Here is a 973484-nt window from a genome sequence, read left to right as displayed (position 1 = left end):
TATATTTTAGAGCAGCTTTAGGTTCACAGCAAAATTGAGCAGAAAGTATAAAGAGTTGTCACATGTCCCCAGTCCCCCAGTGCACAGCCTCCCCCATTATTAACACCCCCCACCAGCCTGGGACATTTGTTACAACTGATGAAGCTGCATGGACACATTATTATCACCCAGAGTCCAGAGTTTGCATTAGGGTTCACTCTTGGTGTTGTTCATTGTGTGAGGTTTAGAAAAATGTATTCACCATTGTAGTATCACAGAGAGGAGTTTCACTGACCTAAAAATAATTTTTACTCCAACTATTCATCCCTCCCTCCCTGCAGCCCCTGGCAACCACTCATCTTTTGACTGTCTCCATAGTTTTGCCTTTTGCAGAATGTCATATAGTTGGAATTATACAGTATGTGGCCTTTTCAGATTAGCTTCTTTCACTCGGTAATATGCACTTAAGCTTTTTACAGGTCTTTTCATGGCTTGATAACTCATTTCTTTTCAGTGCTGAGTAATATTCCATTGTCTGCATATACCACAGTTTATTTATCCATTCACCTACTAGAAGACATCCTGATGTTTCCTGGTTTTGTTTTAAATGAAGAAAAAAGTCCAAATCATTTAGACAGGTACATTGAAATATGTGCTAATGAAATCATACTATTGTATGTTTCCATGATGTTTTTAGGACTTGCTTCAAAATAATAATCACGTGAAACAAGACAGGGAATGGGTTGATGTCACCTGAAAGTGGGTAATGAGTAAGTAGGGATTCTTCACATTATTCCTCCACTTGTATATATGTTTGAAATTCTCTATAATAAAAACATTTTAAATACATTCCTGGCACCAAGATTTTGCTTAGAACATTCTCACAGCCTGTTACACGTTTCCCTTCTTCTCTGAAAACTCGGTCCCATTGCTCTGATTCTTCAATCAATGCTGCTGCTGAGGGGCTTCTAGAAGTCCTATGAGCGGGAAGAAGCTAAGATCCACTGTGCAGGCCTGAGGTCATTATTCCACTAGCAAAGTATTAAGAAAAAGAGTTAGGTAAACCTAGTGAACAAGCAAGATCTGGAAAGAATCTATGATGTGCTGATCATATGATGCTTGATTAAGAGAAACTGGCTAAGAACCCAGAAACAAGAGCAATTAACATTACTTGAATTAAGAATAGCTAGAGATGACCAGCTGGGCATGGTAGCTCATGCCTGTAATTCCAGCACTTTGGGAGGCGGAGGCGGGTAGATCATTTGAGGTCAGGAGTTCGAGACCAGCTTGGCCAACATGGTGAGATCTCGTCTCTATTAAAAATACAAAAATTAGCTGGGCGTGGTGGCACATGCCTGTAATCCCAGCTACCCAGGAGGCTGAGGTAGGAGAATCACTTGAACCCAGGAGGCAGAGGTTGCAGTGAGCCGAGACCATCCTACAGCACTCCAGCATGGGTGACAGAGCGAGACTCTATCTCCAAAAAAAAAAAAAAGCTAGAGAAGAACACTTTTTTTTTCAGTTAGACTGGCTTCAAGGATATCTTCCTCCCACATTCCTTCAATCAATCTGTAAATTCTGATTGAATTTTTACTATGGAACAGGCTCTGCACTAGCCTTGAAGGGTACAATGACAAAACACTTATAATCTCTACCCTACAAGAGCCTAAAGTGCAGAATATACACAAGTAAATAATTATAACAAAAAAGGAAAGAGGGCTGGGTGCAGTGGCTCATGCCTGTAATCCCAGAACTTTGGGAGGCCGAGGCAGTGGATCACCTGAGGTCAGAAGTTCAAGACCAGCCTGGTCAACATGGCAAAACCCCATGTCTACTAAAAATACAAAAATTAGCCAGGCGTGGTGACAAGTGCCTGTAATCCCAGCTACTCTGGAGGCTGAGGCTGGAGAATCACTTGAACCCAGGAGACGGAGGTTGCAGTGAGCTGATATCACACCATTGCACTCCAGCCTGGGCAATAAGAATGAAACTCTGTCTCAAAAAAAAAAAAAAAGGAATATCATTTTTATACAGCTAGAATTCAATGAGCACTTACTCTGTGACCATCACTGTCCCAAGCATATTACATGTGTATTAATTTATTTGATTCTTACAACAATTTCTGGGAGGTGGGTACTATTATTATTGCCATTTCACAGGTAAGAAAATTTGAGTCGTGAAGAAATGAATTTGCCCAAAGTGCCATGGTTGAGAAATAGCAGAGCCATGATTCTAACCTAGGCACTCTTTATACTCAGTCTAACCACAGACTTTACCTGCAGGCTACCCTGTCCCTCACTACACAATCACACACACACACACACACACTCACTCAGTCACCAACACAGTTTTAGAGCAGCAGGAAAGTCTATTTGAAAGAAATGCTACCTCATCTGAGAAAAAAGACGAATTAGTCAGAGGAGAAAAGAGAATGTTCCAAGTAGAGATACATCCTAAAACTGAAAACGACTCAGCAAAACCAGAGTGAGAATTTTGAGGAAGGGAGTGGAGAAATATGAGGCTGTAGGCAGAGAAGCCAGCTTGTGATGAGACTTGTAAACCATGCCAAAGAGAAATGGCCAAAGAGAAATGGGAAGCCACCGGAGAATGCTGGGGCTGTGGGGAGTGACGTAATCAGATTTGTATTTCAGAAATACAAATACTCTTGCTACAGTGAACAGAATCAACTGGAGGGAGAGTAGGCTGGAGGGAGGAGACTAGTTAGGAGGTCATTATAATGTTGTGGATAAGAAACAAAGGGATTTGGAGGGTGGATGTGGGGGAGGAGGGATGGGAACTCAGAGATAACCCCCAGACTTCTGACCTGAGCATCTGGAAGGATAGTGGTATCATCACTGAGATGAATTACATGGAAGAAGGAACAGCTTAGTGTGACAAAAGAGAGGGGAATGATAATGAGATAAATGAGATACAATCTTGCTAATAATCCAGAATATGCATATTAGATGTTATTTCTCCCCAAGCTTAACAAATCTGCTCATATGAAAATTAGAAGTGAGAAAACAGAAATATTTATATATTTCTACTGGGAAATTAGTATGACCATTTTAAAATGTTTTTAATTGACAGATAAAATTAGATTAGATGTATTTACTGTGTGCAACATATTGCTTTGAAATATACATACATTATGGCCAGGCGTGGTGGCTCACCCATGTAATCTCAGCATTTTGGGAGGCTGAGGCGGGTCAATCACCTGAGGCCAGGAGTTCGAGACCATCCTGGGCAACATGGGGAAACCCCGTCTCTACTAAAAATACAAAAATTAGCCAAGTGTGGTGGTGGGCACCTGTAATCCCAGCTACTCAGAAGGCTGAGGTACTAAAATCGCTTGAATCCAGGAGTCGGAGGTTGCAGTGAGCCAAGATCACACCACTGCACTCCAGCCTGGGTGACAGAGCAAGACCGTCTCAAAAAAAAAAAAAAAATTGAAATATACATACACTATGGAACGACTAAATCTGGCTAATTAACATATGCATTACCTAACATAGTTATCATTTTTATGATGAGAACATTTTACATGCACTCTCTTAGCATTTTTTAAGAATACAATATATTGTTTGCTTTTTTTTTCTTTTATTATTATACTTTAAGTTTTAGGGTACATGTGCACATTGTGCAGGTTAGTTACATATGTATACATGTGCCACGCTGGTGCGCTGCACCTACTAACTCGTCAACTAGCATTAGGTATATCTCCCAATGCTATCCCTCCCCACTCCACCCACCCCACAACAGTCCCCAGAGTGTGATGTTCCCCTTCCTGTGTCCATGTGATCTCATTGTTCAATTCCCACCTATGAGAGAGAATATGCAGTGTTTGGTTTTTTGTTCTTGCGATAGTTTACTGAGAATGATGATTTCCAATTTCATCCATGTCCCTGCAAAGGACATGAACTCATCATTTTTTATGGCTGCATAGTATTCCATGGTGTGTATGTGCCACATTTTCTTAATCCAGTCTATCATTGTTGGACATTTGGGTTGGTTCCAAGTCTTTGCTATTGTGAATAGTGCCGCTATAAACATACGTGTGCATGTGTCTTTATAGCAGCATGATTTATAGTCATTTGGGTATATACCCAGTAATGGGATGGCTGGGTCAAATGGTATTTCTAGTTCTAGATCCCTGAGGAATCGCCACACTGACTTCCACAATGGCTGAACTAGTTTACAGTCCCAGCAACAGTGTAAAAGTGTTCCTATTTCTCCACATCCTCTCCAGCACCTGTTGTTTCCTGACTTTTTAATGATGGCCATTCTAACTGGTGTGAGATGGTATCTCATTGTGGTTTTGATTTGCATTTCTCTGATGGCCAGTGATGATGAGCATTTTTTCATGTGTTTTTTGGCTGCATAAATGTCTTCTTTTGAGAAGTGTCTGTTCATGTCCTTTGCCCACTTTTTGATGGGGTTGTTTGTTTTTTTCTTGCAAATTTGTTTGAGTTCATTGTAGATTCTGGATATTAGCCCTTTGTCAGATGAGTAGGTTGCAAAAATTTTCTCCCATTTTGTAGGTTGCCTGTTCACTCTGATGGTAGTTTCTTTTGCTGTACAGAAGCTCTTTAGTTTAATTAGATCCCATTTGTCAATTTTGTCTTTTGTTGCCATTGCTTTTGGTGTTTTAGACATGAAGTCCTTGCCCATGCCTATGTCCTGAATGGTAATGCCTAGGTTTTCTTCTAGGGTTTTTATGGTTTTAGGTCTAACGTTTAAGTCTTTAATCCATCTTGAATTAATTTTTGTATAAGGTGTAAGGAAGGGATCCAGTTTCAGCTTTCTACATATGGCTAGCCAGTTTTCCCAGCACCATTTATTAAATTGGGAATCCTTTCCCCATTGCTTGTTTTTCTCAGGTTTGTCGAAGATCAGATAGTTGTAGATATGTGGCGTTATTTCTGAGGGCTCTGTTCTGTTCCATTGATCTATATCTCTGTTTTGGTACCAGTACCATGCTGTTTTGGTTACTGTAGCCTTGTAGTATAGTTTGAAGTCAGGTAGTGTGATGGCTCCAGCTTTGTGCTTTTGGCTTAGGATTGACTTGGCGATGCGGGCTCTTTTTTTGGTTCCATATGAACTTTAAAGTAGTTTTTTCCAATTCTGTGAAGAAAGTCATTGGTAGCTTGATGGGGATGGTATTGAATCTGTAAATTACCTTGGGCAGTATGGCCATTTTCATGATATTGATTCTTCCTACCCATGAGCATGGAATGTTCTTCCATTTGTTTGTATCCTCTTTTATTTCATTGAGCAGTGGTTTGTAGTTCTCCTTGAAGAGGTCCTTCACATCCCTTGTAACTTGGATTCCTAGGTATTTTATTCTCTTTGAAGCAATTGTGAATGGGAGTTCACTCATGATTTGGCTCTCTGTCTGTTCTTGGTGTATAAGAATGCTTGTGATTTTTGTACATTGATTTTGTATACTGAGTCTTTGCTGAAGTTGCTTATGAGCTTAAGGAGATTTTGGGCTGAGACAATGGGGTTTTCTAGATATACAATCATGTCATCTGCAAAGAGGGACAATTTGACTTCCTCTTTTTCTAATTGAATACCCTTTATTTCCTTCTCCTGCCTAATTGCCCTGGCCAGAACTTCCAACACTATGTTGAATAGGAGTGGTGAGAGAGGGCATCCCTGTCTTGTGCCAGTTTTCAAAGGGAATGCTTCCAGTTTTTGCCCATTCAGTATGATATTGGCTGTGGGTTTGTCATAGACAGCTCTTATTATTTTGAAATACGTCCCATCAATACCTAATTTATTGAGAGTTTCTGGCATGAAGGGTTGTTGAATTTTGTCAAAGGCCTTTTCTGCATCTATTGAGATAATCATGTGGTTTTTGTCTTTGGCTCTGTTTATATGCTGGATTACATTTATTGATTTGCGTATATTGAACCAGCCTTGCATCCCAGGGATGAAGCCCACTTGATCATGGTGGATAAGCTTTTTGATGTGCTGCTGGATTCGGTTTGCCAGTATTTTATTGAGGATTTTTGCATCAATGTTCATCAAGGATATCGGTCTAAAATTCTCTTTTTTGGTTGTATCTCTGCCTGGCTTTGGTATCAGAATGATGCTGGCCTCATAAAATGAGTTAGGGAGGATTCCCTCTTTTTCTATTGATTGGAATAGTTTCAGAAGGAATGGTACCAGTTCCTCCTTGTACCTCTGGTAGAATTCGGCTGTGAATCCATTTGGTCCTGGACTCTTTTTGGTTGGTAAGCTATTGATTACTGCCACAATTTCAGATCCTGTTATTGGTCTATTCAGAGATTCAACTTCTTCCTGGTTTAGTCTTGGAATGTATCCATTTCTTCTAGATTTTCTAGTTTATTTGCGTAGAGGTGTTTGTAGTATTCTCTGATGGTAGTTTGTATTTCTGTGGGATCAGTGGTGATATCCCCTTTATCATTTTTTATTGCATCTATTTGATTCTTCTCTCTTTTTTTCTTTATTAGTCTTGCTAGCGGTCTATCTATTTTGTTGATCCTTTCAAAAAACCAGCTCCTGGATTCATTAATTTTTTGAAGGGTTTTTTGTGTCTCTATTTCCTTCAGTTCTGCTCTGATTTTAGTTATTTCTTGCCTTCTGCTAGCTTTTGAATGTGTTTGCTCTTGCTTTTCTAGTTCTTTTAATTATGAAGTTAGGTTGTCAATTTTGGATCTTTCCTGCTTTCTCTTGTGGGCATTTAGTGCTATAAATTTCCCTCTACACACTGCTTTGAATGCGTCCCAGAGATTCTGGTATGTTGTGTCTTTGTTCTCGTTGGTTTCAAAGACATCTTTATTTCTGCCTTCATTTCGTTATGTACCCAGTAGTCATTCAGGAGCAGGTTGTTCAGTTTCCATGTAGTTGAGTGGTTTTGAGTGAGATTCTTAATCCTGAGTTCTAGTTTGATTGCACTGTGGTCTGAGAGATAGTTTGTTATAATTTCTGTTCTTTTACATTTGCTGAGGAGAGCTTTACTTCCAAGTATGTGGTCAATTTTGGAATAGGTGTGGTGTGGTGCTGAAAAAAATGTATATTCTGTTGATTTGGGGTGGAGAGTTCTGTAGATAACTATTAGGTACACTTGGTGCAAAGCTGAGTTCAATTCCTGGGTATCCTTGTTGACTTTCTGTCTCGTTGATCTGTCTAATGTTGACAGTGGGGTGTTAAAGTCTCCCATTATTAATGTGTGGGAGTCTCAGTCTCTTTGCAGGTCACTCAGGACTTGCTTTATGAATCTGGGTGCTCCTTTATTGGGTGCATATATATTTAGGATAGTTAGCTCTTCTTGTTGAATTGATCCCTTTACCATTATGTAATGGCCTTCTTTGTCTCTTTTGATCTTTGTTGGTTGAAAGTCTATTTTATCAGAGACTAGGATTGCAATCCCTGCCTTTTTTTGTTTTCCATTTGCTTGGTAGATCTTCCTCCCTCCTTTTATTTTGAGCCTATGTGTGTCTCTGCACGTGAGATGGGTTTCCTGAATACAGCACAGTGATGGGTCTTGACTCTTTATCCAATTTGCCAGTCTGTGTCTTTTAATTGGAGCATTTAGTCCATTTACATTTAAAGTTAATATTGTTATGTGTGAATTTGATCCTGTCATGATGATGTTAGCTGGTTATTTTGCTCGTTAGTTGATGCATTTTCTTCCTATTCTCGATTGTCTTTACATTTTGGCATGATTTTGCAGCGGCTGGTACCGGTTGTTCCTTTCCATGTTTAGCACTTCCTTCAGGAGCTCTTTTAGGGCAGGCCTCGTGGTGACAAAATCTCTCAGCATTTGCTTGTCTGTAAAGTATTTTATTTCTCCTTCACTTATGAATCTTAGTTTGGCGGGATATGAAATTCTAGGTTGAAAATTCTTTTCTTTAAGAATGTTGAATATTGGCCCCCACTCTCTTCTGGCTTGTAGAGTTTCTGCCGAGAGATCTGCTGTTAGTCTGATGGGCTTCCCTTTGAGGGTAACCCGACCTTTCTCTCTGGCTGCCCTTAACATTTTTTCCTTCATTTCAACTTTGGTGAATCTGACAATTATGTGTCTTGGAGTTGCTCTTCTCGAGGAGTATCGCTGTGGTGTTCTCTGTATTTCCTGAATCTGAACGTTGGCCTGCCTTGCTAGATTGGGGAAGTTCTCCTGGATAATATCCTGCAGAGTGTTTTCCAACTTGGTTCCATTCTCCCCGTCACTTTCAGGTACACCAATCAGACGTAGATTTGGTCTTTTCACATAGTCCCATATTTCTTGGAGGCTTTGCTCATTTCTTTTTATTCTTTTTTCTCTAAACTTCCCTTCTCTCTTCATTTCATTCATTTCATCTTCCATTGCTGATACCCTGTCTTCCAGTTGATCGCATCGGCTCCTGAGGCTTCTGCATTCTTCACATAGTTCTCGAGCCTTGGTTTTCAGCTCCATCAGCTCCTTTAAGCACTTCTCTGTATTGGTTATTCTAGTTATACATTCTTCTAAATTTTTTTCAAAGTTTTCAACTTCTTTGCCTTTGGTTTGAATGTCCTCCCGTAGCTCAGAGTAATTTGATCGTCTGAAGCCTTCTTCTCTCAGCTCGTCAAAGTCGTTCTCCATCCAGCTTTGTTCCGCTGCTGGTGAGGAACTGCGTTCCTTTGGAGGAGGAGAGGCGCTCTGCTTTTTAGAGTTTCCAGTTTTTCTGTTCTGTTTTTTCCCCATCTTTGTGGTTTTATCTACTTTTGGTCTTTGATGATGGTGATGTACAGACGGGTTTTTGGTGTGGATGTCCTTTCTGTTTGTTAGTTTTCCTTCTAACAGACAGGACCCTCAGCTGCAGGTCTGTTGGAGTACCCTGCCGTGTGAGCTGTCAGTGTGCCCCTGCTGGGGGGTGCCGCCCAGTTAGGCTGCCGGGGGCCAGGGGTCAGGGACCCACTTGAGGAGGCAGTCTGCCCATTCTCAGATCTCCAGCTGCGTACTGGGAGAACCACTGCTCTCTTCAAAGCTGTCAGACAGGGACATTTAAGTCTGCAGAGGTTACTGCTGTCTTTTTATTTGTCTGTGCCCTGCCCCCAGAGGTGGAGCCTATAGAGGCAGGCAGGCAGGCCTCCCTGAGCTGTGGTGGGCTCCACCCAGTTCGAGCTTCCCGGCTGCTTTGTTTACCTAAGCAAGCCTGGGCAATGGCGGGCGCCCCTCCCCCAGCCTCGCTGCTGCCTTGCAGTTTGATCTCAGACTGCTGTGCTAGCAATCAGCGAGACTCCGTGGGCGTAGGACCCTCCGAGCCAGGTGCGGGATATAATCTCGACGTTTTTTAAGCCCGTCGGAAAAGCGCCGTATTCGGGTGGGAGTGACCCGATTTTCCAGGTGCCGTCCGTCACCCCTTTCTTTGACTAGGAAAGGGAACTCCCTGACCCCTTGTGCTTCCTGAGTGAGGCAATGCCTGGCCCTGCTTCGGCTCGCACGTGGTGCGCGCACCCACTGACCTGCGCCCACTGTCTGGCACTCCCTAGTGAGATGAACCCGGTACCTCAGATGGAAATGCAGCAATCACCTGTCTTGTGCGTCGCTCATGCTGGGAGCTGTAGACCGGAGCTCTTCCTATTCGGCCATCTTGGCTCCTCCACAATATATTGTTAATGATAGTCACTTGTTGTACAATACATCTCTTGAACTTTCTCCTATCTGAAATTCTGTATCCTTTAACCATCTCCCCAACCCCATGCAACTGCCCCAGCCCCTGATAAGTACCATTCTACTCTATACTTCTATGAGATCAACATTTTTAGATTCCACACGAGAATGAGAAGATATTTGCATTTTTGTGCCTGACTTATTTCACTTAGCATAATGTCCTCCAGGTTCATCCATATTGTCACAAATGACAGCATTTCCTTTTCTTATGGCTAAATTATATCCCATTGTGTATATGTTCCACATTTTCTTTTTCCATTCATCCACTGATGGACACTTAGGTTTGATTCCATATCTTGGCTATTGTGATTGATGCTTTAATAAACATAGCAGTGCAAATATCCTTTTGACATACTAATTTCATTTCCTTTGGATATATACCCAGTAGTGGGATTGCTGGATCATATGGTAGTTCTATTTTTAAGTTTTTGAAGAACCTCCACGCTACTTTCCATAATGGTTCACACAACCATTTTTTAGATCAATTCAGTGATGCCTAATAAAGTTGAAAGTTATATCCTTTAAACCAGTGATAACATTTCTAGGTGCCTTACCTAAAGAGATTCTTATGCATATGCTAAAGGTGACTTATAGAAAATGTTCATTGGATCATTGTTTCTGATAACAAAAGATAAAAAATGGAAACAACTGTCCCCTTATTGTAAAAAGAATAGCTAAATAACTGTAATTTATTCATACAGTGGAATACTCTACATAAATTAAAATGGATGAATTAGATCTGTATATATTAACATGGATTAATCTCAAAAACACAATTTTAAGTGATTAAAGCAAGCTGCAAAAGATTCATACAGAATAATAGCATCTATATAATTTTTAAATAAAAAATAGTTGTATGTATATTATTTACAGATACATACATATGTCCTAAGAGTTAAAATGGACACCTGAGAATAATACACACCAATTTCAGAACAATGCTTATCTCTGGGAAGAAAGAAAGTGAGAGAAAAGGTAGGAGGGATAGAACTTCAGCTATATCTGTACCACCTTTTACAGAGCAAAATCTAAATTTTAAAAAGGAAAAAGTAAAGGAGGCATTCATTCAAAAAGCTATAAAAAGAATATCTCTTTTTTAACAATTCAGGTTTCTTGTGATGTAATTCCATGCCATAAAATTCAGCCTTTTTAGGTATACAGTTTGATAAGTTTGGGGAAACATATTCTGTTGTGTAACCACTAACATAATTTAAAAACATTTCCATTACCCAAAATGTTCCTTCATGCCACCTTTGTGTTCAATCCCCTCCCTTCGTGTCCAGCCATTGACAACCACTGATCTGTCCCTATAGTTTCCAGTCCTTATGGTATTACCTTCTCCAGAATGTCATATAAACGGACTCACACAGCATGTAGTCCTTTGTGTCTGGCTTTTTTCACTAAGCATAATCATTCTGGGATTTATTCACACTGTGGTTATGTATCAGTAGTTTATTCCTTTTTATTACTTAGTAGTATTCCATTGTATATAGGTACTACATTTGTTTATCTCTTCACCAGTTGATGGACATTTAGGATGTTTCTCAGTTTGGACTATTATGAATAAAGTTGCCATAAAAATTGGGGTACAGGTTTTTCTGTAAACATATTTTTTCATTTCTCTTGGGTGGAATGGAATTGTTGGGCCTCTTGGTAAGTATTTTTTACCTTTATCATAATCTGCAAATTGTTTTCCAAAGTGGCTGTACCATTTTTCAATCCCATTAGCTCCACATCCACATCAGCACTTTTTATTGTTTGTTTTTAATTTTAGCCATTCTACTCAGTATGTTGGCTTTAATTTGCATTTCCCTAATAACCTATGGTGTTAGGCATCATTTCATGTGCCTATTTCTCATCTGTACTTCTTTGGTGAAGTGTCCACAGCATTTGCCCATTTTTTTGGTTGTTGTTTTGTTTGTTTGTTTGTTTGTTTTGAGAGGGAATTTCATTCCTGTCACCCAGGCTGGAGTGCTATGGTGCGATCTCAGCTCACTGCAACCTCTGCCTCCCAGGTTCAAGCAATTCTCCTGCCTCAATCTCCCAAGTAGCTAGGATTACGGGTGTGTGTCACCACACCTGGCTAATTTTTTGTATTTTTAGTAGAGATGGGGTTTCACTATGTTGACCAGGCTGGTCTCAAACTCCTGAACTCAGGTAATCCACCCACCTAGGCCTCCCAAAGTGCTGGGATTACAGACGTGAGCCATCACACTTGGTTTGCCCAAGTTTTAATTGGGCTAATAATTGGATTGATTGTCTTAATTTTTAGTTGTAAGAGTTACTTAATATTCTGGGTACAAATCCTTTTCAGATATATTTTTGCAACTATTTTCTCCCAGTTGTGGCTAGTCTCTTCATTTTTTAACAGTTTATTTCAAAGATCAGAAGTTTTTAAATGCTGATAAAGTACAATTTAACAATTTTTTATGGTTTATGTTTTTCCTGTCCTATCAAATCCAAGAACATTTTGCCTAACCAAATTTCACAATAATGTTCTTATATGCTTTCTTCAGAATTTTATAGTTTTAGCTCTTACATTTAGATCTGTGTGTGATACAGAACTGTCTGAATCAAATCAAGTTGCTAGCCTGCTAAAACAAACAAACAAAAATCAACATTCTCTAGAGAAATTAAACAGGCCTGAGAGACCTCACAATATAATATTCAGATTTTCCAGGATACAGTCCATGATTACTCAACATAGAACCAACAAACTGTGAAAAATCTCAAGGAAAAAGGAAATCAAGAGATCACTACCTCAAGATTACCCAGATGTTAGAAATATCAGACAAAGACATTAAAGCCTATCACATCTATGTTTCATGAGGTAAAGGTAAACACTCCTTAAGTGAATAGAAATACAAAAGTCATCAGATGCTGGGTGCAGTGTTTCATGCATGTAATCCCAGCATTTTGGGAGGCCAAGTGGGGAGGATCACTTAAGCCCAGAAGTTTGAGGCTGCAGTGAGCTATGATTGTGCCACTGTACTCAGCCTGGGCAACAGAGTGAGACCCTGTCTCTAAAAAGAAGAAAAACATTAAAAAATTTAATTTTAGAATGCGAACAGAAAAAAATAGAATAACAAATAATCAAATGCAAATTTTAGGACTAAAAAATATAATACATGAAAAAGTCATTGATTGGGCTCAATAGCTGAATGGAGATAATGACAAAGGAAAGAGTCAATGAATGTGAAGATGGGTTAATAGACATTAATCTGAAGAACAAAGAGGTAGGGGGAAGAAATGAACAGAACATCATCAAATTATCTAACATTCATTTCACTGGAATCCAAGAAGGATAGGAAAAGTAAATTGGTTCAGAAAGAATATTTGAAAAAATAAAGGCCAGAACTTCCCTAATTTGATGAAGGACTTAAATTATAGATTAAAGCAGCTTAGAATCCCAAACAGGACACCTCCAAAGAAAATCAACTGTGGCCAGACACATCAAAATCAAACTTCTGAACACCAAGTTTTATTATTCTTGTTGTTGATCTTGAAAACAGCCAGAAAGAAACGTGGCACATTATATAAAGGGGAAGAACTATTCAAATGACTGCTGATTTTACATCCGAAATCATGGAGACCAGAAAACAGTGGAACAACATCTTTAAAGAACTGAAAGAAAAGAATTGTCAAACCAGAATTCAACATTTGCTGAAATTATCCTTCAGGAATGACCGTGAGATAAAAACATTTTTACATGAAGAAAAAAAAGAGAGTATGTAACCAGCAGACCTGCTCTAAAAGAAATGTTGAAAGTTCTTCAGGGCAACAAGAAATTATATTCAAGAGGGACACTTGAAATTTTAAGAATAAAGGAAGAACAACAGAAATGGTAAATATCTGGATAAATATTTTTGTCCTTTAATTTATTTTATTTTGTTTTAATTTATTTTAGACAGAGTCTTACTCTGTTGCCCAGGTTGGAGTACAGTGGCGTGATCTCAGCTCACTGCAACCTCTGCCTCCTGTGTTCAAGCAATTCTCCTGCCTCAGCCTCCAGAGTAGCTGGGATTACAGGCGTGAGCCACCATGCCTGGCAAATTTTTGTATTTTTAGAAGAGACAGGGTTTCACTATGTTGGCCAGGCTGGTCTCAAACTCCTGACTTCAGGTGATCCACCTGCCTCAGCCTCCTAAAGTGCTGGGATTGCAGGCATGACCCACCATGGCTGGCCCTTTTAATTTATTTAAAATAGATGAGACTATTAAAATAGACTGTTGAAAGCAAAAATTATCACATCCCCTGGTAAGAGTTCTAATATATGCAGATGTAATACTTAAGACAACACTAGCATATAAAGGGTGGAGGGTAAATGGAGTTCTATGGTTGTAAGTCTTGAAACAAGAAACTGAGGGAACATAGGAAATAAAGGACCTGGGGGGATGCAAAAACTCTTTGATAATATGTCTTTATATATCTATGCACTGTTAAATCCTTTCACAAAAAATTGACATTTTTAACTGTGCTGATGTAAGAGAAAATGTATTTAAATTCATTTGATAAGATAATTTTTCCTACATTGCTAAGTTTTATTTCTCTTTTACTAATCAACTTCTTTGTATAAAATAGTATGCAACAAATATATGAGAAGGGAGTAACAGAAACAAAAAGGAAGAAAAGGTTATTTGTAGTAGTATGTACCACCAGAAGAAAACTTTGCTTTCCTGTATCCATAACTTTGATTAAAACTACATAATGGTTGGGCATGGTGGCTCCCGTCTGTAATCCCAGCACTTTGGGAGGCTGAGGCAGGTGGACCACCTGAGGTCAGGAGTTCAAGTCCAGACTGGCCAACACAGTAAAACTGCGTCTCTACTAAAAATACAAAAGTTAACTGGGTGTGGTGGTGCGTGCCTGTAGTCCCAGCTACTTGGGAAGCTGAGGCAGGAGAATCACTTGAACCCAGGAGGCAGAGGTTGCAGTGAGCTGAGATCGTGCGGGCAGGTGGGGAGGAGCAAGTCCTGAGGGCCCTGCTTGCTTTCTCACTGGGGAGGCTAGTAGCCTGGAGCAAGATCTCAGCCCTGCTTGCCAGCTGTCTGGATATAAATTTAGTGCTGTTGGTGGGGCACAAAGGGAGTGAGAATAGCTTTGCTGGCTATGGGAGCTGGGTGAGGCCTGTCACTGCTGGCTTTCCCCACTTCCCTGGTGACCTGTAATGATGCAGCAGAGACAAATACAATCCCCCTGGGAACATAATTCTATTGGCCTGAGAAGCATCCCCCTATCCCCCACAGTGGCACAGCAAGTTCTGCCCAAGGAGAGTCTGAGCTCAGACACGCCTAACACTGCCCCCTCCTGATGGTTTTTCTCTACCCACCCTGGCAGCCAAAGACAAAAGACATAAACTCGTGGGAGCTCTATGGCCCCACCCATGACCTGAGAAAGCCGATTACTTATCTGGCAAATGTAGGGCAAGCTTATATCCCCCTTCTACTACTGCAGGTGGGGCTCTCTTGAAAGCACCACCTCCTGGCTGGAGGCCAACCAACTCAAGCCATTACAGCAACTCATAAGAGAACAATCCTGCTCCAAAGAAGGAGAAAACAATAGCTAATTCCACCACCTGCAACATCCTGGCCAACCAGAGGTCCCGAGTCTATCTGTGTGACAACTTCACTGCTAGCATAACCAGCATTCGAGAAAACCAGCACACTAAACAAAACTACAACCAAGGACTTTAACTGAGTCTAAGTCTACTTCACTCCCCTGCCACCTCCACCAGAGCAGGTGCTGGTATCCACAGCTGGGAGACTTGAAGATGGATCATATCACAGGACTCTTTGCAGACATTGCCTAGCACCAGCCCAGGGCTCAGAAGGGCAATAACAATCACTGCAGTCTAGCTCTCAGGAAGCCCCATTCCTAGGGGAAGGGGGAGAGCACCACATCAAGGAATTACCCTGTGGGACAAAAGAACCTGAACAGCAGCCCTTGAGTTCCAGATCTTTCCACTGAAACAGTCTGCCCAAATGAAAAAGAAACAGAAAAGTAAGTCTGGTAATATTACAAAACAAGGTTCTATCACACACTCAAAAGATCACACTAGCTCTCCAGCAATGGATCCAAACCAAGAAGAATCTCTAAATTGCCAGATAAAGAATGCAGACAGTTGATTATCCAGCTACTCAAGGAGGTAACAGAGAAAGGTAAAAACCAATTTGAAGAAATTTTTTTTAAAAAAAACAGGCCGGGGGAGGCATGGTGGCTCATGCCTGTAATCCCAGCACTTTGGGAGGCCAAGGTGGGAAGATTATCTGAAGTCAGGAGTTCGAGACCAGCCTGGCCAACATGGTGAAACCCTGCTCTACTAAAACTACAAAAATTAGCCAGGTGTGGTCATGGGCAACTGTAATCCCAGCTACTCAGGAGGCTGAGGCAGGAGAATCGCTTGAGCCCAGGACGCAGAGGGTGCAGTGAGCCGAGATCATGCCACTGTACTTCAGCCTGGGTGACAGAGCAAGACTTTGTCTTAAAAAATAAAAAAAGCCAGGCCTGGTGGCTCACGCCTGTAATCCCAGTACTTTGGGAAGCCAAGGTGGGTGGATCACGAAGTCAGGAGATCGAGACCATCCTGACTAACATGGTGAAACCCAGTCTCTACTAAAAAACACAAAAAACTAGCCAGGCAAGGTGGCAGGTGCCTGTAGTCCCAGCTACTCAGGAGGCTGAGGCAGGAGAATGGCGTGAACCTGGGAGGCGGAGCTTACAGCGAGCCGAGATCGCGCCACTGCACTCCAGCCTGGGCGACAGAGTGAGACTCCATCTCAAAAAAAAAAAAAAAAAAACAGGTCAGGCAGTGACTCACACCTTCACACCTGTAATCCCAGCACTTTGGGAGGCCGAGGTGGGTGGATCACCTGAGGTCAGGAGTTCAAAACTAGCCTGGCCAATGTGGGGAAACTCTGTCTTTACTAAAAATACAAAAACTATCCAGGCATAGTGGCATGTGTCTGTAATCCCAGCTACTCGGGAAGCTAAGGCAGGAGAATTGCTTGAACCTGGGAGGCAGAGGTTGCAGTGAGCCAAGATCATGACACTGCACTCCAGCCTGGGTGACAAAGCGAGACTCCTTCAAACACACACACACACACACACACACACACACACACACACACACACACACACATACACTACAGGATATGGATGAAAAACTCTCCTGAGAAACAGACATCATAAAGAAAAGGCAATCACAACATCTGGAAATGAAAGACACACTTAGAGAAATGCAAAATACACTGGAAAATTTCAACAATACAATCGAACAAGTAGAAGTAAGAACTTCAGAGCTCAGAGACAAGGCTTTCTAACTGACCCAATTCAACAAAGACAAAGAAAAAAGAATTTTAAAAAATGAACAAAGCCTCCAGAAATTTGGGATTATGTTAAGCAACCAAACATAAGAATAATTGGCCCTCCTGAGGAAGAAGAGAAATCCAAAAGTTTGCAAAACATATTTGAAGGAATAATCAAGGAAAATGTCCTTGGTCTTGTTAGAGATCTAGACATCTAAATACAAGAAACTCAAAGAACACCTGGGAAATTCATTGCAAAAAGATCATAACACAGGCACACAGTCATCATGTTATCTAACGTCAAGATGAGGGAAAGAATCTTAAGAGCTGTGAGGCTAAAGCATCAGGTAACATATAAAGGAAAACCTATAAGATTAACAGCAGACATCTCAGCAGAAACCCTGCAAGCCAGAAGGAATTGGGATGCTATCTTTATCCTCCTTTAACAAAACAATTATCAGCCAAGAATTTTGTAGCTGGCAAAACTAAGTTTCATAAATGAAGAAGAGATAAAGTTTTTTTCAGACAACAAATGCTGAGAGTATTCACCACTACCAAGCCAGCACTACAAGAAATGCTAAAAGGAGTTGTAAATATTGAAACAAAACCTTGAAGTACACCAAAATAGAACCCCTTTAAAGCATAAATCTCACAGGGCCTATAAAACAATAACTCAATGAAAAAAATGGTAGTCAAGCAACAACTAGCATGATGAAGAGAACAGTACCTTACACCTCAATACTAATGTTGAATATAAATGGCCTAAATGCTCCACTTAAAAGATACAGAATGGCAGAATGGATAAAAATCCACCAACCAAATATCTGCTGTCTTCAAGAGACTCACCCAACACATAAGGACTCACATAAACTTAAGGTTAAAGCATAGAAAAAAATACTCCTTGCAAATGGAAACCAAAAGGGAGCAGGATTAGCTTTTCTTATATCAGACAAAACAGATTATAAAGCAACAACTGTTTAAAAAGACAAAGAGGGATTATTATATAAAAATAAAAGGATTAGTCCAACAGGAAAATATCACAATCCTTAATATATATGCACCTAAAACTGGAGCTTCTAAATTTATAAAACAATCACTACTAGACCTAAGAAATGAGATAGCTGGCAATACAATAGCAGTGGAAGACTTCAGTACTCCACTGGCAGCACTAAACAAGTCAAGACAGAAAGTTAACAAAGAAACAATGGACTTAAACTATACCCTAGAACAAATGCACTTAACAGATATTTACAGAACATTCTACCCAACTGCAGAATATACATTACTTTCATCAGCACAAGGAACAATCTCCAAGATAGACCATAAGATAGGCCACAAAACAAGTCTCAATAATTTAAGAAAACTGAAATCATATCAAGTACTCTCTCAGATCACAGTGCAATAAAATTGGAAATTAACTCTAAAAGGAACCCTCAAAACAAAACAAATACATGGAAATTAAATAATCTGCTTTTGAATGATCTTTGGGTCAACAATGAAATCAAGATGGAAATTAAAAAATTCTTTGAACTGAATGATAATAGTGATACAACCTATCAAAATGTCTGGGATACAGCAAAACGGTGCTAAGAGGAAAGTTCAGAGTATTAAATGCCTACATCAAAAAGTCTGAAAGAGCACAAACTGACAATCTAAGCTCACATCTCAAAGAATTAGAGAAACAAGAACAAACCAAGCCCAAACCCAGTAGAAGAAAATGAATAACAAAGATCAGAGCAGAACTAAATGAAACTGAAACAAAAAAACACACATACACAAAAGATAAAAGAAACAAAAAGCTGGTTCTTTGAAAAGACAAAATCAATACAACCTTTGTAGATTAAATCAGGAAGAAATAGAAACTCTAAACAGACCAAAACCAAGTAATGAGGTTGAAACAGTAATTTTAAAATTGCCAACAAAAAAAGGGTCCAGGACCAGATGGGTTCATAACTAAATTCTATCAGACATTCAAAGAAAAATTGGTACCAATCCTACTGAAACCATTCCAAAAGATAGAGAAAGAGAGGATCCTCCCTAAATCATTCTATGAAGCCAGTGTTACCCTAATGCCAAAACCAGGAAAGGACTTACCAAAAAATAAAAGAAAGAAAGAAAAAGAAAACTACAGATCAATATCCCTGATGAATATAGATGCAAAAATCTTCAACAAAATACTCGCTACTGAATCCAACAGCATATCAAAAAGATAATACACAATGATCAAGTGGGTTTCATATCAGGGATGCAGGGTTGGTTTAACATATGCAAGTCAATAAATTTGATATACCACATAAACAGAATTAAAAATAAAAATCATGTGATCATCTCAATAGATGCAGAAAAAGCATTTGACAAAATCCAGCATCCCCTTATGATTAAAACCCTCAGCAAAACTGGCACAGAAGGAACATATATTAAGGTAATAAAAGCCATCTATGACAAACCCACAGCTAACATTATACAGAATGGGGAAAAGTTGAAAGTATTCCCCCTAAGAACTGGCACAGGACAAGGATGTCCACTCTCACCACTTTTATTCAACATAGTACTGGGTCCTAGCCAGAGCAATCCGACAAGAGAAAGAAATAAAGGCCATCCAAATCAGTAAAGAGGAAGTCAAAGTGTTGCTGTTCACTGATGATATGATCATATATCTAGAAAACCCTAAAGACTCATCCAAAAAGCTCCTAGATCTGATTAATGAATTCAGTAAAGTTTCAGGATACAAAATCAATGTACACAAATAAGTAGCACTGCTATACACCAACAGCAACCAAGTTGAGAATCAAATCAAGAACTCAAGAGCTGTTTTACAACAGCTGCAAAAAATAAAATAAATTAAAATAAAATAAAATATTTAGGAATACAACTAACCAAGGAGGTGAAAGATCTCTACAAGGAAAACTACAAAACACTGCTGAAAGAAATCACAGACAACACAAACAAATGGAAATACATCCCATGCTCATGGATGGATAGAATCAATATTGTGAAAATGATCATACTGCCAAAAGCAATCTACAGATTGAATGCACTTCTCATCAAAATACCACAATCATTGTTCACAGAACTAGAAAAAAAATCCTAAAATTCATATGGAACAAAAAACAGCCCACATAGCTGAAGCAGGACTAAGCAAAAAGAACAAATCTGGAGGCATCACATTACCCAGCTTCAAACTATACTATTAATACAAGGCTATAATTCCCAAAACAGCATGGTACTGGTATAAAAAGAGGCACATGGACCAATGAAACAGAATAGAGAACCCAGAAATAAAGCCAAACACTTAACAGCCAACTGATCTTCAACAAAGCAAACAAAATTTCCACTGGGTATTTACCCAGAGGAAAATAATTCATTACATGAAAAAGATACTTGCATACGCATGTGTATAGCAGCACAATTTGCAATTGCAAAAATATGGAACCTGCCTAAATGCCCATCGATCAACGAGCAGGTAAAGAAAATGTGATATATATATCATAGAATACTACACAGCCATAAAAAGGAACAAAACAATGGCATTCACAGCAACCTGGATGGAGTTGGAGACTATTATCCTAAGTGAAGTAACTCAGGAAGAAAAGCCAAACATTATATGTTCTCACTTATAAGTGGAAGCTAAACTATGAGGACACAAAGGCATAAGAATGATATTATGACTCTGGAAACTCAGGGGGAAGGGCAGGAGTGGGGGTGAGGGATAAAAGACTACACACTGAGTACAGTGTACACCGCTCGAGTGATAGTTGCACCAAAATCTCAGAAATCACCACTAAAAAATTGATCCACGTAGGGCCGGGCGCAATGGCTCATGCCTGTAATCCCAGCACTTTGGGAGGCCAAGGCGGGTGGATCACAAGGCCAGGAGATCGAGACCATCCTGGCTAACACGGTGAAACCCCATCTCTAAAAATACAAAAAATTAGCCGGGTGTGGTGGCACGCACCTGTAGTCCCACCTACTCGGGAGGCTGAGGCAGGAGAATCACTTGGACTGGGGAGGCGGAGGTTGCAGTGAGCTAAGATTGCACCACTGCACTCCAGCCTGGGTGACAGAGTGAGACTGTGTCTCAAAAAAAAAAAAACATTCATGTAACCAAACACCACCTGTTCCCCACAAAACTACTGAACTGCAAAAAAAGGTCTCCCTGTGTTGCCTAGACTCTCGAACTTCTGAGCTCAAGAGATCCTTCCGCCTCAGCCTTTCAAAGTGCTAGGATTACAGGCATGAGCCACTGCACTTGGCCAGTTTACATCATTGCTTTTTCTCCTTGAAGTTATATTCTACTCCTCTCACAAAATGTTACTTTATCTTAATATGTTTTTATGCTTGAAAGCTTTTACTGACCATGTGTCATATTTTCCTGCAACAAAATATTTGTCAATTGAATTTTAACTTTTTTAACTTCTATGACTAAAAGTATGTGTTGAAAATATTTTTCCCTTTGGGTTATCATTACAACTTTTTGTACACAAATGATCAAAATGACTTAAATATATCATGAATTTTGATGAACACTTATAAACAAAAAACTTCTTAACATATCCCTTGATAGATGAAGTTTTCCCCATGTAGTTAATATAGTCAAATATGAATTTTTAATTGCTTGGAGGGGACAGCATCAATCCTATTACTATCTTCACTTAAATGGATGTAAGCATTGAGAAAATGTGTTCACATAAGTGGATGGAAATGGGAAAACCTGTGTTATAGCAGTATCACACAATTTTTTTAAACCATGGTAAAAAAAACACAGAACATAAAATTTACCATCTTAACCATCTTTAAGTGTATAGTACAGTAGTGTTGACTATATGCACATTGTTGAACAATAGGTCTCTAGAAAATTTTAATCTTGCAAAACTGCAACTGTGTATCCATGGAACAACTCCCCTTCCTCCCTCCCTCCACCCCCTGGCAACCACCATTCTACTTTCCATTTCTAAGAATTTGACCACTTTACATGCCTCATATAAGTGGAACCATGCAATATTTGTCTTTTAGTGACTGGCTTATTTCACTTAGCATAATGTCCTCAAGGTTCATCCATGTTTTAGCGTATGACAATATCACCCAATTATTTGAACTCTCTCTGAGTTATATGACAAAGGTACATAGAAATCTATCACAAAAATTATTTAATTATCTGTCAGCTAAAAACTTACCTAGTCCCTTCTTCTTTTTCTGAAAACAAAGAATTACTTTCAACCTGACTTTTAAGAGCATGTATTATACAGTCATTCGCTTTCACAATGTTTGGGAAACATACCAAAAAGGCAACACCAAGATTTGCAAAATCTATATTTGTTCTGTTTTCATTTAGAATCACCTTGTTTTATCCAGGAACAGTGGCTTACACCTGTAATCCCAACACTTTGGGAGGCCAAGCGGAGAAGGATCACCTGAGTCCAGGAGTTCGAGTCAAGTCTAGGCAACATAGCAAGACCCAGTCTCTACAAAAACTTTAAACAGTAGTCAGGCATGGTGGCTCATACCTGTAGTCTCACCTATTCCAGAGGCTGAGGTGGGAGGATCTTTGAGCCCATCAAGGGGTTAGTAAAATGGATATATTGTTAATTTTGATACAAAATATCTTTTATAAAATGATTTATATCATCATGCACTTTATACATTTTTGCCAAACCTTGGAGCTGTAGATATGGCTTATTCAATTTATAGAAAACACCCATCAGCCACATAATCTAATTAGTAAAGTTAATCCTCATTGTCAAACCAATCATCTAGGTCAGATTTACTTTCCAACCTCATTTTTAACTAAATGTATTAGAATATGTATTCTTAGTTTTTTTAAACTAGGAAATTATCAAATACATCTCATAATCTCAATTATTAAAAGCAGCCAAGATTAAAATGATATCAAAACTATTAGAATTGGTTTATCCATTTTTATAATAAGCCATAAAACCAAGAATAAATCTATATGGTTTTTCTCATTACTTATTTCCTAATAATAAAACATAATGTGTGAGATGAATGTTATTTATGAATTAGAGTATAACAGACAATATTCCTTCAGTATGTCTGTGTGTATATTGAACTTTGGTTTTCAGCTTTTAGGAATAACTGAAGAAGAATAATATATAAATATTCTAGAATAGCTCTAAACAATTTTTTGGAAATCATAATCAAAATGTTTCCTATATATTTAATGAAGAATAAAAGAATATGCTATTTAAAAAGTAATCAGCCTAGAAGCTAAAGCATAATTTTATTTTTGTTAATAAGAGGCAGAAAGAAAGTCAGGATTGAAGTATTTCTCTATTTCATAATAGAATTTGATAAAAATAAGTGTATCAGACAAGATAGGCTAGGTCATGCTCCAATAACAAACAACAAATTTGTATGACTTAAAACAGAGGCATGTGAATTAAAACAACAACGGCTCATTTCTAACAAAAGCTATATTTCCAATATGGCTGGTGGAATAGGATCAGCCCTTCATAACAACTCAGGAGCACAGGCTGACAGTGCAACAACTCTCTGTCTCAGAAGGGAAGGAGAGCTCTGGAGTTTCATCAGGGTAAATAACCACCTTAATCGGAAGGTGACGCTTCACATCTGCTCATAACTCATTGGCCAGAAAAAGTCCTAACCATGATCCTAACCAATCTCAGAATTCCCATGAAATACAATCTAGCCAAAGTGGAAGGAAATGGAAAAGATTTGGTGAACTGTATCAGTGATTATCACAATACATTTTCACATTCATTGAACAACACACACCAAATCTAAAATAAAATTATGTATGACTTTTGCACAGTTTATTCCAGTGCAATGTGAAAAATATGAAGGTACCTGAAAATGATCTGTATGATATTTATAATGATCAGTGTCACGGCCAGGGGCGATGGCTCCCATCTGTAATCCCAGCACTTTGGAAGATGGAGGCAGGTGGATCACCTAAGGTCAGGAGTTTAAGACCAGCCTGGCCAACATGGCAAAATTCTGTCTCTACTAAAAATACAAAAATTAGCTGGGCGTGGTGGCAGGTGTCTGTAATCCCAGCTATTCAGGAGGCTGAGGCACAAGAATTGCTTGGACCCAGGAGACGAAGGTTGCAGTGAGCCGAGATCATGCCACTGCACTCCAGCCTGGGCAACAGAGTGAGACTCTCTCCAAAAAAAAAAAAAAAAAAAAAATCTGTCACAAAGCTCTACTACTTCAGCTGTTCAGAGTTGCTTTTCTTTCCAGATAATGCTATATCCTATGGAGAAGTACTGAGAATAGCTGAAAAGAATTGCTTAGGTTTAAATATACGGGAAAAAAAATTGGCTTCGATACTTTCTTCAGTGCTGCTTTGCTCTGCTCTTACCAGATTCTCCTTCAAAAACACTGCACTTTTCAACAGAGGATGGAAGACATCTGATGGTTAAAGGAAAATTACTGTCACTCTTACCACTAACATTCACACAGTATATCTGATTTCAGAAAATCACAACAAACCAATTACCATATTTCTGACAGCCGTACTTCACCCTTAAGTGGAATATATGTAAGATAGGAAAAGACATGAAGCCTAAGAAGGGTTGATGGTGCCTTGATTGATCATTAGAGGAAGCTTCCTCCAAAACATTTTGAATCTTCCTTTCATCTGTCATCCTGGAAGGTATATCCCTCACACCTTCAGTGATGGATATACCTTTCTTTTGTAAGGTCCAAGAACTACTGTAAATGCAGATGTAAAAAAGAACCTACATGATGCTAAGAAAGAATACTTATGAAAATACGGTATCTGTAAATTGATTTACTTAAAGCAATAAATATTCCCCTGCCCCTTGGACTATGCCACACCATAAGAACTTTAAGTTGATGTAGCTTTAATTCTTGCCCTGCCTAATGACAAAGAACATTTGCCAAAGAGTATGATGAATAATGAAATCACTTAAAGTGGAGGCTTTCCATTTTACCACAACCTACAGCAAGAAATATATTTATATTATGATCCAATGCACATATACATATTGTTTCATGAAACAATAATTACCCCTACTACATGTGATGCATTTAGATATTTTTTATCCTAATGTCTTTCTTTTAATGCTGGTCTCTATTCACTAAATTGATTTCACAGCCAACTAATGATTCACAGCACACAATTGGAAAACACAGGACTACAGAAAATAGAAATATATAAGGAAATATCTGATTTATAGAGCAATCTCTGATTATAAAAAGTGCTCTTAAAACTGCATTATCTTGGCGGTGTAAATGGGTAAGCCAAGGTCTGGTGAAGTCAATATCCATAGGAGGTTCAATTTTATTCTATTCATTTCATTTTTCCATCCCTAATATTCCAACTTTCCTATTGATAAGTAACAGTCTCTGATTGGCCAATTTCAATGGCTTACTCCTTCTAATCCTGTGGTAGGCTAAAACTGTTCCCCAAAGATAACAGAGTCTAATCCCTGGGACCTGCAAATGTTACCAGATACGGGGAAAAGGCCTTTGAAGATGTGACTAAATTAAGGATCTTCAGATTGAGAGAGTATTTTGGATTAGCTCCATGGGCCTTAAATGCAATTACACATTCCTAAAAGGGAGGCAATGGGAAGTCTGACACACATAGTGAAGGCAATGTGAAAAGGGAGCAGAGATGTGAAGATGTTGGCCTTGAAGTCTAAAGTGATGTGGCCACAAGCCAATGAATGCCAGCAGCCACCAGAAGCTGGAAGAGTCAAAGAACTGATTCTCCCCTAGAGTCTCTGGAGGGAACACAGCCCTGTCAACATCTTGATTTTGGCCCAGTGATGCTGATTTTGAATTTATGGCCTCTAGAACTGTAAGATAATAAATTTCAGTTGCTCTACAACACCAAGTTTGTGGTATTTTATTATAGCAGCCTCAGGAAACTAATATGAACCCCCATGAAATTGACTTAATAAAAGTGATAGTGCAAAGTACCTAAACAGTCACCTGAAACTCTATATACCTAGCTATGTTTCAAGAAAGATTTATGGTAGCTTATAGTAATTCACAAAACATTGATAACACCAATAATTCATACGTGAAAAGGAAAAAACAGGAAGGATATACAAAACGAAGCCAACAAGGTTTATGCAAAAAATATATATATGTGTGTGTATATATATATATACACACACATATATATAGCTCTTGCCTCGAGCCAATTAAAATTTGGCTTTAAACCAGCAGCTTACACGTAAAGGAAGTCTTCTTGTTTATATGATTCAGTGGCCATTACATAAAAACAAGCCAACTCCACAGAAACAAGTACAAAAGACAAGACGAAATTTCTCCCAGGAGTTTCGCTCCTTAGGACTTCTTTTCTGGACTGTAGCCATGTATAGGATACTCATTACCCCTTTGTAAACTTAAATGTAGTCACTAGACCCAACTTTATAAGGCTGTTTACTATATCATATAAGGCTGATAACATGTCAAAACTTAACTTGATAAAAGCAAATCCTATAGCATAGATTGATTAGACGTCAAATTCTAACTTAAAAGTAAATTCTGTAGGAGGAAAGAGGGTGTAAATACAATACCCACTAGGTAGGCAACTCACTACCGATATTAATTCCAGGGTACATTTTGAAATATTTATAAAATGCCTTGAACGATACTCAGAAAACGAGTACAGTTTCCTCACCCAAACTATCAAACATTGAGTAAGTGCTGCATACAATGCCTATGGGATGTGGCTTGCTTGAAAACAGATTTAGTATGGGGTGAAATACTCACAATGCTTTCTACTATCTGCCCAGCGAGGTCTAAGATAACTACTGAGGAGACAAACGTTCCATCCCCTACTCCCTGAAGAAGCTCCTGGGTCAATGGGGGAAAGCGCTCCTAACCCAGTAGCAAGGAAGGCTTGCAGCTAGGGATCCTAATTAACTATTAGAAGATGAGCAGATAGATGGAAGGGGAGGGGGATGGCGCCGCAAGTCGGTCAGAAAGACCACACGGCACACGCATCGCCATTGCTTCAGAGCTTTTGGAGGCAGGTCTGTAGCCATTCCCACCAAAACATACTACCGAACCGTGCATGCCCTTCCAGGAGAGCCAGACCTTTCTAACTCTCCCCAGCCCACCACCTCCCCGGGTCCTCCGCACAGGCGGCGGCGCTAGCCTTACTGCGCAGGCGCCAGGTACACCTCGGAGGCCTCAGGAGGGGGAGCCAGTAACTCCGGGTCGTTCACTAGGGCTCCGCTCTAGCTGCCAAGCTTCCGTTTCTCTACTGCTCCCCGTAATAGTTGCCTGCGCGAGCTTGGAGCCGGGTAGAGGGCGGGCCTTCCGGGACGAGGGCGCGTGGGTGAGGAAGGTCAGGTCTAGGTAAGGCTGTCGGTGACTTTGGGGGTCTGCAGCAAGGGGCGATGGCTGCGAAGTCTACGGGGGTCTCCAACCTTGTAGAGTCGCCAGGAATAGGGCGAATCCACTTCATTAGTGACCAGCTCGGGCGGTTCACGTGCATCACACAAATAACTTGGCCTTTTTCTGCCTCAGTTGGGGGATTTCTTAAACGTAGAATACCCGCGTTTCCGCTGCCGTAATTTCCTCTCAGGCGCAATTACTCTCTTCCATATTGGTTAACAGTAGAAGGCTCAGTTTCTCTGCTCATCACACGGCCTTCGGCACTGTAGCTTTGGGTGGTGGGCTGCAGATTAATTTTGTAACCACCTTAAGAAAAATACGGTAAGGTGATATTTAAGAAAAATATTTGCGAAATGCGCTCCCGAGTCAAACATCGGTTGACTTGACAATACTACAGTTTCCATCACAGTCAGGCATGATCGAGTCAGGTGGAGGGAGTTGAAGATTGTTCTTGATGAACTGAATGCAGCTAATACATTTTCAGTGCCGTTGATGCCTCTATGACTCCGTAAAATAATCGGTACCGGGTTTTTTTGTTTTTAAGCATTCTGTTGAGATTGTTTTTATGTTTAGATTGTTTCTATGACAACGTGTGTACACTGTATGTGAATTCCTTGGATCCTGATGGTTATTAGGGTGGGCACTGTGCCGTGAATTTTGCATATTAGCTTCACATCGCAGATAGTATGACTGTCCTCGTGTAGTCGATGAGAGAACCTGGCAGAGAATAAGCACCATTACAAAAACGACGTGGCCATTAAAAGGCAGAGGCGAGATTCCAACCAGCTTTTTTATTCTGCAGCTGGTGCGTTCTGCTAACCAATGGTTTTTGGGAAACTGGAGAAAGCTCTCTCCCAGAACAATTTACACACACACATACATACACATATCGGCATACAGATGTACACTTCCACTGTTTTCAAAACGCTGAAGCACATCCCGGTTAAGAACTCTTGCACTTCATCTTTACCTTTCAAAGAGAAAAGGCAAACCTAATACAAAGCCACTTATTGAAATAATCTTTTAAATGCATCAGACCTATCAAAAAGATCAAAGAAGTTTGCCCTGTTATGCCAAAGTAAAAATATGGGAATTTTCTTCTCATGTGGGCTTAATTTGTTTTGCTCAGCACATTTGAGTAATTTGTTTTTGCTTAGCATTTTCAGCTCCAGTTAACTTTTTTCATGAGAGTACAGTTTTCTTTAGTTCACATTTAAAGAAAGGTAACACTTAAAGTGACTTGTACTCCCCGAGAATGGTTTCATGTGAATCAAAATGTAATTGACATGCACGTTGTAAGAAAAGCTCCCGTGTTATTCTTCGTGAGAGACATGTGTCTGTGCACTGTGGAAGGAAACAACAAAGCAGTGTCATTGGTAATTGTTAAAACCACTTTCAGTTTCCTCCTGTTTAGCAAGTGGGCCTTTGTTTCTAGTAAGGGATTCAGGTTTGAAAAGGCTTATTCCCTTTCTCTGTCATAAAACTTTAGGACTTGGATTTTATGATATAACCATGTTCCAGCCTATTCTAGTGTGACCTTTTTACTTACAAGTTATGTATCCCAGTAATTTGCCACATTCCAAAATGGGCATGGACATAACAGCAGCATCCTGTGATGGCTTCAGTGACTACTGTCCTACTGAGTCCCTTCCTCCTCCTGGCTATCTTGTCAAGTTATCAAGGTGCTGGTCCTCTCCCTATGTTTCTCTGGCTGTCAGTCTTTGTAAATGAGGTCATCATTCCAGGGAGGCACAAAGTTTTTACTATATGGAGTATCTATCTGTCTGTCTCTCTCTCTTTTTTTTTTTTTCTTAAACATGATTAAGAACAAGGAATAAACAAATGTGTCTATGTAGAATATATGAAAACCAAACTTACAGATCTGGGCTCGTTCTTTTTTGTAAGTTACCATTTACTACTCAGTGCCACTGTTACTCATTTTCGCACTAGTCATGCAAGCTTTGTTTTCAGAAAAGGAGACTCAGAGAAGATGAGTAACTGTTCACAATAACCCAAGGATTAAGTGACAGAGCCAGTAGTCAAACCTAGGCCTCAGGAATCCCTGTTGCCTCTTCATTGACAAATAAAGGGACTTGGAATTCAGAACAGATTTTCCTGAAAACACTGTAACAAACTGATAGTTCCCATACCAGCTTACAGATAACTAACTGTGGAAATACTGTGCAATTACAGCAGAAATATATTCTGATGCCACAATGGTAATTAAGCAAACAAAGCAAAGTTGATGAAGCAACTATTGTTTTTTAATCTAATGTTTGGAAAAAGGTAACTTTAAAGGGCAAAGGAAGAGAAAAAGCATGCAAAGAAACTAGGTGACTCTGGACATTTGCAAGGCTTTTTAGAGGTTTATGGCACTGATTTGTTTATACATTAAACTGCTAAATGAATTTTTTTCACCTTGAGACTATAACCCTAGTCCTAACAACCCCACCCCCAACCAGAGTTGGCAAAGAAGTGAATCAGGAAACTGAGAATGCTGAATGGAAAAGGAAGAACAGGCTTGTAGGTGATCTGCAGATGGTGGGGAGGGAGGGGTGGACGTTGGATCTGACAGTTCTACCGTTGCCAGCCTTCAGGTGGCACTATTGACCCAAAATTGCTTGGTTGGTGTTCTGAATGGTTTTGAGGTTGACAGTGGTTTGAGATCAGCCTCTGCTTTTTTTTTTTTTTTTTTTTTGACACACAATCTTGCTCTGTCACTCAGGCTATAGAGTACAGTAGTGCAGTCATAACTTAGTGTAACCTCAAACTCCTGTGCTCAAGTGATGTCCCCCTCCTCAGCCTCCACGAGTAGCTGGAACTACAGGTGTGCACTACCATAGCAGACTAATTTTCTTATTTTCTTTTGTTTTTTGTTTTTTTTTCTGTAAAAACAAGATTTCTCCATGTTGCCTGGGCTGGTCTTGAAGTCCTGACCTCAAGCGATCCTCCCACCTCAGCCTCTCAAAGTACTGGGATTATAGGCATGAGCTACCATGCCCAGCCTCCTCTGTTAATGGATCTTGAAACAGGCATTAAAACTTCCTTAATTTAAACACGGTTTGTTTTCTTACAAGAACTATTTTGAAATTCACTTGGCACCATTTTTATGTAGGAGGGTTTTTGGTACATTTCTCCCATTGGTTTTTCAAAGTTTATGCCTTTTTCCTGCTTGAATATCAGCACCTTTTCATCTCAGCTGAACTGTTTCCCAGGATAGTCTCTGAGTCAGCAAAGATTCTCATCTCACTACTAAAATTTCTCATAAATTGGCATATTCTGCCAACAATAACCCCTACGTCTGGTCTAAACTGAGTTGAGATAGTTATTCCACCAGCAGCTTTCTTGATTTTTATGTATCCCCTGTATAGTTTTTTATGTCTGTTAGCTGTAATTCGTGCATATCACGGATATCATTCTTATACCCATTTCAGTGTTGTATGTCTCTGAAGAAAAAGCTACTGTTTCCAGCTGATAAGAACTTAGGTAGTTTGCATTAAAGCAGAATATATAAGATGGAGGATACAGCAAGTAACCTTACAATTCATACGTGCCTTCTATTTAGTAAGAAAATGGATCTTTTGAGCTATTGGATTTATTTTTATAGGGCTACTGTCTGTTTTTCCCAAATGGCTCTCAGTCTCTAGGCAAAATTCAGTTCAGTAACCTAGAAGCCAAATGACCTCATAACTCATTAGCAGCTCTCAGAGCCTTCTGGAGCCCTTGAGGAGAACAGTGTTCAAAGGACTGATAGTAAAGACAACATAATTATGTCTCTGCCATGATTACACCTTTTGATGGCAAGCAGTCAGCATATTAATGCTGCAGATTGCTTAGGTGGGTGTTTTCTGAAGGTATAATGATGCTGGATTAGGATAACTTGTTTCCCTGTCTTCTTCATCCCCAGCCTACAAATAGGTAAACTGACTGTCAGTAAATAACCTGGTGAATCACAAAATAGTTGGTTGCAAAGGAGGCAATACAGCAAGGAAGTAATAGCATGTAAACACGAAGTGCAAAAATCGCAGCTGTAAAGCATGGAAAGGAAATAGCCATTTGGACTGTGGATACTTCTCCACTCCAAGGCATATCCTGCCAACACTGCACTGATCCATGAGTGGCTTGCTGTGTTTGCATTTTCTAACTTATTCATTAGCTAATCTTGGAATTTCTTACCCTAACCTGTTTAACTTTCTTCTCATTTTCAATAGGAACTCTAACTCCTTGCCACTCAAGAAATGTCCTCCCTTTCAGAATATGCCTTCCGCATGTCTCGTCTCAGTGCCCGGCTATTTGGTGAAGTCACCAGGCCTACTAATTCCAAGTCTATGAAAGTGGTGAAACTGTTTAGTGAACTGCCCTTGGCCAAGAAGAAGGAGACTTATGATTGGTATCCAAATCACCACACTTACGCTGAACTCATGCAGACGCTCCGATTTCTTGGACTCTACAGGTGATGACAAACACAAAGAGGGACCTATGAGAGACTTTTTTTCAGTAGATCAGAAAAGGAAAAAAATTAGCCTTTCTATCCTTGTAGTTTTGTTCTTATAATAGAGCCCAGGTAGTTCAAAAGGTACAGTTGGCAGGAGAAAGTCTTCTTTCAAAATACCCATAATGGAGAGACCAAAAAAAAAAAGGAAATTCATGCTTGTTGGAAGATATATTTTAATTATGTCTACAACATGACTAATGTTGAATAGATACTGAGCTGTAGAGAGGTGTTTAATCATTTGTTAATCTAAGAGCACTCTAAAAAGGATGCCAAGAGGCCAGGCGCAGTGGCTCACGCTTGTAATCCCAGCACTTTGGGAGGCCGAGGCAGGCAGATCACGAGGTCAAGAAATCAAGACCATCCTGGCCAACTTGGTGAAACTCTGTCTCTACTAAAAATACAAAAATTAGCTGGGCATGGTGGTGCACGCCTGTAGTCCCAGCTACTCGGGAGGCTAAGGCAGGAGAATTGCTTGAATCTGGGAGGCGGAGGTTGCAGTGAGCCGAGATCGCGCCACTGCACTCCAGCCTGGCAACAGAGTGAGACTCCATCTCGAGAAAAAAAAAAAAAAAACAATGCAGAGAAAAACTGGTCCAAGTACTGAGGAAGAAAGCCTCAGAAACACCAAGGTTGCCAGGGCAGTGGGCTCTTGTTATCAGATGAACAGAGTCCCTGACCGACACCTGATCTGCTGCTTAACTGGTATGTGGGAGCCTTCTTTCTCTTCTGGTGGCATTTTTGTTGACATTTCTTCCTACTGTCTTCTGGCATTTTTATTTTGTACCCTTTTTGACATATTAATTTGGTCTAGATAAGCTGTAGTTTGCCTTTAAGGATAATACGTAAATCACACAGGTTCTTAACACCATGTGTTTGTATGTGTGTGTATGTCTAGGGAGTAGGTGCTTAGAACTGTGTGCATCTCTGAAAAAAAAAAAAAGATCAGGCCAGGCACAATGGCTCAGGCCTATAATCCCAGTGCTTTGGGAGGCCGAGGCAGACAGATCATCTGAGGTCAGGAGTTTGAGACCAGCCTGGCCAACATGGTGAAACCCCGTCTCTACTAAAAATACAAAAATTAGCTGGGCGTGGTGGCACACGCCTGTAATTCCAGCTACTTGGGAGGCTGAGGCAAGAGAATTGCTTGAACCCAGGAGATGGAGGTTGCAGTGAGTCAAGATCATGCCACTGTACTCCAGCCTGGGTGACAAAGCAAGACTCTATCTCAAAAAAAAAAAAAAATCAAATACCTGTGTGATCTTTCTCATTAAATTATTTTTTTGGCCAGGTATGATAGCTCACAGCTGTAATCCCAGCGCTTTGAGAGGCCAAGGCGGGCAGACCACTTGAGGTCAGGAATTCAAGACCAGCCTGGCCAACATGGTGAAACCCCGTCTCTACTAAAAATACAAAAATTAGCTGGGTGTGGTAGCACATGCCTGTAATCCCAGCTACTTGGGAGGCTGAGGCAGGAGAATCGCTTGAACTCAGGAGGAAGAGGTTACAGTGAGCCGAGATCGTGCCACTGCACTCCAGCAACAGAGCGAGATTCGGTCTCAAAAAAAAAAAAAAAAATTATTTTTTTAATTACCAAACTAATACATGCCCATTACAAAAGAATTCAAATAGTACATAATTGTATAAAGTTAAAATACCTACCATCTTTTTAAAAATTTAACAAGTTGTAATTGGAGTTGTCTTTGGGCAACAATACTAAAATTATTGGGAACCATTTATTCTAATACAATAGAATTAATAGTACAGCACAACATTCATTGCAGATCACTAAAGATTGGTACATTCACTATCCAGTGGATATTTCTTACGTACCTTCCACGTGCAGGCACTTAAGATGGCACTAGGGGAACAGCAGTGAACATAATAGATGTGCTTGGTTAACATTAGAGGTTACAATCTATGACATGTTTTGAATGTTTGGAATTGCTTTGGGACTACCTCTCTTGCCATTAGTCTGGGCTCAGAAAATAAAAACTAATTTTATTATAACCCAAAATAAAATATTGGGAGGCAGATATCCTGAGGAGAAGATTATAACCCATGAAAAAATCACATTCAGTTATTTTAATTGATCTTTTTGCTGCTGCTGTCTGTTTGTTTGAAAAATAAAGACTTAACTATCTTTGGGGACAGGGAAAAATAGTTATCCATAGAAAAACAAGATTATTTTCACGTAGTCACTAGGTATGGTAAATGATACCTCTAATGCTAGGCCTCCTGTGGCATCAGGCAGGATGAAACTAGACAGTCTCCAATAAAGAAAATATTATTCAGAGATCTGCAAAAGAGGGAGGGAAGCACCAGTTCTCAGAAACAATTGATTCATTCAGTTAACCAGGTACCTAGCTTGTATCATCAACAGAGACAGAGTCGCCAGAAAGCTTTCTTTCTGTCCAACGGTTGATGAGAATGAAGGAGGGACAGAAGAGGGGGAAAAAAAATAAGTAAATTATAGGATCTGTTACAAAGTTGAACATGCTGTGGAAAAAAATAGTAGAGCCGGCTGAGCAGGATCCAGAGTGCTGACGGGGCCTGCAGTAGGTGGGGAGAGGCTAGATTACAGGATGAAACAGGACAGTCAGGGTCAGCCTCGTTGAGGAGTTGAGGTTTAAGCAGAGGCTTGAAGGTGGTGAGTGAGCCAAGTAGGACTTGGGGAAGAGTTTGCAAGGCAGAGGGGCAAGAGCACAGCAAAGGCCTTGAGGTGGGAGTGTTCCTTTCCAGGAGGCGTGCAGGTACCGGGAGGGTGTGGGACTGGAGACGGATTGCAAGGGGCTGTGAAGCCATAGTAAGGACAATGGCATTTGCTCTGGTTGAAATGGGGAACTATTTGCAGGGCTATGAACAGGAGTAGCATGATCTGACATATATTTTAGAAGAATTATACCAGCTGCACTGTTGAGAATTATTTGGGGACACTCACCACTAATCCCAAAGAGTTGTATACTGTCCATGATGTTCATGGATAGCCTAGAGAGTTAAAACTTAAGCTCAGCACACCCCTCTCTTACATTTGATTCATACACTGTTATTATCCATACTTTACAGGTTAGGAAACTAAGGTGCAGGGAGGTAAGGCCACTTATCCAAGGTGACAGATCTAGTAAATGGTGGAGCCGTGATTTGAACCCAGGTTCACATGGAATCCAGAGCTTACATGTTTAAACACCATACCAATCTTTAGGTATCTGGGCTTAAGATGTGGACTTTTTTTTATAATATAAGCAATCATCAACTTCTGTGCCATCCACATACTTACGTAGTCCTGGCTGCTTTGATTCCTTTAGTATCTGTCTTTTGATTTGGCTTCCTTCTGCCTGAGCCTTTCCCCAGCAGCCTTTTTGTGTGAGTTACCTGCTGCCACTAAGGTTTCACCATGTTGGCCAGGCTGAGCTTCCTCCAGACCTCACCCCATTCTGAGTAGATGCTAGTTCCTAGGGCAGTCAGGGTCTCTGTGTAGCTATTGAAGCAGATTCCCACTTTGTCTCCTCTCTGTTTAGTCTTAGTGTTGCAGGGAAATTTGGGGTAATCATTAGTATTGTGTCATTGTTATGTAGGTTTATGTAGGCTGGCCTGGGAATTTCCCTGCAGCTTGTGGCAGTGTTTCTGTGAGGGGAAACGGACTTACAAGTGAACTTTTGGAATACACCGCATCTCTGTGTTAGGGACTCCCTATACTTTTTGTTCACCAAGCTGAGCATGTGGCTAACTTGTAAAAGTCAAAGATCGATAACCAGAATGACCTAAGAGAGCAGTGCGTGCTAGATTAGTGTACTTTTCTACTCGTAAAAATAACTGGTTAATTATTTTTTCCTTCTTCATTCAGAGATGAGCATCAGGATTTTATGGATGAGCAAAAACGACTAAAGAAGCTTCGTGGAAAGGAGAAACCAAAGAAAGGAGAAGGGAAAAGAGCAGCAAAAAGGAAATAGTGTTGGTCCCTCAAGAGGGAGACTTTCTTCCTCAGTGGCGGAGAGAAGAAAGTGCATTTATTGTCTTTCCACCTATTGGAGGAATGTCATCTTCCTAAATGAAGTTTATTTGGAGGAACACAGTCATCTCCTTGGTGAAATCTAATCCGGTTACATTGTGGCTGGTTTCTTGAACACATTCTAACTGTGCAAAATTATCTTGGCCTTGGCCGTGTAATGTGAGGTTTACCTGATTCTCTAATGAAATAAATACCTAAGTTATTGTTTGATGATTTGTTTGGGGTGGGATGGGATGCTGGGGGAATGGAGGGGAAACCTCATTAAGTGAGCATCCTATAGTGTCCTCATTTCTCCCTTCTTGCTTACTGACTCACCCAGCCCTAAACTTCTTTCATCTTGGGCCTTTCAGCCACTGTCTCCACCACCAAGCTCACAAACTTTGTGTGTGTCTTCACCTACTCCTTTGAGAAATCTATTAAGATGAATTTGTAGAGTAAGTATCTTTTAAAAGGAAGTATTGAATACCTGCTCTGTACAAGATATTGGGGCCCTGGTAATACACGTGGTTAGCAAGAGAAATACTCCCTACCTCATGTAAGTTTCAGTCTTGTGGGAGGGACTAATATTACATAATTACATACAATTGTATTACATGCTACAAAGGAAAAAGCCAGACTTCTATAAGAGCATGGATGGATGGATGAATGCAGAGAGAGATAGCCAGAAGCCCAAATCACATTAGGGAGTTTAAAGAAAGCTTCCCTAAAGAAATGATATTTAAGCCAGGCGCTGTTGCTCACACCTGTAATCCCACCACTTTGGGAGGCCGAGGTGGGTGGATCACAAGGTCAAGAGATCGAGACCATTTTGGCCAACATGGTGAAACCCCACCTACTAAAAATGCAAAAATTAGCTGGGCGTCGTGGCATGCACCTGTAGTCTCAGCTACTCGGGATGCTGAGGCAGGAGAATCGCTTGAACCCGGGAGGCAAAGGTTGCAGTGAGTTGAGATCACGCCACTGCACTCCAGCCTGGCAACAGAGCAAGACTACATCTCAAAAAAAAAATGATATTTAAGCTGAACCTTGAAGAATAAATAAGAGGTTGCCAAAAGGAAAATGGTGAGAAAGGGGTTTGAGGCAGAGAGTACTATTTGCAAAGCCCTAAGGTATGAAGAAATTGTCTGTTCAAGAAACACTGAGTTTGTTCATGGTTGGCTGTAAGAAAACAGAGGCCAGATCATGAAGGGCTTTGGAAATTCTGTGGAAAAGCTTGAACATAACTAGAAGTTCTATGAGGGATGACTGTTGTATAGATTTGAGTAGCTCGCTGCTGGTTTTATTGTATTCCAGCAATGAGTTTCCAAAGAAATTGTGAAGGCTTGGCCGGGCACAGTGGCTCACGCCTGTAATCCCAGCACTTTGGGAGGTCGAGGCGGGTGGATCACGAGGTCAGGGGATCGAGACCATCCTGGCTAACATGGTGAAACCCCGTCTCTACTAAAAAATGCAAAAAAGTTAGCCGGGCGTGGTGGTGGGTGCCTGTAGTCCCAGCTACTTGGGAGGCTGAGGCAGGAGAATGGCAGGGAGGCGGAGCTTGCAGTAAGCTGAGATGGTGCCACTGCACTCCAGCCTGGGCAACAAAGCGAGACTCTGTCTCAAAAAAAAAATTGTGAAGGCTTCTCTGATTTTTTTTTCCAACAGTTGTTCTGAATCTTTAGCATGTCCAGTAATTTTTTAATAACTTTTTATTATTGTAGTAAAAACATAAAATTAATGATCTTAACCATATTTAAGTGTACAATAGTGTCAATATTCAAACATATTATTCAAAAAATAATCAAAATATAAAAGCATTTTAGTGCGATAGTATTTATTGGAGTATGTATAGCAGCTACTCCAGCCACAGTTTTCTTTCTCTGTAACACTCAATGATTCCTGAAGTAGAAAGATTCCCAGTACATATGTTTAAATGAATGCTATTTTTAAAGATACCTAATCCAGATGGTATGGCTAGGGCCTATTTTATAGCCTGTTTAAAAAAATAAAATAAAATAAAATTGGGTGGTTTGTATGTGGTAGAAGTGAATTCCAGCAAAAGGAGAATTCATTCATTTAGACCTTTTTTTTTGTTTGAGACGGAGTCTCACTCTCACCAGCTGGAGTGCAGTGGCGCAATCTCAGCTCACTGCAAGCTCCACCTCCCGGGTTCACGCCATTCTCCTGCCTCAGCCTCCCAAGTAGCTGGGACTACAGGCGCCCACCACCACGCCCGGCTAATATTTTGTATTTTTAGTAGAGAAGGTGTCTCACTGTGTTAGCCAGGATGGTCTCAACCTCTTGACCTCCTGATCCACCCACCTCAGACTCCCAAAGTGCTGGAATTACAGGCATGAGCCACCACACCCAGCCCATTTAGAACTTTTTACTGAGCACCTGCCATGTGCTCGACACGTGATAGTTGTAGAGGATACAGAGACAAATAGACTTAGTCCCTAAGACTGTGTGAATGAGCATGTGTGTATTACAAAGTATTGGCAAGATCTCAGAAACGTGCTTAGAAAAGTGCAGATGCACTGTTATTCTTGGCCAATGCAGCTGAGCCAGGTGTAGGTGGATGACTACCCCAGGATGTTGAGCTGAGAAACAGGATCTCAGCCTGAACCCAATGTAGCTCAGCAGATGTTTGAATTATGTGATCTCCAGCTTTTGGGAAAGATCTGAATGTAAGAGGAACTTAAGAGAATTAGCATGATATTTTAAAGAGAATAACTGCATTACATTCTAACAGCAGACCTGAGTCGGAAAACAAGTAAAGAATCGATGTATTGGTTTGCCGATGGAAGAGCTTCAGTGAGATCTCAGACCCTGACCCTGCAGTGAGCCTTGGCAATGATTGACAGGGAAGTTTGTAGATAACGCAGAAGTAGATTAGTGTGCCACTGCTCCAGGCTGAAAATCAGAAATGAAAGCTAAAATACATTTGTACATAAGCTATACCTTCAATTGATAGAGCAAGCTGTGTGACTCAAAACAGCCTGTACAGAAGTACGATGGACCAGCTGGAAGGTATCAATAGAAGATAAGGAAAAGTTAACTCTTGACACCAGGGAAGTCAACAAATTTCAGGACAACAGTGACCAATGGTTAAGATGGTGACTAAGTGTAATCAGAAAAAAATCTTTAACTCCAAGTTTAGACTAGCCAGTTTGTTTAATTGGATTTCTCTGGTCAAAACCTAAACTATTGGTGCTTTCTAACCTGTGGGGATCAGTGTGCATAGACCATTTTGCCCTCGATTTCAGCATAACATAGTAAAAAGACTGGGTTTTAGATTCAAAAGTCATGGGTTTGTGATACAGTGTACTTACTGATTATGTGACGTCAGTTACTTCTCTGAACCTCTTTCCTTCTCTATAAAATCATAATGCTTCACTGGATTAATGAAATAAGATATTTGTGAAAAGAACTCTGTAAATTATAAAAAGTTAAAAACTTTTACATATAGCACATTATGTGACTAGTAAGTACTGCTGTGTCTTACTAGCGCAATTTTCTGTGGCAGCATTGACACGTATCTCCTAAAAATATAAAGTTCCCCACGTTTACAAGCAGCATGATAGGTTCAGGAAGAGGAGGTAGATGAGAGGTAACATCTTATTATTTATGTAATTATGGGCTCCATAAGTTTATTTTTTAAGCACCATATATGTGTGTGTTTCAAAATAAACATAAGGCATCATATATTTAAACATATATAACCATAATGCTTGTATTTATAAATCATTTTCCAAGAAAGAATAAATCAAAATTTGAAATTCTGCCTGCTTCACCCCGTCTCTCTTTATTCACACATTTCTCCCAAAGATCCTATGTGCCTAATTTTAGAGATTTAGAGCAGGGAACAAACTTCAGGAGCAATAAATAGGGGGAAACATCTGTTATCCTGCCAACCCTGTCTTCATGGCTTTCGTTAAGTACTCAAGAAAGGTTCAGAAGAAAGCATTTCTTAAAAAAAAAAAAAAAAAAAAGAGAGAAAGAAGCAGCAAAACAAACAGTATTACATTCAAGGATACTTAGATAAAACAGAGAGACTGTCCAGCCCTGGATACTAAGATAACTGGATAAACAGTAAAACTTTTATGCTGAACTTAAAACAGTGAAATGTTTTTTAAATGCCATAAAGGCAACAAAATGGAGAGAAGGGTTATAAAACTAGCCAGATGCAATTTTGTAACTTAATTGGAGATGTGGCAATATTACAGATTCACATTAAAGTAGAAAGTAGAGTTAAACCAAGGTAGATTCTAAGACCTTTTCCATTCTACTTAAGGAAATATGTGTTTTCTGAAAGGATGGATTCATTTATGGAGAATGTTCTGTGTCCCTGTTGCAGAAGACCGAGCTCCACCTAGCCTTGTCTCAGTAAGACAATCTAAATTGGGCTCAGTGCAGAATCATTTTCCCGATAGAGCCACAAACAATTGGCCTGTTGAGTTTAGAATAAAAACTATTCTAAACAGAAATTGAAAGACTAAGGATACAGATTAATCTAAAAAGAGCTCCAGTCTGAGAATATCTGTGAGAAATGGCCAGTGGGTTAAGCACCAAACTAGTAACAAGTTAATATTTAAAAAGAGGGTTAGAGATAAAAGAGGTCAATGTTTGCATCATCAGGAATGACTTCCCAAGCAGGACAGCAATAAATACAGATAAGGCCAGCATTTCTGGAGTGTTTAATACATTGTGCTTTGCAGGCTATATCTTATTTGACGCCCCCCCATATGATAAACATCCCCATTTTGCAGATAAGGAGACCAATGCTCAAGATCACACAGCTATAAATGTCTAGACTGAAGTTTTAAATTCAAACTGCTGACTCTAAAACATGTACCTTCTTTTTTTTCTATTCTCCATCCCTGGTAGGTGACAAACCCTGTACCTTTCATCACACTCTTAATGTAGGATTTTCACAAGCAGAGAGAAAGGGTTGAAGCAAATGGTATGAACAAAGACCCACAAGCAACCATAAAAACTTTGCTTAGTGAGAGCTATGGTGCATGACCTGGCAACCTCAGAGTCATAACCTGAATAAACCAACACTGAGCCCTCAAAGTCCCACTGTCTTTTCCTGACCTGGTGATGTAGCTCTAACCTCTCTGAGTATTATTATACCAGTAACTATCATTTGTCAAGTGCTTCACCATTTGCTAGACACTCTGCTTCACTCTTTTTTTTTGAGACAGGGTCGCGCTCTGTTGCCCAGGCTGGAGTGCAGTGGCACCATCTTGGCTCACAGCAACATCCGCCTCCCAGGTTCAAGCGATTTTCCTGTCTCAGCCTCCCAAGTAGCTGGAACTACAGGCGTGCGCTACCACACCCAGCTAGTTTTTTTGGTTTTTGTTTGTTTGAGACAGAGTCTCGCTCTGTCGCCCAGGCTGGAGTGCAGTGGTGCGATCTCGGCTCACTGCAAGCTCTGCCCCCCGGGTTCACGCCGTTCTCCTGCCTCAGCCTCCGGAGTAGCTGGGATTATAGGCGCCCACCACCACGCCCGGCTAATTTTTTTGTGTGTTTTTAGTAGAGACGGGGTTTCGCCATGTTGGCCAGGCTGGTCTCTAACTCCTGACCTCAAGTGATCCACCTGCCTCGGCCTCCCAAAGGGCTGGGATTACAGGCGTGAGCCACCCGGGCCTGCTTCACTCTTACTGTAAGTTGTATCACTTAATCACTACAACGGCTCTAAGAGGTAAGTATTATTTTCCCCCATTTTATACACAAACAAGTTCAGAGCTGTGGTTCTCAACTCTGGTTATGCATTAGAATCAAGATTCCTGTCACCGGTCCCCCTCCAGACTAATCAGAATAGGGGTAGATAGAGAAAAGCTCCTTAGGTGGCTCTACTGTGCAGCCAAGGTTAAGAAATATGGTTGGCCGGGCGCGGTGGCTCACGCCTGTAATCCCAGCACTTTGGGAGGCCGAGGCGGGCGGATCACGAGGTCAGGAGATCGAGACCATCCTGGCTAACACGGTGAAACCCTGTCTCTACTAAAAATACAAAAAATTAGCCAGGCGAGGTGGCGGGCGCCTGTAGTCCCAGCTACTCCGGAGGCTGAGGCAGGAGAATGGCGTGAACCCCAGGGGGCGGAGCCTGCAGTGAGCCGAGATTGCGCCACTGCACTCCAGCCTGGGCGACAGCGAGACTCCGTCTCAAAAAAAAAAAAAAAAAAAGAAAAAGAAATATGGTTTAACACAGTATTTCTCAAACTTAAGTATTCATCAGCAGCATCTTGAGGGTTTGTTCAACATAAATGGCTAAGCCCCACTCCCAGTTTCTTGTTCAATAGATCTCCAACAAGGCCCAAGAATTTGTATTTGTAATAGGTTCCCAGGTGTGGCTGATGATGCTGGTCTGGAGATCACACTTTGAGAACTATGGTTTAAAGTAACTTGGCCAAAGTCCCCCAGCTGGTAGATTCCTGTGGCCCTCTAGCTCCCTAGTGGAATTCCATAGCCATCCTGGAGCCTTTCCCTAACCCTAAAGGAGCACATCTTTAGAACCTGACAGCAAAACAAACAAAAAACAAAACAAGATGTAACACATAAGGAGAAAGTTTTAGTTAACATGCCCAAGTAAAGATGTTGTTTGGACCATGGAGCAGGGCACCCACCAGGGCTGCCAGCTGCTGTGTGAAAGGTGCCTGTCAGGGATATGACAAGCAGGCTGAGATCTGGTTCAGCAACATCACAGCCAAAGCTGTTGCTGATGCTATTAAAACAAGCCTTGGACCAAAAGGAATGGGAAAAAAGATTTAAGGTGGAAAAGGCAATGTGATCACTACAAATGATGGTGCCACCATTCTGAAACAAATGCAAGTGTCACATCCAGCAGCAGAATGCTGGGGGGGCTAAGATATAGAAGCAGGAGATAGCACTGCATCAGTTGGCACTATTGCTGGCTCTCTCATAGGTTCCTGGGCCAAGCTTCTTCAGAAAGGGATTCATCCAACCATCACTTCCAAGTCATCCCAGAAGTCTTTGGAAAAGGGTATTGAGATCTTAAGTAACATATCTCAACCTGTGGAACTGAATGACAGAGAAACTTTGTTAAACAGTGCCACCAGTTCTTTGAACTCACAGGTTGTCTTTCAGTATTCAAGTTCTGCTTCCTCCGACGAGTGTAAATGCAGTGATGAAAGTGACCCAGCTACAGGTACTACTGTAAATCTTAGAGATATTAACATACAGTCATGTGTCATGTAACAGTATTTCAGTCAACAACAGACTGCATATGACAGTGGTTATAATGCCATGTATTTGCTGTACATTTTCAATGTTTAGATATGTAGTATTCAGTATAGTAACATGCTGTACATGTTTATAGCCTACAAGCAATAGGCTATACTATGTAACTATGTGTGTAGTAGGCTATACCACCTAGGTTTGTGTAAGTACACTCTATGATGTTTGCATGACAAAATGACCTAACAATGCCGTTCTCAGATTGTACCCCATTGTTAAGCAATATATGACTGCGGTTAAGAAACTTGGTGGAAAAATTGATGACTGTGAGTTGGTGGAAGGTCTTATTCTCACCCAGAAAGTGGTAAATTCTGGCATAACCCAATTTGAAAAGGCTAAGATTGGGCACATTCAGTTTTGCTTATCTGCTCCCAACAGATTTGGAAATCAAGTAGCAGTTTCTGACAATGTTCAGATGGACTAAATGCTATGAGAGAGAGAGCCTATATTTTAAGTTTAGTATAGCAAACTTTTACAAATGGGATATAATGTCCTTCTCATACAGGACACTTTAGAGACGCTCCTAGTGATCTTGCATGACATTTCCTGAACAAAATTATTATGTTGGTTAAGAATATTGAAAAAGAAGATGTTGAATTCATTTGTAAGACAATTGGAACCAAGCCAGTTGCTCGTACTGACCAAGTCACACTGACATGCTGGGTTTTGCTGAGTTAGCTGAGAAGGTCAGTTTAAATGGTTCTGGAAAACTGCTCAAGACTACAGGCTGTACAAGTGCTGGAAAAACAGTTAAAATTGTCATAGGACTGAAGAATTGAGCCTTCCATTCACGATGTGCTATGTATTATTTGCTGTTTGGTGAAGAGAGCTCTTACTGCAGGAGGTGGTGCTCCAGTAGAATTGGCCCTATGGTTAACTGAATGTTTGTGAACATTGAGTGGTATGGAATTTTACAGTGTTCATGTTTTGCAGATGCTATGGAGGTCATTCCAACTACACTAGCTGAAAATGCTGGCTTTGAATCCCATTTCTACAGTAACAGAACTAAGAAATCAACATGCCTAACAAGAAAAAAATTGCAGGCATTAGTATCAAAAGGGCAGTATTTCCATTTTGGAAAACTGGTTGCCCAACTTTTGTGATTTCATTTATTGCTCTGACCCTAGCAAATGAAACTGTCCAGAGAATTCTGAAAATTGATGCTGTGGTAAATGCTCAGAAATCTGGATAATACTGACTGACTTACACTCTTATAGCTACTAGTATTGTGGCTGAAGGGGAAGATCACCTTAGTGCTCCTTATTATTTGGAAGATTGTTTCCTCTATGAATTCCTGGGCTTGGTCTTCCAATTGGCATTTGCTTGAAATTGCATTGATACAATTTAGTGAACACATTAAATATTTGGTTTCCCAAAAAGATAATTATTTACATTTAATTTATATAATTTATCTTATAATTTTTATCAAAATTTTAATAGACATTTTTGGAGTGCAGTTGGAAAAACAATCCATTTGGAAAACCAAATAGGAGAGAACACAAGAGAAATTGTAAAATGCAAGAATAATGTGGGGACCCATATGAGATGTTGAAAATTATGTAATTAAAATTGATTTTTAAAAATCAGACCACTGACATTGGTGGTCTCAAAGAGGTATTTGTACACTCATGTCTACAGTGACATTATTCAGACAAATGGTCTGCTTCTGAACACAGAAGTGCATACAAAGAGGTAGCCATTGTTGTTGCACCTCCTCCTATTCTTGCAAGCCCCTCTGCCTTTAGCTGAAGTGACTTCAGGGGATTTAAAGGGTAAGAACCCTCTTTTCTCCTCTATTTTTCTCATTTTACCCTTTTGGGAGCCAGGCATTTTGTCACTACAAAAAAATACAAAAGTTAGCTGGACGTGGTGGCATGTGCCTGTGCCTCTAGTCCCAACTAATCAGGAGGCTGAAGCAGGAGGATCAATTGAGCCCAGGAGGTTAAGTCTGCAGTGAGCCATGTTCAAGCCACTGCACTCCAACCTGAGCAACAGGAAAAAAAATACACACACACACACACACACACACACACACACACAGAAATGATAAAGGAATTTAAACATTTCTCTAAAAAAAATAAAGGAAAGTTATATAAAAATTAAAAGAAAATGAGGAACTAAAAAGCCATAAGGCATGTAGAAAACATAGCAAAATAACAGAAGTCCCTGCTTATCAGTAATTACTTTAAATACAAATGGATTAAAGTCTCTAATCAAAAGACAGAGATTAAAAGAATGGATAAAAACACATGATCCAACTATATGCTGTCCATAAGAGACTCACTTTAGATCCAAAGATACACGTAGAATGAAAGTGAGAAAATGGAAAAAGATATTCCATGAAAATATTAACCAAAAGAGGATGTCTCTATTGCCTAGAATCTGACTCAGTTGGCATCACTAAATTTTTGTTGAATGAATGAAAGAAATATCCAAACTCACCTGGATTGAAGAATAAATGAGGTACATTTTTCTCATTATATTAAAAGAGAAAGTAAGAATAAAAGGAAAGAGAGTAGGAGAGACAGAAGGATGGAGGGAAGAATAAAGAGAAAGATAGATGAATGATAATCCATTTGAATTGACAATATGATTTAGTAGAACTGGAAAAATTGGTGGCAGTGTGTTTAGTTTAAACTTACTGAAAAAAAATCTGGCAGCATGTATACTTAGCTGTTAGTAATATCCATGTTTTTTGACTCCAAAATGCAAGTCGTAGACCTTGTTTTCTTTTTTTTTTTTTTTTTCTGGGGATTGAGTCTTGCTCTGTCACTCAGGCTGGAGTGCAGTGGCACGATCTCGGCTCACTGCAAGCTCCGCCTCCTGGGCCCACACCGTTCTCCTGCCTCAGCCTCCCAAGTAGCTGGGACTACAGGTGCCTGCCACCACGCCCAGCTAATTTTTTTTTTTTTTTTTTTTTGTATTTTTAGTAGAGACGGGGGTTTCACCATGTTAGCCAGGATGGTCTCGATCTTCTGACCTCGTGATCTGCCCTCCTCGGCCTCCCAAAGTGTTGGGATTACAGGCGTGAGCCACCACGCCTGGCTGACCTTGTTTTCTAAATACTATTCTCCAACAAAAGAAATTGTGGTTCCTTGGAAAAATAGTGGATTCCAGAGTTGGGAGAGGTTAAGACACAAATTATGCTAAAAAGTGATGAAGTGCCCCCCCATAAAAAAAAGGATGGGGATCTTGTCGAAAGGGCACGAGAGCCAAACTGAAAGAGCCCCCTATGGCCAAGGCTGAAACAATTTGAGCAACAAAATAAATAAGAATACTACTGGATTAAGCATAGTACTATATTATGATAGTACTAGATTAAAACCCAATGGTTAAATAAAAATCTTTGAGTCCATACAGTATAAATAAATTGAGGAGAAGGTACTTTACTTTACAGAAGAATTCCAATTGTAAAATGTAAGGAATAAGGAAATAGAAAATCTCGGTTAGAATATCGCAGTAATAATAACTGCAAGCAGTATCCACTGATGGATGCTAAAACTGATGGGCAAAAGTTTAAGGAGAAGCAGGATATTTGTATGCTCTCAAAGTATCCCCCCCACAAAAAATATTATTTACAAAGAGAAAAGTAGTAACTTTACGGTGGAAAAAAATTTCTTAGTTTTGATAATTATACTCTGGTTATAAGATGTTAACATTAAGGGAAGTTGGGTGAAGAATATACAGGAATTCTCTGTATATTTTTGCAACTTTTTGGTAAGTCTAAAATTTTATTTAAAATTTTTTGAATTGTACTTTCAAAAAGCTTTTTTGGCTGGGCACAGTGGTTCATGCCTGTAATCCCAGCACTTTGGGAGGCCGAGGCAGGTGGATCACCTGAGGCCAGGAGTTCGAGACCAGCCTGGCCAACATGGTGAGACCCTGTCTCTACTAAAAATACAAAAATTAGCTGAACGTGGTGCACACCTGTAGTCCCAGCTACTTGGGAGGCTGAGGCAAGAGAATCGCTTGAACCCAGGAGGCAGAGGTTTCAGTGAGCTGAGAACACACCATTGCACTCCAGCCTGGGCAATAAAGCGAGACTCCATCTCAAAAAAAAAAAAAAAGTTTGTTTTTTTTAAATATGTTTCAGGAAAAAAAAATTGACACAGGGTCTTGTTCTATCACCCAGTCCGGAGGTCAGTGGTGCAATCATGGCTCAATGGCAGCCTCAACCTCCTGGGCTCAAGCAATCCTCCCACCTCAGCCTCTCAAATACCTGGCACTACAGGTGCATGCCACCACACCCAGCTAATTCTTTTACTTTTTGTGGAGCCAGGGTCTCATTATATTGCCCATGTTGGTATTTAAGACTATTTTAAGACAACATAGGCCAAACACAGTGACTCACGCCTGTTATCCCAGCACTTTGGGAGCACTGTGGGAGGATCACTTGAGCCCATGAATTGGAGACCAGCCTGGGAAACAAAGTGAGACCCCGTCTCCACAAGAAAATTAAAAATTAGCTGGGCATGTTAGTGTGTGCCTGTGATTCCAGCTACTCAGGAGACTGACGTGGGAGGATCGCTTGAGCCTGGGAGGTTGAGGCTGCAGTGAACTGTGTTTGGGCCACCGTACTCTAGGCTGGGCAACAGAGATCCTGTCTCAAAAAATTTTTTAAAAATGAATATACGAGTTCATGTATAGAATGCTGTCAGTTATCAAAAGAAAAATGCAAATGAACAAAAAGACTGGAGGAACTATGCCCAAATATTAACATTTGTTGCTTATGAGAGATGAGACTATGGTTGGTTTTCTTTTCTACACTTTCTGAATTTTCCGTCACGAATGCTTACCATTTCATAATAATATGCAAAAAAAAAAACCAAAAAACGTTAAAAGAGCTAAAGGAGGGCGGGGCATGGTGGATTATGCCTGTAATCCTAGCACTTTGGGAGGCCAAGGCAGGTGGATTGCTTGAGCTCAGGAGTTTGAGACCAGCCTGGGCAATATGGTGAAACCCCGTCTCTAGAAAAAAAATACAAACATTACCTGGGTGTGGTGGTGCATGCCTGTAGTTTCAACTACTTGTTGGGGCTGAGGCAGGAGGATTGCTTAAACCTGGGAGGTCGAAGCTGCAATGGGCCAATATCACACCACTGCACTCCAGCCTGGGGGACAAGGTGAGATTCTTATTCAAGAAAAAAGACAAGGCCATGCATGGTGGCTCACACCTGTAATCCCAGCACTTTGTGAGGCCAAGGCAAGAGAATCTCTTGAGTCCAGGAGTTTGAGACCAGCCTGGGCAACATAGGGAGACCCTATCATTACAAAATAAACAAATTAGCCAGGCATAGTGGTACGTACCTGTGATTTCAGCTATTCAAGAGGCTGAGGTGGGAGATCACTTGAGCCTGGGAGGTCGAGGCTGCACTCCAGCCTGGGTGATCGAGCAAGACCTTGACTCAAAAAAAAAAAAAAAGTTGAAGAAAAAGCAAGAGGGACAAAAATGGGAAGAGAGAACATTCCAGGGTGAGGACATAACATGAGGACACAAATGTGGCATTGGAAGATGGCATAGACTTAAAAAGAGTAAGGCTGGGCACAGTGGCTCATGCCTGTAATCCCAGCACTTTGGGAGGCCAAGGCGGGCAGATCACGAGGTCAGGAGATCGAAACCATCCTGGCTAACACGATGAAACCCCGTCTTTACTAAAAATACAAAAAAATTAGCCAGGCGTGGTGGCAGGCCCCTGTAGTCCCAGCTACTCAGGAGGCTGAGGCAGGAGAATGGCGTGAACCAGGGAGGCGGAGCTTGCAGTGAGCTGAGACCGTGCCACTGCACTCCAGCCTGGGCGACAGAGTGAGACTCAGTCTCAAAAAAAAAGAAAGAAAGAATAAGATGTTCGCTATAGCTAGAGCATAAGTGGCATTTTGGGGAAGATTTGAGAGAGAGAGAGAGAAAGAGAGAGAGATCAGGCTGGTGAGATAGGGCCTTGTGGGCCATTGTGAATTTTGGCTTTACCCTCAGATAATGGGGAACTATTAAAGGGACATGGCAGGGTAATGATGTCAGATCCATAGTTTAGAGAGTTTCCTCGGGCAGCCAAACGGACGGTGGACTAAAATAGACTAAAAAAGGTGGAAGGAGGTAAGTCAGGAGAGCACCAGGGTGGTCCATATGACAAATAAGGAGAGATTGATTTGATCAGGGACAGTGGGAATGGTGAAAAAGATCCTTTTAGGTTGGACCCAGGACCAGGAGGACCAGCAAGAGCTATAAGTGCTCCCACGCCAGTCAGTTTCATTTATATTTCCAGGGAAAATGGCCCATATCAGACTCCTAGAAGGCTGGTGCCCTCAGGATTTTAGAGTTAATCCCAGAGCCAGATAAATGGCCAGCCAGACCAGGGCAACAAGTCTGATGGGCGATGTAGGGGCTGGGTCACTCTGGGTCTCCAACCACAACTTGACAGGTCAGCTGGGCAACAGTGGAGCAGAACCCAGGAAGAGCCAGGCCCTCGGGCAGTGTGTAAATCCCACACAGGGATACAGGAACCCAGAGGCAGAGTGATCCCTGAGAGATAAGAGGTCCACCTTTGCCAACAAGGGGCTGGAGCTCTCGGTAAACAAGCAGCTCTGCTGCTGTGAGGCAAATGGCCCTGGGTGCTCTCTGTAGCTGGTTCACAGGCAGTTCAATTCTGGATGGAGAGGCTGGCATAAGTATGCCATAAGTATGGCATAAGTAGAAGAGAAAAAAAAGATGACAAAGTCATTACCACATTAAAAATCAAAAGTGGATACATTGAGTTAGACTTAAGGGAAAGTAAAGATTAACTGACACAAATTTGATTATACACAGCCTTTTAAAAATACCCCTATGATGTAAAAATTGAGGTTTGTCTATTTTGTGTTTTCTCTGCTTTGGATCTCTTCCCTTCTTTGCCCGTAGCTTGTGGTGGGAGACCAGCAGGGGTAAAAACATGACTTTCTTTCCTAGTGTCACGAGACCTACATTTTTTGTTGTTGTTGTTTTTTTGTTTTTGTTTTCCTCAAGTGCCTTGTCAATTAGTGTGAATTCACTAAGGCAATTATGCTCGCAGGATGGGCTCAATCCACCTACTGAGAATCATCAGGGGCTTCTCTGAGTCAGCAGGCTGGGCTGCAGCCCAGGAATCTGCATTCCCAACAAGCTCTTCCAGGTGTTAAATATGCCTCTAAAACATGAGAATCCCTTTTAGGAATTCTGGTGGAAGCAAAATTGAAAGAGATAAACTCTGGTTCCAAGCTGCTTATTTACTAAGCCCCAAGATGCAGGCATCCAGATGACCTGGGCTCTTACTTTGTGCTTGGGAATATATCAAAGATGCATTGACTTTGCATTGTGGTGTCCTCATCACCTAGTCTCCTTCAGCCTCTGGTTTTATCATTCTCTCCAACAAGCTCAGACATCTGTCTTAATTTATCCTTCGTGAGTCCTTGGTGTTGATAATTGTTTATCCCTCTAATATGATCTAGCATGATCTCTTGTTTCTGCAACAGTCTTTATGTGGGGATGTTTTGGGATAGAGGTAGTAAGCCCATTCCAATCCCTGGGTGCTAAATTGTAGCCATGTGGTCTGCTTCAAGCTATCTGTATAGGTTGTAAATTTTATTAGGGAAAAGAAGGCATGTCCACAATGATCTTTCTTGTGAAAAATAATCACCTAATCTCTCCCCCTCCTTCATTAATCTTAAGAAGTCTCCTATTCCATTTCACAATCAGCATAAATATCAGGGAAGATGAAAGTGAAGAAAAGCTCAGTGACCTCATTTTGAGATCACAATTTGTCTCTAGCACAACAAGCGGGCCCCCCCAGCTCTTCTCCAACTGCAGATAACAGTTTGCCATATTACCAAACCCTCACTGGCGCCAACACCCCAAGGAGGGTAGGCAACTGGGTGATGTATGGACAATAGAAAGAAGAGGAAATGAGTCCAAATCATCTACTGAACTATGACCACCCCAAAATGTTGTGGGTTTTTTGTTTTGTTTTGTTTTTTGTTTTTTGTCAAGTGTTCTGCAAAGGACAAGTGCCTATTTCTATGATTTTTTAAATGGTTTTTTTAAGGAAAAAAAAGTTTTGAATTTAAAACAAACCATTCCAAGTGATGTAGCTATTTTCTCACTAAAAATTAAATACCTGAGAAAGCATCATCAAAAAAAACTCAAAGGGGTGATTGGTGTTATGTTTTTCTAATTATTATTATTATTCTGAAGGAGCCCCAACCAATTTAAATCTTGTGAAAATACTACGTGTCTGGCTTTCTTCCCACCTCCTGCCACAGTCCCCTCACACTAAGGATTTCACCATTGCCCTGGATGCACAGGAACTAGCCTGGCCTGCCAGGACCTTTCCCTCACCTTTCCTGTAGTGCTTGCTCCCATGTCATCTGGACAAGTGGCCTCCAGGATGAGTCACTCTATTTATACCTGGGCTGGTGCAGGTACAATGCAGAATCTGTTTCTGAAATATCACAGTCTCAAAAAGAGGGCCTTTAGATACTTGCTATAAATTTTCTCGTGGCAAAAGACAAATGTGTGATCTCCATCTTGTTTCTAGGCTACACCAAGTAGCAGGCCTGGCTGAAACACACAACAGTTTACAGTGCTTAGAGCCTTTCTGCTCAAAGTGTGGTCCCCAGGCCCCTGGGATCTTGTTAGAAATGCAGAATGACAGGCTCGCTCCAGGCCTTCTGAATCAGAACCTGAATATTACTGTGCTCCAGATGGTTTGTATACACAGAAAGTGTGAGAAGCACTGGCCTAGGATTTGCATTAACTTTCAGAGTTCTTAGAGGTCACAGGTGTATAAGGAATCCAAAAGCCTTTCTGCCTTCACTCGTGCAATTCATTATTCTCTTTGCCTGAAATGTCTTCCATTATGTCTTACCAACCTAGAGCTCCTACTCATCCTTCAAGGGCCACCCCAAAGATCATATATCCATTGAAATTTTTCTGATACCCTCAGTCAAAACTAATTATTTCTTCTTCTCTGCTCCCTTGATATTTTACACCTACATCCAGTATATGTCAATATTACACAGCCTTCATATCATAACTACGTGCTCATTTGTCTGTGTCCCACAAAAGTGTGTTATTCAAGGACAAAGAACATTGATGTCCTTGTTCATCTGTGTTCTTTAGCACCCGGCCCAAGACTTGGAAGAGAAACTCAATACATATTACTTGAAAACTATCTTTTCATCTTTCCTTCCATTGTTTTAAAGTCACATAATAATAAACCTTATGCTGCCTAAAGATTTTAACCTGCTATATTTTAAAAACTATTCTATTTTTAATATGCTAATTTACAGCAATAATTCAAAAGCACTTCTGTTGGCCTGGAAACAATCTCTGAGTATACATTGGATTGGGATAACTATTTCTGCCCCCTTTCCCTCACACATACACCCCTTTCACAAAACATGACATATTCATTGCAGATGAAAAGCCAGACTACTGGATAAAACAGATATTTTTAGGAGGGATTGTGGGTGGAATAATAAAATAAACTATTATATTTATTCATTTATAGTAAGCCTTTCTCAGTACCTCTGATATTTTCTTACAGATATATAACTGATATTACTACATCAATTGTGACTAAAAGATGAGAAAATAGTAAGGAGAAGAAAGTAAAGTAGAAGTTAAATAGTGATCCAACTGTCGCAATAATTAATAGCTGTCTGCATTCTTAAAATAAACACAACAGAAAACATGTAGGTAATAATGGGCACTTAACAGAGTTAGCATAACCCCTCCAGTTAACAATTAACTCTTGGGAGACTGTAATCATGTACCAGCCTGCATGAGATAACACATAGTTTGCAAGTAATATACAAGGGCAACTCTCCCTTCTCTGTGCTGATAGCAATGCACACATGGCTGATTGTCACTGCTCTGTGGTGACCAGCAAGCAATGCACAGCTGTAAGCAGCTCATGGACCATAAGACTCATCCAAATGACCCACAAATTTGACTTAGCATTATTCACACTTGTTGCTAACATATGCTTCTCCCAGTGGTCATTAAGAGAAGCTATTTAGCTGCACTTTGTGCTTTCTACAGTGCAATAGTCCTTGCAATATTTATCAATAGGTTAAATATGAATACCCTTTGACTGAGGAATTCCACATCTATACCACAGAAAATAGAGGCAAATGCACAAAAATGTCAGTTGCAGTTTTTTGTTTTTTGTTTTTTTGAGACAGAGTCTCACTCTGTCACCAGGCTGGAGTGAAGTGGCGTGATCTCAGTTCACTGCAACCTCCGTCTTGTTGGTTCAAGTGATTCTCCTGCCTCAGCCTCCCAAGTGGCTGGGACTACAGGCCCACACCACCAGGTCCAGCTAATTTTTGTATTTTTAGTAGAGACAGGGTTTCACCATGTTGACCAGGATGCTCTCAATCTCTTGACCTCATGATCTGCCCGCCTTGGCCTCCCAAAGTGCTGGGATTACAGGTGTGAGCCACAGTGTCTGGCCATTAGTTGCAGTTTTTTATAGAAAAAGAAAGCAATCTACATGTTCATCAATGGGAAAATTAGTATATGAGTCATACTACATCCATACCCTAGATATTATAGAACTACATTAGTTATATATAAAAAAACAGAGGTATATGTATATGTACTGACATGGGAAAATGTCAGTAATATAGCATTTTACAAATCAAGCAGCGGGCCAGGCATGGTGGCTCACGCCTGTAATCCCAGCACTTTGGGAGGCCAAGGCGGGCAGAACACCTGAGGTCAGGAGTTTGAGACCAGCCTGGCCAACATGATGAAACCCCATGTCTATTAAAAATGCAAAAATCAGCCAGGCATGGTGGTGGGCACCTGTAATCCCAGCTACTTGGAAGGCTGAGGGAGGAGAATCGCTTGAACTCTGGGAGGCAGAGGTTGCAGTGAGCCAAGATTGCGCCACTGCGCTCCAGCCTGGGCGGCAGAGTGAGACTCCATCAAAAAAAGAAAAGCAGCAAAATATTCTATTGTATAGTGGAGTATGAACCTACTAGAAATTGTACAGGAACAAACATGGAGACACATACGTATACATGTCTTTGTATATGCATAGCAAAAATTTAGAAAGCTACTCACCAAATTATTCATTGTGATAAGATCTGAGGAAAGAATGAAAGAAGAATAAGAAATCACTTTGAAATCCCTTTCCCTTTTTTAAACAGATACTTTTATATTGTTTAAATTTTGTTAAATTTTTATTTTGACAAAATTTCAGACTTATACTACGTTACGAAAATACTGTGAGGAGGCCAGCTGCAGTGGCTCATGCCTGTAGTCCCAGCACTTTGGAAGGCTGACACAGGCGGATCACGAAGTCAGGACTTTGAGACCAGCCTGGCCAACATGGTGAAAATCTGTCTCTACTAAAAATACAAAAATTAGCTGGGCATGGTGGCACGCGCCTGTAATCCCAGCTACTCAGGAGGCTGAGGCAGGAGAACTGCTTGAACCCGGGAGGCAGAGGTTGCAGTGAGCCCAGATCGCATCGCTGCACTCCAGCCCGGATGACAGAGCAAGACTCTGTCTTGGGAGGAAAAAAAAAAATAGTACAAGGAATTACTTTGTAACCTCTACCTAGATTCCCCAAAAGTTAACATCTGTCACATTTGTAATGGATGTTTTATCTTTCCCTCTTTCTGTTTTTTTCCCCTCTGCAATCTCTGCATGTGTGCGTGTGTGTGTGTATGTGTGTGTGTGTAAATTTTAAAAACTGTTTGAGGGTAAGTTGCAGATATGATCCCCCTTATCTCTAAATACTTCACCATGTATTCTCTAAACACATTCTGTTACATAACCATAGGATAATACTAAAATCAGGATAATTAAGACATTAACACTGATAAGACACTATTAGCTAATCTATAGAACATATTTAAATTTCACTAACTGCCCCAATAATGACTTTTATAGAAAAAGAAAATCCCAAGTAGTGAATCGAATGTAGTTGTCAGGTTTCTTTAGTCTCCTCTAATTAGAAACAGTTTCTTACTTAGTCTTTCCTTGTTTTTCATGACCTTGATATTTCTGATTAATACAGTCCAGATATTTGTGTCCTTCAATTTGGGTTTGTCTGATATTTCTTCATGATTCAAGTCAGGTTACCATTTTTGGCAATAAATTCACAGAACTGTTGTTGTATTCTCAATGTTTCACGTCAGGAGGCACATGATATCCCATTACAACTGATGTTAAACTTTCAACACTACTGGCTGGCAAGGTGGCATGCACCTGTAATCCCAGCTACTCAAAGGCTGACGCAGGAGGATTCCTTGAGCCCAAGAGTTACAGACCAGCTTAGGCAACATAGCAAGACCCCTGCCTCATAAAAAAAAAAAAAAAGAACAAAAAATACTTTGAACACTGGTTAAAGGGATGTCTGCCAAGTTTTTCTGCTGTTAATTTGCTACTTTTCCCTTTGAAGTGGTGATTTTCTGATTCCATCATTCCTTCTACATTAATTAGTTGGAATTTTACTATCAAAGAAAGCTTTCCCTTTTCCCCATTCATTCATTCTTTCATTCATTCATGTCAGTATGGATTCTTTATCCTCATTATTTACTTTGATGCAGAATTATTTATTGTGATGTAGAATCCATATTGCTATGGATTCTTTATCCTCATCATGTATTTTGATACACAAAATTGCCCCAGATTTGGCCAGTGGGGGACCCGGTGGAGCTGGCTCCCACATCCTTTAGACATGTCCCCTCTGTCTTTGAGCACTTCCTTACTTTCTGACACAAAGATGCTCTACACCAGCGGTCCTCAACCCTTTTGGCACCAGGGACTGGTTTCGTGGAAGACAGTTTTTCCGTGGACCCAGGGGTGAAGGATGGTTTTGGAATGATTCAAGTGCATTACATTTATTGTGCACTCCAACTTTTTTGGCACCAGGGACTGGTTTTTGGTCCTCAACCTTTTTGGCACTGGGGACTTGTTTTGTGGGAGACAATTTTTCCATGGACCCGGGGGGTGGAGGATGGTTTCAGAATGATTCAAGTGCATTACACTTATTGTGTACTTTATTTTTATTTTTATCACATTGTAATAATCAGGCATCAGATTCTCACAAAGAGCAGGCAACCTAGATTCCTTGCACAGTACCAGTCTGTGGCCTGGAGGTTGGAACCCCTGCTCTACACTCATTTTGTACTTTCACAGCCCCAACCTTGCAGTCTGCCATTTCTCCAAGGATATTTGGTTCTTTTTAATGAAGAATGGCACTTGGAAGTTAATTGCTACTGGCTTTCATTCTTTTAGGCCTTTTTTTTTTTCTCTTTTTGACAGAGTCTTGCTCTGTCCCAGTCTGGAGTGCACTGGCATGACCTTGTCTCACTGCAACCTCTACCTCGTGGGTTCAAGCTGTTCTCCAGCCTCAGCTTCCTGAATAAACACGATTTCCCCATGTTGGCCAGGCTGGTCTTGAACTCCTGACCTCAAGTGATCCGCCCACCTTGGCCTCCTGAAGTGCTGGGATTACAGGTGTGAGCCACCATGCCGGACCTTTTTTTTTTTTTTTTTTGAGACAGAATCTAGCTCTGTCACCAGGCTGGTGTCCAGTGGCAGGATCTCGGCTCACTGCAACCTCCGCCTCTTGGGTTCAAGCGATTCTCGTGCCTCAGCCTTCCGAGTAGCTGGGATTACAGGTGCACGCCACCATGCCCACCTAATTTTTGTATTTTTAGTAGAGACGGTGTTTCCCCATGTAGGCCAGGCTGGTCTTGAACTCCTGACCTCAAGAGATCTGCCACCTCGGCCTCCCAAAGTGCTGGGATTACAGGCATGAGCCATCACGCCCAGTCTGCTTTTAGGCCTTCTTAACAGGGTTAGGAAATATATACACAAATGCATACATACGTTCCCCCACCACACACACACACACACACACACACACACACACACACTTAAATTTATTTCTATACCATATTTATGTAAATATGTTTAAAAAAACCCATAAATTCATACCCATACCTTCGATTCTAATCCAATACCACTGGTTCACTTTAGCCTTCCACTTTCCCTATTTATAACTAATATATTTAACACTGGGACACATGACTCCCATTAATCACAATGTATTTACTTTGTTGCTGAATCTTAGGATACACAAAAAGTAGATTTAGAGTTGTTTGAATGTTTTATAAGAATGTATGACATTTGCAATTTGAAAGTCGATTTAAAAACAAAGAATAACATAGATCTGCTTCTGGAAGTATTGATTGGTACACGTCCTTTCTTTGAGCATTTCCTTACTTTCTGACACAAGGCAATTAGATAACGAACTTTAAATATGTGAAGTTCACTTGATGCTCAATTTTACTTCTCAGAATTTAGTCTAAGAGTAGAATGATATCTGTTTACAAAAATTTAGCCACAAGAACGATCATCACATTATTATTTAAAATAATAACTTAGAAACTACCTAAGTACTCAGAAATGAGTACTTTGTTAAATAAATTTTATTCAAGTGATGGACAACAAAGAAGTGGTAGAGTATAGTGGTTAAGAGCAGATTTTAAATCCAAGCAGACTAGATTTGAATCCTAGCTCTACCAATTATGACATTGGGTAATTTACTCATCTTCTGTGTTCTTCAGTTACCTTGTGTGTAACATGAAGCTGATAATAGTACCTTCCTTATAGGGTAGCCATGAGGATTAAATGAGGCCAAGGGACCTCGCCCAGCCAGATGCCTTCTTAAACATAAATTTTGGAGGACCATTTAAGACTAAAAATTTGGCCGAGTGCAGTGGCTCACACCTGTAATCCCAGCACTTTGGGAGGAAGAGGTGGGCGGATCTCTTGCGGCTAGGAGTTTGATACTAGCCTGGCCAACATAGGAAACACTGTCTGTACTAAAAATACAAAAATTACCTGGGTGTGGTAGCGGTTCCCTGTAATCCCAGCTACTTGGGAGGCTGAGGCAGGAGAAATGGCTTGAACCCGGGAGGTGGAGCCTGCAGTGAGCCTAGATCGCACTACTGCACTCCAGACTGGGAGACAGTGAGACTCTGTCTTAAAAAAAAAAAAAAAAGGCTAAAAATTTATCATCACTTTTTAATTTCACTCATTCAAAAAGCTGACTTTTCATGATACTTTTCCTGTAATTAGTCTATGTGCCATCAGGTGGCAGTAGTGCCTTAATCATGGCCAGTTTCTTTGCCTAGTAACAATTTACCGTAGGAAGATATTCTAGTATGTATGTTTTTATTCTTTGCAATGTTTTAATTCTTTATTAAAATATTTGAATTTAATTGAATATGATAGATATTTCTTATATAAAGTCATATTGGCTGGGCGTGGTAACTCACACCTGTAATCCTAGCACTTTGGGAGGCCAAGGCGGGCAGACTGCCTGGGCTCAGGTGTTCAAGACCAGCCTAGGCAACACGGTGAAACCCCGTCTCTACTAAAATACAACAAATTAGCTGGTCATGGCAGCGTGCACCTGTAGTCCTAGCTACTGAGGGGGCTGAGGCACGAGAATTGCTTGAACCCAGAAGGCTGAGGTTGCAGTGAGCTGAGATCACGCCACTGCACTCCAGCCTGGGCAACACATCAAGACTCATCTCCAAAAGATAAAAATAAAAAACAAACAAACAAAAACAGTCATGCATTGCTTAACAATGGGTATATGTTCTGAGAACTGTGTCGTTAGGCAATTTTGTAGTTGTACAAACATCACAGAGTGTACTTACACAAATCTAGATAGTATAGCTTACTGCACACCTAGGCTGTATGGTGTACCCTATCGCTCCTAGGCTACAAATGTGTATAACATGTTACTGTGATGAAAACTGTAAACAACTGTAACACAGTGATAAATATTTATGTAGCTAAACATAGAAAAAGTAATATATTGTGCTACCATGTTAGGACAGCTGGGATGTCACTGGGTGTTAGAAGCTGTCATTATATGTGGTCCATCACTGACAGAAACATTGTTATGAGGTACATATTGTATCAAGATTTGTTATAAACAAAGAAAACAGAAAAATCCATCTAAAAAAGAGAACCAACATAGTAAAGTTAGAGACAGCCTACTCGATTAAGAGTTACTTAAAGGAATAACATAAATTTGTCTTTCTAGTATTCCTGATTAGCTAAAAAGTTCTGGGCTGCTTCCTATGACTCTCCTAAAATGTCATTTTTATATAGGTAAAAAAGAAGAACAAGAAAAGTTATGTTTGTTAGATTTTTCCTAATTGCAGGATTTTTTAAAATTCAAGTTTTAGAGCTAGGTGGGACCTTAGTGATTTAGCCAAAGCCCCAATATTACAGTTAAAGAAATTGGTATTCCAAGAGCTGGTGTTTTGCCCACAGTCCCTTGAAGATGCAGAACCAAACCCCAAGTTTTATAACAACCCTTGACAAGTGAGCTCAAACAGGACACACATGTTGACTTGTGAAATTTGTGGTCACTTTATAAAGCTGAGTTTACAAAGCCAGTTCTTCACAAACTAAGCAGTTCCTCTTAGTCACTATACCTGCTGTTCAGATAGGTTAAAGAATGAAACCTAGGCAGTAGCTAAGAGACCCGTCAGTTAGGCATTTTCCAAGTAAGAATGATTATGAGGACATACGTTACAATTTCAGTTTTTAAGAAATGTCCTTGCTAAACTGGTCACCAAAACAAATGTTTAAATAATCCACAGGGGTAAAATAAAAATAAACAGGTCCACAGTATAGATAAAATTTTATTAAGTATAAATATTTACCTTTCTCATGTTGAATTTCAAATTGTATGATGTGTAATCTAATTATGATATCCTTTATTTCATGTCAAAAGGGAAACTTCCAACTTCCTCTCCCTCTGGCTTCACAACTACAGAGACCACCTTCCATACCCTTAGACTCAAGTTTTCTGTTTAACAACCTGCTTCTGTTATCACAGGAAAAGATGGTAAGAGACTCCCGGGCATTCCCAGACCATTTCTTTCAGTTCTCTAAGCTTTTAGTTGCTCTCAGTTTTTTTGAAAATGAGGAACTTCGTATTCTACAACCCACAGCTCCTTTAAGTCATCATTCCTTGGATCCAAGGTTGCTACACATACATTTCTTCTAGAAACTCAGAAAAAAAGAGAAGAGAGTGGAGAACATGAGGAGGCCTCAGAAAAAAGAAGAGTGGAGAACATGAGGAGGCCTCAAGTTCAATGTGAAAATGCAGTCAGGAAAAGGATTCTCTAGCAGCCTCCTCTTTGTCATCCCCAACTCTTCATAATAAGCCACCCATCCATGGTAACAAGTTTTTCTTTCAAATGCTCTTATTGAAATTTGCGGTCCAACTGGTTCTTAATAAAGGACAGCTTTAACTTCTTGGTGAATCACTACCTTTGCTTTCTTTAAGTTGATTGGTATACCCTCTGACTTTCAGGTGTATGTGTAGGTGTGAGGTGTATGTGTAGGGGTGTGTGTGTGTTACATTTTAAATAATGTATGTATATACAGCAAAAGATGGAGAAAAACTTTATTAAATCTCAGGACTGGAGATAACCTTTCAAGGTTAAAAATAATAAAAGAGGCTGGGCGTGGTGGCTCACGCCTGTAATCCCAGCACTTTGGGAGGCCGAGGCAGGCAGATCATGAGGTCAGGAGATCAAGACCATCATAGCTAACACGGTGAAACTCTCTACTAAAAATACAAAAATTTACATTTTTTTGTATTTTGTATTTTTTTGTATTTTTTTTTTGTATTTTGTATTTTTTGTATTTATTTTGTATTTGTAACAAAAAATTAGCTGGGCTTGGTGGCACATGCCTGTAATCCCAGCTACTTGGGAGGCTGAGGCAGGAGAATCACTTGAACCCATGAGGCGGAGGTTGCAGTGAGCCGAGATCGCACCACTGCACTCCAGCCTGGGTGACAGGGCAAGACTCCGTCTCAAAAAATATTAATAATAATAAAAGAAAACAAAAGATTGAAAAGATGGACTGCAGCAAATATTTAAACTTCTGTGTATCAAAAAGATATGTGTAGGTTTGAAATATAAGCAATCATTTGAGGGAAATAGGAAAACAAACATTAGGGACTAAGTACTAAATAAGCTCATACAAATGAGTAAAATTAAAAACAATTCTAAATTCTCAATAGTAATGGACAAAGAATATGAATACACAATGCATATGTGATTAAATGATCAACTTCACTAATGATCAAATAACATAATTAAAACTACAAATATATAATACTTTGCCTACCTGCCAATGTAACAAAGATGTATTAAAATGTGAATGCCCCAAACTGAAGGTGTACTGAAACAGTTTCTTTCATGTACTGCTGGTGGTAGGAATAAAAACTAATATGTCCTTTCTTAATAGCAATTTCGTAATGTGTTTAAAGAGGCTTTGCAATTGCATCAAAACAAAAACTGACAAAAAAAACTGACCAAAAAAACTGACAAATGGGAACTAATTAAACTGAAGAGCTTCTGCACAGCAAAACTATCAACAGGGTAAACAAGCAACCTACAGAATGTGAGAAAATATCCTCAAACTATGCATCTGACAAAGGACTAATGTCTAGAATCTATAAGGAACTTGCACAATTCAACAAGCAAAAAACGAGCAACCCCATTAAAAAATGGGCAAAAGACATGGACAGTTCTCAAAAGAAGACATACAAGCAGTCAACAAACGTGAAAAAATGCTCAGCATCACTAATGATCAGAGAAATGTGAATCAAGACCACAGTGAGATACCATCTCACACAAGTCAAAATGGCAATTACTAAAAGGTCCAAAAAGTAACAGATACTGGTGAGGCTGCAGAAAAAAAGAGAAACCCTTATACACTGCTGGTGGGAATGTAATTAGATCAGCCACTGTGGAAAGCAGTTTGGAGATTTCTCAAAGATCCTAAAACAGAACTACCATTGTATCCAGCAATCCCATTACTGGGTATATATACAAAGGAAAATAAATAATTCTACCCAAAAGACATATGTACTCATAGGTTTATTGCAACACTACTTGCAATAGCAAAGACATGGAATCAACCTAGGTGCCCATCAATGATGGTTTGCATAAAGAAAATATGGTACATGTATACCATGGAATGCTAGGCAGCCATAAAAAAGAACAAAATTATGTCCTTTGTAGCAACATGCATGAAGCTAGAAGCCATCATCCTATGTGATTTAACGCAAGAACAGAAAACCAAATACTGCATGTTCTCACTTATAAGTGAGAGCATTGGGCACACATGGACATAAAGATGGAAATAATAGACGGTGGGGACTTCTAGAAGTTGGGGAGAGGGGAAGAGGGGAACACCTGAAAAACTACCTATTCAGTATTATGCTCCCTTCCTCGGTGACAGGATCATTCACATCCCCAAACCTCAGTGTCATGCAATATACCCATGTAACAAACCTGTACATGTACCCCCTAATTCTAAAATAAAACTTTGATTTTTTTTAGATTCATAGGGGGTATGGGCACAGGTTTGTTACATGGGTATATTGTTTGACACTTGAAATTATTTAAAAAGACACTTGAAATTATTTAAAATGTTCTACTTTCTGATCCTGTAATTTCGGGGCGGGGGTTGTTTATTTGTTTGTTTGGGTTTATTTATTTATTTATTTGAGACACAGTCTCACTCTGTTGCCCAGGCTGGAGTGCAGTGGCACTATCTCGGCTCACTGCAACCTCTGCCTCCCAGGTTCAAGTGGTTCTCCTGCCTCAGCCTCCTGAGTAGCTGGGACTACAGGTGCATGCCATCACACCCAGCCAATTTTTGTATTTTTAGTAGAGACAGGGTTTCATCATTTGGCCAGGCTGGTCTTGAACTCCTGACCTCAAGTGATCCACCCGCCTCGGCCTCCCAAAGTGCTGGGATTACAGGCATGAGCTACCACGCCTGGCCTAATTTCAGTTTTAATAATCTGTACTAAAGAAATGACTCGAAGGAGGCACAAATATTTTAATATTAAGATAATCAATGCAGCATTCTTTTTTTTTTTGAGACAGAGTCACTCTGTCGCCCAGACTGGAGTGCAGTGGCATGATCTCGGCTCACTGCAACCTCCACCTCCCGGGTCCAAGTGATTCTCCTGTCTCAGCCTCCTGAGTAGCTGGGATTACAGGTGCGTGCCACCACGCCCCGCTAATTTTTGTATTTTTTAGTAGAGATGGGGTTTCACCATGTTGGTCAGGCAGGTCTCGAACTCCTGACCTCATGATCCGCCCACCTCGGCCTCCCAAATTGCTGGGATTACAGGCATGAGCCACTGTACCCAGCCAATGCAGCATTTTTATGCAAGTGAAAAGTTTGACGTTAACTTAACATCTAACACTTGGGGTCTGTTTAGACAAATTTCATAAGTAAAACACTAGTTAGCCATTTGAAATGATAGGCATAATAATTTTTTAAATAAGAAAAATGTATATTGTATAATATTACGTGTAAAAAGCAGGGCATAACTTTTTTATAATGCAGGGGGAAACAGACTGGAAGAAAGTGTTTCCAAAGGTTAGCAGTGTTTCTAACTGGGAGATGGGATATCAACTTATTTAATTTCTGCTTCTTTATACTTTTCTGCACTTTTAAAACTTTCTGGCCAGATGCGGTGGCTCACATCTGTAATCCCAACACTTTGGGAGGCCGAGGTGGGTGGATCACTTGAGTTCAGGAGTTTGAGACCAGCTGGCCAACATGGTGAAACCCTGTCTCTACTAAAAATACAAAAATTAGCCGGGTGTGGTGACACGCACGAGAATCACTTGAACCCAGGAGGCAGAGGTTGCAGTGAGTTGAGATGGTACCACTGCACTCCAGCCTGGGTGACAGAGTGGGACTCCATCTCAAAAAACAAACAAACAAACAAACAAACAAAAACAAAAAAACAAAAACAAAAAAAACTTTCTATAGTCATCATGTATTACTTTTCTAATTAGAATAAAAGAGAAATTAAAATAAGGAATAAAAGGAGAAAAGCCAAAGAACAAAATATGTATTAATGAAACTACTGTGATTTCTCCATCTTCCTGAAAAAAAAAAAATTCTTTAGAAGACCCTACAAAGCCAGCCTCTAGGTAGTCCTCCTTACCCTGATGTTTACAGAGAGGTGTTGGTTTATTGCAATATTAATGTGGTAAATTGAGACATGCCCTAGTTCCTGCCACATGACTTTATAGGGTGCTGAGTTCTCTGCAATAACATGCATAATAATCTTTTTAGCAATCCCTGCAATTAGGGGGTTGCCAAACTGGAATTGTTACTTTATTTGAGACAGGTACACACACATATGCACGCACACACAATACTGGAGATGCAGAACCAACTAGCCCCTTGAAGAAAAACAATGTAATTAGATCTCCTTTAGATGAAAAGATATTCTTCAACAACCTAAATATAAAAAGATTTTGTACTTATTTTTCCTTTGAAAAATACAGATCACCAATTTCTACCACATATTAGTGAGAGGTCAGGTAGGTGACACCACATCTCAGTGGTATCATAGGTGCTTTGGACCTTAGAATGAAAAATTAAATTGGCCACTTGTAGAACACAGAGACCCACTCAAGCTTTGGAGTTGAAGAAGCCACGAAGGAAGTTCTCAGGTTGCACCGTGAGAACCAATTTTCTCAAGCAGAACTTAATTACAACTGTACAACTATGAAAACATTTATGGAGAATGCTAACCTTACACCCACTGCTGGGCTTCTATTAAGCTGATTTCTTCGAACTGAATTGTTTCCATCCAGTGTGCACATGTGTATATGTGAGAGAGACAGACAGAGAGAGACAGAGAGAAAGTGACTTGGAATATCTACTGTTTCTGCTCAGTATCAACAATTTCCCTCCCCTCATCTTGTTTATAAAGCAGAATATTTTCTCTTTGCCTGTCAAGAATTCAGACAGAATAATATCTTAGGACCTAGTACTATTTGCCTCCCCCCATCCTGTTTATAAAGCAGAATATTTTCTCTTTGCCTGTCAAGAATTCAAACCGAGTAATATCTTAGCACCTAGTACAAGTCCAACTCTTGCTTTAAATATAAGAAAACCACTTTTGGCCAGGCGTAGTGTCTCACACCTGTAATTCTAGCACTCTGGGAGGCCAAGGTGGGCGGATCATAAGGTCAGGAGTTTGAGACCAGCCTGATTAACATGGTGAAACCCTGTCTGTACTAAAAATACAACAAAATTAGCTGGGTGTGGTGGCGCACACCTCTAATCCCAGCTACTCAGGAGGCTGAGGCAGGAGAATCGCTTGAACTGGGGAGGTGGAGGTTGCAGTGAGCAGAGATCATGCCACTGCACTTCAGTCTGGGTGACAGAGCGAGACTTCATCTCAAAAAAAATTTTTTTTTCCAAAGTTATACACCTTACTAGTGATAGTGGATTTACTGGAACCCAGTTGTATTCCACTGTTCCATTGCCTTAGCTGTGTGGTACACTTCCTGGCTTTTCCCAAAGATAAAACTAAGATATGAATATTTAGATTGTGCCTTTGAATGCAAAGAAAAATAGAAAAGTAAGTTAATGAACTAAATGATTCTGTAGGGGGAAAAAAATAGCCATTTGTGATGTGAAGGACTCTCGCCCTTCTGGGGTGACCTTGGAGCTGATTCAGAGATGGTCCCTGCACCAAGGATTGTGATCCATGCAAATGAGAAGGTCACACCCACATAGGGAGAGGAAAGAAAAGGAGTCATGACCAGGTAGATACCAGCATCAAGGACAATCAGATGATTTAGGAGAATGGGTGGGAATGGAGGAGACAGGGGTTAAACATTCTGTTTCAGCCCATTATTTGAAAATAGGGTGGCGGGTCTTTGGAAGAACCATGGGAGGGAAGTGAATAAGCACCAGTTAACCTTTCCAGCCTAACACACACACACACACACACACACACACACACACACACACACACACACACACACAAAGTACACACCCCCAGGGCACCTCTTAGACTCACCGCCTTAGAACAGTACTGATACACAAACATGCCCTTTGGCCTCTTTCCTTTTGACCATGCAATTGCTTCTACTTTACTCCTCTGACCAGGATAATTTTTACTTGTCCTTAAACACTTAATTCAAGCAACACTTCTCCTGGACACTGTCTCTGAGCTCCCTCATTCCCCCTGCTTTCACCCAGGCTAGATTACATACTTCTCTTCTGTGTTCCTGAAACAACTTAGACGTACCTTACTAAAGTGCTTTTCACACTGCATGGCAGTTGTCAGTTCATTGGTCCGTCAGCCACGAAGGGACCAGCAGCTGTTGGAGAGGCAGGGACCTTGTCTTTCTTCTTTATATCCCAGTACAGAACACTGGGCTTGTCACATATTATTGAGTAAATGAATCCATTCATTCAACCTGTGACCACTGAGCATCTACTCGGCTAGGCCCTGGGGATATAGCAGCGGCGACATACAAATGGTCCCTGCCCTCAAGAATCTCCTGTTCTGTTAAGGGACACTGGCCTACTCCAAAAGCTTCTCTGAAGAAATTGTTTAGCTTAATGGATGAATGTCAGATCAGTCTGACATATAAATAAATAAATGTTTATTCTGCAGCACTGTCCTACTTCAAATGTGAAAATAAACCTGAGGAGAAGCATTTACCGTGACTTGGGTTTTCTTAGATAAGCTAAATCTTTTTTTTTTTTTTTTTTTTTTGAGATGGAGTCTCACACTGTCACCCAGGCTGGAGTGCAGTGGCGCCATCTCGGCTCACTGCAAACTCCGCCTCCTGGGTTCACGCCATTCTCCTGCCTCAGCCTCCCGAATAGCTGGGACTACAGGCGCCCGCCACCACGCCCGGCTATTTTTTTGTATTTTTAGTAGAGACAGGGTTTCACCGTGTTAGCCAGGATGGTCTCGATCTCCTCACCTTGTGATCTGCCCGCCTCGGCCTCCCAAAGTGCTGGGATTACAAGTGTGAGCCAGCGCGCCCAGCCTGATAAGCTAAATCTTAAAAGGAGTGCTCACAGAGAGATGGCACAGATAAACTGGCCTGAGGCTGAATATTAATCTTTCACAGCAACGCCTAACAAGATTAGCATTCGATATATATAGTAGAATAAAGACACTCACTGCCAAACCTTACTTTATTGAACTCTGCTAATTTTGGATTTTTAAATTACTCACTTAGAAACTTGGCTGACCTGTACTTTGACATTGCATATAGAGAATTTGGTTTTCAGCGAAAATTAATAATAAAAATGAATCCTTAAATAGCTCTTGCAAGTTTGTCTTTCATATATTTTATTTTATTTGATAATGAGACTGTAACTACTGCCACCTTGGGAATCTTTACCTGTGAGTTTTAGCTCTTCTCAATAGGAGATACTGAAGAAAATGAAGTTTGATGAACCATTGTCCTCTCTGAACTGAGTTGGCCATCACTTGGGAAGGGCACTCAGTTCAGGTGATGATCCCACTATTGACTTCATCCTCACACCATTCCCAAGGATCCCAGGGGTTTCAGTTTGAAATATTATGGGTTTTTTAATTTATTTACTTACTTATTTTTATTTATTTATTTATTTATTTATTTATTTAGAGACTGAGCCTCACTCTGATGCCCAGGCTGGAGTGCAGTGGCACCATCTCAGCTCACTGCAACCTCTGCTTCCCTGGTTTAAGCAATTCTCCTGCCTCAGCCTCCTGAGTAGCTGGGATTACAGGCATGCACCACCATGCCCAGCTAATTTTTGTGTTTTTAGTAGAGATCGGTTTTCACCATGTTGCCCAGGCTGGTCTCGAACGCCCGGCTCAAGCGATCCACCCACCTCAGCCTCCCAAAGTGCTGGAATTACAGGTGTGAGCCACAGCGCCCAGCCTGTCTTTTTTTTTTAAAAAAAAAATGTAGGCTTATGCCTCTAAGAATAGAGCTAAAGAATCTTAATTGACTACTTCTTTTATTTCACCATGTTCAAATCTTTAGAGAAAAGTGAAACTTAGCAAAATATTTAAATGGAATTTTCAGCTGAGACCCCAAGGCTCTAGATATTAGATACCAAAATGAGTTTTGAGACAAACCATCCTAAAGGAGTCTTAAAGTAGATACCTGAAAACTGGTAACATGGCTCATAACAACCCTTGACCTATATTGAGAGCATAAAGGAAGCAAATTGTTTTTAAAAGGAGAAGAATTTGTGGTACATGTACCTGCAGAATATGATTCTGTGATTGTCTCTCTGCCCACCTCAGGGGAGTAGTGGAGGGCCCTTCTCCCTTTACATCAAGTGAGTGGATTGGTGCCTGACTCCCATTTGGAAAGTCCTGAAGCCAGAGACTTCAGGCTGGCATTACATGCAGAAGCAGGATAAAGACAAGGGAGTGAAGGGCAGGTGGCCTGTGCTCCTACAGCGTCAGAGCAAAGGATGTGTAAGTGTTTTTAAGGCTCACTGAGCCCTCTCAGTGGAGAGCCAGATTGCCATTTTAAATCCTGCCCCAGGGAACCACAAGAAAGAATGAGGGGACATCAGAAGACAAGAGTCTATGGCGCAAACTTCTGAAAAACCAGAGAGAGAATTGACCAACCTGTCGAATCACTACTTTCACCCACATCACAGGAAATGCAGCCAAATGTTCCAGGGACAGCCTCTAGAGAACCACCCAAGAAGAGTCCCAGGAGAGAAAAAGTCAGCTTTAAACCCCTGCCAGACCCTGAGTTGTGAAGCCATTTTCCAAGCATACCAGTAAAATAAGAACTTTCCTGCAGTACCATGCCAAGCCCTATTGGAGCCCGAGGCAACAGGGAAATCTATGCCCCTATATACACACTTACCAAAATACCCTCCCATATTGTGAACCAAGTGGAAAAGTTAATAAAGGCTCTCCAATAAAAAACCGTGATTACACATAATGTCCCAGCTTGCCCAATCTGTTCACATGCCGTCGTAAATCTTCATAAACCCACCCATCAAGGGACACCATGGCCCTATAGCCCGTGAACCTCAGGCTGATCAGAAACACTGATCCCATTGAGCAATAACTCAAGGTCATAGAACAAACAAAAACAGACAGCCTTTCTTTGTTTACATTTTTGGTATTCAGTTCATCCTGGATGTTTTGCATTTAGACTTAAAGAAAAATATTGCAGGGCCAGGAGCAGTGGCTCATTCCTGTAATCCCAGCACTTTGGGAGACCGAGGGGGGTGATCACTTGAGCCCAGGAATTAGAGACCAGCCTGGGCAACATAGTGAAACCCTATCTCCACAAAAAAAAATACAAAAAAAAATTTAGCTGGGCATGATGGTGCATGCCTGTAGTCCCAGCTGCTCAGGAGGCTTACCTGGGAGGATTGCTTGAGCCTGAGAGGTCGAGACTACAGTGAGCAGTGATTGTGCCACTGCCCTCCAGCCTGGGTGACAGAGCAAGACCCTGTCTCAAAAAAAAATTGCATTAATCTTTATCTTGATTCTGAGCCCCCTTAAATTTTGCATGAGGTGAATGCTTTACTGCTGGCCCTACTTTCCTGCTGTTTTCCTTCTTTATTCATCATCTTCAAGCTCACAGAACCCAGGAACTGTGCTTAACAAGGAGGAAAGTGGAATCTAAAATAGACAAACTCACAGAAGCAGAAAGTAGAATGGTGGTTGCCTGCAGCTGGGGGAGGGGAAATGGGGAGATATTGATCAAGGGGTACAAAGTTTCACTTATGCAGGATGAATACGCTCTGTAGACCTAATACACAGCAATGTGACTATAGTTAACATACTATCTTGTATACTCGAAATTTGCTAAGAAGGGAGATTTTAAGTGTTCTCACCACACACTCACACAAATAAAATAGTAACTATGTGAGATGATAGGTATTAATTAGCTTGATTGTGATGATTATTTCACAACGTATACATATATCAAAACAGCAACCTGTACATCTTAAATACATACAATTTTTGTTTGTCAATTATACATCGATAAAGATGGGGGGAAGACTGGGTGTGGTGGCTCACACCTGTAATACCAGCACTTTGGGAGGCCAATGTGAGCAGATCACTTGAGGTCAGGAGTTTGCGACCAGCCTAGCCAACATGGAGAAACCCCGTCTCTACTAAAAATACAAAAACTAGCTGGGCATGGTCGTGCTCACTTGTAATCCCAGCCACTTGGGAGGCTAAGGCAGGAGAATCACTTGAACCCAGGAGGTAGAGGTTGCAGTGAGCTGAGATCACACCACTGCACTCCAGCCTGGGTGACAGAGTAAGACTCTGTTCTCAAAAAAAAAAAAAAGATGGGGGGAGCTTGGAGGAGAGCCATAGTAACTTCATTGGTTAGATGGGCAATAAGACACTCTAGTTAAGTACTGTATAAACAGAAAAGTGCTATAGAATGTTGACAATGATCATCCTCGTTGTGCTGTCCTTGCTGTTGTTCTGTTTCTGCAGGCCAAGCATCAGGGCTACCAAGGGCATTCATGTTGGTTATTCTCTGCATACCATGGTGTGCCTTTAATATTGTAGTTTTTGTGAATGGTGGCCCCTGGAATTGGGCAGCCAAAGGTAGTTGCCCTGTCAAAATTTTATTTCAAGGACAATCAATAAACCTTAAAAGTTTCTGGTGTGTTGTGGTTTTTTTTTGTTTTTTTTTTTCTTGAGACAGAGTCTTGCTGTGTCACCCAGGCTGGAGTGTAGTGGCGTGATCTCGGCTCACTGCAACCTCTACCTCCCGGGTTCAAGCAATTCTCCTGCCTCAGCCTCCTGAGTAGCTGGGATTACAGGCGCGCACCACCACGCCAAGCTAATTTTTGTATTTTTAGTAGAGATGGGGTTTCACCATGTTGGTCAGGCTGGTCTCGAACTCCTGACCTTGTGATCCGCCCACCTCAGCCTCCCAAAGTGTTGGGATTACAGGGGTGAGCTACCATGCCCAGCCAAGTTTCTGGTTTTTTTTTTTTTTTTTTTTTTTGGAGACAGAGTCTCGCTCTGTCACCCAGGCTGGAGTGCAGTGGTGCGATCTTGGCTCACTGCAAGCTCTGCCTCCTGGGTTCATGCCATTCTCCTGCCTCAGCCTCCCAAGTAGCTGGGACTACAGGCGCCCACCAGCACGCCCGGCTAATTTTTTGTATTTTTAGTGGAGACAAGGTTTCGCCGTGTTAGCCAGGATGGTCTCAATCTCCTGACCTCATGTTCCGCCCGTGTCGGCCTCCCAAGTGCTGGGATTACAGGTGTGAGCCACCGCGCCCGGACTTTTCTTTTTTTTTTTTTTTTTTAAGAAAAGGTCTCGCTTTGTTCACTCTGTTGCCCAGGCTGGAGTGCAGTAATGATCATAGCTCACTGCAGCCTCCAATTCCTGGATACAAATGATCTTCCTGCTTCAGCCTCCTGAATGGCTAGGACTACAGGTGCCTGCCAACTCACCTGGCTGATTTTTAACTGTTTTGTAGAGACAGGATCTCACTTTGTTGCCCTTGCTAGTCTCAAATTCTGGGCTTCAACTGATCCTCCCACCTTAGCCTCCTGAGTAGCTAGGACTACAGACGCATGCCACTGTACTCAACTAATATTTTAATTGTTTCTAGAGATAGGGCCTCATCTGTTGCCCAGACTGGTCTAGAACTCCTGGCTTCAAGCCATCTACTACTACTGCCTTGGCCTCTCAAAGGCTGGGATTACAAGCATGAGCCACCGCATAGTATTGTCAAAATTAATTTGTAAAATACCTTTTTTTTTTTTGAGATGGAGTTTCTGGAGTGCAATGGCGCGATCTTGACTCACAGCAACCTCCACCTCCTGGGTTCAACCAATTCTTCTGCCTCATCCTCCCGAGTAGCTGGGATTACAGGCATGCACCACAACACCCGGCTAATTTTGTATTTTTGGTAGAGAAGGGGTTTCTCCATGTTGGTCAGGCTGGTCTCGAACTCCCAACCTCAGGTGATCTGCCCGCCTTGGCCTCCCAAAGTAGTAGGATTACAGGTGTGAGCCACCGCGCCTGGCCAATTGCTCTATTTAATTGGCTTTAATAATAATAATAAGCTATTGGCCGGGCATGGTGGCTCACGCCTGTAATCCCAGCACTTTGGGAGGCTGAGGCAGGTGGATCGTGAGGTCAGGAGATCGAAACCATCCTGGCTAATATGGTGAAACCTCGTCTCCACTAAAAATACAAAAAATTAGCCGGGCGTGGTGGTGGGCGCCTATAGTCCCAGTTACTTGGGAGGCTGAGGCAGGAGAATGGCATGAACCCAGGAGGCGGAGCTTGTGGTGTGCCGAGATGGGGCCACTGCACTCCAGCCTGGGTGACAGAGCGAGACTCCGTTTCAAAAAATAATAATAATAATAATAATAATAATAATAATAATAATAATAAGCTCTTATATAAATTAAGTATCCCTAAAACTCCCAGGAAAATAGAAAATGACCCATATACTTTTTAAGTTCATGTGACTTGGGAAAACTTTGGTAAACAAAAATATTGTTGGTTTAGAAAAAAACTTAAAAAACACCAGACATGTTTTCAGAGTAATCAGCATTAAGTGTAATACAGGCACACAACTTCTTCTACCCAGTTTTACTAGTTAAAAATAAAATTTAAAAAAGGTTATCTTTATGCTACAAAACTTATCAGCAAGAAAAATAACTTAAAATGATGCTAGTTATTTAGTATCGCATAAAATTTTCATAAGCAATCCAAACATAATTGTTAAAAATAAGTGAATTAAATAGTCATATATAAAATTAAAGCTTATAAATAAACTTTAAAAAATAGTTTCAGAAATCTCTTTGGTAACTTATACCCTGCAGTTATACTAAGTTAAATTAAATGATGGATAGTCATTGAATATTTAGATCATTTCCAAATAAAATAAAATCCTGAAATATTAATTGCTGAGCATGTTTATTTACTGTTAGCATTGAAAGAATTTGGAACACACCACCCTAAATATTCCACTCTCTCATGTTGACTATTTTGAGTTAAAAGCACTTGAAAAATGGGAGATGCAAAAAAACAAAAACAAATCAACAACGAACTCTAAATTTCCATCTTTTTCTTAAAAGCTAACATGAAAATTTATATTTAAAAATATATTTCTGAAAAAAATATGTATATTACAAAAATTGACTCAAGAAGATATAGGAAATTATTCTCCATCAACAGACACCATGCACAGAAGTTTTACAAGAGAATGTTACCTAATTGCCAGGGAATCTCTATCTTATACAAACTGTTTCAGAGAATTAAAAAAGCCTGGACCTGGAGAATGCATTGTATCAGATCTGGACTGCCTATCTATCCTCAAACATCTTGTGGCTTGAGACAAATAATGCTCTGTTTAATAGTCACACTGAAGTTTTTTATTACTTGTGGCTCAAAATATTTCTGATTATGAATTTTTTCAGAAATGACAAGCTGCAAGAAAAAAAAAACTAAATTGGGGGATTAGCTAAGAAAAAGTAGGCCAGAGGCTACCAAGAAGCCAATCATTTAAGGCTGAAGAGCTGGCGACATTTGGTGTATGGTGATTAAACATTTGAGCAGATTGTCACCAGCCATAGCTTGGAATATATACCATATGCTTACTAGGGCTTCTGACTGTTAGTGAATAGTAAGAAAATTTCAGAATGTTGACACAATGCAGTATTTTTTCTTTTTAAGTTAATATTTGAGTTTCTACTATGTGCTGCTACTACCACATACCAGGCATTGTTCTAGAAACTCCAGATACAGTGGTGAATAAAACTGACCAAGACCCCTGCTCTCATGGAGTGCAGTGGCATGATCTTGGCTCACTGCAACCTCCATCTCCCAGGTTCAAGTGATTCTACTGCCTCAGCCTCCCGAGTAGCTGGGATTACAGGCACCCATCACCACACCCTGGTAATTATTTTATTTTATTTTTTTAGCAGAGACGGGATTTCACCATGTTGGCCATGCTGGTCTCGAACTCCTGACCCCAAGTGATCTGCCTGCCTTGGCCTCCCAAAGTGCTGGGATTACAGTTGTGAGCCACCGTGACTGGCCTCATGAGGTTTCTATTCTAGTGGGGGAAACAGGTAATAAACAAATACATATATAATGTATAATCTAAGAAGTGCTATGGGAAAACAAATTCACAGATTAAAAGAGATAGGTAGTTCCCAAGATAGGATTGCTATTTTATATGAGGAGTCAGAACTCCGATAATTTGCCAGGTAAACAGATGCTTGAAGTATGTGAGAGAGGGAGCCAGGAGGAGACCTGGGTGCCCTGGCTAAGCAGGGAAAATAGCAGGAGTGTCCTTGTAGTGTTCATGAAAGAACATGGAGACAAACAGAAGGATAGCAAAAACTGATGCAGAGGCGTGTGTCCTGGGGGAGGGGAATGAGATCTGGAAAGGCCTTTTGGACTGAAAAGACTTTGGCTTTTCCTCCAAGTGTGCTGGGAAGCTGTATTTCTTGCCACCTTCAACGAAGACCTCCAAAAGAGGAGCAAACTGAGACTCAAGCCAGCCAGAATTTGAGCAGAGAGGAAAGAGAAGATGGAGAACTGCATGGTCAACAGGGGCTCACTCTGCAGAGAGCCTCCAGTTCTGAGGTAGAGAGACTTGTGAAACTGAAAAGGCCTAATGCTTAAGCACCTCACCCTGAGGTCCCACCAGTGGAGCTTTGCAGCAGCAGACCTGGCAGGATGGATGCCCAGGAGCCCAGAACTTTATCCAATGCCTTCATTTTAAGAATGGCTTTGCCAGGCAAAGAGGCAACACCAGCTGAAGAAGATGAGATTAAGGATGTTGTCCTCTTGACGTTCGTAAGAATGCCTCAAGGCAGTGGCCATTAAATTCTGAGGGTAGGGGATTGGCAGAGCATTAAGGCCAGCCTAACAGCCAAACATTCTCAGGACTGAAGTCTGTCTAGAAAATATCTGGGCTCTGGTTACTTGCATGTAAAATTAATTGAAAATAGATTATCCAAAAGTCTACTGAGTTTGAGAGAGAACTGTATTGATTAAAAAACAAAAAACACTGAAGCTTGTAATCTGGTCTTAAAAGAAAAAAAAAATCCAAATCTGATAATAGCCCGTGGCTATTGAACCCTAAGGAAATCTATGGGCCCTCAATAGTACCAGCAGGTGGAGAAGGGCATTATCTACAATGCAATGAGGGGATAATGGGGACAGGAAGAAGACTGGGGCTGCCAGATTGGCTAAGCAAGGAACTTATTTCACAACCAGGGCAGAGAGTCCTCACAGATCTTGTCCAGCAGGACTTAGTAATTGCCCAGCAGGATTTGATAATTTGTCAAGATTGGTAATTGCTGTAGTTTCCCGTTCTCCCCTTTTCTCTGAGCAGGAGTTTTTGTTGCAGTTGTCTTCGTTTTCTTCACCATTGTATATTAGGTGTCCTGGACATTGGCAATTTGTCTTTAAGCCTATGGGTTGCAGGACTGTGGGAAGCCAAGTTCACACCTGATGGAAAGGATGGCCCTCCATCCAGAGATCCCAAATGTCGAGCTGGACATGGTCCATGGATAATATTTTTTTGCTCCATAAGAGAAGAAGAATCTGTACAGGAAAATATGAGGTAGCAATTGGAGGTGGTCTGACCCAAGCACCCAAGCTCTAGCCTCTTTATCTCTTGACTGCTGAACCATACAGGCCGTAAAGCTATTTCTAGTGTTAAAAATTAAACTTTAGACAAATTTAACAGTTTGAACAAAGAAAAACTCATGAATCAGGTAGCACTCAAAACTGGAAAATAGAGACAAGCATGTTTATTGCAGGATTGTTTGTAATACAAGAAAAAAGGGAAATGGAAGACTTAAATACCTATCAAGAAAAAGATTAATAGATAAATGTTGCTATTACTCATTAAATAGTAAATGTTATTATATTCAATTAAAGTAGTAAGTATATTATTATATCATTTATATAAATTTTTAAAACTTGCATAGTCATTCTATATCCTGTTTATGGATATTTGTATACATGAAGTGCAAGTATAAAAAATGCCTGCGAAGAATAAACATGAAATTTAGTACAGTGCTTGCCTCTGGAGAAGGAAGGGGGTAATGTCATAAGGGTTTCAACTATGTCTCTTATTTTTTTTTAGCATAAATTTGAAGCAAATAGGTAAAATAGTAATCACTGATATAGGTTGGTTACGGGTGACCTGGTGATTTATTATTTTCTCTATTTTTCTCTGTGATGTTAATATTTCATAATTTAAAAAGGAAAAGAAAAGAAAAAGGATTCAAGGCAAATACTAGAGCAGAAGCAAGGTAACCTCAAAAAGAAAAATAAACACAGAAATATTATCGGACAGAGAAAAACATACTGATTAGAAAAATGACAGTCATAGGTTTCAGATGCTCCTGCTTCAAATGTGTAAGTGCTGCAAGCCACTGTCTGCCTTCCAATTAATTCACCAAGTCTCTGTGATTTGCTAGATCAGAAGGAAGAATAAAAGTCTTTTGATGCTAAATTGATTTGAGCCCCAGAATACTTGAGGCATGAACACACCAGGGGAAGTTTTCAGATGGACTTCTTTGTTCAACAAACTTGGTAATTACTAACATTTATTTTGTACTTACTATTTTCCAGAAACTGTGCTAAGAACTTTGTATGTATTATCTCATTCCATCTTCACAACAACCCCATGTGGTAGGTATGATTATTATCCTTATTTGACAAATAAGGAAATCAAGGCTAGTCACTGGCTAGTAGGTGGTGAAGCTCTGATACAAACTGAGCAGTTTCCCTCCAGGGGGCTTCACTCTTAACCACCTTAAAATGTGCCATGCAGTCAGGTGCCGAGGGGCCAGGACTTCATAGAGTTGCATGCACAAAACAATTTTATTAATTTGTTCAATTCTATGTCAGAGAGTCCTGCTTGTTCAATGGAATAATTACACAAAGATTTTTTATGTCCCCCCTTCCCCTTTTTCAGTCTTATTACAGACTCAGGGATCTAAGATACCTTTTAAAAACATGATGTTTGAAGACAGTGTGAAATTGGAACAGAACAATGGAACAGAATCAACAGCCTAGGCTGTAATATAAACAGCATTAGTAAGATTTGAAAAGATCAATAAATGTGACTATATATATCTATATATATATTTTTTATTTTTGAGACGGAGTCTCACTCTGTCACCCAGGCTGGAGTGCAGTGGTGTGATCTCAGCTCACTGCAACCTCCACCCCCTGGGTTCAAGCAATTCTCCTGCCTCAGACTCCTGAGTAGCTGGGATTACAGGCGCCCATCACCACACCTGGCTAATTTTTGTATTTTTAGTAGAGATGGGGTTTCATCATGTTGGCCAACCTGGTCTTGAACTCCTGACCTCAGGTAATCCACCACCTTGGCCTCCCAAAGTGCTGGGATTACAGGTGTAAGCCACCTTACCCGACCAATTAAATAAATTTATTTAAAAATAAATATATTTTTTAAAAATAAAATAAACAAGCAAAACTCTGTTCTTTGGAAGACGGCTTTAAGAAAATAAAAAGGCAGCCAGGTGCGGTGGCTCACACCTGCAATCCCAGCACTCTAGGAGACTGAGGCGGGTGGATCACGAGGTCAGGAGATCGAGACCATCCTGGCTAACACGGTGAAACCCCGTCTCTACTAAAAAATACAACAAATTAGCCAGGCGTGGTGGTGGGTGCCTGTAGTCCCAGCTACTCGGGAGGCTGAGGCAGGAGAATGGCGTGAACCCGGGGAGCAGAGGTTGCAGTGAGACAAGATCGCACCACTGCGCTCCAGCCTGGGCGACAGAGCAAGATTCCATCTCAAAAATAAATTAATTAATTAATTTAAAAAAAAAAAAAGAAAAGAAAAAGGCCAGAGTGGGAGAGGATATTTTCAACACATATAATTAACAATGAGCTTGTATCCAAAATAAAAATACTCCTACAAACCAGTAAGAGCCAGACAACACAAAATAACGTGGGCAAGAGAGTTGAACAAGCACTTCACCAAAAAAGGCTATTCCAATGGCTGATGAACATAGGAAAAGGTATTCTCAACCTCATTAGTAATCAGGAAAATTTAAACTATTGTGATAATGATCTAAAATTTAAAAAATAGATTTAGGGGGTACATGGCCCAGCGCGGTGGCTCACACCTGTAATCTCAGCACTTTGGGAGGCCGAGGCAGGCAGATCACGAGGTCAAGAGATTGAGATTATCCTGGCTAGCCCGGTGAAACCCCGTCTCTACTAAAAACACAAAAATTAGCCGAGCGTGATGGTGCACACCTGTAGTCCCAGCTACTCGGGAGGCTGAGGCAGGAGAATGGTGTGAACCCGGGAGGCGGAGGTTGCAGTGAGCTGAGATCAAGCCACTGCACTCCAGCCTGGCGACAGAGCAAGATTCCGTCTCAAAAAAAAAAAAAAATTCAGGGGGTACAAAGTGCATTAGCACTTGGTACTTATATGATAAAAAATTTTTAGCCAGGTGCAGTGGCTCACACCTGTAATCCCAGCACTTTGGGAGGCCGAGGCGGGCGGATCACCTGGGTCATGAGTTTGCAGCCAGCCTGGCCAACATGGTGAAACCTCGTCTCTACTAAAAATACAAAAAGTTAGCCGGGCATGGTAGCACACCCCTATAGTCCCAGCTACTCTGGAGGCTGAAGCAGGAGAATGGCTTAAGACCGAGAGGCAGAGGTGGCCGTGAGCTGAGATTGTGCCACTGTACTCTAGCCTGGGCGATGAAGCAAGACTCCGTCTCAACAACAATAACAACAACAACAACAACAACAAAATATATATATATACACACACACACACATATATACACACATATATATACACACACATATATATACATATATATATATAAAATCTTAAGAAGTTTTTGGAACATCGACTGAAAACTCTCCTACACTGATAATGGCATTGTAAGTCAGTAAAGAAGTTTAGAAAATAACTTGTGTTATTTAACAAGTTTGAACATACCCAATCTTCTGACCCCAAAGTTAACATTCCTACATCTATACCCAAGAGAAAAGATAAATGTTTTCTTTTCTTTTCTTTTTTTTTTTTTTTCTTTGAGACGGAGTTTTGCGCTTGTTGCCCAGGCTGGAGTGCAATGGCGTGATCTCAGCTCACCACAACCTCCGCCTCCTGGGTTCAAGGGATTCTTCTGCCTCAGCCTCCCAAGTAGCCATGATTACAGGCACGCACCACCACGCCTGGCTAATTTTGTATTTTTAGTAGAGACAGGGTTTCTCCATGTTGGTCAGTCTGGTCTCAAATTCCTGACCTCAGGTGATCTGCCCACGTTGGCCTCCCAAAGTGCTGGGATTACAGGCGTGAGCCACTGCACCCAGCCGAGAAATGTTTTCATAGTCACAAGAATGTTAATTGTAGCACCTAATAGCCAAAAACTGGAAATAATACCAAAGTCTATTATCAACAGAATAGATTTTTTGTTCAGAGTATATCACTTGTGGTATATCCATGCAATGGACTATTGTGCAGTGATGAAAATGAACTGTGGGTATATAAAAAAATAGGGATAAACTTGACAAACAGTATTAAGCAAAAGCAATATTCAAAAGAATATATACTCCAGTTTATTTACATAATGTGAAAGACAGATTGGGCCAGGCACTGTGACTCATGCCTGTAATCCCAGCATTATGGGAGGCTAAGGAGGATTATTTGAGTCCAGGAGTTCAAGACCAGCCTAAACAAAATAGTGAGACTCCATCTCTACAAAATAATAAGAATAATATGATAGACAGATAGATAAATAGACAGGTAGAGGATAGATAGAGGACAGGCCAGTCCACAGTGTTAGAACAGTGTGAAATTTGAAGGGATGAAGGTGCACACAGGAGGCTTTGGGGGAGCTTCTATTGTTCTGTCAAGGTTTTATTTTTGTCTGAGGAGTTTTAGGCAGCAGAAAAACCTGTGCAAGAAGGAACAAGAGCCACATGAGGAGAAGGAGGAAGAACCATGACCCGCAGCAGGGGTGCAGGTGTGAGTCTAAAATTTTATATATTTTTTTTGTTTATTTTTATTTTATTTATTTTTTTGAGACACAGTCTCACTCTGTCGCCCAGGCTGGAGTGAGCGTCACCATCTCGGCTCACTGCCTCAGCCTCCCGAGTAGCTGGGATTACAGGTGCCTGCCACCATGCTTGGCTAATTTTTGTATTTTTAGTAGACTGGGTTTCGCCATGTTGGCCAGGGTGGTCTGAACTCCTGACCTCAAGTGATCCACCCACCTCTGCCTCCCAAAGTCCTGGGATTACAGGCATGAGCCACGGCACCCGGCCGAGTCTAAAATTTTAAGTACCATAAAATATCATAATATTTAACAATGTATATGTAGTAATAGAACAAATAAATGCAATAAGTGAACTTTATTTAAGATAAACTTTTTTCTCTCCCTCAGGTGATAGTTGGTAGTGGGAAAAGATAACCCTGGTTGACTTCTGTTTCTCCACTTTCTCATTCTTTTTGCTCCCTAATCAACTAGACATGGTTTCTGCCCCCTCCAAATTTAGGGTAAAAGAAAGGAAGGGAAAACCGGGTGTGGTGGCTGTCGCCCGTAATCCCAGCACTTTGGGAGGCCAAGGCAGGTGGATCACGGGGTCAGGAGTTCGAGACCAGCCTGGCTAAGATGGTGAAACCCCGTCTCTACTAAAAATACAAAAATTAGCTAGGTGCTGTGGTGGGCACCTGTAATCCAGCTACTCGGGAGGCTGAGGCAGGAGAACTACTTGAACCCGGGAGGTGGAGGTTGCAGTGAGCGCCACTGTACTCTAGCCTGGGCGACAGAGCAAGACTCCTTCGAAAGAAAGAAAGAAATAAAGAGAGAGAGAGAGAGAGAGGGAGGGAGGGAGGGAGGGAGAGAGAGAGAGAGAAAGAGAAAGGAGGGAAGGAGGGAAGGAAGGAAGGAAGGAAGGAAGGAAGGAAGGAAGGAAGGAAGGAAGGAAGGGAAAAGTGGTAAGAGACAGGAAAGATTCTATCTAGTTTGTAATTAGCATCTTAATTTATAATACTCTAGTTTGGGTTAGTAGCAACTTAATTTTAATAGCCTACAAAAACCTTATTTCTATAAACTGCATTCTCCCCCTACTCCTTTGTGCTGTTACTGTCATACAGTATATAGTGCACATGCATCAGTGCAGATTTATAATTATTGCTTTATGCAGCTGTGTTTAAATCAAATAGGATAAATAAAGAGTTATAAACAAAACATGCATTTACATTGTTCTTTATATTTACCTATCCATAGCCGGGCCCAGTGGCTCACGCCTGTAATCCCAACACTTTGGGAGGCCAAGGCAGGTGGATCACTTGAGGTCAGGAGTTCGAGACCAGCCTGGCCAACATGGCAAAACCCTGTCTCTACTAAAAATACAAAAATTAGCCAAGCCTGGTGGCACATGCCTGTAATCCCAGCTACTCGGGAGGCTGAGGCAGGAGCATTGCTTGAACCCGGGAGGCAGAGGCTGCAGTGAGCCAAGATTGCGCCCTGCACTCCAGCCTGGGCAAGAGAGTGAGACTCTGTCTAAAATAAATAAATAAATAAATAAATAACCTATGCAGTTACCTTTACCAGTACTCCTTATTTTTTCATGTGGATTCAAGTTCCTGTATAATGTTCTTTTAGTTCAGCCTGAAAGACTCCTTTTAGTGTTTCTTATAGGGCAGTTCTGCTACCAACAAATTTTCTCAGTTGTTGTTTATATAGAAATGCCTTATATCTTCTTTACCTCTAAAATATGTTTTTTTGACATATAGAACTCTTGGGTGGCAGTATCTTCTTTTAGTATTTTGAATATGTGATCGCAGGGTCTCTAGGTTTTCTGGTAAGAAATCAGATGATATTTTATTGAGGCTCCCTTGAATGTGACGAGTCACTTCTCTCTTGCTGCTTTCAAGATTCTCTCTTTGCCTTTGCCTTTTGAGTTTGATTGTGATGTGTCTAGGTCTGACAATCTTTTAGTTTATCCTACATGAATTTCATTTAGCTTCCTAAATGTGTAGATTGATGTTTCTCATCACATTTTGGGAAGTTTTTAGCCATTATGTCTTCAAATATTCCTTCTGCCCTTTCTCTGTCTCTTCTCTTTCTTGGCTTCCCTTTATGCATATGTTAGTGTATTATACTTCATGGGGTCCTAGAGGTCTTTGGGGGCTCTGTTCATTTTTCTTCATTCTTTTTCCTTTTTCTTTCTCTTCTTCACACTGGGTAATTGTAATTGAGCTATGTTTGTTTGTTTGTTTAGTCTCGCTCTGTCTCCCAGGCTGGAGTGCAGTAGTGCAATCATAGCTCACTGTAACCTCGAACTCCTGGGTTCAAGCAATCCTCCCGCCTTAGCCTCCTCAGTGGCTCAGTCTACAGATACACACCACCACCATGTTGACCAATTAAAAAAAAAATTTTTTTTGAGACAGGTACATACCACCAGCATACTAAGCAATTAAAAACAATTTTTTTTTTTTTGAGACAGGGTCTCACTGTCACCAAGGCTGGAATGCAGTAGTGTGATCATGGCTCACCGCAGCCTCGATCTCCCAGGCTCAGCAATCCTTTCACCTCATCCTCCCTAGTAGCTGGGACCACAGGCATGTGTCACCACACACTGCTAATTTTTGTATTTTTTGTAGAGATGGGGTTTTGCCAAGTTTCCCAGATTGGTCTCAAACGCCTGGACTCAAGTGATCCGCCCCCCTCAGCCTCCCAAAGTGCTGGGTTTACAGGGGTAAGCCATCATGCCTGGCCAATTTTTTTGTAGAGATGGTGTCTCATTATGTTGTCCAGGCTGGTCTTGGACTCCTGGCTCCAAGCAATCCTCCAGCCTCCCAAAGTGCTGGAATTACAGGCATTAGCCACCTCGCCGAGGCTTAACTGAGCTATCTTTAAAGATCACTGATTCTTCCTTCTGTCTGCACAACTGTACTGTTGAGCTCTTCAAGTGAAATTTTCATTTCAGTTAGTTTACTTTGCAACTCCAGCATTTCTAGTTGTTTCTCTTTTATTATTTCTATCACTTTATTGATATTCTATATTTGGTGAGACATTATTCTCATACTTTCTCTAAGGTCTTTAGTCAGGATTTTCTTTAGTTCTTTGAACATGTTTCATTTTATTTATTTATTTATTTAGATGGAGTCTCGCTCTGTGTCTCAGGCTGGAAGGTAGTGACATGATCTCGGCTCACTGTAGCCTCCGCCTCCCAGGTTCAAGTGATTCTCTGCCTCAGCCTCCCTAGTAGCTGGGATTACAGGCATGCACCACGATGCCCAGCTAATTTTTGTACTTTTAGTAAAGACGGACTTTCGTCATGTTGGCCAGGCTGGTCTCAAACTCCTGGCCTCAAGTGATCCAACTGCCTCAGCCTCCCAAAGTGCTGGGATTAAAGGCGTGAGCCACCACGCCTGGCTGAACATATTTTAAATTAGCTGCAAAGTGTTTGTCTAGTAAGTCCAACATATGGGCTTCCCCAGGAAGAGTTTCTATTAAATGTTCTTCTTCCTCTGTATGGGCTACACTTTCTTGTTTCTCTGAATGTCTCATAATTTTTTGGTTGTAAAACTGGACATTGAGATAATTGAATGTGTCAACTCTGGAAATGAAATATACCACCCCCTTCCCTGGGCTTGTTTTTATTGTTGTTAATATTGTTTATCTAGTGACTTTTCTGAACTACTTCTATAAAATCTGTATGCTTTGTCATGCGTGGCACTGAATTCACTTCTCAGTTAATTTAGTTTTTAGTGACTGAATGTAGATTTTTTTTTAATGCTTGGAACCATTAAGTCTCCCAGTATTTGCTGAGGGGCTCTGTTTAAGGGTTGGGGCATGCCTTCAACACTCAGTGAGGCCATTCACAACTCTTCCTTTGCCTTCAATTCATGTTTGCACAGAGCCCAAGGTTAGCCCAAGATGAAAGCCTACAGATTCTCAAGTAATTCCTGAACATGCACACATCCTAGGGCATGTGCATAGCCCTACACATATTCTGACCTCCTCCCATGAATCTTGAATGTTCTTAATGGTATCTAGAATGGTGAATCCTTCACAAAATGTTTTCAATTTACTTTGCCCAGATCCATCAGAGTAATCATTATCTATGGCAGCAATAGCCTTACAAAATGTATTTCTTAAATAATAAGACTTGGAAGTTAAATCACTCCTTGATCTGTGAGCTTCAGAATGGATATTGCATTAGCAGGCATAAAAACAACATTCATCTCCTTGTAAATCTCCATCAGAGCTCTTGTGTGACCAGGAGCAGTAATATTTTGAAAGAAATCTGTTTTTGAGCAGTAGGTCTCAACAGTGGGCTTAAAATATTTAGCCAACTATGCTGTAAAAGGATGTGCTGTCATCCAGGCTTTGTTAGAGTAGTCAGAGTAGAGTAGATTTTGGGTCATTCTTAAGGGCCCTAGGATTTCCGGAATGATAAATGATCATTGGCTTCCATTTAAAGTCACCAGCTGCATTGGCTTCTATCAAAAGAGTGAGCCTGTCCTTTGAAGCTTTGAAGCCAGGCATTGCCTTCTCCTCTCTAGCTATGAAAGTCCTGCATGGCATCTTCTTCCAATGGAAGGCTTTTAAAATCTACATTGAAAATCTGTTGACTGTAGCCACCTTCATCAATGATCTTAACCAGATCTTCTGGATTACCTGCTGCAGCTTCTCCCTCAGCACTTGCTGCTTCATCTTGAACTTCTATGTTATGGACATGGCTTTTTCCCTTAAATCTTATTGAGAGGTAACAGTGTGCTGTCAGTCCTCACAGCCCTCGCTCGCTCTCAGCGCCTCCTCTGCCTTGGGCTCCCATTCGGCGGCACTTGAGGAGCCCTTCAGTCCACCGCTGCGCTGTGGGAGCCCCTTTCTGGGCTGGCCAAGGCCCGAGCCGGCTCCCTCAGCTTGCAGGGAGGTGTGGAGGGAGAGGCGCGAGCAGGAACCAGGGCTGCACGCCGAGCTTGCAGGCCAGCTGGAGTTCCGGGTGGGTGTGGGCTTGGCGGGCCCTCACTCGGAGCAACTCGCCGGCCCTGGCAATGAGGGGCTTAGCACCCAGGCCAGCAGCTGCGGAGGGTGTACTGGGTCCCGCAGCAGTGCCAGCCCACCCGCATTGTGCTTGATTTCTCGCCGAGCCTTAGCTGCCTTCCGGCGGGGCAGGGCTCGGGATCTGCAGCCCGCCATGCCTGAGCCTCCCACCCCCTCTGTGGGCTCCTGTGCAGCGGGAGCCTCCCCGATGAGCGCCGCCCCCTGCTCCACGGCGCCCAGTCCCATCAATCACCCAAGGGCTGAGGAGTGCGGGCGCACTGCACAGGACTGGCAGGCAGCTCCACCTGCAGCCCCAGTGCAGGATCCACTAGGTAAAGCCAGCTGGGCTCCTGAGTCTGGTGGGGACGTGGAGAACCTTTATGTCTAGCTCAGGGATTGTAAATACACCAATCAGCACTCTGCATCTAGCTCAGGGTTTGTGAATGCACCAATCCACACTCTGTATCTAGCTACTCGGGTGGGGCCTTGGAGAACCTTTCTGTCTAGCTCAGGGATTGTAAATACACCAATCGGCACTCTGTATCTAGCTCAAGGTTTGTAAACACACCAATCAGCACCCTGTGTCTAGCTCAGGGTTTGTGAATGCACCAATCAACACTCTGTATCTAGCTACTCTGGTGGCGCCTTGGAGAACCTTTGTGTGGACACTCTGTATCTAGCTAATCTGACGGGGACTTGGAGAACCTTTGTGTCTAGCTCAGGGATTGTAAACGCACCAATCAGCGCCCCGTCAAAACAGACCACTCGGCTCTAGCAATCAGCAGGATGTGGGTGGGGCCAGATAAGAGAATAAAAGCAGGCTGCCCTAGCCAGCAGTGGCAACCTGCTCGGGTCCCCTTCCACGCTGTGGAAGCTTTGTTCTTTTGCTCTTTGCAATAAATCTTGCTACTGCTCACTCTTTGGGTCCACACTGCCTTTATGAGCTGTAACACTCACTGCGAAGGTCTGCAGCTTCACTCCTGAAGCCAGCGAGACCACGAGCCCACCGGGAGGAACAAACAACCCCAGACGCCCCGCCTTAAGAGCTGTAACACTCACCGCGAAGGTCTGCAGCTTCACTCCTGAGCCAGCGAGACCACGAACCCACCAGAAGGAAGAAACTCCAAACACATCTGAACATCAGAAGGAACAAACTCCGGACACGCCGCCTTTAAGAACTGTAACACTCACCGCGAGGGTCCGCGGCTTCATTCTTGAAGTCAGTGAGACCAAGAACCCACCAATTCCAGACACATAATGAACCTCTGCCAGCCTGCAACTTTTCTTCTTCAGCATTCACACCTCTCTCAGCCTTCATAGAACTAAAGGGAGTTAGGGCCTTGCCCCGGATTAGGCTTTGGCTTAAGAGAATGTTGTACCTGATTTGATCTTCTATCTAGACCACTAAATCTTTCTCTCTGTCAGCAATAAGGCTGTTTTGCTTTCTAATCATTCGTGTGTTCACTGCAGTAGCATTTTTAATTTCTTTCAAGAACTTTTCCTTCATATTCACATTTTGGCTAAGTGTTTGGCACAAGAGGCCTAGCTTTCTGCCTGTCTCAACTTTTAACATGCCTTCCTCACTAAGCTTAATCATTTCTAGCTTTTGATTTAAAGTGACATATGCATGACTCTTCCTTTTACTTGAACACTAAGAGGCCATTGTAGGGTTATTTTATGGTTGGGTTATTAATTGGCCTAATTTCAAAATGTTTATGTCTCAGGGAATAGGAAAGCCCAAGAAGAAGGAGAGAGATGGAGGAACAGCCAGCTGGTGGAGCAGTCAGAACACACACATTTATCAATTAAGTTCATCATCTTATATGGGCGCAGTTCATGGCATTCCAAAACAATTATAATAATGATGTCAAAGATCACTGATCACAGATCACCATAACATACATAATAATAACATAAACGTTTGAAATAGTGTGAGAATTGACAAAATGTGACACGGAGACACAAAGTGAGAACACGCTATTGGAAAACGGCGCCAACAGAGTTGCCTGATGCAGACTTGCCACAAACCTTCGATGTGAAAACAGCACTATCTGTGGAGCACACTAAAAAGAAGTGCAGTAAAATGAGGCATGCCTGATACAAAACAGATGAAGATAAAATGACAGAAAATAAATATTCTAGCCAAATATTAACCGGAAGTAACCTAAGTGTCATAGCAAACAAAATGGATATTAAAGCAAAAAACAAAAAAACATTGTTAAGGATGGAAGTTTCACTATGCTTTCTTGTCTTGGCACCCCTGACATTACATTCATTTAGTTTTCTACTGATTTATTCTTTCCTGTTTCCCAGTGCTTTTTATGAATACTCTTTGTTTCTGTGACTTCTAAATGTTAGCATGTTTTAGTCCTTAGAACTTGACTCCCTTTTCTTAACCATCTTTAGTCTCTCTCTCACTAGTTTCATCCAGATCCAAGACTTTATAAGAAGCTGGCAGACCCTTTTCCATAAGCATTATTTCATTTTACACGTCAACCAACAATATATGAGAATTCAAGTTACGGTTGTTCACATCCTTGCCAACATTTGGTGGTGCTGTTCTTTTCAAAACTAGCTATTTTGGTGGAAGTATAGTAGTATTTCATTGTGACTTTATATTACATTTTCTTCATGACTAGTGATGATGAAGATTTTTGTGTACTTATTAACTTTCTTGTAAATTCTCTGTTCAAATTCTTTGCCTGTTTAAAAAATTGAATCATTTGTCTTTCTATCATCAAGTTGTAGAAGCTCTTTATTTCCTGGGTACCAGTCCTATGTTAGAAAATGATTTTATAACTCTCTCTCTCTCTCTCTCTACACACACACACACACACACACACACACACATATTATTTTTTGTTTTCAAGACAGGGTCTCACTGTTGCTCAGGCTGTAGTGCAGTGGTACAATCTCTGCTCACTGCAACCTCCACTTCCCGGGTTCAAGCAAGTCTCCTGCCTCAGCCTCCTGAGTAGCTGGGATTACAGGCAAGCACCACCATGCCCAGCTAATTTTTTGCATTTTTAGCAGAGATGGAGTTTCGCTATGTTGGCTAGGCTGGTCTTGAACTCCTGGTCTCAAGTAATACGCCTGCCTTGGCCTCCCAAAGTGCTGGGATTACAGGCGTGAGCCACTGTGCCCAGCCCTATGACTATATTCTTCCAGTCTATGACCTGCTTATTTATTTTCTTAAAGGATTCTTTTGATGAGAAGTTTTAAACTTTTATTAAGTCTAATTCACCAATCTATTCTTTTATGGCAAGATAGTTCTGTGTTCTGCAAACCTTGCCTACAAGTCATGAAGATATTCTCCTATATTTTCTTTTATATGCTTTGTAGTTTTCACCTTTATATTGAGGTCTTTAATCAGTTTAGAATTAATTTTTGTGTATAGTGTGAGATAGGTCTTAAGGTTCGTTTTTTTCCATAGTGATATTCAGTCATTCTAGCATTTTATTGATTATTTATTTATTTATTCATTTTATTTATTCATTTATTTATTTTTTGAGATGGAGTTTTGCTTTTGTTGCCCAGGCTGGAGTGCAATGGTGTGATCTCAGCTCACTGCAACCTCCGCCTCCAGGGTTCAAGCGATTCTCCTGCCTCAGCCTCTCGAGTAGCTGGGATTACAGGCATGCGCCACCACGTCTGGCTAATTTTGTATTTTTAGTAGAGACGGGGTTTCTCCATGTTGGTCAGGCTGGTCTTGAACTCCTGACCTCAGATGATCTTCCCGCCTCGGCCTCCCAAGGTGTTGGGATTACCAGGCATGAGCCATCACGCCCGGCCTGATTTTTTATTTTTTATAAAGACAGGGTCTTGTGTTGTCCAGGCTGGTTTCAAATTCCCGGGCTAAAACGATCCTCCTACCTCAGACTCCCAAAGTGTTGAGATTACAGATATGAGCCACCTCACCCAGCCCATATTTGTTGCAAGATTTTCCTTTCTTCATTGTATTGCTTTGGCGTCTTTGTTGAAAATCAAATGATGATATGTGTGATTCTGTTTCTCAGATTTCTCCTCAGTTCTATTCACCTTTTTGTTGATCCTTATAGCAGTACCACATTGCCTTACTTTAAACTTATAGTAAATATTGAAGTCAAGTAATGTTAGTCCTCCAACTTTGTTTTTCTTTTACAAAATTCCTTTGGATATTCTAGGCCCTTTTATGCTTCCACACAAATTTCAGAATGAGCCTTTTAATTAAAGAAAAAAAAGCCTAGTGGGATATGATTGAGATTGCATTAAATCTGTAGATGTATTTGGAGGAAAATTGACATCTTAACAATATTGACTCAGCCAAACCACAAATATGGTATTATTTCTTTATTTAGGTTTTCTTTAATTTATCTCAGCAATGTATTGTAATTTTCAGTGTAGAGATTTTACATATATTTTGCTTAATTCATTTCTAAGTATGTTATATGCTTTCCAATATTATTATAAATGGAGTGCTTTTAAAAATTTTACTTTCCAATTGTTTGATGCAGTATATAAATATACAACTGATTTTTATATGACCTTATTATATCCAGGGACCTTGCTAAATTCACTTACTTGTTCTAGCAGTTGTTTTATGGAGGCCATAGAATTTTCTTCACATTCAATCATATTATCCACAAATACAGGGCAGACTCAGCATTTTATATACCATCAATATTTCAATCTCCCCTAAATCTCTATCTCTATTGTGGCCTCTTCCCTGGGCTGCTGACTTGTATACATACCAAATTCTTGACATTTTCCCTAGGCATTTTTTTATTTTGAATTTTTAAGATAAAACTTACATAACATTTATCATTTTAACCCATTTCAAAGTATACAATTGAATGAATGGTTTTTAGCATATTCCCAAAGTTAAGTAACCATCACCACTATCTAACTCCAGAACATTTTCATCACCCCTAAAAGATACCCTGTCCTCATTAGCGATCATGTTCTATTCCCTCTTCCCCTCAACCTCTGGCAACCACTAATCTACTTTGTCTCTATGTATTTGCCAATTCTGCACATTTTATACAAATGGAATCACAAAATATGTAGACTTTTGTGTCTGACTTCTTTCATTTAGCATAATTTTTTCTAGGTTCATCCATGTTATAGTATGGGTCAGCACTTCCTTCCTTTTTATGACTGAATAATATTCCACTATATGGATGTATGACATTCATCAGCTGATGGACATTCGGGTTGGTTTTTCTTTTTTGCTCTTATGAATAATACCGCTATGAACATTCATGTACAGGTTTTTGTGTGAGCACATATTTTCAGTTCTCTTGGGTATATACTTAGGCTTGGAATTGCTGGGTCACATGCAAACTTTACACTTTGCTTTTTTAGGAATGGCCAAATTGTTTTCCACAGTGGCTGTACCATTTTACATCACCACCAGCAAGGTATGAGGGCCCCATTTTCTTCACATCCTTGCCAAAGCTTGTTATTTTCTGGATTTTATTTTTGTTTTAACTGTAGTCATCCTAGTTGGTATGAGTTCATACGTCATTGCTGTTTTAACTTGCATTTTTCCAAATGGCTTGTGATGTTGAGCATCTTTTCACATGTTCATTGGTCATTTGTTTATCTTCTCTAGAGAAATATCTGTTCAAATCCTTTGCTTATTTTAAGATTGTGTTGTTTGGGTTTTCTTTTTTTTTTTTTCTTTTTGAGACAGAGTCTCACTCTATCACCCAGGCTAGAGTACAGCAGCGGTGTGAACATAACTGTAACCTTGAATTCCTGGGCTCATGTCATCCTCCTGACACAGCCTCCAGAGTAGCTAGGACCAAAGGTGTGTGCCACCATGCCTAGCTATTTTAAAAATACATATTTTTTGTAGTGATGAGATCTTGCTATGTTGCCTAGGTTGGTCTTGAACTGCTGGCCTCAAGTGATGCTCCTGTCTCAGCCTCCTGAGTCACTGAGATTACAGGTATGAGCCACCATACCTGGCCCCGATTACCCATTTTTTCTTTGGTTGCTTGTATTTTTGGTGTCATATTTAAGAAACCATTGCCTAATCTAAGGTCATAAAGATTTACACCTTTGTTTCCCTCTAAGAGATTTGTAGTTTCAGCATTTATCATTAGATCTTTGATACATTTTGAGTTACTTTTGAATATGGTGTGAAGTAGGGGGTCCAAATTCATTCTTTTGCATATGAATATACAGTTGTCCTAGGACCATTTGTTGAAAATACTATCATTTTCCTATTGAATAATCTTGACATCTTTGTCCAAAGTTAATTGATCAGAGATGCATGGGTTTTCCCTAGGCTTTTAATAGGTCAAGTGTCCAAAGAAGAACTTCTGTTTTGCCCCTCTGTAATAAATATATACAGGTCATCTTCATTAGATGGTACACAAATCGTAAAGCTCACACACCTATTAGCGTAAGCAAGAAAGTAATACGGGGGCCAGGCGCAGTGGCTCACACCTGTAATCCCAGCACTTTGGGAAGCCGAGGCAGGTGGATCACGAGGTCAAGAGTTTGAGACCATGCTGGCCAACATGGTAAAACCCCGTCTCTACTAAGAATACAAAAATTAGCGGGGCATGGTGGTGCGTGCCTGTAATCCCAGCTACTTAGGAGGCTGAGGCAGGAGAATTGCTTGAACCCGGGAGGCAGAGGTTGCAGTGGGCCAAGATCATGCCACTGCACTCCAGCCTGGGTGACAGAGCAAGACTCTGTCAAAAAAAAAAAAAAAAAAAAAAAGTAAGACGGAAGAAAAACAAACTGTGAAGAAAATACACCAGGGATTGGGATGGAAGATGAGACCGGCAAGAAAAGGAGGTCTGGTTCATATAGGGTCTTTTAGTCCAGGGTATGCAATATGGGTTTTATTCTAAACGCATTAGGAAGCCATTGGATAGGGTTTTTGTTGTTGTTTTTTAAAAACATTATTTATTTATTTATTTTGTAGAGATGGAGTCTTGTTCTGTTGCTCAGGCTGGTCTCAAACTCCTGGCCTCAAGTGATCCTCCTGTCTCAGCCTCCCACAAAGTGCTGGGATTACAGGTGTGAGCCACCACACCCAGTCCATTGGATAATTTTGAGCAGGAAAGTAAGATAAAAGGATTGATATTTTTAGAAAACCATCTGGCTGCCAGGTGAATTCTGGAGCATAAAGTGACAAAGGTGAAAGCAAGGAGACCATTAGGATGTTATCATAGTATCTAGGTAAGAGATGATGATCTTTTAGACAATGTGGCAGTAGTGACAGGGGGGAGAAGTAGAAAGATTCAGGATATGTTTTAGGGGTAAAGATTTGGAGGGGCCAGGCGTGGTGGTGGCTCATGCCTGTAATCCCAGCACTTTGGGAGACCAAGGTAGGGGGATTGCTTGAGGTCAGGTGTTCCAGACCAGCCTGGCCAAAATGGTGAAACCCCATCTCTACTAAAAATACAAAAATTACCTGGGTGTGGTGGCGCATGCCTGTAATCCCAACTACTCAGGAGGCTGAGGCATGAAAATCTCTTGAACCCGGGAGGCGGAGGTTGCAGTGAGCCAAGAGATTGCGCCACTGCACTCCAGCCTGGGCAACAGAGTGAGATTGTATCAAAAAAAAAAAAAAAGAAAAAAGATTTGGAGGTAGACGTAATGGATGGCGGTGCTGTGGAGAGCGAAAAAGAGGACTCAAGAGTGATTTTTAAGTTTATGGCTTGAATACCTGGGTGGGTGACTGTTCAGTTGCTTCACTCCACTTGCCTGAATGTGTAAAACTAGAGGAGAGGAACCAGTTTAGGGGGTTGGGCAAGCTGGGAATTCATGTAGAGGACAGGCCTGGACCCTGAATTCTACAAGAGCAGTCAACACAGGGAAATTAAGTTGCATGTGTGCAGATGGGTCTTGTATGTTGATAAACATCATATGTGACTCTCACACTGAGAAGATAAATAAAAGGTGACTTCAAGGATGTGATAACAAATTGTGAGAATGATAGGAGAAGAGGAGGTGGGGGAGGAGGTGAGAGGAAGGGACTGAGGGGGAAGGAAGATGTGTTGAAGGTAGAGGGGGTGGTATGGGTATGTGGATATATGTAGAAAGGATTATGTACTTTTCTCAATTCTGCATTAGGGTTACTAGAAAAGCCTGCTGCTGCATTGTATAATCAAGCTAGTCTTCAGGAACAAATTATATTACATTTTTTGTTTCTTTATGGGGTTTTTTTTGAGACAGAGTCTTGCTCTGTTGCCCAGGCTGCAGTGCAATGGCTCACTACAACCTCCGCCTCCAGGGTTCAAGCCATTCTCCTGCCTCAGCCTCCCAAGTAGCTGGGACTACAGGCATGCGCCACCACACCTGGCTAATTTTTGTATTTTTAGTAGAGTCAGGGTTTCACGATGTTGGCCAGGCTGGTTTTTGAACTCCTGACCTCAAGTGATCCAACCACCTCAGCCTCCTGAAGTGCTGGGATTATAGACATGAGCCACCACGCCTGGCCTTGTTTTGTTTTTTGAGACAGGGTCTCACTCTGTCACGCAGGCTGGAGTGCAGTGGCACAATCTAGGCTCACTGCAGCCTTGACTTCCCTGGCTCAGGTAATCCTCCCACCTGAGCCTCCCATGCAGCTGGGACTACAGAAGCATGCCACCATGCCCGGCTAATTTTTTGTATTTTTGTAGAGATGGGGTTTCACCATGTTTCCCAGGCTGGTCTTGAACTCCTGAGCTCAAGTGATCCGCCTGCTTTTCCCTCCCAAAGTGCTGGGATTACATGTGCCATCGTGTCCAGCGAAATTATATATTTGGAATGTGAATGGACACTAAGCTAGAACCACTAATTCACTGAAACTCATACTTGAGAAACACTATAGGTATTATTATTATTATTATTATTACTATTATTATTGAGACAGGTTTTTGCTGCTGTGTTCCCCAGGTTAGGGTGCAGTGGTGTGATCATAGCTCACTGCAACCTCAATCTCCTGAGTAGCTGGGACTGGTGCACATCACCACCCTCAGCTGATTTTTTATTATTATTATTATTATTATTATTATTATTATTATTATTATTCGTAGTAGAGGGGAGGTCTCGCTTTGTTACCTAGGCTGGTCTTGAACTCCTGGGCTCGAGGCATTCTCCCATCTTGGCCTTGCAAACTGCTGGGATTACAGGCGTGAGACACCATGCCCAGACGTGTAGGTATTCTGATCAATAATATAAATAAATTTTGGGCAAGATATGTAATAATACTTGTTTACAGTGTCATTCAGAAGATTAAATGAGTTTGATGTATTTTACTGCCTGGCATATAGTAACCTCCTAATAAGTGATAACTATTATTGTTAAATGTAAAAAATGAAAGATCAGAATCAGCAGAAATTGATGGTAATGATAGCAGTATGTTAAATGGTGTATTTAATTAATGTGGGGTTCTTTTATTGTAGTTACTCTCGATAAAATTCGTGGTTTCTGTATTTTTAAAAACAGCTTTGTTTTTAATGTATGTATATGTGATTTTTTTCTTGAGATTTTACCTCTCTTTTGTAAGGCTGTAACAATGAAGAATGCCAGATTTCTTAAATTATAGCAGCTTGTAGTGTTGTTTGTAATAAAACTATAAACAGTTAATGAGGCTGGGCATGGTGGCTCACTCCTGTAATCCCAGCACTTTGGGAGGCTGAGTCAGGTGGATTACCTTAAGTCAGGAGTTTGAGACTAGCCTGGCCAACATGGTGAAACCCCGTCTCTACTAAAAATACAAAAATTAGCCAGGCATGGTGGTGTGCTGTAATCCCAGCTACTCGGGAGGCTGAGGCATAAGAATCACTTAAACCCGGGAGGCGGAGGTTGCAGTGAGCTGAGATTGCACCACTGCACTCCAGCCTAGGCAACAGAGGGAGACTCCATCTCAAAAAAACAAGCAAAAAAAAAGTTAATGAAATGGAATTATTGTAATGATACTTAAATTTCAGTATATCAGACTTTATTATTTTATAAATGATCATACATAATACTTTTTAATACTTTTAAATTAACAAAGAGACTACATAGAAACACAGAGAGAGAGAGAGGCTACGCACGCACACACACACACACCCTGAGCATTGCCTATGTGTGAATATGTGTGAATTACTCCTGGTTTCCATTTTCCCCATATTCTTGCTCCTTTCTGGTCAACAATGTTTTCAAACTTATTAGAAACTTTATGGTTTTATTATTTAGTTTAGAACAAAGGTATTAATAAATACAATCTACTTATCTGCTGATGATAAAGATTAATTTTAGAACATCCTTTGACTACAAAATAAGAATTGAACACTGTTCCACACAATACTCTTAGACAAGATAGCTTGATAACTGAGGAAACATTTTCTTTCTCAGTATAGGTTTGACTCCATTTTTCCCCCAAAGTAGTGTGCTTTTGGTGCATCACCTATGCTTATGTGAACACATCCATTTGCTAAAGGCATGGCATTTATTTGAAAGTTCTTATTTTGAGTTCCTAGTTGACAATGAAGACTGAATTAAACATAACTTATATTTATTTCTTGTCTTTCACCCCATTATTTTCTGTCTGGCATATAATTGCTTTCTTTGCATATTCTGTGGCTTTTTACAGAAGTGTCTTTGATATTTCTTATGATGTCCTCCATCATCAGAGACAATTCAGACATATATGATGCCTTGTAGCTTCAATTGTCCACTCTTAATAACATAAAACACATGTTCTTTGAAAATACAAATAATATTTTTAAACTCTTACCAGTCTAACTAAGGAGAAATAAAGAGAATAAACATATATAAAACTAAGAATGAGAAAGGAGACATACCAGAGATAAAGTGATTAAAAGAATTATAAGAGATACCACATATACACATATACTTTGGTGTCAATAAATTTGAAAACAGGAGGATAAAGAGATGATTTCCTATATAAACAAAACTCACCCAAGAAAGAGACTAAACATAAATAGAAGAATAACCGTTGATGAAATTGAAAAAGTGTTAAACTCTAACATTGCAAAAATCACCAGAGACAGATGGGTTCCCAGCTGAGTTTTATCTATTCTTTAAACAGCATAAAATCTCAAAGTGATTTATACTATTCCAGGCTATTCAAAAAAAGATAAAAAGCCCATCAATTTATTTTAAGAAGTCAGCAAACTGTAAATCTAAACCCAATAAAGACAATGCAAACAAAACAAAGCCAAACAAAACAGGAAACTGTAGCTCAGTCACATTTATGTGTATAGATGCACATTTCTAAGTTTATGAATATATATGCACGATTCCACACAATTACACTGAATTCAGAAATGTAATCAAGATTTTTTAAAGGTGGTTGACTAACAGAAAACCTGTCAATATAATCCAATATATCAACAGATTTAAGAGGAAAACTATATGATCACGTCAAGATACATGATATGTATGATCATGAAAATATAATTGATATAATTCAATAGCCATTCCTAACAAAAAATTCTACACAAATTAGCTATAGAAGAAAATTATTAACATAATAGACTATTTACCAAAACCCAACAGGAAATGTCCTAAATAACAAAATGCCAAAAATTGTTTTATTAAAATGAATAACTAGTTGATTTTAATAACTACAACACCATGCTATATCAGCAGTGTTATTACTTAACACTGTCTTGAACAGTGTAGTACCTTCAGTGAGAGGAAAAATGGTATAAATATAAGTGGCGTGAGCCGAGATCGCACCACTTCACTCCAGCCTGGGCAACAGAGCAAGACTCTGTATCAAAGAAAGAAAGAAAGAAAGAGAAAGCATTCATGTGCTTGGATGAGAAGACTACTATTAAAACGTGGGAGAGGAACTGAGGAGATGTAGATCAGAAGATACAAAGCGGTGGATATGCAGGATGAACAAGTTTCAAGATTTAATGTAGATGAAGACCCAAGTTAATAAAATTGGTCAGGCGCAGTGGCTCATGCCTGTAGTCCCAGCACGTTGGGAGGCCGAGGTGGGTGGATCATTTGAGGTCGGGAGTTCAAGACAAGCCTGGCCAACATGGTAAAACCCCGTCTCTACTAAAAATACAAAAAAAAAAAAAAAATTAGCCGGGTGTGGTGGCAGGCACCTGTAATCCCAATTACTCAGGAGGCTGAGGTAGGAGAATTGCTTGAACCTGGGAGGCTGAGGTTACAGTGAGCCGAGATTGTGCCACTGCACAACAGCCTGGGCGACAGAGTAAGACATCATCTCAAAAACACAAAAACAAATAACAAATAAAGTTAATAAAATTGCATTAGGGATGTTTGTTGAAAACAACAGAGTAGACTTTAGCTGCTCTTGTCACCAAAAAAGAAACTATGTGACATTATAGATGTTAATCTGCTTCACTTTAGTAACCATTTTACTGTCTATTTGTACCCTATAACATCATGTTTAAACCTGAAATATACACAATAACATCTATTTGTAAAAACTAGGTAAGACAATTTTCCCAAAATGATGTGTAAATTTAGTTACATTGCAATTAGTACTCGAATAGGCAGTGGGTGATCTGGATTAAATATCTTTAAGAGTTACATGGACAGGCCAGGCACAGTGGCTCATGCCTGTAATCCTAGCACTTTGGGAGGCCGAGATGGGTGGATCACTTGAGATCAGGATTCAAAAGCAGCTTGGCCAACATGGTGAAAACCCGTCTCTACTAAAAATACAAAAAAATTAGCTGAGTGTGGTAGCAGACACCCGTAATCCCAGCTACTCAGGAGGCTGAGGCAGGAGAGTCACTTGAACCTGGGAGGTGGAGGTTGCAGTGAGCTGAGATCACTCCACTGCACTCCAGCCTGGGTGACAGAGCGAGACTCTATCTCCAAAAAAAAAAAAAAAAAAAAAAAAAGCAAGAAAGAGTTACATGGACAAATAAATGACTGAGAATAGCAAGAAAAAAAGTGAGGGGAGGCTGGGCGCAGTGGCTCACGCCTATAATCCCAGCATTTTGGGAGGCCGAGGTGGGCGGATCACAAGGTCAGGAGTCGAGACCATCCTGGCTAACACGGTGAAACCCCATCTCTACTAAAAATACAAAAAGTTAGCCGGGCGTGGTGGCGGGTGGCTGTAGTCCCAGCTACTCGGCAGGCTGAGGCAGGAGAATGGCGTGAACCCAGGAGGCAGAGCTTGCAGTGAGCCGAGATCGCGCCACTGCACTCCAGCCTGGGCAACAGAGTGAGACTCCATCTCAAAAAAAAAAAGAAAAAAAAGTGAGGGGAGATTTGGCAGATAGTAGAACAAACTGAAAAATCACTGTTACCAAATCATTAAAGAACTGTAGAAGATTAGACAAACATCTTGATGGAATGGAATAAGGACCCAGAAAGAGAACTCAGTATATATACAAAAAGTAATATGTGATAAAGGTGGTAGTGCAAATCCTTGTGAAAAGATGAATTATTTAATAAATGGTGCTGGCACAACTATCTAAAAGAAAATAAACTGGGCCAGGCGCGGTGGCTCACGCCTGTAATCCCAGCACTTTGGGAGGCCAAGGTGGGCGGATCACGAGGTCAGGAGATCGAGACCATCCTGGCTAACACGGTGAAACCCCGTCTCTACTAAAAATACAAAAAATTAGCTGGGCTTAGTGGCGGGCGCCTGTATTCCCAGCTGCTCGGGAGGCTGAGGCAGGAGAATGGTGTGAACCTGGGAGGCGGAGCTTGCAGTGAGCCGAGATCGCGCCACTGCACTCCAGCCTGAGTGACAGAGCGAAATGCCGTCTCAAGCAAAACAAAACAAAACAAACAAAAAAACAAAAAACTCAGATATCTAGCTTATGCCAGACACAGAAATAAATTACAGATGGATAAAAAATTAAAAATCAATCAAACAAAATCTTTGAGAGGGAAAAATCTAGGAAAATATATACTTAGGTAGGAGAGACACAAACCCAGACATGACAAAAGAAAAAAATAAACGTATTAGACTATAAAAGTTTAAAACTTTTTTTTTTGATATTAAGTTTGTCTCTGTTGCCCAGGCTGGAGTGCAATGGCATGATCTCAGCTCACTGCAACCACCGCCTCCTGGGTTCAAGCAATTCTCCTGCCTCAGCCTCCCAAGTAGCTGGCATTACAGGCACCTGCTACCACGCCTGACTAATTTTTGTATTTTTAGTAGAGATGGGGTTTCACCATGTTGACCAGGCTGGTCTTGAACTTCTGACCTCAGGTGATCCACCTGCCTCCGCCTCCCAAAGTGCTGGGATTACAGGCGTGAGTCACCACGCAGGACCAAAACTTTAAAACTTTTATATGAATAAATGTGGAAGAGATACAGTAATCAAAATCAATAGATAATAAAGGCAGAGAAAATATTTATAATACATAGGAGAGGTAACTATTCCATAATGATACTGTACAAGGAGTTTTTACAAACTGATGCAAAAGAGAATAAAAGACTAGTAAGAAAGTCTTGAAATATATGAACAGACAATTCACAGAAGAGAAAATCTAATGGCTAATAAACATTTGAAAATACAGTAAATGGGTCAGGAGTGGTGGCTTACACCTGTAATCCCAGAACTTTGGGAGGCCAAGGTGGGTGGATCACCTGAGGTCGGGAGTTCAAGACCAGCCTGACCAACATGGAGAAACCCCATCTCTACTAAAAATACAAAATTAGCTAGGTGTGGTGCTACATGCCTGTAATCCCAGCTACTCAGGAGGCTGCGGCAGGAGAATCGCTAGAACCTGGGAGGCAAAGGTTGTGGTGATCCAAGATTGTGCCATTGCACTCCAGCCTGGGCAATAAGAGCGAGACTCCATCTCAAAAAAAAAAAATAAATAAAATAAATAAATAAATAAATAAATAAATATATATATATATATGTCAAAAATTTAAAAGAGTGATAACGCCTATTATTGCAAGACTATGGCGAGAAGGAGATTCTCATAAATTGTTGGTGGAAACAAGAAATATTTTAGCCTTTTTGTAAAACAATCTGGCAATATATATTCAAATTACATTTACTTGTATCTTTTCCCAAGCAATGACAAACCTGCTTTATATCCCTTAGGAGTAAAAGCACGGAGAAGATCACACATAGAAGGATGTTCTCTTTGGCTTTGTTCATAGTAGAAATTGATAAATAAATAAAATAGAGTTCTGCAAGTTGACTTTAAGAGTTATAAGATATTTTTGGTATTATTGAATGAGAAAAGCAAGATGTCCAATGTGATCAACTTGCCATCAAGTTGCCAATGAGTCTCCTCAGTAAATGGTGCCCTATCAGGGGCTCAACATTGGTCTTCCTAGCTGGCAGGTTAGACATTCAGTGACAGCAGCAGTTAGAACAGACTTGGTAAGTGGGAGGTCAGGTCACTGGGCCCATGCATAACCTCAGAATATTGTTTAGCCAAATATCTACGAACCCTGTAGACCAGTCAGGTTGACACATTAAAATTAACCATCACAAGTCCACCCCTTGTCAGGCTGGCAAATATACACATCTCCTTAAATCATATTTAATCTCCAAATAAAGACAGAACCAATGTCATAACTCCACCTAACATGACACAACTATCCTGCATACAACTGGAAACACATTAATCCCTTCCCCAGCAGAGGAGGTAAAATCCTTGAGTGACATTTACTCTTGTCCTTTGTATCCCACAACTTAAATACTATGATGTAAAATTAACACTACTTCAATACTATGATATAAAGCCAATACATCTTATGTTACATGATAAAGGAATAAAAGAGGGAAGAAACAAAGTTACTTATCATACACACATATTTATAACAAAATAAAGGAGATAAATGTATGACAATTACAGTCCTCGTTTTTGTAACTGGTCACACGATCATAGTTGGTATTGATAATCACCTCCTTCCATGACCCCTTTTGTTTTCCTTTTGCCTTCAGCAGGCACCTTGGCTGGCTGGGGTTCATTACCAGTGGGGTGACCCAAACCTTCATTCCTGAAGGGTCTGGGCTATTAATCCTGTCTGGATTGCGTTGTTGTAGTTTTCATTGACCTTAGTCACAGGGCATGATAATAATAAGATTGCCTGTATTTCTGATATACTCTCCCTTATGCCCAGTGTGGAGTAGTAGTCCAATTTCCCCCTTGGCAATCAGAATTAATTATTCCAGTCAACAGAGATACTCCCTTCTTAGTCTGTTGGTTCAGAGGCATGAGGAGCCCAGAATGTCTGGGCCACAGTCTTAAATTCCAGTGCAATGGAATCACTGTTGTGTCTCCTGATGGAAACATTTCTCCCTGTGGAACTAAAACCTCTAGGCAAGCAGAGCATAAGGTCATGGGAAGAGGTAGCAAAATTTTGCTAGTGGATTACTAGAGATAACAGTGAGTGGTGCCACTCCCATTTCCACCCACTACTTCCTAGATCCGTGAGTCCTGGCTAAGGTAGAAACGGTACCACGTATTGGATGCTGATTCAGAGCATATAAAACTTCCTGGAGAACCTTGCTTCAGCTCTGCCACCTAACTGGAGCTGTAACTGTGTCTTCAAAAGGCCACTCCACCATGCAGTCAAGCCAGCTGTTTCAGGGTGGTGGGGAACATGGTGAATTCCATGAACATGGGCCCATTTCTTTACCTCTGTTTTTCTGAAACGTTATTTCCTTGATCAAAAGCAACGCTGTATGGAATACCATGATGGTAGATGGGCATTCTATAAATTCACAGATGGTAGTGTTGGCAGAAGCACTGCATTCAGGGAGGGCAAATCTATATCTAGAATAAATGTCTGTTCCTGTAAGAACCAAATGCTGCCTCTTCCATATGTCCAATGGTAACCTGCTATCAGGTAGCTGGCTGATTACCCCAGTGAATAGGACCATATATGGCGTGTTCAGTGTTGGTCTCTGCTGCTGGCAGAATGTACACTCGGCAGTGGCTACAGCCAGGTTGGCCTTGGTAAATGGAAGTCCATGTTGCTGAGCCCATGCACAACCTCCATCCCTGTCACCATGGCCAGTTTGTTTATGAGCCCATTGGACAATAATGGGGTTGTTGGGGAAAGAGTTTCACTGGTGATATGGTTTGGCTGTATCCCCACCCAAATCTCATTTTGAACTATAATCCCCATAATCCCCACATGGCATGGGAGGGACCCAGTAGGAGGTAATTGAAACATGGGGACTGTTTCCTCCATGCTGTTCTCGTGATATTGAGTAAGTTCTCATGAGATCCGATGGTTTTATAAAGGGCTTCCCCCTTTGCTTAGCCCTCATTCTCCTGCTGCCCTGTGAAGAGGTGCCTTCTGCCACGACTGCAAGTCTCCTGAGGCCTCCCCAGCCATGTGGAACTGTGAGTCAATTAAACCTCTTTTCTTTATAAATTACCTAGTCTTGCATATTTCTTCACAGTAGTGAGAGAATGGACTAATACCGCTGGTATCCACACATGGGTTATTCTATCCACTTGATTATTAAAATCCTCCTCTGCTGACATCACCTTTTGGTTTGGTGAGCATTCACATGGGACACAAATAACTTCAGAAGTTTTTTGCTCAGGGATGTCCACCCACATATCTCTTCCCCAAATTTCCTTGTCACCAATTTTTAAATCATGTTCTTTCCAAGTCCCTGACCACCCAGCCAAATCACTGGCCACAGCTCAAGAATTGATACATAATTGCACATCTGGCCATCTCTCCTTACAAGCAAAGTGAACAACCAAGTGCACTGCTCAAAGTTCTGCCACCTGGGAAGATTTCCCTTCCTACAGTATTTCAGGGATGTCTCAGAAAGGGACTGTAATGTGGCAGAAGTACACTTTTGAGTCGTACCTGCGTAGAATGCAAAATCATCTGTAAACCAGGCCTGAGTCTTCTCTTCCTCTGTCAACTGATTGTAGAGAATGCGCCATGAGGCCACAGGTGCAGGCTGTAAGAGAGAAGGTAATTAGAAGTAGTGGGGACCATGGGCATTTGGGCCACTTCTTAAATAACTTAATTGTACCTTCAGGGCCTATGTACATATATCTCTATAAGATTGATCTATCTAGCTAGCTATCTACCTACCTACCTAGAGATAGAGGGAAACAAATGCAATTATAGAGGCTGACAAGTCCCAAGATCTGCAGTTGGCAAGGTGGAGACCCAAGAGAGCCAATGGTGTTTTTCCAGTCCAAGTCTGAAAGCCTGAGAACCAGGAGAGCCAATAGTGTAGGTATAGTTCAAAGCCTAGCAGGCTAAAGACCAGGAAAACCAATGTTTCACTTCAAGTGCAGAGGCAGGACAAAACTGATGCCCCAGCTCCAAGTAGTCAGGCAGGAGGAAACTCCCCCTTACTTGTAGGAGACTCAACCTTTTTGTTCTATTCAAGCCTTCAACTGATTGGACAAGACATACCCACATTATGCGGGCAATCTGCTTTACTGAGTCTACCAATTGAAATGATAATCTTGCCCAGAAACATCCTCACAGACACACCCAGAATAATGTTTGACTAAATTTCTGAGCACCCCGTGGCCCAGTCAAGTTGATACACAAAATTAACCATCACATGCCTTATCCATGTTGGATGCTCTCTGGTGGATAACTGTTTATTTTTTTGAGATGGAGTCTCACTCTGTTGCCCAGGCTGGAGTGCAGTGGCGCAATCTCGGCTCACTGCAACCTCCACCTCCTGGGTTCAAGCAATTCTCCTGCCTCAGACTACCGAGTAGCTGGGACTACAGGTGTGTACCACCATGCTCGGCTAATTTTTGTATTTTTAGTAGAGATGGGGTTTCCCCATGTTGGCCAGGCTGGTCTCCAACTCCTGACCTCAAGTGATCTGCCCACCTTGGCCTCCCAAAGTGCTGGGATTACAGGCATGAGCTACCACACCCGGCCTGATGTTAACATTTTGACATAGGACCTGCATATTTTTTGCTAACTCTCAAGTGTCTATTCACACACTTCTTCCCTAGACTTTATTTGCCTCCAATCTGTCAGTCTTTGACTTCTAGGCCCCTGATCACCGGCCACTGCCGTGGAATCTGCATATATTCTTATCTTGGGCAACTCTTCCTTCCACACAAGGTACCACTCACAGCTTGCCAATTGGGAAGAGTTTCCCTGCCCAGTATTGTTTAAGGGCATCTCTAAAGGTGAATATAATGCAGCCACATACATATTCAGTTTGCACCCATGTAACTCAACAGACACATCTGCAAACAAGGTTTGGGCTTTTCCCTCTTACATTGTTTGGCTGTGTCCCCACCTAAATCTCATCTTCAACTATAGCTCCCACAATTCCCACAAGTTGTGGGAGGGATGCAGTGGGAGATCATTGAATCATGGAGGTGGTTTCCCCCATACTGTTCTCATGGTAGTGAATAAGTCTCATGAGATCTGATGGTTTTATAAGGGGTTTCCCCTTTCACTGGGCTCTCCTTCTCTCTTGTCTGCCCCATGTAAGATGTGCCTTTTGCCTTCTGCCATGATGTGAGGTCTCCCCAGCCATGTGGAGCTGTAAGTCCATCAGACCTCTTTTTCTTTATAAATTACCCAGTCTCGGGGACGTCTTCACCAGCAGCATGAAAACGGACTAATACATCTTCCTTTAGCTGGCTGTATGGGAACTCTCCCCACAACACAGTCATAAGTGTGAGTTAGGGTAGGGGTACCTGTGCATCTGTGGCAGGGGACATCAGTCTAGGCTACCTTTCCCTGAAGCTTACTTGTGCCTTCTGCTCTGCTCACATTTGACCCCAAATGTACCATTTCAATTTTTTGATGGACTGCTCCTGGGCCCACCTGTCTTTATGACTTGGCAAGTCTGGCAAAATGCCTAATGGGCATTTCTGGACCCATCACCCCCTGGTTCCCTATGGTCAAATTTTCTCCCAGTAATGTGCCAGAAAATTTTTCTATAATTCTCTTCTTCAGATGGCATGTCTTCTCTCCAGAGCGGTCTACACTGATTCTCCCACTAGAGCTTGCCATAAGCTCTGCCCTGAACAGATTTAAATTAAATATGACCTTTTTGCAGATTTACCTCAAAACCCAGGTGTAAGTAGGAATGGAGAACAATCTGAATGATGGATATTACGCTATTCTGAAAATCACTCAATTTAACACAGGTTCATAGTCTTTGACCCACCTACAAGCCATCCCAGACCCCCATGCAAATGCATGCTGCCAGGCCTGTCTCATCAGTCCACCAAATGCACTTGAATTTGGAACACTGCTTATACTCCCACTGGCTCCTACTATAAGACAACCCAACAATCTCTGATAAGAGTGGTAAAAGCTAAGTAACGAGGACCCCCAGATGTTATCAGACCATATGAATAAAATGAGGATGTATTAACTCAAAACTCAAAATCATAATGGCTTGGTCCCTACAAGTTTGATAGCTTGAACCTCAGTGGCCCATGAAAAGCAGCCTGTAATTATTTCTGGGAGTCTCCAAAAGGCATGCTTCCCAAGACCAGGCAGACACATTGCCCAATTCCGGAATGCATGACCGACATGGTATTCTGGGTGAATATCACTCCCAGGGCCCAGCTGAGAGTCACAGGGAGTAAAATGTGGATGGAATGGTATAACATGGGCCCTGCACCATTCAGCTGTTCTCACGCCATTTCCCACTCAGGACCACCATGTTCTTTCTCTTCTACTTTGGTTGGCCCTGGCTATTGCCCACTGCCCTTGACACTGCTTGAGGGAGGATCACTGACACTAATGCTGACAGCACCCTTTGTGGGCTCCGCACTATCAGGCCAAGGTTGTAGCCCCCTGATACTTGCAGAGCCATTTGTTTGCACATTGCCAGAACAGGGCTGGGTCCTGTGTGGATATGGGGAGAAAGGCCTGCTCCCTCCATTCATGACACTTTGCTTCCCAGGTGCTCAAGCCCAAACCTCATGAGGTCTCTCACAGAGTGCCCTGTTGACTTCTCCTCTCCATTCATTTTTCATCTCTGGCAAGCTTCTCTCAGCACTAGCTCCCTACCAACCAGAGAGTCTGCCTTAGCCATAGAAGTAAGCAACTGTTTTCGTATATTCTGTCACAACACTTAGCACACAAACATCCCCACATGCCTTCTCCAACCTCCATCCAAAAAGACAAAGTAGCATGCATCTAAGTCAGAACACTTCATTTATGTGGTTATTTTGATTATGACTTTATTTTTTAAATTTTATTTTATTTTATTTTTTTTTGAGATGGAGTCTTGCTCTGTCACCCAGGCTGGAGTGCAGTGGTGTGATCTTGCTTCACTGCAACCTCCGCCTCCCGGGTTCAAGTGATTCTCCTGCCTCAGCCTCCCGAGTAGCTGAGACTACAGGTGCGCACCACCACACCCGGCTAATTTTTGTATTGTTAGTAGAGACAGGGTTTCACCATATTGGTCAGGCTGGTCTTAAACTCCTGACCTCGTGATCCACCCGCTTCGGCCCCTCAAAGTGCTGGGATTACAGGCGTCAGCCACCGTGCCCGGCCTATTTTTATTTTTTTGAGATGAGGTCTGTCATCCAGGCTAGAGTGCCGTGGTGCCATCACAGCTCACTGCAGCCTTAAACTCCTTGGCTCAAGCGATCCTCCTGCCTCAGCCTCCTGAGTAGCTGGGACTATAGGCACGTGCCACCAAGCCTAGCTAATTTTTAAATTTTTTCATACAATCAGGGATGATCTTGCTATATTGCTGAGGCTGGTCTCAAACTCCTGGGCTCAAGTGATTCTCCTGTGTCAGCCTCCTGAGTAGCCGGGACTGCAGGCACACACCACAGCACCCAGCCACAATGACTTTATTTTTTGAGGAAAAACAGGGTTCAGTGTTTGCTTATATCTAGACCCATTCTCAAAATAAAGAGTTGTAACTTTTAATTTTTAAAACTCTTTAGTTTACCAAGCATAGTTCATATTTCCAAAATGATTTTCCTAGGACCGATTTTCCCATGGAGAGTAATTAAATAAATCACACCCAAAGATGTGAAGTTGCCTGTACCTGAAAACATGACAATAATATAAACTTTCAGGGACAGAGAAAACAAAACTGGTTTCACATCTCCCATAACTTGAAGTTTCCAGCACCCAGCAAGGTCAAATTACAAGGACATATGCCTTGAGGAAAATTATAATGGTTTTGAAGTAATTGTTCCAGTTCCACATTAGCAAGAAAACTTTAATATTCAGTGTTCACAAATACTTTGTAACGGGCATGTCGGTTCAGCAAGGGCAATAAATGGGTACCTTCAGGCTTGGTAAAAATCAGCTAGTTAAGAAGATGGATGATTCCCACCTTGGTGGCTCAATTCTTAGCCATGTCCATTCTTGAAGCATAAGGCTTTTAAATTTCTTTATTGTGTCCATTTTGCCTTTAACTTGTTTATTTTTAGCTAGAGACTTCTATAAGTACTCTTCAGTATAGGGTTGGGAGTTTCAACCTTGATCTATATACTCAAAAACTTTTAATAGCATGAAGCTGCTGCCTGAATTTCTCAATATCCTATAAGCCAGCAGCAGTAAAATTCAGGTTCAGGTTGAGTCTCGCCTGGCTGGCTGCTGCCACCACAGCCCTGCTCCCACTGAGAAGTCTCCTGCTTATAAATTTTAAAGGCAGTTTTAGCCACATCTTCTCTTCAACATTTCAAAAATCTTTGGGCCTGGTCTCATCCAAAACAATCCACTGCACTTATGTCCAAAATGTATTATATAACATGAAATGTAAAACGATAAAATAGTCAATCTTCTCCTTAAAGTAACAGGGCTCCTCCTGGCTTCTGAATTTCCTAACCTCCAACTTCTTCTATTATTTTAGTCACTAATAACTTTTCCTAGAGAGTGAATGATTGTCCTGTACAAAATCAGGCATGACATGTTTATATTCATGAAAACAAATTCTTTTTTTTTTTTTTGAGATAGAGTCTTGCTCTGTCGCCCAGGCTACAGTGCAGTGGCCCGATCTCAGCTCACTGCAAACTCTGCCTCCCAGGTTCAAGCCATTCTCCTGCCTCAGTCTCCCGAGTAGCTGGGACTACAGGTGCCAACCACACCCAGCTAATTTTTTGTATTTTTAGTAGAGATGGGGTTTCACCATGTTGGCCAGGATGGTCTCAAACTCTTAACCTACACTGATCCTCCCATCTCGGCCTCCCAAAGTGCTGGGATTACAGACTTGAGCCACCACACCCAGCCTATATTTATGAAGAGAAATTCTTATATGAAAAGTGCCATCTACAAAACCACACTAATTCTGAATAATGTAAGAGAGATACATATATATATATATATATATATATATATATATATATATATATATGCATCTCTGAGTAATTAGAATATTTGCCTCCCAAGCCATTAGGTTACTTTAATGTATAAAATATATAAACTGTGATTGACATATATACTAGCAATCTAAATCAGATATAGCTATAAAATGTTAAATTAATATTTGGCCTATATTATCTAATAATGAGCTATTAAAAGCATAAGGAAATGATTAAGGCAGATGCTGAAACCAGAACTTCAAACCCAGGAGCAACTGAGATGGCCAGAGAAGTATCAAAGTAATAAATAAAAGAGTTTTAAAAGGGAAATATTCATATTTTCCTTCAGTAGAGGACACCTAATGTGGAAAGATGTGAAAGTGAAGACATATACATTTACCAAAGTGCTGTTGAAAAACTTCTGAAGTAGCTGAACTCAATTACTGAAAATGATTACAGGGATTCAATGAAAGAGATTTATGTTATATCTGCAACAGAGAATAAAGGATAGAATTAGTATTTGTCTTTAAATAATAAAGTTAAAAGGTGGTAACTAACTGAGATTTTTAAAAATTACAGGTTGAATAGCTGATGAAGCAGAAAGTGGGAATTGTAGAGCTCAGCTTGGGACTTGCCAGTTTGGCAGTGTTTGTGATATATTCAGGTGCAGACATCTAGTAAGTAGTTGGATACAACAGGTTGAGGCCAGGGAAAACATTATTGTAAATAAAACCAATGGAATGGGTAAGAGGGTAGAAGGAGTTCTGCAACAGACCAGATGTTTGTGTTCCCCCCCAACAAGTTCATACGTTAACGTCATAACCTCCAATATCAGGAGGTAAGGGCTTTGGGAGGGTCATGAGGATGAAGCCCTCATGAATGGGATTAGTGACCTTATAAAAAGGGGCCCCAGAGAGCTCTCATGTCCTCTTTCTGCCACATGAGAACACAACGAGAAGACAGCAGAGTGTAACACAGAAGAGGGCCCTCACCAGAACCTGGCTATGCAGGCACCAGGATCTCAGACTTTAGCCTCAAGAACTCTGAGAGATCATTTCTGTTGTTTTAAAGCCACCCAGCCTGTAGTACTTTGCCATAGCAGCCTGAACTGACTGAGACAAGTTCTGTAAGAAAAGAAATAGGCAAAGAATGGAGCCCCGTGTTATACCAACAGTTAAACTGCAGATGGTCAAAACTGACCCCATTAAGGAAACCGAGAAAGAACTGGCCTTCAAGAAAAGAAGCAGGAGTATGTAGCATCATGACATCTAAAGCAACAGATATTTTCAAGAAAAAGGAAACAGCCAAAAGTATCAAATGCAAAAAGAGGAGCAACACTTCATATTGTGAGGCAGAAAAGGAGGTAAGAATGAACAAAAATGCATAGAAGTTTATAGTTGTAATTTGAAGCTACAGAGTTCATATCTTACAGCCTATATTTTCTCTGTGGAGTGGGAAGCAAGATCTCATAAAAACATATCTATACCTAAGGATCAAACACAAGAGCAAAGCACAGATTTGAAAATCGGCATCAGAGATATTAAACACACAAAAACAGGCCAGGCACAGTGGCTCACGCCTGTAATCCCAGCATTTTGGGAGGCTGAAGCAGGCTGATCACACGGTCAGGAGTTCAAGACCAGCCTGACCAACATGGTGAAACCCCATCTCTACTCAAAACATGAAAATCAGCCAGACATGGTGGCGTGCGCCTGTAATCCCAGCTACTCAGGAGGCTGAGGCAGGAGAATTGCTTGAACCCGGGAGGCAGAGGTTGCAGTAAGCTGAGATCGTGCCACTGCACTCCAGCCTTGGCGACAGAGGGAGACTCCGTCTCAAAACAAAAACAAAAACAAAAAACACACACAGAAAGAGAAGTTCTGGTATCTGTAAAAGTGGGGGTACTATTAGATATGTACTCTTTAACAGTGTACTGTATTTAAAGCTCTCCTACAGTAATGATAAATGTTAAAACAAACAAAAAAAATCTAAGACTGTCATTGTTCAGATTATATAAACAGCCTAGCACAGTAGCTGGCACACAGCACACAGTAGCTATGCGATAAATATTTGTTGAATAATTGAGGAAATAAAAAAATGGAACTAGGGGACACCATAAAAATATTTTAAGAAGAAACCAGGAAAGGTTTTGCTGTAAATGTTTATAATTAAAAAAGCGTATTCCATATAAACACTTAGAATAATATACCTATATTTAATATATGGGAAAATTCCTACTTGATAGGTAGAGATACATTACAAGGTCTTATTAAAACTTGATCAAAACCCATAAAAAATGTTGTCTTGGCTGGGCATGGTGGCTCACACCTGTAATCCCAGCACTTTGGGAGGCTGAGGCAGGCGGATCACCTGAGGTCGGGAGTTCAAGACCAGCCTGACCAACATGGAGAAACCCCATCGCTACTAAAAATACAAAATTAGCCTGGTGTGGTGGTGCATGCCTGTAATCCCAGCTACTTGGGAGGCTGAGGCAGGAGAATCGCTTGAACCTGGGAGGCAGAGGTTGCAGTTAGCTGAGATAGCACCATTGCACTCCAGCCTGGGCAACAAGAGTGAAACTCCGTCTCAAAAAAAAAAAAAATATTGTCTTGCAGACTCTTATTGTCTATGAATCATGATGCAACACGGTTTAATTCCAAAGTATCAGAAAACAAAAAGCATTTACAAAGTAGATTTATCAGGAATAGAGTTTAGGCAGATAATGCAAGAAAAAGGTAACAATACAATAGTAACAGTAATAGATACCTAACACGTTGTTAATTGTCTGTAAGAAACATTCCTTTAGAAACTCAATACAACATTTTAATACCATAAATGTATATTATTTTTATATTACAAAAGAAAAATTTCTTTCAGATTTTTTTGAGAAAATTTCAAATATACAGAAAACTTAAAACATAGTATTACAGGGCCAGATGTAGTGGCTCGTGCCTATAATCCTAGCACATTAGGAGGCTGAGGCAGGGGGATTGCTTGAGGCCAGGAGTTTAAGACAAGCTAGGGCAACACAGTGAAAGCCTGTCTCTACAAAACATTTTACAAAATTTAAAAAAGAATAGCATTACAAACAATTACTATATCCTTCATCTAGATTCTCCAGTCGTTTTTCTTCCCCAATTGTTAATATTTATCACATTTTCTTTATTTCTCTGTCTCTTTTTCTGAACTACTTAAAAATTGAAGACATGATATTTCATCCCTAAACACTACTTCCTCATAAAATAAAGAACATTAATTAAATTAATTACCATTAACTCAAAATGATAACTTGGTATACAGCCCATATTTAAATTTCCCCAATTGTCCCAAAAATATCCTTGTAGTTTATTTTCTTATTCAGGATTCAGTTGTTTCATGCATTGTATCTGGTTCTTACATCTCCTTAATCTCTTTTAATCTAGAATAATCCCCTCTGCTTGACTTTTTTGTTCCTCATAATACTGAATTTTTAAAGAGTTAGAGTGATTTGTCTTGTCCCACATTCTGGATTTGACTATTTCCTTATTATATTCAGGTTAAGCATCTTTTTGGCCCAAATACCTGCACTACATAGGTGATGCTTTGCACAAGCACTTACGTAATGTTCAACTGTATCCCTGTTTGTGATGCTAAATTTGTTAGCTTGAGGTGACTGCCACATCTCTCCATTTTAAAGGTAGCATCTCCCTTTGTAATTGATAAGGTCTGTGTGATGGTACTATGAAGCCATGGGACTGTCCTATACCTCAAAAATCTTTCACCCAATAATACTTTTAGCAACTCTTGATGGTTCTGATCTGGAGTAGTTTTTATATTGGCGGTCGCAAAATAGTCATTTTTCTAAATCCGTCATTCATTTTTTCTATAGTAACTAGAATTCATCCTTAAAAGAAACTTCACTTCTTACCTTTCTTTCAACACTTTTCTTTCACACGATCTCTTTCTCTCTCTCATTACTATGGACTTACGGATTTAAAATAATTAAATATATTGCAACCCATTCCTGTCATTATTATTTCTTATCTTTCTATTGTCCCATTTTGGACCAATGGGGGTCTTGTAGTTGGCTCCTTTTGACATGACCTAGTAGTCTTTAATAAAGTCCTTGCTCTCAAGTATACCAAGGCTCATCATATGCAAGCTCAATTTATAAATTTCCTGCCCCAGATCTGGCATCAGCCATTTCTCAAAGGAGCCCTGGTTACTTTTAGTGGAGAATGGCATTTCAAAATCAAGATGCAGGTACCAGGTATACTTATTGTTACTCCTAAGCACCCCTTTCAATGGGCAGAGCTAAGAATACATGAATACACACACACACACACACTCCTATGTTCATATTGCTACCTCAAATTCAAATACAACACCAAAGCATTCTTCTTCAATTTCCCTTGTTCTATATTTGTTTCTCACTTTTTCCACAGTAAAAACCCTGATTCCCAACTTTAACATATGTACTCATTCAGTTCTATTCCACAATAAACACAAAATTGTTTCAGAATTACAAAACCAATATTGCTATCAATAACAAACCTTCTAAATAAAGTTAAAGATTTACTTGTAGTTTGTTTTGTCCAAATTTGGTTGCAAGAAACCAAATTTGCAAGGACCAAATTTGGAACGGTATTCAATTTATAGGTCTATGTTTTAAGAGGAACACTGAAAAGAGTATACAGCAAGAAGAGAAAATGCTCGGGAGAGAAAATGCTAAAGCAAACAGTTTCCTTCAAACACTTAAAAGCAGTTACACAGAATAAGAAATAGGCTTATCCTGTGTTCCTCTAGAAGGCAAAACTCAGACCAGAATATAGATGTCATAAAGAGGAGGATTTCAATTCAACTTCAGAAACTGTTAGAGTTGGATGTACTATATTAGTAAGGTCCCCATCATTAAAGTATTTAGACAGAGTCTGGAATTCCACAAAGGGGTTTCTGAGCATTTCTCAGTGGGAGAGTTGTGCTGAATCAGCTCTATAATTCTATTTTCTGTTCGCACCCAAATAGCTTCTGGAAGCAGCCCTCCATTAAACAATACAGGAGGTGTTGTTATTCATAATAATGACCTTGATTCATATAGAAAATATTGAACTATGATCAGTTATACATCATTGAATCTGGTTGGCACTGCAGAAGCTTCCTAGAGGCTGCTTGCTTGTTTTCCAGTAGTTGATCATATCAGTGTGGGATCAGACCTGGCTGGGCAGGCCTGGCTGGCTGGTGGGACTCTCCAGCATCCATTAAAATAGAATGCAAGATTCGAGATAGAAATGCTGGTAGGAAATAAACTTGTGTCCGGGGAAGAAAGGGTCAGACCTGGCAGTAAAGCTCTGAATAGTGTCTCAGTCATCAACTGAAGCAATGCTTGAGCAGTACCTCTCACCTAGATTTGTTTTCCAACTTCCTGTGAATACATGAATGCCTTAGGGCGAAAGGGGATTTTGAAGAAAACCTAAAAGAGCTGTGTTGATTAAAATGTCTCTAAGACTTTAGAATGCAAGATAATGCTGCTTTGATGCCCATATGGCACATTACAACACAAAAGGGAGGTGTTCAGTTTTGGCTCAGACTACACACCAGCTTAGCTCATTATGGGCTATGGGCTGCAGGGACACTGTTTTGTGTAGAGGGTTTCAGCACATCAACACTGCCTATGGCAGCACTGGGGGTTTGGGGGAGGTGCTCAGAAGACAGGCTGTGTCCAATGGCAAAGGACTTGTATCTATTTATGCATGCAGTGGAGGCCTCAGAAGCTGAAAAAAGAAGGTAAGGGCTTGTTCATTAGCATACTGTATTAGTCCATTTTCACACTGCTGATAAAGACATACCCGAGACTGGGCAATTTATAAAAGAGGTTTAATTAGACTTACAGTTCCACATGGCTGTGGCTGGGGAAGCCTCACAATCATGGCAGAAGGCAAGGAGGAGCAAGTCAACGTATTACACGGATGGTAGCAGGCAAAGGGAGAGTTTGTGCAGGGAAACTCCCGTTTTTAAAACCATCAGATCTTGTGAGACTCATTCACTATCATGAGAACAGTGCAGGGAAGATCTACTCCCATAATTCAATCAGCTCCCATGGGGTCCCTCCCACAACACATGGGAATTCAAGATGAGATTTGAGTGGGGACACAGCCAAATACTGAGATGTGTCTTGGTGATTACTAGTAATAAAGAGGAGAGAAAGTTGACTGGTGTAGAACGCTTTGGAAGAAGGTTTGTGTGCGGCTGCAGATAGCCAGTTTATTATTTTAAACATGACGTGGTGGTTTTAAAACATGGCTGTAAATTCTTTGACACTTCATTGAGAAGTGGGCTCAATATCCCCTCTCCTTGAATTTGAGCCCGACTTACTGACTTGCTCATAATATAAAATGATGCAGCAGAAGTCATGCTGTGTGGCTTTGGAGGCTAGATCATAAAATGCAATTCAGCTTTAACCTTGTTTACTGAAACACTAGCATTTGAAGCCCTGAGCTGCTTCGTAAGAAGTCTGACTACTCTGAGGCAGCCATGCTAGGAGGAAGCTCAGGCCACATGAAGAGTAGATTTAGGTATTCTGGCTGACTGCCCTATCTGAGGTCCCAGCTTCAACCACCAGCCATGTCAGAAAATATGCCTCCAAAGGATTTCAGTCTTCAACCATTGAGACACCCCCAGGCACTGAGTCTTCCCAGCTGAAGCCCCAGACATCATGGAGCAGAGATAAGCCATCTTTGCTATGCCTTGTCTGAATTCTGACTGAGAGGGTAATTTTATATTTTTCAAAGGGTGAAAGTATAATGTTTGATCCTCACAATGATAGTTTGGCAGGTTGGGCTAGCATTATTATAACCTTCATTTTATAGATTAAAAAACAAAACAACAAACAGGGATTTAAGCTTACCTGCTTTGAGATTGTATAGCTAAGGTGTGGAGTGCTGACGCTAAAATCCTGATCTTTGGACTCCAAAGCTTATGCTTTCTCTCGTTTCTCATCTGGATACTGTAGGACTTTAGAATGGCCTAAGGAAGTAAAACAGGATATATCCAGAATTTTAAGGCAAGGTCAGAAAATGTCAAATGAGTAGAACGCTAAGAAGAATCAATATTAAATGGATGAGACCAGTCATCCTGTGGAGAAATAATCATGGAAGATCTGAACTACAGACTGATACTGACAAATAAGGCTAGAATTCAAAATGGAACCAATGTGAGGATAAAAGCCTTTAAAACTTTTAATGTTATAAGGAAGTGTTATAATGATATAACATTTTTAGCAGCTAATTTTTTAAAAATGAAATAGGACAGTTAGAGAATTAACAAAAATCTTGCCAGTTGTGTTTCTGATGAAAGGGTGATGAAAGGGTGATGAAAGGGGAAAAGGTGCCATGACTGGCTAATGGTGCTATTTCAGTCTGCTTCTAAGTATGTCCTTATAGTAAAGGGTGCTTCAGATTAGTTTAGCTTGATGACATCATCCCTTGTGATCATTTACTCTACATTTGCCAAGCCACTTTTTGATTTAAATTTATTTCCTCATAGAAACTTTCCTACTTGGAGGAGAATGTACAATGAAGTTAACAAAGCATACCATGTTCATGTTTTTTTTTTTTTGGAGACAGAGTCTGGCTCTGTTGCCCAGGCTGGAGTTCAGTGGTGCAATCTCGGCTCACTGCAACCTCTGCCTCCCAGGTTCAAATGATTCTCCTGCCTCAGGCTCCTGAGTAGCTGGGATTACAAGTGTGCACCACCACACCAGGCTAATTTTTTGTACTTTTAATAGAGATGAGGTTTCACTACGTTGGCCAGGCTGGTCTCAAACTCCTGGCCTCAGGTGATCCATCCGCCTCAGACTCCCAAAGTGTTGGGATTACAGGCGTGAGCCACTGCGCCCGGCCTACAATGTTCATCTTATAGGTTATATTTTTTCAATGCAGAAGAATGTTAGTATTCTCATTCATCAAGCAGCCTCACACAGCATCCTTTACCTGAGAGTAAGCATCAGCTCCCAGGCTTACGGTGACCCTAATCAATATGAAGACACCCTGTTTCAGAAGTCAGTAGGACACCTTTCTATTTCTTGAATCATCCAAAATACAGTAAGGAGGTCGCTGGTGACTTCCCCCATGATGGGAAGTACTAAAAGGCAGAATCCACTTAGTTTTTCATGACTTCATGTTTAGGTTACTTTGGTGATTCACTCCAGGCCATTGGGAGCCCACAGTAATTGTTTCTCATTCCCGTTTCTCTCTTCCTTAAACTTTTCTTTTCCAATTATTTATTCTTTATTAGATCCATGTATTTTTAATAATGAATTGAATTTCATTCTGTAATTGGGCTTCTCAAAGATAATTGACCTCTTCTCTCCCAATTGTTTTCATGCGTATTTTGCAGAGAATGCTTGGAATATTCTGTTCATGAAAGGCACAAAGTACATAAAATATTTTGAGTGATTTTCTTCAAAATAAAAATGATTAGTTTTGATGCTTCAGATGTCTAGAATGCTATGTGCCTTGTACAGGCCCTACGGCATGGAAAGTGCTCAACTGATATTTGTTAAATGAATGAATCTGGAAAACGAAAAATACACGAAATATTTTATTCCTCAACAATGAAGAAAAAGCTTTCAGACTTCCATTTAGACTCGTTTTAACTGGCTGAATTCTTCAATGAAAAGAAAACACGCGTCGCACTGCTAATTTAGCTGTTCCTAAATATATTTCCATCAAATTCTGCTTGGCTGTTTCAACCTTGGGGTTGAAGTTCTTATTTTGATGACACAGAGACGTTCATTGCAGTGGAAATAGCAAGTAGTATTGGCTTCCCCGCCTTCCTCCCTCTAGGATTTCAACTTCTCCTCCTCGAACACCAGCCCTGCTCTTCTAGTAAATCCCACATTACAGAACAGGCTGAGGACGGAGGAGACAAGAGGAAAGTAGGAAACCGGAGCCATGGAAACGGCGGAGCGGAGGCAAAGTGTGAGAGCGCGGGTGGTTAGAAGGGAAAAAACCCTCCCCGGACGACGGCGCGAAGGCGCGCCTCAGATTACGTCACGCACCGGGGTGACGTCACGACCGTGACACGCGGGTGACGCCGTTGCCGCGGCGACTTCTCGTCGTCTCCGCCCCCTTCCCCCGCTCCCCCCCGCACCCCCGCCTAGCGTCCTTCCCCCAATCCCCTCAGGCTCGGCTGCGCCCGGGGCCGCGGGCCGGTACCTGAGGTGGCCCAGGCGCCCTCCGCCCGCGGCGCCGCCCGGGCCGCTCCTCCCCGCGCCCCCCGCGCCCCCCGCTCCTCCGCCTCCGCCTCCGCCTCCGCCTCCCCCAGCTCTCCGCCTCCCTTCCCCCTCCCCGCCCGACAGCGGCCGCTCGGGCCCCGGCTCTCGGTTATAAGATGGCGGCGCTGAGCGGTGGCGGTGGTGGCGGCGCGGAGCCGGGCCAGGCTCTGTTCAACGGGGACATGGAGCCCGAGGCCGGCGCCGGCGCCGGCGCCGCGGCCTCTTCGGCTGCGGACCCTGCCATTCCGGAGGAGGTGAGTGCTGGCGCCACCCTGCCGCCCTCCCGACTCCGGGCTCGGCGGCTGGCTGGTGTTTATTTTGGAAAGAGGCGGCGGTGGGGGCTTGATGCCCTCAGCCACCTTCTCGGGCCAGCTCCGCGGGCTGGGAGGTGGGCATCGCCCCCGTGTCCCTCTCCGTCATGCAGCGCCTTCCTACGTAAACACACACAATGGCCCGGGGGGTTTCCCTGGCCCCCACCCCAGATGTGGGGATTGGGGCAGCGGTGGTTGAGCGGGAGGCTATCAATAGGGGGCGAAACTCAGGGTTGGTCCGAGAAGGTCACGATTGGCTGAAGTATCCAGCTCTGCATCTCTGTGGGGTGGGGGCGGCGGCGGCCTCGACGTGGAGGATATAGGTTAGTTGCTGGGGCTGAGACAACAGCCCGAGTTACTGTCGCGTGTAATTCTTACATGGTCGTGGGGATGATGGGGCTCATCATTTCCTCTCTCCTCTCCCGGACTGCCCCCCTTCTCAGTCCGCTGCCCTTTTTCACTTTTCTATTTGGGGATTTCTCTTCACCTGTTTTACCCAGCAAATTATTTTGATTTAGTCTTTACTTTTTCAATCCTAAATCGCAGTTTCCGATGCCTTTTCTGGTCTCTGGTCCTCTGTTCCTAATGTTTGTCAGCGCTCTGTCGCTGATTGGTAACCCCCATTCTATTCCCATCTACCGCCCGCTCATTTTCCAGTTGTCGGACCTGCCTGCCTTCTAACCCCAGCTCCCACTTAAGAGCATTTTTGCACTTCTCTTACCCTGGTCCTCTTGAGGCTCTGTACTTGATCTCACCACTCCCTAACATTGTTGTCTGTTGTTATCTTCACAAATCCTCCTGGACACTTTGGAGCTACTTGTTTTCTGAGCCCAGAAGCTGTCAAGATTCCATCAGGTTTCACTTGGCTCTTTTCGCGCTTGCACTACTGGCACTTTTTGGCTAGTCGTCCATTGTGCATTCACACCTCTTTATTCCTACCCATTTTTATAGGTCTGATTGATTTCTTAGTGTTGTCCTCCTTTTTGTCCTATTTTTTTCCTTTTCCTTTTTCCTCTCCAGTCCTTGCTTCTCTCAGCCTGTTTTTGCATTAGTCAGCCTCTTAGCACTGTGTCAAATTATTTACGTTTTTTTATTACATAAAATTTATTACAAATATTTGGTATTTTATTACAGAAAATAATACTTTATTATGCTTTACAAATAAGATATGGTATAATAATTGTGGTTTACAGTTATTGATTAGGTAATGTGACTTACTCTGTTGACTTTGCTCGAAGTTCTCTTTGCTACTTACTATTAACATCTAATTTCTCAATTCTCATAACATCTCATTCTCTCTGCAATTTTTTTTTTGCATCATCATCTTTGGAAATTCATCCAATATGCTTGCTTTATTCAGCATCAGCTTGTTTATGATAATGTTTGTTTTCTACTCTTTATATCATCTTTGTTACATGCCCAAAATGTGTTCTGTACCATCATTTGATCTGTTCTAAAATTTCTCATTTTTAAGTTTCTTAAAATCATTCCACTTTTCAGTATGCATTTTTGCTTAGATCAGTTTCCTCTCATATCTGTTCCTTTCCCCCAGCTTCTTGATTTCTAAGGAGAAAGCTCTTCTCTACTTCAATTTCCTAGTTTATTCTGTTTCCCTTGTTTCCAGTTACCATTCATTTTGCCTTGTTTCCTGGCTTTTGGTACTTAACTTTCTGAAGCTTCCTCTTTTCTTCTCCACACCTCCACGTTCCTTCTTATTTATAAACATCTTTGTTTCCTTTGACATGGAAATTTATTTTTAGGATACATTGTTTTTAATGGATAAATACTAGGGGTCACATCTGCTGTCTGTTTTCTCCAGGAATCGGATATGCCTTTGTCTTAACCAGGCACAGGTGCCTCTGGATTTTATTTTACTCTGTAATAGATGTGTAGTTTTGTTGAATTGTATCTTGTTTGAAGACTACTACAGAGTGGAACAATGAGTGAAGTAATAAGTAGGGGTTATGAAATTGTAATTCTCTGATTATAAAATTGTTTATCTTGGGAACTTTGCTGCAGAGTTATTAGAACCGTTTGCAATTCTGTAAAGAAGGCTTTTGTGAAGTAAAATCTCTACCCTTCTATTTTATTTGAAAGGGCCAGATTGTTTGGAACTGTACCCCCTGAAGAGTCTGATTTAGTAAGTGAGAGCGAGGGCCATGGATTTCTGTATTTGGCACATGTCTTGAGCAGTTCCCATGTACCAATCCTTGAGAACCTCTAGGCTAGCTGAATTTAAGTATAAATTGCCAGTAATTGGAAAGCATATTCATATCTTCTGAAACTATAAGGATACTCTCATTTTACTTGGTTAAAAAACAAGTGTTTCCTACTGTCCTCTTTACCCAGGTTTTAATGTTTAGTGGTGAACAGTAGTTTTCCCTCTACATTTTTTTCTGAACTGATAATAAATGTATTTGGCTGGGAGGGTGACATTGATTAAAAAATGTATCTCTTGAATGTAAATATCAGTATTACAGATGATAAAATAAATTCCTCCAAGAAATAATTTTAAATTTGAAGTTGATATTCAGTGGAAACTGAAATGTGCTGTGGTCTTTTATTTGAAGTCTTCCTTACATTCACTTAAAGGGATCTTTTACTGCAAATTACATGGAAAGAATGAAAAGGTTTGCTTGTGTGTAATGACACATTTTATTCTGAAGATTTATTTTACCTAACAGTAAAATGTAGGTTTTTTTTTTTTAAATAAAAGTTTCCCAGAGGGAAATTTCATCTAAAAAAAAAGTCTGATTTCAAAGGGAAAGCAAGTCATTATCAAAAATTAGAAAACTATAAGTACAAAAAGTAAAAAATCATCAGTAATTTTGCCACTAAGATATTATTACTATAGACATTTTGGTGTATTCCATCTGTTCTTTTTTAATGCTTTTATAACACTATGTAGTTTTGTATTTTAAAAAACTTAAAGCAAAAATTTCTACGTATTATTAGACATACTGTGATTTATTTAACTAATCATTTTTTTGGGGTGTTAGGTTGTTTTTAATTTTTTACTGCCATCAAACATCTTGAACATAGGATGTAGATTTTAGTCTTTAAAATATGTTGGGGAATGAACAAATTTCACATCCTGTATTTGTAGTATTAATACTTTGTAGGTGCTCAAAATAGAATATTCTGGTAAATGATTAGTGCTTATTAAATATTTATCAAATGAATGTACTTGTACTTTTGGCATTAAACATTAACATCTGACCATTTATATTTACCTGATTTTTTTTCTATGGCCATATGGTATGAAATAGTGTATGGTATAAATTAACCATATGGTATAATAAATACATTTTTTTAAGTGTGATACCAGAGTGATATTTATTAACTGTTCTTCCTGTGCTGTTTCTGTAGAAGGGAGCTTCTCACAATTGCATTAGAATTACAATTTTATTATGTTCTGTTTTCAAGATCTCTGATCGTCAGTCTTAAACTGTTTAATTATAATAATGTATTGACTAGGGAATATTCTGGGATATAATCTCCTTTATAATGAGGTCCACTGTATTAAAATACATCTTTGCAAGCCACACCAGGTTGGATTGCATCATAACCCTGAAAAGTGGTATTCTCATTAATGCAGGTGCTTGTGCAGTTTTGGCTATTGCTGTTAATACTTATACAGATATATTCACAGGTGCCCTTGTGGCAAAAATCATAAAATAGTTGTTTGTCTTTGGTATTTCTAGTGTTCACTTTCTATATTCTTTTCTCTCTCCTTATTTACTGAACTCCCTTCTTTAGGCATCCACTCACTCCTTTTTCTGTTTAGAATATTATCTGTCAGTCATTTTATATGTTGGCCATTAAAGGAATAAACTGTCAGTAAACAGCTAAGAAAGGAATGTTGGACTGGGTGCTTGAATCCTTGAATGTAGTAAATGTGAGTGCAAACTTGATTTAATTGTACATGTATTTGGATAATAGGCCAGAAAAATTACATTAGGGTAACAGGCTAGAACAGTCTGACTTTTCTTGTTTTTCTATCCCTTGCTTTCTTGATTAGAATGAATAGGAGGTGGGTCTGGATATAGCAGCTGGAAACCTGTGTTCCATGAGTGATGGGGAAGAGAGGGAGGGAATAGGTTCCTCTGATTTTTGGCATTTTCTAAGACCTGATGCCCACCTTGTCAGAGAATGCGATGACTACTTTTGTGTTCTTCCTTTTCCCTTTTTCTCCCAATTATAAAATTGTTTTCTCTTTCAGAACTGCAGAAGTGCATTTTGTTTCTTTGACACTTTGATGTTGTTAATTTAGCTGAATACCTAGTGAACATTTTGTGTCATAATCCCCTTGTTTTATGAAATCCAGTATGGTCTAGTCACCTTACATTTCTGCCTCATATTGTCCTTAAGCCTTTTTTTGTCAGTAGCTCTTACTAGATTTTGTCTTCATCAGAAGTTAAAGTGTTTTAAGTCCTTTACTCATTCTGTTTCTCTATTTTAACTTACATTGGTTATTCTGTAAAGTCAGATGTGGCAGTAGGGCTGGTCGTGGTGGCTCACACCTGTAGTCCCAGCTACTTGGGAAGCTGAGATGGGAGCATCACTTGAGCCCTGAAGTTCGAGGCTGCAGTGAGCCATGATCGCACCACTGCACTCTAGCCTGGCAACAGAGTGAGACCCTGCCTCAAAACAAACAAACAAACAAACAAAAAAAAAACAAAAAAACTTGCTTGTAGAACTTCTGAATTCAAAATAGGTGGGCCTATTTGGGAGCTTTTCTGTTTTTAAGGTGTCAAGTACTGCTTTTTAAAATCATAAGGTTATGGATAACTTCATGTTAGTGTAAGAAGAAAAATATAGCCTCATTTGTTCCATTTCTTTCTTAAATTTTTTGTTTTCATTGCCATGTTTTTATTTTTCGATTTCAATTTTTCCAGCCTAAATCACTAACATACTTAATTAGCATGGTAATCAGAAGATACTCTTTAATACAGTCTCCACCCTAACATTAAGCAATTATTTTTCCCCCCTACCCTCTGAGATTATTTTTGTGTCCATGTTTTCTCTTGGGCTTAAAAAAAAAAACTATTATTCTAATTCCTTCCTGTATCAAGACTATGCATATAGAGGGAACTCAATGCCCAGTAACTTCTTTTTCTGGGCCCTGGTGATGTAGAATATAAAAATTGCTTTGAACTCAATTAACTTTATATCTTCTGGAAGCTCTGTAACATCGGATAAAGCGTCGTTTTCATTCTTGTAATGTAGCTGCAGTTCCTGACAGCACGTTTGGGACAAATGTACTGTGGGACGGTGGTTTTCAAAGTACGCCAGAGCTCTAGGAGAATTTTTCGAAAACATTCTATCATTGTAAATAATAATTTTTTTTTTTTTTTTTTTTGAGACGGAGTCTCGCTCTGTCTCGCAGACTGGAGTGCAGTGGCGCGATCTCAGCTCACTGCAAGCTCTGCCTCCCGGGTTCACGCCTTTCTGCCTTTCTCCTGCCTCAGCCTCCCCAGTAGCTGGGACTACAGGCGCCTGCCACCACGCCCAGCTAATTTTTTGTATTTTTAGTAGAGACGGGGTTTCACCGTGTTGGCCAGGATGGTCTCAATCTCCTGACCTCGTGATCTGCCCGCCTCAGCCTCCCAAAGTGCTGGGATTACAGGCGTGAGCCACCACACCTGGCCAGAATAAAAATTCCAAATTGCACTAATGCATATGTGAAACTGTTTTTGTCTGTTTTGTAGTTTTAAAATCTTCATCTATAATAGTACCTGGCACATAGGTACTAAAATATTTGGTGAAAGAATTAGTGAATAAAACCTTACTGGATATGAGGTGATCTGATTTTCTGTAACATTCTATTCTTTTTTTCTGCCGGTCACAAAATCACCTTATGAAATTGACAGCCAAATTGGCTGCAACAGGCAGTTTGAAAAACACTGTTTTGGGGTTTCAAGGACCTTCTTCAGAGGTTACCCCAGGGCTCTGTTTAGTGCCTCTATACCAGGGGCCCCCAACCCCTGGGCCACAGCCTCGTATCTACCAGTCCGTGACCTGTTAGGAACCTGACTACACCGCAGGAGGTGAGTGGCAGGCAAGTGAGCATTACCGCCAAAGCTCCACCTCCTGTCAGATCAGCGGCAGGAGCGTGAACCCTATCAGAAACTGTGCATGTGAGGGATCTAGATTGTGTGCTTCTTGTGAGAATCTAATGCCTGATGATCTGAGGTGGAACAATTTCATCCTGAAACCCCCTCTACCCCTGTCCATGGAAAAATTGTCTTCCATGAAATTGGTCACTGGTCCCAAAAAGGTTGGGGAGTGCTGCCCTATACCATAACTATTGAAGTTCTTCATTTATCTGCTTTACATGTTAGTTTCCTTGAAAAAAGGGTTTTATGGCTGTAAAAATTTTAGAGCTACTATGTATGGAAGAGAGGTTTGTGCTGGCATAAATCTTCTCAGGTATCATCTGTGTAGAAAATTTCAACAACTTGTGTCTTAAGGCAGAGGTCAGCAATCTTAAGGGTCAGATGGCAAATATTTTAGGCATTGTGGGACATACAGTTCCTCTCACAATTCCTCAACAATACTGTAGTAGCTCAGAAGTAGCTAATAGACAATATTTAAACAAATGAGTTTGACTCTGTTCCAGTAGTCATTTTCAGGACACTGAAATTTGAATTTCATATCATTTTCATGTGTCATGAAAATCTTCTTTTGATTTTTTTTCTACCACTTAAACATGTAAAAAGTATTCTTAGCTTGTGAGCTATACAAAAGCAGATAGTGGGCCAGTTCATGGGCTGAACTGTTCTGACTCCTGGTCTAAGGGAGACTATATATGTTATATTTGAGGTTCTCAAAGTAAGATGTAGGTTAGAGGTCTATAGAAAGTTCATAATTGCTTTTGTAAAAACTAGATTGATTTATTTGAGAGGGAGAGAGAGGTGGAGTTTCACTGTATTGCCCAGGCTGGACTTGAACTCTGGGCTCAAGCAATCTTCCAGCCTCAGCCTCCCAAGTAGCTAGGACTACAGGCATGCACCAAGCCCAGCTCCTAGTTCCTCTTTGCACTCAGTTTCATCTTCTACCCTCAGCCCCTGGCAAACACTGGTCTGATCTCTGTGCCCTTTCCAGAAAGTCATATAAATGGAGTCATATAAAAGTCATATCAGTGGGGCCGGGCATGGTGGCTCACACCTGTAATTTCAGCACTTTGGGAGGCTGAGGAGGGCAGATCACCTGAGGTCAGGAGTTTGAGACTGGCCTGGCCAACATGGTGAAACCCCCTCTCTACTAAAAATACAAAAATTAGCCGAGCATGGTGGTGGGCACCTGCAATCCCAGCTACCTGGGAGGCTGAGGCAGGAGAAACACTTGAACCCGGGAGAGGGAGGTTGTAGTGAGCCGAGATCGCGTCATTGCACTCCAGCAATTGTGAAGCAGTGGTTAAGGTTCATTCATTATTTTACATATGGATGTCCAGTTGTTTCACATTTATCAAATTTCTTTTGAATCACCTTGGCACTTTTATTGAAATCAATTGCTTATGTTTGTGAGTTTTGGATTCTACTGTTTTATTGATCTGTGTGTGTTTTCTTAGGCTAATACCCCACTACCTTAGTTATGATAGCTTTATAGTTAAATTTAAAATCAGGTAGGTCCAGTTGAGAAGATTTTTAGAACTTTGACTTTTTAATTTCTTGTTACCATACTTTTGGAAGGAGAAGACTCATAATTTTATTCAGGTTTTCAAAGGTGTCTTCTACCCCCAAATACTTAAGACTTCAGTATATAGTTAATATATCTCTGTCTTGAATTATGTGGTGGTGAGGTTCATGAAAAGTGACAGGTAAAAGTTGCAACCAAAATTAATTTCCTTATAAGAAAGGACATATTTTAGTAGGTTGCACAGAAAAGTCAATCACGTCCTTTTTACCGTGTTGCATTATGAGGTGTAATCAAAATGTGTATAGGGGAAAATGAATATGTTAAGATGTTTATTCACCAAAAAAAGTCACCGAAAGTGTCAATTAGGTTGTGAAAGATACTAGTTTACAATGTGTTATTCTCCATCTTCATTAGAAGAGTTCTTCCATTTGAAACCTATGTCATGTTCTGTGATATTTCAGAGTTAGTATCTTTATGAATCTTAGGGGCATCATTAAATCATTATGTTTCTTCTAAGGAAAGGCATATGGTAGTAGTTGGTCATATTTCTACCTTTTTCAGTGGGGCCTATAGGGCCCCTTTACTTTGTTTTAAACTGCACTGATAGCTTTTTACTGGTTAGCCCAGGGAATTATCCCTACAGTGTAAAATGATGTTTCTCATCATGATTTTCATTTAATAATTTAAAAACAAAATAACAGGAAACACATGTTTCTAGAGAGGAAGTGTGGAATACCTGACTAGTAGAGGGTCAGGTGACAATTGCGAAGGTAGAAACTGACTAAGTTTTGACCATGTTGCAAGGAGTATCGTTCCAGTTTTGTTGGGTCACCTTGCAGAGTTTTTAAAAAAAATCCTTGGGTTTTTTTTGTTTGTTTGTTTGTTTGTTTTGGTAGAGATGCTGTGTTGCTCAGGCTAGTCTCGAAATCCTGGGCTCAAGCAGTCCTTCCCAGAGTGCTGGGATTACAGGCATGAGCCACCGCACCCAGCATCACCTTGCCGATTTTGAAACTACACTTCCAGGGAGAGAGTAATACAATATCTTGGCAGACTATTTTTAACTATTGTTCCAAAATTAATCTGTTTTTAAAAAGTAAAGAAGTGTGGATATCTTTAAAAGATACTTTAATTAGGCTGGTCACGGTGGCTCATGCCTGTAATCCCAGCACTTTGGGAGGCCAGGATGGGTGGATCACCTGAGGTCAGGAGTTCGAGACCAACCTGACCAACATGGAGACACTCCGTCTCTACTAAAAATGCAAAAAATTAGCCGGGCATGGTGGCGCATGTCTGTAATCCCAGCTACTTGGGAGGCTGAGGCAGGAGAATTGCTTGAACCTGGGAGGCGGAGGTTGCAGTGAGCCGATATTGCGCCATTGCACTCCAGCCTGGGCAACAAGAGTGAGGGAAACTCCGTGTCAAAAAAAAAAAAAAAGATACTTTAATTATATTTAAGTTGGGGAATACTTTTGTTTTATATTTTTTCTTGCACTAAATATGTAACCTTTAAGTTAATAACACCAGAAAATTTTTACTTTATAGTTTTAGAACTGCTTAATTGAAATAAAATGTTAGGATACTTTGAATTAGTCACTTATTTTGGCATATTTTAAACAGTTTAATGTACTGCTTGGGGTTGTTTCTCAATTGACTTGATATTTTTAAACTGTATTTTTTACCTTGTACCATTTATTTTGCAAAATAAATTTCTATTTTGGCTTATAGATGTATTTTTAATATTAAAGGGGATTATTGGTGTCAGCCATAAAATTGTAATTAAGTCTTAAGTAGGTATGGTTTTTTTTTTTTTTTTTTTTTGGAGACGGAGTCTCGCTCTATCATCCATGCTGGAGTGCAGTGGTGTGATCTCGGCTCATTGCAACCTCCGCCCCCCCCCCCCCCCGGGTTCAAGTGATTCTCCTGCCTCAGCCTCCAGAGTAGCTGGCACTACAGGCGCATGCCACCATGCCCGGCTAATTTTTTTGTATTTTTGGTAGAGATGGGATTTCACCATGTTAGCTAGGATGGTCTCGATCTCCTGACCTCATGATCCGTCCGCCTCAGCCTCCCAAAGTGCTGGGATTACAGGCATGAGCCACCGTGCCTGGCTGATTATTTTTATAGAGCTCTTGTTAGCGTAATTTCTGGTAATGTTTTATGGAGGTGACTTAATTCCCATCATAAAAATATCCCATCTTTTCTGTGACTAGCAAGCAGTTATTGCCTTTATAACTTTTTTTTACCATAAAAAGATAAAGTACTATTGATAATTACTCCTAATTAACTCAGAACTTTTTTGTTTTACACACATTAATATATACTTCCATGGGAATAGTGTCAGAGAACATCAAATAGGGAAGAGATTATGATTCAGAGTGGTCTTTATATTCCTATTCTAGAGCCACAGAAAATGTTCATCTCCCTTTAGTTTTTGCAGGATTGCCTCTAACACTGATGATATTCCACTCATATTCTTCCTGCACATGCCTTCTCATACTAACAGTAAGTCACACAATCTCAAATAAGTTTCATTATACATGAGAACTCAGTTGAATGCTTGCCTTTCACTGGCATCTCTTGATCCTCCTCCCCCTCCTTATGGTATGCACTGAACTTCTAGTAGGCCATATGTGTTAAGTAGATCATAGGAGTGCTATGAAAATAAAGTGAAATGATGAATATGTAAAAGCCTTCACAAAATTATAGTAGTGTTTTCTGTTGATTTTTAAGACAAAAGATAAATACTATGTATGTAAAAATTTCCTTTCAGAAATCTTTGTTCTTTTTTTTGTTTTGAATGTTCAATATGCTTAGCACAGGGCTCTAGTTAACACTTTTGGCAGTTCTTAATGTGGGACTGACTGATGATTGTCCTAGAACTGTTTCAGTGTTAACTACATTCTATTAATGTTACTTTAAAACATTATTTAATTAAAGAAACATGAAGTGGCAACATACTGATTCATGTGTTCAGTAAGCAATTCATGGGAAAGAGGTAAGCTTTCTTAATAACAGTAGAAAGACTGTTCCATTTATAGGAAAACTGGTAATTATGACTTGTGTTTTGGTATTTAAAAGCTGTGGTTGGCCGGGCGCAGTGGCTCACGCCTGTAATCCCAGCACTTTGAAAGGCCCTGGCGGGTGGATCATGAGGTCAGGAGATTGAGACCATCCTGGCCAACATGGTGAAACCCCGTCTCTACTAAATATACAAAAAATTAGCTGGGCCTGGTGGCATGTGCCTGTAATCCCAGCTACTCTGGAGGCTGAGGCAAGAGAATCGCTTCAATCAGGGAGTCGGAGGTTGCAGTGAGCCAAGATCGCGCCACTGCACTCCAGCCTGGCTACAGAGCGAGACTCTGTCTCACAAAAAAAAAAAAAAAAAAAAAAAAAAAAAAGCTGTGATTAACATTTGCTTTGTCATTCATCCAAAACTACATTGGTGACTTTTGTATTGAGTCATTTCTTAGGGCAACAGGTATTCATGTATTCAGTAAATATTTGAGTGCCTACTATATGCCAGGTAGTGATCTAGGTGCTTAGTAGTACACTTGAAAACAAAACAAAGGTCTCTACCCTTATGTAGCTGCTGTCCAGTGGAGGGGTGTGTGTGTATTGGGGGATGGGGCTGAGAAACCTTAGACATACAGAAAGGAAATTATGTAGTATGTTCAAAGGTAATAAGTGCTGTGGAGCAATGAAAGTTAAACAGTTTAGGGCTGGGATGGGGGTAGGTAGCAATTTAAATAGGGAGGTCAGGGTAGGCCTCACTTGAGAAGGGGGTATTTGAACAAAAATTTGAGAAAGGAGGAGGAGGCATTTCAGATAAACCAATTAGTTCAAAGATTCTGTGTCGGGAATGTGCCTTGCCTATTTAAGAAACAGCAGGAGGCCAAAGTTGCTGGGGCAAGGTAGAGACTAGGGGATTAGGGAAGGATCTCTTTCAGTTATCTAGGCCATATTGGTGATAGCAGAAATACTGAGAAGTAGTCAGATTTTGGATGTTTTGAAAGTAGATTCATCGGGGCTTGGTGGCTCACGCCTGTAATCCCAGCACTTTGGGAGGCCGAGGCGGGCAGATCACCCGAGGTGAGGAGTTCGAGACCAGCCTGACCAACATGGTGAAACCCTGTCTCTACTAAAAATACAAAAATTAGGTGAAATATTGAAGGAGATGTTTTGATTGAAGTGATTTTAAGAGAGAAGAGGAGGGGAAGTAAAGATGGTGAGGAATTATCCTGTAAAGGGGAACAGAGAAATGGGGCCAGAGCTAGTGAGGAAAGTGGGGTCAATAAATTTTTAATGATAAGAAAAAGAAGAGCGTATGATGATAGGAATGAGCCATTAGAGAGTAAAACGTTTCAGGAGGGAGAGAGAAGAATTGCTGAAGCACTGTCTTAGAAGAGGTAAGAGGGAAAGGGATTTAGTGTATAAATAGGAAGGATTGGCTTTCTATAGGAGCATCTATACTTTATGATAATAGGCCATTAAGCAGAGTATGTGGTTAGAAATGCTGCTAGGAAGGTCGACGTGATTGGTGGAGTCTGTACACGTTCTGTTGCAGTTGCTTTGGTTTTTTTCAGTGAAGTAAGACTTGAGGTTATCAGCCGAGAATGAGGATTGGGGATATGTGAAAGTAGCTCCGCAGCAGTATGGGAGCATAAATGAACTGGAGACAAATAGTAAAATTAATGGGCAATTTTTTTTCCTTTAAGAGATGGGGGTCTCACTCTGCTACCCAGGCTGGGGTGCAGTGGCACAGTCATAGCTCACTGCAGCCTCCAACTCCTGGGCTCAAGTGATTTTCTCACCTCAGCTTCCCGAGTAGCCAGGACTATAGGCTAATGGCAATATTAAGTTATTTTATGAGTTGTCTAGACAGCATTATGAGTCTCCTAACTTTTTGGTACTGATCTTCAGATCAGAGTTAAATGTAACTTGCCCAGGCAATTTAAACACTCAATATGAGTCATTTTCATTTGGACTCAAACATGGAATCATTGGGAAATAGAACATGAATTTATTACTCCTTAATGAAGTACCTGCCACTATCCTGCCATGAATGTAGGCTAAATTTGGAGTGGTCTGGTAACTGCTTTTCTTTTAAAAAAATTTTCTTCATCTTTTCTGTATCAAATACTTACTGGTTTTTCTATGTAGAATAACATAATCTCATCATTACTTTCTTTCAAACACTCTCCAAATTTGACTTGTCTTTGCTCATGTTTTTCCTACCACCTGAAATACAGATTTCCTCCCCCATCCCACCCTCCAAACCTTCCAGACTTACCTCACCTACCGTTTATTGTAGGAAGCTTTTCTTAACCTCTTTCCAAGTCCTAGTTTGATGCCTCTGCTTTGTGCTTTTGTAGAATCCCAGAGTTTACCTTGTTTTACTCACTATATCGTATTGTGGGGTTTTTTTGTTAATAGGTATTTCTTTTTCCTCTAGACCTGCACTGTTCAGTCATACTTTCTGTGATGATGGAAATGTTCAGTGTCGTCTTAATATGGTAGACAGTAGCCGTATCTATGTGGCTACTGTGCACTTCAAATTTGCATAGCAGGACTGAGGAACTAAATTTTATTTCATTTTAATTAATTTAAAAATAACTAGCCTGATGGCTAGTGGCTGCTTTAATCAGTGCAGTTCTAGACCCCTTCAAAGTCAAGAGTGTGTGGGATTCATACTTATTCTCTCGTTGCTTAACAATAATACTGTCTAATACTTAAATGACTGAATTCTTTTTCGGTACTCTTAGTCTGCATAGTTATAACTCACCTAGAATATGGCAGTTTTGTTCTCTAGATTTCTGTCTTTAACCATGGCTTTTCAGTTTGTTTTCAAGATTATGTTGATTTACACAGCACTGAGTTCTTCAGTCCTGCGAAGTTAGCGTTTTGGTTGGATGTGGTGGCTGGCATCTGTAATCCCAGCAATATGGGAGGCTGAGGCGGGACGACTGCTTGAAGCCAGGACTTTGAGATCAGCCTGGGCAACATAGCGAGCCCCTGTCTCTACAAAAAATTAGCTGAGTGTGGTGGCATCCACATGTAGTCCCAGCTACTTGGGAGGCTGAGGGCGGGAGGATTGCTTGAACCCAGTTCACGGCTGCAGTGAGCTATGATCACACCACTGCACTCCTGCCTGGGTGACAGAGCAGGAGTCACCCTCTCAAAAAAAAAGTGTATTTTTTCCCCTTTAGGACTGAAAAAATTGGGTGTTACAAGATTACCTCAAGGACTGGTCTGAGAACTGGGGATGGTAAGGAAGAAACTCAAGTGGCCAGCCTCTGGTTTGTGGGGGTAGGTGGGCAATTTCTGTTTCAACCAAAGCAGTTCTACTTCATAAATTAATATATTGGAATTGTGCTTGGGATTTCATTTGGAGGGGAAAAAAGTCTTCTAAACAATAACACTGTTAATTGAAGAGACAAAGCATGCATATGGCAGCACGTGATTAACCACCAAAGTGGATAACAGATCAAGAAGACATGGGAAGTTGTTATGGGCTAGTGAGGTCTTGATGGAAGTTAAGGTTTAATTTAGGTAGGTAGAAGGAAGACAAAAGGATGTAATAGGCAGTGGGAATAGAATTTGCAAAGAATTGGAGTTGGAAATACATATGTTAGTTTTGGTTAAGAAACAATGAGCTGATTATAGTTGAGCAAATTGTATGAAATAAAATTTGACAAAATTAGATGGGACTGGATTGTAGGAAAAAGTGATAGGCTGACAAAAAGTGCACTTTATATTGCATGCAATGAGATGAAATACTCGGAGGTATTTTGGTTGTTACAAAGATGGAGGAAGAGGACACTATTAGCATTTAATGAGAAAGGATCAGGGAAGTCAGCCATCCCACAATGTTCAGGACAGTTTGCACATTTAAGAATTGTTCCAAATCACCACATGACCTAGAATGACTTGCTGGACTTTGATGATGTAGGTTAAAAAAAAAAAGTGATCATAATGATGTGAGCATAGACAGTAACTCCATTTTGTGTATGAGGCACTTTTTTGTTGTTGTTGTTGTTGTTGTTGTTGTTGTTGTTGTTTTGAGACGGAGTTTCGCTCTTGTTGCCCAGGCTGAAATGCAGTGGCACCATCTAGGCTCACTGTAACTGAGGCACCTTTAATATACACTAAGATTTTCAGGAATTCAGTTACCACAATATTGGAGGAATGTTAAAGTTTTTGTTCAGAACTTTATCAGGAGTACTCCACCCCTTTAGAAAATCACGTAATTGATGGCAGTGTCACTTGTGCTGTATTGGTGACGCAAATACTCTTCAGTCTGCAGTTGTAACTGCCACAGTCACAGTGCTTGTTGTATATATGTACAAAGTACCATCAGTGTGTTATTTATTATAGTAATAGCCTAAATATTATAAAATTGCACTAAGGTAGATTATCTCTGAATTACATTTATTTTTTATTTTTATTTTTGTGACGGAGTTTTGCTCTTATTGCCCAGGGTGGAGTACAATGGCGTGCTCACCAAAACCTTCGCCTCCCGGGTTCAAGCGATTCTCCTGCCTCAGCCTCCCAAGTAGCTGGGATTACAGGCATGTGCCACCATGCCCGGCTAATTTTGTATTTTTATTAGAGACGGGGGTTTTCCATGTTGGTCAGGCTTGTCTTGAACTCCCGACCTCAGGTGATCTGCCCGCCTCGGCCTCCCAAAGTGCTGGGATTACAGGCATGAACCACTGTGCCCAGCCTCTGAATTACATTTAAGGGTAGTATAGAGAATGTACAAAATAGTTGTTGTAAAAAGGAGAAATTGATTTCTGTTTTCAGTATTGGAAGACTGGGTTATTCAGATGAAAACAATTAAAATTCTTGGAAACAGTATTAAAAAAAAAAAAAAAAAAAGAAAACGTAGAGCAGTTGCAGAGCTGAAAAGATAGTGGGGAGCTGCCAGGCCAAATTCTAGGAATAAACAAGAATCCAAATAAATAAGTGGATGAAGTAGCTTTTGCCCTAAAGGCAGTTGCCAATCTGTACAAGTTGGGCTTTGGTTTTGGTGGACCATTGGGGTGAAGAGGACAGAAATCAAGTCCTAGAGTTCATCTAAAGTGACAGTCAAAAAGAATAACCTCAGTTTTAGATGGGACCCCAGTGACTCTATCGTTAGGTTAAGGGTGAAACAACTGAACTGTCTACACACTCCCATATCCATGTGATTGCAGGGAAGGTTGAATGGAGCAGGAGGAGGAAAAGGAAATTAAGAAAAATAAACCTTTCAAGTTGTGACCACAGTTTTAGCCTTCACAGTGATTTGCCTTGAGGGTTTGCTCTGTCTGGGTGGTCCAGGGACCCTCCATGATAAATGACCCTCCAGCCATTTATCATGGTTACTGGTTTCAGACTAGTATTACTTCCATGGCCTGGCAGATGGAAAGGCAAATCACGTGTGGAGAAAGGCCTTTCATTCTAGGGAATTGCTTCCAGTAATTTTTCAAGGACAATGAACAGTACATTGTCACAAGTAATCAAACATAGTAAAAATAAAAAAATTAGCAAGCAAAATTACCTGAGAGATATATAATATGTAATATATATGTAGAATTCTTTCAGCAATGTAATTAAAATTTGTGTGGGTTTCTTTATGTATATATACCTAAAATTACGTTTTTACAGAGGAAAAATAATAACCAAGCATGCATCCAATTGGCACTGTGAATAAGAAGAGAGCAGAAACAGATCTATAAAATCTTCAAATGTTGCAAATATCAGATGGATTTAAAACAATCACTGTTAAATTTAAAGAATTGGAGACAAACTTGAAGAACAAAAGACTCTTATAAAGTGACTTAGGGCCAGGCACGGTGGCTCACGCCTGTAATCCCAGCACTTTGGGAGGCCAAGGCAGGCGGATCACCTGAGGTCAGGAGTTCAAGACCAGCCTGGCCAACATGGTGAAACTTTGTCTCTACTAAAAATACAAAGATTAGCCACGTGTGGTGAGGTGCACCTGTAATCCCAGCTGCTCAGGAGGCTGAGGTGGGAGAATCACTTGAACCTGGGAGGTGGAGATTGTAGTGAGCCGAGATGGCACCACTGCACTCCAGCCTGGCCTATAAGAGTGAAACTGTGTCTCAAAAAAAAAAAAAAGTTACTTTGGTTCATGCCTGTAATCCCAATACTTTGGGAGACTGAGGTGGGAGGGTCACTTGAGGCCAGGAATTTGGGACCCGCTTGAGCCCAGGAGTTTGAGGCTGCAGTGATGTATGATTGTGCCACACTGCACTCCAGCCTAGGCAACAGAATGAGAAACTGTCTCAAATAAAGGAAAAAAAATGGCTGGGCACGGTGGCTTATGCCTGTAATCCCAGCACTTTGGGAGGCTGAGGCCGACAGATCACGAGGTCAGGAGATTGAGACCATCCTGGCTAACACAGTGAAACCCCACCTCTACTAAAAGTACAAAAAATTAGCTGGGCATGGTGGCAGGCACCTGTAGTCCCAGCTATTCGGGAGGCTGAGGCAGGAGAATGGCGTGAAACTGGGAGGTGGAGCTTGCAGTGAGCTGAGATCGCACCACTGCACTCCAGCCTGGGTGGCAGTGCAAGACTCTGTCTCAAAAAAGAAAAGGGGGGGAAAAACCCAACTTAATAGATTTGCAAAAAACCAAATAGAAATTCCAGAAGTGAACACTTTACCAAATATACCTAAGAGATTATGCCTAGCTGAAGAAAGAGTTCATTGCCTGGGAGACAAGGCAGAAGAAACTGTTTAGAGTGTAGCACAGAATAAAAAAGAAAATATTGAAGAGAGGTAAAGAGACATGGAAGACAGAATAAGATCTAATTTCTTTAATCAGAGCTCTGGAAAGAGAGGAGAAAGAATGGTACAGAAGTAATATTTCAAAAGATATTTCTGGCTGAAAATTTTATAGATCCAATGAGAAACCAGTTGATTGATTTAAGAAGGTTAATGAATTTCTAGCAATATAAATAGAAATCTACACCCAGACAAATCATAGGAAAACTGCATAAACCCAGATACAAGGAGAAAAGTCTTGAAAGTAGCCAGAGAGAAAAAAAGATGTTTTTCAAAGAAGCAACTATGGACTGATGGTTGACTTTTCAATAGAAAATTACATATATTCTCAAAATAACTGCCAATCTAGAATTCTGTAATTAGCAAAGAATTATCCCTCTACAATGAGGGTAAAATACTTAGTTGAACAAACTCCATCAGCTCTTTCTAAAGGAAATTATGAAGTATACATTAATACTTAAGGCAGAAAGATTCTAGATAAAAGTCTGAGGTGCAAAATGGAATAAAGAGCAAAGAGAGTGGCAAATATGTGGATGTATTAAAAGAAACGTTGACTGTATAAAGTACTAGTAAGACCTTAATTAAAATATGTGACAAGAAGCTGGGCATGGTACTTTGAGAGGCTGAGGCGGGCAGATTGCCTGAGCCCAGGAATTTGAGACCAGCCTGGGCAACATAGTGAAATCCCGTCTCTACAAATAATATAAAAATTAGCTGGGTGTGGTGGTGCATGCCCATAGCCCCAGCTACTCAGGTGGCTGAGGTGAGAGGATCGCTTGAGCCCAGGAGGTTGAGGCTGCAGTGATCCTTGGTCGTGCCACTGCACACCAGCCTGGGCAACAGACTGAGACCCTGTCTCAAAAAAAATATATGACAGGCGAAGGCCGGGTTCTAAGACCTTTGTATTGTCAGAGAGAAAGGTAGAAAGTATTAATTGACTTGACCTTGATAAATTATATGTTTTAATTTCTTTTTTTTTTTTTTTTTTTTTGAGACGGAGTCTCGCTCTGTTGCCCAGGCTGGAGTGCAGTGGCGGGATCTCGGCTCACTGCAAGCTCCGCCTCCCGGGTTCACGCCATTCTCCTGCCTCAGCCTCCCAAGTAGCTGGGACTACAGGCGCCCGCCACTACGCCCGGCTAATTTTTTGTATTTTTAGTAGAGACGGGGTTTCACCGTTTTAGCCGGGATGGTCTCGATCTCCTGACCTCGTGATCCGCCCGCCTCGGCCTCCCAAAGTGCTGGGATTACAGGCGTGAGCCACCGCGCCCGGCCTATGTTTTAATTTCTAAGTTATCTTCTAAAAATGTAGAAACCAGACTTTTAACTTCTCAACCAACAGAAGATAACAAATGATTAATAAAAATTAATCCTGAAGAAGTGAAGAAAAGAAAGAACCAGTAGGACAAGTAGCACAAAGATGGGTAGATTTAAATCTAAACATATCACCAGCTACATTAAATACAAAATGGATTAAATTATTCAGTTAAAAGCCAAAGATTGTTACACTGAATTTCCAAAAAAATTCAGTTATATGGGGTTTATAAGGAACATATCTGAAACCTAAGAATAAAGAAGATCAAAAGTAATCATCACAATAAGACATACCATGCATATTCTAGCAGACAGTATGGTACAGTTAATATCAAAGGTGGACAGTAAGGCAGAAAGCATTATTGGCAGAAGAGTCACCTCAAATGATAAAATGACCAATTCACTGTGAAGATTTAATAGCCTTAGTAATATAGTATAACCTGAAATATAGCTTTAGAATATTTATAGCAAAAGTTAAACAAAACTACAAGAAATAGACAGATTTCTCAGTCTTAATGGGGTATTTTTAAACAGCTCTTTAAGTAACTGGTATAAGAAGCAGACAGGTTAGTTAGGATATAAAATATTTGTATAACACAATGAACAAGTTTAACCCAGTGGGTGTATAGAACCCATTCTACCCAACAGTGGCAGGCTACACATTCTTTTCAAGCATGTAGGATTTTGGGGGGAAAATTGACTGAGTAATAATGTTGTAAAACAAGTTTCAACAAATTTCAAAGGATTGAAACCAAAAAAGCATTTTTTTCTGTCCATTTTCATTAAAGATCTCTATCAATAGGGTAATTTTTAAAGCTTCATGTTAGAAATTGAGCAACTATTAATACTTGGAAATAATCTGGTCAGGCGCAGTGGCTCACACCTGTAATCCCAGCACTTTGGGAGGCCGAGGCAGGCGGATCACGAGGGCTGGAGTTCGAGACCAGCCTGGCCAACATGGTGAAACCCCGTCTCTACTAAAAATATAAAAATTAGCTGGGCGTGGTGGTGCATGCCTGTAGTCCCAGCTACTTGGGAGGCTGAGACAGAAGAATTGCTTGAACCCAGGAGGCAGAGGTTGCAGTGAGCCGAGATCGTGCCATTGCACTCCAGTCTGAGAGAGCGAGACTCCCTCTAAAAAAAATAATAATCCATGCATCAAAGAAGAAATCACAATGGAAGTTAGAAAATACCTTGAACTAGATGATTAAAAATTTTTGATTGATCAAATTCCACAACTTGATATATCTTAGACCATTGAAAGTGAGAGAATCAAATGTTATGTCTTTAGATACGAAGTTTCTTGACACCCCTCCCTGCCTCCCCCAAAAAAGAAATACCTACCACCTATGAAAGATTCTTGATTGGAAAAAAAAAAAATAACTGAGCTGGAGTTTCATTAAACTTCTAGATCTACTGGGAAATTCACAGTCATTTGATCTTTCAATGAGTCATAATTGTTTTGCTGTGGATGGTCTTGCCTCGATGTTGATGGCTGCTGGTTCATCCCTGGTGGTTACTGAAGGATAGGATGGCTATGCCAGTTTCTTAAGACAACAGTGAGGTTTGCGACATCAGTTGACTTCTTTTCACAAAAGATTTCTCTGTACCAGGCGATGCTTTCTGGTAGCATTTGAACCACAGTAGAACTGCTTTTAAAATTAGAGTCAGTCCTCTCAGATCTGCCAGTGCTTCATCAACTAATTCTATGTAATATTCTAAATCCTTTGCTGTCATTTTAACAGTGTTTGCTCACAGCATCTTCAGCAAGAGTAGAGTTCATGTCAAGAAACCACTTTTTTTACTCATCCATAAGAAGTAACTTCCCATTTGTTCAAATTTCATCATGATATTGTAGCAATTCAGTCACATCTTTAGGTTCCACTCCTAAATGTAGTTCTTCTGCTGCTTCTACTACACCTACAGTTCCTTCCTCCATTGAAGTTTTGAACTCAAAGTCATCCATGAGGGTTAGAATCAACTTCTTCCAAACTCCTGTTAATGTTGCCAGTTTTACCTCCTCCCATGAATTACAAATGTTCTTTATGGCATCGAGAAAGGTGAATTCTTTGCAGAAGGCTTTCAATTAATGTTGCCCAGATCCATCAGAGTAATAACGATATCTATGGCGGCTATAGCCCAATGAAAGGTACTTCTTAAATAAGGAATGTTGAAAGTCACAATTACTTCTTGATCCATGGGTTGCAAGATTTATGTGTTAGCAGGTGAGAAAACGTTCATCTTCTTGTAGCTCTCCATCAGAGCTCTTGGGTGACCAGGCACATTGTCAATGAGTAGTAATGTGTTAGAAGGAATCTTTTTTTCTGAGCGGTGGGTCTCAACAGTGGGCTTAAAATATTCAGCAAACTATGTTGTAAAAGAATATGCTGTCATCCAGGCTTCATTGTTCCATTTACAGAGCACAGACAGTAAATTTTGCAGAATTCCAAAGGCCCTAGGATTTTTGGAATGATAAATGAGCATTGGCTTCAACTTAAAGTCACCAGCTGCATTAGCCTCTAATAAGAGTCATCGTGTCCTAGGCCAGGCGTGGTGGCTCATGCCTGTAATCCCAGCACTTTGGGAGGCCGAGGTGGGCGGATCACCTGAGGCCGGGAGTTCAAGACCAGCCTGGCCAACATGGAGAAACCCTGTCTCTACTAAAAAAATACAAAATTAGCCAGGCATGGTGGCACATGCCTGTAATCCCAGGTACTCAGGAGGCTGAGGCAGGAGAATCGCTTGAACCCGGGAGGCAGAGGTTGCGGTGAGCCGAGATCATGCCATTGTACTCCAGCCTAGGCAAAAAGAGCGAAACTCCATCTCAAAAAAAAAAAAAAAAAAAAAGTCATCCTGTCCTTTGAAGCTTTGAAGCCAACCATTGACTTAGGGAAATGTTGTGGCTGGTTTGATCTTCTATCCAGATCACTAAAACTTTCTTTATATCAGCAACTAGGTTGTTTTGCTTGCTTGCTTTTCTTAAACTATTTTTCTTTTAATTCTTAGAGGGTCTCACTGTGTTGGCTAGGCTGGTCTCAAACTCCTGGCCTCAAGCAATCCTCCCACCTTGGCCTCTGAAAATGCTGGGATTATAGGCATGAGCCGTAGTGCCCGGCCTGTTTTGCTTTCTTATCATTCATGTATTCACTGGAGTAGTGCTTGTAGTTTCCTTCAAAAACTCTGCCTTTGCATTTACAATCTGGCTGTTTGGTACAAGAGGCCTGCCTTTCAACATGCCTTCTTCACTAAGCTTAATCATTTCTAGCTTTTGATTTCAAGAGAGAGACATGTGACTCTTGGTTTCACTTGAACACTTAGAAGTCATTGTAGGGTTTTTAATTGGCCTAATTTCAATATTGAAATCTCAGGGAATAGGAGGCCCAAGAAGGGGTTAGGGCAGTAGCTGGTCAGTGGAGCAGTGAGAACACACACAACATTTACTGAAGAAGTTCACTGCCTTATATGGGTGTGGTTCGTGGCACCCCAAAAGAATTACAATAGTAACATCGAAGATCATAGAACACTAAAATAGACAGCATAATAATGCAGAAGTTTGAAATACTATGAGAATTACTGAAATGTGACAGAGACATGAAGTGAGCATATGCTGTTGGAAAAATGGTGCCAACAGATTTGCTCGATGCTGGGTTGCCACCAACCTTCAGTTTGTAAAAAACAAACAAAAACCATTATCCGCTAAGAGCAGTAAAGCAAAGCACAATATGATGAAGCATGCCTGTACAGTTTATACTTCACAGTCATTGGTTAAATTTACTCATTCCTTTAAGCATAAAAAATAAATATTTAGCACCTTTGTGCTGAGTTGTATGCTAGGCACTGGGATATAGAAATGAATGATAGTTTGTCTTCAAGGAGCTTACAGTTAAGTGGTAGAAGTAGATAAATAAAGAATTAAGGACAGTGTACTGTGATGAAAGTGTGCCCCAGATGCAGAAGAATCACAGAAAAGGAGCACAATTCAATATGCTTTTAGGGGATGGAAGACAGATTTCCTAGGAAAGGAGATACTTAAACTGAATTTTAAATACTTCAGATATACAAAATCTTTATAAAGAAGAGTAATTAAACCTTATTTAGAGACAGACCACCTAAATAAATGGTACATACCCTGTACTGAGTGTGGATTGGAAGACTGAGTATGTTAAAAATGTTAGTATTTCTCAAATTGATAGTGGATTTATTGAAATCCAAATGCAAATTCCTGTAGGTTTTTCTATGGAACCTAACAACCTGATTCAACAATTTCTGTGGAAGCTTTAAAGAGGCAAGAATAGCCAAAATATACTTTAAAAACAATAAGGTAGGAAGACTTCTTTAATTCCTTTTTCCACTCGGCAAATTTTTAATGCTCTATGGTAGGCACTGCTCATCCTGGTTATTACCTTTGTGAATGTGAGATCTGGCTCCCACCCAAAGCTCACATTCAGATCCACTTGTAGTGGTATCTAGGGTTTTGAATAGAACACTTCCTGAAATACAGGTTAAGTACTGGGACTACCAACAAACAAACTTACAACACTAATTTTATTATCTCATATTTGTATTTACAATTTTTCTTGATCATATTTTTTCATACAAACTTTAATTAGTTTCTATTAATTTCTTTTAACATAGGAAGCTTAGAAATAGACACACTTTGCTTATAATAGATCTTTAATATTATGTCAGTTGGACTATGGCTTTGTTAGAAAAGGAGAGGAGAATCTACTGCTGAGTGCTGTCCAAAGAGCAGTTACCCAACTGAGCAGAGAGGGAGGATGACCTTGAGGGTCTCACAGGCATGGGTTTTTAGGCCCAGCCTGTGGAGCGTCTGAGGGACTTATAAAAGGAAAAGGGACCCAGGTGCAGTGGCTCATGGCTGTAATCTCAGCACTTTGGGAGGCCAAGGCGGTTGGATCACTTGAGGCCAGGAGTTCGAGACCAGCCTGGCCAACATGGTGAAACCCCGTCTCTACTAAAAATACCAAAATTAGCTGGCTGTGATGGTGCACGCCTGTAATCCCAGGTACTCGGGAGGTTGAGGCCCAAGAATCACTTGAATCCGGGAGGTGAAGGTTGTGGTGAGCTGAGATTGTGCCATTGCATTCTAGCCTGGGCAACAGAGCAAGACTCAGTCTTAAAAACAAACAAACAAGCAAACAGAAAACAACAGAAAGAGGAGATGAATAACAAAATGGCAGGTAATACTAAATAATATGGATGAATTTTATATTCTTACATATGGGTAGGTGGAGGGACACCTGCTCTTGTGGCAGATTAGTTGGGAAAGGATACACTTGCTGGAACAATGCCTACCATATTAAATAAATGAAGCTAGACTTCCCCATCTGTTATGCATAAAAATCAATTTCTTGTAGGTTAAAGATTCAATACAAAAGGGGAAACCCTGAAAGCTTTTAGAAAAATAAAGGGACATTATTTAAGGCAGAGAAGAATTTCTTAAGACTCAAAAAACTAGCCATAAAAAATGGACAAATTTGACTACATTGAAAATAGAAACTTTTTTCATTAAGCCCCATTAAGACACTCAAAAGGCAAGGCAAGGAATAGAAGATACTTATAACACACACTATTAGTTATCTATTGTTGTGTAATTACCGAAGACTTAGCAGTTTGAAATAACATTTCTCTCACAGTTCTGTGGGTCAGGAAACTGAGAGTGGCTTAATTGGATGTTTCTGGCTTAGGGCCTTGAGGCTGTAATCAGTCAATGGCTGCAGTCATTTGAAGGCTTGACTGCTTTGTGCTCCCTCATGTGGATGTAGCAGGCCTCAGAGCTGGCTTTCTAGAAGGGAGTAAGAGAAAACACCCAAGATGGAAACCACAGTATTTTAGTCTTGGAAGTGGCACCCCATCACTTCTGCCATATTCTTTTTGTTAGAAGCAAGGCAATAACTCCAGCTTACATTCAAGGGGAGTTTGTACAAGGCACCACCAGGAGGGTGAGGATCATTGGGAGCCAGTTTAGAGGCTACCTACTACAACATGTAAAGAATGAACTGGTATGAAAAATATACATAAAAAATTCCTATAGATTTCTAAGACAAAGACAGAACACCAAATTGGAAAAAGGGCAAAAAATCCTGAGCAGGCATTTGAATTAAAAAAAAATTTAAATGATTAATAAACATATGAAATGACCCTTAATCTAGTTAACAATTAGGGAAATAGAAATTAAAACCACAATGAGAGACCATTTCATATAGATTGGCAGAAATGAAAAAATCTGACAATATTAAATGTTGGTGAGGCTATGAAGCAGTCTGAACTGTCTTCCACTGATGGATGGGAATGTAAATTGGGGGGAAAAATCCTTTGGAAAATAATAGGATATCCTATAACCAGCAATACCACTCACTCTTAGGCGTTTGCCCTAGACTAATGGTTCTTGAGTATGCATCAAAGTCATCTGGAGGGCTTGTTAAACCCAGCTGTTGGGGCTACCCTTAGAGTTTCTGATTAAGTAGGAATTGGGTGGAGCCTGATAGTTTGCTTTGCATTTTTAACAAGTTCCTGCCGGGAGTGGGCTGAGGGGTGGGGGGGTGGGATGTTGGTGCTGCTTGTCCAGGAATCATACTTTGAGAGTCAGCCATTGCTTTAGACATAGAGAAATGTGTGAATATATGAAGTAGGAAGCATATATATAAGATTGCTCATAACAGTATTATTCATATTAACCCCAAGATAGAAAAAAAGTTCAAGTATCCTCAGTAGTGCAGTAGATATCATTGTGTGTTTACTTATGGAACAAAAAACTAGTTCAAATAGCTAAGGAAAAAAACCACACTACAAACAGCTCCTGCCTGCATCAATATGTATGAATCTCACAAATACATTAGTCATACCTTAGAACCAAGTCACAAAAGATTAAGTGCAACATGATTCTATTCGTAAACAGTTTAAAAACAAATGCAGTTAACTGTATTGTTTAGGAATACAAATATAGGTACTAGAATTATAAGTAGAGATACTAGAATTATAAGAAAAATCAAGGGAATAATGATGATAAAAGTGAGTGATAGTGACTACCTCAGGGAGGAGAGAAAGTGGATGTGATTAAGGACAAATGGGAGACTTTTAAGATAATTGGCAATGCTATTTCTTACCTTGGGTTGTGGGGTTTGCTTTACAGTTATGCTTTAATGGAACGATGTTTTGCAAACTTCTCTACATAGCTTTATAATAAAGGGAAAATTTATCTCATTTAATTTTCATCTCTGATTACTAGTGAGGTTGAGTATGTTTTCATATGTTAGCCTTTGGGTTTTTTCTTAAATTGTTTATAGACATGCCATTTGTAGATTATGCTATTTGTTTTTAGAACTTATTTTTAGGTATTCTGTTATGGATAGTCTTCTTTATCCATCATATGTCAAATATTTCCTTCTAGTCCTTTTTTATTTGTATTTTTATTTATTTTTATTTCTTTTTTAAGAGGCAGGCCTCCCACTCTATTGAGGCCTAGGCTATGGATAGTCTTCTTTATCCATCATGTCAAATATTTCCTTCTAGTCCTTTTTTATTTGTATTTTTATTTATTTATTTTTTTAAGAGGCAAGCCTCCCACTCTTTTGAGACCCAGGCTGGAGTGCAGTAGTGTGATCATAGCTCACTGCAGCCTCCTGGGCTCAAGCAGTCTTCTAGCCTCAGCCTAAGTAACTGGGACAAATGCACACCACTGTGCCCAACTAATTTGAAAAAGAAAAAATTTGTAGAGATGGAGTCTTGCTGTGTTGCCCAGGCTGGTCTCGACTCCTGGCTTCAAGTGATTCTCCCACCTTGGCCTCCCAAAGTGCTGGGATTACAGACGTGAGACACTGTTCCTGCCCTAGCCTTTCCTTATAAAGACATATGTTGTTGTTACTGTTTATGTGGTCAGATTTAGCAGTCTTTTCATTTATTTATTTATTTTGATTTTGATTTTGATTTTTTTAAGAAATCTTTCCTGGCTGGGCGCGGTGGCTCACACCTGTCATCCCAGCACTTTGGGAGGCCAAGGTGAGCAGATCATGAGGTCAAGAGATTGAGACCATCCTGGCATGGATGAAACATGGTGAAACCCCATCTCTACTAAAAATACAAAAATTAGCTGGACGTGGTGGTGTGTGCCTGTAGTCCCAGATACTCGATAGCCTGAGGCAGGAGAATTGCTTGAACCCGGGAGGCAGAGGTTGCATGAGCTGAGATTGTGCCACTGCACTCCAGCCTGGCGACAGAGCAAGACTCTGTCTCAAAAAAAAAAAAAAAAAAAAAGAAAAAAGAAATCTTTCCTATCCAGAGTTAAAAGCATATTCTCTATATTGTCTTCTGATAAATTGAAAATTTTAAAAATTTTGTTTAGGTATTTAAGCAGTCTAGTATTTGTTATATGAAGATGTCTTGGGGGATGTTATTTTCCCAACACCATTTGTACATATGTGCACAGTCTTTTTCTCACTTATTTGTAAAGCAACCTCTCATTTCTACCAGATTCCCATGGACCGATTTCTGGGCTACTTCTTAACCTGTTTGTCTATAACCTGTTTGTCCACATTACTACTTTATATCTTTGGTTTTGGTAATGCCAGTCTCTTCTCTTTGTTTATTTGCGGCAAACATATGCTCATTCACTCTTCCACGTGACCATTAGAAGAATTAGATTGTCAATGTCCTCTAAGTCTAGGTATTTGGTTAAAAAAAAAAAAAAAGAATTAGGTTGTCAAATTCTGTAAAAAGTACTATTGGGATTTTCATTGTGATTGCATTAAGTTTATATGTTAATGTAGGGACATATATATTAGAGATTTATTATGATACTGAGTTTTCCAATTCATGAACATGGTTTTTATCTTCATTTGTTTATAGGTCTCTTCCCCCCCCACCCCTTTTTTTTTTTTTTTTTTTGAGATGGAGTCTCGCTCTGTCACCCAGGCTGGAGCACAGTGGCACAATCTTGGCTTATTGCAGTCTCTGCCTCCCATGTTCAAGCAGTTCTCCTCTCAGCCTTCCGAGTAGCTGGGACTATAGGTGCACACCACCATGCCCGGCTTATTTTTGTATTTTCAGTAGAGACGGAGTTTCACCATATTGGTCAGGCTGGTCTCGAACTCCTGACCTCAGGTGATCCACCTGCCTCGGCCTCCCAAAGTGCTGGGATTACAGACGTGAGCCACCGCGCCTGGGCCATGTGTTTCTATTTTTAGTAGAGACAGGATTTCACCATGTTGGCCAGGCTGGTCTCAAACTCTTGACCTCAGGTGATCCACCCGCCTCAGCCTCCCAACGTGTTGGGATTACAGGTGTGAGCCACTACTCCCAGCTCTGTTTTTTTTTCCTTAAAAGGTTTATAGTTTTCTACATAATGTTTTCATCCTTTTGGATGTGGAGGATTGGTATTATTTGCGAGAATCTTTTTGTGCTGTTGTGAATGAGATGTTTAGAAAAAAATATATTTTTTTACTGGATATTCATATACAGAAGAATGAAACTAGACCCCCACCTCTCACCCTATACAAAAATCAACTCAAAATGGATCAAAGACCTACCTGTAAGACCCAAAACTACAAGGTGAAACCACAGTGTGGTATCATCTGGCCCCAGGTAGGATGGCTGCTATAAAACTGTAGAAGACTTGGGAAATGCAAATCAAAACCACAGTGAGGTATTGTCTCATCCCAGTTAGGGTGGCTGTTATAAAAAAGACAAAAAATTAAAAATGCTGGTGAAGATACAGAGGAAAGAGAACTCTTGGACGCTCTTGGTGGGAATGTAAACTAGTACAGACACTGTATCAGTATGGAGGTTCCTGTGATCTAGCAATCCCACTACTGGCCGTTTACCCAAAGGAAGGGAAGTCAGTACGTCGAAGAGACATTTGCATCCCCATGTTTACTGCAGCACACTATTCACAGTAGCCAAGATATGGAATCAGTTCAACAACAGAAGATTGGGTAAAGACAATGTGGTTGTATAGCATCCGATGGAATGCTATTCAGCCGTAAAAAGGAAAAATCCTGTCATTTGCAGCAACATGATTGGAACTGGAGGACATCACGTTAAGTGAAATAAGCCAGCAAAAGAAAGTTAAACCCTGCATGTTCTCACTCTTATGTGGAAGCTAAAAAGAGTTGATTTCATAGAAGTAAAAAGTATAACAGAGGATACTCGGGCTGGGAATAGTAGGGGTAGAGTGGAAGCTCTGGGGAGATTTATTCATGGATACAAAATTACAGCTAGATAGGAGGAATAAGTTCTAGTGTTCTGTAGTAGTATAGGGTGACTATAGTTAATAATATATAGTTTCATATAGCTAGGAGGAGGATATTGAATATTCCCAACACAAAGAAATGACGAATGTTTCTCCTGTCTTTAGTGAGAATGCTTCTGTTATGCTTGGTGACTTACAGACTTTTTATAGATACCCTATATGAAGTTTAAGAATGTTTCTTCCATTTCTAGTTTGCTGACAGTTGGGCATTTTTAAAAATCCTAAATGGTTGTTGAATTTTGTTAGATTTTTTTCGTACATTTATTGAGGTGATCATGTTTTTTTCCTACATTGATCTATTTAGGTAAGTAATTGTATTGGTAGACTTCCTAGTTTTGAGTAAGCAACTCTTGTGTCACTGGATACATTTTATTGTATATTCTTTTAATTGATTGTTGAATTAGGTTTGCCTAATTCAGGTTTTTATTTAGGGATTTTACGACTGTGTTTACAAGTGAGCTCAGTCTATACCTCTCTGAGCTGTTCCATGGTTTTGGTATCAAGAGCTGATTCGTTTTCTAGAGTTTTCTGTGATTTTGGCCAGTTTTTATATCAGACCAAAGAAAATGTTTCTCGAAAGTAAGTTCATTAGGCTTTAAGTAACCACTGGGCCCATTCTTTGACTTTCAACTTTTCTGAGTGAGTTTTAGATGTGGATGTTATATACAGCATTTGTTCAGGGCTTTGGTTTGTGAGCTGAGTTTCTTTTTTTATTTTTTTAATAGATGAGCTTATCTCATTTATATTTTGTTGATAAGGCAGTTCTTCCACATTATTAATTATATTTTTCTTTGGGGGCTTTGTCTCTTATGGGTATGTGTGTGTTTCCCATCTAATAGTTTTTGATGATTTTTTATAAATCTTATTCTCTTACTACCTTCATAGATTTAATATCTGTAAGCCTCCATTTCTTGATTTGTGAAAATAATCAGGACTATTTTAACTCCTTGCTAATAAAGGTAAGAAAATCAGTACACTTATACCTCCCTTTCCCCAGCTACCATTAAAAAAATTTTTTTCCATCTCTTCATATGAGATATAAACCTTGTCATTGAAAAAAATGCATTTATTTTTTACTTTATCCTTAAGTCTCAGAGTTACATGTTTGAATGGGATTAATATTCACCTTTAATTCTTTAAAACCATGACTTCTTGATTTCTAATTCTGTTTTATTTATCTTTTCATCAGCTTGATTTTCCTATCAAGTAGTTCTGTTTTTTCTGCCAAGAATGGCTTCCTTTTTTCTTCTTCAGCCATTTCTTTCTGTTTCCACCGTGGCCTTCATTTCTGAAGTGGTCTTTTTATTACCTTCCATTTCTTTCTTGAACCCTGCTAACTCACTTTTCATTTCCTATTTCTTTTTTTTGAGACAGGGTCTGGGTCTCTCACTCAGGCTGGAGTGCAGTGTTGTGATCTTGGCTCACTGCAACCTCTGCCTCCTGGGCTCAAGCCATCCTCCCATCTCGGCCTCTCAATTAGCTGGGACTACAGACATGTGCTACCACACCTGGCTAATTTTTTGCATTTTTTTGTAGAGGCAGGGTTTCATCATGTTGACCAGGCTGGTCTCAAATTCGCCTTGGCCTCCCAAAGTGCTGGGATTACAGGAGTGAGCCACTGCCTCCTGCCTCATCTCCCATTTCATCTGTTCTTCAATTTTGTTTTTTCAGTCATTTTTTTCCCCTAAAATGCATTTGATAGTGATAGATGGGGATATATCAGAGACTTCTTTTGTTTCCTTGACTAACTTCTGGTGTTTATCTGTCTTTGCCTATTATGTTTCTTCTCTCATCCCCCACTCCCTGTTTTATTGGTGGTGTGGCGGGTGGGGTTGTTAACGTTTCTCCTCATAGACCCTTTGCTGGATTGTTTCTTTTTATTACTCATCCTTGTTGTCTTTGAGTAGAGTACTTCTATTTGAGCCTGCTCTTTGCTTAAGAATGTTATGGGGGGCTGGGCACAGTGGCTCACACCTGTAATCACAGCACTTTGGGAGGCCGAGGTGGGCAGATCACGAGGTCAAGAGATCGAGACCATCCTGGCTAACATGGTGAAACCCCGTCTCCACTGAAAATACAAAAAATTAGCCAGGCATGGTGGCGGGCGCCTGTAGCCCTAGCTACTCAGGAGGCTGAGGCAGGAGAATGGTGTGAACCCTGGGGGCAGAGCTTGCAGTGAGCTGAGATCGCGCCACTGCACTCCAGCCTGGGTGACAGAGCAAGACTCTGTCTCAAAAAAAAAAAAAAAGAATGTTATGGGGAACAGCAGGGAGAATAAGCCTAAGCAGGCATAACTTTTTTCTCAGACATCTTGTCTCAGAAAGCTCGTTCACCAAATCTGTTGTGTTCTCTACCCTGGGAATACATCACTCCTCCATTTTTAATGTCTTTTTTCCCCTTCCTGCCATTTTGGGCCAAGCCAATCATTCAGTCAGGATGAAGACTCCATCCAGGCAGGAGATGGGTGAGGCTGATAGTGAAGTTGGACATCAAATAGATTCCTGTTCGATGATTTGATTTTTAATTTGTTCTGCTCAGCTGCCTTTAGCTTTTAACCTTTTATATCTTATGTTCAATAGTTATTCTCACAAAGGAACTGGTTCCCAACATAAATTTAAAATTAAAAGTGATCAGTTCTCTCCTCTAGCAAACTGTAACTGCTTTTATTTTATGTGACTTGATCTGATGTATTGTTTTGTTCCCTGGATCATTTAGGGGTGGGGAAGTAAAGACAGGGAGGTCTGTGTTTCACTTTAAAAACAAAATCTAAACCAGATAAAAACTCGTAAAATGTCATATTTCAGGTCCTCTGTGATCTTGCCCTTTCCTACCTCTCTACCCCTGCCCACGTCTATCAGCCATCCTTGCTGTGTACTAAATGCTCTAGCACAGTATTTCCTAAAGTTTATATTGTGGATACTGAATATTCAAAGTGTTCTCCCAAAGATAGGTTCCATAGTTTACAATTTTGGGAAACTTTAAATGTTCCTCCTTGTCTAACCTGTTGAGTTTCTAAGCTCAAATGAGGGGGGATACTGTGTTATCTAAATCTTATTTGATTTCTGTATTTTACATATTAAGGGATTCATCTAAAAAGTATCTGAATTGATTTGGCAAGCAGGTGATACCCTGTACTATATTATATAGCTCCCCTTTTGGGATTTCATAATTGGATATTAGCATAGTAATGGTTGAGAAGAACTGTAGTAAAGAAGCTTACCTTTGTTGATTTATTTTTTTTTTTTGACACAGATTCTCGCTCTCTCACCCAGGCTGGAGTGCAGTGGCACAATCTCGGCTCACTGCAACCTCCACCTCCTGGGCTCAAGCAATTCTGTTACCCTTCCAAGTAGTTGGGACTACAGGTGTGTGCCACCACACCTGGCTAATTGTTTTTAAATATTTTTAGTAGAGATGGGGTTTCACCATGTTGGCCAGGCTGGTCTTGAACTCCTGACCTCAAATGATCCACCTGCCTCGGCCTCCGAAAGTGCTGGGATTACAGCATTAGCCACTGCACCTGGCCTTACCTTTGTCTAAATTAGAATTGTATAAACTTCCTTGACTATGGAACATTGCTTGTGTGTAGTATATGCTAATATTCTTTGAAACATTTTAGGGAAATGCTGTTTAATACCAATCAAATCCTTGCATTTTTTCAGGGTTGTTTCCTGTTGTTTCTGGCCCTTTGTCCTAGAATGCTCTCTTCCTTCATTTTCTCCATACCACCCAATTTTTTTTTTCAATGGTTTCTGAGGTGATACTTACCCTGCTGGGAGGCATTTGGAAATATTTTGATTGTCATGCCTGGAGGATGCTATTTGGGATTTAATGCCCTCAAATCGAGGAACACAATGCACTAAAAGTCCTACACAGCAAAGAATTGCCCCACCCAAAATGCCACTTCTACAGTGGCCCTCCATATCTGCAAGTTCTGCATCCTAGGATTCACCCAACTGCAGATCAAAAGTATTAGGAAAACAGTAAAAAGTAATACAATAATACAAATACAAGATAATACAGTATAACAACTATTTATATAACATTTACATTATATTAGTCATTATAAGTAATCTAAAGATGATTTAAAGTATATGGAAAGTAAGTTATATGCAAATACCCTCCCTTTTTATATAAGAGACTTCCGCATCCAAGGATCATGGTGTTGTAGGGTAGAGTCCTGGAACCAATCCCTTGTGGATATGGAGGAATGACTGTATACTCCTTTGGAGAACACTGAACTCAGCAACTTTTACTCATCCTTTAGAATTTAGTTCTGGTTATCTTTTCCAAAAGCTTTCTCTAAGTACTTTTGTTTTCCCCTCTACCCCACACCCTCTCATTTTCTCTGCGTGGTACTCTCAGAGTATTTTAGGCACATCTTGATTATTTGAAGTAACCACTTTGTAGTATAGGAGCCTATAACTGTATACCTCTACTGTACTGTGAGTTCAAATCTTTGAGGGCAAAGACATTTTGTATCCTTGGTATATGATATATAATTAGTCTTTTAAAAAGTGCATGTTACATGAATACATTAATAAATAAGTTGTACTTTTACTTTAAATCAGAATTGTGGTATGACTCTTAAACTGTTGCTTAGACTGCATTAATAATCTTGTGCAATTGTGGAAAATAATCTCATTTTACTCTCATAATAGAAAATTAAAATATGCTTCCTTTTGCTCAGATATGGGTGACAGCTGTTAGAGTAGTGTTTTATTTGGGTTTTGACCTTGCCTGTACATCAGAAGCACCTGGAGAACTTCAGAAGGTACAGATGCCTGGGGCCCTGCACCAGAGGTTCTGGTTTTTGAGGGTGAGGCCTTGGTATCTGGATTTTTAAAAGCTTCCAAGGTGATTTTTAATCTGAAGTTAAGATTGAAAAGTCATTTAGTGAGACACTGATATGTAGCATTTTGGGAAGTCAGTAAACTTAAGAGTGAGAAGTTACTAAATCATTGAAGAACAGTGAAAGGAGTAGGGAGTTTTAGCTTAGAAAAAAAAAATCTAGATGGAGTATGTGAGTTCTCTGAGGGCTATAGGAATTTGTCCGTCTTGCTCACCACTGTATCCTCAACTCCTAGCATGAGCCTGAGCACATACAGGGATTTGGTAGATATTTATTGGCTGACAGAAGAATATGTATCATTAGGTGTTTAAAAGATAGTCATTGTAGAACCACAGAGATTATCCCCAAAAAAGTTTTATAGTAATAATGTGCCACTTAATTTTATGATTAAAAATAATGAACTGGATATTTAATTCATTTATCATTTCAGTTTATTATTTACTTTGTGCCAGTCACTGAGGATTCCATTTGATTCTCTGGTCAAATCTATGAAGTTTGTATCATTCAAATAATAGGGCTGTGTCAAGAAACTGACACTTGGGGGTTAAGTAATTTGCCTAAGGTTACAAAGCTAAGTGACAAGAGCTGGAATTCTTAAAGTCTGTACTCTTAACTGCTATGCCTTACCATAAGTCTTCACCACAACCCTAAGAGTTAGATATGGTTTAGAAAGGTTATGCAGCTTGCCTAAGGGCACATTGCTTGAGTGGAAGATTTGGGACTTGGACCCAGACATTGTGACACTAGAGTCCATGCTGTTAACTGCCATGCTATTGGAACCCCCAACCCCCTCGCTTCCTATTGTATAATGTACAACCATCTGTTTTCATGAGATTATTAACCACAGTGGACAGCTTGTGTTGCTCTCCTTATACCTTTTGGCATCCTCACTGACTTTTGACTGATGGGTTGAATTTGGATTATTGTCTTGAATCTCCTTAGTACCCTGGGCTGTGGTAGTCCTAGAAAATAAAACATTTCTTTACTAGGTTCTTTTTCTTCATTTCTTTTTCCTTTTAGTTAGGATTTTAAATTAGAATTTTAATAAACTTGCTTGCATTAATACACTGATATCTGTTAGCTTCTGTTATTTTAAGTCGGTAGTCTCCAGACTTAAAAATTTTGTTCTCTATCATAAAAAAAATTTGAGCACATTACCCCTAGTAGATATCTGTTTTATTTATGCTATATGTGTACTACTGAAGAAAATGGTAATATTTTAAAAAATATGAACTTGTTAGCATGAATTTTTTTAAAGCTAAGCTAAAAATGAAGTGAGTTTAAAATTATGAAGGGTTTTTGCTGATGTTTCAAGTTTAGCTAATGTTTCAAGTTACAACATACCATTAGGCCAAGGTTCGTTATTATAATAGTGTGTACAAATTCATATTTTAAGTAGCCTGGATAATTTTTTTAAAATAGCTAGTTTCTTGTCAGAAATTAAGTAACCTGGATAATTTTTTAAAAGCCAGTTTCTTGTCAGAGATTATTAGATTAGGGTTTCTCAACATTGGCGCTGTTGATGTTTTGAAATGGATGTAATTCTTGCTTGTAGGGTTATGATCTGCAGTTGAGTGAATCCTACGATGTAGAACTTGCAGATATGGAGGGCCACTGTAAAAGTGGCATTTTGGGTGGGGCAATAATACTATGTATTGTAGGATGTTTAGCAGCTTCCGTGGCCTCTGCTCACAAGATGCCAGTAGTACCCCCAAGTAGAAACATCAAAAATGCCGGGAGACATTTCCAAATGTCTTGAGGGGCAAAATTGCTTCTGGTTAAGGACCACTAGATTAGAATTTTTTTTTTTTTTAAGACGGAGTTTTGCTTTTGTTGCCCAGGCTATAGTGCAATGGCGCAATCTCGGCCCACTGCAACCTCCACCTCCCAGATTCAAGCGATTCTCTTGCCACAGCCTCCTGAGTAGCTAGGATTACAGGTGCCCGCCACCGCACCCTTCTAATTTTGTACTTTTAGTAGAGACAGGGTTTCTCCACGTTGGTCAGGCTGGTCTCGAACTCCCAACCTCAGGTGATCTGCCCGCCTCAGCTTCCAGAGTGCTGGTATTACAGGTGTGAGCCACTGCACCCGCGCTAGATCATTGTTTTTATCCTGTATTATGGATGACAAGCAGCTTGTAGTAGAGTAGGGAAAGTGTTAACTTTGATTTTTTCCCCTCTAGCAGCAATAATGTTTTCTTCAGTATGAAGTTTGAGATCTGTTTGTAGGAATTAATTTTAAGTCACTTGTCCATTCTATAAGGTTTAGTTAAAACTTGGTAACATAATCCATACGTTTACTTAAATCAATATATGTGAGTCATAGTATGTCACAATGAGATAAATGCAAGAGGAGAGCCACTGTCAAGTGTTCTGCAGTATGGAATGCCCAGCCTTCAGCAGACCTCTTGACTATATGTGTCACATCTCTGATACTAACCCTAAGTTAGGGTGCCTGTGTAAATATTAAATGCTGAGGCCAGGCACAGTGGCTTACGCCTGTGATCCCAGCACTTTGGAAGGCCGAGGTAGACGGATCACAAGGTCAGGAGATCAAGACCATCCTGACTAAACACAGTGAAACCCCGTCTCTATTAAAAACGCAAAAAATTAGCCAGGCATGGTGGCATGTGCCTGTAGTCCCAGCTACTTGGGAGGCTGAGGCAGGAGAATCACTTGAACCCAGGAGGTTGCAGTGAGCTGAAATCATGCCACTGCACTCTAGCCTGGATGACAAAGCGAGACTCTGTCTCAAAAAAAAAAAAAAAATTAAACGAGCATGGTGGCATGCATCTGTAGTCCCAGCTACTTGGGTGGCCAAGGTGGGAGGATTGCTTGAACCCAAAAGTTTGAGCCTGCGGTGAGCTGTGATCACACTACTGCACTCCAGCCTGGGCACAGAGTGAAACCCTACATCTCAAAAAATAAATATTAAATGCTGACTTTTTCTAAGTTTCTAGATGAACACATTAACTAAATAATGTAGCCTACCTATATCCCCAAAAAAGAGTCTTCCTATGGGCCCTCAGGTGTATGTGCATACCTATTTTGTAAACCACTTGTTTGACCATCACATTGTAACTTATTGTTCAATTTGTGTCACTGCAGCCATATTACCCAAAAGGGAAAAGTAATTTTAGCTCTCTGAACTGACCTCCACCTAACCAACTCATCAGGTTAACTGATGTTCTCCATTTCAAAAAATATTTGCGGTCAGATTAGGTGTGAATCATATTTAAAGGAAGATTGTTGGTCCTATATCAAAGATTAGAGAATGAATGTTCATTTTACAGTTTTAAGTTAAAATGTTTAAGGACAGTGTTTACCATTGCACATGATTCCCTGATTTAACTGACCTTTTCAGTTAACTAGCCACTAGACATAATTACATTGACTATAGGGGCTTCTTTTGTGCCACACCAGTGTTGGAATTGTGTTGATTTACTTGTGGAGTTGGAACTACAGTTTCTCTCAGCAGCCTGCTTATCTGGTTGTTTAAACTTGTAGCTGAATTATTATACAAAGTTTTCAAACTTTCTGTTTTGGAATGGTCAGTTACTCAAAACTGTGGCTTCCTCCTTGCTACCTTACAGGGTAGTTGTGAGAGTATTCCTCAACAATAGTTCAGACTCTCATTACTTCTTGTCTATAATTGTAGCATGCTTTTAATGGGATTCCCTGCCTCCAGTACCTCTCTGGCTTGTTGGTTAACATAAACATTATTGCCAGATTAAACATCCTAAAGTATAATGTGTAATCAGATCAAAAGCCATTTATAACAATAAAAACTACATTAAAAAATTACTTATGTCCTGGGCTTAGATGTGGTCTCTGCAATCAGATGTTCATTAAACAAATTATTTAAAAAATACATACATACACACACACGCAAATTCTGAATTGTGATATGTGCCAAAAGAAAAAATGGGGGGTGATGTGAGAGCTCAGTGAGGATCAAATATAGATTGGGAAGAAGGGTGATGAGGAAAGACTTCTTTGAGAAAGTGAGATTTAAACTATCTGAAGAAGCTGTGCTTAGTTTAGAAAAGTGCTAGGCAAAGAGTGTTCCAGGAAGAAGGAATAGCATGTGTGAAGGCTCTGCTCTGCTGCTGAAATTGTGGTTCAGTTTATTGAGTATGGCATAGAATGAATAGTGCCTGATGAGGCAGGAGGTAGGCTGGGATGAGATCTTTTCAGATCTTGCACTCTGTACTAGGAAGTTTAGGTTGTATTCTGAGTTACTGGGGAGCCATTAAAGGGTTTAAGGAAGGGGAGTGTTGTGAATCAGTTATGTGTTTTGCAGATTCTACTCTGACTACAGAATGGATGAGAGCAGAATGGGAGTTAGAGCAAAAGAAATGAGGAAACCAGTTAGAATGCCTTTGTAAGTAGTAGGTCAGAGAGAAAGGATGATAATTTTGACTAGAGTCATGACAGTAAACAAGGTAACACATGAAGTGATTATGTCATAAACTATTACCATTACCCTGTGAAGGAAGTATGAGCAGAATAAGATTTAGAATAAACTTATTCCAAGCCCATCTAATAAAGGGTGGTGTGAGGAACTGAAACAATGGGTGTTTCAGGACATTCGGTCCTTGTCTCTAAAATAAAATCCAAACTCTGTTGAAGATTTTTCAGCCTACTCTTATTATCTTTGTCTTCTCCTAAACTCTTACTCACCTATGCTATAATCATACCAAACTATTACAGTGAGTATCATGAACATTTCCTGTACCTTGATGCCACTGATGATTGTTTACTATGGCTGGAATACTCTTACTCCCACATACACTTAACAAAACCCTACTCATTGTTTAGGATCCAGATCAAATATGAATGAAGCCTTCCAAATTTGCCTCCAGATTGATATTGCCCATTTATCTTCTTTTAACCATAGTAGTTCATATTACTATCACATTATAGTATATTATTCAACAGATGTCTATGTAATTGATTATGTGCCAGGTACTATGTGTAGACATTATGGATATATCCACATACAAAAATAGACACAGTTGCCGCATTTGTGGAAACTACATTGTAACACAGACCTTGAACAAAATCTGGGCACAAATATGTAACTAAATGTTAATAAGAGGTATGAAGGAATACCTGCAGGTTTCTGAAACCCTAATAAGGCCCTTGAGGTCAAAATTATTTTCATAATCCTACTAAGATACTATTTGCCTTTTCATTCTCGTTCTTGTGAGTATGTAGTAGTTATAGGATGTATGATATTCCAACAAATTGAATACAGAAGGTGGGAGAATCCAGATATCTTTTGTTAAGGCAGACATTAAAGAAATTGGCAAAAAAAAAATTTTTTTTTTTAAAGCCACTTTGGGGCCAGGTGCGGTGGCTCACACCTGTAATCCCAGCACTCTGGGAGTCTGAGGTGGGCAGATCACTTGAGGTCAGGAGTTCAAGACCAGCCTGGCCAACATGATGAAACCTCGTCTTTACCAAAAATATGGTAGCTGGGTGTGGTAGCACATGCCTGTAATCCGTCCCTGTAATCGGAAGGCTGAGAGGCGGGAGAATCGCTTGAACCTGGGAGGCCAAGGTTGAAGTGAGCTGAGATCGTGCCATTGCACTCCAGCCTGGGCGACAAGAGCAAGACTGTGTCTCAAAATAAATGAATAAATAAACAAACAAATAAATAAATAAATAAAAATGAATAAGACACTTTGCCCTCTCATTGTTTTTTGTTGTTTTGGAAAATGTGGTTATTTTTTTCATTAAAAAATAGATCACTTTTGTTAATTAGTTTTTTTGTCATTTTAAAATGAATTTTAAACATTTCTTGGTTATAATTTTTAATGTGGTAAATACTGATAGCGATAAACTACATAGATAAAAGCTTTCTAGGGTCCTCCATAATTTTTAAGAGTATAAAGGGGCCAAGTGTGGTGGCTAACACCTGTAATCCCAACACTTTGGGAGGCCAATGCAGGAAGATCCAACATAGCAAGACCCTATCTCTACAAAAAAATTTAAAAATTAGCCAGACGTGATGGTGTGTGCCTGTAGTCCTAGTTACTTGGGAGGCTGAGGTGAGAGGATCACTTGAGCCCAGAGTTTGAGATTGTGGGGAGCTGTGGTCATGCACTACATTCCTGCCTGGGCTACAGAGTGAGACCCTATCTCAAAAAAAAAAATTATATTTTTATACACACACACACACACACACACACACACACACACACACACACACACATATCTTATATATATATAAGAGATCCTGAAACCAAAATCAGAGTCCCTGTAATGGGGAGCTGATTTAAATTGGGGGCTTCTGGAGAAGTAAAAGATATCTTATGTCTCTGTTAAACACTTATGTTCTTCTAGAAATTAGGAGTGTGGTTTTCTCCGTATTTCCAAAAACTGCAAGTCTTTTTATATAACGAGTGTGTTGGTTGAATCTAATTTTAAAAAAAATTTTTTTAATTTAAAAATTTTTTAATTTTTAAAAATATGGAGTGCTTCATGAATTTGCATGCCATTCTTAGGCAAGGGCCATGCCTATCTTCTCTGTATTATTCCAATTTTAGTATATGTGCTGCTGAAGCAAGCACCAAATTTTGTTATCAAAGTCTACTGTAGATGGCCGTTCTTTCTTTGATTTGTGGTTTGGTTGAAACCTTTGTTGGAAATACCATCTTATTTCTTATTACTGTAGGAAATAGATCTGGATTCAAATTCCTCTTGGTATGAAGCTGGGAAGATTACTTAACCTGCTAAACCTTACCATTATTTATCTGTAACATGGAATACATATTATCTTACTGTGGTGTAATGATTTAATGAACTAATGTATGTGACCTGATTCATAAGTGACCAGAACAGAGACAATCCATAAAATGGTAATTCTTTTTATTTTATATACACAGCACATACATACTGGGGTTAGTTTCAGTTAGTGAGCAGAGAGGTCTGTGGATAAATCAGGATATAACAATCATCATTCAAGGATATATTCACCATTCAAACAGTTTATCAGAAGGCAGAAAGCCAGAATGATCTATTGTGTATGGTTATTCATCTTTAGAAAAAGGAACAGAAAGTGTGGGCTTAGAATATTTTAAATAAGTAGCTCTATGTTACAATGTAGATGATTTAGGGATGGGGTAGAGTTTTATGTGTCTGGCACTACAGCAGTGCCTCACATTTACTAAATGTTTGAATAATATTAATTAACTAGAGATTCTTGAAAACACATTTTTAGAAGCCTTGAAAAAGTTATATACGACAGATTAAAGGCCAAGCCTGAGAAAGCTTACATGGCTAACTGGAAAAATAAATAAAGGTACCATAGAGGAAAAACAAAATTGCCCTGTGGGGAGAACATGTGGTGTCATATGGTGTGACTAAATAGGATCCAGTAAGATAAGACAAGGTAGAGCATCTTGGGAGTGATTCCATGTTTCAAGGTTAAAATGTTAACTACATTAAAGGTAGTAAACCAGTGAAAGAATCCTCAAGATCCCAGTGCAGAATGTTTGCCAAGAGATAAGAAGATCAACTGTTTTGGTATTCATAGCAGAAAGCCATAGGAAAATTATCTTTTTGATATTCTTTTTTGAAGAAGATAGGTCCTTTATTTATTTATTTATTTATTTATTTATTTATTTACTTTATTTTATTTTATTTTTTGAGATGGAGTTTCGCTCTTGTTCCCCAGCTGGAGTGCAGTGGTGCAATCTTGGCTCACTGCAGCCTCCGCCTCCCAGGTTCAAGCAATTCTTCTGCCTCAGCCTCCTGAGTAGCTGGGATTGCAGGCATGCACCACCATGCCCAGTTAATTTTTATTTTTAGTAGAGACGGGGTTTCTTCTCCATGTTGGTCAGGTTGGTCTCCAACTCCTGACCTCAGGTGATCCACCCGCCTCGGCCTCCCAAAGTGCTGGCATTACAAGCGTGAGTCACCGCGCCCAGCCAAAGATAGGTCCTTTTTTAAGACAGATACTTAGGGCTGGGTGCTGTGGCTCATGCCTGTAATCCCAGCACTTTGGGAGGCCGAGGCAGGTAGATCACCTAAGGTCTGGTGTTCAAGACCAGCCTGACCAATATGGTGAAACCCAATCTCTACTAAAAATACAAAAATTAGCTGGGTGTGGTGGCGTGCGCCTGTAGTCCCAGCTACTTGGGTGGCAATTCAAGGAGAATTGCTTGAACCCCCGGGAGGCAGAGGTTGCAGTGAGCCGAGATCGTGCCTCTGCCCTCCAACCTGGGTGACAGAGCAAGACTCCATCTCACAAAAAAAAAAAAAAAAAAAAGATACTTTGATAAAGAAATAATAGTTATTTCTCATTTTATTTCTCATTTGAGATGAACTCAAAGTTGGCTAAAGTGACACACAGTTTTGGACCTATAACTTGCTTACATTTTAAATATTAGGTTGGTGCAAAAGTAATTGTGGTTTTTGCCACCCAATAGAAAGGATTGTAGACATTTTTTTATTTGACAACTGTAAAGCATTGCAGGAATTATATGTGGAATTATAGGCTTACTTTGTTTTATTGTGTTTCATTTTATTGTACTACACAGATAATGTGGTTTTTTTTACAAATTGAAGGTTGGTGGCAGCCTTACATCAAGCAAGTCTGTTAGCGCCATTTTTCCAACAGCACATGCTCACTTTGTGTCTCTGTGTCACATTTTAGTAATTCTTGCAATATTTCAAACTTTGTCTGTTTTGGTGTTCTGTGATCTTGCATGTTACTATTGTAATTGTTTTGGGGTGCCACAAACCACACCCATAATAAGGCAGTGAACTTAATCAGTAAATATTGTGTGTGATCTAACTGCTCCACTGACTGGCTGTTCCCCCAACTCTTCTCCAGCCTCCGCATGCCCTGAGACACAACAATATTGAAGTTAGGCCAATTAATAACTCTACAATGGCCTCTAAGTATTCAAGTGAAACCAAGAGTCACATGTCTCTTGAAATCAAAAGCTAGAAATGATTAAGCTTAGTGAAGAAGGCATGTCAAAAAGCTATGCCTTTTGTGCCAGACAGCTAGGTTGTGAATGTAAAGGCAAAATTTTGGAAGGAAACTACAAGTGCTACTCCAGTGAATACACGAATGATAAGAAAGCAAAACAGGCTCATGCCTGTAATCCCAGCACTTTTAAGAGGCCAAGGTGGGAGGATCACTTGAGGCTAGGAGTTCGAGACCAGCCTGGCCATCATAGTGAGACGTCGTCTCCATTCATTTTTAAAAAGCAGGCAAGCAAAACAGCCTAATTGCTGAGATGGAGAAAGTTTTAGTGATCTGGATAGAATATCAAACCAGCCACAACATTTCCTTAAGTCAATGACAGGCTTTAAAGCTTCAAAGGACAGGCTGACTCTTACTAGAGGCTAATGCAGCTGGTGACTTTAAGTTGAAGTCAGTGCTCATTTATCATTCCAAAAATCCTAGGGCCCTTTGGAATTCTGCAAAATTTACTCTGTCTGTGCTCTGTAAATGGAACAATGAAGCCTGGATGACAGCACATTCTTTTACAGCATGGTTTACTGAATATTTTAAGCCCACTGTTGAGACCCCCTGCTCAGAAGAAAAAAAGATCCCTTCCAACATATTACTAATCGTTGATAATATACCTGATCACCCAAGAGCTCTGATGATGTACAAGGAAGATTAATGTTCTCTTCTGTTTTCTATGTGTGTGTGCTTTTTTTGTTTTGAGACAGGGTCTCATTCTTGCCCAGGCTGGTGTGATCATAGCTCTCTGCAGCCTTGAACCCCTGAGCTCAAGCAATCCTCCTGCCTCAGCTGCCTGAGTAGGTGGGACTACAGGCATGCACCACCATGCCCAGCTAATTTTTTTTTTTTTTTTAATAGAGACAGGGTCTATGTTTCCCAGGCTAGTCTCACAAACTCCTGGTCTCAAGTGATCCTCTTGCCTCAGTAATGTTTTTCTTAACCACTAACGCAGCATTCATTCTGCAGCCCATGGATCAAGGAGTAATTTTGACTTTCAATTCTTCTTATTTAAGAAGTATCTTTTATTAGGCTATAGCTGCCATAGATATTCCTATGATGGATCTGGGCAACATTAATTGAAAACCTTCTGCAAATTATTCACCTTTCTAGATGCCATTAAGAATGTTTGTGATTCATGAGAGGAGGTCAAAATAGCACCATTAACAGGAGTTTGGAAGAAGTTCATTCTAATGCTTGTGGATGACTTTGAGGGGTCAAAACTTCAATGGAGGAAGGAATTGCGGGTGTGGTAGAAATAGCAAAATAACTAGAATTAGAAGTGGATCCTGAAGATGTGACCGAATTGCTACAATGTCATGGTAAAACTTGAAGAAATGAGAAGTTGCTTCTTATAGATGAGCAAAGAAAGTGATTTTTTGAGATGGGGTTTACTCCTGCTGAAGATGCTGTGAACACTGATAAAATGACAGCAAAAGATTTAGAATTTTACATAAAATTAGTTGATGAAGCACTGGCAGATTTGAGAGGACTGACTCCAAGTTTGAAAGTAGTTCTACTGTGGTTCAGATGCTATCAGACCATATTGCCTGGTTCAGAGAAATCTTTTGTGAAAAAAAGTCAGTCGGCACAGCAGACTTCATTGTTGTCTTGTTTTAAGAAATTGCCGGCCGGGCACGGTAGCTTACACCTGTAATCTCAGCACTTTGGGAGACCAAGGCAGGCAGATCACCTGAGGTCAGGAGATCAAGACCAGCCTGGACAACATGGTGAAACCCCATCTCTACTAAAAATACAAAACTTAGCAAGTCGTGGTGGCACGCACCTGTAATCCCAGCTACTTGGGAGGCTGAGGCAGGAGAATTGCTTGAACCCAGGAGGCAGAGGTTGCAGTGAGCCAAAATCACGCCACTGTACTCCCACCCTGGGCGACAGAGCAAGACTCCATCTTAAAAAAAAAAAAAAGAAAGAAATTGCCACAGTCACCCTAACCTTTAGCAACCACTGACTTGATCCGGCAGCAGCCATCAACACTGAGGCAAGACCCACCAACACAAAAATGATGACTCCTTGAAGGCCCAGGTAATTGTTAGTGGTTTTTAACACTATTTTAAAATTAAGATATGTGCTTTTTTTTTTTTTTTTTTTTAGAATAATGCTATTGGACATTACTAGACTACATTATAGCTACACTTTTTTGTTGTTAATTTAAAAATTGTGGGCCGGGCTCAGTGGCTCACGTCTGTAATCCCAGCACTTTGGGAGGCTGAGGCAGGCAGATCACAAGGTCAAGAGATCGAAACCATCCTGGCCAACATGGTGAAACCCCATCTCTACTAAGAATACAAAAATTAGCTGGGCGTGGTGGTGCACGCCTGTAGTCTCAGCTACTCGGGAGGCTGAGGCAGGAGACTCTTTTGAACCCGGGAGGCAGAGGTTGCAGTGAGCAGAGATCCCGCCATTGTACTCCAGCCTGGCAACAGAGCAAAACCCTATCTCAAAAATAAAATAAAATAAATTATGGCCAGGCGTGGTGGCTCATGCTTGTAATCCTGGCTCTTTGGGAGGCCAAGGCAGGTGGATCACTTGAAGTCAGGAGTTCGAGACTAGCCTGACCAACATGGTGAAACCACGTCTCTACTAAAAATACAAAAAAAATTAGCTGGGCATGGTGGTGCATGCCTGTAATCCCAACTGCTTGGGAGGCTAAGGCAGGAGAATCGCTTAAACCTGGGAGGTGGAGGTTGCAGTGAGCTGAGATTTGCGCCACTGCACTCCAGCCTGGGTGACAGAGCAAGACTCCGTCTCAAAGGAAAAAAAAATGGATACATAATGATTATATATATTTCTGGGGTACGTGTGATATTTTGATATAGGTATACAGTGCGCAATGCTGAAGTCAAGGTGATTGGGATACCCATCACCTTAAACATTTATCTTTGTGCTGGAAACATTACAGTTCTCTTCTAGCTATTTTGAAATATATGATAAATTGTTAACTGTAATTTCCCTACTATACTGTGAAATACTAGAACTTACTGTTTCTGTCCAGTTGTATGTTTGTATCCATTAACCAACTTCCCTTTATCCCTTTCTCCCTCCTTTTCTTCCCAGACTCTGATAACCACTACTCTACTGTCTACCTCCATGAGATCCTTTATGTATTCTGGATATAGATCCTAATTAAATTCATGACTTGCAGCTATTTTCTTGCATTCTGTAGGTTTTTTTCACTTTCTTGAGAATATTCATTGCACAAAAGGTTTTAATTTTGTTGAAGAATGATTTGTCAGTTTTTTTTTGTTGCTCGTACTTTTGGTGTCATATCTAAGAATCCATTGCTAAATCCAAGGTCATTAAGATTTACCCCTATGTTTTCTTCTGAGAGTTTTATTATTTTAGCTCCTATATCATTTATTCATTTTGAGGGTTTTTAAAATATGGTGTGAGGTAGGGGTGGACATTTATTGCTATAAATTGTCCTTTGAGCATTGCTTTTGCTGTATGCCATCAGTTTTGGTATGTGTGTTTTTTTTGTTTTCATTTGTCTAAAAGTATTTTCTAATTTTTCTTGTGATTTCTTTTTTTGACCTTGTATCTATATTCAAGAGGGATATTGGTGTATAATTTTCTTTTTTGTACAGTCTTTTGTATTAGTGTAAAGGTGATGCTGGAATCATAAAGTGAGTTGGAAATTACTTACTCCTTTTCTGTTTCATGGAAGGTATTTTGTAGAGGTGGTCTTATGTCTTCTTTAAATACCTGATAGAATTTGCTACTAGAGATTTATTTTTAGAAAGGTTTTTAACTATGAGTTTAATTTCCTTAATAGTTACAAGAGTGTTCAGATTATCTGTTTTATCTTGTGAATATAAAAGATATCTTCAGATATCTTTTATCCTGTGAGAGTTTTGTTTTTCTTTGGTTTTTGAGGAATTGGTTCATTTTTTTCTAACATTTTGAATTTATGTAGAGTTTTTCATAGTATTCTTATTAACCTTTAAATGTCTGTGTGTAGGGGAGTCTGTAGTTCATTGTTTTTTTATTACTGATATTGTTAATTTGTGTCTTCCCTTTTTGTCAGTCTTGCTAGAGATTTGTAAATTGTATTGGTCTTTTCAACAAACAAGCTTTTGTTTTCAACATTTTTTTCTGTTTTCAATCTCATGGATTTCTGCTTTTTATTATTTTTGTGTTGCTTTCTTTAGGTTTATTTAGTTCTTCAAGTTTCTTAAGATAGATTTGCAACTGTTTTTCTTTGCTGATATAATAGTATCAGTTTAAGAGCAGGGCTTGGTGGCACATGCCTGTAATTCCAGCTATTTGGGAGGCTGAGGTGGTAGCATCACTTGAGCCTAGGAGTTTGAAACTAGATTGCGCAACATGCAAGACCCACCCCCCCCCCCATCTCTTAAAAAAACTAAAAAAAAAATAATGGCACAAGCTTAATGATATTAATTCACTGTAGCACTACTGTATTTGCATCCCACAGATTTAGTATGCTGTATTTTCATTCAGTTGAATATTGAACTAGCCTTGTGGTCCTGGGATTAACCTTATTGTCATGTTTATTATGCCTTTTACAATTGCTGGATTCTGTATGCTAATATTTTACTAATGATTATGAGGAATATTAGTATGTAATTTGGGGCTTCCATTTGACTCAAAGATTATTTAGAAATGTGCTGTTTAATTTCCAGGTGTTTGGAGATTTTCCTATTAACTTTCTATTTCTAGTTTAATTCTATTATGGTCAGAGAACAAACGTTTGTGGTTTTTTTTTAAGCTTGTGAAAGTTTGTCTTATGACTCAGAATATGGTCTGTTTTGGTGAGTGTTCCATGTGCATTTGACAAGAACATGTATTCAGCTGTTAAGTAGAATGTTATATAAATATCAATCAGATCAGGTGGATTGATGATGTTCATTTCTTCCATATTCTTACTGATTTTCTGTCTACTAGTTCTATTACTGAAAGGAGTGCTGAAGTCATCAAATATAATTAAGAATTTGTTTTCCTATTTGTAATGTTCTGTAAGTTTTTACTTCATGTTCTTTGAAGCTCCATTATTAGGTGCATATATATTAGTTATGCTTTCTATTATGAAAATTATATTTGAAGTGAATTACTCGTAGACTACATATAGTTGGGTCATTTTAAAAATTCATTCTAACAATCTTGTCTTTTAATTTGTATCTATAGACTATTCACATTTAATGTAATTTTGGCATGTTTAGATTTAGGTTTACCAGTTTAGTAATTTGTTTTCTGTTAGCTGCTTCTGTTTTCCATTACTCTGTCTTTCCTGCATTCTTTTAGATTGTTTGAACAACTTTTAGCCATTCTGTTTTAATTTACCTGTTGTGGCTTAAAAATTCTTAACTCTCCATATAGTTTTAGTGATCACTCCAGAGATTACATTATAAAAACTTAACATTTTCACCACCTGCTTTAAAATAAATTCATTTCTTTAAATGGATTATGGTCCACTTAAAGAAATGTTAAAACTACGTAGGTCTCTTTATCTTCTCTCCACCTTTTCTCTTATTGTTGGCTGTATGTTACGTTTCTATTAATTGAAAGCTTCATTGGGCAATGCTATTGTTTTTACTTTCAACCATTAAACATATTTAAGGAAACTAAGAGGAGAGGGTTAATGTATTTTTGTCTGCATGTTTACCATTTTGCTTACTCCTCAACCTACTCTTCCAGGTTTCCTTCCGGTATTATTTCCCTTCTGTGTGAGGAATTTCTTTTAGCAATTCTTTTAGAACAGGTCTGCTGGTAGCAAATTCTCTTAGTTCCCATTTATCTGAAAATATCTTTGTTTTATGATTGCTCTGAAAGATACTTTAACTGGATATAGAATTCTACCTTTGATAGTTTTTTTCTCTTTCAGCACTTTAAAATGTGTAACTTCCTTCTGGCCTTCATGGTTTCTGCTGAGAAACCTGTTGTCATTTGAAGTGGTGTTCCCCTATATTTTATGGATTGTTTTTCTCTGTTTTCAAGATAATTTTTAGGCTGGGCGCAGTGGCTCCCACCTGTAATCCCAGCACTTTGGAAGGCCGAGGCGGGTGGATCACCGGAGGTCGGGAGTTCGAGACCAGCCTGGCCAACATAGTGAAACCCTGTCTGTACTAAAAGTACAAAAAACTTAGCCAGGCGTGTTCGCGGGCACCTATAATCCCAGCTTCTAGGAAGGCTGAGGCAGGAAAATCGCTTGAGCCCGGGAGGCGGAGGTTGCATTGAGCTGAGATCACGCCATTGTACTCCAGCCTGGGCGACAGAGCAAGATGCTATCTCAAAAAATAATAGTAATTTTTTGTGTTTCATTTTCAACACTTTATGATGTGTGAGAGTGTGGAATTCTACGTATTTATCCATTTTTGGATTCACCGACCTTTTTGAATCTGTAGTTTTATGTCATTTGTCAGATTTGGGAAGGCTTTTGACATTATTTCTTCAGATATTTTTAATCATCCTATTCTTTGCTTTTAGAAGTTCACTGACACAGATGTTAGATCTTTTTGTTACTGTCCCATAGATCCCTGATGTATTACTCTATTCTTGAATTGCTATAAAGAAATGCCTGAGACTAGGTAATTTATAAAGAACAGAGATTCAGTTGGCTCATGGTTCTGCGGACTGTACGGGAAACATAGCAGATTCTGCTTCTGGGGAGGCCTCAGGAAACTTAAAATCATGGTGAAAGGTGTAAAGGGGAAGCAGGCATATCTCTCATGGCTGGAGCAGAAGCAAGAGATGGGGAGGGTGCCACATACTTTTAAATGACCAGATCTCATAAAAACTCACTATCACAATGACAGCACTAAGGGGGATGGTGTTAAGCCATGGGAAACCGCTTCCATGATCCAATTTTCTCCCATCAGGCCCCACCTCCAACATTGGGGATTACATTTGAACATGAGATTTGGGTGGGGACATAGATTCAAACCATATCACCTGGATTCTGTTCATTTTATTTTAATCCCCACAGCTACATCAATTGGAGACCTGGTTCTCTCCCTGCTCTCAGAATGTTGGCTCTTTTGAAGATCCTATTGTTGCCGCTGCCACCATGGGGTTACGTGAGAAAAGTGAGGGGAAAAAACTGAGACACTATCTTTGAATGTTATTTCTTTGCCTTTTTTTTTTTTTTTTTTTACTTTTTTTCTTTTAAAAAGTAAACTTTTTTTAGGCCAGTCGCGGTGGCTCACGCCTGTAATCCCAGCACTTTGGGAGGCCAAGGCGGGCAGATCACAAGGTCAGGAGATCGAGGCCATCCTGGCCAACGTGATGAAACCCCGTCTCTACTGAAAATACAAAAATTAGCTGGACATGGTGGCGCGTGCCTGTAATCCCAGCTACCCGGGAGGCTGAGGCAGGAGAATTGCTTGAATCAGGGAGTTGGAGGTTGCAGTGAGTTGAGGTCGCGCCACTGCACTCCAGTCTGGCGACAGTGAGACTCCATTTCAAAAAAAAAAAAAAAAAAGTATGTAAAATGTAAACTCACTGATGGTTTCATGATGATTCAGATCCTTGTCCTCTATCCCAATCGTCTACTGCTATTTACTTCCAGTGTTGTCGATTAGCTGCTCTATGTGTTCTGTCCAAGTTTTATAGTTGGACTAAATCTTTGAAGTGTGTTCCCACCACCCCCGTAATGTGTGACTACTAATATTTCTGCTCAATTTGTTCTTTTTCCCCTCCTTGTTTTTATTTTTATTCTTGGCTTCCTAGGGGTTGCTCCTGTCTTTCCATAGCTTAATGTCAAGCTAAAGATTTGTCAGAGGTTTTGTTCAAATATTTCAAGGCCAGTAAGGTTTCTATTCTTTCTTTGTGTGTCTATCTGTGTATCAGGGAGTATATTCAAACTTCAGGCCACCATGTTGCCTGACCTGGCTTTTGCTTTCCTCCGGGCTCCTCTGTGTCTCCTGTGTGCATGAACATGCAGAGGCTCAGTCAGTCAAGGATGTGTGGAGGTGTGGGCCCTGTCCAGACCCTGTAGCACGTGCTTGCAGTGTCCGTTCAACTAGTGGAGTGTGGAAAGTGTATTAAGCCCCCAACTTGCAGTGGAGGTTATCACTTAAATTCACAGCACTCCAAATCAATTGTCAACACCCTCACACACACACAGTCTCTAGCTGAACACATGCCAACAGAGGGAGAGATTGGTCAGTCATCTGAAGAAGGGATGGCAGCAGCCTCAAGCAAAAATGCCACAGATGGCTGGGCATGGTGGCTCACGCCTCTTATTTCAGCACTTTGGGAGGCCGAGGCAGATGGATCACCTGAGGTCTGGAGTTCAAGACCAGCCTGGCCAACATGGTGAAACCCTGTCTGTACTAAAGATACAAAAATAGCTAGGCATGGTGGTGCATGCCTGTAATTCCAGCTACCTGGAAGGCTAGGACAGGAGAATCGCTTGAATCTGGGAGGCAGAGGTTGCAGTGAGCCGAGATCGTGCCATTGCACTCCAGCCTGGGCGACGAGCAGAACTCTGTCTCAAAAAAAAAAAAAAAAAAAAAAAGCCACAGACTGTGATGTTCTTACTCAGGTTCAGCCTTTAGCTGAAGTCCAGAGCACTGAAATGGTTGTTTTGACGGTTTTGTCCAGCTTTATAGTTGCTTTTGGGGGAGAGGATTTATCAATGTACTCATTTCATCATGCCAGAAGTAGTAGTATTGATATGATTTTTTATATATATCTTAGAATTTTGAAGATACTGTTTTCTTATTTTCTAGCATACAACAATCTGATTCTTGTTTTTTATTCCTTAGAATTTTATTGGTACTTTCTTATTTCCTTTTGAGTTTAACTTAGCAGGATTTGTTTAATTTTGTATCCCTCCAAGCACCCAGGCTGGAGTGCAGTGGTACAATCATGGCTCACCACAGCCTCCACCTCATGGGCTCAAGTGATTCTTCCTCTTTGGCCTCCTGAATAGCTGGAACTACAGACACATGCCACCATACCTGGCTAATTTTTATTTTTTTTTATTTTTGGTAGAGATGAGGTCTCGCTATGTTGCCCAGGTTGGTCTCAAGCTCCTGAGCTCAAGCAGTCCTCCCACCTCAACCTCCCAAAGTGCTGGGCTTACAGGCATAAGCCACCATGCCCAGCTCTTATTCTTTCTTTGTTAAAAAAGGAACTTTGGTTCTGAAGACTCTTATTTGCCTTTTGGCTCAAGGAGAAATTCTTAAATTTTCTTTGTTATTTCTTCTTCTTATTTTAATTCTCATAAAATTTCTCTTAGATGTATGTAGGATAATTTAATCTGTATTCTGGGATATTAACTTTACTCTCATAATTTAAGCTTTCATTTTACTTCATATTTTTTTTTTAACTTTTTGTTAAAGTACCATGGACTTTAGCTTTGTCCATTTTGCTAGTTAACTCCTTTTTTAGGTTTATTTCAACAGACATTTTAAATTTCAAGCTTGTTCTGTGCAATTTATTTATTTATTTATTTATTTATTTTGAGATGGAGTTTCACTCTTGTTGCCCAGGCTGGAGTGCAATGGTGCGATCTCGGCTCACTGCAGCCTCCACCTTCCAGATTCAAATGATTCTCCTGCTTCAGCCTCCCAAGTAGCTGGGACTGCAGGCATGTGACACCACAACCGGCTAATTTTGTACTTTTAGTGGAAACGGGGTTCACCATGTTGGTCAGGCTAGTCTCGAACTCCTGACTTCAAGTGATCCACCTGCCGCGGCCTCCCAAAGTGCTAGGATTACAGGCATGAGCCACCGTGTCTGGCCTCTGTGCAATTTAGTATTTTTGTTTTCTTTAGTGAGTGCAGCTCCTCCATAATAGCACTATATACAATATAATTTTCTGTGCTATGCAGTATATTAGCCAGTAGCTGCAGTGGCTGGGAATGTGGCCTGTGAGAGTGAGAAACTAAATTTTATATTTTATTTAATGTTAGTTTATATAAAATTAAATAGCCATACATGTCTAATGATTACTAGATTGGACAGCACAGCTCTACAATTTAAGAATCCTTATACTTTTTGGCTTCAAAATAATTCTGATGCCTTAGTTCATCTCCTCATTCAATTGCATGTCTGTTTTTTATGCTCTTGGTTTTTTTTAGGTGTCTAAAGGTTAATAAAGGTTAAAAATATTGGAAGTTAGAGTAGGTTTCCTCAACACTTAAGTGAGTTTCTTCTGGAGAAAGTGAATATTGAATATAAAAATCCATTAATTTCTAGTTCTACTAAGTGAGCTAGGCAGTCCTTGCTTTAGAGAATATGGGTACTTCTTCTCAATATGTGTATGTGTGTAGCCTCTGTCCCTGTGGTGGCCAGAATTTACTATAATTCTGTCTCTGGCCATAGTGTCCAGACAGAAATCCCTGTAAGCTGATTACCCTTTTCCACCAGGTTTAGATCAGATACAAATATATGGGGGCAAAGACTGAGTTACTCTTTTTTTTTTTTTTTTTTTTTTTGAGACGGAGTCTTGCTCTGTCCCCCAGGCTGGAGTAGTGGCGCGATCTCGGCTCACTGCAAGCTCCGCCTCCCGGATTCACGCCATTCTCCCGCGTCACCCTCCCGAGTACCTGGTACTACAGGCACGTGTCACCATGCCCAGCCAATTTTTTTTTGTATTTTTTTTTGTATTTTTAGTAGAGACAGGGCTTCACCGTGTTAGCCAGGATGGTCTCGATCTCCTGACCTTGTGGTCTGCCCGCCTCAGCCTCCCAAAGTGCTGGGATTACGGGCGTGAGCCACCGCGCCCAGCCAGACTGAGTTACTCTTGAACATGTGATTTGCATCTAAACCAAATTTGTTAAAAGTCTTTTTTTTTTTTTTTTTTAAGTAAGAAAAGGCAGTGATTTTGATTTGTAATGTCTTTTGTTAGGAGAAGTAAAAGAAAAAAAATTCTTGAAGAAAAGTGAGCCAGAATTACTGCCTAGGGAGTGATAGTCATGTAGGTTCACAATGAAGTTTAGAAGTGCTCTTCGTGGTTCCGTTTCCTCTTTTGCTTTAGTGTTCAGGAAACTAAAAACTGACAGTAGACTAGTTGGAAGATAGACTAGGTTTTTTTTTTTTTTTTCTAGTTAACCTAAGTCAGAAGGGTGATATCACTAGAGACTTGGAAGTAAAAAGAGCTACCTGCAAAGACTTGAAGTACTAAGATTACCTAGAATCTGAATGCCCTGTGTTACTCTGCAGATAGGGCATTTTACTGTTATGAAGAGATAAGATCTATTGTAAATAGTCTAAACTAATAATAACGAGTAAGTATGGAATTGGCGTTTTTCCTTTAAAGTTTTAGCATATAATTTTGAAATGTTTTAAGAATATTTTTGAAATGTTTCTATTTTTTAATTTCTCTTTTAGAAGTCTTATCTAAAATAAGCATGTATATCTTACATGTAAGGAATTATTAACTTCATTTTTTCATAAAAATAATCAGAGTAAGACTTTCAACAGATGTCAGGATAGCTGAAGTTCTCCATCACTGTCATACGTTTCACTTATGACAGGTTTGTAATTTCTGTTAGGGAATGTCATCTAAGTGCTCTGCATCTGGTATTTTCTCCTGCACCCTCATGACAAGAAAAAAGCCTTTGATTATTTCTCTTTTCTCTCTATTTACATGTTCACCACTGCCTTCCATGTTCAGATGTGATCTACATGCAATGATGATTACTCTTTCCTTCCTTTCCCCCTTGCCCTCTTTTATCGTCTTTCTTTCTTCCTTTTTTTGGTTGACCCTGTTTAAATGGGATCTATCAAATATACCAAGTTTCAGTGAAAGTTACTTCCTTGTGTTAAAAGTCATGACTTTCTCTTTTATTTATACACTTAATAACTTGATTATATATACTTGAATTTTGTTTTAGTGCAGAATAATTTTATAATCTTTCTGAAGGTATTTTAAAGTGGCAGTTAATTCCAACATTTGTAATACCAACAATGCAGATAACTGAGTTGAATGACAACAGCATGAATAGCCTTGATTAAGTTGTACATGTGCAGATAGCTACTGTGTATATCATGCCTGCCATCTGGACAACAGTGATTTTTTTTTCTTTTTTTTTTTTTGTTTGAGACAGAGTCTCAGTCTGCTGCCCAGACTGGAGTGCAGTGGCGTGATTTCGGCTCACCGCAACCTCTGTCTCCCAGGTTCAAGTGATTCTCATGCCTCAGCCTCCTGAGTAGCTGGAATTACGGGTGTCCGCCACCATGCCTGGCTATTTTTTGTATTTTTAGTAGAGACGGGGTTTCGCCATGTTGGCCAGGTAGGTCTCGAATTCCTGACCTCAAGTGATCTGCCTACCTTGGCCTCCCAAAGTGCTGGGATTGCAGACATGAGTCACTGTGCCTGGTCAGAAAACAGTGATTTTTAAGATGTCATCAATTGTATGGTAGAATCTGAATTCAAAGATGTTAAGAAGGGGATGGGGGAAAGGTGTCTCTTAGAACATGTAAAAGAACATGTTATTTCTGTCAACTTCCAAACTTTTATCTCCAGCCACATCTCTTACTTGATTTCAGATTTGTATACCCAGCTCCTGTTTTACATCTCCACTCTGGTTAATGTGCCTCCCGGGATATTTTAAATATAATTTTTAATTCTGCATCCTATGCCTTGTCCTCCCAACCTCAGTGTTCCTTCTTCATTCTTTTTGATTTTTGGCTCTTACATCCTTTGACTTAGGTTATAAACTGTAGAGTCGAGGATGACTCCCTTTTATCATACCTCACATCCAATTTACCAGCAAATCCTATTGACTGTACCTTTATAATATATTTAGCATCTGACACATCTTATCATCTCTTCCACTATCAGTCTGATAAAAGCCACCATCATCTTTCACTTGGCCATCATTTCCCATCTGGTTTCTTGGCATTTACACTATAGTTCATTTCCAGTATAGCAGCCAGAGTAATACTTTAAAAATATAATTGATCATATTGTTTCCTTTTTTTCAAAAGTAACTTCATTGAGTTCACCTACCATACAAATCACTCATTTAAAGTGTACAGTGCGGAGGTTTTAGTGTATTCAGTGTGCACAACAACCATCACCAAATTTAATTTTAGAATGTTTTCATTAGCCCTAAAAGAAACCCCACACCCTTAGCCATTCTCCCCCAATCCTTATATTCCCCCCATTTCTAGGCAATCTAATTTCTGTCTCTGTGGATTTTTCTATTCTGGACCATTTTATATACGTGGAATCATACACTGTGTGGTTTTTTGTGACTGCTTCTTTTACTTAGTGTAATGTTTCCAAGGTTTGGTCATGTTATAGAATGTATCAGCATTTTGTTTCTTTTTATTACCAAGTAAAATTCCACTGAATGGATATGCGACATTTTATTTATTCATCAGCTGATGAATGTTTGGACTGTTTTAACTTTTTGGCTATTGTGAATAATGCTGTTATGAATATTCACAAGTTTTTGTGTCTCCTCCTGCTGTGGACTACTGTTTCCCTAACAGAACGTATTAATTTTCTTTTGTACAAAAGCCACTCCAAAGCATAGTGCTTAAAACAACCACTGCTTGGGTCAATGAGCACACTATATTCTGCACTGCACTAACTTTGGCTGTGCTCATTCATGTCTGTGACCAGTGGTGGTTTTAGGTAGATGGCTAGTCTAGGATGGTCTTGAGTGGACAACTTGGTTCTAGTAAACTAGTCCAGGCATGTTCTCATAGAAAGGCACAGGTGAGAGAGTGAGCAAGTTCAATTGTACAAGAGGACAAGACTTGCATATTTGCATTTTAAGCTTCTCTTTGGGTCATGTTTGCTAATACTACATTACAAGGTATCACAAGAGCAAGGAGAAGCCCAGGGTCAGAATGGAAAGGGGATTGCAGAGTTACGGGTAAAAGATGTGCCTACAGAGAAGCCATTAATTGGGGGTCATTAATGCTATGTCTGTTGCACATACCAATTTTGCTTCTACCTTAATGCTTTTTGCATTTGTTTCCCTTCTGTTTGAACTAGTTTTCTCTTACATACCTGCATGCTGAACTTGTTTCACTTCCTTCCTATCTCTGTTCATGTATCATCTTACCAATGAGACCTTCAAGTTTTACCATACTACAAAATGAATAGCCACCCACCCCGATCCTGCTCACAGTCTCTGTTTTTCTCTATAACTTTTTATGACCATCTGACATTGTCTGTTTTTTTTTTTAGCGTTTATCTTCCCTTAACTAGAATGTATGCTCTATGAGGTCAGGGACTTTAGTTTAATTACACTGTCTTCATTGCCTAGAACCCTGGCACTCATTAAATATTTGTTGAATGAAAAATTAATCTACATTGATCCATTTTTACCTAAATTGGAATTATCTTAAAGTTCTAACCTGCCTTCATGCTATGGCATGTATAAAGTGTCAGTCTTTTGATTAGAATACCTAATGATGGAATATTTCTTCTACTTCTTATAGAGACATAGACCATGCAATATATGAGTAATTCTACCATTTACTTAGCTGTCTGACTTGGGCCAAGTTTTTTTTAACCTCCCTGTTTCCTCATCTGTAAAATAGGGGTAATAATAGTCCCAGCCTCATGGAGCCTGGCACAAGGTAGGCACTGTATAAGGTTGGTGCAATGTGTATTGCATAATATTTTTTATCACCTACTTGTTATTGGAGTATATGGCACAGGGAAAATGGAATTGAAAGCTGGAGCAATCTTATATTATGGAGAAGTTGCAAAATCTTTGAAAACTATTTTTTCAAAGGGACAAAGCACATAAAGCAAATGAAATAGGTGATTTTTTTTTCATTGAATGCATCATAACATTATATCCTTAAAACACTGTCTTACAAAGTGCTCTCTGAAAAATACTGTTCTTTATTTCAGGGTTTACGAAAAAGTACATAAAACTAGTGAGCATACATCTTAACTCTCTGAGAGTCTTATAAGTACCATCCTAGATGCATGGAGAGAAGATAATTCATTACTTACACTAGGTCATGCCTTAGGTCGTTAAGACTTAAGTATCTCATGGAACCCCAGTTGAGAAAGAACAAAAATATAACATCTTGACTAAGGTGGCTAGTGCTTCTCTGATCTTAACTATTATTTCTCTAGCCTCAGGTGAGCCTTCTTGAATGTGATTTCATCAGTCTCCTCTAAGCTTACCCAGAATATAGAATTTTTAATATTTTATATAGCCAGCACTTATAAACTACCTGCTTCATGCTAGGTAGTATACTTAGGTGCTAGGAGTAAAACTGATCAAGTGGGGTAAGTTCCAAATTCACAGAGCGCACAGTCCTAACAGGCTGTCATGCCTCAGTTGTTTATTTGTGACAGTGTTTCCCACAGACTTTTAATTTTGGAATGATAGGATGTGGTGCTCTGGAATGGTGTCCCAGGGTTTTGGAGAACTGAGAGTAACCTGGGAAAGCAGGTTACAGTGAGAGAAAGTTATGACCAGGAGTTGTACCAAAACGCAGGAAACATGATATGTATATTGTTATGGTGCATAAAAATACTTACAATTAAAAGTCCTGAACCTACACTACATCTATTGTTTCACATATTTTCCTTCAATTTAAATCCTGCTCCAAATACAGCTCCTTTCCGAAAATTCAGTTTTATGTGACAGAAATTTGATCTGTTTCACTGAAAACCCATTTGAATAGTAATTGTGAGCAATTGTTGAATTTGTAAATGTTACGTAAATTTAGTGGATGACTTTGTGGACAGTTTGACGTTATGGACAGTTATTCTTGATACTGTTTCCCCTCCTTTCCCCTGCCATCCCTGAAACTTTAGGGCTTAATCTGCTTTTAATTAGCCAGAAAAAAATGTTTGATCCTCTTATTCAGTTTTAGATTATTTTAGATGATTTCTAAGTTAAACTCTAAGTTAGAATAGTTTCTGCTTATTGATTTCATGAATATCACTTCTCTATTTCTACTTCTCACCTTCTGCCAGGCCAAAGGAATTGTGGAACTATGATCATCAAACTCCTAAATCATCAGCCTTTTCCTTAAAAGACTTAAAAGGGTTCTATCTATGTAGACACTTGTCTGGCTCCTGATTACAGTTTTACCATTCTCAAGTGATACTATTTGTTTCATCACAGTCCACATAATTCAGGGTCAAGATACTATTATGAAATGACTGTAAAAATTACTAATACCTTTGGCTCTCTAATTTTTCTCTCTTTTCATCATATGGGCCTGACAAAATGCCCGCTACCTGCCTGCACTTAGGCAATTGAATGTAGTGCTTTAAATGTATACCAAAACCCTCAACAGGGCATCAACAATGTCTGGCAGTGCAGCTGCTTCTTCACTTTCCCAATTAAAAATGCGTTTGCTGGCTGGGCGCAGTGGCTCATGTGTGTAATCCCAGCACTTTGGGAGGCCGAGGCAGGTGGATCACTTGAGGCCAGGAGTTCAAGACCAGGCTGGCCAACATGGTGAAACCCCGTTTCTACTAAAAATACAAAAATTAGCTGGGTGTGGTGGCGTGTGCCTGTAATCTCAGCTACTTGGGAGGCTGAGGCAGGAGAATCGTTTGAGCCCAGGACGCGGAGTCTGCGGTGAACCAACATCGCACTACTGCTCTCTGGCCTGGGCAACAGAATGAGACTCTGTCTCAGAAAAAAAAAAAAAAATTCATTTCCTCCACTCATTGCAAACCTCTCACAGCTCCCACTCCTATCTGTGGAATTCACTTCAAACTTTACTGAGAAATTAAATGCAGCTCTTGTCATCTTTTCACCACCAATTCTACAAACTTGTCTGCATTGGTCCTCTTGTTCTGTCTTCCTTTCATTTGTTATCGAAGACCATTCCCGACAGTCTGATTTCTCTACTTGTGACTCAGATTTCATCTTTCCTGCATCTCTGTCTTCCATATCATTCTTCTCCCCTCGATTAAATTCCCTTTAGCCACAAACATGCTCTATTATCTCCCAGCCCCAATACATCTGCAAATGTATGTAAATAGGAATGACCAAATATGTACAGATATACAATTCCTACCTTTCCTAATGTCTTCTAGCCACTATTATGTGTTCCTATTCTTATCTAATAAATTTTCTTAACTGAATATTTTTTCCTTCTACCTCAGTGTCTGTTTCTTTCTTTTCAGCCATTTTTGGTTTCTCTTGTAAATGTTTATGATCCCCAGGGCTGAGCCTTCTTGGCCTATACTCTCTTGTAGGTCTGCCTCCCAGTATGCTAGTGACACCCAAATATGTCTTCAGCCTCATCTCTCCTCCAGGGTTCTAAACTTGCATAACCAGCTGCCTTCTTGATCATTTAGTAAGCCTCTCCTGTTGGTGACATAATGCTTGATTTCTCTCCCTCATGGCATCACTGTCCACCCGTTGCACACATCAGAATTTCAGAATCAGCCTTAATTCTTAGTTTTTTCTCACTCTTCCTCCATGTCTAATCCAGTAGCCCTATCTCCACTGTTTTCACCTTGGTCCAAGCAATCATCTCTTGCTTAACACAACCATAGTTTCAACTAGTCTTCCTCCCTGCATTCACTCTTGGCCCAAGCAATCATCTCTTGCTTAACTATGGTTGCTTAACACAATCATAGTTTCAACTAGTCTTCCTCCCTGCATTCATTCTTGGCGCACCGTAATCCATTCTTCACTAGAGTGATAATTAGAGGTACTATAATATATACTGCTCTAGAGTTATATTGTCTAGAATTTACTAGCTGAGTGGCCTTGAGCAATATACTTAACACTTATGCCACAATGTGCTCGTCTATAAAATGGGATGGTATATTTATCTGTTCTCTGATTGCTATAAAGGAATACCTGAGACTGGGTAGTTTATAAAGAAAAGAGGTTTAATTGGCTCACGGTTCTGCAGGCTCTACAGAAAGCATGATACTGGCATCTGCTCACCTTCTGGGGAGGCCTCAGGAAACTTACAGTCATGGCAGAAGGCAAAGCAGGAGCAGGTGCGTCTTACATGGCAGGAGCAAGGGGTAGGGGGAGGTGCTACACACTTGTAAACAATCAGATCTTTTGAGAACTCACTCATCAAAAGGACAGCATCAAGAGGATGGTGCTAAACCATTCATGAAAGATCCACCCCCATGATCTAGTCACCTCCAACCAGGCCCCACCTCCAACATTGGGGATTACAATTTGACATGAGATTGGGTGGGGACACAGATTCAAACCATATCAGAAGTAAATTGTTAGTAAAATATAAATCAGATTATGTCACACATACCTGTTTTTGAAACTTTAGATTCTCATTGCTCTTAGAATAAAATTAAAACTCTACTTACCGTGGCTTTCAGGATCCTTCATAACCTGGCATATTGCCTAATTTTTCTGATACCCATCTTGTTTCTACTCTCCCCTTGCTTACCATATAGCCACAGTCACTATCTTTAACTTTCTAGTTGGAAACATGGCTTTTTGTGGGGTGTATTTCCTTTTACTTTCTATTGTTTTGGGACCAACTTATTTACGTCAGTTTTGTGTTTGTTTTGTTATATGTAAAAATAGTGCCTTAAAAAATCAGTTTTTTTTTTTAACCTGGTGAATCATTTGTTTTATCTTTATAAATGCTGGGACGAGAGGCCTACTCCTTTTTTCCAATTTTGTGAGAGATTGGTAAAATTCTTAGAAGTGGAATTGCTAGGTCAAAAGATAGAAATGTTTTCAGATGGATGATTCCTATTGAAGTAAATTTTTTGAGAACTTAACATGTCCAAAAAGGTTTTCATTTGCCCTCATGCTTGACTGGTAGTTTGCCTGGATGTAAAATTCCAGATTCACAGTCATTTTTGCCCAGACAGTGAAAACATTATTCTACTATCTTTTAAAAAATAACAGTTTTATTGAGGCATAATTCATATACCATACTATGTGCAATTTAGTGGTTTTTAATATATTCATAGAGTTGTATAGCCATCACCGCAGTACATTGTAGAATATTTTTATCACTCAAAAATGAAACCCCTGGATTTATTAGCAGTCATTCTCTGTTCCCACCAATTTGCCCACCCCCCAGCCTTAAGTCAACAAGTAATCTACTTTCCGTCTTCATTGTCTTTTAATGTTGCTGATGAAAAGTCTGATGCCAAATTAATTCTAGTTATAGGAAGCTTTTAGAGTTTTCCGTTTTGAATTTCTGGAATTTAATTATGTAAACTAGGATTTATGTAGATATGAGTCTTTTAATTCATCCGCCTTAGCCTCACTGAGCCCTTTTACTCAGACCATTGGTGTTTTTAACTCCAAATATTTTTAGCATAATCTTTATTTATTCTATTTTCTTCATTTAGAACTCTTACTAAATGTATTTTGAACTTCCCAAACATATTCTTTATATCTCTTCAACTTTTTACTTGTATCACCCATTTCTTTCTTTCTTGCTCTCTCTTTTTTAACCTCTCTACCTTCTGGGACATTTCTTTGTGTTACATATCACTACTATGATCTTTATCAATACTACTTCTGTTATTTACCCCTTCTCCTCAAGTGTTTTCTTAGTAATAATATTTCAGTTTTCTCCTTGCCCATTTATTCTGTTTGTTCATTGTGATCTTTTTCTTTCCTCCCATTGGATATTCATAGTGTCTTGTGATTCTTGTTTATTGAATAAGGACTAAATTGACAAAAACTTTGCAGTTACATAGGTCTAGGATTCTTTTCTAAATGGGAAATGACTACAAGTGTCATGTATTCATTGACTGGCTTTCCTCCAGGGTGCAGGGATTTTAAGAGGCAGGCTTAAGGCCACCCCAGTTACCAAAGTAAGGACAGCTTTACTATGTTTATTCCTGGAAGGAGCTAGCTTACTTACTTAGTATCCTCCTCCTTCAGTATCTTCCCTCTTTCCCTCTCGCCCTCCCACTTTTCCTTTCTACTTCAAGTATATAGTAAAGTGTAGGGAATAATATAATAACTATGTACCTATTACTCAGTTTTGTTGAATTGTCTTATATATGCTTCAGATTTTTATAAACAAAAAAATTATAGACACAGATATAGCACCTTACAGTCTTACTTTGATACTTTTCTCTGCCCTTTCTGCCTTTTCAGAAGTAACCATTATCCTGAATTTACTGTTTATCATGCCCATGCACATTTCAGATACTTTTGCTGTGGGTGTAGATCCACAAACAATCTAGAACGTTGATTGCATGTTTTTGTGAACCCTGAAAGAACCAACCCTTTAAGGCAGATTCTGAGTGGCTAACAGTCCAAATTCAAAATAGACCCACGCGATCCTTTGCAGACATGTAGAGATCATATGTGTACTCCGCATTCCTGGAAAACCTATACACCCAGTAACTTTAGGACTTTCATAGCTGTCTGTTCCTATTTATGCCACCTGAATTAACAGCTACCAGAAAATACCATTTGGCCTTTTGTACCTAACAAACACTCTGTGACCTGCCTCAGCCAATCAGAACTGAACAAGTTTGCACCCCTCATTTGTATAGTGGACCAGAGTGGGAACCTGACTGTGAACTTTCTCTGTAAATGACAACCCCTTTTCTTTGTTCTCTCAGAAGGCGCCTTTATTTTCTACCAAGGTACATCTCCACGGTTTGCAAACTGTTTGCTGGAATAAAGCCTGTTTCTTTTTTAAGAAAGAAAATCTTTTTCTGTAGATTGTTGACATTTTAAAAGTTGTATATATCCTGAAACTTGCTTTTTCATCAATATTATGTTTTTGAGATGTATTCATGTTGATAAATATAGCGCTAGCTTTTTGTTTTGACTTAATATGTGGTATTTTGTTATACAGATGTACCAGTTTGCCATTTTTTCTCTCTTAGGGAACATTTGAGTTGGTTCTAGTTTTTTGCTATTATAAACATTGCTGCAGTGAAAATGTCTTGTACATATGTGAATATAAGTAGCTACATGATAGGATATGCTCATCCTTAGCTTTACTCTAGATATTGCCAGTTTACTTTCAAATATTTATATTATACCACATGTAGAATATGATAGTGTTTGTTGCTACATGTACATGATTACCAACTCTTGTATTATTAGGCCCAATTTTTTTGCAGTCTCACTGATTTTTCATATGTATGTATGTATTTTTTGAGACAAGGTCTTGCTCTGTTGCCCAGGTGGGAGTGCAATAATGCATTCCTGTCTTATTGTAGCCTCAAACTTCTGGGCTCAGGCAATCCTCCCACCTCAGCCTCTCAGCCTCTGTTAGCTGGGAGTACAAGTATGTGGTACCGCATCCAACTAATTTTCTTTTTTTTCTTTTTTTTTTTTTTTTCTAGAGATGGGGTCTTGCTATGTTGCACAGGTGCTGGGATTACAGGGATGAGCCATTGTACCAGGCCTGGTTTTTCATTGCATTTCTTTGATTACTAATGAGGTCATTTATTTTATGTGTTTATTAGATATTCGAATTCCCTATAGTGAACTACCTATTCATAAGTCTTTTGCCCATTTTCTTTTGGATTAGTTGACCTTTTCCAAAAGGATGGCCACTTACCCTGGAAATATTTATTATATAGTCCGTTCTGTTCCCCACTAAATTATAATGCCAATGTGAACCATATGCTGTGTAAATAAATACCTGTGCCTCTGTTTCTGAGCCCTCTATTCTGTCTCTTTGGGCTTTCTGTCTCTATGCTAGTATCATTTCTCTGTAAGTCTTGTTTTCCTGGTAACACCAGTCTTACCCTCCTTATTATTCAAAATAGCCAAAGGCTACTATTATACAGTGCTTCCATAAAAATTTTAGAATCAGGCTGGGCGCAGTGGCTTACGCCTGTAATCCCAGCACTTTGGGAGGCTGAAGCGGACGGATCACGAGGTCAAGAGATCAAGACCATCCTGGCCAATATGGTGAAATCCTGTCTCTACTAAAAATACAGAAAATTAGCTGGGCATGGTGGTGTGCACCTGTAGTCCCAGCTACTTGGGAGGCTGAGGCAGGAGAATCACTTGAACCCAGGAGGCGGAGGTTGCAGTGAGCCGAGATCATGCTACTGCACTCGAGCCTGGTGACAAAGTGAGACTCCATCTCAAAAAAAAAAAAAAAAAAAAATTTACAATCAGTTTTTCAAGTTCCATGGGGGAAAAATTATTTTTGGAATTTTGTTTATTGCACTACACTGAATTTATTTGTGGAAAATTGACATCATTATAATATTGAATCTTCCCATAAAAGGATATTTATGTAGGTCTTTGTCAAGTGAAGGGGAACACATCTGCATGCACACATACATGTCATTTGGTGTAATGTGAAATAAGGTTTAGTGGAGAAAAATAAAGAAGTATTAAGGCACACACAATTCCCTAAGGTCTGTTATCCCCATATAGATGTGTGCACTGGCCAGACACATCTAGAACTATGTACTGTGGAAAGGGCTCCTGTGTAATAATTGGAGCTTTGAGGTTGGTGAAATGGTCTTACTAGGGAAAGCCATCAGTACTCTGTGGCTGATCAGCCTTTTCTTGCATGAAACAAACTCAGACCTCCTGAGCCAACTTTTTGATAAGCTACCAAAACAGGGGTGGAAACCTCTAGAGTCATCTGACTCTGTCTCTCTTCTTAGTAGCCTTTTGTGCACCTGCACATTATTTTGTTGTTTCCGTCACAAAAGTTTTGGGAATCTTTTGTTAGACTTTTCTTCTAGATTCTTTATAATGTTACTATCATGAGAAGCATCTTTTTTTAATTGGCTCTGGCTAATGTGTTAGAACACCATGTAATTTTATGTCCTTGATTTTATATCCAACAAACCTTGCTAAACTCTTCTGTTAGTTTTTATAGTTAATAGGTATTAGCCCTGATGGTTTGTAGATTCTCTTGGGTTTTTCTGTAGATAGCATGTTTCCTACAAATAAGTTTTTTGTCTCTATAATTCTAATTCTTATGCCTCTTTATATAAATATATATTTATATAAACACTTATATAAACACTACCTATACTACCAAGATTCAATGATTGTTAACATTTTACTGTGTGTATATCTCCTAAGAAAAAGGAAATTATTTCATTTAACCAAAATATCATATGTAGGAAGGTTAAAATTCTATCATCTTACATCTGATATGTGTTCAGATTTCCATGGTTGTCCCAAGAATGTCTCTTGCAGCTATCTTCCATCCCTAAACTAAGATCCACTCTGCATGCACTGAATTATTTGTTGACTTTTAGTAGTAGTTATCTTTTAGTCTTAAACTGACCACCTACTGTTTTGTTCTCCCATGAAATGATTTATTAAAGAATCCAGGACAGTTGTCTTAGAATGTCCCACATTTTGGATTAGTCCAATTGCCAAGGCTTTGACTTTCAAAGAGAAGAAAAATGTCTTAGAGAATGTTCCACAATCTATATTTGATTATTTCAGTGTAGCAGTCTTAGCGTATTTCTCTATTCCCTGTGTTTCTTCTAAACCAGAAGTTAAGTATGAAGGCTTGATTAGATTCAGTTTAAATGTTTTGCATGTATACTTCATGGGTGATGTCTCATGTTGTATCACATCAAGAGGCATATGTTGGGTTGTTCCACTATTAATGATTCTAAGCCACTTGAAGGTATGTTTTCCCCTTCATCTTTAATCTGTGGCGAAATACTTTGGCACTATGTAAGTATCCTGTTCTCCATCAGCTTTTCTCCTAATGATTTTTAGCATCATTTGATCCTTTCCTGAACCAATTATTTTATATTAGCTGGCATTCTTTTGTAAAGAAGCATTTCCCCATATCAAGTGGGAATAACTAATTTTTCCTAAAAAGGCGGGATACATGCATAATTTTTTTCATTTAAAGTTCAGTTTTCTAAGGGTGTAATAATCCCCTACAGTGTGAGCAACTGCTCTCCCACCCTTTTAATTTTTATGGAATTTTGAAGGTTTTTTGTTTATTTGTTTGTTTTTGCATACCATCTGTTATAGTCAATTACAGTACTTATTCTTTTTGCTGAAAATCTCCAAATTTGGTCAGTAGGAGTCCCTTCAAGCTGGCCTCTGATGTTGTTCTGATATCTGGCACAAGATGTTCCTAGATCTCTCTTCTTGAATAATAATAGATAGGTTTGAAATGCTGTAATGCTGGCCCTTTCCCCCATTAATGTAGTCATTGTGTTGTTGTTACTTTGTGTAATCTAATAATGCTTATTTTGTTAAGACCTAATATGCTTATTAATAAACTCATTAGTAAAACCTAAATGCTTATTTAGGTTTACTTTCATGTATATTAGTCTCTAGATTCTCCATCTGTGTTCATTTTCTATGGCTGCAATAATAAATAACAACAAACTTGGTCACTTACAACACCACAAATGTGGTGTACTCTCTTACATTTCTGGAGGTCGGAAATCCAGAATGAGTTTGTTTTACTGGGCAAAAATCAAGGTATCAGCAAGACTTTGCTCTCTCTAGAGACAATAAGGAAAAATCTGATTTCTTGCCTTTTCCAGCTCCTAGAGCTGCACTGCTTGTATTTCTTGGCTCATGGCCACCTCCTCCATCTTCAAGGTCAGCAGTGTAGCATCTTCAGATCTTTCTCTGCTGAGTTTTTATATCACCTAATCATCTATAGTAAAATTCCCTTTTATTTCCCTCTTATAAGTATGCTTGTCGATTACATTTAGGGCTTACCCAGATATCCAGAATAATCTCCCTGTTTCACAATACTTAATCACATCTGCAAAGTTCCTTTTGCCACATAGGATAACATTTACAGGTTCTTCTGGGTCTTGGTATATGTTTAGTTATCTTGGTGGGGGGCCACTATTCAGCCCTCTCATGCCACTCTTTCTTTGATATTACTTCTTGATTCAGTTTCCTTTTTCTAGGTTGTCAGTTATTTTCTTCTTGCACCTTAACGTCAGTTCATTATCTTCTTGCTTCTTTTACTGATGTTGAGAAGTATGCCATCAGTCTGACTTGTCTTTACTTTCTGGTTGACTTTAAGAACTGAACTTTTTTATTTTCACCTGTTTTGGAAAATTTATGGCCAGCTTCTGTTCAAATATCTCCCCATTCCCTGTTTACCTCCCAGATTAACTCATTTTGTGCTTCGTGTCTTTCATATTTTCCATTCATTTATCTCTGCCTTTTGGCTAATTTTCTCAGAATCACCTTCTAGTCCTTTAATTCTCTCTTCAGCAGTAATCTGTTTTACGTTACCTGAGGTTTTAATTTGATGACTGTATGATTCAAAACTCATGTCTTTATAGTTTCCTCATGCTTCTTCTTTATATGTGTTGTCTTTAGGCTTGCTGTTCTTCCAGAGTTATCTCAGTAGAAATTTACTTTTGTGTTTTGGTCTGCAATTTATTAGCTTTGATTTCTTTGTCAAACTGATTATATTCGTTTTCTGTTTTTCAGGAATGTTCTGAATTTTTCCAACTAAGTGGTTGATGGTCCTGGCCTCCTTGCTTTCAGTACTGTGATTCTTTCAACCATTTTCTTGAAATTTTAAGACCACTTCTGTCTCTCCCTTCCCTCCCTCTGTTCCTCCCCCAACCCCACCTTTCGTAACAATTATTTGTTTCTTGGAATCTCTTAGGCTAGTCCTGTAGTTTTCCCCTTTGACCTATTAAGTATTATGTTACTGGATTCCTAATTAATGATTATTCTTGCTTTTAATATATATATTTATATATACTATTATATATGTTTATATATCATATATATTAATTTAAGAGTTTGATGCCTTTCTTCACAGTTTGGATTATTTTATGTTTTGTTTGTTTGTTTGTTTAGAGATAGTCTTGCTCTGTTGCCCAAGCTGGAGTATAGTGGCGTGATCTCAGCTCACTGCACCCTCCATCTCCCAAGTTCAAGAGATTCTCCTGCCTCAGCCTCCCAAGTAGCTGGGACTACAGGCACGCACCCACACCTAGCTAATTTTTGTACTTTTAGTAGAGAAAGGGTTTTGCCTTGTTGGCCAGGCTGGTCTCAAACTCCTGGCCTCAGGTTATCCACCTGCCTCAGCCTCCCAAAGTGCTGGGATTACAGGAATGAGCCATTGTACGTGGCCTATTTTTTTTTATGTTATCTTTGTTGAGTTTTGACATCTAGGTTTTGCTAGCTTCTTAAAGTAATTTAGAAGATATATAAGTATATATATGAATATATATATAAAATCACCTGTTACTAATTGATATTTTAATTACATTTTCTTTAAGGGATGAGGGGAGCCAATGGCTGTAGTTTTTTTTTTGTGCCATAGCTCCCCTTCATGTCCTTCCATAGCAGTTTGTCTGCATTTATATTTTAACATGGGCATCTTCTAGGATTTTTTAAAAAAAATTCTCAGTCTTTTTTTTGGAGAAGGAGTTTTGCCATTTGTAAAGTCACTAAAAATGATCAGTTATTTACTAAGCTTGCTTGGCTGTAATAGCTGTGGTCTACTGAAGAGATTAAAACAGGAGAGGAGATCTTTTAGTAACTTTCTTGAAGTTTTTAGTTTTGTTTTTAATTTTTTCATCTCCCTTTTAGGATTGTGGTAACAGGTTTTTCTTTTTTTTCCAAGAAGATGTTTTAACTATGTACCTACCGTTAGCTTTTCAGTATCTTATTCTACTTTTTAATATATCTCTATTTTATAAGAGTCATCAAAGTTCTTTCTCTGACTCTTCTGGAGATTCTGAAAGACTTTCTCTCCCAAACACATTCTTTAAAATTCCAACAAGGGTCATTGTGACTTTTTTTTATTCTTCGGATATAAAATTACTCTTCTTTGGGGAGATAAAAAACCTGACTTCCAGACACTTATGGTCTGGCCCCACTATACCTAGCCAATATTATCATTTTCTTTTACTTTTTTTTTGAGACGAAGTCTTGCTCTTGTCACCCAGGCTGGAGTGCAGTGGCGCAGTCTCGGCTCACTGCAACCTCCGCCTCCTGGGTTCCAGTGATTCTCCTGCCTCAGCCTCCTGGGTAGCTGGGATTACAGGCACACGCCACCACGCCCGGCTAATTTTTGTATTTTTAGTAGAGACGGGGTTTCACCGTGTTGGCCAGCTGGTCTCGAACTCCTGACCTCAAGTGATCCACCCGCCTCATCCTCCCAAAGTGCTGGGATTACAGGTGTGAGCCACCACTCCCAGCCCAATCTTAACCGTTTTTTATACCCCAGCAAGAAAATTTTATTCTAATCAGCTCATTCTCTTCATTTCTCATCTCTGATTATTTTCCCCCACTTTCTCTCTCCCATCCTTTGAGAGAAATAGTTCTTTATGCTAACTGCATATGAGTTTTTATGGAACATTGAAAAAAAAAAGGGAGTGTGGGTAATATTGTCCTGAATTTACTGGACCTAAGAAAGAATCACTGAACTAGGATGACCTGTTTTCTTTCCTACCCTATTCTGAAACCAGCTTAAATCTTCAGCTTTAATTGCATACCTATTATGACTAAGACACCAAAATAAATCATGAGGGGACAAAAAAAGAAAATGTTTCTGATCTTAAAGTAGCTAATAGACATGGAAAACATAATCAACTTTATGTTATCAAATTATGACTTAGAAAACAGTTTTGCCGAGTTGATCAGTGAACACATCATAGAGGGATGCTCTAAGGAAAGATCCATCCTGGACAATGTGGCAAAACCCCATCTCTACTAAAAATACAAAAATTAGCCAGGTGTGCTGCTGCGTGCCTGTAGTCCCAACTACTTGGGAGTCTGGGGTGGGAGGATTGATGCCAGGGAGGCTGAAGCTGCAGTAAACCAAGATTGTGCCACTGCACTCCAGCCTGGGAGACGGAGACCCTGTTTTAAAAATAAATAAAGTATTCATTTTTTTTTAAACAAATATATGTTTGCTTATTGTATGCTAGGCACTGTTCTAGGCTCTGGGGATAAATCAGAAAAAATAAGACAAAAACCTATGCCCTCCTGGACTTCATTCTGTTGGGGAGTGGGAAGACACACACCAATAACAAAATGAACACGTAAAATATATATAGTAAGGTGGTCACATATGCTACGGAACAAATAAAATTAACAAAGGGCATAGAAGCTGATTCTGTGCCTTTAAGGAATGGGAGGGATAGAGCCTTTCTAAATGAGAAGGTAAGAGAATGCTTCATTGATAAGGTGACATTGGGATAAAGAGATGAATGAACTTGGTAAGACAGCAAACTTTATAGAAATCTTAGGGGAAGAGCATTCCAGGCAGAAGGAATAGTAAATTCACAAGTCCTGCACTGGGAGTATACTTGGCACGTTCAGTTAGGCCAAATGTGATTGGAATGGGATGAGTGACGGGAGAACAATAAGAAATGAAGCTAGACAAATAGCAGAGGGCCAGGTCATGGCTTTGGTGATTTTTAGTGGGGAAGCCAGTGGAGGGTTTTGAGCAAGAGAATGACATGTGATCTGCAGTTATAGTTTTGTTTTTGAGATGGGGTTCACTCTGTTGCCTAGGTTGGGGTGGCGCGATCACAGCTCATTGCAGCCTCAACTTCCCAGGCTCAAGCAATCCTCCCACCTCAGCCTCTGGGACCACAGGCACACACCACCACGTCTGGCTATTTTTTTTTTTTCTTTTTTTTTTGTAGATACAGGGTCCTACTATGTTGCGATCCTCCCGTCTCAGCCTCCCAAAGTGCTGAGATTACAGGCGTGAGCCACCATGCATGGCCTGCAGTTACAGTTTTTGAAGAATAGCTACTGTGCCATTCTAGGCATGAAATAGGAGAGGCCATTTCAGAAACTCTTGTTAATAAACTAACAGAGAAATGAAGGTGGCTTAGACCAGGGTGGTAAAGTTAGAGAAGGTGACTAATATCTACATATATTTTGATTTGGAGATGGATTGAAATGGATTGTCAGATGTGAGAAAAGAGTCAAGGATGATGCTGAAGTTTTTGGTTTACTCAAAGAAGGGAGCTTATTTCCTGAGGTAAAGAGACTAGGAAAAACAAGTTTTGTGGGGGTGATGGGGGAGATCAGAAGTTAGTCTTTGAACATGTTAAGTTTGAAATGCCTATTAGGTATACTAGTAGACATATTCAGCAGGCAGTTAGGAATCTGGTGTTGAGAGGAAAAGGTAGAGTTGGATTTTAAATTTTGGGCTTCATCAGTTCATAGTTGGCATATAAAGATACAAGATTGGATGAGATCACCTAGGGAGTAAGTGTAGCTTGACAAAAGAAGCCATCTGACACTTTTTGGAGATATGAAAAATTAGCAAAGGCATCATGAAAGAAAACATTGAAATACCTGACTGGAAAAACAATTTGGAACCTCTATCACTGCTTCTCAGACTTTAATATGCATATGAATCATTTTGTTAAAGTTCAGTAGATCTGAGATGGAGCTTGAGCTTCTGCTGTGTGTTTTGTTTGTTTGTTTGGTTTTTGGTTTTTTTTTTTTTTTGGCAGGTTGTGGGGTGGCGGTAGAAACTGAGTCTCACTATGTTGCCCAGGCCGGAGTGTAGTGGTGCACTCATGGCTCACCGCAGCCTCAACCTCCTGGGCTCAGGTAATCCTCCCACATCAGCCTTCTGAGTACCTGGGACTACAGGCATGCACCACCATGCCCGGCTAATTTTTGTATTTTTTATGGAGATGGGGTTTTGCTATGTTGCCCAGGCTGGTTGTGAACTCCTGGGCTCAAGCAATCCACCTGCCTCGGCCTCCCAGAGTGTTGGGATTACAGATGTGAGCCACTATGCTAGGCCAGCTTCTGCTGTTCTCACAGTCTTTCAGAAGATGCTGCTGCTTCTGGTCTGTGGACCCACACTTTGAGTAGCAAGACTTTATATGACAAGAGTCATGAAAAACAATTGAAAGACCTTAACATTTGTAGAAGAATAAAGATTAATATCCAGAATAAAGACTATCTATAAATGAATATGGAAAAAACAAACAACTCAATAGAATAAAAGGGAGTGCAGTATAGGGAATTTTCCAAAATCTCAAATGGCCAGTAAGCATAAAAAGTGCTCAACTTTGTAAGAAATACAAATTAAAACATGATTGCCTTTTCCCTTTCAGACTGGCAAAAGTTTAGAAGTGTGATTGTGCTGGGTGTTGGTGAGATTGTGGGGAAGAGTGGACTTATACCCTGCAGATAGGGACTTGACTTGATACATTTCTTCTTTTGGAAGACCATTTGGCATATTTATTAAATTTTAAAATAGGTATATCCTTCAATCCTGGAATCCTATACCTAGATACCAAAAAATAAAACTTGCACTTTTACTCTGAAAAGCAGTTCAGAACTATTTGTTGGAGTATTGTTTGATGTTGAGGAAATGGAATAATCTAAATGTCCTTTAGTAAGGAAATTATTAAATCAAGAGATTTGGAACTCTTTTTTTTCATTTATTTCCCAGTACATTTAAAAATTGATATCTGACATTTTTTCATTATAACTTTGAATAGTTTAAAAGGCCATAATTTCTACTGTGTGTTATATTTATGTTAAATACATTTTTTGGACAAGCCTTAAAGCTGCAGATTTAGATCATTCAACTTAGAAACAGAATCTTCCGTATAACCTAATAGCCAGTTCTCACTATCAAACCAGACAAATTGGACTGTTTTTCTTTTTTATTAAGAAAAAAAACCTGATTACTTATTTATCTTAAAACAGATATACTAATATATGCCTTTTAATAACCACTAAACTTCTGGATTCTAGTCTGGCTGGCTGGTGATGGGTAAGGCTTGGAGCCTTGCCACAAATTTGTTTCATTGATAAAATATGGTCCTGCTCTTAATTTTTCCCCCTTTTCTCTCAAGGAATTTCCCTATTTAATTGTCTATTTGTTAGGTACTTTGGAATTTATACGTCTCAGAATGGTGCATCTTAGTAGTATTTGAGGTGGAAAAGAACTTTGCCTTTCTTTTATAAAGTGGAAAATAATTATTTTAAAAGAGGAAGTAGACAAGGAGAACCAGTTCTTAAGCAGATCAATCAGGGAGCATACAGATAAAACTTGAGGATCTGGAAATTCTCTTAAAATTGTCTATGCCCACCTAACCCCTGGATACCACTGAAGTTTAGAGACTGTTGAAATAAGCAGTGCAATGCTATGAAATGAATGCTATATAACCATTAGGGAGTAAAATATATGCATATTGACGTGGAGAGACTTCTGAGACATTACTCCATGAAAAAAGCAAGTGTTAAAAGTATTTTATATATAGTATTTAATTATATGTGTACATTTCATATATGTATGTCTTAATGTTTTTTCCATGAGTAAAAGGGAGACATGGAAGGCTGCTCACCAAACCATAAACAGAACTTAACCTTTTTGAAAGGGGGCCTGGGAATGTGAGGAAGATGAAGAGAGATTTCATGGTTTATTCTGAATATTCATGTATTCTTTGAATCTTTTATAGTTGAGAATACGTTGTATTACTAGTGTAGAAAAAAATTTAAAGATGTTTCATAATAAAAGAGAAAAACCACTGTACTAAATGATCTCTAAGCTCAAAATTTGAGGAACACTGGCAGTTACTGTGATGTAGTTGTCTATGTTAAAATATTTCTAATTCATATACTAAGTGATTTTTATTTAAATTCTTTTGAAATATTTTTTAGGTGTGGAATATCAAACAAATGATTAAGTTGACACAGGAACATATAGAGGCCCTATTGGACAAATTTGGTGGGGAGCATAATCCACCATCAATATATCTGGAGGTAAGCTTTTGAGTATCATATCTAGTAATTTTGAAAAGAAAAAAAATGAACTTATAAAAACATTTGTACTGATAATCTTGATTATTTTAGGAGGTGGGATTAGGAATAGATTTGGGAAGAGAGAATTAGCTTTGCCTGTATTATACTTCTTAATCTTGTTTTGTGTCACTTGTTAAAATAAACATGTATTTTATAATTTAGAAAACATCAGAACTAAGGGGGAAGTGATATAAATTTCAAGGTATTACTCTGAATTAAATTTTTATTTTTATTTTTATTTTATTTATTTATTTTTTTTTGAGACGGAGTCTCGCTCTGTCGCCCAGGCTGGAGTGCAGTGACACAATCTCAGCTCACTACAACCTCCGCCTCCCAGCTTCAGACGATTGTCCTGCCTCAGCCTCCTGAGCAGCTGGGACTACAGGCGCACATTACCACGTCCACCTAATTTTTTCTATTTTTAGTAGAGATGGGGTTTCACCATATTGGCCAGGCTGGTCTCGAACTGACTTTGTGATCCACCCACTTGGCCTCCCAAAGTGCTAGGATTACAGGTGTGAGCCACTGTGCCTAGCCAATTTTTTTTTTTTTTTTTTAAAGAGAAAGCACACAGTTTTGGAGCTCAGCAAACCAGTTACCATATTGGAAAATGGGGTAATTTTTTAAAATATTTTTTCCAGAATGAGTTTCCCCAAAATTGGTTTCTGCTTCCTTATAGGTAAAATTTGTAATTTTTAAATAGCTCAACATTGTTTAGCTTTACTGTTTAATAATGCCTTGAGGTTTGTGTCAAGCCTTGAGCATAATTGTAAATTTATATTCATTAATCCTATGAGTTAGTAGGTGCTGTTATAATCACAGATGAGCTTTCTTAGCATTAGTTTTCTTAAGTAGTCAGTCAGACTCCACAGCCAACAAGGTGTTACAGAATCTAGGTGGTAAGGCTCTACAGCCCACACTGCTCACTACTACCCTACACACCCTTTCTTTATAAAAGCTGGCTCAGCTGTCATCACTAGTGAGGCAAGGAGATGGAGAACTCTAAATTAGAAATGATCAGGTTGCCATTTGGCTCCAAATACCAGAGATTTTTAAGCACAGATTGAAAGACTTCTGAACTAAATTTGTAACTTAGTAATTTAATTACTTTTTGAAGGGCCAGTTAAGTCTTAAGGATTTTATGAGAAAGTTAAGTTTATATTTCTGAAGTAAACTTGGAAGTTTGGAAATAACAGCTAATATGCTGTTTTCTTTCTCCTCTTCTTCATGTGGCTCATCCCAGATCACACTCCTAGTTAATATCAAAGCTAGGACTAGAATTCTTATTTCTCATTACTAGTTAGTGTACTTCCTAATAGCCTGTGCTATCTTCTATACATATATTATTAGGAGGCTGATCAAAGGTGTCATAAGGAAGCAAGTACTGCTAATGAGAATGGCAATTTTTTATTAATCAGAATTAGACAATATAACCAGCAGTTTTTCTTCCAACCATTTCTATGTCTTGGAGACTTTGAACCCATGCTGAGATGTAATTCATTTGCATCAATAGCTATGTCCCCACTATAGCAGTGATTCACTGCCCCCTCCTCACATAACTCTTCAGGCTTTTTACTATTTGAAGACTGATCACTAACAACAAACCTTAGAGCTTCTTATTCTGTGCCCAGTACTGTGTTAAATGTATTTTATTGCTTAACTCATTTCTTATAGTTACTTTGAGCAAGATACTAGGTACTGGATATTTTTGTTATTCCCATTTTACAAGTGAAAAAACAGAGAGGTTAAGTAACTTAACTAAGGTGACACTGCTAGTTAGGAAAGAAGGCAGATATCTAAGTCAGAAATCTGTGTTCTTGATCTCTATCTTATTCTACCTTTATCATGACATTGTCTCGCTCTTTCCCCACCCTCACCCCCCAGACAGCTTTTCTTATTTGGGCTAAATATTTCTATTCCCTTCAGCCATTCTTAGTAACATAATTTATGGACCTTTTATTAGATACAGTCTTTTTGGTTGGTTCTTTTAGAATTAGACACACAAAATTGAACTACTTATTAAAATTAAATCTGAGTAGGACAGCATACATCAGACCATAACTCACAGGTTATATTATTAGCTTGTGGTAAAACAGATTCTTATCTTGGGGACTTGTGGTATACAATGTGTGTGTATTATGTGTATGTAGTATGCAAAGGTATGCATATACACATGTACATACACACACACTGAAGGCAGCAGTATAATATAATAATTACGATGAGCCATGGAGTCATACAGACTCCATGTTTGAATCCCAACTCTGGCTTAGTTTCTGTACTCAAGATATCCAGCCTTCTTATACCCCACCTCATTAGTAAAGTGGAAATAATATCACATCTTGGGTAAGTTAAGGATTAATTGAGTTTATAATTATGAAATAACATAGTTCCTGATTCAAATATTAAGAATTCTATAAATAGTTGATTTATCTTGTACTGCTCTAGGCCTTGGGGAATAGCAATTGTCTGTCTTTTTTTTTTTCCTCCTGAGATGGAATCTTGCTGTCTCCCGGGCTGGAGTGCAGTGGCACGATCTTGGCTCACTGCAACCTCCACCTCCCAGGTTCAAGCAATTTTCCTACCTCAGCCTCCCAAGTAGCTGGGATTACAGGCATGCACCACCATACCCAGCTAATTTTTGTGTTTTTAGTAGAGACAGGGTTTCAGCATGTTGGCCAGTCTGGTCTCAAACTCCTGACCTCAGGTGATCTGCCCCCCTTGGCCTCTCACAGTGCTGGGATTACAGGCGTGAGCCACCGTGCCTGGCCGGGAATAGCAATTTTTTAAAAAATGGCCAACAATCTCCGCCTTTTTAAGCTTATATTTTAATGAGGGGATGGATATATAGACAATGAACATATAAATGAGTTTTAGAACATTGCACTTATCACCATTTTATTTTTTTATTTTTTGTTGAGATGGAGTCTCGCTCTGTTGCCCAGTCTGGCATGCAGTAGCACGATCTCAGCTCACTGCAGCCTCCTCTCCTGGGTTCAAGTGATTCTCCTGCGTCAGCCTCTCAAGTAGCTGGGATTACAGGTGTGCGTTATGACTCCCGACTAATTTTTGTATTTTTAGTGGAGACAGGTTTCACCATGTTGGCCAGGCTTGTCTCAAACTCCTGACCTGAAGTCATCCACCTGCCTCGGCCTCCCTAAGTGCTAGGATTATAGGCGTGAGCCACCGTGCCTGGCCATCACCATTTTATATACTATGAATGGACTCTAACCAGCCCAAGAGAAAAGACCTGTACATACTGATATTTAAAGGCCCATCAGTGAAGAGCTAGATCTACTGATTACTCACTGAGACCCACCGTTCTGCAGGTTTCTCATCTGCCATTTAAGATTCCTTTACACTTTTTTTTTTTATTGGGGTAAAATATGCCTAACAAAATTTACCATTTTAACCATTTTTAAGTATATGGTTCTGTGGCATTAAGTCCATTCATGTTTTTGTGTATCCTTCACCACCATCCATTTCTAGAAATTTTATCATCCAAAACTGAAACTCTCTAGCCTTTAAACACTAAATCTCTATTTCCTTCTTTCTCTAGTTCGTAGCAACCACCATTCTACTTTCTATCTCTATGATCTATGAATTGGACTACTCTAGGAACTTCATGTTAATGGAATCATATAATATTTGTCCTTTTGTGACTGGCTTATTTCATTTAGCTTAATGTCTTTGAGGTTTATCCATGTTGCAACAAGGATAATGCATATATCAAAATTTTTTTCCTTTTTAAGGCTGAATAATAATCCATTCATTGTATGTATTTACCATATTTTGATTATCCATTCATCCATCAGTGGACACTTGGGTTGCTTCTACGTTTTGGCTATTATCAATAATGCTGTGAACATGGGTGTACGAGTATCTGAGTTCCTTTTACTTCTTTGGGGTATATACCAGGAGTAGAATTGCAGGATCACATGGTGATTTTATGATTATTTTTTCTGGAGTTGCCACACCTTTTTCTGTAGCACCTGCCCTGTTTTATATTCCTACTGGCATCGCATGGGGTTCTAATTTTTTACATCCTTACCAACACTTATTATTTTCGGTTGATTAAAAAAACCATAGCCTAGGCTGAGCGCGGTGGCTCACACCTGTAATGCCAGCACTTTGGGAGGCTAAGGTGGGCGGATCACGAGGTCAGGAGTTTGAGACCAGCCTGACTAACATGATGAAATCCTGTCTCTACTAAAAAATACAAAAATTTCAGGTGTGTGTAGTGGTGCGCACCTGTAATCCCAGCAATTCAGGAGGCTGAGGCAGGAGAATCGCTTGAATCCAGGAGAAGAGGTTGCAGTGAGCCGAGATCATGCCACTGCACTCCAACCTGGGGGACAGAATAAGACTCCGTCTCAAACAAAACAAAACAAGGCAAAACAAAAAAAACATAGCCTCATGTGCGTGAAGTGATACCTTATTATGGTGCTGATTTGCATTTTCCTGATGACTAACAATGTTGAGCCTTTTATTATGTGCTTATTGGCCATTTGTATATCTTTTTTGAGAAATGTCTGATTTAAGTTCTTGGTCCATTTTTTAATTGGATTGTTTGTTTTGTTCTTGTTATTGAGCGTAGTTCTTTATATAGTCTAGATATCAGTTCTTATTGGATATTTAATTTGCAAATATTTTTCCCATTGTGTGGGTTCCCTTTTTACTCTGCTTATAGTTTTTTAGTCCAAATTATCTATTTTTCTTTTTGTTGCTCTTGCCTTTGATATCATATCCAAGAAATCATCACCAAATCCAATGCCATGACATTCTTCTCCCAAATGCTCTTGCATTTGGGTCTTTGATCCATTTTGAGTTAATTTTTATATGATGTAAGGTAAGGGTCCAACTTCGTTCTTTTGCATATGGATACCCAGTTTTCTCAGCATCATTTGTGGAAAAGACTGAATGGCCTTGGCACCCTTGTCGAAAACCATTTGACTATATATGCAAGAGTTTATTTCTGGGCTTTCTATTCCATTGGTCTATATGTCTGTCTTTATGCTGTCATCATACTGTTTTGATTACACTAGCTTTGTGTAGTAAGTTTTGAAATCAGGAAATGTGAGTTCTCCAACTTTGTTCTTTTTCAAAATTGTTTTGGCTATTCAGGATCCCTTGAGATTCCTTTTTTTTTTTTGAGATGGAGTCTCACTTTGTCACCCAGGCTGGAGTGCAGTGGTGTGATCTTGGCTCACTGCAGCCCACCTCCCAGGTTCAAGTGATTCTCGTGCCTCAGCCTCCTGAGTAGCTGGGATTACAGGCACCTGCCACCATGCCTACCTTTTGTATTTTTAGTGGAGACGGAGTTTCACCATGTTGACCAGGCCAATCTCGAACTCCTGACCTCAAGTGATCCACCTGCCTTGGCTTCCCAAAGTGGTGGGATTACAGGTGCAAGCCACTGTGCTCAGCCTCCATGTGAATTTTATAAAGGATGTTTCTCTTTCTACAAGTAGGTCATCAGGATTTTGATAGGGATTGGATTGAATCTGTAGATTGCTTTGGTTAATACTGATATCTTAAGAATTCTTAACTCTGAAATATGAGTGGACAGTTAAGAATAACCAGATATTTAAAGAAAGCTGTCAACAGGAAAGACAGCAGCAGAAATGGTCAACAGAAACTCAGAAACAGTGCAGAAAACAGAATAAAACTTAAAAATAACTATAATTAGCATCAGAGATAAGATCTATTAGTCCTGTCTTGCTTTGTAGCAATACTAAAGAAGCAAAAGTAACAGAGAACAAGAAAGACCTCTTGGAAATTAAAAATACAATAGCCAGAAATTTATTTTTATTTTTATTTTTTTTTAATTTTCTTTTTAATTCTCAGCAAGGCAAGTTACGTCTATAGAAGGGTGCGCCCTTACAGATGGAGCAATGGTGAGCGCACACTTGGACAAGGGAGGGGAAGGGGTTCTTATCCCATATGCATGTGGCTCTTGCTGCTGTGTCATTCCCCTGTTGGCTAGGGTTAGACTGCACAGGCTAAACTAATTCCGATTAATAACTAGAATTTTTTAATTTTTATTATTATTTTTCTTTTTTTGAGATGGAGTCTTGCTCTGTCACCCAGGCGGGAGTGCAGTGGTGCGATCTCGGCTCACTTCAAGCTCCACCTCCCGGGTTCACGCCATTCTCCTGCCTCAGCCTCCCGAGTAGCTGGGACTACAGGCGCCCGCCACCACGCCCATCTAATTTTGTTTTTGTATTTTTAGTAGAGACTGGGTTTCACCGTGTTAGCCAAGATGGTCTCGATCTCCTGACCTCGTGATCCGCCCGCCTCAGCCTCCCAAAGTGCTGGGATTATAGGCATGAGCCACTGTGCCCAGCCCAGAAATTTTTAAAAATATATGTATATACAGACATATAGGTATGTACATGTGTATATATGTATGTGTTGTATATATATAAATAAATGTTGAAAAATAAATATTGGAAGATAAATGTTCTAGAAAGCAGAGTAAAAGCAGAGAGATGGGAAATTTTAGAGGAAACATGAGAAAAATTAAGGAATAAATCCCAATCCATAAAAATTATAAATGCGTTTAACTGCAAGAAACAGAACCCTTCAAGAATAAGTTTCTGGAACAAATAGGGATTTTCATTTCCTTTCACATAGCAAGAAGCGTAGAGGTAAATTATTGTAAGACTAGTTCTACACAGGTCAGTTGTCAGATACTTGGTTGAATCGCTATAGTCCCTTTAGCTTTTCTGTCAAGACCACAGCAGATTTTTAAGATCTTTCCCTCATACAACTCCTCAAAGCAGAAAGCAGAGAACAGAGAAGTTCTCTTGTATACTAAGCTCTTGCTAGGAAGAAAATCTTTCTCAAAAATCCTCTATAACTCTTCCTTTTATATCTCATTGACTAGAATGAGGTCACATATCACCCCTATACTAGTGACTATGCTTACATTTCCTGAAGTAAGAGTCTAATAAGTCAAAAATTTCCAGTGTTCAGTTTTTCTTCAGATTAGTTTGTATGCTGTCAAGTAGAAGTTGTGCTATGATTATTTTATTCTATAACATTTCAACAGAAACCCCTTTTAAGTTTCTATAGGAAGATAAATCTTCAACTACTTATTCTTGCTTCTTCTCTTCATTGTAGCAAAACAGAGAAATTGGTTACACCACCATCAGAAATCCTCTTGATTTTCTTTTTCCCACGTACTAATTTATTTAAAAGCCATCTTTTCAGTTCTAGATGTTCTCCTACTGGCAGATAACAGTTAACATTCTATTGATTCCCTTGATGATAACTACAGTGAAATATGAGATACAGTACTCTAAAGAATTTCAAATTTGTCTTCTCAGTTGATCTTTGGTTCCCTTTTTTCTACCATCATCCAAAGGAAGAAAAGATAAATTTACTCTGAAAAGTTGTTCCCCAGAGTTTCTTCATTTCCTCTCAGTGTTTCCATATTCATTTATCCAACAAATTATTGGAATGCCTTCTATGTGTAAGATATAATGCTAGATGCTTTTCTAGTAGTAGATTCTTCTTTCTGTACTTGATTTATTGGAGCCCAGAGATGAAGGGATACTGTCTCTGTAATCACCCTACAGCTGAGTCCTAACTACTTCAGAATTTATGGTTGAATCCTACAGTCCCCTGTAGACTGATGAAGACAGTAACAGCTCCTGACATTTACTGAGTATTTACTATGTATCAGGTACTAATCATATATTAGTTCATTTAATCTTCAGCCTACCCTTTGAGTTACACTTAACTATTCTCATTTTCATTTTATAAATGAAGCAATTCAGGCACAGAGGGATTTAATAATATGGCCAAGGTTACACAACTTGTAATTGGTAGCCAAGGTTTGAATCCCAGACATTCTGAATTTACAGCCCATGCGTTTAATCACCGTATCATTCTTACACTTGGCAGCCTTTCTGATTTTTAGTCTATATAGAACCTAGAATAATACAGAGGCATTGTGTCAAACCCTTCAATGAAATTAATACTGGAAGCTGGATGCTTCCTGTGGAATGCAGAACAGTCCATTATATATCATTTATGGGCAGTTTGTAAGATTTCATTGTATCTTGTGAGAGTAAGAATAATTAGACTAAATTTAATTAACTAAATGATAAAAAATAAAATTTTTATTTCGCTGCTTTTTCTCATTACATTGAAATTAAATAGATCCTTAGATTTTTTTCCCTTCTGTTTTAATTGAGAAATAATTCACATACTATACGATTAACTTTTTAAAACTGTGTAATTCAGTGGTTTTTACTATATTCACCACTATCTTATTCCAAAACATTTTTATCACTCCCCAAAAGAAACCCTTTATGCATTAGTAGTCATTCCCTGCAGCCCCTGACAACCACTGATCTACTTTTTGCCTTTATGGATTTGCTGGTTGAAATATTTCATATAAATAGAATTATATTATGTGGCCTTTTGTGACTGGCTGCTTTTACTTAATGTAATGTTTCCAAAGTTTGTTTATGTAGTAGTATGTATCAGTACTTCATTTCTTGTTATGGCTGAATATTTCATCATACACATATATCATGTTTTGTTTATCCATTCATCAACTGATGAACATTTGGGCTACTTATATGTTTTTGCCATTATGAATAATGCCACCATGAACATTCACGTGCAAGTTTTTGTGTAGATATATTTTCATTTTTCCTGGCTGTATGCCTAGGAATAGAATTGCTGGGTCTTGTGGTAACTCTGTTTTACACTTTGAGGAACTAACTGCCAGACAGTTTTTCAAAGTTGCTGCACTATTTTGTATTCCTAACAGCAATGTATGAGGGTTACAGTTTCTCTCCATCCTCATCAACCCTTGTTATTATCTATTTGTTTTTTTAATTAAAGCCATCTTAGTAGGTGTGAATTGGTATTTCATTTGGTTTTGATTTGCAGTTTCCTAATGACTAATAATATAGAACATCTTTTCATGTTCTTGTTAGCCATTTGTATATCTTCTTTGGAGAAATGTCTATTCAAATCCTTTGCCCACTTAAAAAAACTGGGTTTGTCCTTTTATTACTGAGTTGTAAGAGTTCTTTAGGCCAGGCATGGTGGCTCACACCTGTAATCCCAGCACTTTGGGAGGCTGAGGTGGATGGATCACTTGAGTCCAGGAGTTCGAGATCAGCCTAGGCAACATGGCGAAACCCCGTCTCTACAAAAAATACAAAAATTATCCAGGCGTGGTGGTGCATGCCTGTAGTCCCACCTGCCCGGGAGGCTGAGATGGGAGGATCGCTTGAGCCTGGGAGGCGGAAGTTGCAGTGAGCCAAGATGGCAGAGTCACCCAGGCTGGAATGCAGGGGCACCATCTCGACTGACTGCAACCTCTACCTCCTAGGCTCAAGCCATCCTCCCACCTCAGCCTCCCGGGCAGCTGGGACTACAGGCATGCGTCACTGTGCCTGGATAATTTTTGTATTTTTTGTAGAGATGGGGATTTGCCATGTTGCCCAGGCTGGTCTCGAACACCTGGACTCAAGCAATCCTCCCGCCTTGGCCTCCCAAAGTGCTGGGATTACAGGTATGAGCCACCGCACCTGGCCAGGAGTTCTTTATATATTCTAGATAGTAGATCCATGACTTGCAAATATTTTCTCCCATTCTGTGGTATTTTTTCCCACTCTTTCAATTTTGTCTTTTGAAGTACAAAAGTTTAAATGTGGATGGAATTCCAATTTATCTATTTTAAAGTTTAAATGTGGATGGAATTCCAATTTATCTATTTTCTGTGGTTGCTGTGCTTTTGGTGTATCATACATGAGAGACCATTGCCTAATCAAAGGTCAGGATGATTTACTCCTGTGTTTTTTTCCTAAGAGTTTTATAGTATTAGTTATATAGCCAAAACAGGTTTAGTTGCTTGCTGCCTGCAGAGTCCAATTAGTAAGAGCAAAGTCTAGTATAAAGTGACTTTTTTATTCCAAAGTTAGCTTAAAGGAAGAAGACGTACAGGCTTCCTGCCTTAAGGGTACTGCTTCCCTGTTGGAGCAGAAAGTGGGTGCTTTTAAAGAAGGTGCCTACACGGGGGCAGAAATGAGCGGGTGGAAGATCTGCATATTCCCTTCGGTGCCTTCTTTCTCAGGCAGTCAAGTTGGTGGCTTCATGGGCAAAAATACCTCAGAGGTGGCTGAAAACTCTAGCAGTCTTACTTTTGGTTGTAGATCAACTATTACCTCTTGAGGCAACTTCCTGACGGGTGAGAGTTCCACTCAGGATTGTCTAAGCACATAATTAGATCAACTTGCCTTGTAGGGAATGTCTGGTGAAAAGGAGATAAAAGGCCATAATTGCATTTCTTTTATTCTTTTATCTTTTTCTTTTTGAAACAGAATCTCATTCTGTCACTCAGGTTGGAGTGTAGTGGCATGATCTCGGCTCATTGCAGCCTCTACCTCCTGGGCTCAGGCGATCCTCCCGCTTCAGCCTCCTGGGTTGCTGGGACTATATGTGCATGCCACCATGCCCAGCCAAGTTTCATATTTTTTTTAGAGATGGGGTTTCACCATGTTTCCCAGGCTAGCCTCAAACTCCTGGGCTCAAGTGATCTGCCTGCCTTGGCCTCCCAAAGTACTGGGATTACTGGTGTGAGCCACCACCCCTGGCATATAATTGCATTTCTAAAGAGCTAAGTAGGAAGTGGGGAGGAGGAGGAAAGAAAAAAATAATTAAACTTTTTCTTAGAAAAATGAGGGTGCTCAATTATATAATAGATATGTGACCCATTTTGTTTTGTTTTTAATTTTTGTAAAGATGGAGTCTATGTTGCCCAGTCAGGTCTTGAACTCCTGGCCTCGAGTGATCCTCCAGCGTTGACCTCCCAAAGAGCTGGGATTGCAGGCGTGAGCCAACATGCCTGGCCTATTTCGAGTTAGTTTTTGGATATGTTGTGAGGTAGTAGCCCAACTTCATTCTTCTGTGTGTGGATATTCAGTTGTACCAGCGCCAGTTGTTGAAGAGACCATTCTTTCTGCATTGAATTGTCTTGCTGGCTTTGTAAAAAAAAAAAATCAATTGACTGTAAATGTAAGGTTTTATTTCTTGTTCTATTGAGAAATAATTCACATACTATATTATTCACTTTTTTAAAGTGTGTAATTCAGTGGTTCTTAGTGTATTTACACAATGGACAACTGTCACCACTATCTGATTCTAAAATATTTTTATCATTCCCACAAAGAAACCCTTCATGCATTGGAAGTCATTCCCTCCAGCCCCTGACAACCACTGATCTACTTTTTGCCTTTATGGATTTACTAGTTGTACCTTGTTCTATTCTGTTCTATATGTGTGTTCTTATTCCAAAATTATTGCGCTGTCTTGATTACTATAGTTTTATAGTTAAGTTTTGGAATCAGGAAGTATAAGTCCTCCAACTTCTTTTTTCTTTTATAAGATTGTTTTGATAATTTCAAGTCCGTTGTATTTCCATATGAATTTTAAGATCAGCTTGTCAGTTTCTACAAAAAAAAATTGAGATTTTGAGAAGGATTGCATTGAATCTGTAGATCAACTTGGGAAGCGTTGTCATTTTAATGATATTAAGTCTTCTTAGATTCTTTTTTCTTTTTTGAGATGGAGTCTTGCTCTCGTTGCCAGGCTGGAGTGCAGTGGCGTGATCTCAACTCACTGCAACCTCCGCCTCCCAGGTTATCAATTATTACTAATACAAATATTTATTGGATTTTTGCTATGTGGTAGTCTCTACAATAATTTGTTTTACTTGTGTTATCTCATTTAATCCTCACAAAATTATTTTGAAGTTGAGAAAAATTTGCCATATAAAGAAGAGTATGATAAAATATTCTAAAGGAGATAAAGAGAAAGGATACCTCTTCTGGATTTTGACAAAGAGAGCTTAGAATTAGACTTTTTGAAAAATATTTAGAGTTTTGATGAGAAGGAATAGGGTTTTTGAACAACTGTCTCCTGAAGAAGTGGTATCTGGTATCTGCAGCATCTTGAATAACCAAAAGAAATGGTGGTGGTGGTTGTGGTTGAGGTTTGCACATATGTTGGAGTGGCTTGCTCATATTAGTAGAGTGAGAAAACAGAGGAAAAGGGAAAAGTAGATGATATGAGAGAAAACTGAGGGAATGGTAGACTAAGGCCCTAAACACCCAATATTAGCACTGAAGTGAGAGTAGAAGAAGAATGGGGAAAGATGTGGAGAATTTTGTAGATAAAGAAGTAGAGTAAACTTTTCATTTGATGACTTTGATCTTCAGAGTGGATTTGAAGGTAATGTTATTTTCAGAGTGAATTAAAAGTTGAAGGATGAAGTTAAGATCCAGAGAAGAATTAGGAAGATTGGAATAACTGTTTTGACTGTAATATGATGTTAAAAACAAGCATGATTTTCAGGCAGTAGTGTGAAGGACCAGGCAAATCTAAGTTCCATAAATTGATCATAGAACTAATTAGACCAGTTTTATTATTTTCTCCAACAGTGTGTGGTAACCTGACAGGAAAAAATAGAACAATTGAATGGTCAGACTTACCCAAAATTTGTATCTGGCAAGCTAGTTGATAAAATAACAAGAATTAGCCTGAAAATCTTAAGATATCACCAATGGCATTGTTGTAGTTGTGAGCCGCAAAGTATGTGAAGGAAGACAACAATGGCCAAATCTTAGCAACTGTTTGAGAGATTAATGTTGACCTTGAACAGATTAATGTAATGAGATAGACATTTAAGAAGTTGGGATAAGTATGTGTGCCCCAGGGGTGCGTGAGGTTCTAAATCGAGATCATTTCATCATTTTTATTGCTTTTGTAAAGACTGTGATGCTTCTCCGGGTCTTAAAGGTAGAATGGAAATAAATGCTTTTAGAGGTGAGAGGTTTAGAGAAATCTATGGCAGTGTTAAAAGAGTAATTGAAGTTCATATTGAATGCAGCAAGGGCAGTAGGTAAAATGAGCCAGGGGCCTTGGTAGATTGCAGCTTTGAGGATAGGGACAGATGGAATAAGTAGATGTTTTGTACTTAACAAAAGGAAAAGCTATTGATAGATGTGGTGAAGTGATAGTTTATAATCTGTCATGGAGGGATCAGTATACTTTCAAAAATTAAAGCTAACATTTTGGTAAGGAAATATGTTTGGAAAATTGTTCTTTTCATTACTTTTCCTAAGGTTTATTTTGTCTAGTAACTGTACTTGCTCAGGTGACAGTAAATAAGAATATTTTATCCATGCAGGAGGAACCTTTGTGTTCCAGACTGCATTTATGTGATCTTCAAAGAGTAGGAATTGTGTTTGTCTTATGTGTGGTTGTAGTCTGAGCCCTAACAGTGCCAAGCACATGTATCAGTATATATTTACTGAGTGATTGAAGGCTCAATAAATAAATTTTATTGAGAGAAGTATGCTTAAGTAATTAGGCCTTGGTACTGAAAGCTAAACCAAATTGTAGCTCAGAAAATTTGGAATCTATCTGTTTATAATGCCCTCATCTACTATGAAACAGGGTCTGGGTAGGGCAACTAGCAGGCTGTAAACAAAGAAGACCTTTTGATGAAGTTTAAATCTCTTCCTCAGTAGCTCTTGTTACTATTCCCCGCCCCCCTTATTTGTTCGAAAGTATGTGGTAAGATGCAGCATAGCAGGGTCCTGTGGCCCTTATTGAAATGAAATTTCTCTTTCATTCTCCTCTACATTTTATAATTCTCCCTTCCTCCCTTACATTCAGACTTGATAGCATGGCGTATATACTCTCTACAATCTATTCCCTTTCACCTTTTCAGCCTTATTGTTTCTTTACCTATTTTTCATTTAAATTTCTTTCTTTCCTTTTTAAGAAAACAGGGATGCTGCTAAAGCTTCATTTAAATTTCACAAACATATATTGATCTTTTGCTATGTCCCAGGTATTGTATGACATTGAGCTATACCTATCTATAGTTTTTCATGTGTCTTAAACTTTCTCGCCTTTGTTACAGAAAAAACAAACTCTTTGTTACAGAATTTTTCCCATATAGAGGATTCCTTCCTCCCTACTTTCTTCATCCATCTAAATGCCAACCTTTCAAGGCTGTCCTCCTTCCTCATTATTACTTTGTGTCAAGAATATTGTTTATTTCTCATGTACATCAGTTACACAAATAAAAATACACCCATCCTACTCCACTGCCCAACAGTAAACTCCTTGAGAGACGGGAAAGGCCATTTTAAAATATTTGCTTCTCTCTTTCATAAATGTTTGTAGTATTGCATCTATTTGAGATGGTAGGTAGAAATAGTAGAGCATGGTGTGAGTGAGGGGATTACCAATGCCAAAAAGAACTATGGACTTGTATATTCCAATTCGTTCAATGTCATTCTGTTCTTTTAAAATTTGATATCTTGTATGGTTGCTTGACTTTATAGCCTTCATCAAATGAAACTTCTAGGAAGATACTCTGATGGATAGTAGCCCCATAATTTCTTGGCTGTAGGGTATAAGCCACATTTTCAAATACAATTCTGTTTTTTTTTTTTCTTTTTTCACAAGGCTTACAGCTTTGCATACTAGTTCCAATCTCTAAGCAGCATTAGGTGGGGAAAGAAGTCATCAAACAGCCATACTGAGAAGAGTAAAGTATTTTAACTGATAACTATTCCAGAAAGAATGTGGCAGTTACACATCTTCTAAACCCTATTAAGGAGGTTTTGGTACTAACAGTGAGATCTGGTACTGTGTCCTAAATTTTGGGGTTTTTTTGGACAAATCCTTAATACCTCATGTCCTTTTCAACTTCTTTTTCTGTTGAGAGAGAGAGAGAACGAATGGAATTCATATGCCTACAACTTTTCCGGGACAAAATAATTCTTTTAATGGGAGGAACACTTTTCCTTGATACAGTGTTTTATCTTACGTTAGACATGATTTGGAAGGTAAATATAAGTGGACCAGAAAATTGGAAATACTGTGCTTTTTTATTATTCATGGACCATCTAGATATCACATATGTATAGGTCAAATTTATCAGGTGTAATATAGTGTAGTGTCTAATAACAAAGAATTTATCAATTTAAAGGTGAAAGTATTCATTTATAGTATTTCTGGCACTTATTTTGTAATTTGAAACTTAAAACCCTATCAACTGGTGAAAAGATTATAATCAAAGGCTAAAATTTTATATTCTCTTTTGTTAATGTCAGGACAAAGTCCGGATTGAATATAAGTCTGCTTTATTTTATAGGCCTATGAAGAATACACCAGCAAGCTAGATGCACTCCAACAAAGAGAACAACAGTTATTGGAATCTCTGGGGAACGGAACTGATTTTTCTGTTTCTAGCTCTGCATCAATGGATACCGTTACATCTTCTTCCTCTTCTAGCCTTTCAGTGCTACCTTCATCTCTTTCAGTTTTTCAAAATCCCACAGATGTGGCACGGAGCAACCCCAAGTCACCACAAAAACCTATCGTTAGAGTCTTCCTGCCCAACAAACAGAGGACAGTGGTGAGTCAGTTTTAATATCACCATTTTGCTGTTTCTTTGTATTTTTCAGACAGATCAGTTGTTGAAAATTAATATATTATTACTTCATACTCAGAGGTCATGCAAATAGAGGCATCCATGTCATACAGGAATGAAAAATATGTAATTATTTGGTGGCAAAGTCTATATTCCTTAACTGAAATAAATGGTATTGTCTCTAGTGTTGGATTTGACATTTAAACCTGTCTGCCAAACTTGAACCACAGTCATGTCTAAGCACTAGTTTAAAATAAATCAGGATTTTAAGACTTGAGCTTGTTCATTATCTAATGTGTGTCAGGTAAGACTCATTCTTCACCCTTGAGAAATCTCCTTTCTGAGTTATATTATCAGATGTTGAACGTTCAGTGTGATTGATATGTTTCCCCTCATCTACTTCATTTTTGGTTGTTGAATATTAGTATTAACCATTGGAACAGCGTACCCTGTAAGTAACATTTGAAGCATTTAAAGAGAAATCTGTGGAATTATTGTGGGTGGTCTATAATCCTTAAGTGCAACGAATATTGTTAGTAGACTTAATAAGTAACCCATCTGTATACATCACTACTTTTTAAATGTCTGTGGTTACTTTTGACAATAAAAATTCCAAATACAACTGAAGTCAAAATTTTTCATTTTTTTTCTCTGACAACAGAAATCAAAAGTGCAATTGGTCATTGTTTAATGTTCCAAAAATTCCTTTCTGACTTGAAAAAAAAATGTTATTATAGAGGCATTTTACTTTCAGAAGTTAAGAATTCCTGCATATGAGTTTAGAAAACTAATGGAGTTACGAGTTACCAGCCTGTAAGTTTTTATCTTAGGAAATATGGCTTTCTAAAGGCATCATTTATTGTCAGGGAATAAAAAGTAATAAAATAAAAAGTCATACTTTTTCTGCCCTTTTTCCATGTACAGACAAAAGTTGGTTGTAAAAAATAGACTCTAATTTTTCATTGTACAGAATTACAAATCAATTTGTAAAACAAATCCAGTTCTACCCTTTCTCTTTATTCTGTTGGGTAGAATAAAATTAAAATTATTTTTCCCACATTAAGATGGGGAATTACTAAGCATATCTTTCCAGGGATGCCCCACTTAAAAGGGGAATATCAACATATGAATTATCTGTAAATAGATAATCTTCGAAGCAGCCTAACAAAACTGGCAAACATCCCATCCCCAGTAGATCTTAAATTAATTCTTTATTGTCTGTATTCATGAGCAGAAAGTAGGAAATGTGTTCTTCAGTCCCAGGCGTTTCCCTTCTCTTCATCACGGTATTGTTCCTTCCAGGTTCCACTCAACTTAGTAATTTTGTGAGTTTCTGTATACAAATGTAAAATTGGGGTTGTTGGAGCCTTTCAAATTTCTCAACCTAATGATTAAGTTTAACTAGCCTCCGGCCGGGCACAGTGGCTCGTGCCTGTAATCCCAGCACTTTGGAAGGCTGAGGCGGGCAGATCACGAGGTCAGGAGGTCAGGAGATCGAGACAGTCCTGGCTAACACACGGTGAAACCTTGGCTCTACTAAAAATACAAAAAGATTAGCGGGGCGTGGTGGTGGGTGCCTGTAGTCCCAGCTAATTTGGAGGCTGAGGCAGGATAGTGCTGTGAACCCGGGAGGCGGAGCTTGCAGTGAGCCGAGATCGCGCCACTGCACTCCAGCCTGGGCAACAGAGCGAGACTCCATCTCAAAAAAAAAAAAAAAAGGTTTAACTAGCCTCCTCATATTTATGAGAGAGGCCAAGAGAAATTTACAGGTATCACTAAAGCTTATAATTTCCCTTTTAAAAAGAAATAAAAACAACTGAGACTCTTCAAAGATGTAAAATGATAAATGAATAACTATTAGGCAATTGACTAGGCTTACCTTAATTATCCTGGCTAGGCTTAGATTAAATAAGTAACTTGTTCTTGTCCGTCATACTCCCAGTTTAACAATTCGTATTCAATACTCAGAAAAACTGTATATCGTGAACTTAAAAGGCCTTATGAATCATCAGTAAATGGGTTTGTGGTATTAAACTCTTTCAAGAACGTTATTTTGCCATTCTCTCTTTTATCTGAATCTGTTAACCCTTTTCTTAACTACCTCTTTTCCTCTCCTTTTCTTCTCTCAATTCTTATTAACATTAACAGTTACTATTTGAGCATTTGCCATGCTGTGTTCCAAGTTCTGTGCTAAGGACTTTACATACATCTTCTCAGCCAGGATAATTCACATTCTAAGTAAAATTGTTTGTGGTAGTGAATGACAGTTCCTCTATCAAAATACATGTTTCTGTTTGTCCTGAACACTCAGGAACAAAGGGCAGTAGAACCTACTAGCAGCAAATGAAATCAAGTACCAAGAATGAGATTATGTTTTTTAAAGTGGACTTAGATTTGTAGTCCAAGATAGCACGCTAAACACTTGCCTTTATATCTTTGTTCCTTTCCAGAAATTTCATTGAAATGATAGTAAAGATATGTAAAAAGAATAATAAAACAGGATAGGATTCTGTCAGAGAACTAGAAATTTTTAAGAATTCCTGGAAGATGGAAAATATATGAATGGTTACGTAAATAAGCCAAAATAGAAAACCAAACAAAATACTAGGAGCTAGATTCTTACATGAAGGGAGCCATTCTTAGCAAAATCCTGATGAAGCAGATAGCATAGTCAGCAGATTACAAAGAAGTGGATTTGCCTCTTGGGTAGTCGTCAGAGTAATTAGTCGAAGGTCTTGCTCTGGCAGGAAGACAAAGTCATGTGTCTTCATAAATCGAGCTGGTGATATAAATATGAATATTTTGAAGGTGTGTGTTAGTTGTGAGTCCTGTGGAGAACCAAAACAAACCTCAACTAAAAACATTGAAATTCTGAATTCAAAAAAAATTTTTTAAAGGTCATGGCCTGATATTTTTAGACATCTGATAATGGGTTGCTGAGTCCTGAGTCCCCAGTATAGCCTTACATTGCACATGTCCATAGAGATGTGAATGTTGCCTCCTGGAGTTGTACAACAAGGGGATCCTGTTAGTTCCTCTTCTGTATATATGGAACAAATAATTTGTAGCATTTATTCCATGAAAAAGCTCTAAAAGTCGTTTTCTAAACAAAATTTCTGCCTGGAGAGTTCTATGTGACTGCTGTGTGTGTTTAAATGGTGGAACTGAACATCAGATGTCCCTGAACCTCAGAGAAATCCAGTGGGGTAAAAAGTAAACGTTAATCTACCGAGGAGTAAAATAATACTCTGCTTCCATCTGGAATATACCAGACTTCTTCTCACGTCTGTACCCATTAGTAATCTGTTTGGAAAACAAACTGCTTTCCCCTACTATACTGTCAACACAACAAATTTTTGTGACTAGATGTGTGGGGGTGTTTTTCCCCACCAAGCAATCTCCAGTTCTCTGTAGATAATCAACTGGGTTCTCCACCCAATTGTCTGCAATTGTTGTTAAGTTGCCTTCAATTTAACTCAATTCTGACACTATCTACCCAGGTATAGCATAGACCCCACAGGTTAAGAGCTCAGTCCCACAAGACTGTCCCCCTCTTGAGATGCTAGTCCCAAGTTCCAGGTTGTGACTTACACTTCTGACCAGCTGGCTATAAATCAAGGATTCCCACATCTTCTAATCTTTGATCATTTGCTAGAATAGCTCACAGAACTTCAAGAAACACTTAACATTTACTGGTTTGCTATAAAGGATGTTACAAGAGGTAAAAGACGAACAGCCAGATGGAAGAAATGCATAGGGAAAGGTATGTGGGAAGGGATGCAGAGCTTCTGTGCTCTCTTTAGGAGCATCACCTTCCACTACCTCCAAATGTTCAGCACCCTGGAAGCTCTAGGAACATTGCATTTCAGTGATTTTTATGGAAGCTTCATCATATAGGTGTGATATTTACTAGGTCAATCTCCACGACCTCCCCACTTCTCAGAGGTTGGTGGATGGGGCTGAAAGTTCACATTATGGCTTGGTCTTTCTTTTGACCACCTTCCATTCAGGAACCCACCAAAACTCACCTTGTTGGAACAAAAGATGCTCCTACCACCTAGGAAATTCCAAGGGAATCAGAGCTCTGTGTCAGGAACCAAGGTCAAAGACAAATATGAGAACAAAAGATGCACCTGGCACCCTGATCACTCAGGAAATTACAAGAGTTTTAGGAGCTCTGTGCCTAGAACTGGGGTTGGAGGCCAAAGGGTTGAAGACCAAAATATATATTATTATAAACCACAATATCAGAGTTTGTCAACATAATAAACCACTTGCCATTTGTTGGACCTATACAACTGTACAGGAGTAAGTCCACACCAAATCAACCTAATTTTTATTTATAAATATGACTAGAACACCAACAGCAACAGAGAAAACTCAAGAAAAGAAAGCAACTAGAAGATGTAAAAATATTATAGCTCAGGATGTACTTCATTCTTGAAGCCAAATCAGTTTGATATAAAAATTGAGTCATTCAGAGGACCACAGAGTTTGTGCAAATTGAAAGTATGATTGTTGACTTTTGTTAAACAGAAAGGCCAAACATTAGGATAGCTAGAGTTAATAAGTATTTTGGAAAGTAAAGCTAAAGACATACCTTTTAAGATATGAGATAAAGTGGGCAAATATGAGAAAAAAGATAAGAGACATGGAGAGAGCAAAAGTTCCAACTTCTGTTTAATAAAGAAGCAAACAAAAATAGAGGGAAGATGTATTCACAGACATAATACAGGAAAATTTTCCTGTGTTAAACAAAAACCAGCCTTCAGATAGATAGGGGCAACTGACTGTCAACAGGAAAACAAAAACAGAGATTGACCTGGATACTTGCTGTATAATTCGAAAGTTGAAAGAGAACCTTTTCAGAAAGATAAACTGGTAATCTGCGGGAGAATGAAAACTGGATCGTTTTCTCATTGGCAAACTGAGGGCTAGAAGGCAGTGGATCAGGGCCATTAAAGATCTGATGGAAGTTAATAGCCAAGCTAATATTAAAAGTAAGACACTTTGGGTATCTAGGGACTGAAAATTATTTCAGTGGAATATAATAGGTATCTAGAAATAGATCCCAGAATTTCAGAAAATGTAATATGAAAAAAATGGTTCAATCAGTAAGAAGAAGGTGAATTATTTAATTTTTGGTGCTGGCATATGTAGAAGAAAATAAAATTGGGCCCACATCTTAGACTGCTTACAAAAGTAAATTCTATCAGAATCAAGAGATTAAATACCAAAAAAAAAAAAAAATGTAAATCTTTCAAGAAAAATCTAGTAGGCTGCATGTAAAATCTAGGAGTTGAGGTCACTATCTTAATCAAAACTTAATTAGCTCAAAAGCTGTAGGAGACAGATGGATTAAATACAATTTTGAAATTATGTATGCCCCCCCCCACAAAAAAAAAACCTTAACAGAGTCAATAGTCTGTATAAATTTGGAAACAGCATTGGTGCCCAGATACCAAGAAGTAAATAGTCTTCTGAATATACAAAGAACACTTCAAAATTGGCAAGAAAAAGACAAAACCCAGCAGAAAAATAGGGAAAAGATATAAATAGGCAGTTCGTATAAGATGAAATCCAAATGAACAGTAAAGCATGTGAACACTGTTCAGATGCAGTCAGTCAGTTGTGAGTGTACAAATTAAAACTATGAGATCATTTCATCTGTCTGGCAAAATATAAATTATTATTGGCAGGGGTGTAGTGAGAAAACTGCTCCCTTAGTTAAGGATAGAAATGTGAAGTATCACAGCTTATTGGAAAGCACTTTGATAATATCTGTCAAAATTTACAAGAACTGTATCTTCCAAGCCAGTACTCCATCTATTGGGAATTTAGCACATAAAAGCACCAATATTTATACAAGGATATTTGTTAAATCATCGTAATAAGAAAAAAATATAGAATGTCATCAGTAGAGAAATGGTTGTATAAATCATGGTACAGCCACACCATGTAGTACAATGCAGCCTGTGAAAAGACTTGTACTTGAAGGTTTTTCTGAGAGGTATTATAATTGAGAAAAGGAAAGCTGTTGGAAACTCTGATATTACTTACTTATTCTTTATGTATATCACATTGCAATATTCTAGTAGGTCTAGAAATATCTCTCTCAACTAGAAATGCTGAATAAAATATGTTTATTTAAATGTATAGCTGAGCTCAATAGAAAAACCTATAGAGGGTGAAAACAAAGACGGAGTTGAAAAAACCAGAAAAGCATAGGAGCTGATATGTTAAGGTATCGCTGAACTATAACCCTCAACAAATCTAACCCACCATCTATTTTTGTATGGCCTGCGAACTAAGAATGGATTTTACATTTTTAAATGCTTGAAAAAAGTTAAAGGAATAATAGTATTTCATAATCTATGAAAATCACACGAAATACAAATTTTGGCCAGGTACGGTAGCTCATGCCTGTAATCTCAGCATGGGAGGCTGAGGGGAGTGGATCACCTGAGGTCAGGAGTTCTAGACCAGCCTGGCCAACATGGTGAAACCCACATCTCTACTATAAATACAAAATTGGCCGGGTGTGGTGCCGCATGCCTGTAACCCAGCTATTTGGGAGGCTGAGGCAGGAGAATCGCTTGAACCTGGGAGGTGGAGGTTGCGGTGAGCCGAGATTGCGCCGTTGCACTCCAGCCGGGGCAACAAGAGCAAAACTCCATCTCAAAAAAAAATAAATAAATAAAATTTCAGTGTCCATCAGTAAAATGTTATTGGAACACAACAATGCTAATCTGTTTATATGTTGTCTGTGGCTGGTTTCATGCTTTAGCAGTGGTGTTGAGCAGTTGTACATCACAGTGTAATCTACAGAACCTCTGGTTCTTTATGGAAGAAGTTTGCTGACCTCTGCGGTCGTGGCCTCAGGTGGGCCAGTTTGTCACTCTGGAACAAAGGATGTGAATATCAATGTGTGGGAATACAACACTGGGCCTTCAGCCTGTGTCACAAAGGTAGTTGGAACCCAGATTCTCACATAAAGCTGACCCTTTGAAGGACATTACCTTCAGTGAAAGGCTGAAATCTATTACCAGAATACATAAAGATAACAATAAACTTGACTGTCTTTGACAGTACTCTAAATAAAGTTTCCCCTGTGATTTTTTAACTATGGACCTATTCTCATCATTGTGTGGGATTCAAATTTATACTGCCTGCATTGTCCAGGAACCCTCAAGCCATGAAGTGGACATAACGACTGGTCTTGGAGTGGTAATAGCACTCAGGCACTGCACAGAAGCAATGGAAACCCTCCCTCAGCCCGTCTAGGTCTCATAGAATTCACAGAAATAATGCTTTACTGACTATCTCAAGATCTCAAGTTGTAAGACATGCAAGGAAACAGTCTACAATCAGTGAGTTAGCAGACTTAAAACAGCAGGGTTAGACTCCTAAGAAAGAACCAAGTAGAACTTTTAGGTAGTCTTGATTTAAACCTCATCATCTATGAAGTATTCTTGCTTGGATTGGGACCTTCTATTTTATAAGAAACACAGGGGATAGAGGAAAAAGGTAAGCACCATGAGGAAACAATTAGACAATTCAGAATGTTGACTTCCTGTAAGACAATAGCCCTAGACTCCTTGATAAGTTAATGTCTTGGACAATAAAAAGGTTGGGGATTATTCCACACTGTACAAGACCAAGTGCACATAACAACCAAATGCAGTGTGTAATCCTGAGGGGGGAAGAATCATTCTTGGGACTTGGGAAATTTTTAACATTGATTGAATACTACATATTGTTATGGAATTAACGTTCTTAAATGTGAGGATGGTAACGTAATTATATAGGAGAATGTCCTTGTTCTTAGGAATTACATGTATAAGTATTTAGGAGTAAAGTGTTAGGATGACTGCAACTTCCCCCGCAAACCCACGCTTTTTTGAGATGGAACTTATACACAGTAGAGGGTACAAATCTGAAGTATATCGCTCAGAGTTTTTACATGTGTAACTACCATGTAGATTAAGATGTAGGACATTTCCTGATGCTTTAGAGGGTTCTCCTGTGCCCCTCCCAATTCACTAAAAATAACCACTATTTCATTTCTATCTCTGTCAGTTACTTGGAAACTTAACTTCAAATGGTGTGATGGAAATCAACATGCAGAGAAAGAGAAAAGCAAATACGAAAAGATAATCTTAGAATCTAAGAAAATTTCGATGTTAATTGTACCATTTGTTCAGATTTTCTGTCTGAAATTTTTTGTAATAGAGTTGGAAAAATTGAAAACATAGAAAAAAAGAAATGTAGAAAGTTCAAAAGAAACAGTTATCTCTAGGAAAAAAGAGTGAACATACTGATACTCATTTGAGGATGTAGCAAGATAACACTTTAAGTAAAATTTCAGTATGTCAAGTTAGTTACAGCAAATTACATAGGAAATGTTTAAATGTCACATAGAAATTCAAATATTTATTTAAAAAACTCAGTGAATAAGGTAAAGCTAGATTAAACCCAGCCAAAGAATGAATTAGTGAACTCTGGAAAGTGAAGAAAGAGAGTTATAGAAAATATAAAAGAGAGGTTAAGCAGTATGAAAAATGGAATGAGCATTATATGCCTCAAAGAGTTCCAAAAGGTAAGAATAGAAATAAATGAGTAGAGAAAAATTCAAATAAATTAGGGCTAACATTTACAAATGACATAAATCTAACGATTTGGGAAGCACAATCTCTGAGTTGGACAAACAATTTGAATCCAGGATAGACATAATAAAACCAAAGAATATTGTTTTAAAAGCACTCAGGGAAAAAATTATATAGAAAATAATTAAAATTAGACTAGGAAAATTTGTTATGGCAGTTGTAGAAATCAGAAAACAATAGAATAATATACTCAGAGTACTGAGAGGTACCTGTAAATCTCTCAGCTAAGTTAAGCTATAAATTTGATTAGGTTGACTTGGGCAAATGCACCATAAAGTCCTTTCCAGAGAAGGAGTTCACTTTTCATAGGTTCTACTTGAAGGAATTGTCCAAGAAGGTTTACTGTATAAAGGAAATTGAACACAGAAGGAATGAAAAGTAAAAATTAAACCTAAAATTTGCAGAAGAAAACACTACAGAAAATTTTTGTGACCTGGGGTTTGGCAAAGATTTCTTAAATATGACACCAGAAGCACAGTCTATAATGAACGTATTAGTTTATTGGGTTAATCAAAATGTAAAACTTCTGCTCTTCAAAAGACAGTATTAAGAGAATAAAAAGAGAAACCACAGATTGATAATCTTTGTAAGCCATGTATCTGATCAAGGACATGTAGAATATATAAAGAACTCTGAAAGCTCAATAGTAAGAAAACAAATGGCTGGGTGCGGAGGCTCATGCCTGTAATCCCAGCACTTTGGGAGGCTGAGGCAGGTGGATCATGAGGTCGGGAGTTCAAGACCAGCCTGGCCAAGATGGTGAAACCCCATCTTTACTAAAAATGCAAAAATTAGCTGGGCGTGGTGGCAGGCGCCTGTAACCCCAGCTGCTCGGGAGGCTGAGGCAGAAAATTGCTTGAGCTCGGGAGGCAGAGGTTGCAGTGAGCCGAGATTGCGCCACTGCACTCCAGCCTGGGCAACAGAGTGAGACTCCATCTCAAAAAAAAAAAAAAAGAAAAAACAACCCAATTAAAAACGGACAAAGGATTTGAACAGTTTCATCAAAGATATATGGATGGTAATAAACGCATGAGAAGACGCTCAACATTAGTCATTAGGAAAATGCAAATTAAATAGGCACGCGATACCCTTACATGCCTCCTAGAATGGCTGAAATTAGAGTGACCATACCAAGTATTAGTGGGGATGTGAAAGAACTAGAATTTCCGTACACTGCTGATAGGAGTGTTTAATTGGTACAACCACTTTGGAATAAAATTTGGCAGTTTATTTAATGAAACCTTTTCAAAATCCCAACGGGCTTTTTTTTTTTTTCCTCAGAAATAGAAAGTCCGTCCTAAAATTCATACCGTATCTCAAGGAATCCCGTATAGCCAAAGCAGTCAAAAAAAGTACAGAGTTGGGGGCATCATGCTTCCTGATCTCAAAACTTACTACAAAGTTAGAGTAATCAAAACTAAGTGGTACTGGCATGCAGACAGATGAGAGTCCTGAACTAAATCTTCACATTTATGGTCAAATGATCTTTGACAAGGGTACCAGGACCACTCCATGAAGTAAAGAGAATCTGTTCAGCAAATGATGCTGGCAACTGAATATCCACATGCAAAAGAATGAAGTGGTACCCTTCCCTTATACCATGTACAAAGAATAACCCAAAATGGATCAAAGACTTGAACATAACAGTTAAAGCCATAAAACTTTTACTACAAGAAAACATAGGAGAAAAGCATCATAACTTTGGATTTGTCAATGATTTCTTGGCCGTGATGCCAAAAGCCCAGGGAACACAAGAAAAAATGGAAAAATTGTACTATTATCAGAATTTAAAACTTCTGATCATCAAAGGATATAATCAACAGAGTGAAAAGCCAACCTGGAATGGGAAAAATATTTGCAAATCTTGTATCTGATAAGGGGTTAATATCCAGAATATAAAGAACTCCTGTAATAGCATACAACCTTGTTAAAAAATGGGCAGAGGACTTGAACAGACATTTCTTTAATGAAGATATCCAGATGGCCACGAGCATATGAAAAGATGCCCAACATTGCTAATTATTAGGAACATGCAAATCAAAACCACAAGGAGATACCACCTCACACCCATTAGGATGTCGGCTATCAGACAAAAAAGAAGATAACAAGAGTTGGCAAGGGTGTGGAGAAATTGGACCCCTGTTGCACTGTTGGTGGAAATGTAAAATGGAGCAACTGCTATGGAAAACAGTATAGAGGTTCCTCAAAAAACTAAAAATAGAATTACCATATAATCCATCAATTCTCCTTCTGTGTATATACCCAAAATAATTGAAAGCAGGATCTCAAAGAGATATTTGTACACTCATGTTCATAGCAGCATTATTCACTATAGTAGCCAAAGGCAGAAGCAACCCAGATTTCTGTTGATAGAGGAGTGGATGAACAAAATATGGTATGTATATACATTGGAATATTATTCAGCCTTAGGACATTCTAACACATACTACAACATGAGTAAATCTCAAGGACATTATGTTAAGTGAAATGAGCCAGTCATAAAACGACAAATACTGTATGATTCCACTTATTGAAGTACCTAGAGTGTTCAGACTCACAGAGACACAGAGTAGAATGGTGCTTGCCAGGGGCTGGGGGAAGGGGTGCTGGGGAGTTGTTTAATGGTTATAGAGTTTTAGTTTTGCAGGATGAAAAGAGTTCAGGAGATTGGTTGCACAACATTGTGAATGTACTTAACACTACTGAATTGTACACTTAAAAATGGTTGAAATGTTAAGCTTTATGTTAGATATATTTTACCATAATTTTGTGAAATAATAGTATGGTAGTTATGTAAAACGTTAGGCTGGACACGGTGGCTCACACCTGTAATCTCAGTGCTTTGGGAAGTCAAGGCGAGAGAATCACTTGAGACCAGGAGTTCCATACCAGCCAGGGCAACATAGTGAGACCCCATGTCTACAAAAAAAATTTTTAATTAGCCAGGAGTGGTGGTGTACATCTGTAGTCCTAGCTACCTGAGAGGCTGAAGCAGGAGGATCACTTGTGCCCAGGAGTTAAAAGCTACATTGTGCTATGTGCACCATTGCACTCCAGCCTGGGTGAAAGAGCAAGACCCTGTCCACCCCCACAAAAAGTCAGATGTACACTTAGCATATCACACAGCCCTTCTACTCCTCGGTATTTACCCAAGAGAAAAGGGAGCATATGTTCGTAGAAAGATTTGTATACGAATGTTCTTAGTTGCTTTGTCATAGCCCCAAACTGGAAATAACCCAAATGTCCATAAACAGGTGAATGGTTGGATTGTGGTGTATCTATAAAAGGGAATACTACTCAGTAGAAAGGAATGAACTGCTAATGCACACAACATAGATGAATCTCAAAGTAATTATGCTGAGTGAAAGAAGTCAGACAAAAAATGATTACACGTTTTAAAATTCAGTTTACATAAAATTCTAGAAAATGCAAACTCTTCTATAGTGACAACAGATTTGTATTTGCCTGGGCACAGGACTATGGCAGGATGGAAGATTTACATAGGAGCACAAGGAACCTTTCAGAAAGTGATGGGTATGTTCATTATCTTGAATGTGATGATGGTTGCATGGGTATATACGTAATCTCAAAATGTATCAAATTGTGTACTCTAAATCATTGCAGTTTATTGTATGTCAGTTGTACCTAGATAAATCTGTTTGTTTGTTTTTTAATAGCCTTTAAGAAAGCTGATAGTACTGTGGAAATATTATATGAAATAGACTTTGGGAGAAAGAATTATTATTAAAATTTTTTTTTCAACTTTTATTTTAGATTCAGGAGGTACATGCACAGCTTTGTTATCTGGGTATATTGCATGATGCTGAGGTTTGATGTACAAATGATCCCATCATCCAAGTACTGAGCATAGTAGCCAATAGTTTTTCAACCTTTGCCCTCCCCGCTCTAGTAGCCTCCGGTTTCTGTTATTGCTGTCTTTATGTCCATGAGTACCCAAAGTTTAGCTCCTACTTAGAAATGAGAACATTTGATATTTGGTTTTCTCTTCCTGTGTTAATTTGCTTAGGATAATGGCTTCCAGCTGCATCCAGGTTGCTGCAAAGGACATGATTTCATTCATTTTTGTGGCTGCATAGTATTCCATGGTGCATATGCCTTTGCTATTGTGAATAGTGCTGTGTTAAATATGTGGTTTTTTCGTAGAATGATTCATTTTCTTTTGGATGTATATATACCGAGCAATGAGACTGCTGGGTCGAATGGTAGTTCTATTTTAAGTTCTTTGAGAAATTTCCAAACTGCTTTCCACAGTGCCTAACCAATTTACATTCCCACCAACAGTGTACAAGCCTTCCCTTTTCTCTGCAGCTTTGCCAGCATCTGTTGTTTTTTGCCAGCACTTTGGGAGGTTGAGGCGGGAGGATCACTTGAGGTCAGGAGTTCGAGACCAGCCTGGCCAACATGGTGAAACCTCATCTCTACTAAAAATACAAAAAAAAAAATTAGCCAGCCATGGTGGTGCACACCTGTAATCCCAGTTACTTGGAGCTGAGGCAGGAGAATTGCTTGACCCTGGGAGGCACAGGTTGCAATGAGCTGAGATCCCACCACTGCACTCCAGCCTGGGTGACAGAGCGAGACTCTGTCTCAAAAAAAAAAAAAAAAAAAAAAATGTAATTCAGACGCTGGGTGTAGTGGCTTGCGCCTGTAATCCCAACACTTTGGGAGGCCAAGGCAGAAGGATTGCTTGAGCCCAGGAGTTCAAGACCAGCCTGGGCAATGTAACCAGACCCTGTCTCTACAAAAAATTAGCCAGGTGTGCTAGCATGAGTTTGTAGCCCCAGCTACTTGGGAGACTGAGGCGGGATAATCCAGGATTTTGAGGCTTCAGTAAGGTATGATTGTGCTGCTGCACTCCAGCCTGAGCAACTGAGTGAGTCCCTGTCTTAAAAAAAGACTTTCTAGATCCTGGAGTATGTGCAATAACTAAAAAGAATAAGCATATATGTTCCTTGAGATTTTTATTTTTAATTTTATTTTTTGAGAGTGAGTCTTGCCCAGAATGGAGTGCAGTGGTATAATCACAGCTAACTGCAGCCTTGACTTCTCAGGCTCAGGTGATCCTCCCATCTCACCCTCCAAGTAGCTGAGACCACAGGCGTGTGCCATGCCTAATTTTTAAATTTTTTTGTAGAGGTAGGGCCTTGCTATGTTGCCCAGGCTGGTCTCAAACTCTTGGGCTCAAGCAATCCTCCCTCTGTGGCCTCCCATAGTGCTGGGATTATAGGCATGAACCACTGCACCTGGCCCTGAGATATATTTGAATAATTGTAAAAATCTGTTAATTGGGGTTATTGGAGGGATGGGGATATTCCCTGGGACAAGAAAAAGGGACTGACCTTTTACTTTTATACTTGATACCCTTATTTCACATAATGCCAAGGTGTCTGTTTTTTATGATTGTTCAGGGTGATTATATATTTATTCATGTATTGTTTAGAGTAGTTGTATCTCATTTAGCTATTTCTTTCTTGATGGATAATTAGGTAATGTTGCAGTATATATTTAAGTACATATATCCTGAAACACTGTGGGAATACTTTTATTGGGGAAGATAAATACCTTGAAATAATTATTGGGTCATAGAATATACACACTGAAAACTTTGCGATAACTTAATATCAGAAAAGATTTTGATTCTCAACAAGTGTATGAAACTTCCTTTTCCCACAAGATCCTGGCCAACATGGAATGTTAACAGATTTTTAAAAGTATTACCAATCTAATAAAATTTAAAGTATATTTGACTTGAATCCTGTGTGTATTGTTTGTCTGTATGACAGTTGTTTGTATTATATGACAAAAAATTAACCAAAAAATATTAGACTCACCTGATTACCCCAAAAGATGGCTTGTGTTCTAAGCCTGTTTAGGCTTATAAGTCAAAAGAAAATTTCTTTAAAAAAATTTTATTTGATGGTTTATTGAGATATAATTCAAAAGCCATACAATTTACCCATTTAAAGTATAAAATGATTTTTGTATATTCACAAAGTTCTGTGGCCGTGATAATTCATTTAAAAATATTTTTTCATCCCAAAAATAAACACTGTACCCGTTAGCAGTCACTTCCCATTCCTCCCATCCCTATGTAACCACCCATTTGCTCCCTATCTCTATAGATTTGCCTATTCTCTGGCATTTCATATAAATGAAATCATACAATATGTGTTTGTGACTGACTTCTTTTACTTAGCATAATGTTTTCAAAGTCCATCCACATTGTACCCTGTGTCAGTCCTTCATGCCTTCTTATGGCTCAGTAATATTCCATTGGCTGTATATACCACATTTTGTTTACACATTTATCAGCTGATGGACATCTGTGTCGTTTCTACTTTTTAGCTGTTATGAGCAATGCTGCTGTGAACATTCGTATTCAAGGTTTTGTGTGGACATATGATTTCATTTGTGCCTCTAGTAACCTTTTAAGAGACTGGCAGAATGTTTTTCAAAATGGCTACACCATTTTACTTTCCCTTGAGCATGAGGGTTCTGTTTTTTTCACATCACTGCCAAACTTGTTTATTATTTGTCTTTTTTATTATAGCCATCCTAATGGGTATGAAATGGTATCTCATTTTGGGTTTTATTTGCATTTCCCTTATGACTAGTAATGTGAAGCATCTTTTTGTGTGATTGTTGGCTTTTATATATCTTTGTGGAGAAAGGATTTGCTTTTATATAGATAGTTTTACATGCAATTCATAGATAAATACCAATGACCTGAGACGAGAAGAATTACAAAGGTTTTTGAACAATGCTCTAATAATAGAAATCGGACAGAAAAGAGAAAGTAGCCAAGATTATTTCCTCTAGAGATGGGAAAATGTACAAGTTCTCCAAGGATCTATGACACAACAAGAGAAAGAAGTGGAGATAACAAGAATAAAACTGAATGCTCTAGAGACACAAAAGGGAAATACTGAAGATAGGTAAGCTCTCTTCAGTATCTTCTTTGTTTTTAAGTTTATTCCTAGGTAAGCTATCTTCAGTGTAAGGTAGACTACGTAAGATAGGTAAGCTGTCTTCAGTATAAGGTAGACTAGATAAGCTATCTTCAAAATAAGGTAGACTAAGTCAAAGGATTGTAATATCAAGAAATGTGATAGACCCTGGATGTGGTCTTTTACATCACTAAATGAAAACCATACTTAATAAGTTGTATATAGTATTGTAAAGATAATTGCCTGTTTTAGGTATTTCAAAATTGGTGACTTTGGTTTAGCATTTAGAAAATATTGTTCATAAGGTTTTTTAACTTTTTATTTAGAAAATTTAAAACACTTGGCCGGTGCTGGCGTGTTGGCTCATGCCTGTAATCCTAGCACTTTGGGAGGCCAAGGCGGGCGGATCACCTGAGGTCAGGAGTTCGAGACCAGCCTGGCCAACATGATGAAATCCTGTTTCTATTAAAAGTATAAAAATTAGCCAGGCATTGTGGCGCACACCTGTAATCCCAGCTACTCGGGAGGCTGAGGCGGGAGAATTGCTTGAACCTGGGAGGCAGAGGTTGCAGTGAGCCAATATCGTGCCACTGCACTCCAGGCTGGGCAACAGAGCAAGACTCCATCTCAAAAAAAAAAAAAAAATTAAAATACTTGTATGGAAAAATATAAAGGACAATATATTAAACAGCTGTTTAGTCACCTACAATGAACAAATACTAATTTTTTGTTATATTTGCTTCATATTATACATAGAAGTACAAATTTAGGTTCCACTACCAGTCCCATTCCTCTGCTGGACACCCATCGTCCCATCTTGTCCCCAAAAAGACAGTCACTATGATAAATGTGAGGTACCTTCAATCATATTTTTGTATTTTATTATATATATGTGTAGCCATAAGCCAATGTTTTTGTTTTTTTTTTAATTTGTAAGGTGATACGATACTATATGTATGTAATGGTCAGCATCTTGTCCTTTTTATTCAAAATTATGATTTCAAGGTGTATGTATTTATATGTTAACACATACAGATCTATTTCATTCAATGCTATTATCAAGTATTCTAGCTTCTTAATATACCACAGTTTATCTTTTTCTCCATTGATGAGCATTTAGGTTATATTTGGATTTTTTTGTTATGACAAACAGTGCTGTAATAAGAACATTCTTGTGCTTGTCTCCTTGTACACATATAACAAGGTGTCACAAACCTGAAAGTGGAATTCCTGGGACAGGGAGTATCATTTGAAGAGACTGTCCTTTCCCCAGTGTATGTTCTTGGCACCTTTGTCAAAAATGAGTTCACTGTAGATGTATGGAATTATTTCATTGTTCTCTATTCTGTTCCATTGGTCTATATGTCTGTTTTTATGCCAGTACCATGCTGTTTTGGTTACTATAGCTTTGTAGTATAATTTGAAGTGAGGTAATGTGATTCTTCCAGTTTTGTTCTTTTTGCTTTGGCTATTCTGGGCCTTTGGTAGTTCCATATAAATTTTAGGATTATTTTTCTATTTCTGTGAAGAATGTCTTTGGTGTTTTCATAGGGATTACATTGAATCTGTAGATTACTTTGGGTAGTATGGACACTTTAGCAATATTGATTCTTCCAGTCCATGAACATGGCCGGTCTTTCCATTTTTTCATGTGTTCTCTCCAGTTTCTTGCATCAGTGTTTTATAGTTTTCATTGTAGAAATCTTTCACTTCTTTGTTTTTAAGTTTATTCCTAGGTATTTTATTTGTAGCTATTGTAAATGGAGTTACTTTCTTGATTTTTGTTTCGGATTGTTTGCTGTTGGCATGTAGAAATGCTGCTGACTTTTGTATGTTAATTTTGTATCCTGCAACTTTACTGAATTTGTCAGTTATAATTGTTTTTTTGGTGGAGTCTTTAGGTTTTTCCAAATATAAGATCATATTATCCACAAACAAGGATAATTTGACTTATTCTTTCCAATTTGGATACCCTTTTTTTTTTCTCTTATCCAATTGCTCTAGCTAGGACTTCCAATAGTGTGTCGAATAACAGTGGTGAAAGTGGGCATCCTTGTCTTGTTCCAGGTCTTAGAAGAATACTTTCAGGTTTTTTTCATTAATTATGATTCTAGCTGTGGGTCTGTTGTCTGATGAAAAGTCTGAAACGGTACCTAAAACTACTAAATTAATTTTAACATCTTTGAGTTGTTTTTAGTTCTGTGAGAAGAGCATATCTATTTTGGTTTACTCAGTGAGTAGAGTAGTGTCTAATACTGAGTAAATGTACTGTAAGTATTTTTGAAAGAATGAGTCTTTGGGTTTACATACCCTGGGGTTTGTAAACAAATATCTGTTGATTGGCATTAATCCTGATGGTATCCAAGGTACAGGAATGGCAAAGGGAAAAGATAGGGCAATACTGACTGATGCTTCAAAATCATGCCCTAGTTATGCTATAATCAAGCAGGAAATGTTTATGGAATGGAAAGATTAAGGAAAAGGTATGTTCTTATTTTAGCAATAAAACGAATACCAGAAGCTTTAACATTCACCAGTACAAATAAATAGTTTCAATGGAATAGGTCGAAAGTAAAGGGACATCACTAGAGTAAATGCTAGACCTTCCCTCTCCTTTTATTTTTAGCAACAGCAAAGCAGAAACTAAGATCTACAAGTGATCAAAGAGGGTGATCCATTCAGTTTCTGTGTAGACAGGAATAATAATAATACCTTTTACATATTGGTACAGTTTGTAAAAACACTTTCACTTACTCATTTAATCTTCATAGCAACTTGATGAGGTAGAATACTATAGGAAGCAGTATTAGCTCAGGTTGGTACGTAAATTACTGTGTTTAAATTTCAATAAAACAGCTATGGAATCCAAGACATTCTTGGCGCCTAATAAACTGTATTCTTTGCCAACAGTGAAAGTGCTTCTCTGTTGCTTGGTAAGTTTTTTCCCCTTAGAATACTAATAAAGTAATTGATTAACTTTCATTTTTATTTTGATTTGATTGGGACAGCAATTTAGCAGTAAAAAATGTCACCTTTATAAATCCTGTGGTTTCTGGTTCTTGGCCAGTTAAATTCAACCTGACCAGGAGGCACGCTTAATTCTAAAATTGCTTTTACCTTCTGAAGTTTTTGTGGTATAGACATCCTCCTTTTTCTACTTTAATGAAAGCATGTTATAAGCAGATCATAACAATTTTTTTTTCTTTAAAACAATATTGTAATTAGGCCAGTTGCAGTGGCTCACACCTGTAATCCCAGCACTTTGGGAGGCTGAGGCAGGCGGGTCACTTGAGGTAAGGAGTTCGAGACCAGCCTGAGGAACATACTAAAACCCCGTCTTTACTAACAATACAAAAAAATTAGCCGGGCTTGCTGGCACATGCCTGTAATCCCAGCTGCTCTGGAAGCTGAGGCATGAGAATCCCTTGAACCTGTGAAGTGGAGTTTGCAGTGATTCTAGGTCGCACCATTGCACAAGCCTGGGTGGCAGAGCAAGACCCTGTCTCAAAAAAAAAAAAAAAAAAAAATGGCTCACACCTGTAATCCTAGCACTTTGGGAGGCTGAGGCGGGCGAATCATGAGGTCAGGAGATCGAGACCATCTTGGCTAACAAGGAGAAACCCCGTCTCTACTAAAAATACAAAAAAAAACAAAATTAGCCAGGCGTGGTGGCAGACACCTGTAGTCCCAGCTACTCAGGAGGCTGAGGCAGGAGAATGGCGTGAGCCCGGGAGGTGGAGCTTGCAGTGAGCTGAGATCACGCCACTGCACTGCAGCCTGGGCGACAGAGCGAGACTCTGTCTCAAAAAAAAAAAAAAAATGTAATTGATGTAATAGTCCCAAAAAAGAACTTGGCATTAAGTTAAATTATAAAATCAGAAAGCTATGTAATTTAAATTTGTATTCAAAATCTGTATATTGGCATGTATATTCTGTGCCAGTTTATTTAAGATGTTACTGTATCATGAAGCTTACTTAAGGCATATAATCGTCTGCACTGTAAAACAAACTACCAAATTAATGTACTATCTCAAAGAATTAAACATATAACAATTTTGATGACCACCTAAATTTTAGAACAACTGTTTTTTTAAAAAACTTTTTACTATGGAAACTTTTATATATATAATATATATAAATTATATATGTTATATATAATATATATATGTTATATATAATATATATGTTATATATAATATATATGTTATATATTGTATATAAATTATGTTATATATAAATTATATACATTATATATAAAGTATAAATTATATGAATTTTATATATATATATTTTTTGAGATGGAGTCTCACTCTGTCACCCAGGCTGGAGTGCAGTGGCACAGTCTTGGCTCACTACAACCTCCGCCTCCTAAGTTCAAGTGATTCTCCTGCCTCAGCCTCCCTAGTAGCCAGGATGACAGGAGCCTGCCACCATGCCTGGCTAATTTTTGTGTTTTTAATAGAGATGGGGTTTCACCATGTTGGCCAGGCTGGTCTTGAACTCCAGACCTCAGGTGATCTGCCTGCCTTGGCCTCCCAAAATGCTGGGATTACAGGCATGAGCCACCATGTCTGGCCAACTATGGAAAATTTTAAACATACATAAAAGTAGAGTAGTATATGAATCATTGTGAGCTCATTAACAAAAGATAATTTCAGTTCACTTTAAAAATTGACGTGTGAAAGTTTGGACTCATACATTTTGTTTTGGTCTAAAGTTTCCTTGGCAAATATTCACATGGTTCCATTGACTCTGGCTCCTTTTTAAGATAGGATGCTTTTTTATTTTTTTAAGAGAAAAATTATTGCTCTGACAAGCTAATCAAAGATATTTAATTTTGGAATTTGGAGGAAAGGCATAAACCTAGTTTATTACAAAAATACCTCTTTTTAGTTTTCCTAGCCTTAAAGTAGGAGACAACCTCCCTCCCTTTACACAGGTTATACTTTCATATGGTATTTGCATAAAGAAATCTTGTTTTCACCCTGGCCTAAATATACATCCAATTTTCTCTGCACCTTTTAGGTAACTCTTTTTTAAGGAGGGTGTGTGTGTGTGTGTGTGTGTGTGTATGTATGCGTCCGCATGCATGTGCATGTGTGTACACGCATGTATGGATTTTCATGGTTTTTAAAATATAGACATAAGTACAAATACATTTATTTCCCCACTCTTCATACATAAGATACATAATACTGTATATATCATTCTGTATTTTGTTTTTAACGTTTATGTAGGCCATTCTGGAAATTTTGTTTCATACATAATTTTTTATATATATACAACTACAGTTCCATTGTATAGATGTACTATAGTGTATTTAACCAGTGATGTGTGTATGGTCATTCAGGTTCTTTCTAGACTTTTGATATACAGTCAGTACTGTAGTGAATAATGTTGCACATACATTATTCTTATGTATTGCAGGCATATCTGTGAGATAGATTCCCAGAAGTATGCTTGACTAGGTCAAAGAGAAATTTGCATTTGTGACTTTGATAGATACAAATTTCGCTTCATGGATCTTGCTTAATTATGAGATGTCTGTTTATAGCTTCATACCAGTAGAATATGTTATCAATTTTTTTTTGGATTTTTGCCAATCTGATAAATGAAAAATAACTTCACTAGTTTGGGTTTGCTTTCCTCTGAGTGAGACTGAACATGTTTTCATATGTGTGAAGGCCATTTCTACTTCTGTTTCTGGGACCTGTCTCTCATATATTTTTCCCTTTTTCTCTTGGGTTATTGGTCTTCATCTCAATTTTTCAGGAGCTCTTTGTGTATCAGGAAGCTAACACATCTGCTAAATGAGTTGCAAATATATTTTTCACCATTTGTACTGTCTTTTTACTTCACTTTTAATGTGTTTGTTTTGCCATCCAAAAGTTTTTTTTTAGCTTTATGTAGGTGAATATAATATTTTTTTCCTTTATGACTTGTAGATTTTGCATCAGAGTTATAAAAGCCTTTTTCATTTGAAGATTTGAAGGTGCCATGCTTTCTTCTAGTTCTTTTATGGTTTGTTTCACTCTCCTTCCCTTTCTTCCTTCCAGCATTTAAATATTTGATCCATTTGTAGTTTATTCTGGTATACAATATGAAGTATGGATGAACCTTTTTTTCTAGATTAGTTCCAGTTGTCCCAGCATCAGTTATTTAAAAGTTCATCTTTACCCCATTTCAGATGTTGCCTTTATCTTATTCGCACTTTCTTTATGTGTTAGGGTCTATTTTGGTCTTTCTGTTTTGTTCCATTGATTTCTTCATCTGTTGTACAGGTACTATCATGAAAGAACAAATAGTATAAAAATTCAGCCTACAAAAGTGGAATTAAGAAGGACTGATAGATGGCTTGCCTTGGTAATAGAGCAGAAAACCAAATTTTTGCCTGTTGATGAAATATATATGCAACTTAGGATCAGCATATGTAGAGAAGCATGAGGGAGCATAGCCATATTTGAAGTGCATTACTGGAGTGCCTAAGGGAAATTACCAAAGAGGCTGAAGGATAGATAGCTCCAAGTCATTGGTGGCCTTTTATGACACATTATGGAATTGGAATTTTATCTTACAAATAATGGGAAAATTTTAAGCAAACTAGTGAAATTTAAGATTATATATTAGAATGGGTTAAATGCTGAGTTCAGTGAACTCAGCGTGGGCTTCAGATTCCACAAACCCTATGAAATTTTGTTTCAGAGAGCACATTTGAGGCTTTCATTAGATTCTCAGAAGTCTTTCTCTCTCTCCCCCTCCCACCCTCACACACACACACACACACACACACACACACACAGGTGTGCATGCACATGCATGCCCAAAAGTTAAGAATACCTTCTTAAAAGTAAAAAATTAAAAACAAAGATAAAAAAGAAAAAAAGAATGCCTTCTTTAGAAAGATTTCTATGGTAACATAGGATAGGATACATTGGATGTGGTTTAAAACTAAAGATCGGTCACCAGTCAGGAAATTTTGGCATTAGTATAGGCGGAAGACGAATGGCACAGGGAAAAGTGAGCTTTCACTTAAGTTTATTATTTCTGAAAGGTTACAACCAGTTCTCATTGTTCGTAGTAGTTATGGTCTATAAATTCACTACAAACAATTAGTGAACACTGAACCTTGCTCCTAGGGGAAGTACAAGGATTATTATTATTTAAATGAGCCAAAAAACCCCTCTGTATATTGGCCTCTAGGTTGTTTCTTCCATTACAACAGGTTGAGACCTATTGGCTTAAAAGTGTGCTTGCACCAAACTAAATTTTTTGTACATCTAATTGTTTTAAATATAATCCTGATAAGCAGATTTTTAGCCACTGAGAGCCTGCCTACTTTGCAGTCCCCACAAAACTGCTTTGTACTCAACATCTATTAGGTATAAATAAGATCAAATCCCAAGGCTATAAAGATTCCAAGCTGCTGTTGCCCTTTGGAGCTCTTTGATACATAGACTCCCTGCTGGGTTGTCTAACATTGTCAGCTAGACATATAAGCTCCCTCTCCTACTCCCCTCTCCCCTGAGAGTCCCCTAGCCCTCCTCTTCTGGGTGATAGCCACTCCACCTCAGCTTCTGGCCAGTCCTGTTTGGGTAGTGGCCACTCTGCCTTAGCCTCTGGACAGTATGCTTTAAGGACATCCTCTGCCTGCAGATCTGTCAATGTCACCCAATAAAGCTATGCATGCTACTGCCACCTCGTGGTCATATCTTTTTCCTTGATCAGACCCCAGATCCTTCACATTTAAAATACAGTTAGGTTCCTACCAGCCTCTAGTCACATTTTCATCAGTCAGTCGATACGTAACCTTGTTTTGTGTGTGTTTCTGTTTAAAGACATATTGTTGATTCATTAACATTGAACTCACGGCTGACATTACTATAACTCATGCCTGAAGGAAGCTGGCCTAACACATGTACTTACTCTGCCAGGGACATTATAGCCTTCTTATGCTTACCAGCCCTAAACAGCACGTGAGCACTATGCTTAGGGATTATTTTAAACAGAAGAATCATCAACAAGAAGCACAAAAGTGAGAAAAAAGTGGCACCAAATAGGCTCTGCCCAGGATACTTGTTTATAGTATGAAAATTGAAACAAGAAGGCAAGAGAAAGCTTCACTGTTCAACCTCAGTTGGAGAGGTGCATGCATTAGGCGACTCAAATATCTCATTGCTCTGCGCATGTCTATGAAAGCACTAAGAGTATTGACTTTAGAGTTACAAATAAATTTTAGCAAGTAGAGAGATTTCAAGTATGGACTCCACAAGTAATGAGGATCAACTGTACCATCCAGTCTCTTTAATACTTCCAGTGATGAGCCCAGTCTCTCATGACAAACTTTTACCTTGCTGGGTAGGTAAAAGTTCAGGGTTTTTCTTTGTTTGTTTGTGACAGTATCTCGCTCTGTCACCCAGGCTGGAATGCAGTGGTACGATTTTGGCTTGCCGCAACCTCTGCCTTCTGGGTTCAAGTGATTATCGTGCCTCAGCCACCTGAGTAGCTGGGATTATAGGCGCCCGCCGCTCTGCCCGGCTACTTTTTGTGTTTTTTAGTAGAGATGGGGTTTCACCATGTTGGCTAAGCTGGTCTCGAACTCCTGACCTCAAATGATCCACCCACCTTGGCCTCCCAAAGTGTTGGGATTACAGGTGTTAGCCACTGCACCCAACCTGGATAGTTTTAATGGTTATATTGCACTACCCTCTGCGTCCTGTTATTTCTGGTCATAGATCCTAATTAGGCTTTCTGGACTCTTTCCCCCTTCAATATATTATTTGAATTCAGCTGTCTTATATTTACCTTTACCCCCTTTTTTTCCCCTCTAGCATAAATATTCCCAATTTCTTTGGAAACTTTTGGTTTGCTAAGCACCTCAATTTAAATGAATGGAACTTATTGTTACAAACTAACATTTCCCCTTCTTCTTACACCTCCCAATAAAAACTGTGTCCTCTGTATTCACACTGCCTCACTGTAGTCTACACCTTCAGTTCCAAGTAACTCAGATTTGCCTGTGGGGGATGAGGCAAGGAAAAGGCTAAAGATAGATAACTTTAAATATACAGAGAGATTACTTTTTTTTTCCCTTTCCCTTTCCCTCCTTCTCTGTCTCTCTCTTCCCATGTCATCTTTGCTGCTTCGTATGTTAGCTTCATTCTATAACAGATTTTCTCAGTGTGGTGGAGAATATGGCCATTGAGGGCTCCAGATTTGTATCTTCTGCAAATCTACAGAACTACAGTAGAAACAAGGACTTTTCTCTGTCAGTGTCCATGTGTCAATTTAGGGAAGAACTCAGGTACTGTTTGGGTCATATATATAGCCCTGGACCAGTTGCTCTTGCCGGGGGTATGGGAAACTGATTAGCCAGCTTCTGTCATCTGTAGTGACATAAAAGTAGTGACCCTTGATAGCTTTTCTAGTACCATGTGGATTTCTAGAGAAGGGAATATTCCCAGAGGAAACAGGGGCACCAAACAACAAATATCAAGTATACATGTTAAGACAGGTTTTTTTCTTCCCGCTATGTTTAGGGCCAGTAAGAGGTCTCTTAAGGACAGTCAGTGTGATTGAAGGGTTATACAGTTTTCAGCTTTGAACAGTATTGGATCAAAATTGATTTTGCTTTTAATATTGACATCTATTATTGCTCAGTGATGGATATACTGCGTTGGTGGGTATATTGTAGCAGATACTGTTACTTCTTCTTTTTATATGTTTAAAGTATTTCATAATTTTAATAAAATAGAAAATTAACTTTGCTTTGATTTAAGTTGGTGAATAATAACAAATATTTGGGTTATAATTTCCCTTTAGTATTAAGTTAGCTGTAGAAATGGTGTTGTATCTGACCTAGTAACCCATTTGACTTTTTAAAGATGAATTACTAAATTTTTTTAATGATATGAAAAAATGTAATTTGCTCCCTTTACCTCTTATCAATATATTTATGATACCATAGGTACCTGCAAGGTGTGGAGTTACAGTCCGAGACAGTCTAAAGAAAGCACTGATGATGAGAGGTCTAATCCCAGAGTGCTGTGCTGTTTACAGAATTCAGGATGGGTATGGTTTGTATGTGACGTGAAATTTTGTTTAAAAAGAAAATCACACATTAAACTTTGAAGTTTTCTTAGGATCTTTACCAAAACCTAGGGAATTGAAAGTGTACTTTAGGAAAAAGTATTAAAATAATACTAAGTTAGCCTGAAGAAATACTGTAGGCCATATGAGGAGTTAAATAATTGTATATGACTGTAGGGTTTGTTACTTTGATCAAATGATTTTATTTGGAATTTGAGATTCTTACAATTTTTGAACCATTCAGAGTGTGATTTATTTGGATAATAGACTCTTACCCCCCTCCCATTTTTAATACAAACTCATAGTTTCACAAAAGGTATATCAAAATTAACATTTTATATTGACCTACTTTTCTTTCAGAAAGTGTCTAACATTGTTCCAAGACCCTCACATTTTGAATCCTCTTTAAAAAAAAAAAAATTATTTTGGGGGCATGTTGTCCCTGTCCCTTGAGTACTCTTTTTCCTTGAATGGATAGATAAGTCCGTACCTGTGATTTTTTTTTTTTTTTTTTTTTTTTTTGGACCCCAGGAACAATCCATTTTCTGCTGTTGTAGGTCTTTTCTGGAGCTGACTTGAAGAAAAGAGTACATCTCTTTACCCTGCTGTTTGTCCAAGAGTGATACATTTATTTGGGGTAAACTTAAAATTAATTTATTGCCATTTAAATTTCTAACGATGGAATATTAGGGAGCCAAACCTCCCTCACTGTTACTAGCCCCTCGATAACCAATTTTCATATCTTCAGCATGAGGTATATGAATATTTTTAGGTGTAATAACCAAGAAAGGCTTGTGTCTACATTTTTCAGAGAGAAGAAACCAATTGGTTGGGACACTGATATTTCCTGGCTTACTGGAGAAGAATTGCATGTGGAAGTGTTGGAGAATGTTCCACTTACAACACACAACTTTGTATGTATCTTTACATTTTTTTTTGAAATGTCAAAAATGTTTAGATTTTAATGAATGAATTTTTATTTAGGGAATGTGAAATATGGATGAGTAATTTTGGAACTGACATTTTACCTGAGTTGAAATCAGTTGTTTTCTTTAAAAACTTGTATTTAAACAAGAGTTTAATTTTAATCTTTATACTTTCTTTTTAATTTAAAAAAGTAAAATGTATGCATTGTTAAAAGATAATTTTGAATAGTGCAGAAGTATGTCAAGTAAAAAAAGTGAAAATACCCTCCTAGAGGCCAACATTTGTTTAGATTAACAGATTATTGTTCTGTCTTCCAAACTTTTTTCTGTGTACACAAACGTGTGCTTGTACCTGTAAGCCTAAAGTTTTTTCCTTTCTTTTTTTCTCTCTTTCCTTCATTACTTTCTTTTCTTTTCCCTTTCTTAAATCAAAGTAGAGCCATGCTATGTGATATTCTTTGCCTTATTTTTTTTTAATTCAACAGGATGTCACGGACATCTTTTCATGTCAGTATACCTGGCTTTATTTTAGTATGACTATGTAATAATTCGTAAGAATAGGAATTCATTATATTTAACCATTTCTCTATTGATAGACATTTAAGTTTTTGTATTATAAAAAATCTGTTACATACAGGGCTAAACAAGGTCTTTCTGCATATATCTTGACACACTTGTACACACCCTTGTGTTTCTGAAGGATAGGTTAATGGAAATAGAATGGCTGGATATTAAACTCTCCATGAGGCTTTTTTCTTTGTCTGGTTTTTGCATTTGCTAGAACCTAGCATAAGCCTAAGGGTCACCAGCATAAGGCCCGGAATGTGGGACCTTTCCACCTTAGAGATGAGGATCTACATAGAACTTGAGAACTTATCCCCTAAAATGGCAGGCAGAAGCCAAAAGTTGTCTCTGAATCAGGAATACATTTCTTACTTTTCTCTATGTATGGAATTTTGGCCAGAGTTTTTTCTAGGTGGATAATTACTGCTACCCTTTAGGCGTCAAGTGTTTTCCCATGTGTCTTGGTGATTAATCCAGCTGGGCTCTTAAAGCAGATGATTGATTAGATTATTTCCTTTGGGGTTTATGCTTTCAAGCCTCCATTAGTAGTGAATAATGAAATCATGTTTGTGTTTCTGTAAGGCATTTTTTGGGAGAAGTGTAAGATACACCTAATGTCAATCAAATTTTACTGTGCAGCAAATAATTTTTTAACATGTTGAATTTTAAGTGGATAAATCTTAACATTTTTATTTAAGTTCTTAAGAATACAAATACAGTTGAGCATACATTTCATAGTGATTACTACTCTGTTTCTTAATAATTCTTCTTAGCTAGAAATTGAATATGAGGAGATAAAAGAAAGACCTAAGTTGCTAAGTGTGAGAAAATAGTATTAAAATGATGCCTCAGGAAGGTCCTTGCCACAGAAGGATTGTGAAAGCAAACTGCAGATTGATTCCAGAGTATGGAAATTGTCACCACTCAGTTGGATACCTGCCAGTAAATTTTTATTGAGAACTTTCCATTTGCCAATACCATATCTTACCTAGGGATATGACAAATGAATAAGACAGTGTCACTGCCATAGAGTAGAGAGAAGATTTAATAAATTTTCATAAACATTCATAATTACTATATATGTATAAAGTTCTATAGATGCACAGAGATTCCTAACCTGGCTTTTGAGGAGTTAGGAAGGTTTCTCAGAGACAGAAATATCTAAGCTTAGGCCTGATGGATGAGGAAGTAAGTATCAAGTAAAGAGTACCCTAAACAGAGGGAAGAGCAAGAAAGCATGTTACCTTTCAAAGTTTTGAAAGAAGTTCAGAATGGATGATACAAGGTTGAAGAGTAGGTTGTTAACAGTATTGTGGGTAGAATAAGAGTTGTGGGTAGAATAAGCAGAGTCCAGCTCATGAAAATCCTTGTTAGCCATATTAAAGATTTGGATTTTTCTGTAAAATAATTAGAAATGTAATAGTTGTAAGCTTGGGGAGAAATGTGATTAGATTTGTGTGTTAGAATGATTGCTCTGAGTGCCATATAGAGGCAAGATCAAAAACCTATGTTCTGCTTAGAAAGGAAAAGTGTTCTTGGCTGTCTTGGGTTTTGCTTGGCTATTCAAGGAGGGCTGCTTATGCCTCATGGTTTCATATTATAAAAGCAATCCCTTCAGTATTTCTCTATATCCCAAGAGTCCTTGGGAACTGGGAAGTGGGAAAACAAGATTTGAAACTTTTATATCCAAACCTTCTCCTTTTTCTGCAGACACTCAGTGTCTTCCTTCACACAGCCCCACACCTTACAAATTAATGCATGCAAATTACCTTGACTGTGCCTCTCACTAATTTGCCATACATATTTATGTATACTCAGATACTAGATTAAGTGTAAGCTGTGACCCAAAAGAAAGATATATCTTCCTGTGCTCATCTTTATTGACAAAGGTATACTTACAGATACAGGCATATATTGCTTAAAATTTATGATCAAATGCATATCCACATGTTTTCTTTCCTTCAGCTGTTTTGGTCACCTACCTACTTGGTTTGGTGAATAATGGCCACATAAAAAATTTTAAAGATTTTAAAATTTCTTGTATATCCAGAGACAAATGGAAAAAGAACACAATTAGAAATAGACATTTACCTGTTTTATATCCCCTAGAAAGTGATACATAGGAAAAAAGGTGAAGAAAATAAGAGTCACTTTTAAAACTAAATGTCCTCAAAAAGCCAGAATGTATTATATATCAGGATGTAATTTTCTTGAAATATTTTCAATAACTTTCTATTCTTAATGGAACAGAATGTGTAAATAAATGTGTATTGAAAATGGACTTTTGGCTGGGCACAGTGGCTCATGCCTCTAATCCCTTGAGAGGCCGAGGCAGGCAGATCACTTGAGCCCAAGAGTTCAAGACCAGCCTGGGTAACATGACAAAACCTCATCTCTCCAAAAAAATACAAAAAGTAGGTGGGCATGGTGGTGTGCACCAATAGCCTTGGCTATTCAGCCTGAGGTGGGAGGATAACTTGAGCCTGGGAGGCAGACTTTGCAGTGAGTCATGATTGTGCCACCATACTCCAGCCTGGGCAACAGAGCAAGACCCTATCAAAAAAAAAAGAAAAGAAAAAGAAAAGTAGACTTTTGATGTTGAAATCTATTTAATGTATCATAAAAAAATTTACATGTAGCAGAATAGATTAGGAAGTTCTAATTCATGTTGTATATAGTCAGGGTAAGTAGTGTTGTATGAATACAGTTATATATGGAGTCATAATGTAAAATATCATTATTTGTGATTAAAACTCTGAAAAACTGGGCACAGTGGCTCACGCCTGTAATCCCAGCACTTTGGGAGGCTAAGGTGGGCAGCTCACGAGGTCAGGAGTTCAAGACCAGCCTGGCCAGCCTGGTAAAATCCTGTCTCATTTGAAAATCTTGTGAGTTGTAACTGGTTTTATACAAAATATTGAAGAGTGGAAATTGTATAATTACAATCATGTAATTAAAAGTATTAACCACCCCCCCCAAAAAAAAAACCTGTCTCTACTAAAAATACAAAAATTAGCCAGGTGTGATGGTGTGCGCCTATAGTCCTAGCTGCTCGGGAGGCTGAGGCAGGAAAATCGCTTGAATCCAGGAGGTGGAGGTTGTAGTGAGCCGAGATCGTGCCACTGCACTCCGGCCTGGGTGACAGTGAGACTCTGTCTCAAAAAAAAAATCTCTGAAAAACTGAAATGAATTAAGAATATAGAGGCCGAGTGTGGTGGCTCATGTCTGTAACACTCTGGGAAGACGAGGCAGGCGGATCACTTGAGGTCAGGAGTTTGAGACCAGCCTGGCCAACATGGTGAAACTCCATCTCCACCAAAAAATACAAACGTTAGCTAGGCATGGTGGTGCATGCCTGTAGTCCCCAGCTACTTGGGAGGCTGAGGCAGGAGAATCACTTGAAACCAGGAGGCAGAGGTTGCAGTGGGCCGAGATCCTGCCACTGTACTCCAACCTGGGCGACAGAGCGAGACTCCATCTCAAGAATACAGAGCAAAGAACAAATAATGAAATAGAAGTCACCCATGCTCTCGCCACTCTGAAGTAGCCACTCACATTTTGATATTTATTCTTATATTTTCTTATTATTATATACACTAAATAAATATATTTTAAGCAATTTCTGGCTTTAGTGGGATAGATTCTTCCTAGTGCAGTTCTGTTACGTGACTCATGTTCTACATCATTTGCCTTTGACATGGAATTCTTAACATGTTGCCTTCTAAGTTTCACCTAGAGAAGTGTTCACAAATAAGTTTATGTGGCCCAAACATTCTAATCCTCTAAGAAATTGATCATTTGTTAGAAAAAATAGATCTTATTGTCTTTTAGGTGATTTTTCTGTTTCTTATTTTTTTTAGTAAGATTAGGAAGAGCTGTTTCAATTTTCATATGATTACTTACTAGTTTTATAAATAATTGTTTTTACATTTTTATCCAAAGTTAACCATTATGTTTTTGGACCATAGATCAGGGGTTCTGATTCTGTCAGCTATTTTGTTTTTGTTTTTGTTTTAGCTATTATGTAGATTGTATTTATAGTCTCTCTCCCTCCCACCCCCAATTCCACTCTGGAGGAATTCACTGTTAATTTTTAATGGTTTCTGTTTTAAGCTCTTTTGGTGATTATTTTCATCTTACTAAATACAGTTACACATTGCCTGATGACTGGGATATGTTCTGAGAAATGCATCAATGGTGATTTTGTTATGTGCTTACACAAGCCTACATGGTATAGCCTAACTATACAACTAGGCTATATGGTAGAGCCTATTGCTTCTAAGCTAATAACCTGCACGGAATGTTACTGAACTGAATGCTGTAGGTAACCTTAACACAGTGGCAAGTTTGTGTATCTAAACGTAGAAAAGGTACAGTAAAAATACAGTATAAAAGATCAAAAATGGTCTACCTGTGTAGGATACCTAATATGAACAGAGCTTTTAGGACTGGAAATTGCTCTGGTGAGTGAGTGGTGAGTGAATGTGAAGGCGTAGGACATTACTATTTGTTACTGTAGACTTTTATGATAAACATTGTACACTTAGGCTACAGTACAGTTTTAAAATTTTTCTTTTTAAAAAGTTTATAAAGTAAAAAATTTACATTAAACTAAGGTTTAATTTTTTTTAACTTTTTGACTCTTGAAATAACAGTTTCAAAAGTTTAAAAACATTATATAGCTATACAAAAATATTTTATGTGCTTATTCTATAAACTTCTATTTTAAAAATTTTTAATTTTTCTTTTTTACTTTTTAAACTTTTCTGTTAAAAATGAAGACACAAGCTGCACACGGTGGCTCATGTTTGTAATCCCAGCACTTGAGGAGGCCTAGGCAGACGCATCACCTGAGGTCAGGAGTTCAAGACCAGCCTGGTCAACATGGTGAAACCCTTCCTCTAATAAAAAATAGGAAAATTAGCCAGGCCTAGTGGCATGTGCCTGTGGTCCCAGCTGCTCGGGAGGCTGAAGCAGGAGAATCACTTGAACCAGGAGGTGGAGGTTGCAGTGAGCCGAGATCGTGCCACAGCACTCCAGCCTGGGCGACAGAGCCAGACTCTGTCTCAAAAAAAAAAAAAAAAAAAAAAAGACACAAACATACACATTAGCCTAGGTCTACACAAGGTCAGGATCTTCAAGGTATCACTAGGCAATAGGAATTATTCAACTCCTTTATAATCTTATGGGACCACTGTGGTATGAAGTCCATGATTAACTGAAGTGTCATTATGTGACACATGACTGCAATTATCTTTTAGCCACAATTTCTTGCTTTATTAACTTTAGATATCATATACTGATTACTGATTGTATAAGGAATTAGCTCATTTATAGTTCTTCCTCTCCCTCCTCTCCCCCAATATTTTTATTAGTAGTTTTTTGGTTCTTCTATTGGGTGCCTTTGTAACTTTAATATATGCCTTTCTTGTTCCGTCAACACCAGTCGGCATTTCTTAACCTCCCTTCTTTGTATGATAATTAAAGTATAGGCTTCTTCCTTTCACCTCTGTTTCCTCCTCCTTTTCATGTCTACTTTTACTTTTATGTTGTCAAGCTTGAAATCAGTTGCCAGCCTTTTACTCATTTCTCATTTTTTAACTTCTGGGTTTTTAAGTTAGATAGTGGGGTGGGAAATAAATATGTGTAGTCCATCTATTATCTTGAACCCCCGGTTTTCATTTTATAATAGTACTTTAGTATGTGAGTTTCATGATATAAATATATTACAACTTTGTTATTTTAAACAAGAGAGTAGATACGTCAGTTTCTAGAAAGTTTTCTTGTGAGTTTTTGAAATCTCTGTGATTTTTTACTTTGCAGGTACGAAAAACGTTTTTCACCTTAGCATTTTGTGACTTTTGTCGAAAGCTGCTTTTCCAGGGTTTCCGCTGTCAAACATGTGGTTATAAATTTCACCAGCGTTGTAGTACAGAAGTTCCACTGATGTGTGTTAATTATGACCAACTTGAGTAAGTAATCCAAAAATATCTCTTTTCTACCTACCATTTTACACTTAAATTTTCTTAATGTGAAGCTACGATGTCTAAAAGTCTGTGAGGGTTTTTCTTCCATACGATTGTTATAGAGAATTTTTTTTAAGTGTAGTTAGAGAATAATATGTGGAATGGACAGTATTTCTCTCCCAAATTGTAATGCTGGTTCAGCTATACAGTTAATTTATATTTTATATTATCGTTTAATTAATCAAGACCCCTAACCCATAGAAACCATTTTTGGATAGTTTCTAGGAGGAGAGGGAGAGTTGTTTCAATTAAATTAAGCATTATGATTTTGTACCACAGATCAGGTAGTCTGATTCTGTTAGCTATTTTGTAAATTACGTTTATATTCTTCCTCTCTCTCCTTCATCCCCATTCAGCTCCCTTCCCCCAATTTATTTGAGTAAGATGTAAAATTTTTGTATCCAGTATATATCTCTTTCTAAAATTTCTCTTTGCTGTATGCCAGTTTTTCTAATAGATTAGACTGAGTCTATTATCTCTTTTTGTGTCATTGGTGCTGCTGCTGTTAAAGTCTTACTTTTCTTGATCACCTGAGCAAATAAAACTTAACTCTGTACTTTAAGTAAATTATAATGTCACCTAATTTACAGTAGATACTTTTTATTCTCATTCTTTAACCATAAAGCATGATTTTCATCTTGTAGTATGTAGAAATTTGCTGAACTGAATGATTAGTTTTAAGTTATAAGCATGCCTTTGAAAGTGCAATACAATTTTTTTTAAAATAAGCCTTTAGACAAAAATACAACTAATTGAATTTTAACAGTTGTTTCTGAGAATGGAATTTGATCTCAGTTTTTTTGGTTAACTATGTATTTTGGTATATGAAGCTTCTGGGTTTTGCACAAGTTAGGTTTGTTTTGTTTTGCCTCACAGTTTGCTGTTTGTCTCCAAGTTCTTTGAACACCACCCAATACCACAGGAAGAGGCGTCCTTAGCAGAGACTGCCCTAACATCTGGATCATCCCCTTCCGCACCCGCCTCGGACTCTATTGGGTATGGTTTGACTTCTGCTCTTGGGCGACATGCTACTTGAACCGCTTTCTTTTGGATCTCCTGGTTAATTAGAAACCTTTCCAATGTTTAAATTGTTAAATTAAGGACTTTTTCCCCAAATAACTTATCATACCACTCAGATATTTACATGCATTTGATACAAATAAATGGGATTAAAGCTGACATAGACTATTTCAGAATCAGTCCTGAAAAAATCAATATTGGGTATGATTTGACTTCTGCTCTTCAGTGACATGCTTCTTGAACTGCTTTCTTTTGGATCTCCTGGTTAATTAGAAACATTTCCAACATTTAAATGCTTAAATTAAGGATCTTTTCCCCAAATAACTTATTTTATCACACCAGTCAGATATTTACTTGCATTTGGTACAAATAAGTGGGATTAAAGCTGACATAGACTATTTCAGAACCAGTCCTGAAAAAATCATGCAACAGATCATTTTGAGTCTACACCTTGAGTTCATCTTTTATTAGGTATAGAAGTATATGACTTCCACTTATGAAGAAGCATTGATATGTGAGACAATGGCAAACAATGTAAAAATAGTATATAATTATAATCTACAATTTATGATGGAGTATATTGAAGTATGTGATGAGGACATAAATGTATTCATGTTTACAGAAGGAAGAATAGTGAGGAAAAAGAGAGTGCTCAGGAAAACTTAATGAAGAAGGTGGTATTTGAACTAGACTTTAAAGAATTACTACAATCTGAACGGGCCTAGGGAATAGAAGCATGGTGAAAGGGGAATGGAGAAACAACAGATATAAAGGGAATAAACAGATATAAAGGGAATGAAGATGTTAGGTTTAGAAGCTAGTGAAGAAAGGTTTATCTAACTTAAGAACTACCATGTGTAAAACCAGATTATGGAGAGTCTTGGAATTGAGGCCAGAATTTAGACTTAAAGGTCTTTAAGCAGATTACTAACTTGATGAAAATGGCTTTAAAGAAAAAATCAATTAGCAGTGAAATACAGATGGATTGACAGAAAATTTAGGGTGAAGAAGGCCAACCTAGGATGTTGTTGGTAGTGAAAACTGAGAGAGGCAGTGAAGACAAGTTCAAGTGCTAGAAGTATGGAAAAGGGATAGATATTCATAAAGCGTAAAAGAAAAAAATGAACAGTATTATTAATCAGTTGAGGATAAAGCTGAGAAGTGACTTTAAAAATAATGCAAAGGCAGCCGGGTGCGGTGGTTCACGCATGTAATCCCAGCACTTTGGGAGGCTGAGGCGGGCAGATCACGAGGTCAGGAGTTCGAGACCAGCCTGGCCAACATGGTGAAACCCTGTCTCTACTAAAGATACAAAAAAAAAAAAATTAGCTGGGCATGATGGCACACACCTGTAATCCCAGCTACTCAGGAGGCTGAGGCAGGAGAATCACTTGAACCTGGGAGGTGGAGGTTGCAGTGAGCTGAGATCGCACCATTGCACTCCAGCCTGGGTGACAGGTGAGATTCTGTCTCAAAAAAATAAAAATAATGCAAAGGCGTCATTTAAGCTTCATAGTAGGAAATAAAAAGGAAGACACAATAAAGATGAGTTAAGTGGGTATCAGTTTACTTTGGAACATTTCTCGAACTCCTGGCCTCAGGTGATCTTCCTGCCTCAGCCTCCCAAACTGCTAGAATTACAGGCGTGAGACACTGCACCTAATTAGCTTTGGAACATTTCTGACACAGGTCTGTGTACTCTTTCACATTGAATTTGGGGCAGCGTTATTTAGGCTGCGTCTGGAAGCACATGCTTTAAAAAAAAAAAAAAAAAAAAAGGCCGGGCGCGGTGGCTCACTCCTGTAATCCCAGCACTTTGGGAGGCCGAGGCAGGCGGATCACGAGGTCGGGAGATCATGACCATCCTGGCTAACACAGTGAAACCCCGTCTCTACTAAAAATACAAAAACAAAATTAGCCGGGCGTGGTGGCGGGTGCCTGTAGTCCCAGCTACTCAGGAGTCAGGAGGATGGCGTGAACCCAGGAGGTGGAGCTTGTAGCGGGCCGAGATCACGTCACTGCATTCCAGCCTGGGTGACAGAGCAAGACTCCGTCTCAAAAAAAAGAAAAAAAAAGTCCCCATACAGCATTCTGTCCTAGAATATTCCTGAGATGTTAAGATTAGAAATATTTATTGTCAGTTTTAACCCTACTTCCTCCCACTCTTCACAGTGTAATGCCATTTCTTCAGATTTCTACCTAGAGAAATCTTTTCAAAATCAGTTGACATTTTCAGTACAACTTTGTAATTTTTACAAAGCCAACCTTTCTGGTGATCTCATGGGTTAGAAAATTTTGCAAAAGAATTTTGTCTTAAGCAGTGAGTATACTTACCTATTTGGAACACTGGAAAATGCAGCCGTTGTGTTCTCTTGTCAGGTTGTAGCAGTTATCTCTTCTAGTGGAGTCATTTTATTCCCGTTGGCTCTATCACTACTTGTGTGCAGCTGTGTTTTTTTTAGATGGTCAAATCAAAATGTTATTATTTGGTTGGTTTTTAATTAATCTTTTGGTTATAATATTTTCTCCTGACAGATTCTGTAGACCATGATGCCTTTCTAATGGCAGGTCCCAGTTCTGTGAGCAGTTATAAAACACCCTAATGAAATTAGCTTGGCCTCTCTGAAGGTTTATAATGGTAATGATCCAGGACATTTGCCTTCCAGTGAAGGAATGCTATCTTAAAATTAAGAAACCATTTGCCTGTGCCATGAATATTTTATTGGTAACTGAACTGAAATATATTCTGATCTTGAGCAAATGATAAGATGTTCAAACTTGTCTGTAAGTCATTTTCCTGATGTTTTTATGACATAACTCCATATGGTTGTCTCTGTAAAGATAGAAGCCAATCTTGTTCAGTATCAAAACTCTTTTGCAGTTTGTTACTAGTCCTGATAACAATAATAATGGTCATGAAACAAGTGTAATAATGGATGTAATCAAGAAATATTGGAGAAGCAATACATTGCCCAGTTTTGAATACAAAGTGAGAGATACCTCCTTTTCTACTTTTTAAAAATGCTGTAGAATGTATAAATTTGTGAGAGGTCAACATTTAAAATGTACGTATCACCAGACCAAAGTTTTCAAAACTTTTAAATATTCTAGATTAAGAATGAGATCTAAACTAACTGGTAATTTGCTGAAGGGTATTATAATTAAAATTCCTTTTGTCTTTAATTTGGTACTGCTTTAAAGAGGTTTACTGCAAGATAGGTACAGGTATCATTGGGAGAAAGCCAGTTTGCCGACTGCCAAGATACTTCATAGGGTATAAGTTACCTTGGTTAGTGGAAAAATTTCCCAGTATGGTAATGTAATTTTATCGATTCCCAGAAATGATGAGATTGGGAGTTATACTGGTTTGTATTAACTGAAATCAGAAAAAAAATTGAATCAGGATACCAGGTAATATTTTTCAGTGAAAAATATACCTGTTATGTAAATTAGACTTCTTGTGTTGTGTGCGCCACCACTCACTCTTCTTTTGTAAGAGATTTATGGGAAATCAAATTATAATCAGAAGACTGTTTTCGTTAAGCATAGAATTAGGACATGGCTGAGATATTCAATGACATCAGATTATGATCACTTCAAGTGTTCCCTTGTACTTGCCCTGAAAGCTAGAGAAGTTGACTTGGTGGACCAAGACACAACTATTAGATACCAACTACCAAATTGAGTTTCTCTGATTTTGTATAATACGCAGATATCATCATTTTCTAATATATACATTCTTTAGATATGATAGTGAAGTGTCTTAGATTAAATCTGGTTTTTGTTTTTCTTCTGGACCAATGTCTTTTGCATACTTAACTCTGATTTGTTATCTACTACATGTTTCTGTCATATTCCTAACTTGGTGAGTTTCAGAAGTGACTTACTGCCATCTCTGCCTATCCCAGATCAATTATTACAGTAGACTATCTTATGCAATTCTAGTTATTCATACTTTTTCCAATTTTAAGCCTTTTTTTTTTTTTTTTAAGATGGAGTCTCACTTTGTCACCCAGGCGAGTGCAGAGACGTGATCTTGGCTCACTGCAGTCTCTGCCTCCCTGGTTCAAGTGATTCTCCTGCCTCAGCCCCCTGAGTAGCTGGGATTACAGGCCCTTAACACCACACCCAGCTAATTTTTGTATTTTTAGTAGAGACAGGGTTTTACTATGTTGGCCAGGCTGGTCTTGAACTCCTGACCTCAGGTGATCCACCTGCTTTGGCCTCCAAAAGTGCTGGGATTACAGGCATGAGCCACTGCACCTGGCCTGCCTTGAGACTTTAAATCAGCCTGTAAATGGTTGTCAGTCAGTCAGTGCCCTTTCTAAAACTTTATTGACTAATGTCATTTTTGCATTCTTTTTCCTGCTCCTAAAATTTTCTAGCTATAGACATATATTTGGCTACCTAAAGCAAAAATAAAGACAGCTCTGTCAGAAACCAAAAGTTTCTCAATAATCAGAAAAAATAAAAAGGACCTAGATGGAACATGCTAATTTTCCTAAAGGCTTGTTTCTTACCTATAATTCTCATTGAGCCGATACCAATTTTTTTTTAGTACATAATATTTTATTATTTGCATATCAATTCTAAGTGGATTCATTTCATTAATATAAACACATGAAGTCAAAACTTCTTTCCTTATCTTTAATAATATGCTTCAAAGAAGTAAAATTGTGAACTGGTGTGGTTCAGATTCTGACATGTTTTATTCAGAGACTGACTTTCACTGTTAGGCTTCCTTGGCTCTTCAAACCTTTATTCATTCCTTTCCTACTATATTTTTTTCCCATTCCTCACGTCTCACAAAAGTGTCTTTTTATTCCCTCAACATTGTCTTTCTAGCTGTGTCTTAGTAACCACTAATAATTAGTTTGCATAAAATAGGGTGGAATGATAACCAATATGTGAAGAGAGCTTATTGGCACTTAGCCATTCATTGGTCCTGATGGAGTTAAGTGAGACAGCTTACCTCATCTATCAAGTGACACTCATTTCCCCACTCCTAGGATACCCTTTCTGAGGGGCTACATCCTTCCAAGTGTTTACAATCTAGTCTCAAAACTTTAGTGTTCTCTGTGAGTGCCAGGTTCATTTTAGGGTGAGATATCATAGACTATGTTATTTAGCTACCATACCGAAATAGGTATGTAACATATTTTGGTGATTTTCCAAATAGCATACAAATGTAACATTTTGGTGGTTTTCCAAATAGCAGTTTTCAAAAATATTTGCTTTAGTGGTTAATATATGATTCTCTTGTGTCTCTGTTATCAATAATGGGCATGATAAAAAATCCAGAATATGAGAGATATTGGCACTCTGAGGATCATCTTCTGAATTTGAAAAGGATTTTTCAATATTGTTCTGGATTTTCATTCAACTCCTGTAAAGGAACAAGTACATCATTCAGGTCCTGAAATATGCATTTGTATTCTCAAAATATTTATAATTTCTTAATATGTAAAATTTTCATTTTAGTAAATTCAGATGTCAAGACAATGTTAGAAAAAAATGGCAAATTATATTCAGTCATTCTCAGAGCATTTTTATATAACTTCAAAGGTTGAACTTCTTCAGTTGATGGCCACAGGTAATTTCTAGCCATAAGTAAATTTCCCTAGTGTTTTCCAGGTAAGAATCAGTGGTCTTATCATTGATAGTTCCTGGAGGGCCTACTTGAGCAAAGCAGCTTTGGCAGTATTGGATTTTTAAATTAATACTTTTAAAAGTCATTACTGCTAGGTTTTTAATGCTTTAATGATTTTGAGAATATAAAAACAAGAAAATCCTTTTATCTTCCTTTTTAAATATTATTACCTTTATATCGTTACTCTGAATCTTATCTTCCAATGACTTCATTTTTCCAGGCCCCAAATTCTCACCAGTCCGTCTCCTTCAAAATCCATTCCAATTCCACAGCCCTTCCGACCAGCAGATGAAGATCATCGAAATCAATTTGGGCAACGAGACCGATCCTCATCAGCTCCCAATGTGCATATAAACACAATAGAACCTGTCAATATTGATGTAAGTATCCAGCATTGCTAGAACTAAAAAAAAACCAAGTATGTATCTTTATTTTTCTGCTATAATTATAACTTAGATCAGAAATAAGTGCCATTTTTCATTTATCACAGTTATTTTAAGTGATAAGCTTCTTGTGAATCACAAATCAGAAAAGCTTCTGGTTTCTCTCTGATGACATTAAATATTTCACTGACTCCAGGTTATACAGTCACTCTGATTTTTTTCCCTTATGATACCATCTCTATAAAAGTCATCTTCAAATGAAAATGGTTTAAATATCAAAGGACTGATAGAAGCCCTTGACAGAATTAAGTTCTTTAAAACTTTTATAAAAATGATTATGATTGTGCTATAAGAGGTGGATATGAAATTAAGAATTTCAGGCCAGGCATAGTGGCTCATGCCTGTAATCCCAACACTTTGGGAGGCCAAGATGGGTGGAACGCTTGACCCAGAAGTTAGAGACCAGCCTAGGCAACATAGTGAGACCCCATCTCTACCAAAAGTAAAACAAATTAGCCATGCATGGTGAGGCATGCCTGTAGTCCCAGCTACTCTGGAGGGTGAGGTGGGAGGATTGCTTGAGCCCAGGAGGTCAAGGCTGCAGTGAGCTATGTTTGCACCACTGCACTCCAGCCTGAGCAACAGAGTGAGACCCTGTCTCAAAAGAAAAGAATTTCAATTTGTGCTATCATAAGCTTGGCATTATGACCAACAAAAACTTGATTTTTTCTGTGTTTATTTTAAAATTAGCATATAATTGAAACTATAAATTTTATTAAATATTAATATAAAAGAAAAACTTATAAATTTTAATTTTGTAATTTTAGGTAAATTTGCAAATCAGACTTTCTTCCCACTTTTTACTAAGAAATTTTCTCTATTTTTATTGGGTTCATTTTAAGTGACTTTTTTCTAGTACTAGTTTTCCTTAACTAGCAAGGTTCACCTCTATCTAGCAAGACCTAAAAACAAAGGAAGAAAGGGGAAAAGGAGAATGTGATATAAGAAATCAAACCATATGTCCAGGTTAGGGTTGTTCTCAGTCTGTCCAAAATTGCAACCTTCATCTTTACTTTGAAAACTATCATCCTTTTAGACTATTCCCTTTTTCTCTGATTGTTACCACTGTTCCCTGGTATGTTGGGCTTCATTTAGAGTGTCATCTTTGTATCTTGCCTTTTCATCCTCTCTCGTAACCAGTCACAGGGTATCACCTTTTCATGTGCATCTCAAACTGGTTTTTACTTATTACCGCTGCCATTTGGGCCCATATTTTTTCACTTGAATTATATACTACATTAATCTCCTAAATAGATTTTCTGCCATTGATTTCTCTCTATCTATTTCCATTCCTTCTGCAACTGTCAGAATTTTTTTACACTTCTAGCATCATCTGTTCTCTTGTTCCAAAACTTTTAGTGACTTACTGTTGATTACAAGGTAAAGTGCAAACTCTTTAGCATTTTTATTCATGTTCAAGCACTTATGATTCCATTAAAAAGATTTACTAATAACTGTGGGCTATGCATTGTGTTAGGCAATTGGGAATTATTTATGAATTAGCACATGGCCTTTGCCCTCAAGGAAGTCACAGTCTAATAGGTGAATCAAACATTTAAATAGATAATTACAAAATATATAATGGTAGTTTAGAGAAGGGGGTAATAAACTCCATCTGGTTGGATCTAGGAACATTGAGCAGAGAAGGGACAACCTTTAAGCCAGATTATGGTGAATAAGTAGGAGTACACTACATAAGGGGGTTAGGAAAGTCATTTGTTAAGGAAATGAAAGGCATAGAAGTGCCTTTACATGGAATGTAATTAATAGTTGATATTGAAGTTTAGGGTCCAGGAGAAGGCTTGGGGAATGGTGGAAGGTGAAACTAGGCAGGTAATATCTACAGTGAAAGGCTTTGTGTATTACTCTGAAATCTAAAGCAGTGCTAGGGAATCTGAAGAATTTTGATTGGGAGAGGAAGTCATCAGCTCTATATTTTAGAAAAATCTTTGATGGTAGAGTGGAGGATAGATGAAATGGGAAACACATAGAGGCAGGACTGTCAATAATGTGGTTTTTACAGTATTTCAGACAAGAAATGATATTTAAACTCAAGTAATAGCATTGGTGCTGAGAAAGAGTGTGTTTTGGGGAGGGAGACTATGAATTAGTGAATTAGTGGTAAGAGTCTTAGGAATCATGTTGAAAATGACTACTATTTATGAATACTTATTACATACAGGTACTATGCTAAGTGCTTTACGTAGACTTTCTTATTTCATCCTCATAAAAACTCATAGGTTATGTACTATGATTATCTTTATTTTACTGTTAAGAAAATTAGATTTACAGAGGTTAAGAAACATACCCAGATTACACTGCTGATAAATTACTGAAGTGGGTTCAAACCTGGCCTTTCTCTCTTACACTTAACCACTATACTGTTTTGTAGTAGAGGAGAGGAGTGAAAAATATGAGAAGTAGAGGATAATGCCAGGTTTCTGGCTTATAGATACTTAGCTTATAGACCGAGTTTCTGGTAAATAGCACAGTTTGTTAAATACCAAAGGAAAACAAGGTTTGCAGAAGCAGCAATTTTAGCTTTTTGGGGGCATATATTGACTTTAAGATGCCTGTGGGACTTTCAGGTTTAGAAATCCAGTAGCAGTTGGATATAAGGACCTTGAGTAGAGATACAGATTTAGGAGTAATTAGCATATTTATGTCAGTTAAAGCCATGGATGTAAATTGCTCAAAGAGCATATGTAAATTGAAAAGGGGAGAAAATGTAACCCTGATAAACATTAACATTGGAGGTGCAGGCAGAGACTCTCTGTCTCCTTTATGGGCTGGCTCTTCCTAAGTCTAGCCCCAGATAACTAAGAACAAGTGTTGCAGAAGCCAAAGGAAGAAAAGGGGTTTCAAGAATACCAAAGTAGTTGGTGTCAGTTGCCATTACGATTCAAATGAGATAAAGACTGAAAGGACTATCAATTTTGGCAATTGAAATGTCATCTTTACTTCATTGAGAGCTGTTTTAGAGGGCCAGTAAGAGGAGAAGGCAGCAGGTGAGGAAGTAGGATTAAGTGTTAATTTTGAGAAGCTTGGCTGTGAAGGAATGACAAAAGAGGATAGCTTGATTCAGGGTTGAGGGACAATTTTTTTTGGTTTTTCGGGTTTTGTTTTTGTTTTGTTTTGTTTTTTGAGATGGAGTCTTGCTCTGTCACCCAGGCTGGAGTGCAGTGGTGTGATCGCTGCTCACTGCAGCCTCCACCTCCCGGGTTCAAGCAATTCTCCTGCCTCAGCCTCTCGAGTAGCTGCGATTACAGGCTCCCGCCATCATGCCCAGCTAATTTTTGTATTTTTAGTAGGGTTTTGCCATGTTGGCCAAGCTGGTCCTGAACTCCTGACCTCAAGTGATCCGCCCACCTCCGCCTCCCAGAGTGTTGGGATTACAGGCGTGAGCCACTGCACCCAGCCAAGGGACAATTGTTTTTAATGTAAGAGACATTAGTATATTTGTAACTGGAGAGGAAGAAGGCAGTGAAGAGAAATTGAAGATAACAAGAGAGGAAATGATTGATGTAGTAAAATTCCTTGAGCTTGGAAATTATGTCTCTCAGAGACTGTGAAGAATTAAAGATGGACATAGCCAGCTCTGTAACTCTTTACAGACTGTGTGATGTTGGGCAAATTATTTAATCCTGGGGCTAGTAGTGTTTGCCTTCCATAGTGGTTTGAATTGCTTATTATGCCTGGTACATAATAAGAATTCAGAAATTATAGCTAATATTAATATGCAAATAGTTATAGATATTAGAGCAGAAAAGTTGTTTGATGGCTTTTGTTTTCTCTATTATGATGAAGGGAAGGGATGTAAGTAAGAGAAGGAACTACAAAAGAGTGGGAAAAAAGTTGAAATATCCAGTTTTCAAATGCTAGAAGAACCTTTGTAACCTAGAATGAGTAGAAAAGATTGTCAAGGAGCTTTAAGAACACATTCGGAATTTAAAAATCTAAGTTTATGTTGTTACTAGCAGTAACTTGTAAGAGTGGAGAAAGCAAAATTTGGTTAATCCATAGTTGTGGAGAGTTTCAGAGCTGATGCAACAGAAAAGAAAGGGATATGGCCTTTGTCTTGTAGTTCCTTCCACCTGAAAGACTCTTTGCTTTTCTACATGCCTATCTCTGAAACCCCAACTCAGAGTAATTCCTTGACTGCTTTATCAGTGACCAAGTCCTATAGTTATCATACACAGCACTAAAAATCTTATCGGCTGGGTGCAGTGGCTCACACCTGTAATCCCAGCACTTTGGGAGGCCAAGGCAGGCGGATCGCCTGAGGTCAGGAGTTCAAGACCAGCCTGGCCAACATGATGAAACCCCATCTCTACCAAAAATAAAAAATTAGCCGGGCATGGTGGCAGGCGCCTGTAATCCTAGCTACTCGGGAGGCCGAGGCAGGAGAATCGCTGGAACCCAGGAGGCGAAGGTTGCAGTGAGCTAAGATCGTGCCATTGCACTCCAGCCTGGGTGACAAGAGCAAGACTTCATCTCAAAATCTTATCACCTGTATCACTTAGTTGGCAATCAATTGAGCAGCAAACTTTGGCATCTCTTTTATTATATTCTTATGCAATTATTCTTAAATTATTTGATTTTCACTTACTTCCAATGTGTGCATCTTACTTCCCATGAGATTGTAAGCTCTCAAGAATGGAAAGTTAATGACATCACTAGGATTTTTATATTTGTTAGTAGCCATATAACTCCTGTCACCTTCTTTTCAGGTACGTATTTGATTTTTCTGTAGAAAATGTTGAAGACTTTATATGATACATTAAACATGATAGAAATACATCTTTAAAGAATTTACTTTGTTTTAGCCTGTAAACAAAAAGTTGTCTATTTGCAGAGACTATTCAGAGATATTTGGGGCCATTCAATCCCTCATATTTAAGTTAAACTAAATAAACAGACTAATGCAAGTTCTACCCATCAAGGCCCAAATTGCATTACCAGTAGCGACTGTCCCCACTACCATCGTTGTTATAAAGAGCTAAATATATATATAGTTTTTTTTTTGTTTTTTTTCTGTGATGGAGTCTCACTCTGTCACCCAGGCTGGAGTGCAGTGGTGCAATCTCAGCTCACTGCAACCTCCGCCTCACAGGTTCAAGCAATTCTCCTGCCTCAGCCTCCTGAGTATCTAGGATTACAGTCGCGTGCCACCATGCCTGTCTAATTTTTGTATTTTTAGTAGAGATGGTGTTTCACCATGTTGACCAGGCTGGTCTCAAACTCCTAACCTCGTGATCCACCAGCCTCAGCCTCCCAAAGTGCTGGTATTACAGGCTTGAGCCACCGCACCCGGCGCATAAAGAGCTATATTTTAATAATAAAGACAAATTTTAGTGGCCGGTTGCGGCGGCTTATGCATGTAATCCCAGCACTTTGGGAGGCTGAGGTGGACGGATCACCTGAGGTCAGGAGTTCAAGACCAGCCTGGCCAACATGGTGAAACCCCGTCTCTACTAAAAATACAAAAATTAGCCAGGCATGGTGGTGCGTGCTTGTAGTCCCAGGTATTCAGGAGGCTGAGGCAGGAGGATCACTTGAACCCAAGAGGCAGAGGTTGCAATAAGCCAAGATCACGCCACTGCACTCCAGCCTGGGCGACAGAGCAACTGAGTCTCAAAAAAAAGGACAAATTTTAACAAAACCTTTCTATGAGCCACTTTGTTTCTTTCCTCTTCTAGTGTGCCCTTATCCATCCATATTTTTATGATTGTAACCAGTGTACTTTTAATTTTATATTTTTAAATTATACTATAAACATGTTTCATGATTCAAGCTTCATAATTATTTTGGTAGCTGCATAATACTTCATTAAATTGATACACCATAATTTTCTTAACCAAAATATGTCAAAATGCCTATAATAGAGAAATAATTATTTATAACTTTTTAGTATGATGGATAATGTTGCACTAAACATCTTTGTGCATATCACTTTTTCTTCTGAATTATTTCCTTAAGAAAAGTTCCCAGAAGTAGAATTACAGAATCAAAGGATATGAACATTTTTATCTCTCTTAATGTGCACCAGTATAATTTTTTTTAAGGATTGATGAAGCCATTTTTTAAAAATTTATTTATTTCCAAAGTTCAGGGGTACATGTGCAGGATGTGCAGGGTTGTTACGTAGGTCAACATGTGCCACAGCGGTTTGCCACACAGATTATCCCATTACCTCGGTATGAAGCACAGCATCCATTAGTTATTCTTTCTGTTGCTCTTCCTCCTTTTACCATCCACCCTCCAACAGGCCCCAGTATGTGTTGTTTCCCCCATGTGTCCACTTGTTCTTATCATTCAGCTCCCACTTATAAGTGAGAAAACACAGTATTTGGTTTTCTGCTCCTGCATTAGATTGTTGAGGATAATGGAAGCCATTGGTTTTGAATGGCCTGAAATGGACATCAACATTTGATTAGGACTAATAATTGTTTCATTATAGGTTTACATTGGCAAGTGCTTCAAAATTTAGATTGTATTATGTTCACTAGATAATTCCAAATTGTTTTGTGTAATAGTTATAAGATGTATTGTTTTAATTAATAAAATAATTCTTTTAACGTTAGTGGAAAATTCAGTGTTATCGCTACTCTCTGATTATATGCTTGCTTGGAATAAATATACATTACTATTTATTTGTAGGACTTGATTAGAGACCAAGGATTTCGTGGTGATGGAGGTAAGTAGTGATTTCAGGTTTTTTTAAAAACTCAAGGAAACTGCAATTGCTTTGCTGCTTATTTCCTTTATACTTGCCTCTTTCAAGTAACAGACACAGAGAAAAATGTGTAGAGAAACCCAAAATTTTTTTGTTTTTCTGTAGTGTTTGTCATTTACCTCTAATAAAATGTTAACTAGTTTATAACATGAGTAGAAAAGATGACTGGACATAAAAGGAAGTCTTTTTTTTTTTTTTTTTTTTTTTTGAGACGGAGTCTCGCTCTGTCGCCCAGGTTGGAGTGCAGTGGCGCGATCTCGGCTCACTGCAAGCTCCGCCTCCCGGGTTCACGCCATTCTCCTGCCTCAGCCTCCCGAGTAGCTGGGACTACAGGCGCCTGCTACCACGCCCGGCTAATTTTTTGTATTTTTAGTAGAGACGGGGTTTCACCGTGTTAGCCAGGATGGTCTCGATCTCCTGACCTCGTGATCCGCCCGCCTCGGCCTCCCAAAGTGCTGGGATTACAGGCGTGAGCCACCGCGCCCGGCCAAAAGGAAGTCTTAAAATGTATTATCTACAGTTTTAAAATTTCTTCCAGGATCAGACAAGATCGGACACGTTCAGGATGGTATGGCCGTAGACTACAGTTTTAAAATATCTTACCAAGGAAAGATCCTTAATTTTTATACCCGCTTTATTAATTTCTAACCATCTTGAAAGCTATTGTTGATAAATTTCCTTTGTGGGGCTCCACTGATACTTAAAGATTGACCTTAGAATCAGATAAAACTTAACTTTGCTAAATCATTCTGAAGAGGGGGTTTGTCAGACATTATCAACCACTTCCTTCAACTTTCTGGAAGTGTTTTAAATGTACATTTTATAGAACAGACCCATAATGGCAAAGCCCATTTGTCCTCTTCTTAGGTCAGTAAATACACAAATGAGAAACTGAATTGAGATTTCCAACTGAATTTTCATCTAGTATTCACTCTAGCACATAAGACAACATTGCTTAAGAAAATACTTTTTGTAAGCATTACCCTATATAATGTTTTATAAGAGGTGATATTTGAGACTGTCTTGAAGTGTTCTTCCAGGAGGTCCTTTACACTTACCTTCCCTGTTGTCTTCTGCCTAGTAAGGAAGACCTGTAATAACTGCTTATCATGCTTAGAGTTGACCTCTTCACTGTGACCTTCTTTATCTTCAAAATATCTAAGCCCAGACTCAACAATATTTTACATTGAGTAAACATTGTTATAAACCTTCTTTTGTTATGTTTCTGTATACCCATGAAGCAACCAAAATAATAATAAGCCTGCATTCTATACTCTGGACTTGGTATTGATGTTAGCACATAGTTACACAAGCTTTTTTTTTCCTGTTTGTTATTTCATGAACCTGCCAATTAATGTTGCTGCCAGTTTGACTTTCGTATGTCTTAATAGCTGTGGCTTTTGATAATTTTGCCTAATACATCCAGCATTTAAATGTTGCCATCATGTTAGCATCACAAAATTAACTTAGTCATAAACACAGCCTGCTTAGTACCTAAAAGCAAGTGGCATTTCTTGTCCTTTTCATGAGTCACTTTTTAAAAAATCATTGGGATTTTATGAAAATAAGCAGATTTTTGGTCCAGAATTATTTTATGAAACAGGCTTCAATTCATCTTGTTTATTCCCCATGACTTCTTTCATTTCTTCTGTGTGTCTGTCTTCCTGTGTTTGCCTGCCCCTCTCTTTCTCTTCTAACAGCCCCTTTGAACCAGCTGATGCGCTGTCTTCGGAAATACCAATCCCGGACTCCCAGTCCCCTCCTACATTCTGTCCCCAGTGAAATAGTGTTTGATTTTGAGCCTGGCCCAGTGTTCAGAGGTAGTTGGGCTCTTCTTTCTTGTTTTCACCCAAAGCAAACTAAATATAAAACTACAGATGCTGTTTGTGCCTCACCCTCACAGCGTGTGTTTGTAAGTGTGAAAGTTTTCAGTACTAAATTTCTGTTTGGCCTGGCTGGAATGCTTTGAATGTACGTCTCACACGTACTCACTGCCACAAGCTTTCTGTATGCTGTCTGTCATAAATTTTTAAAAGCAAGAAAATCCTGACCTGAGATTTCCATCTTGTTTTTTCGTTATTTTATTACTTCTTGGTCTTGATAATTTCTTAAACTTAGTGGGTGGGAATAAATAAGGTGGGTGGGGAAGAGCTTACTGGATTCCTTTGATTTTAATGCATTTAAGTGATTATTCTTGATGACTTAATATTTGTTAATTTTGTGGTTTTTAAGAAAATTAAAGTGTCAATGGAAACTTCTATTATGAGATTTTATTAGGCTTTTGGCCTTTTTTCAGATTCTGTAATACTAGCAGTGTTTTTTGGGTTTTTCTTTCCCCCAATATGGGATGTGTATATTTTTGTCAAAGGTAGGGAGCTGTTAAAAAAGACAAAAAAAAGATTTATAACATATTTTAGATATTTCAGTGTACTTCAGAAATTTGAGAATTTATCCTTTTAATTATGTCCTAATAGAAGAAAGTTTACAGTATAATTTCATTCTCCCATTTCATCTTGCCATGTTTTATTTAGTAGTTAAACTGATTTGTAAAAACTTAAGTCGGGCCAGGCGCGGTGGCTCACGCCTGTAATCCCAGCACTTTGGGAGGCCGAGGTGGATGGATCACCTGAGGTCAGGAGTTTGAGACCAGCCTGGTCAATGTGGTGAAACCCCGTCTCTACAAAAATACAAAAAAAATTAGCTAGGCATGATGGCGGATGCCTGTAATCCCAGCTACTTGGGAGGCTGAGGCTGGAGAATCGCTTGAACCCAGGAGGCGGAGGTTGCAGTGAGCCGAGATCACACCATTGTACTCCAGCCTGGGTGACAGAGCAAGACTCCATCTCAAAAAAAAAAAAGTAAAAATTGGGACAGATGTCTTTCTCTAAATATTTTTAAAGATTTATATTTACTGACTCTTGCTAGTTAGTATCTGTTATATATTCTGAATGTAGTAATGGTGCTTTAGATTTTTGCTCTCTCAGCCCTGCTGTTTCTCAGAAAATCCATAGAATGGGATGGAAGTCATACAGTAGTGAGTAATACAACTAAATTAAGTGATACAATAAAACTACTTAGTAGATCATAACCGTGAAGCCTGGTCAAGCAGTCGAGGCTTTATAATGTTGAAAATTATCAATGGAAGGTAGAAAATGGATTGTGCTCTACTTAATAGACATTGTGGATACCATTTTATTTTAGAAAATTGCATATGAGATAATGAAAATTCTACATGGTGATATAATATGATGTAATAATGGTAAACATTTTCTACAGATTAAACATTTAAATGTGGTTATTGGTATCCTTGTTATCTGAAAGATAGTGGCTCTTTTTTTCCTTAAGAGTAGCAGTCATTTTTTAAAAAGAATCTATTTTCTTGAGGTCATTTTGTTGTTCTGTATATAGAACTATTGCCTGGACATCTGAGTTCTACTCAGCTGTATTCAGGCCCCAGTAAGATTCACTGCCCTGAACTCTTCTGAACCAGGTGCTACTGTACCTTAACTCAGGATGTTTGCCATGAGAAAGGTATGCAACCCTGCCAACAGAGATCACTTCCAAAGAGTATACTCCTCAGGCTCACTTGACCTATAGAATATTTGTATTTATAGTAACTTGGCTGAGAGGCCATAGCGCTTACTTAACAAAGCTCTCACTTACAAAGGCAGAGATTTTTCAGAAAGTCTTGAGAAATATGCCCGGCTTTATTTACATTAACTTTGTTTTGTAGGTAACAAATAATCTTTGTTTAATAATGTAAGCCTCCAGGAACCAATGATACTGACCAATATCTCTTAAATAGTAGAGCATGTAGTTTAGGATTATATTTGAGTTTAGTGATTAATATGAATAAGTCAGATATTTTCAACATTATGGCCATTATTAGAAAATGTTTCCATCTGGGGATTTCCTTTTTTTTAATATTGATTGGCTGTTGAGGTAATATTAAATAATTAATTAAAAATGTATTTGTTATATAGGCTTTTACATTTATTTTGCTTTTTGATTTTTTTCATCAAAGAAACAGAAACTTGGGAGTATTTTTAGTATTTCTGTCTTGTTTTAGAGAGATTGTTTTTCTCCTAGATTTTGCACCAGTAAATAAAGTATGTGTCTATGTCTATCATCAGATATCTTAAAGGTCATTAAATTGGCCAGAAAACTAAAAGAAATTATAGTTGTAATCACCAAATGAGGCCCCTTTTTGGCCCATCCTTTCCAAAAGGTCTATATTTAAACATGCACTACATTTTAAAATTAAGTCTAAATATCCCCCAACCTTCTACCCCTGATAAATTAACATACTTGCTCCTCCTTAATGTATACATTTTTCTTTTCACTAATTTAGGATCAACCACAGGTTTGTCTGCTACCCCCCCTGCCTCATTACCTGGCTCACTAACTAACGTGAAAGCCTTACAGAAATCTCCAGGACCTCAGCGAGAAAGGAAGTCATCTTCATCCTCAGAAGACAGGAATCGAATGGTAAGAGTATATGATATCTTTTTTTCTCTGAATTCTTTCTTCTTAGAAGTCACAGCCAAATGTAATATTATCCTTTAGATATATTATGTCCATATGTGACACAGAATTCCCATAATTAAATAAATTTAAGAACTGATAGTTTTTTGCTTAAAGCATATTTCTACGGCACTGCTTTTTGCTGTCATCTATAATATAATTTAGTAAAAGGCAGTTTTGGAAGAGTAACAGTATTCTGTTCTAAAGTAAGGAAAAAGAGAGAAAGCTAATATTAGAAGGCACGAAAAGGCTGGTCCAGAATTCAGATATTTCAGATATCTACTGAAGGACATTCTTCCCTATTTAAAAAATCAACTTTCTTCTGCAAAATGAATCCACCATGGCACATGTATACGTATGTAACAAACCTGCACATTCTGCACATGTATCCCAGAACTTAAAGTAAAATTTAAAAATAAAAAACGAATACTGTTTAGCCGTAGTATTGCTACTAATTGTTGAATAAGAGGATCTTTTACCCTACCAAAGTAATTTTATATGTTGATTTTTTTTTTTTTTTTGGAAAGACCGAATTAGATAAGATACATGAAGAAATTTAGCACTGATTGAAAAAGACTACCTAGATGAATTGTCAGTAGTTACCACAGGTTAACTTAAAATTTTTTGTGATTTAGAGCCAAAACTATTCACAAATATAGCAGCACTTATCTTGCTCCTTAAAGTCTTCCAGATGATAAAAACATTTTACTTATTTCAGTAATATACATTCCTGCTCATACCCCATAAATAATTTATATTTTTTAATAAATTGTTTCCATCCTAACCATCCTTCTGAGCAAAGTATCACAAGGACAGAAAACCAAACACCACATGTTCTCACTCATAGGTGGGAATTGAACAGTGAGAACACTTGGACACAGGGCAGGGAACATCACACACTGGGACCTGTCATGGGGTAGGGGGAGGGGAGAGGGACAGCATTAAGAGAAATACCTAATGTAAATGACAAGTTAATGGGTGCAGCACACCAACATGGCACATGTATACATAAGTAACAAACCTGCAAGTTGTGCACATGTACCCTAGAACTTAAAGTATAATAAAATAAAAAATAAAAATAAATTTTTTCCATCCTAATATTGACTTCAGTCTTAAATTTAAGTTTTGTATTTTAAGAGTCATACTTTTAACTACTATTCTTCCAGAGAATTTTTCTTAAGGGGATCTCTTCCTGTATCCCTCTCAGGCATAAGGTAATGTACTTAGGGTGAAACATAAGGTTTTCTTTTTCTGTTTGGCTTGACTTGACTTTTTTACTGTTTTTATCAAGAAAACACTTGGTAGACGGGACTCGAGTGATGATTGGGAGATTCCTGATGGGCAGATTACAGTGGGACAAAGAATTGGATCTGGATCATTTGGAACAGTCTACAAGGGAAAGTGGCATGGTAAGTATGTAATGTGGTGACATTGTGACAAGTCATAATAGGATATGTTTAACAACTTTTATTTTGTAAAAAATATCATCAAAGGAAATATTCACTGTTCGCATCAATAAACTATTTTGATTAGTTTCAGGACTCCTCCAAAAGTTTCTAACAAAAATTATGGGAAATAAAAACTGTTCACAGCAGTCGGGACTCCTACCATTTTATTACAGTAATAATTTTTAAAGGGGAATTCCTCCAGGTTAACTAGTCCTCAAAAGGATTTTATTTTCTTTTAGAGTCTTTCAGCTGATAATTTTATTTGTATTATAAGTCACAAGTAAACATATTAAAAATGTACTTAATGGCTGGGCGCAGTGGCTTATGCCTGTAATCCCAGCACTTTGGGAAGCTGAGGCTGGCTGATCACGAGGTCAGGAGATCAAGACCATACTGGCCAACATGGTGAAACCCCATCTCTACTAAAAATACAAAAATTAGCTGGGTGTGGAAGCACGTGCCTGTAGTCCCAGCTACTTGGGAGGCTGAGGCAGGAGAATCACTGGAACCCAGGAGGCGGAGGTTGCAGTGAGCTGAGATTACGCCACTGCACTCCACCCTGGTGACAGTGAGACTCCGTCTCAAAAAAAAAAAATTAACAAAGAAATATAAGTGGCCAGTAAACATATACAAAATGTTCAGCCTTACTAGTTATCAAAGAATTGCAAATTCAAAAAATAGACATCATTATTTGCCTCTTAGTTGGACAAAATCTTTTTAAATTGGATTATATTAAGAGTAGTGGATGTATTTTCATCAAAGGTTTAATATCAATGAAAAGTGAAAGTGAACATGTATCCAACTAATAGAGAATTGGATAAATTTATACCATCATATGTGATTATATAGGAGTTAAAATGGCATGGTAGAGGTACATTTATTGATGTAGAAAGGTGTCTTTGGTATATGAAATTTTTCAAAGCAGTATGTGTAAGATACCATATTATGGAGCTCATAGAAATATATAACATAATTTTTTATATGACAGTATTTTAGGCCAGGCACAGTGGCTCACGCCTGTAATCCCAGCACTTTGGGAGGCCGAGGCAGGTGGATCACCCAAGGTCAGGAGTTCGAGACCAGCTTGGCCAACATAGTGAAACCTCATCTCTACTAAAAATACAAAAAATTAGCCAGGCTTGGTGGTGGGCGCCTGTAATCTCAGCTACTCAGGAGGCTGAGGCAGGAGAATTGCTTGAACCTAGGAGGTGGAGGTTGCAGTGAGCCGAGATCCCGCCATTGCACTCCAACCTGGATAACAGCGAGACTGTCTTAAAAAAAAAAAAAAAAAAGACTGTGTTTTAGTTTTTATCTCCTTAATCTATCTTTTCACAGGTGTTCATAAATATTCACACTAAATTCATGTAAAAGCCTAATAACATATAATGTCACTTTTGAGTGACATAATTAAGGGAATTTTTTTATACCTTCAAAATGTCTTTAAACTTTTCTTAAGTGCTGTACAGTATTTTATGATACAAACAGTAGAATAAGCACTGTATTACTTTGATAATTGAGGAAAATCAATGTTGATTTAACTTATTAAAATATACATACAGGTTGAGTATCTTTATTTATTTATTTTTGTTTGTTTTGTTTTGTTTTGAGACAAGGTCTCGCTCTGTCGCCCAGGCTGGAGTGCAGTGGCACAATCTCAACTCACTACAACCTCTGCCTCCCAGATTCAAGCAGTTCTCCTACCTCAGCCTCCTGAGTAGCTAGGATTATAGGCGCGTACCACCACCCCTGGCTAATTTTTGTATTTTGAGTAGAGACGAGTTTTGCCATGTTGGCCAGGCTGTTCTCAAACTCCTGACCTCAGGTGAGCCACCCACCTTGGCCTTCCAAAGTGCTGGGATTACAGGTGTGAGGCAGCACACCTGGCCAGGTTGGGTATCTTTAATCCAAAATCCCAAACCCGAAATGCTCCAAAATCCAAAACTTTCTGAGTGCTGACATGATGCTCAAAGGAAATGCTTATTGGAGGATTTCATATGTTTGGATTAGGGATGTTAAACTGGTAAGTATAATCAAAATATTCCAAAATCAGAAAAAATTTGAAATTTGAGACACTTCTGGTCCCAGGCATTTTGGATAAGGGATACTCAGCCTGTGTATAAAAGTGCACATAAATTAGCCAGGCATGGTGGCATGTGCCTGTACTCCCAGCTATTGAGGAGGCTGAGGTGGGAGAATGGCTTGAGCCCAGGAGTTCAAGGCTGCAGTGAGCCATGATCACACCACTGCACTCCATCCAGCCTAGGTGACAGAGCAAGACTCTGTCTCTAAAAAAATTAAATAAACAGAACATTACTAGCACTCTAGAAACACCCTCCCATGTCCTCTTCTAGCCAATCACCTCTCTCCCAAGGGTAACCACCACTGTGATTACAACAGGAAGTGCATAGTGTGTACTCTTTTGTGTCGGCCCTTTTCACTCAACATTGTTTATAAGATTCATCTATATTGTTGTGTGAAGTTGGAGGTCATTCATTCTCTTTACAGTATTTCATTGTGTGACTATAACATGATTTCTTCTTTCATCTGTTGCAATTGGATCGTTTCCAGTTTGGGGCTTTGATTGATGCTGGTGCTGTAAACATTTTTAGTGTATGTCTTTTGGTGAACATGTAACCATTGATGGGTATATATACCTAGGACAGAATTGTGAGACCACAGGGTATGCATATGTCCAGTTTTAGTAATGCTGCCAACAATGTTACAAAGTAGTTGTACCAATTTAAACACCTACTGGCAGTGTTGACGTTACAGCTGTTTCACATAAAGTTTTTTTTTTTTGATGATTTTAATAAAATATCATTTTCTTTTTTTATTATTATTATACTTTTAAGTTTTAGGGTACATGTGCAAAGTGTGCAGGTTAGTTACATATATATACATGTGCCATGCTGGTGTGCTGCACCCATTAACTCACATGAAGTTTTTTTTAAATTTTAGTGACAGTTTTAGTCATTTTCCTAATTGAAAGTATCATAAGTAATCCATAAATTTGAAAAAAATGTTAACTACTCTGATAAAAAAGTTTTATAGTTTCCTACTTTTAAGCAAAATTCCATAGGGCCTGGTAATTGTAGTTTCAACATTACTTGCAGTTTCAGTTAGTAAATAAATATTAAGCCTAGTAAGTATAATTTAATATTGTCAAATAATTTGGAAAATACCATGGGTACTTAATTGATTTTACCAAATTTCCATGGAACAAACAAGGTTGGCTATTTTTTGGATTGATATTTTGAAATACTAGTACAGGAATATCATTGTTAGTTGAATTTTTAGCCTTAGAAAACAAATGGAGTTTAGATAGCTAAAGTATAATTTATTTGTGATTTAATAATGGTATGGAGTTAGGGCTATGATAATTAGTGAAAACACCCAAGAATGTTTTATACTTTTAAATTTTAAAAATTGAAATGACACTTGGAGTAACAATTGCCTTTTAGGTGATGTGGCAGTGAAAATGTTGAATGTGACAGCACCTACACCTCAGCAGTTACAAGCCTTCAAAAATGAAGTAGGAGTACTCAGGTGAGCTTGTGTGAATTACTCTTTTCCAGAGAAAGAAGTTATTTTTATTAGCTCCTGGTTCCCAGTGGTAGCAACTATTAGCTTTACAGATTTACTCAAAATGAATAAATTTGTAGAAACAGAGTATGTCTGAGTATATTTTTGTCTTTAACCACATTCTTTTAAGTAGTATGCAATGTTATATGGTATGGCTGATAGAATACTTAGTCCTAGACTGAATTAATGGAAGTATAGTATTCTGATAATATAAAGTAATAGTTCTACTTATGAAAAGAATACTCTCCAGTTTTAAGCTTATCAGAATACATTTAGAGGTGGTATTTAGTCCTGGGCTCTGGAATTTTAGAAACATTGACAAACTAGGATATGCCTAGTGAGGACCACCTAAATAGGGAAGATTCTAGAGGTGTAACGGGGGAAAATAATCAACAGAACTGAGGATATTTAGTTCACAGAAGGCTGTTATGTTCAAGAGAGTGCACAGTTATTCCAGAGTGCGGAAAAAAAAGTTATTCCAGAGAGCAGACCAGGGAAGCAAGCCAGAGGTGAAAGTTGTAAGAAAATGATTTTGTCTCAACACTTGGAAACTTTATAATACCAGAACCACTTAAATAAAGATATGAGAGTCAGCTACAACTGAGTGATGAACTTCCCATAGTTGAAGGTATTTAAGCAACCTCTAGTTGCCTGTCAGATATATTTAAAAAGATATCTCTGCATAAAGTAGGAGGTTAGACTTGGCAATTGCCAGTCTCTTCTAAATGTATCCTTTTGTTGCCTTTTTTAAAAAAAAAAAAGCTTTTTCTGACAACATTTTACCGACAGACTACTTTGGTTCTCTTTTGTAAGAATTGCTAAAGTTTGTCGACATTTAATGTTTACTGTCACATTTCTTTGTACAGGAAAACACGACATGTGAATATCCTACTCTTCATGGGCTATTCCACAAAGCCACAACTGGCTATTGTTACCCAGTGGTGTGAGGGCTCCAGCTTGTATCACCATCTCCATATCATTGAGACCAAATTTGAGATGATCAAACTTATAGATATTGCACGACAGACTGCACAGGGCATGGAGTAAGTTCCATTCGTTAAATGTCTTGTAAATTATTTTTGAAGACCATTGAGGATGTTTTAAAGGTTTTGGCTGCTATTCTTTTGGATTGCATTTTAAATTACTGTCCAGGAACATAAGGATGCTAACTAATGGCTGGTAAATAATATGATACTAAAAAATAAATGTCTCTGTCTAGTGCAGCCTTCAGAACATATATCAAGTATTTGATAATAAATACATGACTGCAAACTTAGGCTTAGCACTCAGTGATTGAGCTAAGCAAGAGAGGTTCAGAAGATAGAAACAGCAAAAACCTGCTAAAAAGTTGTTAGCAGTTGTGCAAGTAAACAGAATGGTTGTTAGTTACTTTTTCAAATCAGTTTCTCTGAGTGCCCGTATTTTTGGTTGCAAAATGGTCAGTTAATAAAGTTAAAGTGAAAAATCTGCATTCTGACCCTTTTTGAGGATTTCAGAGTGAGTTCCTATCTGTTGAATTTTGCTATGCAATTTAAGGAGTTATTTTATAAAGTTTACCATAAGCTAATATGGGGAACTGACTTTGAAGGATAAATTTTAAATTTTGCAACTCTTAAGTGCAAATGAATAGGTAAATTAAAAGGTAAAATTAAACAAATTTTGAAAGCACTTAGGTGAAAATTATAAACTCAGTAAAATATGAATTTGAAAGCTCTGTGAGAAGTTTAAAAATAGATATGATCTGAATTTTGTTTTTTACAAATTGCTTTCACTTACATAGATTATTATGTCATTTAATCTTTATAATGTTATGAAGGAGATCTTTTTTCTTTTTACAGATAAGGAAATTGAGGCTTTTAAGTTCCTTGTCTAAGGGCACACATTTAATAAGTGGCACCAAAGGTGTTTAACTCAGGATTTCTGACTCCCAATCCAGTATTCTTTCCCCATAACCACTATGCTACTTTTACATTACAAAATTAGAATAAAAGAGTAAAAGGGTATATATGTACTAACACCTACAACTCTAACTGAGTATTGCTCCTAGCAAGTAAGTATAGAGCCAAGACTCTAAACCAGATCTGGCTCTTAGATCTTCCAACTATACCACCTTCTCTTTCTCAAAACTAGGCAATATATCTATAATTTAGATTGTTTACAAGCCTATATTCGGCCAAAATACTTATTACAGCAAATTATTACCTTATTCAGTAACACCCCCACTTACCCCTAGACTTGAAACAATCTCAACGTTTCAGATAAGTTAGAATCTCTGAATCTGTTCGAATCTAAAGGCTTTTAAAGAATTAAAATCTTGGCCAGGCACAGTGGCTCACACTTGTAATCCCAGAACTATGGGAGGCCGAGGCAGGCGGATCACCTGAGGTCGGGAGTTCAAGACTAGCCTGACCAACATGGAGAAACCCCGTCTCTACTAAAAATACAAAATGAGCCAGGCACAAGCCTGTAATCCCAGCTACTTGGGAGGCTAAGGCAGAAGAATCACTTGAACCCGGGAGGCAGAGGTTGCAGTGGGCCAAGATCACACCATTGCACTCCAGCCTGGGCAACAAGAGCAAAATTCCGTCTCAAAAAAAAAAAAAAAGAATTAAAATCTTGTGAAGAGTAAACCATGGCAAAGATTGTGAACATTCAGTGAGAAACAAAGGCTTATTCTCTTCCCACACCACTGGTCTCTTTGCAATTTCTTCAGCAGGCCAAGCGTGTTCCTTCTTTAGGACCTTTATGTTTGTTATATTCTCTTTAGGATACACATGCCACAAATATCCTTGTGTCTCGGTTCATATGTCCCCTTTTAATAGAAATCCTTGCTCACCTTATATAACTAACATGTCCCCACGTCACTCTGTCACTCTCTATACCCATAGGCTTGATTTTCTTTATAACGCATAGCTCCATCTGACTTGTTTCTTGTCTTTTATCCCCACTAGAATGCAGGCTGTATGAGAGCAGGGGCTTTTTTTCATTATTTTATGCCTAATGCCTAGAATGGGACCTGGCATACTCAGTACATAACTGTTAAATGAAAATGATTACACACAACTGCATATTATTGATAGATTTACCTTTCAGAAGAAAGAGATGCCAAATCCTTCTCACATCACAGCTGAGAAATGTGGCTGGGCATGTTGGCTCACACCTGTAATCCCAGCACTTTGGAAGGCCAAGGTGGGAGGATTGCTTGAGCCTAAGAGTTCAAGACCAGCCAGGAAACATAGGGAGACCCTCGTCTCTGTAAAAAATAAAAAATTTAGCAAGGTGTGGTGGCACTTGCCTGTAGTCCTAGCTACTCACTAGGCTGAGTTGGGAGGATCACTTGAGCCCAGGAGTGTGAGGATGCAAGGAGTCGTGATTGTGCCACTGCATCCAGCCTGGGTAACAGAGCGAGACCCTGTCCCAAAACAAACAGGCTGGGTGTAGTGGCTCATGCCTGTAAACCCAACACTTTAGGAGGCCGAGGTGGGTGGATTAAGACAAGAAGTAACAGTAAAGAAGAACATTATCAAATTGGAATAGTGCTGCAGTCTGAAGAACAGTCAGTGAAGAGGTGATATATTTTCAAAATATCACTTTACAGTTTGGGATTATCAGTGTAAACTTTAGTCATCTACTCTGAAACACTTTGGTTGTGTTTTTAAATAGATCTTACCATTTAACATGATGCAATGAGTGTACGATAGTATGAACATAGATCATTCCATTCAGTTTATCCTAGATTTTAGTAACTGAAAAAGTATTAATTCCAAGTTTTAAGCCCTCCAGCAGAGTATACTTTTTAGTACCAGTTTAAAATTAACCAAGGAGGATATAGTTTCTTTTCTCTTTTTGTTTTGTCTTGTAAGATCATAACATACAACTGGTTAAATGTACCGACACATCTTCAGTTTCTGAAGGATTTGGCAGGTTGAAACTCCTCTTATTAACAGGGCTATGAGTTTCAGATTAAGGTGACAGATTTTTGCTCCTTCCTGGAACTCCACTAAAACTGTAATAAAGGAATTTTTTTTAAAGCATGGACACATAAGGATGGGGATAACAGAGAGGAATGAGACAATATCAGCAACATTTTGAAAGCTGGAGAGCAGGTGGAAAAGTGATCATAGACTTAGACCCCAAAAGGCTAAATGATCAGTCAGCAGTGGGGAAATGAAAGCCAACCTGGTTTATACCGTAGAATCCTCAATTCTCAGGAATTGGCAATATCAGCTATCTCAGGGGATGAAAGGGTTAAAATGAAAGGCCTGTTTGAAAAGCTGTTATTTCTCTAAATCTGTTCTCTTACTCACCAGGTAACTGCTCCATCCCTATCCTAGCAGTAGACTGGAAGTTTCTTCTCTAGAGAGGGGAAAATAAATATCTCTGGACTGGGAGACCCTAATCTATGTCTAGGACATGTATATCTTTCCCAAAACATGGGGATTTGATGACTGTGTGCTTACTAAATGATGAAGGGAGATTTCCCCAGCCCTCTCTTTTTATTTGATTCCTGACATGCTAGCAGCCAAACCCTACTCTTCCGAAATGCAGAAGATTCGAAGAGTCTTGGGTGAATTTTACCAGCTCAAGAGGAAAGACCCAAAGAAAGTGACATCAGGGATTCCACCTAGATTACTGTATAGTTCAAAAATAGCAAGCCCATCTGTATGCTTAAAGCCTCCAGGCAGCTTGTAAGTCCCTCACTTAGTCTAAGTAAGAGTATCGCTGGATAACTAGATATTGGTGGGGAAGTCTTATGCAAATAAGAGAGACTGTAAAACACATAGAGAAAAATAGGCATTGGGAGAAACACATACAATGCAAGATTATCTCTCCCCTGCCTCACCCCACCTCCAAAAAACCTATCAGTTTTCTCAGAGGGAGAAAAGATAACTTTATGTCCACTAAACAGGAACAGAGGTTTTCTAAGGAACATTCATGTAACAGCAGCAACAAAATGCTAAAATGTTGATATTTACAGTACACTGGAAATTATGTCCTTTGCAATTATTTAAATGTAACTTTTAAATGTTAATTTAAAAGGAGTTAACGTAGTTTCTCAGAATTCTTTTAAGGGGTGTTCAGCAAAAAAAGTTTTAAAACTATTATGTTAAACACTATATGGTTTAATATTAAATTCCTATATTATGCAACATAATTCGGAAGGGACACTTAGATAAATTTTTTACAAACCAAGTTACATAAAATATGTATAATTAATTGGAACACATAACCAGATTGCATCAGTGAGTCTTGAAGTGGATATTCCTGTTTTCTTCTCTAGTGTCAATGACTAAAGCACACTATTTTCACTACTTTTTTTAAATTTTGAGACAGAGTCTCACTCCTCTGTCACCCAGGCTGGACAGGCTGGAGCGCAGCGACACTCTCTCAGCTCGCTGCAACCTCTGCCTCAAGTGATCCTCCCACCTCAGTCTCCCTAGTAGCTGGGACTACAAGGGCGCACCATCACACCTGGCTCATGTTTTTGTATTTTTTGTAGAGACAGAGTTTCGCCATGTCACCCAGGCTGGTCTCAAACTCCTGGGCTCAAGCGAGCCACTGCCTCCGCCTCCCACAGTGCTGGGACTACAGATGTAAGCCACCAGGCCCGGCCTATTTTCAGTACATTTGATTGAACTTTGTTGTTGTTGTTGTTGTTGTTGTTGTTGTTGTTGTTGTTGTAGTTAAACAATCTGTTTTAATCAGGCTGACAGATGTTAGAACAAACAGGATGGTCCTAGGGGTCATGAACTGGTTCTTCAAATCCTAACTGTTGCTGCTGATTTTGTAACAGATTTTAACATATCTTTTGACTTCTGGTCACTCATTTCAGCCTCATGTTTGGTTCTCTGTTTTAATTTCCCCCTATCTATTCCCATGGATCAAATGGCACAGATGGAATTCCTTACATACCTAATTTTTCCTCCCTATTTCCAATACTGTTCATCTTGAATGCCAACCATAGTTTCATCTTGAGGGCTTTGTTTTGGAATTATCTCCAGAAGCTATTCCCAGTTAGAAGCCTGCTTGGATAATTAATATTGCTTCTTAGCTCCCTCCAGCTCTCTTTCCTTCTGTCCCCTGGCTCTACCCTGAGCACAAATGATAATTCTCTGTGACCATCACAGCCACCATCTTACTGTGCCTCCTTTCAACTCTTCATGTCTATATCCTCTTCCCTGACCAGCATCATCTCACAAAGGACTGACCAAGCCAGATATAGTCTATAGCTAGACAATAAGGCTATAGGGTATTTAAATAGCCTCTTAATATGTACTTTTGCAAAGCCTTTATTTCAGAATAGCCTGCCCTATGTTGAAAGTGATCTTTTCTGACTGCTCACCAAAATTCATTCTAAAGTCTCTGGATATAAGCAGAATAGGAACAAACGGATTCATTTTATAAAGTGCTAAGGTTGCAGTTAACTCATAAGATAAAACCTTTAATAATTAGAAAAGTTAGTCTGGACACGGTGGCTCACACCTGTAATCCCAGCACTTTGTGAGGCCAAGGCAGGAGTATTGCCCGAGCCAAGGAGTTCAAGACCAGCCTGGGCAACGGCAAAACCCCGTCTCTACAAAAAATACAAAAATTAGCTGGATGTGATGGTGTGCACCTGTGTTCTCACCTACTTGGGAGGCTGAGGTGGGAGGATCACTTGAGCCCAGGAAGTCGAGGCTGCAGTGAGCCATGATCGTGCCACTACACTCCGCCCTGGATGACAGAGCAAGACCCTGTCTCAAAAATAAATAAGAATAATTAGAAAAGTTGAATCATTAGGACTTTCAAATGTGTCACCTTTATTGGATTACAGAATATAAGCAAAAAATGGATAGGTAACATTTTTCCTGTGTGGTTATATCTTCCATTTGTACCTCAGTGAAAAACTATTTCTGATTCCTAGGTTTACTTGAAAAGGAGCAGAGCTGTTCTAATGGTAGATAATTATAAACTCACTCTGAGGAATCAGGGTTGGTAAAGTATGTTTTATCATCTTCTTTTTTGGTTTTTTTTTTTTTTTTTTGAGATGGAATCTCACTGTCACCCAGGCTGGAGTACAGTGGCACGACCTTGGCTCACTGAAACCTCCGCCTCTCAGGTTCAAGCGATTCTCCTGCCTCAGCCTCCTGAGTAACTGGGATTACAGGCACCCACCACCACACCTGGCTAATTTTGTATTTTTAGTAAACGGGTTTTCACCATGATGGCCAGGCTGGTCTTGAACTCCTGACCTCAAGTGATCTGCCCGCCTCGGCCTCCCAAAGTGCTGGGATTACAGGCGTGAGTCACTGCACCTGGCCTGTTTTATCATCTTTTCACCTGCCAGTCATTGATTCATCCCAAGGACCCAGATATCTTAAGAATACTGTTACTAAAGAAATTCCAGGAATGGTCAGTACATTGTGCCTTTTTTTTTTTTTTTTTTTGGCAGGCCTTATAATTTCAGTATAATATTTATGGTATGATTTTGAATTTAACTTTATCAAAAAATTAAATCACAGAGGCACATAGAAAAAGTTACAGCCTATCGATATATTTACAGAAGCATTATATTCTCAAAATAAGATGATTAAAAATAATTTGGAGATAAATCCTTACAATTTACTTTGTTTTAAACAATGATGAGCATGCCTCTTTTACTCATAAGTGAACCCAGTTGAAGATAGAAGGACTAATTAAAGCTGAAAAAATGGTGAACATGTATTAGTGATTGATAATAATTCTAAGTGGCCGAAGAATATTTAATTATAGTGAACATAATTTTCTGGTCGGTAAAAATAATAATAGGGTGCTGATAATAATAATAATCAGAAAATGCAAGGTAAAACAAAAAGGTACCACTTTCCACCCACTGGAATTGGCAAAATGCCTGAGTTCTGATAAGATCAAATGTTCATAGGATTAGAGGAATTGCTTCCTGGGTCATTTCTGATGCAACCAGCCACCTTAACAGCATTCTGGAAGTAGCTGTTAAAATAGGAAAATGCTTATTCTAACCCCAAGAAACATTAGCTTTTGTTCCAAGTCGTGTATACAGAAAGAGATGTATTATAGGAAACAATATAATAGTGAAAAATTGGTCTGGATGCAGTGGCTCATGCCTCTAATCCCAGCACTTTGGAAGACTAGGGTAATAGGATCACTTGAGGCCGGGAGTTTGAGACCAGCCTGGATGACACTGTGCGACCCTGACTCTATGTAAAACTTAAAACATTAAGGACATTTTTTTAAAAAAAGAAAAACTTATTGAAAAATTGGAAACATGTTCATCAGGAGAAGACTTGATAAATAACATATTGGCACTTACATACAGTAGAATCGTATATAGTAGTTAAAAGTGGATTATATATGTATCAACATAAAGCTTTAAAATATTAATGTTAAGTGAGAAAAGCAAGCTGCAGCATGAGACCACTTAAAAATTTTTAAGCAGAACATTTTTTACATTTGGGCTTTAAAAAGTGGTGTGTATGTATATATGTAAAAGTACTGAAATAAGGATTAGAAAGCAAAGATCAAGTAACATAGTGATTATCTCCAGGAATCAAGTACAAACTTTGAAAAAAGACTGGAGGTGGCCAAGCACGGTGGCTCATGCCTGTAATTCCAGCACCTTGGAAGGCCAAGGCAGGTGGATCACTTGAGGACAGGAGTTCGAGACTAGCCTGGCCAACATGGTGAAACACCATATCTACTAAAAATACAAAAAATCAGCTGGGCATGGTGGCCGGTGCCTGTAATCCCAATTACTTGGGAGGCTGAGGCAACAGAATCGCTTGAACCCAGGAGACGGAGGTTGCAGTGAGCCAAGATGGCACCACTGCACTCCAGCCTAGGTGACAGAGCGAGATTCTGTCTCAAAAAAAAAAAAGACTGGAGGTGTTTTAGTCCATTTTCTTTACTATAACAGAATACCTGAGGCTGGGTAATTTGTTGTTTTCTGCAAAAAGAAACTTATTTCTCATAGTTCTAGAGGCTGGGAAGTCCAAGGGCATTGGTGCTAACATCTGCTGGGCTTCTGGTGAGGGCTTTCCTACTGCATGGTAACATGGTGGAGAAGCAGAAGAGGGAGTGGGCACACACAAAAGGGGCAGAACACAAGGGACAGCCTCACTCTATAGCAACCCCCTTTCACAGTAACTGTAGAAGTCACTCCTGGCCAGGTGTGGTGGCTCATGCCTGTACTACTAGCATATTGGCAGGCTGAGGAGGGAGGATTGCTTGAGCCCAGGAGTTTGAGACCAGCCTGGACAACATAGTAAGACCTCATCTCTACAAAAAAATTTTTTTTAATTAGCCAAGCATGGTAGCACACTCCTGTAGCCCCAGATACTCTGGAGGCTGAGGCAGGAGGATCACTTGAGCCCAGAAGTTTGAGGCTACAGTGAGGCATGATTGAGTCCACTGCACTCCAGCCTGGGTGACAAAGTGAGACCCTGACTCAAAGAAAAAAAGAAGTCAGTGACTCCTGCTTTCATGAGGGCATTCCTCATGACCCAGACCCAAATGCCTCTTAAAGGTCCCACCAACTCTCAACACCATTACACTGGGGCCAAGCCTCCACATGAGTTTTGTGGGGACAAGCCATATTCAAACTGTAGCAGGAGGCAAATGTATAAAAGTTTTAATGGGTCTGATTATGGTAAGAATATGAGTGACATTATCCTTTGCTACTGCAGTTTTTTTAAAATTTCAAAATCATGTTACGAGGAAATATGTAATCATTATAGGAAATTCAGAAAATGTAAACATAAATAAAAAGCACCAGTAATCCACCATCAAGAGATAACTGTCATTAATATTTTGATGTGTATTGTGTATCCTTTCAGAATGATGTGTTTTAATACTATACACAATGGTTTCTTGCTGTTGTTTTAAATCATACTGGGTTTTCCTTTTTACTCTTAAATATCTCTACTGGTCAATAAATATCTGATACCAGCTCTGCTACATACTGTTAACTCACTGTCTCCCCTTTTTCTTTATGCCAACTATGTTCTGTGGGGTTTCTTAAAATATACTGTAATGTATTTAGCAATGATATGCACTTACTATGTGTCAGACATTCTGTGTACTTTATATACATTACCTCATTTACTCCTCAACAACCCTGTGAGGTTGCAGCTTTTATTATATCCTTGTTTTATGGATGAAGAAACCTGGTTATGGAAGGGGCAAGTAACTTGCCCCAGGTACTTCAGCTCCAGGGTGTATTCCTTTAACCATTAAAGCATGTTGCTTCCCCAACTTATTCAGTCCCTTCGAAAACTTCAAGTAGACCCTTAATGTTATAGGGCAGTTACACTTTCAGTTTCCTAGTTCATTCACTGTCCTCTTTTAGACACTGTCATACCGCCTCAAAACCTCATATCCTTAAGCCTCTAAAACCTCTTCTTCAAGAAATCAGCGATGACATTGCTTGCCATCTCTTTAAGACAGTTGGAAGTAACCATTATGACATCTACCCACCTGCCTGCATTCATACCAGGTTCTTCTGCCTTATCACTAGTAAAAGCCAATCCCTCCATTTGTACACTAGATTCCATCCCCTTACCCCTACCCAGAGACATCTTTTGAGTAAATCTCCCATCTTGTTTATCATCAGTTTTTCCTTTCCTACTGAATTTTCTCCTATTTTAAAACATCTTTTGGCTGGGCACGGTGGTTCATGCCTGTAATCCCAACACTTCGGGAAGCTGAGGCGGGTGGATTGCTTGAGCTCAGGAGTTCAAGATCAGACTGAGCAACATAGTGGAACCCATCTCTACCAAAAAATACAAAAATTAGCCAGGCGTGGTGGTCTGTGCCTGTGGTCCCAGCTACTTGGGAAGCTGAGACAAGTGGATCTCTAGAGCCTGGGAAGATGAGGCTGCAGAGAGTCAAGATCGCGCCACTGCATTCCAGCCTGGGTGACAGAGCAAGACTCTGTCTCAAAAATAAGTAAATAAATAAAACATCTTTCACTGAGTGCAGTGGTTCACACCTGTAATCCCAGCCCTTTGGGAAGCTAACGTGGGAAGATCACTTGAGCTCAGGAGTTGGAGACCAGCTTGGGTAACAGAGTGAGTCCTTGTCTCAGAAAACTAAAGTAAAATTTAAAAGTAGGGCAGGTGTGGTGGCTCACACTTGTAATCCAAGCACTTTAGGAGGCTGAGGCTGGTGGATCACTTGAGCCCAGGAGTTTGAGACCACCCTAGGCAACATGGCAAAACCCGTCTCTACAAAAAATACAAAAATTATCCAGATGTGGTGGTGTATGTCTGTGGTCCCAGCTACTCGGGAGGCTGAGGTTGCAGTGAGTGGAGATTGCACCACTGCACTCCAGCCAGGGCGACAGAGTGAAACCCTGTCTCAAAAAAAAAATTAAGAAGTAACAGTAATAATGAAACATCTTTCTTATGCACATTTGGCAGAATGTTGACATTTGTGGAATCTATGTGGAAGGTGTGTGGGTATTCTTTCCATTTTTCTGTATGTTTATTTTCTTTTTTGTTGTTGTTTTGTTTTTTTTATTATTATACTTTCAGTTTTAGGGTACATGTGCACAATGTGCAGGTTAGTAACATATGTATACATGTGCCATGCTTGTGTGCTGCACCCATTAACTCGTCATTTAGCATTAGGTATATCTTCTAATGCTATCCCTCCCCCCTGCCCCACCCCACAATAGTCCCCAGAGTGTGATGTTCCCCTTCCTGTGTCCATGTGTTCTCATTGTTCAATTCCCATCTATGAGTGAGAACATGCGGTGTTTGGTTTTTTGTCCTTGCGATAGTTTACTGAGAATGATGATTTCCAATTTCATCCATGTCCCTACAAAGGACATGAACTCATCATTTTTTATGGCTGCATGGTGTATATGTGCCACATTTTCTTAATCCAGTCTATCATTGTTGGACATTTGGGTTGGTTCCAAGTCTTTGCTATTGTGAATAGTGCCGCAATAAACATACGTGTGCATGTGTCTTTATAGCAGCATGATTTATAATCCTTTGGGTGTATACCCAGTAATGGGATGGCTGGGTCAAATGGTATTTCTAGTTCTAGATCCCTGAGGAATCGCCACACTGACTTCCACAAAGGTTGAACTAGTTTACAGTCCCACCAACAGTGTAAAAGTGTTCCTATTTCTCCATATCCTCTCCAGCACCTGTTGTTTCCTGACTTTTTAATGATTGCCATTCTAATTGGTGTGAGATGGTATCTCATTATGGTTTTGATTTGCATTTCTCTGATGGCCAGTGATGATGAGCATTTTTTCATGTGTCTTTTGGCTGCATAAATGTCTTCTTTTGAGAAGTGTCTGTTCATGTCCTTTGCCCACTTTTTGATAGGGTTGTTTGTTTTTTTCTTGTAAATTTGTTTGAGTTCTTTGTAGATTCTGGATATTAGCCCTTTGTCAGATGAGTAGGTTGCGAAAATTTTCTCCCATTTTGTAGGTTGCCTGTTCACTCTGATGGTAGTTTCTTTTGCTGTGCAGAAGCTCTTTAGTTTAGTTAGATCCCATTTGTCCATTTTGGCTTTTGTTGCCATTGCTTTTGGTGTTTTAGACATGAAGTCCTTGCCCATGCCTATGTCCTGAATGGTAATGCCTAGGTTTTCTTCTAGGGTTTTTATGGTTTTAGGTCTAACGTTTAAGTCTTTAATCCATCTTGAATTAATTTTTGTATAAGGTGTAAGGAAGGGATCCAGTTTCAGCTTTCTACATATGGCTAGCCAGTTTTCCCAGCACCGTTTATTAAGTAGGGAATCCTTTCCCCATTGCTTGTTTTTCTCAGGTTTGTCAAAGATCAGATAGTTGTAGATATGTGGCGTTATTTCTGAGGGCTCTGTTCTGTTCCATTGATCTATATCTCTGTTTTGGTACCAGTACCATGCTGTTTTGGTTACTGTAGCCTTGTAGTATAGTTTGCAGTCAGGTAGTGTGATGCCTCCAGCTTTGTGCTTTTGGCTTAGGATTGCCTTGGTGATGCGGGCTCTTTTTTGGTTCCATATGAACTTTAAAGTAGTTTTTTCCAGTTCTGTGAAGAAAGTCATTGGTAGCTTGATGGGGATGGCATTGAATCTGTAAATTACCTTGGGCAATATGGCCATTTTCATGATAACTGATTCTTCTACCCATGAGCATGGAATGTTCTTCCATTTGTTTGTATCCTCTTTTATTTCATTGAGCAGTGGTTTGTAGTTCTCCTTGAAGAGGTCCTTCACATCCCTTGTAAGTTGGGTTCCTAAGTATTTTATTCTCTTTGAAGCAATTGTGAATGGAAGTTCACTCATGATTTGGCTCTCTGTTTGTCTGTTATTGGTGTATAAGAATGCTTGTGGTTTTTGTACATTGATTTTGTATCCCAAGACTTTGCTGAAGTTGCTTATCAGCTTAAGGAGATTTTGGGCTGAGACAGTGGGGTTTTCTAGATATACAATCATGTCGTCTGCAAACAGGGACAATTTGACTTCCTCTTTTCCTAATTGAATACCCTTTATTTCCTTCTCCTGCCTGATTGCCCTGGCCAGAACTTCCAACACTATGTTGAATAGGAGTGGTGAGAGAGGGCATCCCTGTCTTGTGCCAGTTTTCAAAGGGAATGCTTCCAGTTTTTGCCCATTCAGTATGATATTGGCTGTGGGTTTGTCATAGATAGCTCTTAATATTTTGAGATACGTCCCATCAATACCTAATTTATTGAGAGTTTTTAGCATGAAGGGTTGTTGAATTTTGTCAAAGGCCTTTTCTGCATCTATTGAGATAATCATGTGGTTTTTGTCTTTGGTTCTGTTTATATGCTGGATTACATTTATTGATTTGCGTATGTTGAACCAGCCTTGCATCCCAGGGATGAAGCCCACTTGATCATGGTGAATAAGCTTTTTGATGTGCTGCTGGATTCGGTTTGCCAGTACTTTATTGAGGATTTTTGCATCAATGTTCATCAAGGATATCGGTCTAAAATTCTCTTTTTTGGTTGTGTCTCTGCCTGGCTTTGGTATCAGGATGATTCTGGCCTCATAAAATGAGTTAGGGAGGATTCCCTCTTTTTCTATTGATTGGAATAGTTTCAGAAGGAATGGTACCAGTTCCTCCTTGTATCTCTGGTAGAATTCAGCTTTGAATCCGTCTGGTCCTGGACTCTTTTTGGTTGGTAAGCTATTGATTACTGCCACAATTTGAGATCCTGTTATTGGTCTATTCAGAGATTCAACTTCTTCCTGGTTTAGTCTTGGGAGAGTGTATGTGTCGAGGAATTTATCCATTTCTTCTAGATTTTCTAGTTTATTTGCATAGAGGTGTTTGTAGTATTCTCTGATGGTAGTTTGTATTTCTGTGGGATTGGTGGTGATATCCCCTTTATCATTTTTTTATTGCATCTATTTGATTCTTCTCTCTTTTCTTCTTTATTAGTCTTGCTAGTGGTCTATCAATTTTGTTGATCCTTTCAAAAAACCAGCTCCTGGGCCAGCCGCCCCGTCCGGGAAGGAGGTGGGGGGGTCAGCCCCCCGCCCAGCCAGCTGCCTCGTCCGGGAGGTGAGGGGCGCCTCTGCCCGGCCGCCCCTACTGGGAAGTGAGGAGCCCCTCTGCCCAGCCAGCTGCCCCGTCCGGGAGGGAGGTGGGGGGGTCAGCCCCCTGCCCGGCCAGCCGCCCTGTCCAGGAGGGAGGTGGGGGGGGTCAGCCCCCCGCCCGGCCAGCCACCCCGTCCGGGAGGGAGGTTGGGGGGTCAGCCCCCCGCCCGGCCAGCCGCCTCGTCCGGGAGGTGAGGGGCGCCTCTCCCCGGCCGCCCCTACTGGGAAGTGAGGAGCCCCTCTGCCCGGCCACCACCCCGTCTGGGAGGTGTACCCAACAGCTCATTGAGAACGGGCCATGATGACAATGGCGGTTTTGTGGAATAGAAGGAGGGGAAAAGCGGGGAAAAGATTGAGAAATCGGATGGTTGCCGTGTCTGTGTAGAAAGAGGTAGACATGGGAGACTTTTCATTTTGTTCTGTACTAAGAAAAATTCTTCTGCCTTGTGATCCTGTTGATCTGTGACCTTACCCCCAACCCTGTGCCCTCTGAAACATGTGCTGTGTCCACTCAGGGTTAAATGGATTAAGGGCGGTGCAAGATGTGCTTTGTTAAACAGATGCTTGAAGGCAGCATGCTCCTTAAGAGTCATCACCACTCCCTAATCTCAAGTACCCAGGAACACAAACACTGCGGAAGGCCGCAGGGTCCTCTGCCTAGGAAAACCAGAGACCTTTGTTCACTTGTTTATCTGCTGACCTTCCCTCCACTATTGTCCTATGACCCTGCCAAATACCCCTCTGCGAGAAACACCCAAGAATGATCAATTAAAAAAAAAAAAAAAAAAAAAACAGCTCCTGGATTCATTAATTTTTTGAAGGGTTTTTTTGTCTCTATTTCCTTCAGTTCTGCTCTGATTTCAGTTAATTCTTGCCTTCTGCTAGCTTTTGAATGTGTTTGCTCTTGCTTTTCTAGTTCTTTTAATTGTGATGTTAGGGTGGCAATTTTGGATCTTTCCTGCTTTCTCTTGTGGGCATTTAGTGCTATAAGTGTCCCTCTACACACTGCTTTGAATGTGTCCCAGAGATTCTGGTATGTTGTGTCTTTGTTCTCATTGGTTTCAAAGAACATCTTTATTTCTGCCTTCATTTCGTTATGTACCCAGTAGTCATTCAGGAGCAGCTTGTTCAGTTTCCATGTAGTTGAGTGGTTTTGAGTGAGTTTCTTAATCCTGAGTTCTAGTTAGATTGCACTGTGGTCTGAGACACAGTTTGTTATAATTTCTGTTCTTTTACATTTGCTGAGGAGAGCTTTACTTCCAAGTATGTGGTCAGTTTTGGAATAGGTGTGGTGTGGTGCTGAAAAAAATGTATATTCTGTTGATTTGGGGTGGAGAGTTCTGTAGATGTCTATTAGGTCCCCTTGGTGCAGAGCTGAGTTCAATTCCTGGGTGTCCTTATTAACTTTCTGTCGCGTTGATCTGTCTAATGTTGACAGTGGGATGTTAAAGTCTCCCATTATTATTGTGTGGGAGTCTAAGTCTCTTTGTAGGTCACTAAGGACTTGCTTTATGAATCTGGGTGCTCCTGTATTGGGTGCATATATATTTAGGATAGTTAGCTCTTCTTGTTGAATTGGTCCCTTTACCATTATGTAATGGCCTTCTTGGTCTCTTTTGATCTTTGTTGGTTTAAAGTCTGTTTTATCAGAGACTAGGATTGCAACCCCTGCCTTTTTTTGTTTTCCACTTGCTTGGTAGATCTTCCTCCATCCTTTTATTTTGAGCCTATGTGTGTCTCTGCATGTGAGATGGGTTTCCTGTATGCAGCACACTGATGGGTCTTGACTCTTTATCCAGTTTGCCAGTCTGTGTCTTTTAATTGGAGCATTCAGTCCATTTACGTTTAAAGTTAATATTGTTATGTGTGAATTTGATCCTGTCATTATGATATTAGCTGGTTATTTTGCTCGTTAGTTGATGCAGTTTCTTCCTAGTCTCGATGGTCTTTACATTTTGGCATGATTTTGCAGTGGCTGGTACCACTTGTTCCTTTCCATGTTTAGTGCTTCCTTCAGGAGTTCTTTTAGGGCAGGCCTGGGGGTGGCAAAATCTCTCAGCATTTGCTTGTCTGTAAAGTATTTTATTTCTCCTTCACTTATGAAGCTTAGTTTGGCTGGATATGAAATTCTGGGTTGAAAATTGTTTTCTTTAAGAATGTTGAATATTGGCCCCCACTCTCTTCTGGCTTGTAGAGTTTCTGCTGAGAGATCCGCTGTTAGTCTGATGGGCTTCCCTTTGTGGGTAACCCGACCTTTCTGTCTGGCTGCCCTTAACATTTTTTCCTTCTTTCAACTTTGGTGAATCTGACAGTTATGTGTCTTGGAGTTGCTCTTCTCAAGGAGTATCTTTGTGGCGTTCTCTGTATTTCGTGAATCTGAACATTGGCCTGCCTTGCTAGATTGGGGAAGTTCTCCTGGATAATATCCTGCAGAGTGTTTTCCAACTTGGTTCCATTCTCCCCGTCACTTTCAGGTACACTAATCAGACGTAGATTTGGTCTTTTCACATAGTCCCATATTTCTTGGAGGCTTTGTTCGTTTCTTTTTATTCTTTTTTCTCTAAACTTCCCTTCTCGCTTCATTTCATTCATTTCATCTTCCATCACTGATACCCTTTCTTCCAGTTGATCGCATCGGCTCCTGAGGCTTCTGCATTCTTCACATAGTTCTCGAGCCTTGGCTTTCAGCCCCATCAGCTCCTTTAAGCACTTCTCTACACTGGTTATTCTAGTTATACATTCGTCTAAATTTTTTATTATTTTCATTAAAAAAAACTTTTGGGGTCCCTCCCTTAATCCTGCTTCTCTCTTCAGTTATTACCTCATTCCTCTTCTTCCTTCGACAGTAAAACTTCTCAAAAGACTTGTTGGTATTCACTGTCCAGTTGCTCTCCTTCCTTTTTATCTTGGACCCCACTCAAACCAGGCTTTTGCCCCTGCTGCTCCAGAAAACATCTTTTTTTTTTTTTTTTTTCTCTCTCTCAAGGAAGAGTCTCACTCTGTCCCTCAGGCTGGAGTACAATGGCATGATCTCAGCTCACTACAACCTCTGTCTCCAGGGTTCAAGTGATTCTCCTGCCTTAGTCTCCCAAGTAGCTGGGATTACAGGTGCACACCACCACACCCAGCTAATTTTTGTATGTTTAGTAGAGACAGGGTTTCACTATGTTGGCCAGGCTGGTCTGGAACTCCTGACCTCAAGTGGTCTGCCCATCTCGGCATCCCAAAGTGCTGGAATTACAGGCATGATCCACTGTGCCTAGCCAGGAAACAGCGTCTTAATATGATAGTTACTGGTGGCCTCCATGTTGCTAGATCCAGCAGTAAAATTCTCAGTCCACAGTTTATTTGACCTGTCAGAAACATCTGATACAGTTGATCACACACTTCTTCATGAAACAGGTTCTTAATCCCTTGTTTAATTGTGTTCTTAGTTTCTTGCTGCTCAGAATGTGGTCTGAGTAGCATCTGTACCACCTGGGAGCCTTTTAGAAATGCTAAGTTTTAGATACCACCCCAGACCTGAATCAAAGACTGCATTTTAACAAGATCCCCAAATGATTCGTGTCCATATTAAAGTGTGAGAAACACTGCTTTCAGGCATATTCTCCTGATTACCCTTCTACTCACTGTCTACTCCTCAGCTGGTTCCTCCTCTCCTTCTTTGGTGTTTCGTGGTTGGACAAGTCATTTAAAATACCTGTAATCAGGGCCGGGTGTGGTGGCTCACGCCTCTAATCCCAGCAGTTTGGGAGGCCAAGGCAGATGGATCACTTGAGGTCGGGAGTTCAAGACCAGCTTGACCAAAATGGTGAAACCCCATCTCTACTAAAAATACAAAATTAGCTGGACGTGGTGGTACTTGCCTGTAATCCCAGCTACTTGGGAGGCTGAGGCGGGAGAATCACTTGAACCCGGGAGGCAGAGGTTGCAGTGAGCCAAAATCGTGCCATTGCACTCCAGCCTGGGTGACAAGGGCAAAACTCCATCTTAAATAAATAAATAACCTATAATCAGAACCAGCAATACAAAGTATTATCAAGGATAAAGAACAACTGGAACTCTCATACATTGCTGGTAAAGATTTTAAATGATACAGCCATTTTAGGGATCAGGTTGGCAGTTTCTTTTAAAGTTAAATTTACCATTTGTGCAATTCTAATCCTACCTAATTACCCAAAATAAATGAAACCATCAGTCAACAACAAAGACTTGTATATGAATACAGCATCTTCTTCATATTTGCCACAAACTAGGAACAACACAGTGTCCAATAAGTAAATAGATAAGTTGTGATATACCCATACCCCGTAACACTGCATGCAGCCAGTGCGTGAATCTCACAATTGTTTTGCTGCGCAAAAGAAGCCAGGTGATTCTGTTTATATGAAATTTGAGAAAAGGCAAAATTAATCTGTAGTGACAGAAGTCATTATCAATGGTTTCCCAAGCCTAAAGGGGGTGTTACTAATCGCAAAAATGTATGAAGAAACTTTCTGGGGTGACGGATATTCTTTATATTGATTGTGACTGGTCATTACACAAGTGTATGTGTGTGTTGAAACTTTTAAAACTGTCCATGTAAAATGGGTGCATCTTGTGTGTAAACTGTACCTCAGTAAATTTCAGTTTTTAAAAGTGAAAAATACCTGATGGCTTACACCTATAATTCTAGCACTTCGGGAGGCCGAGGTGGGAGGATGGCTTGAGCCCAGGAGTTCAAGACCAGCCTGGGCAACATAGTGAGACCCATCTATACAAAGCAGTTTTTTAATTATCCAGGCATGGTGGCGCCCACCTGTAGTCCCAGCTACACAAGATGCTGAGTTGGGTGGATCTCTTGAGCCCAGGAGGTTGAGGCTGCAGTGAGCTGTGATCATGCCACTGTACTCCAGCCTGGGCAAGAGAGCAACACCCTGTCTCCAAAAAAAAAAGTGAAGGAAACTAAAAAATCAAGGCAAAAATAGAATTTAGGCCACTATGGAGCATAACTTTAAAATATGTGAACTTTACCTATTCGATATTTTAATTATTTTTAAAGTGATAAATGATTACTGACTACAGAGAAGTAACAGAATGCCATTCTCGTTAATCTTACTTTCCAGGGTTGTAATAAGGGAGCAGAGGGCATCAAAGTATAAGGAAGGCTGTAATTTGGCACTGTCACCACTATCATACCTACCAGTCCAGGTGGTCACCCAAGGAGAGACTCATCTTGCTGCCTAAAGTCTGATGAACCTTTGTAAAATTGTGCAGTATTAGGTGAAAGAGGGCTGACATGCAAATGTCTAAGTAGGTCAGTTCTGTGTTTTACCAAGAGTTTAAAATACTTGAAAATGGCAGCAGACTTAAGTGAGAGATGCTAGTGGCTTTTACAAATAAGCTAAGTTGATAAATTAGCCAAATGGCATAGCAATATTATCAATAGGCATTTTAATGATAATCTCTCATTGTTTTCTTAAGGATAAGATCAAGTGATGTAACATGAATGACAGGATTTAACTGGGTTCATACTGGATGAATGATCATACCTGAAGACAGCAAACTATAATGAGATTCCTATCCTCAGTCCTCTCTTGAATATAATTACGTATTTAGAAGTAACTTATGTGAGGAATTATTAGCATGCCGATCTTTAAAAATCTCCTTTTTTCAGCTCTCACGTAAGACTCTTGAAACAAGAAAATAAAAATAACCTATGTTTTATTAAAGAAAAATGAAGCAGGCAAGAAAAAACCGACTTTTTTAGTGAAAGCTAAAGTTTTAATCTGAAATTATAGACCATGTCTACAAAATTTAAAATCCTAAGGCTGGGCGTGGTGGCTCACGCCTGTAATCCCAGCACTTTGGAAGGCTGAGGCAGGCAGATCACGAGGTCAAGAGACTGAGCCCATCCTAGCCAACATGGTGAAACCCCATCTCTACTAAAAACACAAAAATTAGCTGGGCATGGTGGCGCGCGCCTGTAGTCCCAGCTACTCAGGAGGCTGAGGCAGGAGAATCACTTGAACCTAGGAGGTGGAGGTTGCAGTGAGCCGATATCGCACCACCGCACTCCAGGCTGGTGACAGAGTGAGACTCTGTCTCAAAAAAAAAATCCTAGTCAAGTCCAAAAAAAGAGAAATATACAAGTATAAGATGGGGAAAATGTTTTATAGGAGCAATTCAAGAATAATTATTCTAGGATTGTAATTGAATATAATCCTTTTTGTGCCCTTTTTTAAAAATTCTATTTATTGTCATAAATTTTGACCCAGCAGCAGGAAGCATGTAATTAAATATAATTTTAATTGGACTCAGTAGCATGACTTTGGCTGCCATAACAATCACAATAATGTCTGATTTAATGTTGTATGCCCACCATGTGGGAGATGAAGATGAGGATCTCACCATAGTTTGTGTTGGTTAGATCCGATCTGAAGTATTGCTTTTAATTTGGGGCACCACATTATGCTCTGTAAGAATGTGGAAAAGCTGAATCTTGGATAAGAGCTTGAAGTAGTGTGAGAAGAAATTTTACCAGATGATTTTGTAGCTCTAAGATTAAATGGTTCTATAGGTGGACACTTTTTCTTCAAGGAATGAGACTGTTAAGAGAAACCTATCAAGAGAATGTGTTGTTCCTTTGGTTGATAGCATATTTGTTCTTTCCTAGTACTTCTGTAAAACTGTAATGCTCTCCTTAACATCTTACCAAGGAAAGAGGGAGGTCCAATCTAATTATCCTAATTAATGGATTGACTTCTGTGTCATATATGGCAAAGTAAAGTTGATATATTCTTGTTCCCTTCCCTACTCCCAAACAGTTATGTGAGTTATTTGTTTTCTGTTATTTTTGTTTGGGTTTTTTTTTTGGCATTTTCCATTGTAACTGGGTGGTGCTTAGGAAATTACGTTTTAGTGTCCCCCTATATAGAATTATTTAGGGTAGTGATTACTGTGAAACATTATCTTATGTAGGGATTCGGTTGTGTCTCATCCCATTTCTCTAGCTGGGGGATTAGACCCCCTTTTCCTTCCAGCCTTTCATTCTACAGACCTGGACTTCTACTCTTTGCTGCTTTTGTTACAGAAGGATTACAGAAAGAGAATTATTCAATGAGATAAAAATTAACAAAGCAGTTTGTAAGTAATAAAGGATTACACAGGTATAAAGTGTTGTTTCAGGTTGTATTTTTATGCAACTCGGCCTATAACAAATTTATGCTATATAACTTCTATGCTGGGTATATCACTGGTTCCCCAATTACATTTATATCTTGTTAATTATCTAGTGCTTTCCTGGTCAGAAAATTTCTCTCCCCACTCTCCCCAGTTACATTTCTGTCTACTCTATTCTTGCTATATTCCTCTGCATCAAATTTGTTGAAAGGATTAACACCATCCCATGGAGAACACCTTTATCTTCCCCTCTTTTATCTTCAGCATGCCTCTGTATTTTGATATGGTTGAAGCCCATTTGTTTTTGTTTTTAAGTCTTGCAGGAAAAAGAACCTCCTTTCAAAGACCAACACCTTGGCTGTATACTAGATCCCAGGTCTCTCTGAGTGCAGGACCTAGCTCCACCAACCAACACCATCATCATTTATCCCCCTTTCTTTCTAATGGAGACAAGATCTCACCATCTTAAAGCTTTGATTGGGGCCCATTTATTTCCACCAGTTTTTAACTTTGTATGTCACTGCAGAACTTTGTAAGCAGTGAGACCTATAACCGAAATAACATTTTCTTTCAGTGAAAGAGTGACAATATGATGTAGAACACTGAGCCTAAAGTCATGACAAGATAATTTTCAATTGTAGTAAATGCTATGAAGAACATAAACTGTGATATGAATAGTAATTGGAGAAGGGATTACTTTAGATAAATAGTAATTTGAAATGAAAATTTTATCTAGAAAATACTTTAAAATTTTTGATATTGGGAAGAATGAGGACGTTTAAATGAAGATGAGACAGCATGAATAATCTTGGTTATTTGCAAATCTTCCACTTTTAACAGTGTTTATTGCATGATTTTGATTATACCATTTGGATTTTAAATTCTCATTTTAAGGTAAAACTGTCTAATGATCATTGTCAGATTTCAGAAGTGTCATATAGCTATTCTCTCCGGTATTCAATTAAGAAAAATAACCTTGACTAGCACATTATATGCATCTTATTGTAGTTGATTCAGTAGACATGTATTGAATACTTACCACACATACCAAGCACTGTTCTCGGCACTGGGTATACAAAGAAATAAACAAGACACAGCCCTTTTGAGACAGGAGGATCTCTTGAGCCCAGGAGGTGGAGGTTGCAGTGAGCCAAGGTCGTGCCACTACACTCCAGCCTGGGTGATAGAGTAAGACTTTGTCTCCCCAAAAACAACAACAACAATGCTGCCTTTTACTTCAATGAATGTAGCTAAAGCAGTTTTTAGGGGTAACATAGATGATTTTAAAGTTATCGTTGACTTTAAAATAGACCTACTATGGCCATTTTAGAGAAAGTTTTCTCCTCACTAGTTTTAAGAAAATATTTTAAGAATATATGACAACTACCTTTAAAAATAGTTTTAATTACCAAACTGCATGTTCTAGTAGTTTACATTCCAAATAGAAGTGAACATAGGCACGTTGAAAAAACACATGAATCAAGCCATTATTATGATAATTACTACATAAGTTGAGCAGTGAAAGAGCACTTTCAGTTCGGTTAGTCATGGGAAAGCTTCACTCAGGAGTTAGAATTTGTATTCAGTTTTAAAGGATGGATATGAATAGGTGGAAAATAGAACGAAAGCTAACTTGGAGGGTTGGGTGTAGGAGGGGAGCATTGAACACAGTGGTGGGATTAAATATCAAGGTATATTTAAGGGACATGGATAAATAGGCTTGACTGGAGTGAAAGGTTTGTATTGGTAACTAGTAAAAGATAAAGCAAAGTCTTTTAATAGAAAACAAGATTTTGACTGTACCATTATAGTGATATGTTCCTATAATCTTAAATTCATTTACAGTCTATTTTAATATTCTGTGAAGGGTTTATTACAATGTACTATTTTCAGTTGTATCATGATTCTAAATAAGTCTTTACACCCCCAAGTATGTTCTGTAGATTTCGAGGCCAGAGTCCTTTAGCCCTACTCAGGTTAAAATGATGTTTTGTTTTTCAGTTACTTACACGCCAAGTCAATCATCCACAGAGACCTCAAGAGTAATAGTATCCTTCCTGAAATTTGTCTGCGAAGTTTGAAAACATCCTGACTTTTTCTTCTGCATTTTGTCTTCACATTATGTAAAAACAGTTTTCATGCTAAGTTCGATATACTGTAAAGAGAATTAATAAAGGATTGTGCATGCATGTATAGGAGAGCAGGATACCACAGCCTGCTTTTGGTTTCTCGACAACTGAACATTACAAGAAAATCTATCAGAAGTCTTTACAATAGTAGGAGTTTTTGATTGCTTGCTTACATTTTATCAGCACTATAAAACTGATAGTTTTGTAGCTATCTATTAGTCCCTTTCAGACCTCTGACCTTGCTCAGTGGTAGTTGAGATATAACTGAAGACTCTAAATTATATAACAATGAGGTGAGAAAAACATAATATTTCTCTTCCCTAAGTGCAGACTAAGATACTATCTGCAGCATCTTCATTCCAATGAAGAGCCTTTACTGCTCGCCCAGGAGTGCCAAGAGAATATCTGGGCCTACATTGCTAAAATCTAATGGGAAAGTTTTAGGTTCTCCTATAAACTTAGGAAAGCATCTCACCTCATCCTAACACATTTCAAGCCCCAAAAATCTTAAAAGCAGGTTATATAGGCTAAATAGAACTAATCATTGTTTTAGACATACTTATTGACTCTAAGAGGAAAGATGAAGTACTATGTTTTAAAGAATATTATATTACAGAATTATAGAAATTAGATCTCTTACCTAAACTCTTCATAATGCTTGCTCTGATAGGAAAATGAGATCTACTGTTTTCCTTTACTTACTACACCTCAGATATATTTCTTCATGAAGACCTCACAGTAAAAATAGGTGATTTTGGTCTAGCTACAGTGAAATCTCGATGGAGTGGGTCCCATCAGTTTGAACAGTTGTCTGGATCCATTTTGTGGATGGTAAGAATTGAGGCTATTTTTCCACTGATTAAATTTTTGGCCCTGAGATGCTGCTGAGTTACTAGAAAGTCATTGAAGGTCTCAACTATAGTATTTTCATAGTTCCCAGTATTCACAAAAATCAGTGTTCTTATTTTTTATGTAAATAGATTTTTTAACTTTTTTCTTTACCCTTAAAACGAATATTTTGAAACCAGTTTCAGTGTATTTCAAACAAAAATATATGTCTTATAAACAGTGTTTCATATTTTATTCTTAAATAAATATGAACCCTTAAAACGAATATTTTGAAACCAGTTTCAGTGTATTTCAAACAAAAATATATGTCTTATAAACAGTGTTTCATATTTTATTCTAAATTGTTTAAAGTATTTTGTGTTCAAAATGTTCTGTGTACCCTGTTGAAAAAAAAAACAGGTATGCAATTTAAGGCAGGTGTGATCCACAGCCATTATTATGGTTTTGCTAAGAGAACTACTCCTTTTAACAGAGAAGCTGTTTCGCAATCTTATTTAAGCCTAAATTGGAAAGTTACTTCCTTTAGACTAGAAAGTATCTCATAATTATGGGGCAGCTGGAAGAGGAAAGACAAAAAAAAATGAGAGGTAGATTAACAGCCTTGTGCTGTCTTGCATAGCTCTTTCTTTCTTCTTGTTTTTTGCTTTGTGGAAAAGAAGAAAGAGAAGTTCTAAAAGAAGGGAACAAAAACTTGTGTGCATTGCAGCAAGCTGTGGAAAGCTCAGTCATATGAATCATTCCCTAAAACAGCATTCTTAAAAGGGTCCCTCACACCGTTTTAGAGGGTCCACAAGATCTTCCCTTTGTGAGACAAGATTTTCTTTATATCCTTCAACCAAAACAACACATTGCAACAGACTGAGTGCAAAAGCAAATATGAGAATCCAGCTGGCTGCTGTTAAGCCAGACATTGAGGAGAATCACAGGCCACTCATGGTGGCTGGAGTCCATAGTTCCAGCTACCTGGGAGGCTAGGGCAGGAGGATCACTTGATCCCAGGAGTTGACTGGCCTGCTCAACATAGTGAGACCCCATCTCTAAACCATAAAAGGAGGATAATTGTAGTACTATTCTTCTTACTAAACTTTTTTTTGATAATAGTTATTTTTCATTAAAAATGAATGATCTGTGTTAACATCTACTTGTTATTATTTTAGTAGTTAAATGAATTACTAGTTTAATTTCTCCATTAAATTTTAATGGTAAACATCCACAGATATAATCTACCTAAACAAAAGTTCTTTATCATCCTCAATAATTTTTAAGAGTGAAAAAGAGTCCTGAGACCAAAAAGTTTGAAAAACACAGCTCTAAGCTGAATACAGCCTTTCCAAAAGTCTTAGTGCAATTCTAAGCTTTAAATAACTTAATCTGCACTAAGACTTTCGGGCACCCTGCTGGAAACAGAAAAGTTGTAAGGGCTTTCAAAGCCACAAACTTTATGTAGCAGTCTCCAGAAAGGGAAGTCCAAGATAGGACTCCCAAGTTTGTCAAAATAAACCTAGAGTTAAATTGAGCTGTGATTTCTTATGACAGTAAGTGGAATTAGGGCAGGTGGCAAGGTGGAAGAGGGGACATTGGACTTAGAAGATCTGTATTCTGGTACCCTATTTGGCCATTAACCTGCAAGTTTCTTAACCTCCTCTAAGTCTACATCTGAAATGTTGAGTTGGACTAGTAGATTTCCAATGCCCCTTTTTTCTAAGATTCGGTGACTGGAGTTAGCTAGATTTTTTCCATTATTTAACATATGTTTAACTTTTAATTAATAATTATAAGTGATAGAAAAATTAATAACTATAATCTGATGTCAGGCACCTTTATTAAGGCATACACACCTTGTGAAAAAGATGGCAGTGTATCCTAAAAAGATGAGGGAAAACAGATTTTAAGTGCTGAAATTGCAAAACCTAAAATTATAAACAATTGTCACGTGCTTTTAAAGTATGTTAATTTTTGACTATGTGGGAGAGTTAGGCTCAATCAAGTCTCCAGTTTTGTCCTTACTTTTTCAAAAACCTTAGTTTATACAGTTTGTAGATTATTATACATAAAGTTTTATATTTTCTTACAATTAATTTTTTGTTGATACCTGTGTAAATGGGTTTCTCCTTTATTCTTTCATGCTGAGTTTTAAGACGAGAGAATAATAGCCAACAGTACCCTTTATTGTTAAACCAATCCTGGGTTGATACTGCCCTCAGAAACAAATATGGAACATCCGTATCATAGGAGAGAAGAGTTTGGTCATAACTAAGGCTGTGTGGTCCTTTGAATTATATACAATGTTCTTCTCAACTTTGTTTTATTTGTATCTTAGGAGAGAAAGAAACCTTTGTGAGAGTTTTTACAAATTAAATCACTAAATTGAAGATTCGTCATGCATTTCTTAAAATAGGTGACATGCAACTTTTCATCAAACTGTCTACCAACAACAGTGTGAGATAAAACTAAATTAAAAAAAAAAAGTTCATCTGATTTCTACTCCATCTCTCACAAAAATTGGTCAGGCTTTGAACATTATACCTTTGCCATACCAGCCTCTCAGTATTCTGGCTTGCTTATTACATCACAGTTATATGTGGTTTATTTTGTACTGTATTACTAAAAGCAACTATGAACAAAATGTATGACAAAGCGAAGTAGATACAACCTTCTCCTTCACTTCCATCCTCTCACGCTCTTCAGGACATCCCACAGATCTTCCATCAGTGGTTCTCAACTTTGGTTGGACACTAGAATCATCTGTGGAGCTTTAAAGACTAATTAATGTTTGGGTCCCACCCCCAGACTCTGTTACGTTGTGTGATTGGACTGGAGTGTAGTCTGGACGTTGAGGGGTTTAAGGCTCCGCGGGTCATTCTCATTTACAGCTGTTGCTCAGTGCCATTATTGCCTCTCCTTGTGAGATGCCTGCCTTACCCAGAGCAATAACCAGGAATCTTGTCCCAGGTCTTTCAGTCATTTTTGCAGAGTTAGTACCACTTTTGCTGTCAAATTGACATTGTCACAAACTTTTCATTAATATACTGCCATTTCGATTCCTTCCAAATGAAACAATACAGAAGACGCAAGGTGAAAGAATAACTCTTTTAAGCTAATAATTAACCAACTGTTTATTGTATTTCATGTAAATAAGAAACCTAATTGTGCAATACAATGACTGAAATGTGTAAAAATGTAGCAAATATGATTGTTTCATTGCCCAAGAAGCAGCAGCCAGAAGATTCTTTATACCATCTTTTACTAAATCTACCTGCTGTCTTGCTTTTGTTAATAAAGCATCCATGGCATGTTTATACCATATGCTTATTCCATAGTTTGAAAGGGGATTTGAGTTTATCAGTCCTGAAATTCTACCATTATTTTCTAAGGTGTCCTCAGATGAGAAAAGTTGTTTGTACCAATGGGAAAACTTAAATTGTAAGACAGTTACTACAGTAGTTGTGCTGCTCCTAAGCATCTTATAACCACAAGTCTAGTATTTCTTTGCTGAATCAGGAATGGGAAGTGGGAACTGATTCTAATAGGGTAAGTCATGGGAAGAATTCATCTGGCAATGATGGTATTTTCTGCAGAAAGATTGCCTAAATAATTACTAAATTATAAAATCTTAGTAATACAATACAAAATCTCTGCTAATACTGTCTCTTTCTGAGTATGTAGAGGTTTTTTTCTTCAGCTTAATCAGTTTTATTTCTTTGACTATTAAGAGAATTGATTACATATTAGACAGGTGTTTTAATGGTAAAAGCATTGCTCTAGGAATTATAGTAGGTTGTTTTTCAGTCTTTATTCAATTGAAGTGAAGAATATTTTTCTTTGTATGTTCTAACAGGCACCAGAAGTCATCAGAATGCAAGATAAAAATCCATACAGCTTTCAGTCAGATGTATATGCATTTGGAATTGTTCTGTATGAATTGATGACTGGACAGTTACCTTATTCAAACATCAACAACAGGGACCAGGTAAATATTTACCACGTCTTGGTGTTTATTTTACCGTCTATATACAAGGCTCCAGTTGTAGAAAATAAGTGTTAACTCCTGGGTAAGCGTGAAGGATAGATTTCTTGATTTTTTGTTACCAGTTTTAGAAATCGTTTGTATACTTTTGGCAGTAATAGCAACACGTTAAGTCCTTTCCTCAGAATATCAGTCATGAATGTTACAATGGAATAAAATTCCTGATTTTCTGACTAGAAACTACAGTTACAAGAATGGATATTTCTTGACCATCGCACAATTAGAAGAATGAGCTCTGCTACTATAGCATCTGGGCATTATACTTTTCACTGTATCACAGATTGTGCTGTCAGAACAGGTACTCAGCTATGAGATCTTTATATTAAATTCTTTTAAAATTACTAAGGTTTCTTGAAATCTTTAATTTTTAAAACTAGGTAAATGGAAGAAATCATGCTTTGATTTTTCTATAATGAGAATGCTAGTAGGAGGGTAATTTTTTACTTCTTTTCCTTCCTAAGCAACTATTCCCTGTCCCTTACCTTCCAAAAGGTACTAACATAGCCTCATGGAGCTCTTAGCCTTTTCTATCTCTGCCTCAGTAGGCTCGCTTAGACTTTTAAAATTGGCCAAGAAAAGTGAATTATCTTTACTAAAATTACCTTGGATAACTACATTTTAAAAGATTTGTGATTGTGTGTGTAGAGAGATTACAACAGTTACACTGTTAATATATTAGAAAACACTAGTTGACCACATAAACTCTGATTAAAGAATATTTCGACTTTATGCTGTGATTTGCCTCAGAATCACCTGGAAATTTTGCTTAAAAATGGAGAAACTGGAGCAGATTGTAATTAAATGGGGAGGGTCCAATCACCTGCATTTTTTTCTGTTTCCCAGGTGATTCTAATACAGACCAAAGTTGAGAATCACCAATCTAAAGATTTTTTTTAAAAACAGTGCAGGCTTTTTAGGTATTTCATAACTTCCCAACCTAATGAAATGGTAGTTTTTGTATATAAATGTTACTGCTTCATTTAAGTGATTTGTCTGTTTTGTCAAGAGCTCAGCTCTATCTTTTTGGTGCTAGCTCTGAGTAGCTTTCTCACTTCACCTATTGTGATATCGGAGAAATAATCTCTTAAGTTACCATGTACTTTGTGTGTGTACTTACTGAATCACCATATGCCCCTTACACAACAGTGGTCTTGACTGTGTTTGATGGTTTTTAAAAATGGCTACATTTCTACCCAGTTCATTATAAAACTAAATTTTAGTTGGTGTTGGCCTTTCTAACTACTTCATAGCTTTAGAATGTTGAGTCTTAGCTTTGAGTGTGTAACAACATGACTTTGGATCTGATGTTTTAAGCCTGCAGGAAACTTAGATTCAGGATGGACTGAAATTTCAGCTAAAGAACATAATTGAAACATTGTACTTACTGTACTTGTGATAGATCTAGATCACTGAAATGATTGATTTGACAATGGCAGTTGGGGTAGCAAAATGGTCTCTAATTTACAAGCTTCATGTCCTCTGTCTTTTACAGTCTTATTTATTCAATCATACAGCATAACAGCCTGTACCATGTTCACTTTTCCTGTATATAATATTTTTCTGGAGGAATTATGGATTTTTAGTTTAGTTTCAGTTGATTTATCATATAGACTACAAATTAATAAAAATTTATGAACCTAAGATCTGGATGAAATTCATTTGTCAGTGAATACGTTTATCTTAGTACAATAATAAAATTATAATATAGAAACAAGTATTATCTCCAAAATACAGATAAAAGCATCCCAGAGTTCTTCTCTCATCCACTTCTTGGCATTTTAGGTGCTTTGTCCTCCATGGGAGTATAATAAATGATGTGGCAAGGGCTTACTCTCCATGAGAGGAATGTGTGACCAACAGAAGGGTAAGGCCTTTACTAGTTAATTCTTTCTAATAGTATAGTTAGAACCTTCTGGAATTTGCTAGTCTGAAACCAAGTTAAGTATTTAATGGAGAAGAAGGAGGTAAAAGAATGATGTCCTCTTACAACTACCCCCATTCTGCTTCATTACCCCCTAGTCTACTTACGTCAAATAGTACTTTCTATGAAACTCCACATTTTGAAGGGTTAACTCTGGCCATCCTCAGTGAAGCTGCCCCAGGTATTGCTCCATTCATCCTTTGATTTTTCTTTTGCTATCTATAATACTTGGATCTCCATAGCTCTCAGATTAGACTTCTGTTTAAGAATCCAGGAATATTCTTTACTATGCAATGTGAATACCATTCCCCTAGACTCTCATACCCATAGTCTGAGGTGGCAGATTTTGCCTGTAAATTCAGAGCACAGCTGGTAAAGCAGTGTGATGTAATGGCAGGCCTTGGACTCAGGTAGGTAGACTAGGTCTACCTACCTCTCTGGGTATCTTTTTTTTTTCTTTTTTCTTTTTTTTTTTTTCCAAGACGGAGTCTTGCTGTGTCGCCCAGGCTGGAATGCAGTGGCCTGATCTCAGCTCACTGCAACCTCTGCCTCCCATGTTAGCGATTCTTCTGCCTCAGCCTCCCGAGTAGCTGGGATTACAGGCACGCAGCACTACACCCAGCTAATTTTTTTGTATTTTTGGTAGAGACAGGGGTTTCACCATGTTGGTCAGGCTGGGCTCAAACTCCTAACCTGATGATCTGCCCGCCTCAGCCTGCCAAAGTGCTGGGATTACAGGCGTGAACCACTGCACCTGGCCTTTTTTCTTTTTTCAATTACCTGCAAAATAAGGGAATTCGGCTAAGAATTTCTTCCAGCTTCAAAAATCAGATTCTTTTCTAAAATAGTTCTCTTAGCTCTTTGCAAAGTAGTGTGCCTTTTTACCTTTATTCACCCTAGCACTAAAGTCTGGGAAATCACTTTGTCATCCCCCCACTCTCTTTATCATTCTAACATTTTTCTCTCTAATCACCCTGTTCTTCCCTCCTTCAGTGCATTTTCTCTTGTAAATTGGGATTAATAATGTGCTCACTTAAGTATATTGACTATACCTTTATGGCTTTCGTTCCTTGGAGTAGAAGTGCCGTGTCTTCTTTGAAGAATAGATAGCATATATCTGTTATTTCAAGTGTATTATTCCAGTTATAATTGCTGCATAACAAACCACCCAGAATGTAGTAGCTTAAAATATGAATCTGTAGGTTGGGCTTTTCTCTGTGAGGAAGATTCTTACCTGTTTCACACCGTATTGACTAGAGTAGATTTACGGGGTGTTAAAAGGATCTACTCAGAAGTGGCTCATTCATGTACCTGGCAAGTTGGTGCTAGCTAGAAGCTAGAAGCTCAGTTATTCTCCACATGAGCTTTTCCTTGTGGACCTCTTCGCAGGTCTTCAAGGACCTCTTCATTGGTCTTTCTCACAGCGTGGTTGCTAGGTTCTAAGCACAAGATCTGAAGAAACAGGAAGTAAGTACTAGTCTCTTATCAGTAGGCAAATTATTTTAATAGAAAATGTTTTCAATACCAACTATATGCAAAGCACTATGGAATATAGAAGGATTCAAAATGAATAAAACAAAACCCAGGCTCTGCTCTCAATGGCATGTGCAGTTCTGTTGAGGCCGTGCTGGGGGTGATACTGAAAATGAGCAGACATGAGCTCCAGTAATACCATGGAGTGAATTGACAGGGTCGAGACACCAGGAGTACTGAGTGTGTATTGAAAGTATGAAAAATCAGTCCCAGAATTTGAAGCTGGGGTATTGGTTTCGTTGTGTATGTGCCACATGAATCTTCTGTCCATGAATAACATCCAGGAAAAACTTCCCTTTTTTCTTCTTTCTGTTTCTTCATCAGTCAGCCTCTGCACCCCACCCCAGCAGATACTGAAAGTTTCCTGCTTTCTGCTCTGCACTAACTAAATTCTGTGGGATGTATAAAAACATGAGAGTTGTCTTTGATTTTTTTTCTCACATTCCTCCTGAAAGACTCTTGAAAAACTATGTATCTCCTTGTATATTTTTTAAGTTGGCATCTAAAAGTTTTTATCTTAAGTTTAAATAATTGCAAAGAATGTAATTTCCAGTATATTCTATTAACATTTTAAAATAAGACTACTATATTAGATACATATATATCCCTCTTTTTGAAATATATACATCAAAATCTAAAAACCATACCGATTTTATGCCTATTAAAAAATACTGAAGCTCTTCATTAATTTCTGGAAGTTTTACATGGTTCCTTTTTTCTCTTCAAACTATTTGTATTGTTTCTGTCACAGAACTTCATCCTAATGTAACATATTTGTATGTTTTAAAGCCTTTTATTGATTACCTAAGTTACATCTCTGCAATAAAAGTATGTATATAAATTTAAATTTAGAATTTTACAAAATTGTGACTTCAAGCTCTGATTATTAATTTTTTAATTCTGAATTATGTTTTTGTTGCAAGTAATATATAACTGATGAAAGTAGCATATAAGTTTTGATATATGGAAACATAGAATGTAAAATTATATTGGAAATATGTATCTTAATGAATGACATGGGGCTTTTCTTTTCCCTTCAATTAATGTATGTATCTGTGGATAAATACAACTTTTTTGTTAGGACACTAGATACTAAGACTTAGTATTGATTCTTTCCATATTTCATTTTTAAAGAGGTAAATACTGAGAAATTTTATCTAAATTATAAGAAGATGACAAAGGCAGGAGTTTTGTTATAATCACATGCAGAGTTTAGTAGTCCCCAAGACCAGCTTCAGGTTTGTTAAAAGGACTTGCTGAAAACTCACTGAAAGCTGCTCAAGACTCACTGACAACTGTTACATTCACAGTTACAGTTTATTACAATGAAAGAATACAGATCAAAATTAACAAGGGAAGAGACTCATAGGACAGAATTCAGAAGCGTTCTTGTTGGAGCTTCCTGTCACCCTCTCCCAATGGAGTTGTGGACAGAGCTTCCAGTAGCAATGTGTGACAACACACATGGATTATTGCCAACCAGGGAAGCTCACCTGAGCCTTGGAGTCTAGAGTTTTTATTGGGGTTCAGTCATATGATTAACCACCTGCGGGGCTGACCTTAGTTTCCAGCTCCTGCAGAGGTCAAGCTGATGCCACATGACCCAGAGCCCTCTATAAATCACATTGTTAGCACAGTCTGTCTGGCATGGCCCATGGCCCCCAGATAAACAGACACTCTGATCAGGCAGGACATTTCAAGGACTTAGTGATTACCTCCCAGGAGCCAAGAGCAAAGGCTAGCTCTCTCTTTGGGCAAGGTTAATTCTTTACCACATACTATATATCACTCAATCATCTGAGCTCATTCCTATAATGTACCAAAATTTACATAGTAACTTGTCATTAAAAATGTTTTAAAAGCTCAGCTGACATTTCAATTAATATTTTTGAAAGTAAAGAATTGGAAACCAACAGACTCGTTACCCATTCGTTGGAGCCCAGTTTGACACCAGTATTTAGAAATGTCTCTTTGTTGCCCCAGAGGTTTTTACACCCTGGGACAATGTATACTATAGTTAGGTTACATATGGGTAAAAGGTGTGCCTTTTTTTTTTTAATTAAAGTTTTAGGGTACATGTACACAATGTGCAGGTTAGTTACATATGTATACATGTGCCATGCTGGTGTGCTGCACCCATTAACTCATCATTTAGCATTAGGTATATCTCCTAATGCTATCCCTCCCCACTCCACCCACCCCACAACAGTCCCCAGAGTGTGATGTTCCCCTTCCTGTGTCCACGTGTTCTCATTGTTCAATTCCCACCTATGAGTGAGAATATGCGGTGTTTGGTTTTTTGTTCTTGAGATAGTTTACCAAGAATGATGATTTCCAGTTTCATCCATGTCCCTACAAAGGACATGAACTCATCATTTTTTATGGCTGCATAGTATTCCATGGTGTATATGTGCCACATTTTCTTAATCCAGTCTATCATTGATGGACATTTGGGTTGGTTCCAAGTCTTTGCTATTGTGAATAGTGCCGCTATAAACATACGTGTGCATGTGTCTTTATAGCAGCATGATTTATAGTCCTTTGGGTATATACCCAGTAATGGGATGGCTGGGTCAAATGGTATTTCTAGTTCTAGATCCCTGAGGAATCGCCACACTGACTTCCACAAAGGTTGAACTAGTTTACAGTCCCACCAACAGTGTAAAAGTGTTCCTATTTCTCCACATCCTCTCCAGCACCTGTTGTTTCCTGACTTTTTAATGATTGTGATTCTAACTGGTGTGAGATGATATGTCGTTATGGTTTTGATTTGCATTTCTCTGATGGCCAGTGATGGTGAGCATTTTTTCATGTGTTTTTTGGCTGCATAAATGTCTTCTTTTGAGAAGTGTCTGTTCATGTCCTTTGCCCACTTTTTGATGGGGTTGTTTGTTTTTTTCTTGTAAATTTGTTTGAGTTCATTGTAGATTCTGGATATTAGCCCTTTGTCAGATGAGTAGGTTGCAAAAATTTTCTCCCATTTTGTAGGTTGCCTGTTCACTCTGATGGTAGTTTCTTTTGCTATGCAGAAGCTCTTTAGTTTAGTTAGATCCCATTTGTCAATTTTGGCTTTTGTTGCCATTGCTTTTGGTGTTTTAGACATGAAGTCCTAAAGGTGTGCCTTTTGTAAAGTGGTAGAAGGGCAGTTATAACAGGGAAAATGGGAAAGCAAGATAAGTGTTACACTTCCACTTGAGTGGTTCTCTGGCAAATCAGTTTTTTCAAAGGGGATACCAGTAAGTTGATAGTTGTAGAAATTAATTCCCTTAAAACCACCATGTTGGCTGGGCGTGGTGGTTCACACCTGTAACCCCAGCACTTTGGGAGGCTGAGGCGGGTGGATCACTTGAGGTCTGGAGTTCGAGACCAGCCTGGCCAACATGGTGAAACCCCATCTCTACTAAAAAAATGGAAACATTAGCCAGGCATGGTGGTGTGCACCTGTAATCCCAGCTACTTGGGAGGCTGAGGCAGTAGAATCTCTTGAACCCAGGAAGGGGAGGTTGCAGTGAGCCGAGATCACACCACTACACTCTAGCCTGGGCAACAGAGCAAGACTGTCTCAAATTAAAAAACAAAAACAAAAAAAACCCCACCATGTCTATACACCTCTGGCAAAGTCTTCCTGTAACCCCAGGGATACTTGACTCTAATTTAAAGACTATAGACCTATGACATGGCTGATCAACTAGCAAAAAGTTATCACTCACCTTAATGAACAGTTAACTTAAACATTGAAAACCTCTTGTGTCCACAAGGTTATGTTAAATACTGGAGGTAGTGGTGTTATAGATATTTTTTAAGAATTTTTTTTTTTTTGAGACAGTCTCGCTCTGTTGGCCAGTCTGGAGTATAGTGTGGCATGATCTTGGCTCACTGCAACCTCTGCCTCCTGGGTTCAATCAATTCCTTGCCTCAGCCTCCCACGTAGCTGGGACTACAGGCACATACCGCCACACCCAGCTAATTTTTATATTTTTAGTAGAGACGGGGTTTCATCATCTTGGCCAGGCTGGTCTTGAACTCCTAGACCTCATGATCCACCCTCCTCAGCCTCCCAAAGTGCTGGGATTACAGGCGTGAGTCACCACGCCTGGCTTCTTTAAGAATTTTTTTAAAATATGTATGTATGAGTCACAATCTCTCTGCCTGAGCACCCATAGTCTCATTGGAGAACTTAGATAAGATACATATCACAAAAAGATTAATAACCATACAAGGCAGTAAATGATCATCACAGCTAGTGGTGGGAAGAAGGACCATTATTACTTCTAGGTGTGTAAAGAAAGGTATGATAAGCATGGTTACCTTTCAGTTAGGCCTGATCATCTGGGTTTCAGGTAGCTAGAGAAGGGTGAGGGAGGGCATTATAAGCAGAGTAGGAGCAGCGGCAATAAAAAAGTTAAAAGTAGCTTTGTATTGGGATAGTCTTCTCTACAAATCCTGTTACTTACTTAACTGTATTATCTCGGGCAAGTTACTTAATTTATTTGAGCATTGGATTCCTTATCTGTAAAACAGAGTCAACACCAACCTTGTAGAATTCTTTTTTGAGTATTAGATGATATCTAGAATCCAAGTGTCCCAACGTTTTTTGGCCTTTCAGGGCCACCTTTTCCACTGATAGCCAAGTAAGAATACCTGAATTGCTGTCCATAATATATGACTATAGGAACTCCAGATCCTTTCTCTCAACTTTGAAGACCCCTGTTTGAAGTGCTTTACATTCTCCTGGCTGTTGCTTGTCACTTGTTGCTCCAACATATTATTCCAGGTTGCTCCCAAAATTCTAAGACTGCTGTCTTCCATTAAAATGATGATGTTATGATGGTGTAGCTTCAGTAGGGGGCATTGTGAAAGAAAACTGTAATCCCCTCAATTCAGTAACTCTTTCCAAGGTTCATCCTTTAACCTCTACTACATAGAGGCCACATTGCAATCAAAGCTTTACTAATGCCTGGCAGTTAAACAAGGGTCATTACAGCACCAAACAGGAAATAACACAATGTATCAAGCTTGGCGGTTTCTAAAATTCATCAGCTCTGCCCTGTAGCAGGGATCTTTTATGGGCTTTCTCCACTTTAGCCTCTACTCTCCCCCTGTTGCACCTATTCCCTCTAAGACCAAAAGCCCTTCTCTCAGGCTGTCCTCCCTGAGTCCCAAGACTCCTAACATCTATCCCTGCCTGCCCTCAAAAGAGGCAAAATATTAGGAAATTAAGAAATTAGAAAAAATTATAAATCTCTGAATCCAGGGAAGACAAGCCTTTTTATTTCGTTAAACAGATTTTAGCTCCTAATGGCTTCCCCTTCTCTCCTCTGGCGGAGGCTCTGGTTTGTATAACCAAGTGGCCCATTAGCGTTTCCACAATAAAAGGGCTTAAGATGCAGATGCCAAAACGACTGCTAAAATGTTAACCTTTTTGGTTTTCCCTACACATATATAGAGGACTTAACACAACGTCCAACAACAAGAAGTGCTGAATAAATTTTTTTTTTTTTTAAAGTAAAGAAGAGGCACTGTCAGATCTGTTTTAGATGGTTACCCTGTGAGTGGGAAAATGGACTGGATAAAGAGAGACCAAAAGCAGGGGAGCAATTAGAGAACCTTTGCCACAGTCCAAGGATCATGAAGATTTGAGCTTGCACTCCTTTTGTGGGTTTCCCACCATCTATGATGTGGCATTGGTTTTTTAAAACTTTTTATTGAGGTGTAATACATACATCGTAAGCTGTAAATGTACAGCTTATTGTGTTTTCAATGAGTGTGAAGTATATTTTTCAACTTATCTACAAGGTTGAATTATTTCCCTTTTTTTTCTCTCTCCAGATAATTTTTATGGTGGGACGAGGATACCTGTCTCCAGATCTCAGTAAGGTACGGAGTAACTGTCCAAAAGCCATGAAGAGATTAATGGCAGAGTGCCTCAAAAAGAAAAGAGATGAGAGACCACTCTTTCCCCAAGTAAGTAAAAGCTTCATGCTATCCAAAAGAACAGACTAACATTCATAGACAGATTTCTGAGCACTTTTTTGGGCACACAGTGTGTATTTCATGAGTTTGGATTCTATGTGCAGACTCCAGACAAGAAAACACATTAAGATGGCTTCATGAGGGTTGAGCAGTGGCACACCTAGAAATTTTGGGTCCTAATACAAAATATTCAGAAAGACTTTGCATTTGTCCATCAGTTCTCAGACTTCTCAGTCTTTGAACTCTTTTACACATTTAAAAATTATCGAAGACCCCCCCCCCCACAAAGAGCTTTTGTTTATATAAGTTTTAATTCCTTATTAGAAATTAAAACTATTTTTTAAAATATTAATGAATTAAACATAGTAAACCAATATGTTAAATAATATTTAGAAAAAAACAGTTCTATTATCTAAGAGAAAAAAATTAGTGAGGAGTTGTATTGTTTTACTTTTTTTGCAAATCCCTTTGCAAAAAGAAGACAGCTGGATTCTCCGCTTTTGCACTCACATTGCAATATCTCACATCATGTCACCCCTAAAAACTCTACTTAACGCTTGTAAAATAATGACAGTAAAAAAGGCAAATGATATCTTATTGTTATTACAAAAATAGTTTTGACCTCGTGGATCCCCTGGTGGTCCACGGACCACATTTTGTGAACCACTGCTTTATTTCTTCTTGGTGGTAAACAGATTCAAGCTTTCCTTTAATACTGGGTCTTTTTGAGGGGCATTTCTGCCTGATGCAGAAAAAGGAAAAGGCAGTAAGGCATTTGTCAGCTCAGCCTGCCTTTACCTAATTCTTGATAACTCACTGCTTTTTTTTTTTTTTTTCCATATTGGAAGGATAAAGCCTTAAGTTAACAAATTTCAAAAAGAACTGTAACTAAGGCCAGGTGTCGTGGCTTACAAATCTCAACACTTTGGGAGGCCAAGGCAGGCAGATCAGTTGAGGTCAGGAGTTCGAGACCAGCCTGGCCAACATGGTGAAAACCGTCTCTACTAAAAATACAAAAATTAGCTGGGCATAGTGGCAGGAGCCTGTAATCCCAGCCACTCAGGAGGCTGAGACATGAGAATCGCTTGAACCCAGGAGGTGGAGATTGTAATGAGCTGAGATGACACCACTGCATTCCAGCCAGGGCAACAGAATGAGACTCTGTTTAAAACAAAACAAAACAAAAATATCTAAATACCTCAACTAGCTTACAGAGTTTAGCTGTAGTAGATATTATAATATAAATGCAATGTTTTCTGATACTTAGGGAGCTCCTGATAGCACTGGATAAATATGCCTTGATGAATCAGTACAGTTTCAAGTGGGAAGTGCTATTTCCCATAGTAACCCTGCTACCATAATTACTGGAGTGTTCATGTATGAACTCTTAGGCCTTTGAATGCCCAGTCCTAGCTGAGTAACTCAGACAGAAGTCAATGTTACAGGAATTAGATTCACTCATCCTTTATTTTTAAATCTAAAAAATGTTATTCTTCTCTAAAGAATGAAAGAAGATAAAATTGATGGTTTTAACAAGTCTGTCAGGGTGTTGCCTAAGAAAAGAAAGGGAAAGCTAAGTGGTTGGCTGGGTAGATATAAGTTTCATTTATCAGGTTTCAAAGTTACTGTTCCTTTGAGGAAGAGTTTTTATTTTTTCTTTTTATTTTTTTATTTGTTTCTCTAAGTCAGGAAACCTCTGGGTTGAGACTGTCCTGGTGAGAGACAAGTGCTGCTGAGCAGCTTCAGCATGACCCTGTCCCATGTTCTCTTTTCACGTCATGGTGCTCGGGTTCTTACTTAGAATGTTTATTGACATTAATAATGCAAAGTACATCCTTAGGCCCACTTTTTAAATGATATTAAAAGGGGCAAAATGCTTAGCTCCATACTTCTAAATATAACATTTCATTAATTACATGGTTTCAAAAACTGAAGTGCATATGTGAACTTTCCAGATTATTGGAGGCTATCCCTTTAAAGTGTTATTTTGAAATTTTTGTTACAGGATATCTTTTCACACCATACTGTTATATGCCACATAAATTTTAGATGGCTGAAGATCTATATGTTTTATAAAATATGAAATCATTTTTATAGTTTTGAGGTAGGAAAGGCTTTCTTAATAGACAAAATTCAGAAGGAAAAAATTAGCAGATGTGAGTACATTAAAAATTTTTAAACTTCTATATAGAAAAATAACATTGAAAGATAAAAAGAATAATTGTAGCATATATAACAAAAAGTAAATGTTTATAATATACAAAGGACTCCTCCAAATCAATAAGTAACAAACAATAGAAAATGGGCAAAGGGAATATGAACAGGTGATTCACATAATAAATACAAATGGTGAATGAACTTAGGAAAAGGTGTAAATATTTCCATGGCAGTCAGTAAAATGCAAAGACACAACAGTGAAATATATTTTAATTTCGCCTCTCAGGTTGGTAATATCCAGCACTGGGAACAATGTTGGGAAGTGAGGAGGAGCATTCTATGTAAAATTTTAAAGGTTTGGTGGAAGGCAGCATTTTGGAAGACCTTGGTAGAATCCATAAATTCAAAATACTTCTAAAAATCTGTGCTATGTAACCTATTTCATAAGTATTCAGATATATATAAGAATGTTTACTATAATAAGAAAAAGACATTAAGATTAAGTTAGTTTTGTATTGATGACATGGATATTGGTGAGAGAAAAAGAAAACAAGACAGAAAACAAAATGTAGTATGATACCTCATTTTTTTTTTTTATAGGCTGGGCCTGTTCTGTTGCCCAGGCTGGAGTGCAGTAATATGATCATAGCCCACTGCAGCCTCAAACTCCTGGGCTCAAGCGATCCTCTCACCTCAGCCTCCTAAGTAGCTGGGATTGCAGGTGCCTATCACCACACCCAGCTAATTTCTTGTGGTGGTGGTGGTGGTGGTTGTAGAGATAGATTCTCACTATGTTGCCCTGGCTGGTCTTGAACTCCTGGCCTCAAGCGATCCTCTCGCCTCAGCCTCCCAAAGTGCTGGGATTACAGGCGTGAGCCCCAGTGCCCAGCCTGATAACCACTTTAAAAGGTTAAACAGAGGCCAGGCACGGTGGCTCACGCCTGTAATCCCAGCACTTTGGGAGGCCGAGGCAGGCGGATCACCTGAGGTTGGGAGTTCGAAACCAGCCTGACCAACATGGAGAAACTCTGACTCTACTAAGAATACAAAATTAGCCAGGCGTGGTGGCACATGCCTGTAATCCCAGCTACTCGGGAGGCTGAGGCAGGAAAATCATTTGAACCCAGGAGGCGGAGGTTGCGGTGAGCCGAGATCGCACCATTGCACTCCAGCCTGGGCAACAAGAGTGAAATTCCATCTCCAAAAAAAAAAAGTGGTGTTCAGGTGGGCCTTGTTTTCATGTATGTATTTTTATACATAAAAAAAGGTACTGAAGAGGCCAGGCGCAGTGACTCACACCTGTAATCCCAGCACTTTGGGAGGCCAAGGTGGGTGGATCAGTTGAGGTTAGGAGTTCGAGACCAGCCTGGGCAAAATGGTGATACCCGTCTCTACTAAAAATACAAAATTATCCGGGCGTGGTGGCACACGCCTGTGATCCCAGCTACTCGGGAGGCTGAGGCAGGAGAATCGCTTGAACCTGGGAGGCGGAGGTTGCAGTGAGCTGAGATCGCGCCACTGCACTCCAGCCTGGACAATAGAGTGAGACTCCATCTCAAAAAAAAAAAAAAAAGGTACAGAAGAAAGTATAGACTCTAACAGTGGTTATCCCTGGAGAGCAGGATTTGAGAGCCTTATACTCTTTATACATTTCTATAGTATTTTAATTTTTATTTGCATGTTATACTTGGAATTTACAATTTTTTGCAACTGCTTACTTCTTTGTCTTATACTAATCATCATAAAGATTACTTTTTAAAAAAAATTTAACTTTTAAAAACAATTTTCAGCCAGGCATGGTGGCTCATGTCTGTAATCCCAGCCCTTTGGGAGGCCGAGGCAGGCAGATCACCTGAGGTCAGGAGTTTGAGACCAGCCTGGCCAACGTGGTGAAACCCTGTCTCTGCTAAAAATACAAAAATTTAGCTGGGCATGGTGGTGCGCTCCTGTAATCCCAGCTACTCAGGAGGCTGAGGCAGGAGAATCGCTTGAACCCAGGAGGGGGAGGTTGCAGTGAGCTGAGATTGTGCCACTGCACTCCAGCCTGGTTGACAACAGCGAGACTCCGTTTCAAAAAAAAAAAAAAATTGGTATCTCAGGACAATAACAAAAGTAATAATAATAGCTGCTAAGGTTTTATTGAGTGCTTATTATAGGCCAGGCATTATGCCAAGCCCTTTAAACATGTTTCATGATTATGAACATGCATTATCATGCTGTATGCCTTCAAGGATTATAACCTGTTTCTTTGTGCCTTAAAATTGTGAATTTCTGCATTTTATATATTGGGGTCTATTTGTCGAGTTCTCCTATCTTTGCTCTTGGGTTGTCCCCTGTCACTTCTCATGTGCTACTAGCACTCTGGGTCTGTGAGGTTCTGCTTTCAATTAGGTGTATGTAAAACATTTCCCATGGCTAGGTTTCTTTAAAGGGCAAGTAGCTGTGATAATTCTGTTTAGAGATAGTCATAAAGTGCTTTACTTATTTATACTCCATCTTCTTCCCAAAAGAGACTTGTGGTCTATAACAAAAAGGTATAAAATTGGTTTTAAATTTCTATTATTTACTGTTTCAAGACTAACAAATGATCTAAAATATAAATAAAAGCTGACTAAGAATTACTCTCCCCATTTAATTTACAGAGAGAGTTTCTTCTTAAGAAAAAATACCAATTATTTACAAATATTTTCCCAAGCATTTATGACAATGCTGAAAACAATGTAAGATTTCAGGTGCTTTCTTGTAAAGTGTGATGGGACTCTTAAAGATTTATACCACCCAGATTTTCATTCTTCTTTCTGTTTTTTCTTTTTCTTTCTTTCTTTTTTTTTCTTTTTTCTTTTTTTTTCTTTTTTTTTTCTTTTTTTTTTTGTAGATTCTCGCCTCTATTGAGCTGCTGGCCCGCTCATTGCCAAAAATTCACCGCAGTGCATCAGAACCCTCCTTGAATCGGGCTGGTTTCCAAACAGAGGATTTTAGTCTATATGCTTGTGCTTCTCCAAAAACACCCATCCAGGCAGGGGGATATGGTGCGTTTCCTGTCCACTGAAACAAATGAGTGAGAGAGTTCAGGAGAGTAGCAACAAAAGGAAAATAAATGAACATATGTTTGCTTATATGTTAAATTGAATAAAATACTCTCTTTTTTTTTAAGGTGAACCAAAGAACACTTGTGTGGTTAAAGACTAGATATAATTTTTCCCCAAACTAAAATTTATACTTAACATTGGATTTTTAACATCCAAGGGTTAAAATACATAGACATTGCTAAAAATTGGCAGAGCCTCTTCTAGAGGCTTTACTTTCTGTTCCGGGTTTGTATCATTCACTTGGTTATTTTAAGTAGTAAACTTCAGTTTCTCATGCAACTTTTGTTGCCAGCTATCACATGTCCACTAGGGACTCCAGAAGAAGACCCTACCTATGCCTGTGTTTGCAGGTGAGAAGTTGGCAGTCGGTTAGCCTGGGTTAGATAAGGCAAACTGAACAGATCTAATTTAGGAAGTCAGTAGAATTTAATAATTCTATTATTATTCTTAATAATTTTTCTATAACTATTTCTTTTTATAACAATTTGGAAAATGTGGATGTCTTTTATTTCCTTGAAGCAATAAACTAAGTTTCTTTTTATAAATTTTGAGTGCAGGTGACCAAAAATATTGCTGAGGAGTGGCACGTTTGACATGAGTAAAATGTCTTAACTTCGGATTTTTAGCGGGAAAATGTTATAAATTGGAGTTTCTTTTAAATAGCTTTTTTTAAAATACATTAAGGATGTCTCGCTCATGTAGAAGTCAAATTTTGTTGCAAACGCATTGCTCCCTTCACACCCAATCTCTCCCCTGCAAAAAATCTTCACAGAATTCTGTGAGAACTTTTAGGTGTGTTTTTCTTTGAGATACCTCTGGTTGCCAAACACCAGGTAATAGATTTTTTAAAGTTGTTATTAGATTATTCTTACCTCTCATGATGCATATTTTAGCAATCACCTTATCATTGTGTCTCATGTTCTGTCCTCCTTATATTCTTTGCCCAGCAAGATTCTACTTATGATGAATGAATGCTCTTCTCCTTTTTTCATTCAATGGTATGAAGTATTTGTTAGGGTTCTTTAGTACTTACACTTTGTTGTGTAGAAAATGACTGTAATGTGGTGGTCAGTGTATTCTTACTGTGATTCAGAGGGAATCAAAAGTAGAAAGCAACAGCACGTGGTCCTATCAAAGATTTGGCCATCTCTGCTTCACTGTCAGCCTCTTAACTATATCTTCACTTACTCAATTTGGTTTTGTCATGATTTTTAAATGTAGCCAATAGATCAAGGTTCTTCCAGTAAACACATATCTGCATAAATGCCTCCTTGAAGTCAATAAAGAAGGAAATTGAGAAGACTTTAAATTAATGATAATTTAGTTTTTAAGTACCCACAAATAAATTTTTGAAACATTTTCTTTATTTGAATACTTAGATGTCATCCAGGAAAATCACTCAATAATAATTACGGCAAATCTTTAACCCCTCATTTGGGTAGCTTAAGATAAGTAATGCCATTATGAATCAGAATTGATTCATGACTTTAGTTAAGAAAATGAAAAGGAACATTTCACGTATTTTTAAAAATGATACTAAGGAATAAAGAAGTACAACTATTGGAAAATATCTAAGTATATGATTTTTAAATCCTCCAGTGGCATTAAATATATGATTATTAGTAATTGTTAGATAGGGTTTTATTCATTCACAAATAGAAGACTAGCAAGCATGTAACTAACAAAGTTTTTACAAAATTGACTTTGTGGAATGCTCCAAATGTTTGGCCATTTTGAGGCACAAGGTCAGGGGTCTCTTTATTGATAGAGCTCCTTCTATAATTTCCCAGCATACCTGCCTCACAGTTATCTTCCTTTCATTGTTCACTCTCTTTTTCTTCTCAATGCCATCCTGCCTAGGCTCCCATCATCTGCATCTGACACCTTTCCTTTCTTTCTTTACTAGTCTCCTTTGCGATGGGTGTGGCTAAGCTCTGTAGAGCCACTCAGAAACTCATTGTTCCATTCTGTAGCCAGTAAAACATGCCTCCAAAGTGTCACAGAGTAATTCTACTCTCTCTTTTAAATTAGGTCCACCGGAAATGTTAGTGAAAGGACATTAAAAATGTGACAGGTGACATGTTTAGCTAACATGGATCTGGAGAAATAGGAAGCAGTAGAATTAAATGTTTCCCTTTCAGGTTTAATTGTATTTGTTCTTGGGTTTTGTTTTATACTGAGTTTTAAATATATTCTCCAAATAAAAACATTATTTTTTCTAACCATATGTAGAGTTAATCTCTTTGACTAAGTAATTGAAACAAAAGAACATTTGTTCTTTTGTGACTGCTTTTTTCCTAAAACCTGAGCCCTCTTTTTTTTTTTTGAAATTAAAGTTGATTTCCTTTTTTTTTTTTTTTTTTTTTTTTTTTTTTTTTTTTTTTTTGAGACAGAGTCTCGCTCTGTCGCCCAGGCTGGAGTGCAGTGGCGGGATCTCGGCTCACTGCAAGCTCCGCCTCCCGGGTTCACGCCATTCTCCTGCCTCAGCCTCCCAAGTAGCTGGGACTACAGGCGCCCGCCACTACGCCCGGCTAATTTTTTGTATTTTTAGTAGAGACGGGGTTTCACCGTTTTAGCCGGGATGGTCTCGATCTCCTGACCTCGTGATCCGCCCGCCTCGGCCTCCCAAAGTGCTGGGATTACAGGCGTGAGCCACCGCGCCCGGCCTTAAAAGTTGATTTCCTTCTTCAGTAAGGAAACCTTTTTATAAATTTGTTTTGCATTTTAAAAGTTTTACTAATCAATGATGAGGAAAAAGATTTGTCTTCTTGATTTTAAATAGTTTCAGGATCACAGGATGTAATCAGATGCTTCCAGTTTATTTATTTTCAGGTATTACACTAGCCATTTAATCTTTTTTATTTATTTATTTTCTTCCTGCCCCTCGGATGGCATATACCAGCCATTTAGATACTAAACTCTAATAGTTAAACCAATAGTTAAAATTGTCCTCTCTAAAACATTGGCTATTTAATATACCAGCTTAAATGGCCTTTCTCTCAAGTGAGTCACTCTTAGTTTAAGAAAATTATGTGCCTTTTTAAAAAATATTATGAAATGGTACTTCATGACAGAAACATTTTATCAGTTATAGTCTTATTTGATTGAAAATTGTTGAGCATTTCTGTAAAACTTTTTACTTTACTAAATATTTCATCTTTCCTGTGACTGTTTTCTCAAAGAATTTAAAAGACTCGATGTGTCTATGCCAGAATGTTTCTCATCCTTTTGAAACTGCCTGGGCCAGGCGTAGTGGCTCACGCTGTAATCCCAGCACTTTTGGAGGCCAAGGTGGGCAGATCGCGTGAGCCCAGGAGTTTGAGACCAGCCTGGACAACATGGCGAAACGGTGTCTCTACAGAAAAATTTAAAAATTAGCCAAGCATAGTGGTGCACAACTGTAGCCCCAGCCACTCGGGAGGCTGACGTGGGAGGATCCCTTGAACCTGGGGGCGGAGGCTGCTGTGAGCCTTCATCATGCCACTGCACTCCAGCCTGGGCAACAAAGCAAAACCCTGTCTCAAAAAAAGAAAAGAAAAAAAGAAACTGCTTGAAAGTCATGACGAAGAATGTCAGGAGGGGACTTATTCTGGCTGCAGTTGACTTTCTCCTTAAATGTCAAGTAGTGATTGATTTGGATAAGAAGTAAACTGTTACTTTTCATAACATACTTTAAGGAATTTATCAAATTCTATGTATAATGCCCATTAAAATATACTCCATTCTGGAGTAAAGGGTAAGAGTAATATTTTTAAACTAGTTAATAAAGTCTTTAGCTTTCACATAAACCATGATATTTGAGGTGTCTAAAATCACAGGGTCTTTTTTTTTTTTTTCAGTCTTCCCAGTTGTTCTCTGCTCTATTCCTAAATAAAGTTAACTTGAAAATGCATGGCCGGTTGTGGTGGCTCACACCTGTAATCCCAGCACTTTGGGAGGCTGAGGCGGGTGGATTACTTGAGGCCAGTTCGAGACCAGCCTGGCCAACATGGCAAAACCCTGTCTCTACTAAAAATACAAAAATTAGCTGGGCATGGTGGTGTGCACCTGTAGTCCAGCTACTTGGGAGGCTGAGGCACAAGAATTGCTTGAACCCGGGAGGCAGAGGTTGCAGTGAGCCAAGACTGCACCACTGCACTCCAGCCTGGGTAGTAGAGCAAGACTCTTTCAAAAAAAGAAACAGAAGATGCAGCTTAAATTATCCTCAACCTGAAAGAAGGGGAAAGAAAATATTTCAATTTGGCCTCAAATTGATTTTTTTTTATTAATTAATATACCAAGATTTTTTTTAAGACATAGAGTATCTAGGTATTTCACTTCAAATAACTTCACACAAGCAGAGTTGGCTCTTCAAATAGAAGACGGGTAGGAAGTAGAATAGTAGAGATTTCCAGATGGGCAAGAAGGAATCATTAAGAAAAGATACTTTTTGTGAAAGCAGATTCATCACCTGTTACTCCCATGTTTTCCTTAAATTCTCCATGTTTTAGGGACATTTTAAGAGTCTTATTTTATTGATTCCTGAACTATGGATTCTTTTATTTTTTTCCCCTCAACACCAAGTATGACTATAAAAAGGACTGCATTCTGTTAGAAGCACTAGACTTTTGATAGAGTGATAGTGTTTGCTTTGTATTTGATTTGGAGTTTGTTGGTAAAAATTTGTTCTTTGTGCGGTTGTTTGGTTTTAAATTTTTTTGGAGACAGAGTCTTGCTCTGTCATTCAGTCTGGAATGCAGTGGTGCAGTACCACCACACCCTGGTAATTTTTTTGTTTTTGAGACAGAGTCTCATTCTGTTGCCCAGGCTGGAGTGCAGTGGTGTGAGCTCAGCTAACTGCAGCCTCTGCCTCCCGGGTTCAAGTGATTCTCCTGCCTCAGCCTCCTGAGTAGCTGGAATTACAGGTATGTGGCACCACACGTAATTTTTTTTTTTTCCCAGTAGAAACAGTTTCACCATGTTGGCCAGGCTGGTCTCGAACTGCTGAGCTCAGGTGATCTGCTCACCTCAGCCTCCCAAAGTGCTGGGATTACAGGCTTGAGCCACTGCACCTGGCCCTAATTTTTGTATTTTTAGTAGAGAGAGAGTTTCGCCATGTTGGCCAGGCTGGTCTTGAACTCCTGGCCTCAGATGATCCACCCTCCTCCGCCTCCCAAAGTGCTGGGATTACAGGCATGAGCCACCTCGCCGGCCTGGTTTTTATTTTTAAGACTAATATTTAAGTTTGTGGAGTATGACACTTCAACAAAATGAAATTTCTAATCATTATAATGAACAGGAAACATCTGAAGTTGTGTGCGTGTGTGTGTGTATTTTGTTTTGTTTTCGAGACAGGGTTTCGTTACTCAGGCTGGAGTGCAGTGGTACAATCCTGGCTCACTGCAGCCTCAACCTGCTGGTCTCAAGTGATCCTCCCACTTCAGCCTCCTCTAGGTAGCTAGGACTACATGCATGTGCCACCACATCCAACTGATTTTTTTTTTTTTTTTTTTTTGGAGAGACAGCGTCTCACTATGTTGCCCTACCTGGTCTCAAACTCCTGGGCTCAAGCAGTCCTCCTGCCTCGGCCTCCTGAAGTGCTGGGATTATAGGCGTGAACCACTGTGCCCAACCTTAGCTGAAGATTTTTTTAAGTATTTTTTAATGTAGTATATTAACATTTGGCTTAGATATTAGCATTTTCTGATTTTTTTATTTAATAGATTAATTCTAGGCATTTTCATAAAGATTTCTTTTCTATAAATCTTATTTTTACATTGACTTCCTTTAATGAGATTTGATTTGGCTAGATACATGATTACTCATAAGAATGTTGCAAGTCATTTTAAAGAAACATTAAAACACTAAAAATAGCAACCTTAAAATTATAAGTACTCAAACTGTAAGCAACAATAGTAAGAATGTTTGTATATTTCTGGAGTGTGTTACCATAATAGCCTCCTATGATTATACTCCAAATGTTTTACTCTAAGGTCTTAGTAATTTAATTTAGCCTTTTTTTTTTTTTAAATCAGTGCTAGATTCCCCAATCCTCTTAACTTTAAATATGAGGCAATAATTCTTTTACCCTTTCTTGATCTTTGGACTCACAATACCTTAGTTAATTGCTTGTTAAAAGGAATTCATGCATAGAAAGAGATAATAGACTATCTGCAGTTCATTAGTAGTTGTATTCAGATTGGGAAAACAAAGTGTTAATTGTTGAAAGTTGTTTAGGGACTGCTGGGTCTTGGAGTCAGCACCTGGGTTTGCATTCCTTCTCTGCAATTTTCTGTATATGATCTCAGGCAAGTTACTTGACCACTCTAAACCCTGGCTTCCTCATCTATATAATATAGATGATAGCATCTGCCTCATAGGGTTATCATGAGAATTGGATGCAGATGTGTACAAACTGTTCCGTGAGGCATCAGGCACTCAGTCAGTCACTAATACTATCAGCTTACAAAGCTGAGGATTCAATCATCCAGTCATTAGCAATCTGTTGTTGGGATGTGCCAGTGTTATCTAGCAACCAGTTGGAATCTGATAGCAATCAGAAATTAGATAGGTTATTCCTGGATTAAACAGTATATTCATATAAGTGATTGCTTGGATCCTCATCAGAAGCTGCTATTGAAAAATAGTGATATGGCTGGCCGGGCATGGTGGCTCATGCGTGTAATCCCAGCACTTTGGGAGGCCAAGGCGGGCGGATCATGAGGTCAGGAGATAGAGACCATCCTAACTAACACAGTGAAACCCTGTCTCTACTAAAAATACAAAAAAATTAGCCGGGCGTGGCTTCATGTGCCTGTAGTCCCAGCTGCTGGGGAGGATGAGGCAGGAGAATGGCATGAGCCCAGGAGGCAGGGCTTGCAGTGAGCCGAGATCGCACCACTGCACTCCAGCCTGGGTAACAGAGCAAGACTCCGTCTCAAAAAAAAAAGAAAAATAGTGGTATGGCTGACTAAATTTTGTTAATTGTCAGTTATTAACTAATCCCCAGAAATTAACTATGGTGTGTATAACAGGAATTGGCCTTTAGTTACAAGTAGAAACTATGGACAAAATGGTAGATGAAAAATAATGGCGGCCGGGTGCAGTGGCTCACACCTGTAATCCCAGCACTTTGGGAGGCCGAGGCAGGCAGATTACCTGAGGTCAGGAGTTTGAGACCAGTCTGGCCAACATGGTGAAACCCCATCTCTACTAAAAATACAAAAATTAGCCAGGCCTGGTGGCGGATGCCTGTAATCCCAGCTACTTGGGAGGCTGAGGCAGGAGAATCACTTGAACCCAGGAGGTAGAGGTTGCAGTGAACCGAGATTGCACCATTGCACTCCAGCCTGGGCAACAAAAGCAAAATTCCATCTCAAAAAAAAAAAAAAAGAAAAAAATAATGGCATGAAGCCCCCAAATTCATTAAGCTAAAGGAGCATGATATCACAAAGGTACTTTGTGGTTTAAAGAATTCTTTATGCTGATAATTATGTTCAGTGATGTGCCTATATTTAATTTTTTGTTAGATTGAAGGTGAAATTAACTAGAAAATAGGCAGTCTGGATTTTCTTTCTCTGTCAAACGTGTGGTGTGAACAAATCAGTTGACCTCTTAATTGTATCTTTAGCAAAATGAGGATAACTACTGCCTCTCTCTTCCTAATAGTGGCATTATAATAATATGATAGGTGAAAATGAGTTGATAATTCAGAGGTGGAAGTATTCTACAAATTGACATTACTACTTTACATTCAGTTTCTGAGAAATTTTGTTCATTGGAACTGTTTTCAGCTTGATCAGAACCATGATACATAAAACCCAACTGGAAAATTCTGCAGACTTGCTATTTAATTGATAGAGCTGAACCATATTCTGTATACTATATATGTTGTGTTCTTCCATGGGTTTCAGCCGTTTTTGCTTTTAAATTAGCAATGCTGTTGCTAGACTTGAAATATATAACTAGTTACTTTTCAGTGAAGCTCAAATGAGGCTTTTCTGTGTCTCTAGGTTATTTGAGATGACTTTTTTAAAATTAGCTCTTGTCCTCCCTCTACAGGAGAATTTGCAGCCTTCAAGTAGCCACCATCATGGCAGCATCTGCTCTTATTTCTTAAGTCTTGTGTTCGTACAATTTGTTAACATCAAAACACAGTTCTGTTCCTCAAATCTTTTTTTAAAGATACAAAATTTCCAATGCATAAGCTGATGTGGAACAGAATGGAATTTCCCATCCAACAAAAGAGGAAAGAATGTTTTAGGAACCAGAATTCTCTGCTGCCAGTGTTTCTTCAACAAAAATACCACGAGCATACAAGTCTGCCCAGTCCCAGGAAGAAAGAGGAGAGACCCTGAATTCTGACCTTTTGATGGTCAGGCATGATGGAAAGAAACTGCTGCTACAGCTTGGGAGATTTGCTATGGAAAGTCTGCCAGTCAACTTTGCCCTTCTAACCACCAGATCAATTTGTGGCTGATCATCTGATGGGGCAGTTTCAATCACCAAGCATCGTTCTCTTTCCTGTTCTGGAATTTTGTTTTGGAGCTCTTTCCCCTAGTGACCACCAGTTAGTTTCTGAGGGATGGAACAAAAATGCAGCTTGCCCTTTCTATGTGGTGCGTGTTCAGGCCTTGACAGATTTTATCAAAAGGAAACTATTTTATTTAAATGGAGGCTGAGTGGTGAGTAGATGTGTCTTGGTATGGAGGAAAAGGGCATGCTGCATCTTCTTCCTGACCTCCGGGGTCTCTGGCCTTTTGTTTCCTTGCTCACTGAGGGGTCTGTCTAACCAAGCAGGCTAGATAGTGCTGGCACACATTGCCTTCTTTCTCATTGGGTCCAGCAATGAAGATAAGTGTTTGGGTTTTTTTTTTTTCCTCCACAATGTAGCAAATTCTCAGGAAATACAGTTTATATCTTCCTCCTATGCTCTTCCAGTCACCAACTACTTATGCGGCTACTTTGTCCAGGGCACAAAATGCCGTGGCAGTATCTAACTAAACCCCCACAAAACTGCTTAATAACAGTTTTGAATGTGAGAAATTTAGATAATTTAAATATAAGGTACAGGTTTTAATTTCTGAGTTTCTTCTTTTCTATTTTTATTAAAAAGAAAATAATTTTCAGATTTAATTGAATTGGAAAAAAACAATACTTCCCACCAGAATTATATATCCTGAAAATTGTATTTTTGTTATATAAACAACTTTTAAGAAAGATCATTATCCTTTTCTCTACCTAAATATGAGGAGTCTTAGCATAATGACAAATATTTATAATTTTTCAATTAATGGTACTTGCTGGATCCACACTAACATCTTTGCTAATAATCTCATTGTTTCTTCCAACTGATTCCTAACACTATATCCCACATCTTCTTTCTAGTCTTTTATCTAGAATATGCAACCTAAAATAAAAATGGTGGCGTCTCCATTCATTCTCCTTCTTCCTTTTTTCCCAAGCCTGGTCTTCAAAAGGTTGGGCAATTTGGCAGCTGAATTCCCAGACAGAGAATAGAGCAATTTTAGGGATATTAGGACTGAGGGAGGGTGTGGGAAAGCTGTCATCAGTTGTTTTTATAGAAAGAACTGGCATTCATTAAGAACCTAAATCTTATCTTTGCACAAATGGAAAATATAACCTAGTTATAGCTTCCTTTGGCCTTTATTAAAGGGTAATATCAATCACAGTCATAGCAAAGAAAGCGGATGTATTAATGGCAAATTAATGGAAAACCTCCCTTATCAGGAATCTAGACTCAGAATTTAGGAACACAAATCAAATCAGACCAACCAAGCTATAGCCAAGGACTTGAAAGAAATTAAACAAGACCCAGAATAAATCAAGGAATTAGAAATTGTTATTTAAAAATTTCAGATTGTAACTCCAGGCCCTGCTGTCTATATTGCAGCCACTAAAAGCTCACTACCATTAGATTTTTGCTAACATACATGTATTCAGAAGAAAGCCTATTGAAATTTTCATTGTCTTGTAAAAGGTTGTCCTAGTAAAATGGAAAAGATCCTTAAGTTATTAATCAGTTTGAAAAGCAAATTTGTTTTTAAGTTTTACATCAGCAGGGCAGTGTCTTACAAAATTCAGAAATTGCAAAGGTGGAAATAATTCACGCTGATTTGAAGAACATCTTCTGTGCAATAATACTGCCTCTCTTGAAAAGCATTGGCTGTTTTTTCTTTTTAAATATATCTCTAGATGCTTTTAAATGTGGCTGTGTTCCCTTTACCAAGATTGGCTTCAAGTTTCCGCAGGTAGAGAGACCTGGGCTTGAACAAGAGGATGTGTTTCATGTCCTGCTGAGGAGGTAGAACATGTGCAGCCTGGGTCCGGGACTGCCTCCGTGGGGCAGGGGCAGGGGCGGTACCATTAGGGAGGAAGCTTAGCATTTCAGTTTCTTAAACAATATTCAGGGTGATACACTTTTTCTTCCCTTGCATTTTAGAATAGGCTGGTATCTCATTTGAACGGGGGAGCAGACTTGATCTCAAATGAAGCTGTGCCCAGGAGCCAGGCTTAGCATATTGAGATTTTTATAGATACCTTAAAAAATAAAATATTTAAACCTCTCTTTTCTTCCTTTTTCTATGAAATAGGTTTTTTCTCTAGTTTACAAATGACATGAAAATAGGTTTTATTTGTGTTTTATCTGCTTTATTTTTTGATGCTTAGACAACAGTTAGACTTACTGAGCTCCTAAAAAAACGAGGAAGAAGTCCTTATTTGTGAAAAGCACTTTATGAGTAATTGTATAGACAGTATGTGGCTGCGTCACTGATCATCTTGTAAGGGTGTAACAGTCTTGTCTGTAAAGTGGCTGCAGTGCCTTCTGTAGTGTGTTTTATTTTTGGTAGGGAGAGGTGAAGCCTTCTGAAAAATTTGAGAGCAACTACAGAGGATTGTTTGTAACTGTGTAGTATTCCTGATGGACTTTTTTCATCGTTAGAGTCAAGGACCTAGACTTTTGCCACTGAAATAATATTGACCAAAAAAATAGTTTATAAAAGGGATTTGTGAATAGAAAATTCAGTGTGATCATTTGTTGTTAATGTGCACCTTAAAAGAAGATTCTGTCTAGCTGTCAAATTCTGGTTCCCGAATATCTCACCCCTGATTGTATTTGAGATCTAGTAGGGCATACTGGGGCATTTTAGAAGATAAAATCCCATACAAATGATATATGCTATATTTATGTTGGTGTTGGAGAAGAAAGAGCAGTATATAAAGAAATAATTCAAGACTGCAGCACTGTCAACCTGAAACTTTGTAAATATTTCCTAGCTTCTGGTTTGGTGCGGTGACAGCACTTTCATCACAGGATGTTACCTTGTATTCACCAGGCGGAGTGCGAGCTGCTGCACATCCTCCTCAGATCTCACCTGTCCCCACTGTACATCCACCCGCCAGCTGCTTGCAAACCTCATCTCTAGCTTTAGTTCGAAACCACATTGCAGGGTTCAGGTGACCTCTACAAAAAACTACCTCTTCAGAATGAGGTAATGAATAGTTATTTATTTTAAAATATGAAAAGTCAGGAGCTCTAGAACATGACGATGATTTAAGATTTTAACTTTTTTGTGTACTTGTATTTGAGCACTCTCATTTTGTCCTAAAGGGCATTATACATTTAAGCAGTAATACTGTAAAAAAATGTGTTGCTCGGAATATCTGAATGTTGTTGAAAGTGGTGCCAGAACCGGTTTAGGGGTACGTTTCAGAATCTTAACCTTGAGTCAATTGCATGAAATTAAATAGCTGTGGTATCACTTCACTAACAGTGATGTAATTTTAATTTTCAGTAGGCTTGGCATGACAGTACATCCTCATAATGAGTTTGCTGCAGCTTTGTCACATGCACAGGCATTCATAGAAAGACCACCCAGCTAAGAGGGTAGAATGATTACTCTTTTTGCAAGATTCTCTTCTTTGTCCAAGTTGGCATTGTTAGTGCTAGGAATACCAGCACCTTGAGACGAGCAGATTCCAACCATTAGGCTATAAACACCATAGCCAGAGATGGAAGGTTTACTGTGAGTATGAACAGCAAATAGCTTACAGGTCATGAGTTGAAATGGTGTAGGTGAGGCTCTAGAAAAATACCTTGACAATTTGCCAAATGATCTTACTGTGCCTTCATGATGCAATAAAAAAGCTAACATTTTAGCAGAAATCAGTGATTTGTGAAGAGAGCAGCCACTCTGGTTTAACTCAGCTGTGTTAATAATTTTTAGAGTGCAATTTAGACTGCATAGGTAAATGCACTAAAGAGTTTATAGCCAAAATCACATTTAACAATGAGAAAACACACAGGTAAATTTTCAGTGAACAAAATTATTTTTTTAAAGCACATAATCCCTAGTATAGTCAGATATATTTATCACATAGAGCAACTAGGTTGCAAATATAGTTCAGTGACATTTCTAGAGAAACTTTTTCTACTCCCATAGGCTCTTCAAAGCATGGAACTTTTATACAACAGAAATGTTGACAGAAATTGCTGTAGTTTAGGGTTGAAGTACTGTATGATGGGCAGCAATCATGTATTAACTTAGAAGGGGAAATTGAAATATAGGACCGAATTTGGTTTTATCAGTTTCCAGAGTACTGCTGCCAACCTAGACACTGATTTTTCAGAGTTTGAAATGTAAATTTCTTCCCGGGACTTGATTGCACATGAAGCTGGACTGCGTTAGTCATCCTGTCCCAAAGCGCTGTGGGGGCCAGGGTGGAGGTCTCAAGGCATCCTTTATGACCTGGCCATTGGATGTAAAAGAAAACATATTCCATGCTGTGGTTCTTGTATCTTGTTTCATTCCTCACCATTGAAAGAGAAAGTCCATGTATTGTCTCCAGCACATCCTTGAAATGTTATACTGGGATGGATTACTGATGCCCATCGGTAGTTGAGCCCCAGAAGAGGGTAGTAGCATCTCTGCCTCAGGTGATGATTTGTAGCTTGGCCAGAGGAGAGCGGAGTCACCAGTATATCTGTGGTCCATGTTGCTAGCTCTGGTAAAATTAAAAATACTGGTAAGATGTTTGTTTTATTAGTACACTAGACAGTAAGCTCTGTTTTGTTGTTTTCAAATAACCTATTTTCACTTTTGTTTGGGCAAAGACATTTAAATTGAAATTCAATTCTAATTTTTGTTAATTGTGGAAAGGGTAATTAACAGTTCCTATCAGGTATTTTTAATGTGGAAAAGGACAGAAACCCAACTCCTAAAATCTTAAATTAAGGTAACAGTGCTTTAAAAAAAAAAAATGCATGGGGCAATTAGTCGGCAACTCAATGAGTGACTAAAGTACTTTTATTTAACATCCACAACTTCAACTGTTAAGTTTTATTAATTACTAAATCAGCTTTATTAAAATGTTGACATTTATTTAGCTATTTTGAATAATTATAGTGACTTGACGAGTGTGTATGAGGACACAGCCAATGTAAGCCAGTGTATCCATTTTTTAGAGGTGCATTTTTTTTTAAAGAATTCTGTAGATAGAAGTGCTCTGAAAACAACTAAAATATGTTTATTCATGGTAGTATCAAAAAATGTTTGTACAAACCATCTGCTTCTCCCGGCCAGCCGAGTTCATTCTCCAGCACCGTGACCGCTGGTTCTCATGTACAGCACATATGCGGGAGAGTTGGCAGAAAATTTGTGAAGAGATGCCGCAAAGGAAGGGTCTGTTGACGGGTGGGATTGGGGGTTTTGATGAAGTTGCTTAGTCCTGGTTTTGTTTTGAAAATTACTGCGTTGCATTTTTGTGTTAAGTTTTTGAACCCACGTGTGTTTTGGTGGAGTATGAGTTGGAAGTCACTGCAAACTAGCATAAACAACAAAGCTCACAGAGTAGGCACAGATGTAGAGAACAGAGACCAAAATGGGGTGAGGTGGCAGTAAATCTAGGATAGGGAAAAATTAATGTGAGGGTGGGAAATAAACTGTAATTACCTGAAATCAAATGTAAGAGTGCAATAAGTATGCTTTTTATTCTAAGCTGTGAACGGTTTTTTTAAGAATCATTCCTTCCTAATACATTTGTGTATGTTCCATAGCTGATTAAAACCAGCTATATCAACATATAATGCCTTTTTATTCATGTTAATGACCAACGTAAGTGGCTAGCCTTTATGTCTTATTTATCTTCATGTTATGTTAGTTTACATACAGGGGTGTATGTCTCTGTGCTGTCCCCTTCTCCTGCCTTCATTTTAAAATGCATCCATGGGTCCTCCGTGTTTCCTTTGGCCATGCCACATATATAGACTCAGTTTGGCCTTCATGATATCGCCTGATTTTTGAGGACTGTATCACAGTGATATGTATTTGTGGTAATCTCATTTGTTGGTTGTACATCTGATCCTTTCCTCAACATGGCAATTGCTGCCTTTCCTAAGATAGGATCATACAACTGATCAGGGGATTGAATTTGATCATTCATCAACATGTGTCTCTGAATTTTATTCAGTAGTTGTCATTGCTCTTTGGTTTAGACCAAGAAAAAGGAAATCCCCCCTTTTCATGTATTCCTTGGTTTGAGGACATGACTCCTGTAAGGGAGAGGAAAGGGAGATGCTTCCTGTTTGAACTGCAGTGAATTCACGGTTCCTGTTTCACCACTCCAAACCTTATGGCGACTCACACACACATTCCTCTTTTCTGTTACTGCCAAAGGTTCGGGTTTAGTACACTTCAGTTCCACTCAAGCATTGAAAAGGTTCTCGTGGAGTCTGGGGCGTGCCCAGTGAAAAGATGGGGACTTTTTAATTGTCCACAGACCTCTCTATACCTGCTTTGCAAAAATTACAATGGAGTAACTATTTTTAAAGCTTATTTTTCAATTCATAAAAAAGACATTTATTTTCAGTCAAATGGATGATGTCTCCCTCTTTTCCCCTATTCTCAATGTTTGCTTGAATCTTTTATTATTTTTTTTAATTCTCCCCCATACCCACTTCCTGATACTTTGGTTCTCTTTCCTGCTCAGGTCCCTTCATTTGTACTTTGGAGTTTTTCTCATGTAAATTTGTATAACAGAAAATATTGTTCAGTTTGGATAGAAAGCATGGAGAATAAAAAAAGATAGCTGAAATTCAGATTGAAGAAATTTATTTCTGTGTAAAGTTATTTAAAAACTGTATTATATAAAAGGCAAAAAAAGTTCTATGTACTTGATGTGAATATGCGAATACTGCTATAATAAAGATTGACTGCATGGAGAAGTCTTCATCAAGACTATTTTTCTAACACGATTACATTCAGTAACAAAAGTAGTCAGCAGTTTTAACAGTTTTTCTAGACAATGGAGAGACTGAGAAATGTACATTTTGTTTCATACATAATGTTGGTTACTGCTTAGTGGGTAGAAGTTCAAGTAAGTTGTCAAGTTTCATGCATGGTAGGTTATACGTGCTATACAACTTGCAGTGGCAACAGTCGTTTGTCAGGTGTTGGTGATGACCCTTAAATATTTGAGATGTTGTGACCTGATGTATCTTTAGTTTCAAACCACTGCTTTCCTCCATGTGGTTCAGTTGGAGTATGTGCTCTACTTTAGTCATGTTTAAAGTTTATCTGCAGAAACTCACCTTAGAATTGTATTTTTTCAAACTTTTGACAGCTTACATTTTCTATAGCAACACAGCACACGCACGCTAACATTTACTTGAAACTATGCACTCATGTTTTCTACTTCATTTTTTTTTATGCTGGTTACCTCAGTGAGTTGATTTTCTGCATTTGATTTCATGACCCTTCCCCAAATAAAATTCACTGAAGTCTGAAAAACTCCTAGAGTATCTTCAGACAAAATATATCAAATTACTGGGCAGAGTTTCCAGAAAGGAAGTAAACCGTTTTAAAACTCATCTGCAGCCAGGTGCAGTGGCTCACGCCTGTAATCCCAGCAATTTGGGAGGCCGAGGCGGGTGGATCACCTGAGGTCAGGAGTGGAGACTAGCCTGACCAACATGGTGAAACTGTCTCTACTAAAAAATACAAAAATTAGGCCAGGTGTGGTGGCTCACGCCTGTAATCCCAGCACTTTGGGAGGCCAAGGCAGGCAGATCACCTGAGGTTAGGAGTTCGAGACCAGCCTGACCAACATGGAGAAACCCCCTCTCTCCTAAAAATACAAAATTATCCGGCTGTGGTGGCGCATGCCTGTAATTCCAGCTACTCAGGAGGCTGAGGCAGGAGAATCGCTTGAACCCGGGAGTGAGCCGACCGAGATTGTGCCATTGCACTCCAGCCTGGGCAACAAGAGCAAAACTCCATCTCAGAAAGAAATAAAAAAAAGCTGGGCATGGTGGCCAGCACCTGTAATCCCAGCTACTCGGGAGGCTGAGGCAGGAGAATCGCTTGAACCTGGGAGGCGGAGGTTGCAGTGAGCTGAGATCACGCCATTGCACTCTAGCCTGGGCAACAGAGCGAGACTCTGTCTCAAAAAAAACACTTCACCTGTTTATCCTTATGTCTGAGAATAATATGAAGGAACAGAAAAGCCTAAAAAGGGCTTGTGCCTGAGGAATCTGGTTTCACCCCTCCTCCCAAACAATAAAATGTTATCAAGACTTAAAAGGCTAAGGCAGGAGGATTGCTTGAGCCCAGGAGTTTGAGGCAAGCCAGGGCAATATAGCAAGACACCCACGCTAAAAATAAAAATAAATGTCAAGACTTAATTTCCTATGAACTGCAGTTTTTCTCTTCTGAAAATGGTAATTCTATAATATAAACATCATAGAAATTCATTTTCTAAACCTTCATGTGTGATTACAACAGAGTAGATGTGGCTTTAAGAACATACTATACCATATATGTGAGGTTTTCCTTAAAATTTAGCCCAGAACTATGGACACTTTGGTTATTATAAAGTTGTATTATAAAGAACTCTACCACACTAGCTCTTCTGAAATTTTATCAGGGGCTGTGACACTTGGACCTACTGTCTTTTGAGTTATATAGTTCTCCTAGACTCAAAATGTTAGGGCAAAAAGTGTTCTTAACACTGAGTTGGGCTCAATGGCTCACGCCTAAATCCCAGCACTTTGGGAGGCTAAAGTGGGAGGATCACTTGAAGCCAGGAGTTCCAGACCAGCCTGGCCAAAAAAAAAATTTAATTAGCTGGGCATGGTGTCACGCACCTGTGATCCCAGCTGAGGTCGGGGGAGACTGCTTGAGCCTGGGAGGTCAAGGCTGCAGTGAGCTGTGATTGCACCACTGCACTGCAGCCTGGGCGGCAGAGCAAGACCCTGTTTCAGAGAAAAAAAAAAACTGGTCCAACTCCTCTCCTATCAGTTGCTGAATATGCAGCCCCAAAGGATATGACTCGCTAGGCTTATGTAGCCAGGACCCAAGATCTGTAACATGCATTTTACATAGGTATATATTACAGATATATAATTTTGTCACGATGGCTGTAACGAGATTTGGATAGAAATGGGTATTGACTCCATGACAGTGAGTTCATAGCCAGAAATGGTTGTTGTGTTAGGCATGCTCCACTTGTCCCTACTGTTGTCATCACCAATCTGGGAAGACACTGCTAGTGTAAACAAAAGGCACCTGCTGAGGCAGGTCCACACGCCACCTCAGGGAGCTCCCATTTCCCTGACACTGCACGTTGGTGTTTCCCACCATTGCTCCTGGTGAAATGGTTGCAGCAGGCGACAGGGTCAACCTCTTCTATAAAATAGTTCTAGGGGCAATTGGAACCAAGATGACTTCTGTATCTTCCTATAACATGCATATAACAGCTGTTCTTCTGCAACACCTCTCATCTCAAACTTTATTAGACAACTAATTGTGGTATTTACATTAAGGTTCCCTAGGAAACTAACAAAGTTACAAACGTGTGTGCTAAAATTTAACACTGGACCTCTGTTGCCATTTGAGGCCATACCCTAAAACTTAACTTTGAATGTACTTGTAGCTGCTCATCAGGAAGAGAGGAACAGATACTGTAAATGTGTTTTTTTGCTTTGGCATATTTTTGACGGGAGGGGTGGCACTGCGTCTGCTGGAATATGTTTACAATCTGGTCTATCTGGAAGTTTTTCTATAAAAATCAAACTGGGATCCCAGGGTCACTACACTTAGCTTAGGTCCAATGGTCTAGAAATAACAACTGATTCAATTTAGAGAGTATTTCATTCAGGCCAGGCCTAGTTCTAAGAGCTTTACCTAACTAACTCATTTAACCTTTTTAATCCATTCTACAAATTAGGACATTAAGGTACAGATCAAAGTTATTTGCCCAAACTCATAGCAAGCAAATGGTAGAGCTCCTAGTCAGATCCAGCAAGTCTGACTCCAACAGCCTGAGTTCTGGAAGCATTACACCAGCTTTTCAAATGTCAGATTGAGACAACTTAGTAGGCTGTAAAATCAGTTTAGGAGGTCTCAACTGGCCATTCTTCTTTAGTATGTAGAATAAAATGAAAATAGTGTGCATCATGGTAAATACTGTTTTGTGAACTTTTGGTTTGATATATGTGTACACAAGTATATTTATATGCTAGGTAATATGAAATTCTTAAACTGTGATCAAAAAGGCTGACACCAAGCTGTGTTGACTCAGATCATCTGACTCCGCCTAGAACAAGACAGCAGGATCTGAATCTCAGGTATGAGCTTGGCAAAGCACCTAACCCATCTATAGCTCAACTTCTTCACCTATAAAGTGGAAATAATAATGTGAAGATTTGATAAATTTACACATTAAGTGCTAACAACAGTGCCTGGCCCATAGTAAGTTTTCATTATTATTTCCTGTAACTATATATTGCCATCATCAATCAAATGTTGTACTTAAAATCCTTTTGGGACTCCTCCCACGTTAAGTATTTTCCCATATGCTATACAGCGGGTGGAGGTCCATTCCTTTGAGAAGGCTTGGAACAATTCCCTCCATGGCCCACATGTGGAAAAGAGGATTCCAATATGGCCTCCTTATTCTTTAAACAAAAGAATGCTCTTTTTAAAGTTATCTTTTAAATCAAGCAACTGATTTCTAAGGAATGGGGCTAATGAGATTATCCTGAGTTCACTGTTGTAGATTGTATTCTTTCCAAAAAAACTTTTATTGATATTGGGGAGTGGGCGGTCATGAGGGATGGGGTGGGGGTGAGTGGAAGACAAGGAAAAATGAAACCTAAAAAGTACAAAGAGATCTGATGGTTTTAAAAGTAAAGACCTTAAACATCACTTCATCAGCTCAGGCAGCTCACACACAGGTGAGTAAACACAAAACCGGAGAAGTGTCCCCAGCACCCCTTGCAAGAGGGACAGGACTGCTGAAGCTGTCAGCAGGGGAGGGTGCAACTGTTCCACTTGCTTCAGCTTTTCCTGCCATGGTGCCTGCTCTGTGACATCCAAAGAGAACCAAAGTGGGACTGGAAACCCAGTTACTAGGAAAGCCTATCATACCATACCCCAGCTTAAAGCCTGCCAGAGGCTGCTCGCTGCATTCAACCCAGAATCTAAACCTGTGGCCCTGGTCTGCTTATGAGATCTAGTCCCACCCTCTCCTCACCAGTGGGAGATGCCCTGGACTTTCTGTTCCTTAAACACGGGAGTGACTGTGGTCCCATGCGAGACCTTGATTCCTGCTGTTCCTTACTCCCAGAACACTCTTCACCCTCGCACAACTGGCTCCTCCTACTTGTTCCGCTTTCAGCTCAAATGCCCTCCCTGACCAGTCAAAAGTTCAATTTGCTTTTCTCGCCCATCTCTAGCACCTCACCCAGTGCCATTTCCTCCACAGCACTTAGTAAATCTCACTTGGTTAGTGACTGTCTACCCTTTCTAATAAGTTCTCTGAGAACAGAACCTTATCTTCTTTAGTACCAGATTCTCAACGCCTGAGTGATCAAAAACCTAAGTAGAAAAAAAGGGAGTCCACGCACGGTGGCTCACACCTGTAATCTCAGCACTTTGGGAAGCCAAGGCAGGAAGATCACTTGAGGCCTCGACTTCAAGACCAGCTTGGGCAACACAGACTCTCTGTCAACACACACACACATTAGCCAAGTGTGGTGGCACACACTTGTAGTCCCAGCTACTGGGGAAGCTGAGGCAGATCACTTGGGCCCAGAAGTTAGTTTGAGGCTGCAGTGAGCTAGGATCGCATCACTCCCCTCCAGCCTGGGTGACTAAGACAGACCCTATCTCTACAAAATAGATACATAGATACAGATCTGTGGGTAGAGGAGAATTCTGTCCAGTCTCAGAGAGTTGGAAAGTGCTTTGCAACAAATTTTAGAAAAAGTAAAAACTCCTGCTTCACCCATTCCTCTGGCCCCAAAAACTAGTTAGCAGTATGCCTTGTGGGGAGGAGCCAAGATGGCCGAATAGGAACAGCTCCCGTCTGCAGCTCCCAGCGTGAGCGATGCAGAAGATGGGTGATTTCTGCATTTCCAACTGAGCTTTGAAGAGAGTAGTGGTTCTCCCAGCATGTAGCTTGAGATCTGAGAACGGGCAGACTGCCTCCTCAAGTGGGTCCCTGACCCGAGTAGCCTAACTGGGAGGCACCCCCCAGTACGGGCGGACTGACACCTCACACGGCCGGGTACTCCTCTGAGACAAAACTTTCAGAAGAACGATCAGGCAGCAGCATTTGCGGTTCACCAATATACACTATTCTGCAGCCACCGCTGCTGATACCCAGGCAAACAGGGTCTGGAGTGGACCTCTAGCAAACTCCAACAGACCTGCAGCTGATGGTCCTGTCTGTTAGAAGGAAAACTAACAAACAGAAAGGACATCCACACCAAAAACCCATATGTACGTCACCATCATCAAAGACCAAAGGTAGATAAAACCACAAAGATGGGGAAAAAACAGAGCAGGAAAACTGGAAACTATAAAAATCAGAGCGCCTCTCCTCCTCCAAAGGAATGCAGTTCCTCACCAGCAACGGAAGAAAGCTGGACGGAGAATGACTTTGACAAGTTGAGAGAAGGCTTCAGACAATCAAACTACTCCGAGCTACAGGAGGAAATTCAAATCAATGGCAAAGAAGTTAAAAGCTTTGAAAAAAAATTAGATGAATGGATAACTAGAATAACCAATGCAGAGAAGTCCTTAAAGGACCTGATGGAGCTGAAAACCAAGGCACGAGAGCTACGTGACGAATGCAGAAGCCTCAGTAGCCGATTCGATCAACTAGAAGAAAGGGTATCAGTGATGGAAGATGAAATGAATGAAATGAAGCAAGAAGAGAAGTTTAGAGAAAAAAGAATAAAAAGAAACGAACTAAGCCTCCAAGAAATATGGGATTATGTGAAAAGACCAAATCTACATCTGATTGGTGTACCTGAAAGTGACAGGGAGAATGGAACCAAGTTGGAAAACACTCTGCAGGATATTATCCAGGAGAACTTCCCCAATCTAGCAAGGCAGGCCAACATTCAAATTCAGGAAATACAGAGAACACCTCAAAGATACTCCTCGAGAAGAGCAACTCCAAGACACATAATTGTCAGATTCACCAAAGTTGAAATGAAGGAAAAAATGTTAAGGGCAGCCAGAGAGAAAGGTCGGGTTACCTACAAAGGGAAGCCAATCAGACTAACAGCGGATCTCTCAGCAGAAACTCTACAAGCCAGAAGAGAGTGGGGGCCAATATTCAACATTCTTAAAGAAAACAATTTTCAACCCAGAATTTCATATCCAGCCAAACTAAGCTTCATAAGTGAAGGAGAAATAAAATACTTTACAGACAAGCAAATGCTGAGAGATTTTGTCACCACCAGGCCTGCCCTACAAGAGCTCCTGAAGGAAGCACTAAACATGGAAAGGGACAACCAGTACCAGCCACTGCAAAAACATGCCAAATTGTAAAGACCATCAAGGCTAGGAAGAAACTGCATCAGCTAATGAGTAAAATAACCAGCTAACAGCATAATGACAGGATCAAATTCACACATAACAATATTAACTTTAAATGTAAATGGGCTAAATGCTCCAATTAAAAGACACAGACTGGCAAACTGGATAAAGAGGCAAGACCCATCAGTGTGCTGTATTCAGGAAACCCATCTCACATGCAGAGACACACATAGGCTCAAAATAAAGGGATGGAGGAAGATCTACCAAGCAAATGGAAAACAAAAAAAGGCAGGGGTTGCAATCCTAGTCTCTGATAAAATGGACTTTAAACCAACAAAGATCAAAAGAGACAAAGAAGGCCATTACATAATGGTAAAGGGACCAATTCAACAAGAAGAGCTAACTATCCTAAATATATATGCACCCAATACAGGAGCACCCAGATTCATAAAGCAAGTCCTTAGTGACCTACAAAGAGACTTAGACTCCCACACAATAATAATGGGAGACTTTAACACCCCACTGTCAACATTAGACAGATCAACGAGACAGAAAGTCAACAAGGATACCCAGGAATTGAACTCAGCTCTGCACCAAGCGGACCTAATAGACATCTACAGAACTCTCCACCCCAAATCAACAGAATATACATTCTTTTCAGCACCACACCACACTTACTCCAATATTGACCACATAGTTGGAAGTAAAGCACTCTTCAGCAAATGTAAAAGAACAGAAATTATAACAAACTGTCTCTCAGACCACAGTGCAATCAAACTAGAACTCAGGATTAAGAAACTCACTCAAAACCACTCAACTACATGGCAACTGAACAACCTGCTCCTGAATGACTACTGGGTAAATAATGAAATGAAGGCAGAAATAAAGATGTTCTTTGAAACCAATGAGAACAAAGACACAACAGACCAGAATCTCTGGGACACATTCAAAGCAGTGTGTAGAGGGAAATTTATGGCACTAAATGCCCACAAGAGAAAGCAGGAAAGATCTAAAATGGGCACCCTAACATCACAATTAAAAGAACTAGAAAAGCAAGAGCAAACACATTCAAAAGCTAGCAGAAGGCAAGAAATAACTAAGATCAGAGCAGAACTGAAGGAAATAGAGACACAAAAACCCTTCAAAAAATTAATGAATCCAGGAGCTGGTTTTTAGAAAAGATCAACAAAATTGAGACTGCTAGCAAGACTAATAAAGAAGAAAAGAGAGAAGAATCAAATAGACGCAATAAAAAATGATAAAGGGGATATCACCACCGATCCCACAGAAATACAAACTACCATCAGAGAATACCACAAACACCTCTATGCAAATAAACTAGAAAATCTAGAAGAAATGGATAAATTCCTCGACACATACATCCTCCCAAGACTAAACCAGGAAGAAGTTGAATCTCTGAATAGACCAGTAACAGGCTCTGAAATTGAGGCAATAATCAATAGCTTACCAACCAAAAAGAGTCCAGGGCCATATGGATTCACAGCCGAATTCTACCAGAGGTACAAAGAGGAACTGGTACCATTCCTTCTGAAACTATTCCAATCAATAGAAAAAGAGGGAATCCTCCCTAACTCATTTTATGAGGCCAGCATCATCCTGATACCAAAGCCTGGCAGAGACACAACCCAAAAAGAGAATTTTAGACCAATATCCTTGATGAACATCGATGCAAAAATCCTCAATAAAATACTGGCAAACCGAATCCAGTAGCACATCAAAAAGCTTATCCACCATGATCAAGTGGGCTTCATCCCTGGGATGCAAGGCTGGTTCAACATACGCAAATCAATAAATGTAATCCAGCATATAAACAGAACCAAAGACAAAAACCACATGATTATCTCAATAGATGCAGAAAAGGCCTTTGACAAAATTCAACAACCCTTCATGCTAAAAACTCTCAATAAATTAGGTATTGATGGGACGTATCTCAAAATATTAAGAGCTATCTATGACAAACCCACAGCCAATATCATACTGAATGGGCAAAAACTGGAAGCTTTCCATTTGAAAACTGGCACAAGACAGGGATGCCCTCTCTCACCACTCCTATTCAACATAGTGTTGGAAGTTCTGGCCAGGGCAATCAGGCAGGAGAAGGAAATAAAGGGTATTCAATTAGGAAAAGAGGAAGTCAAATGGTCCCTGTTTGCAGATGACATGATTGTATATCTAGAAAACCCCATCGTCTCAACCCAAAATCTCTTTAAGCTCATAAGCAACTTCAGCAAAGTCTCAGGATACAAAATCAATGTACAAAAATCACAGGCATTCCTATACACCAATAACAGACAAACAGAGAGCCAAATCATGAGTGAACTCCCATTCACAATTGCTTCAAAGAGAATAAAATACCTAGGAATCCAACTTACAAGGGATGTGAAGGACCTCTTCAAGGAGAACTACAAACCACTGCTCAATGAAATAAAAGAGGATACAAACAAATGGAAGAACATTCCATGCTCACGGGCAGGAAGAATCAATATCGTGAAAATGGCCATACTGCCCAAGGTAATTTACAGATTCAGTGCCATCCCCATCAAGCTACCAATGACTTTCTTCACAGAATTGGAAAAAACTAAAGTTCATATGGAACCAAAAAAGAGCCCACATTGCCAAGTCAATCCTAAGCCAAAAGCACAAAGCTGGAGGCATCACACTACCTGACTGCAAACTATACTACAAGGCTACAGTAACCAAAACAGCATGGTACTGGTACCAAAACAGAGATATATACCAATGGAACAGAACAGAGCCCTCAGAAATAATGCCACATATCTACAACTATCTGATCTTTGACAAACCTGAGAAAAACAAGCAATGGGGAAAGGATTCCCTATTTAATAAACAGTGCTGGGAAAACTGGCTAGCCATATGTAGAAATCTGAAACTGGATCCCTTCCTTACACCTTATACAAAAATTAATTCAAGATGGATTAAAGACTTAAATGTTAGACCTAAAACCATAAAAACCCTAGAAGAAAACCTAGGCAATACCATTCAGGACATAGGCATGGGCAAGGACTTCATGTCTAAAACACCAAAAGCAATGGCAACAAAAGCCAAAATTGACAAATGGGATCTAACTAAACTAAAGAGCTTCTGCACAGCAAAAGAAACTACCATCAGAGTGAACAGGCAACCTACAGAATGGGAGGAAATTTTTGTAACCTACTCATCTGACAAAGGGCTAATATCCAGAATCTACAATGAACTCAAACAAATTTACAAGAAAAAAACAAACAACCCCATCAAAAAGTGGGCAAAGGATATGAACATAACACTTCTCAAAAGAAGACATTTATGCAGCCAAAAAACACATGAAAAAATGCTCATCATCACTGGCCATCACAGAAATGCAAATCAAAACCACAATGAGATACCATCTCACACCAGTTAGAATGGCCATCATTAAAAAGTCAGGAAACAACAGGTGCTGGAGAGGATGTGGAGAAATAGGAACACTTTTACACTGTTGGTGGGACTGTAAACTAGTTCAACCATTGTGGAAGTCAGTGTGGCGATTCCTCAGGGATCTAGAACTAGAAATACCATTTGACCCAGCCATCCCATTACTGGGTATATACCCAAAGGATTATAAATCATGCTGCTATAAAGACACATGCATACGTATGTTTACAGCGGCACTATTCACAATAGCAAAGACTTGGAACCAACCTAAATGTCCAACAACAACAGACTGGATTAAGAAAATGTGGCACATATACAGCATGGAATACTATGCAGCCATAAAAAATGATGAGTTCATGTCCTTTGTAGGGACATGGATGAAACTGGAAACCATCATTCTCAGCAAACTATCACAAGGACAAAAAACCAAACACCACATGTTCTCACTCATAGGTGGGAATTGAACAGTGAGAACACATGGACACAGGACGGGGAACGTCATACACTGGGGCCTGTTGTGGGGTGGGGGAAGGGGGGAGGGATAGCATTAGGAGATATACCTAATGTAAATGACGAGTTAATGGGTGCAGCACAGCAACATGGCACATGTATACATATGTAACAAACCTGCACGTTGTGCACATGTACCCTAGAACTTAAAGTATAATAATAATAAAATTTAAAAAAAAAAAAAAGTAGTAGGAAGGATATTTGATAAAGCTTTGTGGTTAACAGTATTTTGAAATATATTTGCAATTTAATGTAATATGTGTCATTGGAGTGGAATTATTAGCATATCAGAGCTTTAAAAAATATGAATAACCCCAGTTACTATATTGAAAAGGTTTCCTTTATAGACAAGAGCAGATAAAGCTGGATTTGCTCATGCATTCAGCAAACATTTGAGTACCTGCTCTGTGTCAGGACTAAAAATAATAGATTTTTCAAGAGGAATAATCACAGAATTTGTCTTACAAGAATGGTGCTCCCATCCCTGGGGAGAAGATTATGAGCAAGGAAATACACTGTGAAAATAAAATATGAAAAGGGCTCAGGAACATTCATAAGACATATATGAAAACTGTAACTTGGAAAGTTGCCACATTAATACTTTTTAAAAGTTTTGCTAATGAATTAGTCCTGATTAAAAAGAAATGATCCTAGTCTCCAAGATAGTAAATATTTTAATACTGCTCAATTAAAAATCCTTTTCTACTATTGTGGACCTGTCCAATTGACATGGTTAGAGTTATCAGGAATTACATTGCAATCTACTCTGTACCACTAAGTCTAACATGTTGTTTGTCATTTTCTAATATTTCATATAATTGACAATAACATTTTCTGTAAATATTTTATTATATAAATTTTATGGTTGAAGTGGCAAAAAATGAAATATTCAAGAAAGCATTTAATGCTTTTTATTTGCCAATTTAAAATATTTTTACACATTAACAAGTGATAATGGTTATGGCACACCATGCCACAGACAATTTGCCAATTATATGACTCAGAAATCATTTAATACCTTAAGAATCAACATTAGTTTCTAAACTAATGTCGGTTGGGAAAATATTGTTTTCCTATACAACTTTCTCTGGTTCCATTTATTAGAGCTTAACTTTTATATAAGAATACTCATAACTGTGTTGCATTTCCACTATTTAGTTTAAATATATGTTTTAGAATATTTATTACTTAAATGATAATTAGAAATGTTATTTGTGAATATTTTTATGTAAAAAATGCTTCTAAACCTATATTAAATATATAAAAACTGTAAGAATATATTGAAACTTAGTCATAAAGGTCAAACTACTTGTCTTCTAATTGTTCATTAAAACTTGAGATAAAAACTAAAAAAAAAAGAAGTATGCCTTAAGAGTTGCACAACGGCCCCTCAACACAACTGCCCAGTCCACAGGAGCTACTTCATAAATCGACTGCACTGACCTCTAACCTCTGTGTACTCAGGGCAAGAATCCAGTGCAGTGGACAAAGGGCAAGAGTTTTCACAGGAAGTGCCGACACACAGCTAAGACACCAGCTGAGGTGGTGGCGGCACAGCCCTGCAGCTAAGGGTGAGCTCTGGAGTCCTCATCTCGCTGCCTACCAGCCTGTGATGCTAAGCAAGTAACTTCATCTCTGTGAACCTTGCAGTCTTCATTGATAAATGGAGCTAATGCCTGTCTATGTCAATGGGGTACCTAAGAGGATCGGCTGAAAGGGCACTAAACCACTAAGCGCGGGAGTTGGAAAAAATAATAATCCATAAAGGGTAGTTGCCTTTATCAGAAAGATCCAGGCCGGGTGAGGTGGCTCACACTTGTAATCCCAGCACTTTGGGAGGCCGAGGCGGGTGAATCACCTGAGGTCAGGAGTTTGACACAGCCTGACCAATATGGTGAAACCCCATCTCTACTAAAAATACAAAAATTAGCCAGGCATGGTGGCAGGCGCCTGTAGTCTCAGCTACTTGGGAGGCTGAGACAGGAGAATTGCTTGAACCCAGGAGGTGGAGGCTGCAGTGAGCCGAGATCACACCACGGAACTCAAGCCTGGGTGACAGAGTGAGATTTGTCCCCCGCCCCCCTCCCACCACCTCTCCACCACCCCACCCCCCCCCAAAAAAAAGATCCACAACTCCATTCTCATTCTTGACCAAGCCACTTTAATTTGTAACTTTAATGTGCAATATGAAGTCGATAATCCTTGAAATTCTCACCTGGCTCCTGCAGGAAAACAAAAGTAGAAAGCTTTAAGTACTTTTATATTCACTAATTCAAATCCATAATTCATTTATTCAATTATTCAAGTATTTATTGAGCACTGATCATGTGACAGCCTTGTAGACAAGAGAAGCAAAATCACCCTTCCTCTCTCAAGGGTTTACAGTCCAGTCATTAAAACAAATTTGTTGGCCAGGTACACTGGCTCACACCTGTAATCCCAACACTTTGGGAAGCCAAGAGGTGGATCACTTGAGTCCAAGAATTTGAGATCAGCCTGGGCAACATGGCAAAACCTCATCTCTACAAAATATACAAAAATTAGCCAAGAGTAGTAGTCCCAGCTACTGAGAAGGCTGAGGCGGGAGAATCACTTGAGCTCAGGAGGTTGGGGTTACAGTGAGCCATGATCACGCTGCACTCCAGTCTGGATGACAGAATGAGACCCTGTCTCAAATAACATAACATAACATAACATAACATAACATAACATAACATAACATAAAACATAACATAACATAACATAACATAACAAACTAAAATAAAATAAAATAAAATAAAATATAAAATAAAAGCATGTTAAATAAAAACATATTAACCCCTAGGGGTTTATGAGGAAAGGGAACCTTCTTAGTACCTCCCTTTTTAAAGAAGAAAAATTCTTGACTTCCTGACCTGGAAAATGAAAAAGCCATAACCCTTTACTGTTTAAAGAGTTAGTTTTCATATAGTTCTATATAGTAATACTCCCATATGCTGGATCTATTTAAATGTTGAGAGCAGGACACTGTAGTTTTGCAGCTACGTACTGTAAGCTCCATCTGTCCTGTTCACCACTGTAGGCCTGTGCTTGGCACAGAATTGGTCTTAATATATCTTTGATCAGTGGATGGATAAATGAAACCCTAAAATTATAACCTAACTTAGGAAAAAAATTTTTTTTTATTATACAATGGGCCAGGTGTGGTGGCACATGCCTGTAATCCCAGCACTTTGGGAGGCAGAGGCAGGAGAATCATTTGAGCCCAGGAGTTCAAGACCAGCCTGGGCAACATAGTGACACCCTGTCTCTACAAAATAAAAAATGTAAATAAAATAAAACATACAATGAAAAGGAAGAAGAGACCAAAGCAAATGTGAAAACTTAAGGCAGAAATCAGATACATGGCCAGGCGTGGTGGCTCACACCTGTAATCCTAGCACTTTGGGAGTCTGAGGTGGGCAGATCACTTGAGGTCAGAAGTTCGAGACCAGCCTGGCCAACGTGGCAAAACTCTGCCTCTACTAAAAATACAAAAATTAGCCAAGTGTGGTAGCATGTGCCTATAATCCCAGCTACTCAGGAGGCTGAGGAAGGAGAATCACTTGAACCTGGAAGGCAGAGGTTGCAGTGAGCCCAGATCACGCCACTGCACTCCAGTCTGGGCGACAGAGCAAGACTCTGTCTCAAAAAAAAAAAAAAAAGCAGATACAGGACATGGTTAACTCAACTTCATGCTGTTAGAATATGCAGTTTTTTCAAGTCCATCATAGGCACAAAGTAAAAACTAATGTTTATGAAAAAAGGTAAATATGACATAAAGAAATTTGGAGCACACCCACTTGTACAGAGTGAGGCTGAGTCTACACCTTCAGTCTTCATCATCAGGAGGGATACCTAATTCTTCATCTGTCCACTGGGAAGGATCAGGATACGGAAAGTGACCCTGGTGACAACCATTTAAAAGAAAGAAAAGTCAAGAATTTACATTCTGTGCAACTAATTAAATTGTTAAATAAATCTTGGAAAGAAAAAAAAAAAAACAATATGGCTCAGCCCCTGACCACAGGAACAAATTCTACTTTAATTATTCGATGGCCCACCTGTTCTTTAGTTTGTTCATTATATGGGCTCTGGTCTGAATTTTAAAAGCCTCCCCATTTGGAGGTACCAGCCTAAGCCAATGGTACGTGTCTGTGATAGAGGGAGGGTAGGGGGAAGTGGAGGCAATAGGTTTCAAAGGTTCCTGACATCCTGGCAAAGTCCTGGCAAAATATGTTTCCAACTCTCCTAACATTACTGCTGTGAAATGGAGAAGCCTCAGGTGGACTTCCTCATCTCCAATCCTGATCTAAGGGCTTATCTGGCTGCATCATCATCATCTCAGGCCTAACAGCTATACATACTGTACATACTCCGGACAGCTGACCTACAGTGAGGCAGGGGCACCTCAAATAGTAAATGTGTGGACAGTTCACAGACACCCAGGCAGCTCCTTACTGAAGGACAACGGCACAGAGAAGTTCTAAGAGAAATGGGATATGAAGCAACCTGATGCTTCTAAAACTTACATACTGCTTAAGATTTTTTTCCTATCCTGGAAACAAACCCAAATTTACTACAACTCAAAGTATCCTGGATAAACAAGCACAGATTTCAATGTCTTAAAGACGTAATTTCCCAAAGAACGGTCTGCAAATGTGGTAAAACCTCAGTTGAGGCTAATGATATGTTAGAAAATCACTAAAACTGGCCGGGCGCAGTGGCTCACGCCTGTAATCCCAGCACTTTGGGAGGCCAAGGCAGGTGGATCATGAGGTCAGGAGATCGAGACCATCCTGGCTAACACGGTGAAACCCCGTCTCTACTAAAAATATAAAAAATTAGCCGGGAGTGGTGGCGGGCACCTGCAGTCCCAGCTACTTGGGAGGCTGAGGCAAGAGAATGGCGTGAACCCAGGAGGCGGAGCTTGCAGTGAGCCAAGATCGCACCACTGCACTCCAGCCTGGGTGACAGAGTGAGACTCCATCTCAAAAATAAATAAATAAAATAGAAAATCACTAAAACTAACTTCCCTTCTCAAGACAAATTAACTCACATCCATCCCACCCAAACCTGGCTGCCCTGGGCCTCTGGACAGACCAGAAGACATTCATCATTTAAAGGAATTTAAGTGTGAAACCTAACCTACCAATGAACCGCTAGTTCAGAAGGTAAAAGAATTCATTTCTGGCCAGGCGCGGTGGCTCACGCCTGTGATCCCAGCACTCTGGGAGGCTGAGTCAGGTGGATCACTTGAGGTCAGGAGTTTGAGAGCAGCCTGACCAACATGGTGAAACCCCGTCTCTACTAACAACAAAAAAAATTAGCCGGCGTGGGGGTGCACACCTGTAGTCCCAGCTACTCAAGGGACTGAGGCACCAGAGTCACTTGAACCCGGGATGCAGAGGTTGCAGCGAGCCGAGATTGTGCCACTGCACTCCTGCCTGGTGACAGAGTGAAACTGTGTCTCAAAAAAAAAAAAAAAAAAAATGAGCTTTTAGTCTCCCTAAGATGGCAACCTAACAGAAACCATAAGAAACGGACCACCTAAATATACATCCTCGTGTAAAAAAAGGTGAGAAGATAACATGTTTCATTAAATAACAGGATTCTTGTATATACATATGGAAAAAGTGGTGGCAAAGGGCGATGTCCAGACAGAAAAATGGTCTACAACAGAAAAATAAACAAGCTATTAATACATCCTCCCTCCCCCACCCAAAAAACGACAAGTGCTCTTCTCCTGCACTTACCAGCACCTCTTCTGAGTCATGCCAAAAGCGCCAGAGAATCCAGAACCACATGAGTCCGCTGAAGAACTCGCTCTGGAACACCTGGGATCTGGTCAGCTGGGGGAACTGTCTATACCGGGGCTCAATGTGCACACCACCACCGGCACTGCAAGACAAAACAACATGGCAGACAGCGTGCTACATTCTCAAAGCGTTAAGTCATCCAAAACTCCTCTGAGTTACATCCTAGAACCAACGCTAATGTTTCTCATCTCCACTGAAATATAGACAGAAGTTCACAATCCCTTGAAATACTCACTTTTTACTAAGCTTGCTTCATGTGTAGCAGCAAAAACTGACCAAAACTGACAAGAGGCTAATTTTGGTTTTCAATTAGTGAAGATTCATTATTTTGCACTAGAAATTTGAATGTGTTGATTCTGGGGTGCTAGCCCCAAAGGTTTTAGTTAAGGGACTGTGAACTTGTTAGCAGGTCACTAACTTACTCAGAAAAATAAATTAATTTTGCTTTGTTTAGCTATCTATTTGAGGCAAATTATGTCCTCTGCCTATTACAATCTTTATTAAAAGACAACCATATGGGAGAGAGGACTCGCAAATCCTATTAAATATGCTAATGGCTCTGAACAAAGAACTTTAAACAGTAAGTTTGAATACGTGTTTCTTTTTTCTTCTTTTCATTCAGACACTTGACAAGTTGTGGCACAGAGTCCATAAGAGTTATAGTCAATTTATTCAGTTGGAGTATAAATATTATACGTTGCATCTAATTTAAATTATTTGCACCTACTGGGGCTATTCCTAAAACCTATTCATCAGCCATATATATGCTAATAAACAGAAGTGGATAAAAAATTTTTAAGAGAATTCCTATATAAAATATGTTTACCAATTTCATCTAGATAAGAATCAGCTTGTAAACCATATTCTCTTTTATGTAGCACAGAAATTCGTACCTGTAGGAAAAGTGCATTAAAATATCTTGTCTTCATAATGCACAGATTCGTGAACAGTAACAGGGCAGTGGTTCTTGATACATGTTAGCTAGGACTGTTTGTTTTCTTTGTTTGTTTGTTTGCGAGAGTCTCACTCTGTCACCCAGGCTGGAGTGCAATGGAACAATCTTGGCTCACTGCAACCTCCGCCTCCTGGGTTCAAGCGATCCTCCTGCCTCAGCCTCCCAAGTAGCTGGGACTACAGGTGTACGCCACCATGCCCAGCTAATTTTTGTTTTTTTTTTAGTAGAGACGGGGTTTCCCCGTGTTGGCCAGACTGGTCTCGAACTCCTGACCTTAGGTGATCCACCCACCTTGGCCTCCCAAAGTGCTGGGATTACAGGCGTGAGCCACGTGCCCGGCTGTTTTGTTTGTTTTTTTAAAGATAGGCTCTGTCGCCCAGGCTAGAGTGCAGTGGCGTGACCTTAGCTCAAGCGATCCTTCTGCTGACTGAGCACCTCCTGGGCTCAAGCAATCCTCCTGCCTCAGCCTCCCTCCCAAGTAGCTGGGATTACATACAAGTGTACACCCCCAGACCTGGCTAATTTTTATATTTTTTTTGTAGAGACAGGGTTTCCCTATGTTGCCAGGCTGGCAGACTGTTTTTATCCTCCCCCACTCTAAAAGATGACTGGTAGTTATTGAGTGTTTACCATGTGCCAGATACCACACTAAGCATTTTATAAGTTTTAATTCATTTAATTTTCATAATGTTATGATAAGGCCTGTAATTATTAATGATTTACCAGTGAGATGCTGTGTGATGGCAAAGCCTAAGCTGTTGCCTACAGACACACACCATTAACAATTTTCTCCTTTTATTAATCAAAGACATAACTTTTAACTAGAATTCCAACCAGCATGATAAAACCAATGTTACCATATTGAAATGATAAATTCCATTTTTTTTTCTAAATAGTCATCCAAAATTTAACACTTTTATTTGGAATGCTCTATTTAAGGTATTAATAACTAATTATGAATAAGGTGATTTTTAGTTTTTGCAGATGTGTGTATATATGTACTTTTTTAAGTATCATGTTTAAAAGGTCCTACCAAATATCGCCACTTTACAACTTGAATGACGTAGCATACTGTTTCCGTAATGTCCTCATATACCAATTATATTATTCATTCAGGATCTAGCTGTGCATATAGATATTACATTATGTAAATAAACCATGCAGGATCATTCAATATAGTATAACAAGAGCTTTTTTTTTTTTTTGAGACGGAGTCGCACTCTGTCACCCAGGCTGGAGTGCAGTGACACAATCTTGGCTCACTGCAACCTCTGCCTCCCAGTTCGAGCAATTCTCCTGCCTCAGCCTCCCGAGTAGCTGGGATTACAGGCATGTGCCACCATGCCCGGCTAATTTTTGTATTTTTAGTAGATACAGGGATTCGTTATGTTGGCCAGGCTGGTCTCGAACTCCTGACCTCAGGTGATCCGCCTGCCCTGACCTCCCAAAGTGCTGGGATTATAGGCGTGAGCCACACTGTGCCCGGCCAAGAGCCTTCTTCTTTGATAGCTTTTTGATACAATCTAGGTATAAGTGCCCAGCAGTAAAACTGATTAAAACAAGATTTGAAGGCCGGACACGGTGGCTTATGCCTGTAATCCCAGCATTTTGGGAGGCCGAGGCAGGCGGATCACCTGAGGTCGGGAGTTCGAGACCACCCTGACCAACGTGGAAAAACCTCGTCTCTACTAAAAATACAAAATTAGCTGGGCATGGTGGTACATGCATGTAATCCCAGCTACTCAGGAGGCTGAAGCAGGAGAATCACTTGAACCTGGGAGACAGAGGATGTGGTGAGCTGAGATCGTGCCATTGCACTCCAGCCTGGGCAACAAGAGCGAAATTCTGTATCAAAAAAACAAAAAAGATCTGAGTAATGCCGATGCCAGCATTATAGTTCAAACCCATCTTAGCAGCTCCCCACGCTTCGTTATTGCTAGAGTGACATGTTGTTTTAATCATAACCTGAAGTAGGGACTGCAAAATGGAAACCTTTTGGAACAAAGATTTGAAAGTCTGCAATTATATCACAGGAACAATGACAAGGATTGCCATGATTAAGGAATGCAAAGACTCAACACCTAATTCACAATGTTATGTTCCAAACCAGGTTGTGAACTGCATTGTGGCAAACTAGATACCCTGAACAACCCTCCAAATTAACAACTCTGCTGCTAGATGAGATTTTTAAGATTTTTACAAACATCACTGACCAGGCACAAAAGGAAGGAATCCACCAAGAGCAAAATTCAAGTAAAAACAAGGCCTGGAAGCTAAGCAATCAATCACTGAAGCTGCCTTCACCGGGAGCCCTTGAACCTCCACCAGGATAGCTACATGAGGTGTGGGGAAAGAGACGCAGCCTGGGGCCCACCCAAGGTGGGAAGGCTAATGACGAGGTCACTGAATAAAGCTGCAACCCCATATGGTAAAAGGGTGAACAAGAAATAAACCTTCCATGGACAAGGGAACAAGAATTTGTTATCAGAAGCCAGTCCTCAGGTAGATTTGCACCCAAATTCACATTACCTGCGTTGGACCTGTGTGGACCAAAAACCCCAAGCCGAGAATTTAATGTGAGCCTGAATTGGGGTGGCACCCTCAAGAGACTAAGAGAAGCACGATCTCAAAGAAATTCCAGGGAAAACAAGCTCAAGATCAAAAAACATAAGGAAGTAAGACACTATCAGCAAGTCCTGTAAGAAGGAAAGAGAATGGGGAAGAAACAACATCCAAGGAAATAATGGCTGTTCCAACTTCAAATGTTTGAGAGTCAAGTTTAAAAACAAAAATGCACCATAACTCTATTAGTTACATTTTTATTTTTATTTTTTTGAGACGGGGTCTCACTCTGTCACCCAGGCTGGAATGCAGTGGCACGATCTCGGCTCACTGCAACCTCTGCCTCCTGGGCTCAAGCAATTCTCCTGCCTCAGCCTCCCCAGTAGCTGGGATTACAGGCGCACACTACCATGCCCAGCTAATTTTTGTGTTTTTAGTAGAGATGGGGTTTCACCGTGTTGGCCAGGCTGGTCTCGAACTCCTGACCTCAGGTGATCCGCCCGCCTCAGCCTCTCAAAGTGCTGGGATTACAGGTGTGAGCCACCGCGCCTGGACAAAGTTACATTTTTAAAAAATAAATCAGACCACATTACTTTCCTGCTTTAAAACTCCAATGGCTCCCTGTGATTCTTAGAATAAAATTCCGAGTCCTCCAAAGCCCCCTCTAATCCGGCCCCCACACTTGTCCCTGTGACCTGGTCTCTCCCACTCTTCCCCTACGCTCCACTCCAGCCTGGCCTCCTGCCAACCCTGCGGGCTCTGGCCTCTCCACCTGATGCCTCCTCTGCCCTCTTATGTCCACCGGGCTCTTCCCTTGAGGTCTCTGCATGGCTGACTTCTCATCCCTCAGGTCCCGCTTCAAATCACACTCCCAGGCATTCCCACGCCATCCCCAAATACAATATCCCTTCTACTCCCACACCACGCATTCTCCATATTAATCCCCAGCTGTATTCTCTTCATAACCCTTAACAGTACTCAAAAAAGGTCTTTCTTTTCTACTGGTCTCTCCTCTCCAGAATGTACACTTCATTCTCTCTCGTATTCTGCTATATCCTCAGCACCTAGAAAGGAGCAGCCATATAGAAGATGCTCCATAAACATTTATGCACTTAATTATCACACACTCTGAAACAAGTGTGTGTTACGAACAAGCCAGCACCTCAGGGAAGATCGGCATTCCCCCATCTCCTCATGCAGGACCAAGGGCTGTCGCTCATGGCTCTCCATCACTGTCTTTGCCCAAGTCACACAGGGCTTTGCCTTCTGCCCACCCCACACCTGCCCCAGCTCCAGATTCTTCATCCATGTGGGACTTCAGGCAAGTCACTCCTTTCATTTCCTGGGCCTCAGTTCCTTAATAACAACAACAGTTAAAGAATACTTGTACGGTCCTTAGCAGGCACCAGCAATTGTTTTAAACACTTTAGTGAGACCAAGCGCAGTGGCTCGCCTGTATTCCCAACACTTTGGGAGGCCGAGGCTGGAGAATCACTTGAGCCCAGGAGTTAGAGGCTGCAGTGAGCTAGGATCGCGCCACTGCACTCCAGCCTGCCTGACAGAGTTAGACCCCATCTCCTAAAACACACAAACACGCTTTAGATAACAGTAACTCATTTAGTTCCTTGCAAATGGACGCCAAATGGGTGAGGAAACTGAGGCATTAAGAGAATAAGAAACTTTTCCAAGGTCCCACAGCTGGAGTGTGGCAGAGGTGGGATTTGAACCCAGCCACTGTGCGGCCAGAATCCCGCTTGGAATCACGACCCCACACTGCCTCTTGGTAAAGTGTAGCTGATGATCTAAGGGACCTGGAATCATCCATGACTCTTTTCCAGTCCTGCTCTTACGGAATCTCTGCACACCACTAACTCGGCTTCGGCAGCTGCTCCCTACCTCGCACCCGCTCCCTACCTCGCACCCCCAGCCCTCCGCCCTCCGGTCTGCGTCTCGGGCCACCTCGCGGGCGGCTCTGCCTGTCACTCTCCTAAACGCCACGGCTGCCCCAGCGTTGGCTTCCGGCTTTCTGCTCCTCTCACCCGACGGCGCTCTCTCTGGGCGACAGCCTCCACTCCCTGCAGCCAGAGTGATTTTTCAGCATTAAAAAGCGGCCACGTGACGTCTCCGATTAAAGGCTGCCGAACAGACTCTACCCTAAATTCCGCAGCCAGGCACCGGGACCCTGGACCGCGCCCTCCCTAGGCCTCACCGCCGCCGCCCCCCGCCTCGCTCCAGGAGCGTCCACACCCGCCGCGCACGCTGCTTCCTCCGCCTGGACCGCCCGCGCCGGCGCCGACTGGCTCAGCCCGCTCCGCATTCACGCGTGCGTCTCCCGAGGGCAGGCGGCCCCTACTACCATGACGGCCCTGCACACGGTGTCCCATCTGCCCAGCGAAGTCTCTCCCTCTCCCTCCGGCCAGCGGGGTCCCTCTCCTCGAGTCGCGGCTTCAGGAGACACGCGGACTACAGGTCCCAGCATGCCTCGGGACGCGGCCTCTTCAGGCGCCCCAGTCAAGGTGAGAGCGTCCCAGGGACCCGCGCTGTCCGCTACAGGCCGGCGAGGCCCCCATCCCCAGCCCCACACTCACTGACGGACTCCACCATCTCCAGCAGTCCGTGCGCAGCCGCTTCTGAAAAGGCGGCCTCCAACGCGAGCGAAAGACGCCAGCCGAGTCAGAGCGGACATACTCGCTCCCGTCCGCCCCGCGGTCCCCAGCCGCCTCGCCCCTGCCTACTTCGCTTCCCCGGCGCTCCGCCCGCGCCTCCCGTGACGTCACAGAGTCGCTCATCTCCAGGAGTGGGGGAGCCGGCAGCCGCTCCTGACCCAGATTAGCTGTGAGTCCTTCGGCTGCAGGAAACCTCTCTCCCGAGAGCAAAGCCCACGCATAACTTATGGTTGCTGAGCTGCCCCATGCCTTCTGAAACAGCTTGTTGGTTGCCCCTCTGATCCTGTAGGGCTCTCCCCGTGTTCTGCCCCTCCTAAAACTGAGTGGTGTATAATTCTTTTTTTTTTTTTTTTTTCTTTTTGAGACAAGGCCTTGCTCTGTCACCCAGGCTGGAGTGCAGTGACACCATCTCGGCTCACTGCAACCTCTGCCTCCCAGGCTCAAGCGATTCTCCTGCCTCAACTTCCCGAGTAGCTGGGATTACAGGCATTGTGCCAGGCTAAGTTCGTACGCAGCAATAGATAATGCCACAAATGGCTTGATTCGATCCACTGGCTTTAAGGCTGGGTTGGCATAGGCTCAGGGAAGAGACTGCCGTCTTTTTGTCCCTTTCCCGCCTCCACACTGTACCTGATGCGCACTGGCACGAGGGGCTGCGTGACCAGCTGGTGTTCTCCCTCCCAGCCATCTGGAGCCATCCCAACCCCTCTCTGCCTGCTTTGAATGTCCCCTCAAGACCTGGGAAGGAAAAAATAACATCACCTCCTTGAAAAAAACTGCACCAAAGGAATCTCTGTCCACCTAAACCATACTGCTCACTAAAAGACAGGAATGAGGAACTTTATCCTGGAGAAGGAAAGAATGGGAGAAACTAGTCCTGTAGTCAGGGCAGGACTCTCGGAGAGCGCAAGGGCTTGACTCCATTCGCTGCCTGGTGGTCTCTAAGACGAGCAACATAATCTATGAAGGTGCAGGGATAAACTGTGATTTTACCTAAAAAAAAAAAAAAAGAGAAATTAAGCTTTACAAATACCCCCCCTCCAGGCTGACCCCGGGCCCCTCCTAGTCAGCCAGACGGCCACATCAGCTCAGCTCTGAGAAGAAAGCCCGTGGTTGGGCCTGGCAGAGAGGGGCAGGTGGTGGTCACTGCAGGTCTGTCCCTGGGCGCTGCCATGGAGAAGAGGACACACTGGTTATATTAACTCTCTTCATATTCACCAAAATTAATGCCTGCAAGTGGACAGGCGCAGACACTGTGGCAGAGAAACTGTAGTTCCGGACTAGCGGGTGAACCCGGGGCCATGTTAAGGAAGTGGCCAAGCCGTTCTGCTCACGTCCCCGGTATGTCAGCCACTTTCATCAGTTTTGTTTTACCTTGTAATAAAAGTTACCAAGGAGTTAGCAAAATCTATTAAAAATTACCAAGAAGATAATTTGAAGTACAATGAAATTTGCCCTAAGTGTATATTATGCTGGCAGGTAGCACCTGCATGATATTTATACATAAAGAGTGTGTGTGTGTGTGTGTGTGTGTGCACATGCCACAGATCAGTAGGACTTGATGGCATTTTCTAACCTGAATATCAAAGTCTGGGAACTACCAGCAGTACCCATCTGACCAGGGAGTATAGCGGGTCAAGAAATGAGAAAAACAGGAAAACAAAATAAATTTATTCGTCCTCCTCCACATAACATTTTCCCTGAAGGAGAGTGTCCCTGGCACCTGGCCCAGCTTCCACAATGGAATGGATAGGCCCCTTCCCTCCTTTTACTCCCTAATTGGCCCAAAGCTTTTGAACAGACCCTCAAACCAAGCAGAGGAAGCCATGGTGTGCCTTCCACCACTGGAGGGTTACATTTGAAATTGGTGTCCCAATTTTAAAACGTCCCAGCTGCCATAGGAGAGGCTCTTGGGAGTGGCCTCCAGCTCTTGACAAGGGCCCACAGAGGCCACTGCCCCATCACGGGGGGCACACTGGGCCCGTGAGGAGGAAGGGCCTCGCTGCCTCCAGGATGTCCAGTTTGGGGTCCAGTGAGCGGCCAAGCCCCTCCAACACCATGATGGCAAACACAATGGAGGCAAAGTTGCTCTCAAGCTTTACCTGGAACAGAAAAACAGAACAGTTCATCTCAGAACATGCTGATACAGGGACGTGTGTTCTGGATAATCACCTTGCTGTCCACTCTCAGCCTCCCTCAGACCTGCCCACGGGATGTTTACCATCTACCTGACATTCTCTTCTCTACCGCGTCATCTCCCCAACCATCTCACCTACTCGCCCAGCCTCCCATCTACTGGACACACTAAGGAAAAATCTAGGGGTGCGGAATATACTTTTCTAGGTTTGTGTCCATGTGTGTATGAATGAATGACCAAATAAATCTTTCACACACATCCCAGAAACTATACATTTAAATACAGGTAATTCTTCGAAACCTACAGTAACCTTTATGTATGTATGTATTTATTTATTTATTTTAGAGACAGGGTCTCACTCTGTCACCTAGGCTGGAGTGCAATGGCAAGATCATAGCTCACTGCAGCCTTGAGCTCCTGGACTTCAGGGATCCTTCTGCCTCAGCCTCCTGAGACTGGGACTCTTTTTTGTAAACAGAGGGTCTTGCAATGTTGACGAGGCTGATCTCGAACTCCTGGCCCCAAGCAATCCTCCCACCTTGGCTGCCCCAAGTGCTGGGATTATAGGCAGGAGCCATGTCAGCTGGTCTACAATAGCCTTTTTAAGAGACAACACACAGGCCGGGCGTGGTGGCTCACTCCTGTAATCCCAGCCCTTTGGGAGACCGAGGCGGGCGGATCATGAGGTCAGGAGATCGAGACCATCCTGGCTGACACAGTGAAACCCTGCCTCTACTAAAAATACAAAAAATCAGCCGGGCATGGTGGCAGGCGCCTGTGGTCTCAGCTACTCGGGAGGCTGAGGCAGGAGAATGGCCTGAACTCGGGAGGCAGAGCTTGCAGTGAGCCAGGATGGCTCCACTGCACTCCAGCCTGGGCAACAGAGTGAAACTCCATCTCAAAAAAATAAAAAAAATCAGAGACAACACACAATTGACTGCTCAAACAGGGTACAGCTGTCCCTTCAGAGCCAGATTAGTAGTAATAGCAATTGACATGGATTCTTCAACTATTCTTCAAAAGTATCATCGTTATCCCCATTCTATAGAGAAAGAAGCTGTGGCTCAGAGAGGTTCAATGACTTGCTCAAGGCCACTGAGTGAGGAGGAATAGAGCCAGATGTAAACCTAGAAGAACAGGAATCTGCTTTTTAAGTGGACAGAAGGTCAAGAAATGGAAGGTTGAATCATGGGAAATATTCTTTGTTAGAAATTAAAGAGTATTTGTCTCCGTTAAGGGCTGGAAGGTTGTCGGGGTCAGGTGGATCCAGAAGCAGCAGCATGCTCCCAGGAGCAGCTTGTGGAGTTCCAGCCTGGCAGATTGGCCACACAGGCTCTGGTCCGGGTGGGAACCCAGGGCTCTAACACCTCTGGGAATGCTTTCATTCTGAAGCTGGGTGGGGGGTTCTTAGTGTGGATTAGATTCCTTTATCTCTGTGTTACTGTCAAATACTTTATTTAAAAAAATTAAGTGCTACCTGAATAGATATTTCTTCTAAGGAAGATATATTATACAAATGGCCAATTGGCATATGAAAAGATGTTCAACATCATGAATCAGTAGAGAAATGCAATCAAAACCACAATGAGACATCACCTCACACCCATTAGGATGGCCACTAAAAACAAAACAGAAAATGACAAGTGTTGGTGAGGATGAGAGAAACGACCCCTTGTGTACTGTTGGTGGGCATATAAAATGGTACAGCTCCTATGGAAGTTCCTCAAAAACTAAAAACATACCATATGATCCAGAAAACCTACTTTGGGGCATATGTTTAAAAACTGGAAAGCAAGAACACAATGTATAGACCTTACTGGCTACATTAAATGTTTTTAAAACTTTTCTAAAATTTGAAAGTAGGATCTTGAAAAGATATTTACACATTCATGTTCACTGCAGCATTATTCACTATAACCAAGAAGTGGAAGCAACCCACGTGAACATCAACAGCATCAACAGAATAACAGGCCAAGCGCGGTGGCTCACGCCTGTCATCGCAGCACTTCGGGAGGCCAAGGCAGGTGGATCACTTGAGGTCAGGAGTTCGAGACCAGCCTGGCCAACATGACGAAACCCTATCTCTTACTAAAAATACAAAAATTAGCTGGGCATGGTGGCACTTGCCTGTAATCCCAGTTACTTGGGAGGCTGAGGCACGAGAATTGCTTGAACCCAGGAAGCAGAGGTTGCAATGAGCCAAGCTTGCACCACTGCACTCCAGCCTCGGTGACACAGTGAGACCCTGTCTCAAAAGGAAATCCTGTCACATGTTACAACATGGATGAAACCTGGGGACATTATATTGAGTAAAACAAGCCAATCACAAAAGGACAGTATACTTTATAATTCCACTTATATGAAATATCAAGAGTAGCCAAAATCATGGAAACGTAAAACAGCATGGTGGTTCCCAGGGCCGGATGGAGAGGGGAATGGGGAGCTGGTCAATGGCTGTAGAGTTTCAGCTCTGCCAAATGAGAAAGACCTAGAGATCTGTTGCACAATGCTAACACTATGCATCTGGAGAGGGTTGGGGGGTTAAATTTTATGTGTTTTTCATCACAATGAAAAATTTGTAAATGTTTTCAAACTTAAGTGCCTAGTGAAGTGCTTGGAGTGCAGTAGCTGCCCTAGGCCCTCTGTCTCCTCTTCCATCCTGGGAACAGCAGCAGCAGCAGCAAACACTCAAGGCCCCTCACCCACCGTGCTGGAAACTGTGTGGGGAGCAGATGCTCAGAGTGAGCCACGGAGGCGGGAGGACCCAGCAGCAGGCGGGGGCTTGCCCACATGGCCACAGGTGAGCTGCTCGGCCTCTCGGCTTTGGTGCCTGCCTCTTGGAAGACTGAGGGGATAAATTGGTTACTAATAGATGTCATATAGTTAAGTAATGCAATGGAAAAGGCCATCTTCCAACGAGGTCCTCCCTTCTCCACCTTCAACACTGCTTGTCCCTGGCCAGCAGCCTTAGTTTAAAGAGTGCCGGAGACTAGGCTCCATGACAAGGCGACAGAGCCGGGGCACAGGCTAAGATGAACCATGAGGCCAGCTCCCTCTAATGGACTACAGCAGCCAGGCAGGGGCCACAGCAGTCCCGCTAGGGCCTCTGAAAGCACCAGGACACAAGGCATGACCCTCTAGAGCGGCCTCTGGACCCCAGGACTTCATTCCACCAGGAAAGAGCTAAGCATGACTTACATTAACACAAGCATCATGAAAGTGAACCAAGGAGGGAAAGACATGAAAAGCCAGAGGTAGGCTGTTTCTACATTTTTAAATACACTTTTCTACATTTAAATGTCACAGATACTTAGACTGCACTGACTTGACAGATAGACTAACAGCTACGAAGCACTTGTTGCAAATGGCTTGTTACTAAAAATGCTTTCAAAATATATAATAGGCCGGGCACAGTGGCTCACGCCTGTAATCCCAGCACTTTGGGAGGCCGAGAAGGGTGGATCACCTGAGGTCAGGAGTTCGAGATCAGCCTGGCCAACATGGTGAAATCCCGTCTCTACTAAAAATACAAAAATTAGCCAGGCGTGGTGGTGGGAGCCTGTAATCCCAGCTACTCAGGAGACTGAGGCAAGAGAATCACTGGAAGCCAGGAAGCAGAGGCTGCAGTCAGCCGAGATCGCGCCACTGCACTCCACCCTGGGCGACAGAGTGAGACTCTGTCTCAAAAAAAAGAAAAACAACAACAAAAAACAAGAACCATATAATAGAAGCGCCTCCCACCACCCTGTGTCCTCCCATTCCTCCCTGCCCCGTCCCACCTTCCCCAGAGACCTCCCCTCTGAATGGCCCTCACCTTGTGAGTCATCAGCAACTTAAAGACACTAGAGAGAAGGCTGGACACATGAAGCTGGAAAAACAAAATAAAGGCTAATGCAGACCACCGAGCCTTCCAGAACCGCTCATTTCCCACCACCCCCACACTCTCAGCCCCAGCATCCCACCCCACTCCCCCGCCAGGGCACACATACACCAGTCAGCACAAAAGGGACCATCTGACAAACTCTGAAAGGACTCCTCCAGCACAAGCCCAACTCCACCTCAAGACTCGGTCACAGAGGCCTTTGGAAGACAAGCCTTTGAGCCCCACCCACCCCATCCCTGAAGCAACCACAAAAATCACACCTGCCTATAATCCTAGCACTTTGGGAGGCCAAGGCGGGCGGATCACTTGAGGTCAGGAGTTCGAGACCAGCCTGGCCAACATGGTGAAACCCCATTTCTACTAGAAATATAAAAATTAGCCGGGTGTGGTGGCGGGTGCCTGTAATCCCAGCTACTCGGGAGGCTGAGGCAGGAGAATCGCTTGAATCCGGGAGGTGGAAGTTGCAGTGAGCCGAGACAGCATCACTACACTCCAACCTGGGTGATACAGCAAGACTCCATCTCAAAAAAATTTTTAAAAAATCACACCTGGATAGACTATCAGCAGGGCCAGCGTGCCAGTGGCCACTCCTTGTCTGACCCATTCCTGCTAATGTGGCCATGAACTTGGGGATAAAACAGTCACATTTGCTAGAACTGTGTATAAAATACAAAGCAGGCTCTGGCTTGGGTTTAAATAAGGGACATGCGCATTGGGCACATCATTTGGCTGCTTGGAGACCACAGTCCTCCCTCCCTGTATGCTTGGCTGTCCCCAAATGAACAGCGACCCCTGGATGAGGAAGGAGCTGCAGCCTCCTAAGTGGCACCGCACAAGGAGGCCCCCTTGAGCACAACGGACTTCACTGGGGCTCCTCATGCCTGGAAGATGTGGGGTGGTTCTTTTTCTGCTTTAAAACTCACACCCCTCATAAAGAGGTCTCCCTTAGACCCAGGATCTGCTCTGCCCCAGGCCAGGTATGGACTCCCCAGCCCCTGTTCCGCAAGTGACCTGCCCACCTTCTCCAGGGTGATGGTGTTCTTCCTGGCCTGGGTCACCAGCATGGCCATCTCGGTTTTGAACCCCTCCACGTCCCTGCACTCGCTGGCCCGGGCATGATGCAGGATCAGCTCAGCCACTCTCTGGCCCTGGAAAATGCAACGGAAAAGGGACTTGGAGTGGAGCTAGCATAAACCTGGATGCGGTGCCCAAGCGTCTTTCTCATCTCAGCAGCTCCACCCTGACTTTTCTGGCATCTTGCTTTTGGCTCTTCCTCCTCGGGCTGTGACCTTTTCCCTTTGCCCATACCTATAGGGAGGAATGCCCCCACCCCCGCTGCACTGCGCCTCAGTGCTTAACCTTGGCCCAGGGGACACTTTCAAACCAGCTGCAGGCCCCAGCTTTGGGTTTGCCCTCTCAGAGGCAGGGACTGCCCTGCATTTTGCTGTTTAAAAAAAAAAAATTTTTTTTTAAAAAGAGCCAGATGCAGTGGCTCACACATGTAATCCCAGCATTTTAGGAGGCCGAGGCAGGTGGATCACCTGAGATCAGGAGTTCAAGACCAGCCTGACCAACATGATGAAACCCCATCTCTACTAAAAATACAAAAATTAGCCGGGCATGGTGGTGGGTACCTGTAATCCCAGCTACCTGGGAGGCTGAGGCAGGAGAATCACTTGAACCCGGGAGGTAGAGGTTGCAGTGAGCTGAGATCGTACCACTGCACTCCAGCCCAGGGAACAGAGTGAGATTCCATCTCAAAAAAAAAAAATTAATTAATTAATTTTTAAAAAAAACAGTTCTCTTTTTCCCAGTGTTTTTCTTGCTGGAGAATTCTTTGCCAGCCGGCCAGAGGGCCTCCTCAGAGTCACCCACGACGTAGTGCTTTCAATTGACTCTGCAGAGGCCTTGCCGAATGCCTTTTCTCTAAATAATCATTCTCAACCACTGCAGACCCTCAGAATCACAGGGGAGGCTGCAAAAACTACTCATGTCCCCACATCGGACGTGCCAGCATGCTGTGCCCCACTTAGAGGCTGTGTTCTCTATGCTGTCGCATCTCACCAGCCTGCCACCTTGCAGCAGGTAGCACACACCAGGGGCAGCCATTATCTGGTCAAGAAGCCAGCATTCCTGCTGACCAGCTGGATGTTTGCTGGAGAAGGACCAGAAACTACTAACACGAAACAGCACTTGTTTCTTCCCACAGTCCCAAACCATCTGCCACTCAGAACTGGCCTGATTTGCACCCAGCACCTGCTAACAGAAAGCCCCTTAAGGGCAGCCTCGCCTCCTGTCCTCCTGCCTCCCTCCACTCGTTTCTGGCACACTGGCAAGTGTGAGCATTGACAAGAATGACCGGGCTAAGGAGACCTGTCCTGTTTCAAGACAGAGACATTCTGGCTGGGTGCAGTGGCTCACACCTGTAATCCCAGCACCTTGGGAGGCTGAGGCAGGTGGATCACCTGAGGTCAGAAGTTCAAGATCAGCCTGGCCAACATGGTGAAACCCCATCTCTACTAAAAATACAAAAAGTGGCCGGGCATGGTGGCATGTGCCTGTAATCCCTGCTACTCAGGAGGCGTGGCAGGAGAATTGCTTGAATCCAGGAGGTGAATGTTGCAGTGAGCTGAGATCACGCCAAGGCACTCCAGCCTGGGTGACAGAGCGAGACTCTGTCTCAAAAAAAAAAAAAAGACAGAGACAGAGGCATTCCCCAGAGTATAAAAGATTCACCCCCTGCCCAGCCTGTAGTCCTAGCTACTCAGGAGGCTGAGATGGGAGGATGGCTTGAGGCCAAGGCAGCCTGCGCAATATAGCAAAACCCATCTCCATTAATTTTTTGAAACTTTAAAAAAAAAAAAAAAAAACTAAGATCTCACTCTGTCACCCAGGCTGCAGTAGAGCAGTGCAATCCTAGCTCACCACAGCCCCAAACTCCTGAGCTCAAGTGATTCTCCCACCTCAGCCTCCCAAGTAGCTGGGACCACAGGCGCACACCACCAAGCCTGGCTTTTTCTTTTTTTTTTTTGAAATGGAGTCTCACTCTTTCACCCAGGCTGGAGTGAAGTGGCACAATCTCAGCTCACTGCGACCTATGCCCCCCAGGTTCAATGAATTCTCCTGCCTCAGCCTCCCAAGTAACTGGGATTACAGGTACACACCACCATGCCTGGCTAATTTTATATTTTTAGTAGAGACAGGATTTCACCGTGTTGGCCAGGCTGGTCTCGAACCCCTGACCTCAGGTGATCCACCCGCCTTGGCCTCCCAAAGTGCTGAGATTACAGGCGTGAACCACTGTGCCTGGCCTATTTTCTTATTTTTTATAGAGACAGGGTCTCACTATGTTGCTCAGGCTGGCCTTGAACTCCTGGGCTCAAGCAATCCTCCCCGCTCAGGCTTCCAAAGTGCTGGGATTACAGGTCTGAGCCACCATGCTTCACCAGCTCTTTTAATTAAAAAAAATTCACCCCAACTTCTGTGGTCCCAGTGCGTCTCACCTGCCCCATCACCACAGCCATGAAAACTGCCCGGAAATTCCTCAGGTCAGGGGCCTGCAGCTCCGCCACAATGCCAGCATCCAGCAGCACCAGTCGCAGCGGGCAGAGGGAAGATGGCACGGCCACCACCAGAGTGTCACAGATGTCCGCCTGCTGCAGCTGCGCCTCCTGACTCGAGGACAGGCCGTTGGCACCCTGAACCAGGATGTTTCCAGGGTGAAGGTCTGCATGGACAAAGTTATCCACAAATATCTGGAAGGAGATCACAATGCTCATGAGTGAGTCGCCCCTAGAGCACCACCAACCTACAGAGAAAGAAAGTTGCCAGGTGACAATAAGCTCCCAGCACTCTATCACAGCCGCAAAGAGGTGCATGTCCTATAGACCCTTCTTGTTTAGATGTCAACTCAGAATTTGTACAAGGATGAGCTAAGTTAAAGTTTTCAAGAGAAAAATTATTTTCAAAGTAAAAAGCATTTTTAAAAGATTATAAAGGGGCCGGTCTCAGTGGCTTTACACCTATAATCCCAGCACTTTGGGAGGCCAACGAAGGAGGGTCACTTGAGCCCAGGAGTTCAAGGTTACACAGAGCTATGATCATGCCACTGCCCTCCAGCCTGGGTGACACAGCAGGACCCTGTCTTGTAAAAATAAATAAATAAGGCCGGGTGTGGTGGCTCACGCCTATAATCCAACACTTTGGGAGGCTGAGGTGGGCGGATCACTTGAGGTCAGGAGTTAAAGACCAGCCTGGCCAACAAGGTGAAACCTCGTCTCTACCAAAAATACAAAAATTAGCTGGACATGGTGGCACATGCCTGTAATCCCAGCTACTCGGGAGGCTGAGGCAGGAGAATGGCTTGAACCTGGGAGGCAGAGGTTGGAGTGAGCCGAGATCGTGCCACTGCACTCCAGTCTGGGCGACGGAGCGAGACTCCATCTCAAAGAAAATAATAACAAAAATAAATAAATAAATAAAATAAAAAGTCTAAGGCCAAACTGCATTTGAAATGCCTTATTTTTACTTTATGATTTGAATCATTAATATTCTAACTAAAATAATTAGCTATTTATTAAAGATTTTCCCCAAACCTCTATGTTCTTTAAACTCATAGAACTGCATTTCTTTAAAAACAGCTCATAAATCAGACTTTCCCTCCGTTACTTCAACCTGTCCACATCAGTGAGGTGTGAGAGCAAGTGCCACTAGCAGCCACATGCACACAGAGCCCTTCTGTGGAGGAGGACACAGTTCTCAGGACATACTGGTATGCAGAATTAGAGGAGCAGGAAGGACACGGCTTTGAACCTGCTAAGCTGGGCAGCAACCCCCAGGGATTGTGTTGGATTTGGCACGGCTTGTGGAACAGGAATCAGCTTCCAATAACCGGTCATCTCGGAGGTCAGGGAAACCCCAGCAATCCTTCCACGGGGGATGAGAGGAGAGACCAAGGCAGGAGCAGAGCAGCTGCTGGTGGACGGGCTCTCAGGGACTGCTTCCAGCTGACATGGGGCCCCAAGCACTGTAGATCCCCTCTTCCCTGTAAATCCAGGCCATAGACCCCATCCCTTATGGCGGCAGACCATGAAGGGACTGTCCTAGTCCAGACTGTGGCTTTGGTAGGGATAAGGGAAGCTGCTACCGGTGTGAAAATCCTGGGACCTGGGGGGCTGGGACCTGCACACCTGCAGGACATGGTCACCAAAGGCTGGGCTGACCCTCCAGCGAAGCTGGTGCCTCCTAAGTAGGTCACTAATCTTGGCCCTGGTATACATTTTTTTTTTTTTTTCTGAGACTGAGTCTCACTCTGTTGCCCAGGCTAGAGTACAATGGTGCGATCTGGGCTCACTGCAACCTCCACTTCTTGGGTTCAAGCGATTCTTCTGCCTCAGCCTCCCAAGTAGCTGGGACTACAGGTGTGCACCACCACACCCGGCTAATTTTTTGTGTTTTTAGTAGAGACGGGGTTTCACCACGTTGGCCAGGCTAGTCTCAGACTCCTGACCTCAAGTGATCGGCCGGCCTCAGCCTCCCAAAGTGCTGGGATTACAGGAGTGAGCCACCATGCCTGGCCTAGTATACTTTTAAAAATTCACTGAGCATAATTTAAGATCTATGCACTTTATTGAATGTTGCTATAATTCAGTTGTTTTTTTTTTTAAGTTTCTGAATCTTCTGGAACCTTGCCCTCAGCTCTGCCCAGGGTCTCATGCCCCGATCCTGACCCCAAAACTGGAGGCCCCTCATCCTCGCTCCACTCCTGGTGCTGCTTCATGGTGCTTCTCCCCTGGCTACATCCCTCTTGTGCCCCTTGGAGCCCTGTTCCTGTGGACAAAGTCCTCTTGCCACCGGGTTCTGACTGCAACTACTGAATTGAAACCTAGGTGTGCCTCAACAATCCTGCTTCTCCAGGAGCCAGAGGGGTGGGAGCTGCTGACTCCCCATCCCACAGGCCCTGGGGTGGAGTGGAATTAGGGTTGGAGTGGTGTCACCTGAGCCCACCCCCACAACGGCTCTCAGCCTTCCGCATGTGCGTGCGTGCTGTCAGCCTGCAGGACTCCACCTGCTCTGAGCGCCCCTGCTGCGGGGACTCCAGACGTGCCTCCACCAACAGCTCGATCTCTGACTCCTCGATTCATTCTCCGGCTCTCACCACATGCCTGGGTCCTCCCTACCATGATTCTTCGCCTCTGAGACCTGGGTATTCTTCTTCCCTATCCGCCTCGACCCCATCGCCCATTCCTGTCATCCATCCCTTCAACCACTGTCCTCTGTCCCAACCACCAGAAAGTCCAGACCCCCGACAATCTAAGATCTCCTGCATGGGGGCTGCTAACAATGCTGGGTCACGATTACTGCCAACGAAGGCAGCCATAACTAGCGTGGCTTAGGACTCACTGCAGCTCCTTAGGAATTTCCACTCCTTTAACCATCATGGTGACCCTATGAGGAAGGCACTTCTTATCCTCTTTTGAAAGATAAGAAGCCTGACGACAAAGGTTAAGTAACTTGCCCCAGACACTCCTCTCTGCCCTGAGCTAGTAAACTGGAAGCTGAGATTTGAACTCAAAACAAATCCTGCTCTGGGCTCCTAACCCCCAGGCTACACTGCAGATAGGCAAAATACCCCTCTGCCTCTCCAACACCAACATGGCTTGCCCCTCCTGACAACCATCCACATTTTCCAAGTAGCTCTTTCTAGTCCCAGGGCAGCAATTTCAAACCTCTGTGTTCTCTTTAAACCTCCTCTCCCATGGCCCTCTGCATCCTACTCCCAGCAGAGAACAATGGCCCCTTAGTTCACAAGGAAATAGAAGGTTTCCCATGGAAGCACCATCAAATCCTGTCCCTGTGCCTGTAAGTTTCTCCATCCCTCCAGCCCAGGGTTTCTCAGTCTATTGCTGGGGGTGGGGACGGCTGTCCCTGCACTCTGGGGTGGTAAGCTCCTGGCCTCTTCCCAACAGCTGCCAGTAGCACCCCCAACCCCCAACTATAACAACCAAGAATGTCTCCAGACATCGCCAGATGTCCCCTGGTAGACAAAACCACCCTGTTGTAAACCACGGCTCTGGCCTTTGTGAAACAAAGAATGCCCTCCTGATGCGGCCAGGCCCCTCTTCAGCTGGGGGGCCTTCAGAATCCTCGCTGGTAGACACAGGAAAGACAAAACCAACCAAGAATTCTTAGGAGATGGAAACCCAGGTTCTTAGGAGGAAGAATACCCGGGTCTCAGAGGAAAAGAATCATGGTAGGGAGGACCCAGGCATGTGGTGAGAGCTGGAGAACTTGAACATGTTTAAATGTCCAAGAATCAAAATCCACCTTCTGACTCCCCTGCCTCTCGTCTCACCCTCCCACTCCAACTCCACACAGTGGACATGAGGTTGTGACATTAGGGCATTCCTCAGCATAAAAACCTCCTATGTCTCTTTATGTTTGTTTGTTTGTTTGTTTGTTTAGACGGAGTCTCGCTCTGTCGCCAGGCTGGAGTGCAGTGCTGTGATCTCGGCTCACTGCAATCTCTGCCTCCTGGGTTCAAGCAATTCCGAGTAGCTGGGACTACAGGCATGCACCACCACGTCTGGCTAATTTTTTGTATTTTAGTAGAGACAGGGTTTCACCATGTTGGCCAGGATGGTCTCGATCTCCTGACCTCGTGATCCACCTGCCTCGGCCTCCCAAAGTGCTGGGATTACAGGCATGAGCCACTGCGCCTGGCTTTTTTTTTTTTTTTTTTTTTTTGAGACAGAGTCTCATTGTATCTGAGGTTGGAGTGCAGTGGCATGATTTTAGCTCACTACAACCTCCATCTCCTGGGCTCAGGTGATCCCACCTCAGCCTCCCAGGTAGCTGGGACTAAAGGCATGCTGCCACCAAACGTGGCCAATTTTTGTATTTTTTTTTTTTTTTTTTTGTAGTGACAGGGTTTTGGCATCTTGCTCAGGCTGGTCTCAAACCCCTGGGCTCAAGCAATCTCCCCGCCTCAGCCTCCTGAAGTGCTGGGATTATAGGTGTGAGCCACTGCACCCAGCCAAAACTCTCCTATGTTTTAATCTGGGCACTGGGATGCTTTTTAAAAATTCACTAAGCATCATTTAAGATCTGAGCACTTTATATTTAAATATTATTGGAATTCAATTTTTTAAAGTTAAGGGCAAAAATCTTCAAAATGAACTTATCTGCCCTTGGATTAAAGTCCAAACTCTTTCACAGATTTACTAGACCCTTTGTGGTCAGGCCCCTCTCACCTCCTCAGCCTCCTCTCACCTCCTCAGCCTCAGCAATCACTGCCCCCTCCTTCAAACTCTCTTCCAAGCCATACTAAGTGCTTTCGTCTCTCCAAGAGCACCATGCAGTAGCTCACCCCAGGCCTCAGCAAAGGCTATTCTCTCTAGACAACTCCCTGCCACCTGTCCTTATGTAGTGACACCTAGACCTTCACACTGCAGCTGAGATGGAGCCACTTCCTGAGTGAATCCCTGGGTTAGCACAGTCTCCTCCGAAATGACCTTTTGGTACCCCGTACCTATCCCTATAAATCATTTACTTAGTCGTCACCTATCTTCCCAAGGAATAGTATGTCACGAGCATTGTAATTGTGTCTGTTTTGCTCACTGCTGTAACCCCAGCCCTTAATTCAGTGCCTGGCACCTAGCAGGTGCTCAATAAACATTTGCTGAACAAATGAGCAAAGCAGCATTTAAAATAAGATATTGTCTCAGCTGTTTGCTAAACTACAGGCAATGCTGGCAGAACTGGGTCATGGTCACCCTTCTTCTCACAGCACACAGAGCATGAGCCACTGACAAAGCACTTAAGAGGCCGGGCATGGTGGTTCATGCCTGTAATCCCAACACTTTGGGAGGCCAAGGTGGGAGGATCGCTTGATCCCAGGAGTTCAAGACTGCCCTGGACAACATAGTAAGTCCCTACAAAACAATTTTTTAAATTAGCCAGGCTTGGTGGCTCATGTTTGTAGTCCCAGCTACTCAGGAGGCTGAGGAGTGAGGAGGCAGGATCACTTGAGCCCAAGAGGTTGAGGCTGTAGTTCATGGAGATTTTGCCACTGCACTCCAACCTCGGCAACAGAGTGAGACCCTATCTTAAAAAAGGAAAAAAAAGGCCGGGTGTGGTGGTTCACACCTGTAATCCCAGCACTTTGGGAGGCCAAGGCGGGTGGATCATGAGGTCAGGAGATCGACACCATCCTGGCTAACATGATGAAACCCCATCTCTACTTAAAAAAATACAAAAAATTAGCCAGGCGTGGTGGCGGGCGCCTGTAGTCCCAGCTACTTGGGAGGCTGAGGCAGGAGAATGGCGTGAACCCAGGAGGCAGAGCTTGCAGTGAGCCGAGATCACGCCACCGCACTCCAGCCTGGGCGACAGAGCAAGACTCCATCTCAAAAAAAAAAAAATAAAAGAGCTTCACAGACACCATGGCCATTTATGGTAGCCTCCACTCTTTCTAGACCAGACTTTCTCAACCTGGCGGCTTGCTGCTTCGCTCTCCTTCCCACCCAGATAGCCAGAGTCCCAGCCCACTCCCCATCTGCAAGCTGACCACATGCTGGGCCTGAGCCCGCTCCAGCCATGAGCTCACCATCTTCAGGAGCATGTTGATCCCCAGCCGTGCAATCTTCCTTTTCAAGTCCACGGGAATTCCTGCCTGCTGGTAACTGGACACAGGCACACTCTCCTTCAGAAAGACCAGGGAGAGAACAGCTTAATCCCAGCCAGCCTGTGATGCTGGCTCCTCCTCCCACGTGGCACCACAGCGCTGTCTTCTCACTTATTGGGAAGTAACCCAAAGAGTATTTCCTTTCCTAGAACCCATCTGTCATTCAGCCATGTGCAGTGGCTCACACCTGTAATCCTAGCACCTTGGGAGGATTGCTTGAGCCCAGGGGTTCAAGACCAGCCTGGACAACATGAGGGAGAACCACCTCAACTCGGAAAGTCAAGGCTTCAGTGAGCTGAGATTGCGCCACTGCACTCTAGCCTGAGTGACAGAGACTCTGTCTCAAACAAAACAAAACAAAAATCTGTCATCCACACATTGATTTGAACTTATTTACATTCCCTTCTATAACAGCTATCAGAAGGATGACAAGTCACATAGGTTTATTGAAAAGGAAACCTATCAACTCTGCTACTGAAGATAAGAGATGTGATGTCCTGAAAAGATAGGGGTGGGCACCAGAGAGCTGGTTTCTGGGCAAGAATCAGCCAATAGGGGTCTGGGCAACGTAAGGAGACCCCCATCTCTACAAAAAAAAAAAAAAATTACCCAGGTGTGGTGGCTAACACGTATAATCCTAGCACTTTTGGAAACCAAAGCAGGAGGATCACTTGAACTTGGGAGTTTGAGACCAGCCTGGGCAACAGGGAGAAACCCAGGCTCTACAGAAAAATACAAAAATTAGTCGGACATGGGGATGGTGGCTCGTGCCTATGGTCCCAGCTACTTGGGAGGCTGAGGTGGAATGATCACTTGAGCCCAGGAGGTGGAGGCTGCAGTGAGCCGAGATCATGCCACTGTACCACAGCCTGGGCAACAGAGCAAGACCTTGTCTCAAAAAAAAAAAAATTGTCAAAACAACCCATGGAGATAGATCTTGTTATCCCTAATTAACAAATAAAAGAACCAAAGCCCAGAGAGGTTAAGCAACTTGCTCAAGTTCACACAGCTAGAAACACTGTGTGGTTCATGTCACATTCATGAGATTCCCTGAATCTCATATCACCATCTGTAAAGAGGAGGCTGGGCTGGGTGCAGTGGCTCATGCCTGTAATCCCAGCACTTTGGGAGGCCAAGGCAGGCAGATCACTTGAGGTCAGGAGTTCCAGACCAGCCTGGCCAACACGGCAAAACTCCATCTCTACTAAAAAATACAAAAATTAGCCAGGTGTGGTGGCACACACCTGTAATCGCAGCTACTTGGGAGGCTGAGGCACGAGAATCACTTGAACCTGGAAGGCGGAGGTGGCAGTGAGCTGAGATCATGCCACTGCACTCCAGCCTGGGCAACAGAGTGAGACTCTATCTCAAAAAAAAAAAAAAAAAAAAAAAAAAAAGAGAGAGAAGGCTGAACTAGAGTAGAGGATAGCTAGGGCAAGTGAGATGACACAAGGTTGTTCAGCACTTTCTCTGTGCCCAACTCCTTGTTTTGCATTCAGTGTGTCATTTACTCCTGAGACAATCCTCTAAGGCAGGTCACCAACTAATAAAATGGCAGAGCAGATTTTCAAATCTAGGGGATCGGGCCACACCCAGTGTTCTCAGCTACCTCACTCCAACACTGCCTCCCGCCGAGGCCAACACATCCCAGCTCCTCACAGTTTTACAGACACAAATCCCATCCTCTCTCCAGACTGAAGCCTTTCTGTGGGCTGGAGACGGGCCCACTGCGAGTGGCAAGTGAAAGGTATGGCCAGGCAAAGCCATCACTCTTACTTCATACGTTTCCACCAAGACTTCTCTGGTGACAAAGGGGCGCAGAGGGGTGGGGAACTTGACGGCTTTCACATTCCGGAAGTTGACCTGGAAGTGTTCTAGATTCTGAGCTTCGTAACGCAGGTCAATCTACAGAGAAATGGACAGAAAGGATGAGGGCTAGTCTGGGTACAGGCACAGTGACATCTGCAATGCCAAGGAGCTAGCAAGTCATGAGATCCACCCCACCTTCCCCACCAGCTTGCCCCGCAGAACTTGCCCAGAAACTCAGGAGGCGACATCCGTGGGCTACAGCCTGCCCCAGCAATCCCAGATCTCTGTGTGAACTCCTGGAGGCTGCAGACGGCAGGTGCCCTGGTGGGCTTTGGGCTGCACTGCTTCTCTGCTACTCTCGCCCTTGCCACCCGCCTGCCTCACACCAGCCCATGAGTCCCTTCCCCGTCTCCCTGGGGTCTGGCTTCTCCAGGCCAGCCCCCAGCCCTCTCTTTCCATTAGGGCCAGCGTGCTGTGGGCGCTTCCACACAGGGCTACCCCTTCATCTCGCGGCAGCTCTCCACCCACCGCATCGACACTGCCACTGCTACTCTCCCCAACCACCACTCACCAGACCCAAAGGACCACTTCCAGGTTTATCATCAACCTCTGTGGGCATCCAGGGCTGGTGCCGCTGCTGACCTGTCTCTCCGTGATGGCTCTTCCCCCGGCACCTGCCCTTCACTCTCCTGGCACCCCTGCTGCCTCTCGCTGTCCTGTCTTGGCTGGGTCTCCTGTGCCCCCAGGAGCTGATGTCCTTTCTCCTGACCGAAGTGAGCGTGTGTGTCCCCTTGACAGCCACCAAGCCCTCAGCCGGCGCCTCCTCTGACAGCACCTTGATCCCCAGGTCAGACCTCAATGCCAGTCTCCAGAGTGATATATCCAATGACACCTGGATGTGGCCCGGTGGGAGCCCAGAGACCCTGAAGCTCTGTGCCTAAATGGAATTTCCCTTCACCATCCCCACGCACTCAGTCACCTTTGAGTCCCCAGATCATGCCTTCTCTCTTCCCCTCCGTGCACAGCAATGGCCCAATGCCATCAAGTTTGCAGCCTCACCGCCCTCAGATCAGTCCCTGTCCCCCAATGCCACTCCCAAGGCGCATGCCCTCAGGTCCAGTCACCTGAGCACAAACAGAGGTGCCTCGAGTGTGCTCCTTGACCCATCCTTCCTCTCCAATCCATTACCTGCATGGTGAAGTCTGCACTCCTTAGAATGGCATCCAGGTGGGTCATGATTTGGCCCCTACTTCTCTGTCCAGGTCCATCTCTCATGGCACCTTCCCCTGCCTTTTACCACCCAAGACCTGGCCTCACCCAACTCCATATAGTGCTCGACATCCCAGAGTGGCTAACACCCCCGGCTCTCCTCTGGCTTCTTTACTGCCTCGAATTGGAATGTTATTCCCCCACTTGGTCCAACTGCAAACACCAGTCACCTTTCAATACTCAGCTCAAGCTAAGGACACCAACCAAGTCCTCCTCTGAGCCCTGATGAACCATGCTGAGGTTCAGCCAGGCTCAGGTTCATTGCTTCCAGGGCCTCCCTCAGATACCAGATGGCTCAGTCCCTGACATAAAATTGCACAGTATTTGCATATAACCTATGCATATCCTCCCATATACTTTAAATCAGCTCTAGATTAGTTATAATACCTAATACAATCTAAACGCTCTGTAAATCATTGTTAAACTGCATTGTTAAGGGAATAATGCAAGAAAAAAAAGTCTGTACATGTTCAATACAGATGCAACTATCACAGACCTAACTACATTTTTTATTGAATCCGGGGATACAGGACTCATGGACAGAGGGCTGACTGTCTTTCTTTTTTTTTTTTTTTAGATGGAGTCTTGCTCTGTTGCCCAGCCTGGAGTGCAAAAGCATGATCTTGGCTCATTGCAACCTCCGCCTCCTGGGTTCAAGCGATTCTCCTGCCTCAGCCTCTCGAGTAGCTGGGATTACAAGCGTGTGCCACCATGCCCGGCTAATTTTTGTATTTTTAGTAGAGACAGTGTTTCGCCATGTTGGCCAGGCTGGTCTTGAACTCCTGACCTCAAGTGATCCACCTGACGCCGCCTCCCAAAGTGCTAGGACTACAGGTGTGAGCCACGGCACCTGGCCCTGACTGTCTTTCTTAGGGATAGGAAAGCTCACTTGTTTTCTTTGCTTACTAGCGTCTAACAGAGTTTTTTGTTTGTTTGTTTGTTTGTTTGTTTGTTTGTTTGAGATGGGATCTCACTCTGTCACCCAGGCTGGAGTGCGGTGGTGTGATCATGGTTCACTGTAAACTCTGCCTCCCAGATTCAAGCGATTCTCCCACCTCAGCCTCCTGAGTAGCTGGGACTACAGGTGAGCACCACCACGCCTAGGTAATTTTTTGTATTTTTGGTAGAGATGAGGTTTCACCATGTTGCCCAAACTGATCTCAAACTCCTAACCTCAAGCAATCCACCCACTTCAGCCTCCCAAAGTCCTTGGATTACAGGCATGAGCCACCGCACCCAGCCCTAACAGAGTTTTTAGTCACTGTTACATAAACTTATAAATGAATGGAGAGACACTCACACACTATACCCAGACCCACAACTCTAAGGCTTCCAGCCTAGGAACATGATGGGACTACTGAGAGACGGACACAGGCTTAGTAGGAAGAGCTGATTTTTAAGACAAATGGGGTGTGATTCAGAGATGTGAGTTTGAAGTGATGGAACCACATGATGTCTGTCAGACTTCCGCAAGGGGAACTGAAACTCAGATGAGTGGCAGGACTGAGAGGAATTAATGCAGAGATGGTTGTTGGAATCGATGCTATTTTCTCTGTTTTAATTTGCTTTTATTATCAAATTACATTGCTCTGTAGCTATGAATGTTTGTGTCCCCCCAAAATTCCTTTGTTGAAATGCTAAGCCCTAAGGTGATGGTATTAGGAGATGGGGCCTTTAGGAGGTGATTAGGTCATGAGAGCAGAGCCTGCATGAATGAATCAGCGCCTTTACACAAGAGACCCAAGACAGACCCCTTACCCCTTCTACCATGTGATGACACAGAAGGTGCCAATTATGAACCAGAAAGTGGGGCCTCACCAGACATCGAATCTGCCGATGCCTTGATCTGGAATTTTCAGCCTCCAGAACCTCGAGAAATACATTTCTGTTGTATGTAAGCTACTTAGTTTATGGGATTCTGTCCGAACAGACTAAGAGACTTTCTAAACATTGGAATGAATCCCTAGGACTTAAAATCTTAAATCAGAGCCTCCAAACAAATACTCGGCAGGTTGCTTCTGAAAACCTCCCAATTCCTGCACTACCCAACAAGGAGCCAACAGGTACCTAAGTGGAGCCCCGACCACCCCAGTGTGTTTGCTAAGTCTGTATCCTTATACAAAGGTCCCAAGGGCCCTGAGCATGAAGGAGGTCCTTGTTGACTCAATTGCCCTGGAATCAAAGCAGAACAAAGGCACAGTATGTGACTTTGCTAATTATTTTCTCACTCTGGAGTCATTGATTATGGCAGAAATAATGCTAGATGTTCTCCACCAGAATCATTTCCTTGTCACAAAGGAAGACTGTATTTCCCAAGCTCACAGTTACACTGGGCCCAGGCAGTTACAGCTCTGATCAGTGAACAGGAAAGAAGTGATGTTTGCCACTTCCAGGCCTGGCCACAAAATTTATTACATGACCCTGCATGGCCTCTGCCTCCAATCCACACTGACCCCAGATGACACATGTTGAAGGAGGCAGTGCCAAACTTGGGAAGAAATTGAGTCCCCTGAAACTAGGGAGTAGAGCTCCCTCTCTTGACCGTACGGTGGCTTAGTTCTGTCATCTCAGCACTTTGGAAGGCCGAGGAGGGAGAATGGCTTGAGCCCAGGAGTTCAAAATCAGCCTGGACAACAATGGCAAGACCCTGTCTCTGTTTTTAAAATAATAAAATAAAGAGCTCCCTTTCTCTGCCTCAGTTCACCTGCATAGAACTTTGTTTTTTGTTTTTATTTTTCTTTTGAGATGGAGTCTCACTCTGTCGCCAGGCTGGAGTGCAGTGGCATGATGTCATCTCACTGCAACCTCCATCTTGGGTTCAAGCAATTCTCATGCCTCAGCTTCCTGAGTAGCTGGGATTACAGGCATGCAGCACCACGCCCAGCTAATTTTTGTATTTTCAGTAGAGACAGGGTTACACCATGTTGGCCAGGCTGATCTCGAACTCCTGGCCTCAAGTGATCCACCTGCCTGAGCCTCCCAAAGTCCTAGGATTACACACATGAGCCACCACGCCCGGCCAGAACTTTGATATAAGCAAAAAATTAATTTGTTGCATTAAGCCACTGAGATTTGGATGTTCTTTATCAGCTAGTGTTACCAGCTCTAACACATCACATGAGTTATGACATACCAGAAAATTATTCATTCAACATTTACTAAGTAGCAGCTAATGGCAAGAACTATGTTAGGTGCTATTTACAGCTGAGGGGAGGAGAACTCACCTGTTGGACCATCAGCTTCTCAAATTCCTCCACAATCTCAGGCAAGCTAAGCCACTTGATGCCTGGCAAAACTCCCAGGACTCGGCTGCCAATCTTCATCAGCAGCAGGTCCATATGCACCTGAGCGAGCAGGCCAGGGTGCAACACCTGTCAGAAAGAGGAACCGTGAGACAGGAGAAACCTGCTGGACACATTTTACCCAGCCAGGGCTGGGTCCCACCATCCAAGCAAGAGCCAGGTGGCTTCTTATCAAAGAAAAGAGGATGTGGTCCCGACACCCAAGCAGTTAGTTCACTCCAGACTCAGTTCATTTTCCTCTATCAGACTATTCACACCGCCACTTCAAGCCAATAAATGAAACAGCTTGCATGAAATAAGCACTCAGATATTGGTCAGGCAAATAGAAATAAACGTGGGGGCGATTTGCATGGCGGTTGTTTCTGATCTGGGATAGCTCAGTGGGTAGGTGAGCTGTGAGCTCTCACAACACTTACTTTCACTGCCACGGAGATGAGGTTGGTGGCCTCAGGTTGGTGGCCAGGGACCTGAGCCCGAGACACCCCTGCATTTGATCCAACCAGGTCAGCTTTAGGGAGGAGCAGCCTTTCTAGAAACGACTGGTCTGCGAGATTTTCTGGAGGTTTCCGGCCATTTCCAAGGTATCCAAAGAGCTCTCTCAGCCCACCGACTGCCCCAGTATGTGAGAAGGGCGGCAGACAGGAGGCCCTGCCAAGTCTCTGGACGCTGTCAGTCTCCAGGAAGGCAGTGTTGGCGTATGCTTTGTACACCTGGGCCACGCAGCCTGAGCCCACAGGTTCCCGGTTCTCAAAAGAGAGGATGCTCCCCCAGTCATCCCCAAAAGCCTGCCGAAGGAAGCGCTCAGTGTGAGTCCACGGGTGGGGCGTCACTCGGACATGCAGCTTGGAAAATTGGGCACAGAAAGCCTCCGAAAACAGATCGCGCCGGGTGCTGGCCCACTGGCCCAGTTTGATGTAGGTTGGGCCTGAGGTCTCGGTGGCTTTCAGAAGCAGGTGGAGCCAGAGGGTGGAGACGCTGGGAGCCAGGTAGGTGAGGGGGTAGAGGAGTAGGAGGGGGAAGAATTTCACCAACAGAGCGCCGGCGCGAAGCCAGAGGCGGAGATGCAGGAAGACGCCGCCCAGAGGTCCCGCTCGGGGGAGGCTCTCCGCGGGCCCCGCGCCAGCCGCCCCGCTGCAGCGGACCCTTCGCCGACTCAGAACGTCAGGGGCCCCCTCACCCACGTCCCCGCACAGGGAGACGACCTTGGGCAAAGTGCCCAGCAGAAGCCAGCAGAGCCTGGCATCGCGAGGGCACTCGGAGGGCCTCAGGAGGCTGAGTCCCTGTCTGAGCTCGAAGCACCTCAGGTGCGACAGGCAAACCCTGACGGAGACGCGCCAGGGCGCCACCATCCTCCCGAGGCCCGCGGCCCAGGCGGCCCGCCCTCCACTTCAGAGGCGCCCGCTCAGGCGAGGCTGCGGTGAAGCCGAAGCCCGGCCCTGACCCCGCGGACGGAGCTGCCCATCTGGGCCGGATCCGCGCCCCGCTCCCTCCAGCACCTCGCCGGGCCTCAGGCCGGAGGCCCGCGCCCCGCCCGACACCCGCCGCGCCGCGCCGCGCCGCGCGGAAGGGGCTGTCAGACGGCACCAACTGCGGAACGGGAGGAGCCAGGACCCACGCGAAGCCAGGCCCCGGGCGCCCGCGACCTGAGCGAGGGGGCCGCGCGGGCGGAGGCAGGGGCCGGGCAGCCGCAGGGTCACCGTGCGCCCAGGGGCCAGTATGAGATCGCTGGGGTGGCGGGCACCAGCCCAGGGCGCGGGCGCAGGCGGGGGCCGGGAGGGCGGGGCGGAGCGTGGAGGGCGGGCGGAGCGTCGGGGGCGGAGCGTCGGGGGCGGGCGGGAGTGCAGGTGCAGGGAACCGAGGCACCGAGGGCTGTGGTGGAGCGGAGGGGCGCGGGAGATGGATGGGACGGGTTCGGCCACTAGGTTGAAACCGCCATTGCAAAATTATAACAGATAATGAAAGAGATCTGACCTAACCAACTCCATCTTGCTTCTAACCTCCAAGCTGTCCTTGTTCATTCCTGGGCGTTGGCTGAACTAACTTTGGGAGGAACTTAGTTTATACTTTATAGTTTAAAACAAAGATGATAACAGCCCTTTCTGAAAACAAACCTCCTTCTTGCCTGGGGAATAGACTGTCTTTGTAGGACTAACAAATTAACCAAAAGATTAGAAAGTATGATTTAGGAGTCAGGCAGCAAGGCTACAGTATTCTGACCCTCCCTAAACTGCTAATAAGATCAGTGCTCAAGATATTTTGCAGACCCTGCACTTGATGGATCAACTGACACCTACCAGATCGATAAACCAGGTCATCTGATCTTAGGCCCCCACTCCGGAACTAACTCAGCACAAGAGGACAGCTTCAGTTCCCTAAGATTTCACCTCCGACCCAACCAATCAGCACTCTCGACTCACTGGCCTTCCCCCACCCACCAAGTTGTCCTTAAAAACTCTGCCCAGTGTCCCGCGCAGCCTGATCTGTGTGAATTACTCCTTCTCTATTGCAATGCCCCTGTCTTGATAAATCGGCTCTGTCTAGGCAGCAGGCAAGGTGAACCCGCTGGGCTGTTACAGGGTGGCCGGTGGGGGCAGAGGGCTGGGTGCTGGGCGGTGAGGGTCGGAGGGAGCAGAGGGTCGGTGGCAGAGGCCCGGGCAGCCAGGGTCCCTTGACCCGCCCCTTAAAGAGGACGGCGACCCCAGGCCAAGACCACCCTGCCCTTGAGTCCTGGGTCCTGGGTAGCAAAACGCAAAGGCACCCTCTATGTCCCCCTCCCCATGTCTATCTTCCCACTGACTTCTTCGTATCTTTCATTATTCCAAAGAGCATGGCTGAAAAGTATGAAGGCAGGTTCTGAACACAGGTCCGCTTTTCAGCGGGGGTTGGGTAGGGGGGTGGTGTTGGATGGGGGTAACTGGGCTGCAGGAGTAGGAACTGGATGCTGTGTCCTCGGCTGCATTAATTCGGCAATTGTGTTGGACCTTGGGGAAAGGCTCCGGAAAGGCCATATTCATTCATTCAATAATACTCACTGAGCCCAATAAATATTTCTTGAGCCCAATCTCATATTTGTCGAGGCTCAATAATATGTACTGATCAAGCTAGGTCATGTGCTGGACCCTGGGAAAGCGGACACAAATATCCTGCCCTTACTGGCTGAATACGTAATGAGGGGGACCCAACATGGGAACATATAAATGTGCAATTTCAATTTTTTTTAAAAAAACACCCATGATAAGAAATCAAAATGTGCAGTTTCAAAGTGTGGCAAAGCCATGCAAGAAATGACCGGGCACGGTGGCTCACACCTGTAATCCCAGCACTTTGGGAGGCCGAGGCGGGGGGATCACTTGAGGTCAGGCATTCGAGACCAGCCTGGCCAATGTGGTAAAATCCCATCTCTACTAAAAATACAAAAATTAGCTGGGTGTGATGGTGCATGCCTGTAGTCCCAGATTATTCAGGAGGCTGAGGCAGGAGAATGGCTTGAACCCAGGAGGCAGAGGTTGCAGTGAGCCAGGATGGCACCACTGCACTCCAGCCTGGGCGACAGAGGGAGACTCTGTCAAAAAAAAAAAAAAAAAAAAGCCATGAAAAAAAAAAGATTACCAGAGGCACACATAGCATGCAACTACCCTGGAGAGGAAGGGAAGGCCAGAGAAAGCCTTAGAGGAGGGGGCCAAATAAAGCCCTAAACATAGGAAGGAGTTTGGTATGAGGTTTGGCAGGTGGGGATGTTGTATAACCTCGAAGAACCAAAGGGAAGTCAGGTGGCCCTGTGACCAAGGGGAGAGGGGTGGAGCTTGGAAATCAGCCCACAGAGCCATTGAAGGGTCCCATGGTACTGCTTCTACAACCATCTTCTCTGTCCTTTGAGATTTTTGCAGCTGCCTGCCTTGAGGGACCACAGTCACCTCTACATATAGACAGGCTTTATCCCCAAGTGAGAGGCTTCCACAGAAATCTGCCCAAGGGTGGGTCTGTGGGCATCATAAGTGGAAGGGGCGCTAAGGAAAGAGAAGCAAGAACAGGCCTATGCACCCGGTTCCCACTGCTGGAAGTGTGACAGCCATCCCTTAAGGAGGTTCCCAAACTGTGGGACCTAGGCTACAGACAGGAATGCGGGGGAGGGTGACCAGTGGCTCCTCTTGCCTTGATAACTAACAATCCACTCCCCAGAAGTCAAACCTACCACCACTAGCTTGCAATAGCACCAGCCATTAATTGCCCCCTTCCCTAACTTCCTCCTGATTTATTTACCCACTCAATCTAGGAGGAAAAAAAAAAAGATGTATAGAATATTCTTGTGTGTCTCTGATTCATCAAAGGGCTAATTGAGGACTTAATTTGAAACCAGGGGCCCTAGGTTCTAGCCCCCTAATTAGGAGGTAACAATATGATTCTAGTACCGCTCTCTTCAAAGCACAAAAACAACAACAACAACAACAACAAAACAATATGATTCCAGGTACGTCTTTCTGGACCTTTGTTTCTCCTTAAGCAAAATGCTGGGGGGGAATTTAATGAAAGCTATCCAAATTCAACTAAAAGCTCTAGGCTGGGCTCAGCGGCTCAGGCTGGGCGAGGTGGCTCAGGGGCTGGGCGAGGTGGCTCAGGGGCTGGGCGTGGTGGCTTAGGCTTGGCCCAGTGGCTCATGTGTAATCCCAGCACTTTGGGAGGCTGAGGCGGGCGGATCACCTGAGGTCAGGAGTTCGGGACCAGCCTGACCAACATGGAGAAACCCTGTCTCTACTAAAAATACAAAATTAGCCGGGCGTGGTGATGTATTCCTGTAATCCCAGCTACTCAGGAGGCTGAGGCAGGAGAATTGCTTGAACCCAGGAGGCAGAAGTTACAGTGAGCTGAGATCACGCCATTGCACTCCAGCCTGGGTAACAAGAGTGAAACTCCATCTCAAAAAAAAAAAAGTCCTCCAGATGTGCATTTATGATTCTGGGAATTAGCATATCTAACAGTAGTTAAGAATGGCAAATTATGGAGCTAAATAGGTCTGGCCTCAATTCCTAGTTACTTAACCTCTCTGAGCCTGTGTTCCCCATCTGTAATCACTGAAGGCTGTGGTAAGGAGTAAGCCAGCTGTCTGTGATGTGCTTAGCACCATGATGCAATAAATGGTAGCAAATATTGTCATTTATATTGTTGGGGGACGCAGAGGACTAGAGAGACAAGTATGGGTGAATATAGGAGGATATTTATTTTAAGGTACGCACTGGCTCAGTGGATTCACATTTAAAAACCTGAGCCCCAAACAAAGACAGAGTTTAGCTTATATAGGCTAGTATACAAGAGCAAAACAAAGGCGGTAATTACATAAATTACAAGTCATGTAATTTATGGCATAACTGTTGACTTGGCATAACTTGTGGCCTTGTATAGCTAGTGACCTTCCAGCTACGTTGAAAGAAAAACAGGAATTTATAAATTTTACTAAATATAAGCATTGGCAAACATAGTCATAACTAATAGTTCAGTACAGGAGAGACAGTAAAGGAATTTGTTTTTTTTCTTTTAACCTTGCTCAGGGGTGTCTGGAGCTCATTTTTGCAGGCTAGGTCACTACAACCTGTCTACAGCCTTGCTTGCAGTAGAGGAAAACTTGTGTTTCTTACTTAACCCTTACTTTTCTTGGAGTGAATAAATGCAGTATTTATTTTTCCTTAAATTTCTGCCTCAGTTTCCCCTTTGATGCTTTTTTTATAAACAAGATTTTAATAGAAAGCATCCCTATTATTTGATTTTTTATGAAAGAGCAGATCTTCTTTTTTAGGCACAGGCTGATATTCACAGAGCCATTAGCTGAGTGGTAGTTTGCCTAGTTACAATGGCTTTTATAGTTGATTGGATGCTTTTAATAAGGAGGGGTAAGAGGCAAGGGAGTATTAAACAAATTCCTAGTATGGCTAGAACTACTCCTATTAAGGTTTTGAATCCACCGAAGACAGAAAACCAGCCTTCAAAGAAGGAATTAGAAGTCCACCCCTTCCAAGTTTGGACTGGAACATGGGCTAATTTTTTTGTTTTTGCAGTTATTTTCATCATAGCTTTCCCGTTGTTATTAATTTTTAGGCAGTAATTAGTTAGATTAAACTTTTTTCATACTTCTCCTTCCTGGGCTAGGAGGTAGTTTAAAGCTAAACTCTTTTGGTAGATGGCATTTTTTATTTTTGTGGCTTGCTGGGCAGTAAATCCAATGCGTTTGCTGTTTCATTAGTGATGATTTTAAGTACTGCCTGCAACCTTGTGATGTGGTTAAGCATGTAAATTGGGGTACGGTATCCCAACGACCCATCTTGTGCCTAGCTGGCCCATAGTACTGAATTATTCTTTCAGGGAGCCAATCTGTGTCTTTTTAATTTTCTATTTTTGTGTCTTTTTTTATGTCTCTATTTCTTTTGTGTTTTGTTTAAAATTTTATTATAGACAGGACACCCTAAAGTTTTTCCTTGTTGCAGTGGGAGTAAGAAGAAAGATGGCCTAATTGTTCCAAGTACACAAGCCCCTGTCCATTTGGCTGGCAACTGTTGGTAGGCCCATGGCCCACAGATCCAGCGGAGACCAGAGGGTGCTTGCCAGGTATTTGGAGCTTTATGCCGATACTAGGTATGGTTTAGAGAAGAGAAATGGGAGAATGGATTTGGATGAGGTGATTTGGAGTTATCTTTGCCCTGCCACAAAGTTTTCCGTAGTGTTTCATTATAATATTGCTGTCCTAAGCAGGTTAGTTCTCCTACTGGGTCTGTAAAAGCCTTTCCCCAGTGAGCAACAGAGTATCTTTCTGTAATAGAAGTTTTTAGGAGCCAGATGCTTGAACTTATGGGTGTCAGTTCAGGGTCAGAGTAAAATAATTTTGTGGCATTAACTTTTTTGCTTCCTAAGGCCATTGGTCTCCCATGTTAGTTCCTCCACAAACATAACATGAGGAAATGCCTAGGCTGCCAGCAATGTTTTCAGCCAGCTGAGCAAACAGGTTTTTGGTTAAAGGAGGAGGCTCTGGTAACTTTTAGTCTACATGCTTATAGAATGATTTAAAGACTCAGAATTGTTGCTGGGCCAGATGGGTCCGGGTTTCCTTTTTGATAACATATAGGTAGGTTGCTGGGTATGTGTGTATGTAGACATGTGTGGGGTAACCTGCAGTCCACATGGGTAGGTTTGGCCTTAGAATGGTGAAATTTATAGGATCACAGGTTTTTGTTTTACAATCTGGTTTTACCATCATTTTGGTAAGCATAATTGGCCTTTGTTGTGTGCTAGGGTGCCACGATATGCAATACTGACAATCTTTTTCTGGGGTCCCAGGGGGACGAGGTGACTTGCATACATATTTGTAGTCATTTTTATAGTCTCTTTTTAAAGGTAGGTTACGACAGACGGGTGAGTCTAGGTATGCTACCTGACAAGCATCAAAATATAGAGAAATAGGCCCTAGGTAAAAGGGAGGGACCTTGGTTTGGTTTAAGAGGGAACAGTCCTTTGACCCTGCATGGATTTCAAACCATTTACCAGGTGAAAACTTGGTGTCATAACATACATAAGGTTGGTTATTTCCTGGGTCACAAATTGAGTAGGAGGTCTGATTATAAATACAAGTTCCTAAGCGAGTCCTTGTACACTCATAATAAGTATGGCACAATAGAGTTTTAGTTATACTGTTCCCTGACCAGGTAGTATGTGTACAGTGGGGACATCCTTCTATAGGTGCTTCTTCTAGCATAGTTAGGGGGGGTAACAACAGCAAAACAATGTACAGCATATTTATATTCAGCAAGGATAGAAGAGGTCTTTACCTGGGGGAGGAGATTGGGCACAGCGACAGAACAACAGGAAAACAGTTAGTATTACAAGGAAAGCTACTAGCTCTAAGATTTCTAACCACATTTACTTGCTTGATGAGTCCTCAAGCTTCAGCCGTGGGTAGAGTAGTCAGCTTCCGGAGTGACCAGAGCAGGGCAGTCATCTTTAGCAGCAGCTTGGTCTCATCTCAGGATCAACCAGGTTGGGTGATCTGGGTCCTGCTGACTGGTCCACTTGTCCTGAGCTGCCGGTTTTAGCCAACTGTGGTGGATCCAAGGTAAAACACCTGCAACTTTAACAGCAGTGGGAGTGGACAAGATTACAGTATAGGGCCCATCCCATATGGGTCCTAGAGAAGTTGGATTCCACTTTTTAACCCAAACAGAGTCTCCAGGTTTAAAGGGGTGTACTGGGCCTGTCAGCCTTATAGGCATTCTTTCTCGTACCCAGCCATGAACCTCTTGCATGGCTATTTCTAACGCCTGCATTTGCTTTCTTAAAGTTAATTTCTCTAGTTCCCGGAGAGTACCTTTTATTTGACTTATGATTGGGGGAGGCCCACCGAACAAAATTTCACAGGGTGAATACCCAGTTTGTTTGGTGGGGGTGCACCTGACTCGGAGGAGGACCATAGGCAAGACCTGATCCCATCTTAGATGAGTTTCTTGGCAATATTTCTTCAGTAGCTGCTTGAGTGTCCGGTTCATGCGTTCTACTTTTCCTAAACTTTGTGGCCAATAGGCTGTGTGTAACTTCCATTTTAGTTTTAACAGTCTTGCTAGCGGTCTATCAATTTTGTTGATCTTTTCAAAAAACCACCTCCTGGATTCATTGATTTTTTGAAGGGTTTTTTATGTCTCTATCTCCTTCAGTTCTGCTCTGATCTTAGTTATTTCTTGCCTTCTGCTAGCTTTTGAATGTGTTTTTTTCTTTTTTTTAATTATACTTTAAGTTGCTTTTGAATGTGTTTGCTCTTGCTTCTCTAGTTCTTTTAATTGTGATGTTAGGGTGTCAATTTTACATCTTTCCTGCTTTCTCTTGTGGGCATTTAGTTCTATAAATTTCCCTCTACACACTGCTTTAAATGCGTCCCAGAGATTCTGGTATGTTGTGTCTTTGTTCTCGTTGGTTTCAAAGAACATCTTTATTTCTGCCTTCATTTCGTTATGTACCCAGTAGTCAGTCATTCAGGAGCAGGTTGTTCAGTTTCCATGTAGTTGAGCGATTTTGAGTGAGTTTCTTAATCCTGAGTTCTAGTTTGATTGCGCTATGGTCTGAGAGACAGTTTGTTATAATTTCTGTTCTTTTACATTTGCTGAGGAGTGCTTTACTTCCAACTATGTGGTCAATATTGGAGTAGGTGTGGTGTGGTGCTGAAAAGAATGTATATTCTGTTGATTTGGGGTGGAGAGTTCTGTAGATGTCTATTAGGTCTGCTTGGTGCAGAGCTGAGTTCAGTTCCTGGATATCCTTGTTAACTTTCTGTCTCATGGATCTGTCTAATGTTGACAGTGGGGTGTTAAAGTCTCCCATTATTACTGTATGGGAGTCTAAGTCTCTTTGTAGGTCTCTAAGGACTTGCTTTATGAATCTGGGTGCTCCTGTATTGGATGCATATATATTTAGGATAGTTAGCTCTTCTTGTTGAATTGGTCCCTTTACCATTTGTAATGGCCTCCTTTGTCTCTTTTGATCTTTGTTGGTTAAAGTCCATTTTATCAGAGACTAGGATTGCAACCCCTGCCTTTTTTTGTTTTCCATTTGCTTGGTAGATCTTCCTCCATCCCTTTATTTTGAGCCTATGTGTGTCTCTGCACGTGAGATGGGCTTCCTGAATACAGCACACTGATGGGTCTTGACTCTATCCAATTTGCCGGTGTGTGTCTTTTAATTGGAGCATTTAGCCCATTTACATTTAAGGTTAATATTGTTATGTATGAATTTGATCCTGTCATGATGATGTTAGCTGATTATTTTGCTCGTTAGTTGATGCAGTTTCTTCCTTGCATCGATGGTCTTACAATGTCTTTTTTTTTTTAATAGATGCAGAAAAGGCCTTTGACAAAATTCAACAGTCCTTCATGCTAAAAACTCTCAATAAATTAGGTATTGATGGGATGTATCTCAAAATAATGAGAGCTATTTATGACAAACCCACAGCCAACATCATACTGAATGGGCAAAAACTGGAAGCATTCCCTTTGAAAACTGGCACAAGACAGGGATGCCCTCTCTCACCACTTCTATTCAACATAGTGTTGGAAGTTCTGGCCAGGGCAATCAGGCAAAAGAAATAAATAAAGGGTATTCAATTAGGAAAAGAGGAAGTCAAATTGTCCCTGTTTGCAGATGACAGGATTGTATATCTAGAAAACCCCATCGTCTCAACCCAAAATCTCTTTAAGCTCATAAGCAACTTCAATAAAGTCTCAGGATACAAAATCAATGTGCAAAAATCACAAGCATTCTCATACACCAATAACAGACAGACAACCAAATCATGAGTGAACTCCCATTCACAATTGCTTCAAAGAGAATAAAACACCTAGGAATCCAACTTACAAGGGATGTGAAGGACCTCTTCAAGGAGAACTACAAACCACTGCTCAATGAAATAAAAGAGGATACAAACAAATGGAAGAACATTCCATGCTCATGGATAGGAAGACTCAATATCGTGAAAATGGCCATACTGCCCAAGGTAATTTATAGATTCAATGCCATCCCCATCAAGCTACCAATGACTTTCTTCACAGAATTGGAAAAAACTATTTTAAAGTTCATATGGAACCAAAAAAGAGCCCGCATTGCCAAGTCAATCCTAAGCCAAAAGAACAAAGCTGGAGGCATCATGCTACCTGGCTTCAAACTATACTACAAAGACGGGCATCCCTGTCTTGTGCCAGTTTTCAAAGGGAATGCTTCCAGTTTTTGCCCATTCAGTATGATGTTGGCTGTGGGTTTGTCATAAATAGCTCTTATTATTTTGAGATACATCCCATCAATACCTAATTTATTGAGAGTTTTTAGCATGAAGGACTATTGAATTTTGTCAAAGGCCTTTTCTGCATCTATTAAAAAAAAAAAGACATTGTAAGACCATCGATGCAAGGAAGAAACTGCTACAGTAACGAAAACAGCATGGTACTGGAACCAAAACAGAGATACAGACCAATGGAACAGAACAGAGCCCTCAGAAATAATACCACACATCTACAACTATCTGATCTTTGACAAACCTGACAAATACAAGAAATGGGGAAAGGATTCCCTATTCAACAAATGGTGCTGGGAAAACTGGCTAGCCATATGTAGAAAGCTGAAACTGGATCCCTTCCTTACACCTTATACAAAAATTAATTCAAGATGGATTAAAGACTTAAATGTTAGACCTAAAACCACAAAAACCCTAGAAGAAAACCTAGGCAATACATAGGCATGGGCAAGGACATAGGCATGGGCAAGGACTTCATGTCTAAAACAGCAAAAGCAATGGCAAAAAAAGCCAAAATTGACAAATGGGATCTAACTAAACTAAAGAGCTTCTGCACAGCAAAAGAAACTACCATCAGAGTGAACAGGCAAACTACAGAATGGGAGAAAATTTTTGCAATCTATTCATCTGACAAAGGGCTAATATCCAGAATCTACAAAGAATTCAAACAAGTTTACAAGAAAAAAACAAACAACCCCATCAACAAGTGGGCGAAGGATATGAGCAGACACTTCTCAAAAGGAGACATTTATGCAGCCAGCAGACACATGAAAAAATGCTCATCATCACTGGCCATCAGAGAAATGCAAATCAAAACCACAATGAGATACCATCTCACACCAGTTAGAATGGCGATCATTAAAAAGTCAGGAAACAACAGGTGCTGGAGAGGATGTGGAGAAATAGGAACACTTTTACACTGTTGATAGGACTGTAAACTAGTTCAACCATTGTGGAAGTCAGTGTGGCGATTCCTCAGGGATCTAGAACTAGAAATACCATTTGACCCAGCCATCCCATTACTGGGTATATACCCAAAGGACTATAAATCATGCTGCTATAAAGACACATGCACACGTATGTTTATTGCGGCACTATTCACAATAGCAAAGACTTGGAACCAACCCAAATGTCCATCAATGATAGACTGGATTAAGAAAATGTGGCACATATACACCATGGAATACTATGCAGCCATAAGAAATGATGAGTTCATGCCCTTTGTAGGGACATGGATGAAGCTGGAAACCATCATTCTCAGCAAACTATTGCAAGGACAAAAACCAAACACCGCATGTTCTCACTCATAGGTGGGAATTGAACAGTGAGAACACTTGGACACAGGAAGGGGAATATCACACACTGGGGCCTGTTGTGGGGTGGGGGAAGGGGGGAGGGATAGCATTAGGAGATATACCTAATATAAATGACGAGTTAATGGGTGCAGCACACCAACATGGCACATGTATACATATGTAACAAACCTGCAAGTTGTGCACATGTACCCTAGAACTTAAAGTATAATAAATATATACATACATATATATATAAAGAAAAGAAAAGAAAAAAAACAGTCTTGTTAAATCTTGCACTATTTCAGCTACAAATGCCGGCCCATTGTCTGATCCTAAAGTTAGCGGCAGTCCAAACCTGGGTATAATGTCTTTTTTTTTTTTTTTTTTTTTGAGACAGTCTTGCTCTGTAGCCCAGGCTGGAGTGCAGTGGCATGATCTCGGCTCACTGGGGTTCACGCCATTCTCTTGTCTCAGCCTCCTGAGTAGCTGGGACTACAGGCACCCGCCACCACGCCCGGCTAATTTTTTTATATTTTTAGTAGAGGCAGGGTTTCACCGTGTTAGCCAGGATGGTCACTTTGTGATCCGCCCGCCTCAGTCTCCCAAAGTGCTGGGATTACAGGCGTGAGCCACGGTGCCCGGCCGATAATGTCTTTTAACGTGCTTTAGTCACTTCTCGTGCTTTTTTTGTCCTGGTGGGGAAAGCCTCAACCCATCCTGGAAAGGTGCAAATAAGCACTAGCATATACCGATAGCCCCCAGCACGGGGCAGTTCGGTAGTCTGTAAGTAAGTTTTTACAAGGCATGGCTCCTATTTCCTGAATTCCTGGGGGCTGTGTGGGCCCCTGTGGCAGATTGTTCTGAGCACAGGTTAAATATTGTTTACAGACAGCTCAAGTGATGGCAGAGACCCGTGGCACATATAAATGACATTTTAATAACATTTTTAGTGCCCTTTTTTTCATATGAGTTCCTTGATGAATTTGTTTCACAAACTTAGGAGCTAACATCTCCGGAATGGCTGACTTTCCATCGAAGAGTTTTCACCACCCTCCTTTAATGTATTTTCCAGCTTCCTGGGCAAACCAGGCTCTTTCATTTGGAGTATAAGTTGGGTCCTCTTGGAGAGGAGGTTCTGGGAGGAGAGGCATAGCTAAGGCTTTCTCTTTAAAATGTGGCATAATCATTGCTGCCCGCTTTGCCCCTCTGCCTGTCTTTCTGTTTCCTTTGGCTTCTGGCATCCCTGCCTTTTGGTGCCCTCTGCAGTGCATTACAACTACTTTTTCTGGAGCCCATGCAGCCTCTAAGAACTGTAGAATTTTTTTCTTGTACTTTATTTATTTGCCTCCAGCTGTTAAAAGTCCTCTCTTTTTGTATATAGTTCCATGTACATGCAATGTAGTAAAAGCGTATTTAGAATCAGTGTAAATATTGACTATTTTTTTTTGAGACGGAGTTTCACTCTTATCACCCAGACTGGAGTGCAGTGGCAAGATCTCAGCTCACTGCAACCTCCGCCTCCCAGGTTCAAGCGATTCTCCTGCCTCAGCCTCCCAAGTAGCTGGGATTGCAGACACCTGCCATCACGCCCAGCTAATTTTTTGTATTTTTGGTAGAGACGGGTTTTCGCCATGTTGGCCAGGCTGGTCTCGAACTCCTGACCTCGTGATCCGCCCGCCTTGGCCTCCCAAACTGCTGGGATTACATGCGTGAGCTACCGCGCCCTGCCAGTATTGACCTTTTTGTCTTTTGCTAGCAGCAGTGCTCTTGTTGGGGCTATTAATTCTGCCTTTTGAGCTGATGTTCCAGTAGGCAGAGACTGAGCTTCTACTACTGAGTCTAATGTTACCACTGCATACCCGGCATGTTGAACCCCTTCTAGCACAAAACTGCTTCCATCCGTGAAGTACTCGACATCTGGGTCTCTGAGGGGTTGGTCCATAAGATCTTTTCAACTAGAGAATACCTCATCTACTGTTTTGACACAGTCATGGAGGGGAGCTCCTGGTTCCACTGGGAGCAGAGTAGCCGGGTTTAAGCTGTTCACTGTTTCTAAAATACTGTAAGGGTTTTCACATAGAAGCCCTTGGTACTGAGTCATCCTCAGGTTTGACAACCAGTGATGTCTTCTTTGGTCTATCGAAGTTATAACTGAGTGCAGCACCCAGATGCTTAGCTGCTGTACTGAGTGCAGCACCCAGATGGTTAGCTGCTGTCCCAGAGTTAGTTTACTAGCCTCTTGTGCCAACAAGACGGAGGTGGCTAATGTGTTAAAGCAAGCCATCCTAGCACCGCAGAGTCCAGTTGTTTGGATAAATATGCCACTGGGTGATGCCATGATCCTGTAGCTTGAGTCAGAACCCTTATAGCCACTCCCTTTTGTTCATGAACATATAGAAAGGAAGGCTTAGTTACGTCTGGTAGTCCTAAGGCTGGGGACTGGGCCAAAGCTTCCTTGATCTGTTTGAATGCTATTTCCTGATTAGTTTCCCAGAGTAGGGGCTCTTTTTCTCCCCACTTTGTGGCTTCATATAACGGCTTAGCCATCAGTGAAAAATTTGGAATCCAGATGCAGCAGAATCCTGCTGCCCCTAAAAATTCTCTCATTTGACGTCAGGTGGTCGGGGTTGGAAGTGCACAAATGGCTTGCTTCCGCTCATCGCCAAGCCGGCGTTCCCCCTGGCTCACTATGAAACCTAGATATTTAACCTCTTCATGGCAAATTGGTTTTTGTTTTGTTTTGTTTTGTTTTTGAGATGGAGTCTCAATCTGTCGCCCAGGCTGGAGTGCAGTGGTGTGATCTCAGCTCACTGCAACCTCCGCCCTCTGAGTTCAAGCAATTCTCCTCCCTCAGCCTCCTGAGTAGCTGGGATTACAGGCACCTGCCACCACACCTGGCTAATTTTTTGTGTGTTTAGTAGAGATGGGGTTTCACCATGTTGGCCAGGCTGGTCTTGAACTCCTGACCTCGTGATCCACCCACCTCAGCCTCCCAAAGTGCTGGGATTACAGGCGTGAGCCACTGCACCTGGCCAAATTTGAGCTTTCTTTTTAGGTACTTTGCAACCTGCTTTTCATAGGAGATGGAGGAGGTCTTGGGTTCCCTGATAACAGTCCTCTTGGGTTGGGGCCGCCAAAAGAAGGTCATCTACATACTGTAACGAGGCACAGTTATCATTTGGCAGGGTATAGGCCTTGAGGTCTGAGGCCAATGCTTCCCCAAAGATTGTGGGAAAGTTTTTAAACCCTTGCAGGAACCTAGTCCAGGTGAGCTGGGTAGCTTCTTTGTCCCATTGAAATGCAAAGATAGGCTGACTAACTGGTACCATGCAGATATGAAGGAAAGCATCCTTTAAGTCTCAGACTGTAAACCAGGTAGCACTTGCTGAAATGAGTTCCATTAAATTATACAGGTTGGGTACCACTGGATGGATGGTTACTGTGGCCCAGTTTACGGCATGCAAGTCCTGCACTGGTCTATATTCATCAGACCCTGGTCCTGGTAGTGGCTTTTGTACTGGCAAAAGTACAGTATTCCAGGGCAACTGGCATTGGACTAAAATCCCCTGTTTATAGAGCGGCTGTAAGTGTTTACAGATGCCCCATACAGCCTTTTGGGTAACTGGGTACTGATGAACCTGAACAGGATCTGCTCCTGGTTTTAATTCTACTACTACTGGTGCATGATTTACAGCTAACCCAGGTGGGTTGTCCTCAGCCCATACTCCAGTAATTTCTTTAACTAACTGAAATAATAATTTTTCTTCCTCTTGTGTATGAGGTTGCATTGGTGCCTGAAATCTCTTTTTATAAAGTCTCCACTCCTCAGCCTGCAGGACAGTAAAGGTTAACACCATGGCCTTTGGGTGAGTCAGATTTAAAGTTATACCTCCCTGGGGGCCAAAAGTAATCCATGTTTGCAGTTTTTGGAGTGGGTCTCTCCCTAACAAGGGAACTGGACAATTTGGGAAGTATAGTAATTTATGCTGGACTTCTCGTCCTCCTGTAACACAACTCCTTGACCGGCAGAATGGCCTCCTCTCTGAGACTTCAGTAGCCCCTACAATAGTTGTATAGTTTTTAGTGGCCCTATGGGTTGAGTTACTACAGAGTGTTCAGCCCCAGTATCTACCATAAAGTCCATTGAACGGCTTCCAACTTTTAATGTGACCATAGGCTCCTGAAGGCCCAATGAGAAGGAGTGCGGTCTGTCCTAGTCCTCATATCTTTCAGCCCCTGCCAGCCTGATCAGATCAGTATCTGGTTCTGCCAGGGTGTGGCAGCCCCTGGCCGGTGGCCTCTTTGTCTCTCCGCCTTGGCCATTTCCCTCATTGCCTTATGGACATTTATCCTTCCAGTGTCCTTTCTTTTTGCATTGTGCACATTGATCCTTCTCTAACCTTGGTCAGCTCTTGAATCCTTGTCTTGGCCTCTTCCATGTCCATGTCCACGTCCACTTCCTCATCCTCTCACATTGCTAGTGTCTCTCTCTATGAGGGCTGTTGCCAACAGATCGGCTTTCTTTTTAAGCCTCCGATCTGCTTCCTTCTTTGCCTCCTGGTCATGGTTAACATACACTTTGGTGGCTACTTCTTTTTGTTTGTTTGTTTTTTGAGACGGAGTCTCGCTCTGTCGCCCAGACTGGAGTGCAGTGGTGCGATCTCAGCTAACTGCAAGCTCTGCCTCCTAGGTTCACGCCATTCTCCTGCCTCAGCCTCCCGAGTATTTTTAGTAGAGACAGGGTTTCACCGTGTTAGCCAGGATGGTCTCAATCTCCTGACCTTGTGATCTGCCCGCCTCGGCCTCCCAAAGTGCTGGGATTACAGGTGTGATCCCACCTGTAATCCTCCACCCTCCTACTTATAGAAGTAGCCTGGTGGCTACTTCTATAAGCTGGGTGGCATTCATGCCTGCGAAACCTTCCAGTTTCTGAAGGTTTCGCTTTATGTCACCCTGGGCCTGTCCTACAAATGATATATTTACCATACGCTGATTTTCAAGAGCCTCAGGGTCAAATGGGGTGAAAAGCCAGTATATCTCAGAGTCTTTCATAAAACTGGCTAGGGCTCTCATCACTTTCCTGAAGCATCCCTGAGATCTTTTCTTATTGATTGCCCTTTTTCCACCATCTCTTAGCCCTTTCAGAAGTGTCTTCGGTACCTCTGCAAATGCTGAAGCTGGGTCGCATCTTCTGGGTCCCAGTTGGGATCTTGGTCTGGGAACTGGCCCTGAGCGTATGCCTGAGCATTCACTGCATCTGCTGGTGCATGGGCTTCTAGCCAGCGGAGAGTTGCTGGGTTACTCTCCTGCGGTCCTCAGTGTTAAACAGCGTGAGAAGAAGCTGCCTGCAGTCTGGCCAGGTTGGATTGTGTGTCAGAAAGATGGACTGCATCAGATCTACAAGAGCTTGGGGCTTCTCTGTATAGGAGGGAGTATGGTGTTTCCAGTTTAAGAGATTAGTGGTTGAAAAGGGCTCATAGATGAAAATCTGTTGCCCCCCTTGGACTTGGCCTTGGTCATCATAATAAATGGGTCCTCATGTCTCCCTGAGAGGCATTTACATGCTTGAGCACAGCCAGATCTGAGACACCCTGCTCGACTATCTTGATTTCCTTCCCTGGCCTCTCAAGGCTCTGATTCTTCCCTTTGGGGTGAAACTTGGGGTGTGCTAGCTCCTGAATTTGGTTCCTGGGGGGCTGTTGGCCTCAGTAAAGGGGGCCAGGCTGGGACATATGGAGGAGGAATCTCTGTTCCCTCTGGCAGCTCCTGCAAAACTGGCCTTTCTTGTTCCCTCTGGGACTTCCCCTTTAACTCTGTGTCTGTCGGCGAACCTGCTCTTACTTTCACTTCTGGCTCAGCTTGGGCCACAAGTGTTTTGCAATGAGCCACTAAACAGGGCTGGATCCAGGCTGGTCTTGTTTGTACTATATTTAACCATGAGTTAATGTAAGGAAATTGATCTGGATGCCCAGGCTGTCCTCCGACCCCTGTCACCACCCTAAATACACAGCCAATTATTTCCGTCTGTAGTTCCTTCGGTTGGCCATCCAACTCCAAAAGAAGTCCATTCTAGTTCACAGAGAGTTCTCAACCTTTGGGGGGTCAGCTTAACTCCATAATCCCCTGCAAAACCTTTCTTAAAGTTTTGTAACATGCACTCCAATGGAGTGGGTTTTGATGACTTTCCTCCTATTTCCTCCCTTTATGATGCAGCATACCCACTCTTCCTTTTGACTCAGACCAACCAGACCTTCTCCTATTATGGGAGTTTTCAGACACCACTTGGCTTTGGAGAGGTCCTTATTCCCACCACAATTCTGAGCTGTGGGGCAGCTCCTATTAGCCATATGTGGTTCGCCACTAGTCCAGGTTGGCCCCACACTTCGCTTGGAGCACACAGTCCACGCTAAGAGATCTGTGACTCCCCACATCACTCCCCACATTGGTTTCTCCAGGAACCATCTCTCACACACTTTCACACACCTCCCCATTCCCAGTTCCTGTGTTCCTAATTGGGATGGTGAGCCACTCTTGCCGCCTCCAGTTTCCTTTTCCTAACCAACTTAGCGAGCCACTCTCACATCCGGTGTCGGTTGGGATGTGAGTTTCATCCAAATTGGCGAGCTGTTCTTGCTGCCCCTAACCCGTCTGGGTCAGACTACCAGTTACACCCTGGGAAGGCTCCCCTTCTATCCTTATGAGACGGGTCCTGCCTTGGGCCCCAATACCTTACCGCAGTTCCTGAAGCACGCTGTTTCTGGAATTGTCCTGTAGCCCCTCTCAGGTTCTGTTGTGCTGCTGGGTAGGGGTGCTGGGTCACAGGAGAGCTGATTTCACCCCTCTAGGCTGAAGTTCTCCAGGTGGCACCTGGGGTCACAGGTCTCCCCAGGCCCGGGGCTCCAGCCCCATAGGGAAAGGAGACAGTAGATCTGCCGTCTCCACTCCTCCTGGCTGGCTCGCCAAGAAATGTTGCGGGATGCAGGGGACTAGACAAGTATGGGTGAATACAGGAGGATAATTATTTTAAGGTGTGCACCAGCTCAGTGGATTTATTTTTCCTTGAATTTCTGCCTCGATATTACCTAGATAAAGGTCGTCTTGTTTCTCTGACTACTTCATAAGACAAGCAAATTTTCACAAATTTAAAGGATACATTGTGGAAGGTCTGACTGAAAATAAGGCCCTTGTGGGCATCCTAGAAATTTATCTAGAATGGTGGCTCTCAAACTTTAGCATCCATCAGAATTAGTTGGAGCGCTGGCCCCACCCCATTGCTGACTTTTGTAGGTCTGGGGTGAGGCCCAAGAATGTGCATTTCTAACAGTTACTATATGATGCTGATGCTGTTGGTTTGGGGAAAACATTTTGAGAACCATTGACCTTGTAGATAGTGGTAGTGGTGAATATGGTGGTGGTGGTGGTGAAGATGGTGGTGGTGGTGGTCAAGGTAATGGTAGTGGGTGGTAACAGTGGTGGTGGTGATGGCGGTGACAATGGTGATGGTGGTGGTATTGATGTTGGTAATGGGGCGGTGGTTATATTGGTGGTGGTGATGATAATGGTGGTGGTCGTGGTGGTGGTGACAGTGGTAGTGGTGGTGATGGGGATGATAGTGGTGAGTGATGGTGGTGACAGTGATGATAGTGGTGACAGTAATGGTGGTGGCATTGATATTGGTAATGGTAGTGGTATTGTTGATGTTGGTGGTAGTGGTGGTAATAGTGGTAGTGATGGTAACAGTGGCGGTGGTGATGGTGATGATGTGACAGTGATGGTGGTGACAGTGGCAATGGTGGTGGCATTGATATTGGTAATGGTGGTGGTGGTGATGGTGATAATGGTGATGGTGATAGTGGTGGTGGTGGTGACAGTGGTGCTGGTGACGGTGTTGGTGGTGACTGGTGGTGGTGGTGACAAAAGTGGTGGTGATCATAATGATAGTGGTGGTGGTAACGGTGACGGTGATGGTGGCGACCTACAATCTCTGCAGAAATAGGCCCACCATAACCATCACCACCATCATTACCACCACTGTTACCATCCACCACCATCACCACCACCAAATGACTGGTGATGGTGGTGGCAGTGGTGAAAGTGTAGCATTGTAAAGAGCTAGAGTCAGCTCCCACACAGGTGAAGTTGAGAGATTATTACTGAGGCCCATGTCAGTTAGGAGAATTATGTCATACATATGAAGGCAACATGGGCAGTAAAAAACAAAACAAAACAAAACAAAAACAGTTCTATCACATATGAACCCTAAATCAAAGTTTATAAGGGCAACCATTGAAAATCACAGATGCTGGCTTGGAGTCAACCTGCTGCTCACATGGGTAACTTTATGCAATCCGTTTCAGGATTAGTAACAGGAGGGATGGATATATTTAGAATGTTGAATGAATTAAGAGACTGAATACGCAAAGGGACAATGGCCATATATAACTATGCATTTCTATGTCTAGTGTCATATATGGTCATTGACTCTGCATATTCAGAGGCTGTGACCCACAACCTTTGCAGCAACCGGGGCAGGAGCCAAGCCAACCTTCTATGGCGATAGGCCCAGAACGTCAGGATTTGCTCAATGACTGCCTGCTGCCCTAATTCTCACTGACACTTCCAACTCAGGACCAAGCCAAGAAAGCCAAAAATCCTCTCCAAACCCATCACATAAGATGCTGCTGCCTGCACTTTCCCCCTGCCAACATCTTCCAATTAGAGCCCACCTGAAACCTATAGAAGCCTTTCCCACTAGCATTTGAGTCTCCAGTTATATTTGACTCTCTGCCAAAGGCAAGTGATGGTGGCTGACTGTCTGGCCATAGAAAACGCTAAATAAATAGCCTCTGCCTTCCTCATTTGGGTGGCTTTCGTTGATCCGCATTGAATCTTCTCAACAGTGGAAAGCCAGCTAATTTTTAGGTTTCCAGGTGTATGAAATGCTCCTGCTGGTGTTGTTAACTCTATTTCCACTAGGTGGCACCATTCACTCGGGAAGGATAACACACGATTCCTGGAGGTTCCCAGACCCAACCGGGAGGCAAGGGAAGGGGAACTCTGCAAAAGCCCATCTGGCTTTGCTTCTCTTTCCACGTGAACCACATGACCGGGTTTAGCAGCTCGCGTGTAACACTGCTACCCAGCAGATGTGATGCAGGGCAAGTACTAGTTCAAGGGGAAGATGGTGGAGGTGGGGAATGGGCTGGCTCTGGGCTTCCCGGCCTCTGCATTTTAGGCATTCCGGACAAGACAATTCTTCGTTGTGTGTGGAGAGGGAGGCTGTCCTGTGCTTTGGAGGATGTTCGGCAGCATGTCTGGCCTTTACCCACTTGATGCCAGAAACAATCCTTGTCTTAGTCCGTTTGAGCTGCTATATAACAAAATACCATGAACTGTGTGGCTTAGAAACAGCAAATATTTATTGGCCGGGCGCAGTGGCTCACGCCTGTAATCCCAGCACTTTGGGAGGCCGAGGCGGGAGGATCACGAGGTCAGGAAATAGAGACCATCCTGGCTAACACGGTGAAACCCCGTCTCTACTAAAAATACAAAAAATTAGCTGGGCGTGGTGGCGGGCGCCTGTAGTCCCAGCTACTCGGGAGGCTGAGGCAGGAGAATGACGTGAACCCGGGAGGCGGAGCTTGCAGTGAGCCGAGATTGGGCCACCGTACTCCAGCCTGGGTGACAGAGTAAGACTCTGTCTCAAAAAAAAAAAAAAAGAAAAAAGAAAAAAGAAACAGCAAATATTTCTTTCTCACATTCCTGGAGGCTGAAAAGTCCAGGATCCAGGTGCGGCATGGTTGGGTTCTGGGGAGGTCCTGCTTCTGGGCTGCAGACCGCCGCCTTCTCACTGTGTCCGTGGTGGAAAGAGTGGGAGAGGGTGAGAGCTTTCTCTGGGGACTCTTTGATGAGGGCACTAAACCCATTCATGAGGGCTCCACTCACCTTCCATCACTTTGGGCGTTAGGATTTCAACATATGAATTTTGGAGGCGGACACGTTCAGACCATAGCACTTCCCTTTCCCAATTATGACAATAAAATATCTTCAAACATTGCCAAGTGTCAGCCAGGCATGGTGGCCCACATCTGTATTCTCAGCACATTGGGAGACCAAAGTGGGAGGATTGCTTGAGCACAGGAGTTTCAGACCAGCCGGGGCAATATAGCAAGACTCTGTCTCTACGGAAAAAAAAAAAAAAAAACCTGGGCACGGCAATGGGGCACACCCGTAGTTCTAGATACCCAGGAGGCTTAGGTGGAGGGATGGCTTGAGCCCAGGTGTTTGGGGTTGCAGTGAGCTATGATTGTGCCACTGCACTCCAGCCTGGGAGACAGAGTAAGACCTTGTCTCTTAAAAGAAAAAAAAAAAGAAAAATTACCAAATGTCCCCTGGAGAAGCAAAGAAGCAAAGTTGTCCCTGCTTGGGAATCACTAGTCTTAGGTCCTTTCGCACAGTTCTCTGCTGAGACCCTTTCAGCACCCCCTGACCTCCTTACCCCTCTTCCCACCCCACACTCACACTTTCTTCAGAACAGAATATAAGAGAAGGGAACGCCCTGCACTTACCTGCTGCAGCTTCAACGTCTTTGTTCCTCCTGAGCAGGCTCTAAACCAGTGTGTCTCTGGTGGGGACTTGAGCCACCTCCACCAAAAACACCTGGGCGGCTGTGCACCATGGCTCACACACCTGTAATCCTAGAACATTGGGAGGCCAGACAGAGCAGGAAGATCTCTCAAAACTAGGAGTTCAAGATCAGCCTGGGCAACAGAGTGAGACAACATAGTGAGACTCTGTCTCTACAAGCAAACACACACCTGGAGTGCTTGTAAAACTGCACGTTCCTGGGCTGCATCCCAGACCCCTTGCATCAGGATCACTCAGCGAAGGCCAGAATCTGTTCTTTTTTTTCTTCTTTTTTTCCCCCTTAAACTCAATGGGATTATCAGGCAGATAAAAAGTGTGAGAAAGGCCGGGCGTGGTGGCTCATGCCTCCACTGCACTCCAGCCTGGGGTAATCCCAGCACTTTGGGAGGCTGAGGCAGACGGATCATCTGAGGTCAGGAGTTTGAGACCAGTCTGGCCAACATGGTGAAACCCCGTCTCAGCTAAAACTACAAAAAATTACCCGGGCATGGTGATGGGTGCCTGTAATCCTGGCTACTCGGGAGGCTGAGGCAAGAGAATCGCTTGAACCCGGGAGGCGGAGGTTGCAGTGAGCTGAGATTGCACCACTGCTTTCCAGCCTGGGCAATAAGACGGAAACTCTGTCTCAGAAAAAAAAAAAAAGTGTGAGAAGCACTGGCCCTGCCCCTCCCCCCAGGTCCTGCTTGGTATCTCTGACCTGCAATTCCTTCCTAAGAGAGTCAGGCCCTGGCATGTGGATTTTGGCTCTGGGCCACCCATATCTACTCCCCAAGCTGGCAGAGGAGAAAATATCAGAAATAATACTGAAAGGGGCTGGGCGCGGTGGCTCACACCTGTAATCCCAGCACTTTGGGAGGCCGAGGCGGGCAGATCACGAGGTCAGGAGATCGAGACCATCCTGGCTAACACGGTGAAACCCCATCTCTACCAAAAATACAAAAAATTAGCTGGGCGCGGTGGCGGGTGCCTGTAGTCCCAGCTACTCGGGAGGCTGAGGCAGGAGAATGGTGTGAACCCAGGAGGTGGAGCTTGCAGTGAGCCGAGATAGCGCCACTGCACTCCAGCCTGGGAGATGGAGCGAGACTGTGTCTCAAAAAAAAGAAAAGAAAAGAAAAGAAATAATACTGAAAGAAGCAGGGAAAGGAGGAGGCAGTTGTGTGTGTGTGCCCTGCGGCAATGACCCATCCCTTCCCCGTGAGACCACGGCCTCCTCGCTTTCTCTTTTTCACTCTTCAGTTGAATTTTCTCCATTACTCCTTATCACGAGAATCTCTCCTCTAGTTCCTGCCTTCTGGTTTTCTAGGTGGCTTGCTCCAGACACCTTTCTCCCGGTGTCACGTAACTGGACTACTACTACCCACGTGCAGTGCATGTGCTAACCCTGTGTGGCCAAGGCAAGTCTCCCCTCCTTCTGCCTCGAGGGCTTGGGCTGCTCATCTCTGAGGCCACTTCCTGCTCTGACACGGTATGCCCCCACCATGCTGTGTGCAACTCTGTTGCCCCTGGACCCTGTTAACTTCTTTATTTTATTTTATTTTTGAGACGGAGTCTCGCTCTGTCACCCAGGCTGGAGTGCAGTGGTAAAATCTCGGCTCACTGCAACCTCCGCCTCCTGAATTCAAGCGATTCTCCTGTCTCAGTCTCCTGAGTAGCTGGGATTAGAGGCACATGCCACCATACCCAGCTAATTTTTGTATTTTTGGTAGAGATGGGGTTTTGCCATGTTGGCCAGGCTGGTCTCGAACTCCTGATCTCAGGTGATCCACCCTCCTCGGTCTCCCAAAGTGCTGGGATTATAGGAGTGAGCCACTGCACCCCACCAGGCCCTGTTAACTTCTCTGTTCTAAAGCCTGTCCTGGCCACAAAGCTACAGTGGTGCTGTCCTGGGCTCAGACTGCCTGGGCTCATCTCAGCCCCAGTACTCCCTGCCAGTGGCCTTGGGCAAGGCAGCCAACCCCTTTTTGGTTGCTTCTTTATCTCTAGAAGAGGCTAATATTAGAACCTACCTACTAGGTAATCTCTGTAATGCATTAACACTGCCCAGCACATATTCAGGAAAACGTAGAGTGAGAATGAGAAGAGTACTGCTCTTGCGCTTTTTTGCCTACATGAGAAGGCTGGGGCTGGGAGGGACCAGACAGCCCCTGTGATCTCCCCAGGAATCTGACACCCAAAGAGGGAAGTTGACTCACCCAAAGTCACACTCCCAGCGAGAGCAATAGTATATCAGCTGGCTTGCCTTTAGCCAATCTTTTTTATTTTGATTTGAGTTAATCTGAGAGACGTAGGAAGGGGACAGATATTAGAGCTTTCAGAAATATGTTCTCTCAAGCAAGGTGTGGCCTCTGAGAGTCAGTGCAGTGCTGTACAGTCATTTGGAGATCTGAAGGCTGACCTTGGGCCTGGGGTGGATTTTAGTACAAAGAGGGTGATCTGGCAATGAGGACACGGATGTAATGCCTAGCTCATAACCTGGTGTGATTAAAATATTTTCTTCTCAGCCGGGCGCAGTGGTTCACACCTGTAATCCCAACACTTTGGGAGCCCGAGGCGGGTGGATCACGAGGTCAGGAAATCGAGACCATCCTGGCTAACATGGCGAAACCCCGTCTCTACTAAAAATACAAAAATTAGTTGGGCATGGTGGCGCATGCTTGTAGTCCCAGCTACTCGGGAGGCTGAGGCAGGAGAATCGCTTGAACCTGGGAGGCGGAGGTTGCAGTGAGCCAAGATCACACCACTGCACTCCAGCGTGGGCAACAGAGACTACATCTCAGGATGTAGTGGCTCATGCCTGTAATCCCGGCACTTTGGGAGGCTGAGGCAGGCAGATCACCTGAGGTCGGGAGTTCCAGATGAGCCTGACCACATGGAGAAACCTCGTCTCTACTAAAAATACAAAATTAGCCAGATGTGGTGGCGCATGCCTGTAATCCCAGCTACTCGGAAGGGTGAAGCAGGATACGCTCTTGAACCCAGGAGGCGGAGGTTGCAGTGAGCTGAGATCACGCCATTGCACTCCAGCCTGGGCATGCCAAGAGTGAAACTCCGTCTCAAAAAAAAAAAAAAAAAAAAAAAAATATATATATATATATATATATATATATACATACACATATTCTTCTTTTGGCTGGGCGCGGTGGCTGACACCTGTAATCCCAGCACTTTGGTAGGCCAAGGCAGGCAGATCACCTGAGGTCAGGAGATCAAGACCAGCCTGGCCAACATGGTGAAACCTCGTCTCTACTAAAAATACAAAAATTAGCTGGGCGCAGTGGTAGGCACCTGTAATCCCAGCTACTAGGGAGGCTGAGGCAGGAGAATTGCTTGAACCTGGAAGGCAGAGGTTGCAGTGAGCCGAGATCACGCCATTGCACTCCAGCCTGGGTGACAGAGTGAGACTTTGTCTCAAAAAAATAATAATAAAATAAAATATATTTTTTCTTCTTCTTGTTTTTGTTTGTTTTTTGAGACAGGTAAGACAGGGTCCTGTTCTGTTGCCCCGGCTAGAGTGCAGTGGTGAGATCACGGCTCACTGTAGCCTCAACCTCCCTGGTGTGTGCCACCACACCCAGCTAATTTTTTATTTTTTGTAGAAATGGGGGTCTCACTATGTTACCCATGCTGGTCTTGAACCCCCAGCCTCAAGTGATCATGCTGCCTTGGCCTCCTAAAGTGCTGGGATTACAGGCATGAGCCACTGTGTCCAGCATGATTAAAATCTTTAATGAGGGCTGGGCGCAGTGGCTCATACCTGTAATCCCAGCACTTTGGGAGGCTGAGGCAGGCAGATCATGAGGTCAGATCAAGACCATCCTGGCCAACATGGTGAAACCCTGTCTCTACTAAAAATACAAAAATTAGCCAGGCATGGTGGTGCGTGCCTGTAATCCCAGCTACTCAGGAGGCTGAGGCAGGAGAATCCCTTGAACCAGGGAGTCGGAGGTTGTAGTGAGCCGAGATCACGCCACTGCACTCCAGCCCGGTGAGAGAGTGAGACTCTGTTTCAGAAAAAAAAAAAAAAAAAAAAAAAAAATCTTTAATGAAGCGTATTACCTCACTCCTTCTCCTGACTCTGAAGAGATTGCCTCGTTGGGCCAGAAAGTAGGCAGGGAAGTCTCTCAGAAGCAAGAGGTAGGTGCCTTTCATCCTGTGCACAGAAGTCCACACAGAAGAGTTGGATTCACTGGCCTGACTGTCCTGTATTCTGAAATCACAGTGACCACAAAGAGCTACAACAGCTTAAACACAGAAAGCCATGCCTCTAAAAAGTATCCAAATCACCACATTCTTGTTCCTTTTTTTTACTGTTCAAATACATCGTCCAAAAGGAACAGAAAGAATGTAAGTGTAGAGGGTACTTGGTGTGGCAGGCTTCATATTTGAGACTTTGCCTAGTGATGAATGACCTGGAAAGTTCACACCTTTATTCTTTGCTTTTTGTCATAAACACGCCAGTCTTTATGAAGTTACAGACACTTTAATTCTTTGTGTGAAAAAAAGACAGTCCAAAATAAATTAGGGTCATGAAATCAAACAGAAATGATTCTTATCTCAAAATGATATGTTGAGATGCTGTCTGCCAATGCAGAGATTCTCCCGGATTCCCCGTGGTAAGCCAGCAAAGGTCAGCCATCCATGGTAATAAACAAAGACCATCTGCCCCACAGCACCCCTAGTGGGCCTCAACAGCTGCCCATCTTATAGTCCCAGCCAAAGCGGTAGGTGTGAGAGCGTCCCCGGAAGACAGAGGGCACAGAGGCATCTCTGCCAAAGACCAGCCCTTCGCAGCCAGGGAGGATGAAAGAGCCTTAGGGCTTCAGTCTGGGCTCTGCACACTCCTGGGTGGCCTCTGCTCCCCCTCTACCCCTCCCACTCCTATCCCACACCTCCTGGATTGCATCTGATTGGGACCAATAACAAACCAAGCCTGGTTTTGAGGTTTGGGTGGGATGCTTGGCTTGGTTTTGTTTCCTCAGAGAGAGGCAGCCAGGAGGGCCTGCAAGGAACTGGCACCCAGCTGTGTCTAGGTGGGAGAATGGGCTGAGGATGGAGTTAGAGATGGAATGAGAGAGGCAGGGGGGAGGTGGCCTTCTGTGGAGGAAAGGCATCAGGTGCCAGCAAGAGACTAGAAGGGGAGCCCTGACATCTGTAAGCCCTGACTTAGAGCCTCTCTAAGATGGCTCGGTGGGCTCTGAGCCTGCAGGGCTTTGGTCTATGGATGGGAGGGATGTAGGGGAGGCTTGGCCAAGGCTGTGTCAGGGTGAGGCTGTAGACTTTTCCCTGCCCTTAAGAGAAGTTCCTTCCTTGCTCTACCTCATCCAAACTTGTCTAAGCACAGACATGTGATTCTTCTCCCCACACCAGCTCTCCAGATGATCAATCAATCAATAAACCTCTTGTCCATCAATCATCTACTGTGTGTATAGCTTTTTTCTTTTCTTTTTAAATATAATTTAATGATTATGGTTTTTATTTTTTTTTTTTTTGAGACAAGGTCTTGCTCTGTCACACAGGCCAGAGTGCAGTGGCACAATCTCTGCTCACTGCAACCTCTGCCTCCCATGTTCAAGTGATTCGCGTGCCTCAGCCTCCTGAGTAGCTGAGATTATAGGCGTGCGCCACCACGCCTGGCTAATTTTTTGGTATTTTCAGTAGAGACAGGGTTTCACCATGTTGCCAGGCTGGTCTCGAACTTCTGGGCTCAAGTGATTCACCTGCCTCAGTCTCCCAAAGTGCTGAGATTGAGATTACAAGCATGAACCACTGAACCCAGGCTAATTATTTCCAGTTTTTTTCCTACAGATGGATTCTGACTATGTTGCCCAGGCTAGAGTGCAGTGGCTATTCACAGGTACGATCCCACTACAGATTAGCACAGGAGTTTTGACCTGTTCCATTTCTGACCTGGGCTGATTAACCCCTCTTTAGGCAACCTGGTGGTCCCTTGCTCCCAGGAGGTCACCATATTGATGCTGAACTTAGTGCAGACACTGGATTGGCAAAGTGCACCACAACCCAGGACTCCCAAGCTCAAGTGATCCTCCTGCCCCAGCCTCCCATGTGTATACCTTTCACCTATGCACCTATGCAGTGAGCCAAGATCACATCATTGCACTCCAGCCTGGGCAACAAGAGCAAGGCTCCGTCTCAAAAGAAAAAAAGAAGAAACCACGGGAAATGGGAAGTACCGAGGGATATGACAAGGCTAGCCCCACCCATCAAGGCAGGGGACAGAGCCTGAGAAAGAGCCTTCGGACACTCTCTCAAATGTTTTCATTTCCACTGAGATTCCTTTTGGATGTAAATGTTGACAGAGCATCATTTTTGTCCCAGGCACTTTGACCAGTCATGGCATTAGGTCCGCCCTGCAACTCTGAACAACGAAGCATCATTCCTGCCATTTCATGGATGGGAAAACCAAGCCCCAACGGGTTATGTGCTTTATCTGAGGTCCCACAGACCCAGACCTGTCTGGCTCAACCCATGTTCTTTTTGTTACCCCATGAAGCCTGTGAGCATCGGCTCTGCCCAGGGCCAGCTCCTCTGGAGGGAGAGTTCTGGATCAAGAACCAATCCATGTCCTCACTGTGGCTCCCCCCTCTGGAAGGAACAGGCAGTGCAGTTCCTTGGGGCATCCCTGACTCAAACCATCCCCTTGAGATCTGGCTCCCCTGCTTGGGTCACTGGGATCCATTCCTTCTTGGCCTCTTGGCTGGCAGGATCTTTCTTCTGTCTCATCACCACCTGCCTGCCCTCCCAGGTTCAAGTGATTCTCCTGCCTCAGCCTCCCGACTAGCTGGGATTACAGGCACCTGCCACCATGCCTGGCTAATTTTTGTATTGTTAGTAGAGACAGGGTTTCACCACGTTGGCCAGGCTGGTCTCGAACTCATGACCTCAGGTGATCCGCCCGCCTCGGCCTTCCAGTGTGCTGGGATCACAGCCATAAGCCACCGCGTCCGGCCTGGTTTCTTTATTTTAATTTTTATTGGAAGGCAGTCAGAGCCTGGAAGAGAGAGTCTGTTCCATCCAGTGTCGGAGCAAGAGACAGAGCCGCAGGCCCATTGAATGCATTACTCCCTTGGCTTATGGCTGAGATAAAGCCAGCTCTGTTGCCTGTGCGTGCTGGTAGACGATCCTGGACCTAAAAGGGGTGGGGAGGAAGGGGGAGTTGAGCGCTGATGTAGGAGAAGAAAAACTGCCTGCCTCCCATTCTTCAACCTTGACACTCTGTGTTCATGGGGAAAAAAAAAAAGGAGATTAGGAAAATAATAACCAACAGGAGAGTACCCGTGAGTCCTCCCATGGGCCAGGCACCATACCAAACCCTCAAAACAGCGCTCTTAGGAGGCCGCAGCCATTGCCATTTCCACCCTACAGATGAAGGGTTTAAAAAGCTGGGATTTCAAGGCTGAGCAACCTGCTGCAGAGCTGAATGTGCCCCTCCAATCAAGGCCTGCGCTCCTCAGCAGGACGCTGGAGGAAAAGGAGGGAGAGGAAGGAAGAAATGTACTGCAGTGTTCCAGGGCTGCTCTGTGTGGAAGAAACAGGGTTACTATTCAGGAGGCTGAGGTGGGGAGTTCAAGGCCAGCCTAGGCAACATAGCAAGACCTTGTCTCAATATAAATTAATTGAAATAAATGTTAAAATAAAATAAAAAAGACTGGGCACGGTGGCTCATGCTTGTAATCCCAGCACTTTGGGAGGCCAAGGTGAGGGGATCACCTGAGGTCGGGAGTTTGAGACCAGCCTGGTCAACATGGCGAAACCCCATCTCTACTAAAAATACAAAAATTAGCCGGGTGTGGTGGCGCATGCCTGTAATACCAGCTACTTGGGAGGCTGAGGCAGGAGAATCACTTGAACCCAGGAGGCGGAGGTTGTGGTGAGCCGAGATTGCACCACTGCACTCCAGCCTGGGCGACAGAGCAAGACTCTGTCTCAAAAAATAAAAATTAATTAAAATAAAATAAAATGAAATAAAATAAAATATAAAGAAGCAAGATTAAAGACTCAAAAGAGAAATCAACTTTGTCCCTTTCCTCTCACTTTCACTTTTCCCAGCTTGAGGCCAGGCATGACCTCCTACCCGAAGCATTTTCCAACATGAAGAGAAGCTATGGACAGAGAAGGAGGACAGGGGACGAATATACTGTTGGAGTTGTCAGCGCCAGGAACAGGAGAAGAGGGGATGACGGAGAGGCCCTTCCAGGCTCCAACGTGTAGCACCAGCCTTGGAGGGCTATCGTGGGCTACCCTGTCTCCCTCCTCCAGGGAGCCAGCATGGGGGGGCCACAAGGTGAAGGAGGGAGGGGTCCCTATGTGGGACCCCTGTCATGGGCAGAGCCACAGGATGACCCAGCAATGGGAGCAGCCAGCTCTGAGAAGTTGGAGGGCTGGGGGCTGTGAGAGGCAGGCAAGGTTAGAAATCCACAAAGCACAGGCTGTACACAGTTCATCAGACTCAGACCCAAGGAACTAAGGCAGGAGTTATTTTCCTAAAACAGATTAGTGTCCAGAAGTCAAAGATGAGGGAGTGGAAGGCCAGGCATAGTGGCTCACACCTATACAATATAATCTCAGCACTTTGGGAGGCTGAGGTGGGAGGATCACTGGAGGTCAAGAGTTTGAGATCAGCCTGGCCAACATGGTGAAACCCTGTCTCTACTAAAAATACAAAAATTAGCTGGGCATGGTGGCAGATGCCTGTAATCCCAGCTACATGGGAGGCTGAGGCAGGAGAATCACTCAAACTCAGGAGGCTGAGGCTTCAGTGACCCAAGACCATGCCACTGTACTCCAGCCTAGGTGACAGAGTGAGAATCTGTCTCAAAAAAAAAAAAAAAAAAAAATTAGGCCAGGTGCGGTGGCTCACACCTGTAATCCGAGCACTTTGGGAGGCCAAGGCGGGTGGATCATGAGGTCAGGAGTTTTTAAGACTAGCCTGGCCAAGATGGTGAAACCCTGTCACTACTAAAAATACAAAAAAATTAGCCGAGCGTGGCGCGGTGGCAGGCGCCTGTAATCCCAGCTACTCAGGAGGCTTAGGCAAAAGAATCGCTTGAACCCAGGAGGCAAAGGTTGCAAGCCAAGATTGCACCAGTTTGCTTTCTTATATGTTGTAGCAGCCCTGGGAATAATTAACCCTCAAGAAGCCAAGTCTTGGCCAGGCGTGGTGGCTCACATCTATAATCCCAACACTTTGGGAGGCCAAGTCAGGAGGATCACTTGAGGCCAGGAGTTCAAGATTAGCCTGGGCAACATAGCAAGACCTACAAAAAATAAAAAAGCCGACCATGATAGCATACATCTGTAGTCCTAGCTAATTGGGAGGCTGAGGTGGGGAAATTGCTTGAGCCCAGGAGTTCGAGGCTGAAGTGAGCTATGATAGCAACACTGCACTCCACCGCGGGTGAGAGACTGAGACTGCCTCAATCAATCAATCAATAAAAAAGAAGCCAAGCCTGGGAGGCTGAGGCAGGTGAATGGCGTGAACCCAGGAGGCGGAGCTTGCAGTGAGCCGAAATCGCTCCACTGCACTCCAGCCTGGGCGACAGAGCGAGACTCCGTCTCAAAAAAAAAAAAAAAAAAAAGCCAAGCCTCTGATCTTTATTTAGAAAGTGAAAAACTTACTGAATAATGCTTCAACAAACAAAACAATAATTTAAATGCTTACACTTTAAAAAAAAAGCTTGCACTTTGCAAATGTGGGCTCTAAAAGTTGACTATGCTTAGTTAAAATGGGTATGTCATGAGGAGTTTAAGGAACTTAAGCCCTAGAAAAGCTTCAAAGAGTTCCCAGAAAGCATAAAACCCTCAGCTGAGAAGAAAACAGAGATTTTTTTCCTGTGACTTTGAACAAGTCCCTCAAATCTCAAGCTCCCAGTCTATAGGCACTGCCTGGGCAGTATTACGTCATTACACCCATCTTTTATTTTTCACTGTCTCCCTCCTGCCTTTCTCTCGCGCGCACACTCCTTCTGTGGATTTGTGAGGCTAAGCCTCTCTTCTCTCTTCCCCCTTGCTTGAACTTTAGGCCTCTTTGCTGTCCCGCAGGACCATGGCTCCCAGCCCTTCTGAGCTAAAGATGAGGATGACCTTCCTCTGGTGTGGAGATGGACCTGAAGCCTGCTCCCACCGCGCGCAAATCACCCCGCCAGACCCCCCTCACTCTCATCAGGGCATTCCTCTGCTCAAAAACTTTCCGTCCCCCGCTTGAAATCTGGCTAAGCCTACCCATCAGACCTGATTCACCACTTGGTCCTCACTCGGCTGTTTCTGAAATGCCTAGCCTCTGCTTCCGGCCTCCACTGGTGCTGTTCCCTTCACTCAGAACCCTTTCCTTTCACCCACTTTCCTCCACCTATGCAAATGCTATTCAATGTTCCCGGCCCGGTCAAAGCTCCAGGGAACTTCCTCGAAGGCCCCAGCCTGTATTCCAGACCCGCCTTCCCCGCAGCCCACGGCATTTCCCTGCGGACTTCTGCTGTGCAGCCTGTGTTCCTTGACGGTGTCCTGCGTGAGTGGGGGCAGCGGGTCTATGAAGTCACTTCTCCTCTTGGAAGCTTTTCCTGACCACCTCCCTTCCCGCCCGGTCTGGGAGCCCTTCTGCAGCGCGCTCGGCCCTGGGCCCTCCCCGGCCCCCATCACCTGCATCGCCGGTCTCATGACTGTCATTACCCCGGCCCGACGGCAAGCTGCCTGGGGCAAGGGTGGTGCCTGACTCACTGCCCGAGGTGCCCCCGGCCCCGGCCCGGTGCCGAGAGTGTGTTAACTGCCTAGAGTAAGCGGGGCCGGGCACGCGGCCGCCGTTCCCCAGGCTTGGACGTCCAGGTCTAAGCCTCAGGCCGGAAGCACCTCGCGAATCCGCCCGGGCCTGGGTGGAATGGAGCCCGCGCGCGGCGGGCGTCCTCCCAGGAAGGGTTAAGCCACCTCTCCCCCACCCCGAGAGGCGAGGGGGCGAGTCCGGCAGAAGGTCCTGTTTACCGCAGCTCCGCGCGGGGCCGGGCCCTGGGAGAGGGGTTGCCGTGGCAACCGGCCGGGCGCCCGCCAGCTGCGGATTAGCTCACTGGGCCGGGCGGGATGGGTCGGGAGGAGGGGGCGCGCGTCGCGCAGATCGTCGCGGAGCCACGGCAGGAGGAGGCAGGGGCCGCGGGCGAGCCTGCGCTGGGCCGGCCGAGGGAAGCGCGCCGCTGGGGCCGGGGGCGGCGGGGACCCCACGGGAGCGCGCGCGGCGGGGACCCCCAGGGGCTTGCGGGCGGCCGGGGGAGGCTCGGCGGACAAAGGGGCGGAGGGCGGAGGGCCATGGCGTCCCCGGCACCCGCCGCCGCCCGCCCCCGAGCCGCGCCGCCAGCCGTCCCGGCCCGCCCCGGAGCCCCCAAGATGCGCCCCAGAGCCCGCGGAGCCGCCGCCCGCGGGGAGGTAGGGCCGGGCCGGGCCAGGGGGTGCAGGGTCGAGCTGGGGAGGGAAAGGGGACGGAGGAGGGGACGCGCGGGGGAGGGAGGAAACGGCTCGCGCGGCCTGAGCCCTGACGGGGGAAGCGGCTCTGCAGACGGGAGTCTGAGTTCCCGCCTGGTCCCGGGACTGTGCAGAGCGCGATCCAGGCGTTCCTCCCGGGCTCGGGCTGACTCCCAGGACTGAGCCCGGACGCCGCCGTCTCGCGCCTCGGGGACCTGCAGAAAGCCGGTAGACCCCCGCCCTGCGCCGTGCTGGGTCCCTCGGGGCGCGAGTGTGAGTGTGTGTGTGTCCGCGCGCGCGCGTGTGTGTGTGTGCGCGCTTGTGTGTCTGTGTGTGAGTGTGTCTGTGCGAGTGTGTGTGAGTGTGTGCGTGCGCGTGCAAGCGCGGGGCATCGAGGCGGCTGAGCAGCCGGGCCCCCCTCACAGCGGTCAGCATTTGCAGTCTTGGGAAAGCAAGAAGGTAAAGATGATTGAATGGTCTTACTTCTTCCACTTTGTCCCCAAGGGTGGAGTTGGGAGCAGATGGAGCCCAGGGGAAGTCTGGACACAATCGTATTAGGAGGGTCACAGAGAGCTGGGTGAGACCACGGAGTAGAGCCAGACCTCAGCCGTGGAATCTTGTCATGGGGGGCCTGGGACAGGAAGCAGGAAACTGGTCAGGGCTCTCCAGGGGCGTAAATTGGGCAAGGGAAGTGCAGTGACCCTGCCTTAACCAGCTGGTGCTGACTTCCAGCTGCTGTTCAGATGCGATTCAGGAATGTGACTTCCCCAAGGTTCCAAATGACATCGGACAGTAATGGGCTGGGGGTAACAGAGTTGTAATAGGCGTGCTACAGTAATCTTGTTAGTAAACTCTTAAACCCTCTGTGGTTACCACATAAAAGAAGAGAAAGAAATCCCTTCTCCTTACATCATCAAATATCAGATACCAAAAGAGTGGAGTAGAAAGTCTGGGTGGGCAGCGTGGGACGGAGCAGAACTCCGAGAGGAAGTATGTGTGAGTGTGCGAGTGTGTGTGTGTGTGTGTGTCAGAGACGGTTTCTGAGGCCTGGTAATGAAAAGGCTGGCGGGAGGCTGGCCTCCAGTCCTTTCGTTTGTTTTTTATTTTTATTTTTTTGAGACAGAGTCTTGCTCTGTCACCCTGGCTGGAGTGCGGTAGTGCAATCTCGACCCACTGCAACCTCAGCCCCCGGAGTTCAAGCAATTCTCCTGTCTCAGCTTCCCGAGTAGCTGGGATTACAGGCGCCCACCACCACACCCAGCTAATTTTTGTATTTTTAGTAGAGACGGGGTTTCACCATGTTGGCCAGGCTGGTCTTGAACTGCTGACCCCAGGTGATCTGCCCGCCTCGGCCTCGCAAAGTGCTGGGATTACAGGCTTGAGCCACTGTGCCTGGCCTCCAGTCCTTTCATTCTGGAAGATTAATAAAATCCTGTGTCATGTATTCTATTCATACCCTTACACAGCTCTGTGTGCTAGGCATGCGTGCTAGACATCAGTGGCACAGCGAGGAATGAGACGTCCCCCTTCCTTCCAGGAACACCATCCTAGCTGGGTAGTCAAACAAAAAAGTAAAACCAGTCCTGCCCAGCCTGGCTGTGAGGGCTGCATGGCATAGAACTAGGGCAGCCCAGAGAGGAGCCGGTGCAGGGAATCCCCACAGATTAGGTGATGCTTGGGCTAAGCCCTGAAAACCGCCTCACCAAGGAAACAGCAGGGAAGGTTGTTTCAGGCTGAAAGAACAGAATGTGCAAAGTCACCAAGAGAGTCTAGGAGAGGCCAGTGAGGGGAATTCAGTGTGGCTGCGGGTTGCAGTATGTGAGTGCATGCCGGGGAGAGGTGAGGCGGGAGCTGTCAGGGCAGAGGCACAGGGAAGGAAGGATCTGCCAGAAGGAGGCAGGAGTATGCACTGAAGCAGGAGTGATGCGCTCCTTCTAGTTGTTGGGTGGGGAGGCCTGGAGGAGGAGGAGGAGACCAAGGCTTTTTGCAACACCCAGGCCAGAATTACTGAGGAGCAGGAGAAACTGAAAGGATGCCAGGATCAAGAGGCAGGACCTGGTGACTGGTTTGGGCACAGATTATGATAACTTAGACTAAAAGCAAGTATGTACACAAATGCTCAGGAGAAAACAAAGCAAAGCAAAAGGAATGTGGACCTTCTGAGTGGCCTGCATTTAGCAGATTACAACACTTGGATAACGCATTTGGCTGTAAGTTTTCTGGCAGCTTAGGGACAAACAAAAATACACTGGGTTGCATAGTTTGGGATTTTGGACAACAGAAAGCCTACAAATTAATTCTCAGAACAAAATTTTTCCTGGAATTGAACTCAGCTGGGAATTTATCATGTGGAACTTTATGTAAAGACTGAAGAGTGACATAGAAAAAAAAAATCTTCGTTGCTGGTGTTACAAAAGATGGAAAGATAAAACTCCCCGTTACTGCCTTCCTCTACCATCCTGTTATGTCTAGGGGAGTGAACTGCACTTCTGTGAGGACTGGGTGTCATCTCAGAGTATGGGGCCAGGGAAATCCTATACAAAGGAGACAATGGTACCTTAAGTGCAGGAAGAGCTGACACCCATCTCTGTGAATGTAGAGAGCAAGGCGTCCGGGGTGCTCAACCATAAAGGGAAGGAGGCTTATCATAGTATAGCCCAGAGAGGGGTGGGCTGAGACTGTGGTCTGAGAAGGGGACAGGTAGGGCATAGCACGTTGGAAGGGCCAGCATCCAGGAATCCTGACCCCCGGGGAAGCAGGCAGGGAGTTCACACAGCATTATAGGATTCCATTCATATGGGCAAGTCCACTTCCCAGGGCGGTCCTGGTCATTCTGCCTCCAGACTGGATGTAGAGCCTGCCTCTAAAGGGGTAGGAAAAGGGTGGGACTCAGCAGACCAGAGATCCTCTTCAGGAGACCAGAGAGGCCCAGGAGGGTGGAAATCTTGTTTGCTACAACACAAGGAAGTTGCAGAGGAACCAGGAGTAGGAGCTGAGAACTGGGAGGTCCTGCAGACTCAGGCACAGATCTCCTGGCCAGGCTCTTCCCTTTGGTTTCTGCAGAAGGCAGAGAACCTGCAGAATCTATGTCCATACATTGCTAATGTGCCCTTTAAACTTTAAACTATTTCTTGCCAACTATAGCTGTCGTAAATTGACATTCAGTAGGAGTGGGATTCTACCCCTCCAATCAGATTTCTTAACATTTTTAATCTTGGGGTGTGCATTAGAATATACATTTAAATGCTGGGGAGGAGAGTTTGAGACTAGCCTGGGCAACATGGCGAGACCCCATCTCTATAAAAAGTAAAAGAAATTGGCCAGGCACAGTGGCCTACGCCTGTAATCCCAACGCTTTGGGAGGCCGAGGCAGGCAGATCACTTGAGATCAGGAGTTTGAGACCAGCCTGGCCAACCCTGTCTCTACTAAAAATACAAAAATTAGCCAGGCGTGGTGGCGCATGCCTGTAGTCCCAACTACTTGGGAGGCTGAGGCAGGAGAATCACTTGAACCCAGGAGGCGGAGGTTGCATGAGCCAAGATTGCATCACTACATTCCAGCCTGGGCGACAGAGCAAGACTCCATCTCAAAAATAAATAAATAAAAGAAATTAACCACACACAGTGACACACACCTGTAGTCCCAGCTACTCGGGAGACTGAAGTGGGAGGATCACTTGAGCCTAGGGAGGTTGAGGCTGCAGGGAGCTATGATTGTGCCACTTCACTCCAGCTTAGGCGACAGTGAGGCCCTGTGTCCAAAAAAAAAAAAAAAAAAAAAAAGGCTGGGGAGGGAGATTCAAAACAACTGATACTTAGGGCTCACTGCCTGGCATCAGTATTTTTTTGAGATCCCCAGATGATTTTAAGGTACAGCTGAGGTTGAGAGTGGCTGCTCTAGCAGTCACGTATAGAGAGCCCATCACAGGGCGGGACGGAAACTCAGATTCCAAAAGATCCCAGGTGGGACACATGGGATGCCTCGCAGGTCCTCAGAAGTGGACAAGGCTGGCCCTGCTTGTTCCTGGCGTTCCGCACAGTCTCCTGGACTCCTGTATCGCTGCTTCTCCCCCGAGGTCTTTACCAGCCCTCCTCTGTTCCTTCTGGCAGTCACCTTGCTGAAGACTGGGGGTTAGGAGTTGCTTCCCTGGAGCTGCCCTGGATTGCTCTTTCTTGGAGAGATTTTAGTGAAACTGGTTTTCCATGGGTTCATTGTGCAGCGCCTTTCGGGCTGTGACCCCTCACTGCCCTCACCACTGCCTCTCTGCCCACACGCATTGTTGCTTGTTACCCCAGGAGCCTGGCCCTGAACACTGGCTATCAGCCTCATGTGTCCAAGCATAGACCCTTCTTCTGCCACCTGAATCAGACAGCCTCCACTTGTACCCCAGACTCTCTTGAAATTCCCTGTGCTGGTTACTCAGGGAAGAGTGCCAGGCCCCGCTGGCCCCTTTAATGATAGGAGGCAAACACTGCCTGGAACTAGGGCAAGTGATGAGCTAAGTTCTCTACTTTTCATATGCAAAAGACAGCGACATGCTGGGAAGCCAGAGTCAGACTCTTCTTTACCCTGGCCTTAAAATCAATGTCTGACGTGGGCAACAGTTTACTCCGTCAGCCCTCAGTTTGCCTAGAAGTTAAGTTCTTTGCCAGCTGGGCCTAGAATTGCGACTCTACCTTCAGCTTCTCTTTGGCACGTTTGTCCCTGGCTTGCAGTTCAGAGGGGCTAAAGAACAGATAAGCCTGAGACCCACTCTTCCAACTGGCTGAACTATGGGAAACCAAGTGATCGTTTTTTCCCCTGGCCTTGGGGAAGGAAGGGGTGGGTCACCCTTGCAGCAAGCTTAGGGAAGAGGTTAGCTTCCCTCAGTGGTAGGGAACCAGGAGGTCATAGGCATCCCTTCAGAAGGAAATGAAAGCAGGGATCATTGGCTGGAGAGTGGGGCCAGTACAGGGAGCCGCAACCTTGGCTGTGACCCCTCCTCCCGGGATCCCCAGGCCTTCCGTACACTGCGGATCTTATCTGAAGGGCTTATCAGACCACTTCAAGCAGAATGCCAAATGCATTTCCTTTTGTTGTTTTGTCTTCTAAAAAAGTACACTTAAAAATTGTAGGTTTACTTATAAACTTTATATGTAATCTATGAAAGTTATATTTGTCATAAAACATTTACTTATTTATTTATTTTTATTATTATTTATTTTTAGACAGCGTCTTGCTCTTTTGCCCAGGCTGGAGTGCAGTGGTGTAATGATGGCTCACTGCAGCTTCTACCTCCTGGGCTCAAGGGATCCTGCTGCCTCAGCCTCTTGAGTAGCGGGGACTATAGGTGCGCACCACCACACCTAGCTAATTTTTGTATTTTTGGTAGAGACAGAGTTTCCCCATGTTGCCCAGGCTGGTCTCAAACTCCTGGACTCAAGCAATCCACCTGCCTCGGCCTTGCAAAGTGCTGGGACTACAGGCATGAGCCACTGCACTTGGCCAAAATTTTTTTTTTTTTTTGAGACGGAGTCTTGCTCTGTCACACAGGCTGGAGTTCAGTGCCGTGATCTTGGCTCACTGAAACCTCCACCTCCTGGGTTCAAGCAATTCTCCTGCCTCAGCTTCCCAAGTAGCTGCACTGGAGTGCAGTGGTGCGATCTCAGCTCACAGCAACCTCTGCCTCTCAGCTTCAAGCAATTCTCCTGCCTCAGCCTCCCAAGTAGCTGGGACTACAGGCGCCCACCACCTCACCTGGCTAGTTTTTGTATTTTTTAGTAGAGAGGGGGTTTCACCATGTTGGCCAGGCTGGTTTGGAACTCCTGACCTCAAGTGATCCGCTGGCCTTGGCCTCCCAAAGTGCTGGAATTACAGGCATGAGCCACCACGCCTGGCCAAAAATTTTAAATTTCTAATTTTAATACGTTTTCTTTTAAAAGTTAACAAAACTCAAAATATAATACATTGCCTCTATGCATGTGCCACAGTATGAATTTTAATGTTCATATTAAATAGAAATTCATAAAATATTCGGGGCAAAACCAGTGTGGGTACAATTGGGTTAAGGAACAGAGAGGTACTATATCTTATTATTGTTTTAAAAGGGAGTATTAGAATCTCATTTTCAAAATAACCATCACTTGGCACAAATAGATTCATTAAGTATGTGGCTTTGAAATGTATTTTAGGCCGGGCGCGGTGGCTCACGCCTGTAATCCCAGCACTTCGGGAGGCCAAGGCAGGCGGATCACGAGGTCAGGAGATCAAGACGGTCCTGGCTAACACGGTGAAACCCCGTCTCTACTAAAAATACAAAAAATTAGCCGGGCGTGGTGGCGGGCACCTGTAGTCCCAACTACCCGGGAGGCTGAGGCAGGACAATGGTGTGAACCCGGTAGGTGGAGGTTGCAGTGAGCCGAGGTCGCGCCACTGCACTCCATCCTGGGTGACAGAGCGAGACTCTGTCTCGGAAAAAAAAAAAAAAAGAAATCTATTTTAATCTCGCAATTCCATTTTTAGGAATTTATCTTAGAAAAATATTAGAACAAGTGTTGGAGAGTATTTGTGGCAGCATTGTTGGTAGTAGCCGAGGTTGGAGGCTGAAGTGGGAGGATCACTTGAGCCTGGTGGGCAGAGATTGCAGTGAGTCGAGATCACACCACTGCACTCCAGCCTGGGCAACAGAGGTCTCAAAAAAATCTTTATAGATTGTCTTCCGTGTTGTCCCAAGTTCGTCTCTTGCTGTTGGTTTCGTGTTTCCATAACCTTGATGGCACATCACCATGATTCCACATGTTGTGTAGGCTGAAACCTAGGATGGGTGGACCGAGTGACACAAAAGAGCCAACCTAGCAAAGCAATTTCAAGGGCCTCTCTCTCTCCCTCACACTTCCCCACTTCTCAGCAGAGAAGATGCAATAATGGTCAAATTTGATTCAGCACTAAATTCTCTGCAAGTTTATGGTAGGTAAAATATAGGGTAACCATATACACAAAGTAGGACTGTAGAGAAAGTAAAAAGAGAGCATTAGGCCAGGCGCGGTGGCTCACACCTGTAATTCTAGCACTTTGGGCGGCCAAGGCGGGTAGATCACTTGAGGTCGGGAGTTTGAGACCAGCCTGGCCAAACCCCATCTCTATAAAAATACAAACATTAGGGCCAGGCACGGTGGCTCACGCCTGTAATCCCAGCACTTTGGGAAGCTGAGGCGGGTGGATCACGAGGTCAGGAGATGGAGACCATCCTGGCTAACATGGTGAAACCCCATCTCTACTAAAAATACAAAAAATTAGTCGGGCATGGTGGCAGGTGCCTATAGTCCCAGCTACTCAGGAGGCTGAGACAGGAGAATGGTGTGAACGCGGGAGGCGGAGCTTGCAGTGAGCCGAGATTGCGCCACTGCACTCCAGCCTGGGCGGCAGCGCAAGACTCTGTCTCAAAAAAAAAAAAAAAAAATTAGCTGGGCATGGTGGCACACGCCTATAATCCCAGCTACTCAGGAGGCTGAGGCAGGAGAATCGCTTGAACCCAGGAGGTGGAGGTTGCAGTGAGCTGAGATTGCGCCACTGGACTCCAGCCTGGGCAAAAGAGGGAGACTGTCTCAAAAAAAAAAAAAAAAAGGCCAGGCATGGTGGCTCATGCCTGTAACCCCAACACTTTGGGAGGCTGAGGTGGGCCGGATCACCTGAGGTCAGGAGTTGGAGATCCGTCTGGCCAATGAAACCCCATCTCTACTAAAAATACAAAAATTAGCCGGGTGTGGAGGCAGGCGCCTGTAGTCCCAGCTACTCAGGAGGCTGAGGCAGGTGAATCACTTGAACCCAGGAAGCAGAGGTTGCAGTGAGCCGAGATCGCGCCACTGCACTCCAGCCTGGTTGACTAGAGCTAAACTCCTTCTCAAAAAAAGAAAAAAAGCACTAAAAGTAAGTTGTTAATTGATGTACAATAGGCTTAATTAACCTGGACTGTCCCTGCAAACTGCACCTTGTGGCCACGCTGGTAAAGGCTGAGAGTTGGATATGCTCATTCATTCTCCTTGCTGGGACAGGTGTGTTGACCCAGCCAGAAGTGATTTGGTACCACCCCTCTGTCTATCTCCCACCACCTTTCTTATCCACATCTAGAGTTGAGGCTTGAGTTTAGGGAAGGGGAGGAAGCCAGGTGGGTAGTCCAAGGTTGCATATGAACTTCCTTCTTGCTCCCATTCAATGAATCAGAGGAGTCAGATTCTACTTTCACTGCCTCTCCCAGCTCACCATGGAAAAATAGTAACTGCCTGTCTTCTTCCAGCAAACTTTGAAGCATTAAAACAGGACACTTCTATAATTTTATTTGGCATTTCATGTGCCTGGTAAATATAGGCTAAACCTCCCCAGATGACCAAGCAGAGGCATTTGTAAGGGATCACACAGCAAATCACAATTCAGACTGACCCGGCATGGTCCAGGTTGAACTTGGTTGGGGGAGAAGCTATATGCTCTAGTTTGGTTACTAGATAGAAATGACAGGACAGCCTAAGACATAGAACTTGCATCTCCCGAGCTTGGAGTGAGACTAGTCTCTCAGCCGCAGATTTGGTCGGGGTGGTGACCGCGAAGATAGAAAGGAACTTCCCGAAGCAGCTTGCCTCGTGCTCTGGGATCTTCAGCCAGGGCAATGTCTCCAGCACCCTGGAGACTCAGAGGGATTCTCTACTTAATACTCTGAGCTGCAGATGAGATTTGTTCAGATTTGTCATGAAGTGTGTGGTCATCCAACCCCAAATATAACTCCCTGGCATCTTGTGGTGACTGTCATCTGGTTCATTTCATCATCTGTATTTGTGACAATCAACAAACATAGACAACCTTCCAGGATATCAGAAGGGGACCAGTGCCCTCTGTTTACCCTCCAGCTGACTGATGCATCTAATAGGGTGGAAAAATGTCAGAGAAGAGAGAGCTTCTTAATCCCTCTCAAAACAATCAGACTTGAAGATTCCAGCACCACAGAGAGCCAAGAGAGCCTCTTATTCCAGGCTCTTCTTTCCCTTGAATATAGGACAGCCAAGATTCCTGGTCTGGTACAGAACTGAGAGAGATGGGTAAAGGGGCTAAGAGGCTGCTTCTGGGTACACACACAACCCCGAGGTTCAGGCTGCCAATTTGTCAGAGAAAACGAGAAAGAGAATGCTCCTTTTGGGACCAAGAAAGAAGCAGAACAAATGCAAGAGTCCCACGAGGCAGATCCACATGTTCCTTCCCCACACCCCCGAAATCTGGCTTCTATTCCTATCCATCTGCTGAAACCATATCTTAGGTTACTAATGGTTCGTCTGTGGCCAGTTCCCTGTTCTCATGCTTCTTGATCTCACTAATGCACTTGACACACCCCTGACCCTTCCTTCTTGAAACACAAGTCAAGGTGGATGTAAAATGGGTGCAGTGATGAATCTGCGCCACTTGTCAAAATACTGAAATACTTCTATTCTGGTTGGTAAATAGGGTGTCCCACACTCCCAGGACCACTAACTCTCCCCCTGCCAAGATCTGGCCATTAAAGTGTTAACAATAAGGCCATTCTGCTTGTTGGGCTCCTGCACACCTTTGTTATAATTTTGTTGTGTGTTTTTGTTTTTGTTTTTTGAGACGGAGTCTCACTCTGTTGCCCAGGCTGGAGCGCAGTGGCATGATCCTGGCTAACTGCAACCTCCGCCTCCCAGGTTTAAGTGTTTCTCCTTCCTCAGCCTCCCGAGTAGCTGAAATTACAGGTGTGTGCCACCATGCCTGGCTAATTTTTTGTATTTTATTTTATTTTATTTTTAGTAGAAACAGGCTTTCACCGTGTTGGTCAGTTTGGTCTCGAACTCCTGACCTCAAATGATCCGCCCGCCTTGGCTTCCCAAAGTGCTAGGATTACAGGTGTGAGCCCAGCCTGTTATGTATTTTGAATACTGCCTCCTCAGTGTAGACGCCATACTGTTTTGGTTGTTTTAATTGTCTTTCAAAGAAGAGTTCTTCACTGCTTCCTCCTATTCTTATTCAACAAGTATTTATGCAACCCTCACAGTAGACCAAAGTCTCGGTTAGGCATTGTAGGGAATAAAAAGAAGCCAGTGCGCGTGTTCTGCCACTAGAACTCCCTGTCTAGTTGGAAGGTCCAGGTAAAGAAACATACAAAGAGCCTGGGCAACATGGTGAAACCCTGTCTTTGAGAAAAATACAAAAATTAGCCAGCCATGGTGGTACATGCCTGTGGTCCCAGCCACTCAGGAGGCTGAGGTGGGAGGATCACTTGAGCACAAGAGGTCGAGGCTGCAGTGAGCCGCGATGGTGCCACTGCACTCCAGCCAGGGTGACAGAGTGAGACCCTGTCTTAAAAAAAAAAAAGACCTGGCGCAGTGGCTCATTTGAGGTCAGGAGTTCGAGACCAGCCTGGCCAACATGGTGAAACCCCGTCTCCACTAAAAATACAAAAATTAGCCGGGCATGGTGGCAGGCACCTGTTGTAATCCCAGCTACTCGGGAGGCTGAGGCAGCAGAATTGCTTGAACCCAGGAGGTGGAGGTTGTGGTGAGCTGAGATTGCGCCACTGAACTCCAGCCTGGGCGACAGAATGAGACTCCATCTCAAAAAAAAAAAAAAAAAGAGAGAGAAAGAAACATAAAAGACACCATGTAGAGAGTGAAGTAACAAGAGCACCATAAGAGCAACCCGTGCCTCACTTGTTCACTACCTTCTCCCTCTTCACTGTCTCCCTCAGTTCATCATGCTCAGTTTCATCGCTCCCTCCCAAACTGGACCTCTGAGTTGTTCTTTATAAAGACCGTTAGCTCATTACCTCTCACTGCCTCTTGAATGTACCACTCTCACCTTAATGTGTCCAAAAGAGAACATATTATCATTACATTCTGTGGCCTCCTTATTTCCCTGGGTTAGCAAACCTTCACTCCTCTTTCTCATTTCAGAACATCCCAACATCTAGCCTGCTGCCGGGTCCGTCTTCTCCCTGGCTCCCACGTGAGTCCTGGTGCTCCTGTCCTAGCAGGCGGTCTTCATGCTGGGCAGGCTTTGCCTTGTTCTTTACTCCATGCACTGGCCTCCTCAGGAGCACTTTCCCTTCCCCAACTCTTGGAATCCAATGGAGTCTTTCTTGGCCACCAGGCGCTACCTCTTTGAAGCAGTCCCTGGCTCCCCTTTCGTTGTCCTCCTCCAAATTTCTCCAGTTTATATTTGTTTCATAACATTTGCCACCGTGTTCGAATGTATTCCTCCACCCAGTCTCTAATGGCGCTCCTGCACACCTCTGCGGTTAATTTTGAATACTGCCTTTCACCCTAGACACCATTCTGTTTTGGTTGTCCTAATTGTCTTTGAAAAAATAGATCTTCATGGATTCCTCTTGAGTTTTCTGTGAGTTTAAGGGCGTGTCAGGCATTCCCTGAACCAACCTTGTCTTTCCGTTTTGAACAATTGCAATCTTTTATTGCCATTTGGTTGATAGGGTTTATATCTTTTATCTCTAGCTTGAGGGCAGGGACCATTTTTTATACTTGTGTATTCCCAATAGCACCTCAAAGAGAACTGTCTCCAGCTTGCTGATTAATCATATTGATTAGTTTTAAACTGATCAATGCTGGCTCAGATTAACTAAATGAAATTATAGGCCAGGTGCAGTGGCTCATGCCTGTAATCCCAGCACTTTGGGAGGCCGAGGCAGGCGGATCATTTGAGGTCAGGAGTTCGAGACCAGCCTGACCAACATGGTGAAACCCCGTCTCTACTAAAAATACAAAAAAATTGGCCGGGCGTGGTGGCGCATGCCTGTAGTTCCAGCTACTAGGGAGGCTGAGGCAGGAGAATGCCTTGAACCTGGGAGGCAGAGGTTACCGTGAGCTGAGATCGCGCCACTGCACTCCAGCCTGGGTGACAGAGCAAGACTCCACCTCAAAAAAAAAAAAAAAAAAAAAGAAAGAAATTTTAGGCCAAAGGGGATTTCCCGTATCTTGAAAGTTAGCTAAATAAAAATGAGCACATTTCCAGGCATTGCACAACTTCTGAGTACAAAACACCAGGCACAGATAGGAAACAAACAGAAGTAGGGTCTCAGGTCAGGCAGAGCAAGCTGCGCTGGTCTGAGGGCGACCTCCGCCTTACTTTCACAGTTGGCACCATAGCCAGTGCAACTGAGGACTAACAGGTCACTGTGCACCCTGACTTCTGCTGCAAAGGGAAGGGGATCAGGTCACCTTCTAATTCCAAAACCAGCTTTTACAGATTATAACAGCACTTGTATGTTGGAGAGTAGTTTAGAGCTTACCCACACTTGCAAACAAATGAGGCTGTGTAAGCAGCCCTGCAGGTGAGTTGAGGACATGGTACTGTTATTACTAATTCATTAAGAATTAATGTATGCTGGCCAGGCACAGTGGCTTACACCTGTAATCCCAGCACTTTGGGAGGCCGAAGCTGTCAGATCACTTGAGGTCAAGTTCGAGACAAGCCTGGCCAACATGGTGAAACCCCATCTCTACTAAAAATACAAAAATTAGTTGGGCATGGTGGTACACGCCTGTAGTTCCAGCTACTCAGGAGGCCAAGGCAGGAAAATTGCTTGAACCACTCCAGCCTGGAGGACAAGAGTGAAACTCTGTCTTAAAAAAAAAAAAGAATTAATGTATGCTGGGCATGGTGGCTTACAGCTGTAATCCCAGCAGTTTGGGATGCTGAGGTGGGAAGATTGCATGAGCCCAGGAGTTAGAGACCAGCCCGCACAACAAATCAAAACCCTGTTTCTATGTCTCTACAAAAAAAAAAATTAGCCAGTTGTTGCAGTGCACGCCTTTGGTCCCAGCTAATTGGGAGGCTGAGGCAGGAGGACTGCTTGAGCTTGGGAGTTTGAGGCTGCAGTGAACTGTGATTGCACCACTGCAATCATCCTGGGTGACAGAGTAAGATCTCATCTCAAAAAAAAATAAATAAATAAAATTAAAAATAAAAATAGGCCGGGTGCAGTGACTCATACCTGTAATCCCAGCACTTAGGGAGGCCAAGGCAGGCAGGCAGGAGTTCGAGACCAGCCTGGCCAACATGGTGAAACCCCGTCTCTACCAAAAATACAAAAAAAATTAGCCAGGCATGGTGGTGTGCGCCTGTAGTCCCAGCTACTCGGGAGACTGAGGCACAAGAATTGCTTGAACTCTGGAGGTGGAGGTTGCAGTGAGCCAAGATTGTGCCACTGCACTCCAACCTGGGTGACAGAGCAAGAGTCCATCTCAAAAAACTAAACTAAACTAAAAATAAATAAATAAATATTTACAATAATATGTTAGAGCATTATTACTTATTAGTATTATTTGGCAGGGTTAAGTTCACCTTAGAATAATGGAAGACATTTGCTGAGCGCTTTTTCTGGGCTATGCACTGTGCTGAATGTTTTACAGGTGCAATTTCATCTAATCCTTACCAGTCTCTTAAAGTAAGTGCTACCATTATCACCATTTTACAGAGGCGAGAACTAAGGCTTAGAAATGTATCTTGATCGAGGTCCCGCAGCTCTCCAAGTTCACTGGAATTTAAACCTGGGTCTGTCTGATTCCAAACCCTTTGCTTTTAATCCTTATGATAAACCCTCTCTCAAGCTTTTTCTCAGAACCCGGGAGCAGCTGCAGGAGTAGCCTCAGCTCCATTCTCTTGTGCTGGCCCCAAGCAAGGGGATGGAAGATGACGTCTCCCTCTAAGATTGCTGCCTTTTGTCCAAATGTGCTGGCTGGGAGCCAGGCCTGGAAACTCTCTGCTCATGGAAAGAACAGAAGCCAGCAAAAGAGGGTGGGAAGAGTCTGAGGGGAGGAAAGGAAGAGGAGGACAGGAAGGCAAGAGGGAGAAAGGAGGTGGGAAAGAGGATTCTGCGGGTAGCACAGCTGGAGAGGGAGATGTGCCAGGAAGCAAGCAAACGAACGTGACCTACGGGTGCATTCCATTCAAGTGGGCTGTTCAGTGGTGCAGCGTGAGCCTCCAGCCCTGGGAGGCACAGGCCCCGAGGCTGTCCAGGTGCTCAGAGACCAGGACAGATCACACCGGGTGGTCCTTCCTCCCATTCTCAGGATTACTATCCAGTGAGGTCAGATCAAAACCAACAGCAGGAAAGCCTTCAGAGGGAAAAGAAGCCACAAAATGGCAGCCTGAGGGCTGCCTCTGGAAGTGGAGGATCTGGCCAGGCAGGGCCTCGGTGTCACAGCATGCATGGTGTGCAGGGGACGGAGAAGGGGAAGGGAGGAGACTGGGTGCTTGAATAAAATAAAATCATAACTATTTCCCAAGTTCCTAATCTGGATTGAGGAGTGGAAGGCCCGTACGGTGCCGTCAAGGTGGACCTGTAGGCGTTAGGCACCTGGACCCTGGAGTCAGACACCCTGACGCATTCAGCACCCACGCAGCCTTGGGAAAAGTTAATCCCTCCAGGCCTTAATGTCCACATCTGAGAAGGGGAGGCAATAGTAAGCTTACTGTGAACATTAAACTAAATGACCTGTGTAAAATCTTGCTTAGGGAATAGTAAGTGCTCAATTTGTATCAGCTGTTCATTCATCATTGCAGCTTAATTTGAGGTGTCAAAACATAAATATGTGAAACCTTCAATAAAAAATGTATAAATAACATTTGAAGCCAACCATACAAGACGTAACACAAGGTTATATACATTTTGTTAGAACATCAACTTTTTCTTCTTTTCTTATAAAAGAAGAAAAAGCATTCAGCAGGAGCCCATGGCTAATGTTTTTTGTTTTCGTTTTTTTGTTTGTTTTTGTTTTTTGTTTTTGTTTTTGAGGCGGAGTCTCGCTCTGTCTGGCAGGCTGGAGTGCAATGGCATGATCTCGGCTCACTGCAAACGCTGCCTCCTGCATTCAAGCAATTCTCCTGCCTCAGCATCCACAGAAGCTGAGTTTACAGGCACACGCCACCAGGTCCAGCTAATTTTTTTGTATTTTTAATAGAGACAGGGTTTCACCATGTTGGCCAGGCTAGTCTCAAACTCCTGACCTCAAGTGATCTGCCTGTCTCAGCCTCCCAAAGTGCCGGGATTACAGGCATGAGCCACAGCACCCAGACTGTTCTTTTTTTTTCTTTCTTGAAACGGAGTATCGTTCTGTCGCCCAGGCTGGAATGCAGTGGCGCGATCTCGGCTCACTGCAGCCTCTGTGTCCCGGGCTCAAGTGACTCTCCTGCCTCAGCCTCCTGAGTAGCTTGGATTACAGGCATGCACCACCACGCCCAGCTAATTTTTGTGTTTTTAGTAGAGACAGGGTTTCACCATGTTAGCCAGGCTGGTCTCCAACTCCTGACCTCAGATGATCCGCTTGCCTCGGCCTCCCAAAGTACTGGGATTACAGGCATGAGCCACCGTGCCTGGCCTCATGGCTAATGTTATCTGGTAGCTATAAGGCAAATGTGTTTTGTTTTTTGTTGTTTTTTAAAAAATCTCCAGGCTGGGCGTGGTGGTGCACGCCTGTCATTCCAGCTACTTGGGAGGCAGAAGCAGGAAGATTGCTGGACATAAGGTCGAAGCTGTATTCACATCACTGCGCTCCAGCCTTGGCAACAGAGAGAGATGCTGTCTCAAAAAGCAAAAAAAAAAAAACAAAAAAAAACAAAAAAAACAAAGAAAAACAAAATCTCTCAACAGCCTAATAATAACAAAGAACATTTCTCACTTCTAAAAAAAAAACAATCACCAGAAACACGAACTTCACAAATCTCTCTGGGTTTCTGAAGAAGTGGCTCTTCAGCTAAGAAAAAAAAAAGGAAAAGAAATGCCTTCAAGAACATGGAACGTGTAACTAGCAGATCCAGGTTCTCCTGTGACAGCTTCTCCATGGAAACCTGAGTCCCCTGAGGCAATGGAAAGGAGGGTGAGGAGGTGAATGAGCCCCAGACAGGGTAACAGGAGCCCTGGGTTCTGCTTCTACCTCTGCCACCATGTGGCCAGGTGACAGGCTAGGTGAGCCAAAACCCCCCTGGGCCACAGTGTTGTCACCTGCAGCCCTGGCGTCCCACCTGTTCCCTCCCTGTGTTGGTGTTGAGGGGCCTCTCTGTGCCAGGCGCTTTTCCAGTATCATTAAGTTTGTTGTTGTTGTTGTTGTGTTGTTGTTGTTGTTTTGCCTTTCCTCCTTGAATTTCCTCACTAGACTGGGACCTCTGAGAAGCACTGTCATTTACAGGCTGGGTTCCCAGTAACCCACTGGATCACAAGGGGAGAGCTGCTGAGGCCAGGAGGAGGATGTGGAAGGCTGGGTCAGCCAGCACAGGCGTCACTCCCAACAGGGTCCTGGGAGAAGGGGCTCAGCATTTCCTGAAGGCAGATGACTCTATAAATAGACCAGGGGATGGGAAAAGGATTCGATCATCCCATTCCTCCTGTCAGCTCAGCTCCTCCTTCTGCTCATCCGGACTCTGCAGCCTCTCGTAAATGTTTTTCACTCACATATGGCCCTGCCGGGGCGTTAGGTGTGGAAATAGGGATGTGAGATGGACTTTCTGCTAGATTGTAGATCCAAACAAGAACTGAAGAAGGTATACCTGCCATTTATTTTTAATTTCCCACAGAAATTTCTCCTTCATCCATGTCAATATAAGGCCAGAGTTTTTTCAGTAGGGTTTTATTGGAAGGAAGGAAGCAAGCGAGGAGGAAAATTATACACCTTTTGATACTGTGGCCTATTTAAATTCAAGGGTTCAGCAGATCTTCCTGTTGTGACACTTTCCATATGCTCTTTTTTTTTTTTTTTTCTAGACGGAGTCTTGCTCTGTCACCCAGGCTGTGGCATGATCTCGGCTCACTGCAACCTGTGCCTCCTGGGTGCAAGTGATTCTCCTGCCTCAGCCTCCCGAGTAGCTGGGATTACAGGCGCCCGCCACCATGCCTGGCTAATTTTTGTATTTTTAGTAGAGACGGGGTTTCACCATGTTGGCCAGGCTGGTCTCGAACTCCTGACCTCGTAATCTGCCCGCCTCGGCCTCCCAAAGTGCTGGGATTACAGGCGTGAACCACCGCACCCAGCCCTCCATACGCTCTTTAGGTCCTCAGAAAGGTTAGGTCTCCTGACTACAGCCTTACTAAGATGTTCCTAGCACCTTCAGTGTCATGACAGTCTCCTCTGGGAGGGAAAGGGACTTTTTTTTTTTTTTTTTTTTGGAGATAGAGCCTCGCTGTGTCGCCCAGGCTGGAGTGCGGTGGCATGATCTTGGCTCACTGCAACCTCTGCCTCCCGGGTTCAATCAATCCTTCTGCATCAGTCTCCCAAGTAGCTGGGATTGTAGGCACCCGCCACCACACCTGGCTAATTTTGGTTTTGCCATTTTGGCCAGACTGGTCTCGAACTCCTGAGTTCAGGTAATCTGCCCGCCTCAGCCTCCCAAAGTGCTGGGATTACAGGCGTGAGCCACCACACCCAGCCGGAGAGGGACTTCTTGAGGGCTGCTCTTGTGACCTCCATAATGCAGAGAATGATCAGTTCACACCAAACTTCCTGGGCCAGGCTAGAGGCAAACCTAATGGGGGCTTTAGTTTACTTAGCAGCCAAAGTTTACTCAGCTCCAGCCATATGGATACAGATTCGTGTTTAAAACGATCATAGGGGCCTGGCATGATGGCTCACGCCTGTAATCCCAGCACTTTGGAAGGCCAAGGCAGGCAGATCCCCTGAGTCCAGAAGTTCTAGACCAGCCTGGGCAACATAGCAAGACCCCATCTCCACATAAAAATAAGAAGAAGAAGAAGAAGAAGGAAAAAGTATTCAGTGTCCCCCTAGAGGGTTGGTGGACGGTTGGGGCTGGGACGGGGGTTGAATTGTCTCTTGGACCTGGGCATGCTTACTTCAGTACACTGGTGTTGTAAAATTCTGTGTTCTTTTATACTCATGAGCACTGAAGGCTCCTGATGGCTGGATAGCACTCATTTAAGCTGAGCCTCCGAAAGAGCATTTTAACAAGTCTGAGGAGGAGGGGCTGTGAAAACTTGGTGAATTTGGATAAAGAGTATATAAATTTTCTGTACTATTCTTGCAACGGTTCTGTAAACTTGAAATTATTTCAAAATTAATTTTTTTTTTTTTGAGATGGAGTCTTGCTCTGTCGCCCAGGCTGGAGTGCAGTGGTGCAATCTTCGCTCACTGCAACCTCCGCCTCCCAGGTTCAAGCGATTCTCTTGCCTCAGCCTCCCGAGTAGCTGAGATTACAGGCATGTGCCACCACGCCTGGCTAATTTTTGTGTTTTTAGTAGAGACGGTTTCACCATGTTGGCCAGGCTGGTCTTGAACTCCTGGCTTCAAGTGATCTGTCCATCTCAGCCTCCCAAAGACCTGGGATCACAGGCATGAGCCACCACGCCCGGCACAAAATTTAAAAATTTAAAGGTCATTATGCTTCTGGTATCATCTTGGCAACAGCTTTCAGAAAGTCTACACAAGTTGTGTTCACAGATTCTGCCTTGGTTTGTGTGTTGCTTGACCCCTACAAAGAAATCCTAAAAATCATTTGGGCGTCTCCTCCTTATGGAGCCAGTGTTGCTTTTCATTCAGTGGCTGGTGCTTCCTTAAATATTAGTCATTCTGAGATTATGCAAATATCTGTGCCTTCCAGCCACGTACCCCAAACGAAATTCAGCCCAATCTTCAAGCCCAACTCAGGGCTGCTCTTCCACAAGTGGCATTCACTTTCACCTGTTTTGCTTATCAGACTGTGTTTTGTATTGGAGACATTCATGTGCATCTTATTTCCTGTATGAGAATGGAAACTGTCAGAGGGCAAATTAATCTATTTTACATTTCTCCCAGGTTTTACTCTGTTCCCTGAGAGAAGCAGGCACAAATATTAGTTGCAAGAATGAATTACGTGACTATAACAGGCCCTTTGTATCTGTGAGTTCCGCATCCGAGGATTCAATCAACCACAGACTGAAAATACTCAGAAAAAAAACATTCCAGAACGTGTTACATTGCAGATGTGTACAATGTAGTTATGCCTAGGGTGTTTGCATTTGTACTGAACATGTACAGACTATTTTTCTCTTGTCATTATTTCTTAAACAACACAGTATAACAACTATTTACGTAGCATTTAGGTTGTATTGGGTATTATAAGTAATCTAGAAATGATTTAAAGTATGTGGAAGGGCCAGGCCTGGTGGTGGCTCACATCTGTAATCCTAGCACTTTGGGAGGCCAAGGTGGGAGGGTTGCTTGAGGCCAGGAGTTCAAGACCAGTCTGGGCAACATAGCAAGACTCTGTCTCTACAAAAAAAAAAAATTTTTTAATTAGCTGAGCCTAGTGGCTCACACGTGTAGTCCCAGCTACTCAGGAGGCTGAGGTGGGAGGATCACTTGAGCCTAGGAGGTTGAGGCTGCAGTGAGCCATGATGCCACCACTGTACTCCAGCCTGGCGACAGAGCGAGACCTTGTCTCTTGAAAAAAGTTTTTAAATTAAGTATATGGGAGGATGTACATAGGTTATATCCAAATACTATGCCATTTTTATGGGACTTGAGCATCCATGAATGTTGATATCTGAGTGACATCCTGGAACCAATCCCCCGAGGATACCAAGGGATGACTGTATTTCCCTTTAGCCATTGGTTTCCACATAATCGCTCTTTGGACCCATTGAAACATCTGTACTGGGATGTGGTTACTGCAGAACAGGATCTAAATCTTGGTCATCTCTAAGGGAAAGGAGCTAATGAGAATAAAGTATCACTTAGCCTTCCCTTCAGGAGATATGATGGCAAAGCAAAACCGGTGCGGAGTGATGAACTCACCTGAGCTGGATGCCCTGCAGCTGTGGTCGTGGCTGCAAGGCAGCTGTGGGACTTGCTGGGCACCGCAGGGCAGACCCAGACACCCACAGACAACAGCAGCGTTTATATTCCCCCTCTCCCCTGCTGTATTTGCAATAGCAATTATAATATATGCTTATAATAGAAAATTTGGAAATCTGGTGGGGGGGTGGTTGTTGTTAGAAATATAGATGTCAGAGAATGGAAAAAAAAAATCAAAGTCTCTTACCCAATGGCAACTACTGTTACTCCCTCATTAAATTTACTTCCAGTCATTTTCTTTTGTGTGCAGTTTTGAATAGTAATAAATTCCTCCTCCCCCCCCCCACCCCTTTTAAACATTGTTTCATTCATTTTGGACACAAGGTTTTGGATTCTGTTTCTTTTGGCTAACATTACAACAGGAACGTTTTTTCCATTTAATAATAGTCTTCTTTTTTCTTTCTAGCTTCAGTTTAAAATTTTCTTTTTTTATTTTTTTGAGACAGAGTCTTACTCTGTCGCTCAGGCTGGAGTGCAGTGTCGCAATCTTGGCTCCATGCAACCTCCGCCTCCTGGGTTCAAGCGATTCTCCTGCCTCAGCCTCCTGAGTAGTTGGGACTACAGGCGCCCGCCACCATGCCCGCCTAATTTTTTTGGTATTTTTAGTAGAGACGGGGTTTCACTATGTCGGCCAGGCTGGTTTTGAACTCCTGACCTCAGGTGATCCACCAGCCTTGGCCTTCCAAAGTGCTGGGGTTACAGGCGTGAGTCACTGCACCCAGCCTAAAATTTTCTTTTTAAATAATAGCTTGATTGAGATATAATTCACATGCCATACAATTCACCCATTTAAAGTGTATAGTTTAGTGTGTACACATTTAAAATGTACAGTTTTGGCTGGGTGCAGTGGCTCACACCTGTAATCCCAGCACTTTGGGAGGCCGAGGCAGGCAGATCACTTGAGGTCAGGAGTTCAAGAGCAGCCTGGCCAACATGGCGAAACCCCATCTCTACTAAAAATACAAAAATTAGCTGGGCATGGTGGTGCACGCTTGCAATCCCAGCTAGTTGGGAGGCTGAGGCAGGAGAATCTCTCGAACCCAGGAGGCGGAGGTTGCAGTGAGCTGAGATTGCACCACTGCACTCCAGCCTGGGCAACAGAGTGAGTGAGACTCCATCTCAAAAAAAAAAAAAGTGCAGAGTTTTTAGTGTATTTGTGGAGTTGTGCAACCCATCACCACCATCAATTTTAGAACACTTTCATCACCCTGGAAAGAAATGCAAACCTGTCAGCAGTCACTCCTTATTCCTCCCACCCACCCACTCCTAACCTCAGCAATCACCAGCCTACTTTCTGTCTCTATAGAATCGTAGTCTTCTTAAACATAATTTAATTTACATTATAATATTCCATTGAATAGCTGTATTCCACTGAATAGCTAAATTATAGTCTACATTACCATTACATTGCTTAACTTTTGAGTAGCTTTTAACTTTTCAATATTATAAGTAACAGCTATGAATATTTATGCAAACACTTTTTACATCCTTAGGATTTTGTTAGGATATATTCCCAAAGTATAGAAATATATAATCAGGCCGGGCGCGGTGGCTCATGCCTGTAATCCCAGCACTTTGGGAGGCCGAGGCGGGCAGATCACGAGGTCAGGAGATCGAGACCATCCTGGCCAACACAGTGAAAACCCATCTTTACAAAAAATACAAAAAATTAGCTGGGCGTGGAGGCGGGCGCCTATAGTCCCAGCTACTCTGGAGGCTGAGGCAGGAGAATGGCGTGAACCCGGGAGGCAGAGCTTGCAGTGAGATTGTGCCACTGCACTCCAGCCTAAGCGACAGAGCAAGACTCCGTCTCAGAAAAAGAAAAAAAAAAAGGAAATATATAATCATACAACCGTAAAAAAACAGATCCAAACACACCAAAAAACTTTCTCCCATCACACTTAATTAACAAATGTTTCTGAAGTGTGGTATGGTGTAGAAGTATAAAACAGTTGCTGATCTTGAAGAGGTGAGCAAGACAGACATTCGTAATGATGAGCTAGAGTCTAGTTCTAGTCTATATTAGATATGAGACCACGGGAATATTGTCGAAGGAGCACTAGACTTGGATTCAAAACATAGACCCATTACTTGTGAGTTATTGTATGAGCTTAAACATGTGACCTAACTCCCTGAGGCTCAATTTCTTCATCACAAAAAAATGATAGGAACACTAACATTGATTTCTGTAGAGCTGAGAAACAAAAAGGGTTTCTTAGCTGGGTTTCCGGCCTACCTGAGAACAGAGAGAAGGAAGACCAAGTTTACATATTTGAAAGTTGAAATAAGTTGGAACCTGACTCTTCCCTGTTTGGCGATCTGTAATACACAAAAGAAACAAAAGGAAGTGTACTTTTTTATTCAAAAAATACATTTATCTGAATTCAGACTATTAAACCATATTTTACCTGTATTAGCATATTTCATAACTTTTATAACTCATGCTTTAATGATTTATGGCAAACTCATACTAGCCTTGATCAGAGAGGTGACCCTGGCAGTTATTGAGCATTAACTCTGGAGGACTGACGCCACTGAGTCTTTCTACACACTGTAATTTAGTGTTCCTATCCAAGATGGCCACTAAATTGCACTTCTTCTATTTTCACCCTCTGGAGAATGGTAAAAAGCATGATTTGCAAATATTGTCAAGTCCAAAGTGTGTTTCTAAACTACTAAGCTAGCCAAATGCATCTCTATATGTTACAATGTTCTGCAGATGTGAAAAAATCCTTCCCGGGTTTATGAAAGTGAGAATGATATGCATCTTTAGCTGCCTCTGGCATCCGGCACGTCACACAGTGTGGTCAGTCCAGTCAGGCTGCCCGAGCCACAGATTCCCAGCGGCTTCATTTGTCAGACAAGCTGACAGGTGTTGGTCAGGAAAATACTGATCAAGTTGTTTTTGTTGTTGTTGTTTTGAGACAGGGTCTCACTCTGTCACCCAGGCTGGAGTGCAGTGGTGCGATCTTGGCTCACTACAACCTCTGCCTCCCAGGTTCAAGCGATTCTCCTCCCTCAGCCTCCCGAGTAGCTGGGATTACAGGTGCCCACGACGACACCCAGATAATGTTTGTATTTTTGTAGAGACGGTTTCACCATGTTGGCCAGGCTGGTCTCGAACTCAAGTGATCCACCCGCCTCGGCCTCCCAAAGTGCTGGGATTACAGGCATGAGCCACTGCACTGGCCTTCAAGATGTTAAAAGAAAGTATTATTGTCAATGACTGAGTATTTATAAGGACAGAAATTCCTGAAATTACTCCGTTGATGCTCCTGGTCCTGAGGCCTCCTTTAGAGTACGGGGGAGCCTTGATATTGAAGGCCATGGAGGGAAGAATCAGCAGAGCAGCATCTCCAAGCATCAGCATCTGGGTTCCAGGAAAAGGTGCACGCACTTTGTGCTGGTAGCACCTGCGTCAGATTCCCAAGATGCTCTGAAACAGAAGCATTTACTGGAGTAAAATACTGCCTTACAGGCTGTGCACAGTGGTTCACGCCTGTAATCCCAGCATTTAGGGAGGCCAAGGCGGGCAGATCACCTGAGGTCGGGAGTTCGAGACCATCCTGGCCAACATGGTGAAACCCCATCTCTACTAAAACTACAAAATTCAGCTGGGCGTGGTGGCACACGCCAGGAGTCCCAGCTACTCAGGAGTCTGAGGCACAAGAATCGCTTGAACCCGGGTGGCAGAGGTTGCAGTGAGCTGAGATGGTACCACTGCACTCCAGCCTGGGTGACAGAGCAAGACTTTGTCTCAAAAAAATAAATACTGCCTTACAAAGGAGAGGGCAAAATAGAGTATTTCTGATGCTGACTGACAATGCAAGTGACATGAAAATAGCCCCCATGATTCAACTCTAGGCCAGCAACTCTTATTACTATGCCTGTGAACTCTTTGGGAAACTTACAAATATAAATTCCTACATCCTACTCTGGTAGTCAGCTTTGTTTGGTCTAGGGTGGGTCCAGGACTCCTCACTTTTAGTAATTGTCCCTGCCGATTCTTTTTTTTAAATAATGGCTTTATTGGGATATAATTCACTTACCATAAAATTGACTCTCATAAAGCATATAATTTAGTGGTTTCTAGTATACTGACTGTGTTGTGTAACAACCACCACTCTATAATTTTAGAACATTTCCATCATCCTGCCCCCAAAATCCATACCTATTAGCAGTCACTTCTTACTTCCCCGCCTCACTTAGCCTCTGGCAACCACTAATCTACTTTCTGTCTCTGTGGATTGGCCTATTCTTTTTTTGTGTGTATGTGATGGAGTCTCGCTCTGTCGCCCAGGCTGGAGTACAGTGGTGTGATCTCAGCTCACTGCCACCTCCACCTCCTGGGTTCAAGCGATTCTCCTGCCTCAGCCTCTAGCTTAGGTTACAGGCGCCCGCCACCACACCTGGCTAATTTTTATATTTTTAGTAGAGATGGGGTTTCACCATGTTGGCCAGGCTGGTCTTGAACTCCTGAGCTCAGGTGATCTGGCCACATCATCCTCCCAAAGTGCTGGGATTACAGGCATGAGCCACCACGCCCGGCCAGGATTGGCCTATTCTGAAATTTCTTGAGAATTGAATTACACAATGTGTGATCTCTTGTCAGTGGCTTCTCTCACTTAGTATAATGTTTTCAGGGTTCATCCATGTTGTAACATGTATCTCAACTTCATTCCTTTTTATGGCTGAATACTGTTCCATTATATGTGTAGACCACTTTTGTTTATCCAGTTATTTGTTGGTGGACGCATTAAGCATAAGAAAAATGATATGTAGGCCTGGGTTCAGTGACTCACACCTGTAATCTTAGCACTTTGGGAGGCCAAGGTGTGTGGATCACTTGAGCTCAGGAGTTCAAGACCAGCCTGGCCAACGTGGCAAAACCCCAAAACCCCATCTCTACAAAAAAATACAAAAAAAAAAAATAGCCGGACAGGGTGGTGCGCTCTTGCCTCAGTCACAGCTAGCTGAGGGGCTGAGGCAGGATTGCTTGAACCAGGAAGGTTGAGACTGCAGTCAGCCAAGATTGTGCCACTGCACTCTGGCCTGGGCGACAGAGCGAGGCTCCGTCTCAAAAAAGAAAAAAAAAAAAAAAAGCAGAACTCCTAGAAATGGGCAGACTTTGGTTGTTAGCAGAGAAGTTGTGCCTTTGGTACTGCCTCCATCTACCTGGTGTCGTGCTCTAAGGACTTGATGTGCGGTGCTTTTGTGCAGGCACAGTTTAAGCATTTGGTCCAAGAAGGGTGCAGGCCGCAGTTTTGCCAAATATGTCCCCCGGTGTTGTTCTGAGGCAGCACAGAGCCTTTGGCTTCTCTTATTCCTCATCCGTTTCAGATTCCTCTGTCTTCTTCCAAATGCAAAAATACTGGTTTGTTTTTGAAAATATAACGAATCAGATAAATAAATAAAGTTATGTATAGGCCTAGAGCAACCCATTTTAATTTTTTTAAAACCTTTTCATTGGCTAGGTGCAGTGGCTCACGCCTGTAATCCCAGCACTTTGGAAGGGCAAAGCAGGAGGAGTGCTTGAGGCCAGGAGTTCGAGACCAGCCTGGGCAACATGGTGAAACACTGTCCCGACAAAAAATATGGAAATTAGCCAGGCGTGGTGGTGCACACCTGTAGTCCCAGCTACCTGGGGCGGTAGGGAGCTGAGGTAGGAAGATCACCTGAGCCCAGGGAGGTCGAGGCAGCAGGGACCTGTGACTGCACCACTGCACTCCATCCTGGGCAACAGACCCTATCTCAAAAAAAAATTTTTGTTTGTTTAAAGAAAATGAGGAAAATGAAGCATCAAGACTCCAGAATGAGCTGCACTATGTAGTTAGACATAGCAAGAGTTGTATTACATTGATTGTGTGCTTTTATTTCTCAAGTTGTTTTTGGAAACAAATAACTTCTAGATATGTTTGCTAAGAATGCTCAGACAAGAAAACAGCTATTTTTGTTCTACTGTAATTGTTGTGGTTTCTTCTCTATTTTTTGCCTGCTCTTCATAAGCTGATAAAACTAAGAGATATTGGAATCATTAAAGCTGAATAGCCCATGGCCTTATTTGCAACACAAAAACTATTTAAAATGTAATTTTATGAATATGTAATCATTTACAATCCTGTAAACCAAAAAATGACTGAGGCAGCTCAATTAATTTAGAGGTTTATTTTGCCCAGGTTGAGGATACCCCTGGGAAAAAGAAACACAAGTCACAGTAAGATCTGTCTCCTGGCCAGGTGCGGTGGCTCACACCTGTAATTCCAGCATTTTGGAAGGCCAAGGCAGGTGGATCACTTGAGGCCAGGAGTTCGAGACCAGCCTAGGCAAGGTGGCAAAACCCCATCTCTACTAAAAATACAAAAATTAGCTGGATGTCTTGGTGCACGCCTGTTAATTCCAGCTGCTCAGGAGGCTGAGTTACAAGAATCACTTGAGCCCAGGAGGTAGAGGCTGCAGTGAGCCAAGATTGTGCCACTGCACTCCAGCCTGGGTGACAGAGTGATTCTGTCTCAAAAAAATAAAAAATAAAAAAATAAAAAAGATCTGTGTCTCCTGTGCTTTTTCCAAAGAGGCTTTGAGGACTTCAGTGTTTAAAAGGGAAACAGTGAGCAGGAGGGGAAGGAGGAAAAGAAAAAAGGGGAGAAGGGTAGGTGATGAGGCAAGTGGTCACATTCTGATGAGGCTCTGATTGGTGCTCAGTGAATCCACATTTTCCATGGGAAAAGAAGGGAATGGGGAAAAGTCAGTAGTGCATTCATCCAGCTCTCAGTTGGTCTGCATTTGACACCAGATAAAGTTAGCATGTGAAATTACAGCTGTCGTGGAACAAAAGGAAGGCAGTTTTTTTGTGTGTGACTCAGTTCCTAAGCTGTTATTTTCCTTTTGGCATAGTGAGTTGGAGGTCCTGAGATTTTATTTTTGTTTCACAATCTAAGCTGTAGTTTTTTGTTTGTTTTTTTTTTTTAATTTTAAGGGTGGCTGCTCCATAGGCAAAGCAGGGCTACCCCATAGGCAGAGTAGCCTAAACTATTTTTTAGGAGGTGGGATCTTGCTGTGTTGCCCAGGCTAGAGTGCAGTAGCTTTTTTTTTTTTTTTGAGACAGAGTCTCACTCTGTTACCCAGGCTTGAGTGCAAGGGTGTGATCTCGGCTCGCTGCAACCTCTGCCTCCTGGGTTCAAGTGATTCTCCTGCCTCAGCCTCCCAAGTAGCTGGGACTACAGGTGCACACCACCACGCTCGGCTAATTTTTCTATTTTTAGTAGAGATGGGGTTTCACCATGTTAGCCAGGCTGGTCTTGAACTCCTGACCTCAAGTGATCTGCCTGCCTTGGCCTCCCAAAGTGCTAGGATTACAGGCGTGAGCCACTGCACTCAGCCTGCAGTGGCTATTCACAGGTGCGATTATAGCTCACTGCAGCCTCAAACTCCTGGTCTCAAGCAGTCCTCCTGCTTCAGCTCCTCCAGTAGCAGGGACTACACGCTTGCATCACTGTACTCAGCTAAACCTTTTTTTTTTTCTTGAGACAGAGTTTCGCTCTTGTTGCCCAGGCTGGAGTGCAATGGCTTGATCTTGGCTCACTGCAACCTCCGCCTCCCGGGTTCAAGCCATTCTCCTGCCTCAGCCTCCCAAGTAGCTGGGATTACAGGCATGCACCACCATGCCTGGCTAATTTTGTATTTTTAGTAGAGACAGCGTTTCTCCATGTTAGTAAGGGTGGTCTTGAACTCCTGACCTCAGGTGATCCACCCGCCTCAGTCTCCCAAAGTGCTGGGATTACAGGTGTGAGCCACTGCGCCCGGCCCTCAACCTTATTTTTAAATTTAGTGTAACAGGGCTGGACGCAGTGGCTCATGCCTGTAATCCCAGTACTTTGGGAGGCCAAGGTGGGCGGATCACTTGAGATCAGGAGTTCGAGACCAGCCTGGCCAATATGGAGAAGTCCTATCTCTACCAAAAATACAAAAATTAGCCAGGTGTGGTGGTACATGACCATAATTCCAGCAACTTGGGAGGCTGAGGCAGGAGAATCGCTGGAACCCGCGAGGTGGAGGTTGCAGTGAGCTGAGATTGCACCATTGCACTCCAGATCGGGCAACAGAGTAAGACTCTGTCTCAAAAAAAAAAAAAATTAGTATAACAAATATGATCCTTTTGGTGTCAAGTTATATATAATACATATTTACTTATGCTTCAGAGCTAACATAATCAAGTTTAGATCAGTAAAGGGCACTGGAAATTATAATTGTGTGGATTTTATTCCTCACTCCACCTCTTCCCCTGCGCATATATCTTATTTTTTTCACGGAATATACACTGTACTTACATAATTTATTTCCACTGAGATAGAATGCACATAACATTCACCATCTTTTTTTTTTTTCCTTTTTTTTCTTGAGACGGAGTTTCGCTCTGTCATCCAGGCTGGAGTGCGATGGGGCAATCTTGGCTCATGGCAATCTCCGCCTCCCAGGTTCAAGCGATTATCTTGCCTCAGCTTCCCAAGTAGCTGGGATTACAGGCATGTGCCACAACACCCAGCTAATTTTTTGTATTTTTAGTAGAGACGGGGTTTCACCATTTGGTCAGGCTGGTCTCGAACTCCAGACCTCAGGTGATCCACCTGCCTCTGCCTCCCAAAGTGCTGGAATTACAGACGTGAGCCACCGCACTCAGCCAACATTCACCATCTTAAACTGTACAGTTCAGTGGCTTGTGGTGTATTCACCGCATTGTGCAACTATCACCGCTATGAAATTTTAGGACATTTCTATCATTCCAAAGAAACCCTCACCTATTAATAGCAACGAGGAACAATTTCTCCCTTCTCTACCCCTGGCAATCACTAATCTACCATCCGTCTCTGTGAATTTGCCCGCTCTGGACATTTTATATAAATGGAATCATACAATATGTGGCCTTTTGTGTCTGGCTTCCTTCATGTAGTAGGTTTCTTTAGTTCACCAATGTTGTAGCATGTAACAGTGCTTCATTCCTTTATGTGACTGAATTCCATTGTACAGATAGACCACTTTTTAAAATCCATCAATTGACCAACGCTTCCACATTTCATTTTATATTTATGTATTTATTTATTTTGAGACAGGGTCTCGCTCTGTTGTGTAGGCTGGAGTGCAGTGATGCAATCAAGGCTCGCTGCAGCCTCAACCTCCCAGGCTCAAATGATCCTCCCCCTAAGCCTCCTGCGTAGCTGGGGCTACAGATGTGCACCACCACACCTGGCCAATTTTTTTATTTTTTATTTTTTGTAGAGATGGGTTCTTGCAATGTTGCCTAGGCTGGTATTGAACTCCTGGGCTCAAGTCATCTTCCTGCCTCAGCCTCCCAAAGTGCTGAGATTACAGGTGTGGGCCACTGTACCCAGCCCATTTTATATTTAAATCACTTCTTGCTTTAAGATTTAAAGAGAGGCCAGTTGTGGTGGCGCATGCCTGTAATCCCAGCTACTTGGGAGGCTGAGGCAGAATCGCTTGAACCTGGGAGGTGGAGTGGCGGTGAGCCGAGATCATGCCATTGCACTCCAGCCTGGGCAACAGGAGTGAAACTCGTCTCAAAAAATAATAATAATAATAACAGTGCTCTGTTATCAGAAGCAGCGGTCCGAGAGGCCAGGCCTCAGGCCACTAGTTGATGTCTTGCTGGGCTCCTAGCCCTTAAGGCTGTGCTGGCTTCACCAGGCTGGTGTTTCCAGATTGCCTTTGCTGGATTCCAAAAATGGCAGCAGAAGAAAGACAGCAATGGGGCAGGCCCAGCAGGATTCTAAAGGAGCTGCCGGGTCCTCCTGAGGGCTCCGCTCCTCTCCCCTCAGGCATAGCCCGCTTCTCTTGGTCCTCCTCCAAATGCCACAGGTCCACAGCCGCTCCTGTGAGAACTGCCCTTGGGACCTGATCTTGTTTATTTCCTCTTCCTACTTGTGGGAAAACACTTTATATCTGTTTTAAATTCTTGACCTTTTTTCTGAGAGCTATTTGTTGTGTAATTAATGACTTGACATTTTAGAATTCTAAGCCCCTTTAAAAAACAAAAAACAGTGTGTTCAGAGATAAGCCTGGAAGGAACTGTAAAATTATATACATATATATATATAAAATCTAGCAATGTCAGTCTGGAGCAATTAAGTTGTCTGGGCTTTTGAGGCTGATCAGAAGCATCTCACTATGAGATCTCTTGATCTCTCTCTCTCTCAAAATTAAGGGTAATTCACAGACGTAATTGGGAGTAAGAGGATCTCTCAGCATCAGCTGGCCAAGAGAGTAGACCGCAGTACCCAACAGGATTAAAAATTGAGGGAGACTCTCCCATCTGGCTTTTTTTTTTTTTTTTTTCCTTAAGACTAGTTAAGTGAGGCTGGGCACAGTGGCTCATGTCTGTAATCCTAATACTTTGGGAGGCCAAGGTGGGAGGATTGCTTGAGCTCAGGAGTTCAAGACCAGCCTAGGTGACATAGTGAAACCCCATCTCTACTAAAAAAAATTTTTTTTAATTAGCCACATGTGGTGGTGCATGCCTGTAGTCCCAGCTACTCAGGAGGCTGAGGCGGGAGGATCGCTTAAGCCCAGCAGGTTGAAGCTGCAGTGAGCCATCATCACACCACTGTACTCCAGCCTGGGTGACAGGGCGAGACCCTGTCTCCAAAAAAAAGAGTAATTGAAAAAAACCCACAAGTGTCAAATGCAGTAGTGAGAAGGGGGGAAGAGTAGAATAAAGAGTTGGATGCGTAACTGACTGTGAATAATCAATTCAGTTGACTCACTGCCTTCAGACCAGTCCCACCCAGCTTCTTAACTTCTGAACCCTCCAGTCAACATGATGTCAATGCCCAAAGAAAATTCTTGAGCCAAGAAAAGATTTTACAGTATTCACTTCAGCAAGAAGAACAACAGGGTTAGATTATGGACTGGGTTGATAAACATAATCAGCTATAGATGTTAGAATTTTAAAAATATTTTTCTTCAACTTATAGGACTTAGTTTCTGAAACTTACAGAAATGTTCAAGCCTACAAAAAATATATGAACTCTTGTGTACTCATCAGCTACCTTCAAAATTTTGTAGGACTTTTTAGTCTAATTAATTTTTTTTGTTTGTTTTGAGACAGACTCTCAAAAAAGAGTCTCACTCTGTTGCCCAGGCTGGAGTACAGTGGGGCGATCTCGGCTTACTGCAACTTCCGCCTCCTGGGTTCAAGCGATTCTTCTGCCTCAGCCTCCCGAGTAGCTGGGATTATAAGCGCCCACCACCACGCCCACCTAATTTTTGTATTTTTAGTAGAGACAGGGTTTCCCCATGTTGGCCAGGCTGGTCTCAAACTCCTGACCTCAAGAGATCCGCCCGCCTTGGCCTCCCAAAGTGCTGGGATTATAGGCATGAGCCACCATGCCCAGCCAGTTAATTAAAATTATTAGTAATAGCCCATCTGGTTAATGGGAAGTTCTATTTTTATGGAAAGCAGTTGAGTGGGAAAATGTGTTATTACTATCAATCATACCATTATCTCTCTTGGAATATAGTCTACTTGGATCACAAGACCAAATTGTCTAAAAAGAAATAAGGAACCTTGGGTTGTGTAAAAACTCAAGCTGTCATGAAGCCCAGCCCTTTGATTTCTTGCGAGCAAGAGATGCCCATGCCAGGACATTGGCCTCTGCGACCTTTGATTTACCATATTTAAATGCAGATTCCAGAGCAGCCCTCAGACTGTTGGCTTTGGTACGTCTTGGTACATCGAAGAGGTGCCCAGGAATCTGCATGTCTGACAGGGTCCCCAGGTTGACTGGAACTGATCCCCCATGGACCACACTTTGGAAAATGGTTCTATCTCACAATCCCAGACTATAAAGTGATAATGAAGTTTATCATGGTAATTTAAGTCACAGAGCACTCCCAACTAGCAAATTCGGCTGGGTTCGTTACTTAATTAATGATTTTTTTTTTTTTTTTTAAGACAGAGTCTCACTGTGTCACCTGGGCTGGAGTGCAGTGGTTCAGTCTCAGCTCACTGCAACCTCCATCTGCTGGGCTCAAGCAATCCTCACACCTCAGCCTCCCGAGTAGCTGGGACTGCAGGCATGCACCAGCACACCCGGTTAATTTTTGTATTTTTGTAGAGACGATGTTTTGCCATGTTGCCCAGGCTGGTTTCAATCCCCTGAGCTCAAGTGATCAGCCCACCCCGGCCTCCAAAAGTGCTGGAATTACAGGTGTGAGCTACCATGCCCAGCCAGTTAACAACTGCTAATCATCAGAGACAAAAAGGGAAAGGTCAGTTTTTTACAGCAGCATTTTTAATATCTTTGTGAATTCAGAAATGCTGGTGGACTGATTGCTGAGTGTTCAGGGGGGTTCTATGCCCCCTCAGTGCCAGCCTCTGAAGCCCCCTGCACTTGCTTCTCAGTATATGGCATCAGCCATTTCTCTGGAGATCATGGTTTTCATGCTGGAAGTTATTACTCCCTGATGGGAAGTGAGTTCACTTAAGTATCATGTCATTTAAGTGCTTTTTGTGATCTTTGACCTCCAAGTTCATACATCCATCTCTGTGCATTCGACACAGTGGCCTTTTTTCCTTTTGGAAAAGCTGTACTTCCTGAGAACTATAGGGAAACTGTTTTCTTGAGGGCATGGGGGGAGTTACAGGATTGATTGTGACCCAGGCACAGCCCTGGTGCTCTCGATGACGGCAGAGACTCTTACTCATCTTTGAGTCCTTCGGTGCATCCTGCACACAGCCTGGCACCTTGTCCTAGTGCCAGTGAAAGGGGAAGCCAGCTTGGAAGAGAGCTGCTGGCTCATATGGAACAAGGTTGGATTCTTGTGGGTTTGGTCTGTGTGGAGGGTGGTGGCGGTGGTGGGGAGGGGCTGTTCTCCCTGACGTCCACTGGGGCCCTCTGCCAGATGCCGGACAGAAGAGTAGTGTCTGTGGGCCCAGCCAAGTGGAGGGACTCCAGAAGCTTTCAGCTCTGCAGAGCTTTGTGAGAGGGAAAATGAGTTCCTTCCTGTCCCTGAAAGGCCTTTCAGGGCTACCCTGCATGACGGGATGGGCAAGCCCTGGGGCCTGGCTTCTTTAAAGAAGTAGGCTCAGTTACAACATAGATAAGCCCCACAATGTCTGGTGCTGAGTTGCTGGATAGGGGAACAGCTGAACTCCATGGACAGGCCAGAGCTCCATGCTCCTGTCCACCCACACACACACAGTTGGCAGATGTGTCTGTTCCCTTCCTTGCTCCCCCAGCTCATGGTTCCCCAGCCTCCCTCTTGTTCATTTGTTACCCATGTGCACTCTCCTTTTCTTTTTCTCTTTCTCTCTGGACTTCCTCCCTTCCTCTCCTTGTTCCCAAGAGCTATCTGCATGTCTTGAAGTTCTGCCCTTTGATTACTCGGGAGGGAGAGGATGCCCAGGCCAGGACATCAGGCAGCCATCCCATCACCTAGCAGGGAAACCATCCTGGGAAATAGGGTAGGAATCCTGGAAACTGAAGAAGGAGTTGGGAGAGGGCTTCCCTGGAAACGTAACGTAAATACCCAGTATCTTGATATGCCTTGAGCTCTAGTCAAGGAGGTGGCTCCTCTCCACTAGGGAAGACCAGCTGGTGTTCATGCCTTACAGAAGAACTGCGTGGCCCATCCTGTTGGCCTTCTCTGATGGGCCCCATCTTGTCAGCACCTTCACCTGAGCCATGTCCATTTATGCTCATGTTGGGAGACACTTCTTCCCAAAGAGTTCTGGAAGGACTTGCTATGAAGCAATGAAGTTTAATCAGTTACTTCAGTTTATATGGGGGCCAGGCACCAGAGTCTTCAACTGCTACTTCTGAGCTGAGGCTGCTGCCTTGGTATCCACACAGGCCTTGCTATTTGGGGGGTTTAAGGAACTCAGTGGGATTCCTGGGTTTGCCAAGACCATCTCCTGGTGTTCCTTAGACCAGACAGATGACCTCGTGACTGGCTGTTTCTTCCTCCTCAGTTTGGAGGAGCTGGGAGGGGCTCCCCATGGGGTGCTCTGCAGACAAGGGCAGTGTGGGTTTAAACTCCCAGTGTCAGGGTTCGCAGAAGGGTAGAGTATCCCTGTGAAGACAGTTCCACTTTGGTGTGTGGTTTATGTCTTGTGTCAAATAAAAGGGCAACTACTTTCTTCTTTGGGGACTATTAGCTCATCACAGTGGTTCTTAGAGACCCTAAAAAAGCACTGGGTCTCGTTGTTATTTATGTTTTGCTTTCTAAGTTTGTATGTTTTCTTAAAATTTTTGGTGACCTTAGCTAAAAGATATATGCAAAGAGGGCCAGGCACAGTGGCTCACTCCGGTAATCCCAGCACTTAGGAAGGCCAAGGCAGGCAGATCACTTGAGGCCAGGAGTTCAAGACCAGCCTGGCCAACAAGGTGAAAAACCGTCTCTACTAAAAATACAAACATTAGCCGGGGTGGTGGTGCACACCTGTAATCCCAGCTACTGGGGAGGCTGAGGCACGAGAATCACTTGAGCCCAGGAGGCGCAGGTTGCGGTGAGCCAAGAGCATGCCACTGCATTCCAGCCTGGGCAACAGAACCAGACCCTGTCTCAAAAAAAACAAATGAACAAAAAAGATATATACAAAGAGGTTGGCATGAGTTCTGAATCCGGGCGGACATCGGGATTGCACCCCCACTTTACTTGCTAGGCCTGGGATTCTGAATTGTGTGTTCTTTCCACCCCCTGCTCCTGGGTGGAATCTATCAGGAATAAATAGTTTGGAGTGTGGGCCCTAGATTTGCTCCCCTCTGAGGGAGGCCCTGCTGTCATGGCTCACTGGGTGTGCATCCCTGTCCCCCCAGGTGACCTGGAACTCCCCTCGGTACTGACATGATGACAGTGTGCAGGCCGGCCAAGGGCAGCCACAGCCAGACTGAAAACCTGAGCTACAAATTGGCTGACAAGTAAGAACACTTCTCCCCCGAGAGTGTAGACGCTGACCCAGCTTCTTACTCTCCTACCACCTCCTTCTTCACTGATCCTACTTCCTTGAGCTAAGGAGCTCTTTTCCAGGTCATTCTAATGAGCCTCCTGCAGACCGCCTCCATGCACTGCATTCATTTAAGGCTTCAGGCCAAACTGATCGAGAGAGTCTGACTAATGGCCAGTGTGAGGAGAGGATGATCCCTTGGTAACTTTAGCCCTATCCCCATGACGCATTCCAATTCTGGGTTTATTTTTCTAACTACTAGGATGTTCAGGTATTTTACTTATGTTTGAGCCCTAAGTCTTTGCAGCTGTACCTGTACACAGTCAGTTTTCCCATCTAATACCAGCGTGATTGTTTCCTTCTCCCCAGATGGAGCCCTTTCTCTGATCCTCTCACATTCCACAAAGCAGTTGGCAGCCACTGAGGGGTTCTTAGCTCTGCACCCCAGTCTGGAACCCCTTATGGGGCGGGAGAATCCTGGAAACAGGAACTCTAGAAACTCTTGGGCTGGCAACCACATGGAGCAGGAACTCTGTCCTTGGGGACTCGTAGGACAGTTGCGGCATCCTTGCCTCTGTTGCGTGAGTTTTGTAAATCCAGTGTGAGTTTTCAGCAAGCCATCCTTTGTTCCTCTCAAGTTTTCCGACAGAGCTTCCATAGTTGTGAAGTCACTCCATGTGTTTGGGCTCTTAGACAATAACTATGATACTTACAATAACACTAGTTACCATTTGTTGATACCAAGATTTAGAAAGTATGCTGTACTTTGAGCACATTACATGTTAACTCATGAATTCATTCATTCATTGAATAAATATTTGTTGACTAGCTGCTATGCACCAGGCACAGTAAACAATATAAATGTGGCCTCTGACTCATAGAGTTTCAGTCTACAGAAGGAAGATGAAAAACTCAGGATTCAAGTCTCAAGTCCCTCATTTCCAAAGCCCATGTATTTAGCTCCTAGGCCATAGTGCCTCACAGCATATAGGACATTAATAACCACGTTGTAGACCATCAGTCATCACCATGCAGACACTAACCTGGATTGTTGTGTTTTTAATGTGTGTGTCTGTCCTCTCTCTTCATCTTGCCTCTAGCACTGTGAGAGCAAGGACCATCACTTCTGCCTTTTGAACCCTCAGTGAGATAACAAACTGATTCTGACTAAAATCTTAATTCATGCTAATATCTCCAGTGGTGATGGAACAATTTAAAAATATTTTCTCTTTGTAAACACACTGTTAGGAATCCTAATTGTTTATTTAAATAAGGAATTCTGCCTTGATAGCCATATTTAAAATAGGAAAATGTGTTTGCCAAAAAAATGTGTTTGCGTTTTCGCAAGTTTCTATTTTATGCCATGCAACCAAGAACAGTGGCGTAATTTATGTGCTAATGTCTCCACTGAGGAAGAGGTCTTTACACAAACAACCTTGGGAATAGAAAGCTAAATAGTAACAGGATGCATGAAATTGCTACTTATTCATCCCTCACGGTGAACCTTAACTGGAGTTTCAGAATTTCCATGCGGTCAGATCTATACATTCAGAAAATGGGCACCGTGAGGTGTTAGCTAATGTCGGCACATCCAAAGTCACTGTACTCAGTCATAACCTTTGCTGGTGGAATAATGTTTGCATTGGACAACACAGATACTCTCATTCTTGTTAGACTAATTTAAAAATGTTTTTCCTTCAAAATAATTTCTAATATCTTCATGGCATTATCTAATCTAAAATTACATTTGGAAGCATGTATCATTACATATATGTTCTAGGCCAAAACTTTATTCAGTGATGGAAATATTCTTCTTCCCCATCCAGTACGGTAGCCATCAGCCACATGGCGCTTCTGAGTCCTTGACATGTGGCAGGTGTAACTGAGGAACTGAAGCTTGAATTTCATTGGATTTAAGGTTAAATAGTCACGTGTGGCTGGTGGCTACTCTATTAGATAGTGCATTTCTAAGCCAAGTGTGAAATCTGAATCTGCCTCTTTATTCACGCATTCATTCATGCACCAGATATTTATTGACCACCAACTCTCCCAGGTATTGTTTTGGGTGCTAGGGGTGCAGACTTGGCTACAACAGGCCAAAATAACAGAATAATCCCTGCCCTGGTGGCAAGGCTCATGAAGAGCTCACTCTAGTGAGGCCCCATTCCAGAGGAGGTTCTGTTCAGATGCATCCAATCATTGTGGCTTTGCCCACTTGAATCAGACAATTTGTCAAGTTCAGGGGTAGCACAAACTTCATGACTTGTGATGTTGTTTTAGTTTTTAAATAGTCATTGCAAAGAACTGCCTGTGGATAAGAAAAGCAGGAAAAGCAGCCTATGTAATCTTTTACCTCGTGAAATTACTCCTATTTTATTTTTATTTTTATTTTTGAGACAGAGTCTCTCTCTGTTGCCCAGGCTGGAGTGCAGTGGTGCAATCTAAGTTTACTGCAATCTCTGCCTCCCGGGTTCCAGCAATTCTCCTGCCTCAATCTCTTGAGTGAGTAGCTGGGATTACAGGGCCTGCCACCACACCCCGCTAATCTTTGTATTTTTAGTACAGACGGGGTTTCACCATGTTAGCCAGGCTGGTCTCAAACTCCTGACCTCGTGATCCACCCGCCTCGGCCTCCCAAAGTGCTGGGATTACAGGTGTGAGCCACAATGCCTGGCCCATATTATTATGATCTTCATTTTACAGAGGTGGAAACTGAGGTTTAGAGGACTTAAACAACTTGCCTAAGGTCACGTGACTGAATTAGGATTTAAACCCAAGCCTATCTGACTCCTAAACCCGATTGCTCCTTCATTTCACCATGCTGTCTCCCCAAGGAAAACACAAATTGAGTTTTTAAAAAAAATTTTTGTAGAGATGGGGGTCTTGTTATGTTGCCCAGGCTGGTTTTGAACTCCTGGCCTCAAGTGATCCTCCCACCTCAGCCTCCCAAAGTGCTGGGATTACAGGCATGAGCCACTGCACCCTGCCCACAAAGTGAATTTTTTTTTTTAATAGGAATTTCAATGTTTGTGGTTTGTGACTTGCATATAACATTTATATCTAAGTTCTAGCAAATCTCTATGACCAGCCAAGAACAATAAGAATCACTCACCTGGTGTTTGTCTTTCTTGTGCAGGGTCAAGGTGGAAGGTCCAAGGACTGAGAAAGACCCTCGAAGGCATCCACTTTAGTCCTCCATTCCATTCCTAGAGACTGATCAGGAGTCAGGCTTCAGAAGGAGTCCCCTGGAAGGCCTCCACAACCTCACGCTAGAGTCAAGAATGGATATGTTCAGCTTGGATATGATCATCAGTGACCCAGCTGCAGAAGCCAGCAGGGCTGGGAAGAAGCAGCTCAGAGGTGTTCAGAACCCTTGCCCATCTGCCAGAGCCAGACCCCGGCACAAGTCCCTCAACATAAAGGACAAGATATCAGAATGGGAAGGGAAGAAAGAGGTGCCCACTCCTGCACCCAGCAGGAGAGCAGACGGACAGGAGGATTATCTGCCGTCCTCTACGGTGGAGAGGAGGAGTAGTGATGGGGTGAGAACTCAGGTCACAGAGGCTAAGAATGGAATGAGGCCAGGAACAGAGAGCACAGAGAAGGAGAGGAATAAAGGAGCAGTGAACGTCGGGGGACAGGACCCAGAGCCGGGGCAAGACCTAAGCCAGCCAGAACGGGAAGTGGATCCTAGCTGGGGCCGAGGCCGAGAGCCAAGACTTGGCAAGCTACGCTTTCAGAACGATCCCCTCTCCGTGCTGAAGCAGGTCAAGAAACTCGAGCAGGCTTTGAAGGATGGGTCGGCAGGGCTGGATCCCCAGTTACCAGGGACTTGTTACTCCCCACACTGCCCTCCTGACAAGGCAGAGGCAGGGTCCACCCTTCCTGAGAACCTGGGAGGCGGGAGTGGCTCAGAAGTCAGCCAGAGGGTCCACCCCTCGGACCTGGAAGGCAGGGAGCCCACCCCTGAGCTTGTGGAGGACAGGAAAGGTTCATGCAGAAGGCCCTGGGACCGGAGCCTTGAGAACGTGTATAGGGGCTCGGAGGGTTCCCCCACAAAGCCCTTCATCAACCCTCTGCCAAAACCCCGGAGAACGTTCAAACATGCCGGAGAAGGGGACAAAGATGGGAAGCCTGGCATCGGCTTCAGGAAAGAGAAAAGAAATCTGCCTCCTCTGCCCTCTCTACCTCCCCCGCCTCTGCCCTCCTCTCCCCCACCTTCCTCTGTGAACAGAAGACTGTGGACCGGGAGACAGAAATCCAGTGCAGACCACAGGTAGGTGCCGGTGTGGCCAGGCAGAGTGTCGCCACCTGACTCTCTCAGTGGTTTGTGTCCCATCATAACCGTCTGTTCTCAGCTGAATTATTTGTTTTATTAAACTGATGGATCTTGTAGTCCAGATGGTTCATAGCTTAAGATACTTTGTTAATTAACCTGGAAACTTGGTAACTGATGCATGTATTTTGTGTTTGTTCTCAGTCCTCAAAAAAGAAGAGTATGTGCTTTTAAAAATTACCCTTTAGATGTAATAAGGACTTGGAATTGGGACAGTAACCAAGAGTTAAATGAAGGACTTATGTTAACCCTGGCAGTCTACAACTTGGTAGTCCCTGCTAACTACCAGTGCTTGAATTTTTCTTGGTGTGGGCTTTAGAAATACACTGGCCCTATCAGTGTCTATCTATGTGACCTTAAACAAGTTATCTAACCTCTCGAAGCCTCAGTTTCCTCATTTATACATATGGATGCACGCACTGTGAATATTTTATAACGTTAAAATAACACATTAAATAATAAAGCATGTTAATGCTTAAAAATAAAATCTGTGCTTCGAAAACAATTTTTCTATTTTGCAACTTAATCTCTAGTCCATTTCTGTAACATGCTAGTTGGTTTGATACCCACTAATCTAGAAACCAGCTTTAGAGCAAAACTCCTCAGAACAGTTGTTGTACTCCCTTTCATCATTTCACCTCCTATTTTCTCTTGACCCACCCCATTGAGCTTTGGGAACCTCCTCCTGAAACTACCCTGTCCCGAGGCCACCAGTAACCTCCATCTTGCTAAATCCAATTGCCAGTTCTTTGTTTTTTTCTTAATTGGCCCCTCTCAGTATTCGAGGAACACCTGTTGACTTGCTCCATCTTGAAACACTTCCTTCATTTGGCTTCTGGGTCACCCATGTCCCTGGAAGTCCTGCTTCTCTGGCTCCTTTGAGTTCCATTCTTTTTTCCTTCTATCTGTCAGAGCACACCCCGAACCTATCCCCACCTCAACCCAGGGCCAGACCTGAGACTTTTCTTCTCCATCTACACTCACTCCCTAAATGATCTCATCCAGTCCCATGGCTTTAAATGTCAATGTCATGCTTATGATTCCCAAATTGAGGCATTCAGCCCCAACTCCCTCCCCCAGCTTAAGGTTTGTGTAGTCATCTCCTGCTTGGATCTCCATTTGGTTGTCTTATCATTTATACTTAACGTGTCCAAACCCAAGTTCTCCATCCAGGCCACCAGTAACCACCTCCTAAAATAATTGTCATCCTTCTAAATGGCATCACCGTTTGTTTAGTTGCTTAGGCCACAAACCTAAAAAGTCATCTCCAATTCCTCTCTTTTTCATATACCCCTTCCTAATTCATCACCAGGTCCTTTGGTTCTAGTTTCAAAACTTTATCCCAAATCTGCCTACATCTCCTCCACTGCTACCATCTTAATCATCTTGGATTCACTTCCCATCCGTAGAACATTCCTCCCTCAGCAGCCAGAGGAGTCTTCTAAAAATATAAACTATAAATTAAATCCTGTCACCCCCCACTCAGCATGGTCTGTCATGTAGGATGATTCTTTTGGCTGTAAATAGCATAATTTCTTTTTTTTCCCCACTTTCTCTGTAAATAGCATAATAGCATAATTTCTTGTGTTCTCTTCAAGGGGGAAAAAGTTTGCATATTCTAGAATTTATTTACATATATTTGTATATATATATGTAAATATATATAAGTTATTCCCAGTTTACAAATAATGCTGTGATAAGGAGCATATAGCATTACTAGTTTTGCTACTTACTAGCTGTGGGACATTGGACAAGCAACTAAATTGTGTTGGCCTCATTTTACCTATCTGTAAAATGGTGATAATTATATTATAGTAACCACTTCACAGAGTTGTTGTGAAGATTGAATGAGTTAACATGTATAACATAAACTTAGTACAGAGCCTGTTCAATATGTGTGAAGTGTTTTATTTTTCTCTGGCTCCATTCTGTTTAATTAATCAGGCTATTTTTTTTTCAGTACCAAACTATTATTTTAACTTCATAATGTATTATTATTATTATTTTTTTTTCGAGACAGAGTATCGCCCAGGCTGGAGTGTGGTGGCACAATATCAGCTCACTGCATCCTCCACCTCCTGGGTTCCAGCAATTCTCCTGCCTCAGCATCCCAAATAGCTGAGATTACAGGCGCACGCCACCACGCCTGGCTAATTTTTTGTATTTTTAGTAGAGACAGGGTTTCACCATGTTGGCCAGGCTGGTCTCGAACCCCTGACCTCAAGTGATCTGCCTGCCTTGGCCTCCCAAACTGCTGGGATTACAGGCATGAGCCCCACACCCAGACCATAATGTATTTTAATATCTAGTAGAGCTTATAGAAAGTTCTTAATGTTGCTAATAATTAGTCAGTTGATCCTCTTGGACTTCCTATATATAACATCATGTCATATGCAAAAAAAAATAATAATCACTTTGTCTCTCTCCTTTTTAGTAATTATAAACCTCTTGTTTGTTTATTTACTTATTATTCACCTTTTCCAAAAATGTCTTGAGTGTTTCTGCCTGTATTTTTCTGAATGTTCTAAATATTACTATCAAATTTCACATACATAAAATATGTGGGGGTTTTTGTAATTAATATATAATTATTTGACATGCTATGTATTTGCTACATTTATTTCTAAGTCTTTTCTCTTTTTAATGCAATGGTTAATGTCTTTTTTCTCATATGGTCTTTGTATTTAAGAAAACTCTTATTTTGTGTGTGTTTGTGTGTATATATATGTGTATTTTTTAAGACATCTTAAATTTCTTATTATTTCTAATAGTCTGTTAGTTGATTCATAGAAACTATGAATATAACCATATTGTCTACAAAGAATCATCATTTTACCTTTTCTTTTTAATTTATACCTAATTCTCTTACCAAATTGCACTGGCTGAGACTTCCGAACAGTGTTAAATCGTAGTGCTGAAAGCAGCGTACAGTCTTACTTCGCCCCTAACTTTAATGGTAACGCATCTAGAGTTTCACTCACAGGCACTCTTATTTGAGATATGTTTTTATGTTATCAAGTTAGTGTCCATTTATATTTATTTTTTCACTTAGAGTTTTAAAAATTAGGACTAGAGATTAGATTTTTGTTAAAGTACTTTTCAGAAACTCCTGATGATCATATGATTCTTCTGCTCTGATCCATTCATATTGAATTTATATTTTAATATTAACCCATCCTTAAATGTGGGGGATGAATTCCCATTCGGGCCTGGTTTATTATTCTTTTAATGTACTACTGAATTTTATTTGCTAATATTTTAAGATTTTTGTATCAGTAAATAAATTAGACTGGTCTAGACTTGGGTTTTATTGCACTATCTTTTTTTTGCAGAATACATACAGGATGATTGCACTATCTTTACTAGGTTTGAGTTTCAGTGTTACTTGAGGTCTGGAGAAGAACTTAGATGCTTCCTTCTTTATGTTCTGAGAAAATCTGAATCCATCTCCAATAATAAATCCTTTCTCCAGCCAGTGCCAAAGCCCGGGTCCCCGAGCACTCCCATGACTTCCCTGCCCCTGCCCAGTGCTTCCCACAGCAGCCCTTCCACGCCCCTTCTGGCTCTTCCTCCAAGGAGGTCCCACACCCCCAGGGACAGGTTGATTCTGGGAAACTGGAATCCTTCATCTGTGTCATCACTGGGCAGGCGAGTCAACCTGGGGAACAGTTATTCCCATTATCTTTTCTCTCTTAACTATCATCTGCGCTTTTCAGTCTTCCAGTGTTTTCTTTATAAACAGCTAAAGTTACTTATTTCAGTCCAAAGATGAAATTTTTCTTGGCCAGTTTGAATATGGTTTCATCAGCTGTGTTTTAACAATTTTGACTTTGGGTTTTTCATTTTGTTTAAAATAGTACAATGGAGGTGATTAGGGCAAGATATTCACTTTCTACTCTTAAAAAAATAAAGTATGCTCTTTATTGTGGTCCTATCTCTTAAAAACAAAAAGGACTGTACCACGAATTTGGCAGACGCACCACCCTCTTTGAGGGAGGAAAGCCAAACCAAGGTTGAAGAAAGAAATGATTAAGGATTTAGAGGTTATGAGGGTTTCAAATTTCATGGCCAGGCTGTGTGTGCCTTAGAGAATGTATTCAGCTTATTTTCATAGGCCAATTATTTCACCTCCTTAAGAGCAAAACCAGCGGATTCAGATCCTCGGTTTAAGAAAGCGTATTTTTCTTTTTCTCTTCCTGTTTCTCTCTCTTCTTTTTTCTTTTCTCCTCTTCTCTTTCCTTCCTTTTCCCTCCTTTTCTCTCTCCCTCTCTATTTGCTGTCTTCTCTTTTCTTTCTTCATTTCTTTAAAGCCCCAGGAAATTAAATGCAAGGACTTAGGCCTTCAATCCTAAAATGGAAAATGAGAAACCCTCAAATGTCAGGAAATTCCAAAGATAAGGTTCCTACAACAACATTAACTTGGTTATATGTGTTTTATGGCATACACTTAATAGCTCTGGCAAGAATGCCTTAAGGCCGACATTTAACAAGAAAAGTTACTACTCTTTAAGTGTGAGCACCATCCTGAATTCACATGTATCTACATACTCAAAATGTCTTAACTGGAATTCAGATTTTTAAATTTTAGTTTAACCTGGTCATGTGACAGCTTGTAGATCTTTATGAAACCAAATAACTGCAATGACCAAAATTTCAACTTTTCAGCTGATTATTTTGGCATCATATAGATTTGGCCTTTCCTTGGAGCTTTAGTGTAAGACTTTCAGAACTTCTTGAGGACGTGAAACCTCAGTCATTATATGGCTGCCAGATCACACTGTGCTGTTATTGATTCCATAATTTCCATCTTCTATGGGACTGATACGGATCCCCACAGCTCTCTGGCTGGGCAGCAACCCTCGGCTCTCACAGGTTTAACAGTTAAAATTAACTTACCAGCCAAGCTGTGGTCCATCTCAGTCAGCAAGGCATCCCTGAGACAACTCGGAATTACCACGTCTAAAAACTGAATGTTTCAAGTCTTCAAAGGAGCGCATTGTTTGATTAAGTTGATGTTTAGAGCAAAAGCTACTCTGGAAGCTTCTGAGAAACTTGATTTAGTAAAGCCATTTATTTCAATAGAAGCTGCATTGGAAAACAGAGAGACGGTGCTTGCTCTTCCAAGGTTGCTGTTGTCCATTACAAGAGTGATTTTCATGTCATTTCTCATTGAAAGGTGGAAATCGTTGGATATTAGCCACAATGAGGGACAGAAATAGTTTTTCCTTCTGACATTTAGGGTTTAGATCCAGGATAGAGAAAAGCAGAAACCCTGTGAGTGATCCTAGTACACGGTGGAGGAGTTACCCGATAACAGAATGCAAGCTGAGAGCTAACGGAAGTCTCCTCCTGCCTAGCCGCCTGCCCTGAGCACCTGGTGGTAGGAAAGCCCTTCCTGAGTATGGCGAGCCATGGGGAAGAGCTGCCGTGGCCACTCAGGAGAGACAGGCAGAAAGACTCTGGCAGCTGGAGGAGGAGGATGGAAGTCAGCGCGTGGCATCCTTGATTTCTAACCCAGCTGGATGATGTTTTAAATGGTCGCTAGGTGCCAGGCTAGCCAAGCTTTTTTTTTTTTTAAACAGGGTCTTGCTCTGTCTCCCAGGCCGGAGTGCAGTGGTGCAATCTCAACTCACTGCAACCTCCGCCTCCTGGGCCAAGTGATTCTCCTGCCTCCGCCTCCGGAGTAGTTGCGACCACAGGCACATGCCACCACACCCAGCTAATTTTTGTATTTTTTGTAGAGGCAGGGTTTTGCTATGTTGCCCAGGCTGGTCTTGAACTCCTGGACTCAAGCCATCTGCCTGCCTCAGCCTACCAAAGTGCTAGGATTATAGGCGTGAGCCACCACACCTGGCCTGTAGCCAAGCTTTTTTAATCCATAGAGGAAAATAATCCTGGGGGAAATGGATTCAAAACAATTTACTAAAAATTAACTCAATAATACAGCTGCTTTTTTTTTTTAAATCTTGAAGTAGGGATAAATTATAAACAGTAAATGTAGCACTTAAAACCAGCTTTTAAAATATTCATTCACGGGGCCAGGCATGGTGGCTCATGCCTGTAATCCCAGGACTTTGGGAGGCCGAGGTGGGCAGATCACTTGAGGTCAGGAGTTTGAGACCAGCCTGGCTAACATGGGGAAACTCTGTCTCTACTAAAAACACAAAAATTAGCCAGGCATGGTGGCACACACCTGCAATTCCAGCTCCTCGGGAGGCTGAGGCAGGAGAATCACATGAATCCAGGAAGTGGAGGTTGCAATGAGCCGAAATCCTGCCACTGCATTCTAGCCTGGGCACAGAGCAAGACTCCATCTCAAAAAACAAAATGGTCCAGCAAGGTGGCTCACGCCTGTAATCCCAGCACTTTGGGAGGCTGAGGCAGGCGGATGACAAGGTCAAGAGATCGAGACCTTCCTGGCCAACATGGTGCAACCCCATCTCTACTAAAAATACAAAATTTAGCTGGGCATGGTGGCACGCACTTGTAGTCCCAGCTACTTGAGAGGCTGAGGCAGGAGAATCGCTTGAACCGGAAGGCAGAGGTTGCAGTGAGCTGAGATGCGCCATTGCACTCCAGCCTGGCGACAGAGCGAAAATAAATAAATAATAAAATAAAATACTCATTCACTTATTCAACCAACAAATATTTACCACGCACCTATCGAGTGTTAGACATAGGAATGTAATAATGAGCGAGATAGACGGAGACTCTGTCCTCACGGGATTTGCAGACCAGTAATAGTTGGAAGGACACAGCTGGTGTCGTGATCATAACTCCTGTCAGTGCTGTGAGGAATCCTGGTGCCATGGGAACATTCAGCAGGGATGTGTAGCCTATCAGGGAAACAGATGGGATCAAGAGGAAGTGACGCTCGGGCCAGCGGGAGGGTGGGGAGTGGACGTTCAGTTTGAGTGAACTAATAGGTGAAAGCCCTGAGACAGGAAAGACTGCATCATGTCAGAGGAACTGCAAGGCAGGAGTGTGGCCTGAGGGCCAGGAAGGGTCTGGGGTGAGGCCTGAAGGTCTTCTGGACCTATACACAAGGTGTGGATTTGGGCCTATTACCTAAGGGCAATGGAAAAAAGGAACATTTTTAAGAAGGGGAGAGAGATAATCAGATTTGCATGTTTAAGGCCGGGCACGGTGGCTCACGCTTGTAATCCCAACATTTTGGGAGTCTGAAGGGGGTGGATCACCTGTGGCCAGGAGTTCGAGACCAGCCTGGCCTACATGGTGAAACCTCGTTTCGGGTAAATATACAAAAAATTAGTCAGGCATGGATGGTGGGTGCCTGTAATCCCAGCTACTTGGGAGGCTGAGGCAGGAGAATCGCCTGAATCCAGGAGGCAGAGGTTGCAGTAAGCCTAGATCACAGCATTTAACCCCAGCCTGGGCAACAAGAGTGAAACTCCATCTCAGAAAAAAGAAAAAAAAAAAAAAGATTTGCTTGTTTAAGAGACCATCCTGTCAGCAGCCTGGAGACTGGGTGGGCACCAATGGGCAGGTGCGGTGAGGCGATGGGGAGAAACAGTGAGGTCTTGTGGTTACCCTGTGGTGTAGCTGCCTCGGGGACTGAGAGAAGTGGGTGGGTTCAAGAGATGCTTTGGAGGTAAAACTTGGGTTAACTAGTTAGACGTAGGCAGTAAGTGGGAGGGAGGCTAGGAGTCTGATTTCCAGGTTTCAGACCTAAACCTTTGGATGGCAACACTGGGCAAGGAGTTGGTTCTCATCAGAGAGGCAATAGGATTACGAGTTCAGCTTTGAGATTCTTCCGCATTGTCCAAATGGGAGGAGCTCTAAGTTAGCATTTCATTTACAAAAATATGGAGAAGTCATGAAGAACATTCAAAATACGACTCAGAATCACAGTGTTTGGCATTGGTTGTTGAAATTTGGCTATTACATAGGTTATAACGCCCTTCAGCAAAGTTCTTTGGAACAACCAGCTCATTCTAGCATCTCTGAAACTCAGAAGCACCAAATATCAAACGATCATTTGAGGACCTGGGAAGTAAAGTGAGGCTGAGTGGAGGTTACACCTCTTCCCCAGGCTGTGGGCTCCCCAAAGGCAGGGACCTCTCGCCTTTGTATCACCCACTTTGAGCACAATGTGACTCGCATGTTTACTTATTAAACTTGCAGGCGGGATGTGGAATGAATGTTGAAAATGTTTAAATTAGAGAGAAGCCTGTTTGGATGTGGTTATCGTTCATTAACCTTTCACAGTTTCCTTTCTCTCAAAGTTAATGTGTAAATGAAGGTACTAAAACTTTCAAGTTAAAAAAAATATTTGTAGAGAACAGAATTAGGTTAGCAGTTGAAGGATTGGTGTGATCACATTTCTCCTCTTCAGGGAGCCTAATCACCTACCTAAACCTCAGAAGGGGAGGACTGATGTCCCTGACATTTATGTAGGCTGTAGAAATAATGCTAGGTGGTCCGGGCATGGTGGCTCACACCTGTAATCCCAGCACTTTGGGGGGCTGAGGTGGGTGGGTCGCTTGAGCCCAGGAGTTCAAGACCAGCCTGGCCAACATGGTGAAACCCCCCTATCTCTACAAAAAATACAAAAATTAGCCAGGCATGGTGGCAGGTGCCTGTAATCCCAGCTACACAGGAGGCTGAGGCAGGAGAATTGCTTGAACCCTGGAGGCGGAGGTTGCAGTGAGCTGAGATCGCCCCACTGCCTTCCGGCCTGGGCGACAGAGCCAGACTCTGTCTCAAAAAAAGAAAAAAAAAAAGGGCAGGGCACGGATCACCTGAGGTCAGGAGTTCAAGACCAGCTTGCCCAACATGGCAAAACCCTGTCTCTACTAAAAACGAAAAATTAGCTGGGCGTGGTGGCTCTCACCTGTAATCCCAGCACTTTGGGAGGCTGAGGTGGGCAGATCACAACGTCAGGAGATCAAAACCATCCTGGCTAACACGGTGAAACCCAGTCTCTACTAAAAATAAAATTTTAAAAAATAGCTGGGCATGGTGGCAGGCGCCTGTAGTCCCAGCTACTCGAGAGCCTGAGGCAGGAGAATGGTGTGAACCGAGGAGGTGGAGCTTTCAGTGAGCCAAGATCGCACCACTGCACTCCAGTCTGGGCGACAGAGCGAGACTCCGTCTCAAAAAAAAAAAATAAAAATTAGCCAGATGTGGTGGCAGGCGCCTGTAATCTCAGCTACTCGGGAGGCTGAGGCAGGAGAATTGCTTGAACCCAGAGGGCAGAGGCTGCAGCGAGCCGAGATTGCACCTGGGTGACAAGAGCCTGGGCGTCAAGAGCGAAACTCCATCAAAAAAAAAAAAAAGAAGAAGAAAAGAAGGGGAGGGGAGGGGAGAGGAGGGAGAGGGGAAGGGGAGGGGAGAGGAGGGAGAGGGGAGGGGGAGGGGAGGGGAGTAGGGAGGGGGGAGGGGAGGGGAGGGAAGGGAAGGGAGGAGAAAGAGAGAGGAAGAAAAAGAAAGAAAGAAAGAAGGAAGGAAGGAAAGGGAAGGGAAGGAAGGAAAGAAGGAAGGGGAGGGAGGGAGGGAAAGAAAGAGAAGGAAAAAGAAAGAAAGAAAAGAAAAGAAAGAAAGGAAGGAAAGAAAAGGAGGGAGGGAAAGAGAAAGAAAAGAGAGAGAGAAAGGAAAGGAAAGAGAGAGAAAGAAGGAAGGAAGGAAGGAAAGAAAGAAAGAAAGAAAGAGAAAGAAAGAAAGAAAGGAAGGAAGGGAGGGAAAATAAAGAACTGCTAGGAAGAGCTAACTTTCTAAATGCTTTGGCATGTGTTACCAACACATGACAATGATAGATCAAATGTTATAATTGGAATCCTACTTTCCTACTAGTTCTAGAAACTGGGCATGTAAAGATTTCTGGCTTCTCCTTGATCTTGTATGGACTGTACCTCATGTTAATTTGTTTGCCTTTCAGACTTCCTGCATAGGAATTAGTCACCTGAAAACTAACCCTTTAATACAGGAAATAGAGCTGCTATTTGAGAAACCTTTTGATGAATCGTTTTGCAAATTAGTTTTGCAACGTGAATAACCATCTTTTATTTTGAAACAGGGTCTCACTCTGTCTCAAAATGAGTGAGAGTGCAGTGGCTGGAATGCAGTGGCTTGATCTTGGCTCACTGCATCCTCCGACTCCCTGGCTCAAGGGATCCTCCCACCTCAGCCTCCCAAGTAACTGGGGCTATAGGTGTGCCCCACCACACCCAGTTAATTTTTGTATCTTTTATAGAGACAGGGTCTTGCTCTGTTGCCCAGCTGGTCTGAAACTCCTGAGCTCAAGCAGTCCACCTGCTTCGGCCTCCCAAAGTGCTAGGATTATAGGTGTGAGCTACTGCGCCCACCCCCATCTTCATTTTTTTAAAGGGAGTTTTTAATTGTTTTCAAATTGGACTTTTCTAATGCTGTTTAGACTAGTGACCTTTTATGTGTCAGAAATCAAATGTAAAGCATGGCTGACCTTTTTTTTATTATTATTATTATTCCCCAGAAACAAGATCTCACTCTCTCACCCAGGCTGGAGTGCAAGTGGCATGATCTCAGCTCACTGCAACCTGTGCCTCCTAGGCTCAAGGGATCCTCCCACTTCAGCCTTCCAAGTAGTTGGAACTTCAGGCACATGCCACCATGCCCAGCTAATTTTTGTAATTGTTAGTTTTTGTAGAGATGGGATCTTACTTTGTTGCCCAGGCTGGCCTTGAACTCCTGGCCTCAAGCAATCCTCCTGCCTCAGCCTCCCAAAGTGCTGGGATTACAGGCATGAGCCACTGTGTCTGGCCTGAGCTCTTATATTAGCATCTTGTTCTTGGAAATATAGAAGGATTATACAAAACATTCAAACTATGTCTTGAAATCCCAGGTGTCTGACAGTAACCACTGGGATAAAAGCTAATCCTATCCCAACAAACCCCAACACATAATCTGGATTCCCGCTTGCATTACATGTGCTCTATTTTTATGTATGTATGTATTTTTTGAGACAGAGTCTCTGTCGCCCAGGCTAGAGTGCAGTGGCGCAATCTCAGCTCACTGCAACTTCCACCTCCCCGGTTCAAGCGATTCTCCTGCCTCAGCCTCCCGAGTAGCTGAGATTACAGGTGCACACCACCATGCCCAGCTAATTTTTGTATTTTCAGTAGAGACAAGGTTTCACCATGTTGGCCAGGCTGGTCACGAACCCCCAACCTCAAGTGATCCGCCCGCCTCGGCCTCCCAAAGTGCTGGAATTACAGACATGAGCCACCGCGCCCGGCCTGCATTACATGTGCTTTAAATAAGCGAGTCATCCGCTGAGATTTGGAGAGCCTTTAACCATACAAATATCTTCTGTTGTTAGGGCAGTTATTATGAAAACATTTTAAAGATTCAGATGTTATTTCATAGGTACTTTATCATTTCGAAATTTGACCTATACAAATATTGTTTCCAATGAGATTTTAAAAAATAAAAACAGAACTATAATCCCAGACAACAGGGAGGCTGAGACAGGAGGATCGCTTGAGCCCAGAAGTTTGAGACCAGCCTGGGCAGCAAAGCAAGACCTCCATTTCTACAAAAAATTAAAACTTAGCCAGCCATGGTGGCATGCAACTGCAGTCTCAGCTACTCCGGAGGCTGAAGGACAAGGATTGCCTGAGCCCAGGAATTTGAGGTGCGGTGAGCTGTGGTGGCACCACTGCACTCCAGCCTGGGCAACAGAGGGAGAACCTGTTTCTAAAAATAAATAGAGCTCTCGCCATGGCAAAGCAAGGCACAGCTACAGCCCCTTTCTCTCTCTCAAAGAAAAGGCCAAACTCAGCCAGGGTCGTGCTGTAATTCTAGGCAGTCAAGGCTTTACCTGTAGGTGGTGGTTACTACCCTGGCCCTGAGAGTGGGAGAAACTGCCTGGCTTCCAGTGAAATGACCCCTTCCTGTCCCCCTTTTCCCTGTAAGGGTTCATAGCATCTCCTCATAGCATAGATTACTTACTACTTGAGGGAAACAGAGGGTCTGCCTGGGTATCGCACAGTACTGTGTAATGCAGCAATGTAATTATCACTGTGTAATGCAGTTTTGTATGGAAAATTAGTTCAGGTTCCCAACAGCAAACTGTTGAAATTCAGCCTGTTTTAGTTTGGAGCCTGTGAATGCAGCTTCCCTCCTGACATGCCTCACTTAAATAAATGCTCTCCATAATGCCCTGTGTCATTAAAAGCATCAGTCTCCAACCAGACTTCCTGCGGTCAGACCCTAATTCCACCACCTTTTCCCAATATACCTGGAGCAATTTATCTAACCCCTCTATGCCTCTGTCTTCTGATAAATAAAATGTGTATAAGAGGCCGGGCACAGTGGCTCACGCCTGTAATGTTAGCACTTTGGGAGGCTGAGGCAGGCAGATCACCTGGGGTCAGGAGTTCGAGACCAGCCTGGCCAACATGGTGAAACCTTGTCTCTACTAAAAATACAAAAATTAGCCAGACATGGTGATACATGCATGTAATCCCAGCTCCTCGGGAGGCTGAGGCAGGAGAATCGCTTGAACCCAGGAGGCAGAGGTTGCAGTGATCCAAGATCATGCCACTGCACTCCAGGTCTCAAAAAAAAAAAAAAAAAGTGCCAAAAAAAGTGGATAAGAATAGTAATTTTGGGTTGGGCACGGTGGCTCCCACCTGTAATCCCAGCACTTTGGGAGGCCCAGGCAGGAGGATCACTTGAGGTCAGGAGTTTGAAACCAACCTGGGCAGCATGACAAAACCCCGTTCTACAAAAAGGTACAAAAATTAGCAGGGCGTGTTGCTGTGTATCTATAGTATACACAGTCAGGGACTGTCTATACTGTAATAAGACAGTCAGGGACTATCTGTACTATAATAAGGACTGTTCCATATCCTTAGTCACAAGCCTTTTAGACTTGGATGAACTACATAAATGGGCTGAAACTTCGTGTCCTGATTTGTAAAATAGTATAGACAGTCCCTGTCTATACTAGTGAGCCACTGCTCCCGGCCCCCTTTTCTATTTTCTACGTCTATGTTTGTTTACAAAGTTGGGATTTTATTTTTTTACATATACTTTATTATTTTCACTTAGCATAATAGCATGAACATTCTTGCACATAAAAGCCACATCTCTTATTCATGGATTTTCACACCTTTTACAATAACAGAAGTTGATTTCAGGCCGGGCACAGTGTATAATCCCAGCACTTTTGGAGGCCAAGACAGGCAGATCACCTGAGGTCAGGAGTTCGAGACCAGCCTGGCCAACACAGTGAAACTTTGTCTCTACTAAAAATACAAAAACTAGCCAGGCATGGTGGTGCATGCCTATAGTCCCAGCTTCTCTGGAGGCTGAGGCAGAAGAATTGCTTGAACCCAGGAAGCGCAGGTTGCAGTGAGCCAAGATGGCGCCGCTGCCCTCCAGCCTGGGCAACGGAGCAAGACTTTGTCTCAAAAAATGAAATAAAATAAAAGTTGATTTCGGTAACAATTTTTCTAAGAAAAAGAAAATTTGGCCGAGGGGATATATTAATATATTCTCTGAAACAGCCTAATTTGATTCAAATTCTTTGTTTTTTCCTCCCATCTGGCACATTCCAGAAAGTCCTATGAGTTTGAAGATTTACTGCAGTCTTCCTCTGAGAGCAGCAGGGTGGACTGGTACGCGCAGACTAAGCTGGGGCTGACACGCACTTTATCGGAGGAGAACGTCTATGAAGACATTCTAGGTAAGAAGCCACAGCGTCTGTGTGCGGATCTGAGTCTGTCTGGGAGAAAGGGGAGGGAGAATGGGGCTGGCTGCTGGAAACACACGTGCACACACATGTACACACACACACACTTGAAGACACCTGTGCACTCGGATGAAAAAGCAGGCAGGTGGGGTGGGAGAGTGAGCCTTGTGGGATATATGACAGACCCTAGGGCTGGAGGGGGAAGACTAGCTGGTAATGAGTGGCCAAGGAGGCAGTGTGGCAGCGTGGCATAGCGAGAAGCGTGGGGCCTGGAGTCTGAAGATCCAGAACCACATCTTGGTTCTGCTGCCTGTTGGCCGCAGGACATTGAGCCAGTGACTTCACGTCTCTGAACTGAGTTCTCCCATCTGCATAATGAGGATGAAGCTAGCTCCCTTGCAAGGTTAAGGACTGGAGAGAATGTTGTGTCAACTACCTCACATATGACAGATGCTCAGTCAACTGCAGGGATTACTGAATGAAAGAAAACACTACACAACAGAGCCTCCTTCAGAAACTGTCAGAGTGTGGCACTAACAGGGCATCAGAACACAGACTAAATGTGATTTAAAAAGTAACTTTGGCTCTAAAGCGTCCTCTGAGATTTCAGAGTGGGTCTCAGATTCAGAGTTTGGTGAGTTCAGTCATCTTCAGGGAGGTTGATGGTTTTAGTGAAGGGCGAGCTCCAACTGCTTACGGTGCGGGTGAAAGGTGGGGGAAGAAACAAGCTGATAAAAGGGAGAAACCCATATGTGTGTGCTGGTGAGGGGCAGGTAGGGTGGATATATGCAGACATGCTGGCATGTAATCATCAATACTAGAAAAAACTTACAGAAGGAGGAAATAGAAAATTTGAGGAAGGCAGATGCTTAGCTAAGCAATTGGAATTGCATCTGTGTCCAGGCTGCTGGAGATGGGCTCCTGCCAAAGCAGCGGGATTCCCAGATCTAAAATGGGAGCGAGATCTGGACTTCTCTTAGCAGTGACTGCCCAAGAGGATGCTTTCAGTTACAAGGAACAGAAAACCCAACTAAACTAGCTTTTCCTTCCTCCATTTCTTTTCTTTCTTTCTTTTTTATTTTTTATTTTTTGAGACAGGAGTCTCACTCTGTTACCCAGGAGTTCAACGGCACAGTCTCAACTCACTGCAGCCTCCGCCTCCCAGGTTCATGCAATTCTCCTGCCTCAGCCTCCCAAGTAGCTGGGATTATAGGCGCCCACCACCACACTCAGTTAATTTGTGTGTGTGTGTGTGTGTGTGTGTGTGTGTGTGTGTGTGTTTTCTTTTTTAGGAGGGACGGGGTTTTCCCACATTGCCCAGGCTAGTCTCAAACTCCTGGGCTCAAGTGATCCACCCCCTTCGGCCTCCCAAAGTCCTGGGATTACAGGTGTGAGCCACCGCACCCAGCCCCCTTCCTCCATTTCTTACCTCTCAGGTTAGCTTTATTCTCAGCAGGCTTCCCAGCGTCCCCACAATGGCTGCCACCAGCTTCCTGGAATCCATATCTTCTTGGTGGAGAGAAGAGCTGGTATCCTGCAAGTCCCAGCAGAAATCCTGAGGTTCACCCTCATTAGACCAGCCAAGGTCATTTGTTCACCTTTAGAGCCGGGGAATGCCATGCAGTGATATCACTTAGGCTTAGAATATGAGCCCTTCCCTGAACTGATCACTGAGGCAGGGATTTGGGATACCTAGATTGGCTAAAGCGCTGAAACTGAGAATGGAGTTAATCTCCCATGGCCACAAATGAGGAGATGGAGAGGTAACCCAGTGAAATCAGAGACTGCTGCCAACAGGAGGGGCGCATGGATGGCAAAACAGCAGATATGCCTACAAGAATGGACACAGGAGAGGCCAAGATACTGACCTCAGTGTTTTGAAAAGGGAAATGTCCTCAGTGTTCCCAGGTTCCTGACACATTGCCTTTGAACACAGATCCGCCAATGAAGGAGAACCCTTATGAGGACATCGAGTTACATGGTCGCTGCCTGGGAAAGAAGTGTGTCTTGAATTTTCCTGCTTCTCCCACCTCTTCCATCCCTGACACACTCACCAAGGTATGAGTCCCCTGGGAATGGTGGCAGGAGAGGGGGCCAAAGCATGGTGGCCTTGAGCACTCTGGAGTTCCGGCCAGCACTGGAATTCCAGGCCACCTCCACCTGCCCTGCCGGGCTCCTGGATTTGTACAACGCTGGCTGACTGGTCTTCCTCCCTCTAGTTCTCTTGGAGCCCCTCTGCTCAAAAAAGCTTCCTAAAATACGATTGAGATTCTGGCTCAGAAACCTCCTCAAACTGGGTAAATAAAAGATGGTACATCCGTCCCATACAACTGTTAAGAATGTCTTAACATAGAGCATACTCTAAGATACAAGACGGAAAGGCATGATGTAGAACAGTAGTTTTAAAGTATTTTGCCATTTGTGGGTTGTTGTTGTTGATTTAATTGAGTCAGGGTGTTGTCGCTCTGTCACCCAGGCAGGAGTGCAGTGGTGCAATCACGGCGCACTGCAGCCTTGAACTCCTGGACTCAGTCAATCCTCCCACCTCAGCCTTCTAAGTACCTGGGATTACAGGCACACGCCACCAGCCCAGCTAATTTTTGTATTTTTTGTAGAGACGGGGTTTCACCATGTTGGCCATGCTAATCTTGAACTCCTAGGCTCAAGTGATCCAGCTGCCTTGGCCTCCCAAAGTGCTGGGATTACAGGCATGAGCCACCGCACCCAGCCTGTGGGTTTTTTAATGAAAGAATATACATACATGTAAACTCGCACATGTCTATATGTGGGTTTTTTTAAATGAAATAACATGCATATATATAAAGATGAAAGAATATACATATATGTAAACTTACACATGTATGTGTAAGAATATCTCCATCCCCAATGTTGGAGGTGAAAAAAAAATCTCTGTGCGGATACCCAAGCATGAGTAACTGAGGACCTCAGAGGAGTTGTCCTGTCTGAATGCCCAGAGGGCAGGGGGAAGGCTGACCTTCTTTTTACAGAATATCCTTTTGAACTTTCTGGAGTTACATACCATATGCACATAGATAATATAACCTTATTGATATAGATGGTAATTTCAACCCATTGCCTGCAGGACTAGCATTTGTAACAGATATCTTGGCACCCATTACCCCTAATCTCCCATAGATCCTACATACAAATGCCCCTTCCATCCAGAGCCTACCAACTACCCCTCTGATGCAGGCCTGGGACATGCGCACTCTCTCTAAAGGGCCATAGAGTAAATATTTGGGGCTGTGTGGGCCATATGGTCTCTGTTGTAACTACTGAGAGTGGCCACTGTAGTGTGAGGCAGTCATAGACAATGCGTAAATAAATGAGTGTGGCTGTATTTCAATCAACCTTTGTTGTTGTTGTTTTTTGTTTTTGTTTTTTGAGACGGAGTCTTGCTCTGTCTCCCAGGCTGGAGTGCAGTGGCACAGTCTCGGCTCAATGCAAGCTCCACCTCCCGGGTTCAAGCAATTCTCCTGCCTTAGCCTCCCAAGTAGCTGGGATTACAGGCATGCGCCTCCACGCCTGGCTAATTTTTGTACTTTTAGTAGAGATGGGGTTTCACCATGTTGGCCAGGCTGGTCTCAAACTCCTGACCTCAAGTGATCCGCCCGCCTTGGCCTCCCAAAGTGCTAGGATTACAGGCGTGAGCCACCGCACCTGACCTGAATGCTGAAATTTGACTTTTTTTTTTTTTTTCGAGACGGAGTCTTGCTCTGTCGCCCAGGCTGGAGTGCAGTGGCACGATCTTGGCTCACTGCAAGCTCCACCTCCCAGGTTTACGCCATTCTCCGGCCTCAGCCTCCCGAGTAGCTGGGACTACAGGCGCCCGCCACCACGCCTGGCTAATTTTTTGTATTTTTAGTAGAGACGGGGTTTCACCATTCACAGGATGGTCTCGATCTCCTGACCTTGTGATCTGCCCGCCTTGGCCTCCCAAAGTGCTGGGGTTGCAGGCGTGAGCCACCGCGCCCGGCGAAATTTGACTTTTATATGATTGTCACTTGTCATGAAATATTTATTTTTCCAACCATTTAAAAATGTAAAAGTTAATTCTTAAGTCATGGCTTGTACAAAAACAGGTGGTGGGCCAGATGTGGCCCACAGGTGCCAACCAGCGAGGTCATTTTTAACTCTGCCCTTGGCTCTTACCGGGACCTCTCCCCATCCTCTGAGGCCCAGTTCAATCATGCGTCCTTTAAGAAGCGTCTCCAGCCATCCCAATCCCTGGGACTTCTTTCTCTCTGATTATCTGTAACACTCAGTTAAACCATTTCTTTTTTTGTTATTTTTGTTTGCTTGTTTGTTTGTTTGTTTGAGACAGAGTCTCGTACTGTCGCCCAGGCTGGAGTGAAGTGGCCCGATCTCGGCTCACTGCAAGCTCCACCTCCCGGGTTCACGCCATTCTCCTGCCTCAGCCTCCCAGGTAGCTGGGACTACAGCCTCCCGAGTAGCTGGGCCATCACCATGGCCGGCTAATTTTTTGTATTTTTTTTTTAGTAGAGATGGGGTTTCACCGTGTTAGCCAGGATGGTCTCGATCTCCTGACCTCATGATCTACCCGCCTCAGCCTCCCAAAGTGTTGAGATTACAGGCGTGAGCCACCATGCCCAGCCTTAATATATCTTAAAAACATCTCCCCAACTAGATTATAAATTCCTCAAGGTCAAAAGGTTTATATTCTAAACCTAAGTTAAAAGAAAGAAAGAAAGAAAAATGTATATATTCTATTTCTTTGGTTTTCCTGGAAGGCCTAACAGTTCTACAATATTTAGTGGAAGAAATTAAGGAAGGCCAAGTACCAGCTGCAAAGGTCAACTTAAATCTCATGGCAAGGCTCTGTTTCCAGCCTAGGAAAAGCAGTGGTCTTCCTGTCCCAGCCCCACAGGGTCAGCATCGCTGGCAGGTGGGGCTGTCTCCACCTGAAGCCTGTCTCCTGTGCTTGATGGCCATAAAGGGATGCTGCCTGCCACCAGGCTTCTGGAAGAGGTGAGGGAACAACCTATCCCAAAGGATGGATCTTACAGACCCAGATAAATTGCTACAATACTTGCCTGCACCAGTTAACTGTCATTTCTCTTCTCATATGGAAAAGGGTGTCATCAAGAATAATCCATGGCAACTGACAATTAGCAAATGCTCTCTGCTTGCCTTGGAAATGTGTTGTTGGTGTTTTCATTGGAATAGGGATGTCTTCAACATTTAGGAAATCCTTCATTTCCCATGGCAGAGAAGCCTGACTTAGAAGAAGAAAGCAAGCTGTCACACCTGGTCTGTCCCCTCTGGGTCCTACCTGGCTCCCCACTTCATGCGGGGAGTGAACTGCCTCACCCCTGAGGAACAATGAAAAACATCTGCCCAGGCCAAGCGCGGTGGCTCCTGCCTGTAATCCTAGCACTTTGGGAGGCCAAGGCGGGTGGATCACCTGAGGTCAGGAGTTTGAGACCAGCCTGGCCAACATGGTGAAACCCCATCTCTACTAAAAATACAAAAATTAGCCAGGTGTGGTGGCGGGTGCCTGTAATCCCAGCTACTCGGGAGGCAGAGGCAGGAGAATCACTTGAACCTGGGGGGCAGAGGTTGCAGTAAGCCAAGATCATGCCACTTCACTCCAGCCTGGGTAAAAGAGTGAAACTCTGTCTCAAAAAAAAAAAAACATCTGCCCAAGGCAGCTCTGCATTCAGGGCAGAACGCTCCTCCCTGATACCAGGAAATAAAGGCTTACCAACCCTTTTCTTCTTGTCACTGCTGGGCTGGAGAAAACCTAGAGCCTCTGCCACCAAAGCAGCTAAGCCCAGTAGGTGAGAATGTCAACAAGAACTTAACGTCCAGCTGTATCTGTATCTGTAGCTGTCCTGAACAAAGAGAATCCAGTTGTCCAGAGCACGTGTCTGATTGCCACGGATCCTTGCAAGCCCTCAGCGGGACACGGTGTCCGTGCTCATTATTCTGCTCATCCACATCTGGGTGTCTGCTGTGTGCCCTGTTCTAGGGGACAGCTGGAGACTTCACCACTTCCTCCATTAGCTCATCAAATATTCATGGAGTATCTACCGCATCTGGGCTGCATCTGGGACCCTAAAGCTTGCAGGAGCAGTCCCTCCATGTGACCTCCCCCACCAGCTGCGGAGAGATCCTCAGCCATCTTTGGGATGTTCATTTCATTAGGCCACAGCTAGTTATTCGGGTCACTAGAATTTCCATTCGAGAGGGAAGGGCCTGTTGGATAGGCTCTCCTCAGAAAGGACCAATGTGTAGCTGCGGGCAGATGCTGCTGCTGCTGAACGCAAACTGCAAGCTCCTGAAAGGGACTGTTTTCTTTTCTTGCTACGCATCACCCACCGTTTCTTTTCTTTTCTTTTGAGACAGAATCTTGCTCTGTCAGCCAGGCTGGAGTGCAGTGGCTCGATCTTGGCTCACTGCAACCTCCACCTCCTGGGTTCAAGTGATTCTCATGCCCCACCCTCTGACTAGCTGAGATTACAGGCACAGGCCACTGTGCCGGCTAATTTTTTGGGTATTTTTAGTAAAGACAGGGTTTCACCATGTTGGCCAGGCTGGTTTCGAACTCCTGACCTCAAGTGATCCACCCACCTCAGCCTCCCAAAGTGCTGGGATTACAGGCATAAGCCACCGCACCTGGCCTATACTTTTGAATATATGTTCTTTTTAAAAATAACAAGCTGGGTGGCCGGGCACAGTGGCTCACACCTGTAATCCCAGCACTTTGGGAGGCCAAGGTGGGCAGATCACCTGAGGTCAGGAGTTCGAGATCAGCCTGGCCAACATGGTGAAACCCCGTCTCTACTAAAAATGCAAAAATTAGCCAGGTGTAGTGGCACTCGCCTGTAGTCCCAGCTACTTGGGAGGCTGAGGCAGGAGAATCTCTTGAACCTGGGAGGCGGAGGTTTCAGTGAGCTGAGATTGCACCACTACACTCCAGCCTGGGCAACAGAATGAGACTCCATCTCAAAAATAAATAAATAATAATAATAGTAAAATAACAGGCTGGGTGCAGTGGTCCATGCCTGTAATCCTAGCACTTTGGGAAGCCAAGGTGGGAGGATTGCTTGAGGCCAGGCATTCAAGACCAGCCTGGTCAACATAGTAAGACCCCATCTCTATAAAAAATTTAAAAATTAGATAGGCATGGTGGTGCATGCCTGTAGTCCTAACTACTCGGGATGCTGACATGGGAGATTCACTTGAACCCAGGAGTCCAAGGCTGCAGTGAGCTATTTTTGTGCCACAGCTCTCCAGAGTGAGAGCCTGTCTCCAAAAATAAATAAATACATACATACATGCATACATGCATACATACATGCATACATACATGCCTTTCTTTTTTTTCTGAAAACATTGTAATTGTAAAGTTTTTCTGGTTACATGATAAAGAATAAGTGTTTCAATTACTGCAAAGTTTAATGAAGAAAAAAACTCGTCCACAATTGGGGAATTTTACTTTTCTTTATGCCTCTATTTTCTAATATTTCTGTAATAGATTTACATTTTTTTTTGAGATGGAGTTTCCCTCTTGTTGCCCAGGCTGGAGTGCAGTGGCATGATCTCAGCTCACTGCAACCTCTGTCTCAGTTTCCCAAGTAGCTGGGACTATGGGCGTCCACCACCATGCCCAGCTAATTTTTTTGTATTTTTAGTAGAGACGGGGTTTCATCATTTTGGCCAGGCTGGTCTTGAACTCCTGACCTCAGGTGATCCACCCACCTTTGCCTCCCAAAGTGCTTGGATTACAGGCGTGAGCCACCTCGCCTGGCCCAGATTGACATCTTGTATATGTGTATTTATGTGTGTGTATTTTAAAGATCTTCTTAAAACGTGCATGTAACCCCAACACTCACTGCTAACACTTTGGTTTATTTCCTCCCGGATTTTCTCACACACATCTCGTGTGGTGTGCGTCCATGTGTTTGTGTGCATGTGTGTATACATTTTTTTAAAAGATTTGTGATCTTGGGAGGTCGAGGCAGGCGAATCAACTGAGGTCAGGAGTTTGTAACCAGCCTGGCAAACATGGCAAAACCTCGTCTCTACTGAAAATACAAAAATTAGCCGGGTGCAGTGGTGTGCGCCTGTAATCCCAGCTACTTGGGAGGCTGAGGCAGGAGAATTGCTTGAATCTGGGAGGCGGAGGTTGCAGTGAGCTGAGATCCCACCATTGCACTCCAGCCTGGGTGACAGAGAGAGACTTCGTCTCAAAAAAAAAAAAGAAAAGATTTGTCATTATATTGTATATGCAGTTTTGATGCTTTTTTATATTGATCGTATTTTCCCATGTCATCAATTTCTTTTTATTATTATTATTATTATTATTTTGAGACAGAGTCTCGCTCTGTCGCCAGTCTGGAGTGCAGTGGCACAATCGTGACTTACTGCAACCTCCGCCTCCGGGATTCAAGCAATTCTCCTGCCTCAGCCTCTCGAGTAGCTGGGACTACAGGCGTGCGCCACCATGCCCAGCTAATTTTTGTATTTTTAGTAGAGATGGGGTTTCACCATGTTGGCCAGATGGTCTCGATCTCTTGACCTTGTGATCCGCCCAACGTGGCCTCCCAAAGTGCTGGAATTACAGGCATGAGCCACCGCTCCAGGCCATGAGCCACCGCATCTAGCCTAATTTATTTTTAGAAACAGTTTTTATTGCCTGCACGGTATCCCATTATCTTCATAGAATGTCATTAGTCCCCATTGTTAGAATGCCCTTGTAAGCCTTTCTATTTTTATTTTATTTTATGAGACGAAGTCTCACGCTGTCGCCCAGGCTAGAGTGCAGTGGCATGATCTCAGCTCACTGCAACCTCTGCCTCCTGGGTTCAAGCGATTCTCCTGTCTCAGCCTCCTGAGTAGCGCAGGTGCCCACTACCACACCCAGCTAATTTTTGTATTTTTAGTAGAGACGGGGTTTCGCCGTGTTGGCCAGGCTGGTCTCGAACTCCTAACCTCAAGTGATCCACCCGCCTCAGCCTCCCAAAGTGCTGGGATTACAGGCGTGAGCCACTGCACCTGGCCCTTGTATGCCTTTCTCTGTATATATATTTAGAGAAGTGTCTCTTTTTTCATGCAAGAATGTGTGTACCTACAGGCACATATGAGCAAATATGTATGTTTGTGTGAATGACAGACAGCACAGGAGGTCTCCTAAGAGTAGGAATGATGTTGAGATGGGTGAGGGGGATGGGGATAGTTTATATCAAGGATCCCTGTAGTCTCCCACAGGCAGAGTCTCCTGAGGCAGTAAAGTCAGGGGCAGTAGAGGACTGGAAGGAATTGAGCCACCAGCCACCGTTCACAGACAAGAAGGGTTAATGAACCTGGGCTCGAATCCAGCTTGGCCCCCTCTGATGGGGCACACAGCTTCCTTGCCACTGCACCCCCCACCCCGCCCAGGATGTCCCCTGGCCACTCTCCTGAAACAACTGAAGAGGCTTCAGCAGGGAGGTTGGACCTCAGACCATCAGGGTTCTTGTCTCTTTTCCCTTTTGGACACTACAGATCTTTTGCTGTGCCATCATGAGTCGGAGATCTATACAATTAGGGGTGTCTGGGAGCCTCTCAGCAGAGCTAAGCCCCTGAGGTTACTCCAGAGGGACACAATGGGATTTAGGTGCCATACATGTTGGTGTAAGGTCCTCTGATCAAAAGCTAGAATCTTCTCTGGACCACAGTCTGACACATCGTTCTTAGGATCCTAGAGTGACTTCCCTTTTATGCCATAGTTCTGGGTGTGACAAGCAACTGCTGGTTCCCTGATGTTATGAATAAAGTTCTATGGAAACACAGCCAGGTGCATTCATTTACGTATTATCTACAGCTGCTTTTATACTACAAGGACACAGTTTAGTAGTTTTAACAGAGAGGATATGGCCCACAAAGCCTTAAGTACAATCTGGCTTTTTAGAAAAGGTTTGCTGGCTGGGCGCGGTGGATCACGCCTATAATCCCAGCACTTTGGGAGGCCACAGTAGGCAGATCACCTAAGGTCAGGAGTTTGAGACCAGCCTGGCCAATATGGCAAAACCCCGTCTCTACTAAAAATACAAAAATTAGCCAGGCGTGGTGGCACTCGCCTGTAATCCCAGCTACTCGGGAGGCTGAGGCAGGAGAATCACTTGAACCCGCGAGGTGGAGGTTGCAGTTAGCCGAGATTGTGCCACTGCACTCCAGCCTGGGCAACAGAGCGAGACTCCATCTCAAAAAAAAAAAAAAAAGAAAAAGTTTTCTGATCCCTAAGTCCAAGATTCATATCCTCACTTTCAAAGGCCTTCAATAGACAATTAGATGTCTTCATTGCTGTATCATCTCTTCCATCTGTTTCACTGTGCTTACTCTAAGGCTTGAAGACTCTTTTGATCTAATTTACTCTCCCTCACCACTATTCTCAGATAGTACTGTGTCATTGCTAATACTCTCACCCACAGCTAAGTCTTCCCATTCTATCAAATAAATATCTACTGAAATCCCACCGCATCATGAAAGCTCCCTGAACATTTGGTGGCTTATTTGGGGTGCCCTGGAACACATCAGGATCCCCTTTCTCCAGCAGGGTGACCACTCAGAGATGCAGCCCACACATTCTTCAGAAAGCTGTGTGTTGTGTTTCCATTCCTTCTCTGGTTTCTTTCTTCTCTGACCTTTTCATAGGTCATATCTCCTTTGAATGAACACCATCACAATCTACATCTCTAACAAAAGCAGAACCTACGTTTTCCCAACAGTTTGACAGGAGATTCCAGTGCAATGGTAGGAGCATTTCCTTGGATTTTATTGTAGATGGAATTTGGCCTCAAAGAAGGCTTGCCCCTCTTCCTTCTTTTTGTGCTCTTATGGTGCCCAATCCAGGTCAGCTCTTCCTCTACTGAAAGTTTATGGCACTAAGCAATTTATTGCTCCTTGGAGACCTGTGATAAAACATTGGAGCTGGCCACTTAGGAAACTAGGAGTCTTTATTTTTGGAAATCTTTTTAAAAAGAAAAGATTCTGAAGTTATTGCTACTTACTATTTGGAACTAAGCAAATAGCGAATGGAGAAATCAATGGAGCAAAATATGCCTATTCTGTGAGAGTTTAAGATAGGATAAATGTGGCCTCATAAGTTGATAAAGAAAAGCTCTTTCATTAAATAGAACAAGGATAAGTTATTTTGGGGGAAAATGGTTTAGATGAACATATCACAAAATAAATTACCGATGGAATAATAAATAAAATGTGTACAAAACCAAGAAAATCTGGAAGAAAATGGAATTGAATATTTATTGAACATCTAAAAGGAGATAGTTTTTTTAGGCAAAGAAAGAAGAGATTAAATGAATTACAAAAGAAAAGATTAACACATTTTCATATAAAAAGTTATTATAACTAAAATAAAAATACAAGTAAATCACATGGGAAAAGCACACTTACAGCAAACCTGACAAATAGTTAATATCTGTTCTATGTAGAGCTCATTGAAAATAGTAAAAACATTAGAATCCTAAAAGATAAACAAAGAACATAAAAAATACACTAAAGAAAAATACAGTTGGCGCATTGAAGTATGAAAAAATGTCAATGATGTAAAAATAATTATATATATATATATATCTGAAAGAACCTTCCATATCAGTACATTAAGTTTTTTGTTTATTTATTTATTTTTTTTTGAGATAGAGTCTTGCTCTGTTGCCTAGGCGGGGGTGCAGTTGTGTGATCTCAGCTCACTGCAACCTCTACCTCCTGGCTTCAAGCAATTATCCTGTCTCAGCCTCCCGAGTAGCTGAGACTACAGGTGCATGCCACCACGTCAGGCTAATTTTTGTATTTTTAATAGAGACTGGGGTTTCACCATATTGGTCAGGCTGGTCTCGAACTCCTGACCTCAGGTGATCCACCCACCTCAGCCTCCCAAAGTGCTGGGATTATAGGCGTGAGCCACCGTGCCCGGCAAGTACATTAAGATTTTTTAAATAATTGCATGGTATTCCACTGTGTGGGTATATCATAATTTGTTTGACCAGCCCCTCTATTGATGGATATCTAGGTTATTTCCAGTATTTTGTGATTACAAACCATGTGGCAATGTACAATATCCTTTGCACAATATGTTTCCTTGTAAAAAATAACATTGCACAAATAAGAGTATATCAGCAGAGTAAATTCCTAGAGGTGGAATTGCGGGGTCTGAAGCTATATGCATCATAATTTTGTTAGCTCACACTAGACTGCCCTCCGTAGAGCTGTGCCAAGTGATGCTCCCACCAACCCTGTATGACAGTGTGGGAGTGACTTTTCTCCCTCACTTTCACCAACAGAGTGAGCTATCAAATTTTCTTATCTCTGAGCAAAAAAATGTTTCTTTAATGGAGCTTTAATTTTCTTTTCTCTTGGGAATGAAGCTAAGAATCTTTTTATATATCTAAGAATCATTGTATTTCTTTTTCTCTAAATTTTCCATTATTTTGCCTGCTTTTCTTTTGAGTCATTAGTCTTTTTCTCATTAATTTGTAGCGTATTTTGGGAAAATGAGTTAATTTCTGTGAGTTATCGTCTATGGGTTCTAAATTTTTTTAGCAAGTATTTTGTTTGCCTTTTGACTTTGTTTTTTGTTTTGTTTTGAGACAGTCTCACTCCATCACCCAGGCTGGAGTGCAGTGGCGTGATCTCAGCTCACTGCAACATCCGCCTCCAGGGTTCAGGCGATTCTCCTGCCTCAGCCTCCCGAGTAGCTGGGATTACAGGCACCCGCCACCACGCCTGGCTAATTTTTTTGTATTTTTAGTAGAGACGGGGTTTCACCATGTTGGCCAGGCTGGTCTCAAACTCCTGACCTCAAGTGATCCTCCTCAGCCTCCCAAAGTGCTGGGATTATGGCATGAGCAACCACACCTGGCCAGCCTTTTGACTTTGAAGAGGCCTGTTTTAGAAATAAGATATTGAGGGCCAAAGAAACACAATTCCTTGTATAAAAGGCACTCAGCAATCCTGCAGCAAGGCCAAAGTGAGGCTTAGGCCTTGTAACCCCTAGTCCATGTGTCTTGGGTTGTCAGAAAGCCTCAGCTGTAACGTCTTGGGATTGAGGCAGGTGACCTCGCACTTGTCTAAAAAGAGAAACCGGGCCAGGTGTGGTGGCTCATGCCTGTAATCCTAGCACTTTGGGAGGCTGAGGCAGGCGGATTGCCTGAGCTTAAGAGTTCGAGACCAGCCTGGGCAACACGGTGAAACCTCGTCTCTACTAAAATACGAAAAATTAGCTGGGCGTGGCAGTGTGTGCTTGCAGTCCCAGCTACTCGAGAGGCTCAGGGAGGAGACTTGCTTGAACCCAGGAGGCGGAGGTCACAGTGAACAGAGATCGCGCCATTCCACTCCAGCCCGGGTGACAGAGTAAGATTCCATCTCAAAAAAAAGAAACTGAATTAGATTTACATCGCTCATCACACACAGTTTTGGTAATTGGATGATATGTATTCATTGAACACTTACTGGCATAACCAAACTCCACCTAACCTGGGAACATAGACCAGTTCCTCTTCTCAATTTCATTGTCTCGTCCCTGGCACCACCAGTTATCCCCCGGTCAGTCTCCTTTGAATTCATTTACTCTTCTTTTCTCCTTTTCCTTCACAGCAGTCATTGTCCAAACCTGCTTTTTTCCGACAAAATTCAGAGAGGAGGAACTTCAAGCTGCTGGACACTAGGAAGCTGAGTCGGGATGGAACTGGGTCCCCTTCCAAAATCAGCCCTCCCTCCACTCCCAGCAGCCCTGATGACATTTTCTTTAACCTTGGAGACCCACAGAACGGCAGGAAGAAGAGAAAGATACCCAAGGTAATGGTGGCAACAAGCTTCATGCTCAGGTATGCATGACCCCTTCTCTGTGAAAGAAGACTGCAGAGGGGTCTGGGTGGAGAATACATCACTGGCCCCTCTCCCACCTGTGTTGCTGCAGGCCAGGGGGACACAGTGAAGCCAGCAGGCTGGAATATCCGGACCTTCGTCCTGATCATTTTTGTGGTCCTGTGGTCTTCCTCTTAGCCACTCTTCTCCCAATCTTAGCTGCTTGTCTAATCCCAGACAAGGTTTTAATGCCTATCCTCAAAAAGCCACAGCTCCTTCCTTCACCGCCACAAAAAACAGAACTCCATCCATCATGCTCTGACCTGAGACGGTCGACACCCGCTGCAGAGGCAGGTCCCAGTCTGTGCTCTGAGACAGCCTTGTCAACAATACCTCTTGTGGCTCTTTGCAGCCAAAAAGGTAAAATATTCCCAGGGGCTTGGAAATATACATTCTATATGCATCCGTTGTTGGTTACATTTCCTTTTGCTCAATTTCAGTGCTGCAGTTCTGGTCTCTCTTCATTGACCAATTTGGTACTGTAGGGTAGGCAGAATTTCTCCTCTACCCTCTTAGGGTCTCCAGCTGAGCCTTAGATTTAAACTGACGTAAAACAGATTAACAGGAGAAATGCATACTCATTTTATTTACAAGTACGTGGGAGCCCTCAAAAGAAAAATGTAAGACCCAAAGAAGTGACTGGGCCTATGTGCTTATATACTAGGCTGAAGAAAGAGCGGCAATTGTGGAAAAGTAACCAGGAAGATAGGGGTTAAACAAGGTTTGTTTGATTAGATTTCTCTTGGCCTCAACTCCCCATCGCTGCTGATAATGTTTCTTCCCTCCTGTTATAAGGAGGGCCTCTTTTACATGGAGTTTCATCTCCTGTTTTAAGAAGAAAAGGGAAGGTCAGAGCGCCCTTTGTGCACCTGCTGTTTTTAGAGTGTCTTTAGTTAAAAACAACTAATATGCCAAAGTGGCATATTTTGGGGAGTTACATCCTGAACTCCTTCAAGATCAACTTCTTTTTTTTTTTTTTTTTTTTTTGACAGAGTTTCACTCTGTTGCCCAAGCTGGAGTACAGTGGTGTGATCTCGGCTTACTGCAACTTCCGCCTCCTGGGTTCAAGCGATTCTCCTGCCTCAGCCTCCCGAGTAGCTGGGACTACAGTCACCACACCCAGCTAATTTTTGTATTATTAGTAGAGACGGGGTTTCACCATATTGACCAGGCTGGTCTCGAACTGCTGACCGCGTGATCCGCCTGCCTCAGCCTCCCAAAGTGCTGGGATTACAGGCATGAGCCACCGTGCCCAGCCAGGAACTTGGAGAGCAGGGATTCTTAATTTCAGAGTTCATGGATGGGCTTTAGGGGGTCATGAAACCCATAAAAATGTAAAACTTTATGCAGATAAGTTTCGGTGTGGGACACTGTCTGTAGCTTTCAAGGGACTTCTCTGAGTGACCCATTGACCTGAAAGAAAGTCCAGGGAGGCTGGGCACAGTGGCTCACACCTGTAATCCCAGCACTTTGGGAGGCCAAGATAGGAGGATCACTTTAGCCCAGGAGTTCAAGACCAGCCTGGGCAACATGGTGGAACCCCATCTCTACAAAAAAAATTTAAAATTAGCCAGGCATGGTGGTGTGCACTTGTAGTCCCAGCTACATGTGAGGCTGAGGTGAGAGAGAATCACTTGAGCCCAGGAGTTAGAGGCTGCAGTGAGCTATGATCATGCCACTGCACTCCAGCCTAAGTGACAGAGCGAGATGCTGCCTCTAAAAATAAAAGAGAGACAGAGAGAGAGAGAGAGAGAGAGATGGTTCTGCTGAAGTCCACTTAGGGAATGCACCTTTAAGTAGTGGTGCCTACTGAGTGACTCACCTTGGCAGCACTAGGAGAGGTTATGAAAGGACTTGGCAAGTCTGAGGACAGCTAAGAACTGTCATCCTAGAACCTAGAAAGTTAGACTGTTGGAAATATCTCAGGTAAGTGGAATCACACAGAATCGTCCTTTGTGAATGACATTTCACTTTGCTTAGTGTCTTCAAGGTTTAAGCATGTGTCAGCATTTTCTTCTTTTTTAAGACTAAATGGTATTCCATCGTATGTATATACCACATTTTGTAAATCCATCTATCCGTCCATGGACACTTGGCTGTTAGAAAGTTGGAGTGTTTCAACAGAAGTGACTGTTGAAACACTCCAACCCCTTCATTTTCCCGATGAGGACATTTGACCCCATAGAAGCCAACTAAATGGCCCAGAGACACCCAACCAGCTAGAAGCAAAGAGGGCCAGACAATGTTTAAATATTGAAAATAAGAATTGAAATATTCAAGCCAACACGGTGGCTCATGCCTGTAATCCCAGCACTTTGGGAGGCTGAGGTGGGCAGATCACTTCAGGTCAGAAGTTCGAGACCAGCCTGGCCAACATGTTGAAACCCCCGTCTCTACTAAAAATACAAAAAAATTAGCTGGGCATGGTGGCACACACCTGTAATCCCAGCTACTTGGGAGGCTGAGGCATGAGAATCACTTGAAACCGGGAGTCGGAGGTTGTGGTGAGCCAAGATCACGCCACTGCACTCCAGCCTGGTGACAGAGCAAGACTCTGTCTCAAAATAAATAGATAAATAAAATATTTATAGAACATGGAAATTGATTACCATCCTATATTTTTGTTTACTGACCTATACAGATAAAAGTGTTATATAACATTTAACATATAGCTGTGAGATAATAAGATTAATTTTGTAAGCACACAGAACAACTAATTTTAGAGTTCCTCCACGTGTGGGATTCTGAATCACATATGCCATGAGCGTGTACTCTTTGATAGCAAGCCCTGGGGGACCCAGCAAAGCAAAATACATAAATTCGCACTCACCAGCTTCTCACGCAAGAAGAGGGAAAACAAATACATAGGAAACACCAAACTTTTTTGGTCTGAAATATGAAAAACATTTTCCATGGAAGCAGGTCTCCTTTCAAATGCATCAGACAACTAGGCTGGCCTGGGAGGTGGGGAGGGGCAGGGCACAGGGCGTCTGGCAGTGGTGATGGGGGAGACCACATAGGCTGAGTGGCCTGCTTGGAGGCTTGGGATGTGTCCCACACCAGGGTATCCATGTGCACTTGCACACTGCATGTGTGTGTTCTGTGAACACATGGAGGGTACATGACATCTGGGGAGCGTGTCCCTCTGCAGATGGGGCTGCACGCTCGGGTGCATGGCACCACTCCCCGTAGTCCCAAGCTAGGGCTCGGGAGCAGTTCTAATCCCGGTTCTCACCCCACTCAGGGCTGCTCTGACATTCTTTGGAATAGTTCCCATGAAGGGAGCCCTGCCTGGGAACTTTTTTTTTCTGTCTCTTCCTTTTCTTGTTTTGTTTTGGGAGGAAAAGCTCCTTCCCAAGCCGCAGTGACATCGAGGCCTCAGAGGGAAAGCAGCCATCGCATCATGAGCAATGGGCTGTCTCCCCATGGGTCTCTGCTGCTCGTGAGCAGATCCAGACAACAGACGCCCATAGGGCAGTGGAGCTGGCAGCCTCCTTTAGTGTCCTTGACAGTCACGTTCCTGTGTGGTAGAAAAAAATGACTGGGCTGGGTGCGGTGGCTCGCGCCTGTAATCCCAGCATTTTGGGAGGCCAAGGTGGGTGGATCACCTGAGGTCAGGAGTTCGAGACCAGCCTGGCCAATGTGGTGAAACCCCGTCTCTACTAAAAATACAAAAATTAGCTGGGCATAATGGTGGGTACCTGTAATCCCAGCTACTCAGGAGGCTGAAGCAGGAGAATCTCTTGAACCCAGAAGTTAGAGGCTGCAGTGAGCTGAGATTGCGCCATTGCACCCCAGTCTGGTCGACAAGAGCGAAACTCTGCCTCAAAAAAATAAAAAAAAAAAATGATTGAAAGACACCCATGAGCCCATGGGAAGTTTCTCCCACTCCCCCTGGCCCTGGCCCTCCATCGTCCTAGGAGAGGGGCAGTGAGGGAAGCCCAGCTGCCACAGAGAGTGGGCTGCTAACACTGGCTGTTCTTCTCCTGGTGTCTGGCAGCTGGTGTTGCGAATCAACGCCATTTATGAGGTCCGGAGAGGAAAGAAACGGGTGAAGAGGCTGTCCCAGTCAATGGAGAGCAACTCAGGAAAAGGTAGAACCCCCACCACCAGCCCTCCTCCCGCAAGAATCGGAAAAGAGATTCTTTCCAGAAGTGGCTTCCTGTTTTTTCTGGTTGGCTCACCAAGGAGGAGAACAAGCTGATGCTTTGTAAATGTCCCGCACTGTCTTTGGGACAGTGGTGGGGCTGGGAGCTCAGCCGGGGCAGCATGTCCCCTGCCTCCCCATCCTTGTCCTGGTCCACCACCAAGTCAGCCCAGTACTGCAGGCCCTGGCCTGACTGTGGGAGCAGCCTTCCTTGCTTAGCCTGCACAAAAGGGGCCAGGACCTTCTGTTGTATTATCTGATATAGGTACCATCTAGTACCATCTGAACTAGAGCCAAATTAATTTGGCAGTACATCGAGTTGGACGAGACGTGGTTTGTGCAATACATTGAAAGAGACAACAAGAGGCGGGGCGCGGTGGCTCACGCCTGTAATCCCAGCACTTTGGGAGGCTGAGACAGGCGGATCTACCTGAGGTCAGAAGTTTTATACCAGCCTGGCCAACATGGCAAAACCTTGTCTCTACTAAAAAATAGAAAAATTAGCCAGGCATGGTGGCATACACCTGTAGTCCCAGCTACTCAGGAGGCTAAGGCAGGAGAATCACTGGAACCTGGAAGGCAGAGGTTGCAGTGAGCCGAGATTGCGCCACTGCACTCCAGCCTGGGTGACAGAGCAAGACTCCATCTCAAAAAAAAAAAGAGGCAACTCAACATCCCCTCTGAATTAGAACATTTGATCTGTGCTACCACATAGAAAGAGTTTCCTACATGAGAAGAACTCACATTTGCAATTTTCTTCCTTGTTCTTTTCTTCTAGTGACAGATGAGAACAGTGAGTCTGACAGTGACACAGAGGAGAAGCTGAAAGGTGAGGAGAGCCACTACTGTGCAGGACTCAGGCAGGTGACTTGGAAGCTGCAAAGGTGGCCCCTCCTCCTTAGTATGAGGGACAGAAGCGTCCTGCCGGAGCTTGCTTGGCAAGGCGTGGACATCTCGGGAGACAGTGGGGCCACAGGGTGCTCCAGAGCCGGTCCGTCATGGGCATGATCAAAATGGCACTACAGTTGCTGAGAGCCAGGGTGGCTGCAGTAACGGCAGCGACCCCTGCTCCCATGCCTCTCCCTATGTCCTGAGGGTTTTCCACACTTCAAGGCTTGACACTGCAGCCCTAAGCCTCCAGAGACCTGGAGCTTCTGCCCACTTCTGCTCAAATTACTGTGTGATCTGGAGGAAATCACTTAAGATCCAGGGCCTCTAGTTCATCTGTCTGATGAAGTTGTTGAAATAATTGGTCCCTATGGGTCTAAAATTAAATAGTCTAGGCCAAGGCTTTAGTGAGTTTTCTGCAATTTTTCAGACCCCAGGGAGAAGCCAAAGAAAGCAAGTCCAGGGGCCGGGCTTGGTGGCTCACGCCTGTAATCCCAGCACTTTAGGAGGCCGAGGCGGGTGGATCACAAGGTCGGGAGTTCAAGACCAGCCTGGCCAACATAGTGAAACCTCGTCTCTACTAAAAATATGAAAAATTAGCCAGGTGTGGTGGCAGGCGCCTGTAATCCCAGATACTCAGGAGGCTGAGGGAGGAGTATCACTTGAACCCGGGAGGCGGAGGTTGCAGTGAGCTGAGATTGCGCCATTGCACTCCAGCCTGGGCAACAGAGTGAGACTCTATCTCAAAAAAAAGAAAGCAAGTCCAGATTGCTGAACGAGGTGACAGGGACCTGTCCACTCAGTGACCCTGCTGCATTCACCTCTGACACCCAGCTGCTCCCGGACTCACCTCTAGAATGAAGCAAGGCCATTTCATTGCAGAGTTAGTGGCAGGAGGGGAGGTGGACAGGAGTTCCTGAGTTAGTGGGATCTCTGCCAGTTGAGTCACAAGGGATGTTTACAAAGCTCCCAGCTCCAAAAGCCCTATAGTCTGGATTCTGTCACATCACACCAACCAAAAGACGAGGGAAATGGGTGAGGGGAGGAGTCACTGTCCCCATCTCATCAGACAGATGAAGGCAAGGACATCTTCAGCCTCTGCCCAGAGTCCAGACAGCAAAACCATGGCAGAGCAGAGCCAGGCTCCTGCACCCTGATTGGTTTGGTAGCCAACTGAATGTTGGTTCTCCCAGAACTTTGGCAGAGATCCCAAATAAAGAGTTTCCTACTAATTTGTTAGACACAGAAACACTTTGGGGATTAGAAAAAAGTACTTGAGCTGATAATTACATAACCTATTGCAGCTCGGCACAATTCCACATGGACTCATGGTCATTTCAGGCTCTTTGCTCACTCTGTCTCTCTCTCTCTCTCTCTCTCTCTCTCTCTCTCTCTCTCTTTCTCTCTTTCTCTCTCCCTCCCTCACCCAGCTCACAGCCAGCGCCTGGTCAACGTGAAGTCCCGGCTGAAGCAGGCGCCTCGGTACCCATCACTTGCCCGGGAACTCATCGAGTACCAGGAGAGGCAGCTCTTCGAGTACTTTGTGGTTGTGTCTTTGCACAAGAAGCAGGCCGGGGCTGCCTACGTGCCAGAACTCACCCAACAGTTCCCTCTGAAGGTAACAGGGTGGCCAGGTCCCTGTGGCCTGCCAGGGTTCTAACCATCACCTTGTTGGGACTCATGAATTGAGGGAGGTGTGGGAGTCTGAGGAACACCTAGCATCTAGAATCTTGAAAATGGGTCCTAATTAGGGTATATCAGATGAAAAAAAAATGCTGCTGCTAGAGAATTTGGGAGGTCCCAGAAAGGAGAGATTCAGGGACTTAAAAAGTTTGGCCAGACAAATACAAAAATTAGCCATGCATGGTGGCGCACACCTGCAGTCCCAGCTACTCAGGCTGAGACAGGAGAATCGCTTGAACCCAGGAGATGGAGGTTGCAGTGAGCCAAGATCACGCCACTGCACTCCGGCCTGGGCGACAGAGCAAAACTCCGTCTCAAAAAAAAAAAAAAAAAAAATAGTATGGCCAGAAATGCTTTCTCACTTGCTGTGGTCCCTGTGCTGACCGTGCCATCCTCTTTGCCCTTTCCTTCCATCTCCTTATCCAGCCAGCCACATCTCTTCCTAACCTAGCCTAGAAGTCTCTTTCCCCTGAAGCCCCAAGTCTCCCTAAGCAGCATCATACTTGTGTCTATGCTGAACTTCTGCTTTGCTTGTGTGCTGTGCATCTTTGTGTATGTCCCTTCCTTTTGTTACAGGCAGGGGATCTCAATCCAGACCTCTAGAGAGGGTTCTTGGATCTCACACAAGAAAGAATTCAGGGCGAGTCAGCAGGGTAAAATGAAAGCAAATTTATTAAGAATGTAAAGGAGGCCAGGCGCGGTGACTCACACCTGTAATCCCAGTACTTTGGGAGGCCGAAGTGGGCGGATCACTTGAGGTCAGGAGTTTGAGACCAGCCTGGCCAACATGGCAAAACCCACTCTCTACTAAAAATACAAAAATTAGCTGGGCGTGGTGGCAGGCGCCTATAATCCCAGCTACTCAGGAGGCTGAGGCTGTAGAATCGCTTGAACTCAGGAGGCAGAGCTTGCAGTGAGCAGAGATTGCAAAAAGTAAAGGAATGAAAGAATGGCTACTCCATAGACAGAACAGCCCTGAGGGCTGCTGGTTGCCCATTTTTGTGGTTATTTCTTGATTATATGCTAAACAAGGGGTGGATTATTCATGCCTCCCCTTTTTAGATCATATGGGATAATTTCCTAATGTTGCCATGGCGTCTGTAAACTGTCATGATGCTGGTGGGAGTGTAGCAGTGAGGACTACCAGAGGTCACTCTCATCACCATCTTGGTTTTGGTGGGTTTTGGCCGGCTTCTTTACTGCAACCTGTTTTATCAGCAAGGTCTTTATGACGTGTATTTTGTGCCGACCTCCTGTCTCTGCTTTAACCATCTGGGAATGCAGCCCAGTAGGTTTCAGCCTCATTTTACCCAGCCCCTACTCAGGATGGACTCGCTGTGGTTCACACACCTGGGACACTTTTATGTCATGGACCATGGCCGTATGAATTCAGCTTTACCATATGTTAAATCATGGCACCTAAAATAAAATAAATAAAATGGCACTTAATATAGCCTGAAGCAACATGGCAATAATTTATAAATTATTCTTAGGCTTTGACATCAGTATTAAAGAGGTTCCACCATATTCTAATTCAGTTCAACCAGAATTTACTAAGAATATATTGCATTCAAGCAATTTTCTGCTTGGCCCTAGGGGATTACAGTGATAAACAAAATGTGTCTCCTGTCCTCAAGGAATTTAAACTCTCCCAGGAGGACATAAAATAACCATCTCCCCCCACCCCCAGAAAAGCATGCAAAGATTCACCAGGTAGAATCTGATGGTCTCTGGACAGACTCATGCCTCAGGGAGGGCAGAAGGGAGGGAGCTTCTGTCCTTGCCCACTCAGGGACTCCCTTTGCCATCACCACCCAGGCATAACCCCAGCATCTACCAAGGCCCAGATCCTGCTGTCCCCAGGCCTCCCCTCCTTTTGTAGGCCAGCCTTCCTTCCATCCTGCCCACTGTGCTCTAACACCACAATCAAGTCCTATTTTTGGAGTTTAGGATAGCAATTATGTAGATTGAAGTAAACCATAGGCACCGGCCTTCCAAAGGTGACACTCACCTTCCTCTAGCTATCACACCTCTAAGGAATGAGCTCCTGACACCCCACTACTACAGGTATGCCCAGATTTTTTTTTGCCGGGGGCTGCCCATGGGTAAGAGAGGCCACTGGGTATGCTCACACTGACTCACAACAGAGATCACTGAGGCGTGAAGGGCTGTCCTGCTATCCTGTTCATTGCCTTGGGGCCTAGCACAATGCTGTTCACGTGGCAATGCTTAATCAGTGTTGTAGGAATCAAGGAAGCATTAATTCATGAGTTAGTTAATTAATGACTCACCATAATGATCAAATGATTATTGTTTCCAGCCTGGAGTCACCCACATTAAATTTTTTTTCTAGAGTAAAGTTGCACATTCACTGTTTAAAAGGAAACTGATCCAGAAATGTATTAGGAAAGAAATCACTAGTAATCCCACCACACAGAGACCGTCACTGTTAACATTTTCTTTTTCTTCCAGTCTTTTCTAATGGTGTAATGTTCTTACAAAACTGGAATTATACACTGCAGAATTTTTGTATCGTGCTGCGTGTACTCTTTTGTAAACCTCTCATTATTTATAAGCATATTTAATAAAAATTCTAAAACATCATTTTTCAAGTTATACAATGTTCCAATATGTGAGTATTCCCTAGTCTATTTTTCTATGTAACCAGTCCCCTTCTGTTAGAAATGTATCTGGCTACCAGTGTTTCTGTGTGTGTGTGTGTATTTTTTTTTTTTTTTTTGACACAGTCTCACTCTATTGCCTGAGCTAGAGTGCAGTGGTGCAATCTTGGCTCACTGAAGCCTCCACCTCCCGGGTACAAGCAGTTGTCCTGCATCAGCCTCCCGAGTAGCTGGGATTACAGGCATGCACCACCATGCCCAACTAATTTTTGTATTTTTAGTAGAGATGGGGTTTCACCATAATGGTCAGACTGGTCTCAAACTCTTGACCTCAAATGATCCGCCCACTTCAGCCTCCCAAAGTCCTGTGATTACAGGCATGAGCCACTATGCCCTGCCTGTGTGTGTATTTTTGAGACAGGATCTCTGTCTTGCTGTTGTCATCCAGGATGGCATGGAGTGGCACGATCACAGCTCACTGCAGCCTCAACCTCCTGGGCTCAAGTGAGCCTTCCCGCCTCATCTTCCCAAGTAACTGGGACTACAGGCGCATGCAACCATGCCCAGCTTATTTATTTATTTATTTTTCGTAGAGACGAGGTCTTCCTCTGTTGCCCAGGCTGGCCTCGAATTCCTGAGCTCAAGCGATCTCCCTACCTCGGCCTTCCAAAGTGCTGGGATCCACTGTGCCTGGCTTTTTTTTTTTTTTTTTTTTTTTTTTTTAATGCAATGGTGATCATCCTTGTACAGGCATTTTTACATGTCAGGCATTTTATCTCCTTGTCTTTGCTCCCTTGCTCCCTCTGTAGAAAGGCCCTTTTCCTCCTTCTCTCTCTTCTCTTTTTAAACTTTTTTTGTGGGTTTTATCCCTCACTTCTGTCAAGTCACCTGAATCAAGGCACAGCCCCTATTTGCATGCTAATGTTCCATTAAAATGTTTCCTATCCCATATTTATCTTTGACAGTTCAGGGAGACTGGGCTGTTTTCCAGCCATCTGTGATTAGTTGTATTTGTGGGAAATTTCCGTGTGCAGCTTCCTGTAACTGTGCTCCTGTGCATATATGAGCCTGTGTATGTATGCGCTGATAACTCGTAGGTTGATGACGTGTGGGTAGGCACAAGTGTGCCTGTATTTGTGTGTGTCCTATGTGTGATCTGGGGTGGGTGCATGCAAGTAGTGACTGGGCTGTTGAAAAGGGCTGGAACTTGTTTCCCCACGAGGTCTGCTCTTCAGTCCTGAATGCTGTTTCCTTTGTGGAGAAACTCATTTGGTATTCTTCCTCCCTTTGGTATTCTTGGCTGGTCCTTTCTTTGGTCTTCTTTATAATTTAAGTCATTCACTCTGTGGTGATTAATGACCCCTTCCTATAATTACACCCAGCTGGTATTTGCTTCTTTGCATGACTATGCAAGGACAGTCAAAATTACTGTTTAGGGGACAGTCTGAGCTTGTGATTTACCAACTCAAAGACTTCCTGGGCCAGTTGGGTTCATCTGTGTCATCGTGGATGGAAGAGAGAACTGTTATATAGAAAAGAAATAGTGGCTATTTATTCTGAAGAAGAACAACTAAAGGACAACTAAGTCTATAAATAGTGACTGTGTTTTACCGATTGATTGCTGTCTTAACCACTAGTATTAGTGGCACCCCATGGCTTCAATTAAATTTGGTCTAGCCTGAGGGGAATCATACTGGAAGCGGGTTTTTTTGTTGTTGTTGTTTTGTTTGTTTGTTTTGAGACGGAGCCTCCCTTTGTCACCCAGGCTGGAGTGCTGCGGCATGATCTCCGCTCACTGCAAGCTCTGCCTCCCGGATTCACGCCATTCTTCTGCCTCAGCCTCCTGAGTAGCTGGGACTACAGGCACCCGCCACCACACCCAGCTAATTTTTTTGTATTTTTAGTAGAGACGGGGTTTCACCATGTTAGCCAGGATGGTCTCGATCTCCAGACCTCGTGATCCGCCCGCCTCAGCCTCCCAAAGTGCTGGGATTACAGGCGTGAGCCACCACGCCCCAGCCAGGAAGTGGTTTTTAAAGTTGGAAACAATCAGTCTGGTGCTCTGTGCCTTTGGATACTCTTCTTCAGAGCCCTCCTCTCTCTGACACATGGTGACCTTGGGAAGGCTTGTTGACCATCAGGAGCAGTGAACAGGACTGCTGGCTTGCCAACTTCAGAAATTGTCTGCAAGGGTGTTTTAAAGTGGAGCTCGGGCCGGGCGCGGTGGCTCACGCCTGTAATCCCAACACTTTGGGAGGCCAAGTCAGGGATCACTTGAGATCAGGAGTTCGAGACCAGCCTGGCCAACATGGTGAAGCCCCGCCTCTATTAAAAATACAAAAATTATTCAGGCGTGGTGGCAGGCACCTGTAATACCAGCTACTTGGGAGGCTGAGGTAGGAGAATCACTTGAACCCAGGAGGTGGAGGTTGCAGTGAGCCGAGATTGCAGCATTTCACTCCAGCCTCGGTGACAGAGCAAGAGTCCATCTCAAAAGAATAAATAAATAAATAAAGTGGATCTCACTAGCAAGCTATTGGAAACAAAGAAATTGATGCAAATTATTACAGAAAAATTTAGGTTAGGGCCAAACACCGTGGCTCATGCCTGTAATCCCAACATTCTGCGAGGCTGAGGCAGGCAGATCACTTGAGGCCAGGAGTTCAAGATCAGCCTGGCCAACATGGTGAAACCCTGTCTCTACTGAAAATACAAAAAAAAAAAAAAAAATAGCTAGGTGTGGTGGTGCATGCCTGTAATCCCAGCTACTCGGGAGGCTGAGGCAGGAGAATCACTTGAACCCATGACGCAGAGAACCCATGCAGTGAGCCAAGATCACACCACTGCACTCCAGCCTGGGCGACATAGTGAGACTGTCTCAAAAAAAAAAAAAAAAAAAAAGACAACAGAAAGAAAGAAAAAATATAGGTTAGCCATTATATTTAGGTTAGACGTTATAAATTCCTAACCTCAGATATTCAGATATGAGATATTTCAAATCACTGAAGATAACCTTAGCATGATGTATTTTTCTTTAACTTTTTATAAAGGAAATTTAACAAGTATAAACCTATTAACAACAACAGCAACAAAGCCTACAATTCTCCTCACATGAAAAAGTACCTGTTTATAAGCAAAGATGAATAATAATGAGATAAATAATTAGAAATTATTCTTTTGTGTTTCCCAAACTTGTATCTGGGGTGCTTCTTAAAAGCACAGATTTCTGGCTAGGTGTGATGGTATGCACTCGCAGTCCCAGCTACTCAGGATGCTGAAGCAGGTTGCTTGAGCCCAGGAATTCAAGTCCAGCCTGGGCAACACAGCAAGACTCTGGCTCTAAAAAATATATATTTATACATAGAAAGAAAAAAAATCACAAATTTCTGTTCATAAGCAAAATAAACTCACGACTTTAGTATCATCTCTAAATCAGACTTTATTAATTCATCCTGTCCTTTTTTTTTTCTTAGCGTCTTGTTCTGTCGCCCAGGCTGGAGTGCAGTGGTATGCTCTCGGCTCACTGCAACCTCCACCTCCTGGGTTCAAGCAGTTCTCATGCCTCAGCCTCCCGAGCAGCTGGGACTACAGGTGCCGGCCACCACACCCAGCTAATTTTTTTGTATTTTTAGTACAGACGGGGTCTCCCCATGTTGGCCAGGCTGGTCTCAAACTCCTGACCCCAGGTGATTCACCCACCTCAGCTTCCCAAAGTGCTGGGATTACAGGTGTGAGCCACCACTCCCGGCCCTTGTTCTTTTTTTTTTTCCCATAGAGGTGGGACCTTGCTATGTTGCCCCAGCTGGTTTTGAATTCCTGGCCTCAAGTGATCCTCCTACCTTGGCCTCCCAAAGTACTCCTCCTGTTCTTTAACAAGATAACATTCATCCAGTCTTTGATATGTCAGATACTGTATGATGTGCTAGAATATCATAAAGAGAGAGAGAGAGGAAAAAAAGATTAAGATCATTTTTCTTCCTAGTTTGAACATTAACTCATGTGACCAGGACACATCACTTCACACCTCGGGGCTTATTTCCTTCTTGCTGAAATAAGAATGTCAGGCTGGATGGTGTCACGCTTCCTTCTAGTTCCAACACTCAATGACTGTCTGAAATTAGTTGAATTTCCCAGCATAATATGGTTTTACTGGATTTATTCACTGAGAATGTTGTAACAGTCTTTGCCTGGAGTTCGAAAGGGACAGCTTTGCCTGGACCCAGAGACAGAGAGGCCTGATTAGAGGCTCTGCCTTCCAGATTCCTGAGCCTCCTATTTGGAAAGGATTGCTGGCAGTTTTTTTAATTCACTGAAATAGTTACATTCTAGAATGTCAAGCATAGAGAATCATTCTCTAAAGCATCCTATTTTTTCCTCCCAACTTCTCCCAGAGGTCTATAGTTGGAAGTGCACTGGGGGGAAAATGCCCCAGCCGACTGAGCTGCAAGCTCTTCCCAAGGGAAGAGGCTAAGGCGGCAGTCACAAATGTGGAAAGGTGGGAGAGGCCATCCTTACCATCATCCGCCTCAATTTCCCATGCTGAGATTTGTTCTCGAATTTTCTCTCACCTTTCTCCCTGCAGTTGGAAAGGTCTTTCAAGTTCATGAGAGAAGCTGAGGACCAACTGAAGGCCATTCCCCAGTTCTGTTTTCCCGATGCCAAGGATTGGGTTCCTGTCCAGCAGTTCACCAGGTACGAGCTGGCTTCTCCCCTTCGCAGCCCCAAAGACTAAGGCGAGACTTAGAGACGGGGTTACAGGTGGCAGACCACATGAGTCATTCCCACCGTTAAGTAATCCTGATGGGCCTGGCCTAGAGCTTTCCCCAAGGGGTGTTTTTAAAGCTTCCCTGAAGGTGAAGTCACCTGCCCAGCATGCAGACCTCCCGGGCTTCCCACTCAATCTGGGGATACTTGTTTCAGAAGCCTCCCGGAAGATAATTCTTAGCCTGGGAAAAGTTAGGGCAACATTGCCCTTCCCCGTTCTCATCCTGAAACATCTCTTCAGTCTCCTATCCAGATGTTTCTTGGATTGGGATCCGTTTACATTTCTGCTTCATCCCGAGTAATTAGACACCAGTGTTTTTATTATCAGATGTTTCCGCATTTGGCCAAACTCAGTAGGCTGCGGGTCCTGTCTTTAAGGGGTACCGCGTTCCTTGAGGGTGGCTCAGCAGTCTTTAAGGACCGTCCAAGCCCCGGGGCTGCCCTGTACAGACCATGCCCTGAGAGAGCTGCCCCAGGGCAATTCCAAGAGGGGCACAGAACTGTCCCCATCTTCCGCTGCTCCCTCACCGAGTCACATCCCTAGATGAGCAGATGTCACTGCACTCACACATGCTCAGTTCCCTGAGGACAGCACCCCAGGCTCTTCCCTCTCTTTAGCCTCCAGAGTAAATGACAGTTGTGTTTTGTACAATGGGGCAGCTCAGGTGATTGAATGATGGGAGAGCCCTTAGCTAGGCATGGTGGTGGCAGGCGCTGGGGCAGGAGAATCGCTTGAACCCGGGCGGCAGAGGTTGTGGTGAGCCGAGATCACACCACTGCATCCCAGCCTGGGCAACCGAGTGAGACTCCATCTTGAAAAAAAAAAAAAGAGAAAATGACAGGATAGCCCAGGATGGAAACAAAGCACCACATTTTGTCTCAGGCCACAGCGACACTTTAGGTCTCAGTCTCACTGACTTTTTTTTTTTTTTTTTTTTTTGAGATAGAGTCTCGCTTCTTCCCCCAGGCTGGAGTGTAATGGCATGATCTTGGCTCACTGCTACCTCTGCCTCCTAGGTTCAAGCAGTTCTCCTGCCTCAGCCTCCCCAGTAGCTGGGATTACAGGCATGTGCCACCATGCCTGGCTAATTTTTGTATTTTTAGTAGAGACAGGGTTTCACCCTATTGGCCAGGCGGGTCTCGAACTCCTGACCTCAAGTGATCCACCTGCCTCAGCCTCCCAAAGGGCTGGGATTACAGGCATGAGCCACTGTGCCCAGCCCAGTCTCACTGACATTTACTATGAAGCTATGGGTGACCAGTGTCTCAGCATGGACAGGGACAGGTGGGACAGGGAGTGGCCTTTCCTACAGCCTCCTGCAGTGTGTCCCATGGCTGCTCACTGCCACCCCTTGCTGCAGAGTGATGAGGTGTCTTTGGTTTTGTTTTGCTTTATGATACATTTGTGTTTTCCCAACCACAGTGAAACATTCTCATTTGTCTTAACTGGAGAAGATGGGAGCAGAAGGTTCGGTTACTGCCGAAGACTGCTGGTGAGTACATTCTGCTTTCAGCCTGCAAGAGCCTCGTGGACTTCCTAGTCCTGGTGCAAGAGCCAGGTCTGGCTTCCCAGTCCCGTGAGACTGAGATTCCCTGATGAGGCACAGGAGGAGAAGGAGCAGGGGGAGTGGCAGGTGAATCAGCATAGTTAAAATCACAGAAAAAATCTGGCATGGTGGCTCATGCCTATAAACCCAGCACTTTGGGAGTATGAGAAGGACAGATCACTTGAGACCAGGAGTTCGAGACCAGCCCGGGCAACAAAATGAGGCCCTGTCTCTATTTTAAAAATATATACGGCCGGGCGCGGTGGCTCACGCCTGTAATCCCAGCACTTTGGGAGGCCGAGACGGGCGGATCACGAGGTCAGGAGATCGAGACCATCCTGGCTAACATGGTGAAACCCCATCTCTACTAAAAATACAAAAATTAGCCGGGCATGGTGGCACGCGCCTGTAGTCCCAGCTACACGGGAGGCTGAGGCAGGAGAATGGCGTGAACCCGGGAGGCGGAGCTTGCAGTGAGTCGAGATCGCGCCACTGCACTCCAGCCTGGGCGACAGAGCGAAACTCCGTCTCAAAAAAAAAAAAAAAAAAAAAAAAAATATATATATATATATATATATACTAAAAAATAAAACATTAAAAAAACAGGAATTGAGGGGGCTCACCTGAGTCTTATTGGTAGGTGGGAATGTCCGTTTCCATCAGAAAGAAAATACTTTTATTTCATTTTGAGACAGGGTCTCACTCTGCTGCCTGGGCTGGAGTGCAGTGGATCATGTTTCACTGCAGCCTCGACCTCCCCAGCTCAGGTGATCCTCCTGCCTCAGCCTCCCGAGTAGCTGGGACCACAGGCATGTACCACCACACATGGCTAATTTTTTAATTATTTGTAGAGACAGGATCTTGCTGTGTTGCCCAGGCTGGTCTCGAACTCTTGGGCTCAAGTAATCCTCCCACCTCGGCCTCCCAGTGTGCTGAGATTACAGGCATGAACCACCGCAACTGGACAAAAATACTTTCTCCATTATTTTTCCTGCCAAATAAAAGACCTTTCTCTCTTTAAGCGAATTTTTTTTTTTCTAATAAAACATGCCAAACAGACCCTGATCACTTAGAGAGAACATTCAGAATGGTTGCTAAGGAGAGAAGACTCAAATAATTCAAGAATGTCCCCTTCAGAATAGTCACCTTTCAAAGTCAGAAACTTATTTCAGTGCAATGATCCTGCTAAAGCATTTTAGAATTGTCATTTTCAGGCCCATTCTTTTGAAAATCTTCAGTAATGGTGAATCTTTTTCCACTGAGAATATACTTGAGTCTCTGAAATAGGCTGAAAAACTTTAGGGTCAAGTATAATGCGTGGCACATAGTAGGTGTTCAAGAAACATTTTTTGAATTAATCAGTAAAATAAAAAGCATGGATAATTGAAAAAGGTAAGTGAGATAATAATTTTGTTGATCAAATTACTTTAGGGTTAAAGTATTGAGACTGAGGTCGGGCACAGGCTCACACCAGTAATCCTAGCACTTTGGGAGGCTGAGGTGGGCAGGTTGCCTGAGCTCAGGAGTTCAAGACCAGCCTGGCCAACATGGTGAAACCCTATCTCTACTAAAAATACAAAAAAATAGCTGGGCGTGGTGGCACACGCCTGTAATCCCAGCTATTCGGGAGGCTGAGTCACAAGAATCTCCTGAACCTGGGAAGTGGAGGGTGCAGTGAGCTGAGATCGCGTCGCTGCACTCCAGTCTGGACAACAGAGCAAGACTCCGTCTCCAAAAATAAATAAATAAAAATTTTTAAAAGTATTGAGATTGGGCAGGGTGCAGTGGCTCTCACCTGTAATCCCAGCACTTTGGGAGGAGGAGGCAGGCAGATCATGAGGTCAGGAGTTCGAGACCAGCCTGGCCAATATGGCGAAACCCCTTCTCTACTAAAAGTACAAAAATTAGTGGGGCGTGGTGGTGTGAGCCTGTAATCCCAGCTACTTGGGAGGCTGAGGCAGGAGAATCGCTTGAATCTGGGAGCTGGAGGTTGCAGTGAGCCAACATCACACCACTGCACTCCAGCCTGGTGACAGAGTGAGACTCCATCTCAAAACAAAACAAAACAAAACAAAAAAAGTATTGAGATTGATTTTTTTTTGTTTGAAAATTAGCTTAAAACTGAGTTTTCAGAAAGATCTTCAGAAATGATTTCTCACTTGAAATTATCATTATAATAAACATATAGGGATACAAAACAATTATAACAAACATTATAATAAACACAATGGGATAACAACTTACTTTATTGGGTTTTCCAGAGCTATGATATGTGGAAACATCTGGCACATGATAGTCTCGCAAAAAACATGTGGGTTCCTTTCTTCCCTGAGGTTGTCAACACTCATAATTCCCTTGTGTTTCTCTCCGAAAAGCCTGGAGGCAAAGGGAAGCGCCTTCCTGAAGTTTACTGCATTGTGAGCCGCCTGGGATGCTTCAGCCTCTTTTCAAGGGTGAGAACTTGGACCTCAGAGAAAGAGGAAGGGAAGGAACGGGAGGGCTCTAGAGGGCTCCAGGGAATACCCCCATGTCCTGGGCCTTCTATCATCTTATTCTCTACCTACTTCCCTTCCCATTTCTTCACTCCTCTCCTCATCACCCCTCTATTCTCTCACCATTGGTTCAGGAAATGAGAGTTGATAGGCCCGGTGTGGTGGCGGGGTGGCTCATGCCTGTAATCCCAGCAGTTTGGGAGTCTGAGGCGGGCGGATCACTTGAGGTCAGGAGTTCGAGACAAGCCTGGCCAGCATGGTGAAAGCCCATCCCTACTAAAAATACAAAAAAAAAATTAGCCAGGCGTGGTGGCGGGCGCCTGTAACCCCAGCTACTCAGGAAGCTGAGGCAGGAGAATCACTTGAACCCGGGAGGCGGAGGTTGCAGTGAGCCGAGATCGTGCCATTGCACTCCAGCCTGGGTGACAGAGTGAGACTCCGTCTCAAAAAAAAAAAAAAAAGAGTTAATGAAGAGCCAGGTTCAGAAAGTGTGTGTGGTGCAGGGATGGCAAGATAATTGAAGTTGAGAAAGGGAGGGGTGGAAGACCCTCCCAGAATATTCCAGGTGTTTTATTTTTCTTCTTCTGAGAATTGCCTTTTGTCATATGAGCTTTGGCGTGAAAAAAGGCTACTGTAATAGATGGATAGGTGTGTACCCACGTACATATGTGTCATGTATATATAACAGTTTTGTGGAGGGGGGATTAATTATTTTAATAGTGCTCTAAGTTTATCAAAATATTCATATAATTTGGTCTTCTTTTCTGGAAAATGAGCCAACATATGAACGCATAGGAATTGCCGTATTGAATTAGCTCATCTACCCCGGTATTCTGGATTGGTATATAGGAGAGAATTACTATCCTATATGATGCTGATCTCAAAAGCTAGGTATAATCCAACATCATTTCCTGTATTAACCAGACATGAGTGTCTAATTCATAATTTTTTTTCTTTTTTTGAGACAGAGTCTCACTCTATCACCCAGGCCGGAGTGTAGTGGTGCGATCTCGGCTCACTGCAACTTACACCTCCCGGGTTCAAGCGATTCTTGTGCCACAGCCTCCTGAGTAGCTGGCATTACAGGCGCGTGCCACCACGCCTGGCTAATTTTGTATTTTTAGTAGAGATGGGGTTTCACCATATTGCCCAGGCTGGTCTCAAACTGACCTCAAGTGATCCACCCACCTCGGCCTCCCAAAGTGCTGGGATTATAGGCGTGAGCCACCGCGTCTGGCCTAATTCATAAATTTATTTTCAATCCTTCTTGAGTATATAGCTCTGTCTGAGCTTTCTTTTGGGGAATTGAAGTTCCTGCACCTACGGTCCATGAATGTTAAAGCAGTACTCCCTAAAAGCATTTTTTTTTTTTGAGACGGAGTCTCGTTCTGTCGCCAGGCTGGAGTGCAAGGGTGCGACCTCGGCTCACTGCAACCTCTGCCTCCTGGGTTCAAGCAATTCTCCTGCCTCAGCCTCCTGAGTAGCTGGGACTACAGGCACATGCCACCACACCCGGCTAATTTTTGTATTTTTAGTAGAGACGGGGTTTCACCATGTTGGCCAGGATGGTCTTGATCTCCTGACCTCGTAATCCGCCCACCTCGGCCTCCCTAAGTGCTGGGATTACAGGCACAAGCCACTGCATCCGGCCCCTTGTGGGGAAAAGAAAGAGAGATCAGACTGTTACTGTGTCTGTGTAGAAAGAAGTAGACATAGGAGACTCCATTTTGTTCTGTACTAAGAAAAATTCTTCTGCCTTGAGATGCTGTTAATCTATAACCTTACCCCCAACGCCGTGCTCTCTGAAACGTGCTGTGTCCACTCAGGGTTAAATGGATTAAGGGCGGTGCAAGATGTGCTTTGTTAAACAGATGCTTGAAGGCAGCATGCTCGTTAAGAGTCATCACCAATCCCTAATCTCAAGTACCCAGGGACACAAACACTGCGGAAGGCCGCAGGGACCTCTGCCTAGGAAAGCCAGGTATTGTCCAAGATTTCTCCTCATGGGATAGTCTGAAATATGGCCTCCTGGGAATGGAAAGACCTGACCGTCCCCCAGCCCGACACCCATAAAGGGTCTGTGCTGAGGAGCATTAGTATAAGAGGAAGGAATGCCTCTTTGCAGTTGAGACAAGAGGAATGCATCTGTCTCCTGCCGTGCCTGCGCAATGGAATGTCTCGGTATAAAACCCGATTGTACGTTCGATCTACTGAGATAGGGAAAAACCGCCTTAGGGCTGGAGGTGGAACATGCAATACTGCTTTGTAAAGCATTGAGATGTTTATGTGTATGCATATCTAAAAGCACAGCACTTTATTCTTTACCTTGTCTATGATGCAAAGACCTTTGTTCACGTGTTTGTCTGCTGACCCTCTCCCCACTATTGTCTTGTGACCCTGACACATCCCCCTCTCGGAGAAACGCCCACGAATGATCAATAAATACTAAGGGAACTCAGAGGCTGGCGGGATCCTCCATATGCTGAACGCTGGTTCCCTGGGTCCCCTTATTTCTTTCTCTATACTTTGTCTCTGTGTCTTTTTCTTTTCCAAGTCTCTCATTCCACCTAACGAGAAACACCAACAGGTGTGGAGGGGCAACCCACCCCTTCACCCCTAAAAGCATTTCTATAAAAAAGCCTTCCTCCTGCCCACCCTCCACCTAAACTCAGAGGAAACCTGAATTATACAAACATAGTACAATCTCTTCCCATGGTAGAACTTGTACTTCTCTGTAAATCTGTTAGAAAGAATTAATGCCTGGTCAGGAGGCTGAGGCCAGTAGATCACTTGAGCCCAAGAGTTCGAGGCTGTGGTGAGCTGTGATCGTATCACTGCACTCCAGCCTGGGAAAACTAGCAAGACCCTGTCTCTAATTAAAAAATAAAACACAAAAGAAGGCCAGGCGCAGTGGCTCACAGCTGTAATCCTAGTACTTTGGGAGGCCAAGGTGGGAGGATCGCTTGAGCCCACGAGTTCAAGAGCAGACTAGGCAACATGGTGAAACCCTGTCTCTACAAAAAATACAAAAAAATTAGCCAGGCATGGTAGTGTGCACCTGTAGTTCCAGCTACCTGGGAGGCTGAGCGGTGGGAGGATTGCTTGAGCCTAGGAGGCTGAGGCTGCAGCGAGTCATGTTCACACCAGTGCACTCCAGCCTTGGCAATATAGTGAGACCCTGTAAAGAAAGAAAAGAAAAAGAAAGAAGAAGGAAGGGAAAGGAGAGGGAGAGGGAGGGAGGAAGGGAGAGAGAGAGGGAAAGGAAGGAAGGGAAAATGAAAGAAGGGAAAAAGAGAGAAAAAGAAAGAAAGAAAATGAATGCTATCAGTGTAATCTGAGCCAAGGTCTCCCCTCCCCTCCACCAGAAGTGCTCATCACTTTATGTTGGGGTTGGCCATTGGCAAGGTCTAGCAGACTAGGCATTACTGCTCAGGCCAGGCTTTCATGTGATTTGTTTACATGTGAAGTAAGGTTATAGGTCATAGCCTTTGTTGTTGTCAGAATGCTTATGAACACCAGAAGTAAAACAGCTCATGTGAGTTAGGCCAGCTTCCAAGTGGAGGCTTTGAAGTTCACGTAAGCTTCACTGCTGTCATGGGCAGGGGACGTGGAGCCAGTAAATGTGCTAACATATTTCTGTGATGCACAGTCCTTTGTTTTCATGTCTGTTTTCTGACCAGGGATATTTTAGGAGTGCAGTGTAATGACTTGCCGAAGACCACACAGCAGTTATTCAGGACAGAACCAGAACCAGAGCTTTAGCTAACTGATCCCAGGAACTTGAGCTATTTCTAGGCGTGGAGCAAGGATGGCCAAAATGCATATTGTCCTTTAGAACAGAAAGGAGTCATGGAGAAGAAGAGCAGGTCTCAGAATTTCTGAAGAAAAGGGTATCAGTTAACAATTGCTATAGTAATACTGTCTAGTGAACCACAGAGGCTTCAAGATTCAATCATTTGTTCTCCCAGCTGTGAGGTCAGCTGGGGTTTGGGCTTGGCAAGTATTGTGAAGAGGCTGGGTTGGCTGATTGAGGCTGGTCTAGCTGCTCTAGAGGCTACAAGTCTGGGCGCAGGCCTGGTCCACATGTCTCCCATGCTCCTAGACAGTGAGATGGCCCACATGTGCTCTTCTCGTGGCAATGGCAGAGGCACAAAAGGGCACACAAAACACGAAGGCAGGCCTCCTAAGGCCTGGCCAGAGAACCCGCATGGCAACGCTTCTGCCTCGTTCTGCCCAGTGTCCCAAAGGCTTTTTTTCTTTTCCTTTTTCCTTTCTTTTTTTTTTTTTTTTTTTTTTTGAGATGGAGTCTTGCTCTGTCGCCCAGGCTGGAGGGCAGTGGCGTGATCTTGGCTCACTGCAACCTCCACCTCCCAGGTTCAAGTGATTCTCCTTCCCAGCCTCCCGAGTAGCTGAGATTACAGGAGCCCGCCACCACACCCAGCTAATTTTTGTATTTTTAGTAGAGACGGGATTTCACCATGTTGGCCAGGCTGGTCTCGAACTCTTGACCTCAGGTGATCTGCTTGCCTCGGCATCCCAAAGTGCTGGGATTACAGGCATGAGCCACTGTGCCCGGCCACAAGCTTTTTTTTCATTACTGTCCCCCTAAGCAGCCTTTTCAGGTGTGTTTTCCCTAACTGTCTCCCCCAAAATTCTTTTTATTTTTGTTCATATTATTGTCTTTTTCTTGTGCTAAAATATATACATAACAAAAAATTTACCATCTTAACCATTTTAACAGTTCGGTGCCATTACACTCACATTGTTGTGCAACCATCACCACCATCTATCTCCAGAGCTTTTTCATCTCCCCCAACAGAAACTCTGTACCCATTGAGGCCAGGCGCGGTGGCTCACGCCTGTAATCCCAGCACTTTGGGAGGCCGAGGTGTGGATCACCTAAGGTCATTAGTTCAAGACCAGCCTGACCAACATGGTGAAACCCGATCTCTACTAAAATTACGAAAATTAGCTAAAGCTGGATGAAGTGGCTCACACCTGTAATCCCAGCACTTTGGGAGACTAAGAGGGGCAGATCACCTGATGTCAGGAGTTCAAGACCAGCCTGGCAAACATGGTGAAACCCCATTTCTACTAAAAATACAAAAATTAGCCAGGGGCTGAGGCAGGAGAATCGCTTGAACCTGGCAAGCAGAGGTTGCAGTGAGCCCAGATCGCACCACTGCACTCCAGCCTGGGCAACAACAGCGAAACTCAGGCTCAAAAAAAGAAAAAAATTAAGTGAGTGTGGTGGTGGGCGTCCGTAATCCCAGCTACTCGGGAGGCTGAGGCAGGAGAATCGTTTGAACCTGAGAGGCAGACGTTGCAGTGAGCCAAAATCATGCCATTGCACTCCAGCCTGGGCAACAAGAGCGAAACTCTGTCTCAAAAGAAAAAAGAAACTCTGTACCCATTAAACAATAGCTTCCCATTCCCCCTCCCCTAACCCCACCCCTAACCCCACCCCTATCCCCTCCCCTAACCCCTCACCATCGCCATTCTACTTTCTATTTTTATGAATTCCAGGATTCTAGGAATGTTACAGAGGTAGAACGATCAACAGTTGTCCTTTTGTGACTGGCTTCGATTCACTTAGCATAATATTTTCAGGGTTCACTCATGTCGTAGCATGTATCTGTACTTCATTCCTTTTGTGGCTGAATAATATTCCACTGTATGTATGTACAACATTTTATTTATCCATTTATCCATTGATTGATTATTTATCCATTTATCCATTGATGGACATTTGGGTTGTTTCCACGTTGTGGCCATTGTGAATTATTCTGCTAGGAACATAGGTGTCCAAATAAATATCTATTCAAGTCCCTGCTTCAATTCTTTTGGGTATACACCCACAAATAGAGTTGCTGGATCATATGGTCATTCTATTTAGTTTTTTGAGGAACTGCCATACTGTCTTTTTAATTTTAATAATAAATTTTATTTAACACAATATGTACAAAATATTATTTTATTTCAGCATATAGTTAACATGAAAAAAATCATTGATATATTTTATGTTATTAATTGTCTATTTCGAGGGCCGGGCATGGCGGCTTACACCTGTAATCCTAGCACTTTGGGAGGCCGAGGTGGTTGGATCGCCTGAGGTCAGGAGTTCCAGCCTGGCCAACATGGCAAAATTCCGTCTCTACTAAAAATACAAGAATTAGCTGGGTGTGGTGGCACATGCCTGTAATCCCAGCTACTTGGGAGGCTGAGGCATGAGAATTGCTTGCTAGGAGGCAGAGGTTGCAGTGAGCCAAGATTGCGCCATTGCACTCCAGCCTGGGCGACAGAGCAAGACTCATTCTGGAAAAAAAAAATGTGTATTTTGAAATTCCATTGGTATTTTACACTTTTTTTTTTTAGATGGTTTTGCTCTTGTCACCCAGGCTGGAGTGCAATGGCGCGATCTCAGCCCACCACAACCTCTGCCTACTGGATTCAAGCAATTCTTCTGCTTCAGCCTCCCATGTATCTGGGAATATATCTGGGAATATAGCCTGCCACCACGCCTGGCTAATTTTGTAGTTTTAGTAGAGATGGGGTTTCACCGTGTTGGCAGGCTGGTCTCAAACTCCTGACCTCAAGTGATCCGCCAGCCTTGGCCTCCCAAAATGTTGGGATTACAGGTGGGAGCCACCATGCCCGGCTGGTATTTTACATTTAACAATACATCTGGGCCAGCACAGTGGCTCATGCCTGTAATCCCAACACTGGGAAGCCGAGGTGGGTGGATCACCTGAGGTCGGGAGTTCGAGACCAGCCTAACCAACATGGAGAAACCCCGTCTCTACTAAAACTACAAAATTAGCCAGGCGTGGTGGTGCATGCCTGTAATCCCAGCTACTCGGGAGGCTGAGGCAGGAGAATTGCTTGAACCCAGGAGGCAGAGGTTGCAGTGAGCCGAGATCATGCCACTGCACCCCAGCCTGGGCAACAAGAGCGAAACTCTGTCTCAAAAAAAAATAAAAAATAAAGTAAAAAAACCTCTGAATTCAGACTAGCCATATTTCAAGGGCTCAATAGCTACATGTGATACTTTTATAAATGGCAGTTTTTAAAAATAGAGACTGGGTCTCACTATGTTGCCCAGGCTGGAGTGTGGTGGCATGATCATAGCTCATTGCAGCCTCAAATTCCTGGGCTCAAGCAATTCTCCTGCCTCAGCCTTCCAAGTAGCTGGGATTACAGGTGTGTGCCATCTCACCCAGCTTCATAAACGGCATTTTAATTTAGACTCTTCAATTTACAATTAGATTGTGGAGAGTTTGGAATTTTTTTTTTTTTTTTTAGTTTTTTAGTAGTAGCTTTATTAAGATATAATTCACATACCATGCAATTCATTCATTTAAAGTACACAATTTGCTGAGCACAGTGGCAAGCGCCTGTAGTCTCAGCTACTCAGGAGGCTGACATAGGAGGACACTTGAGCCCAGAAGTTGAAGGCAAGCCTGGGCGACCTAGCAAGACTCCCATCTCTAAAATAATAAAAAATAAAAAATATATACAGTTCAGTGGCTTTCAGCATATTCACAGAGTTATACAACCATCACCACAATTTTAGAGCATTTTCATCACCCCAACAAAACACCCTATACCTATTAGCCGCCACTCCCTAACTCTAAGCAACCTCCAATCCACTTTCTGTCTCTCTGGATTTTTCTATTCTGGACATTTCATCTAAGTGGAATCATACATTAGATGGCCTTTTATGACTAGCTTCTTTCATTTAGCATAATGTTTTCAAGAGTCATCCAAGTTATAGCATGTATCAGCACTTTGATGGCCAAATAATATTCCATTATATGGATATAGTGCATTTTGTTTATCACTTCATCAGTTAATGGACATTTAAGTTTCTTCTGTGTTGTGGCTATTATGAATAATGCCGCTACAGACAATCATGTACAAATTTTTATGTGAACATATATGTTTTCACTTCTTTTGGGTAGGTACCTAGGAGTGCTATGTGCTGGGTCATATGGTAACTCTATGTTTAACCTTTTGAGGAACTACCAGACTGTTCTCCAGAGTAGCTTCACTATTTTACATTCCTACCAGCAGTGTATGAGATTTCTAATTTCTCCATGTCCTTGTCAACACTTGTTCTTATCCATCTTTTTATTAGAGTCATCCTAACGGGTGTGAAGTGGTATCTCATGGTGCTTTTGATTTGTATTTTCATGATGGCTATCCCCTCCCATGACATTTTCATTTCATAAATAAACTGTATATCTGTTTATGTACTGTGACCTCTTAGAGGGCTACAAACCACTGTAATATCTAAGTTTTTTCATTCCTCCCAAAAACCAGTTCTTACCCCCTTGGGGTTATATTACCTTCATTGAGAATGCATGTATTAGTACAACCTGTCACATGGCCAAACCCTAGGTCAAAGGGGCAAGGAAGTGGACTTCACTCCTGAGTAGGAGCTGCAACATTGCATGGCAAAGGGTGTGGACACACAGAGGAGAGAAGAATTGGGGACAATCATGTGTAGGGTCAAAGGGCCTGTTTTGGCCTCATGGGGAAAGCAGGGCTTCCCCATAATTCTTGAGTCACCATGGCAGGCCCACTTCACCTAGAACTGAGCTCCACCTTGGTGCTTTGGCTTCGGAATAGCTAAGCTGCTTTTCTGACCCTTGCAGATCTTGGATGAGGTGGAAAAAAGACGAGGCATCTCTCCTGCCCTGGTTCAGCCACTCATGAGAAGTGTCATGGAAGCCCCTTTCCCAGCCCTGGGCAAAACCATCCTTGTCAAGAACTTCCTGCCAGGTTCAGGAACTGAGGTGAGTTGTCAGACTCCTTCCTTCTCCCTGGGGAGGCAGTGGCCCAGACAGCCGAGTCTCCGTGCTCAGAGGGGCTGCCTTTCAGTGAGCAGTCCAATTCCTTGGTGTCTTCTCCCCACCCCTAGAGCTGGCCCAGATCACTCATCATGAGTTCCACCCTCAATCCATCCAGCCTAGGACTCTGCCCAATGCGGCAAGCCCAAGAACTATGCTATGGCAGCTGGGGTGTTCCTTTGCATGATGTTGGCCTCAGGTTAGGGATCTGCACTGAACATCCTTAATTTCTTTTAATAGCCCGTTTTCTTTCATACATTTTATTGAAACCTATTTACATTTCAAGTCTGTATCACCTCTATAACTTTATTTTTTGTTTTTGTTTTTGAGACAAAGTCTTGCACTGTCGCCCAGGCTGGAGTGCAGTGGTGTGATCTCGGCTCACTGCAACCTCTGCCTCCCAGGTTCAAGCTATTCTGTTGCCTCAGCCTCCCAAGTAGCTGAGACTACAGGTGCCTGCTGCCACACCCGGCTAATTTTTGTATTTTTAGTACAGACGGAGTTTCACCATGTTGGCCAGGATGGTCTCAAACTCCTGACCTCATTATCCACCCGCCTCAGCCTCCCAAAGTGCTAGGATTACAGGCGTGAGCCACCGCGCCCAGCCTGGGCTGGGATTTTATGAAGGAGTTTGTTTTCATCCCTCCCACCCCCTTTGCATGGCTTGGTGGACATCAGAAGAAGGACCCCATTTAGCCTTGAGTCTTCAGTTTCAGAGACCCTCAGCAAACCAGATCACCTCTGGAAACAAAGGAGGGAGGAGAATAGGCCTGGAACACTCTGGAACAACCTAGTTTCCCAGCAGAGAGAACAGCAATCTCTGTGTTGCTAGAGAACCTGAAACCATCCCATACCAGATGCAGTGGCTTGGCCATGGGGATGTAGCAGGGAGGTTACTGGAGAGGAAGCCTCACCGTTGGGGCAGCACCAGGCGGTGCAACACTAAGAGTGAAATCCACTCTCTGCTCACCGGGAGGGAGGCAGCTATTTAAAGAGAAAAAAACATGCACATGGGTACCAACTTGAGGGAATTCAGGAACATTTCAACAAGTGCAGAATAAGAAGATATACACACAGGCTGGGTACACGGTGGCTCACACCTGTAATCCCAGCATGCCTGTAATCCCTCCCTTTGGGAGGCCGAGGCAGGTGGATCACTTGGAGTCAGGAGTTCGAGACCAGCCTGGCCAACATGGTGGAACCCTGTCTCTACTAAAAATACAAAAATTAGCCAGGCATGGTGGCGGGCACCTGTAATCTCAGCTACTTGGGAAGCTGAGGCAGGAGAATCGCTCAAACCTGGGAGGCGGAGGCTGCAATAAGCCAAGACTGCACCACTGCACTCCAGCCTGGGCAACAGAGTAAGACTCCATCTCAAAAAAAGAAGATATAGACACAAAGCACAAAAGCTGAAAGCACATATCATCAGAAATGGAGTGGGATGGTGTCAGGGTTACCTAAAAAACACCTTCTTGAGGTGGCAGCGAGTCTCCGAAGTGCTGCTCAGGCCTGCTGGGCGTTCCATGCTAGTCTGGGATTTCCACCTAGCAGGTAACAGTTCCTCAAGAGACAGAGATGCTCTCCACTGGGACTCTCAGGGACAGAACCGTTTTCAAAAGTCCTATAAACTCTCCATGGGGAGTACAGATATGCTGTTGCCAGAGAGAGCCCCGCAACCATGTGGGGCCGGAAACCATTGATTTTGCCATCCTCTGTCATCCCGTTCGTCCACACTGTCCTCAGTCTCATAGCTGAGTGTGAGACGCTTGCTTCCCTACCAAAGCTACCTCCTCCGCCCCCCGTCTTCTGGCATCTTTCTTTTCCCCCAATCCTTTTGTTTTGCTTTTTTTCTTTCCCTTTTCCCCCACCAGTGGGTCACCCCTGATGAGGACCTCAGAGCCCTGGGACTGCGACACCCGTGAGAGGCCTGGCTGCGTAGCTGGGCCCCTCCTTCATGGCTGCTCCTGTTCCCTGGCAGGTGATCGAACTGTGCCGCCCGCTGGACTCCCGGCTCGAGCACGTGGACTTTGAGTCTCTCTTCTCCTCCCTCAGCGTCCGCCACCTGGTCTGTGTGTTTGCCTCCCTGCTTCTGGAGAGGAGGGTCATCTTCATTGCAGACAAGCTCAGGTACCCGCCTTGGCTACTTCTGCTAAAGCGTTTGAATGACAGTCGCTCTTGGACCCTCTAGTCTGTAGAGCAGGTGACCGCCTAGCATTGAAGAGTAAGCCCTTCTGAGATAAGGATGGAATAGGCTGGGCGCGGTGACTCACACCTGTAATCTCAGCACTTTGAGAGGCTGAGGTGGGTGGATCACTTGAGACCAGGAGTTCGAGGCCAGCCTGTGCAACATGGTGAAACTCCGTCTCTACTAAAAATAGAAAAATTAGCCAGCCATGGTGGCCCACGCTTGTTATCCCAGCTACTTGGGAGGCTGAGGCACGGGAATCGATTGAACCTGGGAGGTGGACATTGCAGTGAGCTGAGATCTCACCACTGCACTCCAGCTTGGGCAACAGAGGGAGACCTTCCCTCCTGCCCCCACAAATAAAGGATGGCCAGGCACGGTGGCTCATGCCTGTAATCCTAGCACTTCGGGAGGCCGAGGCAGGCGGATCACCTGAGGTCAGGAGTTCAAGACCAGCCTGGCCAACATGATGAAACTCAGTCTCTACTAAAGATACAAAAATCAGCCAGTCATGGTGGCTCGTGCTTGTAACACCAGCTACTTGAGAGGCTGAGGTACAAGAATCGCTTGAACCCAGGAGGCAGAGGCTGCAGTGAGCTGAGATCGCACCATTGCACTCCAGCCTGAGCAACAGAATGACATTCCATCTCAAAAATAAAAATAAAATAGGCCAGGCGCAGTGGCTCACACTTGTAATCCCAGCACTTTGGGAGGCCGAGGCGGGTGGATCACAAGGTCAAGAGATTGAGACCATCCTGGCCAACATGGTGAAACTCCGTCTCTGCTAAAAATACAAAAATTAGCTGGGCATGGTGGCGTGTGCCTGTAGTCCCAGCTACTCAAGAGGCTGAGGCAGGAGAATTGCTTGAACCCAGGAGGCAGAGGTTGCAGTGAGCCGAGATCATGCCACTGCACTCCAGCCTGGTGACAGAGCGAGACTCCATCTCAAAAAATAAAAAATAAAATAAAATAAAGGATGGAATCAGTCGGCAGCTCAGACTGGAGATCTGGGGGGCACACTGTTTTGCACTGCTGTGTGCGACTTCCCTGGCATTGGTGGGCTTTCCACTCATTCTGCCATGTGTCATACACTCTGCTATGTGGTAGGAAAACAGAGAAAAGACACAGCTGGCATGGTGGCTCACGCCTGTAATCACCGCACTTTAGGAGGCTGACGTGGAAGGACTGCTTGAGGGAAGTAGTTTGAGACCAGCCTGGGCAACACAGTAAGACCCCCATCTCTACAAAAAACGTAAAAAAAAAAAAAAAAAAAATTAGCCAGGTATGGTGGCTCGAGCCTACAGTCCCTGCTACTAGGGAAGCTGAGGTAGGAAGATCACTTGAGCCCAGAAGTTCAAGGTTGCAGTGAGCTATGATCATGCCACTGCACTCCACCTGGGCAACAGAACAAGACCTTGTCTCAAAAAAAAAAAAAAAAGAAAAGAAAAGAAAAACACAGACTTGTCTCAGTGCAGTGGGGTAACAGAGACATAAGCCGACTCTCCAGGACCACATTAGAGGCAGGTAGAGGCAGTGAGTTCTGGAGACCGAGGGAGGGCACTCACTCCCAGGGAGGCGAGTTCTGAGGGCCAACACTCAGAACAAGTAGTCAGCACATTGCAGGCAAAAGGAGCCATCCTACATAGATATGGGGACAGGTGAGGCCTAGCTGTCACCTTCAGGACTGTAAAGTAGGCCAGGCGCGGTGGCTCATGACTGTAATCCCAGCACTTTGGGAGGCCGAGGCAGGTGGATCACTTGAGGTCAGAAGGTCAAGACCAGCCTGAACAACATGGTGAAACCCCGTCTCTACTAAAAATACAAAAGAATTTAGTTGGGCGTGGTGGTCCACGCCTGTAATCCCAGCTACCTGGGAGGCTTGAAGAAGAATCGTTTGAACCCGGGAGGCGGAGGTTACAGTGAGCTGAGATTGCGCCATTGCACTCCAGCCTGGGCAACAAGAGTGAAACTCAAAAAAAAAAAAAAAAAAAAAAGAGAGAGAAAAAGAACTGCAAAGTAGTTCACTAGGGCTGGCCCAGAGAGAGGAAGATGGGGGAGGGAGAGATGAGCCGGCAGTGGTGGACAGAGGCCAGCTCACAGAAGGCTGCAGGGCCATGCTCAAGAGGACAGACCATCGTGAGGGCATCCCTCCTCACCGTTAAAGCAAATCCCCTCCCATCACACACACAAACTCAGTGCCCCATAGGAGGCCACCCCCGTCCCAGTGGGCACATTCAATAATTTGCTAAGGCCACGTCACAAAACAAAGAAGATCCGGAAGGAAATGCAGACAAGGACTTGGGTTCGTTCTGAGCTTCTAAAAAGAAGCTCATTTTTGAAATACTGAATCAGAGCCTTCTTTGCTTTGGAACTGGGGGCACAGAAGCGTGAGGGGTGTGGCTGCAGCCCCAGGAAGGGCTGAGATGCGGGGCCAGCCAACCGGGTGGTGCAGATGAGGCCACCTGAGAAGTCCATCTGGAAAGAAGCAGTGCCAAAAACAAAAAAAAACCTGAAGCACTGTGGTTTGGAGAGGAAATCTGACTCTGAACTATGGAAAACAAAAGGGAAGGAAAAAAAAAGGCATAGAAGAATGGAAGGGACAAACTCCGTAGATGTGGAATTCCTCAGGAGGCGGGGCGGGAAGCGGCCCCACCCTCTCCCCTCATGCGCCGCATCTGGTCACCTTTCTGATGCACCTCTTTGGACAGCAGCCATCTGGCTGTTCCCAGCCTGCTCCCACCCTGTGTTTTAGTTCGCTATGCACTTTTAAATGTCAGCGTGATCGTACTCCCGGTGCACTTTTGTCAGCTCAGGAAGCAGGCCCTCTCTGTAAGCCTTGCAGCTGGTGCTGGGCGCTGAGGAGCTCTCCAAGCTCCCGGGCACTGGGGAATTCAGCCCAGGGAGTTCTCAAGGTTGGAGCCCTGGAAGCCAGGATGAGTAATAACCCTTCAGTGGCCAGGATCGGATTTCATCAGCACCATAGTAACTGTCTTTATCTTCTCCATCCCCCACTCCCTCCATCCGCTAGAGGTGGAATTCTCAGGCTTGGATGTGGGGGAGGGGAAAATGATGGATTTCAGAAAGGCCTGGGCTAGAAGTGGAAAGCCAGCCAAGGAAACCCAGCACCCCCCAGGAGTGGTGGTGGGGACAGAGTCCCCCGGGAACGTGCCTGCGGGGTGAAGATGCTAGACTTGGGGAGGACCCACCCTGAGAAGATGTCTGGGAAGGGCACAGCTGGAGAGGAGCCGTGGGCCCCCTCACACACCCCAGCCTCCCCCAGACTCCCTCCAGGGGGAAGAAAACAAAGTATCATCCATTTTTCTGGTAAAAGTACAGTGAGACACCAGTCTCACTGGTGACAGAGAGAGACTCTGTCTCTAAAAATTAAGGAGAAGAAAAAAAACTTAAAAACATTAAGTGCAGGGAGAGAAAAGGTGGGAACAGAAAAGGGAAGGGGCCTTGTCAGAGACAAACACATCTCCAAAGGGCAATGCAGGAGGACATGTCAGAAGGCTCAGGGCACAAAGAAACCTGGAAATGCCAGCCAGGCTCAGTGGCTCACGCCTGTAATCCCAGCACTTTGGGAGGCCGAGGCGAGTGGATCACCTGAGATCAGGAGTTCAAGACTAGCCTGGCCAACATGGTGAAATCCCGTCTCTACTAAAAATACAAAAATTAGCTGGTCGTGGTGGCGTGCACCTGTAATCCCAGCTACTCGGGAGGCTGAGGCAGAAGAATCATTTGAACCTGGGAGGCAGAGGTTGTGGAGAGCCGAGATCATGCCATCGCACTCCTGCCTGGGCGACAGAGCGAGACCCTGTCTAAAAAAAAAAAAGAAAGAAAGAAACCTGGAAATGCCTGCCCCAGTGACGTCTGAGAGAGGACTTGACGCCTCCGCCTTTTTGCTGGACAGATTTCCGGGTGGACAGGTTGGACGCTGGGCCAGCCCCTCCCACAGAGCTGCTGTCACCAGAGACAGACAAAAATGAGCAAAGTCCAGTGGCCGAGAGTGGACCCTGCCTGGATTCCTGGGCCTTGGCTGTTCCCCAGCCACCCTCCCTGCCCTGCTCTGGGACCCCTCAACAGAGGAGACAGTCACCAGTGCAGTCCATAGGAAAGGCACTGGTGTTTCTCTCCAACCTTCCATAGTGCCTGGCATTCTGCCCTTGGAGGTTTCGTCTTTTCAAACGGCTCATGCCGTGAGTGGGTCAGATGCCAGCTGTGGCTGCCACAAGCAGGTCTCCCCACGGGCACGTTGTGCCCATCAGGGGTTTTCTTCTGCAGCAGCTGCCAAATGTCAGGCGCTGTGAGGATGGGATTTCTGTGGGAGAAGAGAAGGCAGCAGGAACGTGGATAATTGTGGTGCCCTCCTTGGAGCGAGAGCCAGGCCATGGTACAGTAATGGTGTGCGAGTGTGAGAAAGACCGTCATTGGGTTTTTAGACCCTTTACAGCTTTCAGAGGTACACATCCCTCCGCCATCACTCAGGGAGGTTTCCCAGAGTAGGGGGGACCCCTGAGCATCCTTAGCCGTTGGCCCTGGGTCTCCTCGTTCATAAGACGCGGCCCCGCATGGCTCTGACTTTCCGGGACTCCGCTGTCTTGTTTTCTCTGAAAGCAGCCCTCGCTTTTCCTGTTACAAATGGCTCCACATGCTCTCCCCGCTGCCCAATAAATCGTCCTTCCATCCTACACGGGTTCCATGCAGACCTGAAGAGATGGAAATCTGCGTAAAGAAAGGCCCGAAGAGCTCTGAGACAGGAAGAGGGTAAACAACGCGTGAGCAAAGCTGATGAGGATGACGGCAGCGACGGGGCGTGGAGTGGCCTCTGAGCGGCCTCTGTGCCGGGCGCCTTCTGAGGGTCTGACCTGCGTCATTTCATGCCCCCTACGGCCCTGTCACATGGGTAACTAACAGGCGTGCAGAGGATCCGTCATTCTGCTCAAAGAAGCAGGGAGTGGGAGAGCTGCCGGGCTTTGGAGAGGACGGAGGGAAAGCAGCTGGGCTGCAGACTCCAGGGTTGGGTGAAGGGCAGGGTCTGGGGCCCTGTCCGTTTACAGAAATGTATAAGGAAAGTCTCCCTAGCACAGGCCCTCAGGACCCGCTTTGTGCTCAGCAGTCAGGCTAACAGGTCATGGGGAAGTCTGTGCTTTTCTCCTCAGGGCCCTCCCCGCCTCCCTTACAGCCTTTGGCCTTCCAGCAGGGTCCCAGTGAGACAGGTATGATCAGGTCACCCCCAAGGCCTCCCCCAGCTTTGAAACTCTCTGACTCCATGGGCCAGGTGGAAGAATCCGTATCCACCTCGATCTGTCTGATTTATGGGAAAGTAGCCATAGGGAATTGAAGTGTTCTTTGGCCAGGCCATGACAAACAAGGGTTTGGGGACCAATGGTTGGCTGCAAGTTGCCTGACCTGGAAAATTCTGGAAAGTCTTTAGGCCAAGCGCAGTTGCTCACGCCTGTCATCCCAGTATTTTGGGAGGCTGAGGCCGGTGGATTGCTTGAGGCCAGGAGTTCGAGACCAGCCTGGCCAACATGGTGAAACCCTGTCTCTACCAAAAAGACAAAAATTAGCTGGGCGTGGTGGCACACGCCTATAATCCCAGCTACTCAGGAGGCTGAGGCAGGAGAATCACTTGAACCTAGGAGGCAGAGGTTACAGTAAGCTGAGATTGAGCCACTGCACTCCAACCTGGGCAACAGAGCGAGACTCTGTCTCAAAAAAAATAAAGAAAGAAAAAATTTTTTAAAAAAGGGCCAGGTGCAATTGCTCATCCCTGTAATCCCAGCACTTTGGGAGGCCAAGGCAGGTGGATCGCCTGAGGTTGGGAGTTCAAGACCAGCCTGGCCAACATGGTGAAACCCCGTCTCCATTAAAAATACAAAAATTAGCGGGCATGGTGGCGGGCGCCTGTAATCCCAGCTACTTAGGAGGCTGAGGCAGGAGAATCACTTAAACCTGGGAGGTGGAGGTTGCAGTGAGCTGAGATCACACCGCTACACTCCAGCCTGGGCAACAGAGTGAGACTCTATCTCAATTAAAAAAATTAAAAAAAGAAAAAAGAAAGTCTTCAGGTTAAATTACAGCTGGTACCCTCATCCCCAGTACTCCTGGGGCTGCACATGCACTCATGCCCAACCCTGCTCCGCTCACGTGGCAGAAAGCCTCCTTATTCTCCTGATTTCCAGCTGTAGCCCCTAACTTAATGAGGGCATGGAACAGGGCATGAGAACAGGACATGTCACAGACTCAGTGCGTGGCCCGGTGACATCCCAGAGAGGACCTTCGCCCACTCTAGGTCGGTAGCCACCCCCGCAGCACTCTCCCCCACAAACACAATTTATTCTCTCATCATCGCTGTGAGTCTCCCACTGCAAGAGGAAGCTTCAGGGAGTTATGGCAAAGATTGTATGAGTTATAAAAGGGTTTTAAGTTGAGCCAAAAATCTATCAAGTTTAGAATAACATTTTTGCTCTGTTTTATCTTTAGGCTGGACATTGAGTGTTCTAGTGGCTCTGTCAAGCAAGAGTTTGACAGATGGAAAGGAAAGAATGCTGTTGTGATGGCTTGTTCTGTGGTCATGACAACAGATAAATACTTCTCTACACCCTCGCCTTCATTTTCCTGATGATGAACATTTTGTTTTTTACTTTACTAATTTCAGTTCCCCAAAGTTTTGGCTAAACCTACAGACCAGGCTGAATGATAAAGTCAGAGCTGCACGTAAACAAATATGTGCAAAAAGTTTTAGAGGGAGGTCGGGCATGGTGGCTCACGCCCATAATCTTAGCACTTTAGGAGGCCAAAGCAGGAGGATTGCTTGAGCCCAGGAGTTTGAGACCAGCTTGGGCAACATAGCAAGACCCCATCTCTTAAAACAAACAAACAAACAAACAAACAAATGAAAAACACCTTAATAGGGGACAAAGTTTTTAATATTCAAGGAATTTATGAGCTGGGCATGCTGGCACATGCCTGTAGTTCCAGCTACTCAGGAGGCTGAGGTGGAAGGATCACGTGAGCCCAGGAGTTTGAGGCTAGTGAGCTATGACTGCACCACTGCTCTCCAGCTGGGGTGGACCTTGTCTTTAAAAAGCAAATTAAAAAATAAAACAAATAAGAAATTGACTTATATGTTTGTAGTGCGTTAAACCATAAGCTAAATGATAGACTACTGGCTAGTGATAAGTAGGATTAGGTGGGCAAATCTTGACACATACAGGAGTTTGAACCTTGTCTTTGACATATAGGTAACTACACAAATAAGTTCATATGTAGCTGTGCACTTTCATCCTCTTATTTGTTCGGTTTGGTTCATTTTTAATAAGTTTACACAAGCTTAAATGAGAATCCCATGTCCTTTTTAGAATTGGTTGCACCCAGCAACATTTGCCATCCCAGGAGGTTGGGCTTCTCACCACACCTCTCTAGGGAGATGAGTTTGCCCAAGGCCTAGCCGAAAGTGTTTAAAGCTGCCACCTTGCTGCTCTGGCATCCATAAGATACTTCAGAGGTCTAGCTAGTCCTCAGCATGGTTGACAGAGTCTTAGAGATAAGTACATTTAGTTCAGCAAAGTCCTATGAAAAACACAATTTTAGGCAGGTGCAGTGGCTCACGCCTGTAACCCCAGCACTTTGGGAGGCTGAGACAGATTGATCACCTGAGGTCAGGAATTCGAGACCAGCCTGGCCAACATGGTGAAACCCCGTCTGTACTAAAAATACAAAAATTAGCTGGGCATGATGGCAGGCGCCTGTAATCCCAGCTACTCAGAAGGCTGAGGCAGGAGAATCACTTGAACCCAGGAGGGAGGCTGCAGTAAGCCAAGATGGCACGACTATACTGCAGCTTGGGCAACAGAGCAAGACTCCATTTCAAAAAAAAAATACAATTTTAATAGTATAATTGTACAGCCTGATTAAATGTTAAGTATTAACCACCTATTTTTGCATATGAACACCAACAAGATACCAATTAGAGCAAGATTTAGAGTTTGGCATAGCCACAAATGCTGTTGTCTTCTAATCCAGACCCATCACTGACATATCCTGGGGCTGGAAGCTTATTCCAGTTCTTCTCTTGGAGTCGAATCCCTCCCAGACTACACTGGCTTTGAAACACTGTCATCTTCACCTTTTGGATGCACTGCAGCCACTGGAAACCTCTCAGACACGTTTCTCTGAGATTCTTTTTTTTTTTTTCCTGAGATGGAGGCTTGCTCTGTTGCCCAGGCTGGAGTGCAGTGGCATGATCTCGGCTCACTGCAACCTCCACCTCCCAGTTTCAAGTGATTCTCCTGCCTCAGCCTCCCAAGCAGCTGGGACTATAGGCATGTGCCACCACGGCTGGCTAATTTTTCTGCATTTTTAGTAGAGACGGGGTTTCACTATGTTGGCCAGGCTGGTCTCAAACTCCTGACCTCAAGTGATCTGCTCGCCTCAGCCTCCCACAATGTTGGGATTATAGGCGTGAACCACCATGCCCGGCCTTCTCTATGAATTTCTTAGTGAGTGTCACCATCATTCTTTTGTTCTGTCTTGGCTAAGGAGCGCTAGAATTACCTTCCTGTGACACCCTTCGTTCTTTTGATGGCCTCAACAAAAGCTCCTGTTTCCAGCTCCTGGCCTTTGCTCTCTCTTCTGGGTTCATCGTTTGTAGATGTTAAAGTTGGAAGGACGGCCAGGTGCAGTGGCTCAAGCCTGTAATCCCAGCACTTTGGGAGGCCGAGGCAGGTGGATCATCTGAAGTCAGGAGTTTGAGACCAGCCTGACCAACATGGTGAAACCACATCTGTACTAAAAATACAAAAATTAGCTGGGCATGGTGGCACATGCCTGTAATCCCAGCTCCTCAGGAGGCTGAGATAGGAGAATCGCTTGAACCTGTGAGGCAGAGGTTGCCGTGAGCTGAGACGACGCCATTGCACTCCAGCCTGGGCAACAAGAGCGAAACTCCATCTCAAAAAGTAAAAAATTAAAAAAAAAAAAAAGAAGCTGGAAGGACATCAGCAACGATCTAGCGATGATCTAGTCTACTTTAGTTATTTCACAGGTGAGAATCTGAGGCCTGGAGCAGTTCAGGGCTTTACCTGAGATCACGCAGAGAGTAACAGAACTAGTTGTCTTGAAGCCCAGCCTGTGTTCGTTTTCAACTGTGTGGCACACGGCCTCAGGGTTTGCAAGTACAGTGATGGAAACCAGGAGCCACTGCATGGTGACTCCCACCTCCTAGTAGGTTTCACCAGGCACCAGACCACACGTGAATTTACCTTTCACTCATGTTTTCGGGAGTGGAGCACCAATAGGAGAGCTACTTTGCTTGGGATACTAAAGGGCATTCACTGAATCAGCCTTCCAGTTCCTGGGGTGTTCCTCTAATTCGGGAAACTCTTCATTTACTTTTCTGGTAGCATCTTAGAGGAAGCTCTGTGCTGGATCCTTACTGCTTCATAGAGAGTTGGAAGCCAGCTGAGCATAGGAACACCAAGTATGGAGCAGAGGCTTGGTAGCAACCAGAACTAAAAAGTTGGCTCCAGGAAAACTTTGGCATTCCTTACAAGTGCGTCCTGATGTTCTGGAATACTGCTCCAACACTCAGGAACCACCACCCAACAGCAAAACATCCTTGGACCCAACCCTTCTCACCCATGCCCAACTTTTAACCCTGAGGCCCAGCCAACCTCCCACTGGGGCCTTCTCTTCCCTGCCCCACTTTTGTACAATTGATCACAGCTGTGAGTGCTGGCGTTTCTTTCCTCCACACCACTGTAATGCAAGCCAGCTGCGAGTGAGGACTCTCTTTCTATGTCTTCCTTCAAAAACACTGCCTCTTCTCTAGCCCCTCCACCTCCACACTCTGCAGCAAGCCCTCTTGACCAGTCATCCCTAGCATCCCCAGAACCACTGACTATTGGCATGTTCCTAAGGGACCACCAGTCCCAGGAGTGCCCACCTCCCATCCCCCTCCTTGAGGGCTCCTCGGGCCTTCACAAGTCAGGGAATAAAATTTTATTACCACTTGCATCAGGGATTGAGAGAAACAAGCTCCATCCAAAATAATCCTTTCCTGCTCTATCATTTATTTTGAGGAAAGGGCTGCCACTCATGGAATTATTCACAAAATTTGACCTTTCCTTTTAGTGTTTAGGGGCAGAATTGTTTTTAGAACATTGATGTGGGCTGGGCGTGGTGGCTCATGCCTGTAATCCCAGCACTTTGGGAGGCCAAGGTGGGCAGATCATGAGGTCAAGAGTTAGAGATAAGCCAGGCCAACATGGTGAAACCCCGTCTCTACTAAGAATACAAAAATTAGCTGGGCGTGGTGGCACGTGCCTGTAATCCCAGCAACTCGGGAGGCTGAGGCAGGAGAATCACTTGAACCCTGGAGGCAGAGGTTGCAGTGAGCCAAGATCGCACCATTGCACTCCAGCCTGGGTGCCAGAGCAAGACTCCATCTCAAAAAAAAAAAAAAAAAAAAATTAACCAGGCATTGGTGGCACGTGCCTGTGATCCCAGCTACTTGGGAGACTGAGGCAGGAGAATCGCTTGAACCCAGGAGGTGGAGGTTGCAATGAGCCAAGATCGTGCCACTGCACTCCAGTCTGGGCGACAGAGTGAGACTCCATCTAAAAAAAGAAAAAACGTTGACGAGGGCTACAGAGCAAGAGGAATAAGACCCTTCACCTGCCTGCTTGTTGCCGTATTGTCTCCAGCACCCTGTGCTCCATGGGCTCCAGCTAACGAGGTATTCATGATAACCAGGTACAGAAACGTTTGTTGCAGCCACAACAGTGGGATCAGACTACTCAAAACAAACTTACCACAGGAGATAGTCAACAAACGGGCAGCTCCTCCCACGCGGCCAGCTGGTTCCCCAGCCGAGTCGTCATCATTTCTCGCATCAAGCCTGAACACTGCTGTCCTGGAGCCCCATGCATCCAGTTCACTGAGTGAACTTTGGCTTCCTTTCTGTCACGTTTCTCCACCAGCCTCTGCATCTAGCACCGGCATTGCTGGTCATCTTTCCTGACCTTGCTCCCACGACCTTCTCCTCCAGATGGTTCACACTCACTGCAGCTGAACCAGGGCCTCCGGGTGTCCCAGGCCCTGGGGGCCTCTCTGTCACTGAAGGCAACATAGGGCTTTAGGAGTCACAAAGGGCTGTACAGCAAGGAGCCCCAAGGGGCTGTACAGCAAGGAGAAGGGAGCAGCCCCTTGTACTTCCTCCTTCTAGGAATGAGACCACAAGGAAGTAAAAATGGAGGTAGCCAGCCAGGTGCAGTGGCTCACGCCTGTAATCCCAGCACTTTGGGAGGCTGAATCGGGTGGATCATGAGGTCAAGAAATCGAGACCATCCTGGCCAACATGGTGAAATCCCGTCTCTACCAAAAATACAAAAAATTAGCCAGGCATGGTGGTGCACACCTGTAGTCCCAGCTGCTTGGGAGGCTGAGGCAGAAGAATTGCTTGAACCTGGGAGGCAGAGGTTGCAATGGGCAGAGATCGTGCCACCGCACTCCAGCCTGGCAACAGAGTGAGACACTGTCTCAAAAAAAAAAAAAAAAAAAGCAGGTAGCCTTTTCTTTGAGTTGGGAAAAAAAGTTAAACATGTTTTTGTTTTGTTTTTCTATTGCAATGATTGGGAAAAAAAACACACATAGGCTATCCTCCTTTTTATATACATTTAATTTTTTGTTTTAGAGATGAGGATCTAACTATGTTGCCCAGGCTGGACTTGAACTCCAGAGATCAAGAGATCCTCCCACCTCAGCCTCTGGGATTCAGTAGCTGGGACTACAGGCACATGCCACTGTGCCTGGATCGTAGGGTGCCTCCTCATGCCTGCATTCCTCTGAGCAGCAATCCTGCCTTCTCCAGTCTGCAGGACCCTTCTCTCCCTACTCTGCCCCATCCTACATTCAGAGTTACTTTAGCCTCATTTAGCCTCACTCTTCCTACCTTAAAAATCCAAAAGAAACTGAACTCAATCCCCAAGAACTCTTCCAGGTCTAAATTCTGTCATTCTGTAACTGTGAAGTCAAAAGTGCTTGAACCACAAGTCTGACGCGTAGAAGGAATCTTAAACACAAATACTGCATTTTTTCTTCTCCTTTAACGGACTAAAGTCAGAGTTTCAAAGACTAGGGAAATGGACCATGGATCTTCTCATGAACCACTTCGTTTCCAAGTCACATTTAGGCACTTTGGCAAACGTGCTATAAAAAGAGACTGGTTTCATGCAAAATACCTTCATGCAGGGATTTCCTTCTTAAGGTCTCTTTTATTTTTTTGAGACGGAGTCTCACTCTGTTGCCCAGACTGGAGTGCAGCAGCGTGATCTTGACTCACAACAACTTCTGCCTCTCGGATTCAAGCGATTCTCCTGCCTCAGCCTCCCTCCCGAGTAGCTGGGACTACAGGCACCCGCCACCACATCTGGCTAATTTTTTTGTATTTTCAGTAGAGACAGGGTTTCACCATGTTGGCCAGGCTGATCTCGAACTCCTGACCTCAGGTGATCTACCTGCCTCAGCTTCCCAAAGTGCTGGGATTGCAGGAGTGAGCCACCGTGCCCAGCACCCACTCCCAGTCTTCTAGTCCAAATCACTGGCTTCAAGCCCTTTTCATTGCAGCCCACAATGAGAAGCACATCTTACAATCAGACCCAGGGTATGCCTTCCCACCCGCCCCCACCACACACACAGATAGTTGTTTTGTTGTTGTTGTTGTTGTTGTTTTCCTTTGAGACAGAGTTTCGCGTTTGTTGCCCAGCCTGGGGTGCAATGGCGTATTCTCGGCTCACTGCAACCTCCGTCTCCTGGGTTCAAGCGATTCTCCTGCCTCAGCCTCCTGAGTAGCTGGGATTACAGGCACACGCCACCATGCCCGACTCGTTTTTTGTTTTTGTATTTTTTGTATTTTTAGTAGAGACGGGGTTTCTCCATGTTGGTCAGTATAGCCTTGAACTCCTGACCTCAGGTGATCCACCCGCCTCAGCCTCCCAAAGTGCTAGGATTACAGGCACGAGCCACCGCACCCGGCTCACACACAGATAGTTATTTACAGCTGGGAAACGTGCAGCACACTCTCTTATTTTCTATTCTGTTCTTTTTGTTCTTGTTTTTAATGCTGATCGCAACCCTCTAAAATGATTTCAAGACCCACTAATGGGCTGCAAACTATAGTCTGAAAAATCTTGCTCTAGAAACAACTATCCTCACTTGTATGTGAATGTTCTGATTTTCTAAGTCCTGACTTTACAACCATAGCACACGAGCATAGCAACTTTGTAGCCTGGCTCCACGCATCAACATAGATTAGTCCTAAAATAAAAAAATAAACAATTTAGAACAAAGTGAATTCAGTACATTCAGTGGTTTATAGATCAAGGAACTAAAACATAAATGGTGAGGAATTAACTAAAGCATTAACATTCTTGAATATTTGAGAGGAAGTGATGCCTTAGGGAAAGGTATCTCTGCTTTGACAGAAGATGTAGATCTAGATCCTTCGAAAGTCATAGAAGTCGGCCGGATGTGGTGGCTCACGCCTGTAATCCCAGCACTTTGGGAGGCCAAGGTGAACAGATCACCTGAGGTCAGGAGTTCGAGACCAGCCTGACCAACGTGGTGAAACCCTGTGTCTACCAAAAATACAAAAATTAGCCAGGCATGGTGGCGCATGCCTGTTAATCTCAGCTACACTGGAGGCTGAGGCAGGAGAATCACTTGAACACGGGAGGTGGAGGTTGCAGTGAGCTGAGATCATGCCACTGTACTCCAGCCTGGGAGACAGAGTGAAATTCTGTCTCAAAAAAAAAAAGAAAGACACAGAAGTCACTTCACCCTAAGCTCTGGCTGGATTCTGGATAGTATTCTCCTTAATATAAGTCCTAACTTCATTATTCTCTCACTCTTTTTTTTTTCTTGGTATCTTCCAAATGCAATGTGTTACTCTTACCCAGCTAATAAAGAAGACAGTGTAGGGATAAGAATGAAATCTTGGGGTAGCGTTTTTCTCATCTTGGGGGTGATCATTTGAAAGAAAAGATAAGGACCGAATATCAGTGCGATGCATGGATGCCATGCTGCTATTTCCTGACTCCAGTGAGTATCAGGAGAACGATTATTTGCAAAGACAGAGAACAGGAAGGTTAAGAGACAGTGGGATAAATGAACAAGATTCAATAGTACCATTATTAGTCCAGGGGCCCCCAAATTGGGGAATGGAAAAGAAGGCTATGTGTACATATATTTTTTAATTTTAATTATTTTTAATTGTCATATAAAGATGGCATATATTTATCATGTACAACAATGATGATTTTGTTGTTGTTGAGACAGGGTCTCCCTCTGTCATCCATGCTGGAGTGCAGTGACACGATCACGGCTCACTGCAGCCTCAACCTTCCAGGTTCAAGTAATCTTCACACTTCAGCTTCCTGAGTAGCTGGGACCACAGGCACATGTCACCACCAAAGGCTATTTTTTTTTTTTTTTTGAGAAACAGGGCCCCACCATGTTGCCCAGGTTGGTCTCAATCTCTTGGGCTCAACTGGAACATAATATTTTAATACACACATATATCTTGTTGTTGTTGTTGTTTTGTTTTGTTTTATTATACTTTTAAGTTTTAGGGTACATGTGCACAGCGTGCAGGTCTGTTACATACGTATACATGTGCCATGTTGGTGTGCTGCACCCATTAACTCGTCATTTACATTGGGTATATCTCCTAATGCTATCCCTCCCCCGTCCCCCTACCCCACAACAGGCCCCGGTGTGTGATGTTCCCCTTCCTGTGTCCAAGTGTTCTCCTTGTTCAATTCCCACCTATGAGTGAGAACATGTGGTGTTTGGTTTTTTGTTCTTGCGATAGTTTGCTGAGAATGATGGTTTCCAGCTTCATCCATGTCCCTACAAAGGATGAACTCATCCTTTTTTATGGCTGCATAGTATTCCATGGTGTATATGTGCCACATTTTCTTAATCCAGTCTATCATTGATGGACATTTGGGCTGGTTCCAAGTCTTTGTTATTGTGAATAGTGGTGCAATAAACATACGTGGGCACAGGCCTTTATAGCAGCATGATTTACAATCCTTTGGGTATATACCCAGTAATGGGATGGCTGGGTCAAATGGTATTTCTAGTTCTAGATCCTTGAGGAATCGCCACACTGTCTTCCACAATGGTTGAACTAGTTTACAGTCCTACCAACAGTGTAAAAGTGTTCCTATTTCTCCACATCCTCTCCTATTTTTAGTAGAGATGGGGTTTCAACATGTTGGCCAGACTGGTCTCGAACTGCTGACCTCAGGTGATCCACTCACCTCGGCCTCCCAAAATGCTATGATTATAGGCGTCAGCCACCGCACCCAGCCTGACCATTTTTCTTGAAGAGAAACTCCCAATATTTCTCCCAGTGTTTTTTTTGGTGTTTTGTTTCTGTTTTTGAGGCAGTGCCTCACTCTGTCACCCAGGCTGGAGTGCAATGGCGCAATCTCGGCTCACTGCAACCTCCGCCTCCCAGGTTCAAGCAGTTCTCCCACCTCAACCTCCTAAGTAGCTGGGATTACAGGCGTGCATCACCATGCCCAGCTAATTTTTGTATTTTTTGATAGAGATGAGGTATCACCATGTTGGCCAGCCTGGTCTTGAACTTCTGACCACCTCAGCCTCCCAAAGTGCTGGGATTACAGGCATCAGTCACTGTGCCTGGCCTCTCCCAATGTTATTATTTTTAAAAATTTCAATGCATAAAATGGTTAACCCTCAGTCATCTCTTTTTTTTTTTTTTGAGATGGAGTTTCATTCTTGTTGCCCAGGCTGGAGTGCAATGGTGTAATCTCAGTTCACTGCAACCTTCACCTCCTGGGTTCAACCGATTCTCCTGCCTCAGCCTCCTGAGTAGCTGGGCGTACACCATGCCTGGCTAATTTTTTGTATTTTTAGTGGAGACGGAATTTCACCATGTTAGCCAGGCTGGTCTCGAACTCCTGACCTCAGGTGATCCACTCACCTCGGCCTCCCAAAGTGCTGGGATTACAGGCGTGAGCCACCGTGCCCGGCAGCCCTCAGTCATCTCTAGCATATCATCTTTGACCAGAATTCTGGGTAAGGCTCAACTGTATATGAGCTTCACTTGGAACCCATTTGGAGCTGACTGCTGGCATGTGAGTACCAAAGGAGTTTTCTGTCCTTTTCCCGGATTTCCTAGGTGTTCATGCTCAGCTGAAAGAATGCTTGGAACAGAACAAAGCAAAAGCTACAGTGTTTCAATAGAAAGCATCTTCAGATCTTCAGTAAGAGAAGGAGCATTCATGAGAAAATAGGCTTTCACCGTTTGTGTTTTTGTTTTGTTTGTGTAGGGGGCAGGGAGTAAGGGTGGAAATGAATATAAATTAAAACCTTACAAGAGTCCAGGCATGGTGGCTCACGCCTGTAATCCCAGCACTTTGAGGGGCTGAGGTGGGCGGATCACTTGAAGTCAGGAGTTCAAGACCAGCCTGACCAACATGGTGAAACCCCATCGCTACTAAAAATGCAAAAATTAGCCAGGTGTGGTGGCGCGTGCCTGCAGTCCCAGCTACTCAGGAGGCCGAGGTGGGAGAATTGCTTGAACCTGAACCTGGGAGGCAGAGGTTGCAGTAAGCCCAAATCACGCCACTGCACCCCAGCCTGGGCAACAGAGTGAGACTCCGTCTCAAAAAAATTAAAAATATAAATAAATAAATAAATAATAAATAAAAACCTTACAAGAGTATAGATCACAAAAAAAGGTCAGGGCGGGAGAGTGCAGGGCGTGCAGCTCACATGTGGAAACGCACTTGTAAAAATTATCCAGGACGTTAAACTCATCCCTGTAGCTGTGCCTGCAAGCCTCTCGCATAGGCTCTAAGTGCCTGGTGTGGCCTGTGCTGAGACCATCATGTGCTCCACCGGATCCACATCCACGTGTGTCCTTTCCTAGTCATCCTGTCTCTGGGAGGAGCCTTCTCCCCTGGAGGCTTCCTCGGGCCCTCGCTGAGTCGGCCTCTCTCCCTGTTCTCTCCCCGGCTGCAGCATCCTGTCCAAGTGCTGCCACGCGATGGTGGCGCTGATCTACCCCTTCGCCTGGCAGCACACCTACATCCCGGTGCTGCCACCCGCCATGGTCGACATCGTGTGCTCGCCGACGCCCTTCCTCATCGGGCTGCTCTCCAGCTCGCTGCCACTGCTCAGGGAGCTGCCGCTGGAAGAGGTGAGCTCCCACTCAGCCCTGTCCCCCTCCCTGCAGGGTGCGGAGAACAGAGCGGGGCGCTGGCTCTGCAGGCATCATGGAGCGGTTCTCAGAGCCAGCAGTGTTGGGGAGCAGGGCGTGGGGGCACCAGGGCTTTGTCTGGCATGGGTCCTGCCCAGAGGCTGACTCAGTCAGACCCTCAGTGACTGCAAACACTGTTTTCCCTTCCAAATGAAATGCCTGGTATGAGCACCTCTTGAGAAGGTCAGCAATGAACAATTTAGCCAGATGTCAAAACTCTTAAGTCATTAATAGCCCTCTCCTCTCCCCTGCCCTCTCGCCCACTCCCCCACATTGAGGAGCTAGCAAGATCTGGTCCGTTGTCATATCCGTTACAAATGTTTTTAATCCCCAAGTTCTGGGTGTCCAGTTTAGCATCGAAGCGGGGAAAGTCCTGCTTGGCACTTCTGGAGTTACTTAGCCCCAGCCCCTTCCTCTAAATGGTTTTGACCCGGAGGACTGGGGACTTCCAGCAGTCAGAGAAGGAAGCTTAAATAATGTTGCTCAGCCCTGAAGCTCCAGGAGGAACGCCTGTCCCTCTGTCCTGCATTTGTGTCTGGGTCCCTAGAAGCTGCTCCTCTAATTGCCCAGATAGTCCTAACGCCCCATTAAACATCACCCACCGGCCTTAGGGCTTTCAGTGCAGGCTTGAGGGCAGCCAGGAGTTCGTCTGGGTGCCCTGTGCTCCTGCAGGTGGCTCAGTTCAACCCCGGAGGGTGTGAGTGGGAAGGAAGGAGAGGTGGCCCTCCGCTCCTGGGCAGGTCTCTGGGATATGGGAGAACTCACATGTTTCCAGCTGTTGTTATGGTGACCATCCAGGCCCCTGGCTCCTCCTCCGTCACGGCCAGTGGCCTTGGCTGGGGTCTGAGTGAGGGTCGCGCTCTCAGGAGCAGCAGCACTTGTGGGACCTTTGCGCCTCAGGCACCTCACTTGCCCCACCCTGGTCCTGTCCCAGGTCTCATTCTCACTCTGAGGATGAGGGAGGAAGTGCTTTATCCTGAAAGCCTTCAGCAGTGAAAGCCCAAAGCCTAACCGAGTCTGCAGGTGGGTTTCTCTCCTCCTCTCCCCTGGAGGGAAATGATACGGTTAAGTGGGCAGCTGGGGGAAGGACAAGGCAGGGGCCCTAGGGTGGGAGCCAGGGAGGCCTGCAGCGTCTTTTGCCTACCTCAGTAGCCCACACCCTAAAAGGCAGCGTGAGAAGCTCTGCCTCAGCCAGTGTGAAAGCCAGGCGGTGAGTCCAGCCACAGCACACATGCATCCCAGCCTGCGGTGTCGGTGTTGAAAGCATGCAGCTCAGGAAGGACCCTCCCCAGCCCTGCTCTTCATTACCTGTGGCTACCGTGGCAATGTCAGGAAACCACAAATGGCTCACCTCCAGCCCCGCCCCAGCTGCCTCTCTGCATGCCAAGAAGGAAGAAGGCTATGAGTCCATCCCTATCCCAGAAGCCCTGGTGACAGTAACAGTCCCTTTCGTCTCATCTCATAGGTCCTTGTGGTTGACCTCGTCAACAGCCGGTTCCTCAGACAGGTGAGTGAGGCCAGCGACGGCCTCCTGCTCCCTTTGTCTTTACCTATTTGTTGTTTGGGGCTCAGCTCTCCAGCCTTGGAAAGGCTCTTTGGGATTGCAGAGCAGGGTGGCAGAGCTGTGTGACCCCAGGACGGGGCTGGGCTGAGGACAAGCCAGAAGGCAAGGGGCAAAAAGGAAGGGTTTGGGCAAAGGATTGCTTTCTACGTGTTCTGACACAAAATGGTTTTCTAACAATTAGAAAAAGATTCTTTGTAATCTTATAACTATAGGCACCTAGATTTTTCATTTTTAAAAATAGCTGGGTGCAGTGGCTTACACCTGTAATCCCAGCACTTTGGGAGGCTGAGACAGGTGGATCACCTGAGGTCAGGAGTTCGAGACCAGCCTGACTAATATGGTGAAACCCCATCTCTATTAAAAATACAAAAATTAGCCAGGCATGGTGGCAGGCACCTGTAATCCCAGCTACTTGGGAGGCTTAGACAGGAGAATTGCTTGAACCCAGGAGGTGGAGGTTGCAGTGAGTGGAGATTGCGCCACTGCACTCCAGCCTGGGTGACAGAGTGAGATCCCATCTCCAAAAAAAAAAAAAAAAAAGACAGGGTCTCACTATGTTGCCCAGGCCGGTCTCAAACTCCTGGCCTCAAGTGATCTTCCCACCTCAGTCTCCTCAGTAGCTGGAGGCATGCACCACCATGCCCAGCTTCAATATGCATTTACGCCTGTAGTCCCAGCTACTTGGGAGGCTGAGGCAGGAGAATAGTGTGAACCCAGGAGGTGGAGCTTGCAATGAGCCGAGATCACGCCACTGCACTCCAACCTGGGCGACAGAGCGAGACTCCGTTTCAAAAAAAAAAAAAAAAAAGAATATTTGCCCTGGCCGGGGCACACTTACAATCCCAGCACCTCCAGAGGCTGAGGCAGGAGGATCACTTGAGCCCAGGAGTTAAAGACCAGCCTGGGACAACATGGTGAGACCCTTGTGTCTATAAAAAAATTAAAAAATTACCCAGGCCTGCTGGTATGCACCTGTAGTCCCAGCAGCTACGCAGGAGGCTGAGGCAGGAGGATCACTTAAGCCTGGGAGGTCAAGGCTGCAGTGAGCTGAGATCGTGCCACTGTACTCCAGCCCGAGAGACAGTGTGAAACCCTTTCCTGAAGAAAAAAAAAAGAGAGAAGAGACAGGAAAAAAAATATGTATATACGTGTGTGCGTGTGTGCGCGCACGCACGTGCACTTTAAAAGGACTGAAAGGAAAACCCACTAAAACATTAACGCTTGTTGTCTTGGGGAGGGAAACTGAAAGGAGACAGATTATGAGTGATTTTAAATTGTTTTAGTACATTCATATATTTTTATAATGATCATCAGTTACTTTCACTAGCAGAGAAGGTAACACACATGTATTTTCTTTTTATCATTTGCTAGAGAGGCCTAACTTCTATCAGATTTTGCAAGAAGTAATTATAGTAATTACAGAAAATTTCTCTGGGCATTCTGATGGATTACTTCCAAGTGTTGCCACATTGCTGAAAAGTTCAGTAGCATTAATGCTGTTTTTTATCATTACTTTCACTTCCTCAAGGCCCACAGGGTAGGCCCTTCCCAAGACCCTCCTGCTCTGAGGCCCTGATCCCAAAGCCAGCCTTAGATCACACAGGCCATCTGCCCTGGCCAGAATCCCCTGGTTACCAGAATCCACTAGCTACCCTACAGGATGGAGCAGTGGAAATCATCTATTGAGTATCCTCTCAGTGCCAAGCCCTTTCACAGGGTAATTGTAGTCCATTGTAGCTTCACAACAAGGTACAGATTGATTGGTAGTCCATTTTACAAGTGGGGAAAACGAGGCTCCCGTTGCTTGTAAAAAGTAGGCTCGGCCAGGTGCAGTGGCTCACGCCTGTAATCCCAGCACTTTGGGAGACCAAGGTGGGCGGATCACCTGAGGTCAGGAGTTCGAGACCAGCCTGGCTAACATGGTGAAACTAAACTACTAAAAATACAAAACATTAGCCAGGAGCGGTGGCACGCGCCTGTAGTTCCAGCTACTTGGGAGGCTGAGGCAGAATTGCTTGAATCCGGGAGGCAGAGGTTGCAGTGAGCCAAGATCATGGCATTGCACTCCAGACTATGCGACAAGAGTGAAACTCTGTCTCAAAAAAAAAAGTAGGCTCAAGATTGAAACCTCAGACCTCTGGCTTTCAGTTGTATTCCTTCCATGAAACTGGAGACTGAGCCAGGCCTGCCCTGCAGTGGCTCCAGTGTGTCCTATGGCCAAGACGCAGCCACCGTGCCCATAAGCCCACCTGCTACCTCTGCTTTCCAGATGGACGATGAGGACTCCATCCTGCCCCGGAAGCTTCAGGTGGCCCTGGAACACATTCTGGAACAGAGGAACGAGCTGGCTTGTGAGCAGGACGAAGGGCCCCTAGACGGCAGGCACGGTAAGTGTTCAGCCACCTCCCAGTGGGTCTCTCCCTTCCACTCTGAGGGTCAGGGAACAAATGGGCAGTGGCCAAGGGCCAAGTAGGAATATGGGCAAGGGAGACATAAGGAGAGAAACCAGGGCCTCATTCTGTTTATCTGGATTTCATTCCCACAGTGAATTGTGGGAAAGATTTTCCCACCTCCCCCATTTTGGCCTTAAAGTACCTGTTTAAAAGGGGGGCGTGGAAATTATCTGGGCATGGTGGCACATGCCTGTGGTCCCAGCTACCCGGGAGGCTGAGGCAGGAGGATCCCTTGAGCCCTGGAGGTTGAGGCTGCAGTGAGCCACACCACTGCACTCCAGCCTGGGCAACAGAGTGAGATCCCATCTCAAAAAATCAAAAATTAAAAACTGTGGCCAGGCACAGCAGCTCACACCTGTAATCCCAGCACTTTGGGAGGCCGAGGCAGGTGGATCACCTGAAGTCAAGAGTTCGAAACCAGCCTGGCCAATATGGTGAAAACACGTCTCTACTGAAAATACAAAAATTAGCTGGCCATAGTGGCAAGCGCCTGTAATCCCAGCTACTCGGGAGTCTGAGGCAGGAGAATCGCTTGATCTAGGAGGCAGAGGTTGCAGTGGACCGAGATCACACCACTGCACTCCAGCCTGGGAGACAGAGCAAGACTCTATCTCAAAAAAAATAAAAGGCTGGGCACAGAGGCTCATCCCTGTAATCCCAGCACTTTGGGAGGCCGAGGTGGGCAGATCACTTGAGTTCAGAAGTTCGAGACCAGCTTGGCCAACATGGTGAAACCCCATCTCTACTAAAAATACAAAAATTAGCTGGGCGTGGTGGCGCATGCCCATAATCCCAGCTACTCGGGAGGCTGAGGCAGAGGGATTGCTTTAATCCAGGAGGCAGAGGTTGCAGTGAGTCAGGATTATGCCACTGCACTCCAGCCTGGGCAATGGAGTGAGACTCCATCTCAAAAAATAAAAACAAAATAAAAATAAAAACTTTTTTAACAATTTAAAATTTAAAAAATTAAGCATGGAAAGAAATGTCTTAATAACCTGGGTAACCCTCCTCCTGGATAATCGCAGTTTCCATCAAGGGAACTAGCAGTTACTGTTCTTTGATTACCAATTGGCTTGTCTCAAGGGCTCTGGCCCAGCCTGTCTGCCCTCACCGTTCCTGGCCTTTCCTCCCCTTACTCAGGTCCAGAGTCCAGCCCCTTGAACGAGGTGGTGTCTGAAGCCTTTGTCCGCTTCTTCGTGGAGATTGTGGGACACTACTCTTTGTTCCTGACGTCGGGCGAGCGTGAGGAGAGAACCCTGCAGCGGGAGGCCTTCCGCAAAGCTGTCTCCTCCAAGAGCCTCCGCCACTTCCTGGAGGTCTTCATGGAGACTCAGATGTTTCGGGGCTTCATCCAGGAGCGGGAGCTGCGCCGGCAGGATGCCAAAGGTGAGGGGCATCTTCTCTGTTGGGGCCGAGTCAGCTAGAGCTCCCTATATTCCAGGCGGCTGATGAGTAGGGAGAAAGATCACAGGGCAGGGGCACAGACAGGACTGTGTCCATCTCCCCCAGAGAGCTTGCAGTTATGCCCTGACTGAGCTGGTAGGAAGGCCCCCTCTCCTGGCTTCTCTGTTCCCTCTGCCAGCCTCTCCCAGAACCACATTCCAGTGTCTGTGGCAGGGTCTCCTTCTATCCCATTCTTTCCAAATTGATGAAATTCTCAGGCTGGGCACAGTGGGTGACTCACGCCTATAATCCCAGCACTTTGGGAGGCCAAGGCATGCAGATCACTTGAGGTCAGGAGTTCAAGACCAGCCTGGACAACATGGTGCAACCCCTTTTCTACAAAAATGTTTTAAAAAATTAGATCGGTGTGATGGTGTGTGCCTGTGGTCCCAGCTCCTCAGGAGACTGAGGTGGGAGGATCACTTGAGCCTGGGAGGTGGAAGTTGCAATAAGCCGAGATCATGTCACTGCACTCCAGCCTGGTTGAGAGAGTGAGACTCCGTCACAAAAAAAAAAGAAAGAAAAAGAAAACTGATTGGAGAGTATGAGTTACATTTAAATCTCTCTTTACAGATCACTTGGTAAGAGAGGTGTGAGACACACAAGCTTAAAAGCTACTGGAAGCCGGGCATGGTGGCTCACGCCTGTAATCCCAGCACTTTCGGAGGCCAAGGCAGGCGGATCACCTGAGGTCAGGAGTTGGAAATCAACCTGGCCAACGTGGTGAAACCCTGTCTCTACTAAAAATAAAGAAAATTAGCCAGGCGTGGTGGTGTGCGCCTGTAATCCCAGCTACTCAGGAGACTGAGGCAGGAGAATCGCTTGAACCCAGGAGGCAGAGGTTGCAGTGAGCCGAGATTGCACCATTGCACTCCAGCCTGGGCAACAAGAATGAAACTCTGTCTCAGAAAAAAAGAAAAAAAAAAACTACCTGGAAAAAGCCGGGCGCTGTGGCGCGCGCCTGTAATCCCAGCACTTTGAGAGGCCGAGGCGGGCAGATCACCTGAGGTCAGGAGTTCGAGACCAACCTGGCCAACTTGGTGAAACCCTGTCTCTACTAAAAATACAAAAATTAGCTGGGCATGGTGGCAGGCGCCTGTAATCCCAGCTACTCAGGAGGCTGAGGCAGGAGAAGCGCTTGAACCCAGGAGGCAGAGCTTGCAGTGAGCCACAGTGGCACCATTACACTCCAGCCTGGGTGACACAGCGAAACTCTATCTCAAAAAAAAAAAACCCTGGAAAGAACCCTCTGTCCATGAAAGATCAGTCAGCAATGAAGACAGAGTGCCTGAAGCTCAGACCCCAGGGGTCTGAGAAGCGGCTTAAGAGATGGCCTATCCAGCCATCCTCCCTCCACACCTCCACAGAGGGACTCCTGGAAAACTAAGCCACTTGGCCAGGGCCCTCGTACAGGAGAATGCAGGGAAATGGGAGAGCACAGACACCCCTCCCAAGCCAGGACAGTCCGGTTCAACTTTTTTTTTTTTTTTTGCGACGGAGTTTCACTCTTGTTGCCCAAGCTGGAGTGCAAAGGCGTGACCTTGGCTCACTGCAACCTCCGCCTCCCGGGTTCAAGCGATTTTCCTGCCTCAGCCTCCCGAGTAGCTGGGATTATAGGCGTGCACCACCACACCTGGCTAATTTTTTTGTATTTTCAGTAGAAAGAGGGTTTCACCATGTTAGCCAGGCTGGCCTCGAACTCCTGATCTCAGGTGATCTGCCCACCTCAGCCTCCCAAAGTGCTGGGATTACAGGCGTGAACCACCATGACTGGCCACTCCGGTTCATCTTTAAAACTGCCCGCCTGGCACAGTGTAGACGCTCGGAAGGCGTTTGTTGAATAAAAATAGGATTTCATCTATGAGGTGGCTTTATAGCTTTCCAAAGGGAGTTACTGCACAGGTGGGGCAATTATAAGAGCAATAAAATCCTTATAAAACCTCCTGATTCAGAGCATGTTTATAGGAGCAGCTTAGTCTCAGAAACAAGGTTTCTCTTTTCTCTGGTAGGGAGGAAATGGACACATTTAGAAGTGCAAAGACCAAGAACTCAAATGGCTGGGATTTCTCTTGTTAACAGGTCTGTTTGAGGTCCGAGCCCAAGAGTATCTGGAAACACTCCCCAGTGGAGAGCACAGCGGTGTCAATAAGTTCCTGAAGGGACTAGGTAAGGCCCCGGGCTCTGGGTGCCCAGCCTGTGTGCCTCTGAGCTGTCTGTCTCGGAGTCCCAGCCGGTTCCCTCCACTGGAGCCAGCGCCCTGAATAATGCAGAGCTCTACGGCCTGCGCTGGGCAGATGCTACTGGCATTTTAACCTCCTGTTCTAATCTGTCCCCAAAGAGAAAACAAAGGAAACGCTGCCCCCAGCACCTCCTTTTCTGGGTCCCCGGGCTTTCTTGCTGTCTTCTTTCTCTATGATCTCCTGCACTGTTAAATCTCAGAGGAACTGAGCTGAGGGAGCATGGCGGGAACCAGACAAGGACGTCTGGCAAGAAAGACTCGCACTGGTGTCCAAATTCCTCTGGAAAGTAGAAACGTGACACTTACAAGGACTGTAGTTTAATCAGTGAAAAGGCCCTTAAAGGGAAAGGGAGAATGAAGACAGCCAAAAAAGAGGACGGAGGCCCCAGTAGGGAGGTGTCTGCAGCAGTGAGGCCCTCCCAGAGGGCCTGTGAAGGGCGCCATATCTGTGCCTCCTGCAGGACGGAGGGCTACCTGGAAGCAGAGTGTTTTAAATACACACAGCATTGCTGGGCACTTTCTCCTCCCCTGGCTCCTGAGGGATGTGTTAATTCGGTGCTTCCTTTATTACCACAGAAGCAGCCAGCCCTCCTAGACAGCTCTGATGGTCTTCCTTTCAAACCCCCTCAAGTCTGAGGAAGACCCCACGGGGATCTCTGGAAAGAACAAAGCCCCTTTGGCTTCTCCAGAGCAAGGGATGAGGCTCCCTGGGGTGGCGTGGGGGCCCCGTTACCCGCACCACTTCTGGGTGGAAAGGGCAAGATTTATCTCACCCTCCTTTGTCTGCCTTGTGAAATGTTCTCATTTTCCTTTTTTTTAGGCAATAAAATGAAATTTCTCCACAAGAAATAACTCTCAGCCTCAAGGGAAAACTTCCTCCTAGTGCAGCCCTATGCTTTAAAAACAGTTCCTGGTGGCCTTTCTGAAAGGCTGGGTCCCAGGTTGTCACGGTGCGGAACTGGAGGCCGCGGTGGCTTCTGGCCGAGGCTGGGCTCTTCCCTGGATGAGGACCTGGGAGCCGCCTGGGAGGACAGCCCCAGAAAGGGAGCCCGAGACCAGGCGTGTCGCCGACATGCAAATGGGTTGTTTTGGTGGTTGGGTTTTTTTTTTTATCTTAGATATTAAAAGTAAGAAAAATGTGTGGGTTTTCTGTTTATTATGCCAAGGCCAAGAGGAGCCTGTCCTGCCCTACACGTTCCCCTCGTTCGTCCCATCCGGCCGCTCAGCAATGGAGCTAAGAGGAGTGGTGATGGGCAACAGAAATGAGGTGCTCCTCGGAGCGGGACTGACGACACATGAGGACTGTGAGGGGAGGAGGCGGAGCCGGTGCCTCGGGTTCAGGGAGTGAGGCCTCCTAGTGAAAGGCTGGGCCCTTGCCCTAGAGTGGAGGCTAGGGAGGAACGGGAGCTGTAGACGGATGTGGCTTCCCAGACACGCTGCTCTTCCAGAAGGGACAGTGATGCCACCTGGTGGCCGAGGCCATGGACGTCTCTCTTCCCAAATGGACCTGACTCTTCTTGACTGCCTTGTTCTCTTAGAAGAAGCCATGGAACTGTCCACTGCCTGAGTAGTCCCTGGCTTTTAGAGGCACACACACAAAAAGAGGTCAGTAAACTGTTCTAGGGGTCTTCAAGTTTACGACACTGCTCACGGCCCACCTTCCAACACATAGCCACAACTTTGACCCCGTTCCCATCTCATTCCAGGGGCCCAGAGCAGCATTAATGCAATAGTGGATGTGCACTGCCTGTACACGGTGGGGGGCGGGGGGACCTTTTGCGGCTGATGGTAACAAGATGGAGGGTGAGAACGCTGGGGCGGCGTCATGAGCCGTGTGCAGCCAGAGAGGCAGCTTGCGTTTTCTGGACCAGAAGCAGGGAGGGTGTGGAGAAGGCCAAAAACCTCAGGGCGACCTAAGAGCTGTCCTGCAGCGGGGACAGTGGGGACAGCAGGGACAGCGGGGAGGCAGGAAAAGCCCCGAACACAGCTGAGGCAGGTTCTCAGAGCAAGCCTCAGGGCCACTACCAGGTGACCCCTGCCCTCAGCTCTCACCAGCGACCCTCACAGAAACACAAAAGGGAGGGGCGCCGACCTCAACAATGGCCCAGAGGGGCCATACTGCCTGGCAGGGGTTCTCAACCTTTAGGGAGCGGGAGCAAGGGGCCTTCCGAGGATAAATAGAAATGAGGAAAATGAGGGGAGGTGACCTCTCATCCTTCCTCTTAGCTGGAGTTATGGACCCCCTCGCCCCTCCAAGTTCTACCCAGGCTTTGGTGTGTCCATTACTTTTTCAGAGGTGAAGATCCACAGTTTACATCAAATTCTCAAAGATGCTCCCAGAATGGTAGAAACCAGGCTGTGCATAAAAATTAACCTGCCTGGCCGGGCGCAATGGCTCATGCCTATAATCCCAGCACTTTGAGAGGCCAAGGCAGGCAGGTGGATCACCTGAGGTCAGGAGTTCAAGATCAGCCTGGCCAACATGGCAAAACCCCATCTGTACTAAAAATACAAGAAAAACTTAGCCGGGCATCGTGGTGCGTGCCTGTAATCCCAACTACCTGGAAGGCTGAGGCAGAAGAATCGCTTGAACTGGGGAGGAGAAGGTTGCAGTGAGCCGAGATCATGCCACTGCACTCCAGCCTGGACAACAGAGCAAGACTCCTTCTCAAAAAAACTCTGGCTGGGTGTGTGTGGGTGGGGACTAGGGGGATGCCTGAATGAGAATCCCTGAATCCTTGAGTGTGGGGGTTCAGGAATATGTATCTAACAAGCTCCTTGGATTAGTCAAGTTTGTGTGTGGGCTCAGGAATATATGTATCTAGCAAGCTCCTCAGACTAGTCAACTTTCTTAATAGTCTGCATATTTGTATATTGCCCAGAAAGGGACACTTTTTGGAATATACTTTCTTTTTTTAACTTATTTCGCATTATATTGTTTACTTAATAACTCCAAGCAAATAAATGTACATCTTTATCAACATTCCCAATGACTGCATAATATTCCATTCTGTGGGGATACTAAAAGCTATTAGTTCATCAGCCTTTGGCTCTTTATACATGCAGGACGTTTCCAGTTTTTAACATCATAACATCGAAAACAGCATCTTTGTACAAGTATCTTAGCACACTTGCCCCATCTTAATTTTCATTTTTGCTTAAAGTAAAATATACATACTTTTTTTTAAATTTATTTACTTTTTTTTTTTTTGAGATGGAGTCTCGCTCTGTCCCCCAGGCTGGAGTGCAGCGGCACGATCTTGGCTCACTGCAACCTCCACCTCCCGAGTTCAAGCGATTCTCCCCCTTCAGCCTCCTGAGTAGCTGGGATTACAGGCGGGCGCCACCACACCTGGCTAATTTTTGTATTTTTAGCAGAGACGGTGTTTCACCATGTTGACCAGGCTGGTCTCAAACTCCTGACCTCAGGTGATCCGCCCGCCTTGGCTCCCAAAGTGCTGGGATTACAGGTGTGAGCCACCACGCCCTGCCAAAATATACATACTTTAAAAATACACATACAGATATTAGTGTACAGCCTAACAAACGTTCACAAATGACCATGTGAAAGTTGCCAGAATCAAAATGGAGCCACACAGACACACAAAATACTTGTGTGAGGACATCTGCCCAGCAACTGCCTGTCCAGCCTCAGACTGGCGCCAGCCTTGTTATGGATCCTTGTAGCCAAGGATAATGATCTCAAAACAATGTGATCCTCCCTACTTTTCCTTTAAAAACCCTGTCTTCCTTTACCTCCTTGAATATGCAGCACATAGTTTTTACTATGTCCTGTGTATTACCATTGCAATGGCTATTCTCAAATAAACATGGTTTTCTTTTAGGAAAAAAAAAGAAGGTGGGCACAGAGGTCCATGCTTATAATCCTAACACTTTGGGAGGCTGAGGTGGGAGGATCACTTAAGACCAGGAGTTCAAGACCAGCCTGGGCAACATAGTGGGTCCGCCCATCTCTACAGAAAATTTTAAAATTAGCCTGGCGTGGTGGCGCACTCCTGTAGTCCCAGCTACTCAGGAGGCTGAGGCAGGAGAATTGCTTGAACCCGGGAAGCAGAGGTTGCAGTGAACCGAGATTGCACCACTGCACTCCAACCTGAGTGACAGAGCAACCTGAGTGACTTTCAAAACAAAACAAAACATCACGCCTGTAATCCCAGCATTCTGGGAGGCTGAGGTGGGTGGATCACTTAAGGTCAGGAGCTCGAGACCAGCATGGCCAACATGGCAAACCCCCATCTCTACTAAAAATACAAAAATTAGCCAGGTGTGGTGGCGGGCACCTGTAATCTCAGCCACTCAGGAGGCTGACGTGGGAGGATCACTTGAACTCAGGAGGCAGAGGTTGCAATGAGCTGAGATCACGCCAGTGCACTCCAGCCCGGGCAACAGAGTGAGACACTGTCTCAAAAAAAAAAAAAAAAAAAGGAATATCAATGAAACGAGTGACAGCATCCAGGGCCACAGGGGTCACACCCTCAGGCATATCAAAGCTGGTAAATAGAATTTTTTTTTTTTTTTTTTGGTAGAGATGGGATCTCACTATGTTGCCAGGGCTGTTCTTTTTTTTTTTTTTTTTTTTGAGACAGAGTCTCAGTCTGTCGCCCAGGCTAGAGTGCAGTGGCGCTATCTCGGCTCACTGCAACCTCTGCCTCCCGGGTTCAAGCGATTCTCCTGCCTCAGCCTCCCGAGTAGCCAGGATTACAGGCGCCTGCCACCATGCCCAGCTAATTTTATTTTTAGTAGAGACAGGGTTTCACCATCTTGGCCAGGCTGGTCTTGAGCTCCTGACCTCGTGATCCACCCACCTCAGCCTTCAAAGTGCTGGGATTACAGGCGTAAGCCACCAACCACCAGGGCTGTTCTTGAACTCCTAGGTTCAAAAAATCCTCCTGCCTCAGCCTCCCAAAGTGTTGAGATTAAAGGCATGAGCCACCACGCCTGACCTGGTCTTTTTTCTTTTAAGTCCCATTGCTCTGGATACCTTGCATAGGCTTGAAAAGCAAATCCAAAGCGGTACACGGCAGGCCCCAAAGACCCTGAGGAGCCAAGCAAGCTGTGGGAGTGGGCTTTGGGAAGGACAAGATGAGTGGAAGCCGGAGACCTGTGCAAAGGTTCATAAGAAAAGCAAAAGTTACACATGCGGCCAACAAGCATATGAGAAAAAGTTCAGTATCACTGAACATTACAGAAACACACATCAAAACCACAATGAGATACCATCTCGCACCTCTCAGAATAGCTATTATTAAAAAGTCGGCCAATCATGATGGCTCATGCCTGTAATCCCAGAACTTTCGGAGGCCATGCATGGCAGGTGGAATACTTGAGGCCAGGAGCTCAACACCAGCCTGGGCAGAGGAGCGAGACCTCATCTCAATTGAAAAAAAAAAAAAAAAAGTCAAAAAATAACAGATGCTGGAGAGATTGCGGAGAAAAACGCTTAAACCAAGCTTATCCAACCCACAGCCCATGGGCCACATGCAACCCAGGACGGCTTTGAATGTGGCCCAACACAAATTCCTAAACTTTCTTCAAACATTTTGAGGGCTGGGTGTGGTGGCTCACACCTGTAATCCCAGCACTTTGGGAGGCCAAGGAAGGTGGATCACTTGAGGTCAGAAGTTAGAGACCAGCCTGGCCTGGCCAACATGATGAAACCCATGTCTACTAAAACTGAAAAAATAAATACAAAAATTAGCCAGGGGTGGTGACGCACACCTGCATTCCCAGCTACTCGGGAGGCTGAGGCACAAGAATCACTTGAACCCAGGAGGCTGAGATTGTGGTGGGTTGAGATTGTGCCATTACACTCCAGCCTGGCGACAGAGTGAGGATTCATCTCAAAAAAAAAAAAAAAAAAAAAAAAAAGCTTAGTACCTGGGAGATGAAATGATCTGTACAACAAATCCCAGTGACATGCATTTACTTTTTTTTTTTTGAGACAGAGTCTCGCTTCGTCGCCCAGGCTGGAGTGCAGTGGCATGATCTCGGCTCACTGTAAGCTCTGCCTCCTGGGTTCACACCATTCTCCTGCCTCCACACCATTCTCCTGCCTCAACCTCCCAAGTAGCTGGGACTACAGGTGCCCGCCACCACACCTGGCTAATTTTTTTGTATTTTTAGTAGAGACAGGGTTTTACCATGTTAGCCAGGATGGTCTCGATCTCCTGACCTCGTGATCTGCCCGCCTCCACCTCCCAAAATGCTGGGATTACAGGCGTGAGCCACTGCGCCCAGCTACATATTTTTTTTTTTTGAGATGGAGTCTCACTCTGTTGCCCAGGCTGGAGTGCAGTGGAGCAATCTTGGCTCACTGCAACCTCTGCCTCCTGGGTTCAAGCAATTCTCCTGCCTCAGCCTCCTGAGTAGCTGGGACCACAGGTGCCTGCCACCACGCCCGGCTAATTTCTGTATTTTTAATAGAGACGGGGTTTCACCATGTTGGCCAGGCTGGTCTCGAACTCCTGACCTCAGGTGATCCGCCCACCTCAGCCTCCCAAAGTGCTGGGATTACAGGCATGAGCCACCACGCCCGGCCACGAGTTTACTTATATAACAAACCTGCACATGTACCCTTGAACCTAAAATCAAAATTAAAAAAAAAAAAAAAAGCAAAGCAAAAGGCAAGTGAGCAGGGCCATGTACCTGCTGGCACCTGTGAAGGCCAATTAACTTCAGTCCACGGCTTGTACAGTGACCACACCCGGCCCTCACCCAGCACCTAGCTGGAGTTCAGCAGCCCAACCTCTGACTTCTTTCTGGCATGAACAGATGCTGGCAGCAGGCCAGGGAGCAAACTGTCTGACGTTTGATCAGCCCTGGGCTCCTTACCGGTCCCTCTTGCTCTCCTCGTCCTCTGCCCATCACCCCTTCCTGCCCCAGTATAATCCTAAAAGACCACACACTTAAGATCTGAAACCGGAACCTCACAACAGGTTGTCCCTCCCGCTATAGAGCTGATTCCAGTGCCCCTCACCCTGCCACCATCCCCCACCCCTGCCCTGGGGAAATGTGGACTGGGTTGTTTTTCTGTCAGAGAACTCCAGATTCACACGGACCTGCCCTTCTCTCTCACCAGCCCCATGGACAGGAGTGAAAGAGCTATTCAACAGGGCTGTGGGTGATTGAGGAGGACTACCCACAGGTTGAGGCTGCAGTGAGCCCTGATTGTGCCATTGCACTCCAGCCTGGGCAACAGGCTTTGTCTCAAAAACAAAACAACAAAAAAAGTTAAAAAAAAATTTTTTTTAAAGAGATGGGGCTATGAGAGCCAAGGGTAAAGCCACAGATGCCCCATATCTGGAGATGGAGGCCGTTCACCGAGGACGAAGGCCAAATGAGGGCCTGCCACATCAAGCAGAGGTGTCATCGACTGTGTTTCCTGGCCTTACCAAAATTAAAAGCAAAAAGCGAGCTGAGCTCGGTGGCTCATGCATGTAATCCTACCATTTTGGGAGGCCCAGGCAGGTGAATCATTTGAAGCCAGAAGTTCGAGACCAGCATGGGCAAAAAAACAACATCAAGTCTAAAAAAAAAGGCCAGGTGTAGTGGCTCACGCCTGTAATCCCAGCATTTTGGGAGGCTGAGGCAGACAGATCCCTTGAGGTCAGATGTTCGAGACCAGCCTGGCCAACATGGTGAAATCCCATCTCTAATAAAAATACAAAAATTAGCCAGGCATGGTGACTCATGCCTGTAATCCCAGGACTTTGGGAGGCCGAGGCAGGCGGATCACCAGGTCAGGAGTTCAAGACCAGCCTGACCAACATGGTGAAACCCCGTCTCTGCTAAAAATACAAAAATTAGCCCAGCGTGGTGGTGTGCACCTGTAATCCTAGCTACTCAGGAGGCTGAGGCAGGAGAATCACTTAAACCCGGGAGGCAGAGGTTGCAGTGAGCCGAGATTGCACCACCGCACTCCAGCCTAAGCTACAGAGTGAGACTCCGTCTCAAAAAAAAAAAAAAAAAAATTAGCTGGGTGTGGTGGCGCACGCCTGTAGTCCCAGCTAATCAGGAGACTGAGACAGGAGAATTGCTCGAACCCAGGAGGTGGAGGATGCAGTGAGCTGAGATCCTGCCACTGCACTCTGGGCTGGGCAACAGAAGGATACTCCATCTTAAAAAAAAAAAAGGAAAAGGGCCGGGCGCCATGGCTCACGCCTGTAATCCCAGCACTTTGGGAGGCCGAGGTGGGCAGACCACGAGGTCAGGAGATCCAGACCATCCTGGCTAACACGGTGAAACCCCGTCTCTACTAAAAATACAAAAACTTAGCCAGGCGTGGTGGAGTGCGCCTGTAGTCTCAGCTACTCAGGAGGCTGAGGCAGGAGAATGGCATGAAACCGGGAGGCGGAGATTGCAGTGAGTCGAGATCGTGCCACTGCACTCCAGCCTGGGTGACAGAGTGAGACTCCATCTCAAAAAAAAAAAAGTTCAAATTTAAAAGGTTTTATTTTATTTTATTTATTTATTTATTTATTTTTGAGTCAGAGTTTCGCTGTTGTTGCCTAGGCTGGAGTGCAATGGCGCGATCTCGGCTCACCACAACCTCCGCCTCCCGGGTTCAAGTGATTCTCCTGCCTCAGCCTCCCAAATAGCTGGGATTACAGGCATGCACCACCACGCCAGGCTAATTTTGTATTTTTAGTAGAGATGGGGTTTCTCCACGTTAGTCAAGTTGGTCTCGAACTCCCAACTTCAGATGATCCACCCACCTCGGCCTCCCAAAGTGCTGGGATTATAGGTGTGAGCCACTGTGCCTGGCTACTATTTTACTTTTTGAGATGGAGTCTCACTGTGTTGCCCAGGCTGGAGTGCAGTGGCATGATCTCAGCTCATTGCAACCTCCACCTTCCAGGTCCAAGTGATTCTCCTGCCTTAGCCTCCCAGGTAACTGGGATTACAGGCGTGCGCCACTACACACAGCTAATTTTTGTATTTTTACTAGACACTAGGTTTCACTGTCTTGGCCAGGCTTGTCTTAATCTCCTGACCTCAAGCAATCTGCCAGCCTCAGCCTCCCAAAGTGCTGGGATTAAAGGCATGAGCCCTGTGCCCAGCCACAAACATTTTTTTAAAAAAGAAAACACTGGCCAGGTACGGTGGCTCACACCTGTAATCCCAGCACTTTGGGAGGCAGAGGTGGGCAGATCGTGAGGTCAGGAATTCAAGACCAGCCTGACCAACATGGTGAACCCTCGTCTCTACTGAAAATACAAAAATTACCAGGGCCTGGTGGCATGTGCCTATAATCCCTGTAATCAGGAGGCTGAGCCAGGAGAATCACTTGAACCCGGGAGGCAGAGGTTGCAGTGAGCTGAGATTGTGCCACTGCACTCCAGCCTGGGCGACAGAGTGAGACTCCATCTCAAAAAAAAAAAAAGAAACACCAATCTACGGTAATAGAATTCAGAAAGTGATTGTGCACTGGGATGAGAAAATGAACTAGAAAGAAGCAGGAAGGAACATTCTATGATGATGGAAGTCTTTATCTTGGTTTATGGTTACCTCGTGGTTGTACATGATTGTCAAAACTCACTGAACAGGTTGGGCAGGGTGGCTCACACCTGTAATCCCAACAGTTTGGGAGGCCGAGGCAGGTGGATTGCTAGAGCTCAGAAGCTTCAGACAAGCCTGGCCATGGTGAAACCCTGTCTTTACAAAAAATACAAAAATTAGCTTGGCATCGTAGCACACACCTGTAATCCCAGCTACTTCGAGGGTGAGGTGGGAGGATGGCTTGAGCCTGGGAGGTCAAGGCTGCAGTGAGCCTTAAGTGCACCACTGCATTCCAGCCTGTGTAACAGGAGCGAGACCCTGTCTAAAAAATAAAAATAAAAATAAAAAGGCCGGGCACGGTGGCTCACGCCTGTAATCTGAACACTTTGGGAGGCTGAGGTGGGCGGATCACGAGGTCAGGAGATGGAGACCATCTTGGTAAACACGGTGAAACCCTGTCTCTACTAAAAATACAAAAAATTAGCCAGGTGTGGTAGCGGGCGCCTGTAGTCCCAGCTGCTCGGGAGGCTGAGGCAGGAGAATGGCGTGAACCCGGCAGGCGGAGCTTGCAGTGAGCCGAGATCGCGCCACTGCACTCCAGCCTGGTGACAGAGCGAGACTCCTTCTGAAAAAAAGAAAGAGAGAGAGAGAGAAAACAAATCACTGAATATGTAAGATCTGTGCATGTTTTTGCATGTAAATTATTTCTCTTTTTTTGAGACAGAGTCTCACTGTCGCCCAGGCTGGAGTGCAGTGCCACAATCTTGGCTCACTGCAACCTCCGCCTCCTGGGTTCAAGTGATTTTCCTGCCTCAGCCTCCTGAGTAGCTGGGATTACAGGTGGGGGCCACCATGCCCAGCTAATTTGTGTACTTTTAGTAGAGATGGGGTTTCACCATATTGACCAGGCTGGTCTTGAACTCCTGACCTCAAGTGATCTGCCCGCCTCAGCCTTCCAAAGTTCTGGGATTACAGGCATGACTTACTGAGCCCCATCCCCCTGTTTGTTTGGTTTTTTTCTGCAGATACATTGGCTGGAAATGTAAATTATTTCTCAATTTGAGAAATGTAATTGAAAAAAATACTGGGGGAAGAAAGTCACCTCATCAAAAAATATCATTAGGAGAGTGAAAAGATATGTCATACACTGGGGAACAATATTTGTAACACATATAGCCAACAAAAGATTAGTATCTTTTTTTTTTTCCTTAAGACAGGATCTGGCTCTGTTGCCCAGGCTGGAGTGCAATGGCACCATCACAGCTCACTGCAGCTTGGACCTCCTGGGCCCAACCCCACTTCAGCCTCCCAAGTAGTTACAAGCACACACCACCATGGTTATGTATTTTCCTTTTCCCTTTTTTTTTTTTTTTTTTTTTGAGACGGAGTCTCACACTGTTGCCCAGGCTGGAGTGCAGTGGCGCGATCTCGGCCCACTGCAACCTCTGCCTCCCGAGTTCAGGCAATTCTCTGCCTTAACCTCCTGAGTAGCTGAGACTACAGGCGTGCACACTATGCCCAACTAATTTTTTTGCATTTTTAGTGGAGAGGGGGTTTTGCCATGTTGGCCAGGCTGGCTTCAAATTCCTGACCTCAAGTGATCTACCCGCCTTGGCCTCCCAAAGTGCTGGGGTAGCAGGCATGAGCCACCTCACCGGGTCCCCCAAAGCATAAATTTTTAATTAATATTTATGTGCACAGGAGTTCATAGAAAATTGAAACTCAAAGAAGGTCTCTTAGAATCTGGGGCTTATATACCATTTTAACAAAAGAAAGGGGTTTGGGCTTCAAGGGTTGATTGATTACTTGTGGGAAAGCGACTAGGAATACAGGAGAAACTAACGGCAGACAAGGGTTATTTTCGTCAGGCTTGTTTATGCAGACTCACCCTGCTGCCAGCTCTCTGTCTCTGGTGATAAGAGCGGCTCTCCTCTTTCTGGTACAAGAAGGGAGTTGCCTTCACAAGGGAAATTCACGCCACCTTCACTGAGGGAAATTTCTGCTCTGTTCTTAGTTGGCTAAGAGAAGGGCAGAGAACCTTCTTGTATCTGTTGATCCTCAATTGCTTTCAGCTGAAAATAATCCTATGCCAAAGTGCATCTCTTGGGGGTGGCACAACCTGATCCCCTTTCATTTGAACTGTGCGCATTGCTTAGAAAAAGCCATAATCTTCAAAAAAAAAAAAAAAAAAAAGTCATCATCCCCCTTTCATGTTATGTCAAGCCCAGCCAACTGGCATCTTTTTTTTTTTTTTTTTTTTTTTGAGATGGAGTCTTGCTCTGTCACTCAGGCTGGCATGCAGCAGCAGGATCTCAGCTCACTGCAGCCTCTGCCTCCCGGGTTAAAGCGATTCTCATGCCTCAGCCTCCCGAGTAGCTGGGATTACAGGTGCGTGCCACCACGTCAGGTTAATTTTTTTGTATTTTTAGTAGAAACAGGGTTTTACCATGTTGACCAGGCTGGTCTGGAACTCCTGACCTCAGGTGATCCGCCTTCCTCGGCCTCCCAAAGTGCTGGGATTACAGGTGTGAGCCACAGCACCGGGCCCCAACTGGCATCTCAATGGCAAACTGATTGTCTTGGCCTTTCCTGGGGGAGGGGAGGAGACTTATGCCAGCCATTACTCCAGACTCTTATCTTCCCTGCTGGGGGCCAGGGCACCAAAGGGGCCGAGAGGCACAGGAGAGAGTGAGGCATGGAGCAGCTGCATCAGCACTGCCACCTGTTTACTGTGGAACTTGGAACATGACTCCTCTCCTACCGGCCTCCTGTTCCCCCATCTGTACAACAGAAAAGATCCCTCCTGTCTCCAGCCTTGTCTGACACCTGGCACACCTGTGGCTATACCCAGGATGGGTGACCTGGAAGCCTGGTCCAGGGCCTTCAGCTGATGTTGACATTGTCAGATTCAGGAGACAGGGGGGAGGTGGAGCCCTGTGCAAAACAAGGGGGTGCCTGAGGAGGGAGGAGACGAGAGTTAGCTGTTGCCCCCATGTCTGCCAGGCAGCTAACAGCTGAGCTGACCTTAAAGTCAGGGCATGCTTCAGCTTGTCTTAACAGCTATTTATAGCTCGGGTGCCTCCTTATTTGGTAGCTGACTGCACTGCAGTCTGTGGCCTCTCTCCACAGGGATGCCTGCCTTCCTGACAAGCAGCCCAGGCTCCTGATGCAGTTCTGTCTCCTACAGGCTTTACGCAGAACAGGCTCACATCTGTGTGAGCTCTGTGTGAGCCTTACCTATTCCAAATGCCCTTTAAAGCCATTTACATAGCCGTTACATGTTTTATTGTGTTAAAATACACATAACATAATCCCAGCACTTTGGGAGGTCAAGGCGGCCAGAGGATCATTTGAGGGGCCAGGAGTTTGACACCAGCCTTGGCAACATAGCAAGACCCCCATCTATACTTAAAAAAAAAGAAGATAATGGGGTTGAGGGTGCCCTCTGTGACTGGCCAGGGGTTTGGAGGTGATCACTCTAGCCTATTTACTCTCACCAATCCAAGACACCTGCTAACCCCCAGAATCTTTAAAGGACCAGTCTTTCCACCCTGTGATGCATTTGGGGGCACAATGGGTACCCGTCTCTCCTCTCCCACCCGTTATGGGCTGAACTGTGTCCATCCCAAAATTCATATGCTGAAGTCTCAACTTCCAGCACCTCAGAATGTAACCATATTTGGAGATAGGGTCTGGAGGAGGTAATTAAGTTAAAATGAGGGCCTATGGGTGGCCTCTAACCCAACATGACTAGTGTCCTTAAAAGAAAGAAAATTGGGGCCAGGTGTAGTGGCTCATGCCTGTAATCCCAGCACTTTGGGATGCTGAGGCAAGAGGATCACGTGAGGTCAGGAGTTTGAGACCAGCCTGGCCAAGATGACAAACCCCCATCTCTACGTAAAATACAAAAAAAAAAAAAAAAAAAAATAGATGGGCGTGGTGGTGCGCGCCTGTAATCCCAGCTACTTGGGAGGTTGAGGCAAGAGAATCACTTGAACCTGGGAGGCTGAGGTTGAAGTGAGCCGAGATTATGCCACTGCACTCCAGTCCGGGTGACAGACCCAGACTCCGTCTCAAAAAAAAGAAAGAAAGAAATGTGGACACAGACACACTTAGAGAGAAAACTGTGTGAGGATATGGGGAGAAGGTGGCCATCTACAAGCCAAGGAGAGAGACCTCAGAAGAAACCAACCCTGCCAATCAACACCTTGATCGCAGACTTCCAGCTTCCAGAACTGGGGGAAGATGAGTTTCTCTTAGTTAAGCCACATTTGTGAAACTTGGTAATGGCAGCCCTAGCTGACTCTTACGACTCCCCTCCTCTGTTCTCTGATTTTACAAAGAATATCCTGAGCTGGATTCCTCCTCAAATTTGATTTTTCGGGCAAAGAGAGGTTCAAGTGGCAACGCATTGGCTGGGCTTTTGAGGCTCACCCTCCTCAATCCTCCACAGCACAGACACTCCTGGATTCCCGGGACCTCTGGACAGACACCTCTTCCCACAGGCCCCTGCTGCTTTCTCGAGGAGCCAATGTCACCGCTACCCTTTCCTAGCTCTGACGGCCTTCCAACTTGCCCACCTCACACGGGTCCCACCTCAAACCAAGCATCCCAGGCCTCATTTTAGCCATGAGGATTTCCCCAGTAGAGGCTGTGGCCAGTGAGGCAGCATTTCACATAGACACATGTCTATGTAAACACATTTAGCATAGACCATGAATCAAGACACCATGCTTCACAGGCCTGAGTCCTTCCACCCCTCCCCAGATCACAGTCCACCCCTAAAAGAATTATCCATTGAGATTCCACTCAACACATGTTCCTTTAGTATCGTCTATGGGCCGGAGACTCCAGCAAGCAATGGCACAAGAAAAATGACCCATTCCTTGTCCTCAGGAGACATCCCACCTAGTGGGGAAGATTTTTTTTTTTTTTTTTTGAGACAGACTTTTGCTCTTGTTGCCCAAGCTGGAGTGCAATGCCACGATCTCAGCTCACTGCCACCTCCACCTCCCAGGTTCAAGCGATTCTCCTGCCCCAGGCTCCCGAGTATCTGGGATTACAAGCACGTGCCACCATGCCTGGCTAATTTTTTGTATTTTTAATAGAAACAGGGTTTCACTATGTTAGCCAGCCTGGTCTCAAACTCCTAACATCAGGTGATCTGCCCGCCTCAGCCTCCCAAAGTGCTGGGATTACAGGCGTGAGCCACTGCGCCCAGCCGATTTTATTTTATTTATTTATTTATTTTAAACAGAATCTTGCTCTCACTCTGTCGCCCAGGCTGGAGTGCAGTGGCGCGATCTCGGCTCACTGCAACCTCCGCCTCCCAGGTTCAAGTGATTCTCCCGCCTCAGCCTCCCGAGTAGCTGGGAATACAGGCGTATGCCACCACGCCCGGCTAATTTTTGTATTTTTAGTAGAGATGGGGTTCGCCATGTTGGCCAGGCTGGGCCATGGCTTGGACAAGCTGGTTCTAAGTTCTGCTGCTAACTACACAGTAAGACGATAACTGAGACTACAAGTATTGCCAAGAAGAAGGTTTTAATTGGTGTTGGAGTGGGGGGTACAAGGGGTGCTGCAGCCCAGGAGATGGGAGCTCAGTCTCAAATCCGTCTCCCTGATGGACTAAAGGCAGGGATTTATATAGCAGGGAAGAAATGTAACCATGTGTTAAAAAAAACAGGAACTATGGAGGGGTAAAGAAGCAATCATGATGAATGAGGGATCACACATCATATTGTCTGGACATAGTGATCTGGTGAATTTCAGTTTTTTGATACTTTTTTTTTTTTGAGACAGAGTCTTGCTTTGTCGCCCAGGCTGGAGTGCAATGGGGTGATCTCCACTCACTGCAATGTCTGCCTCCCAGGTTCAAGCGATTCTCCTACCTCAGCCTCCCGAGTAGCTGGGATTACAGGCATGTACCACCACGGCCAGCTAATTTTTGTATTTTTAGTAGAGACGGGTTTTCACCATGTTGGTCACGCTGGTCTCAAACTCCTGGCCTCAAGTGATCCACTCACCTCAGCCTCCCAAAGTGCTGGGATTACAGGTGTGAGCCACCATGCCTGACCTGATACTTTCTTTCTTTTTGTTCTTTTTTTTTCTTTATTTTTCTTTTTCTTTCTTTCTTTTCTTTTTTTTTTTTTTTTTTTGAGAGGCTGAAAGTCTTTCCTGAGGAAGAAACTCAGATAAAACAAGCTGGTCTTCCCTGGTTCCAGGTGGTGAAGGCCCACCATTGAAGGGAACATTTTACCACACACCGTCCTTTTTTTTTTTTTTTTTTAATTATGTTGTCCAGTCTGGAAAATAGCTGGGACTATAGAGATGCGCCACTGGGCCCGGCTTACACTATACATCTTTTTTTTAAATGTGGTAAAATATATGTAATGTAACATTTACCATTTAATCAATTTAAAGTAAACAGTTCAGTGGCATTAAGTATTGTATTAGGTTGGCGCAAAAGTAATTGCGGTTTTTGCCATTGAAAGTGATGGCAAAGCTGGGTGTGGTGGCTCATGCCTGTAATCCCAGCACTTTGGGAGGCTGAGGTGAGTGGATCGCCTGAGGTCCGGAGTTCGAGACCAGCCTGGCCAACATAGTGAAACCCCATCTCTACTAAAAATACAAAAAATTAGCTGGGCGTGGTGGCGGGCGCTTGTAATCCCAGCTACTAGGGAGGCTGAGGCAGGAGAATCGCTTGAACCCAGGAGGCAGAGGTTTCAGTGAACCGAAATCATGTCATTGCGCTCCAGCTTGGGCAACAAGAGCGAAACTCCATCTCATCTCAAAAAAAAAAAAAAAAAAGAAAAAAGAAAGTGATGGCAAAAACCGCAACTACTTTTGTGCCAACCTAATACAACAATTACCATCATCCATCTCCAGAATTTTTTTTATCTTCCAAAATTCTATACCCATTAAACAACCCCCATTCCCCCTTTTTCCAACTCCTGGCAACCACCATTCTACTTTTTGTCTCTATTAATTTGACATATTTTTCTTATTTTATTTTGAGACAGGGTCTCACTGTCACGCATGGAGTGTATTGGTGAGCTCATAGTTTCCTCCAGTGTCAACCTCCTGGGCTCAGGTGATCCTCCCATTTCAGCCTCCCAAGTAGCTGGGACTACAAGTGTGCGCCACCAGACTGGCTAATTTTTTTTTTTTTTTGAGACAAAGTCTCACTCTTGTCCCCCAGGCTGGAGTGCGATGGCGTGATCTCGGCTCGTTGCAATTTCCGCCTCCCGGGTTCAAGCGATTCTCCTGCCTCGGCCCCCCTGCCCGAGTAGCTGGGATTACAGGTGCTTGCCACCAGGCCCGGTTAATTTTTGCATTTTTAGTAGAGACGGGGTTTTACCATGTTGGCCAGGCTGGTCTAGAACTCCTGACCTCAGGTGATCCACCCACCTCAGCCTCCCAAAGTGCTTGGATTACAGGCGTGAGCCACCCCGCCCGGCCTAATTTTTTGTTTTTTGTAGAGACCAAGTCTCACTATGTTGCCCTGGCTGGTCTCGAACTGCTGGGCTCAAACGATTCTCCCACCTCGGCCTCATAAAGTGTTGGAATTACAGGTATGAGCCACCGCACCCAGCCCACATGTGGATTTTAAAGCTGTCCAGAATTTTGATATGGCTTGGCATAGACAGACTGCAAGGCAGGCGCTAAGGTCTCCGATAAATGGTCAGGACTTGTTTACTTGACTCAATTAACAGGGTTGATTTGTTTTTCAGAACAGCTTGTGTGTAGAAACCTTGAGTAGAACTTGGAAACATCCCAGTTAGAAGGGTAGATAACACCAGCAAAACCGGCAGCTGCAGGGCCCAGAGCTGCCTTTCTTCCACAGCTAGAATGTAATCTGACCATGCCAGTCCTCTGCCTGAAACCACCCAGGGGCTCCCCATGGCCTGCAGGACTAAGTCCAGCCACCAGCTGGCTGCAAGCTGCCCTGGCTGCCTAGGCCTTTATGCTCCAACAATAAATGCACAGGTCGGGCCAGGTGCGGTGGCTCATGCCTGTAATCTCAGCACTTTGGGAAGTTGAGGTGGGCGGATCACCTGAGGTCAAGAGTTCAAGACCAACCTGGCCAACATGGTGAAACCCCATCTCTACTAAAATACAAAAATTAGCCAGGCGTGGTGGTAGGCACCTGTAATCCCAGCTACTCGGGAGGCTGAGGCAGGAGAATCTCTTGAACCCGGGAGGCGGAGGTTGCAATGAGCTGAGATTGAGCTGCACTGCAGCCTGGGTGACAGAGCAAGACTTGGTCTTAAAAAAAAAAAAAAAAAAAAAAAAAGAAGCAGGATGGAGTCAGTTAAGTCAGATCTCTTTCACTGTAATAATTCTGTCAGTTATAATTTTGGCAAAGGTGGTTTTATTGGCAGGGCAAGTGTCCCCTAACATCTCTCTCCTTGGCTTGCAGAGGAGTCTTCTGTGTCCTCACAAGGCCATCCCTTTATGGGTCTTTATGGGTGTCTATGTCCTAATCTCTTCTTCTTCTAAGGAATCATGTTGGATTATGGCCCATCTTAATGAGCTCATTTTAATTCAATTACCTCTTTAAAGACCCTGTCTCCAAATACAGTTACATTCTGAGGTAAAGGGGGTTAGGACTCCACATGAATTTAGGGGTGCGGGATACAATTTAGCCCATAACAGGGTCAAATTTCGTAAGGCTCTGTAGATCATGTTAAGGATTTTAATTTTAACTTTAAAATTAATCAGAAGCTGGACGTGGTGGCTCAAGTCTCTAATCACAACACTTTAGGCGGCTGAGGCAGGAGGATCACTTGAACCCAGAAGTTCAAGACCAACCTGGCCAACATAAAGAGACCTTGTCTCTACCAAAAAAAAAAAAAAAAAAAAATTTGCCAGGCATGGTGGCACATGGCATAGTCCCAGCTGCTCGGGAGGCTGAGGCAAGAGAATTGCTTGAACCCAGGAGACAGAGGTTGCAGTGAGCTGAGATTGCGCCACTGCACTCCAGCCTGGGCAACAGAATGAGACTCCATCTCAAAAAATAAATAAATAAATAAAAATTTAAAAATAAGATGAAAGGAATCTGAAACTATGAAAAAATTTTGCTGGGCGCGGTGGCTCACACGCTGGGCGTGGTGGCTCATTCCTGTAATCCCAGCATTTTGGGAGGACGAGGTGAGGTCAGGAGTTCGAGACCAGCCTGGCCAACATAGTGAAAGCCCATCTCTACTAAAAAAACAAAAATTGGAAGCGCCCAGTGGCTCACTCAGCACTTTGGGAGGCCGAGGTGGGCAGATCACGAGGTCAGGAGTTCAAGATCAGCCTGGTCAATGTGGTGAAACCCTGTCTCTACTAAATACAAAAAAATTAGCTGAGTGTGGTGGTGCACGTCTGTAATCCTAGCTTCTCAGGAGGCTGAGGCAGGAGAATTACTTGAACCCAGGAGGTGGAGCTTGCAGTGAGCTGAGATTGCACCACTGTACTCCAGCCTAGGCAAGGGAGTGAGACTCCATCTCAGAAAAAAAAAAAATTACAAAATTTAGCCGGACGTGGTGGCGGGCACCTGTAGTCCCAACTACTCGGGAGGCTGAGGCAGGAGAATCGCTTGAAACCGGAAGGCAGAGGTTGCAGTGAGCCAATATCGTGCCATTGCACTCCAGCCTGGGTAACAAGAGCGAAACTCCATCTCAAAAAATTTAAAAAAAAAAATTGTATGCAGGAGAATGTCATAAGTACCTTCGGATTTAGAAAATCACAGACTGCAATGCAGACAATAGAATGGAAGGGGTCAGAGTGGATGTTGACAGACCAGTTAGGAGGCCACTCTAACAACCCAGCAAGAAACCTGCCCAAGTCCTGGCATTTTTACTCATGAGATCTATCTCAAAGTTGGCCACTTTGCTCTGTGCCTGGCATATTTAAATAGAAGGCCAGGCATGGTGACTCACGCCTGTAATCCCACCCCTTTGGGAGGCCAAGGCAGGCAGATCACCTGACGTCAGGAGTTCGAAACCAGCCTGGCCAACATGGTGAAACCCCATCTCTACTAATAATACAAAAATTAGCTGTGGGGTCGGGGGAGGGGGGAGGGATAGCATTAGGAGATATACCTAATGCTAAATGAGGAGTTAATGGGTGCAGCACACCAACATGGCACATGTATACATATGTAACAAACCTGCATGTTGTGCACATGTATCCTAAAACTTAAAGTATAATAATAATAAAATTAAAAAAAAAAATTAGCTGGGCGTGGTGGCACATGCTTGTAATCCCAGCTACTCAGGAGGCTGAGGCAGGGGAATTGCTTGAGCCCAGGAGGTGGAGGTTGCAGTGAGCCGAGATCCCGCCACTGCACTCCAGCCTGGGGAACAAGAGCGAAACTCTGTCTCAAAAAAAAAATTTTTTTAATTAAAATTTAAAAATTGGCCAGGCGTGGTGGCTCACACCTGTAATCTCAGCACTTTGGGAGGCCGAGGCACGTGGATCACCTGAGGTTAAGAGTTCAAGACCAGCCTTGACCAACATGGTGAAACCCCATCCCTACTACAAATACAAAAAATTAGCTAGGCATGGTGGCAGTCACTTGTAATCCCAGCTACTCGGGAGGCTGAGGCAGGAGAATCACTTCAACCCGGGAGGCAGAGGTTGCAGTGAGCCAAGATTGCACAATTGCACTATAGCGTGGGTGACAAAAGCAAAACTCCATCTCAAAAATGAATAAATAAATAATTTTTTTAAAAAGCAAATAAATAAATCAATAGAGACAGGGTCTTGCTATGTTTCCCAGGCTGGTCTTGAACTCCTGGGCTCAAGGGATCCTCCTGCCTCAGCTTCCCAAGTTGCTGGGACTTTAGCCAGGTGTGGTGGAGCATGCCTGTGGTCCCAGCTACTCAGGAGGCTCAAGTGGGAGGATTGCTTGAGCCATGGAAATAGAGGTTTCAGTGAGCTGAGATTGCACCAAAAAAAAAAAAAAAGGTGGTCTCGCTCTGTTGCCCAGGCTGGAGTGCAGTGGTGCGATCTTGGCTCACTACAAACTCTGCCTCCCGGGGTTCACGCCATTCTGCTGCCTTAGCTTCCTGAGTAGCTGGGTAGCTGGGACTACAGGTGCCCGCCACCACGCCCGGCTAATTTTTTTGTATTTTTAGTAGAGACAGGTTTTCACCATGTTAGCCAGGATGGTCTTGATCTCCTGACCTCGTGACCCGCCCTCCTTGGCCTCCCAAAGTGTTGGGATTACAGGCGTGAGCCACTGCGCCAGGCCTAAGATTTTTTTTTTTAATGAAAAAACAAAGAGCAAGAACTGGCACTATGAGCACGTGCCACCACACCCAGCTAATTTTTTTTAATTTTTACAATGTTGCCCAGGCTGGTCTTGAACTCCTGGGCTCAAGTGATCCTCCCTCCTCAGCTTCCCAAAGTGCTCAGTTACAGACGTGAGCAGCTGAGCCCAACCCCTAGAGTTTGGCTCTTTTTATCAACAGGTTTCAGCCATCAATACACATGCAATTTTATTTTTTGGACAGTAGGCACACAACACTGAGCTCTATGTTAGCTAACTACCGAATCCAGAATGCACTGCTGCAGTCCCTCAGACTGAAGCCCCCAGACAAATGTGAGGCCAGGACCAGCAGCAGCCATGAAGCCAAAGAGACACTATGCACCTGGGATTATCCAAGTGTGGAAAAGGAATCTGTTCTCCCTCTACCCCACCGCTCAGGACACTCTCATCCTGGCCGCCTGAGTCTGCTGCAGTCTCACTGGGTCTGATAATTTCTGCATGGCTGGTAGAGTACCACCCAAAGATACACTAAAGTGCGCTGTGAACTGGGGAGGAGGAATCTGCTCAGCAGGAACACTAGCTCTCACTGTGTCTCTAAAAGCGCCTTTGCAAAATTAAGACAGTAAGAGAAACCTGACATTGTTGCCGCCTCCAACTTGCTTCTAATCTCCAAGCTGTCCTGGGTCATTCCTGGGAGTAGGTCAAACTAACTTTGAGAGAAATTTAGTTTATAGTTTAACCTTAGGCCGGGCGCGGTGGCTCACACCTGTAAACCCAGCACCTTGGGAGGCCGAGGCGGGTGAATCACCTGAGGCCAGGAATTCAAGACTAGCCTGGCCAACATGGTGAAACCCCTGTGTCTACTAAAAATACCAAAAATTAGCCTGGCATGCTGGCATGTGCCTGTAATCCCAGCTACTTGGGAGGCTGAGACAGGAGAATTGCTTGAACCCAGGAGGTGGAGGTTGCAGTGAGCCAAGACCATGCCACTGCACTCCAGTCTGGGTGACAGAGCCCGACTCCATCTCAAAAAAAATAAATAAATAATTTAACCTTAAAGTGAGGATGATAATGGCCCTTCCCAAAACCAAACTGCCTTTGTAAAACTAATGAAAAGCCATAAGTTTAGGATTATGAGAGGAGCCTGAATTTTGCTGAGATATAGGCATCGTTAAAGGGTAACCAGCCATTGTTCTGGAGGTCACAAGATTTGTGACTTCCCCAATTACTCCTGCAGATAACATCACTATTGTAGAAGCTAAGATTGGCCTTCTGAGATGTCCTTTCACACTTTTACATTTCTGGCTACCTGATGGCTCCACCTGCACTTGTGACTCATGACTCACCCAGTCCTGTGGACCCACCCAGAGGGGAACTCAGCATACAAGCTCCATTTTCCACAGCCCTATGACTGCATCCCCAACATTCACTCCCCAACCCCTAGTCCACTGCCCACCAAACTATCCTTGAAAACCCCTAACCTCAGGTGGCGCAACTGGCTTGAGCGATTGGAAATAAGATGTAGAACCCCCAACGCAGACACTGAGTAGAATGAATTTTTTTTTTTTTTTTTTGAGATGGAGTTTCGCTCTTGTCGCCCAGGCTGGAGTGCAATGGCGTGATCTTGGTTTACTGCAACCTCAACCTCCTGGTTCAAGTGATTCTCCTGCCTCAGCTTCCCGAGTAAGCTGAGATTACAGGCATGCCACCACGCCTAGCAAATTTTTGTATTTTTAGTAGAGATGGGGTTTCACTATGTTGGCCAGGCTGGTTTTGAACTCCTGACTTCAGGTGATCCACCCACCTCCGCCTCCCAAAGTGCTGGGATTACAGACGTGAGCTACTGTGCCTGGCAATTTGCCGAACTTTCTTGTGACAAACTATCTGGATTTTTTAAAAAAGAAAAAGCAAGAATGAATCTTTCTGGTTTTTAGTTTTGTATAAATTAGGTTTCAAATCTTTACATTTCAGAAATAGTCATGGCTGGAAATGCTGTTAAGTTTTTTGGAACTCTTTTTTAAGATTATAGTATTTCCGGCTGGGCACAGTGGCTCATGCCTGTAATCCCAGCACTTTGGGAGGCTGAAGCGGGTGGATCACAAGGTCAGGAGTTCGAGACCAGCCTGATCAACATGGTGAAACCCCGTCTCTACTAAAAAAAAAATATACAAAAATTAGCCAGGTGTGGTGGCTGGCGCCTGTAATCCCAGCTACTCAGGAGGCTGAGGCAGGAGAATTGCTTGAACATGGGAGGTGGAGGTTATGGTGAGCTGAGATCATGCCACTGCACTTCAGCCTGGGTGACAGAGTGAAACTCTATCTAAAAAAAAAAAAAAAAAAGATTATAGTATTTCCTCTAAAAAAAATTAAAACTGGCCAGGCACAGTGGCTCACACCTGTAATCCCAGCACTTTGGGAGGCCAAGGCAGGTAGATCACGAGGTCAGGAGATCGAGACCATCCTGGCTAACACGGTGAAATCCCATCTCTACTAAAAATACAAAAAATTAGCCGGGCTTGGTGGCGGGCGCCTGTAGTCCCAGCTACTTGGGAGGCTGAGGTAGGAGAATCGCTTGAACTCAGGAGGCGGAGGTTGCAGTGAGCCAAGATGGCGCCATTGTACTCCAGCCTGGGAGACAGAGTGAGACTCCGTCTCAAAAAAAAAAAAAAAAAAAAAATTAAACCAGGTATTGATATGGCAAAAACAAAAACAAAAAAAAGAAAACAAAAGAAAATCCTTAACCTCAGAGCCTTCAAGGAGATTGATTTGTAGCCAGCTTCTGTCAATTCAGCGTTCTTTACTGTTCTTTACTGCTGTGCCATGGTCTCAGAGGATTGATTTTGTCTGTGCAGCAGGCAGGAAGAACCCATCAGGTGATTCCATCTCCCCTTCGCTCTCCAGTCGGCCTTATCTCTGACCAACCTTGGCCTGGCTCCCTGGGTCCAGCCACAGTGGCGTCAGCAGGTCCTGGATCACACCAAGCAGGGCCCAGCCTCCGGGCCATACCTGCTGTTCCCTCTGGCCTGTGCGCTCTTCCCTCATGTCTTCACATGGCTCATTCTTTCCAATCCTTTAGGACTACTTTCAAATATTGTCTTAGAAGGGCCTTCCCTGACCACCGTACCTGAATGAAGGAATGAAGGAATCCGCTGATGCTATTATCCCCTAAGACTGTGGCTCATTTAGGCTGCACCTGGAAGAGACATTTTCTTTCTTTTCTTTTCTTTTCTTTTTTTTTTTGAGATGGAGTCTTGCTCTGTCGTCCAGGCTGGAGTGCAATGGTGCAATCTTGGCTCACTGCAACCTCCGCCTCCTGGGTTCAAGTGATTCTCCTGCCTCAGCCTCCTGAGTAGCTGGGATTACAGGCATGCGCCACCACGCCTGGCTAATTTTTGTATTTTTGGTAGAGACGGGGTTTCACCATGTTGCTCAGGCTGGTCTTGAACTCCCGACCTCAGGTGATCCACCCGCCTCAGCCTCCCAAAGTGCTGGGATTACAGGCGTGAGCCACCGTGCCTGGCCTGAGGCCTTTCTTTATAAAGCAAGCTATATTTTCACCAAATAAGCCTAGGAAGTTCATCAATTCATTCTCAGCATTCACTTCCTAGTTTTTGCAGAGATTAGGCTGCCCTTCCTGGCTTTTCTTTCCTGGAAGGCTGGGTTCCGCTATGGCAGAGGAGAGCTGAAGCAGCATTAGTTCAAAGAGCACACACATCACTCACACAAGCTTACCACACAATGCAGTCAGGCTTTCTATCAAACTGCAGTGCAAACTCGTGCACGTGAATACACGTAGTTCCATTTATAACTTCTTTTTTTTTTTGAGACAGAGTTTCGCTCTTGTTGCCCAGGCTGGAGTGCAATGGCGCAATCTCGGCTAGCCACAACCTCCGCCTCTGGGTTCAAGCGATTCTCCTGCCTCAGCCTCCCAAGTAGCTGGGATTACAGGCAGGCACCCCTATGCCCAGCTAATTTTATATTTTTTAGTAGAGACAGGGTTTCTCCATGTTGGTCAGGCTGGTCTTGAACTCCTGACCTCATGCGATCTGCCCAACTCTGCCTCCCAAAGTGCTGGGATTACAGGGGTGAGCCACCGCGCCCGGCCTCCATTTATAACTTTTTTTTTTCTTTTTTGAGACGGAGTCTCTCTCTGTCCCCCAGGCTGGAGTGCAGTGGTGTGATCTCAGCTCAGTGCAAGCTCCGCCTCACAGGTTCATGCCGTTCTCCTGCCTCAGCCTCCCAAGTAGACAGGCGCCCACCACCACGCTCAGCTAATTTTTTATATTTTTAGTAGAGATGGGGTTTTACCGTGTTAGCCAGGATGGTCTCGATCTCCTGACCTCGTGATCCGCCTGCCTTGGCCTCCCAAAGTGCTGGGATTACAGGCGTGAGCCATCGCACCCGGCCCATTTATAACTTTTAAATCACACACACACACAAAATCAAGAACTCCTCAGTAATAAACGGATTTTATTTATTTATCTTTTTTTTTTTTCAAGACGGAGTCTCACTCTGTTGCCCAGGCTGGGGTGCAGTGGCGTGCTCTCAGCTCACTGCAACCTCCGCCTCCTGGGTTCAAGCGATTCTCCAGCCTCAGCCTCCCGAGGAGCTGGGATTACAGGTGCCTGCCACCACAGCCAGCTAATTTTTGTATTTTTAGTAGAGATGGGGTTCCACCATGTTGGCCAAGGTAATCTCAAACTCCTGACGTCAGGCGATCTACCTGCCTTGGCCTCCCAATGTGCTGGGATGAGACACTGCACCCGTTTTTTTTTTTTTTTGAGACTGAGTGTCACTCTATTGCCCAGGCTGGAGTGCAGTGCTGTGATCTCTGCCTCTCAGGTTCAAGGGATTCTCCTGCCTCAGCCTCTCCAGTAGCTGGGATTACAGGCACACCACCACACCCGGCTAATTTTTGTATTTTTAATAGAGATGGGGTTTTCCATGTTGGCTAGGCTGGTCTTAAACTCCTGACCTCAAATGATTTGTCCACCTCGGCCTCCCAAAGGGCTGGGATTACAGGCATGAGCCATTACTCCCGGCCTGTAAATGGATTTTAAACCAAAAACAAAACAAAAAAGTCAAGGAAGTAAAGGTTCAAGCATGTAAGAGTTTTCTAAATATAGCTTCTTGGTATTTTATTTTATTTACTTTTTTAGACAGTTTCGCTCTTGTTGCCCAGGCTGGAGTGCAATGGCGAGATCTCGGCTCACCACAACCTCCGCCTCCCAGGTTCAAGTGATTCTCCCGCCTCAGGCTCGAGAGTAGCTGGGATTACAGGCCTGCGCCAGCACGCCTGGCTAATTTTTTTGTATTTTTAGTAGAGACGGGGTTTCTCCATGTTGGTCAGGCTGGTCTTGAACCCCTGACCTCAGGTGATTCGCCCGCTTCGGCCTCCCAAAGTGCTGGGATTACAGGCATGAGCCACTGCGCTGGAAGGTATTGTATTTTAAATGCTTACTATCAGCCCTTTTCTGAAATCTAATTTATCTTTTTCCCACCGGCAGGTGGCCCTAGCACATTTCCATACTTTAGGACACCTATGGGCTGATTTCAGATCAGATTTGGTAGCAGGGTACAGAACAGAGGAAGATAACCTTATTGGCATTTTTGCCCCTCCCTAAAGAGAGCCCTCCAGCAGCATAAACTATTTGGTCAGCATAATCCCCTCCAGGGGTGAGGGCTGGGGTGGGAGAGCTGAGATATCTTGCCATTTCTAGAGAGGAACTGCTCTAAGTTTTCCTGTTCTTTTCCTAAAATCCTTTTGTTCCTAACCCTTTTGAGGGAGAAGGGGAGCTTAGAGATAGGGTAAGGCCCCACAAATTCATATTTGCATTCATTGATTCATGTGTCATCCATTCATTTGGCTTTTTATTTATTTTTATTTATTTATTTATTTATTTTGAGACGGAGTCTCGCTCTGTCACCCAGGCTGGAGTGCAGTGGTGCAATTTCAGCTCACTGCAAGCGCCGCCTCCTAGGTTCATGCCATTATCCTGCCTCAGCCTCCCGAGTAGCTGGGACTACATGCGCCCGCCACCACGCCCAGATAATTTTTGTATTTTTAGTAGAGAGGGGGTTTCACTGTGTTAATCAGGATGGTCTTGATCTCCTGACCTCGTGATCTGCCCGCCTCGGCCTCCCAAAGTGCTGGGATTACAGGCATGAGCCACCACGCCCGGCGGCTTTTTATTTTTTATTTCATAAAGATGGAGTCTTGCTATTTTGTCCAGGCTGATTGTGAACACCTGGCCTCAAATGAGCCTGCCGAGGTACTGGAATTAGAGGCGTGAGCCACTGCACCTGGACTCATTCATTTGTTTACTTGACAAACTTTCTTTTCAGATGGAGTCTCGCTCTGTCCCCTGGGGCTGTAATCTCGCTCTGCCCCCGCTGGGCTCGCAGTGGCACCAGTGGCGTGATTTCAGCTCACTGCACCTTCCGTCTCCCAGGTTCAAGCGATTCTCCTGCCTCAGCCTCCCAAGTAGCTGGGACTACAGGCATGCACCACTCATTTTTTTTTTTTTTTTTTTTTAGTTCTTCAGCTAAGACAGTGGAAGAGGGGTTTTATTGTATGGTTGCTATACTCAGCCACAAGTGGACACAGAAATAGTCCAGAATGGCCGGGTGCGGTGGCTTATGCCTGTAGTCCCAGCACTTTGGGAGGCCGAGGCGGGCGGATCATGAAGTCAGGAGTTCGAGACCAGCCTGACCAACTTGGTGAAATCCCATCTCTACCAAAAATACAAAAAAATTAGCTGGGCATGGTGGCGCACACCTGTAATCCCAGCTATTTAAGAGGCTGAGGCAGGACAATCGCGTGAACCCAGGAGGCGGAGATTGCAGTGAGCCGAGATCGCACCACTGCACTCCAGCCTGGGTGACAGAGCAAGATTCTGTCTCAAAAAATAAATAAATAAATAGTTCAGAATGTCACAGATCCAGGACAAAGGACCAACATGGACAGTTTTGGTTATTACCAAGGTGGGTCTCAGAGGTGGTCTTGGCGATCAGTTGGCGATAAAGTTCCAGGTCCATTGAGAAAGCTCTAGACAGTAGCATGCAGTCCAACAACTTGTACCAGCATTCCCAGCCTCTGGCATTCCATGTTTCTGCTTCTGTGGCCTCCACGGGTGCAACAAGCTAGTGGTTTACTTGGACCTCTGCCTCATCTTTCTTTTGGGCTTCAGCCTCCTCATGTGCTTCTTCCTCCACTTGGCTCTTGTAGCACAAAGGTTTCCAAGAAGATGGCACCAAGGCCAAGAGCTCATTTTTGTATTTTTGGTAGAGACGGGGGTTTCACTATGTTGGCCAGGCTGGTCTTGAACTGACCTCAAGTGACCCACCTGCTTCAGCCTCCCAAAGTGCTAGGATTGAAGGAATGAGACAGGGTTTTGCCATGTTTCCCAGGCTGGTCTTGAACCCCTGGCCTCAAGCAATCATCCCACCTTGGCCTCCCAAAGTGCTGGGATTACAAGGCATAAGACACCTCTCCTGGTTCCAGTTAATTTTCTAATGTTTTTCTAGAAATGGAGTCTTGCTATATTGCCCAGGCTGGTCTTGAGCTCCTGGCTTCAAGCGATCTTCCCACCTCAGCCTCCCAAAGTGCTGGAAGTACAGGCATGAGCCACTGCACCTGGCCAAACTGGATTGCTTATTAAAAAAAAAAAAAAAAAAAAAAATATATATATATATATATATATATATATATAAATGTACCAAAAATTAACACAGTATTTAATATTAAAAATAACTCGGCCAGGCGTGGTGGCTCATGCCTGTAATCCCAGCACTTTGGGAAGCTGAGGTGGGCGGATCATTTGAGGTCAGGAGTTGGAGACCAGCCTGGCCAACATGGTGAAATCCTGTCTCTACTGAAATTTCAAAAATTAGCTGGGTGTGGTGGCGCGCCTGTAATCCCAGCTACTTGGGAGGCTGAGGCAGGAGAATCACTTGAACCTGGGAAGCAGAGGTTGCGGTGAGCCGAGATCGCGTCATTGCACTGCAGTATGGACAATACAGCAAGACTCCGACTCAAAAATAAATAAATACAATAAAAATAAAATAACTCATGGGCTGGGTGTGGTGGTTCATGCCTGTAATCCCAGCACTTTGGGAGACTGAAGGGGGGTGGGGGGGTGGATTGCCTGAGGTCAGGAGTTTGAGACCAGCCTGGCCAACATGGCGAAACCCTGTCTCTACTAAAAACACAAAAATTAGCTGGGCATGGTGGTGCATGCCTGTAATCCCAGCTACTCAGGAGGCTGAGGCAGGAGAATCGCTTGAACCCAGGAGGCAGAGGTTGAAGTTAGCTGAGATCATACCACTGCACTCCAGCCTGGGTGACAGAGCAAGTCTCCATCTCTAAAAATAAAAATAAAATAGGCCCGGCACGGTGGCTCACGCCTGTAATCCCAGCACTTTGGGAGGACGAGGCGGGCAGATCATGAGGTCAGGAGATTGAGACTGTCCTGACTAACACGGTGAAACCCCGTTTCTATTAAAAATACAAAAAATTAGCTGGGCGTGGTGGCGGGCTCCTGTAGTCCCAGCTAGTTGGGAGGCTGAGGCAGGAGAATGGCGTGAACCTGGGAGGCAGAGCTTGCAGTGAGCCTAGATCATGCCACTACACTCCAGCCTGGGCAGCAGAGCGAAACTCCATCTCAAAAATAAAATAAAATAAAATAAATAAGATAACAATAAAAATAAAATAAAATAACTCATAGCTGGGGCTGATGGCTCACACCTGCAATCTTAGCATTATGGGATTACAAAGGGAGGCCCAGTCAGGAGCATTGATTGAGGAGGATTTAAAAGGCAGGGAACCACTGGTCTATAAGAGAATATAGACTGTTTTTACAGGGAACAAATCATTAATTAAACTCCCTTTGGAAAGAAAATAACACATAGATCAACATTATGTTTATTGTGTAGACTACAGTTTCCAGATTAAGGTTGTCAAAACTTGTGTAACATAGTACAAACTACATCTGCTGACAATAAAATATTCCACACTGGCTTGGGAAGATGCCAGACAAATCTCTTATCCTTTAACTTTGCAGCACTTAAAGTGATTGTGTCTTATTTGTAGTCTTCTCTTTTTTTTTTATTTTTTTGAGACAGAGTCTTGCTCTGTCGTCCAGGCTGGAGTGCAGTGGCGCGATCTCGGCTCACTGCAAGCTCTGCCTCCTGGGTTCATGCCATTCTCCCACCTCAGCCTTCTGAGTAGCTGGGACTACAGGCCCCCACCACCACACCCAGCTAATTTTGTTTTTGTATTTTTAGTAGAGATGGGGTTTCACCGTGTTAGCCAGGATGGTCTCGATCTCCTAGCCTCGTGATACGCCCGCCTTGGCCTCCCAAAGTGCTGGGATTACAGGCGTGAGCCACCGCGCCTGGCCGTAGCCTTTTCTTTCAAAGGAAAAACTCCTTTAGGGCAAGGCCTAACCTCCAGCACCAGCTCAGGGAAGCAATAAAGCAGAAGTTTAAATTCCTCAAGCTCCAAGCTCACTTATGGGCTATGTGATTACAGGCAACATTTGTGCATGACTCGACAACCTCATTTTCCGGGCCTTAAAATGGCAAAGTACTCTGTACTTCTCCTACTTCTAAAGGCCATTGTGGGACCCAAACTAGATAATGTAGATGTAAGGCCTTTGAAAATCAAGTGTGGTTCTTATATAAGGATGTGCATCTGTGACATAACCTCAGGAGGTGTTTTTAGTTTTTGTTTTTGTTTTTGTTTTTTTGAGATGGAGTCTCGCTCTGCTGACCAAGCTGGAGTGTGGTGGAGAAGCTGGGATTACAGGTGTGCCCCACCACGCCCAGCTAATTTTTTTGAGACAGAGTCTCACTCTGTCCCCCAGGCAGTAGTGCAATGGCATGATCTTAGCTCACTGCAACCTCCACCTCCAGGGTTCAAGTGATTCTCCTGCCTCAGCCTCCCAAGCAGCTGGGATTACAGGTGTACACAACCATGCCCGGCTAATTTTTGTATTTTTAGTAGAGATGGAGTTTCACCATGTTGGCCTGAGTGGTTTGGAACTCCTGACCTCAAGTAATCTGCCCACCACGGCCTCCCAGTGTGCTGGGATTACAGGCATAAGCCACTGTACTCAGCCTCAGGAGGTTCTTGATTACATGTGCCCAAGGTGGTCAGATCACAGCTTGCTTTTATACATTCTAAGGAGACATGAGCCGTCAATCAACATATGCACGATGAACATTGGTTCAGTCTGGAAAGGCAGGACAACTTGAAGCCAAAAAAGGGAAGATTCCAAGCCGGGAGGAGTTTTCCAGGTCATAGGTAGATAACAGGCAAATGGTTGCATTCTTTTGAGTTTCTGATTGGCCTCTCCAAAGGAGGCAATCAGATATGCGTTTATCTCAGTCACCAGAGGGGTGACTTTGAATAGAATGGGAGACAGTTTGGCCCTGAGAAGTTTCCAGCTTGACTTTTCCCTTTAGCTTAGTAATTTACAGGCCCCAACATTTATTTTCCTTTAACACTACGTGTATTTTTTTTTTTGAGACGGAGTCTTGCTGTGTGGCCTAGGCTGGAGTGCAGTGGCGTGATCTTGGCTCACTGCAACCTCTGCCTCCAGGGTTCAAGTGATTCTGGTGCCTCAGCCTCCTGAGTAGCTGGGATTACAGCATGCATCACCACCATGACCAGCTAAATTTTTTTGTATTTTTAGTAGAGATGGGGGTTTCACCATGTTGGCCGTGCTGGTCTCAAACTCCTGACCTCAAGTGTTCCACCCACCTTGGCCTCCCAAAGTGCTGGGATTACAGGCATGAGCCACTGTGCAAAGCCAACACACTAGTTATATTTTAATTTCAGATAAACAATGAATAATTTTTAAGTATATCTCATGTCATATTTGGAATATATTTATACTAAGTACTGATTATTTAGCTGAAATTCAAACTTAACTTGGCATCCAGATTTTCTTTTAATTTTTAAATTTAATTTTTATTTTGTAGAGATAGAGGTCTCACTATGTTGCCCAGGCTGGTCTAGAACTCCTGGCCTCAAGTGATCCTCCTGCCTCAGCCTGCCAAAGGGCTGGGATTACAGACATGAGCCAGGGTCACCTGCTATTCTACATCTTTATTTGCTAAGTTTGACAACCCTATTCTAATGTCATGTAACAACAGCAATTAAAACAATAGCAAACACATATCTAATAGGTTTTGTTTTGTTTTGAGACAGAGTCTTGTTCTGTCGCCAGGCTGGAGTGCAGTGGCATGATCTTGGCTCACTGCAACCTCTGCCTCCCAGGTTCAAACGATTCTCCTGCCTCAGCCTCCTGAGTAACTGGGACTATAGGCGCATGCCACCATGCCCAGTTAATTTTTTGTATTTTTAGTAGAGACAGGGTTTCACCATGTTAGCCAGGATGGTCTCGATCTCCTGACCTTGTGATCTGCCCGCCTTGGCCTCCCAAAGTGCTGGGATTATAGGCATGAGCCACCGCGCCCAGCCTATATCTAGCAGTTATTAAATGAAGTGAATGTCCTTTGAGTTTTGCATCCATTAACTCCTTTAATATTTACAAGGAAGGTTTTTTTGTGTGTGGCTTTTTGTTTGTTTGTTTGTTTTTTGCTTTTGGCTTTATTTCTTTTCTTTTTTGTGTGTGTGAGATGGAGTCTTGCTCTGTCCTTCAGGCTGGAGTGCAGTGGCGTTATCTTGCCTCACTGCAACTTCTGCCTCCCAGGTTCAAGTGATTCTCCTGCCTCAGCCTCCTGAGTAGCTGGGACTACAGACACACACCACCATGTCTGGCTCATTTTTGTATTTTTGGTAGAGACAGGGTTTCACCATGTTGGCCAGACTGATCTTGAACTCCTGACCTCAAGTGATCCAACTGAAACCACCTTTGCAAAATTATGACTGAAACAGAGAGAGATCTAACTTAACTGACTCCATCTTGCTTCTAACCTCCAAGCTGTCCTTTTTCATTCCTGGGTGTAGGCTGAACTAACTTTGGGAGAAACTTAGTTTATACTTTATAGTTTAAACAAAGACCATAACAGCCCTTTCCGAAAGCAGACCTCCTTCTTGGCTGGGGACTAGATTGCCTTTGTAGGACTAACATTAGCCACAAGATTAGAAGTTATGGTTTAGGAGTCGTGCAGCTAGAGGCTGCAAGATTCTGACCCTCCCTAAACTTCTCCTAAGATTGGTGCCCAGCACTTTGAGAGGCCCAGGTGAGCTGATCACCTGAGGTCTGGAGTTCAAGACCAGCCTGGCCAACATGGCGAAACCCCGTCTCTACTGAAAATACAAAAAAATTAGCCCAGCGTGGTGGCGGGTGCCTGTAATCCCAGCTGCTCCCAGGAAAGAGAATCCCAGGCAAAAGAATCGCTTGAACCTGGGAGGCAGAGGTTGCAGTGAGCCGAGATTGTGCCACTGCACTCCAGCCTGGGCAACAGAGTGGGACTCCGTCTTGGAAAAAACTAATACAAAAATTAGCCAGGCGTGGTGGCGGGCACCTGTAGTCCCAGCTACTCGGGAGGCTGAGGCATGAGAATTGCTTTAACCCGGGAGGCGGAGGTTGCAGTGAGCTGAGATAGCGCCATTGCGCTCCAGCCTTGGTGAAAAAAAGAAAAAAAAGATCATTGCTTGAGATATTTTGCAGACCCTGCACTTGATGGATCACCTGGCACCACCCAGATCAATAAACTGGCTCATCTGATCTTGTGGCCCCCACCCAGGAACTGACTCAGCAAAAGAAGACAGCTCTGATTCCTAGGATTTCATCTCTGACCAACCAATCAGCACTCCTGGCTCACTGGCTTCCCCCTTCCCCCGCCCCACCAGGTTATCCTTAAAAACTCTGCTCTCTGAATGCTCCAGGAGTCTGAGTTGAGTAATAATAAAACTCTGGTCTTCCGGACAGCTGGCTCTGCATGAATTACTCTTTCTCTGTTGTAATTCCCGTCTTCATGAATTGGCTCTGTCTAGGCAGCGGGCAAGGTGAATTCCTTGGGTGGTTACACGACTGGCTAGGCTTCCCAAAGCGCTGGGATTTCAGGCGTGAGCCACCACGCCCGGTGTGTTTTGGCTTTATTTCATCAACAAGGAAACTGAGGTGGTAATTTGCCCAATGCCACACAGCCACTATGTGCAGGAACAAAAGTGCCCATGTGACTCCTATATAGCTCAGATTTCCTGCATAGTCATGATTTTAACTTTTCTGTTATCCTGACTAGTTCTATTGAACACTCCTTGCCAAGCCATGCAACTTTTGTTCTAAGTATGATCACCACACTCTGAAAATGACTATAGTTTCATGCAAAGTTGTGAAGCAGATACCCACCACCGCCTCGTTATTCCTCCTTTCTCTACCAAGTGTCCCTGCTGAAAAATCAACTGACAAAGGCAGATTAATAGAGAAAAGGCACACACATTTATTAACATGCACGGGGTATGGGTGGGGCGAATGACACAGTAATTACCCAATATCCCAGTGGGGCCCAGATAGTTGTATAGCCTTATTTCAGAGGGGAGGGAGAGATCAGAAAAACAGTAGTTCTGTTAAGGGGCAATAAATGATTACAAGGCAGAATGAACGGATAAGGGAACAGAGACTAACTTGTAAATGGTTCTCTTTGGAAACTGAATGAGCCTGAAAGACACACATTGTCTTGTAAAAGAATTTGTTCTGATGTGATTACATTCTTGGTCTTCCTTCCTGCAAAAGATCATAAGATAATAGACAGGGGGAGGAAGAACAATTGTTCTTGGAGGGTCCTTGGGTCTTTATGTAGATTGAGGAAGCCTCTTCTAACCCTGTTGATCTCTAGGGCATTTTATTCAAAACACTCATTATACCAGGGAGTCACATTTTGGGGTGAAGTTTCCTGTGTTCCTTCACTGGCCTTAACCCCAGTCAGTAGAGATGGATGAGGCAAAGATCTTCTGCTCCTACTGGAGTCCTTCCCAGCATACAGGCACCCCCCTCTGGACTCTGGCATCTGAGAAGGCATTAGTAATTGGAGAAAGTTCTGGGTACCCTCACGTCACACCAAGCCTTTACTCTGCCTACAATTAAGAACCTGGGCCAGGCATGGTGGCTCAAGGCTATAATCCCAGCACCTTGGGAGGCCAAGGCCTGGGGAGGGAAGGGGAGATAAGACCAGCCTGATTTCTATTAAAAAAACAAACAAAAACATGGGCAGGGCCCATGCCTGTAATCCCAGCACTTTGGGAGGCTGAGGTGGACCAATCACTTGAGGTCAGGAGTTCGAGACCATCTTTGCCAACGTGGTGAAACCCCATCTCTACTAAAAATACAAAAATTAGCTGGGCATGGTGGTGGGCGCCTGTAGTCCCAGCTACTCGGGAGGCTGAGGCAGAAGAACCACTTGAACCCAGGAGGCAAAGATTGCAGTGAGCCGAGATCGCACCTGCACCCCAGTCTGGGCGACAGAGCGAGATTCCATCCCACAAACACATACACATACACAACAACAATAGCAACAAAAATCACCTGGCTGTGTAGTGCTGGCACAGTAGGGTCCCTAATAAATAGTTTGGTAGGAAAGAAATGAACGAATTGCCCTTTTGCTGCATGTTTACCCCAGCACACTAAAGGAGAGATGGCTTTTGTTTCCTTTTAATACAACATGTTGTTATTTTTGTTTGGTATGGATGGTGAGCCAAGGCATAGTATTGCTGGGTAATTTTGATAACGTCAGAGATTGAGCACCTACTATATGCCAGACACTATTCTAGGTACTTGGGATACATCTCTGCAAAGATCCCAGTCCTCCAAGAGCCTGTAATCCTAGCACTTTGGGAGGCCAAGACAAGAGGATTGCTTGAGCCCAGGAGTTCGAGACCAGCTAGGACATCATGGCGAAACCCTGTCTCTACCAAAAATACAATAATTGGCTGGACGTAAGGGTGTGTGCCTGTGGTCTCAGCTACATGGAAGACTGAGGAAGGAGGATCGCATGAGCCCGAGAGGTGGGGATTGCAGTGAGCTGAGATTGCACCACTGCACTTAATCCTACACAACAGAGCGAGACCCTGTCTCAAAACAAACAAAACAAACAAAGAAACAAACAAAAACCCTGGCAGATTATTGATGAAAAGGCATACACATTTATTAATGTGCACAGGGAGAACAAGAGAGTGATGATCCCAACCCCTCAACGGGGAGGGCAAGCTCATATTCCATCTTGAGGTTACTGAAAGAATGGGGAACATATCCCAAAACAGGATATAAGGGTAAATCATATGGTGGCCAGCAGTTATGGGATGGAGAGAAGCAGAAGCCTGGCTAGCCACAGTGGTCTTGTTAGGTCATTGAAACCATGCAGGTAGCAGCCTTCAGAGACACAATAGGTAGTAAATGTTTCCTTCAGGCTTCAAACGTTGTCAGACTCTCAGCTAATGTTTCCTAGATCTGGGGAAGGGAGGGCTCCAAAGAAAGCCGGGCTGCCTCAGTGTAGATTTTCTCTGCAGATGCAAATCTTTCCCACAAAAGACAGCTTTCCTTCTATTCTTGTATTTCCAACCCTTCCAAAGAGGTATCTTATTTGTTTTTTTTCTTTTTTATTATGAAGTGGTATCTTAAAATACGTCAAAGAAGTTTAATTAATTAATTTATTTATTTTTGAGACAGAGTCTCACTCTGGTGTCCAGGTTGGAGTGCAGTGGCTTGATCTTGGCTCACTGCAACCTCCACCTCCCGGGTTCAAGAGATTCTCCTACCTCAGCCTCCCAAGTAGCTGGGACTACAGACGTGCGCCACCACACCCAGCTAATTTTTGAATTTTTAGTAGAGACAGGTTTTCACCATGTTGGCCAGGCTGGTCTCGATCTCTTGACTTCGTGATCCGCCCGCCTAGGCCTCTCAAAGTGCTGGGATTACAGGTGTGAGCCACCACACCCGGCCTGGATTACTTCTAAAACTATGAAAAGTAAAGTGTAGTTAATTTTTAATTTTGTTTAGAGATAAGGTCTCACTATATTGGCCAGGCTGGGATTACAGACACACGCCACCAAGCCCAGCTAATTTTTGTATTTTTAGTAGACACGGGGGTTTTTCTATGTTGCCTAGGCTGGTCTCGAACTCCTGACCTCATGCAATCCGCCCAACTCTGCCTCCCAAAGTGCTGGGATTACAGGCGTCAGCCACCACGCCTGGCCAGAAGTGTATATTTTGAGGTGAAGTGAAATATTTTGGTTTCCTTCGAGGGGATTGTTAGTTATCTTGCTGTGGTGTGGCCTTAGGAGATGCATTCTTTTCTGTTGTTTTTGCCACCTTCCTTGTTTGCCTGTGTTGGGCACATCGGGGTCTGATGATTAATAGGCTGATTTTCACTTTCAACGTAGAGACTACAGAAAAGTCGAACTTAAGGGCTTATGAAAAACTGCCTATGGAAACTCAGAGTTTAATATGTTGCATCTGAGTGGACAGTAGGCCTTATGGGGAAAAATAATTAAATACACTCTGAGGCCCGGCATGGTAGTTTATGCCTATAATCCCAGCACTTAGGGAGGCCAAGACAGGAGCATCACTTGAGCCCAGGTGCTGGAGACCAGCCTGGCCAATATAGTGAGACCTCATCCCTAAACAAAATTAAAAATTAACTACACTTTACTTTTCATAGTTTTAGAAGTAATCCAGGCCGGGCGTGGTGGCTCACACCTGTAATCCTAGCACTTTGAGAGGCCTAGGCGGGCGGATCACGAAGTCAAGAGATTGAGACCAGCCTGGCCAACATGGTGAAAGCCTGTCTCTACTAAAAATACAAAAATTAGCTGGGTATGGTGGCGCACGTCTGTAGTCCCAGCTACTTGGGAGGCTGAGGCAGGAGAATTGCTTAAACCCGGGAGGCAGAGGTTGCAGTGAGCCGAGATCGCGCCATTGCACTCCAGCCTGGTGACAGAGCAAGACGGTCTCAAAAAAAAAAAAAAAAGTAATCCTCAGAAGCTAGGATATTCCTTATTTCTCAGCCTTAAAATAGAAGGCTCTATTTACAAGAGCCTTCTTTCGGGCTCTCCCTTCCCCAGACCTGAGAGAGATTAACTGAGAGTCTGACAACTTGAAAAGTCTGAAAGAAACATTTACCACCTATTGTGTCTCTAAAGGTTACTACCTGTGTGGTAGCCTTTATTTGCCACAATATGGATAAACCTGCAGGACATTATGCTAAATGAAATAAGCCAGACACAAAGAACAATACTACATTATCTCACTTATACGTGAAGATGTGAAAAAGTTGAATACATAGCAACAGAGTAGAACAGTGGTTTACCAGGAGTGGAGTGGGGAATGGGGACATCAGGTCAAAGGGGACAAAGTTGCAGCTGTGTAGGATGAATAAGTCTAGAGATCTAATGTACCACATGAAGACTATGATTTTTTTTTTTTTTTGAGACGGACTCTCGCTCTTGCCCAGGCTGGAGGGCAGTGGCGTGATCTCAGCTCACTGCAAGCCTCACCTGCCGGGTTCACGCCATTCTCCTGCCTCAGCCTCCCGAGTTGCTGGGACAACAGGCACCCACCACTATGCCCAGCTAATTTTTTGTGTTTTTTGAGTAGAGACGGGCTTTCACCGTGTTAGCTAGGATGGTCTCGATCTCCTGACCTTGTGATCCGCCCGCCTCGGCCCCCAAAGTGCTGGGATTACAGGTGTGAGCCACCGTGCCCGGCGGAAGACTATGATTAATGTTAATAGATAATATTGTATTGTATACTGGAAAATTGCTAAGAGTAGAGCTTGGGTTTTTACCACAAACACATACACAAAATATTCATGTGAGGTGATATGCTAAATCTGCTTGACTGTAGTAATCACTTCACTAGGTACATGTATATTAAAACAATGTTTTACACCTTAAATACATACAATTTTAAAGACGCATTAAAAAAAAAGCTAGGATATTCCAGACATATTTTGTTACTCATTATGTATTCACTGCAGTGTGAAAAGCACAATGCAAAGGGGTTTTTTTTTTTTTTTTTTTGCTTTTTGTTTTTTTTTTTTGAGATGGAGTCTAGCTTTGTCGCCCAGGCTGCAGTGCAGTGGCTAGAGTGCGGTGGCGCGATCTCGGCTCACTGCAAGCTTCGCCTCCCGGGTTCACTCCATTCTCCTGCCTCAGCCTCGGAGTAGCTGGGACTACAGGCGCCCGCCATCATGACCGGCTAATTTTTTTGTATTTTTTAGTAGAGACGGGGTTTCACCGTGTTAGCCAGGATGGTCTCAATCTCCTGACCTGGTGATCCGCCCCCCTCGGCCTCCCAAAGTGCTGGGATTACAGGCGTGAGCCACCGCGCCCGGCCAGTACAAAGGTTTTTAAACAGATTCTCATTTAACTTTCACAGCCATCTCTGAAGTAGGTACTATTATCTATTACTATTATTATTATTTTGAGACGGAATTTCATTCTGTCGCCCAAGCTGGAGTGCAGTGGCGCGATCTCGGCTCACTGCAACCTCCGCCTCCCGGGTTCAAGGAATTCTCCTGCCTCAGCCTCCTGAGTAACTGGGACTAGCCACTACACCCGGCTAATTTTTGTATTTTTAGTAAAGACGGGGTTTCACCACGTTGGCCAGGCTGATCTCGAACTCATGACCTCAGGTGATTCGCCTACCTCAGCCTCCCAAAGTGCTGGGATTACAGGCGTGAGCCACCGCGCCTGGCCTATTATTATTATTATTGTCGTTTTTACAGAGGAGAAAGCAGGAGCACCAAGAGGTAGGATAATTTGCTAGAAGACCCATGGCTTAGAAAGGGAAGCCTGGAGATAAGGGGACCAGCCCTCTAGAGCATTGCTCAGCCAAAATACTTGGCCAAGATCACATCTCTGATACCAGGAATGAGATAACCTTTATTAAGTGTTTACCATGTACCAGGCACTAAGCTCAGTGATTTCTAAGGACATCATATAATCCTCACAGCAACCATATGTGGGTCTGCTGTCATCCTTATTCGAGAGAGGCTGAAACGGAGGCTCAGATAGAACAAGTACCTAGCTCAAATATTACTAGAGAAATGGGAAAGTGCAGATTCAAACCCAGGTCTTCCGACTGCAAGTCCCTAGTCCCCAGCCCCAGCTCCACTATATCAGCCTCTGCTAGGAAGAAAGCCGCTAACTATGGACTTTCGTCGCCGGGGTTTCGAGCCTAGGACACACCTGTACAGACCCCCGTTTGCCCCGCCCCTTTCCGGAGGAGACGTCCCCTCCACCAATGAGCGGCGCCGTGGGCGGGCCGCGGGCGCGCATGCTCTGGGCCCGCAGTTGAAGTGGCGAGAGCGCTCAGATACGCGACGCGTAGCAGGCGGGGACCGAACGGGTGCCTCAGTGTCCTTCCCCTCCCCTCGCCTGGCCTCGCCGTCCTCTCCCCGCAGCCGGACCGGAACTATGTGATCCCGGAAGTTCCGGGGCCTTTGCTGTGTGGGATAAACAGTAATGGCGGAGGCTGCAACTCCCGGAACAACAGCCACAACATCAGGAGCAGGAGCGGCAGCGGCGACGGCGGCAGCAGCCTCCCCCACCCCGATCCCCACAGTCACCGCCCCGTCCCTGGGGGCGGGCGGAGGGGGCGGCGGCAGCGACGGCAGCGGCGGCGGCTGGACTAAACAGGTCACCTGCAGGTAGGACGTTGCGCGGCGGAGCGCCGGGCGCGGGGAGGGGGCCGCGGGCCAAGCCTGCGGCGCGGGAGGGAGGAGGGCGGCCGGCCTGCGGCTAGAGGCGCGGGAGGGCGGGGACCGGCGTTGTCTCGATCTCTGCAGCCCTCGCGGCCCCCGCTGCCGCCGCGTTCCCCCAGTCACTGCGTCAACCCCCGCTGGGCCGCGGAGCCCTCAGCGCTGTCCGCGGAGGCCTGGCGGTGCGCGATTACTGCGGAGCCGCGGGGCTGCACCGCCGCTTACACTTCCCTGAGCGCTGCCTGAGCTGGCTGCGAGCGCATCGGGGAGAGGTGGGCTGGCTCCTCCCCTGCCGCTGGAAGGATGCCCCCGCCGCTGCCTCCGGCTCCCGGGGCTCGGGAGGTGGTCACTTGAGGCCGGTCTCCCAGCGATCCTCTCCGGGCCTAGACACCCCGCCGAGGGCCCCAGCGAGCTTGCCTGGCTCCCGGCCCTCTCCTCTCTCCGTGCCATCCGTTTGTAACGTCTTTTCACGTCCCTCCGTCCCTCCGCCCCCCATCCTCCGCCCAACTGTGAGAAGAAGCTTTTGTATTTCTTCTTTGTATGTTTGTCGAGGTTGGCGGTGCTGAGCTTTGTCTTAGAAGCAGGCGTTCGGGGGCCGGGGTCGTCTTCTCCACCCGCGGTTTTTTTGAGCTGCAGATTATTACCCTCCCCCAGCGCTATGTTCCTCTTTTGAAATTTACGCATCTTCCGAAGGGAGTGAAAGGGCTCTTCGCTCCCGGAAGAGAGAGAGGTTTGGTTTTGGTTTGATATGCGAGACGAAAATATTAGAAAAATTAAGGGATGGCGGTTGTATGGATGTGTATGGTTGTAAAAAACTACCTAGCTCTACGCAGAAGAGGGCATTTAATTGTACGTTTTTTATTTTCCGGTTTTTAAATAGTGATCAGTAGCGACTGTAAGCTTTTCTTTTTCTATCAGTTGAATAAATCAACTGAAATGCCGGTTTTCACCTGGGTGGTATAATTTATATGCAAGTATGTAAAAATGATTCCTAATTAGAACTTGTAGTATTAAGGGTGAAATTTGAAACCTTCCCAGTCTTTGATGTGATACATTTATCCTGGCGACCTTCGAAGGTCTCTCAGCCTTTGATATGATACATTTAAGGTGTGAAGGATAAGCTTAATTATTTTACATAATGGGATGTAGAAAGCATAAACGCAATTTCAGGTCACTTGTCTTATTCATCGGTGGATTGTAAAAGTGGAATATTGCCAGGAATGATGATTTTAAAGTTTCTACTCATGGAGCAAATTATTTGAATATCTGTTTCCCTTTTACAATGCTACAGTTGATCTATATGTGCTAGTTACATCTTTTAAAAGATTGAAACCGGCCTGTCGGGGTGGCTAGGTCGGCGTGGTGGCTCACGCCTGTAATCCCAGCATTTTGGGAGGCTGAGGCGGGCGGATCGCCTGAGGTAAGGAGTTCGAGACCAGCCTGGCCAACATGGTGAAACCCTGTCTCTACTAAGAATACAAAAATTAGGCCGGGCACAGTGGCTCACACCTGTAATCCCAGCACTTTGGGAGGCCAAGGCAGGTGGATCACGAGGTCAGGAGCTCAAGACCAGCCTGGCCAAGATGGTGAAACCCCGTCTCTACTGAAAATACAAAAAACATTAGCCGGGCGTGGTGACAGGCGCTTGTAATCTCAGCTACTCCGGAGGCTGAGGCAGGGAGTTGCTTGAACCCAGGAGGCAGAGGTTGCGGTGAGCCAATATCACACCACTTCACTCCAGCCTGGGCGAAAGTGAAACTCTGTCAGAAGAAAAACAAAAAAGAAAAAGAAAGAAAAGAAAGAGCTTAGATTTACTAGTTTTTGGGGGTTTTTTGTATAGCTTTTGCTTGAGACAGTTTTTTATTGTTGTGCAGATTCCTTGATAGGTCTGGGGTTTTAGTGTTTGACATTGTTTTCGGTTGTTCTAGGTACCAACATGATCTCTTACTTAAAACTATTTTCTCCTTTAGATAGAGGAATGTCAACTATCATTTTTTTTTTTTTTTTTTTGAGACAGAGTTTCCCTCTTGTTTCCCAGGTTGGAGTGCAATGGTGTGATCTCTACTTACCACAACCCCCGCCTCCCAGGTTTAATTGATTCTCCTGCCTCAGTCTCTGGCATTACAGATGCCTTAGTAGCTGGGATTACAGGCGTGCACCACCATGCCCACCTGACTAATTTTGTATTTTTAGTAGAGACGGGCTTTCTCCGTGTTGGTCAGGCTGGTCTTGAACTCCCGACCTCAGGTGATCTGCCGGCCTCAGCCTCCCAAAGTGCTGGGATTAGAGGCGTGAGCCACCGCACCCGGTCTATGATCCTTATCGTTCACTTTGAGCTCTCTGAGAAGAGTAGGGCCCTATTTTATCTGCAGGGCTTTCTTTCCTCAGTTCCTCAGTTTCTTTCCTCAGTTCCAGTATCATGAACAGGATACTCAGTTACTGAGTATCCTGAGCAGATACTGAGTAAATGCTTGAGTGATGTTGATAAAGTCATATACCTAGAATTACCCACTTTAACAGGAACTTTGTAAGATTCCTCTGCTTTCATTAAAAAAAAAAAAAACAAAACTTGTAAATTACCAAAGACAAAGTACTTAACAGAACACATGTGTATCTTCCTTTTTTTTTTTTTTTTTTGAGATGGAGTGTCGCTCTGTCGCCCAGGCTGGAGTGCAGTGGCGAGATCTCAGCTCACTGCAACCTCTGCCTCCTGGGTTCAAGCGATTCTCCTGCCTCAGCCTCCTGAGTAGGTGGGATTACGCCCGGCCACATGTATATTTTTTCTGGAACTACCTTATTCAATCATTCAGTAAGTAAACATTGCACGCCAGCAATGGGAGACACAATATTAGGTGTTCAAGAGAGTGCAGATGTATGTACTGTATTATAAATAAACATTTTCAATATGTTTGCTAGGTAAACATCACCTAAAGAATCAGGTAGAGGTGTGTTTTAGTGTTTGTGCTCATTTCTCCCTATAGCACATCACTCCTGTATCTAGGAATTTGACTAAAGCTATTTTCTTCACTTAGAAGTTTTGATTAGAATGTTTTTAATTGCTCGGAATCACCTGTATTTTCCTACTGGTTACATTTTTTCTAATGTTTCTCCTGGGGTTTTCATTGTGTTTTATACCTTTCCTCAGAAACTGTGTTATGCTGCCACCACCAGGCTGTTTTTCATATCTTTTATTAGAGCAATACTAAGAAACAGAAATGCTCATTGCATCTGCTACCTTGAGTTACCTTGAGTGTGTGAGGTTAGAACAGTTAATACTTAAAGAGAAGTTGTAATTTGAATTTAGACCCCTCTTTATTAGAGTGCTTCTATAATGGCAGATAAGTGTTCTGGTAGTTGAAATAATACACAAAAAAACAAGTGTTTAATTTTTAATTTTTCAAAAAACTCTTTTCTTGATTTTTATTTGTATTTATTTGTATTTTTTGAGATAGGGTCTCGCTCTGTCCCCTAGGCTGGAATGCAGTGGCAGTGTCTTGGCTCATTGCAGCCTCCACCTCCCAGGCTCAAGCAATCCTCCTGCTTGAACCTCCCCAGTAGCTGGAATTACAGGCACGTGCCACCACCCCAGGCTAATTTTTTTTTGCATTTTTGATAGAGACAGGGTTTCACCCTGTTGCCTAGGCTGGTCTTGAACTCCTAAGCTCAAGTGTTTCACCCGCCTCGGCCTCCTAAAGTGCTGGGATTACAGGTGTGAGCCACCATGCTTGGCCTTGAAAGTTGTGTTTTGTTTGTTTGTTTGTTTGTTTTCTGAGATGGAGTCTGTGTCGCCCAAGCTGGAGTGCAGTGGCACGATCTCGGCTCACTACAACCTCTGCCTCCTGGGTTCAAGGAATTCTGGTGCCTCAGCCTTCCGAGAAGCTGGGATTACAGGCACGTGCCATCACACTCGGCTAATTATTTGTACGTTTAGTAGAGATGGGGTTTCACCATGTTGCCCAGGCTGGTCTTGAACTCCTGACCTCAGGTGATCCACCCACCTTGGCCTCCCGAAGTCCTGGGATTACAGGCATGAGCCCCCGTACCTGGCCTCAAAAGTTTTTAAAAATGTGGTTAACGTAACTTAAAGATCAGCTGGGCGTGGTGTCTCACCCCTGTAATTCTAGTACTTTGGGAGGCCAAGGCAGGTGGATCACTTGAGGTCAGGAGTTCGAGACCAGCCTGGCCAACATGACGAAACCCGTTCTCTACTAAAAATACAAAAATTAGCTGGGCGTGGTGGCGGGCACCTGTAATCCCAGCCACTCTGGAGGCTGAGGTGGGAGAATCACTTGATCCCAAGAGGCAGAGGCTGCAGTGAGCCAAGATTGCACCACTGCACTCCAGCCTGGGTGACAGAGTGAGATTTCGTCTCAAAAAAAAAAAAAAAGAAAGAAGGAAATCCTTCAGAAATTCTTTATCTGAGTGCTGTGACGTCCATAGTGAAATTTATTACTTGGAAACTACATAGTGGTTGTGAGAGGAAATAAGTAATAAATATTAAATGGTATTAAAAAGATTATGCAACTGGGAAAGAAAAATTAATTTGCTATCGCTACCATGATTCACCATCACATCTAGCTGTCTTCTACAGCCTTTTATTTATTTATTTTTTTTTTGAGACGGAGTCTCAGTGGCGTGATCCTGGTTCACTGCAACCTCTGGGCCCCCCCCAACCCACTGCGAGTTCAAGCAATTCTGCCTCAGCCTCCCAAGTAGCTGGGACTACAGGTGTGTGCCACCATGCCTGGCTAATTGTTTGTTTTTTTTGTATTTTTAGTAGAAACAGGGTTTCACTGTGTTAGCCAGGATGGTCTTGAGCTCCTGACCTCATGATCCACCTGCCTCAGCCTCCCAAAGTGCTGGGATTACAGGTGTGAGCCACCGCACCTGGCCTAATTTTTGTATTTTTGGTAGATAGTGGGTTTCACCATGTTGGCCATGCTGGTTTTGAACACCTGACCTCAGGTGATCCACCTGCCTCTGCCTCCCAAAGTGCTGGGATTGTAGGTGTGAGCCACCGGGCCCACCCTACAGTCTTTTATTCTTTCTTTCTTTCTTTCTTTCTTTCTTTCTTTCTTTCTTTCTTTCTTTCTTTCTTTCTTTTTTTTTTTTTTTTGAGACGGAGTTTCGCTGTTGTTGCCCAGGCTAGAGTGCAGTGATACAATCTTGGCTCGGTGCAATCGCCATCTCCTGGGTTCCAGCGATTTTCCTCTCTCAGCCTCCAGAGTAGCTGGGATTACAGGCTTGTACCATCACACTCGGCTAATTTTTGTATTTTTAGTAGGTACCGCTTTCACCATGTTGGTCAGGCTGGTCTCAAACTCCCAACCTCAGGTAATCCACCCGCCTTGGCCTCCCAAAGTGCTGGGATTACAGGCATGAGCCACCGAACCCGGCTTTCTACCTTTTTCTAACAAGTATATATTATGTGCACAGATAGTTGGAGATAAAAAGGGGAATAAACCAGTCTTTACCCATCAGGAATTTATAATCTAGTTTGATAAATGGTATACTCACTCATTAAAAGTTAAATATCAAAGTAAGAAGTGTCACTGCAGATGAATTGATTAAATGCCTTATCTATTCTATAATTTGTAGAAATTCCTAAAGAGGTTGTTAAGATGCCTAGAGATACTCTGAGGGTGCTGTTTGGTTCTCTTGTACCCTTACAGGGTAACTTGGCAGTTTCTTGTTCTCTATGTTGGGGGCCACTATTAGGTTTCTAAGAGGCACAGCAGTAGGGGGATTCTAGTAAATTTTGTCTTTTACTGCACAGTGTCTCATGGAGACAGAGTCTGCACAGTGGAAGGAACTTCAGAAATAATATATGGCCCAGGTTTTCACCGAAGGCAAACTCAACTTGGGGTGAATCTGGATGATGTTTTTTTTTTTTTTTTTGGTGGTATCATTTAAAAACAAGACATATACTTATATTCATTGGTTTTTGTTTGGAGGAGAAATTCTTTGACGTAGACTATATCTTTTTTTCTTTTTCTTTTTCTTTTTCTTTTTGAGATGGAGTCTCTCTGTTGTCCAGGCTGGAGCGCAGTGGCTCAATGGCACGATCTCGGCTCACTGCAATCCCTGCCTCAGCCTCCCGAGTAGTTGGGATTACAGGTGCCTGCCACCATGCCCGGCTAATTTTTTGTACTTTTAGTAGAGATGGGGTTTCACCATATTAGCCAGGATGGTCTTGATCTCCTGACCTCGTGATCCATCCGCCTTGGCCTCCCAAAGTGCTGGGATTACAGGTGTGGGCCACCACGCCTGGCCCTTTTTTTTTCTTTTTGTTATGTAAGTTAAACAGTTTTCATAATCTAAGGCGTATTATTATTACATTTTTTTGAGACAGAGTCATAGTCGTGCTCCATCACCCAGGCTGGAATGTCAAAATAGTTCGTTGTAACAATGCAAAAACAAGGGCCAGGCGCAGTGGCTCACGCTTGTAATCTCAGCACTTTGGGAGGCCGAGGTGGGCAGATCACAAGGTCAGGAGATCGAGACCATCCTGGCTAACATGGTGAAACCCTGTCTCTACTAAAAATACAAGAAATTAGCCGGGCGTGGTGGCGGCGCCTGTAGTCCCAGCTACAAAGCAAAAACACAATGCAAAAACGGACTAATACACTTGCTTTACTCCTGTTTTCTTATCACCTTCTTTTTATTTTTTTTTTTTGAAATGGAGTCTTGCTCTGTCTCCCAGGCTGGAGTGCAATGGCGCGATCTCGGCTCATTGAAACCTCAGCCTCCCACGTGTAAGCAGTTCTCCTGCCTCAGCCTCCTGAGTAGCTGGGATTAACATGTGTGCCACCACACCAGCCAATTTTTGTATTTTTAGTAGAGACGGGGTTTCACCATGTTGCCCAGGCTGGTCTCGAACCGCTGGTCTTAGACCCCTGACCTCAGGTGAGCCACTCACCTCAGCCTCCCAAAGGTACTGGGATTACAGGCATGAGCCACCATGCCTGGCCCTTTCTTTGTGTTTATTTCGTATGTTTGTGTATTTACTGGTTGAATATATTAGTCATGAATACTAATTAGTTTTAATATTTTCAAGGATTGGTTTTAATCCAGTTTTGTGGTCTTTCGTCTCACAGGTATTTTATGCATGGGGTTTGTAAGGAAGGAGACAACTGTCGCTACTCGCATGACCTCTCTGACAGTCCGTATAGTGTAGTGTGCAAGTATTTTCAGCGAGGGTACTGTATTTATGGAGACCGCTGCAGGTAAGAATTTGTTTATAAATTTGTTCAGGGGTGGGTTGGAGGAAAAAGGTAAAAGACATACTTCTGATAGCTTTATATGTCACTGATTAAAAATAATGCTTTGAAAATGACTCTTGGCTGGGCAGTGGCTCATGCCTATAATCCCAGCACTTTGGGATGCTTAGGTAGGAGGATTGCTTGATCTTGGAAGTTTGAGACCAGCCTGGGTAACCTAGTGAGACCTCATGTCTACAAAATATAGAAAAATTAGCTGGGCATGGTGGTGTGCGTCTGTAATCCCAGCTACTTCGGAGGCTGAAGCAGGAGAATTGCATGAACCCGGGAGGTGGATGTTGCACTGAGCCAAGAGCCCGCCACTGCGCTCCAGCCTGGGCAACAGAGCGAGACTCCACCTTAAAAAAAAATTGGGTAGGGCTTTTCTATCCTCCTAGTTCAGAAATGACTAGGTGTATTATCTGTGGATGTTAAACAAGTAACCCTCAAATTTATTTTTTATTTATTTTTTTGAGACAGGGTCTTACTGTGTTGCCCAGGCTGGAGTGCAGTGGTGTGGTCACTTCTCACTGCAGCCTCAACTTACCAGGCTGAAATGATCCTCTCACCTCAGCCTCCCAAGTAGCTGGGACCACAGGGATGCACCACCTCATTTATTTAGTTTTTTGTAGAGATGGGGGTCTTAATATGTTGCGTAGGCTGGTCTCAGATTCCTGGGCTCAAGCAATCTTCCTGCCTTGGCCTCCGAAAAGTGTTGGGATTACAAGCATGAGCCCCAGAAACTGGCCCATCCCCAAATTTAGTAGGTTAAAACAGTGAACATTTATTATCTCAGTTTCTGGGGTTCCGGATTCTGTGAGTGCCTTAGCTGGATGGTTCTATCTCAGAGACACTTATGAGATGGCAGTCAAAATTTTAGCAAGTCATCTGAAGACTTGATGGGGACTCCAGGATATTTTTTGTGTGTGTGAGACCGAGTCTTGTCCCTCTGTTGCCCAGGCTGGAGTGCAGTGGCAAGATCTCGGCTCACTGCAACCTCTGCCTCCCAGATTCAAGCAATTCTCCTGCCTCAGTTTCCCAAGTAGATGGGATTACATCTGCGTGCCACTATGCCCGGCTAATTTTTTATATTTTTGGCAGAGACAGGGTTTCATCATGTTGGCCAGGCTAGTCTCGAACTCCTGACCTCAAGTGATCTGCCCACCTCGGCCTCCCAGAGTGCTGGGATTACAGGTGTGAGACACAGTGCCCAGCCAGCATTGTTTTTTGTTTGTTTGTTTGGGTTTTTTTGTTTGTTTTGTTTAGGATGGAGTCTTGCTCTTGTCGCCCAGGCTGGAGTGCAGTGGCGCAATTTCGGCTCACTGCAACCTCCGCCTCCTGGGTTCAAGCGATTCTCCTGCCTCATCTTCCGGAGTAGCTGGGATTACAGGCGCCCGCCACCACACCTAGCTAATTTTTGTATTTTTAGTAGAGACGGAGTTTCACCATGTTGGCCAGGCTGGTCTCGAACTCCTGACCTCAGGTGATCCACGCGGTTCGGCTTCCCAAAGTGCTGAGATTACAGCCGTGAGCCATGGTGCCTAGCCCAGTATTGTTTTTAAGAGGTCTTACTCTCATGACTGTTGGCAGGAGACTTTGGTTTCTCACCACTTGGCCTTTTTTTTTTTTCAAGACGGAGTTTTGCTGGTCACCCAGGCTGGAGTGCAATGGCATGATCTCAGCTCACTGCAACCTCTGCCTCCCGCGTTCGAGAGATTCTCCTGCCTTGGCCTCCAGAGTAGCTAGGATTACAAGCATGCACCACCACACCTGGCTAATTTTTTTTTTTTTTTTTTTTTTTTTGAGACAGAGCCTAGCTCTGTCGCCAGGCTGGAGTTCAGTGGCACAGCCTCAGCTCACTGCAACCTCCACCTCCCAGGTTCAAGTGATTCTCCTGCCTCAGCCTCCCGAGTAGCTGGGATTACAGGCATGCACCGCCACACTCAGCTAATTTTTGTATTTTTAGTAGAGATGGGGTTTCACCTTGTTGAAAGGATGGTCTTGATCTCCTGACCAGCCCACACCAGCCTCCCAAAGTGCTGGGATTGTAGGCATGAGCCACCGCGCCCGGCCCACACCCCACTAACTTTTGTATTTTTAGTAGAGACGGGGTTTCACTATGTTGGCCAGGCTGGTCTCAAATTCCTGAGCTCAGGCAGTCCACCTGCCTTTGCCTCCCAAAGCGCTGGGATTACAGGCGTGAGCCACCCCGCCTGGCCCACATGGGCCTTTTCATAGGGATACTTTAGTATCCTTGCAGCTTGGCAGCTAGCTTTCCCCAGAGCAAACAATTTAACAGAGGAGGCAAGGAAAAGCCACAATGCCTTTTATGACCTAGTGTCAGAAGTCATATACTGTTATTTCCACTGATTCTGGACTAAGTTACTAAGTCCAGCCCACATGTAAAGGGAGAGGATTGGGCTCTACCTTTTGAAGGAAGGCATATCAAAGAGTTTTGTATGTACTTTAAACCACTACCCTCGGTAAGACTTTTGACAGTGTCATAGTAAATTTTTTTTTTTTTTTGAGATGGAGTCTCGCTGTCACCCAGGCTGGAGTGCGGTGGTGGGATCTCAGCTCACTGCAAGCTCCGCCTCCCGGGTTCACGCCATTCTCCTGCCTCAGCCTCCTGAGTAGCTGGGACTACAGGCGCCCGCCACCACGCCTGGCTAATTTTTTGTATTTTTAGTATAGACGGGGTTTCACTGTGTTAGCCAGGGTGGTCTTGATCTCCTGACCTCGTGATCCGCCAGCCTCAGCCTCCCAAAGTGCTGAGATTACAGGCGTGAGCCACTGTGCCATAGTCATAGTCAATTTTAATGTCATTATCAGAAAATGTAGTGTGAGCCACTGGGTTCAAATAGAGTTCAGAACCTGACATTATTGATGGTGTGGGATATTAATGTTAAGTCATCCCACATCTGTTTATTAAGAGTCCAGTAAGGATGAGGGGAAAGAGAAGATCTTTTTCAAATGACTGTGTAGAAGTTCAGAAGTTGATCTCATAGAAACTTTGTTTAGTTGCTACTCATTTTGCCCTTTGCTAATTTGTCATTGCATTATTGCTGAAAAAGGGGGAAAATGACACAATGACATTATTCTCAAACTCTCCACCAGGCATGTCTTTTTTTTTTTTTTTTTTTTTTTTGTGAGACAGAGTCTCAGTCTGTCGCCAGGTTGGAGTGCTGTGGCATGATCTCAACTCACTGCAACCTCCGACTCCCTGGTTCAAGCAATTCTCCTGCCTCAACCTCCGGAGTAGCTGGGATTACAGGCATGTGCCACCACACCCAGCTAATTTTTGCATTTTTAGTAGAGTTAGGGTTTCACCATGTTGGCCAGGCTGGTCTCAAACTCCTGACCTCAGGTGATCCACCTGCCTCGGCCTCCCAAAGTGCTGGGATTACAGGCGTGAGCCACCGCACCTGGCCTCTCCACCAGGCATGTCTTTTGCAGTCCCAATATAAAAGGCAGAGTCATGAGAACTTCACACTGCAATGGTGAATGGACGAATCTTTGTAGTGGTATAGTCTCTGCAGGTATTGAGGCTAATTGTAAGGGAGCTGTGTTCCTTGAACTGGGTTCTAGTCTTTTGAGAGTTACTGCCAACTGTGACTGGGGCAGGAGGAGTTGAATATTGATGAGAGTGAAGAATCCAACCTCCCAAGCAGAGGGATGAGAATAGACTGTGAGATAGAATCAGAAAGCTATAGATAATTAGCAGTTGGTCCTTATTTCAGAAGAAGTGCTCATCTGAATGGACTGTGTAGATGGAGTGAATGAAAAAAATGAAGGTTAAATTGAAGAAATCTGTGCTAAGCCTCTGCATTTTTTTTTTTTTTTTTTTGAGACAGAATTTCGCTCTTGTTGCCCAGGCTGGAGTGCAATGGCATGATCTCGGCTCACCGCAACCTCCACCTCCCGGGTTCAAGTGATTGTCCTGCCTCAGCCTCCCAAGTAGCTGGGATTACAGGCATGTGCCACCATGCCCAGCTAATTTTGTATTTTTAGTAGAGGCGGGGTTTCTCCGTGTTGGTCAGGCTGGTCTTGAACTCCTGGCTTCAGGTGATCCGCCCGCCTCAGCCTCCCAGAGTGCTGGGATTACAGGCGTGAGCCACAGCCCCCTGCCTGGGCTCTGTGTATTAACCATCTTATTTTTCAGGCAACTTTGCCCGCCCCAAATAGTTTGAGACCAGAGGAAATTAGGTAGGTTCCCTATTTTGGTGAGCCTCTGACGTTGAGGCAGATGCAGATGGCTCCAAGTTGAAAGGGACTGGGCACAGTGGCTCATACCTGTCATCCCCGCGCTTTTGGGAGGCTGAGGTGGGCGGATCACTTGAGGTCAGGATTTCAAGACCAGCCTGGCCAACATGGTTAAACCTCGTCTCTACTGAAAATACAAAAATTAGCTGGGCATGGTGGCACGTGTCAGTAATCCCAGCTACTTGGGAGGCTGAGGTGGGAGAATCACTTGAACCTGGGAAGGTAGAGTTTGCAGTGAACCTTGATTGTGCCACTGTACTCCAGCCTGGGCAAAGAGTGAGACTTCGTCTTAAAAGAAAGTGGGGGAGGGGGCGGCTGGGCTTGGTGGCTCATGCCTGTAATCCCAGCACTTTGGGAGGCTGAGACAGGAGGATCACCTGAGGTCGGGAATTTGATATCAGCCTGACCTGTGGAAAACCCCGTCTCTACCAAAAATACAAAATTACCCAAGCATGGTGGCGCATGCCTGTAATCCTAGCTACTCTGGAAGCTGAGGCAGGAGAATCACTTGAACCCGGGAGGTGGATGTTGTGGTGAGCCAAGATCGTACCATTGCAGTCCAGCCTGGGCAACAAGAGCGAAACTCTGTCTCAAAAAAAAAAAAAAAGAAAAAGTTGAAAGGAACCTTAATTGGTTTGTTGTTTGTTTCTTTCTTTGTTTTGAGATCTGGTCTTGCCCTCTTGCCCAGGTTAGAGTGCAGTGGTGTGAACACGACTCACTGCAACCACCACCTCCAGCTAAGTTTTTTTATTCTTTTTTTTTTTTTTTTTTTTTTTGAGACGGAGTCTCGCTCTGTCGCCCAGGCCGGACGGCGGACTGCAGTGGCGCAATCTCGGCTTACTGCAAGCTCCGCTTCCCACGTTCACGCCATTCTCCTGCCTCAGCCTCCCGAGTAGCTGGGACTACAGGCGCCCGCCACCGCGCCCGGCTAATTTTTTGTATTTTTAGTAGAGACGGGGTTTCACCTTGTTAGCCAGGATGGTCTCGATCTCCTGACCTCATGATCCACCCGCCTCGGCCTCCCAAAGTGCTGGGATTACAGGCGTGAGCCACCGCGCCCGGCCTTAAGTTTTTTTATTCTGTTTGTAGAGACGGGGTCTCCCTATCTCACCGAGGTTGGTCTCAAACTCCCAGCCTCAACTGATGCTCCCACCTTTGCCTCCCAATATGCTGGGATCATAGGTGTGAGCCTACTGGGCCTGGCCTCTTAATTTTCCTTTTAATAAGGATGTAGCTGCCTCTTTTCTAGAACTCTTTAGAGGATGAGCCAGAATTGAGCTGGGTTTAGATCTCTTAGCATAAAGTGAAAGGAAGTAGAGAAACTATAGTAGTCTACTTGAAAGTTTGGTGATAATTGTTGAGTACAGGCTGATATAGGTGATTATTAAAAGGTTGATTGTGGACTAGCTAAAGAAAGAATCTTAAAGAGAGGCTTGCTCTATGACTGCTTGTTTTCCTGTTAGAATGATATCTAGGAACTTCAACCTTATCTTTTTTTGTTTTTTTTGAGATGGAGTCTCGCTCTGTCACCAGGCTGGAGTGCAGTGGCGTGATCTCGGCTCAATGCAATGTCCGCCTCCTGGGTTCAAGCGATTCCGGTGCCTCAGCCTCCTGAGTAGCTGGGACTACAGGCGCGCACCACCATGCCCAGCTAATTTTTTTGTATTTTAGTAAAGACAGGGTTTCACCATGTTGGCCAGGATGGTCTCGATCTTCTGACCTCCTGATCCGCCCACCTCGGCCTCCCAAAGGGCTGGGATTACAGGCGTGAGCCACCACACCCGGCCACCTACCTCTTACTCTTAGTGTTGGGATCTCTTTATGTAACTTGCTCAAAGCCCAGGGATTTCCCTCTTCACAGAGGGAGTAGATCATTGATAATGAAGGATAGCATCATAGCCCCAACAGTTGAGAGGATTTTCTGCATCAGTGTTTCGTAATGGTGGTGCTTTTGTTTAGTGAGGCCAGTTCTTTGTTGCTCGGGACTGTTTTGCATATTGCAGATATCTAGTCTAGTATTTTCCCAGAATGCCATTAGAACTCCCAGTCTTTGTTTCTGGACACCCTCTGGGGAAAGGGGCAATATTGGCTTGGTTGACTTCTTTCTTTTTTTTTAGATGGAGTCGTGCTCTGTCGCCCAGACTAGAGTGCAGTGGTGCAATGTCACAACCTCCACCTCCCACCTCAGCCTCCCGAGTAGGTGGGATTGCAGGCATGTGCCACCATGCCTGGCTAAATTTTGTTATTTTTAGTAGAGACAGGGTTTCACCATGTCAGCCAGGCTGGTCTTGAACTCCTGCCCTCAAGTAATCCACCTGCCTCGGCCTCCCAAAGTGCTGGGGATTACAGGTGTGAACTACCGTGCCTGGCCTGGTTTGGTTGACTTCTTGTTTGGAGTTTTGGTTTTTGGACCAACTGAAGAATCCAATACTTTAAAATACTAAAGGCCACAGAAGCAATGGGGTGGGAGTTGTAAACCAACCAGGGAAAGGGTTATTTTCTCTTACAGAGACAGAAAAATTGATTAAACTTCCTTAGACATTTGTACTAGGCTGGGCGGGGAAGATGGCTTGAGCCCAGGAGACCAACTTAGGCAACATGGCAAAACTACGTACCTACAAAATAAAAATTAGCTGGGTGTGGTGGTGTGTACCTGTAGTCCCAGCTACTGGGGAGACTGAGGTGGGAGGATCACCTGAGCCCAGGGAGGTTAAGGGCGCAGTGAATTGTGATTGTGCCACTGCTCTCCAGTCTGGGAGACAGAGTGAGACCCTGTCTCAAAGAAAACAAAAAATATAAAGCTTGTAAAAATAACTAATTTTTTTTTTTTTGGAAATTATCTTTTAAACCAGGGAGTTTTGTTTTGTTTGTTTGTTTTTTTGAGACTGAGTTTCACTCTTGTTGCCCAGGCTGGAGTGCAATGGCACGATCTTGGCTCACTGCAACCTCCGCCTCCCAGGTTCAAGCGATTCTTCTGCCTCAGTCTCCCGAGTAGCTGAGATTACAGGCATGCACCACCATGCCCAGCTAATTCTTTTGCGTTTTTAGTAGACACGGGGTTTCTCCATGTTGATCAGGCTGGTCTGGAACTCCTGACCTCAGGTGATCGCCCACCTCGGCCTCCCAAAGTGCTGGGATTACAGGTGTGAGCCACCGTGCCTGGCTTATTTTGTTTTTTAAGGGACAGGATAGTCTTGCTCTGTCATCCAGGCTGGAGTGCAGTGGTGTGATCGTGACTCACTATAGCCTCAAATTCCTGGGCTCAAGTAATCCTCCCACCTCAGCCTCCCAACTAGCTGGAATTATAGGCTGGAGCCATGAAGCTTGGCTCCAAGGGAGTTACTTAATCTGAAAAGTAAGGCTTTGGGCCTGGGCGCGGTGGCTCACGCCTATAATCCCAGCACTTTGGGAGGCTGAGGCCAGTGAATTGCTTGAGGTTAGGAGTTCAAAGACTAGCCTGGCCAACATGGTGAAACCCCGTCTCTACTAAAAATACAAAAATTAGCTGGGCTTGGTGGTGCCGCATCTGCAATCCCAGCTACTTGGGAGGCTGAGGCAGGAGAATCACTTGAAGCCGGTGAGCTGAGATTGCACCACTGCACTCTAGCCAGGTGACAGAGTGAGACTGTCTCAAAAAACAAAACAAAAGTAAAATGAAAAGTGAGGCTTTGGGCTGGATTTCTTTTTATTTTTTTTTTGAGATGGAGTCTTGCTCTGTCGCCCAGGCTGGAGTGCAGTGGCGCGATCTCAGCTCTCTCACTGGAAGCTCCGCCTCCCAGGTTCACGCCATTCTCCTCCCTCAGCCTCCCGAGTAGCTGGGACTACAGGCGCCTGCCACCACGCCCGGCTAATTTTTTGTATTTTTAGTAGAGACGAGGTTTCACCGTGTTAGCCAGGATGGTCTCCATCTCCTGACCTTGTGATCCGCCCACCTTGGCCTCCCAAAGTGCTGGGATTACAGGCGTGAGCCACCGCGTCCAGCCTGGGCTGGATTTCTAAGGATACTTGCTGCTCTAACATTTCAGAATACTGCCATCCAGTAGAACTTCATGCAGTACTGGAAATGTTCTTCATGTTGCTATCTAACGGTAGCTTCTAGCTCCATGTAGCTTTTGAACACTTGCAGGTATAGCTAGAGGAAGGACTGAAGAACTGAGTTTAAAATTGTATGTAAGTCTGAAGAGTTAGATGTGGGCAGTGGTTGGCTGTACTGTATAGAGCAGCTTTAGAGTCCCATTAGACCTAGAACCCCATCACTTAGTAGGACAGTGAGGTCATCTCTAAAATGATAGAATACTTCCCCACAGTTCATGAGTGAAAGTGAAAGAGCATATTCATGATAGTTTCTTCCCTTATCCTTCAGCTTATAGGATTCCACTCTATAGAACAATGCATTGGGTTTTTGTGGATGATAGCAGGATACTCAGCTTACTTTTGCTGCAAGGCGAGGTAGTTTACCTAAGGCTTAAGAGGAGGAATATGAATGTCTTTGGAGATGGTGGTTTCACCATGTTGGCCAGGCTGGTCTCGAACTCCTGACCTCAAGTGATCCACCTGCCTTGGCCTCCCAGAGTGCTGGGATTACAGGCATGAGCCACCGCGCATAGTCTTTATTGGTTCTGAGTTGGAGTCTAGCTCTGTCACCCAGAGTGGAGTGCAGTGGTGCGTTCTTGGCTCACCGCAACATCCGCTTCCTGGGTTCAAGTGATTCTTGTGCCTCAGCCTCCCAAGTAGGTGGGATTACAGACGCACACCACCACACCCGGCTAATTTTTTTGTATTTTTTAGTAGAGACGGGGTTTCACCGTGTTAGCCAGGATGGTCTCGATCTCCTGACCTCGTGATCCACCCACCTCAGCCTCCCAAAATGCTGGGATTACAGGCGTGAGCCACTGCGCCCTGCCTAATTTTTTTATTTTTAGTAGAGACGGAGTTTTGCCATGTTGCCCAGGCTTGTCTCTAACCCCTGAGCTCAGGCAATCCACCCACACCTCAGCCTCCCAGAGTGCTAGAATATGAATGTTTGAGGTAATAATAACAATGATTAAAGACCAGCTCAGTAAAATGTTTGCCATAAGCTGGAGTAGAGCCTTTAGTTAGATTTTACTTTATTTTTGCGTATAAACATAGGCACCTATAACACAGATGACCCAAAGTTAGTAATGTTTCATTATAAGAACCACTTGATAACAAACTATAAATTATGTAGCACAGTTAAATTTACTATATGCATAATTAATACATAGCATCTGAATAAAACTCGGTGTGCCGAGCACGGTGGCTCATGCCTATCACTTTGGGAGGCTAAGGCAGGAGGCTTGCTTGAGCCCAGGAGTTGGAGACCAGCCTGGACAACATAGGGAAACCTTGTCTCTACAAAAAATAAAAAAAGTTAGACCAGCATTGTGGCACACACCTGTCGTCCCAGCTACTCAGGAGGCTAAGGCAGACGGATTGCTTGAGCCCAGGAGGTCGAGGCTGCAGTGAGCTAAGGTCACGCTACTGCACTCCAGCCTAGGAGATAGAGTGAGTCTCTGAAAATCAGTCAATTTCTTAGTGTAAAATGCTAAAAGAATTGTGATAATTGTCTTTTCTTTTCTTTCGAGATGGAGTTTTGCTCTTGTTGCCCAGGCTGGAGTGCAATGGCACCATCTAGGCTCACTGCAACCTCCGCCTCCCAGGTTCAAGTGATTCTCCTGCCTCTGCCTCCCAAGTAGCTGGGATTACAAGCATGCGCCACCATGCCTGGCTAATTTTGTATTTTTAGTAGAGACGGGGTTTCTCCATGGTGGTCAGGCTGGTCTCGAACTCCCAACCTCAGGTGATCCACCCGCCTCACCCTCCCAAAGTGCTGGGATTACAGGCCTGAGCCACCACGTCCAGCAGGAACTGTGAGAATTTTCTCAGGCAGAAAGATGCTTGCTATGCTTTGCTTTTTTTTTATTATTTTTTGAAACAGAGTCTCACTCTGTTGCCCAGGCTGGAATGCAGTGGCCTGATCTTGGCTCACTGCACCCTCCACCTCCCATGTTTAAACAACTGTTATGCCTCAGCCTCTCCTGAGTAGCTGGTATTACAGGTGTGCGCCACCATGCCCGGATAATTTTTTATTTTTAGTAGAGACCAGGTTTCGCCAGGCTGGTCTTACACTCCTGGCCTTAAGTGATCTGGCCTCCTTGGACTTCCAAAGTGTTGGGATGACAGGTGTGAGCCACCGCACCAGGCCAGAAAGAAGGTTCTTGAAGGAAATAGATGTATTTTCCCCACGTATTTGGAGATGGTGGTGGTTTAATGTTTACAGATGAAAAGGAGAGAATGCATAGGGGCAAAATTTGGAAGGGGAAATGGTGAATGGATGGATTTTCTTAGAAAAAGAATGTACATATTGTGTATTGTATAAATATTGTCTCTACCTTTTAATAGTGACAGCATTTTATTTGATGTGTTGGTAAAATGTTCCACATGTCTGCTTATTGACCTTGTGTCAGCCTTGCTTTGAAATCAGTCAGTTTTGCCTGCAGGGTTTCTGGCAGAGTTACCATGGGAACTATAGACTGTCAACTATCTGAAACTCCTAATTAGAGTGGAATTTGAAGTAATAAGTGGTATATAGCCAGGGGTATGGGCCTACAGGCCAAATCTGGCCAAAGGCCGTTTTCATAAATCAAGTTTGATCGGAACAGTTACACATTCCTTTAAATAGTGCCTACACCTGCTTTTGCACTGCAGTTTCAGAGTTGAATACTTGTAGTTGTGATGTTGATTGTATGACCTACAAAGCCTAAAATATTTGTGTATTTGATGCTTTAAACTTTGGTGACCCCCAGTCTATTGCCTTCCTACTCAAAAGTATGGTCTCTGGACCAGCAGTCTTGGCATCACACATGGTATAACTAAATATGCAGAATCATAGGCTTCTCTCTGCACTCACAAATACAGGCACATTGATGCTCAAAGAGAATCCAAGGAATGTATTAGGAATATATGGCCGTACGTGGTGGCTCACACCTGTAACCCCAGCACTTTGGGAGGCTGAGGTGGGTGGATCATCTGAGGTCAGGAGTTCGAGATCAGCCTGGCCAAACGGCATCTCCACTAAAGATACAAAACTTAGCCAGCCTTGGTGGCTGGCGCCTGTAATCCCAGCTACTTGGGAGGCTGAGGCAGGAGAATCCCATGAACCCAGGAGGCAGAGTTTGCAGTGAGCTGAGATCACGCCACTGCACTCCAGCCTGGATGACAGAGCAAGACTCCATCTCAAAAAAAAAAAAAAAAAGAAAAGAAAAAGGTATATATGAAGTTAGGCAGTGAGTGCTTACTTTTTTTTTTTTTTTTTTTTTGAGACGGAGTCTCACTCTGTCGCCCAGGCTGGAGTACAGTGGCATGATCTCGGCTCACCACAACCTCTGTCTCCTGGGTTCAAGTGATTCTCCTACCTCAGCCTCCCGAGTAGTTGGGATTACAGGTGCGCCACCATGCCCAGCTAATTTTTGCGTTTTTGGTAGTGACGGGTTTTCACCACATTGGCCAGGCTGGTCTCGAACTCCCAACCTCTCTGGTGATCCACCCACCTCAGCTTCCCAAACTGTTGGGATTACAGGCTTGAGCCACCACGACTGGCCGACTGCTTACTTTTGAATTTTTTCTTAGATATGAACATAGCAAACCATTGAAACAGGAAGAAGCAACTGCTACAGAGCTAACTACAAAGTCATCCCTTGCTGCTTCCTCAAGTCTCTCATCGATAGTTGGACCACTTGTTGAAATGAATACAGGCGAAGCTGAGTCAAGAAATTCAAACTTTGCAACTGTAGGAGCAGGTTCAGAGGACTGGGTGAATGCTATTGAGTTTGTTCCTGGGCAACCCTACTGTGGCCGTAGTAAGTATTCTGAAGAAGAAAATAAGAGTTAGAGGGCTGGATAGCAGTTCATCCATTTGCTTAGTTTTGACAACTTTCCCCTTTCTGCTTCTATTCCTTTTTTAGTTTAATCTTAGTACAGTACTTTAATTTGGATTACCTAAGATTTACAGATAGAGTGAAGGAAATTTTTAATCCCAGTGAAATGAATTCAGAATGTTTTGAAAAACTGAATCCTTTCGAGTACTTTTTGAAATTAAATTTCAGTTACCCAAGACATAGATAAAGAAGCAATTTTTTTTTTTTACAAGTCTAATCTTGGAAATAACAGCGGTAGAAAAAATTCCTTTCTTTCAAGTGAAGAAGTTAGTTCAGTAGACTGTTTTGGTATTTCATTGCAGTTTTATTTTCATTTTTTGCGGTTAGATTCTCAGTTCTCTTATAGTTCATGCCTTATCTATTTGGACCTTTACCACCCTCTTACACATTTTCAGCTGCGCCTTCCTGCACTGAAGCACCCCTGCAGGGCTCAGTGACCAAGGAAGAATCAGAGAAAGAGCAAACCGCCGTGGAGACAAAGAAGCAGCTGTGCCCCTATGCTGCAGTGGGAGAGTGCCGATACGGGGAGAACTGTGTGTATCTCCACGGAGATTCTTGTGACATGTGTGGGCTGCAGGTCCTGCATCCAATGGATGCTGCCCAGAGATCGCAGCATATCAAAGTAAGTCTTTAGGGAGATGTGTGTGTTATTAGATGTGAGAATCATTATTTGCCCTTTCACAGCATTGTGGGTTTATTTCAGAGAAACATTTGATGAATTGAATGGTTATCAGTGAGTAGGGAAGTTTTCCTTTCTTGGGCTTCTTGGATGCTTTATCAAGAAGTCATATTTCCAGTGAACAAAATTAACTGGGCATGGAGGCATGTGTCTATAGTCCCAGCTACTTGTTAGGCTGAGGCAAGAGGATCGCTCAAGCCCAGGAGGTTGAGGCAAAAGAAAAAAAGAAGTCCTACTTCCAGAAACTCAGACTATAGACTTCTAACATTTTTTTCCTCTTTTAAAAAATAATGTTTCTGAGATTCACATTGAATATGTTTAATCTTTTGAAAATGCACATTTCATTGGTTTTTAGTATATTTACAGAGATGTGCAACCATTACCATTTTACTAATTTTAGGATAATTTGATCATCCTACACCCATTAGCAGTCACTCTTTATTCCAGCCTTCCTCCAGCTCCTGGCAATAACGAATCTGCTTTGTCTCTGGATTGGCCTATTGTGGACATTTCATGTAAATGGAATCCTGTAATGTGGTCCTTTGTGATTGACTTCACTTCTTTCACTTAACATAGTGTTTTCAAGGTTCTTTGTGTGGTTGCGTGTAGCCGTTCTTAGTTTTGATGGCTGAATTATTGTCTTTGTATGGCTAGACCACATTTGTTTTTCCATTCATGAGTTGATGGACACTTAGATCATTTCCAGTTTTTGGCTATTATGAATAAGGCTGCTAGGAACATTTGTATATAGGTTTTTCTGTGAAGATATGTTTTCCGTTACCTAGGAGTGGAATTGCTGGGTTACATAGGAACTCTGCTTTACGTTTTGATGAACTGCCATACTTTTCCACAGTGGCTGCAGGATTTTACATTTCCAGCAGCAGTGTATGGGAGCCAGGGTAGGTTCAGAAGACATTGTGTTAGAAACTTTAACTTTATTGGAGCAAAGTTTGCTTCTAATCATTTCCATCTCTTTTAAATTTCCATCTTTTTAAATGTGGTTTTAGGGTGTGAGGCATGTTATAAGGTAGACATAATTTGATCCCTATCTTCAGCGTACTTTTGTGAATTTAGGCAGGATAAATCTCTATACGTTATATCTATATATTGAGGTAGTAGAACCTACCTCTGAATATATGTATATATGTTTTTTCTTTTAAAGGTTTAGGAAAAGACATGTTTAGTGATGATGTGAGATTATGGATGACATTGCTCTTCTGCAGTGTTATTTTTTTTATTTTTATTTTTTTTTGAGACAGAGTCTTGCTTTGTCCCCCAGGCTGGAGTGTAGCAGTGCAGTCTCGGCTCACTGCAGCCTCTGCCTCCCGAATAGCTGGGACTACAGGCATGCACCACCACGCCTGCCTCAGTTTTGTATTTTTAGTAGAGATGGGGTTTCGCCATGTTGACCAGGCTGGTCTCGAACTCCAGGCCTCATGTGATCCACCCAACCTTGGCCTTCCAAAGTGCTGGGAGTTTTCTGCATTTTTATGTTTCCTATAATCATGTTTTTTATAAGTTAAAATATGATGTCCACACAAAAATTGGTACATGAATGTTCTTGGCAGCATTATTTATAATAGCCCCAAAGTGGGCTAATCTAACCTAACCTAAGTGTGCATCAGTCTATCAAGCTGAGTAGTTGAAAAATCTCGATGAAGTTGTTTTTCTTTAAAGGCATAAGAGAGTTTACGTGCCTGTCACCCTTATTTTCCGACAGGTTTTAACTAGGGTCTTAACCTCATGTAGAAACCAGAAATAACAAACAGTATGGAAAACCGTCTTTAATGTAGTTGAGCTCCAGGTTTGGGGTAGAGAAAATTGGGTAATTTTTCAGTTCCCGAAGTTGAGTCCTCATAGTTTGATTTTCTAGTATTGTTAAGTACCACCGCAAAAACAAACAAACAAAAAAAAAACACCACACCTGTGTTTACTTGTCAGCAAAGCTAATTTTCGTGTCAGCTTGGGAACATTGTTTTTTCAGTTGACTATTTGATTCTTTGACTGTGAATCATTAACTGTTGCTCAAGTTTTTCAGGGTTCAATGACTGGATTCCACTTGTTCTCTCTCCACCTTCTCTAGTCGTGCATTGAGGCCCATGAGAAGGACATGGAGCTCTCATTTGCCGTGCAGCGCAGCAAGGACATGGTGTGTGGGATCTGCATGGAGGTGGTCTATGAGAAAGCCAACCCCAGTGAGCGCCGCTTCGGGATCCTCTCCAACTGCAACCACACCTACTGTCTCAAGTGCATTCGCAAGTGGAGGAGTGCTAAGCAATTTGAGAGCAAGATCATAAAGTGAGACTCCTCCCCAGTCTTCATTTGTGCTTTCTCTTTTGGGGAAGAATTTAGTAACTTGTGCCAACTTTCAACCAGATGGACCGCATTTAAATGCATGCATTTTATCTTGAAACTGGGATATTCTAATGGGGATTTCTTCTTTGTATTTCAGCTAGCTTCTAGGTTAGTTGGTCTATCTACTTTTATTTGAATGAGGAAACCCTGTGTATCAGTTAGAATCTTCGTGCTTTTTCTGAGGAGATTGTGTTTAATGGATTATTAGCCAGTTTAGGCTCAGTGAACAAACTGATCTAGCTCTGAATGTATGTTTCCTGACGTTTTACATTTCCACTTTCCTATTCCATTCATTAAGCTAGCCAACAATCCACCATCCTTTAAAGATTGTTCTCATAACTGAACAAAAACCACATAATCTAAACAGAGCAAAGCTACAAGAAATAAATTTATTTAAACGAAAGAAAAAGGAGTCTGTGTGAAATGTCTTCTTTTGTTTTTGTTTTTTACCTAAGTTATATTTTTCAAAAAAAAAAAAAAAGAACTGGCTAGCCCTTGAGTTGGATTTATAAAGGAGGTTGCCTTGCTTGAAAGAAATGGTCAGTTGTGTGACAGTATGTGGAACCCTTTCAGGAAATGCCCACGTGCCTTTCAGTTAAGTCTTTAAGTCTGGAGGCGACACACCAGGGTGTGTCCTTGAAGAGTGGGCCTGTAAAAGGGGAATTTGCATTGCAGCCTGTTCATTGTTTCCCAGGTCCTGCCCAGAATGCCGGATCACATCTAACTTTGTCATTCCAAGTGAGTACTGGGTGGAGGAGAAAGAAGAGAAGCAGAAACTCATTCTGAAATACAAGGAGGCAATGAGGTATGAGCACTGCAGCCTTTTCTCAAGCGAAGAGCCCAACAGAGCTTGGGTTCACTTTGAAAAGAATGGTGCTGCATTATACACTCCTACCTCCTTCCTACCCTTCTTTGACTTCCCAGGACAGTTTATTTTGTCACCCTGATAACATCCAGTATATATCTTGCTATAACACAGTCCTTGGGGTCCATGCCAAGGGACTGTGTTATAAAGAGGTCTCTACTGTTGACAAGTAAGGCCCCATGAGTGGGGTTCTACCTTATTCTGAATCCGTGTCATAGCTGTCCTATGTTCTCATGTGTTGGCTTTCTAGAAGATTTTCTCTCTATGGCATCTGCTTGTACTAGAGCTATTAACCAGCATAGACTTGAACAGAGTTACCGGTTTCTAGTTAGTGTTTCTTGCATTGGCACACACATGTTTATAAGAACACATCTTGGGGAGGGCTGTAAGCTGACATACTGGTTCTATCCCTACCTGTTTAAAGAAACCCCGGATGATAGTCAAATACAGACCTGAAATCCACTGTGAATAAGGGTTGCGATATTTTCCTTTCCAGCAACAAGGCGTGCAGGTATTTTGATGAAGGACGTGGGAGCTGCCCATTTGGAGGGAACTGTTTTTACAAGCATGCGTACCCTGATGGCCGTAGAGAGGAGCCACAGAGACAGAAAGTGGGAACATCAAGCAGATACCGGGTAACTCTCACTGTTTTTTTAAAGGAGGGGAAATTCCAAGGTATCAGTTGAGTCCTGCACATATTGGGGTAGGGGAAGGAGAAGGTTAACGCTCAGGTCTGGGAGCGAAAGTGTAGAGTATTAAAGGAGGAAACAAACCTCAGAAAACTGGGAGGGATAGGAAAGGAAGAAAAAATGTGTGTTAAAGCTCTAGCCTAAACGATTTCCATGAAGTAACCAGAGGGGAGGAAGTGGTAAATGGAAACCCTAACTAAGAAGTCTGGTTCGTCATGCCCTCTGGTGTGCTGGACGTTTTGCCTTATAAACAACAGGATAGAAGATACTGCTCGACAGTGCCATCCCTATCATGGCCTTGTTTTTTACAGGCCCAACGAAGGAACCACTTCTGGGAACTCATTGAGGAAAGAGAGAACAGCAACCCCTTTGACAACGATGAAGAAGAGGTTGTCACCTTTGAGCTGGGCGAGATGTTGCTTATGCTTTTGGCTGCAGGTGGGGACGACGAACTAACAGACTCTGAAGATGAGTGGGACTTGTTTCATGATGAGCTGGAAGATTTTTATGACTTGGATCTATAGCAACCTTGCGTGGCGTGTGAACTGGTCTGCTGACCTCAGACAGCAGCTGTCCCCTGTGGTGGTGTGGCAGTGCCTGTGTTCTCTCCTAGGCAGGCCTCTCAACTCCAGGTGCTGTCCTAAGAATTTTTACCCAGGGCCTGTCTTCTCAACCCCTCACCTTTCCCTGAGGAGTGTGTTGTTTTCCCTGTTGAAAAAAGTTACAAAAATAAATCTTAAAGTTAGTTTTTTGTAACACGAATTTAACTGTCAGACAGTTAGTGTAGGTGTGTTGCGTCATCTGTTTTCAACCAGATTGCATTTATGGACTTTTCACACACTCATTTTGAGGACCCCAGGTTCAAAAGTAAAAGCAGTGGCCCTGCTTTGGGGTCCAAGAATAGGAGTGATGGGTGAAGGGACCTAAGCTGGCCAATAGCCCTCTGCCCCAGACATGGGATGTGGATCCTTGAGGTTTCTGGTGAAATCTGCACATCTGTGTTTTTATATCTGTTCCCTACCCTGTAATCCCTACCACGTGCACTTGTTCTGTGGTTTTGGTCTCTTGTTTAATTGCACACAAGTAATACTACTGGGTAACCAGAATCAGGTGTGAATGTGTTGAGATTTTTTACTGTTTTGCATGATAGGAAAATTGAGAAAGAATACGTATAAAAGATAGAGAGGCATAACATCAATGCAGAGTTGGAAGTTGGCTCCCAAGGGCTGACATGGTGTGAGTGTGTGGGTGTGTGATAAGCTTCTCATCCCTGCATAGATGCAGTATTCTTAGCCTTAGTAGAAAAACCTGGTTTAGTGGTTTAAGCCTTGTGTGGCAGATAGATCTTAAAGGGCAAAGCAGTATATTGGTAGTTGTCAATATAGCAGTGCTAGCTCTGTCTATATAAATAGAGAAATGGGGTTAGCCATAGAGGTTAAAACTACCTGGTTATCCCATATAATAACACAAACTGGGTCTTGGATACACAGTTGTATTTAATGTTTTACGATCTAGCCTTTCCAGTACAGGCACTTTCTGAGAAACCTTTGTCCTCACTTGAGGCATTTTGTTGTCGGGTTTTTGTGTTTGTTTTTGTGGGTATTTGCCTCATTCCACCCCTGAGCTTTCAGGTAGACAGACGTGATTCAAAACTCTGTTCTAAGGTGTTTATTGTAGTGGAGTAATGGGTTTGCAGTGATAAGTCATACTTTTCCACCGAAAGGGAGGGCTTGGGAATCCCTGAGATTAGCTAAAGTTAAGTTGTTGGAAGAATTCCTTGATTGGAAATTGTACCTTTGTGTTTTGTTGCTCTGTTTCCTGAAAATAACTCGGGGATGCTCCTGGTTTGTCCATCTACTGCTTTGATTCCTTGGATCCCACCCATTCTTTCACTTTAAGAAAAAACAAATAATTGTTGCAGAGGTCTCTGTATTTTGCAGCTGCCCTTTTGTAAGAAGCACTTTTCCCAAATAAAACAATTAAAAAAAAAGTTGGCTGTTCTGTGTAATGAGCTGTTTTTGAAATGTGCCGATGTCAAAGAATAATGATGTTTTTCTTTCACTGACTCTTCGATCGGTCCCTTGTCGGATATTCGGGAGGATAGGTACTTTGAGAAATGTGTGTGAGAGAGAAAGGGAAACCTTAACTAGCCGGGGTCATCAAACAATCCTATACTTGAAAATGTTCAAGACTAACGCTGGGCCACCTGTTGAGCAAAAGGCACTGGCAGTTTTCTGCTACCATGCACTTGCGGTTGAACTTGCTTCATGCCCTTAGATAACGGGGGAAGGTCATAATATAATTGTATTTTGAAAGCTTATTGTTCTGCATAATTATTTCGTGAATTTTTAAGGAGTTTTCATTATTGTGAATTTTTTGTGAGTAAGAACCATTCTGCTACTCCCATGGAAGACCTTCAGGTGACCTTTTTTCCACACTTGTAAAAATAACTGCTCCTCGATTTTAGTATTTATGTTAAGAATTTATGGCTGGGTGCGGTGGCTCACGCCTGTAATCCCAGCACTTTGGGATTACAGAGGCAGGAAAATCACTTGAACGTGGGAGGTGGAAGTTGCAGTGAGCTGAGATCATGCCATTGCACTCCAGCCTGGGCAATAGAGTGAAAAAAATAAAGAATTTGTGCTATGGGGGCCGGGCACGGTGGCTCACGCCTGTAATCCCAGCACTTTGGGAGGCCGAGGCGGGCGGATCACGAGGTCAGGAGATCGAGACCATCCTGGCTAACATGGTGAAACCCTGTCTCTACCAAAAATACAAAAAATTAGCTGGGCATGGTGGCGGGCCCCTGCAGTCCCAGCTACTCGGGAGGCTGAGGCAGGAGAGTGGCGTGAGCCAAGATCTCGCCACTGCACTCTAGCCTGGGCGAAAGAGCAAGACTCCAACTCAAAAAATGCTATCGGAAAATGTTTAAACATCTAGGAATCATTTCTGAGTGGGCTTATACTGTGGTCATGATAACAACTGGGGATCCACTGAGTAGTCTGGTCTGTTTCTGTAAGCTTGTAGCCCAGCAGCTAACTCCCAGGGGAGTTAAGTCCACCCTCAGGTGTACCAGTCAGGCTATGCTGGGGACATGCAGAGGGATGGGGAAGAGCCTGAGAATGGGTTGGGAGTGCTGGAGCTAGGAGGTGGAGAGAGCCTTGAGCAATTCTGGAAAGTAGGAAGAAGCATCGTTTGCATATCTGAATCTGCAACAGGGAGAGGGGGATAGCAAGGTCCAGGGAGTGGCAGTTGGTCACTTCTGGGATGGAGAGAAGTGTATGTTTAGAGCAACTCTTTTGTATCTTGGAAAAGGCAGTGGAAGCTTCTGTACTAGTCCGAGTAGTCTGTAATGTGGATTGCTACCCTCAATGGCTGCATTGAGAGCGAGTTCTCTTCTTTCCCCAAGTGTTAATTGCCTGTTGCAAAAGAAGCTGAGGTGTAAACATTGATGGGTGGAACGTCTCACCTTCTCATTTGCACAAAACTACAATTTCAGCCTCTTCCCTGCCACTGTACACAATAAGTGATTTCACATCATGCCAGTGATTTGGGGGAGAGAAGGGGCTTGATATTAATAAAGGTAGTTGATAAAGGAGGAGAAAGAGGCTTGATATTGATAAAGGTAGATATTGAAATGGTAGTCATAGTACTGGCAACAGATTTCCAACCCTGCTTTGTGGCTTCGTGGTTCAATTGCAAGGCCCAGCTGACTTACCTAGGCTGAAATGTGAGAAGTGTCATTGCCAGATGAAAGTTTAAGATCCCATACGTGATCCTCTTTCCAGGCAATTGGTAAATTTTGCAAAGTGGCTGTTCTACCAGCCTGGGTCACCATGCTGGTACACTTAGTTAACCCATGAGGGACATGGAATATGAGCAACCCATAAACCTTTGGGGTGAGAAGCCACTGAGCCAAACAGCCTGCCCTGTCTTGAAATCTTGTTTAAGCTGTCATTTTATAAGGAAAATTAAGCAAAATCCTTTTTTTTGTTTTGTGTTTTGTTTTTTTTTTGGAGACGGAGTCTTGCTCTGTCAACAGGCTGGAGTGCAGTGGCGCGATCTTGGCTCACTGCAACCTCTGCCTCCCGGATTCAAGTGATTCTCCTGCCTCAGCCTCCTGAGTAGCTGGGCTACAAGTGCATGCCACCATGCCTAGCTACTTTTTTTGTATTTTTAGTAGAGATGGGGTTTCACCATGTTGGCCAGGGTGGTCTCCATCTCCTGACCTCATGATCCGCCTGCCTCAGCCTCCCAAAGTGCTGTGATTACAGGCATGAGCCACCTCGCCCGGCTGAGAAATAATTTTTAAAAACATACTTGTTCATCTGAAGTGGTTAATACAAACTCACTCTCATGCAGTGGCCGTATTTTATTACTTTTCAGTGTCCAGGACTTATTTCACAAACCTTTAAACAAGTTTACAGTGTTGATAAAGGAAGTGCTCTGTTGCAAATTGTCTTAAGACAGCGCTTATTCCTTTGTATTGAATGACAGGAAGAGATCCATTGCTGATAATAGAATATGCCTCAGATCTTACTTCCCCAGAACTAGCCTGGGCACTTTGTTTAGTTCACTAGGTCTTTATCTCAGCCCCTCATCAGTGTATAGAAGAAATAACACCACACAGTACCTGAGCAAATAAAAGCATTTTTTAGGTTCTAGTGATGAGCTTTTTTTGTGGGATTTTGCTCCAATCACCCCAGCTGGAGTGCAGTGGCGCAGTTTCGACTCACTGCAACCTCTGCTTCCTGGGTTCAAGCGATTCTCCTGCCTTAGCCTCCTAAGTAGCTGGGACTACAAGCGCACGCCACCACGCCTGGCTAATTTTTGTATTTTTAGTAGAGACGGGGTTTCCCCATTTTTTTTTTTTTTTCCTGAGACAGAGTCTTGCTCTGTCACCCAGGCTGGAGTGCCGTGGCACAATCTCGGCTCACTGCAACCTATGCCTCCTGGGTTCAAGCTATTCTGCCTCAGCTTGTCAAGTAGCTCAGATTACAGGCGCCAACCATGACGCCTGGCTAATTTTTGTATTTTTAGAAGAAGCGGGATATCGCCATGTTGGCCAGGCCAGTCTGGAACTCCTGACCTCAGCCTGGAACTCCTGACCTCAGGTGATTTGCCTTCCAAAGTGCTGAGATTACAGGCACCACCACGCTCGGCCTAAAACTGTTAATGGATGACCTTTTTAGTAAAATGAAGGTATCCACATATTTTACAGATATTTGAGTCCTTGTGCATACAGGCACTGTACTAGTGCTAGAGATGCTGTGAGCAGAACACAGTTTGCAGAAGTGCTCATCAAACTAGCCCACTTGGTCCCTTCCACTTCCCAGGCCCTTTGCAGTTTGGTTGGTGCTGCATGGCTAACTCACGTCATGTGCCGTGTGCCCTCCTTGTCATCGTCTCTGTTTCATGGAGGTATTGGAAGCCATGTGTTAAAGTGGCAGAGTCACAAGACAGGAGGGATCCTGGATCTCTGTGTCATGGATAGAGGGAGAGCTCCCACCCCCAAAATCAGATTTTGTATAAACAAGAGATAAATTGAGATTTGGGAGATTTTGTTTTGTTTTGCCAGTAGCCTAATATGAAATATCCTAATAAGGCAGTTGTGGCCCTTCATAAAACTGGTGACTGCTTTCGATAGGGGGCCTGGGCTAGTGTGGCCATGGAAAGGTCATTTGAATTGAGATCTGAATGGCAGAAAAAGTGCCCTGCAGACAAGACATCCTGTGTTAAAGCCTGAGGCAGGCAAAGGCAAGACATCCAACAGCTTTTCCTTGACATCACCATTAAGGACACTCGATGGCCTACAGGACACATTGAATTTCCTGTGTTAGGTATAGCTTTTACTTTCAGAAAAGTATACATGCAAGTCAGTAACATTATAACAATGTCTAACATTTATAGGAATAATGTTGGATTGCCTTAAAATACCAAAAACATTCTTCCTACAATTTAATGCTTTACTAAACTGCAACACACTCACCTGATCATGACCTGCTGCAGTTGGAACCAGTCTCCACAGCAGGGCTTCTCAGCCTTTAACGTGCAAATGAATGAGAGGAGGAGGTTCTTGTTAAAATGCAGATTCTGATTCAGTGGGTCTGGAATAGGCACAAGACACTTATTTGTATTTTTTGAGACTGGGTTACTCTGTCACGGGCTGGAGTGTAGTGGTGCCATTGTGGCTTGCTGTAGCCTTGACCCCCTGGGCTCAGGGGATTCTTCTGCCCCAGCCTCCTGAGTAGCTGGGACCACAGGCACATGCCACCATGCTCAGCTAATTAAATTATTTATTTATTTATTTATTTATTTATTTTGAGACGGAGTCTCACTCTTGTCGCCAGGCTGGAGTATAGTGGCACGATCTTGGCTCACTGCAACCTCCGCTTCCCGGGTTCAAGCGATTCTCCTGTCTCAGCCTCCTAAGTACCCGGGACTACAGGCGTGCATCACCACACCCAACTAATTTTTGTATTTTTATTAGAGACGGGTTTCATCGTGTTGGCCAGGATGGTCTTGATCTCCTGACCTCGTGATCCGCCCGCCTCGGTCTCCAAAGTGTTGGGATTACAGGCATGAGCCACCGCACCCAGCCAATTAAAAAAAAAAATTCAAACTTGGTTCCATAGGCCAAAACCAGTAAGAGCAAATCCTGCAGGCAAATGCATGTAGAGGAATTTTGATTTAAGATTTGAAATAATTTACAACTGTAAACGACCATATGGAAGTGCAGACTGTATTAAGAGGTAAGGAGGTGTAGCAAGGGTACTGGTAAAAGAACTACAGACACCCTTTTATCCTGCTGGCGTTCAGTAACCAGTACAATCTAGCAAGGTAGTGGTCAATAAACCATCATGGATGCGACGTTGAAAGGCCCAGTCCTTTCTTTAGTCTGATTTTTGAAGTATTCTAATAATAACAGCTGTTATTCTATTACTTAAGCCAGTAAGTCTTCAGTAAACATATTTCTGGTGTGATGGGTGGCGTCAGGGAAGTGGTTGAGTTTGAGAGGAAACATGCGATTTCAAAAGCATTGAATGTAGAACTTTTTGCTCCTAATCGCAGCCCCATTATCTTTCACCACTATGCATACTGCTGGGTGCCGCATATGTCCCCCTTCAATCCCTTTGTTCTTCTCCCCATCAAGGCTTGTTGACTGCCTCCTTCCATCACACCCTAGAGACCATCTATGAGCTAAACTTTAGTCTTGATCTATTTCTCATGCCAGCACTTCTCTTTTTTATGGAGATCTAATTTACATACCCTAAAATTCACCCTTTTAGAGGGTACAATTTAGTGGTTTTAAAAATACAATGTTGGCTGGGCGCAGTGGCTCATGCCTGTAATCCCAGCACTTTGGGAGGCCAAGGCAGGCAAATCACCTGAGTTCAAGAGTTTGAGACCAGCCTGGTCAACATGGTGAAATCCCAACTCTACTAAAACTATACAAAAATTAGCCGGGCATGGTGGCACGCACCTATAGTTCCAGCTACTCAGGAGGCTAAGGCAGGATAATTGCTTGAACCCGGTAGGCGGAGGCTGTGGTGAACCGAGATCGCACCACTGCACTCCAGCCTGGATGATAGAGTGAGACTTAGTCTCAAAAAAAAAAACAACAGGCCGGGTGCAGTGGCTCACGCCTGTAATCCCAGTACCTTGGGAGGCTGAGGTGGGTGGATCACCTGAGGTCAGGAGTTCGAGACCAGCCTGACCAACATGGAGAAACCCCATCTCTACTAAAATATACAAAATCAGCTGGGCGTGGTAGCGCATGCCTGTAATCCCAGCTCTTGGGAGGCTGAGGCAGGAGAATCTCTTGAACCCAGGAGGTGGAGGTTGCGGTAAGCCGAGATCGCACCATTGCACTCCAGCCTGGGCAACAAGAGCAAAACTCTGAACTCCGTTTCAAAAACAAAACAAAACAAAAGAAAAAGAGTGTGCAATACTCACCACTAAGTTGAGAACATTTTCATCACCACCCCCCTGAAAACCCCTACACCCATGAGCAGTCAGTCCCTATTTCTCTGTTTCCCTATCCCCTGGCAACCACTAACCCATGCTACTACTCCATAGAGACAGGATTTCTGTCTATGGATCTGCCTGTTCTGGACACTTCATATAAATGGAGCTGTATAATCTGCGGCTTTTTGTGACTGGTTTCTTTGACTTAGCATAATGTTTTTGTTTCATCCATGCTGTAGCATTTATCAGTACTTCATTTCTTTCAATGGATGGACAGTGTTTTATTGCAGGGGTCCTCAACCCTCGGACCGTGTACAAGTACCAGTACGAGTACCAATCCGTGGCCTGTTAGGAACCGGGCCGCACAGTAGTATGTGAGCGGCAAGCAAGCATTACTCCCAGAGCTCCACCTTCAGTCAGACCAGGGTTCCGCCGCTGTTGTGAACTGTGCGTACAAGGGATCTCGGTTGCATGCTGCTTATGAGAATCTCATGCCTAATGATCTGAGATGGTTTCTTCCTGAAACCATCCCTGCCACCCCCTGTCCATGGAAAAAATTGTCTTCCAGGGAACCAGTCCCTGGTGCCAAAAAGTTTGGGGACTGCTGTTTTATTGTATGGATATACCACATTTTGTTTATTGATTCATGACTTGATGGACACTGAAGTCATTTCCACCTTTTGGCTATTATGAATAATGCTGCTATGAACATTTGTGTACAGGTTTTTGTGTAAAGATATGTTTTCAGATTCTTTGGGGTGTATACCTAGGAGTAGAATTGCTGGGTCATATGGTAACTGTTTAACGTTTTGAGGAACTGCCAAACTGTTTTCCAAAGTGGCTGTACCACTTTTCATGCCTGTCAACAATGAGTGAGAGTTCTAATTTCTCCACTTTTTTTTTTTGTTTTTTTTGGAGATAGAATTTCGCTCTTGTTGCCCAGGCTGGAGGGCAGTGGTGCCATCTCAGCTCACTGCAACCTCTGCCTCCCAGGTTCAAGAGATTCTCCTGCCTCAGCCTCCCAAAATGCTGGGATTACAGGCGTGAGCCACAGGGCCCGGTCTTATACCACTGTCTTCAAATGAGAACTTGTGTGATGCTTTATAAACCATTTTCATGGCTGTCTTATTTGATCCTCACATTTCTGTAAAGAAGTTAAGCCCTTATTAGTCTTATTTTGCAAATGAAAAAACTAAGGTTTAGAAGTTAAACAACTAACCCTGTCTAACAGCTAGTGTGTAAGTGCTACAGCTTTGGACTCCAAATCTATGTTTCTTTACATAGATCAGCTACTGTTGGCTGCCTTTGTGGACCTATCTCACGTTTCTGGGTGATGTTAGTAGATTTACATTCTTCCTCGCTGTACTATGCCTGTTATCAATTGTCTATGGCTTATCTGTTTTCTTTTGACCCTGTGGAGTCCTAAACCTCAAGATTTCAGGGGATGGGCAGGCACGGTGACCTGTAATCCCAGCTACATGGGAGGCTGAGGTGGAAGGATCACTTGAGTCCAGGAGTTTGAGGCCCACAGTGTCCTATGATTACGCCTGTGAATAGCCACTACACTTCAGCCTTGGCAACATAGTGAGACCCTGTCTCTTGAAAAATACTGGGGGCGGTGGTGGGGGGCTGCTGATTTGTTCTATTTGGGTTTTTTTTTTGAGATGGAGTCTTGCTCTGTTGCCCAGGCTGGAGTGCAGTGGCACAGTCATAGCTCACTGCAGCTTCAAACACAGTGGTTCAAGTGATCCTCCTGCCCCAGCCTCCCAAGTAGCTAGAACTACAGGCATGTGACATCACACCCAGCTACTTTTTGAATTTTTGAGATGGAGTCTTGCTGTGTTACCCAGGTTGATCTTGAATTCCTGAGCTCAAGTGATTCTCCCACCTTGGTGTCCCAAAGTGTTGGGATTACAGGTACGAACCACTGGCCTGGATATTGATTTTTTTTTTTTTTTTTTTTTTTTTTTGAGACAGAGTTTCGCTCTTGTTCCCCAGGCTGGAGTGCAGTGGCGCAATCTCGGTTCACCGCAACCTCTGCCTCCCGGTTTCAAGCAATTCTCCTTCCTCAGCCTCCCGAGTAGCTGGGTTACAGGCATGCGCCACCATGCCTGGCTAATTTTGTATTTTTAGTAGAGACGGGGTTTCTCCATGTTGGTTAGGCTGGCTTCGAACTCCCGACCTCAGATGATCCGCCCACCTCAGCCTCCCAAAGTGCTGGGATTACAGGCATGAGCCCCCCGCCCAGCCTGGATATTGATATTTGAAAATGAAAAATTGAAGCAGATTCTATTATTATCTTTATCATTATTATTATTATTATTATTATTTTGAGACAGAGTCTTGCTCTGTTGCCCGGGCTGGAGTGCAGTGATGCAATGTGGGCTCACTGCAATCACCACCTCCCGGGTCAAGCGATTCTCCTGCCTCAGCCTCCTGAGTAGTTGGGACTGCAGGCGCCCGCCACCACACCTGACTAATTTTTGTTTTGTTTTGTTTTTGAGATGGAGTCTTGCTCTGTCGCCCAGGCTAGAGTGCAGTGGCGCGATCTTGACCCACTACAACCTCTGCCTCCCGGGTCCAAGCGATTCTCCTGCCTCAGCCTCCCGAGTAGCTGGGATTACAGGCGCTGGCCACCGCGCCTGGCTAAGTTTTGTATTTTTAGTAGAGAGGGGGTTTCACCATCTTGGCCAGGCTGGTCTCGAATTCCTGACCTCGTGATCCGCCCGCCTCGGCCTCCCAGAGTGCTGGGATTACAGGTGTGAGCCACGGAGCCCAGCCAAACCAATTCTATTATTGCCTTTGACGATAATGAATCCTCAGAAACTCGTCTCAATGACCCGGAGTTTTGCTAACCACCTGCAGGGGGCGCTGATCTGTGCTTGCCTTGCTGCATCCTTCCCCACCTCTCGTTCCCTTCCAGTGTCTATTCCAACCCCTGGACTCGGATGATAGGGTGGAGCTCAACCTGATTTGCCCTGGCTCACCCAAATAACCTTGCACTGAGTGAACTGGAGTTTCCTCATGATCTAAGAGAAAGTGTACACAGGCCGGGCCTAGCACATTTCAAGCACAGCTTCCCCCTGATTTTCCTGCAGTTAGATGGGTTTGGGCTACTCCACCCAGCCATCTAGCCCTTCTCCACCCCACCTCCTCCTCCCTATTTAGCTTCTTTTACAGACAGCTGCACAATTTTACTTTGGAAGACACTGAAATACATGTATGAGAGGTATATCTTGGAATGGATACATTTCTCTCTCTGTCGTGTGTGTGTGTGTGTGTGTGTGTGTGTGTGTGTGTGTGTGTGTGTGTTGAGAATGATGAGGGGTTAATATGATGGAGCCCAAATCTGGTGCTGGCCATTATCTGAGAGGGAGTTTAGCATAATTGTTTTTGTTTCTTTATTTGCTTGTTTTGTTTTGAGACAGAGTCTGGCTTTTTCACCCAGGCTGGAGTGCAGTAGTGCGATCTCGGCTCACTGCAACCTCCGCCTCCTGGATTCAAGTGATTCTCCTGCCTCAGCCTACCCAGCAGCTGAAGTTGCAGGCAGGCACCACCATGCCTGGCTAATTTTTGTATTTTTAGTAGAGGCGGGGTTTCACCACGTTGGCCAGGCTAGTTTCAAACTCCTGTCCTCAAGTGATCTTCTCGTCTTAGCCTCCCAAAGTGCTGGGATTACAGGTGTGAGCCACCACCTCCAGTCTAGCATAATTGTTAAAAGTGGACTCTGGAATCAGATTGGTGGGGTTTGAGTCCTGGCTGTGCCATTCACTAGCTGTGTGACCTTAATGTCTCTGTGTCTCATAGCTTCATTTTAAAAAATAGGAATGATAAACAGTACACACTCCAAAATATAGTTGATAAATTAAGTATTTGCTACAGTGCTGGGACATAGTAACTGCTATATGTGTTTGTCACTATTATTACTATTGTACTAATATTACTATTAATACTAATAGATTTTTTTTTTTTGAGATGGAGTTTTGCTCTTGTGGTCCATGCTGGAGTGCAATGGCGAGATCTCAGTTCATCGAAACCTCCGCCTCCCGAGTTCAAGTGATTCTCTTGCCTCAGCCTCTCAAGTAGCTGTGATTACAGGCGCCCACCACCACGCCCAGCTAATTTTTTTGTATTTTTAGTAGAGACGGGGTTTCATCATGTTGGCCAGGCTGGTCTTGAACTCCTGACCTCAGGTGATCCGCTTGCCTTGGCCTACCAGAATGCTGGGATTACAGGCGTGAGCCACCTCCCCAGCCAATAGGTCTTAAAAGTAAGAAAGTGGGGGAGATTCAGAAAAAATTTATGAACATAGGTATATTAACTGAAAGATTCCCTCACATGTGAAAGTGCATTTGACACCAGCAGACAAGATAAAATATTAAGACGTTTTATAATGTAATTTTTGTATTCTTCCAAAATGTACATTTTGTTCAGAAATATTTATGTTGGGTTAAAAAGTAAAAAACAAGCGGCCAGGCATGGTGGCTCACGCCTGTAATCCTAGCACTTTGGGAGGCTGAGGTGGGCAGATCACGAGGTCAGGAGTTAGAGACCAGCCTGGCCAATATGGTGAAACCCCATCTCTACTAACAATACAAAAATTAGCTGGGCGTGGTGGCAGGCACTTGCAGTCCCAGCTACTCGGGAGGCTGAGGCAGGAGAATCGCTTGAACGCAGGAGGCGGAGGTTGCAGTGAGCTGAGATCGAGCCACTGCATTCCAGCCTGGTGACAAAGCAAGACTCCATCTCAAAAAAAAAAAAAAAAAAAGTAAAAAACAAAGCACACAAACATGCACACACCAAAAAACCCAAATTTCCTCTTGGAACTTTTGTTTATTCTTTCTTTTTTTTGAGACAGGGTCTTGCTCTGTTGCTCAAGCTGGAGTTCAGTGCCTCGATCATGGCTCACTGCAGCTTCGATCTCCTGGGCATACTCTTGCCTTAGGCTTCCCCCCCACCCCAAGTAGCTGGGACTACAGGTTCATGCCATCATGCCCGGCTAATTTTTTATTTTTAAATTTTTTATAGAGATGGGGTCTCACCATGTTGCCCAGGCTGGTCTCAAAAACCTGGGCTCAAGCAATACTCCCACCTCAGCCTCCTAAAATGTTGTGATTACAGGCGTGAGCCACCATGCTTGGCCCTCACTTAATTTCATATCATTTACTTGTTACCAATTATACAATTTTGAGGATGTGAAAAAAATGCTAGAATTAATTAACACACAGTACCATATCTATAAAGCAAAGCCTGCCTGAGGCAGTTTCACAGTGCCAGTTATGGGACTGTGGTAAACTTCAGAGAAGTTGTCCCTGTTTTTACAGCAGACAAGACCCTGTGGCCTCTAATTCAGGGAAATTGGTAGATTTTATGGGTCCCTTTCAAGTGCACACTATAATTTCAACAGAAGCAAAGGCTGGTTAATTACAGGTCGATGGTTTTCAGGTGACCATGTTCTCCTGTTGTGTAACTTGTTGGTAGGACAATTTCAGTGGTAAATAATCCCATAAAGTACACGATCCCAGAAATTGATGAGATTTTCAAAATATTTATTGGGATTCATGTGCAGATAAATGCAGGTGGATTGATGTGTGCCATTAGGGTTGTATTTGTTCCTCAAGTTTTGTGTTCCTTCTTTTGTGTAATTTTTTTTTTTTTTTTTTTTGAGACAGAGTCTCACTCTGTTGCCCAGGCTGGAGTGCAATGGTGTGATCTCGGCTCACTGCAACCTCTGCCTCCCAGGTTCAAGCGATTCTCCTGCCTCAGCTTCTCGAGTAGCTGGGATTTCAGGCACCCACCACCACGCCCGGCTAATTTTTGTAGTTTTAGTAGAGACGGGGTTTCACCATGATGGCCAGGCTGGTCTTGAACTCCTGACCTCAGGTGATCTGCCCGCCTTGGTCTCCCAAAGTGCTGATTATAGGCGTGAGCCACTGCGTCCCGCCTTGTGTGTGTAATTGAAACATACATTTTTGTCTGGGCATGGTGGCCAAATCCCAGCACCTTGGGAGGCCAAGGCAGGCGGATCACTTGAGGTCAGGAGTTCGATACCAACCTTGCCAACATGGTGAAACCCTGTCTCTACAAAAAATACAAACTTTAGCCAGGCATATTGGCACGCACCTGGAATCCCAGCTACTCGGGAGGCTGAGGCAGAAGAATCGCTTGAACCTGGGAGGCAGAGGTTCCAGTGAGCCAAGATCATGCCATTTGCACTCCAGCCTGGGTGACAGAGCAAGACTGTGTCTCAAAAAAATAAACATTTTAGTGTCTCAGATTGTTGAGTCATCTGAAGTTCATTGTTAAGAGAGGGAGCTCAGTTTCAGCTGCCTCCTCATAGAAGCTGAAGACCTCTTTTGTCTCCAGGTGGGCCATATAGTTCAAAGCCTTACTTTTCCTCCAGGAGCAAATCATCCAGCCCCTGACAAGGCAGTGCATAAAGAGCTTTGCTTTTTTTTTTTTTTTTTTTTTTTTTTTGAGAGAAGGTCTCACTCTGTTGCCCAGGCTGGAGTGCAGTAGCATGATCTTGGCTCACTGCAGCCTTGACCTCCCAGACTCAAGTGATCCTCCTGCCTCAGCCTCCCGAGTAGCTCAGACTACAGGCATGCACCATCACACCCAGCTAATTTGTATTTTGGTAGAGACAGGATTTTGCCATGTTGCCCAGGCTGGTCTCAAACTCCTTGGCTCAAGCCATCCTCCCACCTCACCCTCCCAAAATGCTGGGACTACAGATGTGGGCCACCATGCTGGGCCTTACCAATTCATTCTCAGCTCCTCGGGATTGCCTTAATTATTTTGTGAGTTTGACTATGAATTTACAACCATTTATAAATTTTTTTTTCTTTTTTGAGATGAAGTCTTGCTCTGTTGCCCAGGCTGGAGTGCAGTGGCGTGATCTTGGCTCACTGTAACCTCCGCCTCCTGGGTTCAAGAGATTCTCCTACCTCAGCCTCCCGAGTAGCTGGGATTACAGACGTGTGCCACCATGCCCAGCTACTTTTTGTATTTTTAGTATAGATGGGGCTTCACCATGTTGGCCAGGCTGGTCTTGAACTCCTGACCTTGTGATCCGCCCGCCTCAGCCTCCCAAAGTGCTGGCATTACAGGCGTGAGCCACCGCGCCTGGCCCATTTATAAATATTTTATCCAGTGTTTTCAGGTATATATAGTAAGAAGATTTCAGGTTACCTAATCAGCAAAATCCTGGAGCCAAGTGTCTCCTGTCACTTATTGGAATGTTACCTTGGGCAAGTTATTTAACCTTAATCTCTTTGTAAAATGTGAATAGTAGCTATCTCAAGTGACAGTTTTGAAAATGAAAAAGAGCTTTACCTCTACTAGGCACGCAAATATGACATGTTACTGCCTCTGTGGTTCATTCCCAGTTGATGAGGGAAAGCTCTTTTTTACCAAGAGTGACAGTTAACAAATGTAGCAGAAACGATAGAATTTGAAAAGCACCATTTTATAACCCTTGATGAAACTGATTCAGACAGGTATCATCAGTGGGTGGTGAAACCAGTTAGTGAAATGTCAGTATTTGCATAGTCCAAAGTATCAGCTCAATAAGGACATCTTACTGCAAAGGAGGAAATGTGCTTTTTCACAGAGAGATCTTCAGTCTCCACTTCCAACAAGTGAGTGAACCCAGTATTTGCAAGAAGAGATGACCTTCAGGCCTGATACAGCAGCAAGCGTGGAGCATCACCCCAGGTCATGGTCTTGCCCAAAATGTTTAGCCCTAATAACAAGCCTCTAGACCTGACTTCCAGCAGATGGAGAAAATAGTGGGTATAAGAAATTAACCTTGGCCGGCCCAGTGGCTCACGCCTGTAATCCCAGCACTTTGGGAGGCTGAGGCAGAAGGATCCCTTGAGCTCAGGAGTTCCAGAGCAGCCCGTGGTCCGAGCTACTTGGGAGGCTGAAGTGGGAGGATCACTTGAGCCCAGGAAATTGAGGCCATAATGAGCTGTGATCGTGCCACTGCACTCCAGCCTGGGCAACAGAGTGAGATCCTGTCTCAAAAAAAAAAAAAAAAAGAAAGAAAAAAAAAGAAATTAACCTTGAAGAAACAAATTCAGAATTCTAAAAGACAATTCCTTTATCTTCAAACAGCCAGCGTTATGGGAAAAAGTGAGGAGTCTGGAGAAAGACGACAACTAAATGTAAGATGAAAACACGTGACTGGATCCTGGTTATTTTTATTAATATTATTTTTAATTGAAAAATCATAATTATATACATTTATAGGATACAATGTATTGTATATACCATGGAATGATTAAATCAAGTTAATTAACAACCATCTCCCTTTCTTTACTGGTGAGTCATTTGAAATTTACTCTTAGCTATTTTGAAATATATATTATTTTACTTTCCTTTTTTTTATTTTTTTGAGACGGAGTCTTGCACAGTCACCCAGGCTGGAGTGCAGTGGCGCGATCTCGGCTCACTGCAAGCTCCGCCTCCTGGGTTCACGCCATTCTCCTGCCTCAGCCTCCCAAGTAGCTGGGACTACAGGCGCCCGCCACCACGCCCGGCTATTTTTTTTTTTTCGTATTTTTAGTAGAGACGGGGTTTCACCGTGTTAGCCAGGATGGTCTCGCTCTCCTGACCTCGTGATCCACCCGCCTCGGCCTCCCAAAATGCTGGGATTACAGGCGTGAGCCACCGCGCCCGGCCTCCTTTTTTTTTTTTTTTTTGCGACAGAGTTTTGCTCTCTTGCCCAGGCTGGAGTGCAGTGGCGTGATCTTGGGTCACTGCAACCTCTGCCTCCTTGGGTTCAAGCGATTCTCCTTGCTCAGCCTCCTGAGTAGCTGGGATTACAGGCGTGTGCCACCACATCCGGCTAATTTTTTGTATTTTCAGTAGAGACGGGGTTTCACCGTGTTAGCCAGGATGGTCTCGATTTCCTGACCTCATGATCCGCCCACCTCAGCCTCCCAAAGTGCTGGGATTACAGGTGTGAGCCACTGTGCCCGGCCTTTTTTCCCTTTTTTGAGACAGAGTCTTGCTCCAGCACCCAGGCTGGAGTGCAGTGGCATGATCTTGGCTCACTGCAACCTCTGCCTCCTGGGTTCAAGCAATTCTTGTGCCTCAGCCTCCTGAGTAGCTGGAATTACAGGTGCTGGAATTCTGTTGTTTTTTTTTTGTTTTTGTTTTTGTTTTAATACAAAAATGTAAGCCGGACACAGTGGCTCACTCCTATAATCCCAGCACTTTGGGAGGCCAAGGTGGGTGGATCACAAGGTCAGGAGTTCGAGACCAGCCTGACCAACATAGAGAAAACCCATCCCTACTAAAAATACAAAATTAGCCGGGCGTGTTGGTGCATGCCTGTAATCCCAGCTACTCGGGAGGCTGAGGCAGGAAAATTGCTTGAACCTGGGAGGCGAAGGTTGCAGTGAGCTGAGATCGTATCATTGCACTCAAGCCTGGGTAACAAGGGCAAAACCACCTCAAAAAAGAAAAAAAAAGTAAAATTACCAAAGACATTTTGGACTGAATATTAGATGGTATTAGTGAATCACTGTAAATTTCCTTGGATGTGATCATTGTATTTAGGAGAATATTCTTTTTTAAAAAAAATTGTTTTTTTTGAGACAGGGTCTCAGTCTGTTGCCCAGGCTGGAGTGCAGTGGCACCATCTTGGCTCACCGCAACCTCCACCTCCTGGGTTCAAGCGATCCTCCTGCCTCTGCCTCCCAAGTAGATGGGATTGCAAGCGTGGGCCATCATGCCCAGCTAGTAGGAGAATGTTCTTATTTGTAGGAAATGCATGTTAAAATTTGGGGGGCTGAAGTGTGATATCTACTATATATCAAATATGGGAAAATTATAACAAAATTCAAATCTAGGTATGTGGGTGATGGGTAGACATTCATTGTTCTATTATTTCAACTTCTTTCTGTGTTTGAAGTTTTTCATAATAAAAAGTTAGGAGACGTCGGGTGTGGTGGCTCATGCCTATAATCCCAGCACTTTGGGAGGCTAAGGTGAGTGGATCACTTGAGGTCAGGAGTTCAAGACCCCGTCTGGTGAACTCCCGACAGAGCTCAGGTGAAACCCCGTCTCTAGTAAAAATACAAAAATTAGCCAGGAATGGTGGTGGGCACCTGTAATCCCAGCTACTCAGAAGGCTGTGGCAGGAGAATTGCTTGAACCCAGGAGGCGGAGGCTGCAGTGAGCTGAGATCGCACCACTGCATTCCAGCCTGGGCAACAAAGCAAGACTCTGTCTCAAAAATTAAAAAAAAAAAAAGAAGAGAAATGTTATTTTTTCACATCTCACTAGGTATCTAGAATACAGTCAGGAAGGGAAAAAGCTTGGAAACTCTGCAGTCCATGGCAGCAGAAGGCACTGAGGGGCTGGGGAACTAGAAGGATGTTTGCGTGCATGGGTGGGGGTCGGGGAGTTGCTGCATAAAAGCCAGGGAAATGAAGAAATCCAAAGATGAAGTGCTGGCTAATATAAGCCAAGTTGGCATTATATTATAAATAGTGATCAAAGAGAATTAATGATGGCCACCCAGGTTCCCAGCTCTTTCATCACAAGTTTCTTGTGTGACTACATAAAGAACCTCATCCTGCTGAAGAAGAACCTCGTCTTAAACCACCTCATTCCAACAGCCTGAGAAGCATAGGAGTACATTGTGGTGCTAAAGCCGGGTGCCCTGGTGCCACCTGCGATCCCAGCTACTGCTACTCGTGAGGCTGAGGCTGGAGGATTGATTGAGCCCAGGAGTTTGAGCAACCTAGTTGAGCCTGGGCAACCTAGCAAGATCCTGTTATTTATTTTTATTTATTTATTTATTTATTTAAGACAGGGTCTGGCTCAGTCACCCAGGCTGGAGTGCAGTTGCAGATCTGGGCTCACTGCAACCTTCGCCTCCCAGGCTAAAGCGATCCTCCCACCTCAGCCTTCCAATTAGCTAGGACCACAGACTCCCACAACCAGGCCTGACTAATTAAAAAAACTTTTCTGTAGAGATGGGGGTTTTCTCTCTATATTGCCCAGGCTGATGAGCTCAAGCGATCCTCCCGCCTCGGCCTCCCAAAGTGGGATTACTGGCATGAGCCATCGCGCCTGGCCTGAGGCACTGTTAACACACACACACGCACACACACATAGACCCCAAAGAGAAGAATGCCAATGACACGCTGCTGCACGAGCCTGCGAGAAATGGGACTACAGGGTGGCTGGCTGCTCCAAGCTGCATGTTGTGATGTTGTAGAATTAACTGATAATAGCGCTCAGCCGGCGGCCCGCGGACCGGGCGTCACAGGCGGCTCCTCCGGGCGCGTTGCGCTGCGGGTTTCGCTGCGGCCTGTGGGCCCCAGGCCAAGCCTTCGTGCGCCCTAGCTCAGGAGGGCCCTCCTGGACCCTGGAGCGGACCCTCATCGTGGTGAAGCCAGATGGGGCACAGCGGCGGCTCGTGGGGGACGGGATCCAGCGCTTTGAGAGGTGGCTTCACGCTGGTGGGGAAGGACGCAGGCGCACAGCGCGTCCTTGCCGGGCACCGCGAGGGCCCGCGAGGGCCCGCGGGGGAAGCCCTGCTACCCAAGGCCTGCGAAGGGTCCAGTGTGGTCCCGCGCCCCGGGACCATACAGGGAGATTTCAGCGCCCACATCAGCAGGAACTTCTTCCAGGCAAGCAACTCCGTGGAAGGGGCTCGGAGATGGATCCCGCTGTGGCTCCCGAGCAGGGACCTGGTGAGCTGGGCACGGCGCCAGCACAGCCGCAGCCACCCAGCCTGAGGCCCAGGCCGCCCTCCCAACTCCCTCGGTCAGCAAGAACCCAGGCCCACACCCATATCTGCCTCTCCCAAACCGCTTTCCTGTTCACCTCTGCCCACCCCCAGCCCAGAGGAGTTTGAGCCACCAACTTTAGTACCTGTAATCTCAGCTACGCAGGAGGCTGAGGCAGGAGGATCCCTTGAGTCCAGGAGTTCAAGACTAGCCTGGGCAATGCACCACCACGCCTGGGTAATTTTTGTATTTTTAGTAGAGATGGGGTTTCACCATGTTGGCCAGGCTGGTCTTGAACTCCTCAAGTGATCCGTCTGCCTTGGCCTCCCAAAGTGCCAGGATTACAGACATGAGCCACTGCACCTGGCCCCTAGAATTTTTATTTTTATTTATTTTTTTATTTTTTTTGAGACGGAGTCTCCCTGTCGCCCAGGCTGGAGTGCAGTGGCGCGATCTCGGCTCACTGCAGGCTCCGCCCCCCGGGGTTCACGCCATTCTCCTGCCTCAGCCTCCCGAGTAGCTGGGACTACAGGCGCCCGCTACCTCGCCCAGCTAATTTTTTGTATTTTTAGTAGAGACGGGGTTTCACTGTGTTAGCCAGGATGGTCTCGATCTCCTGACCTCATGATCCACCCGCCTCGGCCTCCCAAAGTGCTGGGATTACAGGCGTGAGCCACCGCGCCCGGCCTAGAATTTTTAAATGGAATAAGGTAGGAGTCTCTCCAAAGAGGGAGTTTTCTTTGAAGATTACATCTTGGTCAGTGGATTCATCAAGAAATGTAGGAGGGTTTTCTGTACTGAAGTTGTTTGAACCCTGCTCTTCACCCCAACCCTTCTGCAGGTTTTAGTAGGTCTGAGCTGGGCGGGCAAATGTCATCTTACTCTTCTCACTTTCCTGGGGTTCATAATGGAGACCACTTTCCCCAGAGGCTTCACCCATGACCAAGTGAGAAGATAGTCCAGGGGCCCAGTGTGGTGGCTCACACCTGTAATCCCAGAACTTTGGAAGGCTGAGGCGGGAGAATTGCTTGAGCCTAGAAGTTTGAGACCAGCCTGGGCAACATAGCAAGACTCCATCTTTTTTTTTTTTTTTTTTTGAGATGGAATCTCACTCAGTTGCCCAGGCTGGAGTGCAGTGGCTCAATCTCAGCTCACCACAACCTCCTCCTCCCAGGTTCAAGCAATTCTCCTGCCTCAGCCTCCTGAGTAGCTGTAGGTGTGCACCACCATGCCCGGCTAATTTTTGTATTTTTAATAGAGACAGGGTTTCCCTATGTTGGCCAGGCTGGTCTCTAACTCCTGACCTCGTGATCTGCCCACCTCGGCCTCCCAAAGTGCTGGGATTATGGGCGTGAGCCACCACGCCCAGCCACAAGACCCCATCTTTACAAACAATACAAAAATGAGCCGGGTATGGTAGTGCAAGCCTGTAGTCTCAGCTAGCTATTCAGGGGGCTGAGGTGGGAGGATCACTTGAGCCTGGGAGGTCAAGGCTACAGGGAGCTGTGATTGTGTCACTGCACTCCAGATTGGGTGGCAGAGTGAGACCATATCTCTAAAAAAAGAAAGAAAGAAAGGAAGGAAGAAAAAAGATAGTCCAGAGAACCTAAGGAGCACTACCTTGGCCTCTGCTGTGGGCCAGGCAACCCGAGGCCTCTCCAGGATTCCTCATCATGAGTGACACACAGCCTCCCTCCAACACCCAGTCAATTTCATATCTCCCTGATCTCTCTGTTCCTATGCCCTGGAAATTTTGCTGCATTACCCATGTGTGATTTGATCTTGGAACCTGTTAGGAAATTATTCTAGAAATGGCGTTTGTCAGAACATGCTGGCACCAAGAAGCTGTAAAAAGGTTCTTTCTGGAGCTGAAGGGCACAGGGCTTGGAATAGTGGCAGGAAGGGTTTTGCAAACCGTCTTTCTGAAGAGACACCACCCCAGAACTTCACATCCCCCACCATAACTCTTCCCTGGGCAGGCTGAGGGGCAGGCACCAGCCACAGGGGCTCTGTGAGGCTGGGTGTTGGTAGTTCAGGGCTGTTTGCTCCATGGATGGACAATGAAGTCCTTTACCATCGCTTCTTGTGAGGACAGTGCTTTGACATGTGCATTTTCAGGTAATGTGAGTTTTTCAAGAATTTCCTTATGTCATCAAGAGTATTTGTGCCAACACATGGAGTAGAGAAGGGCTTTATTCTCAAGGAACTAGTAGGCCACAGGGAAAATGCACCCCTTTCCACCTCTTCCCAGGTGACAAGGCCTTAAATACCAAACCAAGTGTCCAGAAACTGAGCTTCAGTTCCCTGATGGCTGCTGAACAACATGACCATGATTCCCTATTGCCTTTGTCTTGCTTTTATATTTTCTTTTCTTTTTTTTTTTTTTTGAGATGGAGTCTTGCTCTGTCACTCAGGCTGGAGTGCAGTGGCACAATCTCGGCTCACTACAGCCTCTGCCTCCCGGGTTCCAGCGATTCTCCTGCCTCAGCCTCCTGGGTAGGTGGGATTACAGGCCCACGCCACCATGTCCAGCTAAGTTTTTGTATTTTTAGGATCGATGGGGTTTCGCCATGTTGGCCAGGCCGGTCTTGAACTCCTGACCTCAGGCGATCCTCCCGCCTCAGCCTCCCAAACTGCTGGGATTACAGGCGTGAGCCATATTGACTGGCCTGGTTTTATATTTTCAAAGCATTTTCACAGCCATTCCCTCTCTTGGTCCTCACAAGAGTTTAATTAAGCAACTGCATCATATGCTTGAGCAAAGGGAATTCATAGAGGTGTGTGACTTGTCCAAGGATACGTAGTGCCCAAGCCCAGGGGTTTGAGTCTCATACCATCACCCTCTCCTTCTATCACGGGCCAGGTCTGCCCAGGTGGGTCACAGAGAGCTGTGGGCCCCTGCCTTGGCTTGTTTTTTTTTTTGTTTTTTTTTTTTAATTGATCATTCTTGGGTGTTTCTCGCAGAGGGGGATTTGGCAGGGTCATAGGACAATAGTGGAGGGAAGGTCAGCAGATAAACAAGTGAACAAAGGTCTCTGGTTTTCCTAGGCAGAGGACCCTGCGGCCTTCCGAAGTGTTTGTGTCCCTGGGTACTTGAGATTAGGGAGTGGCGATGACTCTTAAGGAGCATGCTGCCTTCAAGCATCTGTTTAACAAAGCACATCTTGCACCACCCTTAATCCATTCAACCCTGAGTGGACACAGCACATGTTTCAGAGAGCACAGGGTTGGGGGTAAGGTCACAGATCAACAGGATCCCAAGGCAGAAGAATTTTTCTTAGTACAGAACAAAATGAAAAGTCTCCCATGTCTACTTCTTTCTACACAGACACGGCAACCATCCGATTTCTCAATCTTTTCCCCACCTTTCCCCCCTTTCTATTCCACAAAACCGCCATTGTCATCATGGCCTGTTCTCAATGAGCTGTTGAGTACACCTCCCAGACGGGGTGGTGGCCGGGCAGAGGGGCTCCTCACTTCCCAGTAGGGGCGGCCGGGCAGAGGCGCCCCTCACCTCCCGGACGGGGCAGCTGGCCGGGCGGGGGGCTGACCCCCACCTCCCTCCCGGACGGGGTGGCTGCCGGGCGGAGGGGCTCCTCACTTCTCAGACGGGGTGGCTGCCGGGCGGAGGGGCTTCTCACTTCTCAGATGGGGCGGTTGCCAGGCAGAGGGTCTCCTCACTTCTCAGACGGGGCGGCCAGGCAGAGACGCTCCTCACATCCCAGATGGGGCGGCAGGGCAGAGGTGCTCCCCACATCTCAGATGATGGGCGGCCGGGCAGAGACGCTCCTCACTTCCTAGATGGGATGGCGGCCGGGCAGAGACGCTCCTCACTTTCCAGACTGGGCAGCCAGGCAGAGAGGCTCCTCACATCCCAGACGATGGGCGGCCAGGCAGAGACGCTCCTCACTTCCCAGACGGGGTGGCGGCCGGGCAGAGGCTGCAATCTCGGCACTTTGGGAGGCCAAGGCAGGCAGCTGGGAGGTGGAGGTTGTAGCGAGCCGAGATCACGCCACTGCACTCCAGCCTGGGCACCATTGAGCACTGAGTGAACGCAACTCCGTCTGCCATCCCGGCACCTCGGGAGGCCGAGGCTGGCGGATCACTCGCGGTTAGGAGCTGGAGACCAGCCCAGCCAACACAGCGAAACCCCGTCTCCACCAAAAAAATACGAAAACCAGTCAGGCGTGGCGGTGCGCGCCTGCAATCGCAGGCACTCGGCAGGCTGAGGCAGGAGAATCAGGCAGGGAGGTTGCAGTGAGCCGAGATGGCAGCAGCACAGTCCAGCTTCGGCTCGGCATCAGAGGGAGACCGTGGCAAGAGAGGGAGAGGGAGACTGTGGGGAGAGGGAGAGGGAGAGGGACAATGGCACACTCTTGTCGCTCTTGGCTTGTTGACTGAGTGGGGCTGGGCACATGCACACACGCTGCCAAGTACCTGCCCCCAAACACAGGAGGCCACTATATTGGTGACAGACCTAGGAAACTGGCAGAAGTTGGACACTTTCTGGTAGAAGGTGTCCTGGTAGAGACAGTTGATTGAGTGAGGAAGGACCTGTGGATATGGCTGCCGTACCTCTCGGAACTTTAGTGCAAATTCTTATTTGTTTATTTATTTATTTATTTTTGAGACGGAGTCTCACTCTGTCACCCAGGCTGGAGTGCAGTGGCACCATCTCGGCTCACTGCAACCTCTGCCTCCCAGGTTCAAGTGATTCTCTTGCCTCAGCCTCCTGAGTAGCTGGGATTACAGGCATACGCCAACACACCCGGCGAATTTTTGTATTTTTGGTAGAGATGGGGTTTCACCATGTTGGCCAGGCTGGTCTCAAACTCTTGACCTCAGGTAACCCGGCCTAATGCAAATTCTTAACTGGACTGTGGAAGCCAGGGTTTGGCAGCTGGTCTCAGAGCTTGCCCTTTGTGAACAAAGTGAGGAGAGGAGGGTTCTGTGAGGAAGGGCAGACACTCCAGCAAAAATGAGGGACTCACATGACTCCTCTGGGGTGCAGCTTGTTTAGGGGAGCTGCTCAGGCAGCTGGTGTCTTTGTGTGGAGCTCTCTCCTCCCAAAGCCAGCCTTAGAGCCCTCCCTCCACCCGGCACCAAGCAGCCATCTCCATCCCTTCAACACCTGTCTGGGAGGCCTGGAGTGGAGGATACTTGTGAATAGAAAAACAATCTCCCAGTGGGGATGTCCCACACCAGGACGATGGCTGTCCCAGCGGTGATCTTAGGGGTTCCCAGAAGGCCACCTTCTCTCTAGATGCCTTTCTTTTCCTGTGATCCTGCGAGCTGAAGTCCTGGCTACAGTTCCAACCTTACAGCTTTATCTCTAGGTTTGTGTGTTTGATTCCCATCAAAATACGGATGTGTCAGGGAACACTAGTACTCCAGGCTGCCATTGGTCTCTGACCTGAGATCTCCTCCTGGGGGTGAAGGAGGAGGGGAAAGAGGGCGAGGTTTGCTTTCAGGGGAGGCTGCGTGGCTGCTCCTCAGAACAGGAGAGGGCTAGCCCCCACAGGAGGCTCGGCAGGCTGTTCATCTTGATCGGTGCCCGCCCTGAGTCGGCTCTGGGACACACACTGAACAGATTGATGGATCCATTCCTCAAGAATAGACTAATCAACAAAGAATGAAAACTCTGTCGCAAGACAAGAAATTTCTAAAAGGCACCTTAACTGAGAAAAATTAAGAGTGCTTCCTGATGATGGTGGAGAACCGGGAGGAGGCTTGTGCTTCGTAGGTCTCCTAGCTTTGCTCTTCTTCTCTGTGGTTGGCTTAGTTTATGGATATATTCCGAAGGTCAGAATTTAAATTCTGGCTCCTACCTAAGGACTCCTTGCAGACCAAGAAATGTATAAAGGAGCAGGAGAATAACTTAAGGCCAAGGAGAAGACCAGTCCAGGGAAAGAGCCCTAAAGACTGCCTTCCTCTCACTGAAAGGCAGATAGGCTGTGATTGGGGCCCTGATACCCAGATGCTAAGAGTGGAGCAGGGGGCTGGGCGCGGTGGCTCACACCTGTAATCCCAGCACTTTGGGAGGCCGAGGCGGGCGGATCACCTGAGGTCGGGAGTTCGGGACCAGCCTGACCAACATGGAGAAACCCTGTCTCTACTAAAAATACAAAATTGGCCAGGCGTGTTGGCACATGCCTGTAATCCCAGCTACTCAGGAGACTGAGGCAGGAGAATCGCTTGAACCCAGGAGGTGGAGGTTGTGGTGAGCCACGATCGCACCATTGCACTCCAGCCTGGGCAACAAGAACGAAACTCTGTCTCAAAAAAAAAAAAAGGGCTGGGCACGGTGGCTCACGCCTGTAATCCCAGCACTTTGGGAAGCCAAGGGGGGAGGATCACAAAGTCAGGAGATCGAGACCATCCTGGCTAACACGGTGAAACCCCGTCTCTATTAAAAATACAGAAAATTAGCTGGGTGTGGTGGCATGCGCCTGTAGTCCCAGCTACTCAGGAGGCTGAGGCAGGAGAATCGCTTGAACCTGGGAGGTGGAGGTTGCAGTGAGCTGAGATGACACCACTGCACTCTAACTTGGGCAACAGAGTGAGACGCTGCCTCAAAAAAAAAAAAAAAAAATGTGGCGCAGGGAAAGGGGGAACTGAGAGCTACTGCTGGATGAGAGGATGCCAGGAAGTCCAAGGGTGTTAAGAGGAGCAGCAGGCCAGGTGCAGTGGCTCAAGCCTGTAATTCCAGCACTTTGGGAGGCTGAGGCAGGTGGATCACCTGAGGTCAGGAGTTCAAGACCAGCCTGACCAACATGGTGAAACCCTGTCTCTACTAAAAATACAAAAATTATCCAGGTGTGGTGGTATACCCCCGTAATCCCAGCTACTCGGGAGGCTGAGGCAGGAGAATCACTTGAACCTGGGAGGTGGAGGTTGCAGTGAGCCAAGATCACACCATTGCACTCCAGCCTGGGTGACAGAGCGAGACTCCGTCTCAAAAAAAAAGAGGAGCAGCAGAATGCGGCTGGTACCTCTTTTCCCCTCCACTGGCATCACAAACCAAAGGGACCATTTGCTTTCCCCAGACCTCACACAACTTCTGGCCATGAGAAGCAGCTCAGTAAATGTCAGCTGCAATCATAAGTGGTGTTTGTCCTCCGGAAGCCCCAGGTGAGTGTCCACAGTTCCCTGGGACCCTGGAGGGGCTCCGTGGCCTGCTCCTGCTGCCTGCCCTGATGTCCCCTAACACAGTCCTGGAAACGAGGGGTGCCTGGTGACTTCCAGCCTCCTCTTACGTGTTTAGTTCTGAAAGCCGCAGTTACTCCATCCCAGAAGGCACCAGCTGCTCTCTGGCCATATCTTACAGAAGGGGCAGTACAACACTGGCTTGATATTCATCTATGAACCAATTTAATTTTAATTTAAAAATGACTTCTGATCTGGCAGATGATTTGGGTTCTAGAAAGAAATTGTGCCAGGCATGGTGGCTCATGCCTGTAATCCCAGCACTTTGGGAGGCTGAGGTGGGAGAAACCTGTGAGCTCAGGAATTGGAGACCAGCCTGGGCAACGTAGCAAGACTTCATTTCTACAATAATAATAATAAAAAAAGGCCAGGTGCGGTGGTTCACACCTGTAATCCCAGCACTTTGGGAGGCCACGAGACAGGTGGATCATGAGGTCAGGAGTTCGAGACCAGCCTGGCCAACGTGGTGAAACCCTGCCTCTACTAAAAACACAAAAATTAGCTAGGCGTGGTGGCGGGAGGCTGTAATCCCAGCTACTAGGGAGGTTGAGGCAGGAGAATCACTTGAATCTGGAAGGCAGAAGTTGCAGTGAGCCGAGGTCACACCATTGCACTCCAGCCTGGGCAACAAGAGCGAAACTCTGTCTCAAAAAAAAAAAAAAAAGGGCCGGGCATGGTGGCTCATGCCTGTAATCCCAGCACTTTAGGAGGCCGAGACGGGTGGATCATGAGGTCAGGAGTTCAAGACCAGCCTGACCAACGTAGTGAAACCCAGTCTCTACTAAATATACAAAAAAAATGAGCTGGGCGTGGTAGTGAGTGCCAGTAGTCCCAGCTACTTGGGAGGCTGAGGCAGGAGAATTGCTTGAACCCAGGAGGTGGAGGTTGAGGTTGCAGTGAGCCGAGATCATGCCACTGCATTCCAGCCTGAGTGACAGAGTGAGACTCAGTCTCAAAAAAAAAAAAAAAAAAAAAGAACAGGCATGGTGGCTCATGCCTGTAATCCCAGCACTTTGGGAAGCCAAGGTGGGCAGATCACCTGAGCTCAGGAGTTCAAGATCAGCCTGAGCAACATGGTGAAACCTTGTCTCTACAAAAAATACAAAAATTAGCCAGGAGTGGTGGCGTGTGTCTGTAGTCCCAGCCACTTGGGAGACTGAGGTGGGAGAACCTCTTGAACCCAGGAGGTAGAGGTTGCAGTGAGCCAAGATCCCACCACTATACTCCAGCTTGGGTGACAGAGTATGACCCTGTCTCAAAAAAAAAAAAAAAAAAAAGAAAGAAAAAAAATTGCAGGTGTCTTCCCCTATCCCAAGAGGGTGGCCAAGTCAGCCCTGCTAGAATAGAGTGAATTCCAGTTCCATCTCTATCAGACAGTTCCTGACCATTTGGCAAGATGGTACTTCTGGTATTTCTGCTAAAAGGCTTCGCTCCCCAAAGTGAAGACCTGAGGTGTGAATGTCAGGAACAAAATGATAGCAGCATTCTGGTTTCTCATTGCAGGCTTTCGTTCCATTCTCCCTGCCTGAGCTGTTTCAAACTGTTCCAGAATGTTCCAAACAGCCTCTTCTCTCTCTTGCTGTTTTGCCTTCCTCCTTTCCTTCACTACCCTCTTCTTCAAGCAAGAAACAAAATTCAGTAGAAAGCAGCAGAAGCTCTAGGGAGACAGAAAAGTGAAAGGGGAGAAGAGTACACTTCGTCCTCCCTCTCCTAGCCTGAAGTCCTGCCTTCTCCAGGAGTCAAGAGTCAGTGAAAACAATGGTGCTGGTTTTCCTGAGAGTCAGCAGCTATGACCTGTGGTGTGAGTCAAGGGAGAAGTGTGGCCCATCCAGACTGGGAGGATTAGGGGTGAGCGGCAAGTCCACGCTGGGGTCTAAAGCGCCACTGGGGCAACACTACGGTATCCTGGCTACCTTTGGTTTCAGAGGCGGCCTCTTTGGTGGGTGCAACTGGCTTTGCAAACATCTTAGCAAGTGCAGTGGGTCTTTTCACTTGGACCCTGGGCCATAAGAACGGGGCTGGAGTCCAGGGGGAGGCCGTTCAGGGCACTCTCCCCATATAGGTGCAGGCTGTTGCGCGCGATCAGCTCCTTGGCCATGAGCACGAAGACTTCTTCTATGTTCTTTGACTCCTTGGCAGATGTCTCCAAAACGGCCAGGAGGCCGTACTTCTCAGCCAGTGTGCAGGCATCCTCGAACAGGACGTGCCGCTTTTCCCAGAGGTCACATTTATTTCCTGGAAGGAAAAGATAAGCCGATATTCCATTGAGTAACTTAATCTGGTTTCTTTCAAAATGAACTTTACAAGTAACATTTTAGTTCTTCAATAGGCATGCATGCATTCATTCACAAATGGTCATTGAGGGCACATTTTTTTGTTTCTTTTTTTTTTTGAGATGGAGTTTCACTCTTGTCGCCCAGGCTGGAGTGCAATGGCGCAATCTTGGCTCATTGCAACCTCCGTCTCCCAGGTTCAAGCGATTCTCCTGCCTCAGCCTCCCAAGTAGCTGGAATTACAGGCACCTGCCACCACGCCCGGCTAGTTTTGTATTTTTAGTAGAGAAGGTGTTTTGCCATATTGACCAGGCTGGTCTTGTACTCCTGACCTCAGGTGATCGCCTGCTTCGGCCTCCGAAAGTGCTGGGATTATAGGCATGAGCCACTGCACCCGGCCCTTGCTCCTCTTTTTACTCTCTTTTTCTCCCCCTCAAACAGCAGAGTGTTGGATGCTGTGTGAGATGGAGCTCATTTAGCTGAGTAGACTGTGATCAGGATTTGCTGGATTGGAGGTGCATAAGGGAAGACTTTGTTTTGTTTTGTTTTGTTTTGTTTGAGATGGAGTCTCACTCTGTCACCCAGGCTGGAGTGCAGTGGTGCAGTCTTAGCTCACTGCAACCTTTGCCTCCCAGGTTCAAACGATTCTCGTGCCTCAGACTCCCGAGTAGCTGAGATTACAGGCCAATGCCACCACGCCTGGCTAATTTTTGTATTTTTAGTAGAGACAGGGTTTCACCATGTTGACCAGGCTGGTCTTGAACTCCTGGCCTCCAGTGATCTGCCCACCTTGGCCTCCCAAAGTGCTGGGATTGTAAGCATGAACCACCACACCTGGCCTAAAGGACTTTCTGAGAAAGCTATAATTTACATACAATAAAAGTTTGCCTTTGATTTCCCTGAGGCAGGAATCTAAAGATAAAATTACTTTCCCACAGGATTTCTTCTACCAGACATCAAGATTTATTACAAAACTGTAGTAATTAAGACAAGCTAGACTATTGTTTCTCAACCTGGTTTTCATTCCTGTCCCCACAAGAGCCTCTGTAGATATTTTTTTCCATAATTCCCCCTTCTTCCATAAAACATGTTTAAACCTTTTATTTTGAAACAATTATAGATATATGGGAAGTCATTATATATGTATATATAGATATGTGTATATATATATATATATATACACACACATATATACACACACACATATATATATATATATATATAGAGAGAGAGAGAGAGAGAGAGAGAGAGAGAGAGGGAGAGGTCCAGTTTACCCTTCACCCTGTTTCCCCCAATGGTAATATCTTGTATAACTATAGCACATTATCAATACCAGGAAATTGACATTGGTGCTATCCACAGACTTTAATCAGATTTCCTGTCATGAGGCCAGGCTTGGTGGCTCATGCCTGTAATCCCTGCACTTTGGGAAGCCGAGGTGGGTGGATAACCTGAGGTCAGGAGTTCGAGACCAGCCTGGCCAACATGGCGAAACCCCATTTCTACTAAAAATACAAAATTAGCTGGGTGTGGTGGTGCATGCCTGTAGTCCCAGCTACTTGGGAGGCTGAAGCAGGAGAATCACCTGAACCCAGGAGGCAGAGGTTGCAGTGAGCTGAGATCGCACTATTGCACTCCAGCCTGGGTGACAACAGCGAAACGGCATGTCAAAAAAAAAAAAAAATTATCAGCCAGGCACAGTGGCTCACGCCTGCAATCCCTGCACTGTGGGAAGCCGAGGCGGGTGGATCACCTGAGGTCAGGAATTTGAGACCATCCCAGCCAACATGGTGAAACCCCGTCTCTACTAAAAACACAAAAAATTAGCTGGGTATGGTGGCACGCGCCTGTAATCCCAGCTACTCAGGAGGCTGAGGCAGGAGAATCACTTGAACCCGGGAGGCGGAGGTTGCAGTGAACTAAGATTGTGCCACTGCACTCCAGCCTGGGTAACAAGAGTAAAATTCTGTCTTAAAAAAAAAGGAAAAAAAAGTTTCTTGTCATGAAATGAATAAATGTCCCAAGCACTTATTTGTGTGTATGTTTGTAATTATACACAATTTGATCACATGCGTAGATTCCTTCAATCACCACCACAGTCAAAGCACTGAACAGTTCTATTCTCACAAAGCTCTCTTTCATGCTATTCCTTTATAACTCTCACCACCCCCGGTCCTCCGCCCCTGCTAACCACCAATCTATTCTAGTTCCAGAATATTATATAAATGGATTCATATATGTAACCTTTTGAGATTGTCTTTTTTCACTCAGCATAATTCCTCTGAGATCCATTCAAGTTGTTGTATAAATCAGTAGTTTGTTTTCTGTATACCACTAGTAGTTTTTATTGCTGAGTAGTATTCCATAGTATGCATGGACCAACATTTGTGTTTTTTTTTTTTTTGAAATGTAGTCTCTCTCTGTTACCCAGGCTGGAGTACAGTGGCACCATCTTGGCTCACTGCAACCTCTGCCTCCCAGGTTCAAGCAATTCTCCTGCCTCAGTCTCCTGAGTAGCTGGGACTCCAGGCGCATGCCACCATGCCCAGCTAATTTTTGTATTTTTAGTAGAGACAGAGCTTCACCATGTTGGCCAGGCTGGCCTTGAACTCCCGACCTCAGATGATCTGCCCACCTTGGCTTCCCAAAATGTTGGGATTACAGGCGTGAGCCACCACGCCCAGCCAAGGACCAATATTTGTTTAACCATCTACCTTATTTATTTATTTGTTTATTTGAGCAGAGCCTTGCTCTGTCGCCCAGGCTGGAGTGCAGTGGTGCTATCTTGGCTCACTGCAACCTCCGCCTCCCAGTTTCAAGAGATTCTCCCGCTTCAGCTTCTCGAATAACTGGGATTACAGGCATACACCACCATGCCTGGCTAATTTTTGTATTTTTAGTAGAGACAGAGTTTCACCATGTTAGCCAGGCTGGTCTTGAACTCCTGACCTCAAGTGATCCACCCGCCTTGGCCTCCCAAAGTGCTGGGATTACAGGTGTGAGCCACGGTGCCTGGCCTTTATTTATTCATTTTTTTTGAGACAGGGTCTTGTCCTGCCACCTGGGCTGGAGTGCAGTAGCATGATCATAGCTCACTGCAGCGTTAACGTTCTAGGCTCAAGCAGTCAGCCTCTCAAATCACTAGGACTACAGACATGCACCGCCACCCATGGCTAATTTTTTTTTATTTGGTGATGGGGTCTCACTTTGTTGCCCAGGCTGGAGTGCAGTGGAGTGATCTTGGCCTATGAAAATGTAATACCACAGATGTACTGTGTATGGCCCTTTGGAGGGCCATAAACCATTGTAATATTGAGGATATTTTCACTCCCAAGAGCATGAATGGACTAGATCAATGGAGAGGAAAAACAGCTCAGAAACAAACTCATGTATAAATGTGTACTCTACAAAAAGATGGTGCCACAGAGCAGTGGAAAATGTTGCCTTTTTTTTTTGAGACAGCGTCTCACTCTGTTGCCCAGGCTGGAGTACAGTGGCATGATCTTGGCTCACTGCAACCCCCACTTCCCAGGTTCAAGTGATTCTCCTGCCTCCGCCTCCCGAGTAGCTGGGATTACAGGCACCCACCACGACGCCCAGCTAATTTTTGTATTTTTCTAGTAGAGATGGGGTTTTACCATGTTGGCCAGGCTGGTCTTGAACTCCTGACTTTAGGTGATCAGCCCACCTCAGCCTCCCAAAGTGTTGGGATTACAGGCGTGAGCCACTGTGCCTGGCTAAGGTTGCCTTTTTAGTAAATGGTACTGAGACAATTAGATCTTTATACAGAAAAATTTTGGACCCATACCTTTCACCATACACAAAAAATCAATTACAGGTAGATCTAAATGTAAAAGGCAGAGTAATGATAATAATCAATCAATTAAACTTTAAAAGGTAATATAATCTTGATGATTTCAATTAAGAAAAAATTTCCTAAATAGGACACAGGAAGCAATCATTATTAAAGAAAAGATCAATAGATTGAAATATATTAAAATTAAGAGTGTCTGTTCATCACAATACACCATCAAGAGACGAAAAGGCTGGGTATAGTGGTTCATGCCTGTAAACCCAGTGGTTTGGGAAGCCGAGGCAAGAGGATCACTTGAGCCCAGGAATTCAAGACCAGCCTGGGCAATACAGCAAGACCCCATCTCTACAAAACATAATAAAAAACTAGCTGGGGCTGGGCATGGTGGCTCACACCTGTAATCTCAGCACTTTGGGAGGCTGAGGTTGGTGGATCACTTGAGGCCAGGTTCAGACCAGCTTGGCCAACATAGTGAAACTTCATCTTTACTCATAATATAAAAATTAGCTGGGCGTAGTGGCACGTGCCTGTAATCCCAGCTACTTGGGAGGCTGAGGCATGAGAATCGTTGAACCTAGGAGGTGGAGGTTGCAGTGAAGCAAGATTGGGCCACTGTACCCCAGCCTGGGTCACAGATCAAGACTCTGTCTCAAAAAACAAAACAAAACAACCTAACTGGACATGTTGGAATGTGCCTGTCGTCCCAGCTACTTGGAAGATTGAGGCAGGAGGATTGCTTCAGCCCAGGAGTTCGAAGCTGCTGTAAGCTAGGATGGCACTATTGCACTCCAGCCTGGGTGACAGAGTTGGACCCTATCTATAAAAAATAAAACATAAAAGGCCAGGCGTGGTGGCTCATGCCTGTAACCCCAGCACTTTGGGAGGCCAAGGCGGGTGGATCATGAGGTCAGGGGTTCAAGACCAGCCTGACCAACATGGTGAAACCCCGTCTCTATTAAAAATACGAAAATTAGCTGGGTGTGGTGGTGGGCGCCTATAATCCCAGCTACTCAGGAGGCTGAGGCAGGAGAATTGCTTGAACCCGGGAGGTGGAGGTTGCAGTGAGTCAATATCGCGCCACTGCACTCCAACCTGGGCGACAGAGCAAGACTCAGTCTCAAAAAAATAAAAATAAAATAAAAAATAAGAAAACCAAAATATTCCTTCCTTCAGGTATTTTTAAGAAGAGAGAGGGAAAAGTTACTCCACAGGGTGGAAGATGATGTTTGCAACATATGTAACTGACAAAGGGCTGGGGCCTCCTTCAAGAGAACCTAGTGCCCAGAATGCAGGTCACAGACAGCCCAACAGGACCCTAGTGCAGCGCCCTAGTGGGGACAGCACCCCATCCCCCATACCATGAGGGCACTCATGCACATCCATGCTGCAGGATGCAGGATTCGATTCCTCTATCAGGCAACCTTGGCTTTTGAGCACCCCACTGCCTGAAAAATAAACTTTCTTTGAATTGTGCTTAGTCTAAGACTCTTCCTACCTACTAAGCCATCCTTCCTCCGTTCTCTCCTTCCCAGGGGCAGGTCTACATCTCATAGAAGACTCCCTGCCTCCTTCTGCTCCTTCTTCTTCTTCTTTTTTTTTTTTTTTTTTTGATATGGAGTCTCACTCTGTTGCCCAGGCTGGAGTGCAATGGTGCGATCTCAGCTCACTGCAACCTCTGCCTCCTGGGTTCAAGCGATTCTCCTGGCTCAGCCTCTTGAGTAGCTGGGATTACAGGCGCCCACCACCACGCCCAGCTATTTTTTGTATCTTTAGTAGAGACGGGGTTTCGCCATGTTGGCCAGGCTGGTCTCGAACTCCTGACCTCAGGTGATCCACCTGCCTCGGCCTCCCAAAGTGCTGGGATTACAGGCATGAGCCACTGTGCCCAGCCCTGCTCCTTCTTCTTTATCCCTCACAGCTGTTTCTCCCAGTAAATCTCTTGCATGTCTATCTCATCCTGTCCCAACATCTGCTTCCTGGAGGACCCACACTGACACAGACTCATTTTCAGAAGATATAAGCTACTGTTAGGAATTGACAAGAAAAAGATAACAAACAGAAAAATAGGCCTTGGACTTGAAAAGTATTTCACAACAGAGGATATCCGAATAGCTAACAAACACCTGAAAAGGTGTTCAATCTCATTAATAAACAGGGAAATGCAAATGAAAAACACTAGTGATCTCATGACACACTTCTCAGGATGCATGGAAGTAAAAGGACTAATAGCACCAGATGTTGGTGAGGATGTAGAACAACTGAAACCCACACACACTGCTGATGGGAGTACACACTAGAACGACCACTCTGGCAAGTGGTTTGAGATTATCTAGAGCTGCATGACCATGCAATTTTGCTCCTGGGTATTACTCAACAGAGATGTGTGCCCATCGGCATCAATAAACATATACCAGAATGTTCGGAGCAGCAATTTTCCTAGTTGCCCCAAAATAGAAGCAACTCAAATGTCCATTGCCAAGAGAACAGAGAAATACTCTGTAGGGTGTTCTTGCAAAGGAATAGTATACGAATTATACAAAAGAATAGATTACAGCCACATGCAACGATGGATGAAACTGTTAAACAATATTGAGGGAAAGAAACTTAGGCAAAAAGGTATGATTTTGTTTATATATAACGTACAAAACAATAGCAAAACAAGACGAGGCACAGTGGCTCACACCTGTAATCTCAGCACTTTGGGAGGCTGAGGTGGGTGGATCACTTGAGGTGGGGAGTTCAAGACCAGCCTGGCCAACATAGTAAAACGCATCTGTACTAAAAATACAAAAATTAGCTGGGCGTGGTGGCACATGCCTGTAATCCCAGCTACTTGGGAGGCTGAGGCATGAGAATCACTTGAACCTGGGAGGTGGAGTTTGCAGTGAGCTGAGATCACGCCACTGCACTCCAGCCTGGGCAACAGAGTGAGACTCCATCTCAAAAAAAAAAAAAAAACAAACCACAAAACAAACAAACAAAAAACCCACCAAAACAAAACTGCAGTATTTAGGGATGTGGGCTTAGGTAGTAAAATGATTAAAAAAGAAAAAAGCAAAGAAGTGTTTATCATAAAAGCACTTGCCTTTGGGGCAGAAGGAGTGTGGAGTAATAAAGTGAAAGCTGGTGGGGGAGAAGAGTGGGCTGGCAATATTCTTTTTTTTTTTTTTTGAGACAGGGTTTCACTGTGTCACCCAGGCTGTGGTGCAGTGGTGTGATCACAGCTCACTGCAGACTCTACCTCCTGGGCTAAAGCAATCCTCCCAATTCAGCCTCCTGCGTAGCTGGGACTACAGGCGCATGCCATCATACCCAGCTAATTTGTAATTTTTTTGTAGAGATCGGGTCTCCCTATGTTGTTCAGGCTGGTCCGACCTCTGCCTCCCAAATCCCTGTTGGGATTACAGGTGTGAGCCCACACCCAGTCAATATTCTTCTTTTTTTTTTTTTTTAAGAGACAGAGTCTGTCTCTGTCACCCAGGCTGGAGTGCAGTGGCGCAATCTCGGCTCACCGCAACCTCTGCCTCCCGGGTTCAAGCAATTCTCCTGCCTCAGCCTCCCGAGTAGCTGGGACTACATACAGGTGCATACTGCCACGCCCGGCTAATTTTTTTTTTTTTTTTTTTTTTTTTTGTATTTTAGCAGAGACGGGGTTTCACCATGTTGCCCAGGCTGGTCTCCAACTCCTGAGCTCAGGCAATCCACCCGCCTCAGCCTCCCAAAGTGCTAGGACTACAGGTGTGAACCACTGCACCTGGCCAATATTCTCTGTCTTGACCCAGCTGGTGTTTGCTCAGCTGTTCCCTTTGAGATAAATTAATGTGTACTTTTCTTTATATACATTAATATGTCCCAATAAAAAATATTTTGAAAATCTTTTCCCATAGTCACTGTCACCAACCTGCCCAGTGTCAAAGCTGGACTTAGATCATAATGATCCCCAAAGAAGTTTAAATCCAAGACCATTTTCAGCAGACATTAGCACATTTGAGTGCTACAATAGGCTAGGAACGGGGGCCCATGGAGACCAGGCTCTGGCCTCAGGCAGCTGTCAATGCTAACAGGGTCTTTGCAGGTGTGATTAATTTGAGGATCTTGAGATGGGGAGATTATTCTGGACTAGCTGGGCAGGCCCTGAATGCAATCACAAGTAACCTTACAAGGGGGAGGTAGAGGGAGACTTGATCCCACACAGGCAGGAAAAGGTGAGGCACACAGAGCCAAAGATGGCACCAGAAGCCAGAGGAGGCGAGGGACAGTCTCCCCTACAGCGTCCAGAGGGGCACGGCCCTGCTGACACCTCCATTTCAGCCCCGCAGGACTGATTTCAGACTTGTGGCCTCCAGAACAGTGGGTGAACACATCTGTTGTTTTCAGCCCCCAGCTCGTGGCAGTTGGTTACAGCAGCCACAGGAAGCTCGTATAGCATGCACCTTCAAGAGAACCATGCGTGTGTTTTTAGCTGGTGAGCCTGAAGCTCTGGGCTGAGCTCTGCTTCTAGAAGAAAGGAATGACAGTCCCTGGTGGAAGAAGGGATGTGGTGGGAAAAGGAACCCCTGCAGCCAGGAATCTGATCTACTCCCTGCATCCCACTCCATCTGTGGATTTGATTTTTTTTTTTTTTTTAAGAGATAGGGTCTCCATCTGTTACCTAGGCTGGAGCACAGTGGCTCAGTCATAGCTCACTGCAGCCTTGAACTCCTAGCCTCAAGCAATGTGCCCACCTCAGTCTCCAGAGTAGCTGAGACTATAGGCGTACACCACTGAGTCCAGCTAATTTTTTTTTTTTTTTTTGAGACAGAGTCTCGCTCTGTCACCCAGGCTGGAGTGCAGTGGTGCGATCTCGGCTCACTGCAGCCTCTGCCTCCTAGGTTCAAGTGATTCTTGTGCCTCAGCCTCCCAAGTAGCTGGGACTATAGGCACTCACCACCACACCTGGCTGATTTTTTTTTTTTTTTGTATTTTTAGTAGAGATGGGGTTTCACCATGTTGGCCAGGCTGGTCTCAAACTCCTGACCTCAAGTGATCCACCTGCCTCGGCCTCCCAAAGTGCTGGGATTACAGGTGTGAGTCACCGCACCCGGCTTAATTTTTTATTTTTTGTAGAGACGGAGGTCTCACTATGTTGCCTGGGCTGATCTCAAGCTCCTGGCATCAAGCAATCTTCCCACCTCAACTTCCCAAAGTGCTGGGATTTATAGGTGTGAGCCACGGCGCCCAGCTGGATTCTAACTTTTATGACCTGCTCCTTCCACCTGCTCCTCCACCACAACTAGATCAACAGTGCTGATGTCCACGGGTCCACCCGCCAACAGCCAGGGCTGCACACTCTGGGGTGAGCCAGGTGCCTGGAGGAAGGGAAAGGATCTGAAGTTTGCTAAGTGCACAGTGACAGACGGCCCTGCCCCAAGGAAGGGCTTCTTCATTTTGTTAGGGAGGCAAGACAGACACACAGAACATTAAATGGCCAGACAAGAATGTACCAATCCAAGACAGCAATAAAATAACATATGCTATGGACCCGGTGAGCTGCATGAGTTGTTTGTAGTACTGGTATACAACCCCCAAATCCCCTAAACTCTGAAACTCCACTCCTGGGCAGCTGTAACCAGTGCATTTCTTGATAATTCATTTGACAGTAAAATCTGAGCTAAACTAGCTATTTGAAGTTTTTTTTTGTTTGATTGATTGATTGATTTTTTAGACAGAGTTTTGTTCTTGTTGCTCAGGCTGGAGTGCAATGGTGTGATCTTGGCTCACTGCAACATCCACCTCCTGGGTTCAAGCGACTCTCCCGCCTCAGCCTTCTGAGTAGCTGGGATTACAGGTGCCCACCACAAAGCCCAGCTAGTAGAGACGGGGTTTCTCCATGTTGGTCAGGCTGGTCTCGAATTCCCGACCTCAGGTGATCTGCCCGCCTTGGCCTCCCAAAGTGCTAGGATTACAGACGTGAGCCACTGCACCCGGCTGTTTGTTTTAAAAATAAAAATAAAGATGGGGTCTTGCTATGTTGCCCAGGCTGATGTTGAACTCCTGGCCTTAAGCAACCCCCCACCTCAGCCTCCCAAACTACTGGGATTACTGACGTGAGCCACCACACCTGGCTTGAATAATTTTTTTTTTTTGAGACAGAGTCTTGCTCTGTCACCCAGGTTGGAGTGCACTGGTGTGATCTCAGCTCACTGCAACCTCCGCCTCCCGGGTTCAAGCAAGTCTCCTGCCTCAGCCTCCTGAGTAGCTGGGACTCCAGGCGTGCACCACCACATCTGGCTAATTTTTGTATTTTTATTACAAAATAATCCGCCCGCCTTGGCCTCCCAAAGTGCTGAGATTACAGTCATGAGCCACCATGCCCAGCATTGAAGATTTTATTCAACCTGCTCTGTATGACTATTTACACATCTGACTGCATAAATAGTAATGTATTTGGCCATGCGGCATTGGCCCAGACCCTGCTGAGGGTGTTATGTAACACAGAGTACATTTTTCTAAAATCTGACAAATTCTGAACTCTGAAATATTTGGCCCTGAGGGTTTTTGTTGAGTGATTGTGGACCTGTAATATAACAGGACTTTAAGTGGAAAGTTTGGCTGAGATCTTTAGAGGGACAAATATCAGATGTTGAAGAAAGTTATGAGACAGAGCATCCAGGATAACCTACAAAAAAGGTTGGCTCCCTGCAATCCCAGCACTTTGGGAGGCGAGGTGTGTGGATCACTTGAGGTCAGGAGTTTGAGACCAGTCTGGCCAACATGGTGAAACCCTGTCTCTACTAAAAACACAAAAATTAGCTGGGCGTGATGGCAGGTGCCTGTAATCCCAGCTGCTTGGGAGGCTGAGACAGGAGAATCACTTGAACCCGGGTGGTGGAGGTTGCAGTGAGCCGAGATTGCACTACTGCACTCCAGCCTGGGCGACAGAGCAAGACCCTGTCTCAAAAAAAAAAAGAAAAGAAAAGAAAAGAAAAAAAAAGAGGTCAGGTCTGATGGAGTGAGGGTAGGAGAAAGATGGGAAGCCAGACACCCCCAGAAGAAAGCAGGGCTGGGACCTGAAGTACCTTGTGAACCATGTTCAGGAATATGTACATCATTCTAAGGGAAATGGGGGCCTCTGAGGGTTTTACATGGGGACATTAGGAGGAGCTGGGCCCCCTGTAGCCAGCTAGAGGAGGAACAGCTGTATAAATCAACATGCAATCAACCCCTGACACCGGGGTCATTCCTGTGCTGATAAAGTGGCTTCAAGGAGCTGGGGATAAACTTCTGAGACAGAAAGAAGCACGTGTATGAGGCAATGTGTGCCGGGACACTTCCGTGAGGGACAACACGAATTTTTCTGGATTCAGGCAGGGAGGCCACGAACAGAAAACAGGAAGGCTGCTGTGTCAGCCCTCTGGCATGGACACCTTATAAACTGGGAGACTAGGACACTCCAAATCATCTTTGGGGGCATTTCTAGAACCAAGGAAGAAGTGAGGCAGAGATGCTTGTTATGAAAGACAGACTAGGGTATAAATACCAAGCAAACATTCTGAGATTCCTGGAAATCCTGCAACATCCTGGCATCTGTCACCCTTCTCTGATGCATCTGTTTCACAGAGTGATTAAAGACGGAGCTGGCTGGGGGAGAGGCAGCTGGGATCCTGTGGGCTGGAGACAGGTCGCTGCCTTCAGAGATAGCACAGAGGGGCCGGGGGTGGTGGCTCATGCCTGTAATCCCAGCACTTTGGGAGGCTGAGGTAGGCAGATCATCTGAGGTCGGGAGTTCGAGATCAGCCTGGCCAACATGGTGAAATCCTGTCTCTACTAAAATAAAAATTAGCTGAGTGTGGTGGCGGGAGCCTGTAATCCCAGCTACTTGGGAGGCTGAGGCAGGAGAATTGCTTGAACCCGAGAGGCAGAGATTGCAGTGAGTCGAGGTCATGCCACTGCACTCCAGCCTAGGCAACAGAGTAAGACTCCGTCTCAAAAAAAGAGAGAAGGTAGCACAGAGGGAGGCATCTGAGGTTGGGCAGCTTCCCACTCAGCCCTGAGGAAGAACTGCCTCCACTGTGTCCTCGAGATGCATGACCTTAATACAAAGGTGGATCTGGTCCACATTCCTGGGGAAACCGCATGTAGCTTAGAACTGCTTCATTCCCAAGTGAGATGCGTGCATTCCGCCTTTCTCTGGGAGCCACCATTGCTGGGTTTCCTTTTGTCCCTGGAGGGCATGGGCTGCATCTACCTGTCCACCCCGGCCGTTTGTATGCCATGGCACAGCTCTCCCATCTTTGCTCTACTAGGACATAACAGTTGCCTTTTATTATTTATTTATTTATTTTTTAAGAGACCAGGTTTTGCTTTCTCACCCAGGCTGGAATGCAGTGGTATGATCACAGCTCACTGCAGCCTCAAATTCCCAGGCTCAAGTGATTCCCCCCACCCCAACCTCTCAAGTAGCTGGGACTATAGGCCTGTGCCACCACATCTCACTATTTTGTTTTGTTTTAGTTTTTGTAGAGATGAAGTCTCACTATGTTGACCAGGATGGTCTCAAGCTATCCTCCCGCCTCAGCTTCCCAAAGTGCTGGGATTACAGGCATGAACCACCGTGCCTGGCCCAAAGACATTCATCACAGAAATAGAAAAGATTATCCTAAAATTTATATGGAACCATGAAAGACTCAGAATAGTCAAAGCTACCCTGAGCAAAAAGAACCAACCTAGAGGAATCACATTGCCTGACTTCAAATTATACTACAGAACTATGGTAACCAAAACAGTGTGGTACTGATAAAAACAGACACATAGACCAATGGAACAGAATCCAGAATCCAGAAATAAATCTATACATCTACAGTAAAGTCATTTTCGACAAAGGTGCTAAGAACATATGTTGGCGAAAGGACAGTCTCTTCAATAAGTGGTGCTGGGAAAACTGGATACCCATATGGAGTGCAATGGTATAGTCTCAGCTTACTGTAACCTCTGCCTGCTGGGCTCAAGCAATCCTCCCACCTCAGCCTCCTGAGTAGCTGGGACTGCAGGTGTGCACCACCACGCTCAGCTAATTTTTTTTATTTTTTGTAGAGATGAGGTTTTGCCATGTTGCTTAGGCTGGTCTTGAAACCCTGGGCTCAAGCAATTTACCTGCCTCGCCCTCCAAAGTGCTGGGATTACAGGCATGAACCACCACGCCCCATCTATGTTTATGTATTTTAATGTAAATTATTGGTAAACACTTAGAAATTGCCTCTTCTTTCTTTTTAAGAACCCACTGTACCCAATAAATAGATATACCTACTAGATACCCATAAAAAATTAAAAAACAAAACTCACCTGTTCACTCTGCAGTAGAGATGTCAAAAATAAAAATAAAGGGCCAGGCACAATGGCTCATGCCTGTAATCCCAGCACTTTGGGAGGGCCAGGCAGGGGGATCACTTCAGCCCAGGAGTTCGAGACCAGCCTGGGCAACATGGCAAAACCCCGTCTTTACAAAAAATTAAAAAAAAAAAAATGGGCTGGGCATGGTGGCATCCAGCTTAAAGGCACTTTCTGAGGCCCTATCCATCACTTACACATTTTTTTTCCCCCCGACGGAGTGTTGCTCTGTCACCCGGGCTGGAGTGCAATGGCACAATCTCGGCTCACTGCAACCTCTGCCTCCTGGGTTCAAGCGATTCTCCTGCCTCAGCCTCCCGAGTAGCTGGGACTACAGGCGCCCACCACTACGCCTGTCTAATTTTTTTGTATTTTTAGTAGAGACGGGGTTTCACCGTGTCAGCCAGGATGGTCTGGATCTCCTGACCTCGTGATCCGCCCGCCCCAGCCTCCCAAAGTGCTGGGATTACAGGTGTGAGCCACTGTGCCCGGCTGCATCACTTACACTTTTAAGATTTCATTTTCCACTGTCATTAGAAACATGCAGAAAGCTGAGCATCCTCAGAGGAGAGTAAACAAAAGTTAAAAACTTCAAAAATGCCATACCAATCAGCATAATGACCACATTTGCAGCTCCATATTTCTCTATCTCATGAATCCAGTGAGGGATGGACTCGAACGTGGACCGCCGGGTGAGGTCATAGGCGATGATGGCTGCGTGGGCACTGCGGTAGTAGCTTTGGGTGATGGTGCGGAAGCGCTCCTGGCCAGCTGTGTCCCACACCTGCATCTGGAGAAGGACAGGAAGGAGAGTCCAAATCAGGGGTTCCCACAGGTAATGGGAACTCCTTCACCTACATCTTCTTAAAAACACAGTTTTCTGGGTCTCACTTCTAGATATTCAGACCCAGTAGATCTGGGGTGGGACCCAGGGATCTATTCTTTCAGTTGCTCCCTGGATGACTTGGATATCCTCCTTGGTTGGGGAACGACCATCTAAGACAAGCTTGTCCAACCCGCAACCCACGGGACACATTTGGCCCAGGACAACTTTGAATGCAGCCCAACACAAATTTTCAAACTTTCTTAAAATATTATGAGTTTTTCTGCATTTTTTTTTTTTTTAGCTCATCAGGTATCATTAGTGTTAGTGTAATTTGTGTGGCCCAAGACAATTCTTCTTCCAACATGGCCCAGGGAAACCAGAAGCTTGGACAGCCGATTTAAGGGATGCTGCTGTCAGAGAGATGGACCTATTTTTTTTGAGATGGAGTCTCGCTCTGTCGCCCAGGCTGGCGTGCAGTGGCGCCATCTCAGCTTACTGCAAGCTCCGCCTCCCAGGTTCACACCATTCTCCTGCCTCAGCCTCCCGAGTGGCTGGGACTACAGGCGCCCGCCACCATGCCCAGCTAATTTTTTTGTATTTTTAGTAGAGACGGGGTTTCACCGTGTTAGCCAGGATGGTCTCGATCTCCTGACCTTGTGATCTGCTGGCCTCGGCCTCCCAAAGTGCTGAGATTACAGGCGTGAGCCACTGCGCCCGGCCGAGAGGTGGGCCTATTTTATCCTGGGGTCTTGTGTTCTTTGCCTTTTCTCCTGACTCATCACTTGGTCCAGATTTGGGGGCTCATCTTTTGAGTCTGCCCGTGGATCTGAATACTGGCAAAGGTGATAATACTGGCCGAACTGTTCTGATTTTAAAGGAACACTCAAGCTGTTCATGTTTGGAATGTTCTCACAATAATACCTCCCAAATTAGCCACCCAAGCGGCAGCACCAATTCACACAGCCTCTCACAGTGTCTGAGGGTAGCAATTTCTTCATATTCTCATACTATTTATATAAAATTTATTTTTTAGAGAAAGTTTGCAAACATACACCAAAGCTAGAGATAATAGAAAAATGAGGCTGGGTGCAGTGGCTCATGCCTGTGATCCCAGCACTTTGGGAGGCTGAGGTGGCGGATCGCTTAAGCTCAGGGGTTTGAGACCAGCCTGGGCAATGTGGTGAAACCCCATCTGTACGAAAAATACAAAAAGGCCGGGCGCGGTGGCTCACGCCTGTAATCCCAGCACTTTGGGAGGCCGAGGCGGGTGGATCATGAGGTCAGGAGATCGAGACCATCCTGGCTAACAAGGTGAAACCCCGTCTCTACTAAAAATACAAAAAATTAGCCGGGCGCCGTGGCGGGCGCCTGTAGTCCCAGCTACTCGGGAGGCTGAGGCAGGAGAATGGCGTGAACCCGGGAAGCGGAGCTTACAGTGAGCCGAGATTGCGCCACTGCAGTCCGCAGTTCGGCCTGGGTGACAGGGCGAGACTCCGTCTCAAAAAAAAAAAAAAAAAAAAAAAAGAAAAATACAAAAATTAGCTGGGCATGGTGGCGCATGCCTGTAGTCCCAGCTACTTGGGAGACTGAGGCAGGAGGATTCCTTGAGCACAGGAAGTCGAGGCTATAGCGAGCTGAGATCATGCGCCACTGCCCTCCATCTGGGCAACAAAGTGAGACCCTGTCTCAAAAACATAAAAAAAGAACCTCATACACCTATCACCCAGATTCAATAATTAATGAGATTTTGTTACTTGCTTCATCTAGCCCTTTCTGTTGATTTCTTTGAAGTATTTTTTAATTTTTTAAATTTTTATTTATTATCTTTTTTTTTTTTTTTTTTTTGAGACGGAGTCTCGCTCTGTTGCCCAGGCTGGAGTGCAGTGGTATGATCTCGGCTCAGTGCAAGCTCCGCCTCCCGGGTTCACGCCATTCTCCTGCCTCAGCCTCCCAAGTAGCTGGGACTACAGGCACCCGCCACCAGGCCCGGCTGATTTTTTGTATTTTTAGTAGAGACGGGGTTTCACCGTGTTAGCCAGGATGGTCTCAATCTCCTGACCTCGTAATCCACCCACCTCGGCCTCCCAAAGTGCTGGGATTACAGGCGTGAGCCACCACGCCCAGCCTATTTTATCTTTTTGAGACAGAGTCTTGCTCTGACTCCCAGGCTGGAGTGCAATGGTGTGATCTCAGCTCACTGCAACCTCTGCCTCCTGGGTTCAAGTAATTTTCATGCCTCAAGCCTCCTGACCAGCTGGGATTACAGGCATGTGCCACCACGCCCGGTTAATTTTTTTGTATTTTTAGTAGAGATGGGGTTTCCCCCCGTTGGCCAGGCTGGTCTTGAACTCCTGACCTTGGGTGATCCGCCTGCCTCGGCCTCCAAAAGTGCTGGGATTACAGGCATGAGCCACCGTGCCTGGCAGTTTATGGCATTTTTGAGTACACAGAAAATTTGACCTCTTTCTTTTTTTGAGACAGAGTCTCACTCTGTCGCCTAGGCTGGAGTGCAGTGATATGATCTCGGCTCACTGTAACCTCTGCCTCCCAGGTTTGAGAGATTCTTGTACCTCAGCCTCCCAAGTAACTGGGACTACAGGCACGCGCCACCATGCCTGGATAATTTTTGTATTTTTAGTAGAGACAGGGTTTCACCATGTTGGCCAGGCTGGTCTTGAACTTCTGACCTCAAGTCATCCACCCGCCTCGGCCTCCCGAAGTGCTGGGATTACAGGTGTGAGCCACCTTGCCTGGCCACTAGAAAATTTGACCTTTTAAGGCCAGGTTTGGTGGCTCACGCCTGTAATCCCGGCACTTTGGGAGGGTGAAGTGGGAGGATTGTTTGAGCCCAGGAGTTTGAGACTGGCCTGAGCAACACAGGAAAATCCTGTCTCTACAACAAATTTAAAAAAGGAGTTGGGCATGGTGGGGTGCACCTGTGGTCCCAGCTATTCAGGAGGCTGAGGTGAGAGGATCGCTTGAGTCGGGGAGATGGAGGCTGGAGTGAGCTGTGATTGTGCCACTGCACTTCAGCCTGAGTGACAGAGCAAGACCCTGTCTCAGGCTGGGTGTGGTGGTTCACATCTGTAATCCCAGCACTTTGGGAGGTAGAGGTGGGCGGATCACTTGAGGTCAGGAGTTCGAGACCAGTCTGGCCAACATAGTGAAACCCTATCTCTACTAAAAATACAAAACTTAGCCCGGTGTGGTGGTGTGCACCTGTAAATCCAGCTACTTGGAATGCTGAGGCATGAGAATTGCTTGAGCCCAGGAGGCAGAGATTGCAGTGAGCTGAAACTGTGCTCCTGCACTCCAGCCTGGGTGATGGAGTGAGACTCTGCCTCAAGAAAACAAAAACAAAAACAAAAAGCCCTGTCTACACTCCCCCACCCCCCCAAAAAAGCAAATTTGACCTTTATATAGTTAGAGAAATGTATAAATTTGACCTTCACAGTTAGATTCAGCAGTATTTTCCTTATTGGCTTCTGGGTTCGTGTCTCATTTAAAGCCTGATTTTCCCATTCCATGATGAGAAAATAAATACTCCCATGTTTTCTTCCACTATTTGTATGATTTCATGTTTTGTACTGAAATCTTTTATTGCTCAGACATGTGCTTTGTTGTTGGGAATTCTGGCTAAAAAAGGTGGAACTGGCCAGGCGCGGTGGCTCACACCTGTAACCCAGCACTCTGGGAGGCCGAGGTGGGTGGATCATGAGGTCAGGAGATAGAAACCATCCTGGTAACACCATGAAACCCCATCTCTACTAAAAATACATAAAAAAAAAAAAAATTTGCCGGGCGTGGTGGCGGGCGCCTGTAGTTCCTGTTACTTGGGAGGCTGAGGCTGGAGGCTGAGGCAGGAGAATGGCATGAACCCGGGAGGCGGAGCTTGCAGTGAGCCGAGATCGCGCGAGACTCCGTCTCAAGGAAAAAAAAAAAAAAAAAAAAAAAAAAGGTGGAACCAGTCCCGTCCCGGTGCCCTCTGACCTTCACTTTTTTGCCGTCAATATCAAGGGAACGCACGGTAAAGTCCACTCCAATCGTGTTCTGCTGTGTCTCAGTGTAGACTCCAGACTTGAAATGCTGCACCACACACGTCTTCCCCACATTGGAATCCCCAATGAGGATAATCTTGAACAAATAGTCAAAGTTCTCATCTGCTGCCCTGGCTGAGCTGGAGAAGTGCATGGTTCTTGCCACCTAGAACAGAACTAGGAAGAAAGGATGGAATTCAGCACCAGGAACTGGGGATCCAGTACAAGACAAGACGAAGGGAGGTCATTACCTTCACAGTGCTACATCCTTGTGAGAGGACGATGCTAATGATGCTAGTCGGGCACAGAGGAGTTGTCCCCATAAGCTGACATCTGCCCTACGTGTGTTGATCTTACTTTAGGGGTGCTCTTGGAATAAAGAGGTTCTACTGCCATTCTCTGGTGGGTCCAGTGGACGGTCAACACCATCAGATAAAAGCAGTGATATATCCTAGGCCTGGAGACGAGGTGCCACATGCTCCATCAGAGTGCCCGGAGAGCAGGAGAATGGCAGAGGAAATGCCCACAGCAGTGACTCACCTGCCATTGGAGGTCCCACTAGTGTCAATTTCACCTGGGGAGAAAGATTCCCAACTGCTGTAAGACTGACCATCCAGGCCGTGCACGATGGCTCATGCCTGTAATCCCAGCTCTTCGGAAGGCCAAGGTGGGTGGATCACCTGAGGTTGGGAGTTTGAGACCAGCCTGACCAACGTGGAGAAACCCCATCTCTACTAAAAATACAAAGTTAGCTGGGTGTGGTGGCGCATGCCTATAATCTCAGCTATTCGGGAGGCTGAGGCCAGAGAATCACTTGAATCCGGGAGGCGGAAGTTGCAGTGATCCGAGATCATGCCTTTGCACTCCAGCCTGGGCAACAAGAGCGAAACTCCACCTCAAAAAAAAAACACCCAAAAAACAAAAAACTACTGACCATCCAGGTAGCTAGCAACGAGGACTGATAAGAGGTGATTGGTAAGTCAGCTTGGGGAAGAGTGACATGACCTTTTTGTTCTGTTTGGAGCCTAATTTTTTTGACCAGGAAATTAGGATTTTGAGAATATTCAAAATTAAAACCATGGCTATAATGTTATGGCATATTTTACCAAAGGCTGGTTATGGCATATTTTACCAAAGGTTTTTTTTTTTCTTTTTTTTTTGAGACAAAGAGTCTCGCTGTGTCGCCCAGGCTGGAGTGCAATGGCATGATCTCAGCTCACTGCAACCTCTGCCTTCCAGTTCAAACGATTCTCCTGCCTCAGCCTCCCGAGTAGCTGGGACTATAGACCTGCACTACCACACCCAGGTAATTTTTGTATTTTTAGTAGAGACGGGGTTTCACCATGTTGGTCAGGCTGGTCTCGAATGCCTGACCTCAAGTGATTTACCTGCCTCAGTCTCCCAAAGTGCTGGGATTACAGGCCTGAGCCATCACGCGCCGCCAGAAAATTAAGGTTTCTAATGACAGTGTTTCACAAACTAACTGATTATCAGAATTATCTGAGAGTATCATTGAAAAATATATATTTCCTTTTTTTTTTTTTTTTTTTTTGAGACAGAGTTTCACTCTTCTTGCCCAGGCTGGAATGCAATGGTGTGGTCTTGGCTCACTGCACTGCAACCTCCGCCTCCTGGGTTCAAGCGATTCTCTTGCCTCAGCCTCCCAAGTAGCTGGGATTACAGGTGCCTGCCACCACGCCTGGCTAATTTTTGTATTTTTAGTCGATACAGGGTTTTGCCATGTTGGCCAGGCTGGTTAGGAACTCTTGACCTCAGGTGATCTGCCCGCCTTGACCTCCCAAAGTGTTGGGATTACAGGCATGAGCCACCATGCCCGGCTGGAAAATAAAGGTTTTTAATGACAGTGTTTCACAAACTAACTGATTATCAGAATTATCTGGGAATATCATTGAAAAAATATATTTTTGGAGCTCATCCCAGACTTGCTAAACATATTTTACCTTGTTCTTTTAAAAATTATTTCTTAGTATTCTTTTTTTTTTTTTTTTTTTGAGACAGAGTCTCGCTCTGTCACCGAGGCTGGAGTGCAGTGGTATGATCTCAAAACTGCACTGGGCCAGGTTTTGTGTTTTGTGTTTTTAACTTTAAAATATGTTTAGTGCGCCAGGCCGCAGTCGCTCATGCCTGTAATCCTAGCACTTTGGCAGGCCGAGGCAGAAGGATCACTTGACGCCAGGAGGTTGAAAGTAGTCTAGGCAATATAATGAGAGCCCTGCGCCCCCCCTCCCCGCCCATCTCTATTAAAATAATAAGAAATAGGCCAGGGGCAGTGGCTCACACCTGTAATCCAAGCAATTTGGGAGGCTGAGGCAGGCGGATCACTTGAGGTCAGGAGTTCAAGATCAGCTTGGCCAACATGGTGAAACCCCATCTCTACTAAAAATACAAAAAATTAGCCGGGCGTGGTGGCATGCACCTGTAATCCCAGCTACTTGGGAGGCTAAGGCAGGAGAATGGCTTGAACCCAGAGGGCAGAGGTTGCAGTGAGCCGAGATCGCACCATTGCAGTCCAGCCTGGGCAACAAGAGCGAAACTCCGTTTCAAAAAACAAACAAACAAACAAACAAAAACACAAAACCAAAAACCTCTGTCTCTCTTCCCTCCCCTCCCCTCCCCTCTTGCTCTGTCTCTTCCCCAGGTGATTCTGATGATGAGCCAGGTTTGGAAAACACCAATCGACCAAGTCACCTACCTGAAACTTACTCCCACCATCAGCATCCCTGGCTTAAATGTCCACCTATGCTTAAATATCTCTGATCACAAGGAACTGACTACCTCCTGAAAAATTTCCATTTTGCACTGGGCAGCTCTCACTTCTGTGGGATTGACACCTCCCTCCATGAGGTTTCCATCTGTCTAGCTCCGTGCTATCCTTACTCTGCCAAGACACATCACATTCCTGTTCCACATGACAGCCCATCAGATATTTGAAGCAGCAAGAATATTCCCCCAAGGAGAATATCCCCATCCTCTTTAACTGTTCTTCCTGAGAGTGTGTTCGGACTCCTCATCCAATTGCTCTAAAAGTAACTGAAACCTGATCCCACTTAATGATTACATTTGATGTGCTGCAAATTGCCCCTGCCTTGTGACATCCTTCTTCACCTCTCCGTTTTACTTTGGTTTTCTCTAAAGTCATAGACAAGGACACTCTGTCTCATCACACAAGGTAAAATGCACTCAAATGTCCAATCTGCATGCAAAAACCCAGGGCTTTAAGGCGATGAAGAAGGATCCCATACCTCTCTTGGACCTCTCTGAAATCACATATGGGTAGATGATCCAGCAGACAACAGACACAATCAAACCACTTTTTTCCTGTCTGACTTTTCAACTAAAGACAGCCATTCCACTTCCGGTGTCTTGGTCTTATCACTGTAACTTGAGCTGAGACTTTACTTCCATGTCTCCCCCCACCCTCAGGAGTCCTCAGGGTTTCCACTAAAGCCCCCTTTCATTGAGCCTACAAGCCTTGCTGGGAGGCACAGGCAGCGTCCACCCCGATGATGTCCTCCCGCCGGCATCCCGCAGCCTTCGCCTTCCTGGTTCACCTGTCGCTTACCTGTCTCGCTCTCTCACCTCTGCTGGTCAGCAGGTAATGTTTTCGCTTTCTTCTGGGTTTGCTTTTCAGCCCCCCAGTGCCCCCTTCTTCCTCCTGCCTCGCTGCTTGGTGGGAAGTGTAGTTCTGGCCCCAGGTGTCGGGTTTGGCGTCCTGAGAAAGTGAAAGGAAAGTGCAATCCCTCCCACCTGCCCTGAGTCCGGAGCTGCCTCAGGGTACAAAGCGCCAGGTGAGGGCGGCCAGCACAGGGCAGGGCGCAGAGCCGGCTTTCTCACCAGCCTTCGCCGGCCTAGCGGAAAGCCCTCACAGGAAGGAACAGCCAGTGAATTAAACCAGTGCTGGCCCATACGACACTGCCCCTGCTCCTTTCTTCTACTTTACCTTGTCTTGTGGGCTTTTGCGTCCTTTGCTCTCAATTTGTCCTGGTGTCCCTTGTTAGGAAACAATTTCAGAATGTATCTCATGTAGTAACAGCGACTGTTTTGCAAAATGTTTGGGTCAGTTGTACATGTGCATATTGTACTGGGTGATGTAAAAAAAAAATTTTTTTTTTTTTTTTGGAGACAAGGTCTCACTCTGTCACCCAGGCTGAAGTGCAGTGGCACCATTCATGGCTCACTGCAGCCTCAACCTCCCGGGCTCAAGCAATCCACCTGCCTCAGCCTCCTGAATATCTGGGACTACAGCTGGCCTGAGGGTTGTTAGTTGAGATAACACCAACTAAAGGAGGATATAGATCTTAAGTAATTTATTTTATTATATATACATATTTTTTAGAGACAGGGTCTTGCTCTATGGCTCAGGCTGGAGTGCAGAGGCATAATTATGGCTCACTGCAGCCACAACATCCCAGGCTCAAGGAAGCCTCCCACTTCAGCCTCCCAAGTAGCTGGGACTACAGTCATACACCACCATGCCCCACTATTTATTGTTTTTAGAGCTGGGATCTCCCTATGTTGCCCATGGTGGTTTGACACTCCTGGGTTTGGCCAGGCATGGTGGCTCATGCCTGTGATCCCAGCACTTTGGGAGGCTGAGGTGGGCAGATCACCTGAGGTCAGGAGTTCGAGACCAGCCTGGCCAACATGGCAAAACCCCATCTCTACTAAAAATACAAAAATTACCCGGGTCTGGTGGTGAGCCTATAATCCCAGCTACTCTGGCAGGAGAATCGCTTGAGCCTGCGAGGTGGAGGTTGCAGTGAGCCAAGGTCGCGCCACTGCACTCCAGCCTGGGTGACAGAGTGAGACTCCGTCTCAAAAAAAAAAAGAAAAAAAGAGAAGAAACTCCTGGGCTCAAGTGATCCTCCTGCCTTGGCTTCCCGAAGTGCTGGGATTACAAGGCATGAAACCACCGTACCTGGCCAGATTGTAAGTAATTTAAGTCTTTGTTTTGTAGATCTGAATATCTCTTTGTGAGGAGTCAGAGAAAGGAGATGATGCAAAGAGAAGGAAGCAAAAACAAAACTAAAAGAACTTTGAAGGTATATGAGAAGAAAAAGCTGAAAAGAAAATGTCTGCCTCACTCCCTCAAAAATTCTACCATAGAGCAAAGGTTGACGTCCAGAAAACCTCAAGTTTATCAGTCCCAGATGCTGGCAGTAGAAGCATAAAGCTGAGGTGAATTTTCCTTACTATTTTTTCCCCAGAGTCTAGAACAGTAACTGCCTCCCAATGTCTATCACAGGGACCAGATTTTCTCCACTACATAGGATGTGATATGTAGGCAGTTAAATGGCATTATAGACACAATAAGCAAAATTGAAACAGAGACACCCTGTTGGATAAAATATTTACATCGGTGTCCTGTTTCCAAACTGTGGGCTGAGACCTATAAATGAGTCATGAAATCAACCTTTGTGGGTTGCAACCAGCATTTTCACAAGAAGGGATTAAGAAACAACTTCAGAATGTATCTTGTGTAGTAACAGTGACTACTGTTTTGCAAAATGTTTGGGTCAGTTGTACACATGCATATTTTACAGGGTGATGTAAAAAAAAAATGTTTTTTTTGAGACAGGGTCTCACTTTGTCTCCCAGGCTGAAGTGCAGTGGCACCGTCATGGCTCACTGCGGCCTCAACCTCCTGGGCTCAAGCAATCTTCCTGCCTTAGCCTCCTGTATATCTGGGACTACAGGTGTGCACCATCATGCCCAGCTATTTATTTCATTTTTTTGTAGAGCCAGGGCCTCACTTTGTTACCCAGACTGGTCTCGAACTCCTGGGATCAAGCAATCCTCCCACATCAGCCTCCCAAGGTGCTGGGATAACAGGCGTGGGCCACCGTGCCTGGCCTGAAATGTCTTTTTAACTGTAGGCTGGGGTCCGCAACGTTTGAGAAGCACTGAAATACAGGGCAATTTATTCACTGTCCAAGAACATTACTTCTATGATGTCTTCAGATAAATTTGAAAATATTTGTCTTACCCAAAATTCCAGTTACATATCCATTTTCAGGATACTCTCTTCTGAGTGAGATAAACTCAACACTGGCAGGTATAGCAAGAAAACAAAAGACTCTGCCAAATATTGCTGCAGGGTGAGAACCACCAGCACAATGTGGAAATCCAGTGTAGGTAAAGATTCGCCCCAAATGTGTGATCAGGAAATAAAACCTGTTAGGTGTCAGTGTCATGAAGTTCAGTGTCCAAATGTTGTCTTTCTTCTGGTAATGGTTACTTTTTTTTTTTTTTTCCTGAGATAAGGTTTAGCTTTTGTCACTCAGGCTCGAGTGCAATGGTGCGATCTTGGCTCACTGCAACCTCCACCTCCCGGGTTCAAGCGATTCTCCTGCCTCAGCCTCCCGAGTAGTTGGGATTACAGGCACCCGCCACCACGTCCAGCTAATTTTTGTATTTTTAGTAGAGATGGGGTTTCACTATGTTGGCCAGGCTGGTCTGGAACTCCTGACCTCAGGTGATCCACTTGCCTCGGCCTTCCAAAGTGCTGGGATTATAGGGGTGAGCCACCGCACCTGGGGTGGTTACTGTTTAAAAAAAAAGTCACCTGACTCAGACCCACTGAGCACTTGGAGAACATCTACAGGTAGAAAACAAATGTTACAAATATTTAAATATCCTGATGGTTTTGGAAGTCAAGGGGAGAGAGATCTTACCTCTGTCTACCACCCAACCCTCTCCACCAAGGTCACTATAAATACAAAGAGCATAGCTTGGGCTACAGGAAAGAAGGCATTCATATGTATAAATGTGTGTGTATATATACACTGTTTTTTCTTTTTTAAGAGACTGGGTCTCCCTCTGTCACCCAGGCTGGAGCACAGTGGTACGATCATAGCTCACTGCAGCCTCCAAAGGTGCGGCTGAAGTGATCCTCCTACCTCAACCTCCCTAGTAGCTGGGATTAAAGATACACACCACCACATGGCTAAGAAGGCATTCTAGCCCTGAGTGGTGGTGACACAGGTTATATACTTGAAGTATACACACACACATATATATGTATACACCCATATGTAAATATAACACAAAAAACTATGTATTTCACTCTATGTATATATATTTACCATTTTAACCGTTTTTAAGTGTACAATTCAATGGCATTAAATACATTGTTGTGCAACCAACATCACCATCCATCTCCAGGACTTTTTTGGCATCCCAAACGGAAACTCCATAGCCATTAAACAACAATTTCTCATTTCCCCTTCCCTCCAGCCATGGGCAACCACCATGCTACTTTCTGACTCTATGAATTTCACTACTCTGGCTACCTCATATAAGTGGAACTGTACTGTACTGGTCCTTTTATGTCTGACTTATTTCACTTAGCATAATGTTTTTGAAGGTTCGTCTATGTTGTAGTATGTGTCAGAATTTGCTACCTTTTTTAGGCTGAAAAATAAACGATTCACAATATATTTTTAAAAATAAAAGTAACATATTTGGCTCATTTATTTTTGCTCACCCTGACATCATATTTCTCCTTGGATGCCTAGAGACAAAACTACCACTGTATAAGGGCTAGAAACAAAACTACCACTGTATAAGGGCAAATAAAAATGAAAAATAACAGGCTTAATTCCTCTGCTGAAAATAAAGAGACTTCTCAGCCTTCTCTCTGTTCCTTCAAAATTTCTTTCTCTGTCCTTTTCGAATGTACACAAATCTTTATAACGGCGAAATGAGCCTCTTGCCAGTATCACAACTCAGAAATGTATCCTCAAGGACTTGGGGGTCATCTTTTTGAAATTCAGACGTGAGTTAGTGCCTGTATCTTCCAGTTCCTACATGAGGGTAAGAGACTAAATTAGTGGGTATGGGCGCCTTGCTCCAATTTGTAAAACTACCTCCTGCTATAAAGATATGCGAACTTTGGCCGGCTGCGGTGGCTCACACCTGTAATGCTAGAACTTTGGGAGGCCAAGGAGGGCAGATCACGAGGTCAGGAGATCGAGACCATCCTGGCTAACACGGTGAAACCCCGTCTCTACTAAAAATACAAAAAAATTAGCCAGGCGTGGTGGCGGGCGCCTGTAGTCCCAGCTATTCGGGAGGCTGAGGCAGGAGAATCCCTTGAACCCGGGAGGCGGAGCTTGCAGTGAGCTGAGATCACGCCACTGCACTCCAGCCTGGGTAACAGAGCAAGACTCCGTCTCAAAAACAAAAAACAAACAAACAAAAAGATATGCGAAGTTTAAAAAACGAACAACAACAACAAAAAGTTATGCGAAGTTTGTTTTGCTTCTGGATAAAGCCAACATGAGTGGTCTCCCCAATTACTACTATTAAGTAAGGAGGAACTATGTTTGACAAAAGGTGTTGTCAAGTTCTGTTATTTGAAGACTAGTGATTGTTTATCTTGAGAACAGGTATGTAATGGTTGTTGTGGAGATTTTCTGGATTAAGAGAAGTTTTTTTTCTTTAAAATTCGAACAAGTGTCTGTATTTTTTCCCTTTATTTAAGAAACGGTGGCGGCGGTGGTGGTGGTGGATGGGGGGCGGCTCTCACTACCTTGCCCAGGCTGGTCTCAAACTCTTGTTCTCAAATGATGCTCCTACTTCGGCCTCCCAAAGTGTTAGGATTACAGGTGTGAGACACTTGTGTTGGATTTTTTTTTTTTGGAGGCAGGGTCTCGTTCTGTTGCCCAGGCTGGTGCAGTGGAGCAATCACAGCTGCCAGCCTCAAACTTTTGGGCTCAAGCGATCCTCGCACCTCGGTCGCCCCAGTAGCAGGGACCACAGGCACATGCCACTACTCCTGGCTAATTTTAACATTTTTTGTAGAGATGGGGTCTGGCTATGTTGCTAAGGCTGGTCTTGAACTACTGGGTTCAAGTGATCCTCCCTTCTCGACCTCCTAAAGTGTTGGATTACAGGCGTGAGCCCACTGTGCCCGGCCTGCATTTAATTAGACACCTAAAATTTAGGCCGGTCAGTAGCACACTTAGCAGCACGTTACTTTTTATAAAAACAAAGACCGAATACCGCTTTTTTGAAAAAAAAAAAAAAAAAAAAAAAAAAAGGATGCACCAGTTCTCCCCATATCATTTCTTCTCTCTACCTCTCGTCTTTTGCAGCTAACATTACTGGCCAGGTCCGCAGCAGCAGAGTTCTGTGGGCTCCCAGCCTCCGCCCTCCTCGCCCTCCTCCGCGCCGGCAGGTGAGGCCGCGTGGCGGGACTACAACTCCCAGCGTGCCCCGCGACGGGAGGGTCACGTGGGCGTCCGGAAACCCTGGTCGCACCGCCAGGGGTGAGCTGGCGGCGGGGGAGGCGGGCAGCGGAGCCAAGCTGACCCGGCGAGCGGAGCCGGGGCTGGAGAGCGGCGACCACTGCGGATCTCGGGTGCGCAAGCGGTGATGCGTGGGGCCGAAGACCTGCTGGGGCGGGGGCGGGTCCAATCCGAGGGGCTTCCCGGGTCGGGAGGGCGGTGGGGAGATGTAGGTGGCGGCCCCCCTTGGGTGGGGCGCCCAGGCAGGGTCGGCCGCTCGCCCCCTCCTTCTCCTCCCTGGGCCCGGGCCTGGGGTCCCGGCCGTCACGGGGAGGCTGCGATGGGGTGGATGGGGAGGAGAAGGACCCCCGGGGGACCCTGCGGCCCGGCCCCGATCCATGCGGCAGAGGCTTTTGTGCTCCTCGCCCGCCTGTCCTCCGGCCGTGGGTCTGGGAGATTCTGACTTGATCAGAAAAGGGCTTGTCGTTCGGACCAGGGGAGAGGGGATGCTTTTCAGGTAGGTGGGGAAGGAAGCTCTTTGGAAAGGATGTATAGAGGTCAGAGAAGAAGCGTGGTCTCAGTGAGTGACTGGTTTTGTTTTCTGGTAACTAGCATGAACTCAGTCAAGGAATTTGGTCAAATTATTCGTCATTCCCTCCTTATTCTTCGCAGGGTGTGTTCTGTTTATTCTCAGTTTTGACAGGAGATAATGGGAATGTGTCCCCGGAGTTTTTAGTGTTTTTTTGAAATGTAAGATGGTAGGCTATCTCGTGGTAACTCTTACTGAAAAGTTTATAGTTTATAGGGAGGAGTGGTTCCTGGGGTGAGCAAAATCATTCAGTTGTTATCTTTTTGTCCACCGGTTTATTTCTACCTTTACACAAATTTATACATACATAAATATATATAACAGTTGTTGAAGGGAATGTCTTCAGTGCTTTGGTGCTTAAATGATTTCTTTTCAGTTTGTTTGATGTTTCTTGGATACTAGGCTCTATACTAAGAACTCCATATAAATTATCTCATTTAATTAATACATGAGGAAATTGAGCTTCGGGTTGGGCGCGGTGTCTCATGCCTGTAATCCCAGCACTTTGGGAGGCCGAGGCCTGTGGATTCCTTGAGGTCAGGAGTTCAAGACCAGCCTGGCCAACATGGTGAAACCCCGTCTCTACTAAAAATACAAAGATTAGCTGGGCGTCGTGGCGCATGCCTGTAATCCCAGCTACTCGGGAGGCTGAGGCAGGAGAATCGCTTGAACCTGGGAGGCGGAGGTTGCAGTGAGCCGAGATCACACCACTGCACTCCAGCCTGGGTGACAGAGCCAGACTCTGTCTTTTTTTTTTTTGAGACTGAGTTTTTGTTCTTGTCGCCCAGGCTGGAGTGCCGTGGCACCATCTCGGCTCACTGCAACCTCCGCCTCCCGGGTTCAAGTGATTCTCCTGCCTCAGCCTCCCGAGTAGCTGGGACTACAGGCGCCCGCCACCACGCCAGGCTAATTTTTGGATTTTTAGTAGGGACGGGGTTTCACCATATTGGCCATGATGATCTGGATCTCCTGACCTCGTGGTCCGCCTGCCTTGGCCTCCCAAAGCGCTGTAATTACAGGCGTGAGCCACTGCGCCCGGCCTCAGACTCTGTCAAAAAAAAAAAAACAAAAAAAAAAACAGAAATTGAGATTCAGAGAAGCTACTTTTAAGTGGAGGGTCTTAGATTCCATACCTGGCTTGTCTCTTGAATGACACCATTCTTCTATTAGTGTTTGATTTCGAGTCTCTGCCTAAGAAGGTGACCCGGAAACAATACTTTTATAAAAGTTAAGTCAACAGTATCTTGCTGCTTTCTAGCTGTCAGGATCAACTGCCTTGTTCATTGTTTAAGGTTCTGATTTGTGCTCTGTTCATCAGTGTTAATGTCATGTCACTGCAGTGACCATTAACTTGATTATAAATCCTTTGGTAGAAGAGGGAAAGATTTTTATCTTGAAAACTAGTTGTCTTTGGAACATGTCCAAAAACAGGGAGGAAGAATGTGGTTTTGGAAACCCTGGAATAAAATGAGAGATATTTACAGATAAATGCCAAGTATTTTATGCCTGTGGTAATGAGATAATTTAAGAAGAGATAAAAATTACAGGAAGACGGATGAATTAATGAATAAAAAGGATTTATGAGGTTCAAGTAAATGGCTTCGTATGAGATAATGTGGGATAAAAAAGATACTTGTGGCTGGGTGCAGTGGCTCATGCCCATAATCCTAGGGCTTTGGGAGGCTGAGGCAGGAGGATCTATCTCTTAAGGCCAGGAATTTAAGACCAGACTGGTTAACATAGCAAGACCCTGTTTCTACAAAAACTAAGAAAATTAGCCAGGTGTGATGGTGCCCACCTGTAGTCCCAGCAACTTTGGAGGCTGAGGCAGGAGGATCGCTTAAACCTAGGAAGGAGATTGAGGCTGCAGTGAACTATGATCACGCCACTGCACTCCAGCCTGGGTAACAGAGTGAGACCCTGTCTCTGAAAAAAAAAAAAAGATAGTTGTATGAGTGTGAGCATTGAGACGCTAAACTGCAACATATACAATACTGTAAAAATGGTGAACTCAACTATACATTTAATAATTTCCCACATTCTTCTTTACACTTTGAAAACACATAATCTTTTTACTGTGCAGACATAAAAACTGAAGTCTGGGAGGTGAGTAATTGCCCATCTAATGCCCCTCTCCTTTGAGTGTGTAAGAGAACCACTCTTACCAGTAAGATGTTTTTTTTCCCCATCCTTGGTATATACCTCTGAGTTTAGGTGTGCTAGTTCTTTTATTTATTTATTTATTTATTTTTTGAGACAGAGTCTTGCTCTGTTGCCCAGGTTGGAGAGCAGTAGGGGGATCTCGGTTCACTGCAACCTCCGCCTCCTGGGTTCAAGCAATTCTCCTGTTTCAGCCTCCCAAGTAGCTGGGATTACAGGCACCCACCACCACACCTGGCCAATTTTTGTGTTTTTAGTAGAGACAGGGTTTCGCCATATTCGCCAGGGTGGTCTAGAACTCCTGACCTCAAATGATCCACCTGCCTTGGCCTCCCAAAGTGCTGGGATTACAGGTGTGAGCCACCGCACCCAGCCTATTTTTATTTTTTTATAGCTCTTTTTTTTTTTTTTTTTTTTTTTTAATTTGAGATGGAGTCTCGCTTTGTCACCAAGGCTGGAGTGCAGTGGCACCATCTCAGCTCACTGCAGCCTCCGCCTCCCGGGTTCAAGCAGTTCTCTGCCTCAGCCTCCCAAGCAGCTGGGATTATAGGTGCCCACCACCACACCTGGCTAATTTTTATATTTTTAGTAGAGACGGGGTTTCACCATTTTGGCCAGGCTGGTCTTGAACTCCTAACCTCGTGATCCACCTGCCTTGGCCTCCCAAAGTGTTCAGGTTACAGGCATGAGCCACTGTGCCCGGCTTTATAGCTCTTTTTTAATGCATGAAGGGTGTGATAGTTCTAACTATTGTATTTTATCCAGCTTGGAGTATTTTCTATTTTAACCTTTACCCTTAAATGATATAACATAGGATCTAGAATTAGATCTGAGTTGGAATGTGCACTCCATCGTTTGAGAGAGATTGCTTTCTTTTTTAAAAAATTTTATGAGGGCTGGGCACAGTAGCTCACACCTGTAATCCCAGCACTTTGGGAGGCTGAGGCAGGCGGATCACGAGGTCAGGGGTTCGAGACCAGCCTTGCCAATATGGTGAAACCCTGTCTCTACTAAAAATACAAAAATTAGCTGGACGTGGTGGTGCATGCCTGTAGTCCCAGCTACTCAAGAGGCTGAGGCAGAAGAATCGCATGAACCTGGGAGGCGGAGGTTGCAGTAAGCCAAGATCACGCCACTGCCCTCCAGCCTGGGCGACAGAGCGAGACCCTGTTTTTTTTTCAGATGGAGTCTCGCTCTGTCGCCCAGGCTGGAGTGCAGTGGTGCAGTCATGGCTCACTGCTGCCTCAGCCTCCCAGGCTCAAGTGATCCTCCCACCTCAGCCTCCCAAGTAGATAGGGCCACAGGTGTCCGCCACCACAACTGGCTGATTTTTGTATTTTTTGTAGAGATGAATGAGGTCTCCCTATGTTGCCAAGGTTGGTCTTAAACTCTTGAGCTTAAGTGATCCTCCCACCTTGGCCTCCCAAAGTGCTGGGATTATAGGCGTGAGCCACTGGACCAGACCTAGAGATTACTTTCTAATATCTGTTTTCTCATCTGTAAAACATTGAGAGAACTAAATGCAGTAATGCATGGTAGGTACCTAGCATGGTGCCTAGTACTTTGTAAGCATTCAGTGTTCTGCTGTCAGTCAACCAATTCATTGATTCAAAAAAAAACTTTTTTTTTTGATATGGGGTCTCACTCTGTTGCCCAGGCTGGAGTGCAATGGTGCAACCTTGGCTCACTTCAGTCTCCACCTACCGGGTTCAAGCGATCCTCCCGCCTCCACCTCTCGAGTAGCTGGGACTACAGGTGTGCACCAGCATGCCCCGCTGATTTTTGTATTTTTTGTAGAGACAGGGTTTCACCATATTGCTCAGGCTGGTCCCGAACTCGTGGGCTCAAGCCGTCTGTCTGCCTTGGCCTCCCAAACTGTTGAGATTACAAGTGTGAGCCATCGCGCCCGGCCCAAAAAATCTTTATTGATCGTTCTCAGTGCTCTGCTGGGTCCTGTGGATGTGGCTGTGAGACTCAGGACACAGAGAGCCACTGCTTTTATGGAGCTTACAGATGAACAGTAGACATGGAAACAATTAAACCAGATAACTGGGAGAGATGCTCTGAAGGAAAGAAATGGCGAAAGAGATGAGAGAGGTAGTAACCAGGGGAGACCATTTTAGATAGGGTTATCAGGGAGCTCACTCTAGGGGGTGACATTTCATTGACTAGCCAAGAAAAGGAAGGAGCAAGCCATTTGCCAAGAAGCAGGACAAAAACACTCCTCTCGTGGAAGAACAAACACAAAGCCCGAAGCAAGAGGAGGCTTGATGGGTTCAGGGACAGGAGAGGGATTTGGTGTGGGGAGTTGGTGTTGGTGAGGGTGGGAGGTAGGTGGGCACAGTAGAAAGGAGACAAGCTAGATCCTCACCAGGCGGCCTGGCAAAGGATTGGGAACCACCCAGCTGCCCAGTGGGGGCCTGGTTAAATATCTAAAGATTCCTTCATGTCAGTGAGGACGGCGCACGTGTTCAGCTCTGCAGGTGCTGATATGGATGGACCTCCAACCTCTGGCAAGTGAAGAAAATGCACAACAGATAGTGTGTGCTGTGTGCTTGCATGTGTGATCTTGGGGGCTCTGCCTGGTATGTGTGCAGAGGCACAGATTGTGCCCCTGAAGGAAAGAGAGAAGATGTGAAAGAAACTGGTTAGGAGATCAGGGTGGACTGAGGACACAGGAGGAAGTTGTATCCTTTGAGTTTTTTTTTTGGGACGGAGTCTTGCTCTGTCACCCAGGCTGGAGTACAGTGGCGCGATCTCAGCTCACTGCAACCTCCACCTCCTGGGTTCAAGCGATTCTCCTGCTTCAGCCTCCTGAGTAGCTGGGATTACAGGCGCATGCCACTGCTTCTGGATAATTTTTGTATTTTTAGTAGAGACATAGTTTCATCATGTTGGCCCGGCTGGTCTCAAACTCCTGACCTCAGGTGATCCGCCCACCTCAGCCTCCCAAAATGCTGAGATTACAGGTGTGAGCCACTGCACCCAGCCATATCTTTTGATTTATACCTTAGGCATATAATACCAGTTGAAAAGTAATGAAATAAAACAAAACCCAACCTCTGCAGTTTAGATATTGGCTCAGGCAGGCTCCTCCTCCATCTGTACCAACCCATCTGTCAGCCCTGTCCCTCCCCAGCCCTAAGCGTCCTATTTACCTGCAGAGGTTAGACAGGCTTTAAAGGCTGTGGCAAAGAATCTGTCTTTTTGTCTCAGTCTTGGGAAGGCAGTAAAGGGTTTTAAGCAGAAGCTGTCAAGGTAGGCAGGTAGGAGATGCTGCTGGTGGTTTATCTTAGGGCGGTGGCAGTGAGGATGGAGAGAAGAGGGTGGCGGTGAAGAGGACCAGAACCGAGAGGCTGGGGAGTGAGCTTATCCATCTGGAGGCTGGGATTTGGGATATATTTTGGAGGTGAAAAGGACTGGATTTAGTAATGGGTTGGATGTAGAAGTTAAGGGAAAAGAAGTAAAGGCTACCTCATAGTTACCTTGGTTGACTATAAGGAATGGCAGTACCTTTGCTGAGATAGGGAATACCAAGGGTTGTTGCAGGTGGTTAGCGACTATCTGGGCTGGTGGAGGTTACACGGACACCTTTCAGTCCCACTGGAGTATAGCTCCAGCCAGGACCTTCAGTTATCTTCCTGCTTAGATGCTGTCCACTGAGAGTTCCAAGTTGGGAAAGAGAAAGGGAGGGGAGAGGGTTTTCCGTAAGGAGAGTTCCCCATACAGGCCACCAAAATGTTGCAGGTGATCAGTGACTATCTGGGCTGGTGGTGTAGGCAGTGAGAAGAATTTACCAAGACAGTTATAGGTATAGAAAGGCAGATTTATTAGAGAAGGTCTGAGAGTATGTTTGCAAGGAAGCAACAGGCAGGTCAGCAAGAGAGGAGCTGACTGCAAGGAGATAAAAGCTTGCTGGAGATTTTATAGGATGGTGCTGTGTGCTGAAGAGGGCTTTGTGCAGTACAGATAACAATAAGGTTGCATTGAGCTAACTTGCATTTTTCTATCAGCTGAGTGTCTGGTGATTACTGGGTGCAGGAAGATTGTGAGTTACTTGCTCAGGAGGGGTATATGTCCTGGACCACGAAGAAAGGCAGACTTATAGTTTATCTGCTTATTCTTTTTAGTTTCCCCTGATCCCACCAGCCTGACTCCTTTTTCTCTAATTAGAACTCCACAGGGGAGGGATAGATTTGGAGGGAGAAATGAAGAGTTGTGTTTTATCTTATTGTTTAATTTTTTGAAATGGAGTCTCACTCTGTCGCCCAGACCGGAGTGCAGTGGCCTGATCTCGGCTCACTGCAACCTCTGCCTCCCGGTTTTAAGTGATTCTCCTGCCTCAGCCTCCCAAGTAGCTGGGATTACAAGGCACACGCCGCCACAACCGGCTAATTTTTGTATTTTTAGTAGAGACAGAGTTTCACTATGTTGGCCAGGCTAGCCTCGAGCTCCTGATCTCAAGTGATCTTCCTGCCTTGGCCTCCCAAAGTGCTGGGATTACAGGCATGAGCCACTGTGCCTGGCCTAAGAGTTCTGTTTTAGATTTTGGAGGGATATTAATTGGTCATTTGGATCCTGGAGGGTCTAAGTTAGAGCCATGAATCTGGGAATTGTTGACATAAAGGTATGATACCAGAGGAAGGAGGAGAGAAAGATGTTGGAAGTTTAAAAAGAGAAGTGTGAAATCGCTGTCACAGGTTGAGAAAGCAAAATTACTGGGAAGTGTGGTAGGCTTGCTGGGCAGTGTTGCATGCCCTTTGAGGTTTGTGGTTTTGAATCTAAAAAGTGAAATCAGCCTGCTTGAGTGATTTTTCTGTGGCAAAACTCAGCTGCTTTGGTGCAGGGAAGGAGGAGGACAGAGACAAGGAAGGGCACTGTAGATTCTAAGTTGGTAAGGCAGGAAATGAGGACAGGAGGGGGATGGATGAGGGAAAAACAAGGCTACTGAATTGGGAGCCTTGTTGAGGTCAGATGACTGTTGAGGTGTGGTATATTCAGGTAAGTGATCTGCAAGGAAAGGAAGTAGAAGATTTGAAATCCAGCTACCAGGCTTCAGCCTTGTGTGGGTTTTTATTGGGGGATGGAGGAGAAGGGTGGTGGTGAAGAGAACCGGAACTGAAAAGGCCCAGGAGGGAGCTTATCCACCTGGCGGTGGGGATGGAGGTTGGGTGACCATGGGACGGGAGTGCGAGGGAGATCAGTCCCTGACATCTATGGGGAACAGCAGGCTATAGAGCCCCAAGGTGTGAGTTTCAAAGAAGCTGGGGTCTTGGCAAGAAGAGAGCGGCCCAGAAACGGCCTTGGGGAACAAAGAGAACATGGAACGCTTGTGTCCTTGAGGCATGTAGGTTGGGGGAGGGAAGATTGCACCTCTTGAAAGGCCTTAGGGGAAGTGAAGGTATAGGGAGCACCCGGAGTCTTGTGAGGATATAGTGCCTGCTAACCATGTAACTAGGTTTCTAGAGAGGAAAGATACGAGGCTTGCTAACCGTGTATCTCTGTTTCCAGAGAGCATGGTCAAAAGGGCTGGGGGTGGGGTGTGTGGGAAGACTGGGCAGATGAGATGAATGGGGCAGAGTGGGTATGTGGTAGCTTCATGTATGTCATCTCTTTTACTGCTGACCACTCCCCTGCCCACTCTGCAGTAGACTTTCTTCAGAGAGTTCCTAATACGAGACAGTTGGGTTTTTTTGTTTTGTTTTGTTTTTTGAGGCAGGATTTTCCTCTGTCACCTAGGCAGGACTGTGGTGGCATCATCATAGCTCACTGTAGCCTTGAAGGCCTGGCCTCAAGTGATCCTCCTGCCTCAGCCTCCCCAGTAGCTAGGACTACAGTGCATGCCACCCCATCTGGCGAAATTTTAAATTTGTTGTAGAGACGGGGTCTGTTGCCCAGGCTGATATTGAACTACTGGCCTCAAATGATCCTCTTGCCTTGGCCTCTGAAGAACAGCTTTGAATTTGGGTTGGAAAGGACTCTAAATACCACTATAGAAAGTGAAATTAGAAATAATAATTGGGGGAAATTTTATATCCCAAAGCAGCGTTGTAGAAGGCAGCGTTGCCTTCCACCTGGACGTGTTGCTGCAGTGCGAAGTCATCTTTTACTTAGCAGTGATTGCGCACTATTGTAACCGCCCAGTGGGTTCACCTTGCCTGCTGCCTAGACAGAGCCAATTTATCAAGACAGGGGAACTGCAATGGCAAAACAGTGGTTCTCACAGAGCCGGCTTTGCAGGAGATGGGAGTTTTATTATTACTCAAATCAGTCTCCCCGAGCAGTCGGGGATCAGAGTTTTTAAAAATAATTTGGCGGGTAGGGGCTTGGGAAGTAGGGAGTGCTGATTGGTCAGGTTGGAGAAGGAGTCACTGGGGGCTGAAGTGAGTCTTTCTCTCTGTCTTCTGTTCCCTGGTGGGATGGCAGAGCTGGTTGAGCCAGATTACCGGTCTGGGTGGTGTCGGCTGATCTATCGAGTGCAGGGTCTACAAAATATCTCCAGCACTGATCTTAGGTTTTACAATAGTGATGTTATCCCCAGGAGCAATTTGGGGAGGTTCAGACCCCAGAGGTTGCATGACCCCTAAATTGTAATTTCTAATCTTGTAGCTAATTCGTTAGTCCTGCAGAGGCAGACTGGACCCCAGGCAAGAAGGGGGTCTGTTATCAGTTTTGTTTCAGTGTCAAACCATGAACTGAATTCCTTCCTAAAGTTAGTTCAGCCTATGCCCAGGAATGAACAAGGACCTTCCTTAAGGGTTAAAAGCAAGCTAGAGCCAGTTAGTTCTGATTTCTTTCACTGTCATAATTTCCTCAGTTATAGTTTTGCAAAGGCGGTTTCACTATTGTGTTCCATTCTGGAAATTACCATTTTTAATGGGTAGTCTTCTAGGACTAAGAAAAACTTCACTATAAAAATCACAAGTTAGTGATTGTGAACTTGCTTTGGAAAGTAGAAGATGGCTTAATGGTTCTGGATTTTTTTTTTTTAAAGATGGAGTCTTGCTCTTGTTGCCCAGGCTGGAGTGCAGTGGCATGATCTTGGCACTGCAACCTCTGCCTCTCAGGTTCAAGCGATTCTCCTGCCTCAGCCTCCTGAGTAGCTGGGATTACAAGCGCCCGCTACCACGCCCAACTAATTTTTGTATTTTTGGTAGAGACGGGGTTTCGCCATGTTGGCCAGGCTGGTCTCGAACCCCTGACTTCGTGATCCTCCTGTCTCAGCCTCCCAAAGTGCTGGGATTCCAGACGTGAGCCACCATGCCTGGCCAATGGTTTTCTGGATTTTATTTGATGGCAAGAATCTTGCCAGTATTTTTTTTTTTTTCTGGAGAGAATGGAAGCAAAGGAATCCTTTCTCTTTTTTTTGGTACAGGGTCTCACTCTGTCGTGCAGGCTGGAATGCAGTGGCACAATCTCGGCTCACTGAAACCGCTACCTCCCAGGCTCAAGTGATTCTCCCATCTCAGCCTCCTGAGTAGCTGGGACTACAGGCACGCACCACCACACCTGGCTACTTTTTGTATTTTTTCTGGAAACGGGGTTTTGCCATGTTTCCCAGGCTGGTCTCAAACTCCTGGGCTCAAGTAGTCCTCCCACCTCGACCTCCCAAATTACTGGAATTTCAGGCATGAGCCACCATGTCTGTCCAGAATCTTATTTTTAACAAGGATTTTTTTTTTGTCTTTTAAAATAATTCTAATGGGGGTTTGGGGAGATGTTGGCCAAAGGATACAAAATTTCAGTTAGGAGGAATAAGTTGAAGAGATCTATTGTACAATATGGTGACTATAGGTTTTGCTTTTTTGAGACAGGCCCTCACTCTGTCACCCAGGCTGGAGTGCAGTGGCACAATCACGGCTCACTGAGCCTCTAACTCCCAGGTGATCCTCCCATCTCAGTCTCTGGAGTGGCTGGGACTATAGGCTTGTGCCATCACACCCGACTAATATATATATGTTTATATATAATATATATAATATATTTATATTTATGTATAATATATATAATATATTTATATTTATGTATAATATATATAATATATTTATATTTATATAATATATAGTATATTTATATAATATATATAGTATATTTATATTTATATAATATATATAATATATTTATATATAATATATTTATATTTATATAATATATATATTTATATTTATATAATATATATATTTATTTAGATGGAGTCTCAGTCTTTTGCCCAGGCTGGAGTGCAGTGGCGTGATTTCAGCTCACCGCAGCCTCCACCTTCTAGGTTCAAGTGATTTTCGTGCCTCAACCTCCCGAGTAGCTGGGATTACAGGCGTGCATCACCACGCCCGGCTAATTTTTTGTATTTTTAGTAGAGATGGGGTTTCGCCACATTGGCCAGGCTGGTCTCGAACTCCTGACCTCAAGTGATCCACCTGCCTTGGCCTCCCAAAGGGCTGGGATTACAGGTGTGAGTCACTGCACCCGACCTGGCTAATATTTTTGTATTTTTTTGTAGAGATGGGGTTTTGCTGTGTTGCCCAGGCTGGTCTGAGACTCCTGAACTCCAGCAATCCACCCGCCTCGGCCTCCCAAATTGCTGATATTACAGGCCTGTGAGCCACTGTGAGCCACTGTGCCCTACCGGTGACTATAGTTAATGACAATGTACTCGATTTTGAAAATTGCTAAAAGAGTAGATTTTAAGTTTTCTCACCATAAAAAATAAGTAGTGAGGTAATGGATTTATTAACTAGCTTGATTGAGTCATTCCACAATGTGCACATATTTTAAAATGTGTTGTACATGATAAATATATATAATTGTATTTGTCAATTAAAAATACTATAATGTTAAAATTCTTGTTGCTGACAAATATCGGTTGATAATTGTGTATTCAGTATTCATTAATAGAGTCTACAACCATACCTGCATACCACCCTGAACATGGCCTGCCTTGTCTGACTTTGGAAGCTAGGTATGGTGGGGTCTGGTTAGTGCTTGGGTGGGACACTGCCTGGGAATACCGGGTGCTGTAGGCTTTAAAAAATAAAAATTCACCGATTGAGAAAATACTAAATGACAAGCTACAGTGAATTCAGAAACACTGAAATGAAATTTGGTTTTGAAATTTGGTTTTATTAATTATAACAGCATTTACACATACTTGAAAAATGTTACACATTTGTTCAGTGTGTATTTAGAGTGGTAAAGAGAGTATTCTTCAAAAAGTAGGATGTGCTTGATGGACTCAGACTTGACAAAAACTCCTGTACACCCCAGGGTCCCTGAGCTCATGGATGATTGGAAATCACTTCTGTGATAGATAGGATACATGTGCAAGGTATTATTATTATTATTATTATTATTATTGTAATTGCATAGGACCAAATGTCGTAGTATTCGTCTTAAATGTCATTATGCACACAGCAGGTGAATGTTTAAAACTATTTTCCTGGGCGAGGTGGCTCACGCTTGTAGTCTCAGCACTTTGGAAGGCTGAGGCGGAAGGATTCCCCGAGGCCAGGAATTCAAGACCAGCCTGGACAACATGGCAAAACCCTGACTTAACATAAATACAAAAAATAAGCTGGATGTGGTGGCATGTGCGCCTGTATTCCCAAAGAATTGCTTGAGCCTGAGAGGTCAAGGCTGCAGTGAGCTGAGGTTGTGCCACTGCACTCCAGTCTGGGTGACAAAGTGAAACCTTGTCTCAATAAATAAATAAATAAATAAATAAGGCCAGGCATGGTGGCTCACACCTGTGATGCCAGCACTTTGGGAGGCCAAGGTGGGTGGATCATCTGAGGTTAGGAGTTCGAGACCAGCCTGGCCAACATGGTGAAACCCCGTCTCTACTAAAAATACAAAAATTAGCCAGGCATGATGGCGGGCGCCTGCAATGCCAGCTACTCGAGAGGCTGAGGCAGGAGAATCTCTTGAACCTGGGAGTTGGAGGTTGCAGTGGGCCGAGATCGTGCCACTGCATTCCAGCCTGGGCAACAGAGCCAGACTCTGTCTCAGAAATAAATAAATAAAAGAAAGAAGAAAATAAAGCCTACTTTTCCAATGTGCTTATTAAGCCTTTTCTCCCCAATCATTATAGCTTAGGAAAAGATGGTCTATTTAGAAACTACATCCAAATGGCCTCAAATGTCTTGGTAGTTTTTTAAAGCTATTAATATAACTGTACAGCCCTAGGTTATGCAGCTCTATTGCCAATGTACTGTAATTTCAATCTGTTGGAGCATTTATTTTTGGAATTATGATTTTACATGATACATCATTGAATTTCATATCCCATGCCCTTTCCTGGAGTACATACTACAGTGTTTTGAGGTGGGAAGGTGTCCAGTTCAAAGAGCTACGATTCATAGAGAATGATTAAAGTTTTGAGTTTTTCCACTTGGGTTTCATGTTTAATTTTCAGGATGGAAGTAAATTTAGTCATAACACTAGTAGTTCTTGTTTTTGTAACTTCCTGGAATTACAGACAGGAAGTTTATTTACATTTTGTGAGTGGAATTTTATAGTCCTACTCTGCATGTAATTTTATTAACATTTCCCAAGAAGAATGACTTTAAAATGAAATTAGCTAAATTCTACTGATTTGGAATTAATCCTTGGCAGATCAGTGGCTAATATAATTATCTGAATATGTCACATACATTGTTACTTTTAGCCTTACAACTCTCAAATGAAATAAGCCATTTTATGGATGACCACTTATGATTTATAGAGCATGGCTTGTCCCAGGGGCTAACAGCTAGTAAGGAAAACAACTGTCATGTGTACATAATTGTAACCACCTCAACTTTGTTTCTTTTATCTACAAGTTGCAAGAATGGCCTTTCTGCTGGGTCTCTTAGTCTTTAAGGTTTGGGTGCATCTGTTGAGCTGTGGCTAGTGAAAATAAGTAGTGTAACAGTTCCAGTGAACATAGATCTGAGAGCCAAGCCCTGTGATTCTTTCTTGAGTATTGGAGCTCTTGAATGTGTTCCCTACCTTGACTACTGTTGTAGATTTATCATACAAGCCATTTTGTGGATTTTTTCCCTTGAATATGAGGATAAATTACATTACTTTTTTTGGTGCGGCGGGGGGCAGGCAAGGTCTTACCCTGTGGTACAGGCTGGAGTGCAATGGTGCGATCATAGCTCCCTGCCTCCTTGAACCCCTGGGCTCAAGCAATCCTCCTGCCTTAGCCTCCTGAGTAGCTGGGACCATAGACATGAGCCACCACGCTTGGCTGTTGTTTTTTTTTTTTAGTTTTTGTAGAGATGGGGTCTCACTATGTTGCCCAGGCTGTTCTCAAACTCTTGGACTTAAGTGTTCCTCCCACCTTGGCCTACCAAAGTGTGGGGATTACAGGCATGAGCCAACATGCCCAGCCTAAAATATAGTACTTTTCTAATGCTGTGGGTGTTTCCCTTCCATTATAAAAATTATATAGATGTTTATTATAGGCTTTTTAAGAAAGTATATAGAAGAAAATTAAAATTATCCATCATTTCACTACCCGGAGAGAACTACTATATTCCCTATTTATTTGTAAGTATTATGTGAACACAGTTAATTAGATTTATAACCGGCTCCCACTTTTTTTCACTTGACATTTTCTCATGTCATTAAAAAGTCTTCGTGACAAATGATTATAAATGATTCAGCCATTCAGACATACCATAATTTATTTAATTATTCCCCTATTGTTGTATATTTGGATTGGTTCTGCAGACTCATAACTGGAGACATTAAGTTTAGCTGCTTACTTTATGCGTAATTGTTCTTGGATATCAGAGCATGGGTGCAGCTTTTAGAGAGTACAGTCAAATGAAAAGGCATTGGGGCCAGGCACAGTGCCTTATGCCTGTAATCCCAGCACTTTTGGAGGTCAAGGTGGGCAGATCACTTTGAGCTCAGGAGTTCGAGACCAGCCTGGGCAACATGATGAAACCATGTTTCCACAAAAAATATAAACATTAGCCAGGCATGGCGGCTCATGCTTATAGTCCCAGCTACTTGGGAGGCTGAAGCTGGAGAATCGCTTGAGCCTGGGAAGCGGAGGTTGCAGTGAGTCGAGATCGTGCCACTGTATGCCAGCCTGGGTGACAGAGTGAGACCCTGTCTCAAAAATTAAAAAAAAAGCCACTGGAAGTAGTGGAAGGAGATGGCAAGGGGTGGCCTGACCTCTTTCTCTGTTTCTTTGACACAAATTTTTTCATTTTGGGGAGATACTGGGGGGCAGACAGGGGTTAGGCAGCTTGCCCAGAGTCTTGCAGTGGGACCTCACCTCAAGGCAATAGAAGATCATTTAGAACATTGTATTTAATCATTTTGTTTTGTTTTGCTTAGAGTCAGGGGTCTCACTTTGTTGCCCAGGGTTGACTGCAGTGGCGTGATCATAGCTCACTGTAACCTCGAACTCCTGGACTCAAGGGATCTTCCTGTCTCAGCCTCTCCAGTAGCTGGGGTACTACAGGTGTGAGCCATTGTGCCCAGCTCCTTCTTTCTTTTAATATTAAAAATCTCCTCCAACACTTTGTGAAAAATACTTTTGTTTATAGGCCTAAACACATCTGTATTTTTTAAGGAATAGATCCCTGGAAATTCTTTTTTTTTTTTTTAAGTGAAAGCAAGCTTATTCAAAAGTAAAGGAATAAAAGGGCAGCTACTGCATAGAGAGAGCAGCCCAGAAATTGAATTTTTGTGTCAAACACTCTTGATGAACATGGCTAGATTGTCCTCCTATGATATTATACTAATTTTTACTTCTTTCAGTAGCATATGGGAGTTCAGGAACCATTATACCCTGAGCTGCATTGAGCACAATCTTCTTTAACTATCCAAACGCTTTCTTGCCTTAATTACATTTCTAATATTACTAGTGGGATTGAACTTTTATTTCTCAAGTTTAATAGCCATTTCATTTCTTCTGAGTTGTCTATTTCCTTTGCTCATTTTTTCTATAAGAATGAGTGATTTTCTTATCAGTTTGTATGAGCTCTTTCTATTAAGATATAATCTTTTGTCCAGGATTTTTTTTTTTTTTTTAAGAACTACCTAATAGCTTTAACATAATTACTAATCCAGTTTTCTGGTGTCAACTAGGCCATAAGATTTTTTTCCCACAAGGCCTGATTATATGGTGACTGTAAATCTAAATAATACAGTTTTTGGATACTCTGCCTATGTTTAATAATGTCCATAATGTGTTTTGTCTTTCCAGAAGGAAGAAATGATGTAAATCACTCATCCAAACCTTAAGGTCAAAGGTGAGAAGGAAGGTCAGGAAGAACATGGCCTGGCCAAATGTTTTTCAAAGAGGGTCTCTGCTGTCCCAGTTCAGCCATCATCATGTTGTAGTGTTCCTGCTCACTTTCTTCAGGTAAGCATGTTGCCAAAGCTGCTCTCCTGCTTTTTTTCTTTTTTCTTTTGAGGGAGATATTGCATGGCAAGTGTCAAATGCACTGATGGGCATACACTTATAATGTTAGTTATTCCTTCTGTTGTAGTCTTGATAGCTGTAATATCGTAGTTCTGGAGGGCTGTTTTGCCCTCCAGAGGACATTTGGCGGTGTCTAAGATAGTTTTGGTGGTCATGAGGGGAGAGGAATGCTACTTGTAGTTAGTGGTGGAGACCAGGGATGCTACTAAACGTCCTCCCATGCACAGGACAGCTCTCCACAACAAAGAACGTTTCATCTGCAAATGTCAACAGTGTGGAGGCGGAGAAGCCCTGATCTATTTTTTTTTTTATTTTGTACTTTTTTTTTTTTAAAAAACATATCTCACTTTTTTTTTTTTTTTTTGAGACGGAGTATCACTTTGTCGCCCAGGCTGGAGTGCAGTGGCATGACCTCAGCTCACTGCAACCTCCGCCTCCTGGGTTCAAGCTATTCTCCTGCCTCAGCCTCCCGAGTAGCTGGGATTACAGGTGCGTGTCACCATGCCCGGCTACTAAATAGAGATGGTTTCACTGTGTTAGCCAGGATAGTCTCAATCTCCTGACTTCGTAATCTGCCCACCTCGGCCTCCCAAAGTGCTGGGATTACAGGCGTTTATTTTCATCACCCTGTTTGGAGAGAGAAGTCCTCTATTTGTTAAAAGCAGGAGCTGGAGAACAAAGGTGATCTTAAGTGGTTCTCTTAGTAACATAGCATACATCAGGCCATTGGGTGTTAGAGGCATGCTGTAAGTGACCTTGTTACTCAGCTTTTTTTGACATTTCTGCTGAGTAGATTTTGTTTATTAATCTTTATGAAAGGCGCCAGAAATAATGATTATTTATTTATTTATTTGAGATGGGATCTCACCCTGTCGCCCAGACTGGAGTGCAGTGGTGTGATCACGGTTCACTGCAGCCTCGAACTCCCGGGATCAAATGATCTACCCGCCTCAGCCTCTTGAGTAGCTGGGACCACAACCATGAGCCACCATGCCTGGCTTATTATTATTTTTTATTATTATTATTTGTAGAGATGAAGTCTTCTTATGTTGCCTAGGCTGGTCTTGAACTCCTGGGCTCAAGCAATCCTCCCACCTCAGCCTCCCAAAGTGCTGGGACTATAGGCGTGAGCCACCGTGCTTGGCTCATCCTTTTTTTTTTTTTAAAGAGAAGAATTCTTGGCCAGGCACGGTGGCTCATGCCTGTAATCCCAGCACTTTGGGAGGCCGAGGTGGGTGGATCACCTGAGGTCAGGAGTTCGAGACCAACCTGGCCAACATGGTGAAACCCCGTCTCTCCTAAAAATACAAAAATCAGCTGGGCGTGATGGCACGTGCCTGTGATCCCAGCTACTCGGGAGGCTGAGGCAGGAGAATTGGCTTGAATCCAGGAGGCTGAGTTTGCAGTGAGCTGAGATCACAGCACTGCACTCCAGCCTGGGCAACAGAGCGAGACTCTGTCTCAAAAAAAAAAAAAAAAAGAAGAAGAAGAATTCTAAAATTGTTCAGTGTCATGCTTATAATCCTGGCAATTTGGGAAGCCAAGTGGTGGGAGGATCGCTTGAGCCCAGGAGTTTGAGACCATCCTGGGCAACATAGCAAGACTCTGTCGCTGCAAAAAATACAGAAATTTTTGTAGCCTGAGTAGCCTAAGTAGCTAAGATGACAGGTGCACTGGGCGTGGTAGAGTGCCCCTGTAATCCCAGCTACTCAGGCTGGGCTGGGAGGCTGGCTTGAGCCCAGGAGGTGAAGCCTAGTGAGCTATGATCATAACTGCACTCTAGCTTGAGTGACAGAGCGAGATCCTGTCTCAAAAAATAAAAAGAAATAAAATTGAGAGAGCCTCTCTGAATCTATTTTGGTTCAGGTGGCTGCCCACCAAATAAAATAAAATAAAATTGAATAAAAGAAATGGGCCTATACCTGTGATTTTATTGAATGCTGTTTCTCTTTGCTATTCATTCATCTGTATTCTCTCTATTTTGTAGTTATTCGTTGCTCCATGCTTCACGAAAAACATTTAGCAATGTCAAAGTCAGTATCTCTGAGCAGTGGACCCCAAGTGCTTTTAACACGTCAGTTGAGCTGCCTGTGGAGGTAAGCAGAACAGAGTGCTGGGATGGATCGAAGTAGGAGACCGTGCCCACCCCTAGATTGTTCTTAAGCTCTTTTTTGCATCTTTTACTTGCCTAGACTCTGAAATGGCTCACTGTTTCCTATCACATAAGAGCCAAACTATTCTAATTTCAAAGCCTGCTCTGACTCAGTCCCATTTTACCTCTCCAGCCGGCTTGTTTCTAACTGTTGAGAAATCACACCTTTTGACAAGGCTGTTTTTTCACTGGCTTTCGTTAGTGCTGTGCTCGTTTCTGTCTTTGAGATTTTGCACATTATCTTTTATGTGCTCTTTTGCCCTTTTCCACCTATTTAAAGTTTGCCTTTCTCTTTGTGTCAAGATAAAATATCACTTTTTTTTTTTTTTTTAAACAGAGTATCATTCTGTTGCCCAGGCTGGAGTGGAACGATCTCTCAGAAAACATCTCTGCAACCTCCACCTTCTGGGCTCAAGCGATCCTCCCACCTCAGCCCCCTGAGTAGCTGGGACTACAGTCGCGCACCACCATGCCCAGCTAATCTTTTTTTTTTTTTGTAGAGATGGGGTTTCACCACGTTGCCCAGGCTGGTCTTGAACTCCTGAGCTCAAGCAATCCACCCGCCTTGGCCTCCCAAAGGGTTGGGATTATAATGTGAGCCATCACGCCTGGGTAAAATGCCACGTTTTCAATCAAGTTTTTTCCCAACTTCTGATTTTTCCCTTCACTAAACTCTTGTACACTGTCTTGCATATTGTAATGTCTTGGTATTTCAATATTTTCTAATGGTTTCTTTTTTTTTTTTTTTCTTGAGACAGAGTCTCGCTGTGTCGCCCAGGCTGGAGTGCAGTGGTGCGATCTCAGCTCACTGCAAGCTCCGCCTCCCAGGTTCACACCATTTTCCTGCCTCAGCCTCCCAAGTAGCTGGGACCACAGGTGCCCGCCACCACGCCTGGCTAATTTTTTTTGTATTTTTAGTAGAGACGGGGTTTCACCATGTTAGCCAGGATGGTCTCGATCTCCTGATCTCATGATCTGCCCGCCTCGGCCTCCCCAAGTGTGGGGATTACAGGTATGAGCCACCATGCCTGGCCTGTTTCTTTTTTTAATTTAAATTTTTTTGTAGAGACAGGGTCTTGCCGTGTTTCCCAGGCTGGTCTTGAACTGGGCTCAAGCAATCTTCCTTCCTTGGCTTCCCAAAGTTTTAGGATTACAGATAGGAGCCACTGTGCCCAGCCTGTTTCATTTGTTTGTATCTTGCTTACGTGCCTTGAAGTCAGGCGTGATCTCGGCTCACTGCAACCTCCACCTCCTGGGATCAAGCGATTCTCCTGCCTCAGCCTCCTGAGTAGCTGGGATTACAGGCATGCACCACCAAGCCTGGCTAATTTTTGTATTTTTAGTAGAGAAGGGGTTTCGCCATGTTGGCCAAGCTAGTCTAATTCCTGACCTCAAGTGATCTGCCTGCTTCGGCCTCCCCATAGTGTTGGTATTACAGGCGTGGGCCACTGCGCCCGGCCAGAATCATAAATCTTTTTTTTTTTTTTTGTGAGATGGAGTCTTGCTCTATCGCCAGGCTGGAGTGCGGTGGCATGATCTCGGCTCACTGCAACATCCGCCTCCCGGGTTCAAGCGATTCTCCTGCCTCAGCCTCCTGAGTAGCTGGGACTACAGGCGCATGCCACCACGCCCAGCTAATTTTTGTATTTTTAGGTAGAGACAGGGTTTCACCATGTTGGCCAGGATGGTCTTGATCTCTTGACCTCGTGATCCTCCTGCCTCGGCTTCCCAAAGTGCTGGGATTACAGGTGTGAGCCACCGCTCCCGGCCCAGAATCATAAATCTTAAAGATGGAAGTGGTCTTAGAGAGATCACGTACCCTAACCTCCCAGATTGGAATCTTTCTTTGTCATTCTTGGAAGATAATCATCCAGCTTCTGCTTCAGTAGTTCCAGGCAGAAGAAACTCACTGTTGTGTGAGGTGGATGCTTACATTTTTATTCAACTTTTGAAGAAAATTCCTCCCTGTCTCCCTAAGTTTCTGTTTAGGCAAAACATTCCTGGCTCCTTCAGCTGTAGTTTAGTGACACTGAGCACTAATTGTGGGATTTCAGGTACAGCCTGAACAATATACAGAAAAATAGGATTTCATTTAGGCACTAGATTTCTGGTTGTACTGCCTAAGGCTGCCTTTATTTTTAAGGTAACTGGGTTGGGGGTTCCCAAGACCACCCCTAGTTTGGTGATTAACTAGGAGGACTCAACATAGAGTACGTGTGGCTGTCATTTATTCCAGTGAGAGGATACAAGGTAAACTCAGCAAAGGGAAGAGGCCGGCCTGGCGTGAGGCCAGGCCAAGCTTCCCAGAGGCCTCTCTCATTAATTTTAAATAAAAAAATTTTTTTTAAATTATTTTTTAAGAGACGGGGCTCTTGCTATGTTGCCCAGGCCGTACTTGAACTCTTGGGCTCAAACGATCCTCCTGCCTCAGCCTCCTGAGTAGCTGGGACTACAGGTGTATGCCACCATGGCCAGCTAAAAAAATATTTTGCTTATATATTTTTAAAAGTTAAAAAATTAAACAGAAAAACATTTCTTAAGTGCTCTAAATAGCATCCTAAAAAGTACTTTTTATAGCTTTCATTTTTATGCATAGCTCTGGGTGTTTTACAAAAAGAGTTCAGTAGACACAGTTACCTTTAGAATTTATAATGGGTTCACTGACATCGACAAACATTGGAAATAGTGAGTAAACATAATAACATAAAGTCTATGTCTATAGATAATAATCATTAGATCTTATATTTGAGAACAACTCAGCTAAAAACTATAATAAAAATTTGTACAGTTCTTACATGAGAATAGTGCTAGAGAATCTAAAATTATCTCCAGGAGAAGGAAGGAGAATTTAAAGTGTCTTGGGCCAGGTGCGATGGCTCAGGCCTGTAATCCCACCACTTTGGGAGGCCTAGGCAGGAGGATTGCTTGAGCCCAGGAGTTTGAGACTAGTCTGGGCAACATAGAGAGACCACCGTCTCTACAAAAATGAAAACAAAAACAAAACAAAAAAAAAAACACTTTGGGAGGCCGAGGCGGGCATATCACTTGAGGTCAGGAGTTCGAGACCAGCCTGGCCAACATGGCGACATTCCATTCTCTACTAAAAATACAAAAATTAGCTGGGTATGGTGATGCATGCCTGTAGTCCCAGCTTCTTGGGAGGCTGAGGCAGGAGAATGGCTTGAACCTAGGAGGTGGAGTTTGCAGTGAGCCGAGATCGTGCCATTGTACTCCAGCTTGGGTGACAGAGTGAGACTCTGTCTCAAAAAAAAAAAAAAAAAAAAATTAGCTGGGTGTGGTGGCACATACCTGTACTCCCAGCTACTTAGGAGGCTGAGGTGGGAGGATCATTTGGTCTCTGGAGGTCAAGGCTGCAGTGAGCCATGGTTGTGCCACTGCACTCCAGCCTGGGTGACAGAGCAAGACCCTGTCTCAAAAAGTGTCTTTGGACATTCCATCTCAACCTTATGCACAGCTACTTGGCAGATTCCCACATAAACGTGTTCTGCTCGCCTTATGCAAAGAACTTCATGCATAAGTTGGCCTGTCATCCATCCTCTGCTCACCACTTTGAGGAAGCCCTTCCATGTCTGTGAGCCTCCCCTGCCCCCCTGGATAGCCCTTATTCTGTTATAAACATTCTCACCTGGGAAACTCACACAGGGAACTTTAGTGTGTGCACAGGAAGTACCTCAACATCGAGCAAGTGTAGTAGCTTATATAGTCCCCCCAGCACAATACAAGAAAACCCTGCAGTACATTCAGGCTGATAAGTTCACATCAAACGTACGCTCAGACCAGGTTGAATCACATTTAGCATGTTGACTTAGTTGTGTTGGTGACTTTCATTAAACATGGGATGGTTCACTATGAATACTTGGAACATTTCTAACCGAGTAGTATAGTCATACTGATCTGAGCAATGTTATTGTTAATTTTCTTCTTTTTTTCTGTTACCCTGTTTCCTGAATCTGTTTGTTAGTCCTACTTTGTTCTTTTAGTTTTTGGTTTCGTTTTGTTTTCCATTTAAGTCAACAGTCAAAAAGTGTATTTCAACTGAATTCTGGCAGTGAAGCAGAAAAAAGCTGTTTAAAATCTGTTAATTCTTGTGAAAGCCACACCTTCAGGGAGTTTTTGGTAACTTCTTGGAGGAGTAAAGGAAACCTACAACTTTGAGCAGCTGCTTAAGTTCCTTGTCTCTAGCTCACACTGGTGCATGTACCCAGCAGGGCTTAATCATGGGTCCTGATGAGTCTGGTGGGCACACAAGGATGGAACACTGCGGTTGCAGGGAAAATGTGGGAATGTCACTCTAATTGAAGACATTTAGGGCCCCAAATTGGCATTGCTGAAAAGACTGTTTGATGTCAGCTGTGTGAGCCTGCACTGCTTTCTCATCTTCGATAGAATGCATCTTCACAGTATGTGTGAAGTGGCATTAAAGTAACCAGATTGGTGCCAGAGGCCACTTAGAAATTAGTTCCGGTGCTTTGGAATCACACTTTATTATTTGTTTATGATTTGGGGATTTTATTTTTTGTTAAAGATACATTTCTTTGATTCTTTCGTAGTTCGTAAGCTGGATTATTGAGTATTCACACACGTGTGTGAGATGTGCCACCCTTGAACCTTGTTACAACGTGGGCACATTATTCACTTGACATGGATTAAAAATAAAGATGTTTCTTTAAAATTGCTGATTGTGATTTTTGTCTTTAATATTCTTTTAGATTTAATTTTTTTTTTTTTTTGAGACGGAGTCTTGCTATGTCGCTCAGGCTGGAGTGCAATGGCGCTATCTCAGCTCACTGCAACCTCCGCCTCCCAGGTTCAAGTGATTCTCCTGTCTCAGCCTACGGAGTAGCTGGGATTACAGGTGCACATCACCATGCCTGGCTAATTTTTTGTATTTTAGTAGAGATGAGGTTTCACTGTGTTGCCCAGGCTGGTCTCGAACTTGAACTCCTGAGCTCAGGCAATCCACCCGCCCCCGCCTTCCAAGGTGCTAGGATTACAAGCAGGAGCCACTGCACCCAGCCTGTTTTTTTTTTGTTGTTTTTTGTTTTTTTTTTGAGGCGGAATCTTGCTCTGTCACCCAGGCTGGAGTGCAGTGGCACAATCTCGGCCCATTGCAACTTCTGCCTCCTGGGTTGAAGCGATTCTTCGATTCTTCTGCCTCAGCCTCCCAAGTAGCTGGGACCATAGGTGCGTGCCACCACACCTGGCTAATTTTTGTATTTTTAGTAGAGATGGGGTTTCACCATATTGGCCAGGCTGGTCTCAAACTCCTGGCCTCATGATACCCCCACCTCGGCCTCCCAAAGTGTTGGGATTACAGGTGTGAGCCACCGCGCTGGCCTTGTTTTTTAAGACAGGGTCTTGCTCTGTTGCTCAGGCTGGAGTACAGTGGCATGATCATAGCTCACTGCAGCCTTGAAGTCCTGGGCTCAAGCCATCTTCCCATCTCAGCCTCCTGTACTCAGACACTGTACTCTGGCACTACAGGTGTGCACCACCATGCCCAGCTAATTTATTTTTATTTTTGTAGAGATGGTGGGGGTCTCACCATGTTGCCTATGCTGGTCTCGAGCTCCTGGTCTCAAGGGATCCTCCTGCCCTCAAGGGATCGTCCTGCCTGGGCCTCCCAGAGTGTTGGATTATAAGCATGAGCTACCGCACCCGGCCTCTTTAATATTCTAAAATCTAAATTCATTTTTTTTTTTTTTTTTGAGATTGAGTCTTGCTCTGTCGCCCAGGCTGGAGTACAGTGGCGCGATCTCAGCTTACTGCATCCTCTGCCTCCTGGGTTCAAGTGATTCTCCCGTCTCAGTCTCATGAGTAGTGGCACTACAGGCACATGCCACCACGCCCGGCTAGTTTTTGTATTTTTTGGTAGAGATGGGGTTTTGCCATGTTGGCCAGGCTGGTTTCAAATTCCTGACCTCAAGCGATCGACCTGTCTTGGCCTCCCAAAGTGCTTGGGATTGTAGGCGTGAGCCACCGTACCTGGCCTAAAATCAAAATTTCTTTCTGTAACAACCCATCTCAGAAATGCCAGGATATTATAATTAGTAAGTACCTCAGAAATGATTTAGTTCAAGGATTTTCTAGCTTTTTGGTCATAGCACCCCAAAATGTTTTTGGTTATATGGGTTTATATCTATAGATACTAGTTTAGAAATTAAAGCTGAGAATTTAAAAAATACATTGGAGTTTTTGGGATTGCTTTTTAATGAATTAAATAAGCCAATAAGTATTAACATAAATAACATCTTCTGAAAAATGACTTTTTCAAAACAAAATAATGAGTGGCATTGTTTTACATTTTTGCACATCACTTCGTGTCTGTTAATAGGAGATAGTGGGTTTTCATGTCTCCTTTGAATTCAGTGTGTTGCGGAGTTTATTCAGAGATCCTTTAGCTGGGCATGGTGGAGTGTGTCTGTAGTCCCAAATACTCAGGAAGCTAATGCTGGATCGCTTGAGCCCAGGAGTTCAAGAGCAGCCTGGGTGACATAATGAGACCCCATCTCAAAAAAAAAAAAAAAGAAAAAAAAAGTTCTTTGAGATATAGGAAGAAAATTTGGCCTTTCACAGGTTTGAAGTTAGAAAAGAGAGAAGTGTTTTTGTAGCCTTTTCAGTTAATTGTGGATGTTCATTTGTCTTTGGTACTACAGTGAAATTTTGATAAGTGATAATTTCTTAAAAGTTAGTTCCAGTGATGGAATCTGAAACTGTATCAGTGCACTTTGGAATACTCTTGCATTAAGACATATTTGTGTTGTTCTTTGGTTCTTTAAAGTGACAGGCTCGTTTCATTCATTTTTGAGGAAATAGATGCCAAGTACCCAAATCTGAATAACTAGTTTCTCAGTCATTCTTTCAAGTCGAAATATGTTCCAGCTGCTTTGGTATCAGAAGTGATTCTTGCAGACTTTCTACTTACTCACACAGAATATGAAAAATTATTGGCCAGATGCAGTGGCTCACTACTGTAATCCCAGCACTTTGGGAGGCCGAGGAGGGGGTGGGGCAGATCACGAGGTCAGGAGTTCGAGACCAGCCTGACCAACATGGTGGAACCTGTGTCTACTAAAAATACAAAAATTAGCCGGGCATGGTGGCATGTGCCTGTAGTCCCAGCTACTCAGGAGGCTGAGGCAGGAGAATCGCTTGAACCCGATAGGCGGAGGTCGCAGTGAGCCGAGATCGCGCCATTGCACTCCAGCCTGGGCAACAGGGTGAGGCTCTGTCTCAAAAGAAAAAGAAAAATTATTGTACTCAAGGCCTACAGTTTATAAAATTAAAAATTTTTACTGCTTCATGAAGGACAGTCTTACGTGACACTGGCTTTTTTTTTTTTGAGATAGAGTCTCACTCTGTCACCCAGGCTGGAGTGCAGTGGCACAATCTCGATTCAGTGAAACCTCCTCCTCTCAAGTGCAAGCAATTCTACTGCCTCAGCTTCCTGAGTAGCTGGGATTACAGGCGCCCACCACCACACGTGGCTAATTTTTGTAATTTTAGCAGAGATGGGATTTCACCATGTTGGCCAGGCTGGTCTTGAACTTTTGACTTCAAGTGATCCGCCCTCCTCGGCCTCCCAAAGTGCTGGGATTACAGGTGTGAGCCACCCCTCCCAGCCGACATTGGCTTTTTAAAATCCTGTTTTGGTTTTTTATTGTGAGCATGCTGCAGTGAGCAATATGGTGATCACTAGTGCTGTTTGGCATTACTACCTTGGTTTATGCTAAGGTGCAGCAGTTTCTCTCCACTGCTCTTGCATTGTCAGTGCAGAAGGGAGCAAAGTTGAAAGGACATCACATTTTAATGTGGTGCAAAGAATTTTGACCTTGCAGACCCCCTTGGAGCAAGGCTCTGGAGGCCTCTCTGTCTCCCCTAGTTCTGTGGACCACAGTTGGAGGGCTATGATCTGGTCCATCTCCCATCCTATTGAAGAACCCTTTCTGTATCTTTGAGAAATTACCTTTCCGTTTCCCTCAGGGATGTCTATTGCGGGGGAAATTCACTACACTGTGAAGCAGCCCATTACATTTTTGAAAGTTCTGTAAACTAGGCTGGGCGCAGTGGCTCACACCTGTAATCCCAGCACTTTGGGAGGCCGAGGCAGGTGGATCACGAGGTCAGGAGTTTGAGACCAGCCTGACCAACATGGTGAAACCCCGTCTCTACTAAAAATACAAAAATTAGCTGGGTGTTGTGGTGGGCGCCTGTAATCCCAGCTACTCAGGAGGTTGAGGGAGGAGAATCACTTGAACCCAGGAGGCGGAGGTTGCAGTGAGCCAAGATCGTGCCATTGCACTCCAGCCTGGGTAACAGAGCGAGACTCCGTCTCCAAAAAAAAAAAAAGTTCTGTAAACTAACTCAGATCTCTTTTCCACTGCTGGCCCTAGATAAAGTTGAGGATAATTTTTCACAGATTCCTTGTGTCTCTTTTTTTCAGCATAAATTTGTATTTCCATTTCCTTCAGTGGTTCCTCTCATGGCCTGGTTTCATATATCCTGCTCATCTTTCTTTAAAATGAAAATGAATGGACATTATTTAATTCATTACAAAAGATATTGACAAAATAACCATGGGTTCTTTTCACTGTTAGACCCTGTATAAATATGTGTAAGACTTGGTTCTTATTCTAAAGGAATTTTAAAAACTGGATTTAAACACAGCTGAAGAATATAAACATCCTGCGGAATCATACATGGCATTTTGCAGTTAGAAAGAACGTAGCTCTCGGTCGGGCACGGTGGCTCACGCCTGTAATCCCAGCACTTTGGGAGGCGGAGGCAGGTGGATCACGAGGTCAGGAGATTGAGACCATCCTGGCCAACATGGCGAAACCCCGTCTCTACTAAAAATACAAAAATTATCTGGGCGTGGTGGCACGTGCCTGTAATCCCAGCTGAGGGAGGCTGAGGCAGGAGAATCACTTGCACCCAGGAGGTGGGGGTTGCAGTGAGCCAAGATTGTGCCACTGCCCTCTAACCTGGGCAACAGAGTGAGACTCTGTCTCAAAAATAAATAAATAAATAAAAATAGAAAGAATTCGTTTTGTGGTTCTGCAGACTGGCCACTGAGGTGCTGTGAGAGCTGCTCAGCTGCTTTGTCGTGAATGGGTTGTAGTTGGGCTGCAATCTCCCTTCCCTAAGCTCCTGGGGTTGCTAGGTGGGGCTTGGGATGGCCTCCTCCTGATTTTAGACTGGTGGATATTCCCAGGCCAATCAACTCTGACCTTGAACAGCTTCTTCAGTTTACTCCAGTGTGTTATACAAAGATCGTTTTCTATGTGTGCCTATGAAGAAGTTGAGAAGTATTAGGATGAGTGGCCTCTCTAGGGCAACAAATACTTAGGACTAGAGTTGGGATTATAAGTTTTCTGAGTACCAGACTAGAAGGATAATAAAGTTGGCAAGACATTGTGATTTAATTGAAGTAGGTTAATGAAGGACACTTTTTATCATTTTAAAAATTAAGATGTGAATTTTAGTTACCTTTTTAGTATTCAGTTCTACAATTTTTGACAAACACATATAGTGTTGTAACTATTCCAAGATATAGAACATCATCCCCCAGATTCTCTTGTACCCCTTTTTAGTCAGCCCTAGGCAACCACTGACTGGAGGAAATTGTTTTTGAAGAGTATTGTAAAATGTTTCCTTAGATGGAGTTAGACATAATTTCTCCCATCCAAGTACTAACCAGGCCTGACCCCACTTAACTTTCCACATCAGATGAGATCGCGTGCTTTCAGGGTGGTATGGCCCTAGATGGTAGGCATAATTTCGAATTAATTGGATATTGGATTCTGCCAAACAAAAAGATTATCATCAGAATTTATTTCTTCTAAATGTCTGCTTTTAAACTTACTGCCCCACTTTCTCACTTAAGACTTCGTCACTAGCATTTGAGCATTCCAATGATACACATTTGAGGTGATACATTAATTGCCCTTATTTGATCATGACATGTTGAATATATGTTGAACTATCACACTGTACTCCCTCAATATGTACAATTACTATGTGTCAATTAAAAATAATAAAAGCAAAAAAAAAAACTAGTTATTTCTTTCTTTTCTTTTCTTTTTTGTTTTTTTGAGACGGAGTTTCGCTCTTGTTGCCCAGGCTGGAGTGCAATGGTGCAATCTCTGCTCACCACAACCTCCGCCTCCTGGGTTCAAGCAATTCTTGTGCCTCAGCCTCTTGAGTAGCTGGGATTACAGGCATGTGCCACCATGCCTGGCTAATTTTGTATTTTTAGTAGAGACAGGGTTTCTCCATGTTGGTCAGGCTGGTCTCGAACTCCCGATATCAGGTGATCTGCCCTCCTTGCCCTCCCAAAGTGTTGGGATTACAGGCGTGAGCCACTGTGCCCGGCTATACTAGTTATTTCTAAATACATTTGAAGTAAAAGTTGTTCTTGAGCATTACTGGTGCTTTGGAAGTGTTTGTGAAGGGGCTTTGGGAAACAGAAAGCCCTGGCAGATTCTACAGGGACTGACCTGTTCCTGCTGTCTTACTGTAGATCTGGAGCAGCAACCATTTGTTCCCCAGTGCAGAGAAAGCGACTCTTTTCCTCGGCACACTGGATACCATTTTCCTCTTCTCCTATGCTGTGGTAAGTTTTGGAACTCTAGGGCTTAAAGCTAAAGAAAAATGTAAATATAAATGACCCTGAGCCTTACAAAATTTGTAAGGGATTTTGAATTTGCTGACTGAGGCAGAGTTCAGTATTTCTGAAGTTTATATTGTTTGTTCTTCCCATTCATTTATTCATTCATTCGACAGATATTTATTGCTCATCTAGCATATGTCAATGGGAATTTATCCCGAACAACACAAAATGCCCTGCCTTTATGGACCTGTATTCTTGGAGTTAGGGGAGACAGACAGTAACCAAATGCTACAAATAAATTATAGAGTATATTTGAAGGTGGTAAGTACAACGGAGGAAAATAAAGCAGAGAAGGGGGACTAAAGGGGCCTGGGTGAGGTTGTAATTTTAAGTAGCACAGCCGGGAGACCTCAGGAGGCAGCGGGCATTTGAGTGAAGACCTGAGCAGGTGAGCGAGTCGGTGTGCTTGGATCAGAGCTGCAAGAAGAGAGGCCAGAGATGCGGTGGGGCTCAGATCTGTAGGGTTTTGGTACCTTTGGGGCGGCTTTGGCTTTAACCTTGAGTGAGATGGGAGCTGCTGGAAGGTTTTGTGCAGAGCAGCGGCAGGACCTGACTTAGGTTTGGATAGGTGCACTTGCTCTGGGAGCCGAGTTCTTTTGAGGTGAAGGATGATGGTGACTTGGGTCCAGCGCAACAGTAATAGAGGTTGGGGGGAAGTAGATTTTAGCGGTGTTTTGGAGGTAAAGCCAATAATATTTTTTCCCTCTTGAATGTGGAATGTAAGAGAAATGTGTCAAGAACACCTCCAGGGTGGAAGTGTCATGGCAGAGGGGAGACTGGGGAGATAGAAAGCTTTGATGACTCGCTTTTGGATGCATTACATTTGACCTCTGCTGCCCAGATGATGAAGAGCAGACACTTGGTCATTGAGTGTGGAGTTCAAGGTGTAGGTTCAGTCTGAAGATACATGTTTTTGGAGTCCTTGGCCTTTATTATTATTATTATGTTTTTAATTTTTTATTTTTGAGACAGAGTTTTGCACTTGTCGCCCAGGCTGGAGTGCAATGGCACAATCTTGGCTCACCACAACCTCCACCTCTCGGGTTCAAGCAATTCTCCTGCCTCAGCCTCCTGAGTAGCTGGGATTGCAGGCATGCGCCACCACGCCCGGCTAATTTTGTGTTTTTTTAGTAGAGACCGAGTTTCTCCATGTTGGTCAGGCTGATCTGGAACACCCAACCTCAGACGATCCGCTTGCCTCGGCCTCCCAAAGTGCTGGGATTACAGGCGTGAGCCACTGCGCTCGGAGTCCTTGGCCTTTAGATGATTTATAGATCAAAACTGTGAGGCTGCGTGAATTGATCAAGAGAACAGGCGAGGGCGGGGAAGAGGTGTGAAACCTGAGCCCTAGGGCTTCCAGTCCTCAGAGGTGGGTGAGGAATGGGCCAGGTAGCGGGGGTGGAGTGGTAAGAAAGGTGGGGCTGGGCGCGGTGGCCCACGCCTGTAATCCTAGCACTTTGGGAGACCGAGGCAGGTGGATAACTTGGGGTCAGGAGTTTGAGACCATCCTGGCCAGCATGAAGAAACCCCATTTCCAATAAAAATACAAAAATTAGCCAGATGTGGGTGCCTGTAGTCCCAGCTACTTGGGAGGCTGAGGCAGAAGAATTGCTTGAACCCGGGAGGAGGAGGTTGCAGTGAGCCGAGATTGCGTCACTGCACTCCAGCCTGGATGACAAAATGAGACTCCATCTCAAAAAAAAAAAAAAAAAGGAAGGTGGGATCCTGGAGAGGTAGCACCCTGGGAGACATTCCACGGTGGCGAGGAGTAATTCAGCGTCAGGATAGGCAGCTGGCGTCTCTGTCTGGCTGTAGGAACAGCTGTGGTGGATGCCACATTAGAGTTCTGGAGCTGATGGTGGCAGCAGCTGGAACGTGGACTGTGAGAGGAGCCTTCCTTTTCTCCCCAGCATATAAGATGCTGTCTTTAAGTATGCCTTATTTCTGTCTTTAAGTGTGCCTTATTAAAAACGCCTTTTAATTCTCAATGTCCAGGCAATGTGAAATACTGGGTAAAAGTTCTGAAGTAGTTTCTAAATGTTTATTTGGTTAGTTATTTTTATTTATTTATTTAATTTTATTGTATTATTATTTTTTGAGACGGAGTCTTGCTCTCTTGCCCAGGCTGGAGTGCAATGGTGCTATCTCAGCTCACTGCAACCTCCGCCTCCTAGTTCCAGTGATTCTCCTGCCTCAGCTTCCTGGGTAGCTGGGATTACAGGTGCACACCATCATGCCCAGCTAATGTTTGTATTTTTAGTAGAGATGGGGTTTCATCGTGTTGGCCAGGCTGGTCTCAAACTCCTGTCCTCAGTTGATCCACTTACCGCTGCCTTCCAAAGTGCTGGGATTACAGGCGTTAGCTACCATGCCTGGCCTATTTTTTTTTTTATTTGAGATGGAGTCTTGCTGTGTTGCCCAGGCTGGAGTGCAGTGGCACAATCTTGGCTCACTGCAACCTCTGCCCCCTGGGTTCAAGCAATTCTGCTGCTTCAGCCTCCTGAGTAGCTGGGACTGCAGACATGTGCCACCATGCCCTGCTAATTTTTTTTGTATTTTTAGTAGAGATGGGGTTTCACCGTGTTGGTCAGACTGGTCTCAAACTCCTGACCTCAAATGATCCGCCCACCTCGGCCTTCCAAAGTGCTGGGATTACAGGTGTGAGCCACTGCGCCCAGCCTATTTGGTTAATTATTAAGAGTATCTTTTCTTCAAAGAGGAAACAGAGAAACAGTTGGAACAGTTCTTTGGTCATTCATTTAGTCTACCTCCTCACCTTGGGTATTTTCTGTATAAAATCCCCATGTAGAGGCACGGGGCTTTGGCTGGAGCTGGTGACAGGGTGCTCGCTTCTCTTCGAGCCACTCATTTCTTTCAGGGACCAGTTTAAGAGGCAGTGTAGTCTAACTAGCTGTGTTAAACTTGGTTGCGAAGTAGAATTTAACCTTTTTTTGGTGTTTAGTTTCCTCATCTATGGAGTCATCTATAGGACTAGATTTAGGACATAAAGGATCAATGCCATGAAAAATCAATGGTCATGGTTTTTTTTTTATCTTGAGCTGCACTTCCTTCTGTAACTTATGGGCATTTTGCTTTCTGCAGCAAAACAGAATGTATTGATTCTGGTGGGGCACGGTGGCTCACGCCTGTAATCCCAGTACTTTGGGAGGCCAAGGAGGGCAGATCACCTGAGGTCAGGAGTTTGAGACCAGCCTGGCCAACATGGCAGAACCCCATCTCTACTGAAAATACAAAAATTAGCCAGGCAAATTCAGTTAGGACCAGGTGTTTCTAATAAATTGACTTATCTCTAAAACTTGGCTGGGCGTGGTGTCTGACGCCTATAATCCTAGCACTTTGGGAGTGGGGAGAATTGCTTGAGGCCAATACTTCAAGACCAAACTGGCCAACATAGCAAGAACCCATCTCTAAAAAAACAAAAATTGGCAGGCCTGTAGTCCCAGCTACTCGGGAGGCTACGGCAGGAGAATTGCTCGAACCTAGGAGACAGAGGCTGCAGTGAGCCAAGATCACATCATTGCATTCCAGCCTGGATGACAGAGTGAGACTCTGTCTCAAAAAAAAAAAAAAAAAAAAAAAAAAAAAAAAAAAAGCATGTATTGTTCTGTCATCTGAAGCAGAATTGAGATTTTCTTCATCCCTTTTGTTCTGTGTAGCATAAGTCCATATGAGGGGCAGCTAGACAACATAGAATCTACTTTAAGGCTGACATGCTTCTCTTAAGATGAGGAAGCTTGATGATAATGAGGGAGAAACGTTCATATTTAAATTTATCTTCTCATTTTTTTTTTGAGATGGAGTCCCACTCTATCGCCCAGGCTGGAGTGCAGTGGTGCCATCTCGGCTGACTGCAAGCCCCGCTTCCTGGGTTCAAGTGATTCTCCTGCCTCAGCCTCCCAAGTTTCTGGGATTACAGGCGCAAGCCACCATGCCTGGCTAATTTTTCTGTTTTTAGTAGAGACAGGGTTTCACCATGTTGGTCAGGCTGGTCTTGAACTCTTCACCTCAGGTGATCCACCTGCCTTGGCCTCCCAAAGTGCTGGGATTACAGGTGTGAGCTACTGCACTCGGCCAATTTTTTTTTTTTTAGAGATGGGTTCTTGCTATGTTGGCCAGTTTGGTCTTGAACTATTGGCCTCAAGCAATTCTCCCCGCTCCCAAAGTGCTAGGATTACAGGCGTGAGACACCACGCCCAGCCAAGTTTTAGAGATAGTCAATTTATTAGAAACACCTGGTCCTAACTGAATTTAGGTTTTCAGTCAAGATATTTTATATATTTATGGAAGAAACCTAAAGTGTGCTGCGCTTAAGGTCTTCAGTCTCACTTCCTGCCATGATCTCAGCATTTTAATTCCTGCCACTCAGTGGGAGGAGAGCAGAAGGCAGAACCTGTCTCCAGCTAATTATTGTCTCTGCCTTCCTACTCTCCCTGCCTTGGGATGTCATGAAACCCAAGGGTCAGATTCAACAGGCAGCTAGTGTGCCCTGGAACCTTCTATTCCACTTTTTACAAGGTTGGAACTGAAACTGCAGGGCGTGTGGTAACACGTTAACCCAGAGTGCAGATGGCTAAGAGGAATCCCTTTGGGATAGCTTATCACTGATGGGTAGGAATTAATCTAGTCTAGAAAATGAAGTATATTTGTGTGCTTGTTTTATTAGAGTCATTCTTATTTATTTATTTTTTTCCAGTTAGGGAATCAAGTAAAACCAAAGTTTGCCCTGAACTTTGGTGTGTTTGTGGTAGAGTGTGCCCGCTGCCATTTCTTTTTTTTTTTAATATTTTTTTCCTTCTATTTTCATAACTTTTTTGTTTTCACTGTATTACTGACCATGTTATCCAGCCCACTGCCATTTCATGAAACATTTGTGAAACTCCTGTAGACAGGTAGCCTCGGCATGTGTATAAGAGTTAATTTTAAATAATATCTGTGTTTGTCTCATTTGCTTTGCAGTGCATGTTACTTTTTCATACTGTGTTATTATTTAGAGCTGTAAAAGAAAATGCTTTATTTTTAGGGCCTATTCATCAGTGGCATCGTTGGGGATCGGTTGAATTTGCGATGGGTTCTGTCTTTTGGCATGTGCTCTTCTGCATTAGTGGTAAGTTGAAAGGTCTTATTATTATTATTTTGGTCAGGTATTTTAGAATCTAAGTAATCTCCCTACTTCTCTGTAGAATAGAATAGTAAGATTAATCCTCATTGTTCGAATCCCTCATTTGCCTTTTCACTTAGATGAGTCTTTTTTTTCCCCCCCGAGACAGAATCTTGCTCTATTACCCCAGGCTGGAGTGCAGTGGTGCGATCTCAGCTCACTGCAACCTCTGCCTCCCATGTTCAAGCGATTCTGCTGCCTCAGCCTCCTGAGCAGCTGGGACTATAGGTACAGCTCACCACGCCTGGGTGATTTTTGTATTTTTGGTAGAGACGGGGTTTCACCATGTTGGCCAGTCTTATCTCCTGGCCTCAGGTGATCCTCCTGCCTTGGCCTCCCAAAGTGCTGGGATTACAGGCATGAGCCACTGCGCCTGGCCAGATGAGTCTTTTTAAAGTAAGATTCTAATCAGGTTCCTTTGTTGTCCCTCAGGCACCAGCAGAGTTAATTAATAGTCTGAATAAATGGCCTGGCATTCACTACACCCTGGCCCCAGCCTGCCTTCCCATCATATTTGTCACTCTGCTTCATCGCTTTGCTCCAGCCAAGCTGGACTGCTTTCCAGGCCGCTAACATCCCGCTCCTTTCTTTTTTTTTTTTTTTTTTTTTTTTTGAGGCGGAGTTTTGCTCTTTTTTTTTTATTTTTTTATTTATTTTTTTTTTATTGATCATTCTTGGGTGTTTCTCGCAGAGGGGGATTTGGCAGGGTCATAGGACAATAGTGGAGGGAAGGTCAGCAGATAAACAAGTGAACAAAGGTCTCTGGTTTTCCTAGGCAGAGGACCCTGCGGCCTTCCGAAGTGTTTGTGTCCCTGGGTACTTAAGATTAGGGAGTGGTGATGACTCTTAACGAGCCTGCTGCCTTCAAGCATCTGTTTAACAAAGCACATCTTGCACCGCCCTTAATCCATTTAACCCTGAGTGGACACAGCACATGTTTCAGAGAGCACAGGGTTGGGGATAAGGTCACAGATCAACAGGATCCCAAGGCAGAAGAATTTTTCTTAGTACAGAACAAAATGAAAAGTCTCCCATGTCTACTTCTATCCACACAAACCCGGCAACCATCCGATTTCTCAATTTTTTCCCCACCCTTCCCGCCTTTCTATTCCACAAAACCGCCATTGTCATCATGGCCCATCCCCAATGAGCCGCTGGGCACACCTCCCAGACGGGGTCGTGGCCGGGCAGAGGGGCTCCTCACTTCCCAGTAGGGGCGGCCGGGCAGAAGCGCCCCTCACCTCCCGGATGGGGCGGCTGGCCGGGCGGGGGGCTGACCCCCCCCACCACCCTCCCTGACGGGGCGGCTGGCCGGGCAGAGGGGTCCTCACTTCCCATTAGGGGCGGCCGGGCAGAGGCGCCCCTCACCTCCCGGCCGGGGCGGCCGGCTGGGCGGGGGGCTGACCCCGCCACCTCCCTCCCGGACAGGGCGGCTGGCCGACCCCCCCCCCCGCCTCCCTCCCGGACGGGGCGGCTGGCCGGGCAGAGGGGCTCCTCGCTTCCCAGTAGGGGCGGCCGGGCAGAGGCGCCCCTCACCTCCGGGACGGGGCGGCTGGCCAGGCGGGGGGCTGATCCCCCCACCTCCCTCCCGGACGGGGCGGCTGGCCGGGTGGGGGGCTGACCCCCCACCTCCCTCCCGGACTGGGCGGCTGGCCGGGCAGGGGGCTGACCCCCCCCCCCACCTCCCTCCCGGACGGGGCGGCTGGCCGGGCAGAGGGGTCCTCACTTCCCAGTAGGGGCAGCCGGGCAGAGGCGCCCCTCACCTCCCGGACGGGGCGGCTGGCCGGGCGGGGGGCTGACCCCCCACCTCCCTCCCGGACGGGGCGGCTGGCCGGGCAGAGGGGTCCTCACTTCCCGGTAGGGGCGGCCGGGCAGAGGCGCCCCTCACCTCCCAGACGGGGCGGCTGGCCGGGCGGGGGGCTGACCCCCCCCCCCACCTCCCTCCCGGACGGGGCGGCTGCCGGGCGGAGACGCTCCTCACTTCCCAGACGGGGTGGCTGCCGGACGGAGGGGCTCCTCACTTCTCAGACGGGGCGGTTGCCAGGCAGAGGGTTTCCTCACTTCTCAGACGGGGCGGCCGGGCAGAGACGCTCCTCACCTCCCAGACAGGGTTGCGGCCCAGCAGAGGCGCTCCTCACATCCCAGACAGGGCGGCGGGGCAGAGGCGCTCCCCACATCTCAGACAATGGGCGGCGGGGAAGAGGCGCTCCTCGCTTCCTAGATGGGATGGCGGCCGGGAAGAGGCGCTCCTCACTTCCTAGATGGGATGGTGGCCGGGCAGAGACGCTCCTCACTTTCCAGACTGGGCAGCCAGGCAGAGAGGCTCCTCATATCCCAGACGATGGGGGGCCAGGCAGAGACGCTCCTCACTTCCCAGACAGGGTGGCGGCTGGGCAGAGGCTGCAATCTCGGCACTTTGGGGGGCCAAGGCAGGCAGCTGGGAGGTGGAGGTTGTAGCGAGCCGAGATCACGCCACTGCACTCCAGCCTGGGCACCATTGAGCACTGAGTGAACGAGACTCCGTCTGCAATCCCGGCACCTCGGGAGGCCGAGGCTGGCGGATCACTCGCGGTTAGGAGCTGGAGACCAGCCCGGCCGACACAGCAAAACCCCGTCTCCACCAAAAAAAAAACGAAAACCAGTCAGGCGTGGCGGCGCGCGCCTGCAATCGCAGGCACTCGGCAGGCTGAGGCAGGAGAATCAGGCAGGGAGGTTGCAGTGAGCCGAGATGGCAGCAGTACCGTCCAGCTTTGGCTCGGCATCAGAGGGAGACCGTGGAAGGAGACCGTGGAGAGAGAGGGAGACGGAGAGGGAGAGAGGGAGGGGGAGGGGGAGGGGGAGGGGGAGGGGGAGGGGGAGGGAGAGGCTGTGTGTCCGGAGTTTTGCTCTTGTTGCCCAGGCTGGAGTGGAATGGCACAATCTTGGCTCACCACAACCTCCACCTCCCAGGTTCAAGCGATTCTCATGCCTCAGCCTCCTGAGTAGCTGGGATTACAAGCATGCACCACCACACCTGACTAACTTTTTTATTTTTAGTAAAGACGGGTTTCTCCATGTTGGTCAGGCTGGTCTCGAACTCCCGACCTCAGGTGATCCGCCCACCTCGGCCTCCCAAAGTGCTGGGATTACAGGTGTGAGCCACCGCACCTGGCCCTATCCTGCTCCTTTCTATCTCGGTGCTTTTGTTTCTCCTGTTCTGCCTGCCTTGGATGGTCCCCTTTTCAGCTCTCCATAGTCTAACTCACAGTCTCCTTCAAGCATTGGCCAAATGACACCTCTTTGAGAATGTCAGTCCCGCTTCTGAGCTGCAGTGCCTGTTTCTTTGCAGGCACTTGAAACAGTCTGCCGCTTAGCTTGGTTATTTCTGGTTCAGTCTTGCTTTCCCTTAGGGTGGGTATGCAGTGGTTAAAATCACAGATTCCCTAGACAAGGACAGCCTGGGTTTCTGTCTGTCTTCTGTGGTTTTCTAGCTTATGATTTCTGTGAGCTTCAGAGGGAGATGGGCATATTAGCTCTCCCCGGGTGGCAGTGAGGACTGTGAGTTTCTGTATGTGAGGCATTTGAAACAAGTGCTGTGTAGGGGAGGATCCATATCTGATTAATCTTTTTTTTTTTTTTTTTAAACGGAGTCTTGCTCTGTCACCCAAGCTGGAGTGCAGTGGCATGATCTTGGCTCACTGCAACCTCCACTTCCCAGATTCAAGCCATTCTCCTGTTTTAGCCTCCTGAGTAGCTGGGACTACAGGTGTGCACCACCATTCCCGGCTAATTTTTGTATTTTTAGTAGAGTCAGGGTTTCACCATGTTGGCCAGGCTAGTCTTGAACTCCTGACCTCAGGTGATCTGCCCACCCCAGCCTCCCAAAGTGCTGGGATTACAGGGGTGAGCCACCGTGCCCAGCCTCCATATCTGACTAATCGTCATTGCTTACTAGCTTCTAGTCAGGAATTTTTGTTGATTAAATGAAACCATGGAGTTTAGTTAGACCCTAATTTATTATGATTATTATTTTTTTAGAGATAAGGTCTCGATTTGCTGCCCAGGCTGGAGTGCAGCGGTGTGATCCTGCAGCCTTGAACTCCCAAGCTCGAGCAATCCTCCCATTTTAGCCTCCCGTGTAGCTGGGACTGTAGGTGTGTACCATCATGCTTAGCTAATTTTTAAATTTTTTAGTCATGGGGTCTCACTATATTGCCCAGGTTGTTCCTTGAACTCCTGGCCTTAAGTGATCCTCCCTCCTTTGCCTCCGCAAACACTGGAATTACCGGCACAAGTCCCTGCGTTTGGCCTACTATTGTTTTTCAGTGTTTGTCATTTGAGTGTAAGTAAAACCTTTTTTCCCCTTGACATTTTAGAGATGGAAGCACTTTATTTATTTATGAGTTGCTCACCCACACATAATAAACATATTATTTTAAAACCTGTGTACAGACTTTTTTGTGTTTTATGTATTTTTTAAAAACTGCAGTTTGTACATAAACTTGCCCTTTTTAAGCATATTGTTCAGACTTTTCAACAAATGAGTAGTTTTGTGACCGCCCCTTCTTTCTCCAGCCCCTGGCAACCCCTGATCATTTTTCTGTGTACAGTTTTACTTATTCCAGAATGTCTTGTAACTGGAACTAGACAGTATTATACATACTATTTTTTAATCATGCAGAGTATTCTCAGAATAGAGTTTGACTGTAGATAAAATGTCCACTTGAGCAAAATGCCTGGAAAAAAGCAGCCCCTTGATGAAAGCTGCTAAATGATTCAGCAGATCACAAGTTTGATAGGTTTCGCTTTCGTTGATTAACTCAGGAGCTGTAGCCATAACAGTGGCTGGCATGCGCCCCGTGCCTCTGCCCATAGCAGCACCTGGCACTGCTCCGGGAAAGGTGGCCTCCCTGGGCTCGTTCTGTCCTCACAGCAGCCCTCTGGAGGTTGCTGTTCCCTCCACATGCACAGTCTGAGGGTGAGGAGATGGAAATACATGTAAAATGAGGAATTACTTTTTTTTTTTTTTTTTGAGACAGAGTCTCGCACTCCCGCGCAGGCTGGAGTGCAGTGGCACGATCTTGGCTCACTGCAAGCTCCACCTCCCAGGTTCATGCCATTCTCCTGCCTCAGCCTCCTGAGTAGCTGGGACTACAGGCACCTGCCACCACGCCTAGCTAATTTTTTATAATTTCATTAGAGACGGGGTTTCACCGTGTTAGCCAGGATGGTCTCGATTTCCTGACCTTGTGATCTGCCCTCCTCGGCCTCCCAAAGTGCTGAGATTACAGGCGTGAGCCCGGCCTGGAATTCACTTTTTAGCCTTGAAGATGTCAGTTGGAGGGCTGATAGCTTAATGACTTTATGTCTTTGGCATCTCCTCCTCTCTGGTGGGCAGTGATTGGGTGGCTGCCTCCTCACTGTGGCTCTGAGCAGGACCTTTGTGATGCTGGCCACGTGACTTACAGGCACTGGCTGTGTGAGTGTATCCTTCACGTGGTCTCTACTCTGAAGCAAGTGGGTAGAGTGGCGTCCACTGAAAGTGTCAGTGTGGCTGTTACATATTCCTTTTGTTTCCTCCTCTTCAAGGTGTTTGTCTTTGGTGCGCTCACAGAATGGCTGCGTTTCTACAACAAATGGCTGTACTGCTGCCTGTGGATTGTGAACGGCCTGCTGCAGTCCACTGGTTGGCCCTGTGTGGTTGCTGTTATGGGCAACTGGTTTGGGAAAGCCGGGTATGCCACTTCCTTCCTCTCTAATTTCTCTGTTTAAGTGGTTTCCATGGTGGATTTTTCAGACTTGTCAAAGTCAGTTACTTTGCTGCCTTAGATACCACCCACATCTTTCGTTAGCAAGTCAGAGTTGTTCAGGGAGAGAGGGTTTCACGTCAGTGTGCGTTGGAAATGGTGTGGACCTTAGAAGTCATCCAGCCTAGGAGACACACTCCTACCACTCTTTGGGCTGTGGGCAGATTCTGAGTGTGGGCCAAGGCAGGAGGTCTCAATTTTTTATTTTACTCATCGTTTCTTTATAGAACATAAAAATCTCATTTACTATCCATCATGTATCTTCCTTTGGGTTTTGCCTTCCCTGCCCTTTTTTGAGAGTGATCTTATTTAACCTTTTTACATTAAAGATAAGGAAATTAAGGTCAAAGGTTATTCATGTTGACCTGCCCAAGGTCATGTAACAAGGGCTCTAATTAGACTCAGATGAAGAACGCCAGACTTTGGGGCTTGATCAAATGGGGTATTTTTTCCCTCTAAACCTTCAAGGAGCTTTTTTTTCTTTTTTGTTTTTGAGACAGAGTCTTGCTCTGTCACCAGGCTGGAGTGCAGTGGGGTGATCTCGGCTCACTGCAACCTTCGCCTCCGGGGTTCAAGTGATTCTCCTGCCTCAGCCTCCCAAGTAGCTGGGATTACAGGTGTGTACCACCATGTCCAGCTAATTTTTTTTTTTTTTTTGAGATGGAGTTTTGCTCTTGTTGCCCATTGCAATGGCGCGATCTCGGCTCACTGCAACCTCCGCCTCCCAGGTTCAAGCGATTCTCCTGCTGTAGCCTCCTGAGTAGCTGGGATTACAGGCATGTGCCCCCACACCTGGCTAGTTTTGCATTTTTAGTACAGATGGGGTTTCTCCATGTTGGTCAGGCTGGTCTCGATCTCCTGACCTCAGGTGATTTCGCCCGCCTCAGCCTTCCAAAGTGCTGGGATTACAGGCATGAGCCACCGCACCCAGCCATAATTTTATATATAAATGGAATCATACAGTATGTACTCTTTTTTTGAGTCATCTTTTTTTTTTTTTTTTCCTGTAGAGAAAGGGTCTGTGTTGCCCAGGCTGGTCTCAATTTCATGGCCTCAAGCTATTCTGCCTCGGCCTCCCGAAGTGCTGGGAATATAGGCATGAGCCACCACACCCAGCCTTTGTGTCTTCTTTCATTCAGCATAATTATAAATTTATTCATGTTTATTCATTCACCTGTGGATGAACATTTGGGTTGTTTTCAGTTTTGGGCGGTTACAAATAAAGCTCCTGGGAACATTTGTGTACAAATCCTTGTGTGGACATATGCTTTCATTTCTCTTGGGTAAATATCTAGGGGTAGAATGGCTGGATCATATGCTAGGTTTGTATTTCCCTTTTTTTTGTTTTTCCCCAGGACAGAGTTTCGCTCTTACTGCCCAGGCTGGAGTGCAATGGCGTGATCTCGGCTCACCTCAGCCTCCACCTCCTGGGTTCAAGCAATTCTCCTTCCTCAGCCTCCCGAGTAGCTGGGATTACAGGGGCCCGCCACCATGCCCAGCTAATTTTTTGTATTTTTAGTGGAGATGGGGTTTCTCCATGTTGGCCAGGCTGGTCTTGAACTCCTGACCTCAGGTGATCCACCCACCTTGGCCTCCCAAAGTGCTGGGACTATAGGCGTAGCTACTGCGCCTGGCTGCGTTTACCATTTTAAGACACTGGCAGTCTCTTCCAAGGTGGTCGTACCATTTTACATTCCCATCAGCAGAGCATAAGGGTTCTTATTGCTCTGTGCCCTTCCCAACACTTGGCGTGCTTGGTGTTTTTTGATTTTAGCCATTCTAATAGGTGTGTAATGATATCGCATTGTGACTTTAATTTCCATTTTTCTAATATCTAATGACGTTGAGCATCTTTTTAAAAACATTTTTGCTTTGTTTTGCTTTTGAAACAGGGTCTCGCCCTGTCACCCAGGCTGGAGTATAGTGGTGCGATCTCGGCTCACTGCAACCTCCGCCTCCTGGTTTCAAGTGATTCTCTTGCCTCAGCCTCCCAAGTAGCTGGGATTATAGGTGTGCAGCCACCATGTGCAGCTAATTTTTGTATTTTTAGTAGAGACGGGGTTTCGCCGTGTTGGTCAGGCTAGTCTCAAACTCCTGACCTCAAGTGACCTGCCCACCTCAGGCCTCCCAAAGGCTGAGATTACAGGCGTGAGCCCTCGCCTGGCCACTTGAGTGTTTTTTCGTGTGCTTCTTTGTATATTTTTTTGTGTGAAGTATCTATTAAAATCTTTTGCCCACTTTTCAAAGACTTTGTATTTTGAGATGATTGTAGATTCATGCTTTTTAACATACTATTGCATTGTCTGTTGTCATATTTTACTGAGTTTTGAGGGCCTTATATTCTGGATTTTTTTGTTTTGTTTTTTTTTTTTGGGAGGTGGAGTCTCGCTTTGTTGTCAAGGCTGGAGTGCAGTGGCGTGATCTCGGCTTACTGCAACCTCTGCCTCATGGGTTCAAGCTATTCTCTTGCCTCAGTCTTCCGAGTAGCTGGGATTACAGGCGCCTGCCACCACGCCCAACTGATTTTGTATTTTTAGTAGAGATGGGGTTTCTCCATGTTGGTCAGGCTGGTCTCGAACTCCTGACCTCAGGTGATCTGTCCGCCTTGGCCTCCCAAAGTACTGGGATTACAGGTGTGAGCCACTGCGCCCAGCCCATTTTAGTGTATTTTTAAAAACTTTTTAAATAGCATGTTTAGTCTTGGTAGTATGCACCTTGGTTGTTTTGGCTGTTTTGTATTTTGAACTGCCCAGAGTATCTCTTCTGACCATGGCCCTTTGTCTCCCACTGTTTTCCATCTTAGACGAGGAGTTGTTTTTGGTCTCTGGAGTGCCTGTGCTTCGGTGGGCAACATTTTGGGAGCGTGCCTAGCTTCTTCTGTTCTTCAGTATGGTTATGAGGTAGGTATTGTTTTCTAGCTCTGGTGCTCTCTCTCTCTCTCTGTGTGCACATGTGTATTGCTTTTTATGTATTAAATAATACTGTGGCCATTTAAAACTATGTAGAACTGTGTCTGGATAGGGCAAGGCTTGTATTAAAAGTAGACAAACTTCTGGCCGGGTGTGGTGGCTCACGCCTATAACCCCAGCACTTTGGGAGGCCAAGGCAGGCGGATCAGCCGAGGTCGGGAGTTTGAGACCAGTTTGGCCAACATGGTGAAACCTCGTCTCTACTCAAAAAATACAAAAATTAGCTGGGTGTGGTGGCGCATGCCTATAATCCCAGCTACTCTGGAGGCTGAGGCAGGAGAATCGTTTGAACCCACGAGGCGGAGGTTGCAGTGAGCCAAGGTCGCACCGCTTCACTCCAGCCTGGGTGACAGAGTGAGACTCTGTTCAGAAATAAATTAATTAAAAAAAAAAAAGTAGACAAACTTCTGATATATTCATTAAAAGTAGATAAACTTCTGATATATTCAAACACATAAAAAATTATTCGTAACAAAAACACTATGGAGAGTCTAAAGACATATAACCAGTTGAGAAGTATTTGCAACTCATGTTACAGATAAAGGACTAATCTGGGTCAGGCATGGTGGCTCACGCCTGTAATCCCAGCACTTTGGGAGGCTGAAGTAGAAGGATCACTTGAGCCCAGGAGTTCAAGATCAGCCTGGGCAATATAATGAGACCTTGTACCTACAAAAAAACTAAAAAATTAGCTGAGTGTGGGGGTGTATGCCTATAGTCTCTGCTATTCAGGAGGCTGAGGTGGGAGGATTGATTGCTTGAGCCTGGGAGCTGGAGGGTACAGTGAGCCAAGATACACCACTGCACTCCAATCTTGGTGATGGAGCAAGACCCTGTCTCAAAAAAAAAAAAAAAAAACACCAAAAAGCAAAGACTAATCCCCCCTAATATGTAAAGAGCATCCATGAATTGATAAGAAAAAGACCAACAACAGAAAGATACAGAATTTGAATGTATAGCTCATGTAAAGCATGTAGGAATGGCTTGTAAACATATGTAAAATATTCTACTCACTGCTTATTCATTTAATAAATATTTAACTCCCTGTATATGCTCTTGGAACTATAGAATATAGAACTGACCAACAGGGACAAAAATCTCTGTTCTTATGGAACTTAGCAGGGAAATGCAAATTAAAGCTATGTTGTTTAAAAAAAAAAAAGGAAGAAAAACTATACTGTATACTTATTAGACTAAAAATCCAAAAGTTTGAAAACATGTTGTACTTTTAAGAACCTGAAGAGACAGGCATTGCAGTTGAAAGACTAACAGAGTCACTAACTCATGGAGGGGTCAATATGGAAGTGTCTGTCAAAATTACAACTACGCACACTGAGTAGTTCCACCTCCAGGAATTATTCACACAGATGAATAGACTAAAACACATGCAAATGATGCATCTACAAGATTCTTTATTTTGGCATTGTTTATAATAGCCAAAGAGTGAACACAACTGTCAGCGAACAGGGACATAGTTCAACCATGATAAACCTGTTGAAAGCAATGCTGTGCACCTGTGAAGTCGAATGAGGAAGCTCTGTATGAACTGATAGCAGTGCACTGCAGCAATCTCAAAAGTGTGCTAAGTGGGCCAGGTGTGGTGGCTCACGCCTGTAATCCCAGCACTTTGGGAGGCTGAGGCAGGTGGATCACGAGGTCAGGAGTTCAAGACCAGCCTGGCCAACATGATGAAACCCTGTCTCTACTAAAAATACAAAAATTAGCCGGGCGTGGTCACGGGCACCTGTAATCCCAGCTACTCCAGAGGCTGAGGCAGAGAATTGCTTGAATCCAAGAGGCGGAGGTTGCAGTGAGCCAAGATCATGCCATTGCACTCCAGCCTGAGTGACAAAGCGAGACTCCGTATCAAAAAAAAAACAAAACAAAACAGTGTGCTAAGTGAAGACAGCAAGGGTGCAAAACTGTGTATTGAATGCCATTTATGTAAGAAGGAAGAATGAAAGAGAATATGCTTGTATTAGCTTGTATGTTTCCAAAACAATTTCTGGGCAGTAAAAATGAACAACAATGGTTATATGTTGGGAAAATCGGGAGAATTGAGCAGATGGGGAAGGTGGGGTAGGAAGGAGAGTTTTTACTGTACTTTCTTTTTTTTTTTTCCAAGACAGAGTCTCACTCTGTCACCTAGGCTGGAGTGCAATGGCGTGATCTCAGCTCACCGCAACCTCCTGGGTTCAGGAGATTCTCCTGCCTCAGCCTCCCGAGTAGCTGGGATTACAGGTGTACGCCACCACGCCTGGGTAATTTTTGTATTTTTAGTAGAGATGGGGTTTCACCATGTTGGCCAGGCTAGTCTTGAACTCCTGACCTCAGGTGATCCGCCCACCTCGGCCTCCCAAAGTGCTGGGATTATAGGTATGAGCCACCGTGCCCAGCTTGACTGTACCTCTTATTCCTCTGTTGCTTGAATCATGTGAATATATTACCTACTCAAAAACCTAAATTATTAAAGGTAAGTTCGCTCTTTTAAAAGGTAGATACATTTTTAAACAGCTCACCAAGAATTTTGGTGTAGTTAGGGTCAGTGAGAAGTCCTTCATTCCCTTCATTCATGGCCACCTTTATTCTAGGCTTCTTAGCCTCACACCTGGATTGTATAGTTGGTTCAGATGAAAATTTCAGTTCACCTTCTGAGCTGCTCTCAGATTTGACTTCTGGAAACACTAATTTTGTCACTCATCGGTTTAAAAATTCAGTGTCCACATCAGGTTCCATTCTCTGTTAAATAAAAATTCAGCTGTGCAGCCTGGGGGTTGAGAGTCTTTAATCTAGCTGTCACCTTTCCAAATCAGTTTTCTTCCTGATTATCCCCTAGCAGAAGCCCTCTCCTTGAGTCGTGCAGTAAGCTTTCTATCTCCTTCCACCCTGTGTCTTTGCTTACCGTGTGCCTGGAAAGATGGGCAATTGACTTTGATTTTCCATTCTTCCCTAAGACATTGTCTTACTGCTTCAACCTCTTCAGCTCTTTCCTTCATCTGGATTCCCGTATATGTTTCTCAGTAGGATTGGGCCTTCTCATCTATTCAGCTTCTTGGTGCTTTATAATATTGTTTCATGTATTTAATCCCCTCAACTGTATGTAATATCTTTGAGGGCAGATACTGTCTTTTATGAGAGGCTATGTGATACAAAGACCTAGATTTTTGGAGCTAGTCTAATTTCACAATCATAACAGTACCACTTAGTATCCAGGGGAGCTTCATTCTCCTCTCTGAGCCTCATACAATCACCAGGAAGAATTAAATGAGAAAACACGAGTAGAACACTTTGCATGGCGCCCGGCCCAGTAGAAGCTCTGGGTGCTCCCTTGCTTCCCGGTCTCCCTTCCCACCTCTCCCCCACCCCCACCTTCCCCCACACACCTTTAATGAATGTGCTTGTGATGACTGTCCCCAGATATGTAAGGACCACCTTTCACCCCTCTCCTCCAGTATGCCTTTCTGGTGACGGCGTCTGTGCAGTTTGCTGGTGGGATCGTTATCTTCTTTGGACTCCTGGTGTCACCAGAAGAAATTGGTGAGGAGAAGCCGCCCCTTCTATTCCGAATGTCTTACTATTATGGCCGAAAGGAAATCTGAGGCCAAGAAATCGAATCTCTTTTTTCCTAGGAAAACTCTGAGCTCCTTTTAGTGAGTGAAAGGAGAACAGTACTGCCGTTTGAGTCCTGTCGACATTGTAGCCAGCCCCTGGCACAGCTGGACGTGTTTGAGGGGAGTGATGCACGTCTTTTATAGATACAGGAAAATCTTCGCATTTGCAAATTATTTTTATAATTGAGACACTGGCAAGGAATGAACATAGATGTATTTCTGATTTCACTTCTTGAAACATTTCTTTTCATCCATAAAAATGATGCACAAAAAAGATACTTAACCTGTAGTTAAATACAGATTACATACAAATGAAACCACAGAAGCAAACAGATGTACAATTCTTCTATCTTTTGAGTATTTTTAGATAGACTGTGTGACTTTAATTGACCTTAGTTGACCTCGGTCTCTGGACCTTCGTTGCTGCTTCTGTAAAATGGAAATAAAAATAACATCACCTCATAAGTAGGGATGTATGCAGAGCCCTTCACACGTGGTAGGCACTCCATAAACAGTGGCTGTCGCTGTTATTTTAGGTCTCTCGGGTATTGAGGCAGAAGAAAACTTTGAAGAAGACTCACACAGGCCATTAATTAATGGTGGTGAAAATGAAGACGAATATGAGCCGAATTATTCAATCCAAGATGATAGTTCTGTTGCCCAAGTCAAGGCGATAAGCTTCTACCAGGCATGTTGCCTTCCTGGAGTCATACCGGTAAGGACCGCTTACATCTTACCACAGCCAGGGAGGTATGAGAGCCCGTGACATCTCCTCTGCCTGAGATAAAGCTTCCTTAAGTATTGAGCCTCTGTTGGATACTTTATTTTAGGAATATACGTGCTGAGGAATGTTGTCTAGTGCCCCTCAGCTTATCTGATCTCTAATGCAGGGGTTGACAAACCTTTTCCATGAAGAGGCAGAGAATAAATATTTTTGACTTCGGGGAACCATCCAGTCTCTCCCCCAACTACTCAGCTTTGTAGAACAAAATAAGCCACAGAAAACATGGGACAGTTAGACGTGGCCAGACTTGGCCAAAGAGCTCTGCTTTCCTGACCCTGATCTGGTATGTGATTAAAAAGGCAAAATTGATAATTTTTAATGTGTGCTTTTGGGCCTTTCGAAGTATTATAGAATTATATGTGGACCAAGAAGAAGGGTTGTGAATGGTTCCTAAGTCTGCCTTGCCCCCTTTTATTTTTTATTTATTTATTTATGATTTTGGGACGGAGTGTCGCTCTGTCACCCAGGCTGGAGTGCAGTGGCGCAGTCTCGGCTCACTGCAACCTCTGCCTCCCGGGTTCAAGCGATTCTCCTGCCTCAGCCTCCCGAGTAGCTGGGATTACAGGTGCATGCCACCATGCTTGGCTAATTTTTTGTATTTTTAGTAGAGACAGGGTTTCACTGTGTTAGCCGGGATGGTCTCCATCTCTTGATCTCATGGTCTGCCCACTTTGGCCTCCCAGAATGCTGGGATTACAGGCGTGAGCCACCGCGCCTGGCTTGCCCCCTTTTAAAGGGTCCAGAAGAGAGCACTCCACAGTCTTTCTTGGTAATGCATTCCAGTGTTTTCCACAGCCTGTGCAGTCAGGAAAGCCTTCTAACGTCTACACTAAATCCCTTCTGCTGCAGTTTTTCTGTCTTGATGTTTCGGGCACTCTAGCACTGGAGTGGAAGTTAAGAGGCCTAGGTTATGTTTCCAGCTTACCCACTAACTTTCTGTGACACCTGGGGTGAGTCACGCAACCCGTCCGTGTGTCTCAGTTCCCCTTCCCATGGAATAGAAATTATTCCACTCTTCCCTGGGGCCTGTAACATTGGGCTGTTGTGTTTTGAACAAGCACCTGTTGTTATTTCATTTGTCAATGGTGCTTTATGAATGTGATCCCTCAGGTAGAGTGATCTGTAGGCCATCTTAATACATGCCTGTCAATCCCCTTCTGTCAGTGCCTCCAAGCTGAGAGAACTAACATTTCCAACAAAGTTAAGTATGAATTAAAATGTAATTTTCCACAATTCTTTAACCCAGTGATGATATATGATATAAGAGAAATGCAGGTTGCTTTAGACCTGTTCTTATGCTATTGATTATTATCTTTTAACTGGTTTTTAAAGTACTCTGCTGGTAATAGTTTAATTTTTGAGAAAGAACTTTGTCGTGACTAAATATGGACCTCTTTTGCTGTTCCTTTGTTCTTCACAAGCTATTGTTCTCTGACATGGGCAGGGATGTAAAGGAAATCTAGTTAACTTAATTCCTTTGTCTTTGTAGCAGGCTGTCTGGTCAGAATGCACTCGTGATTGGGATTTGGCTCTCTAGGGGGTGGCTGTTGCCTGCCAGGGAAGCTGTTTTAAAACAAGTGATACCTAGGGAATAACTGGCAGCTCCAGGGAAAAGAATATACTAGCCAGACACCCTTTGAAGTCAGCCCCTCTGTCCCCCCCCCCTTTTTCCTTTGATGCTGAATGTCAGGATTTCCTGGTAGTAATGTGTTGAATATAGGAGTCTCAGCCCCACCACCATCTTCATGCAGCTGCAGCATTTTTTTCCCCTCAAGGGAGAGCCACGAGGCCGATGATGACATGTTCTTTCATTTTTGACTCGCCAGAGAGACTCTCTTCTTTGCCACCAGACCAGGGAATGTGGAGCTTTTGAAAACTAGTGTGAAAGGAATTATCATGCTGCTGCTTTTCTTAGACCGTGGAACTGTAGTGTAGTCCCTTTGCTGTCCATTGTTCACAGTGTTGCCTTGGCAAGGAGTAGAATAACCAACCCCGTTTGGCTGCTCCCAGTAAAGGCCGTGATGCTTCCTGGACTTCTTTGCCTATGGTTAACGCTGGTTAGTGGCATGAATACCATTCCTCTTTGTGTGAATAAAGAAATATGGGTATGTGCTCTGCCTTATAGGTTCAAAACACTGGCTTGCTTCTACCAGAGAACTGATAGGAGGAGAAACTGGACACAGCTAAGAAGTAGCCATAGGTGTTTTTTATTCCAAAGGCCTGCTGTACATGCCTGTCTAGAAGTTAACAGGGATGAAGAGCAGAGGGAGACTAGCTGAAGTCAGGCATGTGGGAGTTTGTAGAGATGTTTAACTGTAAAATCAGGTTCTGTTCATCCTAACTTCCTTTATTTTGTTTTGCTTTTAAATGACATTAAAAATGGTAGTCGTGCTGTGCTATTTGTCCCTCGCTGATAGTTGAATGCTTTTCTTGTAGTACTCACTGGCCTACGCCTGCTTGAAGTTAGTGAATTACTCCTTCTTCTTCTGGCTCCCCTTTTATCTGAGTAACAACTTCGGCTGGAAGGAGGCGGAAGCCGACAAGCTGTCCATTTGGTACGACGTTGGAGGGATCATAGGTATGCCGGTGATACATCTTTTCCATAATAAAGAGTTAGTCACTAGTGATCTTTTACTGGGTTGTGAAATCTGGCCTCATTTAAAGTTTTATTACTTATTCTACAGCCATTTTCCCTAAACTGTCCTACTAGTAAACAGCCAAACTCAAAAAAAAAAAAAAAAGAAAAGAAAAGAAAAGAAAAAACAAGAGGTCCATAGAAAGGAAGACCTAGCCTAAGGCAGCGCTGTGATTTATTGGACTCTTTTTTCTTAGTCCTTTGTTGATGGATCAGTTCTTTTGTCTCGGGAAGCACATGGGAATCTCTTTAAATGCAATCCTTTCATACGGCTTTCTCAGTGATATCTTAGCTCTAAAGCTAATTGTATGTCAGAGATCCAAGTTAGAATATGAACGTGTTCATTGTATCTACCTCCCACCTTCCCCACCTTCCCCAGCCTAATAAGGAAGAATACACCAGTCCCCCACTTATCTGTGGTTTCACTTTTCGAAGTTTCAGTTACTCTTAATACCGTACAATAAGATATTTTCAGAGAGACCATTCATATAACTTATGTTACAGTATATTGTTATTATTTTCTATTTTGTCGTTATTGTTAATTTCTGTGCCCAACTTATAAATTAAACTTGATCGTGGGTATGTATGTATAGAAAAAAACATAGTATGTATAGAGTTTGGTACTGTCTGTGGTTTCAGGTATCCACGGGGGTCATGGAACATATCTGCTGAGGATAAAGGGGAAATACACCTTAGTGTGTAGGTCGTCAGATCATAGAGGTAGACGTAACAGCAGGGATTAATTTTTGTGAATGTTTTACAGTTGTTTCATTATAAACAAAGATTTTAATAGTGGTTTTTTTTTTTTTTGCTGTAGCTAGAAGTATCAACAAGGAGGTAATAAGTATGAACAAGGAAGTAAGGCAGAGGAGCAGAATGTATTTTAGTGGGTATTACTTACATGGCTGTGCCAGATCTTAATAACCTTCAATAATGTTAACATTTAGAATTGTGGTGAGACTCAACTGCCGTGAGCTTGTGAAAGCACACAGTCTGTGCTAGGCAATCTGCTATTACTGTATTTGAACTTGGCTGCCCGTATTCTTAAATCCAGAGCCAAAGGTGAGGTTGCCACCGTTAGACCTCACCATATTCTGTATCCTCTGAAGTTGAAATTGTCCAGCTGCCTGCTATCTGATAAGGACACACCAGATGTCCAATAGCCCCTACAACTCAGAATGGTGCTGTATGTGACATTGTTGCTTGAAAGATTCATATCCCTGCTTTTTAAAGATTGTGTCCTATTAGCAAACCATAACTGCTAAATTTTATTTTAGTGAATATTTACTAGCCACTTTTTTTTTTCTTTTTTTTTTTTTTTGGAGATGGGGGTACTGCTCTGTCGCCCACGCTGGAGTGGCACGATCTTGGCTCACTGGAGCCACAACCTCCTGGGCTCAAGCGATCCTCCCTAAGTACCTGGGGCTACAGTCATGCACCACCACACCCAGCTAATTTTTTTGTATTTTTTGTAGAGATGGCATTTCACTGTATTGCCCAGGCTGGTCTCAAACTCCTGAGCTCAGGCAATTTGCCCACCTCGGCCTCCCAGAGTGCTGGGATTACAGGCGTGAGCCACTGTGCCCACCTACTGGCCTCAATATACTGTAAGGCACAGTTTTTTTGGTTTTTGAGACACGGTCTTGCTCTGTTGCCCAGGCTAGAGTGCAGTGGCACAATACAGCTCACTGTAGCCTCAGCCTCCTGGGTTCAAGCAGCACGATACGGTTCACCACAGCCTCAACCTCCTGGGCTCAAGCCATCCTCCTACCTCAGCCTCCCAAGTAGCTGGGAATATAGGCACGTGCTACCATGCCCGGCTAATTTATCTTTTATAGAGATAAGGGCACTGTGTTGCCCAGGCTGGTTTTGAACCCCTGGCCTCAAGCAGTCCCCCAGCCTTGGTCTCCCAAAGTGCTGGGATTATAGGCATGAGCCACCATGCCCAGCAAGGCATAGTTCTTAATTCATTATCTTTCAAATTAAAAAGAAAAATCAAAAATAGCATTCACAACTTGTTTTTGTAAGGGATAGCCGATGGCTTTGACAGTTTTTCCTTTTTTCATGTTTTGCTGTCTGATTTGTGGTCTCCTGTCCCCACTGGTCATCATGGTGATTTAACAGACAGTTTATTCCTAAAAGGAAGTTATGGAGGACCCCTTTTCAGGGAGTCAGACCTATTTTTTTTTGAGACAGAGTCTCGCTCTGTCACCCAGGCTGGAGTGCAGTGGCGCAATCTCGGCTCACTGCAAGCTCCGCCTCCCAGGTTCACACCATTCTCCTGCCTCAGCCTCCTGAGTAGCTGGGACTACAGGTGCCCGCCACCACGCCCGGCTAATTTTTTTGTATTTTTAGTAGAGACAGGGTTTCACTGTGTTAGCCAGGATGGTCTCCATCTCCTGACCTTGTGATCCACCTGCCTCAGCCTCCCAAAGAGCTGGGATTACAGGTGTGAGCCACCGAGCCCGGCCCAGCCATATTTTTTGATAGACTAGTGTCAGGCTGCTGCTAGTGAGACTAGAGGGCAAATGGGGAGCACGCCTCAGGTGAGCGAGCTAAATTAGAAGTGATTTTGATTGCTCGACACTCTGCTTGAAGGTGGAACTTTGCAAGGCTTCATCTCTGATGTACTACAGAAGAGAGCGCCGGTTCTTGCCCTGAGTCTGCTTCTGGCAGTTGGGTCCCTCATCGGGTATAGTCGTGAGTATTCTTTTGCAATTACTAATTCCTTTGCTCCCCTAATCTGGTTGGAATAAGGCATTTGTTTGGAGTCAGTGACCAGTGCTGGGGAGAGCCTGGAGACCAGCTTCAAGGCCCGATATGCCACCTTTGCATTGTCCTGTGAATGCCTGGGAAACCTGTCATCACATAGTTTTATTTGTCTTGGGAGGAAACTGGCATCTCTTTTGCTTTGTTAATTTGCTTAAAAGCTTGCTTGGGAGTGTATATGCTTTGTTTGGGGGAGGCTCCAGAGGCACAGCATTATAGCCAATAAAACAATAAAAAGGGAACAGGTTTCAAAAGCGGAAAGATGGTAATTAGTAGGTTTGGTATATTCCCTTAAGATGCTGCTGAGACAGGAGTAGAGCTTTTCTTTAGCTTTTAGAAGTCTTGTTAGCTTGAGCATTAGCAAGAGGCAGACGTTACAAATCAGAGTTGAAAGAGGCAGAGAGAGTTGTGTCTCTTTGTTGTCTCTGGGAGTGATTTGTGAGGTCACGGAGATTCAGATCTTCGCGTACGGTTGGCAGAGGCACGTGGAGTCTGCTTTTCAAGCCACCATGGTTTGTCTGTGTCTTCCCTCACAGGTTCTCCAAATGATAAGTCCATCAATGCCCTTCTGATGACTGTTACAGGTACGGCACATGGCTCTGCTCCACCATGCTTCTGTTGCTCTGTAAATTCAGAGGAAAAGGGAAACTGTTTTCTCCCTCAATTTGAGTAGTACCGAAACCTTAATTACAGAGAATTCAAATTTTAAAAGGAAAAACGCCTCCTTTTCCAGATTCTTTTTCTCTGCTGTTTCTTACATGACCTCCTCAGTCCTATTGTGACAGAAGCGGTCCCTATTGACAGAGATTTTCTACGATTTTTGATTGCTGCCCCAGCTTCTGCTCTTACCTCTAAAAGTGACTTAGAAAAATGCCACATGGGAGACCAATTCACCAGCTTTCAAAAAAATCCACAATAGCTCGTGTCTCCTCCTGTGTTGGAATTGGTCAGCATTTTGTCACTTGAGCACTAGATAAAATAGTTGGGTGCATTTAGGGACTATGTTATAGAAAAATTACTTACTTTATTTATTATTTATTTATTGAGACAGAATCTTGCTCTGTTGCCCAGGCTGGAGTGTAGTGGCACAGTCTCAGCTCACTGCAACCTACACCTCTTGGGTTCAAGTGATTCTCCTGCCTCAGCCTCCTGAGTAGCTGGTAATATAGGCGTGCACCACCACGCCCAGCTAATTTTTGTATTTTTAGTAGAGACATGGTTTCACCATGTTGCCCAGGCTGGTCTCAAACTCCTGACCTCAGGTGATCCACCTGCCTTGGCCTCCCAAAATGCTGGGATTACAGGCGTGAGCCACCATCCCCAGCCAGAAAAATTACTTATTTTAAACTTTCTAATTTTATTTTTATTTTTGAGAAGGAGTCTCGCTCTTGTCACCCAGATGGGAGTGCAGTGGTGCGATCTCAGCTAACTGCAACCTCCACCTCCTGGGTTCAAGTGATTCTTCTGCCTCAGCTTCCCAAGTAGTTGGGATTACAGGCGCCTGCTACCATGCCCAGCTAATTTTTGTATTTTTAGTAGAGACAGCGTTTCACCATGTTGCCCAGGCTGGTCTCGAACTCCTGACTTCAGGTGATCTGCCCACCTCAGCCTCTCAAAGTGCTGAGATTACAGGCATAAGCCACTGCGCCCGGCCAGAAAAGTTACTTATTTTAAACTTTAGATCATGCTTGGGAGAGTGAGCTGCTCATTCTACTTGGGGTACATGGAACTGATTCCAGCAGTGGGACCAGATTCACCTGGGCCATCGCATGCCTGATTCATGGGCAGCCTCACTGAGAGCAGTGGCAGATAGAGTCACCTGCTCCATTGCAGTGGCTTTTTCCTCTTTGCTCTTTTTTTTCAATATTCCTGGTTGAATTTGTGTAGTGGAATGATCATATGATGCAACTACCGTAATAGAATTTATTTGACAAGCTAGTGCAATTAGTTATTAATGAATGTAAACTTCACAGGATTAGAAGGGCTATGTGTTTCACTATTTTTGTATCTTTGGGTTCTACAAAATATACTAGAGTGTCACATAATTCGAGAAGGGATTTCAGGAACGTGGATGTTAACTACTAATAGTTTGAAAATGATACTATCTGGGGGTTTCCTTTTTTTTCCACTTCTCTCCAACATATTAAGAAAACTATTCGGATATTATTTTGCCTTATGCAGTAGATTGCTAGTGGTTGTGAATTGTGTTTTAATAAGAACCTGTTTATGACTTCAGGATTTTTTATTGGTGGACCTTCTAATATGATTAGTTCTGCTATTTCTGCGGACTTGGGTCGCCAGGAGCTCATCCAAAGGAGCAGTGAAGCTTTGGCCACTGTCACAGGAATTGTGGATGGTTCGGGGAGCATTGGAGCTGCAGTGGGCCAGGTGAGAGAACAGGAGAGGGGCTGGGATTCTAGTGTCTTCCCTCAAAGGCGGCTGAATGTGAACCTGCCCTCTGGGCCTCAGTAGGTGGCACTCTTGTGCTGTAGAACGCTGTTCCCAGAGCCCAAGGACTTCCGTCTCCCCTCAGGACCAGCTGATGCGTCCTAATGTAGAAGGACTCTCCATTGTTTTTAGTTCCTTTTTTCTACTTATACTTCTAGATTCTTCCTGTCTGCAAATAAGCTAAGACCTCGTAAGACAGACAGATCCTTCTGCCCCAGCCCACCATCCCCTTCTTTCTTTCCAGGCTGAACTTGGTATTCCGTGGTGGGGGGTGCTTCTTGTTATCCCCACCTGGCATGTGGACCCCACCATTGCTGTCTCCCGTCTCCCTCTCCCAGACACTCTACTGCATACACGTTCCTTCCTGGGCCCCGCCAGACATGGCCATGGACTCTGCAGCTGCTTCTGAATCACTCGCTCTGCTTCCTGTGTATCCAAAAATCTCTGACTGTATCTCAAAGAGTGGCCCATAAGTGTCTGGTATCAGAATCATCTGGGACACTCATTAAAGTACAGAACACCAAGCATACTACAGACTTGCTGAGTTCGAACCTACAGATCTGTATTTTCAACAAGGCTTCTTGGTGATTCTTCCACACTCAGATGTTTGAGATCCCTACACTAAGATTGGCCTACTATACTTAGAATTATTTACATTGACCTTTTTTTTTTTTGCATAAATTCAACTTTCTCTGGGACAGATATTTCTTTTCTGGCAGAGTCATGAGTCATGCCTCTTCTAGGATATACCACTACAGATTGTAGAGTACTAATTTTGTAGAAAGATGGATCTGAGAGTCATCTGTATGGATAAAAATAGTTGAACCTGTGGAAGTGAATGAAACATTTAATAGGGAAAGAGAATGTTGGCCGAGTCTCAGGGAATGCCCAGTGGTCAAAGAAAGAGGAAGGCAGCAGAGTAACCTGTAGTCAAGGGAACTGCGTTTGAGAAGGCGTTAGTAAGGTCATGGATGTAGAGAGGTCAGGAGAAAGAGAACTGAAGGATTTGTCTTTTAGGCTCTTAGTTTTGACATCTAGGAGGTCATTAATAACCTTGAAGATTATTGTTACTTGCTTGATGGGGGTGAATTGCTGATGTCTGATTGCTAGTGGTTAATGAGAGATAAGTATTGAGGTAAAGTAAGCCATGTTAATACTTTGACTACCTAGCCGTATTTTAATAGTCTATATGCACTTGTTAATGTCTGTCTCTCCCACTGTAACATAAGCTTCCTGAGCGCAGCATTTTGTTGTATGTTCTTCTGTCACCTTAGTACCTAGAACAGTGCCTGGCACACAGTAGACATTACTTGTGGAATGAATGACTGATATGCTTGGCATATTTGATTATAAGACTAAAGGGCAAAAAACCCCAAAGAAACAAAAACCTTAGCAAAGCCTTGAAAAATACGCTTACCTGATCATGCCCTGGAGCGGGAATCGAAAAATGCTCCCAGCCATCAGTTCAGACGTCTTCACCTATGGGGTAGAGAGTGGCTGCATTGGGCATCCTTTTCTGACATTATATTATTTTAAGTTATCCTTCCTTACGAATGTTTTCTTCACTAACTAAATGGGTGCATTATAATGAGTATTTCAGAGAATTTGCTTTTATTCAGATTGCCTCACCTGCCAGTATCCAGATCCCTCACTGTGAACTTGGGTCCTAGACTGACCTTCATGGTTGGGGAAGCACGTCTGGAGTAAATCACTGTTAGCTTTACTCATTCCTCTTCCATGTTGAGTTTTGAATGATTTCCCATTGCCTAAGGGGTGAAATCCCAAACTCTGTGACTTAGCGTTAACCTCTATCAGCTCTGTCCTTAGCCAGTGTACTAATTTACCCTGAATAACTTTGTTACCCCGTCTTTCCCTGACTTCCCAAGTAAAGAATTGTTTCTTCTTCAGGTTGCCATAGCAGTTGATGCGGTTCTGTAGTAGGCACCTGTCACGGTGTAAAGGTGATGCACCGTGACAGGTGCTCTGCTTGTTTCCTTCGTCTTTGTATTCCCAATGCTTAGTGCTTTTGTTGACACATACTAGGGGTTCAGTAAGATTAAATTGCAGTATCTGCCCAAGAGAAATGAGAACAAATGTCCACATTAAAACTTGTACATGAGGCTAGGTGTGGTGGCTCATGCCAGTAATCCCAGCACTTCGGGAGGCCAAGGCAGGAGAATTACTTGAGGCCAAGAGTTCAAGACCAGCCCAAGCAACATAGTGAGACCCTCATCTCTACAAAAAATAAAAAGTTAGCTGAGCATGGTGGTATGTGCCTGTCCCAACTACTTAGGAGGCTGAGACAGGAGGATCGCTTGAGCCTGGGAAGTCAAGGCTGCAGTGAGCCATGATCACACCACTCCAGTCCAGCCTGGGTGACAGAGCCAGACCCTGGCTCTCTCTCTCTATTTTTTTTTTTTGAGACAGCATCTGGCTCTTATGCCCAGGCTGGAGTGCAGTGGCAGGATCTTGGCTCACTGCAACCTCTGCCTTCTGGGACTCAAGCAATTTTCCCACTGCAGCCTCCCAAGTAGCTTGGACTGCAGGTACCCACCACCATGCCCAGCTAATTTTTGTATTTTTTTTGTAGAGACAGGGTTTCACCACATTGCCCAGACTGGTCTCAAACTCCTGGGCTCAAGTGATCCTCCTGCCTCAGCCTCCCAAAGTGCTAGGATTACAGGCATGAGCCACTTGCCTGGACAAGACCCTGTCTAAAAAAAAAAAAAAAGACAAAGTTGCAGTCAGTTTGGAGCCCCCCATGCTTCCTGTAGTGGATGATGAGACCTCTGCTTTTTTGCTACACATGATGTGATCTAATATAAATCACATAGTCGTTCTGCATTAATTTTTTTCACTTGTACATTTCAGTAATAATGTGATTGAAGAATGCTACCCTTTTGTGTCTGCGGCCAAATTGATTTTTGACAAGGGTGCCAGGACCATTCAATGGGGAAAGGATGGTCTCTCAATAAATAGTATTGGGAAAACTGGATATCCACGTGAAAAGAATGAAGTTGGAGCTGAGGAGTGGGAGAGGAAAGAAAAAAAAAAAAAAGAATGAGGTTGGACCCTAACCTTACCTCATATGCAAAAATTACCTCAAAATGGATTAAAGGCCTAACTTGAAGAACTTAAAATTATGAAACTCATAGAAGAAAACAGGGACAAATCTTCATGACAAATATGTACAAATGACCAATAAGCACATGAAGAGTCTCAGCATCCTTAGTCATTGGGAAAATGCAAATCAAAAACACAGTGAGCTGTGACTTCATGCTTACTACGATGGCTGTAATTAAAAAACAGGAAAGGGCCGGGCGCGGTGGCTTAAGCCTGTAATCCCAGCACTCTGGGAGGCCGAGGCGGGCGGATCACGAGGTCAGGAGATGGAGACCCTCCTGGCTAACACGGTGAAACCCCGTCTCTACTAAAAATACAAGAAAAATTGGCTGGGCGTTGTGGCGGGTGCCTGTGGTCCCAGCTACTTGGGAGGCTGAGGCAGGAGAATGGCGTGAACCCGGGAGGTGGAGCTTGCAGTGAGCTGAGATTGTGCCACTGCACTCCAGCCTGGGTGACAGAGTGAGACTCCATCTCAAAAAAAAAAACAAACAGGAAAGGTGACTGGTGCTGGCAAGGATGTGCAGAAATTGGAGCCCTGCATTGCTGGTGGGAATGCAAAATGATGCAGCTTCTGTGAAAAATACTTTGGTGCTTCTTCCAAAAAATTTAAATAGAATTACCATATGACCCAGCACTCCTAGGTATTTCCCGAAAGATTGAAAACTGGGGGCCGGGCGCGGTGGCTCATGCCTGTTATCCCAGCACTTTGGGAGACCGAGGTGGGCAGATCACTTGAGGTCAGGAGTTCGAGACCAGCCTGGCCAACATGGTGAAACCCTGTCTCTACTAAAAATACGAAAATTAGCTGGATGTGGTGGCAGGTGCCTGTAATCCCAGCTACTCAGGAGGCTGAGGCAGGATAATCGCTTGAACCTGGGAGGCGGAGGTTGCAGTGAGCCAAGATCACACCACTGCACTCCAGCCTGGGTGACAGAGGAAGACTCTCTCAAAAAAAAAAAAAAAACAAAACTGGGACTCAGATATTTGTATGTCAACATTTATTGCAGTATTATTCATAGTAGCCAAAAGGTGGAAACAACTTGGGTCCATCAGCAAATGAATGGAGAAACTAAATGTGGTATATCCATACCAGGGAATACTAATGAGCCATTAAAAAGAAATGAAGGGAAGTTACAGTGAGCTGTGATCATACCATTACACTACAGTCTGGGCAACAGAGAAAGACCCTGTCTCTTTTAATCCCAGCACTCTGGGAGGCTGAGGTGGGTGGATCACCTGAGGTTAGGAGTTTGAGACCAGCCTGGCCAACATGGTGAAACCTCGTCTCTACTAAAAATACAAAAATTAGCTGGGCGGGGGGTGGCACCTCAGCTACTTGGGAGGCTGAGGCAAGATAATCGCTTGAACCTGGGAGGAGGAGGTTGCAGTGAGCCAAGATCGCACCACTGTACTCCAGCCTGGGTGACAGAGCAAGACTCCATTTAAAAAGAAAGAAAGTCCGGGCGCAGTGGCTCACGCTTGTAATCCCAGCACTTTGGGAGGCTGAAGTGAGTGAATCACCTGAGGTCAGGAGTTCCAGACCAGCCTGGGCAATGTGGTGAAACCTCATTTCTACTAAAAATAGAAAAATTAGCCGAGCATGGTGGCTCACACCTGTAATCCCAGCTACTCTGGAGGCTGAGGCAGGAGAATCACTGGAACCTGGGAGACAGAGGTTGCAGTAAGCAGAGATTGCCCCACTGCACTCCAGCCTAGGTGACAGAGCGAGACTCCATCTCCAAAAAAAAAGGAGTGAAGTTCCAATGTAGTTTACCTTGAAAGCATTATGCTAAGTTAAACAAGCCAGACATAAAAGGACAAATACTGTGATTCCATTTACACGAAATATCTAGCATAGGCCAGTTCATGGAACCAGAAAGAAGAGGTTAGCAAGGGCTGGGGAGATGGGCAGTTAATTTCTTAATAGGAACAGAGTTTCTATTTGGATGATGAAAAAGTTTGGAAATAGATGGTAGTGTTGGTTGTACAGCATTATGAATGTAACTGATACCACTGGATTGTACACTTAAAAATGGTTAAAATGGGCCGGGCGCAGTACGCCTGTAATCCCAGCACTTTGGGAGGCCGAGGTGGACGGATCACAAGGTCAGGAGATTGAGACCATCCTGGCTAATGTGGTGAAAACCCATCTCTACTAAAAATACAAAAAATTGGCCGGGTGAGGTGGCAGGCGCCTGTAGTCCCAGCTGCTCGGGAGGCTGAGGCAGGAGAATGATGTGAACCTGGGAGGCAGAGCTTGCAGTGAGCCGAGATTGCGCCACTGCACTCCAGCCTGAGCGACAGAGCGAGACTCCATCTCAAAAAAAAAAAAAAAGTTAAAATGGCAAATTTTATGTAAGCTATATCTTACCATAATAAGAGAAAAAAAGAAAATGGGTTAAATAAGTGCAATTAGATCCTTTTCAGTAATTGAAAGTAAAATAAAAGAATATGCTGTAGGATGCAAAGGTAGTACTGCAACACTGTGAGCAAACAGCCTAATTGGAAAATGAGTGGCATACTTAAAGACAAACTATTTTTGAGGCATCAATTATAGTACCTTTCATTGGAAGAAAGAATGATTAAATGGGAGTGGCTTGCGGATGTTCATCTTCCTCTCTAAATAGCAAAGTGAATAAAAATAAACCTTCTGAACTGACAACTTCTATTATACGGTTTTTCCATTTGGACTCTGCATGCTTAAATGGGCCATTAATCACAGCAGGCACATGTATGTGGAAGAGCTTTGTAAACTGCAAAACATACAAATCCTGTTCCCTTCTTATTTTCTAAAATAGCCATGTTTAATCTACTTTTTAGCTGCTTCCTTTTATGAATTATAAAGAATTATATTGTAATTTTTTTTTCCTCCCTTTCAGTATTTAGTGTCTCTGATCCGGGACAAGCTAGGATGGATGTGGGTTTTCTACTTTTTCATTCTCATGGTAAGTGTGTGCCCCTTTAAAAAAAAAAAAGTCATTTTTCTGTTAATTAAGTTCAAAGCACTTACTTAAGTCACTTCAGCAAAACTGTTGATTGCTTTTAAAGGCTCCTTTGTGAAAAGTAACATTTTATTAGTCTAAAAGACATCTTCTTCTTCTTCTTCTTCTTTTTTTTTTTTTTTTTTTTTGAGGCAGAGTCTCGCTCTGTTGCCCAGGCTGAAGTGTGGTGGCGTGATCTTGGCTCACTGCAGCCTCTGCCTCCCGGGTTCAAGCGATTCTCCCACCTCAGCCTCCCGAGTAGCTGGGATTACAGGCGCCTGCCACCACACCCGGCTAATTTTTGTATTTTTAGTAGAGATGGGGTTTCACCATATTGGCCAGGCTGGTCTTGAACTTCTGACCTCAGGTGATCCACCCGACTCGGCCTCCCAAAGTGCTGGGATTACAGGCAGGAGCCACTGCGCCTGACTTCACATTCTTCTTTGTGAGGAAGAAAAAGGCTCTCAGTTTGCTCTTGACCTGAGTCTAATGAATATTGCCATTTATGATTTCAGAAAAACAAGAAGAGACTTATTTAAAGTATCACCAGCCCCTAATCAGTATACTCTTCTAGGCTACCCTCTATCTGCTGAATATAATATAGGAATTCTGAAGTAAATTACAATGTATACCAAGCAACACTTGAGTTAAAAGAGAAGCATTGCTGTAATCAACACTGTCATGTTTCCCGGTTCTAAAATGTTGATAGTTTCTTGAGGAAATATTTATGATGCCCTAGACATTCTTGGCTGGGATTCTCTACTTTCTTGGAAATAGCCAATACAGAGTAAGGCCTTGTTTATTTTTATTTATTTATTTTTTTGAGACAGGTCTCATTCTGTCACCCAGGCTGGAGTGCAGTGGCACGATCACAGCTCACTACAGCCTTGACCTCCTGGGCTCAGGTGATCTTGGGCTCAGGGGGTCCTCCCACCTCAGCCTCCTGATTACCTGGGACTATAGGTGTGTGCCACCATGCCTGGTAACTTTTTGAATTTTTCCTAGAGGTGGTTTCACCATGTTGCCCAGGCTGGTCTCAAACTCCTGAGGCTTTGTGCTTTTAAAATATTGCTCTCTGTTATGAGCTGTGACATACTCAGGCACGTTATTGTGGGACAGTGCTCAAGACAGGTCTACCTGAGAGAGTCTGGAAGGCACCAGGGACGCATTCAGTATCCTGTCCCCAAATCCAGGGCACTGTAATTGAAGGCAGCTTCCACCACCCGTACTCCAGGCAGCTGTCCTCTTGCTGTGGTCAAGGAGCCCCAGGATAGTCCAGCTCCAGGAATACCTTGGAGCTTTCATCTAATTCCCATCTAGCTTCTAAAGACTGGGCCCATGTAACTTGTGTTCCATTTCTGACATCCATGCTAAGTAGAGGGAAGTATCTTGTGATGAACTTTCTGATGTGATCATACTAGGAACTGTAGTAGAAAGAAAACTTTTATCTATTATAAGGATCACTGTTGTTCATCTGAGCCTCTGGTCTCAGTTCTCTGCTCCGCCTATGGCAAATTATTTGTATGTATTGTTCTTTTTTTGGGAACTGAAATGTGATGTTGAGTGTTTTGTAATATTAGCCATAATTTTCAAAATCATTTTCTAATTCATTGAAGATTAAACATTATCTTTGTATGAAGTCAAAATGAATGTAATTGTCCAAATCCATTATTATGTTCAAAACATGACACTCTAACAGAAGTAAACTGTTGCTGCATATTTAATACTATTTTCTCTTTACAGACAAGTTGTACAATTGTGTTTATCTCGCCATTAATAGTGAGGGAAATATTCTCTCTCGTGCTAAGGAGACAGGCTCACATATTGAGGGAGTGACCGGTGCCCGCGAGACAGAAAGAACAATGTCAGCCACATCAGGACCGCTGGGGCTTCGAGTCTGCCCTAATTTGGGTTTGTCTAGGAGCTCCAGCCTGATCTTGGATTGTCAGGCGTCTCTCAACACTGCCAGCCACCTGAGATGCTGACCAGCAGTGAAGGCTGCACTAGTTTTCTACACTACAGGAATTACTGTTGATGATTTTTGCTGTTGTTTCATGAATGTGCCGAGTGACTTCTGACTCTGCCAGCATCTTTGACCTCTGACTCTGCCCGCGTCTTTGTTTGGCCTATTGAGGTTTAGCGTTTTAACCTTAACTGTTGTTTTGGACTTGAACTTTCTCTAGCCTTGAAAATGGAGTGAACAGGAGGCAAAGCCACGCGTGGTTTGTGTTGGTGGTATGTTCCACAAATGGAAGAGATCATTGCATTTTGCTTTGGTAATGAGTTTACAGAGAGTGGGTCATCTTTGAAGCATCAAATCCTGATCAAATGCTCAAGCTGGACCGAGCTGCAAGCCTGCCTTGGACAAAGAATCCCTCTGTTCACTGTGGTGGGAAAGATCACACTACATGCCTGTTGATTGGCTCAGTCACTCTGTGTCTGATCTAAACGTCATTCAGCCCTAGAAGCATGAATTGCTTCAAATTATTGTCAACTTGTTCTCTTCCATTTTCATTCAAATTAACTTTGACTCCTGGAAGTATTGAGTCTTCCTTTCAAGGACCATAAGGTACATCAGTTATCTTGAACATTCTGACGTGTAAAGGACCATAAGGTACATCATTTATCTTGAACATTCCGACGTGTAACTCACAGCCGAAGCACTCCATCCCAGATTTGTTGTCTGGGAACTTAGGATCCTCTAGGAAGCTAATCTGCTTAGTCTATTTTTAGAGGATTGATCTCTGGCACAAGCAGCTTCCTGGAGTTACCTCAGCAGAAGACTAGAATTAGAGAAAAGGGAAAGACCTTTTCTTCTAGTAAGTGTCAAGTACAGATGCTCTTTGACTTATGATGGGGTTATGTCCCAGTAAACCCATTGGAAGTCAAATGCATTTAATACCCCTGACTGGACACCACAGCTTAGCCTCGTCCACCCTAAATGTACTCAGAACACTTAGAATTGCCCACAGTTGGGCAGAATCATCTAACACAAACTCTATTTTATAATCGAGTGTTGAATATATCATGTAATTTATTGAATATTGTACATTATGTTGAAATTGCAACCATTTCACACCATTGTAAAGTCCAAAAATCAGAAGCTGAGGACTGTCTGTACATGACATTGAATCACATGAATGGATTACTAGGGCCTGAGGGGTGTCCGTTCTTTAGAAAAATGTAGAGTATATATATCTTCAGGGCTGTGAATTCCATACTAGTTATCAATATTTTAAGATCATTCTGTATATACATATTTTAAATTATGCAAGCAAACTAGGAGGAGAATGTGCAATTTTGAGGGATACCTAATTTGCATTCGGTTAGGGGATATTTTTCAACCTCTTGCTTTATACTCTGATATGGGGTGTGTTTATGAACTTGTTAATGTTATTTAATCATGCAGATTTCCAATCAGTGTATTGCTCATTTACTGACAAAAAGGGAAAATACGAAACACAGAAAGGGAAAATAAACTGACTTTTATAATGAATCTCCATTTCGTTACTTAAATCTATATACCATGAGCACTGAGATTTAGAATGTGATCGGTGCCCTCATGTTTCCTGATACTGAGCGCTCCCGGGTGAGCCCACGCTGACCCACAGCATTGCTGGGTCACGTGCTCCCTCACCTGAGGTGCTGGGGTGGCTTCATTTCCATCTGTTCTGTGAAAACTTGCCCTTTCCCACTGTGGAAGACTGTGCTCGGTTTGGATGAATTGCCCGGTTGTAAGTTAAGGGCCGTCTGTTTTCTCATTGAACCTCTTGGCTGGCGTTTGGCTCAGAGTTTCCTTTCCGGCTGCACTGTGGGTGTGGTCTCATCTTTGTGTCCCCACGCCAGCCAATGTTTTCTTACCCAGTTGAACCTTAGATCGGTGACTGTTCCCCTGACCTTTCTATGGCCCCCGAGCTGTACTGAAATGAAACCATTTAAAAAAATTTTTTTGAGACAAAAGTCTCGCTCTGTCACCCACACTGGAGTACAGTGGCACGATCATGGCTCACTGCACCCTTGACCTCCTGAAGTCAAAAGCGATCCTCCCGCCTCAGCTCCCAAGGAGCTGGGACTAGCCTCCCAAGTAGATGGACCGTGCGCCACCATGCCTGGCTAATTATTTTTAGTCTTTTTATTTTCTGTAGAGACGAAGTCTCACTGTTACCCAGGCTGGTCTCAAACTCCTGGGCTGAAGCGATCCTCCCACCTTGGCCTCCCCAAGTACTGGGATAACAGGCATGAGCCACTGGGCCTGCGTAAAATGAAATTACAAATCAATGCTCAGCACTGGACAACATGAAATAAGGATATATTCCCTTATTCTAGTTCTGCCAGTCTGCACAGGATTTAACTTTTTTTTTTTTTTTTTTTTTGAGATGGAGTCTCACTCTTGCCCAGGCTGGAGTGCACTGGTGCAATCTTGGCTCACTGCAACCTCCACCTCCCGGGTTCAAGCGATTCTCCTGCCTCAGCCTCCCAAGTAGCTGGGACTACTACGGGCACACGCCACCACGCCCAGCTAATTTTTGTATTTTTAGTAGAGATGGGGCTTCGCCATGTTGACCAGTCTGGTCTGTAACTCCTCAAGTGATCCACCTGCCTTGGTCTCCCAAATTGCTGGGATTACAGATGTGAGCCACCGTGCCCAGCCAGGATTTAACTTTGATGAACATCTAAGAGTTCACTTTATTTTCTTCTTAATATCTTCTCCCTTGAGAAGGGAAGAGAAAACCATAGTGAAAGCTAATTTGAAAATGCATCCTTTCCTCACAGCCAGATCGTCGATGCTCGCTAGGTTGAAATAAAATGCTGCGGTCTGCCTTTTCTTTTCAGAAGGTGGTTTTTTTTTTTCTTACAGTTTCAAAGGAGGAAATGTCTCTCCCTACTCCTGCTTATTCTGTCCTTTCCTGGTTCCCGAGGAACCAGAGTGCCACAGTCAGCATTCCTGCAGCAGTATTGGAGGAGCTGCTGTTCCTCATGATGTTCCGTGGGATGGAGAATGTGCAACGCTCTCAGTCCTTTGTGCCTCTTCCCTTTTCCCTTTTTTTTTTTCTTTTTTTGAGACAGGGTCTTGCTCTGTTGCCCAGGCTGGAGCGCAGTGGCACAATCATAGCTCACTGCAGCCTCAACCTCCTGGGCTCAAGCAGTTCTCCCACTTAAGCCCCACCCTGAGTAGCGAGGGCTACAGGTGCACACCACCACATTCAGCTAATTTTTTAAAATTTTTTTGTAGAAAAGGGGTTTCGCTGTGTTTCCCACGCTGGTCTTGAACTCCTGGGCTCAAGTGATCTGCCCACCTTGGCCTCCCAAAGTGCTGGGATTACTGGCATGAGCCACTGCACCCAGCCCCCTTCTTCAGAACCTCCAGAAGTCCTCCTGTCTCCCAAATCAATACACGGTAAAGCCTTTTCTTTTCCCTACTGGCTTTTCTGACTAATGTCCTAGTTTTCTTTTTGCAGCTAAACCCTTTGAGCTAATAGACAGTATCTGCTGCCTTCCCATCTATACTACTCATTTCCTCCTCAACTAGGTAGCTACCTGTCTATCTGTTGGCCCAGGACAGTCCTGACTTATACCTGTCATTCACCGTAATTATCAATGGCACTTCCTTTTGCTCTCCAAGTGTCCTGATTTGGACCCCTTATCTCTAGCCTCTGGCCTCTCATCACCCTACAGAAGCCATGCATTGAGGGTCATTGAATTTTGAGACTTTTTCCCCCCTCATCCCATATTTGTGCTTGACACCTGTAACCACTTCGTCTTTCCCAGGACTTTTTCTTCTTTGGCTTCTCTGGCATTTTAATTTATCGAATCTTCTTACTGACTATCCCTTTTCCTGGGTTCTCTCCTCTGCTCTGCCTGCACTGGTCTCCTTTCTACTTTCCCTGATGAGCTATTTTTGTAATCTACCAATAACCCTGTCAAGTACTTAATGAACAAGAAGCCACTAAAGAGAGGAATGGCATCTGTTTGTTAATGACTATCTGGTGTATAGTTAAGAACAGCTGGTCTCAGGGGAGGGGAATGGGCTCGACTTATATAATCCCAACCCCTTCTCCCCTCCCCACACAGACCATTCTGCCAGTTTGCTGCATTAATCGTTTTCAACTCTTTAGGTCATAAACCCTTTTGAGAATCTGAAAGCCACTTAATGTCTCCCAGATTGAAATGCTTATATGAAAAAGTATTCGCAATTTTCTCATTGGGTGTTCATGAGCCAAAACTTGAAGCTCATCATTGGACCACAAAGTTAGAAACCTTGGTCAAGAGAATCAAGTGCCTGTGATTGAGATTCTGCAGAATTCAGTTTCATCGCTTTCTGTACTGACCCTCCCATTGCCTGTCTACACGAACCTTCTGCAGCATCAGACCAGTTAGCTCATTACTCACTGCAAAGGGCAGTTGTGCATTCATATTCATACCTTCTTGTCTTGATTGACACCTCTCTTTAATACCCCTGTTTTGCTCCCAGCTTCATGAATCTTAATTTTCTCTCAAGGCTTGGCCAAGCACCATCTCATCTGAGGAACCTTTCCCAACCAGCCATGCTAGTCCTTCCTTCTCTACCGTCTCTCCTTCCCTTGGTGGTAATGTCAGTGTTGCTTATTTGGTGCTTAGCTGTTTCTGTCTTCCCTATTTTTGTATCTAACTCCCCAGGGAGACTGCTGCTGTTTTTTTGCAGTGCCCAGCTCCTCGCATGGTTGGTGCGGAATAAATGTGGAGTGTGTTGGGAAGGGTGGGAGGAAGATTCAAGAGTGGAGTGTGGGCAGAGCAGGCCAAGGCAAAGTTCCTCCCTGACCCTGCACACTGCCCCGCCACCTGCTTTACTCAGGACGCTGCACGCCTGCAATTAATGGCCGCAGACTGTCGGCGCTGCCCAGGTTCTCGGACTACGTGGGTTTTGAGTGCATTCTCCTCTCCTCTGGCTCTTGGCAGCCTCGCCAGCTCTCCCTGAGGGCTCAGCGGCAGCGAACAGTGAGCTCTTTTGCTCCAGTACAAATCTCTATGTTACTCAAGCTGCTAGCTTTATTCCTGCTGCGTGTTTTTACTTGGCCTGTCCCTTCCAAGCATTCAAACTCTCTTCATCCGTCATAGTCCCCCTTCATTGCCCACCTCCATGAAGCTTTTCCCGGTAACCCTGCTAGTAATGCTATTTTCCTTCTGGAAACTTCTCTTGAGAGCCCTTATCCTTAGACCACACAGTCTGCCCCAGGCTGATTGGTTTTATTGCCTTATTTTGTTCTCGATTGTTTCTGGCTAAGTTCTCATTTCCTCAATTAAATTGTGAGAGTCACAGGAGTCGGCACCCTGGCCCAGGACACAGCAGCCATTTCATCACCACCGGCTGATGTTCCTTCCCACCTTGCCTCTTCTGTGCCTTTAGAGTCAAAGCACAATCTTGTGCTTTTCCTTAGGCCATTTCTGGCGACATAAAGTTTGTTTCAGCTTATGTCTAGAATAAATCAAATTAAATGTGAAATACTGTTCGGGCATCATGGCTCATGCCTGTAATCCCAGCACTTTGGGAGTCCGAGGCGGGCAGGTCACTTGAGGTTAGGAGTTCAAGACCAGCCCGGCCAACATGATGAAACCCTGTTTCTACTAAAAATACAAAAATATAGCCTGATGCGGTGGTGAGCGCCTGTAATCCCAACTACTCAAGAGGCTGAGGCAGGAGAATCACTTAACTCAGGAGGTGGAGGCTGCAGTGAGCCGAGAGCGCGCCACTGCACTCCAGCCTGGGTAAAAGAGCAAGACTCCATCTCAAAAAAAAAAAAAAGTGAAATACTGGTATTTACATATACATGATCATAAATAATACAAATCACTTCAATGTGTTTTTATTTTATTTTATTTTATTTTTTTGAGATGGAGTCTCGCTCTGTCGCCCAGGCTAGAGTGCAGTGGCGTGATCTCGGCTCACTGCAATCACACCATTCTCCTGCCTCAGCCTCCCGAGCAACTGGGACTACAGGCGCCCGCCACCACACCCAGCTAATTTTTTTTGTATTTTCAGTAGAGACGGAGTTTCACCGTGTTAGCCAGGATGGTCTCGATCTCCTGACCTCGTGATCCGCCCGCCTCAGCCTCCCAAAGTGCTGGGATTACAGGCGTGAGCCACTGCACCCAGCCACTTCAATGGTTTTATATTTGTGTGTGTGTGTGTGTGTGTGTGTTATATGCAACGTAACAATGATTTGTTACTATATGGCTTTTTGGAAGTAAGAACATACGCATGTTGCATAGTTAATCAAATAATACTCGAAAAGTTCTGTACCTGGACACCCAAGGTGTGGTCTTTCAGCCATTAGTGAAATAATGCTTCATAGGTGGATGCATCTTTTAAAACTGCTGTTCCGTTCACTACTCTGTTTTATCCCCTCCACAGTCTGAGGTCTGCAGGTGATTCTGTAGTTTACATGTCAGAACCAAGATTCAGAGAGAGTAAGTGGCTTGCTGGGAGTCAAATCATCTGAATAACAGAACTAGGACTAAATTAAAACCCAGTTTTTAAAATTTAACTTCAGTGGCTTTTTTTTTTCTGCCATGCAGCCTCTCCTTAAATTGACTCTTCCCCTAGGCTTACTTCTACTTCCAGGGTGTAAATTGGGTAGCCAGTTCTCATCTTTCTCTAGGGCCAGAGTCCCAAGGGTGAGCAGAATTGTCAGACCTGCACCTTTGTGTGGAAACCACCTGTGTCCCGTTCCTGCTGTTGGGCTGTGGCCCCACAGGGATGTCCAGGCCAGCCTGGCTGACTGGCCTTGCCCTGGGGTCTTAGCCTCTCTCTAGGGGGCCTTCTGTACTAGATTTACCTTTTTATTTTTTTTGAGATGGAGTTTTGCTCTTGTCGCCCAGGCTGGAGTGCAGTGGTGCGATCTCAGCTCACTGCAACCTCCACCTCCTGAGTTCAAGCGATTCTCCTGCCTCAGCCTCCCGTGTAGCTGGGAGGTGCCTGCCACCATGCCTAGCTAATTTTGTATTTTTAGTAGAGATGGGGTTTCACCATGTTGCCCAGGCTGGTCTTGAACTCCTGACCTCAGGTGATCCACCCACCTTGGCCTCCCAAAGTGTTGGGATTACAAGTGTGAGCCTCCGCACCCGGCCTAGGTTTGCCTTTCTAAACAGCACCTCTTTACTCTTTTTCCCTCATCTTCTGTTTGAGTCTAAGAGTTGCACCATCCACTTGATAAACTGCTGCCTTGGTGTTTCTCCCCCAATTCTGTGTCTGCACAGTCAGCGGAGGTGTGACTGTTTCACGTGCCCGGCTGACCCAGGTCTGCCTTGGGTCCCTGCTCGGGCACCCCTCTTTCTAACAAATGTTGAATTAACCTTGAATGAGATTGTTGCTTCTAAAATGCCATTGGTCAGCTTTTTACTGCTTGTTCTTGCCCTCTGTTTAAGGAATTTTTTTTTCTTTTTGTCCTTTCAGGAATTAAATAAAAAGTAGCAAAATTGTTTGAAACTGTTTTCAATCCCCTTTATCACTGTGGCACAGGAAGCTGTCATCTCAGAAATTCATTGGCAGAGAAACACAGATAAAAGGGCTACCCTGTTGGACAGGAATGTTCTTTTGGATTTAATGGGATAATTGTATTTAGGTAAAACCTTTCATCTGAGGACTTCAAAGGCCTTTACCTTGTTTAGTAGTTATTATCACACCCTACAGAGTGACATTAGGGTACCACACTCCTAGATATTTTTTGTGTGTGTGCATTTGTTTATTTATTTAGCATTTTGCTTGTTTTCTTAGGCTCACCATGGAAAGCCTCAGGAACCTAACAGCACTGCAGTTGATTTCCATTAAAAAATAGTACCTAACAAATAGCAGACGTAACTGGCCTCTGTGTCCTAGAATGACGAATGAAGATGTTAATAGGGTTATAAAATAAAGAGCAACCATTCTGGAGCCAGGAAGGCGGGGCTGCGAGGGGCAACAGTCGTGACCAAAGTACTGGTGGCAGAGAGCGCTCCTTCCCCACACGCCCCAGTGGGTTTTACTTTTATTGGTTCTACTCAGGTTCCGAAAAGAGATTATTCTGTGAACAAGCTCTTGGAGAGAGTGTAGAGCCTCATAATCCTCCTTAACAGATTTTTTTTTTTTTTGAGACAGAATCTCGCTCCGTTGCCCAGGCTGGGGTGCAGTGGTGCAATCTCAGCTCAGTGCAGCCTCTGCCTCCTGGGTTCAAGCGATTCTTGTGCCTCAGCCTCCAGAGTAGCTGGGATTACAGGCATCTGCCACCATGCCCGGCTAACTTTTGTATTTTTAGTAGAAAACAGGGTTTCACCATGTTGCCCAGGCTGGTCTCAAACTCCTGACCGCAGGTGATCCACCTGCCTAAGCCTCCCAAAGTGCTGAGATTATAGGCGTGAACCACGGCGCCTGACCAACAGATCTTTTGAGAAGCAAGCCTGTGTCATGACCTGAGGGAGGATCCCTAACTTCCTGCCCCCACCCTCCCAGCCCCAGGCTCTGCAATCCGTGAGAGGCCATTGGCACAGCCTCTGGATAAAGGGGTTGGATTGGTGGTGAAGGGAAGAAGCTTTCAGAGAAATCTTGGCAAGAGTGGCCATGGGGTGCCCAGTGCTGTCCCCTTTGCTGTCCCCTTCCACACGCATCTGGTCTTGGCACAGCCATGTCACTGTCTACCAGCTTCTTTAATGCTTCAGGGTCGTGGTGGTTGTGAGAGAGAAGGAGATTTTTATACCGTTGGTTATGTTTTCCTTCCCAAAGAAGCAGTTCTTGGCCTGTGAAAACCCTTTCCCCGTGGCGGACCATTCATACCTCTTGGCTCAGCAGGGGGAGACAAAGTCCCAGACACTGCCTGCTGCACTTGTTTGAAGGAAAGTGCTGCACGCTCTTTATTTCAGTCTCACTTTATATCCGTTTGTTTAGATGTCCTCCTGGCTAGTTATTCTCTCTCTGTTTCCCCTCTGTGTAAGTCCTCGGTTCCCTCCCCTGGCCTCCTATTTCCGCTGGTAACCTCCCAGTCCCTTATACTGGAAGATGCAGAGGACCTGGAGATCGTCCACTGAGACAGTTCAGCCTCAAAATCCCTGACTCAGCCTGTGCTAAAGTCTCAGAAGACGTGGGTCCTTAACTTCACTCGAAATCTCACTCCCTTAAATTAGCTTCTGTCCACCTTTTTCTTCAGTCTTTATGTCTCCAGACCTCTGAATTGAGTCAGTGGAGGGAGGAGAGACCTTCAGTCACCCCCTTCACCTCTCACAGCTGTCATCCCTCTACTACCAATGTTGAACAGATTCTCCGAATGGACAGTCCACCTATGGAAAACCACATTATTTTCCAGCAACTCTTCCTTCCATCATCTGGAATCCAGCTTTGAACTGAGTTTAGAGCTCAGTCGGCTTCCTCCCTCTCTCGTGTGTGAATTCCTTTGTGTTGTCTCTACCAGCTGGCCACTAACCTGTCCGCGGAAACTGTCCCCTTTCAAGGACCAGAGCATGCTCTCCCGGGGAAGCCATTCCATTGTTGGAGAGCTCCCATGGTTAGAACGGTCTTTATCCTATTCACTGGGGATCTCATGATTTCTTCCATTGGTTCTAGGAAAAAGCAACACAAATGTATATTTTCTCTTGAGATACGTGTGTGTGTGTGTATGTATATTTATGTGTGTGTATATATATATAAAATATATAAAATATACAGTTTTTTCCTTATTTACATTGAAGGGCTAACTCAATATATTTGAAGACAACTTCCGTCTTTCCCTTTGAAAAGCTTTTTAGGGCCAGGCGCGGTGGCTCATGCCTGTAATCCCAGCACTTTGGGAGGCTGAGGCGGGTGGATTGCTTGAGGTCAGGAGTTTGAGACCAGCCTGACCAACATGGCAAAACCCCGTCTCTACTAAAAATGCAAAAATTAGCTGGGCGTGGTGGCGGGCGCCTGTAATCCCAGCTATTTGGGAGGCTGAGGCAGATGAATTGCTTGAACCTGGGAGGTGGAGGAGGAGGTTGCAGGGAGCCGAGATCACGCCACTCCACTCCAGCCTGGGTGACAGAGCGAGACTCTCTCTCTCAAAAAAAAAAAAAAAAAAAGCTTTTTCAAAATGTGATTGAAACACTTCCCCCACTATTGCTTTCTGATCAAACTGGGAGGTCCCAGTTCTTCCCTTTTGAAATTGTTGAGTACCTTCTCATTCTTTGAACGCTACTGATCTTTCCCAACTTGATTTCCTCTTTCCTCCTAATCCTCAATCCCAAGAAACTCTCTAGGCAAAATTCTTTCATTTTCTGTGTTTCAGAGATTCTTGTTCATACTCAACCTTGTCTTCACCAGTCTACAAAACTCTAGAAAGGTCTACATTCTAATCGTTAAAAAAAAAAAAAAAAAAACAAAAAAACAAAAAACTCCTAGTACAGTGCCTGGTAAACAGGAGGTAGAACATTACTTAATGTTTAATTTTCTCTGTTCTTGCTCTAGTGCTTCCTTAGAAAGTTCACTTTTTAATATTTCTTAAAATCTACAAATGACTACCAAATATTTAGCCCTAGCCCCAATTTGTTACTCATTTTCCAGTCTTAGGTTCCCTGGAGATCACTAGGATATCCCAATTTAATATAGCTAGTTTTCTCCAGTCCCTGCAAACCTGCCGCCTAGTGTATCGTATAGGAAATAGTATAACTTTCCTAGTGGTCTTTGTTCAGTAAGCTGCTTGAAATGATTTTGAGGAACCTTAGGAATCGAGCCATGTCTGGATTCTCATTCATGGAGTCGTTCTGATTCCTGGACCACGGGCCCTCAACTGGGCCATGATTCTCACGCTTTCTGGTTTCTCCTTAACTATCGGGGCAGCCCAGTCTTTCAATTCCCCCAGGCTCTCAGCCGCAAGGATCATTTTTGGCACATCTTTCTCTTTTCATGTAGTCAGCCTCCAGGTGTTGCTGATTCTTTCTCCTCCTCACTTTTCCAGTTCATCTTTCATTTTTGTTTCCGAGCCACCATCCTGTGCCTGGGTGACTGATAACAGCCTCATCGCTGGTGCTCCTGCTCCCAGCCTTGCCTCGCTTCACTCTGCCCTCTGCTCAACTCTTAGAATAGTCTTGTTAACGGGACTTTTGCGGTGTTATTCCGCTGCTTAGACACCGAGAGTGACTCTCTTACTTGCTGGATTAAGTGTGAGATCCTGCACGAATCCTCATCTCTAGCTATAAAATCTGAGACAGACCAGAGACCTGTTAGTAAGCAGAGGCTGCACTTTTCTTCTATGGATGTACTGTTTGCAATTAATAGTATTAAACAACTCTCATCTTTTTTTTAAAACAACTTTATTGAGATATAATTTATACATGCCGTACAAGTCATCCATTTAAAGTGCACAAAGGTTTTGGAGACATTCACAGAGCTGTGAATCACCACAATCAATCGTAGAATATTTTCATCATCCCCCCAAGAAACTCCATACCCATTAGCACTCACTCTCCATTTCCTCCACGCCCCTAACCCCTGGCATCCATCACACTTCTGTGTCTATAGATTTCAGACATTTCTTCTAAATGAAATTGAACAGCATGTGGCCTTTAGTGACTAGCTTCTTTCACATAGCATCATCGTTTCAAGGTTCATCTGTGTTGAAGCATGTATCAGTATTTCATTTCTTTTTATTGCATAAAATATTTCCATTGTATGGATATACCACATTTTTTGCATCCAGTCATCAGTTGATGGACATCGGGTTGTTTGTCTTTATTTTATGTAATTCACATACTCGAAACTCCACCCCTTTACAATGTAAAATTCATTTTTTTTTTTTTTAGTTTATTCGCAGAGTTATGTGACCATCACCACTATCTAACTTTAGGACATTTTCATCACCCCAAAAAGGAACCCTCCACCCATTAGCAGTCCACTCCACTCTCCCCACTCCCCTGCTTCTGGAAAATACTGCTTTCCATTTTGTGTGGATGGATTTTCCTCCTCTAAACATGGCATATGAATGGAAAGATGCAATGAATGGAAGAATGTCTTTTGTGACAGGCTGCTTCTACTTACATAATGTTTTCAAGGTGATTCTGTGTTTTCTTCGATTCTGTATTTGTCTATTTGGCATTCATTCATCACGGGCCTACTGGATTAACTATATTTTCTTATTTTCTATAATCTTGATGTCTTGTCATTCATGGCCTGGCTGACTGGGAGACACTGCCCCTCCCAGAGTGAGCCAGTTCTTAGAGATAAGCCCAGGCCTGGCCCAGGAGAACACCTTTCATTTGCAAACGAATCAGCGGTCTTCTTTATCAAACTCTCACACCAAGCTAATCTTCCCCTGCCCTTAATCAACCCAGCGACAGGCACCAGGCAACTAGCCGACAGCCCCTGTGCTCTAAAACCTGGCAAAATTATTTACGCAGTCAGTCCTCAACTGTTTAACCCTGACCTGTCTTGCCTTTCCTGCAGAAAACACAATAAAGTCTCTGGCCCTGGCTTTTCCCTCACCCTTCTGCCTCCTGTCCAAAATCGGTGCTTCCCCATGTGGCCCTACATGGCCTGGCTTCCCCTCCTGTCAGGGGCTGTAGGTCATAAAAGCCTTCTTTCAGTGGCATGGACCTCTGTGTAGTCACTTGGTTACCTCCATAAATTAAACTCTTGTGGGTACAATTGAGCCAAATGCTTGTTTAGGTTGCAGCATGTATCTGTTCTTCAGTACTTTTTTTTTTTTTTTTGAGATAGAGTCTTGCTCTATCACCCAGGCTGGAGTGCAGTGGCATGATATCTGCTCACTGCAACCTCCGCCTGCCGGGTTCAAGCGATTCTCCTGCCTCAGCCTCCCAAGTAGCTGGGGATACAGGCACACGCCCCACAACGCCTGGCTAATTTTTGTGTTTTTAGTAGAGACAGGGTTTCACCATGTTGGGCAGGCTGGTCTTGACCTCCTGACCTCAGGTGATCCACCCACCTCGGCCTCCCAAAGTGCTGGGATTACAGGTATGAGCCACTGCACCCAGCCTCTTCATTCCTTTTTATGGCTGGATAATATTGCGTTGTGTGGATATGCCACATTTTGTTCATTCATTCATCGGTTGATGGACATTTGTGTTTCCCCTTTTTGGCTATTTTGAATATTGCTTCTGTGAGCATTCATGTACAAGTTTTGATGTGAACGTGTTTTAAATTCTCCTGGGTAAATACCTAGTTTTGGGGCATTGCTGCATCGCATGGTGATTCTATGTTTAACATTTTGAGGAACCATCAAACTGTTTTCCAAAGTGGCTGCATCATTTTACAATCCCATCGGCAGTCTGTGAAGCTTCCAGGTTCTCTGTGTTTTCACTGACGCTTGTTATTGCTTATCTTTTAAAAATTTTAATAATCCTAATAATTTGAAGTGGTGTGTTATTGTGGTTTTGATTTGCATTTCTCTAATGATAATGATGCTGAGCATCTTTTCATGTGCTTATTGGCCATTGGAATATCTTTTTGGTGAAATACCTTCTTTGCTCTTTTTTTTTTTTGAGACAGAGACTCACTCTGCTGCCCAGGCTGGAGTGCAGTGGTGCGATCTTGGCTCATTGCAACCTTTGCCTCCCAGGTTCAAATGATTCTCGTTCCTCAGCCTCTCGAGTAGCTGGGATTACAGGCACCACAACCATGCCTGGCTAATTTTTTTTGTATTTTTAGTAGAGATGGGGTTTTACCATGTTGGCCAGGCTGAACTCGAACTCCTGACCTCAGGTGATCTGCCCGCCTCGGCCTCCCGAAGTGCTGGGATTACAGTCATGAGCCACCGTACCTTGCCGTCTTTTTTTATTTTTTAATTAGATTATTTGTCCTTTTATTGTTGAGTTGTAAGAGTTCTTTATGTATTAATGTTTTGGATGTAACTCCCTTATCAGATGTAGCATTTGCAAAATTTTCTTCCATTCTGTGGACTGTCTTTTCACTTTTTTACCGGTGTCCTTTTTTTTTTTTTTTTGAGACGAAGTCTCGCTCTGTCGCCCAGGCTGGAGTGCAGTGGCGCGATCTCGGCTCACTGCAAGCTCCGCCTCCCGGGTTCACGCCATTCTCCTGCCTCAGCCTCCCGAGTAGCTGGGACTACAGGCGCCGGCCACCACGCCTGGCTAATTTTTTGTATTTTTTTTTAGTAGAGATAAGGTTTCACCGTGTTAGCCAGGATGGTCTCAATCTCCTGACCTCGTGATCCGTCCGCCTCAGCCTCCCAAAGTGCTGGGATTACAGGCGTGAGCCCGGCCTCTTACTGGTGTCCTTTGAAACACACAAAAAAATAATATTGATGAAGTCCAGTTTATTTTTCCTTTTGTCACTTTTGGGTTTGGTGTCATATATCAGATATCTTGGCCTAATCCAGGGTTACAAAGACTTATTCCTATGTTTCCTTCTAAGAGTTTCATAGTTCTAGCCCTTACTTTCAGGCGTATGATCCATTTTGTGTTATTTTTTGCATATGGTATGAAGTAGGAGGCACATTCATTTTTTTACATGTGAATATCCAGTTGCCCAGCATCATTTGTTGAAAAGATTACTTTCACCTCCATTGAAATGTTTTGGCATCTTTGTTTAATATCAATTGACCATGAATGTAAAGGTTTATTTCTGGACTCTCAATTTTATCAGATTGATCTGTATGTCTGTCTTTATGTCAATACCGTTCTGTCTTAATTACTGTAGCTTTGTAGTAAGTTTTTTTTTTGAGACAGGGTCTTGCTGCCCAGGCTGGAGTGCAGTGGTGCATTGTTGGCTAATTGCAACTTTTGCCTCCTGGGTTCAAGTGATTTTTCTGCCTCAGCCTCAGCCTCCCGAGTAGCTGGGATTATAGGCACCCACCACCACACCTGGCTAAGTTTGAATTTTTTATTTTTTCAGTAGAGACGAAGTTTCACCATGTTGGCCAGGCTGGTCTCTAACTCCTGACCTCAAATGATCCACCCACCTCAGCCTCTCAAAGTGCTGGGATTACAGGCATGAGTCATCATGCCTCGCCTGTAGTAAGTTTTAAAATCAGCAAGTGTGAGTCCTCTAACTTTGTTCTTAATTTTCAAAATCGCTTTGGTGAGTCTGAGTCCCTTGCATTTCCATATGAATTTTAGAATTAGCTTGTCAATTTCTACAAAACAAGACAGCTGGGATTTTGATAGGGGTTGTGTTGAGTCTGTAGATCAATTTGAGGAGTATTGTCATCTTAACCATATTAAACCTTCCAATCCATGAATATGGGATGCCTTTTTATTTATTTATGCCTTTAATTTCTTTCAGTGATGTTTTATAGTTTTTGGTGCACAAGTCTTGTTACTTATTCTGTTAAATGTATTTTGTATTTTTTTCTTTCTTTTTTTTTTTTTTTTGAGACAGAGTTCGCTCCCGTTGCCCAGGCTGGAGCGCAATGGAGTGATCTTGGCTCACTGCAACTTCTGCCTCCCAAGTTCAAACGATTCTCCTGCCTCAACCTCCTGAGTAGCTGGGATTACAGGCGCCCACCACCACGCCCATCTAATTTTTGTGTTTTTGGTAGAGACGGGGTTTCACCATGTTGGCCAGGCTGGTCTCAAACTCGTGACCTCAGGTGATCCACCCGCCTCGACCTCCCAAAGTCCTGGGATTATAGGCATGAGCCACTGTGCCCAGCCATTTTTTTCTTTTAAATTTTATTGTAAGTGGAATTATTTTCTTACCTTCATTTTGGGCTGTTCAACACTAGTATATAGAGATATACAATTGAGCTTTGTATATTGATCTGTATCCCGCAATCTTGCTGAACTTATTTGTTCTAATAATTCTGTGGATTCCTTAGGATGTTTTTAGATATAGGATCATGTCATCTGGGAATAGAGATAGTTTAACTTCTTTTTCTCTGGGTGCCTTATCTTTTTCTTGCCCAATTTCCCTGGTTAGAATCTTCAGTTCAGTGTTGTACAGAAGTGGTGAGAGCAGACATCCCTGTCTTGCTCCTGATTTTAGGAGGAAAGCATCTAGTCTTTCACCATTAAGTATGATGTTAGCTGTGAGTGTTTTGTGAATGGCCTCTTGCCTTTTTGTCATCTTGCACCATCCTGTTTCTCTTTCTGCTCTGTGTAGTGGAAAGAATGAGAACCTCAGAATCAGACTTGGATTTGAATTGATTCGTTCGTTAATTTCACCAGAAAATATTGAGTGTTAGATAGAGTGAGATTAAATTGAATTTAATCATATAGATTAAGTTGTAGTGTGGTAAGAGCTATGATGGGGGTATGGCCAAAGCAGTGAAGGGTACAGAAAACAGGCCCCTGAGAAGGTCTGAACACCTCGAGGATATGATGCCTGAATTGCTCTTAAAAAACAGTAGGAGATAGTCTTGAAAAACAGGGAACATGTGCAGCGATGGGAAGGTAGCTGTATTCTGTGAGCCACAGATAGGTCTGTGAGGCCAGAGTATGGGGTGCCTGCAAGTGAGTGGTTGAGGTGATCCCAGAGAGTGAGAGCCACCTCACCAAGGCCCTTGCTAGCTTCTGAAGGTGTTGTGAGAACTGATTTGTGTGTTGGAACCCTTGGTGGTAGAGGAGATGGAGTGGTAATGGGTAAGACCATGATGCGAGAGACCTGGAGAGAGGAAGCTATTGACTAAGCAGGGGACACCTGAGGACCTAAAGGAAGGCTCTAAAGTAAGGCTGGAAGAAGGGAATCGAGTCAAGAAAGATTAGAAGGTAGTATTAACAAGGTGTGTTGCAATTGACTGAGAGGTGAGGGAGATGGATTTGCAGAGAATGACTCTTGGATTTCTGGAATTTGGGTTGTTTGATGGAGTAGACTAGATTCGGTTTTCTTATCTGTAAAATGGAAGAAATACTTTGCGGATAACATAGGCAAATGTCTTACCACAAGCATACGGTTGAGACTCCATAAATGCTCGTTTTTTTTGCTTTCCCCCATGTTGTTTCTGTTTCCTCCATTCTGTCAGTGTAGGTCTTTGTTTGGTTAGTTCTGCCTTTGGAACGCTTTTCTTTGCTGTGTCCCATGCTTCCCACTGTGACTGCTGCATGGGTGACTCCCGGATCCTTCTCTCCAGCCCTGATCACGCTTGTATGCATTTTCGACCGTGTTCTGGTCATCTCCATGGCCTCTCACCCTCACAAGGGAGAACCATCCCCCGATTTTTTCTCCTCTTGAGGTCCATATGCCTGTTGATGGCACTGTAATCTTCTCCATCAATTTGGCTACAAATCATTTTTTCCAGTTGAAAAAACACATCCACCTCTAGTGGTTTTGAGTATTTCAGAATCATTTTGATGCCTTTCTCTTCTTCTTTCATTTCTTCACATTTGGTGAATATTTGGCCTCTGTTTAATTATCTCCGTAACATTATACACACAAGTGTCTTTTTCTATCTCATTGTTACTTCCCTCATCAGGCCTTTATTAGTTCCCATCTGAACTACGACGCTGGTTCCCTATCTCTGGTTTCCGTTCCTTTCAAGTCATCTTGCCACAGCTGCCAGACCAAGCTTCTGGAAGCTCTGATTGGATCACCCCTGTCACCTTGTGGGTTCTCCACACCCACTGGATCAAGCCCAAGCTCCTAAGCCTGTCATTTAAGGCACTGCATGTCTAAACCCCATGTACTGCTCTGATTTTATCTCCCCACATCCTTGTAGAAAAATGGGGCAGTTCTCTGCACCTTTGGTATCATCTCTGTCTTCCCTGGTGGAAATTGTGCTTATTCTTCAAGGCACAGTTTGTGAATCCTGCCTTTCACCAAACCAGTTAATTCTTTTTCATATCACATAGGACTCAGTGCTTATTTATTTTATTTTATTTTTTTGAGACAGAGTCTCACTCTACCACCCAGGCTGGAGCATGATCTCAGCTCACTGCAACCTCCACCTCCCGGGTTCAAGTGATTCTCCTGCCTCAGCCTCCACAGTAGCTGGGACTACAGGCACACGCCACCACGCCCAGCTAATTTTCATATTTTTAGTAGAGATGGGGTTTCGCCATGTTGGTCAGGCTAGTCTTGAACTCCTGACCTCAAGTGTTCCTCCTACCTTGGCCTCCCAAAGTGCTGGGATTACAGGCGTGAGCCACCGCGCCTGGCTGGTGGTTATTTAAAATGATCTGTGTACACTTCTTATCTCTCCTACTAGATTTAATCTCCTTGAGGTGCTTCCATCTCTGTAACCCTCAAAATGCCTTCTTCATATTCAGTATATGTTTGTGAATGGAACGTATACTCTCCTCATCTTCCTGAAGCATACAGGCATGACCTTTGCTTTTCCAAATACCCATTCCCAAGGGCTTGTGACACAAGACAGTGAGAAGGTGAAGGACAGCTTACTTTCCCCTGTGGATCCCCTTGCAATTTAATACACAGGAGCGTGAGAATGTCACACAGGCAGGTTCTTATTTAAATTCCTGGTAGCTGAGCCCAGCAGCATGTGGTGGGTTTGATTTAGTCTGTACAGCATTTAACTCTTTCTATGGATGAAAGATGAAAGTGGATAAAAGTTCTCATAGACTGTATGGGAACCAGATAGATTGAGAAATTAACTCATGTGTTGTGCAGTTACAGAGCTCTAGGTGCCGGTCTGATTTTTCCTTATAGAATCTAGAACTTAACTGACATAATTCCTGGGTACTTTCAGACACATAGCCAAACACGTAGCCAGGTGATTCATTTGGTAAATTCCATAAGGTCTGCCCTGCCCTGGAATGGCTTCTCAGCAAGGCTGTCTCAGCTAGGCTGGGAAGGAGGTGGCTTTCAGTTCCGGTTTCCAATCAGTGACTTCCAAGAACTGGTTAAGAAGCAGGAAGAATAGAAAGAGTTAGATGGTTTCTGTGTTGGGCTAAAAAAAAAACCTCTCAGATACCCAGTTCCTACAATGCATGTCTCCTGGCAGCCAGACAAGGAAGGAGAGAAACTGTGAAGGGTGCCAGGGTGCCAACAAGAGCACTCGTGTTCTTGGCAGAGCTCAGAATAGCGTTCACAGCTCTCAGTGATTCATCATCTGCAGGCCTGCCCACCCGTGATCCAAGTGACTGAGGACGGGGTGAGTCAGGCAGCTCCCTCTCCTCATCACCCTTCCTCCATGGCTCGGTTCTGTGCCCTCCCTGGGCCCTATGGGCTGCCTAGCAGAGGGGAGGCCGATGTTGCAGGGGATGCTGCCAGTGAGGAAAGGGTGCCTGCTCTGGGTCTGTGCCAGGGTGAAGCCTTCGTGGCTTCTTGAAGGACTCCCGGCTCCCCTCTGCGTTAAGCCCTAGGCACGTTTAGAGAAGAGGGGAATCTTCACTGCCAGCTCTAGGGACGGGTCTGATGGTGGGGCCCGCTTAGCCCCAGCGAGCTACTCAGTGCTCCTGCACTGATCTAGACACCACCCCTCATCATCGTATCTGCCCCTCTTAAATCTAATCTGCATTCTGTTCTCTTTCTTTCTCCCACTCTTTTCTGTTTATTCTTTTCTTTCTTCCCTTGCTCAGCAAGAATGATATTTATTTAAGACATCACAGCTGTTAAATGTTTGCCTCTGGGGATAATTTTTCGGCCAGGTGCCCCCGTGCCTCTTGGCTGGTCCACAACCGATTGCTGGCCATGATGGGAGGGGGTGGCCCGCTGCCCTCAACACTGAACTCCCTAGTGTGGGTCCAGGCCTGGGGCTCATCACAGCTACCCTGCTTTGACCCGCAACACAATCATGGGTTGAAAAACCATCCTAGTGCCATAATAGGCTTAGAAAGGGATCATTCTTCATCTGGTCAGCCAGAGCCAGGCCACAGGCTGCATGGTTTCCCTCAGCAAGGCTCTCGCTGGGTGTCCCACTTTACTTCTGCAGCGAAAAAGCCGTTTTACCTCTTTTGCCACTTTCACAAAACATTCTCTTGGATCCACTCAAGTGAAAGCTGTGAAGTGTCCTTGTTCCTCCCTCACAGAGGGAGCTCCTAGCCTTGCAGCCCTGCCTGTGTCTGTCACTTACCAGCAGCGTGCCAGGACACTGCAGACATCTAGGTTCGGGGACTTGTCTAGGAAGCCATGGCTCTGTGTGGGTGTGCAGGAATGTACTGCTTCAGAGCGTTCCTGTTTTCCCTTCCCTGTTGCTGCAGAGCACGCATGCTGCGGGGAGAATGCAGCTTTAGTAACAAAACATCCAAATATACTTATTTCCAAAAAGAGCAATGCAAGATGAAGAATGGGGTGCTGTGTGGATGATGTCCTGCGTAAGGATAGAACACAGGAGGAGCTTGAGTGCGAATAATGTTTCACTTTTTGTTCAGGAGTCAAAACTTACAATAAATACGACCAGGTCTCCAGATCACAGTGAATTCCAAACCCCGGTGGACGACCCACTTATTTCAAACATGTTATGTAACGTTGTAAAGCACAGAGGATAGGTAAAATTCACAGCCCTGGGACAATTCGGGGCACTTAGATGTGAAATGTTTGGAAATCGCTTTCATTTTTCTCATCAGAGCCATCCCATGAACTGGATAGGACAGAGACTTCGCCCCATTGAGAAGCAAGGACGCTGAGGCACAGCGAGATCATCATTCAGCGTAGATTCCAAAGGGCACAGACTTGGTTAGCACAGTCAGGCTGAGCCCCCTGATCTGTGTTTGATTTCTATCACGCTGCTCTTTTTTCAGTAAACCTCTTTCACATAAGAGATGAAACCAGCCCACCACTAATAGGACCTGTGCTCTGGGCTGTTTAATTAAAGTCGGAATGAGTTTTACTGAATTTACATGCCTTCCCTAGAACTCCATATATCCCATTTGGAATTTGTACGAAGTCCTAGGAGCAGGCTCCCTCTCTGCAGTTGCTCAGGACTCAACTCCTCTGGCGATCTCCTGACCTCATGATGTGCCCACCTCGGCCTCCCAAAGTGCTGGGATTACAGGCATGAGCCACCGCGCCCAGCCCCCATGTTAACCATTATTAAGTGTACAATGTAGTGGCATTAGTTACTTTTGCAATGTTGTGCAAACATCACCCACTGTTTCCAAAACGTTTTCATCACCCCAAGCAGAAACTGTACCATTAAGCAAGAACTCCTAGGCACCTCCACCCACCTCCCTGCCCCAGCCCTTGGTAATCTCTTATCTACTTTCTGTCTGTATGAATTTGCCTATTCTAGGTATTTCACGTAGTGCAATCATATAATATTTGTCCTTTTGTGGCTGGTTTATTTTACTTAGCATAAGATTTCCAAGGTTCGTCCATGTTGTAGCATGCATTAGAACTGAACTTTTTTTTAATGGGTGAATATTGCATTGTATGAATATATCACATATTATTTATCAGTTCCTCTGTTGATAGACACTTGGATTGTTTCCACTTCGGGTTGCAGTGAACATTGGCCTACAAATATCTGTTTGAATCCCTGTATTCATTTCTCTGGGGGAGTATACCCGGGAGTGGAATTGCTGCATTGTATAGTAATTTTATGCAACATTTGGGGAACCCACTATAGAGTTTTAAAATTCAAATTAATTAACAACTTTCAAAAATGAGGAATTCCACACAAAAATTAGATCTTTTTTTCAACTCCTTCCTTTTTTTTTTTTTTTTTTTTTTTTTTTTTTGAGATGGAATCTTGCTCTGTTGTCCAGGCTGGAGTACAGTGGCATGATCTCAGTTCAGTGCAACCTCTGCTTCCTGGGTTCAAGCGATTCTCCTGCCTCAGCCTCCTGAGTAGCTGGGACTACAGGCACCTACCATCACACCCAGCTAATTTTTGTATTTTTAGTAGAGACAGGGTTTTACCATGTTGGCCAGGTTGGTCTTGAACTCCTGACCTCAGGTGATCCACCCACCTCGGCATCCCAAAATGCTGGGATTGCAGGCATGAGCCACCACGCCTGGCTCAGAATTTTTTTCAACTTATCTTGACGTTCCTGGGTCCACCTACAGTGATATGATCTGCTGGGGATGAGTGGAAACTGCCTCCTCTAGATGGGGCATCTGGTATCCAGATTGACAAGGGCCTCACCCAGCTGGCATCAGACATTGGTCCCTGCCTGGGCCCTGCTCTGAGCCTTTGCCCCAATCCCCTCCCTTCATGAGGTTTTCCAGCCCCCTCACACAATCACTCCTTCCCTCTTATGTTCATACTCCCTCATTATTTGTTTACATGCCAGACCTCTCTCCATCTTGGCTGTGATAGTCTGAGGGTGGGGCACTTGTCTTTTCACCTCTGATTTACCCAGGACCAACAGACACATTGTTGGTGCTCATAGTCTTTGTCAAATTGAAGTTTTAAATTGATGGCTCATGCTTGTAATCCCAGAGACTCAGGAGGCTGAGGCAGGAGGATCACTGGAGGCCAGGAATTCAAGGCTACAGTGAGCTATGATTGTACCACTGCACTCCAGCCTGTGTGACTGTGTGAGACTTCAACTCTAAATAGATAGATAGAGGGATGGATAGATAGATAGATAGATAGATAGATAGATAGATAGATAGATAGAAATGGGATAGAACAGAATAGCTGAAGGTTAGGTCAGGACTAATTGGTACAGTTACCACTGACTGAATCAAACAGGTGCTAAATTGCATTGTAAAATATTATAAGAAAAGGGGAAAAAACTAAAATTGGAGAAATGAGTTACAGATTACAGGCAATGAAAGAAGGGCTAACCACTTCCTCATGTGGACTGTTTCTCCATTTAGGGTTTTCTTTTTTATCACTCTTGGTGTAGTCTCATCAAAGACATGTAAAAGGTGATTTGTGGAACTGAGCATGATCGTGTGTGTCTGTAGTTCCAGCTACTCTGGAGGTTGAGGCCAGAGGATCGCTTGAGCCCAGGAGTTTGAGTCCAGCCTGGGCAACATAGTGAGACCCCTGTGTCTAAATAAATAAATAAAAGGTGGTTTATGGAAAACAGGTACAATATCATAGAACAAGTCAAAAAGAAACAGGATCAAAATGTAATATCTAAATACAAATGCAAAAGAATGAGTTTGGATCCCTACCTCACACCATATATTAAAAAATTACTCAAAGTGGATCATACATCTAAATGTAAGAGCTAAAACTAGAAAACACTTTGAAGAAAACATAGGACTAAATCTTTGTGATATTGAGTCAGGCAATGGTTTCTCAGATCCACACCAAAAGCACAAGCAACAAAAGAAAAAACAGATACACTGGACTTTATCCAGTAGAAAACTTTTGTGTTTCACAAGACACCAGGAAGAAAGGAAAAGACAGCTCACAGATGGGAGAAAATATTTGCAAATCATATACCCAATAAGGGACTTCCGTCCAGACTATATAAAGATCTTTTACAACTCAACAACAACAAAAAGACATGACCCAGTTGAAAAACAGGCAAAGGATCTGAAGACACATTTCTCCAAAGAAGATTTACAAATGGTCAATAAGCACATTAAAAAAGCTCAACATCATTAGTCAGTAGGGAAATACAAATAAAAACCACAATGAGATATCACTTTACACCCACCAGGTTGGCTATAATAAAAAAGATGGAGAATAACAAGTATAGTGAATTTATGGAGAAATTAGAATTTTCATACATTGCTGGTAGAATAGTAAAGTGTTATAGCCACTTTGGAAAACAGTTTGGTGGTTCCTCAAAATGTTAAACATGGCTAGTGTGGTGGCTTACATCTGTAAGCCCAGCACTTTGGGAGGTGGGGGTTGCAGTGAGAGATGGGGGTTGCAGTGAGATGAGATTGCTCCACTGCACTCCAGCCTGGGCAACAGAGTAAGACTCCATCTCAAAAAAAAAAAAAAAAAAAGTTAAACATAGAGTTACAAGGCTGGGCATGGTGGCTCACGCCTGTGGTCCCAGCACTTTGGGAGGCCAAGGTGGACAGATTGCTTGAGCCCGGGAGTTTGAGAGTAAGCCTGAGCAACATGGCAAAACCCTGTCTCTACAAAAAATACAAAAGTTAGCCAGGCATGTTGGTACACACCTGTGGTCCCAGCTACATGGGAGGCTGAGGCAGGAGGATCACTTGAGCCCAGGAGGTCAAGGCTGCAGTGAGCCATGTTCATACCACTGCACTTCAGCCTGGGCAACAAAGTAAGATCCTGTCTCAACAAAACAAAAACCCTAGAGTTATGTTCAAAAAAATTCTACTCTTAGGCATGTACACAAGAGAAATGAAAACATATGTCCACACAAACACTTGTACATGAGTGTTCATTGTGGGATTATTCATAATAGCCAAACGATGGAAACAACCCAAATGTCCATCAACTGATAAATGGATAAATAATATGTGGCATATCCATGCAATAAAATATTACTCAGCCATGAAAAGGATTAAAGTGCTGATACATACTTTAGCATAAACCCACCTTGAAACATTTTGCTAAGTGAAAAAAGAAGCCAGTTACAAAAGACTAGATATTGTATGATTCCCTTTATATGAAATGTTCCAAATAAGCAAATCTATTGAGACAGAAAGCAGATTAGTGGTTGTCTGAGGCTGGAGTGTTGGGGAGGAGGGAAATGAGGAGTGACTGCTGATGGGTACAGGGTTTCTTTTGGGGGTGATGAAAATGTTCTAAAATTAGATTGTGGTGATGGTTGCACAACTGTGTGAATATATTTAAAACCACTAAATAAAAAATTGTAAAAAAGAGAAAACAAAGCAAGCAGACAAAAATCACTGAACTGTAAAAGAACTGAAAGAGGACCCAGATATAAAACTCTATTCATTCCTTTTACTTCAGTAATAAAATACTCCTCAGAGGTGACCGAAAAAATGCGCCTGAAGTTGTTTACACTAAAGCTTTACAGATGACCTGGCATGGTGTGTTGTTTGCTTTAAAATGCTCCACATACTGCCCCATGCAAAGTGACCTTGGCTGGGGGCTAGATGAAATACAATGGGCAAAATTCTTCATAAAAGCTGGGGATGGGCACATGGGTGTTCATTACGCCACTCTATTTTTGTGAATGTTAATTTTTTTTCCATAATAAAAGTTAAAAAAAAGAGACAGAATGAAAGCATCTGTAATCTGCAGTTCCGTAGTTACACATAAAATGTGTATTTGTGTGTGTGTGTGTGTGCATTTGGGGAGCTGTGTGTGGAGGTCTGTGGCTGTGGACTGACACACCTGTGTTTCTGTGAACCTGCATTTCTGTGGACGAGGGCAGGGAGGGATTACCGGAAGGAGAGGAGAGGACAAAGCCATCTGGGGATGTGTGACTTTGCTAGGGCTGTGTAAAAGTGACCACAACCTGGGGAGCTTAAAACAACAGCAATTTCTTTTCCTTTTTTTTTTTTTGGAGACCAAGTCTTGCTCTGTTGCTCAGGCTGGAGTGCAGTGGCATGATGTTGGCTCACTGCAATCTCTGCCTCCTGGGTTCAAGTGATTCTCCTGCCTCAACCTCCCAAGCAGCTGGGATTACAGGTGTGTGCCAACATGCCTGGCTAATTTTTGTATATTTAGTAGAGACGGGGTTTCACCATGTTGGCCAGGCTAGTCTTGAACTCCTGACCTCAGGTGATCCACTGCCTCAGCCTCCCAAAGTGCTGGGATTATAGACATGAGCCGCTGCGGCCAACAAAAAACAGTGATTTCTTCTGTCACAGTTCTGGAGGCTAGAGGTCTGCAGTCAAGGTCTCTGTTGGGCTGGCCTCCTTCTGAAGACTCCAGTGGGGAATCCTTCCTCGCCTCTTCCAGCTTCTGGTGTCACCAACAATCCTGGGTGGTCTGTTGCTTGTAGATGCACCGCTTCAATCTCTGCCTCCGTCATCACGGGACATTCTCCCTAGATCTCTTCACATTGTCTTCCCTCTGTGTTGTGTGTATCTCTGTCTCTGTTTCCTGATCTTATAAGGACCCCAGTCATAGTGGAGTAGGGCCCACTCTAATTAAGTATGACCTCGTTTAAACTTGATTATATCTGCAAAGATCCTATTTCCAAATAAGGTCACCTTTACAGGTAGTTGGGGTTAAGAGTCAATATATCTTTTTGGGGGACACATTTAACCTACAAAAGGGCAGAAGGCAGGATAAGCAGAGACAGATTCTTAGACTGTAAATTCAGAGAGCTGAAGCCCCAGCTGCCTCATAGGCGGGCTGCAGAGGACACAACATTTACAGTGATTAGACTTGACCTTAATGCATCATTCGCTGGCCAACTTTATGTTTTCCAAACGGAGACAAGCCTTTTCTGGAACCCATTTCCCACTCAGCAGTTTGGACTGAGGAGTGACACATCTAGACCCTTCCAATCGATCAACCCTTTTCACTAGAAAGGTTTGGGGGATAATTCTAATGTGTATTCACTTGAGAAATGTTTCAGGCCAGGTGCAGTGGCTCACGCCTGTAATCCTAGCACTTTGGGAGGCCAAGGCTGGTGGATCACGAGGTCAGGAGTCCAAGACCAGCCTGGCCAAGATGGTGAAACCCCGTCTCTACTAAAAATACAAAAACTAGCCGGGCGTGGTGGCAGGTGCCTGTAATGCCAGCTACTCGGGAGGCTGAGGCAGAGAATTGCTTGAACCCAGGAGGCGGAGGTTGCAGTGAGCCGACATCGTGCCACTGCACTCCAGCCTGGGTGACAGAGCAAGACTCCGTCTCAGAAAAAAAAAAGAAAGAAAGAAATGTTTCAGAAAAAGCTAGTTTCTTACTCTTTGACACAGACATGTCCGTTTAGACTTTATCTTCTGAGCTGGCGGCTAAAGTTATTTTAGACTCTACAGTTAAATTGACCCAGAAATAATTCCTCCTTTGAAAGTTCCTTTGCAATGTTATTCACTCTGACTCTAACTTCAGGTTACATTGTGCTGTTCTTTGCTCTTTAATCTCACTCTGGCCTTTCACCAAAAGCAGTAAAATCCGACTTCTGTATTAAATGGTACTTGTATATAATATTATTTGGGTAAACCAGATGTCTAATAATTGCAATATATTTTCATATGATTGTTTGAAGAGTTTCATGGAAAAAGTGCAAGCCCCTCAAACTTCCCGAACTGTGTGAGCTGTTTACTGTTGAGAACTTTCCAGAGGAAAGTTGGAGGGAGCAGAAAGCTGAGGAGAAGGAGCTGGACTTTGGGCTTTGTTTGCCTGTACTCTCTCCACTGTTACCTTCAACCTACATTTCAGCTCCAGTCCATAGGAGTCATTTGCAACCATCTGTTTTCATCTCTTTGCTCCCAGGAGTGCGGAAAAAGGCAAGAGCAGGGAGGAGCTGAAGTTTTGCAGAGGTTAGGGAGAAGGTTGGCTTGACCTAAGTGGAGAGAGAGGAGGGCGGGTTTTTTTTGTTTTGTTTTGTTTTGTTTTTTTGTTTTTTTGAGACGGAGTTTTGCTTTTGTCGACCAGGCTGGAGTGCAATGGCATGATCTTGGCCCACTGCAACCTCTGCCTCCTGGGTTCAAGTGATTCTCCTGCCTCAGCCTCCTGAGTGGCTGGGATTACAGGTGCCCACCACCGCACCCAGCTAATTTTTGTATTTTTAGTAGAGACAGGGTTTCACCATGTTGGCCAGGCTAGTCTCAAACTCCTGGCCTCAAGGGATCCACCCGCCTCGGCCTCCCAAAGTGCTCGGATGACAGGCATGAGCCACCGTGCCCGGCTGAGAGCTGGGATTTGAACCACTGTCAGTTCCTGAACAGAGATTTAAGAGATTGATGAGCACTAGATGAAATCTTAATCCTCCGTCATTGCTGGTGCTTATGTAGACGTGGGAGAATAGGAGGATAACAGTATCCAAACAGGCTGATAGTATTTCAGGAGCTTCCATGGGTTGCTTGAGTCCTCAGGGCTAGGCATGGTGCTAACAGCTTTATGTGCATGCGGCACCTGCCGGCTGCCCTGCTTCTCTATCCTATGTGCGATGGGAATTCATTCTTTTACCTGGCCTGGGCTCTTCCATTTTGCTTTTCAAAAACCCACATTTACAATAGACTCTCATTTTTACAGTAAAGCGTACCATAGAATCACTTTACATTGCAAGTTCTCCCTCCTCCTATAGTGCAATTAATCTACTCTATTCAATTGGCAGAAAGTCTGTTTACAAAGAGCTCTGTGAGAGGACACTTGTCTTCAAAGCACGGAAACAGAAATAACAGAAAGACTCAGCTTCATTGATGGCCCACTTACCGCAGGCAATATTTAATGCAATATAATTAATTGTACTTCTAGAAAAGACTGGACTGAGGGCCTAGGAGCTTTTTATAACCGATTGAAAGACACCAGAGACTCTACCCCTAATGTCCAGCCAGAACCCGCCCCTAGCCCACAATACAGCCAGGCGCACTTTTTTTTTTTAAGCTATCCATTTAAAAAAAAAGATTTTCCAAGGCGAGCACATTATTTCCTTTGTTAGTTTGGATCAGAGTCTGATATCCCTAACAAGTCAAAGTTGTTCTTTTTAGCCCTTCCGACAATTTGAGTCTGTTCCTTTGAAGTTGTGCTCTCGGTGGAGATGGAAAAGAGACTCACCTTTCAGCGTATGGAAACTCTGTTCCATTCCTGTGAACTGTTAATGCGCACATTTAAATCATTGCTACTTTCTTCTCTGGTGTTAGTTTCTGACCTCTTGGTTATTTTCTGTTTTCCATTGGACTTTTCGGTTGCTCCCTGTTTCTTTTTAAAAGTAGCACCTCAGTCTGTTCACACTAGAAAATGTTTGGCTTATTTTGCATGTCCCTTTTCTCAAAGGATAAAGGGAACAACCGTTCCTACGAATTGCTGACATCTCTGTGGAGGCCAGCTGCTAAGTGAAGGAAAGCGTGGCCGTGACTTGCAGGAGATCAGAGGCCCCCAGGCTCCTTCAGGCCAACCGACATCCAGATGAGGGCTTCTTGCTTCTTTTAGATCCATGCTCTGAACCCAGATGATGGTCTTGGATGGCTGCTGTAGTCAGGACTCTAGCCAACCTAACCCATGTGCCTTATGTTAACTTACAGTATTAAGCAAACATTTGCTTGTTAATCTACAATCTTTTTTTTGTTGTTGAGATGGAGTCTCACTCTGTCACCCAGGCTGGAGTGCAGTGGCATCATCTCGGCCCACTGCAGCCTCTGCTTTGTGGGTTCAACCAATTCTCCTGCCTCAGCCCCCTGAGTGGCTGGGACTACAGGCACCTGCCACCATGCCCGACTAATTTTTGCATTTTTAGTAGAGACGGGGTTTCACCATGTTGGCCAGGCTGATCTCAAACTCCTGACCTCAAGTGGTCTGCCTGCCTCAGCCTCCCAAAGTGCCAGGATTACAGGTATAAGCCACTGTGCTTGGCCTAATCTGCAATCATTATTCCAAGTTCTTGCCACTACCCTTAAGCAGGTTCTATGTGAGTGGTCCTCCTGATCTGCAGTGGACTGCTGCTTTAACTTGGCTGAATAACAACTATTATACCACACCCTTGTGTCCTGCAATGCAGTTTAGACACATGAGAAAATAGTACGAACCTCAGCCCAGTTCAGTGGCTCATGCCTGTAGTCTCAACACTTTGGGAGACCAAGGTGGGAGGATCACTTGAGCCCAGGAGTTCGAGACCAGCCTGGCCAACATAATGAGACTCTATCTCTACTAAAAAAATAAAAAAAATAAAAAAATAATTGACCAGGCATGGTGGTGCATACCTGTGGTCCTAGCTACTCGGGAGGGAGGATAGGAGGTCCAGGCTGCAGTGAGCTGTGATCATGTCACTGCACTCCAGCCTGGGTGACAGAGCAAGACTCTGTCTCAAAAAGAAAAAAGAAAAAAAGCCGGGCATGGTGGCTCATGCTTGTAATCCCAGCACTTTGGGAGGCCAAGACAGGTGGGATCACCTGAGATCAGGAGTTCAAGACCAGCCTGGCCAACATGGTGAGACCCTGTCTCTACTAAAAATACAAAAATTAGCTGGGCATAGTGGTGGATGGCTGTAATCCCAGCTACTTGGGAGGCTGAGGCAGGAAGATTGCTTGAATCCGGGAGGCGGAGGTTGCGGTGAGCTGAGATTGCGCCATTGCACTCCAGCCTTGGTGACAGAGCGAGACTCCGTCACACACACACACACACACACACACACACACACACACACACACACACAAAAGAGGATATAGAACCAGCCCTGTAGATTTTGTGCCAGCTCTCAGGGGACTTCCTGCACCACTTGGACTATCATTCTTCCAGATCAGGTGTCCCCAGGGATCGTCTGCAGTGGTTACAAACAACACTTCACAAAATGTTAATAGCCACGAATCTATTTTAATGTGTATTAGAAAAAAATATGGCTGGGCATGGTGGCTCATACCTGTAATCTCAGCACTTTGGGAGGGCGAAGTGGGCAGATCACTTGAGCCCAGGAGTTCAAGACCAGCCTAGGTGACATGGCAAAATTCTGGCTCTACAAAAACACAAAAATTAGCCAGGTGTAGTGGCATACGCCTGTAGTCCCAGCTACTTGGGAGGCTGAGGTGGGAGGATGGCTTGAGCCTGGGGGGCAGAGGTTGCCATGAGCTGAGATAGTGCCACTGCACTCCAGCTTGGGCAACAGAGTGACACCCTGTCTCAAAAAGAAAAATTATAACATGCACATAAAACCTGAGACATGCATTTCTTTTCAAAAGTCATCAAAGTTAAAAAGTGAGTCCTATTTAGAGACTATTAACCAAGTAACTCTAGGAGGCAGTGTGTGACTACGGAGAACACCCTGAAGGCCTAAAACCCCTTATGGGGAGGCTCTGAAGGCCACCCCAAGCCCTTTCATTTTTCACTCCTCCATCTTCATTACTCCTTCTCTCTCCAAGTTCTTCATCTTCTGGGCCTGTTTCTCCTTCCCTTCCTCCCTCTAAGCTTCTCTGGTGGTGCCCTGGGTTTTAACAGGGAGAAGGAAAGAGGCTCACATTTAGTGATCATGAATTACTTGCTAGAAGGTCACAGATGTAAGGCAGATACTGTCTACTAGTGGGGCTTTGGGTGATTTCTCTGGAGTACTTTTTGAATTTGCATGTGTGAGTCACCTGAAGATCTGGTTAAAGTGCAGATTCTAGCCCAGATGGTCTGGAGTGGGGCTGAGATGTTTTCATTTCTAGCAATCTCCAAATGATGCTGCGGTGGTTGGTTCGTGGGCCACACTTGGAGTCACAAAGGTTGATCATGGAGCTCTATTTCTTTTTTCCTTTTTTCCTTTTTTTTTTTTTTTTTTTTTGAGATGCACTCTTGCTCTGTCGCCCAGGCTAGAGTGCAGTGGCGCAATCTCAGCTCACTGCAACCTCCCCGCCTCCCGAGTTCAAGAGATTCTCCTGTCTCAGCCTCCTGAGTAGCTGGGACTACAGGCGCATGCCACCACGCTCAGCTAATTTTTTGTAATTTTAGTAGAGGCGGGGTTTCACCATATTGGTCAGGCTGGTCTCGAACTCCTGACCTCAGGTGATCCACCCACGTCGGCCTCCCAAAGTGCTGAGATTACAGGCGTGAGGCACTGCGCTAGGCCATGGAGCTCTATTTCTTTAGAGAACTAAGAACAGAGAAATACATATTTTAGGAAGAGGATGAGTTCTGAAACCACCTCTATCATCTGCAGTGAAGCCAATTATTAAGAACACTTAAGAGTCTAGCATGTTTTGCTCTCTGGAAGAAATATAAGATGGTTCCTTTATACTGACCAAGGCAGTTTGTAATGAAAACTGTTGGCTCAACTTGTTGCTAGGGTACCGCTGGGGAACTGGCACACAGAAAATCTGTAACCTAATGTGATTGTGTGGGAACTAATGAGCTCTGAACATGACAGGCAGGGAGGGTTCTGCTTCCCTCCTTTGCTCAGGTGATGGGCTAACACCCATGTCCAATTAGGCAAACCTGGCATGTGTAGCCATTCGGGGCTGCTGCAGAGCTGTTTCTCTGGGTAGAGAAAATTGGATTGTTGAATTGTTCCAAATATATTGGTATGCTCCCGTCTCCCATCCATTTGGTTATGATAACCAGACCTGCAGACACGTTCTGAGGGTTAGAATAGCTCCAGCATTTAGAAAACAAGCCAGCCAAATACAAAAGGACCCAGATTGAGGTTATATGAAAATTGATGGACGTGATTCAGGACCTTGCTATTTTAAATGAAATGACCTTCACCTGAAGAGATCAGAGGGCGACGCTATTAAGAGGTGTTGCACTTTTACAGTATTCTTTCTGTTAGGGCAGAAAAACTTATGGAAGGAAAAAGGCAAAGTGAATCACCTTTTCTTAAGATTCAGCTGGAACCAGACACTTAGCAAAAGTGATGCTCTGCAGCTGACACAAGTAGCCACATGATTGTGGAATGATAGTGCTCCAAAATGTTCTTGGGGGCTGGATGTGGGGGCTCACACCTGTAATCCCAGCACTTTGGGAGGCCAAGGCAGGCACATCACTCGAGGTCAGGAGTTCGAGACCAGCCTGGCCAACATGGGGAAACTCCGTCTCTACTAAAAATACAAAAATTAGTCAGGTGTGGTGGCAGGTGCCTGTAATGCCAACTACTCGGGAGGCTGAGGCAGGAGGATTGCTTGAACCTGGGAGGCGGAGGTTGCAGTGAGCCGAGATTGCACCACTGCACTCCAGCCTGGGTGACAGAGGGAGGCTCTGTCTCAAAAAAACAAACAAACAAAAAAATTATTGGGTATTACTGAGCATGATGGTGTTTAATTTTGGGAGGGGATGGGGGTAGTTATTCCGGACTCCCTTCCCCTCGAATACACACATGCATAATCTTCCATATAATTTCCAGGGATTAATGGATTCCCTGGGAGATCCAGGGATTTCAGGTTAGAAACCTCTGATGTAATACATTTCCTCCTTTTCAGAGATGAGAAAATCAAGGCCCAGAAAGAAGGTGACTGACTATTGGTCTCAGCAACACTGACAGTGAACAAATCAAACAAGAAGGCAGGCACGGTGGCTGATGCCTGTAATCCTGTCATTTTGGGAGATGGAGGCGGGTGGATCACTTAAGCCCAGGAGTTCAAGACAAGCCTGGGGAACATGGCAAAGCCCTGTCTCTACAAAAAATACAAAAACTAGCCAGGTGTGGTGGCACGCATCTGTAGTCCCAGCTACTGGGAAGGCTGAGAGGTGGGAGGATCACTTGAGCCCTGGAGGTTGAGGCTGCAGTGAGCCATGATTGCACCACTGCCCTCCAGCCTGGGCGACAGAGTGAGACCTTGTCTCAAAAATATTTTAAAAATTAAACAAACAAGAGGGCTTAAGTGTCACAACCATCAATGGGGAAAGTGTCCGTGCATAATTTATTTCTGGAAGCCCTGAGAAGAACAAGCATCAACAGCTTTCTGAGAGACTTATAACTTTTAGCTGAGGGAATCTCAATATTTAACCAAATAACACTTGAAGAAAAGCAGAAATCATCGAGACAGCAGCTCCTGGGAACTAGGTTTTATGATGTGTTCTAAAGACATAAGCGAGAAGCCTGCTGTCACTTGTTAGCTGTGTGCTGAAGTGCAGTTTGGGGTGTCTTTAGGGCAGGTAATAAATTCCTTTCAGAGATTGAAATCACATACCAACGTGAATCTTCCACATCCCTGAAAACTACTTAGGCAAGATGCCTCACATGACACGGAACTCTCGATTTGGCAACACATGTTGGGGTTCAGCCCCCCACAATCCTGGCACAGTGTGGGTGCTCGCTAAATATTTATTTGGATAAAATGGGCTTTCCTTAACTTTACAGTTTTCTGGGGATAGAAGACTCAGGAAACATGAGAGAGCAGTATAAAATGTGTAAGTACACAGTGGAAGGCTGGGGTTCCTAGTGAGGATTTTAGAATCTCACAAACGAAAGCAGCCAGACACAAAAAAATACGTGCAATATGATTCCATGTACATGAAGAACAAATGTGGATCAAATTAACTTATGCCATTAGAAGCGAGAATATTGGTTACCTTTGGGGACCAGGGTTGGGGGTGAGTGTCTGGGAAAGAGAACTTCTAGGGTGCTATTAACCCTAGCCCTATTCTATTTCTTAATCGGGGGGCTGGGTGCCTCTATGGATTCACTTTGTGATAATTTATCAAATGGTTCTGTATGTGTGCTCTATTTTAATAAAAACATTTATTTAAAAATACACACACAATGAAAGATGTAGGCCAGTCCTTCCCAACCTTGAACGTGGGTACAGGTCACTTGGGATCTTACTAAAATGCAAAATTCAGGCCAGGTGCAATGGCTCATGCCTGTAAATCCAGCACTTTGGGGGGCTGAGGCAGGAGGGTCACTTGAGCCCAGGAGTTTGAGACCAGCCTGGGCAAGACAGGGGGATCCTGTCTCCTCTACAAAAAAATAAAAAATTAACTGGGCGTGGTGACACATGCCTGTAGTCCCAGCTACTCAGGAGGCTGAGGTGGGAGGATCGCTTGAGCTCCGTGGTTGGCGGGGTAGGTGTCAGAGCTACAGTGACCTATTACATAATATAATTGCGCCACTGCACTCCAGCCTGGGCAAGAGTGAGACCCTATCTCAAAAAAGAAAAAAAGAAAAAAAAAAGCAAGATTCAGATTCATTTGTCCTCTGGTATGGCATTTGATTCTGCATTTCTAGAAAGGATCTAGAGACCGGTATTGTCAGGATCCTTTTTTTAGGGAGATCCAGGGATCTGGTAAAAGTAGCCTAGGCCTATCCTGTTAACCTATTGGGCTGTTAACCGACAGGACAGCAGTTCCCAAGCCAGCCCGTGCTCTCGTGTGGGTCTGTGACGTTCACCTGCTCACAGCACCTTTGAAGGTGATTTTCCAACCGCTGGGTGGTGACCAGAGCCTGAAGTTGGGCTACCCCAGTGGGTAATCGACTGGTGACCAGCCCTTGAAGCCCACATTAGGGCCCTGGACTGCCTGCCCCATAGAAACCACTGGAGACCTGGAGGCTGTTACCCACAAATTGCATAATGAGGGCATGAGGAGCCTTGCTTCCCTCTCCATCCACAAGTGTGGGTGAAACTGGGTTTTCATCAATGACTGCTGCATAAATAAAGTGGCCATTCCAACTCCTCCTCACAGGGCTCTGGTGAGCCCTCGTAGGCTGAGGTGAATGGATCACAAGGTCAGGAGTTCAAGACCAGCCTGGCCAACATAGTGAAACCCTGTCTGTACTAAAAATACAAAAATTAGCCAGGTGAGGTGGCCTGCACCTGCAGTCCCAGTCCTGGAATGGTCTGAATATTTGTGTGCCCCACGAAATTCATATGTAAAAATCCTAACCCCCAGTGAGCTCCCTCACCAGTTCGGCCATGTGAGGACTCAGGGAGAAGATGGCAATCAGTGAGCCAGGAATCAATCAAGAAAACCATTATTTTGAGTGGGGGCTGGGTGTGGCGGCTCATGCCTGTAATTCCAGCACTTTGGGAGGCAGAGGCAGGTGGATCACTTGAGGTCAGGAGTTCGAGACCAGCCTGGCCAACATGGTGAAACCCCATCTCTACTAACAATACAAAATCAGCTGGGGTGAGCATCTGTAATCACAGCTACTCTGGAGGCTGAAGCAGGAGAATCGCTTGAACCTGGTTGGCGGAGGTTGTAGTGAGCTGAGATCATGCTACTGCACTCCAGTCTGGGCAACAGAACGAGACTTCATCAAAATAAAAAGAACAACAACAACAAAAAAGAAAACCATTATTTTGAGGAGGGGGAAAAGAAGCAAGTCATATACAACATGATTCCTTTCACAGAAACAGTAAAAGCAAGCTGGGTGTGGTAGTGCATGCCTGTAGTCCTAGCTGCTCAGGAGGCTGAGTGGGAGAACTGCTTGAGCCCAGGAGTTCAAGGCTACAGTGAGCTATGATTATGCTGATGGGCAGCCACTGGGAAACATAGCAAGACCCCATCTCTAAAAAAAACAACATGGCCGGGTGCGGTGGCTCACACCTGTAATCCCAGCCCTTTAGGAGGCCGAGGTGGGTGGATCGCCTGAGGTCAGAAGTTCAAGACCAGCCTGGCCAACTTGGCGAAACCCCGTCTCTAGTAAAAATACAAAATTAGGTGTGCATAGTGGTGCATGCCTGTAATCCCAGCTACTCAGGAGGCTGAGGCAGGAGAATCACTTGAACCAGGAAGGCAGAGGTTACAGTGAGCTGAGGTCACACCACTGCACTCCAGCCTGGGCAATAAGAGCGAAACTCCACCTCAAAAAAACAAACAATAGCCGGGCGTGGTGGCGGGCGCCTGTAATCCCAGCTACTCGGGAGGCTGAGGCAGGAGAATTGCTTGAACCCAGGAGGCGTGGAGGTTGCAGTGAGCTGAGATCTCGCCACTACACTCTAGCTGGGGCGGCAGATTGAGACTCCATCTCAAAACAAACAAACAAAGAGAAAACAACCGTAAAAAGAGGCCAAACTAATTAATGCCTTGTTCCTGGGTTGAGACATAGGTAGTAAAATATAAAGAGAGGCCAGGTGTGATGGCTCACGCCTGTAATCCCAGCACTTTGGGAGGCCAAGGCGGGTGGATCACCGGGTCAGGAGCTAGAGACCAGACTGGCCAACATAGTGCAACCCTGTCTCTACTAAAAACACAAAAATTAGCTGGGTGAGGTGACACGCACCTGTAGTCCTAGCTGCTTGGGAGGCTGAGGCAGGAGAATCACTTGAACCTGGGAGGTGGAGGTTGCAGTGAGCCGAGACGGTGCCATTGCACTCCAGCCTGGGTGACAGAGCAAGACTCTGTCTCAAAAACAAACAAAACAACAGCAACAACAACAAAACATATATATATATATGTGTGTGTATATATATATACACACATATATATATACATATATATATATACACACACATATATATATACATATATATATATATATATATATGTTGAGAGAGAGAGAGAGAAAGAATACAGGAAGTGATTAATAAATACACAGGATGGCAGTGTCCTCCAGGAGCTAGAGAGGAAGGTGGGGAGGAACACCAGGGGAGGAGTACCAGGGGAGGAGCACCAGGGGAGGAGCACCAGGAGAGTTCTGTATTATGTGTTGTGCGTTTTATTATCATTCTTTAAAACCGTAGATATCCACATCATATGCACTCTTTCATTTGTATGCAGTGTTCACAATTTAAAAATGAAAATGCAATGCCACATCTTAGGATAATATTTTATGCTGCAATTTCTTTTGCTTGATTTTTTTTTTTTTAGAACATTCTGTGTTTTAAAATTTTTTGACCTGTCAGAGTCAGTTGCCAATTATGGTATTTATTTGCAAGGACACTTTATTCTGAGATTCTGCTCCTCTTATCTTTTTTCTTTTTTTTTTTTTTGGTGGTAAGATGCCCTTTCTTTTGATGGCATTTTAATAAAATGTTGGTGATAATAACAGTATATTTGGGATTTAAAAACAAAACCTCCCTTGTGTATTAAATAACAAATTGGCAACTAGAAGTGACTCCCAGCCCCCTTCCTTTTTTAAAGGTGACATTTAAAAGACTGGAAACCACAGGTGTAGACAACTTTTCTTTTGGGAAAGGAAGATATCCAGCTCTAAGGGGTTTTCAATAAATAAATAAATAAATAAAGAGAGTTGGAGGAGTACTGCCTAGAGAAGATGAAAGGGACGTGTGGAATCCTCTCAAGCTTTTCAAAGAGGTTTTCACATTCTTGGAGACATTGTATGTTGGTTTGAGAATCTTTCTTGTGGTTTTTTTATTGGTTTATTTGTGCATTTGTTTGTTTTTGAGACAGGGTCTCACTCTGTTGCCCAGGCTGGAGTGCAGTGGCATGCCCTAGGCTTACTGCAAACTCTGCCTCCTGAGCTCAAGTGATCCTCCCACCTCAGCCTCTCAAGTAGCTGGGACTACAAGCATGCACCACCACGCGCGGCTAATTTTTGTATTTTTTTGTAGAGACGGGGTGTCACCATATTGCTCAGGCTGGTCTCCAAATCCTGAGCTCAAACGATCTACCTGCCTTGGCCTTCCAAAGTGCGAGCCACCACACCTGGCCCTCTTGTGGTCTTAAAGGAAAGGGGAGGAGGGCAGGTGAAGAACAGAAATGCCACATGTCATATTTAGTAGGACACCAGCAAGTGGAGCCATGCTGCAGCTTCATTTTCCCCAAAGCTGAAACTGTGAGTACACCACCACCAAGTAGCCATGCTCATAGAATCTGAGAGGTGGAAGAGTTTGGAGGGAGTATAACAACTATTATTATAACCTGCATTTATTGACCTTTTTTTTTGGAGACAGAGTTTCGCTCTTGTTGCCCAGGCTGGAGTGCAATGCCATCTCGGCTCACTGCAACCTCTGCCTCCCAGGTTCAGGCAATTCTGCTTCAGCCTCCCAAGTAGCTGGGATTACAGGCATGCGCCACTATGATCGGCTAATTTTTTGTATTTAGTAGAGACAAGGTTTCACCATGTTGGTCAGGCTGGTCTCAAACTCCTGACTTCAGGTGATCCGACCACCTTGGCCTCCCAAAGTGCTGGGATTACAGGTGTGAGCCACTGCACCTGGCCCATTTATTGACCTTTTAAACGCATGCTCTGTGTGAGCGTTTTACAGGCACCAGCTCATTGAATCCTCTCATCAACCCTAAGAGGAGGTATTTGTCTCCATTTTATTTTATTTTACATTTTATTTATGTATTTATTTATTTATTTATTTTTAATTCTTTTTGAGACAGAGTCTCACTCTGTCACCCAGGCTGGAGTGCAATGGTGAGATGTTGGCTCACTGCAACCTCTGCCTCCTGGGTTCAAGTGATTCTCCTCTCTCAGCCTCCTGAGTAGCTGGGATTACAGGCACCCACCATCACGCCTGGCTAATTTTTGCATTTTTAGTAGAGACGGGGTTTCACCATGTTGGCCAGGCTGGTCTCGAACTCCTGACCTCAAGTGATCCGCCTGCCTTGGCCTCCCAAAGTGCTGGGATTACAGGTGTGAGCCACTGCGCCTGGCCTCCATTTTATTTTATTTTAGATTATGACTTATTATTTTGTGAAAGATACACATAAAAGCTTTTAATCTTGGGAGTTATTTTACTTAAATAATTTTTTATTGATGCATAATAGATGTACATACTTTTGGGGTGGGAATAATTTTAGATTTGCAGAAAATTTTCAAAGACAGTATAGAGAGTCCCCATATGGCCTTCACCCAGCTTCCCCTAATGTTCACATCTTACATAACCGTGGTACATTTGTCAGAACTAAGTGATTAATATTGATATGCTACTCTTAACCAGCGACTTTATTAGGATTTCACCTACAACTCCTGTGCCCTGTGTTTAAAGTCAAAGGCAAATGACAACAACCCAATCCAGGCAAGACTGCTAAAGGCTTAGACCCTTCAAGAATGAAGGTTTGGGTGATCCCACCAGTCAGGAGGCCATGACCCGCTGAGGTGCTTGCTGAGGACAAAGGAAATGAGGAATGGGTGGTGGCAGGTAATTATCAATGTCAACTACAGACGCATGACCAATGGCAGAAATGAGGACTGTAGTAATGATTTTGATACGAATATGTTTGTATTTATGAATTAACTAAATATTTTCATTATCTTCCTCTCTCCTAGCCCCTTAACGTCTAACATAAGGCATGTTAATAGAAATTAGCTTTCTCTCTCAGTATTTCAGTTATAGGATCTCAAAGGGGGAGTGTGAATCAGTGAGGAAGAAGCTTATGATGTGTTTATATACAGTTTAAAGAGTGATAATAAAATGCACAAAAAGGGAGTGTGAATCAGCTAGAAGAAGACAAAAAGAGAGTTTGCATCTTCGCTGGGGAAAGGGTGCGTGTGGATTTGTGGGATGGCTGCATTCTGTTAGGAGGAAGCATCACTTTGTTACTGTCCGTAACTGGAGGATAAGTGTGATGAAAAGAGGAGTGTGTGGGTGCCAACTTGAGAAGGGAGCAGTTGTGCCGACTTTAAAATATGTCAGCCTGGCTGCGTTGAACTCCGTTTCTCAGAATCCCCTCCCGCTATGTCTCCAGTTAGGATGAGCCACAAGAGAGAATTGGAGGGTGGAAGTGAAGCAGTCACCATTTTGTAATTTACCTGTTGTCATTTAACCTGCAGGCTCCCGTCATCAGTGTGGATGGCAGCCATGCCTGCAGCTACTCTACCTTCCCCTGATCCTCCTTCAGCTTCTCCAACTCCTGGGCCAGATGGGGCAGCTCCATGACAATGGGCACTGGCTTCTTCAGGACATCCAGACCCTCAAGGTCAGGGGCAGTGAGACTGACACAGGTTCCAGTTCATGCTGCTCGGTTCCAGCTTGTGCTTGCAGGTTACAGGCTGTCCTGCTCTTCTCTATTTATATCCATTTCCCTCCTAACCACCTGCCCTGTGAACTTAACTCTCTAGCATCAGACATCCCATCCAGGAGGAGAACATACACACAGTTGTTTAACTAGCCTCACAATTACTAAGATCAAATTTGCACAACAAATACACACACACACAGAGAAATATGTATCCTAATGGGTCTGCCTCTCTGATTAAACCCTTAATTGATACACTCATTCTGTGGACATCATTCAGTCCTTTTTCTCCAGCCACTCCGTCCTTGCTCAGTGAACTCACAAACAAAGGGGACATAGCAGCAGCAATAGAAGGGATGCAAGGGCTTAGTAGCCTGGTCTTCTACCCTCCAAGCCTGAACTGACAACAGATCACAGCCCATACTGAGGCCCTAATATGGCACTATTCCCCAAGAGGACCAATCAGCTGCCTGGTGGCAGGTTAATTACATCAGGTCACCTCCATTATGAAAGAGGAAGTGCTTTGTACTTGCTGGAATAGACACTTACTATGGACATGAATTTTCCTTCCCTACCCACAATACTTCTGCCAGAGCCACAGTAAGTGGACTTACAGAATGCCCTACCCACCGTCAAGGTAGGCCATATGGCATTACTTCTGACCAAGGAAGTCATTTCATAGCAAATTAAGTGGATCAGCGGGCTCCTGCTCATGGAGTTTACTAGTCTTACCGTGTTTCCCACCACCCTGAAGCAGCTGGCCCAATAGAACAATGGAATGAGCTTTTGAAGATTCACAGGACCAGCTACCATCTACCATCCCTATAAGGATGACGACACCTTATAGAGCTGGTGTATGATCTATGCTTTTTTTTTCTTTCAAGTTTAACCTGATAATTTATTTGTGGGGAAAAAGCTAGTTTTGATGAGAAAAAGTTGTCCTTTCCTTGTAAACACAAAGAAACTCAACAGGAATTTTAAATGTTATAGTAGGCCAGAAAATGCAACAGTAACTCTTACAATCCTTTTCAATTAAACAGACAAATCAAGTTGAAGACAAATGTTAAAATACTATTTAGCCCAAATATTTATCAGCGTATATATCCTGTTGTTCAATTGGCTTTTGATTTAAAAACCAAACAGACAAACCAACAAACTTTATAAGAGCTACACTGGCTGGGCGCGGTGGCTCATGCCTGTAATCCTAGCACTTTGGGAGGCCGAGGCAGGCAGATCCCTTGATGTCAGGAGTTTGAGACCAGCCTGGCCAACAGGGCAAAACCCCGGCTCTACTAAAAATACAGAAATATTAGCTGGGTGTGGTGGCACATGCCTTTAATCCCAGCTACTTGGGAGGCTGAGGCAGGGGAATCACTTAAACCCAGGAGATGGAGGTTGCAGTGGGCCAAGATCGTACCACTGCACTCCAGCATGGGTGACAAAGCGAGACTCCCTCTCAAAAAAAAAAAAAAAAAGCTATCACCACATTTAGAGTGATGAAAATAAATTAGTTCCCCCCTCAAGATATTGTTTAACCTCTAAAGCATAAAAAGCTGTATAATTTCTTATACAAATTGACCAGTGTTCTTTCAAAAGTAATGCAGTTTGGGATTGATATTACACTGTATTTGTGGGAAAGTACTAGGCACAAGAAAATATATATATCAATTAGGCATTTTCAGTCTAGTCAGTCTCTAAGGTTATTTAATTCTTGGTGATGTATAATCATTGGTATGCATTTTGGTACTTAAGTCATGAATTGTGGAGAACAAGAAGCAACAGGGTTTATATCTAACAAACGATTGCAACATTCAACCGATCTCTTCTGTGAACTTTGTGATTTGTTTTGCCATTGGTCGCTTGTAGTAGGTTCTTTTTTTTTTCATTCTTCCATATTCATGCTTTCTCCATCTGCACTCTGTCACGTTTCTTCATCTTTGTCATCGTGATGTACGTCTTTTGACATTAGTTGTCTAGCTAATTTAATATTGAGTCCTTTGTTGAAGTGAAGCCTCCTTTTCATTTTAAATTGTCGCTTTTTTTCTCGTTCTTCAGGTGAGAGGTCACTATCCTCCTCTCCACTGCTTTCTTGTTCCTGAACCCGATACTTGGGCTCTGAGCCTTCAGCAGCAGCTAATTTCTTAGCTATCTGGTGCCATGGCCTCAGTGGTTTCTGTATCATTACACGCGTCTCCATCAACACCCATCACACCATGGTAAGGGGAGTGTTTGGTTCATCAGTGTTCATGAAGCCACAGTCTTTGTCTGCTGGATGATATGTTGCCAGGAAGTTCATTTCATCCCACTTCCGGGATTTTTTCTCAGCTCTTCTTCTGCCGACGCAACCATAGAGAGTCGTAGAAGTCCTGTTCTTCAGGATCCCCTTGATGGGCCGGTGCGAGGCTGTTGAGGCGGCCTTTGCCCGGCGCTCCGGCTGTCGGCTCAGGGTCGCTGCTTGGCATGGGCTCTGCGGAGAGAAGGATCAGGCACTAGCCAAGCCCGCCAGGCAGCCGCGGAGCCCGCTCAAGGCTAAAGAGGCCGCACATGCTGTATCGGAAACGGCTACTGGAGTGATTGTCAACACACAACGACCCCGACACCAAAGCCCACGCTGAGCGGGTGGCGGCTCCTCGCGCGCCCTTCGCGGCCAGCACTTTACCCGTGGTCCATGCTTTAAATCAGTGACCAAGATATGACACTATTTCACCCATAGCCGGATTCATGGGGCCAGGGGTCAGGAGGTGGAGAAGGGAGGGGTCTCTTTCACCATTACCTGTAATTATGCACCTGTGACATTTTTCTTTCCCATGCCTACAACTTTAGGTTCTGCTGGCCTAGAAGTCTTAGTTCCCAAAAGAGGAATGCATCTATCAGGGAACATAGCAATGTTTCCATGAAACTGGAAGTTCAGGCCGGGGGCGGTAGCTCGCGCCTGTAATCCCAGCACTTTGGGAGGCCAAAACAGATGGCTCACCTGAGGTCAGGAGTTCGAGACCAGCCTGGCCCACATGGTGAAATCCCGTTTCTATTAAAAACACAAAAATTAGCTTGGCATGGTGGCAGGCGCCTGTAATCCCAGCTACCTGGGAGGCTGAGGCAGGAGAATCGCTTGAACCCAGGAGGTGGAGGGAGGTTGCAGTGAGTCAAGATCCGGCCACTGCACTCCAGTCTGGAAGACAGAGAAAGACCTGTCAAAAAAAAAAAAAAAAAAAAAAAAAAAGGAAGGAAGGGAAACTGGAAGTTCAGATGGCTTTAGGGTCCTCGTGTCAATGAACCAACAGGCCAAGAAAGTTACTGTTTTGGCTGGGGTAATTGATCCTGATCAAGAGGAAACTGGGCTGCTACTTCGCAATGTGGATAAGGAGGAGTATGTCTGGAATTTGGGCATTTGGGAGATGTCCTGTGATAAAAGATAATGGGAGGTGGTCACGGTGGCTCACGCCTGTAATCCCAGCACTTTGGGAAGCCAGGGCAAGAGTATTGCTTGAGTTAATTAGTTCAAGACCAGCCTGGGAAACACAGCTAAAACCCCGTCACTACAAAAAAATACAAAAAATTAGCTGGGTGTCATGGTGCAAACCTGTAGTCCCAACTACTCAGGAGGCTGAGGTGGGAGGATCGCTTGAGTCCAGGGTTCAAGGCTGCAGTGAGCTATGATTGAGCCACTGCACTCCAGCCTGTGTGACAGAGCAAGACCCTGTCTCTATGTATATATATACATATGTATATATGTATATATATAATGAAGATAATGGAAAACTACAATTGAACTCAGGCAGGCTTGTTAATATCACAAGCACTTCAGTAACGGAGGTTTGAATCACCCCATCAGTCAAGGAATCTGTCTAGCTGAGTTGTTTGTTTGTTTGTTTTGGAGACAGAGTCTCAGGGCTGGAGTGCTGTGGCACAATCTCAGCTTACTGCAACCTCTGCCTCCCAGGTTCAAGCGATTCTCCTGCCTCAGCCTGCCAAGTAGTTGGAATTACAGGTGTGCTCACCTCACTCGGCTAATTTTTTTTTTTTTTTTGTATTTTTAGTAGAGACAGGGTTTCATCATGTTGGCCAGGCTGGTCTCGAACTCTGACCTCAAGTGATCTGCCTGCCTCAGCCTCCCAAAGTGCTGGGATTATAGGTGTGAGCCACCATGTCCAGCCAGTGAACAAATATTTTAAAAGCTGGTTTTAACCACCACATTTACTGCTTATAATTTATCCTTCAGGGTTCGTGTTGAGGGGAAACGGGATGTTGATTAGTTGAGGAAAAGGATTAAGAATACCAGCCACAATCATGAGACCGACTACATAAATGAAGACTATAGTAGTTATAAGCATTTCTTCTTACTTTAATATGAATACTTCATGTATATTTCATCCAATTTTTTTCTTTCCTTCCTCCACCCCGTTACCCTACTACTGAATGAGATGCTAATAAGTTAACTTTATGTTTCATTATTCAAGTTACAGAATATCCACAAGGGATCAGCTAGAAGAGGAAGGAACATTACCTAAACATGAGTAAAATGATATGCAGCTTTGTATTCTCTATTGGAAAGATGGTTAGTGTATTTTCAGTGATATAAAAGATAATTGTATCCTGTAAGGTGAATGCATGATTTTGCTATTGTCTTTATTTGGAGGTTTAATGTGATTCAAAAAGTATGTATGGAGGCTGGGCTTGGTGACTGTCGCCTGTAATCCCAGCATTTTGGGAGGCCGAGGTGGGCAGATCACCTGAGGTCAGGAGTTTGAGACCAGCCTGGCCAACATGGTGAAACCCCATCTCTACTAAAAATACAAAAATTAGTCAGGTGTGGTGGTGCACCCCTGTAATCTCAGCTACTCGGGGGGCTGAGGCACAAGAATTGCTTGAACATGGGAAGCGGAGGTTGCAGTGAGCTAAGATCACACCATTGCACTCCAGCCTGGGCAACAGAGTAAGACTCTTCCTCAAAAAAATAGTAATAAAAAAATATACATATATTTATGGACGCCAAGTTTACAGGGGGTAGACTGTGGTGGTTTGTATTGTGTCAGTTGGGCTAAGTTGGAACTACATTTTCCAGAACCCTCTTCTCTGTAGAGCTGGCCAGAAGAGGAATTTACATGAGATTTGAAAGGCAGAAATGAAGCCACCACACTGCTCTGGAAGGTCATCATGCGCAGCTGCAATAAAGGGTACACAGAAGTGCTGGTGGAGGTGGAGAAGGGGAGGAGTTTGGCTGGGGCTGAGTGCCGTCATTGCTGGGAGATCTGGGTTCATTTATTTATTTATTTATTTAGAGATGGAGTTTCACTCTTGTCGCCTAGGCTTGAGTGCAATGGCACTATCTCGGCTCAGTGCAACCTCCGCCTCCTGGGTTCAAGTGAGTCTTCTGCCTCAGCCTCCTGAGTAGCTGGGATTACAGGCGCCCGCCACCGCACCCAGCTAATTTTTGCATTTTTAGTAGGGGCAGGGTCATGTTGGTCAGGCTAGTCTCAAACTCCTGACCTCAGGTGATCCACCCACCCTGGCTTCCCAAAGTGCTGGGATTACAGGCATGAGCCACCACACCCAGCCTTGTTTCTTTTTATTAATTCAACAAATATTTATTGAGTGCCTGCTATGTCTGTGCTGCTTTATTTTTAAGGCTTTAAATGTTCATTTTGAAATAATTTCAGACATAAAAAAGTTGCATTAATAGTACAGAGTTATATATTCTTCACCCATCTTTCTCAAATGTTATCTTAGAAAATCTGGAATCATAGCACAATCATCAAAACCAGGAAGTTGGCTGGGCAGAGTAGCTCATGCCTGTAATCTCAGAACTTTGGGAGCCCAAGGTGGGTGGATTTCTTGAGGCCGGGAGTTTGAGACCAGCCTGGCCAACATGATGAAACCCCGTCTCTACTAAAATTACAAAAATTAGCCGGGCGTGGTGGCACACACCTGTAATCCCAGCTACCTCTTGAGGCTGAGGCATGAGAATTGCTTGAACCCAGGAAGCAGAGGTTGCAATGAGCCAAGATCAGGCCACTGCACTCTAGCCTGGGCAACAGAGTGAGACTCTGTCTCAAACAAACAAACAAACAAACAAACACCAAAAACCAGGAAGTTAATATTGATATAATACTATTAACTCATCTACATATGTGTTACAATTTTGCCTCTTGTTCCACTAATGTCTTTTTTTAGGTTCTAGAGTCAATCCAGGAGCCCATGCTGCTTTTATTTTTTATTTATTTATTATTATATTTTTGAGATGGAGTTTCGCTCTTGTTGCTCAGGCTGGAGTGCAATGGCACGATCTTGGCTAACTGAACCTCCACCTCCTGGGTTGAAGTGATTCTCCTGCCTCAGCCTCCCGAGTAGCTGGGATTACAGGCGCCCGCCACCATGCCCAGCTAATTTTTTGTATATTTTTCAGTAGAGACGGGGTTTCACCATGTTGGCCAGGCTGGTCTTGAACTCTTGACCTCGGGTAATCCCCTTGCCTCAGCCTCCCAAAGTGCTGGGATTACAGGCATAGCCACTGCACCCAGCCCGCTGCTTTTAATTATGTCTGTTTAGTCCCTTCCAATCTGGAATCATCGCACAGCCTTTCTCTTTCATGACCTGGGCGCTTTTGAAGAGTACAAACCAACTAGTTTGTATAATGTCTACTTGGGTTTTTTTAAATGTGTCCTTAGGATAAACTCAGGTTATACGTTTTGGGCAAGAATACCAGAGAAGTGATGCGGTTCCCTTCTCAGTGCGTCCTGTCAGAGGTGTCTCCTCCCTGGACTTGGCTGACTTTGGTCCCTTGGATTAGGTGATATCTTCCAGGTTTCTACACTGCAAAGTCATTATTTTTCCCCTTTGGAATCAGTAAGTATCTTATGGGGAGATTCTCTGAAACCCTGCCCATAGCCGGTTTTCCACCATGCTTGCCCACTACTTCTGGCATCAGTGGATGGTTCTTGAGCAGGTCCTGTTTCAGGCACTGGGCATCAGCGACTCCAGCTGTGGGGCTTCTGCTGTCCCTTTTGAGACCTTGTGAAGTGTGGTTGACTGAGTTGGCTGTAACCAGGCCAGCAGCCCTCATTTGCAGGGCAACAGCTGTAGCTGCTCCCGCTGTTCAGCACCTGGTTCCAGGATAGGGCAAGGCTTGGGGCCTTTGGGGTGGGGTGGGGGGGTTTCCCATGGACTGAGCTGCAGCTTCACTCCCATCTGCCTCAGGACTGGGAGCTCCCCATAGGACCGCTAAGGGTTTTGTCCCTTTTCCTCCACTTTGATGGAGCTTCTAGAAATAAGGGTGGGATTAGGAATCAGGTTCTTCTTCACCACCTGCCCTGCCCTGCCCTGCCCCACCTTAGGGTCTTCTCCCCCTTGGCCATTCCTCTCTGGTGTTTATAGCATATAGTTGTTAGTGGTATTCTCACTTCCCCGTTAGGCTCTTGCTAGTGAAGTTGTGGATCCAGCATAACTCCATCGGCAACCTTCATCCATTTATTAGGGAAGGTCATGTATTTCCAGGTTCCAGGCATTCAAACGTGGGAATCTTTGGGGAGGCCATGATACTGCCCACCACAAGTGGTTAAGCAATTTGCCCAAGGTCACACAGTTGGGGGTGGGATCAGTGGCTCATGCCTGTAATCCCAGCACTTTAGGAGGCTGAGGTGGGTGGATCACATGAGGTCAGGAGTTTGAGACCAGCCTGGCCAACATGGTGAAACCCCATCTCTACAAAAAATAGAAAAAGTAGCTGGGCATGGTGGCGGGTGCCTGTGGTTCCAGCTACTCAGGAGGCTGAGGCACGAAGATCACTTGAACCTAGGAGGCGGAAGTTGCAGTGAGCTGAGATCGCACTGCTGCATTCCAGCCTGGGTGACAGAGCGAGACCCTGTCTTAAAAAAAAAAAAAAAAAAGGAAAGTAAGTGGCAAGCTAGGCGCGATGGTTCATGCCTGTAATTCTAGCACTTTGGGAGGCTGAGGCAGGCGGATCACTTGAGGTCAGATGTTCGAGACCAGCCTGGCCAACATGGTGAAACCCATTTCTACTAAAAATACAAAAATTAGCCAGGCATGGTGGTGAGCGCCTGTAATCCCAGCTACTTGGGAGGCTGAGGCAGGAGAATGGCTTGAACCCAGGAGGCGGAGGTTGCAGTGAGCCGAGATTGTGCCACTGCACTCCTGCCTGGGCAACAGAGTGAGACTCCGTCTCAAAAAAAAAGGTAAGTGGCAAAGTCGGGATTCCAACCCAGGCAGTCTGGTCCCAGCCTGCTGTTGGTCACCACACTGCACTGCCTTTCAGCCCTTAGAAGGCTCTTTCTGGGATGTCCCTGAGAAATGGCCAATCTCTGCATGAACACCCCCTCTACAGGGAATGTTCCCGTAGGAACGAGTGCATTAGTTCAGGGTGCTCCAGAAAAACAGAACCAGTAGCATGTGTGTGTGTTCTATGTATAGATACACAATACACACACGAACACATACACACATGAACACACACACACACACACACACACACATGAACTTCTTTGGAATGGGTGATAAGCCTGGCTGCCCATCCTAAAATGCTATAACTGAAGTCCTGTTGGGTCAGGGTAGGGATAAGATGCAGAGCATCTAGCAAAAGAATTTTGTTCCAAGTGGTCTTGACTTATGCAGTAACTGGGATCCTAAATCAGTGCCCGTGAATGAAATTTTAGAAAGCGATGCAGAGAAGTCCTTTTGCAACGTGAATAAAACCTGAATTTTCAAGGGTCCAGTGTTGAACCCACCTGGATTATCACCTCAAGGGATTTCTGCTATTTCACTGCATTCAAGCTAGGCATAATAGTTCATAAGTGCATTCTGAAAATGACTTTTTATTGCCACAGCTTAAAAAAAAAAAGGAAAGCTTAAAGTACATCAATAAAAATACCACCACTATCAGTGAGAAAACTGTTAACGTTTTGGTGTATTTCCTCTGTCTTGTTTCTAGGCCCAAGTAATTTTTAAGGAAATGGGAAACACATTGAATAGGCAGTTTTACATCCTGCTTCTTTCACGATATCAGTGTATCATAAACAGTTTCTATTATTATGGAAGTAGGTTATTGCGGGGGTCAGAGGAGGCCTGCAGTGTGAGGCCTCTCTATGAACTATGGCAGCACGGGATCCCAGGTTCCAAGAACAAGAGTTAGACCACACGGGGGTTCTTTGGTCCACACTGCACACATGGGAATGGGCCAGGGGCCTTGGAGTCGGCTGAGTTTCAGGTTATAACCAATATTGGGCTAAGCAGTGCACGATGACAGAATTAAGTTGGAGGCTATGTGGCAGCCAGAGAGAGAATGAGGTGTCAGTTTAACAAAGTGGCTTGCAGACTTGGAGCAAGCAGAGGAGAGGCTGGCCAGGTGGCTGCGGATACAGAGAGAAGGAGTCTCAGGAAGGGTGGAGGAGGAGGGAACTGACCTGTCCCCAAGACCTTGGGATGCTCCTTCACTCACGTAGGGTTCCCCGAGTGCCTGCCATGCACCGCCTGGGACCAGAGGCAGTAGGGAAGGAGCAAGAGAAGCTCTTCCAGGCACAGAGGATCTGGTGGATTTTGGCAAGTTCTTATTCCAAAGCCTGAAAATTCCTTTTGAGTCTTTCAAGGCCCTTCCTGATCTGCCCCAGGTTCCCTTTCTCACTTCATCTCCTCTCTGCCTCCCTCGCTCCTTCTAGCCAGCTCCACTGGCCTTCTTTTTTTTTTTCCCGAGACAGAGTTTCGCTCTGTCACCCAGTCTGGGGTGCAGTGGTGCAATCGCCGCTCACTGCAACCTCCACCTCCTGGGTTTAAGTGATTCTCCTGCTTCACTACAACCTCTGCCTCCTGGGTTCAAGTGATCTTCCTGCCTCAGCCTCCTGATTAGCTGGGATTACAGGCATGTACCACCACACCCAGCTAATTTTTTGTATGTGTATTTTTTATTTTTTTGAGACACAGTTTCACTCTTGTTGCCCAGGCTGGAGTGCAATGGCACGATCTTGGCTCACTGCAACCTCCGCCTCCCAGGTTCAAGCAATTCTCCTGCCTCAGCCTCCCAGGTAGCTGGGATTATAGGCATGTGCCACCATATCTGGCTATTTTTTTGTATTTCTAATAGAGACAGGGTTTCTCCATGTTGGTCAGGCTGGCCTCGAACTCCCGACCTCAGGTGATCAGCCTGCCTTGGCCTCCCAAAGTGTGCGGATTACAGGCGTGACCCACCGCACCTGGCCTGTATTTTTATTAGAGATGGAGTTTCACCATGTTGGCCAGGCTGGTCTTAAACTCCTGTCTTCAGGTGATCCGCCTGCCTTGCCTCCCAAAGTGCTAGGATTACAGGTGTGAGCCACTGTACCCAGCCATCAGATTTCTTTTCTTTGCAATCTTTCCCCTTCCAATATACCAAGTAATTTTACTTATGTCTTTTGTTTATTGCCTGTCTCCTTACCACTAGAATGAGAGCAGGGATTTTTGCTTTTGTTCACTGATTTATCTCCAGGGCCTACCACATAGTAGAAGCTCAATAAATGGTTGCTAATGAATAAATCTGACCAAATGTGACACCCAGCCTATGCTCAGAAACAAACCAGTGTTAGGCTTATCAGGAACCAATGAAATCACATTGACTACTGCATTAAGATTTTTCACCAAATGTCTTTGGATTCATTCATCCATTCAGAGAATATGTATTGAGGGCTTTCTATGTGCCAGGCACTGCTCTCAGTGCAAAGAGTCTAGCAGTAAGCAAAACCAAGAGAAAGAAAGAGACAAGAAACAAATAGCTTATGATGAAATGTCAGGTGGTGGTAAGTGCTATGAAAAATTAATTAAGCGAGTAAATGTTCCAGTTAACTGTTGCTGTGAAACATACCACCCCAAAACTTAGTGGCCTAAAACAACAAGTCAGTTTCATCTCTTATGGCTCTTTGGTTGACTGGGCTCAGCAGGGTGGATCTTGTGGGGTTTTGCATGTGGTTGCCATCAGATGCTGGCCAGGCCTTTAGTCATCTGAGGAATCTGCTGGCTGGACATCTGAGTGGCTCACTCTGTTGACTGCAGAGGTTGACTGTCAGCTGGGAGCCAAGCTGGGCTGTCAACCTGGATACCTACTTGTGGCCTCTCCATGTGACCTGGGCTTTTCAACATGCCAGCTGGGATCTGGAAGGAGGTCTTCAAGAGGAAAGTGTTCCAAGAACACTGTGTTTGGAACTAGCACTGTGTCTAGCGCCATATTCTGTTGGTCCAAGCAGTCACAAGGTTCCCATAGTCAAGGGGCTGGAGAAAGAACACGTGGGACAGAAGAGATTGCTGCAGTACCCCTGGGAAACACAGTCTCTATGGGAAGGGGATGGTAAGTGGTGGGGAAGGTCTCTGAAGGGAAGGCCTCTCTGATAAGGTGAACTTTGAGCACAGGCCTGAGGGGAGTGAGGAGATGAGTCATGGGGGTATCTGGGGAAGAGGGCTCTAGGCCGAGGCAGAGCAAGTACAAAGGCCCCGAGGCAGGAGCATGGCTGACCCAGTGAGGAGCAGCACCATGTGCATGTGGCATGCCCTTTCCTTCCCTGTCCTGAGACCACTGGTGCTCTTGCCTGCACATGTGCCCTTTACTCCTTGATCTTCACCAACCACGAGTCTTTGCCATGAAGTCACCCTCCTTGACCCAGAAGGCAGGTGCCAACCAGGTCACCCTCATTGCTGTGCTTTGCTGCCATCTAACTCAGAACCAGTGCCTGCATCATAGCCCTGGGGATCCAGCACTCCTGCCTCTCAGGTCAGCCCATCGGGGCCCCAGCACATAAACTGAGCAATGGCTCTGAGCCAAGGAAACCCAGGTGCCCTTTGCTGGGACTGCAGTTGGTCCCCGACCCCTGCCTGGCTTGGACCAGGCCCCTTCTCTGGGGCTGAACTCGAGGCCCACAGCCCACCTCACTGGTTGCTGAGCCCCACCTCATGCAGCTGAATGATCACAAACCATGATGGACCCCAGCTGGGCTCTGGGCTCCCTCGGCTCCCCAGCCACCTCTCTGATTTTCCACCCAAAGGCTGACAGCTGGGGTGGTGGTTGCACAGCGGCAAGGGTGCCAATTTCAGAGCCTGACTTTGTGGATTTGGATGGAGCTCTGCCTCACACTGGCTGTGTTACCTTGAACAAGTAATTTCACCTCCCTCTGCTTCTTTTATCTTTAATAGAGGGCTGTTATTGCATCTTTAAAATATTACAAAGAGGTCTGAAGAATCATCTGCCATCTTGTTTCCATAGCTGGTCAACTCAGATCTTCCTCAGCCTACGGAACTTTTCTTTTTTTGGAGACTTAAATACCATCCAAAATTTTTTTTGCTGTCCTTGTTGTGACCTGTAGAATCAAAGTGGCAGCCTGAATTTGATAACAATGCTTAATATTGTTTCCTTCAAGAATTAACTGATCACTCATCTTTCTGGGCTTGAGATATTGAACAAGAAATGCCTGGTCTCATCCAAACCCTGATGATGTATCAGAAGCCCAGGGGAGCACCCCGACTACAGGCAGTGTGGCCAGTTCCTTCCTACCTCCCACCCTTTGTCAGCCTGGAGCCTCTTCCTTTCCTTTCTAAGGAGACAGAGTTCAGCATTGATGTGATGCAAATCCCTCCACAGGGTTCTTCTGGGACCCTTCCCAATCCCTGTATGTCCCTTCCTAGTGAGGCTGATGCTTTCTGGAATGCTGATGGTGTGATTGCTGAGAATGACCTTCATTCTCACCACAGATGGGGCCAAGAGAGAGCTCCTGGTTTTGCTTCTGTTTCTCCATCCATAAAATGGGACTTCCTAGTTCTGATCTCATAGGTTTTCTGGGAGAACTCATTGAGTACATGCACGTGAAGAGCTCAGAAGGGCACCTGGCAGGCGGAAGGTGCTGTGTCGGCTCTAATGATGCTACGACTCTTGGGCAAAACTTTGGACTTTCTTGTGCTGACCCAGAGCCAGGCCCTGCAGCCAGACCCCACCTCAAGGCCCCATGTCCACCTGGGCCTCTCAGGTGGCTTTACCCTCTTGGTTGGCCCCACCAGCCAGATCACCCCCATGCCCCACTTGGGCCAACCCAGGAGCCCAGGAGCAGAGTGGAAAGTCCACCTTGTGAAAAAAGGCAGCAAGAATCCATCTGAATTTATAGAGGCTGCACCATGGGACCCAAAGTGGGTATTGGCACTGTTGGAGTCACAGCAGACGCCCTTAGCAACTGGTAAGCTTCAGCAGTGGCTGCACACACTGGAGTACTGGTTAACTCATAGGACAGGTGCCAGAATTTCTTTCTAAGAGGCATGATGGGAAAGCGGCAGTCGTGCAGTTGTGGGAGGATGCTAAGAGACCTGGCTTGAAGCACATCTGCATGGCAAGCTCGGTGTGCACGTAGAGGGCTGTCTACAGGCGTGTGGTACTCAGAAGTGCTCACGGCTAAGGAGAGGGCAGGCAAAGCCTCATGCTCCAGTGGTGATGAGGGACACCAGCTTTGACCCTTATATGGGGGCGCTAGTTCATGGAGTTGTCCTAATCATAAAAGAGTAAAGAATCCAGGAATGTAGGCTCTGGTTTTTGTGTTACTTTTTAAAAACATTTGTTTAAATTTTTTATTGTGGTAGAAAATGCACAACGTAAAATTGACCATCTTAACCATTTTCAGGCGTACAGTTCAGTAGTGTAAAGTTCATTCCCATTGTTGGCCAACCAATCTCCAGAGCTCTTCCATCTTGCAAAGCTGGAACTCTGTACCCATTAAACAATGCCTCCCCTCCCCTCCCCCAGTCCCTGGCAAGCATCATTCTACTGTGTGTTTCCATGAATGTGACAACTCTAGGTGGAATCATGCAGTATTGGTTTCTGTGTTCCTTTTGAAAGCCTGGACTTTTTGAAAGCTTCGTGGTGGCCATCATTGTATACACCATCCCCCTCCCTTGCCAGCTCTGCTCCTCAGTCTCCTTGGGGAGACTGTGCTTAGCCCACAGGTGCTGCTGTTGTCTCTCCTAGTCCTTGGCCAGCATGTCCTTCACTACCACACTTTTCCTGGATGTGCTCCCCCAGCCAAGGCTTCCATCACCCTCTGAGAGCTGATGGCCCCCCAGTTGCCTTAAGGCTTTATCCTTCCTGGGTCTTTGGAATCAAAGTGGCAATCTGAATTTGATAACAATGCTTAATATTGTTTCCTTCAATAATTAACTCATCTTTCCGGGCTTGAGATATTGACCCAGAGCCCCTGTCCCATTGACTTCCCATCCCCGTCTCACTCCTTCGCATCCTCCAGGGCTCAGCCTTCTCAACAGTCATCAGGAGATCCTTGCCTATATTGTGAAGACCTATTTCCTTGTCTGTCTTCCCTACTAGAGTGTAAGCTACTCGCAGGCTGAGAGAGCCTCATTCCTCTTGATGTCTCAGCATCGCAGACATCAGGAGCTCAGGAATTATTTGGCAAATGAGTGAATAAAGGAATCTTAACAACACAGCTCCATGGAAAGTAGGACCAAGAGAAAGGGTTGCAGGTGAAGATGGTGGGTTGAACACATGCATCTAACTTATTCTTTTCTTTTTGGCAGGGAGATGGAGTCTTGCTCTGTTGCCCAGGCTGGAGGGCAGTGGTACGATCTCAGCTCACTACAACCTCCCCTTCCCAGGTTCAAGTGATTCTCCAGCCTCAGTCTCCTGAGTAACTGGGACTACAGGTGTGTGCCACTGCATCTGGCTAATTGTTGTAGTTTTAGTAGAGAGTGGGTTTCACCATGTTGGTCAGGCTGGTCTTGAACTCCAGACCTCAGGTGATCCACCCACCTTGACCTCCCATAGTGCTGGGATTACAGGCATGAGCCACCGTGCCTGGCCCATCTAACTTATTCTTAATGAAATCCCACTAAAACTACAGCAAAGGGATTTAAAAGATAATATGCAAACCCATAAGGAGGATGAAAGGGCAGACCTGGGAAACTGAGTCATAATTGGCCAGTGTGAGGAGCAAAGTACCAATGTCATTTACCCTGCTGAATCCTCAAGAGGTACAGGAACAGGCAGCACAAGGGACCTCTGAAGATGGGGGAAAGTTGAGAAGTAGGGAGCCCTGGAGGCCATCTTGGATGCTGCTGACCCAAACCACATAAACAAATGCAGTGCACTTACCCAACCCTCACCCTTCGGCGGGCCCAATGTCTTGTCTACATAGGTGCCCTAATCCAAGTGAGCCCTGGGTTTCCCTGGATAGCCCTTGGTATATCCACTGTCTTTCTCAGAAGGGGCTCTGAACACTGTCGGGGAAGCTCAGCCATTTTATGACCTGAGACCCCATGGGAATATCTCATCCTGGAAGCCTTCATCTCGAAGTGACAGTGAAGCCCTGACCTTATTCAGCTGGCCTTGTGCTTCATACCCAGCTTTTCAAAACTCAGCAATGTTTGGTTACGTATATATAGTCAGGTGATTAAAAAACAAAACAAACAAACAAAAAAACCTGTTTCAAAAGTAAGAAAATGATTAACACAAAAGTAACCCAAGTGGTTACCTCTTTGGGAAGAAAGGGAGATGTCATTTAGGAAGAACACACATGGGAATCTGCAGCAGGTTGAATTGTGCCCCCCCCCGCAAAGATATAGTCAAGTCCTAAGCCCCGTGTATTAGGCTGTTCTTGAGTTGCTATAAAGAAATACCTGAGACTGGGCTATTCATTTATTTATTTATTTGAGACAGAGTCTCGCTCTGTTGCCCAGGCTGGAGTGCAGTGGCGCTATCTCAGCTCACTGCAACCTCTGTCTCCTAGGTTCAAGCAATTCTCCTGCCTCAGCCTCCCAAGGAGCTGGGATTAGAGGCAGAGGCCACCATGCCGGGCTAATTTTTGTATTTTTGTAGAGAAGGGGTTTTACCGTGTTGGCCAGGCTGGTCTTGAACTCCTGACCTCAAATGATCCACCCACCTCGGCCTCCCAGAGTGCTGGGATTACAGGCGTGAACCACTGCACCTGGCCTGAGAGTGGATAATTTATAAAGAAAAGAGATTAATTGGCTCACAGTTCTGCAGGCTGTACAGGAAGCATAGCAGCATCTGCTTCTGGGGAGGCCTCAGGGATCTTCCAGTCATGGCGGAAGGTGAACGGGGAGCAGGGGCATCACATGGGAAGGCAGGAGCCAGAGAAAGAGTGGGGGTGGGGGTGCCACACACTTTTAAATGACCAGATCTTGCGAGAATTCACTCACTATTATGAGGACAGCACCAAGAGGATGGTGCTAAACCATTCATGAGAAATCTGCCTCCGTGATCCTATCACCTCCCACCAGGTCCCACCTCCAACAATGGACACTTCAACTGGTCATGCGATTTAGCAGGGAGGACACAGATCCAAACTGTTATCACTACAGTACTTGTGAATGTGACTTTATTTGGAAATAGAGTCTTTGCAGATGTAATCAAAACAAGATGAAATCATGCTGATTAGATTAAGGTGGGCCCTAAATCCAGTGTAGCTGTTGTCTTTATAAGAGAAAGGACAGGGAGATTTGGATATAGATACACAGGGTAGAAGGCCCTCTGACAATGGAGGCAGAGATTAGAGTGATGTAGTTACAAGCCTAGGAACAACAAGGATTGTTGGCTGTCATCAGAAGTTAGGAAAAGTTAAGGAAGGACTCTCCCTAAGAGCCTTCAAAGAGAACACGGCCCTGGCCAGGCACAGTGGCTCATATCTGTAATCCCAGTACTCTGGGAGGCCAAGGCAGGTGGATCACCTGAAGTCAGGAGTTTGAGACCAGCCTGGGCAACATGGTGAAGCCCTGTCTCCACCAGAAAATACAAAAATTAGCCAGGGGCGTGGTGGCATATGCCTGTAGTCCCCAGCTACTTGGGAGGCTGAGGCAGGAGAATTGCTTGAACTGGGAGGCAGAGGTTGCAGTGAGCTGTGATCATGCCATTGCACTCCAGCCTGGGCGACAGAGCCAGACTCTGTCTCAAAAAACAAACAAACAAACAAAACAACCCAAAAAACAAAGAGAGCATGGCCCTGCCGATACCATGATTTCAGATAGCCCCCAAACTGTGAGAGAATACATTTCTGTTGTTTTAAGCCCCTCAGTTTGTGATACTGTACCTTGATATTGGCTAACCCTAGCAATCTAATAGAGATGCCTAAGGTTTTTACTAATGTTATATTTTATAGCCTGGGTTATGAGTACATAAGGGTTGAATTTGTTTTTTTAAACCTGTTTATATGTTTTATATACATATACGACTTCACAATAACAAAAATAAAAGTAAGCAATGGCAAAAAAGGGAACATCCAGTGACTGGGCTTAGGAAAGAAATTCAGGTTGGACACATTTGGCTATGGGTTTGCCTTGTGTACCAAGATCACAGCAGGGGATGTCACCACCCGCAGGTGTGTGGGGCATATGCAGGAGAGGACTTTTTTTCTTTTAAACTTTTATTTTAGGTTCAGGGGTACATGTGAAGGTTTGTTACACAGGTGAACTCATGTCATGGGCGTTGGTTGTACAGATTATTTCATCACCCAGGTACTAAACCTGGTACCCAGTAGTTAGCTTTTCTGCTCCTCCCCCTCCTCTCTCCTGCAACCTCAAGTAGACCCAGTGTCTGTTGTTCCCTCTTTTTTTTTTTTGAGACAGAGTCTTGCTCTATTGCCCAGGCTGGAGTGCAGTGGTGTGACCGCAGCTCACTGCAACCTCCGCCTCCCAGGTTCAAGTGATTCTCGTGCCTCAGCTCCCCGAGTAGCTGGGATTACAGGTGTGCGCCACCACACTTGGCTTATTTTTGTATTTTTAGTAGAGACAGGGTTTCGCCATTTGGCCAGGCTGGTCTTGAACTCCTGACCTCAGGTGATCCACCTGCCTCGGCCTCCCAAAGTGCTGGGATTACAGGTGTGAGCCACTGCACCCAGCCTGTTGTTCCCTTCTTTCTGTTCATGAGTTACCATTTCACTCCCACTTACAAATGAGAACATGCGGTATTCGGTTTTCTGTCAAAAGAGGACTTCCTGGGGTCAAGCTTGAATGTTGTAGATAGTGAGATACAGCAAGCAGCAGGGGGTTCCTGGAGCTTGGTCTCTTACAGGCAAACATTTCTAGTGATCATGGGCCAGAAAACATCCTAGCCAGTGCGGCATCCAAAAAAAGATGAGATGCTGTTCCTTCCCAGGGGCAGCAGACTGTGTACCCTCATGGGGAAGGTTCTGGACAGGGTGGCTGTCCAGAGGCACGTTGCTAGGTGTCCCTCAGAAAGTTCTCTAGGAGCCCGCGTGAACTGCAGTACTGGGGGCTCCTGCCTTCCTATGCAGAAGGCAGCCAGAGGTTACCTTTATCTGGCCTGATAGCGGGTGCTTTGGGAATAGCTAAGAGTCCCGAATACACCAAAGTGGGCATGGTCTGAGCAGCTCACCATCTGCAAGGTGCTCACTACAATGCTGGACCTCATCTGGATGTCTGCTGATGACCATGAGGCCAAGAGGGAGGCCTCATCAAGGGCCAGAGGTGCTCCTTTAAGAAACTGATACAGGCCAGGTATGGTGGCTCATGCCCATAATCCCAGCACTTTGGGAGGTTGAGGCAGGAGGATCTCTTGAAGTCAGGAGTTCAAGACCAGCCTGGCCAATGTGACGAAACCCTGTCTCTACTAGAAATACAAAAATTACCCCGGCGTAGTGGCGCACGCCTGTAATTCCAGTTACTCGGGAGGCTGAGGCACGAGAATTGCTTGAACCCCAGAGGCAGAGATTGCAGTGAACTGAGATCACACCACTGCATTCCAGCCTGGGTGACAGAGTGAGACTCTGTCCCCCGCCAAAAAAGAAAAGAAACTGATATAGGAGCCTGGGGTAGGGACAGAACCCCCACCCTATCCTGGTGTCGTGGGGTTTCATCTTGACATGACTCCTTCAAAACCCTGTTGGCTTATGACAGCTGACCTCCCAAATAACTTTTCTCTTTCTCGGCCGGAGGTAATCAGGACAATGTGAGATTTCTCAGTGATTTTTCTTCTCCATCTGGTTTCCTGCTTTGTAGTTAGAGGAGATAACAGCCATCCCAGGAATTCTCAATATACGTATATTACTTTAGCTGAGAAAAAAATGTTTAAAGGATGGGAAAGTGTATACTGAACACCTCATAGAACGATTCTAAATGAATAGATTGGTTCTGAATGTAAGATAAAAGAGCACTTGGAAAAGTGGGTAGAGATTGGAGAAAATCACTTTATATCTCTTTCTCCTAAAGCTGTGTTAAGTTCTCTTTAATGGAGATTCTGGGAAAAGGATCTAATTCCTTTAAAAGCTGGGCTGCCCTGCAGCTGAAGCCAAGTTGTAAAACTGTTTGGGATGTAGAAAGGTTAGTAAAGAGACCGACTGTATGGCCATTTCTAACCATCTGATGGGAGGGGTATTTGGCATGGTCTAAATGCTGCCTGTGAGGAAAGCAATGATCGGAAAAATAACATCACGGGGCTTTTTATACAGCCCACTGGTATCATGATGCAATGTGATTATTTTTCTGACTTTCTGTTTTTACCACAGGAAAAGGAAGAAACTAGGGAATTGGAGGAATGCTCAGATGCCTAATTACCAGTGTTTCTCTCAGATAAATTATAAACAGGCAGTTAAAGAATTCTACTACAGCTAGGAAACAAAGCAGGCTTTAAACACTTCAGATGTCAACATGCCCCAATTTAGAAGGCGTTAGAGCTGTATATAACCCCAGAGATAATTTTTCTCCAAGGAATGATTCAGCAGAGTTAAAAAAAAAAAAAAAAGAAGTAACTCCCACCTCCCCATTCCTGCGCATATATGGCAGACATCATTAATCGAGGCAGAGTTTCTTTTTTTTTTTTCTTATGGAGCCTAGATACTGCCCCAGAATTCTTCTCAACAATGTGTGCCGAAGAACTATAAATGGATCAGAATCGGTGCGTGAACTGAACCAGCTAAAGAGGGACCTAGCACAATAGTTAAAGTATAGGCGCTAAAGTTCAGCTCAGCCACTTAAATGTTCAGATAAGTTTTCTTATCTGTAAAATGCAGATGACGAGAGGACCTATCTCCTAGTATTGTTGTAAGGATTAAATCACCACATCTAAACAGTTTGGAGCAGGGACAAGTAGTAAATATTCAACAAATAGTATTTAAAATTTTTCTAGAATAAAGAGCTAAAGAAAGTCATTTACTGTTTAACCCTGGAGGAAGTACTAGATTAAGATTTAGAAGGAACCTGTGAGTTGAAGATTTATTCAACAAAGATATTTAGCAACTACTATTATTTGCTGAGCTTTGTACGAAATGCTGTGGAGTCTATATAATGCAAGGTACCAATATATAAATCTGGGTCAAAGTTGACCTTTTTTTTTTTTTTTTTTTTTTTTTTTTTGAGACAGGGTCTCGCTCTGTCACTCAGGCGGGGTTGCAGTGGTGTAAACATGGCTCACTGCAGCCCTGACCTCCTGGGCTCAAGTGATCCTCCTGCCTCAGCCTCCCATGTAGCTGGGACCACAGGTGTGCACCACTATGTCTGGCTAATTTTTGTATTTTTTGTAGAGATGGGGTTTTGCCATGTTGCCCAGGCTAGTCTTGAACTCCTGAGCTCAAGCTATTCATCCACCTTGACCTCCCAAAGTGTTGGAACTACAGGTGTGAGCCACCACACCCAGTCTGGCATCCTTTTAAATGTAATAATATACTGACAAGTTATTTGTTTATAGTCAGTTGTTTTACATAAAATTTCAACTTAATAAAAAAAATCAGAAGATAAATGGCCAGTTAATTAAATATGAAAAGCTACTCGATTTTGTTAATAAAGAGGGAAACAAGTTAATACAACAATGGGAATAGGGGGGATGGAAGATTTGAGAAACATATCAATCTGGACATTTAACATCCAGATATAAAGAAATCCAGGAAGAGAACCGGGCACAGTGGCTCATGCCTGTAATCCCAGCGCTTTGGGAGGCCAAGGCAAGCAGATCACCTGAGGTCAGGAGTTCGAGACGAGCCTGCTAACATGATGAAACCCTGTTTCTACTAAAAATACAAAAAATTAGCAGGACGTGGTGGTGTGTGCCTGTAATCCCAGCTACTCGGGAGGCTGAGGCAGGAGAATTGGTTGAACCCAGGAGGTGGAGGTTGCAGTGAGCCGAGATCACGCCATTGCACTCCAGCCTGGGCAGCAAGAACGAAACTCTGTCTCAAACAAAAAAAAACAAAAAAAAAAGAAAGAAAAGAAAAATAAACTGGAAAGAATACACAAAACTTTTACTCATTTATTTCTGGGTCAGACATTTTTGGTAATTTTAATTTTCTTATATATATATATCATGTTTTCATTTGGATCATGTGTTATTTTAACACCAGAAAAAAAAAATCTAAGCATAAAAAGAAAGAAAGCGTGCCATCTGGTTTTGGTGTGTCACCCTGGGAAGCTCCACCATTTGGAAAGAGGAGTGCATCTGGCATGGCGCCTGGGGATGGACTCAGTGGGCCCTGGAAATACGGAAGGAACTCGTGCCTGAGGCCTGCGGCATGGGTATGGTCTGCCCTCAGGTCTCACCGCCTTCCCCCAGGGGGGCCCACAGCCCTGTGCACCAGGCAGGGCCTCCAGCTTCCCTGGTCAGGACTGCAGCGGCTGAGGCTTCACCTGGCTGTGGCTATGGCCACCCCTATAGCTGTGCTGACCCCAGCTACCACCCATGTAGGGGTCTGAGGCTGCTTAGAGGGTACAGCATCCATCTCAGATGGATGGATTGGAGGTCCTGGCTGCCCCGCACCTTCTGTGACTGAGCTGGACATGAGCTGGGCAGCAGCAAGAGTTGGGAGAGGGACCCTTCAAGACACCTACAACCTCAGCAGATGGGACTGGACTTCATCCTTTAAGCAGGGCCAAAACTCCCCACTCCCACCCAAATCAGTAGGAACCTTTTTAATTCAACAAACTGATTCTAAAGTTTATATGGAAAAACAAATAACCAGGAACTTTCGAACCAGAAGAGCAATGATAAGAGACTAACTCTACCAGGTATTTGAACAACTTTTAAAGTTACATGGATTTTATGTTATTTTACTACTTTATTTTATTTTGTATTTTATTTTATGTTTGAGCCAGGGTCTCACTCTGTTGTCCAGGCTGGAGTGCAGTGGTGCAAACACAGCTCACTACAGCCTCGACCTCCTGGGCTCAAGCAATCCTCCTGCCTCAGCCTCCTGTGTAGCTGGGCCACAGACGCATGTCACCATGCCTGGCTAAGTTTTTTAATTTTTTTGTATAGTCAGGATCTCACTTTGTTGCCCAGACTGGTCACGAATTCCTGGCCTCAAGCAGTCCTTCCACCTCAGCCACCCAAAGTGCTGAGATTACAAGTGTGAGCCACTGTGCCTGGCCTTTATTTTATTACTTTTATTTAATAGAGACAGGGTCTTGCTTTGTCACCCAGGCTGGAAAGCTGTGGTGGGAACACTGCTCACTGCAGCCTCGACATCTTGGGCTCAAGCGATCCTCCTGCCTCAGCCTCCTGTGTAGCTGGGACTAAAGGAGTACACCATCATGTCCAGCTGATTTTTTTTTTTTTTTGTAGAGAAAGAAAACACCCAGCCATGTTGATTTTTAAAATGTGGTACTAGCCTGTAAATGGATAGACAACTCAATGGAATAAATCCAAAGTTCCAGAATAGACCTAAATATATACAGGAATTTCGTTTCTAAGCAGGGTATTAGTTTATAAAATGGGCTAGACACTTGGAATGACACTATTCAATTAATGGCATTGAGACTTCTGGCTACCCATCCAGAAAGAAAATCGAATCTCTTCTTCACATCCTCAGCTAAAATAAGATACAGATTCATTGATATTAAAATGCCAAAATGGAAACCATAAAAGCAGTAGTAAAATATGGGAGATTAAAAAATCATATAGTGGAAAGGCCTTTAAAACAATGTCAAACCCAGAAATCATAAAATAAAAGGTTGAATTTTTTTTTTTTTGAGACCGAGTCTCACTCTTGTTGCCCAGGCTGGAGTGCAGTGGTGCGATCTCGGCTCACCACAAACTCCGCCTCCCAGGTTCAAGCGATTCTCCTGTCTCAGCCTCCTGAGCAGCCAGGATTACAGGCATGCACCACCACGCCCACCTAATTTTTTTGTATTTTTAGTAGAGAGGGATTTCTGCATGTTGGTCAGGCTGGTCTCGAACTCCTAACCTTAGGTGATCCACCCGCCTTGGCCTCCCAAAGTGCTGGGATTACAGGCGTGAAAATTTTGACAACACACACACAAAAACATGCCTCTAAACACTGTAATTCCACTGAACTGTACACCTAAAAATGATTTCTGGTAATGAGAGGTGACAGCGTGCCGGCAGCCCTTGCAGCCCTCCCTCACTCTCCGCGCCTCCTCGGCCTTGGCGCCCACTCTGGCCGCGCTTGAGAAGCCCTTCAGCCCACCGCTGCACTGTGGGAGCCCCTTTCTGGGCTGGCCAAGGCTGGAGCCGGCTCCCTCAGCTTGCAGGGAGGTGTGGAGGGAGAGGCGTGGGTGGGAACCGGGGCTGCGCCTGGCGCTTGCGGGCCAGCGCCAGTTCTGGGTGGGCGTGGGCTCGGCGGGCCCCGCACTCGGAGGGGCCGGCCGGCCCCGCAGGCCCGGGGCAGTGAGGGGCTTAGCACCTGGGCCAGCAGCTGCTGTGCTCGACTTCTCGCCGGGCCTTAGCGGCCTCCCCGCAGGGCAGGGATCGGGACCTGCAGCCCGCCATGCCTGAGCCTCAGCGCCCTCCAGCCATGGGCTCCTGCGCGGCCCCAGCCTCCCCGACGAGCACCGCCCCCTGCTCCACGGCGCCCAGTTCCATCGACCACCCAAGGGCTGTGGAGTGCGGGTGCACTGCACAGGACTGGCAAGCAGCTCCACCTGCGACCCGGGTGCGGGATCCACTGGATGAAGCCAGCTAGCCTCCTGAGTCTGGTGGGGACTTGGAGAATCTTTATGTCTAGCTAAGGGATTGTAAATACACCAATCAGCACTCTGTGTCTAGCTCAGGGTTTGTAAATACACCAATGGACACTCTGTATTTAGCTAATCTAGTGGGGAGGTGGAGAAGTTTTGTGTCTAGCTCAGGGATTGTAAAAGCACCAATTAGCACCCTGTCAAAACAGACCAATCGGCTCTCTGTAAAATGGACCAATCAGCAGGATGTGGGTGGGGCCAGATAAGGGAATAAAAGCAGGCTACCCCAGCCAACAGCGGCAACTTGTTTGGGTCTCCTTCTGTACTGTGGAAATTTTGTTCTTTCGTTTTTTGCAATAAATCTTGCTGCTGATCACTGTTTGGGTCCACACTGCCTTTATGAGCTGTAACACTCACCGTGAAGGTCTGCAGCTTCACTCCTGATCCAGCCAGACCACAAACCCACCGGAATGAAGAAACTCCAAACACATCCGAACCTCAGATGGAGCAAACTCCAGACACGCGGCCTTTAAGAACTGTAACACTCAACCGTGAGGGGCCGCGGCTTCATTCTTGAAGTCAGTGAGACCAAGAACCCACCAATTCTGGACACAGTAAGTCTTATGTTTTATATATTGTACCACAATAAAAAAAAGTCAATTTAGGTAAAAACAAAGTCAAAAGGCAGTGTTGGAAAATGTGCTTATAATCCACAACACAGACAAAAGACTAATATTCCTAATACCTGTATACTAACTCCTGCAGGTCTATATCTTAATAGAAAAAAAAAAAGGGTAACACTAATACCTACACTACATAGCACTTTTCCATTGCCCTAGGTAGTCTTCTAGAATTGCCTTAAGTAACATAGTTAATCCTCTCCGCAACTCCATAGGGTACGTACTGTTATTGTCCCCAAGAGAAATCAGGCATAGACAGGGTGGGTCATTTGCTGACATTCATAGCTGTTAAGCAGTGAAGCTGAGATTCAAACCCAGCCGTTCTAGTAGCTCTAGAGTCCACGATCCTAACCACCTAACTAAATTATCTAACTGCCTTTTTTGGAAACGTGCATGCGCCTTAAACATGTGGAAGGATACCTGACTTAACTCAGAATGCACAGAATGACAATTTAAAGTACAATGAGAAGGCCCGGCTTGGTGGCTCACGCCTGTAATCCCAGCACTTTGGGAGGCCAAGGTGGGCGGATTACTTGAGGTCAGGAGTTTGAGACCAGCCTGGCCAACCTGGTGAAACCCCAGCTCCACTAAAAATACAAAAATTAGCTGGGTGTGGTGGCGCATGCCTGTAATCCCAGCTACTCGGGAGGCTGAGGTAGGAGAATTGCTTGAACCCAGGAGGCGGAGGTTCAGTGAGCTGAGAATCGCGCCACTGCCCACTGCACTCAGCCCTAGCGACAGAGTGAGACTGAGTCACAAAAAATAAAAATAAAAAGTACAATGAGAGGCCTGAAGGTGGGGAAATTTTTTTAAAAAAAGATTAAAAAGAGAAAATAAAGTACAGTGATGTACTGTATTTTTTGCCTATCAGTTTGGCAAAGTTTGATAATGCTTTGTTGGTGTGTTGGTAAAGATATGGGAAAACAGGTAGTTTCAAACCTTGCTGATGAGAATGCAAATTGTGCACCAGTTTATTCCATTGAGTTGTCTATCCATTTACAGGCTAGTACCACATTTAAGAAATCAACATCGCTGGATGTTTTCTTTTTCTACAAAAAAAAAAAGTCAGTTGGGCATGATGGTATACAGATATACACATAGAAAAATTCTCCATTGATTAATCAATATTTGTTGCAGTGTTGTTGACACTAGCCAAAGTTTGGAAACAACTAATAGAGGATTGGTTAAAGAAACCCTGGACATCAATATGATGAAACACTGAAGGCACGAAGATTGGCAGCCGTGTCTTAATCTGAGATAATCTCCAACATAGAGTTAAAGGAACACATTTGAGATGTAGAATAGTGTGCTACTATGTAAGACTTTTTAAAAACAGAAAGTATACAGACACATGTGATAGGATGTGGTCTTGAATTTTCAGCAGCGTCCCCCAAAGAAAGACAATAAGAGATAAACACCCACACTTCCTAAGGAGAGACTCTAGATCCGTCCTTGGTGGATGTATTAGTCTGTTTTCACACGCCTGATAAAGACATACCTGAGACTGGGTAATTTTTTTTTTTTTGAGACAGAGTTTTGCTCTTGTTGCTTAGGCTGGAGTGCAATGGCACCATCTTGGCTCACTGCAACCTCTGCCTCCTGGGTTCAAATGATTCTCCTGCCTCAGCCTCTCGAGTAGCTGGAATTACAGGCATGTGCCACCACACCCGGCTTATTTTGTATTTTTAGTAGAGATGGGGTTTCTCCATGTTGGTCGGACTGGTCTCAAACTCCTGACCTCATGATCTGCCTGCCTTGGCCTCCCAAAGTGCTGGGATTATAGGCGTCAGCCACCATGCCAGGCCTAGACTGGGTAATTTATTTTTATTTTATGTATTTATTTATTATTATTATTTTTTTTGAGACGGAGTTTCGCTCCTGTTGCCCAAGCTGGAGTGCAATGGCGTGATCTTGGCTCACCACAACCTCCTCCTGGGTTCAAGCGATTCTCCTGCCTCAGCCTCCCGAGTAGCTGGGCTTACAGGTGCACGCCACCACGCCTGGCTAATTTTGTATTTTTAGTAGAGACAGGGTTTCTCCATATTGGCCAGGATGGTCTCGAACTCCTGACCTCAGGTGATCTGCCCGCCTCAGCCTCCCAAAGTGCTGGGATTACAGGAGTGAGCCGCCGCGCCCGGCCTAGACTGGGTAATTTATAAAGGAAAGAGGTTCAATGGATTCACAGTACCACGTGGCTAGGGAGGCCTCACAACATGGTGAAAGGCAAAAGGCACATCTCACATGGTGGGGGGCAAAGAGGGAGTGAGAACCAAGCAAAAGGGGTTTCCCCTTATAAAACTATCAGATCTCGTGAGACTTATTAACTACCATGAGAACAGTATGGGGGAAACTGCCCCCCGCTTCAATTATCTCCCACTAGGTCCCTTCCACAACATGTGGGAATTATTGGAGCTACAATTTAAGATGAGATTTGGGTGGGGACACAGCCAAATCATATCAGCAGACTTCCTAAAAGGCAGCCAACCTCTCCAGCAACGCTCTCCCATCACCTACCGCCTGCCTCTAGAAAGGGAGGCCAGAGATTCATTAGGGGAAAAATGGTGCTTTCTCCCCCTCGTGGGCTTGGGGAGGGCTTGGCCTCCCTGCAGCTGAGAGATAAGGGCTTCATGAGATCCAGTCACAAAGAGCAGGGGTGTACATCAGGAAGGGAGCCCAGAATTTTCCACCCTGGCTGGCTGTTAGTAAGTGTCTGAGTCTCAAGTCTTGGTGCTGCAGGAAAAAGTTCCTGGGGGCTTGTGGAGTGTTTCCCACAAGCGAGATGGAGTCTCGCTTTGTGGAAGGCAGGATCGCAGGGCGACTGGAGTCTGCCCTTGGCATGGAGGTGACTGAGGGCAGAGGTGGGCCCAGATGGGTGGGGACGATGGAGCTGAGCTTCCTCCTGGGCCCAGTGTGTGCCATGGGGTGTAGCTGCCCCAGGGCTGCCAGGGTGGGGGTCCTGGAGCTGAGAGAGAGCCACCCAGGCATGGTGCTATGCAGAGCCCTCAGGGGGTGCTCCAGAAATCCCGCCCAGTTTCCAAAAGGGTGAGACTGATGGGCTGAATTGGGATCCTCCCTCCCCAATTCGTATGTTGAAGTCTTAAGCCCCGGAACCTCAGAATGTGACTGTGGTTAGAGATAAGGTCTTTAAAGAGACAATTACATTTAAATAAGGTTTTAGGGTGGGTCCTAATCCAATAGGACTGATCTTTTTTTTTTTTTTTTTTTTTTTTTTTTGAGATGGAGTCTTGCTTTGTCTCCCAGGCTGGAGTGCAGTGGCACAATCTCAGCTCACTGCAACCTCCGCCTCCCAGGTTCATGCGGTTCTCCTGCCTCAGCCTCTCGAGTAGCTGGAATTACAGGCTCATGCCACCACACCCGGCTAATTTTTTGTATTTATAGTAGAGACAGGGTTTCACCATGTTGGCCAGGCTGGTCTGGAATTCCTGACCTCAAATAATCTGCCCGCCTGGGCCTCCCAAAGTGCTGGCATTACAGGTATGAGCCACCGTGCTGAGCCAAAGTTTTGATATACTTTGAATTGAACTTTTTCAATGTGGGGACATTTCTCAAAACTGAAAGTTAGTGTGAAAGTGATGGAATCTCCCTTAGTCAATGTCATCAAGGAGCAGAGCAGGCAAATCAGACAGATCCTGCCGCGAGTAGAAGATAAAGCTGTACCCTGATTATACCACACTGAGATGAGCCCGTTGAATAAATGCGGTGAGCATGTATGTGCTGTGTATGCTCTGACTGCCATGCGTAAATCATGCTTGCTAATGTGTAGTGGAGCTGCGGCGGCGGTGGAGGGGCGAACAGCAGTGGGAGGGGGATTTGTATTTTTTTCTTTTCTTTTTCTTTTTTTTTTGAGACAGAGTTTCGCTCTTGTTGCCCAGGCTGGAGTGCAATGGCGAGATCTTGGCTCATCACAACCTCCACCTCCTAGGTTCAAGTGATTCTCCTGCTTCAGCCTCCCGAGTAGCTGGGATTACAGGCATGCACCATCACACCCGGCTAATTTTTTGTATTTTTAGTAGAGACGGAGTTTCACCATGTTGGCCAAGCTGGTCTTGAACTCCTGACCTCAGGTGATCCACTGTATCAGGAGTGGTCAGGAGACCTCGGCCTCCCAAAGTGCTGGGATTACAGGCGAGAGCCACCGCGCCTGGCCTGTATTTATTCACTGTATGGAATTTTGGCCTAAGTTCTGTTTTATCTTTTTTTTTTTAAATCCAGTTCAGGGCCCGGTGCAGTGGCTTGCGCCCATAATCCTAACACTTTGGGAGGCTGAGGAGGGCGGATCATGAAGTCAGGAGTTCGAGACCAGCCTGGCCAACATGGTGAAACCCCATCTCTACTAAAAATACAAAAATTAGCCAGGCGTGGTGGTGGGCGCCTGTAATCCCAGCTACTTGGGAGCCTGAGGCAGGAGAATCGCTTGAACCCAGGAGGCGGAGGTTGCAGTCGCTGCACCATTGCACTCCAGCCTGGGCAACAAGAACAAAACTGCGTCTCAAAAAAAAAAAAAAAAAAAAATCCAGTTCAGGCCGGATGCAGTGGCTCATGCCTATAATCCCAGCACTTTGAGAGGTGAAGGCGAGTGGATCCCTTGAGCCAGAAGTTTGAGACCAGCCTGGGGAACATGGCGAAACCCCGTCTCTACAAAAAATACAAAAGTTAGCTGGGCATGGTGGTGCACACCTGTGGTCCCAGCTACTTGGGAGGCTGAGGCTCATCTGCCTGGGAGGTCAAGGGTGCAGCAAGCCAAGATCGTACCACTGCACTCCAGCTTGGGTGATGGAGCAAGACCCTGTCTCAATAAAAAATAAAAATAAAAATCCAGTTCTATAGTGCCACCCGCAATTCAGGTGACAGCCCTGTGTTTTCTCCCAACACTCCCTCATTTTGCTACCTTCTGGGTTTGGAGTGTGCCTGATCTGACTTTCCTCTTTCCCAGCCCTGACCTGGTGCCTTTTATACTATGCACATGCCTGGAAGAGACCCAGGCTTCTTCCTTCCCTTCCACCCTTGTATCTTTAGGGTTTCCATCATGCCCAGTGTGACAGCACCAGACCGTAGAGCTTAGTGGTTAAGGGCGCAAAGTCTGAAGCCACTACCTGGGCAAATCGCTCAATAGCTCTATGCTTCAGCTTCCTCATCGCTGAAAAGGAGATGATAGTTCCGACCTCATAACATTGTTGTGAGGATTATAGGAGCCAACCCAGGGTGCCATATGTAACTGAGGGTGGACATGCACATGGCACTGAGGGGTGGGCCCAGCAGCCATGGGAGGGGGCTCTAGTGGTCACTAGGAGACAGACAATAGGTAACGTCAGAAGGATCACACCAAATGGAAATCCACCCAACCAATGAGACCGGAGACTGATCTCCAGCAGCAACAACACAAAAGACATTCATCTTGTATGAAACGTCACCTAGATCATGGGTAGGACTGGGAACCTTGGTGCTCTCCAAGAAGCCACATGTCCTGGGAGTCACACGCTTCTGTGAATCTGGACTGGGCTGATGACCGGCTTTAATCAGCAGTGTGGCAGCAGGAGCTCCTCCTTCAGAACACCTATACTGACCACACAGGGTGAAACCCCAAGGAGGCCAGCTTCTCCATTAGGCCCCTAGACAAGCAGCTGAAGAACATCCAGAAGGAATTGTTTTTTTAAGTGGCAGTCCCCCTCCTGCACCCCTGTTTAAGTTAGGACGGGGTCCCATTCTGCTTTCACAGTCTTGGGACCCCTGCATTGCCTGGAAAGGAGTCTGGCTAGCCTCCTAGAGAAAGTGCTGGAAAGGCCCATCCAGCATTTCAGCTTCCCTCCAGCTGAGCCAGGCCCCAGATGAATGCCAGCCCATGGGCGAACACCAGCAAGGCCAGCAGAAAACGACCCAGTGGAGCCCAGAGCTGGGAGCGAAATAAAACAGCGGCTGTTGTAAGCCACTTCATTCTGGGGTGGTTTGCGACACAGCAATAGGTAACTGGGACAAGGACCAAGTGCTGTTTTGCTGCTTTGATTGCTTAAGGGACCCCCTGGAATTCTTGTAGCCTGGGTATAGCAGAAGAAGAAGGGGAACCTCCCCGAGCAGGACTCCCTGGTTATTTGCATGAGCTCCAGGCCTCCTGGCATCACTGTCATTCCCTAGCAGTTGACCTTGGTTTCTGTGTGGGAGGAAGGAGGCAGCCGGATGGAGGGGGAAGAGACAAAAATGTAGAGGAGACCGACCTGTGTTCAAAGCCATCTCTGCCACACCCAAGTTGTATGACTGTGGGCAAGCTATTAAATTTCTATGAGCTTCATTCCTCATCTGTAAAATGGATCTCCTTACAGAATTGTTGCCAGGATGACATGACGTTACATGTAAAGCAGAAAAATACCTTAACATAATAGGTTTCCAAAACATGATAGCTGTTAGGATTTTACCTCCTGAGAGCCGGGGGTAAGGGGGGCCCTAAGGCTGGTGGGTCAGGCCCTGTGGGACCCAGCAATGTTCTGTTGCAGGGATCAATAGAGTCATCTCCTTGTTAGGAACAGATTGACCCCCAGCACCCAATATTTGCCAGTTCCTACCCCAAACATGGCTGGGCTCATGTCTTAGACTAGGTGCCTCATTGCCCCGTTAGGCCGCCGGCTGTCCTGGAGCCAGTGTGTTCAGAGGGTCCCTGGGCTCAAGTCTAGGAGGATCATCCACGTGCCATCTGATCCCACCGAACATGAACTGATCTGATGCCTGAACTGATTACACTGAGTGTGAGACCCAACCTAGCCAGCTCCCCAATCCAACCCATGGACCAACCACTGGAGCCTGATATTTCAAGGAATCCTGAAGGGGTCATTTTTAAAGATGGCTATCCTCCTTGATGAAGTTGGAATGGGGTCTAGCTGCATAGGATAGAAAACTCCCCAAATACCAATGGCTTAAACAAGTAGTTTCTTTATTTCTCATGTAAAAGAAATCCAGAGCTGGCTCCATATGTTATGGGGACCTCGGTTCCTTTCTTTCCATCCTGCTGTCCTCAGCCTTACAAATACTTACTTCATAGTCCACAAGGGCTGCCAGAAACCCCATCATCACGTCTCTTTGTCAACAGACGAAACAGGAGAGGATGAAAGGGTGACCACTTCCTTGCAAGGAGCTTTCTAGCCAGTAAAACGTAAGCGGAAGTACGAGGAACACTCCTACTTAATCACAAGCCTAATCACAAAGCTATACCTGGCTGCAAGGGGGATTGAGAAATTAAGTCTTAAATAATAAAATCAAGGTTCTATGGGTGACAAGTTCTGAAGCTAGACAGAGGTGGTGGTTGCACAGCCTTGTGAATACACTAAATGCTGAATGCTTTAAATGGGTTAAAATAGTGAATTTTGTTATGTGTGAATTTTACCATGATAAAAAAAAAATCGGAGTTCTGTGAAAAAGGAATAGGATGCAAATGAATATTGGAGTAGACACCCAGTGGTCTTGCTATGCCTGTTTTTTTCGTTGCAACCATTTAATGGTATCAGGTATCTTGGGATCATGTGTACACCCTGTAGTCAGGGGCCGGGGTCTGTGCCTCAGAAGCTGGGGAGGGTTGCTGGCTAGCAATGTTCATCATTAGGATTTAGTGAAGAAGCTTCCTTAAAGTGAGGGATACCTGTATTGGCAACTGGAGGCGCGTGGAATTATGACCCGTGACCTGAAGCAGTTTGGTTACAAGTGGACTTTAGGATAAACAAGTCTTCTTTTCCCCTTTCTTTCTTCCTTCCTTCCTCTCTCTTTCTTTCTCTCTCTCTCTCTCTGTCTTTCCTTTTTTTTTTTTTTACTTATTTTTGAGACAGCATCTCACTGTGTCACCCAGACTGGAGTGCATTGGTGTGAACATGACTCACTGCAGCCTCAACCTGCTGGGCTCAAGCAAACCTCCTACTTCAGCCCTACAAGTAGCTGGGACTACAGGTATGCACCACCCTGCTTGGCTAATTTTTTGAAACGTAGACACAGGGTCTTGCTATATTGCTTCGGCCGGTTTTGTTTGTTTGCTTGTTTGTTTTTAGAGATAGGGTCTTGCACTGTGTCCAGGCTGGAGTGTAGTGGTGCAACCACAGATCGCAGCTCACTGCATCCTTGAACTTCTGGGCTTGCATGATCATCCCACCTCAGTCTCCCGAGTAGCTGGGACTACAGCTGTGCAACTCCATACCCAGCCAATTTATTTTATTTGTAGAGATGGGGTCTTGCTATGTTGGCCAGGCTGGTTTCAAACTCCTGGCTTCAAGCGATCCTCCTGCCTCAGCCTCCCCAAATGCTGGGATTACAGGTGTGAGCTACCACACCAGGCCCAAACAAGTATTATTATTATTATTATTATTATTATTATTATTATTATTGACACAGAGTCTTTCTCTCTCTTGCCCAGGCTGGAGTACAGTGGTGCGATCTTGGCTCACTGCAACCTCCATCTCCCAGGTTCAAGTGATTCTCCTGCCTCAGCCTCCCAAGTGGCTGGGATTACAGGCATGTGCCACAACACCTCGCTAATTTTTGTATTTTTAGTAGAGACGGGGTTTCACCATGTTGGCCAGGCTTGTCCCGGACTCCTGACCTCAGGTGATCGTCCACCTTAGCCTCCCAAAGTGTTGGGATTACAGGCGTGAGCCGCCTTGCCCAGCCCCACCCATATATTCTTATGTGGTATCTTAGGCTATGTGGGCTGCCCTAACAAAATACACAGACCTGGTGGCTTAAACAGCAGAAATTTCTCACAGTTTTGGAGGCTGGGAGGTCCAAGATCAAGATGCCAGCCAGTTCAGTTTGTGGTTTGTTTTCTTCCTGGCTTGTAGACAGCTGCCTTCTTGCTGTGTCCCCACATGGCAGAGAGAGAGAGAGAAAGAGAGAGGAGTGGAGAGAGTCAGCACTCTCTGGTGTCTCTTCTTATGAGAACACTAATCCTATCAGATCAGGGTCCCATTATTCTGACCTCATCTAACCTTTGTTAGCTCCTTTAGATCCTGTCTCCAAATACAGTCACATCGGGGGTTAGGGCTTTGAAACAGTTTGGATCTGTGTCCACCCCTAAATATACTGTCAAAGTATAATCCTCAACGTTGGAGGCAGGACCTGGTGGGAGGTGACTGGATCACGGGGGTGGTTTCTCATGAATGGTTTAGCACCATCTCCTTTGGTGCTGTCGTCGGGATAGTGAGTTCTCATGAATATCCCCCTCTCTTTCTTCCTCCTGCACCAGCCATGTGAAGTGCTGGCTTCCTCTTTGACTTCCGCCATGATTGGAAGCTTCCTGAGGCCTCCCCAGAAGTGGAAGCTGCCATGCTTCCTGTATAGCCTGGGGAACTGCGAGCCAATTAAACCTCTTTTCTTTATAAATTACCTAGTCTCAGGTATTTCTCCATAGCAGTGCAAGAACAGATAATACAGGCTTCAACATATGAATTTTGGAGGAACACAAGTCAGTCTATAGCCTGTGGTCAGGATAGAGTCATGACTTAACGATGCAGAGAAAAACGAATGTATAACCCCCTAGCCAGTGTTCTAGAGGCAGTTATAGAGCTTTATTATCCACCTCCCATTCAATGACCCTTTTCTCCCATTGTTTTCCTGAATAGTCCAGGCCGGGCCAAGTGTTTACTTCTGAACTTGATCTGATAGCTCTTTGTAATCCACAGCCCACATTCAGGATTTCCCTGTTTCTGAAAACACCAGGGAAAGCTTTTGTCCAGATGGCCTGCATTTTTGCTCCACCCCCAAAATAAAGGGGATGGTCTCCTGCCTTGCATGAAATGTCACCTAGTAAAGAAAAGGGCGGGGGGGGGGGGGGGATATTACAGAGACCAAAGCAAGGGGTGTGGCTAAAAAGTGGCTTGGCCACCTCTCCTGCCTCACCTGTCCCCAGAGGACTGAGTCTGACCCATTTGTCCAGGGCAGGGAACAGGACAGGAGAGAGGAGGAAGCAAGAGGGTTAAGTCTGTCCAAGCCTTTCAGTGTGATGAGACGAGGGTGGAGTGTCTGCCAAGAACAGGTCAGGTTCAAAACAGGAAACCCCAGGGTAGTGATGGACACTTCTCTGTCGATTTTACGTGGATCTCTAGGGAAAGTGCTGGAACTGATCTCATTCAATATATATATATAGTTTTACAACTCAGATTGAAGAGGAAGTGCACAATGAGCTCTGCAGCTTTGCCAGCGATGCTGATCTCTTCCAGGTGCTGAAACGCTAAGGTAATGGGGAAACGCTGCAGGAGGCTCCGACCGCCCTTACTAGGAGGCCAGGAGAGTGGCCCTTGCAGGGGAACGAGTGAAGTGGGATACCTGAGAGCAGAGTCAGGCTCTGCTGCCCTTATTCTCACAAGCTGCAGCAAATGCACTCCCTGAGTTCCTGCAGCTCCCAGTGTTGGTGTGGGCAGCGGGGGAGAGGTGGGATGGAGTGTTGGGGGCCCTGACCCTCTTGGGAACCCCTGTAGCAGCCCTGCCTCCTTCCTGACCTGCGCGCAGAAGCTGGGCTTTCCCGGATACTCCTGGGTTTCCCTCCTTGTGCACTGCTTGGCTCTGTGGGTACCTCCAGTGGTTCTCCCCTGTTCTTGCCCAGTTCCTCCTACCTGCTGTGAGAACTGATGACCTTCCCTGGCTTCCAACCTCAACCCTCCTCTCTGCTTGACTGGAGCTTGGTGTGACCTTAACCTGTTCCACTCCTAGATACTGGACCCTCAGGCATCATTTGGTTTCTCCCACTCCTTCCAATAAACCTGGCCCATGGGACAGCCCCTTGTCCCTTCTCCCTGACCTCACTCCACTCCAAAAAGCATTTGCTAGGAGAACAGAGAAGCCCCTCCTCCAAGTCTTTTCCTAGAACCTGCCAGGTGTTCTCCATCTTGCCTTCCCTGATTCTCTGATACCTGCTGGGATCTTAGCCTCAGCATCAGGTATTTTCTTCAACATAGTCGGCTACGATTTCAGATATATTTATTTAGTTTGTTTGATTTCACCTTGGGACTTCCTCTCCCACCTGCAAATGGTTCTGATCCTTGCTTTTGGGCACCACAACCAAGGATAACAAGTGTTCTCCTGGCACCAGGGAACCTTCCAGCCAGGACTGCTCTCCACAGACTGAGAGGTTAGGTTAGAGAATGTGTAGGAAAGAGAAAGCTTCTAAGGGGAAGAGATTTAGCTTTGTTCTACTGCATATATTAGTTATTATATATTAAGCTATTCATGTGCTATAGCTTAACATATACTGATTTATATATACACACACACACACACAAGGCTATAGCTGGCCAGGTGCTCATGCCTATAGTCCCAGCACTTTGGGAGGCCGAGGCAGGCGGATCACCTGAGGTCAGGAGTTCAAGACCAGCCTGGCCAACATGGAGAACCCCTGTCTCTACTAAAAATACAAAAATTAGCCAGGCATAGTGGCGCATGCCTGTAATCCCAGCTACTCGGGAAGCCAAGGCAGGAGAATTGCTTGAACCTAGGAGGCAGAGGTTGCCATGAGCCAAGATCACGCCACTGCACTCCAGCCTAAGTGACAGAGTGAGACTTCGTCTCCAAAAAAAAAAAAAGGGGGCTATAGCCTTATGAGGGCTAAGCTTTTTTAAGTTTCAGTTGCTGGGAGGGCAAGCAATGAAATAATTGATTCAGGCAGGGATCCTCAGTGAGTAGCAAGACCATTAGGTGAAAAGTAGCTGAGACAGAGGGTATTTGCATGGTGCCAAAATATCGCCCTGCAAAATTACTTGCTAATTCACAGAGGAAAATAGTTACTTTATGAAATAAAAATCTACAATCAAGTGACTAAATTTAGCATCATTAACAGAGGGTCTACAAGACATTATGGGGATTCCCGATGTCATGCAATGTGAAATGTTCCTGCCCCAAATAATGTTGACCTTAATCTCTTTCTTCCTTTTTTTTTTTTTTTTGAGACAGAGTCTCACTCTGTCGCCCAGGCTGGAGTGCAGGGGTGCAATCTCGGCTCACTGCAGCCTCCACCTCTCCACCTCCGGGGCTCAAGGGATTCTCCTGCCTCAGCTTCCCGAGTAGCTGGGACTACAAGCGTCTGCCACCACACCCGGCTAATTCTGTATTTTTAGTAGAGCCGGAGTTTCACCAGGTTGGCCAGGCTGGTCTCGAACTCCTGGCCTCAAGTGATCTGCCTGCCATGGCCTCCCAAAGTGCTGGTATTACAGGTGTGAGCCACTGTACCCGGCCTGATCACCTTAATTTCTCAGTCATGGTCTGGGAGAGAAATAAAGCCTGATGCCCCAAGACATCTGTATTAATCATTTCTTCAGAGAAACAGAACTAATAGGATGTATGTATATAGAGAGAAAGAGATTTATTTTAAGGAATTGGTTCATGTGATTATGGAGGCTGAGAAGTCCCAAGATCTGCAGTTGGCAAGCTGGAGACCCAGAAGAGCCAATGGTGTAGTTCCAGTCTGACTCAGGCAGGAGAAATTCACTCTTACTCTCAGGAGGGTCAGCCCTTTTGTCCTATTCAGGCCATCAACTGACCGGTTGAGGCTCCCCCATCATTAATTAGGGAGGGTGTCTGCTTTAATCAGTCTACAGATTTAAATGTCATTGTCACCCAGAAACACCCTCAAAGACATATCCTGAATAATGTTTGACATTAACTTTAATTAAATTAATGTTGACACATAAAATTAACCATCACTGCATCCTTTGTGTGTAACAATTTTTTTCTTTTTACTTTTTAAATGTGGTTATTAGAAAGTTTTTCTTTGTTTTAAATTTTTTGTTTCTATAGGTTATTGGAGAACAGGTGGTGTTTGGTTACATGAGTAAGTCCTGTAGTGGTGATTTGTGAGATTTTGGTGCACACATAACCCAAGCAGTACACAATGCACCCAATTTGTAGTCTTTTATCCTTCACCCCCTTCCTACTCTTTCCCTGAGTCCCCCAAATCCATTGTGTCATTCTTATGCCTTTGCATCCTCATAGCTTAGCTCCCACTTATGAGTGAGAAAATACGATGTTTGATTTTCCATTCCTGAGTTATATCACTTAGAATAATAGTCTCCAATCTCATCCAGGTCGTTGTAAATGCCATTAATTCTTTCCTTTTAATGGCTGAGTAGTATTCCATTGTATAGATATACCACAGTTTCTTTATCTACTCATTGATTAATGGGCATTTGAGTTAGTTCCACATTTTTGCAATTGCAAATTGTGCTGCTATAAACATGCATGTGAAAGTATCTTTTTCGTATAATGACTTCTTTTCCTCTGGGTAGATACCCAGTAGTGGGATTGCTGGATCTAATGATAGTCTTACTTTTAGTTCTTTAAGGAATCTCCTGTGTGTAACAAACTGAGTTCTCTCCTATGCATCTTGAATGGTTCTAGTATAATTAGTCATTCAATCTTTCTATATTCTGTAGTTCACATGAGGGACCCCTGTTGAGAAACCTGTTTAGAGGAAATAAAGACATAGAGGGACAAGTTAAATGGCACTACAAGAAAACAATCAGAAAAATCCAGAATGTGGAATATTTTTCAAAACCACTAACATAGTTTCTTTTAAAAGTCAATGTGAATATATATATATATATACAAATTATATATATATATATAAATTTTAAAATAAACTTTTATAAAATAGAGACAGGGTCTCACAATGTTACTCAGGCAGGTCTCCAACTCTTGGGCTCAAGTGGTCCTTCCACCTTGGCCTCCCAAAGTGCTGGGTTTACAGGCATGAGCCACTGTGCCTGGCCACTTATGTAACTTCTTTGGGCCATACTTTCCTCATCTGTAAAATGGACAGAATATCATCTACCTTGCAGAGCTACTGAGAAGATGAAAGATACTGAATATAAAGCTCTTTATACTCATTGATACTCAATGAGTAGTACAATGCCTAGACACAATGGTTGGTAGCTATTATTACTGGTGCTGGTTTTTGGGAAACCAATAAAGGTGACCGAAATGCAGTGTAAGGGAAATACAGGTAAATATGAAAGGACTCTGCCTTACTCCAGAATATGGAGTACTAGATAAAAGAACAGGAGCAGAGAGTTCAGAAAACCAAAACAAAACCCATAAGCCATAAAAAATGTTGATAAATTTGACTATGTAAAAAACAGAAATTGGGGCCGGGCGTGGTGGCTCACACCTGTAATCCCAGCACTTTGGGAGGCCGAGGCGGACGGATCACGAGGTCAGGAGATCGAGACCATCCTGGCTGACATGGTGAAACCCTGTCTCTACTAAAAATACAAAAAAAATTAGCCAGGCATGGTGGCGGGCGCCTGTAGTCCCAGCTACTCTGGAGACTGAGGTGGGAAAATGACGTGAACCTGGGAGGAGGAGCTTGCAGTGAGCAGAGATCGCACCACTGCACTCCAGCCTGGGTGACAGAGCGAGACTCCGTCTCAAAAAAAAAGAAAAAGAAAAATAGAAATTGGGCTGGGCACAGTGGTTCACGCCTGTAATCCCAGCACTTTGGGAGGCCAAGGCAGGCAGATCACGTGAGGTCGGGAGTTCAAAACCAGCCCGACCAACATGGAGAAACCCTATCTCTACTAAAAATATAAAATTAGCCGGGCGTGCTGGCGCATTACCTGTAATCCTAGCTACTCAACAGGCTGAGGCAGGAAAATTGCTTGAACCCGGGAGTCAGGGGTCGCAGTGAGCTGAGATCATGCCATTGCGCTCCAGCCTGGGCAACAAGAGCAAGACTCCATCTCAAAAAAAAAAAAAAAAAAACTGCAGGGCAAAAATCACTATAAACAAAGTCAAAGAACAAACTGGGAGGAATATTTTCTTTCTTTTTTTTTTTTTTTTTTGAGACGGAGTCTCACTCTGTCACCCAGGCTGGAGTGCAGTGGCGTGATCTGGGCTCACTGCAACCTCTGCCTCCCAGGTTCAAGTGATTCTCCTTCCTCAGCCTCCCGAGTAGCTGGGATTACAGGCATGCACCACCACGCCCGGCTAATTTTTGTATTTTTAGTAGAGACGGGGTTTCACCATATTGGTCAGGCTGGTCTTGAACTCCTGACCTCGTGATTCGCCCGCCTTGGCCTCACAAAGTGCTGGGATTACAGGCATGAGCCATCGTGCCCGGCCGAATATTTTCAATTTATATCAAGCAGAGCTCATGTCCTTACTGAGGAAGGACATCCATAAATTAGGAGAATGACCTGCAAAAAGCCCAGGGAGGCTGGGCGGGGGGATTCATGCCTGGAATCCGAGCCCTGCGAGGGGCCGAGGTGGGCGGATGGCTTGAGCCCAGGAGTTCAAGACCAGCCTGGGCAACATGATGAAACCTTATCTCTACAAAAATACAAAAATTAGCTGGGCGTGGTGGCATGCACCTATAGTCCCAGCTAGTTGGGAGGCTGAGATGGGAGGATTGCTTAAGCCTGGCAGATTGAGGCTGCAGTGAGCCGTGATTGCGCCACTGCACTCCAGCCTGGCTGACAGAGTGAGTCCCTGTCTTAACCCGACAAAAAGGGAGCCCAAAGAACATAAATTCCATGGTTTCTCCAGGCCCTTCCAGAGGCACCCATCGGGGTGCAGGACAGTGGGACAGATGGTTCTTTAGGCTTCCTAATGTCCCAGCTCTAATACCTCTCTACAGCCTCCATGTCCCTCTTCTTTGGATTTTATACTAAGTCCTTTTCAGACACATTATTAGGAACCAATAAATATCTGTTGAGTGATTTCACATGTTAGAGTGCACTTGTTTCCTAGGGCTGCCATTAACCAAGTGTCACAAGCTGGTTGGCTTAAAAACAGTGGAAAATTCTCTCTCACCATTCTGGAGGCTAGAAGTTGGAAATCAAAGTGTCAGGAGAGCTATGCTCCCCCTGAAGGCTCTAAGGGGGAGGGCCTTCCTTGCCCCTTCCTAGCCTCTGGTGGCCCAGGCATCCTTGTCTTACGGCAGCATCGCCCTACCCTCTGCCTTCCTCTTCACATGGTCATATGCCCTGTGTCTTTGCGTCTGTGATATCTCCTCATCATATAAGGACACCAATTGTTAGATTTAGGGCCCACCTAAATTTACATCCATAATGATTGCATCTCAAGATCCTTAACTAATTACATCTGTAAAGGCTCTTTTAAAAATAAGATCAGGCCAGGCACCGTCGCTCACACCTGTAATCCCAGCACTTTGGGAGGTTGAGGTGGGCAGATCATGAGGTCAAGAGATAGACCATCCTGGCCAACATGGTGAAACCCCGTCTCTACTAAAAATACAAAAATTAGCTGGGCGTGGTGGCACATACCTGTAGTCCCAGCTTCTTGGGAGGCTGAGGTTGCAGTGAGCTGAGATCATGCCACTGCACTCTAGCCTGGCGACAGAGTGAGTCTCTGTCTCAAATAAATAAATAAATAAATAAGATCATATTCTAAAGTTCCAAAGTTCTGGGTGGATGTGAGTGTATTTTTTGGGCAGGGGGTGAACACTATTCAACCTGCTACACAGAGCTTTTTCAGTTGCAAATGACAGGAAACCTCATCTAAGGAGCTTAAATAAATGATTATTGGCAATCCTAGCAAAATATATCTAGTATGTTACCCTGAACAATATCGGGCTTTGATGAGGTTACAAGTCCATCTCTAAACTAATCACTGCAGCCAGGCCAGAGGCTGTACCTGAGCTCTTGAACCAGGGGTAGATTCAGTTCCACTGAAAGCACACAGACTGAGGAGATTATTTGCAGATACCATTACCAGGAGAAGGGGGAGCAGGTGCTAGGTGGTAGAAAACGTAGCCACCTGCTAGCATGGTCTTCCTCCACAGTCAGTCAGCTCTTGGGCAGCAGTGACTCTTCTCATATCTGCATTCCAGGGCCTTGAAGAACAGCAGGACTTCAAATAAATATTTACTGAGTTGTTTTTGAATTTTTAACATGATTCAGTCTCCAAGGGCTTCATTCATGGTAAATCTGCAATCCGGCGTCTGATCCAGGGTGAGCCTTCCCCACGGAGGCACTGTCCTTTGTAAGGCCCTTCTAGGTAGACCAGCTGGCCATCTGTTATGTAACCATCCATTCTTCAAAACTTCCATAAAAGAGAAGCAAGAAAGAAGGGTTTGGATCATGTTAGGGTCAAAGAAGGGCAGGAGAGAAATACAAGTGGTAGATGAAACTGAGCATCAAAGAAATACATCCCCACCTTTCCCCTTTGTTCTAACACACACACAAATCTCATTATCTGCAGGGTTGGACTATTGTTACCCTCACATACCCTGGAGTCCTGGTGGAGAATACAGGATTCTGGGTTTAGGCATGTGTCATTCGGTGGTTTAGGCCTGAAATATTGTGCCTTAAACACCCACAGAGGGGCCTTATATCCCAAACACCAGAAGAGCCAATGCCCAGAGGGTGAAATCAGACAGCCCTTAAGCTAGATGAAGCTGGAATTGGTAACCACACTATGGAGTTTAATTTGCTGACCTAGATGTAGTCTGCAGCCCACAAAACCTCATACCACAGCAAAGCTTTTTCTTGTGCTGAGACAGCTGGCTGAGCATGATGTTGCAATGACTCAGTTCTCAGTAAAGGGTCTGAGGAAATTAGGGGCAGGGCTACAGCCCCAAGACCACAGCTCCAAGAGACCTTCCTGTTTATTCATGGGTGAGAGAAGGGGAACCTTCTGTTTGTGGGCACTGGTATTTCATCAGAAGAGACAAGGCTGGACTCTGGGTTTGAGCTGTGTGTACACAGTCAACACATGACAGTCAGACAATTATACTCAGAGTGAGAATTCATATCTAGCCACATAGGCCAAAAGCATCTCTAAAAGCTGTTCTTAGGCCAGGCGTGGTGGCTCACACCTGTAATCACAGCACTTTGGGAGGCCAAGGCAGGTGGATCACAAGGTCAGGAGTTCGAGACCAGCCTGGCCAACATGGTGAAACCCCGTCTCTACTAAAAATACAAAAATTAGCTGTGCATGATGGTGCACGCCTGATGTCCCAGCTACTCAGGAGGCTGAGGCAAGAGAATCGCTTGAACCCAGGAGGCAGAGGTTGCAGTGAGCCGAGATCACACCACTGCACTCCAGCCTGAGTGAAAGAGCCAGACTCCATCTCAAAAAATAAATACATAAATAAATAAAAGCTGTTCTTAAAACTATGTGAATCAAATCACATTTTTACTTGACTTCCATTTTAAAACTGGACATAGGTTTATATGAGGAGGCCTAGTTCAATAAAACGAGAGTTGAAAACTCTGTGGGCTCGGAGGACTTCCCATTAAACATAGCCGGTTGAACATGTGCATACTCCTGGGCCTCCTCCCAAAACCCCACTAAAATGTGAGGCAAGAGACTTTTTTTGAAAAGCATAAGTCCATAAGAGAGGTAAGAGCAAAGAGAAGGATCAAAAAGATTTTTAAGCTGGAAATTTGAGAGATAATGAACCTCACACACCAGAGTAAAGGGTCTCAAAATGGGGAAGCCAAGAAAACAAGCCAATCCATGCCTCTGAAACACCCCAAAGGCTTAGGAATTGGAGGTACCAGATACTTCTGAAAAGGCATGGCTGCGGCTGAAAACTAGAGCACTGATTAAAAGTTTTCTTCCAACCTGGGCAACATAGTAAGACCCCATCTCTACAAAAAACACAAAAATTAGCCAGGGGCTGGTGATGCACACCTGTGGTCCCAGCTACTCAGTAGGCTGAGGCAGGAGGATCACTTGAGCCCAGGAGGTTGAGGCTGCAGTGAGTCATGCTCGGTCCACTGCACTCCAGCCTAGGCAACAGGGCAAGAAAAAAATAAAAATAAAAAGTTTTCTTAAGCAATAGTTAAGGCTGGGCACGGTGGCCCACGCCTGTAATCCCAGCACTTTGGGAGGCCAAGGCGGGCAGATCACTTGAGGTCAGGAGTTTGAGACCAGCCTTGCCAACATGGTGAAACCCCCTCTCTACTAAAAATACAAAAATTAGCCAGGCATGGTGGTGCATGCCTGTATTCCCAGCTACTCAGGAGGCTGAGGCAGGAGAATCATTTGAACCTGGGAGGCAGAGGTTGCAGTAAGCTAAGACGGTGCCACTGCACTCCAGCCTGGGCCACAGAGCGAGACTCCATCTCAAAAAAAAATGAGAGTTAATCCCTGCAGTTCTTCCCTTAGCCTATGCAACAAGCTACTACTTTCTCTCAGCCTTCATCAGAGACGGACCACTTATTGTATGGGGAGTTTGAGTTAGAGGAACTTTGGACTTAGGAACAACTGAAGGTGGAAGATGAGTATCAAAGAAGGGGGATGAAATGAAAGTCAATGTACCAACCCGTGCTGTCCTCATATTTGACTCCTAGACACTGGCAGACACATTTATAACTATGGGGAGGGAGTTCAGAGAACTCCCATAGGAAACTGACCACCAAAAGAAGAGACATGGAAATGTATCATAGGGGATTCCCCCAAGAATGACTGGCCCCTGTCTGATCACCCCATTCTAAAATCACTCCATCATACATGCAAATCTTTCTTTGTTTTGCTTTGTTTTGTTCTGTTTTGTTTTGAGATGGAGTCTTCCTCTGTCACCCAGGCTGGAGTGCAGTGGTACAATCTTGGCTCACTGCAACCTCCGCCTCCCGGGTTCAAGGGATTTTCCTCCCTCAGCCTCCCGAGTAGCTGGAATTACAAGTATGTGCCACCACGCCCAGCTAATTTTTATATTTTTAGTAGAGACAGGATTTTGCCAGTCGGCCCTGCTGGTCTCGAACTCCTGACCTTAGGTGATCCACCAGCCTCAGCCTCCCAAAATGCTGGGATTACAGGCGTGAGCCACCGCACCCAGCCAATATTGTTTCTTAAAACTGAATATTCAGTGAATAAAAGCATTCATGGAAGGTTGAGCTGTGATAGTAGAAACTAAAAATTCAAGACGTCAGGTGTGGTGGCTCATGCCTGTAATCCCAACACTTTGGAAGGCTGAGGCAGGAGGATCTCTTGAGCCTAGGAATTCGAGACCAGCTTGGGCAACATAGCGAGACCCTGTCACTACAAAAAATAAAAAATTTGTCAGGCATGGTGGCACATGCCTGTTGTCCCACCTACTTGGGAGGCCAAGGTAGGAGGATCGCTTTAGCCTAGAAGTTTAAGGCTGCAGTGAGCTATGATCAAACCACCGCACTCCAGCTTGGGTGACAGAGTGAGACCCTGTCTCAAAAGAAAAGAAGAAAAAAGAAAAGTCAGAAGGTAAAGTTGAAAAAAAAATCACAGAAAGTAGGAAAAAAGGGTCAGAAAATAGGAGAAAGACAGTTAGAAAATCAGAGACCTTCTACATCAATTTAGGAAGTCTGACATTTGAGTAATTGGAGTTCCATAAAGAGAGAATACAGAAAATGGAAAGGAGGAAATAATGTTTTAAAAAATAACAGTAATTCAAGAAAAAAAATTCTAAAATGGAAGACCATATGTTTCTAGATTGAAAGGGCCTACCCGAGTATCCAAGGCAATGAATGGAAAAAAAATCCCCTACCAAGGCACAACATTGTGAAATTTCAGAACAACTATGAATAAGATCTAAAAAGCTTCCAGGATAAAAAAAAAAATAGCAGGTTATGTACTACAGATCAGAAATGGCAATAGCTTTGCTCTTCTCAAGCACAACGCTAGAAGCTGGAATATGATGAATTCAAAGCTAACATGCAAGTGTGAATGAAGAATAGAGACACTTTCAGAAATGTAAGCTTTCAAAATTTTAACCTCCCAAGCAGCCTTTCTTCTTTTATTTTATTTTTTATTTGAGATGGAGTCTCGCTCTGTCTCCCAGGCTGGAGTGCAGTGGTGCAATCTCTGCTCACTGCAACCTCCACCTCCCGGGTTCAAGCAATTCTTGTGCTTCAGCCTCCCAAGTAGCTGGGATAACAGGTGTGCACCACCACACCCAGCTAAGTTTTGTATTTTTAGTACAGACAGTGTTTTGACATGTTGGACAGGCTGGTCTTGAACTCTTGGCCTCAAGTGATCCACCCACCTCAGCCTCCCAAAGTGCTGGGATTACAGGTGGGAGCCACCACACCCAGCCCAAGCAGCCTTTCTTAGGAAACTGTAGGATGATATATTCCATGAAAATGAAGGAATAAATAAAGAGGAAGCCTTGAAGCCCAGGAAATGGGAAGAGAGCAGAGTTGGGAGCAGGAGGATAGGGATGGAGGACTTGAGGATGCCTCCTAGAAAAACACATGAAACCAGGACAACCTGCTATGTCTAAATACAGTGAGCAAAGATTCACATTTCCAGTAGAGTCTGGAGAAGAATTAGCAATAGGTACATAGACAGTTGAACAAATAGAAAATAAGGCAATATTTATCTTCAGGGAAAACAAGAAAAAGTTTGTACCAGATAGGAAATATAATCATGTTACACTCCGCAGCTCAGCTGTGAATAATGGCTGCATTGTCAGAATAAACACTGGCTACTGATTAAACCAGAAATTGCAACACAAGCAAATTAGGAGGATGGGGAAGAGAAGATATATGATAGCTAAATCCTTGTTTCCCAAAGAAGGAAGACAACAGATAATAAATGCAACGGAGAAAACTGGAGAAGCTGGTGAAAGCTAAAAAGAGGCTGCTTCTGAAAATCAAGGGGGGGAATAGTGGGGAAGGAATTGCTTGCTTTAAGATTTTAAAGATTATTTTACTTTTCAAATAATGCAAATGTGTTATCTGATAAAAACAGTAACTAAAGAAAGATCATTATTGAGTTATGGAAGAAGTTAAACTAGTAGTGGCTATTATTTGTTGAGTACTTACAATATGCCAGAAACCACGGTAGGCATTTTACTTATAGTATCTTATTTATTTATTTATTTGAGACAGGGTCTTGCTTTGTCACCCAGACTGGAGTGCAGTGGCACAATCATGGCTCACTGCAGCCTCAACCTCCTGGGCTTAAGCAATCTTCCCACCCCAGCCTCCCGAGTAGCTGGGACTACATACATGAACCACCATACTGACTAATTTCTTAATTTTTTGTAGAGATGGGGTTTTGCCTTGTTGGCCAGGCTGGTCTCGAACTTCTGGCCTCAAGTGATCTGTCCACCTCAGCCTCTCAAAGTTCTGGGATTACAGGTGTGAGCCACTGTGCCAGGCCTCTAATTTGGTCTCTAAAAAAACGAGTAAATAAAAACATGATGCCCCATCAGACACTGCAGAGCAGCGATTCCCACCTTTTTCTGCACTTTTGAATGAAGGACAATGATCATGTAAGCCCCTTACTCCCACCTGGGAGTCCAGGGTTACACATAATTCCTCACTGTAAACTCATCCTTTTCTCTCCTACACAAGTAAGAATATCTAAATAAGTTAAAGTGACATTATTTTTGGAATAATCTAAAATCTTCTCAAATATAATTTTTTAAAAGTAGATCGGCCAGGCGCAGTGGCTCACACCTGTGATCCCAACACATTAAGAGGCCAAGGTGGACAGATCACCTGAGGTCAGGAGTTTGAGACCATCCTGGCCAACATGGTGAAACCCCATCTCTACTAAAATACAAAAAAAAATTAACTGGGTGTGGTGGCGCAACACCTGTAATCGCAGATAGTCAGGAGGCTGAGGCATGAGAATCACTTGAACCCAGGAGACAGAGGCTGCAGTGAGCCAAGATCGCACCACTGCACTCCAGCCTGGGTGACAGAGCGAGACTCAGTCTCAAAAAATAAAATAAAATAAAATAAATAAAAGTAGATATTACAAATCCCAGGATCTTAACTACTGTTAGTAACCAAGTCCCTGTGGCTCACAACCATTGGAGGAAATGCAGCCACAGAGGGCCTTGGAGACGTGTCTGCGGCTCCACACTGAGTTGATGGCAGAGCCCAGAGCCCTTGCCTTTTATAGTATGTGTTAACAGAACAGCTGGCTAGGATGTACTTCTACAGATGGTGGCGAGTGCATGAGGCTTGACCATCTGAGCAAGCTTGTCAGGAGGCCAGAGCTCTTTCTTTCCCTGTCTGGGCCACTCTTTACAAATGTACCAAAAAAGCTTTTATTGTCAGAGAAAAATGATTCCATTTAGATCTAGATATCCTGTGGAGTCCATTCCTTCAGTAAACTTTTTTTTTTTTTTTTTTTTTTTTGAGATGCAGTCTTGGTGGCTCACGCCTGTAACCCCAGCACACTGGGAGGCCAAGGTGGGTAGATCACGAGGTCAGGAGTTTGAAACCAGCCTGACCAACATGGTGAAACCCTGTCTCTACTAAAAATACAAAAATTAGCCAGGTATGGTGGCACATACCTGTAATCCCAGCTATTTAGGAGGCTGAGGCAGGAGAGTTGCTTCAAGCTGGGAGGTGGAGGTTGCAGTGAGCCGAGATCGCGCCACTGCACCCTAGCCTGGGTGACAGAGTGAGGCTCCGTCTCAAAAACAAACAAACAAAAAAACATATTCTTGGGCCCTGCCCCAGACATATGGAAACAGAACAGGGCTGTGGAGGGGGGAATTAGCAGGAATCTATGCTTTTCCTTCAATCTTTTATTTTGAAAATATTCAAACTTATAGAAAAGTTGAAAGAATACAGCAACCACTCCTATACCTTCTACAAAGATTCCACAATTAACATTTTACTACATTGAGGTTTTTTTCCCTCTCTCTCTATCCTCTCCTTCTTTGTGTCTACAGAATTTCTTACCGAGACCTTTGAAAGTATATTTCAGACATCAGGACACTTCATTCACGTTGTGGTTACACTGTGTCCCAATAAAAGAAACGTTGACGTCCTGGCCCCTGGTACCTTGAATGTGACCTTAGTGGTAAATAGGGTCTTTGCAGAGGTACTCAAAATGAAGTCATGCTGGATTAGAGTGGGCCCTACATCCAATAACTGCCATCCTTATAAGGGAGAGAGAGATTTGAAGACACGGAGAGACACACAGGGAAAAAGGCTACCTGACTGTGGAGACAGAGATTGAAGTTTATGTTGTCACCAACCAAGGAACGCCAAGGATTGCCAGTAACTACCAGAGGCTGGAAGAGGCAAGGAAGACTCCTCCCTAGTCCTTCAGGCAGAGCATGGCCCCACGAGCCCTTGATTTTGGACTTGAATTGTGACAGACCAAATTTCTGTGTTGCAAACTATCCTGCTTGTGGCAATTTATTACCGTAGCCCTAGGAAACTAATACAACTCCTCAATACAGGTGTTACCTAAATGTGGGCATTTAATGGGACTCACGTATTCTCCCCATAACCAATATCATTAGCACACCTAAGAAAATTAACAATAATTTTATGATATCCAATCCATACTCAAATATATCCAATTGTTCTCAAAATATCTTTTATAGATTTTTTTTTCCTTTTTTTTTGATCCAGGATCCAATCAAAGTATCTTACACGCATTTGATTATTATGTCTCTCTAATTTTTTTATTCTAAAAGAATTCATCTTAAAAAATGACTTCTTGATGTGTCCAGGTTTTAAAGAAAAAAATTATTCTCAAACAGTAAGAAAGACTTTATTCAAGACTATTGCAATAGGAGTGCTGCTCTAGGGGAGTGCGCGATCTGGCTCAACTCCAAGTACAAGGACAAGTGGGGATTCACAGCCAAAGAGCAGGATGAGGGGTCAGTGGATGGGAAATTACTAATGGGAGACATCAAGCGTAGGGATTCTTGCTAAAGACAGGCTAAGGGCTTAGACATCAAGGAAGCGGGGTGAGGTACTTGATCAGATACAAAGAGTGGAGGGATGACTTGGCAGGATTCTTTGCTAAGACTGGCTGGGCAGACCAAAGACAAGATGGGGGCCAAGGTCCAGGCCTAGTTGAAAAGAAGGCTCAGAGGAGTCTGACTAAAGTTTGGTCAGGGAGACAGCCTTTGTTACAGGTTAGTTGTCTTATAGTACGTTCCACACTGTGCACTCGCCTTTCCTTTTCTTTTTCTTTTTTCTTTTTTTTGAGATGGAGTTTTGCTGTTGTTGCCCAGGCTGGAGTGCAATGGTGTGATCTTGGCTCATTGCAACCTCTGCCTCCTGGGTTCAAGCGATTCTCCTGCCTCAGCCTCCCAAGTAGCTGCCATTACAGGCATACACCACAACGCCTGGCTAATTTTGTATTTTAAGTAGAGACGGGGTTTCTCTGTGTTGGTCAGGCTGGTCTTGAACTCCCGACCTCAGGTGATCCACCTGCCTCGGCCTCCCAAAGTGCTGGGATTATAGGCGTGAGCCAGCGTGCCCGGCCTTGCATTTGTCTTTTCATCCTTTTGGTGAAACTTGTTCCTCTATCACCATTAAGTCATGAGGCTTGATCAGATTCATGTTTATCACATATGGCAGGAATAATTCATAGCTGGTAGTATTAAGTATTTCAGATTACATCACATCAGAAAGTGCATAAGTGCATAATAGCTGCACTATTAGCGATGCTTAGTTGTTGTTATTTTTATTTTTGGAGATGGGGTCTTTTTCTATTGCCTAGGCTGGTGTGCAGTGGCATGATCATAGCTCACTGCAGCCTTGAACTCCTGGGCTCAAGCAATCCTCCCACCTCAACCTCCCTAGTAGCTGGGACTGCAGATAAGTGCCACTCATGCCTGGCTAATTTTTTATTTTTTGGTAGAGACAGTCTCACTATGTTGTCAAGGCTGGTCTCGAACTCCTGGCCTTAAGCAGTCCTCCTGTCTCAGTCTCCAGAAGTGGTGGGATCACAGGCATGAGCCACTGTGCCTGGCTGAGTTTGATCACTTTGGTAAGGTGATGACCACCAGCTGTCTCCATTGCAAAGGGCAATTTTCCCTTTGGTAATTTGCAAGTCATCTGCAGGTAATACTTTAGTCCGATGTGAATATCTTGCTCTTCCATAACCTTCTGTCCAGTGGTTTCATCAAAAATCTTTATTTAATTGGGGGTTGCCAAATAGTGATTTCCAATTCTATCATTCCTTTCAGTTTTATTAGCTGGTATTTCCCTTCCTTTATTCCTTGTTTTGAAGATCACTAGAGATTTTTAAAAATTGTGGCTTGATTTTTAAAAATCAGGCCGGGCATGGTGGCTCACGCCTGTAATCCCAGCACTTTGGGAGGCCGAGGCGGTCAGGAGTTTGAGACAAGCCTGGCCAATATGGCGAAACCCCATCTCTACTAAAAATACAAAAATTAGCCAGGCGTGGTGGCGCGTGCCTGCAGTCCCAGCTACTTGGGAGGTTGAGGCAGAAGAATCTCTTGAGTCCGGGAAGTGGAGGTTGCAGCGAGCAGAGATCGTGCCACTGCACTCCAGCTTGGGCGATAGAGCAAGACTCCATCTCAAAAAAAAAAAAATGTGTTATCAACTATAGTGAGTATTTATTTTGATGTTCAGATTGACTAAATTTGGCCAGTAAAATTTCCTTCAAGCTGGTTGCTGTCTTGGAACACTTCTTTGTCTTCTGGCACAATTTGATGTCCTAGGCTCACTTTCCCTGCCCCAGATTGGGGACCCACCATTTTTCCAAGGGGCAGAAAACATGGTCATCCTCTCAATTACCTAGAGTAGTGGTATCACATTCCACCAGCCTGGCCAACATGACAAAATCCCATTGCTACTAAAAAAATACAAAAATTAGCCGGGCATGGTGGCAGCGCCTGTAGTTCCAGCTAATTGGGAGGCTGAGGCATGGAGAATCGTTTGAATCCAGGAGGTGGAGGTTGCGGTGAGCTGAGATGGTGCCACTGCACTCCAGCCTGGGTGACAGAGCAAGACTCTGTCTCAAAAAAAAAAAAAAAAGAAAGAAAACAGAATAATGGTATCACATTCCTTACCCATTTAAAATTAGCTTAACAGTAGCTACTGTTGATCAAGTGCTGTGCACTGGGCCACGTTTCCATGCATCCTCATTTAATTCACATTAATTCTTTACAGTAGGTTATGTTACTTATCCCTATTTTATAGATGAGGAAATCAGGGTGTGGAGAAGTTAAGTAAACTGCCCAGGTCCTCTCAGCTGGCAAGAGGAGGAGCTAGCAATTGGAACTCTAATCATTCTGATAACAAAGCCCAAGCTTGGAACCACCATAATCTATTGACAATTTGGCTACAAAAGAAGAAAACTCCTTAAGCAGCATTGAACTTGATAATACTACATTTTTAAAAACAAAAACCATGCTTTAAGGTAACAGGTATTAAGCAAAATTTAGGGAAAGAAATCCTTGAGTACAATCTGGAAACTTTCTCATTAATTCCCTTTTTTTTTTTTTTTTTTTTGAGATAGAGTCTCACTCTGTTGCCCAGGCTGGAGTGCAGTGGGAAGATCTCAGCTCACTGCAATCTCTGCCTCCTTGGTTCAAGCGATTCTCCTGTCTCAGCCTCCTGAGTAGCATGAGCCACCACGCCCAGCTAATTTTTGTAGTTTTAGTAGAGATGGGGTTTCGCCATGTTAGCCAGGCTGGTCTTGAACTCCTGACCTCAGGTGATCTGCCTGCCTTGGCCTCTCAAAGTGCTAGGATTACAGATGTGAGCCACCGCGTCTGCCTTTTTTTTTTTTTTTTTTTTTTGAGACAGAGTCTTGCTCTGTCCTTTCTCATTAATTCTAAATTGCCAGTAATCATAGTTTAGAATGATCTTGATCGACCCAGAATATGAGGAGAAAGCTTTCTTACAACTCAGCCAGAAGCCTTATCATGAAGTGAATTGGAGCAGGGACTTTGGACCAAGGGAATGTTGAATGCCCTTCCAGCTTCTCACCTACAAGTCTTTTCTGTGCTTCTGGGACAGTCCATTCAGAGCTTAAGCTGTCCAGGGTAATGAAAGTGTTAGTAGGGGAGAAGAGAAAGCTGCTATGATAATGTAACTATGCCAAGTTGTCGTTGTCATAGGGTGCTGGGGAAGGGGATAGGGAGGGGGACACTTGCCAAACTGGGGGCTGTGACTGCTTGGACAGAGGAGCACCTTTTTCTAATCTGCACAGAGGTGCAGATAAGCACTGCAGGCTAGCAGAGGCCCTAGCTGAGTCAAGTTCTTTCAGTTTGAAGTTGACTGTTCTAGGTTCAAGGGTGAATGACTTTCTATTATCTCTTAATGAGAAAAAACTTCCTTCTCCCAACAAGAATTTCCAGTTGTGGTTATTAGCCTAGGTGTAACCGAAATTGAAAAGTAATTATATTTCTCTTAGCAGCTAAGATTGCCCCCAGCAACCTGCCCATTTCCTGCTTTCACTCTTAGGAGGACAGTCTTTTGCCTTGTATTCTTTTTTCCCCTTCTCTACATTGACTTTAGGGTCCAGTTTTAAGTCCCAGACCTGTTTAGTAACTAGCTTTAATCCCAGGGCACCAAGTCTCTGGCCTCTCCATGCTTCCCCCTTCCCTTCCTGGGTCTTAGCCAGGGCAGGGAGCACTACCTACCTGAGTACGCAGAGCAGTGGTGAGAGGTGGCCCAGGGAGCCATCTCAGGGAACCCATTAAGATAAAGGGGAAGAATAAACAGAAGCAGATGTTCCTTCAGCCCCAGTCCCCAGCCCACTGAAAAACAGGAAGCTGGGATGGCAGCTGATAAGGGCTGTCTCCAGGGCTGGGCCGGGACTCCTTGGAGCCAGGGGCTGGGTTGGGTTTCTCAGTCCTCATCTCTCCAGGACAGTCTCCTTTTTCTTGTCCTTCATTAGTAGGGGAAAGCATAAACACAGTCCCCCATTACCACAAATTATGCAGTTGAGGTCCCACGTTTGGGGAAATTGTGAGGGTCAGCCCATCCAGAGTGCAATGGATGAGGCTTGCCCTGGGAAAATCATTTCTGTGATCCTGTTATCTCCCCCACAAGGTAAGTATCTCCAGGCCAATCTTATTTTCCTTCCATGGGGACAGGTCAGAGGCACTTTCCCTCCATATGAATACAAATCAAATGTATTCACATTCTATCATCAATGCCTGTGGTCACTCAAAATTCAAAAGAAGGGGCCGGGGCATGGTGTCAGCCTGTAATGTCAGCACTTTGGGAGGCCAAGGTGAGCGGATCACTTGAGGTCAGGAGTTCGAGATCAGCCTGGCCAACATGGTGAAACCCCTTCTCTACCAAAAATATAAAAAATTAGCCCGGTGTGGTGGCAGGCACCTGTAATCCCAGCTACTTGAGAGGCTGAGGCAGGAGAATCGCTTGAACCCAGGAGGTGGAGATTGCAGTGAAGTCGAGATCACGCCACTGCACTCCAGCCCAGCCTGGGCGACACTCTCTCAAAAAAAAAAAAAAAAAATTCAAAAGATGTGAACTTCCAAAATGGAGACTGCACACATGCACACATCTACATACATGCACACACACATGCATGCACACCATACACGTACATACATGTGCACCCACAGGCGCACACATACCATACACATGTGCACACATGCCACATGCATGTACACACGAACCATGTACATGCACACATACCAAACACACACGTGCACATACAAGCCCTCATCTAGGCTGAGATTTAAAAGCCCTGCAGTTGGCTGAGCGCGGTGGCTCACGCCTGTAATCCCAGCACTTTGGGAGGCCAAGGTGGGCGGATCTCCTGAGATCGGGAGTTTGAGATCAGACTGACCAACACGGTGAGGGTCAGCCCATCCAGAGCGCAATGGTTATTAGCCTAGGTGTAACCGAAACCCTGTCTCTACTAGTAGACAGGTTTAGTAGAAACCCTGTCTCTACTAAAAATACAAAATTAGCTGGGCATGGTGGCGGGTGCCTGTAATCCCAGCCACTTGGGAGGCTGAGGCAGGAGCATTGCTTGAACCCGGGAGGTGGAGGCTGCAGTGAGCCGAGATCACACCATTGCACTCCAGCCTGGGCAACAAGAGGGAAACTCTGTCTCTAAATAAATAAATTAATTAAATAAATAAAAATAAAAGCCCTGCGCTGACTCCATTCCTCAGTAGTGATGATTCCCCAAAACACTACAGTTCACCCTCCATAAAAGGGGTTGTCCAAGCTTGGAGCTCTCTGGGTCTGGGGTTTCCCCTCAGTAAAGTGAGGAATGTGGACAAGGAAACTTCTAGGACCTCTTCCTGTGCTCCCACATCCTCTGGCCCTAAGGGCTGTTTTCAGCTCCCCACCCCCATATCCCAAAGGATCAAAGGAATGGAAACTTAAGGAATTGGACCTTAAGGCTGTGGTGTCTGGGCTGGAGTGGACGGTGCTTTGCCACACACCTCTGGCATATCATCCTACAGCAGTGTTTCTCTTTTAAAAGAAAAAATTATTGCGGTGGCTCAGGCCTGTCATCCCAGCATTTTAGTACAGCGAGGCAGGTGGATCACCTGAGGTCAGGCATTCAAGACCAGCCTGGCCAACATGGTGAAACCCCATCCCTACTAAAAATACAAAAATCAGCCGGGTGTGGTGGTGGGCGCCTGTAATCCCAGCTACTTGGGAGGCTGAGGCAGGAGAATTGCTTGAACCCGGGAGGCAGAGGTTGCAGTGAGCTGAAGATCATGCCATTGCACTCCAGCCTGGGCAACAGAGCGAGACTCCGTCTCAAAAAAAAAAAAATTATTATGGACCCCAAGCTGACGAAATCTTTAATATTACCCAAATATATGTGCATATTAAGACCTTGGTATGCAAAGTTTAACAATACAACACCTCGTATTGTTAGGTAGTCTATCATCAGAAAAGTCAAGCAGAAAGGAAGAGAGAAGTCAGGGTGTCACTCTGGGCCCCCAACTTCAGGAGTGTTTCCATCAAGGGCTGCATTTCCCCCCTTGACAAACCCACCATAGCTCTGGCTTTGCTGGGTGATCCCTGGGTGCAGGGAAGCCCGACCCCTCCTTCTGTCCCCATTCATAGAATCCTGGACTGGCTAGGGGCCTAGAGAGATCACTAAGCACTGCTGAAATGCAGAAGACCAACTTCTAGACACAGGCACCCCGCCCCCTCCTTCTCTCCCTCCAGCCTAGGGGTGGCAGTCACTTACTGCTGTTGTAAACCTCTGGGCTGCCTCACCCTCTACTTTTTGGATCTTTGGTTTATTTGTCCTGGGTCCTAGGAAGGAGGTGAGGCAGCACTTCCTAAGGACGGGGAGTGCAGATGGCATAGGCAAGATGCCCGCAGAGGCTGATCCAGGCATGTGCTCAGCACAGCAACTGTAAGAGGAGAGCAGGGCTGGGCCAAGGGAGAAGGTGAAATGTGATGCACTTGCCACCAAAGCCCGGCCCTCCATCCCATGACGAGTTACAAAGCCCTTCGGAGTTGTCCTGAGTGGAGGCAAGGGGCTGGGTTTTTGCACCCCACTCCCCATATCTCACCCCTACATGGTTCGGTTGAATTCAGGCTGCCCCGCAAGGAAGGAGCCACCCTTGGGCCAGGCAGCCCCCTTCAGGCAGGGCTATTCCTGGGAACAGACTGGCGGTGAGCTGTCAGCAGTTGTATCCCAAAGAAGAACCTGGGCAGAGGCTGCAGAGTCGGCCACAGCATCAAAGCCCAGCTCTGCTTACTACCTGCGTGACCTAGACCCAATTCCTCATCCTTGTTTAGCATGCAGTTCAGTTTCCCCATCTGTAAAACAGGGAGGCTGTGAAGATCAAATGAGACCATGTTCCCGTAGGGGACAAGAAGCCCGCCCCTGGCTGGCTTCCCTCTAGGGAGCTGCTGCCAATCCCTTTGGCCAGGATCCAGGACTCTGCTTCAGCCACCTGTATAAGGGGGCGGGGACCCTGTGTGATGAGGTCTGTGCCAAGGTGTGGCCTTCCCTCCCACATCCTACTCTCAGGGGGTGGATGGATCTTGCTCTTCTCACTGGCTCCTCCAGCTCTGGGGACAGAACAAGGACGGCGAACCAAGGTCCTCTTGGAGCCTGTCCTTCTGGCCTCCCTCATCCTCCCCACATGAGCACTGGCAGGTTGGGCCCAAGCATGGCCAGGGAAGGGAGAACCTCTGGATCCTGGAGTTCCGAGCCTCAGCTGTGCCATGCAGCCCAGAGCCCTGCCCCGAGTGGAGTGTCAGGCTCTGTGCCATTTGCCTTTATCCTCTGTGTGTGCCAATCCCCAGGAACCCCACAGGAAGGAAGGGGTGGAAGAGCTAGGGCAGAATTCTGGCATTCCTGGGTCCCCTAAATCCCACCTGCACTCTGAATGGTAGAAAAGATGGGAAGATATAAATAGAAAGCAGTGGGGGTGTGGGGGAAGGTCAGCAGCACCCCAGACTGCTTCAGGGCCCCTGGGGACACAAGGAAACCTGATGTGAGTTGGAAAAGGTCCCTCCTCCGGGTGGACGCACACCCATGATGTGCAGCTTAGCTCACAGATGGCGCCTTTGTGCAAACTAGAAAAAGCCCTCAGCCCTCCCTGTGTGGTTGGGGTGCAGCGCCCAACCTGAATGAAGTCTCCACGGGATGTCACAGGTCCCTTGCACTGCCAGTTTTCTCAGCACACACGAAATTGAAGGTATAGCCTTGGGTTCTGCACATTTTGTGTGGCTTATGTGCCAACTGGGACAATCTGGTTATATGCCACAGAGCCCATCTTCCCAGACGTCAAACATCTGTCCACACCTTACAGCCTTTGCTGCTGCTCTCTGCGATGACAGTCATAGAATCCTGGACTGGCCAGAGGCCTAGAGAGATCACTAAGCACCACTGAAAGGCAGGAGACCAACTTCTAGACACAGGCACCCCGGCCTGGCAGCCTTTTTACCGTGTGTGTCCAGCCAGGCTCCCTGCTGCTCTGAGCCTATGCCTGGTAACTCATGTTTTCATGGACGTGGACAACAGCACCCTGCCCATAAGATGTGTCGCTGCAGGGTGGTGTGGGTACGGCAACGATCAGAGCTGGGCGACCTCAGTCTGTGTTTAGCTAGATTTGTTGTATCCACCCAGTATTGATCCTTATGGCTTTTCTTGAAAAAGTGGATATGGCCACAATGGGCCTGCACTCCTTCCTGGTACCACATGGCTGGAGGGGAGTTGTGTCCTCTCTGGTAGCACCATAGGAGTGGCTATAACCCCAGTCTAATGGAGAAATAGTCCATTATGTACTCCAGAGGCTTCCGGCCTTCGTTTGAGTCCTATATCATTTATTGCCTGTTAGACTTTGAAAGAGCTACTGCTCTGTGCCTCAGTTTCCCCATTTGTCAAACAGGATGATGAAATAATAGCACCTACCTTACAGGATTGCTATAAACATTAAATAAATGCATATAATAGCACGTAGTACATAATCATAATCACTAAATGTCAGCTCCTATAATGACAACAGGCGAGGTCCCCATGGATAGTGTAGATATTTAGGTAAAACATCCACAAACATCATTTCCTTGTTTTGATGACCCTCGAATTCCCAGCAATAGATGGTAGCTGGCCTACAGAAAACTGAGTTGGGAAAGCCAAGCATTCCTGTACGAGGCCCCTACCCCGTCCCCCAGTAATAAGGCAAACTTCCAGATTGCCAGGGGTTGTGGGGGCCGCCTTGGCTCCTCGTCTTGCCCAGCTCAGAACTGTCTCTGAGGCGGGCATGCAGGGACACACTATGGACAACCAGTCATGCTCCTCGTCAGCAACTTCAAAGAACATTGCCCATATCCCAAGGCCTCTTCGTTCCTCTTCATAAGTCATTAGGGGTCTGTCAACAGCTAAGTACCCCAAGACTTTTTATTTCCAGCTTGACTCCTGCTTGGGATAATGAGTTCCATGACCCTACCGCCCACCAAGCGAAGGAACATTTTCTTTGATTATTCCTAAATATAACTCTCTCAAGCTTTAAGCAGAGCACCCCCTCCCCGGTTCTCTTTCAGGATTTAGTGAATGAGTTCAAGAGCACCCTAACCATCCATGATTAAACAGATGTTCTTCCTTCTTAGCCTTTATCTTCCCAAATGGAAGAACCCTTAACACATGACTTTGCGTTTTTACGGCAACTTCACTATTTCCTTGACGATTTGGTTGCTTCTTTTTTGAGTTTCTCATGGTCTTTCTTCAAGTGTAGTAAGCACACAGGACAGAAATCCCTCTCCAACCACAATCCCTCTCCATCTGACTAACTTTGTATATTTTTAGTAGAGATGAGGTCTTGCTATGCTGTCCAGGCTGGTCTCTCTTATGCCACATTCTACTCTGCTTGGATGAATTTCCAAGCACAAAATGAGAATTTCAGTTTAATATATGCAAATCACAGTCATTGTGTTGAAAACAACTGGAAAGAGAAGGGACTGGGAGTTGGTGAGAGAAAAGGGTAAAAGCTGTAGGCAGAGTGCTATCAGAAACATTTTTCAGAGAGGTGTGGGAACAATAAAAGCAGGTGAGGTCTTAGAACTCCAACTCTGCACTCTATCCCAGAGCCAGCACACGCAACTGGGCAGGTATCCCACCCAAAAACACCCTCCAAGAGGGAAGGCAGGGGCTGAAATTCAGCCCTCACCCACTCACTGTGCTCCTAGGTGCTGGGCTACAGCAGCCAGCAGGAGTAACCTTTTTTTCTGATTTGCACAAAGGTACTGTGTGGACCAGCAGCAGCCCTGTCCGTTCCTGCGTCGGTCACTATGGGGGCAGCTGTGTCCTACAGACAGAGAAACCCAGGTCAGAGCTAGGCACTGGGTCCTGATATGCTCTAGAATAAAGTTTTCATAGTCATTCATCCAGTGAATATTTATTGGGCATCTACCATGTGCCTGGCACTGTATTTTTGTTTTTGTTTTTTTTGAGACAGGATCTTGCTCTGTCATCCAGGCTGGAGTGCAGTGGCATGATCACGGCCCACTGCAGCCTCAATCTCATAGAATCAAGTGATCCTCCCACCTCAGCCTCCTGAGTAGCTTGGACTGCAGGCACACACCACCACACCTTTTATATTTTTAGTAGAGATGAGGTCTTGCTACGTTGCCCAGGCTGGTCTCGAACTCCTGAGCTCAAGTGATTCTCCTGCCTAGGCCTCCCAAAGTGCCAACACTGTTGTAGGTGTGGAGAAGACAGTGGTGGATAAGACAGACCTGGTTCCCGCTCTCAAAGAGCTTTGATTATAGTCAGGGGAAACAAGTTAACAAGGTCAATGTAGACATCACAAGTATCATAACGATCCAGATCAGTGGTTGGCAAACTATGATCTTTAGGCCAATCTAGCCCTTGGCCTGTTTTTGTAAGCCCCATGAGTTAAGAATAGTTTTTATATTTTTAAAAGGGTTGTTAAACAAATTCAACAAAACAACCCTTAGGAGGCACATGAAGCCTCATTATCGACTAGTCCCTTACAGAAAAAGTTTGCTGAGCCCTGGTGTAGGTAGTGACTTGCAATGGTAGGGTTATCTAGCAGACATTGCGGGTTGTCAACTTGGTTGGATTATCTAGCAGACACTGCTGGTCGTCAACCGGTTGGATTATCTAGCAGAGACTGCTGGTTGTCAACTGGTTGGATTATCTAGCAGAGACTGCTGGTTGTCAACTGCCTGGATTATCTAGTAGACACTGCTGGTTGTCAACTTCACAGAACCCATCCATATCTCCCAAATATATGGCAGCCTCGAGATTTGTATAGGATGGGGCCTTAGCTGCTTAAGCCTAATCAGGGTTCTTTTAGCAGTGACTGGGTGCTGCTCACCAGCACATTTCAGGGATGCACCATTGAGCACGTGAGATTCCGCTGGGCTAAATGATTGGTTAGGTGAAATCCAGTGTTTTTTTTGAGCATGGGAGGCAAGAAACTCTCTTCCTGGATGGGGTGGGATGTGCATGTGGGGCCAGGGATTGCTGCAGCCATTTTGCTCATGGCTGGGAGGTCAGCCTGAGGATTCAGTGACCCATGGAGGGAGTGCCCAGAGAATCACAGAAAAAAGGATCCAGGTCCCCACCATACCCTGGCTGCAGCGTGATTTTCTTTTGGACGTTTTAGTTCCCAAGCCAATAAACTCCATTCTGTGTTTACACCAGCTGGGGTTTCTTGTTTATTTGTTTTGAGACAGAGTTTCACTCTTTTTGCCCAGGCTGGAGTGCAATGGTGTGATCTTGGCTCACGGCAGCCTCCACCTCCTGGGTTCAAGCGATTCTCCTGCCTCAGCCTTCCGAGTAGCTGGGATTACAGGCACGTGCCACCACGCCCAGCTAATTTTGTATTTTTAGTAGAGACGGGGTTTCACCATGTTGGCTAGGCTGGTCTCAAACTCCTGACCTCAGGTGATCCACCTGCCTTGGCCTCCCAAAGTGCTGGGATTACAGGCATGAGCCCACTGCATCTGGCCTGTATTGTTTAATTTTTTTTTTTTTTTTTTTTTTTTGGGACGGAGTCTCGTTCTGTCGCCCAGGCGGGAATGCTGTGGCGCGATCTCCGCTCACTGCAAGCTCCGCCTTCCGGGTTCAGGCCATTCTCCTGCCTCAGCCTCCCGAGTAGCTGGGACTACAGGCGCCCGCCACTGCGCCCGGCTAATTTTTTGTATTTTTAGTAGAGACGGGGTTTCACCGTGGTCTCGATCTCCTGACCTCGTGATCCGCCCGCCTCGGCCTCCCAAAGTGCTGGGATTACAGGCGTGAGCCACCGCGCCCGGCCGTATTGTTTAATTTTTAAACTGACTTTTACTTACATAGAGCAGTAAAGTACACAAAACTTAAGGACACAGTCTGATGAATTTCAACACCACACACACAAACATATACCTCTATCATCCAGATCAAGAATGTTCCCAGCCTCCACAAGCCAAATATGTAATTAAAAATGTCCTACTAGGCATATTAACGCAATAAAAGTAGAAAGCTGGGGCGTGGTGGCTCACGCCTATAGTCCCAGCTATTAAGGAGGGTGAGGTGGGAGGACTGCTTGAGGCCAGGAGTTTGAGGCCACCCTGGGCAACATAATGAGACCCCCACCTCTAAAACAAAATTAGCCAGGGGACGGTGGGGTGTGCCTGTAGTCCTAACTGTTCAGGAGCCTGAGGTGGGAAGATTACTGGAGCCCAGGAATTCCTGGCTGTAGTGAGCTATGATTGTGTCACTGTACTTCAGCCTGGGAGACAGTGAGATGAAGAAAGAAAAGAAAGAAAAGAGAAGAGAAGGGAAGAGAAGGAAAGAGAAAGAAAGGAGGGAGGGAGGGAAGGAAGGAAGGAGAGAAAAAGCTGAAATTAATTGTAATAATCTATTTGACTTAACCCAATAGATCTAAAATACTTTAATACATAATCAATGTTGAAAGTATTAATGATTACATTTTTTTCCTTACTGAGTCTTTGAAGTCCAATGTTTGTTTGACACATACAACACATCTCAATTTGGACTAGCCAGACTTCAAGTGCTCAACGGCCCCATGTGGCTAGTGGCTAATGTACTGGACAGCTCAGGTCTAGAAAGCAAGGGCTGATAAATGAAAAGGAAGCAAATAGCATCCATTGATAGGAATACAAGTTGTGTAGGATGTAAGCCACTGACTTTGAGTGCCGATTTCTTAGTTTTATTTTAGTGAAAATAAAATCAGTTCACACCCAGTATCAGTTCCCTAACCCTATATTCCCCTAAGGTCCCAGATTACTCAACATAGGATATTCCTACCACAAAGAGTTTTCGTTCCCTTTTGGACCCTCTTATGAAGAGTTGTCATTCTTCACATTCTTAGGCATGATGGACCTCTGAATGACAGGTTCCCATCTGACCAAAAAGCCTCCAATTTCAGCTTTGAGTTATTTCAGACTTTTCAGATGGAAGTCATTTTATATCTGTGGTTTCAAACCTGACCAGTCATCTAAATCACTTGAGTATTTAAAACAAAAAACATAACACGCGCCCTGGACCTGCTGAATCCCAATCCAGAGATGCGCTCGGTGATGTGTATTTTTAAACGCCTTCACAGATGACTGTGATGGGCTTTCAGCCCTGGGAACCACTGAGCATCATCTGCTTTGCTGAAAAGATCCAGAGACTTCATCAGGCACCATAGCAGAGACACAGCAAGGCCCCGACTGACAAATCCTCTAGGAGAAACACTCCTATTAAAAATGTTGTAGCCTTGGCCGGGCTCAGTGGTTCATGCCTGTAAACCCAGCACGTTGGGAGGCCGAGGTGGGAGGATCACCTGAGGTCAGGAGTTCGAGACCAGCCTGGCCAACATAGTGAAACCCCGTCTCTACTAAACATACAAAAATTAGCCTGGTGTGGTGGCAGGCGCCTGTAGTCCCAGCTACTTGGAAGCCTGAGGCAGGAGAATCGCTTGAACCCGGGAGAAGGAGGTTGCAGTGAGCCAAGATTACAACACTCCAGCCTGGGTGACAGAGCAAGACTCAAATTAAATAAATAAATAAATAAATAAATAAATGTAGCCGCGGGGGGACGGGGAGGAAGTTGTTTATTTCCTCATGGCTGGGATAATGGCAGTAGTGGAGGTAGAAGCTTCTTGGGTGCAGCCTATTTTAGGCAGGCCGAGCCCAGTCCATGGAACAGGAAACAGTATCTGCAGGTGGGGGACCAACATGAGAGAGGACCACGGGTCTCGAGTTGGCCTGAGGGTGTGGGTAAGGAGGAAATGCACAGTGGGTAACCCGCCCGCCCCTACACACATTCTGTTTTTTTACTTCTGGCTTTTCTGGCAGTCAGTGAACTCTCTTAATCTTAAGGCATGGCGTGTAATAGCAGAGCAAACCTGTGTTGCAAAGGGACAACCTGAAAGAGCATGACTGAAGGGGAAATAAAACTCACCCGGTCCTTCTGGATTTCAGTTTAATCACTGGGTGTGCCCTTGGCACCAGGATCATAAAACAGACCTGGTTTCCTTCCTTTGATGTAGTTAAAGAGCCCTGGATTTGTCGTCGGGGCACCTGAGTTCCAGTCCCAAACCTGTACTAAGCAGCTGTGCCACCATGTGCCTAGGATTTAACTTACCTGAGCCTCACTTCCCCTGCTGGTAAAATGAGTAATCAAACCCATCTTGTGGGTTACAGTGATGGCTGGGTAAAGTAATGCATGGGAAAGCAATTTAGAAACGATCAAACACGACACAAAGGGAAGACCACCGTTTACAGAAGGGAAAGTGACGCAGGACACAGAAAGCGGGAGAAACCGTTCGCCAGCTCCTAGATTCCTCACCTCTGCCCTCCCCCTGTCCTCCCTTCCCCCTCCACGGCAGGGGCCTTACCAACAGCAGGCGCTCTAATCCGCCTGGGCACACACCTGTCCTGGGCTGCTGGGAAGACGCCCCCCGCCCCGCCTAACAAACACACAGAAGTCTCCGGGCCGGGACACCATAAACGTTTCTAGTGGCAAGTCCTCACGGCCCGCGGGCTTCCATTGGCTCGGGAACCCCCTGAGCCTATTTTTCATTGGCTGGCTACTGCTGGGATGAGGAGAGGCAGTCTCAGCCGAGAGTCACTTAGGGCTGCGTGCCCTTTCCTGCCCACCTCCCCGAAGCGGCCCGGGAAGCCCCACTGCTCCCTGCGCGCTCCCTGCGCGCTCCCTGCGCGTCCCGGCCGCGCGCCTGCAGATCCTGCCCGCCCGGCAGCCGTCCCAGGCCGGGAAACAGTAGCCGCCACTCAAATCCGCCCCTTCATCGCCCAGTCCCGCAGTGGACATCTTTCTGGTCCCCCACCCAGAACTGAGCATCACTCCCCCGGTCACGCACATGAGCTGCGCCTCTGTCACTTTTGTCACTCAGTCCCCTTCCTAACTCCTCCCCCCACCCGCAGATTGAAGGGTGCAGTGATCTCCTGGCTCGGTCCCGAATAACGCTGGGTTTAAGTGCACTGGGCCCCAGTTGACAACCAAATAAAGTGGAAACACGTGCGCACCACTCACAGAAAGTATTTCCATTCCGCAGAAGCAACACCTACGGCCCCCACGCCCCCCAGCTCCGAGCCAGAGAACCGGCCCTCTAGGGAAGCCGCCGCCCTTCCCCATCGGGCTGTCATTGTTCCCCGGTCACTTCGGGCGGCGACCCCCACGGCCCGGCCCGCGCGCCCCGACAGCCCCCGCCCGCGGGACCAGCAGCCGCGGCAGGGCACGGGACACCCTTTCCCTGGCGGGGCGGCGTGGGGGCGGCGCTGCCAATCGCTGCGCAGCGCACGTGCTGCACGTCTGCGCATCCGGCCCCGCCCGGCCGGCGTGGTGTGGGGTTGCGGGGGTGCGGGGGCGCGAGGCGCAGCGGCGGTGTGGACGCGCGAGGGTCGAGGGATGCGCGCGTCGCGGGGTGGAGTGCGCGGTGCTTCGGACCCCGGGGCGGCGAGAGTGCGCCGGGGGGCAGTGCGAACGCCCAGGAGTGGGGAGTGCGCAGAGATCTGGGGGTGGCAGAGGACGAGCGCGCCAGCGGGGACCACGGGGGGACCCGAGGGCCCACAAAAGGGTCCGTTCCCCCCTATGCGATGGCTGAGCACCGGGAAACTCCCCAGCGGTCTCCGCCTGTCTCTATCCCTCTCTTACTAGAAACTTGCCACAGCTGGTGGGCGCGGGCCCGCTGCCCTGCACGTCCACCGCCAGATCAGCCCAGGGCCCGCGCCCGGAGGCCAGGGAGCTGGAGGTCAAAGCTTGGTCTCCTGACACCTGTTCAGGAGAAAGCGGATCTTTGTTTGAGGGCCCTCCTTCCGCCACCCACCGCCCCCGCCCCCAACCCCGCCTCCAGCCTAGAAGAGGAGTATTTCAGGTTGCGATTTTCAAACGGAATCATCAAATGTGTAAACTAAAGGGCGGAAGCCCAGGAGTCAAAACAGCCGTGGTATGGTCTTGACAGAGGGCAGAGAGGAAGAGAGGGGTGCCACCTGCTCAGGGCCAGACGCTGATTGAGGGCGCGCCCTGGGAGGGGCGCTTCCTGGTGCTCATTAGTGGAAGGGTGAAATGGGAAGGCAGCAGGGCCGACTTGCTCTCGGCAGAGGGACATTTTCATTCTTCGGTGTGCTGTTTGGGCCCCAGAGAGCTCCACGTCCCAGCGTGGAGGCCAGTGATGTAGCTGGAGCGAGCTGTGAGCTCCTGGAGCTGTTTCGTTGTTTACCCTCCTTGAAAGGAATGCTGTAACAACTTCCGGAAGAGGAGCCCCTTTGAAGTGTGGGCAGGATTGGGGTTCCTCTGACTTCACGTTGTCTAGGTGGCCCCTTTGATGTGGTGACAGGGCTTAGCAGAGACTGGCTGTGGGGAGTCAAACGCCAGTCCAAGGTCACCTCCACCAGGATGGACATACTGAAGGGCAGATTGAAATAGGCCAAAACGAATCTCAAAATTTTCCATTTCCTGGTTTGTTCATTTTTTCATTAATACAGTACGTACTTCTCAAATGTATCATTCGATTCTTTATAACTATGAAATGACGTTGGAAAACTTTGGGTGAAAATGCTATACCTACATTTATCTCATTTAATCCTCACAATAACTATTAGGTGGGTATTATCCCCACTTTATGGAAGAGAAATTGAAGGCCTAGGGTCACGCAGCTATGTGACTGAAAGCCTTCCTTCTTGAACTGCTCCTTCTCTAAAAGTTAATTGGTTTATTTAAATGAGTCAACCCACACAAAACAGATGGGTGTCTGGCACACGGTAAATGTGCAATGAACTGTTAGTTGTACTTGTCACCTTTTTTTGTTGAGACAGTGTTTTCCGTCTTACCGCGCAGGCTGGAGTGTAGTGGCACAATCTAGGCTCCCTGCAACCTCCGCCTCCTAGGTTCAAGCGATTCTCCTGCCTCAGCCTCCCAAATAGCTGGGATTACAGGCTCCCGCCGCCACACCCAGCTAATTTTTTTTTTTAATTTTATTTTGAGACGGAGTCTCGCTCTGTCACACAGGCTGAAGTGCAATGGCGTGATCTTGGCTCACTGCAACCTCCGCCTCCCGGGTTCAAGTGATTCTCCTGCCTCAGCCTCCTGAGTAGCTGGGATTACAGGCGCACGCCACCATGCCCGGCTAATTTTTATATTTTTAGTAGAGACGGGGTTTCACCATGTTAGTCAGGCTGGTCTCGAACTCCTGACCTCGTGATCCGTCCACCTCAGCCTCCCAAAGTGCTGGGATTACAGGCGTGAGCCATTGTGCCTGGCTTTTTTTTTTTTTTTTTTTTTTTTTTTTTGTATTTTTTAGTAGATACAGGGTTTCGCCGTGTTGGCCAGGCTGGTCTCTAACTCCTGACCTCAGGTGATCCCTACATCTTGGCCTCCCAAATTGCTGAGATTGCAGGCGTAAGCCACCGCGCCTGGCCTCTTGTCACTTTTTATTACAAATAAGAAGCTTAAACGTTCTCTATATTGCTGTGGCAAGTACTACAAGAGTCTTAGGCAGCAGATCGTGAAGAACTGTTTGAGAAATGTTTTAGGGTTTTGCTTTTCTCTGATTAGAACCATCTCCAAACGGTGTTGGAACTGGAGTTCCTGAGTAAGATGCTTTCAGACAAAATATACAATGTCTTTCTCTAGAGATCCACTCCTAGGCTTTTTGTTCCTTTCTTTCCCACTGTAGAACATTGCAAAAACAAGCTGCTGAGCCCTCAGCTGGGTGCTTGGGTGTCCCTGAGTTTAAAATGGAATGGAATATAGGTTTCTGTTTTTGCTTCCGTTGTTATGGCATGGGTAACGTAACTTGACTTTGTCTTTAAAAATTTCACAAAAGAAATCAACATTATTTACTAAATCACTTTTTAAACGTGTTTTAAAAGTGCTGCTTTTGGGTTGAAGGGTGTGCTCCCGAAGACCACGCTGAGTTAAGAGGCTAATAGGAATCGTGTGAGTGAGGCAGAGTGGGATGAGGGCCGTTCCAGAGACAGATGTGCCCTGGGAGACCAGGAGGAAAGCAGGCAGGTTGAGCTGTCCTGTTGGTTGTTAGCAGGACAGAACCAGGAGGATGCGGAAGCATTGGTAGCTGAGATGCACGGCACAGACCCAATGGGGTCCTCTCTCTTTCTTTTGTTTTTTGAGACAGAGTCTCACTCCGTCACCCAGGCTGGAGTGGAATAGCGTGATCTCGGCCACTGCAACGTCTGCCTGCCGGGTTCAAGCGATGCTGCTGCCTCAGCCTCCCAAGTAGCTGGGATTACAGGCACCTGCCACCATGCTGGTTAATTTTTTTTGTATTTTTAGTAGAGATGGGGTTTCACCATGTTGGCCAAGCTGGTCTCGAACTCCTGACCTCAGGTGATCCACCACCTCGGCCTCCCAAAGTGCTGGGATTACAGGTGTGAGCCACCATGGCTAGCTTTTTTTTTTTTTTTTTTTAATAGAGACAGGGTCTTCCTGTGTTGCCCAGGCTGGTCTTGAACTCCTGGGCTCAAGGGATCCTTCCGACTTGACCTCCCAAAGAGTTAGGATTACAGGTGTGAGCCACCACGCCCAGCCCAGCGGGGGCCTCTCTTTTGAGTCAAAGGCGGTTTGGAGGTCTAGCACAGCCCTGCTTTGCTCTGGACATGATTCAATGAAAGAAGATAAAAAGTAACACCTGGTAATAGTAAAATAGTAACAAATGGTATTTATTAAATACCTACTGTGTTCTAGGCACTGTGCTAGGAGATTCACATGCTTTATGTCATGTAAGCCTATGATGTGGGTTACTATTATTAGTCCCACTTTACAGGTAGGGAAACAGCCACAGGGAGGTTAAGTTGTCCATTACCCAACTAGGAAGTGGCCCCATGAGCAGAGGACTCAAGCTTCTAGTGTACTCAGCCACTGGAGGATGATCCTTTTGTGCTGAGATTCAGTTTACGAGTTCTATTATGGGGGAAGTTGGGGGCTTCCTGGTCTCAATCTATCTAAGGCCAGCTTGTCCAGCCCATGGGCTGTCTGCGGCCCAGGACAGCTTTGAATGTGGCCCAACACAAATTTGTTAACTTTCTTTAAATGTCATGAGACTTTTTTGTGTGATTTTATTTATTTATTTTAGTTCATCAGCTATTGTTAATATATTTTATGTGTGGTCCAAGACAATTCTTCTTTTTCCAGTATGGCCCAGGGAAGCCAAAAGATCGGACACCCCTGATCTAAGAAGAAGGAGGAAAGGACTGGCTGGATCAATGGGAGAGGGAGAAGAGATAAGGCTCAATTAGTGAGCAGGGATCTGTGCAAAGGAATCAGGACATAGGCACAGCAGCACCACAGGGTGACAGGTGTTAATGTGGGGGCTGAGGGGAGGGAGCAAGAGTACCTTTCAGTGGGTGTGTGTTCAGGGAGAAATGAAGAGAGTTGGGGCTGTTGCAGAGTTGAATTGGGAGCTCTGGGAGCAAGTGTACCAGTCAGTATTATAGGAAGGCAGCCATGTTAAGACACAGGACCTGCAGGGTGGCCAATTTGTTTTAAAGTATATGACAATAACACTCCACAGTTTTAACAGTTTGTTGGGCTAAATTGTGTTCCTCCTACTGCTACTGCCCCCCGCATTCATATGCTGAAGTCCTTACCCCCAGTACCTCAGAATGTGACCTTATTTGGAAATATGGTCATTGCACATGTAATTAGTTAAGATGAGTTCATACTGGAGTAGGGTGGTCCCTGATCCATTAGGCCAGGTGCAGTGGCTCCTGCCTATAATCCTAGAACTTTGGGAGGCTGGGGTAGGAGGATCGATTGGGCCTAGGAGTTTGAGACCAGCCTGGGCAACATAGTGAGACACTATCTCTACAGAGAATACAAAATTTTTAACAAACTAGCCAGGTGCAGTGTCATATGCCTGTGGCCCCAGCTTAACTCAGGAGGCTGAGGTAGGAGGATTGCTTGAGCCAGGGAGGTCAAGGCTACAGTGAGCTATGATTGCACCACTATACCCCAGCCTGGGTAACAGAATGAGACCCCATCTCAAAAATAAAAATAAAAACTAAAGAAGGAAATTTGGGCACAGATATGCACACAGGGAGAATGGCATGTGAAGATGAAGGCAGAGATCAGGGTGCTTCTTCTACAAGCCAAGGAACCCCATAGATTGCTGGCAACCACCAGCAGCTCAGGGAGATGCCTGGAACAGATTCTCACTCACAGCCCTCAGAGGGAACCCATCCTGCTGACATCCGGATCTCGGCCGTCCAGCCTCCAGAACTGTGAGACAATGCTTTACTGTTGTTTAAGCTGCCTAGTCTGTAGTACTTTGTTACTTTGCTCTAGCAAAGTAATACACATGGCAACGTATCTGATGACAGCTCTAGCTGTGATAGAGCCCTGAGGTTTTTGAAACCTGCCTTTGTAGAGGCTGAGAAAATCTGTTTTCTTTCATTTTCCTTTTCTTTTTTTTTTTTTTTTGGTTTCTTTTTTTGAGACAGGGTCTTACTCTGTTGCAAAGACTGGAGTGCAGCAGCGTGATCATGACTTATTGCTGCCTCTACCTCCCAGGTTTCTCAGTAGCTGGGGCTGCAGACACACACCACCTGCCTGGCTAATTTTTTAAATTTTTTTTAGAGATGAGGTCTCACTATGTTGTCCAGGCTGGTCTTGAACTCTTGGGCTCAAGTTATCTGCCCACCTTGGTCTCCCAAATTGTTGGGATTACAGGTGTGAGCCACCATGCCTGGTCAGGACTTGTTTTATATAAAATTATCTCTAACAGAATGCTACATGTACATAGCTATAAAAAGCAAAGTAGAATAAATACATAAAAAGTATAATGAAAAATTACAATTGCGCTTAGCCTCTTGTTCCCCAAGGCTGTCTTCCTGAAGGCCGGCACTGCCAACTCTGTAGCCATTTTTCTTGTATTTTCCACCATTTTTCTAAACAATATGCTTACATTACTATTTCTTTTCTTTCCTTTTTTTTTTTTTTTTTTTTTGAGATGGAGTCTCACTCTGTTGCCCAGACTGGAGTACAGTGGGGTGACCTCAGCTCACTGCAGCCTCTGCCTCCCAGGTTCAAGCAATTCTCCTGCCTCAGCCTCCCAAGTAGCTGGGATCACAAGTGTGCGCCACTATACTTAGCTAATTTTTGTATTTTTAGTAGAGATGGGGTTCCACCATGTTGGCCAGGCTGGTCTCGAACTCCTGACCTCAGGTGATCTGCTTGCCTCAGCCTCCCAAAGTGCTGGAATTACAGGTGTGCTGGAATTACAGGTGTGAGCCACCACGTCCAGCCACATTACTGTTTCTTGATTTTCGACTTTGCACACTACTTGTTAACTTCCAATCATGGTAGCGGAGGAAACGCTCTCCTTCCTATACCCCCTTCTGTATCCTTGTATTCCAGTACTTTATGAAATAAATGACAACTGTTCACATTATTAGGAGGAGGTATGTAGTGTTAGGAGGGGGCATGGCTCACCTCTGAGCCATGTAGTGTTCTAGGACAACACTCTGTGATTAAACAACCCTTTTCTCCTTCTGGACTTAATGGCAGTTTCTTTTTTGCATTTGTCTGATTTTCTCTGAACCTATGTGTTCCCCCATTGCCCTAGCACCTCTGCCACACTGCAATCAACAGTATTTTTTGACTCTGAATGCTTTATTTTTTTTTCCCTAGGTGGTCCCTCTGGCCTCCTCCTCCAACGTGGACAGAGGTGCCTTAGGCTGCAGCGTGGCCCAGCTCCTGAGAGGGAGGAGGAGGTGTCTTTTGAAAGTGGCCAGCAGTTTTCTGGGTTTGGAGGTGGATGTTTCAGTTCACTGTGGGGGTGAAGTCCTTTGGTTTCATGAAGGCCTCCGGGACAGGCAGCTGTGCTCTCTTGTTGTTCCCCTCTGAGGGGCTTCACAGTTCTGGCTTGGGCGTGTTAATCAGGCATTCAGGCTGAGGCAGTCCTGAGTCCAGGGGAGATGTTGTCTGAAGGTGTGAACGGCTGAGCTCACTCCTGTGGAAACTGATGTTTTTGTCAGTGGTTGTTTTTTTGGCAGGGTGTGGGAGTTGTTGCTGAAAGTTGCTTGCAGGAGATAACGGAGTGGCTGAGGGTGGAAGGTGCATTTTCTCCATCCGTGCACAGAATCAGCACTGCTGGGTCACGCAGGGTGTAGGGATCTAGAGCACCAACGGAGCCCCGGACCTGGAGCCTGGCAGCCCCATGGGCACTGTGTCTTAGAGGTAGTGGCCCCAAGGCTCGTATTGGTGGACCTCAAGCCACAGAAGACAGGCCAGAGGAAGGATACAATGATGACTGGGACTGATTGGTTCAACAGATGTCGGGGACCCTTTTGAGGACTCCCTGAAAGACCCAGGGAATACTTCTGCAGGGCTGGGGCTGAGGGCCTGCGCTCATCAGGGGCCTCAGAATCGTTGTGACATGGGGTATCCGTGCAAAGGGATCTCACGTCTCCCCAGACTGCTGGACACTGGGTGTATGAGCATATTCCCTTCAGAATGATTCACAGCGATAGGCAGGGTATTTTTACCCCCATTGACAGCCAAAGAGTCTGAATCTCAAAGAGGCTTCAGTCCTTAAGTGGCAGAAGTGGAATGAGACCCCAGGTCAGGTGCTTTCCCACTTCCACAGAAGATAGAAGTCACGTTGCTAGAAAGTAACAGGGGAAGTAACGGTCCCATTGGACCATTTAGGGTCCTAGGAATGAAATATTTATTATGTTCAGTTCTGGGAATCGCGTTTTAAGAGAAGCAAGAACTTACTTCCTACAGGGAAATCAGGTTCGTGAAAGAGACCGGGGGTGCCTTTTCTGGCTTTTGTAACATCAGAGGGTCCTCCCCAGTCAGTGTTAGCAGCCCTGGGAAGCAGAGTTCTCTAGGGCTTCCAGACTCGACCCCAGTGTTGTCACCGGGCACCATGGTATGCTCAGTGCCATGGGCAAGCGTGGCTGTCATCTGCCCAGGGCCGTCGCCTGTGTAGCTAACGTCCTCTGTAGACAAGCACCCCTCTGTTGCAGCCTCATAAGCAAGGTGATTGTAGATGTCATGCCTGACTAGTTCACCCTTCTCAGGAAGTGAACTTCCTTTTTACTCAGTTTCACAAATATGGGGGTTCATGCAGTCTCCCCTCCCATCCCAGCCAGCTGCCCTGACAGTGGGATAAGGCGCTGACAAGCGGCCGTGTTCCCTCTGCGAACAGGGACAATGTCCCCATGAGTGCTCCCTTCCCAGCTCTGGGGCTAGAGTGTGAAAGGCAGGGTAGCGCTTTAGTGACTGGGGGGCTGTTGATCTCAGACACCAGCTGCTGTGATTCCTAGGACACTTCTTATCAGTGGGACACGAATGGGGGACTCCCACGTTCTGGTCTCTCCAGTCAGGTTGAATTTGTTGTTTTGTTTTTATTTTTGTTTTGAGACAGAGTCTGGCTCTGTCGCCCAGGCTGGAGAGCAGTGGCGTGATCTTGGCTCACTGTAACCTCTGCCTCCCAGATTCAAGCGAGTCTCCTGCCTCAGCCTTCTGAATAGCCGGGATCACAGGCACACGCCGCCACACCTGGCTAATTTTTGTATTTTTAATAGAGACGGGGTTTCACCATGTTGGCCAGGCTGGTCTTGAACTCCTGACCTCAGGTGATCCGCCTGCCTCGGCCTCCCAAAGTGCTGGGATTACAGGCGTGAGCCATTGCGCCCAGCCGAATTTGTTGTTTTTTAACAGGAAAATCCTTACTGAAGTTTCAAGATTCCCATTCTAATGATTTTTAAATCTCTATTGAATTCAATGAATTCAAATCTCTCTCTCTTTTTTTTTTTTTTTTTTTTTTTTTTTTGTGAGACAGAGTCTCGCTCTGTCGCCCAGACTGGAGTGCAATGGCATGATCTTGGCTCACTGTAACCTCTGCCTCCTGGGTTCAAGCGATTCTCCTGCCTCAGCCTCCTGAGTAGCTGGGATTATTGGCACATGCCACTACGCCTGCCTAATTTTTGTATTTTTAGTAGACACAGGGTTTCACCATGTTGGTCAGGCTGGTTTCGAACTCCTGACCACACGATCCGCCCACCTCGGCCTTTCAAAGTGCTGGGATTACAGGCGTGAGCCACCATGCCCGGCCTCTAATCTGTTTATGTTTACAGATTTGTTTTTGCCTCACTCACAGCTACTATTTGTATTTTTACTGAGCTTCTTTGGACAAGGTTAAGGAGCTTCTTTTCCTGACTTCTGTTGATTTTTGGTGCTCCGTGTTTGGAGTTCATAATTACACAACCTCAGGGGTTTTCTGGGGTTAGGGGAAAACAGCAGCTTGAAGGCTCAGGAAGTGGCTGGAGTTCTGGAAATAGAGTCCAGAACATAGACTTAGAAAACCCTGATGAACCTGTGTGACCTGGTCCTCCAAGGACTGAGCAATGTTGCCTCTCCTGGCTCTGGAAACACAGCACACGGGGGCTTCCAGAGTGAGCAGGAAGTTGCTGGCCATACCTTCCCAAGCCCCAGAGATGCATTCAGGCTATTTGAGGATTGTCATTAAGGCTTAGAGAAAATTGTTGAAGCTATTCCTGATTTGTACCAGTTAGTTTAGATTCAGCTGCAACAATCACAACTTAAGCAAGATATATAAAATTGTTTCTCATGTACATAGTTGAGGTCTATTATGTCAGCGTCCCCATTATTCAGACTCTTTCCAGTTTTCTGACTGCATTCCCTAGGCTGTGTCTCATCCTTATGGTCCAAATTGACTGCTGGAGCTCCAGCCATCACATCTGACTTCTAGGCAGCAGGACAGAGGAAAAGGAGAAGAAAGGCCTATGTTCTTCCTAGAAGAACCATACTATATTTTTGCTTACATCTCTTTGGCTAGAATTTAAAATGGCCAGTCCAAATTGAAGAGAGGCTGGGAAATTTAGTCCTTTGGCAGCAAGCAGTGTTACTCAGAATAAATTTGGGGTTTGTTACTAAGTGGGAGAAGGCGCATTGGTATTGGGTTAGGTTAAGCAGCCAGCAGTCTATCAGAGAAAGCTGGATTTAGTAGCTGTGAAATAAACAGGTTATTGGGGTTTGCAGTTCACTTAGGCTCTCTTTGTAACCCTGGGCAGGTCATTTTACTTTCTTCAGCTTCAAAATTTTCATTAAAAAAAAAAAAAAAAAAAAGGCCAGTCTTGGTGGCTCATGCCTGTAATCCCAGCACTTTGGGAGGCTGAGGCGGGCAGATCACCTGAGGTCGGGAGTTCGAGACCAGCCTGACCAACATGGAGAAACCCCATCTCTACTAAAAATACAAAATTAGCTGGTGTGGTGGCGCATGCCTGTAATCCCAGCTACTCGGGAGGCTGAGGCAGGAGAATCGCTTGAATCCAGGAGGCAGAGGTTGCAGTGAGCCGAGATCGTGTCATTGCACTCTAGCCTGGACAACAAGAGTAAAACTCCGTCTTAAAAAAAAAAAAAGCCTGTGATTAATAGCTGTGGCTGTTAAACTGTGTTCAAATAAGTCCTGGGGTTTCTTGGAGGCACCTCAAGTTTAATGGGAATAACTGGAGCTGAAATAAGAGTCCAAGCAAGGGCTTCCATGTCCCCTTCCCACCCCTTCAACCAGACCAGCTCTCTTCTCTCTGCTTTTTTACGTTACCCCAGCTCTCAGTAGCTCTAAAGCTCCATGACAGGTGAGAAACATCAGGAGCAACTGTAGAAAGTTTCTGGGTTTCGAGAGAAGCAAGTTGGACAGGTTATGTAGGTTCAGGTTTCTGTGGTTCCGGAGGTAGAGGACCATGTTTCTGTAATTGTGAAAATCTAGGGAGGTATCAGGGAAAAGCTTGGTCATCTTTCTCTAATTCCGGAGGTACTGGAACATAATTTTCTTGTCTCTGGGGGCCTTAGAATATATTCCCTGAGGTCTGGAATGAAAAGAAAATGAATGCTGAAATACGATCCAGGTTTGGTTCCCTGTTCTGCCTTTTCCTGCTTGGTATGTAATTTCTCTGAGCCTTAGTGTACTCATCTTTACAATGGGAATAGTAATGCCTACGCAGGACTACTGGGAAAATGAAATATTATCAAGTATGTAAGCTTAGTAGGCTATGAGTCAACGTTCATTTGCTTTAATGTCACCTGTTCATCAGAGGGCCTTACACCCCCAGGTGGGGTGGGTACAGTAGAGAGGCCTGGGCTTAATGATTCAGCCAATTGGTTCCTGACGCTCAAGATGAAATTGATGGCATTGGGACTCTGGAGTATCACCCTGAGCAGGTGTGCGGGCTGATCCCGTCTCATGGGGGTGTGGTGTTGTGGTGTTCTTTTCAATCTAGAGTGTTTAAGAACCAACCAAATCCTGCATCTGGGCTTTGGTTGGGAAGGTATAGTCTCTCTTAAATCTTTCCTCTTTTCCTCTTTAATGTTTTGTTTTGTTTTGTTTTCTCATCATCAATTAAATACTTTGAAGTCTTTTCCATTTTGAAACAAAAGAAAACCCTTTCCCTCTAGGCAGATGACTCTTCCTGCCTATGTCTTTTTTTTTTTTTTTTTTTTTTTTTGAGACAATGTCTCGCTCTGTCATCAGGGTGGAGGGCAGTGGCGTGATCTCAGCTCACTGCAACTTCCGCCTCCTGGGTTCAAGCAATTCTCCTGCCTCAGCCTCCCGAGTAGCTGGGACTACAGGCACATGCCACCACGCCCAGCTAATTTTTGTATTTTTAGTAGAGATGGAGTTTCACCATGTTGGCCAGGATGGTGTCGCTCTCTTGACCTCATGATCTGCCAGCCTCGGCCTCCCAAAGCGCGGGATTACAGGCGTGAGCCACCGCGCTCGGCCCTGATTTTTGTATTTTTAGTAGAGATGGGGTTTCACCACGTTTCCCAGGCTGGTCTCAAACTCCTGAGCTCAGGCAGTCTGCCCACCTCAGCTTCCCAAAGTGCTGAGATTACAGGCATGAGCCACCGCGCCTGGCCGGATGTATGTCTTTCCATTTTCTCTCTAAATTCTTGGTCTAATCCCTATTTCTGAATCACCTGTGGGCTGCCCAAGCTCTGTAATTTACATCAGCCTCAGATGTAAACATGCCCCCTTGTCTTCACACCCGAGGACACCACTCACCTACCCCATGCCACTGGGTGAGAGAGTCTGTTATTAAAGTCTCTGGAAAATTCCAAAGAATTATAGAAGAGAAAGCAAAGGAAACAAGACACCACCCGCATGCTTCTGAGGCCGTGGCCAGCTAGCCCCAGGGAGCCTCATACCAGCAGCTCCTCTTCCTGGCCACCATCTCCTGCTCAAGCCGCCTTGCTTCCTACATGAAATTTCCTACAATTATCTTAGCTTCTTTTAATCCCAAGGCCCACCCCAGAGTCCTATCTCTGAGGTCACCAGGGGCCCATGAAAGTAACTCTTTCTCTCTATGCTGGACCCTTTTGACTCACCTGTACCTTTCATGGGAAGGGAAGGGTGGGTGTTGGGGAGCCTCACCTGTGCATACCCGGGGGCCCACAAAACACCTTCCCAACCAAAGCACAGCCCAGCCTGTGATATCTACCTCAGCCACACATGGAGTTAATAGTTTCAAAGAATATTCTAGGCTTCCCTTCGGTATTAGTCCATTTTCATACTGTTAGGAAGAAATACCAGAGACTAGGTAATTTATAAAGAAAAAGTTTAATGGACTAACAGTTCTACATGGCTGGGAGGCCTCACAATCATGGTGGAAACTGAAGGAGGAGCAAAGGCATGTCTTACATGGCAGCAGGCAAGTGAGTATATGTATGGGACCTGCCCTTTATAAAACCATCAGAGCTCATGAGACTTATTCACTATCACAAGAATAGCACAGGAAAAATCTGCCCCCATGATTCAATGACCTCCCACCAGGTCCCTCCCACAACACATGGGAATTATGGGAGCTACAATTCAAGATGAGATTTGGGTGGGGACACAGCCAAACCCTATCACCTTCCTACCGGGAGCACCCGCAGAAAGCAGAAGGAGAAGATCTTTTCTAGAGCAAACTTGGGGGATTATGCTTTGTCCATTTTGTCTCTTCCTGACATTTATGTGACGTGTCTGCTGCAATGACCCTTCAGGCCACAGGTCTCTGTTGACATTCTCTCCTGCCTTGACTATTGCCACATCACAGTCTTCTATTTTTTCCTTCTACCTCTGTGGCTCTTCTTTCTGTCTCCTCCTAGGGTTCCTCTTCTGCTACCTTTTTCTTTCTTTTGTAAAAAAACTTTTATTTAAATAATTGCAGACTTGCAAGAGATCTGTCACACAACAATGTAAATTTACTCAACACTACTGAACTGTATACTAAAAAATGGCAAATTTAATGTTGTGTCTTTTTATCACAATAATAATTAGAAAAGGAGAGAATGTTATTTGAGGGCATAGTGGCACTGCAAAGCAGAGGGGAAGGAAAGAGTAGCAATAGGAGTTGAAATTCTTAGAGGAACAATAAGTTGGTTTTCAACTCTGTGTAATAAGTATTTAGTATTTAATACTCACCTCAAAATAATTTCACACTTATAGAAAAGTAAGAAAGATGCCAGACATGGTGGCTCACACCTGTAATCCCAGCACTTTGGCTAAGGCAGGTGGATCACTTGAAGTCAGGAGGATCACTTGAAGTCAGGAGTTTGAAACCAGCCTGACCAACATGATGAAACCCCATCTCCACTAAAAATACAAAAAAAATTAGCCAGGTGTGGTGGCAGGGACCTGTAATCCCAGCTACTCAGGAGGCTGAGACAGGAGGTGGAGGCTGCAGTGAGCAGAGATCACAGCACTCCACTCCAGCTTGGGCAACAGAGCAAGACTCCATCTCAAAAAAAAAAAAAAAAAAAGAAAAGTAAGAAAGAATGCTTTGAAGAATGCCAGCCTACCTATACTCAGATTCCCCAAATGTTAACAATTTATCACATTTGCTTTATTATTTTATTTTTTATTTTTAACACAGGGTCTTGCTCTGTTGCCCAAGCTGAAGTACAGTGGTGTGATCACAGCTCACTGTAGCCTTGACCTCCTAGGCCCAAGTGATCCTTGAAACTCAGCTTCCCAAATAGCTGGGACTATGGGCATGCACCACCATGCCCAGCTAATTTTTTTTTTTTTTTTAATTTTTTGTTGAGTTGGGATTTCCCTGTGTTACCCAGGCTGGTCTCAAACTCCTAGGCTCAAGCAGCCCTCTCTTGGCTTCCCAAAATGCTGGGATTAACAGGCATGAGACACTGTGCTTGGCCTGCCTTATTACTCTCTACCTATCATCTATCTGTTCATATTACCTTTTTTTCTGAATCATAGAGAATAAGTTGCAGACATAATTCTCCTTTCCTCCTAAATAGTTTCATTAGTATTACCTTAAAGAGGCATTTTGTTGGCCAGGCACAGTGACTCTTGCCTGTAATCCCAGCACTTTGGGAGGCTGAAGCGGGTGGATCACCTGAGGTCAGGAGTTCGAGATCAGCTTGGCCAACATGGTGAAACCCCGTCTCTACTAAAAATAGATATGTGTACTAAAAAGAGATACGTGTACTTCCATGGTCATTGCAGCATTATTCACAATACCTGAGATATGGAATCAACCTAAGTGTTCATCAGTGGATGAATGGATAGGAAAAATGTGGTACATATTCACATTACACACATTCACATACACAAAAAAAACCCAAAAAATTAGCTGGGCGTGATGGTGCATTCCTGTAATCCCAGCTACTTGGGAGGCTGAGGCAAGAGAGTCACTTGAACCCTGGAGGTGGAGGTTGCAGTGAGTCGAGATCACACCACTGCACTCCAGCCTGGGCAACAAGAACAAAGAAGCTCTGTCTCAAAAAAAAAAAAAAAAAAAAGGCGTTCTCTTACACAGTGCAATGATCAAAATTAGAAAAATAACAGTGATATAGTACTATTGTCTAATGTGTAAACTTTATTTCAAATTTTGCTAATTGTCACAAAGGAATTGTGTAGCAAAACAACCTCTTTTTTCTGGTCCAGAATCGAATCTAGAATCATACATTGAATTATTTAGCTATCATGTTTGTGTTTTAGTCTCCTATGATCCAGAATAGTTCTTCAGTCTTTCTTTTCTATGACCTTGGTATTTTTGAAGAGCACAGGCCAGTTATTTTGTATATATGTCCTTCAGTATGGTTTTGTCTGATGTTCCCTCATGATTAGACATATATAATCATTTAGAGTATACATTTTTGGCAGGAATACTACAGAAGTGATGTTGTATCCTTCTCAGTACAGCCTATCAGGAGGCATACAATGTCTACCCGTCCCATTACTCCTGATAACTTTGATCACTCAGGGGAGGTAGTGTCTACCAGGCTTCGCCACTGTAAAGTTACTTATTTCTATGTAACTAGTAAGTGTCATGTATGGGAGACACTTTGAGATTATGTCAATTTCTGTCTGTCTCTTAGCTGATGTTTCCAGACTGCCTTCTGCTCTTCTCATTCTACAGAGTTCATGGGTTTGCTGATGTCTCTCAGACTTTCTCACTGGCCAAGATGGCTTTGGAGACACACAGCCCCCTCACAGGATGTCCTGTAACCACCTCAAACTCAACACTGTCCTTCCTGTCTGAACCTTGTCTCCCATCCCCCATGCCACAAACCTGCCCCTCCTCCCCTATTTCCCTGGTGACAGTTCACAGCACCACCTCGCTCCAGGTCATCCATCAGCCTAGACTCCTGGCATCGCTACAGTCTCCTCCCTTCCCCTTGCAGGGCATGCACAATCAACGACCAAGTCCCATTGGTCTTAGGCTCCCAGTATTTTGTATTACTCCCGTGGTTCGGGCCATTATCTTCTCAGTCTTGGTATCCCGTCACAGTCTTCTCTGTTCTTCCTGCTCAGGATCTTGCCTTCCCTCTCATTCATTCTCCATCGTGATAGCAAAGTGAGTTTCCTAAAGCGTAGATCCCATTGTGAAGAGAAGAATAGGTGGAGTGGGTGCTGCTTAGAACCCCAGTGGCCTCCCACTGTCCTCAGATGCCAACCAACTCCTCCTTTCAGGTGAAGCCTTGCTCACTTCTCCCACTGCCCCAATTATGTTGACTTTTGCAGTTTCCTATTTTTAGTTGCCTTCTCTCCTTGAGTTTTCATGCATGAAATCTGGAGCACCCCCAACCATTTACCAGCTCTTGCTGCTGTTTTTGGATTCAGCTTAGATTTCACATCAGTCTTCATGCAGACATTCCCTGTCCCATGGGCGTGAGTTAGATGCCCTTCCCAGGTGTTCCCCTGGTACTTGTTCCAACCCTGCTGTGACCCTTTTCACATTTTGAAATGGATTATGTTTATTCTAATGCCTCCACTTTGGCTATGAGCTCCTCTAGGCCAGGAACAATGTTTTGTCCATTCCTTGTTGGGAAACTTCAACTCTCACATTATCTGGCTCCAAAACACACACTCCACAAACATTTGTTGAATGAATAAGTGGTCAGGTGGGTGGAGAGGGTGAGTGCAGGCAGGACTGTGGTATAGCTGTGGGTTTTTGTTGAACTAGGGAAAGTTACCAAGACTCTGCTGACTCAGACTTGGGTTCTGGGGACAGGTTTGCCGGTGTTTGGAGGCCAGCTGTTACAGGCCAAGGGCATCCAGGAGGAACACCAGCAAAGAGATCAAAAGAATGAAGGCAGGCCCTCGTCAGATATTCAAGGTGCTTTTGACCTAGAAGGGCTGGAACTCCAAAGGAACAGGTTTCCAAGGCCCAGGTGATTCAGATAGGGTTGGGCACCAAGGCTCAGGAAGGGGAACTACCAGATAAGAAGGCAGTCAGCAAGGCTTCTGCCCAGGTGGCCAACCACATGGCTGAAACCCTCCATTGACTTGGCAGCCAGTCCAGCCTACAGTTTCCTAGGGAACTGATGGCCAAGCAATCTGTAGCGCAACTTGGCATGGAGCCTGGGACATTTTATGAGGGCCAGATGGTTGGACTCTGTGCATTGTCAGTGTTGCAGGGTGGGCAGCTGAGGGTCTCAGAGGTAGGACTCAACACTAGGACAGGGAGTGTCTGAAGGCTGGAAACTCACATAGGTGAGAAGGACAAGAACGGAGAGTTGGAAGTCAGGAGAGCATAGAACCACAGCTTGGTGAGAGGTCCAGAGCCAGGTGTTGTTGGTTCTAAGAGTCAAGATAAGAAAGTGAGTTAAAAAGAGACTAGGAGTGACCACATAGTTAGAATCTGGGTCAAGACTATTATTCACGCCTTGAGAGCAGAAATCTGGTCTCTTTTTCTCTGCTGTCTCTGTGCTGCCGAAATCACTGCCTGGAAGAAAATAAGAGTCAGGTCAGACTGAGTCAGGAATCTCAAGGGGTTACTTGAAGGTCAGGGCTTGATCATGGAAGAATGAGCTCTTTCCACCCAAGGAGGTAGACATAGTTCCAATGAGAAAACTGACCATACATTTTTAAAGTTTATTTATTTATTTATTTGTTCATTTATTTATTTCTGAGACAGAGTCTTGCTCTGTTGCCCAGGCTGGAGTGCAGTGGCACAATCTTGGCTCACTGCAACCTCCGCCTCCCAGATTCACACTATTCTCCTGCCTCAGCCTCCCGAGTAGCTGGGACTACAGGCACCCACCAACATGCCCACAACATGCTAATTTTTGTATTTTTAGTAGAGACGGGGTTTCACCATATTGGTCAGGCTGGTCTTGAACTCCTGATCTCGTGATCCACCCGCCTTGGCTTCCCAAAGTGTTGGGATTACAGGCGTGAGCCACCGCGCCCAGCCTATTTATTTTTAAGACAGGGTCTCATTCTGTCACTCAGGCTGGAGTGCAATGGTATGATCATGGCTTACTGCAGCCTTGACCTCCTGGGCTTAGGTGATTCTCCTGCCTCAGCCTCCCAGTAGCTGGACCACAAGCGCATGCCACCATGTCCAGCTAATTTTTTGTAGAGATGGGGTTTTGCCATGTTGCCCAGGCTGGTCTCAAACTCCTGGGCTCAAGAGATCCACCTGCCTTGGCCTCCCAAAGTGTTGGTATTACAGGCGTAAGCCTGGGATTACAGATTGTGCCCGGCCTTTTTAGTTTACTTGCTAGGATTAATACCTAAGTGGAACATTGATGGTAGAACAAAACAAAACACAAGGAAAAAACATTGAAATAATCCTGGTACTAGGGATAAGGTAATCTTTGCTAAGGGCTAGATTCCCCAGCACCTTGGACACCCTAGCCCAGGTGTGAGAAGGCGGGGCAGCTTGTTGGGTGTGTTCCATTGCTAAACTGACCTGGAGCAGGGAGGAGGCTTCAGGGTGGGAAGCCGAGGGACCGGAAATGAACCTCTAGAACTGACTTGCCCTGAGAAGGCAAGAAGTGACAGAAACAAAACCTAATCAACAGATATTTTCTGTCTCGATCTTACTCAGCAGATACTTAGATTGAAGTAGTTCAGAGCATGCACACGGGCAGGCTGAGTTATGTAGCAGGGAGGGGAAACCATTTGTCATACGTAGTTGTAGATGAGTGCAAAATGCTCCATGGGTTGGATTTTTTCCTGGTGGCAGCTAGAACTAGGATGTAGGCACACCTGGGCAGTGATTGGAGGGGCTGTCGGACAAGGAGAAAGTCCTGGACTGCTCATAGTCCGCAACCTGGACTAGAAGTTCAGGCAGTAAACTCCAGCCACCAGCAACAGGAGCTCTGGGCTCTGAGGCTCCTGGTGGCTTTAGGCAGGAAGCCTGTTACACATGGGGCCTGGGGCCAGCCCTGTGTCTATGTTTAGGGAGCAGGGAGAGGACTAGGGTGGAGGCAGGCATGTGAAGGCAAGGGAATGGCCACGGAGGTGGCTCAGGCGTGTCATTTCCTCTAGTCTCATCAATGACTCTACATGATCCAAGGCTTCCCATCATCATCATCATCACCATCATCATCACCATCATCCAAGTGCCATGTATGAATCACTTCCTATTTGTTCAATTACCTCACTCACAAAACTCTGTAAGTCAGGAATTATTATTATTCCCAGAAGGGGAAACTGAAGCTCAGTGAGGTTAAGCGACTTGCCAAAGGTCATACACCTAAGAAGTGGTAGAGCCACACTCTGGATCGAGGACTAATGGATCCCAAACTCTAGTAGCAGCTTAGAGGGTTAGGAGCACAGACTGTGGAAACAGACGCGCTACTTGCATGGCTGTGGACAACTCTGTGACTCAGTTTTCTCACCTGTGAAATGGGGATGATGGTGATAAGAGAGCTACCTTATAGGGCAGTACTGAGGATCAAGTGAGCAACTGTAAAATATAACTCCAGGAGGAGGGTTGCTTAATTTAGCAAATCAAATACAGGATGCCCAGGTAAATCTGAATTTCAGTTAAACAATGGATAATATTTGAATTTATTTATTTATTTATTTATTTTTGAGATGGAGTTTTGCTCTGTCACCCAGGCTGGAGTGCAGTGGTGCGATCTCAGCTCACTGCAACCTCTGCCCACTGGGTTCAAGCAATTCTCCTGCCTCAGCCTCCCTAGTAGCTGGGATCACAGGCATGTGCTACCGTGCCTGGCTAATTTTTATATTTTTAGTAGAAACAGGGTTTTGCCATGTTGGCCAGGATGGTCTTGAACTCTTGGCCTCAGGTGATCTGCTCACCTTGGCTTCCCAAAGTGCTGGGATTACAGGTGTGAGCCACTGCGCCCTGCCTATTTTATTTCTTTTTTAGACAGAGTCTCACTCTGTTGCCCAGGCTGGAGTGTGATGGTGCAATCACGGCTCACTGCAGCCTCGATCTCCTGGGCTCAAACGATTCTCCCACCTCAGTGTCCTGAGTAGCTGGGACTACCAGCATGTGCCACCATGCCCACCTAATTTTTGTATTTTTTGTAGAGTTAGGGTCTCACCATGTTACCCAGGCTGGTCTCAAACTCCTGGACTCAACCGATCCTCCTGCCTCGGTCCTCCCAAAGTGTTGGAATTTCACGCATGAGCCACCATGCTCAGTCAGATGTTTTAGAAAAAAGTCTTGCACTGTTTGGGGCATACCTATGGTAAATATTGTTTACGGATTAGCTGAAATTCAAATTGAACTGAGCATCTTTTCTTTTATGTGGCAACCACGCTGAGGGGGCTTCTCGAGGCAGCCTCGACCCATGCGCCTGGCTCGGGTGCAGGGTCTAGTGAGGCCCATTTCCTCATTATCATCTCTGCCTCCAGGCTTCTGTTCCTGCAGTTTCATGCCCCGCTACCCCATGCCCTCTCCTGGCCTCTGGAGCCTTTCCTCACTTCTGGCCTCCTTTTCGTGATCTTCGGCGGTCTTCATGGTGAGTTCTTCCCTGACGGACTGCGCCTTGAGACTGGCTCACGTAATTTAGTCCCTAATTATACAGGTCAGGTCCATTTGCTGTTTTTTTCAGGTGAGTTACTCTACTCTCCCTAACTAGGCTCTAGTGCCTTTCAGGCAGGGACTGTGTCCGCTGGGACCTGAGCGTGGATCGGTTTCAATAAATCCCTGCTGCTTGAATGGTTGTAGAAATGGAACCGTTCCTCTTCCAGGAACTGGCTAATGAGAGAGCCACTTTGGTTTTCTTCGTATGCTGTTGTGCTGCCGGAGTAAACCAGCAAAGGCTCGGCATCTGCAGGTCGCTTGCAGTCAGCCTCCTGTTGCCCAGCCCACAGCCTGTTTCACTTCTCTTTCTCACATAGCAGGGCGGCTTGGGCTGCAGCTTGTTTTTTCTCAGCCAAGAAAGTAGCACCCAGAGTGAAAGGGAGTGCACCTCGCTTCAACTACAGTAAGGAACTGACAACTGGCACAGAGACCCTTAGAATAGAACAGGAGGAGGGACAGTGACAGGCACCTTTGTCACACCTCATCTCAGGTGGCATTGCAGCTGTGCTGAGCAGCAGGGCCTGCCTGGCTCCTCTGCCTTGTCCCCTGGCCAGGTTGAGCCCTTGGATGGATACACTGACCTCTGATACTCTTTCCTTCCTGCTCTTGTCCTGTCCCTTGCCTTGGCCAGGCGAGGGCCCGTGCAGAGCCACAGCTCCAGGTTGCCTTCGCCCGCACCTGTGCCGCTTTGCTGAAGCCTAACGTCTCAAGCTAGTAAGACACTCTCTGAGACCCACTGTGCTAAAGGTTCTGGGTCAGCAGTTGGTGGGGATTCTGAGTGCTCCGTGGCCCTCAGCTCCTCATTTTCAGCAATCTAGAAAGACGAGGAATCCCAAGCCAGGATGACGCTCCTCTGCAGCCCCGTTTATTATGCCGGCATCCCTGTGCCAGCTAGGACGTTAGATATGGGCATTACAGGTGTAACTGGTAATCCTGTCTGGGGAGGCCCTGATTTTATCAAGAGCAAGTGCATTGTGGGGGATACATACAGTTGGAAGAGCAAGTCTTTCCCTCAACACCTTTATCATCTAACGTGAAACAAGTGCTTGCTTTGACAGCACATACACTAAAAAATTGGAATGATACAGAGAAGATTAGCATGGCCCCTGTGCAAGGATGACATGCAAATTCATGAAGCATTCCATTAAAAAATTAAAATAATGTGAAACAAAATGAAAACAGAACCACTGATCCTTTGTTATGTAAATAACCCATCCTTAGTACTGGGTTCTGTGGGTGCTCCTTCCCCCAGCTGCTGGAGACATGGGTGGCTGATGGCTGCTCTTAGTTGAGTCCCTTTCCAGGAATTGCCCTCCTTGTTCAAGGTCACCCCTTTCCCCCAGGGCAGCCCATGTTAAGGACTGGTCAATGCCCAGGTGTGGTCCCCTAGCTCCAATTCAGGGCAGCTCTGAAGGGCCATCCCAGCTCCAGAGCTCCCTGTGGGATCCTGGGATCGACTGAGGCTCCTCCCTCTGCCCCACCTGTTCCCTTCACTCCCCATCAGTGACAGATCCTGGGGCCATGCTCTGCATCCAGTCTCATCTCAGAATCTGTTTCCTCTGGGAACTCAAGAAATCTATTTGTCCCTAAATCTGGGGATGCTAGTGCAGAGGATCAATGCTTCTGGAAGTCCACGCAGTGTTCACATGGAGAAAGAAGTGAATCTGGCGGTAAAAGAGTCTGACTTCTTTTCCCACCCTCTCTGCACTGGCTCCCTGCTTCTGGAACCAGGGAGCCCACTCAGAGGGCCTGCAGCTTTGACCCCGCCTATCTGCTCATCCCCCTTCCACCCGTACTTGGCATTTCCACACCACCTCATGTCCCTTCACATCCTTCCTTGTCCTAACTAATCTCTAAGCTGTGACCTTTTGTCAGTCCCATAAAAGTCACTGGGTAGATACCATCTTCAAGAAGAGATAAAAAGAGGCCAGGTGCCATGGCTTATACCTGTAATCCCAGCACTTTGGGAGGCCAAGGTGGGAGGACTACCTGAGCTCAGGAGTTCAAGACCATCCTGGGCAATATAGTGAGACCCTGTCTCCACTAAAAGTTAAAAAAATTAGCTGAGTGTGGTGGCTCACACCTGTGGTCCCAGCTACTCAGGAGGCAGAGGTGGGAGGATCACTTGAACCCAGGAGGTTGAGGCTGCAGTAAGCTGTGATTGTGACACTGTGCTCTAGCCTGGGTGAGACAGTGAGACCCTGTCTCAAAAACAAAAACAAGGCCACATAAGGTGGCTCACGCCTGTAATCCCAGCACTCTGGGAGGCTGAGGAAGGCAGATCACCTGAGGTCAGGAGTTTGACATCAGCCTGGCCAACGTGAGAAAACCCCATCCCTACTAAAAATACAGAAAATTAGCTGGGTGTGGTGGTGCACACCTGTAATCCCAGCTACTTGGGAGGTATGAGAATCTTGAACCTAGGAGGCGGAGTTTGCAGTAAGCTGAGATCGTGCCACTGCACTCCAGCTTGGGTGACACAGCGAGACTCTGTCTCAAAAACAAAAACAAAACAACAACAACAAAAGAGATAAAAATAAAAGAACGTCTGGAAGAAAAATGACACTGAAACTCTGTATTGAATCTTGGTAGTGATCCCCGATTAAGATGCTGTGGGAGTTAATTACAAGCAAATAAACTCTTTAAAGTTAAACATGAAGTTCCCTAAGGAGTTCTGGATGTAAGAACCATTGTCCTTAATAAGAATGACTTGTAGGTCCAACGTAGGGAACTCACTGAAGGTGATCAGGATAATTCTTAGTTATTCTAATGGCATAATTCCATTTTGTTGGGCAAATAGTAGGCATGCAACATATACTGAGAGAGGAAATGGGTGGGTGAAGCTGAACATTTCTGTCAGATGTTTCTTAATGAATAACACAGATGATATCAGCTAATTTTGAGATTGTAAAGTTATTCCTACCATGTTCGGGTGAGACTTTTGCAAGCAGTGGCTCCTAATCACTTCCAAGTCCCCTAGGTCCTACAGAATATGAAAAATAAAGGTATCTTTGGAAGATGTATGTTAGCTCAAATGTGTCCTGAAAGTTCCTGACCCTCCCAGTAATTAGTTTCTTCTCCCTTTGGAAGGGCACTGTCCCTGAGCACCCTCCTCTCTAAAGGTCGAGTATGGCTCAGTCCACTCGCCTCTCTACAAGCCTCTGTCCACCCAGTGAACTCCACCAGGGCAGGGACCACGTGTCTTTATGTCCCTGACCACGGGGCCTGGCACCCTGGAGGTACCTCATAAATACTTATTGAGTGACCAAATAAATTAGATGGCATGGGAATAATGGTGATTAATTTTAATTTGGATAAAACGACATTCTTCCAAAATTCTTGAAAGTGATCAAAATGAAACAGAAAGGCAGGCATCTATGCCAGTGGCAGCACACAGAACAAAACTGATTAGACAAGTGGAAAAAAAGATGTTTTCGGTGAATCTGGGTTCATTTTATTCTCATCTTCTTTTCTGGAAACTGGGGCTTTCTGTATCTTTTTGACAGAGTGGAGGGCACTGAGTACAAAGAGCATAATGACTTTCTTTGTTTTACCGTAAGGCTGACTTCTCCCCCCAGCTTTTAGATTTTGCCTGATTCTCATAAATAGGCAAAAACTGACAGCTTAGATTCCCTCAACATCTTAGCTGTAGCTCCATTTACAAGAATTCAAAATGTATAACAGTAAGTCAACAGTAAACTCAACTGATTGATTTAGAGTTAATGCTTAGGTAAGACAGGTTTTTACATTCATTATATAACATCTTCTATGAGCAAGTTATATACCTTTTAATGCTTCCAAATATCAAAGTAATTTCAAAAGGGCATTCATGTATATTTCACATTTAATATATTTTAATTCCCCATGTTTCTCACTTCCCTTTTTTCCCCCCAGAAACGTCTGTTTCATCATGGCTTCAACTTTTTGTAACAATCGAAAACCCTGGCCCTCATAATTTATTTAAATAAAATCAAATATGCAAAGAAAAAGTTCTGGAAAAGAAAATAATAATAGCTAACATTTACTAACATTATTGAGATTTACTGGGTACCAGAGATATTCTAAACATTTCACTCCTTTCTTTTTTTTTTCTTTTTTTTGAGATGGAGTCTCGCTCTGTCTCGCAGTAGTACAATCTTGGCTCACTCACTGCAACCTCCACCTCACAGGTTCAAGTGATCCTTCTGCCTCAGCCTTCCGAATAGCTGGGACTGCAGGTGCATACCACCACACCCGGCTAACTTTTTGTATTTTTATTAGAGACGGGGTTTCACCATGTTGGCCAGGCTGGTCTCAAACTCCTGACCTCAAGTGATCTGCCAACCTTGGCCTCCCAAAGTGCTGGGATTACAGACGTGAGCCACTGCATCCGGCCATAACTCCTTACCTCATTGAATCTTCACAACAACTTCCTGAGGTAGATGCTATTAAATTCAGCCCCACCTTGCAGGTGAGGCTCTTGCCCAAGGTCATGCTGGTATTAGGTGGTGGAGCTGGGATGAGAACTCTAGTCTGTAACACGGAGCCTGTGCACTTAAATACACCAGGGTCCTACCTGCCTCCCATGAGATAAGAGGGGGACAGGAGTTCTTGCTTTATCTCTGTTACTAAGAACTCAGATCTTATTATTGCCTGTAAGATTTTCTCCTGTGTTTGGCTGAGCCTGTTTGATCTGAGGCTGCTTGGCTGTGTTCATCCTCTGTGTTCAATGTAAAAGAAGAATCTGCTGCTTTCTCTTCTCTCTTTCTTTCTTTCTCTCTTCTGTATTTTGTTGCTATATATTTTTAGGCTTTTTTATTGGATTCTCATCAAAAGAATATTTCTTTTACTTCTGCTTGGTAGACACTTGAACTTCCTTCCATCCCCGACCCTCCCCCACTACTCAGAGAGCGCCACCAAAAGCAATCGAGAGGTCAGAGGTCAATGGCAGGAATGAAAAGACACCAGCTTGGTCACCTAAACAATAGTTGTAGGTCAGATAATTGAAAACTGAAAGGATAATAAAAACTTCTGCATCTGTGAACCAATTAATTAGGCCCCTGTATCCCTGTGGAATGCGTGCCAAACATCTCAGATTTGGTGTGGGCAGAGCTGACAAAATGCTTTGCTAAGGTAAAACCACCACAGAAAGGCAGAGCTTTCCAGAAAAAGACTTGGCATCTCGGAGACCTTCTATTATCCTATTCATGTATCTCATTCACTATTCCAACAAATATTCATGGTCTGCCTGCTGTGAGCAGGGCACAAGGAGGAGGGAGTGAAAGGCATTTTACCTATGAAGTCAGGGGACTCTAAAGATGGCCCTTTCTCCACTGGAGTAAATGGAGCATGACCTTAGCGAGGCTGGGTGCACCCTGTCACCTGTTCTCCCTCTTTCCATCAGCCATTCAAACCCGACTCGCTCAGCGTGCAATCAGACACCCTCTCTACCTGCCTTTCCTGGACAAAGAGTAAATTTTGTTCTGGAAAGAGAGGCGTTGTGCCCTGCCAACTTAGGGCAACCCACATGCCAAAAGTTAATGAGGTTTGGGCTCTGTATTTAGACTTTGGTTGTCCAAACTCCTTAAGTAACCTCCTGCAGAGGGGTTTCCTTATTAAGCAGCTGTCTCTACCTGCTAAACAGCCATTTGTTTCCTGCCTAAGAGTTAAGGGGACTTTCAGCATTCCTGTGCATGATACCTGACTCTTTAGCACCAATTCACTGGTATTCATTCAACAGTGTTTACTGAGTAAATAATAATAATAAATATATTCATATGTGTATTCATAAGAAGAGCAATGTACTTATAAAGAGAGGAAGATCATACAGCAGAAGATGGAAGGTTATGTGTGAACTGTTTTTTTCTTTGTATTTCTCTGTAGTTAAAAAGTTTTCTGTGCCAGATTAATTTTAAAATTAGAAATAAAAATGTTATTTTATTTTATTTTTTGAGACAGGTTCTTGCTCTGTCACCCAGGCTGGAGTGTAGTAATGTGATCCTGGCTCAATGAAGCCTCAAACTCCTGGGCTCAGGTGATCCTCCTGCCTCAGCCTCCCAAGTAGCTGGGACTGTAGGTGTGCACCACCACACCCAGCTAAAATGCTATTTTATAGTATTATTGATCACTTAGATGAACAAAGCATGTTTCATAGTATTATGTATAGATATACTTCTGCTTCTAGCCATAACTGAGAAGCAGGGACCAGATTTTCCCTCCCACCTAAAACGATTTAAAAACCAGATAAAATATATGAAAGAACTGTTTTCAGACATTGTACAACAGGCAATGCAGGACCATGAAAACTGAAAAAATGGAAACATATGAGGGGAAGCATGCAATCTCCAGGGATTACTACCTGGAGAGAGTTTTTGGTTCTTAGTACAGGGAGGAGGAACCCAAATAGAGCCCACTGGTGTCCTTGAGTTGAGGAAGAATACTTCAGGGTTTGGGAAAGCCAAGGTGGCTGGAATTTGCAGGGTGGAGTAATGGAGAGGAGAAAATGTCATGCACACACACATATAGAGAAAGAGAAAGAAAACTGAAGATCTGTAGAGGGCTCCTCATGAGTTCTTCATCTGAGTATTAATCGGTGATTGTTTATGAGGAAACAACCAGGGGCTGGGAAAAGAATTACTCAAAAAGAACAGCAGGAACAACCACCACAGCCCACATAGCGCTGGGAATAGTTTCTGCTCTTGCCAACCAGAGTAGAAATACAGGCCTCTGAGTAGAGTTCTCAAAAAGGTATTATCTCAGCACAGGGACCAAGTCAGGTCCAGCTGAGATAACAGCTGCCCTGAACCCCTTGAACAAAGCTTCAAATCCAGCCTAGAAAAGATCAAACTCTTTCTGAGTAATTTAATTGCATCTCATAGCAAAGTGCAAAAATATTTAAAGAAACACAAAAACTCCAGCACCCAAGAAGGTAAAACTGACAGTGTCTAGCATCCAGGCAAAAATTACCAGGTAAGTGAAAAAGCAGGAAAAGATGGCCCATAATGAGGAGAAAAATCAATCAATAGAAACAGACTCAGAAATGACACAGATGATATAATTTGTAGACAAGAATATTAAAACAGCTATTATACTCCCAGTGTTCAAGACCATAGAGAAGAATATGAGCTTGATAAAGATAAACATGGAAGCTATAAAAATGACCCAAATTGAATTTTCAGAGATGAAAAACATGACGTCTGGGATGAAATGATTATGTAGGAATAGAAAAATTAATTAGGATTTTCTGTCCTTAAGGGCCAAAAACAATACAGTAGCACAGACAGACACATTACCTGCCGAGACCAGCTCAGTCAGGGAGACCCTAACCCAGCAGTGCTAGAGGAATTAAAGACACACACACAGAAAGACAGAGGTGTGAAGTGGGAAATCAGGGGTCTCACAGCCTTCAGAGCTGAAAGCCCCGAACAGAGATTTACCCACATATTTATTAACAGCAAGCCAGTCATTAGCATTGTTTCTATAGATATTAAATTAACTATAAGTATCCCTTATGAGAAACAAAGAGATGGGCCCAATTAAAGGAATAGGTTGGGCTAGTTAACTGCAGCAGGAGCATTTCCTTAAGGCACAGATTGCCCATGCTATTGTTTGTGGCTTAAGAATGCCTTTAAGGGGTTTTCCCGCCCTGGTGGGGCCGGGTGTTCCTTGCCCTCATTCCCGTAAACCCACAACCTTCCAGCGTGGGCGTTAGGGCCATTATGAACATGTTACAGTGCTGCAGAGATTTTGTTTATGGCCAGTTTTGGGGCCAGTTTATGGCCAGATTTTGGGGGGCCTGCTCCCAACAATTACCCATAATAATAAGCATAAGAAGAGAAGCACTAGGAAAGAAGCCTCACTAACTCTTCCAGCTAAAGAGAAGTTAAATAGGGCTTCACGGAGAAGCTAGCATTTGAGTTTGACCTTAAGGGCTTTCAATCAACAGAGATGGGGAGCAGTGTGGGCATTTCCTATGGACAGATTCACATAGGCAAAGCACAGAAAGGGAGAAACCCAGAGCAAGTCAATTGGACTAGTAGGTGAAGAGATTCATGTCTGGCAGCAGTGGGAGAGCAGGTTGAAAAATAATGCTAGCCACCATTTATTGAGCAATTACAATATGCCAGGCATTGCTCTAACTGCTTTATCTACATATGCTTGCCTATCCTCAGCAATGTTATTGTTCAGCCTCATTTTGCAGCTAAGGAAACTGAGGCCCAGAGAAGTTAGATAATTTGCTCAAAAACACACTACTAGAGAGTGCAGTCTGGCTCTAGAGTTCAAGCCCAAGCTCTTAGGCACTATATTCTGCTTCCAATGCTGCTGATCAAATAGGTGTGAGCCGGATTTATTTATAATTTTTTGTTGTTTTTGTTGTTGTCGCTGCTTCTGCTGGGGGAGATTGAATACTAGGCTTAGGAAGTAAATTTTATTCTGGGAGGATGGGGTCCCACTGAAGTGTCATGGGTAGGGCACAGCAGATCTGTGAGGTGCTTTGGGAGAGTTCTTTGAGCCCAATTGGAGGAGGGAAAGGCTTAAATTCGGGAAACAATGCTGGGGGGTGGGGACTGCAAGAATCCAGGTGAAAGGCAGGGAAGGCCAGAGCTAGAGGAGTGCAAGGGATGGGAGAAAGGGGATGGATGATAAAGCAATTTTAAAGAAAGAATTCATCTTCTGCATATGACTGGGATGAGGGTGTTGCCCAGGTCAGCAAGGCCTACATAAGAGTCAGAAAAGACGGAAGGTTGATGCCCTGTGACTAGAAGACGAGAGATGCTTGCCACGGGATTAAGGAAGTGGAGCAGCCTCAGTTAGGGGCAAAGATGAAGACTCTGAGGCTGGCAGGAAGAGTTTGAGGGGCTGAGAGCAAAGCTCTGGGGGCAGTGGGAATGGAGCTGGGAAGTGGGGGATTTGGGCGTCATCAGCAGCACCAAGTAGAGGCTTTGAGGGTAGAGGAGGAGGTCTTCAGTGTTGAGAAAGCGGAAATAAAAAGGAATCGGGAAAGATGCAACAAAGGGGAAGACAATGCAGTGAAAGGGCCGAGCAGACATTAGCTGGTGGAATTACAAGGGAAACCAGGGGTGCCTCCTCACGTGAAGAAGAATTCTCAAAGAGAATGAATGGGTTGCTGTCGCTGTCCAGTGCTGCAGAGAGGAAGCTGAAGGAAGCCAGGCACAAGGCCCCAGGAGGCCATTGGTGCCATTTGGGGAGCCATCTCAGTGATGTCCCTAGCGGTAAAGGATTAGAGAGTGAAGGAGAATGAGAAAACTGGAAGCACCAAAATTCCTCCAGGGAAGAAATGGGGAGGCTAGGTCTGTTCCTTTAGGAGTAATAGGCTCAGAGACAGCTTATTTAGAATTTATTTAGTTTTGGTTGTCATTTTCTCCAGGGCAAACATTTATCTAGCTGTTACTGCCATTGGACACTCTGCTGGGCAATGCACCGGGAATCCTGAGCTTGTAGGAAGAGGCAGACAGGAGTCTGGCCAGAATCATTGGTTCACGCCTGTCATCCCAGCATGTTGGGAGGCAGAGACGGGAGGATCACTTGAGGCCAGGAGTTCAAGACCACCCTGGGCGACATAGCCAGACCCCTGTCTCTAAAAAAAAAAAAGTTTTTTTTTTTTTTTTTTTGAGACAGAGTCTCACTCTGTCACCCAGGCTGGAGTGCAATGGCACCATCATGGCTCACTGCAACTTCTACCTCCTGCGTTCAAGCAATTATCATGCCTCAGCCTCCTGAGTAGCTGAGATTACGGGTGTCTGCCACCATGCCCGGCTAATTTTTGTATTTCTGGTAGAGATGGGGTTTCACCATATTGGCCAGGCTGGTCTCGAACTCCTGACCTCCAGTGAACTGCCCACCTCAGCCTCCCAAAGTGTTGGGATTATAAGCGTGAGCCATTGCACCCGGCCAAAATTGGTTTTTTAATTAGCAGGGCATGGTGGTGCATGCCTGTAGTCCTCAGCCTGGGCAACAGAGCAAGACCCTGTCTCAAAAAAAAAAAAAAAAAAAAAAGGAGTTCATGGGGAGCAGGAGATAAAAGGAACACAAGCAAGGAAAAGGGATATGAGATAGAGAGGGAGGGAGTTGTAAAATCACAGGTAGAGGGTTAGGCTCTTGCTTCTGAGAACAGAAAAGACAAGACTGCAGGACAAGGCGCTCAGAGTGGATGAGGAAGGGCCTCCATTGGTCCTATGGGCTGTGAGGGTCTCTAGGAAGCCTTTCCCGCCTGCTGGCCTCACCCTAGGACTGTTGATGGAGTCCTAAGCACTGCTCGCTGGATGTATGGCTGTGCTCTGCGTGAATGAATGACGTCACCCATTCAGCGCAGCCTGCTCCACACGTGATGTTTGTTGTTCTCGGGAGAGAGGGCGGTATCCAGCCCTAAGGTCTTCCAGGGTGCAAGGAAAAGGCATGTCTGGGGCTGGAAAGAACTTGTCATTGCAAAATTTTCCTTGGGACGTGGAATTAAAAACTTTTGTCACTGACAAGGGTTTGCTCCTAATTTTCCAGAATGACTCAAATGTTTGCTTCAGACAATGACAGAGTGTATCTTGCTTGAATCATTGGATTTCTGTTATTTTTGTAGGATGTGGGTGGGCAATATGACTCAGTATTTTTTCCAAGAGATGTGAAAATTATATTGCCTATTTTGGATCATTTCATACTGAGACCTGGAACATTTTTCTCAAATTTTAAATCTTGGAGCTTAGGGAATTTTTGTTTTTGTTTTGTCTTTCAATCATATCAGATATTTTCCAGATAAAATTTTAAAGGAAAATTACTTAGCAATAGCTCCAAGTTATGAAGTATATTTTGAATGATAATTTATTTTTACATTGTTAAAATAAAAGATGTGTTAAAGCTGGTGGTGTGTTTGCCATCCTAACAGTGAAAATATTAGAGAACGTGGGATAAGGTGGAGACTCGAAAGTCATCTAATTCAAAACTTTATCTGGTGTGTGAATGAATATCCTCATTCTAGTTTTCCAGCTTAAATCTGCCTCCCTGCAGCTTCCAAACCTGGGTTCCAGTCCTGACCCTTATTCTATGTGAACCCCTATGGAATAATTCTGTAGCTGAATGATCATTTTTGAGATACAGCTGTATTTTCCTTTTTGATAAGTCAGCAAGGATTCTTTTCCAGCAGTTTTTTTGGGTTGTTTTTGTGTTTGTTTGCTATTAGTGCTAGGACAAGAGACTGGGGCTTAATGTCTCTGAGAAGGACAGGGCACATAGGAAAAAGAAAGATGAGGCCAGATATGGTGTCTCACACCTGTAATCCCGGCACTTTGGAAGGCTGAGGTGGGTGGAGCACTTGAGGTTAGGAGTTGGACACCAGCCTAGGCAAAATGGCAAAACCCCATCTCTATTATTAATATAAACACAAAAAATCAGTCGGGCATGGTGGCACAGGCCTGTAGTCCCAGCTACTCAGGAGACTGAGGCATGAGAATCACTTGAACCCAGTAGATGGAGGCTGCAGTGAGCCGAGATCGCACCACTGCACTCCAGCCTGGGTGACAGAGTGAGACTCCACTTCAAAAAAAAAAAAGATGAGCCTAAGGGTATAATTCTTTTCTGATAGGTTTTAGTTGATAATGGTATTGTGGTCATGTTTAGAAAATAGTTCTTATCAGGCCAGGCACAGTGACTCACACCTGTCATCTCAGCAGTTTGGGAGGCCGAGGCAGGTTGGTCACTTGAGGTCAGGAGTTCGAGAACAGCCTGGCCAACATGGTGAAACCCTGTCTCTACTAAAAATACAAAAGTAGCTGGGTGTGGTGGCGCACACCTGTAATCCCAGCTACTCATGAGGCTGAAGCAAGAGAAACGCTTGAACTCAGGAGGCAGAGGCTGAAGTGAGCCAAGATCGCACCGCTGCACTCTAGCCTAGGCGACAGAGCGAGACTCTATTTCAAAAAAAGAAAAAAAGAAAAAGAAAAAAAGAAAGACGAGCCCAAGGGTGTAATTCTTTTCCAATAAGAAGCCTGGAAGAGAAAATGCAAGGTCCTTGCTCTGTACGTTTATTGGTTTATTGAGCCTGCCAGAGTGAGCATAGAGAAGCCACCCACCCCACTTTTCCCCCAACCCTTGGGTTCAACCCCAGGTAGGAGTCATTGAGGGGCAGTGGAAACAGCCAGAGAGTTCTAGAGCAGAGGCAGAGGTACCACCAAGCTAATGAAGCTTAGGTTTCAGGGCCTCTCACTTGCTGGGGCTTCTTCCAGTGTTCTAGGAGGGGTCCCAGCAACGAGGTTACATAATCTCATTTAAAAGGCAGCTTAACCGCCATTGGCTAAGATGGCCCTCTCCTTCCAGTCTGACTCACTCTCCATCACATTTATCCTCCTCTTAGCACTGAACAAGTGACCATAGGCACTGTGGGCATCCAGCTAAGGAAATTCGAGTTGGGTTTCATTTTGTTTGGGTTTTGTGGAATGTATTTATATAGATTGTTGTTAAATCTGTGTATAGTTATGTTATGGCTAGCTGTCCTGGAGCAGGAATGACTATGAGGCAGTGGTACACTAGTAAATGTTTCACAACCAGATCTATAGTGTTTGCTAATTTCCATGGTGTAAGTACTTCCACTGTGGCCTATTCCAAGCTGTCCGTGGCCACTGAATATGAAGTTGGGAAGAGCAGCACACCAGGGTATATAGTATTTCACAACATGAATCCCATAGAATGTAAATAACCCCAAAAGCACAGTGACAGTAAAATGTAGTGAAATAACTGGGAAGAGATGAGTTTTGAGTATTTGTTATCTTCATTTTTAGTATTATTTAATTTTAAGTTTACAAAATTTAATTAATAATGGCTATGTTTAACAACTGCCTCCCAAAATTTCTGAAAAGCTAACAATGGGCCCTCATGAGCTAGAACGAGCCAACTCTGGCACACCTCTGTAAGCCAGGACCCCTCCTGCCCACTGTGGGATTCACCCATGACATGAAAGTGGAGGGCAAGAGTTTGTAATTAGAGCTAGTAATGAGTCATTAGAAATGAAGTATGTGAACAATGAAGCAGGAGCAAGTTTTTAAATGTACAGAGCCAGAAGCTCACCTGTGGGAAGTCCTTTCAAGCATCAGGTATGGACATGTGTACACAGAGGGTTTGATTCTCGTCGGTGCCTAATCAAATGGAAGTTCTTGCCCATCAAGATTTTGCTTGATAATTAATTCTGATGTATAGAATTACAAATGCCCTATACATTAAACCATTTTTCTAATTCCAGCGCAGATTATTTTTTAAATTTTGTCAGTGGTGTCTTAGTTATCACTATGGTTTGGATGATCGTCCCCTCCAAACGTCATGTTGAAATTTGACTGCCAGTGTTGGAGGTGGAGCCTGTTTGGAGGGGTTTAGGTTACTGGGGCGGATCCCTCAGGAATAGATTAACGCCCTCTCTGGATGGGGGAGTGAGTGAGTTCTTGCTCTATTAGTACCTACAAGAGCTGGTTGTTTAAAAAGAGCCTGGCACCTCCCCACCCACTCTTTCCGGCTTCCTCTCTCAGTATGTGATCTCTGCACACGACGGCTCACCTTCACCTTCTGCCATGAGTGGAAGCAGCACGAGGCATGCTTCTTGCACAGCCTGTAGAACCGTGAGCCAAAGAAACCTCTTTTCTTTCTAAATTACCCAGCCTTAGTTATTCCTCTGTAGCAACACAAATGGACTAAGACAGTTATCTATTGCTGCATTACAAATTACTCCAAAGTTTAGTGGTTTGAAACCACAAATATTTATTATCTCACAGTTTCCTTGGGTCAGGAGTCTGGGCATGGCTTAGCTGAGTCTTCCAGCTCAGGGGCTCTTGCAAGGCTGCAGTCACATGTTTGCTGGGACTGTCATTGGCTTGACGTGGGGAGTGGGGTTCTTATCCAAGCTCACTCGTGGTTGTTGGCAGGATTCAGTTCCTCACGGGTTGTTGGACTGAGGGCCTCGGTTCCTCACTGGCTGTTGGCAGGAGTCCTTCGTTTCCTTGCCATGTGGGCCTCTCCACAGGACATCTCACAGTGTGGCTGCCAGCTTCTATCAAAGTAAGAAAGCAAAAGAGGAAGAGAGAAAAAGCAAGATGGAAGCCACAGTCTTTTTGTAACCTAAACTCTTGCCAACTTGTTCAGAATAAAACCACAGTCCTTAAAAAGGCCAAAAAGCCTGCATGACCTGCCCCATCCCCTTCCCTGTCTGACGTCATCCCTTGTAATACTTCCCTTGGGTTTCTCCATTCCAGCCACTCTGGCCTCTTTGCTGTTCCTGGAACTCACCAGGCACACTCCTGCCCCAGGACCCTTGCACTTGCTATTCTGTCTGCAATACTCCCTCCAGATATCCATGTGGCCACTCCTTCATCACTTTCTTACCTTTAATCATTTAGTCACTTTCTTGATGATGCCTTCCCTGGTCACCCAGTTTTTAACTAGAACATGTCATTCCCCCACCCTGGGCACTCCTTTGACCCTTTCCCCAACTGAAATATCTTTAGGACTTAACCACCTAGGATGTCAACTTTCTGAGCTAGGATGAGAGTTCCATGAGAACTGTTTTTTGTTTTGTTTTGTTTTGTTTGTTAAACTTTATGGCTACACCCCCAGCTCCTAGAAGAGGGCCTAGGATGTGGTAGTGATTAATTCCTTTGATTTGCCAACTTAGCAACCAGGAGATCATGAAAGAAAGTCAAGTTCATCCCATCATACTGTGTTCTACTAATCCCTCTCTCTCTTACTTCCTTTCTTGCTCAACTTAGTTTTAGTTTTAGAAAGAATGTGTGCACACAGGAAAATTAAAATGATGCAGAAAGGTATAACACGCAAAAGAAACCTCACACTCCCCTCCCCAAATTCTTCCCTGAGTCTCACTTCCCAGAAGTTTCTGTTTTCGAGATTTCCTGTTTTAATTTTTTTGGTGGTTATTACAGAACCTGAAATTTGCGTATACCTTTCTTTCTTGATTTATCAATGCAGAATGTGTCTATTAATTCCCTGCTATGAAAATGAAGAATTTAGGCCAGGTGTGGTGGCTCACGCCTGTAATCCCCACACTGAGAGGCCAAGGAGGAGGATCACTTGAGCTCAGGAGTTGAAGATCAGCCTGGGTAATATGGCAAAACTTCAACTCTAAAAAAAAAAAGAAAGAAAGAAAAAGAGAAAAAGAAAAAGAAAAATTAGTCTGGTGGCCAGGCACAGTGGCTCACACCTGTAATCCCAACACTTTGGGAGGCCAAGGCAGGCGGATCACCTGAGGTCAGGAGTTGGAGACCATCCTGGCCAACATGGTGAAACCCCATCTCTACTAAAAATACGAAAATCAGTCAGGCGTGGTGGTGTGCACCTGTAATCTCAGCTACCCAGGAGGCTGAGGCAGGAGAATCACTGGAACCTGGGGGGCAGAGGCTACAGTGAGCCGAGATTGCACCACTGCACTCCAGCCTGGGCAACAGAGCAAGACTCCATCTAAAAAAAGAAAAAAAAAATTAGTCTGGCATGTTGGTGCATGCCTGTGGTCCTAGTTACTTGGGAGGCTGAGGTGGGAGGATTGCTTGAGCCAGGGAGGCAGAGGTTGCAGTGAGCTGAGATCATGCTACCGCACTCCAGTCTGGACAACAGAGTGAGACCCTGTCAAAAGAAAGAAAGAGAGAAAGAGAGAGGGAAGGAAGGAAGGAAGGAAGGAAGGAAGGAAGGAAGGAAGGAAGGAAGGAAGGAAGGAAGGAAGGAAATTTAATGCATCTATAATCACCCATTTTCCCTAATCAGTTTTTATTAGATATATTATTTTGGTTCTTCTTTAGTTTCTATGGTATATTTTACAACTTCAAATAAAATACTAAGATCTTTATTTCTCAGTTTATCAAATTCTGGCAGTTCCTATTAACTCTCTCCTACGGTAGATGAAGCAGTTTGCATACTTTTCTTTCTTTTCCCTTTCACCTCCCATTTCTTTATTAGACTTTTTTTTTTTTACATTATCAAGGTTTATAATATTTACATTCTGTTCTGTAACCATAATTATACTTTTCTGTGATTTGACTATAGATTGATTCTAAGAATAAAAATAATCTTAAAAGCTATTACAATATTATAATTATTTAAATATTATTCACCATTAAACCAATAATGACTGGTTCTACAGAGAAAAATGTAATCCAATGTCATTAAAACTTAGAAGTGTAAAGAAAAATCACTTAAACATTAATACCTAAATAGCTCCCATTTTCCTCTTATCTTTCTTTATTTCTAGGTCATTTTCAGGTACCACTGCTTCTGGTATTTCATGCCACATTCTTTCTTGGAGTCCTTATTCATTTTTCTGGAAACTGCCGAAATAATTTTTCAGGTAAATTTTCTAAATCCTTACAAGTCCAAAAATTTCTCTCTTTACCCCCTTGCCTTGATGGATAGTTTGTCTGAGTATAGAATTCTAGCTTCAAAGTCTTTGCTTCTCAGAACTTGGAAGCAGGGCTGCCTTCATTGGCATGAGAGCTATGCACTCCAGGAAAGAATGTGGCATGAAATACAACAGGCATTGGTGGCTGAGAATCACCTAAAAATAAAGGGGTAAAAGAAAATAAGTGGCCCCATTCTTAGAAGGGCCCCATGTTTGGTTTAATGCGCTGTTGTTATCATTTTGAACTACTTAATAATTTTTGAACAAGGGGCCCCACATGTTCATTTTCATGGAGCCCTACAACTTATAAAGTAGCCCTGTTTATTATTATTATTATTTTAAAAAATATTATTATTATTTTTTTGAGACAGAGTCTCGCTCTGTTGCCCAGGCTGGAGTGCGGTGGCACAATCTCGGTTTACTGCAAACTGTGCCTCCCAGGTTCAAGTGATCCTCCCTGCTTCAGCACCCCTAGTAGCTAGGATTACAGGCAGGCACCACCATGCCTGGCTAATTTTTTTTTTTTTTTTTTTTTTTTTTTTAGTAGAGATGGGGTTTTGCCATGTTGGCCCGGCTGGTCTCAAACTCCTGACCTCAGGTGATCCACCTGCCTCGGCCTCCCAAAGTGCTGGGATTATAGGCGTGAGCCACCTGTTTCAAACACGGCCTAAAGTAGCCCTATTTGAAAGATATTCAAGCATCTAGCTATGTAAAGGTCTGAAATAGGTAATATGCTTTCTCCTGGAAACTTTTGATATGCATACATGTAGATATTTTTATCATTAGGATTCTGAATTTTCACTATGATGTCCCTAGCTATGGGGCTTATTACACTGTTCTTAGCATTCAGTGAGCCCTTTTACTCTGAAACTATTCATTTCATTCTTAAGCTTAGGTATATTTTCCCCCTAATCTTTCTTTGATGTTTTAGTCCCCTTCTCTGTTTTCTTTCCTTGTAGAATTAAAAGATAAATGTTGGACTTCCTTCATCTTTTATTGTCTCAATTTTTCTCTCATATCTTCCATTTCCTTGCCTTTTTGAATTATATTCTGGAAGATGTCCTTGGTTTTATTTTCCAAATCACCAATTTGGTCTTTAGCTTTGTTTATTCATTATTCAGCTCATTCGCTTTTTAAAAAATAAATTTGGCAGTCATATTGTTTAGGTTCCTCAGACTTTATGGGGAATGATCAAGTCTTCTTTTTCATAACAGCTGGTTCTTGTTGTTTGAAATCTATGCTTAAGTTTCTCTGAGGCTGTTCATTAGAATTAACAAAAAACAAAACAAAACAAAACAAAACAAAACAAAACAATTACTTCTCTTACTTTCCTGGATCATGTTTCTTCCAGGGTGAGCTACTTCTTATTGTGTCTGTTTTTCAGGCTGGTCCTTTTTTATACTGCTGATTTTCCTCACATGTCTTTTTTTGTACTTTTGTGTTTATGATGTAAGTTTCTGCTTATTAGTATGTAGCTGGGTTGGGCTTTTGCTGCAGTTTGTCAACATGATTCTTCCCTGAATGGGAGCTCTGACTGTGGGATTTAGGAAAGTGGGTGAAGAGCATTTACAGGCATTTTTCTAGTGTACTGCCTGGGCAGCTGGCCAGCAGGTTGGGGAACTCCTCAATTATCAAAGTAAAAAGGGATTTATTCTGGGAGAATAGAACCTTAGTCTATTTCTATCCTTGTCTTTTACTCCTCCTTTCTTCTCTTCCTTCTTCATCTACTTGGTATCTGTCATGGAGCCCTGGAGTTACCTTAAGCCCTGCTGTATTTCTCCTCCAGCTCTCAGCACCCTTAGGAGCCCCCCTCAGACACGTTACCCACTTTCTGTAGAGAGCAGTTCTAGCCTCCGCCTAGACCAGTGTTTTCAGTGTGATCCCAGACCAGTGGCATCAGCACAACCTGGGAACTTGGCAATGTGAATTCTCTGCCTCTCCGGCCCCTCCTGGAACTCTTGGGGTGGGGCTTAACAATCTGGGTTTGAATAAGCCCAGGAACAAGATCAGTGGCTTGAGAACTGGCCCTGGACAGAGCCCACTGCAGCTATAGAAGCTCTGTTTCCAAGGCACAGAGGGGAAGCACATTTGTTGTGGGTGGTTCTAGAAGAGCTATTTAGTGAGCTACCCTGGTGCTTGCCCTGTGGCTCACCATTTGCCTTTAAGTGCATTGGCCGGAGCTTGATGTTTCTCTGAGGCTTTCTTTTCTTTTCTTTTCTTTTTTTGAGACAGGGCCTCATTCTGTTGCCCAGGCTGGAGTGCAGTGGCATGAACACGGCTCGCTGCAGCCTCGACCTCCCAGGCTAAAGCGATCCTCCTGCCTCAGCCTCCCAGGTAGCTGGGACCACAGGCACACTTCGCCACGTCCAGCTAATTTTTTAATTTTTTGTAGAGACAGGCATCTCGCTATGTTCCCCTGGCTTGTCTTGAACTCCTGGGCTCAAGTGATCCTCCCACCTCAGCCTCCCAAAGTGCTGGGATTACAGGTGTGAGCCACTGAGCCCAGCCCTCTGAGGCTTTCTTGAGAAGACTCACAATTACTTTTGGTGTAGTTTCTCTTTCTTTTTTTTTAATCACTTAAATTCCATCTGCTTTTTAAAAAATAGCAATTTAGCCATAATAATAGAAGGATATAATTAATAAATTCAATAGTACGAAATGACTTATAATGAAAAAAGCAGTCTCTGCTTGCACACTGCACCCTTGCCTAGCCTCCCCACCCCGCTGCCACCCAGACTGACTCCCCAGTGGCACCTACTTTGAACTCCTTTAGCCACTTTCTTGTTATTTAACTCCGTATTTCTTGATGAACTATTTATGTGGCTCTTTCTCAATGTCTCAGTCTTGGACATTACCTACTGACTTCCAGTGATTGTTATTGAAGATTTCACTCTTTCATGCCCTCTTTTTCCATCCTTCTCGGTATAGTTATATTACATTTTTTTTTGTGGTTTAAATTAATAGCCAGATTTTAAATGGGATTCACTAACAGAACCCAGAGTGTGCTGTGATTGTTTCCTTTCTCTTACAACTTTAATTTTTCCTAAAGTTAAAATTAGCTTTTTAAAATTTGCTTATTTTTTTCTAAGGGCTTCTTCATTAATATTCCCCCAAATGCTCCTATATATCTGTCATACTGTTATTAGTTATTTTTTCTAATGTTAAAAAGACTATTTCAAACAATTTATCAGTATCATCATCATCATTATTTTGAGATGGAGTTTTGCTCTGTCGCTCAGGTTGGAGTACAGTGGCGTGATCATGGCTCACTGTAGCCTTGAACTCCTGGGCTCAAGCAGTCCTTCCGCCTCGGCTTCTAAAACACTGGGATTACAGACATGAGCCACCACACTCTGCCTGTTTCATTATTTTTTTAATCCCTGGAGACCCTCCTTTTGGAGCCTTCTGTCCTCTCCAATCTGAGAGATTATTCTCTAGGTCTCTGCTCAGCTCTCATCCTGGGGTTTCTTTTTACCATACTCCCATGTTTCATGGATCTTTGCAGGAAGTATTTAAGCAGCTCAGCATAAAATCACCCTTCCTAGAATTGTACTACTAATTCCTGACCTTCTGTCCTAATCTCTGTGAGTAGGTCATTGTTTTCATATGTACAAGACAATTTATACCTAGTACCTAACTTTGTTCTTTTCTTTAATTAAAAAAACAGCTGTACTGAGGTATAATTGATACACAATAAACTGCATGGAATGAGTTGGACAAGGTAATGAGTTTGGACATATGCATATTCCCATGAAACCATCACCACAATCAGGGTAATAGACATATCTATCACCTCCAAAACTTTCCTTGTGTCCATTTGTCCTTGTGTCTTCTTGCCCAGGAAAGGTCATCCTACCCTAACTTCTAGCCCCATGATGGGGACTCTCATTCCTGCTCACAGACTTCCTTGATCCCAGTGGGCACCTCAGATTCTTCTTGAATTTATTGTCCCTTGGATTCCACATCACTGTGCCCTCTTCAGCATATAGAGGAAAAATAGACTGTGAAGTCACCCAGACCTGAGGTCAAATCTCACCCGCTCCGCTTTCTAGCTGAATAACCTTAGGCAAATGAAGTCTTGTTTTCCACATTAGAGAAACCAGGGATCATAATACCACTTGCATGAAGATTGTTGTAAGGATTAAATGAGGCAATATATACTAAGCAGCTTGGAGAGTTCCTGGCACAGAATACTAGCTCTATTTTCCATTCTCTATTATATTGTCCCTGGTCCCATTGCCAACACAGCTTTTTCTGCATTGTCATCTGGTTTTACCATTTCCTTTGGACAATGGTTTTTTTTTTGTTGTTTGTTTGTTTTTTCCCCCTTTTTGTGACAGACTTACCCTTCTCCATGCATCTGCCCCTGGGTCTGACTCTCCAGCCCCACCTGCCTCCACTTCTCCCATACTTTGATACTTCCCTTTGGCCTCATTCAGCAAATTGGTCTAATTTTTTTCTTTTTGAGACAGAGTCTTGCTCTGTCACCCAGGCTGGAGTGCAGTGGCGTGACCTCGGCTCACTGCAACTTCCATGTCCCAAGTTGAAGTGATTCTCCTGCCTCAGCCTCCCTAGTAGCTGGGATTACAGGCGTTTACCACCACACTTGGCTAATTTTTGTATTTTTAGTAGAGACGGGGTTTCACCATGTTGGCCAAACTGGTCTTGAACTCCTGACCTCAGGTGATCCACCTGCCTTGCCCTCCCAAAGTGCTGGGATTACAGGTGTGAGTCACTGTGCCCGGCCTTGTCTAATTTCAAATAGAGAACTTTTCTAGTCTGCCTAATCCTGCTACAAATAAATGGGTCAAATCAATACTCAGTCACATGTCCATCTTTTTTGGTACAGAGTATTTTCTAGCTCAAAGACGTCCAATGATAAGAGAGATGAAAACAAAATAGAAATGGAGCAATTTTGCTTTGTCATCTGTCAGTATCACACCATCTGCCCCAAGCATCATGCCTACACCTCTCTTGTTCTTTCTTCTCTTTCTAAATATAGATTAAAGAGTCCTTTTAGTTGTCCTTAACTTATTTTGGCAAGGCCCAGCTCATCCTAGGCTTTCATCTTCCTGACACCTTTTCTACAAGTCTGTGCTGCCATTCTGCATTTGTTCTTGATAGAATGTCCCTTTCTCTAAGTCCTCTGAAACTCTTGGCTCTTCAGAGCTCCCTGTGTACCTCATGCTTAACCCTTTGCTGTTTTACTAATCACTTTCTTTTTTTTTTTTTTTTTTTTTTTTTTGAGACGCAGTCTTGCTCTGCCGCCCAGGCTGGACTGCAGCCGTGCGATCTTGGCTCACTGCAAGCTGCGCCTCCCGGGTTCACGCCATTCTCCTGCCTCAGTCTCCCGAGTAGCTGAGACTACAGGTGTCCGCCACCGAGTCTGGCTAACTTTTTTTTTTTTTTTGTATTTTTAGTAGAGACGGGGTTTCACCGTGTTAGCCAGGATGGTCTCCATCTCCCGACCTCGTGATCCGCCCTCCTCGGCCTCCCAAAAGTGCTGCGTGCGGTGGCTCACGCCTGTAATCTCCATCTCAAAAAAAAAAAAAAAGCAAGAATGATTTTTGCCTTTTGTTTTCTTTTTCCTTTCTTCCTTCCTTCCTTCCCCTCCCCTCCCTCTGTCCCTTCCCCTTTCTTTCTTTCCTTCCTTCCTTTTTATCTTTCTTTCTCTTTTGCTTTCTTGCTCTTTTCTTTCTTTCTTTCGCTTCCTCGCTTTTTCTTTCTTTCTTTCGCTTTCTTGCTTCTTTCTTCCCTTCCCTTCCCCTCCCCTCCCCTCCCTTCCCTTCCCTTCCCTTTCTTTCCTTTCTCCTTTTCTTTCGTGTGTGTGTGTGTGTGTGTGTGTGTGTGTGTGTGTGTGTGTGTTTGAGACAGAGTCTCACTCTGTCGCCCAGGCTGGAGTGCAGTGGTGCAAACTCGGCTCACTGCAACCTCCACCTCCCCCACCCCGCCCGGTTAATTTTTGTATTTTTAGTAGAGATGAGGTTTCACCGTGTTGGCCAGGCTGGTCTTGGATTCCTGAATTCAAGTGATCTGCCATGCCTTTCATTTTCTCCATGACATCCTGTCTTGGAGACATCAGTGTCTTACCTGAAACAGACTTCCATAAAATCCTATGAATCCAGCTTATCTTTGTTACTACATGATAAAGTTGTCCTTTTCAATACACGCGTTAAAATATCTTTAAACCTATTCTTCCTCAAACATATGGCAATATAAACTTCTTTCTCATAACTACTCCTGAATAATAGGGCTGACTATATATTAATGATGATTTTTAAGTACTTAAGCAAAAGATAGTTGGGAATTCTGAACTCTATCTCCTACATTATGAAGAAATATATTAATATTTAGTGGTATTTTGCAGCTTTTGTGCAAATTAGAAAATAAAGTTAAAACTTTGAATTCCTTTTGGTTTAATTTCTTAATTAGAACCTATAAAGGAATAAATCTGTGAGGCAATAAAATGAAGAGATAGGACTCACAATTTAATTAAATCTATAGATTTATTAGGCCATAAATTAGTTATCCATGGGTAAAAAGCTTTGTAAGACACATATGAGGATTTTAAAGACAATGCGCAATATCTGAAGTTATTACATATATATTTAGTGTTGCAATTTTCAAGTCACAAAAGAATTACTTGGCTGGGCACAGTGGCTTATGGGTGTAATCCCAGCAATTTTTGAGGCTGAGGCAGGAGGATCGCTTGAGGCTGGTAGTTTAAGACCAGCCTGGGCAACACAGGGAGACCCTCGTCTCTACAAAAAAATATAAAATAAAAAAAAAATAGCTGAGCATGGTGGTGCGAGCCTGTAGTTCCAGCTACTCTGGAGGCTGAGGTGGGGGGATTGCACCACTGCACTCCAGCCTGAGCAACAGAGCAAGACCTTGTCTCTAAAATAAAAAAAAAAAAAAGAAAAGAAAAAAAGAATTATTCATCATTTGGATTCCATTTGAAAGAGATTCTTTGAATTTTAAAAATATTGGCCGGGAGCAGTGGCTGATGCCTGTAATCCTAGCACTTTGGGAGGCTGAGGCAGGTGGATCACCTGAGGTCAAGAGTTCGAGACCTGCCTGGCCAACATAGCAAAACCCCGTCTCTACTAGAAATACAAAAATTTGCCAGTTGTGGTGCTACATGCCTGTAATCCCAGCTACTTGGGAGGCTGAGGCAGGAGAATCACTTGAACCCAGAAGGTGGAGGTTGCAGTGAGCCGAGATTGTGTCACTACACTCTAGCCTGGGTGTTACTGTAAGACTCTGTCTCAAAAAAAAAAATTGTTTATTGATCATAAGGAGTGACTATTGATTACCATCAATCAGAAACAGGGATGAATTACCCCCAAAATAAGAATGGAAAAAAATTTATAAGAACATGCCCAGAATTTTCCATTACAGTGTTTATCAACTTTTTCTTTATACTTATAATATTGCTAAACAGACTGCCTTCAGTGCTTAATAAATGTCTGTGGTTGTTGATATAGTAGGGTTTTTTCCACTGTCTCTCATTCAATCTCCTTTGAAGACACAGATCTCAACCTTATTTATTGATAAGTACTACCTTGGTGATTTTGTTCGCCTCTTATAATGTGAAAAACCAAACACCTAACATTAAATAAATCCATAGAAAAATCTACTTGAGTTGGGAGTAACATTTTCTTATGTTTCTTGAAAGGTAAAATTTTTCATATTTCATAAATGGGGATGATGAAGGACACAGAATTTCTTTCAATGTTTCATCCTTTAGGACGTCCTTTAGGACGAAACACACTCTGATTAGCCCCAGTCTGGGTTAGGTGTCCCTCCTCCATGCAGCTGCAGCTCTTTGTGTTTTTCTCCACCACGGTACTGAGTATATTAGGTTGCAATTTCATATTTAATTGTCTATCTCTTTTACAGAATGGGAGCCCTTGGAGGACAGAGAATGTGTCTTTGATCCCCGTGTGCTTAGCAACTATCATATGTTTATAGTGGACAATAATGACAAATGAATGGATGGATGAATGCATTTTACTTTTAAATTTAGCCAACCCCTCAGGCTAATAACAGATACACACACACACACACACACACAGAGAGAGAGAGAGAGAGAGAGAGAGAGACATAATTTTCTAGATTTAATCATTATTAAACAATATGTTATTTACCCCACCAGGAGTATTTTTTTGTTTTTTTGAGATGGAGTCTTGATCTGTCACCCAGGCTGGAGTGCAGTGGCGGGATCTCGGCTCACTGCAACCTCCGTCTCTCAGGTTCAGTGATTCTCCTGCCTCAGCCTCCTGAGTAGCTGGGATTACAGGTGCGTGCCACCACACCCAGCTAATTCTTGTATTTTTAGTAGAGATGGGGTTTCACCATGTTGGTCAGGCTGGTCTTGAACTCCTGACCTCGTGATCTGCTCACCTTGGCCTCCCAAAGTGTTGGGATTACAGATGTGAGCCACCACGCCCGGCCTCCCACCAGGAATATCTTCCCAAACTACACTAAAGCATCACAGAATTCAAAATGGGAAACCACGACTAGGGCCCACATAACTATTTTTGAGTAACTGGGTTGGCATTTGAAACCCAGGGACTTTGTAGATAATGTATGGAACAGGGTTTTGATAGACCAAGGCAATATATAAATTCAAAGCATTTATGACCATGGGACAGCTTTAAGCGCTAGATCCCTGATAGGTAAAACTCAAAAAAAATTTGCATAGGTTTTATTTTTAGAACAGTTTTACATTTACAGAAAAGAACATAGCACAGAGACTGCAATGCACGTACCCAGTTGCCCCTATTACTGGTATCTTACATTAGTCCGATATATTAATGTTTGTTATAATTAATAAACTGATATTGATACATGTTCATAACTAACGCTCATAATTTATTCAGATTCTCTTAGTTGTAACCTAATGTCCATTCTTTTTCCAGGATCCCAACTAGGACACCACATCACACTTGTCATGGCTCCTTAGGTTCTTCTTGGCTGTGACAATTTCTCAGATTTGTCTTGTTTTTCATGACCTTGATAGTTTGAGGAATACTGATTGGATATTTTGTAGAAATGTCCCTCTATGGAAATTTGTCCAGAGTTTTTTTCGTGGATAGACAGAGGTAAATGTGCAACTTTTTATAGGAAGACAGTGGTTCTCAAATTTTTTCTCCTTCCACACTGATCACAAGTGTAGCGTACTCCCATGAGTAACATGTCTCATTAGATTAGGGAGAGAGGGATGAGAGCACAGCCCTCAGAGGATTTAGGAGACTCTGTGTATGTATATATTAGTCTAAAAAAGTACCCTCTCCATCTCCATTTAGAAGAACCAGCTAGACGCAGTGGCTCACACTTGTAATCCCAGCACTTTGGGCGGCTGAGGCAGGTGGATCACTTGAAGTTAGGAGTTCAAGACCAGCCTGGCCAACATGGTGAAACCGCATCTCTACTAAAAATACAAAAATTAGCCGGGCGTGGTGGCGGGTGCCTGTAATCCCAGCTACTAGGGAGGCTGAGGCAGGAGAATCGCTTGAATCTGGGAGGTGGAGGTTGCAGTGAGCCGAGATTGCGCCACTGCACTACAGCCTGGGCGACAGAGAATCTGTTTCAAAAAAAAAAAAAAATTACATTCTTATTTCATGATCCATTTGGGTTATAAAACTCAACAAAATAGTGGCCCCATAACATTTTGATCTCTGGAAGATGTGCAACTTTAGAAGATGTTATAACAAGAAAATAAACTATTGAGGTATTCAAAATAGGAAATAATCAATTATGAAAATATGATTTATTAAACTTCCAGCCAGACTCAAGAAAAAGTCTATATTCTTAAACTTTTTATTATGAAAAATATCAAATAGTACAATAAACATCCACAGACATATAATTATCTAGATTTAACAATTGTGAATATTATTGTGTTTGCTTCATTCATCTTTCTCCTCACCCTCTTCTTTTTTTTTGCTGCATCTTTTAAAGCAAGTGTGACATCATTTAAAAGCTTCAGCACGAGTCTTCTAAAAATGACATTCTTCTATAAACCATGATAATGTATCATGCCAAAGAAAATTAGTGTTTCCCTAATTTCACCTAACATCCAGATTATATTAAAATTTCAAAATTATCCCTCAAACTGTCTTTTATAGCTGATATTTTAGAATCAGGATCCATCAAGCTTCATGAATTGTATTATTTAGTTATGTTTCTTAAGACTTTGATCTAGAAAAATGTTCCTCCCTCTTGCCCTCTCTCTTTCTTCCTTGTTTTTGTTTTGTTTTGTTTTGTTTTGTTTTGTTTTTCTGAGACAGGGTCTTGCTCTGTTGCCCAGGCTGGAGTGCAGTGGCACGTGATCTTGGCTCACTGCAACCTCCTCCTCCTGGGTTCAAGTGACTCTCCTGCCTCAGCCTCCCGAGTTGCTGGGACTACAGGCATGCACCACCACACCTGGCTAATTTTTGTATTTTTAGTAGAGACTGGGTTTCAACATGTTAGCCAGGCTGGTCTCCATCTCCTGACCTTGTGATCCACCTGCCTTGGCCTCCCAAAGTGCTGGGATTACAGGCGTGAGCCACCACGCTGGCCATCTCATTCCAGCTTTGACTTCCCAGGCTTGATCCGCCTGCCTCTGCCTCCTGAGTAGCTGGGACGACAGGTGCGTGCCACCACGCCTGGCTAATTTTTATTTTTTGTAGAGATGGGGTTTCGCCATGTTGCCCAGGTTACACTCTTTGTTTTAAAAATGGCAACTTTTAAAATAAACTAAGCTAGTGGTTTTGTGAAATGTTTCATATTTTGGATTAGTCTTATTTCCTTGTGGTATCATACAACTTGTTGCTGCTCTATCTCCTGAATTTCCTGTCAGCTGGAAATTAAGTCTTAAGGTTTAATTATATTCAGGTTAAACATTTTTGGCAAGGATACTTCCTAAGTGATACTATGTACTTTATACTGTATCCTTTGTAATGCCTGGCTACATTGTGATTCACTGTCCTTACTAATGTCATTTATCTGCTTTGCTTTCCTTTATACTTTTTCACCACTTTTATTAACATTTGCGCTTTGAATGTGTTCAACATGACAGTCCTCCTTTAATAACATCTTAACCTCGGGCTGTCAGTTTAGAATTTTCCCAGCTCCTGGGGTAGAAGCAAAGATAATCAGGCTGTGAACAAAGCTGCTGAGCTCTGTGTGTTGGGTCCTGCTTCCCCGACTAGACTCCACTCTTCTTCCTCCCAGCACCATGATATACTCTTTCAAGACCTACTCTCCATAGGCAATCTTTTCCACTCAGACATTATCCTTTTCCCTCCAGCTCAGTAAAATTAAAATTTCTCTGTCCTCCTACCACAACTTTAGCCAGGCTAGTTAATTTGTGTAGTTAATCCCTGTTTCGTTAATCTGATGAACAGGTTACAGGGAGGATCAAGTGCTATGTAAGAACAAATCACTCTCATTTAATGCATGTCAATGGTTTAACGTAGCATTCCCAAGATATATTCCCAAAATATGTTTGTTTTCTTTCTTTCTTTCTTTCTTTCTTTTTTTTTTTTTTTTTGAGACGGATTCTCGCTCTGTCGCCCAGGCTGGAGTGCAATGGCACGATCTCGGCTCACTGCAACCACTGCTTCCCAGGTTCAGGTGATTCTTCTGCCTCAGACTCCTGAGTAACTGGGATTGCAGGCACCTGCCATCGTGCCCGGCTAATTTTTGTATTTTTTTAGAGATGAGGTTTCACCATGTTGGCCAGGCTGGTCTGGAACTCCTGACCTCAGGTGATCCGTTCACCTTGGCCTCCCAAAATGCTGGGATTAAGGCGTGAGCCACTGTGCCTGGCCAGTACGTTTGTTTTCTAAGGAAGAGAATAGCAGACGTGGTTGTGGAGATAGAGCAGTATCATTAGTAGTAGGAAGGAGAATTGTTAGTTTGGAGCAAACATTCCTTGTCAGAGAAATGAGGTTAAATGAACAAGTGAAGTGTTAAAAACAAACACAACACCCTAGATTTGATGTGAAAATTAAGAGAGATCTGCGAGTATTGGAGAAACCACAAAGGAGAAAGGGAGAGGGAGTCCCACGGTCATTGTCAACTGATGCTGGCATGGAGCTGGGTGTCTTTCTTCAAGATATTTTTCCTTTTGAAATTCTATCCCCCGCTTGTTTTTGAGACAATATTCTCCTAGTCTTCTGTCCTAACTCTTCAGCTGCTCTTCATAATAGAGCTGTCCTCTCTATTATTATTAATGAACAAGTAGCAAAATAATTATTCATAATTGCAGTTAGTAGCTATATGGCTTATCATATGCTAAGAATTGTGCAAAGTATGTTATTTTAGTGTACCCAGCCCTGGGAAGCAGATATGCTTACCATTCCCATTAAAATGAGAAAACTAAAATCCAAGTGTTAATAAGTTGTCACAGAGGTAGTAGGTTGTGAATCCAAAACCATGAGCTTAATTATGATGTATGGGGCTTGCCACTAAAACGTTGGCATCATCCAGAGTTCTAGCCTTAATCCCTTTCTTCCCAAGATCAAATCTTTGTGTTTACAATTTCTCTAACCTTTCCTTACAGATTTGTATGCCTTACAGTGTCTTTATTCTTTACTGATCTCTTCATGTACTTTTAAAAATAGCTGCATTTCCAAACTGGAGATTAATTAAATAGACTGAGCAGAAATGCACAGAAGTGATGCTAGTATTCTCACCAAATCCTATCAGATGGCACGTGATCTTGATTTGTCCCATTATTGATGGCACTTGATCATTTGATTAAGATGGTGTCTGCCAAGCTCCTTAACACTGAAAAGTTACTCTAGTTCCCTTTGTAATTAGTAAGAATTTTGTTGGGAGATACTTTGAAACTATGAAACTATTCCACTGCTTATCAAACTTTCAATTTATGTATTTCTTTACACTGGTATAGCTTCCTATATTATTCAGTGGGTTATAATACATGATTTTTTTTAAATGTTGAAGTACAATTTGTCCCTGATTTGGCTGGTGTCCTTTAGACATGCCTCATTATTCTTTGAGCACGTCCTTATATTCTGGTACTACAAGAAGTTCCAGGCTCATCCCGTACCCTCTTCTCCAGTCCTGGAATCAACTATTTTGCCAAGAAGAAAAATGAAGTGGAGAATGGTATTTAGAAGCCAAGACCTGGGCTAGCTGTTCTCATTGTTTTGTGGTGTCACTACTCCCAGATCCTCTCAATGGACAGGGTATGTACATATACACCTATATCTATTTCTACAAATAGTGATAGATTGATACCTCCATTACTAGCCCACCACCAAAGTTTCCTCTTATTTGTAATTCTCTTCCTGAACATTGAGAAACCTGGCTCCCATTTTCCTTAACTCATTGCCAGTCACGTGTCGCATAATGACATTTCCGTCAATGATGGACTGCATATTATGATGGTGCCCCATAATATTATGATGTGATATTTTTACTCTCCCTTTTCTATATTTAGAAACACAATTTCTTACCATTGTGTTCTAAATCCCTATGGAATTCAGCACAGTAACATGCTATACAGGTGTATAGCCTAGGAGTGATGGGCTACATCATCTAGCCTAGGTGTGTAGTTAGCTATACCAAACACGGTTGTAAGTACACTCTATGGTGTTCACACAACGATGAAATTGCCTAACGATGCATTTCTCAGACTTACCTCTGTTGTTAAGCAACACGACTGTATTTTTTTTTTTTTTTTTTTTTTGAGATGGAGTCTTGCTCTGTAGCCCAGGCTGGAGTGCAGTGGCGCGATCTTGGCTCACTGCAATCTCTGCCTCCCGGGTTTGAGCGATTCTCCTGCTTCAGCCTCCCGAGTAGCTGGGAATACAGGTGCGTGCCACCACAACCAGCTAATTTTTTGTATTTTTAGAAGGGACAGGGTTTCACCATGTTAGCCAGGATGGTCTCAATCTCCTGACTTCATGATCCACCCGCCTGGGCCTCCCAAAGTGCTGGGATTACAGGCATGAGCCACCACGTCTGGCCAACACGACTGCGTTTGATCAGTTCTCTTGTACACAACTGTATCAGTTTGTTCTTTCGTTGCTATAAAGAAATATCTGGGCTGGGTGCGGTGGCTCACACCTGTAATCTCAACACTTTGGGAGGCTGAGGCAGGTGGATCACCTGAGGTCAGGAAATCGAGACCAGCCTGGCCACTACTAAAAATGCAAAAATTTGCTGGCTGTGGTGGTGCACGTCTGTAATCCCAGATACTTGGGAGGCTGAGGCAAAAGAATTCCTTGAACCCAGAGGGCGGAGGTTGCAGTGAGCCAAGATCATGCCACTATACTCCAGCCTGGGCAACAAAGTGAGACTGTGTCTCAAAAAAAAAAAAAAAAAAAAAAGAAAAATAAATAAAAATAAATAAATAAATAAATAAATAAATAAATATCTGAGGCATACAACTGTAATCCCAGCACTTTGGGAGGCTGAGGCAGGTGGATCACCTGAGGTCAGGAGTTCAAGACCAGCCTGAGTAACATGGTGAAACCCTTCTGTACTACAATTACAAAAATTAGCCGGGCATGGTGGCAGGTACCTGTAACCCCAGCTACTCAGGAGGCTGAGGCCTAAGAATTGCTTGAACCCGGGAGGTGGAGGTTGCAGTGAGCTGAGATCGCACCACTGCACTCCAGCCTGAGCGACAGACCCAGACTTCATCTCAAAAAAAAAAAAGAGAAAAATATCTGAGACTGTGTAATTTGTAAAGGAAAGAAGTTTAATTGGCTCATGGAAGGCAGGCTGTACAGGAAGCATGATGCTGGCATCTGCTCAGCTTCTGGGGAGGCCTCGGGAAACTTACAATCATGGCTGAAGACAAATTGCATCATATAGCCGGGGCAGGAGCAAAAGAGAGAGGGAGGAGGTGCCACATATTTTTCAATGACCAGATTTCTTAAGAACTCACTCATTACCACGGGGACAATACAAAGTGGATGGTACTAAACCATTCATAAGAAATCCACCCCCATGATCCAGTCACCTCCCACCAGTCCCCACCTCCAACATTGGGGATTACAATTCAACATGAGATTTGGGTGGGGACACAGATCCAAGTCATATGGATAACCAATCTCTCATTGTTGCTGCTGCCTCCTGCTCTGCTGGGCTTCCTTCTTCATACCCCTGCCTAGTCCCTCCATGTTAACATAGCAAGTCCAGGTGGCCCCCAGAGGACATCCCACAACAGGCTGCTTTGGTGCTCTTTAGCCAGACTCCAACAAGACAGCTTTGCATGCCTTCTCTTCACTGCTGTATTGTCTCGACAACACACACCTTCAACAAAGTACATTTAAAAATACATTGTCTTTTTGCTCCATGTAAAACCTCTGTGAGATAATTAAGGCATTACTAGCCATATTTTTTCTTTCAACAGATCATCAGTGATCTAGTTCAGGAGAAATGGAGTGACTGGCCCGAGGTCACAGATTATAGAAAGCAGGACCTGAGTGCATGGGTCTTTCCACTCCAGCAATATGTGATGCCTATGCCAAAATTACAGTACCTTTTTTTCTCCAGTAGAAATATGTTTCAAGCTTAATCAGTGTGTGGTCAACTAATTTCCAGCCTTTCCTTTTCCCGCTATATATATGCCAAACAGTGATGTGATAGAAAAACGAATAGTTGCAGAATTGAGACACTTAAAAACTTCAGTTACAGCTCTAATATATGAGACTTCAGTCAAGTTACTAGCTTTCCTCAACTATAAAAAGGAGATTAGGCAGGACTTGGTGGCTCACGCCTGTAATCCCAGCACTTTGAGAGGCCGAGGCGGGCGGATCACTTGAGGTCAGGAGTTCAAACAGCCTGGCCAACATGGTGAAACCCCGTCTCTATTAAAAATACAAAATTACCCGGGTGCGGTGGCGTGCGCCTGTAATCCCAGCTACTTGGGAGGCTGAGGCAGGAGGATCCCTCGAACCCGGGAGGTGGAAGTTGCAATGAGCCGAGATCACAGCACTGCACTGCACTCCAGCGCGGGCAACAAGAACGAAACTCCGTTTCAAAGAAAGAAAGGAAAGAAAGGAAAGGAAAGGAAAGGAAAGGGAGGGAGGGAAGGAAGGAAGGAAGGAAGGAAGGAAGGAAGGAAGGAAGGAAGGAAAGAAAGGAAAGAAAGAAAGAAATGGAGAATTAGATCAGCGACTCTTTGCCTGGGGGTGGGTGACAGAACAACACTTCTTCCTCCCCTAACAAAAATTACCTATGGAGCTGTGAGGGCTTTCCCCACTGATAGAAATGCCAGCAGAAATTCAGCTACAAATACTCAATCCAATAATCCTTAACATCACTTCCAATCCACAGTTATGATTCCAACGCAATCTTTTCTATACAGTATTTGTCAGCTGTTTTTATTCTTCAGTTTATCATCTTATATTTGGCTCTCAATTTCACCCATAAATTATTGATGGCTTATTATACGCCAAGTACCCTGCGCTCCGCTTTTTGTGGTATCCCTCTTCGGAGCGAGAAGTCACTTAGAATTTTACCCCATCTTCCCCACTTGGGAATCGGAAGGGTTCATAGCTAAGTTTTGTTATTTATAAGCACGCCGGCTCTTCTCTATCCCTCTCTCCACCAACCCCATTTCAAGGTTGGTCCCTCCCAGCGGACGACAGTGATGAATTCCTCTTGGGGACAGCCCTCCCGCAACTAACGGTGGCTCCATCGACGCTCTGGTCTCCTTGCTGCTCGCTGGGAATTCGGGTGGGACGTTTTCCAAAGTTTGGATTCCACGGCACATTCCTCCCTCGGAAAGGCACAACCGGCTCGGCGTGTCAGCTCAGCTGGACTCACGCCGGTGCGGGGCCGCAGCTCCGGTTCTCGCTGGGCGGCTGCGGAGGGCTGGGCGATTCTCTCAGCGTCGCGAGGCGACCCGGGCAGCAGCAAACTTCTCCGCTTCCCCTCTTCGGGACGCGGCACCTCTTCTGCCCTTGAGCACTCCGCAGGAACTTCCCCCGGCCTCGGCTCTCGCTCCGAAATAACCGAGCCAGCTCCTCGCACGCTCCCGCCGTCCTCCTCCGGCTGCGGCCGCGCGCCCGCCGCCACCGCCACCACCGCGCGTGTCCTCACGGGGCCTCAGCTCCCTCCGCCCCCGCAGCCGCCTGCGTGCCCTTCAACAGCTCCCTCCGCCCGGCCGTCGCGGAGAGGAGCGGGGAGCGCGCGCCGGCGCCAGAGACGTGCGCGAGACGCACGGCCCCGCGCCGAGCGCCGGAAGCAGCCGAGTCTGGGCCTCGCGCGTCGCGCGCGCCTCCTCCCCCTCCGCCAGCCGCCGCGGCCTCGCGCGCGCGCACTGAGGCGCCGCCGCCGCCGCGGCTGCTGCAGGAGGCGGCGCTGGCTGGCGGCTGCGCTCGCTCCAGTCGGCGAGCGGAGTAGCGAGCGAGCGTGTGTGTGTTTTTTAAAGATGGCCGGAGCGGCGGCGGCGGTGGCCGCGGGAGCAGCAGCTGGAGCCGCCGCGGCAGCCGTGTCGGTGGCGGCTCCCGGCCGGGCCTCGGCGCCTCCGCCGCCCCCGCCCGTGTACTGTGTGTGCCGGCAGCCGTACGACGTGAACCGCTTCATGATCGAGTGCGATATCTGCAAGGACTGGTTCCACGGCAGGTAAATAAACCCCCTCCAGCCCCGCAGCCGCCACCGCCGGCCACCGACCAACCGCCGCCGCCGCCGGCCGCCCGCGCCTCCCTCGGGCCGGGCCGCCGCGCCGCGCCCAGCTTTCAGGGGGCCCCGGTGCCTAGCCCCCCGGCCGGGCAGTGGGGCGCGCGGTGCCCCGGGTTCGCCGGGCGGGCTCCAGAGGGGAGCCGGTGGGCTCGCCTGGCCCGGGCGAAGAGTCGCCACAACAAACACGAACAAAGAGGGCCGGCGGATAAGTTGGCAGGGGGAGCCTGGGGCGAGGGGACGCGGCCGGGCGGGCGCGGCGGGGGCGTCGGGCGGAGCGCCGGCCGGGTCCGCAGCCCCTCGCCAGCCCGGGCCGCCGCCGCCCCGCCCCGCCCCGCCGCGCCCGGGGCTCCGGCCGGAGTCGCCGGCCGCCCCGCCGCTCTGCCCGGCCGGCCGACGCGCCTGCCTTCCTTCCGGGCGGCGATGGGGTCGCCCCGGCCCCGCGTCTCCTCCGCGCCGCGGGTCCCTGTCGCGCCCCCTTCCCCGTCTTTATCAAACTTCCTGGGCCAGTGGGACGGGGGCAGCGGCGGGCCGGAGAGGCGACCGCGCCAGCCAGCTCGGCGGGGCTCCGCGGAGTAAACAGAGCAACAGATGAGGCACTCGCTCTCGGGGACTTGAAAGGTGCCGGGGAAGTTGGGGCCGGGCCCCCGGCGGGCGGCAGGTTGACCCGGGTCGCGGTCCTGGGCCCCCGCACACACCCGGGTCGCCGGGACTGGGGCAGATGGAGTGGGTTGCGGCGGCCCGAAGGGAACGCTTCTCCGGACCCCCTGCGTTGCCCTCGCGCCGCGGCTTAAACTTTACAAAGAGTGCAGTTGCCATCGCTCGAAGCTGGCGACACCGGGACCGCCTGCGGCTGTGCCCGGGCGCCGGTGCCGGCGAACTTGAGTCGGCCGGGCGGACGCTGCGGGGCCGGCTGGCGGCGGCGGCGGACGCTGCCCTCTGATTCAGCCGCCGCCGCGCTCCGGGTTTGACGTTTGAGAGCTCGGGCCGCCTCCGCAGCCAGGCCGCCGACTCGTGTGTTTTGTAATCAAAGTGTGAGGCTAATAAAGGGCGGCGCCACAGCCTCTTGACTCCGGCGTGGGAGGGATTCACAGGCATTTAAACAAAGAAACTAGTTGGGGTTGGGCTCCCAAAGTCCTTATTTGGGTGTTGTGGCAAAGCCTGCGGTCACCTTTAGTTGAAGCCGGTTTCCCGGGCCCCGTTTGGTGTTGTCTCTTGGCGAGAGCACGCTCACGAGTAATAGCAGATATGGTGACTGTGATTGTAGGAAGTGTCTTTTGATTGACAGCAGGACATTTAAATACAGCCTCCGCTCCCCCCCTCCCCAATTTTACAGAAACACTACAAGACCAGGCCAGATGTCTTAGTCTCCCTCTACTGGTCCAGGGAGAGAAAACCATGTAAATCACAATGTTCTTTGCAGTGTTTAGTGCTAGGTGTAGTTAAGTTTTACTTAATTTTCAAGTACAGTTTTACTTAATCAGTTTTCAGGCTAGCCGATTCTCACAACAGAAAACAAGACACAGTAAATTATCACTTTAAAAGAAAGGCAGCGTCCTCGTTTCGTATAATCTTTAGCAGTCTTGTATATCCAATTCTATTTCCACATCCTGTTTCCATAACATATTCTACGCAACTAGAATAAAGATTATCCGAACATTTAGGTTCTATATAGAATAAAATCAGAATCCCTGGTGATTATGTAAATGCTTATTTTTTTTCAAAGAACTATTTTTTGAAATTTGAGGCGGTTTAAACTGCATAAAAATTTGTCTCGCCAGGCTTGGTGGCTCACGCCTGTAATCCCAGCACTTTGGGAGGCTGAGGCGGGTGGATCACGAGGTAAAGAGATCGAGACCATCCTGGCTAACATGGTGAAACCCCAACATGGTGAAACCCCGTCTCTACTAAAAATACAAAAATTAGCTGGGCGTGGTGGTGCATGTCTGTAACCCTAGCTACTTGGGAGGCTGAGGCAGGAGAATCTTTTGAACCCGGGAAGCGGAGGTTGCAGTGAGCCGAGATCGCGCCACTGCACTCCAGCCTGGCGACAGAGTGAGACTCCGTCTCAAAAAAAAAGAAAAAAGAAACTTGTCTCATTATGCAATGCGGATTTGATAGGCTACCAAATTTTAGACTAGAATTGTATTTATCTTAATTTAGGTCACTTAACACTATAACCATGAAAAGCCCCAGGTATTTGATGGAGAATTTTGTAATACATGTAAGTATACACTTGTAAATAGGGAAATAGGAAATACAGAGGGCTTACGGGAAGGAGGGAGAGCAAGGCCAAAACAAATATGCCCTCTCTGCTTTGACACATAAATTTGTGTAACTTTATATCTGTGGAAGTGAGTCTAAAATAGGTTTTTTTGAGCCCAGGGTCTTTTTGACCATCAATCCTTGAAACTTATGTGGTTCAGATGTCAAAAGTTAGAAAATTTAGCTATATTGTCCTGCCCTACAAAAGCAGTATCTTTTTATTAAGTTTAATTCTTTTTCTTTTTCTTTTTTTTTTTTTTGGAGACGGAGTCTCGCTCTGTCACCCAGGCTGGAGTGCAGTGGCGCCATCTCTGCTCACTGCAAACTCCGCCTCCCGGGTTCAAGTGATTCTTCTGCCTCAGCCTCCCGAGTAGCTGGGATTACAGGTGCCCGTCACCACGCCTGGCTAATTTTTGTATTTTTAGTAGGAACGGGATTTCACCATGTTGGCTACACTGGTTTCGAACTCTTGACCTCAGGTTATCCGCCCACCTCGGCCTCCCAAAGTGCTGGGATTACAGGTGTGAGCCACCCTGCCCGGCCTAGTAAGTTTAATTCTTAAGTATTGGTAATTTGGACTCTGTATGTTTTTCCCGTGGTATTTACTCTGATGTTTACTGTACCATAAAATGAGTGATCGTTTTTCGGAACACAGCAAAATGTTCCTTTATATTAACTATTAAACAAATATCATTTGCTTCCATGAGAATTGACCCCTAAAGGACTAAGATGTATCTTTACCATGCTTAGATTTCATTGGACCAGAGGTGGTCCATCTGTAGAGGAGCAAGGAGGAGTAGGAGGTTGGATACAGAGAATTGCCATTGCCTGGGTAATTTCTTGTTAACTTTATTTCTTTAAGTAGAAGGACTTTTTAAACTGAGGAATCAGTGCATTTTGATATATATAAATTTTAGTTTATTCTGCCTGGCGTTTCTGACATAAGGAAATCTGAAAAGTTGTTGCCCTAATTTCTTGTGACAGGGAAGGAAGACCTGTCCTTGATGCTTTTCTGTCAGGCTGCAGGGTGGATGGAACCAGCGTCTTCCAGGTCTGATGCTGTCAAACTTTAGCTGCATACCAATTCCCATCTGTCCATCTCCCTAAGCCTTTTTGCAAGTGAGAAAAGAACACTTGCCAGGCAGGGTACAGTGTATAATTGAACTCTAGGGGCAATGGGTTGAGGAATTAACAGGATTTTGCCGGGAATGTTCTGTCTAACCTGGAGATACAGTTCTTTCTCCCTGAGTTCTTGGTGGACGTACCACTATAAACGTCTTTCCTGATAAGGCCCCGCTCCCTTATCTCCAGGCTAGATGTCTTTCTGTAATACTTTTATATCGTCATATGCAAAATTGCCTCACTGCCCTAATTGAATTGTATTAGAGTTTCTGTTTTCTTCCTGTTAGAATGTAAACACCGTTTATTAGTCTTTAATCGCATTTTTTAGTTGATAAAAGCAATATATTAAGGAAAAATCGGAAAGTACAGAAAAGTATAAAGAATATGAAAGTACGCATGTCTTCCAGTGATTACCACTATTTTATTAATAATGTGGTATGTGTATATGTATATTCTTTTTTAAAAAAATTGGAATTCTTTCTATGCATTCCATGTTACCTTTTGTCATTGATGTATACTTTTTCCTGTATCTTTAATGTTCTTTGAAAACATTTTTAGTGGCTACATTGTGTTTAATTTCACAGAAGTACAATATATTTGAAAATAATTACCCTATTGTTATTTACTTTGTTTACTACTTTTTTTTTTTTGAGACGGAGTTTCGCTCTGTCGCCCAGGCTGGAGTGCAGTGGCGCAATCTCAGCTCCCTGCAAGCTCCGCCTCCTGGGTTCTCGCCATTCTCCTGCCTCAGCCTCCAGAGTAGCTGGGACTACAGGCACCCGCCACCGCGCCCAGCTAATTTTTTGTATTTTTAGTAGAGATGGGGTTTCACTGTGTTAGCCAGGATGGTCTCGATCTCCTGACCTCGTGATCCACCCTCCTCAGCCTCCCAAAGTGCTGGGATTACAGGTGTGAGCCACCGCGCCTGACCTGTTTACTACTTTTTCTTATGTTTACTAATGATGGTATGATTGACATACTAAACAAATTATTGTGGTTATTTAATTATTTCCTTAGAATAAATAAAATGAGTTAATACATATAAAACACTTAGAAGAAGACCTGGCATGTACAATTTCTCAATAAGAAATTTCCTTGAACTAGTGTTATTGGTCAAAGGGTATAGATGCTTGTAGGCTTCTTGTGCCTATTGCCAAACTGTCCTCCAGAAAGGTTATGCCGATTTCTACTTTCACCTACAGTGTCCACTTTTAGTTCCCTGCATCCTCCCAATCTAAGGTATTATTAACCAGCCCCTACCAAAACAAACAAAAACTGTTAATCTGTAGATAAGTCAGTATTACCACCAAAAGACATACCCAAGCCTGTTCATGGCAGCATTTTTCATGTTGTCCCCAAACTGTAACAACCTAAATGTCATCAACAGTAGATTGGATATATTATAGTATAGTCATAAAATGGAATACCAAGCTGTAAAAAAGAATACACTATGGATGCACACAACATGAATGGATCTCACACATAATAAAGTTGAACACAGAAGCCCAGTACAAAAGAGCATACTGTTTGGCTCTGTTTATGTGAAGTTCAAGTACAGGCATAAGTGGGGCTAGGAGTCAGAATAGGGTTTACCTTTTGGGTGGGAATTGACTGAGAGGGAGTTTCTGAGATTCAGGACATATAAATATAAATATATATAAAATAAATATATATTTATAAATATGTAAAAATATAAATATATAAATACAACTATATAAAAATATATATATATAAATATATAAAAATAAATATATATTTATAAATATATAAATAAATATATATTTATAAATATATATAAAATATGTATATAAATATAAATATAAATATATATTTTTGAGACCGAATCTTGCTCTGTCTCCAGGCTAGAGTGCAGTGGCGCAATCTCGGCTCACTGCAACCTCTGTCTCCCAGGTTCAAATGATTCTCCTGCCTCAGCCTCCTGAGTAGCTGGGATTACAGGCACTTGCCACCATGCCCAGCTAATTTTTTTTTTTTTTTGTATTTTTAGTAGAGATGGGGTTTCACCGTGTTAGCCAGGATGGTCTCGATCTCCTGACCTCGTGACCCACCCACCTTGGCCTCCCAAAGTGCCTGTAATAGGTATGAGCCACCACGCCCGGCCATATTCTTTATCTTGATCTTGGGTGGTGGTTGTATGAATGTGTACAGATGTAAAGATTTACTGAGCTGCATGTGCACTGAAGTCTTTTGTTGTTGTTGTTGTTGTTGTTGTTGTTGGGGGATGGGGGTCTCAGTACATTACCAACCCAGGCTGATCTTGAACTCCTGAGTGCAAGCAATCCTCCTGTTTCAGCCTCTCAAGTAGCTGGGATTACAGATGTGCCATGCACCCTAAAAATTTGCCAATTTGTTAACTGACACAGTATTTTAAAATTTGTTGTTTCTGTCTTGAATGAGATTGCCTCTTGTGTTTTGTCATTGAGTATGATGTTGACTTTGGCCAAGAGTTTGTAGTGTACCAGGTGCTAGGAATATAGTGTATTTGTGCTAGAAATACAGCAATGAACAAAACAAAGTCCTTGCTGTCTTGTGACTTACATTCTCGAAGGGAAAGAGAGATAAATATCGAATCTCACTTATCGAATGTTTTACAAAGTGCTAGGCACTGTTCTAATTAATTAGATGTTTGGTTAACTCATTGAAGTCTCACAGTCACCTTGTTGAGTAATTGCTATTATTATCATCCCCATTTTACACATGAGGAATCTGAGAGTTAGGGAGTTCAGTAACTTTCCCAAGATGGAAAGGCTGGAAGGTGAGAGAGCTAGCATCTGAGCTCAGGCAGGCTGACTCCGGTGCTCATGCTGTCAAGGGGGTAGATGGTACTGAGTCTCCTCTTCCTCCTTGGCTGCAGCCAGCTTCAGGAGGAGGATTAGATGTGACTTGTCTGTCTCTATCTCAGGGGTGCATAGGTGAGACAGTTGAGGCAGGGTTCTGAAGAGACATGCCTGTAAACATCTTCCTTTTTTTAAATCAAAATTATTTTCTTTAATGTAAATATGTAAAATATTATAACTGCCTTGGGGACACATTATGTATAAAATATTTATTTGAAAAGTTTTATAATTTAACTCCGCTTTCATCCTTGTTATATAAATGGATTTTTTTTATTAGAGTGTATTTTGACTTCTTAAAATTGGTTAGGGATAGGAAATATTTTACAAATTTGTTTAATATACATTTCACCTTCATGATTGGTGTCATAAACTTATTAGGTGAATAAGTATCTTCCTATAAGAAAACAAAAAGCTCATTTATTGAACTTCTCAATTTCATTGTTTTGATATGACCGTTTATTATAGAATAATGAGTATTTGTGTGTTTCACTTATAAGAGTTTTATAATTTATACACAATTTTGCTGTTTGAACAAAATATGTTGTGATTATGGGAGGCTTATCTCAGGCTACTTGGAGGCATGGGACATAGTTCTCTCATAAGCTTTTTAAAAACCATTAGTTAGGTTGGACACAGTGGCTCACGCTAATCCCAGCACTTTGGGAGGCTGAGGCGGGCGGATCACAAGGTCAGAAGTTCGACACCAGCCTGACCAACATGGTGAAACCCTATCTCTACTAAAAATACAAAAATTAGCTGGGCATAGTGGTGTGCACCTGTAATCCCAGCTATCCGGGAGGCTGAGGCAGGAGAATGGCTTGAAACCGGGAGGCGGAGGTTGCAGTGAGCCGAGATCACGCCACTGCACTCCACGGTGGGCGACAGAGCGAGACTTTGTCTTAAAAAACAAAACAAAAAAACCCCATTAGTTTGGGGTATATTTCTGCTTGGAATGCTCTCCTGTTCTGTATTTTTCGGTATGAAATCGAGTTTTCTGATCATCCAAGGGGAGGAATGCTTTTATTTTTGAAGATTTGAAGTGGAGGCTTATGAGTAAGAATAGAACAGGTATAGAAGAATTTGGTTATAAAAGTGAGCATTGGTTGATTTGAGCAATTTAAATTTTGAGATAATTTGTGCAGCCTTTGAACAGCCAGTGCTAATCTTAACAACTACCACCAAGTTTCTGGTCTTTTTTGAAAATTACATTTTATTACTGTAGTGATTATTTATTTTTTCCATTAATGAAAAGGTTATTTTTCCCATTAACTGTAGGTTGAGTTAATGGTAACTTGTATGATTTTCGTGTCTATATGTGTGAGCCCTGTTTCCTTTTTATTGGAGAATAGTGTTAGAAACCAAGGTCTGGTATTAGTGGGCTCATTGTTTCTAGGCCTTCTCAGAGGACAGAGCTAGGAAATACACTAATTGCACACATGCACACACATTTGTCTTTGTTTCTGTCTGTATATATTACGAACTGTAAGTTTCATAATGATATCTTTGATTCTAATATAACACCACAGGATTCATTTTAGCTTTCCCCTTTCCTTACTTGTAACTTTTTTTGTACAACAGTGAGAAACCTAGCTGTCATTATCTACAACATATTTGTTCAATCCTGTAAAGTAGTCCAAGAATTTGCTAACCTATATTTTTGTGAGAAACAAATTTGCTAGCTAGATTACAGTATTTGTGTATATAGTACTTCTTTTTTGCCTTTGGCCTTAGAGTATCTAATCAGAATATTGTTTTCCAAAGTTACTTAGGTCAATTCTTTTCACCTGACTTTAATGTATGTCATTTACTGACAGGTTCATTTGTTACTGCTTGTATTACATTTTGATGCCTCCTACATCCAGTTTTTTTTTTTTTTTGAGATAGAGTCTTGCTCTGTTGCCCAGGCTGGAGTGCAGTGGTGCGATCTTGGCTCACTGCAGCCTCGACCTCTCAGGCTCAGGTGATCCTTCCATCTCAGCCTCCTGAGTAGCTGGGATTATAGGCATGTGCCACTGTGCCCGGCTAATTTTTGTATTTTTTTTGTAGAAACAGAGTTTCACCATGTTGGTCAGGCTGGTCTTGAACTCCTGACCTCAGGTGATCTGCCCACCTTGGCCTTCCAAAGTGCTGGGATTACAGGTATGAGCCACCACGCCCGACCTTGTATTGAGATACAGCTTCAGGTTAGATTGCTAAAAGTGGGATTGCTTAGTTAAAAGATAAATGTATATGTTGTTTTATTAGGATTGCTAGATTTCTCTCTAGAATGGTTGGACCAGTTTGCATTCCCACCAACAGTGTGAGAGTGCCTTTTTCTCTAGATCCTTGTCATCAGGATGTGTTGTCATGTTTTTAATCTTTGTCAATCCAGTAGATGGAAAATGGTATCTATGTTTTAATCTGCATTTGTCTAATTATAAATGAGTTTGAACATTTGTTTTTTCTTAGTTTTAGGACCATATTCTTTCAAGAATCATCTGGTTACATTTTTTTTTCTGATTCTATCAAGCTTTTAGTCCTTTGTCCCTCAATATTTAAGGACTTTTTACATATTAGGGGTACTAGCTGTTTGTGGTAAATGTTCTAAGTATTCTCTTCCAGCTTTCAGTTGTCTTTTGGTTTTGTTTATGGTAATTTTTTTGCCATGCAAAATTTTTTTTAAGAAATATGTAGTCATATTTATTAGTCTTTTATTGGTTCTGGATTTTGAGTCATAATTAACAATCCTTTCTCTACCTCAAGGTAAAGAGAATTTTTTCCTGTGTTTTTTTCTAATACTTGTGTGGTTTTATTTTTTAAGCTTCTAAATGGATCACTAATCCATTTGGATTTTATTTTTGTATATAATATGAAATATAAATAGAATTTTTTCTAAATAAAAAGAAATTGTCCAGTTGTCCCAGTACTATTTATTGAAATGTCCATTTGTCCCAGTGACTTCAGATGCCAAAACATATTTATATATAATAGTCATATGTCAAAGATTCTGTATATACTTGGGTCTGTTTCAGCACTTTCTGTTTTATTCCACTGGTTGATTTGTCCCTTGATGTTTCAGCACCACAGTGTTTTAATTACAGAGGCTTTTGTAGTATGGTGTAAGTCTGGTAAGGCCTGTCCCATCCTCTTAGTTTGTTGTATTTGTTTTCAGTGTGTTTCTGGTTATTCTTGCAGATTTATTTTTTAATATGAACTTTAGTATCAACCTGTCTAATTTTATTCAAAAGCATTGTTGGGATTTTTATTAGGGTTACATTAAACTTATGAGAGCTGATATGTTAATAATATTGAGTCCTTCTCTCTGAGAATAGTATTACCTCTTTTATTTATTTTATTTATATCTACTTTTGTGTCTTTCAGGTGTGTTTTTAATTTTTCTTTGTATAGATTTTACACATTTTTAAGATTATTCCTAAGTAATTTTCTTTGTTAGTATTATAAATGAGATTTTCTTTACCATTTGTTTGCTGTTGGTTATTGTTTGCTGTTGGTTATTGTTTGTTTTTTAAATGTTACTTTTATATTCTACTACTTTGCTGAAAAAAATTATTTGAGTTGTATTATCACTTAGGGAACTGATATGTAATATACAAATAGAGAGTTTTAGTACTTCTTTGCCCATTCTTATGCCTCTATTTGATTTCACTTATATAATTGCACAGGCTTATACCTCTCGTATAGAGTTGAATAGTGGTAGATCGTGGGTATGCTTGCTTTGTTCCTGATTTTAGTAGAAATGCCTCTAATATTTCCTCATTAAGGAAGATACTAGCTTTAGTACTAATTTGTCGTATTAAGACAGTATTCCTCCAGGTGCAGTGGCTTATGCCTATAATCCCAGCACTTTGGGAGGCCAAGGTGGGTGGATGGCGTGAGTCCAGGAGTTTGAGACTAGCCTGGGCAACATGACGAGCCTCCGTCTACAAAAAATACAAAAATTAGCTGGGCATTGTGGGGAGTGCCTGTATTCCCAGCTACTTGGAAGGCTGAGGCGGGAGGATTGCTTGAGCTTGGGAGGTTGAAGCTGCAGTGAGCCATGATCCCACCAGTGCACTCCAGCCTGGGTGACACAGTGAGACCCTGCCTCAAAAAAAAAAAAAAAAAAAAAAGGAAAAAAAAGTATTCCTCAATTTTATGTACGTAGTTTTATCATGAATGGATGTTGAGTTTTATCAAAGGCTCCTTCAGCATCTGTGGAGAGAATCGTATAGTTTTCTTCCTTAGATCTATTAATATGCATATACAGTAGTGTGTCCCCGCTTATCTGAGGGAGATATGTGTTCCAAGACCCCCAGTGGATGCCGGCAACTACGGATAGTACTGAACTCTGAGTATACCATGTTTTTGCCTATATATACATACCCATGACAAAGTTTAACTTATTAATGAGGCACACAGTAAGAGATTAACAACAGTAACTGAATAAAATAGAACATTACAACAGTGTACCGTAGTAAAAGGTATACAGTGTGGCTGTAACTTTTGCAGTTTAAGGTGCAGCAGCAAAACTAGCATGAATTTCTTTTGCCTCCTTCACAATTTTATAGATAGAATTGTTCTTACCATAGAGCTTAGGAACTCAACATACTGTTTTTTTTTCTTTCCTTACTTTTCACTTAAAGGAAGCACTTTATGGTTTCTCTTTGGCATATCTGCATTGCCAGCATCACACCAGCCTCACTGCTCTTGTGCTTTGGGGGCATTATTAAGTAAAATAACGGTTAGCTGAACACAAGCATTGATACCCCGACAGTTGATCTCATAACTCAGAGACTTGTGGGCAGGTAGTAAAACAGTCTGGATACACTAACAGAGGGATGATTCACATCCTAGATGGGATGGTGCAAGATTTCATCATGATGCTCAGGACGGCAGGCAGTTTAAAACTTAAGAATTGTCTGTTTCTGGAATATTTCATTTAATATTTTTGGACCTTGGCTGACCACTGGTACCTGAAACCTTAGAAAGTGAAACCACAAATAAGGAGGGGACTACTGTAACATACTTTTAAGTGTAGCTTATCATTAGCTACTGTGAAGAACAACCTGGTGGGAAAATAGCCCTAACTACTTGGTTTACTATTGGATAATTAAGTTGTATCTTAAGGATGCTTTGTAGCTAAATTTTAAAATATTGTTTCTAAATTTTTAAAAAACACCACTGGCTCTGGTAGTTTTTAGAATAAAAGAAAATCAGCAAATATGAGTGACATAGAATAACAAACACTGAGCAGGTAAATGTATATAATAGGAGTCTCTAGAGCATTAATGATCCAGGCATTTCCCCAAAGCAGCATTTTCTAACCTGTGTTTTGTGAACCCCAGGGATATAAAGTATCCTGAGGTTCACTTATTTTAATTTGTCTTTTAAAAAGATGGTGAGTATTTTCCTTTCAAAATCGATTAGTTTGAGGACTTCTGAGGGTATATGAGCAAGCATACATGGCATTGTTGGTGGAAATCAGTCACCTGATTATCATTCAACCGAATGTTGCCAGGCACCATGGTCTTCTTGACTTTTAATTTTTCTTAAAGAGAAGATACCAGACATATGCAGAAGTAGACCGAATAGTATCCTGTGCTTCCAGGTTCAATAAGCCTGCTTCAGTGAGTATCAATTCACTGCCAGTTTCATTACTACACCCTTACCTGGCTACTTTGAAGCAAATTCCTGATACCATATCATTATATCTGTGAGTATTTCAGCATGTAAATCTAAAAGATAAGGCCTCAATTTTAAAAACCTGTAATACCTTTATTATAATTAAAAATAGTTAACAGTTTCTTAATAACATTAATATCTACTGTCCAAATTTCTAGTTGTCTCAAAAATGTCATAATTTTTTTCACTATTTGTTTGAATCAAGATCTAAATAAGGTTCACACATGTGATTAGTTGCTACATCTTGTAAGTTTCTTAATACATAGCAGTGGTTCTCAACTAGATGAGATTTTTGTCTCCCAGGGAACACCAGTCAATGTCTAGAGACATTTTTGATTTGGGAGTGGCAGAGTGGTTGCTACTAGCAGCTAGTAGGTAGAGGGCAGGGATGCTACTAAACATTCTGCACTGGTTAGCCCCCACAAGAAAGAATGATCTAGTCTAAAATCTCCATAGTGTTGTTGTTGAGAAACCCTGATCTATAGGTTTTTCTTTCAGGTCTTTAACCCTCCCCCCGTCCTTGCAAACTCTTTGTTGCACAAAGTGGTTGTTTATCCTAAAAATTCCCACTTTCTGGATTTTGCCGATTACATCCCTGCAGAATCTTTTTGCTTCTCACTTTCCTATAAATTGGTAGTTGGCTTTAGAGAAGCTTGATCAGATTCAGGTCCCCCTAAATCCCCGAAAATTTCACAGGAGAGTGGTGTAGATTTCTATCAGGAACCTAAGCAGAAGGCATAAAATGTCTGGTTGTTTCTCTTTTTGTCATGCTGGCTGCCATTGATCAATGCCAATATCCATTCATGGCAGTTGCAGAATGATACCTTTATCATTATAATTATAAAATGTTATAACTGATAATTAGAAAATTTCTTTTTGATTTGTTACTTGTACTACTATAAAGAGAAAATTTTCTTTTATCTAGTCTTTGGTTACCTAGTTGTACAGTGTAGGAGAGGCAAAATTAAATGCTTGATTCTTTTCCATTATCACTGATTTTTTCAGTTAATTGATTAATTAGCATCCTCATTATTAAAGGATGAGAAATATTTAAAGGAATATAATTTAATATGTAATATTGAGCAATATAGAGAAGTTGAAAGACAAATATATAGAAAGGTCCATGTTTCCTTTGACCATATAAACTGTCATTAAAAAAACAAACAGAAAAATAGAACAAAACAAAAACAATCTGGTAAGAGGGCCAGGCACTGTGGCTCACACCTGTAATCCCAGTGCTTTGGGAGACCGAGGCAGGAGGATCACCTGAGGACAGGAGTTTGAGACTAGCCTGGGAAGTGTAGCAAGACCTCCATCTCTACAAAAAATAAATTAGCTGGGTGTGGTGGCATGTGCCTGTAGTCCTAGCTACTCGGGAAGCTGAGGCTTGAGTGCAGGAATTTGAGGCTTCAGTGCGCTAAGATTGTGTGATCTTGCCACTGTACTCCAGCCTGGGTGATAGAGCAAGACTGTCTGTTAAAAAGACCTGGTGCCAGGCATGGTGGCTCACACCTGTAATCCCAGCACTTTGGGAGGCTCAGGCAGGTGGATCATGAGGTCAGGAGATTGAGATCATTCTGGCTAACACGGTGAAACCCCGTCTCTACTAAAAATACAAAAAATTAGTCGGGCATGATGGCGGGCACCTGTAGTCCCAGCTACTTGGGAGGCTGGGGCAGGAGAATGGCGTGAACCCGGGAGGAGGAGCTTGCAGTGAGCCGAGATAGTGCCACTGCACTCCAGCCTGGGTGACAGAGCGGGACATTGTCTCAAAAAAAAAAAAAAAAGGAAAGAAAAGCAAAAATCTTACTTTTTATTTATTAAAATATCCTGGATATCTCAGAGAGCTTCTCATATCAGCATGTACAGATATCTCATTCTTTTTAGTAGCTGCATAGAATTCTATTCTGTGGATTTACCACAATTTAACTGGTCCTCTCTTGATGGATTCTTGAGTTGGTTTCTCTTTTGTTCTTACTACTTAACAGTGCTGCAGGATATATATTTTTGTGTGTATGTTTATCTTTATTCTTGGCGAGCATTTGGGTATCCTTATGGTAAGTTTCTAGCATTATCCATTTTGAAATTGTTTTTATCTGTAGTCATAGTTTAAAATTCATGTTCTGTTGATCAAAGACAAGTGTAAAGAACACTGATAATGAAATAGAAGTTTGAGCTTAAATATACAAATTTAAGATTCTTATTTACTGGGGCTATAAGTTGCATTCATCTTAACACAAAAATCAATGTCAGAGAAAATACAGTGATCTTATGTCCAGTTTATATTTTATTATGGGGAAGAGGGATAAAACAGTCTCAATGTTTTGTTAACATATTCTTCCTTTATAATTTAGAAATGCCATTTTTCCTTGAGCACAAAACATAGGAATTTCAAACATCTAATATGGACTCCTGTTTATCAGTTAGTAATTTTTTTTTTTTTTTTGGGAGACTGAGTTTCACTCTTTTTGCCCAGGCTGGAGTGCAATGGCGCAATCTTGGCTCACCACAACTTCCGCCTCCTGGGTTTAAGCGATTCTCCTGCCTTAGCCTCCCGAGTAGCTGGAATTACAGGCATGTGCCACTATGCCCGGCGAAATTTGTATTTTTAGTAGAGATGGGATTTCTCCACGTTGGTCAGGCTGGTCGCAAACTCCCAACCTCAGGTGATCCGTCTGCCTCGGCCTCCCAAAGTGCCGGGATTACAGGTGTGAGCCACCATGCCTGGCCTATCAGTTAGTAATTATAACAGTTTGATGTGTGCAGTAAAATCATGAAGTTGTGAAAGCTGGGGGAACTTATACCATTGTAGATAATTTGGTATTTTTAATGTGCAAAAACTGTTGTCAGGTGAGTATTCACTGTTTCACAAAGAAACTGGAATGTGGTCCAGTGTAGACCTTTTGATATATACAGTATCCCTTGAATACTTTAATATTAATAAATATCAAATGGCTCACGCCTGTAATCCTAGCACTTTGGGAGGCCGAGGCGGGCGGATCACGAGGTCAGGAGATCGAGACCATCCTGGCCAACACGGTGAAACCCCGTCTCTACTAAAAATACAAAAAATTAGCTGGGCGTGGTGGCACACGCCTGTAGCCCCAGCTGCTCGGGAGGCTGAGGCAGAATTGCTTGAACCTGGGAGGCAGAGGTTGCAGTGAGCCGAGATCACGCCACAGCACTCCAGCCTGGGTGACAGAGCGAGACTCCGTCCCCCCCACCGTAGAAAAAAAAAACAAAAAAACGAAAAAACAAAACTAAAAAAGAAAATAAAATGGTCATGGAGATGTGACCTGGATATATTTCCATTGTCTGGAACCCTACAGAATAGTTTTAAAAAAAGAACAAAGGTCAGAACATGAAACAGTTTTGGTAGCATTTTAACTGAGCTGGTCAGTGATGTATGGGACCACTGGTATCCTTGAAACAGGGGCTTTCTGGCCAGTTTCCATCAATGGTTTTGGAAACTTTCTGTGGGGACCACATGGGAGTGTTCCTCTCCAAGGACTGGGTTTGTGGGTTCATGGGTTTTTCCTCTTCTGTGTGAACTGCCAGAGTGCCTCACTTGTCACATATGCTACAATGTAGACATGTGGTTAGTCTTTTTTACTTTATTACTTTTTGAAGGAATCATGGGTTGTAAACTATATGCAGATTATAGGAATTTTATAGTCTTTTTACGTAATTTAACTTGTCACAGGTCTGATTCATATTCCTCTCTTACATTCTTCCTATTTCGGTACTTTTTTGAAGGCTAACTTTGTGTGCCTGTTGTTTTGAGTCAGTTTCTTTTTTGTGCTAGCCTGTCCTTATTTTCTTTATATCAAAGGATCAAAGTTTTCTTTGGAGCCCATGGTGACTGGGTGAACGCAGTCCCTTCTGTTTGGTTCAGGGACATCTTTCCTCTTACCTGCTTTTCCAACCATCCAAATGCCAAGTAGTCAGCGCTGGAGTCTACTCCCTGAATTTTTCTCTTCTTATCTTTGCCTTTGTGGGCATCCAGCCTGTAGTAGAAGAGGTCTTATCCCCAGTCTGAACTTGATTTTTCAGTTTTCTCATTCTTTACCCCGTAAGCAATTGATTATTCTCTTAAAGCTCCAAAGTCTTACACCACTCTCCCTCAGGATCACTTGTTGGGGCCACCCATCTCTTCAGGAGTGTTACCACCTCAGCCCTAGGGGAACTGCTACTTGATTTACCTTGGTATTACATCCTGATAAGCCCATCATAAAGTTGAAAAATCCTAAATGGAACCATTGTAAATCGGAGACTGTCTGTCCTGTGCTTATCTCTTGCAGGTCTGCAGAGTGTTTTGTTTTGCAGCCCTACCCCTTACCCCAGGGCAGCTGCTGATTCAGTCACCACCTCAGACATTCTAAGAGGACAGAACAAAGAAAGACCCTGATACAAGCTTCTTAGGACTTCAAGTAACGTTAGGATATGAGTGACTTTTCTTCCCTTTCCTTCCTTTCCTCTCCACTGCATCAGTGATTTTTTAGTTTCATTTACCACCATCACATTTCAGGCTTTCATTGGCCTCTATCACAGTTTCTGCCATATCAGTGTAACACTTTTGTTGCTTATTTAATATTTTTCTTTAAAACTGCTTTAAATGGATTTTATTTTTAAAAATTTACTTGCCTTAAACAGAGGTGTCTGCTAAATCGTGTTAGTGATGCTCACGCTACATTTTAATAGGTGTAAGAAAATATGTATTTATTGAAATAAAAAATATTATCTAAAATGTGTACCTATAAGATTGTCAGAAGGGTAATGATGATTGATAGGCTAGTAGACACAGAGAAAGGGTACAGGTTTTTTTTTTTTTTTTTTTTAATGGAAGTCAAGGATTGAAGAACTTAAATAAGCAAATGAGAATGGCTATACAAAGCAGGAGGCTTAGTAGAATTTGTCCCACTGGCAGGACAAACTTCCCTGGCCTTCAATTTCCCATAAAGCTGCCCTGTTGCCAGTGATATGCTGATTGCATCTGGATCCCATCAGGTCTAGCCATTCTTGTGGTTATATGGGTCCTGAGGTCCTCTTGATTCCTCCCTATTTTACTGGTGACATTGCCTGTTCCAGGGATGTGAGAAACTGCCCACAGCCTCAGGACGGTCCTCAGTATGAATGGCAAGATTGGGTGAATTGATGATCAACTTCTCAGGAATCTCATCTTCCTAGGAGGCCTCAAGCCTGCTTGAAGTCTGTTCCTCCACATATGCATAACGCGAAAAGGCAACTGCTAAGTCATATAGATTGTGGTCTTTGCTGTAGTTGGAAATTATCTTTAGGTGTATTAGATCCCATCCACTCATCCATTCAAGGACCTGGCTTCAACAGTTGTATCCCTACCTCACCATTTTTTTTTGTTAGCATGCCAATTGTACGCATATATCCTTTATTTTAATTTTTAATTTTTATTTTTTTCTCCAATATGGAGTTTTGCTCTGTTGCCCAGGCTGGAGTGCAGCGGCATGAACTCGGCTCACTGCAATCTCCACCTCCCGGGTTCAAGTGATTCTCCTGCCTCAGCCTCCTGAGTAGTTGGGATTACAGGTGTGTGCCACCACGCCTGGCTAATTTTTTTGTATTTTTAGTAGAGACAGGGTTTCACCATGTTGGCCAGGCTGGTCTTAAACTCCCGACCTCAAGTGATCTGTCCACCTTGGCCTCCCCAAGTGTGGGATTACAGGTATGAGTCACCAAGCCCGGCCTGTATCCTTTATTAAAAGAAACAAACAAACAAACAAAAAACCCTTTTCTTGACTGACATCCCTTTTCAGCTGCAGCCCTGTTTCTTTGCTACCTTTGTAGCAAAATTCACCAGGTTGTTCCTACTTGCTGTTTCCAGTTTTTTGGTTTTTTTCCTTTCCTAGGAAATGAGAGGTCCCATTTTCTCTTGTACTCAATCCAATCAGGCTTTCATTGTTAACACACTATTGAAACAGTTCTTTTCAAAGTTATCAGTGAGCATCACTTAACTTGGCATCTGGGGAACCCCTGTGCTGATTTTCCTTCTGCTTTGCTACCCCTCCTTCTCAGTTCTTAACTGCAATTGCTTCTCGTCTCCCTGATCTTTTATGGCTGGGTACCCCATGGTAACTCAGTAGTTTTTCCAGCGCTCACCTGTTTTCTTTCGTAGCTCTCTCCCCTGAGCTCAAGTCTTGAATATAAATTGCCAACTTTATATCTCCACTTGGATGAATAGTAGGTAGGCCAACCTTGAGTGTATGCAGAATGAAACCCCACGACTCCCTCCCTTCTTGATCAGAACTGCTCCTCCTGTAGTCCTCTTCATTTCATTTAATGGCAGTCCTTCGTGTTGTTCAGGGCAGAATCTTTAGAGTCATCCTTGATGCTTCTCTCATAATCTGCACTAAATTATTTGGCCAAATCCTGTTCGCTTACCTTCAGAATCTCACTACTACTGGTTGCCTTCATCACTATCCTTGTGTAAGATGGGCTTATTGAAGTAGCCTCCTAACTGGTCCCCCTCTGTCTGCCCTCCAGAAGCCAGAGTGGTGCTTTTAACATGTAAGTTGTAAGTCAATACTTAAATGAACTTTAGTGGAACATTTGTCCTCTTAAGGAAAACTTCTCTGAAAATTCCCTGCTCATTGCCACAATTTCTTCCTTTCTTTTTAAATAGTTCCTGAAGTACTTCTTTCTCTGGGGAACATCTCTTAAGATTGCTAAGATATTTTAATCCCTTTTGCAGGAAAGACTATTGCCCTTTTCCCACCTGCTTCAACATTTCAATTATTATTATTATTATTATTATTATTTATTTATTTATTTATTTATTTTTTGAGACGGAGTCTTGCTCTGTGGCCCAGGCTGGAGTGCAGTGGTGTGATCTCGGCTCACTGCAACCTCTGCCTCCTGGGTTCAAGCAATTCTTCTGTCTTGGCCTCTCGAGTAGCTGGGATTACAGGCGTGTGCCACCACACCTGACTAATTTTTTTTTTTTGTATTTTTAGTAGAGACAGTTTCGCCGTGTTGGCCAGGCTGGTCTGGAACTCCTGACCTCAAGTGATCCACCCACCTCAGCCTCCCAAAGTGCTGGGATTACAGGCATGAGCCACCATGCCCTGTATCAATTATTTCTTTGTTTGTTAATTGATTAATTAGAGTCTTAATCTGTCGACCAGGCTGGAGTGCTGTTGCATGATCACAGCTCACTGCAGCCTTGACCTCCCAGGCTCAAGCGATCCTCACACTTCAGCCTCCCAAGTAGCTGGGACTACAGGCATGCACCAACACACCCAGCTAATTTTTAAATATTTTTGTAGAGTCAGAGTCTCACTATGTTGCCCAGGCTGGTCTTGAACTCCTGGGCTCAGGCGACCCTCCCACCTCGGCCTCCCAAGGCCAGGGTTACAGGCATGGGCCACTGTGCCTGGCCTCAGTGTTTTCACATAATGGTGTAGTCTCATAAGAGATTCATGGTAGCTGAGCCTACCATAGTTCAGCGTAAAGCTGAGGCTACCCTCAGTGGTGGGACAAAAAAATCCATCGATTTTATTCATGTCTTTAGAACTGTCACATAGTGAGTTGCTAAAAATAATTATTTTTCCCTTTGGAGAATTCCTAAGATCCGAAGATGGTTCTTTTCCTCCTATACAGCTCAATTGTGGATTTCCTCATCAAGTTGAACAATTTTGTCCTTGATCTTTGTTCAGTAATTATTAAATATTACCCAAGTATTATTTACTGAACCTGTACCTATTTACCTGTAACTATTTATTATGCCATTTTGTGTATATTCCTATTCAGTGTTTATCCCTAGGAGGATGCTGAGATAAGAGAATGGAGCAGAGGGTGAGTATGAAGATGAGCATATCTGTACAGGAAATGTGCAAGTTAAGGGTGTGTGCATTAGAGGTTTGCGAGACTAGGCTTGTACATATGCAGCAGGCTCTGTGGGAGCCCCACCCGGATCCCCTGGCTTTCTCTATTTCCATCTCTGTCTCTGTCTCTGTGAAATACTTCTTGCTGAAAGCACCTGATACTTGGTCTGAGGGCATTCTCTAGCTGCAGGAGCTCAGCAGCTTGTACTTGAAGCAGGTCTGAAATGCTGGGGCATTATGCCTCTGGGATAGCCCTCAGCCATTATCTAATGGGAGATAGTAGATAAATACCTAGCTTCCTCTCTCCCTTTGGGTGGGACCTTTCTGAAGCCCCTTATACTTAGTCTTCCAAATGTCCCCAGGGCTCCCTCCCTTTCTGTGTCTCACTTTTCCATTCACTTACCAGTGCTTCCATGGATCACTTCCCATCTGAATGCCTGCAGTCCTGTCTCAGGTTCTGCTTATGGGGGACTCCAACCTTAAACCAGTAGGTAAATTGTTAATGAAAAGAAGGATAATAAGCAAGAGATAGGGGATTTGAAAATAGAGTTTGGATTTCATTGATAACAGATTTTTCACATGATAATCGTGTTTGTGTATTAACGCCTGTGTAATTATGTGATTTCATTTACCTATGTCTGTGTGCAAAATGTATTGTGAACATGGCTGTCAAAGTAGAATATGAAAGCTGCTTTCTTACTTTATTGAATAGTTCTCTGGTCCTGCTACCTTCAAAAAAAATACACTGCCTTGAAGGTTATTTGTGATATGATTTTAATTTGAAGCTGTTTGTTGCTGTCTTATTTCTCCCTTCCTTTAGAATCCCTTCTTTTTCAAAACACTAGAAACCTCCCATTATGGTAAGTAACCTTTAGCATGAAAACTGTTGCAACGAAGTGTTAACATTTCACAGATTAATTGGCATATAAGAAAACTAGCAACCACTTTACCATCGTTGGGGAATGATATGGTCTACATACATAAGATTTTCCTATAACTGATAGTTCTACTTGTGAAATGTAACTGTCCTCAGAAAAGTTACTCAGGAGATTAAACTGCTTTAAATAGTGTAGTATTCTTTCAAGAAGAGCATGTCTGTCAAAATCCTTCTAAAAATAGTTGGCATATAATTTTGTTGACTAAGTATCACGGACCTTAGTTATCTTCTGTGCCATGTGGGCTGCTGGACTGTTTGTGCACCAGATTGCCCCACACCAGTGGCCATTTATCGATGGTGTTTTATCTCCTTCCTTGCGATTCTTTTTTCCTGTTGCCTGTTAGTCTGCTTTGACCAGTTCCCACTGTCTCCTAATTTTGTTTTCTTAACTAGAGCAAAACAAGATGTCCACATGGGATTAGGCAACAGGTCTTCTTAAATTGCCCACTCCGTATTCTGATACACTGGTGACAAAAGGATGACCCTAGCCAGGAATGGAGTCAAGCTGTGCAAAAGGGATTTGGCAAATATCACTTAAATAAACCTGGCAGTCAGGGTTGGAATTTTTGAAATCAGAGTGCTTGTGGTGCTAGATTATACCTTTGAATTCTTACCCTAGGATAGAAGCTATGCCTGGTGGGTAAAGGTAGCCCTGGCTTCCAGGTAATCTTATCTAGAAGAAAATCATATGGCTGGCTTAGAGATATGTTATATCTTGCTTCTTATGTAGGTCTTGTATTTTGATCTACATAAGAAGATTTGACTCAGTCATTAGACTTCAGCCTAGAAAGTGCCTTACAAATACTTGTTAATTATGTTGTAATAAGGGTAATTGGAGACAAACAATTTGTTTGTTTCTTTTGAGGTTAAAAAGATAGTTTTAGAAAGTTTTAGTGTATGATCAGTTATTGACTTCTTTGGTTCATATGTATTCATTAACGTGCTTTGTTAGTAGTCAGTAAATGCTTGGTAATGCTGTCACCATTTTAGTCTCCTGTGTTGATAAAGGGGTGGTTTTACTATACACTTGGTTTATTGGTACTTTGTACCAATTGTAAAATTGCAAAACATTAAAAATGTTTTAATTTTGTAAATTTAAATCATAAAGTTGTAACACTTATAATTATAAAAACAAATTTATAATAAACTCTTCATAGCTGATGAGTCTGAAAATTAGCTTCTAAGGCAATTTTCCAAGGTGGAAAATAATAACCCATGAAGTGTTTTGTGGGGAAAAAAAAAGGGAGAGAGAGAGAGAAAGACCCGAGGTTGGGTACAGTATTTATCACTTATGCTTGATCCCCATCATGGAAATTGAAAGTGCTTGTTAACTTGTTAAATTCACTGAGAAGTATTGCTGGTAAATGAAGGTGATTCGATCTCAGCCCAGTGTCTCCCTTATGTTTCTCTTACGAACTGTGGAATCTTTTTGTGAATAACTTTGACTCCTGCAGGACACTGTTTTTTGTCTTTTTTTTTTTTTTTTTTTTTAATTTTAAGAGACAGAGTCTTACTTTGTCTCCCAGGCTGGAGTGCAGCGGTGCAGTCAGCTCACTACAGCCTCAAACTCCCGGGCTCAAGCAGTCTTCCCACCTTAGCGTCCTGAGTAGCTGGGGCTACAGGTACATGCCACCATACCTGGCTAATTTTTAAAAACTTTTTTTTTTTTTGTAGTGACGGGGGTCTCATTATGCCCAGGCTGGTCTTGAACTTCTGGCTTCAAGAAGTCCTCCCGCCTTAGCCTCCCAAAGTGCTGGGTTTTTAGACATGAGCTACTGTGCCTGTCCAGGACACTTTTAAAAAAAATGTTTTTTAAGGGAATGCTGTAGAGCCAGTCCTTGCTTTGCAGGGTTCTGGTGTGCACTGATTTCAGTTACCATTAGATAACAACACTAGTCACCCAGGATTCAAATTTCAGTCACCATGGTGTGTTACCTATGAATGCATAAGTACAGACTCTTCAGTATGCAGATCAGAAATCACTGCAAAAATAACAGGCACGCGTCTGTTCTTCAGTTTACACGCAGACAGGAGAGCATGTTTTGCTGCCTCCTTGCCTCTCAGTAATAAACTTACATGACCTATTAGCAAAATAGATAATCGAAAGTGGGAAGTGGCCAGTAAAAATGAAAGAGCAACAAAGAAACAAAAAATGATAACTCTGGAAGTAAAATCCAATTGAGCATAAATGGAGTAATAAAATAAGTAACTGACAGTGGGAACGCTGCCACTGCCGCCATTTGCGGAACTCTAGACAGGCAGCCAGAGGCACTTAGTGAAGGCATGCTAAATGGCATAATGTTTTAAATTATAGTGTACTAAAGAAGTATTAGTTTTACTGTTTTTTCATTTCTCTGTACATTATAACCAACAGTAAGAGAGTTCTTAATGCTTTGACAAACATTTTTAAAGTTCACCAGAACAATTGTGATTTCCCCCATTGATTATTAAAATCACTTGGCATGATTTCAGCTTGTGTGATTACTTTTTTTTTTTTTTCTTTTTGAGACGGAGTCTCGCTCTGTCGCCCAGGCTGGAGTGCACTGGCGTGATCTCGGCTCACTGCAAGCTCCGTCTCCTGGGTTCACGCCATTCTCCTGCCTCAGCCTCCTGAGTAGCTGGGACTACAGGTGCCTGCCACCACGCCCAGCTAGTTTTTTGTATTTTCAGTAGAGACGGGTTTCACTGTGTTAGCCAGGATGGTCTCAATCTCCTGACCTCGTGATCCGCCCGCCTCGGCCTCACGCATGGTTACTTTTATGGTCCTGCACTACCATGCAAAGTAAGGACCGCCTATATTTTCCTTACATTTGCCTGTCATCGATCACGTGACCTTTAGTGGAAATTAAGAATTACAAAATGGCCAGCACTTTGGGAGGCCGAGGTGGGCGGATCACGAGGTCAGGAGATCGAGACCTTCCTGGCCAACATGATGAAACCCTGTCTCTACTAAAAATACAAAAATTAGCTGGGTGTGGTGGCGCGTGCCTGTATTCCCAGCTACTCGGGAGGCTGAGGCACAAGAATCGCTTGAACCCAGGAGGCAGAGGTTGCAGTGAGCTGAGATGGTGCCATTGCACTCCAGCCTGGTGACAGAGCGAGACCCCGTCTCAAAAAAAAGGAATTACAAAATGGACTTTGAGGAACCTATAATGACAAATTATCTTTTGAAGGGATCCAACATGTGAATAGGTTAAAAATCCTTCTTACACTTTATGTACTTTACATATTGCCCTGACTTGTATGTTTCGAAATAGAATGGTCCAGTGCTTGCTGTTGACCTTTCCTGGCAACTCAGCGTCACCTATTTTGCTATTGATGGATACTTCTGATTTGTAATTGTGTTGGATTTCTTTTTTTTTTTTTTGAAACGGAGTCTCACTCTCGCCCAGGCTGGAGTGCAGTGGGATGATCTCAGCTCACACTGTAACCTCCGCCTCCCGGGATCAAGTGATTCTCACGCCTCAGCCTCCCAAGTAGCTGGAATTAAAAGTGTGTCCCACCACGGCCAGCTAACTTTTGTATTTTTAGTAGAGTTGGGTTTTGCCTTGTCGCCCAGGCTGGTCTTGAACTGCTGGCCTCAAGCAATCCATCCTCCTTGGCCTCCCAGAGTGCTAGGATTCCAGGTGTGGGCCACCACTTCTGGCCATGTATTAAAATTCTTTGAGGTCTCTGGGTCATATATAAATTTCCACGTAGGATGTTGTTACCAGTTATGTCAAGATTTTTGTGGTTCAGACCCCTACTGTAACTCGTCTTTCATCAAGAATGAAAAAGCATACTAAGGATATTAAGTTCTCCTTAGAATGTTGCCTTAGTTTCTGTTCCAGCAGAGAGGCCTTTAATATGAATGCTTTCTCTTGGCTTGGCTTGGTTTGGAATGTGTTTATTCCCCTTAGATGCAGGCACTGAAGACTATTTATGAGATGAGAAAGGTTAGTAGGAAAACTAGATCTACTTGATTTGCCTTAGTTGACTCTTGTCCATTGTAGTTGATTCATCACTAAGTGTCCTAGATATATGTTTTTGCTATTATCTTTTATCCCAAGGTATGATCTTTTATTCCTGTATATATTCAATCTTCTGTAGGTTTCATTAGGCCCTAGAAAATATAGCTTTCCCTTCTGTACTTGCAATGGGAAATAAAACTGTCTGCTGGATTGGAGAGTTTCAGATGCTTATTCATTCATCTTTTAAAGATCCTATTTATTTCATTTATAATCCATTTGTCTTCTTCTTTTACTGACATTCCAAATGTCAGATTAAGATAGGGACATTTAGGAACTACATGAAAGGAAAAGTAAATGGGCATAATATATACATTTGTGATGAATGAAGACCTTTTTTCCTGTACAAGAGGATTATAGTTGCCTGAACCTAAATAATCAGGAATACTGTGTCCTTTTTCATTGAAAAAGGTATGGACATTTCAGAATAAATTCTTGAAAGAAAAAAATAATCAGTTCTGTACTTTCCCCCTCACATTCATTTTCTATCCCTTTATATTTGCAAAATTTATATTTAAACGGGCTCCAAGATGGTAGCCCAAGCGAATGTCTCCCTGATGTTCTTGGCATTCCTGCTTTGTGTCAATCAGTAAATATTGTGTGAGAATCCACTATGTAATCAGCTTTAGGTAGATCTGTGGGCAATGGGAAATTCTGAATTAAATATTACCCATGTCTTTAAGGAGCTTAAAGTCCAACGAAGCTTTCATAGAAAGTCACTTCCTATGAAAATTTGGTGTCGCACTAGCCATGATGCTAGAGTTTTAGATCAATAGTTCCTCAGTGCCATTTCTCTGCTGAGATTGCTGCAAAAGAATCACCTGGGGAACTTGTTAAGAACAGAGGTTATTGTGGCCGGGCACGGTGGCTCACGCCTGTAATCCCAGCACTTTGGGAGGCCGAGGTGGGTGTATCACCTGAGGTCAAGAGTTCGAAACCAGCCTGGCCAACATGGTGAAACCCCATCTGTACTAAAAATACAAAAAATTAGCTGGGTGTGGTGGCTCATGCCTGTAATCCTTAGCTACTCAGGAGGCTGAGGCAGGAGAATTGCTTGAACCTGGGAGGCGGAGGTTGCATTGAGCTGAGATTGTGCCATTGCACTCCAGCCTGGGCAACAAGAGTGGAACTCGTCTCAAAAAAAAAAAAAAAAAAAGAACAGAGATTATTGGGCCACACTCATTAACTTTCCCTGTAGAGCAAAGGTGGGGCTCAGGAATGTGTTTTTCTTTTTAAAAATAAACAATGTACACTGCTGATTTCAGAAGGTATAGAGAAGGTTCTATGGTGAAAAGCAATTCTCCTCTTCTCCATTCTATATCCATTCAGTTTTCTTTTCCCAGAGGCAACTGCTGTTACCAATTTCTTACATGCCCTTCCAGACATATACCTTGCATTTACAAACATAGGGATGAGGGGATCGCATACAAACTGTTACGCACCTGGCTTTTGTTGCTTTACAGCAAGCGTATCTTGGAGATCTTTCCATATTCCTACTTACAGAGCTGCATCATTCTTTTGAAAGGCTGCCGTGTAGAAGCTTATAGAAGCTTGTAGGGGATTCTAATGCATAGCCAGGTTTGGGAGCCACAGATAGACTGAGTGTTAAAGGGATTTAGAAAGTTTTTAGTGTGTTAATTCCTTATGTCTTGCATTTCATGAGGAACTGGACTCAGTAAACATTTCATTGTACTTCTAGGTACTAACAAGTTTTTGTATAATGTTTCTTCTTGTAGAATTCATCAGTCAAAAATAGTGACAGTAGTAGGGTGTATATATTTCTTTATTGATGAGACCCTGTGTGGTGGTCAAAGCTGCTAGAAACAGGAAGGTTTTCCCATTTTCCATCTCTGGGCTCAAGGTGCTTAGTGCTGTTTCACCTTTCCTTAGTGTTAAGGGAGGTGGGAATGGATAGAGAAGAAGACAGAAAGCAGGTAGTAAATTACACCATAAAACTTGCTCTGCCAAAGGAATCATTTTTCTCTACGCGACTTTCACTCTAATACCTATATTTAAGAGAGGCATATAAATATTCACATGTGTTGTAGAACTTCACATACATACTGTTATGTATATACACACTTCAGATATATATTACAGATAGCATACTTCTTGCCTTTGTTAACTTAAAAACATTGCCAAGCAAACCTTTATGAAATTGATACTATTTATCATCATGGCAAGTTTTTTCTTCCCTAAGATGATTTACAAAGTTCTTACCAAATTCTCACATCATATTCATTTTGGGATGATATTTATTTGCTGTATCACAGTTTATAAATAAAAGAATAGTCTTTATCTCCACAAAAATAGCAGATATACTGGGCACTGTTTGTATCCTAATTTCTTTAGTCTGTGTAGACATTCCTCATACCCAGCCAGGTAGGCAGAAAGTAGGCTGAGGAATAAGAGAGTATTAACTTGAGAATTTCACTGTCCTTTTCACCACAGGACAGTGAAAAGTAAATATAGTTAGCTTCTTGAATATTTCAGAAATGTAAAGCACCTCCTCCTTCTTTAGAACATTCTAATAAAAATTATTACCTTCATGAAATAATGATTTGTGCTTATTTGTAAGGATGCATTCACCATTTGCATTGCCAGTTACTCTGTGTCCAAGATGTCAGGCAGTAAAGAGCAAAATAACAAGCATTTATGTACTTGAAGCAAATAATGTATCACCATACAAATCATATTGATGTGCATATTTCACATATTCATTGTGGGACAGATTTAATTAGAAGCTTGTCAACAGGATTTTTAGCTTTTTGGGGAGTATGTTTTGTACCACTGAGTGCACATCTTGGCTCTTCAACCTAATTTTCCTCTCATGTTGTTTGATCAGTTCCTTTTTATACTGTCTTTCTCCCTTCACCCTTATTATCATAGATTCTTTTAATCAGCTGGTTGGAAATAACTCTGGAAGCCCTGGGACAGTTGGAAGCATGAGCCCTGCTGTTGGAGGTAGGAAAAGTGAACCATAAGTGAACCTTAAGAGATGATTGTGAACCAAAGGAATTTGGTTCAGAGTATGCATTTACTTCAGACCCCTTAAGCATATAGTATGCCACTAAACAGCTTTAATGTGTCAATTATATAATCTTCACAAAAGTGGAAACATACCATATTCAATTTATGAAGAAACCATTTAATTTTGTGAAAACAGTTTTATGTCAGCAAGAAAATAATAGAAGTTGGGTTTTTCTGAGCCACAAATTTAATCATACATTACCAGTTTGATTTTTCACTGGAAATAATTCATACAAATTATAAATTTTTACCTTAGCTGATATCTGGTAATAAAGTGATCTGTCTCAGGGTTAAAACATTGTATAAAACGATTAACAATTTAAAAGTGAAAATGCCTATTGGCATCCTAGTATTTTTAGTAAGAATGTCAACTTATTAAGCCAATTAATAAGCCTTATTTTTACTGGCTAGCAACGTAAGATTTTTGGACAACAAAACCATTGTTCTACAGTTTCATTCTAAGCATTTTATGTATATTAATTTTCTTAAAAATCCTTTGAGGGGGTTACTGTTACTATTTCCCATCTTTACAGATGAGACCAAAAAACAAAAAACAAAACAAAACAAAACAAAAAACAGGTAAAGTAAGTTACCCGAAGTCATACAGCTTACTAAGCGGGGTAGCTGGGATTCTAACACAGGCAGACTGACTCGAGAGAGAGAGATTTTTCTCAACTCCACCATCTAAAATTAATTAAAAATAGAAAACAAATTCTCTCTTTTTTTTTTTTTTCTTGAAGCATAGCCATTTGAGTGCCTGGTGTGTGCTCTGAAGAGACCTTATTGAAGAAAAAAATACTAAGCCCAATCATAAAAGCCTAGTTCCTATTTGGGCTCAAACCTCGTAGCTAATACGCTGTTGATTAGGGCAGTGTTGGCTGACTGGAACCTGGTAGAGACATGATAATAATATTAATAGCTGCTGTTTATGACTTAGTATGTTTACTGTGCCATTGCTTACTATAGGCTTAGTCCCATGCTTTACATACTGACATACATTGTCCTGCTTAATCTCAGGGGAACGCCTGCTCCTCAGGCAGATTGAGAAACCTGCTCCAAGTCAAAACAAGTAGAGCTGGAAATCAAATCAAGTCTTTCTAATTCTACAATCTATGCATCCCATTGAAGCCAGTTGATATGTGTTTATCCGGTGTCATGGAGGTAGTAGACTGAGGATACCTTGCCTCTCCTATAGCTGTCTCTAGACCTAAACTGACCCCAGAATCAAGATAGGAAAGGAAACATGCAGAGCAAGCTGTCAGCTATCCTCTGTATTCCCGGAGTTAATTTACCTCAAAGGCCACTCCCCATCCTCCTTTGTTAGTGTGGGACTTTAGGGGTACACAATGACTCAGTCCTCTGATTATGTCACATGTCACAGTGAAGAAAATGAGTAGTTGGGTGCTTTGGATGAGAAGGTGAATTTCTGATACACAGGTGAAAACTTGAAGCAAAATTTCCGATATATAAATCTCATTACCACAGCCTTCTACTGTCTAAGGAAAGATGAAAGTTGTACTTTACATGTTGAAAGAGCTTTCCGTTTTTACCAGCTGTTAAGAATTTTAAGAAAATTCTTTAAAAAATTCAAACCGAATAGAATTTTAAAAAATTTTGCCACAATATATTAGTTTTCAAGTAAGTTTGCAGCACAGTTAATAGTCAACAAAAATTTACTGTGATCATCTTGTACTTGGTATTGAGAGAGAAATCTTAAAGAGCTCAGTTCAGGGAATAGGATATAAAAATTGCTCAGTATTAAACAATGTTAGGCCATAAGTCAGTGGAAATGTGTTTTTTTTTTTCCTACCCTTTTGGTAGGAAATGTGTATCAGTAAAATGTTGAAGGACTTTCTGTGGTGTGATCAAGTAAAGTATCATCAAGGAGGAGGAATTTGGGGCTTTGAAGACTAGGTAGTGTAAGATCATTCAGTGAAGAATGGGGAGAGTATCTGAAGCAAGAGGAATATCTAATGAAGTCCACGGACAGTAAGATCTGAAAGAATTTGGCCACCCACTCTTCTAACACCAAGAGTAGAGAATATAAATGAGAGTGTTATCCGAGAGGAAAAAAGAGAACGTTTGGCTGATCCTAGGGAATTTCGGTTAGTCATTAATTCAATTCAGTTCTCATCAAGTGTCAGAAAAAAATGCCAGCTAAGCAACAATTTCAGAAGATTAAGACAATGGAAAGTGCTAAAGTTGTCACTGCCCCACTCACCAAATGGCAGTGAGGCTGTTCTATAGATGGAAGCTATTCAGCAAAGGTCAGATTGTCACCCTGTAGGAAAACACCTCCCTTGTGCCCTCACACACAAAGTGGTCTAATAAGCTAAACATTTTGCTTTTAGGAAAAAGTGTCACAGTCTATATATGAAGGAAAGTTTTACAAGAGAAGTGAGTGGAAGAGACTAAAGAAGGTTATGTGCCAGGTTTGAAAGTGATCCTTAGAAAATTTGCTTTCAGAGTTGTGCTCTTTGTGTGTCCTACTGCATTTCCTCTTAACATATCTGTTATAGCTATCATGATTCTAGCAATTTTTTAGTAGGGAGGCAGTGAGTGAAGGATGGAGTGGGTGATAAAGAGAGTAGGGAGAAGTTATGCCTCCCTCTGAGAGAGAAACGGAAGTGTAGGCAGTAGTTCCTTTTGGTTCCTTTCAAAGACCTGAGATAATTCTTGGTTTAGGAATGTTAACTTTTTGTGTTTAATTTTATTTTTTAAAATTGTATTTTGTATGGTTAATTTAAATGGACTGTTTTTCAGATGTACTAGTTTACCAGATTTCATGTTTTTATTGATATATCAAATTTACTGTTGTGTTGTGTTGAATTTCAAAATAAATGGAGCTATGAATGTTTTACCAGTTGATTAGAACTGGCCCAAACCTGAAGCCTTCACTGACATTTCATAAAACAGATTATATGGGGTGAGGTGGGATGACAAGTAGACACTAGAGAGAGGAACTCATACATCATTGAAGATTAATAGTCATGTTCAGCCCAAGGTGTTCTTAACTAATTGAAATGTCCCTTTCTCCCCTTTTTTCCCTAACCCTCATGGGAGTCATTCTGATTTATGTATCTTAGATGTCATGGAGAGTTTATGATATGCTGGTTTAGGTTTTTCAGGACACATCTAAACATTTTTTTTCTCTAATTCTTTTGGTGTCACAGTCACTTCTTAGGAGTGAGGAATGTGGCCATGGTCAAGGTGAGACAAGACAAACTAGGGGTTTCTATAGAAAAAGTGCCAACTTGGCATCTGTTAACATTGAGTTTCTGTTTTGGTGGGAGTATAGTACCTATTTCTTTTGACACTTAATGAACCTTGCATTTAAAATCAGGGAAGTTTGGTTTTGAACTTGTTTTATTGAATGCAGAGATAGCTCTCATGCATCTTTTCACTTATCTGCAGTGATCTTTTTGTTGCCCTTTAGCCACACACTGTTTCCACACTTGGATCTTATCACTGTTATAGATGATGCTACCTCGGAAATGTCAGATTCTGAACATTCTACTCTTTGGGCATAATCTCGCCTCCTTATAGGTCAGTTGCTCAAGGCCTTCCACGGACTCAGTGCTGGGAGCCATTAAGACCCCTCAGATCATCTCACCATTTTCTCACTACCTTCCGTCTTCACATCTTTTTTGACCACTTACATTTCACGGGTCATCCTTTAATTCCCTTGTAAATATCAGGAACTCCTTTTCTGGTCTTTACCTACAAAAACCCCAACTCTGGATGAATCCAATTTCCTGCTCTGGGTCTGCACCACATGGGTGAACATTGTTGAAAAAAAATCACATAAATACATAGGAATGGTTTTGTATTAGGCTGTTTAAATGGTTTTGTAGTAGGCTGTTTTTGCATCATTATAAAGAAATACCTGAGGCTGAGTCACTTATAGAGAAGAGGTTTAATTGACTCATGGTTCTATGGCTGTACAGGAAGCGTGGTGCCAGCATCTGCTCCTGGTGAGGCCTCAGGAAGCTTTCAATCATGGCAGAAGGCGAAGGGGGAGTAGGTGCTCTCATGGTGAGAAGAGGTACAAGGGAGTGGGAGGGAGGTGCTATACATTTTTAAACCAGATCTCATGAGAACTCACTGACCATCCCTAGGACAGCACAAGACATTCCTGAGGGATCTGCCCCTATGACCCAAACAATTCACACCGGGCTCCACCTCCAACATTGTGGATTACGTTTCAGCATGAGGGTGTGTGTGTGTGTGTGTGTGTGTGTGTATGGTGGGGACAGACATCTGGAACCTCAGGTGGATTTGGACTCTGAACACTAGCTAGCAATCTTATTGTGTTTCTTAGTCTTTCGTTCTACAGATCACCCCTTTTATATTTCCTTTCCTCATACCTCTCTACCTTTTTCCATACTCAGCTGAGTGTCTCACACTAAACTTAGCTGAGAAAAGTAGAAGCCCTTAGACTGTAGTATGAAGACCAGTTTATCTACTTTTTCTTTTGTCCCGTGTGCTTTTGGTGTCAGATCTCAAAACCCATATTCTGATCCGAACCCTTGAAGACTTACTCATGCTTTATTTCAAGAGTTTATAGTGTTAGCTCTTACCTTTAGGTATATCATCCATCTGAGTTAATTTTTGTATATGGTGTGTGGTAGAGGTCCAAACACATTCTTTTGCATATGTATGTTGTCTCATACTATTTGTAGAACAGACTCTTCTTTCCCCTTTGAATGATCTTGGCACTCTTGCCAAAAATCGATTGGCCACAAATGTAAGAGTTTATTTCTGGACTCTCAGTTCTATTCGGTGTGTCTATCCTTATGCCAGTACCACAGTCTTGATTACCATAGCTTTGTTAAGTAAGTTTGAAGTCGGGAAGTGTGAATCCTCCATCCAGTGATTCTTAACCTTTTCTTTGGGTTACAGGAACCTTTTTGAGTTTCTTATAAGAAACTATGGACCAAGGGAATTGTATGTAAAGATATATACAATTTTGTATAACATTTATTTATTGAATTGGAAATTTATAGTCTTTCAGTTAAAAAATAAGTTTTTAAACAATTAGCATATTCACCTTTTGCTTTCTATGGGAAAAGTGATGTAAATCCAAATTGGACAAATAAAGTAAACTTATGTTCTACTCAAAAGCAAAGTGTAATAGCTTGATTTAGTTATGTGGATTCAGTATTCAAGCAGCAATGTCATGTTATTTGTTGACATCTTTTGGTTTTGACCTTTTGGGATTGCAGCAAGCTCTACTCAAGCTCTCAAAGACTTTACAGTAGCAAGTGTACTAGAGTTCTCTCAGGTGAGAGTAGGCTTGTTTTTGCATATCCGGAGGTCTCTGATTTATTGCTTTTGATATTTTGTTGTAGTTATTAGATTAATACATTTCAAGATTTTTGTTTACCTAATTTTTTACATGGTTGTGGGTAGAATTTTAATTGTGAAATTTAGTATTTTAATTGTGTATTGTGTTGTGTATTTTTATTTAGTATTTTAATTGTGGAATAATAGAGGAAATGTGTCTAAAACATAAATCTACAGTTTAATCAATAATTATAAAATATACACCCATGTAATAATTGTCTAGAACCCCAGGACACCACCTGCCATCCTTTTCAGATGACAGTCCTCAGAGGAAACCATTGTCCTTTCAAGATCCATCTCTTCCTTGTTTTTTTAAGATAGTTTTATTATCCCTAAACAGTATACTTCGGCTTTCCCTAGTTTTGAATTTTCTGCATACATAGAATATATCATATGTACTCTTTTATGTCTTTTTTTTTTTTTTTTTTGAGACGGGGTCTTGCTCTGTCACCCGGGCTGGAGTGCAGTGGCACCATCTCGGCTCACTGCAAGCTCCGCCTCCCGAGTTCATGCCGTTCTCCTGCCTCAGCCTCCGAGTAGTGGGGACTACAGGCGCCCACCACCACGCCCGGCTAATTTTTTGTATTTTTAGTAGAGATGGGGTTTCACCGTGTTAGCCAGGGTGGTCTCGATCTCCTGACCTCGTGATCCGCCCGCCTTGATTAACTTGTAGATTTCATTCATTTATTGTATGATTTTTTTTTTAATTTGCATTACCATATAGATTTCTGTTATGAGAATATACTGTATCCATTTTACTATTTATAGACTTCACAAATAATGATTCTATAAGCGGTTTTGTATAGGTAGGTATCCTGGTGCACATGTGCCTGAGTTTCTTTAAGGTGTGTTTACCTAAAAGAGGATTTGCTTGGTCATTGAGTAATCATAGAATATTTGATTCTTCAGTTTTAGTGCAGAATTGTTTTCCACAATGGCTGTATCAGACTATCAGTTTAAAGTTCCTATTGCTCTACATCATCTTCAACACATGGTATCATCAGGCTTTTTAGTTTTAGCTGGTCTGTTGGGTATGTTGTGGTATTTATTGTGCTTTTAACTTATATTTCCCCCAGTTACTTATGAGGTTGTACACGTTTTTATGTGTGATTCAACCACTTAGAGTTCCTTTTATGATGTGCCTATCCGAGTATTTTGTTCATTTTTCTATTGGTTTTTTTTTTTGTATTGATTTATAGGAGTTCAGTATATTCTGGGTATAATTCCTTTGGTGGCCACCTGTATTGTAATGTCTTCTGCTACTCTGGCTTATCATTTCACTCTTTATAGTTTAATGAATAGGAGTTTATTTTAATATGGCTGAAGTTATCAGTTTTCCCCCTTATGGACAGTGCTTTTTGTGTTTTGATTAAGACAGTCCTTCCTGTCATAAAGTCATAAAGATATTTTCTATATTATGTTATACAACCTTTGTACTTTGTGTTTTATGTGTGTTTAGGTTTATCATCTACTTTGGAATACATTTTTATGAGATAGCAAAATAATTTTATTTTGCTTCCTTTAAAAAGATATATAAATATCTTTTATATATATATGATATATAAATATCTTTTTAATATATAAATATATATTATATATAAATATCATTTATGGATATATAAAATATCAAGCCTATTTTATATAAATATATTTTACATAAATATGTATGTGTTTCTTTTTATCTTAACAAAGATATATATCTTTCTTTTTTTTTGAGACAGAGTCTCACTGTATCACCCAGGCTGGAGTGCAATGGTGTGATTTCGGTTCACTGCAACCTCCACGTCCTGGGTTCAAGCGATTCTCCTGGCTCAGCCTCCCAAGTAGCTGGGATTACAGATATGCGCCAACATGCCTGGCTAATTTTTGTATTTTTAGTAGAGGTGGGGTTTTGCCATGTTTGCCAGACTGGTCTCAAACTCCTGACCTCAAGTGATCCGCCCACCTCGGCCTCCCAGAGTGCTGGGATTACAGATGTAAGCCACCCCACTAGGCCAATATATCTTTTTTAAAATAAAAAGATACATATATATAAGATATTGATATAGAGGCTATATAAAAAGTGTCCAGGACCTTGTATTGAAAAGTTTATTCTTGCCGTGTGCTCTTCCGTGCCTCCTGTTACATATGAGTGCACACATATACATGGATCTGGTTTTGGGCACTGGCATCTGTTTCATATTGCCTTGATTCCTAGAGCTTTAAAATAAGTCTTGATACTTGGTAGAGTTTTAGGGTGGGGGGGGTTTGTTTTGTTTTTGTTTTTGTTTTCTGTGAATGCTTTGAGTATTCTTGGCCCTGTACATTTCCATATTAATTTTAGAACCAGCTTGTCAGGTTCCACCGATCTTGATTGGAATTAAATTGAATCTATAAATCACTTTGAGGAGAATTAATTAATATCTTTACATTATTGAACCTCAAACCCATGGTCGTGGTGTATATCTCCCTTTATTTAGGTTTTCTTTAAAGTCTCTCAATAATATTTTATACTTTTCCCTAAAGAAGCTTTGCATAGTTTTTGTTAAATTTATTCCAGTGTACTTGACATTTTTATGCAGTTGTACATGGTATTTCACTTTTTAGCTTTATATTGTTGGTTTATGGAACTAGAATTTTTAATATACTAATATTTAGCAATCTTTTTCTTGATTCTTATGATTTCTCTATAGATTCTTTTGCATTTTCTGGATGTGTAACCATAGCACTTGCAGATGACAGCTTTTTTTCCTAATTCCTATGCCTTTTAATTCTTTTCCTTATTTTACTGTACCAGTTCGATCCTCCAGCACAGTGTTCACTAGAACACTGAATAGTATTCAGTAGTAATAGCAGGTATTCTTGCTATTTTTTTTTTTTTTTTTTGAGATGAAGTCTCACTCTGTTGCCTACTGCAACCTCTGCCGCCTGGGTTCAAGCAATTCTCCTGCCTCAGCCTCCCAAGTGGCTGGGATTACAGGCACCGGCCATCGTGCCCAGCTAATTTTTGTATTTTTAGTAGAGACGGGGTTTCCCCATGTTGGCCAGACTGATCTTGAACTCCTGATCTCGTGATCCACCCGCCTCGGCCTCCCAAAGTGCTGGGATTACGGGTGTGAACCAGCACACCCAGCTGCTGTGTTCTTAATCTCAGAGTGACTGGTTTCATGTTATTTGCATAGGATGTTTTAGAAGTATCCTTTTCCAGATTATGGAAGTATCCTCTAAGCTTGCTAAGAGGTTTTGTTATTTACTTTTTAATCAAACATAAATGTTGAATTTTATCAAATACTTGTCCTGAATCTTTTTAAATGGTCATATGATATTTTTCTTTTAATCTAATAATGTGGTAAGTTTCACTGATTTAAGATTTTTAGTGTTAAAAACCACCTTGTATTCCTGGGATAGACCCAACTTGATATTTGCATCTTTACTCATAAATGAGGGTGACTTATAATTCTTTCCAAGTTTTGGTACCAAGGTTATGCTGTCATTAAATGAGTTAGGGAGCAAATCCTTTTTTCCTACTCTCTGGAGTAAATTTGATATAATATTAGATTTATTTATTTCTTGAATATTTGATAGAACTTGCATGTGAGGTCATCTGGGCCTGGAGTCTTGTTTGTGGGTCAATTTTTAAAATTACTAAGTGATCGTTCAGGACTATTCAGGCACTCTATTTCCTCATGACTCAGGTTTGCCCATATCTAATATTTTAAATCTCTTAGCATGAAATTGTTCATAATATCCTCATTTATATCTAATGTCTTTAGGATCATTCCTAAAATGGGCTATGCCTTTTCTCTTTTATCTTGGCCTTGCTAGAGGTTTACCAGCTTTGTTAATCTTTTCAAAGAATCAATTTTTGTCTTCAATGCTGTATTACGTGTTTTTTATGTCATTGATTTCTGCTGTTTATTTTTCCTTCTATCTGTTTTTAAGGTTTTTTTGTCTATTCTTTTTGTAACTTCTTGAGGTAGATACATAGCTCATTAATTTCAGCCTCTTTTTTTCTAGCAGATGCATTTAAAGCTATATGTTTCTGTTTACAAGTGCTTCATCCCACAAATTTTGTCATATTGTATTATCATTGTTCACATTTTAATATGATTTATCTTTTGATTCATTTTATTGACATTTAATAACAGTGACATTTACATAATGGTTGAGGATTTTATGGCTTATAATTGCAGTATTTCTGATGTCTCTACTGCTGCTAAGAGAGGATTACTTTGAGTATAGTATATTCTCCCTCACACTCACTTAGCAAGTTTGTAGAGAACAGAATAAAATTTATCTTTATATGTGTTTCTGTGCTCTACAAAAATGTGTTGGTGAGGTGGTTGTACATTTCTCAGCTAAATTCCAACCACTGTATTATAGTTAAGCGAAGATTTTCAACTTACTTACATACTGATTTTGGTTTCCTTTGTCTTAGCTGTGTTGGAGTAGAAGAACATCATGCTGTTGACATTGACCTGTATCACTGTCCCAACTGTGCAGTTTTACATGGTTCCTCCTTGAGTAAGTACTAGATGCTTAAATAAAAATGGACATTTCAGAAAAACTGACATTTCAAACTTACATGTACATGGTAATACTTTAATGATACTCTGAGGAGTTATATTACACCCTTCAAGAACTGTAGGGAAAGATTTTGCTCAAGGTATTTAGGATGTAGTTTTTGTTTCATTAAGTCAGAAGATTAAGGGGGGAAATGTACTGTCAGTCTTAATTGCCAGTGCAGAGTCCCCAAACTCAACTACATAGTTTGATATCTTTCAATTTGAGAAGTGTGGTAAAGTAAAATTTTTCTGTTTCTGGAAACTGATTTCACTTGTTTTGCTCTCTTCACAAATAGAAGATCTTTAGTAGTATTTTGGGAGAGTATACAGAATAAGACTTTAATGCACTCATATGCCTTATATTTTAAGGAGAAAATGAGAGCATTGATAAGCTAAAATATTACTTATATTTTCTGAATTTGGTTGCTGTATTGAGTATGGCCTGGAGTCCTGCCCAGCCATCCTCTCTGCCTGAAACCCCTTCCTGAGATCTGAGGAAGTAGAGATACAAGGACACACCAGACCAGGTTTCTGACCACACTCTTCTTCCTAAGAAGGGAGAGCAAAGCCAGGGAAGCCTCAGGCATCTTTTGGAGTGGACCAACATCACACCTAATATGATATCTATTTTCAGCTTTTTACAGATGCTTCAGAATCTTTTACAGGTGCTTCAGAAGAATACATTGAAATGTTGTTATTGTGCAAATGTGAGAGAAAAAGGCTTGGATTATGTTATAAATTTTTTTTTTTTTATTTGAGACAGGGTCTTGCTCTGTCACCCGTGCTGGAGTGTAGTGGTGCTATCATAGCTCACTGCAGCCTTGACTTCCTGGGCTTAAGTGATCCTCCTGCCTCAACCTCTGGAGTAGCTGGGACCACAGGCATGCTTCACTACACCCAGTTAATTTTTTGATATTTTGTAAAGACAAGGTCTCACTTTGTTGCCCAGGCTGGTCTCGAACTCTGCCTCAGACTCCCAAAAGTGCTGTGATTTCAGGCATGAACCACCACACCTGGCCTGTAATAACTATTTGTTTTGACATTTTAGGCTGCAGACTAGCATTTTTATATTCACAAAATTAAAGGGAAAATTATAGGCTTTGTCATTTTAAAACCTTTGCCTGAATGTACCTTGATACACACTTGGGTTGGTTTTAGGTAACTTATATGACCTCTTTATTTTACATGCAGCTTTTTTCCTAGTACTTTTTTCCAATAGAGTAGACATTTTGTTCTATTTTTTCAAAAGAGACTTACTGGCAACTGACTGCTCATTTGTTTTGTTAGAAATATTAGTAATTTTTCTAATATCTTTGTAAGATACTTAAAAATTTAAGCTACCTGCATACATTAAAATATTTCCTTTTAAAATAGAGGCTATTCCTTTTGTTAAGTATACAGCATAAAAATTGAGGTTAGCAAATTGGGGGAACTGTTACATGTGTAATTGACTAGTTTATTGTCATAAATGTTTTTAAATGATTTTTCTCTGGCTAGCACTGAGTATATGATATATAACTTGAAATAATTGTTGACTGGGAGTAACTCTTGGAGAAAGTAAATAAATAATATGATGTTATCTCAAGGGAGACTTAACTAAAATTTATAGCAGTTTTAGTTTAGAATTTAAGTATACAGTCCCAAAATGAAATAATTTGAATTTAACTTCTATGAAATACTAAGTAAGTTACTATGAGGCAGAATAATGTGATACACTTCATTTTTTTCTATATGATTTAATTTTTTAAAAAACATGTTATACTCACTAAATTGATTACACAATCCATAATGGATCACGACTTAACTTTGAGTAATTATGCTTTGGAGAGAAGCTTGCCTATGCTTCTCATCCCTGAAGAACATAAGACCAGGCATTGACTATCTTCTGGTCAGACGTCCAACTCTGTGTACTTACAGGGAAAACACCCAAGATCCAGTCATCTGTTCTATCTGGATTTAAGGCTCACCTTCCCTACTCCTCACCTTCTATCCCCAACTTGGTTAATCCCTTTTGATCCCTTTCCCTCTGCTATTAAGCTTCTCTCTTTTTTTTTTTTTAATTTATTTTTTATTTTTTGAGACGGAGTCTTGTGCTGTCGCCCAGGCTGGAGTGCAGTGGCACAGTCTTGGCTCACTGCAACCTCCGCCTCACAGGTTCAAGCAATTCTCCTGCCTCAGCCTCCTGAGTAGCTGGGATTACGGTTGTGTGCCACCACACCTGGCTAATTTTTGTATTTTCAGTAGAGACAGAGTTTCACCATGTTGGCCAGGCTGGTCTCGCCTCGGCCTCTCAAAGTGCTGAGATTACAGGCGTGAGCCACTGCGCCTGGCCTCTTAGGCCTGTCTTACTTGCTACCTGGGTTTCCTGTTGGTTTCAGAGATTCCCTAGGAGTCCTTATTATTGATACCATTTAGCCAGTATAATAACTACTTCATATGGTGAATTTAGACTTTACCCTCTTACTGGGAATTAAGAACTCTATTTGAGGGCAGGTATCAAAAAACAGCCCACAAATAACTTAAATATGTATTCTCTGTCTTCTTTAGGCACATGCAATCCAAACACAAAATTTTCTCCTTTCCCTTTAACCATTACTAAAATATTCCTTCACTGACCTCCTTCCTTTAAGAAATTCAATCAGCTGTTACATAGTGGCTGATTTTATGGTTAGCATGTTGGCCCAACAGGACAATTGTATCCTTCTGTTAACCTCCTCCAAGTCAGCACATTTAAAAGGAAATGATAGTGATTGGCAGCTTATTACATGGTAGGCACTATAGTAGGTAAGTAAGTACTTAACCTATGTTATCTTCTTTGACATTTATAACAACTCCATGTGAGAAATGAGAAAAATGATCTAGCTAGCCCTTTTATGTAGCTATTTGGCAGAGCTGGAGTTTGAACCCCTAGCAGTCTAATTCCAAAGCTGATGCACTTCACTGATTAATCTCTTCTGCAAAAATGAAAATTAACTACTGGGGTTGCTGAGATAGGAGGATTGCTTGAGCCCAGGAGCTTGAGGCTGCAGTGAACTGTGATTGCGCCACTGTACTCCAGCCTGGGTGACAGAGGGAGACCATGTCTTAAAAAAGAAATAAAACTTAAAAATGCAATATCATACTTTACCTATCAAATGGGCTGCCTTTTTTTTTTTTTTCTTTTAAGTACTGATGCCCATTGTTAACCCAGGGGTATGAAATACGCTTCTTATATAATACTAGTAAGGAAAGTAAGTTACTAGTACCACTTTTTTGGAGACAGTTTTGTAATATGTAGCAATTATCTTAAAAATGTTGGTCTTTTTTCTAGCATTTCTTAGAATTTATTCTGAGGAATTAATCAGGGAAACATTAATATATACAAACATGAATTTCAACTTTGAAGAAAGATTCAGAATGAACTAAGTGCTTAAGAATCAAAAAATGATTATAATATGGTATATCTACATCTTAAAATTGTAGTCTGTTTTAAATATTTAATAAAAAGAAAATGCTCATTATATAATAAGAAAGATAAGCAGGATAAACATTGTGATCCCAATTGAAGATAAAATGGAGTTATGGGCTGGGCGCAGTGGCTCACACGTGTAATCCTAGCACTTTGGGAGGCCAAGGTGGGCGGATCACAAGGTCAGGAGATCGAGACCATCCTGGCCAACATGGTGAAACCCCATCTCTACTAAAATACAAAAAATTAGCCGAATGTGGTGGCACACCCCTGTAGTCCAGCTACTCAGGAGGCTGAGGCAGGGGAATTGCTGGAACCTGGGAGGCGGAGGTTGCAATGAGCCGAGATCATGCCACTGCACTCCAGCCTGGCAACAGGGCAAGACTCTGTCTCAAAAAAAAAAAAAAAAAGGAGTTATGTATCTATATATAGTAGAAAAAATCTGGAATGAAATACACTCAAATTTAGGAGTGATTTTAAATGAGAAAAAATAACATGCAAAGGATGTTTTAATGGAATTTCCTAGGAAGTTTGCTTTGTGATTCTAAATTTTTGTGAGTTTGTTTTTTTTTTTTTTTAATGGGACTTACGCTCTTCCATATTGAAGATTTGGCTGCCATAAGTTACTTGGGAATCTTGTTTTAGACTCTTAGATAGTTGAATAAGCCTGATTTCCACCTCTGTTAATTATTGTGACTTCTTATCGACATGAGGACCCAATGTTGTTGTATTACTGTGATCTTTGTAAGGTGGAAAAGGTTTAAAATAACTTGGAATCATAAAGTTGTTTTCCCCAAAACATATTGTGAAAATGTTCAAACATATAGGAAAAATTGGAAGAATTTTACAGCAAGCACCTATAAGCCTTATCATCTAGATTCTACTATTAACATTTTCATTACATGCTCTAACACATATCTATCCATGTAACTATTCTGCTGTCTACCCATCTTATTTTTTTGATGCGTTTCTAAATAAATTGCAGATATCAGTACATTTTCCAGAATCATAGAGGTTTTAGGCTTAAGAGTAATTTTCAAGCTTAAAAAAAAAAAAGATTTAAAACAGAAATTGTACATTGATACAACACACAAGAGCTGTAGGTAGTGCCACTCTGCTGGAAAGAGGAATGAGGTCCAGAGATCATTCCTTGGCTTTTTCCCCATCTCCCCTTTGTGAAGGGTTCTTCCACACAGTTTGAAAATTAGCAGTTTAATCCACCCCTTCATTCCTACATTGAGGAATCTGGATCCATAGGTGTTAAGTGACCTGCCCAAGATTGCAGAGAAAGCTATTGGCTGAACTAGGAATCAAATCCAAATCTTCTGATTTCGATTGCTGTGACTACTCAAGGTCATAGCCTTCCAGAGCTGTAGAATTACAGGGTCTTAGCATTGGAATAAATGATGAAGTTATGTATTTTGTCATGCTACCCGTCTTTCTTTAATTATGACTCAGTCACCTGCTCTTCTTTATGTCAGTGTAACTGTGCTTATTTAGGGAGTAAGTCTTCACATGAAAGAGGAAGGAATGATGCTATTAGAATAGATTTCTAATGTGAGATAAAAGGCCCTGTCCTGAGAAGACGATTTGGATTATCTGGATAATCATATTAGGACCTAATGTTCTGATGAAAATCATAATTGTATATAATTTGGAAATTGTATAGTATCTATAAGTGTGGACATTATAAAAGGCTCCATCTGCTGATTTGAATTTGTTGCTTTAATTTTATATGTTTTGAAATAAAAAGAGTAGGTTTTAAAAATCCACAGTTAATTGTCTGTAATTGCAGCATTACATTAAGCAAAATTCTCAGGCCTGGAAATGCATTAAAAACTTGAGTGTTTTTAATGTACTTACAATTGTTATTTCTGATTATGTCGGATATAATGATTAGAAATCACATAGTATCACCAGTTACCAAAATCATTTTTTTTTAATCTTTTAAAAATCCAGTGAAAAAAAGGAGGAACTGGCACAGACATGACTACACAGAAATTGATGATGGTTCCAAACCAGTGCAAGCTGGAACTAGAACTTTCATTAAGGAATTACGCTCTCGAGTCTTCCCAAGGTATGGAAACTTACTCTGATAAAAGAAAATGTAAGAATGTAAGAATGTCGTCTCATAGAGTGACATTATATAAAGGCAATGTTTTCAAACTTAGGCTGCAACCCATTATTGTCCTCAGCCAGCTTTTCACCTTTTTTCTTCCTTAACGAAATAGAAAAGTATCAGTACATTCCAAGAAATAGCAGTAAGTAAGCATATTTTCATGGAACTTTTGTTACATCTATGTGCACACTGGGTCACCCTGTAAAAACATTTAAGTGTGGGCCACAGTCCAAAAAGTTTGAAATACACTAATCTGAGGGAGTTGTTCCCAGTACTTGGTTCCTTATGATATGCAGCTGCTACCTGTTTTGTTTCTTTTGCCTCACCTTCTCTTGTTTTCCCAACTCTGCTTTTTCTCCATTGCTTTTATATGCATCTCTGCCCTACATCCACCAGAAGCACACACAACCACTGCAGGGGTGGGCTTTTTGATTTTTTAAAAAATAATGGAATATATTTGAGTTGTCTGGCTCAAAGAGAGTGGAAAGCATTATAAAGCATTTAATCATGCTAATTTAGATCATTTCCTACTCACTGCCTGACATCTATTTCAAGTGATAATGCTTAATAGGCTTTTACACAAGATCATAGTCAGGCTTGTTAAAGAGGGGAAGCACAATTTAAATTTAAATCACAGTATCACATGCAGCTTATTATGGAATTATTTCAGATCCTGAAACGATAAAACCCCTGCTATTTCTCCTCAGTCTTTAGAATTCCTCTCTAGCCCCCTGCCCCTTAATCCTTATGCAGAAACATATAATGGTAAGTATCTACTGTTGGCTCCCTCAGGTCTGTTGAGAGACAGAAAGAACACATATTTAAAATGTAGTGTTTCCACGTGATTTTTGTGGTGTTAAATACCCTATTCGCAAATATTCTTTTTTATCAGTTTCCAAGTTGTAGGATAAATGTTTGCGTGTTTTCTTTTTTATTGGCTCATGCTTGATTGGTTTGGCACCTAGGCCCAAAGTTTTCAGTCTGCTTCTGGTGGTGGGTCTAAGAGAGGTTTGTGAGCTCCCTAAAATGGTATGTATAATTTAGAGTCAGTTGGGAGTGTCCATTTCTCAGGGAGAGGAGCTATAGCTTTCTTTTTTTTTCTAAATAGGTTTCTGACACAAAAATGTAGTGTTAAAAACACTGGCCTAATAATTTATGTGACTTTACTGCCTGCCAGTGACCACAAATGAGAACGGGTTATAGAGATGATCACAAATGTCCAAAATGTAATTACCATTAGTTCAGGGTCTTTGGGTTTTAATGCCACAAAGCTTTACATCATTTCAAACCATAGTAGAATAGCAGTAATTATTAAATTACACATGCTTGATATGATTAACACAGAGGTGTGTAAAATAAAGTGAATGAATTATCTTTCCCCTCCCCTATTTTAAGACTTAGTGTAAGTTTTTTGAGACCCTTTTCTACATAAAAACATTAAAACATTTATGTATATGGATGTATGGATATACATAATATTCTTAAAATGGGGTTATGTTATGCATAGTGTTGTACAATTTGCCTTTTTTACTCTATTATGTTTCATAGATATCCTTCCATATGTATGCATAGATTTGCCTCACTCCCTAAATGTTGTGAGGTATGTAGTAATCTATAGGTACCATAATTTGCTTAACCGTCCCCATATATGTTTAGTTTGTCTCCAGATTTTCCTCTTGCAAAAAATGTACCTATATTTTAAACACTTGTCATTATGTATGTTTGATCAAAAGGGGAAATAAAACACCAAACATGTGAGATCAGGGAATACAAGTGATTTAAAATTCTCCCTTAGACTGAAGTTGAAGGAATTATTTAATCCTCAGAGGTTGGGGGAAGGAGGGACAATTGTGGATGCTTATTGGGGAAACTAAGAGGTAATACAGAGCTCCAGTTCAGTAGATGAGTCAAATGAAGAAGAACAAGATTATCTAGGAAAGGACTCTCAGTTTTCTTAGGCCTTAGGCTTGCCCTTGCCTTACGAGAGGATGGGAAGATCAGAGCCCAGTAATTCAGAGAACCAGCATCTCCTGTCTTCTTGCTACCTAGGCAGCAGATGACATCAGATAGTTAAGATCTGATTGTATAAGTGGAGACTATTGTGTTTTAACCTTTAAGGCAAGTGTCACACTTAATTTTGAATGTGTAGCAGCTGTAGAGCAATTGGGAGATTAAAAACTGGAATGCCCCATTGGAAGAGATCTGGTGGGCAAAGGGACAAACTCCACTTATGTTAATGTAATGCCTGTAACGTGTTGATCATCAGAGAGGGCAACTGGAGATCCAACCATTCTTGGCTTAAAGTTACTACCTAGTATTAAGACTTACTAGGCCTGGCGCGGTGGCTCACGCCTGTAATCCCAGCACTTTGGGAGGCCGAGGTGGGTGGATCATGAGCTCGGGAGATCAAGACCATCCTGGCTAACACGGTGAAACCCTGTCTCTACTAAAAAAAACAAAAACAAAAACAAAAAAATTAGCCAGGCGTGGTGGCGGGCGCCTGTAGTCCCAGCTACTTGGGAGGCTGAGGCAGGAGAATGGCCTGAACCCAGGAGGCGGAGCTTGCAGTGAGCTGAGATCACGCCACTGCACTCCAGCCTGGGCGACAGAGCAAGACTCTGTCTCAAAAAAAAAAAAAAAAAAAAGACTTATTAAATACTGGTTGTAACGGGTCATTTAAATCAGTAGTTGTCAATGGGAGCATTTTGGACACTTGTCTCAGTGGGTGGGGACCAGGGATGCTAGTCATCTTTCAATATGCAGAACAAGAATTAATTGTTCTATGTTCCATTAGACTTTAGATAGTTGTGTAGAATTTTATAGTCAGATAAAATCTGACTCGTTTTTGTTTTTTATTTTTTATTTATTTATTTTTGAGGTGGAGTTTTGCTCTTGTCACTCAGGCTGGAGTGCAATGGTGAGATCTCGGCTCACTGCAACCTCCGTCTCCCAGGTTCAAGCGATTCTCCTGCCTCAGCCTCCCAAGTAGCTAGGATTACAGATGCCCACCACCACACCCAGCTAATTTTTGTATTTTTAGTAGAGACGAGGTTTCACCATGTTGGTCAGGCTGGTCTCAAACTCCTGACCTCAGGTGATCCACTCACCTCAGCCTCCCAAAGTGCTGGAAATTACAGACATGAGCCACCGTGCCTGGCCTGACTAGTTTTTATTCTAATGCACACTCTACCTTTTGCTCTCCCAAATTTCTACGCATCCTGTATCAAGTGGCTTCTGGTGTTTCTACTTAACTTAAATCTAACCGTTCATTACAACTAGTTGTAAGCATCCTATTATTTTATGATGTCTTCTAGTGTAGTTTACATACTAAAATACAGGTTGAGTATCCCTTATCCAAAATGCTAAGGAACAGAAGTGTTTCAGAAATGATTTCAGATTTTTTTTTTCTTTTGGAATATTTGCATTATACTTAGCAGCTGAGCATCCCTAATCGGAAAATCTGAAATGCTCCAGTGAGCTCTTCAATTCTCAAAACATTTTGGATTTTGGAGCATTTTAGAGTTTGTATTTTTGGATTAGGGATACTCAACTTGTACATATTTTACTATAAACTGGTTGGTTTTTTCTTTTTGCATTTAGACCAGTTTATATATATTTCTAATTATATGTATTGAATTGTGTATATTACATTATCTATAAATTTTAGTTTAGGATAGCAAAAGGAGATTTACAAAACATTTGTCATTAAAAGAATGAGAAGTGATAGGTTAAGAACCACTGATATAGATAATCCAGTATATGAATTAACCCATCACTACCGTATTTTTTTTAAACTGACCTTACCAATAAAAATGACATTTTTATTCTTATGTTTTTCCTTAGTGCCGATGAAATAATTATAAAGATGCATGGCAGCCAGCTGACACAAAGATATCTGGAGAAACATGGATTTGATGTCCCTATTATGGTCCCAAAATTAGATGATCTAGGACTCAGGCTCCCTTCACCTACATTTTCTGTGATGGATGTGGAACGTTATGTAGGTACGAACTTTATTTCTTTAAGTACCTGGGAAAACATGGTAAAAGTAAAAATGATAGTCCTGGTAATATTAATGGTTAAATGAAGAAATGTCAATTTAGTTTTCTGCTCAGAAAAGTGAGGCTCAGTATCATCTATATTGAAAACTAGTTTTTCTCAGCAGACCTACAACTGTCAGAAAAACAGAATGACAATTTACTTGATTTTATTTACTCAGCTTCATCCTGCTGCTTTCTTTTGTGCCATTAAGTTCTCTGATACTTGCTTAGGGAAAATCATTACTGAGGGATAGATATAGATACCAGGAAGAAGATATTGGAAAGTTGGATTGGTTGTAGGCATCTGTAGAATACAGGTGCAAAATTCCCAGATCCCAGTACACCAGCTGCACAGTTAGTCCTCTGGAGTCTGCTTTGTGACCTGCTGCTGCTTAGAGGAAAGGTGGTAAAAAGAGCAGATCATTTTCAAATCTGTTTTTATAATAATGACTTGGTGAATATTGCCATTTAATGATGTCTGGACTTAATTTTTGATTTTGAAAATTCCCCAAAGAAACAGAAAGACATGAGAAATAAGGGGGATCCCCTATACCCCTTGCCATGTTGTTGACATTTTCAGTCATTTCATTAATTCTCGTGATATTTACAGATAAAGCTGACTATATGTAGATGTCATTTCTTGTCAGCAGTAGATAGAGAATATTTGAGATTAGATTCCAAATCTATTTTGACTCAAAATTGTATATTTACTATATTATCTCCTCAGCATGGAATATCTGAGAACTTGTCCCTTTATCGAGCCATTGGTTGACAATTCTCATTGATTATTGTTTCACTGAGGAAATCTAACTAAGTATTGTAACTTCACATTCAGCTAAATTTGAATATTTGACAAGTGAGAGGATGGGGCTAAGGATTAACCTGAACCTATTTGCGTAGATAGCATCTGCAAAACAAATAGCTAGTGTAATACATGTGCAGGAAAAAAATGCTCAAACTGCTTGATAGCTAACTTTTTGGTACTGCAGAGCACTTCAGTTAAATACTATGAGCAGAACCGTGTTGCCTCCTGATGATAAAGAAGTCTATAAGGCAAGACTTTCTTAACCTATATGAAGTTGCATTAAAGTAAGAAAATGGCATTTATTTGTTTTCTATTTCAGATTGGTTAAGTATTGCCATATTTTGAATTCTACCTTATCCCATAGTCCATTGTCAAACTAATTATGCTTCCTAGTGTAGCAGTGCAGTGGTCTGTAAACACCACTTCATGGGTTTATACGAAAACTGTAAATTAATCACAATTTGGAACTCAGGCCTTCGGACACTGGTACTAATGTGAACTGATTTTTGCTTCCCAATCACTAATTTTTTCTTAAAGGAGAATATTAGAAGACAGTATCAGGAGGGCAGAAATTATCCTGGTCAACTTGCATGCTAATTCCCCAATGAGTGATGTGTTTTTTTTTGAAATGATAGCCTTAGAATATTTTAGGTGTTACAAAAGTGAAAGGGAAAAGTCAGTCTCCTCATTTTATGCCTGAGAAAACTGAAATCCAGACAGTGTTGCACAATTTCTACATGCCAATATAATGTATTTTTTTGTCATTATGAGCTGTACACCAAGATATCATTAGTATACAGAAAGCTTTGTAAGCCATATACACTTTTATATTCAGTGTAAATTGTGCAGCTCTGTCTTACTGCTTTCCTTTTCCTCTGAAAAATGTCCCTTTTTTCCTGAAAGGTCCAGTTGAACTTGAGAAATTAAGAGTATAGGGAAAATATTTGTCTAGACTACATAGTTTTATAGTTGGTTTAATTATCATACCAAGTTAAAATATTTTTTGATTAGAGCATCTGCTGATGTAACTCTTAAGTCCAATAATAAGACTGTAATTTTTCTCTGCAGGTGGTGACAAAGTGATAGATGTCATTGATGTGGCGAGGCAGGCAGACAGCAAAATGACACTTCACAATTATGTTAAATACTTCATGAATCCTAACAGACCAAAAGTGTTAAATGTGATCAGCCTTGAATTTTCAGATACAAAGTGAGTAGTTCTGGGTATTTTGGTTTAGCATTCTGAGTGTTAGCTAAATGTAGTGTAATGATGTATTTATTTTAGGAAGAAACATAGTTGTGACTTCTAAAGTTGTCCAGTGGTAGCAATGTTATAAATTTTGCATTGGGACACTCAGAGATACTTAGAAATAAGATGTATTTTAAACTTTTGGCTGGGCACAGTGGCTTATGCCTTAATCCCAGCATTTTGGGAGGCCAAGGCGAGTGGATCGCTTGAGGCCAGGAGTTCAAAACCAGCCTGGCCAACATGGCGTAACCCCCTCTCTACTAAAAATACAAAAATCAGCTGGGCATGGTGGCACATGCCTGTAATCCCAGCTACTCAGAGAGGCTGAGGCACGAGATCTCTCGAACCCGGCAGGATGGAGTTTGCAGTGAGCCAGGATCGCGCCACTGCACTCTAGCCTAGGCGACAGAGCAAGACTCTGTCTCAAAAACAAACAAACATGTGTTTTAAACTTTTAAGTGTTGTTGTTAACCTTAAGTTCCATTTAATTATTTGGTTTGGGAATAGATGAGAAAAACAATTCTTAAGAATTTTTAATTTGCATGATGTGGGTGTGTGTGTATGTTTGTTTTTTGAAAGGATGTCTGAATTGGTGGAGGTCCCTGATATAGCCAAAAAACTTTCCTGGGTGGAAAATTATTGGCCAGATGATTCAGTCTTTCCCAAGCCATTTGTTCAGAAATATTGCTTAATGGGAGTTCAAGACAGCTATACAGATTTCCACATTGACTTCGGTGGAACTTCAGTCTGGTACCATGTCCTCTGGGTAAGATTGGGGTATTTTTTGTTCTCTCACTGACAAAAACATATAGCCCTAGTTTTTCAGTGGTATATTCATTTCTTGTAAATGTTACTTGTAAAGGGGGAAGTTTTTTTTTTTTTTTTTACTTTTTAACCAGGAACTGTCACTTTGCCTTTAAACGTTACGATTTTTTTTTTTAATCTCAAATAATGGAAGAGCCATGACTTTTAAATTTATATTAGATTTACTTTCTGCCCTCATCTTTTAAGTTGGTTTCTTTTAGGCTTTTGTCTCTTCTTGATTTTTTTTCCCCTAGTTAATTATCCTTTAATCCCTGAATTAAATATCTGTGAAGGAGCAAAATTACAGTAATAATTGCTTCTGGCCTTAATGTTGGGCTAGGATAGCTTGTTGGATAAGTCAGGAATGCCTATAAAAATACCAGTTCTTGGCTGGGTGTAGTGGCTTACACCTATAATCCCAGCGCTTTGAGAGGAGGCCAAGCTGGGAAAATTATTTGAGCCCAGGAGTTCAAGACCAGCCTGAGCAACATAGTGAGACCCTGTCTCTAAAAATAAAAATAAAAACATTAGCCAGGCATGGTGGCTCATTCCTGTAGTCACAGCTACTCAAGAGGCTCAGGCAGGAGGATCACTTGAGCCCAGGAAGTTGAGGCTACAGTGTGCTGTGATTGCACCACTGCATTCCAGCCTGGGCAACAGAGCGAGATCCTGTCTCTAAAAATAAAAATAAAAAAAGTAGCCAGGCATGGTGGCTCATGCTTGTAGTCACAGCTACTCAAGAGGCTGAGGCAGGAAGATCACTTGAGCCCAGGAAGTTGAGGCTGCAGTGTGCCGTGATCACTCCACTGCACTCCAGCCTGGGCAACAGAGCAAGAACCTGTCTCTAAAAGTAAAAATTAAAAAATTAGCCAGGTGTGGTGGCTCATGCCTGTAGTCGCAGCTACTCAAGAGGCTGAGGCAGGAGGATCACTTGAGCCCAGGAAGTTGAGGGCGCAGTGTGCTGTGATTGCACCATTGCACTCCAGCCTGGGCAACAGAGCGAGACCCTATCTCAAAAAAACAAAACAAAAGACCAGTTATTTGCAATTTATATTCACCTTGCTTTATCTAGAGCTGCATTGTTCAAAACAGTTGCCACTAGCCATGTGTGACTAAATTTAAATAATTAAAATGGAATGTAATTAAAAATTCAGTTCCTCGTTTATACTAGGCACATTTCAAGTGCTCAGTAGCCACATGTGGCTAATGGCTACTGTGTTGGTTAGCACAGATACAAAAAATTTCCATCAGCACAGAAAGTTGTATTGGAGAGTACTGATGTAGAAAGTCAGTCTTCATCTATATCAAATGCTTGTGCCTCAGCAATGTTCTGGGCTATATTTGTTGCTGGGTCCTTGGGTTCCTGTTTTTTTCCTTCATGAAGTAGCAAAGAATTAGTTTATTAAAGGAAGCTTATTTATAGGTTTTTAAAAATAATTATGCTGTGGATCTTAGTAGAAAGGGCAAAGCTTGCAGAGATGACTGTGGGCCTGTCAACACATATTTACTTCTCTATTTGACAATGAGAGGAGGTCAGTGGGATGTTTGTGCTTCTCTGCCCTCCTGTCTTGCAGCTATTTCTTCAACACTACTTTATTGACTCCTTGTCAGTTGAGGAGGGGGAGCTTTAAACATGAAAATGTTTACTAAGGGCAATAGCTACTGATCAGGTGTGTGAAATATGTCTTTTGAACCTAAAAGAATCTGATAATTATCCAATTTAATTTGTATCATTGTATTGAGAAATTGCATCAATGTAGGCTATCCTAAGTATGGCTTTTGCTTTTTCAAAAATAGTATGATACTTCCTTTTAGGGTGAGAAGATTTTTTATTTAATAAAGCCAACAGATGAAAATTTGGCACGTTATGAATCTTGGAGTTCATCTGTGACCCAGAGTGAGGTGTTCTTTGGAGATAAGGTGGATAAATGCTACAAATGTGTGGTAAAGCAGGGACATACCTTATTTGTTCCTACAGGTAAGGTTTTCATCCCATCCCCTACTCAACATGATTGATAGTCACATGGAGTTGGCTTTTAACTAGAACCTCTGGCTTTAACATGTTTGGAAAGTAGTTTTTATGACATTTGTTAAGAAATAATTCTGATCTTGGACTTTTATGTTTTGTTCCTTAGAGGGTTTCTCTTCTAGTTAGGACTTCTTTTGGCATTGTATTTATATCATTTGCCTTCATTTTTATTTTTATTGAGAAAAAATTCACATACCACAATATTCACCCTTTTAAAGTGTACAGCTCAGTGGTTTTTAGTAGATTAATAAAGTTGGGCAAATATCACCACTATCTAATTCCAGAACATTTTCATTGTCTCAAAAAGAAACCTCATACTCTTTAGCAGTCACTTCCCATTCCCGCCTCCACTGAGCCCCTGGCAACCACGAATGTACTTTCTGTCTCTGTGGATTTGCCTCTTTGGATACTTTATGTTGATGGAATCATACAATATGTGGGCTTTTGCGTCTAGCTTCTTTCACTTAGCATATTATTTTCTTACTTTTTTTTTTTTTTTTGAGACAGAGTCTTGCTCTGTCGCTCAGGCTGGAGTGCAGTGGCCTGATGTCGGCTCACTGCAAGCTCCCCATCCCGGGTTCGTGCCATTCTCCTGCCTCAGCCTTCCAAGTAGCTGGGACTACAGGCGCCCGCCACCATGCCTGGCTAATTTTTTGTATTTTTAGTAGAGACCGGGTGTCACGTGTTAGCCAGGATGGTCTCAATCTCCTGACCTCGTGATCCGCCCACCAAAGTACTGGGATTACAGGCGTGAGCCTCCACGCCCGGCCGGCATACTATTTTCTAGGCTTATCCATGTTGTAGCATGTATCATTACTTCATCTTTTCATGGCCCAGTAATGTTCCATTGTGGGATATACAGGTTGAGCATCCCTAATGCAAAAGTCCAAAATCTGAAATGCTCCAAAATTGAAAGCTTTTGAGCATCTGCATGACCCTCAAAAGGAAATGCTTACTGAGGCATTTTGGATTTTGGATTTTCAGATTAGGGATGCTCAGCTGGTAAGTATGTAATGCAAATATTCCAAGATCCAAAAAAAATGTGAAATCTGAGTACTTCTGGTTCCAAGCATTTTGGATAAGGGGTACTCAGCTTTACCGTATTTTGTTTATCCATTCACCAGTTGGTGGACATTGGGTTGTTTCCACATTTTGACTATTTGAATGGTGCTGCTTCGAACATTTGTATACAGTTTTTTATGTGGAGGTATGTTTTCATTGCTTTTGGGTAAATATAGCTTGTAGTAGAATTGCTGCATTACATGGTTTAACTACGTTTAACTTCTTGAGGAATTGCTGACCCGTTCTCCAAATGGCTGCACCATTTTACGTTACCACCAGCAGTGTATTTGGGTTCCAGTTTCTCCACACCCTCACCAGTGCTGTAATTGCCTTCTATTCTATTCTAGTGGGTGTGATGTGTCATGATTTGGATTTGCATTTCCTTAATGAGTAATGATGCTGAGCATTTTTCTTGTTGGGCATTTGCATATTTTCTTTGGAGAAATGTCTATTCAAACCCTTTGCTCATTTTAACATTGGGTTGTCCTTTTTAATTGTTGAGTTTGTAAGCATTCTTTATTCTCTGTACTAGACCCATATCAGTATGTATGATTTGCAAATAATTTGCTCCCATTTTGTGGGTTATCTGCTCACTTTCTTGATAATATCCTTTGATGCACAAAAGTTTTTAATTTTGATAGTCTTAACTATGGTCAGCTCTCCATTGCTGTTAAAAACCAAGCCTGTAAGAATCTGGGCTGCTGTCCCAGGACAGTTAGGACAGCATAGGGTGTGTCTTGAGAGACCCTCAAAGAAAGGACTGAGTATCAGCCTTAGCTGTAGCCTCAAGTATAGGTATCAGGCCTCTCATTTTGAGATGTAAATGAATGTAGAGTATAGACTGTCCAGACCAGTGGTTTCGAGAACTGTGTGCTGGTTTTGGTGACCCTAATGACTGTAAAGTTCACAGGGATCTGTCCCTGCAGGTCCTGCTGAAAGCCTTGCCTCTGGTGTATATAATAACAAATGTATGTTGAATAAATGAAGACATGCCTTAGAACTACCAGAATATTTGCCTAGATTAGTAACAGTATTTTCATTGTGAATGGGCTCATTCACATTGTGAATGCCCCTCCCTTAAATCTTCCTACTTCTTGCTTTTATGTTAGGTATTTCTAATATAATCATAAATTGACATTTATGATTCTTCAAATCATAAATTGACATTCATAGAATAATTTTTTAAATTGATTTAATGTCCTAACTAGAATATAAAGAAGAAATAAAAAGGTAATTTATAATGAAATGCTATTTCAGTATGTGCCTGTCTAGGCACAGCAGCATTAGAGAACAGAATGAAATAGTAATTGCATAAGGAAGGAAATCAATCTAGGTGTGTGTCAGTGGCAACACAAATTCTATCAGTAGCACTGGTGTAGGTACTGATACTTCCTGGAATATCAGAATCACATGGAGGGCTGGTTACAACACAGATTGCTGGACGTCATGGCCAAGGTTCGGATTCTGTGGATCTGGAGTGGGCCTGAGAATGTGCATTTCTAACAAGTTATTGGCTGATTCAGGTGCTGCTGGTATGGGGACCATATTTGGAGAACCACTGCTGTAGGCAATGTAATTCTTTTCCCAAGGTTGTTAGTGACTGATAAGCTTCCAAACTACAGTACAGTTTTTGTGTTTCAGGAAATTGTGCCAAAACCATGAAAATATACTGTGTGTGGGTGTCTGTATATACAGATATATATAATAATATATAATAATGGAGTTCTAATTTCTAGGCTCAGATAGTTAATAGGACAGGCTTTGTACCTATATGAATGCGCAGGAAAATTTGGCAGTCCCGAGTGATGCAGGACAATTTCATTTTGTATGGAACTGTCTCACATATTGTACTCCTGGCTCCCACTCACAAAATGCCAGTAGTGCTCCCAGATCATTGTGACAATCAGAAAAGCCCCTAAACGTTCCAAAACATCCTGAACAGGCAGTACTGCCGCTATTGAGAACCACTGATGTGTAGGATTTGGAGTTGGCACAGACTGCTAATTTGTGGTTTCAAGGTCAAGCTCAAGGCTTTGTGCCTTTGAGCACAGCAATGGGCACACTTGAAAGTGAGTCCTTTGAGGGTTTTTTGTTTTGTGTTACAGTTCAGTGAGGGGTCAAAAGATGAAAAATACAAAGAAAACGGGATTTGTGTATTTTAAAAGCTAATTTGCATACAAATATGTGTTTGTATTTATTTCTGGTGAAGTCTTGAAGTCTGCCAACATTTTTTTCAAAAGTTAGACGTCATGTCTTAGAAATGGTTTTCACTTTGTAAGCATTTGTATGGGAATACAAAATATCATTTTTTGGCAACACCTATATTTGTAGGACCATAACCCTTCATAATTAAATGTGAGTAATCTACCTTTTCCTTCTACAGAGTCAGGTCTCAGGTTGACTCCTCTGATCCTCCTCTGCTTAGTCCTTTCGGGGCACTGATTTCAGGATGACACCAGGGCGATGGAGTGTCCCATCAATCCCAGTGTGTTCTCTAATGGAAAATGTGCTTTTCTAATTCAAACCAGATTTGGCTGGTCTCAAAGAGTAAAATCTTTAATATAAAGTTGGGTTGTGTTTTTAAGCTAAAAAACAAAAACAGGCTGGGCACAGTGGCTCACGCCTTAATTTCAGCACTTTGGGAGGCCAATGTGAGAGGATGACTTTGAGGCCAGGAGTTTGAGATCAGCCTGGGCAACAAAGTGAGACCCCATCTCTATTTTTAAAAAGAAAAAAACAAATACAGTAACAACTACAAAAACCGTCACCTTATTTCTCAAACTCAGCATAGAGCCTACCATATAATAGGCATTTAATAAATAATTAAATCTATAGATTGTAATAAACATTAACTTCTCTAGCACTGAAATATGAAGTAAACTGATATTGATATTTTGAGTTACTTCACAGGTAGATATCCTATTGGTTTAGTTTACATATTGAAAAATGACTGGTTTATATATTTTCAACCATTTTAGGGTGGATCCATGCTGTGCTCACTTCTCAGGACTGTATGGCTTTTGGGGGGAACTTCCTGCACAACCTTAACATTGGCATGCAGCTCAGGTTTGTGTCATCAGTATTTAAATGACCTTTTGTCCTTTTTAAAAATAGGATACTTTTTTTTTTAACTTAAAAAAAATCAATAGCTTATTTTATTTGAGATTCCATGGAAATAGTCCCTGAGATATTATTAGGGATAGAAGCTTTTAACAAAAGTAGTATTTTAAAATTTTGCCAGGAGGATAATTTGCATTTCAAATCTAAAACAACAACAACAAAAGGGAACTTATTCAGATAATATTCCAAATTTCAAAATTTTGTGAAAATGTATGTGTTCTTCTTTGGCTATTTTTGCAGTGAGGGAGATGAACAAAATCTAGTCAGACTCAGATGTGACATATGGTGCTAGAAAAAAGCAACCGTAAGTCAGGACTGCTATCAAAACACCTGCTTTAATTTTGCTGCAGGTAAAGGATTAATAGCTGTTTCTCCTCTATATGAGAATTTGACCTTTGCGTAACTCTCTTCTCCTAGTAGTCTAATGAGTGTTGACTTTTACTAGGTAACATTGCTTATGGTAAAAATGATTCCTGATTGATAAACTGCATCAGGACTGGGAGAACTAGAAATACCTAGTAAGAAGCCATATCTCTGGACTTGCCTGAATGTGGTAACTCTTGTAACTTGGCACACTCATAGAGATCCCTAGAAGCTATGCATCTGTGTGTGGCGTTATTAGGGGAGATAGTGGCTTTTACAGGGCATAAGGCTTTAAGCAGCCTTAAACAGCTCCCACACCTACCAAGTGTGGATCTTGTCTTTTTGTACCTGAGCTGTCCCTGAGGGAGGGATGGCTCCTGTTTAATTCTTGCCAAGTGTGGTCTTGAGCTGGAATGCCTAGTGGAGCCTAAATAAAACTTTTTTGGGTGGGTATTGCACTGTTGTCTAACACATAGAGGTGTTTTCTGAAACACACAGTTTTATTTATTGTAGTAGAACCCTCGTAAAAATGTCTTTTGTTAAAACCAGGATACAAATCCCAAAGTGTGATCCTGATCTTCTGTGAAGTCCAATACAATTCTTAAGTATACCATCAAATTCCTTAAAGTCAGAACCTGGATAAGATCACAATTCAGTCTTGTCCAAATGTGATGTTGCTAAGAAATGTAAAATACTTTATTGGTCTTACATATCATGACCTGGTTATTTTATTTTCCAGTTGGTTACTTTCATCTAACTTTGAAATTCTAATATTAATATTAAAAATTTCTTCAAACTCATTTAGGTGTTATGAGATGGAGAAAAGGCTAAAAACACCAGATCTTTTCAAATTCCCTTTCTTTGAAGCCATATGTTGGTTTGTAGCCAAAAACTTGCTGGAAACCCTGAAAGGTAATTAATAATTTGCATGTTTGTATATGATATGATGCATATTGTTTGTAAATTCACTCATAGCCACCTGACAGAAAGAGTCCCTTTTCTAGTAGTGTATGGATGTCACTCCTATTTTGTTTTTTAAATAAGTGGTTTTCCCCCATCCAGCAACCTTTTTAGCAAGTTAGAGTCTTTAGTCCATAACCTGACAATCCATGTTCTTAAAAATTTGTTATGAAAGACCTGGATCAGAACAACGTAGGTAATATTAGAAATGTTCATTCCATCTAGTCCTCTAGAAGCCTGCATACATCATCAAGCACGTAACAGTGCCTGACTCTCAAAAATGCAGTTTATGTCAAGAGACTGTTACCTATTATATGTTCCCAAAATTTGCTTTTAAAAAAGCAAACTAGGCTGGGCACAGTGGTTCACGCCCTAATCCTAGCACTTTGGGAGGCCGAGGCAGGCAGATCACCTGAGGTCAGGAGTTCAAGACCAACCTGGCCAACATGGTGAAATCCTGTCTCTACTAAAAAAAAAAAAAAAATACAAAAATTAGCCGGGCATCGTGGTGCATGCCTGTAATCCCAGCTACTTGGGAGGCTGAGGCAGGAAGAATCGCTTGAACCCGGCGGGAGGCAGAGGTTGCATTGAGCCGAGATCATGCAATGGCGACAGAGCAAAACTCCATCTCCAAAAAAAAAAAGTCAGGTTATGATTCTGTAGTTGAAGAAAAAAAACCTTTTTTGAACTTGTCTTTATAGTTGAACCCAAAAGCTACTTTATAAAAGGTGGAATTTCAGACTTTGATGTTTTAATCTTTTGGTTTAATTATCTTTGAGCACTCAAGTTGGAGACTGATGTCACTTGCTTCTGTTTTCTGCTTTTCATCCTCTTGTGCTAGTGAGAATAGTTTGTCTGCTTTTTGTGTTGTCTAACTTTTCTAGTCAGTTTGTAAATAGTGCTACTATTATAATTGACAACTCTCAGAATAGACATAAACAGATTAAACAGTAAAGTTTATTGTGAACATTTGCTTCTTTTTCCATTTTAAAGTTAAACAAGAAGAAAAGGTAAAATGAAAAGAAATAACCAAAAATTTACTTCCCAAGATAGGATGTACAGAACTAAAATGATAAAACTCATATAACAATGGTACCCTAAACCCCCCACCTCACAGCATAGTGCAGAGATGTCCTGGCAGTGCTTCTGGTGTATGGGATAGGGGTAGAATCCCATGCATGAGAAGGAGACAGGTCCTTTCTTTACAAGACCAGTCTTTGCTCCAGAAATGAATCCTTATCGTGAATCCCTGACACATTCAGTGTTTTCAGTTATTTTTCTTGGCTGTGGGAATGTCACAATGGACTGTAGAGTGTCATACATAATTTTCAGTAAAATACTGGACAATAGAGTTTATAGTCTCCCATTTAAGTACAAGCCTAGACAGACAGGAACACTTATATACTTATAAAAACACAAATTTCCTTGTTTTGTGGAAATAAATCCCAACTATTGAACCTTCTGGTTAAGAGATTGACAACTCTATACTTGGTTCAGGATACTTTCTCCCCTCTTTTCTCTCTGTCCCAAGACTCCAAGTTCCTGTCTTATGGTTAGCTAGGAGAAACTATCCACGAACACACACACACACACGCCTCTACCCTTGGGGTGATGCACAGTGGTTTTTTTTTTTCTACTAATGTCTAAGAGAAGCTCATTCTTTAACTTCTTAAAACAAATTAAGAGCTTTACCTGAAAGACAAAATCTTGCCATTGCTCGTGAAGCCACAGGAGCAATTTGCTTAGTCTTAGAACTATTTAGTCTTTGTGTTAGGCCATCAAAAGTTCAGAAACATGGAGGTCTGATTGAAAGTATGACCATACGTTAAAGACTTTTTTAAAAAGGATTATTAGAAAAGGGTATTTGTGGGTTGTTTTAAGATGTTTCATTTTATTAGCCAGATCAGTGTAGAATACCTGGCAATCATAGTGATTCAATCCAGTCTCATCAAGGCAAAAGCCAATTGATCATTATAGCAATTGCCATCATTTTAAGCATTCATCCTGGAAACAGGAATAGTGGTCTTGTGACCCCAAATTATGTCGTTCTTTTATCCGTAACCTTTTTACTTTACATTGTGGCCTATTGTTTGCCAGCTCTCAGACTGTTCTAAGGCTTATATGGTGGGTTAAATGAGGTTGAATCACCTGAAACTCTTTACTGTGTTTCATGTCAGTGATAGTAAAACAGTGAACCAGTTTGGATTTGTGTAAGGAAATTAGCCACTGTGCAGAAGCGAAATCCTTTGTTTCAACTTAGCTGAATTTTGGACCACATCTAATATATTTTGTTTGTTTTAGATTATCACAATTTGATTAAAAAACTCAAGACATTTTTGTTGATGTGTGTTTATATTTACTTTATTATGTTATTAAAATAGTTGATTATATAGATCACACACGCACTGCATACACACACACACATTCATACCGTGTAAAGAATAAGGCTGTTCTTACTCAGGTAACCACCACCCAAATTAAGCAAAAACAGCCTTGCCAATACCTTAGAAATGCTCTGTTACCTTTCTCATTACACCTTTCCGCTTCCCTTCTAGAGATAACCATTATCCTGACCTTTGTGTTAATACTTTTCTTCAGTTTTATCACCTGTGTTATAAACTAAAATAATTTAATTTTCTCCATTTGTAAACTTCCTACAAATAAATTCATACTGGTATTCTCTTGTAACCTTTTACTCAGCATTGTTTGTGAGATTCATCCATGTTTTTGTGTGTGGCTGTAGTTCTTTTTCATTGCTAGAGTATTCTGTTGTATGAATATACTATGATATACACACACACACACACACTGATTCTGCAAGTTTGACATTTTGGAGTTATTTTTGGTTTTTGACAATTACGGAAAATGCTGCTAAGAAGTTCTTGTCTTTGTCACCTAGTACAAGAATTACTCCAGAAAACAGGCCTAATTGCTAGGTCATAGGTAGAATTTAGCAGTTGCTGCCAAATTGTTTCCAATTCCCATTTCCATGGCAGGGCAAGAGAGTTCCCAAAGCTCTATGCTCTGGCCAACACTTGGTATTGTTAGGTTATAATTTTTGCAAATCTCATGGATATAAAGTAGTATTCTTTGTGCTTTTAATGTGCATTTCCCTGATTATTGATAGAATCGGGTAGTTTTTTTCATATGTGTATAAGCCTTTTTTTTTTATGATAAAAATATTGTATGACATTTATTTTTTTTTTTTACTTTTCTTGTACTATTAATGTTTTATTTTTTTTTATTTATTTATTTTTTTTAAATTTATTTTTTTATTGATAATTCTTGGGTGTTTCTCACAGAGGGGGATTTGGCAGGGTCATGGGACAATAGTGGAGGGAAGGTCAGCAGATAAACAAGTGAACAAAGGTCTCTGGTTTTCCTAGGCAGAGGACCCTGCGGCCTTCTGCAGTGTTTGTGTCCCTGATTACTTGAGATTAGGGAGTGGTGATGACTCTTAACGAGCATGCTACCTTCAAGCATCTGTTTAACAAAGCACATCTTGCACCGCCCTTAATCCATTTAACCCTGAGTGGACACAGCACCTGTTTCAGAGAGCACGGGGTTGGGGGTAAGGTCATAGATTAACAGCATCCCAAGGCAGAAGAATTTTTCTTAGTACAGAACAAAATGGAGTCTCCCATGTCTACTTCTTTCTACACAGACACAGCAACAATCTGATTTCTCTCTCTTTTCCCCACATTTTCCCCTTTTCTATTGGACAAAACTGCCATTGTCATCATGGCCCGATCTCAATGAGCTGTTGGGTTACACCTCCCAGACGGGGTGGCGGCTGGGCAGAGGGGCTCCTCACTTCCCAGAAGGGGCGGCCGGGCAGAGGCGCCCCCTACCTCCCGGACGGGGCGGCTGGCTGGGTGGGGGCTGCCCCCCACCTCCCTCCCTGATGGGGCAGCTGGCTGGCCGGGGGCTGGCCCCAACCTGCCTCCCAGACGGGGTGGCTGGCCGGGCGGGGGCTGCCCCCCACCTCCCTCCCGGATGGGGCGGCTGGCCGAGCAGGGGCTGCCCCCAACCTCCTGGACGGGGCGGCTGCCGGGCAGAGACGCTCCTCACTTCCCGGATGGGGCGGCTGCCGGGCGGAGGGGCTCCTCAGTTATCAGAAGGGGCGGCTTCCGGGCGGAGGGGCTCCTCACTTCTCAGACGGGGCGGCTTCCGGGCGGAGGGGCTCCTCACTTCTCAGACGGGGCGGCTGCCGGGCGGAGGGGCTCCTCACCTCCCAGACGGGGTCGCGGCCGGGCAGAGGTGCTCCTCACATCCCAGACGGGGCGGCCGGGCAGAGGCGCTCCCCACATCTCAGACGATGGGCGGCCGGGCAGAGACGCTCCTCACTTCCTAGACGGGATGGCAGCCGGGAAGAGGCGCTTCTCACTCCCCAGACTGGGCAGCCGGGCAGAGGGGCTCCTCACATCCCAGATGATGGGCGGCCAGTCAGAGACGCTCCTCACTTCCCAGACGGGGTGGCGGCTGGGCAGAGGCTGCAATCTCGGCACTTTGGGAGGCCAAGGCAGGCGGCTGGGAGGTGGAGGTTGTAGCGAGCCGAGATCACGCCACTGCACTCCAGCCTGGGCAACATTGAGCACTGAGTGAACGAGACTCCGTCTGCAATCCCGGCACCTCGGGAGGCCAAGGCTGGCAGATCACTCGCGGTTAGGAGCTGGAGACCAGCCCGGCCAACACAGCGAAACCCCGTCTCCACCAAAAAAATACGAAAACCAATCAGGCGTGGTGGCGCGCGCCTGCAATCCCAGGCACTCGGCAGGCTGAGGCAGGAGAATCAAGCAGGGAGGTTGCAGTGAGCCGAGATGGCGGCAGTACAGTCCAGCTTCCGCTTGGCATCAGAGGGAGACCGTGGAAAGGGGAGGGGAAGGGGGAGGGGCGTTTTCTATATTTTCAATACTATGTTATTGAGTACAAATTCTAAGTGGTTACATACGTCTTTCTGGTGAATTGAATCCTTGGTCATTATGAAATAACCCTTTATTAGTGACAGTTACACCCCCTTTCTTTTGGAAGCTTGGTATCTTTTTCCCATCCTTTTATTTGAAACCTTTCTATATTTTTTAATATGGTATGTGTGCATATTTAACTTATTTTAAAATCTGGCCAGATACAGTGGCTCATGCCTATAATCCCAGCACTTTGGAAGGCCAGGGCTGGAGGACTGCTTGAAGCCAGGAGTTTGAGACCAGCCTGGGCAACATACTGAGACCCCATCTCTACACAAAAAAATTAAATCCAATGAAATGGCCTTTCTTTTAACTGGAGTATTTAGTAAATTACATTGAATGTAATTCTGTTTCTTTATTGTCTTTTTGAATTGTTTCATATTTCACTTTTTATATTTTTATTAATTTGGAAGTTATATAGTTTTATATTTGGTGGCTACTCAAAATCTGAAGTTAATCCCTTTAACTTTAGAACATTTTAACTATTTTTTTTTCTCACCCCATTTCCATTCCTACAGAACTGAGAGAAGATGGTTTCCAGCCTCAAACTTACCTAGTACAGGGAGTGAAAGCACTGCATACTGCTTTAAAATTATGGATGAAAAAAGAAGTAAGTTGTTTCAACAGTGAAATCACTGTGTTTTATGCCACAAGATTAGGAAAACAGAGTCCTTGTGCTATTTTGGCAGCACGTGTGAATGCCAGTAGTAGAGGGAATAGAAATCATGCCTTTATATACAACCTGCATTTTATTATTCAGTATATACAAATGTACTGGCTTCTTTTATGAGAATAAAGTATTTATTTCTTTAATCTTCAATCTGGAAAAGAAAGTAATTCAAGTATATTTAGGAAATTGACTAAGAAATGAACATATAGGTAACATTGAGCTCTTACAGTTGTGCTATAGTGTGCTGAGAGCACTGTGCTTAATCTTTATACACATAATCTCATTTAATCCTCAATGCCAACTGTGTGAGGTCTAGGTGCTGTTGGTACCACCATTCTACATATGGGAAAGCCAAGGTTCAAAGAGTTAAGTAACTTGCCCAAGAGAACTGGTGAAGTTAGGACTTAAAACTTAGATCTCTGGGACTGCAAAGCCTATGCTCGTTACCACTCTGCTAGATTTATGTAAAAGTGAAGGAAAGGAGAGACCAAATTTCAAGCATGAGCTTTCCATTTTCATGAAAATATGAGCTAGTTGTTTGCATTTGAATCCCACCACCTCCAGATCTCCATTTGGAATTAGTGTTTCCTTCCCTTATGCATCCATGCTATATTTCTTGTGCCTATGGGCTTAAAACAAATGTTTATAAAGTAATATATTTGTGTTTCCTTCAACTGGGTCTGTGAGCTCTTGAACAGGGACTGTCTTTCTCATCTTTATTATAACTCCATGGAACTTTGCACATAATACTTTAATAGGTGATACATACATATGTGAGCTGATGAAAATACATGTCCATATTAATTTCTTTTTTTTTTTTTAGACAGAGTCTTAATCTGTTGCCCAGGCTGGATTGCAGTGGTGCGATCTCGGCTCGCTGCAACCTACGCCTCCTGGGTTCAAGTGATTCTCCTGCCTCAGCCTCCCGAGTAGTTGGGACTACAGGCACGCACCACCACGCCTAGTTAATTTTTGTATGTTTTAGTAGAAATGAGGTTTCGCCATGTTGGCCAGGCTGGTCTTGAGCTCCTGACCTCAGGTGATCCACCCGTCTTGGCCTTCCAAAGTCCTGGAATTACAGTCATGAGCCACTGTGCCTGGCTGTGTCCATATTAATTTCTTGAATGTCCCCTTGAAATAAAAATCTTGCTCTTAAGAAATACTGGGAGACAGTAATTAATAGGTTACTGCCTCAATGATTTTATACTCCCTTTTTACTGTATTATCATTGCTACATATCTGCTAGAGCACAACAGTGTGGAAGCATTCAGGAAAATAAAAATCATGTCCTCCACTGTGAAAGACCTTATTGTCTAGGTGACAAGGAAAGCCATAAGCAAATTTAAAACTGTTTAACAAGATAAAAACAAAACAAAGCATATGTTGCCAAAACTGTATAATTTGTTTCCTACTGAAGGCTTTAGATGTGTGATTCTCAAATTTGTGACTTTATCAGAATTCCCTTTAGAGCTTTTTTTTTTTTTTTGAGACAGAGTCTCACTCTGTTGTGCAGACTAGAGTGTAGTGGCACAATCTCGGCTCACTGCAACCTCCACTTCCTGGGTTCAAGTGATTCTCCTACCTCACCCTCCTGAGTAGCTGGGATTCCACGCCTGGCTTAGTTTTGTATTTTTAGTAGAGACGGGGTTTTGCCATGTTGGCCAGGCTGGGCTCAAACTTCTGACCTCAGGTGATCTGCCAGCCTTGGCCTCCCAAAGTGTTGGGATTACAGGCGTGAGTCACTGCGCCCGGCCTTCCCCTTTCCTATTGATGGGATCTTTTTTCTATTTTGCTTTTGACTATTAAAAGAAAAAAAAGTACAAAAATTTATTCAAATTAGATTTCCCAAGAGAAATTAGGATTACGTTAGTGTCTGTGTTCTCCTTAAAAATCCTTATGCATTATGAATTAAATGTTAAGCTTAATTTGTCACTTTACGAATTAGTAGTAGTAGTTAGAATTACAGTAGGCTTTGAGGAGTAGAGTACAAGGTTACTACTCAATGTAAAGCAAAATTCACTGTGAGACTAGTCTGTTTTTAACACAGTCTAAGAGGATTTTGTATGTTAATGAGAATCTCCTTAGAAGGCATTATACTAGCTACACGAACTCTGAAACCTGGCTTACTAGTATTTGGCGATGTCTGTAACAGTTTAGAGAATCCAAAAATTGGTTTAGTAAATTTGTTTTTACATATTAAAGTGTAAATAACTTTGGTTTTCTTATTTTTGTTAATCCAAATACAGCTTGTATCTGAACATGCCTTTGAAATTCCAGACAATGTTAGACCTGGACACCTTATTAAAGAACTTTCTAAAGTAATTCGAGCAATAGAGGTAAGAGTGGAAACTGTCATGTAAATGCTTGATTATTATCTGCTTTGAGAAGCAAATGGATCTATTCCACTCTCTACAAATATTTAAAAACTCTTACACACTTAGAAGAAATATAATGAGCTGAGTCTTTGGAGGTTTCTCAGGTTTTCAGGCCTCTGAAGTCCTTAAGAGAAATTTAAATATTGTATTCTAATGAATTCTAATGAAGTAATAAGGAAACAGTTACTAGTTTAGGATACTTAAAAAAAATCAAAAATACAGAGTATAAACAGTAGAACTTTCAGATACAGTTAATTTCAGCTACCCAGAGAGGAATACATGTTTATGTAATTAGAACAAGAGAAGAAATGTAAGGTGAATGAGTCAAGCTAGGGAAGCTGAGATGGAGAGAGGGATGATAAGCAGTAGAGTGGGGCAAGGAGATGCTTAGGTAAATGCCCTTTAATAAAAGCTCATAAAATCTGATGAGATGTTTTAATTTATTAATTGAGAGCTATTCTCGGTGTTTAAGAAAGGGTGTTTTAAAGTAATTCTTCAAGAAGGTTGTTCTGTTAGTGTCTAGCTTAAATTGAGAGGAAATTAGGTGGAGGAATGGAGGCCAGCTGATGATTTAACAGCTTACATTAGGGCTGTGTTTGGAGAATGGAAAGAGGTATACATTTACAAAATACTAAAATGCTTGCTTTAATATCAATGGATAGAATGTGTAATTCTCAATGTGTTCAGATAGAGGAGAAAAATACGTTCTGTTTTTAAAGTGTTACAGTAATCACATTTAAATTGATTTAGTATCAAAAGTCATATATCTAATCTTAAATATATATGTAAGTTTATACATATATAAATCTCATGCATGATAACCAACATGAAGAATAAACTTACTGTGAAAGGTATGATTCTATATGAAGAAAAACTATAAATCTTTACTTTTAGGAAGTAAAACAGTAGTTAAATGGGAGTGTCAGTCAGCTCTAAATTAGTATTACAAATTTAAAGTGGTAAAATACACTTGGAAGAGTAATTAAACTGGTCTAGAGAGCAGCCAGTTCAGGATGGATCAGAAGAATGAAAGGATCCATATTTGTTATGACCTGAAATTCAAGTTTAAGTGGGTGTCTGTTATTTTATCTGGCAATCCTATCCAGGAAGGATGTCTCCAGAGAAAAATATAAAATTATTAGATTACCAAATGTGTTTGAATGTTTGTATTCTTCTAGTGGATAATTTGGGAATCAGTTAGTGATTGAATAAGGGAATGTAATGACAATATGTTATGTGGCGCTGGGTTATCAATAATTTTTACCAAGTCCAATTTACTGAATATTGAAGGAAAGGGAGGTATGTGCATGTTTAAGAGAGGTGTGTAAGGATTAAGACTTCATCTTGCATGATAGGAATTCAGTAATATCTGAAGCTGAAAACAGTATAAACATATCATTTTGTAATTTGGAGGCAAATAACTACAGGGAAAACCATTTAGAAGAGTTGGAAGTCCTGGCTATATACCTAAAAGAATTGATAGCAGGGACTCAAACAGGTATTTGTACACCTACGTTTATAGCAGCATTATCCACAATAGCCAAAAGATAGACCAAGCAACCCAGGTGTCCATCAGCAGGTGAATAGATAAAGTGTGGGACATACTCACAGTGGAATACTACTCAGCCTTATAAAAGAAGGAAATGCTGACTGGGAGGATTCCAAGATGGCCAAATAAGAACAGCTCCAGTCTACAGCTCCCAGCGTGAGCGACACAGAAGATGGGTCATTTCTGCATTTCCAACTGAGGTACTGGGTTCATCTCACTGGGGCTTGTTGGACAGTGGGTGCAGCCCACGGAGCGTGAGCCAAAGCAGGGCGGTGCATCGCCTGTCCCAGGAAGTGCAAGGGGTCGGGGAGTTCCCTTTCCTAGCTAAGGGAAGCCGTGACAGACGGTACCTGGAAAATCAGGACACTCCCACCTTAATACTGCACTTTTCCAATGGTCTTAGCAAACAGCACATCAGGACGTTATATCCTGCGCTGGCTCCGAGGGTCCCACACCCACGGAGCCTTGGTCACTGCTAGCACAGCAGTCTGAGATCAAACTGCAAGGTGGCAGCGAGGTTAGGGGAGGGGCATCCACCATTGCTGAGGCTTGAGTAGGTAAATGAAGCAGCCAGGAAGCTCAAACTGGGTGGAGCCCACCACAGCTCAAGGAGGCCTGCCTGCCTCTGTAGACTCCACCTCTGGGGGCAGGGCATAGCTGAACAAAAGGCAGCAGAAACTTCTGCAGACTTAAACGTCCCTGTCTGACAGCTTTGAAGAGAGTAGTGGTTCTCCCAGCACACAGCTTGAGATCTGAGAACGGACAGACTGCCTCCTCAAGTGGGTCCCTGACCCCTGGGTAGCCTAAATGGGAGACACCTCCCAGTAAGGGCCGACTGACACCTCATACAGCTGGGTGCCCCTCTGAGACGAAGCTTCCAGAGGAAGGATCAGGCAGCAACCTTTGCTGTTCTGCAATATTTGCAGCCTCCGCTGGTGATACCCAGGCAAACGGTCTGGAGTGGACCTCCAGCAAATTCCAACAGACCTGCAGCTGAGGGGTCTTGACTGTTAGAAGGAAAACAAACAGAAAGGACATCCACACCAAAACCCCATCTCTAGGTCACCATCATCAAAGACCAAAGGTAGATAAAACCACAAAGATGGGGAAAAAAACAGAGCAGAAAAGCTGAAAATTCCAAAAATCAGAGTGCCTCTTCCCCTCCAGAGGAACGCAGCTTCTCGTCAGCAACGGAACGAAGCTGGACGGAGAATGACTTTGACAAGTTGACAGAAGTAGGCCTCAGAAGATCAGTAATAACAAACTTCTCTGAGCTAAAGGAGGATGTTCAAACCCATCGCAAAGAAGCTAAAAACCTTGAAAAAAAAGATATGACAAATGGCTAACTAGAATAAGCAGCACAGAGAAAACCTTAAATGACCTGATGGAGCTGAAAACCATGGCAAAAGAACTATGTGACGCATGCACAAGCTTCGGTAGCCGATTTGATCAAGTGGAAGAAAGGGTATCAGTGATTGAAGATCAAATGAATGAAATGAAGCAAGAAGAGAAGTTTAGAGAAAAAAGAGTAAAAAGAAACAAACAAAGCCTCCAAGAAATATGGGACTATATGAAAAGACCAAATGTACGTCTGATAGGTGTACCTGAAAGTGACGGGGAGAATGGAACCAAGTTGGAAAACACTCTTCAGGATATTATCCAGGAGAACTTCCCCAACCTAGCAAGGCGGGCCAACATTCAAATTCAGGAAATACAGAGAACGCCACAAAGATACTTCTTGAGAAGAGCAACTCCAAGACACGTAATTGTCAGATTCACCAAAGTTGAAATGAAGGAAAAAATGTTAAGGGCAGCCAGAGAGAAAGGTCGGGTTACCCACAAAGGGAAGCCCATCAGACTGACAGCGGATCTCTCGGCAGAAACTCTACAAGCCAGAAGAGAGTGGGGGCCAATATTCAACATTCTTGAAGAAAACAATTTTCAACCCAGAATTTCATATCCAGCCAAACTAAGCTTCATAAGTGAAGGAGAAATAAAATCCTTTACAGAGAAGCAAATGCTGAGAGATTTTGTCACCACCAGGCCTGCCTTACAAGAGCTCCTGAAGGAAGCACTAAACATGGAAAGGAACAACTGAGACCAGCCACTGCAAAAACATGCCAAATTGTAAAGACCATCAAGGCTAGGAAGAAACTGCACCAACTAACAAGCAAAATAAGCAGCTAACATCATAATGAGTGGATCAAATTCACACATAACAATATTAACCTTAAATGTAGATGGGCTAAATGCTCCAATTAAAAGACACATACCGGCAAATAGGATAAAGAGTCAAGACCCATCAGTGTGCTGTATTCAGAGACCCATCTGACGTGCAGAGACACACATAGGCTCAAAATAAAGGGATGGAGGAAGATCTACCAAGCAAGTGGAAAACAAAAAAAGAGCAGGGGTTGCAATCCTAGTCTCTGATAAAACAGACTTTAAACCAACAAAGATCAAAAGAGACAAAGAAGGCCATTACATAATGCTAAAGGGATCAATTCAACAAGAAGAGCTAACTATCCTAAATATATATGCACCCAGATTCATAAAGCAAGTCCTTAGAGACCTACAAAAAGACTTAGACTCCCACACAATAATAATGGGAGACTTCAACACCCCACTGTCAACATTAGACAGATCAACGAGACAGAAAGTTAACAAGAATATCCAGGAATTGAACTCAGCTTGCACCAAGTGGACCTGATAGACATCTACAGAACTCTCCACCCCAAATCAAGAGAATGTACATTCTTCTCAGCACTACGTCGCACTTATTCCAAAGTTGACCACATAGTTGGAAGTAAAGCACTCCTCAGCGAATGTAAAAGAACAGAAACTATAACAAACTGTCTCTCAGACCACAGTGCAATCAAACTAGAACTCAGGATTAAGAAACTCACTCAAAACTGCACAACTACATGGAGGCTGAACAACCTGCTCCTGAATGACTACTGGGTACATAATGAAATGAAGGCAGAAATAAGGATGTTCTTTGAAACCAATGAGAACAAAGACACAGCATACCAGAATCTCTGGGACACATTTAAAGCAGTGTGTAGAGGGAAATTTATAGCACTAAATGCCCACAAGAGAAAGCAGGAAAGATGTAAAATTGACACCCTAACATCACAATTAAAAGAACTAGAGAAGCAAGAGCAAACACATTCAAAAGCTAGCAGAAGGCAAGAAATAACTAAGATCAGAGCAGAACTGAAGGAGATAGAGACACAAAAAACCCTTCAAAAAAATCAATGAATCTAGGAGCTGGTTTTTCGAAAAGATTAACAAAATTGATAGACTGCTAGCAAGACTAATAAGAAAAGAGAGAAGAATCAAATAGATGCAATAAAAAATGATAAAGGGGATATCACCACCGATCCCACAGAAATACAAACTACCATCAGAGAATACTATAAACACCTCTGTGCAAATAAACTAGAAAATCTAGAAGAAATAGATAAATTCCTCAACACATACACCCTTCCAAGACTAAACCAGGAAGAAGTTGAATCCCTGAATATACCAGTAACAGGCTCTGAAATTGAGGCAATAATTAAGAGCCTACCACCCAAAAAAAGTCCAGGACCAGACGGATTCACAGCCAAATTCTACCAGAGGTACAAAGAAGAGCTGGTACCATTCCTTTTGAAACTATTCCAATCAATAGAAAAAGAGGGAATCCTCCCTAACTCATTTTACAAGACCAGCATCATCCTGATAGCAAAGCCTGGCAGAGGCGCAACAAAAAAAGAGAATTTTAGACCAATATCCATGATGAACATCGATGCAAGAAATCCTCAGTAAAATACTGGCAAACCAAATCCAGCAGCACATCAAAAAGCTTATCCACCACGATCAAGTCAGCTTCATCCCTGGGATGCAAGACTGGTTCAACATACGCAAATCAATAAACGTAATCCATCATATAAACAGAACCGAAGACAAAAACCACATGATTATCTCAATAGATGCAGAAAAGGCCTTTGATGAAATTCAGCAGCCCTTCATGCTAAAAACTCTTAATAAAGTAGGTATTGATGGAGTGCATCTCAAAATAATAAGAGCTATTTATGACAAACTCACAGCCAATATCATAATGAATGGGCAAAACTGGAAGCATTCCCTTTGAAAACTGGCACAAGACAGGAATGCCCTCTCTCACCACTCCTATTCAACATAGTGTTGGAAGTTCTGGCCAGGGCAATCAGGCAGGAGAAAGAAATAAAGGGTATTCCGTTAGGAAGAGAGGAAGTCAAATTGTCCCTGTTTGCAGATGACATGATTGTATATTTAGAAAACCCCCTCATCTCAGCCCAAAATCTCCTTAAGCTGACAAGCAACTTCAGCAAAGTCTCAGGATACAAAATCAATGTGCAAAAATCACAAGCATTCCTATACACCAATAACAGACAAACAGAGCCAAATCATGAGTGAACTCCCATTCACAATTGCTTCAAAGAGAGTAAAATACCTAGGAATCCGATTTACAAGCGATGTGAAGGACCTCTTCAAGGAGAACTACAAACCACTGCTCAACAAAATAAAAGAAGACACAAACAAATGGAAGAACATTCCATGCTCATGGATAGGAAGAATCAATATGAAAATGGCCATACTGCCCAAAGTAATTAATAGATTCAATGCCATCCCCATCAAGCTACCAATGACTTTCTTCACAGAATTGGAAAAAACTACTTTAAAGTTCATATGGAACCAAAAAAGAGCCTACATTGCCAAGACAATCCTAAGCAAAAAGAACAAAGCTGGAGGCATCATGCTACCTGACTTCAAACTATACTACAAGGCTACAGTAACCAAAACAGCATGGTACTGGCACCAAAACAGAGATACAGACCAATGGAACAGAACAGAGCCCTCAGAAATAATACCACACATCTACAACCATCTGATCTTTGACAAATCTGCAATGGGGAAACGATTCCCTATTTAATAAATGGTGCTGGGAATGGCTAGCCATATGTAGAAAGCTGAAACTGGATCCCTTCCTTACACCTTATGCAAAAATTAGTTCAAGATGGATTAAAGACTTAAATAGTAGACCTAAAACCATAAAAACCCTAGAAGAAAACCTAGGCAGTACCATTCAGGACATAGGCATGGGCTATGACTTCATGACTAAAACACCAAAAGCAATGGTAAGAAAAGCCAAAATTGACAAATGGGATCTAATTAAAGAGCTTCTGCACAGCAAAAGAAACTACCATCAAAGTGAACAGGCAACCTACACAATGGGAGAAAATTTTTGCAATCTACCCATCTGACAATGGGCTAATATCCAGCATCTACAAAGAACTCAAACAGATTTACGAGAAAAAATCAAACAACCCCATCAACAAGTGGGCGAAGGATAGGAACAGACACTTCTCAAAAGAAGACATTTATGCAACCAACAGACACATGAAAAAATGCTCATCATCACTGGCCATCAGAGAAACGCAAATCAAAACCACAATGAGATACCATCTCACACCAGTTAGAATGGCAGTCATTAAAAAGTCAGGAAACAACAGGTGCTGGAGAGGATGTGGAGAAATAGGAACACTTTTACACTGTTGTTGTGACTGTAAACTAGTTCAACCATTGTGGAAGTCAATGTGGCGATTCCTCAGGGATCTAGAACTAGAAATACCATTTGACCCAGCCATCCCATTACTGGGTATATACCCAAAGGATTATAAGTCATGCTGCTATAAAGACACATGCACACGTATGTTTATTGTGGCACTATTCACAATAGCAAAGACTTGGAACCAACCCAAATGTCCATCAATGATAGACTGGATTAAGAAATTGTGGCACATATACACTGTAGAATACTATGCAGCCAAAAAAAGGATGAGTTCATGTCCTTTGTAGGGACATGGATGAAACTGGAAGCCATCATTCTCAGCAAACTATCACAAGGACAAAAAACCAAACACCGCATGTTCTCACTCATAGATGGGAATTGAACAATGAGAACACATGGACACAGGGTGGGGAACATCACACACTGGGACCTGTCGTGGGTTGGAGGGGGGGGGAGGGATAACATTAGGAGAAATCCTAATGTAAATGACAAGTTAATGGGTGCAGCACACCAACATGGCACATGTATACATATGTAACAAATCTGCACGTTGTGCACATGTACCCTAGAACTTAAAGTATAATAATTAAAATAAAAAAAAAAAGGAAATGCTGACACATGGTATAGCGTGGATGAACCTTGAAGATATTTTGCTAAGTGAAATAAGCCAGTCACCAAAGGACAAATTTTATAAAATTCCACTTATATGAGGTTCCTAGAAGTGTCAAATTCATAGAGAATGCAAGTAGAATGGTAGTTGCTAGGGGTTGGCGGGAAGGGAGAATGGGAAATTATTGTGTAGTGGGTACAGTTTCAGGTTTCAGTTTGTGCAGATGAGAAGCTTCTCGAGATGGATGGCAGTGATGGTTGTGCAACACTGTGACTCTACTTAATGCCACTAAACTGTACACTTAAAAATTGTTAAAATGGCAGATTTTATGTTTATGTTACCACAGTAAAAAAATGTTGCAAGTGGTTGCCTCTGGAGAATGAGAGGGATGGGGAAGAGGAGGCTGCTATTTTTCATGATATGCTTATAGAATATTTAATTTTTAAAACTACATAGATGTATAATTTTAGTTTAAAAAGTAATTCTTAATTTATTCAAATATGTACGTGAAAAGAATGTTCATTGTCGGAAAGAACAGCAGCCTAAATGGCTACCAGTAAGTATTAGGTCAGAAAATTAACAGTGGAATGCAACACAGCCTTTAATAAGATATTGAAAATCAAGGCCCAGTGCAGTGGCTAATTTAACACCGGTAATCCCAGCACTTTGGGAGGCCGAAGCAGGTGGATCCCCTGAGCTCAGGAGTTCAAGACCAGCCTGGGCAACATGGCAAATACTTGTCTCTAAAACATTAGCTGGGTGCAGTGGCGTGCGCCTGTAGTCCCAGCTACTTGGGAGGCTAAGGTAGGAGGATCGCTTGAGCTCAGGAGGTGGAGATTGCGGTGAGGCAAGATTGCACCACTGCACTCCACACACTGCAGCCTGGGTGACAAGAGCGAGACCCTGTGTCAAAAAAAAAAAAAAAATCAAGGAAGTATGTTCACAGTATATTATGTTGGAGAGAGAAGGGATATAAAGTTCTCAGCAAAGCTGTTTGAAGCTTAGGATTTAGTCTTTTTTGTGTTTATATGGTTAAACTGAATGGTTTTTGTTTTCTGAAATATTTTTATGGATGATTATTTAGTCACGTATGTGTGTAACAGCCTTCTTATAAAAATACTCTGATTTTAATTCTTAAAGGAGGAAAACGGCAAACCAGTTAAATCTCAGGGAATTCCTATTGTGTGTCCAGTTTCACGATCCTCAAATGAAGCAACTTCCCCATACCATTCCCGAAGAAAGATGAGGAAACTTCGAGATCATAATGTCCGAACTCCTTCTAACCTAGACATCCTAGAGCTCCACACAAGGGAGGTCCTCAAAAGATTAGAGATGTGTCCATGGGAAGAGGCAAGTATTATGTTTCATGACAACAAAAAGAAACTTGGCTGTTCCTTAAAGTCTTTATAGGGATAATAAGAGAATAGTCTTGACTATTGTTGATATCTAATCTTGGCTGCAGCATTGTAGGGATCAACCAGTAGTTATGCCTGTGACAGGGAGTGGTGCTTAATCTTTCTAAGTTTTAGTGTAGAATTTGAATGAATAGACCTCATTCGATTGCTGATATGTTTATTGAGTCTTTAGCAAGTACCATTTCCTCTTCTAGGCTCTGGAGAAGATTGTGAGCAAAACTTAAGTCCCTGCCCCTCATGAAGCTTCCATCCTAGTTCAAGCTGGAAGGATGGGGAGACAGAGACATATACTAAAATAATACAATTTCAGATGATAAGCGTTATTTAAAAAAAACCCAAAACAATAGAACAACAGAATAAAGGGGGATGGGGTAAAGCTGGCTGCTTTAGCTAAGGTGGTCAGAGAGCCTCTCAGGTTTGAACCGACAGCTGAGTAACAAATAGGAAGAAGTCAAATGGTTACGTGGTGATTGGAGGAATGGCATTACAGGCAGAGGGAAGAGCAAATGCAGAAAGCCTCTACTTGAGCCAGCAGTCAGCCTGGAGGACTGTTAGACTGGGAGACTGTCAGAAGAAACTCTTAAACTTCGTGAAGTGCTGGCCTACTGGACAAAGGGGAGAGTGGGAGGTAGTAATGAGATCAGTGTAGCGCCTTTGCAGAACATGGTAGTGACTTTGTAGTGAGCTCTGCATCATCCATACTTTTACATCCCAAGAAGAGGATAAGCAGCCATTTTAAATGAATAAGATCGAAGAACCAGGTGCTGTGGTGTGGGCCTGTAGTCCCAGCTACTTAGGAGACTAAGTCAGGAGGATCATTTAAGCCCAGGAGTTTAAGGCCAACATAACTAGATCCTGGCTTAAAAAAAAAAAAAATTGGGAGGCCGAGGCGGGTGGATCACGAGGTCAGGAGATCGAGACCACGGTGAAACCCCGTCTCTACTAAAAATACAAAAAATTAGCCAGGCGCAGTGGCGGGTGCCTGTAGTTCCAGCTACTCAGGAGGCTGAGGCAGGAGACTGGTGTGAACCCGGGAGGCGGAGCTTGCAGTGAGCCGAGATCATGCCATTGCACTCCAGCCTGGGCGACAGAGCGAGACTCCGTCTCCAAACAAACAAACAAACAAACAAAAAAATATATATGTATATATATATATATATATATATATATATATGTGTATATATATATATATATATGTATATATGTATATATATATATATATATAACTTTTTAAAATATTTTAAATTGTATGTAATTATAATGTTTTAAGATTATGCTGTTCTAAACTGTAATCATCAGAGAAGATTAAGCTTATTATGAAAGGTTCTATTTATTATTAAGGGGAAAATCACTATGAAAAGGAAGTCTTTTTGATTCATTAAAACCCAGCTACTGCCTTTATGTCGCATGGTGACCCTTGTTCCTAGTGGTAGCAGTGTGGTGAGCTATAAGTTGCTGACTAGGTATTAGATGAAGGATGGGTGAATGGAAAGGCCCAGTAGCTAGCACTTTAGCAGGAAGAAGCAAGGGGAAGAGAGCTAAAATACTCTGAGGCAGTGCTTCTCCAGTTTTTCAGCTTTCTGCAAGAATGAAATTTCTTTGAATTCACTTTATGCATATTTTATGTTTTACTTTCTAGAATGCATTTCATGGTTAATGGCCCTCCAGAAAGATGAGCCATACTCTTACTTTGGCTTTAGGAACTCTGGAGTGCCATACTGCTGCATATCCCCAAGCCCAGGTGGCTGCCTGTATCTTTGAGATGCAGGACCATGGGGGAGGTGGTGGTATACTGTATTCCATCAGTCGAACAGGGCTACCTGAGGGTGGATGGTAAGTAAGTTCTGCATTTATACCTTCAGGACATCTTGAGCTCTAAACTGAATGGAAAATTCAACAAACATCTCCAACCATCCTCCACAGTACCTGAATGGAGAGCGAAAGATAATGATCTACGATTACTGCTGACAAATGGAAGAATAATTAAGTATGTAAAGTAAATCAGAGTATCAAATAGATTAATTTTCATTGGGTTCCCTTTGTTCATTTAACCCAGTGGTCCTCAACCTTTCTGGCACCAGGGACCGGTTTTGTGGAAGACAGTTTTTTCTCAGCCAGGGAATGGTTTTGGGATTAAACTGTTGCACCTCATATCATCAGGCATTAGATTCTCATAAGGAGTGTGTAACTCTTGGACATGTGTAGTTCACAATATGGTTCACGCTCCTATGACAATCTAATGCTGCCACTGATCTGACAGGAGACAGAGCTCAGGTGGTAATGCTCACTCACCCACTACTTACCTCCTGCTGTGTGGCCTGGTTCCTAACAGGCCACGGACTGGTACCAGTCTATGGCCCAGGGGTTGGGGACCCCCGTTTAATCTGTAATGAGCTCAGTGGCTCACACCTGTAATCCCAAGTTGATTTGGGAGTCTGAGGTGGGAGGATCTCTTGAGACCAGGAGTTTAAAACTAGCTTGGGCAACTTAGCAAGACTCCATCTCTACAAAAAAATAAAAATAAATTAGCTGGGTGTGGTGGCCATGCCTGTAGTCCTGGCTACTTGAGAAACTGAGGTGAGAGGATCGCTTGAGCCCAGGAGTTCAAACTTACAGTGAGCTATGATTGTGCCACTGCACTCCAGCCAGGGCAACAGAGCAAGACCCTGTCTCAAAAAACAAAAACAAAAAACGAACCTCAGATCCCTAGCGCATACTATTGCACAGTTGAATGAAATATGGGGACAGTGTCTCAATTCTCTACTCTTTGTAAATTAAGGGAGAGGGGAATAAATACTGTTTGGCTACAGAGTCTTGCACTATATTCTGATTACTTTTCCTTCTTAATACAGAGATGAAAGGCAGCCCTTTGCAGATCAAAGTCTTTATACAGCAGATAGTGAAAATGAAGAGGATAAAAGAAGGACAAAAAAGGCAAAAATGAAGATAGAAGAGAGTTCAGGAGTAGAGGGAGTGGAACATGAAGAATCTCAAAAACCACTGAATGGTATGTTTTTTTAATGGTTATTTTAAAGATCTTTTGATTACTAATGTGATAATATGTAAAGTAACTTGCTAATTTTGAAGTTCTTAAGTTTAAAATAGCAGAAAACTTTTGTGTCCCTAAAACTGTCTTGAAAAATCTGAAGTATGAGAGAAGTGCTGAACGTGAATGCCCAGTGAGGTATACGCCCAGTGGCCAGGGGCGGTGTTCTCAGTGAGGGGATGTTTGTGGGTTAGAGCTGCACTCATCTAGTCAGTTTTTAAAGAGTCACTTGAAAGCTCATGCATGTTATAGGCCTCTACTCCCCAAAATAAAAGTTTCAAGTTTCGTTTAATTTTATATGTAAGTTCAGCTACCATGTGTATGGTTTTCAGAATTAGGAAGTATATATGATTAGCTAATCTGAAGCTGTTAGTAATCCATGCATTGTGGTTTTAATTGATTACCTGTTGACAAGAAGGCCTCTACTGGGTTATTAATTGGTTATCATCAGTATGGCAAAATAGTAACACCTCCTTCTCCTTAAGGTCTTTCTTCTTTGAATTAAGCCTTAGTTTCTCAATATATTTCAGGATCTCTGTATTCCTTTCTATTTTAAAAAGTAGTTCAAATATATACTTTGGTACTTGACAAATAAATGTTTCAGATAACTAACATTATTTAATCCATGTTGAACACCCCAGTTCCTGCTAATCTGAGTGAAATTGGCACTGCTGTAGTTGGTGACTCTGTCTTTGCACACACCAGGTGCTAATCAACAGGAATCCATCAAACCATTGCTATATGTTAGTGACTCATGAAAGAACCCAGTTTATAAGCGTGTTGAATTCACTATCTACGTGAATGCGTTTTACGTTTGGGAAGGTTATCTTTTTGTTTTCTAATGATACAACTAATGCAAAAGGAGAAGTGTGAAAAGCATCTGATAGCTAATTTTAGTTTCAGCATTTTTCTTCTGGAAAGAAATACAAAACAGTCAATCCATCCAAGTAAGGAATATATAATTATGGAAATACCACACTTAATATTTGAGAATATACTTCAGTCTGTGTCTTGGCCAATTAGGGAGAAAGACCTTAAGGGGAGAAAGAAATGAAGAAAATAAAAGTGAAAAAGGAGGGTAGAGCAAGAGAGATTGAGAGACATCACAAGCTGGGTGGACTTTAGATACCATCTTGTCACCTTGTTCATCGTAGTCAAATGACTTTCTCTTTTTCTCATCCTTTCATTCTTTTTCAGGGTTTTTTACACGTGTGAAATCAGAACTCAGGAGTAGATCATCAGGATATTCTGATATTTCTGAGTCAGAAGACTCCGGACCCGAGTGCACTGCACTGGTACGCCTGAGACCCCATGGCTTGTACGTTATTTGATGGAAAGATGAGCACCACGTAACTTCTCCTGGAAGCAAGGCAAATGACAGCTTTTCTCAAAGCTTGTCTGTCTGACTTACATTAGCACAGGGTCTTCTGTGGTGGTCAGTGTACACACATGCCATCATGTGACCATTCACATTTGAGACATAGAGCTTTTGTCTGATTTTGGAAAGGGTAGAGGGAGAGACTCCTTTGCTTATACTATTCTTGTTTCATATTTCTCATGGATTATATTTTATTTTACCTTAAAGAAAGCCTATACTGTGTATTTTTTTAATCAAGGTAGTATGTTCATGTAGTTAATAGAGATTATCATTTTTTTCATGTGAATTACAGAAATAATTCCCTGATAATTAAGATTCTGACTTTCTCTAGATGTATAAAATCTTTTCGGATTCATTTGTACAGACTTGGTCAATTTCTTATGTAGCTTTGTTTCCATGTAATTATCATCTCAGAAAAGTATCTTTACCACTGAAGAGTCTGAAAGTTCAGGTGATGAAAAGAAACAAGAAATAACATCCAACTTTAAGGAGGAATCTAATGTGATGAGGAACTTCCTTCAAAAGAGCCAGAAGCCATCTAGAAGTGAAATTCCAATTAAAAGGTAGGCTTGCTGATAGTAGTAAGTCTTATTATATTGTAAGGTAAATACTATGAACACTTTTTTTAGTTTTAAATTTTACCAAAAATGTCATCAGAAAAAATAGACTCTTGTGTTTTTGGATCATCTCTTCTTTAGGGAATGTCCTACCTCGACGAGCACAGAGGAAGAAGCTATTCAGGGCATGCTGTCTATGGCAGGGTTGCACTATTCCACGTGTTTACAAAGGCAAATACAAAGCACAGACTGCAGTGGTGAAAGAAACTCTCTCCAGGATCCCAGCAGCTGCCATGGCAGTAACCATGAGGTTAGGCAGTTGTATCGCTATGATAAACCAGTGGAATGTGGTAAGAAACATAAATTATCAGTCTCTAAAAAGTAACATATGTTGCCCAACTTAATGGCTCAATAATCCTCATTTAGGTTAGAGATTATGAATAAGCATCTTTAATTGGAAATGTGTTAAGAAGGTTGACCAAAAAAAGCACAATGCTGACATATCACGTAAGATGGAAGCAGAAGAACTCAAAATGTAAATTACCTGGGATTGACAATTGTGTTCACTAGCATCATTCTACCATTGTTATTGCAAGCCAGTTAGTATTATTTCCCTTTTACAGACAGGTTGATCAGAGTGGAAGGAGTGTTTTGGTGCCTTAAATGGCCAACTAAGCTTGAACAATCAGCCCTTTTTCCTTTTATGAGAGGAAAAATAAGTTTTAAACTGTTTCTTTCTGATTGAGGCTATTCCTTCTCCTACTTGAAAAGAAAGTATTAGGAAAAGAGGGTAGACTCAGTGGCAGTGTTAGGCATGCCACATAGTGTTTTCTTCCTTGTGCCTTTAGAGAAAATGTTTGTATCCCAAAAAGCCTGAGGAGGACCGGGGAGAAGATAGTACTATATTAAAATTGAATGCCTATATAATAAATATGTTTGATCCTACATAATTATCAATTGTATACCAGGAGCTTGACATCCATTTCACTGAAATAATTTTTTTTATTATTTATTTATTTATTTATTTTGAGACTGTCTCACTCTGCTGCCCAGGCTGGAATGTAGTGGCACAAATATGGCTCACTGTAACCTCAACCTCCAGGCCTCAAGCAATCTTCCTGTCTCAGCCTCCCAAGTAGCTGGAACTATAGATGCATGTCACCACACCTGGCTAATTTTTTTATTTTTTGTAGAGACGAGGTCTCACCTATGTTGCCCAGACTGGTCTCCAACTCCTGAGCTCAAGTGATCCTCCTGCCTCTGCTTCCCAAAGTGCTGAGATTACAGGTGTGAGCCACCATGCCTGGTTATTTCACTTAATTCTTAAAACAATACTTGTAGGTAAAATCACTCCCATTTTACAGGTAAAGGAAATAAGACTTAGTAAAACTAATTTAACTTGTCTGTACTTCATGTAACTATTATTCAGTGGTATTGGAATTTGAAGCCAGGACCATCTGATCTCAAAGTCTTTGCTTATTGTATAAGAGGAAATTGAAGTTTGGAGAGGATAAATAAGTTGCCTAAAGTTGCGTTGGTAATGGAAGAACTCAAATTCAAATCTGGGTTTGTCTCTTTTTGTACTGCACCATTTTGTCTTCCTTTAGTCCCTTGAAAGAGAACACTTCTATGGAAATACTGCAAAATTCAGGCAAATACCTGCCTTTATTCTATGTGGAAAAATATACCATTTTTATAGAGAATTATTGCATTGGTTTTACATATACAATAGGCGGCCATGGAATTTGATTCTAGATCACTGGGCGCAGTGGTTCACGCCAGTAATCCCAGCACTTTGGGAGGCCGAGGTGGGCGGATCACCTGAGGTTGGAAGTTCAAGACCAGCCTGACCAACATGGAGAAACCCCATCTCTAGTAAAAATACAAAAATTAGCCGGGCGTGGTGGCGCATGCCTGTAATCCTAGCTACTTGGGAGGCTGAGGCAGGAGAATCGCTTGAACCTGGGAGGCGGAGGTTGCGGTGAGCTGAGATTGCGACATTGCACTCCAGCCTGGGCAACAAGAGGGAAATTCCATCTCAAAAGAAAAAGAATTTGATTGTAGATCTTCCAGCATCTAGCCCAAAACCCATCATATAAAGACAGTCTTTGAGGCTGGTCTGAGTATGGTGTTTATAACTATTTGATCACAAACAATTACAGATTTCTTTGTTTCTTCTCCATCTCACTGCTTCACTTGACTAGAGAATGAATGAATAAATGAAGACAGTCTTTGAGAGAATCAAAAGAATTAGCATAATAGGTTATGAATTGGTGACTTTTTGTTTTTGAGGGAAAGGCATATAGTGAAGGTAAAGGTATGCAAATGAGTATCTAAAGAGTTAATGTGTTTTTAAATACAATGTCAACATAAATTTGCTTGCTTTTTTTTTTTTCCCCCAAGATGGAGTCTCACTCTGTTGCCTAGGCTGGAATGCAGTGGCATGATCTCAACTCACTGCAACCTCCACCTCTCGGGTTCAAGTGATTCTCGTGCCTCGGCCTCCCAAGTAGCTGAGATTACAGGCGTCCGCCACCATACCCAACTAATTTTTGTATTTTTAATAGAGACGGGGTTTCACCATGTTGGCCAGGCTGGTCTCGAACTCCTGACTTCAAGTGATTGACCTGCCTTGGCCTCCCAAAGTGTTGGGATTACAGGCGTGAGCCATCACGCCCAACCTGCTTTCATTTTTAAGCATTAGGCTAATTTTGTCATTTCAAATCAAGTTTGTGCAAAGTTAATTAAACTAAAACTTCTCTTTAGGATACCATGTCAAGACTGAAGATCCAGACTTGAGGACTTCCTCCTGGATTAAACAGTTTGATACTTCCAGATTTCATCCTCAGGTATATTCAAAGTTTGAAACGTTAAAAGGAGATTTAAAATGATCATTAACGTTGTTTTTGCTTTCTTTTTTAAAACTGTAACAACCAGTTATCAACTGCTAGATCTAGGCAGCCAGAAAATTACAGTTAAATGCACATTTGAACAACTGTCCATTTTGAGAGATGCCGAAATGATAACTAACATAAGGCTCATGGATAGAATGTGATCTGGAAAAGAATAATTTATTCAAGGAAGCAGTTAAACCACTGGCTGCCAACCCATGTAGGTTATATCTGGTTAGAATGAAATATTCAAGGAAAAGATGAATATCATATCTTTTTAATCTCTGATGCTGTTTCTTGAACGGTTTTGGATACTGAATTTCTTTGAGCATTTGATGAAAGTTACAGATTGTCTTTCTAGAAAATACATTCATGATAAACACAACTTTTGCTTACATTATCAAATGAACCCAAAATAGCAGTTTTGAAAAAACTAAAACTTTATCAGCAGCACCAAACAAGAGAAGTGATACAACCTTTTTTTGCAAACCTTGGAAAATGGCAGCCAAAGAAAGAATCAAAGTTCTCATGTGGCACTGTGGGGCCCCAAACCTCTCTACCCCAAGCACACATAAGAAAGAAAGTAAATCAGCAAAGGCAGAAATATTGCCTCTAGTTCTCCTCTGAGTGAAGAAACATTTGTGGGGGAGAAGGGAAGGAGGGAAGAGGAGACAGAGGGGAACATGAGTCGACTGTTTAAGAAGTGAAGGGAAAAATCTCTTATGAATAAAGCTTTCACATGGCACCGAAAGACCTCAGCAGAAGTGAAAAAGGCCTCCTGGGTTTTGCCATCTTCCAGAGCCCTGAGGTGACTGGAGGAATGGATTAAAATCCCTGGAGGAGGAGACACCCGTGTATATAGACAGAAAAGACTCTACCCCTAAATATGGAACATCATTAATCTCTGAGTAGTAGAATTATGGGTGGTTTTTATTAATTTTTTAAATTTGGCTTGTCTATATTTTCTAAATATTTAAGCAATTACTTGCATAAGAAAAAGAAGCAAGTTTTTTTTTTAAAGGAAGGCTTTGTGAGTATACGTTCTTTGACTAGAAGGATACATTCCAGAGTCAAAGGTCATAAGAAATCTCATTATAATTTACTTTTCGGTGTATGATTTTATAGTGCCTCACTGTAGCTGGTCATAAAGTTTATCACTTACTAGCACTATAGGATTCATTATGTAATTTGAGCTATTATTTAAATCTGGCTGTTCTTTTTATAATTGTTTTTGAAAATAAATGAAGACATAGAGGATGGATGATTAGCATAATGAAAACTGGTTTCATGAAACATTCACACTATAGTGTACTCTGTTCACATCTAGTCTGTTCCTTTCTCTTTTTAGTGCTGGTTATAACCCTCTCAGTTAATTTCAAGACTCATCAATCAGTAGCGTTTTTTTTGCCCCCTGAAAGTTTACTCGATAGTCTTAAGAGACTGAAAGAGTAGTTGTAGTGAAAGGAAAACACCAAGCTTGGCACTCTGGATCTAAGGATTTCCTAGCAAAAAAATACAGTGGAGATGAACCTGATAGAAGATAGACTCTAGAAAAGAACATGACACATGAGAGGTCCAAGGGAGCTGTGACTTGCCAGGGAAGTGGGAGATCGATCCATTCCCCCAGCTCAGGGTCCCTGCGTTGGCATGTGCTCACTGAGCTGAGTAGCAAGTAGGGCGTGGTGCCTGTTTACGTTGTTTTCTCTCACTCTCTCTTTCGCCTTCTTAACTTAACGATGCAACTTAAAGACCCGAGTCCTTCAGAGCTACTGAGACGACATCATGCAGGAGTGGTCATCCGTGGCTAATAGATGTTAAGAAAATCAGAATTCAGTAGTTTGTTTCTTCTCTCACTTGACTTTGCCAATGCATAGAGAGCTTAAATACCTCATTTAAACCCTAAAAATTCAGCCTCATGTCCTTCCTCCTCCTTCAGGATCTAAGTAGAAGCCAGAAATGCATCAGAAAGGAAGGTTCATCAGAAATTAGTCAGAGGGTACAAAGTAGGAATTATGTGGACAGCAGCGGCTCAAGCCTTCAGAATGGAAAGTATATGCAGAATTCAAACCTGACTTCGGGGGCGTGCCAGATAAGTAATGGCAGTCTAAGCCCAGAAAGGCCAGTTGGTGAAACTTCCTTCTCGGTGCCCCTTCACCCCACCAAGAGACCGGCATCAAATCCACCACCTATCAGCAACCAGGCAACAAAAGGTAACTTTCACACATGTATAGAGAAAGTATATTTCTGACTGTATGTGATGGTCATCATGGCAGTTGAGGTGTAGTCTCTGCACTCAAGTTGTTCAACATCTCATGCATAGTAGACAGCATAGTGATGGCAGTATACACAGGCTACTACAGGAACAAAGAAAAAGGATACCCAAGTCAGCTCTGAGGAGCGAGAGACAGATCCTAAAATCAGATGTTCAGGGGTTAGCCAGGCTGAATTGGGGAAAGTGACAGAATAGACAGCTTTGAAGGCAGAGGATTGAGCCTGAGGCAGGGCACAAAGGGGAGAAGCAGGATATGGGGTATTTGTGAAATGGTAGTCAGTTTTGTTGCCTAAGCATAGTGTAATGCAGGATAGGGAAGAGCCCAGGCTGAAGAGCAGGCAGACCAGACTGTGGGAAGCCTTGTGAGTCTTGTGAGGGCCTAGTGTGATGAGGTGGAAGGGTTTTAAACAGCGGAAGTTCAGAAGTATGACTCTGTCCATGCAGAACACCTAAGGGCTTACTTCCCATAAAGAAAGCTCTCCCCGTAGTCTTCCAGGTGCTCTCTTAAGTGTACTTTTCATCATTACTTACACTCCCTTTTGGTGTTTTATAGGTAAACGTCCAAAAAAAGGAATGGCAACAGCCAAACAACGTCTTGGGAAGATCCTTAAGTTGAACAGAAATGGCCATGCACGTTTCTTTGTGTGACAGAGCTGCTGTTGCAGCCATTCTTCCCTTTGGAGACCAGTCTAGGGGTGCAGGAGCCTGGAGCTTCCGCTGTCCCCCTGCCTGGAGCAGTTTGTGTGTATAGTAAGAACACTGCCCGAAGAACAGAATGAACCTGATGCTGCATTTTCACTGTGCCACACCCACTCAGCAATAACCATTTTGGACCTGGTGGGGGAGAGGAAGAAGGAGGGTAGAACCTTAAAAAGAGACCTTGAACTGGAAAGGGTCTCTTGTCAGGGCTTGAATTTTATTTTGTTGTTGGTAGTGTCTTGATGTATTTTCAGTGGTAGGGTAAAGAATTATCAATAATTTATTTAACAGATTTTTTTTTAAAGTTAACAGCTTTTAAATTCTTTTTTTAAAGCTATTTATTTGGAAGATTTCTGGAGAAATATCTCACTAATTTAGATGTAAGAATGTGAAGGTTTTTAAATTATTTTTGATAGTGTGTGTGTTACATGTGGGGAAGGGCCACAGTAACAGTAACTAGTCTGGACTCTTAAATTTGATATTCAGGTTAAAGTCTTAAACAGGGATTTGATGCATTAATTATTTTAAATTAAGATGTATATGAAAATCATTTTATTTTATATATTTCATGTGTTTTTTATAAGCTATTAGCTTCGCTTTTGCTAACATCCAAGGTGCATACTGTTATCCAGGTTGATTACCTTATATCCCACCTTCCCTCTGCACTCCCCATCATTTTGTGATGACCCAGTAAGACTCTTCTCTTTGCAGGGAAACACTTTCGTAGCCAATGTGTAAGAACTCCATGAAAGATCCCTCATTTCTCATTTCGTTTGACATTGTGATTTTCTTCTCAACATTAAAAAAAATAGGCTTTTGCATTTTCATTTCTGCTGATGATATCTGGGTCCCAAAGAGAGCAGCTTTAATATATTTTTCCTACTTGTGGGAAAAGTATTATAAGTTTGGTTAAATTGTCATGTTTATAGTTTTTCCAAGTACATTTGTAACTACAGCAGGCCTTCTTCGTACTGCTGCTGTTGGACAACAGGACTGGCACCTGCTGCAGAGGTTATACCTTATGATACTTTTATGCTCCATACCTGATTTGTTGGGAAATGTTATTTAGGATATTCAAATCTGCATCATAAGCCGTAATATAATAGGATTAATACTACATTAAGTTGTATAGAAGCAAGCATGTTGGAATAGATCTTTTGTGTGTATTTACTTTTTTTATTTCTTAATTTTCTAAAGAATTACTTAAGATATGGATTTGGAGTAAAATGGGTGCTTTTGGCAGTTTCTTCCATCTATCCTAACCTGACCAGTACATATTGAGGTTAAGTATCTGGTTAAACTTTAAGGTATTCATTTATCTCCTTTATGTATGATTTTTACTAAATGCCAGTTTTCATTTGCTTATAGTAGCTTCTATTTTCCCTTTTTTCCATCCATGGCATAAAAATAAGTGATTTCTGGGGGTGGGGCAGAAATGTTCCCAAGTCTGACAATAGAGCATTTTACAAATTCCTACAAAGAAAATATAGGCAAATAGATAAAATTTATTTTTATGGAGAAGAAATATGGCCATATTATGGATTTGTCTTTTTTTTACTCAGCAAGATAGCAGGACTTACCCTTCTCTATTAAGTATCACTTGAATTGCTAAGAAGAAAAAAGTCTGTACCATCATCTTTCATGGTTGCATTCAAATGTATATTTTCAAAGAGAAATACTTCTTGTGTCCCCATTCCAAAATGTCATGGGATAAATATGAAATAGTTTATGAAGTAGCCTTTCTGGTTCAGAGTGACTGGACCAAAGTCTGAATCTTATCTGGGTATCAGGAAAAAGAATTTTTATGGAAATCCTTAGTGTCTATAAACAACCCGTGTAAACCCTGTCTACACTATGCCAAAACCAGTGGAAAGATGGGTAGAGTCATCTTATCTCAGGATGTCAAAAATCTGGGTTTGACTGATTCCCCTACCTTCCCACACAGTATATTCTTGTGATTTTTGCTTTTCTGTAGATCCTGAGTCGGTGTTACAATAGTCATGTTTTTATTTTGGGTTAAGAAATACGAGGTGTAAGAGCTATAATTTCCTTTTCGTGTTATATCATGATCTGGGTTTTCTTTTTTCCTTTACGTTTTTCACAGCTCTTGAGTATTTTCTATTTTTTTCTTTAGTCACAAAAATTAAAATTAAACTTTATTTTTATGAATTAAAATGAAATTTAATTTATTTTTATGAATTAAAATTGTGGCCAGTATCCACTGTGTCCTTAGGCTGAGAAGTACTAATTTGGAGTAGCCCGTGTGTGGAATTCTAAAGTGAAGGTACTGTGGATTCATTTTTAGTAGTTTTAGCCCCTTAATAAGTGGCTAAGTTAGAAAACTTTCAGCGAGGTAATAGAACCACTTGAATAGAATCCATGTGTCTTTTTCTGAATTGGTGAAAATTCGGCCACTGATCCAGTGACTCCTGGTCAAACGTCTTATAACATTACTGGCCATAATGCATCCCTTTATCTCATGGAAATGGCTGAACTTTGTGGTAGCTGCTGCGAGTACCTGGGCTTAACAGTAATAGAGAACCTCATTTATACCATACAGACACAGCAACTTAGGAAGACAGCACTGATAGCATTTAGCTAGTTGTAACCAAATACAAATATGTAAAATTGAGAATTATGATTAACATATGCAACTTTAGTAATAGGAATAGATGATAATTTTCCTGTATTGTTTCAAATAAGTGACTGTTCAGCTGGGATCCATTGGATTATAATTTACAATGTCACATAATATTATGCTTTTCAATATTGATGAGTGATGTAAACAATATAAAGTTGGCAGTTTGTAGTAGTTCAGTATCCTAGAAATACATTGAACTTCATAAGTATCAGTTCATTTTTAAGCATACAGAATTGAAGATTCTGACTGAAATCATAAACTCAGAGGAAACAAGCCCATCTTTATCACTAATTACTTAGCTTGAATACTTTTCTATTTTTAAATAATCCTAATTATTGCCTTTTCAATTATAGTCTACTGTATTTATTTATATGGGATCAACAGGTATTTATCAAACATCTACTGTGTGCCCAGCACTACCTAGTACTGTTGGGGAACATCAATTTGCAGTTGTGGTCTCTGCCCTTGAAGGTATCTTCTCCAGGAAATTAGCAGTATTATTTTCACTTCTAAGCAAACATGAGCAAAAGAGGACCTGTTCATTAAAAAACATGCTGACTTTTTTAGTTTCAACTGAGATATGCCACTGTAGAAGTGAAAGTAATTTCACAATTAAAGAAATGCTTCAACTTGGTAATTAATATGGTCATACAGGGACTTGGTGTAGCATGCAAGGAAGCAGAAGACCTGGGCTTTTGTCGAAGTTCTGCCATTTAGGTATCAGCTGTGTAACCTTGAATAAGTCACTTAACTCTTTCTCTTAGTTTTCTCATTTGTAAATTTGGATTAAAGTGTTTATTATGATAATCAATTAAGAAAATCTCTTAACACTTCATACATACAGAGAACTTATCATTAAGTTAAAACTGGCAATTAATGCACCTTTATATATATTTTTAAATGAAAACTAATACTATTCATGATGTTTATTTTATATCAAATATATGCCCAGGGCATGCTACTTTAAAAATCCGAGGAATCTCCAACAAGGTGCTGGATTAAAATCAGATTTCGTGCTTGAAGTGGAAGAAAAATGAAGTTGTTTATGGATAAGAGAGTGAGAATGTGTATCCTCAAGTACGTTAAGATGATTTAACTGAAAGATGGCTTTAGGTTTTTCTTGAAGAATTAGGAAAGTACCATCCCCACAGATTCAGCATACTCTTCAGGTACTAGATAAAGGTGAAGGAAGTCATGGAATTAAAATGACTTAGCAACTCCCCAGGGAACTTGTGGGGAGAATGAGGTGGTTAGAAAGGTGAGAATGCACAAAGACAGCTCTGGGTTGGGTACCAACAGTTTGCTTGGTAGAAAGAAACCAGTGTAGGAAAGGAGACGCCACCAGACATCTTCAACAGACAAGATTCTTTCTGCCTTTTTCAAAAGATGCTCTCTGCAGCAGTAAGACTATAGATAGAGTTGATTGGAATATCATGTGACCCAGTATGCTACTGCTAGGCATAATTATCAAAAATTCATTTTTCTCATTAAATATTGTTAATTGCTCGCCACATAAAGAGAAGCTAGAGCTCACCAGTCTTGGTGGTGTCCTAGACCTTCCTCTAAAGCAGTCTTGGGAAGCTGGATCATCAGATCTTTAGCCTAGACAGAGTGTCGCTGGTAAATAAAGGAGACACAGGTAACCCAGAGTGGACAGTGATTTGCGTGGGGAGACACAGTGGATCTGGGGCCTCTGATACTTTGCTTCCTAAAACAGCCCCCAGTTTTCGGCTTGCCCTATGAGATGATGTTCATGTGCTTCCTTGAAACCAGGTGGAAAGAAAGGGGAAGAATTAATTTTCTCATTCTGTTGCTGTTGAACGTAATGTAATCTTAATACTGTAGCCTTCCTAGAAGCCCTTCCCTCTTTTTCATGCTGTAAAGTCAAATATTTGATATCCTTAACATAAATTTTAAAAATTAAGGTCATTAGGAAGCAAATGTCTATTTCCAAAGCAATGAGCTTGTTGTGACTGTGATTTTATTCTTCTATAGTATTTTTTTCCTCATTTTAACTGAGAGGAGAAAATAATACTCTTTTGCAATATCCTTAGGTTCTCCCCTTCCCCCTGGTGCCCCTTCTAGTGTCTTAAGACTTTGTCTTAACAAGTATAACATTACATTTTGTTGTTAAAACCTTTCGAAACTGTATTCAGTGATTCTTCCAAGTTTATCTGCTCTGCACTATTTCACTAATAAACCCTGGCTACCACGTAGCCCTTGATCTCCAAGTAGTTTACCTATGCAAGACCTGTGACACTCTGAATTCACTTCTCTTTCTTTCAGAAAGTAGTCATAAATGGAGCTTAATTATAAAGGTAAAACTTGTCTCCAACCAGTTTCATTTTGGCCATTTCTTTTTCAAAATGTCAGCTGTTTTCCTCCAAGATTTTTCACCAAAACAATGATCATAAGTGCTGGAATATATAATACTTTGCAGGCATAAAATAACCCAGACATACTCTCATATTTCTTTGGTGTATTTTGGTTGGTAAAACTTACCAGCATTAAATGTAAAATATAATGAGGAGTTAATTCCTTACCTAGAACTATTTCTTCCTTTTAAGATTCATAAGTAACCTTTTATTTTTACAGAGCTACGTATAACTTCCACATTACAGTCAGGGACCTGAGGTGTAACTTACTAAGTGAACCCCAAGGTTATTTTATCTTGCAAAAGAAACCTAAACCAAACTAAGGGCCTTACAGTTTATGGTTAGACTGAATCAAAAGCTATAACCTCAATTTTTCCAAAAACAGCTTCTGACTGCAAAAGCAAGTCATACAGTTGTTAGGTATGAAATAGCACTGATCAGGAAATGCATCTTCGCAGATGGTATTTCCTTCAGAAAAGACTTTTCTACTTTTAATATAAATTAAGCCATAACAGTTTCATGCTGTGGAAAGAGGGTGAAAAGGTTCATTTTAAGAGATTATATAATATGAACTTTCACATTTACTGTGAAATGTCTAACTTTGCCAGTGCTTCAGCAAGTTTTTTTGGGGGGTGATGGGGAGGGGTAGTATTGGTTTTAGAGGTTTCAAATCTGTGAACTTTGGAGAGGGGACAGTTGTTGGCTCTGGTATTTACTAGTTTTGTAGTAACGTTTTGCTAGCCTGACTGACTTTTCTTACTGGTTTTTATGCCCACGGTCCGAGGGGACTGTTCTTCTTGTTGGGGGTGTCTGCGGAATAGCGTCTCGTCTTGTTTGTATAGGCAGTCAATGTGTGTGACATGTGTGTCCTTTCAGTCCGGAAGCCCACTGTGTGACAATGGCGTGGGGTGTGGCTGGGAGGTGGGGTGCTGAAGCTTGAAGAGCATTTCTTTGCTGATTCATAACAGTATTTCCCATCTTTTGCCTGCAGGCAGGGAAAGTGTACAGTATTTATTTTGTTTCTGTTTTACTTTAAATTTGTAAGTCTTTAAGTAGCTTACATTGATTATTATAGGGGAGGACAAGTGACTTGTTTAAAGTTGTATTTAGTATTCTTTCCAATTTCTGTATTTTAAAATATTGAAATTAAAATTGTATTACTTCTGTTTTGATTTTTTTAGCACTTAGTGTATTTTTTGCTCATTTTGTTTGAAAGTATAAATGTTGAAAATTGTATAAAATGCGTCCTTGAAAGAAAAAGAATCTGAATTCTATATCCAATTCTGACTTTGTTCCCTTTTTCTGCTGATTGAATCATGGGAAATTATTTAAAAGTATGAAAAACTGGGTTCAGCGTCTGCTCCTTACTACTTCTGAAGACTTCAATGTGAAAAGTAATTGTCTTATTTTATTAGCAGTATTGCTGGGGATGAGTGATTGCTCAAAGAGAGGGAAGAATACAAAAGTGTAATTGGCAACATGAGGCTGAAACGTAGAAACGGATGTGGGTACTTGGCTAATGAACATTTCAGCACACTCACAGCCCCTGCCCAGGCATCCCACAAATATTTCCTAACACCTGCAGTACAGTAGGCACTGTTTTAGCACTAGTGCTGCAGGAGTGAGCAAAACCAAGTCCCAGGCCTCAAGGAGCTTGTGTGAGACACAAAAGGCAAGTGAGAGCCAGGGGTGTGGTGGCCTGGCTGGCTGGTGAAGGTGAGAGTGTTAAGTGCACACTCCGTGAGGAAGATGAGCTCAGTTTTGGACTCAGGGTCTGAGAGACAGGGATGATACGGACCAGGAAAAAGATCTGTCCTTAGAGGAGATGAGAGAGGAACTCTGGACCAGGAAGGAAGGAGCCCTGCAGGCATCACTTCCAGGGCAGAAGAGAAGCCTAGGAAGGAGACAAGTGGGCAGGAAGTCTGTTCCCGAGGAGAAACTGAGCTCAGAGTCCCAGAAACCAAGTGACCAGAAGGACCAAAGACCATACCCTCCCTCCCCCTAATATCTGCAAAAGAACAGGGACGCCAAAGCATGCACACTTAAACACACCTTGAGAGCTGCTTCCGCCCCTAGAACGGAATCCACAAAAGCAGTTTGCATCTCCTGTGTCTGCTTTCATGAAATTGGTTGAAATCTAAATCTGAACAAATCTGCTTGTTTTGTGAAAATCCATATACTATTTGTAAATTTGTGGGTTGTCTGCCCTTCCCAAAGCTCATACGTTAATGAAACAATGATCAGGACCTACTCTTCTTAGACTTTTCAGCTGATTTTTGTGGTTTCACAACAGTGAGACAGCATGAGACACATCACTGTGGGATGTTGATGATAAATGCCAATTATTTTACAGTAGGAAGGATCAAATGCTATGTTACAGACAGGATTTGAAACAGGAGCCCTTACTATCTTTTATTTCATTCCATTTGAGTACTTACTGTGTGCAAGGATATTTTTATTTCTTTCTCAAAATAACCCAGCGAGGTAGGTACTACATTCCTCATCCTACAGATGCATCCAAGGCTCAGAGAGGGCCAATGACACTTCCAGGTTCACATGAATACAGACATTTTCAGTCTGTCTGACTCTAAAGACTATTCTAAGCTGTTTCTCTAAGTATTTTTAACTATATACTTTTAATTAAGGAAGGAATAGATGGTCCTTAGGAATGGTTGGTGTTGTAAAAATTTCTTTGCAGGCGCAACCCACTGTGGATTGAAACTGTAGTTTCTTGTGGAGGTTTTTTGTCACCAGAACCTCTCTTGAGTCCACTTTTCCAGGAGCTGGGCACACTGAAGAAACATCTTCTAGAATTGAGCTCACCTTCTAGTGAATAACATAGGCTGTAAATAAATGACATGTGAGAAGTGCTGTTAGGATACAGGAACCAAATGTGGATTTCCAGAGGCTCAGAGCTGGCATATGAGTAGAGGCCATGCCCAGTGCACCCCTTCCGCCCTTTCTGCTGGACCTAACCATGGCCCCGTGGGGCAGCGCAGCAGCCTCCTTCACAGCCTTGCCCACCCGGGCTGCTCCCTCCTCTCCTGCCCTGGACACCGAAGCCACATCCTGCCCTATCTTCTGCCCCAGCTCTGTAGGTGGTCAACCCAGATAAGGAGGAGAGGAAAAGGTCCTGCTCTGCCCACCATCGCTGATCCTGGGGTGCTGCCTACCCGTGCCTTGCAGAAGCACCATCCACATCTTCCTCTTGATCCACTCCTGGGCTCAAGTCTCTCCTTGCCTTGTCCAGACTCTTCCCAGCCTGTGTCTCCAAAATGCCTTTACACTTTGTAAAGTGCTAGTTCTGAAATTTTATAAAATCAAAAGTTTACATAAATCCTATGCCAGAGTTGAGGAAAAAAAAAAAAAAGAAGGATCTACAAGTGGAAAGTAATATGTGTAAATTCCCTACTTTTTTTTTTTTAAGGCAAATATGACCTGGGACAAAAGACTTGCAATAACAGTAAGAAATAGTATTTGACCCTCTCCTATGCATATTTATTTATTTATTTGAGACACAGTCTTACTCTGTTGCCCAGGCTGGTACGATCTTGGCTCACTGCAGCCTCCACATCCCAGATTCGAGTGATTCTCCTGCCTCAGCCTCCCGAGTAGCTGGGACTGCAGGCGTGCATCACCATGCCCGGCTAATCTGTTTTTTTTCTTGTTTTTTTTTTTGTTTTTTTTTTTTTAAGTAGAGATGGCGTTTCACCATGTTGGCCAGGCTGGTCTGGCTCCTTGCCTCAAGCAATCCACCCGCCTTGGCCTCCCAAAGTGCTGGGGTTACAGGTGTGAGTCACCACCCCCAGCTTCCTATGCTCTTATTCTAGAAGCTGTCCTTCCGTTTCTGGGTGCCCTGGAGGAGTCTCGTACATCATATATCAATCCTACCACCATCCTCTCACCTCCCACTTACCACAACCTCCAATTGCAGTTTTCCCATCCAACCTCTAATCTTTGCAAATTTTTGTTTTTTTTTTCCTGAGACAGGATCTTACTCTGTTGCCCAGGCAGCAGTGCAGTGGTGCAGTCACGGCTTACTCCAGCCTCGACCTCCTGGGCTCAAGCCATCCTCTCACCTCAGTCTCCCAAGATGCTGGGACCACAGGCGTGCACCACCACAGCCAGCTAATTTTTAAATTTTTTGTAAAGAAAAATGTTGCCCAGGCTGGTCTCGAACTCCTGGGCCTAAGCAATCCTCCTGCCTTGGCCTTCCAAAGTGCTAAAATTACAGGTGTGAGCCACTGCATGCAGCCCAAATTTTTGTCTCTTACCCTTTGGGACCTGTATTAGGGTTCTCTAGAGGGACAGAACTAATAGGAGATAGATTAGATAGATAGATAGATAGATAGATAGATAGATAGATAGATAGATAGGAATTTATTAACTCAGTATCACAAGGTCCCACAATAGGCCATCTGCAAGCTGGGGAACAAGGAGAGCCAGTCTGAGTTCTAAGACTGAAGAACTTGGAGTCCGATGTTCGAGGGCAGGAAGCATCCAGCATGGGAGAAAGATGTAGGCTGGGAGACCAGGCCAGTGTATTCAACGTTTTTCTGCCTGCTTTATATTCTAACTGTGCTGGCAGCTGATTAGATGGTACCCACTAGATTAAGGATGGGTCTGCCTATCACCTTTGATCTTGTGAGTCTTCATTCTAACCTGTTAGACTCCATGGAATCCGAGGGCTAGGAACACAGACTGCAGTCAGAGTCAAGTGGGTTAAATTCTGGCTCTACCTTTACTAACTGGTCCTGGGCAAATTATATAACCTTGCTGTGCCTCAGTTTTCTGCGACATACTTATCTACCTCACTAGGCTACTGAGTGATTAAATAAATGAAAACATATGGCACACTCAAGGACAGTGCCTGGCACAAGGAGACGCTAACTACTAGCCATCAGATCAAGCTCCTCTCTGTGCTGCTGTATCGAATGCCATCTGAGTTCCACCAGCTGCCAACCAATGCACTTACTCAAGCTACTGCGACGAGTGTGAACACGATTAGACTAAAGGCAGGGCATCCACAAGAGAGCAAAGGGCACGGCTGCCTAAGGGGACAGAATCCTACTGGAGAAGGAAGCCAGAGTCCAGACATAAGCCTGGGAAAGTGCAGAAATCCTGGGACATGGGCTAGGGAGCCTGAGGTATCTTTCAGTTTCTGGAATAAGGCTACCAGGTGGTTAACAGTGGCTGGTTACCTCTGGGAGGATGGGAATCAAAAGGGAGAGATAATTGATGCTGGGCATTTTCACACATTTTACTTTTATGTTTTTGTGGAATTAAGAGAGACAAATGTGTTCTACTGTGAGGTATGTGTTAACTGCGCCCAAGACACACTAATCACACCATCATACCTGTGCACAGCCCGCAAGAAATCAGCCTGCCTGCTCCTGGTGTGTTGCACTGACAGCCCAGTGGGATGGGGTGGGTCAGGGCTGGTGAATGGGGCACGGTAAATCCCAGGGAGCTTGGCTGCGAAGCGCTCCCTCCTCCGCTGCTCTCTACCGAGTCTGGCTTCTATTCCTACCCTTTTCACTTTTTTGGTTACTTTTCCATGTTTCGTCTGTCTTTCCTACCAGCCTGAGTTTAAGGCTAGGATTGGTATTCTCTTATCATCAGCACCTCCCACACATTTTAGTACAAATCTCAAAATAACATTGAGTAAACCCATGAACATGGGTATTCCTCATGCTCTCTCTCCCTTTCCCCACCCCTGCGCACTCTTCGCTCTGCCTCTGGCAGCCATATGGGATGGGGGGAGTGGAAGAGAGAGAGTAAAGAGAAATGGAGAACAATGGGGAAAGAACCCTTTACAATTTGAGGATTCTGCCAACTATTAAGAACTGTAGAAATTCACCAATATGGTGTTAAAAAGAATGAGTATTTCAGGTTTCTTTATGAGAAAAAGGAGGAGGAGTAGATTTTCCTTTAATGAGATCAATTGTGTGAATGAGCTGGATTAAAAATATATACACCTCACTTAGAACCTAAAACTTAATTTTATTGTACTTGCTTTGTAAACTTTATATAGGTGTGCTTCACTTTGAAAATATCAAATATAGTCATGGTTAATGTGTAAAACTATAAAACAGATCAATAAGGTGGTATCAAGTTATGAAAGGACTTTGGCCACCTGCAGATGACACAGAACAGTATTTTCAGAGCTCAGGAAGCCCTCCATGGTTGCTGGGCTCTGCTTTAACTTCTGAGCGGTGTGATGCTTAGGAAAGCAGTTGCTCAGTGGTGCAGGAGGGCTTGCCTTGTAAGACCACAGGCAGCCCCAGAGTGGACAAAGATGTGAGTCTGGGCTGGTTAGGGAGAGAAGCCTGGCAGAAAGCAGGGTGAGCAGAAGGCAAACTCCTGCCTTGGTTCCTGCAGTCCACCTGAATGGACGCAGCTTGCGCCTCGGTATCTGGTTCCAACTCCCCTTCAGTACAAAACTTGCTTCCCTGTGAATGGGCCTCGACAATCTTCAGTTGCCCAGGCCAGGAGTCTGGGTGATCTCAAATCTTCCCTCTTCCCACCACAACCAGTGACTCTCAAAGGCCTGCCGGCTCATCCTCACGTGCCTCAGTCCACCTGCTCCTGGCCTCGCTTCAGCTCTCACTGGAGCTCTTGGGATCAAGACCAAAATCCTTAATGTGGTGAATGAGTCAGATGTAGATTCAGCTGTGAGGGAGAGAAAACCCAGGACACAAATGGCTTAAACAAGATAGAAGGCAGGAGATAGGTGTTCCAGGACTGAGACCACTTCCCGAGGGGGTCAGGGCCAGGATCTGCCCTCTGCTGGCCTGCCGTCCTTGGCACAAGGCTTCACCTCCCCATCCCAGATGGCTGCGTGCAGCCTGCAGCCTCCAGGGGGAGGAAGGGTGACCCTGTAATCACTTTATTGTCTAGTTTCTCTATTCTTGAGAGACTGAAAAGCCTGGACTTTGGAGGCCACAAGATTCGAGCAACCTAATGCCTGGCTGGCCTTGACAAGTTATTTAATCCCTCCTAAGTGAGTCTTTATTTCTTCAGCTCTGATGTAGGTATAAAATAGTAATTTATACTAAAAATGGTGGTCATGAAAAGCAGATGAGATAATCCACAGAGTTTAGCATTGTGCCTGGCACATGTGTAATAAATGTAGTAGTGATTTTTTTTTTTTTTTTTTTTTGAGAGAGTCTCACTCTGTCGCCCAGGCTGGAGTACAGTGGCACCATCTCGGCTCACTGCAACCTCCGTTTCCTGGGTTCAAGTGTTTAATATTTGATATTTGTCGCCATGATGCGGCGGTTTATCTGGGGTGGAGACAACGTCCCCTGTCCTCTGCGGGGTTTGTCTGCAGTGGAGACGCTCCCCCATGTCTGCTGCAGGGTCGCCCCTTGGCAGCTGCTTCCTGTTGCTCTCTGGGTCACCACACACTTTACATCAGGTCTCTTCCTACGGTTCTGCGACACTGCTGTCTGTCTGTGGTTCCGCCGCCTCGCTGGCCTCAGGTGAGAGCAGGTGAGAGGTGGGAAAAGGCCACACCTCTCTGCCTGCTCCTCCCAGAGCTCCCACAGTGCTCTCACAGAGTGAGGGCGCCAGGCCTCTCCAAAGGGTCTGAGCATTGAAAGGAATTGTGAGAAAATGTTTAATTTGTCCACTCAATCAGATGATTCCTCCCAGTCTAAGGGAAAATGAACCTGCTTAAGAACAGCCCAGGCCCTGGCCTTGCTTCCATTTCAGGACCTTCTCTCTGCTTTCGGTCTGTTTTCTGCCAGCGTACCCTGGAAGATGCAGATGGCACCTCCAGCTGCCTGACTGGGGAGTTTAAGATTATTTACAGGCCGGGCGTGGTGGCTCACGCCTGTAATCCCAGCACTTTGGGAGGCCGAGGCAGGCAGATCACGAGGTCAGGAGATCAAGACCATCCTGGCTAACAGGTGAAACCCTGTCTCCATTAAAAAAAAAAATACAAAAAATTAGCCGGTTGTGGTGGCGGGTGCCTGTAGTCCCAGCTACATGGGAGGCTGAGGCAGCAGAATGGTGTGAACCCGGGAGGTGGAGCTTGCAGTGAGCCGAGATCGTGCCACTGCACTCCAGCCTGGGTGACAGAGCGAGACTCTGTCTCAAAAAAAAAAAAAGATTATTTATAATGGGCCTGGTGCGGTAGCTCATGCTGGTAATCCCAGCACTTTGGTAGGCCTAGGCAGGCGGATCATGAGGTCAGGAGTTTGAGACCAGCCTGACCAACATGGTGAAACCCCATCTCTACTAAAAACACAAAAATTAGCCAGGCGCAGTGGCATGCACCGGTAATCCCAGCTACTCAGGAGGCTGAGGCAGGAGAATCGCTTGAACCCAGGAGGCAGAGGTTGCAGTGAGCCGAGATTGCATCATTGCACTCCAGCCTGGGCAACAGAGTGCGACTCCGTCTAAAAAAAAATTAAAAAAAAAAAGTAATAATAAAAAAGATTATTTACAATGGAGTGAGCAGGGGAGAAAGCAAAAAGAGATGGGGCAGCATCCTGGGGTTAGCAGCAAAGAGGAGCCCTTACCCCACTGAAAGTCTGGGGAAGGGAGAAGTTACCAGAATGCTGAGGAAGAGCTGTGTGGAGCTGCCTCCAGACAGGAGCTGTGGCCTCTGGCACAAGGATATGACCAGCCACTCAAGGAAAAGCCCGGGATCTGCGTGCGCATCCGCACTCTCCTCTCTGATCACCTGCCAGCTCCCGGCATGGGTGAGTCTCCATGGAAGATAGCTGGGGAGGCTTCTGACCCCATCCATCGAGGTCAGCCTCTGGGAGCACAGAGCAGGTTATAGGACAGTGGAAAGTGGACCTAGAGGGGCAGATGGAAACTACGCAGCACAAATCCTCCACTCCTCAAAATCTCCACACCCACCTCTTAGGAAAACCAACCCCTTCTGGGAAGGACTGATTTCACTCTACAACACAGCCTTCAATCATCGGCTGCAATCACCCAGTGATTCCCCGAAGTCTGCTACTCAGTCAAGAATAATAATGTTGGAGGGTGGAGGGCAGGAAGGTGAATCTTGGCCACTCTGTGGGGTAGGGGAGGGACCTTGGCACTCCAAAGACTGGTTCCTTCTCAGCTCTTCTTGCCAGTGGGAGGTGAAGATCTGCCTGTTCTCTTCTTCTGATCTCAGCTCACTGCAACCTCCACCTCCCGGTTCAAGCAATTCTTCTCCCTCAACCTCCCAAGTAGCTGGGATTACAGGCGTGTGCCATCATGCCTGACTAATTTTTGTATTTTTAGTAGAGATAGGGTTTTGCTCTGTCGGCCAGGCTGGTCTCGAACTCCTGACCTCAAGTGATCCACCTGTCTCTGCCTCCCAAAGTGCTGGGATTACAGGCATGAGCCACTGAGCCTGGCCTAAATTTCCTCTTCTTACAAGGACACCTGTCATTGAATTAGGGCCCACTCTAATTACTTCTTTTCAATTTAATTATATCTTTACAGACCCCACCTTCAATAAAGTTACATTCCGAGGTACTAGGGATTAGGACTTCAACATAGGAATTTTGGGAGCAGGGAACACAATTCCATCTCTAACGTGACTCGCGACTGGCTCAAGTACATGCATATATATTCCCGAGACTGACAACTCTCAGGACAGTTGATAAAGCCATAATAAAAACAGAAGCCGTCTTTCTTTCTACCACATCTGTGGAGATCCCCCGACCACGGGAGTGATGGCCAGTGCGTGAGAGATGGGGTTCCTTACAGAGCCATCAGCCTGCCTACAACCTCCAAATAATTGCTTTACCTTAGGCTAGATGCAATCTGCAAGCAGGGCTTCTAGCCCCACTCAAGTCCAGTGCAAGTCCTCAGGGATTAATATGGGCTCCACCTGGGTGGTGGGATGATGGGTGATGTTTGTTATTTTTTCTTTCCTCAAATATTTACTGAATATCAGGTACTGAACTAGGTAGGCCGGGGGTGGGGGTCCATGGGAAAAAGCCAGGGTCCCTTCTGTCAGAGTGGAGGTTACAGCCAAGGAAACAAGTAATGTGCTAGAGTCATGATTGCAACAGCTCTGAAGTCTGGTCCCAGGGGTCACACACTGTCCCAGTCCTGGCATCAAGCCTCGGGCAGCAGTGCAGACTTACCCTTCCCTCTGTGGGGATTATCTCCCCCCATGAGTGATGTTCCTGTGACTCGACCCACAGAGCACACTGGACATCATCTGCTCTGCCTAGATGCCTTTGGCTTCCTTTTGCCCTGCGGGTATGCCCGTCTGCAAGCTTTGCTTCTAAGGCCTACATCAAAACTCTTCAGGCCGGGTGCGGTGGCTCATGCCTGTAATGCCAGCACTTTGGGAGGCCGAGGTGGGTGGATCACAAGGTCAGGAGATTGAGACCATCCTGGCTAACATGGTGAAACCTCGTCTCTACTAAAAATACAAAAAATTAGCCGGGCGTAGTGGCCCCAGCCTGTAGTCGCAGCTACTCGGGAGGCTGAGGCAGGAGAATGGCGTGAACCCGGGAGGCGGAGCTTGCGGTGAGCCGAGATCGCGCCACTGCACTCCAGCCTGGGCGACAAAGCGAGACTCTGTCTCAAAAAAAAACAAAAAACCTCCTCAGCGGCCTGCCCTTGGGCTACTGGATCCACTTTGTCCAGGTGCAAATGCAGGTGCAGAGAGCCAGAAGGACCTAGGACTTTACTTCTGCCCCCATGCACACTCCCCTGCCAGCCTTTGCCAATGCTGGATGGATGACCAGTGCAGTGATATGACAGCCTAGAGGAGGGACAAACTCGGTGAGATTTACAGTCGATCCCCATTATTTGCAGATTCTGTATATGCAAATTTACCTAAGCACTAAAATTTATCTGTAACCCCCAAATCAATACGTATGGTGTTTTCACTGTCGTTTTTGGACATATTCAGAGCAGTGAAAAAAATTGAGCGCACAACGACAGCTGAGGTTGAGCAAGGCAACCTTCTTGTCTTCTTGTTTCAGTTCTCATAACGAGTGTCCTTTTTGAGATCTATTTAGTGCTGCATTTTTTGCATTGTTGTGATTTTTGTGGATGATTTTGCTGTTTACAGTGGCTCCCAAGAGTAGTGCTGAAGTACTGTGTGGTGTTCCTGAGTTTGAGAAGGCTGTGATGTGCCTCACAGAGAAAACACACGTGTTTGGTAAGCTTTCTTCAGGCATGAGTTATAGTGCCATCATCCGTGAGGTCAATGCTAATGAATTAACACTATCTATTAAATAAAGTGTCTTTAAATAGAAAAACACATAAAACAAGGTTGTGTATTGATCAGTTGACAAGTATGTGATCAGACACTCATAGGAACCTAGCCCTGTATTTCCCCTAGGAGCGATGGATCAGTTTCACTAAGTGTCCACAGCAACTTTACAGAACACAACGGCTGCCAAAGAACAGGAGTCCACTATACATTCCAGAGGTCCCCTTTGTGTTCAGGTTGAGGCAGGGACGTTGCTTGTCTTCTCCCTGTTCCCTCCCTGGCTTCTCCCACTCTTACACCAGCTTCTCCTGGGAGCACTTCCTTAATAAAGAACTTGCACAAGAATCAACATCTCAAAGTCAGCTTTAGAAACTGGACCTGAAACAGAAAGGAAGCATGCTTCTCTCTTTGCTCCTTATCCCCTGTTAAAACTGATCCCCCCTCTTCCTCAGAGACCAGCCCTGTACAATGTGAGATACTAGGAGGGCAGTCGTGGTCAAGCTACAAAATGACAAGGTCTTGTTTTGTGATCGTTCAGACAATAGACTCCCACATTTGTTATGGCAGCCCTAGGAGACGAATTCAGCGCTCAGGAGAAGATATGATCCACTTGTCTCTGAGATTGGAAAAGCAGCATATGTACTAATACACAAGGCACATAATACATAGTAAAGAGAGGTTCCACAGTGATTCCCCCCAGAACAAATAAGGTGTGCCCCAAAGTGACTGCTGTCTTTCCATAAACAGCACAGGGACATTTTTGAAACAACAGATTCACTCCTTAAATATGATTTAATTTCCTCATAAGCAAACCCTTACCACATTTCAAATAACCTCTCTGCTCACCATCTTCTATCCTCCAAACTCTTTTACTTTATATGTCCTCATTGTTATTAGTATAATTTTCTTAATAAACAATGTATTTGTTTTGTATTAATTTATTATGTATTGTGTCTTCCTTAGCTTTTCTGTACCACTGCAACTACATTTTGATTTATTTCAGATTTCCAATCCCTGACCTTTCACACTGTCTCTTATACTTTCTTTGCCTTCTCTTTCCTTTCCATGCCCAGATTGGTTCCATAATCTACTAAAACAATTGCCCCTTTGCAAAGGCCCTCAAAACATGCCTTGGTCTCCCTCCACTGAATGCAAAAGCCAGAACCCCAATCCATGTTGAACCTAATTTCTTTGCAACTCAGAGGCAATTGACCTCTGTTGGGAAAAACCACGAATCACATAATTGGCTGACTGCTTTAACTTTAATGTATGATCTTCAAACTTAAATGGGACTTACCATTGTCTGGTAATCCTACGTTTTGCTGGCAGAATTGGTCTTTTCATAGGAGACAACTGGATCATATCTTCTTCCCCTTTCCTACCCCTTACTGTAGCCCCACCTTCGGCTGGTGATCTTCCTTCACATCTCACCGAGAAAACAGAAAGCTGAATTAGTTACCTAAGGCTGCTATGATGGTTAATACTGAGTGTCAACTTGACTGGATTGAAGGATGCAAAGTATTAATCCTGGTTGTGTCTGTGAGGGTGTTGCCAAAGGAGATTAACATTTGAGTCAGTGGCATGGGAAAGGCAGACCCACCCTTAATCTGGTGGGCACCATCTAATCAGCTGCCAGTGAACATAAAGCAGGCAGAAAAACGTGAAAAGGCGAGACTGGCCTAGCCTCTCAGCCTACATCTTTCTCCCGTGCTGGATGCTTCCTGCCCTCAAGCATCGGACTCCAGGTTCTTCAGTTTTGGGACTCAAACTGGCTCTCCTTGCTCCTCAAGCTTGCAGACAGCCTACTGTGGGACCTTGTGACTTTTATATATATAATATAAAGTATTAACATTCATATATTATACTTTTATTAAGTATTTATATATGTATATATACATATATGTATAAAAGTATTAACTTTTATATATACTTTTATTAAGTATTAACATATGTGTATATATATACTAAGTATATATATATAAAATATATTAATACACTATATATATATATACTAAGGAAGTTCTGGGGGCTAGAAGTCCAAAATCAAGGTGTCAGTAGGGCCAGTCTTCCTCTGAAGTCTCCAGGGGAGAATCCTTCCTCACCTATGCCAGCTTCTGGTGACTGCCATTGATCAGTCATGTTCCTTGATTTATATGCATCGTTCCAATCTCTGCCTCTGTTGTCACCTGTCCTTCGTCCTGTGTGCCTATCTCTGTGCCCAAATTTCTTTCTTCTTCTAAGGCACCTATCATTGGATTAGGGTTCACCCTAATACAGGATGACCTCACCTTAACTTGATTATACCTGCAAAGACTCTGCTTACAAATAAGGTCACATTCATAGGTTCTGGATGGACATGAATTTTGGGTGGAGGAATTTTGGGGGGAACACTATTTAACCAAATGTAAAGGCCTTCCCTCATCTTACCGCAAGGCTAGATACAAACCTACTCACAAATGCTACACCCTTCCTTTCTGTCTTACCTGCGTTATGAAAAACACAGGTCCCTACCAACAGGAGGGCAGGTCCTTGTCTCTACCAACATGAATCCCCCAGTTTATGGGCAGTATGTTCCCTCTTTGTTGCTGCAGTTACCCCCTCACCTAACATCAACAATGTCCCCACTAGATCATTTCCAGCAGAATGAAACTATGCATTAGCATCTCTCATCTTAAGATAAAAGATAGGCTGGGTGCAGTGGCTCACACTTGTAATCTCAGCACTTTGGGAGGTCGAGGCAGATGGATCACCTGAGGTCAGGAGTTCGAAACCAGCCTGGCCAACATGGCAAAACTCCATCTCTACTAAAAATGCAAAAATTAGTGGGGTGTGGTCGTGGGCACCTGTAATCCCAGCTACTCGGGAGGCTGAGGCAGGAAAATCGCTTGAACCTGGGAGGTGGAGGTTGCAATGAGCCGAGATCGCAAAACTGCACTCTAGTCTGAGTGACAGAGTGAGACTCCATCTCAAAATAAATAAATCAATAAATCAATAAATAAAGATAAACAAATCCTTGACTTCACATACCCCTCTCATCAGTTATTCCCACCACCTTACCCTGCTTCCCTTTGCAGAAAAACTTACTACTAACTGAAGCAGAAGTTGGCAACTGGAAGAGGCGAGCTGATGTAACAAAAACCTACAATATGTGACACTGGTTTTAGGACTGGGCTGTAGGCAGAAACCTGAAGGGTGGCCAGGGAACTGCCGGTGGAGGGTGGAATAGCAGTCACGAACCTTTTATTGCAAGCTGAGAAAGGGGGCCTTTGTTACAGAGACTGTCACCTTTGTTAACCTGGAAGATGGAAAATGTTGCAGAGAAACTTGTGGATCTGGCTAAAAAGATTTTTAGGCTTAAAGCAGAATAAGACAATTGCCTAGAAATTGGGCTTAAAGCAGAATAAAACAATTGCAAGAAAGAGATGTTACGGAAATAACTGTTTGGTTTTTAAGCAGAATTTAGAAAAAATATTTCCAGCACTTGCTAGGTTAGAAAATAAAACTATTTTTATTCCTACCCCTCTGGCTGGCAAAAAAAGTAAGAAGTGACCTTGGAAAAGATCAAGTTCAGGGCCTGCCAGTAAAATGTGGCCTGACATTCAAGATCAAATGAAGGGTGCAGCTATCACACCCTTGAAGACATCAGAAAGATTTAAGGTGGTATTTTATAGACTTTTCAGCTGAAGGACTTTCCTTTCTAGGAATCTTAATGGCATTCCAAGTTGTACCAACTTGGAAAAGAAGGGATACAGACAGTTCCAAAATAAAGAAAAATTTGCTCCCAATTTTCTATGGGCAGGAAGCAGGCTGAGAAATCTACTCAACCGCCAATATGAGCCATTTCTTGTAGGAAAAGGATGACTCTAAGAGCTGGCATGAAAAATGGGAGAATCTTGATAAATGCTTGCATAGTGGGGCTTGTTCTCTTGGGAGCTACCTAACACCCTATAAAGCAGCTCAGGATAGAATACTAAATAATGAGAGCCACACACAGAGAGATTGCAGGATGAGAGACCATCTTGAAGGTTCTAACTGCAGCTGAGTTGCCAGCTGAATGTAGCCACTGGAGTGACTTTTGCTATACCATATGAGGCAGAAGAACTGCCCAGCTGAGCCCAGTTAACACACAGAATCATGAAAAATAAATCATTATTATTTTTAGTCACTAAGTTTTAGGGTGGTTATTATGTGGCACAGACAAAACATTTCTCTATCTTTATTTGATCTCTTGATAGTGCACTCAATGTAGCTGATCATCCCTTCCTATTGAAAAACTTAAGTTTATGACTCCATATTCTTCTGGTTTTCCTCCTACCCCACTGCCTTCTCCTTTAAACCTTAGCTCTATCAGTCTCCTCCTTCTCTTTCAGAGGGGCAGGTCCTTGGAGTTCTCATTTACACTCTCTTCTAGGGTGGTCTCATCCAGTCCCGTAGGTTTAAATACCATCTGTATGTTCGTAACTCTAGTACTGACGTCTTCTATAAATGTCAGACTCACAGATCCAATGTCTTCTGGGTATTTTTCCACTTGTATGTTTTTATAGGTATCTTCTAACTATCTTTCTGCCTTAAAATCCTTTATAACCTATGTTTTAAAAGGGTACCCAGCATTTTTTTTGTTGTTGTTTTGAGACAGTCTAGCTCTGTCACCCAGGCTGGAGTGCAGTGGCACCATCTCAACTCACTGCAACCTCTGCCTCCCGGGTTCAAATGATTCCCATGTGTCAGTCTCCTGAGCAGCTGGGATTACAGGCACATGCCACCCTGCCCAGCTAATTTTTTAGTAAAGATGGGGTTTCGCCATGTTGGCCAAGCTGGTCTCGACCTCCTGGCCTCAAGTGATCCATCTGCCTCGGACTCCCAAAGTGTTGGGATTACAGGCGTGAGCCACCGCACCCAACCCTAGGATTTGTTTTAATCAGGTATACCAAGACACACAGACACAGAAATGACTATGATGAAATAAGTTTTTATACTCACAGATCTCTAGAAACAGGAAAGCAGAGCATGCCACAGAGGGCCACACGGAGAGGCACCAGTACATGTCAGGAGACAGAGACAGTGAGGAGAAAACATAGCCAAGAGCCTTTGTTGTGGTTCCTGGGTTGAGGCAGGGTAAGCAAGCTTAGCATAGGCTAGTTTTAATTAGTTCAGTAGACTCTGGGGTTATAGGGGCTGTCCCCAGTTGTCTGGTACATGGACCTGGGGCAATTAGGAAAAGAGAATACTGGCCTACAGTATGACAGCCCCAGGAGAACCCTGATGAAGGAGGTGATTGGAAGTATGGACTCTGGGTTGGTTGGTTTGCCTATGAAAGGAAAGCTCAGAGGTGACTTGTTAGCTGTATCTAGGAATTAGCTAGCCCTGGGACACGTAGTCCTTCTAGTGTCGAGAAGGCCCCAAGATGTCAAAGCATCAAATATAGAAACTAGAAAATGTGATTATTACACTTGATAATCCTTTCTATTTCTGTAAAGTCAGTAGTAATGACTCCTCTTTTATTCCTGATGTTAGTAATTTTAGTCTTCTTCTTTTTTCTTTTTTTGGTCACTGTAGGCAAAGAATTATAAATTTTCTATCTTATCAAAGAACCAACTTTTGGTTTTATTCTTTGTATTCTTTTTAAATTCTCTATTGTGTTTCTACTCTAATCTTTATTATTTCCTTCCTTTTGGGCTTAGTTTGCTCTTATTTTTCTAGTTTCTAAGATGGAATGTTAGGATATTGATTTGAGATCCTTTTTCATGTAGGCATTCACAGAGACATATTTTCCTTGAAACAATGCTTTCACTACATCTCATAAATTTGTTTTCATTTTCATCTATCTCAAAAATATTTTCTAATTTCTCTTGTGATTTCTTATTTGACTTATTATTTAGAAGTATATTTTCTAATTTTACATATTTGTGAATTTTTCAAATTTCTGTTATTGACTTCTACTTTTATTCCATTATGGCAAGAGAACATACTTCATATAATTTATTTTACGATTCTTGAGACTTGTTTTATAGCCTAGCATCTGGTATATCCTGGAGTATTTTCCATGTACACTTGAGAAGAATATGTGTTCTGCTCTTGTTGGGTGAAGAGTTCTATAGATGTCTTTCAGGTCTACTTGGATTATAGTATTGCCCTTCTATAT

The 973484-nt window shown here is 43.4% G+C and overlaps 9 protein-coding genes, 10 long non-coding RNA genes, 1 other non-coding gene and 9 pseudogenes across 76 annotated transcripts, besides 80 other annotated features; 16 read left to right on the top strand and 13 right to left on the bottom strand.

Annotated features, from left to right (window-relative positions):
* Positions 17126-17326: a silencer, noted in NCBI's record as "peak6793 fragment used in MPRA reporter construct". NCBI's record gives its function as "represses an SCP1 promoter by STARR-seq MPRAs in K562 erythroleukemia cells {active_cell/tissue: K562}" and the evidence as "EXISTENCE:reporter gene assay evidence [ECO:0000049][PMID:32103011]".
* Positions 26701-26900: an enhancer, noted in NCBI's record as "active region_26787". NCBI's record gives its function as "activates an Ori minimal core promoter by ATAC-STARR-seq in GM12878 lymphoblastoid cells {active_cell/tissue: GM12878}" and the evidence as "EXISTENCE:reporter gene assay evidence [ECO:0000049][PMID:35858748]".
* Positions 26933-27578: an enhancer, noted in NCBI's record as "H3K27ac hESC enhancer chr7:140714403-140715048 (GRCh37/hg19 assembly coordinates)". NCBI's record gives its function as "activates a minimal SCP1, AML or CMV promoter by ChIP-STARR-seq in primed H9 embryonic stem cells {active_cell/tissue: H9 hESC(primed)}" and the evidence as "EXISTENCE:reporter gene assay evidence [ECO:0000049][PMID:30033119]".
* Positions 27048-27356: a silencer, noted in NCBI's record as "fragment chr7:140714625-140714933 (GRCh37/hg19 assembly coordinates)". NCBI's record gives its function as "represses an EF-1alpha promoter that drives an FKBP-Casp9 reporter gene in an ReSE screen in phorbol 12-myristate 13-acetate-treated (for megakaryocytic differentiation) K562 erythroleukemia cells {active_cell/tissue: K562(+PMA)}" and the evidence as "EXISTENCE:reporter gene assay evidence [ECO:0000049][PMID:32094911]".
* Positions 27229-39571, top strand: MRPS33 (mitochondrial ribosomal protein S33). Of its 2 annotated transcripts, none has more exons than NM_053035.3 (3): positions 27229-27270; positions 31521-31762; positions 35646-39571. In NM_053035.3, exons 2-3 carry the CDS (start codon positions 31548-31550, stop codon positions 35749-35751), a joined length of 321 nt encoding a protein of 106 aa, NP_444263.1. In that variant the 5' UTR covers positions 27229-27270; positions 31521-31547; the 3' UTR covers positions 35752-39571. The 2 variants fall into 2 exon arrangements, with proteins under 2 accessions (NP_444263.1, NP_057155.1); NM_016071.4 differs by lacking the exon at positions 27229-27270 and adding an exon at positions 27502-27630.
* Positions 27421-27470: an enhancer, noted in NCBI's record as "active region_26786". NCBI's record gives its function as "activates an Ori minimal core promoter by ATAC-STARR-seq in GM12878 lymphoblastoid cells {active_cell/tissue: GM12878}" and the evidence as "EXISTENCE:reporter gene assay evidence [ECO:0000049][PMID:35858748]".
* Positions 28721-28790: an enhancer, noted in NCBI's record as "active region_26785". NCBI's record gives its function as "activates an Ori minimal core promoter by ATAC-STARR-seq in GM12878 lymphoblastoid cells {active_cell/tissue: GM12878}" and the evidence as "EXISTENCE:reporter gene assay evidence [ECO:0000049][PMID:35858748]".
* Positions 42393-44437, top strand: CCT4P1 (chaperonin containing TCP1 subunit 4 pseudogene 1; annotated as a pseudogene).
* LOC107986720 (uncharacterized) lies at positions 45429-60155 on the top strand. The gene is made up of 3 exons (XR_001744994.2): positions 45429-45512; positions 59843-59956; positions 60063-60155. It is a non-coding gene; the product is annotated as an uncharacterized LOC107986720 (long non-coding RNA).
* Positions 48410-117089, bottom strand: LOC105375536 (uncharacterized). Its single transcript, XR_002956518.2, has 5 exons — positions 115679-117089; positions 114992-115110; positions 102698-102794; positions 54130-54152; positions 48410-48448 (listed from the first exon to the last, which is right to left on the bottom strand). It is a non-coding gene; the product is annotated as an uncharacterized LOC105375536 (long non-coding RNA).
* Positions 94474-94879: a silencer, noted in NCBI's record as "fragment chr7:140647102-140647507 (GRCh37/hg19 assembly coordinates)". NCBI's record gives its function as "represses an EF-1alpha promoter that drives an FKBP-Casp9 reporter gene in an ReSE screen in HepG2 liver carcinoma cells {active_cell/tissue: HepG2}" and the evidence as "EXISTENCE:reporter gene assay evidence [ECO:0000049][PMID:32094911]".
* BRAF (B-Raf proto-oncogene, serine/threonine kinase) lies at positions 117252-328853 on the top strand. Of its 19 annotated transcripts, none has more exons than NM_001374258.1 (20): positions 117252-117615; positions 191969-192070; positions 207309-207572; positions 233186-233289; positions 234119-234221; positions 240621-240769; positions 241700-241819; positions 247714-247873; positions 254597-254633; positions 256373-256492; positions 259024-259160; positions 260488-260605; positions 264106-264190; positions 265093-265269; positions 287948-287994; positions 288788-288906; positions 292763-292894; positions 302235-302369; positions 307411-307564; positions 315665-322844. In NM_001374258.1, exons 1-20 carry the CDS (start codon positions 117478-117480, stop codon positions 315685-315687), a joined length of 2424 nt encoding a protein of 807 aa, NP_001361187.1. In that variant the 5' UTR covers positions 117252-117477; the 3' UTR covers positions 315688-322844. The 19 variants fall into 19 exon arrangements, with proteins under 19 accessions (NP_001361187.1, NP_001341538.1, XP_016868048.1 ...); XM_047420766.1 differs by lacking the exon at positions 117252-117615 and adding an exon at positions 117913-117995; NM_001354609.2 differs by lacking the exon at positions 256373-256492.
* Positions 117360-117429: a silencer, noted in NCBI's record as "silent region_18716". NCBI's record gives its function as "represses an Ori minimal core promoter by ATAC-STARR-seq in GM12878 lymphoblastoid cells {active_cell/tissue: GM12878}" and the evidence as "EXISTENCE:reporter gene assay evidence [ECO:0000049][PMID:35858748]".
* On the bottom strand, positions 158003-158109 carry RNU6-85P (RNA, U6 small nuclear 85, pseudogene; annotated as a pseudogene).
* Positions 176366-176566: a silencer, noted in NCBI's record as "peak6792 fragment used in MPRA reporter construct". NCBI's record gives its function as "represses an SCP1 promoter by STARR-seq MPRAs in K562 erythroleukemia cells {active_cell/tissue: K562}" and the evidence as "EXISTENCE:reporter gene assay evidence [ECO:0000049][PMID:32103011]".
* Positions 247159-248358: an enhancer, noted in NCBI's record as "BRD4-independent group 4 enhancer chr7:140493623-140494822 (GRCh37/hg19 assembly coordinates)". NCBI's record gives its function as "activates an origin of replication core promoter dependent on BRD2, P300/CBP, MED14 and CDK7 cofactors, and independent of BRD4, by STARR-seq in HCT116 cells {active_cell/tissue: HCT116}" and the evidence as "EXISTENCE:reporter gene assay evidence [ECO:0000049][PMID:35650434]".
* Positions 289366-289566: a silencer, noted in NCBI's record as "peak6791 fragment used in MPRA reporter construct". NCBI's record gives its function as "represses an SCP1 promoter by STARR-seq MPRAs in K562 erythroleukemia cells {active_cell/tissue: K562}" and the evidence as "EXISTENCE:reporter gene assay evidence [ECO:0000049][PMID:32103011]".
* Positions 295146-295346: a silencer, noted in NCBI's record as "peak6790 fragment used in MPRA reporter construct". NCBI's record gives its function as "represses an SCP1 promoter by STARR-seq MPRAs in K562 erythroleukemia cells {active_cell/tissue: K562}" and the evidence as "EXISTENCE:reporter gene assay evidence [ECO:0000049][PMID:32103011]".
* Positions 306816-307016: a silencer, noted in NCBI's record as "peak6789 fragment used in MPRA reporter construct". NCBI's record gives its function as "represses an SCP1 promoter by STARR-seq MPRAs in K562 erythroleukemia cells {active_cell/tissue: K562}" and the evidence as "EXISTENCE:reporter gene assay evidence [ECO:0000049][PMID:32103011]".
* Positions 328854-335537: 6684 nt separating the features above from the next.
* NDUFB2 (NADH:ubiquinone oxidoreductase subunit B2) lies at positions 335538-345473 on the bottom strand. Its single transcript, NM_004546.3, has 4 exons — positions 345339-345473; positions 339171-339315; positions 337218-337321; positions 335538-335618 (listed from the first exon to the last, which is right to left on the bottom strand). The coding sequence occupies exons 1-3, from the start codon at positions 345434-345436 to the stop codon at positions 337247-337249; spliced, it is 318 nt and encodes a 105-aa protein (NP_004537.1). The 5' UTR covers positions 345437-345473; the 3' UTR covers positions 335538-335618; positions 337218-337246.
* NDUFB2-AS1 (NDUFB2 antisense RNA 1) lies at positions 345104-346845 on the top strand. The gene is made up of 2 exons (NR_024454.1): positions 345104-345266; positions 345361-346845. It is a non-coding gene; the product is annotated as an NDUFB2 antisense RNA 1 (long non-coding RNA).
* Positions 345155-345464: an enhancer, noted in NCBI's record as "active region_26784". NCBI's record gives its function as "activates an Ori minimal core promoter by ATAC-STARR-seq in GM12878 lymphoblastoid cells {active_cell/tissue: GM12878}" and the evidence as "EXISTENCE:reporter gene assay evidence [ECO:0000049][PMID:35858748]".
* Positions 346846-347070: 225 nt separating the features above from the next.
* ADCK2 (aarF domain containing kinase 2) lies at positions 347071-369236 on the bottom strand. 3 transcript variants are annotated; one of them, NM_052853.4, is made up of 8 exons: positions 367918-369236; positions 367424-367570; positions 362898-363026; positions 361044-361139; positions 354940-355191; positions 352456-352584; positions 351368-351421; positions 347071-347518 (listed from the first exon to the last, which is right to left on the bottom strand). In NM_052853.4, the coding sequence occupies exons 1-8, from the start codon at positions 368848-368850 to the stop codon at positions 347378-347380; spliced, it is 1881 nt and encodes a 626-aa protein (NP_443085.2). In that variant the 5' UTR covers positions 368851-369236; the 3' UTR covers positions 347071-347377. The 3 variants fall into 3 exon arrangements, with proteins under 3 accessions (NP_443085.2, XP_006716233.1, XP_011514977.1); XM_006716170.5 differs by lacking the exon at positions 354940-355191; XM_011516675.4 differs by lacking the exon at positions 361044-361139.
* Positions 352018-352518: an enhancer, noted in NCBI's record as "H3K4me1 hESC enhancer chr7:140389463-140389963 (GRCh37/hg19 assembly coordinates)". NCBI's record gives its function as "activates a minimal SCP1, AML or CMV promoter by ChIP-STARR-seq in naive H9 embryonic stem cells {active_cell/tissue: H9 hESC(naive)}" and the evidence as "EXISTENCE:reporter gene assay evidence [ECO:0000049][PMID:30033119]".
* Positions 362790-363290: an enhancer, noted in NCBI's record as "H3K4me1 hESC enhancer chr7:140378691-140379191 (GRCh37/hg19 assembly coordinates)". NCBI's record gives its function as "activates a minimal SCP1, AML or CMV promoter by ChIP-STARR-seq in primed H9 embryonic stem cells {active_cell/tissue: H9 hESC(primed)}" and the evidence as "EXISTENCE:reporter gene assay evidence [ECO:0000049][PMID:30033119]".
* Positions 365797-365986: an enhancer, noted in NCBI's record as "active region_26783". NCBI's record gives its function as "activates an Ori minimal core promoter by ATAC-STARR-seq in GM12878 lymphoblastoid cells {active_cell/tissue: GM12878}" and the evidence as "EXISTENCE:reporter gene assay evidence [ECO:0000049][PMID:35858748]".
* Positions 368842-369301: a silencer, noted in NCBI's record as "silent region_18715". NCBI's record gives its function as "represses an Ori minimal core promoter by ATAC-STARR-seq in GM12878 lymphoblastoid cells {active_cell/tissue: GM12878}" and the evidence as "EXISTENCE:reporter gene assay evidence [ECO:0000049][PMID:35858748]".
* On the bottom strand, positions 375553-401272 carry LOC105375535 (uncharacterized). Its single transcript, XR_928047.3, has 6 exons — positions 400907-401272; positions 394310-394460; positions 390175-390366; positions 389552-389787; positions 386340-386592; positions 375553-375608 (listed from the first exon to the last, which is right to left on the bottom strand). It is a non-coding gene; the product is annotated as an uncharacterized LOC105375535 (long non-coding RNA).
* Positions 394873-395048: a silencer, noted in NCBI's record as "fragment chr7:140346933-140347108 (GRCh37/hg19 assembly coordinates)". NCBI's record gives its function as "represses an EF-1alpha promoter that drives an FKBP-Casp9 reporter gene in an ReSE screen in K562 erythroleukemia cells {active_cell/tissue: K562}" and the evidence as "EXISTENCE:reporter gene assay evidence [ECO:0000049][PMID:32094911]".
* RN7SL771P (RNA, 7SL, cytoplasmic 771, pseudogene) lies at positions 396055-396352 on the bottom strand (annotated as a pseudogene).
* DENND2A (DENN domain containing 2A) lies at positions 400721-523762 on the top strand. 5 transcript variants are annotated; one of them, NM_015689.5, is made up of 20 exons: positions 401368-401677; positions 436375-436476; positions 439639-440778; positions 454401-454528; positions 456471-456592; positions 468173-468373; positions 472443-472536; positions 473368-473418; positions 474908-475095; positions 482364-482473; positions 483969-484038; positions 486468-486545; positions 495242-495382; positions 497415-497563; positions 514686-514863; positions 516389-516430; positions 518757-518874; positions 520081-520326; positions 522463-522549; positions 523443-523761. In NM_015689.5, exons 3-20 carry the CDS (start codon positions 439784-439786, stop codon positions 523472-523474), a joined length of 3030 nt encoding a protein of 1009 aa, NP_056504.3. In that variant the 5' UTR covers positions 401368-401677; positions 436375-436476; positions 439639-439783; the 3' UTR covers positions 523475-523761. The 5 variants fall into 5 exon arrangements, 4 of the variants coding, with proteins under 4 accessions (NP_001304982.1, NP_056504.3, NP_001304981.1 ...); NM_001362678.2 differs by lacking the exon at positions 401368-401677 and adding an exon at positions 401818-401941; NM_001318052.2 differs by lacking the exon at positions 436375-436476.
* Positions 401178-401472: a silencer, noted in NCBI's record as "tiled region #2153; HepG2 Repressive DNase matched - State 4:PromP". NCBI's record gives its function as "represses a minimal TATA promoter and a strong SV40 promoter by Sharpr-MPRA in HepG2 cells {active_cell/tissue: HepG2}" and the evidence as "EXISTENCE:reporter gene assay evidence [ECO:0000049][PMID:27701403]".
* Positions 405372-405978: an enhancer, noted in NCBI's record as "H3K27ac-H3K4me1 hESC enhancer chr7:140336003-140336609 (GRCh37/hg19 assembly coordinates)". NCBI's record gives its function as "activates a minimal SCP1, AML or CMV promoter by ChIP-STARR-seq in naive and primed H9 embryonic stem cells {active_cell/tissue: H9 hESC(naive and primed)}" and the evidence as "EXISTENCE:reporter gene assay evidence [ECO:0000049][PMID:30033119]".
* Positions 405979-406586: an enhancer, noted in NCBI's record as "H3K27ac-H3K4me1 hESC enhancer chr7:140335395-140336002 (GRCh37/hg19 assembly coordinates)". NCBI's record gives its function as "activates a minimal SCP1, AML or CMV promoter by ChIP-STARR-seq in primed H9 embryonic stem cells {active_cell/tissue: H9 hESC(primed)}" and the evidence as "EXISTENCE:reporter gene assay evidence [ECO:0000049][PMID:30033119]".
* Positions 406587-407194: an enhancer, noted in NCBI's record as "H3K27ac-H3K4me1 hESC enhancer chr7:140334787-140335394 (GRCh37/hg19 assembly coordinates)". NCBI's record gives its function as "activates a minimal SCP1, AML or CMV promoter by ChIP-STARR-seq in primed H9 embryonic stem cells {active_cell/tissue: H9 hESC(primed)}" and the evidence as "EXISTENCE:reporter gene assay evidence [ECO:0000049][PMID:30033119]".
* Positions 408500-409000: an enhancer, noted in NCBI's record as "H3K4me1 hESC enhancer chr7:140332981-140333481 (GRCh37/hg19 assembly coordinates)". NCBI's record gives its function as "activates a minimal SCP1, AML or CMV promoter by ChIP-STARR-seq in naive H9 embryonic stem cells {active_cell/tissue: H9 hESC(naive)}" and the evidence as "EXISTENCE:reporter gene assay evidence [ECO:0000049][PMID:30033119]".
* Positions 413667-414256: an enhancer, noted in NCBI's record as "H3K27ac-H3K4me1 hESC enhancer chr7:140327725-140328314 (GRCh37/hg19 assembly coordinates)". NCBI's record gives its function as "activates a minimal SCP1, AML or CMV promoter by ChIP-STARR-seq in primed H9 embryonic stem cells {active_cell/tissue: H9 hESC(primed)}" and the evidence as "EXISTENCE:reporter gene assay evidence [ECO:0000049][PMID:30033119]".
* Positions 414257-414848: an enhancer, noted in NCBI's record as "H3K27ac-H3K4me1 hESC enhancer chr7:140327133-140327724 (GRCh37/hg19 assembly coordinates)". NCBI's record gives its function as "activates a minimal SCP1, AML or CMV promoter by ChIP-STARR-seq in primed H9 embryonic stem cells {active_cell/tissue: H9 hESC(primed)}" and the evidence as "EXISTENCE:reporter gene assay evidence [ECO:0000049][PMID:30033119]".
* Positions 415439-416030: an enhancer, noted in NCBI's record as "NANOG-H3K27ac-H3K4me1 hESC enhancer chr7:140325951-140326542 (GRCh37/hg19 assembly coordinates)". NCBI's record gives its function as "activates a minimal SCP1, AML or CMV promoter by ChIP-STARR-seq in primed H9 embryonic stem cells {active_cell/tissue: H9 hESC(primed)}" and the evidence as "EXISTENCE:reporter gene assay evidence [ECO:0000049][PMID:30033119]".
* Positions 416621-417212: an enhancer, noted in NCBI's record as "H3K27ac-H3K4me1 hESC enhancer chr7:140324769-140325360 (GRCh37/hg19 assembly coordinates)". NCBI's record gives its function as "activates a minimal SCP1, AML or CMV promoter by ChIP-STARR-seq in naive H9 embryonic stem cells {active_cell/tissue: H9 hESC(naive)}" and the evidence as "EXISTENCE:reporter gene assay evidence [ECO:0000049][PMID:30033119]".
* Positions 417438-417732: a silencer, noted in NCBI's record as "tiled region #9531; HepG2 Repressive non-DNase unmatched - State 24:Quies". NCBI's record gives its function as "represses a minimal TATA promoter and a strong SV40 promoter by Sharpr-MPRA in HepG2 cells {active_cell/tissue: HepG2}" and the evidence as "EXISTENCE:reporter gene assay evidence [ECO:0000049][PMID:27701403]".
* Positions 447558-447852: an enhancer, noted in NCBI's record as "tiled region #5784; HepG2 Activating non-DNase unmatched - State 23:Low, and K562 Activating DNase matched - State 20:ReprD". NCBI's record gives its function as "activates a minimal TATA promoter and a strong SV40 promoter by Sharpr-MPRA in HepG2 and K562 cells {active_cell/tissue: HepG2 | K562}" and the evidence as "EXISTENCE:reporter gene assay evidence [ECO:0000049][PMID:27701403]".
* Positions 447558-448290: a biological region, named in NCBI's record as "Sharpr-MPRA regulatory region 5784".
* Positions 447790-448290: an enhancer, noted in NCBI's record as "H3K27ac hESC enhancer chr7:140293691-140294191 (GRCh37/hg19 assembly coordinates)". NCBI's record gives its function as "activates a minimal SCP1, AML or CMV promoter by ChIP-STARR-seq in naive H9 embryonic stem cells {active_cell/tissue: H9 hESC(naive)}" and the evidence as "EXISTENCE:reporter gene assay evidence [ECO:0000049][PMID:30033119]".
* Positions 471778-472278: an enhancer, noted in NCBI's record as "H3K27ac hESC enhancer chr7:140269703-140270203 (GRCh37/hg19 assembly coordinates)". NCBI's record gives its function as "activates a minimal SCP1, AML or CMV promoter by ChIP-STARR-seq in primed H9 embryonic stem cells {active_cell/tissue: H9 hESC(primed)}" and the evidence as "EXISTENCE:reporter gene assay evidence [ECO:0000049][PMID:30033119]".
* Positions 472279-472779: an enhancer, noted in NCBI's record as "H3K27ac hESC enhancer chr7:140269202-140269702 (GRCh37/hg19 assembly coordinates)". NCBI's record gives its function as "activates a minimal SCP1, AML or CMV promoter by ChIP-STARR-seq in primed H9 embryonic stem cells {active_cell/tissue: H9 hESC(primed)}" and the evidence as "EXISTENCE:reporter gene assay evidence [ECO:0000049][PMID:30033119]".
* Positions 486360-486860: an enhancer, noted in NCBI's record as "H3K27ac hESC enhancer chr7:140255121-140255621 (GRCh37/hg19 assembly coordinates)". NCBI's record gives its function as "activates a minimal SCP1, AML or CMV promoter by ChIP-STARR-seq in primed H9 embryonic stem cells {active_cell/tissue: H9 hESC(primed)}" and the evidence as "EXISTENCE:reporter gene assay evidence [ECO:0000049][PMID:30033119]".
* Positions 488114-488844: an enhancer, noted in NCBI's record as "NANOG-H3K27ac-H3K4me1 hESC enhancer chr7:140253137-140253867 (GRCh37/hg19 assembly coordinates)". NCBI's record gives its function as "activates a minimal SCP1, AML or CMV promoter by ChIP-STARR-seq in naive H9 embryonic stem cells {active_cell/tissue: H9 hESC(naive)}" and the evidence as "EXISTENCE:reporter gene assay evidence [ECO:0000049][PMID:30033119]".
* Positions 496976-497476: an enhancer, noted in NCBI's record as "H3K27ac hESC enhancer chr7:140244505-140245005 (GRCh37/hg19 assembly coordinates)". NCBI's record gives its function as "activates a minimal SCP1, AML or CMV promoter by ChIP-STARR-seq in naive H9 embryonic stem cells {active_cell/tissue: H9 hESC(naive)}" and the evidence as "EXISTENCE:reporter gene assay evidence [ECO:0000049][PMID:30033119]".
* Positions 514280-514894: an enhancer, noted in NCBI's record as "H3K4me1 hESC enhancer chr7:140227087-140227701 (GRCh37/hg19 assembly coordinates)". NCBI's record gives its function as "activates a minimal SCP1, AML or CMV promoter by ChIP-STARR-seq in primed H9 embryonic stem cells {active_cell/tissue: H9 hESC(primed)}" and the evidence as "EXISTENCE:reporter gene assay evidence [ECO:0000049][PMID:30033119]".
* Positions 534303-534892: an enhancer, noted in NCBI's record as "H3K27ac-H3K4me1 hESC enhancer chr7:140207089-140207678 (GRCh37/hg19 assembly coordinates)". NCBI's record gives its function as "activates a minimal SCP1, AML or CMV promoter by ChIP-STARR-seq in primed H9 embryonic stem cells {active_cell/tissue: H9 hESC(primed)}" and the evidence as "EXISTENCE:reporter gene assay evidence [ECO:0000049][PMID:30033119]".
* Positions 534893-535483: an enhancer, noted in NCBI's record as "H3K27ac-H3K4me1 hESC enhancer chr7:140206498-140207088 (GRCh37/hg19 assembly coordinates)". NCBI's record gives its function as "activates a minimal SCP1, AML or CMV promoter by ChIP-STARR-seq in naive H9 embryonic stem cells {active_cell/tissue: H9 hESC(naive)}" and the evidence as "EXISTENCE:reporter gene assay evidence [ECO:0000049][PMID:30033119]".
* Positions 555155-555344: an enhancer, noted in NCBI's record as "active region_26782". NCBI's record gives its function as "activates an Ori minimal core promoter by ATAC-STARR-seq in GM12878 lymphoblastoid cells {active_cell/tissue: GM12878}" and the evidence as "EXISTENCE:reporter gene assay evidence [ECO:0000049][PMID:35858748]".
* Positions 561329-562239: an enhancer, noted in NCBI's record as "H3K4me1 hESC enhancer chr7:140179742-140180652 (GRCh37/hg19 assembly coordinates)". NCBI's record gives its function as "activates a minimal SCP1, AML or CMV promoter by ChIP-STARR-seq in primed H9 embryonic stem cells {active_cell/tissue: H9 hESC(primed)}" and the evidence as "EXISTENCE:reporter gene assay evidence [ECO:0000049][PMID:30033119]".
* Positions 562546-562655: a silencer, noted in NCBI's record as "silent region_18714". NCBI's record gives its function as "represses an Ori minimal core promoter by ATAC-STARR-seq in GM12878 lymphoblastoid cells {active_cell/tissue: GM12878}" and the evidence as "EXISTENCE:reporter gene assay evidence [ECO:0000049][PMID:35858748]".
* Positions 562546-563445: a biological region, named in NCBI's record as "H3K27ac hESC enhancer GRCh37_chr7:140178571-140179411".
* Positions 562570-563410: an enhancer, noted in NCBI's record as "H3K27ac hESC enhancer chr7:140178571-140179411 (GRCh37/hg19 assembly coordinates)". NCBI's record gives its function as "activates a minimal SCP1, AML or CMV promoter by ChIP-STARR-seq in naive H9 embryonic stem cells {active_cell/tissue: H9 hESC(naive)}" and the evidence as "EXISTENCE:reporter gene assay evidence [ECO:0000049][PMID:30033119]".
* Positions 562612-589148, top strand: MKRN1 (makorin ring finger protein 1). Of its 9 annotated transcripts, none has more exons than NM_013446.4 (8): positions 562676-563021; positions 570170-570298; positions 582245-582474; positions 582948-583174; positions 585315-585529; positions 586281-586391; positions 586948-587086; positions 587452-589148. In NM_013446.4, the coding sequence occupies exons 1-8, from the start codon at positions 562837-562839 to the stop codon at positions 587662-587664; spliced, it is 1449 nt and encodes a 482-aa protein (NP_038474.2). In that variant the 5' UTR covers positions 562676-562836; the 3' UTR covers positions 587665-589148. The 9 variants fall into 9 exon arrangements, 8 of the variants coding, with proteins under 8 accessions (NP_038474.2, XP_011514298.1, NP_001278592.1 ...); XM_011515998.2 differs by lacking the exon at positions 562676-563021 and adding an exon at positions 563193-563344; XM_011515997.4 differs by lacking the exon at positions 562676-563021 and adding an exon at positions 563519-563581.
* Positions 562946-563085: a silencer, noted in NCBI's record as "silent region_18713". NCBI's record gives its function as "represses an Ori minimal core promoter by ATAC-STARR-seq in GM12878 lymphoblastoid cells {active_cell/tissue: GM12878}" and the evidence as "EXISTENCE:reporter gene assay evidence [ECO:0000049][PMID:35858748]".
* Positions 563366-563445: a silencer, noted in NCBI's record as "silent region_18712". NCBI's record gives its function as "represses an Ori minimal core promoter by ATAC-STARR-seq in GM12878 lymphoblastoid cells {active_cell/tissue: GM12878}" and the evidence as "EXISTENCE:reporter gene assay evidence [ECO:0000049][PMID:35858748]".
* Positions 584871-585724: an enhancer, noted in NCBI's record as "H3K27ac-H3K4me1 hESC enhancer chr7:140156257-140157110 (GRCh37/hg19 assembly coordinates)". NCBI's record gives its function as "activates a minimal SCP1, AML or CMV promoter by ChIP-STARR-seq in naive H9 embryonic stem cells {active_cell/tissue: H9 hESC(naive)}" and the evidence as "EXISTENCE:reporter gene assay evidence [ECO:0000049][PMID:30033119]".
* LOC642355 (nucleoside diphosphate kinase, mitochondrial-like) lies at positions 595375-606868 on the top strand (annotated as a pseudogene).
* Positions 597721-598221: an enhancer, noted in NCBI's record as "H3K4me1 hESC enhancer chr7:140143760-140144260 (GRCh37/hg19 assembly coordinates)". NCBI's record gives its function as "activates a minimal SCP1, AML or CMV promoter by ChIP-STARR-seq in primed H9 embryonic stem cells {active_cell/tissue: H9 hESC(primed)}" and the evidence as "EXISTENCE:reporter gene assay evidence [ECO:0000049][PMID:30033119]".
* Positions 602735-602804: an enhancer, noted in NCBI's record as "active region_26781". NCBI's record gives its function as "activates an Ori minimal core promoter by ATAC-STARR-seq in GM12878 lymphoblastoid cells {active_cell/tissue: GM12878}" and the evidence as "EXISTENCE:reporter gene assay evidence [ECO:0000049][PMID:35858748]".
* On the bottom strand, positions 614207-638123 carry RAB19 (RAB19, member RAS oncogene family). Of its 6 annotated transcripts, none has more exons than NM_001008749.3 (4): positions 637964-638123; positions 634334-634557; positions 630124-630307; positions 614207-616299 (listed from the first exon to the last, which is right to left on the bottom strand). In NM_001008749.3, exons 2-4 carry the CDS (start codon positions 634532-634534, stop codon positions 616031-616033), a joined length of 654 nt encoding a protein of 217 aa, NP_001008749.2. In that variant the 5' UTR covers positions 634535-634557; positions 637964-638123; the 3' UTR covers positions 614207-616030. The 6 variants fall into 6 exon arrangements, with proteins under 6 accessions (NP_001008749.2, XP_005250054.1, XP_005250055.1 ...); XM_005249997.4 differs by having other exon boundaries at positions 634370-634557; XM_005249998.4 differs by having other exon boundaries at positions 630124-630301; positions 634370-634557.
* Positions 637549-638048: an enhancer, noted in NCBI's record as "H3K4me1 hESC enhancer chr7:140103933-140104432 (GRCh37/hg19 assembly coordinates)". NCBI's record gives its function as "activates a minimal SCP1, AML or CMV promoter by ChIP-STARR-seq in primed H9 embryonic stem cells {active_cell/tissue: H9 hESC(primed)}" and the evidence as "EXISTENCE:reporter gene assay evidence [ECO:0000049][PMID:30033119]".
* On the top strand, positions 637713-640598 carry LOC124901759 (uncharacterized). The gene is made up of 2 exons (XR_007060561.1): positions 637713-637996; positions 639359-640598. It is a non-coding gene; the product is annotated as an uncharacterized LOC124901759 (long non-coding RNA).
* Positions 638049-638550: an enhancer, noted in NCBI's record as "H3K4me1 hESC enhancer chr7:140103431-140103932 (GRCh37/hg19 assembly coordinates)". NCBI's record gives its function as "activates a minimal SCP1, AML or CMV promoter by ChIP-STARR-seq in primed H9 embryonic stem cells {active_cell/tissue: H9 hESC(primed)}" and the evidence as "EXISTENCE:reporter gene assay evidence [ECO:0000049][PMID:30033119]".
* Positions 643504-643733: a silencer, noted in NCBI's record as "silent region_18711". NCBI's record gives its function as "represses an Ori minimal core promoter by ATAC-STARR-seq in GM12878 lymphoblastoid cells {active_cell/tissue: GM12878}" and the evidence as "EXISTENCE:reporter gene assay evidence [ECO:0000049][PMID:35858748]".
* On the top strand, positions 643651-708429 carry SLC37A3 (solute carrier family 37 member 3). Of its 17 annotated transcripts, none has more exons than NR_156492.1 (15): positions 643651-643765; positions 659585-659743; positions 661791-661899; positions 672499-672591; positions 677690-677773; positions 683396-683541; positions 686417-686513; positions 690035-690119; positions 690212-690313; positions 690730-690908; positions 693414-693555; positions 696211-696312; positions 698618-698769; positions 704832-704897; positions 706677-708429. NR_156492.1 is itself a non-coding variant. In NM_207113.3 (15 exons), exons 2-15 carry the CDS (start codon positions 659655-659657, stop codon positions 706767-706769), a joined length of 1485 nt encoding a protein of 494 aa, NP_996996.1. In that variant the 5' UTR covers positions 643651-643765; positions 659585-659654; the 3' UTR covers positions 706770-708429. The 17 variants fall into 17 exon arrangements, 13 of the variants coding, with proteins under 13 accessions (NP_996996.1, NP_001274427.1, NP_001350302.1 ...); NR_156489.1 differs by adding an exon at positions 696918-696965 and having other exon boundaries at positions 690212-690908; NM_207113.3 differs by lacking the exon at positions 690212-690313 and adding an exon at positions 696918-696965.
* Positions 643844-644113: a silencer, noted in NCBI's record as "silent region_18710". NCBI's record gives its function as "represses an Ori minimal core promoter by ATAC-STARR-seq in GM12878 lymphoblastoid cells {active_cell/tissue: GM12878}" and the evidence as "EXISTENCE:reporter gene assay evidence [ECO:0000049][PMID:35858748]".
* Positions 651173-651672: an enhancer, noted in NCBI's record as "H3K27ac hESC enhancer chr7:140090309-140090808 (GRCh37/hg19 assembly coordinates)". NCBI's record gives its function as "activates a minimal SCP1, AML or CMV promoter by ChIP-STARR-seq in primed H9 embryonic stem cells {active_cell/tissue: H9 hESC(primed)}" and the evidence as "EXISTENCE:reporter gene assay evidence [ECO:0000049][PMID:30033119]".
* Positions 651345-651464: an enhancer, noted in NCBI's record as "active region_26780". NCBI's record gives its function as "activates an Ori minimal core promoter by ATAC-STARR-seq in GM12878 lymphoblastoid cells {active_cell/tissue: GM12878}" and the evidence as "EXISTENCE:reporter gene assay evidence [ECO:0000049][PMID:35858748]".
* Positions 651673-652174: an enhancer, noted in NCBI's record as "H3K27ac hESC enhancer chr7:140089807-140090308 (GRCh37/hg19 assembly coordinates)". NCBI's record gives its function as "activates a minimal SCP1, AML or CMV promoter by ChIP-STARR-seq in naive H9 embryonic stem cells {active_cell/tissue: H9 hESC(naive)}" and the evidence as "EXISTENCE:reporter gene assay evidence [ECO:0000049][PMID:30033119]".
* On the top strand, positions 655274-655400 carry RNA5SP248 (RNA, 5S ribosomal pseudogene 248; annotated as a pseudogene).
* Positions 665888-666007: an enhancer, noted in NCBI's record as "active region_26779". NCBI's record gives its function as "activates an Ori minimal core promoter by ATAC-STARR-seq in GM12878 lymphoblastoid cells {active_cell/tissue: GM12878}" and the evidence as "EXISTENCE:reporter gene assay evidence [ECO:0000049][PMID:35858748]".
* Positions 666515-666618, top strand: LOC124901838 (small nucleolar RNA U13). The gene has a single exon (XR_007060674.1). It is a non-coding gene; the product is annotated as a small nucleolar RNA U13 (small nucleolar RNA).
* On the bottom strand, positions 671636-671740 carry RNA5SP247 (RNA, 5S ribosomal pseudogene 247; annotated as a pseudogene).
* Positions 673431-673930: an enhancer, noted in NCBI's record as "H3K4me1 hESC enhancer chr7:140068051-140068550 (GRCh37/hg19 assembly coordinates)". NCBI's record gives its function as "activates a minimal SCP1, AML or CMV promoter by ChIP-STARR-seq in naive H9 embryonic stem cells {active_cell/tissue: H9 hESC(naive)}" and the evidence as "EXISTENCE:reporter gene assay evidence [ECO:0000049][PMID:30033119]".
* Positions 673931-674432: an enhancer, noted in NCBI's record as "H3K4me1 hESC enhancer chr7:140067549-140068050 (GRCh37/hg19 assembly coordinates)". NCBI's record gives its function as "activates a minimal SCP1, AML or CMV promoter by ChIP-STARR-seq in naive H9 embryonic stem cells {active_cell/tissue: H9 hESC(naive)}" and the evidence as "EXISTENCE:reporter gene assay evidence [ECO:0000049][PMID:30033119]".
* Positions 678105-678968: an enhancer, noted in NCBI's record as "NANOG-H3K27ac-H3K4me1 hESC enhancer chr7:140063013-140063876 (GRCh37/hg19 assembly coordinates)". NCBI's record gives its function as "activates a minimal SCP1, AML or CMV promoter by ChIP-STARR-seq in naive H9 embryonic stem cells {active_cell/tissue: H9 hESC(naive)}" and the evidence as "EXISTENCE:reporter gene assay evidence [ECO:0000049][PMID:30033119]".
* Positions 682530-682579: an enhancer, noted in NCBI's record as "active region_26778". NCBI's record gives its function as "activates an Ori minimal core promoter by ATAC-STARR-seq in GM12878 lymphoblastoid cells {active_cell/tissue: GM12878}" and the evidence as "EXISTENCE:reporter gene assay evidence [ECO:0000049][PMID:35858748]".
* Positions 708430-724938: 16509 nt separating the features above from the next.
* LOC124901758 (uncharacterized) lies at positions 724939-740898 on the top strand. Its single transcript, XR_007060560.1, has 2 exons — positions 724939-725926; positions 739624-740898. It is a non-coding gene; the product is annotated as an uncharacterized LOC124901758 (long non-coding RNA).
* A 3823-nt stretch (positions 740899-744721) lies between these two features.
* On the top strand, positions 744722-747274 carry LOC105375534 (uncharacterized). Its single transcript, XR_001745387.2, has 3 exons — positions 744722-744881; positions 746044-746196; positions 746829-747274. It is a non-coding gene; the product is annotated as an uncharacterized LOC105375534 (long non-coding RNA).
* Positions 747275-748642: 1368 nt separating this feature from the next.
* On the bottom strand, positions 748643-749625 carry PPP1R2P6 (protein phosphatase 1 regulatory inhibitor subunit 2 pseudogene 6; annotated as a pseudogene).
* Positions 768640-768935: a silencer, noted in NCBI's record as "fragment chr7:139973046-139973341 (GRCh37/hg19 assembly coordinates)". NCBI's record gives its function as "represses an EF-1alpha promoter that drives an FKBP-Casp9 reporter gene in an ReSE screen in HepG2 liver carcinoma cells {active_cell/tissue: HepG2}" and the evidence as "EXISTENCE:reporter gene assay evidence [ECO:0000049][PMID:32094911]".
* Positions 776937-777128: a silencer, noted in NCBI's record as "fragment chr7:139964853-139965044 (GRCh37/hg19 assembly coordinates)". NCBI's record gives its function as "represses an EF-1alpha promoter that drives an FKBP-Casp9 reporter gene in an ReSE screen in HepG2 liver carcinoma cells {active_cell/tissue: HepG2}" and the evidence as "EXISTENCE:reporter gene assay evidence [ECO:0000049][PMID:32094911]".
* Positions 787972-810695, bottom strand: LOC107986854 (uncharacterized). The gene is made up of 2 exons (XR_001745386.2): positions 810560-810695; positions 787972-788625 (listed from the first exon to the last, which is right to left on the bottom strand). It is a non-coding gene; the product is annotated as an uncharacterized LOC107986854 (long non-coding RNA).
* Positions 789248-789317: an enhancer, noted in NCBI's record as "active region_26777". NCBI's record gives its function as "activates an Ori minimal core promoter by ATAC-STARR-seq in GM12878 lymphoblastoid cells {active_cell/tissue: GM12878}" and the evidence as "EXISTENCE:reporter gene assay evidence [ECO:0000049][PMID:35858748]".
* Positions 789348-789397: an enhancer, noted in NCBI's record as "active region_26776". NCBI's record gives its function as "activates an Ori minimal core promoter by ATAC-STARR-seq in GM12878 lymphoblastoid cells {active_cell/tissue: GM12878}" and the evidence as "EXISTENCE:reporter gene assay evidence [ECO:0000049][PMID:35858748]".
* Positions 798458-798752: a silencer, noted in NCBI's record as "tiled region #12666; HepG2 Repressive non-DNase unmatched - State 3:PromF". NCBI's record gives its function as "represses a minimal TATA promoter and a strong SV40 promoter by Sharpr-MPRA in HepG2 cells {active_cell/tissue: HepG2}" and the evidence as "EXISTENCE:reporter gene assay evidence [ECO:0000049][PMID:27701403]".
* RNU1-58P (RNA, U1 small nuclear 58, pseudogene) lies at positions 800149-800311 on the bottom strand (annotated as a pseudogene).
* Positions 810759-810808: a silencer, noted in NCBI's record as "silent region_18709". NCBI's record gives its function as "represses an Ori minimal core promoter by ATAC-STARR-seq in GM12878 lymphoblastoid cells {active_cell/tissue: GM12878}" and the evidence as "EXISTENCE:reporter gene assay evidence [ECO:0000049][PMID:35858748]".
* Positions 810859-810908: a silencer, noted in NCBI's record as "silent region_18708". NCBI's record gives its function as "represses an Ori minimal core promoter by ATAC-STARR-seq in GM12878 lymphoblastoid cells {active_cell/tissue: GM12878}" and the evidence as "EXISTENCE:reporter gene assay evidence [ECO:0000049][PMID:35858748]".
* Positions 811489-811648: a silencer, noted in NCBI's record as "silent region_18707". NCBI's record gives its function as "represses an Ori minimal core promoter by ATAC-STARR-seq in GM12878 lymphoblastoid cells {active_cell/tissue: GM12878}" and the evidence as "EXISTENCE:reporter gene assay evidence [ECO:0000049][PMID:35858748]".
* Positions 827734-831393: an enhancer, noted in NCBI's record as "VISTA enhancer hs2082". NCBI's record gives its function as "enhancer in: dorsal root ganglion[3/7] | trigeminal V (ganglion, cranial)[3/7]" and the evidence as "EXISTENCE:transgenic organism evidence [ECO:0001131][PMID:17130149]".
* Positions 829569-829638: an enhancer, noted in NCBI's record as "active region_26775". NCBI's record gives its function as "activates an Ori minimal core promoter by ATAC-STARR-seq in GM12878 lymphoblastoid cells {active_cell/tissue: GM12878}" and the evidence as "EXISTENCE:reporter gene assay evidence [ECO:0000049][PMID:35858748]".
* Positions 832016-832095: an enhancer, noted in NCBI's record as "active region_26774". NCBI's record gives its function as "activates an Ori minimal core promoter by ATAC-STARR-seq in GM12878 lymphoblastoid cells {active_cell/tissue: GM12878}" and the evidence as "EXISTENCE:reporter gene assay evidence [ECO:0000049][PMID:35858748]".
* On the top strand, positions 832510-832612 carry RNU6-797P (RNA, U6 small nuclear 797, pseudogene; annotated as a pseudogene).
* On the bottom strand, positions 862541-864920 carry KDM7A-DT (KDM7A divergent transcript). The gene has a single exon (NR_024451.1). It is a non-coding gene; the product is annotated as a KDM7A divergent transcript (long non-coding RNA).
* Positions 864642-865565: an enhancer, noted in NCBI's record as "H3K27ac hESC enhancer chr7:139876416-139877339 (GRCh37/hg19 assembly coordinates)". NCBI's record gives its function as "activates a minimal SCP1, AML or CMV promoter by ChIP-STARR-seq in naive H9 embryonic stem cells {active_cell/tissue: H9 hESC(naive)}" and the evidence as "EXISTENCE:reporter gene assay evidence [ECO:0000049][PMID:30033119]".
* Positions 864790-865219: a silencer, noted in NCBI's record as "silent region_18706". NCBI's record gives its function as "represses an Ori minimal core promoter by ATAC-STARR-seq in GM12878 lymphoblastoid cells {active_cell/tissue: GM12878}" and the evidence as "EXISTENCE:reporter gene assay evidence [ECO:0000049][PMID:35858748]".
* On the top strand, positions 865198-957435 carry KDM7A (lysine demethylase 7A). 3 transcript variants are annotated; one of them, NM_030647.2, is made up of 20 exons: positions 865198-865437; positions 902991-903076; positions 908525-908642; positions 912528-912688; positions 914598-914739; positions 915358-915544; positions 917398-917560; positions 921652-921739; positions 922962-923068; positions 928599-928690; positions 930997-931086; positions 940021-940230; positions 942158-942282; positions 943148-943302; positions 944539-944636; positions 945134-945282; positions 945418-945626; positions 948043-948125; positions 950104-950377; positions 950993-957435. In NM_030647.2, exons 1-20 carry the CDS (start codon positions 865244-865246, stop codon positions 951085-951087), a joined length of 2826 nt encoding a protein of 941 aa, NP_085150.1. In that variant the 5' UTR covers positions 865198-865243; the 3' UTR covers positions 951088-957435. The 3 variants fall into 3 exon arrangements, with proteins under 3 accessions (NP_085150.1, XP_047276835.1, XP_011514889.1); XM_047420879.1 differs by lacking the exons at positions 950104-950377; positions 950993-957435 and adding an exon at positions 949917-950097; XM_011516587.3 differs by lacking the exons at positions 865198-865437; positions 902991-903076; positions 908525-908642; ... (1 more) ...; positions 915358-915544; positions 917398-917560 and having other exon boundaries at positions 914651-914739.
* Positions 865260-865359: a silencer, noted in NCBI's record as "silent region_18705". NCBI's record gives its function as "represses an Ori minimal core promoter by ATAC-STARR-seq in GM12878 lymphoblastoid cells {active_cell/tissue: GM12878}" and the evidence as "EXISTENCE:reporter gene assay evidence [ECO:0000049][PMID:35858748]".
* Positions 866000-866179: a silencer, noted in NCBI's record as "silent region_18704". NCBI's record gives its function as "represses an Ori minimal core promoter by ATAC-STARR-seq in GM12878 lymphoblastoid cells {active_cell/tissue: GM12878}" and the evidence as "EXISTENCE:reporter gene assay evidence [ECO:0000049][PMID:35858748]".
* Positions 866190-866469: a silencer, noted in NCBI's record as "silent region_18703". NCBI's record gives its function as "represses an Ori minimal core promoter by ATAC-STARR-seq in GM12878 lymphoblastoid cells {active_cell/tissue: GM12878}" and the evidence as "EXISTENCE:reporter gene assay evidence [ECO:0000049][PMID:35858748]".
* Positions 882418-882712: a silencer, noted in NCBI's record as "tiled region #991; K562 Repressive non-DNase unmatched - State 15:Elon". NCBI's record gives its function as "represses a minimal TATA promoter and a strong SV40 promoter by Sharpr-MPRA in K562 cells {active_cell/tissue: K562}" and the evidence as "EXISTENCE:reporter gene assay evidence [ECO:0000049][PMID:27701403]".
* Positions 916315-916815: an enhancer, noted in NCBI's record as "H3K27ac hESC enhancer chr7:139825166-139825666 (GRCh37/hg19 assembly coordinates)". NCBI's record gives its function as "activates a minimal SCP1, AML or CMV promoter by ChIP-STARR-seq in primed H9 embryonic stem cells {active_cell/tissue: H9 hESC(primed)}" and the evidence as "EXISTENCE:reporter gene assay evidence [ECO:0000049][PMID:30033119]".
* Positions 957436-958592: 1157 nt separating the features above from the next.
* Positions 958593-959384, bottom strand: LOC124901757 (uncharacterized). The gene is made up of 2 exons (XR_007060559.1): positions 959328-959384; positions 958593-958997 (listed from the first exon to the last, which is right to left on the bottom strand). It is a non-coding gene; the product is annotated as an uncharacterized LOC124901757 (long non-coding RNA).
* Positions 959385-973484: the final 14100 nt, after the last annotated feature.

This window comes from Homo sapiens, chromosome 7 (genome assembly GCF_000001405.40).
Source record: "Homo sapiens chromosome 7, GRCh38.p14 Primary Assembly".
In the NCBI taxonomy this organism is placed as follows: domain Eukaryota; kingdom Metazoa; phylum Chordata; class Mammalia; order Primates; family Hominidae; genus Homo; species Homo sapiens.
The sequence above is the reverse complement of the archived record's forward strand: the minus strand, read 5'-3'. Positions and strand labels throughout refer to the sequence as shown.

Excerpts from the sequence above, each read along its gene's own strand:
- MRPS33 (NM_053035.3), top strand. The coding sequence starts at position 31,548 with ATGTCCTCCCTTTCAGAATATGCCTTCCGCATGTCTCGTCTCAGTGCC. Across the intron at positions 31,763-35,645 it reads CGATTTCTTGGACTCTACAG|AGATGAGCATCAGGATTTTA; the intron begins GTGATGACAAAC and ends TTCTTCATTCAG.
- BRAF (NM_001374258.1), top strand. The coding sequence starts at position 117,478 with ATGGCGGCGCTGAGCGGTGGCGGTGGTGGCGGCGCGGAGCCGGGCCAG. Across the intron at positions 241,820-247,713 it reads CCCGCCTCGGACTCTATTGG|GCCCCAAATTCTCACCAGTC; the intron begins GTATGGTTTGAC and ends TCATTTTTCCAG. Across the intron at positions 265,270-287,947 it reads CAGACTGCACAGGGCATGGA|TTACTTACACGCCAAGTCAA; the intron begins GTAAGTTCCATT and ends TTTGTTTTTCAG.
- NDUFB2 (NM_004546.3), bottom strand. The coding sequence starts at position 345,436 with ATGTCCGCTCTGACTCGGCTGGCGTCTTTCGCTCGCGTTGGAGGCCGC. Across the intron at positions 339,316-345,338 it reads GGAGATGGTGGAGTCCGTCA|TGCCGGTGGTGGTGTGCACA; the intron begins GTGAGTGTGGGG and ends TTTGTCTTGCAG. Across the intron at positions 337,322-339,170 it reads ATGACTCAGAAGAGGTGCTG|GGTCACTTTCCGTATCCTGA; the intron begins GTAAGTGCAGGA and ends GGTTGTCACCAG.
- ADCK2 (NM_052853.4), bottom strand. The coding sequence starts at position 368,850 with ATGGTGGCGCCCTGGCGCGTCTCCGTCAGGGTTTGCCTGTCGCACCTG. Across the intron at positions 361,140-362,897 it reads TCTTGGTGGAAACGTATGAA|GAGAGTGTGCCTGTGTCCAG; the intron begins GTAAGAGTGATG and ends GTCTTTCTGAAG. Across the intron at positions 347,519-351,367 it reads AGTTGCTGATGACTCACAAG|GTAAAGCTTGAGAGCAACTT; the intron begins GTGAGGGCCATT and ends TTTCTGTTCCAG.
- DENND2A (NM_001318052.2), top strand. The coding sequence starts at position 439,784 with ATGGATATGTTCAGCTTGGATATGATCATCAGTGACCCAGCTGCAGAA. Across the intron at positions 454,529-456,470 it reads CGTCTATGAAGACATTCTAG|ATCCGCCAATGAAGGAGAAC; the intron begins GTAAGAAGCCAC and ends CTTTGAACACAG. Across the intron at positions 482,474-483,968 it reads CCTGTCCAGCAGTTCACCAG|TGAAACATTCTCATTTGTCT; the intron begins GTACGAGCTGGC and ends TCCCAACCACAG.
- MKRN1 (NM_013446.4), top strand. The coding sequence starts at position 562,837 with ATGGCGGAGGCTGCAACTCCCGGAACAACAGCCACAACATCAGGAGCA. Across the intron at positions 563,022-570,169 it reads ACTAAACAGGTCACCTGCAG|GTATTTTATGCATGGGGTTT; the intron begins GTAGGACGTTGC and ends TTCGTCTCACAG. Across the intron at positions 583,175-585,314 it reads AGAGATCGCAGCATATCAAA|TCGTGCATTGAGGCCCATGA; the intron begins GTAAGTCTTTAG and ends CACCTTCTCTAG.
- RAB19 (NM_001008749.3), bottom strand. The coding sequence starts at position 634,534 with ATGCACTTCTCCAGCTCAGCCAGGGCAGCAGATGAGAACTTTGACTAT. Across the intron at positions 630,308-634,333 it reads TTGACGGCAAAAAAGTGAAG|ATGCAGGTGTGGGACACAGC; the intron begins GTCAGAGGGCAC and ends GTCCTTCTCCAG. Across the intron at positions 616,300-630,123 it reads TGTGGTCATTATGCTGATTG|GAAATAAATGTGACCTCTGG; the intron begins GTATGGCATTTT and ends TTTTCCTTCCAG.
- SLC37A3 (NM_207113.3), top strand. The coding sequence starts at position 659,655 with ATGGCCTGGCCAAATGTTTTTCAAAGAGGGTCTCTGCTGTCCCAGTTC. Across the intron at positions 659,744-661,790 it reads TTCCTGCTCACTTTCTTCAG|TTATTCGTTGCTCCATGCTT; the intron begins GTAAGCATGTTG and ends TCTATTTTGTAG. Across the intron at positions 683,542-686,416 it reads AACTGGTTTGGGAAAGCCGG|ACGAGGAGTTGTTTTTGGTC; the intron begins GTATGCCACTTC and ends TTTCCATCTTAG.
- KDM7A (NM_030647.2), top strand. The coding sequence starts at position 865,244 with ATGGCCGGAGCGGCGGCGGCGGTGGCCGCGGGAGCAGCAGCTGGAGCC. Across the intron at positions 908,643-912,527 it reads CGCTCTCGAGTCTTCCCAAG|TGCCGATGAAATAATTATAA; the intron begins GTATGGAAACTT and ends GTTTTTCCTTAG. Across the intron at positions 945,283-945,417 it reads AGTGAAATTCCAATTAAAAG|GGAATGTCCTACCTCGACGA; the intron begins GTAGGCTTGCTG and ends TCTCTTCTTTAG.